The sequence below is a fragment of the Lagenorhynchus albirostris genome, chromosome 2, assembly GCF_949774975.1.
Source record: "Lagenorhynchus albirostris chromosome 2, mLagAlb1.1, whole genome shotgun sequence".
NCBI lineage: Eukaryota > Metazoa > Chordata > Mammalia > Artiodactyla > Delphinidae > Lagenorhynchus > Lagenorhynchus albirostris.
In genome coordinates this window covers 150286621-151393548 of record NC_083096.1, presented here as the reverse complement: position 1 = coordinate 151393548, position 1106928 = coordinate 150286621, and the positions used below count along the sequence as shown (strand labels likewise).

The window sequence follows — 1106928 nt, the reverse complement described above, 5'->3', positions numbered from 1 at the left end:
GCAAGAAGAGATGAAGTTAGGGGGAATTTGATGGGAGAAGAAGCTGAGGAGGGGTCAAATGCCAGGTATAGGAGTGAGGGCTTTATTCAGTGGGCAGTGGGGAGCCATGGAGGGTTTTTGAGCGGGGAAGGACCTGAGGAGGTCTCAGCCTCCTCTCAAGCCTTCCCTATCCCGAGGCTTTAAAGGGAAGTGTGAGGAGGCTGGGGTGGAGCCCTTGGGCTCCGCTTGGAAGGACCAAGTGCCCACCTCCCCAAGCTGCTCTCACACTGGCAGCTTTGTTCCCTGGAGGCTGCTTTAGCCCAGGAAGGAACTCGGACTTTTGGATTCCAAGCAGCTCTAGCCCTAGCCAGTCGGAGGAAAAGAGCTCCCTGGGACTGGCGGGGCGGTGCCAGGTGGCCAGGCGGATGCCGGCGGCCTGGTGCGTGCCTGTGCGCACGCCCGCACGCTCCGGGACCCCAGCCGCGCTGGGCTCGCTGTGCGCGCTGGGGGCGGGGCGGGGCGGGGTGAGGGGGTAGGGGTTGGTAGCAGCAGCTCCCGAGTCTGGAGTGAGTAAGGGGTGCCCGGGGAAAGGCGCTTTTTTTTTTTTTTTTTTTTTTGCCTTTAAAGGCAAGTGTCTCTGGCAGCCAGCAGAAAAGGCTTTGCTGAGTCAGCTGCCGCTGAGGGACTGGGACTGGAGAGCCCCTGATCCGCAGGATATTCTGCAACCCCGATCCTCACAGGCTGCAGGTACACACTGTGTTGGACTCCTGGAAGTCCTGATGGGCCAGGGAGGACAGTTTTGTATGTTTAATATTTTCATTCTGATTTGCGCATCAGTTCATACCACCTGCTCTCAGAGAACTTTTCAGCTTCCCTCCTTTATCCTTTCACAAGCCCCTCCCCGGCCCTCTGCACACGCTTTCATCAGGGCCACCACCTGCTCGCCCGATGCTGGGGGATATTGAGGGACCACTTCCTTCCCCCAATTCTCTCCCGCACCGGGCTTGTCTGTCCAGCTGCCTCCAGGACAGCCCTCTGAATGCCCCACAGGTACCTGGCCTTCACCATGTTTAAGTCTAAACTCATTATCCTCTCCCATCCCTCCTGGTCCCCCACTGCAGAGACGGTTCCTCTATCCACCAAATAGCCCAAGTCAGAGATCTGGCATCTTCCTTGACTCTTCTCTCTCCCTCATCCCCAATATCCAACCAATCCTGTGGACTCTATCCTTCCAAAATAGCACTGGACTCCATCCCCTTCTCTCCGTTCCACTGGTCCTGTGCTAGCTCTGCTCATTCTTCCTCCCACCTGCCACCTCCATGGTCTCTCTCAAACATCCAGCCAGCACGTGGTCATTTCCTTGTTTAAGCATCTTTCCCTGGCACACAACAACGTGGCTACAGCTCACAGACACAATGTTGTGTGAAAGAAGCCATATGCAAAGGAGTGTGATTTCATGGATGCAAAGTTCAAAAACAGGCAAAACTTATTTATAGGATTAGAAGTCTGGTTATTAGTTACCCTTGGGGGGATGAATGACCCTCAGGAGGTCTGGTAATCAGGGCTGGGACCAAGGTGAGGCAGATGAGGCAGGATCAATATTACTGATATTTCCCTTTTGCCCTGAGCCTTAATGTGACCCAACACAGCATTGTTACTAATCCTGTCTTTATCTAAAAGTTTAATATTTTGTCATCATGCATTTTCTTGCATTAGTTTTGATTTTTAAAAAATATTGCATTAAAACGTTATTTATCCTGATGGCTGAGCTTTTCGGTACCCCCTTAAATTTTACTCAGGAGGTGAGTGTCTCACTTGCCATTTCCTAGTCCTGCCCCTGCTGGTGATGCTTTGTAATCAGAGTGCTGGTGACACGTGTGTGTTCAGTTTGTGAAAACTCATTGGGCTGGACAATTCCAGTTTTTACACTTCCCCGTGTGCATGTTAGGCTTCAATTAAAAAAAATTTTTTTTACTTAAAAAAAATTCTTTCTGTGGTTGCAAGGGAATGACCGCTGTCTGCTTCTTCCAGCATCCCCAGCACCCAACATGGTACCTGGCTTCTTCCAGTTAGTTTAATCCCCACAAGACCTCAGTGAGAGGAGTCTTTTTCTCTCCATTTTCTAAAAGAGAAAACTGAGACTTAGGGAAGTGAAGTGATTTGCCCAAGATCACACAGGTAGTAGGTATGAGTTCTAGCACCTTGATTAAAAAAAATAAACAAAAACTCTGACCCGTAGCACCTGCTCAGTCACCTGGCCCAGCATCAGCACGAGCAGTGCACCAGGGCCTGGCTCTTTACCGCTGAGATTACAGTTATTTGAGCCGTATCTTTCCTCCCAATAATGACCTCCTTGGGGTAGGGGCTCAGGCATCCCTGTCTTCCCTCTGTCCAGCGAGTTACTTAGAGCACAGAGAAGAGGCTCTAAATGTTTAATAAATGAGTGAAGCAAAGAACGAACGAGTGAGGAGGCCGGCAGTGATATACGGTGGGTGGAACACAGGCTGGGGAGGCAGATCTGCTAGCTGTGTGTCTTTGGGCTTATTGCTCAGTCTTTCTGAGTCTCAATTTCCCCACCTGTAAAATGGGAATCATATCCGTACTTACCTCAAAGATTTAGTGAGAATAGGAAGTGAGAAGATGACTGTCAGGTGACTGGCGTATAATACAGTCTTGAAAAATGGTAACTATTGTTACTCTTTCCAGTGTTTCACGTTCTCAAAGCCTGATTTACTTTAGGGTGGCAGGGATCGACCTCTTTCGATTTCCGTGTATTGTTGGAAGCAGGGGACCTGATGCAGACCCCAGGAACTTTCCTCCTTGAGCCCACAGAGAGGACCAGTGCCGGAATAGTCCGCAAGTCTGGCTTTAGGGCCCAGCTCTACCCTTCCTGTGGCGTCATCTTTGATGAGTTGCTTCTTCTTTGTGAGCCTCTCTTTTCTCTCTGTAAAATGGGGCTCAGAATAATCTTGACCTTGTGGGGCTCTGGGGAGGGTTCAGTGGCTTGTCCCTGGGCCTAGTCCACAGTATGCCTTCCGTTAAGGTTGGCGCCCTGGGGAAGAGCAAGGAGACCAGAGGCTCTCAGACCCTAAGAAGTCCAAGGACTGATGGGTAAAGCAAATAAATAGCCTGGCTGGGCTCTGTTTTGTTCTTAGAACTTTATTTCTCCCGAGAAGTGAAATAACAATGCCGTTTATGCTGGTACAACTTTTTAACTGTGCAAAACACCTTCTCAGTGTCATTCCTTGGGTCCTCCCCACACCTTGTGCGAAGGTCAAGACCAGATTTGTTCATGTGCCCATTGGACAGGTGAGGAGACCGAGGCACACTAAGGTTAAAGCCATTTGCTTGAGGTCACACCAAAGGAGGAATTGGGTAGCAAATGGAAGGTGTGAGACCTGGACCTCTTAACCTCCAGATACCACTATGCAGCAATTTGGAGCCAAAAGAAAGCACAGACCTCACCTCCTGAGTGAGCGGCCATGGCCCAGTCGGCATCCGGCTGCTCCCACTTCCCCCACTCCCAGCCCCACCTGGATGCCACCTGGCAGTCACATGTACATTCATCACGGAGGAGCCGGCTGACTCACCGCATTATACTGGAGCTGACTCACCCTTTAGAAGATGGAAAGTGAGACACTGAAAGCCTGGAGAAGCCCTCCCTTCCTCACTGAAGCTTGAAACCCACGGCAGTTTAGCTCTTAAGAAAGGGAAAGCACTGGAGGTGGACATCCCTGGACTCAGAAGGCAGTGGTTCTACTCCACTCTGGGCAGTTACGGGTTTGCTGGGTGACTTCAGGCAAGTCACTGTCCCTTTCTAAGCCTCTGTATCTTCAGTTTCGTAATGAAGGGGTTGCAACAGGTGACTTCCAAGACCTTTCTAGCTCTGGGTTGAGAAGCCTTGTCATAATAAGCGCTAGACCTCAGTGTCCTCATTTTTTTTTTTTTTTTTTTTTTTGCGGTACGCAGGCCTCTCACTGTTGCGGCCTCTCCCGTTGCGGAGCACAGGCTCCGGACGCGCAGGCTCAGCGGCCGTGGCCCACGGGCCCAGCTGCTCCGCGGCATGTGGGATCTTCCCGGACCGGGGCATGAACCCGTGTCCCCTGCATCGGCAGGCGGACTCTCAACCACTGCGCCACCAGGGAAGCCCTTCAGTGTCCTCATTTTAAAAAATTGTGATAAAATACACATAACATGAAATTTACCATTTTAACCATTTTTAAGTGCGTAGTAGTTCAGTGGCATTACATATATTCACACTGTTGTGCAACCATGACCACCATCCATTTCTGGAACTTTTTCATCTTTCCAAGCCGAAAGTCCTTACCCATTAAGCAATAACTCTCCACTCCCCCTGTCCCCAGCCCCTGGCAGCTACCATTCCACTTTCTGTCTCTTTGAATTTGACTACTCTAGGTGCCTCATTTAAACTGTCCTTGTCTTTACTTTTTTATTTTTATTTTTTTTGCGGTACGCGGGCCTCTCACTGTTGTGGCCTCTCCCGTTGCGGAGCACAGGCTCCGGACGCGCAGGCTCAGCGGCCATGGTTCACGGGCCCAGCTGCTCCGCGGCATGTGGGATCTTCCCGGACCGGGGCACGAACCCGTGTCCCCTGCATCGGCAGGCGGACTCTCAACCACTGCACCACTAGGGAAGCCCTGTCCTTGTCTTTAAACTGTGATAACAACAACAACAACAAAACTGTGATAACCAATGTCATGGGTAATTTGATCCTTCTCCCAGTGGGCAGTTGGCTCGGACTTGGATTGAAGTTTCAGCGCTTCCATTCAACAGCTGTGTACCCTCAGGCAGGTTGCTTAACCTCTCTGCCTCTCCCATTTCCACATCCCTAAGATTGGCCTAATAAGTCCGGCCTTGCAGAGCTGTTGGCAGGCTCACAGGAGACAGTGGATAGGGAGGTGTTTGGAAAGTCCAATGCCCCTGCTAGAGCTTGTTATATATGCCCTCTTCCTGGCATGCTGGGGCTGGGACCCGGGCTTAGACTGGTAGGTGTGAGAGCTGGAAAGACGTTAGAACTGTGCTTTTCAACACATTTACAGATGAGAAGACTGAGGCCTAGAGAGGTGGATATGACTTGCCTAAAGTCACACACGGAACTTTATACATCGTGTGCATCTATGCCTCTCGCACAGTGCCCTGCACGTGGCAGGTGCCCAACAGACGTTTGCTGTTGAGGCTGGAAGGCGGGGGCCGTGTCATCGAGGGAGGGCCCTAACTGCTTGGCTCTAGAGCCCTCCCCTCAAACAGCTGGCATTCCAGCCTGTGTACCCAGTATTGGAAAGTGGCTTATAGAAGGTGCTGGGGCGCTAGTCTTCTGTCTTGGGTGTTCTTTTTATTGGTTCCCAGAGGCCTGGCCTTGTGGCTGAGAGTCCCATCTGTCTTATTTCCTTAGAGTAATCATTGCTAGGAATTTTTTGGTTGCCAGTATCAATATATTTAAGCCAACTTCAGCCAATAAAGGAGACTTCATTAAAGGCAACAGAGGTGTCCGGCAAGCAGTGGCAGGGGTGCAGTCAGATGCTGACTAAGCTTGGGACCTAGTAGAGTGCCACCAGGATGGTCTACATCCCTCATTCCTGCTTTATTTCTCTTTCCCTTCACAGACAGGCATGTTCTGCTCCATGTGGTAGCCTGTAACCACCACACAATGCCAGAATTTACCTGGGACCACTTCAAGGCTGACTCGACTCTCTCCTGGTCTGGATTCCGAATTTCTAGAAGAGAGAAGCGGATTGGCCCAGTTTGGGTGAGATGTTTGTCCTGGGTCCTATTGGCTGTGGTTAGGCGGTGGGGTCATAGAAAACGAACAAGGCTGGCAGGGCTCATATCTGTTGTGAGGGTGGGGTGGAGGAGGGTGCAAACACATGCACCCGTTAAAAATGTGGAACAGAGATATATGTTCATTGACATGGAAAGGGAGTCAAGATAGTTTTGAATTGAAAAAATGGGTTACAGAACAGTATGTTTATCACATTTAAAAAAGTAAATATGCATATGTAATGTAATTGAATTTCCATACATAGATGCTAAATGTTCATTGAAATTACGGGTAGTAGAATTAGGGGTAATTTTTCATTTCTTCTTTTGTAATACCTGCATTTTTCTCTAATGAATGAGTGTCAGTTGAGTAATAATAAAATGATCACTTTTACCACCCAGGGCTGCAGTGTGTGTTAACTAAGACATTTATTCACTTATTCAATAAATATTTATTAAGCACCTAGTACATGATGGTGCTTGTGAAAGCTGCACGATGACTGGCCAGCAGTAGAGGTTCAGCCATTGGGGTCATCCAAGGCTCTCCCTCCAAGATTTGCACAGCAGGCTGGGTGCTCAGACACAGGTGCTTCTGCTCTAATGGTCTGTACGCGTTCTGAAAATCTAGGAACTGAAAAACGGGGTGTTTCAGCTATCTACTGCTGCCGAATAACCACTCCAAAACGTAGTGGCTTTAAACAGCAATGATGTATTTCTCTTGATTTGGGGGATTGGGCAGTTCTGTTCCCCGTGATGCAGCTGAGGTTACTTATGCAGTTGCATTCAATGGGGTACTTGGCTGGGGCCATTCTCCACACATGGTGTTGCATCCTCCTCTGTCTCCAGCAGGGTAGCCTGGGCTTCCTTACAACATGGCGGCTGGGGCCACATGGGAGAATTTCTCAAGAACAAGCCCAGGTGTGGAAAAACTTATCAAGCCTGCTCATATCAATGCAAATCATTCTGGATATGACTTGCTTTGTCTCTTAATCTATAATGAGCATTTTCTCTTTGAGTAAATATTCTTCCCAGCCTGATTTTTAATGGCTGACTGACAGCCCATCATTGATTCAACCAATCCCCTACTGATGAATATTTAGGTGGCTTTCATTTGGGAACAGTTATAAACAACACAGTGAAGATCAACTTTGTACCAAAAACTAGGTACAAATCCTTGTAGGAGAGGGATTGCAGAGTCAGAGTCAAAGGAGACGGGAATTTTTAAAACTTTGCCAAATCGCCCTTCAAAAACATAGTATTTGCTTGTTGCATTTCTACCGGCTGTAAAGGGACCTACCCTTTTCACGATCCTCTGGTCAATCCTGGATGTGGTTTATCTTTTTAATCTTTTGTCAGTTGGATGGGTGAGAAATGGTATCTCATCTTTGTCTTCAAAGGGTGAAAATTAAAAGTAAGTTGCCCAGAGCCAGATGCTTAAGAAGAGTTGTTATCTTGCTCTGGGAAAGCGCCCTAATAAATCAGCAGGGAGAAGGCAGTGCTCTGCGGTGTGTCTCTGCCCGCTGACTCAGGCTGTTAAAAGGAACACAGGGCTGGCAGCTGAGCTCCTGGCTGTGGAGATGAGGTCACCGTGTCCTCACAGTGTGGATCGATTGGGACAAGCCCGCTGCTTTCGTGTCCTGTGTCTGCGGGTCTTCCGGTGTGCACAGGGCACACGGCCCCACCTGCCATGACCGCCAAGTCCATCTTGACTCTGACCCTGTCCACTCTGACCCACTCCGGAGGGCCTGATGTTGAGGCCTGGAACCTGGCCAGCTATGACTAATGACGGTTGTAAGGTGAGGCGTATAAAGCAGGATCCTGAGATCGGTCCTTGGTCTTGAGCAACCAGAGGCATACCTCCTGGCCTCACAAATTCATGAACTGGGGGACAGCTTCCTGTGTGGAAGCAGGTGTCCTGGACTCAGAGTCAGCCCTGCTTCTCACTAGCTGTGGAACAAACAATAGAGCTTTTCTGAGCCTCAGTTGCTTCATCTAGAACGTGGGGGTAACAGAGCTCTGAGGATTATTATGTATTTCCTCTGTGCCTGATTCTTGTAACTCTCACAGCACCCTCAAAAGGTTGGGAGTATCGTGCCCACTTTGCAGACGAGGCAGAGTGAGGCTCAGAGAAGAGAAATAACTTTCCCAAGATCATGCGGCCAATAAGTGGCAGAGCTGGAAATGAGCTTAGGTCAGCCTGGAGCCAAAGCCCACGCCAGCTCCTTTTACAGGCTTTGTAAAGGAGTGGAGGAGAAAAGGGCATGTGAAAGAGTTCTGCAGCGTGTGTCCAAAACAGCTGCCGTTACAACCTGCCGTCACCCTCTGGATGGTTCGAGTCATGCTCAGTGGGTGGGATGGCTGCGCTGGGGACCGACCTCGGAGAGCCAAGTTTCCCATCAAGTTCTCCAGAAAGGTGCCTGACTGCGCAGCTGTACTTCGGCTTTAGTCTGCTCTCTCCACAGAGAGATGCAAGGCCCTTCATTTAATAACGGCTGCTCTTTACTTATGGAGCTATTACTCTGTGAAGCACCCTGTATTTGCTCTGGTTGTGATCCTGTTCTTTAGCAGGGGCACAGGGACGTTAGGAGGGCAGGTAACCGCCAGGGCGGCGGAGGTGGATTCCAGGCCGACAGGGGACGCCACCCTCCTAACCAGGACTCGGGAGTGAGGCAGTAAGGGCTGGACCACCAGTGTTTACGAAGCCTTTTACCCCAGGATCACCAGAGCCTCCTTTCAGCCCTGCTATTGTTTGCCCAACAGATGGAGAAACTGAGGCCCAGGGAGAGGAGGGGGCTTGCTCCCCCTACTGCCTCAGCCTGCTCCGTCTGGAATGCGGATGGGGAAGTTGCAGGGAAAAACTTGCCAGCAGGGCGGGACCTTTGCCTACCAGCTGAGTTGTGACCTCCGCAAGGGCTGGGTGTTCCTCCCAGGGAACTCAAGGTGGGGCAGTCTGGGTAGAAGTGAGATCAGAGGGCATGCCAGTCTGCGAAGAGGAGAGGGCAGGTCTCTGGGTGGTTGTGAGAAGAGGAAGGGAGCCTGAAACAGGCCAGCAATGGGGCATGGTCTGCGGATTGCTTAGTGGAAGTTTTAAACTGGGGCCATGTGAGAATGTGGAGCTCTGGGTCAAAGGCTCCTGGGTGCAAATTATAATTGTGCTGCTTATGAGAATGGTGTGTTTGGGCAAATATTTCCCTGAGCGTCAGTGTCCTTATCTGTAAAAGGGCTGGAACGTTCCCTAAGTTAGATCCTGGCTCTACCACTTATCAGTGTGACCCAGGGCAAGTGAATTCACCTCTCTGGACCTCAGTTTCCTCATGTGTGAGATGGGCCTGATAATAATGGTACCTACCTCACCCAGTTATTGTGAAGATTTATGGGTCTAGCAGCATTTGTAGGCTTCCAAGCTTTTCACCTAATCAGTCTTTGCTATCATCAGCAGCAGCATCGTCTACCTCAAAGGCTTCCTGGGAAGCTTAAACAAGGCTGCTGATGCAAACTGTCTGGCAGAGGTATTATTAGATACATCGCCCCTTGGTATCCACAGGAGATTGGTTCCCGGAGCCCTGTGGATACCCAAATCGGAAGATGCTCAAGTCCTCTATATAAAGTGGCATAGTATTTGCATATGACTTACACACATCTTACCACACGTTGTAAATCATCTCTAGATTACTTATAATACCTAGCACAATATAAATGCTATGTAAATAGTTGCTAGCATGTGGCAAATTTTGCTTTATGGGACTTTCTGCCGTTTTCTTTCCAGAATATTTTTGATCCGCTATTGGTTGAGCCATGGAAGCAGAGCCCGTGGATTGGAGGGCCGACTGTAATTACAGGGCAGAGTGACAGGTGCTACGATGTAGATGGTAGGAGGTGCTGTGAGACTCAGGAAGATGAAAGTTCTGCCTGGCTGGAAGATAGGTGTGGAAGGCTTCCTGGGAGAAGTGGCATTTTCTGGGCCTCGAAGGAAGGACGTGTAGAAGTTCTCAGGTGGACGAGGGGAAAGGCAGAGAGATGAACTTGAGTGAAAGCTTGGTGGTGAGAGAGCCTGAGCATGTTTGGGAACGTGGAGCCTTTTCATTAGGCTTCGTGTCTGGGGTGAGGGGCAAGGCATGAGGCTGCCTGGGGAAGGGGGTAGGTGCTGGGTGTGGAACACCTTGCCTGGGGGGTTAAACTCACTCCAGTAGGTGGGGAGTTCCTATGGCTGTCTACATGGAAGAATCACCCGAGACATTTAAAAAGCACAGAATTCAGGAATTCCCTGGCAGTCCAGTTGTTAGGACTCCGCGCTTTCACTGCTGAGGTCCCCGGGGTTCTATTCCTGGTCGGGGAACTAAGATCCCGCAAGCCAGGTGGCGTGGCCAAACAAAACGAAACAAAAACCAAACAGAATCCATGGTCCCACCTGGCAGTATTCTAAGTAGCAGGCCTCAGCTGGGACCCAGGACTCTATGCTGTTTAAAGCGCCCCAGGAGATTCTGATGCCCACCCACGTATGGGGACAGGGTGTCTTTATGCAGGGAGGGGCCCTATTGGAATACCAGCTTTGAGCAGAGAGCTTGAGAAGATGGGAAGGGGGTGTAAGAGACCCCTGACTCTGACCCCCAGCCTCCCACCCCTCTCCAAGGAAGTCTGCACTTTGATGGTCACATTTGCCACCAGGGCTGGACCCTAGAGATGCTACTGCCCTCTAGTCCTCTAGCTCCAGGAAGGACAACCCTCTTTCTCTCTGCCCATCTGTCCATCTGTCCATCCATCCAATACAGTTTTTTAGTTCCCCACCCTGCCATTTTCCAGGCATGGTGCTGGATCATGGAGGTACAGGGAGAATGAAGTGGATGCCCCGTGCCCCCCTAGAGAACCTTCCATCGGTCCTGACTCCCTCAGCTGGCTAGCCTGGAGTGCACTGGGAATGCGGCTGAGCACAAGAGAGCTGGGACAGGAAACCCACCCGGGGGCTCAAACAGCAGCAGTAGTGGCCCATCCTCCAGGCCCCTTGGCTTCCTGGTTCCCCTCGTCTCACAGGCCCAGTCTCCTGTCCCAGGTGGCTCAGGCCTTGCCTGCCCAACTCCCAGGCCATCCCTGGTATACCCCCTGCCAGGAGGGTCCTGGTGCTCAGGAGAGGGGGTGATCTGTGCAGCCCTCACCTCACCCCCCCGCCCACAGAGAAGGCAACAGCCTTGGGTAAGGCCTGAGCAACTCACGGAACATTTCCTCACAGGGGCAGCAGAAATAACAAACAGGAGGAAATGACAGGGATTCCCAGGATTTCAGAGCACGCAGCTCCGGTACAGGATGGACCCATGCAGAGAGATGGAGTTAGAACCGTGTTGCAGCAACTTCCTTGCCTCTGTCTCGGAGCCGTCTCCTGGTGGCTTCACGCTTTTGTTCTGTTCTTCTGTTTCATCATCATCCCTTGCCCACCCCAGCCCCACCCTCACCGTCACCAGTGTGGGTGCTGCGGCTGTCACTGTCACTCACTGCCATCCATTCACGTCTTCCCTCATTCGTTCAGCACGTAGGTACCACGTGCCAGACGGTGAGGATGAAGCTGCAGGCGCAATCGGGCCTCACATGGAGCTCCCACCGGGTAGGGAAACAAACACAGGCAAAGAGCTCTAATACTGCTACAAGGTGATTATGGCCACTGTGGAGCTGTGCGCAGGCTGCTATAAACCCAGGGAGGAACGAAGGCAAGACTGATCCTTGATGAATGAGCAGGAGAGCGTGCCAAGCAGTGAGAACAGCACGTGTAAAGGAGTGATGTTTGCAATGACTCTGGCACCGGGAGGGGTCAAGGGACAGAGGAAGTGGAGGCTGGAGAACTCAGAGGGGTCATCCATGAAGGGCCTTGAATGCCGGGCTAAGGGACTAGAGCTTTCTGCCACAGGCAATGGGGAGCCATTGGAAGATTGTGAGCGGGGGAGGGACACGGTCAGATCTGCATCTCAGAAGCTGATTTGGGTGAATGGGCTGGAGAAGGAGAGGCCGGGCGGAGCAGCCAGTGAAGAGGACCCGACATAGTCCAGGGAAGAGCAGCCGAGGCAAGGGCAGGTGGCTCAGCAGGTGTGAGCACCTCTGGGTGCAAGAACTGAGGTGGGCATGGGGCAGATGGGCTGCAGAGCTGGCCCCACTCAGGGCAGCTGGGCATTTCCAGGGCTCGAGGTCAAAGAGAGGCTGAGGCAGGCAGGAACTCCAAGAGCTCCTGGGCTTTGGGCTTGAGCAGGCTCAAGGTCAGCAGATGCAGCTGGGTTGTGTCTAGAGACTTAAGAGGTCCACAGCAGGACCCCAGTCCACACATAGGAGTCAGGGCCAGGGCCAGCCCTAGAGAAGAGTTCCCATGAGCCAGGCTGGCTGTCCGATGGTGCCCTGGTCCTGAAGGGAGAAGAAGCTACAAGTCAAAGCAGCAGAGGATGCCTGGCTCTAGCACCTTTATTTCCCGGACCACCTCCCTTCTCTGGCTACCTGTGAAGATGGACTATGGGGGCACCTGGTGCTGTCTTCCTGCCCATGCCTGGCCCCCTCACATAAGGCTCCCCTCAGACTCTCCAGCTACCATCTACTCCTGGCCTAGGGACCCGAAGTCTTCACGGATCTGGCCTACCCCTGGTTCCAAGGTTCTTTGAGGATGAATTCTGGCTTGGCCTCACCTGCTCAGGTGCCTTTGGGAGTGTGCCCACCTCGTCAGCACCCCCCCAGGATACAATCACAGGATGATGATCTCAGGGTGTATGGCCGGAAGAGCTCACTACCTAGAGCCCGCTTGGCCAATTAGTCACTTGTATTATAGGCGCTTCTTTAAGCACCCACAGTGTGTCAGTGCCTGGACTGAAGCAGATCCAGTCTTTGTCCTGTCAAAGCACAGCGGAGGCAGACAAACACACCAAACACAGCACAACCTGTTGTAACATAACAACACAAGTCAGCAGGACCCAGCTCAACTCAACACATCTCAGATCTCAGGTCTGTTTTCCAGATCTCTGGGGCCTGAGCTGGAAAGACGCTCAGCTCATAGGCAAAAGGGCTGTGAGGGACAAAGATGCTTGAAGGAATGCCAGCAGTAGAGGGCACAGGTAAGGAGCCTCCACGGTCAGAATACCTGGCTTCAGTCCTGCCTTTGTGATCTGGGACTGATGACTTAACTCTCCGTGCCTCAGTTTCCACATCTGCAAAATGGAGAGAATAATGTGTATCTCATAGATTTTGAGGATTAATTGAGATAATACAGGTAAAGTGCCTGGCACAGTGCCTGGCATGTGGTAACACAGTAGCATTGGCTGTGGTGGTAGTGGTTGTTGCCTTAGAATTATAAAACTGTTATACTCTTAGATTCTTGGAGTCATAGAAGCCTAGGATCTTACAACCTTAAGAATAGAACCTAAAGAAAACATAGAGCCTGAATATTAGCTGGGTGGGTCTCCTTGTTCCTTCAGATGGAGGTGAAATTTCCTCTAATGCCTCAGGCCAGGGCTGTCACATTCAGTTGCTCGGGTCGTGCCCTATATGCCTCTAGAGAGAGCCATCCACATAGACTTTGATAGGAATGGAGTCCCCTAGATGCCATTTGACCCCTAGATGCCTGCCCCACCACACAGGGAGGCCCCACTTTCTCCAGAGAAGCCTGCTAAGTGTCAGGGGGTTCACACTAACCCCCATACTCTCTTCCCCCAGCAAACCATGCTGGCTTTGTCCTGAACCACACTGAATTGAATGTGATAAAACTCACACTTTTATTTGGATTTCATATAAAAACCAAAATCACTCCTCCCAAGCATTCCTGAGAGTAGACTTTACAGAGGTTTTGGAATGCTCCAGAGAAGGAGCACATCTCATGGAGCACAGCCTACTGGCATCTAGAGAGAACGATGGGTCATGTACTCCCTTTCCCCACCTTACATCTCTCCCCCACCCCACTCCCTCTCTCCCTTCCAGTTCATTCCTCAGGAGTCCAGGCTCCCTATGGGGTCTCTACCCTTATCAAATCATTTCCTCCACAAAGATAGTTCCTTCTCTTCCCAAAAGGACTTCTGGGCCATGTGTTAGGTAATAATTTTTGTATACCTCATCACATTTAGTATCACTTATGAAACCCAAGACTCAAGAGAACTTTAAAATCAAATAATCTTAGAAGAAGAATCTTGGAATAATCTAGCCTAAGGATTGTAAATTCTGAGACTCATGGAGAATTTTAGAATCTGCCACATCTTGCAGTTGGAAGGAACCATAGAGGGTCCTGCAGTCCACACCTTATTCGGTGCAGGCATCTCCTCTATAACAGCGTGGCTGGCAGCTGTTCTGACTGCTAGGCCGTCTCTACTGAAACACAGCTCTCACTCTCTGACCAGGTGGCCCATTCCATTGTTAGATTACGACATCAGCTGCCTGTAGAAATGCTTGCAATAAGGACGTCCCTAATTAACTTTCTTCTGTACCTGTGATAACACAGGTGGACTCCAGCTCAAGGTGTGCCAAGTTTTTAAAGCAATGACAATTGGGAAGACCAAGATACAGTATACTAGCTGGACCTGAGAGCTGGGACCTGAGTGATCCGGTGCGTGATAATCATGGTGAGCTCAGCTATGATTGGGGCAGGGCTGCAGCCAGAGAATGAGGATAATGGCGATGGCTACCATGTATTGATAAGTTGTATTTTCATCTATTTCAAAATATTTTTAAATTTCTCTTAAGATTTCTTGTTTGACCCATGCGTTATTTAGAAGTGTGTTGTTTAATCCCCAAGTAATTTGGGACTTTCCTCCCAGCTTTCTGTTACTGATTGCTAGTTTAATCCCCCTGTGGTCTGAGAGGAGATCTTGTATGACTTCTACTGTTTTAAATTTGTGAAGGTATGTTTTATGGGGTAGGATGTGGTCTGTCTTGGTGAATTTTCCATGTGAGCTTGGGAAGAATGTGTATTCTGTGCATTCTTCTCTTGTTGGATGAAGTAGTTGATAGATGTCAATTATATCCAGCTGATTGATGGTGCTATTGAGTTCAACTGTGTCCTTACTGGTTCTCTGCCTGATGGATCCATCCATTTCTGATGGAGGGATGTTAAATCTCCAGCTGTAATAGTGGATTCATCTATTCCTCTTTGCAGTGCTATCAGTTTTTGCCTCATGTATTTTGATGCTCTTTAGGTGCATACACATTAAAGATTATAATGGGGCTTCCCTGGTGGCGCAGTGGTTGAGAGTCCGCCTGCCGAGGCAGGGGACACAGGTTCGTGCCCTGGTCCGGGAAGATCCCACATGCCGCGGAGCGGCTGGGCCCGTGAGCCATGGCTGCTGAGACTGTGCGTCCGGAGCCTGTGCTCCGCAACGGGAGACGCCACAACAGTGAGAGGCCCGAGTACCGCAAAAAAAAAAAAAAAAAAAAAAAGATTATTATGTTTTCTTGGAGAGTTGACTCCTTTATCACAATGTAATGCCCCTCTTTATCCCTGATAACTTTCCTTGCTCTAAAGTTAGCTCTGTCTGAAATCAATATAGCTGCTCGAGCTTACTTTTGATTAGGGTGAGCATAGAATATCTTCCTCTATCCATTTACTTTTTTAAAAAAATTTATTTATTTTTTATTTTTGGCTGCGTTGGGTCTTCGTTGCTGCACATGGGCTTTCTCTAGCTGTGGCGAGCGGGGGCTACTCTTCATTGCGGTGCGCGGGCTTCTCGTTGCTGTGGCCTCTCGCTGCAGAGCACGGGCTCTAGGCACACAGGCTTCAGTAGTTGTGGTTCGCGGGCTCTAGAGCACAGGCTCAGTAGTTGTGGCACACTGGCTTAGTTGCTCCACGGCATGTGGGATCTTCCCGGACCAGGGCTCGAACCTGTGTCCCCTGCATTGGCAAGCAGATTCTTAACCACTGCACCATCAAGGAAGCATATCCATTTACTTTTAATCTACACGTATCTTTATATTTAAAGTGGGTTTCTTGAAGGCAACATATAGTTAGGTCTTATTTTTTGATCTACTCTCACAATCTCTGTCTCTTAATTGGTATATTTAGACCATTGATGTTAAAGTGACTATTGATATAGTTGGATTAATATCTACCATATTTGTTACTGTTTTTTATTCATTGCCCTGTTCTTTGTTCCTATTTTTGTCTTCCACTCTTTTTCTGCCTTTTATTGTTTCAGTTGAACATTTTATATGATTCCATTTTTTTCTACTTTCTTAGCATATCAATTATAATTTTTAAAAATATTCTTAGTGGTTGCCCTAGAGTTTGCAATGTACATTTACAACTAATCCAGGTCTACTTTCAAATAACACTATTCTGCTTTACAGTAGTGCAAGTACCTTATAATAACAAATATTTCTAATTCTTCCTTCCCATCCCTTGTATCATTGCCGTCATTCATCTCATATACACATGTTATCATCATCAGACACATTGTTGCTGTTATTATTTTGAAACTTTTATCTGTTAAGATCAATTTAAAAAAATTAAATTTATGATTATTTTACCATCACTTATTCCTTCTCTGATACTCTTCCTTTTTTAATGCAGAACCAAATTTCTGACCTATCATCATTTTCCTTTTCTCTGAAGTTATTTTAATATTTCTTGCAAGGCAGGTCTACTGGTAACAAAGTCTCTCAATTTTTGTTTGTCTAAGGAAGGCTTTATTTCTCCTTCACTTTGAAGGAAATTTCACAGGATACAGATTCTAGTTTGTGGTTTTTTTCTCTCAGCACTCAGTTGCACCTCATTCTCTTCTTGCCTGCCTGGTTTCTGAGGAGAATTTGGATGTAATTCTTATCTTTGCTCCCCTACAGATGAGGTGTTGTTTTCCTCTGGCTTCTTTCAAGGTTTTTTCTTTATCTTTGATTTTCTGTGGTTTGAACATAATAGGTGCAGGGTTGTTGTTTTTTGGGTGGGGCGGGTGTTATTCTGCTTGGTGTCCTCTGAGCTTCCTGGATCTGTGGTTTCGTGTCTGACAATTTGGGAAAATTCTCCGTCATTATTCCTTCACATGTTGCTTCTGCTTCTTTCTCTTCTTCTCCTTCAGGTATTCCCAGTACATGTATGTTACACCTTCTGTAGTTGTCTCATAGTTCTTGGCTTTTCTGTCCCATTTTTTCCCCAGTCTTTTCTTTTTGCTTTTCAGTTTTGAAAGTTTCTATTGAAATATCCTCAAGCTCAGAGATTCTTTCCTCAGCTGTGCCTGGTCTACTAATGAGCCCATCAAAGGCATTCTTCATTTTTGTTATAGTGTTTTTGATTTCTAGCATTGTTCTTTTGTTTTTGGAATTCCAAATTTTGTTCTTAGGAATTCCAACTCTGTGTACATTGCCCATCTGGTTTTTTTGCTTTTTTTGTTTTTTTTAGCCATGTTGTGGGAGCTTAGTTCCCCGACCAGGGGTTGAACCTGGGCCCTGGACAGTGAGAGTGTGGAGTCCTAACCACTGGACCACCAGGGAATTCCCTGCCCATCTGTTCTTGTATGCTGTCTACTTTTTCCATTAGAGCTCTTAATCTATTGACCATAGTTGTTTTAAATTCCCAGTCTGATAATTCCAACATCCCTGCCATGTCTGAGTCTGGTTTTGATGCTTGCTCTGTCTCTTCAAACTGTGTTTGCCTTTTAGTATGCCTTGTAATTATTTATTGAAAGCCGGATATGATGTGCTGGGTAGAGGGCACTCCAGTACATAGACCTTTAGTGATATGGTGGTAAAGGTATGGGGGATGAGAGGCACTCTGTAGCCCTATGGTTAGGTCTCTGTCTTTTAGAGAACCTGCACCCCTGGACTGTGAACTTCATAAGTGCTTCTCAGTTTTCTCCCCTTAGGTGGGACAGGATAGGATGGCTGGAGGGGGCTGGAGTTGGGTATTGCCCTTCCATGTAGGTTAGGCTCTGATAAAACTCCAATAGGTTAGGCATTGGTCAAATAGTTTCTCCCGAGGGCAGGTCTTGTTAAGGAGAGCAGAATGTCCCTTTTCCCTTGCCCTTGCCAGAAGCAGAGGGGCAGAGCTCCGGAGGTAAAATTCACAAACATGTGGGGTCCCCCTGTGTTTGGGCCCCCACCTGGGCTTTTAAACTCTCCGTGTCTGCATGGAGTCTTCAGCAGTTCTTCAGTGACAGCTCAGCTTTTCCCATCCGGTGCTAGTTTTGTGGAAGTGTCTACACATAGGTTTCTACTGCAGCAGATTGTGAATCTCTGCATTCACCTGTCTGTCTCTCCAATTTTCAGTGCAGTGGTTTGCCCTGTGACCTCACTTCTCTAACAACTCTAAGAAGAGTTGTTGATTTTTCAAAGTTTATCCAGCCTTTTACCTTGTTTTTAGTATGGAGCGATGACTTCCAAGCTCTTTGCACGCTGGACTGGAAACTTTTTTTTTTTGGCCACGCCCCCGGGCTTGCAGGGTCTCAGTTCCCTGACCAGGGATTGAACCCGGGCCACAGCACTGAAAGCACAGAATCCTAACCACTAGACCACCAGGGAACTCCAGTAAGTACTTTTTAGAAATATCTCATTTAATCCTCACCTCAATACTGTGAAGTAATACCATTATTTGATTTTGTAGTAGCGATCCCTGTGGCTTAGCAAGAGTACGTGACTCCCTCAAGTTCACACCATTAGAAGTAGGATTTGAACTTGGGTCTGTTTGATTACAAAGCCAGTGTGTGTCCCACCCATCTCCCCCCATGTCACCTCCCATAACTAAGCAGGTTCCAGACAGGGCTTCAGGCCCAGAGGCAGACGCAAGTCAGAACTAGACACAGGAGCCCGGGCCAAAATGGAGGCTCTTTCCGGGCAGGCAAGACACTAGGTCTCTGGAGGTAAGTGCTAAACCATGATTCTGCCCCTTCTAGCTATGTGACCTTAGCGGAGTCACTTTACGTCCTCCAGCCTCCGGTTCTTACTAAGTAGCCCAGGGTCAGGAAAATGGCAGTTGCTTTAAAAAAGGAAATTCTTACTGTTGTTGCTAGGTAGTAGTTAATGTTGCCAGCTGGGAGGCTGCAGGTGCCAACCCCTTCCAGCCCTGGCCAGTAACCAGAGGAGAGGTCAGAGCTGTCAGAGACTCCAGCTGGGATGGCAGAAGGAGGAGAAGGCATTGGAACCTCAGTGTGGAATCATTTTGTTGACAAAGTTATAATGAAATAGCCCAGCTCGACTTCCCATGGGGCATACTGGTTACCTCCTCTTCCTGGCTACTGCTCTGGTTGGCACCCAGTGCCTGAGAGCTTGAGAGCACACTAGGATCAGCCCTTCCCTGGGGCCAGCTGTGCCACGTGGTGTAAGAGAGGAAAAACCTCCTAGATGCAGCTCAGAGCCAACCATGACCAATTCCAGTGCCAACTCTGATGACAGGAATTTCTGCTTCTGATTAAGATGCAGTAACAGAGACTAGATTTACCTTCCCATCTGAAATAACAACAACAAAAGACCCGCCCCCACACACACACACACAAAATGGCACTCAAGACATTGCACATCAGGCAATGACAAACAGTGATCATACTGCTTGGAGAAAGTTGCCAGGCCATGGCACAGGGGTAGGGGAATTCAGGCAGAGCCTGACAGTCTCCTGAATAAAGGAGACATAACTGAGAACCTGGGGGATGCCAGAGAGGCTAGAGTTTGTAGGGAGAGAGCCTGCAAGAATGAGGGCCCTGGAGATCTGCAGCGGGTACCCCTCCACCCTTCAGCAGAGTATTAATCAACTAGAAATTATCTGAGGCTGCAGAGAGACCCACCCAAAAGGATAAGAGGGCATAGTGCTCAGGGCTCACACAAGCCTGAGAAATAGAGCCTGTTCCTCACAGCCTGATAGCCAGAGTGGAAAGTCTCATAATTCAAGGGACATCAATTAGAGTACTAAGAAGGGTCTAGGCTGAGTGCTGGGGAAAAAGTAACCCTAACGAAACACATTTCTGGTCCCACCTATCAAAAAGATGAAATTGTTTCCAAGTAACTTAATTACTTCCAAGAATAAAACTCAAGATTATTTATAGAAATAGAAAACTATACAGAACCCAAACAGGTAAGATTCTGGCATCCAATCAATAATTACTAGGCATGCAAAGAAGCAGGAAAACACCATCCATAATGAACAGACAATCAATCGATACTGACCCAGAAGCAACACTGATGGTAGAATTGATTGATAATAACATTAAAATAGTTATTACAGATGTATTTTATATGTTTAACTGGAAGAAATGTTGCCTATGTAGAGACATGAATCAACTTAAAAACAAAAAAGCGGCACTTCTAATTCTAAATTAAAAACTTTTTTTTAATTTTAAAAAAGATCCAAATAAAACTTCTAGAGATGGAAACTACAATGTCTGAGATAAATAATACAGTGGATGGAAATAATGGCAGATCAGTCGTTGCAGAAGAAAAGATCGGTAAACTCGAAGACATAGTTATAGAAAGTAAGCAAAATGAGACACAGAAAGAAAAAATACTTTAAAAAAATCCCCAAGATTCTCGTGAACTGTGGAACAACTTTGAACGTCCAAATAGCTAGTACAATAATATTAAAAAAAAAAAAAAAAAGCAACTAAGATTGGAAAGGAAGAAGTGAAACTATCTTTACAGACAATATGATTACGTTTGTAGAAAATCCTATGGAATCTACAAAAAAGGCACTAGAACTAATAAGTGAGTTTAGTAAGAATGTAGGCTATAAGATCAATATATGAAACAATTATATTTCTACACATTAGCAACGAACAGTCTGAAATCGAAATTTTAAAAATTTCAGCAGCATCAAAAATATGAAATATTTAGGGAGAAATCTGACAAAATATATGTAAGATCTATACACTAAAAATGGTAAACTATCGCTGAGATAAATTAGCACCATCCATAAAAAAATTGATAAATTTGACTTCATCAAAATGAAAACTTACCACTTGAAAGACATTGTTAAGAAAATGAAAAGGTAAGCCACAACTGGGAGAACAAAGACTACATATCTGGCAAGAGACTTGTTTGCAGAATACATAAAGAACTCTCTCAAATCAGCACTAAGAAAACGAAAATTAAAATACGGGCAAAGATTTGAACAGACACTTCACCAAAGAAAATATATGGTTGCTAATAAATACGTGGAAAGAAACTCAATATCATAGTCATTAGGAAAATGCAAATTAAAGTATAATATTATACCACTACAGATCTTTTAGAGTGGCTAGAATCAAAAAGACTGACCATACCAGGTGTTGGTGAAGATGTGGAGCAACTGGAACTCTCAGATGTTGTTGGTGGGAGTGTGGAATGGTTTGACCACTTTGGAAAAACAGATTCTTAAAAAGTTAAATGTATACCTACCATGTGATTCAGCCATTCCTCTTCCAATTATTTACCCAAGAGAATTGAAAGCATTATAAAAACTTGTGCATGAATATTCATAACAACCCTATTTGTAATAGTCCCAAACTGGAAACAATCCTTGTCCCAGGACCAGGAAAAAAGAAGGGCTTGGCCTGTGGATTACTAAGTAGAAGGTTTAAACAAGGACCTTGTAGGATCAGCGGCTCCTGGGTGCAAATTGTGACTGTGCTACTTAAGAAAATGTTGAATTTGGGCAAATTATTTCCCTGAGTGTCAGTGTCCTTATCTGTAAAAGGGCTGGAGCATTTCCTGAGTTAGATCCTGGCTCTACCACTTACCTCTCTGGGCCTCAGTTTCCTCATTTGTAACATGGGCCTGATAATCACAGTACCTACCTCGTCTGTCTGTTGTGAGGATTTAAGGGTCTAGCAGCATATGCAGAAGGACTGTAGCAGACTTTTCACCTAATCAGTCTTTGCATCATCCTCACCATGACCTACCTCAACGGTTTCCTAGAAAGCTTAAGCAAGGCTGCTGATGCAAACTGTCTGGCAGGGTATTATTAGATACAGTCGTCCCTTGGTATCCGCAGGGGATTGGTTCCAGGAGCCCTGCGGATACCAAAATCAGAGGATGCTCAAGTCCCTTATACAAAATAGCATAGTATTTGCACATAACTTATTGGCAATCCTCCCGTATACTTTAAATCATCTCTAGGTTATTTATAATACCTCATACAATGCAAATGCTATGTAAATAGTTGTCAGCATATGACAAATTCAAGTTTTGCCTTTTAGAGTTTTCTGGAATTTTTATGTTCTAATATTTTTGAGCCGCTGTAGATTGAGCTGTGGATGCAGAGTCCGTGGACTGGAGGGCTGACAGTAATTACAGGGCAGAGTGAGTGACAGATGCTATGATATAGGTGGGGGTGGTGCTGTGAGACTCAGGAGGAAAACAAAATTTCTGCCTGGCTGGGGGATGGGTGCAGAAGGCTTGGGGTAGCGGGGGAGTGGCCTTTTCTGGGTCTCAAAGGACTTGTAGAAGTTCCCTGGGTAGAGGACGGGGAAGGTAGAGAGATGAAAGCTTGGTGGTGAGAGAGCCTGAGCATGTCTGGGAATATGGACCCTTTTCATTAGGCTGCATGTCTGGGGTGAGGGGCAAGGCATGAGGCTTCTGGGGCAGGGTCGGGGGGCATTGGGTGCAGAATGCTTTGCCTGGGGTTTAAACTCATTCCAGTAGGTGGGGAGTTCCTTTGCCGTTTTACATGGCAGAATCACCAGAGACATTTTAAAAAAACACAGATACCTGGCCTCACCAGGCAATATTTTCAGTAGTAGGTTTCAGGTGGGACCATGTTTAAAGCTCCCCAGGAGATTCTGATGCCCACCCCCATTCTGGGGACAGGGTGTCATTATGCAGGGAGAGGCCCTTTTGGAATACCAGATTTGAACAGAGAGCTTGAGAAGGTGGGGAGGGGGTGTGAGAGACCCCTGACTCTGACCCCCAGCCTCCCACCCCTCTCCAAGGGAACTCCACACTTGGAACAACACATTCACTGCCAGGAAGTTTCTTGTAAAGATATATACTAACATTACACCTCAGCAATCCCACTCGTCGGTATTTCCCCAAGACACATGAAAGCAAATGTCCACCCAAAGACTGGTAAATGAAAGCTCTATTTGTAATAGCCAAAACTTGGAAACGATCCTCATGTCCACCAACAGGTGACTGGATAAACACATTGTGATATATCTATATAATGGGGTACTTCTCAGCAGTGAAAAAGAAGGAACTGTTCATCTATGCAACAACATAGATGGATCTCAAAAGAAGGTGAATGAAAGAAGTCAGACCAAAAAAACAAGCAAAAAAGAGAGAGTACGTAATGTGCATGACTCCATTCATATGAAATTCTAGGAAATGCGAACTAATCTACAGTGACAGAAGGCAGACGAAGGGTTCCCTGGGATGGAGGGTGGTAGAGGGGTGAGAGGGCACTTTTGGGGGTGACAGATATGTTTGTTATCTTGGTGGCGGCGCCAATGGTTTCAAGTGTGTATACGTGTGATAAAACTTGTCAGATTGTGTAATTTAAACATGTGCTCTTTATTGAATGTTAATTATACCTCAATGAAACTGTTTAAAAATCTGATGCCAGTTCTGAGCAGTCACGGCCAGTCTGGTCTTTACAGAGTATCCCTTACCCTGTATCTCCATCTTGACTGCCCGTGTACATCGAGTGGGTCATTATGCACAAGGTACTGTGTGCTAAATACTATATAGAATTTTACATTTTACCCACACAATAGTCTTGTGAGGTGATGCTATATTATTAACTCTGTTTTACATATGAGGAAACTGAAGCTCAGAGCAGTTAAATTACTTCTCCAAGGAAATGTCATCTGACTGAGTCCTCACCCCAGCATTTACTCCAATCTAATTCAAACTCTGTTCTGATTGGTTCTTATGATTATACAAACATTGTGATATTTGTGGAAGACTAAATTAAAAATTTTAAATTGCTTTCAATCAACCCCTGTACATTATTGACTATCCTCACACATCTAATGATTTTTATTTTTCCGTGTTTTTTCTTGTTTTTTTGTTTTTGTTTTTGCCGTACGCGGGCCTCTCACTGTTGTGGCCTCTCCCGTTGCGGAGCACAGGCTCCGGACGTGCAGGCTCAGCGGCCATGGCTCACGGGCCCAGCCGCTCCGCGGCATGTGGGATCTTCCCGGACCAGGGCACGAACCCGTGTCCCCTGCATTGGCAGGCAGACTCTCAACCACTGCGCCACCAGGGAAGCCCAAACCTGTAGTCTTTAAAAGATAGTCTTTGTTTAGGTACAACTTATAGAAATAAAAATTCCTCACTTTCAAGTATAAAATATCATGAGTCTTGAGACATGTATGTAGTTGTGTAACCCCTTCCTCAATTGAGATACAGAACATTTCTGTCACCCCAAAATATTCCTGTGCCCCTTTGAAGTCAGTCCCCTCTTTCTCCTCCCAGCCCCTGGCAACTACTAATCTGTCATTGTAATTTTGAATTTCCTGGAATTTCTTATAAATGGAATCATACCATATGCATTCTTCTGTGTCTGGCTTCCTTCACCCCGCATAATGATTTTGAGATTCATCCATATTCTTTTTCTTTTTTTTCCATTTTATTTATTTATTTATGGCTGCGTTGGGTCTTCGTTGCTGCGCGCGGGCTTTCTCTAGTTGTGGAGAGCAGGGGCTACTCTTCGTTGCGGTGCATGGGCTTCTCATTGAGGTGGCTTCTCTTGTTGTGGAGCATAGGCTCTAGGCACATGGGCTTCAGTAGCTGTGGCACGCGGGCTCAGTAGTTGAGGCTTGCGGGCTCTAGAGCGTGGGCTCAGTAGTTGTGGCGCACGGGCTTAGTTGCTCCGCGGCATGTGGGATCTTCCCGGCCCAGGGCTCGAACCCGTGTCCCCTGTCCCCCCATTGGCAGGCGGATTCTTAGCCACTGCGCCACCAGGAAGTCCCTCATCCACATTCTTGAGCAGTTTGTTTCTTTTCATTGCTGAGTAAATTCCACTGTATGGATGTACCACAGATTGTTAACCCATTTATCTCTTAATTGGCACTCAGGTTACTTTCAGTTTTTGGCTATCATGAATAAAGTTGCTATGAACATTCACTTGTAAGTCTTTAGGTAAATACCTCTCTTGGTAAGTATGTCTTGGGTAAATACCTAGGAATGGGATTACTGGGTTGTAAGTGTGTATTTATCTTTACAAGCAACTGTTTTCCAAAGTTGTGCCATTTTACATCTCCACCAGCAGCTTATGAGACTTCCAGTTTCTCCACATCCTTGCCAACATTGGTATGGTCAGTTTTTAAAATTTTTTAGTCATTCTAATGGATGTGCAATGGCATTTCATTGTGATCTAAGTTTGCATTTCTCTAATGACTTGTATCTTTCTGTGTGCTTACTGGCCATTCATACATCTTCTTTGGTGAAGTATCTGTTCAAATCTTTCTCCCATTAAAAAAACTGGTCATCTTCTTACTTTGAGTTGTAAGAGTTCTTTCTATATTCTGGATAAAAGTCATTTATCAGAAATATGTTTTGCAAATTCTTTCACCCATCTGTGACTTGCCTTTTGCTTTTTTAATGGTGTCTTTCAAAGAGCAGAAATTATTTTTTTTGGTAAAGTTTAATCTTTGCGTTTTTCAAATTCTATGGTTTCTGACTTTTGTGTCTTATCTAAGAAATCTTTGCTTAGCCCAAGGTTTCTCAGTTTCGGTACTGTTGTTATTTTACACTAGAAAGTGTTTTGTTGTAGGAGGCTGTCCTGTGTATTGTAGAATGTTTAGCAGCATTCCTGGCCTTTACCCACTAACTCAGTGGCATCACCCTTCCAGTTGTGACAATTAAAAATGTCTCCAGACATTGCCAAATGTTCCCTGGGGAAAATTGCCCCAAGTTAAGAAACAGTGGCCTAAACTTAGATAAAACTAATTTGCTCCTACATTTCTTCTAGAAACTTTATAGTGTTAGCTCCTATGATTGTTTTGACATATTTTGAGTTAATTTTTGTATTTGACATGACGGTTGAGATTTGTTTTGTTGAATATGGATACCTAATTGTTTCAGCCCCGTTTGTTGAAAAGACTATCCTTTCCCCATTGAATTCTCTTGGTCCCTTTATAAAAAATGAATTGACTACATATGTGTGGGTTTGTTTCTGGACTCTGTTCTAGTCCATTGATTTATATATCTATCCCTATATCACATCAATATCCATGCCTACATCAAAGTGATTACTGTGGCTTTATATTGTCTTGAAATGAGGTAGCATAATCCTCAAACTTCGTTCTTCCTTTACAAAATTGTTTTGGTTATGTTAGGACCAAATTGTTTTGGTTATGTTAGGACCAAACTTTGTTCTTTCTTTACAAAATTGTTTTGGTTATGTTAGGACCAAAATTGTTTTGGTTATGTTAGGACCATTTTCGTATAAGTTTGGCAATTAGCTTGTTAATCTCTGTAAAAGTATTCTGCTGGTGTTTTATTGAGATTGTAGTGAATCTATAGATCAATCTGAGAAGTGATTTCTCAACGATATTGAGTCATCCCATCCATGAACATGCCTTATCTTTCTTTTTTTTTTATCTTTCTTTTTTATTTGTCATCAGTTTTTGTTTTTTCATTTATTTATTTTTTATTTATTTTATTTTTGGCTGTGTTGGGTCTTCGTTGCTGTGCGCAGGCTTTCTCTAGTTGCAGCGAGTGGGGGCTACTCTTCGTTGCGGTGCGCGGACTTCTCACTGCGGTGGCTTCTCTTGTTGTGGAGCATGGGCTCTAGGCACGCAGACTTCAGTAGTTGCAGCATGTGGGCTCAGTAGCTGTGGCTCGCGGGCTCTAGAGCTCAGTAGTTGTGGCGCATGGGCTTAGTTGCTCTGCGGCATGTGGGATCTTCCCGGGCCAGGGCTCGAACCCGTGTCCCCTGCATTGGCAGACAGACTCTTCACCACTGTGCCACCAGGGAAGCCCAACATGCCTTATCTTTCCATTTAAAAATTTCTCTCAGCAATGTTTTATTGTTTCCAGTGCACTGGTTATGGTGATTTTAAAAATAAGTTAACAGATTATTTGATACACCTCCCTACCAGAGGTGGAGATGAATTTCCCTCTCTTGGAATATGGGCTGGACTTAGTGATTTGACTTGCTCTAACAGAATAAAGCAGAAGGGACAGTGTGGGACTTCAGTGACTAGGTCATGAAAAGCACTGTGGCTTTCTAATTGGGTTGCCCTTTCTCTCCTGGATCATTCATGCTGGGAGAAGCCAGCTGTCATGTTGTGAACAGTCCTATGGAGCATTTCATGTGATGCAAAACTGAGGCCTCCTGCTAAAAGCCACATCAAGCCTTCAGATGACTGCAGCTCTGGCCAACATCTGGGTTGCAACCTCATGAGAGACCCTGAGCCAGACCATCTGGCAGCTAAGCTGCTCCTAAATTTCTGATCCCTGGAAACTGAGATAGGAAATGTATGTTGTTTTAAACCACTCAGTTTGGGATAATTTGTTATGTAGCAATAGATAACTAATATACATATCTTGCATCTATCTTGATAAATGTATCACCTAGTCTTTGATGGTTTCTTGATACTATTTAAAAAGATGTTTCAAAATTTTCAGTTTCCAATTGCTTATTGGCAGTAGATAGAAATATAACTGAATTTAGAATATTGACGTTATATCCTGTGACCTTGCTGAACTCAGTCCCAGTAGCTTAGAAGCCAGTGGATTTGATATGTTAAGAAACTAGCATGGTTGGGAATTCCCTGGTGGTCCAATGGTTAGAACTCTGAGCTTTCGCCCGGTTCAATCCCTAGTCGTGGAACTAAGATCCCACAAAAGAAAAAGAGAAAAGAAAAGAAAAGAAACTAGCGTGGTAGTCCTCAATTCTGGCTGGTGAGCATTTCTTCCTTCTTCCCTGCAGCGCACTTTGAATAAATAGAGTTCTAATTAGAGTTCTAATTAGAGTTCTACTAATTCTAAGTCTGAGGCCTTTCCCCTCCAGTGCTAGAACCCTTCAGGACAGCCAGCTGCAGGAGTGCATGGACTTTTACTTTCACAGCTCGACATTAACACATCGCAGTGTGTTAACATTAACTTGGCTTGACTACCATCCCAGTTTGCTTCACCTAATTCTGCTGGCTACTAACTCACTTCTTTTAATTTCTCTTTTCAGTCACTGGCTTGACCAGGCTCGGATCTCTGCACTTCTCTATAGCGTGACTCCTTTGTCTCCATTTTCCTATCACGTTTGCCCATGTTTCCCAGTTCAAGTTCCCAAGTACGACAATGTGGTGGCCCATCTCATCTTTTCCCTCCATGTCATTGGTTGCCGGGCAGCCCTCTCCTCAGGTCCCCCCTTCTTCCAGTTGGTTCTGTCCACAGGAGACAAAGTTCCATGGTCCGAATGTACCCACTTGGGCTGCGGGGGTTGGAGACCGAGCAACCTCCCTGGAAAGGGGTGTGACAGGGTGGGCCTTTGATGGACACCTCTCATGCAGACCTCTAACCCCAAGCGCTCCTTCCTTCCAAGCCTTGAATCCCTGTGTGACACCGCTTCTCATCCAATCCACGAGAAACCCAAACCCCACTTATAGAATTGAACACGTTTACGCTCGGCACTGATTACCTTCCTCCTCCCTCCCCAGCCCTCCCGCCCCTTTCTCTGCTTATTCACAGTCAGAACTGCACGTGCCCAGGAAAATCACGCACTTCAATCCAGGCCCCGGCAGATGAGAAAACTGTGGCCTGGAGAGCTCAAGTGACTTGCTCAAGTTCATAGAGAGGCAAAATTTAAATACGGACCCCCTGACTTTCCCAAGTTAGTGTTTTTTCCCCACTAACCCCTGCTTGGCCCCAGGAGGCACACCACCTCCCAGTCCCACTGGGGTCTGATGGCGCAGAGAACTGGTGCCGGGTCCAGTGGATTCAGGTGGCAGCTGTGACCCAGCCTACGCTGTGGGTGGCAGGTGTCCCATCCCACTTAGCATTGGGCTTTAGGGCTTAGTGGGCGAGTGCCTGGGGGGTCCAGGTCCAGGTGTGGCTAGGAAATGAAAGGTACAGAGGCAGGGGGCTGGCTGAGTTGGAGGCAGGACCCATAACCCTATCTTAGTTACCTGTGGCTGCTGTGCCATAAGCTGGTTAGCTTACATAAATAGACATGTATTCTCACGGTTTTGGAGACCAGAAGTCTGAAAGCAAGGTGTTGGCAGGGCCCCACTACCTCCCGAGACGCCGGGGAAGAATCTGCTTCTGGCCTCTTCCAGCCTCTGGTGGTTGCAGGCGTTCCTTGACTTGTGGCCACATGGCTCCAATCTCCCACTGTCCTAGTGCTTCCTTCTCTGTGTATGTATGTCTTCTCCTCTCTCCGGCCCTCTGTCTCTCCCTTATAAGAACAGTTGGGATGACACTGAGGACCCACCTGGACAATTCAGGATAAGCTCCTCTTCCCAAGATCCTTACTGTAATCACATCTTTTGCCCGATATGCGAACACTCACAGGTTCCAGGGGTTTGATGTGGATATCTTGGGGGTACCAATTTCACCCCCCGACACCACTACCTTCCTTCCAGTGGCCTCTGAACTGTGGGGGAAGGAGCAGCAGGCTCTTTCCTTATTCCATCCTGAGAGTAGAGGGGAAACTGGAGATGTCAAGAGGGAGAACCATTATTGCCTCCTACTTATTTAGTCATTGTATTACATTGGGCGCCATAACAAAAGACTGCAGACTCTTGGGCTTAAACCACAGAAATTAATTTTCTCACTGTTCTGAAGGCTGCATCTCTGAGGTCAGCATGCCAGTGTAGTTGGTTTCTGGTGAGAGCTCTCTGCCTGGGCTGTAGACAGCGGCCTTGTTGCCATGTCACACGCCACATAGCCTTTCTTCTGTTTGCACTTGGGGCGGGGGGTGGAGGGGAGGCTCTCTAGTGTCTTTTCTTTTGGCCGCACGGGCACGGCTTGTGGGATCTTAGTTCCCTGACCAGGGATTGAACCCGGGCCCTCGGCAGTGAGAGCACGGAGTCCTAACCACAGTAAAAAGTGCCAGGGAATTCCCTAATGTCTTTTCTTTTAAGGACACTAATCCTTATCAGATCAGGGCCACCTTATGATCTCATTTAACCTTAATTATTATACTTCCTTAGAGTCCCATCTCCAAATACAGCCCCACTAGGGGTTAGGGTTTCAACATAGGAATTTTAGGGAGACACATTCAGTCCATAACAGACACTTCTGCTTATGTTCTTATTGAATCATCTCAACTATATTGTCAGGTAGAGATTAGTATTCCTATATGACAGGTGAGGGGAACTGAGGCTTGTGGATGAAGTAACTTGCCAAGTGACCCCCCAGCTGAGCGTCAGAGTCAGGAGTCAAAACCAGGTTGGCCTGGCTCTGGAGTCCATGCTGATTCCACTGCCCCCGGCTCCACTGGGAGCTTCCGAGCTAAGCCTCCAGTTTTCCCCTCCACACGCTGCTGTCACTGCCGCTGCCTTCCACTGAAGTGCAAACTCAGACTTCACAGCTTCTTTACAGCAGCACCTCGTCATCTTCAGCCCTCAAGAACCCCAGATACACTCATGACTCTCGGGTGTCTGGAAGAAGGCAGTCACGGGAGGAAGGAAGACTGGGCCCTTCCTTCTGGGCTTCCCTGTGTCTGTGCCGGCTTGAGCCCGGCAGGGGAGGGGGCGTGGTCTGAGGAGAATGGCCTGGGGGAGGGGCCATGGAGGAATCCCTTCTCCCCTGGGAGTTAGGAGATTTTTTTAGTTGAGGTTCAAGCAGGACATCCTCCATGAGTGATCTCTGGCAGTCCTTTCTGGACCTCAGTTTCCTCATCCGTCTAACGGGAGGATTCAGTAAACCTGTAAGATATGTTCATGTCCTGAACCTCTATGATTTAAATTACTGTCATAATGACCAAAGCCCTCATATTCGCACAGCCCTGTCTGGTTAACAAAATGCTTTCACTCATCACTTACCATTCAAGGACCCTTTTCTTCCACTCACTGTCACGTGCTTCACCACGTGTTGGGCATTGCTGGGCAATAGAGGGCCCAGGGAGACAGAGGGAGCCCCAATTCCTGTCTTTGGGGAACTGCTAAGTGCAGGTACAAAGGCAGATATAAAGGGAGTGGTGGGTAAGAGGTGTGTAGGTGAACAAAGAATGCTGGGTGCTGAGTGACGGTGCTCAGAGAGGGGTGGTGCTGCAGGTGACCCCACATCCTGTAAAGCAAAGCAAAGAAGACCTTTTTTATTTTCCAAAGAAGGCATCTTGTCTCCATTCTTCAGACAGGGAAATTAAGGCTCGCAGAGAGAAATGACTACCTAAGGCCACCCAGCCAGGAAGTGGCCAGGCCCACCTTCATTCCAGGTCCTTCTCCTTTGGCACAGTTGGCCTTTCACTGGAGGGGACACGGGGGTGGAGGATGGGAAGGAATTTGAGCCAGATACTGAAGACTCCTGTGAAGAGTTCTCAGTCTGGTGGGGAGGTGGACACATCGACACCCATTCTTGATTGGCGGCGAGCACCGCTTGGCCACCTTGTGAATGTCTGGCCTTAGGCTGGGGCTCAAGCAAAGGGTTTTCTGGCCCCTGGGGGAGCTGTAGCCTGCTGGCGTGATGACACATACTAGGGCAAGACCAGTGACGATCCACAAAAAGTCCCAGCCTGGGCATGCCGAGGTTTTTCCACCCAAATAAATTAATGGCCTCGGACATTCATTCATTTATCCACTGAATTCACCCACTCATTTGTTCTTTCATTCAGTCACCAGATAGTATTGAGGGTACCTGTGTACCCAGCCCTGTGCCTGTTTGGATGGGGGGGCGGTCTTCCCTCCCTCTCTGAACACTGGTCCTGAGCCCTCAGCACCTGGGCTGCAGCCCGGCGCCTGCATGTGTGTACGTGCCTATTACTCATGGTCTAGACACCCGCAGGGCAGGGGCCTGGTCTCACTCCTCTCTAGCTGACAAAGGGGAGACTATACCAGGCTATGTGGCACCTTGCCTCAGAGCTTCTGCCTGCTGCTCCCAGGGTTCCTCCTCCAGGAATGGGGGCTGTAGGCCAGGTTGCAAGGGTGGGGGGAGTGTGTGTGTGTGTGTGTGAGCACAAGGGCCCCACTCCCTCGGTCTGCTGATCAGCTCCAAAGCAGAAGGGCAGAACTGGAGGGGCCCCAATCACAGGGAACAGCCCTCTTCCCCACTGTAATGATTAGAGAAGTGAGGCAGCCACTCCCTCCCCTCCTCTACAACTGCAAGGGGGCCTAGTCTCTTAGCTTCCTGTTCTGTGGCTTTCACACCTATCCTGGGTGGTCCTCTGGCCTGCTTTGATGGGGGATGGGAGGTCCCTCTGCACTGGGCTGGTGTGGTGGAAGAGGGCAGCCGCTCCCATCCAGAGGACATTTCCTCCCAAAGTGCTTTTGATCTCCAACTAGCCTGGCCCAATTCTCCTCTCCCACCTGCCCCAGGATTGCCTTGCATGGAGGACAAACTGAGGGTCTGGGGAGTGAACAGGAGCGATAATCCCAAAGGATCATTCTAGGGTTCATTCTGTAGCCCTCCTTGACTTTCAGAATCTGGGTGGCTCCTGGGGAGCCCGAACGTACACGTGCATGTGTGAAATCAGATGGGAACATGGGTCTGTGGGGACAACACCCAGGCGCATGCGCGGGCGGGGCTACGTGTGTGTTTGCGGGATTGTGTGCGCCCACGAGGGCATCCTCTGGGCATGGTACGTGCAGAGGTGGAGCCACGGATGGCTTGAGAAGGCTTTGGTCTCCCTCTAACCTCTATCGGCGCCTCTCCCTTCCTTTGATGTGGACTGGACGATCTTGCGTAAAGAGCTGCTTGGAGACAGTTCCATCTGGGTTGACTCCTAGATAAGACATTCCGGAGCGCAGACTTGTGTACTTGAGTGCTCTTGTACATCAAATTCCGCTTAGAGGGCCTGGGGCACAGTCCCCATCCTCACACTGGGGGTGGGGGTGAGGTCGGGGCAAGTACAAAGGGGTCCCTGGCCTCGCTTCTCTCCTGCAAAAGACAGGATCGTGCCTTTCACTAGTCGCCTCGCCCCCACCCCTGTGGGACCGGGGCGGTCCCTTTGTCTGGGCCTCAGACATCCAGTCGGCCACACAAGGACCCCGCCTCCTTCCCGGGCCGTAGGGGCCCTGGGGAGGCCGCGGGAGGGAAAGCTGCGGGTGGAGGAGACCAACCTGGCCCGGACGGTGTGCTCTTGGGCTCCTGCCCACCCCGCCCCCCGCTTCGTTCCGTGGGGCACCCCTCAACCCTGCCGGGGCTGGGGGTGGGGGTGGGGCGGCGCGGTAGGTAGCGGGCAGGCCCCGCTCCGCCGCAACTCCTCCTTTGTACCTGCCGGGACACGCAGCAGACCAGCGACGAGAGCTACGTGCGGCAGCCCTCGGGGGCGGGGCGGGGGACGTCGGCCTCCCTCCATCTCCCCTCCCCCCATCTCCCTTCCCCTGCCGCTCCCTCCAACCCGCCGGCCCGGGGCCTCCCGGGCGTCTCTGGGCACCTGCTGCATCCCGCCCCTCCCCCGCGCACCACCCTCGTGGTGCTCGCAGACCATCCCCGGAGCCAGGCTTGGCCGGTCAGTCGGGGTCCAGGCGACCCTTATGCACGCAGTGCTCGCTTTGCCTCGCCCTCCCAGCGCCTGACCAACCCGCACCCCCAGGCCTGGCTCAAAGGCTGCTTCTGGGAAGCTCTCTCAGTTTTAGCCACTCTCCTCGCGGTGCCCCCTGGGCACTGATCACTCCGGTCGAGGCTCGTCTGCCCTCAAGATCCAGGGTGGGGCCCGGCCCAGGCCCAGGCCCGACCGCCGTACATACAAGTGTCTTCCCGGGGGGAGTGAAGGAGTGAAGTTGGAGACGGGTGGGAAGGAAGACCGAGATTTCCCGAGCCAGGCGTGGCCCTCTCCACGGCCCGAGCTGAGGTCTGAGCTTCCCTGTCAGCCCCGACTACTGACCCTGGGGCCTCCTCCGTGCCCTGAGACCCTCCATTTACATGACCTACTCAGCCCCACCCCTGGCCTCCCAGCCTTTGTTCAGGCTGTTCCTTCTGCCTGATACGCTCCCTGTCCAGCCGCAAGTGCAAACTGGACCCTTCCAAGGCCCATCTCTCCTGGAGAAGCAGTACCTGATCCTTGGGGTTTGTCATCAGCGCAACCGGCTTTTGTGCCTGGTGCCGTACACATCACGTTGCATTTTCCCCTCGTTGTGACCCTGCAAGATAGTGAGTTGACAGACTTCAAGTGGCTGACCTGGGGTTTGAGCTCTGTGCTACAAAGACATCGAACACCAAAAGACATCCAAAGCATGCTTTCTCCCACCTCACACTGTTGCCTTGCTCTCCCAGGCCTTCCCCCCGGGGACAACTGTTCCTCTGAACTGCTCACCATCTCCTTGTGTTCAGGCCAGAGCAGAGCAGCGCTGGGATGCTTGCTCTAGGGCTCAGTCTGGGTCCCCTGTGGTTTTGGGCCTCCTTGGGGAATTTCAGGGGTGAACGTGCTGGGCTGTGGGACGTGGGGGTGGGGGAAGGCAGCAAAAGGTGGTAGAGATGCTTTCCCAGGGAAAGCAAGGGCTAGTTTGAATGACAGAGGTTCCCTGGGGAGCAGAGGAAAGCTCTGAGGATGGGAATGTGGGAAGAGGAGGGTGAGAAGGGCGGGGAGGAAGCTGCTCGCGGGGCCCCATCTGCAGCAGCCCTTTCAAGTCCTGCTAAACCCGTAACAATGAAAGGAACTGACCTGGGACACCACAAGCAAAGGATGATTAACGTAATTCACCGAGGAAATACAAAAACCTCATGAAAATGTTAGAAATCCCGAAGTACAAATGAAAAGGAGATTCCGGCTTTTCTTACCTATAGAATTGGTCAAGACAAAAAAATAATGAAAACACCAGATGTTGGTAAAGCGTGGGGAAGTCAGTGCCCTTTTCTCTGCTGAGGAGATAAATTATACAGCGTTTCTGCGGGAACTTTTGCACATTATTTTATATACAAAAGCTTTTTAAAAGAGTTATGCTTTGATTTAGCAATTCTACTTCCAGGATGTACCCTAAAATCAAAGATTTTTTTCATCCCAGTCTTATTTATAACTGGGGAAAATTGGAAATTCCTGAAATGTTCAATGAGAGGGAATTGGGTAAATAGATGATGCCACATTCACAGGTGGGAGGCTGTGCAGAAATTAAATATCATGCTCTTGAAGGACATTAAAGAGATGAGGAAACACTCAAGATGTGCTGGTAAGTGAAAAGGGGAAGTTATAAAGCAGCATGAATCCAATTTTATCCAATGTCTATATAAATATGCACTCTATGTACCATAGATAGTGCTGGACTGGGTGCTCTACCCTGTGCTAAGAACTTCACCCAGGCTCTCAGTCAAGCATCACAGCAGCCTTGCAAGGGAGATTCTAGTAACTGCAAGGGGGGAAAAAGAGACTAAAAGGAAAGTCACTAAAATGTAAACAGTAAAATAAGAGGGCATGTGTGTACCCTCCCCCTCCAAGAATTCACTTCCAAAGAGGGCATGTGGTTTTAATTTTCTTATTTATACTGTCTGATCCTTTCTAAATTTTCTTCAATAGAAATATAGAATAATAATAAAAACATTAGCAATTTAAAAATCACAACAATCATGTGTTCAAAAATATCTTCAGGATCTCTTCTTTTCGGGGTGGGTAGCAGTTTTTTCTTAGTGTTCATTTCCTGGGGCTGCTGTAACGAAGTACCACAAACAGTGGCTTAAAAAAACAAACAAGCAAAACAAACCCCAAATCTGTTGTTTCACAGTCTGGAAGTTAGAAGTCTGAAATCAAGGTGTTGGCAGGGTTGACTCCTTCTCAGGGTTGTGAGAGCAGGATCTGTTCCAGGCCTGTCTCTTAGCTGCTGGTAGCCTCTGGTGTTCCTTGTCTAGTATTCTCCTTGTGTGACTTCACCTTCTCTCTTGGAATATCTGTCTCTGTGTCCAAGTTTCTCCTTTTTATAAGGACACCAGTCATATTGGATTAGGACCCACCCTAATGACCTCATTAAAGTTGATTACCTCTTTAAAGAACCTACCTCCAAATAAGGTCACATTCTAAGGGACGAGGGGTTAGGACTTGAACATATGAATTTGGTGGGAACACAATTCAACCTATCACACTGTTCAGCTGGTGTTGCTCCCTCTTAGATGAGTGTGGTAGGGAAGTGGGGGTGGGGAGCCCTCCCTAGGAGGGAGAGTCTATGTTCCTGGACATTCTGGGTCCCACTGGACCTGCCCCACTGTGTGACCTTGGAAAGGTCATTGTTGGGTTTCAGTTTCCTCTTTTGTAGATTCTGCCTGGTATTTCTTACCTTGCAGGGCTGTTGTGAATGGAGTGATAGGTGAGAAGTGGCTTCCATGGGGCCTGGCACATAGTCTTTCCAGGAAGTGTCCTCTTTCTCCCTTCTCAGTGAAGGTAGCTGGGTGAGCATGGGCCCAGGGACAATCATATAGGGCTTGGTTCAAATTCTAGTCCCATCCCTCACTAGCTGCATGGTCCCTGTGCACCTGTTTCCTCATTTGTGAGATGGGAAAAATATCTATTCCCATTGAGCTGTTGTACTTTGCTATCTCTGGACATGGGAGCCTCATGGCAGGAGATGAATGAAGACTGGTGGAGAAAAGATTGGGAAAGCCAAAGCAGGTCAGGATGTTGTGGAAGGCAAGGTGAGAGGAAACGTCAACTGGTTGGGTCCAAGTTGGGTGTCATCTCCTTTAGAAAGTTTTCTTTGAACCTCACCACCTGGATTAGACCTCACCTCCACTCCATCTAGGCTCTCACAGTCTCCTTGGCTGCCTTCTGTCATGGCATTATAGCTGCCTCTCTAGGACTAGAGAAGGCTCCTTGAAGGAAGAGACCATCACCAATCATACCTGTTAAAGTAGTAAATATGAATGAAAATAGTAAAACCCAGTGCTGACAGTGTTGCAGGGATCCATGCACACACTTAGTAGTGATATGTATCAACACAATCTTTCTAGAGAACTATCTGGCAATGCCTATTAAAAGCCACACACTTAAGTATAACCTTTGGCCAAGTAAAAGCAGTTTGGGGAATACATTCCAAGTAAATAATGGAAAGGAGAAAAACCCGTATTTGTCTAAGGATGTTTTGAGCTGACTATGCGTTGTGGGGAAAAGTGGCAATAACAGAGCAATGTGTAAGTAAATGACAAAGTATGGTAGATTGGTATACACTGTGACAATCAACACAGTCCAGCCAATAGTAACTGAGCACAAGCATGCTTCAGGTCCTGAACTCTCCCCTGGCCACCTGGGAATCTCTGTCACATCTGATGGGTAGACAGGCAGGGAAACAATCACTGTAGAGTGTGAGAGTGTGACAAGAGGAGTGGGGAAAAGTGCACATTGAGGGCTTAGCCCCATGGGATGGAGGGTCAGGAGGGCTTCTTACGGGAGTAGATACCTGAGCTGGTTTAAGGCAGATGGTGGTGGGAAGGAGGATCTTCCAGGCAGTAGAAATAACCTTAGACAATGGTGCGGAACATTTGAAAAATGGCAAGTTGTAGGTGTGGCTGGAGGGTGGGATGTGTTCAGGGTTGTTGAGGCTGGAGAATCTGGCGGGGGCCAGATTATAAAGGGCTTTGAATGCTAGTTTGTGCTCTACCCAACAGAGGTAGGAAGCCAGCCATCTTTAAATGCCTGAGCAAGGACATCATCATTGTGATTTAGGAGACTCAGGCTGTAGCAGTCTGGAGGGTGGACTGGGGAGGCCAACAGTCAGGGCTCAGGCAAGACAGGGCGGCAAGGCCTGGGGATGGAGAGAGCGGGCAGGCTCACAAGGTACTTAGGACGCAGAAAACACAGCGATTGGTGATTGGCAGGATGTCGGGGAGAGGCAGAGGGAGATTTGTGGCTGGTGGTGCCAATCACCAAGTAGGGAACACGGAAGGAGGAGTCTGGGGCGGAGTAAGGTGAATCCAGTTTTGGATCTGTAAGTGGTTGGAGGGAGAAGCAGTACTCTGGAAAGTCTCTTGAGAAAGATCTAAGAGGTAGAAAACCAGGAAGACTATCTCAGAAGCCCAGGGAGGAGAATGGAAAAAGGGCGACTGTATAAAAGAGTGCCCACTTCTGGGCGGGGCCTCAAGGATGTCTCTTCATGTGTCCAGATAGAGGATGCCCCAGGCCCTCCCTGGGCTCCCGGCCTCCTCACCGGGGGGCTCTTTGCGTCCTTTGGTAACCTCAGTCACCTGTGTGTCATTCAGTAACCCTAAGGCCTTTCTGGGTCTCAGTTTCTTCTTCCACGCAAGGGGCATCATAATTCTGCCTCCCCGCCAGCAGTAGTCAGAGCTTCAGATGAGAAGCTGCAGAAAGTGCCCCATCAACTGCCCAGCGGATGATCTCTGACTCAGCCCTTTTAAGTCTCAGCCTCTTCCAGAGGCTTGTTGGTTATGTTTTCTCTTGTCTTTGGTGGTTCCTTGGCTCAGCCTTTTCTCCTCCAACGATGTGTCTGTTCTGACTTGTTCGGTGGCTGCCGTCAGTCTGTGGCTGACCCATCCCTGGATTTACTGAGTCATCCGTTTAGACTTGATGTGTTGAAGGTGACCCTGTTCTGGGGCCTGCTCCTTGCTCCACTGTCCCTCCCGTCTCTTCCCTGCGTCTTCAAGGTCTTCCCCTTTCTCTGTTATCCTTCCCCTCCCCCCACCTCGACTCAAGTTTCTACCATATTTTAAAAGAGGAACAAAAATTCCTCTTCTACTTAGCCCCCCTCCAGCTCCCTCTCTATTTGTATTTTGTCTTCACCAAATCTGTCAATAATTATCTACATTTCTTTACCCTCCCGTCTTTTTATTTTTTAATTTTTTATTTTATATTGGAGAACAGTTGATTAACCACGTTGTGTTAGTTTCAGGTGTACAGCAAAGTGATTCAGTTTTATATATGTATACATGTATCTCTTCTTTCTCAAATTCTTCTCCCATTTAGGTTGTATGTAATATTGAGCAGAGTTCCCTGTGCTGTACAGTAGGTCCTTGTTGGTTACCCATTTTATTTATTTATTTTTAACATCTTTATTGGAGTATAATTGCTTTACAATGGCGTGTTAGTTTCTGCTGTATAACAAAGTGAAACAGCTATACATATACATGCATCCCCATATCTTCTCCCTCTTGCATCTCCCTCCCACTTTCCCTGTCCCACCCCTCTAGGTGGACACAAAGCACCAACCTGATCTCCCTGTGCCATGCAGCTGCTTCCCACTAGCTATCTATTTTACATTTGGTAGTGTATATATGTCCAGGCCACTCTCCAACTTTGTCCCAGCTTACCTTTCCCCCTCCCTGTGTCCTCAAGTCCATTCTCTACGTCTGTGTCTATTTCTGTCCTGCCCCTAGGTTCTTCAGAATCGTTTTTTTTTTTTTTTTAGATTCCATATATCTGTGTTAGCATACGGTGTTTGTTTTTCTCTTTCTGACTTACTTCACTCTGTATGACAGTCGCTAGGTCCATCCACCTCACCAAAAATAACTATTCGTTTCTTTTTATGGCTGAGTAATATTCCATTGGATATATGTGCCACATCTTCTTTATCCATTCATCTGTTGATGGACACTTAGGTTGCTTCCATGTCCTGGCTATTGTAAATAGAGCTGCAATGAACATTGTGGTACATGACTTTTTGAATTATGGTTTTCTCAGGGTATATGCCCAGTAGTGGGATTGCTGGGTCATATGGTAGTTCTATTTTTTAGTTTTTTGAGGAACCTCCGTACTGTTCCCCATAGTGGCTGTATCAATTTACATTCCCACCAACTGTGTAAGAGGGTTCCCTTTTCTCCACACCCTCTCCGGCATTTATTGTTTGTAGATATTTTGATAATGGCCATTCTGACTGGTGTGAGATGATATCTCATTGTAGTTTTGATTTGCATTTCTCTAATGATTAATGATGTTGAGCATCCTTTCATGTGTTTGTTGGCAATCTGTATATCTTCTTTGGAGAAATGTCTGCTTAGGTCTTCTGCCCATTTTTGGATTGGGTTGTTTGTTTTTTTGATATTGAGCTGTATGAACTGTATATTTTGGAGATTAATCCTTTGTCAGTTGCTTCCTTTGCAAATATTTTCTCCCATTCTGAGGGTTGTCTTTTCATCTTGTTTATGGTTTCCTTTGCTGTGCAAAAGCTTTTAAGTTTCATTAGGTCCCATTTGTTTATTTTTGGTTTTATTTCCATTTCTCTAGGAGGTGGGTCAAAAAGGATCTTGCTGTGATTTATGTCATAGAGTGTTCTGCCTGTGTTTTCCTCTAAGAATTTTATAGTGTCTGGCCTTACATTTAGGTCTTTAATCCATTTTGAGTTTATTTTTGCGTATGGTGTTAGGGAGTGTTCTAATTTCATTCTTTCACATGTAGCTGTCCAGTTTTCACAGCACCACTTATTGAAGAGGCTGTCTTTTCTCCATTGTATATTCTTGCCTCCTTTATCAAAAATAAGGTGACCACATGTGCATGGGTTTATCTCTGGGCTTTCTATCCTGTTCCATTGATCTATATTTCTGTTTTTGTGCCAGTACCATACTGTCTTGATTACTGTAGCTTTGTAGTAGAGTCTGAAGTCAGGGAGCCTGATTCCTCCAGCTCCATTTTTCTTTCTCAAGATTGCTTTGGCTATTCGAGGTCTTTTGCGTTTCCATACAAATTGTGAAATTTTTTGTTCTAGTTCTGTGAAAAATGTCATTGAGGGCTTCCCTGGTGGCGCAGTGGTTGGGAGTCCACCTGCCAATGCAGGGGACACAGGTTCGTGTCCCGGTCTGGGAAGATTCCACATGCTGCGGAGCGGCTGGGCCCGTGAGCCATGGCCGCTGAGCCTGCACATCTGGAGCCTGTGCTCTGCAACGGGAGATGCCACGACAGTGAGAGGCCCGTGTACCGCAAAAAAGAAAAAAAAATTGTCATTGGTAGTTGGATAGGGATTGCATTGAATCTGTAGATTGCTTTGGGTAGTGTAGTCCCTTTGTCTTTAAAAAAAAAATCTGTTTTCCCTTCTCTCCCTTTGCCCTTTGTCTCATTTCTTTGCAATCTGGCTTCCACTCCCACCTCTCCCATGAAACTCTTCTTTTTTTCTTTTTTTTTTTGTGGTACGCGGGCCTTTCACTGTTGTGGCCTCTCCCATTGTGGAGCACAGGCTCCGGACACACAGGCTCAGCGGCCATGGCTCACGGGCCCAGCCGCTCCGCGGCATGTGGGATCTTCCTGGACCGGGGCACGAACCCATGACCCCTGCATTGGCAGGCAGACTCTCAACCACTGCGCCACCAGGGAAGCCCCCGTGAAACTATTTTTAATGATCATTGTGGAAGGTTGAATGCTGGCCCCTGAAACAATATGTCCAAGTCCTAAACTGTGGAGCCTATGAAACTGAACGTATTTGGAAAAAAGGGTCTTTGCAGATGTAATTAAGTTAAGGCCCTCAAGATGAGATCAGCCTGGATTTAGGGTGGGCCTTACATATGATGACAGGTATCTTTACAAGAGGAAGTCAGAGGGAGATATGATGCTGGGGTACAGAAAGGAAGGCCCTGTGATTGCAGAGGCAGAGAATGGACTTATACACCCATAAACCAAGAAACTTCAAGGATTGCTGGCAGCCATAAGAAGCAAGGGGGTTCTTGGGCAGAAGCTCAGAAGGAGTCAACCCTGAAGACACCTTAATGTCAGACTTCTGGCCTCTAGAGCTGTGAGACAATACACTGCTGTGGTTATAAACCCCTCAGCTGTGGTGACTTATAGGCAGTCCAAGAAGCTAATTCAGTAATGATAAGAGCCCCCAACCTTATGGAGTACCTACCCTGTGCCGGGCACAGGTTTAAGTGCCTTACATGTATTACTTCACTGAATTCCCCAACCCAATGAAGTAGATGTGCAGTATTAAAAGCAATGTCAACATGTAACCAGATACTGAGGGTTTGCCATGTCTCTGGCATTTAAAACTTGAACCCTCGGGGCTTCCCTGGTGGCACACTGGTTGAGAATCTGCCTGCCAATGCAGGGGACATGGGTTCGAGCCCTGGTCTGGGAAGATCCCACATGCTGCGGAGCAACTAGACCCGTGAGCCGCAACTACTGAGCCTGCGCGTCTGGAGCCTGTGCTCCGCAACAAGGGAAGCCGTGATAGTGAGAGGCCCACGCACTGCGATGAAGAGTGGCCCCTGCTAGCCGCAACTGGAGAAAGCCCTCGCACAGAAACGAGACCCAACACAGCCAAAAATAAATAAATAAATAAATGATTTTAAAAATTGAACCCTCCACCTGAGCAGTATGTTTTATTATTTTTCTCTTTTACAGATGAGGAGCCTGCAGACCAAAAACTTATGTAATTTGATCAAGCTTACACAACGAGCATGTAGTAGAGCCAAGATTCCAACCCTGATAATTCCTGTGGGTGCCCTTAACGACTTTGCCCTTCTTCTCAGGCCACTGGTGGAGAGGGAGCCAAAAAGGCTGAGGGGTGAACTGACCCAGAGCTGTGTTTTGTACAATTGGAGGGGTGGAAGGGGCCAAGGGACTGGTGAGTTTGGGGAAAGCCTTGTGGGGTTGGTAGGGTAGGTGTGGCTTGGAGGAGCCAAGAGACAGGGAAAAGGAGATTGGAGAGCTTGATAACCTCCTAGAGCAGATGCCTCTGAAGCAAGAGGGTGAGAAGTGTCTGTGGTCACCCTGGGGACCTGGAGTTGAAGATCCCAGAGACTGAGCCATTCTGGGTGATGATAAGGTCTAGTTGTGGCCATGGAGTAAGCCACTGAACGAAAGTGGGGCAGTGGGGGTAGGGGGTGGGGGGGTGGCGGGAAAATGGTCCCTAGACGCCACATGGTCAAGAGACCTGGAGGGCAAATTGCATCCCGAGGGACCTGAGAGACTGCTCCTGAGTTCAAAGGGTTAAGCAATCACTCTTTGTGCTTATCATAGAATCAATGAAACCCGAGCTGGTTCTTGAAAAATAGATAGGGGATGACAGCCATGGAAAGCAAGAAGCGCTTCTAGGTAACAGGCCCAGAAAGAAGAAACACATGGAAGGGTGAATGTATGGGGCATCTAGTTTATAGTTTAAGTTGGCTAGAGTTTAGGGTGCATGAAATGGTGTGATGGGACTTGAGCTTTGAAAGCGTCCTAACTTGGGTACCCTCCAGAGCTGTTGCTGGATCAAGGATTTAGGTGTAAGTACTGTATTTGAGAGGATGTCCCAGGAGTTCCCTGGCAGCCCAGTCATTAGGATTCAGCGCTTTCACTGCTGAGGGCCCAGGTTCAATCCCTGGTTGGGGAACTAAGATCCTGCAAGCCACAAAGTGTGGCCACAGAAAAAAACGAACAAAAAAAAGAAGCGTCCTACGGAGGCAGGAGGAAGCTGGAGTATTTGTCTGTCAAATCTGATCAGTCCCGTGATCCTGCTCAGACGGCTGAGACTGTTCCTGCTGCCAAAGGAAAGCTTTTGGGCAAAGAGGTGTGGGTGCTTGACACAGGGCACTACCAGTGTGTACAGGAACTCCTCACCAAATCTGTAGGCGATGTTCAAGATGCACTGAGGGGATACAGGTGGGGCACCAGTAGCACCTGCTGTAGAAAGAAAAGCTGAAGAGAGTTCGTGGGACCCCTGCAGTCCCTGCTAGAGATTTGCTGTTTACTTGTTAGGAAATGGCGAGCCATGGGAATTTTCTGAACTTCAGGGGCTGCTCCTCAAAGCTGCTGCCAGCCCCACAATGTGCTGCAGGGGAGAGGGAAGAGGAAGATGGACGGGAGGAGCTGGCCTGGTGAAAGGGTGTTGCAGAGGCTAAATGGACAGAATTGGGCTACTGATGGGGTTGGAGTGGAGCAGGGGAAAGAGAGGAGGTTATCAAGATGATGCTCTGTCTCATAGGAATAGTAACACCTTCAGGACATGTCTTGTTCAGGAAGCATCAAAAGAGGAACATGGTACTGAACACACCAGAAATCGTTCCCGAGTTAGTTAGCTGAGTTTCACCTACATTTGGTGTCCTTAAAAAATTATAAAGTCCATTTTAAAGCACCTACTATGTGCCATGTGCTTTGTCTACATTATCACTTGTCTCTCACAGACGTACTGGCAGGTAGGTACTATTATTACTCCATTTTATACGTGGGGAAACAAAGACTTAGGGAGGCTGAATCATGGGCATACACGGCGTCGCACACAATAAGTGGAGATCAGATCTTTTTGACAAAGCTCTTTCTCTACACTCTATCTACCTGCACATGTCATAACGGCCTCAGGGAAATAAGTAAAATGCCAGCAACAGTCCTGGGTCAAGGCTCAGCCTTTTAGCTTCTTAAGGATATTTGCTCATGAGTGTGCCAAGTTCTGGAGAGAACTTCGAGAGTCTGAGACAGACAGCATCCCCACTGGACAGATGAGAAGGCCAAGGTCCAGAGACATGACACAAAGCTTGTCCCTACCACTTGACCCAAATCGCATTCTCGGACCTTTCCCATCCTGGACGCACATGTCAGCAGGGAGGTCAGAGAGGAGAAGGAGAGCCAGTGGAGTCTGACCAAAGACCGTAACTGGGAGAAGGAGAGGAGGGGGCGTTGGAAGCTTATCTGGGTCCAGGCATCCAAACACTATTATCAGGAGCCTTTCTCTCCAACTTTAGGCTCAGCTTTCTTCTGTATTGGCTTCATTTTTAGAAGGGCTCTCTTTGCGCTTAGCAGCCCACACAAAAAGAGCGTTTCTCGGGCTTCCCTGGTGGCGCAGCGGTTGAGAGTCCGCCTGCCGATGCAGGGGACAGGGGTTCGTGCCCCGGTCCGGGAAGATCCCACATGCCGCGGAGCGGCTGGACCCGTAAGCCGTGGCCGCTGAGCCTGCGCGTCTGGAGCCTGTGCTCCGCAATGGGAGAGGCCACAACGGTGAGAGGCCCGCGTACCGCAAAAAAAAAAAAAAAAAAAAAAAAAAGAGCATTTCTCCCTTAACACATCCAGCAAGATAGACTTTCAGTGGTTCGGTTGGGGTATGTGCCCATCTCTGGACCAAGCATATTGTACGTAGGGTGATTGAACCTGCTAACTGGTCACACAGGTTATGTACCCAGCTCCGAAACCAAGAGAAAAGGTAAGCCCACCCAAACCCAAAGGGAAGTCAGATGTTATCTTCGTCCAGACACTGAACAGAAAGAAGCAACAGATATCTTCTATACTATGACCCCCACCCCCATTCTCCAGGTAAAGAAACTGAGGCTCAGCAAAACAGAAGTGCCTCGCCAAAGGTTATACTAGTATCTGGTATGGCAGAATATTTTTTTTAAATAAATTTATTTATTTTTGGCTGCGTTGGGTCTTTGTTGCTGCCCGCGGGCTTTCTCTAGCTGCGGCGAGCGAGGGCTACTCTTCATTGTGGTGCGCGGGCTTCTCACTGAGGTCGCTTCTCTTGTGGAGCACGGGCTCTAGGGCTCACAGGCTTCAGTAGTTGTGGCACACAGGCTCAGTAGTTGTGGCTTGTGGGCTTAGTTGCTCCACGGCATGTGGAATCTTGCCAGACCAGGGCTCGAACCCATGTCCCTGCACTGGCAGGCGGATTCTTAACCACTGCGCCATCAGGGAAATCCCTGGTATGGCAGAATTTGAACCCAGCTGTCTCTCTCTGTAACCTGTGCTCCTCTAGGGCAGCGAACACGGTCTTTCTCCTTCCTGGGTCTCCCCCTGCACTCCCCCTCCAGATCTTAGCCCATAGTGGGTCCTCTATCCCAGTGCTACTCAAAATGTGGTCCACAGACTATGCTGGTCTGCACACTCTTTGTTACCAGTCCATTGTGAGTTAAGTACCAACGTTCTGAGTAAGCATTTAGAAACATTTTGCAGCAATTTGAAATCCAAGTGTGGTAGTACAAAAAGATAGGTCTGAGGTACATTGTAAATAATTTGAGAAGCATCGCTCTATCTGGTTATCTCTTTTTTAAAAAATATTTTACATTATCCTCCATTATAGGTTATTACAAGATACTGAGTAGAGTCCCCTATGCTTTACAGTAGGTCCTTGTTGGTTATCTATTTTATATACAGTAGTGTGTATATTTTAATCCCAAACTCCTAATTTATCCCACTCCCCCCCCCACCACTGGTAACCACAAGTTTGTTTTCTGTCTGTTAGTCTATTTCTGTTTTGTAAATAAGTTCATTTGTATCTTTTTTATAGATTCCCCATATGTGATATCATATGATATTTGTCTTTCTCTGTCTGACTTACTTCACTTAGTATGATAATCTCTAGGTCCATCCATGTTGCTACAATGACATTATTCCATTCTTTCTTTCATGGCTGAGTAATATTCCATCGTGTGTCTATATATATATATATATATATATATATATATATATATATATCTCACATCTTCTTTATCCATTCATCCATCGATGGACATTTAGGTTGTTTCTATGTCTTGGCTATTGTAAATAGTGCTGCTATAAACATTGGGGTCCATGCATCTTTTCCAGTTATGATTTTCTCTGAGTATATGCCCAGGAGTGAGATTGCAGGATCGTATGGTAGCTCTGTTTTTTAAGGAACCTCCACACTGTTCTCCACAGTGGCTGTACCAATTTACATTCCCACCAACAGTGCAAGAGGGTTCCCTTTTCTCCACACCCTCTCCAGCATTTGTCGTTTGTAGATTTTCTGATGATGCCCATTCTGACAGGTGTGAGGTGATACCTCACTGTAGTTTTGATTTGCATTTCTCTAATGATTAGTGATGTTGAGCCGCTTTTCATGTGCCTTTTGGCCATCTGTTTGTCTTCTTTGGAGAAATGTCCTTGGTTATCTCTTGGATTAAAGCATGAGCAAAGGAAACCATGGTGGCATTAGTGGGTCCTCCACAGGGAGGCCCCGGTGTGCAGAATGTCCATCCCACCATTCCGATTGCGGTTTTGTCATCTGCTGGCAAGGGAAACCTTCCTAGGAACCCCACCCTTAGTGCAGGCCGCTGCAGCTGACGTGCCTCTCCCGCCTACCAGAGGGCGGGCAAGGAGGCTCAGGCCCAAGCAGCTCCACTGCCCAAGGGCTCTTGGTTCTACTCCAGCTGGAAAGTGGCTGATTCTGTCCAGACCCCGTGGGCACCTACCGCTGTCAGTCAGGGCCCCACCTGCCCTGTGCTTCCACACTGTACCCTGGAGGGAGGGTGATGGCTGACACAGGCTGTCCTTGAAAAGCCACCCTAAGACCAGACGGTTTATTTTTAAGTGGAGGTGGAAGGTCAGCTCCAGGATTGTGCTGCCACCTCCTGTCTTGACACTGGGCCTCCTTGAGTTGGCACCAGGGATGGGGCATGGCCCCTACCTTTGCTTCCCCATCGACTGGAAACTCTCTGATGCCTTGGGTCAACAGAGCAATTCTAGGCATGAGTATTTCTCAAAGCCAAGATGACTCAAGTTGGCAAGTGTGAACCAGAGAAGAGGCCCAGAAGCCAGTTTTGTCCTTCAGTGGGAGGTTACGGGTACTCCATCCTGGCTATGCTTTCCCTTGCCTGTTCTGTCATGTCTGGTGCAGTGAAAAGAGCCCTGCTACCCTGAGTTAGAAGCCCAGGTATGCTGTTTTGCTGAGTAATTTTGGGCCGTTCACATAACCTTTCTGTACCTCAATTACTGCATTTAGAAAAGGCTAGAACACCCACCTCAGACTGATTCTGAAGATGAATGGAGATAATGCAGCTGGTATGCACAGGCCCTCCAAGTGTGGGAGTGGATATGAGAATGTTTCCCCCCTTCCAGGCAGCTGGGGAAACTGACGAGGACTCTGACTTGGAGTTGGACAGACCTGGTTCTTGCTCAGGCTCAGTCACTTCCCACTGTGTGACCATGGCTAAGTTTCTTAGCTTCTCTGAGCCTCAATGACCTCATCTATAAAGAGCAAAATATCCACCTGCAAGGTTGTTGTGAGGATTGAATGCAGTCAAACATACAGAAGAGCATGGCACACAGTAGATGCTCATTAATTTAACACATTTTTCTTACTAATGCTGGAGACTGGGTCCACCAGGTCAGGCATCAGGAATACCATGGTGAGCAAAGAGAGAGCCCCTCCCTTGCCTAAGACTTTAGTGAGGGAAATGACATTGTAAGGGAAACAGATATGCAGACAGATAATCAAGTCACACCCAAGTGGCACATATTACAGAGAAAGGTACAGAATGCTAAGTGAAGATGTGACAAGATAATTTAGCCGACTTAGGGGCATCAAGGAGGGCTTTCCTGAGGAGGTGATAATTGTGCCAGGATGAACAGAGAAGAGTTCCCGACAAGAAACAACATATGCAAAGCTCTGTGATAGGGTGAATCCCAGTAAATTAAAGGGACTGAACAGAGGCCAGTGTGGTGAGAACTCAGGGACCGAGAGGGCGTGGGGTAAGGTGGGGGTGCAGAGGAAAGGAGAGGCCAGACCTTGCAAGCCTTGTAGGTTGTGTTATGGATTTTCGTCTTTGTCTGTATTTTAAGTGGGGGTGGGGATCACATGATCATTCTGGCTTTCAAAAAGGATCCCTCTGGCTGCAGCTGGGAGGTGAAGTGTGTGCACCAAGGTGGATAGAGTTGGCTCTTGGGAGACCCTTGCTATGGTGTGGGACTGAGGAAGGAGTTTTGGGCTAAGGCAGTGATGATGGAGATGGAGAGGAGGGGACAGAGATAACTGAGGACGTGAAATGCAGCATTGTCCAAGTGTGTCGAGGACACTTCTAGACTCCTGCCTCGCACTAGCACTTGACTGGTGCTACCAGAATAGGAGCAGGTTTGGGGGAATAAGCTCATGAGTCAGGTTTTGGATGGGTTGTATTTGAGGTATTTCTGAGATGTCTAAGGAGCAATTACCATTCTTCATTGGATCTGATGAGATACAGCTCACAAGTACCTTTATCAAGAGCATTTTCAGTGAGTGATGGAGCAGGAAGCTTGTAAAGGGGCACAAAGAGACTCATGGGGATGATGGAGGTATTCATTATCTTCATCGTGCTGGTGGTTTCATGGGTGTAGACATATGGCGAAACTTACCAAGTTGTACACTTTCAATATGTACAGCTTATTGTACATCAGCTATACTTCACTGAAGCTGTCAGGAAAGGTGAGTGGAGCTGAGAAAGTGGAGACAGAGGTCTGTGGTAGAGGTTAGAAACACAGAGAGTGGTTGCTGGAGAAGATGTGAGGTTGAGGGAGTTGGCTTTTGTTTTTGTTTAGCAAGGTGATTTGAACGTGTTTAAAGGCTAACAGGAAAGATGTGATGGAGAAGTAAAGTTAGAAAATCCAAGAGAAAGAAAGGATAATAAGAAATACTAGGTCCCCAAAAAAGGGGAAGGCAGGGCACCAAAACCCAGGTGGAGAACTGGGCTTTGATGAGAATGTCAGCTCCTGTGCTGAAATAGAAGGGGAAAGTGAAGAGGATGGGTGTAGGCTTGCGTGTGTGTGTGTGTGTGTGTGTGTGTGTGTGTGTGTGTGAAGATAAGGAATAGTGTTTTCTTTCTCTGTCAGGTAGAAGGTGGAGTCACCACTGAGGATGAGGAAGCAGGTTTCAGGAGCATGGTGAAGGTGTGAAGTGGCCATTGGAGGGTGGTTTGTTATGGGCAGTGTTCAAGGCCCATTTGATATGAGGGTCCCAGAGTTACAGGGAAGGCCTCTGCCCTGTGGTGTGCTGTTCTCAGCAGTGTTCGGCTGCTGGGCAGAGGAAGCCACAGGAACAGATAGGGAGGGGTTTGCTCAACCAATGAGATCTAAAGACAGAGGGGCAAGAGAATTCATGGCATTAGCAAGACTGTCATTGAAATTTCGGACCTTGATGGTGAGCTGTAATAAAGAAGGACATGACTCATAAGTGTTAGACTCTATCTGTCAAGTAGATAAGAAGTAACAAGCGTTGGTGAGGAAGTGGAGAAAAGGGAACTCTTGTCCACTGTTGATGAGAATGTAAATTGGTGCAACCACTGTGGAAAATAATATAGAGGTTTCTCAAAAAATTAAGAATAGAACTACCATATGATCCAGCAATTCCACTTCTGGGTATATATCCAAAGGAAATGAAAACAAGATCTTGAAGAGATATCTTCACTCCTGTGTTCGTTGCAGCATTATTCACAATAACAAAGATATGGACACAACCTAAGTGCCTGTCAATGGATGAATGGATAAAGAAGATATGGTATATATACAATGGAATATGATTCAGCTATGAAAAAGAAAGAAATCCTGCCATTTGTGATGACATGGATGGTCCTTGAGGGCATTATGTTAAGTGAAATAAGTCAGAGAAAGACAAATACTCCACAATATCACTTATACGTGGAATCTAAAAACAGAACAAAACAAAAAAGTCAGACTCATAATAAACAGTAGAAAAGTGGTTGTGAGCAGCTGGGGGGAGGGGAAGGAGAAAGACATGAGGAAGAAGAGGGTGAAGGACTGGAAGAACAAAGAGGGCCAGTGGCTGGAGATGCCTGTGTGATAAAGAACAGGTGGAGGGGACCTGTGCAGTACATGTGGTGGGAGAGTGGAACTGTGGTCAGAGGGCGGGATGTCCGAGTTGTGATTTTTAGAGCTGAGGGCATTGTAGTTGTGGCAGGTGGGGACGTGGGAAGTGGTGAATGATTGAGCAGGTGAATGAGTGAATATACGTACGTGGTCACCTGAGCCATTTTCTTTCTCCAGTTAGCCCAACAGTCTGTCTTTTTTTTTTTTTTAAAGTTTTAAAAATCCTTTAGTTCTCAATAACCTGACCCCAACCCCCTCAACTTTTTCAGTCTTTCTTCATGTTTCAGCTCAAATTGTCCCTTCCACCAAGAAGCCTTCCCTGATTCCTACTCCAAGAGGGGTACTTGTGAGAATTACGCACGCTCTGAGGTAGAGGGACGCCCTACACCATAATCTCCTCGTCTGTGTTCCTATATGTTCCCTACCCTGGTTGAAACCCCATGGCAGGCACTCGTTCTAATTATTATAAGAAATCATAAATGGCAGCTCACATCCACTGAGTGCTTATGTGTTGAGCTCCATGCTGAGCTGTACCATACAGTTCCCTACTTTATCCTCATTGCACAATAGGTTTTCGGGTGTGATGACACCCTCTTTATCAGATGAAAAAGTTAATACTACAAGAGGGAGGGTTGTGTTACCACAAGTAGTGGTTTTGCTCGTCTTTGCATCTCTACTCCCAGAGCAGAGAGGGGTGATGATTGGTGAACCACCCAGGTATTCTGTCTGCTTTTCTCATCCTGCCCAATTCCAGCTGCCTGAGTCACACCTGACCCTCAGCACAGGGCCCATATTGCCCTCAACTTCCACAGAAGCACAGAACTAAGTATAGAAGGGCTCTCTGCAGTGAGCTAGTCCAGCTGCCCTGTTCATGCTGAGACCCCTGTTATAGATTGAATATTTGTGTGCCTCCCCCCCAATTCATATGTTGAAGCCCTAACCCCCCAAGGTGATGATATTTGAAGATGAGGCCTTTGGGAGGTAATTAGGGTTAGACGAGGTCATGAGGGTGGGGTCCTCATGATGGGATTAGTGCCCTGATGAGAAGAGACACAAGAATCAGAGCTCTGTCTCCCTCTCCCACCACCCCTTTCTGCACATGCATTAAGGAAAGGCCATCTGAGAACACAGTGAGACGGTCACCATCTGCAAATCAGGAAAAGAGGGCTCACCAGAAACCAAATTGGCTGGCACATTGAACTTTGACTTCTCAGCCTCCAGAACAGTGATAAATAAATGTCTATCATTTAAGACACTCAGTGGTATTTTTTTCTGGCAGCTTGAGCAGACAAAAACAGTCCCTCTTCCATATCCTCTCAAAGTGCTCACACCTTCTTTCCCCTTGTGCCAGGGAGCTTACTACTTCCCTGAGGCAGCCATCCATCTTGGAAGAGCTCTGCCTGTGGGTAAGTTCCTCCATCTTCAGGGAGGAAATCTGCCCATCAAGGCATCCACACAACAATCCACGCTCTATCTCTGGACCCCACAGAACAAGGCCATTCACTCTTCCCAATACCCCTTCAGATATTTGCAGGCAGAGACCTTGACCATACCATCCATTTTAGGTTTCCAAAGGGACAGAGGCCATGTCTGTCTTGTTTATTTGCATGTCCTCACACCTTACACAATTCTTGCCCCAGAAAAAAAGCCTGTCACGTATTTGTTAGTTGAATGATCAAAACTACTTTTCTCCACGTTAAGCATTTCCAGTTCCTTTAACTGTACTTCCAAGAACTTGGTTTCAAGCCTTTTCTCCATTCTCTTTCCCCACCATGCTTCCATGCTCATTTTTCAGAAACTGAATTTTTTTTCTATCAAAGAATGGGGTGTTGATTCTTGCAGCTTGACAAATTGTCAAACATTCCTCCTACATCTTCCCTCTTGCTGTACTCCTCTACCTAATTTATCTTTCCACATTACAGACTCCTCAAATGTTGTAAAAAGCAAGGAAAAGGAAAAGAAGAGCTGACACTTGTTTATGTTCCCTAATGCTATCCCCAAAGTGCTCCATGCTGTTCAGATGAGTCTAACCTAAGATAGGAGGAGAGGCAGGCAGTGAGGGTGTTCAGGACCAGAGCTCTGGAACCCAGAAGGACAGATTGCAAATCTCAGTTCCTCCACTCCAGAGCTGTGTGACCAGGCAGGTAGAAACCTGTCTGAGCCTGGGATTCATCACTGGTAAATACCACCTCCCTCCTGCTTCCACCTCAGGGCAAGAGTATATGAGAACATCGATCGCTGAGACAATGCCCTTAGCAGGGCACCAGCACATGGTGTCCAGAATATTGACGATGGTGAAGGAGAAGAGAGGGAGACAGTGGGTCCTGCAGTAGAAGGATGATGGTGTCTCAGTCAGAAGGAGCTAGATTCAAATTCCAGCTCATTCATTGACTAGATGGTCTCCTTGGACAAGCAACTTTGCTTCTCTGAGCTTCAGTGTCCTCATCTGCAAAAATGGAGATGCAAAGTGGATGGGAGGACTCATTGGTGGCATGAAAGTCCCCAGCATGGCGAAAGGTCCTCAGCAGATGTTTGTTCTTTGTCCTTTCCCATGTGGTATGAGCTCCCGTATCTCCCTCTCAAGGAGTCATTCAGGAGGGAGGCCTGATTCCCTTGAATAGACAGGGGGCTACATCACGGCGGAGGAAAAAGCGCAGGCTCGCTGGGCTCTCACAAGGAAGGCATGTGTCCTTTACAGCACGAGACCAGTCCCTATGTGTGCTCCGGCACCCCTTTTCCCGGTGCTTCCCACCATCTACTCCTTCACAGCAGTGTTATTCTGGACCAACTGAACTTGCTGCTGAACAGAAGCACATAGTACATATTTGAATATTTATTGAGTGACTAAATGAATGTAAGAGAATAAAGATCAGTCCTTTTTTTTTTTTTTTTGTACTGGTAGACCTAAGTCACTATTCATCTTGCATTTGTAAATATTTTTAAATTATAAAAGAAATATATGTTGCTTCTAGAAAAACAATTCGAAAATACAGCTGTTCAAAAAGAAAAAAATAACAACCCCATGCAATCCTACCGTCCAGCCATACCCACTGGTGTTAATAACTTGCCATATCGATCCTTCCAGGCATTCTTCTAAGCAATCGCATTTCAACATCCATTGTTTTGGGACTTTCCTATTGTTTGGGAACCGGTCTTATTTTTCTTTTCACTTTGTAATATTGTGGATGTCTCTCCACGTCATCGCAAATTCTTCTAAGACATCTTTAGATTTTACTCTTTGTGTGGTATTGCATTGTATGAATATTCCATAGGCAAATCTTTTATCATTTAAGAAACAAACATTTAAACATCCCTCTCGATATCTGTATCGCTAGCACTGTCCCCCAGTATTTGATATGGCTCTTAGCAAGGCCAGAAGGGCACTAGCACTGATGGATGCCGTGTGTTACTTTACACACAAGCCCCTCTTTGACCTACCCTGCAGGTGCTGAGCAGTGGGTGGTGTGTGTGGTGGTGGAAAGCAGGGCTCTGAGGTCAGTCAGGCTGCCTGTTAGGGAAACTCTTCAGTTTCCCCATTTGTAAACTGGGGATAAGAATACCTTTTTACGAACTTGCCAAGAAGACGATATGAGTTAATATATGAAAAGTGCCGAGCACAGAGAATGCCTGGCGCGTAGTATGTAATCAACAAATGGCAGCTCTCCTTATTAATATTGTAAGGAAGTTATGTTTAGCTCCAATTTGTAGATGAGGAATCACCTAACAAATAGCTGGAATGACCTGCCCATTGACACAAGTTTAAGAGAGTCTAAACTCTGGCTCCGAAGGGAACTAGAATTTGTTTAGCGTCTGTAAGGTACCACACGCTACAGTGGGCATTTTGCATAATTTTGGATAATGTCACCTTGCACCATTTCGGGTCCAGCAAATATGGCATATAGAATATTCTAAATCATACTATCACATGGATATTGTTGTCCTTGTTTGGTGGAAGGAAACTTGAGTCCTACAGAGGTTGAGGGACTTACCCAAGTTCTCACAATGAGCAAATGGCAGGGCTGGGATTGGAACCCTTAACTGCCGTGCTTGCCGGTCTCTCAAGCAAGTCTCAGAAGTGGCTTGCTCAAGGTGTCACCATAGTTTTTACTCTGTCATACTACCTCCCCAAATAGTCTTGTGGAATTTTCCAGGAATCTGGGGCTGGAAGTGATCTCTATAGTCATTAGACACTTGAGGAAGATGACCAGGACAGCAATATCCTGACTGTCAAAAGATCACACTCGGGCACCCAGAAGGCCAAGGAGGTGAAACACGAGAATCCCAGGCTGGAGATCAGAAGTCTCTCTCAGCAGCATCCCCTCCCCCCCGCCCTGCGTGGCCCTTCCCTCTCCCTTTAGCCCAACAGGAAGAGGCCGTTGCTGTTTGCTTTAGGAAGAGCTCACACAAAGAGACAATGCCACACCTTCCCCTGGCCCCTCATTTTCCCTCTGCTCCAAATAGTGAAAGTAGGAGTAATAATAATGATCATGATAACACTTATTGAGCGTTTATTACTTATCATGTGCTAAGGGCTTTTCACACGTTTCCTCCCCCCAAAGTTAATCTTCACAATAGCCTCTAAGTTGTGGGCTGTCATCATTCCTGTTTGACAGAGGAGGAAACCGAGGCTCAGAATGAGCAGGTAGTTTGCTTTAAGTAGTTTGCCTCTGCTGTGAAGGGGCCTTGGCTGGACCCCAAGTCTGTCTGATTGCAGAGCCATCCATCTTAGTCAGTATCCTGGACGCAAAGTCAACATTGGTACTGGGGACACTGTGGCAAAGGGACACCACCGCTTCACCAGTGTAGCTGGAGAAAAGAAGAATATAGAAGTAGCCCCTGAGATGGGGGTCTGAGTTATGACTTGTCCCTGGTTTCCTGTATGACCTTGGGCAGATGACTTACCCTCTCAGTGCCTCGAGAGACCTCAGGAAGGCAGGGGTGAGGCTAAGAGGCCCCACGGCCACCTCTGGGCTGTGTGATGACGGCAGGAGAAGGAAAGCAGGCACAGGAGAGTGCCTCCAAGGGCCGAGTGAGTGATCAGGACCCGCCTGGGCCCCACTGCCAGCTCTGTGACCTCCACTCGCTGTTAAGAGCATTTAAGTTTACTTCTACCTGAAGTTAAGTTGTAACTGTAATTGTAAAACAATGCTGGTTGGGGAAGAAAAAAGTACATATGAAATATTTCTTTTAAAAAAAAAAGAGCACCTGGCTTTGGGTCAGAAGGTCTGTGTTTTGACCTGGACCTCTCATTACTAAGGGTGTGGAGTGAAGTCCAGTCTTCCCCAGCTGGAGCTGGGCCCCAGGTCCAGTTCCATCTCCTCTCTGGCCTCGGTCTCGCAATCTGTGAAATGAGGGCATTTTTCACATAGCATCTGACACGCTCGCCCTGGCGCACTCCTGTGGGGCCCACCTCAGTTCTTGACCTGATGCCTCTCTCGGCCCACCTTGGTGTCTGGGCAGGTGGTGGAAGGGCCTGGCCGCGGCGGGGAAGCCAGGGATGGGGGCTCAGGTGGGCAGAGGGGAGGAGAGGGGCACAGTGCCATGAGACAAACCGCGCCTGGCTTGGCCCCTGCGTCCCCCCTGAGTGGTGTGGAGGGCCTGGCCTGAGATCAGAGGTCCACCCGCGTCAGCCCCGGCCCGGCCCTCGCGTCAGGAGGCGCCTTCTCAGCGCAGAACAATGCGAGCTCTTTGAAGGGCTGGGCAGCAGGGGATGGGTGTTTCTCCAAACACAGGGCCTCCTTTGCAAAACAGGCTTTGATTCCCAGGCCCGGAGGCCCCAGGTGCCTGTTGGGCGGCAGGCGGGGGCTGGGGGCTTTGTTTGGCAGGAAGAGGGGCCTTGGAAACTCAGGAACAAAGCCCGGGACAGAGCTGGCTGGGGCTGCAGACCGGCCTGGGCAGATAGGTCAGGGCTGGGATGCCAGTGGGGGAAGTGGACCGTATGTCTCGGGCCAGCCCCTTTTCAGCCGGGCTCACCCAGGGTATTTCTGGCCTCCTCTCACGGTGGGTCCAGCTCTCTCACGTATACGGCAGGTGCGGTGGGACCTGCAGGCTGTCATGGTGGTCGACTGGTTCCCAAAATATCTGTTTAGGAATGAAGTGGGTAAAATGTGGAGCCCAGGACACAGAATTCAAGAGGAGGGGAGGAAAAAGCGCTAACTCAGAGTCCACTGGCCTGCACTCAAGGACCTAGGTCACCTAGGCCAGACACTGGGCTGGGTGCGTGACATGCATGTGTCTCTGAGTTAATCCTCATTTTCTCACTTGACAATGACCTATAAGACCCCACAGGACCTCCCTGAACTCACCTCCTGTCACTCTCCCTCCCCATCGCTTGCTCCACTCCAGCTACCCTGGCCTCCTTTCCAGAACACACCAGGCATGCTCTGGCCTTAACATCTCCACACTGACGTGTCCCTCTGCCCAGAAGGCTCTGGCGTGGCTGACCCCTCACTCCTTCACGCCATGGCTCCCAGTGAGACCCACCTTCCCCTGACCACTCTGCAGGCCGTGCCTGCCAGCCCCCTGAGCTTTCATCCCCCATAGCCCCCTTTTTTCCCGCTTAACATAATACACGGTTACTTATTTATTGTGCTGGTTATTGACTCTCTGTCTCTCAACTAGAACGTTAAGCTACACTGAGTCAGGCACTGCTGTCAGTTGCATCCACTCACGGACCCCCTGTGCCTCCAACAGAGCCTGGTACATAGTTGGCACTTGCAAAGTTAATTTTTTTTTTAAAAAATTTATTTTATTTATTTATTTTTGTCTGTGTTGGGTCTTCGTTGCTGTGCACGGGCTTTCTCTAGTTGCGGCGAGCGGGGGCTACTCTTTGTTGCGGTGCGTGGGCCTCTCATTGCAGTGGCTTCTCTCATTGTGGAGCACAGGCTCTAGGCGCGTGGGCTTCAGTAGTTGTGGCACACGGGCTCAGTAGTTGTGGCTCACGGGCTCTAGAGCACAGGCTCAGTAGTTGTGGCACACGAGCTTAGTTGCTCGGCGGCATGTGGGATCTTCCCGGACCAGGGATCGAACCCGTGTCCCCTGAATTGGCAGGCGGATTCTCAACCACTTGCGCCACCAGAGAAGCCCTGCAAAGTTAATTTTCTGTCAACTTGGCTAGGCCATGGTGTACAGGTCAAATGCACATCTAGATGTTGCTGTGAAGGTGTCTGTAGATATGGTTCATATTTTCAATCAGCTGAGTCTAAGTAAAGCCGATTACGCTTCATAATGAGTGGATGGGCCTCATCCAATCATTTAATGGCCTTAAGAGCAAAGACTGAGGTTTCCCGAAGCAGTAATTCTCCTCAAGACTGTCACATAGAAACGCTGCCTGAGTTTCCCGCCTGCCATCCTGCAAAATTTGGACTCAAGACCTCAATGTCAATTCTTACCTGAGTTTTCTGACTTCTAACCTGCCCTACAGATTTCAGATTTGCCAGCCCGTTAAAAGAAGGGGAATTTGCCAGTATCTGAAAAGTTATCTCTCTCTCTCTGTCTCAAACCTATTGGTTCTGTTTCTCTGTAGAACCCTGACTGATAGAGAGCTCAAGAAATACTAGAGTTGAACTGTACGAAATGGCTGTTTCTGTAAGAAAATGATTAAACATCAGCAATTTCAAATTGTTCAACCTATTATCGTTGAATGAATAAAAGAATGAATTGTAAAGCAATCGTGAGGCAGGTGTTATCCTACGATAGGGAAACCAAGGCTCCCAGAGATAAAGCTGCTTGCTTAGAAAGGCACAGTGACTAAGTGGCAGGGCTGGGATTTAAACCTCAGGCTGATTCCAAGGACGGTGCTCCTAACAATCGCAGCAGCTTCTGCCTTCTCTAACCCACCAGCCAACCACGGGGCTGGAGTTCCCAAGCGGGGTGCGAGTTTAAATGCCCCCCAGCTGCAAGCTCTATAGTGGCCGTGAACGTGGCTCTGCCAGCCTTGGGGCTGCTGGTAGCCTTCCTTGGTCCCAGGGTCTTTCCGTAGCTGCTGGTGGCCCACCTGGCCCCCATCTCTAAGGGAAAGTCTGAGGGGAAACTGACAGAAGGGAATCATCCACGTGTCGCCAAAGATGGAGGTGCTCAGGAAAGGAGGCAGCATGGCGTGCTGGAGTGTGGTGGTGAAGGGAGCCTTGGGGCCAGAGGACCTGGGTCTAAGACTTGGCAGCCAGATGACTCTGGCCAAATTACTTCATGTCTCCGAGTCTCAGGGTCCCCACAGATAAAATGGGATAATCATGCTTTACCCCTGGTACAATTTCAAAAACAAGATGAAATAATACATGCAAAACGCTTAGATTCCTGAGTGCCCAGTAAATAGTAGTTACTATTATTACTTTCAGCAAATAGTATCAGTACAAATTTTAGTTATTTCTGGAGGCAAAGAAGGGAAGTCAACTACATTTACTTTGGGGCCCTGATTACATCCCTTTGTCCCCTCCAGGATTCCCTCCCCCTTGGAAGAGGATCTATTTGTGGTAATTTAGTGCAGCTTTGCTCTGGTGAGTTTATACCGTCCAGGTGTTACCCTCAGGGGGTATTCCTTGTTTAGACCTGAGCTTTCATTCTTGCCCAGATTCTTGTCGGTCTGCTGTTAAAAAAAAACAAAAACAAAAAGCATGAGTATTTCAGGCTCCTGGAAATGACACCTCACAGCAGATAATTATAGTACTTCACATTTTCCACATAAACTGGTGTTTCTGTAAGGGAGGCATGACAGTGACACATATTATAATCCTGATTTTAAACAGATGGGGGAACTCAGGTCCAGAGAGGAGACACAGCTTGTCCTAAGTCTTCAGTGGTAGAGCTGGCTATAAGCTCCCTACGTGCTCCACTCTGTCCTGTGCTGTGAAGATGGGCTTGCTCCAGGGCACTGTGGACTCAAAGGGAGGGCAAGACAGTTCTCTGGGCTGCAGGAAGAACTTCTCTTTATATGCATTTTTTTCATAACAAAAAACTCATTAAGCTTTACTGCTATTTAACATAGAGGAAAACAAATACAATATTTCAAAATAAAACGCACACATGTTTGAAACAGCACGCTTAGATTATTTTTAACCAGTAATGGTACGAGATCAAAGAGGTTTGGAGACCACAGCTCTGGGGAACCATCCTGAACTTTGCCTTTCAGGATGACTTCCTTCCTGCTCTGGGGCTCAGCTCGGGCTGGGTCCCTGCAGGGGACCATCAGGGACCAATAGCATCATCTCTCAGACGTTGGTGCATCCTCAGCTTGGTCAGAGCTGTCTGCTCTCCCAGCTCCCGGAATGTCTGGCTCCCGCTGGCCCAGGAGGTTATCAGTTCTGGAGCCTCCAACAGCCTTTCCTGTTATCAGAGCCCAAGTGTGTAAGAAGGAGTCTGAATCTCGGGCCCCTTCCCATCCTGCTGGGTTACAGTCTGTCCTTGGAGTGAGAGTAAACAGAGGAGGTGACAGTGTCAATAAATGTCTCCCGTGTGGCCTTGGCGAGCACACATGCCTTTCCACTAAGGGACACAGGTAGACTTGTGCTGTGGCCCTTCCTATGATACACACAAGAATAAATATTAAGAAGACAGGAGGGCTTCCCTGGTGGCGCAGTGGTTGAGAGTCCGCCTGCCGATGTAGGGGACACGGGTTCGTGCCCCGGTCCGGGAAGATCCCACATGCCGCGGAGCTGCTGGGCCCGTGAGCCATGGCCGCTGAGCCTGCGCGCCCAGAGCCTGTGCTCCGCAATGGGAGAGGCCACAACAGTGAGAGGCCCGTGTACCACACACAAAAAAATAATAATAATAAGACAGGAAATAGTAACAAAAATAAAAGAACAAAAAGGAAAAGAATGTCTCTTTATGAACTCTGGAAGAGGTCTTAGAAAGCAAGTTCCGGGTAATACAAAGTCTAGCTTCTTGTACCTTATCACACTTCAGGTGATGAGTAGCAGATTCGCGTCAAGAGGCCAAGTCACCCAGTAAGTACGAATTTCCTAGCCACTTACAAATATGTAATGGACATGTGTCGGTTATCCCACTGATGAATGAAGGAACCAGTAAGATGGTACCACTGGCTCAAAGGAGAATTAAGAGAACCTTACATATATAGGTTATAAGAATGCTGATATATTTAAAAATATTTACAAAATTGGTTTATCCATGGGGCAATCATCAATGCATTCCACTGGATGCAATTCATTTGCATTTCCATGGAAAAGAATAATTTGCCTTATTATCCATTTTCCACTACTTAGAGAGTTGTAGACTATCTCAAGGATAATAAAATGTGACAACAACCTGGAAGACGACTGCAGACAAGACACCCAGTAATCTTTTCTGCCCATGTCAAAGTCTTTCTAACAGCTTTCCCCGACACTGGAAAAACAAGTTTGGCACATGCACCCAAAGAACTTTACGAAAAACTTGATTCTATTTGAATCAGATTGGGAGATGAATCATTGCAGAGTTCCATCCTGTTCTCCATATAGATGATTCCAGAGAGGGCAGCATGCTGGCAAGCTAGGAAGCAGGAGATCTGGGTCAGGTCCAACCTCACCACTCTGTCATCGGGTGGCCTTGGGCTATTCTCTTCTCTTTGAGCCCATGACTTCTGACTTACAAAATGGGGCCAATAACATGGCACCGCAGAAGGCAAAGGACTCGCACCAGGCCTGGCACAGACTGGGAACTCAGGACGTGGGGGCTTCCTTCTCCATTTCTTTTTTTTTTTTTTTTTTTTTTGCTGTACACGGGCCTCTCACTGCTGTGGCCTCTCCCGTTGCGAAGCAACAGGCTCCGGACGTGCAGGCTCAGTGGCCATGGCTCACGGGCCCAGCCACTCCGCAGCATGTGGGATCTTCCCGGACCGGGGCACGAACCCGTGTCCCCTGCATCAGCAAGCGGACTCTCAACCACTGCACCACCGGAGACCCATTTCTTAAAAACTATCCCCAAAGGCAACTCAAGGCATGTCAGTCTTTTCCAGTTGCAGAAGCTGCCCATTTCAGTCACTTGGCACTTCCAGCCCCTTGAGACCTCAAGTGGATGGAGTTTTGTCTGTGGAGACCTCCAAAGGCACCAGGCAAGCCTTGTGGCCAAGGTCTTCTTTGGAGGAAAATGGAACCTGGCCCCACGGTGTCACCAAAGGGCAGGTCTCTGGGGCTGTAGGGAGGGGAGGAAGTCAGTGAGTCAAGTGCAGAGCTCAGAAGAGATGTTGGTTGAGAGGAAGGTTTGATTCCTACATTTGGAGGGTTGATCAGAGACATCTTTGAAAACTCTAAACCCCCCTCCCCAGAAATATACATGTGTGTAGGCTGAGAGACTGCAGCAAGCTCTTCCCTAGAGGTGCGGGGCTTGGAACGGGGCACCTTCTGCACCCCCTTCCCCTCCCCACATGAGTGTCTCCAGCTTCAGAGGACCTGGGGGCCATCTTCCCAGGATATGGAAGCCCCAAGGTGAGAGGTGGCAGATCAAGTTCCTTCCCTGTCACCCAAGTGATGGGGCCAGATGAGCTGCTGTGGCCTAGATGGGGCTCAGGTCTCCTAGAGCCTTGGCTCTCTTGTCCAGGGGGGCTGCCCTAAGTCTCCATCACCCCAGTCTTTGAGTCCACACAGCCGAGGACCAGTGTGGAGCAGAGGTGGTGGTGGGAGGACTTCCAAAGGAAAGCATGGGGCCTTGACCTTCTCCCTCCCCAGTTCATGGGCCTCCAGGGAAGGTAAAGAATGTGGGCTCTGGAGCCAGTTTAAGATTTGTGTCAACCATGGAGGTGCACCACTCAGCTCTCCCTTCAAAAGATAACTTGCTAGTCAGCTGTGAATGAGTTTCCTGGGGCTGCCATAACAAAGTACCACAGACTGGGTGGCTTAAAAAACAGTAATCTATTTTTTCATAGTTCTGGAGTCTAGAAGTCTGAAATCAAGGGATCAGCAGGGCCATGCTGCTCTGAAGGTGCGAGGGAAGGATCTGTTCCATGCCTCTCTCCTAGCTTCTGGTAGCCTCAGGCATTCCTTGGTTTGTGGTTGCATTACTCCATCCTCTGTCTTCATGTGGTGCTCTTCTTGTGTTCCTCTGTCTTCATATGGCCTTCTTCTTAGAAGGACACTTAAGATATTGGATTAGGGGCTCATCCTACTCCAAAGCGACCTCTTAACTAATTACATCTGCAACAACACTATTTCCAAATAAGGTCATGTTCAGGGGGTTAGGACTTCAACGCATCCCTATTAGGGGGTTCGGAGACATAGTTCAACCCATGACAAGCTACCGGGAGTGCAGTTAGTGGACCCCCTCTTTGTGCAGCACTTTTGGGGAGCCATGCTTTCCCCAGGCAGCTCTCAACCAGTGGGAAGAAGCTTTATCAGATCTGCATCACAATCAGAAGGCCTAATCCTCTTCTTCTCCCTTCATCTTTCATAGACATTGTCTCCCATTAAGTATTTTGTACTCCTTACTCCATCATGGTGTGTTCTTCCTGAAGGAACAAACCTGGCACAGGAAATAAGATGGATTTATTTACTGGGTCACTTGCTGCCCAGTGGTCAATGAAGAACACATCCCCAGGGGTACATGAGGCACGATAGTCCCTGGTACAAGATGGCAGCTCAGTTGCTAAAACTTTCATTTGTAATGACTTGGGAGAATGTTCCAGTTGAGGGAACCATCCTGGCCATGCAACAATGTGGGTGTTTGAAAAGCACAGGGGACAATGCATATAAAGACAATGGAATTAATTGGTTGTATTAAGTTACATAAGTTATATTGACCCTTCAGAGAGATCATGAAAAGCGGAGGGCACTTAAAAAGCAAAAACTAAGTGTGAAGACGCTTTTGGGTGGTTTACAAATGAGTCTTTATTTCCTGCAGAGGGAGGGCAGAAAAAGTTTACGATCCAAATCAGGATTGAATAGTATGGAGTTTCAAAGATGAAGAATGCTCAGTTGAGGCAAGTCTCTATGCTAAGGTCAGGAGCCTGGCTGGGAAAAACTGGAGCCTGACACATGAAATGGGGACACCTGTATATTTTGGCTCCCCAGACTCTGCACTATCAGAGCATGCAGAGGTGGCCCACTCCTCTCTAATAAGAGATCGCACTCCCCGCATGCAGGAAGGCACTGAAGATGCTTCTCCCCTACCCGGCAATAGGGGTCTTCTCCAGAGTCTGCCCCCATCTCCTTTCCTGGCTGCCAGACTGATAATCAGAACTAAGTTGCATCATGACCCAGCCAGAGCCTTACATTGGAGGAAAGGGACTATACTCCAGAAGAACTATAAGAATTATACCGTAGACTGTATTTTAAGGGTGCTGGATCAAGGGATCCAGAACAGACAACTGGGAAAGGGGAGTTTATTTACTTGGGGATATGGGATTTAACCCTCTGGCAAGGATCTGAGGGGACAGTGCGAACTTGCTGCTTGGGAAGCTCCTAGAAACTTGGAGAAAATGGTGGTGTGTGCCAAGCAAAGTTGAAATGCCTGAGTTGCCATGGCAAATGGAGGAGAAAGGGATTAAAAGTGTCAGGGAAGCAGATGTGCTAGAATGAATATATTACGTGAGGTCAAAAGACTCATCAGAGGATGATAGTCCTTAGGAAGTCTCAGAGAAGACATTACTCACCAAGTTCATTGGGTTGTGTTGGTGAGAGGGCACCAGTGTCACTAAGCTCAATGGTGGTTCTCTCCTTTTTAAGAGGAGGTGATGGTAGAAGATGACTGTCATAGAGCTTGGCCTCTTGGTAGCAATGGGGATTATGGCTCCTACAAAACCCAGGAGGTCACAATTATTGTTAAACTGGCAAAGTTAGGGTGGCAGCCAATGGAACTTGACCTGCAGAGAACAGTGGAGATGGTTAATAGAATAAGTTGCCCTACAGGCAAAATAGATGGGTAATCAATGAGGGTATCATCAAAAGAGAGCAAGAATGTTTAAGCAGCAGGTTTAGGGTGGTTGCCCCAATAAAATGTCACAATCCCTTGCCCAATTCTTGGATGTGATCCAGAGTTTAGATCTTTATGTTAGTAGAAGGGAGAACCTGTCTCTCCAGTGGCTTTCCTCCAGGAGGAAAGACTGTGCTATATCACAGTAAGCATATCCTCTAAGCATCTTCCCAGTCCTTCCCCAAAGAGACTGATGGCCTTTTGCTCAGAGTCTGTCTACTGTGGAAATAGGAATACCCAGATATTTCTAGGACTATTGGACCCAGAGTGTGATTTGACATTGATACCCAGAAACCTGAAGTGTCATTATGTACCTATATATGAGGGCCAAGTAATAATGGAGTCCTGTCCAGGGTCCAGCTTACAGTAGACACACTGGGATGTGAGACCACTAAGCACTCATTTCTCTGATCTCTGAATGTATTATTGGGGTTGACTTACTTGACAGATAGAGTAATATGTACATTGGGTCCTTGACCTGTGGGGTAATAGTGGAGAAGACCAAGTAGAAGCCCCTGAATCCATCCTCATTTCTCTCTTTCCCTCTCCACTCTCTGTTCTCCACACTCCATTCCCCACCAAGATAGTAAATCAAAACCAGTATTTTATCCTAGGGGATGTGGCAGATATTAATGCTATCAGTGAGGATCTCAAGATTTAGGAGTGGTGGTCCCTATGATATCTCTGTTTACCAGTCTGGTCCTTACAGAAACCGGATGTATTCTAGAGTGTGACTGTAGACAGCTGGAAGTTCTACTGAATAGTAGCCCCAAATGCAACTGCCATGCTCATCTAGGGTCTTTGCTAGAGCAGATTAAGATGACTTCAGGTTCATGGTGTGCCACTATTGACTTGGTAAATGTGTTATTTTCTATCCCAATCAGGAAAGAAGATCAGAAACAGGTCACATTCACATGGGATAGACAAGAATATACATTCGTAGTTTTATCCCAGGGCCATGTTAATTCTTTTGCTCCTTGTCACAATATAGTCCAAATAGTTGTAGACCACCTGGACATCCCGCAGAACATCACAGGAACCCGTGATATTGATGACATTATTGCAACCAGGAGGATGAGCAAGAGGTGGCTAGCACGCTGGAGGCTTTGATAAGACACGTGCTATAGAGAGTGGGAGATAAGCCTTGAGAAGATTCATGAATGGCTGCATTTGCTTTTGCCACCATGAAGGAAACACAGTGCCAGTTAGATTTTTTCGGTTCTGGAGGCACACGTTCCATGTCTAGGGTTACTGCTCCAGTCCATATACATGGTGACAGGAAAGGCTCCCAGGTTTGAGTGGGGCCCAGAGCTGGGAAGGGCTGTGCAGCAAGTCCAGGCTGCAGTACAGGCAGCCCTGCCACTTGGTTTGGGATCAGCAGATCTTGGTTTGGGAGATGCCAGTGCAGAAGAAGGTGTGGAGTGAAGTTTGCAGCAAGCCCCAGAAGAAGAATCGCAAGGCAAGCCCTGGGATGAGGATCGAGGGCTTGGGTCACATCATCTGACCTGTCAAGGTGACATCTCAGGGAAGAGGAGGGGGTTCAGAATGGATACTGGAAGAGGGAGATGATGAGCACCAGTTGAAGCTCCAAGATCAGCTGCAGTGATGGGCGCTGAAGTTTGTCCCACTAACCTCCCTCTTCCAGGTCTCCTCCCTTCAAGAAGAGTGGTCCACTGGAAGCTTGGAGAAGTGCATCGCTGCAGGGAATAGGTGGACTGTGGGAGTCTTGAAGGTGCACCCCCCAGACCTCCCTTCAGTAAAGAACTTGCCCTTCATCTGTGAGGGGAGCAGGAGGTGAGAGCTTCCAGCTGCAGAGACTTCAGGCCAAGGCCATATTCTCTGGGCAGCTCCCAGCCAATGAGAAGCATGTGGGTCCTAGGATCTGGCCCTTTCTACCCAGTGTGGGACTCTTCTGATGGGCAGTCTTTGCTCTGGACCTCCCCATTGTGTTGGCTGGACTTTGTCAGTTTTGCATCACAGTCTGACAGCAGCCTGAGTAACTTTCAGGATCTGGGATCACACCAGGTAACCTGGGCTTTCAGTGTCCATTTGATGGATCTGGAAAGTGAGAGAGTTGTTCTCAGACCCCATTGGAAGCCCACACCTTCCCCTTGAACAGCTTCTGGAAGTCAAAAGGGCATAGGCTTAAAGTCAGATACACCTGGGTTGCAATCCCAGCTTCTGCACTGACGGGTCATGGAGCTTTGGTCTCTGTGCCTCCTGAAGAGGCCTCACCTTTATCATCTCTCTGATTCCTCTCTCTTTCTCTTCCACACTGCATGCCTGCTCTTTTCCCTCCATAGTACAGGCCCAGCCAGAATCCCTCAGGGACAGATTCTCTGCCAGTAACTGCCAATGAGCTATTGAGGAAAAGTCTCCATTTCCAAGACCACCCACTCTCTCTCTGCCCCCTCGTTCCCACCCCCCAGAATACCTGCCTCCTCTAATTCTCAGAAGGAGGCCAGGCACTCAGCTATCAGGGCTGAAATTTAGCGAAGGGCCACGGTGAATCTGGCCTGCTCTGGCTTGTGATGTTTATGTGCTGGAGAGGCAGCTGGAGGAGCTCCTGGGGTCAGGAAAGTCATGGTAGGCCCTGAAGGCTCTCTGGAGTGTTTGGGATTACCAGAGCTCTTTTTTTTAAAAAAAAAAATAAATTTATTTATTTATTTTTGGCTGCATTGGGTCTTCGTTGCTGCGAGTGGGCTTTCTCTAGTTGCGGCGAGTGGTGGCTACTCTTTGTTGCGGTGCACGGACTTCTCATTGCAGGGGCTTCTCTTGCTGCAGAGCACAGGCTCAGTAGTTGTGGTACACAGGCTCAGTCGTTGTGGCCTGCGGGCTAAGAGCTCAGGCTCAGTAGTTGTGGCACACGGGCTTAGTTGCTCCATGGCATGTGGGATCTTCCCGGACCAGGGCTCGAACCCATGTCCCCTGCATTGGCGGAGAATTCTTAACCACTGCGCCACCAGGGAAGTCCCTACCAGAGCTCTTTGGATCACAGCAAAAGTAATGATATCAAGATCGACTGCAATTTATTAAATCCTTACTACGTGCCAGATGCGTAGGGTTAACAAACATGATCTCGTTTAACCCTCCCATCAATTCTGAGAGGGAAGAATTGTTTTCCAGAACTGTCCATCCAGGCCTGTGTGGCTCCAAAGCTCATGCACTTTCCTTGATGCAGGTCTGCATCTCCCCTTGGTAATGACTGATGTGTCCTCGCACCTGCGGACCATGCGTTGGCCAGATCCCTGCTTTGTCCACCACTCCTCCCTTGCTCTGGCTCCTCAGACAAGCCCCAGGTTTTGGACTTGGACCATGGAAAGGATAAACCCTTCCTAGGTGTAACTGAGTCCCATCTTCCTGAACCACTGAGACCTAAAGGAGATGGAAGAGACTTTCTGAACCCTGTTCAGAGCAAGAGAGAAAAAATAAGGCACAGGCTTAATGTTTATAGAACAGAACAGAGTGTTATAGAACAGAACAGAACCCAATGGACCCTGCCTTCTCTATGGTGGAAAACACTCTTCAAACCGAGAAGTAGAACAATCCTGGCTAACAGTAAGTTAAAAGACTTAGCTACCCCCAGCTTCCTTTGCTTTGTTCACGGCCCCTCTGAGCAGAGATGGGTCATTCCAGGGGCCCTTCTGGGGAGGTGAGAGTTTCCAGGAAGGAATTCAAAAAAATGCTGCCTCAATTTGAGCATGGGAAAAATATGGTACATTGAGCTTATGATAATCCTAGGCAAAATTCCAGAAGTTCCTTTTCTAAGCAGGGATTATTGGGAGCCAAGACGGGTTCACGTAGGTCAAGGCATGCCTCACTCTACAGACTTTCCCTGTAGGAAGGGTGATCAGAGCATATTGTGGGAAAAGGACCACAGACACGGAATTTTAAAATAAGACTTTGCTGTTATAAGAACTGCATTGAGGGGACTTCCCTGGTGGTCCAGTGGTAAAGAATCCACCTTACAATGCAGGTGACACGGGTTCCATTCCTGGTCGGGGAACTAAGATCCCACATGCCGCCAGGCAGCTAAGCCTGCGTGCTACTACTAGAGAGCCCATGTGCCTCAACTAGAGAACCTATGTGCCGCAAAACTACAGAGCCCACGTGCTCTGGAGCCTGAGTGCCACAACTAGAGAAGAGAAAACCCACATGCCACAACTAGAGAGGCACGCTGCAACTAGAGAGAAGCCTGCACGCCACAACGAAAGATCCTGCATGTCTCAATGAAGATCCCGCGTGCCGCAACTAAGACCAAATGCAGCCAAAAATAAATAAATAAATAAATAATAAATCTAAAAAAAAAGAGCTGCATTGAGGAAGAAAAGAGAGGGTTCATCAGCCAGGGTCACCCCAGTCCCTTACATACCAAAATTATAAGCTTCCCTTTATAGCAGAGGAGACTCAAGTGCTGCCAGAATTTGTCTCGTGGTCGGTGATGGAGGAGGAGCCCTGGGACACTGAGTGAGAAAGATGAGACGTGCTGAGGTGATGAATGTTGGTAACCTACATTTGAGAGACAGTGATAGTATTTGTCCAATATAGCAGTTAGGACCTAGAAAGTTTTATTTCGCCCATAGGACTAAAACATCAAGAATCCCTTAGAATATGTGACATGGATTATGGAGAGGCTGATTTCCTTGTCAGGCACCAGTAGCACCAAGGTCAATTTTGCTGTTGATGAGGGTTTTTTTTTTTTTTTTTTTTTGCAGTACGTGGGCCTCTCACTGTTGTGGCCTCTCCTGTTGCGGAGCACAGGCTCCGGACGCGCAGGCTCAGCGGCCATGGCTCACGGGTCCAGCCGCTCCGCGGCATGTGGGATCTTCCCGGACCGGGGCACAAACCCGTGTCCCCTGCATCGGCAGGCGGACTCTCAACCACTGTGACACCAGGGAAGCCCTGATGAGGCTTTTGAAGTGCCTCTCACACATATTTTTGCGGGTCAGTGGAGAAATAGGGACCAGATCTTAGGGTCGTTCAGCCTTCTCACGGCTGGTTGAAGCCCTCTGCCCAGGGTAGAAGAATAACAGTGATTCTGTTGGATGGGATTCTTCCTCTTTTATGAGCCAGAGCATATGGTCCTTCCACTAAAGCTCGCTGGTGTCTGTCTCTGTGTGCCCTGTGCAGAGGAAGAGAATGCGAGTCTAATGTGTGAGAGGAAAACCCTGCTGGGTTTTCCAGCAGTGCGGGTCCCAAGACTGGTCCTGCACTGTCCTCCCACTGCCTTCATGGCAAGGCTGTTTCTATCCTGGAGGCCATGGAGTGGAGAGGTTCTAAGTTCATGCTCTGGGGGCAGACTGCCTCCTACCCCCACCCTCCCGTCCTGTTCCAGTCTCAGCTCTGCCATTTACTGGTTGGGTGACCTTAGGCAAGTTAATAACTGATCTGTGTCTCTCTTTTTTTTTTTTTTACCTGAAAATGGGGATAATTGTGGTGCCTCATTCATAGAGTTAGAGCATTGGTTTTCATTTTATTTTTGACTTGTGACCCACAGTAAGAAATACATTCTGCATCAAGACCCAGTACACACATTCCTACATATATATACATACATACCTACATACATGTGTAGGTATAGCTGGAAAAAAAGTTTTCCAAACAATTCCTAACCTTAGTGCTGGTTGATGAACTATCATATTTTTTGTTCTATTCTATTCTGTTGTTTCATTCAGCAAAATGATGGTTGAGGACCATTAAACTGATTTTTACTATTTACATGGGTCACCACCCATCGTTTGAAAAACACCAGGTTAAGGTCTTTCTGGAGTATTGTGTTTGATTCCAAAAGCTATACTTTTTTTACACATATCACTTTTTAAGAGAGCTGTTTTCAAGCTATAGCATGTCCGGAAGAGAAGGGGCAGGGTATTCCATTCAGCTCTTCTTCCTCTTCCTTCCTTTTCTGCCTCCTATCCACTCCCCTATTTGGTTATTTCTTGATTTCTTCATCCATTTAGCCATTTATCATAGGTTTAAGCACCTGTTTCATCTGGATAGGAGACTCCAGGAGAGATATGCTCTGTGCATCATGTGAAAGAGGAACTAGACCTGTTCCTTGCAGTCCCCTAGGTAGAACTGGGACTTCTGGGTGAAAGTGACAGGGAAGTGAATTTGGGTATCACGTAGGAAGTGTATTCCAGTCTTGGGTACCTCTGGGCATTGGGCCCAGCTGCCTGTGAGACTTCTTTCTGGAAGTGAGTGATCAGAGGTGGGAGAAGGGGAGCCATGAGGCAACTTCCAGTGTTGAGTGGGGGGGGCTGAGGTTGGTTTTACACCCCATGTTCCGCTGAGCCTGGGGTCTGCTCACCCCACTGCAAGGGCTGCTGTGGGGCTGGAGAGGAAACCATCCAGCTGGGGTTCTGTGCCCCCCACCTGACAACTATAGCAGTTCCATTTCTGTTTTATACAGTGGGATTCTCCAAGTGGTTTATTTTGGAAGAAGGGCAGGAGACACGTTCCACTGATGCTAAAATTTTTTTTTTAATCTTTAAACTAGGAGCTCATTAAATCCCTGTGAGTCTTAGAAGTAATCATTTCTAGGATTCTGGGACTCATTTTTTTCCTATAAAAACAAGTCCATTAAAATTACAGCATAAGCCTTTGTTTTGCGCTCTTAAATCCAGATATAATTGAGAGTAAGAGTTAAAGAATTACAAGGGTGGCAGGATAACAGATTGTGCTGTTATTTGTGTCGGTGGCTGGTTTTTCTTCTCTCCATCCTGCCATCCTGCATCCCAGGCAGAGGGCAGAGAGCCCTGCCTTTGTGCTGCATCACCTCAGGGGGTGTTGCTGAAGCTGTAGTTTGAAGTCCCCTGTAGACAACTGGTCTTTCAGGCTTTTGTTGATGGAAAGCCTGAGATTATGGAGGGAGTTGTGATGAAAGACAGGGAAGGAGGGACAAAAGGGAGGTGGTTGGGTAGGTCCTGGGAGGAATGAGGAACTGGCAGAATTCTGGAGGGTAGTGTCTGCTGTGTAACTCCCTTAGGGAGGCTGAACCCCAGGCATCCACGCTCCTTCCATCCACCAAAGCCACAGTGCTGTCAGCCGTCGAGGGGTATGTGGGGGTGGTCTACAGGGTTTTTCAAATATTAATGTGCCTGTGAATCACCTGGGAATCTCGATATAACACAGATTCTGATTCTCTGAAGTGGATCCTGAGATTCTGCATTTCTAACAGGTTCCCGTGGACTCTGATGTGGCTGGCCCTCAGACCACACTTGGGCGACGAGGAGCTCCAAGGGTCGTTCCCTGGTTTTCTGGACACAACCTAAGCCTTCCAGACTCTTGTGCGTCCTTAGAACAGGGAAGACCTTCCCACTCGTCATGGAACTGGAATTTTCCATCAGCACAGCCTAAAGAGATGCACCACTAGTTTTAATTTGACTTGAAAGAATCACAAGCACCCTTCAGCTTGTGGCCGCAAACGCATAGCCACAGTCCAGGTTAGGCTGCATCTCTATGTGAAATTCTAGGGTTATTAACCCCTTCTTGTTCCAGGGCTGGAATCTAACTGCTCTCCCTTCCCAGGGTGAGAAATCAGGGCAATGAGTTCTTTGTTTGGTTTTCTGAGAGACACTTGAGCTGGGAGAGGCCTCTTCTCCTCTCTCTCTTTCCCACCCCAGGGGGGTTAAATCCCTTACTAGCTGCTTATCTTAATTTCTTTGGGTGGAATTTTATCTGTTCCCTATCTTGCTCTTGCCTGGAGGCACAAAATACATCTGTTTGTGTCCTCTCCACCAGCCTGGGTTAAGAGATAAATGTAGGAGCCTCAAAGGAATGGAATGAACACAGCAAGCTCCCTCCTCTGTTTCTTTGTCTCTTTGGGAACTGGTATGAGTATCAACTCTGTTCACCTGTTCATCTCCACTTCGTTCGCTTGCTTTCACGTCCTACCTGGGAGTATACATTATTTTGCAAAGAATAGAAAAAAGCTAACCATTCCCAGCCTAGCCCACTCAGGGAATACTTCTTAAAAGGGACTTTGCCTCCTTTCCTCAGAAGGCCTAAACACACATTTTTAAAAGGAACAATCTGTAAATACTCCTTGCCTACAAAGTAACTCTTTGCCTTTACATAGCTCTTTAGACTGCTGAAAGGATCTGGTATTAATCAAGCATCTCCTTGTGCTAGGGACAGCATCCCATTTCATCTTCCCATCAACTCCTTCAAGGAGGTATTAACACTCCTTCTCTATTTATCCACAAAGATTTAAGTGAATGAGCCTTGCTGATTCAAGCAAAAGCTATAGAAACAAAAGCAGAAATATTAATTACAAGAAAGAAAAAATGAAGTTTAAAGGGAACTTCTAAACGGAAGTTTAAAGCCGGAACCCTGCTTCCTTGGCCACTAGGGATGCCCAGAGGGTGATTCACCCCTCTCCCTCTTTTTTATTTATTTATTTTATTTGTTTATTTTTGGCTGTGTTGGGTCTTCGTTGCTGTGCGTGGGCTTTCTCTAGTTGCGGCGATGCGTAGGCTTCTCATTGCGGTGGCTTCTCTTGCTGCAGAGCGTGGGCTCTAGGCGTGCGGGTGTCAGTAGTTGTGGCTCGCGGGCTCTAGAGCGCAGGCTCAGTAGTTGTGGTGCACGGGTTTAGTTGCTCCGCGACATGTGGGATCTTCTCAGACCAGGGCTTGAACCTGTATCCCCTGCATTGGCAGATGGATTCTTAACCACTGTGCCACCAGGGAAGCCCTCACCTGTCCCTTGCTAAACGTGAGAGATGGAAAGTTCGGGGGTGATGGTGGTGAGGAGGAAGTTTCCGAGCCCCATGGAGGGATTTCTTTCTTTGGGCCTTCAGTAAGTCAGTTCTCAGGGAGGTGGGGAAAGCAGGTTGGGCACAGTTCAACTGTGGCAGGAGCCAGGTCTTGTATCTGAAGAGGTGAGAGAATTAGCACCAGGATGTGGCCAAGCTTGGGAAGCAGGTGATAGGTCCTGTCTGGTAACTTTGGCATCAGGAGACCTGGAGCCTAGCTCAGGAATTCCACTGACCAACTATGGGCCTCTGGCCAGGACCTTCCAGGCTCTAAGCTTCAGTTTCCCCTTCAAGAAAGTGGAGTCTTTGGCCAGGATGCTTGCTCTCCAAGGGCTGAAAGCTTCTGATTTTCCAGCTTGAGAAGGGAAATGGTTTCCTTGCCTGAGAGACTGCTGTAACCTGTTTTCTATATGGGGCTGAGTGGTGCAGTGGAGGTGGGGACACACACACACACACACACACACACACACACACACACAGGGGTTATCCTGTGCCAGGTGCTGGGGGTGCAGCAATGAGCAAGATGGACGTAATTCTTCATCTTGACCTCATGGAGTCAGGAAAGGCAGACACTGAGCTAGTAATTCAACAGTTATACATTCACTGATGTTAGAATAGAGACCAAAGTGATGAGAAGGAGCAAGTGTGTGAAGGGCAGAGAGTTCCAGGCAGAGGGAACAGCGTGTGCAAAGGCCACAGGCAGAAACAAGATTGCCTTGTTGCTGGTCACAGAAGAAAGCCTCAGTGGCACAGGGGTGTGGGGAGATGGATGGGCAGTGACACCTCTTTCATAGTCTGGCTCCTGCTACAGAGTTCTGTTTGGAGGCAAGATACTGGGCTAGGTGCCTCTCTGCTTCTGCACTCCTCACCCCATCATACACGCACATGCGCCCATGCCCCGCACGCTCATACACACATACCAGCCTCCGGGAGCCTTGGAGATAGCTGGGCAGGGGCTTTGTGGTAGATCATTGCAGGCAGGAAAAACTCTGTTCTTCTCCCCCCACTCCTACCGGTGGGGGGACCTTGGGGTCTCGCCCAAGGAAAGGAAGCACTGCTTCCTGGTTTATGTTGAGATGAGAAAGACTTGCCCAAGAACAATGGCGTTTTCGTAAAACACCACTTTGTTCTGGTGAGACCAGGAGGGGGTTTCCTTCGGGACCTAGCCTGGCCCCATTGCCCCAGCCTGCCAACCACAACAGCCTCATGGCGTTCTCGGGGACCAGCCTTTCATCTGAGACGCTTGCTCACGCACAGCCCTGACCGTTTAACTCTTCACACCCCACACTGCCTAGGCAGCAGCATCTCAGGGCTTGAGGATGCCTCTCTGGAGATCCTGGGACATGTTGGCCAGGGGAGTCTACTTGGGGAATCAATAGATGACTTGACAGTCTGTGTTTTCTCATTTGAAGGGACCTTCTGGAAAAAGGGCTCAGATTTGTCCTGGAAGTGTCTCAGCTCAAAACACCTTTCAGGAACCAGAGTTGAAGGTCATTCTTTCACAGGTGAGGAAACTGGGGCAGAGAAAAGGAAGTGAGTTTGCTGAGGCCACACAGAGTTAGAGGTGGAACTGAGGCTGGGATCTAGGGCTCTCAGACTAACACTCTTCCAACATTCTGTTCTGCTCTAGAGGAGCAGAACAGAAGTTGGGGAAGCGAAGGGATTAAATCTACCTTGGAGACCTGGGGCTCTCTATCTACAGAGCCCCAGAATGTCTGAGAGAGGTACGGAGGGAAAAGGGTGTGTGATGCTAGGAGCTGGACTTCTTGATGTCACAGACAGTAGGGGGTTACTCCTGTAATCACTCCTGTGTTTTTCAGGCATGCATGGCTGTCCCTCTGTGAATCGCTAAACGGACCAATTTAGCAAACAATCAAGTCTGTTCAGAGGAGGACATTAATGGGAAGTGAGTGGGCATATAATTATATAGTCAGAACAATAAGAAGAACTTTGCTTTCCTCCAACTGTTTTTTTCACATTCTGCCTGGCATAGAAACAGGCTCAGGTACAGAGCAAATGTTTCTCATCCTAATAGAGAGGTGATGGTGGTGACAGTTCGGGGATGATGGAGTGTTCATATTGGGGAAGGTATTGCTGACAGCTCTGTGGAGATTATAGTGATGATGGTATAGATGTTGGTAGTACCATTTTTAGTGGTGTTGATTAAAGTTATGGTGACACTGGTATTGTTTACGGTTATGGTGGCAGTGATGATGATGGTGGTGATGGCGTTGGTGTTGTCCAGTTATGGTGATGATGGAAGCCATAATGGTGGTGGTGGTTAAGGTGACAGTGATGGTGGTATTTTTTTTTTTTTTTTTTTTTTTTTGGCCTTGCAGCAGGCAGGATCTTAGTTCCTCGACCAGGGATTGAACCCATGCCCCCTGCAGTGGAAGCACAGAGTCTTAACTACTGGACCACCAGGGAAGCCTGTGAGGGTGGTATTGATTATGGTAGTGGTAAGAGTGATAGTGATGGTGGTGGTCGTAATGACGTCGGTAGTGGTGATAACGGTAAAGGCGAGGGTGGTGTCAGTGTTGCAAATGGTGGTCATATTTTTGGTGGCAAAATGACAATTGTCTTGGATGGTGGTGACAGTGACAGTGGGGTTGGTATAAGAATGGTGGAGGTGTTGGTCAAAATGGTTTTACTGATGCCTTGTGTTGGTGATGATGGTAGTGGTATTGGTGTCAGTGCTAGTGGCAGTACTGTTTTTGATGGTGTTGGTGACACCTGCCTGTCTTAGTTGGTAGAACTAAATGATGGAAGTAAGCGGTGGTGGTACGGGTGCTGGCGTCAATGGTGAACCTGACAGTAGCCTTGCTGTCAGGCTGACAGCTGTGGTGATGATGATGGTGGTCCCAGTGATAGTGGCAGTAATAGGGAGGGTGTTAGTGGAGACAGGGATGATGACCACGTTGGCTGTGATTACACTGAGAGTGGTATCACTTCTGGCAATGAACCCTAGCTTACATGTGCTGCCCGCAGCTCTCCTCTCTGGAGCTGACCGTGTGCAGGATGTGGGGAAGAGGCTCACTACCTTCCCCCAAAGCCCTCCGTCCCGCTTGCTGCAGTTCCAGCGAGGATTAGCTGTCTGCGCCAGATTAGTTGGCTGTCTTTTGGGGCCGGTGGGGATGGAGCGGGGAAACAAGTCTGCTGCTAGAAAAGTGGGCCGGGAGGGAGGCCCAGGATTGCTGAGCCGGAGAGTACTCTAGTGGGCAGGTCAGCAGGAAACAGGCACATGAGGGCATGCCCATGGTGGGGGCCGTACCAGACAGGCGGGCAGGCAGCCGTGGTGGCCGTGCAGGGACTCACGTAGCTGGCAGAACAAGGGCTCTACTTCCTGCTGACTCAGCAGAGCAGGCTGGGGCTGATTCTCCTGGACTAATGTGTCTTCTCCTGGGATTAGCTCACTCAGCTCTGGCTGGGAAAGGGGGAGGGAGATCGCCTCTCCCATCTCCCTGGGCTTAGGGGCCCTTGGGGAGGCTGTGGGCAGAATCTGGGGCCCCAGCAGGGCCAGGGACTGACCCTGTGTGTCCTTGACCTCATTCCCAGTGGGCCCTCATTTGACTGGGTCCCCAGGTGTCAAGGAATCTAGTTACCCTACCCCCCACCCCCTCACCCACTCCACGTGGCTGGTTTACCCTGCATTCAAATCCCAGCTCTGCTGTACAAAAGGCAGCACAGCCTGGGAGGGAGGAGAGGAAGCCCTGGAACCAGACCGTCTAACCTCAATTTCCAGGTCCCCCACGCAGTCACTGTGTGACTTTGGGACAGTCACTTGCCCTCTCTGCGTCTTGGCTCACCGTTTGTGAGATGGGGGCAATGACCGTGCAGCTCATAGGCTGCGGTGAGATCAGATGAGTTACGGCTTACAAAGTGCTTGAGGTGCTGGCATGGAGCGGGCATTCAGAAAGTGCTTGCTCTTACTATTATGCTGAGAGTTGAGTCACTTTAAGAGACCCTTAAGTTCTCGGGGTCTCAGTTTTCTCACCAGCAAAATGGAGATGATCCTTAATGCGCATGCTTGATAAGAGAATGGAAAAGGAGTAAACAGGTGAAGACGTTAGTTGTTACTGTCCTTGTTGTTAGTATAAGAGCGAGTCCCAGGATCCCTCCTGGAGCAGGGGGCTCATGTCATGTGGGATTTTGGATCCCTAGAGCGATGGATGCTATCCTGCGGCTCCAGGATCTTGTGCCAGTGCCGGCTGCCTCCTGGAAGCAACTCCTCTTCCTTGTGATGGGGGAGTTTGAGGAGATCAGCCATCTAGTTTCTAGCCCTTTGCCCTCCTCCCCCCCTGCCCCAGCCCCAGCTCATGCCCAGGATGGGGTGGAGAAAGGAAGAGAATATCTAGGAGAGTCCTCCCATGCTGAGGCTTCTGAGGAATCTTTTCTCATTCCTTCATCCCTACTTCCCTCTCTGTTTCTCTTCCTTCACTTCCTCATTCGCTCCTTCATTCATTCACTCATTCATTCATTCATTTCTCTACAGGACATGGAGATCGTGGGGTCTGCCTTTGTCTCAGAGAGAATCTAGTTCAGGCTTCAATCAGGGCTTCAGTGAATGATTCTGAGAGTGAGAGCAAGAGAGGAAGAGGGGGATTGAGAGGGAGAGGGAGGGAGAGAAAGCATTACGTGAAAATCAAACTTTACATTGAGGAAAACTGTCGACAGTGATGCTATTTAGATACCATAAAATCAACAGCTAAATAAAAGGGCGGAGGAAAAAAAAATCAACTGTATGAATAGTTTATTTTCTCAGCTGTAAAAGAGACAAAAATGACACACTCCCATGGATCTCACTTTTTTTCCCCCGTTTCATTGGGCTTCAGATGCACAGAGTTGAGTCCTCTGTGCCTGTTTAATTTGTCCCCTCTTCCCAGATTTCTGTTCCTATTCCTTACTCCCTTCCCCAATCCAGGAATCCACTCCAATATGTATTCTTTAAAACTATGTCCTTAAAATGTGTTTATCTTTATAAAATAGGCATTTGGGGGGTTCATTTACAAAAATAGTACTGTGGGGCTTCCCTGGTGGCGCAGTGGTTGAGAGTCCACCTGCCGATGCGGGGGACACGGGTTCGTGCCCCGGTCCGGGAGGATCCCACATGCCGCGGAGCGGCTGGGCCCGTGAGCCATGGCCGCTGAGCCTGCGCGTCCGGAGCCTGTGCTCCGCAACGGGAGAGGCCACAACAGTGAGAGGCCCGCGTACCACACACAAAAAAATAGTCCTGTGCAGTAAATCTTTCTGGTCCCTAATTTTCTTACTCAACACCGTGATTTTGAGGTCTGTCCAGGTTCCTCTACATAGATTGCTCTGTTCCTTCTTGCTCCTGCATAGTATTCCATTAGAAGCATCCACATGCTTCCCTCATTCATTCCCCCGAGCGATAGACGCATCACCAGCACAGCCTCACAGCATTACTGAAGCGTTAAGCAGAAAGCCCTTAATGCTGAGCTTGCCCAAATTTCCCATTCTGTAGAGTCAGCTATCATTACAGGGATGTTATGATTGTTTCTATCAGGCCTTTAGGCTACAGAGTTTCCATAATCTTTCATAATCAGTTGCACAAGGGCCTCTTATGCTCTCATTATGATGTAGCACAATTTTCTCCTTCACATATCACTGATGCTCGTGATAATCCATGTCCGGTGGATTGAAGAGATGACTTTCATCAGGCCCCATGTTCTCAAGGGTCTCACAGTCTAGGAAATGGGCCATTCAGGGCAGGGGTGGGTTGCAAAAGAGTCAGAGATCAGTTCTGCTGGTGGAGGGCAGAGCCCCCGGCGTAGGGTTTTAACAGTTGAGTAGGAGCTCACCAGGTAGATGCAGGGAGAGAAATGGGGCAGAGGTGTTTCCAATAGAAGGAACACCCTAGGTAAAGGGTCAGAAGCATGTAGCAGCTCAGCAGGTTTAGGAAACTTCATGGTTTTGTTATGGCTGAGGCAAAGGATATGAAAGGGAAGAGGCCAGAGGCAAGAGCTGTTTGTTGAGTTATTATGTGCCAGGCACTGTTGAAGCGGTTAAGTACAGAACCTATTTTAAGCCGCACAAGAACCCTAGGAAGGGCTTCCCTGGTGGCGCAGTGGTTGGGAGTCCGCCTGCCGATGCAGGGGACGCGGGTTCGTGCCCCGGTGCGGGAGGATCCCACATGCCGCGGAGCGGCTGGGCCTGTGGGCCATGGCCGCTGGGCCTGCGCGTCCAGAGCCTGTGCTCCGCAACGGGAGAGGCCACGACAGTGAGAGGCTCGCGAATCGCAAAAAAAAAAAAAAAAAGAACCCTAGGAAGACACCATTATCATTCCCCTTTGACAGGAAAGGAAATGGAGTCCCAGAGAGGTTAGTAACTTGCCCACAGTCACACAGCTTATAAATGGGATCCCTAAGAACTGAAGCCAGGCTGTCTGGGTTCACAGTCACAATGTTATGACCTCTGAAAGTTGAGGAAGGTGAGGAGGTCAGTGAGAAGGCCGACAAGGGGCAAGCAAGAAGGCACGGGAGCCTCACGTGAGAGCCGCGCCGCGTGGTGAGCGTGGAGACCACAGGAGTACACGAGGGCTGTGTGCTTGAGTGTGCCAGGGAGGACATGTCTGTGCCACGGGGCCAGTCCCACTAGGACTCAGTGAGTGTGCGTGTGTGTGAGAGAATCTCACACTTGCATGTAAGTGTGGGAATCTCTGGCTGCCCATGGGCCTGAGCATGTGTCCTGTGGGCATGAGAGTGGGCCTTGGTGTCCTGCCCTCCTGGGGCCCCAGGGAAGCTGTCAGAGCCCATTAGCCTGGCCTGGTGTGAGGGGTCTGGCCTTGGCCTCAGAAGCTGAACGGTGCACATCAAAGGCAGTCTGAGCCTGGGACCAGTGGGGCGGAATAATTTAATGAGGGTCCAGGAGGGAGGCTGCGGCTGGTGAGGGTTGCCAGTATGTGCCCAGCGCAGCTCCCAGGCTCCACCGCCAAGCATCTGGGGTCTGCATGTGTGTCAGGGAGGGGAAAGGCTGTGCTGGGTACCTGGCCACGCTGCCCTCCTTCCCTGGGCACCGGCAGAGCTGCAGCTGAAGCCCAGGCTCAGGCTCCCGGCTTTTGCCTGGATGTCAATCTAGCCCCCAGTCTCCCCAAGGAACTTCAGGGGAACCAGGACGGCAACTCAGGCATTTTCATCTTTCAGGCCCTTCTGACATTTCCATGAGGTGGAACACACATTCCCGGGTCAACTAGTATAAGCCCCTGGCCTTACAGAGGGGTGTGTATGTGTGTGTGTGTGTCCTTTTGTGAGGGCCTCGGGTCAGAGAGAGAAATGTGGGAGGACTCAATCTAGTCAGTTTTTCTATGCATGATGTGGGAAGAAAAAGGAGGATTTTCGGCAGGGGTAGGAGGAGGGACTGAAGATGAAGGTTCACGTGAGGACACAGTGGCCCTTGCCAGGAAGCGGTTGTGATGGGGCAAAGCAGAAGTTGTCCCTGTCGTCGGGGTCTTGGGTAACAGGAACGCAGCCCCTTTTTGTCCAGTGACCACAGTGTGAGAGCATCTCTGGGAGGCCCCTCTGACAAATGTCTTTTCATGGCAAGAACCTCCCGTGGGTTTTAGGTCCATCTACAGGGTCAGGCTCAAACTCCTTCTCTCTACAGGTAAGGCTTCCTTCCAATTCCCGATCTATCATCTGAACGCATCCACAAATCAGTTTTTTCGGCTGTCACTGGACTGATGCATACTCTTGAACAGAAATGCCTTTGACAGGACAGGAATGCTCCCATTAGACACACACTCCCCTCCCGCCACCATCGTTTACACTGTACCATTTCGTCCATTTACACCACCTTCTTGGCACCAGAAAGCACTTGATTTGGGACCCTTGAGCGTAAGCTCTTCGAGAGAGGCTTGTATATTTTATGTGTCATAATCTAGCATGTGGTAAGTATTGATAAATATGTGTTGAAGAGCTGACTCCAATTTGCCTCATTTCCTGTACCTCAAGTCCACCCTCCACTCCTTACTTCACCCATGCTGGCCTCTGTTCTCTGAAACACAATTTTCCATCTGGAAAGCGTCTTGGGGAACTCCAACTCACCACTCCAGACCCAGATCAAGCGGCCCCGCCTCTGGTCCAGGGCGGCTGCTCCCTGCTCTGAGCTCCCACATGCTGTGTCTGTCTCTGAGTTATAGCCCCCCATCCTGGCATTGTAATTATTTGTTTACGTGTCTGGTCTGTCCAGCTCAGCGCATCTGTTAGAGGACTCTGACAGGTGTCACTGTTCATGGGCTAGGCTTTGGGATTAGTCTGTATTAGATACATACATTAGTTGGCTTACCAACTTTGGTAAATCCCATTAGCAGCTCTGGGTGCTTTGCCCCCAAATCCTGGCGCCTTGATCCTCAACTTCAGTGGGTGTTGGAAGAGGCCTCATGACTCAGGGTCTGGCCCTTTCAGGGAGGAGCGTCCCCACTGTGGCTCCAGGCAGAAGACAAATACTAGCTCTCAAGCTGGGACCAGTACTGCCTGGCCCGGCCAGGCCCCTCCTGGCCTGTGACTTGGCACTTTCTGGGGCAACCTGCTGGGTTTGGCCAGGGCGAGTTGCCTGGGCCTGTGGGGAACTGCTGGCAGCACACACTTGCCAGGGTTGCTGATGACGATGCCAGGGTGCACCCATGCAACACCAGGCTGGTTCAGGCGCCCCCTCTTAAAGGCTCAGCGCGTAACTCCCACCCCAGGGTCTAGCCTTAGCTGCGCAGGGTCCCTGATCCGGGTCAGCTCATCTCTTCTGCAGCAGGAGGGTGGTGCATGTGAGTGTGAAAGTGAGAGAACGTGGGTGTGTGAGTACGTGTGTGTGAGTAGACAGACGAGTGAAAGGATCATGTGTGATGAGTGTAGGTGAGTGTGTGCTGTGTGTGACCACATATGACCATGTGCGTGTAATGAGTGGACATGTGCAGTGCCATGTGTGCAGGTATACAGACCAGCTGGGGATGTGGGTGGGAACGGCTGTCTATGTCTATGTGTACATTCATGGGTTTCTGTGTAACAGTTTCTGGGTAAGCTGTGTGGTGTGTGGATGTGTGTACACGTGACTCTGTGTGACAGCAGAGATGTGAACTTGAGTCCTGGTTCTGCCATTTCCTAAATGTGTTGAAAACTTAAATAAATCCCTTCCCCTCCTTCTGTAAAATGGGATGGCATAGACAAGATATCTCTTAAGTTCCCTTCTAGCTTTGATATTCAGTGACCAGTTTAGGAGTTGAGCACAAGTGTGTGAAAGTTGTGTGTGCACCTGTGTGTGTGTGCACGCACAGCAGCAGCAGCAGAGTGGTGCTATGCAAAGGGCATGGCTTTGAATTCTGATTCCACGTTTAACAGTTATGTGGTCTCAGCTTAGTCCCTTCCCCTCTCTGAGCCTCAGTTTCCTCGTCTGCAGATGCTAGTGATTCTTACAGGGCTGCTGTGAGGACTAGGAAATATTGTTTGCAATGGGTCTAGCTTGGAATCTGGCTGAGTTCCCTCTGCGAGAGATGCATGTGTGCATGCATGTGTGTGTGTGCATGTCTGTGTGGATATGCGTGTGTGCACGTGGACGGCCATGCTCACATGCTTGACTGTGCAGGTTGGTCTGGAAAACAGAGTAATTGATCTAGATCACTCCTGCCCTCTGGGGTTTCTGACTGCTTGGGACACAGCCACCCAGGAGAGGTAGAGCTGGGCAGTCAATTTCCAGCTACCCACCTGGGCCCACGTGATTCTGAGGGCTGCCCCAGACTGTCACATGGGCGCAGTGGCCTGGAAAGGAGGATTGGTGTGGGCAGGAGACAGGCCTCCTAAATCCGCTTAGTGCCCACCCCACTATTCAGGGTATTAGAGACTAAAGAAATTCTTCTTCTTCTTAGAGGGTCAACTGCCAACCTGGGATGGTGGCTGAGCTGAGCGTGAACCCCTGAGCCCCATGCCCATCTAGAATGAGGCTTCAGAGTGGAGGGCCAGGAACAGACAGGGCCCTGCCCTCAGAGAGCTCCCAGCCAGATGGAGAGAGCCAGGAGAGTCAGGCTCGAAAGCGGGGCGGGGGTAAGGAAGGTTTTCTAGCAGGAAGCAAGCTGGAGGGACTCGTAGAGGCTGGAAAGGGAAAGGAGAGCCTTCTGGATGGGAAGACCAGTGTGAACAAATGTGGAGTGATGGGAATGAGCAACGTGTGTGTGTGTGTGTGTGTGTGTGTGTGTGTGTGTGTGTGTGTGTGTGTAGGGGACGACAGGAAGAGGGTGGTGTAGGGGACCTTGGAGAACATCAGATCCAATCTTCCATTTTCTTGGTGAGGAAATGAAGGTAGAGAAGGGAAAGGATAAGGATGTGCCTCTGGGCAGAGTGCAGTCACTCTGCTTCCCAACTGGAGTTTAGGGTCTGCCCTTAATTCCTGGGTTCTGAAGAGGGGTGTCAAGCTGAGCTGCCACGGGCCCTCCTTTAGCTGGTCCCACGGGGTTCTTGATGAACTGGGGCAGATGGTGAGCCGTGATGTGTGTCTTCAGGCCAATGGAAGGCTCTGGGGCTAAACATTAATCTAGAGCAGCTACTAACACTTGGACCTAATCTGCCTGGGCAGGTGCCAAACTCAGATCCTTGACACCCAGAGAAGATCACCAACACTGGACCACAGGTACTAGATGGGCTTCCAAGACACACCAGGAAAGGCTCCAACAGCCTGACCTGGAGAGGAACACCACACCCAGACTCTGAACCCGGAGAAACAATCCCCACACCTGGACCAGGTACCTCTGGACCAGCTTCCATTGCAAACTTTGCCTGAGTGGATCCCTACAACTCCATCCAGAAACTCAGTGAAGGTCCCAACATCTAGAGGAGAGCACCCAGAGAGGGTCCCGACACCTGAACTCTGAACAACGAGATCCCAACACGGGACCAGATGACATCTGATTGACTTCCAACTCAGACACAGAACACCCTGATTGTATCCCAGCAACCTGACCCAGAACACCCGGAGCTGGTCCCAACACCTAACAGACCCCCCCTGCCCCGCTCCGTCCCTTCCGCCCCCAATCCATCTTCGGATGAGCTCATCCCGAGAGGCTTTCGCAGGTTCCAGGGCTTTTTCTGGGGGAAATCTGTGGTCGTCCTTCGGGATGCCTGGGATGAGGAGGGGGCAGGAGGCGAGGCCCACGCCCTTTGCAGGGAGGGCTGGGGGTCCAGCTTGAGGAGTGGGCTTTGGCTGCTGCCTTCTGGTGGGTGGAGTGGGAGCGGACGGGCGGGGAGTGCGCGGCAGCCCCCACCAGCCGCCCCCAGCGCTGGGCGGAAACCGTGCGCCCTGCGAGGCCCAGCAGATTCCGCGCCGCGCGCCCCCCAAACAGCCCGCGGGGCGCTGGGCGCGGGGCCAGGAAATCCGGCGCCGGCCCTTGAAGCGGCCCCACGTCGGGCGGGGGCGGGTGGCCGCTGGCACCGCAGCCGCCGAGCAACGTGACCGCGCGGCCCCACCGCGGCCTCGGGTCCCCACCGGGACAAGGCGGCCTCTGTGCCGACGCAGCTGATCCCAAATCCCTTCCGGCTGACAGCCCGCGCCGGCTGGGGCCCGGCGGCGTGGGAACCGGGTCGAGTGGGGCCGGGGGTGAGGTGGGCGCGAGGGGAGCGGAATCTAGTGGCGGCGCCCCCGCCCAGAGGCCGTCTGCTCCGGACAGGGTATTTCGCTCCCCGAGGGTAGCAAGAGTTACCGCACTTCCCAGACAGGGAGACTGAGGCTCGCGGTAGTGAGCAGTAGTCTTAGTCCATTTCTTGGTTAAAACCAGGGATCTAAATTAAGGCCCCGTGATAAACTACATACATTGTTGAGAGCTGGGCGGCATCGCGATCCCCATTTTATAAATGAGGGAACTGAGGCTCAGAGAGTTGAAGCCACCTGTCCAAGGTTCCCAGACAGGTGGAGTGAGGGGGGGACTGGAGCCACCTCTGCTGACTCAACGCGGGGCGCTATGTGTATGCAGTCCCCCTGCTGGACCCCCTGGCCACCAGGTAGTCATGGAACATCCCATGGGAGGTTCTGGGGAGGGTGTAAGCCCCTGGGTCCATCTGGTCAAGGAGTTGTGTTTCTGGGTTCCTGAGTGTGGTGGACCCAGTGAAAGTGTGGAGTTAATCTCTTGGAGGACGGATGTGGGGCTGAAGTGGGGAGACATCAGAGTGAGGGAGACAGGTGTGGGGATGGAGAGGGAAATGAACCAGGGGGATGCCTGCTGAGTGCCCCTCTGCTCTGCCCTTAACAGCTGGGGACAAAGCTGGAATCTGAGAGGCTGGAGGAAGGGTCATGGAGGGGTGATGCTCTAGAACAGCCTCACCCTGGCCTCTGGGAACGGGATGGGGATTGTCCGGTGGATTCTTTGGAATTAAAAAGTGGCACCTTCTTAGTGCAGGGGGAGCCTGGCTAGACCTGGGTTTTGTCCAGCCCCTGTCCTATCTCCCAGGACTGGGGCAGCTCAGGATTTTCCCCGTTTCCTTGACTAATGTTTGATCTAGACAGGCAGTGTGGGGGGCTGGGGGAGGAGGGAGGATGGCAGGGGCTGGGGGTGGGGTGTTTGCCGAGTGTGCACGGGAGTCTCCCGGGGTGAACGTGCCTGTGTGTGTCTGCGCACGGGCTGCATATCTCTGTGTGACGGTCTTATGTGTGTGTGCCTCTGAGAATGAGCCTGCCTGTCTGGCGGGACAGGCATATTGTTTCTGCGTGTGTTGTTTGTGTGTGATTCCTTTTGCTTCATCTGGATCTATGTTATCTCTCTGGGTCTGCGTGTTTGTGGCTTTACTGGTATCAGTGAGTCTTTGTGTGTGGGCCTCCCTCCCGGCCCCCCCCCCCCCGCCGCGTCAGGGCCCCGAATGCCACTTTGCTGCCTAAGTGTGCTGAGGAATGTGAGGGGCGAGGGGCGAGGGGAGCACACGTACTGGGCTGCGGGCCTGCTGGTTATGGAAAACTACTGAGGCCTCTTGGGGATGGGCTGGCCAAACCGGCCCAGAGCCTGGCTCGGCAGCTTTTGCCCTCCCAGGCTCCTCCCACTCTTCTCTGCAGGGCTGGGGACCTGCCGAGATGGGTCTTCCATTAAGCAGAGAGCATGGCCTCCCTCCCACCACTCCCCAGATGGCTAGCCGGGCCTCCGCCCTTCCCTGGGCCTAAGCATCCCTTGGAGAGGGGGAAAAGTGAGGCGGTGGGATTATATTTTCTCTGAAGCCCTTCCCAGCCCTGACATTCTCTCCATTCTGTGAACGTTAAAGGGATTTAAAGAGGGCAATTTCACCCCCATTTCAGGGATTGTGAAAGCATAGGGCCCTAGACTATTAGAGTGAGACAGGCTCCTAAGAATGGCCTCATCCTATTCCCTCCATCTTATACACGGGGAGAAAGTGAGGCCTGGATCCAGATCCCCCAGGTACCTTCCGGAAGGACAGGGATCAAGTTTTCAGGTCTCCTGTCTCTCAGTTGCCGGCCCTTCCGCCATCATGGCTGCTTTTCAACTCAGCCTAATCAGCATGGAAGGAGAGGCCTTTGAGATGGCCTTGAAGGATGGGAGGGCTTTGACATTTGGAGATGGGGTCGAGCCAGACAAGCAGCCGGTGGCAAGAAGACATGGGTTGAGATATGGAAGTGGGCCGGTAAGGAGTGCGGTCAGGATGGAGAGCTGGGAGGCACCAGTTGGGCACAGTAGGTGATGGGCCTGAAAAAGGTGTGTCTGAGGCGCCCCGGAGGCCAGGCAGAAGTGTGTGGACTTTATCCGCTAGGTGTTTCTGGCAGAAGAGGCCAATTAGCAGTGTAGCAGAGTGATTAAAGACAGGTGCTCTGCAGTCAGATCAGACTGTGTGTATTCAAATCCCAGTTCCAAGACTTTAGTAACTATAATTAACTGTATAACTGTGAGTGGGCTACTTAGACTCTATGTACCTCACTTTTCTCATCTCTGAAATGGAGATAATAACAGTGGTACTTTTCTCATCTTGTGGTAAGGAATACATGAATAAATGAGAATACAGGTAAAGCCCTCAATGCCTGACACACACTAAGGGCTCAGTAATAGTTATGATGATACGATGATATAACCTATATTTTAGGTCAGGCTGGAGGGAAAGAGAGTGAAGGCAGGGAGACCAGTGGGGATTCTAAGGACGTCGTGTGGATGAGACGTATGGAGGTCCATGGTGAGGTCCCTTGAATGAGTGAGGGACCCAGGCAGAGGGCTCAAGGGGGTCTGGGCTGTTGCAGGAAGGTGGGCAGAACTCATGTTGAGTGCTGGGGAATGTGAGGGAGAGGTTGAGAATGGCTTCACTGTGGGAGGCGTGGAGGGACCTCCATCAGGGTTTGGGGAGGAGGGTAGGTTAGAGAGGTACTTGAGAGGTGAGTTGACCAAGACCTGGGGACAAGTCTCTGTGGCCAGGGAGGAGGAGAGGCAGCGTCCGGGCTGAGCACTTCTGTTTTAGGCTCCGAGTCACTGGCACCTGGGAAGCTATCTTCAGAGTGGACAGTGGAGGAGGGTTAGTGACATGTGGGAGGGGACGGAGGAGAGAAGGGGCTCAGCTGTGCTGAGTGTGGGGTGAGCCCCCTGGGGATTTGCTATCAGGCCTAGAGCTCAGGAGCCAGGCCTGGGCTGGCGATGGGTGTGGGGACCATTTGATAGGCTCGTGGTGTGGGCGAGGTCATCCCAGGGAGGCTAAAGATAGAGACAGGGGCCTTGGAGCCCAGCCAACCCCCTGCTGAGAAGCAGCACCTTGGGAGAAGCAGCAACCAGAGGGCTAAAGAAACCGAGGCGAGCTGTGGGCAGAGAGAGCAAGGGAAGGCTGGGCTCCAAGGAGGAGTGCAGACCAAGAGAGCTGCATGCTGGGGACCCGGGGAGGGGCTTGAGGAGAGAGAGAGAGAGAGAGAGAGAGAGGGGCTTGGAGGCCACCAGGGACCCCTGCAGAATGCAGCCTGGAGAATAGGGGGCAAAACGCAAGCTGCAGGGAGGTGAGGGAGGAATTAATGGAGTGTGGGAAGCGGAGGTGGAGGCAGGTGTCACACTGCCTGGAAGCTTGCTTGAGGAGAAGAGGGAGTCACCTGAAGCAGCCAGACCAGGAAAGCTCTCAGCCTCTGGGTAAAGGGGGCGGGGCGTCCTCCCTATGTTTCGGGTAGAGAAACTGAGGCTCATTCGTACACAGAGTTACAATAAATTAATGTGAAAGACAGCCCAGGATCTCCAACTCTTAATGTAGCAAGTTTTTTAAATGAACAATTGAAATTGTATAATACACACACACATACACACACACACACACACTTGTTTTGATCACAGAAATAAAACATGCTTATTGGATAAACCTAGAAACGCATGCACTAAAGTACAAGGGGAAAATACAAAACTTAACCTGTAATTCTACCACCCAGAGATAAGCATTTTTACCATTGTGTATTATGACCTTCTACTTTTTTCCTCTGCTGATATACAGAAATAGACACTGGGGTCATGTACTTACTGTTTTGTAGATCCCTTGTTTCGTTTAGCAACACGTCATGGACGATTTTCCATAGTATCAATAATATATATTCCTTAAGACTATTTTTTTTTTTCTCTTTTAGCTCACAGTCTAGTCAGGGAGACAGGACAAGGATGGGATCCTCTGACGATCAATCAGGGCAGAACAATGAGGCTGTGTCTTATCAGGGTGTCTGGGGCTGTGGCTAGAACACCAGACCAGGAGCCCGCTGGACTGGCTCATTCAGTCCTGGATTGGCCCCTGGCTCACCATGTAGCCTTGGGTAATATATTTGCCCTCTGTTGATCTCAGAATACCAGAATCACAAACGGATTATGAGCAAGTCTCTTCAGGCCAGCTGCCATCACTGTGAAATGGTAGAGAGAGAGGCTTAGAAAATCAAACGACTCTGACCATCATGATTCTGCAGGTCAGATAACTGCTTTAAGCCTCAGTTTCTTCATCTGAAAAGTGAGAATCACATTTACCTACTGTGCCTGCCAGGACTCTGGTGAGAATCCAGTTAGATGAACTGTTATGATGCCTAAAAACAACGAATATTTGGACAATATTTGGGCCACACGATCTCACTTGCCATTCCAGCAACCCTATGAGGTAGGTACTATTTTTGTACCTTATTTTTCCAGGTGAGGAAACCGTGGCTTGGAGAGGTGAGGTCACTTGTTCAAGGTCACAGGTAGGAAGCGGCAGAGTTGGATTCAAGCCCAGGTCTCCCAGTTACCAGCACCATGGATCTTTACACTGCACCGTTCTGATGTGTGGTGTGGGCCCGAGCAGGAAGAGGGACAAGAAGAGCCCTGGGAAAACAGACAGCGAGTGAGAAGCAGCCGCATAGCACAGGAAGATCAGCTCGGTGCTTTGTGACCACCTAGAGCGGTGGGATAGGGAGGGTGGGAGGGAGACGCAAGAGGGAGGAGATATGGGGATATATGTATATGTGTAGCTGATTCACTTTGTTATACAGCAGAAGCTAACACACCATTGTAAAGCAATTATACTCCAATAAAGATGTTAAAATAAAAAAAAAAAGCCAGATAATAAATCATGTTAGGCTTTGTGGGCCACAGAATCTCTAAAAAAAAAAAGAAGGGCCCTGGGAGTCTGGCCCATTGCACCCTTGGTTCAGCTGTTGTTGTCCCAGGCACCACCATCTGTGGGGAGTGGCCGCCCTCTGGTGTCCTAAATGTGACTTGTCCTCTCAGGGAGGAGAGCTGGCAACCTGCCTGTCTCCGAAGGGTGGGATGAGCTTGGAACAACCCCAACTCGTCCTTTCAGAGTTTGGGGGTTCAGGGAAAGTGAGTGCACTTCCACAACTTACTGGATGTGACGCTGTGCCCCAGAGGGCTCTGGGTAGAAGTTTCATCAATTTCAGCCCCCATCTGCCTCTCATCCTGGTGTCATTTTGCAGGGTAAGTGGCCACGTTCTATTTCTGACTCGAGTGCTAGTTAGAAGGGTGTTGCATTATTATTATTCTTTAAACCCTGCATTAATGTTTTACGGGCATTTCTGTATCTATGTTACAACACAACAGAAAAAAAAAATAGAATTGTTGCCAATCCTTATGGGGCAAATTTTACTCTGGGCTGATGAAAATTTTGTCATTGGACTGGCACCAGATTGCAAAGCGGCTCAGGCAACACCCAAGGATGTGTGCTTTAAAAGGGCTTTCTCAGCTCATTTTATAGTCACCATAACCTTATGAAGAAGTTTTTTATGATCATTTTACATATGAGAAAATAGGCTCGAGCTCCATCCAAACTTGTTTGAAGCCAAAGAACTTTGCAAGATGCCACACTGCCCCCCTGTGGCAGCCTTGTGGGTGACTCGGCAAATAGGCCATAGCAGCGTGCCCAGTTGTCTTCCAAATCCAAAGATGTTGTGCTTCTTTCTTTGCGACTGGAGGTGCCAGATGCAGCAACTATCCTTCACTGTGGAAGGGGCATTCCGCAACATTCTATTATTACAGCTACTTGGTCTTCCAAAGGCTTGCCTTCTATAGGCCACCGACTCTAGCCAATTACAGGTGATAATTTACGTAACCGCATGCCATGGACTGGTAGTAGCGTCCCTTTTTCCAATATCAGTGAGTTCATTACTACTTTTGCATCTAAACAGATTGGAAAACAAATTCCAGAGCTATTGGCAGTACTAAAGACTTTCAGAGTCTAGTTAGGAAGACAGAGCAATTCTATGTATTCTGGGAATAAAGGCTTTAATACAGAATTGGGGGCTCCCACAGCTGTGGGAAGAGCCAGCCAAGCTGAGGGAGTGGAAATCAAGGAAACTGTGGCTAAAGGTCAGAGAGGCTGACACACGAGATCTCTTCTTCAAGCAGTGAAGTGCCTAGTTCCCAAAAGCTTGCCTGGAAACCACTGCAAGTCTCAGAAACCTCCGGAAAGCTCCAGGCATCTCCATTTGCAGTGGTAAAGGGGACAGTTCTCACGAGCTTGTGTGAAGGTTTTGTGACACTTTTGTGTGTTCCTGTGTTTGGCTGCAACCACAGCTAGAGATTAATGGCTTCTACGTTGGCTGTACCTTCCCAATCTTGTGTGAATTCTCTTATCTGGCAAATTCTAACCTGGAAGCACATAGGAAAGGGGACTCTGGGAAATGCAGTTCCCAGTCTTAGAAGGGCATGGCTGCAGCTGAACACAGACATGCCCTCATGGCAAAGATACCGGTATATGTTTACTCTGTTGCCTCAGGGCCAAGTTAATTAACTCTGCTTTTCTCTGTCTTACTATATAGTCCGCAAGAACTTTGCAGAGTATCACGCTGTTCACTATATTAGTGGCATTCTACTTACAGACCCATGAGCAGGAGGTGTCAAGAATTCTAGATGCCCTCTGATGGGAGATAAACTTCATGAAGGTTCGGGGGTCTGCCACTTGGTGAAGTTTTCAGGGCCCCTCTTATCCTGGAGCAGGAGTTGGCAAATTTTATCTTTAATAAATATTTTAGGCTTTGCAGGGCATAAGGTATCCGTCACCACTACTCAGTTTTGCCATTGTAGTGTGAAACCAGCCATAGACAATAGTTAAATGAATGGACGCGGCTGTGTTCCAATAAAACTTCATTTACAAAAATAGGAGGGGGATCATATTTGGTCTGTGGATAGCTGTTGGCCAACCCCCACCCTAGAGGAGACACTCCTTCTAAAGTAAAGGACAGACTGTTGCTCGTCACTCCTCTTACCGCTGAGAAGGGGGCACAACACTTAGTTGTATTTTGATGGTAGCATTGACCACACTTGGGAGTATTGTTTTGACCCTTAATCAGGTGACTCAGGAGGCTTCCAGTTCTGACTACAACCCTGAGAAAAGAGGACTCTGCAGCCGATCCAGGCTGTGATGCCAGCTGTCCTGCTGCTTCAGCCATGTGACCAGCAGTTACCATGGTGCCCAAAATGTCTATGGTGAGTGAGGACACTGTGCAGAGTGTCTGGTAAGCTCTGATAGACCTTCTTGTGAAGATTTTTAGGTTTTGAAGCAGGGCTGTGACCTCTGTGGTGGAGAAACACTCTCAATTTGAAAAATATTTCCTGGCCTGCTACTGGGCTTTGGTAGAGACTGAATATTTAACCACATGACACCAAGTGACTGCTTATCACGAGCTGGTTTTACTGGATCGTTACAGATCCACTGAGTCATAAGCCTGGGTGGGCACAGCACCAGTGCATTGTCTGATGAAAGTAATCACTTAGGAGTCATGAATAAATTATAAGGACAGGTGTCTCAGACTCTCATGTCACCTACCAACGCAACTTATTCTATGGCATCAGGAAGGGGTCCCTATGACCAACTGATAGAGGATGAAAAGATTTGGGCTTGGTTCACTGGTGGTTCAGTGTGATTTGCTGGTGCACTCTAGAAAAGGAGTGTGCTCCTGATTACAGACTCTACCGGGGTGGTCCTGAAAGACAAGAGTGAAGGGGTGTGTTCTCAATGGGTAGAGCTGAAAGTGGTACACTTGGTCATGGATTTCCTATAGAGGGAAATATGGCTCAAGATACCTACACACACTGATTCCTGGGCCATGATGAATGACTTGGCCAGTTGGTCAATGGCCAAGAAGGAACAAGACTGAGAGGTTTGGGGAAGAGTTATGTGAGTGTATATTTATGGGGGTGAACATGAAGCATACAGATCTCTGTGTCTTATATTAATGTTTTCCAGGGAGCATCCACTTCAGAAGAGACCGCCACTACCACTCCACCCACTTCCCTCCACCACCCTAGCCTCTCTCCTTGGCCGTCCTAGAACTTGCCAGGTGAGCCCAAAGATAATGGCCATGGTGGCATGGATGAAAGTTCTTCATGGACTCAACTACACTGAATCCTTCTCAACAAGGATGATTTAATGCTTGGCCTTCTAGCATCAGAGAATGATGCAGAGCCCTTGATACAGCATCATTCTCCAGAGAGACGTGCCAGCTACTTGATGACTGGTTGACCACATTAGATACCTTATACCGTGATGGAGGCAGTGATTTCTTTTTGCTAGAATCGATAATTTGATAGATTTGCATTCTCTGATTGCATAACCTTCACCAGTACTATTATCTGATATCTTACAGCATGCCTGGTTTATTGTCATGGCATCTCCTACATACTGCCTCTGGTCAAGGGGCCCGTTTTATAGCAAAGGAATTAGGCAATGAACTCATCACCACATGATTCATTGGTAAATATAACCCGTCACATAGGAGTAGTCAGCCTGATATTAACAGTAGAACAGCTAAGTAAAAGTTCACCTAAGGCACCAGCTTAGGGACAGCACCTTATAGGGTTATAGTGCTGTCCTTTACATGTGCTATATGTGCTGAACCAGTGGCTGATATATGTTGCTGTGTCCTTAATAGGTAAAATATGTAGGTCCATGAACAAAGGGGTAGAAGTAGGACTGGCTCTTTCATGATCCATCCTGGTGACCTGATTATGAAATCTGTATTTACCATTCCTGCAAATATAGGGGGAAAAATGCTTCCTCCAGGGGACACAGTAAAATTTTACTTCCTCCTGGGGACCCAGGCTAAGACAAGAAGAACTTCAGAGTGGAGTGACTGGGTGAGAGGTTTTTGTTTTTTAAAAAAATGCTGTTTTAGAAAGCAACAGAAATGGTTTGAGTAACTAAGATGAAAGGGAGGGACTATTTTAAAGGAATGTAATTCAAAGGAAAAAAGCAAAGACTGAACAAGCCCAGAGAGCAGATGGGAACCAGGGAAGATCTGCTGATGTTTATAACAGCATTAATGGATGGTATTCGTGATAGTTTTACATTTCTTTTTTTTTTTTTGCGGTATGCGGGCCTCTCACTGTTGTGGCCTCTCCCGCTGCGGAGCACAGGCTCCGGACGCGCAGGCTCAGCGTCCATGGCTCACAGGCCCAGCCGCTCCGCGGCATGTGGGATCCTCCCGGACCAGGGCACGAACCCGTGTCCCCTGCATCGGCAGGAGGACTCCCAACCCCTGCGCCACCAGGGAAGCCCTGTGATAGTTTTAAAAGATCAGCACAAAGTTTTGGATACTCCTTCCTTCAAGGGGTGGAGCCTAAGCCCCTCTTGTTGAATGTGGGCTGTGCTTAGTGACTTAGTTCTAATGAATAAAATATGACAGAAATGATGGCCTGTGGCTTCTGAATCTAGGCCATAGAAAACATTGTGACTTTCACCTTCCTCCCTCTTCTATCACTTGATCTGGAGGAAGCCTGCAGCTGCCGTGTCTTGAGGACTATCCAGTGGCCCCATAGACAGGCCTGGGTGGTAGGGACCTGAGTCCTCCTGCCAACCGCCATGTGAGTGCACCATCTTGGAAGCAGTCTCCCGGTCCCAGCCTAGCTTTCATATGACTGCAGCTTTGGCTGACATCTTGACTGCAACCCTGAGGGGGCCTGAGCCAGAACCACCAGCTAAGAGCCTCTAGAGTTCATGACCTGTAGAAACCGTGGGGTAAATGTTTGTCATTTTTAGCAAGTGAGTTTTGGTGTAATTTGTTTTGCAGCAGTAGATAACAAAGACGGTATCTTTAAGGTATCTCCAGTGATTATTACTTTTTGTATTTTTTATTTTTTTGCGGTACGCGGGCCTCTCACTGTTGTGGCCTCTCCCGTTGCAGAACACAGGATCCGGATGCGCAGGCTCAGCGGCCATGGCTCACGGGCCCAGCCGCTCCGCGGCATGTGGGATCCTCCCGGACCGGGGTACAAACCCCGGTTTGTAAGAGTACAAACTCTTAACCACTGCGCCACCAGGGAAGCCCTCCAGTGATTATTGATCTTGGCGTCAGTATTATTAGCCCCATCTGCAAAATAGTCACAATAATTGTACCTCACTCATAGAGCTGTTTACGAGGCTATAAAATGCTCTCATAGTGCCTAGCACAGAGTGAGAATTCAATAGATGTTACCAGTGCTAGTAGCAGTCATCATCATCATCATCTCAAGATTCAAAGTCCCAGGAAAGAGAATCTGATTGACTTAGCTTGGGTTATGTGCCTTCCTCTTGGGCAAGGGAGCACAGGGCACTCTGACTGAGAGTCCTACAAGGTCTGTATTTCCTCAAAGGAAATTAAGATGCTGTTGCCAGGCAAAAAAAAGCAACACTAACTACAAAGGATGTGTATACTTTAAGGTTCCTTATACATAAAGCCAAATTGCTTTCCAAAAAATGTTGTCTTAATATATATGCTCCTGCCAACAGCACGAGAGCATCCTCTAGGTCCACCTTTGCCAACATTGCTATTATCCTGAAGAAAAGAAGAGCCAGTTTAATGGATGAAAAATAATGATATCTTATTGCTTATGTCTACACTTCTTTACTAGTGAAGCTGCATATGTTTCCATGTTTTATTGGCCATTTGTATGTCTTGTTTGGTGAATTAAGGAACACTTATCTAAAAAGTAGGATATTGGGACTTCCCCAGTGCAGGGGACATGGGTTTGAGCCCTGGTCCAGGAAGATCCCACATACTGCGGAGCAATTAAGCCCGTGCGCCACAACTACTGAGCCTGCGTGCCACAACTACTGAAGCCCGCGCACCTAGAGCCCATGCTGCTCAACAAGAGAAGCCACCACAATGAGAAGCCCGCGCACCGCAACGAAAAGTAGCCATCGCTCACCGCAACTAGAGAAAGCCCGCGCGCAGCAACGAAGACCCAACGCAGCCATAAATAAATAAATAAATTTATTAAAAAAATAAAAGGTGGGATATAGAGTTATTTCTATTGACTTAATGTGATTTATTTATGTGCTAATGGTATCAATTTTCTGACATATATTACAAGTATTTCCTCAGTGTATGTTTTTTGTTCTAGTTTTGTCTGTGAAGCCCTTTGCTCACGATGTTAAATTTTTAATAAGTGAGACTGATCGAGTTTTCATTTGTTCTATTCCTGCCATGTGTCATCTTTTGGGGGGGTCTGATCTTGCTAGAAATCTTGGAAGGTGGGTGGTACCTATAAGTTTAGTTGAAACACGAATACCAGTCTTAACTTACCTAAGAAGGCCAGAAAGCAAAGGAGTGGTCACTATTTACCAGCCCATTTGTTATTGGCCCTCCAGAACAAAAACTTGCATGACTTTCATCTTCTGCTGGATTGCCACTGCATGGGAGTCCCCAGCTCACACACGAATTGCAGTACATTTAAGGGGACAGTATCTTAGAGGAGAAAAAGTCAAACAATCAAAACAGGAGGGTCCTCCTGAGGTGCAGCCAGTGAGTGATAAAAAACAGAGCCGAAACAAAAGTACCACAAGAACTCCAAAGGCAGTGCAACTAAACCTCAAAGACTTTTCAAAAGTGCAAGACATAATTTCTGTGTTTGAAAACTTGGCAAATTAATTAAGAAGTATGATCAGAGCTGAGAACTGAATTAACATTCTGATTGATGTTTAAGTTAAACTACCCTTATAATCCAGAGTAAAAATACAAAGAAGTTGAAATCATGAGTGAAAAAAATGGTTGACTCAAATGATAGGACTAGGAAGCTGAACATGCTAATAATAGGAATTACAGAGGGTTAAAAAGGAAAATAGATGGAGAAGTCATAATTAAAGCACAAATAGAAAAATACAGCTTTGTCTAGTTGAATGTGGGCTTACTTGGTCATTGAAAAACCCAGACAAATTCCAGTCTTTTGGCCTATATGTGAAAAATGCACATAAGAATAAATAATTAAAAGGAAAAGATATTACAGATGAAAATCTCCTGGACCTAAAGAAAAGGGAGCCTCCAAATTGAAAGAGCTCAAATAATCCTAGGCATGATTTTTTTTTTTTTTTTTTTGTGGTACGCGGGCCTCTCACTGTTGTGGCCTCTCCCGTTGCAGAGCACAGGCTCCGGATGCACAGGCTCAGTGGCCATGGCTCACGGGCCCAGCCGCTCCGCGGCATGTGGGATCTTCCCGGACCGGGGCACAAACCCACGTCCCCTGCATCGGTAGGCGGACTCTCAACCACTGCACTACCAGGGAAGCCCATAGGCATGAATTTGTTTAAAAAGCAAAAAGACACTAAACTTCAAGGATCAAGAGAAAATCTTATAAACTTCTCTTATAAAAAGAACAGGTTACCTACAGAAGGAAAAAGGAATCTGACCTATGTTGGATATTTCATTTACAACAATGAAAGAGAAAAGATAGTTGAATAATGTCTATAGACTATTGAGGGAAACAGGCTGTGCAATTAAATAATCCTAAATCCAGCAAGGACAGAATTCATCTGACAGCACAAAAGGAAAACATTTTCTTCTCTTTTTTAAAAAATTATTTGTTTTCCTTCATATATATATATTTATACAACTTGAAAATGTGATACTCCATTTATGGTTATTACAAAATATTGGCTATATTCCCCGTGTGGTACAATATATCCTTGTAGCTTATCTTAGGCCCAATAGTTTGTACCTCTTAATCCCCCATCCCTATACTGGCTGTCCCCCCTCTCCCCACTGGTAACCACTAGTTTGTTCTCTATACCTGTGGGTTTGTCTCAAAGGAAAACATTTTCAAACATATGAGGATTCAGAAAAACTACCACAAATGGACGCAACACAAGGAAAATATTTCATCAAATTGAAGATTGAATTGAAATAGAGAGTCTCAAGACATAGAAAGGAAATAGTCCAGGAGACAGTGGTGAGCAGTGACTCTGATGATACACATAATTAAAATTAAATGGATGATAATAACATGCCTGGGATCTCTAGTATTAAGTGAGGAGGGTTCTTGAAACAGAAGAAACACATGATTAGGCAAAAGCTAAAAATAGACTGTAGTCTTAGAAATTATCCTGCTCCTTGTGATTCTGTTTATGATTAGATAAGAATTCGTATAAAGCATGTATTGCCACATACAAGCATGAATGTGGGCTGGCAAGAACTGAAATAAAAGCACACTGTCTTGTTATTAAAGTCCAATGAAGAACAACCAGACAGAAAACGGGAGAAAAAGAGGACATAACACAATTAACCAACTAGATCTAACAACATACACAGCACACTCTACCCATCGACAGCAGTATACACATTCTTCTCAAGTGCATGTGGGACATTTTCCAAGATAGAGCCTATGTTAGGCTCAGATGAAATCTCAGTGAATTTAAAAAGATAGATATCATACAAAGTATCTTCTCTGAGCACGAAAGGATGAAGTTAGAAATCAATAACAGAAGTAAAACTGGAAAATTGTTAAATTTGTGGAAATTAACAGACTCAGATAACCAATGGATCAAAGAGGAAATCACAAGGGAAATTAGAAAATACTTGAGATGAATGAAAACAAAAGCACAACATATCAAACCTTATCAATTATACCTTAATTAAAAAAATTAAAATAAAAAACTTAGATGTGGTGAAAGCAGTGCTAAGGGGGAAATTTGTAGCTATAAATGTTTACAGTAAAAAAAGAGAAAGATCTCAAATGAACAACCTAATTTTACAACTTAAGGAATTAGAAAAAGAGCAAACTAAACCTAAAGCTAGTGGGAGGAAGGGAATAATAAAGATTAGAGCAGAGTTAAATGAAATAGAGAACAACAAAAACTGAAGATCAATGAAACCAAAAGTTGGTTCTGTGACAAGATCAACAAAGTTGGCAAACCTTTAGCTAGATGGACTAAGATGAAACAGAGACTCAAATTACTAAGGTCAGAAATGAAAGTGGGAACATTACAACCAATTCTACAGAAATAAAAAAGATGATGAAAGAGTGAGTGAGAGAGAGAGAGAGGGAGGAAACAAGTGTAACACTGGAAATGTTTGTATAAACAGTTTGACCCCTAAAAGTTAACTAATCTTAGATTACTTGTGTCAATATTTAGTATAAAATGTTTAAGTATGTAATACAACCTTGGAATTCTCCTACTAAAAGAGGACATTCCTCTAGTCATTAGAAATATACCTAAAATCAAGGTATCTGCAAATAAGAGTGCTCTGGGTTTGGTTTTTGCTAAAACTGGAACTAAAAAAGTTTTTCTCTTCACTTTAAATCTTGATATAATTTCAGACTTACAGAAAAGTTCTGATAGAGTGGAAACACTAATACAAAGAGCCATTGTTAACACTTTGATATTTCTCTGTGTGTATAATTGTTTTGAATTTTCAAGAGTAAGTTGTAGACACAATATTTACTCCTAAATATTTCAATGTATATATCCCCCAAACAAGAGCATTTTCTTAATAGCTTCAGTCTAATGATCAAAACCAGGAAACTAACATTGACAATACTATTTTCTTTTCTTTTTTCACTTCCCTTCCCACATTTATTTTTTTTAAGTATAGTTGATTTACAATGTTGTGTTAATTTCTGTTGTACAGCAAAGTGATTCAGTTTATATATAAATATATATATATGTATGTATACATACATACACACATTCTTTTCCATATTCTTTTCCATTATGGTTTAATCACAGGATATTTAATATAGCTCCCTGTGCTATACAATAGGACCTTGTTGTTTATCCATTCTATATATAATAGTTAGCAGCTACTAATCCCAAACTCCCAATCCTTTCTTCCCCCCATCCCCCTTGGCAACCACAAGTCTGTTTTCTATGTCTGTGAGTCTGTTTCTGTTTCATAGATAAGTTCATTTGTGTCATATTTTAGATTCCACATATAAGTGATATCATATGGCATTTGTCTTTGTCTGACTTACTTCACTTAGTATAATAATCTCTAGGTCTATCCATGTTGCTGCAAATGGCATTATTTCATTCTTTTTTATGGCTAAGTAGTAGTCCACTGTATATACATACCACATGTTCTTTATCCATTCATCTGTCGATGGACATTTAGGTTGTTTCATGTCTTGGCAATTGTGAATAGTGCTGCTATAAACATAGAGGTGCATGTATCTTTTTGAATTATAGTTTTGTTTGGATATATGCCCAGGAATGGGATTGCTGGATCATATGGCAACTCTATTTTTAGGTTTTTGAGGAAACTTCATACTATTTTCTATACTGGCTGCACCAATTTACATTCCCACCAACAGTGTAGGAGGATTCCTTTTTCTCCACACCTTCCCCAGGATTTGTTATTTGTAGACTTTTTAATGATGGCCATTCTGACTAGTGTGAGGTGATACCTCACTGTAGTTTTGATTTGCATTTCTCTACTACTTAGCAATGTTGAGCATCTTTTCATGTGCCTATTTGTCATCTGTATATCTTCTTTGGAGAAATACCGATTTAGGTCTTCTGCTCATTTTTTGACTGGTTGTCTGTTTTTTGTTATTGAGTTATATGAGCTGTTTGTATATTTTGGAAATTAAGCCTCTGTCGGTTGCATCATTTGCAAATATTTTCTCCCAATCCATAGGTTGTCTTTTCATTTTATTTATGGTTTCCTTTGCTGTACAAAAGCTTGTGAGTTTGATTGGGTCCCATTTGTTTATTTTTGCTTTTATTTCTTTTTTTTTTTTTTTTTTTTTTTTTTTGCTTTTATTTCTATTGCCTTGAGACACTGACCTAAGAAAACATTGGCATGATTTATGTCAGAGAATGTTTTGCCTATATTATCTTCTAGGCATTTTATGGTGTCCTGTCTTATATTTAAGTCATTAAGCCATTTAAGTTTAGTTTTGTGTATGGTGTGAGGGTGTGTTCTAACTACATTGATTTACACGCGGCCTTCCAACTTTCCCAACACCGCTTGCTGAAGAGATGACACAATGCTATTTTCTAGTCTACAGACCTTATTCAGATTTGCCAATTGTTCCAATAGAGTCCTTTATAGCAAAAGAAAAGTTTTGATCAGGCATTGATTCCAGCTGCCATGTTTCTTTAGTCTCCTTTAATCAAGAAAAGTTCCTCGGTCTTTTTTCTTCATGACATTGACATTTTGAAGGAAATATATTACTTTCTTATTGCTGCTGTAACAAATTATCACAAACCTAGTGGCTTAAAATGACACAAATTTATTATCTTACAGTTCTGGAGGTGAGAAGTCTCACAAGCCTACGTCAAGGTGTTCACAGGGCTATATTCCATCTGAAGGCGCTAGAGGGTAATCCATTTGCTTGCCTTTTCTAGCTTCTAGAAGCTGCCTGCATTCCTTGGTCCATGGCTCTGTTCCTCCACTTTCAAAGCCAGCAATGTTGACTGAGACCTTCGTATGCTGCCATTTCTCTGGGTCTCTCTCTTCTGCCTTCTTCCACTCGTGAGGACGCTTGTGATTAGATTAGACCCACGTGGCTAATCCAGGATACTCTCCCTATCTCAAAGTCAGCTGATTAGCAATCTTAATTCATCTGCAAACGTAATTCTCTTTGCCAGGTAACCTAACATATTCACAGGTTCTGAGGATTAGTATGTGACTATCTTTTGGCTACCACAATAGGCCAGTTAGTTTTAAGAATGGCCCTTAATTTTCATTTGTCTGATGTTTCCTTATGGTTAGATTCAGGTTATGCACTTTTGGAAGAAATGCCACAGATGTACAATTGACCTTGTATCTGGAAACCTTGATGAACTTGTACTGGTTTTAGTCTTGATTATTTGGATGTTCTGTGTATGTTCATATCATCTGTGAATAGTAACACTATATATAATATTTTCCCTTCTAATTTCTTCCTTCCTTGCTCCTTCCCTCCCTCCCTCCTTCCCTCCCTTCCTTCCTTCCTTCCTTCTTTCTCTTTCCTCCCTCCCTCCCTTCCTTCCTTCACTGCTCGGGATCTTAGTTCCCTCACCAGGGATTAAACCAGGGCCGTCGGCAGTGAGAGCGCAGAGTCCCAACCACTGGACGGCCAGGGATTTCCTCCCTTCCAATTTCTATACCTATTATTTTTCTTATCGTATCAACCAAGACCTCCAGGACTATGTTAAACAGTAACTGGGATCGCTGGCTTTCTTTCCTTCTTCTTGCTCTTACAGGGAATACATCTAAAATTCTATGCTAAGTGTAATGTTTGCTGTAGGTTTTTCATGTATAGCCCTTATCTAAATTAAGAAAAGTTCCTTCCTTTCTTCTTTTTAATATTTTTTATTTATTTAAAAAAATTTTGGCTGTGTTGGGTCTTCATTTCTGCGTGTGGGCTTTCTCTAGTTGCGGCGAGCGGGGGCTACTCTTCCTTGCGGAGCACAGGCTCTAGGTGTGCGGTCTTCAGTAGTTGCCGCATGCAGGCTCAGTAGTTGCGGCGCACGGGCTTAGTTGCTCCATGGCATGTTTTGGATCTTCCCGGATCAGGGATTGAACCCATGTCTCCTGTCCCCTGTCAACCAATAATAGCATGACAGGAACTATCAGAAAAAACTTGTGCTCTCAATTAGAGCAGAAAACCTGATAATTTATAATCTTGTTTCTGTCTCCCTCTCCAAACTTATTTTCCACTACATTGTCACAGAAACCTGTGCTCTAGTCATACTATTTGTTGTTCTCTGAAGACATGATGCTCTCTCTTTACTCTGTGCCTTTGCACATGCTGTTCCCTGTGTCTGGAATGCCTTTCCACTAGTTTTCTGCTTTTTACTCCACATTCAGTGCAAGCATTCTTTCTTTCTTTCTTTCTTTCTTTTAGTCACGCCATGCGGCATGTGGGATCTTAGTTCCCCCGACGAGGGATCAAACTCCTGCCTCCTGCAGTGGAAGCGTGGAATCTTAACCACTGGACCGCCAGTGAAGTCCCTCTTTCTTTTTTAGATTGAAATATAATTGACATACAACATTATATTAGTTTCAGGTGTACAACATAGTGATTTGACATTTACATACATTATGAGATCATCACCGTGATAAATCTAGTTAACATGTCATCATTTAAAGTTATTACCATATTTTTGGCCATATTTCCTATTCTGTATATTACATCTTCATGACTTATTTATTTATAAATGGAAGTTTGTGTCCCCTAATCCCCTTCACCTATTCCCCATCCCCCCCCCACCCAGCGCCATCATTCTTGACTCTTGAAATCATATAAACTATTTCCAAATCTTGCCCAAGGTGGGTGTTCTTCTGTGCATCTAAGGTACTCTATGCTCACTCTTATCTCAGAAATTATTATATGTGTTAAATTTAAATGTGGTGCAGATACTCAAATTCTGTTTAAATCAGAAATCTCCTAGCGTCATTTTTTTTACCTGTGTATGTATTCAATATGAGAAGAGGAAAATGCCATTGATCCTCTACCAGCTTAGCAAAATAAAGTTACAAGTATTTATACCTTCCATAAAATAGAGATGCCAACAATTATTAAAGAAGACATCTGTATGGTCAGGCCATTCAAAATGGCTGTTCTCTTGCTCTCTCTACATCCTCTGCTTGATCAGTCCCTGTTTCACTCACATGACTATCCAATCCTCTTAATTATGGGGCTTAACCAGTAACTGCCTATGTTCTTGCCTCCTGCCTCAGCTGCTGGTTTCCCTGCTAACTGATGAGCCAAACGGACATCAATTCCCCTATAAATGGTAGCCTCCTTCTCCCCACCCCCCAGTAGTGAAGATTGATGCCATGTCCTGCCTGCTATCTGCTGTACATGGTGAGGTGTCACTCCGGGACCTTGCTTCAGACTTGTAAGGTCTCCTATCCAATAAAACCATTGATGACTCTGTCATTATATCTGGGCTCTTCCTTCAGTCTTGCGGCTGGGCAACTACAAGGCTTGCAGGCCTGTGGGGTGCAGCCCAACAACAGTCAATCATTAAAGGCCTTTTTGGGATTAAAGATTACTTTCATTGGATATACCAGCAATCTCAGGAGCCCTGATGTTTTAAAGGGCTACCTTGTTAGTAGCCCTTTGCAAGAACAATTATATGAAGCAGAATAGTTTCTGCTTATCTACTGCTGGGAAGAAGGAAGGATCATTTCTTTTTGCCTAGCTAAGAGTTCTTCCACTAGCAGTTAGAAGAAACTACAGTTTAAAAGGTCGCAGAAAGGGAGACACGGGTTTGGGAAGGTGGTGTAGGAGAAGCAGCACTTAAGCTAGGTCTTGAAAGGTGAAGAGAAGAAGGAGAGAACTTCCTTGGGATAGGGAATGGCAAGAGCAAGGATTGTTTGCCATGGGTGGGGTTTGGTGAAACTAGCTTGAAGAAGGATTATGTTGGTAATTGGGAAGTAAGTACTGTTGAGGAGATGGGCTGAGAAAGATTAGGATGGACCCTTGAAAGCCAAGCAAAGGGAGTTTGGATTTTTTTAAAATTAATTTTTATTTTTGGCTGCATTGGGTCTTCATTGCTGCGTGCGAGCTTTCTCTAGTTGCAGCGAGTGGAGGCTGCTCTTGGTTGTGGTGCGCAGGCTTCTCACTGCGGTGGCTTCTCTTGTTGCGGAGCACGGGCTTTAGGCATGCAGGCTTCAGTAGTTGTGGCTCACGGCTCTAGAGCTCAGGCTCAGTAGCTGTAGCGCACGAGTTTAGTTGCTCCGCGGCATGTAGGATCCTACCGGACCAGGGATCGAATCCGTGTCCCCTGCCTTGGCAGGCGGATTCTTCACCACTGCGCCACCAGGGAAGTCCTGGGAGTTTGAATTTAATGTGATAGTAAACAAGGAGTCATTTGAAATTTCGAGCAGAGCACTATTTTGACAAAAGTAAAGCTTTAGCAAGATTAATTTGATAACTGTAGGATGAGTCAAGCCTCAGTATCTCATCCCTTTGCCTTTAACCTCTTCCTTCCCAAACCCGACCCTAATTTTTTAGGGCAGAGGTTCTCAAGTTTTCTAGGGACATGGACCCCATTGAGAGTATGATGAAAATCTAGGACCTATTCCTCAGAAAAACACCAACTCCAGATTTTTCACAGATTCCCTGAAACCCATCCATGGATTCCAGGATAGTTTCCAATCTTAAGAGCTAATGGATTTTAGCAATATTGAAATGGCTACTATGTTTTGAATGTTAACTATTGACTAGGCTATGCGTTTGTTTTGTGAGTGGATTGCAGTCATAGCTCAATATAATTTTTAATCTTGCCTTCTTATTTAATGTGTCATAACCATTTTCCATGTTATTGCATAGTCTTTTAAAATTTTAGTCACTGTTTAACATTCCACTGAATGGATATTTCCTTATAGTTGTTCATCTATGTGGCTTTTAACTTATTATAGACCGGATGGACATCAAACATCATTGTGCAAATAACTTTTCCATTATTTTGGATTAGTGTTACAGGATAAATTCCTAGGAGAGGTCAAAGTATTTAAACATTTTATTTGACAGTTAGTACCAAATTGCTTTCCAAAAGAAAGGGCCAATTTAGCCTCTCACTCATTAGGAAAATGTAACTGTTATTGTTATTATCATTTGCTTTTCTTTGATTGACACTGTTAATATTTTTTTCATACGTTTATTTACTAATTTGCTGTATTTTATTAGAAATTGTTCATGTAAAGGTTAATTGGAAAAATGAAAATGTCCATTTCATTAGAAAAGTCTCAGTTGATAATGGTATCTTTAGAAAACAATAGAGCCCCTTTCTAAATGAGGGGAAGTCAATATCTCCTTCTAGAGAAAGGGTATATATGATGTTGGTAAAGAACTTTCCTGGGTCAGGATCAGGATATGTGAATTTGTATTTGTTCTTTAAGATGCTGGAGTGGCTTTTAATATGATTGTATCATCTATCCATTTTCAGAACCTTATGTAAAAGACTGCTTTCACGTGACTGTATCAGAGAAAGGAGGGCATCTCCAAATACAGAAGGTGGAAAAATGAAGATTTGACCCAACTTCCCCAACTGGAACAGGGAAGGATTTGCTTAGAGCAAGCATTGGCTGTTTCCAGCCAGTTGTAAAACAGTAAACAGCTCATATGATCATAAATGGGCATGTCCCAGAAATTCATAGCAATATTTTATTTCCCCATCAAGACCAGGAAATTCAGCCTCTGAATTTTTCAGTCTGAAAAAGATATAACCAATCACATTCCAGAGTGGGAAAGTGGGGATTTTTTTCTTTTGAAAGTTTTTCAAAATCAAGGTTTCTAGCTATGGGTTTTTGTGCAAACAACCCAATTTCTCTTTGCCTTAGTTTCCTTATTGTAAAATGAAGATGACAGTAGCCCCTGCCTCATAGGGTTGTTGTGAGAATTAATATGCCTAAGATACTTAGAACAGTCCCTGGCACCATGCAAGCATTAGCTATTATTAACACTATTATTGTAACTATTGGGTCAGAATTAAAATTACATTAGAATTAGAATTTTAATATTCTTTATAAATTCTGCTAGTGTTTACCTTTTGAAAAAATCTAGAAAATTATACACTTAAAAAATAAATATTAAGAAAAAACTTGATATAGGAGGGTGAGGAAAATCATATTGTCCATATTATAGTCAGAGAAAGGCTGCTTATTGGGAGATGTGTGCATACTGCATGGCAAGTTGACTGAGTCTTGTGTTACAGTGATTTTTATTTTGTATTGTGCCAAGCCAACTGGGAAACATATAAAGAGGGATTTTTTATAATAATATCAAAATACATAGGAATAACTCTAACTAAAAAGAACCAATATTAGTTGATGAGTTTCTTGACACAGAGTTTTTGCTTTGAGGCTGCATTTATGCAATTGTGATCATATGCCCCCAGAGGGCTTTTGTCAATGACTCCCGGATACAGATAGGATAAAATCTTTGTGTCTTCACAGTCTGACCCTGCTCATGTCTAGCCCTGCAGAGAGTGGTCGAGGAAGTGAGTGATGGTAACTGAAGCAGAGAAGGTAAGCAGGGTTCAGATAGTAGAGGGTCTTGTGTAGCACTAGGAAGTTTGGATTTTATCCTGAGGGCAGTAGGATCCATAGAAGGATTTTTAAGTAGGGAGTGACAATCAGATTCTAGAAAAATCACATTGGTAATAGTGTGGAATGTTAGGTAGATAAGTAAATGTGGATACAGGGAGGCCAATTAGAAGGCTGTTTCAGTAGTCCAGGGGAGAGGTTAGTTATAAATCTGTAGAAATCATTTATGGTCAAGTATTATCAAAATATTTTGTGAACATTATCTTGTTTAATGCTCTTAACGATCTTGTGAGATTAGTGTTATCTTTGTTTTATGTATTGCAAAATTGAGGTGTAAATCAGGCAAGCAATTTGCTCAAGGCCACACACAGACTGATTCAGAAGCTGGGTTTCTAACTGTGGTGCATCCAGTTTCAAAGCCCATGAACTTGACCAGTAAGCTACACTATTATTCTACTGACATGAATTATAATAGGGGCAATTCAGAAAGAAAGAGGCAACTAAATGTAAGAGGTACTAAGGAGGAAGCATCAGCAAGACCTGGTGATTGACGAGATATAGAATCTGAAGGGAAGGGAGGAGCTGAAGTTGACATATAGGCAATGGGGCAGGGCAGAGGTGGGAACCCCATTCCTAATTGTTTCTATGTGGAGAAACTTTTAAAGGGACCTCCTGACCTCTCTCTGCTTCCTCATTCTTTTTTCCTTCAAGGAGAGGAAAAGTGGCTTAGCTGGTAAGTTTGGAAAAAGCTGAGCTACTTGGTTAAGTTCCTTCCTCTTTTTTCTTTGGGAATGGTCTACTCTTCCATGTCTTAAGTTTTATTGGGTTGGTCATCAAGTGGGAGGCCTGAAGAACCCAGAGCTGTCTTTGACTGCTTGGGTGTATCCGTTCAGATTAATTTCACTGCAGGTGGCAGAAATCCAAAACACCATAGCTTAAATGGATTAGAATTTTTATTTTTTTACATAATGTCCAGAGGTAGGCAGACCAAGGACAGTGGACTTGATGGCTTTGTGCCCTCAAAGTCCTTGAGGACCCAGTTGCCTCCTGCTTATTGCTCAGTCATACCTAGAGTACAGGGTGCTCTGAGGACGTAAAACTAATATATTCTTGCCATCACATCTGTGTTCCAGGCAGCAGGATGGGGGAAGGGAGGAAGGAGAGAAGAAGGCACAAAATTTAGGGAGGTTTTCCTTGAAGCTGCCTTGTAGACCTTCAGTTTATATCTTATTGGCCTGTATACCTCGCTACAGGGAAAACTAGGAATTATAGTCTTTACTCCAAGAAGCCATTTCCTCAGCCCAAAACTGAATGTGAAAGGCAGAATAGGGAATAATCAGCAGCCTCTGCAGCAGTGGGTGTGAGTCTGCCTAATTCAGGGATGAACTTAACGAGCTCATTTTCCCCAGGTCTGAACCCTGTCCTCCAAAGTAGCATTTAAAAAAACTTTTTTAAAAAATTTATTTATTTTCTTTATTTTTATTTTCGGTTGCATGGGTCTTCATTGCTGCACATGGGTTTTCTCTAGTTGAGGCGAGCGAGGGCTACTCTTCGTTGTGGTGCACGGGCTTCTCATTGTGGTGGTTTCTCTTGTTGCGGAGCACAGGCTCGAGGCACGTGGGCTTCAGTAGTTGCGGTATGCGGGTTCAGTAGTTGTGGCTCGTGGGGTCTAGAGCGCAGGCTCAGTAGTTGTGGCACATGCGCTTAGTTGCTCCGAGGCATGTGGGATCTTCCTGGACCAGGGCTCAAACCCGTGTCCCTGTATTGGCAGGCGGATTCTTAACCACTGCACCACCAGGGAAGCCCCAAACTAACATTTATCAGTGAAAAAGCTGATGTTTATCTCCATCTCTCTTACTCCTGCATCTATTTCTCAGTATTCCAAGCCTGTTCACTAGATGTTGGTGTTTGAAGTAAGACTCCCTTTTGCCCCCTAAAATCAGCTTTATATTCAATTTTGCCCATTAGATAAACAATTTTGCCAATTAGATAAACCATCTCCCTCCTTTTGAGGAGGAGTCGGTAGGGGGTTAAGAGACGGGCATAAGTTACCTTCCTGTTGCCCACCCCTTCCCACCCGCAAGGAGTGGAGCACAAATTTCCTGTGAAAACATTAGGTTATGGCATCCCTGTCCCCTCTCCCCACCCCAACTAATACTATTGGTGACAGTTGCTTGGTCAACCTACAATATCAGGGACACCTGAATTCATAAGTTTTTTCACAACTAAAGCCTTCATAGTATGCTTTTCTTTATGCCCCTAAATATAACTTAAAAATAACAAACCTACTGTAATTTATTGGGGTGTTTTATTTTATTTTTTTTGTGGTACACGGGCCTCCCACTGTCGTGGCCTCTCCCGTTGCAGAGCACAAGCTCCGGACGCTCAGGCTCAGCGGCTATGGCTCACGGGCCCAGCCGCTCTGCGGCATGTGGGATCCTCCCGGACCAGGGCGCGAACCCGTGTCCCCTGCATTGGCAGATGGACTCTCAACCACTGCGTCACCAGGGAAGCCCTATTGGGACCTTTTAAATAGAGCTCATAGTCTTCATGTTTTTCTTCCTTGCCCCCCTCTCATTCTGATTTTGATATCCCTCAGATCCTCTCTGATGTTAAAGCTTGTCTGACTACCTGCTTCTTGGGACAGTCTTTAGCTGCTCTTGTTTCTGCTGGCTTCCTATGAGATTTTGCTTTCTAAAAAGTCTCTTAGGGGGAATTCCCTGACGGTCCAGTGGTCAGGGCTCCGCACTTCCACTGCCGTGGCCTGTGTTAGATCCCTGGTTGGGGAACTAAGATCCCGCAAGCCACGTGGCCCGGCCAAACACAAAAAGGTCTTCTACATATTTCTGTAAGTCATCATTGAAGGGAGTTGAACTTCCTTAAACTTACTGATTGATAGTTATATGAGTTGTAGGCCTTTGAGATTGGCTGTTTCTGAAACATTTCTCCCATTTTAATTCTGCCCTGTTGGTCTCTCTTTCCAGGTTCTTTTAGGGGGAACTATCCTCTAGAGCCTGAGGGTGAAGAGAGGGAATTGTTGCCCTATATCTGTCTACTGAATGATGAGTGCAGAATCCTGGGTGACCATGGTCCTGAGCTCTTAAGGCCAGGCCCACCAGGAATAAGAGAAACTACCAATGATGACATTAGAAGAGACCTCAAATTGGAAACATGAATCCATCCTGCAAGGGCATGGCCTCAGCCCTGAGATTTCTTACCAGTCTGGTAAACAGTTCCACTATCAGGAGAGAGAAGGACTCCAGGAAGCTCTCAGCCAGCTCCCAGAAGCTCTGCCCTCAGTGGCTAAGGCCAGAGATGCACATGAGAGAGGAGCTATTTACTGTGCTGCCAGAGGCAGTTCACAGCTGGGTACAGGAACATTGTCCAGAAGGTGGTGAATAAGTGGTGACAGTGTTGGAGGATGTGTCTCAGGAGAGTGGTAGGAAGATGGCCATTAGTGGTAGGAGCGTGAGTTCTTCACAGACTGGAGTTAGGGTTTTGGAAGTCCAACCTGGGGTCAGTACAACTGGTAACAGTAATATATGTTTCTCTGTGAGGGTAAAATGTCAGCATTGTATTCATTCAAATTTCTGAGTGCCACCCTGAGCTAGGCATTAGGGATGTAAAGATAATCAAAAGACATGCCCCATACCCATGTGAAATTTATGGTGCAGGAGGAGATACAGACATTAAACAATTTCACAAGTAAGTAAGGATGGTTTGATTATGAAGAACAAGTACAGAGTGCTATGAGAGCTTATACTGTTGGGTTTTGAGGGAGCTCAAAAAGCAACACCTCTCTTCTCCCCACCTGAGTTTCGAAGCAAGACACACAGGAGTCAGGCAGATAAGTATCAAAATGTCAGTTCCTTTACTGACCAACTAACTGACTTGCTAATACAAGCTGGTTTTACCACTTTAGGAAAAGGCTTTTCTACATGAAGTTGAGGTTGAGACTTGAAAGATAAGTAGGCATTAGCCAGGCATACGGGAAGGGGATAGATGGCAGTGGAAACAGCCTTGAGATGGGAAGAAGGATAGTATGTTCAAGGAACTAAAAGAATGCTGGTATGGTTGAAGTATAGGGAAGGAGGGAGAAAATGGTTTGAGATGAAGGTAGAGCTAGTCTGGAGCTAAATTATATTTTATCCTAAGGGTAACTACAAGATAATGAAGGTTTTAAGCAAAGAAGTGACATTCAGTTTCGTGTTTTAAGAAGATCGGTTTGTTATGTGGAAAACAGATTGCAGAGGAGCAAGAATGGATACAGGGAGACCAGTTAGGAGGTTATTGCAGTGGCACAGCGGAGAGATGACAATGACTCAAACGAGGTTGGCTGCAGTGGACTCATGAGAACTTGGTGATTAACGGGATTTGCAGGGGGCAGGGGTGTGGATTAAGGATGCTTCTTAGATATCCAACTTGAGTACCATCTACCAAGAGCAAAAAGACTAGAGGGAGAGGTAGATTTGATGGAAACATGTCAGTTTTTAAAAAAATTAATTAATTAATTAATTATTTGGTTACACTGGGTCTTAGCTGCAGCAGGCGGGCTCCTTAGTTGTGGCTTGTGGGCTCCTTATTTGTGACTCGCCTGCTCCTTAGTTGTGGCATGCGAACTCTTAGTTGCAGCATGCATGTTGAATCTAGTTCCCTGACAAGGAATCGAACCTGGGCCCCCTGCACTGGGACCTCAGAGTCTTAACCACTGCGCCACCAGTGAAGTCCCAATGTCAGTTTTTGATATGTTAAGGGCCTATGAGGCACTTGAATGGGAGGTCAAACAGTTGGATTTTGTTTTTGAAGCTGAAGAAGAAAGGTCTGGGCTGATGAAGATTGGGAAGTTATAATAGCTAAAGTAATAATAATTAAAGTTATAGCAGTGATGAGATTGCTCAGACAGAGAGTGTAGAGAGAGATGAGAAGACAACCTGGGGATGGAGATCCCCAGGAGCTCCAGCATCTAAAGGTCCAGTTGGATCAGGAAGAGCTGGCAAAGGAGCCTGAGGAGTAGCAGTATTTGACATGGAGTCTTGTCTTGGGCTCTGTCAGTCTATAGAAGGAGGACCTCATAAGGTCTGGTGCCTCAGGCACAGCAGACCCAGCCTCCATTGTGGGAGTCCAGTGCTGGAGCAGTCCTCCTCGCCTCTATTGCTCTGCCAGCTCCGCAGGCATCAGCCTCCCTACGAGAATGAAGGACCACCACAGGAAGGCAGCTGTACTTGTTATGTCCAGGTCTCAGGAGAGCTAGAATCCTCTTGCCCCTCTAACATCCTTTTGTGACTTGGTCCTTCCCTTCTTTTCTTTTCTTCCCAGGAATTCCTACCTGGGCTGATGGGGCCCCCTGAATTTTTAAATTGTCCTTACTACCATTTCCACTATCCTTATTTCCCCTGTGCCTTAAACACCCACCACATGTGTGGAAAGCAGATACTTGGTTACATTCAATCTCCCCTGGGTTCTACTCACAAGGTCTAAGTCCTTTTTAAAAATAATGTTACTTGTTTGCCTTTGCATTCATGTAAATCTCACCTTTAATTTATTGCAGATAACCTGTTTTTGAAAGGAAGGTTTCTATGTCTTTTTTATTTATTGTGCAAACAATAAGGTTTGCTTTCTTTAATTTCTCCTCTACGGGTAGTGAGCCCTCCTCTATTCTCCTAAAACCCTGACCTGAAATGTCTTAGTTAAGGTCACAGGAGACTTTTCTCCAGAATTTGTTTTTTAAAAGTGGGTGATCCTGATTATGTCAGGCCTTATACTAGTGAAATAACTTAAGAACCAAGTTATTTGAAGGGTAAGGGTGGATGGGCTGGGATGTGTCCTGATACAGGTCAAAGTCTGTGAAAGGGACCGAATTGCTTATTCAGCTTTGTATCCACAAAATTAAATCCAGTGACCTAACTCTTAATAAATGTTTGAAGGATGGATGGATACATGGACGCATGGATGGATGGATGGACAGATGGTTAAATACATGGCCTCTGCTAGAATAAGAGATGTGTATGGAATAGAAACCCCAAAATCTCTGAAGAAATTAAAAAAGAGATATGAACTTAACTTCCTCTTGAGCTCTGCTTGTTTTACCTGATAAGATCTGCCTCTCATCTATGACCTGGCATGATCAAACTCTGGCCCTAAAAAAAGCAAAGGAGGACAGGAAAGAAGTGAGAAGAGGGACCACAGCAAGACACATGGTAAGGAATCTATCCCCTGACGTGCTGGTGCACAGGAGTGATACATGTTAAAAATCTAAGAACTCTTTCAATACCTATTCAACAAAAATTCAATGTGAAGGATTAATCTCCAAAATATACAAACAGCTCATGCAGCTCAATATCAAAAAAACAAACAACCCAATCCAAAAATGGGCAGAAGACCTAAGCAGACATTTCTCCAAAGAAGATATACAGATTGCCAACAAACACATGAAAGGATGCTGAACATCACTAATCATTAGAGAAATGCAAATCAAAACTACAATGAGGTATCACCTCACACCAGTCAGAATAGCCATCATGAAAAAATCTACAAACAATAAATGCTGGAGAGGGTGTGGAGAAAAGGGAACCCTCTTGCACTGCTGGTGGGAATGTAAATTGGTATAGCCACTATGGAGAACAGTATGGAGGTTCCTTAAAAAACTACAAATAGAACTACCATATGACCCAGCAATCCCACTACTGGGCATATACCCTGAGAAAACCATAATTCAAAAAGAGTCATGTGCCCCAATGTTCATTGCAGCTCTATTTACAATAACCAGGACATGGAAGCAACCTAATTGTCCATCGACAGATGAATGGATAAAGAAGATGTGGCACATATATCCAATGGAATATTACTCAGCCATAAAAAGAAATGAAATTGAGTTATTTGTAGTGAGGTGGATGGACCTAGAGTCTGTCATACAGAGTGAAGTAAGTCAGAAAGAAAAACAAATACCGTATGCTAACACATATATATGGAATCTAAAAAAAAAAAAAAGGTTCTGAAGAACCTAGGGGCAGGACAGGAATAAAGACGTAGATGTAGAGAATGGACTTGAGGATATGCGGAGGGGGTAGGGTAAGCTGGGACAAAGTGAGAGAGTGGCATGGACATATATACACTACCAAATGTAAAATAGATAGCTACTGGGAAGCAGCCGCATAGCACAGGGAGATCAACTCGGTGCTTTGTGTCCACCTGCAGGGGTGGGATAGGGAGGGTGAGAGGGAGACACAAGAGGGAGGAGATATGGGGATATATGTATATGTATAGCTGATGCACTTTGTTATACAGCAGAAACTAACACACCATTGTAAAGCAATTATACTCCAATAAAGATGTTAAAAAAATAAAGGTATGTACATTGTTTTTTTTTGACATAATGCTATATTGCACACTTAATAGACTACAGTATAGTGTAAACATAACTTTCACATGCATTAGGAAACCAGAAAATTCATGTAGACTTGCTTTATTGTGATAATCACTTTATCGTCATAATTTCTTTTTTTTTGTGGTCTGAAACCAAATCCTCAATATCTCAGAGGTATCCCTGTATCCTTCAAGAATTATATTTTCTGTATATCAGAAACATATCAGGCTTACTTATAATTCTACATGGCTTAGTTTTTTTTAAAAGAAATGGGTGTTGTGTTTTATGAAGTGATTTTTCAACAGTGTTTAAGGTTTGGGTTTTTCTCTTTACCTAAATTTGAACCATCCTTGCATTCCAGTGGTGGTATAGTGGTGATGATGATACTATTAATAATTGACATTTATTAAGCATTTAGTATATACCAATCAGTGTTCTTTGTTCTTTATGTTCAACTCAATACTACATCCCTATGAGATAGTTCCTACTGTATGATTACCATGTTGTTTTACACATAAGGAAATTGAGACACTGAAAAGTTTAAAAATTTGCCACATTACTTAGCTGTTTCTTGGATATGACATTATTCTTTTAGAACTCCACTCGTTTTCGGTTTTTTTGCTCTTATTTTGTTTAGGAATTTTACATTTATATTCACAAGTGAAATTGGTCTACAGTTCTCTGTTTTTGCATGTTATCATCCAGTTTTAATATTAGGGTTATGTTTTTCTTAAAGCATTAGTTGGGAAATGTTCTTTTTCTGTGCTCTGCTTTTTCTCATTTTCACTTCTCTAATTTAGTTGGTATTTTCAATACCAACCATTTACTGAGCACTTATTTGGGTTAGGCTATGTATAAAACCCTTCACATACATTATTCCTCACAGTTAAGACATTTATATTATTACAATTTTAAAAATTTTAGATTTAAAAAAATGTTATTTGTCCAAGATTACACAGCTGATATAATCCAGGGTTTGGTTCAATCCAAGGTTTGAATCTAAACTGACTTCAGAGCTTATGTATACTCTTGACTTTTCTACTATACTTTCTCCCTCCACCTCTCCTGTACAAAAAAAATATTCTACAAGATAGACTACACCTTTTCCTGATTTCTCCATTGCATGGCTCCTCTGTCTCAGCCTTTCTCTTCTGCATTATGTGTTACAGTTCTCTCAGTTTTAATGTTGTGAAACTTTTGGTGGAGGTTAGAAACACTATGTTGTCAATATCCATTGACCTAGGAATTTTATTTCATGGATTAAACTTAAAAAACCAAATTACACAAATGGGAAATGTTTTCTATATAAAAGGAATGTATTGTGCCATTGTTTTTTAAAGAAAAATTAGAAACTATCTATGTGCCCAAATGAATAGGCCATTATTTAAAATAAAATAATAATTCTAAAGATAGTACTTATCATCTATTAAGCTATTATTATGCATTAGGTATTTTGAAAATTCTTTTTAGGCATTATTTCATTTAATTCTCACATTTATGGTAGATATTATAATTAAGGCTGACAGAGATTAAATAATTTGCCCAAGGTCCCACTGCTAGTAGATGGTAAATTTGGGATTTGAATTCTTGACAGTCTGATTCCAAAGGAGATGCTCATAACCACTTCATTCTAGTCCATATAATAGAATACCAGTATGCAAATAAAAAATTATGTAGAACTACATTTTAAGCATGGAAAGATGCCCACTATATGTTCAGGGGAAAAGTAGATTATCAAATAGCATATATAGAATGAATCTATATTGATACCATCTGCATTTTTTACAATAAGCATATGTTATTTTTATCATCAGAAAAAAAATCCACTATTTTATTTCTGAAAAAAAGTCTAAATCTTAGGGTTTCATGTGTGTACAACCCTAAAGTCAGAAATCTTTAAAAAATGCAAACTGTTAGGGCCCCTTAATCCTAATCCTGATCTTCCTTAGGTAATGAAAAATAAGATAACTACATTTTCTCTTCTTACAGATTTTGAGGACAGAAGTGAGAAGGAAAACAATACAGAAGAGAACGTTTTTGAAGAAGTGTTGCTTGATGGTGCATTTTTAGCTTCTGTACAGTGTTATCAGAGAAAAGACTGAAATTGAATGTGAAATGACATCTCTGATACATTAATAGGGAAAGTCCACCCCTGAAGAGGACAGTTTAAGGTCATTTGCAAGTCATGAAGGGTCCTGTGTAGAGCTGTGTATATGTTCTAAGCGTGGAAGGAATTTTACCCAGAGCTCACACATTATTAAGAATCAGCTGATCCACACAGGAGAGAAATATTATCATTGCCCAGATGGAGGGAAATGTTTCAGTAACAGTTCAAATTTTATTAGACACCTACGGACCCACACTGGAGAGAAGCCCTATAGATGTCCTGACTGTGGGCGCTCCTTCAGCCAGAGCTCAGCCCTCATCACACATCAGAGGACACACACCGGGGAGAAGCCTTACAAGTGCTGTGAATGTGGGAAGACTTTCAGCAAGAGTTCTAGCCTGATCACCCACCAGGACCTTCACACTGGGGAGAAGCCCTAAGAGAGTCAGGGGTGTGGGGAAAGCTTCAGCTATGGCTCCAGCTTGCTCTGGCACCAGAGGACATGCACTGGTAAGGGGACCCATGAGTACACAGAGTGTGGTCAGAGGTTTAGTCACAGCTCCTAACTTGCAGTGCATCAGAGGACCCACACAGGTGAGAAAATGTATCACTGTTCCCAGTGTGGGAAAAGCTTCAGGTGCAGTTTATTTCTTCTTATGCATAAAAGAGCCCACATGGGAGAAAGACCTTACAAGTGCTTAGTTTTTAGGAAAAACTATAGTTGGAGCTCATTTATCATCATTCATCAAAGAACCCATACTGGGGGAGAGACCTTACAAATGTCCCACTTGTGAGAAGGGTTTCAGCAACAGTTCCAACCTTATCACCCATCAGAAAACTCATTCTCAGTAAAAATGTTAATGTGGCCATAGGGAAAAAATTCTTGTAACCACTAGTGCCTTCATGGACCAGTTATAGGCTAGGAATCCTAATTGCTCTGTGAACGATGTGTCTCTGATATGTCTTACTTATGCAAAAGGTCTGCCCTGAATTATAACAGCCAACTCTTTCTAAAGCAGATATCTTAAATCTGAAGTTGTTACCTTAGTTGTTACCTTAGATCCAGAGAAGTCAGGAGACTTGGATTTTATTCTTGGTTTGATTTAAACTGCCATCTTAAATTTCTCACTCTCTCTGTGCTAATTTTTTGGTTAGCCTTCTTGAATATTTAAAGATTTTTATGTACACCATGTTGTCCATGAGGTCTTTACCTCATTTTTCTTAATGTATTGTAGTAAGGTAGGGAACAGATCTTCGAAGATAAGCTGATGGGAAAAAGGAAACCAGGATATCAGCCTTGAGTAAAAAGTAATTTCGTACTTTTAAATTTTATTTATTTTTATTAAAAGTGCCTCCATCAGGGCAGCACAAATCTCATCAACAGTTTAGACATCAGTTGTCTAAACAAAAGGTTGCTTTGTCCAGTTTTCTAGCTGGGCTAGAGGTAAATGGCCTTCTCATCCATATTTTCTACATTGAAACAGATTTTGTGGTTTTGTTCTGATGCTGTTGAATCTCAAGGGGCTATCCTGTGTGTGGAATGGTACTAGATAGTGCAACATAGTTGTTTGGTGGAATTTAGTTATCTTAGACTAGATGAGCTGGCAGGAGACAGAGCTGTCCAGAGGCAAGGTTTTATACCTTCTGGGGAAGAATGCTATCTCTTCAGAGCTACTCTATCCTTCCTTTACTAGAAGAAAATTTGTTCCTTCAGTCTGCAGTGTCTTTACAAACCAAATGTTGAGATATATAATCTGACACAGGGATGAATATTTAGAGTTAAAACTGTCCAAAGAGTCCTTGAGAGTTCCTATTTCTTCATATACTATACCCAAATAGTTGGTTCTCAGAGGCTTAGAAATATTTGAGTTACATATAATTCTGAAATAAAAACTGTTTTGCTATCTCTGTTCACACTATCATGTTCTTTTAGATAAAATCAACATAAACATGCTCAGTACAGTAGAGGTGTAAGCAAGTAGGTAATAACGTGTTTTAAATCATGAATTTGGTTTAAGCCTATGTGCATATATTCTAACATTTATAAATTCTCAGTGTTGTAAAACTCAGAGCTAATACTCTTGCAAGTAATGGATGACTTGTGAGTAATGAGTCAGTTAATGTATAATGTCATTTGAATGTTTATGATTCTCTGAGTTTAGCAAATTGATCTGTGACTTTTGCCTGTGACTCCTGTGACTTCATCCTTGTGACCAATTACATTGTTGTCAAGAATGTTTAAACAGGCAGAGGTTGAGGTTGATCCAAGGTTGTTTCTGATTTGGAAATCAGGTGTTTGGATAGGACTGGTGAATGTGTTGTCACCATATGTTCCTCTCTGAACCTGAACTCAAAATAAAGCTTGAAAAAAATTTTTTAGTTACCATAATTCTTATTTCTGATGTTCAAGCCAGGGCACTCTATTAAAGCTTTTAAGTTGCTTCTAGAGTTATAAGGTTTGAATCCATATTTGTAAAAGTCACAGCATAATACCTCATGTTGTTAAGTGGCTCATTGCCTCTTCCCCACTCTCCAACCCCAGCATTACGCTGAAAACCTTTAGTACTTTTACATTTTTGTGTTTACTTCCTCTAGTTTCTTCTGGAACCCTCAAAAGATATGCATCATAGTGAGATCAGCTATCTGCCTAGGATCATTGGAGACTACCAAGGAAACAGAACACATTGATATCTACTCTCAGGGAGTTTATAAACCTATTTGGGTGGATAAACCCATGAGAATATTTTAACATTTAACCAAAGCCCATATCAACTTGCACTGGGTGGCGGGAGGTTCCTGATATTTAGATTTTTTTATCTTCTACTCAATTTTATTTTTTTCATGAATTATTTTTGTGATTGAATCCTAACAATATGTTCTTTGATAAATTTGTTCATTATATCCACTTTTTAATGGATGTGGAAATTTTACAAAATAGGTCACTCTTTATTATATTCTTTTTTTTAAAACATCTTTATTGGAGTATAATTGCTTTACAATGGTGTGTTAGTTTCTGCTGTATAACAAAGTGCATCAGCTATACATATACATATATCCCCATATCTCTTCCCTCTTGTGTCTCCCTCCCTCCCACCCTCCCTATCCCACCCCTCTAGGTGGTCACAAAGCACCGAGCTGATCTCCCTGTGCTATGCGGCTGCTTCCCAGTAGCTATCTATTTTACATTTGGTAGTGTATATATGTCCATGCTACTCTCTCACTTTGTCCCAGCTTACCCTTCTCCCTCCCCGTGTTCTCAAGTCCATTCTCTAGTAGGTCTGCGTCTTGTTAGATTTTTGATGACAGGAACTGTCTTGTACATCTTTGTATGTCTCACTCCTGGCACAGAACTTGATACAGGTAGGTTTCAATAAATGTTGTTTGCCTTAATGACTTACTTACGCTCATTATTTTTTGGTTACACTCTATAACTTTTACAAAGTCCAGTAAACCTTTGTTGTTCCACATCCTCTTCAGCAGCTGGTATTTTCTGACTTTTAAATTATAGCTAGTCTGGGGGTGTGTGGTTTTAACTTGCATTTCCCTGATGACTAATGAGGTCAAGGATTTTTTCATGTTTATTGGAAAATTGTATTTCTTATTTTATCATGTGTTTGTTCAAGTCTCTTGCCTATGTTTTTATTGGGTTTTCTTTTATCATTTGTATGAGTTCTTTATATATTCTAAGTATGAGTTCTTTGTTATATGTATTTCAAGTATTGTCTCCCCTCTGACTTGCCTTTTACTTTTTTGAGGATATCTTTTGATAAACAGAAGTTCTTACATTTAATGCTGTTTAACTTATCAATGGTTAATGCTTCTGTTTTCTGCTTTTAAAATCTTTCTTACCTCAGTGAAATGCAGATATTCTCTTACATTAACCTTCTAAAAGCATTATAGTTTTGTCTAAGACTGAGTTTTTGTGTCTGTTGTGTGATAGGAGTCAAGTTACTCCCTCTACGCATGCCTTCTTGCTTCAACAGCATTTATTGCAAAGACCATCCTTTCTCCACTTCTCTATAGTGAAAAATCAAGCTTCTTTCTGGGTTTTCTATTTTATTTCACTAGTCTATTTGCCTATTCTGGTGCCAGTCCCACACTGTCTTAATCACTGTATCTTTACATTAAATCATAATATCTAGTAGAGCAAGTCTGCTCACCTTGTTCATGTTTCTTCAGCAGTGTGTTGGCTATACCTGGCCCACTTGCAATTCCACGTATAAACTTAGATTCAACCTGTGAAATTACTTACATACATATGCACATACTTCTGGGATTTGGAATTGGAATCCATTGACTGAAAATTATTATGGGAGAAATGATATCTTTTTGAAACTAGGTCTTTTGATCTATGGACATTTACATACCCCTTTATTTTTTAAGTGTTTAAAAATTTCACTCAATAATGTTTTATTCTTTCCTACATATGGGTCTTGCACAGTCGTTGTCAGATTTGTTCCTAGGTATTTGAAATATTTTATTCAACTGTAAAGCATATCTTTAAAAAATTTTATCTTATAACTTTTTGCTGGCTTAGAAATATGATTAGTATTTCTATATTGGCCTATTTCTAGCAACTTTGCTAATTCTAATTATTTTTTCAGAATTTTATGTGAGCAGTCATATCTAAGAATATTCATAATTTCTCCTTTGCCAATATTTATGTTTTTATTTCTATTTATTGCCTTACTGCACTAGCTAGGCTTTCTAGTACAGTGTATGTAGAAGCAGTGATAGTAGTGGGTATTCTTGTCTGTTTTTAATCTCAAAGGGAACAATCTCATTTCTTCATCATTAGATGTGATGTTTACTGTAGATATTTCAGAGATATTTGTTATCTGATCTATTCCTACTTTCCTAAGATTAAAAAATTATAAATGATGTTGAGTTATAGGTACTTTTTCTGTATTTTAAAGATGATTTGATTTTTTCCCCTGTATCCTATTAATATAGCAAGACATTGATTTTCTAGTGTTACGCTCTTTACATTTCTTGAATAAAGCCAAATTGGTCATGATCTATATATGTATAACTATATCAAGAGTTGGTTTTGGTTTATTAATATCCTGTTTAGGGTTTGTTGCATCTATGTTAATGAGTGAGAATGGGCTGTAATTTACCTCTCTCATTATAACCTTAAATTTTAGTATCAGTAGTATGCTAATCATATAAAATGAGTTGGTAATTGTTTCCATCTTTTATTCTTTTCTGGAAGAGTTGTTGTAAGATTGATATACCTTCCTTAAAAATTTGGTAGAATTTACTATTGAAGGCATTTGCACCTGGAGTTTTCTCTGTGCAAAGGTTTTTAAATTACAGATTTATTTTACAGCTATAGACAATCCACATTTTAAAATTTCCCCCGGCAGTGACTGATCTTTTTACTGTCTCCGTAAGTTTTGCCTTTTCTCGAGTATCATATAGTTGGAATTATACTGTATGTAGTCTTTTCAGATTGGCTTCTTTCACTTAGTAATATACATTTAAGACCCCTCCATGTCTTTTCATGGCTTTATAGCTCACTGCTTTACAGTGCTGAATAACATTCCATGGTGTAGGTATACCACAGTTTATCCATTCACCTGTGAAGGACATCTTGGTTTCTTCCAAGTACTGGCAGTTATGAATAAAGCTGCTATACACATCCATGTGCAGGTTTTTGTGTGAACATAAGTTTTCAACTCCTTTGGGTAAATACCAAGGAGTGTGATTACTGGATTGTATAGTAAGAGTATATTAAGTTTTGTAAGAAACCACCAAACTGTCTTCCAAAGTGGCTGTACCATTTTGCATCCCCACCAGCAGTGAATGAGAGTCCCTGTTGCTTCACATCCTTGCCAGCATTTGCTGTTGTCAATGTTCTGGATTCTGGCCTTTCTAATAGGTGCGCAGTGGTATCTCATGGTTGTTTTACTTTTTATTTCCCTGAAGACATATGACACAGAGCGTCTTTTCATATGTTTATTTGCCATCTGTGTATCTTCTTTGGTGAGGTGTCTGTTGTTGGACGACAGAGGGAAGGAAAAGTGCCCACTGAACTGAGAAGGCATTTGAGACTGAAAAATGAGGCAGACAGCTCCATATAAGCAGTGGATCAGTTTATTATAAGGTAACTTACTCACAGGGTGGGATTGGCATCGGGTGAACAACGATCCAGGAGCATTTGCAGCTGCATTCTGTATCCCCTGAGGGGCCATTGGGACAAATTTATAGTTAACCTAAGGTATGGGGGTAGGTGCTTGGAAACAAGATGTGCATTCTTAAGTCAAGATTTATGAGTGGGTAACTAGTCTTGTGGGTGCTGGGAATACGTCAGTGAAGGTTTTCATCATTGCTTGGAGACTAACAGAGCATAAAGGCCCCCTGGTCCTAATGATTATTAAACAATATCTATTAACTACAAATCCCATGATGACAGAGAAGTGATTTACTACACAGTACAGTCCTAGTTAGGGTCAGCGGAAGGACAGGAGAAACTGTAAGGGCCCAAGATGGTGTTAATTATACTAACAGCCATACATCTATTAAGGTCTTTGGCACATTTTTTTTTTTTTTTTTTTTTTTGCTGTACGCGGGCCTCTCACTGTTGTGGCCTTTCCAGTTGTGGAGCACAGACTCCAGACACGCAGGCTCAGCGGCCATGGCTCACGGGCCCAGCCGCTCCGCGGCATGTAGGATCTTCCTGGACTGGGACATGAACCCGTGTCCCCTGCATCGGCAGGCAGACTCTCAACCACTGCGCCATCAGGGAAGCCCTGGCCCATTTTTTGATCAAGTTGTTTGTTTTCCTAATGTTGAGTTTTAGGAGTTCTTTGTATATTTTTGATAACAGTCCTTTTTCAGATGTGTCTTTTGCAAATATTTTCTCCCAGTCTGTGACTTGTCTTCCAATTCTCTTGACATTGTATTTTGCAGAGAAGTTTTTAATTTTAATGAAATCCAGCTTAGCAATTCTTTTTTTAAACATGTTTATTGGAGTATAATTGCTTTAAAATGGTGTGTTAGTTTCTGCTTTATAACAAAATGAATCAGCTATACATATAAATATATCCCCATATCTTGTCACTCATGCATCTCCCTCCCATACTCCCTATCTCAGCACTCCAGGTGGTCACAAAGCACCGAGCTGATCTCCCTGTGCTATGAGGCTGCTTCCCACTAGCTATCTATTTTACACTTGGTAATATATATAAGTCCATGCCACTTTCTCATTTCATCCCAGCTTACCCTTCCCCCTCCCCAGGTCCTCAGGTCCATTCTGTATGTCTGCATCTTTATTCCTGTCCTGTCCCTAGGTTCTTCAGAACCATTTTTTTTAGACTCCATATATATGTGTTAGCATATGGTATTTATTTTTCTCTTTCTGAATTACTTCACTCTGTATGACAGTCTCTATGTCCATCCACCTCACTACAAGTAACTCAATTTCATTTCTTTTTATGGCTGAGTAATATTCCATTGGATATATGTGCCACATCTTCTTTATCTATTCATCTGTCAATGGACACTTAGGTTGCTTCCCTGTCCTGGTTAATGTAAATAAAGCTGCAATGAACATTGTGGTACTTGACTGCTTTTGAATTATGGTTTTCTCAGGGTATATGCCCAGTAGTGAGATTGCTGAGTTGTATGGTAGTTCTATTTTTAGTTTTTTAAGGAACCTCCATAACTGTTCTCCATAATGACTGTATCAATTTACATTCTCACCAACAGTGCAACAGGGTTCCCTTTTCTCCACACCCTCTCCAGCATTTATTGTTTGTAGATTTTTTGAAGATGGCCCTTCTGACCGGTGTGAGGTGATACCTCATTGTAGTTTTGACTTGCATTTCTCTAATGATTAGTGATGTTCAGCATCCTTTCATGTGTTTGTTGGCAATCTGTATATCTTCTTTGGGAAATGCCTATTTAGGTCTTCTGCCCATTTTTAGCTTGGGTTGTTTGGTTTTTTGATATTGAGCTGCATGAGCTGCCTGTAAATTTTGGAGCTTATTCCTTTGTCAGTTGCTTCATTTGCAAATATTTTCTCCCATTCTGAGGGTTGTCTTTTCATCTTGTTTATGGTTTCCTTTGCTGTGCAAAAGCTTTTAAGTTTCATTAGGTCCCATTTGTTTATTTTTGGTTTTATTTCCATTTCTCTGGAGGTGGGTCAAAAAGGATCTTGCTGTGATTTATGTCAGAGAGTGTTCTACCTATGTTTTCCTCTAAGATTTTTATAGTGTCTGGTCTTACATTAGGTCTTTAATCCATTTTGAGTTTATTTTATGTATGGTGTTAGGAAGTGTTCTAATTTCATTCTTTTACATGTAGCTGTCCAGTTTTCCCAGCACCACTTATTGAAGAGACTGTCTTTTCTCTGTTGTATATTCTTGCCTCCTTTATCAAAAATAAGGTGACCCTATGTGCACGGGTTTATCTCTGGGCTTTCTATCCTGGTCCATTGATCTATATTTCTGTTTTTGCGCCAGTACCATACTGTCTTGATCGCTGTAGCTTTGTAGTATACTTTGAAGTCAGGGAGCTTGATTCCTCCGGCTCTGTTTTTATTTCTTAAGATTGTTTTGGTTATTTGGGGTCTTTTATGTTTCCATACATATTGTGAGATTTTTTGTTCTACTTCTGTGAAAAATGCCATTTGTAGTTTGATAGGGATTGCACTGAATCTGTAGATTGCTTTGGGTAGTATAGTCATTTTCACAATGTTGATTCTTCCAATCCAACAACATGGTATATCTCTCCATCTGTTTCTATCATCTTTAATTTCTTTCATCAGTGTTTTATAGTTTTCTGCATACAGGTGTTTTGTCTCCTTAGGTATTTTATTCTTTTTGTTGCAGTGGTAAATGGGAGTGTTTCCTTAATTTCTCTTTCAGATTTTTCTTCATTAGTGTATAGGAATGCAAGAAATTTTTGTGCATTAATTTTGTATCCTGCTACTTTACCAAATTCATTGACTAGCTCTAGTAGTTTTCTGGTAGCATCTTTAGGGTTCTCTGTGTACAGTATCATGTCATCTGCAAACAGTGACAGATTTACTTCTTCTTTTCTGATTTGGATTCTTTTTATTTCTTTTTCTTCTCTGATTGCTCTGGCTAAAACTTCCAAAACTATGTTGAATAATATTGATGAGAGTGAAAAACCTTGTCTTGTTCCTTATCTTGGAGGTAATGGTTTCAGGTTTTCACCATTCAGAACAATGTTGGCTGTGGGTTTGTCATATAAGGCCTTTATTATGTTGAGGTAAGTTCCCTCTATGCCTACTTTCTGGAGGGTTTTTATCATAAATAGGTGTTGAATTTTGTCAAAAGCTTTTTCTGCATCTATTGAGGTGATCATATGTTTTTTATCCTTCAGTTTGTTAATATGGTTTATCACATTGATTTATTTCTGTATGTTGAAAAATCCTTGCATTCCTGTGATAAACCCCACTCGATCATGGTGTATGATCCTTTTAATGTGTTCTTGGATTCTGTTTGCTAGTATTCTGTTGAGGATTTTTGCATCTATGTTTACCAGTGATATTGGCCTGTACTTTTCTTTTTTTGTGTGACATCTTTGTCTGGTTTTGGTATGAAGGTGATGGTGGCCTCATAAAATGAGTTTGGGAGTGCTCCTCCCTCTGCTACATTTTGGAAGAGTTTGAGAATGAGAGGTGTTAGCTCTTCTCTAAAGGTTTGATAGAATTCGCCTGTGAATCCATCTGGTCCTGGGCTTTTGTTTGTTGGAAGATTTTTAATCACAGTCTCAATTTCAGTGCTTGTGATTGGTCTGTTTATATTTTCTATTTCTTCCTGGTTCAGTCTCAGAAGGTTGTGCTTTTCTAAGAATTTGTCCATTTCTTCCAGGTTGTCCATTTTATTGGCATATAGTTGCTTGTAGTAGTCTCTCATGATCCTCTGTACTTCTGCAGTGTCTGTTGTTACATCTCCTTTTTCATTTCTAAGTCTATTGGTTTGGGTCTTCTCCCATTTTTTCTTGATGAGTCTGGCTAATGGTTTATAAATTTTATTTATCTTCTCAAAGAACCAGCTTTTAGTTTTATTGATCTTTGCTATTGTTTCCTTCATTTCTTTTTCATTTATTTCTGATCTGATCTTTATGATTTCTTCCTTCTGCTAACTTTGGGGTTTTGTTGTTCTTCTTTCTCTAATTGCTTTAGGTATAAGGTTAGGTTGTTTATTTGAGATGTTTCTTGTTTCTTGCGGTAGGATTGTATTGCTATAAACTTCATCTTAGAACTGCTTTTGCTGCATCCCATAGGTTTTGGGTCCTCATGTTTTCACTGTCATTTGTTTCTAGGTATTTTTTGATTTGCTCTTTGATTTCTTCAGTGATCTCTTGGTTATTGACTAGTATATTGTTTAGCCTCCATGTGTTTGTATTTTTACTGATTTTTTTCGTGTAATTGATATCTAATCTCAGAGCATTGTGATCAGTAAAGATACTTGATATGATTTCAATATTCTTAAATTTGCCAAGGCTTGATTTGTGACCCAAGATATTGTCTATCATGGAGAATGTTCCATGAGCACTTGAGAAAAAATTGTATTCTGTTGTTTTGGGATGGAATGTCCTATAAATATCGATTAAATCCATCTTGTTTAATGTATCATTTAATGCTTGTGTTTCCTTATTTATTTTCATTTTGGATGATCTGTCCATTGGCCAAAGCAGGGTGTTAACGTCCCCTACTATGAATATGTTACTGTTGATTTCCCTTTTTATGGCTGTTAGTATTTGCCTTATGTATTGAGGTGCTCCCATGTTGGGTGCATAAATGTTTACAATTGTTATAGTTATATCTTCTTCTTGTATTGATCCCTTGATCATTATGTAGTGTCCTTCTTTGTCTCTTGTAATAATCTTTATTTTAAAGTCTATTTTGTGTGATATGAGAATTGCTACTCCAGCTTTCTTTTGATTTCCATTTGCATGGAATATCTTTTTCCATCCCCTCACTTTCAGTCTGTATTTGTCCCTAGGTCTGAAGTGGGTCTCTTGTAGACAGCAGATATATGGGTCTTGTTTTTGTATCCATTCAACCAGTCTATGTCTTTTGGTGGGAACATTTAAACCATTTATATTTAAGGTAATTATCAATATGTATGTTCCTATTACCATTTTCTTAATTGTTTTGGGTTTTTTATTGTAGGTATTTTCCTTCTCTTGTGTTTTCTCCCTAGAGAAGTTCCTTTAGCATTTGTTGTAAAGCTGATTTGGTGGTGCTGAATTTTCTTAACTTTTGATTTTCTGTAAACGTTTTAATTTCTCTGTCAAATCTGAATGTGGTCCTTGCTGGGTAGAGTAATCTTGGTTGTCGGTTTTTCCCTTTCATCACTTTAAATATATCTTGCTACTCCCTTCTTGCTTGCAGAGTTTCTGGTGAAAGATCAGCCATTAACCTTATGGGGATTCCCTTGTATGTTATTTGTTGTTTTTCCCTTGCTGTTTCTAATACTTTTCTTTGTATTTAATTATTGATAATTTTATTTTTAAAATATTTATTTATTTATTTTATACAGCAGCTTCTTATTAGTTATCCATTTTATACATATTAGTGTATATATGTCAATCCCAATCTCCCAATTCATCACACCACCACCACACTCACTCTCTGCCACTTTCCTCTCTTGGTGACGGTACGTTTGTTCTCTACATCTATGTCTCAATTTCTGCCCTGCAAACTGGTTCATCTGTACCATTTTTCTAGGTTCCACATATATGCGTTAATATACAATATTTGTTTTTCTCTTTCTGACTACTTGAATCTGAATGACAGTCTCTAGATTCATCCACGTCTGTACAAATGACCGAATTTCGTTCCTTTTTATGGCTGAGTAATATTCCATTGTATATATGTACTACATCTTCTTTATCCATTCATCTGTCGATGGGCATTTAGGTTGCTTTCATGTCCTGGCTATTGTAAATAGTGCTGCAATGAACATTGGGGTGCATTGTCTTTTTGAATTATGGTTTTCTCTGGGTATATGCCCAGTAGTGGGATTGCTGGGTCATATGGTAATTCTATTTTTAGTTTTTTAAGGAACCTCCATACTGTTCTCCATGGTGGCTCTATCAAATTACATTCCCACCAACAGTGCAAGAGTGTTCCCTTTTTCCACACCGCTTCCAACATTTGTTGTTGGTAGATTTTCTGATGATGCCCATTCTAACTGGTGTGAGGTGATACCTCATTGTAGTTTTGATTTGCATTTCTCAAATAATTTGTGATGTTGAGCAGGTTTTCATGTGCGTCTTGGCCATCTGTATGTCTTCTTTGGAGAAATATCTGTTTAGGTCTTCTGCCCATTTTTGGATTGGGTTGTTTGTTTCTTTAATATTGAGCTGTATGCCTCCAGCTCCATTTTTTTCCCTCAAGACTACTTTGGCTATTTGGGGTCTTTTTTGTCTCCATAGAAATTTTAAGATTTTTTGTTCTAGCTCTGTGAAAAATGCCATTGGTAATTTCATAGGCATTACATTGAATCTGTAGATTGCTCTGGGTATTATAGTCATTTTCACAATATTGATTCTTCCTATCCAAGTACATGGTGTATCTCTCCATCTGTTTGTGTCATCTTTAATTTCTTTCATCAGTATTTTATAGTTTTCTTCATACAGCTCTTTTGTCTCCCTAGGTAGGTTTATTCCTAGGTATTTTATTCTTTTTTTTGCAGTGGTAAATGGGAGTGTTTCCTTAATTTCTCTTTCAGATTTTTCATCATTAGTGTATAGGAATGCAAGAGATTTCTGTGCATTAATTTTGCATCCGGCAACTTTACCAAATTCATTGGTCAGCTCTAGTAGTTTTCTGGTGGCACCTTTAGGATTCTCTACGTATAGTATCATGTCACCTGCAAACAGTGACAGTATTACTTCTTCTTTTCCAATTTGGATTCTTTTTATTTCTTTTCTTCTCTGATTGCCGTGGCTAGGACTTCCAAAACTATGTTGAATAATAGTGGTGAGAGTGGACATTCTTGTCTTGTTCCAGATCTTAGAGGAAATGCTTTCAGATTTTCATCATTGAGAATGATGTTTGCTGTGGGTTTTTCGTATATGGCCTTTATTATGTTGAAGTAGGTTCCCTCTATGCCCACTTTCTGGAGAGTTTTTATCATAAATGGGCGTTGAATTTTGTCTAAAGATTTTTGTGCATCTATTGAGTTGATCATATGATTTTTCTTCTTCAATTTGTTCATATGGTGTATCACATTGGTTGATTTGCGTATATTGAAGAATCCTTGCATCTTTGGGATAAATCCCAGTTGATCATGGTGTATGATCCTTTTAATGTGTTGTTGGATTCTCTTTGCTAGTATCTTATTGAGGACTTTTGCATCTATATTCATCAGTGATATTGGTCTGTAATTTTTTTTTTGTAGTATCTTTTTCTGGTTTGCATATCAGGGTGACAGTGGCCTCATAGAATGAGTTTGGGAGTGTTCCTCCCTGTGCAATTTTTTGGAAGAGTTTGTGAAAGATGGGTGTTAGCTCTTCTCTAAATGTTTGATCAAATTCACCTGTGAAGCCATCTGGTCCTGGACTTTTGTTTGTTGGAAGATTTTTAATCACAGTCTTAATTTCATTACTTTTGATTGGTCTGTTCATATTTTCTATTTCTTCCTGGTTCAGTCTCGGAGGGTTATACCTTTCTAAGAATTTGTCCATTTCTTCCAGGTTGTCCATTTTATTGACATATAGTTGCTTGTAGTAGTCTCTTGGGGTTCTTTGTATTTCTGCAGTGTCTGTTGTAACTTCTCCTTTTTCATTTCTAATTTTATTGATTTGAGTCCTCTCCTTCTTTTCCTTGATGAGTCTGGCTAATGGTTTATCAATTTTGTTTATCTTCTCAAAGAACAAACTTTAGTTTTATTGAGCTTTGCTATTATTTTCTTTGTTTCTATTTCATTTATTTCTGCTCTGACATTTATGATTTCTTTCCTTCTGCTAACTTTGGGTTTTGTTTGTTCATGTTTCTCTTGTTCCTTTAGGTGTAAGGTTGGATTGTTTATTTGAGATTTTTCTTGTTTCTTGAGGTAGGCTTGTATAGCTATAAACTTCCCTCTTAGAACTGCTTTTGCTGCATCCCATAGGTTTTGGATCATGTGTTTTCTTTGTCATTTGTCTCTAGGTATTTTTTGATTTCCTCTTTGATTTCTTAAGTGATCTTTTGGTTATTTAGTAACGTATTGTTTAGGCTCCATGTGTTTTTTTTTTTTTTTTTTTTTTTTTTACTTTTTTTCCTCTGTAATTCACTTCTAATCTCAAAGTATTGTGGTTTGAAAAGATGCTTGATATTATTTCAATTTTATTAAATTTACTGCAGTTTGATTTGTGGCTGAAAGTGTGATCTATCCTGGAGAGTGTTCCATGCACACTTGAGAAGAAAGTGTAATCTGCTGCTTTTGCATGGAATAAATATCCTATAAATATCAATTAAATCTATCTGGTCTATTGTGTTATTTAAAGCCTGTGTTTCCTTTTTAATTTTCTGTTTGGATAATCTGTCCATTGGTGTAAGTGAGGTGTTAAAGTCCCCCACCCTGATTGTATTACTGTCGATTTCCTCTTTTATAGCTGTTAACAGTTGCCTTATGTATTGAGGTGCTCCTATGTTGTGTGCATATATACTTATAATTGTTATATCTTCCTCTTGGATTGATCCCTTGATCATTATGTAGTGTCCTTCCTTGTCTCTTGTAACATTCTTTATTTTTAAGTCTATTTTATCTGATATGAGTATTTCTACTCCAGCTTTCTTTGATTTCCATTTGCACGGAATATCTTTTTCCATCCCCTCACTTTCAGTCTGTATGTGTCCGTAGGTCTGAAGTGGGTCTCTTGTAGACAGCATATAGATGGGTCTTGTTTTTGTATCCATTCAGCGAGCTTGTGTCTTTTGGTTGGAGCATTTAATCCATTCACATTTAAGGTAATTATCAATATGTATGTTCCCAGTATCATTTTCTTAATTGTTTTGGTTTTGTTTTTTTAGATCCTTTTCTTCTGTTGTGTTTCCCACTTAGAGAAGTTCCTAAGCATTTGTTGTAGAGCTGGTTTGGTGGTGCTGAATTCTCTTAGCTTTTGCTTGTCTGTAAAGCTTTTGATTTCCCCATCAAATCTGAATGAGATCCTTGCAGAGTAGAGTAATCTTGGTTGTAGGTTCTTCCCTTTCATAACTTTAAATATGTCTTGCCACTCCCTACTGGCTTGTAGAGTTTCTGCTGAGAAATCAGCTGTTAACCTTATGGGAGTTCCCTTGTATGTTATTTGTCATTTTTTCCCTTGCTGCTTTCAATAATTTTTCCTTGTCTTTATTTTTTGCCAATTTGATTACTATGTGTCCAGGCGTGTTTCTCCTTGGGTTTATCCTACCTGGGACTCTGCACTTCCTGGGCTTGGGTGGCTATTTCCTTTCCCATGTTAGGAAAGTTTTTGACTATAATGTCTTCAAATATTTTCTTGGGTCCTTTCTCTCTCTCTTCTCCTTCTGGGACCTCTATAATGTGAATGTTGGTGTGTTTATTGTTGTCCCAGAGGTCTCTTAGGCTGTCTTCATTTCTTTTCATTCTTTTTTCTTTAGTGTGTTCCACAGCAGTGAATTCCACCATTCTGTATTCTGGGTCACTTATCCATTCTTCTGCCTCAGTTATCTGCTATTGATTCCTTCTAGTGTATTTTTCATTTCAGTTATTGTATTGTTCATCTCTGTTTGTTTGTTCTTTAATTCTTCTAGGTCTTTGTTAAACATTTCTCGCATCTTCTCGATCTTTGCCTCCATTCTTTTTCCGAAGTCCTGGATCGTCTTCACTACCATTATTCTGAATTCTTTTTCTGGAAAGTTGACTATCTCCACTTCATTTAGTTGTTTTTCTGGGGTTTTATCTTGTTCCTTCATCTGGTACATAGCCTTCTGCCTTTTCATCTTGTCTATCTTTCTGTGAATGTGGTTTTTGTTCCATATGCTGCAGGACTGTAGTTCTTCTTGCTTCTGCTGTCTGCCCTCTGGTGTGTGAGTCTATCTAAGAGGATTGTGCAAGTTTCCTCATCAGAGGGACTGGTGGTGGGTAGAGCTGGCTGTTGCTCTGGTGGGCAGAGCTCAGTAAAACTTTAATCCACTTGCCTGCTGATGGGTGGGGCTGGGTTCCCTCCCTGTTGGTTGTTTGGCCTGAGGCAACTCAACACTGGAGCCTACTGTGTCTCCTTTTTGGGGCTAATGGCGTACTCTGGGAGGGCTCACACCAAGGAATGCTTCTGAGAACTTCTGCTGCCAGTGTCCTTGTCCTCACAGTGAGACACTGCCACCTCCCGCCCCTGCAGAAGACCCTCCAACACTATCAGGTAGTTCTGTTTCAGTCTCCTATGGGGTCACTGCTCCTTCCCGTGGGTCCTGATGCACATACTACTTTGTGTGTGCCCTCCAAGAGTGGAGTCTCTGTTTCCCCCAGTCCTGTTGAAGTCCTGCAATCAAATCCCACTAGCCTTCAAAGTCTGATTCTCTAGGAATTCCTCCTCCTGGTGCCAGACCCCCATTTTGGGAAGCCTGATGTGAGGCTCAGAAACTTCACTCCAGTAGGTGGAGTTCTGTGGTTATAAGTGTTCTGCAGTTTGTAAGTCACCCACCCAGCAGTTATGGGATTTGATTTTATTGTGATTGAGCCCCTCCTACCGTCTCATTGTGGCTTCTTCTTTGTCTTTGGATGTGGGGTATCTTTTTTGGTGAGTTCCAGCGTCTTCCTGTCGATGATTGTTCAGCAGTTAGTTGTGATTCTGGTGCTCTCACGGGAGGGAGTGAGCACACGTCCTTCTACTCCTGATAGTTTGATTAATATGTGTCTCTGCGTGTTTCTCCTTGCATTTATCCTCTATGGGACTTTCTGGGCTTCCTGGACTTGATTGACTCTTTCCTTTCCCATATTAGGGAAGTTTTCAACTCTAATCTCTTCAAATATTTTCTCAGTCCCTTTCTTTTTCTCTTCTTCTGGGGCCTCTATAATTCGAATGTTGGTGTGTTTAATGTTGTCCCAGTGGTCTCTGAGACTGTCCTCAATTCTTTTCATTCTTTTTTCTTTATTCTGCTCTACAGTAGTTATTTCCACTCTTTTATCTTCCAGGTCACTTATCCTTTCTTCTGCCTCAGTTATTCTGCTATTGATTCCTTCTAGAGAATTTTAAATTTCATTTATTGTGTTGTTCATCATTGTTTGTTTGCTCTTTAATTCTTCTATGTCCTGCTAAACGTTTCTTGTATTTTCTCCATTCTATTGCCAAGATTTTGTATCATGTTTTCTATCATTACTCTGAATTCTTTTTCAGATAGACTGCCTATTTCCTCTCCATTTGTTTGTTCTGGTGGGTTTTTACCTTGCTCCTTCATCTGCTGTGTGTTTCTCTGTCTTCTCATTTTGCTTAACTTACTGTGTTTGGGGTCTCCTTTTCACAGGCTGCAGGTTCATAGTTCCCATTGTTTTTGGTGTCTGCCCCCAGTGGCTAAAGTTGGTTCAGTGGGTTGTGTAGGCTTCCTGGTTGAGGGGACTGGTGCCTGTTTTCTGGTGGATGAGGCTGGATCTTGTCTTTATGGTGGGCAGGACCGCATACAGTGGTGTGTTTTGGTGTGTCTGTGACCTTATTATGATTTTAGGCAGCCTCTCTGCTAATGGGTGGGGTTGTGTTCCCATCTTGCTAGTATTTTGGCATAGGGTGTCCAGCAGTTTAGCTTTCTGGTTGTTGAGTGGAGCTGGGTCTTAGCATTGAGATGGAGATCTCTGGGAGAGCTTTCGCCATTTGATATTACATGGAGCTGGGAGATCTCTGGTGGACCAATGTCCTGAACTCAGTTCTCCCACCTCAGGGGCACATGCCTGACACCCAGCTGTAGCACTAAGACCCTGTCAGCTACACGGTTGCGGAGAGCCAGATATTTTTGGAGATGGAGTTGAAAAGAATGGAGCTCCAAGATTTTCTCACATGGAGAAAGCAAACTGACCTCTCAAGATGGCAGCTGCCGAGCACGTCCCAGGAGGAGGTGGGGCTCCAGCTTAGCAATTCTTTCTTGTATGGATTGTGCCTTTTGTCTTGTATCTAAAAAGTCATTGCCATACCCAAGGTCATCTAGATTTTCTTCTATGTTGTCTTCTAGGTGTTTTACAGTTTTGTGTTTTACATTTACATAAATGTCTTTCATTTTTCAGTTAATTTTTTGAAGGGCGTAAGCTATGTGTCTAGTTTTTTTTTTTTTTTTTTGCATGTGGTTATGTAGTTGTTCCAGCATTGTGTGTTGAAAGGACTTTCTTTGCTCTATTGTATTGCATTTGCTCCTTTGTCAAAAGTGAGTTGACTGTATTTATGTGGGTCTATTTCTGGGCTCTCTATTCAGTTCCATTGATCTATTTATCTGTTCTCTTGCCATTCTCAAACTGTCTTAATTACTATGGTTTTTTAGTAAGTCTTGAAGTCAGGTAGTGTCAGTCTTCAAACTTTATTCTTCTCCTTCAATATTGTGTTGACTATTCTGGATCTTTTGTCTCTGCATATAAATTTTAGAATCAGTTTCTTTTTCTTTTTTTTTTTTTTGCGGTACACAGGTCTCTCACTGTTGTGGCCTCTCCCATTGTGGAGCACAGGCTCCGGACGTGCAGGCTCAGCGGCCATGGCTCACGGGCCCAGATGCTCCGCGGCATGTGGGATCTTCCCGGACCAGGGCACGAACCCGTGTCCCCTGTATCGGCAGGTGGACTCTCAACCACTGTGCCACAAGGGAAGCCCTAGAATCAGTTTCTTGATATCCACAAAATAACTTGCTGTGATTTTGATTTTGATTGCACTGAATCTATAGATCAAGTTGGGAAGAACTGACGTCCTGACAATGTTGAGTATTCCTAACAATGAACACAGAATATCTATTTATTTTGTTCAGTTTTCTTTTAAAATCCTGATTTGAGGACTGATTGCATTGTGGTAAGAGAAAATACTCCATATGATTTCAAGCCTTTGAAATTTGGGACTTTGATCAATTTTTACAAAAGTTCCATGAACGATTGGAAATTATGTATATTCTGCAGCTTTACCAAGACAGTGTCTGTGTATGTTCCATTAGGCAGGTTTGTTATTGTTCTTTTAAGAATCTTTCATATACTTACTGAGTGTTTTGGCCTGCTTTTTGAATCAGCTACTGAAAGATATGTGTGGAAATCTTCCACTGTAGTTGTGAATTGATCTATTTCTCCTTGTATTCTGTCGGTTTTTGCCATATGTATTTTGAGGCCATGTTTACATACATGCACAATAGTATTGTTATAACTTTTTGGTAACTTGAAACTTCTGTCATTATGAAATGTACCTCTCTACCTCTACTAATGCTTTTTTCTTAAATTATATTCTATGTGTTATCATTAAAGATATCTCAGCTTTCTTTGATTAGGTTTGCATGGTAGTTCTTCTTTGATATTAACCTTTCTATATTCTTATATTTTAAATATATCTTATAAACAATAAATCGAGTTGAGGTTTTCAGTAATAGATTTATTAAGATATAATTCACATACCATACAATCCATCCATTTAAAGTGTACAACTCTGTGGTTATTAGTATATTCATGGAGTTGTGCAACCATTACCACATCAATTTTAGAATATTTTTATCACACCCCCGAGAAACTCTGTATCTTTTAGCAGTCATCTCAAAATCACCTTGCCTCCCTAGATTTTCCTCTTCTGGACATTTCATATGTATAGAGTCATACAATATGTGGGCTTTTGTGACTAGTTTCTTTCACTTATCATAATGTTTTTAAGGTTCATCCATGTGGTAGCATATATCACTGCTTATTCCTTTTTATGGCTCAACTACATGGAGTTTTTATGTATTCTGGATATTAGCCCCCTTATCAGAGACACATAAAATTTAAATTTTGATGTAGTCTAATCTACTTGTTTTTCCTTTTATTGCCTGTGCTTTTGGTGTCATAGCTAAGAAATCATTGCCAAATCCAATGTATGAAGATTTTACTCTCTTTTCTGCTAAGGATTTTATATTTTTAGGCCTCACATTTAGGTCTTTGATCCACTTTGGGTTAATTTTTGTATATGGCATAAGGTAAGGGTCCAATTTCATAGTTTTGTATGTTGATATTCAATTTTCCCAGTATCATTTATTAAAAAGACTGTCCTTTCCTCATTGAGTGGTCTTGGCCCATTTGTTGAAAATCATTTGGACATATATAGAGAGGTTTTTTTCCCCCTCTGTTCTCTGTTCTATTCCATTGGTTGATATGTCTGTCCTTATGCTCATGCCACAGTGGTTTGATTACTAAAGCTTTGTAGTAAAATTTGAAATAAGAGTGTAATACCTTTGACTTTGTTCCTCTTTTTTTTCAAAATTGTTTTTGCTATTCAGGGCCTCTTGAGATTCGATCTGAATTTAGGATGAATTTTTCTATTTCTGCAACAACAACAAAAAAGGCATTGGGATTTTCATAGGCATTGTATCAAATCTGTAGATTGCTTTGGGTAGTATTGACAACTTAACAATGTTATATCTTCTAATTCATGAACATGAGATATCTTTCCTTTTATTGGTGTCTTTTAGAATTTCTTTCAACAATGTTTTGTAGTCTTCAGTGTTCAAGTCTTTTGCTTCCATGGTTAAGTTTATTCCTAAGTATATATATATTTTGATGTTATTGTAAATGAAATTTCTCCCCTTAATTTCGTTTTTGGATTGTTCTTTATTAGTGTATATAAACAAAACTGATATTTGTGTGTTGGTTTTGTATCCTGTAACTTTTCTGAATTCGTTTATTAGTTCAAACAATTTTTAGAGTGTAGTCTTTAGGTTTGTCTACGTATAAGACCATGTTGTCTGTGAACAGAGGTAATTTAACTTCTTCCTTTCCAATTTGGTTGCCTTTTATGTCTTTTTCTTGCCTAATTTCTCTGGCTAGGACTTTCAGTACTATGTTGAATTGCATGGTGAAGTGGGCATTCTTGTCTTGTTCCTGATCTTAGAGGAAAAGCTTTCAGTCTTCTGTCATTGAGTATGGTGTTAACTGTGTGCTTTTCATATGTATATACAGCTGCTTTTATTTTATTTTATTTTAATTAATTAATTTATTTGGCTGCACCAGGTCATAGCTGCAGCACGCGGGATCTTCGTTGTGGCATGTGGGATCTTTAGGTGTGGCATGTGGGATCTTTAGTTGCGGTATGTGAACTCTGAGTTGCAGCATGTGGGATCTAGTTCCCTGACCAGGGATCAAACCTGGGCCCCCTGCATTGGGATTGTGGAGTCTTAGCTACTGGACCACCAGGGAAATCCCCACAGCTGCCTTTAAATGTCTTAATTTCCCTGAGAATCTCACCTCTGCTTCTTCTCAGGGCTTTGGATGTTCTGTTGTATTCCTCTGCCTGTAATCACTTGCCTCCAACTACCTATGGGTCTGCAGTTCCCCTGAAGTTTTCATGTGCCACTGCACCTACCACTGCTTTCAGCAACATCCACCCTGATATTCAAACTATGTCACTGTTGCTGTCTGAGCTTAAGTCGGACGAAATAGAAATCCATCTCTTGGGCAGCCCCCAGTTGTGCCAGAACATTGCAAACAAGTTCCAAGGGAAGAACCAGGTATTGGGTGACTTCCACCTTATTGAGTCGGGGAGGTGGTCGGCAAGGGTACCCAAAAATGCCATGAAATTTTCTACTGATTTTAGTGTTGCTTTTTTAAAATTAAGCATTTTCTTGGTTGCTACAGATCCTTGGCTGGTTTCTTGAGCTCCCACAACACTATTTCTGATCAATCTGTTGTTGTTTACTTGGCATTTCCATGGAGGAAGGGGGGCCTGGAGCTTCTGCCATCTTGCTGACATCACTGTCAGATAGCTTTAAAAGTTTTATTTTTTATAAAAAATTTCACATTTGGTGTCTGATCCATTTTGAATTGGATTTTGTATGATTGTCTGGTTTTGTTATAACTCCACCACATTCTTGCTATTTGGCTTTGGGAAAATTACTTGACCTCTCATGCCTCAGTTTCTTCTTCAATAAGATGAGGGGCAAAATAATATCTACTTCATAGAGTTATTGAGAGGCATTATTCATATATATATACAGTACTCAGAAAAGTGACTGGAAATTAGTACATTCTCAGTAAGTGCTACTTGCCATAAATATTTTTATATCCTTTTGATCTGGTAATCCACTTGTTCCTTGGAAGCTCAGAGGGGACTGACCTAATTAAGTTTCAGGAAAGCCTCAGCTCTACCACTTAGCATACCTTGAAAATCCTCATGGCTGGGTGGGAGTACTGAAAAAGGTAGGCTCAAGTGTGAACAGTGGATTCTATTGTGCTAAATAAATATGCTTCCTTTCTCTTCCCTTTCCTTGTACCAGTATGGCAGTTTGAATACAGAGTGTTCCATGTAAGTATTTTTATTGATCTAACCATTAGCTCAATTTATAGAAACCTTGAAAGTCTTCCTTGTTTATATATTTCCTGGGGGCAAAGCTCATTAAAAATTTCCTAGAACTTAGATGTACCTCTGTACTCAGTTCCCCCAAGAATTTCTTTTTTAGGTCTGTTTAAACTTTATCTATCTATCTATCATTTGTCTATCTATATTAAGCTTAAGGTGTTTAACATGTTGATTTTTAAAAATTAAAGTATAATTGATTTACAGTATTAGTTTCAGGTGTACAACATAGTGATTCAATATTTTTATAGATTTTAGTCTATTCAAAGTTATTATAAAATATTGGTTTTATTCTCTGTGTTACACAATATATTCTTGTATCTTTATTTTATACATAGTGGTTAGTACCTCTTAATTCCCTATCCCTATCTTGCCCCTCCCCCATCCCTGTTCCCAATGCTAACCACTAGTTTGTTCTCTGTATGTGAGTCTACTTCTGTTTTGTCATATTTATTCATTTGTTTTATTTTTTAGATTCCACACATAAGTGATAACATACACATTTGTTTTTCTCTGACTTATTTCATTAAGCATAATACCCTCCAGGTCCATCCATGTTGCTGCAAATGGCAAAAGTTTTTTCTTTTTATGCTGAGTAATATTCTATTGTATATATACACACCACATATTCTTTACCTATTCATCTGTTGATGGGCATTTAGGTTGCTTTAATATCTTGGTAACTGTAAATAATGCTGCTATGAACATTGGGGTACATGTATCTTTTTGAATTAGTGTTTTTGTTTTCTTCAGATATATACCCAAGAGTGGAATTGCTGGATCATATGGTAGTTCTATTTTTAGTTTTTTGAGGAACCTCCATACTGTCTTTCACAATAGCTGCACCAGTTTACATTTCCATCAACAAGTGTACTAGCATTCCCTTTTCTCCACATCCTTGCCAACATTTATTATTTGTGGTCTTTTTGATGATAGCCATTCTGACAGGTGTGAGGTGATATCTCATTGTTGTTTTGATTTGTATTGAATAATTCCCTGATGACTAGTTATGTTGAACATCTTTTCATGTGCCTGTTGGCCATCTGCATGTCCTCTTTGGGAAAATATATATTCAGGTCTTCTGCCCATTTTTAATCAAGTTGTTTGCTTTTTTGATATTGAGTTGTATAAGCTGCTTATATATTTTGAATATTAACCCCTTATTGGTCATATCATTTGCAAATATTTTCTCCCATTGAGGTAGATTGTCTTTTCGTTTTGTCAGTGATTTCCTTTGCTGTGCAGAAGCTTTTAAATTTAATTACTTTCCATTTGTTTATTTATGCATTTGTTTCCTTTGCCTTAGGAGACAGATCCAAAAAAATACTGCTAAAATTTATGTCAAAGAGTGTTCTGCCTATGTTTTCCTCTAGGAATTTTATGGTTTCTGATCTTACATTTAGGTCTTTAATCCATTTTGTGTTTATTTTTGTATATGATGTGAAGTATTGTTCTAATCTCATTTTTTTACATGTAACTGTCAAGTTTTCCCAGCACCAGTTTTTGAAGAGCCTGTCTTTTTTCCATTATATATTCTTGCCTCCTTTTTCATATATTAATTGACCAGAGTGTGCGGGTTTATTTCTGGGCTGTCTATTCTGTTCCATTGATCTACGTGTCTGTTTTGTGCCAGTACCATGCTGTTTTGATTACTGTAGCTTTGTAGTATAGTCTGAAGTCTGGGAGGATACCTCCAGCTTTGTGCTTTTTTTCAAGATTGCTTTGGCAATTTGGGGTCTTTTATGGTTCCATATGAATTTTAGGATTATTTGTTCTAATTTTGTGAAAAATGTCATGGGTAACTTGGTAGGGAATCACATTAAATCTGTAGATAACTTTGGATAGTATGGGCATTTAAACAATATTAATTCTTCTAATCCATGAACATGGGATATTTTTCCATTTCTTTGTATCATCTTCAATTTCCTTCATCAGTATTTTATAGTTTTCCAAATATAGGTCTTTCACCTCCTTGGTTAAATTTATTCCTAGGTATTTTATCCTTTTTGATGTAATTTTAAATGGGATTGTTTTCTTGCTTTCTTTTTCTGAGAGTTCATTATTAGTGTAGAGAAAAACAGCAGAATTCTGTATATTAATCTTATATCTTGCATCTCTGCTGAATTCATTTATTAGTTCTACTTTGAGGTTTTCTATATATAGTATCCTGTCATCTGTAAATAGTGACAGTTTGACTTCTTCCCTTCCAATTTGGATACACTTTATTTCTTTTTCTTTTCTAATATCTCTGGATAGAACTTCAGTACTATGTTAAAGTGAGAATCCTTGTCTTGTTCTTCATTTTAGAGGAAAAGCTTTCAGCTTTGATCAATCCATAGGATGTTAGCTGTCAGTTTGTCATAAATGGTCTTTATTATGTTGAGATATGTTCCCTCTATACCAACTCTGAGAGGTTGTTTTTTTTTTAAATCATGAATGGATGTTGAATTTTGTCAAATGCTTTTTTCTGCATCTATTGAGGTGGTAGTGTGATTTTTACCCTTCGTTTTGTTAGTGTGATGTATCATATTGATTGATTTATTGATATTGAACCACACTTGTATCCCTGGAATAAATCCCACTTGATCATGGTGTATGATTCTTTTTGTATATTGTTGAATTTGGTTTGTTAATATTTTGTTAAGAATTTTTACATTTACATTCATCAGAGATATTGACTTGTAATTTTCTTTTTTGTAGTGTCTTTATTTGGCTTTTGTGTCAGTGTAATGGTGGCCTTGTTGAATGAATTTGGGAGCATTCCCTTCTCTTCAGTTTTTGGGAATAGTTTGAGAAGGATAGGTATTAGCTCTTCTTTATATGTTTATATTATTCTATTCTTTATATAGAATTCCCCTGTGGAGCTCTTCAGTCCTGGACTTTTGCTTGCTGGGAGTATTTGATTACTGATTCAATTTCATTACTAGTGGTCAATCTGTTCAGATTATTTATTTCTTCCTGATTCAGACCTGGAAGATTGTATTTTTCTTGAAATTTATGCATTTCTTCTAGGTTGTCCAATTTGCTGGCATATAACTGTCTGTAGTATTCCCTTATAATTTTTTGTATCTTTGTGATATCAATTGTAGTCTCTCCTCTTTCATTTCTTGCTTTGTTAGTTTCCTCTCTCTTTTTTCTTAATGAGCCTGGCTAAAGGCTTATCAATTTTATTTATCTTTTCAAAGAACCTGCTCTTGGTTTCATTGATATTTTCCATTGTTCCTTTGGTCGCTATTTTATTTATTTGCTCTCTGATCTTTATCATTTCCTTCTTTCTGCTCACTTTGTCCTTTATTTGGTCTTCTTTTTCTAATTCCCTTAGATGGTAGGTTAGGCTGGTTTTTTTTTTTTTTTTTTTTTTTTTTTTTGGTTGCACATACATTTTGTGGGATCTTAGTTCCCTAACCAGGGAGCCAGGGATTGAACCCATGCTCCCTGTATTGGGAGCACGGAGTCTTAATCACTGGACCACCAGAGAAGTCTGTAGGTTGTTTTATTTGAGATTTTTCTTGTTTCTTGAAGTAGGGCCTGTATTGCTATAAACTTCCCACTTAGAGCCGCTTTTGCTGCATCCCATAGATTGTGTTTTTATTTTTATTTGTCTTGAGGTATTTTCTAATTGCCTCTTTGATTTCTTCACTGACCCATTGGTTTTTTAGTAGCATGTTGTTTAGTCTCCACATGTTTGTTCTTTTCCCATTCTCTGCACCCCTCTCCCAATTTGATTTCCAGCTTCATACTGTTGTGGTTGGAAAAAAGCTTGTTATAATTTATATCCTCTTAAATTTGTTGAGACTTGTTCTGTGGCATAGCATGTGGTCTATCCTGGAGAACATTCCATGTGCACTTGAAAAGAATGTGTGTTCTGCTGTTTGGGGATGGAATGTCCTGTAGACATCTATTAAGCCCACCTGATCTAATGTGTCATTTAAGACCACTGGTTTTATGTCTTGATGATCTGTCCATTGAAGTAAATTTGGTGTTAAAGTTCCCTACTATTATTTAATTATTGTCAATTTCTCCCTTTTTTGTCTGCTAATATTTGCTTTTTATCTTTAAGTGCTCCTATATTATGTGCATATATATTAATATATTCTCTTCCTATATTGATCCCTTTATCATTATATAATGACCTTCTTTGTCTTTTGTTACAGATTTTGTTTTAAAGTCTACTTTGTCTAATATGAGTATTGCTACCCCAGCTTTCTTTTAGTTTCCAGTTACATGAAATATCTTTTTCCATCCCCATACTTTCAGTCTCTGCGTGTCTTTTTTTTTTTTTTTTGCGGTATGCGGGCCTCTCACTGTTGTGGGCTCTCCCATTGCGAAGCACAGGCTCTGGACGTGCAGGTTCAGTGGCCATGGCTCATGGGCCCAGCCGCTCCACAGCATGTGGGATCTTCCCGGACCAGGGCATGAACCCGTGTCCCCTGCATCAGCAGGTGGACTCTCAACCACTGCGCCACCAGGGAAGCCCTCTGTGTGTCTTTTGTAAATTTAATTTTTATTTTATATTGGAGTATAGTTGATTTACAATGTTAATCATTGTAAATGAACCTGTTAGTTTCAGGTGTACAACAAAATGATTCAGTTATACATATACATATATCCATTCTTTTTCAGATTCTTTTCCCATATAGGTTATTATAGCATACTTAGCAGAGTTCCCTGTGCTATACAGTAAGTCCTTGTTGATTGTTTAAGTCTGTGTGTGTCTTTAGCTCTGAAGTGAGTTTCTTTTAGCAGCATATAGATGGGTCTTGTTTTGTTTTTTAAATCCAATCAGCCAATCACCCTGTGTCTTATGATTGGAGCATTTAGTCCATTCATATATATATATATATATATATTTTTTTTTTTTTTAATTTAATAACATCTTTATTGGAGTATAATTGCTTTACAATGGTGTGTTAGTTTCTGCTTTATAACAAAGTGAATCAGCCATACATATACATATGCAAGAGGGAGGAGATATGGGGATATATGTCTATTCATATTTAAATTTATTACTTTTAGGTATATACTTATTGCCATTTTGTTACTTGTTTTCTGGTTGTTTTTGTAGTTCTCCTCTGTTATTTTCTTCTTCTTTTACTTTCTTCCCTGTGGTCTGATAATTTTCTTTAGTGATATACCTGTGTCCCTTTCTCTTTCGTTTTTATGTATCTATCATAGCCCCCAAGAATTTTGATCAAAACATAGACTAAGTTTTGGGATTAAAGTTTGGAAGGCTAGAAGCTGGAAGTGAGTTTGGAGGAGAGTTGATTCACTTCAGTTGTTCAGTTCTTCCTGTGTGTGTGTGTTTAATTTTTTTTAAATCTGAAATATTTTTAAAATAAAGAAAAAATACAGAAATGAATATAACAAAAACATAACAATCATCCTTGTACTCATCAACTAGATTGAACAAATTTTAACTTTTTTGCTATATTTGCCTCAACCCATTCTTCCCCAAAAGTAAACACTATTCTGAAGTTAGTGTGTATTCTTTTGCTCAGGTTTATCTTTTTTTAATCAAATATGTATGTATTAAAAATAATATAGGGCTTCCCTGGTGGTGCAGTGGTTGAGAGTCCACCTGCCGATGCAGGGGACACGGGTTTGTGCCCTGGTCCAGGAAGATCCCACGTGCCACAGAGCAGCTGGGCCTGTGAGCCATGGCTGCTGAGCCTGCACGTCTGGAGCCTGTGCTCCACAATGGGAGAGGCCACAACAGTGAGAGGCCCACGTACCACACACACACACACAAAAAATATATATATATATATATGTATATTTGTTCTTGAATTTAATATGTAGTAATGTATGTTTCATTTAAAAATTCTTTTCACTCATCATTATTTTCAAAGGTTTATTCATGATGATACATAGATCATGTAGCTCATTCATTTTTTTAAAAAATAAGTTTATTTATTTTATTTATTTATTTTTGGCTGTGTTGGGTGTTCGTTGCAGCACGTGGGCTTTCTCTAGTTGTGGAGAGCGGGGCCTACTCTTCTTTGCAGTGCACGGGCTTCTCATTGCAATGGCTTCTCTCATTGTGGAGCACGGGCTGTAGGCACGTGAGCTTCCATAGTTGTGGCACATGGGCTCAGTAGTTGTGGCTCACAGGCTCTAGAGCACAGGCTCAGTAGTTGTGGTGCATGGGCTTAGTTGCTCCGTGGCATGTGGGATCTTCCCAGACCAGGGCTCGAACCCATGTCCCCTGCATTGGCAGGCAGTTTCTCAACCACTGCACCACCAGGGAAGCCCTGCTCATTCTTTTTTTTTTTTTTGCGGTACACAAGCCTCTCACTGTTGTGGCCTCTCTCGTAGCAGAGCACAGGCTCTGGACGTGCAGGCTCAGTGGCCATGGCTCACGGGCCCAGTCGCTCCATGGCATGTGGGATCCTCCTGGACCAGGGCACGAACCTGCATCCGCTGCATTGGCAGGCAGACTCTCAACAACTGCACCACCAGGGAAGCCCCAACCTTACATTTTTAATAAATCTTAATAGCTTTAAAAGTTTTTAAAAATTCTTTTTAGTGTTTTTGCTCTTTCACAAAATTGATGAACTCTCATATAAATTTACATCATAATTTTTATTTGTTCTCAGGGTTTGTAGACAATGATTTAATATCAATATAGACAGTGAAATTATTTGTGGATGCTAGCAGTTTTGTTTCATCCTTACCAATTTTTATACTTTATATTTATTTTTCTTGTCATATTGCATAACTAGGTAACCAGAACAGTTTGAGGAGAGGTGGTCATTATGGGCATCTTTATCTTATCCCTGATTTGGGGGTGATTATATCAAATATTTCACCATGAAGGTTTTTAGGAGATACCCTTTATTGGGTTAAGAAAGTTTCCTTTAGCATATGTGTGTGTGTGTGTATGTGTGTGTGCATCTTGTATACATGGGGTATGGTTTGCTAATATATCAAACATTTACATCTCTGTTCATAAGTGAGATCAGTTCATAGCTTTTCTTTATTAAACCTTCTTTTTCTAGGTTTGGTATCAAATTAGACTTGTCATCTAAAATGAAATTGAGAGCATTCCCCTTTTTTCTCCTATTATTTGGAACACTTTGTGTAAAATTAGGATTGTATGTCACTTGAACATTTGGTAGAATTTAGCTTTAAAATTTCCAGGGGCTTTTTTTTTTTTTTTTGAGGGAGGCATGAGTTATTATAAACTATTATGAACTATTAATCCTATGTATTTAGATCAATGTAGGTATTTAAAATTCTCTTAATTCAGTTTTGATAAATTATATTCTTATATGAAATTGCCAGTTTCACCTAAATTATATTTTTATATGAAATTATCTTTTTCATCAATTTGAAAATTGCCCATTTTCAAATTTATTGGTATAAAGTTATTCATAAATCTCTGAAAGGCTCTCTTGTCCTTGGCTGAGCAGGGCTGTTCTCCAAAAAATCTGTCTGTGTCAGCATCGCAGTCATCAGAACCCAGGTTACAGGAAGCAGGGAGCCTGCCTCTTATAAACCTCTTATAAAGTTATTCAAAAAATCTCTTATGATTTTTTAAAAACGTCAATTGTATCTGTAGTTATTACCCTTTTTAAAGTCCTATTATTGTTTATTTTTCCTCTCCAGTGTTGTACAGTTTACACAGCACTGGAATTATTTGTTTCTTAAATGTTTGATAGAACCCTGTGAGATGATCAGTGTTTGTTGCTTTTTGAGGGAGAGTTGGGCCTTTGACAACTTTATTTTCCTTATTGTGATTGGTCTGTTTAAACTTTCCTATCTCTTCTAAGATCAGTTTTGTCAACTTTCATTTTCTGAGAAAATAATCTATTACATCCAGGTATGAAATTTACTTGCATATAGCTGGGAAAAGCAGTCTAAGTACAATTTTTGTTGTTGTTACTCTGTACTCTGTTATTTCCTCATTTTCATTTATTATATTAGACATTTGTGTTTTCTTCTATTTTTTTCCTTGAGTAGGTTAGCTAACAACTTATCTATTTATATTTGTTATTTTAAAAAGCTCTTGCATTTATTAATTCTAATGTTTTACTTTCTAAGCAATATCTTTATTAAATCCTTACTTCTGTTTTTCTTATGTTTATTCTCACATTCTTTTTCTGATATTTTGAGTTGGAAGCCAGCTTATGGTCACAAAGTGGTTGCTGGAGCTCTAGCCATCTCATCTGAGGTGTAGGTAAGAAGAAAGGAAAGAGTAAGGGACAGAAAGGGAGCCACTTCAGCTGAGCCAGCTTCCTTTAAGGAGCTTTTCTAGAAGTTTTATACAAAAGCTTTGTTTATATTTCATTGGCCACACTTATCTCCAAAAGAGGCTGGGAAATGTGGATTTTTAGCTGGGCACGTTGCCATTTAAACAGCAGAGGGTCTTGTTACTAACAAAGGGGATAATAGCATCTGTAGGTAATTTGTTGCAGATTTTTAAATCTTTGAAGGTAAGTAAATTTACTAAGACTTTATCTTGGTATGGGCTGTACTGTGTTATTTCTTTTACTAGGATACAGTATATTTTATCTCCAATCACCTTCCTCCTGACCTACAGGTTATTCCTGTCCAGAACTTTGGTTCTATCTTAAAAACTTTTAACACTAAAAAGTGGCCACAGTTATTATTGTTTTACACATGCTTACAAAATTATTTGCTCACTATTCTTTTTCCCATTTAGAATTTTCCTCTGGAATCATTCTTCCTGAAGTACACCGTGTGGAAGATCCTTTAGTGAGGTTCTGTTCATGGTAAAACCCATCAGTTTTTGTTACCTAGAAATGTCTTATTTCATCTTTATTATTGAAAAATAATTTTGCTGGTTTTAGAACTCTAGGCTATTGGTTATTTTCTCTAAGCACTTTGAGGTGGTATTCCAACGTATTCTGGTCTGTGTTGCTATTGAGAAGCCAGCTATCAATTTAATCAACAGTCCTTCATAGGCAATCTCTCTCTTTTGGCTGTTTTTGGCATCTTGTTTGTCTTTTGTGTTCAGCCAGTTTGACCATGATGTGTCCAGGTATGCATTCCTTTTTACCTATCTAGTTTGGGAATTTGTTGAACTTCCTTCATTTTGTTTTATGTATTTCATCAATTCTGGAAAATTCTCAGTTATTATTTCTTCAATATTGCCATTCTCTCATTCTATCTATTCTCTCCTGCTATATCAGATTAAATTTATACTGAATGTTCTCCCTTTATCCTACATGGCTGTTAAGTTCTTTTTCGTATTTTTCATCTCTTTGTTTCTAAGTAATTTGTCTCTAAATAGAGACTAATTTCTTCAGCTCTTTCTTCCAGTTTGCTAATTATCTTTTCAATTAAGTCTAAACTTCTATTAAATCTATCCCTGTGTTTCTAATTTTATTTATATTTGTCACTTCTAAAATTCTATTCAATTATTTTTCAAATCAGACTGGCAAGTTTTTGATAGTCTCTTTTCCTTGGTTATGTTTTTAATTCCTCTGGGTTTTTCAGTTTCTGTGTTTTAAAAATGGGGCCTGGCTTCATGATCTTTAAGCACACATTCAGTCCATAAATGCTCCCTGCCTTCCTCTTTGGGTGGAGTGTGGCACACTGGTGGTGATGGGCTATTAGGTCAGAACTCTCCTGTTGAATTGTCCTCTTCTTTTGAGTAGCTCAGGAACTCAGCTTTAGTCTCAAAGTCTTACTCTAGTGCTGCCATACATTGAGGAATCAGCATTTGCATTGCACTGGATGAGACTGGGAAGCTTCAGTTCCAGCTACCTGCCAGGTGCACAACAGCCTAGAGCACAGTGGCTGACTCTCACTCCTCTAGCCCCATGCTCATGGGGCTCCAAGACCAGACCATTCTGAAAGAAAACAATTTCCCAGTCTTCCCAGGAACATGGTTGAAAGTGCTTCCTGAAGTTTAAGTTGTACTTCCTTGGAGTATCAACAGAAAGTTTATTTCCTTCTTTTCTAGCCTTGGAGAGACAGGCAGGGGTCATGTCCCTGGTGTTGAATGGAAGCTTCAGACAATCAGAGACTCAAGGAAGAAGCAGCATTCTGATTCTTTTGGTTTAAAAAATAATACTATGTCTGGCTCTGGTTTGGACTAACTCACTTTTTACTACGGGGGATCTGGGAGATATTTTGATGTAATTTACATGTTAGACTAAAAATTTTAATTTGTGAATACATGCAGGGCATCAGATAGAGAATCCTGCTTATGTAACTTAGAGCAAAAGAAGCTTTCTAGTTCTCAATTCATTTGTAAAATGGAGGTGATGATTGTGTCTATTTCATAGAGGTTGGCTTTTTGGGGGGTGGGGTGGGGATTCAGTTAGAAAATGAATGTATGGTTCTAGCACAATACTTGAAGTAAGACTCAATAATGACGGCTATTATTATTACCATCTAGTCTGGGTGCTTACACTTGCATGCTGGGTTGATCTCACTCTCAGAGCCTCAATTCCTTGTCTGTCAAGCAGGAAGACTAACAATCAATGATGAATATAAAATGCTTGGAAAAGGAAGGCAAAGAGGGGCTGAGTTTCTGTTCCTGGCAGGGTCCCCTTCCTCTTCCTTCTCCACCCCTCCTTCCTCACGCTTTTTCCTGGGGCCTGTTAGTGGGTTCTTAGCATCCAAAGGGGCCCAACTCCAAGTTCTAGCCTTGCTTCTTAATCTGGAGCTCTGGCACCTGGCCCTTGATGTACTCACTGGGTTCTAAGAAGATCCCTGGGGGCAGGAAGAGAAGAGGTCATGCCCAGGGATTCCAAGGGAGACTTTGCTCAAGATTCCCCATGCTCTTAGAGTAAGCTTCAGCTTGGGATTCCCAGAGGTCTACCTCTAAATGGCTTGTGTGGGTGGTACATTTTGGGGTGGAATGGGGCATGCTTTTACCTCTTGAGAGTTACTGGAGTCATTCTCAACTGTCGCTTTTGTTAAGGCATATGTTACATATGGCTGTTCTATGCACTCACCCTTCTATGAGTGCTCCCAGATTTTGATGCAGAAAGATAAAAGAGGCTGCTCACTGAAATTTGTAGTAGCTATCTGTAGAGAGGCTGCTGGTTTTATGAGCCATAACTCTACTCTTTTCTTTCCCCCCTCAAGAAAGCATGTAGAAAGGAAATGAGGGAGTGTAGCATTATAGGGATAATGTGTTACCCAGACAGGTGGTCAGCACCACCCATGCATATCTCAGCCCTTACAGAGCTCCTGCCACCTCACCTGCTTCAGTGTTTTCTTGGTCTGAATTTTGCCCCATCTCTTTCAGGCCAGTCATTTCTCTCTCCAGCTAGACTAGCAGCATCATACTGTGGAAAGAGCTAGACTTCTGAATCAGGCAGCCCTGGCTGTGAATTCTCTCCCAACACCTGGCTGTCAAAGCTTCAGCAAGTCACTTGATCCCACTGAGCTTTGGTGTCCTCACTTTAACCTGCGAATAATTCCTCTCTCAGAGCAGTGGGGGGCAAAGACTTCCTCCATGCTTTATGCGCATATAATCTTTAGGTGCCCTTTGTACAGGATCTCTAATCCCTTCAGCCATGAAGGAGGAGTGGGGTGTTATCCTGATTGTTCAGCTGAGGAACTGAGACTCAGAGAGGTTCAGTGGCTCATGTGACAGAGGTGGTCTGTGTCCTGTCCTTCTCTTTGGGACTTACATTGACTTTGCCTTATGGTTGCCAGCATCAATACCTTCTTCCTGTGCCTGGGGAATCCACCACAGTAAAGTCTGATGGAAGGCAACAGTTCATCTCCCACTTCAAAATCTAGAGTATTGTTCATGACTTGCTTTTCCTGATGCTGCAGCCAAGGAGTGGGCACTGACCTAGGCTCAGCCAGTTGGATGCTCCCATCTGGGATTTTGAATATAGGGGAAATGAAAAAGCAGTGGACAGTTGAGAGCTAGTTCTGGAAGAGTAGGCGTGTGCCCAGGGGTGGTGGTCCCAATGGCCACACCAGCACACAATGGCCATCTGTCAGGCTGCTCCTATGGCAGGAGCTTGGCTGTGGCTCAGGTCACAGGTCTCCTTTGACATCTGCCCACTTCCCTTCCTGTCAATTTTGGGAGCTTCTTGGTATTCCTCCTCTCCTCTTTGACTTAAATCACTCAGATTTGGTTTCTGGGTTTTGTAATTAAGAACCTTGTGTGGCAGCTCTCCAACAAAAAGGTATCTCTGAACCGCTTCATCTTCTGCCTAATGCTCCCATCCAAATGCTGTGAGTCATTCACCTCCAAACCACAGGTTGAGTCTGACTTCCACCCTCCATTCCCCCTCACCCTACTCCATCCTTTCTGCACAGCTGACTCCAAGGCCCTGGGGCCTCATTTATATATCCAACGGTCAGAGGTCAGCAAAGAGCTCTTTGCTTCCCTGTTCTTCCCTGTGTTCCTCCCTGATTCGTTTCTTCAGGGTCCTCCTCTTAGCCAAGGGGGTTCATGATGAGCTCTTCCTACGGGACCTTGCTCTCCCCCAGTCCCGCCTTCTGCTCCTTTTTCTGCCTGGACTCTACTTGGTCAGGATTCCTCCTCTCTTCTGAGAGCCTCAAGAAGGCATGGCCTCTGCCATGACACTAATGGGGTTACCAAATATAGCAGTCTAGGAGACAATTTGGAAAGCGACTTCTCCCTTGATGAAGCCGGGTTCTAGGGGTTTCACCATGTGTACAGTTTCCTAGGGTGGCTGTAACAAATTACTATAAAATTCGATGGCTTAAAAGAGCAGAAATTTATTTTCTCACAGTTACCAGAGGCTAGAAGTTCAAAAATCAAAGTGTCAACAGATTTGACTCCTTCCGGGGGCTCTGAGGGAGAGTCTGTTCCATGCCTCCTCCTGGCGCACCCTAATCCAATATGATCTCATCTTAACTTGATTACATCTGCAAAGACTCTACTTCCAAATAAGGTCACCTTCACAGGTTTTGGATGGATAAGAACTTTAGGGGACATCATTCAACTCAATACAGAAGCTAATTTAGGAAAACAGTGTCAAGAGGTAGAAAGAGAGAGAACTCTAATGATGCCTTATCAATTCCTGAACCCAATCAGTCTGAGTGAAGTGCGCTTCATCCTGGACTTTTCAGATATGTGAGCCAAAACATTTCCTTTTCCGTTAATGGTAGTTTGAGTTTGATTTCCAGCATCTGAAATGGAAAAAGTCCTGACTAACATAGGGGTGCAAAGAAAACCAAAATTAAGTAGGCTGGGCTTTTAACAATAAACCAAATGCAGTAAGAAAATGTTTTCTCTTTTTATCCCTTCCTCCTATAAATATGCCAGTCTCAGGATATAACACTACATGTTTCATCATGCTGGTCTCCAAAGTCTTCCTGGTGGAATGTTCTACAGTGAGAGGGTTTACTACTTTATTTACTTCTTCCTTTTGTCTACTTGGATAAATAACATATAACAGCACAAGAAGACCCACAGTTCAAATGTTTGGGACTCTAGGTAAGAAGGGTTGTGGTTCAAAGGAAAGAGACCCCTGGGGTCTGAGTGTGGCCATTAAGGAAGGATTTGGGGAGAGGGAATAATTTCAGTTGGGCGTGCAAGGACAGGGCAGGTGTTAGTGCGGAACAGAGTGGGTAGGGAGCATGTAGAATGAGCTTGGTGTCCTCCCAGGGGGATGTGTGGACTGGACAGGCAGGGGCAGGGCGGTGAGTTCTGGTTGGTGATGAAGAGATCAGGGTAGAGAGGAAAAGTCCATGGGCCAGGAGATATCTAGGAAGCCAAGTCCTGCTCTTGCAGGCTCAAAAAAGGGCAGAAAAGAACTCCTCTCTCCCATCCGCCTCGACTTCAGCTGGGCCAAGATGTGAGGCCCCTGGCTCAAGCACGCAATGATGGGGTTTGCTGTGCTGTGGGCCCACGTGGCCAATCTGTGCTCTGATTTGGGTTTGTCTGTTCCTTTAGGGGCTTCTCGTTGTAGATGACAGAAATTTGGGTGGTGTTGAAAACTTTCTTTTCTGCTTGTTACTATTATGCAAGCTAAAGGCTGATTCTAGCAGTCCGTCCTTGTTTTTTTCCTTATCCCTCCAAATACCCTGACTCTGCTGATCCTTCTCAAGGGCTGGCAGGAGTGAGAAGCCAGAAAGGGGGTGAAATTGCCAGCTGGGTTCTCTGGTATTTTCGGGCTCTTTGTGGGCAGGGGGACTAATGGCACGTCTCTCCAGGGTCTCTGCCTCCAACTCCCACCTTGCAGCCTGATTCGTTCCAGATCCCCTCCGGGATTTCTCTTCGGGTTAGAAATGATTCTGGGTGTTGGTGAAGGTCTTCTGTCTCCCTGTGGCCTCTTTGTCCACGGCAGCCTGGATGTTCCTCGCTGCTCGGAGGCCAGACTTGATGGCAGTGTCTATCCAGGCGTGGGGCAGGCAGGTGTGCTCGCCAGCAAAGTGGATGCGGCCCTCCGGCTGGAAAAGCTGCTGTGAATAGTCCACAAATTGGTAGGGTGTGAACTCAGTGAAGGCGCCCATGATGAGGGGGTCCAGAGACCAGTGCTTGATCACAGAAGAGGGGCACATGCGCCGCAGCTCCTCCTTGGGGATCTGGTGCACAGCCGCCAGGTCCTCCAGGACGATATCCACCACCTGGTCATTCTTCATGGGTATGAAGAAGAGGGAATCGTCGTCCACGGTGTAGGAGGCCAGCAGGATCCCCTTGCCGCTGGGGAGGCTATGGCTGGGGTAGTAGATGTAACGCGAGGGCCGGTCGGTGATGGAAACTCCACCCCGGATGCCATCCCGCTCCCAGAAGGACTCGTTGCAGGCCAGAACTACCTTGCTGGCACTGGTATAATGCACGGAGCGGAGCGCATCCATCTTGTCCCGGGAGAGCGGGGGCTCAAAGGTGATGAGTCTCGTAGCCTTGGCCGAGGCGGAGATGATGACAAAATCCGCGGTGAGGGTGGGCAGCGTCGAGTTGGATTCACCCACCCGGTAGGAAATCCGGACCTCAGGCCCATCCCTCACTACCGTCTCTACCTTGGAGCCCAGAAGGATGGTGCCAGGCTTCAAGCTGGCGTTGAGAGCTTTGGGGAGCTGGTCAAAGCCTCCAGTGATCTCGGAAAAGCTGTAGGGGTGAAGAGAGGGGAGAGGGTGAGTGTAGGAGACGCAAGGTCGGTCTGCTGAGTTGCCAGCAGCGATCCCAGTGTGAAAAAGGAGGAAACTAGCCTCCTGCAGCCTGCGCTGGTTACTTCGTATACCTCACCTTAACTAGTCTTTGTGAGGGAGGGATTATTGTTAAGGTTTATAGCTTGGAAGAGGAACACCAGAAAAAAGGGACTTTCCCACGATGACGTGCACAGTCTAGCTCCAAAGTCCACCACGCAATTTCGCGTCCCAGGAGGAGTCCCACAGACCTGCCTTAGGATTCTGGCTCCAGCCCTTGCCCAAGTGGTGTGAACTTAAGTAAGTTACATAACTTCTCTGAGCCCCAGCACCCTCACTGGTAACATGGCTCTGAATTATAGTGCGTACCTTCCAGGTGATCATAGCATTAAATGTGATAACCCTCGGAAAGTGCTTAGCACAGCACCGGGCACACAGTAACTACTCAACAATCAAGGTTCCCCTTCTCTGCTCTGAGTATTGGAGGAAGAGGCCGACTCGAGTCCTGATCCAGATCAGCCTTACTCATTACTTGTGAAGACCATGTCAGTCCGAAGGGCCTCCAAGAGGGACTTATAGTATCCAGCGTCCTCATTCATCACATCCCCGATCATCCTTACTGCGCCTCGGCTCAGCAGCCCTTTCTTCAGCAGGTAAGCCTGTGGGGAGGTGGAAGCGCCAGAGAGAGGGCCCAGTATGCAAGAAGGGGCCTCAGCAGGGGCCTGGGGTAGGCAAGGTTGGGCGGGGGAGGGGGGACTGGGCTCTAGGGAGGTGAAGCTGTGTGCATTGGGAGGAGGGGGTCCTGGCATACAGGAGACAACCCCAGGGGTCTAGGCTGAGCACAGACCCCCTTCCATCCCTATCCTGGGACTTCGTTGCCTCACTCACCTTGGTGGAGTAAGAATCATAAAAGGACATCAGGTGGCTGCAGTTGAATTTTTTCAGACTTACTCTGAGCTGCAGAGGAGAGGAAGGGGGAGCAGCTTTGGATTAAAGTCATAGAGCCAGAGGCAGGACTCCTGGGTTCTCTGGATGTTCCTTTGAAGAGGGTGGGGACAAAGAGGGAGCGGATGGAAGGACCAGGGGGAGGGAGCTTCCAGGACCTCCTAAATTGTCTCTTAACTTCCAAATCTCTCCTTCATTTAAAGACCTTTGGAGACTAAAATTTAAGGTGAAGACATTCACTGCAATCTAGGAGGATTGATTCATTACCAAGGATTGGATTACCCGGTGATTCCTTTTCCTTCCACTGCCTAATCAAGCAATGGGCCATTGGACCATACAGGGACAGAAGAGATGGGGCTGGACACTAGGCTTGGGGTGGCAAAACTCTTAGGGGGTGTTAGAAGGAAGGCAGACCAATCATAAGAGTGCCAGGTAGGAGTCAGGTGACTTGGGTCCACCTGCTAACTTGCTAGGTGACCTTTGGCCAGACTCTGTTTTTTTCCTAACCCTGGGGCGGGGGAGGGTGGAGACAGGAATCACCTTGGCAATGGACTGGTAGAAGAGATTCATGGCATTCTTGCCCTTTTCTCTCGGGTTCATGGAATAGCCTAGGAGCTCTGGGTTGGCCTTCACCTCCTTAGTACGATAGCGTTTTCTGTTGATGAGGTACCAGGTGTTGCCATCGTACTGGAAGAACTTGTTTAGCTTCAGGCCCAGCTTCCTGACATAGGTGTGGACCAACCTGGAACAGATACAGGCATAACATGGCACCCATCCCAATGGCACCTCGTTCCTGCTGACCTCACAATAAAAACCATTTCCAGGAAAACCAGTTTCTTCACGTGCCCAAGGAGCTCAGACTAACTGCTTCCTCATCTCTAACCTTGCCTCCTCTTACTCTAGCATTAGTTCTTTTCCTCCTGTTTTTGCCCTGAGGGAGACAGGGAGTAGGGAGTTCACCCATCCCTGAATGAAGGCCCTTAAGGAAATCTGAACATATAGAACTCAGATAACAGAGACAGAGACATTTTGTTTCAGACGGTGTTCTAAGTAAGTTTGAGGCCATATCCAAAGACCCCTACTTTGGGCTGGTACTGTTAAATTTTGGTTTTGTTTTTGATGGTGCTTGGAGGGAAATCTCGGGTTCAGTTTCCGCTTAAGGCAAAAAAGAAGCCATATTTTTGGAGGTATGTAGGACACCAGGTGAGGGCTCTTTTTGTCTTGGAAGCCCCAGAACCAGGGGCTGGGTTCTCCTCCAGGAGTGAGCTCTGGTTTAGGGATTGGGCATATGTTCTGGTGCCAAGTGTCTCCTTGATTTTGAGGAGCTTTGCCACTTTCTCCTAGGAGAACCTTGGGTGAGTCACTTAGTATCTCTGAACCCAGTTTCTTGATTTGTAAATAGGAAAAATAAGAGTATTAAATTATAGGGTTGCAAGGATCGAATGAAATAATACACATATAGCACTTAGCACAGGGTGGGGCACACAGTGAGTGTTCACTGAACGGCAGCTGTTATTATTATTTATTATTAATTATTTTATAGCTTAAAGTAGCATAACTGACATGTAAGTAACTGCCCATATTTAAAGAGAACAATTTGATGAGTTAATGGTAACTATTGTCATTATTAGTCTGGGATCTACCACTTTCTGTATGACCCTGGGCTCTGAGCCTCAGTCATCTCTGTGAAGTGGGGGACCAGTGTTAGTCCTGACTTGCAGGACTGAATCCCATGAGACAGTGAATCTGAAAGGGCTCTGACACGATGGCAGCAGGGTTGCCCTCCTCCTAATTCTTCCTCCTTGCCTTTTGCTCCATCCCTTTCCTGAGACTTACCTGTGGGACTTTGGGATTCGCATAGGCCCCAGTTCACAGTACCAGCCCTCTTCCTCATTCCTGAATGTGAACACTCGACCCCCGACATGGTCGCTGGCTTCCAGGATGGTTACCTGGTGTTCAGAGAGGCTGCCGTCATTCCCAGGGTCATGCTCTCACTTCTCCCACCCGCTACTCCCACCCCCACTGGCCACAGGCTCTACTCTGGAATTCCCAGCAGTAGGTCCCTGAATGTGCAGGATAACCAAACTGGGCAGAGGAGGGTTCCTCCCAGAGGGTCCTGAGTAACGTAAGCGAGGCAGAAGATCTCCAGGGTTACAGGGGTCAGAACGCCTCTTGGTCCCTTCTGGTTAGCATAGCCTTTCTCTACTTTTATTTCCAAAAGAACATAAGTTACAGATAAGTCTCAGGAGAACCCAGATTTTTGAGGAACAATACCTAAGGTCTGAGAGACCTGGTGGGTTATGCAAAGTGTTGGCTGTAACCCCACTCCTTTTCTTTTTCCACACAACGATGCAAACTGGAGGTGAATGATTGAGGCCCCTCCAAGGCCTGCTCACCTGGTGGCCCGAGTCCTGCAGGGCCTTGGCTGCCGTTAGCCCTGACATGCCAGCTCCCACTACCACCACACGCTTGGGCAGCGGGGAGGTGTGGAGGCCCTCCTGGGCTGTGACCAGGATAGACTCGTATTCGGGGTCCTGGAAGCACTTGACCAAGTCGTCATCGTAGCCAAGGCAGCTGGGAGTAGCCAACAAGAGCCCCAAGATCAGGATTCCTGGGGCAGAGAGAGGAATGGGGGCTGCCTTTCTGGGGCTCTGTACCCTGCCCGTGGATGAGTGGGAGTGGTAAGATCAGGCAGTGTCTGTCGAATGTGTGGTTGTAAATGTGTGTTTGTGATTGTGTCTGTGTCTATGTTGTATGGGGTATGAATGTTTGTGTGAACGTGCTGGTGTTAGTTGTGTGATTGTGAACGTGGACTACAAGGTCACACGTGTGCACGTGACTAGAAACTCAAGAGTGTGTGCAGCTTCGTATTGGAGTGTAAATTCGCCTGCTTCTGTTGGTGAGTGTGTGTGTGTGTGAGCTTGTCTATGGCAAAGGTGCTGTGATTGTGAGTGTGTGATTATTGCCCTGCATAACCGTGCGATGTCTGTGATTTTATGTGAAGGGGATGTGTTTGTGGGAGAGTGTAGGTACCTGAGTAAACGTGTGGATGAATCTGTACAGGAAAGCGGGAGGGAGTGTAGAAATGGGTGTGTGTTGGCCTGCGTTTGGAGGAGAGAGGATGATAGTTATGCCTTTGCTTGAGTTTGAGAGAGAATTCGGTTGCTTGTGTCTGATTCTGTGTGTGCATTTGTGCATGAGGTTGGGTGGCGGAGCCTGAGGGTGTCAGTATTCTTCGGGGCTGTGTGCATTTGTGAGAGGATGGATGTGTGTGTGTGTAGCTCAGTTCTCTTTGGGGAAGGGACGTGGGGAAGCGGTGCCCGGTTTCTCGGTGACTAACAGTGCCCCACGGGAACTTGGCAATCCTGTTCTTCTACAGCCTTACAGTATTTTTCCAGAACGCTCCATGTTTCTAACGTGCAGTCAGGACTGGAAACCATAGTTAATGTATAACATGCAATAAGCCCGGAGTGACTGCTACAGTGAACAGTGCTTATGTACAGAGAAATTCATCTAAGAGTCTGAAACTCTGAGAGAGAGGCTGTGTGGTTTCCTTGGTGTCACCTGCTCTAAAGGGGAACAGCCAGGAGCTGGGACACACTGAGCCCCCTTGCATTAGCCCTAGGTTTATTGGCAGGTGAGAACCCCCTTATTCCAGTCTTTGTACGGGCAGGACAACCGAAGCTCTAAGAAGAAAAGGGAACTTCAGGGACCACCCACTGAGGAGGGGCAGGGACCAAGCTGGTTCCCAGGGCAGGCCTTTCCCAATGCCAGAAGAGCCTTCTGCAGGGGTGACTCCTCAGAAAAGACGAGAGGGGTAACCATGCCTCAGGCAACAGACAGTCGAGCCTCCCCACAGCCCCCACCAGGCCTACTTCAACCTCCCTAACCCATTCTCCACCCCTGACAAGTTTTCCCATCTCCCTGAGCTACCACCATTCTGTCTCAGTGCCATAACCTTCCCCTTGAGTGGGCCCAACCCCCAGACTCACTCTCCAGACCTGTATCCATCCTCTCAACTCACTTTCAACACCTGGATGTATCCCTAGCCCCTGACCGAGCTCCTGTCCCATCTCAGTCCCCACCTCCCTTCCCCTGGCCTGGCCCTATGCCCAGACTCCCCCTTGGACCCATCTCGACCCCCTGGCTCATCCCCACTCCCCAGTCTAGCTCCCCTCCCTGTTTCACTGTCCAACACCTCCTTCCTCAGGTACTTCCGTCTCAGACCCAGAGGAGGGACCCCACTTACCTCTCATCTTGACCATGGCCCTGCAGCTCATGCTGAGCCCGGGACAACTCTCCCTCCCTTTATGAGGATTCGGCTCCACCCAGCAGTAGCTGGCCTCCTCCCACTAGGCTGCCTCAGGGCCCTGTTGGCTGGGCCAAGCAGAGAAGCCCTGCCCTCCAGGCCTGGGCTGTCAGGGGAGATGACTGTCCCATCTCTAGCCTCATCTCTTGCACCTCCACCTTCCTCCTGGCCCATCTCCCTTCCTAGAGAAAGTCCCTTCTCCCAGCTCAGAGCCCAGCCAGTGGGGAGGAGGGGTTGTGGGAACCCAGTGGACTGTACCAAACCTGCTGCGACCATCTCCTAGGAAGGGGTGAGGGTTGGGAATGAGCATCTGGACCAGTTTGGAAGTCCAGTGTCTGGACTCCCAGCGCAGGGCAAAGCTCCTGGCTGCTCCCACTAGAGAACGTCCCTGTTCCACTGCTGTCTCACTGTGGAAGCTTCTGCTCCGAGGTGGGGATTCTAGCCATGAATTCCCATGGGAGGGCTGGGCCCTCCCCACCCCTCTCAGGCGCTCCCTCTGCAGGCAGGGCAGAGGTCTCTGGTCCTGCCCATTTGCAGTGGGGAGTGGCCTTTTTTTCTCCTTTCCTCTGGGGCCCTCAGGGCTTCCTTAGGCGCAGGCGGGTTTCTCTGGCCCTGAAATTTCTTCTCCCGAGGAATCAGGCCATCTGGCTGTGGCACCAATACTAGCCCTTTGTTCTCTCCACAGTGCAGGTGGAGAGAGAAGTGGGCAGGAAACATGAACAGAGCAGCAGCCTGGGGCTGGGGAGGGGGGCAGGAGTGCGAGCAGACATGCAGCAGCTGAGACACAGGACACAAGTGGTGGCATAGAGGAAAGGGCAATAGCAATGGAATCGAATGGAACTGAGTTCGAATCTTGCTTTGTCATGTTGTAGCTGTGTGTCTTAGGACATATGGTTTATACTTCTCTGAGCCTGGGTTTCCTTATCTGTAAAATGGGGCAACAATACTTTCTTTACAGGGTATTTCAAGGATTAAAGGAGATGATGTGTGAATAGGTAGGTACCTAAGCTGGTTTCCTTCTTTCATTTTGGAGATACAGTTTGTCATACACAGTTGTAATATCTTTAAAAAGGGATAGTTCTTCCACCACAGGGTTGCTGGGAGCACCAGATAGAATAATGCTTGGAGAGTTACTGTGTGAATTGCTGGGTTTTAGATGCAGGTCAAGGACTCTCTCTCTCTCTCTTGCTCTCTCTATTGTTGCTTCTTTTATTTTTAATAGCTTTATTGAGATATAATTTATATACCATACAACTCACCCATTTGAAGTGAAGAATTCAATGTTTTTTGTGTATTCACAGTATTGTCCTACTGTCACCACAGTCAATTTAAAAACATTTTCATCATTCCAAAAAGAAATACCCCATACAGTTTAGCCATCACTCCCCCTTCTCCGCATCTCCCCAACCCTAGACGTCCACTATTCTGCTTTCTGTCTGTGTGGGTTTGCCTGTTTTGGACATTTCATGTAAATGTAATCATACAATATGTGGTCTTTTATGACTGGCTCCTTTCATTTAACATAATATTTTCAAGATTCATCCATCTTTCAGCATGTATCAGTACTTCATTTTTTATGGCTGAATAATATTCCATTTATGACTAAATCATATTCCATTTATACCACATTTTGTTTATCCATTCATCATTTGGGTTTGGCCATTTGGGTTTCTCCCCACTTTTTGGCTATTGTAGGCAGTGTTGCTATAAACATTCATTTTATCAATATATGGGCATAGTTTTTCATTTTTCTTAGGTATACACTTTGGAGTGGAATCACTGGGTTGTATGTTAACTCTGTTTAACTTTTTGAGGAACTACCAGATTGGTTTCCAAAATGCCTGTACCATTTTACTTTCCCACCAGCAATGAATGAGAGTTCCAATTTCTCCTCATCCTTGACAACACTTGTTATTATCTGTGCTTTTGTTTATAGCCATCCTAGTGGGTGTAAAGTACGAACTCATTGTGTTTTTCATTTGCACTTCCCCAGTGACCAATGACATTAAGCATCTTCTCATGTGCTTAATGGACATTTGTATATCATCTTTGGAGAAATGTATTTTCAGATCCTTTACCCATTTTTTCATTTGTTTAATTGTCTCTTTATTACTGAATTGTTAGGGTCCTTTATACAGTGTAGATAAAAGTCCCTTATCACATATGTGATTTGCAAATGTTTCTGACAGCCCCATTCTGTGGGTTGCCTTTTTACTTTCTTGGTGTCCTTTGAAGCAGAAGTGTTTTCAATTTTGAAGAATCCTTATTTTTTTCTTTTGTCGCTTATGCGTTTGGAGTCATTGCCTACTCCCAGGTCATGAAGACTTACCCTTTGCTTTCTTCTAAAAGTTTTATATTCTTAGCTCTTATATTGAGGTCTTTGGTCCATTTGGAAGCAATATTTGTATATGATGTGAAGTAGAGATCCAACTTCATCCTTTTGCATATGGTTATTCAGTTGTCTCAGCATATTTTATTAAAAAGACTATTCTTTTCTCATTAAATTGTCTTGGAAAATTTGATCCTTGTCAAAAATCAATTGACCAGGGCTTCCCTGGTGGGGCAGTGGTTGAGAGTCCGCCTGCCGATGCAGGGGACACATGCCGCGGAGCGGCTAGGCCCGTGAGCCATGGCCGCTGAGCCTGTGCATCCGGAGCCTGTGCTCCGCAACGGGAGAGGCCACAACAGTGAGAGGCCCATGTACAGCAAAAAAAGAAAAAAAAAAAATCAATTGACCATAAATGTGAGCATTTATTTCTGGACTATCAATTCTATTCCATTGATTTACATGCAAATCCTTATGACTCTATCACACTGTCTTGCTTACTGGTTACTATAGTTTTGTAGTAAGTTTTTTTGCTTTTTTTTTTACATCTTTATTGGAGTATAATTGCTTTACAATGTTGTGTTAGTTTCTGCTGTATAACAAAGTGAATCAGCTATACGTATATCCCCTCCCTCTTACATCTCCCTCCCCCCTCCCTATCCCTACCCTCTAGGTGGTCACAAAACACCAAGATGATCTCCCTGTGCTATGCGGCTGCTTCTCACTAGCTAGCTATTTTATATTTGTAGGTGTATATATATCAATGACACTCTCTCACTTCGTCCCAGCTTACCCTGCCCCTCCCTAAGTTTTAAATTGGTAAGTTTGAGTCCTCCTACCTTGTTCTCCTTAAAGACTGTTTTGCCTATTCTGGGTGGTTTGAACTTCCATATGAATTTTAGGATCAGCTTGCCAACTTCTGCAAAATGCCAGCTGGGATTATGATAGGGATTATGTTGAATCTGTAGATAATTGAGGGAATATTCACATGTTAGCAGCGTTTAGTATTCTGATACATGAACATGAGATATCTTTCCATGTATTTAGATCATCTTTATTTATTTAAGCAATGTTTTGTAGTTTTCAGAGTATAGCTTTATACTTCTTTTGTTAAAGGTATTCCTAAGTATTTTATTATTTTGATGCTATTGTAAATGGACTTAATTTCATTTTTAAATTGTTTATTACAACTGTATAGAAATACAGAGTAAGAACTAAGTGGTTTCTGTGCTTTATTCTACTGATATGGTGTACTACATTAATTGATTTCCAAATGTTAAGCTAATCTTGCATTCCTGGGAGGTTGGGGACTCTTACAGTTGCTACTGTTACTGACAAAGAGAAGAGGAGGCCCCACAGTTTGGTAGGGTCCAGGCAGGAAATCCTGGTGGACCCTGAAGTTACCATGGGTCTCATGTACCTACTTTTGGTACTTTCTAGAGAGCACGTTCACCTGCTGAATTAGCTTCATGCTGATAAGCTTCCTGGGGTCTCAGCAGACCAGGAAAGGCCTTGGGGAGTGAGCTGACTGAGGGGCTTGTCTGGAGACCCTGTGTGGTAGGCTGAACAATGACTCCCCAAAGATGTCTATGTCCTAAGTCCTGGAACCTTGTGAAAGGGAGTGTGCTGATGTGATTAAGCGAAGCATTTTGAGATGGGGAAATGATCCTGGATTATTCAGATGGGCTCTAAATATAGTCATAAGGGTCCTTATAAGACGGAGGCAAGAAGGTCAAAGGGGAAGAAGGTGATGTGAACATGGAAGCAGAGGTTGGAGTGATTTGGCTACAACCCAAGGGATGCCAAAGTAGCCTCTAAAAGATGGAAGATGTAAGAAACAGATTCTCCCCTGGAGCCTCCAGGAGATGCCAAGCCTGCCAACACCTTGACTTTAGCTCCTTAAGACTCATTTTGGACACCTCTAAAGTATAAAAAAATACATTTGTGTTGTTTCACGCCACTACGTTTGTGACAATTTGTTACAGCAGCAACAGGAAACTAATATACTCCACCTCCTGGTTTTCTGGGCAGCACAGGTTTGAGCATTAGAACTCTTTCTCAAACCCCATCACAACTGACTTCTGAGGGCTCTTGTCCCCCTGTCCCTCCTAGTTCTACATCTTGAGTCTCAAAACACTCCTGTGTATGTTCCTGATAGTTCCTCAGAGCTTTGCAGGCATCCAACCTGGTGAGATGGGAACACAGCAGTAATGCAGTCAGGCCACCAGTGTTTAATTCTTTTTTTTTTTTTTTAGTGTTTAATTCTTGTGTCAGCTACTCATGAGCTGTGTTGGTGGGCAAGTCACATCACTTTTCTGAGCCTCAACAGATGTGGGTTTCCTTCTTTTCTGTTGTATGTCCTGAGGGAGACTGGTGCAATGGGAACAAACCCTTGACTCAGAACCAGGACACCTGGATGCCAGTTCTGACCTGTTTTACTGTGCTATCTTGTTTAGGTACTTTCCCCTCTGGGTCTCAGCCTCCTTATATATAATATGGATCCAGGGATGGAGCGCGGCATTACATCAAGAATTACAAACCTAAAACGATTTAGGGATCAGACAAGTAAAGTAAATGCATGAGGTGTTTGGGTGTAATACAACATGGAGTGGCGGGGCTTGTATCTAGAATTGAGTCCATGCCCTACCTAAACACATTAAAACGAACACCACACATGCATGCACACACACACACACAGAATATATTGAAATAAATAATAAAACTCATCAGTTAGTTCCTTTGATACTTGCTCATCAAAATATCCTTGGGAGCCCTTCTAGTCCTGACATCCTCCGACCCCCTGACATGCTCAAGTACAATTTTAAGTGTACAGTTGGATGAGTTTTAATAATTGTATGCACTCATGTAATCCACCACTCCAACTAGTTTATAGAGCAGTTTCATCACCCCATAAAATTCCCTTGTGCTCCTTCAAGACTGTCTCTACACCTCCTCTCCCTGCAACCAGTGTTCTGATTTTTTTCTACCATAGATTTAACTTGTTTTTAAACTTCATATAATGAAGCCATTTTGTGTTGTGTTTTTCATCTCAACATGTTTTTGAGATTTGTCCATGTTTTTGCACATAGTAATTCATTTTTATTGTTGAGTAGTATTCTACTTTATAGATATACCGCAATTTGTTTATCCAATTCCTATTAATGGATATCTAGATTATTTCTAATTTTGGGCTGTCATAAATAAAATTGCTATTAATATTTGTGTACAAGTCTTGATTTGTGTACAAGTTGATTTTCCTGGATAAATAGCTAGGCATAGAATTGCTGGATCATAGGAGTAACTCTATGTTTAACTGTTTGAAGAAGTGTTACACTGTTTTCAAAGTGTCTGCACCATTTTACATTCCCACCAGTAGTGTATGAGGGTTCTCATTTCTCCACATCCTTGCCAGCACTTGTTATTATGTGATTTTTTAATCCTAGTCATCCTAGTGGGTATGAAATGGTATCTCATTGTGATTTTGATTTGCATTTTCTTAATGATTAAGATGTTGAGCATCTTTTCACGTGCTTATTGACCATCTGTATATCCTCTTTGGAGATGTGTATTAAGCTACTTTGCCCATTTTTTTTTCATTTTGTTATTTGTCTCTTTTCTATTATGTTGTAAGCATTCATTATGTATTGTAGATACAAGTCTTTTATCAGATAGATGCACATATATTTACAAATATTTTCTACCATTGTGTAAGTTTTCATTTTCTTGCTGTTTTTTGAAGCATGGAATTTTAAAATTTTGATGAGTTTCACATTATCTATTTTTTCTTTTATTGCTTGTGCTTTTGATATCATATCTAAAAACCTATTGCCAAATCTGAGGTCATGAAGGTTTACCCTTCAGTTTTCTCCTAATAGTTTTATATTTTTAACTCATATTTTGGTCATTGGTTCATTTTGTGTTAGTTTTTGTATATGGTTTGAGATAAGGGTCCAACTTCATTCTTTTGCCTGTGGCTATCCAGTTGTCCCAGCACCATTTGTTGGAAAGGCTGTTATTTCCCCATTGCATAATTTTGACACTCATCAAAAATCATGGACATGATTTGACCATGAACATATGATTTTATGTCTGGACTCTTATACTGTCTTGATTACAGTTTGTTTGTTTTTGCAGTACACAGGCCTCTCACTGTTGTGGCCTCTCCCATTGCAGAGCACAGGCTCCAAACACGCAGACCCAGCGGCCATAACTCACGGGCCCAGCCGCTCCACGGCATGTGGGATCTTCCCGGACCAGGGCACAAACCCGTGTCCCCTACATCGGCAGGCAGACTCTCAACCAGTGCACCACCAGGGAAGCCCTGATTACAGTTTTGTAGTAAGTTTTGAAATTGGGAAGCCTGAGTATTCCTACCTTGTTATTCTTGTATTGTTTTGGCTATTCTAAGTTCCTTAAATTTCCATATAAATTTTAGAATAAAGTTGTCAATTTCTACAAAGAAGTCAGCCACGATTCTGGTAGGGATTGCATTTAATCTGTAAATCCACTTGAGAAGTATTGTCATTTTAATAATATTATCTTCTGATCAATGTATGTGGGTTGTTTTTCCATTTATTTAGATATTCTTTAGTTATTTCAAAAATGTTTTGTAGTTTTCAGAGTATGATTTTTGTACTTTTGTTTTTAAAGAATATTTTTCTTAATGAGGTGAACTTCATATAACATAAAATTAACTATTTTAAAGTATGCAATTCAGTGGCACATTCACTATATATTCATAGTACATTCACAGTGTTATGCAACCACCACTGTTATCAAGTTCCAAACATTTTAATCCCCACAAAAGAAAACCTTGTACCCAGTAAGCTGTCACTCTCCATCCCTCCCTCCCTGCATTTCCTGGCCACTATCAATCTTCTCTCTTTGTCTATGGATTTATCTGGATATTTCATATAAATGGAGTCATACAATCTGTGATTTTCTGTTTGTCTTCTTCCACTTAGCATAATGTTTTGGAGGCGCATCCACTTTGTAACATGTATTAGTATTTCATTCCTTTTAATAGCTGAATAATATTCCATTGAATGTATAGACCATATTTTGTTCATCCATTCATCTACTGATGGACATTTAGGTTGTTTCCACCATTGGATTATTGTGAGTAGTGCTGCTATGCACATTTGTTTACAAGTATTTGAGTACTTGTTTTCAATTATTTTGGGTATTCTGTTAGTTTCCCAGGGCTGTCATAACAAATTAGCACAACAATTGAAACTTATTCTCTCACAGTTATAGAAGTTAGAAGGCCTAAATCACAGCGTTACCAGGGCCATGCTCTTTGCAAAGGCTCTAGGGGAGAATTCTTTCTTGCCTCTTCCAGGTTTTGGTGGCTCCAGGTGTTCCTATGTTTGGGGCTACCTGATTCCAATCTTTACCTCTGTCTTTAAACGGTCTTCCTCTTTTCTGTCTGAGTGTCTCAAGTCTCCCTGTCTTCTTTTATAAGGACACCATTATATATATATATATATATATATATATATATATTTTTCCGGTACGCGGGCCTCCCACCGTTGTGGCCTCTCCCATTGCGGAGCACAGACTCCGGACGCTCAGGCTCAGCGGCCATGGCTCACGGGCCCAGCCGCTCCGCGGCATGTGGGATCTTTCCGGACCGGGGAACGAACCCATGTCCCCTGCATCGGCAGACAGACTCCCAACCACTGCGCCACCAGGGAAGCCCCCAGGACACCATTATATTTAAGTCCCACCCTAAAACAGGATGATCACGTCTCAAGATATTTAATTTAATTGCATCTGAGCAGCCCATTTTCCCAAATAAGGTCACATTCACAAGTACCAAAGATTAAGACCTGAACATATCTTTTGAGGGGACCACTATTCAATCCACTACAATCCACCCTCTGCCCCCCCCAAATTCATGTCTGTCTCATGTGCAAAACATATTAACCCCCAAGTTCCCCAAGGTCTTAACCCATTACAATGTCAGCTTAATTCAAGATCTCACCTAAGTATTATCATCGCAAAAGTTTCAAATCTCTATCTAAATATCATCTAAATCAGGTATGGGGAAGACTCTAGGTATGATCCATCCTAGGGCAAAGTTCTTCTCCATCTGTGGACCTTTGAACCTAGAAAATAAGTTATATGCTTCCAAAATATAAAGGTGGGACAGGCATAGGGTAGACATTTTCATTCAAACAGGGAGAAATTGGAAGAAATAAAGGGGTTCATGGGTTCCAAGCAAGTTTGAAATCCAGCAGGGCAAATTTCATTAGGTTTCAAAGCTTGAGAATAAAGCCCTATAGCTTGCTGCCCTGCCCTCTTGACTCACAGCTCTACCTTTCGGGTCCATGGCTCTGCTCTCTGGACCTGTGTCTCTAACCTCTGGGCCTGCAGCTCTGCCCTCTACTTCTGCTTCATCCTCTGCCTCTGCCCTTGGAGTCATTCTTTTCTTTTCCTGAAGGGTAGCACATGTTTGAAACTAAGTTGCATTATCAGCGCATTTCCAATTTTAGAATTTGGAAGTCCAACAGTCTTCTCTCATTTTTTTCTGTCTCTGTTTCTTTCAGTCCATGCTGGCAGTGTTTCTGCTGATATAACCTTCTCCAAAACCTTGTAGATCTTCGGTGTATGTCATTGTGGTGGGGGTGCAATCCATGCCATATATATAAGGTCTCTCTGCAGAGCTTTCCGAGATAATCCCATATCTATTCCTGGTTTCTGTTGAGATGATTGATGGATCCATGAGTTACATACCTACTCTTTTTAGCAAAATGTTGTCCAGCCATGTCCTTGGTCTTCTCTCCAGAGCATGCTTTCCCCAAAATGAGTTTCCTAATTTGAGTATCCTTTGCAATCAGGATTGCCTGAGAACGTCCCAAATCATCAAGAACTGATTCCTTTTAGCTTAGCACTTGTTTCCTCAATTTATCTTTTTCCTCTCACATTTTACTATAAGCAGCAGGAAATACCAGGCTGTGCTTTTGACACTTTGCTTGGAAATCTCCTCAGCTAAATATTAAGTTCATCACTCACAAGTTCCTTCCATCTAACAGGAGAACATAAGAAAAATGTAATGCCAATCTGTAACAAGGATTACCTTTCCTCCAGTTTCTAATAACTTGCTCCACATTTCTTTCTGAGACCTTTCAAGAACAAGCTTAACACCTGGATTTCTATCAAACATCTCTTCAAGGGAATCAAAGCATTTTCTATGAAGCACCTCAAAATTCTTCCAGCATCTACCCATTCGCCAAATCCAAGGCCACTTCCACTTTTTTAGGTGTTTGTTACAGCAGCACCATTTTCCTGTACTAAAATCTTTATTAGTTTCTTTGGGCCGTCAAAACAAATTGCCACAAACTGGGTCACTTAAAAAAACATAAAAATTTCTCTCACAATTGTGGAGGCCAGAAGGCTAAAATCAAGGTGTCAGTTGGGGTACACTCCCTCCAAAGACTCTAAAAGAGAACACTTCCTTGCCCCTTCTAGCTTCTAGAGGCTACAGGCATTTCTAGATTTGGGCTACCTGATCTCAGTCTCAGCCTCTGTCTTCACATGGTCTTCTTTCCTATGTGTCTGAGTGTTTCAAATCTCCCTCTGCCTTTCTCTTAGAAGGAAAACTGTTACTGGGCTTAGGGCACAGCTTAAATCCAAGATGATCTCATCTTAAGATTCTTAATTACATCTGTAAAGACCCTTTTTCCAAATAAGGGCACATTAACATGTTCTAGGGGTAAGGACTTGGACATAATCTTTGGGGACCACTATTCTAACTACTATGGATATCTATTCAGGAGTTGAATTGTGGGTCATATATGTTTAATTTTTTGAGGACCACCAAATTATTTTCTGTAGTGGCTGAACCATTTTACATTCCTACAAGCAATGTATGAGGGTTCTAATTTCTCCATATACTTGTCAACATCTGTTATTTTCCTTTTTAAAAATTACAGCCATTCTATTGGGTATGAAGTGGTATCTCATTGTGGTTTTGATTTGCCTTTCCCTGATGACTAATGGAGTTGACCATATTTTCATGTGTTTGTAGGACATTTGTATTTATTCTTTGGAGAAATATCTGTTCAAATGACTTTGTTCATTTTTAAAATGGGTTGTTTGTCTTTTTGCTGTTGAATTGTAAGAATTATTTATATATTCTGGATACTAGCAAGTATTTTCTCCCATTCTGTAGGTTGACTTTTCACTTTCTTCATAATGTCCTTTGATGCATAGAAGTTTAAAATTTTGATGAAGTTAAATTATTTTTTTTCTTTTTTTCCTTGTACTTTTGGTGTTTTATGTAAGACCATATTGCCAAATTCAAGGTCATGAAGGTTTACCACTATGTTTTCTTCCAAGAGTTTTATAGACTTAACTCTTTTATTTAAGTCGTTGGTCCATTTTATTTGTTTATTTATTTATTTTGTTAACATCTTTATTGGAGTATAATTGCTTTACAATAGTGTGTTAGTTTCTGCTTTATAACAAAGTGAATCAGCTATACATATACATATATCACCATATCTCCTCCCTCTTGCCTCTCCCTCCCACCCCTCGGTCACAAAGCACCGAGCTGATCTCCCTGTGCCATGCAGCTGCTTCCCATTAACTATCTGTTTTACATTTGGTAGTGTATATATGTCCATGCCATTCTCTTACTTCGTCCCAGTTTACCCTTCCCCCTCCCCATGTCCTTAAGTGCATTCTCTACGTCTGCGTCTTTATTCCTGTCCTGCCCATTGGTTCATTTAAAATAATTTTTGTACATGGTGTGAGGAATAGATCCAACCTCACTCTTTTGAATTTGGATGTCCAGTTGTCCCAGCACCATTTGTTGAAGAGTCTGTTGCTTCCCCATTGAATAGTCTTGGCACCCTTGTCAAAAATCTATTTGCCATAAAGGTAGGAGCTTGATTCTGAATTCTCAATTCTATCCCATTGGTCTATATATCTATCCTTATACCTGCAAACGACCTATTTTGTTTATGTATGTTTGTAGTAAGTTTTGAAAGTGGGAAGTGTGGGGCCTCCTACTTCGTCTTTCTTTTCAAGATTGTTTAGGATATTCAGGGCCCCTTGAAATTTCATGTGAATTTGAGGATCTGCTTTTACATTTCTGTAAAAAAGGCTGTGGGATTTTGATAGGAATTGCACTAAATCTGTAGGCCATTTTAGGTAGCGTTGCCATCTTAACAATGTTGAGTACTCCAATCCACGAACACAGAATGTCTTTCTATTTATTCAGGTCTTCTTTAATTTCTTTCAGCAATGTTTTGTAGATTTCAGTGTACACGTCTTTCCACTCCTTGGTTGAATTTTAAATTTAGTGTGCAAGTCTTTTACTTCCTTGGTAAAGAATAGTATACTATCAGATACTATAATAAATAGTATTGATTTCTTAATTTTCTTTTTTATTTTAAATTGCTATTATATAGAAATACAACTGACTTTTGTGTGCAAATTTTGTATCCAGCAACATTGCTGAATTCATTTATTAGTTCCAAGAGTTTTTTTGTTGGGGGGTGGGTGGATTCTTTAGGTTTTTTAAATATAAGATCATGCCATCTGCAAATGGGGATAGTTTTATCCCTATTCTTCCTTTTAATTTGGATGCATTTTATTTCTTTTTCTTGCCTAATTGCTCTATCTAGTACTTTCTGTACAATGCTGGATAGAAGTGGCAAAAATGAACATCTTTATCTTGTTTCTCATCTTAGGGGGAAGGCCTTCAGTCTTTTACCATTGAGTATGATGTTACCTGTGAGTTTTTCATAAATGCTCTTTATCAGTTTGGGGAAGTTCCCTTCTATTCTTAATTTAAGTATTTTTTATCATGAAAGTGTGTTGTATTTTGTCAAATGCTTTTTCTGCATCAAGTGAGAGGATCATGTGGTTTTTCTCCCTTCATTCTATTAATGTGATTGATTTTTTTCTTGATTGATTTTTGTATAATGAGGGGTCCTTGAATTTCTGGGATAAATATCACTTGCAATCTTTTTAATATGTGGCTAGATTTTATTTGCTAATAGTTTGTTTAGGATTTTTGCATTTATATTAACAAAGAATATTGATCTGTGGATGTGATTTCTTTTCCAGATCTCCTTGTCTGTCTGTAGTATCAGGGTAATATTCGCTTCACAGAATGACTTTGGAATTGTTCCCTCCCCTTCTATTTTCTTGGAAGAGTGTAAGAAGGAGTGGTGTTGATTCTTTCAAAAATAACTGGTAGAATTCATCAGTGAAGCCATTTGGTCCTGGGATTTCATTTGTTGGGAGTTTGTTTGTTTTTTTAAATTACTGATTCAATCGTTTTACTTGTTATGAGTCTTAAGATTTTCTATTTCTTCTTGAGTCAGTTTGGTAGTTTGTGTGTTTCTGGGAAATTATCTGTTTCTTCTAGTTTATCTAATTTATTGGCATGTAATTGTTCATGGTATTTCTTTACAATACTTTTTAATTCTGTAAGGTTCTAGTAATGTCCCCACTTTCATCTCTGATTTTATTAATTGAAGTCTTCTCTATTTTTCTCTTAGTCAATCTAGCTAAAGTCTTGCCAATTTTGTTGAACTTCTCAGAGAACCAACTTCTGCTTTTGTTGATTTTCTCTATTGTTTTTCTATTCTCTATTCCATTTAACTCTGCTCTAATCTTTACTATTTCCTTCCTGGCTTTGGCTTTGCTGGGTTTGGGTTGAGTTTACTCTTTTTTATACCCTCACCCTCAGTTCCTTAATATGAAAACTTAGGTTATTGACTTGAACTCTTTCTTCTTTTTTAATGGAGGCCTTTGCAGTTATACATTTTCCTCTGAGCACTGCATCAGCTGCATCTGTAAGTTTTGATATATTTTGTCTTAATTTTCATTGGCCTCAAAGTATTTTCTAATTTCCCTTGTGATTTCTTCTCTGATTCACTGATTATTTAACAGTGTGTTGCTAAATTTCTACATGTTTGTGAGTTTCCCATATTTTTCTTTCATTTCTAATTTTATCTCATTGTGGTTAGAGAACATACTTTGTTTTATTTCTATCCTTTTAAATTTATTGAACTTTTTTTATGGCCTAGTAAATGGCTTATCCTGAAGAATGTTCCATGTACACTTGAGAAGAATGTATATTCTGCTGTTGTTGGGTAGAGTTTTCTATAGATTCATATTAGGTCTAGTTGGCTTATAGTGTTGTTCAAGTCTTCTGTTTCCTTGTTGTTCTTCTTCATAATTGTCCTATCCATCATTGAAAGTAAGCTATTGAAGCCTCACCTATTATTGAGTTGTCTATTTCTCCATTTATTTAATTTTTGCTTTATGTGTTTTGGCGTTCTGTTATTACATGCACATATATTTATTATTGTCATGTTGTCCTGATGTATTGATTCTTTTATCATTATAAAATATCCTTCTTTCTCTCTAGTAACATTTTTTGTTTTACAGTCTATTTTTATCCAATATTAGGATAGTGACTACAGCTTTCTTGCGGTTGCTGTTTGCATGACATATCTTTTTCTATCCTTTTAATATATTTGTATCTTTGACTCTAAAGTATATCTCCTATAAATAGCATATAATTAGATCTTTTTAAAATCCAGTCTGGCAATATTTACCTTTACATTTTATTATTTAATCCATTCACATTTAATCTTATTAATATAGTTAGCTTTACATCTGCCATTGTACTTTTTGTTTACTATATTTCTTATGTCTTTATTGTTCCTCTGTTTCTCCTTTACTGCTTTCTTTTGCATTAAGTGATTATTTTATGATGATACATTAAAAATTTTTTTTAATTAAAAAAATTTTTTTTGAGTTAAAAACTATTTCTCTAGTGCTTACCATTTATATTTCATCAGTATCAGCCATACATTTATACTAGCTTAATTCCAGTGATATATAGAAGAGTTACTTCTATATAGCTTTATTCCATTCCCCCCCTTTTATGATATTATTGTTATACATATTACTTATATTAATTTTTTAAACCCCAAATACATTTTTATAATTATTACGTTACTATCTTTAGTCATTTTCTTAGCCCAATACAGATCTGCTCCCACTTACCTCCTTTGTGCTATTTTGGCACATATGTTTTTATATTTTATAGGCCCAACCATACATTATATATATATACTATTTTATAGAATTGCTTTTTTTGGGTAAATACTTAATTTTTTATAGTGGTAAAATACATCAAACATAAAATTTACCATTTTAACCATTTTTAAATGTACAGGATCAGTGGCATTAAGTACATTCACATTGTTTTGCAACCATCACCATTATTCATCTCCAAAACTTTTTCATCTTCTCAAACTGAAACTGAACCCATTAAACAATAACTTTCTATCCAGTCCCATCTCTAGCCCCTGGTAACCACCATTCTACTTTCTTCCTCTATGATTTTGACCTGCATTTGTTGTATATGTTTCAGACATAGTTTTCTAGGTTTTGATGGTCTTCTTATTTTGTTACAGTGTTTGCTACTGAGGGCAAAGATCACCTCTTGCTTAACTTTGAGTCACCCACAAATTATTTGTGCATTATTTACTAGTGAATTAAGATTTGTTGAAAAGACAATACCTAGAATCTGGACAAATTTGAGAGATGAACAGGAAGACTGAGGTCCAAAGGCTGGAGGATTGGTGCAAATGGATCATTCATGCAGAGATGGAATGAAGTGAGTGGCAAAAGCTAGAGCACAGATGGGGCCAAGAGAGTGAGAGAATCCAAGAGGACAAGAACCAGAGGCACAGAAAGAGAAGTGATAGTGAACACAAAAATGAGCTTACTGCGGCAATAGGACAATTTGTTACCTGCTCTAACAGTATGTATGCATTGGCTTCATGCAAAGGACTGAGCTATTATAGATATTTCCATATTTTAGAAAAAGAGCCTGATAAATAACTTGAACCAGTGAGTTAACACCATAAAACAGAAAACCAGTGGAATAGTCCCAAATAAGGATTATGTTTCCTCAGAGTGAAGTTTTAAGATGTCTGGCAATAAATTACTTTGTTATCCTCAGGCAAGCCTATGGTTCTTTTTTTTTTATTGAAGTAGAGTTGATTTACAATATTATATTAGTTTGAGGTGTACAACAAAGTGATTCAGTTATATGTTTTCAGATTATTTTCCATTATACATTATTACAAGATATTGCATATAGTTCCCTGTGCTATACAGTAAATACTTCTTGCTTATCTATTTTACGTATAGTAGTTTGTAACTGCTAATTCCATTATCTTAATTTATCACCCCCTCCTTACCCTTTGGTAACCATAAGTTTGTTTTCTATGTCTGTGAGTTTGTTTCTGTTTTGTAAATAAGTTTATTTGTATCATTTTTTTAGATTCCACAAATAAGTGATATTGTATGACATTTGTCTTTCTCTGTCTGACTTCACTTACTATGATAATCTCTAGATCCATCCATGTTGTGCAAATGGCATTATTTCGTTCCTTTTTATGGCTGAGTAATATTCCATTGTATATATGTACCACTTCTTCTTTATCCATTCCTCTGTCAATGGACATCTAGGTTGCTTCCATGTCTTGGCTCTTGGAAATAGTGCTGCAATGAACATTGAGATGCATGTGTCTTTTTGAATTAGGGTTTTCTCTGGATATATGCCCAGGAGTGGGATTGCTGGATCATATGTTAGTTCTATATTTAGTTTTTTAAGGAACCTCCATTGTTCTCCATAATGGTTGTACCAATTTACATTCCCACCAGCAGTGTAGGAGGGTTCCCTTTTCTCCATATCCTCTCCAGCATTTACTGTTTGTAGATTTTTTAATGATGGCCAATCTGATTGGTGTGAGGTGACACCCCATCATAGTTTTGATTTGCATTTCTCTAATAATTAGTGATGTTGAGCATCTTTTCATGTGCTTTTTGGCCACCTGCATGTCTTTTTTTGAGAAACGTCTATTTAGACCTTTTGCCCATTTTTTGATTGGGTTGTTTGTTTTTTTGATACTGAGCTGCTTGAGTTGTTTGTATATATTGGAGATTAATCTCTTGTTGGTTGCATCATTTGCAAATATTTTCTCCCACTCTGTGGGATGTCTTTTCATTTTGTTTATGGTTTCCTTTGCTGAGCAAAGGCTTAATTAGGTCCCATTTGTTTATTTTTGTTTTTATTTCTTTTGCCTTGGGAGACTGATCTAAGAAAATGTTGCTACAATTTATTGCAGAGAATGTTTTGCCTATGTTCCCTTCTAGGAGTTTTATGGTGTCATCTCTTATATTTAAATCTTTAAACCATTTTGAGTTTATTTTTCTATGTGGTGTGAGAGAGTGTTCTACAATAATTAGATTGATTTACATGTGGCTGTCCAGCTTTCCCAACATCACTTGTTGAAGAGGTATAATAGATTTTTAAATCAGCAAAAAGAAGAAAAAATGTATTTATGCTGTCTTTTATAATTACATAATTACCATTAATGGTGATCTTATCAGTGTGGATATGAATTACTGTCTAGGGTTACTTGCTTTCAGCTTGAAAAACTTTCTGTAGTATTTCTTGCAAGGTGAGTCTGCTAGCAATATATTCTGTTAGTTTTTGTTTATCTGGGAATGGCTTTATTTCATCCTCATTGTTTTGAAAGATACCTTTGCTGAATATAGGATTATTGGTTAACAGATTTGTTTTTCTTTGAGCACTATGAATATGTTATCTCACTGCCTTCTGGTCTCTATTATTTCTGCTGAGAAGTCAGCTGTTAATCTTATTGAGGTTTCCTTGTCAAAACTAGTTGTTTTCCTATTTTTTCTTTTATATTTATATATTTTATTTTCCCCTTTATTTCTTTCATTATGTCTTTGATCTCTTCTTTTTTTAACATCTTTATTGGAGTATAGTTGCTTTGCAACATTGTATCAGTTTCTGCTGTATAACAAAGTGAACCATCTATACGTATACATATATCCCCATACCTCCCCCTCTAGCATCTCCCTCCCATGCTCCATATCCCACCCCTCAAGGTGGTCACAAAGCACAGAGCTGATCTCCCTGTGCTATGCAGTAGCTTGCCACTTGCTATCTATTTTACATTTGGTAGTGTATATATGTAAAAGCTACTTTTTTTTTCTGCTTCTTTCTCCCTGTCCCCTCCTTATGACATTTCTATTATTTGTTTGCTGGTGTGCTTAATGGTGTCCCGTTTTCTGTGAGACTGTTCATTATTCTTCATTCGTTTTTCTCTCTATTCTTTGGATTAAGTAATCTCTATCAGTCTATCTTCATGTTTGCTAACTCTCTTCTACTTGATAAATTCTGCTGTTGAAAACCTTTAGCGAAATTTTCATTTCAGTGATTGCATTTTTTACCTCTATTTCCATTTGGTTATTTTATTATAATTTCTATCTCTACAAAAAGATATTGATATTGTCTATAAATATGTTTATAATGGCCACATTCAAGAAATTTTCTGTTAAATCTGACACCTGATCACCCTCACAGGCAGTTATTGTCTATTATTTTAGTGTATGTTTCATACTTTCCTGTTTCTCTGCATGTTTCATAATTCTTCCTTGAAAACTGGACATTTTAGATAATATATTGTTGCAACTCTGGGTTCTCATCTCCACACTCCATGGCTTGTTATTGTCATTTACTTTTTTGTTTAGTAACTAGCTGGATTATTTTAGTGATTATTTTAAAGAAGTCTCTCTGCCCCACCCCACCCCCCAGCAATTTAAACCTGTGATGTTAGTCCACAGAGAGGCACAGCTTTGGGTCTGCCCACAGTCAGTCTGAAATGACAGTGGTTTTGGCAGGGCTCTTTTCATCCCTTTCTCTGACCACATTCAGCTGTTAAACTCACTTCTTTTTTTTTTTAAATTAATTAATTTTATTATTTATTTTTGGCTGCATGGGGTCTTCGTTGCTGCCTGTGGACTTTCTCTAGTTGTGTCAAGCAGGGGCTACTCTTTGTTGCAGTGCATGGACTTCTCACTGCAGTGGCTTCTCTTGTTGCAGAGCACAGGCTCTAGGCACATGGGCTTCAGTAGTTGTGGCGTGCAGGCTCAGCAGTGGTGGCCCGCAGGCTCTAGAGCACAGGCTCAGTGGTTGTGGCACATAGGCTTAATTTCTTTGTGGCATGTGGGATATTCCTGGACCAGGGCTTGAACCTGTGTCCTCTGCATTGGCAGGTGGATTCTTAACCACTGTGCCACCAGGGAAGCCCTAAACTCCACTTCTTGCCAGCTAATCTATTGTTTTAAACAATACCCTGTGCATAAATGGCTCTATGGTCTAATTCAATCAAATCAGGGCTCCTTTGAAAGAAGCCTTTAACTTCTCCATACTCTGTTGCAAATGAAGTCAATTCCTTTGGGAAGACATTAGTAGCTATTTGCCTGCTTCCCTCTGCTCCCAGGCAAAATCTCTGTCAGTGCTCTGGAACTTGGAGTGTCTCTGAATGACAGCTCCAATTTAGGAGCTGCGTATTCAGTGGAGGGAGGGGGCAATAGCTTGAGGTTCTCTCAGCTTGCTTCCTTGGTATGAAGCCACCACGTTATGAGCCAGGACAAGGGTGATTTGGGTCCTGGTTTTCTCAGTGGTACTGCACTCATGGTAGATTCTCATTGGCATGAATCAGGGTTGGATGGAAAAAGGGAGTCCCCACGTCTTGATTGCATTCACCCAGAGCATAGCCTCAGCAGTAGATAGTTGGTAACATCCTGCCTCAGGATGAGACGTGCTGACATCCTACCCCTCTCAGGACAAAAGCCCTCTGACTAGGAGCTGGGGGAAGGGGAAGCCTGTGCTCTTGGCTACACCAGACTAGAGTGAAGTTTCTGTCTTGCTGCACTGTTAGAGGGATGGGTGGGAATAGTCTTGGTTCAAATACCACAGACTTGCTTTTCTTATTGAAGTTTTGTAGATTTTCTTGAATAGGTGCTTCTTCATTTGCTGTATGCCTTTAGGACCATTTCAGAGGTTTTAAATAGTTGTTTTAAAAGTAATTTTTGTGGGGAGACCTTCAAGATGGCGGAGCAGTAAGACGTGGAGGTCACCTTCCTCCCCACAGATACAACAGAAATACATCTACACGTGGAACAACTCCTACAGAACACCTACTGAATGCTGGAAGAAGACCTCAGACTTCCCAAAAGGCAAGAAACTCCCCATGTACCTGGGTAGGGCAAAAGAAAAAGGATAAACAGAGACAAAGGAATAGGGATGGGACCTGCACCTCAGGGAGGGAGCCGTGAAGGAGGAAAAGTTTCCATGCACTAGGGAACCCCTTGACTGGCAGCGATGGGGGGGTGGGTGGGCGGGTGGGAAGCATCAGAGCCATGAAGGAGAGCGCAGTAGCAGGAGTACAGGGGGCAAAGTGGAGAGATTCCCACACAGAGGATTGGTGCCGACCAGCAGTCACCAGCCTGAGAAGCTTGTCTGCTCACCTGCTGGGGCGGGTGGGGCCTGGAAGCTGAGACTCGGGCTTCGGAGGTGAGATTCCAGGGAGAGGACTGGGATTGGCTGCATGAAGACAGCCTTAGGGGTCTACTGCAGCACAGCTAACCGGGAGGGTGTCTGGGGAAATGTCTGGACCTGCCGATGAGGCAAGAGACCATTTTCTCAGGGTATAGGAGGAGAAGGGATTCCTTCCCCATGTGCCCACAGTAGGCAGAGCTCCACCTAAGTGAGCTCCAGAGATGGGCATGAGCCACGGCTGTCAGCTCAGACCCCAGAGATGGGCATGAAATGTTAAGGCTGCTGCCAGTGCCACCAAGAATCCTGTGTGCGAGCACAGGTCAGTATCCACACCGCCCGCCCTGGGGAGCCTGTGCAGCCCGCCACCGCCAGCGTCCCGTGATCCAGAGACAACTTCCCTGGGAGAACGCACGGCACACCTCAGGCTGTAACAACGTCATGCTGGCCTCTGCCGCCACAGGCTTGCCCCGCATTCCAATTATGACTACTGTACCCCTCCCTCCCCCAGGTCTGAGTGAGCCAGAGCCCCCAATCAGCCGCTGCTTTAACCCCCTCCTGTCTGGAGTGGAACAGATGCCTGAGGACGACCTACATGCAGAGTTGGGGTCAAAACCAAAGCTGAACCCAAGGAACTGTGCAAACAAAGGAGAGAAAGGGAAATTTATCCATGCAGCCTCAGGAGCAGCTGATTAAATCCCCACAATCAACTTGATGTATCCTGCATCTGTGGAATACCTGAATAGACAATGAATCGTCCCAAAATTCAGTCAGTGGACCTTGGGAGCAACTGTAGACTTGGGACTTGCTGTCTGTGACTGATTAGTTTCTGATTTTTATGTTTACCTTAGTTTAGTTTTTAATGCTTGTTACCATTGGTGGATTTGTTTACTGGTTTCGTTGCTCTCTTCTTTTTTAAATTATTACTTTTATTTTAATAATTTAAAAACATAATTATTTTTTTCCCTTTCTTTTGTTCATCCCTTTGTTTCTGAGCCGTGTGGCTGACATGGTCTTGGTGCTCTGGCTGGGTGTCAGGCCTGAGCTTCTGAGGTGGGAAGGCTGAGTTCAGGACACTGGACCACCAGATACCTCCCGGCACCACATAATATCAATCTGTGAGAGCTCTCCCAGAGATCTCTGTCTCAACGCTAAGAGCCAGCTCCACCCAACGGCCAGCAATCTCCAGTGCTGGATGCCCCATGCCAAAAAACTAGGAAGACAGGAACACAAACCCATCCATTAGCAGAGAGGCTGCATAAAATCATACTAAATTCATGGACACCCCAAAAAACACCACAAGACGTGGCCCTGCGCAACAGAAACACAAGATCCAGCCCCACCCGCCAGAACACAGGCACCAGTCCCCTACACGAGGAAGCCTGCACAAGCCATTGAACCACCCTCACCCACTTTGGGTAGGCACGAAAAACAACAGGAACTACGAATATGCAGCCTGAAAAAAGGACACCCCAAAAACAGTAAGTTAAGCAAAATGAGAAGACAGAGAAATATATAGCAGATGAAGTAACAAGGTAAAAACCCACCAGACCAAACAAATGAGGAGGAAATAGGCAGTCTACCTGAAAAAGAATTCAGAGTAATGATACTAAAAATGATCCAAAATCTTTGAAATAGAATGGACAAAATACAAGAAACGTTTAACAAGGACCTAGAAGAACCATGATGAACAGCACAATAAATGAAATTAAAAATTCTCTAGAAGGAATCAATAGCAGAATAACTGAGGCAGAAGAACGGATAAGTGTCCTGGAAGATAAAATAGTGGAAGTAACTGCCATAGACCAGAATAAAGAAAAAAGAATGAAAAGAATTGAGGACAGTCTCAGAGACCTGAGACAACATTAAACGCACCAACATTCAAATGATAGGGGTCCCAGAGGAAGAAGAGAAAAAGAAAGGGTCTGAGAAAATATTTGAAGAGATCATAGTTGAAAACATACCTAACATGGGAAAGGAAATAGTCAATCAAGTTCAGGAAGTGCAGAGAGTCCCATACAGGGTAAATGCAAGGAGAAACATGCCAAGGTATATATTAATCAAACTATCAAAAATTAAATACAAAGAAAAAATATTAAAAACAGCAAGGGAAAAGCAACAACTAACATACAAGGGAATCCCCATAAGGTTAACAGCTGACCTTTCAACAAAAACTCTGCAAGCCACAAGGCAGTGGCCAGAACTTATTAAAGTGATGAAAGGGAAAAACCTACAACCAAGATTACTCTACCCAGCAAGGATCTCATTCAGATTCGATGGAGAGATTAAAATCTTTACAGACAAGCAAAAGTTAAGAGAATTCAGCACCACCAAACCAGCTTTACAACAAATGCTAAAGGAACTTCTCTAGGCAGGAAACACAAGAGAAGGAAAAAACCTACAAAAACAAACTGAAAACAATTAAGAAAATGGTAACAGGAACATACATATCGATAAGTACCTTAAGTAAATGGATTAAATGCTCCAACCACAACACATAGACTGGCTGAATGGATACAAAAACAAGACCCATATATATGCTGTCTACAAGAGACCCACTTCAGACCTAGGGACACATACAGACTGAAAGTGAAGGGATGGAAAAAGATATTCCATGCAAATGGAAATCAAAAGAAAGCTGGAGCGACAATTCTCATATCACACAAAATAGACTTTAAAATAAAGACTATTCCAAGAGACAAAGAAGGTCACCACATAATGATCAAGGGATCAATCCAAAAAGAAGACATAACCATTATAAAAATTTATGCCCCCAATATAGGAGCACCTTAATACCTAAGGCAAATGCTAACAGCCATAAAATGGGAAATTGACAGTAACACAATCATAGTAGGGGACTTTAACACCCCACTTTCACCAATGGACAGATCACTCAAAATGAAAATAAATAGCAAACACAAGCTTTAAATGACACATTAGACAAGGTGGACTTAATTGATATTTGTAGGACATTCCATCCAAAAACAACAGAATACACTTTCTTCTCAAGTGCTCATGGAACATTTTCCAGGATAGATAACTTCTTGAGTCACAAATCAAGCCTTGGTAAATTTAAGAATATTGAAATGGTATCAAGTGTCTTTTCCAACAAGAACACTATGAGGCTAGATATCAATTACCAAAAAAAACTGTAGAAAATGCAACACATGGAAGCTAAACAATACACTGCTAAATAACCAAGAAATCAAAGAGGAAATCAAAAAATACCCAGAAAAAAATGACAATGAAAACACGATGATCCAAAATTTATGGGATGCAACAAAAGCAGTTCTAATAGGGAAGTTTATAGCAATGCAATCCTACTTTAAAATGCAAGAAAAATCTCAAACAACCTAACCTTACACCTAAAGGAATTAGAGAAAGAAGAACAATAAAAAAAAACCCCAAAGTTAGCAGAAGGAAATAAATCATAAAGATCAGATCAGAAATAAATGAAAAAGAAATGAAGGAAACAATAGCAAAGATCAATAAAACTAAAAGCTCGTTCTTTGAGAAGATAAAAAAAATTGATAAATCATTAGCCAGAGTCATCAAGAAAAAGGAGTGGACTCAAGTCAACAGAATTAGAAATGAAAAATGAGAAGTAACAACTGACCCTCCAGAAATACCAAGGATAATGAGGAATGACTATAAGCAACTATATGCCAATAAAATGGACAACCTGGAAGAAATGGACAAATTCTTAGAAAGCACAACTTCCGAGACTAAACCAGGAAGAAATCGAAAATATAACAGACCAATCACAAGCACAGAAACTGAAGCTGTGATTAAAAAATTTCCAACAAATAAGCCCAGGACCAGATGACTTCACAGGTGAATTCTATCAAACATTTACAGAAGAGCTAACACCTATCATTCTCAATCTCTTCCAAAATATAGCAGAAGGAGGAACACTCCCAAACTCATTATATGAGGCCACTATCACCCTGATACCAAAACCAGACAAAGATGTCACCAAAAAAGAAAACTACAGGCCAATATCACTGATAATCATAGATGCAAAAATCCTGAACAAAATACTAGCAAACAAAATCCAAGAGCACTTATAACCTCCCTTTCAGATATACTAATAATAGCTAATGTTTAATGAACAATTTCTGTGTGCCAGGCATTGCTACACAAACTTTATCTCAACCTCACAACAACTCGTTGAAGTAAGTATTACCTCCATTTTTACAGATAGAAAAGAAAACTAAGTCACAGAGAAAGTAAGTGATTCACACCAAATTATACGATTTGTGTGATGGACCTGGGACTTGAACCAAGGCACTTTGGCTTCACAGACAACTCTTAACCATTATCATCTCCTGCTTCAGGTGAACAGGCTGTAAGTTACCCTGAGGGGTGAAGAATGCAAACTTCCCTCATCTGCTCCTCAAGTTGAACTTCTTGAGGTTTGGCACGAATTATTATAGAATCGTGGCCTATGAGGTACAGACACCAGATAAGACAGGATCAGACCCCTCCTAGGACAAAGGGCTAGAGTTGCAGCTACAGACTATCTCTCATGATAAAATTTCCTCCATTTTCTCCCATCACTTGGATATGGGATTTGGTGGGGAAAAAAAATGTCTCCTAAGATTCTATTAGCTCAGCAATCTGTCTTAATTTGCAAGAGAGCAGGGGGGTGAGTCCTAATCATTGTAGTAACTGATGTCATTGATGAAGGTTTCTCCCAGCATAACCATCATTGTCCTTTCATGTTGTCTCTTAGCTGGACTTGGAGATCTCAAGCTCAGGAAATTATATTATTCATATCCTATTTCTAGCTCCTGGAACATGGCTTGGCAGAGAGGAACTATCCATATATATTTACTAAATGAATAAATGGAAGAAGGAAGGAGGTCTAGGATGAAAGAATGGGAGAGGATTGATATGTGAGGTGGTGAGGAAAGAAGAGTGGGAAACGAGGGATGCTGGGACGTAAGCACAGAGAGGACCCAGTGACTGGGTGACCTGGCTACCTCTGACCTCCAGCCCCCACAGATGCCTGGATGCCACCCAGAGCCCCAAGCCAAGTGACCATCTCACCCCTCTGGTATCCACAGAAACAAGTCACGGAGAGACTGTCACTTGTTCTTAAGGGAAAAAGACTGAACAGGAAGTGCCCAGGGCAACTGAGTCCAGTGAGCCAGGATTCTAGGCCACCCAGTCCCCAGAAAAGTGCTAGGTTTCTGAGAGGTGGAAGGCTGAACCCCCTGCCTTCTCTCCATTGTGCAGCTCTTTGCACTTGGCCAGCCCAGCCCTGGCTCCTCAAGGCCTTGCCTGTCAGGTCCTCAGGTGCAGATGGAGGGAGCCTCAGCCAACCCAAGCTCTTCCCAGTGGGTCAAGCTGCTGAGGCTTGATGGTCCTGCCTCCTTACCAGGCTTTCCTGGGAGAGAGGAGGGGGGGCAGCCCCCTTCCTCCTGCCAGCACTCTCCCTGTCCCTGGTGGGGCTGCCAAGATGGAATTCTCTGAATTTTGTCAACAAGAACCCCACAAGGAAGAAGACCTTGGGGACAGAGCAGGAGCAAACTACACCCCAGTTGGGGAAGCATAATGACCTGTCTATTTCCTTAGTCCTCAGAATAATTCTGCTGGATAGGTATTATTATTTTATTCCCTTTAGAAATGAGGTTTAGAGAAGTTAAGTAACCTATGCCTAGATTCACAGTAAGTGATAGAACTAGGCTGACTCCAAAGCCTTCACTATTCTCTTTTTTTTTCTTTTCTATATGGTCTCTATCAGCCTGCCTCTTCATCTATATAATGTAGGATAATAGTCTCCACTTTAAAAATCAGATATTAATTATGTAAACAGACAGCTTGGACCAATTTAAAATTACATTAATTCATTTGCGATAACATGGAGACATTCTAAATGGTTTAATCAATGTCTGTACCAGTTTAATAAGTAAAAACAATTTGACCTCTACTCTGCTGGTATAGACAATCTGGTATGCCTTTGGACTTCTTTTGCTAAAACTTTAATGGTAATGCTATGGGCCATTAGAGATAGATATTAATCATTATGTTAAGAAAATATAATTTTATTCATAAGTTTCTAGGTGTTTAATCAGGAATGATTAATTTGTCTTCAAAATAATTTGGGCCTCAGGATACAAAATTAATATACAGAAATCTATTGCATTTCTATACACTAACAAAGAGCTATCAGAACGAGAAATTAAGACAAAAATCCCACTTACAATTGCATCAAAAAGAATAAAATACCTAGGAATAAACCTACCTAAGGAGGTAAAAGGCCTGTACTTGAAAAACTATAAGACACAGATGAAAGAAATGGAAGATGACACAGATGGAAAGATATATCATATTCATAGATTGGAAGGATTAATATTGTTAAAATTACCTTATCTATCCAAATGAATCTACAAATTTAATGCAATCCCTATGAAAATACCAATGGCATTCTTCACAGAACTAGAAAAAATAATTTAAATTTTGTATGTAAACACAAAAGACCCTGACTAGCCAAAACAATCTTGAAAAAGTAAAGCAGAGCTGGAGATACCATGCTCTTTGACTTCAGACTACATTACAAAGCTATAGTCATCAAAACAGTGTAGTACTGGCACAGAAACAGACACATAGATTAATGGAACAGAACAGAAAGCTCAGAAGTAAACCCATGCACCTATGGTCAATTAACCCATGACGACAAAAGATGCAACAATATACAATGGAGAAAAGACAGTCTCTTCACTAAGTGGTGCTGGGAAAAATGGACAGCTACATGTAAAAGAATGAAATTAGAACATTTTCTTACACCATATACAAAAATAAATTCAAATTGGATTAAAGACCTAAATGTAAGACCAGAAACCATTAAACTCTTAGAAGAAAACATAGGCAGAAGACTCTTTGACATAAATTGTAGTAATTTTTTTTTTGGATCTGCCTCCTAAGGAGGAGGAAACAAAAGCAAAAATAAACAAATGAGTCTTAATGAAACTTAAAAGCTTTTGCACAGCAAAGGAAACCATGGACAAAATGAAAAGGCATCATACTGGATGGGAAAAATTTGCAAATGATATGACTAATAATGGGTTAATCTCCAAAATATATAAACAACTCATACAACTCAACATCAAAAAAACCAAACAGCTCAATTAAAAAATGTGCAGAACATATATACAATGGAATATTACTCAGCCATAAAAAGGAACAAAATTGAGTTATTTGTAGTGAGGTGGATGGACCTAGAGTCTCATACAGAGTGAAGTAAATCAGAAAGAGAAAAACAAATACTGTATGCTAACACATATATATGGAATCTAAAAAAATCACACTGATGAACCTAGTGGCAGGGCAAGAATAAAGATGCTGACATAGAGAACAGACTTGAGGACACAGGGGGAAAGGGGAACTGGGACAAAGTGAGAGAGTAGCATTGACATATATGCACTACCAAATGTAAAATGGATGGCTAGTGGGAAGCTGCTGCATAGCACAGGGAGATCAACTTGATGCTTTGTGACGACCTAGAGGGGTGGTATAGGGAGGGTGGGAGGGAGGGGATATGGGGATATATGTATACATATAGCTGATTCACTTTGTTGTACAGCAGAAACTAACACAATATTGTAAAGCAATTATACGCCAATAAAGACGTGAAAAAAATGTGCAGAAGACATGAATGACATTTTTCAAAAAAGACATATAGGTGGCAGACAGGCACAAGAATAGAAGCTCAACATCATTAATCATCAGAGAAATGCAAATCAAAACCACAGTGAGATATCATCTCACATCTGACAAAATGGCTGTCCTCAAAAAGACCACAAATAACAAGTGTTGGTGAGGATATGGAGAAAAGAAAAGGGAATGCTTGCACACTGTTGGTGGGAATATAAATTGGTGCAACCATTGTGGAAACCAGTAAAAAGGTTTCTTGAAAAACTAAAAATGGAACTACCATGTGACCCAGCAATTCCACTCCTGGGTATATATGCAAAGAGAGTGAAAACACTAATTTGAAAAGATATATGCACCCTAATGTTCATACCAGCATTATTTACAATAGCCAAGATATGGAAGCAACCTAAGTGTCCATCAACAGATGAGTGGATAAAGAAGATGTGGTGTATATAGACAATGAAATACTACACAGCCATAAAAAATGAAATCTTGCCATTTGCAACAACATGGATGAACTTGGAGGATATTGTGCTTAACAAAATAAGTGAGACAGAGAAAGACAAATACTGTATGATATCACTTATGTGTGGAATCTAAAAAATAAAACAAAGTAGTGAATCCAACAAAATGAAACAGATTCACATGTATAGCGATCAAACAGTGGGGAGAGGGAAGGAGGGAAATCCAACAGTGGGGCAGTGGGTAAGACTCCACACTCCCAATGCAGAGGGTCTGGGTTCAATCCCTGGTCAGGCAACCAGATCCCACATATGCTGCAACTGAGAGTTTGCGTGCCACAACTAAGAAGCCCACATGCCGCAACTAAGGAGTTAGTGAGCTGCAACTAAAGGAGCCCTGGAGCCGCAGCTAGGGAGGCCCCCTGCCACAACTAAGACCTGGTGCAACCAAATAAATAAATAAAATACATAAATATTAAATAAATAAACAAATAAGTTACAGGATATATTGTACAGCACAGGGAATATATTCAATATTTTACAATAACTATAAACAGATTATAACTTTTAATAATTGTGGATCACTATGTTGTGCACCTGAAACTTACATGATATTGTAAATCAAATATGCCTCAATAAAACAAACAAACAAAAAATAATTTGGGCATCTTTAACATTACTAGCAAACCCCCCCTACCCAATACTAGCAAACCCCCCTACCCAATACCTCCTCCAAATCTCTAATCCCTCCATCATCCCCAAAGGAAAACCTTATCCTGATCTAAAATACCATAGATTGGTTTCACCTTTTTTTTGAACATTTTATAAATGGAATCACAGCATGCATTCTTGTGTCTGTCTTCATCCACTGTACATTATGTATGACAGATTTATCAATATTATTCTGTGTAGCTGTATTATTCATGTGCTTTTCATTATTGTAGAATATTACAGTGTATGAATATACATTTATTTATCTATTACACTGTTAATGGATATTTGAGTTGTTTTCAGTCTGGGTCCATTACAAATAAGGCTGCTATGAACCTCTGTTCATGCTTTTCTGGTATACATGTGCAACCATTTCTCTTATAAATTATAGATAGACTTGAAATTGCTGGATCATAAAATATGTGTATATTCAACTTCAGTGGATAATGTTAAACATTGTCCAAAGTGGTTATATGAATTTACATATTTGGCACCAGTATACAAGAGTTCCAATTGCTTCACATCCTCACTAGCATTTGGTATTGACAATCTTTAGTCTTAGCCATTGTAATGAGTCTGTAGTGTTAATTCATTGTTATTTTAATGTATAGTTCCCTGAATGTCAATAAAATTGTGCATCTTTTTATATTTTTATTTTTATTGGGCATTTTGACCTTCTCCTTGGTGAAGTGCCTCCTCAAGTCTTTTACCATTTTTCCATTGAATTGTCTATCTGTTTCACTAATTTGTAGTTCTTTATATATTATGGATAGGAGCCATTTGTCTATTATAATGCCTAAAATATCTTCTTCCACTCTGTATTTTGTTTTTATTCACTCAGATGTCTTTTAATAACCAGAAGTTCTTGATTTTAAGATTGTCCAATTTTTCAATCTTTTCCTCTATGCTTAATGAATATGGGTTCTTTTAAGAATCTTTCCCTATTCCCACATCTTAAAAATATTTTTTTTCTATTATTTCTTGGATTTTTCTTCTGTTTCATTTTCCCTTTCACATTTGGATCAACAATTTACCTGGAATTAGTTTTTATGTCTGGTGTGAGGTAGGGATCCCATTTCATTTTCTCCCATATGTATATCCAATTGCCTGATCACCATTTATTGAACAGAATATAATTTCCCCACTGCTCTGCAGAGTGGCATCCCCATCATAAATCAAATGTCCATATATGCATAGATCTGTTTCTGGACACTATTCTTTTTCATTGGTCTATTTTTATCTAACCTTGCTGTCTTAAGTACTGCACCATGCTCTCTTAATTATGGTAGCTTTATAATAAAGCTACATATCTACTTTAAAAAGTGTTCCAACTGTATTATTCTTCAAAATTGTCTTGGTCTTTCTTCATTCTTTGTACTTCTATATAAATTCTAAAGTCAGGATGTCAATTTCATCCACCTACCAATTTTGTTTTTAAAAACTAAACTTGCTAGTATTTTACTTGCTATTGCACTAAATCTATTTATTGGATCAGAGAGAATTGAGAATTATCATATGTACACTATTGAGTCTTCCAATCCATGAACATTTTATATCCTTCCATTTATTTAGGTCTTATTTAATTTTAATAAAATTAACAAATTCATGCACATTTTTTATTTGATTTATTCCTAGATACTTGATAAGTTTGATATTACTGGGAACAGCATGATCTCTCTAAGATTTACTTCCCAATTTTTATTTTTGGTAAGAAGAAATACAACTGATTTTTGTATTTTGACCTTGATCTAGTGACAATAATAAATTCACTTATTTCTATTAGTTACTCTGTGAATTCTTTTGGATTTTGTGCATATGCAGTCATGTCAATGTTATTTTTTTCTTTTCCAATCTTGTTCCTTTTTTTCTTTTTTTTTCTTTTTTTTTCTTTTTTTTGCCTCATTCTACTACTGGAATATTTGGAACTATGATGAAAAGAAGTGCTGATAAACTTTTTGGCTCATTCCCAATCTCAAAAGGAAAGTTATCAATATTTTACTATGGCTTGCCATAGCAAATTTTTGCAGAAAATTTTTATCAGGTTAGGGAAATTCTCTTCTATTCCAATTTTTGAAAAAGTTTATCATGAATGTATGAATAGTTAAACTATCAAATGCTTTTTCTGCATCTAGAGATGGCAACGTGACTTTTTGCCTGTTAATACTGCAAATTACATTAATTGATTCTCAAAGGTTAAGTCAATCTTCAGTCTTGGATTCACCCATCATGGTCCTGATATTTTAGTCTTTGTATGTATGGCCGGCTTAGGTTAGCTAATATCATGTTTAGGATTTTTGCATCTCTGTTCATGATTAATATTAGCCTATAGTTTACCATCTTTGTAATGCTCATTTTAGATTTTGGTATCAACGTTATTATGACCTTATAAAATTAGTTGGGAAGAGAACTACATGACAAGAAATTGAGGCCTTCTGCAAACAAAATGAGACCTCTCATCAAAGAGATATAGTGAACAATCTTGAAAGTGGATCTACTAGCAGCAAATTGTTAGAAATTTTCATTCTAAAGGTACATATTATAAGGGCCTTATAAGGTGTGACTTAACTCCACTCTCTTTTCTTCCTTGTTAGTATTGTCCAGCATTTTGTTTAACCTCAGATTTTCTGTTCCCTAAATTATTATTATTATTATTATGTTGCTGTTGTTTTTATAGTCACATGGGGTTTGTTTAGATTTACCTGTGTTTACCAGTTTCTTTGTTCATTCATTGTCATGACAGTTACCCGTTTATTGCCTCTAGGCTCCAATCCTACTCTTCATTGCCCCATTTAATGATAATGGAGCTGTATCCTGTAAACATTTATCCTTTTCCTGCTGACAAAATGTAATGTTAAACTTTGTCAGTAGCAGACACCAGAGGCTCACCATGGCAGGAGGGGGTTGTCTTTCTGGTTCCAATGAGTTTCCATTTTTTTTCTCCTTATTCCAAAAGCAAGGGGATAGCCACCAGTTTGTACGCCCCCTCCAGCAAATTTCCTGACACTCTAGTGGAAGGTCCCTACTTACCAATCCTAGCTCATGATTCCCTGTTCTCTGGCCTTACTTCTTGCATTTCCTTCCTCCTGGGGTCAAATTTCTTTGTTTTTTCACATTATCCTTTGGTTTTTCTTTTTGTAAGAGCTTGAGTGGTTAACTCTCTTTGTTCAGCACTTGGTCTTAAATGATGAACATATCTTTATTTAGCACTCACCTTTGAATGATATTTGGCTGGGTATGAAATGCTAGATTAATAATCTTTTCTTCTCAGCACTTGGAAGATAACATTCCACTATCTTCTTTCATTTTTTTTTTAAGAATTCTGCTTTTAGTTAAATTATTTTATGGATAACCTGTTTACTCTCTTTTACTACTTTTAAGATCTCTTTGTCTTTAATGTTTACAGTTCCAGTCTGTTATGTCTAGATGTGGATTTCTTATGTTTTCTGTTAAGAATTCATTGTGTTTCCTGAATCTGAAGATTAATGAGTTTATCATTTCTAGAACAAACTCAGTTATCACTTCAAATATTACCTCATTCTCATTCTCTCTCATTTATCTTTCTTGTACTCTTATTAGACATATGTTGGATTTTAAAATTCTATTCTACATAACTCTCGATGTTTCATATTAAATAGTTCTGATCACCAAATTCCAATATAGGCTGGGGGTTCCCCACACCACCAATCAATGCTCCAACACCAGCTGGATGTCCTACGATTCAACTCAATTCTGACACTGTCCACCCATACATAGCATCCAAATCCACAGGGTGAGGGTTCAATCCCACAAGACCACCCACCTCCACTTCAGATGGCAATGGCAAGTCTAGCATATCACCTATGCTTCTGACCAAATGGCTAGAAATCAGAGATTCCTATAACCCCCTCTTTGGGTTTGATTAATTTGCTAGAGTGACTCACAGAACTCAGAGAAACATTTTACTTGCTAGATTACCAATTTATTATAAAAGGTTATAACTCAGGAATAGCCAGATGGAAGAGATGTATAAGGGCAAGGTATGTGGGAAGGGGCAGAGAACTTTCATGCCCTCTCCAGGCACACCATTCTCCCAGCTCTTCCATGTGTTCACCAACCAGGAAGCTCTCCAAGCCCAGTTCTTTTAAGTTTTTATTGAGGCTTCAATATATAGGCATAATTGATTAAATTATTGACCACTGGTGATTGATTCAACCTCCAACCTCTCTCCTGACCCCAGAGGTCAAGGGGGTGGGACTAAATGTTTCATTCCTCTAGTCACATAATTGGTTCCCCTGGCAACCAGCACCTATCCTTTGGTACTTTCCAAAAGTCACCTCATTAACATAAGCCCAGCTGTGGTGGAAAGGGGGATCTTGAATGACAAGACACCCATTTCACTTCATGGCTCTAAAGTGATTTCAGGACCTGAGGATGAGAGGCTAAATATAACAAAAGATAATCCCACTGCTCTTATTGCTCAGGAAAATCCAAGGGTTTTGAGAGCTGTGATCCAGGAACTGTGGACGAAGATCAAATATATCTAAGAAATATATTTTGGTCAACTGAATGACCAAATATATATTCCTTATAAATCACAATATTACATATGTTTTACTTCTTTTCGTCTCTTTGTTCTACCTCTTGTTATTTATCCCCTCTTTCTCTCTTCAATGGCATCTAATCTCAAGTTTATCCTGTTCACTGAGGTTTTCTTATTATTGTTTCAATGACCATATTTTTCATTCTGATATTAGAAATTGTTGTCCAAACTAAAGTTTATCCTGTCCACTGAGTTTTTTATTTCAATGACCATATCATTCATTCTTAATTTTTTTCTGCCATCTGCTCTTTAGTATCTTATTCCTTTCTTTTTTAGAATTTCAAGTCCTTATTTTATGACTTTAATTATATAAAATTTTTGTGAAGTATGTATAAATATTCTTTGTTGTATCTGCTGACTATCATTTATATGAATTGCTTACTCATGTGTCTTGTAATTTTGGATTGTGAATTCATCTTAAGAGGGATTTTCCTATGAGAAGTTTTGTGGCCTGAGTTATGGTAGTGTTCCTACAGAGTGATAAACTTTGCATCTTTCTAACACCTCAGAGGTAATATTGACCTGCAACTAATGTAATCACTGGCTTTAAGTTTCTACATAATGTAGTTTAAATTTTGGACTCAAAACCGGGGCAAGAGGTAGGCACAGAATTTCAATATCTCAATAGAAACTTTTTAAAACTAGGATCCCAGTGAGAGACTTTATCATTTCCCTGTGATGTGAATAGATTTTTAGTTCCATCTAGATAGGCACCAAAAGCCAAGCCCCTGGTAAACTCAAATTCACTAATCCACCACCTACCCCATTCTAGGCTGCCATAATATCACCTCAAGTACTTACATCTTTTTATTTTTTGCATCTGGATATTTCCTTTTCATATCCCATGGTGTGGGTGCACCATAATTTACTTAAATCCTTATTTATAAATATTCAGGTTGTTTTCCTTTTTCTTTACTCTATTAAGCAGTATTGACATAAATATTCTGATGGGTATTGGTTTTTGTGGATATTGTTTAGCATAGAGTTGAAATTAGACTATTAATTTAGTACCAATATTTCAGGTTGTATGAGATTTTTTTACCAGCAGCATTCAGCAACACAGGGAAGCCAAATAGTTGGAATCATCCAGGTAGGGGTTCCCCACTCAGGAAAATGCAATAAAAAGATATTCTGGCAAGAGAGTTTAGAACTAGGGTAAGAAAGTCACTGACATTTTGAATCATAGATTCTGAAGTGGGTAAGGAGGGAAATAAAAACAGAGGAATCAGAGTTGGTAAATTAGAAGAAAGTAAGAATCAGTGAGTTGGAGTCCCCAGGGAAATGGGAGAAATGGAATGATTACACCATAAGTACAGGAAGTAGTGGTCAGAGAATAGAATGTCTGAACAAATGGGATAATTTTTCAGTAATGGAAAAGACCAGGTGTGGCCATAGGTGGCTGAAGTAGAATATCAGTGGTGGACTCTTTAGTGATAAAGAAATCAAAGAAAAGAGAGGCCAGAGCATTGAATGGGGTCATCTACATGGACACTGAAGTCACTCAGGATGATGGACTCAAGACTAAGACGTTGAGACAAGTACAAAGTTTTCATAGAAAAAGAGTGTATCTAGGAGATCTAAAGGTGACAATACCAGGAAAATGGTGGTGGGTAGCACCAGCTTCTAAGGAACAAGGGATCTCCTAATTGGAAGAGAGGAATAATGGTTTAGACGGAGTCAGAAGGAACAAGGAGAATACACCCCATTCCCACCCTGAAGTACCTTAGAGTTTGAGAGAATGAACAGTCTCTACTTGAGAGATATACAGGGAAACAATGTCCTCAAGGAAGATCCAGGTTACTGTTAAAGCCAGGAGATGCAAAGAACAGTCAATGAAGAAACAATCTAAGGAATAGGGAAGTTTTCCAGTCATGCAGCTAGACTTCCAGAGAGTACAAGGAAAAGTTTTGTGAAACCTGGGAGGCAAAGTTATTGGGTCAAGGGAGAATAATCAGAATATAATGCTATAAGAGAGAATAGGAGACCAAATGGGAATTATGATTTGGATGGTAATCAAAGAAACAAGGAACGCTAAGCAGAGAGAATTGTTAAATCAGACAGAGGGAAAAGGGAGTTGCAGTAGCCTCCTAAGTCATCTGACGTGGAGTTAGGAGTCTCAGGTAGTGAACAGGAAAGTCCAAACCTATTCATTAGGCACTCAGGAATGGTCAGTCATCCTATCAGCATTGGCCTTGCGTTTCTGCTTCCATATAAGGGTCAGGCAAACTACCAAGGGATCACAAGGACCAAGAGGAAAGCTATATTGTAAAGTTCTGCTCTGAAGCACCCCTACAAGATTCTGTCCAGAAACATGGGAGGGGGTCATGCTGACTATCAGTGCTCTGTGTCATTTTGCTCCCTCCTGCATGCCCCCTACTTCCTGACTTTGTCACCCACTCTGATTACCTCATCTTCATGGAGTGATATAAATGATGTGAAAGGGCTTTGGAAAATGTAGTAAGTTAAGTACACGGGGGCACTGACTTTTCCCCACTTTGGTCATTTCTACTTCAGATCCATTCTCTTTGGTCCCAACCCCCAACTCTATCCTAGCCCTTGGATCAATCTCTGCCTACTGAGGGGAAAAACTACATGTTATCCCAAGGAATAGGGACTACTCTTATAGCTCCATTTCTTCTCTTTGCCATTTCCCATAACCACTCTTCAACCTAGAAACTGGGACCATTGCTCTGGTTTGTGGGGCCTTCTTATTGGCTCCAAACGAAGGAGTATGTATGCTTCATAATGGGCATTCCCACATGGGGAGATGTGAGTGGTAGTGTGTGAGCTTCTGCCAGTTTCTCATTTTCACAAGATGACTAATGAGACATATGCCATTTTAAAAAATGACAAGGAAGTTACCTCTAATTTCCCCATCTCAACCCCAGCTTCCACCTCCTCTTTCTGCTCCTTTTGTTCTCATTATCCAATGCCGCTTCCTCCCTTGTCTCCTCAATCTTTTAGCCCTCAGCCTACTCCCCAGCCCCATCCACCTCTTTCAGACTTCAGCCCTACCCATTTCCCTCCTGCCACAGGAAGTGTCATCCCTTCCTACCACCCTACCTTAATGACATCCATGCCCAGCTCTTTCCCTGTCCCTTCCATACCATCTACTTGCCACCCTGTTCATCCTGCTCCCTTTCCTATTACTCCTTTATCTGTGCCCCTATCCCCCCTCCTATCCCTTCTTTCTAGTCCCTTGAACTCTGGTCTTCACCTACACTCCAGCCACTCCCAACCAGACCTGTTGATTCACAAGTCTCATTCTGGAGAGATAGTTACTCTAGTACTGGGACAGATCTGGTACAATTCAGAATTGCCAGGACTGCGGATTCCCAGAAGCCTTCCCTGGTAGACCTAGAGAATTCAAGATGATGGCCAAACAACATTCAGCTAGAAGGTAAGCTCAGTTCCTTGCAGGAGTCCTTTTCCATGATGGTGTTTTCAGCCATGAGCAGATCCTAGTTATCTTACTATCTGTATTTTGCCTTCATCCTAATCTTATCAATCCTCTTCAGATGCCAATCGAAATCCTAATAGATATTTTCAGGGAACTCAAAAAGCAATTTATATGGGAAGGCAAAAGGCCAAGAATAGCCAAGAACTGGTAGGAAAAATTTCTGTATGAGATATCATAACCTATTATAAAAATTATAGTAATTAATATAGTGTCATACTGGTCCAAAAATAGGCAAATGGCATAGAATAGAGTCCAGAAATAGATTCATACCTACATGAACACTTGATTTAAGACAAAAGTATCACAGAAGAAAAGTGGGGCTAGGACTGTCTATTCAATAAATTGATTCTGGGTCAACTGTATACTCGTATGGAAAAAAAAACTAAGCTAGTTTCCTACTTCACACTACACTCAAAAATCAGTTTCAAGTAGAATGTAGATCTAAAGTGAAAAGGTAAAAACGTAAATCTTTTAGAATTGCTGGAGTGATACTTGGCTATTGAGCACTTGAGATGTGCTATTAAGTGGATTTTAAACACTTGTACTGGATTTTAAACACTTAGTATGAAAAAATAAAATACCTTAATGTTTATATTGAAATGTTGAACTGATAATAATTTGAATATATTGGGTCAAGTAAAACATTTTTAAATTTTATCTGTTTTTGCTCTTTTTTGTGTGTGTGTTTATTTTATTTTATTTTTTATTTTTTTAGTGTTACGCGGGCCTCTCACTGTTGCGGCCTCTCCCGTTGCAGAGCACAGACTCCGGACAGGCAGGCTCAGCGGCCGTGGCTCACGGGCCTAGCCACTCCGCGGCATATGGGATCTTCCCGGACCAAGGCATGAACCCGTGTCCCCTGCATCGGCAGGCGGACTCTCAACCACTGTGCCACCAGGGAAGCCCTGTTTTTGCTCTTTTAGATACTAGAACATTTTAAATTGTGACTTGCTTCATGTTATTGGACTGCACTGATCTAGAAGGTAATATAAGAAAATATCTTCACAATATCAAATTAGGAAAAAATTTCTTAAGTGACATTAAAAAGCACTAATCACAAAGGGAAAGACTGATACATTTGATCACATGTAAATTTTTAAAAGACAGTCTTAGGCGTCTTCTAAGTTATCAAAAAGACAATGTTAAGAGATTAAAAAGGCAAGCCATGCAGTGGGAAAAATAAATTTGTAGCACATGCAACTCTCAAAGGGCTTATATCAATAATATATAAAGAACTCCAACAAGTTGGTAAAAAGAAGGCAAAGAATCCACAAGAAAATAGGAAAAGATCTGGAACTGTCATTTCACAAAAGAGGCTTTTCAAATGAACAATAAATATACAAAAAATAAAAGTTGGGGCTTCCCTGGTGGCGCCGTGGTTGGGAGTCTGCCTGCCGATGCAGGGGACATGGGTTCATGCCCCAGTCCGGGAGGATCCCATGTGCCGTGGAGCGGCTGGGCCCATGGGCCATGGCCGCTGGGCCTGCAGGTCTGGAGCTTGTGCTCCGCAGCAGGAGAGGACACGACAGTGAGAGGACCACGTACCGCAAAATAATAAAAAATAAATAAAAGTTGGTCAATCTCACCACTCAATAGGAAAATGCAAATTAAACCATAGTGAGATGCCACTACATACCCACCAGAACGGCCATAATTAAAAAGACTGACAATGTCAAGTGTTGGCAAAGATGGGAACAATAAGAGCCCTGGTGGAGTAAATCAGTTCCACTATTTTGTAAAACAACATGATACCACCTACTAAAACTGAACCATAGGCAGTCCCTACAATCCAGTAATTCCACTTCTAAGTATACATCCAACAAAATGTTTGTATGTGGGCACCAAGAGACATCTACTAAAATGTTCATACAGCATTATTTGTTATAGCTTGTATTGAAAAATCCAATGTTCATCAGTATTAAAATGAATAAATAAATTGCGGTATAATCACAAAAGGGAGCACCACACAGAAATAAAAAGTAATGAAACCATAGCTATCTACATGCAACAGCAATGATGAATTTCACAAACATAATGTTGACCAAAAGAAGCCAGACACAAAGCATGCATACCATATGATTCCATTTATAGAAAGTGAAAAAACAGCCAAAGTAATCTATAGTGTTAGAAGTCAGGACAATGGTTACCTTTGAGGAGAAAAGAAGACAGTGTTTGGGAAGGCGCATGAGAGAGGCTTCTGGGGTGCTGTCAATATCGATTTCTTGGCTTGTGTGATGGTGACAAATGATTTAACACTTTGTGGTAAATCAGTGTGAGCTATACATTTTGGAGAAGAACACTTTTCTACGTCTATGTGTGATATTTCACAAGAAAAAGGTTTTGTTTTATACTGTTTTTTAAATGTGAGTGCCTATCAAGTGCCTTCCTAACTTGGAAGTCTGAGTTCTGACAATTTATGGTGCCAGGAGGGAAATGCAAGGATGTCTCATAACCCAGAAGCTCTCCACTTTTACTTTCCTCCCCATCTGCCAGCTGTATAGAGGGGATCATATGGCTTTTCTCTTTTATGTGTTAATATGGTGATATTCAAAATATGGTGAGTATTTCCAAATATTGAAACAACTTTGCATCTCTGAAAAATCTCATTTGGTCATGATGTATTATTCTTTTTATATGTTACTGGATATTATTTTCTAATACTTGGTTAAGAATTTTTGCATGTATATTCATAAGATATATTTATCCTTAGCTGTCCTTTTTGTAGTAACTTGTCTGGTTTTAGTATCAATGTAATGCTCATCTCATAAAATGAGTTGGGAATTGTTCCCTCAACCTCTGTTTTCTGAGAGAGTGTGTGTAGTATTGGTATTTTCTTCAATTTGTGTTTGACAGATTAATCAGAAAAACCATCTGGCCCTGGAAGGTATATTGCAGGAAGTTTTTCAACTACAAATTCAATTTTTTAAATACATATAAAGTTATGAATATTCTCTCTCTCTCTTTCTCTCTTCTGTTCTGGAAATTTATATCTTCACAAAAGTTATCCATTTCATCTAAGTTGTCAAATTTATTGACAAAATTCTTTATGATATTTCCTTTCTCTCCAATTAATGTCTGTAGGATGTGTAGTGATGTCCCACTTTTATTCATTATGTAGATCATTTGTGTCTTCTTCTTTCTCTTGATTAGTTTATCTGTATTGTTGAATTTTCTACAAACTAGCTTTTGATTTTATTGGTTTTATCTATTGAGTACTTGTTTTCCATATTATTCATTTCCACTCTTTATTATTTCTTTAATTCTACTTATTTTTTATTAAAATTTGCTCTTCTTTTCCCACCTTCCAAGGTATAAGCCTAATCCATCAATATTGTACTTTGGTTCTTTCCTGGTACCAGCAATTAAAGCTATAAATTCCCCTCTAAGCACTGGTCTATATATATTCTAAAAGTCTTAATAGTTGTGTGTTTATTTTTTATCAGTTCAAAATATTTTCTAATTTATCATGATTTTCTTTGATTCAAGACATTTAGGAATGTGTTGTGTAATTTACAAGTAATTTGAATTTTCCAACTATCTTTTGGTAATTGACCTCTAAATTAAATTTGTTGTGGTCAGAGTACATATTTGTATGATTCATTCCTTTTAAATTTACTGAAACTTGTTTTCTGGCATAACATATGGTCTATATTGGTTAGTAGTCTACATGCAATTTAAAAGAATGCATATCCTTGATATCAATGGGTCAATGTGCTCTAATTGTCAATTAGTTCAAATGATTGGTAGTGTTTTCAAGTCTTCTATATACTCACAGATTTTCTGTTTACTTGCTTTATCAATTACTAAGATAGAAACGTTGGCAGTTCTACAATTTTTGCTTTATGTGTTTTGTTTTGTTTTTTAATTTTTTTTTTTTTTTTTTTTTTTTTTTTTGCTGCCTTGGGTCTTCGTTGCCACATGCAGGCTTTCTCTACTTGAGGCGAGCAGTGGCTATTCTTCATTATGGTGCACAGACTTCTCATTGCGGTGGCTTCTCTTGTTGTGGAGCATGGGCTCTAGGCGTGTGGGCTTCAGTAGTTGTGGCACGTGGGCTCAGTAGTTGTGGCTCACAGGCTCTAGAGCGCAGGCTCAGTAGTGGTGGCTGCCAAGGGCTAGGGATAGGAGGCAATGGGGAGCTGTTTAATGCATATAAAAACTTTCTGGAGATCGGTTTCACACAATGTGACTATACACTACTGAACTACAATACTTAAAAATGGTTCAGGGCTTCCCTGGTGGCGCAGTGGTTGAGAGTCCACCTGCCGATGCAGGGGACACGGGTTCGTGCCCCGGTCCAGGAAGATCCCACATGCCGTGGAGTGGCTAGGCCCGTGAGCCATGGCCGCTGAGCCTGCACGTCCGGAGCCTGTGCTCCGCAACGGGAGAGGCCACAACAGTGAGAGGCCCGCGTACCGAAAAAAAAAAAAAAAAGTTCAGAAGGTAAATTTTATGTGTGTTTACCACAATTTAAAAAATTTAAATAAATAAACTGTAAAGTCCCTAAGGTACTTTTAGGGTTATTCTGTCTATATTATCACATGGCTGGTATGGGCCAGAATGTCTTCTCAGATAGGAAACCTCCACTGTTTGTGAGACAGACATAGAGGGTCTCAGTTCTGGGCATCTGCTTTATAGTGAGAGAGGATGGGACTTCCCTGGCGGTCCAGTGGTTAAGACTCCAGCTTCCAATGCAGGGAGCACAGGTTCAATCCCTGGTTGGGCAACTAAGATCCCACATGCCACAGCGCCTCCAAAACAAAAACAGAAAACAAACAAACAAAACACAAGTGGGAGAGGTTTCTGACTACTTCCAAAATCTTTTTTAGGAAATGACTGGCCAAGGTGAGGTCCAATCCTAAGCTCATTACCTCTCGGGGCTATCACTTCACGGCCAGTCGTTTTCTGGCGGTGTCCAGCCGCGATTCTGTAACCAGACTAGGTCCTGAGAAGCTGGGAAGGTGAGTTGAGCAGCCAAAGGGGCGGGCCGCGCATTATAAGATTTGGGGAGGAGGGGGGTGGACGGGCAGGAATGAGGTCCAAGGGAGGAGGGTGAGCTAGCATGTGTTGCCTGGAGACGGCTTGGGACTCTGTTGCCTGGAGACGTCTTGGGACTCTGTTGCCTGGAGACCTGGCAGCCAGTGAGCGTCCAAAGGGCGGTGAGAGGGGGTTAGGTACTGACCAGACACAGCAGAGCCAAGGCCATGGCTGGACACCAGAAGGAGAAGGTGATCGCAGATGAGGTCCACCAGAACCAGATCCTGCGGGAATTGTACCTCAAAGAGTTACGAACCCAGAAACTCCACACGCAGTATCATGTGAATCCACTCCGCAAGGGTGAGGGGAGCTGCGGGATGCAGGAAGGGAAAGGGGGCACCCCCAGGAAGGAGCCGGCAGAGATGCGGGCGGGGTGCTGGGTGGAGCACAGTAGGAGACGCCTCCTGTGACCTCTCATCCCTTCATAGCCTTCAGGAACTATGACTTTGGGGTTGGAGAGGGGTCTCACCCCCCATCACATCGAAAGTATTAGATACATTAAAATGCATCCAGGTCCTGATTAAATAACATTTTATTGTAAAAAATTTGAAAGGCTTTTTATAAATTGCTTTTGAAATATTTTGCAGGTTTTATGTTTTCTTTTGCATGTGTTTTGGTTTGCTGCTATTAAAGGATTTCTTTCCGTCTTCTAACATTGTCTTAAGACCTTCAGAAAGTTCAAGGGGAGCAGACTCAGGGTCCAACGTGCCCCCTCATAAAATGGCCGCACCCCCACTCCTCACTTTGCACATTCCTGGGCCGGTTTCATCTGGTCCTGTAACATCAGCTCCCCCTTAATGCTATCGAGTCTCAAATGGAGCCCCAGACCCACGTCCCCATCCACCTCCCGGCTCCCTTCCCCGGGACATCCCTTAGGCACCTCAGACGCACTGGTTCAGAAAACCGGGGGCTCGTCCCGCACCCCTCCCCCACCTGCAGCTACTCCAGAATGTTTGGTTTTAGCCAAAGGCACCACAGCCCTTCTCTCTCCCAAGTTAGAAGCTTGGGAGTCATCTTCAGTCTCTCTCTCCCTCCCTCCACACAGCTGAGTAGGCACTGTCCTGTTTGTTTCTTATCCTTTCTCTCACATGATGGTTCCCATGTTCCCGCCTCAGTGGGAAACACCATCATGCATGGCGAGGTCTCTCTGCCTCACCTCATTTGTCTCCGCTCTCTCTCCATCCTCACTCCCAGGCCCTCGTCAATCCTGCCTGCATTGGTCTGATGGGCTCTTAACTCTCTCTTTCCCTCCAGGCCCAGCTCTCCAACCCTCTCCTATACCACTGCTGGCGAAAGCTGTGCTAGAGGGGATTTGATCATCCAGTCCCTCTGTAAAATCCTCAGTGGTCCCACAGATTCTGAGCTAAGGTTTAACCTGATCAGTACCTAAGGCCCCCGTGGATCTAGCTCTGCTGCCCACCCAGCTTCATCCTGACTCCCCTCCCAACCCGCACACTGTTCCTTTAATAAAAATGTTAGTGCCTGGTCTGCACCAGCCACAGCCTTTCTATCCCACCATATTTAGATGCATGGATTTCCTAAATCATCTTCAGTTTCATAAATATTGTTCCTTCTTTCCAAACTTCTCCCCCAGTCCTGGGCCTGATTAACTGTAGTCCACTGCAGCCCAGCTTTGTAAAGAAAATGTAATGTCATTTCTAAAAATAGAATTTGCATATAGTTAAGGTGTACCACGTGATGTTTAGATATACATATACGTATACACAGTGAATTGATGACAACAGCTATATCCACCTTCTCACACACTTACCTTTGCGGGGGGCGGGGTGAGAGTACAGAAAATGTACGTCTTCATGTAGCTTATAACTAACCTGGTTTTCCTCTGGAGCCGCCAGCTACTAATTCCAAGAAAACCACTTAACGTCCAATTCTGTTTAAACTTGGTCTATTTCAACAATTTAAATAATCCCTTCAAGCGGCATCCAGGCTTCCTAGGAAAAGCGCTTGGGCTCCCAGCTCATGGTCCTTGGGCACAGGATTAATATGATCCATTGGGATTAAGTGAGGAAATATTAGAATTTGTATCTATGTTTACACTTATGGATAAAGAAAGAAATGATGCTTTGTCAATATATGACAATAGTGCATAGAGACTATATAAATATTCATATGCGGCAGTTTTTTTACTGGTAGGAGTTTGAGATAAAACACTTGGAGATCACTGGTTCCTTCTGGCCTCTGCTCATCGACTACTACTCTCCTCCTAGCTCCTTCCACTAGAGTTACTCTGCCTCTCGATGTTTCTCTCGAGTTAGAGTTAATTCTCTAACTCACCAACCTCACTCTTGGATCTCTCCCACCTATCCTCACACAGCAAATTTATTCAGGACTCTGCTCTAAGGTATGTCCTTAGAGACATATCACCCACACTACACCCCACCATCAACATGGGTTTACCCGTGTAACCTGCTTTATATTGTGCATCCCATTTATATTTGCTTGATATTATATATCTGTTTATTGAGTATCACCACAAATAGAGTGGAAGCCCAGGGAGTACGGGGACCTCCTCTTTCTTGTTTGCAGCCGCATCTCCAGTGCACCAGTAATTACGGGCTGAAGAGATGTCCGTGGATCCTACACCTCTGTTATCGCATGGGCTGCTGGGTATATATCACTATCTCTGGCTGCCTGGTATGTCTGCATCCCTATAGACCAGTCTGTCCCAGAGAACATTCTGTGATGATGAGAATGTTCTCTATCTGTGCTGCCCTAAATGGTAGCCAATAGCCACATGTGGCTGTTGATCATTTGAAATCCAGCTGATGGGACTGAGGAATGAACTTTCAATTGTATTAAATTTAAATTATTCAAATTCAAGTCACCGCATGTGGCTGGTGGCCACCATACAGCACAGTGCCTCTCAGATTGTGAGGTCCCCGAAGGTCTTAATGCCCTAGTGCCCAGCACAATACCTGACACATGACAGACACTCAGAAAGTGCTGACTGGGTGTCTGGCCTAGGGTGGGTCTCAGAGAGGCCAGGAAGATCGTTTTTTAACTTGAATCTGTGATGCTGGTTTTCTCTAGTTCACACAATCGCCAGAAAGCCCATGTCTTGGCATGATAACCTGGAGGAACCTGCAGATGGTGAGTCTGGGGTCTGAGAACACCGTTGAGATAGAGCATGGAGAGGCAGCCGGCTGGGAGTCTCTCAGGGCAGTGGTTTTGGGGGGCAGGCCTCAGTCCTCTGTTTGATCGTCTGAAAACGGGCTCATACTGACAAAGCTCACAAGAGACTGACACATTCAAATAAACAGCCAGTTTATTAACTGTGAAGCCAAAAACATGTTCCTAATGTCCCTGACGTTACGGTCATTCATCCATCCAATACTTAGCTGTTACAGGCACAGGTTCTGGAGTCCTACTAACTGAGTTTAAATCCTGGTTCTGCCACTCGTTAACTGTGTGACTTCGAGCAAGTTTTTTAACCCCTCTGAGCCTATCTGTTAGGGGCATTGTGAAGATTAAACAAAATAACCCAAGTGCTTAGAACAGTGTCTGGTACACTGGTGATCAGGACATGTTATTATTTTCATTATTACCAGGTGATAGTCACTAGGATGGGGCTGGGGATCTCATACCATAGTCAAGGAGACAGACTAGTAAATACACAGGTAAACAGAGAACAAGATTGGGATGGCAGCAGCATAGAAAACAGGTGCCCACCTCAGGCAGTGGAGTTCTGGGAAGTCTTCTTGGAGGAGGGGATAAGAGGGTGAGGTGGAGTATGTCAGGGTGAGAAGAATGTGGAAGGACATTCCAGGTATATGGAAAAGCACAGAAATGAGATAACAGCATGGCCCACGGACTGTGAGGAGTTTGGCATGGCTGGGATGCACGGGTGAGCAGGGGCCACGTTTGGGAATGCGGGAAGAGAGATACTTGATGGGAAGCCTAATCCTTCTGGCAAGCTCTCCTCCTTCCCCTCTACCTTCTTAGAGTGGAGTTTGATAGAGGAAAGATGTGTGATTTTTGTAGAAGGACAGGGTGGGAAGTGAGGGGTGGGAAGGAGGAGTGAGGATCTCATAGCATCACAGAGACAGACAAGTAGACTAATAGAGAACAATCCAAGAAAGTAAGGTTGTTGTCTGCAGTGGAGACATCAGCCCGGCTAGAATGAAGGATAGGAGCTGGGGACTTGCAGCAATAAGGGAAATAATAGGTGGTGAGGGGCTCAAACACCGGGCAGGAGTTCATTACTAGCTGCCTTGTATTCAGGATAAGCTCGGCCCGAGGCCAGGTCCTGTATTCACAGTCCTTCATTTACTTCTCAGACATCTTGCTGAGGTAGATATTTTCCTCCCATTTTGCGGATGAACAAAGTGAGGGCCAGAGAATTAAACCACCTGTCAAGCTAGTAGTGGAAGGGCCACGAATGCCCAACTACCAAGCCAGCTTCTTCCCCTTGTCAGACTGCCTCTCTCAAATTGAGACTGGATAGGATAGATTGCAAATGAAATGTGTCTAAGTCCTTAAGCCGTGGAGTTACTGATATACCTGTGTTGACAGCCATGCTGATTTCAATCCAGAAGGATCTGACCTCACCTGGTACAGCCCAGCTCCTCACTCTCTCTGCTGCAGCCACATCGCCCAAACTCGCTCATGCCCCAGGACATTTGTTCTTGCTGCCTGTGGCGTGCTTTTCCTCTGCCTCTCTCAGGGCTGGCTCCTGCGAGCCTTCCTACTGAGTAGCCAGCCCTGCCCCGACATGCCCCTTTGCCAACTCCCTTCTTCAGAGTTTGCATCACTGTCTGCCACCATTGGGTTTGTTTTTATAGGTGTCTATTGTGTCCCCTGTCCCCTCACCTAGACTACCTCTCCAGGAGACCAGGGACCATGTCTATCTCACTCTGCTCTACCTCCAGGGCCCAAACAGTGCCTGGCACAGAGTTTGTGCTCAACAGATGTTTGTTGAGAGATGAGTGGAGGAACCAGATACCTGTGTCGCGAGGCCTAGGCAAGCTTCTGAGGCCGATGCTCTGCCTCTAAGAAAGGATGTGTCAGAGTCAAGGGCACAGGATCTCTCGTTTGGTCCCAAAGCCTGACGCCTTCATAACTCATGCCTCGTCTCCCAGCCAGGTTCCTAAATCTTATCCACCATGCTGCCCAGGGACCAAGGAGGAAATACCCCGAGGCACAGACTGAAAGTCAAGAGATTGGATGGGACTCAGAGCCATTGGTAAGTGTGTCTCCTTCACTTGGAAGGTCAGAGGTAATCCAGTGGTGGCTCAGAGAACAGAGTATGGAGCTGACTGCCTGGGCTTTGACCTCTTACTACCACGTACTAGCTATGTGACCCTGGTAAGGGACTAAGCTCTTTTGTGACTAAGTTTCCTCCTAGTACAGTGGAGATATTACAGCACTTATCTCATAAGATTGCTCCGAGGCTTAAATGGGGTGGTGTTTGTAAGGTGCTTAGAACAGTGCGTGGCATGTAGTGAATGCTGGTAAGTGTGGATTAAGCAAAGCTTTTGCTGATGACAGATGGCCTGAGTTTGCTCTCCCAGGTGTTAGTAGAGTGGTCTCGGGCATATCACCTACATCTCTAAATTCTGTCCTCTTCTCTGGAAAATGCAAATGCCCGTAACATATTTACCTCGTTGATTGGAGCAATCAATCCTAGGTGCAAGGAGCCTGGCCAACGCAGTCTTTAGCACGTGATCTCCCTAAATGATATAGGGCTTCTGTTCCTGAGGAAGAAATGCAGGGTTTTGTTTTCGTTTTTTTGCGGTACGCGGGCCTCTCACCGTTGTGGCCTCTCCCGTTGCGGAGCACAGGCTCCGGACGCGCAGGCTCAGCGGCCATGGCTCACAGGCCCAGCCGCTCCGCGGCATGTGGGATCCTCCCGGACCGGGGCACGAACCCGTGACCCCTGCATCGGTGGGCGGACTCTCAACCACTGCGCCACCAGGGAAGCCCAAATGCAGGGTTTTGAATAGACAACTTGAAGAGCTTCCTGCTACACTTGTCGTTCAACTCTGATTATGTCTTTCCTCATACAGAAGGTTTCAATTTTTAAGTGGTCAAATGTGCCAATTGTTTCCATTTTGACTTCTGGGTTTTGTACCTTACGTAGGAAAACTTCAAAAATCAGAGTTACGAAACACCTAACTTTGCTCTGTATTTCCCCCAAGTTGTTATTACTGTTGTTGTTGTTAAGATTTGGCTATGAGCCCATCTGTTTCTTTTGTGGAAGATGTGAGGCTGGAGACACTGTTCCTCGGCTGTGTCAGAATTTCCTTCATTACCTCAAAGGCACGAAGACCTCCACACCCTGTCTTTATATTTGCTGTCCTGCCGATGCCTCCTGGCCCCCAGCCCTCACTCCTTGAGAAGTCCCACTCACCCTACATGAAATCCAGGAGTCACCTCTTCCCTAAAGCCCATTAAGACACTTCTGTCCCCCACTCCCCCTGGGCTTCTTGAGCACCTGGAGAGCTGCAGCTCAGTATCAGTGCATCAATGTAACCTGGTGACCCTGGAGCCAGACAGCCTGCGTTCAAATCCCAGCTCCAATGTTCTCTAGCTCTGTGAACTTCTCCTCTCTTAACTTCCATTCATCTGCCTTAACATGGGGATAATAGTGTCAACACTTGAAGGTTTGTTGTGTGGATGAACTGAGACATATATAAACTGCTTAAAATGGTACCTAGCACACAGCATGTGCTCAGTAAATGCGGGCTACTGTGATGCTGAGGGGGAAGAATAGACAAGACGGCATGGGGCCCAACTGAGGACCAACTCGGTGCTTTTCCTGGCCTGGTGGCTTAATCCCTGTTGTCTTTATCTGGTGAATAATTTTCTAGTGTGCTCCCTTCCCAAGAACTCCCCACACCCTGTAGTCCTCATATTTCTACAGGCACCTGTCTTTCTCACCCATTTATTTTTTATTTTTTTGTGGTTTGCGGGCCTCTCACCGTTGTGGCCTTTCCCGTTGCGGAGCACAGGCTCCGGACGCGCAGGCTCAGCGGCTATGGTTCACGGGCCCAGCCGCTCCATGGCATGTGGGATCCTCCCAGACCGGGGCATGAACCCATGTCCCCTGCGTCGGCAGGCGGACTCAACCACTGCGCCACCAGGGAAGCCCTTTCTCGCCCATTTATACAACTCCAGTCTGGGCATGGCTCTGCAGCCCCTGGTCCTGCGCAGGGACCAGGGGCTGCATGGAGATTGGAGATTGGATGGAGATTGGAATAAACAGCTCAGTGAGCCGGGTTTTACCAGTGAAGAGCGCAAATAGCTGCTCATTTGTAACAGCCCCTCTTCAGATATGGGGCATCGCGTTGGAGGGAGGAGACTGTGCAAGACAGGGAGAGGCTTCCAGCAGGAGCCCTCACCTCTTACCCAAGAACTGAGTCCAGAGGGAGAGGCGCTGTTGGGCAGCTGGGGAAGAGATAAACGCTCAAAGGGTAAAGGAGGAGGATGGGAGGCGGGGCCACATAATTTACAGTGAATAAGGGAATGGAGAGGGGGCCTGTGAACGAAGGAAGGCGGAGTGAAGAAAAAATCCTCCAAGTTAGATAACTAAGCAATGTAGAAAACTATCACAAAGCACAAGTCATTTAACTCACTACTCTTCATTTTCTTAAAGAGAAAAGGCCTGGCTCCCGTGGGTACAAAGTGTATGGGTAGAAGTGTTGCATCTCTGCCCAGCACATCTCAGGGCAGGCCCAACCAGCCATGATAGGAAGGAGAAATGAGACTGGCTTGGCCAGCCCTGCCCTGCGAGGGCCCCCAGATCTAGTCACTAGTCACTGTGGGGTTTCAGAGGGTCTGGAAATACACCACACCTGTTCATTTTAAACCTGGGGACAACGCCATCAGATGGCACTGGCGGCAAAGTAAGAAAGCATACCCAGAAAAGTTAGATCCAGGGGTCATGCAACCATAAAAGGTAATTAAGCTTTCAGAATGATGTGTTTGGGGGCGGAAGAGGTTTGATCAGCCCCAACTTAACACAGGGCTCCTGCCCCCAGCGGCACCTCGCCCCGCACAGGCAGAGAACTCCAACCCCAGTACTGGGACTCTGGGGAAGCCACACTCAGTGAGTATCGCTCAGCCTCTGGTCTCCTGGTAACATTTGATGAAAGTATAACCTTTTAGTTAAGGGCACAGTGTAGCTTCTGTGAGATTTGTGTGTCCCAGGGCTCACTCTTACTCAGTTCTCTGTGTAACTACTTCAACAACATCCAATCTTTCATTCAGCAAATATGTCTTGAGTCCCCTGTGTGTGCTGGATACTGTTCCAGGTGCTGGGATACAGATGCAGCACCTCCCCTCATGGAGCGTCCATGCCAGTGGGGGGAAGAGTCCACAGGCCTCCACCGTAGGCAGCGGTAAAGGGCAGTGCAGCAACTCTGCACAGTTGAGATTCTCATGCAACCCTGCAAGTCTTTTGGTGGAAATGTTGTCTTTATTTCACAAACAGGGTTTAGCAAGGAAAAGCACCAGAGGCTGCACATCAGGAGACTGAGGCCTGATTCAAGTCCAGGTCTTCCTCCTTCCCCACTGGCTTCTTTCTGATGTCTGCATTCCCCTCTCTAGGTCAACCCACAACGCGATGACCGCAGGCTGAACCACTTCAGGGTCTACAAAGACATCACTCTATACAAGGCTAAAATGTGGAGCTTGGGAGAAGATGGTCACCACAAGTAGTATTCCCGCAGTGCTGTCAATCACTGTCGTTAATGCCCAGAGTGTGTGCTTCCCAGTTAAAAAAAAAAGGCACTTTAAAGCCTAGGTCTGCCTTTTACTGTCCTGAGTCTCACATTTCTCCCTTCTGGTTCATATCCTTAATTTAATAAACTAGGGGGAGAATTCCAGTTAAAGATGGCAAACTAAAGGCCTACAATATCTCCTCTGCCTTCCAGACCCCAGTAATAAATGGAGTTTTTAAAAGGTATGAACCCACAACAGAGAAAATGAGAGAGAAACCTTAGCAGCCAAGAAGACTGAAGCCATGTTTAAAAGACGGAAAGCTGATGGAAGAGGGTGGAGGAGACCACAAAATGCGAGCGGGACACCTCTGAGCACAGAGCTCCGCCCCCCAGAACTCTGGAGGGAGGTCAGGACTCTGGACAGAGTGGGGTGTGTGGGAGGGAACTGAAATGGCCACTGGGAGAGGGTCTGCAGGGAGTCTCCTCCACACACCCCAGCACCAGGCGTGTAACGGCTCCCACGTTGGAGGTTTACTCTTGGAGAAATGGGCAAAGCCCAGGGCTCAGGGACACTAAGGAAGACGTGGGGTCAGAGTGAGGTGTAAGGCTGAAGACAATGACCATCTGTGAAAAGGAGGTTGAACCTCTCACTCGCACATGCTGCATTTTTACCCCGGCTTTGAAGCTAGAGGGCTCCTTTCTGAAAAAATGAAACAGCTCTAAAGAAAAGAGCCCCCCCACACACACACACACATGATACCATTTGAAGGTCCTGGGAAACAAGAACCGGGGAACGTCCAAGCAGGTGAACACACGGAGGTGCTGGGAGTCACTCGCCCAGGGAGGGCATGGACGCTCTGTGCACTGCCCCCCACCCTGCCCCCAAATCCCTTGCTCTCTGTATCTCTTCCATCTGGCTCTTCCTGACTTATGCCTTGAAGGGTGAAGCCATATATTGCTGTGGTCACTCCTGCTTTTGTATCGTGCCAAGACTGAATGGAAGCTCCAATGCTGAGTGGCCTCACCCTGACAGCCATTTTCATACAAGGCTGGACTAGACCAATTATTAGTGACTACATGGGAATCTAGAAGGGGGCCAGTATCTCGTAACTGTTACAAACTTTTTGCTCTAAGGAATCCATGGTCAATGACCAAAGGGTGACCTGTGATATCACAGAAAGAGATTTGGTCTTTTCCTGGTTCCTGACGCAGAGCTCCTAAATCCTTTGTAATTTCCTAAAGGATAGGGGTGGTAGGAGGGTCTTTTGTTCTAATGAGGTGACTCTTAGCAGCCTCTAGAGTCTGGGGAGGGAGGCTGCTCCCCAGGAAGACCAAGCCTTGGTTAGAAACTTGCAACTTTCAGCCCCACCACCCAACCTCTGGGGAGGAGGAGGAGCTCAAGATTGAATTAATCACCAATGGCCCATGATTTCATCAATCACGCCCACATAGTGAAACCTCCAAAGACCCCTAGACTGCAGGGTTTGGAGAGCTTCCGGGTGGGTGAACACATCAAGGTGCTGGGGGGGGGTGGCAGTGTTTTAACTATCAGGATTTGTGGCTTGAGTGTGCCTGGCATTCGGATGCACCTGGTCTTCCTTTAAGGTAGTGTTGATTATTGCTAGATTACTGGATTTTCTTGAGTGGTCATTAGCTTACAACAGTCTCCTGAATGCCTTTAAAATTCCCTGTCTTTAATCCCCTAGTGGGATTTCTAAACGAATTATCCTACTCTATCCCTATCAGATTCACCTCCAACATTTTATCATTTGTACTTTCAATGCCACAAAATATCTCCAAGAGTCCCTTTAATGGGAAGTTTTCTGCCAGTGTCACTTCCTCTGGGACATCATCATCCTTTCCATCATTTTCCTCATTCTGTTAAGTTCACATTCACTATTTCTCTCGCTGCATCTCTATCTAGTCTCTACAACAGCAGCCTTGTCTCCATTCCCTCATCACCTGTCTCTCCTATAACTCCATTTGCATTCTATTCCATTTTACTTCCAACCTTACCACTTTTCATTTCTTTGCTGCACTTTCATCTGTTGGTCAATTCCCTCTTTCAATGACTTACTTTTGTAAAACGCCACGTGGGTTTATCGCTGGAGATGAGACAACACAACTGCACTCCTTGCCACCTGTGCATGAACTAAATAACAGGTGTGCAGTGGCCAATCACCCACATACTTCAAAAGCAGTGGTATTTGGCCACTATTCATTATGTTTCTTTTATGCAGTGGTTTATGAACTGAAGAGCCAGCAGCAAAGTTTCTACTTTCTGCAATTACTTGGTTAACAATACTTTGGTAACTGAAACATGAACAGTCTTGTCGAGGAACACAGCTGCTATAACTGCACCTTGATAGCTGAAGTCCACGTATATTGGAACAAAGCAAAGCAAGAACAGCCTGGACTCGGTAGTGGGAACTGCTAGCTCCTACTTATCTTTCAATGCATGGAATTGCATTTTAAAGCAGTATGAGGGCTAATGCTGAGTTCTATAAAGTATACCTCTGAAATTAAGGAAAGTGATTCCATTTGCTATAAAGAAAAAAAAAAAGGAAAGAAGGTACATTGTTTTCAAAACCTTTAGAAGTACTCAAATCAGTAATTTACTTTTGTCCCTACTAGTGTGAACTCTGGCAATCTGTGTTCACCTTTCTTAAAGCTCTCAATATGTTCCACATATAATTCAAAGTCTCTGAGCTGAGGCTCCTTATTGAAATTACTGTACGTTACCCCATTCACTGCCATTGTACAGACTGTCAAAATAGGTCAGGGTTAAACATGGTGGTCTTCTGAGAACATGACTTGTTTGCTTGGAATTTTGCTCATTGAAATTAGTTTACAAAAACTAAATTCATTCTTTTTGTTCTAGAAACTCAATATCATAGGAAACCAGAGAGATCCTTTTTTAAGTCCCAATGATGCTACAAGGAAACAATGTGAAAATCAGTTGTTTTTTCTGCCTAAGCATATAGAGTTCTCAGATATCTGTAGCCTCCTTAAAGTATGGCTTCTGAACTGGAATAGAGAGAGGAGGGCAGGGAAGCTGTCTTCCTTTCCCACCTTTCAAGATACAGGAAAGCCCAAACATGGCCCGCCCACCACATCCAACCTGTGCACAACTCCCAGCCAGCAGTGGAGAAGCTTCAAACATGTACCACCATGGCTCAGCAGACATCAGGGAGAGCCACCCCACCCAGCAAAATAAGCCTATGCAGGTATACACTCTCATACGGCAGGCAGTGTCCTAAGCATTTTACACATATTAACTCAATGCTGAAAGGAACCCTCTTTGGTAGATACTATTATCATGTCTACATGGAGATGACAAAGCACAGAAGAATTAACTTGCCCAAGGTCAAGCAGCGAGTATGCAGCAGAGCCAGGTGTCAAACCGAGCAGTCTGGCCCCAGAATCCATGCTTTTAACTTCAACAGGGCTCATTTATTATCAATAAATGGCAGTATTATTTAATATGTAAAAAGTAACTTCTAAATCTTTTAGTCCTGAGTTTTTAACCAAGAATATATATTTCTCTGAAAATTTTTCTTTAGTTTATTGAAAGAATTTTTACAAAAGGAAACCAACAGAAGGGATCCAATTGCATTGTGAAATCCCAAGTCTCCATCCCCTTTTCTTGGTCTTTGTATACAAAGATGCTGCTTATTTAGCGTGTTCTGCTCTTCATTTTCTCTCTTGTCCGTTTTCCGGGTCTCTTCTGCAGAAAAGGAAACACCACATGTATTCACACAGCAGTTGGCCTTCTGCCCCAGGGTCAGGATACAGGGAAAGAAAGGGAAGGGGAGGGGCGGGGTGGGAGAGGAAGCTGCTCTGGCCCCTCACCTGCGCCCCCGGCTCACTTACATTTGATCCTTTCTTTCCAGGCCTCTTGAGGCCCTTGCCATGAGCTATCTTGGCCCGGAAGCCGGATACATCATCATAGCTCTCACGAGTGTTCCACTTGGAGCCTTTCTTCCTCCCACCATAACCAAACCTCTGGTTTTTATAGCGTCGCTTGGCACTGGGCCTGGAAAAAAGCGGTCTTACACGTTACCCTCAGCACTGCAAATCCTGATGAATGTAATGACCCAACAATACCCTCAGTTTCCTATCTGTACAGGTACTACTGTACCTAGAAGCTCATCCTTGGCCCTACATTTCTACTCTACAAACTCCCCAGGCAAGCTCATCTCTTTACAGTCTTAACCACCAAAGCAGGAAAACAAAGCAAGAATCAGGAAAAGACCCAGATATATCGTATGGCTTTTACCACTTATCTTCAGAAACCTTTCTACTTACACTAAATCTTGCTAAAGCATCCTCAGTTGTTTCAATTCCTCTCAAGTATATTAAATGCAGTTAACATTCAGGTGTCATACATTTTAAAACTGGTCGTCCCACAGGAATCTCAATTCACCATATCCAAAGTCACACGTCACCTCCCTTCTAGACTGGTTTCAGCTCCTGTATCTATGTCCTAACTTGAGGCTGGTGGTCCTACCATCTACTCAGCCACCCACACTATGAACCTGGAGTGGGCCTTGATTCTTCCTTCTTTCATTTTCTACACCCAGCTCAGTTACTGAGACCTGCTAATTTAACCTCTTGAATATTTCTTCAACCCATTTTCTCTTCTCTACCCCCGTTAACACTTCTATGTCATTATCTTGTTCTCTGGACTTCTGTAACAGTCCCCGCCTCCCTCACTTACACGAGCAACACTGAAATATTTAAAATATGAGCATGACCTGCTCGCTATTTTGAATAAAGCCCATCAGCGGCTCCCCACTGACTGCTGGATACAGCCCCAGCTCCTCACAAGGCCAACACACACTGCCCTGTACTCGGCCCAGGTCCCCCCAGCTACACCGCGCCACTCCTTGCCCACACTGTGTCCCTATGATACCAAATGCTGGCTGCTCTCATCTCTGTGCTTCTGCTCATTAGTGTTCTTCTTTCTTCCCAAAACCCCATGTCTCTCCCGTTCTCCTGGTTAATTCCTTCCTACTCATGCCTCAGACTAAGCTCAGGTGGACCCTCCTCCAGGAAGCCATCACCTGACCCTGACCCCTGGACCATGTCACATATTTCTAAAATGTGCTTCCAGACTACTATATCTAATGCCTCTATCACAGCATGTACTACATTATACAGAAATGACCATTTCCCCCAGGACGGGTGTCCAGAAATGCATAAAGGTAAACGAAAAGAACCAATAATAATATCCAACATTATCCCTTTCAATCTTCCTAATATTAAGAGGCACTTACAATTTTCTCATTTTCATAGATAAGGAAATTAACATTTAGAAAGGTGAAGTAACCTGCTCAAAGCCACCCTCCTAATGAGTGGCAGAGTCCAGATGGGAACCTTAGGTCTGTACACTTAACCATCACACATGCGGAATCAACTTCTACTGAGTGTTCACTCAAAATGTGCCAAATCCTGAAATCGCCTCATTTTAAACTTCAAAGACTGATGTGGCTGAACGGGCCCATCACCCGGCCTGTAGCTGTGGCCACACTCTCTGCACTGAGGTCACACCGTGAACTGTGGCCCTGCATGCACCACCACCAAAACAGAAGCCGGCACCCATACCCCTTCTTCATCTGCTGGCCTTTGGCTCCTTCTTTCGTGCTCCGTGCGACAGGCTTCTGATCTCCCTCGAGGAAGTCCAGTTTATCAGAGAAGCCTGGGAGTGAAGAAGTACTTTGATCAGCGCCATCACATTTTAAGAAAAGATTAAGCTTCGAAAGAAGGATGTTACTTATGGAATTGGTATTAAGAGGCCCATCTTGCTCCCCACACCATTCCCAAACCTTAGGTCCAATAGTTCCAAATCAATCAAGCCTCTAGAGCACTATGAGTTTGTTAGAATTAGCAGGGACCCCTGCTCCTCTGCAGCCTTAGGAGAGAATATACTCACCTTTCTGATATTTCTTAATGGCACTCATCATGTGTGCTTTCTCCCGCTGCCGCTTCTGAAGAACTTCTGTTTGCACCTGGACGTGGACACAGGACTGTTAAACCCACTCCAAGCCGGCACTACAAGTGTCTACATTCTCTCAGTAACCACGCTGTGACATTACCACCACCGCTGAACACTGACTGTGTGCCACAACTACACCAAAGCTCTAAGTCTATTCTCTATTTCTCGTCTCAACCACCCAGTGAAGTAGAAATTCTTATGACCCCGAAACTGAAGCACAGAGAGGTTACACAACTTGACTGAGTCACACACGAGAAAGTGCGGAGCTGAGCTTCACACCCAGGCAGTCTGCACCCTTACCCCATGACACAACCTGCCTACAAAACTGCACAAATCATGTTTATGTCTACATCCAATTCTCCCACTAATTATATTTGGGCAGATTAAATATCTAACCTACTGTTGCTAGGCATGAAAGTACCAACAGAGAAAACAATCTCCCTGAAAAACAAAGAAAAAAGGTTTAAGGACAAAAAGAGATGATTAAACTCTAAGGCAGCACTCCTCCATCTCAACACCATGACAGCTGCGGCAGGATCACTGTGTGTGGGGGGCACGGCCTGCCCTGGGCACCGCAGGGTGTTCAGCAGCCTCCCTGCCCTCTAGCTGCCAACAGGACGCTCCCCACCAGGACGCGACGACCAAAACTGTCTCCAGCATTGCCAAATGTTCTCTGGTAAGCAGATCTGTCCCCCACTGAGAAACACAGCCCTGAGGTTTCCTCACATTAGAAACAAGGGGCTAACGGACCCGACTAAGTTATTCTTTCCTTTGATAATTTAAGTTATGTTAAACCAATTGCCCAAGTCTTTGAGTTGATCTCAACCACCAACCACATCCATCCAATAGATCCACAGCTGCCCTTGTGCAGAGCCCAGGATGCTAATCTGCTCATACCCTACTGAGGATCCATCAGGGAAATAACTGCAACTCTGGACGGCAGCTCAGCACCCAGATCACAAGTGCTTACGTCCAAAACGTTAACAAGGTCTTAACACCCATGCTGATCCTCTTCACAGTCATTTCTTCCCACAACCCTAAGTTTAGTTCCTGTCATCTTCCTTCTTAGGTAACCATGAAATAAATAAGGAAATCAAGGAAAGTTTCATGGTATATGCCTTCTGGCTTTACGTCGGAACTCAGTCACAGTTCAAACATACTGGTGCCATTTTTTCTGATTGGATAACAATCAATAATATGATTGATTCCTTCAAGGACTTTATAATCATCTAGGCCAGTGATTCTCAAACCAGGATGTGTATTGGAGACATCTCAGAAGCTTTAGGGGCAAGGGATGAAAACATACAGATTCCCAGAGTTCCCGAAGCCTAGAAATCTGTTTTGAAGTTTCCCCAGTTGACTGTGCTGTGAGGTCAGGTTGGGAAACCATTGATCTGGACCCAGTTCTCTGATGTACAGGTGTGCAAACTGCAGCCCAGAGAGGCGCATGACTTGCCAGTAGTGACCACACTACCTCTGGCTACACACAGGTGTCCAGGAGGGATTGTGCTCACGGACACTAGCACCCATGCCACTGTGAAACAGTAAACACACGATGGAACACACACGCGGCACGGAACCAACGCAGACCAAGCAATCTACTGACAAACACACTCGGCCCCATCCCAACCCCGCTCCTTTTCCTTCCCACCTTCTTTCCGTATTTCCTAAGTGCTCGCAGCTGCTTAGCCTTTTCCGACCTCTCCATGGCGACCTGTTTAGCCTGCAGCTTCTGTCGAATCTAAAACACAAAATATTATCAGCTTATGTTATTTGAAATTGGGATGACTGCTGCTTAGGATGCACTGCAGCAGGGAGCAGTTACTTCCAGCTCTGCAAACCATGGGGCTCAAAGGGACCTTGTGAATCATCTACTCCAAGCCCTGCGTTCTACACACAAGGACAATAAGTCCCAAAGGCTGACCACTTTGTCCAAGACACCAAAAGTCTCAGCCTTGCAACCAGAATATCAAAGCGACCTCCCTCCTCCCAGTGTGCTGTTTGATCCATTACGCAAAATGGCATGGTACCAGGAGAGAAGACTAACTTCTCTCCGTCCCTACTGTCGGCAGAATGTGCAGCTTCGGCCCCCTTCTCCAATACACCACATACACAATAAAAGCTCAAACAGATATCAGGTACCTAGCAGCATGCATTAAACATACACATTTCAGTTAAAGGATGAGCAGTTGTCAGTTTGAATGTGCAGAGATGGGTCTGGGCTCGTCTCTAGATTAGCTTCCCTGAGTACACTGAGAAAAGAAAATCCAGCTTGAGACCCAAGGGAATTATTTAGGTATATCTTGGATTACATGTTGGTAATTCTCTGCCTCCCAAAGTTGAATGAGGGCAAATTCTACCTAACTCTAAATTATATCAAATCTAAGCCATATATTAATCCTTCATTTTACAGAAGAGGAAAACTGAGGCCCAGAGAAAGGTAACTGTCTACCAGTTATAGTGCTGCCCCCAGGCATTGGCAGGAAAGAACTATTGTCTTTTCCATGCATCATGCCATGACCAAGCCAGTTAGGAAATGCATAAAGGCCATCTTTACTTCAGGGACCACACTTCTTACAGTACTTTCCTCCCCTTAACTGTTTAAATTAGGAAAATGTCACCCTTATATTTATCCAACTGGTGGTGATTGGCACGAATCTGATGTAGATAACTGAGATAATAATTGCCCACCGACAACCCATTCCCTATCAGTGGGCTTATGCCTATGTGTAAATGTTAAAGGAGATAAGCCAGCTGAATACACTTAAGTACAACGCCTCAGCTATCCAGAGAAAACCATTTCTGTTTCTCACCTTCTGCATCTGCTGATCAGACTTGGCCATCTCTGCAAAATAATCCGTGGGCCGCTTGGTAGGGACTTTGAGCTGATGGAGGCGGGGCAATACTGCAAGCACTGCTGCCTGGGCCTGACTGTAGCTGAGGATGTAGGACAAAAGTGTAAAATAAGCTAAGGGAGAGAGGCCTTACATCCTTTTCACTGCTCTCATGAGGCAGCCAAGGTCAGGACTCTCAACATCTGACCTCCACCAGCAAGAACACACACACAAACAAAAACAGTAATAAAACCTCATTAACTAATGGGAGAAATTGAGATGTACACTCTTTTTAAAAGGAGTGGGGAGTATTGCTAAAAATAAATTAGTAGTTTAAGAGAATGACCACTTTAGAAGTCCCATTAACTTACAAACAAATGCCAATTACACATTCTTATGTGGTCACTAAGAAAAGCCCATATAAGGACCTTCCATAAGCAAATTTTTGTTCTAATAATTAACTGCACACACACACACACACACACACACACACACACGAACTTTAAAAATGGGTATTTGAAAATAAACTGGACTTTAAATTGTGATTGCTGGACAAAGGGGCTCTTCTCTCAACCAGGGAGAATCTCCTAGCTCTTCAGTCCAAAGAAGACTTCCTCCCTACACCCCGGCCTACAACACCTCTGAGGAGTACGGGCCCACGGCTTCCCCCTCTCCAGCACAAGAACCCACAACCTCTGCCACATTTGAAAACACACATACAAGCTCATCTCACGCTGAAAGTCATCTTCTGGATCAACAGCTTTCTGATCCTTGTTCTGAGATGTTGCCTGCGGTCCACGGATTGCCGGTACCGGACCCAGGGTCACATCAAGCCTTTCAACCCATTCCAGATCCCGCTTGAATTCAGCCAAACACTGCTTCAGGCCATTCTAGGAAATTCAGACACTAAGCTCGCAAGACAGTAACAGGCCAGTGGAAGAAGAGCTAACCCCCAAGACCCCGACAGGTAGTTGACCCTCTTGGCAATACGCAGGTTGTCTCTTTCCTGGGACTAGAACGCAGCCTCCCGAGCACAACGGTGCCTCGCGCGCATCCCAAGTCCAGCAACCTCCAACCGGGCGCCCGAGCTCACCACGTCGTTCACGGCCTTCTTCGGCCCCTCTAGCACCACGTTGAGGCCTGGCTTCAGAAGCCCTCGGGAAAACGCCTCCTGCAACTACAGGGCACGATCGGCGGTCAGTACCGGGGAGTGAGGACCCCTCTCCTGCGCGCAGCCCCACGAGCTCGAATGACACCTACCTCTCTGTCTGTGACAAGGGGGTCATCAGAATCCGAGTCCGAACCTGAGAGCGGGGGAGTGTCCATCTCGCAGCACGCACGTCCACACCTGCCTGAGGAAGCGAAGGAGCCCGAGGCCCCCGCGCCTGGAAAAGGGCTCCCCTCGTCGCCGCCGCCGCCCGCTTTCAGCCCCCTGCCCTCCCGCCCGCTGCTCCACGTGGACTCGAACAACACCAGCTCCCGACAGCCCCGAGAGGCAGCTGAACTTTCTGATCGGAGTTCCGCTTCCGGCTGCTGACACACTTCCGGTTTCCCGTTGCTATAGGAACCGCTCCGGCGTCTGTGAGTGCCGCGTTGCTTGGGATTTGTAGGCGTAGTACCCTGTATACACGCGTGCTCTGGTGATCCAGAGAGCAGAAGCGACAGGTGGGAAGGGTCCCTCGGGGTCGTCCGGAGGAGCAGGAAGCCACGAAGGCCAAAGGAAAGAGGAGACGCGGGAGCGGGGTCGGGCGCGCGGGAGAAGGTTGCTGGGGGGAGGGGCGGAGGAGGAGTCCGGGGGAGGATCTAGGGGCGTGTCTCGGGGGCGGGGACGGTAATGTGGGCGGGGTGACGCGCTTCTTCACGCTCAACAGCTGCGCTGCATCTTTAGCGAAACTCCTTACTGGGACCATGTCCACTGTGGTAGCTCAGTCGCTGCATGTTTTTGGTCTTCGATCCCACGTGTCCAACAATGTGTTCTTCTTCGATGAACAGATCATTATATTTCCTTCAGGAAATCACTGTGTGAAGTACAATGTGGATCAGAAGTGGCAAAAATTCATTCCAGGTAAAACCCTTTCCAATCTGACACATAACCGTGTATGCCAAATATAACTCCATAATACCGACACGACGATTGAAAGGAAACTTTTTTGGCCAACTTGAATATATATATAGTTCTATAAATGTAGAAGAAATACATGTCTACTTGCCTTATTTAATGTATAGATTAATGAATCACACATACATAGTTAAAATCACATGTAAAATCATGTTAATTTAAAAGTACTTCTTTTCACTGTGATTTAATGAAAAAAATTCTTTTAAAGAGTTTCATGCATCTTCAATATCATTGTCTTTGTCGTCACCAGGGCCACTTTTTGAGTTTTCTAACAGTTTTCCAGAGTACACCACTTTCATGACAGCACCTTTTGAACCCATGTATGGTGAAGACACTGGAGATTTCAGCCCAAGTCACACATAACTGTCTGTATACTGTAACATTTGGTTTCGTTCTCATTGGTGCTGCTAATAATATACATGATTTCCACAGCTTAACCACCTACTCTCTTTTTCCACTCTTTTTTGCACTCAACATATTTTATTGTGACTTGCATACAAAAGACTGTGCACTACATATATGTAATATTTAAAGAACTATAATAAAATGAAGATCTGTGAACCCACCAACAGGAGAGTAAATAGAACATTACCAGTTCCAGTGTTTCTCCCTGACTTCATTCTTCTCACACATGCAGACTCTCACTCCATCCTGGACTTTGTAATTATTCCCTTATTTCTCTACGTAATTTTACCACATCTCTATCTGTGTGGCCTTATGTAAGGTATCCTTTTTGTTTGTGCTCTTCACCAACTTTATATAAATGTAACCATAGTGTATGTATTCTGTGACTTGCTTCTTTTTTTCAACGACATACTTTTGACATTCATGCATCTTGATACATACTGAGTTCATTTTATTACTCATAGGACTCTAATTCTCAAGTATATTTATCCATTCTAGTGTTGATGGACATTTGGGAATGAACTTTTTTTGCTATTTCAAATGATGCCACTATAAACATTCTTGCACATGTGTACTCATCCACTTGTGCAGAGATTCTCCAGGGCACACACCAGGACTAAAATTACTGGTTAATGTGGCAGTACCAATTCACACTGCCATTCCTCCACAACCTCACCCCCCTTTGCTATCTTTCTAGTTTCTACTTCCTAATTTTTGCTCATCTGATGCTTGAGAAAGGGTATCTTATTGTGGTTTTAATGTGCATTTATCTAGTACAAATGAGGACGAATAACTTTTCACAGTTAAGGGGCTACTCATTCTGTGAAATGTCTTAAGTCTTTTATCCATATTCTGTGTTTTTTGGGGGTAATTTTCTTACTGATTTATGGGCACACTTTATAGTTTATGCTAATCCTTTGTCATATATATATATATATATATATATATATATATATATATATAACAAATAATTTCTCCCAGTTTGAGGCTTGTGTTTTCTTCCTCCTTATGGTATGATGGGCAGAAATTCTTAGTTTTAATGAAGTCAAATGTGCCAACCTTTTCTTTTTGTGTCTTGTTAAGGAATCATCCCTTACCCCAAGCTTATTCTCCTGTATTATCTCTTTGGTGCTCTACACATTTGCCTCTCACCTTTTAGGCTCTGGGTTAGGAGGGTGCTGAGTGTGTTAGGGGAATAGCAAGGAGGCCAGTGTGGCTGGAGTGGAGTAAATGGAGGAGGAGTGAGAGGTGAGGCAGAGTAATGGGAGCAACGTCACATGGGCTTTGAGGTCAAGGGCTCCTACTCTGAGTGATGTGAGAAGCCAGCGGGAGTTGGGGGGTGGGGGCGGGGGGGAGGGGGGATTCTGAGCAGAGTGACATGATCTGACTTATGTTTCAACAGGTTCCTTCTGGCTACTGTACAGAGAATAGATTTAAGGAGGGGCAAGGGAGGAAGCAGGAGACCAGCTGAGAGACTATTGCTATTAATATAATCCAGCTGAGAGAACATGGTGGCTCGCAGCAGGTGGCAGGCAATAGGGTGGTGAAAAGAGATCAAAGCCTGCCTGTATTTTGAAGGTGAAGATGACAGGTTTCCTCATAGACCTGTTGTAGGTGGAAGAGAAAAGGAAAAAGCAAGGGTTTTGGCCTGAGCAACCAGAAGGATAGAGTTGCTGCTAACTGAAGCAGGAAAGACTTCAGAATGAGCAGGCTTTGTGGAGCGTATCAGGAGGTTAGTTTTTGACATGGGAAGACTGAGATGCCTGCTAAATATGCAGATGGGATCCTAAGCAAGAACTTTGATGTCAGGTTTGGGTTCAAGAGAGAGAGAGGTCCAGGCGGGTTATAGAAATTTGAGGGTCATCAGCATGGAGGTGAAATATTAGGTCCTTAGAATGGATTGGATCCCCCAGGGAGTGAATATGTTTATGAAAGAGAAGGTGAAAGATTGGGCTCTGGGGCCCTCCTACATATAGTACCAGGGAAATGAGGAACAACCTGCAAAAGAGTCTTTGGAGGAGTAGCCAGAAAGATAAGAGGAAATCCATGCAAGAGGTGAACGTATTTCAAGGAGGAATCAGTCACTGACTGGGTTAAAACAATGAGGAAGCATTTACAGACTCTGCAGTCAGCGTATATTGGTGGCAGGCGCTGGTGATTGAAAGAATGAATAAGCAAGAAAGCCAGACCAGGAGCTCTCAGTATTGTAGTGGGGACAGGTATGTATGCAAATAAGCGTGACTATGTAAATGAGCAGCACACCTGCTAGGCCAGGTACAGCCCTGGTACAAAAGCGCAGAGGAGGGAGTGAACTGTTGCCCTTTCCGTCCTCCAGGCAATCTCATCTATGTGCACACTTTAAACTCCACACTGTGACTTTTTAAAAAAATTTTTTCTAAAGGCCAAAAGTAAATATTTCTTTTATTGTTTTATACAGTGTTTGTTTGTATACCAACTTTTTGTTAACTGTTCCTTCTTGTTTCTCCACATTCCTTTCTTTTTTTCTTTTTTTAAATTTTTACTGGGGTATAATTGATTTACAATGTTGTGTTAGTTTCAGGTGTACAGCAAAGTGAATCTGTTATACAAATACATATATCCACTCTTGTTTAGATTCTTTTCCCATATAGGCCAATACAGAGTACTGAGTGGAGTTCCCTGTGCTATACAGTAGGTCCTTATTAGTTATCTATTTTATATATAGTGGTGTGTATATATCAATCCCAGTCTTCCAAATGATCCCTCCCTCTGCCTTACCCCTCAGTAACCATAAGTTTATTTTCTATATCTGTAACTCTATTTCAGTTTTATAGATAAGTTCATTTGTAGCCTTTTTTTAGATTCCACATATAAGCGATATCATGGTATTTATCTTTCTCTATCTGACTTATTTCATTCAGTATGAGAATCTATAGGTCCATCCATGTTGCAGCAAATGGCATTATTTTGTTCTTTTTTATGGATGAGTAATATTCCATTGTATATATGCACCACATCTTCTTTATCCATTCCTCTATCTATGGACATTTAGGTTACTTCCATGTCTTGGCTATTGTGATAGTGCTATAGTGAACATTGAGGTGCATATATCTTTTCCAGTTATGGTTGTCTCCAGTTATATGCCCAGGGTGGGATTGCTGGATCATATGGTAATTCTATTTTCAGTTTTTTAAGGAACCTCCATACTATTCTCCATACTGGCTGTAACAGTTTGCATTCCCACCAACAGTGTAGGAGGGTTCCTTCTCTCCACACCCTCTCCAGCGTTTATTGTTTGCAGATTATTTTTTAACATCTTTATTGGGGTATAATTGCTTTACAATGATGTGTTAGTTTCTGCTGTATAACAAAGTGAATCAGCTATATGTATACATACATCCCCATATCTCCTGCCTCTTGCGTTTCCCACCCACCCTCCCTATCCCACCCCTCTAGGTGGTCACAAAGCACCGAGCTGATCTCCCTGTGCTATGCGGCTGCTTCCCACTAGCTATCTATTTTACATTTGGTAGTGTATATATGTTCATGCCACTCTCTCACTTCGTCCCAGCTTACCCTTCCACCTCCCTGTGTCCTCAAGTCCATTATCTACATCTGCGTCTTTATTCTTGTCCTGCCCGTCTTCAGTTCTTCAGAGCCATTTTTTCTTTTTCTAGATTCCATATATATGTGTTAGCATACGGTATTTGTTTTACTCTTTCTGACTTACTTCACTCTGTATGACAGACTCTAGGTCCATCCACCTCACTACCAATAACTCAATTTCGTTTCTTTTTATGGCTGAGTAATATTCCATTGTATATATGTACCACATCTTCTTTATCCATTCATCTGTCGATGGACACTTAGGTTGCTTCCATGTCCTGGCTACTGTAAATAAAGCTGCAATGAACATTGTGGTACTTGACTCTTTTAGAATATGGTTTTCTCAAGGTATATGCCGAGCAGGGGGATTGCTGGATCATATGGTAGTTCTATTTTTAGTTTTCTAAGGAACCTCCATACTGTTCTCCATAGTGGCTGTATCAATTTACATTTCCACCAACAGTGCAAGAGGGTTCCTTTTTCTCTACACCCTCTCCAGCATTTATTGTTTGCAGATTTTTTGATGATGGCCATTCTGACTGGTGTGAGGTGATACCTCACTGTAGTTTTGATTTGCATTTCTCTAATAATTAGTGATGTTGAGCAGCTTTTCATGTGCCTCTTGGCCATCTGTATGTCTTTGAAGAAATGTCTATTTAGATCTTCCACCCATTTTTTGATTGGGTTGTTTGTTTTTTTGATGTTGAGCTGCTGTTTATATATTTTGGAGATTAATCCCTTGTTGGCTGTTTCATTTGCAAATATTTTCTCCCATTCTGAGGGTTTTCTTTTCTTTTTGTTTATGGTTTCCTTTGCTGTGCAAAAGCTTTTAAGTTTAATTAGGTCCCATTTGTTTATTTTTGTTTTTATTTTCATTACTCTAGGAGGTGGATTGAAAAAGATTTTGTTGCAATTTATGTCAGAAGTGTTCTCCCTATGTTTTCCTCTAAAAGTTTTTTAGTATCCAGCCTTACATTTAAGTCTTTAATCCATTTTGAGTTTATATTTGTGTATAGTGTTAGGGTGTGTTCTAATTTCATTCCTTTACATGTAACTCTCCAGTTTTCCCAGCACCAATTATTGAAGAGCCTGTCTTTTCTCCATTGTATATTCTTGCCTCCTTTGCCATAGATTAGGTGACCATAAGTGCATGGGTTTATCTCTGGACTTTCTATCCTGTTCCATTGATCTATATTTCTGTTTTTGTGCCAGTACCATACTGTTTTGATGACTGTAGCTTTGTAATATAGTCTGAAGTCAGGGAGCCTGATTCCTCCAGCTCCGTTTTTCTTCCTCAAGATTGCTTTGACTATTTGTGATCTTTTGTGTTTCCATACAAATTGTAAAAATTTTCGGTTCTAATTCTGTGAAAAATGCCATTGGTAATTTGATAGGGATTGCATTGAATCTGTAGATTCCTTTGGGTAGTATAGTCATTTTCACAATATTGATTCTTCCAATCCAAGAACATAATATGTCTCTCCATCTGTTTGTGTCATCTTTTATTTCTTTCATCAATATGTTATAGCCCCGTGACTTTTATCTCAAATCTATATTTCAGTCCAAACATCTCCCCCAGCTTTCATCATATCCAGCTGCCTGCTAGACCTCTTTACCTGAAAGTTCTGCAGTATGTACCTCACACACAATATATCCAGAATGGAATTTATCATTTCCTTTTTCTCCCTCTTTCCTTAAGAGACTACTTTGCCAACTATCCAAACACATGATAAGGATATGATTACAAAAATAAGCTAGTCCTAGTATAAATATCCCAGAACCCAGTAATACACACATAAATGAACACAATGGATAAATGAATTTAATACTGCATAAAGGTGGCATTAGTAATTAGTGCTGGGATAACCAGTTAGGTATTGATGGTTGGGAAAGGGGAATCATCATGAACCTGAGATGGATTAAAGACTTCAGTGCAAATAAATAAATAAATAAGAAATCATAAAAAACTGAAAGCAAATAAGCATGATTAAATCAGAAATATTCGCATGGGCTATTTTCAGTGAAAAACAGTGGACGTGACCTTCACCATGGCCCCTAGCTCCCTTAGCCTGTGTTCCATCCCAGTTGTCACCACCACTCCCATCACCAAACCAGAAACCTAAATGTCATTCATTGCTCCTCTCTCTCCATCAGCCCCTCACCCACCTTCACTGAGTCCTCCTGGTTTTACCCTTTAGCATTTCTCTAACCTCCTGTTCCCATCGCCCCTACTGCCTTCCTGTTGCTTATTGCTGCCATGTGTCCCGGTTTTTGAAATAACCTGCTGAAGTTTCCTTCCCTCCAGGATTGTCTTCCATACAGTTGTCAGAGGGATCTTTCTACAACACACATCAGACCTTCCTAAAATTTCCCAGGGCCTTCCCATTGGTCTCCCTGGTAAAGTCCAAACTCTCATGCAAGGCTCTCAGTGACCCAAACCCGGGGTTCTTCTCAGAGGTGCAGGTATTCCCTGCAGCCCTTCCAGAGAAGCCCGCGGGCTGGTCCAACTTGCTGCGGCTTGTGTGACGCAGCAGCATGGAGTCCATCGTGTCACTTTCTAGCACAGCTTCCCCTGCCTCTCTCACCCGCCCCGCCCAGGGCTTGTATCAGGCCGAATTACTGTGAGGCACAGCCTGGGGCCTGTGATGCTTTTAGGGACCCAAGAAAATATTTTAATTTTAATTTATTTTAAAATCAGGAAAAAATGAATATAATACTAGTGAATCTAGCATGGATTATATTCTTCTTTAAACCAATGAGTCATAAAGTATCATTTTTACTATATTTTAATGGAGGAAGGGGCCCATGAAAGCAGAAGTGCCTAGGGCCCATGACAATTATAATGCAGACCTGATTACATTACCCAAATAAAGCATTTGCAGTTTAATTTTTACTCGACCACCAGATATCGCCTCTTTATTCCTGAAAAATGGATAGAATGCATCCCTCCTGGTTTCGAAGGAAGCACGGGCTTTACCATAAAGCCCATTCAGCAGACCTCTGCATCTCTCAGCCAGAATGTCACATAGATCACTTAACTGCAAGGGAGGCTGAGGGATCTAGTGGTTAGCGTCCCAGCCTGGAAAGTGGAGGAAGAGTATTGAGTGCTGACTGCTCAGGGCATAAAGGCCTCTGATCTGACCCTACTGCATGCTCCAGACCCATCTTTGGTCACCCCTGGCTCACAGGGCATGCTCAGCCATCTCCCACCATGTACAGTTCCCCCTCCATCTGTACCCTTTCTCACATCCACACTTTTGCCCTTCCTGACGTGCCCCACCCCCACCCCCCCGCCACACTTCATCTTCCTTCAGGAATCCTTCCCTGACTTCTCCTCCCACCACGGCCTCAGTGAGGTGCCCATCCTAGTTATTTTCATAATAGCCCAGACACAGTTGCCCCGAGGGACACAGGGATTGACAATGACCTGTTTCCGCACTTTTCTCCTGTTGCCTCGGCAGTGCCCACCACAGTGCCTGGTTCATGCTGAATCTTGGTGAATGCATGATCTCCCCTCACCAGCTCCTCTCCTTTGTTTGCAGGCTCAGACAAGAGTCAGGGCATGTTGGCCTTGTCCATCAGTCCCAATCGGCGATACCTCGCTATCTCCGAGACTGTGCAAGAAAAACCCGTCATCACCATTTATGAACTGTCAACCGTTCCTTGCCGAAAGCGCAAAGTCCTTAATAATTTTGACTTCCCAGTTCAGAAGTTCATTTGCATGGCTTTTTCTCCAGACTCCAAATACCTCTTGACCCAGACCTCACCTCCAGAGTCAAACCTTGTCTATTGGCTGTGGGAAAAACAGAAAGTAATGGCCATCGTTAGAACTGATACTCAGAACAATGCTGTCTACCAGGTACCACCCAGCACGAGAAGTATGGTGCAAATTATTAAAAAGTAGTACAAGCTGTCCCTCATTGAATGCTTTCTGTGTGTCAGGGTTAATGCTAATTTCTTAAAATGCATTTTAAAATTTGCCTCACAACACCATATAAGGTATGCATAATTATTGTCTCTGTTTTAAAGATGAAGGAACTGGGGCTCCAAGAACTTAGCAGGGCCAGGACTCCCTGACTCCAGGGGCTGTGTTCTTCACTTTGGCCCAGAACTGTTTTCTGGTCCCAGGTCAAGCCCAGAGGCAGGTTGATCAAACTTGCTGTCTCTCCCTGATCCTGGCCTCTTCCGGGCAGCATTGCGGGGCAGTGGGAAGACTTCAGGAAGGTGGTGTGAAGTGGTAGGTCTTTAGGAAGCTGTCCATGAAATCGCACTTACGTGGGGAGCAGACATTTCTATCGTGGTTTGAGGGCAAAATGAAGAGGATGTGTTGGGGGGCTGGTTGGGGCCCAAGGAGGCTTTTCTTGGAGCAGTCAACCTGGTCTAGGATCTAGTGCTCAGTTTTCCAAGTCCAGGCACTCAGTTCTGTTCATGTTCAGAGATATTGGCTAGTCAGCATCTCGGGCACAGACTCCGTTATTCTCACAAGAGTCTGGCTTGTGAACCAGCATGTCACAACCAGAACACACAGCATTTAACCAGTGTATTTCCTCCCTGGTAACAGAGTCCTTGGGAGATGAAATTAGTAGTCAGAAGGTTGTTTGCTGATCACGGAATCAGAGCAAAGGCAGGTAGAGCCGGAAGATTATTTCACCCAGGTCACAGTAAGGCATGATATGGCATCCTATTCAGAGCAGGGAGCACCTCCTCTCAAACAGATCCAGGAAACATTCATTGGATGCCTGCGCTGAACCCGGCACTGGGGATAGAGAGATGAAAAAGCCACAGCCCCACCAGGTGCTCACCATCCAGTGGAGGTGACAGGTTGACTGCCCATGACTGCGCATTGGGATGAGGGTAGAGATAAAGGAAGTTTAGTCCCTGACATGTGGTTCCTTCGCCCTGAACAGGGCACATAAACCTGCCAAACCCTCATTTTATGCTTCCAGCTGAGCCTTCATTCCATTTTGTTGGCACAGAGTTTGGTGATTGTCAAGACCTGCTCATCTTGCTTTTTGGCCTTTGTCAGATGACTTTTGAAGGTTTCCTAGGTTAAAGACTCATGGGCTGTACAAATATAATGGATATAGATCTGTCCTCTTGTCAAATATGGTCTTAAAATTATATGATTTAGTGATATTTAAAAGATCCTATGAGCTACCTGGGATAACTCGTAATTAGTAAAATGGGAAATAATGCAATCAAGTTTAGTTTTATATATCTTTTTCTTTAATTCCTTCCCATTTTACAGGTGAGCTTCAATCCCCAGGATAGCACTCAGATTTGTGTCACTGGAAATGGGATGTTTAAGCTGCTCCGTTTTGCTGAGGGAACCTTGAAGCAAACTAATTTTCAGAGGGGAGAACCCCAAAACTATCTCGCCCACACTTGGGTGTCTGACGACAAGATTGTTGCTGGCACTGATACAGGCAGGCTCTTCCTCTTTGAGTCTGGAGATCAACGCTGGGAGACAAGTATCATGGTCAGGGAGCCCACCAGCCAGACGAAGAACCTGGGGGTGATCCAGGAATCCGAGAGGTAACGGCGCCCTCTGGGCAGGAGCTCTTGGAAAAATACACTCATCATGGTAATAGCATTACACCAAAAACAGCATTCTTTAAAAATCACTCCTATCCCCTCTACCTTAAAAATCAATGATTTTCATTTTCCCTCTGCCTTTCTAGTGTTCTTCCATATTCAAGCACAAATTTGAAAGTTATGACCGTAACCTAGATACAATCCTTTTTATTTTTATACCTAACCTCATTTTATAAACGTTTTAGTATGACTAGTCTTCAAAACAACAGATTTTCAAAAATATGTTTTCTAATGGCTGCCTAACTTACTGAATCAATTAAATAAATGTCCACCAAGCCCTTGCAGTGTGCAAGGCATCTTGCTAGGTGCTGGGGACACAGGTCCATGGGACCTTACAATTCAGTGGGAGGCACCAGACCAACAAGGAAGTGCAAGGAAATGTTGTCGGTCAATCTGACAAAGCATATGGGCTAAAGTGGGGGGTCAGGATAGAGCTGTCTATTTCACCTCTACTGCAACCAAGAACAGTCGTATCTCACCCATATTGGAAAGTACCATTGTGTGTTCTAGACACTGCCTTAAGCACTTTATCTATATCCTCATTTGAGTCTTACCCTAAAAAGTATATATTATTATCATGCCCATTTTATAGATGAGGAAACTGAGGCTCAAAGAGGTTAAGTGCCTCACCCAGTATCACAGCACTGTTAAATGACAGGTCAGGATTCAAACCCAGACCTGTCTGACCCCAGAGCCTGAGCCCCCAACCACAATGGCACACTGTAGATGCCTCTTCCTCAGTGACTTTGGTTTCACCCATTTTCCCCACCCTCCATGCCAATGACGTCTCCTTTTTTATCGTGATTATGTTGAGAACTTCCTAATAAGACCATATGCCCTCCAGTTTTCTGGGTTCACCATCCTTCAGTGGGTCCAGGGCTCCAAAAATAAAGCTCAGACTCCTGAGCCTGGCCCACATGTCCCTGCTGCTCGGACCCTTCTTTACATCTGCAGCATCAGCTCTTACCTCTGTCTACCGCACATGCCCCGTGTACCCTCCTGCTTCTGGGCTTGGTCTGCCCCCACCCCGACCCCACTCCCCCGGACATAGACACATGCCTGACACAGTCCTCTTTGTCCTTCACATCTCAGCTGGGAGCTCTCAGCCTCTGCTCATCTCAGATAGGTGGTCCTCCTCTGTAACTGTCCTCAGAAAACCCTTGTTAGCTGCTGACTGGTTGCTCCCATCCTACTCAGCTGCCCTTAACAGTCCTTATCACATACCTGCTAGACCATCAGCTTCTCAGGGCAGGAACTGTGTCAACTTATTTACCATTGTTTCACAGAGCTGTTAACACAGCATAACTGCAGTAAATGTTATATGAATGAATGAATGAGTGAATGAATGAAAGAGAAACAATGGAAGGAAGGGAGGAAGGAGAAGGGAGGCAGGGAGGAAATGGAAACCTGGATTCAAATCTCAGCTCTTGGGACTTCCCTGGTGGTCTAGTGGTTAGGACTCCACGCTTCAACTGCAGGGGGCACAGGTTCGATCCCTGGTCAGGGAACTAAGATCCCACATGCCTTGCAACAAGGCCAAAACAAAAAACAAAAAAAACAAAAAACAAAAAAACCCAAGTCTCAGCTCTTCCCCTTCTAATTTTGTGATCTTGGAAACAACCCCTCTGAGCCACTTTTTTCCAAACAACAAAATGAATATGATAATAACAATGAAAACAGTGACCACACAGGTTTGCGAGACTTCCTCATAAATGCACAACCTTCCATCTTCCATGGAGCTCGGGTAGCATTCCCAGCCAAAGGGGAGCATTTGGGCCGTGGGAAAGGGGCTCACGCTGGTTTCTCCCACACCCAAGGACAGCCCTTCTTTCTCATCCCTAGCAGGATTCATCTCCTTGGAATCGTCTCTGTTATCTTTACATGCTGTCTTCTTTTCCAGCCTGATCGAATTTCCAACAATCACCTCCCCAGTCCCTTCCTACAAGCAGGTCGTGATGGCCAGCAGCCACCACCAGCTGTCCCCGCCCCAGGTGTCTGCCATTGCAGCCTATTCCAAGGGATTTGCCTGCTCTGCTGGGCCAGGGAGAGTTCTACTGTTTGAGAAGATAGAAGAGAAGGAGTTTTACCGTGAGAGCAGGGAAATCCGGGTAAGGAGGGGAGGAAGAAGCAATACTGGGGTCCAATTGGCATTTGTTCTCTGATAGCAGAGCACTGACAGGGCGTCTGGTGCGGGGAGAGGGGCTGAGGGCTGAGCCATTTGTCCTGAGGGGAGTTTTAGGATGGGCTGGGCAGAAATGGGGTATAGAATTAGGGAGATCCGGATCTGACTCCTGGGAGAGGGCTTTGGCAAATTCTATTTTCTCTTTGAAGTTCAGTGTTCCCATAATGTATATTGATATTTAATGTCAAGAAAACTACCTGGTACACAGCAAGCATTCAGTAAATATTCGGGGAATAAGTGATACAAACTCTTGTGGAGAGAGAGCTTATCTGGTTGCGGAAGAACCAGGAAGGCTTCAAGGTGTTTGAGGATAATCTTTGAGGAAGGGTCATAGAGGATGGATAACATTTGACAGGAAGAAACAGATCAGGAATTCCAGGTGAAAGGAACAAAATTAAGCAAAGTCACCACTGACAGGGAGCAGGTGGTGTGTTTGTGAGACATCTGTTTCCCCGTGGAGGAGCCTGAAGTCACTTGAAGGGGAAGAGAGGAGCTAAGGCTGGTGAAAGATGGCAAAGCCAGCCTGAGGAGTGTGTATGTACATCAGCAGGCATCCTGTTTTCAGTGAAGAAGCATTATGCTTCAGAAAAGTAATCTGCCTGTGATGCATGGTGCGGGCCATTTGGGGGCATTGGATATGAAGTGGTTAAAGACACAATGAATGAGTTAGACTTGACTCTGAGGTTTTCTGGCTGAGTGACTTCACATGAGTTGCTGAATCTAGCAAACCTGTGTCTCTTTGTTAAGGAACTAGCCTATCCCTTGTGGTTATCGAAAGGATTAAACGACATCTCTGTAATCACTGATGCAGTGCCTGTGCTTAATAAATGATACAAGTTATTATTGCCACTGTTAGGAATCAGTTCTGAGGCTTTTTTGTTACTGAAGTGAAAAGGCAGCGAGGTCTAGGATCACAGCAGTGGGAAGCAGACAGAGCCTTTGTGAAGGTTAAGTCTGTAGGATGTTCCCTGAGCAGATGTGGGAGGCCAGAGATAAGGAGCTCTCAGGGAAGATGCCCAGGCTCCTGTGCTGGGTGCTGGGAAAGGATGCCACGGCACGAGAACTGGAGGTGAGAGCAAGATGGGTGGGGACTTGGGGGGACCACTGTGAGTTTACTTTGCCTATAAAGCAGGTCATTCTTTTGTGTGTTTATTCATTTAACAAATATTTATTGAGTTTACTCAATGTGCCAGGCTCTATGCTCGGGGCTGGGATACAGATGAGAAGTAACCACACTAGGACTTGCCCTTAGAGCTCAGTCAACAAGTAAACAAACAAATATGAACAGATTGTTGGATGAGATCCATTCTGTGAAGAAAATAAAGCCAGGAAAGGACAGAGTGCGAGAGGGGCTTCTGTTCTAGAGAGAGTGACCTGGGCAGGCCTCGCTGAGGAATGTTGACATTTGACCAGAGACAAGGATAAAGTGAAGCAGTTGGATATGTGGTTTAGACCTTGGGAGTGAGATCGATGTATCCACCACACACACACACACACACACACACACACACACACACACACACACACACACACACACCATAGCACTTGGCTTGTATCTGGCACATAGTCAATACTATTTTAAGTATTTATTATTGCAATTACTTTACTACTATTGTTTTCATTGAACCCTTATATTAGGTAAAAATCACTGAGAGAGAAAATATAGAGCCAAAAAGAGAACTGAGGACAAAACTTAGCATTTCCTAATTTCAAGACTGAGACGGGATGAGAATCCAGCAGGGCACTAACAAGGTGTCGTCCTTCACTCATTCAGTCAACAAACGTCCGTCGTGCAGCTATCACGGGCCAGGCTCTGTGGTGTGGCCTGCAGTGGGTGAATCAGACATGGGCGCTTCCCTTGTGGACCTCGCTGTCTGGGGGAGGACCGTGAGGCCACACCGCGCAGTCAGGCACCTGCTATGTGTCAGGCACTGCTCCAAGCACCAGGAGACAGACGTGGGGACAGACACGGTCCTCGGTCTGCGGGCTCCCGTTCTACTTTATACAGTGTGATGCATGTAACAGCAGAGGGAGCCCCGGGTGCTGTGAGCACATTGAGGGAACATCAGGGCCCACTCAGCCCGGGGTGGTCAGGGAGGGCTTCCCAGAGCCCTTGCTGTTCTGGTGAGGCAGTGAGAGTAGACTTCATGAGGACGGGTTAGGGGGTACATAGGAAGACAGGACTCCAGGCAGGGGCAGGGCAGCACAGGAGGCCAGGGCCTTCTAGGGAGGAAGGTGCCAAGGTCACTGCTGCAGGCTCTAGAAAAGCCTAGAAGATGAGGGCCGAGCAGGGACATCAGGCTTTGGTGATGTTTATGAGAACAGTTTCAGTAAATGATGCGGTGGAAGCCACATTATAAGGAATTAAGAACTGAGTGGGTGGTAGGGAAGTGGAGATGGTACGTGCAGACCAGCCTTTCAATAAGTTTGGTTGTTAGTGGAAGGAGAGAAATAGCAGGGAAAAGGAAATCTAGTTTCATCCACTAGGAACTCCCGGCCCTCTGAGACCGCTGCAGGAGCTGTGTGACCTCTTCTCTTCTCTCTGCCCTGTCACCCACTCCACGTGGTAGAAGGGCTGCCACCTTCCCCTCTACTGCCCTGGAGCACACACTGTGTACCTGATGCAGGTGGGCGCCCACACTGGGCTCCCAACAGCTGGGCGAGAGTCGGGGTTAGACTAACGCTGGTTGTGAGGGGGGATCTCAAACTGAGACGTACAGATGGATCCGTTTGACCTGTGCTGCTGCCTTATTATTCAGCCACTAATCACTTAAAGGTGAGTAGGAAACCCACAGAAACGGAGGCCCCTCAAGCCCTCCCTTCTCCACATCTGAGGAGGATCCAGGAAGCATGGTCAGGAGTCTATAAGCTACAGTATCTGAGAGAATCTGAAAGCCCGAGGACACCCTGACAATGTGAGGGCATTGCTGACCGCTGTTCTGTGTCTTGGGCAGATTCCTGTGGACCCACAGAGCAATGACCCGAGTCAGTCAGACAAACAGGACGTGCTCTGCCTGTGCTTCAGCCCCTCTGAGGAAACGCTGATCGCCAGCACCAGCAAGAACCAGCTCTACAGCATCACCATGTCCCTGATGGAGATCAGCAAGGTGAGTCTCCCAGCAGCGCTTCCTTCCAGCCCGGGGACTGGTCACCATGTGGGAAAATTTTAATCCAATTCCTAAGTGCAGGCTCACTCACCACTTCATAACAGAGCAAAAGAAACTCAAATTTCAAGTTGTCCGTGTAAGGAGCGCTCCGATACCCTGGGCGGCGGGCAGAGGGGTGCCCGGGAATGTGATTGCTGCCGCCTCTTTGGAGAACACCCTGGAGACATCTGTCAGATTTAAATTGTACCTGTCTTTAACCCAGCAAACAAGTGTACTTCAGGTATTTAATGTACGGCTATACCTGCTTCTGTGCACAGAGATGTATATATGTAAAGGTTTATCATTGCTTTTTGTTTTTAAATAACAAAGAAAGCCAATATGAATACACTGCAGACATTGCAACAAAAAAGCGGTATTAAAGATAAAAAGAATCACTTTGTACTTATAAAAGGTTCACTTCATCAAGCAGACATTAGTTTTAAATTTGTATGCACCTAACAGCATGGACTCAAAATATATCCAGCAAACTTTGGCAGAACAACAAGGAAAATAAACCACCTACAATCGTAGGAGATTTTAATATATCTTTCTCAGTAATGGTGGTTTTCTAAATAACAGCTGTATTGAGTTATAAGTCATTATACAGTTCACCTATGTAAAGTGTACAATACAATGGTTTTTAGTATATTCACAGAGTTGTGCAGCCATTACCTCCATCAATTTTAGAACACTTTCATCACTTAAAAAAAATATATGCCCTTTAGCTATTATGCTCCCACCATCCCATCTGCCTCCCTCCCAGCTGTAGCCAACCACTACTGTCTTGTGTCTGTATAGATTTGCCTTTTCTGAACATTGCATACCAATATGTGGACTCTTGGGACTGGCTTCTTTCACTTAGCACAATGTTTTTAAGTTTCATCCATGTGGTACCATGTATCAGTACTCCACTCCTTTTTTATTTTTGTCTGCGTCGGGTCGTTGAGGCATGCAGTATCTTTCGTTGTGGTGCTTGGTATGCAGGATCTTTTGTTGGGGCGCTCGGGCTTTTCTCTAGTTGTGGCATGTGGGTTTTCCCTCTCTAATTGTGTCGTGCAGGCTCCAGGGCGCGTAGGCACTGCAGTTTGCAGCACGTGGGCTCTCTCCTTGAGGTGCATGAGCTCAGTAGTTGCAACGCATGGGCTTAGTTGCTTCACAGCATGTGGAATCTTAGGTCCCAGATCAGGGATTGTACCTGCGTCCCCTGTATTGGAAGGCAGATTCTTTACCACTGGACCACCAGGGAAGTCCCTTGTACTCCATTCCTTTTCATGTCCAAATAATATTCCATTGCATGGCTGTACCACTTTTGTTGGTCTAATCATCAGTTGATGAACAATTGGGCTGTTTCTAACTGCTATAAACATCTGTGTACAAGTTTTTCTGTAGACATATGTTTTTATCCTTCTGGGTGTATACCTAGGAGTGGAATTCCTGGGTCACGTAGTAACTCAATATTTAAACGTTTAAGGAACTGCCAGATAGTTTTCCAAGGTGCTGCACCATTTATATTCCTATCAGCTGTGTACGAGTGTTCTCATTTCTCTCTGTTTTTACCAACATTTGTTCTTATCTGATTTTTAAATTACACTCACTCCCTCCTGCAAGAGCACTGGAATCACAACTAACTGCTGAACAATCATCAACAGGAAGACACTGGAACACACCAAAAAAGATACCCCACATCCAAAGACAAAGGAGAAGCTGCAATGAGATGGTAGGAGGGGTGCAATCACAATAAAATCAAATCCCATAACTGCTGGGTGGGTGACTCACAAACTGGAGAACACTTATACTACAGAAGTCCACCTACTGGAGTGAAGGTTCTGAGCCACACATCAGGCTTCCCAACCTGAGGGTCTGGCAACGGGAGGAGGAATTACTAGAGAAACAGAGTTCGAAGGCTAGCAGGATTTGATTGCAGGATTTCAACAGGACTGGGAGAAACAGAGACTCCACTCTTGGAGGGCACACACAAAGGAGCGTGTGTATCGGAACCCACGGGAAGGAGCCGTGACCCCACAGGAGACTGAATCAGACCTACCTGCTAGTGTTGGAGGGTCTCCAGCAGAGGCAGGGGGTGGCTCTGTCTCACCGTGAGGACAAGGACACTGGCAGCAGAAGTTCTGGGAAGTACTCCTTGTTGTGAGCCCTCCTAGAGTCCGCCATCAGCCCCACCAAAGAGCCTGGGTAGGCTCCAGTGTTGGGTCGCCTCAGGCCAAACAACCAATAGGGAGGGAACCCAGCCCCACCCAACAGCAGACAAATGGATTAAAGTTTTACTGTGCTCTACCCACCAGAGCAACAGCCAGCTCTACCCACCACCAGTCCCTTCCATGAGGAAACTTGCACAATCCTCTTAGATAGCCTCACCCACCAGAAGGCAGACAGCAGAAGCAAGAAGAGCTACAATCCTGCAGCCTGTGGAACAAAAACCACATTCACAGAAAGATAGACAAAATAAAAAGACAGAGAGCTATGTACCAGATGAAGGAACAAGATAAAACCCCAGAAAAACAATGAAATGAAGTGGAGATAGTCAACTTTCCAGAAAAAGAATTCAGAATAATGATAGTGAAGATGATCCAGGACCTCAGAAAAAGAATGGAGGCAAAGATCGAGAAGATGCAAGAAATGTTTAACAAAGACCTAGAAGAATTAAAGAACAAACAAACAGAGATGAACAATACAATAACTGAAATGAAAACTACAATAGAAGGAATCAATAGCAGACTAACTGAGGCAGAAGAACGGGTAAGTGACCTGGAAGACAGAAGGGTGGAATTCACTGCTGTGGTACAGACTAAAGAAAAAAGAATGAAAAGAAATGAAGACAGCCTAAGAGACCTCTGGGACATTAAAGGCAACAACATTCACATTATTAGAGGTCCCAGAAAGAGAAGAGAGAGAGAAAGGACCCGAGAAAATATCTGAAGAGATTATAGTTAAAAAATTCCCTAACATGGGAAAGGAAATAGCCACCCAAGTCCAGGAAGTGCAGAGAGCCCCATACAGGATAAACCCAAGGAGAAACACGCCGAGACACATAGTAATCAAACTGGCAAAAAGTAAAGAGAGAAAAATTGTTGAAAGCAGCAAGGGAAAAAAGACAAATAATATAAAAGGGAACTCCCATAAGGTTAACAGCTGATTTCTCAGCAGAAACTCTACAAGCCAGAAGGTAGTGGCATGACATATTTAAACTGATGAAAGGGACGAACCTACAACCAAGACTATTCTACCCGGCAAGGATCTCATTCAGATTCTATGGAGAAATCAAAAGCTTTACAGACAAGCAAAAGCTAAGAGAATTCAGCACCACCAAACCAGTTCTACAACAAATGCTAAAGGAACTTCTCTAAGTGGGAAACACAAGAGAAGAAAAGGACCTACAAAAACGAACCCAAAACAATTAAGAAAATGGTCATAAGAACATACATATAGACAATTACCTTAAACGTGTATGGATTAAATGCTCCAACCAGAAAACACAGGCTCGCTGAATGGATACAAAAACAAGACCCCTCTATATGCTGTCTACAAGAGATGCACTTCAGACCTAGGGACACATACAGACTGAAAGTGAGGGGATGGAAAAAGATATTCCATGCAAATGGAAATCAAAAGAAAGCTGGAGTAGCAATACTCATATAAGACAAAATAGACTTTCAAATAAAGAATGGTACAAGAGACAAGGAAGGACACTACATAATGATCAAGGGATCAATCCAAGAAGAAGATATAACAATTATAAATATATATGCACCCAACATAGGAGCACCTCAATACATAAGGCAACTGCTAACAGCTATAAAAGAAGAAATCGACAGTAACACAATAATAGTGGGAGACTTTTAACACCTCACTTACCCCAATGGACAGATCATCCAAACAGAAAGTTAATAAGGAAACACAAGCTTTAAATGACACAACAGACCAGAGAGATTTAACTGATATTTATAGGACATTCCTTCCAAAAACAGCAGATTACACTTTCTTCTCAAGTGCGAATGGAACATTCTCCAGTGTAGATCATATCTTGGGTCACAAATCAAGCCTCAGTAAATTTAAGAAAATTGAAATCATATCAAGCATCTTTTCTGACCACAATGCTATGAGATTAGAAATCAATTACAGGGGAAAAAACATAAAAAACACAAACACATGGAGGCTAAACAATACGTTAGTAAATAACCAAGAGAACACTGAAGAAATCAGGGAAATCAAAAAATACCTAGAGACAAATTACAATGAAAACACGATGATCCAAAACCTATGGGATGCAGCAAAAGCAGTTCTAAGAGGGAGGTTTATAGCAATACAATCCTACCTCAGGATACAACAAACATCTCAAATAAACAATCTAACCTTACACCTAAAGGAACTAGAGAAAGAAGAACAAACAAAACCCGAAGTTAGTAGAAGGAAAGAAATCATAAAGATCAGAGCACAAATAAATGAAATAGAAACAAAGAAAACAGTAGCAAAGATCAATAAAACTAAAAGTTGGTTTTTTGAGAAGATAAAATTGAAAAACCATTAGCCAGACTCATCAAAAAAAGAGGAAGAGGACTCAAATCAGTAAAATTAGAAATGAAAAAGAGAAGTTACAACAGACACTGCAGAAATACAAAGCATGCTAAGAAACTACTACAAGCAACTCTATGCCAATAAAATGGACAACCTGGAAGAAATGGACAAATTCTTAGAAAAGCACAACCTTCTGAGACTGAACCAGGAAGAAATATAAAATATGAACAGACCAATCACAAGTAATGAAATTGAAACTGTGATTAAAAATCTTCCAACAAACACAAGTTCAGGACCAGATGGCTTCACAGGTGAATTCTATCAAACATTTAGAGAAGAGCTAACACCCATCCTTCTCAAACTCTTCCAAAAAATTGCAGAGGAAGGAATACTCCCAAACTCATTCTATGAGGCCACAATCATGCTGATACCAAAACCAGACAAAGATACTACAAAAAAAGAAAATTACAGACCAATATCACTGATAAACATAGATGCAAAAATCCTCAACAAAATACTAGCAAACAGAATCCAACAACACATTAAAAGGATCGTACACCATGATCAAGTGGGATTTATCCCAGGGATGCAAGGATTCTTCAATATATGCAAATCAATCAATGTGATACACCATATTAACAAATTGAAGAATAAGAACCGTATGATCATCTCAATAGATGCAGAAAAAGTTTTAGACAAAACTCAACACCCAGTTATGATAAAAACTCTCCAGAAAGTGGACATAGAGGGAACCTACCTCAACATAATAAAGGACATATATGACAAACCCACAGCAAACATCATTCTCAGTGGTGAAAAACTGAAAGCATTTCCTCTAAGATCAGGAACAAGACAAGGATGTCCACTCTCATTGCTATTATTCAACATAGTTTTGGAAGTCCTAGCCACGGCAATCGGAGAAGAAAAGAAATAAAAAGAATCCAAATTGGAAAAGAAGAAGTAAAACTGTCACTGTTTGCAGGTGACATGATACTATACATAGAGAATCCTAAAGGTGCCACCAGAAAACTACTAGAGCTAATCAATGAATTTGGTAAAGTTGCTGGATACAAAATTAATGCACAGAAATCTCTTGCATTCCTATATGCTAATGATGAAAAATCTGAAAGAGAAATTAAGGAAACACTCCCATTTACCATTGCAACAAAAAGAATAAAATACCTAGGAATAAACCTACCTAGGGAGACAAAAGACCTGTATGCAGAAAACTATTAGATGCTGATGAAAGAAATTAAAGATGATACCAACAGATGGAGAGATATACCATGTTCTAGGATTGGAAGAATCAATATTGTGAAAATGACTGTACTACCCAAAGCAATCTACAGATTCAATGCAATCCCTATCAAATTACCAATGGCATTTCTTACAGAACTAGAACAAAAAAATCTTAAAATTTGTATGGAGACAAAAAAGACCCCGAATAGCCAAAGCACTCTTGAAGGAAAAAAGCAGAGCTGGAGGAATCAGACTCCCTGACTTCAGGCTATACTACAAAGCTACAGTAATCAAGACAGTATGGTACTGGCACAAAAACAGAAATATAGATCAATGGAACAGGATAGAAAGCCCAGAGATAAACCCACGCACCTATGGTCAACTAATCTATGACAAAGGATGCGAGGATATACAATGGAGAAAAGACGGTGTCTTCAATAAATGGTGCTGGGAAAACTGGACAGCTACGTGTAAAAGAATGAAATTAGAACACTCCCTAACACCATACACAAAAATAAACTCAAAATGGATTAGAGACCTAAATGTAAGGCCGGACATATACAACTTTTCGAGGAAAATATAGGAAGAACACTCTTTGACATAAATCACAGCAAGATCTTTTTTGATCCACCTCCTCAAGTAATGGAAGTAAAAACAAAAATAAATAAATGGGACCTAATGAAACTTAAAAGTTTTTGCACAGCAAAGGAAACTACAAACAAGACGAAAAGACAACCCTCAGAATGGGAGAAAATATTTGCCAACGAATCAATGGACAAAGGATTAATGTCCAAAATATATAAACAGCTCATGCAGCTCAATATTGAAAAAACAAACAACCCAATCCAAAAATGGGCAGAAGACCTAAATAGACATTTCTCCAAAGAAGACATACAGATGACCGAGAAGCTCATGAAAAGATGCTCAACATCACTAATTATTAGAGAAATGCAAATCAAAACTACAGTGAGGTATCACCTCACACCAGTTGGAATGGGCATCATCAGACAATCTACAAACAACAAATGCTGGAGAGGATGTGGAGAACAGGGAACCCTCTTGCATTGTTGGTGGGAATGTAAATTGATACAGCCACTACGGAGAACAGTATGGAGGTTCCTTAAAAAACTAAAAATAGGGTTTCCCTGGTGGCGCAGTGGTTGAGAGTCCGCCTGCCGATGCAGGGGACACGGGTTTGTGCCCCGGTCCGGGAGGATCCCACATGCCGCGGAGCGGCTGGGCCCGTGAGCCATGGCCGCTGAGCCTGCGTGTCTGGAGCCTGTGCTCCGCAACGGGAGAGGCCACAACAGTGAGAGGCCCGCATACCACAAAAAAAAATCTAAAAATAGAATTACCATATGACCCAGCAATCCCACTACTGGGCATATACCCTGAGAAAACCATAATTCAAAAAGACACATGCACCCCAATGTTCATTGCAGCAGTATTTACAATAGCCAGGACATGGAAGCAACCTAGATGCCCATCGACAGATGAATGGATAAAGAAGATGTGGGACATATATACAATGCAATATTACTCAGCCATAAAAAGGAACGAAATTGGGTCATTTGTACAGACGTGGATGGATCTAGAGACTGTCATACAGAGTGAAGTAAATCAGAAAGAGAAAATATCGTATATTAACACATATATGTGGAACCTAGAAAAATGGTACAGATGAACCTGTTTGCAGGGCAGAAATTGAGACATAGATGTAGAGAACAAACATATGGACACCAAAGAGGGAAAGTGGCGGGGAGCAGGGGGTGCTGGTGGGATGAATTGGGAGATTGGGATTTACATGTATACACTAATATGTATAAAATGGATAACTAATAAGAACCTGCTGTATAAAAAAATAAATAAAATAAAATTCAAAACCAAATTACATTCATAAATGGATGTTGCTCTGTAGTTTTCTTGTGATGCCTTTATCTGCTTCTGGTATCCAGGTAATACTGACCTCATAGAATGAGGTGCAGAGACATGGTGGAAAAGAGAGAATTGCTTTTGTTTTAACATAACAGGAATTTGAGTGTACTTAAAAGCTTGTCAGCTAATATATAAGTCATTACGTTGTATACCCCAAACTAAGACATTTTTATCATTCCACCTGGGGACACTTCATTCACAAGGACTCAGAAAGGACTAATTTGATGGCTGGATCTCCAGTCTGTCCACTTTCTCTGTGTAGAGGGGTGAGCTCATTGCATAGAGCTTCTCTCCCTGCTGGTGGGCAGGGCCTCTCAGAAGGAAGGCTGTGTGGGGAGGAGAGAACTAGACCAGAGAGTGGGACCTTCTGTGGAGGGGAGTGTTTCCACTCTCTCTCCCAGGCTAGAACAGTTTCCTGCTTGTCTCTTCATGTACACTCTGCCCTCCAGCCCCTGAATTATATTCTGTTTGGCTGCCAGAGTGATCTTTTCAAATCCCAGACGTGGTTGTCACAAAATACACATCCTCCACCACCTCCACCGTCATCACAGCTGCGATCCTTCATTGGCTTCCTGGGCTCTGAGAAGAACTGAACTGGGTGCACAGGGCTGGGCAATGTCTGGCCCAGGCTGCTTTCCGCAGCCCCATCCCATCATTCCACCTGATAGGACAGGCCTTTCTGATCACCATGGGTCTGCATGTTCCCTCTGCCAAAAGGCTTCAGTATGCTCCTACCTCTGCCTGGGGCACTCTTATATTGTCCCCTTCCCCACATTAGTTCTTGCTCATCCTTCAGGGGAAAAAAAAAAAAAAACTAGTAGAAATGTGCTAGTAGAGACAGCAAGATTGAAGATATTGGAGAAAGAAGGGGAAGCAGATGGAGAAGAATGGGAATAATCTGTGCCTACCCCCACCCCAGCCCAGCACCTCTTTCTGCCACAGTAGAGAAGGGAAGCGTCTGAATTTGAGGGGGTTGCCAGCTCAGCCTTTGCCTTGGCTTGTGAACAAAGTATGTACACCTCATTAAACTCCCCAGTCATCACGCTTCATTCAGGTGTCCCAGGTGTAATGTCTCTGATGACAGACACCTGGAATCTACACAAGCAGTGCAATAGGATAAATTTTAACTTAAAATCATTCACCCAACTCTCCTTGCTGCTGCTTGTGGAGTAACATAGTCTCTCTGCAGAGAAATTTGGGAGTTCTCATTAAGATCTTGAAAATCATTCACACCATTTTGCCCTGTATTCCACTTCTAGAAATACATCTGTTGTGTGGGTCCCAACCTATTGGTGGTGATGCCATCAGCTAGGAATGCCGGAGGCACTACCCGGGGGCTGTATGACTCCTAGCAAAGGCCCCACATACACTCCCCCAACCAGGGCCAATGCTGTGGCCTGACTGGCCCTTTGGTTCTTATTGTGATTGTAGGATGTACTTCATCAAAAACCATCAGGGAACTTTGAGGAACAAGATTTCTTACTCACAGGTCCTGGAGGGTACAGAGCAAGCCCAAGGGCCACACAGTGAGGACATGGTTAAAGAGAGAGGTGGACCTGGGGCTCTGCATTTATTAAGGTTTGAAGGTGGGGTGTCTAGGGTTTTGCGAGTTCACTATTGATTTAATGGTCATTTAGCCACGAGAGTGAGAATTAGGCCACAGGAAGAGAAAAGTGGGGTCACTCAAGAAGTCAGTTATTTAAGTTATCCAGGACTTTCTGCAAAAGGGGTCTTCAAGGGTGGGGACGGCTTAATTCTTTGGCAGATTATTTGGCTGGTAGCTGTGTCATACAACTGGCAATATGTTTATTCAAGATAGATGTCCTTTGAAATAGATGCGTTGAGACTCAAAAGCTTAATGTCAGGCACTTACCCTGCAGTATCTAAGGAAGTAATCAGAGAGGAACACAGAGTTACATGTAAGAATATTTAGTCTAGTGTTACCCCTAACTAACAAAAATCAGAGACCACTTAAATATTCCTATAGTAGAAGGATAGATAAATTAAATTCTGGTATATTCATAGAATAAAATACTTTATTGCCATTAAAATGATGTTTTAAAATAATAATGGTATAGGAAAATATGCATAATGTTAAAGCAGTTTGCCCACAGCCTGATTTCTGTGCATCTGGGCTAATTAACGTCCATAAGTAGTGATGAGAGCTGGAGTGCATTACCAGCCTTTTCCTTCCTCTGCCCCATCTCATTCTGTGTGATTTCTCCAGGGGGAGCCTGCCCACTTTGAGTATCTGATGTACCCGTTGCACTCAGCATCCATCACTGGTCTAGCTACTTGCATCCGCAAACCCCTCATTGCCACCTGCTCTGTGGACCGGTCTGTTCGCATCTGGAATTATGAATCAAAGTAAGGAGTGAAAGGCTTTGCTACTGTGATATGCACGATTTCAGTTGTTAAATTTTCCATGCGAATTATTTTAATTAGAGGTTTGAAATTTTAATTACTTAGAAGCTTTCAGTTGGAAAAGTTTTTTTTTTAATCAAGTCAGTCATACTACCTTGTTCTCTTTACTTTTCACTCTTGCATGAGCTAGAAAATCACTTTATACTTTATTCAGTGCTTGCTACGTGCCAGACACCATGCTTGGCACGTGGGACATAAAGAAACATTTCAATATCTCCCGTCCTTACATACCCTCCTGTGTCCTTCTAGCTTTCCTATCCCCTCACCCCCACTAGACCTGCTTTTTGCCCCACGGAGCTCTCCAGACCATTGATTCGCCCTTTGAATCCAGATCACTGCCCCAACCACCTTCAGCTCCCAGTGATTTTATCCTCCTGGCACAGCTTCCTTGAGAATCTCCAGCCTAGATTGGCCCCATGACGTAACTTCTTTGCTCTTGTATATAGCTGCTGGGGCTGCTGGAAAAAAAATTGTGCAATACTTCTGATTTAGAAATCTAAATGGAGCTGTGCCTTCAACATGTCTAGACAATGCCATATTCAGTCCCTTTACTTGCCATACTCATTGCTGGACACTACCCTCAAGTAACCAAAATCTAGAAAAAAAGGCACCAATAATTGCAAGTAATAAAGTATCTCAAACGCTAGGATAAAAATATGTACCAGATACAATGGAGGACTTGAGGGACTCAGTGGGCTAGACTTATATTCAATAATTTATCTTTTTCACAGCACCCAGGAACTATTTAAGGAATACCAAGAAGAAGCTTATACAATCAGCCTTCACCCATCTGGACACTACATTGTAGTAGGGTTTGCTGACAAACTACGCCTTATGAATCTACTCATTGATGATATACGTTCTTTCAAAGAATACTCTGTCAGAGGGTGCAAAGAGGTAACAACTACTGGAGATAAAGGTCCAGTTTCTTAGAAAGCCAGAGTTGAAATATCAGAACTAGCACAACTGGGGAGGTAGGACCAAAGACTGTCTTAGAGAATTCTGGTGGCTTAAAAAGAAATCCATTTCTCCCACCAAACTTATTGAGTATGTTGGTTCTATCCTCTTTCTTTTATGCCCACCAAAATATATCACTGAACCACACCATGTGAGATCTCACCTGTGATCAGTCCACTCTGTGACTGTGGAGTAATATATGTTTTAAAAGCATTAAAAAGAAAGTTATCACAGAATCGGAGTCACAGCTGGGAAGGCGAGTTTGGCGATTGGGAGGCGCCAGGGAAAATGAGCAACAGGGAGAGACAATAGCCCATCAGATTTCCCCCTGAGATGACTTGTGGAATCAAGACAGTGATCTGAGGAATTGCTCCCCTGTTCTGAAACTTCTTCTGCAGACAAAATGAGTGTTCTATTCTCTGACCCAAGCACCTTCATGATTCGTGCACATGGTAGGGTCAGCATCTTGGCCAATATGAGCTACAGGAATAGTGAAAGTGAAGATGTCAGCACTTCTCAGTCCTATTTGCACCTTCCCCTGATTCCCAATCCTACGTATGGTTTCACCCTGAACTCAACTGTAACCTTCAGATAGACTACTGTCTTTCATTCTTACTCTCTTCCTGTATTTCCTGGTAGTGTTGCTTTAGCAATGGAGGTCACCTGTTTGCTGCAGTCAATGGGAATGTGATTCACATTTTTTCCGCCACCAGCCTGGAGAACATCTCGAATCTGAAAGGACACACAGGGAAGGTAAGTGAGTGGACAGTGTCCAAGGAAACAAGGACTCAGAGCCAAGCATCATGCTAGCCAATGGGGTATAAGTGAACAAAAGAGAAGTGATTCCTTTCCCTCGAAGGTCCCCGTCTAGTTGGGGGAAATGACAATAAAACAAATGCACAGACAGATTTAAGTACTAACTGTAGTAAACTCAGTGAAAGAAAAATATGGGTTGTTATGAGAGGAAGTGGTGAGGAGTGGGCATCATGAGGGAAATTGGGATGTTCACGAAGGCTTGGTCCTAAGGAGTGGCTCGGAATTAATCAGACAGAGCTGGTGGGGAAAATCATTGCAGATAGAGATCCAAAGACCCTGGGCTTCCCTGGTGGCACAGTGTTAAGAATCCGCCTGCCAATGCAGGGGACACAGGTTCAAGCCCTGGTCCAGGAAGATCCCAAATGCCGCAGTGCAACTAAGCCCATGTGCCACAGCTACTGAGCCTGTGCTCTAGAGGCCGTGAGCCACAACTACTGAGCCCACGTGCCACAACTACTGAAGCCCGCACACCACAACTACTGAGCCTGTGTGCCTAGAGCCCATGCTCCGCAACAAGAGAAGCCACCACAATGAGAAGCCCACGCACCGCAACCAACAGTAGCCTCCTCTCACTGCAGCCAGAGAAAAGCCAATGTTCAGCAACAAAGACTCAAAGCAGCCAAAAATAAATAAATAAACAAAGACCCTGAGATGGGAGATTTCTAAGGGTATAGGAGGAACCGTCTGTGAGACTGAAGCATAGGTATCAGGAATGAAACTGAGATTGGTGAGGTTAGCAGCGACCCAAGTTCATGGAACCTTGTTCATGGAACCTTGTAGGCCTTTTAAGGATTTTATACTTTATCCTTCCTGTTCCATGAAATCATTGAAGAGTTTTAGGGCAAGAAATGATATGACCATATTTGCATTTTAAAACATTACTTTGGCTGCAGAATGAAGATTGTATTGAAAAGGACGAGGGTGGAAATGGTAAGGAGATTGTTATCTACATGATAAATGATTAGTATTTTAGACCAGGATGGAGGTGGTACCAATAGGAAGAAGTGGATGGATTCAAAAGATATTTAGGAAGGAAAACCAGTAGTTCCTAAAGATAAAGTAGATATGGAGCATGCAGAAAAGGGAGAGACTAAAGATTGAAAGGGTAAGAAGTCAGCAGATGAATTTGGAGAGAACAAGCAATGGGAAAGGAAAAGCATTCTAAGCAGCAGGATGTGTTGTAGATGCAGGAATGGGAGTATAGAATAGGATGGTGGTTTGTGGTTTATAGGACACATTTAAGGAGTGATAGAAGGAGGAGCTGGAGAAGTCTGCTGTACCATAGAGTATGTATGCCATGCCAAGGAATTGAACATTAGTCTGTAGATGATGAGAAACAATTGGAAGGATTTAAGAAAGGAAGTAATGGTATCAGAAAGATAATTCTCCAAACAGTACTGAGAATGGATTAGAGGGGAGGGAAGTTGGAGTGAAGGAGATCAGCTAGGAAATGAGGGTGAAAAAGGAGCTAGGAACTAAGCCATGGCTTTAGTAGTAGGGACAGAGAGAAAAAAAATATTAAGCTCCATTTTGGACACGTTATGTTTGATGTGTCCAGGAGTGTGATATATGAGTGCAGAGGTCAGAAAGAAGTCAAGGCTAAAAATTCCAATTCAGGGGATTAGGTGGTAGTCAGTAGAAGTCAGAGGCATAGATTAGATCACCAAGGGCTCATGCGGAATCTGAGATCTTGGGCAGGAGATGAATGACCAACATTTAAGGGACTGGTAAAGAAGAGAGAGACTGCAAATGAGGTACAAAGAGAACCTGGAATCGAGGAATTGTATCAAAGAAGCCAGGGAACTGGTTTCCAAAAGCATAAAGTAGTCAGTGGTATTAAATGTCAGAGAGTGGGCTGTGAATACTAAAAAGTGACCACTGAGTTTAGCAATTAACAGGTCACAAGCAAAAGTGCTGTTAAGCACAAGCAGTACTGAGAGTTGCTGCGTTTCCTAAGCTCCAACAGTGTGACTGTGGAGATGCGGAGGAAAGCACACCAGGTGAATGTGATGCTCTTTCCAGGACCATGCACACTCCCATAGGAGGCCCTACCTCACCAACCCAGGAGAGCAGCCATGTTTCCTCACTTTACAAGAATTTATAACACTTGTCTCCAGCCCGGGATATATGTTAGGCTTACATGTGTAATACTGCAAGAAAAAACAAAAACAAAAGAAAATATAGATGGAGCGTGCAGCTAAAGCCATGCATACAGGGAAATTTATGACATTAAATACATGTATTGGAAAAGTGAAAAAGATGAAAATCAGTGATATAACCTTCCAGCTCAATAAATTAGAAATAGAACAGCAAATTAATTCAAAGAAAACAAAAGAAAGGACATCATCAGGATAAGAGCAGGAGTTAATGAAACAGAGAACGTTCACATGATAGAAGATCATCAAAGCCAAAACTTGATTTTTTAAAAAATTTTTACCTTTTTAACATCTTTATTGGAGTATAATTGCTTTACAATTGTGTGTTAGTTTCTGCTGTATAACAAAGTGAATCAGCTATACATATACATACATCCCCATATCCCCTCCCTTTTGCGTCTCCCCTCCCACCCTCCCTATTCTACCCCTCTAGGTGGTCAGAGAGCACTGAGCTGATCTCCCTGTGCTATACGGCTGCTTCCCACTAGCTATCTATTTTACATTTGATAGTGTATATATGTCCATGCCACTCTCACTTCTTCCCAGCTTACCCTTCCCCCTCCCCATGTCCTCAAGTCCATTCTCTACGTCTGAGTCTTTATGCCTGTCCTGCCCCTACGTTCTTCAGAACGTTTTTTTTTTAGATTCCATATATATGTGTTAGCATACAGTATTTGTTTTTCTCTTTCTGACTTACTTCACTCTGAATGACAGACTCTAGGTCCATCTACCTCACTACAACTAACTCAATTTTGTTTCTTTTTATGGCTGAGTAATATTCCATTGTATATATGTGCCACATCTTCTTTACCCATTCATCTGTCATTGGACACTTAGGTTGCTTCCATGTCCTGACTATTGTAAATAGAGCTGCAATGAACACTGTGGTACATGACAAAACTTGATTTTTTGAAAACTCAAAATGAACAAACCTTTAGCATAGCTGATTAAGGGGAAAAAAAGATAGAGAGAAGATATAAGTAACCAATGTGAGGAATGAAAAGGGGATATCAGTACAGGTCCTATAGACATTAAAAAAGATCATAAGAAGATATTATGAACAACTTTATGCAAGTAAATGTGAATACATAGACAAACTGACAAATTCCTAGAAAAATTGAATCTGTAATTTAAAACCTTCTGACAAAGAAAACTATCACTGGAGAAGTATATCAAGTTTTAAGGAAAACATGACACTAATCTTGAAAAAACTCTTCTAGAGAATTAAAAAAAAAAAAGCAAATACTTCCAACATTGTTCTAGGAGGTCAGCATAATTGTGATACCTGTCAAAGACATCACAAGAAAGGAAAACGATAAGCCAGTCTTTTGTATGAACATAAAAAGTCCTACATAAATTATTATCAAACCAATCAAGCAATATATTAAAAGGAAAATACAGCATGACCATGTTGATTTATTCCAGGAATGCAAAGTTATTTTAGATTTTGAAATCAATTAGTGAATACCACATTAACATAGTAAGGATAAAAAAGCATATGCTTATCTCTATAAATCCAGATATAATAAAGATCTATACCATTAACATGCATTCATGATTTTAAAAAAGAAACTAAAAATAATGGGGAACTTATTATATTATAAAAAAAATTTAGGTACTTTGAAAAAATATTTTATTTGGCTGCACCGGGTCTTTAGCTGTGGCACGCGGATCTTCGTTGCAGCATGCGGGCTCTTTGTTGTGGCGTGCAGGCTTCTCTCTAGTTGTGGCGTGTGGGCTCCAGAGTTCACGGGCTCAGTAGCAGTGCACGGGCTCACTAGTTGTGGCACGTGGGCTCTAGAGAGCGCAGGCTTTTTGCCCTGAGGCATGTGGGATATTAGTTCCCTGACCAGGGCTTGAGCCATGTCCCCTGCATTGAAAGGCAGATTCTCAACCACTGGACCACCAGGGAAGTCCCTAAAAATCTTATATAAGACATTTACAGGGACTTCCCTTGTGGCGCAGTGGGTAATACTCTGCGCCCCCAATGCAGGGGGCCTGGGTTCGATCCCCGGTCAGGGAACTAGATCCCACATACATGCCACAACTAAGAGTTCACATGCCACAACTAAGGAGCCTGCAGGCCACAACTAAGTAGCCGGCAAGCCACAACTAAGGAGCCTGCCTGCTGCAACCAAAGAGCCCATGTGCTGCAACTAAGGAGCCCACCTGCCACAACTAAGACCCAGTGCAACCAAATAAATAAATAAATAGTAAAAAAAAAAAGTGCAGCCTGGAGAAAAATAAAGACACAGAAAACCTACAACAAACAGCACACTTGATTATGAAATTATGAAAGCATTCCCTTTGAGATAGAGGACAAAACCTGATGCCTTCTGTTAGCCTTCTACTGAGTCCTATCCAGTGCAATAAGGCAAGGAACTGAACTATGCATTAGTCCACGGGGCTGCCATAACAAAATAGCATAGACTAGATAGCTTATAAACAACAGAAAATTTTCCTCACAGTTTGGAGTGTGGGAAGTCCAAGATCAAGGTGCCAGCATGGTCAGGAGAGGGCCCTCTTTCCTGGCTGCAGACTTCTTGTATCCTCACATGGTGGAAGGGGCGAGCTAGCTCTCTGGAGCCTCTTTTATAAGGGCTCATGAGGGAAGCACTGAGGACCTAATCACCCCCCCAAGGCCCCAGCTCCTAATACCATCATCTTTGAGGGTCAGGATTTCAAAATATGAATTTTGGGGTGAGGAGGTAGCGAGAGACACAGACATTCAGGCCATAGCAAAATAAAAGGCATGAAGGTTGGACAGGATGAAATAAAACTATCACCACAGACATAATCGGGTATGTTGAAAATTCAGAGAATTTGCAGATAAACTATTAAAATCAGTGAATCTAAGAATATTGTTAGAAATAACTATATTTAAGTGCATTTTTACATGATAGTAGAAAACAATTAGAAAATGCAATTTAAGAGGTAGAGCTAGGACTGAGACATGGTAGAGCTAGGACTGAGATGTGGCTGACAGGACTGTAGTCATGGGAACACCCAAAGAGGTAACCAGTGGGTCAGCAGGTTTGTTACTTATAAGGAGATTGAGAAAATCCATTAACGCATTGGAGTTCATGGGAGCCAGTCTCTCTCTATTGGAGAACGGAGTTACAAATACGAAAAGGGGAAAAGGCTAGAAAGTTTTTATTTGGTTGTTTTGTTTAGCAACTTGGCTGAACTAATTCTGAGAAATCTTTTTTTTCTCCTACAGTGGGCAGCCTCGGATGTCTCTGCTCGGATGTTTTTCTACTTTGATCTTTTAGCCTGGCTACCTAGGGCTTGCCCCTGGGTTGACCTAAGATAGTGCTTAAGGCCCCTTAGCCAGTTAGATTTTCACCCTTTACTGTTGGATTTGTGTTCGGCTTAGAGGCTGCTGTCACAGTTCATTGAGTTTATGCTTTTGCTCCATGTTTAGCCAGAGACTAGCAGTTTGGAGATTCCCTCTCTGATTGTACCTGAGAGGGTGCAGCCTTAGCCATGCACACAGCCTTCCAGGCTGCCAGACATAAGCGTGGTTTTATTTCTAAGCCTGACTTCCTGGGAAATGCCCCTGGGTCAGGAGCTTAGTATTCAGTTAGTGTTTGGTCAGATGTGTTTAAACCCCTTGTGCCTGTGATGCTTCTGCCCTGTGTTAATGAGTCATTGTGCAGCTTAGGAGATACTTTCAAGTGTTCCCCATATCCTGCTCTGATTGCTCTTGAGTGGGTGCAGCCTTGCACGTACATACAGCCTTCCCGATCCCCAGAGTTGTCTATGATCCCAGAAGGGCTCTCCTGACTGTCTCTTTCCCTTGTCCTCTCTATTACAATTCTGTTGTTCTGCCATCTTGCTTATATCAAGGAGTTACCAGCCTTCTCTTAATCGCCCTCCACCTAGATCTCCATTGATTTAGATGATGCCCATGGATGGAATTCTCCATGCTCTGTTCCAAATAAGTCAGTCTCCTCAGGCAGAGCTGTAGGGCTCTTTGTCTTATGCCTGACTTCCCTCTGGGAAGAACCCCTGCTCCACTGCACCAGAGCCAGGGGTAGGGACCTTCTTTTCCAAGAGTGACATCCCTACTCCGTGAGTGGCACTTGCAGGTGGAAAGGGGGTGGAATCCCTCATCTTTTCAGCTCCCCCCTCATGGTGCGGAACCCTCACCCTATGAGTTAGCTGGGGCGGGGCAGTCGGGGCACCGGTACTCTCGTGCTTCTGCACTTGGAGTAGGGCTTCCACCAACAGGTGGGAATTGGCTGGGGGAAGGAAGAGGAGGTCTTCTTGGCCACGCCTGCCTGGAATAGAGCTTCTAGGTGGGGATAAGAAACACCAGCAGGTTTCCCAGGGTGAAACCATAGCCAAAGACTGAGATCCAGGGAGAAAGGGAGCCCCAAAGACTGAGATCCAGGGGGAAAGGGAGCCACACCTGCCCAGAGTACACAGGAATAAAGTGTTTGAAGCTGAAGAGGGTGAAGGAGCCGATTATGGCTCATATGCCACAGTCTCTGTTCCTACTGAGATTGAGGAGATTTTCCTGAACGAATGTTTCTACATTTGCTGCATGCCCTTAGGACAATTTCCAAAGACTTTAAATAACTGTTTTTATCGTTTTTAACAGTTACCTTATTGTGTAGGGGGTAGGTCAGCTGAGGTACTTACTCTGCCATCTGGAAGAACCCTCTCTCTGTGCGATTTGTGCAACTCCCTGTGAATCGATAATTATTTCAAAATAAAAAGGTTTTGTAAAACATAGCAATGATTGATTGTAGCGTTAGAGGAGCTATTATGATTCCGTCTTTACACTCATAAAGTGAAATGGAAATGGGAATGTTTCATCTTCAGTATTTTGCAAGCATATGAGAAAATAGAATGTTAACTTTCCCACAAAGCTATGATTAGTGTTTACTGAAGGGCATGTACCAGGAAAGGACATTCTGCCTCAGTCTAGTGGAACACGTAAGAAGTTATCCTCCTTCAGACATACTACAAAGCTATAGTAATCAAGACAGTATGGTACTGGCACAAAAACAGAAAGATAGATCAGTGGAACAGGATAGAAAGCCCAGAGATAAACCCACACACATATGGTCACCTTATCTTTGATAAAGGAGGCAGGAATATACAGTGGAGAAAGGACAGCCTCTTCAATAAGTGGTGCTGGGAAAACTGGACAGCTACATGTAAAAGAATGAGATTAGAACACTCCCTAACACCATACACAAAAATAAGCTCAAAATGGATTAAAGACCTAAATGTAAGGGCAGAAACTATCAAACTCTTAGAGGAAAACATAGGCAGAACACTCTATGACATACATCACAGCAAGATCCTTTTTGACCCACCTCCTAGGGAAATGGAAATAAAAACAAAAATAAACAAATGGGACCTAATGAAACTTCAAAGCTTTTGCACAGCAAAGGAAACCATAAACAAGACCAAAAGACAACCCTTAGAATGGGAGAAAATATTTACAGATGAAGCAACTGACAAAGGATTAATCTCCAAAATTTATAAGCAGCTCATGCAGCTCAATAACAAAGCAAACAACCCAATCCAAAAATGGGCAGAAGACCTAAACAGACATTTCTCCAAAGAAGATATACAGACTGCCAACAAACACATGAAAGGATGCTGAACATCACTAATCATTAGAGAAATGCAAATCAAAACTACAATGAGATATTATCTCACACAAGTCAGAATGGCCATCATCAAAAAATCTAGAAACAGTAAATGCTGGAGAGGGTATGGAGAAAAGGGAACACTCTTGCACTGCTGGTGGGAATGTGAATTGATACAGCCACTGTGGAGAACAATATGGAGGTTCCTTAAAAAACTACAAATAGAACTACTATATGACCCAGCAATCCCACTACTGGGCATATACCCTGAGAAAACCATAATTCAAAAAGAGTCATGTACCAAAATGTTCATTGTAGCTCTATTTACAGTAGCCCGGAGATGGAAACAACCTAAGTGTTCATCATCGGATGAATGGATAAAGAAGATGTGGCACATATATACAATGGAATATTACTCAGCCATAAAAAGAAATGAAATTGAGCTATTTGTAATGAGGTGGATAGACCTAGAGTCTGTCATACAGAGTGAAGTAAGTCAGAAAGAGAAAGATAAATACCGTATGCTAACACATATATATGGAATTTAAGAAAAAAAAATGTCATGAAGAACCTAGGGGTAAGACAGGAATACAGACCTACTAGAGAATGGACTTAAGGATATGGGGAGGGGGAAGGGTAAGCTGTGACAAAGCGAGAGAGAGGCATGGACATATATACACTACCAAATGTAAGGTAGATAGCTAGTGGGAAGCAGCTGCATAGCACAGGGAGATCAGCTCGGTGCTTTGTGACCGCCTGGAGAGGTGGGATAGGGAGGGTGGGAGGGAGGGAGACGCAAGAGGGAAGAGATATGGGAACATATGTATATGTATAACTGATTCACTTTGTTATACAGCAGAAACTAACATACCATTGTAAAGCAATTATACTCCAATAAAGATGTTAAAAATAATAATTTAAAAAAATTTTTTAAAAAGTTATCCTCCTTTCCGTGAAAGGCGTGTGTGTGTGTGTGTGTGTGTGTGTGTGTGTGTGTGTACACTCCTAATTGGGTATGTCTTCATCCCCCATAGATTCGTTCAGTTGCATGGAATACAGATGATAGCAAACTGATTTCTTGTGGCACAGATGGTGCTGTATATGAATGGAATCTGTCCACAGGAAAGAGAGAGACAGAATGTGTGCTCAAGTCCTGCAGTTACAACTGTGTTGCCATCTCCCCTGATGGCAAAATCATCTTTGCTGTTGGATCAGACCAGACTCTCAAGGAGATAGCAGATTCTTCAGTAAGTCTGCCCCTGTCCCCCCTCTGGGCTGCTGCCCTGATTTGCAGAAGACAGCCTCCTGTGTTTACAGCAGAAAGGGATGGAAAGGGGGCCTGTGAGAACAGCGTCCCTTCTTCATGGGATAACACCTGGCTCCTCATTCCTATAGGGTTAGCTCAGTAATTGTTACTCCTGGAATTTCCTGCCCAGCGTCCAACTGACTGGGTTAAATTGTGAGGCCCTTTTCCATTTCTACTTTGCTTGCTGTCTGTAACTTCTCTCCTACCCTCCAGGGATGGAGGTCAGCAGCATCTCTAAACTGTGCTCTAACCCTTGATCTGCACATGCTTTCGTGGGGTAAAAACAGAACTCTAGTTATTGCTATCACCTAAGCTTGCTACCATATTTGTTTGGAAATCCCCAAACTACTCTGAAATTTTAGAATTAGCACGTTGGCTCCAAATAGTTGAGGGAGGAGAGAAGAGCTCAGCAAAGACACTTCCTGCAACTGTGGCTGTGTCCTTCTCCACAAGCCCAGCTGAGAGTAGGGTGTCTCTCCAGTGTGCCCCCAAGTAGCTTGGTCCTGACTCTGTGGTGGCTTCCACAGTGCTGCACCAGGACAAAGCTCCTTTAGGGCAGGGCCATGGTTCACACCTCTTGGTATCCCTACTAGCTAGCACAGTGCATGGCCCACAGCACACATTCAGTAAATATTTGGTGGCTAGATGGGTGGGTGGGTTGATGAGTGAATTAAAGAGCAAAGTAATGAATGAATTCCCTGATAGAATAGTTTTTTGTGTATATAATGGACATTAATAAATGTTTGCTAAATAAATTGATGATCCACATCCCATTCTTAGTTTGAGATACATGGTTAGAATAGCAGTCAAGAGCATAGTCCTGGGAGCCTGACTGCTACCTAAGAGGTGGTTGAGTTGAGGCAACTTCCCTAGTATCTCTGTGACTGTTTCACCGTCTTTAAAGGGTTTTTGTGAGGATTGGATGAGTTACAACCTGTAAAAGCCATAGAACACTGCTTGGCACATGCTTTATGAAGGTTTCCCTTTTTTAGTATGATTCCTAACTCCTTGAGCTGCTTACTCATCGGTCACGCAGCCAAGAAGTATTTAGTTTGTGCCCCTTATGTGCTGGACGGTATGCCAGATGCTAAAACAAATGGAAAAAACACATTTTAAAATCCAGAACTTGCCCTAATGTTGCTATTAGAAGCAAGGAGGAGAATGACGTGGTGACAGTGGGTACACGGCTCAGCCCCTCACCCTGAACAGAGCTGGCTGTGTTCCAGGTCCTTCGAGAGATGTCAGCATTTGGCGTAACCTACACAGCCATCGTCACCTCCCATTCCGGGCACATGTTGTTTGTGGGCACCTCGGTGGGAACCATTCGTGCAATGAAGTACCCGCTGCCTCTGCAGAAACAATTCAACGAGTACCAGGCCCATTGCGGTCCTATCACCAAGGTGAGGGCAACCGTCTCCCCTAGGGCCCAGTCCCAGATCCAGCTCTCAATAGATCCACCTGGTCCTGCCCTCCACATACCACCTTTATCCCTTCAATCTCCCAGCATCTTTTCTCTCCCTTTATTTATTCCTCCAGCCAAATGTTCAATAAACATTTATTGGCTCTTAATACTCTTTGTTTAAACTACTCCCACGAATTTGTTCTAGGAGGTAATCAGAGATGCACCTAAAGATTGAGGTACAAGATTGTTCATCATAATATTTCGCATAATTATGGGCCATTCGAGAGATGTTATAGGCCCCCTGACCACAGCCAGTGGCCTCATGTCCCAGCTGCCGAGTGTTGGCTACTAAAGGCTCACAGGTCTCCTCGCCCTCCACAGAGTCACTCTGGACTAAAAGGAGTCATGGCCCAGGAGATGAGCCCCCACCCGTCCCTGGGGGTCATAGTATGAGCACACATTTGTAAATTGTCCTTCCATTCCCCCTTGTAAAAAAGCAGTGTCTATGTACACATGGGCTCCTGAAGAACAGGCACTGGGAAAATATGTTTTCTCTCCCTCCTCGCCTCTCTTATCCCCAACTGAACAGTACCAACACCTGAGGTTTTGAATTATGTCCCAAACTCTATACCGGCTTGCCTGCAGACACCATCTTTACTAGGAAAGGCTTTTTCATTATAAACTGGAACATTCCTATACTGAGCATGAGTCTTGGGTCCAAAGTAAATTACTATCACATATTCCCCCCTTTTGCTTCAGAGCTACTAAGTTTTGTGGATAAGATGTTTACTTTTCTGATTATAAAAGCAATACATGTTTATTTTAGGAATAAAAATCCTCATAATAGCATTATCATTAATATAGTGATGCATTTTCTTCTACTTTTTTGTGCATATGCTTTAAATAAATTAAGACCATACTGTACGTATGCTCTTGTAGGCTGCTTTTTTTAAATTTATGCTCTTGTAAGCATTTTTTGTATGATTAAATATTCCTCAAAAGCATGATTTTAGTAGCTATTCAAATATCCTATCACAATGATGGAACGTAACTTATTTAACTCTTCTCTTACAACTGGGCATTTAAATTATCATGAACTTATGAATATCCTAGCCTATAGATTTCTCTGAGCATCTCTGATTATTTTCTAAGACTAAATGCCTAGGCAGAGAGCGAATCCTGAGGGAAAGAGCATTGCCATTTTTAAGGTTCTTGACACATATTGGTGACTGTGAGAGGACAGTTTCCATAGTTGATTCTTTACTTTTCACTTTTTATTTTGAAGTAATTATAGATTCGTAGGAAATCTGTAAGATAGCATCAAGGTCCTGTGTGCCCTTCACCCAATTTCCCCCAATAGTTACATCTAATGTAACTACTGTACAGTGTCAGACCAGAAAACTGACACTGGTACATCATGTGTGGGGTTCTGTATCATTTTTTCACATAGATGCGTAAATGTGTGTAACCACCACTGCACGCAAGACACAGAACTATTCCTGCACCACAGCAGCTTCCTCGTGCTACCCTTCATAGTCACCCAACACCACACCTAGTCCTCAGCAACCACTAATTTGCTTTCCATTTCTATAATTTTGACATCTTGAGAATTTTATATAAATAATCATACAGTATGTGACCATTTGAGAGGAGCTTTTTTTTTTTTTTTTAGCGGTACGCGGGCCTCTCACTGTTCTGGCCTCTCCCGTTGCGGAGCACAGGCTCCGGACGCGCAGGCCCAGCGGCCATGGCTCACGAGCCTAGCCGCTCCGCGGCATGTGGGATCCTCCCGGACCGGGGCACGAACCCGTGTGCCCTGCATCGGCAGACGGACTCTCAACCACTGCGCCACCAGGGAAGCCCCGAGAGGAGCTTTTTTCACTCAGCATAATACCCTGAGCACCATGCAAGTTATTTCATGTATCAATACTTTATTCCCTTTTTTGCTGAGTAGAATTCCATGGTAAGGATGTACCGTGATTTGTTTAACCATCTACCTCTTGTGGGATATTTGATTTTTTTTTTCCCCAGTTTTGGGCTATTACAAATAAAACTGCTATGAACAATTATGTACTGGCTTTTATGTTGACATGTTTTCATTTCTCTGGGGTAAATGCCCAGGAATACTGTTGCTGGATCATATATTACAAGTGTGTTTATTTAGTTTTTTAAGAAACTACCAAGCTGTTTTCCATTCCTACCAGCAATGCATGAGAGATCCAGTTTCTCTGCATCATCGCCAGCATTTGGTATTATCACTATTTTTTATTTTAGCTGTTCTAATAGGTGTATAGTGACATCTCATCATAGTCTTAATTCACATTCCCCTAATGGCTAGTAATGTTGAACATCTTTTCATGTGCTTATTTGCCATTTGTATAACTTCTCCAGTGAAATGTCTCTGTGTCTTCTGCCCACTTTCTAGTTGGATTATCGGGGTTTTTTACTGCTAAGTTTTGAGAGTTCTTATATAGTATACATAATAATTGACTCTAACGATTCCAAATCCACAGAGAACATACACATAGTCTTATTCTTTTATTCATTCCCAGAAGCCCGTGAGGGTTCTTGTCTCATGTCTTTTCTAAGATAGAGTCTTCCTCCCCAGGAGGCTGTACCCAGGCTGGCATGGAGGGAGGGCTTGCACAACAGCTGGCTCAGTCCTGCCTTCCACGGCCTGCGAAAGCCTCCTGTCCATGCTCTGTCTCCTCAGATGTCGCTCACCTTTGATGACCAGTTCCTGCTGAGCGTCGCCGAGGATGGCTGCCTGTTCACCTGGAAGGTCTTTGATAAGGATGGTCCGGGAATCAGGCGACAGAGGGAGGTGGGCTTTGCTGAAGAGGTGCTGGTTACCAAGACGGACATGGAAGAGAAGGTAAGAATTGGATCTAGTGAAGAGGGACATGGAAATTCCGTACCAGGCTGCATCCAAAGTCCTGGGACCGGCATAGAGCCCTTCTCTAGCCCGGCTTCCCCTGTGCCCAGCACAGACCCCCACAGCTCCCTGTACATGCTCACCCACACCACCACCGCTGCATTCTGTGTCCTCCCCACCCCACCTGTCCTTCTGCCACGTGATCGTCTTGACTTACGCTGAGCTCTACTTCTAGCCTGTGACCTATCTTTCCTCTCCTACTCTTTGAGGGCAGGAACCACGACATATAATTTGCTTGTATGACCAGCAGTTTCCAGCTCGCGCAAGGCGTAAATAAATATTTACATAAATATTTCCGATAAATATTTACAAAATTAAAGTGACAAACTTGTATATTCCAGTTGTATCTGTGAAACTTAATAACTGCTGGTATCTGGAAACTTCTTTAAAAAGAAAACAAAGATATTTATAAAACAGTCCTGAAACCCACTCCTCTCAATAATAAAACAATAACAGTAATAATAACCAACCACCAGGGCTTCCCTGGTGGCGCAGTGGTTAAGAATCCGCCTGCCAATGCAGAGAACACGGGTTCGAGTCCTGGTCTGGAAAGATCCCACATGCCGCGGAGCAACTAGCCCCGTGAGTCACAATTACTGAGCCTGCGCGTCTGGAGCCTGTGCTCCGCAACGGGAGAGGCCGCGATAGTGAGAGGCCCGCGCACCACGATGAGGAGTGGCCCCCACTTGCCACAACTAGAGAAAGCCCTCGCACAGAAACGAAGAGCCAACACAGCCAAAAATAAATAAATAAATAATTTAAAAAATAATAATAATAATAACTAATCACCAACTTTTTTTTAGGTTAGCCATGAAGCAGACACTGTGATAATTACTTTATAAGTATTTTCTCATTTAAATCTCCCAATATCTCTATGGAGAAGATACTGTTGTTTTCCCCACGTTTCAAAAAATGGTTTTGGAGACGTTGGGTGACGTGTCCAAAGTCACTGAGCTAATTAGGAGTAGGCCCAGAGTTCCAATCCAGACTTCATCCGGAGCGCGCTCTCCTAATCGTGACCTCAGAGCACCTGCCCTCCTGTTGATGCAGCTAACAGTCCGTTAAGATGTGTCTTGAGCGCTCTGAGTGCTGCGCTCCCCGAGGGAGAAACCGACTGGGTGGTAACCTCACGGGGCTCACAGAGGGTGCACAGCTGCGAGCTCACTGCTGTTTATCCAGAGTTTAAAGTGCATTCATTGAGTACCTACTGTTTGCTGGTCACTATGGATGCATGTGGGAGAAGACAGGATGGGCCCTGTGATCAGGAAACTCACAGTCAAGTGAGGGACAGAGGGGTTTCCCTGGTGGCGCAGTGGTTGAGGGTCCGCCTGCCGATGCAGGGGACACGGGTTCGTGCCCCGGTCCGGGAAGATCCCACATGCCGCAGAGCGGCTGGGCCCGTGAGCCATGGCTGCTGAGTCTGTGCCTCTGGAGCCTGTGCTCCGCAACGGGAGAGGCCACAACAGTGAAAGGCCCGCGTACCACAAAAAAAAAACCTCCAAGTGAGGGACAGAGACAAGTGAAACCAGCAGGACCACAATGGCCCCAGAGCAGGATGATAGGCCCCTGGCGATTGCTGGAGAGCCCTCCTAGAGCTCCCTGGAACTTTCTGCAGGAAAGGGAAGTGGGAGGAAAGGCTGAGGAAGAGGCTGTGAGAGTTAAGAGTCTGACCTCCTGCAGGCAAATGTGTCTCCTCCTCTTCCTTCTTCTCTATTTTCTCTCTTCTTCTCGGAGGGGAGGGGAAGACACCAAGTAGGAGACACCAGGCTGCACCAAAAGCCTGAGGTGTCTGGGCTGACTCCTGACCTCAGCCCCCAGCCCCCAGCTAGGCCTGACAGCACGGCTGCCAAGCTGGAAGTGACTAGTGTATGTTCTGCTCACTTCTTGAAATTCCCTTCTCTCTCGGGCTGCAGGAGACCACACCACATCATTGCCTGTGTGCCTCTCGGACTGTTCCTCCCCAGCTCCCTTCCTGGCTCTTCCTTCAACTGGCCTTAAAAGCCACATTGCCCAGAATTCCCAGCTCTCTCTTTTTCTTTACATTCTATGACATTCTATGTAACTATCGTGATTTACCCACTCATTCAGTCATTCATTTATTCATGCACCTAACTAGTATTTGCAGAAAGATGTGCTATGTACCAGACACTGTACTAGGTCTGGGATTACAGAAATGAAAGACATAGATGGTCCTGGAACTTATATCATGGGAAGAAGTATAGGTAAAATTTTAAAAGGGAACCAAGTGTGTAATGAGTGTTATGAAGGAACTGTGCTGTGGGAACACAGGGAAGGGACCCTGACCCAGGCCAGCTGGTGCCAGGGGAAGTGAGCCTTGAATGGAGCCTCCAGAACAAGTTGCAAAGGGCCTTCCACCCCGAGGAATGAGTGCGTGCAAACGGACGAGGGGGAATGCTCTGGGGAGGATGCTCCTAGCTGGTGGGGCTGGAGAGTAGAGGGGGTGCCGGAGAGAAGCGTTGGAGGTGAAACAGAGAAATAGTGAGGGGCCTTTTACACCATGTTTTAGACTTTGGAAATGCTTCCTAAGGCCCCACTGATGATCTAAGTTAGGGGATGACTCAGTAGATTTGTGTCTGAAGAGACTGCTCTGTAGCAGCAATGTGGAGAAGGATGGAGAAGGGCAATGAGCAGGTGCCTCCAATGCAACACGTCAGAACCAGGTCATTCCCACCAAAATGTGTCCCACTCGTCCGCGGCGGGCTCCCAGGGCCATGTATTCATCTGATACATATTTGTTTAGTGCCGGTCCTGTGCTGGGCTCCCAGGATAAAGCAGTGAAGCAAGACAGGCCAATGCAACCCTCAGGGAATTGTCTGGGCCGGGGAGACGGTCTCCATCCACAGTCCTCTCACTTCACCCCACAACGCATCAGGCACCACGTTCCCTAAAATCTCTTTCTCTGGAATCTTTCCCTTCTGCTCTGTTCCCCACCTCTGGTCAGGCCCTTACCGTCCCCCACCTGAACTATGCAGACCCCCCAACCAGTGCATCCGCCTTCAGTCCTTCTCTACCCTAGCCTGCGTGCACACTCCCTGGCTTTGGGCACTTATCACAATTGGTAATGTTATGTCTCCTTGGCTGTCTCAGTAGACTGTAAGTTTCATGGGGTTGGGAATCATGATTCAGCAAATATTTTTCGAGTGCCTACTCTGTGTCCGGCACCGTTCTAGGTACTTGGGGTACATCAGCATACAAAACCAACAGAGATCTCAGCCTTCTTGGAGATTAAATTCTAGTGGGGGATGAAAACAAAAGACCCTAAAATAATAAGTAACATTTAAAAGTGCCAAGATTTAAGGGAATAATAAAAAAGTAGAGCAGAGTAAGGGGGTGGGGGGAGTCAGAGGTGCCAGGAATGGGAAGGGGAAGGAAGCAGGATTAAGTCATGTGGTCTGTGTAGACCTCACTGAGGTGACATCTAAGCATAGCCGAAGGAGATGTGAGTTATTAGCATGCTGCCTGTTGCACAGTGGAGCTCACTGATGACACGTTTTGAGGGTAGAGGAAGAAGCTCCTATTTCTCCTAGTGTCTGGTCTGTGTGCCTTGTGCAGAAAGATGACACATGCGTTGGAGCCCGAGCAGAGCTGTAGGTCTCAGAGAGCTCAAGGCCACGGGTTTAAATAGTCTGATTCACCCGCACTGTGATTGTTGTTGATTCTGTGTCCTTCTCCCAAAGGTTCAGGTTATGTTGGAGCTGAAGACTCGTGTGGAAGAGTTAAGAATGGAGAATGAGTATCAACTTCGACTAAAGGACATGAACTATTCTGAGAAGGTTAAGGAACTAACAGACAAGTTCCTCCAGGAAATGGAGTCCTTGGAAATGAAAAACCAGGTCTGTTGAACCAACAACGGTGAATAACAAGGAATTTCCTGCTCACTCAAGACAACTGGGACACACTCAACAATAAGACATATGATAATGTGCGATTTTAAAGCATAGTTGATAACAGCAGAAATGCTTACAACGAAGTGCTAAGTGGGAAAAAAAGCAGAATATAGAACTCTCTATAGGGAATGCTATTAATGATGTAAAATAAATACACATAGAACGATTTTTAAGAGAATAGCTAGCAGTGTGATTATCTCTGGAAGTTGGGATTGTGGATAGTTTAAATTTGGTTCTTTATGCTGTTCTATAATTTTCAGATTCTCCACCATGAGAATATATTACCTTTGTGGTCAAGAGAAACTTATTTAAAAGCAAAATGAAAAGTAACAAGAAAAATAAAGTATGGAAAGAGAAGAGCTAGCAAAATATTAACCTCAGAATTGTCAGTAGGTTAAATAAAATGAGTCTAAATTGGCTTCCCTAGTGGCGCAGTGGTTGAGAATCCGCCTGCCAATGCAGGGGACACGGGTTTGAGCCCTGGTCCGGGAAGATCCCACATGCCTCGGAGCAACTAAGCCTGTGCACCACAACTACTGAGCCTGCGCTCTAGAGCCCGCAGGCCACAGCTACGGAGCCCGCATGCCACAACTACTGAAGCCTGTGTGCCTAGAGCCCGTGCTCTGCAACAAAGAGAAGCCACCACAATGAGAAGCCCGTGCACCACAAAGAGTAACCCCCGCTCGTTGCAACTAGAGAAAGTCCATGCGCAGCAACGAAGACCCAACGCAGACAAAAAATAAAATAATTAATTATTAATTTAAAAAATATATAGTCTAAATGGCCTTCCTGTAGTTAAAGATGGTCCAGGACTCTCCCAGAATGATTTCTCTGTTCTGTACAAATCTGCCTGGCCCTTCACCAGAACAGCCAGTTTTTTGCTCGAGTGATATTTGTTCTTTTATGTTATCTCCATGGGCCTAAAAACACCCTGGCAGTTAATTTTATTATTTCATTCATTTAATCAACAAACATTGGTGCCTTCTGTAATCTGAGCACAAAGTTAGATACCTCCCCTTCCTGCAAAGAGCTTTCCTGCTCCATTAAAGAAAACACTTTCTTGAAGCTGATACATTAACATAGCCAAGGATTTCCTTGAGAGCAATGTGCTGACAACAGAGAATTCAAATCAGTCCTTACCTTTTCCATCCAGAAATCCATTTGGTGCATGTCCAAAACTGAACTCATCATCGACAAGGTTCATTTCGTAGAAGGATCTAAATAGAGATAGTATAGAATTTTCACAGCAGAATATAATGCAAATAAAAGTGATAACTTGCATGTTGCTTGTAGAACAGTGCTTGGTGCAAAGTAAGGGCTTGGGAAATGTGTGTGAGTGAAGGAGGCTCTCACTTGTACAACTGGTGCTTCTCATGGTGGTGCTTTCAGCAGATGTGTAGAAATGAGAGCATTTTACTCTGTGTCTTAGGTTTTAAGAGCAGAAAAAGAAAAGCAGGATGCACTCCATCGTGAACGCATGGAAGACCTCCTGGAAAAACAGAGCCGGGAACTGCAGGACTTGGGTGAGGCCATCAGTGGAGGCCACTGGGCAGAGGGCAGTTGACTGGGAGCAAAGTCTGAGAGTCCTCCAGGTTCAGCAGAAGCCCCAGTCTATAAACAGCCTACATTTATCCCCTGGAACTCACCATGGGTTTTGCTCCTGTGTATTTACTCATTGATTAAACACAAATTAAACACCTACTGCATGCCAGTAGGAGGTAGGAAAAGTGTGGGTTTGGAGCCTGATAGGCTGCCTTGGGTCCCATATTCACCTGGACTTGCTGGGTGCTCTAGGGAATCACCTAAGCTCACCAAGCCTCAGTTTACTGTCCCATAAAATGGGGGTACTAGTACCCATTTTGCACACTCAGGGCATTCTTCTTGGCCCTGAACCCACAAATACCCCTCTGCACTTTCCTGGAAACCTTTCCGCCTAGATGGTGAAGGGAGGAAATCGGGCTGCCAGACAAAACGATGGCGTGGGGGGCCCGTGAGGAAGACAGGTGTGCATTTGTATCTCGCCTGTGGAGGCAGGAGCTCTAGCTGGTGCTGGAAGGGGGCCCAAGGCTGGAAAAGCACCCAAGGCTCCCCTGGGTGTCCCTGAGGCTGATGCTACTGTCCCTCCTGAAATAACCTTCCTTGCTTCTCTCCAGAATGTTGCAACAACCAAAAGTTGCTTCTAGAATATGAGAAGTACCAGGAGTTGCAGCTCAAGTCCCAGAGGATGCAGGAAGAGTATGAGAAACAGCTTCGGGATAACGATGAGACCAAGAGCCAGGCCCTGGAGGAGCTGACTGAGTTTTACGAGGCCAAACTGCAGGAGAAAATCACCCTCCTGGAAGAGGTACTCGCAGGAAGCAGAGCTGTGCCTCCCTGTCACGGTGCCATCCTGCAGGCCTGGCCTGGGAACAGTCCAGAGAGCTGTGGGAAGCCTCGCTTGACCTCCATTTCCTTCCCCACCTTCCTTTCCGAGTGTGTTTCGTTTGGCCTTGTTTTGTGCTGTTTATATGTTTGTTTCCCTGGCGGCCAAGGGACTCCCTGAGCTGGGAGGTGCTCAGCTTTTGAAACTAAATTTCCTTGGATAGACTAAGTTCATAACTATTGTTCTCTCCTAACTGTACCTTCGAGCCTTAAGCACTGGGGAGAGCTTTCTAGAAGAAGCCTCTAGAACTGGAGAGGAACAGGGACCTGAACCATGGGAAAGGTGGTTGCCTGAAACCCCTTCGTAACTTCTTATGTCTTGCAAGACATTGTAAGCCAGTGAAATCATTCCTGCGCTGACTCAACAAACACAGACTGTGTCTTATTGGTTTACCAGCCTGAGTGCTGGGTGGTGAAGCGAAGTGAAACATGGGGCCAGGTTCTCAGTGGGTGAGAAAGGCGGTCACACGGGCTGATATTCATCAAGGTGTAGACGGGACAGTGGGGAATGCAGACACAGCACCCACCCTGGCCTGCAAGGTCTGGAAAGGCTGGCAGGAGCTACCGAGATCCAGGAGGCTTGGAAGCTGGAATTAACCAGGAGACTGGGAAATGCAGGAGGTTAAGAACATACAGGCAGGGCAAAGTCATAGACTATTCAAGCAGTTGGGTTGCCAAAATATCTCGTTTCCCAAGATGAAGGGAAAAATGAGAGAGGCCAGATGGTGTCCTTCTTGGCACGAAATTCTGGCAGACATTGTTGCTGACAGTGAGAGGGCAGGAGAGTCACGAAAGTATGGAGTGATTTTTGAAGGGAATGAGGAAGGGAGTGACTAAGAAGGGGGCGGGCAGGTCTGTAGCTGAAGGCGCAGCTGAGGTCTGAGAGGCGAATTCTGGTGGCGTTCACCCAGCAGGCCGTGCGCTATTCCACAGCAGGGCTCAGCAAATAGGTGTGTGAGAGAGGAAGGCCTGGAGCCGCCCTGAGCCAGAGCTGGGGCTTCTCTGGGTGGTGAAAATAAAGGTTGGCTGGTGACCTGCCACGGGGTCCGGACCAGAGAGGGTCAGCAAGGCACCAAGAGTCAGTGGAGGAACCACGACCAGGCGAGGGCACGTGGTGAGGTTGAGAGCTGGGATGGTGCCCCTGGGATCCAACAGAGAAGTCCCCTGTGCTCAGAGAGCAGGGCCTGTATTTTAAGACTTCAGAGGCGGCACCATTCCAGGGGGTGGACCTGAGAGTGGGTGCGGGAAGATAAGGGGCAAAGCACCAGGAGACGTTCTAGGATCCTCTGTAACCAGCCTGGTGATGGCAGGGAAGGCGGTGAGTTGACATCCAGAAGTCTTCGGTGAACAGGGAGGGTGACCAGGCAGCGGGGGATATATAGGTGATGAGAAGTAAAGTGGAGGTCCCGCAGACCTGGCAGAGGCTGAGCTCTGATAGCAGAGGGGGAGCTAAGAGATTCCACCCACACCTGAGCCCGGCCTGCTTCCAGTTCCACGGCGTGAGGAATGTTCCTTCGCTGCCCTGCCCACCTCCCCAGCCCCATTTCCAGCTGCCCCTGTCCAGTGATGTGGAGCCTCTGGGAGTTTCCTGCACAACCTCTGAGCCCCTGCTCAGGATGATGCCTCTTCATCTAGGCACTTGTTTGCCCCCTCAGGGACTCAGGACAAGAGCTAACTCCTTGACGATTCCTCCCTAACCCTTCCCTCCCACAGGGCTAAGCATCCCTCCTCTGCGTTCTCAGGACCCCCGGGCCCCTTTCGCCCATGTGGCTTACACAGCAACATCGTGGTTTGCTGGGCTCTGATTTTAGGGTGAATGGATCGATCCTCCCAGTGGGGAGAGAGGCCAGCCTTCCTCCCAGGACCTCTCACAGTGAGGACAAGGCTTTTCTTCTTTTGAGTCAGTAAGATTTCAACTCAGAACCTTCCTAGGGAGATTCGTCCCAAGTGCCATCTTACTACCGGCTGGGCTGCTTCTACTTTTTAGCAACATCTCCCAGACCAAGAGCAGGGGCTTGCGGGCCCCTCTAGGCTGCAGTCGGAGCCGCCCTGGCCAGGCTTCTGTCCAGCAAGGGTCTGGTGACGTGATGGGCAAAGAGAAGCCTTTCTCAGAACGCCACTGAGCCCAGTTTTAAAACCACCTTGTCTCACTCAACCTCCAAAACACTCAGTCCAGGGATGGTACGTGCAGCCTGGGAGAATACCAGGGTCAGTGTGAGAAGAAAGACATTGACTCTACCATGATGTAAATGTCCACCCCTGGGCAGCAGTGAGCAAGGAGGAGCCCTGCCCCAGTCACTCCCCAAACTCCACCAGGCAGAGCTCATTTTCCCAGCATCTGGGCTCTAGGCTTTTCCTCATTCAGCACCGACATGTACCAGATATGTGCTGGGTGTTCACTGCAGTGGGTGGAGATGTGGCCCTGCCGTCAAGGAGCCTCTGTGTCAAGCAGGCATTTACAATATAATGTAAAGTGATGGGGGACGTACAGTATTCACACGGGAAATGTAGCTGAACCGAGAGCCGGAGGAAGAATAGGAGAGAGCCACGGGAAGATGCTGGAGTCAGAGGGACAGCGGGTATCAAGGCTCAGCAGCTGAGGACCATGCACACTGCGGGAACTGAAGTTAGTTCACACTGGAGAGAGCCTGGGGTGGGAGTGATGGCTGAGGCCATGGAGATGCACTGGAACTGCCTCCTGTGAGCCTGTGGACCCGTTTCAAGAGTCTGGACTCTACCATGAGGACAAGGGTGAGCCAGAGAAGGCTTGCAAGTGGGGGTCGGCATGACCAGGTGTGTGGTTTAGAAAGCTCCCCTCGACTAGAGAATGAGATCCGACTGGAGGGAAGCATGACCAGAGGCAGGAGGCTGGCTAGCAGGCTGACAACAGTCCAGGCAAGAGATGACAGGGGCCTGGGCAGTGGCAGAGGCATAAAGTGGATGGATTCAAGAGGTGAAAAGGACGGGATTGGTTGGATTAAGGAGGGGGAGGGTGGAATTAAAGCTTCACTCATTCATTCAGATATTTATTGAGTACCTACTGTGTGTCAGTGTGCGTTGTACACTGGGAACTCCTGGTGGGCGTGATAGACTGGGTTTTTGCCCTCGAGGAGCTGACATCTAATGGGAGAGACAATCAAGTAATTCCACAAATAAATATAAAGTTACAAGCGTCACAAGTTTAGTGAGGGAAAGATAGAAGGGGGCTGGTGTCAGTGTGAAGAAGACCAGAGGTGGAACAGGGTTGGGGGATGTTGGTGGGACAGTGGTTGAAGTGATAGAGCCCAAGGCCTGATCTGGTAGGGAAAGGGGGACAAACAGAAGGACAGAAAGAAAGTGGAAGGGTCAAGGGACCCATGGCCTTGGTTTCCACTACCGTACTAACACTCGGTCTCCCATCCCCATGATAGGCCTTGTATGTTCACCTCGTCCCAGGCCCTCTGAGCACAAGGGTGCCACGTGTCCCCTCTTCCCTGGGCACACACTCTCCCTCTCTCCGAGCCAGGCACAGGAAGATGTCAGGCAGCAGCTGCGCGAGTTTGAAGAGACCAAGAAGCAGATTGAAGAAGATGAAGACCGTGAGATCCAAGATATCAAAACCAAGTATGAGAAGAAGCTTCGGGATGAAAAGGAGTCAAACCTGCGGCTCAAAGGAGAAACGGGCATCATGAGGAAGAAGGTACCAGGCTGTTCCCGAGAGGCCTGGGGGCAGACCAGGGCCTCACTACAGAGAAAGCATGGGGTGGGTAGACGGACACGGAGCCAGCTGATGGCGGCTCTGCCCCGGGATGACCTGGCAAGATCCCATCTGAATGTCCTCATCTCCAGCAAGCGGGTTAGGAAAACAGCACTGGCTGGTGTGAGGGTTCCCCCTGCCCAGACAGGCAGACAGATCCTTACCACATCGTCTGACGGGGTAACCATCGGGGCTCCCCCTCCTCTTTCCTGTTTGCAGGGACGGTGAGGTTCACCATGACACTGGTGGACACCCTGGGCTTTCATTTATTGGCAAGTGGGATTTAGAGTTTTCAGAGCTAAATATTTAAAGAGGAAATGCAGTCTTTGGAGGTGAGATAGATAAAGTTTTCACCTGGAGGTGTCCTCAGGCTCTCAGTGCAGGGGTTCAGGGGTGCTCCCGTTCAGACTCTGTGGGCGGGAGAAAGATTGGGAGTATAGGATGCTTAGGTTATAAGGCAGGGGAGATGTTTGTAGTCACTGATGGCTGAGTGAGGAGGCATTCAATTCATAGATCGTTATAGAATTGCCAGTTGCCCCGAAACGTTTAGCCTAAGAGAAGCCAAGTTCAAAGCAAGCTCATGTTCTTTCCTATTAGAAATCACACTACTAGTCAATCCAGGGGACAATCACATCTTCCCTTCTTGGACATGACTAAGATGGCTCATCAGTTAGGGCCCAACCTCTGCAACCTCGATGGGGCATGGATCCCAGCCTTTCAGGGTCAGTGTGGTCATGGAAGACTCTGGATCTGCTGGGGGAACTGGTCTCTCTGGAGCCTCTTAAGGCAGACAGCCCTTCTTCACATAAGGGGATGGGACTGGATCTTGTCGGACAGAATTGTCCCCTGGGAAATTCCTGACTGTCCCAAATTCTGATGGGGAGCTCTTAAAGTCTACAGGCAGTCAGGAGGAATGGAGATGAGTTCACAGGCTCTGGTGGTCTCTGTCGTTGCTGTTTGTTCCTCTAGTTCAGCAACCTGCAGAAAGAGATTGAAGAGCGAACCAACGACACTGAGATTCTGAAGGGAGAGCAGGTGAAGCTGCAAGGAGTCATCAAGTCCCTGGAGAAGGACATCCTGGGTCTCAAGCAGGAGATCCAGGAAAGAGACGAGACGATTCAGGATAAGGTAAAGGTACATCCTGTGTCCCGCCTCAACTCCCGCCTAGACGGACCCAGGCAATGAGGACACAGCTCAAGAGACAGGGTCCCTGCCTTCCTGGAACCCATTTATTGAACTTGATGGGGGTGGGGTGAAGTACCTACTGTGTGCTTGGCACTGGGCTAACCGCTGTAAACACATACCATTCAATTCCCCCAACAACCCCAGGGACCATGAGCCACCCAGTTGTATAGCTCAGGAAACTGGTTCCGAGGGGTAAGTATCTTGCCCAGGCTCGTACAGTTCATAGGTGACGGACTTGGGGTAACAACCTGAGTGCTGACTGCCAGGCCCCTGCTCGCCACTGCGCCAGGCATCCCAGGGTGACCATCCCATGGACTCACTCACCCCATCGCCCATGTAGTCCCCCTGGTCAGAGAGGAACTCCCCCGTGGTTGGCCCTGTAACCACTGGATACCCCAGAAAGTGGTATCATTTTTCTGGATGGCTTTCTCACAAAACACTAAAAGAAACACATCACATTTTGTGAGGCACACCACCTCCGTATCCAAAATCTCATATCCTCCTCCTGAGCAAATCCAGGCTCCGCACCCTCCTCTCCAGTCCCTCTGCCATTGCTCCCTTAGTTGGACACAACTGCTGGGTGGTTGAGAACGCAGGTTTCAGCCTAGTGAGCTGGGTTCCAGGGCAGCCTCTGCAATTGGCCACAGGACCTCAGGCAACTAATCCAAGCCTTGTTTCCCCACCTGTGGATGCGGCCCTCAGGGGCTCTGATAAGGATGAAATGAGACAGTGCGCACGTATCATTTCTGCAAGTGAGCGTTTGCATTTGTATCTGGGCATTTTTTAGGGAGGAGTCAAAGCTCTCCACAGATTCTCAAAGGGTTTTTTTTTTAATTTAAATTTTATTGGAGTAGAGTTAGTTTACAAAGTTGTATTAGTTTCAGGTGTACCGCAAAGTGAATCACTTATACATATACCTATATCCACTCTTCTTTAGATTCTTTTCCCATATAGGTCACTACAGAGTATTGAGTGGAGTTCCCTGTGCTATACAGTAGGTCCTTATTAGTTATCTATTTTATATATAGTAGTGTGTTTATGTCAACCCCAATCTCCCAATTTACTGCTCCCCCCAACTCAAAGTGGGTTTTTGAAAAGAAAGAGGTTAAGACCTCTAGAAAATTGCACCAGCCTCCTAACGGGTCTAACGGCCTTCCTTCCCACTTCCCATCCGGGCTCCCTGCCACCACACTCTGTAATTATTGTCACTCTTCCACTTAAAATTCTTTCACACGTCCCAACTGCCTGTGGCAAGGGGCAGCAAAATTTTTTTTTCTATAAAGGGCAAGGTAGTAAATATTTTCAAGCAGTGTGGTCTCTGCCACAGTTGCTCGGTTCTGCCGCAGTAGCATAAAATCAGCCATAGACAAGACATCGACGAATGGGCTTGGCTACATTCCAATCAAACTTTATGAAAACAGGGGCTTCCCTAGTGGCGCAGTGGCTAAGAATCTGCCTGCCAATGCAGGGGACACAGATTCAAGGCCTGGGCTGGGAAGATCCCACATGCCGTGGAGCAACTAAGCCCCTGCGCCACAACTACTGAGCCTGCACTCTAGAGCCCATGAGCCACAACTACTGAGCCCGCGTGCCACAACTACTGAAGCCCGTGCACCTAGAGCCCGTGCTCCGCAACAAGAGAAGCCACCGCAATGAGAAGCCCGCCCACCACAACGAAGAGTAACCCCTGCTCGCTGAAACTAGAGAACAGCCTGTACGCAGCAACAAAGACCCAACGTAGCGAAAATAAATAATTTTTTTTTAAGTATAAAAAAAAAACTTTATGAGAACAGGCGGCAGGTCACATTTGGCCCGAGTGCTATAGCTTACCAACTCCTGGCCTCCGGGATAAATTCTCAACTCTTTAACCCAACATGGAAGACCCTTGCCTCTCTCCCCTCCTCCCCTCCAGGCTCACCTTTCACTGTCCCCATGAACCACCACCCTGACTCACACAAGTTGTTCTCAGCACCCTCAATACACACCACGCCTTCCATGTGCCTCCCTCTTCCACAATACCTGTCACAGTGTAGGTTTACATTTGTTGACACATCTGCTTTCCCAGCTAGTGTGTTTCTCTGTAAGGGTAGGAACTGTGGCGTATTTCTATTTGGAATCTCCGACCTTGGCAAAAGATCTTTGTGCAGTAAATGTGTGGTAATGGATAGACCTACATTCCAACTACAATTGCCTTGCAACAAATTACCCCAAAACGTAGTGGTGGAAAACAACTGTTTTATTATGCTTGCAGATTTTGTGGGTCTGGAATTTGGACAGGGTACAACGGGATGGCTTGTCTGTGTCCCCGATGTCTGGGTCCTAGTGGGGCCTCAGTTGGGTGACTCCCGCAGCAGGGGGCTGGAAGACCAGCCTCCAAGGTGGCTTCTTCATCCCCATGTCCAGCCCCTTGACCAGCATGGCTGGGAGGCTGAGCTTAGCTGGGACTGTTGACAGAGCACCAAACATGCTCTCCAGCCTGGAGGTCTCAGTGTAGGAGGACTTTTCACATAGCAGATGGCCTCCCAGAGCACGTGTTCCAAGAGAACCAGGTGGAATCTGCTCGGCCTTTTCCAAGCTAGCCTGGGAAGCTATGCAGCATCACTTGAGTTTCATTCGTTGGATACAAGCAAACCATAAGTCCAGCCAGATGCAAGGGGAGGGAATTAGACACCACCTCCTGATGGAGAAGCATAAGAAGCACGCTCTTCTCTTGTAGAAGAGCATGTACGACAGGAGATGCTGCCCAGGTGAGCTTTGGAAAACACAGTTGACCAAAACCTGTCTGAATGGGTGAGTGAATGAATGTAGTCCTGGCACAGAAGCCAAGAAGTCAATGGTTCCCTCTGGTGGGGGATCCGGCCTTTGTGTCCCCAGCAAGGGGAGCAGTCTGTGGCCTCCTCAATCAGGAGGTCACAGGATTTGTGCACTTTGCCTAAAGGGATTCCGTACCAGGACCTCCTGGTAGCTCTCTCAACTTCTCTCTCCTCTCACGCACAGGAGAAGCGAATCTATGATCTGAAAAAGAAAAATCAAGAACTAGAGAAATTCAAGTTTGTGCTTGACTACAAAATAAAGGAGCTGAAGAAGCAAATAGAACCTCGAGAGAATGAGATCAAAGTGATGAAGGAACAGATTCAAAAGGTGAGAAGCCATCTGGACCCCCTGGCCTCCTTCCCAACCATTCCTGGCTGGCCAGGAGGGAATGAAAGAAAGCTCTCCTGGGACTCCCCTGGCGGTCCAGTGGTTAAGACTCCCATGCTTCCACTGCAGGGGCTGTGGGTTTGATCCTTGGTCAGGGAACTGAGATCCCGTATGCCGTTCAGCACAGCAAAAAAAAAAATTTTTTTAAAGAAAAGAAAAAAGAAAGGAAGCTCTCCTCACAGCCCCTCCCTGCTCCCAAGGTGTGGGCAGCATCCACTCCGCAGAAGAAGCCACGGGAAGGCCCAACGGGGGTTCGGTGGTGCAAAAGCAAAGTGCTTTGGGATTTGGCTTCCCCCGGGGCCTTGGGGTGGGCTTTGGACCTATTTGGACCACGGTTGCTGGGCCTTCAGCCACCAGGGGGCGATGTGTACTCAGCCACCAGCCTGTCCACCAGAAAGTACACCCCTCCGGATTCAACACTTTTTTCTCAGACTAAACATGCTGGTGGGGGCCCTACGCAAGGCCATGGTGTTTGGACTTCATCTGATAAGGAGTGTAGGAAGTCATCAAAGGCTCTTGAGCAAGAAAGTGGCAAAATTAAGAGTGTGTTCCGGGAAGCAAACAGGATGGACGCAGAGAGGAGAGAGATCAGAAGCAAGGGACGAGGGCTTCTGAGAGCCCAGTGGGGTACAAGCGTTCCCCTTCGGCCCCTCTGCCCAGTACACAGGGCATTTCTTTATGACGTGTTTACCTGTCAGCCTCCCCACACTGGGCAGTGAGCAGCTGACAGTGGGGTCCACGGTTCATCTAAACGAGGGTGGTCCTGACCTCCCCGTCGTCCAGTTTCCCCGTTTCTCAGTCAGTGGCACCACGATCCACCCAGGTTCTTAACGTAGAAGTGTGGAAGCCATCTCGGTTCTTCCCTTCTCTTTAACTCCTATATCCAAGTCACCGATGCCTATCTGATCCATTTCCAAACGATATCTCAGATCCAACCCTCCTTGCCCTCCGCTGCCATCACTCCAGTCCAAGCCTACATCATCTCTCTTCTGGTCCTGACTCCAGCCTCCAGTCTGGTCACATAGAGACCACAGCAAACCCCCAGTGGTATCTCCTCCCACCTAGAATGAAGCCCGGACTCCTTACAGAGGCCCTGCGTGATCCCACCTCAACCAGCCTCTCTAGCCATATCTCCAGGCTCCTTCCCTGGCTCCAGCCTGCAGGCTTTCTGACAGTTCCAAGGACAAGCACCTTTGCAGCGCTGCTCCCCCCGCCCAGAAGGCTCTCAGATCTTCACACGACTGGCTTCTTTGCGTCTTTCACGTCTCAGCTCATGTGTCACCTCTCCAAGGAGGTCTTCCCTGCTACCCTATCCAAAACAGCCTCCTACTCCCCCTCCATCTTCTCTAACTGTGCTGAGCAAAGCTAAAAGGGTAGCAGAGTGTACCGATGGCCCAACTAGAATTGACTCCACAAGGGCTATCATGGAGAAAAGCAAAGCTAAAAGGGTAGCAGGGTGTATCGATGGCCCAACTAGAACTGACTCCACAAGGGCTATTGGGGAGAAAAGCAAAGCCTTTTCTCCAGGAGGCCCAGAAAAGAGGCCACGTGGTGGGACCAGTCCAGGGCTGGGACATCCAGAGAGGATATGTCCTGTGACGATGACTTTCTCCCTGGCCTCTGGGATAAGGAAGGATGTTCCCAGCTGACCACAGAGCTGCCTCCTCTGGCCCTCCTGCCATTCTTGAGTGACCTCAGGGCCCAAGAATGGCAGCCTGAGAAGATGAGAAAGAGCAGGGGCCCTACCTGCCTGGAAAGCGGATGCACCGCAGGCCCCTGGCAGTCACGGCCCCACTTCTCCCACTTCATCTGACATATTTGTCAACTGCACTTAAGGTTGGGTTGGTTGCCTTCCACTGCAACACACCTGAGAGATTATTCACATTCCCTTCAGTAACTGGACCAACCACGGCTTTGATCCTCAGCAGGGAATATGCCACCCCTTTGAGAAAGAGTCAAACAGGACCCCTCCTGCCCCACCCCAGGTGCCAGTTGCTGCCAGGGCTGATGTCTGGGCCCAGTTCCTTCCCTGGGGGCCTGTGACCTGGTGGCTTCCCTCTGTGGGTCAGACACATTAGGCCCACCTGCTGTGGACCTCCTGTGAAGTTCCTTTCCCTGCAAGAAGGAAGCTGCAAGCCCTTGGCTCCTTTGTAGGACTGAGACATCCGTGCCTGAAAACAGAAAACTTCCCTGACTCAAGTGCCTTCCCTCACAGACACTCTTGCAGCTTCTCTTTGATGAAACGTGACTATCTCCTTCCTAGGGCAGGAGTTTCCAGAACCTCATCATTTTACTTCACACTCTTTTATTTCTTCATCTAGTGCAGGTTTTCTCCGCCTCGGCACTATTGGCGCTTTGGGGTGGATAATTCCTGTTGTCGGGGGGCAGTCCTGTACATTGTGGGGTATTTAGCAGCACCCCTGGTCCCTACCCACTAGAGGTAGAGATAGTCCTCCCCCTCCCCCAGATATGACAACCCAAAATGTCTCTAGATGTTGCCACATGTCCCCTGGTGGGGCGGGGGTCAAGATTCCTCTCCCCAGCCCCCGCTCCCCACTAAGAATCTCTGAATATGATGAGTACCACCTGGACAAGTAGATGGAATTTCCACTCCAGGAAAAGGATGCTTGTTCCCATTCACTGGTCAGTCTCCCGGCTGACCAGCCAACTACTCAAAGTTGACATATTTCTATGTCAATCTTTCTATGAAATAGATTCTTTTTACTCTCGGCATGGTTTGACGCTTTGCTCATATCACTTCCTTTCTAACCTAATCCGGTCATTGCTGACTTTAAGACTGTAGAGAAAGAGGCACAGCCAGCTGCAAGCACCCAGGCCTTGGAGAAGCCCCTTTCTCTCTTGCAGCGGCCGTTTCCTTGGTCTGGGGCACCAGCATCTCACCTGGGCCACAGCGGCAGCCTCCTGACCAGGCTACCTGGCTCCAGTCTTACTCTCTCCGGTACAGCCTCTGCATCAGGCCTCCTAAGGTGCAGACCAGATCATGCCACTCCTTGGGTAAGACCTGTCAGTGGCTCCCTGAACTTTCAGGATAAGGGCCAAGCTTCTGACCTATTTAAACTTCTGGGCAGGGTAAAGTCCGAGCTTCACACCATTCCAGCCTCAGCCCCAGGCTCCTGCGTGATCCAGCTCAGCTGACCTCTCTAGCTCCTCTCCCACTTCCTCACACGCACCCCTCCAAGGTCCAGGGGTGGCTGGACCACTTGCAGCCTGCAGAGATGTGCCAGGCTGCCCATGCCTCTGGTCCTTGCTGTGCATGGCTGTTCTCTCTGCCTGAGATTCTCCTTCCCAACTTGTCCTTAAACCCTATGCCTCCTACAAAACCCGACGGAGCGTCCCTTCCCTAGGTGCCACCCCTCAGCTGCACTGTGCACACACAGGGCCCTTTCCGCCCTGACTGCCGATGGTGTTGATCCTACTGCACGTGAACTTCTCATTTACTTCCCTCTAATCCCTCTAGACCCGGGGCTTCTTGAAGAAAACTGCCTTTCAGTCAGGTCTGTATCCCTATGCCTGTGACAGCCTGCCAGTCCTTTCTAAGGGATACATTCTTTCGTTAGCTATGTAAACATCCACACTTGCTCTGTGTCCTCTACCAGGCGGCTCCACATAGCTCTGCCAACATTGCATGTTTATCTTATCATTCTTCCAGAGGCAGGTTGTTTCAGGCTCTCCTCCCTTCCCTCAGTCTTGCTTCCCTTGGCCTTCTATACCTGCGATGCATTCATTTATTCATATGTTATTCATATGAATATTTATTGAGAGCCGCTTTTATGCCAGGCGTTGGGTCAAAGGGCTACTCTGTTCGTACAAAATGCTTCCTGTAATTAGGCTAACATTCTTCCAAACGCTGCCCCTTCCTGTCCAGGATGCGGCTCCCTAGGGCCTCCTGGTACCCGAGAAGCTGGCCGGGAGCCTTGAAATCTGGCCGAAGGGCCTGCGTTAAGCTAGAGGGGCTACTCCATCCAGCCAGGAAAAAACCCCGTGAACTCCCCATCCCCCTCAAAATAGTCAGCAAACCTCTCGATCCACCAGATCCACCAGATCTGGCGTGTCAGTCAGACTGCACTCCTTTGCTTTTGGCAGGAGTTAAATCAAAGACGAGCTCACCTACAGCTGATCTCATTCTAATCAGAAGCTCTGATTATTACTCACCTGTCCTTGGTTGATACCCATGTAACAATGAATAAAGAGTCAGAAGCTCATGGGTAGCTTCTTTTTTTTTTTCTTTTGAAGATGAGGCCCTCTGAAGTTGTCTTTTTCAGACCTTTTCAACAGAATGATGAGGCAAAGTTTCCTTCTCAGCCTCCTCTTTTCTGTTTTATGCCTTAGACTGGGGACACCTACATGCTGGTCCCTCAAAACTTTCTGCTTGAGGGTCGGCCCTGATGATTTGTGGCCCCAGAGGGTCAAGATTCACTCATACAACTTCACAAAGTAGAACGAGAAAGCTGCTTTTCTGCAGAACCTTGCCTCAGGTTACAGGTTCCAGTCAATTTATAAGGAATTCAAGAAAAGAAGGAAGGAACAGGGAAACTAAGGGCAAAAAATTCATAGCCGGGCTATAGAAACACATGATCTGGGTTAACATTATCAGCCAAGGGGTGGGGAGCTTTGGGGACGGTGAGGCGTAAGAAGAAAGGTTCCTTCCAGTGTGGGAACTAGAAGGGAAGTGCCCTGGTAGCAGGGGAAACATTCCCACTGAAAGACTTCAGTTCTCAAATATAATTTTCATTCTCTGACTTTCTTCATTGAGGTACCACTGGTTTATGATGTTATGTAAGTTTCATGTGTGCAGCATTATATTTCTTTTGTTGTTGTTGTTGTTCTTTTATTTATTTATTTATTTACTACTTTATTGGAGTATAATTGCTTTACAATGGTGTGTTAGTTTCTGCTTCATAACAAAGTGAATCAGTTATACATATACATATGTTCCCATATCTCTTCCCTCTTGCGTCTCCCTCCCTCCCACCCAACAGCATTATACTTCTACTTCCATATGTACTACAGCATGTACAGTTTCCATCCATCGCCGTACAGTTACTCCTCTTTACCCATGTTGCCCTTGCCCTGCCCTTTTCCCTCTCGTAGCCACTACTCTGTTCTCTGTATCTATGTGCTTGGTTTGTTTGGTTTGTTCATTTATTTTGTTTGTTTTTTGTTGTTTTTCTAATTGAAGTACAGTTAATTTACAATGTTGTGTTCGTTACAAGTGTACAGCAAAGTGATTCAGTTATACATAAAACTTGCAGGTTATTTTCCATTATAGGTTATTATAAGATATTGAATATAGTTCCCTGTGCTATCCTTATTTACCTCTTTTATATATAGTAGTGTGTAGATGTTAATCCCAAACTCCTAATTTATCTCCCCCCACTCCACCCCCTCTATCCCCTTTGGTAACCATAAGTTTGTTTTCTATGTCTCTGAGTCTTATTTCTGTTTTGTAAATAAGTTCATTTGTATCATTTTTTTTAGATTCCACATATAAGCAATATCATGATATTTGTCTTTATCTGACTTACTTCACTTAATATGATAATCTCTAGGTCCATCCATGTTGCTGCAAATGGCATTATTTCATTCTTTTTTATGGCTGAGTAATATTCCTTTGTATATATGTACCACATCTTTATCCATCATCTGTCGATGGACATTTAAGTTCCTTCCATGTCTTTTATATCCCAAAGGTGAATGAAATCATACAGTATTTGTGTTTCTCTGTTGGGCTTATTTCACTTAGCATAATACCCTAAAGGAACCCATCCATATTGTTGCAAATGGCAAGATTTCATTCTTTTTTATGGCTGAATAGTATTCCATTTGTGTGTGTGTGTGTGTGTGTGTGTGTGTGTGTGTGTGTGTGTGTGTGTGTACCAAAGTTTCTTTATCCATTCCTCCACTGATGGGCACTTAGGTTGCTTCCATATCTTGGCTATTGTAAATAATGCTACGATAAACATAGGGGTGCATATATCTTTTCAAATTAGTGTTTTTGCATTCTTTGGATAAATACCCAGAAGTGGGATAGCTGGATCCTCTGTTATACAGCTATTCTTAATTTTTTGAGGACTCTCCGTACTGTTCTCCATAGTGGCTGCACCAATTTACATTCCAACCAACAGTGCACAAGAATTTCCTTTTCTCCACATCTTCTCTAACCCTTACTATTTCTTGCCTTTTTGATAATAGCCATTCTAACAGGCAGGAGGTGATATCTCATTGTGGTTTTGATTTCCCTTTCCCTAATAATTAGTGATGTTGAACATTTTTCATGTGCCCATTGGCCATCTGCATGTCTTCCTTGGCTTACTTTCTTATTCTTGACTCTTTTTCCCCTGTTGTCTGTAGATGGAAACTGAACTGGAGCGTTTCCATAAGCAGAACACACAGCTGGAGCTGAACATCACAGAATTGTGGCAGAAATTAAGAGCTACTGATCAGGAGATGCACAGAGAGAGACAAAAGGTGTGAGGATTTTCAGAGTCCGGCAGCTCTTGGATTCAGGAGCTGGCGCCTGTCTGCAACGGGCAGCTGGCTTTCAAGAGACAGAGCCAGCCCGTAGCTAAGATACACCCATTTTAACTCGCATTCTTTACTTGTTCACAGCCCTGCCCTATTTCAGGCTCATGTACATTTACGTAACTGAATCCATCTGAGACTATAAAATGACTTTGAGTATAGTGATCAAGGAGGTGGGAAGCCAGTGTTATAGGAATGCTCACAACATTGGCTTGTGTGGCCTGGGAAGGAACCTGTTCAGAGAGATCATCTGTAGTCGGTGGTTAAAGGCTTGGCTGCCAAAACAATACTGAGCTAAGAGGACCTCAGAAATCGCCTATTCTGGTCTCTCTATGTAATAAACAAGGAAAGCAAGGTCAGAGAGATTAGGAAGTTCGAAACCTCACCCAGCACCCACAGCTAGTGAGCACATACAGAGCCAGGGCTGGGAACCCAGTCTCTGGTCCTGGGCCAGGACTTGGCTGCACCCTCACCCCCTGGCACAGAGCACCTCGTAATGTCGGTAGAATCAGATTGAATTTTTCCACCCCTCACATTAAGGATTGACTCTGTACTGGGTAATACTAGAAGCTGCAGAGCTATCAACGTGAACGGATACAGATCCTGCCCTTCACAAACTGAAGAGGTTGCCAGGTGATCTGTGGCATGTGCATAGTAATTAGCAGCCAGCCAAGGCTGAACATTATGGAACGTGAATAAAGAGCTGTGAGAGTGAAGAAAAAGGAGAGTCTCTCTAGGTCAGGGGTAGGGGAAGATGGGTATCTGAGAAAGCATGATGGAAGAGGGAGGACGTAGCCCAAGTTTGCAGATGAACCAGTCTGCTCAATTTTGTCATTATCTTCCCTACCCACTCACAGCAGCCCTCAGGAAGGAGAAACGCTGGGTGAGCTAACAAAGGGGCAGGGAAGCCCTGGCGCAGGGGTCTGCAAGGGAGAATCGATGCTCTGCATCTTGGCTCCGAAAGGAGTAGGTGACCACTTGCACCTCTTTTAGCCTTTTAAGGCCTGTGGTCCTGGAAGGAATCTAGAGCCAATAAAGGAATCAGTGTGTGCTGCCTCCTAAAAATGCAACTGTTCAGGCCAGGGACACAGGAGTTTTAGGGCCTCTCCCTCTGGGCGAGGTGCCCATCTAGGCCTCTGGGCCCTGTGTGGCCCCTGGTGGTCAACGGTGAAGTCCTAGATGAGGTGTCTCTTGTCCCTTTGAGCAGTCACAAGGGTGCAGCCCCTGACCCTGGAGAGTTCCTATAGGGCTAGAAGTAAATGCCTCTGCTTGCAGGAGCGGAACTTGGAGGCGCTGGTCAAACAGTTTAAGACGGACCTTCACAACTGTGTGGCGTACATCCAAGAACCCCGGCAGCTGAAGGAGAAGTTCCGCGCTCTCTTTGAGAAGTACGTGCAGCGGGCAGACATGGTGAGCTCTGCCTCCCTTTCCGCCCTCCCCTGCCCTCCAGGCTCTCCCCTCCTTCACGGTGAGCTCCTCCTGCCCCATCAGGTGGAGATCACAGGGCTGAACTCGGACCTGCAGCAGGAGTACAGCCGTCAGCGGGAGCACCTGGAGAGGAGCCTGGCCACCCTCAAGAAGAAGGTGGTCAAGGAGAGTGAGCTGCACCGCGCGGATTACGTCCGCATCATGCAGGTACCTGCACGCGCCCCTCAGCTCCCTCGAGGCTGGGCCGTCAGAGACAAGAGAGCCTGTCAAGGGCCCCTCCAAGACCACTGTCCTCAGGGTTCCCCAAATGTCCAAGGGACCCACTAGCTTTCTCCAAAGCTCCTTCTTTGACCTGTCTCCTCTGACCCCCCCAGAGCTCATCCTGGCAGTGACCATGGCCCAGAGCCCCGCCAAGGAGGTTTTCTAGGCACTTCCATGCCCACTCCTGCCCCTCCAAGATTCGTTCATTTCTGCCCCATCTCACTTCACCAGCCACCCGTTTCTTTTTTCTACTCCCATCTTTATTCAAAGCACTCCTGCATCCTGCCTCACTCCTCTCCTTGGGCCAGGACTTGGCTACACCCTCACCCCCTGGCACAGAGCACCTCATAACGTTGGTAGAATCAGATTGAATTTTTCCACCCTTCTGGACTTTGGCCACGTGACTGTAGCTCTCCCAGTTACTCTCTTCCTTCTCCTCTTTTCTGTTTCCAGCTCTTGTTTCACCTTACTTTGTTTTGCTGCTTTTTATTCTGCTACCTGTTATCACATGGTCCCTGCTGGCCAAGCTCTCTCCTGGGAACATGCCCATCTCCTCCCACCTCCTCCGGCTTTTCTGGTGCCTCAGGTCCCTACTCTTATCTCTCGGGTCCAGAGCCAACCACACCCACCCTAAGTGTTGGCCTCCCCTCGCTTTAATGAGCCCTCCACGCCCACCTCCCCGGACTCTTCCTAGGGCCGTTCAGAGAGCCTAACCCCATTACTGCCACCTCCACTTACACACGCTATCGGACTGCCATGCAGGATTCTGCTGCCAATTTCTCTTCGGGTATCGGTCTCACCTGAGGCAGTTAATGTGAATTAATATCCAAAGAGAACATCAGAATCACATTTATAAGGCATGTACCTTTTTATGTTCCTATTTCTTGAATGCTGTTATTAAAATGCTGGAATGGGGATGGGCTGCAGTTGGATTGAAACAAATCAGTTCCGAACACAGCTGGGCAGAGCACACTGCAATTCAGGCCAGCCCCAGGCACGGCAGGTCTCATGCCACCTTACAACCAGCCCCTGCTTAAAAGCAGCCCATACCATCAAGCAGCCCACTGCCCAGCTCCTGAGCCATGAAAGCAGTCAGAGGCCCAGAGATAGGAGTAGATTCCATTGCTGGGACCCTTAGGCACCAGCAGCTGATACACAGAGCCATTGCTAAGGGTCTCGAGTGCTCCGAGCATGGAGAGTCCCCGGGGGCGCTGCAGTGCAGCCTGCGGGGCAGGGGGACCAGGGAGACTGTAGGAGTGGTTGTCAACTGGCGACATTGCTGAGCTCTCATCTGTGACTTGCCACCAGGGCACAGGCCTGAGGGGTCCTCCAAGGGCTGGGCCCCTCTCTCCATGCCAAACAGACTCCCAAAGCAAACGTCAATCCCAGGAGAAGAAGGAAAAGGAAAGAGAGTAAAGCCCACAGCCTTGGTGAGGGTGTAAGCATCAGCATGAGGCTGCTCAGGACAGGCAGAAGGGCCTCGTTTGCTCCCCCCTTCCCCAGGGGCCACATGCCCACTCCTGCTGGGCCAGGGTGAGAGTTGGGGTAGCGGGAGCAGAGGAGACCCAAGCAGGGCTTCTGCCCAACGCTACCACTCCCTGGTGGCTGGCAGAGGGAGCCATCAACAGGGAGAAGCCCGGAGAGTGTTTGCTCAAGCAGCATTGTAAACCTGTGCGCTGCGGAAACCTGTGGATGCACAGAAGCGCCACAGGCACCTGCAGGGGGCCAGAGTGGGGTCAGGACACAGGGCTCTGGGTTCCCAGCACCTGCTCAGCCAGGGAGACTCCTTGCTTACTGCGGTGGCCTCTGTGTAAGATTTTGTTTGGAAGACTTAAAAAAAGAAAAACTTTCAAAACTACTGTTCTGGATGATAAAAATTGTTTCCTTCCTTGGTCTTAAGGGCCAGGCAAGGTGGCGGGCCTGGAGAAAAGAGCACAGCCCTGTCTTTGTACAGACCCAGTTTACCCTCCTGCTGGCCAGTCTTGCTGGGGGAGGGGCGGGGGGGGCCTGAACTTCTCCAGGAGCTATCTGTAAGAGAGGAAGAAAACACCAACCTCAGCCAGTTACTGCAAGGATTGAGTGAGCTAACTAACGTCAAGCATTGGCCACTGGCCCTGTACAGAAAAGGTGCTCCAAAAATGCTATTTTCCTTCCCTTCTTCCGAGCAAAAGACTTACTCAGGAACCAAGGCAGGGCTTCCCTGGTGGCGCAGTGGTTGAGAATCTGCCTGCTCATGCAGGGGACACGGGTTCGAGCCCTGGTCTGGGAAGATCCCACATGCCGCGGAGCAACTGGGCCCGTGAGCCATGGCCGCTGAGCCTGCGCGTCCGGAGCCTGTGCTCCACAACAAGAGAGGACGCAACAGTGAGAGGCCCACGCACCGCGATGAAGAGTGGCCCCCGCTCGCCGCAACTAGAGAAAGCCCTCGCACAGAAACGAAGACCCAATGCAGCCAAAAATAAATAAATAAAATTAAAAAAAAGAACCAAGGCAAAATCTAGTAGGAGAGCCTGAAAGGCCATCACAGCACAGACTGGGAGTGCCCATGGGCTTGAGGTACAGAAGACGGGACAGTGCAGCTGATCCCAGGCCCCCCAGCTGGTGGCCCGGGGTGCCCATTGCTTTGGTATGCGTTTGTAAGGAGCTGCATCTGCAGGTACCAAGGCCCTGACACTTAAGTCTCAAAAGGCTGAGGAAGGCTGGGGCAGACGTGGCATCTGAGAGAAACTTGTTAGAAAACACAGAAAATGAGGTCACTGTCTCATTTATATGTTCAGATAGGAGCACGGGGCCTCCTCATTCATTCTCCAGCATGACTGCCGATACTAAAATAAGAGTTGCAATGGAATACAAACATCTAGGACACGTACTTTATTCATTCAGGACGCATATTTTGCGGGCTTCTTACATGCCAAGCTGCGAGCAGGCCGTGGAGGATTCCCAGATTAATGTGATGGCTTGCCTACTCTCAGCGAGCTCACCTAGGGAACTTGAGCCAGACACAGATAAGCACTGCTCCGTGCAGCGCATCCAGGGTGGTAAGCTCACCGGAGAGGGGGGCTTCAGCTAGGGGGCATGGCACTTGAGCTGGGCCTTGAAGGGTGAGTAGAGGGGGTCAGGGAGCAATGGGGGAAGAGCCTTCCAGGCCGAGGACACAACCTGAGAACAGTCAGAGAAAAGAGAGGCCTGTGGGGTGTTTGGGGACCCAGAAATCCCCCGACGTAACTTTATTGCAGAGCATGGGGGCAAGGAGGAAGGGCCCTTTGGAACGGTAGGTAGCTTAGGGTCACGTTGAAAGGGCTTTCCGTGTCACACAAGAAGCATGAAGTTTATTTTATAAGCTGGTGCCCCCTAAGGTTTCTTATGTAGGTAGGGGTGTTATCTGTTCCGGAAAGGTTACTTCAGTGGGCAGGGGGGAAAGACCAGTGGGGAAAGGCAAGTGGCAGGAAAACCCTTTTGAAGATGACTCCCATGTTAAAGGGAGATGACAGGCCTTGGGAGGGGAAAGCTGTGATGTCAGAAGATGTTTCAGAGTAGAGGTGATGAATAGAAGTGGGTGGTTAGATGTGAGAGGAAGGCTGAAAGAGGAGTGGAGAAATGGTTCATTTGTGCAGTTAGGCAGATGGCGATCCCAGCAACTGTGGGCTCCAGAAAGACGCCACTGAGTGGGGCTCCCAAGTTATCGGAATAAATCCGTTGCCTGCTTTTTCCACACTAAACAGACCCTGCTTTATTCTTAAAGGTGTCAACTCAAGATAGGCCAGCAGGGGGTGCTCTACGCATTTCCTTTCTGCGCCCTTCTCCCTCGGAGTCGAAGTTCTGTCAGCGGGTTCCCATGTGAGGCTCTCTGGCATTGCCCCTCAACCAAAGGCAGTGCTGGACAGCTTGGCGTAGCCTCTTTGTTCAGAAGCCTTTCTATATAAACAGACCTTAGTATCCCCGAGCCAGCCTCTCTCACATGCCCCAAGTCCTGGCGCTCGATGGACCCAGGTCAGATCTTCCCTGCAGAGGAGCTGGCTGGGGGTCTGGAGGATCAGAGGGGCCTTGGTAGGCCGTTCTGACCAAGGGGGGATCAAGAACAGAGAAGCTCAGCAAACCTGCTGCATTCACGTTTTGACTTCACAAAACGACCCAAGGCGCTTACAGTCGACCTCAGTGTGGCGTCTGGACTCCTCAGAGCACGGACCACCCCAGAAAGCCCTCTTAAGGCACCCCACTTGTACATTTCAGGGGCTCCCTCGGCCTCCATACCATGTGAGCTGTTGACGGAGGTGACGTACAGCAGAGGTGAGAGTGGAGTCTGGGAGGCAGCAGTCAGAGGCATCAAGGCACCTGGGGGCGGACGCCACCAGGTTCGAATCCCAGCTCTGCCACCCATGCACAGCCTCGGCTTCCTCATAGGCAGCTGAATCCCATAATACCTTCCTCCTGAGGTGGTTGTAGGGATTAAACGAGGCTGTGTATGCAGAGTGTCTGACACAGTGCAGGAATCCAGTCCACCCTTGGAGTTGTTATCTTGTTCTTATCCTCGTCATCAAGCATTTGGCGGCTCAGACCCTGCTGGCTCCCTCTTGGCTCGGGCCTGAAACACTCTTCCCTGCTCCGCCCCTCCCCCAGGCTCCACAGGGAGGCTTCCTCACGTGACCGCCCTGCGGGGCATCCCTCTGCACTGGATCCAAGCTGGCCGCCCACGTCTGGCACAATAAGCACCTAACAGGCTTTCTGTTTTATGAATGAACCAACGGAGCAGAGGAATCGGGCTGCATTGAGTCCCGGGCCTCAATCACACTCTAGTGAGGCCTGAGTCGTGTTCTGGAGACCTGTCTTAGGTGACCAGCCTCGTGAAGGTGTCCAGGGCTGGCAGTGGCGTCAGAAACATGCATATCAAAAGGTACCAGGAGCCTGAAGTCCCAATCACGGCGACAGGGTTGTCAAGGTGGAGAGAATGGCGGGGGCTCCACGTGGGGCCATTACAGCAGCAGAGGTGAAAGATGCTGAGAGCTGGTTATGAATGAACATGAGATTCAGTTCAGACACAAAGTCGACAGGATTGAGTGACAAAATGAATGGAGGTTGACCGGGAAGAAGTTTCTGGAGAGAACTGGGGAAATGGCACTTTCAGTCTCTAATCTTTATTCTGATTACGATTATTTTATTGAATGAAGGAGGGGAAGTGAAGCTAAGCGATGCCAGCTAAGAGGAGGAGTGGAGAGAGCCCCTGAGTGGGCTGGTGTGCCCAGGAGTTCCCTGTGGCTCTCCTAAGACTCCCTTCTGTCTGGTCTCCCCTGCTCAACATTTACCCCCTGGTTTGTAATTTGCTGGTTTACAGGATTCAATCTTATTCAACTTGGTATCCACTGTGCTAGTTATTCATTTGCTTATCCCTTCCACAAATATTTATTGAGCACCTCTTACAGGCCAGGCAGAGTCCAAGGTCTTAGAATCCAATAAATACGCACTTAAGTGATTATGTCATGATATAAAGTCAGCATGGAGAAATTCCAGGGGGACGAAACAGAGCATCTGGAAAGAAAATGTGGGCTATGCCTCACCAAGGCCTGGGCTGGTTAAAAGGGTAAAAAATCAGAAGGAGAAAACCTGCTGACTTTATAGAAAAACAGGCACAAAGCCGAGCCTGCGGATGAGGGACTGGTAATAATTGGGCATTTCATCCAATGAGGGACTGGTAATAATTGGGCATTTCATCCGGAGAACATTTTTTTTTAATGAGGAAGAGTGAAATTAAGTGAAATACTGAAAATCTGAAGGTAGATCTGATCTGCCTAATTAAAAAGGCTCTGGAGGGAAGGATTATCGGGGTGTCTGCAGTTCACATTCCCGTGACAGAGAAGGCTTGTCCTGCTCGCTGACAGCAGTGCTTGGGATCACCCTGTCCTCTGGGCTCAGACTCCACACTCACCACTCCAGAGCCAGTGTCCCAAGGGGAAGCACAGTTTGTTTCCGGCACAGGTTCGTCTTATGTAGATTTGGTCAGTGTTTGCCTTTGTTGGTACTCAGACCCTCGAGGGCCTTGCTACTACCCACAGCAGCATCTCCTGGGACCTGGTTAGAAATGCAGAATCTCAGGAGCAGCTCCAGGCCCACTGAGTCAGAAGCCACATTTAAACAGGATCCTCAGGCGATTCCTGCACAGTCCTATGAGAGGTGCTGTGGCGGACGTGCTGAGTACTGAGGCCGTGGGCTCCACGAGCAGAGCGGTCCATGGTGAGAGGGACGTCTCCCTTGGGGCTCCTGTGCTGAGTGTGCAAAGGAAGGCAAGGCAAGAGAGAAAAGACTGCTTGGTCCCAGAGCGCAGAGCCCCTCCACCTGGCCTGCAGCGGGCTCTGCCCTGCATGCCTCTCTACTCCTCTCACCTCGTATTCCCGTGACACAGAACTGCTGCAGGTCACCCCACACACCTGCCGTGTCATTCTGTGCCTTTCTCCTGCCATTCCAGTTATCTGGGACCCCCTTTACCCTCTCCTTGCTAACTCTGTCAAGCCTCAGCCCAGGGGTCAGTGCCTAGGAATCCACCCTGGTCATTCGGGCAGAGCTAAGTGCCTTTCCTCTGTGTCCCACTCCTCCATCCCAGCAAGGTGGCCACCTCACTAAAGTGTGCCCAGACCCCTCATTAAACCCTAAACTCCTCAAGGACAGAGGCCAAGTCTTACTTTCTCTATATATACACCTCAGGATCAGCACAGTGCCTGGCACATAATAAGTACTCAATAAATATTGGATGGATGAATATTTATCAAACACTAACGAGAGAAGTGAACTTCCAGTGGATGTAGCAAATGTTAATTATCCATTTACTTTTCTTTATTCCTCAGTAAACTGTATGCTGCTGAGAGCAGAAACCATGTCTTATTTCTGTCTGCATCCGGGGGATGCAGCAGATACCACATAAATGTAGGTTCAACATACGAATGGAAAAAAAACAAAGTGTAGCACAGTACTTAAGAGCTCAGAGCTCTGGAGCCAGACTGGGTCAGAATCCTGGCTCTGCCACTTGCTATCTATGTAATTTGGGTAAGTTACATCACCTGTCTGTGCCTCAGTTTTCTCTACTTTAAAACTGTGGTTGTAATGGAATCTATGCATAGGGTTATTATGAAACTTCAATGCATTAAGTTCATGAAAAGTGCTTAGAAAAGCATTGTTGTTGCTACGGATGGGGAGAGCCTGGTTGGATGGGAATGGCGCACACTGCCTGTAGCTAACTTTGCCAGAGTCCACCTGAAGGTAAGTCAGCTGGTACCTCAAGAAGTTGATCCATGAGCCAGGATAAAGACTCATGCCACAGTAGAGGCACCAGAGACGCAATCTGGGTCCAGGACCAACCCTGACTCTTCCCCACACCCTTAGCCCCAGAGGCCAGAGCAGGTCCTGTGCCCACTGACCATTTATCCATCTACACTCACTCTCTCCTCCTCCTTCTCTATAGGAAAATGTCTCCCTGATCAAGGAGATTAATGAGCTCCGCAGAGAGCTGAAGTTCACCCGCTCCCAAGTCTATGACCTTGAAGCAGCCCTGAAACTGACCAAGAAAATTCAACCACAAGACGTTCCAGAGACAGGTAATGTCACCAGTGGTCAAGAAAGATGGGCACTGGGATCCAGGGACCAATGGCAGCCACGAGCAGGTCTCCTTGTGGCTTTCAAAGCTGCCTCTCCTGAGTTTCCTCCTGTATCAGCGCACATCCACCCCATGGCCTCCTGGGCACCTCTGCATGCCATGCGCCTGCTCTTCAAAGGATTTGTGAAGACCCTACCACATTCAAACACTCGCAAATCCAGAATTCTTGGGGTTAGCAAAGGTTTCAGAATTCAGAATCTTTCAGATCTTAGGAAGAACATACTATATATACTGTCTGGGGCAGTGCCCTGAAATCAAACACATTAGTATTTCTGTAGTGAAACATATGAATATTCGCACTAAACTTCATGAATTTAAAAATGCTTTCCATTTTTAAAGCTTTTTGCATTTTACAATTGTGGATCAAGGATTGTGGACCTGTACAATGAAAATAAAGGCAAAAATAAGAACCAGAAACAATTTAAAGGGAGAGGGGAAAGAATTACATTAAAAATTAAATGAGTTAGTTATTGCAGTTATAAAATTCCTCTGAATTTCTGATAGCCAAGACAAAAAGGGAAAAAATATGATGGTTTACATAGCTCTCATATGGGGAAAGGAAGTTTTTTTCTGGAGGAACAAACCTTTCCCTGGTACTAAGTTCTGTGAGAAACTAAATACATGGAGCCTTATAAAAGGGATATTGGGGGCTTCCCTGGTGGCGCAGTGGTTGGGAGTCCGCCTGCCGGTGCAGGGGACGTGGGTTCGTGCCCCGGTCCGGGAGGATCCCACATGCCGCGGAGCGGCTGGGCCCGTGAGCCATGGCTGCTGGGCCTGCGCGTCCAGAGCCTGTGCTCCGCCACAGGAGAGACCACAACAGTGAGAGGCCCGCATACCGCAAAAAAAAAAAAAAAAAAGAAAAGAAAAAGAAAAAAGGGATATTGAACAACGTAATTGACAGTCTTTAATGGTAGGTTTTCAGACAATAAAAAAATATTCTTCAGGTGTCCATTTCTTATCTGGACAGTCAATAAAAAGAGTATAAGGTATTACTGTGGAAAATTAAGCCAACATAGTTCAAGTATATTGTTTTCTGGTGGTTTACCTTCAGGAATAAAGCTTAGAAACCCTAATGAACTGAAACATTCCACAGCTGTGGACTGGGTCGTTCAAATATCACCACCTCAGGTACTGTGGTTATGCAGGGTATTATCATTGGCGGAGGGTAGCTGAAGGATACACAGGAACTCTCTGCACTATTTTCATAACTGTTTGTGAGTCTTGAACTGTTACAAATTATTTATATATATATAATTGTTGTCTCATACGCCATTGTCGTTAGAGTTGAAGTTGAGAGGGTAAACTCTGTGAGTAGTACCCGAAGAACAATATTAACTCTGAAGAACTGACATAAGAGCACAGCATGTGTTAAAAAGACTGAGAACTTGGGGGCTTCCCTGGTGTCCCAGTGGTTAGGACTCTGCACTTTCACTGCCGAGGGCCAGGGTTCAATCCCTGGTTGGGGAGCTAAGATCCCACAAGACGCGTGGCACAGCCAAATAAATTAATTAATTTAATTTAATTAATCAATCTGTTTAAAAAAAAAGACAAAACTTGACTTCTTGGAGGTGAAACCATCTTTAGTTGGAGGTGAAGCATAGATGTGTCTGTGAACAATCACAAAACTTCTCTTTTAAAAAATTATTTCAAATATGCCCCAGCGACCTAGCAAATAACCAGTTGAGACCTCCTCAGGATGCTGTATGATATAGCCAGGTTCTTCTTATTGCTGTGTTGGAAACCATCAGGCATAGACAAAAATTGAGAGAAATTCTAATGAATCCCCATGAATTCATTCCCTGACTTGAACAACGGTCGCTCTTGTTTCATCGCTATCGCCACACACACACCCACCCAGCCCCAATTATTCCCTCCCACACCCATAGTAGATTATTCTGAAGCAAACCAAATATCATGCCACTTGTGTCATAGAGCTTTACTCAAGGGAGGTTTCATCAGTAGTGGCTGAAGACAGGTATTACCAATTGTCTGCCTTGATCATGAAGAACCTAAGTCTGGCTTAGGACCAGCAAATGGAAAGACATCTTTTGTTCATGGACTGGAAGATTTATTAAAATGTCAATACTATCTAAAGTGATCTACACATTCAATGTAATCCCTATCAAAATCCCAATGACATTTTTTTGCAGAAATAGAACATCCATTCTAAAATTCATTGGGAGTTTCAAGGTACCCCAAATAGCCAAAACTCTTGAAAAAGAACAAAGTTGAAGGCCTCACACTTCCTATTTCAAAATTTACAGCAAAGCTATAGTAATCAAAACAGTATGGTACTGGCATAAATATAGACATATAGACCAATGGAATAGAATACAGAGCCCAGAAATAAACACTCACATATATGGTCAAATGATTTTCAATGTGGGTGTCAAGACTATCCAATGAGGAAAGGACAATCTTTTCAACAAATGGTGCTGGGAAAACTGGATACCCACATGCAAAGGAATGAAGTTGGACCCTTACCTTACATCACATACAAAATTTAACTCAAAATGGACCAAAGACTTAAACATAAGAGCTAAAACTATAAAACTCATAGAAGAAGATATAGGGGGAAACTTCATTATATTAGATTTTGCAATGATTTCTTAGATATGACATCAAAAGTACAGACAACAAAAAGAAAGTAGATAAATTGGACTACATCCAAATTTAAAGCTTTTGTGCATCAAAGAACACTATCGAAAAGTGTGAAAAGGCAACCCATGGTATGGGAGAAGATATTTGAAAATCACATATCTGGTAAAGGGTTGACATCCAGAATATATAAGGAACTCTTACAACTTAACTACAACAACAACAAAAAGAATTTTTTTAATAAGCAAAGGACTTGAATAGACATTTCTCCAAAGAAAATATACAGATGCATATAATAAGTATATGAAAAAAGCAGAGGGGGAGGTAAACAGAAACTAGGCAGAGGCGAGTGACGCAGGCCCAAGAAGGTGGATGGGCTGGTAGGTGGATGGGCTGGTAGGCTTTTGTGTGCTATACCTTCCCAGGGGTGCTACTTTTCCCAGGGCTCCATGGCTAGGCCACAGCTTGACTGAGGAGATGGTTACCAGGGACAACCAGTAGCAGAAGGTGGATGAAGGGTCAAGACCTAGAAAAGAGAAGAAATCAAGAGCCTAGAAAGATCAAGAGTCTAGAAATTGCAGTAAAGGAGAAGAGGCAAGGAGCAAAGGCAGACAGAGAAGGATCCAGACTTCTCCTGGGAAGGATGGGATAAGTTGAGTACTCTGAATGCTGGCCCCATCAGGTCAATTAGAGGCCAAGGCAAGCTGGCCACTGGCCACTGCTGACCACTTCCTCTTTAAAATACTCTCTTCCTTGGCCACCATCGTCTGTTCTTTTCTAGTTTTTCCTCCAGGGAAGGGGTTGGCAGCAGATAGGAAAGAGACCCCTCTTCCACTGAGAGAAGATTGACTGTGGTGAGGGAGTTGGGGACACCATTCCTCAGTGAAGACGGTGGCAATGTCATCCATTAAGAGAAGAGGAGAGGATGGATTTGGCAATAACTTCTTGGATATGATAGCAAAAGCACAGGCAACAAAAGAAAATATATAATAAATTAGACTGTCAAAATTTAAAACTTCTGTGCATCAAAGAACACAATCAACAGAGTGAAAAGGCAACCTAGGGAATGAGAGAAATCATACAGCTAATAAGGGGTCAATGTCCAGAATATATAAAGAACTCCTACAACTCCAAAACAGACAAACAAACCAACCTGATTTAAAAATGGGCAAAGGACTATAGACACTTCTCCAAGAAGATACACAGATGGCCAAGAAGCACATGAAAAATGCTCAGTATTACTAACAATTAGGGAAATGAAATCAAAGCCACAATGAGATACTGTGTCACACTCATTAGGATGGCTACTGTCAAAATAAACCAAACCAAAAAGAAAAAACAAACAAAAAACCCAGAAAGTAATGAGTGTTGACAAGGGTCTGGAGAAATTGGAACCCTGGTGCACTGCTGATTGGAATGTAAAACAGTACAGCCACTATGGAAAACAGTAAGGTGTTTCCTCAAAAATTAATAACAGAGTTACCATATGAACCAGAAATTGCACTTCTGGGTTTATACCCAAAAGAAGTGAAAGCAGGGTCTCAAAGAGGATATTTGTACACTCATGTTCATAGCAACATTATTCACAGTAGCCAAAAGGTGGAAGCAACCCAAATTTCCAACAATAGATGAATGGATAAACAAAATGTGGTCTATATATGCAATGAAATATTATTCAACCTTAAAAAGGAAGGAAATTCTGACATATGTTACAACATAGATGAGCCTTAAGGACATTATGCTAAGCCAGACACAAAAGGACAAATACCGTATGATTCCACTTATATGAGATACCTAGAGTCATCAAATTCATAAAGACAGAACACAGAATGGTGGCTACCAGGGGCTGGGGGTGGGGGGACTGGGGAGCTGTTTAATGGGCATGGGGTTTGAGTTTTTTGAGATGAAAAGAGTTCTGGAGATTAGTTGCACAACAATGTGAATGTACTTAACACTACTAAACCATACACTTAAAAATGGTTAAGGGACTTCCCTGGTGGTCCGGCCGCTAAGACTCTGCGCTCCCAATGCAGGGGGCCCAGGTTCGATCCCTGGTCAGGGAACTAGATCCCACATGCCACAACTAAGAGTTCTCATGCCACAACTAAAGATCCCACATGCCACAACTAAGAGTTCGCATGCCACAACTAAAAGATCCCACACGCAGCAACGAAGATCCCGAGTGCTGCAACTAAGACCCGTGCGGCCAAATAAATAAATAAGTACATAAATTTTTTTTTAATGGTTAAGTTAGTAAATGCTATATAGATTTTACCACAATTTTTTTTCTAAGTAGGGCAGAGGAGTTGGAGTAAAAATTGAAGTTCCTAAGTGCTTCTGCGGGGAATGAGAGTTTGCTGACTATGGACATAAAGTCCGTCTGGGGTTGGAAACCAAGAACTTGAATCTCGTGTGTTACTTTTATCGGTAACGCACAGCAGGCCAGATGTGAAAGTGGCGACCCTGGATGCTCAGATTATCTTGGATGTAGGCTGGGCAGGGTACCTGGGGCAGAGGGATGAGGCATCTAGATGGGAGAAGAAACTCACTGTGGGTCTACCTGGTCAGAAAAGGAGTGAATCTAAGAGGAACCCATTTAGTAGGTAAAAAATGGAGTTGTCCAGGAAGATGAGGTCTAAATTCAGTCTAAGAAGTGGTGAATGGAACACTAGAGTGAAAGATCCTGGGCGTGGCAAGGGAGGGGAAGCCACAGAGTGGGTGTGGAGCTGACGTGCAGGCCAAACAATTAATGCTGAGAGTTTAGCCTCGTGAGGCCGGGGAGTGGGGTGAGGCGTGGACCCTCGTGGACACCAGCATCACCCAGGACAGCACTGAGACAGAAGGATGGCTGCGAGTCTCGAGGGGCGTCCTCAGGGAACATGAGTGAGTGGCCACAGCAGGAGGGCTAGAGAGGGGTCTCCGGGAGCAGGTTTACGTGAGGAGGAGGACTGGCAGCTTGGAGGCCAACCCGGGTCAATAGGAGAGTGCCATTCTGCTTGGGGTGTGGGGACTGAGCAGCCCCCAATGGAGGGGGCTCAGGGCAGGTACACTGCCGGGCTCAGCAGAGGGGCCGGGCTGAGGTCAGGTTTAGCATTTGCCTTATCTCTCCAAAGCATGTCTCTTCGTTTCTCCTTCTCTGCTAGACAGTGAAATGGCTCATCTCCATCTCCCTAGCATCTGGGTTGGAGTGTCTACCCCATAGCAGGTGCTGCATAAATGTGTGCGGGGATGGAGGTTAGAGGGGGAAGGGAGGATAAGCTTTGCAGCAGCCCAGTAACAGGCCCACACTAGTCCTGCTCTGTCCCCTACAGTGTCCGGCAAAGACCTACCAGGCTTGCCTCCCACCATGAGACTGAATGAGCAAGAAGAAACCGGGAGAATCATTGAGATGCAGCGCCTGGAGATCCAGCGCCTCAGAGACCAGATCCAAGAGCAAGAGCAGGTCCCAGGCTTCCACCCCTTCACTGGGATGCGGCTGCCTTCCCTCCTGGGGGCAGAAGCAGACTTAAAGCTGCAGACCAAGTGACCCACTCTGGTGAGCCGTCTCCAGCCACGCCGGAAGAAGCACGGTGCTCTCGTCCCCAGCCTGACTCTGGGCTGCAGCCCCTGCAGCCCTGACCACACCAGCCTCTCCCTCCTGCCCTGGGGAACCTGGGACACGGGCAGAATAAAGGTGTTCTCCCACAATCACGTCCAACTCTCTGCTTAGCCAGGGAGCTGGGGAGGGAGGAAGGGAAGAGGGACCCTGAGGCCCGGGGGGCTCCTGCTCACCCAAAGCCACCACTGCTAGTCCCTGTCCAGGCACAGGGCTGCCTGTCACTGCAGAGATCCCACGCCCCTCCCCGCTCTTTTCTGGACCTCAAGGGCAGGGCTGCCTGTCGCTTCTGACCTGCCTTCTCCTCTGCCAGCCACGTCAGGACCAGACAAAGCCTCCTACGTTTCCTTCTTACTTATGAAACATAATGAGGTTTTCTGAGAATTTTCACAGCTGTGTGAAGGTGAGAGTAAAATCATGAACATGGCAAAGTTGGTAGAGTTCCCCCACATCTTCCATTAGCTGCAGACCCTGGTGTCAGGACTATACGCAGAACTCGGCCCTTCTTTCTCTTACCTCCACGCCTCTCTAGACCTGTCATCCTCGGTCTGCAGGGCCCTGCCCTGCTCCTCCATTTCTGGGGGCCACCTCTTCCTCTAGACCCCATACTGGGTGGCCCAGCCACACATACCAGGAGAGGTGGTTTTTTATGCACTAAGAACCCAGATGTCCCTGTCTTCTCCCACTTGCAGAAGCCAGACACCCTTCTAATACCCAAATAACAAATATTAAGCCCCCGATCTCTCCTGGTGCGTCATGGAATCTCAGGGCTGAGATACAACCAGAGCTCGAGAAGGACTTGAACTAAGACCTGGGACATGGCTGGAACCCCCTCTCCCTCTCTTATTCTTGCCTCTCTATAGACCAGCCTCCCATTGCCAGTAAGTTGGCAGAAGGGGACCCTTAGCATCCCATGAGTAGATGCCCCAAGGCTGACATGGAGTCTCTAGTCTAACTTTAAATTGCCCAAGGAGAATATTTGGGGCCTAGCTTGAATCTGGAGCTCACCACTATCCAATCAACTGTACCCAGAGGGGTGGGTCACAGGATAGAATGCTGGTTACTGGGGTTCATTCATCCCTGTAGTGAAGTTGGTCATTGTGAGCGGAGCAGCTATTCCAAAAGATGTCTGTCTGGGGCAGCTGTCAGTCATGGAACATGGGGTGGGGGCAGGGGACCTGGAGCCATTGAAGACCTGGTGTTGCACCTGTGCTTTAAGCCCTTTATTCTCCAACTGCCTTTCAGGGTGGCAAGGATGGGACCTCTTTTGCTCACCACCATCTCCAGCACCTGCACAATTCCTGGTCCAGAGAAGGGAAACAGTAGATGTTTGCTGGATGAATTATATTATTTATCACCCCCCCCAACTACTTAGACTAAGTATTATTGTACCCATTTTACAGATGAATAGACTGGGACACACGGAGTTTAAGCCATTTTTCTAAGGTTGCAGAGCTAGAGCTGGGACTGGGACCTTCAAGGTCAATCTAGTTCCCAAACCAATATTCTCTCCACTGTTCATGCTTTCATTCACAAGCATTCCTTGAACACCTATTACATGCCAGGCCTGTTCTAGGAGCTAGGATGCATAAACCACTCCGTTCATGAAGCTTATCTTCCAGGGCGGTAGACAGACAATATTCCAGACAGATAAGAATATATAGCATATTTGACAGCAACAAGTGCTAAGGAGAAACATGAGAGAATAAAGGAAATCAAAGAATGAAGGGCAGAGAGGTAGGAAGTAGGGGGAAGGCTGTGATTTTAGACACAGGAAGGAAGCCTCACTGAGGCGGTGACATTTGAGCACCTTCCTGAAAAAAGGTGAGGGAGGGAGCCACGTGGGAGGAAAGAGCTCCAGGCAGAGGGAACACCCAGTGCAAAGGCTCTGAGCAAGCACAAGCAGAAGAGGGACAGCGAGGCGGGGGGTGAAGTCAGAGAAGGCCTTAGAGATGGTGGGAGGACTCTGGCTGTTTCTCTGGGTAAGACAGGCCATTGGAGGACTTTACCTGCTCTACCTTATAACAGGATCACTCTAGCTACCGGGTGGAGAACAGCCTGAGGTGGGAACTTGGCCGAAGCAGGGAGGCTGGGCTACAGGCTGGGCTACAGGCTGGGCTACAGCTCTGCCTTCTCCTGGGTCCTCCCACCGTCTAACACAGGGGTCCCCAACCCCCAGGCCACATCCAAGGCCTGTTAGGAACAGGCCGCACAGCAGGAGGTGAGCAGTGGGAGAGCGAGCGAAGCCTCATCTGCTGCTTCCCACCGTTCCCCACTGCTCCCCGTCACTCCCCACCGCCCCCCACCACCCCCCACCGCCCCCCACCTCTCCCCGCCGCCCCCCACTGCTCCCCACTGCTCCCCACCGCTCTCCATTGCTCCTCACCGCTCCCCACCACTCCCCATCGCTCCCCATCGCTTGCATTACCGCCGGAACCATCCCCCGCCCCACCCCTCAATCCGTGGAAAAATTGTCTTCCACGAAAGCAGTCCCTGGGGCCAAAAAGGTTGGGGACCGCTGGTCTAAGGGATCAGTTAGAATCCACACCTCAGGCTCTCTGCCCACTGCCACCTCCTCCCCCGCCTTCAGTACCGCCCATCTGAGCTGCCTCAACAGCCTCTGCTTTGGGGCAGAGTTCAACAGCCCTGCGAGGAGCCTGCCTGTCCACTTTAACTCCAAGTTATTCGATAAGACCCAGAATGAGAACAAAGTCTCACCCATTCAATGTTTAAACTGGAAGCTTTTAGGCTTTGTTCCCTCCATCCAAAAAATTCCCTTCAAACCCCCAAGGGAAGCCGGTGGAGGGCAGGGGGGCGTGGATCTCATGACTTCCCCTGCCCAGCTCTATCCAGGACAGCTGGACATGGATGGGTCTGGCTGGAACCAGCCCCTCCTTGGGACCAGGAGGAAAATAAATGTCAGAGGGGCAAGAGGAATACAAAGCCACTGAGCACAGCCAGGCCCCTTCTTCCCCGCTCACCCCAGGGCAGGGAACTCCTTTATAATGCTTTGCAAAGTGGCAAACCCACACGTTTGTCCCCAAGATCCAGCCTGCCTTAACCTTTCCTTGAGGGGAAGAACCATCTAGCGAGGGATCTGCAAGCCACACGTGGCGAGCTTTAGACAAGTGGCTAGTCTGAGCTGAGACGCACTGTAAGCATAAAATACACAGCGAATTTTCAAGACGAAATAAAAGACTGAAAGAGCTCAATCACTTGTGTATTAAAATGAAAATATTTGGGGCTTAAATTAAAATTTCACTGTATTAATTTCACCTGTTTCTCTTTACTTTTTTCACATGATTATTAGACGATTTTACATTTTAAATTACATATGTGGCTCATATTATATTTCTACTGGACCGTGCTGCTCTAGAGTTATGACCAGGCCCCCAATCATCTCCACCGAGCAAAGCAAAGAGAAGCATGGACAGGTCCAGCAAAATTATTTTGTGAGCTGATAACGGAAAGATAACTTTGATTTTGTTTTTCCTGTCTATTTCATACACACCAAAAGGAGAGACAGCAGGAGGCATTACAAGGGGTCCAATCCAGCCGACAATTACCTCCAACTAGCCCCCCCCCCGCCGCCGCCCATCGTGTAGTGTGTGGTGCCAGATTCACTCGTTAGAAGCAGAGCCCTGGCCGTGTCCCCATTATACTCTGGAACTCTCCATGAGTACCTCAGATGAGTCCGAATGCCTCACCAAGGCATTCAAGGCCCTGAGCCAGCTGAGCCAAACTTGCCTTTCCAGCTACATCTCACAAGCTCCCTGCGTAGCCCCACATCTGGCAGTTCACAGTTCATTCATTCAACACATGTTTACTGCATACTTCCCATGTGCCAGGCACAGTGCTGGCTGCTGAGGTCACGAGGGTTAGCAAAACAGGCACTAAACCTGCGCCCACTGGGAACCACACATCTAGTGGGGGATGACAGGTGAATAAATAGGGCAATCACAGCACATGCAGTAAGAGCAGTTGTGGGGGAAGCATGGGGGCCATAGGTGCCCCAAAGAGGAACCTGAACCAGCCTAGAGGTTAAAGAGGGCTTCCTGGAGGAGGTGACATCTCAGTTGAAGAAGTTGAGTTAGCCAGACCAAGGCTGGGGGTGGGGCGTGGTAAATATCCCAGGAAGAGAGAACTATGAGTTCAAAAACCAAGCGGAAGGGCAGAGCAGTGCAGAGCATACATAACTGAAAGACAGGCATTCTGGCTGGAGGGCAGGGGCCAGGGGAAAATGACTGGCCTGCGGTGGATAGCAGGGGTTCTGTGAGCCTTGTGAAGGAATATGGCATTTATCCCGAAGTGTTTATTCTGCAAGTGTTTTAAGCTAGGGAGCTCCTGTTTCCCACCTGAAAAGCCTTTACCCCCTCCTCCCTGTGCACTCAAATCCTGTCTCCTCAGGGGGGCCAAAACGTGGGGCAAACCTCCCTTGGTCAGGCCCTTGAGGCTCTGAAGGAGAATGGGCAAGGGGCTTGTGGGTCTCCGGCCCAGGGGAAAGCGCCAAGGGATGGAGGTACTGGGGCTGGGCTTGGGGGCCAGCTGGTGTTGGAGTGTGGGGCTGAGGCAGGATTTGAGCTTGGAGTCGGGATTTGGGGGCTGGATTCAGGAACACGGGTCAAGGTTGGGGCCAAGGATGAGGCTGCCATCTAAGATCTAATTCCAGCATTTGGAGCTGAGGTTTCAAGCCAGATTTGGGGTTGGGATCTCGGGCTGGGACTGGAATTGGATTTAGAAATGGGGCTGGGGGGTCAGGGTTGGGATTTGAGATTCAGGGTTGGGGCTGAGATGTGGGGTAGGGGCCTCGGTTGGAGCTAGGAGTTCTAGTTAGGGTTTGAAACTGCAGCTGGGGCTGGGGTTGGGTTTAAGGCTGGAACTAAAGCTAAATTGGGTTGGAGCTGGGGGATGGGCTCGGGTCCGGGCTCTGGGGCAGATGGACAACATTCCTACTGCTGCCCGGGTCTGGAAATTGTCTTCTTGCCCTAACAGCAAGGGACAGAAGCCCCTCCCTTCCCAGGAATGCCTCAGCCCAGCAGAAGGAGCAGCGCCACGTCAGCCAATCGTCTCAGGCCCTGCCTTGGAAACACCTGTTGATCCTCCCCCCCTACCCCCCACCCCCGCCTGAGCTCACCCAGGTGCAGGTCAGGCAGGTGAAGCGCCTCCCCGGAAACAGAGCTGGAGCGCCCCACCTGTCCGCCCTGCCTGCTCAGATCGGATCCAGCACCTCCAGGCTTCTTGTGAGTGCCCCGTGGTCCCCCCTACCCCCACCATTCACCGTCTCCCACTGGCTTTTCCCCTGAGAGCCTCCACCCCACCCCCAGCCTGGCTCCATGGTCCCAGCACACCTGTGCAAGCACTTTCAGACCCGTGAAGTCACAGCCCTGGGGAATGCTGGGACTGATTCCAGGGCCCCTCCCTCGGCCCCTCCCCCACCTCCCTTGGGGGCACCTGCAGCTGCCCGTCCTACCTCGTGTGCGGGGCAACCCCTGCTGAGGGATCGTGGAGGACGGATACCTCATCAGAGGTGTAACCCACGTACAGCCATGAAGTCATAGTCCCGAATGATCCAGGACCTGCGTCCTATATATAAAGCAAGAGTCCCGTCCTAAACGGGAGGAGAGAATGTTGTGTTCTTTTATTCAGAAAGCATGCTCTGGGCATCTATTCCCATTGGAATTCTGACCTGGAGATGTTAATGCCCCCACCTCTCAAGATAAAAGTTATCATCCTCACTTTTCAGATAAGGGTCCTGAGCTCCAAGAGGTGAACTTACTGGGGGCTTCTCTGACCTCCCCCAAGCCCCTCTTCTGACTAACCCACAGCCAGCACTCATCACAGGAACACACCTGCTATAAACTGGGGCTCCCTGAGGGCAGGGGCCGGGCTGCTATACTTTGCCCAGTGGGAGTCATGCTGACTGGCCTCTGGAGGATGTGTTCAATGAGGAACCACTGCGAGATCCCTCGTCCACATACCCACGGTGGCAGGGACTGCAGCTGGGGGTCCAGTCCAAAGCCCTCCTTCCCTTTGTACCACTTTAGAGAAATCGTGGAGGAGGATGGCATGGGAGTGCGGTGAGAGGGAGAAGAGTGGGGGAAGCAGGAAGACCGGTAAGGAAGTTGGGGGGAAGGAGGTTGAAATGCAGAAGCAGGAGGACGAGGGCAGGGAGTGGGACGGAGACATGTTTAGAGGTGACACGTACAAGGGAGGGACACAAGAGGAGGAGTGGGTTTGCGGTAAGATGACGAGCTTGGGTTGGAAGCCGTTGCATCAGAGGTGCCTGTGGGACATCAAGGTGACAATTGCCTATGGGTCTTGGAGCTTGGGAGGGAGATCTGGGTTTGAGAGAGAGAGGGATTTGGGAACCAGCAGCCATGCCTGTGAGGTGGGATGGGGTGTTGGGGGTCAGATCCTGACTCGCGGAGAAGGAGTCGCAGCCCAAAGAGAGAAGATTCAGGGTCAGGCAGCTGGTTGCAGAAGGGTTAAGTCATAAGCCCCCTCCCTCCCCACAACCCTCCCCCCAGGAGCCAGCGGTGACAGCTGAGGCCATGTGAGTCGGATCCTGAATGAGGCTTTATCTCTGGGTCTCCATCCAGTCCCATCGTCCACCGTGGCACCAGCTCCCTCGGCCAGCCGGGATGGGACAGGCAACTGAGACAGCCCGAGCCAGAGAGGTCAGGGGCTGGGCAGGGGGTTCCCTGGGTGGGTGAGGATGCTTTGGGTGGAGGGAGCTCTCCTGAGATCTCTGGAGAGGCATTCCCGAGGGGGCAGTGCTAGGGAGGAGGTTTCCCTGGGGGGGTGTTGGTTGCAGGGGACATGGGAAGATTCCCAGGGACCACCCCCAAGGCTCCCAGGAGAGACCATAAGGGGCAGGTGGGCCAGGGAGATGGCAAGTGTGATTCTCCCCCCTGCAGGTGATGGTGACCATCCCCTGGACCGTGCGAGGAACGGGACTCTGGGCCTCTGGCCGCCGCGCAGGTAGTGGGGGCTCCAGGCCATGATCCGTACCTCTGCCCCCTGACGCGGCCCTCTGCCCTTACTCGTGCCGGATCAGCCATGTCTGAGGGAGAGGCTCGGGCCCCGCCGGGCCGGGGGCTGCCGCCGGATGTGCTGGCGGAGCAGGTGGAGCTGTGGTGGTCCCAGCAGCCGCGGCGCTCAGCGCTCTGCTTCGCCGTGGCTGTGGGCCTCGTGGCGGGCTGTGGGGCGGGTGGCGTGGCCCTGCTGTCCTCCACCAGCAGCCGCTCGGGCGAGTGGCGTCTGGCGGTGGGCACAGTGCTCTGCCTGCTGGCCCTGCTGGTCCTGGTTAAGCAGCTGATGAGCTCGGCCGTGCAGGACATGAACTGCATCCGCCAGCCCCGCCACGTGGCTTTGCTCCGCAGCGGCGGCGGGGCCGACGCCCTGGTGGTGCTGCTCAGCGGCCTGGCGCTGCTGGTCACCGGCTTGACGCTGGCAGGGCTGGCCGCCGCCCCTGCCCCCGCCCGGCCGCTGGCCGCCATGCTGTTCGTGGGCGTCACCCTGGCTGCCTCAGGTGCGCTCTTGCTGCTGGGCCTGCTGCTGTATCAGGTGGCCGTGAGCGGACACTGTCCCCCTACCCGTGCGGCCGCCCCCTCCGCCCGCAGTGACCACAGTGGGAATGGCGGCGTCTTCAGCATCTCAGGACGGTTGTCCGCTGGCCAGCATCGTGAGACCACGTCCAGCATCGCCAGCCTCATCTGACGGAGCCCGGGCCCTCCTTCCCGTGACCTGCCTCAGCCTCCACAGAGCCGTGCCCGGGCGCGAGTGAGGGTGTGTGCACACACGTGTGTGCACACGCACCAAGGGGAGAGTGACTGCATGGGTGTCCCCAGGACTGCTCAGCCCTCTGAGTGACTGTGTGACTGTGAGGGGCCGATTTGCACCCACACACCCACGTCACAAGGAGGGAACTGCTTCTCCTTGGAGCTCGTGGAACCGTCAGTCTGCCTGTCTGTGTCCGGGGCCTCTAGGCAGAGAAGGGTCTGGGATCCCTGAAGATCCCTGGCCCCTATCCCTAACACCCCTCAAAGGCAACTCTGCCCTGTAACACCTGTCAGGGATTTCCCCAGGAGAGGCGGCTGCCTGCCCCAGAGACTGCGCCAGTGAGCCCTTTTACCAAGGAGACTGAATGGTGAAGGAGTGGACAGAACACAGGCTCCGGCATGACAGGCCTGGGCCGCAGTCCCCCCCTCTACCACTCACCAGGTGGGGGCCTTGGGCAAGTGGCTTAACCTCTCTGAGCCCTGGTTTCTTGAGCATCATGGTCACGGTCGTCAACTGTTAGGATCAAATGATATTATTTACGTATAGAAGGACCGGGCACACGGCAGATGTGCAATAAAAGTGGTGACTGCTATTAGTGGTGTTGTCTTTATCTCACCATCTCGCCAAGAAACCTCCCCTCCCCTCCCCCTCCCTTCCCCACCCCCGGCCACCCCCCCAAAGGGAACACATCGCGCCTACCTCAGGCTGACCTAGGGTGCCTTGAAGGTATCCTCAGCCAGACCTGTGGTCTCTCCTCATAGGTACCAGGAAGCCTGAGGGGAGACGGGATGAGGGGATGCCTAGCCTCAGGAAGGTAGTGCGTCTCTGGTCCCAGGGAGAGGGTGTTGTGGGCAGGGAGCATGGTGAGTCCTCATTTGCTTATGTGCTGGTTCCAGATGAAGCCTGAAGTATTGGGGTTTTATCGCCTGGTTTCTCTGGAGGCTGCAGCTCCTAACCCCACCTCTGAAACCAGAACATCCTGTTCTGTGTAGTTGCAGCACCGGCTGACCTGCCTCTGGGTTTCCAGGCACGGGAGGGGTGTTGGACGCCCGCTTGGGCATGAGAGTACCTGCCTGCTTGGGGTCAGCCCTGGAAGGGCTCTCCCTTTCTGGATGCAGGGGCGCTTCCTGTGTGACAAGGACAGAGGTCCACTGGAGGAACGCCCAAGAGCGCCAGTTACTGTTTCATCACTGGCTGCTTCACAAAATGAAGATTATAGGAAGCCCCACGGGGGACACCAAGAGAGGCCGGGAAGCCAGACAAACGTGTTGCCTAACAGGTGTTAAATGTGGAGCTACAGAGGCTCTGACGGGAGAAAATTGCTTTCGGCTTGCCAAGATCAAGGCAGTTTCCTGGAGAAAACACTAAGCCAATGGATGAGGGAAAGGGTGTTGCCAGGCCTGGGAGGGAGAATTCCCAGGCTGGGAATTCCGTGCACCTCAGACTCCACATATTCAAATGTGAGCCCCTCTCCTCTCTACCCTGAACTAGGTCCCCGTCTCACCCTCCACCCAGCATCCAGGTTAGAGACCTCAGGTGCCGAGGTTCCGCCTTGCTTTTGCAGGCTAGTGTGCAGACTCCCCAACACGACAGGCCTCCCTCTTTCCTCAACACACCCACGAGCCAGCCACGCTGCACCATTGTCGTGACTCCACCACGGGGGGTCCTGGCACGGGCCTGGGCACATAGTAAGGTGTGGATGGGCAGATGAAGGACTCGGCTTGGTGAGACCCACCTATAACTGGGAAGGGTAGGGAAGTTAGCCCATTGTCCGCTGTTGGCCCTGAATCTTTCCCTCCTGAGGCCCCGCACTGTCTTCTCTAGAAACTCTCATTCTGCCCGGGCTCCCAAGAGGGAGCTCTCACTATCACCCAATTCCTGGGCCATTAGAGGACCACAGAATGCCTCTTCCTCCTGTTAAACAGGGATAAATCCTGTTTCTTTTCAGCGAAGACAGGGTTAGACTCTTTCACGGTATTTCTTTTAAGAAACTAAAGGAAAACAGAAACACAGAAAATTGTGTTGGGGGGGAAGAGTTACACAGGAAAATGTCTAGATGAGCAGCTACTGTAGGCCAGGCCCGTGTCAGGCTCTCCCGGGAAGGATGCCAGATGAAGAGCATGGTTAGTGCCCACAGAGGACACTGTGGACCTATTCCAAAGGGCAGTGGAAGTCGGCATGTACACACCCAACTACAACATGAGAAGGATGGTAGGAGCTGGGTGGAGGCCCAGGTGGGGCGGAAATGCTAATACTTCCTGATTCACTAAAGCTGACCCCCACAACCTCCCACCTCCAGCTTGCGTGCTCAAAGCTGTGCATTAAACCCCATCTTGGTCCCCATGGCAACCAGTCATCCGCTGGCCCCTCTGCTCTCTCTCTGTCCCTCTAAGGCAGCCCCTTCTGTTTTCATCTCCCATCTGGCTCAGATCCTGTGCCCATCATGTCACCCACTCCTTGACAGAGTCCTCAACAACTTAGCCCCCTGACCTTTGGTCCCACCCTCCCAGCAAAATCCCCTCCGTGGATAAACCCTCACACCGACCAGCTACGAGAGAGATCTGCACAGCCGGGCAGCCTGGTGTCACCGTGATTCCCCATCACCAACCTCAACCAGGTCTGAAACTCAGCTTACCAGTTACACTGTTTCCCTGGCCAGCTGCTGCTCCCACAGCGCCCTCAAGTTCTCTCCATTCCCTTCACACCACAACATCACCCCCTCACAGCCCCCAACACTGCTCTCTGCAGACGACTTGGCCTCCCTCGCTCGCCATGAGAAAATAAGAGTCGTGGGGTGGGAAGCCTCCACCTTGCTCCTGCGAAATCACGCCTCCTTTACTCCTGTCTGTCAAACGGTCTTGTCAGCCCAGCTGAGGAATTTGGACTTTGTCCCCGGGACACTGAGAAACATGGAAAGATTTTAATTAGGGGGGTACTCTGAGCAGAATAGGATTGGGGACTTGCTGGCTGCAGTGTGAAGCTGGTCTTAGCAGGAAAAAAAATAAAAATGACCAAACAGCCCCAGAAATGCCATCTCAGCTGGCCCCTGAGGGATGAGAAGCAACTGGTCAAGATGGTTAGGAAGAGAATCCCAGAAAGAAGGAATCGCAGAAGGGCCCAGAGACAAAAGAATTGGTTCCTTCGAGGAACCACAGAAGGTTTGGGTGGTGGGAACATGGAGTATCAGCTGGTAAGAGGCAAGGGTGAAGCTGGGGGGATCGCTGGGCCCCTCCCGGGTTTCAGAGGCTCCCTAGCAGGTAGTACAGTTTCTTAAGGCCAAGAGGAATCCAGTGAAGGATTGTAAGGAGAGGGATGGCCTGGCCGGAATTGTATTTTAAGACAATTAGAATTAATTGGAAGGGGTAAAAATGGAGGCAGGGAAATCAGTTGGTGGATTGATGCCACCTCCAGATGCGAGATGACGCGGCTCGGACAAGGGTGGGGGTGGCTGCTGGGACAGAGCCAGACAGGACGGGTTCAACGGATGCTCAGAAGGTGGGACCGACAGGCCTTTGCGACTAACTACCTGGAGGAGTTTTAGGATGGGACAGATGTGATGGGTCCATGATGACTGAAAGAGAAGTTGAAGACACAAGGCAGAGGAGAGGCCAGTCTTCAAGTCCCTGAGCGGGGAGGCGGGGAGGGTGGATCGAGCCCACAGTGGAGGGATTGGGCTCACAATGCTATTTTGATAGGAGAGAAGGAAGAATGTGGACAGGAGGGTTTGTGGGTTTTGTAGCAGGAAACTGACAACTACTCTCTCTGTGAGGCAGAGGCCATTTTAAGGAGCTGCTGCGGAGAATGACCAAGAAAACAGCGAGGTTGCTGAAGGCTTTGAGAGCCCGCGGGAGGCTGGAGAACAGGCAGGAACGGAAGCACAAGCACGGCCTGGGCAAGGGGGGCGGCGAGGGGGGCGTTCCTCCACAGCGCGCGGAGGGCGGGATGCAGGCCTCAGGTTGGAGTGTCACCTGGAGTGTGTGATGGTGACATGACAGGGCAGGTAAGCTGAGGATACTAGCAAGAGGGAGGCTGACATAAAGGGCCCTGTAATCTAAACTGATGTTGGGGGAAAAGACAAGAGGAGCTGTTGGAGACGGCACAGAGAGGTCTGGATCTCCTAGAAGCTCCCACTGGGCGGCAGGCAAGGTGGAGGGAGAGAGACCTGCCACATGTTCCTCCTGGGCCACCTGGATGCTGGATCCTGGAAGAACATGTTCCTGAAATTTCCAAATGTGTTCCAGTCCAGGCGGTCCTTCCATCATATCCAGTCACACCCCATCTGAGACCTCAGGCCCCCCTCGAGGAGCTTCCTCCGGGCCTCGGGGGACCAACAAAAGCCCAGTTCTTGCACACTGACTGGGTTGCCTTCTGGACTGCTCCCCGGGACATGTGAGACTGCCCTTGGGCATGGCAGAGACCGGCCCACTCTGGTCCCCTCCCCAGCCAGGGATGGGACATACCACTTCTATCCTCACAGCCTGCTCTCCCAAACCTGGAACTTCCTGGCCCCCATTCACACGGGGCAGAGGGGCTCCAGCCCAGGCAGGGTGGGAACAAGTCCAGCTACCAGGAGATTCCTTCGCTGGGTCTGTTTGATCATGACTTAGAGGTGAGATGAGGGCGTTATTGCTGAGTGAAGCAGGCAAGTTGCAGTTAACATGTTTGAGCCTCAACTTCTCAGTCTATAAAATGGGATGCCTGCCCAGCAGGGAGGTTGTCAGGAAGTGCTAACACATCAGTATTATTATTGTTATTGTTGTCGTGACTTTTATATTCTACGGCATCAGAACTTCCAATTCAAGTCCTTTGCTGTTCTGAACTGGATCTTCTGACCTGAGTCCTGGGAAACAGAAGTTCAAATCCCAGCCTGGAAAGAATGAGGAGGAGGAGGCACGGCAAGCTCCTCCTTCAGGATTAAGACTGGTCACCTGTCCCGGGAAGCAGTTGCCCCGGCGGCGCCCATACAGACACGGCTGATACTTGCAGATGCTTGCTCGGCTCTACTTTACACGGCACTCATTCAATCCTTCTAAACGGTGTGAGGCAAGGACTATTATCATCCTCATTTTACTGAGAAGAAATTGGAGCGCTGAGGAGGTAAGTAACTTGCCCAAGGTCACACAGCAGGTAGATGGCAGAACTGGGATTTGAACCCAGATAGTCTGTGCTCTCAACTCAGTTTACTGCTCCGCTGGGCTTCTTCAACTTCATGTCCGTGGCTTGTGTGACCCCTGTCTTTGGCCTCCACACAAGGACCATGGATGTGGCCTTACTCTGGGGGCAGCAGGATGAGGCAGCCAGGAAGCTAGGCTGTCCTCTGCAGTCAGGTCTGGGTTGGGGCTCCCTGGGAAGAGAAGGTGATGCCAGCTGCTGAGGGGTAAGGACAGGGTGCAGGGCCGGGGGCAGAGATGGGCTGGGATCAGGGTGTGAAGCCAGAGGAGGGCAGACCAGAGGGAGGTCTGGCTGAGTGCCAGGCCTCCCAGCAGTTCCAGCACCCCCGGGCCTTTGAACCTGTGGACCCAGGTGGTGCTCCCTCTTCTTGCCTGGGGCCAGGCATGCGGAGCTCAGTGGGAACCATTCCTCAGGGGAATCCAGCAGGGCCGCTCTCAGGGTCCAAGTTTCCTGCCACCCACAGCTGGTTCTGAGAGGAAGCCTTCCCTGCCAACCCTTCTTGGTGCTGGGCTCAGAAAAGTGACTTCTAATCTGGGGTTGGGCCCTTACCTCCTCCTGGATCCCTCAGAGGTTCTGACTCAAGTCCCCTAGAAGATGTGAAAATGGGGACGGCCGAGCTCTTTCCTAGCCCCGAACTTCAGGCAGGGCAGCCCCTCCAGGTGGACCTTGGGAACGCATGAGGGCAGGGGACAGACCCACCTGGGTTCCCAGCAGCTCCTCCCCCAGAGGCCAGGACACGCTCTGCTACTCAGCCTCCCCTGCGGGGTCTCGGGCTGGGGCCCACACAGGGCCTTCCCGGGCCTGCGAGGGTGTCAGCTGTCTCGGGACTGAGGAACAATGGCTGGGGTTGGGTTCCCCTCCTCCCTGGCGGCTTCTCGCCAAGCTCTCCTGCCACATGCTCCTCTGCAGACGAACCCTCCTCTGCCAGTGTTTCCCTGCTCAGTCTTCAGCGCCTCCGCTACCCCGACCCCTCCCTGGTGATCTGATTCACTCCCAGGGACTCAGGGAACCTACTGTCAATGATTCCCAAGCCCACATCTACAGACCAGCCTTCGCCCTGTGAATCCAGCTGCCCCAGGCATCTCTCCCCTGGAAATCTCGTGTCCGGCATTGAACCCTCACTCCCCCAAAACCTGCTCTTCCTCAAGTGCCCAGCCAGCCAGTCAGAAACCAGGGTGGCTTTGTTGATTCCCTACTCCCCACGTCCAGCAGCTGAAAGTTCTGCCAACCACCCCTGCCATCCGCCCCCATCCCTTCCAGATGTGACCCTGCCTCTGTCACACCTCTGGAATCTCTCTGTTCCCTGTACCACACCTTAGTCACGTCTGGGTCTCTCCCCTGCAATCCATCCCCACGCACGGCATCCCCCTCTTCAGCTTCATCACTGGCGCGGGCACCCTGGACCCTACACTGCAACCCTCCTGGACCCCCTGTCTTTTCCTCAAGCACCCCCCTATATTAGTCAGCCATCACTTTCTTTCTCCACTGGCTCTTTCCTCAAAGGCTAACACTGCATCCGGTGGACACATGTGAGTGGCTGCCTGGTTCCCGACGACTTCCTCTTTTCTGGCTGGGACTGACCTGGAACAAACAGGTGGGCTCCCCAAATCACAAGTGGACTACAGGAGCCTGCCCCCACCGGTCAGAACTGGTTGCCCCAGTAGTAGATACTTTTTTTTTTTTTTTTTTTGGCTTTGTTGGGTCTTTGTTGCTGTGCGTGGGTTTGTCTCTGGTTGCGGTGCATGGGTTTCTCATTGCGGTGGCCTCTCTTGTGAAGCACGGGCTCCAGGCATGCGGGCTTCAGCAGCCGTGGCACGCAGGCTCAGTAGTTGTGGCGCACGGGCTTAGGTGCCCCGCGGCATGTGGGATCTTCCCGGACCAAGGCTCGAACCTGTGTCCCCTGCATTGGCAGGTGGATTCTCAACCACTGCGCCACCAGGGAAGCCCCACAGTAGTAGATACTTGACTCAAGCTGGACCAATCAGATTCTAGCACCTGAATACTTGAGACCCAGAATCAAGAGTTTGGAAGTCCCAGGCATGGAGCCTCATAAGTGCCGATAAATGACAAAGCACTAGAGGTCCCATGCTTGACCTCAGGCGGCTGGGACCACCTGCTTCCTGCCCTCCTGAGTCAGCTGTCCCTTTAATTCACCCCCAAAACTCCTTTCCATTGCTTGCAACCAAAGAAGCTTAACTCAAGTCTCTGCCATCTTGAAACTGCCTCCCTTGCCCAAAACTCCCCCCCAGCAACCATGACTCTGTCCTTCTCTCTGCCAAGGTTCTTGATAAAGTCTTCCACAGTAGACTCCACGCCCTCACCTTTCATCCACTAGCCTGTCAGCCCACGGGAATTCTACAAAGTCAACAAATATTTATTTAGCATCTTCCGTGTGAGAGACTCTGAGGACACAGAACAAGGCGCAGACTGTGGCCTCAGAGAATTCACAGTCTAGCCCGGTAAAGGGTTAGTGCAAATTGTAATAAAGATTAAATTTAAACGTGGTAAGAGACTGGTAGGGAAACTCACAGGTGTTATGGAAGGGAGGGGCTCCGGGAAGGTATCCCAGGGAGGGGATGTCCGAGCACTGTCATGGCTTTGAGTGACAAGGGACATGTTTGTGCACAAGTTTCAGTTCAGGAAAATAAAAAATGAGTGACTTCTTCCTATTTTTATTTAAAATGAAAATAGATTTATTAGTATCTGTGAAAAACATAATATATTATAACTATTTAGATTACCACTTGATTGATAGGAAAAAAATCTCCCTGAGAAACTTGGCACAATGATTTTCACCTGCTAAGACGTTATCACCTGGGCACATGTGAAATGCTGGCAGGTAGGCAGCCCACATGGGGTCTACTGGCCAGGGATTCTCATCACTGTCATAAAGGACTTGGGAGAAGAGAAGGGCAGGGAGACAAGGGAAGAGTGTGAGCAAAGGTCCATGGAGAAGCAGCATGGTAGGTGGGGGAGGAATAACAAATAATTGGTTAAGCAGGGAGTAAAGTCGGGAAAGGCAGGAAAGGAAGCCAAAGGCTGACGGAGGCCTGATTTCACAGCCAGGGCCTTGGTAGGCTTTATCCCAAGAACAGGAGGGAGCCATTGAGGGTTACGGAGCAAGAGAGGGTGTTTCACTTTGGTGGCTAGTGTCAAGGAAGGGGGCATTGATCTACCCCTGCTCCGTCCTTAAGCCCTAGCCACCAAGTCCCTGAGGCTTGTGGTTCCCACAAAGTATCTGCTGTCCTTAAGCTGTCGGGCACAGGGGTGGGGGGGGTCCGAAGATGAGGGCTCAGAGGGAGAAGTGGTCCCTACTTCCCTCCGTCCCCAGCCCACCAACCCCAGGGTGAATGTAATTGTCCTCGATGAAACCATCATCATCCTCATCTTCACCCACCTCGGGGCGGACCCCTTTCACTGTCCCAGACAGCGGGCGGTGCTGGTAGCTGGCACGGTATTTGCGGCAGAGGTGGCATTTAGCAGCAAGTGCGATGAGGAGAGAAAGGACCACAGCCCCCAGCACGACCCCTACCAGCACAGGCCATGCCCGGGCCCCGCTGCCCAGTCCAGGGGATACGGCCGATGCTGTGGGGAGCTCCGAGGGCTCCACAGTGGCTGCAGAGAAAGGGAAAGTGTTAGGGATGGGGCCCCCAATTGGCTCCCTGGGGAAACTGAGAGGAGTGGGGCAAGTTCCTCCCCGCAACCTCAGCATCTGAGGGGTACCCCATCCCCTCCTCAGCCTCCCTCCCACTGTCACTCACTTCGGTTTGCCTCACTCATTGAGGGGCCAGAAGACACTGGTGAGCCGCAGCCTCTGCCAGAAGAGTCCTGGCTCTAAGGAGACTCCCAGATGCCAGGCAGCCCCAGGGCACAGAGTCCTGGAACATACACACACGTGTGGATGTCAGGGATGGCCACAGGGTGCATGTTCCAGGCCACACTCACAGCTGTGAGAGGGCGCTGCACAGACTCCGGAGACTGGACAATTGACCATAACCAGCTGCCCGCAGGAGAAAAACAAGCCGAGCCACGGGAATTGGCTGTGTGTAAGGGAACACCCGGAAGCGGCTGGAAAAATAACTCAATGCTGGAATTTACTGAGCACAACTTACAATTCAGTCACCAGGCAACGTGCTTATAGAACCTTGTAATGAGGGCATAAACGTTCTCCCCACTCTCCAGCTGAGGACTCTGAGGCCCGGAAAGGTGAATTCACTCAGCCAGAGTCCCAGGACTTGAACCCAGGTCTCTGATGCCAGGGCCCAGACCCAGGCTGCTCCCCTGCTTGGTAAGCTGAGGATGGCAGGTGGGGCAGAGGCAGTCCTGGCTTCCAGAGGTTGGGCAACAGCAACTGCTGGGAGCTAATGGGCAAAGTGGAGACCACGCATGGAGGACGGTGCTGGGCTCCACCCAGGACAGGAAGCTCCAGACACAGCCTGGCCCCTCTGCTCCTGAGTCAGAAGCCCTGCGTCCACACCCACCACCGCTACCCTCAGCCCTTCAGGCACATTCCTTGTCCTTTCGCCTCTGCCCCGGGGGGTGGTGAGCGGTATTCTAGGAGTAGCCAAATGTGAATCAACCGGATCAGGAGAATATCTGGCTGAGAATCACTAGGGGCTGGGAAGGATCTAGAGGAGGAAGAGCATCTGGGCCAGAGGAGTGTCTGGGGGAGCAGCACCTGATTCTGGGGAGCACCTACAGGAAGAGCATCTGGGTTACAGAAGTACCTGGAGGAGGAACAGCTGGGGCTGGAGGTATCTGAATCAGAGGAGGACCTGGGAGGAGTGTCCAGGCTAGGAAAGCACCTAAGAGAGAAGCACCTAGTTTAGGGGAGTACCCGGCCATACTCTTTAATATCAATACTGTAAGGATGCCCTCCCTCCTCAACTCCACATTGCCACCAAGTCCCATGAGTTCTTGCTCTCAATATCCCTAGAATGCCTATGCCCCTCCTCTGCACCCCACCGCCGCTGCCCCAGTCCAAGCCACCTTCATCTTGTACCTCAATTCTTGCAATAACCTCCGAACTGGTCTCTCCTCACCTCTCATCCATTCCTCAGAGTGATGGGCCTATGGCTCAAATCTGACCCCATTACTCCCCTGCTTAAAAATCCTGCACAAGCTCCCCAGGCCCGCAAGGCTGAGCGCAGATTCCTCAGCACATCCTTCAAGTCCTCGCAGTCCAGCACGCAATCCAGCACACAGCCTCCCGTTCCCTCCCCGTGCTACACACACACCCCTACACGCGCGCGCACACACACACACACACACCCCTACACGCAGGCACGCACACACCTACGCGCGTGCGCGCACACACACACACACCCCTACACACGTGCACACACACACCTACACGCACACACCTACACACGCACACACACACCTACACGCACACACACCTACACGCGCGCGCACACACACACACCTACACTCGCGCACACACACACCTACACACACCCCTATGCACACACACACCTACACGCAGGCACGCACATACACCTACACACGTGTGCACACACACACACACACACAGCCTGCCTTGCCCTCTTGTTTCCCAGCCACCCCCTCCTGTTTTTTGAGTCCCCCATCCCTCAAGGTCAAATCAGACCATAACTGACTGTGAGGTTGTCCCAGGGCCCCTCTCATCACCCCCTTCACTGCCCTGCCCAGTCAGCCACCAGTCAGAACTGGCCAGTTACTAGATGGGCAGCTCCCTGGTCAGGGACTGGGCTGAATAACGTGCATCCTGGCGCTGGCAGAGAGCTTAGTAGTCAGCTGCTCTGTACATGTTTGTGAGATGAGTGGACATGGGGGTAGGGTGGGGGGGGTCATTAGAAAGGAGCAGTAAATCATTCACTCATCCATTCATCAGCAAACATTCATCGGGTGCCTACCACGAGCCCGGCACCAGGCACTGGGTCCTCAAAAAAAAAAAGAAGGATTTTGTTAAATTGATATGAGTTGAATTCAACCTGACGTTTTTAAGATTTTACTCCTACTCCTTTCCGTCCCGGTGAATTCTTCCCAAGGACACACACACACACACACACACACACACACACACACACACACACACACACACACACACACACACACACACACACACACACACACACACACACACACACACACACACACACACACACCCTCAGGCTGTCACCCCACCCCTTCTGGTCACATTTCTTCCACCGACACACACTCACCCCACCCTGATTTGTAGCTCCTTTCCTGCTCCCAGGAGCCCTCGGGGATCTGTGGGCTCCCCATCCCAGGCCCCCCCCCAGTGTCTTTCCCTCTGCTCCCCACCTGTAGGAACTGTGCACAGTCCGCGGAGGAGCTTCCAGTTAGAGCCGGCAGGACCCGGCCAGGTGGGCGGGCCAGAACTGCAGCTTGACTCACCTGTGGACGCAGCAGCCAGGCGGGGCCGAAGCCGCAGATAAGGGCGGAGAGCAGAGCCTCCAATAGGGAGGACTTATGCTACACCTTCCCAAGAATTGCGGAGAACCTTCTGGCGCAGGCCTCACCCCCACCCCCAGTGCCGGGGGCGGGGGCGGTTGGGGGTTTAGTGCCGCTGGGATCCAGAGAGGGGGCAGTCTTCAGCAGGCAGCCGCTCAAGCTGGCGGCCCTGATAAACAAGTGAATTTCCGGTGACAGGTACGAAGTCCAGAGTTGAAGAGGGACCGCCTGTGTAGGCGGCCGGCCGGAACCAGACGGGAGGGGGGTAGGCATTCTCCAGACAAAGCCAGAGGGACCAAGAAGACGCAAAACTGCCTGCAAGAGTATGTAAGCGAGTCTGTGTGTGTGTGTAGGTCAATGGGGAGTGTGAGTTCAGAGGCCTTTTGAGGAGTGTGTATGTGCCCTTGGGGGGGTTATTGTATGTATGTGTGTTTACCTGGACAGGGTACAAGCCTCTATCTGGATCTCAAGGATCCTGTGACCCCACAAAGCTAGGCCCTGAACCTCTACCTTTTCCTCTTCCCCAAGCCGAGTGCCTCCTTTTCCTTTCAGACCCTCATGGAGTCACGTTCCCAGAGCCCTCCGTCTAGCCCAGTAAGCCCCGCCTCCACCCTGGAAAGCCCCGCCTCCACTTGGCAAGCCCCGCCTCCTCCATCCTCAGAGCACCGTCTGTCACAGCATTGCTTTCACGATCTTGTAATTGTTTCTTCCTGTGCTGCCTCCCCACCTGGACTAGCAGGGGAGCTCTCCCAGGGTGGAGCCAAGTTTGACAGTCTCTGGGTTCCCAGCACCTGCCACAGGGCAGGCTCTCAGTTAATATCTAAGGGGGGAAGGGTTCCATGAGCTAGGGCCATGCTAGCACAGGAGTTCACAGGAACCCGCAGGGCACAGCGGAGCAAGGGCTGCTGCCAGCTTGCACCTGGGGCACGGTAGAACTGTGGCTGGAAAGTGGAGGCCAGTTCATGCAGGACCTTGAAGATCTTGGCTCCAAGTCTGAGCTCCTACCGCCGATGGCCCCTTCCTAACTCTCCCACCTACACCTCACACTCTCTGCTGCAGTTACAACCAAACTGTTCCCTATTCCTAGAACCCACCATGCTCTCATCTCCCAGGTTTTGCATGCGCTCTTCCTGGGACCCCTGCTTTCCTCCAACCTTAACCTTCATCCTCTCCCCACCACATGTCCACCTCCCACCTGGCTGACTGTTCCTCCCATCACATGGGCCCCAGCTTAGGTCCTCTTTATCTAGATGCACCCTAGCCTGGATCCCTCCTCCCCGCTCTGTGCCTCCTGAAGACCCTGGCCCTTCTCCCCCATAGCCCTGACCACACAGCATTGTGATTTTCTCTTTACTTGTCAGAGTGCCCTATGAGCCTGTAAACTCTGGAGGTAGGGTCTGTGTCTGTCTTGTTCCCCTTCAAATCCCTAATATCTAAAATGACAACAATAAATACTCCTGAAATAAATGAGACAAAAGCGGAGATTATCCTGGATGGGGCAGTGAAGAGCCAAGGAAGTTTTAGGGTTTTGGTTTGATTTTGAAGCAAGGAAATCACAGGATTCAAAAGATATTCGTTGAACACCTACCATGTCCTGGGCACCGTGCCAGGTGGTTTTGTTGTTGTTGTTGTTTTAATTGAGGTATTCACATAGCATAACCTAGTTCACATAACAAAAAATTCACCATATCAGTCAATTTCAGTGCACAATTTAGTAGCATTTAGTACATGCAGAATGTTGTGCAACCATCACTCTATGTAGTTCTAAAACATTTTCTTCACACCAAAAGGATTCTCCCCACTCATTCAGCAATCACTCCTCATTTCCCCCTCCCCAGCCTCCAGCAGCGTCTAATCTGCTCTGTCTCTATGGATTTGCCTATGCTGGATATGTCCTACAAATGTAATCAGATTTGGGCCAGCTTTTTAATGAATTATTTCATTTGATCCTCCTGACTGTACTATGAGATAGATGTTAATTAGTTCCTTAACAGATGAATAAAATGAGGCCATGAGATGGTAATTTGCGTTAAGTCCCACAGAAGAAAACAAGTAAAGGTCTACCCATTCATTAGTCAACCATTTATTCAATGAATACTTACTAAATGCCCACCACAGAGCCACAGCCAGCCCATATGGCAAGCATTGCAAAATAGCAAAAGGCCACCTGCTAGATGCCCCACAGCACGGAGAGCAGAGAGCAGGCTGGATACTGGCACCCACCGGCCCATCCGCCAGGCGCTCTGGTGCAGTGAACAACCTTCCGTGGCAGCCCTGGCAACCACATGGTAGGCTCTGTGCCACCTGCTGGGGAGACTTCCTGCCACCATACAGCTTTCATTCTGGTGGTGAAGAGTGACAATATACAAGTAAGGAAATAAATACGATCATTTCAGGTAATGGTTAGTGCTATGAAGAAAGTGAAATAGCTTCGAGTGATGGAGTTGTGGAAGGGGCTGCTATCGTTTTTCTTTTTTAATAGCTGTGACTTCTATGGGTGACAGTCTTTTTAAAAAAATATTTATTTATTTACTATTTATTTTGGCTGTGCTGGGTCTTAGCTGCAGCACCCGGGATCTTCATTGTGGCATGCAGGATCTTTAGTTGCAGCATGCGGACTTCTTAGTTGCGGCATGTGGGCTTTTAGTTGCAGCATGCATGCGGGATCTAGTTCCCCGACCAGGGATCGAACCCGGGACTCCTACATTGGGAGTGCAGAGTCTTATCCACTGGAGCACCAGGGAAGACCCAGGGCTGCTATTTTATATTAGGTGGTCAGAAAAGGGGGGGACTCGCTGAAGGGGGGATGTTTGAGCTGAGATCTGAACAAGAGTGAGTGAGCAACCATGCCAATATCTGGGAAAAGAACATTCTAGAAAGAGGGAACAGCCAGAACAAAGTTGGAGAAGCAAGATCGTGGCTTGTTCAAGCAACAGAAAGGAGGCCGGCTGGATGGGGTTCAGTAAGTGGGGAGAGATGGGAGGAGCTCCATGACAGGCCTGTCCAGAGCCAGCTCAGGTGGTGCTGCACTGGGTCCTTCCCTCCGTGAGATGACGGGAAGCCACTGATGATTGGGGGACCAAAGGACTGGCCTTCTTCGGCTTCTGTGTGAAGAATGGACTAGAAGAGGCCAAAGCAGAAGCGGGGCGGCCAGTCAGGGAGCCGTTGCTATCATCCCGGAGAAGGGGAATGTGGCATCCGGGTGGTCAGGCAGAAACGGGGAGAAGTGCTCAGATTCTGGATGTACTTGAAGGTGAAGTCAACACGATTTGCTGACTGGATATGGGGTTTGAGAAAAAGAAAGGGAGTAAGAATAACTCCAAAGTTTTGACCTGAGCAACTAGGAGGATGGCGTTGTGGGAGACTGCAGAGGTGACAGCTTTGGAAAGGCAATCTGTACCTCAGTTTTGGACGTGTTACTTGTGAGATGCCCGTGATTCATCCAAGAACATACTAAGTAGGTAATAGCATAAACCAGCCTGAAGGCAGCAGAAGGTAAGGGCTAGAAATATAAATTGAGGAACCAGTAAAATGTGGATGGTTTTTTGTGGGTTTTTTTTTTTTTGCGGTACGCGGGCCTCTCACTGTTGTGGCCTCTCCCGTTGCGGAGCACAGGCTCCGGACGCGCAGGCCCAGCGGCCATGGCTCACGGGCCCAGCCGCTCTGCAGCATGTGGGATCTTCCCGGACTGGGGCACGAACCCATGTACCCTGCATTGGCAGGTGGACTCTCAACCACTGCACCACCAGGGAAGCCCAAAAGTGGATGGTTTTTTAAAGCTGGTCATCTAGGTGAGGCCCCAAAGAGAAGTGCAGAAAGAGAAAAGGGCTGAGGGCTGAGCCCTGGAGCGCTCGGGGAGCAGAGGTCAGGGACTGGAGGAGAAGCAGGAAAAGAGACTGGGGAGCGGCCCGCATGGTGAGAGTCAGACAGGCGAGGGAGGTGCCCTGGAGGTCAGAGAAGAAAGCGCTTCAAGGGCAAGGGCTTCACCAGCTACGCCAAATGCTGAGGCTAGGTCAACTAAGACAACACGAACTGAAAATTGACATTGAATTTGGCCGTGTAGCCGTCACTGGTGACCTTGACAAGGACAATGTCACTGATTTGTCAGGGACAAAGGCCCAACCGGAGCGATGCACGGGTATGGGAGCAGAGGAAGTAGAAACAATGCCGTCAAGGAATTTTGCTATAAAAGAAGCAGAGAAATGGGGCAGACATGGGAGGCGAGTGTGGGATCAAGGAAGGATTTTTTCAAGGCTAGGAGCTTTTAGACCACGTGTGTATGCGGGTCAGAATAATCCAGGAGAGGGAGGAAACTGATGATGCAGAAGGAAGAGAGAAGGGACAGTGGGGGTGGGAAGTCCTTAATGACATAGAGGGGTGTGGGGTTGAGCGCACATGTGGAGGGCTGGCCTTGGGCAGGAGCAGGGAGGTTCCCTCTGAGGAAGGAGGAGGGTCAGGTGAGTGATAGGAGCCTTAAGGAGTTTTCTTCCCATGGCCTCTGTTTTTGCAGAGAAATAGGAAGCAGTGTCATCAGCTGAGAGTGAAGAGTGGGGAGCGGGTGCTGGGGTTTGAGGAGAGAAGAGAAGGTGTAAGTTCATCATCCTGGGGCTTTGGAGAGAGAATGGAGTGTGGTAGGCTTGCCAGGCAGCATCAGGACCCCCTTGAGGTGAGCGGCATGAATTTAAAGTGATATCAGTAAGGGTGGCTGAATGTTTTGTTTTCCAGCCACTCCAAGTGTGCAGGTGGGGAGAAGATGGAGCCTGGAATTTAATCAGGATTGGGGCCTTGCCAGGCAAGTCTGATAAAGCCAGAGAGGGGTAAGGAGCTGTAGGCAAGGCAGTGGTTGACATGATGGCCCAGACAATCAGGCCAGGTAAAGAGGGAAGCGAGGATGGGGTCGGGGAGGGGTGAGGAACCCTGAAAAAGTGGTAGGACTGATAGATTTTAGGAGCAATTACTGACGTACTAGAGAAAGTTGAAAACATAGAAGGTGGTGGGCAGATGACAGCATATAGAAATGGAGGTTACCCAGGGGATACAGACAAGCCCTAGGACATGAACCATGGAGTGGTCCTGAGGTAGGGTTTACAGACCAGTGGTGGTTTTGCTATTATCTGAAACATATCGACTCAACCTGCTGAATCAGAGGTCCAATGATTATGCGCTAACAGCTCTATGAGTACATGGCAGAGGCAGAATTTGAACCCAGGTCTTCTGCCTCTAGGTCCAGCACGTTTCCAGATACATCCCCACTGCTCCTATGAGTAACACTGTCAAGGTGTTCCATTCCTCACAATCATTTGAAGTGACAGATAGCAATCACTGCTTTTCAAAGATTTGCTTATATTTCCCAAAGGAGGCTCGGGGTGCTGCTACTAGAAGAACCAGGAATGAACGCTGAGCAAGCAAAAGAATGAGGTGTCCCGGTCCCCAGCCTGCACCTACTTCCTCCTCCACCTCACCCAACCCCTCCCTGTGGCAGACCCAGGGCTCTTAGCCTTGGGGTAGTTGCGTCCCCTTTAAGAAGCTGATGAGAACCCCGACTGCCCTCAGCCCACACACCAGCCAGCTCCGTTATGGTGACCTGCAGCCCCACCGTCATGATTAGTGATAATGAACCAGGTTATGACCTGGATTTATTTTGTATACCTAATCATTATGCTGAGGATTTGGAAAAGGTGTTTATTCCTCGTGGACTAATTATAGACAGGACTGAACAGCTTGCTCGAGATGTGATGGAGGAGATGGGAGGCCATCACATCGTGGCCCTTTGTGTGCTCAACGGGGGGCTATAAATTCTTTGCTGACCTGCTGGATTACATCAAAGCACTGAACAGAAATAGCGATAGATCCATTCCTATGATGGTAGATTATATTAGACTGAAGAGCTACTGTAATGACCAGTCAACAGGTGACATAAAAGTAATTGGTGGAGAGACTTCCCTGGTAGCACAGTGGTTAAGAATCCGCCTGCCAATGCAGGGGACAGGGGTTCCAGCCCTGGTCCGGGAAGATCCCACATGCCGCGGAGCAACTAAGCCCGTGAGCCACAACTACTGAGCCTGCGCTCTAGAGCCCACGAGCCACAACTACTAAGCCTGTGTGCCACAACTACTGAGGCCCAAACGCCTAGAGCCCGTGCCCCGCAACAAGAGAAGGCCCCGCAATGAGAAGCCCACGCACCATAACAAAGAGTAGCTCCCGCTCACTGCAACTAGAGAAAGCCCGCGTGCAGCAGCGAAGACCCAACGCAGCCAAATAAATAAATAAATAATTTTTTTAAAAAGATAATTGGTGGAGATGATCTCTCAACTTTGACTGGAAAGAATATCTTGATTATTGAAGGTATCATTGACACTGACAAAACAGTGCAAACCTTGCTTCCCTTGGTCGAACAGCATAATCCAAAGATGGTCAAGGTTGCAAGTTTGCTGGCGAAAAGGACGCCTCAAAGTGTTGGATATAGACCGGACTTTGTTGCATTTGAAACTCCAGGCAAGTTTGTTGTAGGATATGCCCTTGGCTATAATGAATACTTCAGGGATTTGAATCATGTTTGTGTCATCAGTGAAACTAGAAAAGCAAAATATAAAGCCTAAGATGAGAGTTCAAGTTGAGTTTAGAAACATCTGGAGTCCCACTGAAATCACCAGTAAAATTATCAGATGTTCTAGTTCTGTGGCCAGCTGCTTAGTAGAGCTTATTGTATGTATCTTCTAAGAATTTTATCTGTTTTGTATTTGAGAAACGTCACTTGCTGCACTCCTGAACTCTATTTGCACGATGAGCCTATAGACTATCAGTTCCCTTTCGGTAGATTGCTGTTTGATTCGTGAATGAAAAATCCCTTAAACCACATCACTATTGAATGAAAATATTGAAATTGTATCTGTAAGAAACATTTAAAGCAAAGAATATATTAGTTTTTAAATTGGTATTTTAATTTTTATATATTCAGGAAAGAACAGAAGTGATTGAATATTGTTCATTATACCACTGTGTGCTTAGAAAAGTAAGAAGCAGTCAGTTTCATATCAGTGACAGCATTTAGAGGTATCATTATGTTGGATAAACCATATGCCCTGGAATTACTTTAGTAGGTTTCAGTAGTATTAACTGTATTTTCCCACGGGTTCAGATTATTTCCGGTGAATCTTTGTCAACAGTTCCTTTTAAATACAGATCGATAAGTTCCAAAAACCTGCCACTTTTTTGAGTCTTCAATGTAAAATCCTTAAAATAAAGGCTGTCTCTTTTTTTTTTTTTTTTTTTTTTTGCGGCACGCGGGCCTCTCACTGCTGCGGCCTCTCCCGCCGCGGAGCACAGGCCCCGGACGCGCAGGCTCAGCGGCCATGATTCACGGGCCCAGACGCTCCACGGCATGTGGGATCCTCCCGGACCGGGGCACGAACCTGCGTCCCCCGCATCAGCAGGCGGACTCCCAACCACTGCGCCACCAGGGAAGCCCAAGGCTGTCTCTTTAAAAAAAAAAAAAAAAAAAAGCAGCTGATGAGAAAAACAAAATGCATTTGCACACCCAGTCACAAGTATGCTCACAGCCTTGGCAGGGAGTAAGGGCTCAATAAAAACTTGTCGAATGAATGAATGGTTGGAATTCCAGGGGTCTCACTTGCCCTCTTGGGGTTAAGAACTGGTGTTAACACACCAGTTCCTGCACACTGAAAACAAGCTCTCTGACCTGGTCATCCCTGAAGTAAGGTCAAAGGATATATTCCCAGTGGTGCTTCCCAGACCTACACCTGAGACTAGGGAAACGCTTGGACATCACAGCTTCTACGGTTTCCTAACTTGCTCAAGGCAGACCAGCCTGTCTGGGGCCATGGTATTCCGCAAAGCCCTGAGGGAGAGCTTGCTAAACCTCGTCTATCCCAGTCAAAGCACCCTGAAACTCCAGTATAATTACCTCAGATGGTTGCCACATCCAACATCCAGGTTCACGGGACAACTTCCTCCCAAGCCACCAGCCCCAACTTGCCGCAACGGATTTATAATTGGACATCACAGGTGCCCAGTGTGATGAGGTAGCCATCTGCGGCACCCTGTGATCAGTTACCTCTTGGGTAACCGGATCTGGGAGGAACAGAACTCAGCAGACCTGGCAGAGGATGACCACACCCTCTCCCAAGGGATGTAACACCCAGGCCAGTGGCCAGAGGTGGCAGAACAGCGGGACAGAGTGGCCCCATCAGGCTGCCCCTCGCAGCCCTGCTTCCCTGGGTTCCCTGCAATAGGAATAGTCATCTCTTCCACATTCTCACTTTCTCCTGGGGTCTGGAAAGGAGGAAAGTAGGTCCCACCTGAGACCCCAGGAGTGTTGGAGGATTCCCGAGTGGAAATCCTCTGGTGGCCAGCACCACTCATGCCTGGGAAGAGGCATTTCTTCCCACGGGAACAGGAAGCCCACCCCCGCGTGCTATTGCACACACACCCGCTCCGATGACCCAATCAGAACAAGCGTCCCTTCCTCAGGGTGTGGGCCAGGATGGAGCACCAACATGCTTTCAGGGAAAAAGGGTTAAGAAAAGGGTGGGACATCCCTATGACATTGATGAATGAATCATGAAAGCTAATGGGCTTGCGTCATCACTACTCCTTATCCTCAAATAACATTTGAAGTGAGATTGAGCAGCCAGGAAGCCATCCCCGCTCTTCAGCCAGGCTACGGATCCTGCAGGAAGGAAGGTGTGTCTATGGCCGGTGCAGTTTACTCCCATAAAATGTGCTTTGTATTCTAAGTAGGCTTGCTGTTTTTTGAGGCCAAGGACAATGAGTCATTTGTGTCGGGTGCTAGTGGTTCTAGGATTTCAGAGTGATCTGGGGGTGAAGCAAGGACCTGGTGTACCTTAAAGGCAAGACGCCCTGAAAATGCATGCCTGCCCTTCTCTGCCGGCCCACCCTTGCCTTTTAAAGGGCCCCCACTCAATCATGACACAGCACAGAGATGAGCAAATTATTTTTCTGGAATAAAACCTCTAATACTTTCTGAGTACATAAGGGCTGGCTTTTTAAAATCTTCTGTAAGACTCTGGAGGTGATACATGCAGATGGTAGCCAGCCCCTGTGAACGCTGGAAAAGAATTTTACCCTGCTTGCTATCTAGGCAGGACCATTTAGCAGGCCCAGTGCGGAGTTAAACTCTCTGGCTGTGGATCCAATTGTCTGGGGTCAAAGCTGAGCTCCACCACTTAACACCCTTAGGAAGCATCAGTTTCCTCATCTGTAAAATGGGGATAATCACAATGAAACCTGCCTCAAGAGGTGGGGAGCCCATGAGGAGGTGTCAGTACCTTTTCCTCACACCTGTAAATGTTCAGTAACAGTTAGTCATTCCATTGGGGGTTTGCTGGCATTCTATGTAAGACCTCTGCTTGCAGTACTGGGTAATTTCATTCTAACCAAGGTCGATAAAAGTCTGTTATGCTTTAAGAAGGTCCTGAGCTTTGAACTATCTGAACCCTCTTTGGGGTGTTGATACCAGCTTCTGGCCTCACAGGGTTCCTCGGGGCCAAATGGCCTTTGTCAAGCAGTTTGTATAAAAGGGACTTCATCCAAGCCTTGTTGGATTAACTGGGGCTTCCTTTAAATAAGGGCTTGTTTTCAGAAGCTTTCTTTTTCCAACAAGGGAAAAGAACACAATGGATTCCAAGTAATCTACAGTCCTCATCACAGCTTGTCACAAACACCTGGCACATCTTTTCAGCCCAGAGTGCAAACACACACACTCCCTCACTTGCTAACTTCAGGAATACAGCCCCAGCCTGATGTTTCAAAAGCATTTGCTGACAAACTTCCTCTCACTTATAGAGTTATTTCCTGGAAGAACAGCAAAAACTGTTTTTGAATTGACAATATGGCTTTAGTTGTTGCTGAAGTTAAGTGAAAGTACAATTGTTACCACCTATTTACCTTAAAAAAAAAAACCTGAAAACAATTACTTTTTCTTTTTTCTTTTTTTTTTTTTTTGCTGATCAACATTTTTCAAGCAAAGACAGGACTTAGGAATTGGGTTCATGTGTTGCTTATTTCAAAAAAAGAAAATTTCTTAATGTTTTTTGGGCAACATTTTAACTTGGCGCTTCAAAAAGCAATTGTGATGAACAGTAGAGAGAGTTAAAGCACTTATGGAATAGATAGACACCGGCCTTTGGGGTTGCACATAACAAAGAAATAAATATTTTTCAAAATATTCTAGGAGCCAAGACACAGGGGCATGCTTTAGGAATGTAATAGGGTGGGGGGTATATTGGAACTACCCATTTCCTTTAAAATCACTGAGGAAGACGAAGCAGCATTCAGCTTCACATACTGACTTTACACAGTTTATATGTAATAGCTTGACTTAAATCCAAGAAGCAAAGATGGAACTCTCACTCTGTTTATTTTGAAAAATAATTGCATGGACACCCTCCCCTCGCGTTTCCCTGAGACACAACAATATTGAAATCAGAGCAATTAATAACTCTACAACGGCCTCTAAGTGTTCAAGGGAAAGAAAGAGTTAATTGATCCAGACGTCATTGTCTTATTTTAAGAAACTGTCTCGGCCACCCCAAGCTTCAGCGACCACCACCCTGACCAGTCGGCAGCCACCAACATCGAGGCAAGACCCTCCACCAGCAACAAGATTCCAACTCGCTGAAGGCTCAGAAAATTGTTAGCATTTTTTAGCAATAAAGTAATTTTTTAATTAAGGTATATACATTGTGTTTTCTAGACATAATGCTATTGCACATTTAATAGACTACAGTATAGTTTAAACCTAACTTTTATATGCACTGGGAAACCAGAAACTTCATGTGACTCGCTTTACTGCATTATTCACTTTATTGTGGTCTGGAACTGAACCCACAGTATCTCTGAGGGATGCCTGTAATATGCTTATAAAAGAGGCCTGAGAGAGCTCCCTTGCCCTTCGGCCCTATGAGGACCTGAGACCTGGAATAGGGTCCTCACCAGACCATGCTGGCACCCTGATCTTGGACTTCTACCCTCCAAAACTGTGAGAAATAAGTGTTTGTTGTTTATAAATCACCCAGTCGTTTGTTATGGCAGCCCAAAGGGACCGCGACAGACTGCGTCTCCAAAAGCAGCAGCCCCAAAGCTACAGATTAGCTATGAAAAATACACAACCATTTTCAGTATCAGTTGATACCACCGAGGAAACACAGACCTCTTTAGCTCCACAGCCCCACAGTGGAGCACGGGGCTGCCCCCATGAGTCTTGGACAGTTCCAAAATCACACGTCCTTTTTCAGTCGTTATGGGCAAATGATAGCTAATTTCATTACCTTTCCTTTTCAGGTCCAACAGCAGGCTTCTTACTAGCAACATTCTAACTGAAGGTGACTAAAATCTGGCATTTGGAAAGTAAAATGGCTTGAAGACTACTAAAAATCTCTGCTTCAGAGTTACACTAGGAGGCCTGGCTGCCCTGAACCCCTGGCGACCTGGCAAAACTCCTGTATGTGCCAAGAGCTGGAATTCCCACTATTTGCCGGAAGGCGGCTTTCATAGCAGTGAATTAGCAGCCTTGTGTGGAGTTAGTCATGCTGCTAGTCTTACTTTTTTAAAAAATAAATTACCTTTAGCTCTATCGTTATCAGCTTTGTTTTGGATTGGAGGTTTGACCTCCCAATGTGTAGAACTGCGTATCTGCATTAACGTTATTCTTGGTCTGTAACTTTCCAATGACTGAGACTTTAAGAAATGCATTATGGTTTAAGTATTCCTATTGCCGTAGCCAGATGTATACACAACCCACGCAAAATTAGTTGGTGTGGTGATAGTTCATTTGTGACATGCTGTTTGTAAACAGATGCTACTTACGTTACTTGCAACGTAATCTCAACACATGTAAAAATATACTTTTACACTTATAGGACATGGTTTTATAATATAAACCCTTATATACAAACTCTGCAAGATGTGCATTGTGCTTACCTACAGATCATTACTACTGAGTTTTGTTTCCCAGTTGAAAGTGGGGAGGCCAGATGGACCTGTAGTCTTTGTCATGCTATAGTGTCACAGAGCAAACACCTGTCATTTTCCAGATCAGATGCTGCCCAAGTGCTCTATGTATACACACAAAATGACGTTAGGCCCACCAGGTCTTCCCAGAACCAAGCGGGAAGTTCTGACTACAACCCTGCCAGACAAAGTGCCGCAGCATTTCCCAGCTGCTTCCTCTCGCCAGAGTCAAAGGTCTTGGCACCAAGATGAGCAGAAGACTAAGAAGGCATCCACCACCCCCGCTCCCACCCGAGTATTGTCCACAGAAAGCTCTTCCCAGGCTCACACCTAGGAACGCGGTGTCCAGGGGGACTACAGCATGGGCCTGGGGGTCTTCCCTGATCTGTTTTTCAAACAACACCCAGAGTCAACGTCTCTCCGGAGACTTTTCAGGGATTTTCAGAGGAGCCGCAGGGCTAAAGCAGCTCAGCTAGGCTGCAGGGGCCCAGCTTCCCCCAGACAGTGAATTAGAGCCTGGTGAGTCCAAAAGCGAGTCCAGCTTTCACCCGGGAACAGGCTCTGGGAAGACGTCCCAGCCGCAAAGGGAGGGTTTGGACTCCCAAACCAGTCCCCTAACTTGGCACCAGGTCTCACCCCACCGCAACCACTCCATTCAAGGGCAGAGGAGTCACAGATTTCACCAGCAATCCTGGCCGTCCGAGGGCTCTAACACGTCTCCCTCTGCTCCCTGCCAGGACAGACCCCCCACCGCCACCCCACCTCGGCAGGCATTCTGTGCCTGTGGGTCAGGCTCTGCTCTGGGAACTGCCAGTGGAGAGGTGGCACCAGGGCAGGGAGAGATGAGGGGCACAGCAGATCCATGGGGCTCCGAAGCCTTTGTCAGGGGGCTGGGACTGCTCCCAGGCTGTTATCAGCCCTCAAGAGTACGGGAGCTCCCTGGGTGGGGCTTCTGCTGCGCTAGTGCCCAAGGGTAATGACATCAGGCAGACAGTGTGCTGAAGCCTCTGTTCCTGTCTTAAACCAAGGGACTCACTCCCTGTGCATTCTGGGTCTGCTTAGCATGAGTCCTCAAGGAGCAGCGAAGTCAGACGTTCAGGTCCCAGCCTCACCATGACCTCAGAGAGCCTTCAAGCCCTGCAGGCCTCAGTTTTCCCGTCTGTGAAATGAGAGAGTTACGCAAGATTGAATCAAAGGGTTTTAGCCCTGAGTGTGTTCTTTTGTTCCTTTGTGTACATCCCAGATCCTTGTGCTCCATACGTGAACGGCTCTCGAGGACACCCATGTAACCACGTCCTGGGACGCATACTTGAGGAATCGTGTGTTTGTGCTGGGGGAGGGACACCCCAGAGCAATGTCCTCCCCCATCCCCTCTCAATAGGAGGAAGCCAGTGGCTTCCTCCCTTTCCTGCCTCCTGCCTCCCGCGTGCTGGCAAGGCTGAGGACCACGCGGAGAAGAGGGGAGGGGAAACAGTCCCCAGGTCTGTCCTTATCACAACCCTCCCCCACCTCAAGTGACCCCAGTCCAGGACCTTCCAGGCCACACCCATCCCGAGCCTTGCAGGGGCCAGACTAGGGGGGCCCAGAGGCCCAGAAGCAGGATAAGTCCTCCCCAGCCCTCTCCCCGGCCCGCCTCCCACCCAAGCTAACTCATTTCCTCTTCCTCCCCAACACCAACACACACTGACAGCACAGGCTGAACAGCCAGACCCAGAGTGACTGACCGTGGGCCTCGCTTGTCCCGGCTGGCCTGGTCAGCCTCTGGATTATGGTCTGGCTGGGACCCCCTTTGCTGCTCCCCATCTTCTTCCTGGCTTCTCATGTTGGTAAGTCTGCCCTGAACCTCCCCCCACCCAACCCCCAAAGCCCTGACTCCCCCCGAGAAAACCCTATCATCACTGCCATCACTTTCCTCTGCACGCTGATCCGCTAGAAAGTGGGATCAGGGCCTGGAAAACCCAGGCAGGCACTAGGGATTGGGGGAGGGGAGCAGCCACTGACCGTGTTGGGTGTGCACATCAGCGGGGAGCAGCAGGGCCTCTGGGCCCGTGAAGCTTTCAGTGGGTACTCATACGGTCAGTGTGTGGGACTCACGCAATTATGCATTTATCAAGCACCAACAATATTCCAGGAGCTGTGCTAAGTGACAGGCCATTAGTCGCTAGATCTGTACAACAGATTAAATGGTGCAGACCTCCTATGGCTGTTACTGGGTATAAAGGAGGTAATTGTCACAAAGCACTTGGTAAGAGCTTCTGAATAAGCGGTAGCCAATTCCTTCAGTGTGGTGCCCAAAGAGGATTAGAACGCAAAGGCCGCCTAGAGTGGTTCATGGTCTAGTGGGGGACACGGGACACCAGGTGAGCGCTGAACAGATAGACGCAGAGGAGCACCGAGGAGTCAGCTTACTCTGCTTCAGGATAGGAGATGAAAAGGGATTTGGAAATACCGCACTAAGAGGGGTGGGCTTCATTCCAGGCAGCCCGAACAATAGATGCAAGTCTCAGAGGCGGGGAAGTGCAGAGGAGAGAGGGCTCCTGGAGGGGACGCAGCAGGAGGGGCAGTGTGAGCAGCAGAGGGCTCAAGAGCGAGCACTGCATCCTGAGGGCAATAGGGAGCCATGGAAGGTTGTAGACCAGACAGTCACAAGGTCTTAGAGGGATCACTTTGGAGGATGAGTTGAGGAAGGAGGAGTGTGGCTGTCAGGATGGTCCAGGGGAGTAAGGATGAGGGTTACCAAGGGCGGGCTTGGGAAGGGGGATGAAGCCAAGAGGCTTTGAGGAAATAGAATTTTGTGACTGATGGGGGCAGCCAGAGTAGTGCTCCGAGGTGTAGACTTTTAGAGTCAGACAACCAGGGTCTGCCAGTTAGTCATCGTATGACCTTGTGCAAGTTATTTCTCTGAGCCTTAACTTGCCAGCTATAAAATTGGGGTGATAACACCCACCTCCCAGGAGAGTTGGGATGATAAAATGAGAGAACATAAGTAAAGTACCTGGCTTATCACTGACCTCCAATAAACATTAATTACTATGACAGCAGGAGTATGAGATGACTCCAAAGCTTGTACCTCAGGCGGGTTTTGCCGTCTGCTGAGGCAGGGGGCCCAGAGAGGAGCAGGTTTGGGAAGAGCTGATGGAAAGCAGGCCCGAGCTGAGAGGCCATCCAGGGGTTATTGACTCAGAAGTGGTAGTGAAAGTCCAGGGAGGGGATGAGCTTACTAGAGGAAGCGTGGAGAATAATTATCATGACCCTCCTCTGTGGCTGGAAAGACAGCAACTTCTGGAGGGTGTGAGGACCCAAGGGAAAACAGGTGCTCGGCACAAGATAGACAGTCAGGTTCGTTTACTCATGAAGTACATTTACTCATGTACTTCATTACTCACATTGATAAGTGAAGTAGCACTTAAACCAACTAACCACCTGGCAGTGAACAGGCAGGGACAGAGTAGGAGGGGCTCGGGAAGGTTTGGGCCCCGGGGCTGAGGAGGCTGGCAGGGCTCAGCCAGGCCTGGACTCCAGCTCTCCTTGGTCCCTCCTGGTTCCTGCCTCACACTGTGTGCCGCAGCCTTTCATTCCACACCTTTACTCAGGCTGTGCCCTCTGCCTAGAATGCCCTTCCTACCATTGACCTCTCCCTGTCCTCATTCTGAACCCTCACCGTACCCTGCTCAGCTTTAAGACCCTCAAGCTGTATCTCCCGGGAGGCACCTGTTCATCCTCTGCCTCCCCCATGCTGAGTTAGGCATCCCTTCTCTGTGCTCCCCACACAGTGCCCTGCATTTGACGGGTAGGTCCATGTCTGTCTCCTCATGGGGCCCACAGCCCTTTGGAAGGCAAAGACCAAGGCCCACCTGGTGTCTGTGTGTTTCAGCCCCAACTCTGCCCTAGGGTCTGCCCTCCCTGCTTCTGGCCTTTTGCTGGGCCCAGAGCTCTCTTCCTTTCTGCCCCATAACCACCTGGCTGCAGAACCCAGCCTCTCCCACCTTCAATCCCAGCACAACAAACAGGTCCAGATTTCTGGAGTGATGGGGAGGGGTCCCTCCAAGACACTTCTGATCTCTCAGCGGGGTTGGGGGGGAGGGGGCGGGGGAGGGCAGGGAGAGCGGCTCCCCTTTGCAGAGCAGCTGTAGAGACAGGTCAGGAAAGGGGACTGCCGGGAATAGAGGAAATGGAGACGGGGCGCGTAGATCATTCTTTCTTTCCGAAGGCTGAGCTGTAAAGGGAAGCCATCTGGCAGGAGAAGGGAGGGGATGGGGAAGCCAGAGAAGGGGCTTTGTTTTTGTTTTTGTTCTTTTAGGATGAAGAGACTTGAAGGAAAGGGCCAGTGCACCGGGAAGGGGACTGGGACAGGAAGGGACGGGGGTGGACATGCCTGATAAAGTTCAGTGCCTGGTGGGCGGGCGGGGAGCGGGGGGAGAGGAGGGGAGGAGAGGGGAGAGGCTGGGAGGAGAGGGGCAAGAGGGGGAGGGCGGGGCAGGGGGGAGGGCGGGGCCCTGCCAGATACGAAGCCCGGTATCCCGGTCCAGGCGCTGCGGTGGACCTGACGCTGCTGGCCGACCTGCGCCTGACCGAGCCCCAGCGCTTCTTCCTGACCTGCGTGTCCGGGGAGGCGGGGGCGGGCAGAGGCTCGGACGCCTGGGGGTCCCCGCTGCTGCTGGAAAAGGACGACCGCATTGTGCGCACGCCCCGGCCCTGGCAGCCCCTGCACCTGACCCGCAATGGCTCGCGCCAGGTAACGCTGCGCGGCTTCTCGCAGCCCTCGGACCTGGTGGGCGTCTTCTCCTGCGTGGGCGGTGCGGGGGCGCGGCGCACGCGCGTCCTCTACGTGCACAACAGCCCAGGAGGTGAGTCTGGCCGCCGGCGGGGAGGAGGGGCAGGAGGGGCTGCCCTTGACCCCTGACCCCGCCCTCCATCCGCCTCGCAGCCCACCTGCTCCCGGACAAGGTCACACACACGGTGAATAAGGGCGACACGGCAGTACTTTCCGCGTGGGTGCGCAAGGAGAAGCAGACAGATGTGATCTGGAAGAGCAACGGTGAGAGGGGCATCTGAACTGGGTGGGCAGGTAAACCCATAGCTCTGACACCCCAACACCTCCATGGCCCTCAGTATTCCCAGTTTTGGCCCCTGACACAGCACCTGTTACCCCAACTGGCCAACCTCCGGGGCGCCCCCTCTCTCCTGCACCAGGTCCATGGGAAGCACCTGCATCCAACTCATCTCTAGCTGTGAGATGTCCTCCTACTGCGCCCAGAGGACCAGCAGCCTCGTGGTCAGCTACCTCCTTCCCTGCCACCCCCAAATTAGCGCTATGTTAACCCCTCACGTTGGACTCTCCTCTGAGAGTTAGCAGGTGCTATCACATTAGCCAGTCTGGCAGGGAGCAGCAGTCCCCATGCTGAAGAAGCAAACGGGTAACAAAGTCCCAGAACAGACAAGGGAGGTTTGGCCTCTTCCAGAGATTTGTCAAGACACGTGCAGGGGCCTGGGCAGGCCTGGGGATCTCAGCCCAGGCCTGCCCCCATCCTGGCCCTATCAGGCCCTCTGGCCACCCCATAGAAGGAAGCAGTTTTCCTGTGTGGCCCCACAGATTCCTGCCTCAGCTCTCACACCCACAGCCCTTTGGCTGACTCATGTGTCCCTGGGCTCCTGAGGGAGGAGGACCCTTCTCTTGGGCCAAGGGGTTTGCCTCCAGAGCTCCAGGCCCCCCGAATTGATGAGAGATGTGGAGAGTCAGGTAGACCTGAGTTCCCTAGAATCTCTGTTCCGTCCTGAGCAAAGAGGCAAGAAGGGGTGGGGCAGGGACAAGGACCCTGATATTAGGGTCCACACGTCCTGGAGGGAGAGGCTCCTGGGAACTAGCTGCACGAAGAAGAGGGGAAGAACTTTCCAGGAGGAGGATTGATAAGAGCAAAGGCAGGAAGCTGTGAGATACCACCGTGTTTCTAGAAGAGATAGAAGCAATTCAGGAATTCAGGAATGTTAGGAGTCAGGCAGGATGTGGAGAGGTATGGGCTACACAGTGGCCAAACTGGTGAAAATGATTTGCTAAGCAGTCGGATGTTGTCTTGAGGGCAGTGGAGAACCATGGAAGAGCTTAAGCCGGGGAGCTACTGCGGAATCTATTGGAGAAAAATCTCACTGGCTGCTGAGTGAAGGACGGACAGGAAAGGGGGAGACTGGAAGCAGAGAGACTGCTTGGAAGGCTGTGGGAGGCTGGGAGCAGGGTGGTGGCAGTGCACGTGGAGAGGAGGGGGCAGCTTTAGGAGACGAGGGGGAGATTGAACCGGACTTGGTGATTTACTGAGTGGTTGGTGGACCATGGAAGAGAGGATGCTTCCCAGCTTTCTGCCTTGGGTCCAGACACTCGCTGGTGCCTTCCCCCAGGTCTGCTCACTCTGCCTGGCGCACGTTGATGTGACTCAGGCCGAGGTGGGCAGAGGGAGGGAACACCAGCTCTTGTGTGATGGTGAGGCCCCTGACCCGTTTATGCCCCCAGGATCCTACTTCTACACCCTGGACTGGCACGAGGCCCAGGAAGGGCGGTTTTTGCTGCAGCTCCCAAACGTGCAGCCGTCGTCAAGCGGCATCTACAGTGCCACCTACCTGGAAGCCAGCCCACTGGGCAGCGCCTTCTTTCGACTCATCGTGCGGGGTCAGGAGCAGAGGGCAGAGGTGGTGGGTGGTGTGGGAGGCTGGGAGCCCTGTGGTACTTCCTGTGGACCCCCTGCATCCTCTGGTCCCCCAGGGCTGCCCCAGTCCTCAGCAGCAGTGGTCCAGTGGGTGAGGGTCAGCTGCTGAAAGCACATTCCTGCAGGTTGTGAGGCAGGGCACTGGGGACAGGACTGTACCAAGGAATGCCCGGGCTGCCTGCATGGAGGTGTCTGCCACGACCAGGATGGCGAGTGTGTGTGCCCCCCTGGATTCACTGGGACCCGCTGTGAGCAAGGTAAGGAGGAGGGGGCCACTAGGACCTGGGCAGGAGAGGATGCCTGGCTGGGGGAAGACTCTCAAACCATGGGCATGGACCTTGGAGGGTGAACATGCCAAGTAGGTCTTGAACCCTGGGGCCCAGCAGAGGCTCCTACACCCACATGCCCTCTTTCTAGCCTGCAGAGAGGGCCGTTTTGGGCAGAGCTGCCAGGAACAGTGCCCAGGCACGTCAGGCTGCCGAGGCCTCACCTTCTGCCTCCCGGACCCCTATGGCTGTTCTTGTGGATCGGGCTGGAGAGGAAGCCAGTGCCAGGAAGGTACGGACTAACCCACCCTCCATGCTCCCTGACCCAGGCAGTCGGCTACAAGCCCAGCCCCAGCCCTTCACTCTGGCCCCGACTTGCACACCAAGACCTCCACGGTCCCCGCTCACTTGGCCAGTGCCCTCTCTACCCAGCCAGTCATTACCCAGGCCCCAGCCGGCCCTCGTTGCCCCCTGACCTGTGCCCCTCTAACCACACCCCCTCTGTTCCCAGCCTGTGCCCCAGGTCATTTTGGGGCTGACTGCCACCTCCAGTGCCAGTGTCAGAACGGCGGCACTTGTGACCGCTTCAGCGGCTGCGTCTGCCCCTCCGGGTGGCATGGGGTGCACTGTGAGAAGTCAGGTACGAGCTTGGGGGGCTCTGAGGTCCCTCGGAACAGGTCAGCCTTCACCAGACGCATCTCCCTGGCTCAAAGCCCTGCCCTCAGGGAGCTCATGGTCTGGAAGTTCTCACCGCCAGCCCACATCATCCATACAGGGATGGGCAGCCCCCCAGAGTGGGTGGGAGCCCAGAGGAGACCCCAACCAGCCCGAGAGAGTCAGGGAGGGCTTCTGGGAAGAGGTGCGATCTGAGATGGAATATGAAGGACAGGAGAAAGATGGCTGGAGAGAGAGCAGGGCAACGGCCAGGGGATTGAGGACTCAGGCTCAGTTTCCAGGACAGTGGCGTGAGGGGAGGCTCCGGGAGTGATCAGAAGAGGTCAAATCTTGGGGCCTTTGAATGACAGCCTATAGGATTTGCACTTAATATGAGAGGCCAGCAGGGAATTGTTGAAGAGGCATGGGGCTCTCAGGTTTGTGTTTGAGAGAGGACAGTGGCTGCTGGGTGGGGAGGGGAAGCAGGAGAGCCTGGAAGACCTGTTGCAGGGCCCGGAAACGATGGAGGCCTGAACCAGCGTTCCGGCTGTGAGGCTGAGAAGGGGTCTGGTCTCCGTGTGGGAAGGTATGAGGAGGCAGAGGGTGCAGGAGGTAGACTCAGGGGCAGTCAGAGGTGGGCGTGAGGGCCCTGGAGGAGTTGCACAGGACTTTGCTGGCTTTCAGGCCCGGGTGACTGGGCTGCTGGCGGTACCTCCGCTAAGATGCAGGACTCCGGGGGAGGGGCGCTATGGCAGTCACGTATCTGCCCTTGCAGGGCCTCCAGGATACGTGTCCCCTCTCTCCCTAGACCGGATCCCCCAGATCCTGGACATGGTTTCAGAACTGGAGTTCAACTTAGAAACGACACCCCGGATCAACTGTGCCGCCGCGGGGAACCCCTTCCCAGTCCGGGGCAGCGTGGAGCTCCGCAAGCCGGACGGCACGGTCCTCCTGGTCAGCCCCGTGACCCCAGCCCAGGGCCCCTGCCCCTCCAGACCCCTGACCCCTCGGGGCTTTCTGCAGGCTCTGCCCACCGGCCTGACCACAGCTCAAATGGGGGCAGGCTGATTGTTGAGGGACCAGCACCCAGGCTCTGTCCCCTCACCAGCCTGGACGAGCACACTTGTATCTGCCACATGGCACACATTCTCTGTGGTCTGTCCCTTCCCCGTCTCTCTCAGTCCACCAAGGCCATTGTGGAGCCAGATAGGACCACAGCCGAGTTCGAGGTGCCCCGCTTGGCTCTTGGGGACAGTGGGCTCTGGGAGTGCCGCGTGTCCACGTCTGGTGGCCAAGACAGCCGACGCTTCAGGGTCAACGTCAAAGGTCAGTGATGTCCTAGCTGATGCTGCTCAGACTGGGCATTGTAGCAGGAAGGGCAAGGGCATCTAAGGTCACAGCCCAGCATCAGGCAGAGAAGAGGGCTTGTCTTCAACCTGAGGCCTGGGCAGGGCATTGTCCAGGCTGGAGCACAGCTCAGGCCCATCTGGAAAGGGCATCCCATGCCCCAGAAATGGTTCACCCTGCAGCCTTGCCCAGGGTGATGCTTCCCCTCTCTACCTCCCCCAAACCCCACCCCGCAGACACAGTGCCTTTCACTCCACCTCTGGGATGCTGCGTCCCCCCACCCGCCAACCCGAGTCACACCACAGGGCACCCATTGCTAGGACAGGGGGGTGCCTGGGGCTGTGGAGCTCAGAGGGTGACCTGCTTCATTTCCAAAGGTGCTTCCTGGTGAGTAAGGAGGTAGCTGCCATTGCCCAGGATCGCTCAGAGCAGAGCACCCACACCCCGGTATAGGTGTCCCTCACCTTCTCCAGCACCACAAGCCTCAGACGTTCACAGCCCCTGCCGCGCCTTGGCTTCTCTTTCCCTGTGCTCCTGACCCCGCCCTCCCCTGACATAAGCCCAAATCTCTTGCTCATCTTCCTTTCTCACGGTCACACTCTGCTTCCCATTCTCTCTCCACTACTCTGTCACCCACCCCGGTGCCCCACCTCCAGCCTTTCTCTTCTCGCTCTCCCCAGGCTTTGGGCCCAGACAGCTTGGCTTTGAATCTTCACTACAAACTCTAGCTCCATCATCTAAGCAAGTTACTTATCTCCTCATAGCTTGTTTCTCTCTCTGTGAAATGAGGATATCAGCGCTCCCTTGATTGGGTTGCTGTAAAGATTAAATTAGATGATGGCTTTTAGCACAGTGCCTGACGCAGGGTATGTGCTCAATGTATGTTGACATTTATTATTAGTTAAAATGGCAACTATTCCTAAGATTTCAAATGTTCCCTAGCCACTCCCAGATATGATCTGCAGCCTGGACCCCTCTCCTGGGCCCCAGACCCGATTGGCAGGACCTCTGTGTAGTGGAGGTCTGATTCTGAAGTTAGCATGGAAGTTACCTGGTGCCTGACTCGAGGGCCCACTTTCTATCCAGCCACCGCCACATCTAATCTCACCTGTGAGCCACAGGCCCAGGGCCTCCACAGGATCCAAACTGGACCTTCCTCTCCCCCCAGACCAGCACTTCCTCCTGACATACTTCTTCCTGCTGACCCCACTGTTCCCTCCCACCTCCTCAGCCACACCCCTGCACCTTCCCTGACCCTCCCCCATCCATCGATCCATCCATCCATCCATTCTTAGAAAATCCGTCTGGAAAATGTTTGAAAGAGGCAAGGGAACCAGTGAAGGCCTTAATGCAATAATCCGGAGAGAAAAGCTAAGGCAGAAAGGGCAGTGGCCGTGGGGTAAGGAAACTAAGCAGGAGCACAAAAGCTCTTTGGAGTAGGATGGGCTGATTTTAGGTGGCCTGGTCAGATAGACCCTGTTCAAACCCTGGCTCCATGTCTTTAAGCAAGTTGTTCCATGTCTCTGAGCCTCAGTTTCTTCATTCATAACATAGGGGTGATGAGCCCTGCCCGAAGGCCCTTGTCAGGATTAGAAACCGTGCACATGAGGCATCCGGGTAGAGCAGGTGCTTCATCACCTGCTACCCCTTTTTTTTTTTTAAATTAAGAGAGTGATGGATGATGGGGGGAGGGGCAGAGAGAAGGGTGACACTGCCTTGGGTTTCAGCCCCCTCCGTCTGCACCCACCTTGCATGGGCAGAGTGCCTTCCCCCAAACCCCTGTCCAGCCATGCCACTCCCTCACTTCACATCTTTTGGGACATCCTCATGTCCTCATTGCCGAGTCCCTGCACCCTGAGCTGTCCTCCCTGGGCCCTGGACACTCTGGTCATCTGTTGAACTTGGTCTCTCCCCAGCCCAGGGGGTCCCCCGATCTAAACCGAAAGCCAGAGTTGTCTTTGATGCCCAGAAGACAGAGTCTGCTCCTATTTCCAACGACTGGGGGTGCTGTCTGGGCCATGCCTTACCCCAAGTCTCCTGGCAGTGCCCCCGGTGCCCCTGACTGCCCCTCGGCTCCTGGCCAAGCAGAGCCGTCAGCTCGTGGTCTCCCCGCTGGTCTCCTTCTCCGGGGACGGGCCCATCGCCTCTGTACGGCTGCACTACCGGCCCCAGGACAGCACCATGGCCTGGTCCACCATCGTGGGTGAGCGGGGAGAGAACAGGGGGTGGAGGTGGGGGTGTCTGGGGAAGGATGGGATGTCAGGCAGTGATGAGGGGAAAGGGGGGATGGAAGGAGGGAGAAGTGTGTGGAGAAGAGAGGGACTGAAGGGAGAGTGGTGGCTTCTGGAAGGGGTTGGGACTGAATAGTGTGTGCTGCACACCCTGCCCCCAGTGGACCCCAGTGAGAACGTGACGTTAATGAACCTGAGGCCGAAGACAGGATACAGTGTCCGCGTGCAGCTGAGCCGGCCAGGGGAAGGGGGGGAGGGGGCCTGGGGGCCTCCCACCCTCATGACCACAGACTGTCCTGGTGAGAGGCCAAGAGTTATCCCTTTCCGCCCCCCAGGGGTTACTGTCCTATACACTCAGGGTTGTCATAGCTTGTCCACCCTGGGGGTCCCTGCCTTTCCCACTGGAGGTTGTCCCCTGGGGATCACTATCCCGTCTGGCCCCAGGGACCCACCGGACAGTTCTGACCCCCAACCTCTGGCCCCAGAGCCCTTGTTGCAGCCGTGGCTGGAGGGCTGGCATGTGGAGGGCCCCGACCGGTTGCGAGTGAGCTGGTCCTTACCCTCGGTGCCGGGGCCACTGGTGGGCGATGGTTTCCTGCTGCGCCTGTGGGACGGGGCCCGGGGACAGGAGCGGCGGGAGAACGTCTCGTCCCCCCAGGCCCGCACCGCCCTCCTGACCGGACTCACACCTGGCACCCACTACCAGCTGGACGTGCGGCTCTACCACTGTACCCTCCTGGGCCCAGCCTCACCCGCTGCTCGTGTGCTTCTGCCCCCCAGCGGTACGCTGGGGAGGGAGTGATGGGCTCAAGACGAGGGAGGACATGGGACGCAGGGAACACAGGAGACCCAGAAGGACGTGGGAGGTTATAGGAGCCTGGATGGACATGCAGAGAGAATTGCACGTGAAAACATGGGCATAGGGAGGACCCGGGATGTGAGGCAGACACAAGCATGGGGAGGACATGACACAGGGAAGGATACAGGATACCAGGAGGACATGGGACTTGGTGGGACCACAGGGTGTGGAGGGACATGGGGAGGACCTACGACACTGGGAGGGTCTGGGCCACCAGGAAGAGAATGTATGTAAGGAGAACATACATGTTCTCCTTACATGTAAGGAGAACCAGGGGCAGCAGAAGCTCAGGGGTAAAGGAAGCCGCAGGGAGAGGGATTCAGCCCAGGAAGGAAGGAGGAGGTTGGCAGGGTGCCTCCCGTTCCGGGTTCGCGGAGCCGGGGACACAGCTAGCGTGGATCTGTCTGACCCCACAGCCACACAGCCCGGTCCCATCTGAGCCCTGCCTTCTCACCCCGTGTCCACAGGGCCCCCAGCCCCCCGACACCTCCACGCCCAGGCCCTTTCAGACTCCGAGATCCAGCTGGTGTGGCAGCGCCCAGAGGCTCCAGCTGGGCCTATATCCAAGTACATTGTGGAGGTGCAGGTGGCTGAGGGCTCAGGAGACCCGCTGTGGATGGACGTGGACAGGCCCGAGGAGACGAGCACCGTCGTCCGCGGCCTCAACGCCAGCACGCGCTACCTCTTCCGTGTGCGGGCCAGCGTCCAGGGCCCCGGTGACTGGAGCGACATGGTAGAAGAGTCTACCCTAAGCAACGGTAAGCGGGCGGGGCCCAAGAGGACTCCTGGGCCACAGGGTCAGTCGCAATGCTCTCTCCTTCCAAGCGATCCCCCGCCTTGGAGCTGGGGCATCCTAGGCCCCCTCCCAACAAATGACACAAGCCCTGGCACTGGGGACCCTGACCCTTCCCTTCCTATGTCCTAGTGCTGGAAAAATCATGTCATTCCAGACCCATTGGTCCTAGGCCTGATACACCTGCTCCCTCCCTGGAACTGGGATCTCTGACCTCTCCCTCTGTGTGACCCCATGGTGGCCTCTGGGTTCCCTGACCCAGGCGTCCCTATGATCTGCCCCTCTTATTGGATGCAGGGCTGCAGAGCGAGGGCCCGGTCCAAGAGGTCCAGGCAGCTGAAGAGGGCCTGGATCAACAGCTGGTCCTGGCTGTGGTGGGCTCTGTGTCTGCCACCTGCCTCACCATCCTGGCTGCTCTCTTAACCCTGGCGTGCATCCGCAGAAGCTGCCTGCATCGCAGACGCACCTTCACCTACCAGTCGGGATCGGTCAGTCACCTGTACCCTTCTCAGGGCACATGTGTGCAGACCCTGTGTATATATGTTCCTACCTATACACACATTAGTATTTGTACACTGCGAGTGTGTGTGTGTGTGTGTGTGCGCGCGCACATGGGTGTTTGTGTCATAGGTATAAGACTACACTCAACAACGTGCAAGGGTACGATACTTATCAATAATCTTCTCTATTTCTCTAGAAGTGAACTCAACTCACAGCCCATTTATATTTGTGGTGACATGTTTAATATCCCCAGTTCAGAATCACTCGGTTATGTCCCTGTTGCGCCACGGTCAATTAAGGATTCTCCCCCTTCTCACGAGGGGTGATGGAAGCCTGGGAAGCCTGGTGATAATGTAGGGAACGCCTGGGCTCTGTGCCAGCCTCTGTCTGGGCAGGCCGTCCCACATTTGGGAACCACCCTGCACCTGCACGCATCTGTGACTCATGTCCTCAGCCCTTCCGTAGCCTCCTTCCTGCCGGCAGGGCACTCGTCCCAACCTCCATCCTTGCACATCCCAGGGCCTCCTTGGGGAGACGTAAGAACTCCAAGGGGCTTCCCTGTGCCCTGCAGAAGGCAGCGTGTTCTGTGGCCCTCAGACCCATTGCTGCAGGCCCTCCTACAGCTGTTGAGCTGGGCCTGCAGCCTCACCTGTCACTCCTGGAGACAGGAAGCACAGGCCTCCCCTCTTGGCTTCCCTGTAAACCTGGCTGAGTTTTCTGTCCTGTCTATGCCCCTCCAGCCAGCAGGCCCACACCGAGGGGCTGGGGGTGGGGGTGGGGTGCTGGCTTCTCTTCAGGGACCAGGCATCACCTCATCTTGTCACCTCCTCCCACCTCTCTCTCCTCTGGGATCTTCCCCACTGTTGTCACTTATGATCTGAACTCTGACCTTGGTCCCCTGTGCCTGGGCTCTTGATATTTACAGCCAAGCTTTGGCATTTCAAAAGAACAAAAACAAAAAACTTCTCTCTCAAGGGCTGATCCTTGTGATACAAAGCCTAGTGTCCGAGGCTATTGTCTCTGCCATGCCTTTAGAAAACTCCCTTCAGAGACTCAATCGGCCTCTTTGTTCCAGGCTGCATTGGCCTCCTTCTGAGGTCAGTGTGCAGAAAGTGGCCCTGGCTGTGGCAGGAGAGGGTCACGGGTACGAATGTGGAGGGAAGGAGTAGGAAAGCAGCCTTAAATGGGTATAGCGCCCTGACATATATCAAGATGTACCCCTGCTACATGCACCTGCGTGCGCGTATGCGTGCGTGTATACATGAGCGCGTGTGCCGGGCGTGAGTGCACGTGTGCGTCCCTGTGAGTACCCCCATCTGTATGTGCCTATGTCCCTGATACGTGTGTCCCTCTGCTTGTGCTCCTGCTTGAGCACATGTCCACGTGTAGTTCTCATGGATGCCCTGCATATGGGCCACCACTAGAACATGCGTGTGCATGCTGGTGTGTGCCTTCAGCTGTCCATGTTTTGTGTGAATCCACGTGACCTGTGTCCTCAGCCCTCGCCCCTCACGCTGGGCTGCAGCTCACGTAGGGACCACACCCACCACCAGGTCTGTCTTAACCCTTCTTTTGGCTCTCGTATTGGCAGCGCCCGTGGTCCTGTTTAGCGGTTTCCTCTTCCTATCAGCCCTGCGCAGGTGGCCCAGCTCCTACTTGGTTGTGGGGAGTGGATGGTCCTCTTTTTTATGCTCTTTCTATCCTCAGGTCCCGGGGTGATTTGAGAGCTATGGGTGTCCACCAAGTGGGTGGACAGGGGTAATCTCTGCCTCCACTACTGTGGAGAAGAAAACCCATCCACTGGCTCCCAGCAGCTCAGGGCTTAGCATGGAGTAGGTGCACAGTAAATGTACCCTAGCCCACTGCCCAGGGCTGGAATCCCCTCCAGAGCTTCCTTGGTGACAAAAAAAAACAAAAAAAACAAAAAAACTGGTTGTGGGATCAGCACAATAAGGGGAAGCTCATTACTCCCCATCACAGTTCATTCCAATTCCTTTCAGTTTTAAATGTTAGGAGTATCATCCTGCCATCGACTCACGCCGTGGCTTCTAGCAACTTTACCCAGTCCTTGTTCCTCCAGAGCCCCACACACCTGATCCCCAGGTGGCGGCCTCTGCATTTCTCTCCTTGGACATCTGTCCACTCAACAGCCCACCTGTGGCTCCATCTCATATGATTCTGTCTCGGTATGTGTCCTGTGTCTGACTGTGCTTGGCTGGCCACCAGGGTGCCCTCTGTCTGAGTCTCTGTCCGTTTGTCTAACCACTCTTTGTCTGCCTATCTGTGCATCTTGCTGCCCCTGTCTCTTGTGTGGACTGTCTGCCCACTTGTCCCATCCTATGAAGGGTGAGGAGACCATCCTGCAGTTCAGCTCGGGCACCTTGACACTGACCCGGAGGCCAAAACCACAGCCCGAGCCCCTGAATTACCCAGTGCTGGAATGGGAGGACATCACCTTTGAGGATCTCATTGGCGAAGGGAACTTCGGCCAGGTCATCCGGGCCATGATCAAGAAGGACGGACTCAAGATGAACGCAGCCATCAAGATGCTGAAAGGTCCGCTGCGAGTGACTCCCGCCCAAGCCCTGACCCTCTCCTGTGTCCCACAATCCCAGGCCCCACCTGGCTTCCACCAGCAACTGACACCAGCCCTCACCAGCCCATACCCTTTCTCCAGGGTTATTTTCGGCAAAAGTGATATTGGATTCTTTACACAGAGTATGCCTCTGAAAATGACCATCGTGACTTCGCGGGAGAACTGGAAGTTCTGTGCAAATTGGGGCATCACCCCAACATCATCAACCTCTTGGGGGCCTGTGAGAACCGAGGTGAGCCCCCAACTCATCACCTACTCCTTCTTCCAAACCCCCATTATCAGCCGTCACCTTCGCATCTGTAGCTTGTGGGAAGCTTCGGGACACCGAAACATCACTATTGGTTCTCCTTTGTGCACCAGGTTCCCTGTCTAGTACCATGGGGTGCCTGCTACCACCCCAGGTTGCCTGAGTATAAACCACCACCCTGTATTCCTCACCTCCCAGGTTACTTGTATATCGCCATTGAATACGCCCCCTATGGGAACCTGCTCGATTTCCTGAGGAAGAGCCGGGTCCTGGAAACTGACCCAGCTTTTGCCCGAGAACACGGAACGGCCTCCACCCTCAGCTCCCGGCAGCTGCTGCGTTTTGCCAGTGATGCTGCCAATGGCATGCAGTACCTGAGTGAGAAGCAGGTGTGTGTGAGTGTGTGTTGGGGGAGGGGAGGGGACACCATGGAGCGGACTTCAGGAGATTAAATCAGCAGGCTCTAATTGATGTGGGATTGAGGAATAAAGAGGGACGTGACCCCATCCTGTCCTGGATGAGTGGGTGGGAACACAGGACGAGGAGCAGGTCTGAAAAAGGTGTTACATTTGAAGCATCCGGGGCACATCATGGTGGAGGTGTTGGCTTAGCGGTTGTAGAAGCCAGCCTAAAACTCAGGAGGGAGGCCTGGGCCAGGGACGACAGTCTGGGAGCCGTCACTTCACAGTTGGTGACGCTGGTGGCCAGGGAGTGGGCGAGACTCACCAGGAGAGGCTGGAGGGTAGAACAGACAGGGGAGGCCCGAGCCCAAGTTCGAGGACACCCCGCTTCAATGAAAGGAGAGAGGGGACAGTTGAGACTGAGGGGAGGCATTTTGAAGTTATTAAAGTTTTGAGTATCTTTGAAAGCAGAGGGGAAGGGGCCAAGATAGAGGGAGGGGTGATGGAGAGAGGTCTCTGAGGAAGGTGGAGGGCCCAGTGGGGAGGATCTGGAACTCAAGGGAGAGGTCACTTTGGGCAAGAGAAGGGCCTTTCCACGCTCATCAGTGGGGTGGGGGTCGGGGAGAGGTCAGGAAAGACGGGGTCAGGGAGCATGCAAAGAGGAGAAGGTGCAGTGTGGTCACTGGGGAAAAGCCCACCTTCGTCCCAGGAGAGGGATACAGCCTGAACTTGGCCGTGGCCCAGGTCACTAGAAGGAAGGGCTGACAGCCAGCACTGTGATTCTTCTCAGGCAGGAGTTTCTGATCCAGGATGAGGCGTGGGTTGGGGGGCAGAAGAGTAAGGGGCTACTAAAGGCATGGAGGGGCCCACGAAGGCAGCCACGGGGCCAGACCCCTCGCTGGCCCCGGAGTCTGGGGCTCACTCATCCCCCACCTTTCCTGCAGTTCATCCACAGGGACCTGGCTGCCCGAAACGTGCTAGTCGGAGAGAACCTGGCCTCCAAGATTGCGGACTTTGGCCTTTCTCGGGGGGAGGAGGTTTATGTGAAGAAGACGATGGTAAGTCTCACTGGGTCCCCCTCTCAGGGCCAGGCCTGGCCCTGCCTCCCAGAACCTGCTAAACAGCCCCTTTCTCGTCACCTGACCCCTCAAACCCACTCTCTCCCAGGGGCGTCTCCCCGTGCGCTGGATGGCCATTGAGTCTCTGAACTACAGTGTCTATACTACCAAGAGCGATGTGTGAGTGTGGGGGGGAGGGGGGGAGGGTTTGGTCCCCCGAGGATGCTTGTAGGTGTAACCTGGACACACCTCAGAGATGTCTCAGGCAGTCCAAGGCATGACTTGGCCATCCCTACGGTGTGTTCCAGGTGTGACACAGGTGTGACAGATGTGTCTCAGGTATACCTTGGCCATGCCCGGCATCTTAGTGGGAAGGCGTGGGGCTAGCTGGAAGGAAGTTTCAACTTGGAAGGTGTGTCAGGAGTAGGATTGGAGTAGGGGTGGTTGAGAGCTATATTTGACTAAGAGACTGGAGGATGCCTTGGAGAGGCTTGGGGACGCTGGTGGATAACGCCTGGGTGAATGGAGAGACCACTCAAAGAATGTTCTCACCTTCCTCTCTGAAGGGGAGGTCACACCCACCCGAGGACCTAACTAGAGCATGACCCCCAGGACGCCCTCTCTGCGCTCGCTCCTCCAAACAGCCATCCTGGCACACCCCTGCCCTTCTCTCCAGGGAGCCTGGCCTACCCAGCGCTCCAGCCCTGGCTCTGCCCCTTGCCCCAAGCCCTTTGGCCTGGCCTGCCCGGCTCACTGTCCACCACACCACCACCCCTCTGATCACTACTCGCCTACTTCCCGCTTCTGCCCCAAGACCCCTGAGATTCCCTCCCCCCACTAGAACTTCCACCCCGGCCTCAGCCACCTCTAACCCGCACAGCTGTTGTTACAATATAAGAGGCAGTTAAGAGCAAGGGCTTTGGAGCGAGACTGCCAGGGTTTGAATCCCAGCTCTGCCACTTACTAGCTGTGTGGCCTTGGGCGAGCTAGCTAAGCTCTCAGTGCCTCTGCGCCTCCATCTGTAAAATGGGGATAATAATTGTACCTATACCATAAGGTTGGTGTGAGGGTTAAATGAATTAGCATACACATTAAATGATCAGTGCCTCGCCTACGGTAAGTGCACGGTAAAAATGTTAGCTATGATTACATTAAGCCTGGGAGGCTGTGAAGGAGTTTCAGTTGCAGAGACAACAGCTGGCCAAGGCCAGACCCTTGCAAAGTAGATGCACACAGGGGCTGGGAGGGGCTGCACACCTGGGGTAGGTTGACACTAAGCTGCTGGGCCCCTGGGGCCTAGAAGGTAACTAAGTACATCCTCCTCGTTTCAGTTGGTCCTTTGGGGTCCTCCTCTGGGAGATCGTGAGCCTTGGTGAGTTCCTGACCCCTGTTCCCGAGATGGTCCCCACCTTCTCCCTACCCCCCACCCCGGGCCCTGGGCTGAGACAGCGTTGCCCCTCCCGCAGGGGGCACCCCGTACTGCGGCATGACATGTGCCGAGCTCTATGAGAAGCTGCCGCAGGGCTACCGCATGGAGCAGCCTCGCAACTGTGATGATGAAGTGTGAGTCCCCTCAGCCTTGAGCCCCGGGAACCCCGTCACCCCAGCAGGCCCTGACCCTCACCTCAGCGATCCCCCACCTGCAGGTACGAGCTGATGCGGCAGTGCTGGCGGGACCGTCCGTACGAGCGACCCCCCTTTGCCCAGATCGCGCTGCAGCTGGGCCGAATGCTGGAAGCCAGGAAGGTGAGGAGACTGGGGGGGACGGGGGCTGGTCTCGCCGAGCTCGCAGGGATGCCCTCTCATAGGAGCCAGAGAGCAGCAGCCTCTGTGTCCCTGTCCCCGCCACTAGCTGCACCACAGCTAGGCCGGGCCCTGGGATGCAGCCCCCCTTTCCAGCTCTCACTGGGTTGGACACTAGGCCCTTCTAAACTCTTCCAAGGCCACTGATTAGCCTCAGCAGCAAGTCGTTGTCCCAGGTCCCAGGTCCCAGACTCCCTGCCTGTCCTCTGCTGGGGCCATCAGCCCACTCTCATCTGGGACACCTCACCTGGCACAGAGCCAGAGTGGAATCATGAGTGGTCAGCTCACCAAATGGATGGAGGATGAGTGAATGACCCAGAACTGAATGAATGAATGAATAGAATTAGTGGATGGATGATACAATCATCATTCAAATAAACATGTAATTAAATAACTGAATCTAGTAACCATATAAATAAATGAATTATCACATAAATATAAGTGAAGAAATGCATCAAAATGAGTAATGTGAAGAGTTCGTCATATGAACTAATTAATGACTAAGTAGTTAAAGGAATTATAAAACTATCTTAAGAATGAAGGAATAATCAAATAACCAGAAAAATGGGTAAATCATCAAAAATAGCCTTATAAACAGATGAATAAGTAAATGAATGGATGAATGCATTAGCAATCAATTCATTGGATAAGGGCATGAAAAAACTCCTATCGAACAATTGTGTCAAGGGTCTCTCACGTGAGCCCCCAGCTGTGGTCTGATGACCTTACTGCTCTGGGCTGGTGAGGACCACCCTTGGCCATGGGGTCATCTTGAGTCTCCGAAACAAATCCGTGTCACTTGAAATACCCCAACCACATGGAAGTCAAGGGCCTCCAGGGCAGGCACGCCCCCATCCCTGGCCCCCACTAAAGCTTGCTCTGCCCCCCAGGCCTACGTGAACATGTCGCTGTTTGAGAACTTCACGTACGCGGGCATCGACGCTACAGCTGAGGAGGCCTGAGCTGCCATCCGGCCAGAACGTGGCTCTGCTGGCCAGAGCAACCTCGGCTCTTCAACCTGTGACTTCTGATCCTTGTCGCCTGAGCTGCCTCAAGGAATTGTTTTTTAACTTAAGGAAGAGAAAAGGGGATCCGGGGATGGGGTGGGCTTAGCGGGGGGGCGGTCCTCATCCTTTGCAGTTGCTCCCAGTGCCTCCTGAATTACTGACGGCTACCCTCACGTCCTTCCTTCTAGTTCAGCTGCTCCACGTTTGTGCTCTTCTGTTCCCTGCCCTCAAACCCCTGCTTCAGCCCCTCCACTCAAGCCAGCACTCACACCACTAACATGCCCTGTTCAGCTGCGCCCCACTCCCAGCCTTGTAATCAGGAAAAATAAATGCTGTGAGAAGCTCCATCCGATGTCTACCATTTACTGCTGGTCAATCCCAGGGAAAAGTTAAGCCAAAGAGGGAGAAACTGGACTTTCCAGGAAAAGAAATGCTATCCCTGGTTACACTGTCATTATTCCAAGCCCTCTACGGGGATTGCCTCTCCATGATGGGAGATATTCTTGAAGACCCATTTTATACATACACTGCCCCCACATCTCCGTCACAATGAGAAGTCCAGTTCTCCCCTGGTCTCTTCCCGGCTTTCCAGCCTCTATCACCAATGTGTCTCCCTAGGTAGCTGCCAGCCTAGGATTCTTTGCTCTGTCCAAACAGTCCCCTCCCAGGATCGGCTCTAAGCCAGCCTCAGCTCAAACTGACACCTCAGCACCGGACAGATTCTGGCCTGTCTTGAGCTCCCATTTTCCTTATGTCTCTAGGCAGCCTTCCCTGGCTTGGTACTGCCCGGCTTGTGGGCCCCAAAGGAAGAAAGCAGAGGTCACTTCCAACTTCAGCCAGCCACGGTAGGATTCCTTTGCCTTCCTCAGAGTCTCTAAGTGTGTGGGGAGGTGATCCCTGTGCTGAAAGCTAGTCCCAAATCACTGCCCCATGCTGTGTGGCCTTCAGGTTTGCCCATCCTTTTGATTTGTCACTGCTGGCCTCAGATTTCTCTCCCACTGGTCCTTAAGAAACAAGACTTGTCTTGCTTCTCACATTTTTTCAGCGAATCAGATAAAATCGAAGAAGACATAAAGATAGGATGGTATTGTGGTTAAGAGCACAGATACTGGAATCACACAGACCCATGTCCAAGTCCCTGCTATATCACTTACTATCTGTGTGACCTTGGTCAACTCACTTAACCTCTCTGAGCTTCAGTTTTCTCCTCTGAAAAATGAAGTTAGTAACAGCTACCTCACTGCTGTTAGCACTAAATAAGATTACACAGGGACGTTTTTCACAACTATGACCTTGGACATAGTGTTCAGCAAGTGTCAGCTGATATCATTATACACAAATGCAGTAAGTTGGGGAAGGGGGTGATTATCAGAACCTATATTCCAAAAAGACTTGAGTGGTTAGAGAGTGGAGCTGAATTTAAGAAGAAGAAATTAACTGGAGTAAAGGGGAGGCTATGCATGCTAGGGGAGATGGGATTCTCTAGAATGAAATTCCATTTCAGCTCTACTGCAGGGATATTTCCAGGTCTTGGATGTGGAGATTAAAAAGTTATCTCTGGTAGGGACCAATATATAAACAAAGATGCCCCTGTGGGGTGACAGGTATGTAAACAAACAATAAAATATAGTCGTGTATGCTATAAGAGAGGGAGACGGGACCTGTGGGATACGTAGAAAGGAGATGCAGTCGGGAAGGCTTTTCTAGAGAAGGTAACATTTTAATATGGGCCATGATGAAGAAGCAGGAGCTTAACAGAAGAAAACACCTGGCAGAGGAAACAGCACCTGTGACATGTGGTATGTTCAGGAGCTGCAAAGAATTCCCTGTGTCTGGAACAAAGGGAGAACATAGCTCCATGAGGGTAATGACCGCAGAGAGGTGACAGGGGCCAGCCCATGCTGAACCTTAGAGGCAATATTAAGGATATGGGTCTTTATCCTAAGGGCAAAGGGCAGCCATAGAAGAGCTGGGTGCAGGGGTGTGTCATGAGCAGATTTGCATTTTTGAAAAGATCACTGGTTACTCTGTGGAAGATGGATTATAGAGGAACAAAGTGACATGCCTATAAATTAGATACCTTAAACAAAATGGACAAATTCCTAGAAAGACAGGAACTACCAAAATTGACTCAAGAAAAAATAGGCAATCTAAATAGACTTATGACAAGTAAAAAGATTAAATTAGTAATCAAAAAACGACCTACAAAGAAAAGCCCATGCCCAGATGGCTTTGCTGGTAAATTCCACCAAACATTTAAAGAATAAATACAAAATTTTCACAAACTCTTCAAAAATAGAAGAGGAAAGAATAGCTCCCAATTCATTCTGTAAGACCAGTATTACCCTGATACACAGAGCAGACAAAAGATCACAAGAAAGCAAAACAACAGATCAATATATCTTATGAATATGGACACAAAAATTCTCAAGAAAATACTACAGAATCCAGCAACATATAAAAAGGATTGCATTACATAACCAAGTGGGATTTATCCCAGGAGTGCCAAGGTTGGTTAAACATCCAAAAACCGATTAATACGTCAACGTATCAATAGAATGAAAAACAAAAACTACATGATCATCTCAATAGGCACAGAAAAAGCATTGGACAAAATCCAACACACTTTCATGTTTAAAAAAAACTAAAACTAAGAATAGAAGGAGACTTCATCAACCTGATACAGGGCATTTACAAAAATCCGCATCATACTTAATAGTGAAAGACTGAATGCTTTTTCCCTAAGAAAAGGAAGGAATAAGACAAAGATATCTGTCTCCCCACTTCTATTCAACACTGTACTGGAGGTTGTAGCCAGGGCAGATGGGCAAGAAAAATAAACAAACAGCACCCAGACTGGAAAGGAAGAAGTAAAACCGTCTCTATTTGCAGATAACATGATTGTGTATCCAGGAAATCCTAAGGAATCCACTAAAAAACTATTAGAACTGATAAACGAGTTCAGCAAGTTTGCAGGACACAAGATTTATATACAAAAAGCAGTTTTCTTTTATATACTTGCAATGAACAATCTGAAAATGGAAATAAGAAAATTCCATTTACAATAGCACTAAAAATAATAAAATACTTAGGAATATATTTGGCATGCAAAACTTATACTCTGAAAACTACAAAACATCATTGAAAGAAATTAAAGCACATCTAAATAAATGGAAAAACATCTCATGTTCATGAATTGGAAGACTTAGTATTGTTAAGATAATACTACTTCCCAAACTGATCTACAGATTCAATGCAATCCTGTCAGAATACTAACTGGCTTCTTAGTAGAAATTGACAAGCTGATTCTAAAATCCATATGGAATTGCAAGAGACCCAAATCAGCCAAAACAATCATGAAAAAGAACAAATTTGGAGGACTGACACTTCCTAATGCGAAACTTATTATAAAGCAATAAAAATCAAGATAGTGTGGTACTGGCATAAGGATAGACAGATAGATCAATAGAATAGAACTGAGAGTCTAGAAAGAAACCCATGTGTCTATGATCAACTAATTTTAAACAAAGGTGCCAAGACCATTCAATGGGGAAAGAATGGTACTCAACAAATGGTGCTGGGACAACTGAATAGCCACATGCAGAAGGATGAATTGGACCTTTTACAAACACCATAAACAAACTCAAACTGGATCAAAGACCTAAATGCAAGAGCTAAAACTATAAAACCCTTAAAAGAAAACACAGGGGTAAATCTTCATTACCTTGAATTTAGCAATGAATTCTTAGATATGACACCAAAAGCACAAGTAACAAAATTAAAAATAAATGAATTAGACTTCATCAAAGTTGAAAACTTTGGCATACCAAAGGACATTATCAAGAAGATCAAAAGACAACCCATAGAATGGGAAAAAAAATATTTGCAAATCACATATCTGAGAAGGGACTTATATCTAGGATATATAAAGAAGACTTACAACTCAATAAAGATAAATATCCCAATTTTTTAAAATAAGCAAAGGCCCTGAATAGACATTTCTCCAAAGAAGATATACAAATGGCCAATAAGCACAAGAAAAGATGTTCAACATTATTAGTCATCAGGAAAATTCAAATCAAAACTGTAAGGAGAATTGGGGTGGGGGAGGGAAGGATTGGAAGTTTGGGATTAGCAGACACAAGCTATTATATATAGGATGGATAAACAATAAGGTCCTACTGTAAAACACAAGAAACTGTATTCAATATCCTGTGATAAACCATAATGGAAAAGAATATATATATGTAACTGAATCACTTTGCTGTACAGCAGAAATGAACACAACATTGTAAATCAACTATACTTCAATAATTTAAAAAAAAATACTATAAGGAGATGCCACTTCATATCCACTAGGATGGCTATAATCAAAAGTCAGATAGTAACAAGTGTTGGCAAGGAGAAATTAGAACCCTCATACATTGCTGGTGGGAATGTAAAATGGTGCAGCCTCTTTGGAAAATAGCCTAGCAGTTCCTCGAACAATTAAGCATAAAATTTCCATAGGACCCCGCATTTCCATTCCTAGGTGTATACCCAAGAGAAACGAAAACATATGCCCACACAAAACTGTACTTGAATATTTATAGAAGCATTATTCATAATAGCCAAAAAGTGGAAACAACCCAAATGTCTATCGACTGATGAATGGATAAACAAAATGTGGTATATCCATAGAATTGAATATTATTTCAGCCATTAAAAGGGAATGAAATGCTGATGCACTCTACAACATGCATGAACCTTGAAAATACCATGCTAAGAGAGAAGCCAGTCACAAAAAGACCACATGTTGTATTTGTTTGTATTTCATTTACATGAAATGTCCAGAATGGACAAGTCTTTAGAAATAGGAGGTAAATTACAGGTTGCTTAGAGTTTGGGATTAGCAGATGGAGGAATAGGAGGGCAAGAGCTAAAAGATACAGGATTTCTTTTTTTTTTTTTTTAATATTTATTTATTTATTTAGTTGCGTCGGTTCTTAGTTGCGGCAGGCAGGCTCCTCAGTTGCGGCTCGTGGGCTCCTTAGTTGTGGCATGCAAACTCTTAGTTGCGGCATGCATGTGGGATCTAGTTCCCGGACCAGGGATCGAACCCAGGCCGCCTGCATTGGGAGCGCAGAGTCTTAACCACTGTGCCACCAGGGAAGTCCCAGGATTTCTTTTTGAGGAGATAAAAGTGATCTAAAATTGACTGAGATTTCATATATCTTTATATCATAAAGATTTCACACTTTAATTGGGTGAATTGTATGGTATGTAAATTAAATTCCAATAAAGCTGTTAAAAAAGAGAGAGAGAATGAAGAAGTGATGGTGTGGTGGTGAGCTGGAAGAAATACTTAGGTGGAAGAATGGCCAGGGGTTGAATATGGGCGTGGAAGGAAAGGGAAGGAGTCTAGGATTATTGCCACACTTCTGTTTAGATGACTGGGTTGCTGGAAGTGTCAGTCACTGAAAGAACAAAAACAGCTGCTATGTACATGGTGCTTAATTGCCAGGCACGGCCCAAGCGCGTGGCACATATTAATTCCTTTCATCTTCAACAACCCTATTAGGTAGCTACTATTATTATCATTCCCATTCTACAGAAGAGACAACAGGCTCAGAGAGGTTAAGTAACTTAGCCAGAGTCTGGCAGCTCATAAGTGGCCAGAGTTGGGGTTCAAATCGAGACATTCTGGATCCAGAATCCTTCTCGTAGCCACAGTGCTGTGGTCCTTCATGGCACAGGGGAAAGGGCCCGACTGGGGTATAATACCAGCTTGCAAATCCAACACCAATACTTTGATTGCATACTGCACGCCAGGTCCTGGGCTAAGGGCGGGCCCCAAGGGCATTCTCCCCCAACAGAAGAGCTCACACATCCACTGTGGCACCATAGGACCTAGGACGCCACTACAAACAAGGCAGAGAACTTCAGGCCAAAGCACCTAAACTCTCAGCCTCACCTGCCCCAGCCCTGTCTAGCTGCAGTCCTCACTGCCTCACTCGGCAGCTGTATTCCCACAGGGGATGACCTGGGTTGGGCAAGGGTTGGAACAAGAGACCTACTCAGCAGCACAAACTTGTTTCCAGGGAAATGATGGAAGAGGGAAGGCCGAGGCACGCCTCTTGAAGCCTCATTTGGCTGGCGGCTGTGGGAAAGGCGAACCCAAGTGCTTTGTCCAAGAGGCCTCACTGCAGCCTGCCAGGACTGCAAAAACGGAACTCCCACCCGTCAGCCCTGAGTCATTCCCCTCTCGGCCCCAAGGAAGGGGTGATTTCCTGCCTGGCCCTCTGGGCAGCTCAAGCTCCTCCCACGGGCAATGCATCTCTTATCTCACCCCAGGCCCGCTCCCAGAGTCTGGCCGGAGTGGTCTGGTCCTCATGTTTCCTCAGCAGGAAACATGGATTCAGGGGTCAGAGAGAGCCCAGCAGGTCAGGAGGACAGAGGGCTTATCAAATTGGGTCCCCTGTAGCTCTCGCTTGGGGTCGCTGCTGGGCACCTAGGGGCCCTTTTCCCATTTACTTGAATAAAACCTCTCCTGATGCCTGTTCTGAACCCAGCCTCATCCTGTGGGAGAGACTCTGGCCTGGTGTGGCCCTGTGCCAGGCACATAACGTTAAAAAATGAATAAAGTGGAGAAAACAGTAGTCCTAGTCAGAGGTGTTCGTGTAGTAGTTATAAGATCAGGCTTTGGAGTCAGACAGACCTAAATTCAAATCTCAGTTCCCCTTAATAGTGACTTTGGACAACTCAGTCAATCCATCTCAGCCTGCGTCTTCTCTTCCGTAAGGTAAGAACAAGGGCACAGAATGGAATCCTCGTGGGATGTAATGAGACAATGCATTAGCGTACGCTAGCAAATAGCAAGTGCTCTTTTTTATTATTATTTTTTTTTTGCGGTTCGCGGGCCTCTCACTGCTGCGGCCCCTCCCGCCACGGAGCACAGGCTCCGGACGCGCAGGCTCAGCGGCCATGGCTCACGGGCCCAGCCGCTGCGCGGCATGTGGGATCTTCCCGGACCGGGGCACGAACCCGTGTGCCCTGCATCGGCAGGCGGACCCTCAACCACTGCGCCACCAGGGAAGCCCAGCAAGTGCTCTTTAATGGTAGCTGGTGGGACAGGGAATCAGGGAGGAAGAGGCTGGCCCACTCCCACCCGACTTTTACCCCAGGATGAGTGAGCTAAGATGACAGTCCCCTCTTGGCAGGGTTCACATCTTGTCTCGCTGAGGGGGAGGTGTGCACAGATATTTATGTATAAAAGCACCCTCACAGGGGCACACAATCCTGGGGGGACTCAGAGGAAAGAAAGATTGTGTGTGTGTAACCCAAATGTCCTCAAGGCTTGCAACGCTTTGGTGTCACCTTTTCCCTTTACATCCAATCAGGATAGCCCAGTCCCTATTCCGATCCTCTGGGAAGTCCATGCCCTCATCTATCTGACTAGGACTCTAGTACATCCTCATGATCACCCCTCAGTCTGAATTCCTGCTCTTGCTAAATTCTTGGTTACTGGATTGCTCACCTTCTGTGGCTGCCATCCTCTCTTGACTCCACAGGTATCATTACCTTTCTCCCTTTGTTCCTAAAACACCATGAATATAGGGTTTTGCTACAGAAGGCCTCTACTGAGTGTTTGGGGATGCTTTAGGGAAGCTAAGCTTTCACAGAATAGGAAGTAAACTTAAAACTGAGTATTAAGCATCACTGTTCTGAAATTTTCCTCCAACAGTCCTTCTACTGGAATTTCTCACTGGTGAAGATTTCTTTCCCTCAGGCTGCTATCTTTCACTTGCTAGCTCTCCTCCTTTTTTCTCTGGAGTTACCACAATACACTCCAAAATTCTCATTAATTTCATATTTGGCAAATTTAGCTCTCTAACTCCTTCCTATGCCCAAAGTGTCACCAGGTTGCTTCTGATCACAAAACAGTTACAAGGCCTCTGAAAGGAATGTGAAATTGCATTTTTCTTTTTAAGTTAGGCTTTTTTCCCCATTACATATAGTTGGGGGATAAGAGTCCCAAGAAGTAATGACTTGAATCACAAAGACAGCTCCAACAGGGTGAGAGTTTGGAGGGTTCTGTGCTTGGGGAAGCAAGGAAGCAGGGCCTGTGGCAGGGTTTGGGAAAGAGTGAAGGGAGCATCATGAGGGAGAGAGTCCAGGAACAGGAAGATGAGAGGTTTAAGGACTTTAGTTCTAGCATCGAGAGCTGAGCCTTGGTCCAAAGGATTTTAAGCAGGGAAAGAATAAAAGCAAATTTGAGCTTCAGAAAAAGTACTGAATAAGGAGAGACCATTTGTCAACTATGGGAATAGCAAATATAACACTGAAAAAGGTGTGGGGAAACCACAGTGCTCTGACACACTGCTCCAGGCGTCAATGGAACAATGGTTCTGGAGAGAAGCTTGGCAACGCTGGGAAAGAGACGGGGAGATGGAGAAACCAAGTGCCCAGAGCTACCTCTCCCTGGCTTTCTGACTGGAAGAAAATGACAGATGTTGGGAAATCTGGGAAAATTGGGAGGGAGAGGGCAAGGGCACAGGCATGGGCCCCTGAGAGCCCGATTCTCTTCCCACTCACTGTTCAGGGATATCACATTAGTAGCTTGAAATTGGCCGTGTGGGAGTATTTATACCACAAAGAGCAGCAAATGCTACCCAATGGGCTCCCATCCCCCAGCCCCAGAGAGCAGTCCAACAGCACACTACGGCCTGAGCCAGTCCGCACCCAGCAACCCCTTGAGTCCTCTCAGCAGCAGCTGCACAGAGATCAAATACAGACTTTGATACGCCAGGGCTTTGGCCTTATATCCAAACAGAAAAGCCTAGGCCTGCTGACCTGGGCTGGACCCATCGGCCCCTGACCAGAGAGTAGCAGATCTAAGTGATCTCCTTTCACCTAGGGCTATTCCAGTCTCTGTTTAATATTCTAAAAAAGCAAAGGATTGGGGAAGGCATCTCTTTCCAGCTGTGTGGAAGCAGAAAAAAATGGCAAAATGACAGGGACAGGTAGTTGGTCGTCCTTCCACGCAGAAGCAGAAAGGCCCCAACTCAACTCTCTGATGGTAGTAAACCAGCCCCTTGTCTTGTGGGCCCTCACCCCTAAACACTATTATGCTGCCTCCCTGTGAAGGTCATAGGACTTGGTAAGACCTGGATGCAGGCGTAGAGGGAGAATGAAAATTTGAGGATAACGCCCAGGTCGCCTACGGTGAGATGCAAACATAGGAAGGGAAGATCCGATAGGCTGCATGGGAGGTAGGAATAGCTCTGTTTGGGACACGGTGAGCTTGAAGTGCCCATGGAGCAACAACTCAAGATGTCTAATAAGTAAGTGAGAACTTGAAGTTCAAAAGAGTGATAAAACCTTGAGAGTTACTGGTATATAGATGGAACTGAAGCCATGAGAGCACTCGGGGAATATGAAGGGGGAAACAAGGACATCTGGGGAACACCAACATTTAAGAGAAAGAGCAAAGAGAGAGAGAAACTGGGAGGGAACATTACAGAAGCAGGAGGAAACCAGGAGAAGGTGACACATTGCAGAACACAAGGAAGGAGGAGAGTATCAGCTGCAGAAAGGTTGAGCATGAGAAGGATTAAGATGAGAGACACAGTGAGGTTATTGTGGCTGGTGGAGATGGGATCTAAGTAGGCAGGGGCCGGATCAGGCAGGACCTTGTGTGCCTCTAGGAGGTGTCTGGATTTTATTCTAAGTGCAGTAGGAAACCGTTAGGGGTTTTAAGCAGGGGAGTGAAGAAATCTGATTTGCATTTTAAACGTCTCACTCCCGTTCTGTGGAGGATCTGCCGGAGGGGGTTAAGAGTGGAGTTAGTTAGGGAGTTACTCAGTGATCCAGACTTGGACGGACTAGGATGGTAGCAGTGGAGGTGGTGCAACTTCAGGGTGCATTTTGAAAGACTATCTGGCAGGACTTGCTAATGAATTGAATGTAGGGTAAGAGGAAGACAGGAATCAAGGAGCACTGAGGTTTCTGGTTTGATCAACTGAGTAGATGGTAGTGCCACTTACAGTGTGGGTAAGACTAGAGGAAACAAAACAGGTTTAGGGGTGGGAACCAGAATCAAGAGTTTTACTTTGGCCATCGTTAAGTATAAGATGCCCATTAGACACATAAGCAGAGATGCCAAGTAGGCAGTTGGTGATCCAGATCTGGACCCCAGGAGGGGGAGTCGCAGCTAGAGATATTTTGAAGCCATCAGCACATACACAGCATCAAAGCCATGGGACTGCATGAACATTAGAGTTGTTTCCCCTCTCACTTGACCCGGCAGAGGTTGGGTGGCCCTTGATTGGGGTCTGGGAGAGGCGTCCAAAGTCACCCCCGTTGGGCAAAGGAAGCTGGTCCTTGGAACTTGAGAACTGAACAGGAATCGGGACAAACCTAGCCTCAGGGACTTCTTGCAGAGAAATGGTGCGAGAGAAGCTAAGACTTCACAGGGGAGCTGTAGGTTTCCATGTCCCTCCTCCTACCCCTTCCCACAATTCTCTGTTAGTAGCATTAATTCAGGAGGAAGAGAGAAAAGTGATATTAAGGATACTAACTCTGTAAAGCCAGGAAGGGGCGCCCCAGCTGAAGCCAGAGGGGCTAAATGTGGGAGTAAATATGGTCTACACTGGCCCCATGCCCTGCAAGAGTCAAAGCTCCTGAGAATCGGCATAAAAGCTACCAGTCAGAGCAGTCCCAGGAGGGGGCCTGGGCTACAGAGAAGGGATCACACCCACTCTTCCGCTACTAATGTGAAGATGAGCTCAAGCTGGAGGACTGAGACCAACCACCCCTTGATTCTGAGCCAACCTGATAAAAGTACCGAAGACCAGAGCGTCTCAAGCTTTAATATGTATTCGCATCATCTGGGAATTTGGAGAGAGTGCAGATTCTGTTTTAGAAGGTCTGGGGCGGGGCCCAAGGGTCTGCATTTGTAAGACACTCCCAGGGAATGCTCTTGCTGCTGATCCATGGACCACACTTTGAGTAGCGAAGGATGAAAGGCAGCTGTGGAGGGTCCCCACAATGGAGGCTGTTGTGTAGTTCCAAGGAGAACGTGTTTATTTGTGCACAAAGTGACAGAACCTATTAGAGTGGAAATAGCCACCATTTTGTCACAGTTGCAAGGCAGACAGTCGTTTCTTGGCAAATTACACCTTCCAGCGGCACTGGTATGGTTGTCAAGCACTTGGGTTCTGAAGCTTGATGTCCTGAGTTTTACCTCTTAGGAGGTGTGTCATCTTAGGCAAGTCTTTATTTGCATCTCAGTTTCCTCATCACTCTAATGGAAATAATAAGACTATTGTGAGGGTTAGCTGAGTCAGTAGATATAAAATGCTTAACACATGGCAGCGTTGTAAGTAGCACTCAGTGAATGTTGCTCTCCATGCTCATGATACACCCTTCCACAGCAGTGAACATGGACACACACAGAGGCTTACTCTGCTTTTGGTACATGGTCAAAAAAATGTAACCCCCCCATCTCCCTCCCACCAAAGGTCTGTATCCTCTCTTTCAAATTCTTCCTACCCTCCTGCCCACTCCCACACCCCCTCCCCTGGCCCCCGGCCCCAGTGTGGTCTGGATGGGCCCCACAGGGGCAGGGACAGGGACAGGACGTGGGGCTGTATCTGACAGGAACCTGAGGGGCTGGCCCGGGAGGGGATTGGGGCCCGGCTTCCTGCAGGGAGGATGGGCTAAGGCAGGCACACAGTGCCGGAGAAGATGCCCTCCTGGGCCCTCTTGGTGGTCATCTCCTGCCTCCTCCCGGCCCCCCAAAACCTGGCACAAGTCACCAGCCAAGGTGAGGTATGTGGAGGGTGGAGATCACCTATACCCAGGAAGAGGGAGCCCTGGGAGGGGGATGTGCAAAGTAGGAGGCTCCCATTGGTCCCCGGCTCTTGCCCACAAACACACCAGGGAGGACCCAGAGCCCAACTCACCAGCTATTCCTCAGATGCCTCCTTGCTGGCCTCGGACTCAGAGTCCCTGAACTGTTTCTCCCGAACATTTGAGGACCTCACTTGCTTCTGGGATGAGGAAGAAGCAGCGCCCAGTGAAATATATCAGCTGCTGTATGCCTACCCAGGGTATGTGCTGCATCATATATATCATATATATGTACCATGTATGTACCACTCCCCTGTATCTGTCCTGTACATACCACAGCTGAGCCCCATTCCAGTAGCTTCCCTGCCTTTGGCGCTATCAGAGGACTCCTCCAAGTACATGCCCTAAGTAGCCACTTAATGAGCAGATGTGCTTTGGATACACCCAGCTCACACCCTCTACATAACCCCTAATCCCACCCAGGCACTGAGAAGAAAAATGGCAGTACTGGAAATAGAACTTCGGTTTGGGCCCAGACCTGGGTCCTCAGGGCTGAACAGGTGGCCGTGTGGGTAGGATGGACTTCTCCTGTGCCCACAGGGAGAAGCCCCGTGCCTGCCCCCTGAGTCCGCAGCGTGTGCTGCCCTTTGGAACCCGGTACGTGTGCCAGTTTCCAGCCCAGGATGAAGTGCGCCTCTTCTCTCAGCTGCACCTCTGGGTGAAGAACGTGTTTCTGAACCAGAATCTGACCCAGCGGGTGCTCTCTGTGGATAGTGTGGGTACGGACCATCCTCCTGTCATCCTGGCCCCCCCGTTTGCTGCCCTCAGGCCAGCTCCTAGAGTCAGACTGAGCTGTGCTCTTTCAAGACGATGTGGATGTCCCCCCACTACCAGACCCCCAGAGGCACCTCAAGACCCCCTTCTCATTCCTCTTAGCCTCAGCATCCAGAGCTAGACTTCATTTCACACCAGAGACACCCTGACCTTCCCATCATTAACCTATTCATTGACTCACTCATTCATCAGTTACAGAATACCTACCATGTGCCAGGCACTGTGCTAGGTGGAAAGGATGCACAGATGAAGAGAGGTCCCTGCTCTTGAGGAGCACCGAGCCTAACAAACCTGCAATGAGGTCACTGTTCTGAGGACAGGAGAACAGGATGAGGAGCCTTCCTGCCCTGCCCCCGGGGCTGCCCTCAATCCAGCCTCCAGCATCCCCTCTCCACAGTCCATGGGTTGAGCTGTAGACTGTGGCCCCCAAAGAGTTCTCACGTGCCCTGTCTCACCTTCAGGCCTGCCAGGTCCCCCCAGCCTCATCAAGGCCATGGGAGGGAGCCAGCCAGGGGAACTTCAGATCAGCTGGGAGGTCCCAGCTCCCGAAATCAGTGAATTTCTGAGGCACGAACTCCGCTATGGCCCCAAGGATCCAAGGAACTCCACGGGTCCCACAGTCACACTGCTGCTGTCCACAGAAACCTGCTGCCCAGCTCTGCGGAGACCAAACCTAGCCCCAGCTCCGGACCCGTCTCCGTGTGCTCAGCCCGTGATGCCCCACCAGGATGTACCAGAGCAGACCCCCACAACTAGAGAAGTATCCTGGCCTTCTTCCGCTCCACCTCCTGATCTCCTGCCCACAATTCTGCCCCCAAGAAAGGATAGGCCATACTTCGGGGATTCCAGACTGGGTTGGTCCTTAGAGAGTTAGTATAGGCTCTGATTAGGAGCCATGTCTATTTAGGGATCTCCCACTTTGGGTCATTCATACCAACAAAATTGAGAGCTTCAGGCCTCCAAGTTCATGGGGATTTCCCTAAAAAGCCCTGCACTCCACCCGAAACCCACTGACCTGGCTCCCAGTCTGTATGCATATCTATCCAGTGAAGAACTGAGTGTCTCTCCACAGGCATGTTGTGGGGCTTCAGATATAAGAGGTGGAGGCTCTCTCGGCTGAGAGGCAGACCTAGATTCTGAGGCTGGGATTCTTCTCCCAAGGCTCCGTCTCTGACAGTGAAGGGTGGAAGCTGCCTCCTCTCAGGGCTCCAGCCTGGGAACTCCTACTGGCTCCAGCTACGCAGCCAACCTGATGGGGTCTCCCTCCGTGGCTCTTGGGGATCTTGGTCCCTCCCTGTGACCGTGGACCTGCCTGGGGATGCAGGTGAGTCAACAAAGGAATGGGGAGATGGGGAGGAGATAGAAAAGATCTCTAGAGAGGCCTGGGCTGGATATGGAAGCTCTGCAAACCATGGTCCTTCCTGATGACCTCAAACTTGCCACTGGACAGAATGAACTATGTTCAGGGAGAGAAGACAGAATAGGAGTAAATGTTCCAAGTTACGTGTGTAAAGATGATCTGGACACCCTATAGAGTAGGAGCACGTGGGCTCTGATGGGACTTCCTTCTCTGACCCCAGTGGAAATTGGACTGCAATGCTTTACCTTGGACCTGAAGAATGTTACCTGTCAGTGGCAGCAACAGGACCATGCTAGCTCCCAAGGCTTCTTCTACCACAGCAGGGCAGGGTGCTGCCCCAGAGACAGGTGAGAACTGAACTGCTGACTGAGCTTGATGTCATGGGAGAGAAGCACAACCTTGCAGAAAGAAGGGAGAGATTGTCCTGGTCCTCTTCACTCCCCTCCCTTGTCCGCCAAACCAAACAGCCTCCATGCTCTCATCCTCCAATGGGTATTGTATCTTTTCAACCTCTCTTCATACTCGCTGGGAATGCCTTGGTTTCATGCAGCTATAATCATGTCACCTGGACCATTCCAACAGCCTACATTCTCATCTACCTCCGATTTACCCCCCATGCTGCTGACAGACTGACTTTTGTTAAACTCAAACTTTGCATGGCCTTTCCCTACTCAAATATGTACTGCAGCTTTTCACTATCTATCAGATCCAATCAAAACTTCGCCTGGCCTTCAAGAATTTCCACCAAACACCTCACTGACCTGTTACTTCCTTCATATCAAGTATATAACCAAGTCTTACTGATTTTACCTGTTAAACCTCTCTAGAATCTGTCCACTTTTCTTCTTCACTGCCATCATCCTAGTACAAGCCATCATCATCTCTCACTCAGGCTATTGAGAAGTCTTATTAACTGATCACTTCTTGGGTCCTCCAAAACATTCTCCACACAGAAGCTGGAGTGAGTTTCTAAAAGTGCAAAAAATAGGGACTGCCCTGGCGGTCCAGTGGTTAAGACTTCGCCTTCCAATGTAGGGGGTGCGGGTTCGATCCCTGGTCGGGGAGCTAAGATCCCACATGCCTCGCGGCCAAAAAAACCAAAACATAAAACAGAAGCAGTATTGTAACAAATTCAATAAAGACTTTAAAAACGGCCCACATCAAAAGAAATCTTTAAAAATAAATAAAGAAATAAAAGTGCAAAAATAAATACATCCTCTGCTTAAAACTCTTCCAAGGTCCACAGCTTCCATTGATCTTAGGACAAAGAAGAGAACACTACTGTGACCGTGTAAAGTTCTAAAAGGCTCAGCCCCTACCAATGCCTTCAGTTTCATCTTATACTATGCTGCCTTTTGTGCTCTGTGCTCCAGTACTGGCCTATTTTGGTTCCCCCCGACCTGCCATGTCCCCTCCTGCCTCTGGATCTTTGCACATGCTGTTTACCCAACTCTCCTATCTTTACTTAACCTTTATTTATCCTTCAGATCTCAACTCAAATGTCACCTCCTCAGGGAGCCCTCCCCTGACCTTCCTCCTTAGGTCCAATGGCACTATTATACATCCTTGTTGTACCACGTACCTCTCCTTCTTAAATACTTATAATAGTTACAATTTTACATTGATACCTCACATAGTTTTTTTCTTTTGGCTGCGTTGGGTCTTCGTTGCTGTGCGCAGGCTTTCTCTAGTTGCGGTGAGTGGGGGCTACTCTTTGTTGCAGTACGAGGGCTTCTCATTGCAGTGGCTTCTCTTGTTGCAGAGCACGGGCTCTAGGCACGTGGGCTTCAGTAGTTGCGGCACGTGGGCTCAGTAGTTGTGGCTCGTGGGCTTAGTTACTCCGCTGCATGTGGGATCTTCCTGGACCAGGGATCAAACACGTGTCCCCTGCATTGGCAGGCAGATTCTTAACCACTGTGCCATCAGGGAAGTTCCATGGTTATTTGATTGATGACAAAATTCTGTCTCAGAGCTCCAGCTGAGAAAGGCTGATCTTGACTATACATGATCCATGAGGGCAAAGTCAGTGTCTGCTTTTACTCACCAATATGTTCTCAACTCACACGGTGCCTGGAATACAGTAGATGCTCAGTAAAAAAAAATTGTTGAATGAATGAATAATGAAAAAAACCACTATTAACAGTTTTAATGTATTCTTCCAGATTTTATATGCATTTACATATGTCTATACACAATATTCAATTTTCAATATAAATTGGATCACATTACATGTATGATTTAGTAACTTACTTTTTTACTTAAAAATATGTCTTGGAGATCATTACAAAAAGATGTAACTCATTCTTTTTAATAACTGCACAGATTTCCATAGTATGGAGGGGCCATGAATGGATCAAAAGGTGGCAAAACCGAATTCACACGTTCCCTACCAAAACCTGCTCCTCCTCTTCTTGTCCATCCTGCTATCAAATCAGTTTTCCACCCTGAACTTCTGCCATTTCTACACCCTCCATATCCAATCAGAAACGCTTGTCATTTCTACCTGTACAGTATCCCTTGAATCCATCTATTTCCCTCTACCCCAACTACCACAACCCTACTTTCAGATCCTCATAACTTTGCATGTAAAATACCATAACATTGTCCTAATAAATTTCTCTGCTTCTAGTGCACCCTCACAAGTCCTCTCTTACAAACTGCAGTTAGAGTGACTTTCCTAAAGTACAAAGCTAATGACGACAATTCCTGTTTAAAATCTTTAAATGTCTCCATCATTACTGCAAGATTAAGTTTACGCTCCTTAGAAAGGCAGTAAGGCCATCCATGACCTTGGTCTGCTCACATTTACCACTCCCCACAAGACCCTCTATGCTAAAAGCATTCTGCACCACTTAATTTCCCCCAGAGTACCATCTCTCTTATCTGTGCACAAGCATGTGCCTGGGATGTCTGTCTGTCCCCTTCGTCTGTCCTGTTTAGAGTCCAGGACTCAGTCTAAGCACTGCCTTGCACGGGAACTATCCTCTGACCCTCCCCATCTGGGTTAGATGATCCTCCTTGATATTCCCAAGCCAGCCCGTGCACATCACAGAAAAATATCATCTGTTTGTTTTTCTACCTTTCCCATTGAAATGACAGGTCCTTGAAAATTATTACTCTGTGTATTCATAGGGCCTATCACAGTGCCTGGCACATAGTATCAATTATTTGTTGAATAAATTAGTAAACATAAAAATATATAAAATGATAAACAATTTTAGTAATAGCTAGTCATTTAGGGGTTATAATCAGGAAGGAGACAGGATTTCATTGTTCAATTGTTCAATAAACAATTATCGAAGGCGACTATGTTCCAGGCACTGGGGATAGAGTGACAAAACAGAAAAGCTTCCGGCATTGTTGGGGCTTCCATTTTAGTCGGGAGAAGGGAAGGGGGGGTGAGAAACAAGTAAAGAAATAAAGGAACAAGGTTATATGATAGAGACTAAGTGGGAGGGTGGGGGAGGGGTGCTAATTTCACCTGAGTGGTCGGAGAAAGCCTTGCCAAGGACGCGACAGGTGAGCTGAGACCCAAGTGGCAAGAAGAAGTGAGTCACGTGAGATCTAGAGGCAGGGCAACCCAGGACAAGGTGAGCTGCAAAGACAGTTCATCTGGTATGTCTGCTGCACAGAGAGAAGGCCTGTGTGCATGAAGGGTGGTAAACTGGTGTGAGAATTGTAGGAGATGAGAATGGGGAGGGAGGGAGGAACTCAACCGTATGGAGTCCTATAGGCTCTGGTATGGAGTTTGGATTTTATTCCAAGGGGGATGGGGAGTCATTGAAGGATTTTAAGCAAAAGAGTGACATGATATGATTTACATTTCAAAAAGATGTTTCTTTGTGCAATGAAAAAGAAGTAAGAGTGGAAGCAGGATCACCAGTTAGAAATTTGCCTTAATCCAGGCAACGGATAATGGTTTCATCTAATGCAGCTGCGGTAAAGATCAAAATAAATGGACAGATGTGTCAGATATTCTGGACATTATCAGATCAACATTTTGGATCTGGTTGCTGTGTGGAGAGTAAACTGAAGGGAGTGGCAGAAATGGAGGCAGAAAAGCCAGTTAGGAGGCTGTTGTAATAATCTATTAATAAAATAACATGTAGAGGTGACTAAGAGGGCCGCCTGATGAGAACAGGTTAAAAACATGTTTTCCTCCAGAAAGATGAAAGCTCTTTAATCTCTGAAATAATACCATTCAAAGTAGGCATTATTAACCCATTTCACAAATGAGGAAACTGAGGCAGAGATAAATCAAGTAATTTGCCCAGAGTTATACACCAATAAGCCAAGACCTGAACTCTATAGCCCATATGCTATTTTCCTATCTCATCTAGCTCTTTTCTTAAGAAGAGGCTGGACACCAAAACAAACCTCAGAAAACCAAACATTATGACACGGGAGAGAAAGCCCTGTAGGCCCATCCAAAGAACAAGTTAGATTATAATCCAGTCCCCTGTGGGATGGGGGATATGAGGATTAGTCTCTGAGGCAAGCCTGATTTAATGACTCTATGGGACTGATTCGTAGGGACCCCGTCTGGGAGAAGTGTGAAGAGCAGAAGAGAAATCCAGGATCACAGCCCTCCCAGTTCTCCCGCTGCCACTTCAAGTCACGAAATGACAGTGCTATTCACATCCTTGTGGAGGTGACCACAGCCCAGGGTGCCATTCACAGCTACCTGGGCTCCCCTTTCTGGATCCATCAGGCTGGTAAGAACTTTCTCCCCTTCTCCTCCCACATAGTTCCCACCTCTACCATATCTGACCCCACGCCCAGGATCACCAACTCTGATACTTCTGACCCGTGGCCCTGGTGACATGATGTCTCATGCACAGAAGGGCTTAGGCCAGTCCCTGCTGATGTCCCTGTAGTGCTCATTCCCACTCCAAACTTACACTGGAGGGAGGTCTCCAGCGGGCAGCTGGAACTGGAATGGCAGCACCCATCACCCTGGGCAGCACAAGAGACCTGCTATCAGCTCCGATACACAGGAGAAGGCCATCAGGACTGGAAGGTACAGTCAAGGAACAAATGCCCCCAGACCTCATAATCAGGGTATCCCTGACTTTCACTGTATCTGTTATCAGGAGTGAAGGTGTCTGTGTATTCACGTCTGAGCTTGTTTATCTATGTTTTATCTGATTCAGCTGGTATCTTAACCTCTCTTTGGCATCTGACATGCTGACTACTCCTATTTAAAATTTTCTCCTTCCTTTGCTTTTGGGATATCAGTCTCTCCTGATTCTCATACCACCTCTCTGACTGAACCTCCTCGCTCTTTTCCTGGCTCCTCCTTTCTACACTTCCTTAATAGGTTGTGCTTCCAACAGTCCCATCCTAGACTCTTTTCTCCTCTAGATAAACATATACGCTCTCCCTAAGTGAGTGCTTCAACTCTGTGGTTTCAATGACTACACGTTAACCATCCCAAACTTATCATTCCAACACCCATATGAAAAGGAACTTCTATATCATAGGTGAATTACGTAAATTTTTGAAGTCTCAGTTTTCTCATTGGTGAAATAGGGATAAAGCTATGTACTTTCCAGAGTTACAGTAGAAATTAAATATATAAATATTTAGCATACTGCCTGGCAGATAGAAGGTGCTCAATATTCATTAAATATTAGTTTCTTTCTTTACTTTTATTCTCATTCATCACATGTATATACAACTTCTTACCAGACAGCTCTATCTAAAAGCCCCCAGGGCATTTCAGACTCAGTATATCCAAAACTGAACTCATCTTCTTCCCCAAACTTATTTTACTTTTTTACTGAAGTATAAGTTACATTAAGTAACACAAATCTTAAATATACCACTGATTAATTTGTACATGTGTATACAGCCATGTAACCATTACCCAGATCAAGACAGAGATTAATTCTAGCACCCCAGAAGCGTCTCATGCCCGCAGGTCACATACGCACACCCTCCAAGGAAACCACTACTCTGACATTACCACTCATAATTTCTGACTGTTGTTGAACTCATAAAATAGAACCATACAGCATTTCTTCCTCAGACTTACCTCTCCCGTTCCTCGTCTCTGACAATGGCACGAACACTTACCCAGTTACCCGAGTCTGGAATTATCTTTGACTCTTCTCCCTTTTCCCTTCCCTCTATTTATCAACAAATTAGTTGAGTTTATTGTACTAATAGGTCTCATGTCCCTACTACCACTGGCTTAACCTCACCTTTGACCATCCAGCCGGCCCATGCATGCTCTTAGTACACAGAACACTCTGTAACCTCCAATCAAGCAACTCAGACAGCGTTACACTCTTCTTGGTGCTCCCGTGGTACCTTACTTATATCATTATTATTGCACTAATTCTTTCTTGTAACTATTTACTTGTTTGGGTGTCTTACTCTTCATGTTTGCTAACTGATCAAGTTAATAATGTCTCCCTGCTTGTACACACGATTCTTGTTCCCCGTGCTTGGAATCTCTCCTCGTACCCCCAGCACCTAGCACAGTGCTGGCATCCTCTACTCAGAGGATGTTATTTGTGGCCTGGTCTACGTGGCTCCGAGTATCTGAGCGTGTCCGGGGTTTCCATCGGCCGACCTGGTCTGGTGCGTGCCTGGTTACTGTGTGTGTACCAGATCTCTGTCGGTTTATCGTATGTATATGTGTCAGGATGAGTAGTACTCTGTGTAGATGAGTCTGTGTGACGGGGGTGTACCGCGCCAGGCTGGGCGAGGCCGCAGGCAGGGCGAGGCTCTCTGTCCTGGTGTTCTCTCCAGCCAGCTTCCGCCGGGATGACCGTTTTCTGCCAGCGAGACTCTGTGGGGGAAATCCCCAGGGACTCAACGCGGTAGGATTTCGGTCAAACAGATGCCGAGTTCTAGAGGCCCTGACGCCGGCCCACCCGGACAGGGAGCCTGACCACCCGCCCGCTTCTCCTCTGCGCAGGTGCTGGAGCCGCCTGTCGGGGCCCATGGAGAGACCTTAGAGCTGCGCCCGCGCTCCCGCTACCGTGTACAGCTGCGCGCCAGGCTCCACGGCCCCACCTTCCATGGGCCCTGGAGCGCCTGGTCCGACCCAGTGAGGGTGGAAACCGCCTCGGAAACCGGTGAGGGCCGAGCCAGAGCAAAGGCGGTCAGCGCCTGCGCGAGCGGAGGGGCGCCGGCGCAGCGAGGGGCGGGGCCGCGGCTGAGCCGACTTACCCGGCGCCCCGGGGCGGCGAGGGGTGGGGCCTGGCGGACCGGGGAGGGGGGCTCCTGCCAGGCGTGGCCCCCCGAGATCTGACTGCTTTTGTCCATTAGCCTGGATCTTCTTGGTGACCGCTCTGCTCCTGGTGCTGGGCGTCAGCGCCCTCCTGGGCCTGCTGCTGCTGAGGTGGCAGTTTCCTGCGCACTACAGGTACCGCTCCGGTCAGGCGGGAGACGGGGCCGTGGTCCGGGCGAGGCCAGCGGCCTCTAAAGAAGCATCCCCGCGTCACTCTATGTCACCCGCTCTCCGGACAGTCCCACATCCACACCTGTGGCGTCAGCTGCTCCCAGCGCGTCTTCCCCGGGAGTCGCACTGCCTCCTTACACTCTTAACATGCCCACTATACGGGACACCCCAAACAGGCCCACCTTCTGACTCCTCATCTCAGTAACAAGGCTACTGTCCCCCTGTCACCCAAGCCGGAACACTTAGGCGCCACCCTCGCCCTTATCCAGTCTGGTCTGGTCATTCCACCTCCTAAAGCTCGCTCAAACAATAGCCCTCTTTCTCTAGCGGCACAGGCACTACCTGACTCCCCAAAACGGAGCCCCTTCTCCCTCCAATCTAGCCTCACGCAGCCATCAGAATAATCTTTCTAAAACTGCACATGTGAACTTGTCACTCCGCCTCCTTAAGTCACATTATTAGCGCCCCAGGATAAAGTCCAGACGCTAGAATGACAAGGAAGGCTGCGCAAAATCTGGCCCCTGCCAGGATTTCCACCCTCCCACCATGTGCATCAGCCTTGCCAGACTGTTGGTGATTTCCTCCCCAAGTCAAGAGATTCTACTTCTCAGTGCCTTTGCACATAATGTCCCGTCTGCCAGGAATATCCTCCCTGGATGACTAATACCCATTTATCTATAAATAACTTTCTTCCCCAACTCCTAGGAAACCTTTCCTGACCTTCCCCTATTGGCTACTTTCTTTGTGCCCCAATGCAGACTTCTTCCATAGTACCAGAAGCATTTTACTGCATTCATTTCTTTATCTGTCTTCCCTATGCTTTACTTGGTCATCCTTAAATCTATAGCACAGGGCCTGCTAAATAGCACACACTTAAATAAATGTTATTAATGAATGACTTGTTTGTGTGGGGAGACTAAGGCTGAGGAGAAATGTCATTGGAAGTTATAAACATGAAGGACAGAATCCATACCACCTCAGTCCTTCAGCTGGTAACATCTCTCGATTCTTGAAGACTCAGCTCAGAAGGTAACTCCTGCACGTGGCCTCTTTAGATGACCCTAGGCTAGATTAGATGCCCCTCTTCTGTGCTGCATCTCTCCTTGAACATGTCTTTGAGCTTTTAATCCACTCATATGTATGAGCAGACCGCAATGCAGCCTCTATGCAAGTAGCCAGCTCCAACAAAAAAGTTGGGAGAGAGGAGGGAGGTGGTGCTGCTGAACCAGGCGTACTCAGTTCCTTTTCCCCAATTTACCAGATACATCACTCCTCCTTCCCTGGAGAGATACGAGTGAGGTCACAGAAGAGGCCTGAAATGTCGTTCAGCTAAAGTCCCTCCATGTGGAAATATGAGCCTAAGGAATTGGAGGTTCCCCCAACATACCTTAATCCACGTTCTTCCTGGAGAGACCACCTTCCCCAGTAACTTAATAAAAGCCCCATTGGTTCTCTCCATTCATTCATTCAACTAATTTCTTGAGAACCTATTATGAGCCAGACACTGTTCTACACCCTGGAGCTACAGGAGTGAGCAAATAGACAAACTCTTTGCTCTCATGGAGTTTACATTCTCGTATATGTGATATATATAAGGATCTAATAAATACACAATAAGTCAAGTGCTATAAAGAAAAGTAAGCAGAGCAGGAGACAGAGAGTAATGGGGAAGGGAGGTGGTTCTGTTTTAGGGCAGTCAGGGAAGGCCTCTCTGTCAGGACGACGTCTGAGCAGAAACCTAAATGAAGTGAGGGAACAAATCAAGTGTTCCAGGCAGAGAGAACAGGAAGTGCAAAGGCCCTGAGGCAGGAGTGTTTGAGGACACTCAAATCCCTTTTTTGAACCTCCACACTGCTGAGTTCCCTCCACCACCAGAGGTTTCCTTTTCACCTATGCTCCACTACCTTACTTTACTGCCTTGACTACACTGTTACCTCTCCAAGCGTGCTCCCCCACCTCACTGCCTCCCCCCACGGCCCCCCCCTCAGGGCTCCCCTCCTAACTCACTCCCACAACTCAGTCTCCTTCTCTTCCTTCTCCTCAAGGAGCCTGAGGCATGCCCTGTGGCCCTCAGTTCCAGACCTGCACCGGGTCCTAGGCCAGTACCTTAGGGATACTGCAGCCCTGAGTCCGGTGAGTGCACCCCTGCTCTCCACCACCCACCACCAGCCCTATGTGGAGCTGGATCCTTGCCCTACCACACAACTTTTCCAAGGCCCTTGCCCACCAGCATACCATCCCTGGGCCCTACCTCCAGCCGAACCCTCCTTTCTACACAATCCAGGTCCTGCTCCCACAGGACCTGCTCTAATCCAGACCCCTTCCCCCCCTCTCCCATCTCTCCCAGCCCAAGGCTGCAGTCTCAGATGCCTGTGAGGAAGTGGAACCCAGCCTCCTTGAAATTGTACCCAGGTCCTCAGAGAAGACTCCCTTGCCCCTATGTTCCTCCCAGGCCCAGATGGATTACCGAGGATTGCAGCCTTCTTGCCTGGGGACCATGCCCCTGTCTGTGTGCCCACGCATGGCTGAGACAGGGTCCTACTGCACCACTCACATCGCCAACCATTCCTACTTACCACTCAGCTGCTGGCAGGCCCCTCGCTCCCAGTACCCTGGACAGATCCAAACCCTCTAGTCCTTCCTTCTGAACTTCCCTACCCACCCCATCCCAACACACAACCATCTCAGACCTCACGTCCTTCCCGGTTGTCTACCCTCCTAGCTGGGCTTCATAACACTGATCTTTCAGTACTGCTGCTGACATTAATCCAGGACAAGGCTCATTTGACTAAGCTTCTCTAAATTTCACCTCCTTTCTCTCTCCTCTTTAATGCCAAACTCCTTGAAAAGGAGTCTCCACTTCCTGACTCCCATTTGCTCCTCAGACTCCTTCAATTCATTCCCCTACTACCACTCTGCTAATGAAACTACTCAGGCAAAACTCACCTCAAATTTTTCTCATCACAAGATCCAATCAGATTTTGTTAATTCTCAATCCATTTGATCTCTCTGTTGTCATTTGTCATGGTGACTACTCATTTCTCCTTTAAATTCTCTCCTCCATGGCTTGCATACATCACCATCTCTCCTGGCTCTGCTAGGGCCTCTCTGAGTATACTAATAGTTAAGAGCGTAAGCTCTGGAGTCAGAGCGGGGTTCAATTCCTGTCTTTCCCATTTGCTAGCTGTATGGCCTTGAGCAAGTAAAGTCTTTGAGCCTTAATTTTCTCATCTATAAAACAGGGATAATAACAGAACCCCATAGAGTTGTAAAGAGCATTTAGTGAGATAATCTAAGTAAAGCACAGTAACTAGGACATAGTAAGTGTTTGATATGTCTAAACTATGGTAATTATTCCTTCCTAATCTTATCCTGGAATCTCTTCCACTCCTTAATTACTGCAGTCCCTCAAGAGTCCATTCTTAACAGTCTCCAATCCCATCAGTTCTCATTGCCTTTCCTATATGCTGACCATTCCAAAGTTCTTATCTCCAGCCCAGACCTCTACTACAGCACCTGTAATGGTTTATGCAAGTAACCGTTTACATGTCTGTCTTCTGTTACTAGATTGTGAGCTCCTTGAGGGCAAGGGCTGTGATTTATTTGTCTTCCCTCCAACCCCCACCCCCCAGCACCTGGAGTAGTGCTTGGTGCATGGTAGCAGGCCTTCAATAAATGTTTTCTAAATGAAGGAAATCTTTCTGGACAATGCCGCCTTAGCCCCATGCCTCTCATCCTCTCTGCCATTCACATGCAGCAGTAGATGTGCTTAGCCATTCTGATTATGGATTCCCCTGACCCATTCAAATTCTCAAGCAAACAGTATTTTTTGCTGACTCCAAATATACCCACTGTGTCAGTCAGGGTCTTGGCAGAAATAGATGATGCACTCAGTCTGGGTATCTGGATGAGAGTTTAATAAAGGACATATTTATAAAGATGAGGCAGGATTTAGGAAAACCATCAAGGAATAGTGCAGTAACCCGGGGCTAACAACAGCTGGGAGCCGGTACCCACCGCACCCCACCCTGGGCATCGAGGGGTAACGGGAGAGTAGTTATGAGACAGGGAGAGAGTAGCTACAGAGAGGGCCGCCTGGCAGGAGCTGTGGCAGAGAGCTACAGCCAACCTGTGGGGATATGGCAGGGACGGAGCCAGGGGAACAAATAGCTCATGTCTGCCCTCCCCTTCCCCCAAACCTCACTCTCTGATCTCCTGATCTCCTCCATCTGCCCTAACAAAGTACTGCAAACCTGGTGGCTTAAACAACAGATGTTTATTATCTCTTAGTTCTGGAGGCTAGAAATTCAAGGTGTCAGCAGGGTTGGTTGCTCCAGAGAGCCGTGAGGAAGCATCTGTTCCATGCCTCTCCCCTAGCTTCTGGGGGTGTCCTGGCAACCTTCAGTGTTTGGATGGTAGAAGCATCACCGACACCTCTGCTTTCGTCTTCACATGGTATTCTCCCTGTGTGTGTCTGTGTCCAAACTCTTCCGGTTTACAAGGACACCAGTCATACTGGATTAGGGCCCACCTAAATGACCTCAAGTCAACTAATTATACCTGGAGTGACCCTATTTCCAAGTAAGGTCACACTCTGAAGTACTGGGGCTTAAGTATGCAACGTATAAATTTTGGCGGGGAGAGACACAATTTAACCCATAACATCCTCCCATTGGTGGAATACAAACAGACACCAGAGCCCAAGGGAGTCCATTGACGCAGGCCATGTGAGTCAGCCTCACAGGGCACAGGGCAGAGTAGAGGATGAAGAGTGGACCTGGATGGGACAAATGGATGACATCCGGTATACTCACTTTCCATAATTCCTTCCCCAAGCCACGTTCAAGGCTCCAACTCTACTCCTAGGGACTCAAAACTAGGATTGAGATCCAAACCACTGAACCTCCCACCTTTCCACCGACTCAGCCATCATGTCCTGACCCCTTATACTTCCTAAATTCGGCTCCTCTTCTCCATCTCCACTGAGCTATTACTACAGCCTCTACCTAATATCTCTGCCTCCAGTCTCTCCCCCTAAATCCAACCTGTATGTCGCCTCCAGATTGATCTTCCTGTTCATCTCACTCCTTGCTCACTCCTTACCTCTAAATCTTTAGCTTGACCCTTCAGAACTGATCTCGTTCTCTTCTACTATTTCCCCGTGTGAGGATTAACGGTGTTAACACAATGCCATGCATATAGTAAATAGTCAGTGTTTACAGGGTTATCTTTTTTTTTTTTTTTTGCGGTACGCAGGCCTCTCACTGTTGTGGCCTCTCCCGTTGCGGAGCACAGGCTCCGGACGCGCAGGCTCAGCGGCCATGGCTCACGGGCGCAGCCGCTCCGCGGCATGTGGGATCTTCCCGGACCGGGGCACAAACCCGCGTCCCCTGCAGCGGCAGGCGGACTCTCAACCACTGCGCCACCAGGGAAGCCCAGGGTTATCTTTTTTTTTTTAATTAATTTTTAAATTAATTTTTGGCTGCATTGGGTCTTCGTTGCTGCGTGCGAGCTTTCTCTAGTTGTGGCGAGCGGGGGGCGACTCTTCGTTGCAGTGCGTGCGTGGGCTTCTTATTGCGGAGCACAGACTCTAGGCGTGTGGGCTTCAGTAGATGTGGCACGCGGGCTCAGTAGTTGTGGCTCACGGACTCTAGAGTGCAGGCTCAGTAGTTGTGACGCACGGGCATTGTTGCTCCGCGGGCATGTGGGATCTTCCCGGACCAAGGATCAAACCCGTGTCCTCTGCATTGGCAGGCGGATTCTTAACCACTGAGCCACCAGGGTAGTCCCTACAGGGTTATCTTTATTTTTAACCCAACTGGGCTGTTCCACCCGCTGAATATCACCTATATTTTGTTCCCTCCATGTCCTCTGCTTCCCTACATTCAGGTCCTTCCAGTGGGAGTTCCCCAATCCAAGCAGCTCCTCAGCCTCTAATTATCTATCTCTAAAGCCTTGTTCTCCTTCCCTCCAGCCTAAGAGGAATTGATCTTTCTCCCCTAGACTGAAAAAGCTGCCTGTGTTTTCTATCCCCTTTCTTCCTGGGCAAGGTGCTTGTTCTACCCTCTTCCATCTCCTCTGGCTCTTCACCTTCAAAGATGCATAGGCATCTTGATGCTGGCATTCCCTCCAGCTCCCATGCACTACCCTCTTCTTCACTCCCAAATTTCTTATACAAGTAGCCCATGCTTGCTGCCTCCACATTCTCCCCACCCTTCTTTCTGCAACCCCTTCCAAACAGAACCCAAGCACCGCCTCACCTGATCCCTTTCTCTCCAAGGTCACCGAAGATTTGTTTCCCAATAGCCAACTCTGACCTTTTCTGTCATCACTCTATTTGACCATTTTGTATCATATTAGAATCCCTCCAACTTCAAGGTCCATGTCAGTTATAATCTCCACTGGTTTCTTTCATTCCTTTATTTTTAAATGTTCAAATTCCCTGAAGTTGTACTCTCATTTACCCTGTTGTTCTTTTCCTCTACAGTGACCCTCACACCAGAAGCTGCAAATTGCTCGCTATGTTCTGCCCTCAGAAATGTTTTGTTTGGCCCTTACCTGCACAGAAACTCTCACTGACTCCACAATGCCTGGCAGATAAAGTCCAAATTCCTTAGCTTAACATTGAAGGCCCTGACCAGCCTGACCTTTCTATGTCCTCTGGGGTTCAGGGACTCCCCATTTCCAACCCCAGGATATCTAACTCCTTGTTTTCCAAAGTAATTGGAAAGAGACAGCATGAATGCTTCAAAATTAAAAATAATAACAATGTCATTTGGGTTAAAGGCCCCCAAATTTTCTCTGTCATCATCAGAGTTGATCTTAGGCTAATGATTGAAAACGTGATTTTTTTCTAGCCTCTCACTGGGGCAGTGTAGCATATGGTTAGATTGCTGAGGTTCGTTAGATAGTTTGGCTCCACTAATTACTATGGCCTGTATGCCTTTGGGCAAGTTTCAAACCTTTCCCTGACCAGGTTTCTTTTTTTGTAAAAAGGGAATAAAGCATCTGCTTTATGGGATTAAGGATTAAACGCAGTAATGTATGTAAACTGTTTAAATACCGCAGTTAGCAGATGGCCAGTAAATGGTACCCATGATTATTTTTATTATTGTTGCTTCACCTCTAAGCATATCATACAATTCACTGAAGTCATTATTAGAGCACGGATTGAATGGGAGTCAGGCCTGGACTCCTAACAACATGGGACCTCGGGCAAATCCTTTCTTGGGCCGCGGTTTCTTCACCTGTAAAATATGGGTATGTTGCTGGGATGGGGAGGGTGCACCATTAGCAGATTAGACTAGCGGATCTCTAAAATTCCTGACATCTCTAAAGCCCCATGGGGGTGAGCCCCTGTTTCCCTCGCAGGGCAGTCCAATCTTATCTCCCAGATAGGCAGATCTGAATCCTGAATCCTGATCTTTTTTCTTGACCATAAGGAATTCACCCCTCTTTCAGCCTCATTTTCCTTGTTTGTAAAACAACAACAAACAAAACAGTTTCTAAAAACAAACAAATGAGCAACTTCTTTCCTATCAGTGTTTCCGCAGGCACAAAGCTAACAGTGGACGCTCCCGCCTTCTTTCTGCTTCTAAGCTGCTCAATCAACTCCTGCCCCCGCCTCCCTGCCCGCGGGCCGGCTGGCCGGCCAGCCACTGCATGTAACCTCCTCTAAAAAGGCTCAAGTGCTTTAGGTCATTACGCCGAGTCCTGCACTTTGTATCATAAACACGATCCACAAGCAGAGTTAAGCGTGAAGGGCGGGTGCGGGGAGGCCGAGGAATGAATGGAAGCGACTGGGGAATGCACGCAGCTCAGGCCCCGCCCCCAGACGCGACGCGACGCGACGCGCCCCGCCCCGCCCCGCCCAGCCCAGCCCCGCTTTCCGACACCTGGTGGCGCAGGACCTGCCTTTGCCTCTCTCCCAGCCTTCAAACCCCGCTCCACTGCTGGACTCCCGTGAGATCTGCGACTTGCCCCGGAAGACCCGCCCCCTGTGCCGTGGAGGCCAATGGGCAAGGGCGACAGTTGCGACGGTTGGGTTTTGAAGGAGCCAATGAGTGCTCGGAGCGGAGAGTTTAAGAAGCGTAAATCCGCACTGCTAAGGCCGGTCTGGAATCGGAGTCTGCTTTGAGCTGACGGTGAGAGGCGGCTGGGCCGAGCGAACCGGGGTGAGGCCGCGGCCGGGGGTGCCGGGCTGGGGGGGCTGCGGCCGGGGGTGGCCCTGTGTGGTCGGCTGTCCCAGAGCACGGTCGCCTTCCTTCCTCCGGGGCTCAGCGGGTAACCCTCCCCCTCCAGACACTCCCATGGCCCAGTTCGTGTTCGAGAGTGACCTGCACTCGCTGCTGCAGCTGGATACACCCATCCCCAATGCACCCCCTGCGCGCTGGCAGCGCAAGGCGAAGGAAGCCGCGGGGCCGGCCCCCTCGCCTATGCGGGCAGCCAACCGATCCCACAGTGCCGGCAGGACCCCGGGCCGAACTCCCGGTCAGTAGGGTGCGGCGGGACGCGGTCAGGAAGAGGGAAGGGCTGAGAACAGCCTTCACGACTGCTCCCATGGGAGCCTGTTGTGACAGTCTGACTTCCCTCTCCCTGCCCCAGGCAAATCGAGCTCCAAGAATCAGACCACTCCCAGCAAACCTGGCGGTGACCGCTATATCCCCCATCGCAGTGCTTCCCAGATGGAGGTCGCTAGCTTCCTCCTGAGCAAGGAGAACCAGCCCGAAGACAGTCAGACGCCCACCAAGAAGGTATGTGTCCCAGGGGGACTTAAGGCAGGAAACCGATCTGTATAATCTGGATGATACCACCACCTCACCACCACGCTTACGTGCCAGGAACATCAGAAAGCATGGGCTTTGAACCTGAACGGTTTTGATGTGGAGGAAGCCAAGATCCTTCGGCTCAGTGGAAAACCACAAAATGCCCCAGAGGGTAAGACCTGAAGTTTTCAGCTCTTGGAGGGAGGTGTCATTCCATCCCCAGGGCTCCGGATAGATGAGATGGCTCTTCCCACCTAAGACTGAGGGGAGTGAAGGTGCTTCTCTGGCCTTCCTGGTTAGGGGCAGGGGGAGGTGTCAATTCTCCCAGTGTCTAGACCTACTGCGTTGCTACAGGTTACCAGAACAGACTGAAAGTACTCTATAGCCAGAAGGCCACGCCCAGCTCCAGCAGGAAGACCTGCCGTTACATTCCTTCCCTGCCAGACCGGATCCTGGACGCCCCTGAAATCCGGAATGACTACTGTAAGTGCAGCCTTCTCCCTGACCGGTGGATGGAGAAAAAGGGAGAGAGAGGGACTAGGCAAACTAGAAAGCTCATGCTCTTCCCTTCCCCCTCTGGCAGACCTGAACCTTGTGGATTGGAGCTCTGGGAATGTACTGGCTGTGGCTTTGGACAACAGTGTGTACTTGTGGAGTGCTAGCTCTGGTGACATCCTGCAGCTGCTCCAATTGGAGCAGCCTGGGGACTATATATCTTCTGTGGCCTGGATCAAAGAGGGCAACTACCTGGCTGTGGGCACCAGCAGTGCTGAGGTGCAGGTGAGACTTGTCCCTGTGCTGCAGCTCTATTGTTCCCCAGAACAAGACCCCCAGGGGTCTTGCCCAGCAGGAGGATGTTAATGCCAAGTCCTGATCTTCATGGTCTTCTCTCTCTGTAGCTATGGGATGTGCAACAGCAGAAACGGCTTCGAAACATGACCAGTCATTCTGCCCGAGTGGGCTCCCTCTGTTGGAATAGCTATATCCTGTCCAGGTTAGTGGTTTTTGCTAGTCTGTTACAAAATCAGTCTATGATTTTGGCCCCCTCTCCCCGGACTGTACACCTCTGAACTGAAGCAGCTCTGGCCTGCTGGTGGCGTTTGGCACTGCTATAGGACCTGATTCCCTTCTTCCCTCCTGCAGTGGCTCACGCTCTGGCCACATCCACCACCATGATGTTAGGGTAGCAGAACACCATGTGGCCACATTGAGTGGCCACAGCCAGGAAGTGTGTGGGCTGCGCTGGGCCCCAGATGGACGACATTTAGCCAGTGGCGGCAACGATAACTTGGTCAACGTGTGGCCTAGTGCTCCTGGAGAAGGTGGCTGGGTTCCTCTGCAGACATTCACCCAGCATCAAGGGGCTGTCAAGGTGAGAGTGGGGCTGGGCTGGGCTGGGCCTCTGCAGACTCTCACTCGGAACCTCTGGGGACATGGGATGGTGGCATTGGACTGGGTTAATCTGTGAGCCCTATAGCTCTGTGTCTAGCTCTAGTACCTGCTGACCCCAACTTTTTATCACACCTAGGCTGTAGCTTGGTGTCCCTGGCAGCCCAATGTCCTGGCAACTGGAGGGGGCACAAGTGATCGACACATTCGTATCTGGAACGTCTGCTCTGGGGCCTGTCTGAGTGCTGTGGATGCCCATTCCCAGGTAGTCTTCCTTATTCCAGCCTCTCACTCCCAGATGCGTTCTTAATTCTATATAGCCTTCTGGGCAACCATGTCCCCTCCAGTGGCTTCACCGATGCTATACCCTGATGGTTTCCAAACTTCTAACTCAGCTCTCACTCATGAGCTCCAGACCCACATTTCCAACAGTCCACAGAGAGCTTGTCTCTAACGCCACGTGCTATAGGTGGCGCCACCCTAATATGTCCCAAATTAAACTTGTCACTTCTCCTTGGCTCCCTGAAATGCATTCCTCATCCTCCTATGTTGTTGTGAGGGACACCACTCAGAAATCTGAAAAGCCTAGAATCTTTCATCCTCCCCACCTAGTCACCAAGACGTCTCAGTTTTACCTCAGAATATCATTTACACGTGTCCCCTCCCCTCAGCCTCATCCTTCTCCCCAGTGGAGGCTCACAGCACTGGTCTTTTCATATCTCTTCCAGTCTGTCCTCTACACTGGTCTGGGTGGTCTGTTTCTGTCCTCTTTAAACCCTGCAAGGGCTCCCTATCACCTACAGTATATAATCCAAATGCTTCAGAATGATATTTGAGGCCCTTGCTGGTGTGTCTCCCTGCAAGCACTGCAGCTTCCTCTTGCCACCCCCTTGCCCAGCACATGCAGCCTTCATTCTAACCTTGGGCTCAGGTTCAAATTCCGCCTCTGCCTCCTACTAACTTAACTTGCATGTGATCTTAAGCAACTCGCTGAACTTCCTTCTGCTTGATTCCTGATCTGTAAAGTGAATAACAGTTACAACTCTCAAAAGGCTTTTGTAAGGACTACAGTCATTCAAGTCTGAGTCCGTAGCACCTGGTAGGGTGGCTAACACCACGGTGGACTTGGTTCTGATTTGAGTAGTGTTGGCTCTATGTACGTCATGCCCATGCCATTCCCTCTCCACAGGTGTGCTCCATCCTCTGGTCTCCCCACTACAAGGAGCTCATCTCAGGCCATGGCTTTGCCCAGAACCAGCTGGTTATTTGGAAGTACCCAACCATGGCCAAGGTGGCTGAGCTGAAAGGTAGGTGCTAAGTGACAGAAACCAGAAACAAAAGGGCACGTATTGTATGACTATTTATATGAAATGTCCAGAAGAGGCAAATGCAGAGAGGGAGAAAACAGATTAATGGTTGCTAGAGGCTGAGGGGAGAGGGTAATGAGGACTTTCTTTATGGAGTGATGAAAACATTCTGGAATTACTGTTGTGATGGTTGCACAACTCTGAATATACTAGGAACCAATGAACTGTACACTTTAAAAGGATGAACTTTATAGTGTGTGAATTGTTAATTATCTCAGACTGTTCTAAACAAGCTCTCAGAATTGGAAGGCTGTAGGCATCTACCTTCATTTGCACTGCTCTCACTTTCTCCCTCCTCATGCCCCAGGTCACACAGCCCGGGTCCTTAGTCTGACCATGAGCCCAGATGGGGCTACAGTGGCATCAGCAGCAGCAGATGAGACCCTGCGGCTGTGGCGCTGCTTTGAGTTGGACGCTGCCCGGCGGCGGGAGCGGGAGAAGGCCAGCGCAGCCAAAAGCAGCCTCATCCACCAAGGCATCCGTTAAGGACCAGCTCGGCTCAGTTTTTTGCGTTTTTTTTTTTTTTTTTTTTTTTACTTTTCTAATAAAGTCACGTCTCCCTCTTCACCTGGCATGACCTCTGTCCCAGCAGCCTTCCCCGGGGCTCCTCTCTACCGTGATCAGAGAGCTAGAAACATCCATCCTGTGGGCACCTTGACCATCCCTCCTGTCTGCAGACAGGCTGGCAGGCTTTGTACCCACCTCCTCCATTCACACATGTACACACACAGCCTCAGTGGTTTCCTCTGTCACTTTTAATGAAGACATAAAGGAGTGAGCAGCCTCCACAGGCTGTATTCCCAGGCCCCCACCACCCTGACCTTTGGCCAAGAAGCTCCTACTTCAGTGTGGGGTGGAGAAGGAGGGAGCCTGGGTCCACAGTGACAGATTATTGCTGACCTCTTCAGTGTGAGGAAAAAGGCCACACGACCCTGGTGGGGGCCAGCCCTGAGTGCTCCTCTCCCACGTGTAAGGCAGGGAGGGGGAAATAAGTGTCCAGCCCTTTCGGCCCCTGGCTCTGGAGTGGCAGAGGGCAACGAGGCCTTGTCCCTGGGGCTGGCCAGAAGAGGAGGAATGGAAGCAGTGGTCCCTGTGTACCAGCTGTGGGGAGCAGAGGACCTGTCACCTGCTCAGTCCTGACCACATAAGCCCTGGTCACAGGTGTAGCTGGGGAGGACAATGACAGATGCTGCCCGAGGTGCAGTCCTGAGGCACTTAGGTGGGCGCCTAGCTAGGCCATGTTTCTCAGTTAGCCTTGACTTTGGCAGTACCTGGAGCTCCATTTTGCTGAAGTACACGGGGCAGCCGCTTGCCTTTGGTGTAAGACTGATACCAGAAATTGGAGAAGAGCAAGAAGAAGATGGTGCCGTACATCCAGATGAGGTGGATGATGATTGGATACTGGTAGTTACAGCTGGGCATGAAGTAGTACTGGGAGATGTGCAGCGAGACCAGGACAAACTGGATCTAGGACAGAAAGGCAAGGGTCAAAGGGCACAGTGAGAGGACCGGAGGGAGAGGGGGTAGAAAAACAGAATGCCAAGTAGGGAGGGCTGAGGTCAAAGGTGAAGTAGGCTGGCTAAAGGTAGGACCCGGACCAGAATGTTGAGGGGGTGGTTGTAGGTCAGGCTCAGGCCCCTCACCAGCTGGACAGCTGTCATGTGCTTTTTCCACCAAAGGTAGGGCTGAGCCACAGGGCCGAGGGCAGACAATCCATAGTACAGGTACATGATGACGTGCACAGAGGAGTTGATCATGGCGTGGAAAGAGCCCATTCCTCCTGTGCATGGACAATCAGGACCTGAGTTGGGCCTCTGGTGCCCAGTGCCTGTCCCTCCTCCCCCGTGGTCTTCACCACTCACCTGGAGCAAATTTTACCCCCCACCACCAGCTCCAGGGAAGCACTGAGTGGTGGAAGACATGTAGGAAGGTCACCTGTCCATCTTTCTTCCGGAGAATAAAGATCACCTGAGAGAAGAGTGGGGTAAGGGGTTTCAGAGCCAGGGCCTCTCACTCCTTTCTCCCCATAAGTTCTCGAATCTCATGTAACTACTCACCGTGTCCATCAGCTCAATGAACTTGGAGAACAGGAAGAGCCAGGCCACTCGAACCATCTGTAAGAAGTCAGGGCAGCCTTAGGACCGCCAAGAGCCTCTCTAAACTGGCTCATGAGCACAGGACACATCCAAACTGCGCCTATCCCCAGGTTGCTAAGGACCTGGCCTCCGTCCCCACTTACCCTCAGTGCCTCCGGGTTGTTGGAAAAGTCCACTGGGTCGCAGCGCCAGGTGTAGGTACTCAGCCAGCCAGACATCAGGAACTATGAAGGGGTGTGGATTAGACCGCCAGACTTCCCTCCCTCCCCCAAGACTCTTCTGTTCTCTAGACGGAGAAATAGAGCTGAGCCTCTCTGGAAAGGAGATGCCATGCTCTGGCCCTAGGGCCTGCCCCTTATCCTGCCGGCAGGAATTAAAGCCTAGGCATCCTGGGGGCCCACCTCATAGACGATGTAGAGGGAAAATGCCACCAGTGAGAAGTTGTAGACAACCATGAAGCTGCGGAGCTGGAAGGGCTTCCGATTGGCCATGATGCGAGGCCCAAGTGAAAGAACGAAGTACACGTAGGTCAGGAGGATGGAGGTCATTAGCAGGGGGGACCCCATCAGAGGGTAGCCCTGGATCCGGGGATCTGTGAATAAGGGTCAAAGGAGTCAGGAAGGGTCACAGAGTCCAAAGGGTCCCCACCAGGTGTGCAGACATGAGGTCAGGTCACAAAGGGTCAAGGGATTTGAAGGGACTCTCCACCATTAGGAGACAGCCCTAGATCCAGGGATCCCAGGGTGGGAGGGAGAAAGGGTTGGAGGACAGCATCTCACCTGCATGCCTCATCATCTCCTGGTACAAGTTCACAACAGCCTCCATCCTGGCTAAGGACTCTGGCGAGGTAGGGAGGATGGATGTCAGACAGGGCCGACTGTGTTCCCCCCACGCCCCAATTTCACCCCTGACCCACAGACAGGACACAGACCAGACGCGACAACTCCCAACACCTCGCTGCAGAAAGGACAGAGCAGTGAGAGGAAGGAATTGCTGGGGACTAGGGTGAGGAGGAGGCCGCTCGGGGTGGGGGGCGGGATCTGCTTCCCGCATACCCTGCCTGCCTGGGAAGGGCTCTTCCGCCCTTCCTCTCCACACCTTCCTCTCCTCTCCTCACCCTCTGCTCCTCTCCAGAGATTTTTACTTCCTGACCTCCCCTCCCTTCTTCCACAAGAGGACTCTCAATTTCTGGTCTCTTTCCAGAGAGTCTTACTTCCTAACAACAGGGAACTCACCTCCAGAACGAACCTCCTCTCCCTTCCTTGCCAGTCCCTCACCTCTCCAGCCCTGGGGTCTTCCTTCTCTCCAGGGGTCCTCCCCTTCAACTTCTCCTGCCCCATTTCAGGATGCACATCTCCCGGGATGGTCCCTCCTGTCCTCTCCCCTGCTGAGTCACCCCCTCGGGCTCTCCTCTGCCCTCCTTGGCTCTCACCTCCAGCCTCTCCTCTCGTCTCCGGAGCTCTCCTCTCACCCTCCCTCTCCAGGAGCCTGGCTCTTTGAGGCTCCTGCCCTGGCGGCTCCACCTGTCTGACTAGATCTGGCAGCAGCCCCTCCCTCTGCCTGCCCCGCTGTACTGCACATGGGGTGGAGGGTGGGTCCAGGCCACAGTTCAGTACCTGGGGGACCCACCAGGATTGAGAAAGCCAAGTAAAGCCCAGGACTCACCACCCGCCCACCCCAGACCAGTCAGATGAGCTAAGGTTCTAGGTTTTGGCTAGAAACCTCCCAGGACGCCAGCCCCAGGCCTAGCCTTGGCCCAAAGAGAACTGCTGAAAACCCACACCCAGCATCCCCTCCTAAATTAGCCATAAATTCTCAGTTTGTCCTGCTTCAGAATGGGTACCATCACCCTTCTCTCCCAGGGAGGGGCAGAGAGTGGCATGTGAGGAGGTGGGGAGTAGGGGAGGTCTCAGGAATCTTCCCCTCCCTCAAGTAGGGGGTCATAATGGGCTAGGCCCTCTTCCCCTCAGAGCCTGAAGGAATGTCGGGGGAGGGCTCACCGGGACACAAAAGCCTTGGCCCAGGCGGAGGACAGCCTGGGACCCGAGGCAGTCCCAGAGGGGCAAGGCGTTCCCCGAACAGCCAGGACAGCAGATGCTCTGCGAGCTGCCTGCACTCTGGTCGGCCAGGCTCCCTCTACCCAGAGAAGCACCTGTGCAGGTACTAAGTGAAGAACACACCTTCTGACACAGCTACGGAGGCTGCACACGCGCCCCTCACACACACATGTCACAGACGCTCCCCCGACTTCCATGCCGACCCACAACTGCCCCATCAAGGTCAGGCTCCAAGTCCTCCCATACACAGAGCCCCTGTCACAGCTCCCCGCCACCAACGACAACTCACCAGTGGCTATAGCACGTGCACGCAGAGCCCACCTGGCTCCTGCAGGCTGCAAGTGCCCTCCTCTGACACTCTGACCACCCGGACAACTCTTCATGGACTTTGACATGCATGGTCTCTAACACTCAGGCCTGCTCCTAGCTATGTTCACACTGGCAAACACACCCAAACACACACACACTCTTTCACAGGACCCGCATTACCATGTGCAAGTGCTTGTGCTCAAACGCAGGTTTCCTCACACGTCTGAGTCTCAGATGAATGTGGTCACATACATAAACTCACACAGCCCACCTGCAGGTGAACGAACCCAACATCACCCACACTGTGTGCAGACGTATACCTGTCCTGGGTCAGGCACACCCACAGCTCTCTTTTCACGGATGGCAGTCACCATTCTTCATTCATTCATTCATTCATTCATTCACAATCAGACTTTTGTTGGCTGCTTATTCTGGGGTAGGGCCTACCCAGAGGCACGTGATGTAACACACAGGTCCTCCCGACCCATGTGAGCTTGCCAGCTTGTTATCTCCCAGGCTCTCTCAGCCACCATCCCCAAGTTCACCTCCCCCCAGCCTACACACGCATGCACCCTGGAGGTCTGGGGTGGCTCGAGGCTTCTGGAAGGACCTCTCCCCAAGTTTGAGCTGAATCTGGGTGTGTCCCCAGTGGGGGAACTCAGTCTGGTCCTTCCTTCCTTTCAGATGGTTGAAAGGGAAAGGCAGACAGGCAAAGGAAGGGGGCGGTGGCGGTGCACAAGGGCGCCAAGGGTTGGAAGGAGTAAGAGGGGGAGAGGGGCAAGAGAAGGAGGTGGTAGCGGAAGGCCCAGGTTCAAGCAAATGGGGGCCTGGCGGGAGGGAGGCTGCTGGGGAGGCCCAGCCCCGGAGAGCTGGGACCTCCCACCCACCCTCCCCAGGAACGGCCTCGCCCACAGCCTGGGCAGGGCAGGGCAGGCCGGGCGGCCCAGCGGGGCAGGGGCCTGGGCACGTGGCGAGCCCGCCCTGGGAGGTCCCGACTCACCAGTGGGGGCCAGGCGGGCAGTCGTGGAGGGCTCGGAAGGAGCAGGGCCGGAGAGGTGTCCCCAGGGCCAGGCTGCCTGCCACTTCCTCATCTGCTGGGCCGACTTTCTGTCACCAGAGGGGGAGGGGGCGGGCCGGGTGGGGGGCGCCCGCTGATTGGGCCGCGGGCTGAGGCAGGAGGGGCCGGCCAGCCCCGTCTCTGCTGGGCCCGCGGGGTGGGGGCGGGGGCGGGCCGCCGGGCCCCGGGCAGGAAGCACGCCCAGCCCCTGCTCCCTACCCCTTCCCGCCGCATCGCCTCCCATCTCCGTCAGCTCGCGCGGCCTGGCCCTGGCCCGCCCCAGTTGCACCCTGCGCCTTCCTGACGTTCAGCCTGCGCATGGCCTCATTCTGGGCCCTCTGGGGGTTTATCCACCAACAAGACCAACACAGCTTCTTTCGTGGCCGGTCCACCCGGCCTGGGACCCTGGGAAAAGTTCCAGGGTCAGCCCTCCCCGCAAAGAGCTCCCTCTCTAGAGGGTGGGACCGGAGGGGTGGGCTGCAGTCAGCGTGTGTGTGTGTGCGGAGAGCGGACTGGGGCAGCGGGGAGGTCTCAGCCCGAGGGAGAGGCTGCGCGGGGAAGCCTTCCCTACCAGCCCATAAACTTGCATGAGCCTAGCGTTAGGAGTTGCTGAAAGGATTGTGTGGACTGGAGGTGGGAGAATACAAGTAGCCTGGGGCAGCAACAGTTAGTGAATCACTGGCTACACTGGCCTTCAAGGTAGTAAAAGGAAAAAGAGGGAAATGAAGCCAGCTGTGGCTGTAGTGGTCTTGAAGGCCAAATGGAGCAGTTTGGTTTCTTCTGGAAGCAGAGGAGAAACCGAAGAGTTTTGAGGAGCCTACAATCAGGCCTGTATTGTTAAATATTCATCACGTTTATCGACCACGTACGGGGTTAAGTGCTGCTGGCACACCAATGAACAAGGCAGGTGCCGTCCCTGCATGGGGTTTACTGCCCAGCCCGACCACTCTGCTCTGGCATCCAGTGAGATGAGGGTGCTGGCGGGGAGACCAGGTGAGAGAGCACCCGACCTAAGAAGGTTTGGAAACTGACGGGATTGGAGAAGCAGACACTGGAGATTTCCCCAAGACAGCTGGACCCTCTCTGTACACTTAGCTGTGTGGTCTGGCTCTGTGCGCTCTCCCTTTCCTCATCCACACACTCACCAACTAGACTAAACTACTGGGGGTGAGGACTAGGTTTCTGCAAAATGAAATCTGTATCTCCAGCAGCTCCTGAAACAGTGCTAATAACTGCATACAGGATTGTATGATGTACACGTGGAATTCAGAGGAGGTGGTGGTTTGGAAGAAACAATGTATTCCTCGGTGGTGGGATCTAGCTATGTGGAAGTTTAGTCTTAGAGTTAAGAGGTCAGAGCCAAAGTACAGCTATGATCTAGCCCATTAGTACCTATGCTTGAAAGGAAATGGCAAAAGAATTCAACTATTCAAAAGGCTCAAACTTCTTAGCATGGTACACGACGGGCTACCTGATCTGGCCCTCAGCCTCCCATTCTACCAGTGCTATTCTCCTGGGCCACGTCCTATGCTTCAACTGTTCCCCAAGGATATCAGCGTCTTTCATATCCCCCCACCCCTCCAAGCCTTGTTTCCTAACTCAATACAAGCTACAAGCCGCTCTCCCAGGCAATAAATCAGTCCCTGCGTTCGCTTCCCCAATCTCCCTGCAATGCAATTATCTGCATGCCCCCTCACTATGTTTTAGTTGTCTCTGTACCTCTAGCATCTGGCCTAATGTCAGACTCACTTGACCCTCCACAATGTTTGTGGAATATTAGAGTGAATGAGAAATGTGTGAAGTGGAAGAGAGGTCAAGGGACCCAGAGTCAAGTGGGGAAAACATTAAGAATTCAAAAGACTTTCTACTTCCCTTGGGGTGGCACTATCTGTTGAGTCAATAAATATTTACTGTGTTAGGTATACTTCAGTGGCTTTGGGGGTCACACCTAACTCCAAAGGCCTGAATTTAAATCTTCCAGTTAGTACCTATATGACTTAATGTAAGTGGCTGAACCTCCATAAAATGTGAACAACAGTACCTGTCTCATATGATCGTTGTGAAGATTGAAGGAGATGACCCAGGTAAAGTGCTCAGCACTGCTTCTATCTTGACGTATCATAGACAAGGGGGGGGAGCAAGAAGGTATATACTTGTATGTATATTCATAAGCATTCATGTAACAAACATTTCCTAAAGGCTTACTGTGTGCAAAGCACTTGTTCAGAGAGCACTATTGAGAGGCTTTGGACTAAGTGTCCATCTAGAGATGAACAAAGTCGACTATTATAGATGATGAAACAGTTCCAGAGGTCCGTTAGAGATAGAGAACTTCAACTATCCATTACTCACCTGGACCACGCAGGTAAATGACCACAGCAATCCCTCAGTAAATGCCCACTGACTACATGAATGAACATGCCCAAAGACTCACTTCCTTCAGTTCCTGTCCTAGTCCTAGGAGAAAGCGTCTTCAAATATCTGATATAGACCACCCGAGGTCCTACCAAATGGTATCTCCATGGCCCTGGGGTTACTGCAAAATACTCACAGTCTAGACGAGAAGACAGACATATAAATTAACAATTACAGAAGTGTGTGGTGAGTATTCCCACAGAGATAAACCCAGAGAGTTAAGAGAGCACCAAGGGGGGCACCTTACCCCAAGGTGGGGATTAGTTCTTGAAGGCTTCAAAGAAATGACACCAAAGCTGAGCATTAAAGGACGCTTTCTAGAAGGCAGGGAAACCTACTCCAGGCAGAGGGAAGCATGTGTGTGAAGGCATAGAAGCAGGAGATGTGGCAGGTTTAGGGAGCTCTGGGTAGTTTGGTGTGGTTCCAGCCCAAAGGTCGTATAGCTAAGGGGGAAATGTCAGCAAGAGTCAGTTATGAAGAGCCATGTATGCCTCGCTTGGTAAGAAGTTTGGATTTTAATTGTTTATCTTTTTCAGCCCTGGCTACACACTAGAATCACCTGGGAAGTTTTAAAAATATCAGTGCCTCGCTCTCACCTCCAGATTGATTCTAAGGGTTGTTTTTAATGGGAAGAGGCTTGAGCGTGTTTATGTGCTGTGTGGAAGGCAGTGAGCTCCAGCACACATGGAGGGGTTAGCCTTTGGCTCAAGAGAACACCTCCCAGTCTGAAATATACAGAAAAGAAGGGTAACTTCGTCAGTGGACTGGGAGGAAATGGGACCATTTGGGACCTGCAGAGAAGCTAGGATGAAGGCCTTGGAGGTAAGAGGGTCCGCAGAAGGGTACCTACAGCAGGGGCAGGCTGATGAACTGGAGAAGCTGAAGGGGTCCAGGAACTGTCTTGATAAGGATAAAGGCCAGGTGTTCGTGTGGGTAGGGAAGAATAGGGAGTCCAACAGCTGAAACTCCCCCTGAAATACCTGGCGCCTCCTGACTCACGGGAAGTGATGTGACAACGTCCCCTTGGCCCCATTCTCTCTGACTCACATCTGACTCACGGCTCTCTGAGGGGCCTTTCTCCATCCTCTTTCCCCAGAAGATAAACTACTGATTTACCGTCTCCAAGGTTCAGCCTGAAAACCACCATCTGTATGAACGTTAACAACTCTGTTTCCCCGATTATGCAGCTTTATATGTTTCTGCAGAAAAACTAAAGGTAAATGGGATCACAGAAGCAGGAAAAAATGGGAAAAGGTATGCCTGTATGTGCATGAGTGGGCGAGGGAGGGAGCAGGTGAAGCCGTGGAGGGAACAGGGCATGGGAGACACAGAGGAACTGGCTGAGAACAACAGGCACTGAGGGTTGAGGCTGAGAGACAGCAGGAGTGGCAGATAGGAAGGGAAGCAGCCTCCCAGGGCCTGTGTCAAGCTTCTCCCTTCCCCATCCTGTAAAGGGCAAAGGGCGCTTTCTACACAGTATCCACACAGAGGAGCTGAGCAGAGGGCTGAGTCCGTGAGGACAGTGGAGTGAAGACGAGGGTGAAGGGCTCATCAGTTAATCATTCTGCATGTACCTGGGCCTTAGCTCACTAGTGTCCTCTGCCTAAGGCTGGGACCTTGGCTGAAGGAAAGACATCCGGCCCGCAGAAGAGAGAGACTGCATGCAAACAGTCATCACACCATCTGGAATTTGGGGATTGCCTGGACCCTTGAGAGGTCAGGGGCAAGGTCTGATCCATTGTAGGTAGCCAATGCCAACGCATTATGGGTATCGTTCAGTGTTCACTGAACTGAAGTAAAGAAACTCAGCTTGGGGGAGAGGGCTGTGATAGAATGTGCAGGAAGAGCTCTGGAGAGAGAAAAGGGAAGGCTTTGGTGAGGGGACAATCCAGGGGAGGTTATCAAGATGGAAGAAAGAGAGTTAGCAAGATCTGGAAGATGTGGGAGAAGGGCCAAAAGGGGAAAAGAAGAAACGCAGCTTACTGTTCAATACTTTCTCTGGCAAGTGTAGGGCCAGCTGCTTTCCATATGCTCTTATGGTTCAGTCCTGTAAGTTAAGTACTTATCTGTAAGTACTTACCTGTAAGTACTTACCTGTAACGTAAGTACTATTATCACTGCTTAACAGATGGAAAAAAAAACAAAATCAGAAAGGGTGAAGGATTTCCTCAAGGTCACACAGCAAGTGAGGTGGAAGCAACATAGATGTTCCAAGCTGAGGAAAAAGTGTGGACAAAGGGATGGATGGAGGGAAGCACAGGATGGGAGTAGAGAATTGCAAGTGATTCTGTTTGGCTAAAGGATATGGGGAGTGAAAGGCCTTCATATGCTAGGTTAAAAAGGAGGTTGGCCCCAAATCATGAAGTGTTTTAAATGAAAGACTGAGGAGTTTTATTTGTACTGGGATGTCCCTGAAGATTTTTAAGGGGTTGGTATGATCCCCATTGTTATTGATAACGAAAAACCTGGTGAGAGTGAGATGATCAAGAGGAAAGCAGAGGAAGGGAGAGCAGGTGGGAGACCAGCTCAGAGGCACAGGTGTGACAGAGTGAGGGCCTAACCTAGAGCAACGGAGTGAGAAGGAAGAAGAGGGGAGAGAGCAGAGAGAGGACCCAGAACTGACAGCAAGGTTGGCATGCTGGATAATGCAGGTGGAGCAGGCTGGAGGAAGTGAATGCAGTTTGGGACATCCGGAGTTTGAGGAAGGATGGCACATCCCCCAGGCAATCTGAAACACAGTACTGTAAGCTTAGGGGAAAGGACGGGGTTCGGGGGGAAAAAAATATCTGCGGATTGCCTGTAGAGATGAAACCACACAAAGTGGACTGTAGTAGCTGTAGGTCTGGTCGTATACAGATACTGTCCCATCCCCCTGCTTTCATCTCCTTTAAGGAATTCCTGTCCCGCTCCACTGGCCTTTTAATCATGGTGTTCTCTCCACTTCCCCCAATGCTCCTAATGGTACAGAATCCAAGCAGCAACAATCAGAGTTCTTTCATGGGATGAGCTATATGCGGTAGAGTGGAGAAACGCAGAGACAGAGAGCCTAGATGACACTGGAGCCCCTGACCCACCTGGAGCTGGTCACCCTTCAACTCCACATCCGCATAACCCCAATCCAGTTGGGTCTCTCTCTCTCCCTCCCTCCCTCCCTCCCTCCCTCCCTCCCTCCCTCCCTCTCTCTCTCTCTCTCTCTCTCTCTCTCTCTCTTTTCAGTTAAGCTAGTTTAATTGTAATATGTTGCAATCAAATATACCATGTGATAAAAACGAGATTGCTCAGGAGAGAGGAGAAGAATAGTATTAGCATTTCAGTGCTAACTATATGCCTGGAGGCCCTTGTGTGCTTTTCTAAGAAGCTTGGACTTTATCCTGTAGAAAATTAAGAGCTATTTAAAGGTTTAAATTGAATCTTAAATATGCTCGGTGGAAGGTACCTTTCTGAGGTCGGTGCTATAATCCCATTTTACAGAAGTAGAGATTGAGGTTCTTGGAAGTGAAGTAACTTGCCTAAGGTCACACAATGGGTAAGTGTCCAGGTCAGGTATAATTTAAGAATGGTCAAGTGTACAAGGGAGGAGGCGGTAAAGACTTTACAGAAGTAGGTGCCACTGGGAGGATGAATTGTTCACTAGGTGAACAGGGGTTTGGAGCAGGAAAAAGAGAGGGCAGACATACCAAGGAGAGGGCAGAGCATGTGTTAGGTATGGAGGTGTGAGACAGCACCTGACCTGCAGGTGTTGCCGATAGCTTAGAGTACAGTGGCAAGAACCAGGACGTTGCCATGGCAAAACAAGGCCTAAAGCACTGGTGGTGAGTGTGAGGAAGAGGCAAGCATGGAGCTCTGGTTTGTGATGCCCACTGAATCACACAGCCACCCGTGAAGACCTGAGCCTGGATTGAGTAAGCACAGACAGAGGAGAGAACACATCCCAGCTGCACAGAGAGACCTCTGAGTGGTGAAGGGCCTCCTTTAGAGATGGGATGTAGGCAGACTGTGGAACTGAGTCTTCAGCTGGTGTGGACAGGGAACAGACACAGTTTAGAACAGAGGAAAAGGAACACTGCCAGTGAGGGAGCTTGTCATCTGATCTCAAATCTAAATCACACAATTTAAGAGATCAAACTGGGCTTTAATAGAAGAGTGTAGGTGACAACTAAGTGCGAGAAAGTTCACACAACAAGATTTGAAAATGACTTATCACATCAGGCAAACCAATATAAAAATGTTCCAGTGCCTGTTCTGCACATTGTGGGGGATGAAACGTGCCCAGAGGGTCTCTCCTGACACGTGAGCATAGCTGTATGTACAGATGAGCTGCAGAGGGAGGAAGAGTTACCTCCTCATAGAGGGACTGGTCAATCATTGATTTAAGCAACAACTACTGACAGCAGACTTCTAAACACTATCCTGAAGACAGTTAATATTTATTGAGCTTCTACTATTGTCAAGCACACTATTTTAAGCACTTTGTATATATTAATGTATTTAAACTTCACAGCATCCCCCAAAATAAGGAAACTGAGGCACAGAGAGGTAAATCAACTTGCCTAAGACCACACAGCTAGTCGGTGGCATGGCTAGAATTTGAACCCAGGCAGTCTGGCACTAGAAACTGCTCTTTTAACCAAAATGCTACATTATACTCTCTCTCCAAAGTCAACCCAATAATAATAATAATAATAGCAGCAACTACCACTTAACGTGTTTATGATGGTCCAGATGCCATAGTATGCCAGGCATGCACATTTCTTGCCAAAGATCATATGGCTCCCAGACAGAAGAACTGGATTTAAACCTCGGCAGTTCAGGGTGCTTGAACTTGGGGGACAATAAAGAGCAGCAGGAGCTAGAATAAGTTTGTACAAGGCACAAATGTGGAGCGGAAAATAGGAGGTCGTTGACCTTACCTGGTGGGAGTGGCACTGGGTTGTAGACAGACTGGGTTGTTGGAAAGCTTCACAGAGGAGTGACTCATGAGCTGAATTTTGAAAGATAAGATTGAGTAGTCATCACAGAATGATGGGGAAAAATGTTCCATGCAGAGGGAACAGTGGGACTAAAGGAATGGGGTCTGTTACATTCAGGAAACTTCAAGCAGTTTGAAGTGGGTGTCAGGACAATACAGAAAATAAGTCAGAAGTCAGGGGCTAGATCACACAGAATCCTACTTGCCTTTCCAGGAAATCTGAGCTGTTTTTCAAACTTCCACTGAAGTAAATGTAAAAAAAAAAAAAAAAAGGAAGAAGAAATATCCCCAGAGAATCTAATAGCTAATTATGAAGCCCTTCAGACTAGTAGGAATTCTTTGAAGTCTATTTTCTCTTACTGCATGCATGATAATTCTGCATTCTGTTTAAATTATTTACCCTCGAATAAAATGGGCATTCTAGGATGATTTTTTTTTAATATTTATTTATTTAGGCTGCTCCGGGTCTTAGCTGTGGCACGCGGGATCTTCATTGCAGCATGCAGACTTCTTAGTTGTGGCACGCGGACTCTTAGTTGTGGCATGCATGTGGGATCTAGCTCCCCGACCAGGGATCAAACCCGGGCCCCCTGCATTGGGAGCGTGGAGTCTTACCCACTGGACTACCAGGGAAGTCCCTCTAGGATGATTTTTATCCTGCGACTTTCAGTATGCCTAGCACACTGCCCCTACCAACCTGCCAGGTATATGGACTCCAGTTTGAGAAACATGGGAAGGAAACTATCAAAAGGATTTTAATCAAGGGAGTGATGTGATCAGACCTGCAGTTTAGATAGATGTATCTGGCAGCCATATGGAAGATGAGTTGGAGTGGGCAAGACTGGATACAGGGAGTCTGAACAATACTTTTAGGGTGAGAGGCCCAGGGCCTAAACTGCAGGGCAGGATCCTGGGGAGACAGAATTGACAGGATTTAGTATCTGATTGAGTTGGGGGGGCGTGTTTAGGATGGCTTCCATAGACCTGGCTTAGGTCACACCTAGGATGTTAGAAAAGAAACAGGTTTGAAGGGAAAGATGATTGGATTTGGACATTCAGAACCTGAGGTACTTGTGGATCATATGGGCAGAGATACCCAATAGGCATCTGCAAGTCAGCAAAGAGGTCTGGGCTGAAAATAAAACCTGTTTGAGTTATGTACATAAAGGTGGTGGTCACAAGGAGAGCAGGTAGAATAAGAAAAGAGGGTTAAGGACAGAGTACTGGAGAATAACAACATTCAAGAAGCAGGCAGAGGGGGACTTCCCTGGTGGCACAGTGGTTAAGAGCATGCGCTCCCAATGCAGGAGGGCCCGGGTTCCATTCCTGGTCAGGGAACTAGATCCCACATGCATGGCACAGCTAAGAGTCTGCATGCCACAACTAAGGAGCCCACCTGCCGCAACTAAGACCCAGCGCAACTGAATAAATAAATGCTTTTTTTTAAAAAAAGGAAGCAGGCAGAGGGACAAAAGGCCAAGAGCTGCAGAGAAGGAATGGCCAGAGAGGTGGGAGCCGGTGAAGGGCAAGAGGTGAAAAGTTAATGGCCAGCACTGTTAAACACCATGGAGATAAGTAAGAAATATAAGGACTGAAAAAAGTCTGGATTTAGCCATCAGGTCAGCAGTGATCTGAGACAGGGTAGTTCCCGAGGAAGGGTGGAAGTGGGGCTAAAGAGTGAATGGGAGGTGTGCAGGAAAATGGTAGGCTCTGTATTTCACGAGCGTGGCTGTGTGTCAGTGAGTGGGGACATGGACTCAAGAAGGACTAACATGGAAGGATACTAACCAAGGCCATGAAAATGGGTGCAGCCCAGAGAAATTAGTGCAAAAAAAGAAATAAGGATGCTCTACATTTGGGGTGTGGGCCAGAGAAGATGAAGAATCAAAATGACCATAAACTAGGGAAATTCGGGTGAGGGCCAGGGAAGGCAGTGGAATGGCTGAGGCAAAGCGGGAAGGGGAGCAGCCTAGGGCTCCTTGGATTTGATTTAGTAAGGAAGGGTATCATGACATGGAAAAGTATAATTTACTGCTTTTATGGGGGAGTCTCTCTGGTACATATATCTTGCCCAGGGGAGAGAGGGGGCTCCCTGAGTGGGAAGGTGACTTCTGGCATTCAATGCATTTATCTCTGAGGTAACTTACTACCTCTTTGATGAATTTTCACTAAAGAACTAGTGAAAGCTAGAAAACAATTTTAGGGAAGTGATCTAGAGGGATGTGGGTATTTTAAGCTGCAGGTGACAGGGAACTTTAGGAACAGTTTGGAGGGATTCAAGGGATTGGCGGGCTGATCTAGGAAAAACCTAGCCTATAATAACATAGTCATGCAATGAGGAATATGAAAAATGCCAGGGGATAAACAGGCTGGAGAATCATTGCCAGAGACTTTAAAGCTAGGAAGGATCACTGGGAGCACCTAGGCGAGAAAACCGAGGCCTATAGGGAAGTCAGGGGCCTTGTCCATGATGTACTTGGGGAAGCTGCCATGTCCAAGTGGTAGGCGACATCTTGAGAACATGTGAACTCATCAAGAGATGACAACAGGGCTTCCCTGGTGGCGCAGTGGTTGAGAGTCCGCCTGCCGATGCAGGGGACACGGGTTCATGCCCCGGTCCAGGAGGATCCCACATGCCGTGGAGCGGCTGGGCCCGTGAGCCATGGCCGCTGAGCCTGCACATCCGGAGCCTGTGCTCCGCTATGGGAGAGGCCACGACAGGGAGAGACCCGCGTAGCGCAAAAAAAAAAAAGAGATGACAACAGAGATCCAGGAGCTGCCTCAGAGACGCACAGGAGCTCAAGAACAAAAGAGAGATAAGTTAAAGGGAAGAAGAGAGGAAGTTTGTCCTGTGGGACAAAACACATGTTGAAGCAATGGATGCCCTGGCCCTGTCAGATGGATTGGAGTTCACCTTCTGTTCCAGTTAGAAAGCCCCATCTGCAGGGTGGCAAATCCCTTCCAAGTGTTAGCCCCTGTGCGTTCAAAGCTGATGGGCCAGAGCCACATCGAGCCTCCATAGGTTGGTACAGTGAACCCTCCGGACTGAACCAGAGAGGGACCACAGCCCCCAACCCTACTCCTGGTCCACTGCTAAACTTCAATAGGCTAGCCCCCCAAATCTGGAACAGATGGAAGAAAATGTACACCCCTTGGTAGTTTCTCTGAACAGTAATCAGGAGTTGACCTAGGGTGGGCATTTGGAAGGATTCCGCCTCCGTCCTGCCTGGTGCTGGGATCAGCTCACACGGCTCCTGTGTCCACAGGGCACAGAGAATACATTGTCCATAAGGAGGATTATTCTGTACAAGAAGCTCAGACAAAGGGAGAGGTTGTTCCCAGCTGCCTGGGGGAGGTGAGAAGGGGGTGGGAAAGGGACCAGCCTTGCACTGGGGCATTCCTGCAGAGCTCAGCTTCTTCCCTTCAACAGCAGGACAGGAGGTGGGCGCTACACCCGCTGCAGCTCAGTCCTCATGGCAGGACTGATAATGGAGTTAGAAGGAGCACTTAGCTAGAACAACCTATCTACCTTGGCTGTTTCCCAAGAAAATGCAAGGTGAAGTTAGGTGACCTAGCTAGGCAGGGCAGCAATAGACACCAGGAGGGGAAGAGAACAGGGTGACTGGGGCAATCAGCAAAAGGGACATTCAACAATGACTGAGTCCCAGCCTCAGGGCAGAGCTGGAGAGGGAGTGGTCCTAGCAATGGGTGTCGTGGGAACACTGATGCATCCACCTTCAGCAGGATGACCTCTGTGCTACAGAATACTGAAGTTTCACAGCTGCTGCTTCTTTCCCCACCCCAGACACACACCTGGGAGACGATGGCCTAATCTCATTCTCCCGGGGCCCCAAGAGTAGGAGAAAACACAAGACCTAGGCCAAACAGAGCCATCAGAAACTGAGCAACACTACCAGAGTGGGGCAAGAGGGCCATCTTTTGCAAATCTGAAATCTGAGCAAGGGAGCAGGTCAGTGTCCTCTTCTTGAAAGGAAACCCTGTATTCCCTCCTTTGGGAATGAGTGTGTTAGGGATGGGAGATACTCTCCATTGAGGCATTTACTGGGCTGTATGGGCCCCAAAGTTGGCAATGCTACATAGGTTTGTGCACTCCAGAGGATCTGGGGTTGAGGGGGTGGGAATGAGAGCACGTGCTCCCGGAGTGAATATAAAGACATGAGTGCCTGCGGAGTAAGGACTGTTGGTTTAAGGGCACAAGATGTAGGTGGGGTCCTGCATATGTCCCTGCTGGCGCAGGAGGACATTTCCACTCTGGGAGGACAAGGAATCCATTTCAGATGGTACTTTGGGAACAACGTCGATTTTAGCCTGGGACAACAAAGAAACTTGGGGTGGTTTCAATAGGTCCAAAAAGTTTTCAAGAAACTTTCAATAGGAAGGAATCTTTTGGTAGAATAAAGGACAGAAGTCACCAAAAGATGCTCCAGGGGTTTTAGAGAAGCACACCTTGAACTCTATCCAATATGACAGTTAGCTCTGACATTTCCAGTGTGAAGGGAAGAGAAGATAAGGAACATCTGAGTGGGCTGATAGACCGGTAAGGGAGCACTGTTGAAGTGGGGGACAGGTCTGACATTGCCTCAGAGCTGATGGCAGGACTTTCCGTGCTCCTGTGTGCTATGATCAGTGAGCTGTGTGAATACCATTTCTTGTCTTGATGGAACGGGAACGGATGTGACATCTGCAACCACTTTTCCAGCCCTTTGCTGCCACAGCCTGGCAGAATTCTGCCTGGCACTGAACAAATGCCAAAGTACTAATGTGTGACAGAAGAGAACAGAAAAAAGGCAGCTGGAAGGTGTGAGAAGGGCCTCCTATTACCTCTCAGGACATTTAGATCAAAGCTAAGAAAACTTTTTATTGGAAAACAAATTAGAATTGCCTTGCAGCAACCTTGAAAGTCTCTGACATGTAGTCTCCAATCCCTACATAGCTGTCTCAATTTATCTGTCAGATTAACCCTGATACAGTGGCCATCAACTTAAATAACTTTATTCAGAGAAACCCTTTGGTCCACTTCTGCTGACTCAACCCCTGCCCTAGCTCACAACAGAGAGCTAAGCAAGGCAGCTTAAGCTGGAGACCCAAGCCCACTCTGCTCTCAGCTTTATAAAAGCAGGCAAAAGTACTGGCGGCTGCCACCTCCCGCCATCCACCTGGCCCTTATTGGAACCACAGGCTCAGTGTACTGGAGAAAAACCATCCTGGCTGGAGCCCAGGAACCAGGCAAATTATGAGGATAACTCAACCATGATGAAAGATGGTGTGAGGTACAATTCCCCTCTCCCTCTAAAATAAGAAAAAAAGAGTCTGGGGAACAAGGGACTTTTTCATCTGCTAAGAAAAACCCTTTCTCACATCGTCCTGCCTGGTAGAGCCACTTCCTGAAGAAGCCCCCATATACCGGGCCTTCAACATCTTCCTTCGTGTGTGAGGTGTAGGGTAAAGGACAGGGTACTTTGTGACTATTTCCCAGATAAGAGCTGAACTGGCTTCTCAGAGGATGGAGAACAGAGCAGGCCTGAGCTTCTCCAGAGCCACAAGTGGACGGTCTGTCTCAGACCAGAAGCCTCGTCACCTGCAGCTTGGAGAGATGGCCAGGATGGAATCTGGGCAGGAAGGCCTGCGGAGACAGCAGGCTTCTAAGGACACAGAGGCTGTCACCGTTTCTGGCAGCACGAAATAAGCACAGGCTTTCAAACAGAGCTGAGTGGTCCATGCTCTTGTGTCCATCAGCTCACCACAGACATGAAGCAGTATCAGATCAGGATAAGTTCTGGATCGAGGACTGAAGAGGGGGCAGTGGGGAGAAGTGGCTGTAGAAACTCTCATTTATTGAATACTCATTATTTCATAGACTGTGCCAAGTGTTTTACATTCATTTTCCCATTTTAATCCTCACAACAACCCTATGAGGTAGGTATTATCACCATTTATAAACAAGAAAACCGGCTCAGAAAAATTAGGTCACTTGCCCAAAGTCACACAGCTAGTCGGCAGTGGAGATGGGATCTGTCTGTGGCTGAAAGCCCGTATTCTTTTTATTATACCCATCTAGGTCAGCTTTGGGCAAAAGGCAGCTTCACTGCCCAACTCTGCAAAGAGCACCTGGGAGTGGAGGTTGTCGGCCACACTCACCGCTGGTAGGGATGCATGGAAGCCGACTTGATGTTGGTTTTTATTCCACTTGGCATTTTCCCTAAAAGGAACATGAAGAAAGACACCTGAAGCACAGTAAGACGTTCATGGTAAATCAGAAATGTGGTCCCTCAGGTTCCCTTCTGCACCTCCGCTATCATCTCAGAATCTCTGTGGCATCTGACCCTGGACGGCAAGGCTCAGAGGTATGGCTCTTCGTCCAGCCCTCTCCCTGAAGATGTCTAGGAGGAGGAATAGTGGGAGGGGTTGGAACACACCTGGCTCCTGCTCACCCCCTCCTAGAAAAAGAGAACTAAATCTGTGGGACCCCCATTTAATGTCACAGGTAAAAGAGTGCTATGTTCTCTCTTATTTTAATTGTCCCTTTGTCTGGACAGCTTGGAAGAAAATACCTCTTCTAGCTGCTTGCATCTGAACTCTGCCAGGCTGCTCTTATAATTACTAAAAGCGAGCAGGAGAGACAGGATACAGAGAAAGGAATACACGCAGCACCGGGAAACTTGCCTGCTTATCCATTCCCAACACACCTACCCAATGGTCCTAATGAAGGTCTGACCATTCATTTTTCTACCTAAGACAAGACAGTGAGAACACACCTAATACCCAGAGTTAAAGGGGACAGAAGGGTAGTTGAGACCGAGGTCTGAGATGGGGTGGGAGGCGAGAGCAGTTTCTGCTTGTTAAAGTTCTTCCTCATTGTCAGGTACCTATTAAGGGTCTCAAATGAGACTTTTACTCCAAAAGTTTTTTTTCTGGGTCACAGTCCAAGGGAGAAAAGGAGAGTATCTCCAGCTCTGGGGACGCTGGGGCCCCAGATAACCCAGCTTATTCCCACTTCCCTGCTCAAGGTCTGCCACCATGCCAATCCCTGTCACCTTACCTGGTTGACCTGCTTGGGCCATCTGCACCCCACTGAGCATTGGCTGCTGCTGACTCGGAGCTCCTGCCATCTGCACCTGCTGTAGTCCTGAGGCTCCTGCGAGGATTGTCCCAGCTCCTGGCTGGCCCGGCTGGCCAGGACCACTGCTGCCTGAAGGCCTCCAATTAGACAGCCCCTTCCCAAAGGCAACAGCTGCCACTAACGCATTGGTGTCTGCTGGGTTAAAGGTCTGCTTGTTCGGCCGGAGACCTGAAGAAAAAGGTAAGTGGGGACCCCGAGGTATGCCTCTGGCCCTGGACCGAACCTAGCAGCAGGAAGACCAGTATGGGTACCAGGGCTTGGAGTTCTGACTTCAGCAGAATCTAGGCTCCCTGGCAGCCCAGAGGAAGAGCCAGAGGACCCCCATGACTATCTCAGAATACTCCCTTCTCCCTTTGCCCATTTCTTCCACCTGCTCCAGGGCTGGCCAGAAATACAAAAGGCTAACAGAATGGACGCATACCTTTTCCCAAGCAGCACATCCTTTCGTCCTCACTTCACCACTACCAACACCACCCTTCCTATTGATCTTATCCCTCTTTCCTCCTCCGTTTTGCCACCAATCCCTCCATACCTCCACTCTCCGCTTCTCGTTCCTCTTTGCTGATTTTCTCCAGAAGGTTTGAGCACATTTTATTCAAGCTCTGGATCTGCTTCTGCAACACACATAAATTTGTGCAGAGATTAGGGCAAGCAAGAAATGATTACGGGGAAGTTTCTTCCTTGGGCTATTCCAGGGGCAACTGAGGGTAACCAGCTGTGCATCCCTACCATACAGAGGTGGTAATGCCCAGCTTCTCATGATAAAATTTGGGGTGGGGGCAGCAGGGCAGTGACTCAGTCCAACCTGAGCTGCATCAGCACCAATGCGGGCAGCATCCGTTGTCAGCTGCTTCTCTTGCTCTTCTACCTCAGGGTCAGGCTTGGTTCTCAGATGGTCAGGGACCACCTCATGGCTAAAAACAGGTACCCGTCCTTCAGTCTGCCTCTGTAACACACAGATTTTACTGATCCTACTGTGCACTCCAAGAAGATTCAATCTGGCCTGATATATACATAGTTCCTTCCACAGGCAAACAGTGCATTTTCAGGGAAAACACAACCTGAGACTAACAATATCTGGTTTCCTAAGACACTATCCCCCTCACTCCATCCTTCAGTTCTGTCTACTCACTCCCCTATCTCTACCAGACCTAAGGATAAACCTCTTTCTGCCACATTTAAATCAAAGATTGAAAGAGAAAAAGTCAGGGACTTCCCTGGTGGTCCAAAGGTTAAGGCTCCGTGCTTTCACTGCAGGGAGCATGGGCTGGATCCCTGGTCGGGGAACTAAGATCCCACATGCCGCGCAGCTCAGCCAAAAAACAACGACGACAACAAAACAAAACAAAACAAAAAAAGAAGAAGTCACAAAAGAACATACTTTCTGCTCAAGACAGGTGTTGGAGGAAAAAGGTCTTTGTCTTGGTGACATATGCCTCAGATTAATTCAGTTTGGGAATGGCTCTCCCAACTCCAGAAGGACAAAAAGCAAAGCCTCCGAAATGCAGCCCTCACTTCTTACTGCCACACACTACTGCAGATTCAGAACTTCTAGAATAGCCAACCAACCACTGTACCCTCAGTCCTCATCTAAGAACTTAATTTCCCAAGTTGCATCCCTCTCCTCCTCTTACCATGAGATCTTCATCTCGGTCTGGGGACAACACCAGAGGGATGATGACCTGGTTACGGAACAGTGGTGTCTTTTCATGCTTCAAGACCTTGTTCAGAGTGTTCAACTGTCCAGAGAGCAAGGCAAAGCTGTCCAGGACAGATGGCCTGGTGGTGGAAAGAAGGTGTCAGAATGTTCCCAGTAAAGGAGCCTCAAAGGGGGTCCTTCAGACTAGGAATACCCAGACTCACCCCCAAAACACTCATAGCCCTACGGCTGGCCTGGGCAGGAACTAGCCTGGCTCACAGGGATTATGGGGTTAAGAAAGAGGGACACACTTTCAGTTTCTGATACAGATGGAGAAGAAAGGCAGGTCATTATAGCAGGCCCCCCTTATCTGCAGTTTCACTTTCCAAGATTTCATCTACCCGTGGTCAACCACAGTCCAAAAATATTAAATGGCAAATTCCAGAAAAAAACAATCCATAAGTTTTAAACTGGGCGCTGTTCTGAGCAGCGTGATGAAATCTTGCTTCATCCTGCTCTGTCCCACCCAGGACGTTAATCACCCCTTTGTCCAGCATATCCATGCTGTATACGCTACCCACCCCATTAGTATAGAAAAAAAAACATAGTATATACAGTATAGGTTTCAGTACTTTCACAGTTTCAGGCATCCACAGAGGGTCTTAGAACTTATCCCCCACAGATTAGGGGGGACTACTATATTTGAATGGGGGTAAGGACAATGGCAAAATAGGAACCATGGCTACACTATTATCACTAAAACTTCAGAAACTGGGTAAAAGTCTCCCTTCTGGCCTAAAAATAGTATCCACACTTCCAGAGTAGATTGGACCTAAAAGACTCAGCAACATCCATGGCAAGAGATCCAGTATGAATACTGTAGTGGGAGGACCCACTGCGGGAGGACCTCCTCCCAGAGAAGTCAAATGATGAGAATCAAAAGCTAGTGAGAGGGGCTTCCCTGGTGGCGCAGTGGTTGAGAGTCCGCCTGCCGCTGCAGGGGACGCGGGTTCGTGCCCCGGTCCGGGAAGATCCCACATGCCGCAGAGAGGCTGGGCCCATGAGCCACGGCCGCTGAGCCTGCGCGTCCGGAGCCTGTGCTCCACAACGGAAGAGGCCACAACAGTGAGAGGCCCGTGTACCACCAAAAAAAAAAAAAAAAAAAAAGCTAGTGAGAACCTGGGCTGGGAAACTGGGCATTTCTCTACTTCCTTACCATGGGGGCCCAAAGCCAACTTCAGTGTTAAATGTTGGGAAACCCAACTCTTTCTAAATCAAGAGATGTTTGCAAACTGATAAATGGTTACGTCACTGGAGATGTCCTAGCCAGCAGGTGGCCTGGCCCCCCATCCATGGAGCCCTCCCCAGCTTGCCCTGGCAACCCTTACCAGGTCAGCCGGTCATATTCATTCTCCAACTTGTAAATGAAACTCCCCAGCGAATTCTTCAGATCAGCCACTTGACTCAGCAGTGCATCTAATGATGCCTCAAGCTGCTTCTCCTCCCTCTGCACCAATAGGAATAGGTTGGTTACTCAGATGAGTGTGAGGATGACACATACAGAGGAAGGCTGAAAAGCCAGGATGACAGTGTGCGATACCAGTCCAGTGACACAGGATCTCATTGGCACAGTGAGAGCCAGGTTGTTTACTTTCTTTGGTATTAGGGTTACAGACAGCGTCAACCCTTAGATCTTTACACCCATTCATCTGACCTCAATTCCTCCTACCTACTGATTCCTTTCTCTCATTGCTCCTAACCCAGGCCTGGTTTTTCTCTGTATTAGGTACACTCTATTCTCTCCCACTGAGTAATTTTCACCAGACCTAATGCCTGGGGTTTATTGTCTTTTGGGCACCTCTGCAGCATACATACTCTGACTTCCTCTGTCCTAAAACCTGCCGGTGAGTGTAGCCGTTCTTGCCCATGATACAATCTCTGGAAAATCTACCTACACATGAAGGCTCTTCTGAATACCTGCCACTGCCGCCGCCACCACCGCTGCCATCCCCCACCTTCATTTGCCCTCAGTCTTTGCTCCTTCAACCTCCTCCTTGCTAAATTAATCTGCACTCATTTTATCTCTGTGCCAATATTCCTGTGCCCCTTTCACAAGCTTAGTCAACCTATAAAAACTTACGGAGAGGCTACCAGCTGCAAGAAACTAAGTGACAAATGAAAAACGGGCACAGACTAGGAAGAATGAAGCAAAACTGTCTTAGCAAATTGCCAACGTGCAGGACAGAAGCCTTGATCCTGGGTCCACCCACGGCCTCAGATTATATTAGTCTGGCTTTTGGCCACCGCGGTCCCACAATTCCTTCCACCCTCGGGCTTCTCTCCAATTACAGATTACCTGTTCGGTCGGCATCCGACAACGGCCATCCAACAGCCTAGGCCGGGGCCTGAGCCGATCCACCACTTTCTTGAGTCGTCTTCCTTGGACTGCACCTCAACCTTCCCAAATTACAACCTGATCCTTTCCCACACCCTAGCAAGTCAGTGCTGCCTTCTCCCTCCCGACTTAACCGCAGTCTGTCTCCCGTCAGCCGGGCTCTACCCCCATCTCTCATCTGCGCCGCTCCCTCGCCAGTGGGCCTCTGCCCCATCGCGCGTCCCCTTATTCGACGGTCGAGGGCTCTACCCCCTCCTCTCAGCCCCAACTCCTCACTCCCTCCTCCGCCAGCCCACTCCCGGTCCCCGATACCCGAAGCTAGCTAGCGGTCACTAGCGCCAACCTGGCCCTCACCTGCATTGCGGCAACAGGGGCGGTGTCAAAGACTTCCTCTTCCGTTTCCCAAGTCAGCCAATCAGAAAGCTCAGGACTCGGCCCTCCCCCTCACTTCCTGTCTCGCTGGTCGCCAGGCCGCCAGGTCAGGGGTCACGAGCGGAGCAGCTTCTCTGACCCGGGCCAGCGCGGGAGGGCTGTGTGATGGCCTTGGAGCGCCCGGAGCCGGAGGTGAGGGGCGGGCGGGCGCAGCGCTGGGTCCCGAGATCCGAGGGGGAGGGTCCGGCGGCCGGGCGCGGCCGTGGCCTCCTCCGGGTCCGGAGCCGCCGGGCTAGCCCGAAGCCCAAACATTCGTTATCTCCTTCCCCGCACTTTCCCGGGGGGCCTAGAGGAGGAGCTTGTCGCTGTTTTGTTTGCCGAAATTTCATCCACGACGCCAACTCTAGGGCTCTCGGGTTCTTTGACCTCAAAATGGTATTAAGAAAACCTGTATTTTGATTTTCCGTTGCAGTTTCAGTGGGCAGCTTTGCCAGTTGCTGCATTTCTTCAAATATTGGAATGCCATAAACAGCATGAATTTAGTTCTAGCGCTCATGCTTTTGGAGAGCAGCTTTGGTTTCATGAAAAAACATTTGACTCAGAGAGAAGCCTCGTTCCGGTATTGGCGCTGCCGTGTAACTATCTGTGCAACTTCGGGCAAGTCTTGACTTCCCGGCCTGTTTCCTTCTCCATAAAGTACATATCATTGGTGTATTGTTAGGGTCACATGTTTTAAATCAGAAAATGCAAATAAAGTATCCATAAGGTGCCAAGGACCATGCAAGGAACTTTATATACATTGTGTCATTCAAACTTGTGCAAAGGAAGGTGGCAATACCCACTGTCATTTACAGGTAAGAAACTGAAAATCGAGAGAAGTACCTTACCCAAGTGCTACTCTCAGCTGGGGTGTAGCAGAGTTTTGGAGTTAGAAGATCTGAGTGTAAAATCTCAGATTTGGAAAGAACAACGTCACTAGGAGAGGGGCGCAGTGTTACAAGAGAATATATGAGTAGATGGGAAGGGTGAGAGATGTGTATGATGCAGATAGTTGTCATTACTTATTGAATGCTTACTGTGTGTCAGGGACCATCTCAGCACTTTACCAACATCAGTTAATACTCTGAACCCTACGCAGTAGACAATATTATCATCCCCTTTTTTCGGTTGAGGAAACTGAGGCACAGAGATAGATATTAAGAGTAATAAAGTTGCACAGCTAGTAAGTACCAGAGCCAGGACTCCAAAACTGGTGGTCTGCTGTAGATCCTGTGTTCTTAGTCATAATGTTTAAAGTATAAATAATAAAGTAGCCACAGGATGGTAAATCTCCAATTCGATGTCGCGAGCCCCAAGATTAAATATGGTTGTAGGAAACTACCCTATTAAAAAGGATCAGATGTGTTGACAGGGGTGATGGAGTAGCCTATGCATCAGAAATATCATTGAGAAAAACCGATGAAGGTGTTTGGAGTATGTTTTGTTATGGATTAAAATGAGAAGAAATGGAGGGATGTTGTGGTGAAATACAACATACCCGTTAGGCAGGTAGTCTAAAACAGCATTGCATCCAATGCAAGGCATATATGTCAGTTTTCTAGTAGCCACATTTAAAAAGGTAAAAACAGGTAAAATTAACTTTAATAATATATTTTTCTTTAACCCCATTATTTCCAAAACATCATTTCAATATGTAATAAATGTTAAAAATTATGAGATATTTAACATTCTTTTATTGTACCAAGTCTTTAAAATCCAGAGTGTATTTTACAACATATCTCACTTTGGACTAGCAACATCTCTAGTGCTCAGTAGCCCCATATGGTGGTGGCTACCATATTGAGCAGTGCAGATCTAAGGGAACTTGGAGTCAAGACATACGCTCCTGGAAGTCTCACTCAGCCAAAAGTTCATTTGTTGAATTCTTGATTTACATTTCTGAAAATTTTATCTCAGAAGGTAAAGGGAGTGAAGAGTTCTGCCCCTGAGCAGAAAAGTTACTGATCGTTAGATGTTATTACAATTCCAAGAGAGAAATATTGGGCATAGTCAGATTTAAGAAGTCATTCATTCCTCAGATACTTAAATTATTTCATGCTGCTGCTATGGACTCAGAATTGTGCTAATTATCAGGGTGGATGTGGAGCAGTGTAAGACACATTCCCTATTCTAATGGAGTGCACATGTTGAATTATGATAGTAAGCGCTTCAAAGGAAAAGTACAGATTGAATGAGTGTTTAACAGGGGTTCTTAACCTAATTGTTCAGTGGAGGGGGTGGATCAGAAAGCCTCAGAGGAATGACATTTAAGCCGGAAGAAGGAGTGGAAGGTGGCTGTGAGAAGAGGCAGAGCGCATGCATTACAGGCAAAGGGAATAGTGAAAATCCTGAGGTAAGGAGGAGCTGAGGACCTTCAGAGAACTAAGACGAAGCAGCTGCCAGTGTGGGCGCAGTGGCAGTGAGAATAGCTAACACGAGTGCTTACTGAGTATCATCTAATACTGGGAAAACCCCTGTGAAATAGGCACCGTTGGGACTTCCCTGGCAGTCCAGTGGTTAAGACTAAGCCTTCCAGTGTAGGGGGTGCGGGTGCGGGTTCGGTCCCTGGTCGGGGAGCTAAGATCCCACATGCCTCGCGGCCAAAAAACCAAAACATAAAACAGAAGTAATATTGTAACAAATTCAATAAAGACTTTAAAAATGGTCCACATCAAAAAAATCTTAAAAAAAAAAAAGCACTCTTACTATCCCTGTTTCTCAGATGAGGAAATTAAGGCACAGAGAGTGTAAGTAACTTCACCAAGGCCTTATACTAATAAGCAGCAGAACCAGCGTTTGATCCGAGCTGCTCGAACTCAGATGGAGGTGGGTGAGAGAGAAGGCTGGTGAAGAAGATTCAGGTTGAAGCCGTGCTAGAGGTTCAGGACTTTGGCATAAGTACAGTGGTTCAAGGGCAGGTGGAGACTACATTATTTTGTGGGATTCTGTTAACAGAAAACAGCACAGGGGTTGGAAAAGTCCAGGAATAATTTATACCTTAACCACCAAGGGACAGGGGCAATGAACAAACAACAAATTAACAAGATGGACAATGTTTGCTTCATCCTGGTATACGTGGTATGCAGCACAGTGCCTGATAATGTTTTATTCATCTTGCTATAAATGGTATATAGGCGTCAATAAATTTTCCAAAGAATGATAGGCTTCCTCTATCATTGTTCTGACTCTCCTGATTAATTGCCACAACATCCTTCTGAAGTAGACATTCTTTTCCTTTTTTTAAATTTATTTATTTTATTTATTTATTTTTGGCTGCATTGGGTCTTCGTTGCTGCACGTGGACTTTAGTTGCAGCGAGTGGGACCTACTCTTCGTGGCGGTGTGCGGGCTTCTCATTGCGGTGGCTTCTCTTGTTGTGGAGCACGGGCTCTAGGCGCACGGGCTTCAGTAGTTGTGGCACTTGGGCTCAGTAGTTGTAGTTCGCGGGCTCTAGAGTGCAGGCTCAGTAGTTGTGGCGCGTGGACTTAGTTGCTCCGTGGCATGTGGGATCTTCCCGGACCAGGGCTCGAACCTGTGTCCCCTGCATTGGGCAGGCGGATTCTTAACCACTGCACCACCAAGGAAGTCCCTGAAGTAGACATTCTTATCCACATGTTATAGATGAAGAAACTGAGGCCTGGGAAAACTAACTTGTCCAAGCTCACCTAGATAGCAAGCAGTAGAGCCAGATTTAAATCCAGATCTCTGACTTAGAAACCCTGCTTTCCCTTTGCCAGACTGCTCCAGTGTACTTCAGACTCAGAAGGATTAAGTATCAGGGATTAAAGCTCCATATGAGTGTGGGTGCTGGGAGAACACAACTAATTCAGGGATTCTCAAACAGTAAAGCAAAAAATCACTTGGGGGAGCTTGTTACGTATAGCTTCCCAAGCCCTCTCAGCTCTTAATTCAATTGGTCTCGGATGGTGCCCAGGAACCTGCATTTTAACAAGCACCTCAGGTGGTTCTGATGCTGCTGGTCCTTGGATCACACTTGGAAAAATACCATTCTAGCTGCTTTAATTAATTCTTGAGTCTTTAGTTCTGTTAAATCACCTCTTGAATGTGAAGAAAACTTAGAGATGATGTTTGTGAAAATGTAGTCGTTGACTTGGAAGGATCACGTATGGGGGGAATGTTGCGAGAAAACTCGAGTTAGGAAATGTTCCTGGTTTCAAGAGAGTGGATTCTATAAGAACTGATTGGTGAACTAGACTTCACTTTGGCCTTGAAGAGTCAGTCTGTCATTCAAAATAACCTTCGAAACAAGGTGGAGAAATGGAAGCTGCACAGCAGTGGAATTAAGCAGCCTACTAACAAGTAGTGTGAAGAAAATCTTCTAATAGGACAGTGCTTGTTTATATCCTCCATCTGGAGTATTCCCCTTTCCCTCCACACTAGGCCAACCCTGCTCAGTCTTCAGGCTCACTTTCTCTTAAGACTCTTGCCTGAGTCAGGTTACTTTGTTACATGCTGTCATAAAACCACATTCTTATCCTTGGCACACTAAGTCTGTATTAATGTAGTATTTAGAGTGATTATTTGATTAGTTTTTTCCTCCATTATAGGATAAATCTTGCGAGGGCAGAGAATGCCAATTTTTGCTTTCCATTGTATCCTTAGGACCAGCCCAGTGCTAGCGTGTATCAGGCTCTCCGTAAATTTGTTGACTGATAAATGAATGCATGCTCACCTTGCCTTTGTCCTCTTGGGACTTGGATGAGGACTTGATGGCATCCTGATCAAATTAGCAGGGAAATTAAGCTGGAAAGGGATTTACTAGCAGACAAAACAGTAGTCAGGCTTCACAATAGAAAATAGGCTGGATTTATCCAATGTAATAGGACGAATTGAATAATTGTGTGTGTCCCAAAAAAGCCAGCTGCATGAGGAGAGAATGGGGGATGTGTCTAAGCAGCAGCAGAAGCGAGAAAGTCAGAGAGGTTTCTTGGGTCAGTAGCATGGTAAAGCTTCGCCTGAAGTAAATAGAATCTAGGAGATTCTGAATCTGTGACCTCACCTGGGTATTGTGCTCTATTCTGGCCCCCACATTTTAAGTTGAAAAGTAGACCAACCAGAGTTCATTCGTAGGCACGTGATCTAAGATCGAAAATAATGAGGGAACTTGAAACCATGCCGTTTTCTTTTTGTTTTATTTTATTTTTATTTATTTTTGGCTGCGTTGGGTCTTTGCTTTCTCTAGTTGCAGCAAGCGGGGGCTACTCTTCGTTGTGCGGGCTTCTCATTGCGGTGGCTTCTCTTGTTGCAGGGCACGGGCTCTAGGGACGCGGGCTTCAGCAGTTGTGGCTCGCGGGCTCTAGAGCGCAGGCTCAGTAGTTGTGGTGCACGGGCTTAGTTGCTCCGCGGCAATGTGGGATCTTCCCGGACCAGGGCTCGAACCCGTGTCCCCTGCATTGGCAGGCGGATTCTTAACCACTGCGCCACCAGGGAAGCCCGAAACCATGCCGTTTGAGCTACATTTAAGGAACCTGGAGATGTTTATTATGGAGAATCAAAGACTCAGAACCATCATCAGATGTTTGATAGCTTCTCCTTTGGCAGAGGTTCAGAGTTTTCCCTGTGTGGCCTCAGGAGGTAAAACCCAAAGTGAGTTAGATATGTTCAAGAGAACAGATTTCAAGAGCAGGCCAAGGTAATATCAACAAGACAGACTCTGGCTCAGTGTGAAGAAATTTCCAACTCTCCCAGCTAAGTGGGGGTGAGCCAAAAAAGCTGAGGGGAATGGCTGTGCAGGACTTCCTCCAGACTCAAAGAAGCAGCACCTTGTTACCACTACTATGTGCATTTATGTGACACTTTTAACTTTACAGTGTGCTTTCACCCATCATTGGGGTAGGTGGTGGTATTTTATAGAGGAGGAAACTAAAATTCAAGCCCAGAGTCTCAGCTATCATATCACATTTTCTTTCCATAATACTGTAATTCTGTCTAAAATCTATTCAAGTTTACACAACTCCCCTTCCCCCGATTCCAGAATTGTAGAAAAGCAGATGATACCAGTAAAGAACATACTAGTGAAAAAAAACTTGGTAAAAACAACTTTCAGGGAGGCAAAGTCCAAACAACAGACTGGGTTAGTTTTTCCATAAAGCAGATGAGGAAGGATGAGAACTCTTGAACAGCAAAAGCCAGATGTTGAAAAAAATGAAAAATTAGGAATCTCTGGTAAGATACTAAGAACATAGCTTGAAATAGAGAAGAGAATACATATAGCTTGCGAGAGCAATTCCCCTCATTCATACATTCATTCAACAAATATTCAAACCCTTAGTGTGTCTTGGCACTGCGCTAGTTACTAGAGACACAACAAAGAACAATACAGACACCCCCTACCTCCCTGGAGCTTCTACACTTCTAGGGGAAACCAACATTAAAAAATACACAAATTCTTCATTATGACTGTGGTGGATGCTATTAAGTAGTCCAGACTGCTTTGTGAATGCCTAGCAGAGATAACAAACAGTGTAGGGAATCATGGAAAGGTTCATTTATTAAACCCAGAGTGGCCAGGATTTTAGTCCTAGAAGATGAAGTGAGCAAGTGTCCCCAACTGTCCTCATGGTGCTCCCTCCTTTAACCCTGGCTCAATATGGGCCAAAACTCCTTTCCTGGATATTTCCTTGCATAACTGAAACAGGCTGGCATTTGAAAAAAAGTCTTCACTAAGCACCAAAGAAGAACAAAAGGAAAAATATGGAGACTAGTGTTAAGATTACCTTACCTTAAGAAAAGTTGTACTGCCTGTGATTCATTTTAAATGCTGTGTTTGCTTTGCTTAGCTTAGAACATATAGTGAATTCACTTATTCAGCAAAATTTTATTGAGCATCCTATTGCCAAGCAATGCACCAGGCTCTGGGGATAGAGTGATAAACAGAAAGGGCTGCTGAACTGGGATATCCTTCCTATTCTGATAATACTGAGCCCAGCCCGTCCTTTTTTAGATAAGAACCTTGGCAAGGATCCAGCATAGTCAACTTGTAGACGAGAGAGGTCACTAATATCATACCCACACCAGTTCAGCCAATCCTGAGGGAGAGGTTGCCTACTGGCATTGAGCACAGTTGCGCTTTCTCTGAGAAAGCCAAAGCCCAATGCAAATGAATATATTTTATGGTGTTTATTGGTGCTCTAATCATACATATGGAAGCCATCAGGCCTTGAATTTCTTATAAGGGTGTTGACAAAATACCAATGAAAAGTTAATATTAAATGTTTTACAGTACAATATGTAAGTATACCCAAGTTAATAGACTAACACTGTGGGAAAGAAATTAGGCAATCTGGCAGAATTTTCGAGATGTTAATCAGGGAGAAGGCCGTCTTTTCTATTTATTTATTTATGGGAGTATCTCCTTTTGAGACCAAGGATCAGAGAAAGAGAGGGCAGGTAATTGCTGCAGTTTCCTTCTTTGCCAGTAGACCCCTTTTGTCTTTTTAGGAGTTTGGCAATAAGAGCGTTCAGTTTGATGGGACCTTTTGAGGGGGGTGGTGGTTAGAAATGATGGGAAATAGCTATATCTGATTTCTCTAGCTAATGGAAATCATCCTACAACTTACTGGTTTCTGATGTTGCCTTAGTCATCCTTGACACCTTGTTTTTTTGGCTTTTCTTTTGGTTACTTTCCTCCCTACTTCAGTTAATCACCAGTTCTTGTCCACTTTTTTTTTTTTTTTTTTGCGGTACGCGGGCCTCTCACTGTTGTGGTCTCTCCCGTTGCGGAGCACAGGCTCCGGACGCGCAGGCCCATCAGCCATGGCTCACGGGCCCAGCCGCTCCTCGGCATGTGGGATCTTCCCGGACCGGGGCACGAACCCGTGTCCCCTGCATCGGCAGGCGGACTCTCAACCACTGCACCACCAGGGAAGCCCCTTGTCCATCTTATTTTAAAGATTCCTTAAAGTACAGTTGAGCTCACTTCACTTGATCACTTGTCTTGAAGGTTAGTTCAACTGACTTTTCCAAGACTCTCTCAGTGAAAGGCAGTGCTGGTTTTGCATTCTAGCACACAACTACTTGTCTCTTCAGGAACAGTCTCAAGCAGTTCACGGAATGGCTACTTTGAGTAGCTCTGGTCTCGGCCATTGTCATCTCCCCTGGTTGTTAGGGGATCTTTCTAAGTCATGTGGTAGCCAGACGGAATTTTTTTTGAATGCAGATATAATAGTACTGCCCTGCTGAAAAAAGAGTTTGGTAGCTTGACCTAACTCTTGGATAAAATCCAAAATCCTAGCCAGGGCCTGCCTCAGGCCAGTGCAGGGAAACAGTACAACAGAGAGTAGTTTTTCCCAAAATGTGATTTTAGATGGTGCAGAGACAAAACACAAAATAATACTAAATCACATCATATTGATGTTTAAATTGTCTTTTTGATTATGTCAGAGCATCCTTTCTATTTATAAACCCCCATCGTGTTCCTTCTTGTAACCACTTTAAATCTTTTCTGCTCTTAAGTCCCCAGTGTGATCCAGTTGTCACACTCAGTAGATGGGTTTTGCAGCTCATCAAACCTGGGTTTGACTTCTGGCCCTATGCCTACGAATTCTGCTAAGAATTCTGCTGAGAAATTAACTTTTTTGGACCTCAGCTTTCTTCTATTAAATGTTTTGTGTGAAGACTGAATGCAGTTACTTAGGTAAAGAGCCTAGTACTGGGCCTGGTAATAACCTGTAATAGTTGACTTCTATTATATTCTTATAAGTGCCATGCACCATGCTGAGTGCTTCACATGCACGGTTTCCCTTCATCTGCAGGACAGCACAATTAGATTGGTATTAGGATTTATCTCCATTTTACAAATGAGGACACTGAGGCTTAAATAGTTTAAGTACCTTTTCCACAATCTCACAGCTAATAAGAGGCTGAATTGGGATTCAAACCCAGGCTGTTTGAGTCTGAAATTCTTGTACTGAACTTTTACAGTGTACAATTGGATGTATTTTAGGTGCTCAATAAATATGAGTTCCTTCCCTCTTCTTCCTTCTTCTCTCATCCATGCCATTTCCTAATATCTGTTTCTATACCTCTTTATGCTTGCCTTCTGAGGAAAAAAGACTTCCTTCATCTTTAGCCATTGCATCTCTGCTCTCCACACTCTTCTCCGACATCAGGCACCCTTCATTATTGCTTTTCCACGACTTTTTCCATCTCTTCTCCATGCATATTTCCCCATTATTGAAAAAGAAAAATCTTCACTTCCTTTCAACATCCCGTTTCTCAACAGGTAGTCACTGACTTCTGCTCACTTCCTCACAGCCTGTCATTTCCCCCTCACTAGGAACACTGGAGGAGAAATTTGCAGTTTGTCTAAACAGGAGGAGAGTAATCTTTTCATGTGAGGCAAGAGTAAGGGGGTAAAGGAATGTTACAGATAAGGGTTAATCTGGAGGAAACATTGGGGGAGTTCAGACCAGTTGACCCTTATTTTCTCTGCGAAACAGTAGGCACATTTATCTGCCGGGATGGCGGGGGTTGAGAGATTGGAAAACCTGAGTGGAATAAGGAAAGGTTACTGACCAGGGAGAAATAAAAGGATTGGTAAAGGCCACTAGAAGTGGCACCACTGGCGAGGTGACAAGTTTCTTTCTGTCAAAGTACAGCTGGTGTGGTGTTTGTGTGGATAAGGAAGAAAGTCAAATTCATCCTGAGTCAAGATTTAGCCGGGCTTGTGTAGTGACAGGTGAGGACACGGGCAAGGGAACTGACACTTGTTAGGACACAGTTGAACCGACTGCCCATGAGGCAGTGGAAGGAAGGAACTAGAGCGTTGACAGCTGAGAAGGGTGTGGGTGGGAGACTGTGACCCACAGAAGCTGGGCTTTGAGATCTTTAGTAGGCTGCCATTCACCCAGTGAAGATCCTTTAGTGCGTGCTGTTGTCAAGGCTTATTAGGAGAAACTGCCAGGCATTATTGCCTGCTCTCTTTTAAGCAATTTGCTAAGCACAGGGACACAAAAATAGAGCAAGACACAATCCCCACCCTCATAGAACTTAGAGTTTATAGGAGAAACTCACATATCCGTTGAAATGTGCAAAGGTCACTTGGTCTACATAGAGGTCTTTATAGGGGGAATGGGAGCCAAGAGTTGAGAATTGAATCCTTGGGAAGCCCTTGCACTGAGGTGGGGGTAAACGTTTCACTTCTGCTGCCTTGCCTCTCACTAATGGATTCTGAGCTCTTTGGACAAGTTACTTGCACCATGATCTATATGTACTAGGAACTAGTGAATTTTTATGGATTTTTTAAATGTCTCTTTGTCCCCAGGTGGAAGAAGCTGGGCAGGTGTTCCTGTTGATGAAAAAGGATTATCGAATATCCCGAAATGTTCGCCTGGCTTGGTTCCTCAATCACCTGCATCAGACTGTGCAGGCCACGCCCCAGGAGATGCTGGTGAGGCCCAGAGACACACAGGATGTGAAGGGCTAGCCCTGAGGATCTGTTTTTTTAGGAGGGTGCTGGAAACACACAGGAGGGGAGACTAACTCTGAGGGGTCTGATTCTAGGAGGGGCAAGTGACTTTGCCCACAAGATGATTCCCCAGGGGAAATCTTGTTTAATTGTTTTTCCAGCTCGGAAGAGTGCTTGGTTGGGTTGCAGAAGGTAGAACCAATGGTGTGTCATTTTGGATATGGAAGTCATGTCCTGGAAAGAAAGGGGTGACTTCCTGACTCTTCCCTTTCCTCCCCGTCCTAATTGGCAGCTTCAGTCTGAGCAGGAGTTGGAAGTCCTCAGTGTCCTGCCTCCTGGATGGCAGCCAGAGGAACCGGTGGTCCCCAGGCCATTCCTCCTTGTACCATCCACCCGGGTCACCTTCCTGGCCTGGCAGTATCGGTTTGTCATTGAGCTGGACCTCAGCCCATCTACTGGCATTGTGGTAAGGGGTTGGTTGAGGGGAGACAGTGGGAAGAAAGGATTGGGTGGGAAGTGAGGAGAAGAGGAGGGGCCTGGGATAAGTGAAGAATGATCTCACAATGATGCCGTTTTGGAAAGGAGACAGGTTTCCTTTACACAACGGAAGGAGTGGGGGGTGTTTGAAGACAGATCCCATTCATCTGTGGCACCGTATTTGGATGCGTGATCAACCTTAAGAGTCCCACTGACCCATGGAAGCTGCTTGTTTCTGCCCTCCGCTCAGGGCTGCCTTTGGTTACCCTTGAGAGACCTTTCTCTGCATTGCCCTCAGGATGATTCCACAGGCGAGATCTTGTTTGATGAAGTTTTCCATGCCCTCTCCCGCTGCCTAGGCGGGCTGCTCCGGCCCTTCCGAGTGCCTGGATCTTGCATCGACTTCCAACCTGAGATCTACGTCACTATCCAGGCCTACTCCTCAATCATTGGCTTGCAGTCCCACCAGGTATTGCATCCTTTCTTCAAGTTTGTATCCTCAGACCTAATTTCGGATAGTCCACTGACCAAGTCCTTATCCTGTCTCCACGGTCCGTGCCCAAAGTCCCCAGCTCTCCTCGAACCTGTTCCTAGTCATCTCTGTGAGTCTCTGTCCTCTTAAGAAGCATCCATTGCTCTGGTCTTACAGGGCCTTCCCATAGCGTTAGGTGAGTTGGCATTGACTGGACAAATGCCCCTCTCATTCCTCCTCTAAGTCTCTGGTCCTGGCTGCTGAATGACTGTTTTCTCTCCCCCGCTCCCTTTAGTTCCATCAGAAGGTTAGCTAATGTCCTAACTCCTTGCACTACCAGCAGGAGAAACAAAGACCCAGAAACATAATTTCTTCCAAGGACAGAGGAGGGTCATTTTTCTCCTAGAGTCCTGTGAACTGGTGGGTGTAACACTGACCACACAGATAATTACAGGGCTTATCCAGCACCCAAGCAGGCCATCAGAAGGCACTCCTTTTTGGAGAATGGCCAAGTCTGTTACTGGAATATCTGTATTGGGCTTAGATAAGCATTGGTCCAGTTTCCCTTCATCTACTCTTAACCACCCTCAACTCACTGGTAGAGGCTTACCCTGAAATTGTCCCTGATGGCTTCATTGTCACCTTAGCTATCAAACTGGCTTTGAGAGAGGGGGATGCAAGGAACAGTATCTGAGGGGCTGAAATATACACAAGGCAATTGGTACATGCCTGGATCCCAGCCCTCTGCCCTGGTTTAAAGTGTTCTCCTAGTGCAGGTGTTAGGACTGTTGGTTGTGGGCTACATCCCCAGACTTTGCAGGTGCTCACAGTCAAGGCGGGAAAAGCTTGGATATTAGGTAATCACTCAACACTTGGTTCACTTTGACAAACACTTACTGAAGCCTGATCTATGCCAGGCCTGGGCTAGGTCCTGGAGACACAGATGAATCAGACCCTGTCCCTGTCCTGATGGGAGGGGTTGAGAGTTAGTTGCGGAGACAGATATTAAAGGGGGTAATTTCAGTTGAATGTGATAAGGGCACTGATAAGTTTTGACTCGTCATATGGGAGCACCCAGCCAAGCCTGGGGCAGCAACAGGAGAGACAAAGAGGCATTTGAACTGAATCTTGAAGGATGAATTGATTGATGTTAACTATTCAAAGAAGAGGAAATGGGCTTTCCAGGCAGAGGGGCCAGCAAAAGCAAAGACACAGAGCTATGAAACTGTGCTCTCAATCACAGGGGTTCTAGGGAACTACATGTTACTCAGTTGGACACAATGAAGTTTGAATGATGGGGGGAGGGTTAGGGGGGTGGTAAAGAGGAGACTGGAGAGATAAGTGGGGGCAGAATTATGAAAGGCCTTGAATGTCATGGCTAAGAACTTGTACTTTATTCTGTAGGGGAGTTTAGTGTGGTGGTGAAGAGCACTGGATCTGGAATAACAGTGCCTTATGTGCTTCCTGGCTATACCACTTACTGGCTGTGTGCTCTTATGCAAGTTACTTAACCTCTCTGTGCATCTGGGTCTTTTCTCCACAATGGGGATGTCAACAGTACCAGTGTTGCATGGTGATTGAATTAATACATGTCAAGCATTTAAAACGGTGCCTGCCACATAGAAAACATGCAAATGTTAGCTTTTAAAACTATTAGCCATGGGTAGAGAACCACTGGAGGTTTGGAATGTCAGTGACAGGATCAGATGCGAACACTAGGAAGATCACACTTGTTTGTGGCCAGTGAGAAAGATGGATGGGGGAAAAATTCTGGATTGGGGAGAACAGGCAGAAGAGTATTGCAGCATGGGAGAGGAGATAAGTCCTGAACAAGGACAGCAGCTGTGGAGAAGACAAGGAGTGAGACCTTAGGTAAGCCTCCAGGGCCACTTGCCACTAAGTCAGCTAAGAAGTCAGACAGCTTCCTCACTTGTCTCTGTAGCTCCCTCAAGATGCCTCCTGCTGTTTTTCAAAACAAACAAAACAAACAAACAAAAAGTCACGTTTATAATACATGCCCAGTGAAGGAGATTTGAAAAATACGTAAAATATAAAAAACTCACAAAACTCACTCATAATAAACCACCCAGAAATAATTACTATTGACATGTTGTGGACTGTGTTTCTTCTCTTTGAGTCTGTGTTTACTTCCCTCGCCACCACCCCTCCATCCAGAGAGAGGAGAAACATCAGGCTCATTCTAAACACACAGTTCTACATCCTGCTTTTTTAACGTGTGATACGGGCATTTTTCCGTGTCACTAAATATTTTTGAAAACACAATTTTTAATGACCACTTGTCTTCATATTTTATCATATTTTGTCGTTATATATTTAGCCAAACCTTTACTGTTGGACCCTTAGGTTGACCCAGTTTTCACTCTTCTAAACAATACAGCTCTGAGCATCTTTCTCACCTTTTCACAGCCCCAGTTCCCACTATTCCTCTGATTCTGTTTCTCTTCTCACAGTCAGGTCTTTAGTGGTCCAGAGTCCCGCTCTGCCCTCTTCTGGCTGTCCCCACCCACTCACCCAGTTCTGAATAGAGAGAAGTAGCTGTTGCACGGGAGGGCAGGGGTTGGGGAGAAGTGGGCAGGGGTTGGGGAGAAGTGGGCAGGTTGTAGGAGTCTGATGGGGGCAGGGAGAGAGGAGAGATCCCGAGGGCCACCACAGGGACCACCAGGCCTTTATAAAATTTTTAGGATGGGGGCACTTATTTATGTCGAGAGTAGAAGGAAGGAAACCCCGTGGAGAGAGAATGAAGCTATTAGATAAAAGATCCAAGAGTAGATGGAGCGATTAGCTTTAGGGAGAAAAAGGAGGAAGAGGAATCTTTTCTTCTGAGCCTGAAAGGAAGAACTAGAACACATAGATATAAACGTCTAGCAAACACTGAGGACATTTTCGATGGGTTGGAGAGTAGTACACCCTCAGGGTTAGGGTGAGTGGGTAGTTCCTGTTGACTTGTTTCCTTTCTCTGTGAAGAGGGGGGTGGGAATTATCTGCTGAGGGTAAAAGGAAGGAAGGAGCATTCACTGGGGGAATAAGATTTTGAGCTTAAAAAAGAGAAAAGGTCCAGAACAGCTTCTGTGTGCAGTGCTTAGAAATCAGCAAGAATACGAAAGTATGAGTCAATGAGAAAGGCTTTGCCTGGCCAGATAGGGCAGCTTATAGACAATGTTCCGGAGGCCGAGGTGGAGGAAACTGGAAGATCTTCTGGTACCTCCACGCCTGGGGAAGCCCAGTGTGGAGAATAAATAGGGAGACCAGAGGGGTACTGCCCAGTGTCCCCCTGACCTTCATGGCTTGCTCTTTCCATCGTGCTTCTCAGGTGCTGGTCCAGGGCTGCCTTTTGGACCCTTCCCAGCGGGAGATGTTCCTGCAACAGGTGTATGAGCAGCTCTGTCTCTTTGAGGATAAGGTGGCCACCATGCTGCAGCAGCAGTATGATCCCCAGAGCCAGGTATGTGGGAGAGAAAGTGGGTAGAGGCCACTTAGAAAGAGGAGCTGTTAAGGGACAGAGAGGAGAGAGGAAGGACAAGCCAAATATTATAGAGGGAAAAGACAGCAGAAAAAAAGGGCTAAAAGCCGGGGACAGAGGGAGCCAAGGAAAGAAGTGCTAGTGAGTGCACACAACAGGTTTCCTGTTGAAGAGCGCTCGGATACACTCCGCAAGACACACGTTCTTGCTGGGAGAAAACGTGAAGGCAATTTGCTTGTGTTTTTTCAGTCTTGCATCTTCTGCCCCAGTGGCTCTGAGAAGGTGATCATGGGTGACTTTGATCTCTAGTATTTTGTACAATCAGTGATAAAGCTGCTTGGGCTCACTACAGTGCACTTTCTCATTCCTTTTGATATCCTAGAAGTAGCCAGGCAGATAGCAGTTCTATATGTCTGAAGACTTAATCTGATTGATGTGTAAGACATTTCATAATGGCGATGGGAAAAATATGGAAAAGGGGCCTTATTGGCAAAAGGTGGGGAAGCCCTGCTGCAGTGCAGTGTGGTGCTTCATCTGGTGCTGGACTCCCTGCCCATCTGAGGGTCAGTATCCAAGCACACACTAGGGGAGGGAGCATAGTCAGGACTTGGCCGCACAGTAGGGGAATTGGGGTCCTCACAGGATTAGGCCCGTCTGGCCTGGGCAATGCTGGGCTATAAATTCTGGTTTTGCTGTGGAGGGGGCAGCAGTGCCATCTGTCCCATTCTATCTTTTCTGTAACTTGAACCAGGCAGAGGACCAGTCCCCAGACTCAGGGGAGCCCCCGGGCCGGAAAGTGGGAGTCTCCATGGTGACAGCTGATCTTGGACTGGTCAGTATGATCCGTCAGGGCATCTTGGCACTGCAGTTGCTGCCGTCCAACTCTAGTGCAGGTCAGTAGAAGGGATGTCGGTGGGATTGGGGAAAAGGGGGAATACAGGAAGGGAAGGGGGCATTATCAGCAAAGATAGAAGTTCCAGGGGATCAGTGGGCCCCAGGGAAGAGTGTCTATTTCCTTGTTTGTAAAAGGTAAGTGTTTATTAGTGTATATCTCAAGTACCCCCTGCTCTGACAACCGTCATGGACCCTAGTGGGAAGGAGTAGAGCACCAAGGTCGTCACTTAGGAGGAAGTTGGGATCCAGCCCTCAAGAGGAAGAAACGGGAGGGAAGGAGAGAAGGAAAGGTGCTGGAGGATTATAAAACACATTGGTTGGTGGACACTGACGCCCCGTCCATCAGATGCCTCCCCGTGACTTTGATCAGGCCAGGGTCCCCAGGTCTGAGTCTGATGCTTCCTGCTCCAGGTATCATTGTGATCACAGATGGGGTGACCAGTGTCCCTGATGTTGCTGTGTGTGAGACGTTGCTGAACCAGCTTCGCAGTGGCACTGTGGCTTGCTCCTTTGTGCAGGTGAGGACTTTCTGGGAAGGAGGAGAGGGAAGTGTCGTATATCACAAGGTGGGCTGTGGCTGGTTACTTTCTTGCAGGCAATGATTTCCCAGGTAAAGCCAATGACATAGTTCTGGAGGGTGGGGGGGACATCATGTCTAGAACAGGGTAGGTACTGTGGTGGGAGACGACTCTCATCTTTGTCCTCTTTCCTTAGGATGTGAGAGACAGCAGGTTATAGGAAGAAGAATGCAGAATTTGCAGTCCGGCAGTCAGTTCCAGTCCCACCTCTCTTATTAGATTAATTATTACTGTTTTGGTTGCAAGGGTCAGAAAACCCAGCTCAAACTGGCTTAAGCAGAGGAGGGAGTAGGTATATTCAGGGACCTGCAGCCAGTTTGGATTGACAGACTATAGGATAGGAGGCAGAGAGCTGTGGGAAACAAGGCTGGAGGGTAGGCATAGGCCACGCATGGAACTCTGCTTCTGCTGTGTTAGGCGTTCCAGCATAATTCTGCGGGTGATACAGATATATGGAAGGAAAACCACTAGCTGGGTTTATGTTTTATAAAGGCCACTCGTGTTGCTGGGGGAAGGGCAGGAGAGAAGGCAGGGAGGCTGTTAATTGCAGTGGTCAGGTAAGAGAGGATCAGGGTTTAAACTGGGGGGATTCAGGGTAAGAGAGAAGGGGATAGGATTGAGGAAATGAAGCGGTAGAGTCAACATAACTTGGGATCAGCAGAATGTAAGGGGTGAGCAAGAGAGAGGGGCTAAGGATGTCTCCAGGTTTCTGACTTCACTGATGACTGTGTATCTGGCAGAGCAAACAGAGAGCAGCAGTTGGGGTGGAGTGAGGACAGGATGGTGAATCCAGGTGTTGTGAATGTTGTGTTTGAGGTGCCTGTGGGTCAACAGGGTAGCTGTACAGCATCACCTCTGGAGTTAGGCATGCCTGGCCGGCATCCTGGCTTCAGTTACTGGCTGTGTGACATGGGGCACATCACTGTCGCTTCTTGGTTGGATTCATTTGTAAATGGGTGAGATGATGCGTTTAAAGGGCTTAACATAATGCATAATTATGTAATAAATGACTGCTGTTCATAGCAGCTAGCAGTTGGATATGCAGATCGGATACTCAAGAGACAGCACTAGCTGAGAGATAGCAAGTTAGGATTTGGCAGCCGACACATGGTGTTTGAGAAGGGAGGAGGGTCCCCAAAGAACCTGGGGGCCGCCAGTGTTCAAAGATCTTTCATAGGAAGAGGGCCCAGCAAAGAATGAAGGGAAATCATCAGACAAGAACCAGGAGCTCTGGTGTCAAAAATTTCAGAGTTTGGAGGAAAAAAGGAGAATTTAACAGCATGAGATGCAGCAGAGGGATCATGTAAAATGAGGAATGAAAAGTGCCCTTTGGGAGATCAGCTTGGTGCTTTGTGACCACCTAGAGAGGCGGGATAGGGAGGGTGGGAGGGAGACTCAAGAGGGAGGAGATATGGGGATATATGTAAATGTATAGCTGATTCACTATGTTATAAAGCAGAAACTAACACACCATTGTAAAGCAATTATACTCCAATAAAGATGTTAAAAAAAAAAAAAAAGAAAAGTGCCCTTCGGGTTTGGCAGTTAGGAGGTGGTTATGGGGCTTTTTTGCAGGCCATTTCAGTGAAGAGGCGGCGCGGGAAATGATTGCAGTGGATTGAAGAGTGGAGAGAAGAGAAGGAAGGAGAGAAAAGTGTTGACACGCAGAATTTGGTTGTTCAGATCAAGTTGGGAGCGAGAGAGAGAATGGCAGCCAGAGGGGAGTAGAGGGTGGAAGGAGAGGGGTGTTCTGCTTTGTTTTGTTTTTTAAGCTAGAGACTTCAGCGTGTTTCCAAGGAGCTGTGGTGAAGCAGAGTTTGAAAATAAGGGAAAGGAGAGGAAGCCGGATGGAGTAGAGTCCCTAAATTGACAGGAGGGCATTGGCTCAAGAAACAGATGGAGGGGCTCTTTAGGAGCAGGAGAGTGTCCCTTCTTCTTTGAGACTGGATAGAAGTGAAGATGTAGATAAATTCTGCCAAGGGGGCCTCTGATTTCTCTCCAAAGTAGAAGGTGAGGATGTGTACTGGAGGGAGGGAGGGAGGGAGGGAGGGAGGGAGGGAGGCAGAGCCAGGAAGGACGAGCGGCACTGAGGACGGCCCTGAAGGACTAGCTGGGTTGGGTGTCGTATGTTTTGATGTGGTGCCAACCTACACAGCTATGCAGGGTTTTTTTCCATTTGGGATTCACTGAGATCTCATTTGGGATCTGGGTATAGAACCTGTGATCCTAGTTGGGGTTTTCAGGTGGAAGCAGAGAAAAGGTGAAGGCAGCCAGGGAGTTGAGAATGATGCATAAGAAGTTGCTTGACCACGGGGTCCAGGCTGGGTTGAGAAAGGAGGGCCAGGAGGACGTGGATAGATTTGAAAAGAGTAGAGGTTCAAGGCCTGGGAGCCTTAAGGAAGTCAAAGAGCAGCAAGAGGAGGATGGAAGGAACCTAAAAATGGGACAAAGTTGGGTGTAATCAGTCGGATGTGGCAATTGAATTCGCAAAGAGGAAGTAGTTCCAGGTGAAGCCCAGGGCTAATGTGTAGTCAGCGGGACGCGGGCTTTCTCTAGTTGCGACTAGCGGGGGCTATTCTTTGTTGTGGTGCACGGACTTTGTATTGTGGTGGCTTCTCTTGTTGCGGAGCATGGACTCTAGGCCTGTGGGCTTCAGTAGTTGTGGCGCACGGGCTCAGTAGTTGTGGCTCACGGGCTCTAGAGTGCAAGCTCAGTAGTTGTGGCGCAGGGCTTAGCTGCTCCATGGCATGTGGGATCTTCCCGGACCAGGGATCGAACCCATGTCCCTTGCATTGGCAGGCAGATTCTCAACCACTGCGCCACCAGGGAAGTCCCCTGACTAGTAAACATTTTAAGCTTTGTGGGCCATGTGGTTGTCACAACTCCTCAGCTGTGCTCTTATAGCCTGAAAGGAGGCACAGGCGATAAGAAAATGAATGGGCATGGATGTGTTCCAATAAAACTTTATTTATTTTACTTATTTTATTTATTTATCTTTTTGGCTGCGTTGAGTCTTTGCTGCTGCATGCGGGCTTTCTCTAGTTGTGGCGAGCAGGGGCTACTCTTCATTGCGGTGCGCGGGCTTCTCATTGAGGTGACTTCTCTTGTTGCAGAGCACGGGCTCTAGGGCGTGTGGACTTCCATAGTTGTGGCATGCAGGCTCAGCAGTTGTGGCTTGCGGGCTCTAGAGTACAGGCTCAATAGTTGTGGCGCACGGGATTAGTTGCTCTGTGGCATGTGGGATCTTTCCGGACCAGGGCTCGAACCCATGTCCCCTGCGTTGGCAGGCAGATTCTTAACCACTGCACCACCAGGGAAGTCCCAATAAAACTTTATTTACAAAAATAGATGATAGGCTAGATTTGACCACAGGTTATATGTTGTTTGCCAATCTCCAATCTTTAGGCTTTGTGCTCAAAATATTGTCCACAGTCCAGCAGCCTTGGCATCACCAGGGAGCTTGTTAGAAATGCAAAATCTCAGGCCCCACCCCAGACCTGCTGCATTTTAACAAAATCCCCAGGTGTTTTGTGTGCACCCTAAAGTCTGAGAAGCACTTTGTTAGACACTGTAGTCTTGAGATGATGACAGGAATCCAATGAACCAGTGGCCAAAATCTTCAGTGAATGGGGGCCAGCTGGTATTTGATGTGGAGCAAGAGGGGTGTGGCTAGATGGCATGGGCTTCAGACAAAAGGGCTCAGGGAAGGAAAGCTGCAGAGCAGTGGTCTGTCTTGGGAGAACACGGGCCCACTTCCCACTGTGTGGGTCAGGGATGGGAGCAGCCACCCAGCCCGGGGGCTCTTTTGGAGCTAGGTCTCTAATTGCTCACTTCTTCAGGTAGGAGGAGTTTATTCTTATGACTGTAGTTTTGGCCATGTGCCCAATGTGGAACTGATGAAGTTCATCGCGATGGCAACATTTGGCTCCTACCTGTCCACTTGTCCTGAGCCCGAGCCAGGCAACCTGGGTCTGACTGTCTACCACCGGGCGTTTCTCCTCTACTCCTTCCTGCGCAGTGGGGAAGCCCTGAACCCTGAATATTACTGCGGTGAGTGGAGACTGGGGCAGGTGTGGGAACGGGGGAATATAATGTGGACCTAGAGATGATGCAGGAATCCATCTAGGGCTTGGGTCCCCGGGGCACTAGCAGTATAACTGGGGCTGATGGTTTTGGCACTGTTCTCTCGTGACTCAGTGTAGCCTCTGCTCCTGTGCCTCTGTCAAGCTAACAGATAAAACACTTTCCCCTTCCCCATCCTCACTGGTCTTCTAGGCTCTCAGCACCGCCTGTTTAATGAGCACCTGGTCTCCGCAAGTAGCAATCCTGCCTTGGCCCTGCGCCGGAAGAAGCACACTGAGAAGGAGGTGCTGGCTGACTTGGTCAGCACCGTGTCTGTGCGGCTTCGAGAGGGCTACAGCGTCCGAGAGGTCACACTGGCCAAAGGTAAGCGTTTAGGTCCTGCTGTATCCCACAGGTCTGAACAAAGCAGAAGACACACACGTACCGTGCATGAGAGGGTGTCTCAGTGACAGATTCTGCCTGTCATTTGAGACAAGTGGGTTCTGAGTGGCCTTCAGGGCTTAGTTCTCATAGCGTTCAGCTTCCAATTCCGTCTCCTTTGGCCCCAGGTGAGCCAGCTGAGGATGGTGTGGTGTCCGGAACTTAGCTTTGTTTTCAGATCACTCCTACAAACTTCAGTTGTGTCAGTTGGCAGGCTCTGGGCCTGCATTCTGTGGAACCACGCTTGGAACCTTTGGCCAGGCTAGAGTTTCATGTGGTAGGTGGGGTTTCAGATAGGACTCAGTACCAGGCCTGGAGTCCCATGCCCTCCTGCCCTAACCAGCTCTCCTTCTTCCCCTGAAGGAGGGTCCCAGCTGGAGGTGAAACTGGTGTTGCTGTGGAAACACAACATGCGCATTGAATATGTGGCTGTGGCACCCTGGCCCCTGGAGCCTGAGGGCCCTCGAGGCACCCGGGTGGAAGTGACAATGGAAGGTGGCTATGACATCCTGCACGATGTGTCCTGTGCACTAAGGCAACCCATTCGCTCGCTGTATCGGACCCACGTTATCCGGCGGTTCTGGAACACGCTGCAGAGGTGAGTGAGGTCACCGCTCAGTGAGGGGTGCCCCATTTGTTGTGTGGAGGGACAGATGTGTGAAACTGGGGGCTAGAGAGGGTCACCCCGAGCACTAGGCTTGTGTCCAGGGCCCCCTGTGCCCTTGGGGCTCCCCTCCTCTGACTCACCGGAGTCCGATGAGGCTCAGGGTTGGCACTTGTTCTGCAGCATTAATCAGACGGACCAGATGCTAGCCCACCTTCAGTCCTTCTCCTCAGTCCCGGAACATTTCACGCTTCCCGACAGCACCAAGAGCGGAGTGCCTCTCTTCTACATCCCGCCCGGCTCCACCACCCCGGTGAGGGGCCCCAACGCTCACTCTCCCCATCTTGTGCCCACCCAGACTTGGATTGGCACTGCATCTAGAGCCCAGAACCACGTTCGAATCTAAGGCCCCCAAACCAGGACCCTGAGCTTTCGCCTTGAGAGCTCCCTCCCTCCTTCCACGCCCCCGGGGGAAGGAAGGGTCTATAGAGAGAGGCTGTCCTCAGCAGACCGCGGGTGTCAGAGGTAAAGACTTGCAGAATGCCTAGGTGGTTGTCTCCCAGACGACTGCGAGCCCCCTTGCAGTCGTCTCCATGTGGCATACTCTGGCCGCACCCAGCACCTTCAGCCAACCACCGTGAACTATGCACTTCCTGAAGACCATGGCTCCCTTTGTCCTGTGCTTTCTCCACACTCAGCCCCGGCTGTCAGCCTAGCACTGACAAGCAGGGGGCTTATGCTAGCAAATAATGGCCTCATCCTGGGGTCCTGCCATCACTCAGCGGCTTTCCTCCAAAGTCAGTGGTGGAAGTTCCATCCTTTGCCTGGATTCAGCTTTAAAGGGCTACACAGCCTGTCCCTGGGTTCGTTCATCCTAATCCAGCCTTCGTATTGGAGGCCATTTTTGCCTCTGTCCCAGGCTGGGCCATGGGTTCCTTTAGCCTTACACCAGTGCCACCTCTGACCCCCTGAGCCCCACGGCTCTGTTTGCTGCGTGGAGGTTATTCATGCATGCTCCTATAGGGCTGTGCTTCCTGTCCCCAGGTGCTCTCCCTTCAGCACAGTGGTTCCGACTCCTCCCACGCCCAGTTCGCTGCCTACTGGAAGCCAGTGCTGTCCATGGATGCTAACTCATGGCAGCGTTGGCTGCACATGCATCGCCTAGTGCTAATCCTGGAACATGACACGTGGGTATCCGCCATAGTTGGGCCATCGTTGGGGCGGAGGGGCTGGGGTGAGGGGACGGGGAGGGATGGAGAAGGGAAGCAGCAGATGAGCCCATACCGACCTTGGCCAAGAAAACTCCGAGCCGTCCTAGCCCTCCTGCTCATGAGCCTTCAGATCCTCAGACAGGTCCTAGTAGAGAGAGAGGTAGCAGTTTGTTCTTCTGCCCCATGACTGGGGCTGGGAGGGCTGCCCTCTCTCCACACCCTCTTCCCAGGCCAATCCCCAAGCACCTACACACCCCGGGCAGCAATGGCCGCTACAGCACCGTGCAGTGCAGGATCTCACACTCCTCGCTGACCTCCCTGCTCCGTGACTGGAGCAGCTTCGTGCTAGTCGAGGGCTACTCCTATGTGAAGCTGCTCTCCAGGTGGGCAAAGTGATGTCCCCTCACTCCTCCCCCTCCCCCTCTTCCCACGTCTCTTCCTCTCACCCCAAACCCTCTCCCTCCTACCTCCTAAACCCATCTTCTCCCAGCCAAGGGCTGCTCACGGACTCCCTCCCGTTTCTCCCCAGTGCCCCAGACCAGCCCCCCTCCTCCTTCTACATGGTCCGCATCATTTCCAAGGCCCCGTGCATGGTGCTCCGCCTGGGTTTCCCCATTGGCACACCAGCACAGGCTCGGCACAAGGTGAGCTGGACCCTGACTCACTCCCAGACCAAGGAGCCCTGGAATGTTGACTAGCTCGTTCTCCCCAGACTCCCCAGGGCCAGGGCCAGTAGAGGGAGGAGCCCCCAGACCAAGTAAGGCTTGGGGTACAAGGTTTTCTCACCTTGTCTGTGGGCCCCTTCTCCACATCTGTAGGAGACGGGAGTAGGAGGGTCCGATCACATTTTTCCCTCAGATTGTGTCGGATTTGCGGGAAGAAATCCTGCGCCTACGTTTCCCCCACCGGGTGCAAAGCAAGGAGCCAACTCCCAAGGTGAAACGAAAAGGGCTGGGGGGCACCGGTGGGGGCAACTCTCCCTCCAAGTCCCCCCCGCTGCTGGGGCCACAGCAGGCCCTGTCTGATCGGCCCTGCCTTGTGGTCCTGCATAAGCCACTGGACAAGCTGCTCATCAGGTTGGTAAAGAGAGTGGGGCCAGGGCCAGGAGCACGTGGGGGGCTGCGGCTAAGCTGGGTATGAGTAGAGATCAGCTGGGAATTGCCCCCGTTGCTCAGGTACGAGAAGCTACCGCTGGACTACCGGGCACCCTTCTTGCTGACACTGGAGCCACCAGGGCCACTGCCCTTGGTGTCGGGCCGCTCGGCCTCTTCTAGCCTGGCGTCGCTATCCCGCTACCTCTACCATCAGCGCTGGCTCTGGAGCATCCCATCGGGACTGGCCCCCGCACTGCCGCTCAGCGCCATCGCCCAGCTCCTCTCCATCCTCACTGAGTATGTCACCAAGCCTGCTGGGCAACTTGGGGCAGAGTCTAGTGTAGACTCTGGGTTTGGAAGCTGGCAGAAAGCCTAAGCCAGATCCTGCCCCATCTCAGCCCCAGTTTCTGCTGTGGCCGCTGCTATGCAGAGGATCCAGCAAAGAGCAGTGTGGGCTGCTGCCCTCCCCACCACGACTCCCCCGACTCAGTTTATTTTGGCCTCTGGCCCTAACTGCACCTGCCACCCCTGAGGGACCAGTCGTTTGGGCAGGGCCACCAGCCGACAAGTCTGCCTGGATGGCTTTTGGAAAGTGGGTATGTAAGTGGCGTGGGAAGCAGGGGCTGTACACTGAGTGTCTCTCCCCATCTCGTCCTGTCCCCACCCCCACTCTTGTGGGCCTTCAGGGTCCGGCTCTCGGAAGGGTTCCACTTTGCCTGCAGCGGGGAAGGAATCATCAACATGGTCCTGGAGCTTCCAATTCAGGTATGTGCTGTCCCTCACGACCCCTCCCACCAAGGTCCATCATCATCCCAGGGATACTCACCTCTGAGCTGGGTTGGGACCACTGGAAACGCTGCCTCACAGGGACCCTGTGGCCAGAGGACCCAAGGCCTGAGGCCAGTCCCAGGACAGTGTGGCGAGGGGACTAAAGTGCTGAGGGTCAGAGCTGGGCCAGGCCAGATCTCTGCCTGGGCCGGGGCAGGGCCAAGCTCTCCCATCCTGTCCCAGAATGAGCCCCCGGGGCAGGCTGCAGTCGAAGAGAGGCACACGTGCGTCGTCCAGTACATCCTCTTCCCCCCGCACTCTACCTCCACCAAGGACAGGTGAGGCCCAGCCCCTCTCTGAGCCGCCTTGCTCCACGTTCCCCCTTCTTCCTACTGTCCCCTGAAGTTCTGTCTCCCAGTGCTGAGAGTTGGGGTGGGAGATACTGTCTCCAGATGCTTTACTGGGCAGACGCAGGTCTGGAAAGACCACGTGTGAATTGTGGCTGTCCCGTGTGCCCTGGCCTTCCCGCCCTCCGTGGACCAACTCCCAACCAGGTGGTGGTGGGTTGGACTCTCCTTTCTTCCGGGCTCAGAGCCCTTCCTCCTTTAGCTTCTCAACAGATGATGACAATGATGTGGAGGTGGAGGCCCTGGAGGGAGACTCGGAGCTCAACCTGGTCACCGAGGTGTGGGTGGAGCCGCAGTATGGGCGAGTGGGGCCCGGCCCCGAGAGCTGGAGGCACCTCCAGGACTTGGCATACTCGGAGATCCCTCGAGCTGTGAGTGGCCTCAGGAGTACCCCACCACTTTCCAGGTTGGGTGCATCCCCTTGGGAGCAGCACAGCTCGGCGGCTTCCTGGTCCCCCTGAGTCTCCGTGTTCTGAATGTCCGTGACTGAGGGCTTCCTTGAGAGCTGGAGGCTGGGGTCCTCTTGGCCAGGAGGGGCTGACCCCGGCCCTCTGCTCTTCCTCCTCTAGCTCCACCCTCGGGATGCTGCCTGCATAGGCTCCATGCTGAGCTTTGAGTACTTGATACAGCTGTGCCAGAGCAAGGAGTGGGGCCCCCTGGCCCCGGAGCCGAGGGTCTCTGATGGTCAGTGGGGGGCCCGGCGAGGAGCAGGGGAGCGGGCGGGGAGGAGGCAGCCACAGGCGGGGACTGTGGGCCTCACCGCGCTCTGGTCTTCCTTCCCTCCCTCCCAGGCTTGGACCAGGGGGGGGACACCTGTGTCCACGAGATCCCTTTCCGTTTTGACCTAGTGGGACTGTTGCGGCAGTGCCAGCAGATCCAGATGCTCTTCCTTCTGCTTTCCAGAGGTGGGTGGGCCTTGTACCCAGAGGGCCGGCCAGCCAGGGGGTGTTAGAATACAGAGGGCAGATGAGTCTGCGAATGAGCGGAAGAGTGAGGGGGCAGGAGGGGGCTGGGAGGCTGCAGGAGGGGCCGGGCTGGTTGGGGCTGAGCCGGGGACGCCGGGCAGCAGGAGACCCTTGGTGCTGAGCAGAGTGTGTGTCGGGCAGAGCCAGAGGGCGCCCCTCTCGCCGAGGGGCCCTGTCCCGCCAACGACATGGTGCTGTGCCTGCTGCACAGCTGCCTGGGGCAGGAGCTGAGTGACCGGGAGATCCCGCTGCCCGCCGCCGACCAGGCCGCCTTCCCGCGTGAGGTGCTGCGGAGGAGCTGCCACGGTCCACGTGAGCCCCCGCCTCGTTCCCGGCACCGGACTTCGGCCCAGCCGCTTTCCCCCACCCCACAGGGTGCCTTCTGTCTGGGTCTTGGCCTCCCCTCCCTTCACCTCAGAGCCCTGCTCTCTCCCACCCCTCTCCACCCGCATTGTAGGTCCAGAGGGGCCACCGGTGGGGGACTGTGGGATCCTGAAGGATGAAGCAGGCGGCAGCGCCCAGGCCAGCGGAGACTCAGTTCTTCCCACCCGGGTCAGCACTGGTGCATCTCCTTGAGCCCTTTGTCATAGTGACCTCCTGCCGTCCCCACATATTCACACCCCAGCTTTCCATCACTGGGGATACTAAGTGCCCCCCTCCACTGACAGGATGCCATCATTCCCCTTGGTCCCCGATCTTGCAAGCTATCCCTGAGGATGGACTCTCGGGCGGAGGAAGAGAGCGGGCATTGGATGGTCCCTTATAGATGGCTCTAAGTTTGTTTCTCTCTTACAGAGTCTAGGCCCTTCTGAAACTCTCGGGCCTGTCAACTCTGCCCAGCCCCCTCAGTGGCGCTGCTATGCAAGGCTTGTGACCCCCCAGCATGTGTTTCTGACTTTCCTCCCTGCGACCTTCTCAGGTACCAACCGCGGACCTCTCTCACTGACCCCCTCAGATACAAGCCCTGGAGCTCCCTCCACAGCCCAGCAGGCGGCTCTGAGTTATGTCTTGCTTTTCCTCTTCAGATGTCCAGCATCTGGCTGCCTATGGCCTGGAGGGACCCTCTCAAGAGGAAACAAAGTCTAAGTTCGAGGACTGGAGTGGGGCTCCCAGCCTGAAAGATCAGGGAGGAACCGGGGTCAGGGCAACAAAGTCCCAGGTCCCCATCCTCAGTGTCACCCCAGCCAGCGGTAAGGCTGCTGACTCTTAAGTCAGTTAAGCAGCAGCGGAAATGAGAACAGATAAGAGGGCTCAAAGCCATGTGCCACCTCTTGCCCACAGACAGTGCCCAGAATCCAGGAGAGCTGAGCCCACCCTTTCATCAGGACTTACCAGCTTACACTGGGCGCCAGGCTTCACAGACAGAGGGTGCAGATGGGCCCCGGACGCGGTGTCCTGTCTACATCTATAGCTGTTCCCTGGAAGCGCTGAGGGAGCAGATGGTGGGTGTGCAGCCCCCTCAGGCGCCCCGAGACCTCGTCTTCCGGTGAGTGCCCTCAGTGTTGACCTAGGTCCTCTCCCAACTCCCAGCCAACCGTGGCCCCCAGCTGTGGCTCAGATACATACTCAGGGGTACGGGCAGACAGGTTGATGGTCAGTGGCAGGAGCTCAGCTTCTGAGCCATGTCCTGCCCGTTTCGTGCTGGACTTCCTCAGCACATCAGTTGAGCTTGCCGGGCCGTGGATACATTTGGTAGGGACCCAGGGATGATCCACTGGAAGGTTGGGGATGGTGAGTCTGAGGTGTCACCAGGGGAGCTGGCCAAGCCGTCTCTTTCCTCCTGTTGCTAGGACTCAGCTCCTCGACCAGCCTTCCCTCTCCTCAGCCTGGATGGAGCCCAGGCACAAGGAGGCAGCTACGCACTGTGCCTTGCTGCAGGAGCATGCACAGCGATGCTACGTCCGTGGTGAGTGTGACGCCGTGGCAGGGAGGAGCCCACTTTGCAGCATTACAGGCATGGGGACTGGAGAGGCCCTTGCAGAGCTTGACCCTCGTGGCCCCTTCCACTTCCACTAGGGCTGTTCCGGAGCTTGCAGCAAGCACAGAGCGTGACCTCGCAGGACATGCTGATAGCAGTGGACGCCTGTGAGGAGCTACTACAGGAAGTAGACATCACCCCTTTTCTGCTCGCACTGTGTGGCCACACTCGGGGTTTGCCTCATGCACCCCCAAGCCCCGGTCCTCTCAGCCCTGGGCCCTTCAGCAGCAGTGTGGAGGAGGGCCCCGAGCCTCGGGAACGAGCTGTCTTGGCTTCTGAGTCCAGGTTGGGATGGTCCTTGAATGACATATAAGGGAGCACACAGACAAGCCCCTATAAGCAGGGGCCTTCTGACCTGGGGGGAGTGGCTGGGCACGGTAGTCCCCAGCCGTGCTTTGTCCTGGCTTCCCACCCCTCCTGCCCAGGCTTCTTTCTCCCATTTGGCACCCACGGCGGTCTTCCTCTCCTACTCTCCTTGTTCTCCTGGCTCTCCTGTTCTGGTGTGGAGTGTTGAGCTACATTAGGGGTGGGGAGTTGTCAGTGGCCATCAGTGAAAGTAGAAGTTTGTTCTGAGGACATTCACATAATAGTAATAATTCCCCAAACTGTGAGTTTCATAGAGGCAAAAACTGTTGAAGGGAGGGAGAGAGGCATGCAGACAGACAGCTATGTGTCTGGTGTCTGCAGTGGATCAGCACTGGGGAAGCAGAAGGAGCGGAAGGATGAGTGCACTGGTGATGCCCAGATCGAAGTCCAGCCCAGTTCTCTCTCCGGAGGTCTAGATCCCACACCTTTCATGCCTCCTAAATGAGTGCACTTTCTTCCCACCAACCCTTGCTTCTCCGCCTGTGTCCCTCCTCCACGGTGAAAGATCTCTCCCTCCACCCACTGGTCCAAGTCAGAAAACTGGGAGTCAGCCTTACTCATTCCTCTGTTTCACAGCAATGTCCAGCCACTAAGAAATGTGGAGGTTAGAGCCAAGACGGGTGGGTTGGTTCTCCCGGCCTCTTCCCGCCCGTGTCGTGTGCTAATAAGCACCCTTCCTAGAGGCAAAGACAGACAGGTGTGTGCTGCTCCCACTCGGGAAGCAGGCTCATTTAGGCCTTGATGGTTCCTAACACTTCACTGTCCCTCACCCCACCCTGACCACTCAGCATAGAGACCGAGGACCTAAGCGAGCCTGAGTTTCAGAGCACCCGTGTCCCTGGCCATCCAGACCCTGGCCTGGAGATATCTCTGACAGACGTCTGCCAGCTCAGAGGAGAGGCGCATGATGCCCTTCATAGCCTCATCCAGGTGAGGGTAGAGAGGGCAGAGTCCTGCCTGCACAGGGGCGCAGTGGTCCCTCCTGGGTTGGGGGTGTATAGGTGTCTGTTCTAGGGTGGGAGCAGTGTCCTGCCGGGCAGTGACTGACATCGTATCCTCCTTCTAACCCCCAAACAGGAGAAGTTCCTGGAGATCAGTGGTCTCTACTTCCGCACAGTGCCCTCCAATCCCCACTACTTCTTCTATTGCCCTCCATCGAGCAGGCGTGAGGTGAGTGGCTTTCTCCCTTACCTCGCTCCTACCCCCAACCTGTAGCCCCAGAGGCCCCGCTTGACCCACCCGGATCCTCTTAACTCTCGGTTCCCTGAGGCCCTGCCTTGGATCATACTGTCTCTTTCTTTTGCCCAGGATGAGGGCCCCCGGGACGCAGGAGACAGAAAAGTCAGTGACTTGGAGTTTTCAGAGGCTGAGCTCATGGGAGAAGAAGGTATATAGGCAAGCGGGTAGAGGTGGAAAGACTGCTTCAAGCCAGGATTCGGGGGCCTTTGCTGCCAACCTATCCACATGACGTGTATCTCTAGGAGACACGTCTGCCTGCTGTGTGGTCACCGAGAGTGACCCAGAGCTGGAGGTGGAATACCTCGAGAGCCGTGAACCAGACCTGGGGCCTGCTGGGCTGGACTCCGCCTCATTGTCAGACGCAGATACCGTGAACCCTGATGAAGACTCCTTCAGCATCCTGGGGGGCGACTCACCCACGGGGCCCGAGAGCCTGGCACATGACCTGCCACCACTCTTCCTGCACCTCACATGCTCTGTGCGGCTACGCGGCCAGCACAGCTCAGTACCCGTGTGCAGCCTGCCCACCTGCCTGGGTGAGTTTGGGGTGCCTAGGGGAGGGCCACTGGTCAGATGCAGCCTGTCTGCCTGCCTGGGGAGAGAGCCTACGGGTGTAACTCTTTAGCCCTGGAGACTTGGAAGCTGTGTTCATCCCAGGGCTGCAGTAACCCCTGACTTTCCCCCTCTCCCAGGCCAGGTGCTTTCTAGTCTGGAAGGCCCCCCCATTGGAGGCCGAGTTCCTCTGCGGGACCTCAGTGTCACTCTGGACGTCTTTGTGCTGACCTTGCCCCTGGAAGTGGAGCTCCCCCCGACCTCAGACCCTCAGCACCACCGGTGGGACAGCAAGTTTGGTGGGGGGTATCTGGGGTCTTGTTGGAGTAGCGGGACCATTAAGGAATCTGTGGGCACCTGGGGACTAAGGGTTCCTTAAGGATTCCAAGAAAGGAATGCTGAGGAGGCCCTAGGAGGATAATAGCTGCTGACCTTTGACCTTTGCTCCTACCCTGTTTCAGGTCAACATCTGAGAGCAGTACGTCCTTCCCACGATCCCCAGGGCAACCGTCCGATGATGGCCTGGGGCCCCCACTGCCACCTCCAGGAGAAGACAGGTACTTCCTTATGCTCCCTCTCTGAGTTCCTTGTTCCCTGTTGGTTTTGTTTTCTGGAAACCAGTATCTAAACCTTTCTTCCAATTAGGCACCCAGGACTATCTAATTTGGCCACACCCCACAGACTGGCTATTGAGACCACCATGAGTGAGGTGAGGGCCTTCCCAACCTAAGTGACAGCCCCTCAACTCTGTAACCGACACCCTTTCCATCAGATGGTGAGGTGAGGCACCCTGTTTATGCTGGGGTCCAAGTGGGGCCTCTCAGTCTGTGAGGTGGAGTATCTTCCAGTATCTTCTAATCTAAGAGTGCAGTGACGTCCCAATCAGCATGGGAAGTGCCCTTCACCACTTCCTGGGTTGCTCTCCCCCTGCAGATCCGCTGGTTGCTGGAGGACGAGATGGTGGGGGCACTCCGAAGAGGGGGCCTCCCCCAGAGCCCCGCCCTGCACCGCGCAGCTGCCCACATCCATAACTCTCTCGGACGCTCCACCTGCCTTCGCCAGACTCTGCCACTGAGCTTCGTGTTCGGTCCAGAGCGCTCCCTCACACAGTTCAAGGAGGTATGCTGCCCGCAGAATGCTCCCTGGTCACCTGGGTGCCCGTCCGTCCCTGGACTCCACATGCAGAACCGGAAGGCCCTCTCTTGGTTTGAGTTCACCTCCTCACCCTATTGTTTGACCTCTACTCCATGCCTGGCAGCCCAGCTCAGTGGGAAGAGACCCAGCTCAACCTTGCCACTGGGCTTGTTGAACCTTAGGCAAGTCACTGAGCCTTTTCGTAACTCAGCAGTAGGGATGCTAGTGTCTGCTTCACCAGGTAGTTGTGAGGGTCTGATGAGGAAGTGTGGGGTGCCGTGACCAGGGAGGGCTGTCCTGCCTAACCTCTGCCCTTGGTTCCTGCTCCCCAGGAGTTCCGCCGCCTCCACCTCCCTGGGCACGTTCTTCTTGAGGATGCTGACAGCGGCTTCTTCTTTGTGGCAGTTGGCCAAGAGCCAGGTGGGTCCCATGGGGAGCCCCCTTCGGCGGCCTGGGCTTGGCACAGCCAGGAGGACAGGGCGGAAGGCGTCGAAGGGGAGGTGAGTCTTTCCTGGGCTGACCTGGGAACGGAGCAGGTGGTGGTGGAAGTGTGGGGCCTGTACTCCATCCTGATCTCCTGCCTCTCAGGCCCTGATAGCCAGCCCCCAAGCCCCTGGCTCTCCAGAGGATTCTGAGGGCCCCCTGCTCATCAGTCTGCCCAGCCTGCCCCAGCGAGGTAAGAGAGGACTTGCACCTCCCTGGCCCTGCTTCCACGTTCAGAGGGCATCCTCGGCGGGATTGAGAGAGGCTCCAGGCATTTCCCTTCTCTTCCCAGGGAGCCAGCCTGGGCCCAGCCGGGGACTCAGACTCATGTCCAGTCAGGGCAGTGTGGACTCAGACCACCTAGGTAAGCTGGGGTGGGGCATGGAAGACTAAGCTGATGGGAATTGGACTCAGGGCTGCACAGTGAAAGGTCTGGGCAGGGCCATCAGAAGGGACTAACCTGGAGGGGCCCACCGAGCTGATACACTTGGGGCTCAGATGAGCCTAAGGATGGGGTTGAACTTCAGCACGTTTGACACAGGTTACGACGGTGGCAGCAGTGGCTCAGACAGTGAGGGTCCCAGTGAGACCCCAGGTGAGAAGGCCCCCTTCACGCTGCGGACCCCGCCCGGCCCGGCGCCTCCACAGCCTTCACTTGCGGGCCTCCCTGGGCCCTGCCTGCCTGACTTCTGGCTCATCGTCCGGGTGCTGCAGGACCGTGTGGAAGTGTATGCACACGCACGGTAAGGAGCGGCAGGGCCCTACACCCGACTCTGATGTTAGCTTCTCCCTGGTCCCACGTCACCCCTCTTCAGTGTCGTTAGAAGGCTAGACTTGGGGCTGAGAGTTTGGGTAGGGGTCTGACTTGTATTCTAAGGTTGGGGGCTCCTGACCACTTCCCACAGACTGTAGCAAAGCACATCACTCTGCTTTCCTAATGGAGTTGAAAAACTGATGAGGATTTTGGTTCCTAGCCGAGCATTAAGAGCATCTGTAGTTCACAGCAGCTTCAGGAGCTGTAGATACATAAAAATAAGGGATGATAGGTAATATTTAACAAGTACTTGCTATGCGGCAGGCACCGTTCTAAGTTTTTTACATGGATCAACTCATTTAATCTGTAACAGCCCTATGAGGTATTACTATCCTCGTGGTCTGAATGAAGAAACTCCAGCACAGATAAGTTAAACACTTGCCCAAGGTCTCAGTTAGTAAGCGGCAGCGCCAGGAACCATACCTAGGTATCTGGTTTAGTACTGCTGTAGTCAGTGTTGAGAGGGGTGGGGGTGTTGAGAGAAGGGAGGACCCACCATTCTGAGGAAGAAGATCTGAGGGTAGAGAAGGTGAGCTGCATGATGGAAGCCTCAGTATGGCAGCTGGTGAGGCAAGCATGGAACCCAGGCTTCCAGAATTGCCATCGAGAATTCCATCTTTCCCAGTTCCCATCTTGTTTACTTCCCCTTGTCCAGTCCTCCTTCCTTTTCACGGTTCCTCTTGGCACCAACTCCCATGACACCCTCCCCCCATTCCCTCCCCATGCAATTCTGTCTGATCCGTCCTTCCCAGGAGCCTGATTCGGGAGGATGGGGGGCCAGGCACTGAGTGTCGCCACCTGCAGCAGCTCCTGGTGAGGCGAGTTGGGGAGATCTGCAGGGAGGTCAACCAGGTAAGAGGCAGCAGGGGGCAGGGCTTTCCAGGCATGGGACACAGCCCAGATGAGGAAGGGGTTTCCAGGAAGTTGACCTTCAGGGGCTGTTGATCCATCTTGGATGTTTTCTTTGACCCTTAGTTACTGGGATGCTATTACTCCCCAGGCTCCCTACAAACTGGGGAGCTCTCCCTAACCCACCCCCAGGGTGGTTTACTCTCTAGTCCCCTCCCAGTGTCTGTGAGATGCTCCCTCTCATTGCACTGTGCTACCATTTGGGACACGATAGTGAACAAGACAGAGGGAAACCCTGACTCTGGAGCTTATGTCAAGTGGAGGAGATAGACATGGAACAACTAAAACACACTAACTACTTCCGCTACAATTGTGAAGGCTTCTACAGAGGAAAAGCAGAGACTGGTGTGAGAGCGTGTAACAGGGATCTGACCACCTGCAGTGTCAGGGAAAGCTGGGAAGAAGAGATTTTTTTAAGATGGTGAGCAGATTTTGGCAAAGAGGAGGGACAGGTGTTCCTAACTGGGCTTCAGTGCTCAGAGCCCGGAGCCCAGTGGCTGTCAGACGTCATCTCTGAGCTCCCAGTGGTTACAGGTGCTCTTTTTGACTTCTTACCCCCAGTGGTAATGGGCGTTCTCTCCAGCCTTTGATCACCGCTCACCACCCCCACCATTGTATGGGGGAATATTTCAGCTCCCTGAGACCTTGCTCCTTCTTCTCCCAGCGGCTGCTGCTTCAGGACCTTCATGACAGTCACGTGTGTAACTCTCTTCTGGTGGCTGAGAGTGAAGAAGATCTATGGCGCAGCGAGACGCCCTTCCACTCCCGTCAGCGGGTACCACTGCCCAGTGATGGTGAGTCCTGCCCAGTGATGGTGGGTCCCACCCAGGAGCCTCCCTCCCCAGGGGATGCTGCTGCCCTTGCCTTTATCGAAGACTCTGTTGAGAAGCTGCGGGTAGAGTCACCATTAACTGGCCATCAGTGCCAGGTAATACAGGGAGGGCAAGGAGGAGAGGACAGAAAGGGATCACCAGGTTTGGCTGTTGCGAGTTCATCAGTGACTTTAGTGAAAATGCTTTCAATGGAGAGACGGGAGTAGAAACCAGAGGAAATGGAAACATGAAAGGATGTTCGGGAAGAGGAGCTGGGACTAATTGGTCTTTCAAGTAGCCTGGCAGTGAAGGAGGAGACAAAGTAGATCCGGCAGAAACTGAAGGAAGGTGGGAGGCAAGGCAGGAGTTTAAAATAAGGTAGAGACTTGAGCACCCTTATGTTCCACGGGAAAGAGCCAGCAGAGGGGGAGAAATACAGGAGAGAAGGTACACGGAAGAGGCCCCTGCTGTGACCTGTCTTCCTAAATGCACGCCTCTCTCTGGCCCTACCTTGTTTTCCAAAATGACCGTCTTTCCCCTGCAGGGTAATAGACAGGGCCGAAGAAGGGGGCAGGGGCATCGTGGACAAGTGGGCCAGCTCACAGGGGAGAAAAACAGAGGGGTGGAGCCTGAGGGCCGGTAGAAGGATTTGCCTTCTGATTGGCTGTCCCTCTAGGCAGGCAGCCAGGCACAGAACCCTTCGGGGTTTCTGAGATTTCTGGTCGTGGTTAGGAAACGTGATAATCTAATCGAGATGGTAATTGAAGTCTCTGCAATTCTGCTCCCTTCTCTTACTCCTCATGACCTCTCACCCCAACTCACAGAGGAAAGCCGGATCATGCCATTCCTTTGCCATTGTCTCTCTGTTATAAAAGTCAGATCACTCCTTATCTTTAACATTCTCAGCAAGTCTGTGGACGAGCGTTCCTAACAGCTCCGGGAGAGTACATCTCTCAGCTCATCCTGGGACGTATTCCATATCAAAGCAGAATCCCCATAATTGATGGACTTCCCAGGGTTTTGAAGCATCTTCTGCAAATTGAGTATGAGCTGTGACAGCCAAGCATTTTTACTTCACAATGGCTCCCAGCAGCCCAGGATGTTAGATCAGTCAGAATCCAGACCCAGCCCTTCCTCATTTTAGTCTCTCCATATGGTTTTGCTGAAACCCTTAGCAACCAGCATTCCATTCCAGACTCTGCAGCCTCCAAAGGTATCCTGCATGCTGCTCACATCTGACAGCAGCTTCTCTGGGAAACCAAATTGCCACCTTGACCTACCGGAAGGTTCCTCATCGACCTGGAAACCTAAAAAGGGTGGATTGAGGTCATGGGCTATGGCCATGGGCTCTTGCGTAGAGCCACACTACCCTTTGGGTTCTCTGGGATAGCTGTCCTCCAAAGCACAGGACGTAGTTTCCCCCCACTTTGCTGCACGTGTGTGTAAGCAGTCATGCCCTTTTTGTTTTAATGGGATTATTGTTGCAACTCCCAATGAGTACACAAGGGGGGTGTATGTTGTGTACCCTGAATGTGTATGTGTGTGTATACGTATATGTGTGTGTGTATGTATACGTATTAACCCATATGTGTATATGTATATGTGTGTATATGTATATGTTGTGACAGGCTCAGAGTGTCTTGGCATTATCTTCAGGATTTTCTCATGCTTTGCCTTGCCTGACACCTTTTCTTAGCTCCTTCTCCACATCTCCCTGACATAGTTCTGAAAACCTTTGTGCTGTGGCTTATCTTCCTAAAAGCATGGTCCTATCTTATTACCCAGAATGACCATCTATCCCGCCTGCAGAGTAATAGACCTGAGGAGTAGGACAGGTAGGCCGGTTCACAGGTGAGAAGTCTCTGAGGGCAGAGGGCTGTGTCCCATTTCTGATCCACTGTCTCCCTTCCCCCAGATTACACTGCTGATGAGAGCTGTGGACCCCGAGGGTACCTAGCAGCCACCATGCAGTTTGTCCCTGGCCATTTCTCCTGTGACGTTGTGTGGGGAACCGTGATTCGAGTCCACTCACGCCTCAAAATGGGGCCCAGCATGGGGGTCTCTCGGGGTATGTGATTGACATGAGAGGGCAGGTACAGTTCAGGGGAGTCGAGGTTGTGAGGGGGGGGATCTGGAGAAGGGAGTTTCCTAAACCCATGTTCCTCTCACAGCCATCCAGGCCCTGCGCTCTGTGCTCAATGCCTTCTCCGTGGTGAACCGGAAGAATATGTTTGTTTATCAGGAGCGAGCAACGAAGGCTGTGTACTATCTGCGGTATGTGGGCCCTGAGAAGACGGGCTACAGCATGGGTTAAGGTTGGCGCAGGAGGAGGTATGTCCAAAGCCCTTGCCACTCTTTCCCAGGCTCCTGGAGACGTCCTGCAGTGAGCGGCCATGGGACGGCGATGCCCTGCCCCCGTCCCTAGCTCTGTCCCGAAGCCAGGAGCCCATCTACTCTGAGGAAGCCTCGGCATGTATCCCCCCACTCCCTGACGCCCCCGTGCTCCCTCATACTTTGCTCCCTGGAGCCGGGCCCTGACCAGAGTTTCCCTGCAGGGTCCTCGTTCCCCCCTGGACATGGCCTCCAGCCGAGGTTCAGATGCTGCTCGTCCTGTGGGCCAAGTGGACAGACATATCCAGCTGCTGGTGCATGGCGTAGGGCAGGCAGGTGAGGGCCATGAGGAGGGGTAGGGGAGTGACCAGATGAGGTTCCAAAGTCCTCTGGGACTTCTCTTCTTCTTACGCCAGCTCATGCTATGCTCTGGGCTTCTCTCGAGCAGGAGCTGGGTGGGAAAGGACAGGCTCCTGGGGTGTTTAGGGGTAGGACCTGTCGCTGACTGAAATGCAGCTTAGGGAAGAGGAGCTGTAAAAGTTGACACCCAGGTGTCTGTCCTGGGTGACTGTGTGGATAGATGGTGGTACCACTGGCCGGGTACTGGGGCAGGTTTGGAATGAAGATGATGGGTTCGGTTTGGGATACGATGAGCCTGAGGCATCCAGTAGGCAACTGGCTCATTTAATTTATTTATGGCTCAAAAGTGTGCACTAGTCTTGGGCTAAGACTGCGACATATGAGGTAGTTGCTATTATTATCCCCATTATATTGAGGGGGGCACCGAGGCTTTGAGAGGTTAGACTCACTTGTCCACGGTCACGTACGAGTAGCTTGGCAGAACCAGAACCTGGTGTTGGCCGCCTCTGGTGCATGGGAGTCTGTTTGAGTCTGGGGTTAAGGGCTGGGATGGGGGTAGCTGGATCCTCCGCTCGTGTCCCCACCTTGCCACTGTGGCTGTGTCCAGGTCCCGAGATCACAGATGAGCTGGTGCGGGTTCTGCGTCGGCGCCTGGATGAGGCCACCCTGGACGTCATCACAGTCATGCTCGTTCGGAACTGCAAGCTGACGCCGGCTGATGTGGAGGTCAGCTCCCTCCCAGGCTCCCTGCATGGCTCCTCCCACGCAGCCAGCCGCAGGGACGGTCTCCGTGGGAACCTCTTCATCTCTGACTCCCCTTCCTTCCCTCCCTCTGCAGTTCATCCAGCCCCCAGGAAGTCTGCCCTCGGAGGTGCTGCATCTGGCGCTGCCGCCCTCCTGCAGGCCCTGGCTTCCTGCCCTGGCCTGGTACCTGCGGCAGAATCTGCTCATCTTCCTGCACTCGCCCAAGTACACAGACAGCAACAGCCGGAACCACTTCCAGGTGAGACTGCATGCACCTCTCCCCACCCGCTTGCACCAGGCCCTCCACCCACCACACACCCTTGCTGTGTAACTGTTTGCTACAGATGCCCCCTGCCAATGTACCTTTGCCCATGGACCTGTGTACACCCAGGCCCCCCTTCCCTGGCCTTTATTACCTACCTGTGTCTTCCTGTGCTTCTACGTGTAGCTGTCCCCCACTTCCCCTTGTGGGTACCCATTCCCTGATGGCATTTGTCCATTTGCCTGGTCTTAGTGCTCGGTGGCCATTCTCTCCCCAGCATCCACTCCCACCACAGGGTGGCCTCCCCGACTTGGACATCTACTTGTACAACAAGCCTGGAGGACAAGGCACTGGGGGCAAAGGTACAGTGCAGGGCCTGGGCCCGTGGCACCACCAGGCATGGGAAAGCCTGTTCCTGTCTCGCGGCTGAGGGCCTTTCCCAGCCTTGCAGCTGAGGGGGATTGGGTGGGGTAGGGCAGGGCCTGGAAGTCCCAGACCTGAGCTTTGCTGTGGATTTCTACCCAGGGGTCGCCTGCATCACTCTAGCTTTTGTGGATAAGGAGGGAGCCCCCATCTCACTGGCATCATGCCCCCCCTCTTCTCCGGGGCCCCCAGACCCACTGCAGGAGGAGGAATTTGAGCAGCTGACTCAAGTCACTCGCTGCCCAGTCGTGCCGGATAACTCTTCAGGTAGGGAAGCTTGGTCAGAGGAGGGGGTGTTCATTAAATGCTGTAGAAACCAGGGACACACTCAAGTGGCCCCCATTCTCTCCTCCAGCTCCGAACGGGGCCCCACGGCTTCGACTGGATGTGTGGGAAAAGGGGAACATCAGTATCGTGCAGCTGGAGGAGAAGCTCCGAGCAGCAGCTCGCCAGGCCCTGGCTGATGCCATCATGGAGCTCCGGCTGCTGCCAGCTTCACTATGTACAGAGGACACGTCCCCAGGTATGCAGGGTCTGGAGAACCTCACAGGTCTAGGTGCAAACGTGAGAGTCTGGGGAGACGTCGCAGAGGCCCCATCTGAAATACACGTTCACAGTTGTCCATCACCTTCCCTGCATCAGCAAGGTGATACGCCTTGGTAGAAATGTATGCATGCTGGTCACTCACTCAGAGGGGGAATATATGGTCAGGAACTCCCTTCACACAAACACAGCCCGCACCTTCAGTTGCATATCCTGCCATTCAGGAACAGGCAGAGTAAGTGGCACATCACTCTCTTACCGGTCTTGGGGCTAGATTGTCTGAAATGGGGATTGATGGTCAGTGACAGGAGTCTGTAATGTCTGGTGCCCACAGGAAGTCTCAAGAGCGGGTCATTGGAAACCAAGAGCCCTGCAGGCCGAGCTAGCATCTTTCCCCCTGGCCCCGGCCCTGGCCCTGGCCCTCGCCCTGGCGAGCCTGTGACACCCCCAAGCAAAGCTGGCCGACGTAGCTTCTGGGATATGCTGGTAATGGGAGAAAGGGAGGTGGTGAAGTTGACATCTGCCTTCTTGTCTGCCTCCTGTCTCCCCTATAGGCCCCACCCCAGATCTCCTGTTGTGTAAAACTGCTCTGTGCCTTGTATAGGAGTGTGCAGAGCGTGGCAAGTTCTCACTGATACAGAGACTGCCTCAGCTTGTTAAGTGCTTTCACTTCCACTTTTCCTGTCGGATCCTCACAGCCTGCATGATTGCAGCAGGCCTTTCACCAGTGAGGTAGCTGAGGCTCCAGAAAGTTGAGTAGCCTGTGCAAGGCTGCTTGGCCAGCCTCCAGGGCCTAAACCCGGGCCTCCAAATCCTCCAGGCTCTTGTTACCGTCCATGATGCCTCCATCCTCCACCCCGTTCCCCTTCCCTTTAGCCCCTCCTCATTCACCGCATTGTTGCCAGAGTAAAACAGAATGTGGGGACTTGGGTTCCCCGAAAACAACTGATGACATTGTCCTGGATCGGCCAGAAGACACTCGGGGCCGGAGGCGTCACAAAACAGAGAGTGTTCGGACTCCCGGTGGGACTGAGCGGGCAGCAGGCCCAGAGTCTGGAGCCCAGAGACAAAGGTGTGTGTGTGTGGTCACAGGGGATGTTGGGTGCATGTAAACACAGCCGTCTTGTATGTGGGTGCAAGGCTGTTACTCCTGCTGTGTCTTCAGACGCAGGACCACACAGCTGGAGGAGGGTGAGGCAGGCACCCTGCAGCCTGTGTTTGCTCTTGTCGCTCAGCGCTGGATGGAGTTCATGGTTCAGATGGGTGAGACCCCAGCCCCCTGCCCACCCTTAAGCTCCTGCCCTGGTCCCCATGCCACAGTCCCACCGTGACTTCTGTGTCCTGGATCCAGGATGTGCCTCGGTGTCCAGGAGCTCCACTCACATGGTGTCCCGGTTCCTGCTCCCATCTGTCCTGTCTGAGTTCACCACTCTGGTCACCTCAATGGCTGGAGACACCAGTGTCCGCATCTTTGAGCAGCATTTGTGAGTTTGGGGTCTCACGGAAGCTGAGGTAGGAGAGGTGGGGGCCTGGCCCAGGAGGAGATAACCAGGGAATGGGGCCATGGATGGTCTGCTTTCTGTCCGTCCCTCCCACTAGGGCTTCTGAGCCAGAGGTCTTCAGTCCTTGTTCCCTTGGACAGCTGGGCCCAACTCCCCGCCCGGCCACTGAGCGGCATCTGCTGCTTCTGGGAAGGAACTTCTCGCAGTGGAGGAGACCCACCCAGCAGGGTGAGGCCACGGCCCGGAGGAGGGTGGGCTCAGAGTGACTGACCCTGGAGCTGCTGACCCCGTGGGACGCAGGGTGGGATCGAGGGGGATCGGCCCCCAGACCCTCATTTTGCCCCTCCCTGACCCCGTAGCTGCCAAAGCCGTACAGCGCTTCGAGCCGGGAGGCGACGGGAGCTTGGGGCGAAATGCTCCCCGGCAGAGGTTCTTGCTGCTGGAGGTCATGGACAAGAAGGTAGACGTGGGGCCAGGGGCTGGCTGGGAGGAGGGGCTCCATGATCCCACTGACGCTGAGCCCTGACTTCCAGCTGCAGCTGCTGACCTACAACTGGGCCCCAGACCTGGGGGCGGCCCTGGGCCGAGCACTGGTTCGCCTCGTGCAGTGGCAGAACGCACGCGCCCATCTCATCTTCTGCCTCCTCAGCCAGAAGCTTGGGCTCTTCCACCACTACGGCCAGTTGGACTTCCCAGTGCGCGACGAAAAGGTGCCCGCTGCTCAGGTTCCCTCCTCTCCTGAGTGGTCAGCTAAAGGAAGTAGCAGTTCGGGAACAGGAGAGGGGACAGGCTGAGGGCAGGGGCAGTGGGGAGGGAGAGTCTGAGAGAGGAGGCCACGGGGGCGGTGGGAGAGGAGGTCTGAGGGCAAAGGCCATGGACCCATTGTGAGGCTCCGTCTCTCTTAGGAGCCAAACCCATTCCTGCTGCCGACCATGGAAGCAGAGACCCTCATCCGGAGTGCAAGCCCCCCTCTGAGCCGCGAGCAGGGACGGCTGAGTGGGTCCTCTCGGGGTGGGGGCCCCCTTCCCCTGGACACATTCCCCTTCGATGAGGCCCTGAGGGATATCACGGCCGCCCGCCCCAGCTCCTCCCTCGGCCCTGTGCCCAGACCGCCCGATCCTGTCACCTACCATGGACAACAGTTCCTGGAGATCAAGATGGCAGAGCGCAGAGGTGAGGGCGCTGAGCCGGGAAGCGGGCAGGGCAATCTGTGGAGTCTGGCAGGGCCAGGGGTGGCCGCTCCTGGGGGCCGCTCCTGATGCCTCCAACCCCCAGAACTGGAGCGCCAGATGAAGATGGAGAACCTGTTCGTAGCGTGGCAGCAGCGCTCCGCCCCAGCCAGCATGCCCATCAGTGTGAGTGGCCAACCCGCGTCCTCTGGGAGCGCCCCATGGCCCTGCTCTGGCCACCGCCCCGGTGCTCACTGCCCATTTCCCCAGGCCGGGGAGCTGGAGACCCTGAAACAGTCGTCCCGCCTGGTGCATTACTGTGCGACGGCCCTGCTCTTCGACCCCGCAGCCTGGCTGCATGGGTCCCCAGAGACCTCTGGGCCCCCCGAGGGGCAGGTGAGGCTCCAGACTCTGGATTTCTCCTGTGGGACCTCCCTTTACCCAGCGGGGACCTCCGTTCCTCCACCCCTGCTAGGGGGGTTGACGGCGGGTAGAGCCTTTCTTAACCTCCACTCCCACAGCGGCGCCACCGCCCTGAGTCAGGGTCTGGGAGCCGAGAGGCCTCCGCCAGCTGCGACTCCTCGGATGGGCCTCCACCGGGCGCCCGGGAGGAGCCTTGGCTGAAGGAGCTGAGCTTGGCTTTCCTGCAGCAGTACGTGCAGTACCTGCAGAGCATGGGCTTTGTGCTGGTGCCGCTGCGGCCCCCCTCGCCCGCCCGCAGGTGAGCGCGTCTCGTCTCCCCACCCTCCTCTCCTCCTCCACAGCAGGTGAGGCCCCACACGCCCTTCCTCTTGGGTCCTATTTGGGTAATTTGGGCCTTGCGTACATGCATCTCATCAGGCCCGCACACACACGTGAGGATCTGGGACACCTACCTGCAGCCCTCATCACATTCCGTAAGCCTCACACATCTCGTGGAACTCATGGCCACGTTCGTACACAAACTGGGTACATTTTCACAGAGCTGCTTGCCCACGTGTGTCTTCTGTGCTTTCACGCTGGTGTCCACCCACACACACCAGTCCTGTACAAGCTCTTGGACCTGGGTCTTAATGATTGTTGTCCTGATCACCTCCTGACCTCTCCAGAGATTTACATAGTTCCTGGCCCAGGAAGTTCTTTTCTCACCATGGTTTTTTTTGTTTGTTTTTTGTTTTGTTTTTTTCTCACTAAGGACCCCTGCAATGGGCCTACTCGCATCACTGTCCTCTGGCCTGTTCTTGGTCATGTTCACTCACTGGCCAGTAGTGAGAGGTCTGAGTCATGGGAGGTGTAGACAGCTCCTCTGGCAACACCTTCCATCTCCCCAGAACGCAGTGAAAACTCTGCAACCACCTTTCCCATCCTGTGTCAAGTCTCAAATTCCCATTTCTATGGCCCGTGCCCTATGCCCCTCTCAACGTCTGAGCCTCCAGATTCTATGTTCCCAGCTCCTTCCCGGTGGCTGCATGGGAAAATGTCTGTTTGTGTTATGCTGTTGCTTTCATGTATCCAGATGTGTGAGTTTGTTTTCTCCCTCCTCTCTGCTTTCAGTTTGATACTTTTTCAGACTAGTAAATATAAATTGTACTTCCTTACTCAAGACGCCCTCTTGGCCCAGAAAGCCAATTCCAACTCCTAAGCATTTTTGTAACCAGCTCTCTACCTCCCAGGCCTCCCTCTCATTTCCAGGCCTTAGGAAGAGAGGACAGGCCTGCGCCTCTGGGACATTTCATTCAGCACCCCTCTCATTTCTCAGTGACAGACCCCAGGAGGAGCTCTCTGCTCATTGCCCTCCACAGCCAGTTCCCAGCTGTAGGGATTTCTCTGGAGTTCGCATCCTTCCCATTCAGTTATGTTCTTCCCAGAAATCAGAATTCCCTTTTAAAACCAAAGATACTAGGATTAAAAATATGTTTCTAGAGGAGAATTTAAAGTCAGGCCTTCCTTCCTCTCCAGTCTCTAACCATCACCATCACTAGTTAGATCTGGTCCCTATTTCCTTGAGGATTAAGTGGGACATTTCTTGCCAGAGGCTTTGAACCCCCAGCAGGAGTTCCTGTGGTTTATAGCTCCTGAGTATGAGTGCATCCCACTGGCCCTTTCTGCTTTGTCCTCATTCACAGTATTTCTCTTTTCCCTTTGCCTCTGAGTTGAGAAATGAAGAACAGCAGGCCTGTGGAACACTGAAAACGCCCTTCCCGGGTCAAAAGAGAACGCCTTTTCCCTCCCAGGGGAACGTCCCTAACCAGGGCATCAAGCATCTGCTTGCGCTTTCCCCATGAAATCTTAGACAGACATCACACTCTCCCCTCCCTTGCTGTCCACAGTAAGCAGGTATCTCCATCTGCTCATAGGTGTCTCCCCCCAATCACAGCAGCCTCTGCAGCTCTACCCTCACCCTCTCACTGGAAGAGAGGGGCCTGGTCTCCGCCTCCCCCTTAGAGCAGCAGCTGCTGTGGAGAGAGCCCCGCCCCACTATCGAGCCCTCGACTCCTGGCCTAGCCTTGCCACTTACCCACCGTGGGACCCCAGGCAGGTTCTTCCCTTCTCTGGGCCTGTCTCCTCTCCTGCAGAACGATTCCACGTGAAATGGGTTCTGGGTCTGATAGCCGTAACCCTTCACCCCACTGGCCTGCCTCACCCCCTTGTGCCTCTCTTCCTTTTCTGCAGCACCAGCCGGCTGCGGGCCATGGCTATCCTTGGAACAGAAGGTCGGGGCTCCTTCTCCTGCCCGAAAGCCAAGACTGAAGGGAGCCCCAAGGTAACACGTCGTCGTGTTCCTTCCCCAAGAGTGAAATCAGTGATGCCTCAGACACCAGCATCACTGAGCCTGAATTATTTGCCCAAGGCCTAAAGCGGGGGCTCTGGGTGATGACTGAGGTCATTGATCCCAGCCTGACACCATTAAAGTCACTGACCCAGGGGACTTTTTCCCCAATGGTCCGAGGCTGGTGAGCCCCCTGCCCTTGCCCCTGAACCCGTCTTTTTCCTTTCTGCAGAGCACTGGCTCCCCCGTCACCACATACCACCTGCAGCGGGCACTGCCCGGGGGCATCATCCTCATGGAGCTGGCCTTCCAGGTGAGCAGAAGGAGCTCTACATGGGGAGAGCCAGGCCCACCTGTCTCTCGCCCTCCTGACCTCATCTTCGTCCTCTCTCCAGGGCTGTTACTTCTGTGTCAAACAGTTTGCCCTGGAATGTTCCCGAATCCCCATGGGGCAAGCTGTCAACTCCCAGGTATGTGGTGGAGACGGAGGGCCGTGAGGTCTCAGACGTAGTCAGTGCAGCCCCAGTGACCATCTGGTGCTGCAGGCGTCTGGGCCATTCCAGTGCTCTGCCTGCCTCAGGCACCAGTCTTACTCTGTGGTAGTCCAGACCTGTATTCAGCTATGGCACTGGGGGCAGAAGGCAGTGCAGCACAGTGGCTGGTCTGGCCCTGTGGTCATTCTGGCACTGACCATACATGGGTAGACAGTGAGGACATTTGAGCAGAGCGGGTAATCTGACACATGGGTGGGTCAGTGCCATGGGCGGTCCTGGCCTCGTCTAGGGCTGGGGACAACCTGGCACTGTCCATATAGTCACGAACACTTAGAATGTGGACTAGAGTCCCCACCCACACAGCACAGCCCCCCACACTCAGTTGTTATTTCTGTCCCTGTCTGACTGCCTGAAGGCAGGGCTTCTGCACCCCATGAGGTTCTGAGCACTCAAGAGGGCTCAGAAAGAATGAGTCGCGACTGAGTGTGGTCAGAGACCCGAAGCCCTCCAGCCTTGAGGGAGTTCGGCCCCTTCGTTGTTTGGCTTCTGCCTTCCTTGTGCCTTGAGTTGAGTTTCTGAGAGATCAGGATCTGACTGGGTGCAGTCCGTCGCCCTCCAGTACAGATGGCACAAACTCTTCCCGTATCTGGACAGCTCAGATCCAGCCCACAGGTGGTTGCCTTTGACTTGGGTGTGGATGCCTGGTCTAGTCATCACAGGATAGTGAGATCCAGGAAAGCTTGGTGACTTTAGTGCAGGAACCTACCTGGGCCAGGGCACAGAAGGGAGATTGGACAGGCAGGTACTCTTTCACACTTCGCTGTAGTGTTGGCGGGAAGGACCCACCCCATTATTCTCTTGAGCTTCCTGAAGTCCTGGCTGCCCTGCCCCCTGATCTCCATCCAGTTTGGCTCTCTCTGCACCTACATATCTAATCTCTAACCTTACTTAGATTTCTAAGTTGCTTTATTATAGCTATTACTTATTAACTGCTTAGTATACATGCTAAGGGAAGAGGAGAATTTTACTCCTACTGTACAGATAAGGAAACTGAGGTTCACGGAGGTTAAGTGATGTGCCCCAGGGCACACAGCTAGTTGCTGGCAGTAGTAGGGTTGCAAGCTGGGTCTCTGACTCTGAGGCTTGTCCTTGGTTACTGCAGTTTATCACGCAGCTCTAAATTTATGAGGACCTTTCCTTTATCTCCATGGTAGATGAGGAAACTGAAGCAGAGAGGTTGTGACTTACCCAAGGTCACGCAGCTACTCTGACTCCTAGGCAACTGCTGCGTCTACAGTCACTGATTTCCTTTCCTGTTAATTTTTATGCCCTGTGCCCCCAAGGCCACGGTCAGGTAGATTCTGCCATTCTAGCATCACCTATCCAACTGTTAACACACTCTCAGTAATGCTGATGTACACCAAGAGAAGCACCAGCTCTGTGTCTCTGCCCTCCTTTCTTCCTCCATCAGTGGTTCGTTCTTTCATTCATTCATTCACAGATGAATTAGAGGAGGCCAGCCCTGGACTAGCCTTGGCAGGATGTCCCAGATGAGGCTTTACAAATGAGTGGGAGTTAGCCAGCTTTGGGGACCAGGGGGAGCAGCATTCAGGCAAAGAGAATGGCAGGTACAAGAGGGTAGAGAAAATATGTGGTATGCTTCGCAAGAGCAAGTAATTTGATGAGAAGATAAAGCCGGAGAGATGGGAAGTGACCACGAAAACCTTTCTAATAGTGAGTAATTACACACCTGGCCTACCCTGACCACCCTGTTTAAAACCACACCTGCTTTATTTACTGCTTGATTTTCCATAACCATCTACTAACGGGCTATTTACTCATTTACTCTGCCTAATGTTTATTGTCTTATCGCCCCACTACTAGACTGTAAGCTCCTTGAGGGTAGGGGTTTGTATCCCCAGCAACTAGAACAGTACCAGGTAGGCACGTGGGAGGCACTCGACAAGTATTTGTTACATGAGTGAATCTGTGCCAGACTTGAGTGGAGACTGGGATACAGAGTAAAAAAGGTTCTTGTCTCAAAATGGTCAGTTCATGTAAACAGAGTTACAACACTGTATGATGTAATGAGGAGGGCTTCTCACAGAAGCGTTTCTGGCAGAGGGGCCCACGGCGACGGGGTGAATCTTGAGCCGCGGTTTCCCAGGCAAGAGGAGGGAAGTGAGATGGGCGGGCAGCCTGCCACCGTTTCCTGACCAGGTCCCCCCTCCCCCCCCCCCCCCGCTCCCCAGCTGTCCATGCTGTTCACGGAGGAGTGTGACAAGGTGCGGGACCTGATGCATGTGCACTCGTTTAGCTACGACTTCCACCTGCGCCTCGTGCACCAGCACGTGCTGGGCGCCCACCTGGTGCTGCGGCATGGCTACCACCTCACCACCTTCCTGCGACACTTCCTGGCCCACCACCCTGATGGGCCCCACTTTGGCCGCAATCACATTTACCAAGGTCGGTGCCCAGGGGCAAGCCAGTGAACCCGAAAAAGAACAGGCCGCCAGGTGTCTCAAGCCAGGGCCAGGGGGACCACTTCCGGGGACCAGACCTTGTCTCTGCCTCTCCTGTCCTATATGGTCAAGTTGCCTCATGTCACCTGGACCCTGTCCCCATGTCTCTGTCTTAAGTTCTTCCCAGTCTGTTTTCATAGCAAGTTTGGTTTAATTTTCATAGCAAGCAAAGTTTAGATCCTGTGTCGCGTGTACCCTGCCCCCTGTGTGTCCTGAGCCACTTCTGTCCCATCTCCATGTCCCTCAGGAGCTCCCCAGAAAGAATCGGCCTGCCTGCCCATCAGAGCCTCAGGGATTCCCATCCTCCGGCCCCACCAGGTCACTGTGTCTGTCCCAGGCTCAGTGTCTCCTGTAACTCGTCCCTCAGGGACCCTGGAGCTCCCCACTCCGCTCATTGCTGCCCACCAGCTGTACAACTACGTGGCCGACCATGCCAGCTCCTACCACATGAAGCCACTGCGGATGGCCCGGCCAGGAGGCCCGGAACATAACGAGTACGCCCTGGTGTCGGCGTGGCACAGGTAAGGCGAGAGGGGATGCCTGGAGCCGGAGTCGGGGCCAGCCTTGCAGTGGGGGACCTGCGTTTTCTTGGGCAGAAGGGGTGGGGTTGGCTTCATCAGAACCTCAGGCTTGACGTCTCCCCAACCCCCACCGCACAGCTCTGGCTCTTACCTGGACTCTGAGGGACTTCGTCACCAGGACGACTTCGACGTGTCTCTGCTTGTTTGTCACTGTGCCGCACCCTTTGAGGAGCAAGGAGAGGCCGAGCGGCACGTTCTGCGGTCAGCAGATCCCCTGCCTTGAACTTGCCCGTTGCCCAGCCGCTCCCTGCTCTTGCCCTGTGTCTCTCCTGCTGTGACCGTCACACTGCTGCCCCTCCCCACCCTAGGCTGCAGTTCTTCGTGGTGCTCACCAGCCAACGAGAGCTCTTCCCCAGACTCACTGCTGACCTGCGCCGGTTCCGGAAGCCGCCCAGACTGCCCCCTGAGCCAGAGGCTCCTGGGAGCTCAGCTGGTAGCCCTGGGGAGGCCTCAGGGGATGGTCTGGCCCCTGGACCGGCTCCCCTCTTCCCCCCACTGGCTGCAGAGGTGGGCGTGGCACGGGCACGGCTGGCTCAGCTGGTGAGGCTGGCTGGAGGGCACTGCCGTCGGGACACCCTTTGGAAGCGCCTCTTCTTGCTGGAACCACCAGGACCTGATCGGCTGCGACTAGGGGGGCGCCTGGCCCTGGCCGAGCTGGAGGAGCTCCTAGAAGCAGTCCATGCCAAATCCATCGGGGACATCGACCCCCAGCTGGTAAGCAGCTGTGGGTTCCAGAAGGGGCTGGGATGGACGCTAGGAATTCCACTGGCAGCCAGGGTACAGGTTGCAGGGGTCTCAGAGGTAGGTCTGGAACAGCAGATCCATGCCTGTGGACCTTCCCCTAGGACTGCTTCCTGTCTATGACGGTCTCCTGGTACCAGAGCCTGATCAAGGTTCTCCTAAGCCGCTTTCCCCAGAGCTGTCGCCATTTCCAGAGCCCAGACTTGGGAACTCAGTACCTGGTAAGTCTCTTTGACCTTCCTCTGAAAGGGGAGACACAGCAGAAATCCTCATCAGAGAGATGACAGGGTCCCCCTCAAAGAACCCCAGTCTGACTAAACAGGGAGGCTGAGATGGAGTGACCACACCGGTAGATGGATGTAAAACCCTTCAAGCACCAAGCCACAGCATGTGATTCACTGAGAATAACCTAGAGCTGTGCCCTCAGGGCTCACAAAAAGCACAAACTTTGGCTAGCGATCCTGGGGGCCAAGCTCTGGAACCTTGTGAGTGGTTGCTCTTGGAGGTTCCAGTCCCAGAAAGGACCTCCTGGGCTTTCAGGCCTTTTTACCAAAGTGTGGTCCTCACACCAGCAGCGTCAGCACCACCTGGGAGCTGACCGAAGTGCAGACTCTCAGACCCCACCCCAGACCTACTGGCTCAGAACCTGCCTTTCAGCCAGATCCGCAGGTGATTGGTACGCACAGTAGAGGTTGACAGGTTGCTGGGAAGGACAGGTAGAGAGAGCTATGGCAGTGGGCACAAGCCTGGGGATTGAGAGCCTAAAGGATGGCCCCAACAAGAGCAGTGATCAGGAGAGGAGACATTCAAGAGAAGATTTCAAAAGAAAAGGTGCTTGGTCTGTGGTGTGGTAAGGGGTCCTGCAACATAGTGCTTGTGGGGAAGACTAGTTTCAAGGTGTGACAGAGCATCACCCAGAGAAGCCAAGGTTAGTTAGGGTAAGGCTGCGGTGGTGCAGGTGGGTGTGAGCAGATGGGGATGCTTCTGTGGGTGGCGGGAACGCCGAAGCAGGAGTGGGTTTGGGGGAAGGGTGAAGAATTGAATCTGAGGCCCAGGAGGACCTTCGAGGACCACAGTCTAGAAGGTATATGGGCATCGGGGATTGGAGCTCAGGAGAGAGATGTAGGCAGCACTTACACAAACAGGCGGTGACTGAAGCTGGGCATAGAAGAAACTGCCCAGGGAGAGATCACAAAGCTGAGCGCCAGGGACAGGCATCAGGGAGGCCAGAGACACGAAACCCAGGAGGAAAGGAGGGCTCACGTCGAGGGGAGAGAACCCTCCTTTGCTGATGGGCTTCAGTGTGTGAGCTTATGCAGGGCCTTCCAGTCAAGTACCACTCGCTCATCCTGGTGAGGCTGGACAGGCTAACCGGGGGCCAGTGAGGACGAGGACCGAGGTTGGGCTTGGAGGAGGTCCTGGGTGACCGTACAGCGTAGGTGGGGTCAGGTGTGGTGATGGAAGCGGGCCTTCCTCAGACTGGTCCCACTTTCAGGATGCCTTCAAGGAGGGTCTGTGCCTCACTCAGCATCTCATTTTGTCTTTTGCTGCAGGTTGTGCTGAATCAGAAGTTCACTGACTGTTTCGTGCTAGTGTTTCTGGATTCCCACTTGGGAAAGACGGTGAGAATGGGAGGGGGCGGTGAGGGGCTTTGTGTCAGCCTAGTAGGAGGCTGTACCCCAAATACTCCCATCCCAGAGCCTGCTGAGGTTGGGGAGCCCTGCTCCCTGGGCTCAGCCTGCCCTCCTCTCACCACCCCCGCCCCGTGTTCCCCACAGTCTCTGACAGTGGTTTTCCGAGAGCCCTTCCCGGTACAGCCCCAGGACAGCGAGAGCCCCCCTGCCCAGCTGGTCTCTACTTACCACCACCTGGAGTCCGTCATCAACACAGCCTGCTTCACCCTCTGGACCCGCCTCCTCTGAGGGATGGACCACTGAATGTCCTCGAATTATGGCTCTGTAGGATTGCCCACTTGCAGCAGGACTGACCAGCCCTCTGGGCACCCGGGCAAGACTGGACACTGAGGGATGCCAGTCGTTGTGTGAATGTGTCTTGGGGACCTGGTAGCAGGAGCTGCCCTCCCTAAACACTCACTGCCACTGACCAGCCCAGGGATCCAGAAGGTCCGGTCACCTCCCTGAGGTGCCCATGCCATCTCAGGTCCCTGGGCCCTTCCAGAAGGAGACTGCTCCTCCCTGCTCACTTGGTGGAGCCTGGGAATTCTTCACATCAGGTGGCACACAGACCCCTTAGAGTTCCTCTGCCTGAATCCTGCCTCCGAGTCTCGGCTTGCGGTCAGCCACCCGCCTCCCCCACCCCCATCTTGAGCCCTGTGGTCTTCACTTCCCACGGGGACATCATTGCTGGACAATTGCCACTAAGACACCTGGGTTCCAATCCCAGCTCTGCCTTTGAAGCATCTGTGACCACGGGTGAGTCTCCTTGCTCTCGGACCCTTGGTTCCTCATCTGAGCGTGAGGTGTGAGCTCGAAAGCTCTCCCATCTCCACAGCAACGCTGGCACAGACTGGAGGACTTGAACGTGAGCTGTATGTCCCTTCTCTGCAGGAAGGAAGTGACCCAAAGAAACTGAAAAGTGAGGCACTGTGTGTCCCTCCCCCTCCCCCTCCAATAACGTACACACATGGAAACCTTCAGCAGATTGTCTTTAATTCAGAGGAGACTCGGGATGTGCAGCTCACCATCCCAGAGGGGCGTGGCTGGAGCGCAGGACCTCACTGGCCAGCCTGTGGGCGGCCCCGCTTATCCCAGTACGAACGTAGCCAACTCAAGCCCTCTACCGTGTCTCCTGAGGGGAGAGGGACCCGAGTTATCTCAACCCACGAGGAGGAAAACAGCCCCTGCCCGACACCTGTCCCTCCAGAGCCCCCTCCCCAGGGCCAGGCCTGGAGCTCTGCCCACCCTCACCTCGAGGATGGTACTCGCAGCCCACAAAGCCTTTGTAGCCTTCATCTTCCAGCAGTTGGAACAGATAGGGGAAGTTCAGCTCTCCAGGGCTGCCGGGTTCCCCTCGGCCTGGGACCTGTGCCACCTGCACGTGCCCTGGGAGCAGATGTGGGCAGATGTGGGGGGTAGAAAGAGTGGGGGGACAGAGGAAGCAGCATGGCAGACTAGGAAGGAGCCAAGAAAGGGGCCCTCACCAACGAGGGGCAGGAACTTCCGCATGTTCCCTGTCAGGTTCCCGTCCATGATCTGCCAGTGGAATATGTCCTGGGGCAGAGATTCCGAGTCACAGACCCTGCAGGCCACACCATTCTGCCTGGATTTGGAGAACACAGGCCCATGGGCCCTCTGAGAAGCACTCCCTCTCTCCCACTTACCATCTGTAACTGGAGGTTGGGTCTTCCAACTTTCTCTAAGATGGCTGCCGCTGGGAGAGAAACCGGGGAGGAGGCCATGAGACTCAAGGAGGGCGCCAAGAATCAAGGGACAGGAGGAGACACAGGGCTGGGGTCCTACCCTGCTGGGGCGTATCCAGGAAGTACCGGGGGTCCGTGATGCGGGTGTTGATGGGCTCCAGCAGCCCCACAAGGTTCTCCTAGCACCAGGCAGGATCCGTGAGTAGAGCTCTCCCTGAGGTTTGTACCCCCTCAATCACCGATCAAGCCCATCACCAATCCCTCCGGCCTGGACCGGGGCCCAGCCTCTGTGCCTCACTGCTCTCCCCACTGTGCATCCCCTCCACACACACACACACATTCATGAAGCATGTGTGTCTGTATGTGTTTTCACCGTCTCACCTGAGCCAGAACCCCAGCTGCGTGCCTCAGGTTCTCCAGAAAAACTGTGTCCATTTCACCCCGGACTGCTGCTCGATCAGCCCCCTGGGGCACTCGGCCAGCCATCAGGTGAATCCTGTGGGGAAAATGGGCCTGGACGGGGCTGTGGAGTCCACCCTCGAAGCGCGAGCTTTCACTCCGTTGCTCCCTGGGTGCACCTCTTCCAGCTGCTCTCCTCCGATCATGCTGGATTCCCATCTCCCCAGGTCTCTCACTTAGCCCCTCCTGTACTTCCAAATTCTCCTTTTCCGTGCCCCTTCTCCTCATGCCTACAAACATGATTCTCACCTTTAAAAAATTACTTTGACCCTTACCCTTCTCAGGAATTCCACGCTGCTTGTCACTCCTCCTTGCATCTGTTTCTTAGCTTCCCATGTGTTTTCTGCACACACACTCCTCCACCCCCTTAATAACCCCTGTTGCCAGTTCCTTCTCAGCCTGGTTGCTCTGTGCAGGATTTGACATTTATGAGATCAGCCCCACTTTGAGTCCCCCTCACTTCACCACCTGATCCTTTTCAGCCACCTCCAAAGCAGACAGGTTACATTTCCAGCCTCGTAAACTCTGCAGAGCACACCAAGCCCCTCTTGCCTTTGGCCCCTGCATCCTTGACGGGAATGCTCCTTACCTCAAGCAAGTGCCCACTAGAGACCCACTACTTACTACCTGTAAGCAGCTTTCTCTGATCCCAGACAGAGTTACTGCCTACCTGCTCCCACAGCCTCCTTGAACTGACCTGTCCTCAAATGGATCACTCCGTTTGTTTACTGTGCTATCTATCTCCCAGGTCAGACTAAGCTCCCAGCATGGGCTCCCAGCATGAGTTGAGCAAGAAAGAGTTGCAAACTGAGAGTGACACACAACAGGTGAAATACAGGAGGCAATTTACAAGGGACCCGGACGGAAGGGGCGAAGAAGGGCCAGCGCGATGGACCTCTGAGCCTCTCAAGCCCCGGCGGCCTGTTCTCTCGTGGGTCATGGGGGCGGGGGATTGGAGAGAGGAGGATACCTGGGACAGCCCAGAGCCTTGGCGTACAGCACAGCCTGCTCCAGCCCATCTCGGAAGGCCGCCTGCCTCCCGGGAACGGCCCCCAGCCCCATCTCCCCTTTCTCTCGGTCTCCTGCGGAGAGAATGGGCCTCAGTTCCCGGCTCGCTCTCCCGGCTCGCCCCGCCCAGGCCCGGGCCCCCACGGCGCACCCGGGGGCGTGTTGATCAGCACGAGCTGTAGCCCCACTTCCTGCGCCGTGCGCGCCAGCGCCTCCGGCGGCTCCCCGTACGGCCAGCCGACCTCGGCCGCCTCGAAACCCGAACTGCCCGCGGCCCGGAGCCGTGCGGCGAGGCTGGGGAGCTCGGGGAACAGCCACGACACGTTGGCCGAGAAGCGCAGCGGAGCCATGGCCAGCCGGGAGCGCGCGTGGGGCAGAATCCGCGCAGCCGGAAGGCAGCAGCCGCGGGCGGGGCCGGGGAGGGGAAGGGACTGAGGGCCCGAGCGGGGGGCGGGGCGGGGCGGGCGCCGAGGCGGCGGAGGAGCCCGGCCCCGCCGGGCGGGGGCGCGCTGTCGCCGCGAACTGGGTGCCGGCTCTCTCCGGCTGGGAAAGCCGTGCGTCGTAAAAACCGCGGACTGGCCAGAAGAGTGCACTTTCCCTGACGGGAGAGGGCGGCGCGCGGAGGAGGTGCGGGCCCAATTAACGTGAAGGAGCGTGGACGCTAACAAACGCTTCGTGTTTTTCCTTCATTATAACCAGAGTACCTGTTCATTATGGAACATTTGAAAGTGTGTGCCGCACCACTCACCCGTTAACTTTCCCGTACAGAGCAAAAACTAAACACGTGCAGTCTTTTCTTAGAAAACCCTGATCATAGTGTATATGCGATTTTATGGCATATTATTTCGTGAGCATTTCCCGTGAAAACCTTGAATTAGCTGCTCACTGTTCCGCACCTGGACATCCCAGAATCTGTTGATGGTCATTAGGGATTTCAACGTGTGTGTGCGCGTGCATTATAAAAGCACTTTAATGCACTTCTTAGTCCCATCTCTGAATCGTTTTCTCAGGTTTCTTTTGTAGGAACAAAGTACGAAGCCCTTTATAAGGAAAACTGCCCCCACCCCTGGACTCCGCACTGAGCGGCTATGGGCGGGCTGTCCCCTCTCAGCCCCGGCTGATTGGACCACGGAAAGACATCTGATCCAAGGGCAGCCAATCCATAGAATAGCCCAAGACCCTTGATTTGTCCAATTTGGAAAGATAGTCTGACCAATCAGGCTTCCTCTTGGAGAGTTCAAACAAGGAAATACTGAGAGCCAAGTGGGAGGTGGGTTTGCCGGAAGATGACTGTGGCTGTAGAAACTAAATAAGCAGGAGTCAGGTGGTAAAGAAAAACTAGAGCAGAAGGGGTGGGAAACTGAGCACTATGAACAGGGGTAGCACGTTGAGATGCCGCTGCTGCAGAGTTCTCAGGACTGGCCAAACCCACGGCAGCTCCTAGGTCTACGCTTCCCAAGGCCAGGATGTTTAGACTTTCCCGGGTTTCTGTGTCTGTAGCCTCTTAATGTTTCTTCAGATCATTCAAATGAATTTATCAATATTTCAGCCACACTAAACCAACTGAATGGGCAGATTCCAAGTTGGGTGAAAAAATAGGAGCATGCTTAAGTTCTCGACTGTGCTAAATGGCTTTTCAAAAATATTGTCAGTTTACACTTGGACAATACATTCATAGACGTCATCTTGATCTGCTTCCTGTACTAGCTTTGACAAAAAGCAGCTTGAAGTGCAACACCAGGAGCACCCAGCGTCCACTGTCTTCCTGTCACTGCTCTTTGGCATCCCAAGTCAGGCTCACCCAGGCACCTGGGGTCCAGGCTCAGCTCAGAGTGAATGCAAGTGCCTGGCAGGTACTGTTTCTTCAGCTCTGCCTCCAAGCACGGATTGCCACCAGCTATGACTGATCACCTGATTTCTTGCCCCCCTGCAGTTGGCAGTATACTTGGGAATCAGACTCCTCCTGGAACGTGTTTCTTGGGTACTGTCCAATCAGGATGTGACCTCACTAAGTTTAACAATCCCAACTTCAGCGTGTTTATGATCATTGTTGGCAATACAGAATAACATCTAAGGTAAGTAATTCCTTATTAACACTTCACTGTAAATCTGAGTATGCAAATTCTATTTAAGACTTTCAAAGCACCACCATCTGCTGGGGTCTGTACCAGAAACAAAATTTGTCCAGCCTCCAATGGTTCCACTCCTTTTTCGCTTGTATTCCCTGTAGGGCAGCAGAGATGATGTATAAACTAGATGTGCGTGACTCACTTTTCCCCTTAATTCCCTTACAACCACCTTTACATAATGTATCAAAATATATACAAGAGAGGTACAATGCCCATGACAATTATTTTCTTTAGTCACCATTTGTCTATATCTTAACCCACTTTGCAACAGAAGCATTACACGAAGTTATTACAAATCTTGATTCTTTGCATTTAACTTTTAATCAAAGAACTTGTACAGGTATGATGATCAGTTAAGATAACAACAGCTTGTAAATAGTTACATGGATAATGGCTGACACTTGCACGTAGAGTTCAGATTCACATTTGACCACTGGATTGCACTTGCCAACGTCTTAAAAAATATTACAACTAATATGTGAAATGCAAATCAAAACCTCAATGAAATTTCATTTTGTACTTTCCAGATTGGAGGAAAAAAAAAAAACACCTTAAAAGTCAGACAATAGCAAGTATTGGAAGGGATCTGGAACAACTGCAACATTTATTCACTGCTGATAGGAGTATAAATCACTACAACCACTTTGGAAAATAATTTGGCATTATTTCTTAAAACATTCATATACCTTTGATCCAGCGGTTGCTTGCCCAGGTTTATCTCCTGGAGAACCTTGTGCACGAGTGTACCAGGAAATAATTCATTGATGTTCATAGCACCACTATTTATGTAGCAAAAATAAGGAATTAACTCAAATGTCCATTGATAAATGTATAGCTGTGTTGTTGTATAGTCCTACAGTGTTGTTTATAAAAGTGAAGAAAAAGCTGGTGACTCAAATGGTAAACTTGAGTTTGCTCTTGGATTAGAGTAATATATGAAGAGCTTAGTGACGTTTGGGTCGAATTGAAAGCATCAGTATGAACACATCGAATGGATAAATCTCAGAAACATAATCGTAAGTGAAAGAAGCAAATCTTTCACTTACGATTGAAATATATACAAATATATACAAATATATTGAAATATATACAAATATATACAAATCACAGAGAAATCATATAAGTATGATTCCATTTACATGAAGTCAAAAGCAGGGGAAACCAAACAATATCTTGTGTAGGGCTACAAACATCTGTGGTAAAACTATAAAGAAGAGCAAGTGATAATGACCACAAAATTCAAGATGATAGTGACCTCTGGAGTGGGAGGGAAGGGAGTGGCATTGGAGACTTCAAGAGTAATGGCTGTCCCCTTTCTCTGGTGTGGTGTGATCACACATCTTTGTTTTATCACTACTCTTTATATCTTACATATATTTTATAAATATCATTTTGTATCTTTCATATTTAATAAGAACAAAATTTTAAAACTTTCTGTATGCATTATTACCACCTGTTAGCACATTTTCTATTAACATCCTCATTGTAGTATCATGAGAATCTCAAGGTTTTTCTACAGACTCAGCTTGTTTGTATTAGACTAGAATTACTACATTTTGGATTCAGTGTGTCACCGCTCAAGCTAGTGGTCTTTGATTGTATTACCTGCTCAGAACCTGTGCTAGGCAGCCTGTGAAATGGTCCCCAGTGATCTCCACATTCTGGTCTCCATGCCCCCTCTGCTTGAATATGGGCTGGACCTCGAGATTCACTTCAAACAAATAGAATACAGCAAAGCTGGTCCAATGTCACCTCAGAGATTAGGTTACAAAAAGGCTTTGGCTTGTGTCTTGGGTGCCCTCTCTCACTCTTTCACTCACTTGCTCTGAGGAAAACCGGCTGCCATATTGTGAGCTGCCTATGGAAAGAGCTATGTCAAGGGGCTGATGCAGCCTGTGAATGAGCTTGGAAGCAGGTCTGCTCCCACTGAGCCTTAAGATGACTGTGATCCTGACCAGCACCTTGACTGCAGCCTCATGACGGATAAGGTTTGAGTCAGAGACATCCACCTAAGGCACGCCCAGATTTCTGGCCTACAGAAAGTCTTTGATAGTAAACATTTGTCATTTTAAGCCACTGAGTTGTGGGGTAATTTGTTAGCAGCAATAGATATCTAGTAGAGGTTCCCTTTCTTCTTCTGGGAACTGTTCCCTTGTTTGGGGGAATTATCACTTTCACCACTTCTTCATCTTAAGTGTGAATAGGTGCTGTCATCTTCTTATAAGATCCTCTCTTCCCAGCCACAGTGATTGGTCAGTGAGTGGGCACCTGACCGAAGCTGGACCAACCAGAGTACCTGTTATAGACATTGTAGGTTGCCTACCCCACATCTGTTGCCTCTTTTCTCCTTCTTAATAGAACCATACCTCATGGGGACATTCAGGCAGAGAGAATAGAAATGATGTACAGAAAGACGTGGCAAGAAAAACCGAGAGAGGCGTTGTATTCGCTTGGAACATCTGTAAGGAAATCAATCAAGCTAGCCTTCCTGCTTCATCTTAATTCTTTCCAAAAAAGAGATGTCTCAGAACTGACTTGCTTTTCCCATCCCAAGACCAAACATTGTGCACATTTCAAAAAACACATGGTGCTTTTGGTAAGAAGCAATTTGAAGACCTGGACCCTGGGCACTTGGGCTATGTATTTATATCATTTCATGAATTTATATCATTTCATATAGCTGGTAGTGGTGAACTGGATGACTGATAGCAACTTAGGGATCTCAGTGTCTCTGAGGGAATCTTTATCTTTCAAAGTCATGAGTTTATGCTGATGATTTTTATTTCACCCGATCTTCATTAAGCTTTTTCCTACCTTGCTCTAATACAAGAGCATCTTCATTTCTATTTTAACTTTCTTATTTGAGCTCCCAGTCTTTTTATCACTTTTATACAGCGTGTTCAAATCAGGCTCCATATATCATGTTATATATTTTCACATCCAACCATGTGTTCAGAATCTAGTGTCACTCTATTATTTGTTTGAACCATTGAGTCTGCATTTCTAAGGCTTCGGAATTTAAGTTTCCCACTTTACTCAATTTCACCAGTAATAGTCCATATCACACAGATTCATGATAGCTTGTAACTGTGTCAAAAAGGAAACTAAACCTTTGGTAAAGTTTTTCTTTCATAGGTTTCTACCGTATCCAAGTATGTCATAGGGGAATATCCGTGATACATCTATTATACATTAGGACTCGATAACTAAAATTTCAGCACATTTACACAGAATCATTTCACACACACAGTACATTGAATAATAACATCATTATACAAAACAGCATTGAATCACTTTACAAAATTTGTGCTTGCATGAGCGATCATTATATTCTTGGAAGAATATAATAATATTTGCTGTTCCATGTTATACATCCTTATCTTTAAAAGGAGGCTTCTATAACTGGCCCTTATCTTTAGTTTCTATTCTATTACTGGGTGGCTGGATTGCATCCAGAAACTCTTCTTGTGCCGTTCCCCTACATATGCATGTTGTTAGGAACACATGAAGGCTCTTGGCCATATTATTTAATAGAGTGTTAGCTAATTACATTCCCATCTACATGCAATCTTTAAACTTAAATACAACCAGTGAATGTATGACTCAAAGAGTACAAGTGTGGATAGTCAGAAAGGTTTTTTTTTCATGTTTAGAATTTTGAAAAATCTCAATAACCCTAACTACAGAATCTTATTCTTCCCTTGTTTAATTTTTACACTCATGAATTCTACCCATGGTATTAGGTATATATTTTTTGCAACTTGTTTTTTTTTTCCACTTAGCATTATACATAGGAGGTCTTATAGGATGTCTTTCCTTTGTGGGGGGGAATATATATATATATATATATATATATATATATATATATATATATAAACTCAATCTATCTTACTGTTCTCCCTTTCTTTGGCCATTCTTTTAACTGCATTTTATTCCAGAATATGAAAGTTTTTTTTTTTGCGGTACGCAGGCCTCTCGCCGCTGTGGCCTCTCCCGTTGCGGAGCACAGGCTCCGGATGCGCAGGCTCAGCGGCCACGGCTCACGGGCCTAGCCGCTCCGTGGCATGTGGGGTCTTCCAGGACTGGGGCACGAACCCGTGTTCCCTGCATCAGCAGGCAGACTCTCAACCACTGCGCTGCCAGGAAAGCCCCAGAATATGAAAATTTTATCCTTCCCCTATTGATGGACAAAAAGATTGCTTCCAATTTATCAGTATTACGATAAACATCCTTGTACATGCCTTTCTGTGTGTGGATACAAATATGAATATTTCTCCAGTATATATCTCTGAAAGTGGACTTGCTTGGCCAAAGGATATGCACGTTTAAAGTTCTAATTCACTGCCAAATTGCCCTTCAAAATGCTTTATCAGTTTACATTCGTACTGACAGCCTATGAGCGCCTGTTTCCCTGCATCTTCATCAAGGCTGGATTCTTGCCAATCTGAAGCGGGGGGGAAAAAAACATTTAAAAAAATCAAATCGTTCATTATGACTGAAGTTGAACATCTTTCCAGATGTTTATTTGCCATTAGCATTCCCTCTTCTGTGAATTGCTTATCTGAAGACTTTGTCCATTCTTCAGTAGGATTCTTAATGTTTTAATTAAACAGTTTGTAGATGTTCTTTATAGAAATTCTGGATATTAAGTCTTTGGCTGTTTTTTGCTTACCTTTGACTATATTTAAAGTATCATTTGCTGTACAGAGTGTTGGAGGAGTGCCACCTTTCTACCAGGCTTCGCGTTCCCGTTTGGAAGGAGGTCTGCCCTCTATGGATGTCTCTGGGCGCCTGCCCCGCCTTCTCGGTCTTTCCCAGGGGAAGGAGAGTGACTCCTTTGTCAGAAAGGAGGCACCAAACTGCTCAGCTCAGTCCCATCCTCCCTTCTCTCTGTAAAAAAGCACACTCCCTACCCTACCCCCCTCTGCCATAAGTTTTACAGGAATAAACCCTCACAGGGCTGACCTCAGGGGTGAAATATTAGCAACCTGCTTGCCTAGCAGACCTAAGCCATATTGTCCAGTGTCAGTTGTAGTGGTAATAAAGGTAATATTTGTATCTCCATCTGCCGTACTCCCCTGCCTATCTCTTAATAGGTTCTTGTATCACTGAGTCCAAACAGAAAACAGATGGCACACTCAAATTAGGATAATTCAGAAGATTGAATAAAGGGACTATATGAAGGCGTGGGCAGGCGTAGGGGAGATACAAGGGATAGTGCAGCAACCTAGGGCTGGGAACAGCAGAGCTGTTACTCCTCCTAAGCCTGAAAGGGTGAAGGGGATGGGGGCATGGGGACTGAAATCCGGGAGGAGAAAGTCGTGCAGAGATAACTGTCCTACGAGGAACCGAAGCCCTCAGTTGCAGGACACGGGCAACCTGAGGCAGCCTGTAGGGAGGAAACCTGAGAAATAAATACCCTACCTGACTCTCCTTCTGCCCTGTAATCTCCTGCTGGGCCTCCCCACTAGATAAACCAACCAGAGCCCAAGGACAAGGGAGCCCATTGATGGAGCCAACATCAGTCCCTCTGTTTGGGCAGAAAGCAAGGAGGAAAACAATGAGGGACAAACAGGAACTATCTGGCAGGGCTCTCCTCTTTCCTCCCTCAGTATGCCCTCTCATTCTTCATCTGGGTGAAAAATTCGCATCCCCATCAGCGGGACGCACAAAATCCCACTGACTACCATTTTATCAAGAGGCGATCTCAATCCAGAAAAACCTCTCTGGAAACCTAAAGCTTTACTACTACTAGTGTTCTTCAAATAAGGAATCAGGTTAAAGTGAGGAGGTGTGGTAGGCAGAATCCGGAGATAGTCTCCCCAGATTCCTGCTCCCGGGTGTACACACCTGGAGTGTGTTTTCTCTGTTTTTCAATCAAATACTAGTCTAGATACTGCTATGAAGGGATTTTGCAGATGCAGTTAAGGTCCCAAATCATTTATGAAAGGAAGACTAAGCTGGGTGAGCCTGACCTAGTCAGGAGAGCCCTTAAAAGGCCCAGGGCTCTTCCTGGTGAAAGAGATTTGAAGTTAATGCGTGAGAAGTTGTCCATTGGTGGCTTTGGAGTTGGAGAAGGAATATGGGTGGCCTCTAGGAGCTGAGAGTAGCCCCTGGCTGACAGCCAGCAGGGATAAGGAAGCCTCAATCCTTTGGCCATGGGGAGCTGAATTCTGCCACAACGAAGTGAGCCTGAAAGAGGACCCTGAGCCCCAGATGGGAATGCAGCCCAACACCTTGATTTCAGCCTTTTGAAACTTTGAGCAGAGAACCCAGCCATACATGCCGCACCTGGACTTTTTTTTTTGGCCGCGCCACGTGGCTTGCAGGGTCTCAGTTCCCCCACCAGTGATTGAACCCGGGTCATGGTGGTGAAAGCCCAGAATCCCAATCAGTAGGCCACCAGGGAACTCCCTGCTCCTGGACTTCTGCCCTACAGAGCTGTGAGCTAGTAAATGGGTGTTGTTTTAGGCTGCTGAATTTGTGATAATTCGTCAGATAGCAGTAGAAACCCATATGGGAGCAAACAGTAAAGAAACATAGACACAGCTGTTACGGTCTGCATTTTTGGAGCTGGTAATAGGGCCTAAATTGGTAATCACAGCTGTCTTCTTCCAGCACTCAAAGCAAGTTCCCTTTGCCCTTTCCAGCACCGCAGCCGGATGAGTTTCTTTACCTGGTGGAATGACACATGCCTTCTTTGCTGTAGGATCCAAGTCTTTGATGGTCTTGACAGTATTGGGTTGTCAGTTTCCACCGACCAGAACTTCAGAGCAAGAGAAGAATTAGAGTTGCCCTAAACCAAGTCCTTCTCATCCCCACTGTGTAGCAGCAACACAGCTTTCCCTGGTGATCAGGATGAGCCACGTCAGCCAAGCTAGAGAACCTCTCCTCTGACTGCTCAGTGACATGTGGAGCCTAAAATGAACAGGGGAAATCTCAGCTTCTAGTTCACTGGAACCATGACCATGTTTCCCGGCGGAAGAATTTACTGCTGTGGACACTAGAAGCTTCAGATCCACCAAGCCTTTGGTTGCAAGGATGGAAAACAAAAAAGTCTTCTAGTGAATGATTAGGTGAAACAGTAAGAGGGACCACTCCCAGAGCCCTTTGTTCTCTGGCCACGAATCCTGCCATGGGGGAGATGGCACCAAAAACTGACCTCCGGTTTAGAACATATACTGCTGGAGGGGTGTTTTCTTCCCTCTGGCACTGTAACCGAGTGCTTAGTGATCCACCTCCTGTTCTCTCTGGCTGTTTCATACTAGGTGATCAGCCACGTGATAATATCAGTGAATTTCATGGGCATGAGCCTGTTGCCACACTTGTTTTGTTTTGTTTTTGTTTTTTAATTTAATTTATTTTTATACAGCGCATTCTGATTAGCCATCCACTTTATACACTTTATACATGTCAGTCCCAATCTCCCAATTCACCACACCACCACCACCACCACCCACCGCTTTCCCCCCCTTGGTGTCCATACATGTGTTCTCTACATCTGTGTCTCTATTTCTGCCCTGCAAACCAATTCATCTGTACTATTTTTCTAGGTTCCACATATATGCGTTAATATACGATATTTGTTTTTCGCTTTCTGACTTACTTCACTCTGTATGACAGTCTCTAGATCCATCCACATCTCTACAAATGACCCAGTTTTGTTCCATTTTATGGCTGAGTAATATTCCATTGTATATATGTACCACATCTTCTTTATCCATTCGTCTGTTGCTGGGCATTTAGGTTGCTTCCATGACCTGGCTGTTGTAAATAGTGCTGCAATGAACATTGGGGTGCATGTGTCTTTTTGAATTATAGTTCTCTCTGGGTATATGCCCAGTAGTGGGATTACTGGGTTGTATGGTAGTTCTATTTTTAGTTTTCAAGGAACCTCCATACTGTTCTCCATAGTGGCTGTATCAATTTACATTCCCAACAACAGTGCAAGAGTGTTCCCTTTACTCCACACCCTCTCCAGCATTTGTTGTTTGTAGATTTTCTGGTGATGCCCATTCTAACTGGTGTGAGGTGATACCTCATTGTAGTTTTGATTTGCATTTCTCTAATAATTAGTGATGTTGAGCAGCTTTTCATGTGCTTCTTGGCCATCTGTATGTTTTCTTTGGAGAAATGTCTATTTACGTCTTCTGCCCGTTTTTAGATTGGGTTGTTTGTTTTTGTAATATTGAGCTGCATGAGCTGTTTATATATTTTGGAGATCAATCCTTTGTCCGTTGATTCCTTTGCAACTATTTTCTCCCATTCTGAGGATTGTCTTTTCGTTTTGTTTATGGTTTCATTTGCTGTGCAAAAACTTAAGTTTCATTAGGTCCCATTTGTTTATTTTTGTTTTTATTTCCATTACTCTAGGAGGTGGATCAAAAAAGATCTTGCTGTGATTTATGTCAAAGAGTGTTTTTCCTATGTTGTCCTCTAAGAGTTTTATAGTGTCCAGTCTTAGATTTAGGTCTCTAATCCATTTTGAGTTTATTTTTGTGTATGGTGTTAGGGAGTGTTCTAATTTCATTCCTTTACATGTAGCTGTCCAGTTTTCCCAGCACCACTTATTGAAGAGAGTGTCTTTTCTCCATTGTGTATCCTTGCCTCCTTTGTCATAGACTAGTTGACCATATGTGCGTGGGTTTATCTCTGGGCTTTCTATCTTGTTCCATTGATCTATATTTCTGTTTTTGTGCCAGTACCATATTGTCTTGATGACTATAGCTTTGTAGTATAGTCTGAAGTCAGGGAGTCTGATTCCTCCATCCTCGCTTTTTTCCCTCAAGACTGCTTTGGCTATTTGGGGTCTTTTGTGTCTCCATACAAATTTTAAGATTTTTTGCTCTAGTTCTGTAAAAAATGCCATTGGTAATTTGACAGGGATTGCATTGAATCTGTAGATTGCTTTGGGTAGTAGAGTCATTTTCACAATATTGGTATCATCTTTAATTTCGTTCATCAGTGACTTACAGTTTTCTGCATACAGGTCTTTTGTCTCCCTAGGTAGGTTTATTCCTAGGTACTTTATTCTTTTTGTTGCAATGGTAAATGGGAGTGTTTCCTTAATTTCTCTTTCAGATTTTTCATCATTAGTGTATAGGAATGCAACAGACTTCTGTGCATTAATTTTGTATCCTGCAACTTTACCAAATTCATTGATTAGCTCTAGTAGTTTTCTGGTGGCATCTTTAGGATTCTCTGTATATAGTATCATGTCATCTGCAAACAGTGACAGTTTTACTTCTTCTTTTCCAATTTGTATTCCTTTTATTTCTTTTTCTTCTCTGATTGCCGTGGCTAAAACTTTCAAAACTATGTTGAATAACAGTGGTGAGAGTGGACATCCTTGTCTTGTTCCTGATCTTAGAGGAAATGTTTTGAGTTTTTTACGATTGAGAATGATATTTGCTGTGGGTTTGTTGTATATGGCCTTTATTATGTTGAGGTATGTCCACTCTATGCCCAATTTTTGGAGAGTTTTTATCATAAATGGGTGTTGAATTTTGTCAAAAGCTTTTTCTGCATCTATTGAGATGATCATATGGTTTTTATTCTTCAATTTTTTAATATGGTGTATCACATTGATTGATTTGCGTATATGGAAGAATCCTTGCATCCCTGGGAGAAATCCCACTTGATCGTGGTGTATCACCCTTTTAATGTGTTGTTGGATGCTGTTTGCTAGTATTTTGTTGAGGATTTTTGAGTCTATATTCATCAGTGATATTGTTCTGTAATTTTCTTTTTTTGTAGTATCTTTGTCTGGTTTTGGTATCAGGGTGATGGTGGCCTCATAGAATGAGTTTGGGAGTGTTTCTTCCTCTGCAATTTTTTGGAAGAGTTTGAGAAGGTTGGGTGGTAGCTCTTCTCTAATTTAGTTTGATAGAATTCACCAGTGAAGCCATCTGGTCCTGGACTTTTGTTTGTTGGAAGATTTTTAATCACAGTTTCAGTTTCATTACTTGTGATTGGTCCGTTCACATTTTGTATTTCTTCCTGGTTCAGTCTTGGAAAATTATACCTTTCTAAGTATTTGTCCATTTCTTCCAGGTTGTCCATTTTATTGGCATAGAGTTGCTTGTTGTAGTCTCTTAGGATGCTTTGTATTTCTGCGGTGTTTGTTGTAACTCCTCCTTTTTCATTTCTAATTTTATTGACTTGAGTCCTCTCCCTCTTTTTCTTGATGAGTCTGGCTAATGATTTATCAATTTTGTTTATCTTCTCAAAGAGCCAGCTTTTAGTTGTATTGATCTTTGCTATTGTTTTCTTTGTTTCTATTTCATGTATTTCTGCTCTGACCTTTATGATTTCTTTCCTTCTGCTAACTTTGGGTTTTGTTTGTTCTTCTTTCTCTAGTTCCTTTAGGTGTAAGGTTAGATTGCTTATTTGAGATTTTTCTTGTTTCTTGCGGTAGACTTGTATAGCTATACACTTCCCTCTTAGAACTGCTTTTGCTGCATCCCATATGTTTTGGATCATCGTGTTTTCATTGTCATTTGGCTCTAGGTATTTTTTTATTTCCTCTTTGATTTCTTCAGTGATCTCTTGGTTATTTAGTAACGTAATGTTTACCCTCCCTGTATTTGTGTTTTTTATGTTTTTTCCCTGTAATTCACTTGTAATCTCATAGCATTGTGGTCAGAAAAGATGCTTGATATGATTTCAATTTTCATAAATTTACTGAGACTTGATTTGTGAGCCAAGATGTGATCTGTCATGGAGAATGTTCCGTGCGCACTTGAGGAGAAAATATATTCTGTTGTTTTTGGATGGAATGTCCTGTAAATATCAATTAAATCTATCTGGTCTGTTGTGTCATTTATTGCTTTTGTTTCCTTATTAATTTTCTGTTTGGATGATCTGTCGATTGATGTAAGTGAGGTGTTAAAATCCCCCACTATTATCGTGTTACTGTCGATTTCCTGTTTTATAGCTGTTAGCAGTTGCCTTATGTATTGAGGTGCTCCTATGTTGGGTGCATAAATATTTACAATTGTTATATCTTCTTCTTGGATTGATCCCTTGATCATTATGTAGTGTCCTTCCTTGTCTCTTATAACATTCTTTATTTGAAAGTCCATTTTATTTGATATGAGTATTACTACTCCAGCTTTCTTTTGATTTCCATTTGCATGGAATATCTTTTTCCATCTCCTCACTTTCAGTCCGTATGTGTCCCTAGGTCTGAAGTGGGTCTCTTGTAGACAGCATATAGATGCGTCTTGTTTTTGTTTCCATTCAGCAAGCCTGTGTCTTTTGGTTGGAGCATTTAATCCATTCACGTTTAAGGTAATTATTGATATGTATGTTCCTATGACCATTTTCTTAATTGTTTTCGGTTTGTGTTTGTAGGTCCTTTACTTCTCTTGTGTTTCCCACTTAGAGAAGTTCCTTTAGCATTTGTTGTAGGGCTGGTTTGGTGGTGCTGAATTCTCTTAGATTTTGCTTGTCTGTAAAGCTTTTGATTTCTGCATCGAATTTTAATGAGATCCTTGCCGGGTAGAGTAATCTTGGTTGTAGGTTCTTCCCTTTCATCACTTTAAGTGTATCCTGCCACTCCCTTCTGGCTTCTAGAGTTTCTGCTGAGAAATCAGCTGTTAACCTTATGGGAGTTCCCTTGTATGTTATTAGTCGTTTTTCCCATGCTTCTTTCAATAATTTTTCTTTGTCTTTAATTTTTGCCAATTTGATTACTGTGTGTCTCGGCATTATTCTCCTTGGGTTTATCCTGTATGGGACTCTCTGCACTTCCTGGACTTGGATGTCTATTTGCTTTCCCATGTTAGCGAAGTTTTTGACTATAATCTCTTCAGATATTTTCTCAGGTCCTTTCTATCTCTCTCCTCCTTCTGGGACCCCTATAATGTGACTGTTGGTGCGTTTAATGTTGTCCCAGAGGTCTCTTGGGCTGTCTTCATTTCTTTCCATTCTTTTTTCTTTATTCTGTTCCATAGCAGTGAATTCCAACATTCTGTCTTCCTGGTCACTTATCCATTTTTCTGCCTCAGTTAGTCTGCTATTGATTCCTTTTAGTGTATTTTTTATTTCAGTTATTGTATTGTTCATCTCTGTTTGTTTGTTCTTTAATTCTTCTAGGTCTTTTTTAAACATTTCTTGGATCTTCTTGATCTTTGTCTCTATTCTTCTTCCGAGGTCCTGGGTCATCCTCACTATCATTATTCTGAATTCTTTTTCTGGAAGGTTGCCTATATCCACTTCATTTAGTTGTTTTTCTCTGGTTTTATCTTGTTCCTTCATTTGGTACATAGCCCTCTGCCTTTTCATCTTGTCTATCTTTCTGTGAATGTCATTTTTTTTTCCACCGGCTGCAGGATTGTAGTTCTTCTTGCTTCTACTATCTGCCCTCTGGTGGATGAGGCTATCTAAGAGGCTTGTGCAAGTTTCCTGATGGGAGGGAGTGGTGGTGGGTAGAGCTGAGTGTTGCTCTGGTGGGCAGAGCTCAGTAAAACTTTAATCCACTTGACTGCTGATGGGTGGGGCTGGATTCCCTCCCTGTTGGTTGTTTGGCCTGAGGGGACCGAACACTGGAGCCTACCCGGGCTCTTTGGTGGGGCTAATGGCTGACTCTGGAAAGGCTCAGGCCAAGGAGTACTTCCCAGAACTTCTGCTGCCAGTGTCCTTGTCCTCACGGTGAGACAGAGCCACCCCCAGCCTCTGCAGGAGACCCTCCAACACTAGCAGGTAGGTCTGATTCAGTCTCCTATGGGGTCACTGCTCCTTTCCCTGCGTCCCAATGTGCACACTACTTTGTGTGTGCCCTCCAAGCGTGGAGTCCCTGTTTCCCCCAGTGCTGTCAAAGTCCTGCAATCAGATCCCACTAGCCTTCAAAGTCTGAATCTCTAGGAATTCCTCCTTCCGGTGCCGGACCCCGGGTTGGGAAGCCTGACATGGGGCTCAGAACCTTCACTCCACTGGGTGGACTTCTGTGGTATATGTTCTCCAGTTTGTGAGTCACCCACCCAGCAGTTATGGAATTTGATTTTATTGTGATTGTGCCCCTCCTACCATCTCATTGTGGCTTCTCCTTTGTCTTTGGATGTGGGGTATCTTTTTTGGTGAGTTCCAATGTCTTCCTGTCGACGATTGTTCAGCAGTTACTTGTGATTCTGGTGTTTTCGCAGGAGGGAGTGAGAGCACGTCCTTCTACTCTGCCATCTTGAACCAATCTCCCGCTACACTTCTTATGCTGTAAAATGTGTGCCCTTGTCAGAGGTGATGTTGCATTTGATAGCAAAGTGAAGGATAAGGCATTCTGTAAGTCTACAAATGATCCTGGAAGAAGAACTTCAGGCAGAGAAAACAATCAGAATATGTATTTACCCCATGAGAACCAAGCTTCGCTCCCTCTAAGATAGAGGGGTCCACGGTGGCCTCCCTCCAATCCCAGTGTCTCTCTTTGTTTGTGGTGTGATATTCAAGAGGCCGCAACTTGTCTCTCCCTTTAGAAGGTTACCCCAGACCGCAGAGGCCCTAGAAACTTCCCCTATATGGTGGGCCCCCCTCCACCTCAGGCACACATACATCTTACAAAGGCATCTAGAGTACTAGGCAATTCCCACTCACAGGTCCATTTAGCATAATACCATCAATGTGATGAACCAAGACGTCCTGTCTGATATCAAGATACCTGAGTTCCCCTTACATAATATGACAGGGAGGACAAGACTTGACATTGTCCTAGTGAAGATGGTAATGGTATACTATTTTCCCTGCTATGTAAATTCAAATTGCTTCAGCTTTTCCTGGAAAGAAAATGTTTTCCAGGTCAAAAGCTGAATGCCAGGTGCCTGGGCTGTGTTGACTTGCCACAGTGAAGATTCCACATTTGGTACTCTAGTTGTGATTGGCATCACTACCTAAGTTTGCAGAGATTTACTCTCTTTCTCTATGTCCCATCTGGATCTTGCACTAGCCAGATAAGTGAGTCAAATGGGGATGTGCTAGGAATCACTACCCTTGCACATCTCAAGTTTTAAAGGTAGTACCAATCTCTGTAATTTCCCCAAGGTGGAAGTATTGCTTCTGACTTACCTTCTTGGTGTGGTGGGGATGGGAATGGGGGAGGCATTTCAGGAGCTTTCACTTTTCCTCTCTCATCATAATAGGCTTCATTTCATGAGTGAAAAGACCAGTATAAGAATTCTACCCATTATTAACTATCTCAGTTTTCACCACATATTCTGGGAGTGGGGGAAAAACACAGGGTCCATGACCCCATGGACACTGTATTAGACTTGGGTCAGGACTCCATACATAACCTGACTCTCGTAAGTTCCCAGTCTCACTGGTGGCACTTCAGGGCTCTGGGGATCAGCATGAATTCAGATCCAATATCTTTTTCTTTTTAATATTTATTTATTTATTTGGCTGTACCAGGTCTTAGTTGCGGCATGCGGGATCTAGTTCCGTGACCAGGGATCGAACCCGGGCCCCCTGCATTGAGAGCACAGAGTCTTAACTGCTGGACCACCAGGGAAGTCCCAGATCCAATATCTGTTAACCTAAGGAAGATCATGTACCTTTCAGTAGTGCACAGTTACCTTGGTCAATGGCAGCAAGTCATTTGGGGACAACACATGGTATCTATCTGCAGCCACATTGCAGGCTCCTCCCTCAGTTGAGGGTGTCTGAATCTGTGAACTGACTTAATTAGATCTGGAAATTGGGTAAAAGGCCAAGAATACCCACCCACCCCCCCAGTTTCTACCCAGAAATCTAGAATTTTTCATCTGTGTTTGTCAAGCAACACCTTAACAGGCTGCCCAACTGTTTCATTTCTAAAAATCTTTGCCACGGTTCCCTAGAGATCAAAGCACTTGGATTGCCATTCTTGGCTTACCTGGTCTCTGACAGGTAAGCATGGCCATCTTGCCCTTTCTACTCTGGGATCCCATTATTCCCACTGAGATCAAGGGATATAATTCCTTTGCATTATCCCCAACCATCATCTCCAGTCTATAGGTGACAGTCCAGTCACTGCAAGCTCTTCAAGGACTTCTTAATGCCTTCATGAGGGGAGTGTCCTCCAGGCCTTCCTGAGGGCTCTGGTTGGGGAGAATCGAGCAGGTTTACCTACTACCATCATTCTCAAACTGTGGTGATTCTGAAACATGCTAAAGTTTGAGAACCATTACTGTAGAACAGGGCTTCTCAAACTTTAATGTGCATGCAAATCACCTGGAGATCTTTTTAGATGCAGAATCTGATTCAGTATGTCTGGGGTAGAGCTGAAGCTTCTGCATTTTTTAACAAGCTCCTAGCTGATGCCAGTGCTTCTGATCTGATACCACCGTTTTGAGCAGTAATGCAATAGAGGAGGGTGTCTGATGACTCAGGAAATGGGAATATAATGGATCTATTCTATCAGTGGTCCTCAAACTTTGGGGTGTATCAGAATCACCTGAGAGCTTGTTAAAACATAGATTTCTGACCCCTCCCCAAAGCTTATGACTCTATAGATCTGAGGTGAGGCCCAAGGATTGGCATTTCTAACATGTTCACAGATGATGCTGATGTTGATGGTACAGGGACCACACCTTGAGAACCTGTTATCTAACATCCTTAGAATCCACTACCACACATGTTCCCTAGATCCTTGTTTCTACACCTTGGCAAAGTTTTGTAGCCTTTAAGTGCATAGGCCATCTTCTTCTGGAGCAGGCCTTATACCTCTCCATCTGGGCCTTGATATGGGCCTGAACGTGATAAGATAAGGAGATGGGACCTAAGGAGAATTGACCTCAGCTTATGAGGCAACTGCCCTGGGTGCAATTATTGTAAGGCTTTTATACAAAGGAGAGCTAGTTTTTCCAGCCAGAAGAAGAGGTTCGAAGGAGTATGGAGGGTCAGAATTTTCAGCCGTGTCATGTCTGCATCATGACTCCCTCTCCCATGTCTCAGAGTTTTACTCCACCCATCAATAACCTTGACTGGGTGTAAGAGACTTGGCAGAGTTAAGCATTTAATTGGTGTTGCAAATCTACCACCCTTACAATCAGACCCTAGGATTGGTTCTTAGCCATATTTCCTCTGCAATTAGTGGAAACAAAGGACTCCTTCATTGCTTCCATGGAGGTATTCTGATTTTCCATGCATCTTTTTAATTGTATTTCTGTAGCTTTTATTTTCTCTTTTTCCCTATGTATACTTTTCAGGGTGGTAAAAAGAATCCAGTTGGTTCCACTATTTTATAACCACCGTTCTTACCATAGCAGTGAAGTGTCAGAGCCACTTGATCTCTTAATGCCTTGCCCTCCAACTGCATTTCATCTCATGCTGCCACCATTGATAATTTGAGTAACGATGATGCTACCACATGCCATGGATTGCTTACTTCCTAATTCTTCCCGCAAGGTTATCACTGTGATCCTCAAATATATGAGCAACTGAATTCCAGGATCCCATTTTGAGGGACTATTTCCTGATTCCACAATTACTGTATTATTCTGAATCCAAATAGGAAACAGATGGCTCACTGAAATTAGTATAATTCAAGGAGGGTTTTATAAAGGTACTATTTATTAAGGTTTGGGCAGTGGAAGTGTATAGGGGACCCACAAGGGATAATGTGGTAATCCAGAACTAAGAACAGCAGAACGATTAACACCCGTAGGCCTGAAGGGATGAAGAGAGGGAGTGGTTTCTGTAATCCTGAAGGAAATTCCGATAGAGTGGGTCAATTGGAAAGAAGCAATGACTTTTGATCGACAGACACAGCAGCCCAAGTGGACTTCTAAGGGAGATGTCTTGCTGGGGATCTGCATTGTCTGAACCCAACAAGAAGCCAGAAGGTGAAGAATCCACTGACATACTCCATGCACGTCAGGCCCAAGGCAAAGAGCAGGGTGGAAAAATGTACACAGTGAATCTGGAGAGGCAAATATCCTACTAATTTTTCTCTGACACTCTTACTATTTATTTTTTCTTTACATTCAAATCTACCATTTTGTTCTTTGTTTTCTACTTGTTTCACCAAGTCTTTGTTCCTTTATTTCTCCTTTATTGCCATCTCTGGGACTAATTATTTTTTATTTTTCCATTTTTCCCTCCATTACCTTGTCAGTTTTACATTCTTTTCTTATTCTTTTAGTAGTTACCATAGAGACTGAATAATCTCCTTACATCCATATGAACTCATGTTTAGTTTAATATACATACAGATATAGAAATATATATTTATAAATATTTATACATACACACACATACATACATATGTGTGTACACAGGCTAGTATACAAACGTATGCTTCGTTACTCTGTCAGCTGAGAGGGCACCCCGTTAGCAGCAAGCACAGCTAGTACTGAACCTTGGTTTCTAATGCCATTCTCAAATCAAAGAAACCAGGGCTCTTTGGAGAAATGGCTGACTAAAATTGGAACAGAAAATATACAAGATAAGCCTAAATCATCGTGTAGTGCCAAAAAGTGAAGAAGTGCTTTAAAAAAAAAAAGTGAGGCGGGCTTCCCTGGTGGCGCAGTGGTTGAGAGTCGGCCTGCCAATGCAGGGAACACGGGTTCGTGCCCTGGTCCGGGAAGATCCCACATGCCGCGGAGCGGCTGGGCCCGTGAGCCATGGCCGCTGAGCCTGCGCGTCCGGAGCCTGTGTTCCGCAACGGGAGAGGCCACAACAGTGAGAGGCCCGCTTACCGCAAAAAAAGAAAATAATAGGGGAAATTGAGTACGGGAACTCTCTGTACTAACGTCTCAATTTTTCTGTAAATCTATTCTAAAATTTGAAAGTGTATTTAAAAAACATGACTCCTTGACTCAGTACAGTCTACCTTAAAGTAGTACTTTTGTTACTTCCCAAAAAATGAAAGAAACTTATGACAGTTTAACTCCATTTACCTCTCCCTCCCCACCTTTGGTGCAATTTTTGTTATCCTTTTTTATTTCTATATCTGTTTAAATGCCACAAGACATTATTGTTTTTGTTTTTGTTTTTTGCGGTACGCGGGCCTCTCACTGTCGTGGCCTCTCGCGTTGCGGAGCACAGGCTCCGGACGCGCAGGCTCAGCGGCCATGGCTCACGGGCCCAGCCGCTCCGCGGCATGTGGGATCTTCCCGGACCGGGGCATGAACCCGTGTCCCCTGCATCGGCAGGCAGACTCTCAACCACTGTGCCACCAGGGAACCACCCATTATTGTTGTTTTAAACAATTAATATTTAAACACACACCATCTATGTCTATATCTATATATCTATATCTATGTACACACATGCATACATGCATACACAAAACCTCTGTGTGTGTTTATATATATACACACATATATATATACTATGTGTGTATATGTGTGTGTGTGTATATATGTATATAGTGTTTCACATTCCTTCCTGCAATACTGTGCTTCCATATAGGATTATTTTCCTTCAGCCTGAAACTCCCTTTAATAGTTTTTTTTTTTTAACATCTTTATTGGAGTATAATTGCTTTACAATGGTGTGTTAGTTTCTGCTTTATAACAAAGTGAAAATCAGGTATACATACACATGTATCCCCATATCTCCTCCCTCTTTCGTCTCCCTCCCACCCCCCCATCCCACCCCTTTATGTGGTCACAAAGCACCAACCTGATCTCCCTGAGCTATGTGGCTGCTTCACACTAGCTATCTATTTTACATTTCATAGTGTATATATGTCCATGCCACTCTCAATTCATCCCAACTTACCCTTCCCCCTCCCTGTGTCCTCAAGTCCATTCTCTACATCTGCATTTTTATTCCTGTCCTGCACTTAGGTTCTTCAGAACCTTTTTTTTTTTTTTTTAGATTCCATATATATGTGTTAGCATGTGGTATTTGTTTTCTCTTTCTGACTTACTTCACTCTGTATGACAGACTCTAGGTCCATCCACCTCACTACAAATAACTCAGTTTCGTTTCTTTTAATGACTGAGTAATATTCCATTGTATATGTGTGCCACATCTTCTTTATCCATTCATCTGTCGATAGACACTTAGGTTGCTTCCATGTCCTGGCTATTGTAAATAGAGCTGCAATGAACATTGTGGTACATGACTCTTTTTGAATTATGGTTTTCTTAGGGTTTACACCCAGTAGTGGAATTGCTGGGTCATATGGTAGTTCTATTTTTAGTTTTCTAAGGAACCTCCATACTGTTCTCCATAGTGGCTGTATCAATTTACATTCCCACCGACAGTGCAAGAGGGTTCCCTTTTCTCCACACCCTCACCAGCAATTATTGTTTGTAGATTTTTTGATGATGGCCATTCTGACTGGTGTGAGATGATAACTCATTGTAGTTTTGATTTGCATCTCTCTAATGATTAGTGATGTTGAGCATCCTTTCATGTGTTTGCTGGCAATCTGTATATCTTCTCTGGAGAAATCTCTATGTAGAGTTTTAGATTGGGTTGTTTGCTTTTTTTTATTGAGCTGCATGACCTGCTTGTAAATTTTGGAGATTAATCTTTTGTCAGTTGCTTCATTTCCAAATATTTTCTCCCATTCTGAGGGTTGTCTTTTCATCTTGTTTATGGTTTCCTTTGCTTTGCAAAAGCTTTTAAGTTTCAGTAGGTCCCATTTGTTTATTTTTGTTTTTATTTCCATTTCTCTAGGAGGTGGGTCAAAAAGGATCTTGCTGTGATTTATGTCATAGAGTGTTCTGTCTATGTTTTCCTCTAAGAGTTTTATAGTGTCTGGCCTTACATTTAGGTCTTTAATCCATTTTGAGTTTATTTTTGTGTATGGTGTTAGGGAGTGTTCTAATTTCATTCTTTTACATGCAGCCATCCAGTTTTCCCAGCACCACTTATTAAAGAGGATGTCTTTTCTCCATTGTATATTCTTGCCTCCTTTATCAAAAATAAGGTGACCATATGAGCATGAGTTTATCTCTGGGCTTTCTATCCTGTTTCATTGATCTATATTTCTGGTTTTGTGCCAGTACCATACTGTCTTGATTACTGTAGCTTTGTAGTATAGTCTGAAGTCAGGGAGCCTGATTCCTCCAGCTCCATTTTTCTATCTCAAGATTGTTTTGGCTATTTGGGGTCTTTTGTGTTTCCATACAAATTGTGAAAATTTTTGTTCTGGTTCTGTGAAAAATGCCAGTGGTAGTTTGATAGGGATTGCATTAAATCTGTAGATTGCTTTGGGTAGTAGAGTCATTTTCACAATGTTGATTCTTCCATTCCAAGAACATGGTATATCTCTCCATCTGTTTGTATCATCTTTAATTTCTTTCATCAGTGTCTTATAGTTTTCTGCATACAGGTCTTTTGTCTCCTTAGGTAGGTGTATACCTAGGTATTTTATTCTTTTTTTGCAGTGGTAAATAGAAGTGTTTCCCTAATTTCTCTCTCAGATTTTTCATCATTAGTGTATAGGAATGCAAGAGACTTCTGTGCATTAATTTTGTATCCTGCTACTTCACGAAATTCATTGATTAGCTCTAGTAGTTTTCTGGTGGCATCTTTAGGATTCTCTATGTATAGTATCATGTCATCTGCAAACAGTGACAGCTTTACTTCTTCTTTTCTGATTTGGATTCCCTTATTTCTTTTTCTTCTCTGATTACTGTGGCTAAAACTTCCAAAACTATGTTGAATAATAGTGGTGAGAGTGGACAACCTTGTCTTGTTCCTGGTCTTAGTGAAAATGGTTTCAATTTTTCACCATTGAGAATGATGTTGGCTGTGGGTTTGTCATATATGACCTTTATTATGTTGAGGTAAGTTCCCTTTATGCCTACTTTCTGGAGGGTTTTATCATAAATTGGTGTTGAATTTTGTCAAAAGCTTTTTCTGCAGCTATTGGGATGATTATATGGTTTTTTTCCTTCAATTTGTTAATATGGTTTACACATTGATGATTTGCATATCTTGAAGAATCCTTGCAACCCTGGGATAAATCCCACTTCATCAAGGTGTATGATCCTTTTAATGTGTTGTTGGATTCTGTTTGCTAGTATTTTGTGAGGACTATTGCATCTATGTTGATCAGTGATATTGGCCTGTAGTTTTCTTTCTCTGTGACATATTTGTCTGGTTTTGGTATCAGAGTGATGGTGGCCTCATAGAATGAGTTTGGGAGTGTTCCTCCCTCTGCTATATTTTGGAAGAGTTTGAGAAGGATAGGTGTTAGCTCTTCTCTAAATATTTGATAGAATTCACCTGTGAAGCCATCTATCTGATCCTGGGCTTTTGTTTGTTGAAAGATTTTTTTAAATAATTTATTTATTGGCTGCGTTAAGTCTTCGTTGCTGCGTGTGGGCTTTCTCTAGTTGCGGCGAGCGGGGGCTGCTCATCGTTGTGGTGCGCGGGCTTCTCATTGTGGTGGCTTCTCCTGTTGCAGAGCACAGGCTCTAGGCATGCGGGCTTCAGTAGTTGTGGCACACAGGCTCAGTAGTTGTAGCTTGTGAGCTCTAGAGTGCAGGATCAGTAGTTGTGCTGCATGGGCTTAGCTGCTCCATGGCATGTGGGATCTTCCGGGACCAGGGCTCGAATCCATGTCCCCTGCATTTGCAGGCAGATTCTTAACCACAGCACCACCAGGGAAGTCCCTGTTGGAAGACTTTTAATCAGAGTTTCAATTTCAGTGCTTGTGATTGGTCTGTTTATATTTTCTGTTTCTTCCTGGTTCAATCTCGGAAGGTTGTGCTTTTCTGAGAATTTGTCCATTTCTTCCAGGTTTTCCATTTTATTGGCATATAGTTGCTTGTAGTAATATCTCATGATCCGTCATATTTCTGCAGTGCCAGTTTTTACTTCTCCTTTTTCATTTCTAATTCTATTGATTTCAGTCTTCTCCCTTTTTTTCTTCGTAAGTCTGGATAATGGTTTATAAATTTTGTTTATCTTCTCAAAAAGCAAGCTTTTAGTTTTATTGATCTTTGCTATTGTTTCTTTCATTTCTTTTTCATCTATTTCTGATCTGATATTTATGATTTCTTTCCTTCTGCTAACTTTGGGATTTTTTTGTTCTTCTTTCTCTAATTGCTTTAGGTGTAACGTTAGGTTGTTTATTTGAGATGTTTCTTGTTTCTTGAGGTAGGATTGTACTGCTATAAACTTCCCACTTAGAACTGCTTTTGCTGCATCCCATAGGTTTTGGGTCGTCATGTTTTCATAATCATTTGTTTCTAGGTATGTTTTGATTTCCTCTTTGATTTCCTTAGGGACCTCTTGGTTATTAAGTAGTGTATTGTTTAGCCTCCATGTGTTTGTATTTTTTACAGATTTTTTCCTGTAATTGATATCTAGTCTCATAGACACTTTATATGATTTCAATTTTCTTAAACTTACCAAGGCTTGATTTGTGATAGATATGATCTATCCAGGAGAATGTTCCATGAGCATTTGAGAAGAAAGTGTATTCTGTTGTTTTTGGATGGAATGCCCTATAAATATCAATTAAGTCCATCTTGCTTAATGTGTTATTTAAAGTTTGTGTTTCCTTATTTATTTTCATTTTGGATGATCTGTCCATTGGTGAAAGTGGGATGTTAAAGTCTCCTACTATGACTGTGTTACTGTCTATTTCCCCTTTCATGGCTGTTAGCAATTGCCTTATGTATTGAGGTGCTCCTATATTGGGTGCATAAATATTTACAATTGTAATATCTTCTTCCTGGATTGATCCCTTGATCATTAGGCAGTGTTATTCTTTGTCTCTTGTAATAGTCTTTATTTTAAAGGCTATTTTGTTTGATACGAGAATTGCTACTCCAGCTTTCTTTTGATTTCCATTTGCATGGAATATCTTTTTCCATCTACTCACTTTCAGTCTGTATGTGTCCCTAGGTCTGAAGTGGGTCTCTTGTAGACAGCATATCTACGGGTCTTCTTTTTGTATCCATTCAGCCAGCTATGTCTTTTGTTTGGAGCATTTAATCCATTTACATTTAAGGTAATTATCGATATGTATGTTCGTATTACCGTTTTCTTAGTTGTTTTGGGTTTGTTATTGCAGGTCTTTTCCTTTTCCTGTGTTTCTTTCCTAGAGAAATTCCTTTAGCATTTGTTGTTAAGCTGGTTTGGTGGTGTTAAGTTTTCTTAGCTTTTGCTTGTCTGTAAAAGTTTTAATTTCTCCATTGAATCTGAATGAGATTCTTGCTGGGTAGAGTTATCTTGGTTGTAGGTTTTTCCCTTTCATCACTTTAAATATGTCTTGCCACACCCTTCTGGATTGCAGAATTTCTGCTGATAGATCAACTGTTAACATTATGGGGATTCCCTTGTATGTTATTTGTTGCTTTTCCCTTGCTGCTTTTAATATGCTTTCTTTGTATTTAATTTTTGATAGTTTGATTAATATGTGTCTTGGCGTGTTTCTCCTTGGATTTATCCTGTACGGGACCCTCTGCACTTCCTGGACTTGGTAAGACTATTTCCTTTCCTATATTAGGGAAGTTTTCAACTATAATCTCTTCAAATATTTTCTCAGTCTCTTTCTTTTTCTCTTCCTCTGGGATCCCTATAATTCAAATGTTAATGTTGTCCCAGAGGCCTCTGAGACTGTCCTCAATTCTTTTCATTCTTTTTACTTTATTCTGCTCTGTGGTAGTTATTTCCACTATTTTGTCTTCCAGGTCACTTATCCATTCTTCTCCCTCAGTTATTCTGCTACTGATTCCTTCTAGAGAATTTTAAATTTCATTTATTGTGTTGTTCATCATTGTTTGTTTGCTCTTTGGTTCTTCTAGGTCCTTGTTAAACGTTTCTTCTATTTTCTCCATTGTATTTCCAAGATTTTGGATCATCTTTACTATCATTATGCTGAATTCTTTTTCAGATAGACTGCCTATTTCCTCTTCATTTGTTTGGTCTGGTGGGTTTTTACCTTGCTCCTTCATCTGCTGTGTGATTCTCTGTCATCTCATTTTGCTTAACTTACTGTGTTTGGGGTCTCCTTTTCGCAGGCTGCCGGTTTGTAGTTCCCATTGTTTTTGGTGTCTGCCCCAGTGGGTAATGTTGGTTCAGTGGGTTGTGTAGGCTTCCTGGTGGAGAGTACTAGTGCCTGTGTTCTGGTGGATGAGGCTGGATCTTGTCTTTCTGGTGGGCAGGTCCACGTCTGGTGGTGTGTTTTGGGGTGTCTGTGGCCTTATTATGATTTTAGGCAGCCTCTCTGCTAATGGGTGGGGTTGTGTTCCTGTCTTGCTAGTTGTTTGGCATAGGGTTTCCAGCACTGTAGCTTGCTGGTCGTTGCGTGAAGCTGGGTCTTAGCATTCAGATGGAGATCTCTGGGAGAACTTTCACCATTTGATATTATGTGGAGCCAGGAGGTCTTTGGTGGACCAACGTCCTGACCTCGGCTCTCCCACCTCAAGGGCACAGGCCTGACACCCGGCTGGAGCACCAAGACCCTGTCAGCCACACAGCTCAGAAGAAAAGGGAGGAAAAAAAGAAAAACAACAATAAAATAAAATAAAGTTATTAAAATAAAAAATAATTATTAAACATAAAAAAATTAAAAAGTAATTAACAAAAGAAGAAAAGAAAGAAAGACGAGAGCAACCAAACTAAAAAACAAATCCACCAATTATAACAAGCTCTAAAAACTATACCAAAAAAAAAAAAAAAAGCAGACAGAACCCTAGGACAAATGGTAAAAGCAAAGCTTTACAGACTAAAATCATACTCACAAAAAGAGAAATAGGAAAAATAAATATATATTGTTGCTCCCAAAGTCCACTGCCTTAATTTTGGGATGATTTGTTGTCTATTCACGTATTCCACAGGTGCAAGTTGGTTGTGGACATTTAATCCGCTGCTCCTGAGGCTGCTGGTAGAGATTTCCCTTTCTCTTCTTTGTTCGCACAGCTCCTGGGGTTCAGCTTTGGATTTGGCCCCGACTCTGCATGTAGGTCGCCTGAGGGCGTCTGTTCTTTGCTCAGAGAGGACAGGGTTAAAGTAGCAGCTGATTAGGGGGCTCTGGCTCACTCAGGCTGGGGGAAGGGAGGAGAACCGAGTGCCGGGCGAGCCTGTGGTGGCAGAGGCCGGCATGACCTTGCACCAGCCTGAGGTGCGCCGTGTGTTCTCCCAGGGAAGTTGTCCCTGGATCACGGGACCCTGGCAGTGGCAGACTGCACAAGCTTCTGGGAGGGAAGGTGTGGATAGTGACCTGTGCTCGCACACAGGCTTCTTGGTGGCAGCAGCAGCAGCCTTAGCGTTTCATGCCTATTTCTGCTGTTGGTGCTGATAGCCACGGCTTGCACCCGTCTCCAGAGCTCATTTAGGTGGTGCTCTGAATCCCCTCTCCTCCCACACCCCAAAATAATGGTCTCTTGACTCTTAGGCAGGTCCAGACTTTTTCCCGGACTCTCTCCCGGCTAGCTGTGGTGCAGTAGCCCCTTTCAGGCTGTATTCACGCACCCAACCCCAGTCCTCTCCCTGGGATCTGACCTCCGAAGCCCGAGCCTCAGCCCCCAGGCCCCACCCACCCTGGCGGTTGAGCAGACAAGCCTCTCGGGCTGGTGAGTGTTGCTCGGCACCAATCCTCTGTACGGGAATCTCTCTGCTTTGCCCTCTGCACCCCTATTGCTGCACTCTCCTCCGAGGCCCCGAAGCTTCCCCCGAGCCACCCCCCATCTCTGCCAGTGAAGGGGCTTCCTAGTGTGTGGAAACTTTTCCTCCTTCACAGCTCCCTCCAGTGGTGCAGGTCCCATCCCTATTCTTTTTTTTTTTTTTTTTTTTTTCCTGTACGCAGGCCTCTCACTGTTGTGGCCTCTCCCGTTGCGGAGCACAGGCTCCGGAGGCACAGGCTCAGCAGCCATGGCTCACGGGCCCAGTCGCTCCGTGGCATGTGGGATCTTCCCAGACCGGGGCACGAACCCGTGTCCCCCGCATCGGCAGGCGGACTCTCAACCACTGCGCCACCAGGGAAGCCCCATCCCTATTCTTTTGTCTGTTTTTTCTTTTTTCTTTTGCCCTACCCAGGCACATGGGGAGTTTCTTGCCGTTTGGGAAGTCTGAGGTCTTCTGCCAGCGTTCAGTAGGTGTTCTGTAGGAGTTGTTCCACATGTAAATGTGTTTCTGATGTATTTGTTGGGAGGAAGGTGATCTCCACGTCTTACTCTTCCACCATCTTGAAGGTCTGTCTCCTCATCCCACCCTTTTAATAGTTTTTAATGTGGGTCTGATGGTGACAAATTCTCTCAGCTTTTATTTGTTGGAAAACAACTTTATTTCGTTTTCCTTTTTGAAGCATATTTACACTGGGTATAGATGCTAGATTGGCAGGTGTTCCATTGTCTTATGGCATCCATTGTTTTTGTTGAAGAGTCTGCTATCATTCTTAATGTTGCTTCTATGAAGGTAATGTGTTTTTCCCTCTCTAGCCATTTTAAAGATATTTTCTACCTTTGTTTCATCAGTTTGACTCTAATATGCCTGAGCATGGCTTTATTTGTATTTATCTTATTTAGAATCCTCAGAGCCTCTTGAATTTGTGGTTTTATGCCTGTCCCATTTGCTTCTGTCTCACTCTTCTCCTTCTGGAAACCTTACTATACATGTATTAGACTTTTCCATTGTATCTCATATTATCTCTTATGGGTTCTTAAAGATCCTTTATGTCTCTCTTTTAAAATCTTTTTAAGAATCTCTCAGTGTTTCAATCTATGTATTGTTTTCTAGACTGTCTTCCAGTTTATAAATCATCTGTGTGTCTAGTCACCTGTTAAACCCACCTATTGAATTTCTGGGATTTAATTTAACCATTTCTTATAGATTCCACGTTTCTGGTGAAATACACTATGTATGTTGTTGACTATATTAATAAATTATTTTGGGGTCCCTGTCTAGTAACTCCAATATCTGAATCATGTATGGGTGTATTTTTCTCTTGATTTTTAAGCATTTGGTTCTGTTTCAGTCATGCTTCATAATTTTTATTGAATGCCAGTCATTGTGTATGAAAAATTGTTGAGGCTTTGATGATGTTGTCTTTCTACAATGAGGATTAAATTTTCTTCTAGAGGGTAGAGTATTGGCCAAATACCTCAATCCTGTCAAGGGTTGGATTTACCCCTGGAGCAGAGGCCTGTTCCCAGGTCAAGAAACTTACTCTTAATGTGTGGACCTTACACCCAGGAATGGCTTTTCTGGAGTCACAACTAAGAGCCTATGGCTTTTACCAAGACCCTTTCACCCTGGCAGGACTTGAACTCCAGCTTCTGTCTTCTCAACATAATGCATTTGCTGAAATCCCTGCTCAAATTTTTTTTTTTTTTTGTGGTACGCGGGCCTCTCACTGTTTTGGCCTCTCCCATATGCGGAGCATAGGCTCCAGATGCGCAGGCTCCGCGGCATGTGGGATCTTCCCGGACCGGGGCACGAACCCGTGTCCCCTGCATCGGCAGGCGGACTCTCAACCACTGCGCCACCAGGGAAGCCCCCTGCTCAACTTTTTACTCTATCAGCTATTCTTTTCTTCTAAGTTTCTTGGAGTCTTACCGTGTGCATGTCCATCTTAGGAGTTGGCCAAGATCTAAAGAGATATTAGGTGCAGAAAACTCCAACACAAGCTACTCTCCACTGCCTTTTATTACAGTTAGATGTTTATCTTTGTTAAATTATGAAATATATAATACATTAAAAAGAGTATGTATAACATATATGTAAATTTTCTAAAATAACAAAACATAAATCAATAGTGAGGTTAAGAAATAAAATAACAACAAAACCTTTGAAGTTTTTTATATGCCCCTCTTCAAATGCAAAGGCATCCTCTTCCCTGAACCCAAAGGTAACCACCATCCCAAATTGGTCTTCGTCATTTCGTTGCTTTTCTTTACAGTTTTATCACATATATATGTGCTATATATTGTTTAGTTTGGCTTGTAATTCTAATACAATATAAGTGAAAGCATATTGTTTTGATTCTTTTGTAATTTGCTTTCTATTCTAAACATTAATCTTTGAGATTCATTCTTGCTAATGTATGTTTCTAGTTCATTTTCATTGCTATATTATGTTGTATTAAGTAGTATTACATTGTATGGATGTATTGAAGTTTGCTTATTCACCAGTTGATGGATATTTGAGTTTCCAGTTTTGTGCAGTTATGAAAAGCTGCTATAAACATTTGTATACAGGTTTTAGTGAAAACATAGCTTTCATTTCTCTTGGGTAAATACCTAGGAATGTGATTACTGGCTCACATGTTGAGTGTATGTTTAACTTTACAAGGAACTTTCAAACTGTTTCCCAAAGTGGCTGTATCATTTTTGCATTCCCACCAGCAATGTATGAGAGTTCCAGTTGCTCCATATCTTCTTCAGTGCATGGTTTTGTCAGTTTCTGTTTGTTTCTTTGTATGCTTAGCCATTCTAATAGATGTGTAGCAGTGTCATGTTGTAATTTTAATTTGCACTTCCCTAATATCGAATGATGTTGAGAATCTTTTCATGTGCTTTTTTCCTATCCATATATCTTTTGAGGTAAAGTGTCCATTAAAAATGTTTGCCTATTTTTAAATTGAGATATTTTATTATTACTGAGTTTTGGGAATTTAAAAAACTTTATTCTGGATACATATTCTTTGACAGGTATGTGTTTTGCAAATATTTTCTCACAGTCTGTGACTTATCTTTTCATTTTTCAACAGTGTCTTTCACAGAGCAGAAAATTTTAATGTTAATGAAGTCTAATTTATATTTTTTGTAATGGATCAAGGTTTTTGTGTCATATATAAAAAATCTTTGCCTCCCCCAAAGACACAGTGATTTTCTTTTATGTTTTCTTCAAGAAATTTTATCACTTTGGGTTTTACCTTTAGCCTATAATCCATTTTGAGTTAATTTTTGTATAAAGTGAAAAATATGGGTCAAGGTTCAGTTTTTATGTTGTTTTTTTAAAAAATTTATTTCGTTGCACTGGGTCTTAGTTGCAGCAGGCAAGCTCCTTATTTGTGGCTTGCCAGCTCCTTAGTTGTGGCTCGCTGGCTCCTTAGTTGTGGCATGTGAACTCTTAGTTGTGGTATGCATGTGGGATCTAGTTCCCTGACCAGGGATCGAACTCAGGCCCCCTGCATTGGGAGCACAGAGTCTTAACCGCTGCACCACCAGGGAAGTCCCCAAGGTTCAGTTTAGGCACATGAACATTCAGTAGTTCCAGCACTGAGCCAGGAAACAGGACCTCGGAGCCATAGCCACAAGAAACTGGATTCTGCCAACAACCTGAATGAATTTAGAAGAAGGTTCTTCCCAAGAGCCTCCAGTTCGCCAACCAGAGATCATACCTGCGCCCTCGGGACTGAAAGCTCAGAGTCTTAACTGCTGTACTGTCAGGGAATTCCCCAGAATCCCCCACTTCTTACCATCTCTGTCACCCTCATCCAAGCCACCATCGTCTCAGGTTTATCCGCTGAGAGGGACTGGGGATGGCAATATCCCAAAGCAAGGAGCCCACTTAGCAACCGGATCTCAGATTCTGAGTGCTAAGGAATCTGGCAGAGACCATCTTCATCAAATGAATCAAGTAAACAAAGTTAGCATCACAAGGAGTGCAACAAATAGAAATTGCGAACCCCCTGATAGGATGCAGTAGGAAGAACACAGCATCACTTGAGTGATATTCCTGCCAAAGTGCATCACTTGAGACCTGTGACTTGTGCGAGCGGCAGCTCCACTGGAATACTGTGGGACATAATTCATGTTCCATATGGATAGGAATTATCAAAGCAAAAACTGCACTGGACAGAGTTGTGGAGCCGTGTGGCAGACGGGGTATTGGGGCTCTGACCGGGTGTCAGGGCTGAGCCTCTGAGGTAGGAGAGCCGAGGTCAGGACATTGGTCCACCAGAAAACTCCCGGCCGCACGTAATATCAATGGACCAGAGCTCCAGCAGGGATCTCCATCTCAATGCTAAGACCTAGCTCCACTCAACAACCAGCAAGCTCCAGTGCTGGACACCTCATGCCAAACAACTAGCAAGACAGGATCACAACCTTACCCATTAGCAGACAGGCTGCCTAAAATCATAAGTTCACAGACACCCCAAAACACACCACCGGATGCGGTCCTGCCCACCAGAAAGACAAGATCCAGCCTCATCCACCAGAACACAGGCACCAGTCCCCTCCACCAGGAAGCCTACACAACCCACTGAACCAACATTATCCACTGGAGGCTGACACCAAAAGCAATGGGAACTACAAACCTGCAGCCTGTGAAAAGGAGACCCCAAACACAGTAAGTTAAGCAAAATGAGAAGACAGAGAAACACACAGCAGATGAAGGATCAAGGTAAAAACCCACCAGAGCAAACAAATGAAGAGGAAACAGGCAGTCTACCTGAAAAAGAATTCAGCATAATGATAGTAAAGATGATCCCAAATCTTGGAAATACAATGCAGAAAATACAAGAAACATTTAACAAGGACCTAGAAGAACCAAAGAGCAAACAAACAATGATGAACAACACAATAAATGAAATTTAAGTATCTCTAAAAGGAATCAATAGCAGAATAACTGAGGGAGAAGAATGGATAAGTGACCTGGAAGATAAAATAGTGGAAATAACTACCACAGAGCAGAATAAAGAAAAAAAGAATGAAAAGAATTGAGGACAGTCTCAGAGGCCTCTGGGACAACATTAAACACACCAACATTCGAATTATAGGTGTCCCAGAAGAAGAAGAGTAAAAGAAAGAGACTGAGAAAATATTTGAAGAGACTATAGTTGAAAACTTCGCTAATATAGGAAAGGAAATAGTTAATCAAGTCCAGGAAGTGCAGAGGGTCCCATACAGGATAAATCCAAGGAGAAACACACCAAGACACATATTAATCAAACTATCAAAAATTAAATACAAAGAAAAAATATTGAAAGCAGCAAGGGAAAAGCAACAAATAACATACAAGGGAATCAGCAGAAATTCTATCAGCAGAATTTCTATCAGCAGAAATTCTATCAGCAGAAATTCTGCAAGCCAGAAGGGTGTGGCAAGACATATTTAAAGTGATGAAAGGGAAAAACCTACAACCAAGATAACTCTACCCAGCAAGAATCTCATTCAGATTCAATGGAGAAATTAAAACCTTTACAGACAAGCAAAAGCTAAGAAAACTCAACACCACCAAACCAGCTTAACAACAAATGCTAAAGGAACTTCGCTAGGAAAGAAACACAGGAAAAGGAAAAGGCCTGCAATAACAAACCCAAAACAACTAAGAAAATGGTAATAGGAACATAAATGTCGATAATTACCTTAAATGTAAATGGATTAAATGCTCCAAACAAAAGACATAGCTGGCTGAATGGATACAAAAAGAAGACCCGTATATATGCTGTCTACAAGAGACCCACTTCAGACCTAGGGACACATACAGACTGAAAGTGAGGGGTTGGAAAAAGATATTCCATGAAAATGAAAATCAAAAGAAAGCTGGAGTAGCAATTCTCATATCAGACAAAATAGCCTTTAAAATAAAGACTATTACAAGAGACAAAGAAGAACACTACGTAATGATCAAGGGATCAATCCAAGAAGAAGATATTACAATTGTACATATTTATGCATCCAACATAGGAGCACCTCAATACATAAGGCAATTGCTAACAGCCAAAAAAGGGGAAATCGACAGTAACACAGTCATAGTAGGGGACTTTAACACCTCACTGTCACCGATGGACAGATCATCCAAAATGAAAATAAATAAGGAAACACAAGCTTTAAATAACGCATTAAGCAAGATGGACTTAATTGATATTTATAGGGCATTCCATCCAAAAACAACAGAATACACTTTCTTCTCAAGTGCTCATGGAACATCCTCCTGGATAGATTATATCTTGGGTCACAAATCAAGCCTTGGTAAATTTAAGAAAATTGAAATCGTATAAAGTATCTTTTCCGACTACAATGGTATAAGACTAGGTATCAATTACAGAAAAAATCTGGAAAAACTACAAACACATGGAGGCTAAACAATACACTACTGAACAACCAAGAGATCACTGAAGAAATGAAAGAGGAAATCCAAAAATACCTAGAAACAAATGACAATGAAAACATGATGACCCAAAACCTATGGGATGCAACAAAAGCAGTTCTAAGAGGGAAGTTTATAGCAATACAATCCTACCTCAAGAAACAAGAAACATCTCAAATAAACAACCTAACCTTACACCTAAAGCAATTAGAGAAAGAGGAACAAAAAAATCCCAAAGTTAGCAGGAGGAAAGAAATCATAAAGATCAGATCAAAAATAAATGAAAAAGAAATGAAGGAAACAATAGCAAAGATCAATAAAACTAAAAGCTGGTTCTTTGAGAAAATAAACAAAATTGATAAACAATTAGCCAGACTCATCAAGAAAAAAAGGGAGAAGATAGAAATAGAAATGAAAAAGAAGTAACAACTGACACTGCAGAAATATGACAGATCCTGAGATATTACTACAAGCAACTATATGCCAATAAAATGGACAATCTGGAAAGAAATGGACAAATTCTTAGAAAACCACAACCTTCTGAGACTGAACCAGGAAAAAATAGAAAATTTTAACAGACCAATCACAAGCACTGAAATTGAAACTGTAATTAAAAATCTTCAAACAAACAAAAGCCCAGGACCAGATGGCTTCACAGGTGAATTCTATCAAACATTTAGATAAGAGCTAACACCTATCCTTCTCAAACTCTTCCAAAATATAGCAGAGGGAGGAACACTCCCAAACTCATTCTATGAGACCACCATCACCCTGGTACCAAAACCAGACAAAGGTATCACAAAGAAAGAAAACTACAGGCCAATATCACTGATGAACACAGATACAAAAATCCTCAACAAAATACTAGCAAACAGAATCCAACAACACATTAAAAGAATCATACACCATGATGAAGTGGGGTTTATCCCAGGGATGCAAGAATTCTTCAATATATGCAAATCAATCAATGTGCAAACCATATTAACAAATTGAAGGATAAAAACCATATGATCATCTCAATAGATGCAGAGAAAGCTTTTGACAAAATTCAACACCCATTTATGATAAAAACCCTTCAGAAAGTAGGCATAAAGGGAAATTACCTCAACACAATAAAGGCCATATATGAGAAACCCACAGCCAGCATCGTCCTCCATGGTGAAAAACTGAAACCATTTTCCACTAAGATCAGGAACAAGACACAGTTGCCCACTCTCACCACTCTTATTCAACATAGTTTTGGAAGTCTAGCCACCGCAATCAGAGGAGAAAAATAAAAGAAATACAGATTGGAAAAGAGAAGTAAAACTGTCACTATTTGCAGATGACCTGATACTATACATAGAGAATCCTAAAGATGCTACCAGAAAACTACTAGAGCTAATCAATGAATTTGGTAAAGTTGCAGGATACAACGTTAATGCACAGAAATCTCTTGCATTCCTATATACTAATGAAGAAAAATCTGAAAGAGAAATTAAGGAAACACTCCTATTTAGCATTGCATCAAAAAGAATAAAATACCTAGGAATAAACCTACCTAAGGAGACAAAAGACCTGTATGCAGAAAACTGTAAGACAGTGATGAAAGAAATTAAAGATGATACAAACAGATGGAGAGATATACCATGATTGGAAGAATCAACATTGTGAAATGAGTATACTACCCAAATCAATCTACAGATTCAATGCAATCCCTATCAAACTACCAATGGTATTTTTCACAGACCTAGAACAAAAAATTTCACAATTTGTATGAAACACAAAAGACCCCGAATAGCAAAAGCAATCTTGGGAAAGAAAAACGGAGCTGGAGGAATCAAGCTTCCTGACTTAAGACTATACTAGAAAGCTACAGTAATCAAGACAGTATGGTACTGGCACAAAAACAGAAATATAGATCAATGGAACAGGATAGAAAGCCCAGAGATAAACCCACGCACATATGGTCACCTTATCTTTGATAAAGGAGGCAAGAATATACAATGGAGAAAAGACAGCCTCTTCAATAAGTGGTGCTGGGAGAACTGGACAGCTACGTGTAAAAGAATGAAATGAGAACACTCCCTAACACCATACACAAAATTAAACTCAAAATGGATTAAAGACTTAAATGTAAGGCCAGACACTATAAACTCTTCGAGCAAAACATAGGCAGAACACTCTATGACATAAATCACAGCAAGATCCTTTTTGACCCACCTCCTAGAGAAACGGAAATAAAAACAAAAATAAACAAACGGGACCTAATGAAACTTAAAACTTTTTGCACAGCAAAGGAAACCATAAACAAGACGAAAAGACAACCCTCAGAATGGGAGAAAATATTTGCAAACGAAGCAAGTGACAAAGGATTAATCTCCAAAATATACAAACAGCTCATGCAGCTCAGTATTAAAAAAAACAAACAACCCAATCAAAAAATGGGCAGAAGGCCTACATAGAGATTTCTCCAGAGAAGATATACAGATTGCCAGCAAACACATGAAAGGATGCTCAACATCACTAATCATTAGAGAAATGCAAATCAAAACTACAATGAGTTATCACCTCACACCAGTCAGAATGGCCATCATCAAAAAATCTACAAACAGTTAATGCTGAAGAGGGTGTGGAGAAAAGGGAACACCCTTGCACTGTTGATGGGAATGTAAATTGATACAGCCGGGCTTCCCTGGTGGCGCAGTGTTTGAGAGTCCGCCTGCCCATGCAGGGGACACGGGTTCATGACCCGGTCCGGGAAGATCCCACATGCCGCAGAGCGGCTGGGCCCGTGAGCCATGGCCGCTGAGCCTGCGCTTCCGGAGCCTGTGCTCCGCAACGGGAGCGGCCACAACAGTGAGAGGTCCGAGTACCACAAAAAAACCCACAAACAAACAAACAAAAAACTAAAAATAGAACTACCATACGACCCAGCAATCCCACTACTGGGCATATACCCTGAGAAAACCATAATTCAAAAAGAGTCATGTACCCAATGTTCATTGCAGCTCTATTTACAATAGTCAGAACATGGAAGCAACCTAAGTGTCCATCGACAGATGAATGGATAAAGAAGATGTGGCACGTATATACAATGGAATATTACTCAGCCATAAAAAGAAACGAAATTGAGTTATTTGTAGTGAGTTGGATAGACCTAGAGACTGTCATACAGAGTGGTGTAAGTCGGAAAGAGAAAAATAAATACCGTATGCTAACACATATATATGGAATCTAAAAAAGAAAAAAAGAGGTTCTGAAGAACCTAGCGGCAGGACAGGAATAAAGATGCAGACATAGAGAATGGACTTGAGGACATGGGGAGGGGAAGGGTAAGCTGGGAGGAAGTGAGAGAGTGGCATGGACTTATATACACTACCAAATGTAAAATAGATAGCTAGTGGGATATAGCTGCATAGCACATGGAGATCAGCTCGGTGCTTTGTGACCACCTAGAGGGGTGGGAGGGAGGCACAAGAGGGAGGGGATATGGGGATATATGTGTATGTACGTATAGCTGATTCACTTTGTTATATAGCAGAAACTAACACACCGTTGTAAAGCAATTATACTCCAGTGAAGATGTTAGGAAAAAAACATAGTTCCAGCACTGTTTATTGAAAAGATTATCCTTTCTCCAAATTTGCATTTGCATCTTTACAAAATAAGTTTACCACGGTGTCAGTCAATTTCTGGACTCAATTCTGTTCCATTGATCTATATGCCTGTCCTTTTGCCATTACCACACAGACTCGATTACAGTATCTTTGAAGATCTTGAAATGAGGTAGTGGAGTTCTCCAACTTGCTTTTCATTATGGTTTTTAGTGAACAATATTTTGGCCTTCTTGATTTTCTCAGTTGTATCATTGTTTTCTATTTCAGCAATTTTGGCTCTTTTTCCTTATTATTTCCTTCCTTCTCCATTAGGCTTATTCTATTGTTCTTTTTTCTAATTTCTAAATTAGACGGTTAGCTCATTTACTTTTAGCTTTTCTTCTTTTCTTCTACAAGTTTCTGAATAAAATCTATAAATGTCCCTCCAAGTTTCTCTTTAGCAGCATCCTACAAGTTTTGATATGTTGCATTTATTTTGTATTTTTATCTAAGTATGTCCTTATTTACATTTTCATCTCTTCTTTGATCCAGCAATTATTTAGAAGTATGCATTTAAATTTTCAAATTTATGGGATTTTAAAACTTTTTATGTAATTGCATTATGGTCAAAGAATGTGGTTTAAGTGGTGTTAATTCTCTTAAATTTATTGACTTAATATATGATTTAGCACATGATCAGTTTTACAAATGTCCAATGTATGCTTCAAAATAGTTTATATATTTTTATTCTCCAGTTGTTGGGTGCAATGTTTTAATTGTGTTCATAAGATCGAACTATTAATTGTCTTATTTAACTCTTCTATATCTTTACTGATTTTCTGAATGTTCAATCTTTAAAATTTTAATAAGTTTCTGTTGAAAATCTTCCATATGAATAACAAATTAAGTAGTATTATATTATGGCCCAAAGTATAAAATAAATATACATGGGTCCATACTGATATAAATGATTGAATAAGTAAATAGATGGAGGAGAAGAGAGAAATCTCCCTTGCAGAATTCTAAATAATTTATGTAGATACTCTGCCCTCAGAAAAGGGAAGTATAATTCCTTATTCCTTTATTTTTTTAAACATCTTTATTGGAGTATAATTGCTTTACAATGGTGTGTTAGTTTCTGCTTTATAACAAAGTGAACAGCTATACATATACATATATCCCCATATCTCTTCCCTCTTGCGTCTCACTCCCACCCTCCCTACCCCACCCCTCTAGGTGGTCACAAAGCACGGAGCTTATCTCCCTGTGCTATGTGGCTTCTTCTCACTAGCTATGTATTTTACATTTGGTTGTATATATAAGTCTATGCCACGCTCTCACTTCATCCCAACTTACCCTTCCCCCGCCCCATGTCCTCAAGTCCATTCTCTACGTCTGCATCCTTATTCCTTTAGTTTGAGGTGCACATGGTGACTTCATTCCAAAGAGTAGAGAATTGACGGGAAGGAAAAAGAGTAACTTTACAGTGGAGAAACCTGATAAACATTAACTCAGCCAGGTGATCAAGGTCAACATTAACAGCTATATAAGTCACATTGATAGTATGTACCCTGGATATGATATGGTGAGAATGGTACTTTACCTCTGTGGGCTTCGTCTCAAATACATTACCAGTCTAATCATGAGAAAACATTACATCGTTTCCAATAAAGGAGTAACCTACAAAATACTTGACTGGTACTCCTCAAAATAGTCAAGGTCATCAAAAACAGGGAAAGTCTGAGAAACTGTCACAACCAAGAAGAGCCTGCCTAAGGAGACATGACAACTAAATGTAATGTGGTATCCTGGACGGGATTCTGGAACAGAAAAAGGACATTAGGTAAAAACTAAGGAAATTTGAATAAACTACTTTATTTAATAATAATGTATCAATATTGGTTCATTAATTGTAACAAATGTACCATACTAATATGTTAATAACAAGGGAAACTGGGTGAGGGGGTATATAAGAAATCTCCATACTATCTTTTTAAGTTTTGTGTAAAGATAAATCTGTTCTAAAAAATAAAGTCTATTTGGAAAAAAAAATCTTCCACAATTATAATGGATTTATCGATTCTTCCTTATAATTTTATTGATTTTTGCTTAATATAAAGTTATGTCATATATATGTAATGCATATATATTTAGAAATGTTATCTAAATCTATCTATGTATATATATTTAGAAATGTTATCTCTAGTGTGTTTAATATTTTATCATCTTTATCTGATGGTTTTTATTCTTGGTATGTTTTTTTGCCTTAAAGTCTGCTTTGTTTGATATTAATCTAGCTATGCCAGCTTTCTTTTGCTTACTGTTTGTTACATGTTTTTCCATCTTATTACTTCCAACCTTTCTTTGTCCTTATGTTTTAGGTGTGTCTCTTGTGAATAACATGTAACTGGATTTTATTGGGTTTTCTTTGTTTGTTTCTTAATATAAGCTGACTAATCCTTTACTTTATTGTGATTATATAAATAGTTGAAATAATTTCTACTCTTATCTGTGCTTTCACTTTGTCTTCCTACCTGCACACATATATCTGCATATATCTACCCCTTCTTACAGTGGCGTACTGGAAAAAGTTTAACCACCAGCTCTCTAAATATAGTTCTGATATCAATGTTGGTTTATATTTTCATTGACATTAATAAGCACATCTTCTTTGCTAAACTAGATAATAGTTTCAAATATGAAAAGGCTATTCCCTCAATATTTTGTGCTATTCCCAATATAATGGCTGCAGACACAACATACTTTTAAGTTTAACCTGTGTTAACATTTTTCTTCATCACTTTCTTGAGTCTGGATTATCAACAAAACAATAAACCAAGCCCTGACTTGTATTGTTTCCTGATTTCTGGGTGTAATCATCCTATCATGGCTCCTTTCAAGCTACCAACATGACATTACTAAATATAGAGTTTGAAAAAAATGAGCAATAGCGCACATAGTATTTCCACCAGACAGATGGAATAGATGTGAATAACTTCAAGAGCACAGGTAATAGTAAAATAATTATGAAGTGATGAATTTTGAGTATTTATTACCTCTGTTATTAATAAACTTTGTATATTTAATTGTAAGTTATCTATGTTAATATCTAATCATAGCTATGGTTAAGAACTGGTTCACATAGTTCCTGAAAATTTAACAGTTAGCTCTCAGGAGCCAGTACAGGATGTCTCCAGCACAACACTTCTTGCCTTCTTTTGGATTTTTTTTCCTCTACTAGTTTTGAAAGTATACACTTCATTTATATGCTTTTAGTAGTTACTCTAAACATTTTAACATTTATATTTAACTTTAAAAGTCTACAGTTAGGGCTTCCCTGGTGGCGCTGTGGTTGAGAGTCCGCCTGCCGATGCAGGGGACACGGGTTCGTGCCCGGTCCGGGAGGATCCCACATGCCGCGGAGCGGCTGGGCCCGTGAGCCATGGCCGCTGAGCCTGCACGTCCGGAGCCTGTGCTCTGCAACGGGAGAGGCCACGACAGTGAGAGGCCCGCATACCACAAAAAAAAAGTCTACAGTTAATATCTATATCATCCTCCCAATCAATTCATGGATCTTGTGATATTTGAACTCCAGTCACTCTATTTCAGACCTATGTCCTATTGTTGTCCTTGTTGTTCTGTATGTTAGATCTGCCTCGTTATCTTTAACCCCATGAATTAGATATTATTAACAAATTTTTACAACGTTTTATTTTAAAATTTATTCACATGTTTTTCATGTTCTTGCCTCACAATTTTTTTCTTGCATTCAAGGCATTTCTAGGATTGATTTCCTTCTGCCAATGTACATCCAGTGATAAGCAGTAAAGTGGGGGTGAGGGGATCCCTGATTTGTAGTCAATAAGTGTACTCCCACCACAGCCTATTTCAAGCTACCAATGTAACATCACTGAATGTGGACGTAGGAAGAGACAGTAGAATTTTGCAGGCTCCAGCACACCACTGAATTCAGTTTTTCTTTTCCCTTCTTCCCTACTTCCTTCCTTTTCTTCCTTTCTTCCTTGCTCCCCCCCATCCTTTCTTACCTTTTTTTACATTTTTATTGAGATATAATTGGCATGCAATAAACTGTATAAATTTAAAGTGTACAGTTTGATAAGTTCTGATATTACCATCACCACAATCAAGATAGTGAACTACCCATCCCCCACAAACATTTCCTCATGACCCTTGGTGATCACTCCCTCCCACCCCTACTTACCCCTGCCTCATCCCTAGGCAAGCACTAATCTGTTTTTCTGTCACTAAAGATTAGCTTGCATATTCTAGAGTTTCCACCAGCAGTGAATGAGCGTCTCGTTGCTCCATTTTCTCAGCAACACTTGATGTAGTCAGTCTCTTTAAATTGTAGCCCTTCTGGTGGGTATGTAGTAGTATCATTGAGGCTTTAACTTACATTTCGCTCATGACTACTGAAGATGAGTATTTCATCTAAAGGTGCTTAACCTTTAGCATCTTCTTTAGTCAATTGAAGGTAAATTCCTCGGTTTTTATTTGTCCAGAAATACCTTTATTTTGCCCTCTCTTTTGTTTTTTGGGTTTTTTTATTTTAACATCTTTATTGGAGTATAATTGCTTTACAATGGTATGTTAGTTTCAGCTTCACAACAAAATGAATCAGTTATATATATACATATGTTCCCATATCTCTTCCCGCTTGCGTCTCCCTCCCTCCCACCCTCCCTATCCCACCCCTCCAGGCGGTCACAAAGAACCGAGCTGATCTCCCTGTGCTATGCGGCTGCTTCCCACTAGCTATCTACCTTACGTTTGGTAGTGTATATATGTCCATGCCTCTCTCTCGCTTTGTCACAGTTTACCCTTCCCCCTCCCCACAGCCTCAAGTCCATTCTCTAGTAAGTCTGTGTCTTTATTCCTGTTCACCCCTAGGTTTTTCATGACATTTTTTTTTCTTAAATTCCATATATATGTGTTAGCATACGGTATTTGTCTCTCTCTTTCTGACTTACTTCACTCTGTATGACAGACTCTAGGTCTATCCACCTCATTACAAATAGCTCAATTTCGTTTCTTTTTATGGCTGAGTAATATTCCATTGTATATATGTGCCACATCTTCTTTATCCATTCATCCGATGATGGACACTTAGGTTGTTTCCATCTCTGGGCTATTGTAAATAGAGCTGCAATGAACATTTTGGTACATGACTCTTTTTGAATTATGGTTTTCTCAGGGTATATGCCCAGTAGTGGGATTGCTGGGTCATATGGTAGTTCTATTTGTAGTTTTTTAAGGAACCTCCATACTGTTCTCCACAGTGGCTGTATCAATTTACATTCCCACCAACAGTGTAAGACGGTTCCCTTTTCTCCACACCCTCTCCAGCATTTATTGTTTCTAGATTTTTTGATGATGGCCATTCTGACTGGTGTGAGATGATATCTCATTGTAGTTTTGATTTGCATTTCTCTAATGATTAGTGATGTTGAGCATACTTTCATGTGTTTGTTGGCAATCTGTATATCTTCTTTGGAGAGATGTCTATTTAGGTCTTCTGCCCATTTTTGGATTGGGTTGTTTGTTTTTTTGTTATTAAGCTGCATGAGCTGCTTGTAAATTTTGGAGATTAATCCTTTGTCAGTTGCTTCATTTGCAAATATTTTCTCCCATTCTGAGGGTTGTCTTTTGGTCTTGTTTATGGTTTCCTTTGCTGCGCAAAAGCCTTTAAGTTTCATTAGGTCCCATTTGTTTATTTTTGTTTTTATTTCTATTTCTCTAGGAGGTGGGTCAAAAAGGACCTTGCTGTGATTTATGTCATAGAGTGTCCTGCCTATGTTTTCCTCTAAGAGTTTGATAGTTTCTGGCCTTACATTTAGGTCTTTAATCCATTTTGAGTTTATTTTTGTGTATGGTGTTAGGGAGTGATCTAATCTCATACTTTTATATGTAGCTGTCCAGTTTTCCCAGCACCACTTATTGAAGAGGCTGTCCTTTCTCCACTGTACATTCCTGCCTCCTTTATCAAAGATAAGGTGACCATATGTGCGTGGGTTTATCTCTGGGCTTTCTATCCTGTTCCATTGATCTATATTTCTGTTTTTGTGCCAGTACCATACTGTCTTGATTACTGTAACTTTGTAGTATAGTCTGAAGTCAGGAAGCTTGATTCCTCCAGCTCCGTTTTTCGTTCTCAAGATTGCTTTGGCTATTCGGGGTCTTTTGTGTTTCATACAAATTGTGAAATTTTTTGTTCTAGTTCTGTGAAAAATGCCAGTGGTAGTTTGATAGCGATTGCATTGAATCTGTAGATTGCTTTGGGTAGTATAGTCATTTTCACAATGTTGATTCTTCCAGTCCAAGAACATGGTATATCTCTCCATCTATTTGTATCATCTTTAATTTCTTTCATCAGTGTTTTATAATTTTCTGCATACAGGTCTTTTGTCTCCTTAGGTAGGTTTATTCCTAGATATTTTATTCTTTTTGTTGCAATGGTAAATGGGAGTGTTTTCTTGATTTCACTTTCAGATTTTTCATCCTTAGTGTATAGGAATGCCAGAGATTTCTGTGCATTAATTTTCTATCCTGCTACTTTACCAAATTCATTGATTAGCTCTAGTAGTTTTCTGGTAGCATCTTTAGGATTCTCTATGTATAGTATCATGTCATCTGCAAAGAGTGACAGCTTTACTTCTTCTTTTCCGATTTGGATTCCTTTTATTTCCTTTTCTTCTCTGATTGCTGTGGCTAAAACTTCCAAAACTATGTTGAATAACAGTGGTGAGAGTAGGCAACCTTGTCTTGTTCCTGATCTTAGTGGAAATGCTTTCAGTTTTTCACCATGGAGGACGATGCTGGCTGTGGGTTTGTCATATATGGCCTTTATTATGTTGAGGAAAGTTCCCTCTATGCCTGCTTTCTGCAGGGTTTTTATCATAAATGGGTGTTGAATTTTGTCAAAAGCTTTCTCTGCATCTATTGAGATGATCATATGGTTTTTCTCCTTCAATTTGTTAATATGGTGTATCACGTTGATTGATTTGCGTATATTGAAGAATCCTTGCATTCCTGGAATAAACCCCACTTGATCATGTTGTATGATCCGTTTACTGTGCTGTTGGATTCTGTTTGCTAGTATTTTGTTGAGGATTTTTGCATCTATGTTCATCAGTGATATTGGCCTGTAGTTTTCATTCTTTGTGACATCCTTGTCTGGTTTTGGTATCAGGGTGATGGTGGCCTCGTAGAATGAGTTTGGGAGTGTTCCTCCCTCTGCTATATTTTGGAAGAGTTTGAGAAGGATAGGTGATAGCTCTTCTCTAAATGTTTGATAGAATTCGCCTGTGAAGCCATCTGGTCCTGGGCTTTTGCTTGTTGGAAGATTTTTAATCACAGTTTCAATTTCAGTGCTTGTGATTGGTCTGTTCATATTTTCTATTTCTTCCTGATTCAGTCTTGGCAGGTTGTGCCTTTCTAAGAATTTGTCCATTTCTTCCAGGTTGTCCATTTTATTGGCATAGAGTTGCTTGTAGTAATCTCTCATGATCTTTTGTATTTCTGCAGTGTCAGTTGTTACTTCTCGTTTTTCATTTCTAATTCTATTGATTTCAGTCTTCTCCCTTTTTTTCTTGATGAGTCTGGCTAATGGTTTATCAATTTTGTTTATCCTTTCAAAGAACCACCTTTTAGTTTTATTGATGTTTGCTATCATTTCCTTCATTTCTTTTTCATTTATTTCTGATCTGATTTTTATGATTTCTTTCCTTCTGCTAACTTTGGGGTTTTTTTGTTCTTCTTTCTCTAATTGCTTTAGGTGCAAGGTTAGGTTGTTTATTCGAGATGTTTCCTGTTTCTTAAGGTAGGATTGTATTGCTATAAACTCCCTCTTAGAACTGCTCTTGCTGCATCCCCTAGATTTTGAGTCGTCGTGTCTCCATTGTCATTTGTTTCTAGGTATTTCTTGATTTCCTCTTTGATATCTTCAGTGATCACTTCGTTATTAAGTAGTGTATTGTTTAGCCTCCATGTGTGTATTTTTTACAGATCTTTTCCTGTAATTGATATCTAGTCTCATAGCGTTGTGGTCGGAAAAGATACTTGATACAATTTCAATTTTCTTAAATTTACCAAGGCTTGATTTGTGACCCAAGATATGATCTATCCTGGAGAATGTTCCATAAGCACTTGAGAAAAATGTGTATTCTGTTGTTTTTGGATGGAATGTCCTATAAATATCAATTAAGTCCATCTTGTTTAATATATCATTTAAAGCATGTGTTTCCTTATTTATTTTCATTTTGGATGATCTGTTCATGGGTGAAAGTGGGGTGTTAAAGTCCCCTACTATGAATGTGTTACTGTCAATTTCCCCTTTTATGGCTGTTAGTATTTGCCTTATGTATTGAGGTGCTCCTATGTTGGGTGCATAAATATTTACAATTGTTATATCTTCTTCTTGGATCGATCCCTTGATCATTATGTAGTGTCCTTCTTTGTCTCTTGTAATAGTCTTTATTTTAAAGTCTATTTTGTCTGATATGAGAATTGCTACTCCAGCTTTCTTTTGGTTTCCATTTGCATGAAATAGCTTTTTCCATCCCCTTACTTTCAGTCTGTATGTGTCTCTAGGTCTGAAGTGGGTCTCTTGTAGACAGCAAATATATGCGTCTTGTTTTTGTATCCATTCAGCCAATCTGTGTCTTTTGGTGGGAGCATTTAGTCCATTTACATTTAAGGTAATTATCGATATGTATGTTCCCATTCCCATTTTCTTAATTGTTTTGGGTTCATTATTGTCTTTTCCTTCTTTTGTGTTTCTTGCCTAGAGAAGTACCTTTAGCAGTTGTTGTAGAGCTGGTTTGGTGGTGCTGAACTCTCTCAGCTTTTGCTTGTCTGTAAAGGTTTTAATTTCTCCTTCAAATCTGAATGAGATCCTTGCTGGGTAGAGTAATCTTGGTTGCAGGTTTTTCTCCTTCATCACTTTCAATATGTCCTGCCAATCCCTTCTGGCTTGCAGAGTTTCTGCTGAAAGATCAGCTGTTAACCTTATGGGGATTCCCTTGTGTGTTATTTGTTGTTTTTCCCTTGGTGCTTTTAATATGCTTTCTTTGTATTTAATTTTTGACAGTTTGATTAATATGTGTCTTGGCATATTTCTCCTTGGATTTATCCTGTATGGGACTCTCTGTGCTTCCTGGACTTGATTAACTATTTCCTTTCCCATATTAGGGAAGTTTTCCACTATAATCTCTTCAAATATTTTCTCAGTCCCTTTCTTTTTCTCTTCTTCTTCTGGAACCCCTATAATTCGAATGTTGGTGTGTTTAATGTTGTCCCAGAGGTCTCTGAGACTGTCCTCGGTTCTTTTCATTCTTTTTTCTTTATTCTGCTCTGCATTAGTTATTTCCACTATTTTATCTTCCAGGTCACTTACACGTTCTTCTGCCTCAGTTATTCTGCTATTGATCCCATCTAGAGTATTTTTCATTTCATTTATTGTGTTGTTCATCATTGTTTGTTTCATCTTTAGTTCTTCAAGGTCCTTGTTAAATGTTTCTTGCATTTTGTCTATTCTATTTCCAAGATTTTGGATCATCTTTACTATCATTATTCTGAATTCTTTTTCAGGTAGACTGCCTATTTCCTCTTCATTTGTTAGGTCTGGTGGGTTTTTATCTTACTCCTTCATCTGCTGTGTGTTTTTCTGTCTTTTCATTTTGCTTATCTCACTGTGTTTGGGGTCTCCTTTTTGCAGGCTGAAGGTTCGTAGTTCCTGTTGTTTTTAGTGTCTGTCCCCAGTGGCTAAGGTTGGTTCAGTGGGTTGTGTAGGCTTCCTGGTGGAGAGTACTAGTGCCTGTGTTCTGGTGGATGAGGCTGGATCTTGTCTTTCTGGTGGGCAGGTCCACGTCTGGTGGTGTGTTTTGGGGTGTCTGTCGACTTATTATGATTTGGGGCAGGCTCTCTGCTAATGGGTGGGGTTGTGTTCCTGTCTTGCTAGTTGTTTGGCATAGGATGTCCAGGTCTGTAGCTTGTTGGTGTTTGAGTGAAGCTGGGTGCTGGCGTTGAGATGGAGATCTCTGGGAGATTTTCGCCATTTGATATTATGTGTAGCTGGGAGGCCTCTTGTGGACCAGTGTCCTGAAGTTGGCTCTCCCACCTCAGAGGCACAGCACTAACTCCTGGCTGCAGCACCAAGAGCCTTTCATCCACACAGCTCCTTAATTTGGGATGATTCGTTGTCTATTCATGTATTCCACAGATGCAGGGTACATCAAGTTGATTGTGGAGCTTTAATCCGCTGTTTCTGAGGCTGCTGGGAGAGATTTCCCTTTCTCTTCTTTGTTCTCACAGCTCCCAGGGGCTCAGCTTTGGATTTGGCTCTGCCTGTGCGTGTAGGTCGCTGGAGGGTGTCTGTTCTTTGCTCAGACAGGACGGGGTTAAAGGAGCCGCTGATTCGGAGGCTCTGGCGCACTCAGGCCTGGGGTAGGAAGGGTCACGGAGTGCGGGGCGGGCCTGCGGCGGCAGATGCCGGCCTGACGTTGCCAGCCTGAGGTGCGCCGTGCGTTCTCCCGGGGGAGTTGTCCCTGGATCCCGGGAACCTGGCAATGGCGGGCTGCACAGGCTCCCCGGAAGGGGGGTGTGAACAGTGACCTGTGCTCGAACACAGGCCTCTTGGTGGCGGCAGCAGCGGCCCTAGCATCTCATGTCTGTCCGCACTTTTAGCCGCGGCTCGCGCCCGTCTCTGGAGCTCCCCTAAGCAGCGTTCTTAATCCCCTCTCCTCGCGCACCAGGAAATAAAGAGGGAAGAAAAAGTCTCTTGCCTCTTCGGTAGGTCCAGACTTTTCCCCGGACTCCCTCCCGGCTAGCCGTGGCGCACTAACCCCCTGCAGGCAGTGTTCACACCGCCAACCCCAGTCCTCTCCCTGCGCTCCGACGGAAGCCCGAGCCTCAGCTCCCAGCCCCGCCCGCCCCGGCAGGGGAGCAGACAAGCCTCTCGGGCTGGTGAATTATGGTCAGCACCGATCCTCTGTTTGGGAATCTCTCCGCTTTGCCCCCCGCACCGCTGTTGCTGTGCTCTCCTCCGCGGCTCCCAAGCTCCCACTCCGCCACCCGCAGTCTCCGCCCACGAAGGGGCTTCCTAGTGTGTGGACACTTTTCCTCCTTCACAGCACCCTCCCGCTGGTGCAGGACCCATCCCTATCCTTTTGTCTCTGTTTATTTTTTTCTTTTGCCCTAACCAGGTACGTGGGGGGTTTCTTGCCTTTTGGGAGGTCTGAGGTCTTCTGCCAGCGTTCAGTAGGTGTTCTGTAAGAGTTGTTCCACGTGTAGATGTATTTCTGGTGTATCTGTGGGGAGGAAGGTGATCTCCACGTCTTACTCTTCCGCCATCTTCCCGGAAGTCCTCTGCCCTCTCTTTTGAAAGAAAATTTTGCTGAGCATATAATTAAACAACAATTACTTTCTCCCAGCACTTTGCAGTTTGTATCCTCCCATTTTCTGAGTTCCACTGTGGCTGTTGAAAAGACAGCTTTCAGTCTAATTCTTGGCCCCTTGTAATGATCAATTTTGCTCTTTCTTTATCTTATACAGATGTATATTTCTTTTTATTTATCCTCTTTGAGAATTGTTTGTCTTTCTGAATCTCATACTGATAATTGACACCTCTCATCTGTTTTGGAAATTCTCAGTGACAATCTCTGATTATTGCAGCTCCCCTTCTTTCTGGAATTCCTGTTACGTTTATGGTAGGCTTTTTCATTCACTCCTCCTGATCTCTTAATCCTTCACATTTTTGCTACCTTTGTTTCTTATTAATTCATTCTGGGTAGTTTCCTAGATGTATCTTCTCCTTCCACCTGAGTATAATTTCCCTCTTTTTATTTTTTCCCATTTTATTTTTAATTTCCAGAAGTCTATTTGGTTTGTTTTCAACTCTACATAATTCCTCTTGATGGTCACTTTCTCCTTTGCCAAACTTTTGATGTCTTTTGTATTTCCTTAAGCATATTAAATACGTCTTTTATATTCTGTACCTGATCATTCTAGTAGCTATCATATGTACAGGTCTGATTCTGCTAGGTATTGTTTCTGCCGATTCACACAGGGAGTGTCTTATTAACTCCTATGTTTGAGGATTTTTTAAATGTGTGTGAACTCATATTCTTTGAAAATGTATCTGTGGGAATTGAGGCCTGGGTGAAAATGTGTTCCTCTGTGGAAAAATCTCGCATTGTTGCTTCTGCCAGGTGGTTTAGTGCACTGCAAACCCAGAATCACTTTAACTAAGTTTGGGGCTTGAGGGTTTTTTCTGATGCACACTTATGAGACATCACTTCCAAGTGAGCACAGCCCCAGGTTTGGAGATGGGTATCCACATTGCCTTTTTTCTGTTGGCAGCATTTTTTTTTTTTCAGTTCAATCACTTTCCTAGTTCACACTCAGGGAATTCCAGCTTTATGTGTTTTCAATCCAAACTCCCTGCCCTCTTAGGCTTCAACCCCTATCCTCTGCATTTTGCTAGGCCATCAGGGGTTGGCAGATGTCACCAGGCAAGTACCAGCTCCAGCTGGACTTTTTCTGGAGTGGAGCTCTCTTCTTGTCTCTGACAATTTCCCTTTCTTTTCTGACATCGCCTTGCCTTTAAAAAGAAAGATGCTTTTTTGTATTTCATCCAGCATTTTAAGTGCTCTATACTAGGAGGTTTCTCCAGACAGCTATTGCTAGAAATACACTATTTATATTTTTACCCATCTGGAATTTAATTTAATATGTGGTGTGAGGCAGAGGTCTAAGAACTCTGCCACCATTTTTACTGTTCCTCCTTTTTCTTCAGAAATGGTATCTGTAAATCAACTTTTTAAACAATATTTCTTCCCTATTTTCTGTTGCTTATTGCCAGCTGGATATCTAAAAGAGTCATAGAAACCTACATTTAAGTGAAATATTCCTAAAATAAAAAACTGTAATACTATTGGCTCCTTTAGTGGCTCTGGGTTTTTTACCCCTATGTATTTCTTTATGAATAAACCCAAAATCTATATAACAAAGTTTATTGGTTCTTTTCCCTTTTTTATTTTATTTTTAAACATCTTTATTGGGGTATAATTGCTTTACAATGGTGTGTTAGTTTCTGCTTTATAACAAAGTGAATCAGTTATACATTTACATATATCCCCATATCTCTTCCCTCTTGCTCCCTTTTTAAAATAAATTTATTTATTTTATTTTATCTATTTTTGGCTGCATTGGGTCTTCGCTGATGCGTGCAGGCATTCTCTAGTTGTGGCAGCGGGGACTACTCTTCGTTGAGGTGCGTGGGCTTCTGATTGCAGTGGCTTCTCTTGTTGCGGAGCACAGGCTCTAGGCACGCGGGCTTCAGTAGTTGTGACACATGGGCTCAATAGCTGTGGCTCACAGGCTCTAGAGTGCAGACTCAGTAGTTGTGGTGCACGGGCTTAGTTGCTCCACGGCATGTGGGATCTTCCCGGATCAGAGCTCAAACCTGTGTGCCCTGCATTGGCAGGCGGATTCTTAACGACTGCGCCTCCAGGGAAGCCCAACAAAGTTTTTTCTAACAATCCAATTTCATCATTTGATTAGAGGGAAAAGGGAGCTAGGTCTTTTGGTATACAGATAAGCAAATGCAGATTAACAACATTTTGCATTTTTAAAAAATCACAAATTTTAACAAAGAAAGAATTCATAACTTGGACTCTCAAAACTATAAATCGTACTGGAATAGGATTATCATCAGTTTAAAGGCCAAGACAACCTGAGATTCGTTCACAAGGGGGAGTAGAAGGACGTGTGCTCACTCCCTCTTGCAAGAGCACCGGAATCACAACTAACTGCTGAACAGTCATCAACAGGAAGACACTGGAACTCACCAAAAAAGGTACCCCACATCCAAAGACAAAGGAGAAGCCACAATGAGACGGTAGGAGGGGCACAATCACAATAAAATCAAATCCCATAACTGCTGGGTGGGTGACTCACAAACTGGAAAACAATTATACCACAGAAGTCCACCCAGTGGAGTGAAGTGCAAATCAAAACTACAATGAGGTATCGCCTCACACTGGTCAGAATAGCCATCTTCAGAAAATCTACAGACAACAAATGCTGGAGAGGGTGTGGAGAAAAGGGAACCCTCTTGCACTGTTGGTGGGAATGTAAATTGATACAGCCACTATGGAGAACAGTATGGAGGTTCCTTAAAAAACTAAAAATAGAACTACCATACAACCCAGCAATCCCACTACTGGGCATATACCCAGAGAAAACCATAATTCAAAAAGACACATGCACCCCAATGTTCATTGGAGCACTATTTACAACAGCCAGGACATGGAAGCAACCTAAATGCCCAGCAACAGACGAATGCATAAAGAAGATGTGGTACATATATACAATGGAATATTACTCAGCCATAAAAGGGAACGAAATCGAGTTATTTGTAGTGAGGTGGATGGACCTAGAGACTGTCATACAGAGTGAAGTAAGCCAGAAAGAGAAAAACAAATATTGTATATTAATGCATATATGTGGAATCTAGAAAAATGATACAGATGAACCGGTTTGCAAGGCAGAAATAGAGACACAGATGTAGAGAACAAACGTATGGACACCAAGGGGGGAAAGCGGGGGGGGGGGGCGGTGGTGGGTGGTGGGATGAATTGGGAGATTGGTATTGACATATATACACTAATACGTATAAAATAGATAACTAATATGAACCTGCTGTATTAAAAAATAAAATTCAAAAAAAATAAAAGTAAAGAAAAGAAAGACCAAGACAACTTTCTATCAGCTAAATTCATACCAATGGATGGAAAACAGAAGATGTTGCAAAATAATTTGCCGCATGTTTTTTCGTGTAAGTGGAGAGAATACACTGCTCAGCCCCAATCACATATAGACAGGCAAACATTAGAAAGATAACATCTGTTGCAGTTTTCACAGCATAAATTTATATTTTCATTTATGTTAAATTGTTACTTGGGAAGCATATTCCCAAGGGAACAATAACTTCTAAAGCTCTATAAACAATTTTTTTATCTGATTAACTCTCAGCCAAGCTAAAAATATCAAAGAAGACCTCTAGAGCAAAACTCTTTATTCAAAATATCAATCCCACTTAGAAGGAAAGATATGAGGGGGGAAGTTAAATATATTTTTAAAGATGCTTTTTTATTTTAATCAGTGAATGCAACTCGTGGGGGAAGAAGATCTCCTGGTTCTTCAAATAAGGTAAAAATTTATGTACAATAAAATGCTCAGATTTTAATGAGTTTTGACAAGAATATACATCCAAGTAATCATCACAATCAAAATAGTAAACATTTCCATCACACAAGAGCGTTTGCTCGTGCCCTGTTCCAGTCATCCTCCCATCTTACCCAAAAGGTAAATACCACTCTCATTTCTATTGCCATAGCTTAGTTTGTCTCAATCAAACATTGGAAAACTTTTCTATAAAGGGACAGATAGTAAACGTTTTAGGCTTTGCAGGGCACATACAATTTCTGTCACTACTGCTTCTCCTCCTTCTCCTTTATAGCCCTCTAAAAATGTAAAAGCCATTCTTAATTCAAGGTTATACAAAAACGGGCACTGGGCTAGATTTGATCAATGGGCCACTGTCTAGAACCCCAGATATATGGAATCCTACTCTTTTGATCTGGCTTCTTTCACTTAACATACTTTTGAGTCAATCCATTTTATTACATGTATCAATAATTTGTTCTTTTTATTGATTTTTGGATTTATTGATTTTCTGTATTTGTTTCTCTTTCATTTGTTTCCACTCTTATCTCTATTATCTCCTTTATTCTCCTTCCTTTGAGTTTAATTTGCTCTTCTTTTTTAGCATTTTAAGGTGGAAGCATACATAATTGATTTTAACACTTTGTTCTTTTCTAATATTAGCATTTAAAGCTATAAATTTCCTTCAAAGTGTTGTTTTAGCTGCATCCCCCAAATTTTGGTATAAGTTCATTATCATTCAGTTCAAAGTATTTTTGAATATCCCTTGTAATTTCTTATTGACTTCTGGATTTAAAGGGTGTTCTTTAATATCCAAATGTTTGGGGATTTTCTAGTTTTTTAAAATTTATTTTTATTTGTTTCTAATTTAATTCCATGGTGATCACAGAACATATTCTGTATGGTTTCGGTCCTTTGAAATTCATTGAGACTTGTCTTAATGCCCAGCATATGGTCTACCTTGATATATGTTCCTTGTGCGCTTGAAAAGAAAGTGTACTCTGGAGTTGTATCAATGTTATATAAATGTCAATTAGGTCAAATTGGTTGACAACATTCAAATTTCCTGTATCCTTACTATTTTTACTGCACTTGTTTTATCAATTACTGAGAGGACACAACAATTTGAAATATGTATATGCACCTGTATCAGTCAACTTGGGCTGCCATAGCAAAATACCACAGATTGGGTGGTTTAAACAATAGGCCTTTATTTCTCACAGTTCTGGTGGCTGGGAAGTTCAAGATCACAGTAATAGAGCCCTCTTCCTGGCTAGTAGACAGCCAAGCTTCTCGCTATATCCTCACATGGTAGAGAGAGAGTTCTAGTTTCTTCCTCTTGTTATAAAAACACGAATCCCATCATGGGGGCCCCACACTCATGACCTCATTTAAACCTAATTACCAAAATGCCCTACCTCCAAATACCAACACTTTGGGAATTAAGGCTTCAACACATAAATTTTGGGGAGACACAACATTTAGTCTATAATAGCACCTAACAATAGAGCTTCAAAATACATAAAGTAAAAATTGACAGAACTATCAGGAGAAGTGGTCAAATTCACAATTATTGGCGATTTCAGCACCATCTCTCCTGAAAAGTAGATCCTCTTATCATTAAGAAGTGACATCTTTATCTCTGATAATACTCCTTGTCTTAAAGTTTACATTCTCTTATATTAAAATGGCCACACCAACTTTCTTATACCTCCAGCCAAGATAGAGTACCAGGGATCAGATTTACCCCCTCACCTGAAACAGGCAAAATACATGAAACAAGTTTTCAATACACTGTACATCAGGCAAAAAAGAACAGTGATCCTGGACTTCCCTGGTGGTCCAGTGGCTAAGACTCCATACTCCCAATGCAGGGGACCCAGGTTCGATCCCTGGTCAGGGAACTAGATCCCACATGCTGCAACTAAGAATTTGCATGCCACAACTAAAAATCCCACATGCCACAACTAAAAGATCCCACGTGCCACAACTAAGACCTAGTGCAGCCAAATAAAATAAATATTTTTTTAAAAAAGACAAAAAAAAAGTGATCCTTGAGAATGGGAAACAAATGAGGTAAATCCTATGATTTCCCAAACTTACTGCCTTGAAAGAGTTTCTAGGCCATAGGATAAGTAGGGGGAACTTTGGCAGAACCTAGAGATGTCCTGTGTTGAGAGGATGGAACTGAGAGTCTGGAGACAAGGCAGCTAGAGTTTATACGACAGACTACAAAAGAGTGGAGAGCTGCACAGAGAGAGAACCCTGAAGATTTATAGAGGATCCCACTCCAGTATTCAACAGATACACTGGTCAGTACATGTGTGTGAGGAAACTTCCTGAGGCTGGAGAAAGAACCATCCAAAAGGATTAGAGGGAGCAGTGCCTGGCACTCACACACAAGGCCAGACAGGAAAACTCTAAATTCACCAGGCATTGGGCAGAGTACTCAAGCATTGTGTAGAATGCCACGGGAGCAGGGGGAAATTAGCCTTGGACTGAGCATGGCTTCAGAGCCAGCCAATGAATAATAAAAGCAAGACCTGAAAGGACCAAACTGTTTAAAAGTAACTTAGTTGCATCCCAGAACAAAGTTCAAGAAGAATTAAAAGGTCCTGCTTTTTTATATCTAGTCTGCCAATTTCTACCTTTTAATAAGGATATTTAGTCCATTTAAAGTTAATATAATTATGATATGGTTGGGTTTTAGTTAAACATACTGTTATTTGTTTTCTATGTATTCCCTGTGTTCTTTGTTCCTTTGTTCTTTCTTTTCTGCCTTCTTTTGGATTAATCAAGTATTTTTAGTATTCCATTTTTATCTTCTTCATTGGTATTTTTAAAAATAGAGTTTTATTGATATCTAATTCACATGTCATACAATTCACCTATTTAAAGTACAGTTGACCCTTGAATGACAAGGGTTTGAACTTTGCAGGTCCACTTATATGCAGATTTTTCATGATCCCTGGTTGGTTGAATCCACGGGTGTGGAACCATGGATACAGAGGACCAAATGTAAATCTCTGTGTGGATTTTTGACGCTGCAGGAATTAGTGTCCCTAACACTTGTGTTGTTCAAAGGTCAATTGTATACAATTCAATGGTTTTTAGAATATTCACAGAGTTGTGCAACCATCACCACAAAAAATTTTAGAACATTTTCATTATTCCCCCCAAAAAACCCACATACCATTTAGCTCCTTCCCTCTGCTGCCAGCCCTCTTCTAGCCCTAGTCAACAACTAAACTACTTTCTGTCTCTAGAATTGCCTGTACTGGACATTTCATATAAATGGAATCATACAGTTTGTGGCTCTGGGTGTCTGGCTTCTTTCACTTAGCATAATGTTTTCAAGATTCGTCCATGTTGTAGCAAGGATCAGTACTTCATTCTTTTTTTTTTTTAAGTTCTGTCTTTTTTTTATATATATAATTTATGTTAACCCTCTTATTTATTTATTTATTTTTGGCTGTGTTGGATCTTCATTGCTACATGCGGGCTTTCTCTAGTTGCGGCAAGCAGGGGCTACTCTTCGTTGCAGTGCGCGGACTTCTCATTGCGGTGGCTTCTCTTGTTGCATAGCATGGGCTCTAGGTGTGCAGGCTTCAGTAGTTGTGGCACACAGGCTCAGTAGTTGTGGCCTGTGGGCTCTAGAGCACAGGCTCAGTAGTTGTGGCACACAGGCTTAGTTGCTCCATGGCATGTGGGATCTTCCTGGACCACGACTCGAACCCGTGTCCCCTGCATTGGCAGGCGGATTCTTAGCCACTGCACCACCAGGGAAGCCCAGTACTTCATTATTTTTTATGGTGAAATAATATCCCATTGTATGGATAAGCCAGATTGTATGTATCCATTCCTCAGTTGATGGACACTAAGTTGTTTCCACTTTGGGGCTATAATGAATAATATTGCTATGAACATTTGTGTATACGTTTTTGTATGTATATATGTTTTCATTTCTCTTGGGCATATACCTAGGATTTTAAGTATTAGGTCATATGGTAACCGATTGTTTAAATTATTCAAAAACTGCCAGATTGTTTTCCAAAATGACCCATTTTACTTCACCTGCAATGTATAAGGGTTCCAATTTTCCACATCCTCACCGATATTTCTTATTATCTGGGTTTTTTTTCTTATACCCTTCCTAGTGAGTGTGAAATGGTATCTCAATGGGGTTTTTTAAATTTTATTTTAATTTATTTTTTTATAGAGCAGGTTCTCATTAATTATTCATTTAATGCATATTAGTGTATATATGTCGATCCCAATCTCCCAATTCATCACAGCACCACCACCACCCCCGCCGCTTTCCCCCCTTGGTGTCCATACGTTTGTCCTCTACATCTGTGTCTCTATTTCTGCCCTGCAAACCAGTTCATCTGTACCAGTTTTCTAGATTCCACATATATGCGTTAATATACGATATTTGTTTTTCTCTTTCTGACTTACTTCACTCTGTATGACAGTCTCTAGATCCATCCACATCTCTACAAATGACCCAGTTTCGTTCCATTCTATGGCTGAGTAATATTCCATTGTATATATGTACCACATCTTCTTTATCCGTTCGTCTGTTGCTGGGCATTTAGGTTGCTTCCATGTCCTGGCTATTGTAAATAGTGCTGCAATGAACATTGTGGTGCATGTGTCTTTTTGAATTATGGTTTTCTCTGGGTATATGCCCAGTAGTGGGATTGCTAGGTCATATGGTAATTCTATTTTTAGTTTTTTAAGGAACCTCCATACTGTTCTCCATAGTGGCTGTATCAATTTACATTCCCACCAACAGTGCAAGAGGGTTCCCTTTTCTCCACACCCTCTCCAGCATTTGTTGTTTGTAGATTTTCTGATGATGCCCATTCTAACTGGGCATTCTAACTACAAAACCTCATTTTAGTTTTGATTTGCATTTCTCTAATAATTAGGGATGTTGAGCAGCTTTTCATGTGCTTCTTGGCCATCTGTATGTCTTCTTTGGAGAAATGTCTATTTAGGTCTTCTGCCCATTTTTTGATTGGGTTGTTTGTTTTTTTAATATTGAGCTACATGAGCTCTTTATGTATTTTGGAGATTAATCCTTTGTCCGTTGATTCATTGCAAATATTTTCTCTCTGAGGATTGTCTTTTCGTCTTGTTTATGGTTTCCTTTGCTTTGCAAAAGCTTTTAAGTTTTAGTAGGTCCCATTTGTTTATTTTTGTTTTTATGTCCATTACTCTAGGAGGTGGATCAAAAAAGATCTTGCTGTGATTTATTTATGTCGAAGAGTGTTCTTCCTATGTTTTCCCCTAAGAGTTTTAGAGTGTACGATCTTACATTTAGGTCTCTAATCCATTTAGATTTTATTTTTGTGTATGGTGTTAGGGAGTGTTCTAATTTCATTCTTTTTTTTTTTTTTTTTTTTTTTTGCGGTACGCGGGCCTCTCACTGTTGTGGCCTCTCCCATTGTGGAGCACAAGCTCCGGACGCACAGGCTCAGCGGCCATGGTTCACGGACCCAGCCGCTCCGTGGCATGTGGGATCTTCCCGGACCGGGGCACAAACCTGTGTCCCCGGCATCGGCAGGCAGACTCTCAACCACTGCGCCACCAGGGAAGCCCTAATTTCATTCTTTTACATGTAGCTGTCCAGTTTTCCTAGCACCACTTATTGAAGAGACTGTCTTTTCTCGATTGTATATCCTTGCCTCCTTTGTCATAGATTAGTTGACCATACATGCGTGGGTTTATTTCTGGGATTTCTAACCTGTTCCATTGATCTATATTTGTGTTTTTGTGCCAGTACTATATTGTCTTGATTACTGTAGCTTTGTAGTATAGTCTGAAGTCAGGGAGTCTGATTCCTCCAGCTCCGTTTTTTTCCCTCAAGACTGCTTTGGCTATTTGGGGTCTTTTGTGTTTCCATACAAATTTTAAGATTTTTTTTGTTCTAGTTCTGTAAAAATGCCATGGGTAATTTGATAGGGATTGCATTGAATCTGTAGAATGCTTTGGGTAGTATAGTCATTTTCACAATATTGATTCTTCCAATCCAAGAACATGGTATATCTCTCCATCTGTTGGTATCATCTTTAATTTCTTTCATTAGTGACTTATAGTTTTCTGCATACAGGTCTTTTGTCACCCTAGGTAGGTTTATTCCTAGGTATTTTATTCTTTTTATTGCAATGGTAAATGGGAGTGTTTCCTTAATTTCTTTTTCGATTTTTCATCATTAGTGTATAGGAATGCAAGAGATTTCTGTGCATTAATTTTGTATCCTGCAACTTTACCAAATTCATTGATTAGCTCTAGTTGTTTTCTGATGTCATCTTTAGGATTCTATATGTATAGTATCATGTCATCTGCAAACAGTGACAGTTTTGCTTCTTCTTTTCCAATTTGTATTCCCTTTATTTCTTTTTGTTCTCTGATTTCTGTTCCTAGGATTTACAAAACTATGTTGAATAAGAGTGGTGAGACTGGACATTCTTGTCTTGCTCCTGATCTTAGAGAAAATGCTTTCAGTTTTTCGCCATTGAGAATGATGTTTGCTGTGCATTTGTCATATATGGCTGTTATTATGTTGAGGTAGGTTCCCTCTATGCCCACTTTCTGCACAGTTTTTGTCATAACTGGGTGTTGAATTTTGTCAAAAGCTTTCTCTGCATCTATTGAGATGATCATATGGTTTTTTTTCTTCAACTGGTTAATATGGTGTATCACATTGATTGATTTGCATATATTGAAAAATCCTTGCATCCCTGGGATAAATCCCACTTGATTATGGTGTATCACCCTTTTAATGTGTTGTTGGATTCTGTTTGCTAGTATTTTGTTGAGGATTTTTGAGTCTATATTTATCAGTGATATTATTCTGTAATTCTCTTTTTTTGTACTATCTTTGCCTAGTTTTGGTATCAGGGTGATGGTGGCCTCAATAGAATGAGTTTGGGGGTGCTCCTTCCTCTGCAATTTTTTGGAAGAGTTTGAGAAGGATGAGTGTTAGCTCTTCTCTCAATGTTTGATAGAATTCACCTGTGAAGCCATCTGGTCCTGGACTTTTGTTTGTTGGAAGATTTTTAATCACAGTTTCAATTTCATTACCTGTGATTGGTCTGTTCACATTTTGTATTTCTTCCTGGTTCAGTCTTGGAAAATTATACCTTTCTAAGAATTTGTCCATTTCTTCCAGGTTGTCCATTTTATTGGCATAGAGTTGCTTGTAGTAGTCTCTTATGATGCTTTGTATTTCTGTGGTGTCTGTTGTAACTTCTCCTTTTTCATTTCTAATTTTATTGATTTGACTCCTCTCCGTCTTTTTCTTGATGAGTCTGGCTAATGGTTTTTCAATTTTGTTTATCTTCTCAAAGAGCCAGCTTTTAGTTGTATTGATCTTTGCTATTGTTTTCTTTATTTATATTTCATGTATTTCTGCTCTGATCTTTATGATTTCTTTCCTTCTGCTAACTTTGGGTTTTGTTTGTTCTTCTTTCTCTAGTTCCTTTAGGTGTAAGTTTAGATTGCTTATTTGAGATTTTTCTTGTTTCTTGAGGTAGGATTGTATAGCTATAAACTTCCCTCTTAGAACTCCTTTTGCTGCATCCCATAGGTATTGGATCATCGTGTTTTCATTGTCATTTGGCTCTAGGTATTTTTTTATTTCCTCTTTGATTTCTTCAGTGATCTCTTGGTTATTTAATAACGTTTTGTTTAGCCTCCATGTGTTTGTTTTTTACGTTTTTTTCCCTGTAATTCACTTCTAATCGCAAAGCATTGTGGTCAGAAAAGATGCTTGATATGATTTCAATTTACTGAGACTTGATTTGTGACCCAAGATGTGATCTATCCTGGAGAATGTTCCATGCGCACTTGAGAAGAAAGTGTAATCTGTTGTTTTTGGATGGCATGTCCTGTAAATATCAATTAAATCTATCTGGTCTATTGTGTCATTTAAAGCTTGTGTTTCCTTATTAATTTTCTGTTTGGATGATCTGTCAATTGGTGTAAATGAGGTGTTAAAGTCCCCCACTATTATTATGTTACTGTCGATTTCCTCTTTTATAGCTGTTAGCAGTTGCCTTATGTATTGAGATGCTCCTATGTTGGGTGCATATATATTTATAATTGTTATATCTTCTTCTTGGATTGATCATTATGTAGTGTCCTTCTTTGTATCTTGTAACATTCTTTATTTGAAAGTCCATTTTATCTGATATGAGTATTGCTACTCCAGCTTTCTTTTGATTTCCATTTGCATGGAATATCTTTTTCCATCCCCTCATTTTCAGTCTGTATGTGTCCCTAGGTCTGAAGTGGATCTCTTGTAGACAGCATATGGATGGGTCTTGTTTTTGTATCCATTCAGCAAGCCTGTGTCTTTTGGTTGGAGCATTTAATACATTCACGTTTAAGGTAATTATCAATATGTATGTTCCTATGACCATTTTCTTAATTGTTTTCGGTTTGTTTTTATAGGTCCTTTTCTTCTCTTGTGTTTCCCACTTAGAGAAGTTCCTTTAGCATTTGTTGTAGAGCTGGTTTTGTGGTGCTGAATTCTCTTAGCTTTTGCTTATCTGTAAAGCTTTTGATTTCTCCATCTAATCTGAATGAGATCCTGGTTGGGTAGAGTAATCTTGGTTGTAGGTTCTTCCCTTTCATCACTTTAAATATGTCATGCCACTCCCTTCTGGCTTGTAGAGTTTCTGCTGAGAAATCAGCTGTTAACTTTATGGGAGTTCCCTTGTATGTTATTTGTCTTTTTTCCCTTGTTGCTTTTAGTAATTTTTCTTTGTCTTTAATTTTTGTCAGTTTGATTACTATGTGTCTCGCCGTGTTTCTCCTTGGGTTTATCCTGTATGGGACTCTCTGTGCTTCGTGGACTTGGGGGGCTCTTTCCTTTCCCATGTTAGGGAAGTTTTCGACTATAATCTCTTCAAATATTTTCTCGGGTCCTTTCTCTCTCTCTTATCCTTCTGGGACCCCTATAATGTGAGTGTTATTGTGTTTAATGTTTTCCCAGAGGTCTCTTAGGCTGTCTTCATTTCTTTTCATTCTTGTTCCTTTATTCTGTTCCACAGCAGGGAATTCCACCATTTTATCTTCCAGGTCACTTATCCGTTCTTCTGCCTCAGTTGTTCTGCTATTGATTCCTTCTAGTGTAGTTTTCATTTTAGTTATTGTTCATCTCTGTTTGTTTGTTCTTTAATTCTTCTAGGTCTTTGTTAAACATTTCTTGGATCTTCTCGATCTTTGCTTCCATTCTTTTTCCTAGGTCCTGGATCATCTTCACTATCATTATTCTGTATTCTTTTTCTGGAAGGTTGCCTATCTCCACTTCATTTAGTTGTTTTTCTGGGGTTTTATCTTGTTCCTTCATCTGGTACATAGCCCTCTGCCATTTCATCTTGTCTGTCTTTCTGTGAATGTGGTTTTTGTTCCACAGGCTGCAAGATTGTAGGTCTTCTTGCTTCTGCTATCTGCCCTCTGGTGGATGAGGCAATCTAAAAGGCTTGAGCAAGTTTCCTCAGTGGGGTTTTGATTTGCCTTTTCCTGATGGTTAAGGATGTTGAGATCTTCTTATGTGCCTATTGACTGTTCATATATCTTCTTTGGAGTCTTTTGGCTTTTTACCTATACTTCTTTATGTTATATTCAGTGATTTCTCTAGGGATTACAGTATTCATCCATACCTTACCATAATCTATGCTCAATTAATATTACATCACATCATACATAGGATAGTATACAATGATATAATTCCATTTATACCTCATCCTATCTTCTGTGCTATATTTCATAAGAACAATATTTTATAAACCCCACAATACATTGTTACCATTTGCTTTAAACAGACAACTGAATTTTAAAGAATTTTTAAAATAATTGTTTTATTTTTAAACATATATATTCCCTTTCCAGTACTCTTTATTCCTCCCTGGAGATCCAATTTTCCATCTGATAAAACTTTCTTTCCACCTGAAGATCTTCCTTTAGTACTTCTTGTAGTTAGTTTGTAGACAATGAATTCTTTCAACTTTTGCTTATCTGCAAGTGTCTTTATTTCACCTTCCTTTTAAATATATATTTCACTCAATATAAAATTCCACTTTGACAATCTTTTTTCTTCCAGCATTTTACAAATATCATTTCATGTCTTCTGGACTTTTATTGTTTCTGATGAGAAGTCAGCTGACATTCTTATAATTGTTCCCCTGTGTCCTTTTTTTCTGGATGCTTTAAGATTTTTTTGTCCTTCAGCAGTTTGACTATGATATATGTAGGTGTGATTTTCTTTGTATTTATCCATTTTGGGAATTTGTGACCTTCCCAGATTGGGTGTTCCTATTTATTTTTAATCAAATTTAAGACATTTTAAGGCAAAACTTCTCTAATTAGAATTCAGGGACTTCCCTGGTGGTCCAGTGGTTAAGCCTCCTCACTTCCACAGCAGGGGGCATGGGTTAGATCCCTGGTCAGGGAACTAAGGTCTGGCATGCTGCTTCTGTGGCCACACACACACAAAAAAGAATTTAAATGTGTTTTCTCTTCCATTCTATTTCTCTTCTCATTATGAAACTCCAATTATATAGGTATTATCTTGTTGCTATCTCACATGTTATAGATAAGTTGTTCTTTCTCTCTTTTTTTTAAACCTTTTTTTCTCTCTGTGCTTCAGTCTAGATTATATATATTGACCTGTCTTCAAGTCCCCTAATATTTGATTCTGTTTTGTCCAGCCTTCTTATTTTTATTTGAGATGTATTTACATACCATAAAGTTCACCTTTTTAGAGTGTACAGTTATTGGGTTGTTTTTTTTCAGTGTATTCAAAAAGTTGTGCGATCACCGTCATGATCTAATTCCAGAATGTTTTCATCACCTTAAGAAGAAATCCCATTGCTGTTAGGAGTCACTTTTTATTTTCCCTTTCCCCCATCTCTGGCAACTAATTTACTCTCTGTCTCTATAAACATGCCAATTTTTGACATTTTATATAAATAGAATCATAAAATATTTGGCTTTTTGTGCCTGGCTGCTTTTACTTAATCATATTTTTTCAAGGTTCATCCATGTTGTAATATGAATCAGTAATTCATTCCTTTTTTGTGCCTAAATAATATTACATTATGTGGATTTACCATATTTTGTTTATCCATTTATTAGTTGATGAACATTTGGGTTGTTCCCACTTTTTAGCTATTATGAATGATGCTGCTATGAACATTCATATATACATTTTTATGTGGACATATGTTTTCATTTCTCTTAGGTATTTACCTAGGAGTGGAATTGCTGGGTCATATGGTAACTCTGTTTAACTTTTTAATGAATTGCCAAACTGTTTTCCATGGCAGTTACACAATTTTATGTTCAGATCAGCATTGCATGAGGGTTCCAATTTCTCTGCAGCTGTGCCAACATTTGTTACTGTCCTTTAAAAATTATTATAGCCATCCTAGGGACTCCCCTTGTTGTGCAGTGGTTAAGAATCTGCCTGCCAATGCAGGGAACATGGGTTCGATCCCTGCTCTGTGAAGATCCCACATGCCATGGAGCAACCAAGCCCATGAGCCACAACTACTGAGCCTGCATGCCCTAGAGCCTGCGCACTGCAGCTACTGAGCCCATGCGCTGCAACTACTGAAGCCGGCATGCTCCAGGGCCCACGTGCCACAACTACTGAGCCTGCGTGCTGCAACAACTGAAGCCCACACACCTAGAGCCTGTGATCCGCAATAAGAGAAGCCACTGCAAGGAGAAGCCTGCACACTGCAATGAAGAGTAGCCTCTGCTCGCCGCAACTAGAGAAAGCCTCCACACAGCAATGAAGACCTAATGCAGCCAAAAATAAATAAATTTTTTTAAAAAATAAAATTATTATAGCCATCCTAGTGACTGTAAAGTGATATGTCATTGTAGTCTTGATTTGCATTTCCCTGATGAGTAATGATATCAGGAGGCATCTTTTCATGTACTTATTGGCCATTTCTAGGTCTTCTTTGGAGAAATATCTATTCAGATCCTTTGGGTTGTTGGGTTAAAAAATAACCCAATTTTTAAGTTGGATTATTTGTCTTTTTTTTTATTATTGAGTTGTAAAAGTTTTTTTCATGTATTCTAGCTAAAAGCCCTTTTTCAGATATATGATTTACAAATATTTTCTCCTGTTCTGTAGGTTGTCTTTTCATTTTCTTGATAATGTTCTTTGTGCAAAAGTTTTTAATTTCAATGAAGTCCCATTTATCTATTTTTTCTTTGGTTGCTTGTGCTTTAGTTGTCATATTTAGCAAACCATTGCCTAATCCAAGGTCATAAAGATTTACTTCTATGTTTTCTTTTAAGAGTTTTATAATTTTAGCTGTTATATTAAGCTCTTAGATCCATTTTGAGTTAATTTTTTTATATGGTGTGAGGTATGAGTCCAATTCATTCTTTCACTTGTGGATAATCAACTGTCCCACCACCATTTGTTGAAAAGACTCTTCTTTCTCCCATTGAATGGTCTTGGCATCCTTGTTAAAAATCAACTGACCATAGGCTTCCCTGGTGGCGCAGTGGTTGAGAGTCCGCCTGCCGATGCAGGGGACACGGGTTCATGCCTCGGTCCGGGAAGATCCCACGTGCCGCGGAGCAGCTGGGCACCTGAGCCATGGCTGGTGAGCCTGCGCGTCCGGAGCCTGTGCTACGCAACGGGAGGGGCCACAACAGTGAGAGGCCCACGTACAGCAAAAAAAAAAAAAAAAATCAACTAACCAGTGCTCGCTTTGGCAGCACATATACTAAAATTGGAACGATACAGAGAAGATTAGCATGGCCCCTGCGCAAGGGTGACATGCAAATTCATGAAGCATTCCATATTTTTGCCCTGCATACTGAAAAAAAAAAAATCAACTGACCATAGACTCTTAATTCTATTCCATTAATCTATATGGCTATCTTCATGCCAGTACCACACTGTCTTGATGTCTTAATTACTGAAACTTTGTAGTAAGTTTTGAAATTGGGAAGTGTGAATCCTCCAACTTTGTTCTTCCTTTTCAAGATTGTTTTGGCTATTCGGGGTCTTTTAGGTATCCATATTAATTTTAGGATCATCAGGACTTCCCTGGTGGCACAGGGGTTAAGAATCCACCTGAGAAAATTTTAAGGCTGTAATGAGGAGTCACATTTACAATAGTCAATATATTCTCTACAATGAATATGCTCCCTTAATTAAAACATGATGCTGAAAGAAAAAAAAAAAAGGAATCCGCCTGCTAATCCAGGGGACACTGTTTCGAGCCCTGGTCCAGGAAGACCCCACATGCTGCGGAGCAACTAAGCCCGTGTGCCACAACTACTGAGCCTGTGTTCTAGAGCCCGTGATCCACAACTACTGAAGCCCACGTGTCTAGAGCCCATGCTCCGCAACAAGAGAAGCCACCACAATGAGAAGCCTACGCACCACAACGAAGAGTAGCCCCTGCTCACCGCAGCTAGAGAAAGCCTGCACACAGCAATGAAGACCCAATGCAGCTAAAAATTAATTAATTAATTAATTTTTAAAAAATTTTAGGATCATCTTATCAATCACTACAAAACAGTAGTTGGAATTTTGATAGGGATTCCATTAAATCTCCAGACCAATTTGGAGACTATTGCCAGCTTAACAATATTGTCTTCCAAACCATGAAAATGGGATGTTTTTCTATTTATCTAGATCGCCTTTAATTTCTTTCAACAATGTTTTTCAGTCTTCAGTGTAGAAGTCTTACACATATTTCAGTAAATTTATACCTAAATATTGCATTCATTTTGATGCTATCATGAATAAAATTGTTTTCTCAGTTTCATTTTTAGAGTTCATTGCTATACAGAAATACAGTTGATTTTGTCTCTGGATCTTGTATTTTGATCTTGAATCCCGCACACTTGCTTAACCCATTTATTAGTTCTAATAGTTTTTAGTGGATTCTTAAGGATTTTCTGTATATAATATTATTTCATCTACAAATAAAGATAGTTTTACTTTTACCTTAACAATCTTGATGGCTTTTATTTGTTTTCTTGCCCAACTGCCCTGGCTAGTATCTCTAGTACAATGTTGAATAAAGTGACAAGAGCAGACATCCTTGTCTTGTTTCTGATTTTAGAGGGAAAGCATCTAGTCTTTCATCATTAAGTATGATATTAACTGTGGGTTTTTCATAGATGCCTCATATAATGTTGAGGAAATTCTCTTATAGTCCTAGTTTGGTTAGTATCTATCATGAAAAGGAGTTGGAGTTTGTCAGATGTTTGTGTGTGTGTGTGTGTGTGTGTGTGTGTGTGTGTGTGTGTGTGTGTGTGCCTATTGAGATGATCATGTAGTTTTTGTTTTTTATTCAATTTATATGGTGTATTACATCAATTGATTTTTTAGCTGTTAAATTAACCTTGCATTCCTGGGATAAATTCCCACTTGGTCAACTGTATAATTCTTTTTATATGTTGCTTGATCAGATTGTTATTATTTTGTTGAGGATTCTTGTATCTATCTTCATAAGACATATTAGTCTGTAGTTTTCTTGTGGTATTTTTGTCTGATTTTGGTATTAGGGTAGTACTTGTCTCATGGAATGAGTTGAAAACTGTTTCCTTTTATTTTTTGGAAGAGTTTGTGAAAAATTGGTATTAATTCTTTAAATGTTTGGTAGAATTCACTAATGAAGCCATCTGGGCCTGGGCTTTTATGCATGGACAGTTTTGGGTTTTTTTAATTACTAATTCACTCTCTTTACTTATTATGTATCTATTGGGACTATTTCTTCTTGAGTCAGTTTCAGTAGTTTGAGCCTTTCTACAAATTTGCACACTTAATCTACATTATCTAATTGTTGACATAATTGTTTATAGTATTCCCTTATAATCCTTTTTATTTATATGTCAACAGTAATATCCCCACTTTTATTCCTAGTTTAATAATCTGAGTCTTCTCTCCTTTTTTCTTGTCATGTCTAGCTAAAGATTTGTAAATTTTGTTCTTCTTTTTAAAAAACCAATTTAATTTTTGGTTTTGTTGATTTTCTCTATTGATTTCTTTTTTATTATTATTATTTTTTAGTTCTGCTGGGTCTTAGTTGCAGCATGTGTGCTCCTTAGTTGCAGCCAGCAGGCTTCTTAGTTGCGGCTCGCTGGCTCCTTAGTTGTGGCACATATGCTCCTTAGTTGTGGCATGTGAACTTTTAGTTGCAACATGCATGTGGGATCTAGTTCCCTGACCAGGGATCAAACCTGTGTCCCCTGGATTGGAAGGCAGGTTCTTAACCACTGCACCACCAGGGAAGTCCCTCTATTGATTTCTTATTCTGTATTTTGTTTATTTCTGATTTAATCTTTATTATTTCTTTTATTCTATTTGCTTTGGGTTTAATTTTCTCTTCTTTTTCTAGTTTCTTAAGGTGAAAAGCTGGGTTATTGATTTGCAATCATTCTTCTTTTTGAATGTACATCTTTACATTATTTCCCTCTGAGCACTGTTTTCCTGCATCCCATAAGTTTTGATATGTTGTGTTTTTGTTTTCATTCCTCTCAAAGTAATTTCTAATTTCCCTTGTGATTTCTTCTTTACCTCTTGCATGTTTGAGAGTGTGTTGTTTAAGTTCCACATATTTGTGAATTCCCACATTTCCTTCAGTTATTTCTAATTTTATTTCATTGTGCCTGGAGAACATACATTGTGTGAGCTCAGTCCTTTTAAATTTATTAAGCCTTGTTTTATTGCCTAACATATGGTCTATTCTGGGGAATAATTCATGTGCACTTGAGAAGGATGTGCATTTTGTTGTTGTTGAGTAGAATATTCTATAGATGTCTGTCAGGTCAACTTGGTTTATAGTGTTGTTTAATTCTCCCATTTCTTTTCTGATCTTCTAATTGTCAGTTTTTGCTTTTATAATTTGAAGCTATCTTTACGTTCACTGATTATTTCCTCTGCCAGCTCAAATTTGCTGTTGAAGACCTCTAATGATTTTTCCATTCTAATTATATTTTTTTACTCCAGAATTTCTGTTTGATTATTTTTTATTATTGTCTCTTTGTTGATATTCTTTAAATGGTGATACATCATTTTCATAATCTCCTTTAGTTCTTTAGACATGGTTTCCTTCAGTGCTTTGAATATATTTAAAATAGTCAATTTTAAGTCTTGGTCTAGAAGGTTCAACATCTGGGCTTCTTCAGGGACAGTTTTTATTAATTCCCTTTTTCCTGTGAATACTTTTTTGTATTCACAGGAAAAAAACAATAATAATTTTTCACTAAAACTGGACATTTTAAATACTACTATGTGGTAACTTGGAAATCATTGCCCCCCCCAATAGTGTTTATTGTTATTGTTACTTGTAGCTGTGTGGGGTTTTGTTTGTTTGTTTATTTTTGTTTTTAGTGACTTCTCTGAACTAATTCTTTAAAGTGTATATTCTTTATTGTGTGTGGCCAATGAGGTTTTTGCTTGGTTAGCTTGGTGGTCAGCAAATGATTGGACAGAGAGAGATTTCCTTAAAAACTGGAATGAATAAGTCACTGCCAAGGGGTTCTGTGTGTGTGTTGGGATGCACCTTCAACACTCAGTCAGGCAGTTTACTACTCCACCTAAACCTTTACTTCCTATTTACACAGGCCCTCAAGGTCAGCCATAAGTGAGAGCTTGGGGCTTTCTCCAGTCTTCTGGCTTTCTGCACAGCTCTACACATGTATGTGGCCTTGTAGATCCCCAGGAATATGACAGAGCTGTTCAAGACCCCATGATCATCTCATTCCCTAGATTTTCCTTTTAAGCTTTTTAGTTAGTCTCTTCTACCCCCAGCTGTTATTCATTGCTTCAGGTAGCCATGAAGTTAAAACATTTGCCTGTAATTATTTTCAACAAACACCCCCTCCTTCCCCTCAGAAGGAGGCTGTGTATATGAGCTTGCTTCAAACTAGCCTTGTAATTGGGGTCTTTTAGGGACAGGCCAAACAATGACACTTCTTTGAGAACAAGTCTTTGGAAGAGATCCAGCTGGAGAGTGGGAGATGAGACTAGAGCAAGTTTAAATGTGACAAAACTTACTGCTTTTACTGAGATTCAACCGTTTTTCTTGAATACACATTCCCCAGGTTACTCCAAGCTCTTGGTTAATTTCCAGAGTTCTGCATATGTTAATCCTGTCAATCGTTTTCCAATTCTTTTGTTGTTTTTATGGAGGAATGAATTTTTGGAGGATCTTATTCTTCCATTTTCCCAATCTGCTTTTAATCTTATTCCATGAGTATTTTATTTCATTTAGTATATTTTTCAGTTCAAGGATTTCCACTGACCTTTTAAAATATATGTAACAGTTTTATTCAGATGTAGTATACATAACATACACTTCACCCAGTTAAAGTGTACAATTTAATTCACATTCACAGAGTTGTGGTTTTTGTTTTGTTATTTTACAGTTTTTGTACCTCTACTGAAATTCTCCATTTACCACATTATTTTTACCTTTTCCTGTGAGTTCTTTAACATATTTATCAGTTATCTTGTCTGTTAATTCCAACATTGGGTTATCTGAGGGTCTGTTCCTATTGCCTTATTTTTTTTTCTCTACTAAGAGTCACATTTTCCTGTTTCTTCATATGTCTAATAATTTTTTATTGTATACTGGGTATCGTAGGTAAAACATTGTGGGATTCTGGATTCTGTTATCTTCCTCAGAAGAAGGTTGAGTTTTGTTCTAGTGGGCAGTTAAATTACTGGTACATCACCTAGGGCTTGTGGAAGCTTGGTTTTATGCTTTATTATAAGTCTTTTTTTGGGGGGGGGCCTTATTCCTAGGGAGAATTCCTTGGTCCCAGTCATTGTCCTTCTGGAATTTCAGTGGAAAGCCTGTGGTGTTTACAAAGCTCCCCCTAACATGATGACGCTCCAACTCCAAGCACTGCTTCCCTTGAAGTGGAGAGCCATGGAAGTCTCTGCTCAGCTGTTTCAGGCTTCTAGAAGGTATTTTCCCTTAATTTTTTTGGAGTCTCTCCACTCATGTAGTTTAGGAGTCAGCCAAGGATTTGAGGAAAATTTATGTACAGATTTGGTGTTCCACCTTCTGTAGTTCCTTCCTTCCTCGTTTTCCCTCCTCAAGTTCCTGCTGCTCTGACAGCCCTAAATCCTGTCCTCTGACTCATCAGGCTACAGCTTTCTATTTGTTCTCTATCCTCACACTTTGCAAGAACTGGGACGTACTCTCTGAGGAGAAACCATATAAACATGGATCTCACCTAGCATGTTCTATTCTTTCAAGAACTGAATTCTCTCAAGTTTCTTCCTGTTTTTTGGTCATTCTCCAGTAGCTTCAAGTCATTTAAAAAATATTTTGACCAGAGTTTATTATTTTTATCTTCAAGAGAACAAATCTGATGTAAACTATGCTGCCAACACCAAAAGTCTGGACCTTGTTCTTAAATTGTTACCGTCTTAATGTTAGTTATAAAAGTTATTCATTGGGCTTCCCTGGTGGCACAGTGGTTGAGAGTCCGCCTGCCGATGCAGGGGACACAGGTTCGTGCCCTGGTCCGGGAAGATCCCACATTCCGCGGAGTGGCTGGGCCCGTGAGCCATGGCCGCTGAGCCTGCGCATCCGGAGCCTGTGCTCCGCAACGGGAGAGGCCACAACAGTGAGAGGCCCGCGTACCGCAAAAAAAAAAAAAAAAAATTAATCACTTTAATTACCCCCATCCCATTTTCCTCTCCATATAGTTTGATATTTTTTCTTTATTCACACACACACACAGAAACACACATATATTATTTTTACATGAATGATATACTATACATGTTATTTGGCAATTTGCTTTTTTTTACTTATGTATTTAAAGGTTTTTCTATGAGTACATATTTATTCTTTCATCAAATATTCATAGGGCACTTGCTATGTGTCAGGCACTATTCCAGGTCCTGGGGATAAATCAGTGAACCAAACATACAAAAGACTTGCTTTCGTGAAACTTACATTCTAATGAGGGTGGGAGGAGGTGGATTAGAAATGAACAATAAAAAAAATAAATAAGTAAAGTGATAAGTGATGTGGAGAAAAATTAAGTGAGAAAGGCAATAGGGAGTGCTAGTATGTGGAAGGAAAAGAGGTTTGCAGTTTTTCAGAGGGTGAACAAAGAAGAACTCACTCAAAAGGTAATGTTTGAACAGACGTGCAAGCAGTGAGGCAATATGAGAAAAGAGCTTTCTAGGCAAAGTGAGAGCAAAGGCTTGGCAACAGCCTGCTAGCGTGTTTGGGGAACAACAAAGAGGCTTCTGTGTCTGAAGCAGAGTGAGGAAGGGAGCAGTAATTGGAGATGAGGTCAGGTTGCTATAGAGGGCCATAAACACCAATGACATTCCATGGAAGGGGTCAACTTGACCCCCTTGAGCCACTAGTATTTTTTCTTCAGTTGACTCTACATGGTGTTCCTGTTGAACCTGGCCCCCACAACCCAATGCATGCTCTTCTACTCTGATGCTGACCTTGTTGGCCTGGGTCTTTCTTAGTAGAGTTGCAACTTAACTCTAGTTTCCCCAAAACATTACCATGCCTAGGTGCTCTGACCTAAAAGCACAGCTTTCCCTATGATCTCTTAGATACTTTTTTTGAGCCCAGATTCCCCTTTCCTTCATGGTGATTTCGCCACTGGAAACCACTGTGTTCTTCTTACCAGCAGACCTACATGAGGGCATTAGTGTTCTACCTATCAAGGCTCCTTAACTTCCAATGTCAGAAGAGAGGCTACAACTGCCATCCCCTCCTCAGAGGTCTTGTGCTTCTCATGTAAATCAGTTTACCTTCTCCTCAAAGACCAAACCTCCATAGCAAGGGCATCTGTAAGAATCCCGCTTTGATGAAGCCACAGAAAGCTTCATTTCACCATTCTCTCAGGGCAAGGGGTGCCTGTCTAACGTACACTGCCATAAATAATGGATACCACGAATGCTATCCTTCCCTGAATGGAGAAGGTTTTTTTCAAGGCGAAGTGTTAAAATCACCTAAGCAGAGAAGCAGGGCAGCTGCTTGGCCCTCTCTTACATATGGATGTATTGTAATTTAATTGATCTTTCCTCTACTTTTAGATATTTGTTTCCCTCCTTTTTTATTATTATAAATAATTCTGCAGTGAGTATCTTGGCATGAGTGTAGATATTTCTGTAAAATAGATTCTTGAAAGAAGAATTGCTGGGTCAAAAGACACATGCATTTAAATTTAAAGCACTCCCAAATTGCCCTACAAAAACATGTTACAGATTTTTATTCCTATGAGAATGTGTTTCCCCACTTCATCACCATCACTAAATATTAAGGATCATTTTTCACTTTTGATATTAATATTGTTTCAATTTCCATATCTCTGATTACTAGTGAGGTTGAACTTGTTTTTATGTCTACCAACCATTTTTATTTTTCTGTGAACTGACTGTTCATAACCTTTGCTTATTTTTCTGTTGGATAGCTTGTCATTTTCTTATCTTGCACACATTGTTGTAAGTTTATTCCTAGATATTTCAAAGTTGTTGTCATTAATTGATTACTACGGACAAATAGTAGAGCTATTGATTTTGGTGTCTTGGTCTTATTGCTGGCATCCTTCCTGAACATTTTTCTTGATTTTAATAGTTTTATAGTTGATTATCATTTCTTTCCTGGGGAACCCATCATATACGTGCAAATAAGGGTTTACTGTGACTACTGATGTATTTGGTCTTATGCCTACTATTTTGGTCTGTATTTTCTGTTGATCATTTTTTCTGATTTCCTTTTTCTCTTCATGCCTTTTGAGGCTTGATAGCATGTCTTTGTTCCTTTTGTGGTCTGGAAGATCTGCATTCTGTTTCTACACTTCTAGTGGTTGTCCTTGTATATTTTGTTAAATATTGAAACAAATTTTCCTATTAATGTCAAGAATCAGATCAGCTAATACATTTCCTCCAAATAAGATAAGATCATTAACTGCACTCCACTCCTCACCCCTTTTTTATTGAAGTCATTTGAAATCTTAGTATCAGATTCTTTTTTACAATCGTTTTTCACATTGCATCTCTATTACTTAGGAATCCTTTACTTTCTGCTTTTTGCTATGTAACATCTTCTATTTTCTTTTGTCACCTCCCACGATTTAAAAGGTAGTAATCCTGTTTTTCATTTTACTGGTGATTGACTTTTATATTTACCAACTATATTCCTAAACCTCTATTTCTCTGATTAGGAAAGTAAAGAACAATCAATATCTCCCACTCCCTTACTTTATGTCAGATGAAGAGTTTAGTGTATCCTTACCTGTCTTGCCCTCTCTTCTCTCATTTCCCTGTCTTTTAAAAGGTACTGTGTGTTTATAAATCCAGCCTGCATTTCAACCATATATATTTTGTTGTTTCTGTTCAAGTCTTGTGATATATTTAGTTCATTTTAAATGCTTGCAACCAAACCTTTTATATGACAGTGTTCCCGTTTTCAAGTTCTTAATTTTAATTCATCTCCTGAGCAGCTGAAATATGTCTTCAGGTTGTTTACTTAGGGAGAACACACACGTGATACATTTTCTACATCCTTCTCTGTATATCTAGAATGTATTTCTGTTGTTTTCGCACGTGAATGACAATTTGTTGGGTATGGAATTCTTGTATCACCATCTTTTTCACCCAAAACTATAATCATTGCTCCCTATTGTCTAGCACTTAGAAATACTGAGGCAAAGCCTAAGACCAACCTAAAACTTCCCCCTTTGTAACCTGATTTAATCTGTGGATCTGTGCAATATTTTTCCTTCATGGTAGGAAAAGAATTTTTGCATGGCTAGGATATGTCCTGGTATATAATTCTTTTGTTAATTTTCCATGGAACTCATTGATTTATTTACCCAATCATTTTTCAGCTCAGGTCATTTCCCGTTGAGTATGTGAATATTACTTCTGTTCATTTGACGGTAATGATTGTAAATATCTCTTGGCTGTGCCCTCTTTTCCATCATCTCTCATCTCTCACCAGGGTGAAGGCAACACCCTGCTTTCACTCGGCCCCTACTCACCTTTCATTCTCACTTCCATTTAAGACCCTTGCGCTGAGGACCCTGACTGCCCTGTTCACTGCTCTGAACACGAGCTTCCCACTGCCCTGGGACTGTGACCCAGATCCTGAATGTAGCTACTGCAGTCTCTGGTGAGGCACCCCCATCCCCAGCCTCGTCTCCCACTACATACCTACCGTGTACCCTATACACCAGCCACGCTGCTTCCTCTTACTCCTTCAGTTAGGCCGGCTCCCTCCGCGCCCGCCACTCTCACCATTGGCCACCCAGGCCTGGCCAGTCAGAATGCCCCATTCCCTAGGACACAGAGATCAGGCCAGAGGAGGCATCTGATCTACACTGGACCAATCACCAGGTGTCTGGGCCCTGATTTCTGCCCCTCTGCTCTTATGGCCTGGCCAACTCCTCCCTGTTCTTTTTTTTTTTTTTTTTTTAATTTTTATTAAAGTAATAGTTGCTTTACAATGTTGTGTTAGTTTCTGCTGTACAGCAAAGTGAATCAGTTATACGTATACATATATCCCCTCTTTTTTAGATTTTCTTCCCATTTAGGTCTCCCTGTTCTTTAGATCTCAGCTTAAATATTGCTTCCTAGAAAAACTCTCCCTGACTCTCGCACCTCCCCTCTGTTATGTCTGGAACTTCGTCTTTTGTTCATTTTTTTCAATAAGTATTTTTGAGCGTCCCCTATGTGCCTGGGGATACATCAATGAGAAATAGAGATGACCCTGCCCTCACAGAGCTTCATTCTACAGGTGTTTCTTCATGGTGCTTCTTAGAATTAGTATATAAAATAATTGATTGCAGGATTCTTTTTTTTTTTTTTTGTGGTACGCGGGCCTCTCGCTGTTGTGGCTTCTCCCGTTGCGGAGCACAGGCTCCAGACGCGCAGGCTCAGCAGCCATGGCTCACAGGTCTAGCCTCTCCGCGGCATGTGGGATCCTCCCGTCCCAGGGCACGAACCTGTGTCCGCTGCATCGGCAGGCAGACTCTCAACCACTGCGCCACCAGGGAAGCCCTGTGGGATTCTTTTCATTCAGAAAACAGTAAGCTGTCTGAGGGCAGGGATCAAATCCACTTGTTTATACTTGTAGCTCTGGGATATATAAGTCACTTCTTGGTATATGATAGGCACTCAATAAATGTTTGATGAATGAATTAATGAATTTATGCTATTTATAGAAGTCAGGACTCTTTCAGTTACAATCCATCTCAAACTAGCTTCAGCAAAAAGATAAAGAAAAGAAAAAAAAAAGAAGAAGTAAAAGGAAACGAAAAAAGAGAAAGAAGTGAAAAGAAAAAAGCAAGGGGAGGGCTTCCCTGGTGGCGCAGTGGTTGGGAGTCCGCCTGCCGATGCAGGGGACACGGGTTCGTGCCCTGGTCCGGGAAGATCCCATATGCAGGGGAGCGGCTGGGCCCGTGAGCCATGGCTGCTGAGCCTGCGTGTCCGGAGCCTGTGCTCCGCAACGGGAGAGGCCACAACAGTGAGAGGCCCGCATACCGCAAAAAAAAAGAAAAAAAAAAGCAAAGGGAGATGTGGATTCATAGGCTCACTCCAGGGGAAAGGCCACGGGCAGCTCTAGCATTGTGCCTAGTGGACCCAGCGGCCCCCTCGATGCCACCAGGGCTCCCTCTGCTTCTCTCTGTGTATTGATCTCCTCTCCGGCTCTAGATGGATTTCCTCCATGTTGCCAGGGGAGATAGGTGCCGACAGTTCCAAATTCACATATTCTCAGTTTAGCAACACCAAAGAAAAAGCCTTTGTTTCTCTCAGCATCTGTATGTTTGCAGGGCCCAGACAACTGGTGATTGGTCCAGCGTAGATCAGATGCCTCCTCTGGCCTGATCTCTGTGTCCTAGGGAATGGGGCGTTCTGACTGGCCAGGCCTGGGTGGCACACCTCTCCCTGAGGGTCTGGGTGAAGTCAGGTGGGCAGGACACCGTGACCTTCACACCAAGAAGTCTCGCAGTTCAAGAGATATCCCCCGAAGGAATAACAGGTGTCACCAACAGGAAGAAAGAAACATGCTACTGGGACAAATGCAACAATTGCCCCCGTATCACAGGATGGCTTTTCTTGCATTCTTTTATTTTTTGCAGCCAGTGCTTTTGCATCTCTCTCCCTTAGTCTATTCATTCTGTCTTCTGGTTAGCAGCTGTTTCCTGGGGTGCTGTCCTCGTGCTCAGCACAGGCAGTAGAGGAGTCCCGGGAACCTTGCACCTGCTATACACAAAGCTACCTTTTGAAGACAGTAGCTTCAGATGGTTCTCTCATACTCTGGGAACCCTTGTCCCAGAGTAATGCTCCACTGGAGAAGGGCCAAACGGCCCCAATCAAATCATTTTGCGTCTCTGTGATCCAGACCGGAAGACCAGGTTAGGAGAACTGCTAGTTCGATTTCATGTGTTGAGGAGCTAGCTCTTCATCTGGAGCTCTCCCAGGCCCACACTGTTTTGAGGGCACTGCACACTTTGCTGTCCTGTAACACAGAGTTAGGGTCCAGGTTCAGATCATCATAAACAGGTTATTCACTTACATGAAAGTCCAGTGGGCTATACCCAAGTGAGGCAAGATATAAGAGGGCTTTGCCCTGGGGTCCCAACAGCAGCTATATAATTCAGATTTCTCCACCTGCTCCCCTCACAAGCATCACATCTAGACATTCCTGCTTCCTGAAAGGCCAGCCCTGGAGATGAGAGTCCTGGCAGTGAGAGACTCACATAACCTTGGAGAGAGGGCCCCTCCTCCACTCCACCACGGCCTGTGTCATCTGCTCAAGCCCACTGCTTTTCCTGGGGTCTCACCAAGTCCCTCAATTTTTTTCTGAAGGCCCTATAGCTCTGAAGGGCTCACACTTCACGAGCCTAGGATCAAATTCAAGGCAGACACTATGGGCTCCCCAGCCCCCTTTTCCCCAGGCACCTGTGCCCTGAAATATCCCCCAGGCAGGGCAGGTTCAGTTCCAGGACCCAGCAGGCAGGATCGGTCTCCACAGCAGCAAAGCCCTCCCTCTTCCTCCTGCTGGAGGGAGCCTTCTGAGTCCTGAAGCCATTCTTCCCACTAACCACACTCTCTAGGGCTGCATGGAGGCACGTTTGTCCTGGAAAAGGGAGGAGCCAAAGCAGGAGGTCTTCATTTGGAATCCGAGCACAGAGGCCTCTCTCACGCCTTCATTTGAACCTTCTCTGGATTTCACTGGCTTATCATGTCGCTTGCATATGAGTGGGCCACCCAGGGCTGTGCTGGCTCTCCCCTGACACCCTTGAGGCCAGTCCCCGCATGCGGCTGCATCCCAGATAAACAGAATTCCAGCTCCAAAGGCAGCACTAGATAACGTGTCGATTTTTCTGAGACTTTGTGAGATGACAGGGGAGTCCAGCGCTCCCCTCAGGCTCCTTCCACCAAGTCCTTCTGCGCACAGCAGCTGCACATCCCTCCCCTCTCCCCAACCTTTCTTCCTTGCTCTCTCTCCCTCTCTCCGTGGTGACTCCAGCCTCCCCTCTCCCCTCTCTCAAAAGCAGCATGTAAACACGGCCCCCCACCCCCTGCATCCTTAGCCAGATGGAGGCCACCACCTGCTGGCCGGTCCCCTAGCACCCCCAGAAAGGCCTCGGTTCATCTCCCGCCCTCTCCTGCTCAATAGATGCCTCTGGTCTTTAGCAGAGAAATGGGTGTGCTATTTGCTTGCGCCCAGGAGTTTCTTCCGGCTCAAGCCCAGACCACTTCCCCCTCCTCCCTTCCCACCCCATCCTCACCTGCATCCCTGAAGCTTTGCTCACAGACGTGCCTGCCAGTCCCATCCTGGCTCTTCAGGACAGTCTCCTCCAGGACCTCTCCCCCGACCCCCGCTGGCCCAAAGGGGACCCTCGGTGGTTACCAAAACCTGTGGTGATGCCCACAGGATGCCCTGGAGCTGAGGAATGTGTGACTGCTACGGAGGCAAACCCACGGGTCCTGGGATCCACTAGGAGCTGAGCCGGAAGCTGGTCCTTCAGCCGGGGGCTGCTGTCCTGTGTCTCCCACTCCCTCGTTTTCCTGGGCACCACTCTGTCTACTTTGGTCTCCCTTCCCCAGGAGAAATGCCATGTTTGCCAAGCTCTTCTCCCACGGGCACGGTCTGCTATAACAAACCCTCCACTGCCACAATCTGTCCACATTTTCTGGACAGGAGAGGGTGGAGAGTTTCATGCCACAAAGCCCCGGACTGTCCTGGGTTGGCCCCAAGGCTGTCTGCCCATTGCTGGACCCTATGGGGAGCCACGAGAGCCAGGAATCTCCATGCACCAAACTTGGGCACGGTATCTAGCCAGGTCTGGAGCCCATCTGAGGGACCCTCAGATTGGGGCTTATCTCCTGGCTCCCCAGGGCTCATCTATTGAGAATTTGACCTACATCACCTCCAGCTTCCTGTGTCGCGCTCTCTGATCCCAACCTCCCTCTCTTCCTCCCTCACTAAGAGCTGGAATGCAGGTGGCCCCCCAGATTCTAGAGGGTCTAAAATTGTTCAGGAAAACCTGGCCAAATCATCCCCACACTGTCTGGCTTCGGCCATTCCAGATTCTCAAAGCTGGGCTTGTACACCGTGCAAACAGCTCACTCCAAACGCTTCTGCAGCCCATACACGCGTGTGAGAGTGCCTCCCCATTGCCGGTGACCTGGGGTCACTACCTCAACACTGGAAACAGGCACCTCACCTCCTTGCTCTGTGCTGTCACAGCTGTCAGCTCATAGGACCACTTGGTTCCCCAGAAGCAAACCCTGAAAGGAGAATTTGTATGCAGGAGATTTAAGAGTTCCTGGGAAAAAACACTGAGGAGTCAGTGGGAGGGACGGGCGGTCACCAGGCAGGGAGGGGGTCAAGTGAGGGTGGGATATTGAGCAAAGTCCCATGGAGGGTAACCTTGGCTTGATCCCACACGGGGACTTTGAGGACCACCCCGCAGGGTTGTCCTGACCAAGGAGCAGGGGAGCCCCACAGTCACTGGTAAAGGCTGCCCCTGCCCTGTGTCAGTTCCCAGGCCCCTGCCTGAGCTCAGTCTCTGACAAAGATGGAGAGCAGGCTCTTGGGTGTGAAAGGGCTCGGGAGCTGATATGCAAGAAACATCCAGGGGAATATGGGCAGAGCACTGACAGCATCAGCTAGTCTCTCTGCAGTAACTTCTCTTTTTTTTTAATTTATTTATTTATCTTTGACTGCATTGGGTCTTCATTGCTGCATGCAGCCTTTCTCTCTAGTTGCGGAGAGCGGGGGCTACTCTTCATTGCAATGCGCGGGCTTCTCATTGCACTGGCTTCTCTTGTTGCGGAGCACGGGCTCTAGGCATGCGGGCTTCAGTAGTTGTGGCACGTGGGCTCAGTAGTTTTGGTGCACGGGCTTAGTTGCTCCACGGCGTGTGGGATCTTCCCTGACCAGGGCTCGAACCCGTGTCTTCTGCCTTGGCAGGCAGATTCTTAACCACCGCGCCACCAGGGAAGCCCTGCAATCACTTCTTAATGCAAACCCTTCATATCTGAAACCTGCCACTCTAAGTCATCTCCCATCCTGGGCAGAGCGCCTTTTTGCCCCATCCTATCCCTTGGCATCTGCTCAGCCAGCAGGTGAAGGAAGAGTGGACCCCAAACTAGTCCAGTTATATGGGCTCCCAACTCCTCTCTCCTCCAGGAAAAGATTGACCCCCTTAAGGAACTGAAAGTCTGTTGATGCTGGAGTTTCCTGTTTCCTCATAGAGAGGGACTCACACGTGAAGGGTAGCAAGTGTTTGGAGCATCCGCATGCCCCACAGAGGAGGCAACCCCTGGACAGGTGGGGGTGTCCAGCTTGGGCAAAACCACCCTCTAATCCATCAACTGAGTGACTGGTAGGTTTCCCCTTGCCCATCTGCTCCATCTCTCAAGCTCTCCACCTACCACCCCTCCCTTCGTGATACTCTTTTCTTCTTCCTTATCGTCTGCTATCTCCAGATTAAGTGTTGTGAAGAGGGCTTCCCGCATCCCCATGGAGAGGAGTAGGTGTCCGGGATCAAGGCGTCACTAGGCTCCCCTGCCAGATGGTCATCAGGCGTCCCCCGTCCTCGTCATCCTCCTCACATTCGTCTCCTACCCACTCCTCACCGAGAGAGAGGGCTGGCTTCTCCTCAGCCTCATTAGGGCCTTTCCTGCTCCACTGATCATGGGGTTATGGTCAGAGTCCTCGGGCAGGTAGACCGCCACCCTTCCAGGTCTCCCTTGGGTGGGAGTTTGCTTGGATGTACAATCCTAACAGCCCTGCCCTGTGCCTGCATATTATAAACAGTCAGGCATCCTGACCAGTCCCCTATCAGACATGGGGTTTCCTTTAGTGCTAAGCTGTCTCCTGCCTACCTGGGGTCACCAGATCCATTGTGAAACCCCGTCTCCAGTCTGCAACCCTGGCTCTGTACCTGGGTAAATTAGTAAGAAACCTCGCCATCGTGTTGACAAGAATACCAGCTCAAATTGCGTTAAATAAAAGGGGAATGTATGGGTTCATTAGCTGAAAAATCACAAGGGCAGTTAGCTTCAGGCTCAGGGGATCCAGGTACTTAAACAAAGGGTTGATAAACTACTGCCTGTAAGCCACATCTGGCCTGGCCTGCCACCTGTTTTATAAATACCTTGGTATGGAAACACAGCCATGCTTATTTGCTTACATGTTATCTATGGTGGCTTTCAGTCTACAACCAAAGAGCTGAGTAGTCGCAACAGAGACCTATGGCCCACAAAACTGAAAATATTTACTACTGGCTTTTTGTAGATAACTTTGCCAACCCCTGACTTAAACAATATCATCAGGAATCTACCTTCATCTCTTGCCTGATGGTTGTGGTGAGTTCCCCTAGTCTCTGATCCCTGAACTACACAGACTGAGAGTGGCTGAGGTGTGGTTCCCTAAGTGAAGAGTGGAGTGTGATCCCTGGAAGAAGGATAAGTGGCTTCTGAACAGGCCAAAACAACAGACGTCTGCTCTGCAGGCTCTGATCTTGTTTTCTGTGCTGTGTTCCACCAGGCCACTGTGGTGACAAACCATCAGCCACCTGGAGCTTATCCTTCAGATTGGTGGCATACTGAGTGAGACCGTCCCTGTGTGGCCCCTTGTTGTCAAGCCCCAAATGAGATCCATCAGTGGCCATGGCTCCAGTGCAGATATCACGATGGAGTGCCACCAGCAGCAGCGTTCCCAGGGCTTGGCCTGGGTTAGAGCATCTGCACCCCAGCACCACTGCCACTGTTGATCTGGATAGAACCTTCCATGCATGTTTAGTAAAGTTCTGTGGAACCCCTTTGGGTTGGGGTCCATTTCAGGGAGCGGCCCTAGCCTTGCCAATTACAATTCTGCTAGTAAAAGGATTCCCAAAAATCTCACAATTTCTTGGTGAGGATGTAAAAAGACAGGAAACGCACAAACTGAGAACTTCTCCCACCACACCCCTGCCTAGAGGATGCTTCTGGACCCCTGGTGGGATGCCCGGGCATGGGAGGAACGGTGCCATCCCAATTTTGACTCTCCAGTTTCAGAAGACAACTGTCAAGGTACACCGTTTCTAAGAGCGTGCCACGCTGAGTCCTCTCCAGATAGGCTGGCCGGGAAGCAATGTTGTACACGTAATGCACTGGGCGCATCTGTCCCACTTTATTTGGATGTCCTCTGCCGTCATGGGCCAGAGGAGCCATGCCCTAATTAGCCCCAGCATCTGTTCCCTCCCCAAGGCCCAGTGTCATCATGCATGGACCTCAGTGCTGTGGGGCAGCCTTTTTGAAACTGTACCAACTGCTTCCACGGTCCATTTACGAGGCACACAGGATTCTGTGTGATACCCGATAATCGGGGCGTTGTCCTAGAGTAGGACATTTGGGCCATAAGAGGAGCTTCATACCCTCCCTGCTAGAAGGATCCACTTCTTCCCCTCCACTGTCAACCACAGCTCACTTCCTGGCAGAGCCCTTTGCTGACTCCCCACCTCCATCTGGGGAGGCACAGTTGGGTTATGTAATTCAAGGTTGTAAGTAGAGCTTCTGAGGGTTGCCCCAGGCCGTCAGCCAAGCCTCTTTTCCAGACCCCTTTGCCATTCCAAATGGCCTGCACTCCCTCATTAAAGATGGTCTCAGCGACCTGAGAACATGACCTTTGCAATGTAGCAGCTGCACCTTCAGAGCAGATGATAACAATGCTGGAATTACAGGCCCCTGGAGCTTCCATCCAGCTTACCTCTTCATACCCAATTCAGTACTGGAAAATGAGGCAGGTAGCAACCCATGCCAGGAAGGGTACACCATACTCATATTCCTTAAGTGTATTCTTGGTAATCCACTTCAGCATTAAAAACTCTATAGTCTGGTAATGGGGTCTTGGGCCTCACTGCCAGGTGGGCTTTGATGAGCAGTGTCACAGTTTGATTATTCCCATAGACCCAATATTACATCATCTTCCATCTTCTTGTCCTAGACCAAGGTTGTCTGTCTGCCTGGCATACTTTCCTGGAGGGAACCATCCCCCCTCTAATTCCATGGGGTTTAGGTGGCACTGAGCCCCACTCAGTCCCCAGTCCCAGAGCCCAGAGATGGGTATGTGACACAGGCCTGCAGATCATTCCATTTCACTAGCCTTAGTGATTAGTTCAGGGATGGGCGCATAGCCAAGCTGGGCCAACCTGACACTTCGCTGAGAGTTTTCTGTCCGCTCCATCAAGAAAATGCTCCCTCCTTTTCTGAGAGTTCAAGCTGGGGCCACCTGTGGCCATTTCACTGTCCCCATGGAGGAAAAATTCTACAGTAGAAGGGAATGAAGCCAACGAGTCAGCTGAACCAGAGATCAAGTAGAGATGAGAGATGAAGAGAGACACAGAGACAGAGAAAGAGAGCACTTTGATGACCATATTTGAGCCCCTGGACCCAACCATGTCTGAGTATCAATCCTTTGAGGAAATAAAATATTATAAGCCCCCAATCTCTTATTTCTTGTATGTTTAGAAATGTAGTTGAAACAACAAATAAGGAATCTTGAGAGAATGAGAAGTTATTGCCATGAGGGCTTTTGAGAAGGCAAAGCATTGGGCTGGATATAATTTTTGTGTGGCAAAGATTAGGAGTAAGTTGAAAGGTACAAGGAATACATAGAGGGAAAGGGGGGGGCGAGAGGGAGGGAGGGAGAGAGAATATTAACCATATGGAGTTAAGATCTTATTTCAAATTACATTTATTCTTATTTTATATCTTGTCATGGTGATATTGAGTAGTTTGTATGCAAGAAGTTCTCCTATAAAATTCTATTCTAACTACAATCGTTTATTGTTTTATAACCCTTAACCTTGAGACTATGATGCTTGTTTATTGTAGGAAATTGTACTTACTCATTGTAAGTTTGTTATAGGAAATTGAACTTTCCATCAACCTTGTAATATTTAACCTGCTGAGTATGACTTCAGTGCTTTTGTTTTATTTAAACCAACCAGCAGCGTAAGTATGGTAGAGTTTCTTGTCATTTGGAAAAACAATTTGTAAGTTTTTTCCCCCTTGCAGAAATTATGTAAGAAAAACAAGTACTAATTATAGCCAACTCACATTAAAAACACAATGCAGAATTTAAACTTTTTCTTCCACACCCTGGACTTTCCAGTTACACAGACCAATGCATTGTACTTTCTCTGCCATGTGCAATGGAAAGAATCCTGACTAATGTACCTTCCAAGGAGGAGTGGTGAGGGAGGCCGGTCAGGTGGGTCAGCAGGGCCATCCAGGAGCACAGAGTAGCTGATCCCTGGGGTTCTGAGTACCCTGCCCTCTTTCAGGGCCTGTGGCTACCCCAGATATTTTAGAGATCGCTGGGCATTGGCACTGACCTAACATTGATTCCCAGAGCTCCTGATACCAGTAGGTCCACTGGTTAGAATGGGAGTGTGTGGGGCTGGGGGCAAATGGAGATCTGAACCTGAGTCCACCTCACAGAAGCCCCAGTGAGGCCCCGACACTATCTGCAGTCATTCCCCTCAGGTGTAGCCGGGACCCAGAGCTCCAGCAGCTCCTGACCCCCACCCAGATCCCTGCCCTGGATGGATGAAGAGCTTTTTTCACAGGAGGGACCTAGTGTGAGCTCCTGGATTCTCCCTCTCCATCTAAACAAAATAAAAGGTATCCTAGGGGGCTTCCCTGGTGGCGCAGTGGTTGAGAGTCCGCCTGCCGATGCAGGGGACATGGGTTCGTGCCCCAGTCCGGGAGGATCCCACATGCTGCGGAGCGGCTGGGCCTGTGAGCCATGGCCGCTGAGCCTGCGAGTCAGGAGCCTGTGCTCCGCAACAGGAGAGGCCACAACAGTGAGAGGCCCGCGTACCGCCAAAAAAAAAAAAGAAATTGATATCCTATATCCCTGGGACAATTACGTATGTTGGTGAAGCCACTAATAACTTGAAATATACAGGATTCGTGATTTCCATCACATACCAATGCTTCCTCATTTCTTTCGGCCCCAGCCTTGGAGGATGGCAGTGGATCATCACACGCTTCCTTAGTGACACTGTTTGCATCTGTTGCTCCAGATGTGCTCAGATCATACATGTGCACGCAGCTCCCTGCACGGCTGCCTCCCCTAGACGTTGTCTGGGGCTGCCTGGTTGAACCATCCGTGCTCGACAATTACACCCTCCAGCCACTCTGGAGCCAGGTGTGACTGTAACCTCTCGCTCCCCCCTACCCCGCCGCCGGCCCCACCCCGGGTCTCTCTTCTTCTTCCTTCCATTGCTGGATGCCCTTTTTTCCTCAGTACATTCCTTACCGTTCCTAGGATATCACAGTGGGGAACATTGGGATGAACAGTAGCATGGTGGGGTTGCCAGCCTCGGTCGATACTTCTGGGTGGTTTTCACTGACACTACTCAACACGACTCTGTAAACGTGGAAGTGAGGGAGCAGTAGAGTTTACTGTAAACAACTGTACTATTAGAAAAAGGCACATACCTAAAGCACTAAAATCATCGTTGACTTCTGACTTGAGTTTTTCTTCCAATCTGTACAGTGTATCCAGAGAACTTTCAAGAATGGCTGGACCCTAATAGCGGCGCAGTCAGCAAGGGCCTTTTCGTGCAGGCTCTCAGCGCACCCCAAACCACCACCCTCTTGACCCTGGGAGGAAGAAAACCCTCTCCTGAACCCTGTCTCTCTCTTCTCTGTTGTTACCGTTTGTGTGTTGTCTTTCCTTCCCCGGTGCAGGAGCCTGCCTCCTTGAGCTCTGGTTCAAGCTGTCAGTGGTTCAGTTCTGTGGTTTTACTCCAGATGAGTAGGAGTGGGGTGCAGATGGGGGCCGTTGGTTGGGAGAATATCAAGAAAGAAAGGCTTTTCCTACCACCATTGCAATCTCCTCTTGGCACCTGGCCTGCGTGTTGTTATGTACAAAGGGCTCTTGTCTCCTTGGTCAGGAGTCACACGGCCACATGCCTTTTTGGTCACTCAGGCCTTTGTATGTCTCATGCTTCAGGAAGGCATATATGGGCCCAGAGAGGACCTTGTGCCACCACAGTTGTCATTTCTATCTCAGAGTGGTTTCCACAATTTCCGCCTGACTTTGAGATGGGATTCCAAACTTCATCGCAGCTCAGGCCTGATCAATCTTCATTTCTTGGTACCATACATCTGCAAGCTTGGCAGTCACAGTGAGGTTGGGCTCTGGAGTTTGAGAAGAATGATTTAATCCAAGATGCAGGTAAGTACCACCCATCGGGTAAAAAAATGCCGGTCAAGACCCAGCCTTTAACCCCCACGTGACTGGATCTCCCAAAGCCACTGCTTCTGCCACCCTCTGCCAGACAGGAAGTTGGTCTCTGCACACCATGAAATCTCCCCAAATACAAACCCAACTCCCATGTGACCAAAAGTTTCTTGGAGCACTGAAGAGAAACGTGCATGACCTTTCTCTTCATTCATGCACAGCAGAATCCCCTTGGGTCCTCACTCCTTCAGCACCTGTCCTCACGGCAGAACCCACACTCACCCCTTCTACCCCCATCCATCCACATTTCAGCCTCTCCCTGCCAGCCTGACCTCCCTTCCCTGCCCTGTATATCAAAATCCTGTCAGCCTGAACATACCACTCAGCAAAGAGAAGCCAGCCAAAGGGTGCTTTGTGAAACAGAAGCCCAGTCGTTAGCCGAACAGCTAAACTAACCAAATGTTGTTCCCCAAACGAGAGTGACCCTGGGGGGCCGAGTTTATCCCACCACTCCCCATTCAAAAGTTAGAAAAAGTCAAAACATATCTATGTTAAACTGGTTCCTATTTTTTTAAAATAAAATGTCCACTCTTATCCCCAACCCATCTTTTTGCCCCTGTTCTCAATGTGTGATGTTACGAAAGCAGATTGAAGAGTTCCATCCATGCCAAGGTTGGGACAGAATCACTCTTTCACCAACGTTCTGAACTCCAAACTCTTTTTTTAATTAATTTTTATTGGAGTACAGTTGCTTTACAATGTTGTGTTAGTTTCTACTGTACAGCAAAGTGGATCAGCTATACGTATATGTATATCCCCTCTTTTTTGGATTTCCTTCCCATTTAGGTCATCGCAGAGCACTGAGTAGAGTTCCCTGTGCTGTACAGTAGGTTCTCATTAGTTATCTATTTTATACATAGTATCAGTAGTGTAGATATGTCAATCCCAACCTCCCAATTCATCCCACCCGGTGTCCATACATTTGTTCTCTATTGAACTCTAAACTTTTATTTGTTTTTACTAAACTCTCTAGCCTAGCACCACCCAGTAGAACTTTCTGCAGGGATGGAAGTGCTCTATAGATGCACCGTCCAATATGGTAGCCACCAGCCCAGGTGGTTCCTGAGCACTTGGGATGTGGCTCGGGTAACAGAGAAATGAAATTTCTAATTTTATTTAATTTTAATTTCAATGGCCACGTGCAACTCTGGCTACCACATTGGGCAGCACAACTCTAGCCTAATTCCACCAATGACAATGAGGGAAGTTCTAGGAAACTGTCAAAGAAAACTCCATAGGATGTTGACTGGTTCCTATATTGCCCGCTCACTAGGAAAAATTTGTCTCAGGTCTAAGGAACTGAAAAGGCAAAGCTGCTCTTAATCAGTTAGTCTTGTTTTGTTTTTAATATTAAGGACAAGATTAAATCGCATACTCAATTTGTTTCCTTTTCCCCTTTGGCTGTCAGAAAGCACAGCCAAATTTAGAGCCCACCTCTACCTATGTACCCTTGGATACTAGCATCACCCTCAGTCCCATTATTTTTTTCCTACCCTGTTGTCTTGTATGGGATGGGATGTAGAATGTCAACACCCTTCCCCACAAGAATAATCTTTGGGAGGAGGTGCCAACTTGAGCATTACTGATCAACTTGCTGAAGGCTGCAGACATGACTTACAAGTTATCCTGGGGAACTGAATGGGGGAAGGGAAGGGATCTAGGGAGTTAGACCCCCATCCCGGTGGGGAAGGAAGGGATTTTCTGTGTTGCAAGGGGGAGTTGACGATGGATGCAGTTCAGAGAAAACCTGTATAAAGGAGGGGAGGAGAGTGAAACCCTCATTTGATTCTTGAGATACTTTTCTCTCTGGTCTCAGGGAAAATCCCAGTTATTACCCAGCTATAATTCTTCTCTTTCTTCACTGTGTGTTTGTGTGTGTGTGTGTGTGTGTGTGTGTGTGTGTGTGTGTGTGTGTAGCGTTAAATGATTCTTAGTAAATTTACAGAATTGTGCAACTATGGCCACAAAACATTCCCATCACCTCGAAAAGAATCCTGCGCTCATTTCTAGTCACTCCACATTCCCACCGGCAACCACTAATCTATTCTCTGTTTCTGTAGGCTTGTTTTTTCTGGACTTTTTATATACATGGATTCATATAATATGTGATCTTTGGCTTCTTTCACTGAGTATAATGTTTTTGAAGTTCATCTGTAGAATCTATTAGTACTTTATTCCTTTTTATTTCCAAGTAGTATTCTACTGTACAGATAGACTACATTCTGTTTATCCATTCACCTGTTGATAAACATTTGGGTTGTTTCTACTTTTTGGCTATTGTGAATACTGCTGCTATGAACTTTCACATATAAGTTCTGTGGACATATGTTTTCATTTCTCTAGGGCTGTTACCCTGAAGTGAAATTGTTGGGTCCATGGTAAATTTGTGTTAAGAATCTCAAACTGGGGCTTCCCTGGTGGCGCAGTGGTTGAGAATCTGCCTGCTAATGCAGGGGACACGGGTTCGAGCCCTGGTCTGGGAGGATCCCACATGCCGCGGAGCAACTAGGCCCGGAGCAACTAGCCCCGTGAGCCACAATTACTGAGCCTGCGCGTCTGGAGCCTGTGCTTGGCAACAAGAGAGGCCGCGATAGTGAGAGGCCCACACACTGCAATGAAGTGAGGCCCCCGCTTGCCACAACTAGAGAAAGCCCTCGCACAGAAACGAAGACCCAACACAGCAAAAATAAATAAATTAATTAATAAACTCCTATCCCCATCATCTTCTTTAAAAGAAAAAAAAAAGAATCTCAAACTGTTTTCCCAAGTGCTGCACTATTTCATGTTCCCACAAGTAATGTGTGAAGACTCTAGTTTCTCCACATCCTCATCAACATTTGTTACTTGACTGTGTTTTTGATCACAGCCATTGTAGTTGATGTGTAGTGCTATCTCATTGTGGTTTTAATTTGCATTTCCCCAACAACGAATGATGAGCATCTTTTTATGTGCTTATTGGCCATTCATATGCCTTCTTTGGTGAAATGTCTGTTCAATTCTTTGCCCATTTTTTAAAAATTTTATTTTATTTATTTTTGGCTGCGCTGGGTCTTCATTGCTGCGCACGGGCATTCTCTAGTTGTGGCGAGCGGGGGCTACTCTTTGTTGCGGTGCGTGGGCTTCTCACTGCGGTGGCTTCTCTTGTTGCGGAGCACGGGCTCTAGGCGTGCAGGCTTCAGTAGTTGTGGCTCGCAGGCTCTAGAGTGCAGGCTCAGTAGTTGTTGCACACGGGCTTAGTTGCTCCACGACATGTGGGATCTTCCCGAACCAGGGATCACACCTGTGTCCCCTGCATCAGCAAACGGATTCTTAACCACTGCGCCACCAGGGAAGCCCCTTTGCCCATTTTTAAATTGAGTTATTTGTCTTATTATTGAGTTTTAAGAGTTCTTTACATTTTCTAGATACAATTTCTCTTATCGGGCATGAGATTTACAAATATTTTCTCCTAGTCTGTGAATTGTTTTCACTTTTTTTTTTTAATCTTTTTTATTTTTAGCTACGTTGGGTCTTCATTGCTGCGCATGGGCTTTCTCTAGTTGCAGAGAGCGGGGGCTACTCTTCTTTGCTGTGCGGAGGCTTCTCATTGTGGAGCATGGTTGTAGGCGTGCGGGCTTCAGTAGCTGCGGCTCACGGGCTTAGTTGCTCCGTGGCATGTGGGATCTTCCAGGACCAGGGCTCAAACCCGTGTCCCCTGCATTGGCAGGCAGATTCTTAACCACTACGCCACCAGGGAAGCCCATGTTTTCACTTTCTTAATGGTGTTTTCTGAACTGAAAAGTTTTTAATTTTTGTGAAGCCCAATTTATTATTTTTTCTTATATTGCTTGTGTTTTAGTGTCATATCTAAAAACTCTTCCTAACCCAAAGTCCTGAAGATTTACTCCTATGTTTTCTTCTAACAGTTTTATAGTTTTAGCTCTCACATTTAGATCTATGACCCATTTTGAGTTAGTTTTTGCATATGGCATCAGACAAGAGTCTAAATTCATATTTTTGCATGTGGGTATCCAATTGTCCTAGAACCATTTGTTGAAAAGACAATCCTTTCCCCCATCGAATTGTCTTGGCACCTTTGTCAAAATCAATTGACCATAAATGTAAGGGTTAATTTCTGGGCTGTCAGGTCTGTTCCATTGATTTGTAGGTCTATCCTTATGCCAATATCACACTGTCTTGATTACTGTCCTTCTTTTGGGTGTTTTCTCTTTTTCCAGCCTTTTCATATACTTCAATTTTTATTTAACTGGGAGAATAGGCCAACCCCCTTCTCTTTCCCCAGATTGATATTAGCTCTTGGCAAGAATATAATTGAGGCGTCCTAAAATCAAGCCATCAAATCCTCGCTTGTGAAAATCACTGAGAAATCATTAAAGGGACTATGACCATATTCTTATTCAAACAAATCCCAATGGGGATCAAGAAGGGCACAGACATTCTAGCCTTGCCACAATAATCGGATTTACTGATTCCCAGGGAAAAGGGAAGACACGATGCTAATTATGAGGCCGTTTAGGAATTATTTGCTTTCTCAATATGGTTTTAGAATGTACTAGACCTAAGAAGTAAAATCTTTGAGCTATGGGTATGAATGTATTTGTTTAGCAACTTCAGTATTTAAGGAAACCAGTACGGATAATGAATATTGAAAAGAATATTTTCATTTTATTTATTTATTTATTTTTTGGGCTGCATTGGGTCTTCGTTGCTGTGCGCGGGCTTCTCCCTAGTTGTGGCGAGTGGGGGCTACTCCTCGTTGTGGTGCACGGACTTATCATTGCAGTGGCTTCTCTTGTTGAGGAGCACGGGCTCTAGGTGCACGGGCTTCAGTAGCTGTGGCACTGTGGGCTCTAGAGCGCAGGCTCAGTAGTTGTGGTGCATGGGCTGAGTTGCTTTGCGGCATGTGGGATCTTCCTGGACCAGGGCCCTTGAAGAAAAGAAACCCGCCTTAAAGAATGGGAATTAGAATGCCAAAGCTCTTCCCCACAAGAATAATCTTTGGGAGGAGGTATCAATTTGAGCATTACTGATCAACTTGATGAAGTCTGCAGATATGACTCAGGAGTTATCTTGGGGAACTGAATGGGGGAAGGGAAGAGATCCAGGGAGTTACACCCCCATCCTGGTGGGGAAGGAAGGGATTTTCTCAGTTGCAAGGGAGAGCTGATGAAGGATGCAGTTTAGAGAAAACCTGTATAAAGGAGGGCAGGAGAGTGAAGTTAGCATTTGATTTTTTTTTCTTTTTCCTTTTTTTTTTTTTTTTTGGCCGTGCCACGCGGCATGCGGGATCTTAGTTCCTGGACCAGGGATAGAACCCCCACCCACTGCAGTGGAAGCACGGAGTTTTCTTAACCAGTGGATGGCCAGGGAAGTCCAGCATTTGATTCCTGAGATACTTTTCTCTCTGGTCTCAGGGAAACTCCTAGTTATTACCCAGCTGTAATTGTAATTCTTTTAAGCTGCCCTTCCCTGCATTAGAGCAAGTCACATACAGCAACTCAGCCTCATGTAACGGTCTTGCACAGAACAAAAAGGTGCCGTGGTGAAGGGGCAGGGGGCTTGCTCCACCTCCCACCTCTTTGCTGGGGTTCAAGGGGAGGAAGCAAAGTGTTCTTGAGTTATCTACATCCCAGGCTCCAGGTGGTGACTAGCATTATGAGATGTGATCCCCTGCAGAGCCTAGAAGAACATTTAAAATGGTGCACCAGCTTCTAATGGAACAACTCAAGGGAGGTCTAAGACTGAACCTTCTACTTGTCTGTTTATGTTAGATGAAACCTCTGAAGGGGGGATTGGGGAGAGGGGAACTTCTATGTAACTTTTTTTTTTTTTTTTTTTTTTTTGCAGTACGCGGGCCTCTCACTGTTGTGGCCTCTCCCGTTGAGGAGCACAGGCTCCAGACGCGCAGGCTCAGCAGCCATGGCTCACGGGCCCAGCCGCTCCGCGGCATGTGGGATCTTCCCGGACAGGGGCACAAACCTGTGTCCCCTGCATCGGCAGGCGGACTCTCAACCACTGCGCCACCAGGGAAGCCCTATGTAACATTTTTAAATGTATTCATTTATTCACAAGTATAAGAGAGTCCTACTATGTACCAAGCATCTTATATTACATGTTTTTAATGTCACCCAAGCCCTTTCAGAAAGAAGGTAGAGTAGAGAAAGAGGAAAAAGCACTCAATAAATCTTGGTTGAATCAATGAATTTCAAGAGCCAGATGGCGTGAACCTTAAATGAGCAGGAATTTTTCTGAGAGGCTGAAGGAATATGATCTGGGAGTGGCTTTTGTGAGAGGGAAGGCTCTGCCCCCGCCTCTTTACTCTGCACTTGCAGAGAATGGCAGCTTCCTTGGAGATAGTTGCTGGGTCCTCAGTGAGGCAGGAATTGGAGGAAGGACTTCTGAAGAGGCTGAGGGTATACAGAGGGCTACGGGGGAAGGCTGGGGAGGGAGCAGTGAAAAGTTGGATGAGGGGGGACGAAGTGCAGAAGGAGGTTGATGAATGAGGAAGCTGGCTCTCATTCAGACAGTAGCTGAAGATTACCAGGATATGGGACCCAGTGGGATCAGCTTTTAAATGGTCCTCCAAACCGATGCTTTTAGAGGCTTGATTATGCTAATTCTACTAATCATCAAATACCTTCTATTTTCAAGAACCTGTGATGTGAAGCGCAGATGAAGCTCTTCACAAACACAATTTTATGTCAGTTTTACAATGCTGCAAAGTAAGTAGTATCCCCTTTTTACAGAAGAGGAAAGTGAGGCTTAGGCAGAGAAGTAATTTGCCCAAGACCAGATAGCTGGTAAGTGCCACAGGTATAATTCAGACCAGGTCTGTATGTCTCCAAACGCCGGCCTGCCCCGCAACTGGTCTGTCCTGACTGGGGCCAGTTCAGCCCGGGACATCCAGTGTCATTGGCAGCTTGTGGGGAGCCCCTGGAAACATGGAGGTGGCCATGATATACACCTGTGCAGCTCCAAGCCCCTGGTCAGAAGCCCCCACTACACTTACTTCTTTTATATTTATTTATTTATTTGCCTGCAGCGGGTCTTAGTTGCGGCACGTGGGACCTTAGTTGCCACGTGCGGGATCTTCTTTGCGGTATGCGGGATCTTTAGTTGTGGCATGCGAACTCTTAGTTATGGCATGTCGGATCTAGTTCCCTGACCAGGGATCAAACCCGGGCCCCCTGCCTTGGGAGCACAGAGCCTTAGCCACTGGACCACCAGGGAAGTCCCCCACGACGCTTATGAATCCCAATGCCCACATGGCCTGGAACCCCCATGGACTCCACCCACCTCCCACACAGGGTGAGGGGCTCAGAGAGATATGTATGTAATATAATTATATATGGAAGAAACAGGACACAGTAAGAATGTGTAACAAACAACCCTGACCTACAACAGGGAAGGTTGCCCCAAGGAAATGATGCTTGAGTGAAAAGTGAAGAATGACTTAAAAAGTGAAGTGATGGAGTAGAAAAGTCTTCTAGAAAGAATGTGCAAAGGCCTGGTGGTTGGGATGGGTGGGGGCACATATGTGTGTTTGAGGAATTGAAAGGAAGCCAGTGCAGCTGGACGGCACTGAGCAGTGGGGAGCAGGGAGCAGTGATGCTGGACTGGTGCTGGGGGCAAGGGGAGGGCGTTTGGGGAGCAGTGATGCTGGACTGGTGCTGGGGGCAAGGGGAGGGCGTTTAGTACTTGTTAATGGGTTGGCTCTTTATCCCAGGAGCAATGGGAAGTCATTAGAAGGTTTTAAAAGGGGAGTGAGTGACGTGATAAGACTGGATAAGGACAGGGCAGACACAGTAGGATCAATTAGGAGCCGCTGTAGGAATCCAGATAAGAGGTAACAGGAGATTAGAGAGATGCTTTGGAGGTAAAATTAACAGGATTTGGTGACGGTTCCTAAGAGTCTGGCTTGCCTGTTAGATGGACAATGGTACCATCCACTGAGAAAGAGAACGCTGGGAAGGTGAGAGAATGAGGACCACGAGTTAGGTCTCAGACGTGTTGCGGTTGAGGTCCTCTGAGAAATGGAGGTGGAGATGATGAAGCCATTGGCTAGGCTCCCGCTGGAGCTTAGACAGGAAGTTCTCCAGGCTGGAGACATAAAGGTGTGAATCATCAGCAGATGAACGGTAGCTGAAGCTATAGCATGGATGAGATCACCAGGGAGGGTCCACAGTGAGAGGGGGAAAGGCCTAGGAATGGGCTTGAGGAACACCAGCATTTAAGGGAGGAGCAAAGAAGACTGAGAAGGAGACCAAGGAGTTAAGAGACAAACCAGGAGGGTATGGTGTCAAGGGAGTCAAAGAAGCTAATGTTTTAGGAGTTGAATAATCAGGAGGTCTAATAAGATGAATACTGGGAAAGATGCCCATCCAGTTTTGAGACATGGAGGTCCTAGCTCAAATATCATGTTTTGGGGAAGTTGTGGAAGATGAAAGCAATATAAGACTGAATGTTGGAGTGGACAGGAATGCCCAACGACCAACAGTGGGGGAGGGAGCCAGGGTTAAGGTTGCAGGGGCAGGTTGGTGGGAAGGAGAGCTCAGAGAGGGAGAGGATAATGGATAGAGAAGCAACAGGGGCTAGGGAGTCAAGGATGGGCAGCAGCCCTGGCCTGAGATAGGAGGAGGGGTGCTTCCTCTGAGGCAGCAGGAGAGGGGGCAGGTGTAGGGAGATGTGTGGCTGAGTTAGTAGGAAACTGGGTGGTGGGGGCGGGGGTGCGCGGGTTTCTGTCTGTGGCTTTAATCCTGTAAAGGAGCAGTCGAGGTCACATCTGCCAGCAAGGAGGAAATGGGCTGGTTGGAGGCTTAAAGAGAAAACGGTGAAGGCTGAAAACAGCCACTGCAGAGAAGGGGGTTCCAAGCTGATGGGAGAAATATGTCGAGGGCCCGTATGCAGTCAGCAGCTATGATTTATGGGAACATCACTCTGACCTGTGGAGTTCCTTGGCTGTTTGAGCACAGCACAAGAATGCAGACAGGAGGGCTCATCCGGCGCTGGGGGCTTGCCAGACAGATACGATCAAAAGGCAGAGAGGCAGAGGGGCTCAGGGTATTGACGAGAGTGTTATCAAAATGTTAAGCCTTGAAATCCAGGTGGGACAAGAAGAAAAGCAATGGAAGGAGAGAGCAGATGCATTAGGAGAACACAGAGAGGTCCACGGTGGAGAGGTCTGAGGAGACCCAACAGTTATCTCATCTTGAGGTCACCTGAGCAGGTGGTGCAGTGAGGGACGGGACGAGGCCCAGCAGGTGATGGTGTGAACAGGTGACCCAGTGGCCTGCAGATGGGGATTCGACAAGGAGGTCAGGAGCTGGTCTGTGTGTGCTGACACTGAAGGGACTGAAGTAGTAAAGGCCACTGAGAGGTCCACTAAGCTGCAAACGGGCAAGGTCGTTGGATTGGGCAAAAGGGAGGTGAATAGTCATCATGTCAAGAGCAATTTCAGAGGGGTGTTGGTCCCGAACGCTGTGTCATAGTGGACTGAGTGTGTACAGGAGACGGGATGGGGGAGGCTCCCTATGTCAACAGCTCTTGGGTTTGCTGTGAAGGAGAACAGAGAAAAGCTCCATCTCTCCCACTCTGGACAGGCCGGTGGGGTCCAGGGAGGGGACTTTTTAGGGTGGGAGAGACCTGAGAATGACTGCAAGTCGATGGGAATGGTACAGTAAAGAGGAGGCAGGTGGGGTCAGCCCCTGCCATGACAGGGCGCATCTCAGGAGGGAGAGAGAGAGGAAGGAGTAGATGGGGTGGATTTGTGGATTTGATAGTGGGGGATGGAGATGTCCTCCCCGTTAGCCTCTGTTTTCTCAGAGAAGCTTGAGGGGAAGTCATCAGCAGAGTGTTCTATTGAGACATTAACTCCTATCTCATTCACACACCCCACCCCCCACATAGTGACTCACCAGGAAGGAGTGAAAGGCATTAGCATTCTAGGGTCTGGGCCTTTTTCCTCCCACTCCACACCTGAGATGGTACACAGACTGTTTTGCGGTGCTGGCATCTGAGTTCTTTCTGACGGACTGAGAGGGAGAACATCACCGCGTCTTAGGGAGTTGATTCTCCATCATGGAAGAGACGGGTGGGAGGACGGGCATTCCCTGTCCCACCCTGGCATGCACCCCTCTCCCCCCAGGAAAATGGCTGTGTGTGACTGCAAATGCCAAGGTCTAAGGGCTGCAACTTTGAGGGTCTACGGGAGAGACCCCCATAGAGCCAGGGATGGGGGAGTGGCCCTGAAGGTGGGGGACAAATAGTGGGAGGCCCACAGCAGGGACGACTAACGTCTGCAATGGCAGCGCCGGCCTGAAATAGACCTCAGCCTTTCTCTGCAAAGAGGAGCACAGACTGAGCATATTTGGGGCTGTGCAAGCCCCTGGCATTCTTGGACCATTGGAGGGGAGGTGAAGGAGAGCTGTGAGTGATATGGAATTCTCACAGATCTGCTGGGCAAGGACTCAAGCTGAATTTAATTTGATTGAGACCAACTAAGAGATGACTAAGGGTTGTATTTACGTCATGAGTTTGAGCAGTGTCCAGTGGGCCTGGGACCTGGACACAGGGTAAACAGTGAGTGGGAGCTGACATCTGGCTCTCCCCTCACCCTGCCCCCTGGGGCTGGAGCCCGACAGACACAGATCTACCATGTGGTAGCACTCGGCCTTCACAGATGAGCACAAGGCCGTCCCTCCCCACCAGGCCCAGGAGCAGAGCAGTGGGTCGAGTCCACATGGACCCCGAGCTCAGAGTTTGGCCATCTGGACAGAGCCGTGGCTCCTCTCTTTCCACGGCTCTCAGGCATTCACAGGCCCAGCCACCCGAGGCTCTTGTCTCTGTGGCCCCGGGGCCTGGGCCTCTGGTCCCTTTACTTCGGCCTTGTGTCCAGTTCCAGGTGCTGGGCATGCTGAGATCTGGGCAGGCTGCTTGCAGCCAACCGCACGCCCCACCTCAGCAAACACCTGACCACACGTGGTACTGAAAGGTGGGCGAGCAGGGGGTTAGAGACCAATGGCTTGAGATTCGGAGAACCCTCTGTCCCTGTGAGGGTTGAAGCAGGAGGCTGGTTGGCCCAGCAGTGAGTGGGTCTGCTGACTTCAGCCATCGGAGTGTAAGGCCCCTGGCCCACGGGCCTTCCAAGTATTTAGGTCACAGATTAGGCAGTGCTGGACAGAGGGAACTAGGCTGCCAGAGCTGCAGACCCACTGAGGCCCAGGCTGCAGGCAGACAGGTCAGCAAACACCACAAGCCCCTCTCAGGGCATGCCAGGCCAACAGAAGCCCCAGGTGTGGACGAGCTCTGAGGCTTGGTCAGGGAGCTTTCCCCACCTGGTCACTTATGTCTGATGGTCCCTGAGCACAGAAGAGGAAAAGCTATCTTTTTATTCCTTTAACAAATATGTACTGAGCACCTTTTGTGTATCAGGGCCCAGTACTGGCCCTGGGATATGGCAGTGGACAAGGCAGGCTCATCCCTCCTGCCCTGCCCTCAAGGAACCCACAACCTATAAGGTGTGGGGCCGGGGAGGACAGACACAGATACTGATGGTGGTGACACCCAGTGTTTAGAGTTTGGGCAGGCAAGCCCTCAACTCAGCCAGGGGTTAGAGGTGGCTCCCTGGAGGAAGTGATGGTTCTAAATAGGTACCATTGGTTCCAGGGTACTGACGCTACTCAACACAGAGTAAGTCTTAAGGGGCGTTTTTTATGACTTATGTGTAAGAGACTTTATGACCAACTTGATTTTGTGTGAACCAAAACCCAAAAGTCAGAAGCTCTCTGTCTCTGTCTCTCTCCCATCTCTTCCCCTCCCCCCCTTTCTCTCTCCATCCCCGACTCCTGCCCATCTCCCTCTGGGATGATCTCTAGTCCCTTTTTACATTTCAAGATTTGCAGGCTGCATTAGATGAGGGTGCAGGAGGGAAGATGCCCTGTTTCTGGCCCAGTGACTGAGTGAATGAGGTGTTGCTGCCTGAGATGGGACCGCTGGAGGCCAGCAGATCTGGGGCAGGAGAGAGGGTGAATTCAGTTTACCTGACGAACATCCGGGGAGTGATCTAGAGAAGACTCTTGGATATATGGGTCCTGAGCTCAGAAGAAAGGCCCACACTGGAGACAGAGATTTGGAAGTCATCAGCATTTGGTTGGTGGTGGGAGAGATGGTCCAAGGGACAGGAGGCAGAGGGGAAGAAGGGACGGCCTAGGATAGACCTCGGGAGGAGCAGGAGATGGTTAGAGATTGAGAAACGGTAGCCAGGGAGGAGAGTGTAGGCCATTGAAGCCAAGAGGAACTGTTTTCACGAGTCAGCAATGAGCAGGTATCACTGGCCAAAAAGCATACTTTAAAATTTAGAAGAATCCCACCCCCCGAAAGCCTAAACCCACTCCAGTACTGAAGAACAGGCCAAAACGTCTAAAGATGCACGAAATTTGCAATGCCTCCCCCACAGTACACCAAAATTACCAATGGATAAAAAAACCACGGACTAGGAATGTTCATTTTTGATCCGTTTGTCATCCGGAATCCGGATCTAATTGTTTGCCCAGAATCACTGGAGCCAGTCCCATCCCCTTCTCACGCACCAGGGGGCGCACACGCACCGTTTCTAAATCCAAGTCCAGGGCAAATGTAGGCAGTGAATTAGGTGATAACCAGAACTTGACCCCTCAGCCCAGATCCCTAGACCCGCATCTCTCCCCCTGCCCTGCACATTACACTATGATCCCCAAGTCCAGATGCCTCAACAATTCCCAAACTTTCTCACCTAACCTCCAGACTCACAGTGGTATCACAGAGACTCCATAGATCAGAGATCCCATAGGGGTCCTCATCTTACCTAGAGCAGTAGGGGTATGTACCCCGTCTTTCATGAGGTGGGCAGGCAGGAGACAGCTGGTGTGGCACAGACTGGACGATACGTCTGGGGCCGGAGGCTTTGGTGCCAAGGTGTGGGTCTTGGTTTGGAGCTTACCAAGTTCCTGAGTTAGGACTTGGAATAAATCTTCAGGTAAGTTATTGGTTTAGCCCAGAAATTTATAGGGTCAGCATCTGAGTTTGATATGAGGAGTCAGAAACTCAATACTGAGGTTTATATCAGGCTTGGGGGACATTATCAAGTCCTGAACTCAGGGGCCAACTCACAACGTGACTCAGGTTCACAGTTGGAATTGGTGTAGATATTGAGGTGTTGGCCAGGCTCTGGGGTTGACATCGGGTCAGAGAAGTAGAGAGTGAGTATGGGGATTGAGTGGATTTGTGTGGAGTTTCTGCAAAGCCAGTCTCATAAATCTTGGGTTCCAAGATTACCATTAGAGGTGAGTCAATGTAGGGTCTTAAATGGGCCCCCATATGGATGAGGTTTGAGGTCAGTATTTGTATTAGGGTCCTTTTCTGGTGACTCAATCCCAGTTCAGAAAGGGTGTTGGTGTTGACCTGGGATTAGGACTGCAGTATTAGAGGTTTATGTAAGGCTTGGGGTTCAGAAAAGAGTGCTGGGGTCCATAAGAAGGGAGCCATTGGACTTTAGGTTTCATACAGGGATCAGGGATCAGCGTTGGTACTGGGGTCCATTTAAGGACCAGGGTTGGTGATGGGGTCACTATCAAGTAGAGGTGATAAAGGGGTTTAGAGTCAGAATTGGTATTTGAGGTCAATATAGGGGTTCGGATTGAAATTATTACTTGAGCCAATTTCGGGGCACATTTAGGGGTTTGGACTTACTATTGAGTTTGGGGGTGGGTCTGGTCTCGGTATCAGGTTCACATCGAGGGAATGGGGTCCTAGAGTAGTATCAGGTTCATATTTGGATTGGGAGCCTCTAACTGGATCCGGACTTCGTATGGGAGTTTGGGTCTGTCCATGCTCATTTTGGGGTTCCGGCTCGGTACTGGAGCCCGCGTCGGCTTAGGCTCGGGGTTGGGCTGAGGCCTCGTCGGGCCTACGCGTCTCAGCAGCTCTACGAGCGAGAGTGCACGAGGGGAGGGGCGGCGCCGGGGACGCGCACGGCAGGGGCAGGGGCGCGGGCGCGGGCGCGCGGCTGGAGCTGGCGCGGGAGCGACGGGAGCGGTGGCGGCGGCGGCAGAGGCGGCGGCTCCGGCTCCGGCTCCGGCTCCAGCTCGGGTGGCTGTGGCGGGAGTGGGATTCGGTGGCGGCGGCGGCGGCAGAAGAGGAGCAGGAGCAGCGGCCCCAGCGGCTTGGGGGGGACATGCGGACCGACGGCCCCTGGATAGGCGGTGAGTGACCCCCGGGCCCCTTTCCAGTCCCCTCCGCATCCGTCCTTTCCCACTCCCCCGCCCTCTCTCCGCGTCCGCCGAGCGGAGCTGGGGGCGGTCCCGGGGGGCTGGGGGGTGCCGATTAGGCCGGGCCGCGCCCCCACCTGCCGCGCCCGCAGCCTCGGCTAAGCCCCCCCGCCCCAAGCCCGGCGGCTCCTCCCCGAGTTACCCCGCGGCAGACGCGCCCCCCCACCCCGCCGCCGGCTGGCTAGCTCCCCGCCGCCCCTCGCCGCCTTTCCCTTCCTCCCCCTTTCCCCCTCCCTCCCGCCGCACCTGAGCCGCAGCCCGCGCCCCCCCACCCAGCGCAAAGTTTCCCTTTTGCATCCGTGCTTCCCTTCCTGGGTCCCGCCTCGTCTCCCCCTACTACCAGCGCGGACGCGCTCCGGGGGCGGCCCTCGACCTCCCTCAGCCACCCCAGCTCCGGGCGGGTCCAGGCCGCGCCCCCGCCTCACAGGCGCCCCCTCCCAGTCGGCGGGGGATCCGCAGCCGCCGCGCCCCCGTCTCGCTCGCGGCTCGGGCGCACGTGCGGTCCCGGGGTGCGCGGGGCGTGAGTTTGGAATCCCCCACCCCGCGGGGTCGCCGGCGCGGGCTGGGGAGGGAGGGGCTGGGCCGGGCTGTTCCCGCCCCCACCCGGGTGCCACGACCCGAAGGCCCTGGAGCGATCTGTCCCGTGAGGACGTGTCCACTCGGACCCGCTCCGGAAAGTTCACTCAGTCGCCGCCCCGCGTCCCGTCCCGTGCTGGTGTGTGCCGCGGTCCTCATCGCTGGCCCACGATCCTGTCTCAGCTTCTTTCTCCGTTTCCCTCCGTGTGTCGGTGCCTTTCTGTGCCCTTCCACGTCTCTGTATCTCTGTCTCCCTGTGTCACGGCCTCCCAGTCTTATCCCCACCCCACCCCCTCCCCCGCCCCAGTAATCCCGGAGTCTCTCAGCTGGCTGCGACTCTCTCGGGGTCTCCCTGTTCTCGCTCCCTGGGTCTCTGTGTTCTTTCTCCCGGCTCTCTGTGTTCTTTGCCAGGTCTCTGTGTTCTCTCCCCGGGTCTCTCTGTGCTCTCCCCGGGTGTCTTTTCTCTCTTCCCAGGTCTCTCTGTGCTCCCTCCCCCATCCCTGGGTCTCCCTTCCCGGGTTTCTGTCGTGTCTCTCGCTGGTCTCTTGGTGTCTCTGTCTCCCACTGACTGGAGTCTCTGCCGCCCCTCTGCTGGCTGGCCTCCTCACCGTTTCTCTGGAATGCTGCCCCTCTGGTTCTTCCACCCCAGGGTGGGGGAGGGGCTAGTTTTTCTTCCGTTTTCAACACCCCCCCCACCCCCAGTGCAGGGCCCCGAGTTGGAGCAGGTTGGTGGGTGGGAGCCTGGTACCTGTCTGAGCTGTGAAAAGGAAGGGAGGCTGCTGGCAGGAGGGGAGGGAGGAGGTGGTCCTCTGGATTCCCCTGGGGGCTGCGGGGCAGGCCTGGGAGGCTGGACTGCTGCGTGCTGGTGATGAAGGCTCCACTTCGGCTCCTGAGCAGATGGGGGCAGGGATCCAGAGTGACCTGGTGCGGGATCTGGCCAGAGAATCCCGAGAAGTGCGTTGGGGTGTGAGGCCTGGAGAAGGATCAACGGCTGATGCTTCCAGGGGGATCCTCAATGGTGAGGGATCCCCTGAGAAGGAAGGAGATCTGCTGAGGGATCCTTTGAGAGGCATGAGGGATCCATTGGGATCCAGAGCAGGGTTCTGTCAGAAAACCTCAGGAAATTCTATGCTTGGCTCCTTATCAGCGGCTGCTTCAGGAAGCAGGAAAATCCCCGTTTTTCACTGATTATATGAATGAGCCCAGGGCTTCAACAAGGAGCCGGTGAACCTCCCCAGGCGCAGCCCTCCACATCCGCAGCCCCAGGCCCAGGCCACACACTCACATCCCTCTCATTTCCACACTCAGCTCACCCTCCCACCCCTCACCCCCACTCCACATCCACTTGTCTCCTGAGTGCCCTCACACTTGCACGCTTGGGCCTGCATGGCAGCCAGAGCTCAGAAATCTGCTGTGCTTGCACACCCATGTACCGGTCTGTGTGCTTGCTTGTGCTCTCACTGCACCCCTATGCACAGACCAGGGAGGGTGTGTGCACACTTGCAGTCTCATGCATTCTTTTCTTTTTTTTTTTAATACGTTTATTTATTTATTTATTTATTTATTTTTGGCTGCGTTGGGTCTTCGTTGCTGTGCGCGGGCTTTCTCTAGTTGTGGCGAGTGGGGGGGCTCCTCTTCGTTGCGGTGCGTGGGCTTCTCCTTGTGGTGACTCCTCTTGTTGTGGAGCACGGGTTCTAGGCGCACCGGCTTCAGTAGCTGTGGCGCACGGGCTCAGTAGTTGTGGCGCACGGGCTTAGTTGCTCCACAGCATGTGGGATCGTACCGGACCAGGGCTCAAACTCATGTCCCCTGCATTGGCAGGCGGATTCTTAACCACTGTGCCACCAGGGAATCGTGTGCACACACTTTCTCGCACATTTTTGCTTGCTCAGAGACATTTGAAATGTCTCTGTAGTTCTGTTTTCTTTTCCATTTGCTCTTCCTCTTCCCTCTTTTATTTCCTTTAACAAGGAAATTGTTTTCATACAATTCCTTCCTCCCTCCTTCCGCCTGCAGCTCCTGGCCTCCCCTCTTGTCAACCTTGTGCACGTAGTGAGGGTGGGTGTGGTGTCCAGGGCTTCTAGGAGAGGAGGCTGGATTTGGGTGCTGGTGAACCGGTTGGGGCGGTGGGGGGGGCGGTTGCTGTAAGAGTAGACTCGCTACTTTTCTTGGGAATTGTTACTGATGTGTAGCAAAATGCTGGCCTTGGCTCTCTGCGCTCCCTCCACTCTTTCTCCCATCAGTCCTAACTGTAGGAGTCCAGTACTGAGGGCCCTTAGTCAGAGGGAGATGGGACCCAGACCTCTTCCTACAGAGGCTGTGACACATACTACAGCCCCTTCATTTTCCAGTTTGAGAACTTGAGGAGATCCCTTCCTCCCTGAGTCTCAGTTTCACCCCCTGTAAAATGGGAGAGGTCATCCAACCTTGGCCAGTTCCCAAGGCTGTCGTGAGAATCTAAGGGGACTGTGTGGCAGTGTGTCAGCAGCAGTAGCGGTCGCTTCCCATGTGACTGACACTGCCGTGTTCTTGGGCCAAGCTTGCAGCCAGGGCCCTGCCCTTGAGGAGCTTATGGTCCCGGAGGGAACAGATTGCATCATGGGAAGGCAGAGCAATTCAGTAACCTCTTATTGATTGCCGAGTGTGTTCCAGACTTTGGGCTAGGCACTTTCAGCCAGGCTGCCATGCTTCCTGTGGAACTAACAACTGTGTAAAAGAGGCAGCCCACCCCTTAGGAGCCGCTGAGGTTGAGCTCAGCAACAGCTCACCTAAAGCAGCCGCAATTTTGAGCTGAGGTTACAAGATTGGGGGAGTTCACCACGAGGCAGGGGAGAGTTCAGAGGTCAAGGAGAGATGAGTCTCAAAGAAGACCAAGAAAACAGGCTATCTGAATTGCGTTTTGAGGGATGAATAAGAGTTTTCCAATTGAAGAAAGGGCACTCTAGGCAGAAAAGAAAACAATATGACTAAACACTCAGAGATCTTATCACTAGTGGCGTGTTCAGAGATACGGCAAATCACAGAGGATGTCTATTGCCCTGTTAAGTTACTGTAACTTTACTGTGAGAACACAAAAGGGAGATATCAAAGAATTAAAGCTTGAGGGTGTGTGTGTGTGTGTGTGTGTGTGTGTGTGTGTGTGTGTGCTGTGATCAGATTCATGCTTCTGGAAGAGGATTCTGTGGCTACGGGAAGTAAATGGAGACAGGATACCCAGTGAAGAGAAGGGTACAGGTAAGTCAGGTGAGAGAGAATTGTGGCTTGGTAGCATGGAGCCATTTAGAAGGCACATTTATTAGGGCAGGATGATTTATTGGATGTGGGGGTGAGGAAGAGGAAGGGGTCCAGGTTCCTGGGAGTGAGTGGGTCAGGCCTTCACTGAGCCGGGGACTTGAGGATGAGAGGTAGATTTGGGGCACAGATAATGAGCTCAGGGCTGGACATGTTGTTTTTGAGATGCTTGGAGCATTTGAGGGTCGGGTGGGGGACTTATAGGAGGTGGTTGTGTGTGAGGATCTGGAGTTGGGGAGAGAGGTCTGCGCCAGAGGAAGGATGGAGAGTTACACGAGAGGGTGTAGAGCTGTGTTCAAGAGAAGACAACCTCAGTGGTGAGGAGCACAGACTCTAGTTTCAAACCGCTGGGTTCAACTCCGCTTAATAGCAGCGTGACCTTGAGCAAATGGCTTAACATCTCTAAATCAGTTTTCCCACTTGTCAGATGGGTATGACAAACTTCCATGTCTCACAGGGTTGTTGTGAGGATTGAAGTTAATGTGCAGAAAGTTCTTAGAATAGGGCCTGGCATCTAATAAGCACTGCCATCTCAGTGTTAGCAGTTGTTATTGTAATAATCCTCAAAGGGCGAGGTGCAAACCATCCCCATCAGAATCTCAGTGGGAGCGGCTTTACAAACTAGACATTGTTAAGGTTTGGGCACCTGCTCACCTAAAGTAGCTGCAATTCTGAGCTTAGGTTAGCTGGCTAACCTAACCCAAGTGCCCAGCCCTCAGCCCTCATGTCATCGCTGGGACTGTGTGTGTTGCTCAGGTGTATTTGACCTTCAGGTGGGCTGGTGTGAGAAGACTAGAGGATGAAGCCCTGGGGAAGAGACCCCACATTGGGAGTGGGTGGAAGGGGATTCTGAGAAGGAGCAGCTTTGGTGTGTTGGGTTCCCTGTCCCCCCTACCCACCCTGGGCCCTGGGCCCTCTAGTGGGGTGTCTGCCTCTGAGGTCCGGATGCACCCAGACTCTGTGTCCACAACCTCCAGATCTGAGAACGATGGTTTGGGCTCCTCGGCAGTGTTTTAGCTGTTTCTGGGGACTGTTGCGGTGCAGCTACCAGGGCTGCCTGGGGGCTGCTCTAGAGGGGCGTCCGTGCTCCTCTAGATTTCAGCTTACTCCTCGTCCCGCTGTCAGGCCAGGTTCCAGGCTTGGCAAATGACGGAGAGCCCTGCCAGGGGCCAGCTCCGGCTGGGTGCCAAGGCCTGCGTACCTGATCTTGGTCATGGCTGCCAACCTCACCCCTTATGAGGCCTTTGTGGGTGCCAAGCAGCGATTCCTAACTTGGGTCCGGTACCGGTCAGGCCGTTCCTGAGTAGCTTTCTAGTTGGTCTCCTGGGCACACCCGGCAGCCCTGATTGTTGCTGTGTCTGGGGTGCTTCTGGGAGCTGCTGCTGGTGACTCTGACAGGTGGTTCTGATTGCCCTCCTGGGTCATTTGGGACACTGATGGTTCCAGGTGCTGATCTGGCTCTTCTAGAATCCTCTTTGTGCTGTAGGGTCTTTCCAGGTGCAGGGTTCTGTGCCTGTTATGTCTGTTCCCTGACCCACCTCCAGGCCATCTGGGGCACATTCCTCTATCCAGGTGTGGCTCTGCTCAGCTTGGGTCCAGGTGCCAAGCCCAGTGCTCCTGGTGTGGCCTCAGGCGTGGCAGGAGGGCAACTGGCTTGGGGGACCCTCCCCGTTCTCTACCTCAGACTCTGCCCCTCTGCCCCAGGGTCCCTGAGCAACGGTGGAGCTGACAGCCCCACATCTGGCCCTGTGAGGCCCCGGCAGGCATCGCCGGACAAACGGGCCTTTGAGTTTGGGGCACGGAAGCTGGTTTGTCTGGCCAGACCCGCCCGGCAGCCTGTGTGCTGGGAGCAGGGAGGCCACAGGGAACTTTGCGGAGAAGCTGGGGGGCTGGGAGACGGAAGCCTGCGGCCATCCTGAGGCCGGGGTTGTGAGCTGTGGGGGGAGGGGTGATGGAGGCCGGGGAGGGTGTGGGCTGCAGGGTCAGCGCGGGTGGTCGTGGGTTGGCCAGGCCTGTCCTGGCCATGCTCAGGCACGAGGAACTCCCCTGTGTTGCAGACGCGGTTGGTCTCGAGCGAGGCTGGTTCCCAGGTGCCAGGTGAGAGGGTGTGGGCGTGTCCGACCCCTGCCCCCACTCAGGACGGGGCCCACGCTGGTGAGAGCTCAGTAACTGTCCTGGAAGGCAGGCGCCGGGCTCTGTGGCCCTGTGTGTGCCAGCGGAGGAGGCGTCCAGTGGCACACCTTCATTTTAAAAGTTACAGAGCAGGGCTTCCCTGGTGGCGCAGTGGTTGGGAGTCCGCCTGCCGATGCAGGGGACACAGGTTCGTGCCCCGGTCCGGGAAGATCCCACGTGCCGCGGAGCGGCTGGGCCCGTGAGCCATGGCCGCTGAGCCTGCGCGTCCGGAGCCTGTGCCCCGCAGCGGGAGAGGCCACAGCAGTGAGAGGCCCATGTACCGCAAAAAATAAAAAAATAAATAAATAAATAAATAAAAATTATAGAGCAGCAGAGAGGCAAAAATAAATACTGCTTCTGAAGCTTCCTTGAAGGCTGCACGGCTGCTGGCGCGGCCCTCCCAGGCTGGGCTGTTTCCTGCGAGCTCATTCGCGCGTTCATCTGCTCAGTCAGCATATCTTGATGGAGCACCTACTATGTGCCGGCTCTCTGCTGGGTGCTGGGGACATGGAGGTGAGCCGGCGCGCACTGAGCTTATGGTTGTGACTCAGCGGCCACTCGGCAGTTGTGTAAATAAATAAATCATATCAATCATGTCGTGGTCACCACTCCAAGGCAAGGTCCAGGCGTGTAGTCCAGGACATCCTGGAAAATGCTGTTGGCTCTGAGATCCGAGAGGTCACTGGCTAGAAGAGGTGAGGAGTGCGGTCCAGGCAGTGGCATAGGGCCCGGGCAAGGCTGAGAGACTGCAAGAGGATGGCACATTTGAGGACCAGAAGAAGAAGTTTTCGGGCGGGCGGGCGGGCTGGCTGGCTGGCTGGCGAGAGGGAGCATGGCCAGATTGGGCTACAGAGGTGGGCGGCGCCGACTGCCGTGCTGGAGAGTGGTGCTGAGGAGTTTGGACACAAGTTTTTCTGCTGAGGTCAGGGACTTGGTCTGTGTTGTTCACGGCTATATGCAGGGTGCCTGGCAGAAAGCCTGGCACGTAGTAGGTGCTCAGGAATATGGAAGAAGTGAGTAAATGAAGTGAAGAGATGGGCATTTTTCTAAATGGGGCTCGTCCTGCAGGAACAGTTCCATAACCTGCTTTTTCTTCCTCCTTCGTAAACAGCAAATTTTGAATGTCTTTCTGTGTCAATACCTGCTCTGCTGTAATGAAATTCTTAACGTTTCCTTATCCTTTTCTCTCTTTCCAGGAAGGAGCAGAGGCCCCAGTGCCCTGCCCTCAGTGCTGGTTGTCCAAGAGTGACGGGCGTGAGCAGTCAGAGTCCTGGTGAGTGTCCCCCCGGTTGTGGCCGGGCAGGGGTGCCGAGGGCCAGGCCAAGAAGCTTGGATTTTTTTCTTTAATTTATTTTATTTAATTTATTTATTTTTGGCTGCGTTGGGTCTTCGTTGCTGTGCGCAAGCTTTTATCTGGTTGCCGCGTCTTTGTTGCGGTGCGCAGGCTTCTCATTGCAGTGGCTTCTCCTATTGAGGAGCACGGGCTCTAGGCGTGCAAGCTTCAGTAGTTGTGCAGCGTGCAGGCTTTAGTTGTGTGGCACGCAGGCTTAGTTGTTCCGTGGCATGTGGGATCTTCCCAGACCACTGCTCGAACCCGTGTCCCGTGCAGTGGCAGGCGGATTCTTAACCACTGCACCACCAGGGAAGCCCGAAGCTTGGATTTTGACTTAGGCCGGTGGAGAGCTGTAGAAGGGTTGTCACTAGGGGCGTGAATGATCCAGTGTGCGTGTGGCAGAGAGGTGATGGAGGCCTGGACCAGGAAGGCGGTGATGGAGGTGGAGAGAAGGGATTTGAGTGTTATTTAGGGAAGCCAAGTAGACAGGACATGGTGAAGGGTTGAATGTGGGGCATGAGGGAGGGGAGGTGTCGAGGATGGCTCCCGGGTTTCTGGCCAGAGTGGGTGACGGAGGTGGGTGGGGAATGATATACAGCTCGTCAGCTGCTGTAGGTGTGAAATAGGCTTCCGGATAACATTCTAGGACTTACACCAGGATCTCTATGCTTCCCATTCACCATGTTTCTGTAGAAAAGACTGTTCCGAACTGTAGGTTGTGGTAGAAAGAGCAAGGTACTCAGGATCTGGGCCCATCCTTCTTCGTCTCTTTGAGGTCCACTTCTTTCTTTCTGCTAGAGGCACAGACGTGTGGGTTGGAGTTACAGGGAATGAGGTTGGGGAGTTAGGTTGGAGTCAGAGTGTGCTGGGCCTTGGTTGTCAGGCTAAATAAAGACTGTAGACTCTCCTGAGGGTGGTATGAAGGCACTGAGGGTTCTTAAGCAGAGAAGCAACATTCACACCTTCATCTACCCGTTGCCCATTCGCTCGTTCATTCATGAAACATTATCTGCATGTCTCCTGGGGGATAAAGAAGCCAACAGAGCTGAGGGCCTTGATCAGATATGCATTTTTGTAAGCTGAAAGGGGGCCTTGGTTTGTTTGCAGGATGGGCTGGAAGGGAGTGACCAGGGGCAGGAAGCCCACCGAAGACATGGGCGCTGATGACGTCTTCCTAACACGGCAGTGGTTGGGGTGGAGCCAGGGCAGATTCAAACGTACTGACCAGTGACATACGTGGGATGAGGAAAAGGGAGAATTTGAGGAGGCCTGGCTGGCCTGGGTGGCTGATCGTGGTGGTGCTTGTCACGGAGACGGGGACCTGGAGAAGGAGTGGGATTGGGGAGGATGCGTTCTGGTTGGGCCATCCTCTGTAAACTCCTTGAAGACAGAGCCCATGACTGTCTTGTTCATCACCCTGCCTTCTGGCTCAGGGCCCAGTAGGGCCCACTGGACAGTTCTGCATGATGGCTGGCGAAGAGGGCTGTGGAAGAGATGGGTCTGGTCTGGGCATGGAAGGGAAATGAGCATGTATTGGGTGTCTGCTGGGGGCCAGACCCCGTGCGTGGTGAGGTGAGCTATGGGGCTATGGAGAAGGTGCGGCTGGAAGGCTGTGTCACGGGTTGGAAAGGTCAGATGGGGAGGGTGCGTGTGGAGATACCTTTCACCTGGCTATCCTCAGATGATGAGTCTGACCTTCCTGGGAGCCCAGTCTCACCATAAAAGGTGCCTGAAATTGGAGCCCTCTGTCCTCTGGGGAGGCCACTTGTTGATGGCCTGTTGAAGGGGTAGGGGTGGGGTGTGCTGTACGGCCCGGCTCTGGAGGCAAGACTGACTTGGAGGGGGAGGGGAAGGTGCTGTGAGATCCCGAGGCCTAGGTACAGCTAATATATGTCAAGCCTACCTGGGGTATTGGGGCCCAGGGTACCCATAGGGACTGAGTTCTGGGGCAGGGACCAGGGCAGCAGGCCTTAGGTGACATGGGCAAAGGATCTTGCCGTCTGCATCAGGGTTTCTCAACCTCAGTATTGTTGACATTTTGGACCAGATAACCCTTTGTTGTAGGGCCTGGCCCGTTATTGTAGGATGTCTAGCATCGTCTCTCGCTTCTTCCTACTGTGCCAGTAGCACCTACTCCCCCGTCCCCGTCGGACAATCACAAATGTCTCCAGACATCGCCTAATGTCCCATAGCAGGGCAAAATCACCCTGGATTGAGAAGCACTGTTCTGCACCACTTCTTGCTGCCTTCACTGTGCTGTACAAACCTGGGAAACTGGGGAGGGCCACTCAGGGAAGGTTCACAGTGATAGGCCACGGGAGCTGAGTTCTGGTGGGTGAGTAGGTGGCTGAGGCCAGGACAAGGCATTCTTTACAACAGAGAGAAGAGTGGGTGCAGAGGCCTAGACGCAGCCACGTTGGTGAACATTAACCCAAGGGAGGCTCCGCTCTCCAGAGGAAGGAGGCTGGACGGCTGGTGGCTTAGGGGTTTTAGCTGTAGGAAGGTGCCTCTGCTGGCTCCCTTGGTCTTCCGCCCCCAGAGCTAAGCCTCTGCTGGAGCTTGTGCCCCACCCCCAAGACTCTGGGATGCTCTTCCTAAGCTCCTCGTCCTCTTGCAGGGGAGACCGAAGAGCTGGGGGCTGCCAGAGGGTAAGTAAGGTCCCAGCTTCGAGAGGGAGGGAGGGTGGGCAGATCCTGGCTGTGCTCACAGACTCTGGCCAACTGGCTGGAGGAGCAAAGGCAGCCTGCCGCAGCCTCCCTTCCCGGAGCTGGGGTCACGGCTGAGACTGATTTATTCCCATCGTAATCTGGTGGTTGGTTTGGTGAGAGTGGGAAACATGTTGGTTTTCCCTTGCCAAGTGTAACAAGGCCTGTTTCCGCTTCCCCGGCCACCGCTGCAGTGCCACGTGGTGAAGTGTCCGGGACGTGACAAAAGGGTTAGCTGCCCACCGGTTAGAAGATGAACAGCTCGGGGCTCTGCCTGCTCTCACGCTCCTCTGCCCCAAGCGCTGGCCTCTCCCCTTCGCCGGCCGCTCCTTGGGGCCCTGGATACCCCTCCTTCTGCTGATGCCCATTTTGGGGCCCCAGCCTCCTGAGAGCCAGGGTCCTGGCCTGGGGAGGAAGCAGGGAGGAGGCTGTAGGAACAGGTGGTATTTGGAGACTAATTAATATTTGTGAGTAATAACACGTGCCCAAGGGAAACAAATCAATTTGTGTTTTCATATTCATGAGGAGGCCTCGGAATGATCCCAGATGTTCTCCAGCCAGGGAACCACCCCCCGCATGTTTGGCGTCACATGGTCTCTCCTGGGGGGCCCCCCACTGAGGCTGGCAGGGGTGGTTGGGTGGGCCGCATGGCGGTGACCTAGCCTCTGGGTAACAGGCCTTTCTGTGACGTTTGTATTCGAATCCTGTGGCTTGGTGTGGGGCCTGCTCCTTCCTTTTCCCTCAGGGCAGTGATTCCCAGGCTCTTCAGTTTCACAAACCAGTACAGTTTCCAAAAGTACTTGGGGGCCAGACATGGGGTTGGCAAAATTTTTTATCTTGCCAAGTAAGGACATCATAAAAAAACAACAACTGGTATCTGCTATCACCATCACTTCCTACAAGACAGGACATTTTAGCACCAAGGACGTAATTTCAGAATAAAGGACAGCTCTTCCCAAGAAAGGGCAGTCGGCAGCTTTACACTGATGTAGCAAAGAAAAAGGGTATGTTAAAACCATTCTGAGTGTAGAAAAATGACATTTGATGATATTGTACAATATCGTTCAGTATGGAATTGTTTTCCTGCCCAAGTGTGTCAGTTGGTAGAACCGATGGTCCGCGGTGCAATTCAGAGACAAGCTGAGTGTGCAAGTGCTCAGGCCGTATTTTCATCTCGGCCGTTGAGAGCCCAGACTCACCCAGCCGTGGGCGGAAGTGGACGCTCTGCTCTTAACGCCGTTGCACTGATTTCAGAAGGTTCTCAGCTACCCCAGCAAGGCTAGCGTCGGTCCACCTCCCTGCTCCCCTCCCGCCACCTCCCCACAGGTGACCCTGAGCACTCTGGGGTGGGGGCAGGGCCAGCGTCTAGACGGAGGCCAGACCCAGGAGCCAGGACTCCTCCTATGCGGGGCCCTGGAGCTGGGAGTGGCCTGCACCGCCTGACACTGGGGCAGGCTGTGTGCCCAGAGTCTGGGGCGGAGGCAGCTTGCTCACACCAGGAGCTGGTGAGGGAGAGGCCCTGGCCCGGACAGCTCTGTGGTTGCCTGAGTAGTTCCCTGAGAACGTGTCCATGTCTGTGTGTCCCCGCGTCTCCCCGTCTCTCTGGGTGTCCTCGTGTCCGTGGACCGCTGGGAAGAGCTCTCTGGGAGGGAATGTCATTGTTTTCAACTTCTTCACCTCTGTCTGTCCTACTTTCTGCATCTGAACAGTATCCTAGGCACTCCAGACCCAGATACACAGGAGGACCCTGGGGTCCCCAAGTCACGGCCACTTGTTTTTGTTAGAGTGGGGGTGGGGTTACCAGAGGCAAGCCCAGTTTCTCTGACACCCGTGGGCAGAATCTCATCCAACAGTGTACCACACGATGTCTGCTCTGGAATTAACACCCCCTTGATGGCTGTACTGGGGACTGACACCCCCTGATGTGTATAACAGGGTTATTCCTCTATGATAACGTACCCCTATAACGTGCATCGGGCAGCTGCATCCCCATGATGTCTGTCTACACTCACATGATGTCTGGACAGGGCTGCTACACTTCCGTGATGCCTCTCCCTGGGAGTTGCACTGCCAGGATTACTGTACCAAGGCAGCTACAGGGGATGACGCCTCGATGATCATTGTACTGGGGAGTTTCACCCCATGATGACTGTGCTGTGCAGTTGTGCCTCCATAATGTCTCTTCTCTGTAGCCTCATCCCCTTTACATCCATGCCAGGGAGCTATGTCCCCCATGGTGTGTGTTCCTGAGGGTTATGCCCCCATGTTGTCTGCACTGGGAGGAGGGTTCACACCCCGACTGCTTGTACCTGGGAGTGAAACCTCTGTGAATACGGTATTGTTGCACCCTGTGATGTCTGTACTAGTCCCCTCTGCCTCTGTCCTTTGGTGTAACACACCGCTGATATGTGTACCAGGAGCTGCAGGATGGTTGTATCAAGGGGCCATACCCCCACGACACCCTGGCCAGGCAGTTCACCACCTGATGTCTGCTGGGAAGTTGAATTCTACTGTTGGTCGCACTGCTGCACGACAGTGCCATGATGACAAAGCCCAGACAGACAGGGCCTTAGTGATGCGTGTCCTCCATCCCAAGTTGGCCGTATGGGGCATGGTGCTGGGGACTTCCTCTTTCCTGGTCTCGCCACACCGAGCGGAAGCCCAGGCCTGGTGTAACTAGGGCTGGATGCCCACCATGCTGCTTCCGTGGGCCTGCTTTTGTTGCTTAGCCTGTCTCAGACTTTCGGTGAGATCTTGGGACAAGGGACATCTCCCACCCTTTCCCCTTTGTGTTCAGCCCCTACCTCACTTCACAGTTGTACCTGCTTTGTCCCAGCACCTTTGCTCACCTCCTGCCCTCTGATCTTATGGCCTTCGACTGTCCCAGTTGAGGCGGGTCTAATTTCCAGGGAGGAGCAGAGCCATCTTTGAGGCCAGCCTCTTCCTGTTCACCAGCCCTGTCACCTCCTTGCAAATATTCTTACCGTTGTGGGTTAGCTGGCACCTGGGTCTGATCCCCACCCTCCCACCAGAATCCGTAGGTACCACTGTGGGGCCCCCAGGTGTGTTCACCGCCACTCACTCCCCTTCTGCGCCCTGTTGTGTCTCCAGAGCATTAATGAGGGGCTTTGTGCACCAGCCCCTGGCCCAGAGCAAGGTGTAAGCAGAGCTGGTGGGCTTACACAGGTCCCCAGAAGCCCCCTGAAAGGGAGCCATGGGAGAGAGACCCTTGGGAGCTCGCCACCGGGGCTGGAGAGTGATAGCGGTGTATGTGTACCGTCTGGGGTGGCCATGCCGAGGGCTCCACCCTGGTGCTGGGCGGACTGGGCGGCGGGGGCACACCTGTCTGAGCAGCCCTGTAAGCAAAGGCCTGGGGGCATTCATGCAATCCCAAATGGTCTTCCCCATGCCCAGGTTCCTGACTCAGCCCGGATGGCAGTTGTGAGCAAGGGCACCCCACCCCTTGATATGCTCTGGGCCACTGGGGCAAGGGCCGAGGAGGTGTGAGGTCGACTCTTAGGGTCCAGCACCCCCAGTCCTGGCCACTAGGGCCTCCCTGTGGTTTCCCTAGTGGCCAGGACTGGGAAGGTGCCATGGGAATTGGGTAGGATGAGGGTAACCAGGCGGGGTGGGTGCACCTTGTCCAGAGCATGTCCTGGCGAGCCCGGACGGGTTTTGGCTTTGGCTCCAAGCCTCTGATACCTGGATCTTGTCTGCCACGACCAAGGCTGTGCTCTGAGGCTTGTGCCCAGCCTGCGGGCTCTGCTGGGGAGAGGAGGGGCAACAGGAGACCCCAGGGACTCTGGAGTCCCTGGCCTCTGTGGGTCTGCTGAGTACTCCGTCTCGGTCTTGCTTTGTTTGGTCTCTGTCTCCACCTGTGTGTCTCTGTGTCTCTCGGACCCCGTTTCCCTGTCCCAGTCCTCTTACGGAGGCAAGTTGGAAATTCTGGGTCTGCAGCGGAACATCCCTATACATCCTCTGGTCTCAGTAGTCCCTGCCCCCTACTCAGGTTTAGAGAATGACCTGGGGGCCTCTTGTACTCTCTCCCTACAGTGTGACTGGTGGGTTATCCTTGGAGTCACGAGGGGATCGATAAGGAGCCTGGGTTCTCACAGGGGTCGGAAGGTCTGGGTGGTCATCGCACAGTCCAAGGTGGGGTGGTATCTGTTGAACTAGGCTCTGGGTGGTCAACGACGATGAGTGGTGGTCTTGGTGGTGAGTGGGGGCCAGGAGGTGGCATGTGGGCAATAAGATATTGGTGGGTACCAGCTAATTGGCTCTGCCCTTCTCTCTGTCACAGGTTGATTGTCCTGGACTGTAGCTGGCTGTGGTGCTGGAGCCCTGGATGGCCCCTGAGCCAGCCTCAGGGAGGACGATGGTGCCCCTCGTGCCCGCACTCGTGATGCTTGGTTTGGTGGCAGGTGCCCATGGCGACAGTAAGTCTGACCTCTCAAGGCATGGGATCTCCCAGATGGAAAGGTGCATTCCTCCCAGCAGGACTCTGGAAGGGGGGACGAGGCCAGCCACTAGGAGAGACAGGATGGCTAGATACACCTCCAGACCTTCTGTCCTAGAGAGACCCCCCCACTTGGAGACCACCCCCCTCCAAGTGATACCCCAGCCCCGGTCTTCCTCGGAGCATCCTGTGGGATCTCGCATGTCCCTTAAGGTGCTCCAGGGTGGGGGTGTCTGAGTGGGACCCTGTTTATGGGGCGGAGGTGAGACCTGTCCAGGATTCGTGTGGTCATTAGTGATGTGCTCAGGCGTGCACTGTGTCCGCTGCTGTGGACCTGTGCAGAAGGCACAGTGTGGGCCATGTCGGTGTTGGTGTGGGAATGGGGGGCTGCACACAGGAACACGTATGGACATGTGAGTGGGATGCCAGAGGTGTCCACAGGTCCAGGGGAAGATGGGAAGGTGAGCCACCAGAGCCCTTCCCCTGGGCCAGACCTGTGTGTAGACACTGAGCACTTCCTTCCCTCCCCACTTCAAGGCAGAGGGGCATCCCCCTCCCCCAGCCCTCAGCCGTGAGAATGGGGGAAGATTGCACTTGGCCACAGGAAGCTGGGCTCCAGCGCCCCTCTCTGTGTATGGGGGAAGATGGGATTGTCCCCTGCCCAGATCCAACTACGAACTTTGGTCCCTTTCCTGCCGCCCTTCCCCCTGCCTGGCACTACAAGACTGGCCGCAGCCCGCCCCGTTGCCATGGTTACCACTGCTTGGTTACCGGTGGGAGGCGGGGCACAGGGCAGATTTAGCCAATCTGCACACTGAGAGGGAGGGTCGAGGTCGGAGCCAAGGTCCCTGGGGAACAGAGCTGTTCCCATCCTGTCCGGAGCCCAGAGGTGACAAAGGGCCAACCTGGGGGTCAGCGCAGGGGTCAGCAGGCCATAGGGTTCCCCCACCCCGCTCTCCCTGTGTCTGGGAGCAGAGCTCTCTTCTTGCCCCACCCAAACCCTTTCTCCTAATGGCTCATTAATTATTCAGGACCAGATCCTGGAGGAGGTGGGACTGGAGCACCCCGCCCTTTGTCCTCCAGGTTGGGTGGGGCCAGTAGAGCGAGGAGAAGGAGAGGGCATTCCTCCTGGGGCGCAGGGTGAGGGGTAATGGGAGCCTTGAGGTGCGGGTGATGAGAGGGCTGGGCTAGCAGGAACAGGGAAGATTAGGGGGTGCGGGTGATCTCCAGCTCGGTTGGGGCTGCTGGGAGAGAGCTTGAGCCTGCAGGGCCAGGCTGGGGTAGAAGTCACTGGGTAGGTGACAATGGCAAGGAGGCGAAGGCTTGTGAGAGCCAGCCCTCGGACACTGAAGTCCTGGGCTTGCTCCCCCACCCTCACTCTGGACGCTCTTAGGCCCTTCAAATGGGAGCTTGAGAGCAGAGGGAGGACCACCCGGCTGGGCTTTTGGAGACAATACATCCTGGGAGCATAACTGTCTTCCCTCCTACTCAGACCTAACATGCTGGAACCTGTACCCTCACCCTCATCCTCCCAGACGTACCCGTCTTTCTGTGTTCTCTCTCCTGGTGAATGGCTTTCCCACCCACCCAGCCACCCAAGTCAGAAACCTGGGCCTCCTCCCAGCCTCCTCGCTCTCTCATACCCACATCTAATCCGTCACCAAGTGCCGCCGTTTCTCCCTTCTGAATATCTTGGGAATGCATCCACCTGTCTCTGCTGCCCTCACCCAAGCCGTGCTCGGCTCTTGCCGGGGCTTTTGCTGCAGCAGCCTCCTAGTGGCTTCCCTGTCTCCAGCCCCTGTCCTCACCATCCAGTCTCCGTTCCATGGTAGGAGTCATGTTGCAAAATGAAAGCCTGATCACGTCGCCCCTCATTTTAAAATCCCTCGCTCTCTTCCCCTGTCGCCTTTAGGATCAAGCCTTAGGGTCCAGGCCCTGCATCTTTAAGCCTCTGCCAACCTCATCCTTCACCTGCCCCACCCCACGCCCCCGCCGTGCTGACATCTCGGTTGCTCCCGTGCTCCCAGGCCTCTGTTCCTTCTGTTTCCTCTGATAGGAACCCTCTTCCCCATCCCCTTCACCTGATGAGTTCCCACTCACCTGGAGCCATCACCTCCTCTAGGAGCCTGGGTCATGTGCTGCTCCCCTGGGCACCTGTGACTGCTTCAGGTCTGTCTGTCCCATTGGACTGTGAGTCCTGAGCGGTCAGACCATTGTCCAGTTCAGGGCCTGGAGTGTGGTAGATGAGTGAGTGTAGGGGTGGAGTCAGGCCTGAACCCCTAGTAGGACTCAGGGGACAGGGCGGAACAATTTTTAGAGCAGAGGCCAAGAGCCTCCGTGCTGGTCCCTTAAGGACCAAAGACCAGGGTCTTGAAGGTAGGAACCAGCTGGAGATGCCGAACTAGGTGAGTTGGGCTCTGCTCCCAGGCAGAGAGCCACGGGAGAGGGGCATGGGCTGGGGGCTGTGATGACCTGACCCCAGGAGCACTGCACATACGTTTGGATCTGTCCCCCGCGTCATGGCCAGGCTTGGGCTGGGCCTGCGAGACCGCTCGCTGGGGCGAGTAGTCAACGTGGACAGAGCTGCTGCAAAAGGTAGGGCAGGCGCCCCAGAGAATTGACGACTGGAGCAGTGGAGCGCAGAGCGGACAAATGTGTTTCTATAGGCCTCTTAACGAGACAAATGAATGGGGGCCCTGGCCTCTGAGGGGAGTGCAGGGAAGGGGGGCCGGAGAAGCAGCTGCCAGGGGTTAGCCCCGAGGGCCGGCGTCAATGCCGAGTCAGCTCTGATGGGGACCTGGGCACGTGGGGCTCGGCGGCTCCCCCAGCTGGGGCTCGTGGCTTCTCACGAGGGAGGCTCGTGGGGCCAGGGGTGGTCCTGAGCAGGAAGAGGTTTCTGCTGATCCGCTGTGTGCATGTCAGGTGCTCCGTGGGAAGAATCCACACAGGCCTGCCTTCGGAGCCTGCAGTGTGGGTTACTACAGCGTCCACTGTGCTGGGGTGGTGCTGACACAGAGGTAGTGACCTAAGCATCGTTGCGGGGGGAGGTGTAGGGGCCTTCCTAGAAAACAGGAGCCCTGAAGGTTGAGTGGGCGTTTGCTAATGGGGGCCATTGCCTGATGAGATGAGATTAGGGGGAAGAAGCAGGAACGGGCCTGGGCTTCTCCCTGGAGCCCATGGGAGGACCATGATGAGGACCATCTCCCTTTTGTCCCCACACAGCTTAGCACAGTCCAGTTACTTGGAATCATAGGAGCCCAGAGCAGGATGCCTGATGGCTAGGAGTGTAGGTAGGGGCAGAGGCCTAAGTGGCTGAGGATGTATCTGTCGTATCACCGCCCCCACCCAGCCTGGGGAGCTGGAATATGGCAGGGTGCTGCACGCAGTTCTGCGGTGCCCTCCTCCTCATCCTTGGGGAGGCAGGACCTGGTGGCCCAGCTAGACTCTGCCCTCCATGGCACTTCCGGCAGGTTGCTTTCTCTCTCAGGGCCTGTTTTCCTATTGCACAATGAGGATAATCACTTCTACCTGGAAAGGTTAACTGAGGTCACATGTTCAAGGCACCTGGCACTTAGTATGTGCTCCCTCCATCCTAGGCCATGACCTGGGGCTCCCAGTGTGTCCCCTGGGAAACCAGGGTTGTCTCTGAGCAGGCTGCCCTCCCGGGGATGCCAGGAGTGGTCCCAGGAGCCAGCATTGATGAGTCCCCAGCTCATCAGGCTGTTCAGGGCCTGGGAAACCCGCCTCCCTCCCCTGCCTCACCACCCCTTGCTGCTGCGTGTATGTGTGCTCTGCAGGGAAGGCGCAAAGTAGGTGGCTCCGTTTGGCTGGACCCTGGGAGGTGTGGGGGGGCCCCCCACCCCAACCCCCGCCCAGGCCAGCCCACTTGTTTCCTTTCTTAGGCCACTCGCTCCCACTTTGCATGGGCTCAGCTACCTGTGCGAGTCCAGGGCATGCCCCTGGGGGCTGCTGCCCAAAGACCTGTGCAGCCCACGACCTCCATGTGCTAGGGGAGGGGAGGTGGGCCCACATCCTGGTGGGGCAAAAAGCCCCTCCGGACATGTGGTCTTCAGAAGTTCTGTTCAGACCCTCCTCGAACACTAGCTCTGGGTCTGTACTGGGCGAATGGTCAAGTCACCTGATTTTGTCTGCCTGCCTGGGGACCTGACTGGTCACTGTGGCCCCCGGGCTGCGGGACGCAGAGCAGGCTCCCACAGGCTTGAGAGTAGGGTGCACAAGAGGGGCAGGGCACGCACGAAGGCAAGGGGGTACCCACAGACCTGGGTGGGTGATGCGGCCACGGGGCCTGAGCTGTGTCCTGCACGGTGCTTGGCCTGTGGCAGGTGCTGGTTTTTTTTTGAAAAAGTCAAGAAAGCCTGGAGAAGTTAGCAGGAGTGAGTGTGGGGAAGGGAGCGGGGAGACAAATGTCAGCACAGGGTTTGTGCTCCCCAAAAGTCCGCCTGGTGCAGAGAGGCGAGGGCTTGGCAGGGCTGTGGGAAGAGAGGTGCCCACCCGTGGGGGTGAGTGGGCTGAGGGAAATGAGGGGCTGGTCTGTTGGAGGGGAGGTCCTGCCCCCTGGGCTGCCCCGGGCCCGCGTGCTGCCAGTCTTGCCAGAGCCTGGTGGGTGGGTGGGCTGGGCAGGGCTCTGGCCCCTCTCCAGCCTCCGGGGCGGATGGTGGGGTCCACCTCCTTGATGGCCCCAGGCCTTGGGCGCCGTCCAGCCTCTCCTGTACTCAGGCCTTCCCCTTCCTCTCTCTCTCCCTCCCCCTGCCCCGGCCCCCCCCACACCTGGCTGCCTCCCCAGCTTCTGGTTCTTTGTTTGGCGTGGAGGCCCTGCCCCCAGGCACACTCACCCGGCCATTCTGGTTCAGCAGGTTCCAGCCTCTGGTTTCTGCAGCTGACACGTTGAGGCAGGAGTTTCACCCAGGGCTTCTCTCCCCAGCGGGCAGCAGGGGCTCCCCAGTGTGGTGTGTGAGGGGCCGAGGTCTCCATCCTCTGCAGGCCTTCCTTTGTGGTCAGGTCACCTTCACTTGCCCGCCCCACCCCCCTGTACCAGGAATGGGGTCGGGCGCTGGGACGGGGGAGAAGCAAGGCAGGCGTGGTATCTGCCCTACTCAGGGTTATTGTTCTCTGTCGGGAAGCAGCCATGAATTAAATACTCCCCCAAAGTGTGGAGAAAGTAATAACCTCACACGTGTACGTAACAAACCATGAGCAGTGCTGTGAGAGAGGCGGCGGGAGTCTCCAGAGAGCCTGAAACCCAGAACCGAGCTGGTGGAAGTGGGGGCCACAGCAGGGGGACCAAGGACGGTTTTCTGAGGAAATGATGTTTAAATTGAGATCAGAAAGGTGAATAGGAGGTAGTGGGTAAAGAGGTAGTCTAAGAGGTTTGTGGCAGAAGGAATGGCTTATGCAAAGGCCCTGAGGCGCAGGGGGCATAGTTTATCCAGTGGATGGGAAGCCAGGGCTCTGTGTGTGTGTGTGTGTGTGTGTGTGTGTGTGTGTGTGTGTGTGTGTGTGTGTGTGTGTGTGTGTGTGTGTGTGTGTGTGTGTGAGAGAGTGAAGGGCTGGGTGAGACCTGGTTGAACTCCATCATGACGGGAGTTTAAATCTTGGGATTTAAATCTTGGGAGACCTTTGGAGGGTTTTGATCAGGGAAGAGGCTGCTGCTGCACTCTGGCTGCTGAATAGAGACTAGGGACGCAGCTGGTTAGGTTGGTGGAGTGTCCAGTCGAGAGAGGGTGATGGCAGTGCAGAAGGAGAGCAGGGAGCTGCTGTCTGGAGGTGTGGGGGAGGGGCGTGCAGTGTGCAGGGGGGTGGGCAGGAGACTCTTCCCCACCCCCAAGTCGGGCAGGGGCGTCCTATCTGAGAGGATCTCACTGAGAGGACAGGCTCTGCAGACAACTGCAGACTGGGAGAGTCCGGAACCTCCTTCAGAGGGCAAGGGTGAGGCAAACTGAGGCTTCCTGAACCTTTGTGATGTCCCCATACCCCTCGGGTCCCCAGCAGGTTTGTGTGCTTCCCCAATAAGGCTGCCCTCACCCCCTCTGGGTATTCCAAGAGCAGTCAGGTAGGTCCCCGCGTCTCCTTCCTCCAGGGAGGCCCTGGGTGCTGTAAGATGTGCTTAGGATTTGGAATCCTGGATCAAACCCTAGCTCTACTCCAGACCTGTCTGTGATTTGCCTGTTGTTTAACCTTCTGGGCCTCCGTTTCCCCATCTGTAAAACGGGGGTGATAATTCTACTGATGCTAAGGAGGGTGATGGCTGCCCACAGGCAAGGTCCACCACGTGTCCAGCCTGTGCAAGCAGCCTGCAGACGTCATCACATTTCGTCTGCACAGATCCCTATCACTAGCGCCATTCTGCAGATGAGGCTCAGAGATGGTGAGTGACTTTCTTAATAATTACATAAAACGTCCAGAGCCCACTGGACCCTGGGCTGCTGGGTAAGATGGGCCCCTCCCTGCTCCCTGCAAGGCTGAGCCCTCCCAGCTCTCTGTACCTGCAGCTGTCACTCCCGACCCTGGTGGTCCCCCAGACCCTTCCCTCTGCCCCATCTGCTGTCCCTCTTCTCTCCACTGGATCAGCACCTTCTCCCTCTGCTGGCTCCTTCCCATCAGCATTAACTAAATAAATAAATATTATCTTTCACATCTTAGGAAAAAGAGAAACAAGAATAGGAATTTCCTTGGTGGTCCAGTGATAAAGAATCCACCTTGCACTGCAGTGGACGCGGGTTCTATCCCTGGTCAGGGAACTAAGATTCCCACATGCCGTGGGGCAGCTACGCCCCCGTGACACAGTTACAGAGCTCGCGTGCCCTGGAGCCTGTGCGCCACAACTAGTGAGAGAAAACCCGCACGCCACAACCAGACAGAAGCCCCCACACACCACAACGAAGATCCCGCACGCCTCAACAAAGATCCCGTGTGCCGCAACTAAGACCCAACACAGCCAAAAATAAATTAAATAAATAATAAATAAATCTAAAAAAAAAAAAAAGAAACAAGAATGTAAAAACGTCCCTTCATCCCGTCCTCCAGGTGCCATCTTCTCTTTATCTTCCCCATCACAGCCAATCATATTCTTTTTTTTTTTTTTGACCGTGTTGGGTCTTTGTTGCTGTGTGGGCTGTCTCTAGTTGCGGGCGAGCAGGGGCTACTCTTCATTGCAGTGCGCAATGGGCTTCTCATTGCAGTGGCTTCTCTTGCTGTGGAGCACAGGCTCTAGGTGCACAGGCTCAGTAACTGTGGCTCGCGGGCTCTAGAGCACAGGCTCAGTAGTTGTGGCTCGCGGGCTCTAGAGCACAGGCTCAGTAGTTGTGGCTCGCGGGCTCTAGAGCACAGGCTCAGTAGTTGTGGCGCACGGGCTTAGTTGCTCCGCAGCATGTGGGGATCTTCCCGGACCAGGGATCGAATCTGTGTCCCCCTGCATTGGTAGGTGGGTTCTTAACCACTGCACCACCAGGGAAGTCCCCAATCTTCTTTAAGCAGTCACTGTACTCTGCTTTCCACTTCTTCGCCTCTTGCTCCTTGACCTCCTTTGGTCTGGCTTTGGCCTCTGCCACCCCACTGACTCTGCTGTTGACAAGGCCCCCAACTATACCAATGTGAACTGTTTCTGGCAGGTGTCTTGGAGTCATATAGGCTTGAATTCAAATCTCAGATGTGCCGCTAATTGGATGTGTGACCTTGAGCTAGTGACTTGACCACTCTGTGCCTCTAAACTGGGGATAACAACGGTGAAGGACTAAATGAGATAAAGTACCTGATGCAGAGTGGGATTATCATCATTGAACAAACATGTTTTTGTTCCAGAGACCAGACCAGGCCTGGGCTCATCGGCACCGAGCAGGTGGTCTGAAATGTCATTTCTCATGGTATCAGCCTTCCTGGAGCTGTTCATTGGTCTGATTAATAGGAAATGGATCCGCTATCAGGATTAGCAAGGCATTTCTACATCTTAATGAAGGCCGGGTTTCCAGGGTCTTGTGACCCTGGGTGATGGGATTCCAGGTTGGCCCTGGTGTGTGTATCAAGGTGACATGGGTGGGCATGGCAGTATAGTGTCCAAGCCCCCTCCCTTCTCCCCGTCCCCCTGCCTCTCTGTGGACACTCTGGGGAGACGTCCAGGCCATCGGAAGGCAATTACCCAGCCAGTGGGAGCCGGGTGGGGAGGGCAGATTTACAGGACAGCGTTCACCTGGGAAGACATCCAGAGATACTTAGGAGGTGGAATGTGTAGGCCTTCAGGACTGATGGTGTGTGGGGGCCGGGGAGAGGTGGAGTCACGGTTTCTGGCTTGAGCCTTGCAGTGGATGGAGGTACCATCACCCTGGTGGAGAGGAGTTGGGGAGGGACGCGTCCACGGGAGGTGCTAGGGCTGCTCCCAGCAGCTCTCAGCATGCCTTTGTCCTAGAGCTTGGAATTGATGGGGGGATGGGAGACAGAAGAGTGTAGCAGTTAACGTATGGACTCCAGACTCAGTCGCCTGGGTTCAAATCTTGGCTCTGCCACTAACCAGCTGTCATGTCAGGCAAATCCCTTAACCTCTGAGTGTCTTGACTTCCTTCTCTATAAGCACAGATGAGTGTAGCACCCAGCTCATGTGCTCACAGCTCTTTGAAGAGCGCCTGGCACATAAGAAGCACTGCATAAGGGTTAGGCGTCGCTACTGTTATTTCCTCTATAGATCTTTCTTGCCCCCCACCCCATGCCTGCCGCCTGTGGTAGAGGCCATGTCGACGGTGACTGTGCCATGATGACTAGGTGTCTCTCTCTCTCCAGGCAAACCTGTCTTCATTAAGGTCCCTGAGGACCAGACTGGGCTGTCAGGAGGGGTGGCCTCCTTCGTGTGCCAAGCCACAGGGGAACCCAAGCCCCGCATCACGTGGATGAAGAAGGGGAAGAAAGTCAGCTCCCAGCGCTTCGAGGTACAGTCTCGGGTGGGAAGGGGCAGGCAGGGCTCCAGGTCTGCCTATTCTGGGGTCTGGTCCTACCTCACCTGCTCTTGGTCTCCCTCCTTGGGGGCCTTTTGGCAGTGAGAGGATGGCTGACCCTGAGCAGGCTTCTGTGTCCTGAGCAGGCTGTGACCACGTGTCTGTCCTGCGGCAGGTAATTGAGTTTGACGACGGGGCAGGGTCCGTGCTGCGAATCCAGCCATTGCGGGTGCAGCGAGATGAAGCCATCTATGAGTGCACGGCCACCAACAGTCTGGGAGAGATCAACACTAGTGCCAAGCTCTCAGTGCTCGAAGGTACGTGCCGGGGAGGGATGGGGCCTGGTGGGCGTGGAGACCAATGCAGGGATGAGCCAGCCAGCCAGGCCCGTCCCCACCATGGGCTGGGGTGTTTTTATGGAAAGGAAAACTACTGGCCATCCTGGGGTCAGCGAAGGTCAGTGGTGGGCAGGGACTGTCACTGGATTTTTGGCTTGTGCCAAAGCCCGCTGTGTGCCTCGTGTCTTTGTGTTCTGCAGAGCCGGGATGTTGCTCGGTGGGTCTGGGGACTGACTTGAGGTGTGGGGCTGCAGCTGCATAATCGCTTGGGGTACATGACTCGTGGCAGTGGATGTGATTTTCATGGGGAACCTGCCAGTAGGCTTCAGAGAGGTGTGTTCCCAGTCACTGTCAGGAGCAAGGGCCCTAGGCTGGAGGCTGGGGCTCTGTAGGTGGACTTTAATGACTTCTCTCACTCCGAGGCTCCTCCATTCATTCCCAAACACTCCCTAATGCTGCCTTGTGTCCTGCCAGTTATCTGACCCGGTCCTGCCCTTGAGACTTCAGTCTCCAATGAGTCCTGCGGGTATGGCCCAGGGGACTGGGGGCAGGGGGCAGCGTAGAAGGGAGCTGTGGTCTGAGTCCTGGGGACAAGTGGGAGTTGGGTTGGGGGCCTTGGCAGGGGAATAGCATCGGCATGTGCAAGGCCCAGAGGCAGGAGAGAATGGTGCTTTCAAGGGACTCTGAGTGGTTCCGTTTGGTTTTGGGGTGGGGGGGCGTCACTGGAGGACACAGAGAAACGGGGAAGAGTAATTCAACATGAGCCTGGAGAGACTGGAGAGCAGATGACACAAGACCAGGTTGAGAAATGAACACTTTCCTGGGGACATAGGAAGCCACAAATAGAGAGTGACACGCTCGCCCCCCCCCCCAGCCATGATGGAGTCATCAGTCTGAATATGTCTGCCTATATTTTCAAAATATGGCATTGATTGTTGCTTTTTAAAAAAAGATTACAGTAACAATACCTGTTCACTGTTGAAAATTTGGTAAGTATAAAATAGCACATAGGAAAAAATAAAAATCTCCTGTTTATCTTACCTCTACTATTAACTTTTGGTTATTTCCTTACAGTCCATTTTCTGTGCATGCATGATATATGTAACAAAAACAGGATTACATTCTGCTCAATGATTTGTGGACTGCTTTTTAAAAAAACATTTCATGAACATCTTCCTTGCCATTTTTTTCTGCATCATTATTTTCAATGGCTGTGGGTAAGTGTCACATGCAAGTACCCTAATTTATTTAGCCACTCCCTTATTGTTGGACACATATGTTGTTTCCAGTTTTTTGCTTTTATAAATAAGGTGCTATACGCTTCCTTGCAGATAAGATGTGTTCACCTTCCTGATTATTTCCTTATTCTAGATGCATGGAAGTGGAATTGCTAGATCAAAGGGGACGTGTGATTTTAAGCCTTTTCAGTATTTCCAGAAGACTGTGTCGGTTTACACTCCCACCAAACAGGGCATAAGAGGGGCCTCTTTTCTGCTTATCCTCACCAGCAGTGGGAATTATCATTTTAAAAAGTCTTTGCCAAGTTAATAGGCAAAAACTGGCATCTCAATTTAATTTGCATTTCTTTGATTACAGAGCAGTTGAACATCTTTTCGTCTTGGCCATTTTTACATTGTGGCTTTATGTGTTCACACGCACGTCCATGCAGTAACTCCTTTGTGACTGTGTGTCTGCTGCGAGGCGGGGCAGGGCCCTCCAGCTTAGAGGGGCAGTGGAGGACAGTGGTTAAGAGCAGGGCCACTCGACCACTTACTCTCTCACCTTGTGACCTCAGGCAAGTAACCATGCTCTGAGCCTCATTTGCTCGATCTGTAAATAGGGACATAGTACTTGCCACCCAGGCCAGTTGGGAGGATTAAATAGGAGTTAAGCACTTGCCGGATTCCAGCATGAATGGTAGCTGCTACTGGGCTAGAAGCAGCACATCCCAAGGCCCAGATGTGTGAGCTGGCTGTACCTGGCGTCTCTGCTGCCTGGCATCATCTGGGTGATGCAGCCCCCACCATCCACTCCTGTGGGGGGCGGGGGCCCAGAGGACAGGCCCTGAGCCAAGATCCCTGATGGTTGAGTGCTTTCAGGGTGCTCCCTGCCACCCCTGACCTCAGTTTCCCCACTTATGACCTCAGGACAGGTATTTCAGCACTACCCTCCCTCCTGTTGCTGTCTGCCCCAGCACGAGCCATCTGCCTTGCCCTGGCATTTGGGAGGTGGCTGAAGGGCCAGACTGTGGCTCCCACCCCAGAGGGCATCTCTCAGGCCCTCATATTAAGGGAAAGAGAGCCTTCTTATTAGTGTTGGAAGAAAAGTCCCCCCAAAGCCCCTACACCCCAGTTTTGGCCCTTGCTCTCCGCAAGTCCTCTGTTGGCACTCTCCTATCCCCACCTCTGCCCTGGGCAGCTTTATCTTTTAAAGAGCTGAGGAGGATTGGGGTGGTCTTGCAGGAGCTGAGGTGAGGGGGTTCAGACTTGCAGCGGTCTGTCCTTCTAGAGGGGCCTTCTTGGATGAGGGTTTCTCTAGCAGGGGTCTGGGGTCTGTTTGTGCTTCTCGGTGTGGGAGGTGTCTGATGAGGTTGGGAAGCGTGTAGGGCCCTACCCGGGCGCCTGGCCCAGCCGAGATGGAGCTGTGGGCCTGCATGAGCTCCTGCTGCTCCTGAAACACAGCACCCGCAAGATGAAATGCTGACTTACCATGTTGGTCTGCATAACCTTGACCGTCTGGCTCTGGGCATGGCAGAAAGGAGGGGAGTGGGAGGCCTCAAAGGTGCCAGGGGGCGGGGCCAGAGGAAAGCAGCCCCGCCCTCCCGCACCAGGCCTCCTGTGCTGGCCAGGGAAGCTGGGTGTGTGTAGGAGTTGGGTGAAAGTATGGTGTGACTACAGCTGTGGGCTGGGGCCAGAAGACAGCCAGGGTCACTCCTGGGAGGAGGGCTGGGGAGAGGATGAAGCCGGCTTGGGGCCTGGGAATAAAGGTTGAGTCCCTTACCCGCATCATAAACTGCATGTGGCTCACCACACACTGGGCTCTTCAGGGGAGTGGCCCGGGGCTCTCTGGGGTGACTTGGCTCAGGTGAGGGGTTGCTGCCTCCCAGGCCTACGAGTCCACGCCAAGCGCCCTGCCCTGCGCCGTGCCCAGCTCCCCTCACACTCCGGGAGCACCCCACACCCCTCCCACTTCGTGGCCTTTGCAGCCAGCTCTCTGGGCAGGACTGCCAGTCCCAGTGAGTCCCGACTGCCCTGTGATGCCCAGCCGGCTGCTCCCCGCCCCCTAGGCCCCGCTGGGTACCGGGTGGGGGTACCCGGCACAAGCTGGCTGGGGGTAAGCCGCCCAGTGTTCCTGTCTGAGTGGTAATTGAAGCCATTAGCGCACCAGTCTCTCCCTCGCCGGGTAATGGCAGGAAAAGCTCTTCTCACGCCGCACTCTTGAGGCTGAATCACTCCCCCTCCAACCCGCCCGCTGCCGCCACTGAGACAGGGAATCTGACATTCTCCCTCGCGAGGGAGGGGGAGTGGAGGGGGAGGGGAGAAGGGCCTTGCTTCCTGGCCTTTCCCTCCAGGGTGTGGGGAAGCCGGGAGGGTCCTGGAGCTCAGTCTGGAGGTTGTGGATTCACTTGGGCCAGTGGGTTCCAGCCGGGCGGTCCTGGTACTGTGGTCAGGAAAGCCCCAGAGGAGGCCAGACAGCAGAGGTGTGGGCAGGGCCCTGGTGACTTGGGCAGGTTCTGGAAGGGCCAAGAAGGAGGAGGAGAAGGGAAAGAGGGGCAAGGAGGAGGGAAGAGGCCGAGGAGCAGGGATAAGCCGTTTCTGACTTTGTGGTGGGCACCTGGCTCTGGGACCCCCGAGTGCAGGAGGCAGCATTTGCCTCGTGGTCATGGCTACAGCAGGTAGCGTGCACCCTGCGTGTGGTGAGTGCCCTTTGTGCTGTCTGTAAGGCAGTGTGTGTGAGGTGTGTGGTGTGGTGTTACAGTCTTAGGGGCTGTGTGTGCCTTATGGGTTGTATATGAAGCAGGGGGCGTGCGTCCGGCTGCGTGTGTGTGTGCGCGTGCATGCACACGTGCTTGTGCGTACACACATCAGGCAGTGTGTGGGGGCTGTGGTGTGTACAGCAGGTGGTGTATACCTTATGGCCTGTGTCTGCGGCGGGGGGAGGGGTGTGTAGCAAGCAGCCTGGGCTGAGTGTGTGCGGTCAGTCTGGTGCTGTGGGAGGCCAGAGATGCTGTGTCTGGCCTCATTGTCTCCTGGACCCCACAGGATCCCTGCTTGGAGCTGTCGGTCAGCCAGGACAGCTGGACAGAGATGGACGTGGGGCAGAGTGGTTAGGCTGAGCTGTTCTCTGTGCCTCTGAGAACTGCTCCTCAGCAGTTCCTCTGCAGCCAGGCCAGAAAGGAGGGGCCCCCAGATAGGGATCCTACCCAGACCTTGGGACTCTCTCCTCTTCCTCCCCTCCCCTCATCGAGCCCAGGCTCCCTTTCACCTGTTCCCACCTGGCCTTGATGTCTGCTGACTGGCCAGGACCACACCGCTCAGGCCACACAGGAATCCAGGTACCCGCATGGAGTGCCTGGCCTTGCCCCCTTCGTTCTGGATAGGCCCTGCGGGAGGCCAGCTGTCAGGCATATGGGGTCGTGACTGGGGGAGACAGGCAGTCCGTGCTGGGCTGGGACCCCCAGGCTCCTCACCGTGGTTTTGGGACTGTAGGATGATGGAGGCCCTCTTGAACCCCACCCACCTACCCACAGCCCCTTTGGAAACAGCCCCAGGGACATGAGGGCTGATGAGCAACATATGACCCTGTCCTGCGGTCCTGGGCCGGCTGAACCTGGAGCGGGGCCAGTACAGAAGCTTGTGTTTTCAGGGTGGGTGGGCGTTTTCCCATGGAGTCATCTCTCCCTGGCCCAGGCCTGACTTAGGAGGGTGGGGAGTTTGGGTAAAGGGCTACCAGGCAGAGGATGACTCCTTAGGTGGCAAGATGTGCCCCCTTCTGTTGCCTGCATACGTGTCTAGGTCATGGGCTTGTTTTGAGGAAGCTGGGCCTGTCGCCTCCCTGATTTGCATCCATGGAAGGTGTAGAAGGAGCCCCAGCACCTAGACCCCAGGCCAGCTTCTGCTCCTCCCCTCGCAGCTGAGGCATGACCTAAGTGCTTCTGGCCCAGTGACTGTGGGATCTGTGACCTGTCCTTCCCCCCCCCCACCCCCCGCCCCGTTGTGACTGTAGTCGCATTCAGAACCACGCAGATACGAGGCTCTGCAACCATTTCCTGGAGAGATCTGGGCCCCAGGCGTGGGGGTGGGAGAGGTGTCAGTTAGGTGGGCACTGCCAGGAGGGTCTAGAAGATCAGGCTCTGGGTTTCTTGGTACCTGGGATCCCCCATTTTTTTCTAGTTCTGATTTGTGTTCAAGGTCCAAGCAGACTCCCTTCTGAATGGGTCCACTTGTGGGGTGGGCAGTACGCCTGCCTCTTCTGTTAGCCACAGACAGTGGACACGTTCCCTGTGCCTAGCCTGCCGCTCCCACCCCTGTGGTCACGGGTGCTTACGTGGCCCTGCTGTGCCCATGGCTCCCTCGCCCACTGCCATCTCCCCCAGCCTCAGGACCACAGCGGAGCCAGCACCTCCGGGGACAGCTAGCCAAGTCGGAGGTTTTAAATGCCCCTGTGTGTGTACCTTCCCCATCCCTGGTGAGGTGCCCCCTCTCTCTGGTTGCCAGGGGAAAGAGGATTTTAATCAGGGGAATGACTTGATAAAATTTATGTTCAGAAAGGTCCCTGGGGCTACAGAGTGGGGTACAGGGACACCAGTGAGAGGCCAGGGCAGCACTGCAGCCCAGGCAAGAGGTGGTAGTGGCCCAAACCCAGGCAGTGGGTAGGGAAGGAAGGGAGACTGGGTTTCACGCAGTTTAGAGAGAGTGGTGGCCTGCCTGGCCACCTGTGGGACTGGGGAGGTGGGAGACTCGGGGTTGCTGGCTCTGGGCCAGGCAGATGGCAGTACTATTTTCTAAGGTTCAGGTATGGGAGGAGGACCTGGTTTGAGGGGCAAGTTGATGAGTCCACTTAGAAATCCGTTGTATCGGGTGTGCGCAGGCATTGGAGGTAGGGGTGTCAAGGAGGACTGGCACTCTGAGGGACATCTGGAGATGCAGTTCTGAGGGTGGAGAAATGGCAAATCCTACGGAGCCAGAGTCAAGGGGGAGGAAGAGGGCCCGGATGGAGCCCCAGACGCTAGCTCTCCATGTTGGGAGGGGAGTTTGCATAGGAATCTGGTGAGGAGGTGTCTGAGAGGTAGGGGTGAGTCCGAGGAAGTCAAGAGAAAAGCACCTGGAAGGAGCAGGGAGGGGTGCTGTCGAGAGGTCAGGCAGGATGAACGATGAGACGTGTCTTGGACTTAGCTCCGTGGAGTCATGGATGACCTTGGTGAGCACGCTGGCAGGAAGCCATGGGGGTGGCAGCTGGGCTGCAGGGACCTGAGGAGTGAGTGGGAGGCTCTCAGTGGTCTGGAGGGACTGGGCCTGAACCTAGGGGAGCAAAGGGATCAAAAGAGTCGTCCTGGAGTAGGACTGAGGTGGGGACCCCAGGAAGAGTTCGCTGTGGGTCAGGGCCCAGAAGCTGGAATGTGGAAAGGGTATGGGCCTGGGGACAGTGCCCAGGCTCACCTGGGTGTGTGTGGCTGGGAGGCCTCACCAGCCCTGTGAGGTGCCAGGGAAGCCCTGGAGGTGGGGGACCGCGAGGGGGAGGCCTCGGCTGCTTGGCCGTTCTCGGCTAGCTCGTGCCGCCGACAGGCCCCAAACAGCTCAGACTCGAAAACAAAACAGGCTTTTAAGATGCCAAGTTTGATGAAATCTGAGTGCTAAAAGAGGTGGGAGTTTTCTCTTAGAAAAAGCTGAAAATCAAGCCTGAAAGCTGCGAAGGGAGCCCAAAGCTCCCCAGGCCCCCCTTACTGCCTGGAAGTCTGGGGGTGGGGTGGGGCTCTCTGGGAGAGTGTGGGAGCCTGCGGGTCTGAGGAGCCCTTCCCACCTGCTAGGGGGTGTCTTGGCCCTGACCTTGCTAAGGATGGAGCTGCCTCAGGGACAGGGCCCGAGGCAGCCTTGGTTTCCTTAGAGTGCCAGGAGGGCTGGGGGAACCAGCAGCCCTGCCACCCACGAGGTCCCCTCGTGCGTCCCTGTCTGCGTTTCCCGGCTCTGTCCCTGCATGCGTCTCCAGGGACACGTGTGTCAGCATACGTGTTATCTCTGCATGTCTGCACGTGTGTGTTTCTGCGTCTCTGCGCGCTCTCCCTCTGGATCTGGTTGCATGAGTCTGTTTCCACAGGTGCTTGTCACTGCAGGTGCCCCTCTGCACGCACATGTAGGTTTCTATTTTTGCACCTGTCTCTTTCTCCACGTATATCTCTGTGGGTCCCTGGTTGTGCATGTATCTAGGTGTCTACGTTCAGAGAAGGGGCGAGGCCAGGCCTAACACTCAGGCACAGGGGAGGGGTTCAGGCCTACAGACGGTGCCACCCCAGGGAGCCTGTGTATGTGTGTGCCTGTGTGCGCACAGAGCCGCCAGGAAGCTGGGTAAACACGGGTGTGAAGTTCGCGCTGACAGACGGTGCCGCCCGCTCCGGGACCCCGCAAGGCGTCCCCATCTGTCCGCTTCCCTGGCGCAGCCCCTCCCTCTGGCCCAGACTCCGCCTCAGGCATCCCAGGCTGAGCTGGACAAAGAGACCTGTGTGTGCTTTGTAGGGGGCCTCAGCAGCCCCCTCCCCCAGTCATTGCAGCCAGCCTAGGCTGAGCCCCTGTCCACCTCCACCCCAGCCGCATCCATCAGGCCTTAGCTCCAAGCGGCCTCACCTTCCCACCGTCTCCCCGGACCACTGCCCTTACTCAGGCAGCCCCTCCCTCCCGTCCACCAGGAAGCTCTCCCTACCTCTCCTGTTCAGGGGTTTCCTACTCTTGCATCTCCCTCCTCCTTCAGGAAGCCACCAAGATAGCAGGTGAGCTGTGGAGTTGAACTGATCCAGCTCCACTGCTGCTGTGGGGACCTCAGCCAAGCTCTCGCCCCTCTCTGAGCCCTAGGCTCCCAACACCCATCCCCCAGCCCCCCACACCCTGTCACCTTCCTCTGCCCAGTGGGGATAGCAGGGAAGAAGGGGTCAGGGTTCCCACTGCAGTATCTGAAGACCATCGCAATTCATGCACACGTGTGTACCCACCACAGGTACGCAGATCTGTGCGGGCAGACACTAGGAATGTGTGCGCCTACATGTGCATGCAGGCAGAATCCACAAACGGCTGTAGAGGCTCCCCAGTACCTCTGAGGTCCCCTAAAGTCACTATGGGTTTCTCTTTCCTTCGCGGGGACCGTTTTATCAGAGGATTGATAGACCTCGCCCCAGAGGCACGGACACTGCGGAAGTCTGGCACTGAGACTGCGAGGCAGGTGTAGGGACCTCCCGGCGCTGTGCACGCTAAGGGGGCAGCCCCCAGCTACGCGTCGGTTGAGCGTGAAAGAAGCTGGGCTTCCTGGGGTTGGGGAGTGGGGGCCTGAGAAGGGGCGCCGTGACTCCACCCAGGCGGGGGCGGGAGGGGGGGCAGCGGCTCGGACCGCAGATGCGCGCCCCGCGTGGACACGGCATGTGCCGCCTTTCCGCCGCGGCGCGGAGTCTCCGCCGTTGCCATAGTTACCGGCGGCCTGGAAGCGGGAGGGACCCTTCCTCTCCTGGCGCTCCGCAGCCCCTCCGCCCTCAGGACGGGTTTTGAGAGGATTCGGCGTGACCCGTATATGCGTGTGTTGGAACGTGGGTGCATTCCCGAGGGTGGCCATGTGTGGGGGACAGTCGTGTTCGTTTTGCAGTAAATAAAAACGCTGCGGCGTGTGTGCAGGTGTCTGCAGCAGAGCTGCGGGCCTGAAGCCCAGCCGGCAGAGGGCGTGGTACGGGGGCAGGATGGTGGCTGGCTTCCCCAGGACTCCCCTGAGCCCTTCCGGAGCCGGCGCCCCTAACCTGACAGGCGTGGAGTCCCACCCCCTGGTCTCGTGCCAGCCCCACCTCGACTTAACTCTGTGACCTTGGGCAGGTTCCTAGATATCTCTACACCCCCATTTGCTCACGTACCTTACATAGTTTCGGTAAAATCATTTTGTAAAGCATTTTAACGCGGTACCTGGAACTAGTAAATGCTCCATAAACCTAACCTTTATCCCTCATATCTGGACCTCTGCTTTCCCGGTTGTTGATGGGTTTGGAGTGATCATGCAACGTCAGCCTGAGGAATTTGCCCTGGTCCTTAGCCTGAGTGGTTCAGGCTACAGTGGCCCCAAGCTCCTGTGGTTCCTGGGCGGGGGGTGGGGGAGGGGAGGCGGGGGTGAAGAGGATAAATGTCACAGTCTGATGGTGGGTCAGTTTACACCATCCTGCCCAGTGCTCAGTTTGTCCAGAAACACGCGGGCGTCAGTAATGGCTGCTGTCCTTGGCTATATTTGAATGTGCCGGAGGCCCCCGCGGGTGAGCGTAGAAGGAAGAGCCAACAGCAGGTCATTCCCGAGGGGCCGGAGTCCTCCTGTGAGACACGCTTCCCTTCCCCAAGGTGCAGAACTGCAGCCTTCTGACTTGTGGCTGGAAGCCTAGTTGGCACAAGGGACTGGCTTTCGGGTCCCGCTGTTTTATGGACAGCTCTTCACACACGCCGGTTTGTGCCTGAGGGATGATCTGAGCCAAGGACAGAACCACTGAGGGCACGATAATTGAGGGAGGAAAATTAATTGTCCTTAATTTGGCACAAATCCCAAAGACTTTGCCCGTGTTAGGCATTCAGCGTATATTCCCAGGACACAGGGCTGCAGATGTTTGTACTTCTTCCCTTCTCCTTGAGCAGCACCTTGTGGGTAGAGATGAAGGCGAGCTGACTCCTGGGCCCTGACTCTGGCAGGCCCTGCCCCCCCTCCCTCCTCCACTGCTCTGGAGGGCTGAGCAGGTAGGATTGAGGTCTGGGAAGAGCTAGACTGGTGCCCCAGTGGGCTAGGATGGCTCCAGCAGCCCTGAGTGTCCCCTGGCTGTTGGGGAGGGCAGGGAGGGTGGACATGGACGGAGCCCTGCCTGGGCCTTCCTGGAAAAGCAAGTGACGGCAGGACCAAAGGAGGCTGTTCCCCTGCCTGGTGCCTCCCAAGTCCTGCTCCATTTCCATCCTCCCTTTCCTTGCCACTGTTAACGTTGTCCTTTTAAAAATCAGAGCTAAAAGTCAGGACGCTGTGGGATCATATTTACAGCCAAGGACACGCTGGGTTCATGTCTGGAACTTATAGGGCTGCAGGTGGGGAAGTATTCTGCCAGTTACCGGGAGAAGCTGGGAGGCGAGACCGTGCTGGGAGTCCTACTGCTCCCCAGCCCGAGACCCCTCACTTCTCCTGACAGGACCACAGTCCCTTAGGGATGCCCCAGGCAGCTGGAGCCTTGGCAGAGCGCCCCCTGGGATGCGGCAGCAGATAGAGCGATGTCTTGCCCCTGCCTGCTGAGGCTCCTCCAGCTTCCTCTCCCGCCTGCCCACCAGCCAGTCCCCCTGGGTCTCTGGGGGGAGCAGCCCCGCCAACCTCTGCTTTCCTCCCTTCTGAGGATCCCACTTGTCTTTTCCCTGGCACAGGAGCCTGACCTCAGCAAACATCCCCACACGCCCGTCTTGTGCTGGGCCTGCAGGAGGGAGACGGGAGCGGTGCTGGTCTCCCGGTCTCCCCCACCATTGAGCCCCGCCCCCCTGCCAGGAGACTGACAAAGAACAGGGTTCCCCTTCCCGCATTGGGTGTGCCTGGCATCCACACTGGCAGAGAGGCTTTGCCAACTTCTCACACTCACTCTGTGGTTTGCTCCTGGAAGGGAGCGCCTCTCGCCAGCCCAGGATGGGAGAGGGGGCCCCAGGCCCAAGTCTTGGTACCTGTCTGCCCCCAGTGGCCCAGTCCTTGCTAGTTATGATAATAACGTCAACCAGTAGCCATTGGGTTCGGATTCTTCGTCAGGCACTCTTCAGCACCTTATGTGTAGCATTGCATGTAGTCTTCACAACGGCTCTCCAAGGAGGGCACTTGAACCCTGTTTACAGGTAAAAATGGATAAAGGGAGAGGATTAGTAACACTCCCAGGTCACAGAGCTGGCGAGTGATGGAGGTGGGAGCTCCACTTGGTCTGTACTCATCCAGAGCCTGTGCTGCCAGCCCAGTGTGTGATCCCAGGGGTGCAGAGTGGGCAGCCTTGCCCCATCCCTGGCCCCTCAGGGCTGATGCACGAGTCCACGTGTAGTGAGAGTAGGGGTGTGCTGCAGTGGTCCATGCCCGTTGCTCTCATGGAAGTGAGAGTAGGGGTGTGCTGCCGTGGTCCATGCCCGTTGCTCTCATGGAAGTGAGCCCTCACCCCCTGGCAAGCCGGGAGAAGGCAGCCGTGGAGTTTTGCCCCCCTCATCAACTTTTGGTATCCTCACAGGGCGTTTTCATCTCTTTAGCCTCCACGTGCTCAGACATGGTCCCCAGGCCTGACCATGGCTTCCAGGGTCAGGACTGAGTGAGGGAGGAGGGTCAGGGTCAGGACCGGGGGTCGGAGGTGGGTCATTGGTAGGGCAGAGGGCGCCCAGAGTCGGGGCCAGAACCCAGGCTATGATGTGGGGCTCTGCCACGTGGTGGAGCAGAAGGCTGGATACAGGCAGTAGAGGGGACACTGCACGTGCAGGAGAGGGAGTGGGGGCTGAACAGCACGGGGCGCCTTTGGGTTGAGCTGTGGCTGTTGATGCCACTGTGTGAGCCCTGGGCCCCCTACAGCCCAGCATCCGTGGAGCACTTTCTGCTGTGGCCAGTAGAGCCTCAATCCTTCTTTTCCCAGGCCCTGGAGAGATAAGTGCTCATGTCTGCAGTCCGAGGCATTGCTTCTCAGACCCGGAGACTTCCTGACAGGGCAGGGTGGGCCCCACGGCAGCTCCCTGGCCCTGTGAAGGGCAGGGCTGGGCAGTGGGGCTCGGGACTCTGGTTCCTCATGTCAGGGCAGGCTTCATGCTTAGAAGTCAGGGCAGAGATAAGTCGATCCCAGCCACCCTGGGAGTCTTGGGGTGGTCCTCGTGGGCAGGCAGTGCCAGCCCTAACGTGCACATCTGCTCTTCATCTGCAGAGGAACAGCTGCCCCCCGGCTTCCCCTCCATTGACATGGGGCCTCAGCTGAAGGTGGTGGAGAAGGCCCGCACGGCCACCATGCTGTGCGCAGCAGGTGGGAATCCAGACCCTGAGATCTCTTGGTTCAAGGACTTCCTCCCTGTGGACCCCGCCACGAGCAACGGCCGCATCAAGCAGCTGCGTTCAGGTGAGCAGAGGGCGAGGGTCAAGGGGCCGGAACCCAGCGCAGCCTTCCTTCTTGGGCCTGGGTGCCTGGGAGCCGCGGGAGGCCTCAGCCTGGGGCTGAGCAGAGGGCGCCCAGTGGACGGGCCAGATCCTGCTATAGGCCCACCTGGCCCACCCAGGAAGAAAGCCTGGCAGCGAGGGCTGGTCAGCTGTGTTTCTTTCACCTTCCCGGGATTGTCAGACTCCAGACTTCAGTCCAGGTCTGCTCCATGAGGCACGAGTGTTGTTCCCAGCCTGGCGTTGGGCTCTGCAAAGGTGCTCCGTGGGCGCTCATCCTTCACCTTCCCTGGAGCCTGGCCTGAGGGGGGCCTGGGTGATGCTTCTCTTTGCTACTTCAGACGGCAGGGAAAGAGGCCAAAGATGCCTGGTTCATCAGGCTTCAAAAGGCTGGACCTCAGAGGCTTGGAGCCAGGGGGATGTGCTGCCATCCCTCGGCCACCAGGGCCACCTGTCTCCTCTGGATGTCTCAGTCGAGCCAGCTTGGAGCCCCGCGAGCAAGGATGCCGTCTTGACCGGGCAGGAGGTGTCGCCCCGTCGATCGATCTGCCTGTGAGGCTCCCGCCAGGATAATTGATTCAGTTTTTGTGGGAACAGAGCAGGCGGGAGAGGAGCCTTGGAATCCACTTAGCTGCAATTCTGCATCTGCTGCCAGCATGGGCTGCACTGATAGACCTTGGTCCAGGAGCCCTCCTGCTGGCTGTGGGATGGCGGGCTCAGGCAGGATGGCTCGGGCAGCACCAGCCAGAGCCCCCGCTGCCCGTCACCTATGGTGTCGACACCGCAAAGGAGGACATGACTGTGCCCCTTTCAGGGCCCTGCAGGCTGCAGAGGTGCCCCGCCACTCCCTGGGCTGCCAGCCCCTCCTCACCAACTTCTGCCAGGTGGGCACCCCTGTGGTGCCCAGGGGAGGAGTGAGGGATAAGCCACCCAGCAGGGGCAGGATTCTGGCCCCAGCCACGGCCACCTGAGACAGCCTGTGAAGTGTTAGCTCATTTAATTTAATTTTAAACTCAACAAGATGGAGGCAGCTGTAGCGCAGTTAATTAAAACAGCTATAATCAAGGCAGGAAACGGTCCACCAGCGTTTGCGGCCACTGCCCAGCGCGGCACAGTGACCGCCATGGTTCAGCTCCTCTGTGTTTCCCCGCAGCCCCCAGGCAGGCTCCCCAGGCAGCCAGCTGGTCCTCCCCGCAGGCCTGGCCTCTGCCCGGAACGGCGCTGCCTGTGGCAGCAGTCCTGGGAAGGCGCGCTGTCTCACATGTTCGTTCGTTAAGTATTTATGTAGTGCTTGCTGTGTGCTGGGCCCAGTGGCACCCATTCACGGCCCTGTGAGTCAGCTCCCGCCCAGGACTCCACTGAATGCTGCTCGCCGGCCTCCTCAGCCTCTCAGCAGCCGCCAGCACCCTCCTTCCCTCTTAGCCACTCTCTCCTCTGTCTCCCTGGCTTTCCTCTTCCTTCTCCGAGTGCCCCTTCTCTGTCTGCCCAGCAGCCCCTCCTGCTCGTTCCCCAAGCCGGGGAGCCTGTGAACCCTGCTCTTGTCCCATAGACACAGCCGTTCCCCCGCCAGCTCGCCCACCCTTATAGCTTCAGGTACCATTTACCTCCACTCCTGAGATTCCCAGTTCTGTCTAACCCAGACATCTTGCTGGAGTTCCAAACTAAAACACCCATCTGCCTTCTGGGCGTCACCCTGACTGTGAAGCGTGGTAACTTCCTCGCCAAACAGCGGTCACCTTCTCCCCCTGACCCTCTCTCTGTTGAGTGGCAGCCCCTCTAACCTGAAACCTAGGACACACTGCAACTCCTACTCCATGTAAGGAACCACCAAACCCTCTTGATTTGTCACCCACATGGTTCTCAGTTGGTCCCCTTTTCTCCTTCTGCTGCCTTGGCCGTATCCCAGGTCACCAAACACTGCTCTCCCTGCCTCTAGACCCTCCCCTTGAATCCATCCTGCAGCACTGGCGGAGTTTTCTGCCTGCACCCTCTGTGCTCTGACAAGCCCAGCGGCGTCTTATTGCCTCCATGGTCAGGTGCACACTCCTGAACAAGGCACACAGAGCCCTTCTCGCCCTTCCCCAGCTCCCATCTCCGGTTCATCTCATCCCCAGCTGTCATCTTCCCCAGCTCATCTCATCAGGTCCCGGCTGCACTCACTAGCTTTTTGGCCTCGCTTAGGTTATTTAACTTTGAGCTTCAGTTTTCTCCTCTTTAAAAAAGAGTTACAGTGAGGCTTAAGTGAGACAAAGGCAGTGAGAGCTGTAGTCGACTGGCGTGTGATGAGGGTTCCGTGAATGGGGCTCTTTGTAGCTCCGGCCACTCCCCGACTTGCACTGAGCCCCCAACCACATCCTCGCCCTCTACTCACGTTCACTGGAACGTGAAGCTCCCCTTCTCTGCCTGAGACCTGCTCCTTCAGGACTCACCCTGCTTTGTGTTGTTACCGTCTGGCTCCAGCTCTGCTCACTTCGGCTGGGCACTCTGCAGGGAGGGCCTGGGATTGGCTCCCGTCTGTGAGGGCCCCGCAAGTGGCCAGCACAAGCCCCGCCATAGGACAGGCATCTCTGAGCCCTTAGGATGAATGATTTCCTGAACATGACCTTTGGGCCCTGTCCTTTCAGACTCACATTCATTCCCCCTGCTTTCTTGTTTGACTTTTCCTGCCTCCTGGAAGCTGTAACCTAAGGGTAGTGGGCCCAGCGTCCAACTCCTGGGATGGCACCTGAGCGGCCTTAGTCAACCCACCTCCGCAGTAACTGACAGGACTGTCTCCATCACTGCCTGACCCCGGGCCCTGACCCTTGACCCAGTAGCTGCTGCCCCTGTCCTGTACCGTTGAGAAGTGTGCTGGGGCTGTGCCACGCACGTCTGACATGCCTGCTGGAGTGGCTCAGGGCCCCCCTGAGCGCTCGGCTCTTACAGGGGCCTCACGGTAACGCATCACCAGCAGTTTACAAAGTGCTTTCCTGCCTTTGGTTGCATTTGATTCTCCTGCAACCCTGAGAAGTAGGACAGTTTGTGATTATCATGCCTCCTTTACAGCTGAGTTAGGGAGTCACCCACCCCGGGTCACGTGGAGATCCGAGGCCGGGGAGCTCCCCCGGGACGGCATCCAGGGGGCCTCTGTCACGTCTAACTAACCTGGAGCCTGGGGAGCAGCTGGACCCTGCTAGGGCCCCAGAGCGCCATAGTCTCGTCCTCTCCGGACCTCAGGCCCGCCCTGACCAGTACCCAGAACTCCTCGGGCATCTGCGGGCCGAGCCCCAGCACGTGTCACCAGGGCGTGAAGAGCTGGAGAGGAGGACAGCTGGCGGCGTGCGCGGCCCAGGCACGGATTCTGCTCGACAGGCGCCTTCTTCTCCGAAGTGATGTCACCTGCCGCCACAGCCTGAGCCTCTTGGAGGATTTTCACTTGAGGCCTGGTGTGGGCCCTGGAGGAATGGGCACAAGCTCAGGGAGAGTGGAAGTCAGGAGCGGGCAGCATCACTGGAGCAGCGAGGGGGCTGACCTCCAAGTGGGGCTCCAAGCCACTGCTCTTGGCCCTGCGCTCTGCCCAGCCTGGACGGGCCCCTGCGGGACACCGCCTGTGCTCCGCTCCTCCCGGCGCCTGCGTGTGCACGCTGCCATCCCCATTACCCTGGAGGACCGCTTGCCCACCCTGTCCACTGCTCACCCTGACACCTGAGCCGGGATGCCGGCATCGGGTGTGGCAAGAGGCCCGCTGTCCCAGCGGATGGGACTCTGCGGTGGGCCTGAGGGCTGCAGCCCCTCCTCCGTCCCACCATCAGCTGGTCTGCCAGGAGGGCCGCTCTCAGTGATGGTCCCTCTTGTCTGAACCCACTGGCACCCCTCAGGGGCAATGTGAAATCTGGGGGACCCTCCAGTCTCCCACACCCATCTCGGGAAATCGAAAAGGCAGATTCTTTCCGTTTGGTGGGGAAACGACTTTTCGGAGAGGCCCAGAGACGTGTCACACAACAGGCTAGGTTTCGGAAGAGCTGAGGCCGGAAGCTAGGGTGTCCCAGTCCTGGAGCATCTAGCTGCCACCCCTCCCTCTCCCAGTTCCCCTCCCCATCCCAGGTCAGGCCTGGACTGTAGGAGTCGATCAGCCGTGTGGACTTTTTGGTCTCGGGACCCCTGATTGTAAATATCAGAGGACCTCCAAGAGCTTTGGTTTGTGTGGGTTTTATCAGTATTTGCCCTATTAGGTGTTAAGACTGAGAAGACTTTAAATATTTATTAATCCACTATAAAATAACTAAAAATCCCATTACATGTTAACGTAAACAATATTTTTTGATGGAAAATAATCATATTTCGTGAAACAAAAGCATTTAGTGAGAAGAGTGCCCCTGTTTTACACTTTCACAAACCTCTTTAATTTGGGGTTTAATAGAAGACAGCTGGATTCTCATACCTGCTTCTGCCTTTGGTCTATTGTGCTATCACATGTCCTGAAGCCTCTGGGAAACTCCACTGTATGTTCATGGGAGAACAAGGGTGGAAAAGGCAAAAAGCTTCTCAGTATTATGAAAATGGCTTTGACCTTGCGGACCCCCCGAAGGGGCCTCTGGGGACCCTGAAGATCCGTGGACCGCGCTTGGAGGATCACGGTGATGATGGTTCTTCCTGGACAGCCTCTGCGTGCCTTGCACACAGCCCAGGTCCCAGCAGCTTGGCCTTGTGGGACCTTGCCTTGGCCTTGTCTCCAGCCTCTGTCCAGTGGGAAGGCTGTGAGCCAGACCTGGTTAGTTCCTGCCACCTCATAAGCTGTGTGACCTCTGGCTTTGGGCACTTAATGTTCCTGAGCCTCTGTTTCCTCATTCTTGCTGAGGTGGATAATCCCTCCTAAGTGGGTGTCTTAAGGTTCAATGAGATAGTAACCAGTGTTTGTCTCCCTGCACACTTCCCTCCCCAGAAGTGGGCAGAGAAGGGCAGGGTGGACGGGGCTGACCTGGGCCTGCCCACAGGCCCCTCACTCCTCCGGATGGGGCAGTGGTAGAAGAGGGGGTCCCTGTTGGGAAGGGAGCGTGTCCAGACCTCATAATTGCCCCACAATAGGCATTTGCAGGGTGAGCAGCCTAGAGGCTGCTGATTCCCCGGGTTACAAGGCAATGGACAGGCAAGGGGCGGGGGCGGGGAATGGCCCCTGGCTCTCACCAATCAGGTGGGAGGACTGTGCCCTCAGTCGGGTTTTAGCAAGGTCTTTAGCAAGGTCGGGTGGCTTTACAGGGGTCTGCCACCAGGTGGTGAGTAGAGGGCTGGTGTGTGTGTTTGTGGAGGGCTGGTCTGGTGATAGCCTGAGGTGAGCTCTCCCTTTAGCCCTTTCTTTGGTCTGCTTAAATGCCCTGCTTTGGGTAAGTGCTCTGTTTGGAAATCCTACTCACCTGTGGAATCTGGAGAGCCCTGCAGGGTGGGGTTATCGCCTCTTCTCTTCACCTTGCCCTTCCACTGAGCTCAGCCGGTGGAGTCTGCAGGAGCCCTGACTCACCACCCTGATTCCTGGCACCCCCAGCCCTGCTGGCCCAGCCTCAGCCTCCCCCTCCCCAGAGCCGTGCCAGCGACCTGGGGAACACAGCTTTGCCTACACGCAGCCTGGTGCTTGCTCACACCTAAGCCACGCCTCAACTTCTCTGGATATTTAAGGCCCTCTCTCATGTTTTATTTTATCTGATTTGGCTTTCCTTCCTTTTGTACTAATGCTTCTCTCTGATCTTATTTGCATTCAAATTACCTCGCCAGGTGGTTCACCAATCAGAGGTAAGAATGCTGTCCGTGCATCTCGCCACACCACGCCTCGCCGCCACCGCCGTCACCACCACTCCATCCCGTCCAGTCCCGTCCGTCACCTCCCGCATCCCCATCCCGACCTCTCCAGCCTCCTCATCTCCAGCTCCAGCCCCTTCAGCACCACCGGCCACCACACACATCCACTCTCAGCCATCCCCTCCTGTGACTCATCCATTGCAAGTCTGGATTGTGGAGATACTCGGCTCATCCCTGTTTTGGGGCTGGAAGCCCAACTGCCCAGGCCTTCTAGGCCAGCCGCACAGAAGGGGCTCTGTTGACTCCTGCAGGGAAGCCAGGCCCTGGTCCTCAAGGCTGGCCAGAGACAGAAAGTCTTCCCATGAGGTGGGGGAGCATGACCGAGCCTTGCCTTCCCTCTTGAGAACCTTCTTTGTCTTGGGCCCTCAATTATTACTAACTTCCCCGTTAGCATCCCAGCCCTGTAGTAGAATGAGGATCCCCCTGTAAATCCTCCAGCCCAGCAAACGCTAGGAGGGACGCACAGTTAAGACTTTAACGTAGAGGCTGGGATGACACCAGAAATAAACAGGATCCTAGGTAGCCTGATCCCCTGACCTACCGGCCCCAGCTGCTTTCCTGCAGCAGGACCCTACGTTCTGCGGTTCCAAGCCCGGACTGTACTCAAAGGTCCGGTTCGAGTTTGACTCACCTCAACTCCTTTAAAAACTCAATTTCTCTCTCAGAAGTCTGTTTCCTCTTAAGTCAGGGCCAGGGCCCCACCTGCCTCACGGGGTCGTGAGGATTAGAGGAGAGGAAGAGGATTTGGGCAGTGTCTGGCCCAGAGCAGGCACCCTGTAAAATGATGGCTTCCATGATGCTTTTATTCAGTGTTCTTGGGCACATCTAGACCCTCAGAGTTTAGGGCCAGGCTGCTCTTGGAACAGAAGATGTGGCTGGGTGGAGCAGCTGCTCCCCTGTGGTGCGTCTTGTCCATCACCCGCTGAGGACAGGACTCAGCCTCCGGATCCCCCCGCCCATCCTCTCAGCCTGTGCTGGCTCGTCAGTGCCCCCGCTGCTGGGTCTTGGTCTTGGTTCCAGATTTGGGGGTTTCTGTGTGCAGTAGGCTCAGGGTCTGTGTTGGGTCCCTTGACCAGTCCTGGCTCTCAGTGCAGGGGAACCTCCTCCCCCAGCAGGGATCCCACCCAGGTACCACTCCCTGCTCCCGCCTGTGGCACCAGCCAGGACTCCCGCTACCCCCAGCTAAGCTGACCTTGATATAGCCCCCCTCCCTCTGGCCAGGGCCCTGAGCCCCACCTGCTTGAATGAACATTTTCTGTGACAGCGTCCATCCATCCCATAAACATGACCTGTTGAGTGCCCATCGGGGCTGTTCTCGCAGGAGATGGGTATTTGGCACAGGCCCTGGGCCCTCACACTCCCTGATGCTGGTGGGAAGGGCTGCCCAGGACCACAGAGCAGGCCGGCCCATTTTCCCTTAGTATCAGGGCCCAGCCTGGGCACCCCTCTCCCCACCTCCAGCTCCTAGCCCCTTGGATGTTCACGCCCCTCCTACTGCCCCAGGTCTGTGTGGTGGAAGAGGGGTGTCGGGTGGTGAAGGGGCTGTAGCTCAGACGCAGTGGCCCTCCCCCTGGGGCCTGAGCCATGAGAGCGTGGCCTGGAACTCTTCTAGTGGCTCCGGTCAGGTCAGGTCAGGTGGGGTCAGGGAGTTCTGTGTGTGTCCTGCGTGGCTGTGACTGTCAGCTGGCCTGGGCTCTGGGAGAGGTAGGTCTGTGCAGGCAGTGGTTTTTGTCAGGCTGTGTCCTGTGGGGTTGTGAACTGTCCATTGGACCGTCCTGTGTGGGTGTGATTGTCCGTCGGCTTGTTCCAGGGTGCGGGCGTTGCTGGTCCCTCGGGATGTTCCCTGTCACAGACGGTTTGCCCGGTGTGCTCTCACCAGCAGAGTTCTCAGGCGTTTACTGCCAGGGCTGGAGGTGGCCATGTCAGCCATGTCACCCCCTTCTCCCACCCCACCTTCACCTCGGCCTCCCTGGCCTGGACCTGCCAGGACTGGCCCCAGCCCTTTCCTCCACCCTCTGTGAGCGTCCTTTTCAGCGGCACCCCCAGTCCCGGCTCCTGTCTGTCCGTCTGTGGCCAAAGCAGCCCTTCAGGGCGCTGTTCCGAGTGCGAGCTGCATCCTCCATTAGCCTCCTGAATTATGCAGGAGCCGTGGTGGGTCGAAGCACTTTAGCAGGACCAGGCTGAGGAGAGGAGCCGGAATGGGTGGGGCTGGTGGGGGAGAGGGGGGTGCTGGGAGCAAAGGCTGTTGGGCACCGGGCCCCCAGGGCCACCCCTTCTTTCCTGTGGGTTCTGGTGGGCGGCAGAGTCTCAGGTCTTGCCGAGGGCATTGCACGCTCAGAGGTCCCAGGCCAGCCGGTCTACAGGCTGTCCCACCCACGCCTGGCTCCACAGTGCTCTGATGGGGATGCTCATTGGCAAACAGGCTCCAGTGCCCGCCAGAGTATGGCAGACACTCAGTGGAGATGGGGGATGGGGTGGAGCCCCTGGGCGAGCCAGCAGGCCCAACTGGACCGCGCGTGGGGCGGGATTGTGCTCCAGAGCACGACCCTCCGTTCCAGCCAGGAGGCCTCCGGGCTTGTCAGGGAGAGCTTCCCGGAGGCAGCACTAGTGCCGGGGTGTGGCCCTGATGTCTGCGACGTCTGGTCAACACAAGCCTCAGATGCTGCCGAGACCCCCTCCTCGGGTCGCAGGCTTGACCGTTGTCTTTGTGTCCCCACAGGTGCCTTGCAGATTGAGAGCAGCGAGGAGTCGGACCAAGGCAAGTACGAGTGTGTGGCGACCAACTCCGCAGGCACACGCTACTCGGCCCCCGCCAACCTGTATGTGCGAGGTAAGGACTCAGGCGGTGCCCAGCCCTGATTCTACGGAGCTGAGCTGCCCTCGCCGGGCTTGCTGCCCCGAGCCTTGGTGTGGACTTAGCGGGCCGCCGTGGGCCCAGTCTCTCCTCCTTTCCGCCTCTTTCTGCAGCAGCCGTAGCAGCAGCAGCTCCCACTGGGCAAGCTTCTAACATCCGCCCCGACTTTGCCTTCCTCCCGCAGGCCCTTTGGGAAACAGACACTCTTGGGAGCATTTGTATCTCTTGTAGGTCCTGCCTCATGGGACCAGAGCCCCGTGGGAGTCTAGAGCCTTCCGAGCAGACATGCGTGTGTGTGTGTGTGTGTGTGTGTGTGTGTGTGTGTGTGTGTGAGAGAGAGAGAGAGAGAGAGCGAGAGCAGGCACACGTGTGTGTGTGAACGTGTACACACCTGCCTGGTCTTCTTTGAGTGTGTCCTGCCCAGCCCAGCAGGGTGGGCTCCGGGCCAGGTGCACCTGCCTTCTGACCGGGTTTGCCTGGGGCCTTCCTGGAGGAGGAGCCAGCTGTGCTTTGTCATCAGCCAGGACCCTGTGTAGGGGGTCAGGCCAGGGCAGCTTTGAGCCCCTACAGGTGAGCACCTGGTGTGTTTTAGGTGTTCCTTGCTGGGACTTCGTGGATCCCACACTTTCACAAGTCCGGGTACCCAGCAGAGAGGGTCTGGGGACTGTTTTGGCCTGTCCAGTCTGTTATGCTCACAGCCCCAGGGGAACCAAAGCTGGCCACCTACCCCTTCCTGAGAACACTGGGTTTTGTGTGCATGGTGTCCAGGAGGGGCCCTAGGCGCCCCTCCTACCCCTGCCATCCCCCACCACCACTTAACCCTCCCGCACAGATGGGCATCATTAAAAGTGAAACCGTCTCCACTCCGGGGATTTGTAAAGGAAAGTGGATGCAGTTTCCTCGCAGCGATGATTTCATCATGCTGAGTGCATACTGCAGCTTCACAAAGGGTGTCGTCTGCCTGTCCGCCCAGGGCCAAGCGTGGGGCAGGGCAATGGCAGTGGCCTGTCCCACTCTTCGGGGCCACATGGTCAGACAGGGCAGAGAGAATTAAGCCATCAACCCATGTGCTTATTGAGGGGCTGTGATGTGTCAGGGCACAAGATCCCGAGAGGCCACAGGTGATGGGCAAATTGTGCTTCAGAGACTGGTTGATGCCTCGTCGGAATTAGGGGCATGGGACGGGAGGTCCCCACTGGTCCCCTTCTCAGCGGTTCTGCTCTTCGAGGCTCCCCTGAGCTGACCCAGGGCCTGTCTTAAGGAGCAGCATCAGGGCATGGAGGCCAGGAGCGTGCAAGCCACCCAAATGGCCAAGCTGAGTGTTGTAGATTGCACAGCCTTCCCCCACCCTGCTTCAGGCAGAGCTTCTGACCAGCGCACAGGGGCCTGACGCGTCCCCTCTGAGAGGAGCAGCTGGATCAACCCTCCTCAAAGACCTGCCTCCTCGCACCCGGACCACTCCCCCTGCTGTGTGGGCCTGACCAAGCACTTCTTCCAAAAGACCATAACCTCGAGAATGTGGAGGTTCCGGGCCTCGGCAACAAAGTCCTTCACTGCGTGTGGCTGCACCAGGGAGAGGAGAGGCGTGGCAGAGCCGCTGTGTATGCCAAGCAAGCTTGGGTGCGGTCATAAGGGGCACGTTTCCTGGGGCAGAGCTGCAGAGGCCGTCCTGAGGCAGGAGAAGGCCCAGACCCAAGGTGGATGGCCTGGGCATCGTCGTCTTGGCTGGGCAGAGTTCTCCAAAGTCACCATCACACCAGCCTTAGCCCTGAGGCAGGACAGTGGGTCTCTTTGGATGAGCTGAGCTCGGCTGCTGCCGTAGCTTTTAGGCACCGACCAGGAGGCTCTTACCTGCAGCCCCTCTTACCCTTCTCCGTGGGGACCCCACTGTCTACACGTGGTGAGCTCAGGCAGGACTCTGGCCCATCCCCCCTTCCACCAGGTCTTCCTGAACTGCCTTCCTGGGCCCATTTCCACAGGCGTTTTGGGCAGGGAATGTAGGGGTTCCTTTAGTTCTAGCCCCACTTGCTAGGGATTCTGAAATAGGGTGTCCCAACCCCACTTGCCTTGTCTCTCCCTCTCTCTGACACATGCACACACACACACATTCCTGTGGGCCCTGGTGTCTAAGGGGGCCTGTTCTAAGTCTGTCCCTAGGACCTGCCTCATAACCAGGCCCCAGCTGAATCTGTGCCTGCCCTGCTTTGCAGAGAGCAGTTCGCCCTGTAGCCCCAGGACAGGCCTTACTCTGGACTTGTAGACACCTAGAAAGCCCTGCTCCTAGGACCCTGGCCTCTGGGGTCCACCCCCTCCTCATCACGGCCCTGGTAAAGCCCCTGCTTTCTGCCCCCAGCAGTGCTGAGGGCCCATCAACCCCAGCTCCCCTGGGACAGCCTCTGCGGTGCTGGCCACGAATTCTGTACCCTGAACCCTGCTTGTGGGTGGTCCATGCATGGAGAAGCCCCCAGTGCTGGCCTGCCCACCGGCCTGTGCCCCGCTGCCTCCCAGCCAAGCGGCAGCCACTGGGAGGCCCCCACTGGGCTCCAGCCATCAGGAACCTCAGCATCCGGTTCAGTGTGGATTCCAGCTCCATTGCCATTTGGGGCCCAGTAACCCTTAGCTGGGTGGGGCTGTCCTGGGCATTGTGGGATGTTTACTGACCCACTAGGTGCCCGTAGCACCCCCTTGTCACAACTCAGTGTCTCCAGAGCTTGCCCAGTGTCGCTTGGGGGAATCCTCCCCCCCCCCCCGGTTAAGAAGCACTGCTCTGGATGGACAGCCTCGCGCTGGCTGTCGTCTCCATCCGTCTCTGACTGTCGTCTGCCGTGCCCACGGGGCCTGAGGCCGTGTCTCCTCCTCGGATTTGGCTTCAGTGTCCACCTCACGTCCCTCTGTCCCCCAGACTTGGGGTTCCCATTGTCTCTCTGAGAACTGCAGTTGCTGCATTTCATGGGACCGTGCATGTAATGCTCCTGGCCCAGGGCCGGGCACACAGTCCGGAGCTGCTCCCGCTGTGGGGATAGCAGTGTTGGGCCTTCATCACCCAGTTTTGTCTGACTTTGCTCACAGTTGCCCGCAGCTCCACCCACAGTCTAGCAGGGCCAGGCCTGCTGGGTGGACCAACCTCTCTCCGTCCGACTCCCTCCCCCAGTGACTCACTCTCTCCTTCCATCCGCAGCGTCTCTCTCCTCCAGCTCTTAGGACACACAGCTGCCAGGCACCCGGGAGGAGCCACGCCTCCCACAGAGCCTGGCCTACCTGCCCCCACCCTTCCCCCTTCTCTGCAGGGACCTGGCCGCTGGGCCACAGCTGTCTCTAAGCAGGGCGATGGCTCCACGGCCTTTCTCCCTACAGGCTCCCAGACCAGCTGTTGACGCTCTGGTGCCTCACAGCGTGGGCTGCCTCAAGGTGGCGGGGTTCTAGTGGCCCATGCGCCTTGGTGGGTTTGTGGGCTGGGTGGGCCCTGACCCCAGAACCCAGCTCACTGGGTCTGTCCGAGCCTTGAGGTGCGCGTGAGGCATGGGGGCCTGCCTGTGCCCCACTGCCGCCCCTCCCTGTCCCACCCTTGGCACCCAGTGCCTGCCAGCGGGACGCAGCCCTGTCCGCCGTGTCCTCCATGAGTCCTGAGTCTTTTGTGAGCGGCGTGGTCCGCGCGCACCTGCGGGCACATGCGTGTGCGTGGGGCACGAGAGTCTTGTCTCGTTTCCGTGCTGTGTGGGCAGATGAAGGTTGGCCTGTTTTTACTCTCTGTGTTTCTCCTTGTCTTTTTTTATTTCCTCCTCATCCTCATCGCACTCTACCATCAACCCAAACTCTCATCTCTCAGATCAGCGAGAAGGTTGGTCCTTTTCACTTCTTATCCATCTACAGTTCGCCCATCGACGGGATGCTCCCGTCCGTAGGGAACGGCGGGCTCGGTCAGCTCCTCAGGCCCCAGTCAGGCCTGCCCGCCCATTGGGCTCTGCGCTCCACTGTTTGGGCGGCAGGCGGGCAGGACCAGTGGTGGGTGGGCAGGCCCCCCTGCCCCGCATGTTTCTGCTGCTTGGGTCCCTGACACCCCATGTGTCTGCATGTCCCCTTAGCTGGGCTCCCCTGCTGGGGAGGTCAGGTGGGCATGGTGCATGGCACGAGACTGGTCCCTGCCTTTGTGCCCAGGCCAGGCCAGCTCTCTGCTCCAGGTGGAGCTCAGGAGTGGTTGTGGGAGCAGTAAGAGCTGTAGGGCTTTACGCATACCTGTGGGGCCTTCCACAGTCCCCCTCACCTAAAATCCACGTTTGTCTAAGCTCAGTCGAAACCGCTGGGAAGATGAAGGGCAAAGGCTAATGGAGAATGAGCTCACCCCTCGAGATCCTGCAGCACAGGGCGAAAGTCCTACAGAGTCTGCGCCGTCCTTGAGTCCCTCTACCAGGCTGGATGGGCAAAAGCCCTGCTCTGCCTACTGAGTTTAGGGTCTGAGGCGCTGGGTGGGGGGCGCCATCGTGGCTCACTGAGGAAGTCCCCCAGGGACTTGTCTTTTCCGTCTCCGATCAGATCCAAATGAGGGTCTTCCCACCTGCCCCGGGCCCTTCTCTCTGCCCAAGCCCCCCAGACAGCTGGTACTTCCTCAGTCCCATGCTGGGTGCTGGGCATTCAGAGCAGGAGCTCACACCTGATTGAACGGTCAACTTCCATTTAGGGAGGCCCACGTGGGGGCCTGCAAGAGGCCCTGGCCCAGCCGCAGTTTGGGGAGCTCTTCTTAGAGACTCCAGCAGCCCATTCCAGAGCAGTCTCACACCCCCAGGGCCAGGCCCCTACCTCCTCCAGCCCTGGGACCAGCAATAAGGGCGAGCGGTCCTGTGTCACATGGTCTGAGTGGTCAGAGGAGGTCCTCCTGTCTCCTGGGCTTTGGGCTAAGCCCCAGGGAGCAGACCCGGGCCACCTGGTCCCCTGTTGCATTCTCTCTGCGGCTTGAGTTTCCTCCGCGAGGGAGAGGGAGCCAGTCGGGAGGAGGGCTGTGGCCTCGGCTCAGATATCAGCCCCGAGCATCCGTCCATATGCACTCCTGAGCTCTGGGGCATTTCAGTTACACCATTTCGCTGACCGGGCAGATCTGCCGGGTCGGTTCAGAGAACAGTCATCAGCAGAGAGAGCCCAGCCTGCAGCCGCCTACCCCTGCGCCCCTTCCCCCACCCTCCTAGTCCCTTGTCCCTTCTTCTCTCCGTCTGTGGTCCCACCAAAAATAAGCATGTACACAAATCTTTAATGGCAAGGCATAAATGAGTTTCTAAATATTCCAGGGGGATTTGCCCGGCTGGTAATTTGTTTGGCGCTGATAATTCCGTCTTAACATTTTTCCAGCTTTACTTAAAACTGTGTGCCGGCATTTAATTACTGCTCTGCGGCAGCCACAAGTTTATTTATTAAAGAGTTATTTTATCTTGATACAGTGGATCCTGCCCCTTATCCCCTCCTGAACGCTGTGTTATTTTCATCAGAGAAATTTCCGTGAGTAAATGCAGATTGCGGGGCTGCCTGCCCCCGCAGTTAGGCTGTCACCCCACTGAATGCTGATGCCTCCAGGTGCCACTCCGCCCTGTCATAGCGGGTTGTCAGCTCCAATTATTAGACTTAAAAGTTACAGCTGGAATATCATCCAGCAATGGCAAGGCCCTGTTTGGGAAATTGTCTATAAAATGTCAGCTCTGAGGATGCACAGGGAACGGTAATAGACCGGCATTGTTGGAGTTCAAGATTAGACCCTAAGTGCATTTTTCCCCGGCTCTGGTTTTTCCTTCCCTGCTGTTGCTTCTGTCAATAGACTGAGTCCCTGGCGAGTCCTGCCCCTTTGGGAGGCCTTGTGTCTGTGACAGCGGGAGGAGTGGCGGTGGGACTGTTGCAGGGAGACGCCAGCCACCCCTGGCTCTTGGGATGGGGGTGGCCATCCAGGCAGGTCCCAGGTGCGGGCCCCCATGGTCACTCGGGGTCCCAGGAGGTAGTCTCTCGCCTCTGTTGCCCCCACCCTCCCTCTGTGGACCTACCCTGACCTCCCTCACGCTGTGGGGAAGATGAGTCTGAGCTGTGGGAAACCGCGTCCAGGCTCCTCGTGTGTGGCTGTGTATCCCTGTGAAAGCATGAAGGGTGGCACCCTGCCAGGGTGTGCCTTCCAGGAGTCCCTGGGCTTGAGGCCCTTGCGTGGTGCTAGGGATGGCCCCAGGGGTCACACCTGACCTCTCACTCACCTTAGCCCCTGGGCTTCTCCCTTCCACCTGCATCTAGCAGGGGGAAAATTAAAATAAAAACAGGGCTTCCCTGGTAGCGCAGTGGTTGAGAGTCTGCCTGCCGATGCAGGGGACACGGGTTCGTGCCCCGGTCCAGGAAGATCCCACATGCCGCCGAGTGGGTGGGCCCTTGAGCCATGGCCGCTGGGCCTGCGCGTCCGGAGCCTGTGCTCCATCCGCAACGGGAGAGGCCACAACAGTGAGAGGCCCGCGTACCACAATAAATAAATTAATAAATAAATAATAAATTAATAAAATAAAAACTCTTCTCGATGTTAGTTCCCAAAGGGCCTCCGTTTCCTGGCAGTAGCACAGAAAACCCTGTTCTCCGGGACTATTTGAGTTAAAGCCCAGTCAGTTTCCTGCACTGCTTAGCTTGGGACCCAAGGTTTATTGGCCAAGGACCTACTTCCTTCTCCTGGGGCTCTTTGTTCTTATGTCCAGGGACCTGATCAGGTCCCAAGATTCTGCCACTGACCACAGTCAGGCTTGCAGCTGTGACCTGACACAGGCTCAAGGCCCATCCTCACGTCAGCTGGAAAGTGTCTTCTCCTGGCAGCCTCGGCTGACCCAGAAGCTTCTTCGTGGAGCCTCCTAGGTCTCTCTTTTCAGCCCTGTGAGCCGGGTCTCAAAGGGGCGCGAGCTTTTTCATCCCACAGACCTACTCTAGTACGTGTATAAACTCGGGCACGTCCCCGAAGTGTCTGTCTTCAGTCAGTTCCCCCGTCTGTAACTGGGAGGTGCTAGCATCCACAGTGTGGAAACCTGCAGCACATAGGAGGTGCTCAACAGTGGTTTCCTTCCGCCAAACCCATTTGGATGCCTATGAACAAGGAGGAGGCGGGGCAGCCACTGGCTGAGAGGAGAGTCTTCACTTAGTCAGTTAGGACTGCTGTGCCTTTCTGCTCGAGCCAGGGCTGTGCCTTCACCGGCAGGCCTGTCTCTCCCCCGTGGCCTGCCCCCCAGGCTCAGTGTCAGAGCCCAGGGAGTGCCTGCACCATGTACGTGCCTCCCAGCCTCACCCTTGTGCCATTTGCGGGGAGTGCTCAAAGGAGGCTCTTTGTCGTGGCTTCTTCCTGCCAACCATGTACCCGGGATCCACCTGTTCCCTGCTGCACAGCACTGCGGCACAGGTAGAGACCTGTGACGCGCTGTTGTCGTTCAGTGTAGACTCCCAGCTTTAGGACAGCTGACAGAAGCCCACTACTATCAGCTTAATGGCAACAAGGAAACTTGTCTTACAAAACTAAAAGCGTAGAAGCAGATTTGGTGTCAGGCAGGCCTGGATCCAGATGTTTGAACGGTTTGGTTGGGCGTTCGTCTAATAGTTTTCACAGCAGTCCGAAGGCTCTTTCTTGTTAGCCAGATCTGGGTCATGTACCCCAAGAACCGAGAGTGGGGGCTGAGATGGTTCTCCTAAGATGAGGATGCCGATTCTAGGGGGAGGCAGAACGCTAGACACCCGCGGGACACGCTGAGAGCCCAGGGAGCCTGGGGCACAGAGGGAAGCAGACCCAGCGCCTGGTGGTGGTCATGCCCGGCCCGCTGGGGCACTGGCAGTGCTTCGGTTCTGTCTGGAGGCCTTGGGGTCGAGGCAGGGGCTGAGGAAGGTGTAGTCTGGGCTGAGGAGTCCTTTAAAACGCCACGCGGGAGATTTTAACATGGGGGTGATACGAGCAGGTTTGGATTAGTGCCAGCTGTTTGTGGCGGGCCAGTTACGGGATCGGTGGCCCAGAGGATGCCAGCGAGGCAGGAGGAGCAGAGGAGAACCTGGTACAGCAGTCCAGGGAAGGATGGTGGCTCGGACTTCGGAGGTGGCGGTCACCTGTGGACTTGCGGAGAAATTAGCGTTTGAAAGATATGTTAGGTGGTGCATTAGCAGGACCTGGTGATCTGCTGGACGTCTGGTCTGTGGGCTGCCACTTTGACCCCTGTGTAGCGAGGTCATAGGTCGGACCAGGTGGTGTCTGCAGTTACTTCGAGCTCTGATTCTGTGCTTTGGGGCCGTGCGAGCAGCAGTCTGGCACTTGTGGTAGAGGTGCTCTCGATGTAGCACCGTGGGTCCTCCGCATGCCTGGGCTCCCCAGCAAGGGCCCTCAGAGACCCACACTCGGGGTGGTCCCCTCTGGCCTCTTAGGCTCGCTGCCTGCCTTCTCCAGCCCCATGTGTAGGGCTGCCCAGGAAGGACACACCCCAACCTCTGCCCACCAGCTGCATGCCCCGCCTGCATGCCAAGCATGCCTGCCCACGGCTAGGTCTTGCCTGCCTTCCCTCCCTCTGCATGTTCCGAAAGTCTGTGCCGAGCTCGCGACTTTGGCAGGGGGGTGGGGGGTCCAGGCTGCACCTTGAACTGAGAGGCTCAGAACAGCTTCCGACCCGGGGAGCCCAAGGCCGGAGGTCGTGGCCAGGCACAGCCACCCTCCCCCTTGAGATCCTCGTTCATTGGTGCTGAAGGCCGTCTGCTTGGCACCCTCATCATGTTACTGCCATCGTCATGCCCATCCTGCCCGCGGACCACGTCCCTGGCCCGCCCTGAACCCAAACCCCTGCCCAGTCCCTCCTGGAGGCCGCCCCTACTCCTGGGTTCTCAGGCTGTGCCTTCAGCACGGCTGAGGTCCTGGCAGGTGGTCATGCCACTGCCCTCATCTCTTCCTCTGGGACCGTGGTCTGGAGGTGGAGGCAGTGGCTCGAGAGAGGGTGGCCGTGTCCCTTCCAGGCTGACCCTCTGCCCTGCCCCAGTCATGCTCTGAGGACCCTCCACCCTGGGATGCCTGGATCTCTTTCACTAGTGCCCCAGCTAGCCCCTCTGGAGACCCCTGGGGGGTCAGGAGCAGGTAGGGGCGGGCACTGGAAGGCGGCCTGGGATGTGGCCCTGACAAGGCCTTGCAGGGAGTCCCTGTGTGACCCTGGGCCTCAGTTTCCTAGGCTGTATAATGGGAGCTTGGTTGTGGAATCTCTCGTGTTCCAGACAGTCCCTGAGAGCGGGGTGGGAGGTGGTCAGCCGGGACCCAGGGACTCTGCCCCTCCTGTCTCTGAGGTGGGCTTGGCTCTGATGAGAGGGGCTTGCTGGATGAGGGGCCCCTGGCCTTGCATCCCCCCACGTGTCCTGCCCGGGCTGTGAGTGCCTCTCTCCCTCCTCCCGCAGTGCGCCGCGTGGCTCCTCGTTTCTCCATCCCTCCCAGCAGCCAGGAGGTGATGCCGGGCGGCAGCGTGAACCTGACGTGCGTCGCCGTGGGTGCACCCATGCCCTATGTGAAGTGGATGATGGGGGCCGAGGAGCTCACCAAGGAGGACGAGATGCCAGTCGGCCGCAACGTGCTGGAGCTCAGCAACGTGGTGCGCTCCGCCAACTACACCTGCGTGGCCATCTCCTCGCTGGGCATGATTGAGGCCACGGCCCAGGTCACCGTGAAAGGTGAGTGCCGCTGGCGTGCCTGCCGTGGCCCGTGGCCTTCCCTGTAGCAGGGGACGTGGCAGGCGAGTGTGGCTGCCGAGGCACAGGCAGGGCTGAGGGTCGTTGCTCACCTGGTGCCCGGCCTCGGGGTCCTCCTGGCCCTTAGTTGGTGGAGGGAGGGGCTTCTGTCAGAAATTGTCTTAATCCTTATAGCTAACAGGTGTTGGGTCCCTGGGGGCAGGCGCTGTGCTGGTTAGTAAGCAAAGGTTATTTTGTTCAGGTGGTGTCACGCTTGGAGATCGGTGCTCTCATTGTCCCGATTTTATTTTTTAAGTTAGGAAACTGAGGTGCAGGGTCACACGGAGGTAAATGATGGAGCAGGGACTTGAACCCTGGGCGTCTGATTCCACCGCACACCACTCTAACCACTACATAGCACCAGGCCCTCGGCTTTACCAGCCTCCTGGCAAGAAGGATGGGAAACAGTAGAAGGAGGGTGGGTTCTCCCCGCCCGGAGCCCTGGGACAGGTGCATGTAGTGCAGACTCCTTGGGGTGTCCTGCTTCCACTCTCCCTTCCAACACACCCCCATTCTGCAGCTGGAATCATCTTTTTCAAAAGGTAAAAAAAGCAGGATCATGTTACCCCCTTTAAAGAAAGGGAGAAACACCTTCCAGTGGCTTCCGGCTGCTTTTAGGATAAAGACCAGGATCCTCACTGCCATGAACCGAGCAGGCTGACAGTCCTGTTTCGCCGTGCCCGCACCTCTCCCTTGCCGTCGCTGGCTCCATCTCGCTCTCCAGGTCTCAGTTCTTTGAAGCTTTCCCCGATCACCCCATCCAGGAGCACCCCTGGATTTTTCTCCATCTCAGCACCCTGCTTTCTGCCGTCTTTACCCATACCAGAACCATGATTATCAACTCACTGATCGTCTCTCTCTTACGCTGGAGTGTAAACCCCACGAGAGCAGGGACGTGACCGTGTGACAGTGTGTCCTCTGCCCTAGCACAGTGCCTGGCACAGAGTCGGCGCTCAGTATTATTTGTTGAGTGATTGGCTGTGGACCTGGGACCTCACCTTCAGTGTGAGCCAAGCCACGCGGTCTGTGGGGCCAGTAGCCCGTCACTCTTTCTCAAATCCAGGGCCATTCCCTAAGGAAGTCCCTCTCCCAGCCCCTGTTACACATTCTTGCCAGTGGAGGAGCCCAGACTTGCTGCAGAGGCAGAGATCTCTGCTCCCCAGCCTGTGCGCCTCCCATCTGCATGGGGCGCGGGCAGGCCCCCTCTGGGTCTGTTTGTTAGATGAGTTACCAGGGCTGATGTGAGGATCCAGGGAGTCCTAGAAGTGACTTGGGTAGACAGTGAATGACCCAAGGCCACCAGCCCCCGCTAAGTGAACTCAGAGGTCACCAAGGGCCTTCCAGGCCATTCTTCAGGGTGGGCTGTGGGGCTCAACCACACTCCGGTTGGATGAATCCCAAGGGCAGGGTTGGCTCCTAGAGTCATGACCTCGGGAAGCCCTGAGCTTTCCACTTTGTCCCCAGCTCTGCCGAAGCCTCCGATTGACCTTGTGGTGACAGAGACAACTGCCACCAGTGTCACCCTGACCTGGGACTCTGGGAACTCAGAGCCCGTGTCCTACTACGGCATCCAGTACCGTCCAGCGGGTGCAGAGGGCCCCTTCCAGGAGGTGGACGGCGTGGCCACCACCCGCTACAGCATCGGCGGCCTCAGCCCCTTCTCGGAGTACGCCTTCCGCGTGCTGGCGGTGAACAGCATCGGGCGCGGGCCCCCCAGCGAGGCCGTGCGGGCGCGCACGGGGGAGCAGGCGCCCTCTAGCCCCCCGCGCCGCGTGCAGGCGCGAATGCTGAGCGCCAGCACCATGCTGGTGCAGTGGGAGCCACCTGAGGAGCCCAACGGCCTGGTGCGGGGCTACCGCGTCTACTACACCCCCGACTCCCGCCGCCCCCTGAGCGCCTGGCACAAACACAACACGGACGCCGGGCTCCTCACCACCGTGGGCAGCCTGCTGCCCGGCATCACCTACAGCCTGCGCGTGCTGGCCTTCACCGCCGTGGGTGACGGCCCCCCCAGCCCCACCATCCAGGTCAAGACACAGCAGGGAGGTAGGCACTGGCCGGCCAGGCAGACCTGGGGTGAGCGGGGCTGGGCGGCGCCTCCTCCCTCAGCCGTGAGCTTGGGGCCCGTGTCCGGCCACTGGGGAAGGCGGGGCAGGCGTGGGGGTGAGACCCTGACTTCCCCTACCTCCTTCCCCTGGGTGCCCCTACCCTCGGGGTGACTGGCGAGGCTGACGGCCCCGGGCACGGGGTGTTGCAGTGCCCGCCCAGCCCGCGGACTTCCAGGCCGACGCGGACTCCGACACCAGGATCCAGCTCTCGTGGCTGCTGCCTCCGCAGGAGCGGATCATCAAGTACGAGCTGGTGTACTGGGCGGCGGAGGACGCGGGCCAGCAGGTGAGCGCTCAGCGGGGCCAGAGGCGGCGGGGCTCCGCCTGGCCCTTGGCGATCTGTGGTGGGCTCACCCAGGCAGGCTCTTCTCGATTTCTGTGGTTGTGTGGGCACAGCCCCTTGAGGCTCTGGGGCCCACGTGGCCCGTGTGGTTCTGTAGTCTTTGTCACGCCTGTGCCAGGGACAAAGGCCCTAGGTCTGTCCTGGGTCTCGTAGGCTCTGTGGCTCTCGTGGCTCCAGTAGAGCCCTAAGGTTCCCTGGGGCCACGTGTCCCTGGTGTTCCCATGGCCACGTGGTCGGTGAGGTGCCCTTGCGCGGTCCAGGTGGCCACGTGGCAGGGAGCCGGCCCTGCAGCCACGGTGGGTCCCCAGGGATCAGCTTCAGCCCATGTTGGGGGTGACCTCTGAGTGACCTTTCAGGTCAGGGCAGTCGGTGAGTGCTCCTTGCTCTTCCAGCACAAGGTGACCTTCGACCCCACGTCCTCCTACACCGTAGAGGACCTGAAGCCCGACACCCTGTACCGCTTCCAGCTGGCTGCCCGCTCCGAGATGGGGGTGGGCGTCTTCACGCCCACCATAGAGGCTCGCACAGCACAATCCAGTGAGTGTCTCCCGGGGCCACTGTCTGCTACGGCTGGGCGGGACGCGGACACACACACACCCCTTCCCTTCGACCAGGTGGGTGGTCAGATCTGCTGGGCCCTGGGCTCAGTCTGGACCCCAAGTGAGGGGCAGGTAAGTGCCCTCTAGTCTGCATCCAGGCGGCTGCTGCCCTCGCTGCTCCCTGCCCGACTCCTGCCCTCCCTCAGCCCCACCCCCGCCCAGGTAAGTTCTATGTCTCTGATTCGTCTCCTCCTCCCACCCGGTCTGTGCTGGTCACACTAGCCCCCTGGGCCACCCTCAGTGGAGGGACCGCTGTGCTCACTGTGTCCCAGACCAGCTTTGGTGGGCGTCTTCCCTCCCCATGTCCCCACATCTCATCTCCCTGTTACCCGTATTCCTACCTCTTGCCCCGCCTCCGCGAGAATCCGTGCGAGCCGCGCAATCGCACTGAGCCAGCTGCACACGGGACAGATGAGACCGTGTGACCCGCGCTGGGACTGTGTGGCCGCCCGTGTGCTGGACTGTCCGTGAGGCCATGTGTGAGCCCACTTTGTGGCGTGGCGTGTTACCGTGTTCCTGCGTGAGTGAGACTCTGGTGCCGTGAGTGTGTGCACGTTCGAGCAGCTTAGCTGCAGCTCCTGAACGTGTATGTCACCGTGATCGGGTCTATGTGGCTGTTCTGAGGACTGGAATCCAGCGAGTGTGTCTCGGGGTGTCTGGGATCTCTGCAGCTGTCCCATGACAGACCGTGAGCCCACAGGCTGTCTGGTCACGCGGCCACGGTGGGCCACTGTCTGTGAGGCTGTCTGTGATAACGGGGCCATGTGTGTGTGGTTGGGATCATGGCATCGAGACAGTGAGCACATGTGATGACATGTGATGGTCTTCTGAGGCTGTCCATGTCACATGGGACTGTGTGAATGTGCCATGTGTGACCCGACGTTCATAGATTCATTCCAGAAGCACCTGCCATGCTCCTGTTAGGGGCCCATGCACGCTGCAGAGCCAGCAGCACAACCCTGACACAGCCTCTGCCCGAGGGGGTCCTAGTCTAGTGGGGAAGACAGATATTAAACCCACAGTTATCCAAATGTGCTTTTACTTATATTTGTGTAAAGTGCTGCAGAGGAGACAGCGGAGAGATGATGTGACAGGAACCTCATGTGATTTGAAGGGTCGAGGAGGGCTTCCTTGGGGGACACAGAAGCCCCATGCAGGGGGTCAGCAGGTGCAAAAGACCAAGAAGCAGGAAGGCACTTGGCTGTAGTCAGGGACGAGCAACTGGCCAACGTGGCTGGAGCAGCCGCCAGACCACAGCATTCAGGGCCTCGGGGACAGAGGACAGGCAGGAGGGCTGTCTGCCTACCGCGTGCAAACGCACGGGCCAGCCCGACGGGACACCGGAGACCAGTGAAGAGGTTGTGCGTCAGTCTAGGCAGGAGACGACGGCTCGGGTGAGGTGATGGGGTGGATCTGGAAGCTCTCTGGGATGCCGCTGGCCAGACTTGGGGAGGGGTTAGGTGTGGGGGACTGAGAGAGGGACACGTGGGGTGAAGCCTTGTACGTGGTGTGGAGACTTGGGAGGAGAGTGGTGCCGCTCCCTAGGACGGGAAACGAGACAGAAGCAGGTGCGAGGGGCGCACATGGTTCCAAGGCCCCCAGGCTCAGGATGCTGTGTACCATCCAGGTGCTGATGCTTGGCAGGCTGCTGGAGTCCTGGCCCGGGGCTGGAGGTGGACTGTGGGAAGGAGGACCAGAGATGGGAGGAAATCCAGGAGAGGGGAGTCTTGGAGGTCGGAAGAAGAGGGTTTCAAGAAGGAGACCAGATGCTGCTGCTGAGTGATCAGGGCCAGAGGGACGCAGGCGTGTCCTCTAGGTCTAGTAATGTGGAGGGGTGGACCTGGCATGAGGGGCCGAAGCTGACTGGAGTTCCACGAGGCGTGTATGAGAGGTGAGGAAGGAGAGACAGAGCTTAGCTGGGGGGAGGGAACGCTGTAGCTGGTGCAGTCGGTAGGGGAAGCTCTGGGGCTGAAGATGGGATATGTCTTTTAAGATGGGGAAATCTTGAGCGTATTTAAATGCTGTTGGGAATGTGTCAACGAGGAGAAGTAAAAAAAATATGGAAAAGAGAAAGACAGTTGGAGGCTCGGGGTGGGGAAAAGGGCAGAGCACGGGCGATGGGAGAGATTGGCCTTGGACGGGAGGGCACCCCTCTCCCTTCCCAGGGGAGGGAAGGGGAGACTCGGAGCCGAGGCAGGCTGGTGGGTTTGGTAGCAAGAGATGGAGGAGTTGGGGAGGCTAAGGTTTTCTCTGCAAAGTAGGAGATGGGGTCACTTGCTGAGAGGAAGGGAGGCGACAGGAGCTGGAGGTTTGAGGAGCGTGGAGGAGGTGGAAGGTACTTTGTATTAAGTGGCAGAGGGAGCCGGACAGAGAGCAGAGACCGGCCGGCAGCATGGACAGCCCGGGGGAGGCCATGGGGTGCTCACAGAGTGCCAACCTGCCTTGGTGGCTTTTTCTACCCATCCCCATGCCACCTTGGAGGAGACGGGGGGTGGGTTCATTCAGAGCTTGGGACGGGCTGGGCAGGAGCTCAGAGAGGGGAATTTGGGGTGTTGGTAGGAGTGGTGAGGTTCTAAGCTGAGTATCGAGGGCAGTAAGGAGGTAGGTCAATGGATGAGGTCCCCGGGGGTGAAGAGCAGGTGCAGTGCTGGGGGCCCTGAGCAGCTGAGCTGGGCCAAGAGGTGAGGGCCTGCGAGGGGGTATTGGAGGCCACAGTATTAGAGAGAGTGGCAGCATCTGGGGCAGGACCACAGCAGCGCAGGGGAGGAGAAAGCTCTGAAGATGAGGGGCTTGGGAGCCAGTGGACCGAGGGGCAGCTGGGGTCACCTGAGCAGGAGGTGGTGGCAGAACTCCAGATGAGAAAGCCCAGGTGACGGCAGCAGAGTCCTCAGTGGGAATAGGAGCCGGAAACATCCCTGGGAACGAGGAGGGCACAGACCCACCTCCTGACACGCAAGGAGCCTGATGAGTGAGAGCCCCTCCGATGGGCACTTTCCCTCCAAACTGCCTGGGGGCCTCCAGTCTCTGCGGTTTCCCGTGGCTCAGCCGCAGACACCCTGTCGAGGCAGCCTCGCACCAGAAGAGCCATCAGGTCACTTGTCCTGGGAAGAGCGAGAGCTGTGAACACAGCAGCTGGGGAAGGTCTCCGTGTGTGGTTGTGGGTGTGACCAGGAGTGAGGGTGGTGCGGCCCCGTGCTTGTGTGTGTCTGATGCCCTGTGCGTTGTGAGTGATACAGTGTATGTGTGTGAGGTGCTGTGTGTGCGTGTGTGTGTGTGTGTGTGTGAGAGAGAGAGAGAGAGAGAGAGAGAGAAGAGCCTATGGTCCAGAGGGAGCCGGGCTGTCTGGCGGCAGTGGCGGTAGCCTGCCTGGAGGGGCCCTGGGATAGCCATGACGCACCCCGGGAGTAGCCTGCCTGGGTGAGTTTCCCGTCCTCTGTGACTGGTCGCCATGTCTCTGACCCCCACCCTCCATCTGCCTGCTTCCCCCCATTTGTCTTCCCCAGCCCCCTCCGCCCCTCCCCAGAAGGTGACGTGCGTGAGCGTGGGCTCCACCACGGTCCGGGTAAGTTGGGTCCCACCGCCAGCCGACAGCCGCAACGGCGTTATCACCCAGTACTCGGTGGCCTACGAGGCGGTGGACGGCGAGGACCGCGAGCGGCACGTGGTGGACGGCATCGGCCGCGAGCACTCCAGCTGGGACCTGGTGGGCCTGGAGAAGTGGACGGAGTACCGGGTGTGGGTGCGGGCGCACACGGACGTGGGCCCCGGCCCCGAGAGCAGCCCGGTGCTGGTGCGCACCGACGAGGACGGTAGGCAGCGCCGAGGGCAGGCGGGGGCGGGGGCCGCCATGCCGCTGGATCCCCATGCCGGGCTCCCAGGGCCTTGGCCTCCCGCAAGCCCAGAAGGACTTGCTGTCTTCCCAGTGCAGGCTTAATGGCCCCAAGTGGGGAGATGTAGCTTGTGGGACAGCCTGTGCTCAAATCCCAGCTGCGGGGCTTCCTCAAGGCAGCTGGAGCCTTAAAAGGCTAAGGCCGAAGAGGCAGCCCCCCCAAGATTTGAAAGGAGGAGGACTGGGGAGGCTAGTAGAATCACTCAGGAGAGTCACCGAGGCTCTGCCTCTCTAGACGTTGGCGTGACGTGGGGCCCAGGAGATAGGCCAGGTTGTGCTGACTTGGGGTGGTCGAAGGCCTGGTGCCCCGCCTCCACCTGTTCCCCACCTCTGCCCTCCCCACCAAGTGAGGCAGCCCTGGGCCAGAGGGGTCGCAGGGTCCCGGGCTCCTCCCCATGCCAGGCAGAGGGAGCCCTCCACGTTCCTCTCCAGGGCAGACAGTCTAAGGAAACCGCACCAGGGCCTTTCCTGGGGCAGTGGGGTGTGAAGGCAAGGCCCTGGAGCATGCTGTGCCTGGATGCATACCACACACCTAACTTCCTTCTCCACCTGGTCCCCAGTGCCCAGCGGGCCGCCACGGAAGGTGGAGGTGGAGCCGCTGAACTCCACTGCCGTGCGCGTCTCCTGGAAGCTGCCCGTCCCCAGCAAGCAGCACGGTCAGATCCGCGGCTACCAGGTCACCTACGTGCGGCTAGAGAATGGCGAGCCCCGCGGCCCACCCATCATCCAGGACGTCATGCTGGCCGAGGCCCAGGTGTGACGCTGGGAGGTGGGCGGGTGGGCGAGACCAGCATATTCCACTCGCTCTTTGGAACCCAGGTTTGCTCCCCTCCCCTTCCTGCTCTCAGAGGGACTGTGACACCAAGACATCCTTTCGTATCGGGCTAGGGAAGCGCTGAGACCAGGAGGTTAGGGCCAGGTGCCCGGAACACTCCCTCCTCTTGTGTTCGGTCTGCCTGAGCTATGCCAGTCCGGGCTCGGCCAGCCCCATCTGCCCTGGCGCCAGTCCCAGCCTGGCAGCCACCGCTGTGGCTCAGCCACCAGCACTAGCAGTGAGGAGCACTGTCTGCACAGACCCAGGCCTCGGCCCCCTCGAGCCCGCCTTCGTGGTTTTCGGAGGGTGCATTCGCTGCCGGGCTGGGCTGTCGAGATGTACTTTCCTCCTCGCAGCCCTCCTTCCCCAGCCAGGTGGTCATCTCCCCCGACTTGGCCCGTGGCATTGCAGAGTTCTGTGAATGGCCGGGCTGGGGTGTTGCTCTGTGCCTGGTACGCAGGGGGATGGCACAGCGCCTGATGTTTGCTCTCGAGGGCTGGGCCTGCGCCCAGTGGCACACCTCACTCTGTGCCCTTTGTCCTCAGAGGAGGATGATTTTGCCCGTGAGCTTGGGGTGAAGTCCCTGGGCTATTCTCAGCACTGGTTGGCTACCCAGATGGAAAACCTGGGGTACTGGGAGGTTAGGCGAGGGGGCCTGAATTTCCCAGTAAGGGGTGGCTGAGCTCAGATAAGAAGCCTGGTCTCAGGATTCCTGGGAAAGGGCTGTAATTGCTACCACGAGTTACCACCCAAAATATTCTGCTGAAGATTCACAATGCCTGGTGTGTCTGTGCTCAAGGGCTTTCCATCCAGAATCGGGCCGTGGCGGGGTAGAGCCCGATTCCCCCGCCTGTCCGGGATAGGTGCAAGCACGTATCCTGTGTTCTGCGTGCTGCGCTTAGAGGTGAACTTACCCACAGGCAGACGAGGGCCTTTGTCTCTCCGGCTGGACTCAGCCCACTGCCCAGAGGGCGCCCTCTTCCTCCTCTGGTGCTGAGGGAATGGGGTGGAGGAAGTGGGCTTTTGGACCCTCCTGCATTCCTGGGGCAGGCTGAGGGCTCTTCCTGGAGTCTCAGCGGACACACCCACCCAGAAACATCCTGGGAATGAGCTCCCTCTGGCCCCTCCTGCCCCAGGGGGCCAGCAGCACAGCTGCAGCCAGTGGGGTTCCAAAGAAGCCACTTCACTTCGGGTGCCCCCTTCTGGTCCTAAGTGGTTTGGCGGGAGCTGGGCCATAGGATGAGGGACACTGTCCTCTTGGCCACAGACAACCTGTGACAGGAGGTAAACACGAGCCTGGGCTCTAGGGAAGCCGAGTGAAGGCGGAGGGCCTGCCCTTGCAGCTCCGCCGGGAGTGGATTGTTCTGCTCCAAGCTAGGAGAAGAGCAGATGGGGCCCGTCCCCAGCCTGGCCACAGGGCCCAGCTGTCCCCCGAGCACCTGGTCAAGGACACCACGGCCTGTCCTTCCCCACAGCACCATCTGCTCAGTCCAGGCCCTGTCAGTTCTGAAAGAACCGTGGGGGGCGTGCCTCCACCGCTGTGTGGCCAGACCTGTCTCCTGTCATGTGTGTCTCCATCTCAAGCTTGTCTGTTTCTCCAGGTCTCTGACTCCACCTCCCGTCTCCTTTTTTATTTTAATACAACTTTATTGGAGTTTAGTTGCTTCACAACGCTGTGTTAGTTTCTGTTGTACAACAAAGTGAATCAGCCATATGCGTACAGATATCTCCATATCCCCTCCCTCTTGCGTCTCCCTCCCACCCTCCCTATCCCACCCCTCTAGGTGGACACAAAGCACCGAGCTGATCTCCCTGTGCTATGCGGCTGCTTCCCATTAGCTATCTGTTTTACATTTGGTGGTGTATATATGTTGATGCTACTCTCACTTCGCCCCAGGTCCCCCTTCCCCCCAACCCCGTGTCCTCAAGTCCATTATTTATGTCTACGTCTTTATTCCTGCCCTGCCGCTAGGTTCATCAGTACCTTTTTTATTTTTTTTTAGATTCCATATATATGCATTAGCTTACAGTATTTGTTTTTCTCTTCTGACTGACTTCACTCTGTATGACAGACTCTGGGTCCATCCACCTCACTACAGATAACTCAGTTTCGTTTCTTTTTGTGGCTGAGTAATACTCCATTGTGTGTATGTGCCACATCTTCCTTATCCATTCATTTTGTCCCTTTCCCATGGTCTGTCTTTCCTTCCTCTCTCTGTTTCTGTCTCTCCCTCTCCCTGAGTGTTTTTGTCTGTCTCGTTCTCTTCTCTTTCCTGTCCTCTAATCCCTTTCATCCTCTCTCCCTCCGTTTTGCTTCAGCCTCTGTCTTTCCGTTCTTCTCTGTCACTCTCCTCCTCGTGAGCACCTCCATTCCCAGGCCTGGCTTGGACATGGCAGGATACCCCAGGCAAGGAACCTAGAGCAGCGCCAGGCCCAGCCACACCCTAGAAAGTGGCCGTGGCCAGGAGGGACAGTTGATGGCCTCCTCCCGTACTTGTCCCACACTGCTCGCAAGGACTTTACAAGAGAGCTTCCCAGAACAGAGGCACTGAGGCCATTGGACAGAGACCAGACCAGCGCTGCGAGGGTCGCTGGGCCGGGGGACCCCATGGCACGTCTATCCTGGGGATGGCATGGACCATCTCCCTGTGCTGTGCTGGACAGCTGCCAGCCGCCAGCCCTCCAGTGCCACAGAACCTCCCTCCCTCTACCTGTCCAGCTAGTTAACATACATGCACCATGGCCTGAAGAAGGATGTACCAAGAACAAGCAGCAGTGCCAGCCCAGAAATATGCCTTCCTACCTTGATTTTCAGGCATCCCAGGGGTCTGAGGGCTTCCCCTTTGCCTGTGGGGCAGGGTCCAGGCTCTGAGCTTGGCACTCACGGCCCTTATCATCTTGCTGGCCATCCTGCCTGGGCCCCTTGCAGCCACAGTATAGCTCCTGCTGTTCCTAGGGCAACCCTCCTTGCCTAGGGCCACTGGCTAATCTGTCTTCCCAACTGGGATACTTTTGAGAGTGAGAGGAGACATTGTGAATAATCATACCAGGTTGGCAAGCCTAGGCCAGGACTGGCCCCGGCAAGACAGACGTACTGCCCTCGGCGTCTTCTCTCCCCTCTGCCTGAGCTGTGCAGCCCACCCCTCAAGTCTGGCAGCCTTTCCCTCGAAGTACCTCCAGGTGGCGCCCTACGACCCCTCAGTGTCAGGGAGCTCTCTCGCTCTGGCCCTCCGCTCTCCAGGTCTCACCTCCTCAGCCCTGGTGCCCACAGTTGGGCCCACACACATTTGGGCTCGTGGGGCAGGGTCTGGGATCCTTGGATGGGGAGTGGTCCTGGGTTGCCACCCCCCAGGGCACTCCAGAGGCCCGTGCCCACCATCTGCCCTCCCTGGCCAGACCCCATCAGAGCCAGAGTCCTTCACATCCTGTCTCCCTTTCTCTCCCTCTCCCGCGGTCAGTGGCGGCCAGAGGAGTCCGAGGACTATGTAAGTAAGAGGTGTGCGAGCGCGGGCAAGACCTGGGTCAGGCTGGGCTCGTGGGACACTCCCCCTCCCCCGCCTTTCCTCCCAGCCTGAGCCGCCAAGATCCGCAGGGCACCAGCCACGTCCAGAGAAAACTGGCGCTTAGGCAGGAGCCCCGAGCTGAGCAGTGATTGGCATTTCCTCTAATCCTTACTTCTCACCTGTCGAGCGGCAATTTCAGGCCTGTGTTCAAGATCGACCAGGGCCTGGCCCCTGCTCTAGCCAGATGGAGATGGAGTTAAATCCGATCCTGATCCTTAGGCCTTATTGATCCCCGGAGTGAAAAATCACCTGCTCCAGGCGCAGGCTGGGAAGGGAGGCTGGGGGCTGGGTTCCAGCATCGGTGTCTTCCGGAGCCCCGGCCCTGGGAGACCCTCCAGCCAGGGCAGGAGGGGACCTGCGAGAGGTTGGTGGCAGCTGCAGCGGCCCCACCCGAGGCTCAGAGCTGGAGGGACACCAGGGTTGGTGGTGACAGCTCTGTTCCCACTGCGCGGTGCTCCCCTCCCTTTTCCCCACTTTTCCCTCTGTGTGGTGTGGCTTGGCCTCCCGTGGTGTTTCTCGGCATGTCCAGAAATGATGCCTTGGCTGGAGATGGGCGTGTGGGCAAGGCCTGCCAAGGCAGGGGGACGCTGCCCTGGCTGACTTCTCAGGCATCGCTGGGGACAGTGTGCTCCCCAGGGTGGGGTTTCTCTGTCCTCCTCGTCTCCCCTCCCTGGCTCAGGAAGCACTGCAGGGCGTAAGGTGCTCACAGAGCCAGTGCCTAGAGGAGAGCAGGAGGGGTCCCGACTTGGTCCTGCAGGGTGGCACCCCGGCCCACCCCTCCACCTCGCTCTGCGGTGTGCGTGTGCGTGCGTTAGTATCTACAGGTGGCCCTCCGCCTGCTGGTGCAGGAGGAGCCGCAGGCTGCATGCATGTGTGTGCCGAGAGCCACGCAAGGTGCTCTGTGCACGCGCGGCTGTGTGCTCTGTGTGGCACACGCGCCCAGACCTCACGAGGTGTCATTCATGGTACAATGGAGCGAAGGAACAGTGCGGCACTTTGTTCTTGTGTGAAAGGAAGAATGAGCAGACTGTCTGCCTTAGGCTTGGTGCTCCCGGCATGGGCTGGGTCCTCCTGGGCACACATCCACCTGCCTGTCCTGCCTTCTGCAGAGTCCAGCAGCTCACAGCCCCCTCTCCGGGGACCTCTGGCCCTGTGTGCCCTGGGGGGGCCCCGCCGGCTAACGTCCTGAGGTGGCTGGCCTGCTCTGGTCCCTCCTTGCTCTCCCGTGATGGGAATGGGCCCTTCCTCCTGCCTTAGGAAACCACCATCAGCGGCCTGACCCCGGAGACCACCTACTCCATTACCGTCGCCGCCTACACCACCAAGGGGGACGGTGCTCGCAGCAAGCCCAAAGTTGTCACGACCACGGGAGCAGGTGGGTGAGGGGTCGAGGACGGAGCGGAGGCGGGGCCAAAGGGGGGGGCAGGGCCAGAGCCCAGTGCGTGGTTGTTCAGTCCCAGGCCGGCCCACCATGATGGTCAGCACCACGGCCATGAACACCGCGCTGCTCCAGTGGCACCCACCCAAGGAGCTGCCTGGGGAGCTGCTGGGCTACCGGCTGCAGTACCACCGGGCCGACGAGGCGCGGCCCAACACCATCGATTTTGGCAAGGACGACCAGCACTTTACGGTCACTGGCCTGCACAGAGGGGCCACCTACATCTTCCGGCTTGCTGCCAAGAACCGGGCCGGCCCGGGCGAGGAGTTCGAGAAGGAGATCACGACCCCCGAGGATGCTCCCAGCGGTTTTCCCCAAAACCTGCGCGTGGTAGGGCTGACCACATCTACCACGGAACTGACCTGGGACCCCCCGGTGCTGGCGGAGAGGAACGGGCGCATCACCAACTATACCGTGGTGTACCGTGACATCAACAGCCAGCAGGAGCTGCGCAACAGCACTGCCGACACCCACCTGACGCTCTCCGGCCTCAAGCCAGACACCACGTATGACGTCAAGGTCCGTGCACGCACCAGCAAAGGCGCCGGCCCGCTCAGCCCCAGCATCCAGTCCCGGACCATGCCCGTGGAGCAAGGTGCGTGCTGTGGGCACGTGGCTGCGCCTGGGGACCTCTGCTCTCCTTGACCCACTGACCTCTGGCAACTGTGATCCACCAACCTCTGGTGTGTGACACTCCAATCTCTCATGTCCATGACCACTAACCTCTAGTGAAGGGGTGCCACGTTCTCGGTGTGTGACCCCTGACCTCTGCTGTCCTTGACCTACTGACCTCTGCTGTGTGACTCTCCAGTCTCTCGTGACCTTGACCCACTGATATCTTTTGACTGCATCACCACTCTTGGGTATGCGACACTAATCTCTTGGGGCCACGACCCCCTGACCTCTAGTGAACACAGCCCACTGTGCTCTGGTGTGCGGCCACATGCTTCTGACTGAGTCCCTCTGATCTGTGGTCACTCTGACCTGGTGTCTGTAAGCTCCAGCTTCACCCAAGCACTTCTGGAGATCCTGACCACGGGTCCTGTGGCATCTGCCCCGCTCGGTACTCGCTGCGAGGAAGAGCCGGGGCTGGGAGCTGAACTGTGTGCGGTTGAAGCTGGCGGGAGTGGGGGGGTGCCTGGTCCTCTGCAGCCTTTCCTAACCCCCTGGGCCCCCGCGCGGCGTCTCTTCCTGGCCGGGAAACCTTGAGGCCCATTCACCCCAGCTACACAGCCAGAGCTGACTCCCTCCTTATATCCCAACAGTGTTTGCCAAGAACTTCCGTGTGGAGGCTGCAATGAAGACATCTGTGCTGCTCAGCTGGGAGGTCCCTGACTCCTACAAGTCAGCTGTACCCTTCAAGGTGGGTGAAGTCAGCTGCACCTGGCACACACACACTGCTGCGGTCCCTCATTGCAGTCCCAGCCTCTGCGTGTGTGTTTGTCATGCCGGATCCCGGTTGGGCGTGGGCGCGTGCTCTGCCCCGCAGGCCCACGATGGGAAGCCTCACTCAAACGTGCTGCCTGCCCCCGTGCCGCGCAGATTCTGTACAACGGGCAGAGTGTGGAGGTGGATGGGCACTCTATGCGGAAGCTGATCGCAGACCTGCAGCCGAACACAGAGTACTCGTTCGTGCTGATGAACCGTGGCAGCAGTGCGGGGGGCCTGCAGCACCTCGTGTCCATTCGCACAGCCCCCGACCTCCTGCCGCACAAGCCGCTGCCTGCCTCTGCCTACATAGCGGATGGCCGCTTCACTCTCTCCATGCCCCACGTGCAGGACCCCTCGCTCGTCAGGTGTGCAGACGAGGCCTCAGGGGAGGAGGGCAGGGCCGGCCACGCGAGCGCAGGCGATGACGGTCCTGATTCCCCCCTCTGCCCGCCCAGGTGGTTCTACATCATGGTGGTGCCCGTTGACCGTGTAGGAGGGAGCATGCTGGCACCGCGATGGAGCACACCCGAGGAGCTGGAGCTGGGCGAGGTGCCTGGGGACCGGGAAGGGTAGCACTGATGACAGTCCCATTGAGGTGGTTGGCTGTGGCCCCAGGGACCACCCCCCCCAACTGGAGTCACTCTCTGATTGGCAGGCTGCCCTCATCTCTAGGGAGACAGATGCTGAGCTGGTCCCTGGGCGCTTTCAGAGAACTCCTGGAGGGCTTCCAGAGACTTCCCCCAAAGGGATTTGAGGAGGATCCCCTGGGGTGGGAAGTGGCAGAGACATCTCTCAGATCTAGAGAATCCTGGGCCCTGTAAGCTTCGGAGTCCGCAGGGTCTGGAGGCCGCAGAGGGGCTAGGGTGGAGCCCCAGCATGTTTGGAATCTGCCATCCTCTTCTCGCAGTGGTGTGCAGCCAGCCCTCTCTGGTTAGGCTGGGGCAGGTTACCCAGAGGGCCCCCTCTTATCGGGTTGGCTAGGAGGAGGGGCATTGCCTCGTCTGGCATTCAGCATGTTTCTACGAGGACTCTGAGTCAGGCCAGGCTTGAGCCCCTTACGTGGAAGGTGAGCCTAACCTCATCCCAGGGGGCGTATGTCCCAGGCCCCGGGCCCAGGAGCATGTGCTCCAAGGCCCCTGCGTGACTCCCGTCCTCTGCTCTGTCAGCTTCTGGAGGCCATCGAGCAGGGCGGTGGGGAGCTGCGGCAGCGGCGGCAGGCAGAGCGGCTGAAGCCATACGTGGCCGCTCAGGTGGACGTGCTCCCTGAGACTTTCACCCTGGGGGACAAGAAGAGCTACCGGGGCTTCTACAACCGGCCGCTGTCTCCAGACCTGAGCTACCAGTGCTTTGTGCTTGCCTCCCTGAAGGAACCCGTGGACCAGGTCTGCCTAAGGCCCAGGGCCTGACCACACACCCCCCAGGCCAGTCTCAAACACCCCAGAGGCCCCATACCTGCACTGGGGTCTCAAGGCCCTAACCCCTAAGACCCAGAACGCCAGACCCGACCTAGCCCTAGGGTCCCAGTCAGCTGACCAGGCCCAGGTCAGCCTCTTAGTTCTGGGAGACCAGGCCCAGAGCCCATTCTCCAGGTTGGAGGGGCAGAGGGTGGGAGATCTCACCCGGGCTCACCACCTGTGCTGTTCCCCCACTGGGCCACAGAAGCGCTATGCCTCCAGCCCCTACTCCGACGAGATCGTGGTCCAGGTGACACCAGCCCAGCAGCAGGAGGAGCCCGAGATGCTGTGGGTGACGGGCCCCGTCCTGGCAGTCATCCTCATCATCCTCATTGTCATCGCCATTCTCCTGTTCAAGAGGTGAGTGCTCCCGTGGACGACCACCTGCCCCTGGACTCTCAGGCGCTCCCTGGCCGGGTGCATACAGGCCTGGGGCAGCCACACCGGCCTGCGCCCCAGGGTGCACCCCTGGGCTCGGTGGGAAGCCAGGAGAGCAGAAGCAGTGCGTGTGCACACCCATGGGTGTGGCCCGGTGCGACAAGCAGCCTCAGCTTCACAGGGCTTGTTCACGTGCATCCCCGGGCACGTCTGTGTGTCCGTCTCTGTGTTTTCAGTGGATGTGAGCCTGTCTGTCTCTCAGCTTCAAGACACGGCCTTCTCCTGGTCTCCTCCCTTCAGCACCCCCTCTGCCACCATCCCTAAATGACTCCCTGCCTGGCTCTCCTGCTCAGGCCTTGAGAGGTCCAGACCCAGCTCCAGGGCCGTGTGCCCGTGGACATTCACTTGGCAGACGTTTATTCAGTGCCTGCTGTGACCATAGCATCTGCAGCTGTCCCAGACTCAGGGTGTCTTGACCCTTCCCACAGCCCTCCCCCAGGGTCCCTATCACAGGGGACGGGCCCATCCACCAAGTTATCAACCGGAAACCTGGGTGTCACCCTCTCCCATCCTCCCTCTCCCTCCACCCAGTCTCCCGTGAGGCCTGCCCTGGATATCACTGGACCTGCTCCCCCCTCCCCACCGTAGGCTCCCCACGAGGTAATGCACGTGCACACGGCACGCCTCAGTCCTCTCTCGGGTAGCTGCAGTCTCCTAATCTTGGAGTCTCCCCTTCCTCTCCATCCTCCTCCCAGCCTGAAAGGTGTTTCCAAAGATTTACTTTGTCACCCTCAGCTTAACACTTCTCAGTTTTAACTAAAGAGTTTTATAGTCCGATCTCTGTAGCCTGAGGTCCATCAAATGCCTGGTCGGTCTGGCCCCTGCCGACACCCCGACATCGTCACTGAACCAGTGCAGTTCCCGGCCAGCCCGGGCTGAGCCCCTCCGCTCTGCAGCTCTCCTTCCCCCTGCCCGGGCAACTGCCATCTCCTCCTTCAAGACTCCTTTCCAGGCTCTGGTGCCCACGAGGCTCTGCCGGGCCCCTCCTATACCCCTTCGCCACACTGTCCCCCACTGTGCAGTGGTGCTTCCACGAGAACGTCGCTGGGCCTGTTTCCGGCACCCAGCGCAAGGCTGTCGGTGAATGCTTGTTGGTCCGTACGTCTGACCATGTTCACACACGAGTGCCTGTCCCCAGTGCCCCATCTCTCCCTGCCCCTGCCCCTGACCCTTGACCTGGACCTGGTGCCTCCTTCCTGAAGTTAGCTCCTTCCTCCCAGGGTGAATAGGGACAGTCTCGCCTGGTTCAGGGCCTGGAGACCCATGGGTGGGGAACCTGAGGAGGGTTCCACACACCCGTTCATCCTCCCCCCACTGCCTCTGGGTCCTGGTGTCTGCCAGGAGAGGCAGCCCCTCCCCGTGAATGCCACGTGGGTGTCATAGATGGGTCCGCAGTGTCCCCCATGTCGTGAGAGGGTCTGAGTGCTTGGCGGAAACAGTGACCGTTCCTTTCTTCTGTCCTTGCCTGTCTTTCGGGACCTAGTAAACAAGAAAGGTAGGAGTCCTTCCTTCTCTCTTCACGCGCTTCCCCCTTCACTTCTTATCCCCATGCACACTGCGGGCCCAGCAGGGAGGGGCGCTGCTTGGGCCGGAAGCCTACTGGCCTGCGGCTGTCTGGTCAGCTTGGCAGGCGATGGGACAGGCTCTGTCACTGTCTCGACTGGTGCTCTGCACAGGGGATGCCCCTTTTCCGGGCACAGGCGAAGCACAGACCTCCACCACTTCCCCTGCAGGCACAGACTCTGAGCTCACCAGAGCCTTCCCCCAGGCTCCCAGGTCTCTGAGGTTACCTGAGCGCTGCAGGGGACAGAGTCTGGCCTATGTGCAAAGAGCACTGGCTGCAGGGCAGCAGGGAAGTGTGTGCTGCACACTCATGCACACTCGCGTAAGTTTCTTCCCCAAGCACACCTGTGTCCACCGAGCAGAAGCGGCCCCTGGATACTTGTCAGCAGCTGGACATTGCAGTCTGTCTCTCATCCTGTCCCTGTAGCCCGGGGAGCCGAGGCCAGCAAGGGAGGACTCTGCCCAGCTAGCGGGACGCCTTCCCGGTCCCTCCCCTGCTGCTCTGCACCTCTACCCTTGTACCGAGAGCCAGATAGCTGAGGCCCAGCTCTCTGTGATGTTTGCATATCTTAGGTGCCGTTTGCCTGTTTCCTCCTGGTGGCTCCTGCTGCCCCAGCCGTGGGGCCCGTGCAGACAACAGCCACTGCCCGGCAGTGACCTGCCCTTTACGGGAAGGAGCCACAGCCTCTGCGGCCCCTTCCTTTCTCGCTGGGCTGGCCCTCTGTCCACCCCCTATTCCCGCTGTCTCCGCACCCTCCACCCTGTGTCCTCTCGTGTGAAGCTGCTCTGGCCCTGGCTCCCCTGCACTCAGAGACCCCAGGCTGGGGTGGCAGGAGCAGGGCCGTGGACACGGGGCCTCTGTGGTAGCAGGCTATGCCATGCATCTCTGTTCTCCGCCTGGACCTCAGTTCTCACCAACCGCCCTTCTGCCTCTCCAGGAAAAGGACCCACTCCCCATCGTCCAAGGATGAGCAGTCAATTGGGCTGAAGGACTCCTTGCTGGCCCACTCCTCCGACCCCGTGGAGATGCGGCGGCTCAACTACCAGACCCCAGGTAGGGTGGCCCCCTCAGCCTGCCTGCCTGCCCCACCCAGGCCTGCCGGTCTCCCCCGAGGGACCCTGGCCTCACCCTGGCCCCCATTTCCTGTTCCTCCCTTCTGCCCTTCTCCCTGTACCCATCCACTTTGATGAAGTGACCGAGGAACCCCTATATCAAGAGCTGGACGGGCACCGCAGGGCCCGGGAGCCTCTGGGGCTGGGGGGCAGCTAGCTGCTCAGACCCGACCTCGTCTTTGGTCACGCCCTCCAAGTATGGGCCCGGGACCCACACAGAGCCACATCCCAGCCCCGGGGTGGCCAGCCTCTGCACCCGTGCTCTGGTCCCTGCACACGAGAGGTTTGTTAGTGGGAAACGGCCCATCGGACCCCTGTGGCGGGCTGGGGTGCCCACATCTGGCCCTTCTGGTGGCTGGCCCCAGATATCCTGTGCGAGTACAGGGACCCCGCACAGGGCTTGGTGCCCGCCTTTCCTTCCCCGCCACTGCTACGGGGCTCTCTGGCTGCCCCTTCTACCTGAGCTGTCACTCCCTCCCTGTGCCCCAGCAGACACAGCTCAGGCCTCTTCCCTGTGGGCAGGGTCGTTCCTCGGCTCCCAGACGCTGCTTCCATCATGCCGCCTCCCACCCTGGGCTGGAAGTGCCTCAGTGACGGAGCTCTGTGGAGCCAGGAACTGTCCTCTTCCTCTCCCATCCCGTGGGTTGTGCACACGGTGGATTCTTGTTGAGCGCCTGTGAAACAAACACAAGGCAGCTGAATGAATGAGTGAACTCCAACACACAGGGTTTGTGTGTACACGAGCTGCTTATGGCTGCGTGTTAAATCACCGCAAAACTTCGTGGCTGAAGACAATTATGTACTATTGTCACCGTCTTCATGAGTCAGAAATCCAGACGGGAGCGTAGCAGGAGCAGCCTGTCTCTATTCCAGAATGTCTGGGCCCTCGGCCGAAAGACTCAAAAGCTGGGAGCCAGAATCATTTAGATCAGGGGTCAGCAAACTATGGCCCGAGGCCAGATGCAGCCCACCATCTGTTTCTGCAAATAAAGTTTTATTGGAACGCAGCCACGCCCATTCATTTATGTATTGTCTGTGGCTGTTTTCATACTACAAAGTGGAGCTAAGTAGGTGTGATAGACACCATATGTCCACAAAGCCAAAAATACGTACTGGCTGGCCTTTTCTAGAAAAGTTTGCTGACCCCGGAATTCTGGAGACTCATTCATTCTCATGTCTTATGGTTGACACTGCAGTCAGCTGTGAGCTCACCTGAGGTTTTCGGCTCTCATCCTGTGGCCTGGGCTCCCTGACAACATGCTGACTGAGTTCCAAGGGCACGTGTCCTGAAAGAGAGAGAGCCAGGCTGACTTAGCAGGCTGTTGCAACCAGATGTGATCAGATCTTCAAGGAATCAAAGCTGGGGCCTGGAGGGCAGAGAAGCGTCCTCTGAGAGGGATGCCAAGCCGTGTGGGCCTTAGTCGGGCAGAGAGGGGGTGGGAGGGAACGGAGGGAACTCCCTTCTATGGCAGTAGCATGTGGGGAAGCAGCTTTCGGGCACTGTGTCCTGCGGCACTGGAGCTGGGGTTGTTGAGAGCCCAGAGATGAGTCTGGAGGGCTAGGCCGAGGTCCGGTCACAGAGGGACCTGCACGCCAGGCTAAGGGGTTTGGACTTTGTCTTGAGGGTTCCAGGGAGGCATTAAAGGTTTTCAGCAGGGCAGCAACAGGGTCAGAATTGTGCTGTAGAAACATAGCTCTGTTTGCCATGTGGAAGGCAGATTGGAAGGGGAGAACTTGGGGAGGCAGGCCGTTGAGGAGGTGCCGAGGACCTGGACGAGGCGGGTGGCAGTGGGGAGACATGAGCGAGACCTAAGCAGCAGGGCTCAGGCTTGACTCCATGTGGGGTGAGGAAATGGGGGCAGAGGTCCCAGGATGCCTCTGTGGTTGCTGGCTGAGCATTGGGGTGGGAGGGTCCAGGGAGACCTCCGCACCCACATCCTGGCTGGAACCACGGGCGTGGGGCATGCCAGGGAGCACACAGTGGTCAACGCCTGCAAATAGATGGGCTCTCCCAGGAAGAGGGGGCGGGGGAAGAGAGCAGACGAAGGGCAGCCAGGGAAGGAGGTGAAGTGTTGAGGAAGGATGGGTGAAGGATAGCCAAGGAGGAGGAGCCAGAGGGAGAGAGAACTCAGGGAGAAGAGTGTCCCAGAGGCCAGATGGGGAGGGCTGTGCAAGGAGGACCCAGACAGAGGCCTTTGGCTTCGGCAGTTGGGACCTTGGAGAGCGTGTGGTGGGCGAGCCCTGGGGGCAGGAGCATTTCAGCGGGCTGAGGCACAGTGAGTGGGGAATGAGCAAGTGGGTGTGAAGGCCCTGCTGGGGTCTGGATCCTTGTGGCTGCAGGGCCCGGGGGAAAGGGCAGGGATCTGAGAGGAGAAGGCGGGGTGGAGCACAGGCAGTCAAAGGTGGTGTTAAAAGGGATGGGGGTCCAAAAGGACAGGAGGCTGTGGCCCCGGGCGGACCGTGGGGAGGGGCACAGTGAGGGTCACCCGAGGTGCTGAGATCGGGGAACAGGACTGCTGGTGGGGAGAGGTGTCTTTGTGCACAGGGGTGGTCTGGGAGGGAACCGGTGACCAGAAGGGGTGGTGGCGATGGCAGCACTGTCCACGCTGAGGGTTTCCTTCTCGTTTTTTTCGTTCAGCAGATGTTTATTATTTTCTCTCATAATTTAACTCTTCTTCTGAAAATGCTTCAAACGCACAGAAAAGCTGAAAGAGTGATACAGTCCCCATCTGCACATCCTCGTGTGGACTCACCCTTCTGTTTCTCACCGCACATGCCTCATCTCTGTCTCTGAAAGCACACTTCCCTTTTGCCAGTTCATCTGGAAATAGTCAGGGTCAAACTTTGATACCAGAGGGCACGAGGTTGGCTTGGACCTAGACTTCCATCATAGAAAGAGGCCCCTGAGACCGCCCAGGCTCTGGGTGGGAGATGCATCTGCTCCTCGGGGGGCAGAGGGGGCTGCGGTGGGACTGCCCCTGCGAGCCCCCAGCCCCGCACTGTGTTCAGCAGCAGTGAAACCGGAGGTTAACGGGTTTCCTTCTATTTCCCCCCTGTTTTTGTTCTTTTTCTCTGCAGGTTCCAGTGTCCCCAGTTGCCCGAATATCTCAAGTTAGTTTTCTGCGTTCCCGTGTTTGGGGCCCACTCTGGCTTCTGTGTGTTTCCTCTACTTCTCTCACCCATCGCCTCCCTCCTTCCTTGAGTTCTTCTCTCCCCTTTCCTCTCTTTTCTCTACCTTCTCACTGCCCCGTCTTTTCTTTGTCCATCCTGCTCTCTCCCCAGCTTGCCCACTCCTTCCCGCCCTGTTTTCCCTCCCGCTACTCTGTCTGTCTCTGCCTCTCACCTCCGGTCTCAGTCCGACCCCTCTCCCATCTCAGTCCGACCCCTCTCCGGTCTCAGTCCGACCCCTTTTCCGTCTCAGTCCGACCCCTCTCCCATCTCAGTCCGACTCCTCTCCTGTCGCCCTGCCTCCCTTTCCCCATATGTCCCTCCTCCCCTTTGCTTCTCCCTCCGAGTTCTTCCACGTCTCTGCCATGTACATCGTGATCACTCCATCCACATGCTGGGTGCTGGGACAGGGACATCACCCAGCCTCCCATGGTGACTGGCGCCAGTGAGGGCAGGAGCGCTGTCCAGAGGCAGGACCCGCAGGCGGGGTGCAGGCTGAAGCAGCCCAGCCCCATCCTGTCCACTGCCTTCCACCTGTGCTTCCAGCCCCGGCCTGGGAGGGGGGAGGCCTCCCATGCCTGTGGAGAACCCGCCACTCAGCACCGTGTCACACGGACATGCTCACTCGTGCTCACACCACACACCCTTCCACCTCTGTCCTCTCCCGCCCCCACCCCCAGCCACTGTGTGCCCCGCCATCCCTGTCGCCGCATGTGCCGCCGTCTCCATGCCACCAGTGACGAGTGCTCCATGGTCACACGTGTCCACATGTGCACATACATGCATTGGGGCTGTCTCCACCACCCCTCTCAGGCCTCACGCTAACTCTGCCTGTGTGCGCCCTGCTTCCAGGTATGCGAGACCACCCGCCCATCCCTATCACCGACCTGGCGGACAACATCGAGCGCCTCAAAGCCAACGACGGCCTCAAGTTCTCCCAGGAATACGAGGTGAGACTTCCCCCCTCACCCCCGCTTCACACCCCCCACCATGTGCCTGGCCCCAGACCGGCTCCTTTCCTGCCTCGGGCTCCAGGCTTCTCCAGAACACACACTGGAGGGGTCAGCAGTGGCCAGCAGGGAACTCAACTCCTCAGGTCTCAGGTTCTGGGCCTGACAGAAGCCCTTCCAGATCCCCGGGTCAGGACACTCAGTCACATGCCCCGATGCTAACAGAGGCAGACAGGTCTCTCTCTCTCCCTCTCTCTGTCTCACACACACACACACACACACACACACACATCCAGGTCAGTAATAACAGCTGGCATTTATGGAGAGCTTCCTGCGGGCCAGCTCTAGGCTAGGTACTTTGCATACCATTCTGCCCTCCCCACACCCTGTGAAACGGATACTGGTGTTATCCCATCTTACAGATGAGGAAGCTGAGGCTTAGAGGAGGGGAAGTGACTTGCCCAAGGTCACACAGCTGATGAGTAGTGGAATGTGTCCGTCAGCCTGTACCCTGCACATGCATGTGCTCACGGGTGTTCTCAGAGATCACAGATCACAGATCACAGAGACGGGGAGCTGGGGGGCCTGAATCTTGCCACTTGGGCTGCACAAACCCTCCTGCTCAGGGCCCTCCAGGTACTCCCTTCACTCTGGCCTGGACCCTATCTGCTGGGGGCTCAGACTTCAGAGCAGAGTCAGGGCTTCCAGGCGCCTGGCTGGGGAGGTGCTTTGCTAGTGAAAGGGGTGTAAAGGAGGTGATAAGGAGAGCCCCACCTCCTCTAAGGAGCACGGGCGGAGGTGTTGTTAAGGCATCTTCTGCTTCTGCCCCACTCGGCCCCTCCAACCCCCCGCCCCACCCGCAGCGCAGCCCTGGCACAGGATGACGGGTGGGTGGATGGTTGATTGACGGGCTGGCTCCACCCTGCCTGTGAGCCCGCCCCGCTCCAGTCAGATGTCCACCCTCAGCTGGGCTGCTATCGCGGGCACCAGGGCTCCCCTTCAAGGGCTGTGAGCCAGGTTTCCGCAGAGGAAATTGAGCTTGGCCGGGGAACTGATGATCACCTGTGCCGCGGGGAAGGCGTGCCGCTTCTCCCTGCAGAGCGCCCACTGGGAGCCTGCTCTGCACAGCCCTGCCATGGGGGGGGGACAGAGCCACTAAGGGGGGCTCCCTGCCTCCAGCTCCTTACCTGGCCTGGTCTCCCGCCCACACTCATCCAGTCCCACGTCCCACGCCGCCCTTCCTCCCATGGGGCTCTGCGGCTCACTGTCCAGACTCGGTGTCCCCCGTCCACCTTCTGCCTCTTCTCTGCTCCAGTCTGCGCTCTCCTCACCACAGCCTCCTCCTCCAGGAAGCCTCCTCTGGCCACCCGGCCTGCCGAGAGCTTTCCTGCAGCCAGGATCCCATAGCTGTGTTACCTTTAACGGTCAGTCAGTCGCTCATCTGGCATCGTCGGGCACTTAGCCTGTGCTGGGTGTTGGGGGTGTGGAGGCAAGTGCCCACAGGGAGCTCAGCCAGCGGGGAGACGAGCGCCGACAGATGAGAGACACTGAATGTGACCTCATACCCTGGGGTTAAACACGCAGACGTGCGGAGAAGGTCGGCCGGCCGACAGCACCGAGGCAAGCAGGCTGGGGGTGGGGTGTGCTGGGCTCTCACGGAAGCAGTGCTCGCTGACCCGTGGAGAGTGTCAGGCTGGCGCCAAAACCTGGAGGACACGGTGTGCTATGCTGAGAACTTCGGGTGGTATTCGTCTGTAAAAGGAGGGTGGTAATAGAACCTATTTCGCGGGAGGATTAGATGAGGGAATACACGCAGTGTTGAGAACAGTGCCAAGCACACGGTAAGTTTTCGCTGAGCCTCAGCTGTTACTATTATCTGAGGCGATGAGGAGCCATGGGAGACATTAAGCAGGGAATTGATCAACAGATCTGCATTTTATAAGGATTTTTCTGGCTGCAGGACGGAGTGGGGCCAAGCGAAGAGGCAGGGAGATGCCAAGTCTGAGCAGAGGTGGCCTGGCTGAGGCCCTGGCAGCAGGTTGGAGAGAGCTGAGGGGCTGGGAGTGATGGGATGGGGCACAGAGGAGTTTTGAGGATGACTTGCAGGTTGTGGCCGGGGCTTTGGGGTAAATGGGGACAGTGCCCTTCACTGAGATGGAGCCCCAGCAGCAGAGCCGGGTTTGCAGGGGGAGCTGATGAGCTCAGCTTGGCAAGGGTTGAGACCGAAGGAGTGTGGGATGTCCAGGTGAGATGTCCAAGGGGCTGCTGGCTATTCAGACTGGGAGCTCAGGGGAGACTCTGGGCTCCAGCTGGGGTTATGGCAGCTCCAGCATATGGGCGTAAGGTCCTGAGAGCAAGTGAACTCACCCAGGAAGGGCTGGAGAGTGCAGAGAGGGCCCAGGAATGAACTCCAGAGGAGCACTGCGTCCTGCCTATGGGAAGGAACAGCCAGAGAGGGAAGAGGAGAGCTGGGCAAGGCCGTGCAGCATAGGCCAGAGCCCCAGCAACATTGGGTCGTGCGCAGCTGGCCGCCGTTGCTTCTGCACTCATTCATTAGCTGGATTCAGGACTTGAGGGACTTCCCTAGCCCCCACCCCACCCCGGACCACTCTCCTGGGCGAGGGGATTTGTGGTACCTTGGTCAGAGGAGTCTTCGGTCCATCGCCTTGCTGATCGGTGCCGTGCCAGCCTCCTCGCTCCGTGGCCAGGGGAGCTGGTGCTCAACCTTCACCGGCACCATGCAGTAGAGCGGCTGGCTGTGAACCGGGAGTGAAGGCCGGATGTGGACACCACCTGGAAGGCTGGGTCTCCCTGGAGGCACTAGGTAGTCAGCTCTTGCCCCACTCCACCTGCCTCCTCCATTCCCTGCAGTCAATTGACCCTGGACAGCAGTTCACGTGGGAGAATTCAAACCTGGAGGTGAACAAGCCCAAGAACCGCTACGCCAACGTCATTGCCTACGACCACTCTCGAGTCATCCTTACCTCCATTGATGGTGAGCCGAGGGCGGGCCCCCTCCCATCCCCTTGATCTCCTCCTCGCTGGGTGACGTTTCATCCTCCAGGAGAGGCCCAAAGGTCCCAGGGTGCACCGAGGAGGTGTGGATGGACTGGGTTGGAGGCCCCAGGGTAATGCTCTCCCATGTCCCTTCCTGCCTGTTCATAGGTGTCCCGGGGAGTGACTACATCAACGCCAACTACATCGATGGCTACCGCAAGCAGAATGCCTACATTGCCACGCAGGGCCCGCTGCCTGAGACCATGGGCGATTTCTGGAGGATGGTGTGGGAGCAGCGTACAGCCACTGTGGTCATGATGACACGGCTGGAGGAAAAGTCCCGGGTAAGGCTGTGCAGAGCCCTGCCCAGGGCGGGGGAGGGGGGTGGCAGTGGCTACTCAGCCAGCAGGTGACTTCAGACACCTTTTCCCATCCCTGTGGGAAGAAGCTCCTCAAGGGACTTGCCAAGTGCTGTTGTTTTCCTGGGGTGTCTTCGTGTCCCAGCTGCTGGACGTTCCTGGGATGTGGCATGTTCCCCATATACTAGTGGGTTCCCAGCATGTTAATATGTTGCCCCAGATGCTGTCGTTTTCCAAGAATGTTAATATGCTCCCCAGTTGCTGGCATGTTTCTGGGATGTTCGCGTGTTCCCCAGATGCTGGAGTGTAGCTGGGGCATTAACACGTCTCCTAAGTTAATTAGTGGAAAGAGCCGCTGTTATCTGTTTATGCACAGCAAAGCGTTGACTGGAACGTGAAATTTACAGAGCTTGAAAATGGTGCATAAACGTTATGGGTAAATTTGGCAGAAAATGTGCCTGGTGAAATCTGGTCATGAATAAACAATTTTCAATTACGTCCCTCGTTCCCCTGGTGAGGGCAGGGGTGGAGGCGTATCGTGAGACCATGATAGGGTTTGGAGAGGGGTGGCATAATGGATCTGAGAGCTCGGGGCTGAGGGCTAGACCTCCCACCCTGCTTCTGCCCGCCTGAGCCTTTGGGTACCTCCAAACACCCTTGCACCCTGCCCTGCTGTCCCTCTGCAGGTGAAGTGCGATCAGTACTGGCCACCCCGTGGCACCGAGACCTACGGCCTCATCCAGGTGACCCTGCTGGACACAGTGGAGCTGGCCACCTACACTGTGCGCACCTTTGCGCTCCACAAGGTATGGTCCTGCCCCCGTGCTTGTCCCCCGGCCGGGACCTATGAGGACAATGGTCTGAACATGGTGCGCTGGCGGGGAAGGGGGCGAGTGGGAGCCCGGTGTTGGAGGTCGGGGCTTGGAGGTGTGAGCGCACCATGACAGCCGGTGCCATGGGCGGCATGGGTGGAAGCAGCACCCGAGCTCCTTCAGGCTGCCCCGTGTGGCTTCTGAGTCCCGTTGGAAAGCCGGGGTCTGGCCTCAGCATTGGGGCATCCTGCCCTGAGTCTGTAGAGGGTACACTCCCTGGTCACACCGTCTCTCCCCGCTCTCCTCCCCAGAGTGGCTCCAGTGAGAAGCGGGAGCTGCGTCAGCTCCAGTTCATGGCCTGGCCAGACCACGGAGTTCCCGAGTACCCGACCCCCATCCTGGCCTTCCTGCGGCGGGTCAAGGCCTGCAACCCGCTGGACGCCGGGCCCATGGTGGTGCATTGCAGGTGAGGGAGTGCCACGCCACCGGGGGGTGGGGCAGAGGCGGGGTGGGCCCCTGCCCAGGCTGAGTCCGTGTCCTGCAGTGCGGGCGTGGGCCGCACGGGCTGCTTCATCGTCATCGACGCCATGCTGGAGCGGATGAAGCATGAGAAGACGGTGGACATCTACGGCCATGTGACGTGCATGCGGTCGCAGCGCAACTACATGGTGCAGACCGAGGACCAGTACGTGTTCATCCATGAGGCACTGCTGGAGGCCGCCACGTGTGGACACACGGAGGTGCCTGCTCGCAACCTCTATGCCCACATCCAGAAGCTGGGCCAAGTGCCTCCTGGGGAAAGTGTGACTGCCATGGAGCTGGAGTTCAAGGTGGGCTCAGGGCTGGGCCTGCCTGGCTCCAGGGCCTGGACTGGGTCCCGGGGACAGTCCTTCAGGAAGCCAGGCCTGACCAGCCTCTCCCTCTCGCTAGTTGCTGGCCAGCTCCAAGGCCCACACATCCCGCTTCATCAGCGCCAACCTGCCCTGCAACAAGTTCAAGAACCGCCTGGTGAACATCATGCCCTACGAACTGACCCGTGTGTGTCTGCAACCCATCCGCGGCGTGGAGGGCTCCGACTACATCAATGCCAGCTTTCTGGATGGCTATAGGTCAGCACACTTGTGACTGCCCACCACGCCCACGGTAGCCAGGCCTGCTCCTGGCCGGCTGGGGGCGCAACAGAGTAGGGCCAGCCTGGAAGACCAGGGTGGGCTTCCTGGAGGAGGGGTGATCTGACCGGGGCCCCAAGGGACTAGGCAGCCATGGGGAGACTCGGGGGACAGCAGCACCTCCAGCATGTCCAGTCTTATGTCCACCCCAGACAGCAGAAGGCCTACATCGCCACGCAGGGGCCTCTGGCGGAGAGCACCGAGGACTTCTGGCGCATGCTGTGGGAGCACAACTCCACCATCATCGTCATGCTTACCAGGCTTCGGGAGATGGGCAGGGTGAGCACGCCAGCCACCCCTTCTCTATCGTGTCCTTCCTCTCCCGGCCCTGTCAGCCTCAGACCCCATTATCACCACCTGTGGCATCCTGCCCCCGAATCCTCTGAAACCCGGAGCTCCCCTCCCCACTTTTTCCCCACCTGACCCTGGGGCCGGGCCCTCTGTCCACAGGAAAAGTGCCACCAGTACTGGCCCGCGGAGCGCTCTGCTCGCTACCAGTACTTTGTCGTTGACCCGATGGCTGAGTACAACATGCCCCAGTATATCCTGCGTGAATTCAAGGTCACAGATGCCAGGGTGAGTGGACAGGGGAGTGTGTATATTTGTACGAAAGCTTGTCTGTAACGCTGCCAGAGCTCCTGTGGTGGGGCTGCCTTTGTGGTGCCCCAGCTCCAGCTGCAGGAATCGAAGGTGAGCTGTGGGCGTGCAAGCCCATTTCCCAGGGTGGCCTCGGTGTAACGACCTCAGGGTGCTTACCTGTGCTACCGCACTCTCCGCCTGCCCTGGGGGGCTGCCGCCGCCTGAAGCTCCAGCCCTGACCCCGGCCTCTGCCACCTCTCCCAGGATGGGCAGTCGAGGACGATCCGGCAGTTCCAGTTCACAGACTGGCCAGAGCAGGGCGTGCCCAAGACGGGCGAGGGCTTCATCGACTTCATCGGGCAGGTGCACAAGACCAAGGAGCAGTTCGGGCAGGATGGGCCCATCACGGTGCACTGCAGGTGGGGCCGACCCCATGGAGGTCTGGGCGTGTGGGGGGTTGGGGGTTCGGGGGCAGGAGCCCTGACCCAGCACTCCCTGGGCAGTGCCGGTGTCGGCCGCACCGGGGTGTTCATCACGCTGAGCATCGTCCTGGAGCGGATGCGCTACGAGGGCGTGGTCGACATGTTCCAGACCGTGAAGACCCTGCGCACACAGCGCCCAGCCATGGTGCAGACGGAGGTATGCAGGCCACTGGCCATGCCAAAGCCAGCTCCTCACAGACACGTGCTGGGGAAGGATGGTGATGGTACACAGGGTACCATCCGGGTACACGATCTAGGGGCAGAGTGGGGGTGGCAGGGGGAAGCCCGGGCAGATGTCTGGATCTGGCCCCTGCTGCTGGCCAGCAGAGGCAGAGGCTAAGTCCATGACCCACTGGCTGCAGTGCGAGTGCCCTGGGCTGCGTGTCGGGGTATCCTCCATCGCGGTCTGCGCTGACCAGACCCCTGTCCCGGCAGGACCAGTACCAGCTGTGCTACCGCGCGGCCCTGGAGTACCTCGGCAGCTTTGACCACTATGCAACGTAACCACCGCCCCCCTCTCCTCCGCTGCCCCCACCTGGGGGCTCCGGAGGGGACCCAGCTCCTCTGAGCCATACCGACCATCATCCAGCCCTCCTGCACAGGTGCTGCTGCTGGCAGAGCACAGCCCACCGGGATCACAGCGTTTCAGGAACATTGCCACACCGAACGGAGAGCCCAGAACTGCCCTGGGCGAGGGGGTGGGCCGGCAGGCGTGCACTGAGGCCACGTCTCTGTCCACCAGGCCCGCCCCGGAGCCCCTGCGAGCTCTCTGTTCCGCTGCCGCGTTTCTCATGCTTCTTCTCGTGGGGGGGATGGGAGCAAAGCCTCCTTTTTTATACTTTAAGTGGGATAGACAGGGATTCTAGCCTCTTCCCTCTGACTTTTCCTTTTACAAATTCTTAACTGCAGAATGGGGTTGCGGTGTAGCTTGTGTTCTCTTTTGAATTCGCTCTGGACCCTTTCTTGGTACGACTTTCACTGCTGAAGGATGGAGTGTGCCTTCCTCGTGTGTGTGGAGCTGGGGCCGCCAGCCTGCGCAGAGGCATCGCTGATCCAGTTGCTCTTTCAGCCCTTCAGACAAGATCCTGTTTTAGCCAAATGCAGGGAAACAGTTTTTTTTTTTTGGTTTAATTTCTGTTTTGTTTTTCCGTAAGAGCCTTATTTTGGGCCCCATAGACAGTGGTGGGCGGGGCGGAGGTAGGAAGCACTCATCCCCAGTCGTCTATTCCAGTGTGTGTTTAACATTCACAGCCCAGAACCACAGACGTGTCTGGGGGAGCCTGGAAAGGCATTCCTCATCACCATCGTTTGCAAAGTTTAAAGATAAAGCAAAGACAAAAAACAAACAGACAAAAAAATCCAAACAAAAAAAAACACAAGAAAAAAAGAGTCATCCCCTGGCCTCTGTTTCAAACCCCTGAGAAGGGGAGGTGGCTCCGTGTGCCTGGGATTCCCTCTGGGTCCGCAGAGCCTTGCTTTTTGTCCCCAGCATTGTGGGATGGCGTGGTGTTGGTAGGCTGTGGGTCTGGCCGTGTGGCCAAGGTGATGGGCACCAGTCAGGGTGTGTGCCATGCCCCACGCACCTCTGGGCCAAGCAGGGGTGCAGCTGGCCCTTCAGGTGCATGCCAGTGGGCCTCGTAGCACACATCTGTCCTCGGAGCAGGGGCCAGATGACTCCCCTCCCTGGTTTGCAGCTGTTTTCAAAGCCCCTGAGAATCGCTCTTTTCCACTCCTTCAAAGATGCCCTCCTAAACCAATGTGGCAAGACTACTGGACTTCTCTCAGTGGTACTATACTCAATCCTTATTATCTCGGCTTGCTGAGGGGCAGGGAGCCGCCTCTCCCTCTGGGCAGCACTATCTAGGTAGGTAAGTGGGGGCGGGAAGGGTGCATAGCTGTTTTAGCCGAGGGACTCGAGGCAGACGTCCCCAGATCTAAGTAGGTGGTCAGGATCAACAATCCAGGGTTGGTAATGTTGAATGAGACATTCATTTTTACCTTGTGGATGCTAGTGCTGTAGAGTTCACTGTTGTACACAGTCTGTTTTCTATTTGTTAAGAAAACTACAGCATCATTGCATAATTCTTGATGGTAATAAATTTGAATAATCAGATTTCTTACAAACCGGGCCTCTGTCTCGGCTCTTTGCGGAGTCTGGGCTCTCTAAGCCAGTCCCTAGGGGTAGGTTCTGCCGATTTCCTGCTCCTCAGGAGACAGCGAGGCTGTCCTGAGGACCTGTGAGAAGACGGGCTCCTGGCCTGGTGCCCACTTTCTGATGGGAGCCTGAAGGCTGAGCCACAGTGCGTGGAAGGAGCACCTCCCATGGGCCGCGACTCCCCGGGCCAGAAGCACACCCCCTGCCTCTCCTCACCCCCGCCATGTTCTGGGTCGCCACGTGGTGGGTACCAGGACTCCCCAGACCACACACATCCCCTTCCATCACCTCCTCCCTCTCTTCCTCCCCTGCCATAAGGAGAAGGCTGGCACTGTGGCAGTGGAGGCCAAGAAGGTATGGAAATTGGTTAGTGAGGACTCGGATAATTCTTGCAATGTGGGTACTGGACACAGTGTGGCCGTCTGGCCCCTGGACACACAGCAACATCTGCAGTGGTCTCTCCACTGGTGATCAGATAAGTCCTACCAGGTTGTCAAACCATATGGAACTTCTGGGGACAGAAGCCAAGCAAAACCCAGAACAAGTGAGGAAGAAAAATACATGTAGTCAGCAGTGACCAGACTAGAGAGAGTGCCACGATGAGCCCAACACAGAGGTGCTGTGGGTGCACTGAGGCAGCACCTCACCCTGCGGCAGGATCAGGGAAGGCTTCCTGGAGGAGGTGACATAAGCTGGCTTCTGAGTGTTTCATAGGGTGAGTAAGGGCTACTTTCAAAAGATGGGAACAGCATTTCCAATGGAGAGAGCAACTTGTACAAGGTCTTGGAAGCATGAAACAGACCGACAAATACGAGAAACTACAAGGAACGCACATGATCCGGGTAGGGAGACATAAGGCCAGAGGTAGGCTGGAGGCAGCTGATGGGTTTGAGGTGATTGAGAATGGGATGCAGGTGTCCCTGCTGGGTGACATGCCTCTGTACTGCGCTATGCCGCCTCCTTCGAGGCCCTCACTGCACTCTAGTGTTGCCAGCTGTCTCCCTGGGGGCCCTGAGTGACCAAGGCCTGGGATCGGGGCTCTTCTTGGCTTCCCTAGCTCCTAGCTCACTGCCGGGCATATGTCTATTTGTTAAGAAAAACAACACCATCATTGCATACTTGATGATATTAAATTTGAATAAATATTTCCTCATGAAAAAATGAGCCATTAAACATTTGCAAGTGAGGGTAGCTATCAGATTATCACTTGAGCAACAGCATACAAACTGCACCAGGCAGGCAGACCACAGGGCAGGTAAGCGCCGGTGCTGGGACCCACGCGCACCTGGTTATGTCTGCTCCAGAGTCCCTGCCCCTTCCGCCGGCTGGTGTCTGCCCCCCTCCCCTTGGCTGTCACCACCCCCCTCCTCCCAACCCACTCCTCCAAGGCTCTCCATCCACCGGTCGCCAATCAGGCATCCCTTCCTCCCTCACCCCCACATCCAACTAATCACCAAACCCTGCCCATTTGGCCTCTTCTGCACCTGTTCCGTCCTCTGCATTCCCAGGACCACCCTCTCCTGCAGCCATGCCTGCTCCCTGGTCTGCCTGCCCCCAGCCTTGCTCCAGCCAGCCAGCCCATCCTCAGCACTGCAACCAGAGTGATTCTGTTGGCAGATGTGACCATGGCACTGTCCTGAGGAGACCCTGCCAGGACCTCAGAATCGGCCCAGACTCCACAGGTTTCCGAGGCTGCAGGACCCACCCAGCCTCTGCAGCCTTACCATTCCTCCTCGCCCTTGGCCCCCGCCTTTCCAGTCATGACCTGGTCAACTCTTCACGCTTGCCTCAGCATTCTCGCAGCTCCAGAGCTTCCCATGAGCTGTTCTGGAGCACCTCCCCCTCCACACCTCTCTAGCTGGCTAACCTGGTCCTGAGTAGTTCTTTCAGGAGCCATCCTAAATGAGGGCAGGTGACCCTGCTGTGCAAGATATTTGACATACATATTTTTCATGTAATCCTCAAAACAATGTGTGGGGTGGGTCCTATTATGCCCGTTTTGTAGATGAGAAAAATCAGGTCTCATCCACTCATTCAACAAATACTTGAGCCTTTGGGAAGGGTGAGTCACTTTAGTGCAAAGACTTCTGCCCTTGTAATGTTTATACTCTAGCAGGAGGAAATGTGATGCACACAAAAAATAATAAATGTATATATAGTTTGTTAGAAAGTGATGTGTCACGAGGTGGGGGGGAACTAGAACAGGCACATGGGGAAGGTTTTGTTACTAATCAGGGTGGCCAGAGGAAGCATCATTGAAAAGATGGAATTTGAGGAAAGACTTGAAGCTGGTGAGGGATTTTGCCTAAACATCTTCGAGATGAGCATCCAGGCTGAAGGAGCACCTGGGGCGGAGGCCCTGGGTGGGAACATGCCTGATGGGTTGAGGCGGGTGTGCCCATGACACTGTGAGCAGGACGTGAGAGAGCAGCGGGAGATGAGGTCGGAGAGGAAATGGGACAGCTTGTAGGCCAATGGGAGGACTTCGGCGGAAATCCAGGCATGGTGAGCAGTGGCCAGCAGATACTGGTTCCGTCTTAGAGGCAGAACTAAGAGGATTTGCTTCTGGACTGGATGAGAGAAAGGAGTCAAGGTTGACCCCACAGTTTCAGCCTGAGCAACTGGAAGGATGAAGTTGTCATTTACCAAGATGCGGAAGCTGTGCGTGAGGGCTGAGTAACTTACTCCAGGTTCCCAAATGGAATTGGTGGATCTGCCTGACTCCAGGGCTCTTTCCCCACTGCTACTTGCCCATAGCTAGAGACAGAGTCACATGCACAGAGAAAAAATATATTTGGAAAGAAATACACCAAGAGTTGTGAGGTCGGGCGCTATTCTTTTCTTCATAATTTTCCAAATAATCTGTAAAGAATATTACTCTAATTTTTAATAGAACAAAGTTTTAAAATGGTACCACCAATAATTCATTTTTGAAAACAACAAAAATCTTCCACATAGAAGTATAAAACATTAAAGTCCCCATCCTCTCCCTGCCCCCCAACTCCCTGGAGGGAGTCCCAATTTAGTCTGTATTCTTCTGTGTGTTTTCTATGAATATGCAAACGTGTATATAAACTATTTTTATACAACTATAGTCGTATTGTTCATATATTTCTGCAAATTGCCCTTTTCATTTAAGTATATTGGGGACTTAAACATGTTAGTTTTTTAACATTTTTTAAACTGCTACATACTCTTCTGTTATAGACGTGCCATAATTTTTAAAATGGTTATCAATATAGTTTTTTATTAAAGAAAAAGTGGATGCACACGTCTTCTTTAATAAAAATAATTCAAACAGTCTTAAAGGATACAAAAGTTATGCTTTCAAAAAAAATAAAAACGTTATGCTTTCCTCCCTCTTCCCTCAACTCCAGTTTCATTTCCTGGAGTTCTTTTTTTTTCAAAATATTTATTTGGCTGCACTGGGTCTTAGTTGCAGCATGTGGGATCTTTAGTTACAGCATGCGGGATCTAGTTCCCTGACCAGGGATTGAACCCTGGCTGCCTGCAGTGGGAGCGTGAAGTCTTAACGGCTGGACCACCAGGGAAGTCCCTCCTGGAGCTTCTGATTTTAGTTTTTCGGGTGTAAGCAGTACATCTTCAAACAGTTGAAGAGTTGCACCTTCAACTAAAGTTACACCTTTAGTAGATATACCTGGTGAGTCCTCACAATAAAACCTGTGGAATTTGGTCAATCTATGTGAACTCCCACCTGTTCCTCCTGATTTTGCTACATATATTATTACTTTTAATTCTTTGGGGGCTCCCTCATGACTTTAAACAATATATTTAAACATTTATTTCCTGATTTATCACCCTAAGTAACATCCTACTGATTACCCTCTATGAAGAACGAGAACATTAGCTCACTTTCCTTGATTCTCTCTCGTCCAAGTACCATTTTTTATTTCACATTGTCAAGGCTTATAATATTTTCTGATCTGTTAGTATAATTAAGTCTTTCATCCTAACATCGAGAACCTATAAATAGGTTCAATTTCAAATAAGTCTTTCTCTGCTTTTTTCTTTATTTCCTTCCCTCCTGGAGCGCACTCGGCTGCCGCAGTTTCTTACACAGCACGATGAGCCTTTTTCTTTACTTTGGTGGAGTACCTCTCACAAAAGTTTTCCTCATAGGATTATAAACTTTCTGATCTTTGTATTCCTCACAATATCTTTGTCTTACATTCACTCTCAGTTTCAACTTTTTCTGGCAAGGGCTTCTTTATTAAAAAAAAAAAAATTGTCCCCAGGAACTTTTAAAGATACGGTTTCTAGTTCTGTATGAAACAGTTGTTGAAGGAGGAGGGTTATATGACACTGTTGATGTTTTGCTAATGGGTTTCTTTATCAAGTTACCCTGATGTTTGCCTGGTCTCCCACTTCGATTTTTTATTTGTAAATTCTGAACTTAAACCCAGTCCAGGCTTCTCTTGGGAAGAATGACCCCTGACTCAAGGATCTTGGGCTGTGGTTTTCTCAGCCCTGATTTCTCCATCAATCTGAGTTCATCTGCTTACTATCTTTGGAATTTTTGTGTTTGAAAATACTTTGGTGTATGGTAAATGTGAGTATCTAAACTGGTTTTTCCCCCCAATAATTATTTGTTTAGATCACCTTTCTCCCTGTACTGATTTGTAATGCCTCCTTTTTAATCACATATGAAGTTATTATAAGTACAGAATCTACTTCTGGGCCTCAAGTCTGTTTCATTCATCTGTCTGTCTAGTCAAAGCCAGAACTACTCATTTAACTTTTGTGGCTTTGTTTTCCTACCGGATACAGCTAGGAAAAATCATTATATTTTTCTGTTAAAACTAATTAGTGTTAGTCCCCTGTTTGTCTTCCACTAGATATTATTTTTTGAAAATTCCATCCTCGATTTTGGTTGCAGATTAAGTTGACAGCGATGTATCTGAAGAATATATGTTAACGTAAAAGAAAGAAAAGCTAGTTGGAGTCTAAATGAAGCCTAAAATTTGGGATGAGAAGTAAACTTGCTCATCCAGCCCTGCTGAGAGGGAGGAAATGCTGTCTGATGTGTGCAGCCATCCCAGTTTCTAGAACGAGGGCTGTAATGCACACAATGCAGCCTCTTAGCATCCCCAGGGTCCACAGCCTGGCACTTTAGACCATGATGTTTTCCTTCAACAGTTGGCTCGGGCTTCCCTGGTGGCTCAGTGGTTGAGAGTCCGCCTGCCGATGCAGGGGACACAGGTTCGTGCCCCGGTCCGGGAAGATCCCACATGCAGTGGAGCGGCTGGGCCCATGAGCCGTGGCCGCTGAGCCTGCGCGTCTGGAGCCTGTGCTCCGCAACGGGAGAGGCCACAGCAGTGAGAGGCCTGCGTACCGCAAAAAAAAACAAACAAAAAAACAGTTGGCTCATCTCTCCTTGAATCCTGTACTCGAGGTTTATCTAAATACCGTGGTTCCTTTTTTTTTCTTTTATAAATTTATTGATTTTATTTATTTTTATCTTTGGCTGCGTTGAGTCTTCGTTGTTGTGCGTGGGCTTTTCTCTGGTTGTGGCGAGAGGGGACTTCTCATTGCGGTGGCTTCTCTCGTTTCGGAGCATGGGCTCTAGGCGTGGGCTTCAGTAGTTGTGGCATGCAGGCTCAGTAGTTGTGGCTTGCAGGCTCTAGAGCGCAGGCTCAGTAGTTGTGGTGCACGGGCTTAGTTGCTCCGTGGCATATGGGATCTTCCCGGACCAGGGCTCGAACCCATGTCCCCTGCATTGGCAGGCGGATTCTTAATTGCTGGGCCACCTGGGAAGCCCCTAAATACCATGGTTTCTTAAGCACACCATGCTAAACCTTTGTAACAATCAAGGGGTTAAATCCAAAGCTTTCAAATCAATAAGAACAAAAGTAAACACCCTAATAGGAAAACGGGCATGGACACAAATAGGCAATTTACAAAAGAAGATACACAAATTCCAGTAAAACTGGGGAAGATACTCAGTCTCTCTATTAATCAAAGTGCAAATTGAAAGAACACTGAGGTACTATTGTGCAACTATCAATTTGGCAAAAGTTATGTGTTAATATGATGTGGGGATCTGAGCACTCATATATTGCTAGTGGGGATATAATCTGGTTCTACCCTTTGGGGGGACTATTTGGAATATCTATCAAAAGCCTTAAAATATACTTTACCTGTGACCCAGTGATATACATTTAAGAATGTATATAAAGGAAACGACCGTACAAATATTTTAAAAATCTCTGGGCAAAGATTCATGGCAGCATTGTTTATAATACTGGAAAGTTAGAAACAACCCCAAATATACACACACACATAAATAAAGTCTACAGCCTTGCTCAAGTGAATATGGAGACCATCAGTATCTGCATCACCTGGGAGCATTTTAGAAACTGAATCTCAGGCCCCACCCCAGACCTACTGAATCAGGATTTGTATTTTGACAGTTCCTTAAGGCCTTTGTAAATTAGAGAAGCACTGGCAAGGATATACACTAAAATGTTAGCAGTGATTTTTCCAGGTGATGATGCTCTCTGTTTGGGTTTTTTGTTTGTTTGTTTTTTTACAGCAATCCCCCACCCGCACCCCAACACACACGCCTTTCTGGACCTCAGCTGTAAAAAGGGAATCTCCATACTACTTTTTTCCATGCTAACAGTTGGGGCCGAGAAGGTCATAGACAGAAAAAGTTCTGAAAACTCCAGGACAAATGGGGGTCCTCCCAGATTACTGCCCTCTCCCTTGGTGGTCCTCCAATACATTCTCCAAATAGCAAATCTTCCAAAGTGAAAATCTGATCCTGTCAACCCTCCTTAGAACCATTTTATTCTCATCTAAATGTAATCCAGTTTCTTATAAGGCTACAAGGTCCTGCTGGATCTGGCATCCTGTCACTCCAGAGCAATAAGGTCCAACCACGTGGTAGTGTAGTTCCCTCAGGTTCCTAGTTCTCTCTCTCTCCCATCTTTTCTTTTCACACATCATGCCCTCCCTTTGCCTGGAAACTTCTCACCCCACCACCTCGCTGACTGCCCTCTAGCACCAGGCCTCCTGAGGCCCAGGATGTCACCTCTTCCAGGAAGCCTTCCCAGGCTGCCCAGGAATGGTTAGGGGCCCCAGTAGCATAGGTGCCTGGTCTGTTGCTCCGCAATTGGGTTGTCAGATTCCTGAAGGTTGAGGCCACATTCCCACGGCCTTTGGTCTCTGCATTGAGGCGGGACATTTTGAGGCCGGGTTTCAGTGACCTCCCTAAGGTGTCCACTAGCTCGGTCATTCTGCCCTGGCTCAGGTGGTTTTGACCTGGAGCAGGGCTGCTGACTGGGACTGGATATTTTGGGGGGTGCAGCCAGCTCCTTGGCAGGATGATGAGGAAAAGAGTTGTATCTCTCTAAGGCAGAGGACGCCCCAGGAGCGTGCCCCTCATAAACATGGGTGAGGCCCTCCAGCTCGCCCCAGGGCCTGCCCCTTGATGCTCCCTGTTTTAAACGCATTTTCTAGTTTCTCTCCCTCTGACATGTACTTTTTTCATAAAGATGTGTCCGTGGTAGACAAACACACCAGGCTGTGGTCGCACGTGCGTGGATGCCCTTCCTAGCACACCTCACCCAGGACAAGTCCTTGAGGAATCCTCTTTTGGCCCCTACCTCCCCCACCCTCGGCCAGACAGCCTCACATCCAGCTGTGTTGTTGGTCCACTAACCATAGCACTGTGCTGAAATTATTACTCTTTCTTCTTCAGCTGTTCACATACTAAGATAGGAAAAAAAATACCAAAGATATTATGTAGGCTGTGGTGCAGAAATGAAATGCAAATTGACATTATAATTATTGTTTGATTCATCTGTCTCCTCCACTGGCAAGGACCCTGTCTCACTTGCCTCCCAGCCCAAAGTAGGGACTCAATGAAGGTTTGCTAAAAGGATAAAACGGGAGGTATTTGACCTGGCCCTGAGGCAGGAAGTAAATCTGTTGGGTGGGATTATGGCTGGGCTGCCAGAATACTCATCCTTAGAATCTCTACTCCCAGCTCCTCCTCCGAGGTCCTTCCTTTCAATCTTACCCTGAGTACACACCTGAGTCAGCTCCTAGAGGGTCTTCCCACACCCCCAACCTCCTTAACTAGGAAGGGGTCTGCATCCATTGCAGCAAACTCCACTCTCTCCCTAATGAACTGCTTTTCTCCCCATGCCCCACACTAACGGTAAGAATGGCTCATACGGAGATTTCCCAAGGAATAATATTTTTTTTGAATTTTATTTTATTTATTTTTTACACAGCAGGCTTTTATTAGTTATCTATTTTATACATATTTGTGTATATATGTCAATCCCAATCTCCCAATTCATCACACCACCACCACTCCCCTTGGTGTCCATATGTTTGTTCTCTACATCTGTGTCTCTATTTCTGCCCTGCATACTGGTTCATCTGTACCATTTTTCTAGGTTCCACACATATGTGTTAGTATACAATATTTGTTTTTCTCTTTCTGACTTACTTCACTCTGTATGACAGTCTCTAGCTCCATCCACATCTCCACAGATGACCCAATTTTGTTCCTTGTTATGACTGACTAATATTCCATTGTATATATGTACCACATCTTCTTTATCCATTCATCTGTCAATGGGCATTTAGGTTGCTTCCATGTCCTGGCTATTGTAAATAGTGCTGCAATGCACATTGGGGTGCATGTGTCTTTTTGAATTATGGTTTTCTCTGGGTATATGCCCAGTAGTGGGATTGCTAGGTCATATGGTAATTCTATTTTTAGTTTTTTAAGGAACACCCATACTGTTCTCCATAGTGGCTGCATCAATTTACATTCCCACCAACAGTGCAAGAGGGTTCCCTTTTCTCCACACCCTCTCCAGCATTTGTTGTTTGTAGATTTTTTGATGATGCCCGTTCTGACTGGTGTGAGGTGATACCTCATTGTAGTTTTGATTTGCATTTCTCTAATAATTAGTGATGTTGAGCAGCTTTTCATGTGCTTCTTGGCCATCTGTACGTCTTCTTTGAAGAAATGTCTATTTAGGTCTTCTGCCCATTTTTTGCTTGGGTTGTTTGTTTTTTTAATATTGAGCTGCATGAGCTGTTTATATATTTTGGAGATTAATCCTTTGTTGATTCATTTGCAAATATTTTCTCCCATTCTGAGGGTTGTCTTTTCATCTAGTTTGTAGTTCCCGTTGCTTTGCAAAAGCTTTTAAGTTTCATTAGGTCCCATTTGTTCTTTTTTGTTTTTGTCTCCATTACTCTAAGAGGTGGATCAAAAAAAATCTTGCTGTGATTTATGTCAAAGAGTAGGAACAATATTTTTTAAAGAAAGAAATAAATGAGGATCAACCAGGACCTGGACTGGACTTTGACCTGTGAGGAGGTTTTGGCCCCAGAAGTAGGCTCCTCAATCTCTCCCCCAAAGACCTTGCGTCCCACGCCTCTTTCCAGGGATGGTCATTTCCAGCCTCCTCTCTGGCACATTTTCAGGGCAGTCTCTGCAGTTACTCCAGTCTGAGCTCCTACGTGGTCCTAAAGATTTAAATCCAACAAACACATGGTATACACCTATGATGTGCTATAATAATACCTGCTAGCATCACTAACCACTTAAATGTGCCAAGCAGTTTACCTGCATTGTTGAAATTTATTTCTCCCAACAGCCCTGTATAGTAGCTCGTATCAGTATCTCCTTTTGCAGCTGAAGACTAAGATTCAGAGAGGTCAAGCAACTCACCCTAAGTCACACAGCTACAAGGGAAGCAGAATCTAGGTTTGAACCTGGATCTGTGTGACTCCAGAGCCTGAATGCTTAACTATTATACAAAGTGGAATCTGTGTGGCTTCATTTATCTGTTCTTTCCACAAATAATATTCCAGGAATATTCAATGAGTACTTACTATGAACCAGGCATTGTACAAAGTGGTGAGATTTGATGGTGGAAAAACAAAGTCCTTTTCCTTAGCGGCTTGGTCTGGTGGGAAACAGACATCAGCCACAAAAATCTTACACACATACATAATTACAGACTCTTCTAGATGCTCTCCAGGGAAAGTGCCTAAAGCAAGGAGAACAGCATAGAGCTGGAGTGGGAGTCAGAGAGGCTTCTGCGAGGAAGTGGTCTTTAGTAAAGGCCCTGAGGCAGAGGGGGGCACAGCTCTTTTAAGGAGGGTTTTAGAAAAACAGATCAAAGGCCAGCGAGGCTGGAGCCCAGAGAGCAAGGGGCAGTGGGGCAGGATGGGGTGGAGAGTGGGCAGGGGCCAAATCACTCAGAGCTGGTAGGTCAGGGCAAGGGGCTTGGAGTTCATGGTGAAGGCACAGACATCTTTTCAACGGCTCAGTAGAGCACTGAATTCAGATTTGCTCTTTAGAAAGATCACCCTTGCTGCTCTTTGGAGAACAGGTTGGAAGGGGAAGTGGTTGCAGGGGTCCGGAAGAAAGGTGATGTGGCTTGAAGTGGGATAGTAGTGCCAGGGGTGGTAAGAAGAGTAGGTTCAGGATAGAGTTTTGAAAGTAAGGTCAATAGGACTGGATGTGGGCTGCAAGAGAGAAGAATCAACACAGACTTTGGACACCAGGATGAAGACTGGTGCCTTTACTGAAACGGGGAACACCAAGGGAGGAGCGGGTTTAGAGGAGAACCAAGAGTTTGCTTTTGGTGAGTTTGAGGTGCCTGTAACGTAGAGGGATAGAATTGTCCTCATCTTTGTATCCCCAGAGTCGGCACAAAATAAGCACCCAGAGGTGCTTATTTAAAAAGTCTTTAAAAAAAAAAAGAATGCACAATGGGTAGAATTTGAGTCAAGTCTTGAAAAATGGTTTGGCTTTGAAATGAAGATATTTTGATGGCTGTTTGTTTCAAAACGAAACAAAAACCAAATAGAAAGTTGGTGAAAGCAAAGGAGAAGGGAGTGATTGTGATGTAGAAGTGGTCCGCGGGGCGCCTCTTGCTGCAGCTCTCCAAGGCTTTTGTGCCTCTGCCTGGAACACTGAGCCGTCCTCTGCATGGCCAGAGAATAAATCAGAGCCAGAAAGGAAAATTGTGTTTTTGTTAAATGTAGAAATCCAGGGTGTATTTGTGGGTACGTGTGTGTCTGCCTTGGAGCATTTTTATATTTGTATTTTTATATTTCATAGGCTAGAAGGCCCTGGGCTTTCCAACTGACTTTGTCTGCAAGGCTGAATTGAGGCTGGATTCTCTTCCTATGTACGTGGACTGACCTGGCTGCAGAAGCTCCCCCACACCCACACCCCAGTGATCCAGGTTGAGCAGGTCAGGCTGCGTCAATCTGTTTCCAGTGCTTACGGATCATGGCTTCTTTCCTGGGCAACTAGTATCAGACCCTTTGTGCAGAGCCTCCCGAAGCTCTGGAGAAAAATGTTTACATTCAGCAGCTAGTGTCCAGAGACAAGGGTTGGAATGTGACTGACCCAGAGGTGAACACCAAAGGCACATTAACATACAAACATAGTCCTTCCCGTTCGTTTACTCATTCAGTTCATCATTCATTCATTTATTCGACAGATATTCTCAGGCTCAGTGTTTGTTTCAGGTTTCTTAACCTCCCTGCCTCCCAGTTTCCTCAGCTATAAGGTGCTGAGGATCTTGGTGGACAAAACACAGATCCCTGCCCCCATGGAGGCAGATATTCTAATGGGGAGAATTAAATCATAGAAAAATAAATAGAGCAAATAAATGAAGCATGCAGTGGTGGTCCCGGAAAGCTTCACTGAGGAGGTGACATATCAGCGAGGCCCTGGAGCCGGTGAGGGAACAAGCCCTTCAGACTTAGGGGAGCAGGAAACTGGAGCAGAGAGCTGGGGGCGGAGTTATACAGGGATGGGGGTGGGGGAAGAATGTAGGCCATTATGAGGACTTGGCTTCTCTCCAGAATGAGATTCGAAGTCATTTGATGGTTTTAAGAGGAGGAGTAACATGATCGGGCATCTAGTATTAAAGAATCGCTGTGCCTGCTGAGTGTTGAGCAGACTGCAGGGGGCCCAGCAGAAGCAGGAATTATCCTGGTCAGGCTATAGCTGATGGTGGCTTGGATCAGGTGGTGACAATGGAGGCGGAGGGAAGTGCTGGGCTCTGGATAAATTTTGGAGGCAGGACAGAACTATATGTTAATGTCAATGCACCAAAAGCACGCTTCATAAAAGGAAAAAATTGATAAATTAGACTTCATCAAAATGAAAAACTCTTGTGCTTCCAAAGACACTATTAAAATGAAAAGACAAGCCACAGAATGAAAGGAAACACTTACAAAGCCTATATCTGATAAAGGACTTGTATCTAGAATATATAAAGAATTCTTACAACTCAATATTAAGACAAACAACCCAATTAAAAACTGGACAAAATATTTGAATAGACATTTCACCAAAGAAGATATGTGAATGGCTAATAAGCATATAAAAAGACACTCAACATTGTTTGTCATCAGGGAAATGCAAATTAAAATCCCAATGAGATACCACTTCACACCCACTAGAATGGCTATAATCAGAAAGACAGTAACAAGTGTTGGCAAGGATGTGGAGAAGGGGATGATGGGAATGTGAAATGGTATGGCCACTTTGGAAAAAACAGTGTGGCAGTTTCTTAAAAAGATAACCAGGAATTTACCGTAAGACACAGAAATTCCACTCCTAATTGTCTATCCAAGAGAAATGAAACGATACATTCACATGAAAACTCACACATAAATGTTGACAGAATCCCTATTCATAGTTACCAAAAGGTGGGAAACAACCCGAATGTCAATCAGTACTACAGAAGGATACTATGCAGTATTAAAAAGGAATGACATACCGATACATGCTATCGCATGGATGAATCTCAAAAACATTATGCTAAGTGAAAAAAGCCAGACACAAAAGACCATCTACTGTATGGTTCTATTTATATGAAATGTCTGGAAAAGGCCGATCTATATGGACACGAAGTAGATGAATAGTTGCCTGGGGCTGGGAAGGGGGATAGAGAGTAACTGTAACTGGACACGAGGGACCTTATTGAGGTGATAGGTTTCACTGAGGTGATGGAAATGTTCTAAAACTGGATTGGCTGATGGCTGCATGACTTGGTAAATTTATTAAAAATCCTTAAATTATACCCTTGAAGTAGACAGATTTTATGTTATATAAATTATACCCCTATAAAAAGTTTTTATAAAAAGAAAAATATTAATGACAATGTAAACAATTTTTGTGTATATAAAGCATTTAGCATAATGTTTGGAACATAGTAGGTGCTCAATAAATGTAGTTAACTTTTTAAGCTAATGTTATTGCCACTATTATTACCGATGTAATGATTACTATGTGCTAGGCACTGTGCTGGGTGCCAGACGAAGTGAAGCTCCGGGAAAGAACCCTTGAGCTAGAAGCGTGCCATGAACTTTATGCCACAATGACAGTTTAATGTCCAAATCCTACCACCGTTGCTAGCAAGTCACTTTAAAAGTTGTTCTCCCCTCTTTTTTTCCTTTGTAGCAAGCACAACTTTTGTGATTTTATTTATTTGTGTGAACACTTATTTCATGTCTGTCTCCATCATTAGGTTGTAAACACCATGAAAGCAGGGATACTTCTGTTCCACTCATTACTGGTAGGTGGACAGATTCTGGGAGACTTTTTGCTGGGTCTGATAGGAGTAACAGGTACTGCTGATACTGTCCCTTTCCTCCATATCCCCATGAATGTGGGCAGGATGTCTGGGGCTTCAGCACTCACCTTATGATCATGAGGTGCACACATGAGGGTGAAAGCCAGGTTGTGAATGAAGTATGTTGGAGAAAGATGGAAAGAGCCTGTATCTTTGGTGACTTTGTGGAGCACTGAGCCAATGCCAATAAATGCCCCCTTCTGACTCATTACATTTGAGAAAAATAACTTTGTATTTGTTTAAGCCACTGTTGCTGGGGTTTTCTATATCTGGCAATGGAACACATTCCTAAATGTTACCACCAATAAGACCGAAGTGATCCTCTTGAGAGATTTTTGTCTCATGGAGGAAGATGGGCATGTAAACAAATCCAGGCATTTGTAAAGCACTTGTTTTGTGGAACTTTGTATGGGTGAAGTGATGGACCGTATCAAGGAATCCCTAGTTGCATACTGGTTTCTGGCTTGCTTTTTTTTTTTTTTTTTTTTTTTTTTTTGGTTTAGGTGATCCAGTGGACGGCTGCCCCACCGAGATAGGAGACCTAGGAGGTGGAGCTCATTTGTGGAGTAAATAGATTAGTTATTTATTAGGCATGTGGGTTTTAGGTACCTGTAGGACACCCAGGCGGTGGGGGTGGTGGTGTCCAAAGATAGGACGATGTATGGATCTGAACTCAGGGGAGAAGACTTTACTGGATCATCAGTGTGCACGTATGAGTGAACCCTGAGAGTGAAAGTGTATTGAGCTCTGGTTTCAGGCTTTATGCTAAGTGCTTTGTATCTTTACACCATCATCATAATCCACCTTCACAGCTAACATTTACTGAGCACTTACTACCTGCCAATTTGACTTCTAAGTGCTCTGTCTGCATTATCTCATTCAGTTTTCACAACCAAGAAAGGGAAGTGCTATTCCAAGTTTAGCTATAACTGAGGATTAGAGAAGTTAAGTAACTTGCCCTAGGTCATACTGCTAGAGTTGTGAAACCAGAAACACCTAAACACTAGAAACCAGGACAGAGAGCCGTGAAGACATCAATGTTTTTGTTTTCTTTTAAAAAATAATTTGCTTTTTAAAATTAATTTTGTAATTTAATTTTAAAAATTAAGGTATTGTATTCATGGAATGTTATGCACAACTTATAAGTGTACAGCTCAAAGCAATGTGAACACACCAGTGTAATAACCACCGTCCAGATCAAGAAACAGAACATTACTAACACCCCAGACACGTTCCTTCTATTACCCCCTATCATTCCCTGTTCCCACCCCAAGGTAAACCCAACTCGGACTTCTTTCACCATAGATTAGTTTTGCTTCAAATGTGAACATTTAAGGGGTGGGAAAGGAAAGATGAGCTTAAAAGGGTGACGAAGATAAACTGGTCAGTAATGTGGGAGGATGTCAAGAGAACTGGATCTAGGTTCCACCTATCCTGTGCACACACCAAGTGGAAGCTAGTGATACAAAGTAAGAGCGATCCTGGAAAATCCTTTTTGGCAGCAGTGGGAAATGTAACAAGATTAAATTCCTGGAGTAGTTGGTAGTGACAGCAGTGCTAGCCACTGTATCCATGCACGGGACAGTCAGTGAGGCAAGCTACAGCACCTCATGTTTGCGGGCAGCATTGAGGAGAGTGGTGGGTGATTTGGGGTGATTTTCCTTGTTATGTATACTCCAGGTTGGATTCTTCAGCCATTCTCTTAGCAATTTTCTGAGCTAAGCAATATAATCTGTTATCTAATTTATTACCTTACTAGGTCAAGAGAGAAAACCTGTATAATTGTTGTGAAAGACTATTGGTTGCCTACCCAACAGTCATTCTCTTGTCTTTTTTGAAACAGAACCATGCTTTCTTTGGCGGGCGGTGGGGGCAGCATGTGGCAAGCCCCTGGTTATAAATCATAGTTGTTTTATGTCCATTCCATTCTATGTAATACCATCCTTTTTACCAACATATATTAACTCTCATCTTTACAACAATCCTGCAAGGCAGGTATTATCTTTTCCGTTTTACTCGTGGGAAAACCCAAACTTAGAGGAGCGACTAGTTTTGAACAAGATCTGACTCCACAGCTCCTTTTTTTAAAAAAAATATTTATTTATTTGTCTGCCGCGGGTCTTAGTTGCGGCACGTGGGACCTTTAGTTGCGGCATGAGAACTCTGAGGCATGTGGGATCTAGTTCCCTGACCAGGGATGGAACCGGGGCCCCCTGCACTGGGAACGCAGACTCTCAGCCACTGAACCACCAGGGAAGTCCCTCCATAGCTCTTTACAGTGCACCACAGCACTACTCATCTGGGAGTAACTTTGTACATCTTTCATGACTCAGGTTGAGGGTATTCTACTTTTCTCTTTGACCTATCAGAGTGTCCTGTCTGCTTCCTTCCCCATCACCCTTGACAATCTGGGTGCTCCTTAGGGCGACTCACTACCTCTCAGGAACAGTTCCTAATGACTTCCAGGGACCCCCTCACCCGCCAGAAGTGTGTTTAATGACTTCCAGGATCTTCTCCCCTCCACCTCAAGAGCTGCTCCTAATGTCCCCCAAATCCTTACTCACGGAGGAACTGCTTTTTAATGACCCTAAGGACATCCCTGCTCAGGACTTATCCTAATGACCCACAGAGCTCCTTTCCCCTTAGGAACTGCTCCTTTCAAGAAATGTCCCGGTTTGCCGGCAAGTGAGGGGGTTCCCAAGACACGGGACTTTTTTCGTTTTAAAAACCGAGACAGTACTGGGCAATCTGGGACAGGTAGGTCACCTTATCAGGAACTCCTTGACCTCGGAAGCCACCCCTAAGGGTCCCCAGCGCACTTTTACCTTAGGTAAGGGTTCTACTCACCCCGCAGAAGACTGTCCCCACCCTTTCGTTAGAAACATCCTACAACAACCCCATCAGTGCCTTTACCCTGGCCAACTAGCCCATTTCTAGGCACTCAACTCTTTTAATCCAGATTAGCTACGGGCGCCAGAAGCCCGCCTGCGATTGGCCAGTTCTGCGATTCAGCCGAGATGCTCAGTGGCCGCGGTCGCGAGTGGTACAGCGTTTCCTCCCGGCAACAGCCCTAGCCGGCGCTCATAGGCTGAGCCGATTGATGTGCCAGTACTTTGGGGCGGCTGCAGAGCGCGTTCATTGGCTGTTTGAAGGCTTCTGGCAGCCCCTGGATTGGTTGACTCTGTGGAGCGCTGTGCGACTGCGCAGAGGCCTACTTTAGAGGAGGCGGAGCTTCGTCCTTCGCCGGCTGGGAAAGCAGAGGGATCGGCTAGTGGCGACAGCAGAAGTCGGGCCTTAGCCCTGCCGGGGCAGTGGGCTTTAAGTAAGAACCAGAGGGTTTTTGAATCCTTTAGGTTTGTTGCTTCTGTAGCCGTGACCGTGAGCTCTGGTGGGGGAGGGGCGGAGGGCGGTCTTCAACGGTCAGTGATAGGCATGGTTCTCGGTCAATGGGAGCAGGCGCTTCTGAAATGGGTCCTGAGATTGGCCCTTTCCAATCTCTTATAGCCAATGGACGTCGGGAAGGGTGGGCGGGTCTACTGGGCCTTATTTTCTTCTTCCTGCGGCCCGGACTCACTCGCCTAGGCGGCGGGGCCGGGAGGGGCCAGGCGTCTACGCGGTGAGCTTCGGGGACCTTGGGAGCGGGGGGCTACTTTGGGAGCGATACCCGCGGGAGCATCTGCGAGGGGAGGGGGCGGGAGTTTGAGGTGGTTGTTAGCAACAGCTCCCTTTATTGAGTTGATAAGTACCCGGCCTAGTGCTTAGCGTTTCGCTTGCATCATCTGAGTTAATCACAGCAACCCTGCCGGGCAAGGAGGTTGGGATCCCCATTTTACAGGAGGAGAAACTGAGACTCGGGCAGCTTACACAGCCAAGGTCACACAGCTAATAAATGGCAGAGACTGGATCTGTATTCAGAGTTGTTTTAACTCCGGGGCAGTGCTCTCTTAAACCAGTAGGCTTTGTTGCTGGGTTGGGAGAGGAAGGTGTCAGGGAATGGGAACTTTCCCCAGGAAATAGATTGAGGGAAGGGAATCCTAGGGTAGAAGAAAAGGAATGAGCAGTTGAGGTAAGAGGAAAGAAATCGGTTACTCAACAGTTACTGAGTGCCTACTCTGTGCCGTGCATTGTTCTAGGTTCTAGGCTTACAAAGATGAATAAGGCCAGAGGCAGATGAAGCCCCATTAGGGGTTTTGGGAGGCCCTACGATGGGCCCTAACACTGTGTTCACATAATTATGTGTCTTTATAAAATTTGCAAGAGTAAGATATTTTGTATTCTTTTTTTAAAGAGAGGGTCTTCAAGATTGCATAAAACTTTAGGTTCCTCTACACTTGGATCTGCCCTTGTAAAGGGCTTAGACTAAGTGGAGATTATGCTGTAGGCAGCACAGTGTAATGGCAGGAGCACTAGGAGAACATTACAGGACTGTGGGTAAATTTCCTGGTATGTAAAACAGGGCTTACAGTATATCTGCCATGCAAAGTTTGACGAGGTGCAGGAAAGCACCAGGCCAGGAACGCACTTTATTTTTGGTGAAATGGAACCCGGAGAGATGCAGGTACTGGGACTTGTCTTCTCTCCTACCTGAGACAGTTCTACTCCATGCTGTCTTCCCAACCTTTTACTAGATTGTTGGTAGGTTGGACACAGTTTCCTCCCTTCTGATCGCTCCAGCTCTCAAGGGGACTCTTGGAGCTGAACTGCCATGGCTTTGGGACCCAGATTTGGGGGAATTGAGTAAAGAAAAGGACATACGGTTTTTGCTTCTAAACTGGCTTCTTTTAGCTGGTGTGCTTGGTTCTTATTCAGTCAAAATAGTCTATTGTGTTACCAGGCAATGGGGATGCACCCACTTAACTGAAGGCCTCATCTAAAAACAAAGTAGTATTTATTTCACCTCCAGTCAGTTATGAAGTTTGCCCTTTATTGCCAGTTTATTGCCTGTTTAAATTTTGTCCTTTGAGTTCTGGGTACAGCGCAATTGAACTAGTCTCTAGCTTGACTTCGTATAGCAGTGCCGAAACTGCATTTTGGTTTAGATATGAGAATAATTTCACTTTAGAGTTTTAAAAATCATAGCTCAGGCTACTAATATCAGGGTACTCTTTAACCCTTAAACTTTGTAATCTGGTAGCCAACTAACTTTTCTTAGGAATCTAGAATCCTGTTTTAAAGCTTTGCCCTAGAAGGGAGCCCGTAGATTGATTTTTATTTAAAAAAAATCTGGTTGTAGTATATTGAATTTAATACTTAGAAACAGCAAGGTGTGAATAAGGGAGCAGCTGAAAAGAGAAGGGGAAAATATGGGCGGGGCAGCTGCTTTGTTAGATGGGACCAACAACCAAATAATTGCAGTTTCCCTTTTTTAGCTGAAACAATGTCTCCATGTAAGTCAGGTTTAAATACAGGCAATTTTATACATTAGAATCCTTTAGACAGAACCTTTTCTGTCCCAGTGTGTCTTACTCATTTAAATGACCTGCCTAGAGGCAGATTCCAGGTGTGAGGTCTTACAGCTGCTTCAGAATTTCTTTCAGCACTGACATTTCCAGCATTCAATCTTAATTACATTTTATATAATTTTTTTTTTTTTTTTTTTTTTTTTTTGTGGTACGCCGGCCTCTCACTGCTGTGGCCTCACCCGCTGCGGAGCACAGGCTCCAGACGCTCAGGCTCAGCGGCCATGGCTCACGGGCCCAGCCGCTCTGCGGCATGTGGGATCCTCCCGGACCGGGGCACGAACCCATGTCCCCTGCATCGGCAGGTGGACTCTCAACCACTGCGCCACCAGGGAAGCCCCATTTTATATAATTTTTTTTAACATTTTAAAAAATATTTATTTTTGGTTGCGCTGGGTCTTTGTTGCTGCGCATGGGCTTTCTGTAGTGGCGGTGAGCGGGGGCTACTCTTCATTGCAGTGTGCAGGCTTGTCATTGCAGTGGCTTCTTTTGTTGCGGAGCATGGGCTCTAGGTGCGTGGGCTTCCGTAGCTGTGGCTTGCGGGCTCTGGAGCGCAGGCTCAGTAGTTGTGGCGCACAGGCTTAGTTGCTCTGCGGCATGTGGGATCTTCCCAGACCAGGACTCGAACCCGTGTCCCGTGCATCGGCAGGCGGATTCTTAACCACTGCGCCGCCAGGGAAGCCCACATTTTATATAATTTTATGTTCTTAATGTATTTCTTCAGATTCCTGCCTGACCAAAGTGACCTCAAAAAGGAGGGAAAATGGCTTCTGAATCTGAAACCTTGAATCCCAGTGCTCGGATAATGACCTTTTACCCGACTATGGAGGAGTTCCGGAACTTCAGTCGTTATATTGCCTACATTGAATCCCAAGGAGCTCATCGGGCTGGGCTGGCTAAGGTGGGGGACGGGGCCTTTGGGACTCAGGGTGGCAGTAAGATTTTTCCTAAATGAAGGCTGGAAGAACCGAGTTTTACTGAAAGGCAGGCTTGGTGGTAGTTGAATATTTGCTGTCCTATTTACAAGTTAATTCCTTTCGTTAACATCTGAAGCATCTCTTTTTAGGTTGGAGAAGAGCTGCTTAGAATGTTTAAAAGGGAGGAAGAGAGCAGTGTCCCAGGGCCAGCTGCTGTGGTGCTTCCATCTCTTGGTGGAGAAGGGTGTTTTCATCAATCCAACTTCTCTCATTCTCGGTTTCGGTCACATCCAGCACTCTGATAGTAATTTGGCTTCCCATGTGAACTTTCTGTTAGATTGAGAGAGAATCAACTCTTCAACCTCTTGTCTTGGTGCCCAGATAAGATTCTGAGGCTGAGAATTCCGTACCTTAGATCATTGCAACGAGGCAGCTAGTTGGTAGCAGAACTGGATCAGGGCTAGCATGACAGTGTGACTTGCCGTGTTTGGGTGAGCATGGTTAAATCCATGTGACTTTTTAGTAGAATCGGCTGTTGGCCTGCACACTTCTTGGACTCTGACCAGCTTGTCAGGTTTCTGATCTCTTTGTTTCTTGTGTTCCCTACAGGTTGTTCCTCCAAAGGAGTGGAAGCCACGAGCGTCCTATGATGATATTGATGACCTGGTCATTCCTGCCCCCATCCAGCAGCTAGTGACTGGGCAGTCTGGCCTTTTTACTCAGTACAACATACAGAAGAAAGCCATGACTGTTCGAGAGTTCCGCAAGATAGCCAATAGCGATAAGTGAGTGAAAACGCATTCCTTCCCACCTGTCCTAGCATCTGGGACCTGATATCTCACGTGCAAAGCAGTCTCCAGGACTGCTGCCATCCCGCTGAAAAATAGTTTCCTCACCTCTAGTATCTGTCTCTCTGTCCGCTCTTTACATGGAAGCGTTCCTCATCTCGGTACACAGTCACAGTCTAAACTTGTACATATTTTTACATAAAGTAATCCCATTGTTTTTCCTTCAAAAGTAGGATCATTTTCTGACTCTAATAATTTGCAAGGTTGCAAAGGGGAAACTTGGAGTTGGTTCAAGAGGAGCGTTGGCCGGATGTATTGATACTACCCACTTATCAAAAAGTGGCCTTCGTAGTTTAAGTTAATCTCTTCCGTCTGGGTCCTCCTGTCTTTAATCATGGCAAACTCCTCACTACCCCTACAGATGCTATCTCATTTCCTTTGTGACATTATCCAAATGTGAGTGAACTACCAGGCTGGTTGCTGTTTTCTATCACTCCATCATCATCTGTACATTCTTGTCTCTGTTGGAAACATCTTTGTTTAGGTCTGCTGTCTTCAGTTGTTTTTCTCTGCTGTTTTTAATATTTTGCTCTCATTACCTCAGATTTACAGAGAATAAGTTGTGTGTTCCCCTCATTGGGCTCTGACTAGTCCTTAATCCTCTTGCTTGGATCTTCTCCCTTCCCTTGTTACTTCTTCATTTTGTGGCTCCACAAGGGATTCCTTCCTCCCCCTTGCCTCTTCTCCTGAGCCTTTTTGGTCCACACATATCTTGGTTTCAGCCAGACTTTTTTTTTTTTTTTTTGCGGTACGCGGACCTCTCACTGTTGTGGCCTCTCCCGTTGCAGAGCACAGGCTCCAGACGCGCAGGCTCAGCGGCCATGGCTCACGGGCCCAGCCACTCTGCGGCATGTGGGATCTTCCCGGACCGGGGCACGAACCCGTGTCCCCTGCATCGGCAGGTGGACTCTCAACCACTGCACCACCAGGGAAACCCCCAGCCAGACGTTTTTGCGGCTCTGCCGTGGAGGCTCGCAGTAGAGCCTCAGCTTGCCAGGCTTCACACTTGGAGTGCTTTATCATCTCACATCAGGTCGCGCTCTTTCTCCGTCTGTGCTCTGCCTTCTTTTCCTTTGACATAGCACAGTTCTAAGTGTGGGCTTCCAATTTTATTGGCAGCCTAACTCTTAAAGCATCTCTATTGCTGGCCAACCTGCTGTCTAATGAGGGAATCTGTGTAAAAGCCTGTTGAAGAAGTGTGCCATGCTCCGCAGATGAGAGGCTGTGCCGTCTTCATGTCTGCTTCCTAGCTCTGCGCCGTGCCAAGCACACTTGCTTTGTTTCACGTCGGGTTGGCCTCACTCAGGCCCCTGTGCTGTTCTTCCTGTCTCATCAACATATGGTAGGCCTTACCTTCTTTCAGGACACCTCTTTTTAAATCAGCCGGTCCTGTGTCTTTTCCCTTCATCCGAAATACAATCAATTCTTACCTTTGATTTCTGTCTGTGTGGTCAGCCAGCTTTAAGAAAACCCAGTAGGGTAAAAACCTAAACTTTTAAAGCAGATCAGTTGGAAGTAGAGTTATTTGTATTTAAAGGGTTTAGAACTTGAGAATTCTAAACTTTATGATTCATTAGTTTAACATCAAAATGTAAGGCAGTATTTAAAGTAAGATTTTTTTTCCCCCACTCATCTCATCTCCACACAGTTTCATTTTGGTCTTCCACTCCTTATCATGTTTTTTGGCCATTTGAGTTATAGTGTGCATTTTCAAATACCTATTAGGTTTACACGTTACTCTTTTTAAATTGTGTAGTAATTTTTAAGTGGTTTGCATTTTTAAAAGATTGTTTTGGGAGTAAGTTTTCAGTATGTGATTATTGAGCTAAAGAGTACAGATATTGGGCTTCCCTGGTGGCGCAGTGGTTGAGAGTCTGCCTGCCGATGCAGGGGACACGGGTTCGTGCCCCGGTCCGGGAAGATCCCACATGCCGCGGAGCGGCTGGGCCCGTGAGCCATGGCTGCTGAGCCTGCACGTCTGGAGCCTGTGCTCCGCAACGGGAGAGGCCACAACAGTGAGAGGCCCGCATATCGCAAAAACAAACAAACAAACAAAAAGAGTACAGACATTTTTAATGGTATTATGTGGGGAGATATAGATAGATAGATAGATAGATAGTGGTGTGTGTGTATTTGAGTGTGTGAGCATATGTATACACATGTATTTTGCTAAATGGAACATTTGATGTGCAGAAACCTATTTTTATGTTTTTAGGACTATTTTATATTTTTATTAAAATATTTGGTTTTCAGGCCTGATTATTTGTTGAATGTTAGCCACACTGCATAGGATGCTGGGAATGTAGCAGTGACAACTGAAGTTAGCCCTCTTGGAGACGCTTCCTTAGAGTGCAGGGAAGTAAATTCTTTTCCAGGGCCTCAGCTCTCCATGTGCTGGGTTTTGGTTGTCTGTGGATACATAGGGATTTGCAGTCTTGGTTCTCACAGGTTTGGAAGCCTATTTTCTCCCTGTGTGGCCAGGCTACTCCTGACGGGTGCAGTGTGTAGTTATAGTAGAGTCTCTTGAAAGAGTGGAGGATATCATTCTTAAGGAAGATGGGCTTACATCTTTGTGTATGTTACCTTTTTTGGGCCCAGAACGTTGAGGGAGTTACTGGGTACTGTATTGGAACCTTGAAGGCCAAGGTTATGTCTTGTTCATTTGAAATGTCTTGCTATCCCTGGAACAGGGATTGTGTCTCGTGCCGTTCATAATGCCTCATGTATTTAGTCCCTTATAAGTGGCTAACGCTTTTTTTTTTTAACTTTTTAAAGGTACTGTACCCCACGCTATAGTGAATTTGAAGAGCTTGAACGGAAATACTGGAAAAATCTCACATTCAATCCCCCAATCTATGGTGCAGATGTGAATGGCACTCTCTATGAAAAGGTGAGACTTCCTGGGATCTCTATGCAGCATTTTTGCGATTTTGTAATTTAATCCCATTTTCATCTGCCCAGCATGTAGTGGGCACCAAAAAGCTGTTTTGCTGAACGGGTGTCTGGACAAAGGAACGGCCCACCACCAGGTGATGGGCTGTGCTCACTTAATTGTGGGTAGTTTTGCATGTGACTGAATTTTATTTCTCCCACTCTACATGTGAATTGGATGATATGGTGTTTTTCGCAAGGGCTGTTAGAAGAGTCCGTGGGTGGTAGCTCTGATGAGTTCTAGAAAGGGTGGGATCACAGTAAATGAAATGTTGGGGGAGGGCAGTGTAGTTTCTGAAGAAAAAAGATCACTGACCAATATAATGGAAGGGGTATATATTTAAGAAGAGGAACATATTTAGATTTGCAGAATCCTCAAACAAGATTCTGTAGCAAAAGCTGTTTTAACAAATTGCATTGGCTTAGGATTTAGTGCTTTTTGGCATAGAGAACAGCCTTAGATACGGTACAAGGAAGAAATATTTGGGACTGTTTTTTGGATGATTAAAAAATCTGTAGGGGGCTTCCCTGGTGGCGCAGTGGTTGAGAGTCCGCCTGCCGATGCAGGGGACATGGGTTTGTGCCCCGATCCGGGAAGATCCCACATGCCGCGGAGCGGCTGGGCACGTGAGCCATGGCCGCTGAGCCTGCGCGTCCGGAGTCTGTGCTCCACAACGGTGAGAGGCCACAACAGTGAGAGGCCCGCGTACCGCAAAAAAAAAAAAAAAAAAACAAAAACTGTAGGGTGTTTTAGGGATTATCACTCCGATTAATTTATTGTTTTTGTAAATTATTTGAAGGAAGATGTTTAAAAAGTGGATTCCAGTTTTGTTGATGACAGCTTTTTTGGGTGGTGGGAAGTGAAGCTTGTAGGCATAAATCCAGAACGTACTTATAGGAAGTGGGCTCCTCGATGACCTTTACAACTCAGGATAACATTGTAGACTTTTTTTTTTTTTTTTTTTTTTTTTTTTTTGCGGTACGCGGGCCTCTCACTGCTGTGGCCTCTCCCGTTGCGGAGCACAGACTCCGCGGCATGTGGGATCTTCCTGGACCAGGGCACGAACCCGTGTCCCCTGCATCGGCAGGCGGACTCTCAACCACTGCGCCACCAGGGAAGCCCCCACATTGTAGACTTTTTACTGAAGGCACTGCCCAGTGGAAATAAGGGCTAGATAAGTCACAAATGAGTACAGTTGATTCCCATGCTTTGTATTTTTTATGGTTTGACAGTACTTTCCTCTTTCGACTTAAGTTTCTTTCTTTTTCTTTTTTTTAAAATTAATTTATTTTTGACTGCGTTGGGTCTTCGTTGCTGTACGCGGGCTCTCTCTAGTTGCGGCGAGCGGGTGCTACTCTTCGTTGCGGTGCATGGGCTTCTCATTGAGGTGGCTCCTCTTGTTGTGGAGCATGGTCTCTAGGTGTGCGGGCTTCAGTAGTTGTGGCATGTGGGCTCAGTAGTTGTGGCTGCGGGCTCTAGAGTGCAGGCTCAGTAGTTGTGGTGCACGGGCTTAGTTGCTCTGCGGCATGTGGGATCTTCCTGGACCACGGCCCGAACCCTTGTCCCCTGCATTGGCAGGCGGATTCTTAACCACTGCACCACCAGGGAAGTCCTGACCTAAGTTTCTTTAGCTTCTGTGCAAACTCTTCCTCTTGGGTTTAGAACAGGTGGCTGTCCCTCCTTTTTCATCTTTCATGTACTAGTGTTCAGTGTTGTTCACCAACTGGTGTTTGCCCTTCAGAGGTATAATGGCGTCAGTTCCAGTGGCAGCTCTGAACAGCGAGTGAGGGGTGCTGTGGTCTTCAGGGCCATGTAGTTTCAACATTATTCCTAATCTTTGTTAGGAGTGACAGCTCACCTGTGACCTGCTCTGTGATTGGTGGGTTCAGAGCCTCAGTTTATATTCAGTGTAACTTCCTCTGCAGCATGTTGATGAGTGGAATATTGGCCGCCTGAAAACAATCCTGGACTTGGTGGAAAAGGAGAGCGGGATCACCATTGAGGGCGTGAACACCCCATACCTGTACTTCGGCATGTGGAAGACATCCTTTGCCTGGCACACCGAAGACATGGACCTGTACAGCATCAATTACCTGCACTTCGGAGAACCCAAATCCTGGTAAAGTCGGCCTGCGCTTGGCACTGGGGCTTCTCAGCTTTCATGTACCCAGGGAACACCTTGGAATCGGGCAAAATGCAGATTATGGTTCGGCAGGCTTAGGGTGGGACTGGTGTGTTACATTTTGTTCCGACTTTCAAGCAGTAAGGTGCTGTTTGAGCTCTGGTGCTCTCCCTGCCCTTGGGAGTAGCAAGCGTTAGCGGGCCGGGCACTTAGTACCACAGTATGAAAACAGAAAGGTGCCTGAGTGACCGAGAGCCATGGGCACTCTCCCACTGTCTGGTTCCTTTTTCTGAACAGGCCTGAGGCATTTCTTAGAGGCAGACTTCCAAGACTGGAGTCACTTCTTCAGATGATAGAAAGCTTTCTTTTCCTCATGGAAAAAATATTTGGTGAGCAGCAGTGTGTGCTTTACTCACGAGGGGACGCAGGACCACTCAGCGTCCGCTCCCCGTTCCCCACCGAGGCCGCCGTCTGGCTGGGGAGAAATCAGAGAAAGCTCTCTTGTTTCTTCCTGCGCCCACCCGTCTATCTCAGCATGTTAGCGAAGATGCTGCCTTCGGCAAAGCAAAAGACAGATGGGGTGCCCACCCTCACACCGCTAGGGGACTGGTCAGGAGAGAGAAAGTGGGAGAAAAGCTCTGATGGGGAACAGTGGTTGTAATAGGTTCACAGGAAGGTGTGTGAGCATGGGGACTAGAGAAGGCTCCCCTGGAAGAGGTGACAGCTGAGCCGAGAGCTCGCAGATGAGGCCGTGGCTGCGTGTGGTGGTGGTGGGTTCGGAAGGCGGACTGAGGGGAGGGTGTCTGGCTGGTTGTAACAACACGTGCAAAGACACTTGAGAGCGAGCACGGTGTCTTTTTTTTTTTTTTTTTTCCCACAGCAAGATTTATTCTATTTATATGTTTTAGCACTTCTTCAAAAACCCAGGACCCAAGGACATGGAGGTTGTATGTGTGTGATATACATACATATACAGACTTATCCACTTATAGATAGGCCCATATACTCATAAACATTTATACATAAACAAAAGGTGAAAACACAGTACATTTTTATGCACGCTCCATTAAACCCTGTCTTTTTATAAACTTGTAAGTTAAACACAGTTCAAATCGATATCAGATTCATGTTGAAAAACAAACTGCTGTATTTCTCCCACTCCCTTAAAATGGGCAACATAACCTTTTCAATATTTCTTTGTCATTATGTTATGCACATTGCACATCCCTAAAAAACATCAAAAACAAATAGTGATTTGTACCATGACACACTCAATGGGAAGATTAAACTCTACTTGGAAGTCACATCACTATACAGTCTAACAGTATGGAGAATACAACTAGAAGTGTGTCTAGTGTGGAAAATAGAAGCTTAGAGTATTACAGTGTTTTTTAAACCTGTTTACAAAGCATTAAGACCCAAATGAAATAAATGATTTGTTATTAGCTGCTGAGATTTTTCTTATTTCAGATTTACAGTCATTTTCTTACATAAATATACCACTAGCCTTTGCTTGATAGGCTGCCAAAACAAATGTATCCTACTGATTTGGCAAATGTGTCATGACAAAAATTCCAATGTGTAATCCCCATTAATTACATAGATGGTTCAGAAGATTCTGAATTGTAGCCTTATTATCTAACATCCTTAAAGAAGATTTATTAAGCACACTTAAGTGATGTTACACAGATACACATTTCAGAAAAAGCCCTAATAACCACCACTTTCCCCCAAATGAGGGCATCAAGTCAGGCACCAACAGACAGCAGAAAGGAAAACAGGAATTAATAATCCAACATAAAACGACACTGTCAACTATTCAGTTTAGTGCCCTAGTTCAATTTATTCAACTTCTGCCTTCTTAGGCCTGGTGTGACCAATGCCAGCCCAGGTTTTTAAACCCTATGGTACTTCTAGACAACGTATGTAAATTTACAGTATACAATTTGGATTCACCATGCATGAATACTTTGTGTGTAACATTTAATAAGCTCAATCTACATCCAGAATAATTTACATGAAAGGACAATATTTATTTAAACAGAGCTCAATAGGGTAACCATGGTATCATCAGAGTGCATCCAGAGGAAACAAGGGAGGAGGGGCCAAATGAAACTCAATCAACGGCACTCCCACACCTTTACTGTTTGATCTACACTGCCAGTAACCACATATGGTGCCGTCTTATGGAAATCCAAGGAGGTAACAAAGTGTTCATGCGCATTGAGGGTCTTCATGCATCGCTTGTTCTTGTAATCCCACACACGCAGGGTCTTGTCATCAGCGCAACTCAAGATAAACTTCCCCCAGAATGGAACAGAACTCCACGTACCCAGTTATCATGACCCACAAGGGTCATAAGGCACATGCCAGTACTGACGTCCCACATCTTGATAGTCTTGTCTCTGGATCCAGACAGTAAGAATGGTCCAGGCTTGCCACTTTTTTTAGTCTCAGATCCTGTCGCTTCAGAGATGCAAGAATAGGAGCTTTCTGGAGCCCAGGAAATGCATTCTACCACATGCTCATGTTCTCGAAGCTCAGCCTTGCATTCCTTTGTTGCTACGACCCACACGCGCACAGTCTGGTCGTTGGAACAACTGGCTATCAGAGTGCCGTCTTGATTTGGCCGCACCATACGTACCCATTCTCTGTGTCCTGTGAATGTCTTCACACAGTAGCCAGTTTGCACTTCCCACATTTTTATAGTTTTATTCCTTGAGGCAGATACTATATGATCTCCATTGGGCATGATGGCTACTGAAGAAACATTGTGGTCATGGCCATGCATGGTTCTGATGCATTCGAAGCCCTGAAAATCCCATAGTTTAATGGTCATATCCGCAGAACATGAAGCCAGAAGCTTGCCACTATGGTCGAATGAAATATCCTGTACAGAGTCTGTATGCCCCTTAAGAGTTCGTTCAAAATCTCCAGTCTCATAATCCCACACCTTAATTGTAGCATCCTCTGAAGCAGAGACCATAACACTGAACACAGGATGGAAAATGACTCGAGTGACTGGACTCCTATGACCACTCAATGCATATTTTTCTGGTGGACGGGGAATCCATTCTTTTGGGTCTCTTTTTTGACCAAGAGGTCCACCCGACGTAAATTCTTCTTTTGCTTCATTTAGCTTTGATTCTAATTCCATAACCTTCTTTTGTAATCTAATAACAGATGTCCATTTTTTTTCCAAAAGACCAGCATATTTCTTATCTAATTCTTCATTCATATCTAATTCAGCTTCCTTTTTAAAAACTGAATATGCTTCTTCATAGCCATTTGAACGAAGATAATCTGCTATAGCTCGATTTAGTTCATCTCGTTGTCTCTGGGACAGCACCATTTTGGCTGTAATGTCAAGCTTATTTGATATAGTGGTATGTCCCTCCTTTGGGAAATCAAAAAACTTTGCAATCCCTGGATTTATAATTAAATATGCCACTAAGTGGCTTCCACGCAGGGGAAAATGATTCTTCCACAAGTGAATCCAACGAGTAACCAGGAGATATTCAACAAGTAAGGTTCATTCCACCGGAGCGCTGCACCGCCGCCTCCGCAGGGCCTCTTCCGTCCTTCACTCCCATCCACCGGCGGGGGAGGAGCACGGTGTCTTGAGTAACTAGAGGAAGGAAGTCCCTTGTGGTTTGCGTGCTGTGTGTGAGGACGGAGGAGCGAGGAGGCCGGAGGGGACACCGTGGCCAGGCCATGGGGAGTCGTGCAGACTGTATCTGTCTCCATTCCTTTCTGGTACCTTCAGCCACATCCTTTCCCAGGGCTTTTCTTTTCTTCTGGCAGATGCTTTGCAGTTTCCAGTCTTGGAAGGGGGAAAACCCTTTTGAGCCTGTGATTACCCCCTAACTACTGTCCCAGTTCCTTCCTTAGGTGGCTAGACTTCTAGACTCTAGCTTTTGTGTCTTCACCATGTTTACTCTGAAGTTCCCTGAAATTGGACTTTTTGTTCTCAGGTCAAGAGATTTTCTAGTTGCTATATACACTCTTTAGGTCATCTGAAGTGGTTCCTTTAGAGACTTCTGTGCAATGTTGCCTGATGGATCACAGAGTCCTTTAGGTGACAGACATTTTCCTTAGCTCCTCATCTGTTTTGTTGCATAACAAAGCTATTTGGGATGGGAAGGTTTTGTTGTGGAATCATCTTTAGAATGCATTGTAAGGGTAAATCAGACTTACCGTGAGTTCCCGAATATAAAGCTTAACAGTTGTGCAAAAGTTTTAAATAGTCCTCTATGTGTTTTTTATTTTTTCTGTTCAATTTTTAATGAAGGGCAATTCCTATGGTGTCTAGATACGCACGGGGGTGGAGGAGTGAGTGCTTACTGGATAATCAGTACATGGTTGTGGAGACAAAGGGAAATGGGCTCAGCACGTAGGGGCCAGGTCTCTGGTAACTGATCCATTGTCGCCTCGTTTCCCATCTTCCTCCCTCTATCTCATCCCAGTTAGGCCTTTCAGGCTCTGCCAGGAGCACTTTAATGCCATCCTCCTCCTTTTTTTTTTTTTTTTTTAACTTTTATTGCATGAGCAACATTATAAAGGAGAGCAACATTGAGTGTGTACCCTAAATCCTGGTTCATGATAAATATTCAATAAATGTCTTGTTAAATGAATGAATATAAAAGATAAAATCGCTCACACTTCTGCGTGTGCTCTGCCCTCCTCTGCCCAAACAGTCTAATACTTCATTTCTCCAGATCCCTATCTAGTTCTCGTGGTTGCGAAGTTGAAAAGTCTGATATTTCAAGCTGTTCTGACAGGGGAGACGAGCCCCTCTGCTCAGCGGCTGATGCTTCTTTGTGCTTGCAGGTACTCCGTCCCGCCTGAGCACGGAAAGCGGCTGGAGCGCCTGGCCAAAGGTACGGGGTCCACTCCGCTTGCTGGGTCAGACCTGCCTGTGAGCTGCGCTCATTGCTCTAAGGTGTCCACTTGCTGTGGTCCTTTCTCAGGCCCACATGTGGGGAGTGAGCCAGACTGCCAGATTGGTTACATATCAGAGCGACTAAAATCAGAGCCTTTTCCCACTTTGTCTTGGGAAGGGACTTACTAAGTCTTAGACTGTGTTTGCCTCGATTTTATCATGCATGGGTTTATTTGACTAGGGATAGTGTATTGGTCATATTGGGTCTGGTTCTTTTGCCAAAAACCCAAATCATCAAGTCAAAGTTGAATTTTATGCTTTGGTTCTTTTAAGTGGACTCTAATAGATTTGTACCTCTGCAGAGCCTGTTTCACAAGAGCTTGGGTCGTGTGTGCTGTAGTTGTGCTACTAACAAAAGATTGGGGATCCCAGTGAATGGAGAAAGGCTCTAAATTGTTTCAAAGGTCTTTGTGAGAACAGAGGCACCTGGGGCAATCCCCCAAACAGGATTTGATTACCCATGTAACAGCCTACGCAGGAGGCAGCCCAGAGGTTCATTGTGGAACCTTAGGATTGACCTGAAGCTAGAAGAATATGTGGAGATCACATCGGTGATTCATCCTCCTTATCATGTAGATGAGATGCGCGGTGTGAGGTGACTCCAGGGTTACAGAGCCAGCGTGGGGCTGTGTATTAACTGTGCCCGTTTTCAATTAAACAGGCTTTTTCCCGGGCAGTGCTCAAAGCTGTGAGGCTTTTCTCCGCCATAAGATGACCTTGATTTCGCCTTTAATGCTGAAGAAATACGGAATTCCCTTTGACAAGGTGAGCGGATTTCGCACACAGCAGCCCTTGGCTTACGCAGAAACCACCCTTGCTGGCGTGTGTTTCACAGAGGAGCTTTATTCTACTTGATTCTCTGCACCAGGTGTGGGCCAGGGCTAATCTGTATCATCGTTTGATCTCGAAGCATTAAAGGTGGGCTACCCCTTCCTGGTGCCAGAGGAGGGTCAAGCCCCCTTGAACAGTGTCATCTGGAGGAGTCATTAATTGTAGTCATGGTGTCTGATGTGTAGAGGCTTTGCATGTCACAGAGGACACCAGGTCCCCAGTGGTTTTGTGACCCATCCCTGGCCACTGAGCTCAGTTGTAGCAGAGCTGGAGCGCAACTTCCCAGGTCTCTAGACGCCTGCCGTTTGCTGCAGCTGCTTCCCGTCTGCTTTTGTTCAGGTGACTCAGGAAGCTGGAGAATTTATGATCACTTTCCCTTATGGGTACCATGCCGGCTTTAACCATGGCTTCAACTGTGCTGAGTCCACTAATTTTGCTACCCGGCGGTGGATCGAGTATGGCAAACAAGCTGTGCTGGTAAGTCCGCTGGGTTTCCTTCACAGTAACCGTGTCTAAAAATGACTGGTTGAGCCAGCCAACCTTCTTAGATACACCGGCTGGTGATTAGAACATTTCTTTGAGCTGCTGGAATTCAGAAGCAGAGTGGCGGGGAATGTGCAAAAGTGCCAGCACCTTGTGTTCACAAAGAATTTTAAAAGATCTGTTCCGATTTGAGTCGTATAAAATGAGGTTTCCGTGCTTGAGTCCATTGAGCATTAAAACTACACCTACACACTGTGCTATTGCTTTCTTTAGCCACTCTGGGATTTCTCTGTTGAGGAGAAATCTTAAGGGCTTCGTTTTACATTAGGGAAGCAGCAGGGCTGGACGTTTGGCTGGGAGTAGACTCGCTCCTGTGGTCCTGGCTTGGATAGACAGCAGAGGGAAGGTGGACGTTGACCATCCAGGGTCTAACGCTGAGCCTCATCTCTAACCGTTCTCCATGCGCCCTAGTTAGCGCCCAGGTTGACTCGCCCCAGTGCCATGTGTCCTCCACCCTTTTTTCCCTGCTTCCTTTCATGTGTGAAGGCTCTGCAAGGATGCTATGCCCTCAGCCTGTAAACCCAAACATTTCAGCCTTAAACTGTCTTGTGTCTTTTCCCATTCGGAGGGAGGAGATGGGAGGAGGAACTCGGGGGAGGAGCAGGGCAAGTGTCTCACCTGGAGCTCCTCTGGCACCTTGCCACAGTGCTCCTGCAGAAAGGACATGGTGAAGATCTCCATGGACGTGTTTGTGAGGAAGTTCCAGCCAGAAAGGTACAAACTCTGGAAAGCTGGGAAGGACAGCACCGTCATCGACCACACTCTGCCCACGCCAGAAGCGGCCGAGTTTCTCAAGGAGAGTGAACTGGCCCCGAGAGCCCAGAAGGAGGAGGAGTGCCCGGAGGAGGATGACATGGAGGGGGTCGAGGATGGAGAGGACGGTGACCTGAAGAGGAGGTAACCCTGCAGCCCTCGGGCCCAGCTGCCTGAGGGAGGCGTGTCTGGCAGCTCCCGTAGCCTGCCGAGAGGCTGCTTCTGAGTGGGGTGTTTGAGCACAGCTGAGGGAATGTTTTTTCTTGGTACAGGCCCCAGAATCCTCAATGAGGTGTTCAGGCCCTTCCTCATGGCTGCCACCCAAGGGTGGTAGCACCGCTACATGGGCCGTAGTCTGCTGGAGCAAGGCTCACATGCGTGTGAGGGCATGGCTCCCTCTGAGCCAGAGAAGCCAGTTTTCTCACTGCCATTTGAGGGCTTTTTAAAAAATAAATTTATTTATTTATTAATTTATTATTATTTTTTTATTTTTGACTCCGTTTGGGTCTTTGTTGCTGTGCATGGGCTTTCTCTAGTTGTGGTGAGCTGGGGCTACTCTTCGTTGCGGTGTGCAGGCTTCTCATCGCAGTGGCTTCTCTTGTTGCGGAGCGTGGTCTCTAGGTGTGCGGGCTCAGTAGTTGTGGCTCGCCGGCTCTAGAGTACGGGCTCAGTAGTTGTGGCACATGGGCTCAGTAGTTGTGGCTTGCGGGGCTCTAGAGCGCAGGCTCGGTAGTTGTGGCGCATGGGCTTACTTGCTCTGCGGCATGTGGGATCTTCCCGGACCAGGGCTCAAACCCGTGTCCCCTGCATTGGTAGGCGGATTCTTAACCACTGTGCCACCAGGGAAGTCCCCATTTGAGGGCTTTTTGAAAAGGAGAGAGTAGTGAAGGAAATGAGACTCACAAGGGCAGGGGCCAGGGTCCTCGGTGTCTGAGCCAGAGGATCTGTCCTCAGGAGAGTTTCTCTTGGGCTGTGTGGGGAAGAAAGGAGGAACATTTACCGGGGACCTGCTGTACACCAGGTGCTCTGCCAGGTGCTCAGCACACCTCTTCTTAAGCCTCACGTCAAACCTGTGAAGGGGGTGGTGACATCCCTGTTTGCATTTGATGGAACAGGCTCAGGGAGGTGAGGTCCCCAGTCTCAGGTGGCACCGAAGTGTGAAGCAGGCTCTGGCCGTTGAGTTGGGTTGCGTGGGGAGGTGTTTGTGTAAGCGGATGTACACTGGGGCTCTTAAAAAGCTTGCCCTCCTCCTTGCAGCCTGGCCAAGCACCGTATCGGGACAAAGAGGCACCGAGTTTGTCTTGAAATCCCACAGGAGGTGAGTCAGAGCGAGCTCTTCCCCAGGGAGGAGCTGGGCTCTGGACAGTACGATATGGCGGAGTGCCAGGCCGCCCTTGCTCCTGTGAGGCCCACCCACAGCTCCGTGCGCCAAGTGGAGGACGGTCTCACCTTCCCAGGTGAGTTGGTTATGGTATTTTTCCCCACAGACCTAATCATTCTTTTCTGTGTTGGACGCCACATCAGTGCGGGGTCACAGATGTGACAAAGGGGAGGCGGGTCTGTGAGCAGATGGTGTGATTGGAGTGTGGGAAGCGCTTCGGTTGGGGTCACCCAGGGCGGCTGAGGAACATGGGGGAAAGGCCCCCGCCCCCGCTCTGCCTGGTGAAGTGCCCGTGAATTAACTCTTGCAGAGTAAGCAGCGATTTTCCAGGCAGACAGACTGGGGGAACATAGAAGGGGCTTTCCGGATAGGAGGAGCAGGGCCCAGGCCCGGAGACGTGCACAAGCATGAGCTGCTTGGGGAGCTGGCAGTGATTTCCTGTGATTTGAACAAGGGATGGGAAGGGTGGGAGACAGGTGTGTCACAGGAGCGACCTGAGAAATGGGATGAGACGACGTGGGGACTGCCAGCCGCCTGAGCGTTTGCTCATTGGGAGGCTTGAGAGGCCGTTTGTATTTTAGGAGAGGACAGACAGTGTGGTCCGGTACAGTGTTTGAAAGCATTCACTAGGACAGTTGTTGAGGACAGATGTGTTAGGAAGGGGCTTGTATCAGTCTCGGGTCAGGTTTGGAGGATCTCTGCGTTGACAGGACCTTGGAGTGTCTGCTGAGAGCCAGTCAGCACTATGGACTTGGACCCTGGGGCCCTGCTGCCTTCTGTTGAGCCGTCTTTCTAGCCCGGCTTCTCTGGGTCTCTGCTGAGCTGCAGGAGACTTCTGAGGAAGTGACAGCTGCTACTTAACTGAGTGTCTGCTGTGTGCAAGGCTGTGCTCCCACCTTACACGCAGCAATCTTATTTAAGAACCCTGGAGAGAGGTGGTACCGTCCTTAAGTTACAGAGGATGAAACTGGAGGCCCAGAGAGGCTAAGCAGCTCGCCCCAGATCACACAGGGACCCTGTCGGTGGTGAAGTCAGAGTTCAGAGCCAGGCCTCACTTGCTGCCCATGTTCCTTGGTCTTGTCACTCTGCCTTTTTTTTTTTTGCGGTACACGGACCTCTCACTGTTATGGCCTCTCCCGTTGCGGAGCACAGGCTCCGGACGCGCAGGCTCAGCGGCCATGGCTCACGGGCCTAGCCACTCCACGGCATGTGGGATCTTCCCGGACCGGGGCGCGAACCCATGTCCCCTGCATCAGCAGGCGGACTCTCAACCACTGCGCCACCAGGGAAGCCCCACTCTGCCTTTCTTGAAGTTCAGAAGCACAAGAGAAAGTGGGCTCCGTCCATTGTGTCTGTGTGTTTCAGATTATTCCGACTCCACCGAAGTCAAATTTGAAGAGCTTAAAAATGTCAAGCTGGAAGAGGAGGAGGAGGAGGAGGAGGAGGACCAGGACCAGGAAGCGGCCGCCTTGGACCTTTCTGTGAATCCAGTTTCTTTTGGGGGTCGCCTCGTCTTCTCAGGCTCCAAAAAGAAGTCATCTTCCAGCCTGGGCTCTGGTTCTTCACGGGATTCTATTTCTTCTGATTCAGAAACCAGTGAGCCTCTGTCCTGCCGAGCCCCAGGGCAAACGGGAGTCCTCACTGTGCACAGCTACGCCAAAGGGGACGACAGGGTCACCGCAGGAGAGTCATGCACGAGGAAGAAAGGGGGCGCCACCAGGAGCATCAACGAGCGGGAGCTGGCCGAGGTGTGGGCGCTGGGTGGGGTGGGGGGCAGGGGGCCTCCTGTGTTGGGGAGGGAGGTGGTTCTGAGGCTGGGCTGCCGCAGAGTCCCAGATGGCAGGAGAGACCCTCAGGATGGACCGCCAGTCTGCAGTTGTGTCAAGCAAAAGCCAGGTGGCAGTGGGTCACCTCAGCTTGTTCTTTGCTCGGAGTTCCTTTCTCTTATCTCTGGGACGGTTGTTCCAAAGAATTGCCTCGCAGCCTCCGTGGCTGCCCTCGGTGGATCTTCAGCTGAGTTGGGCGCATCCTCTGCCCCTCCTGGCCTTAGGGGCCAGGGTTAGAGTGGCAGTGGTTGTAGGGTTTGAGGTTTGGGGTGAGGTGGCCTTTCTTAGCCTGGACTCCCCTGGGAGTTCTCCCTCTACTCCCCTCTTCATTCTTCCCCTCCTAGTATAACACTGCTAACGCAGCATCGTTTTGGAGGCCAGGATGAACTCCAGAGCTGTAACCGTGGACATGTCTGTTCAGGCTTCCTCTCAGGCCACGCAGTTGTCAAAAGCTCTGTCTTTTGTTTGTTCTGTGTAGAAAGGCGTTTGGGGGGTCTGAGTGGGATACAGCAGGGCCACGTTGGGTGCAGCCGACTCAGGCCTGCCCTGAGTGACCTGCTCTCTCCCCAGCCTCGCAGCCTATGGGTAAGTTGCAGCCCAGGCTGGGGGTGGAGTGGGGTCACTGGCAGGTAGTAGAAGTCAGCACAGACTTCCCTATTCCCTTCCCTTCACCTTTGAAAAATTTATCGTCTAAAAGTTTTTATTACGAAACATTTTAAAAGTATATGCAGATAGAATACTGTCATGAGCTCCACGTGTGCCCTTGTTATTTCTTCACATTAACAATTGGCTTGTTGGCTTTATCTTTTCTTTGGCTGAAATACTGACACTTAAAATCCTCTAGTTTTTCCAGCGGTGCCTTTCTGTGGTTGGTTTTTCCCCTCGTCTTGAACACCCGATGTCGTTTTTCTTTCTGCCTTTGAATCTCGGGCTCAGTTTCTGTAGACCCCCTTTCTCCATGTGAAGGTCCCCCTTCCCTCTCACACGGCGTGTGGGTATCCACCGTACACCACCGTGCAGCCTTCTCGGTGCCTCTGATCGCCGCTCCCTCCGCCGTCCTGTGGCTGCTTCCACAGGAGAGGGCTCTTCCGCTTGGAAAGCAGAACCCCTTAGGTTCCCTGTGGCCGCATCCCAGCCATCCTTCCCAAAGCTCTGTGCCCTCTTGGGCATCCTGCTGTCTCTACAGGCCACGCTGTCCTTCTCTTGCCCTGTCCTCCTGACTTGCTTTCTTCCAGCTGCATTCACAACCACAGAAGCCGCTAACAATAGCAAGGACTTACTAGACACTTGAATGCGTTGTTCAGACCACATGTTACTGCTGAAGCAATCTTACCACAGTCAGGTTTTTTGTGGCTTTTTTTTTTTTGGTGGTGGGGGCAATACATGAATAACAGATACCTTTTTTCCTCCCCAATTAGGAACCAGTTAAGTTATGGATACAGGAGGCGGGCACATGGCACTCAGAATGCCACTTCGTTGTTTTTTTTTTTTTTAATTAATTAATTTATTTTTGGCTGTGTTGGGTCTTCGTTTCTGTGCGAGGGCTTTCTCTAGTTGCGGTGAGCGGGGGCCACTCTTCATCGCGGTGCGCAGGCCTCTCGCTGTCGCGGCCTCTCTTGTTGCGGAGCACAGGCTCCAGACGCGCAGGCTCAGTAGCTGTGGCGCACGGGCTTAGTTGCTCCGCGGCATGTGGGATCTTCCCAGACCAGGGCTCGAACCCGTGTCCCCTGCATTGGCAGGCAGATTCTCAACCACTGCGCCACCAGGGAAGCCCAGAATGCCACTTTGTTACCGGTTAAAATGGTTGAAGAGAGTGGCTTCTAACCTGTGGCCGAATGGCCCTGCCACTCATTTTACCCTCAATTACAGATGACCCACCTAGTCACAGGTGGCCCTGGACGACTCAGGCCCCTCTCACAGCAGCAGAGAGTTTCCCACTCATCTTCTGTGTGTTGTGCACACAGGAATGCACTCCCTCTGCAAAAGGCAGATGCCAGGAAATGAAAGCCAGGACTCCTCCCGCGGAAATAGGCTGGGAGAGGAGGCTTCTCTCTGACACGCCTCTCTCGTGCAACCCCTGCTCCAGAACCGTAGCGTGTCTTCCTGGTTCTTGTTTGTTTGTGTGTGGACCTCTCAGCTGCAGCCTGATGGTAATAACTTCTCCGCTCGATCACCTGCCATCTCTCCCACCTCTCCCCTTGACGTGCTGGCGTCCTCTTCGCTTTACTCTGTAATGGTTTGTACGTCTGCTCTGGGCTAGGACTGTGCCTTCAAGGAGCTCATAGTCTAGGCAAATAGATGCGAGCAGGGAATTCTAGTACCTGGTGATGAGCATTGTAGCACAAGTGGAAGAGTTAGCAGCTCGGCCTGGGGTTGGGGTGAGGAGGCAGAGAGACAGCAGGGGAAGGAGCTTAGCGGGAGCATGCTGGGAGGATGGGATGAAATTGGAGCGGAAATCTCGGGGAGGAGAGGGTTCTGTTTGGTGCTGGGGGCTCATGCCAGGGTCAGAGCAGGTCGGGGGTCCACAGTGGTTTTGTTGGTCTCAGGCATATGGGATGAGAAGGCCTTGGGAGGAGCGGGTGGACTGTGTCAGGAGCCGGGTCCTGGAGTTCTGAGGCTCTTTGACTTGAGAGTCGGGGTCGGGGGCAGTGGAAGTTTCCCTGCCATGTGTTTTTGGAGATTGAAGATTTCTATAACACATTTTTTAATACACAAAGATGCATTGAAGATTTCTATAACACATTTTTTAATACACAAAGATGCCTATGGTATAATACAATGAACCACAAATACTGATCGTCTAGATCTAACAGTTGTCAGTATTTTGCCACATTTGCTTCATCTGTCCTTTTTTTTCCTTCTTCTTCTTTGTGGCTGTGCAACTTGTGGGATCTTAGTTCCCTGACCAGGGATTGAACCTCTGGCGCAGTGAAAGCGCCGAGTCCTACCCACTGGACTGCCAGGGAAGTCCCCATCTGTCCTTATTTTATTTGCTGAAGTATTTTATAGCAAATGCGGATGTCATGTGATTTCTTCCCTACTTCAGTGTGTATCTCTAAAAAATATGGGTGTTTTCTTAATCACCATGCCGTTTTATACCTAACAAAATTACAGAAATTCTCTAGCGTCATCTAATACCCAGTTCACAATCAAATTTCCCCAGTAGTCTAAACAAAATTTATTTTACAGCAGGTTTGTTTGAATCAAGATTTAATTAATCTTACATCTTATGTCTGTTCATTATGTCTCTTAAGTCTGCCTTAATCTAGAGCAGTGCCCCTCTGTCCACCTGCCACTGACTCACTCAAAGAAACTGTCAGTTCTTTTGCCCAGTGAAGCGTTTTTTTAAGCTTTGCATTGATGTCTTGGAAGATCATTTTGGAAGGAGTATAAAGGTTTTTGGGGGAAGAAGGAGGCAAAATTAGAAACAGCAGAGGTTCCCTTGAAGATGAAATTATAGATGATTTTCACTTCCTGCATTTATAAATTGTCTGAATACTTTTTATGAATACGTGTTACTTTTATAATCAAATACTGCTCCTTCAGGACAGGAGGAAAAATGGTTTGCAAGAGGGAAATCAGTTGGGAACCTGTACCTTTAGTCTGAGAGGTGGTGAGGACCCGAGCCGTGAGGTGCTGGCAGGGGTGGATGGAGGGGGCTGGGGTAATGACTGCTTGGAAGGTGGGAGCGCGGGGCCGGGGGCTGGTGTGGGGTGAGTGGGAGGACAGTGCAGGGGTGACCTGGAATTCTGGCTCGTGTTACTTACCGGATGGACAGGGGTGTATCGGTGGAGGATGGAGGTGGCAGGAAAAGGGAAGGGGGTTATTTGCGTGTGACTCAGGTGTGAGTTCAGCCTGGGGCATGCTGAGTGCGACCTGCTTGTGAGGTAGGCATTGGAGACGTGCATACACGCACCTTAGGTGGGTAGTTTTGGGAGTCACCTTCACCTGGAGGGTGTCGGTGGGTGTGGGAGAGTTCGCCCGTGGGGCATGTGGAACATGAACAGTTTTCACAGTGCGGGTGTTGGCAGAGGGCCCGGGAAGGAGAAGGACAAGCAGAAGAGAGCAGCCAGAGGTTCAGGAGCTAGGAGAGGGTCGTGTGTGCAGAGCCAGGGAGGAGAGGGTGGAAGATGGTGGCAGCTGGCCGAGTGGGCCTGTGTTAAAGAGGGGTGGTGGGACATAATGAGGGCGGGAGAGGTGGGGAGCTCTGACAGGAGGGGTCTCTAGCAGAGGCGGGCACAGGAGAGGATGGCTGCAGGTGGGTTTTTTATTGTGGTAAAATATACATGACATAAAATACCACTCTAGCCCTTTTTTACTGTACAGCTCAGGGGCCTTAAGTGCCTTCGTATTTTGTGCAGCCATCAGCAGGCTGCAGGTAGTTTTGAGGTGGGAAGAGGCACTTGTCTGTCCTGGAACAGTCCGGTGCTCATTGGGGCCCAGCTCCTTTTCAAAAGCCAGTATTCCTGGAAACCTCTCGTTGCTTCTCAGCTGCGTCCCTTTCTCCTTCCAGTCCCTCTAGCACTTCGCTCCTTGTCTAAGACGCTGTCTTGGTCTGGGTGCGGTTGTCACAGGCGGGTGAAGGTGCACTTCTAGGAGCTAGGTACTGGGCCACATCCAGCCTCGCCTCTTGAGGCACTGGCGTGGTCCCCGGGGCCTGGCCCAGGAGCCTCTGTAAACGTGGGTGGGCCGAATGGAAGTTTAGCTCCAGTAAGAAGCTGACTTGAGGGTTGATTGATTGGGTGGGATGGCAGACTGACAGTCAAGGCTTGGGCAGAAGCTGAGGCACTCTGCGTGTCCCTGGAGAGGTCTAATAGCATTGTGTCTATATCTGGAAACAGTTGGGTTTTGAAGAACACCCTTGTGGGCCCCCTCCTCTCACTTTGAGCGTCCCCCAAGGTGTAATTCGGGCCATCTGCTATTCAGTTAGCGTGCTGCCGTCTTGTGTCAGGGGCCATGGTAAAAGGGCCCCTGGTGACTGACTGCTGAAGCACCACCGCCTGAGTCTTCACAGCAACGTGTCTGCTGCGGAAGTTCTTGTTAGTTCAGGCTGCTTTGAAAAAGTGGGTTCCCTAAAGAAGGAGAGAGAACACTTGGTTCTTTGTACAGAACAAGCCCCGTCAAGAACATTGACCTTGACCTGGCAACCCACGTGTCGGGGGTAACAGAGAACTCGAGAGAGCCTGGAGCTCCAGCTCTCTTGCCGGCAGCGGCCTGGGAGACCTTGCATGCCATCCCACCCCATCCTCACAAAGAGCTCTGAGGGGCAGTGCTCTTTGCCCCGTTTTATTACTGGGTTGCCACTTGCTCGGGCTCACCTGGCTCAATGGTTGAACGAGGATTTGAACCCAGCTCTTTCTGTTAAATCCTGTGGGAAGTTAGAAATTGGAGTACATTGCAGGGAAAGGCAGCACTGTGAGGAACTGGAGGAGGAGTATTTAGCCAGAAGAGGGGAAAAAGTGGGAGGATGTTCAAATATTTGAGTAGATCTGACCGCTTTGGTCAGAGGCAGAGTGATGGTAGCAGAAAGGGCAGACTTAGACCCTGGCTGGGTTGTAAGCCCCTTACGGTTAGAAATCCCATATCACCATGTCTGCGTTGCTGCAGCACCAGGCATGGTACGCTGGGCATATCTGCTGGGCTCGCAGGAAGCCCTTTGGTTAAACAGATGTGGACAGAGGCGGCCTCCTCCTTTCCCGAAGCCAAGTTCTGGGGTTCTTGGTCCTGACCCCTCTACCTCCTCCAGTGCTTGCCCGTGAAATGATTCATCTCCACCTCCTACCCCATATTCATTTTCTGTTGCTGCTTTAACAAGTTACACAAACTTCACAGATTTACCATCTTCTTGTTCTTCAGTTCACAAGTCTGAAATAGGCCTCATGGTGCTAAAGGCAAGATGTCTTCAGGGCTCTGTACCTTTCTGTGGGGAGTCCATTTCCTTGCCCTTTCCAGCGTCCTTGGGGGCACCCGTATTCCTTGGCCATGGCCCTTGCCTTCCACCTTTAAAGGCAGCAACATCTGGCCAAGTCTTGCTCATGTCACCTCACTTTGACAGTGACTCTTCTGCTTCCTTCTTCCATTATTAAGCGCTGTTTGAATACATTGGGCCCGTCCAGATAATCCAGGATGGTGGTCACCCGATTAGCAGCCTTAACAGTTCTTTGTCATGTTAACCTAACGTATTCACAGGGATTATTAGGACTCTGCATCTTTGGGGGACAAACTTCTTCACCCATAAAACCATACTCACAAAGCCCCTATCTTAAAATACAATTGGAGGAAATTTCCTTCTCAAGCTACCATCTCATTCCTTTCCTGGTCTTCGCAAAAATAGTCTGTGTGGTGTGTACTCACTCCCTAGTTCCTTATTGTGTGTCTACTGGAACTTATCTCTGAAAAAGTCCTGGCACCTCCCAGTTGCTGAGTCCCTTGGCCACTGCCTGCTCAGCTCTTCTGTAGTGTTTGGACTGTGGGTTTCCCACTTGAGGGCCCCTTTCCCCCAGCATCTCCTCTTTCTTCTTACTCCTGTCCTGGAAGGCTTGGTCTTCAGTCAATTTATCTTCCACTGATCATCTCATCCATTGCATGATTTAAATTCCGAGCCCAATGTTGAGGATTCCCAAATCCACAGCTCTTGCTCTGACCTTTCTGAACTCCCAGGCTGAATTTCTTCGTGCCCCCTGGGTATTATATCCAGATGAAGGACCCACAGGTAGGTGTTGTGTGTACCATACGCAGCACATTTAACTTGGCTAACTTGGCTTGTTACCACTCCCCCCTCATCCACAGGAGCCCTCTTAGTCTCTCTCACCTTGGAGACCCAGGCTGGAAATCCCCACCTTCATTGGTTCCTTTTTTCTCATGCCTTTACTTCCTGGTCTCTGCCACATCTCACATTTAGGCCTGTTACCTAGGTGGTCTTCGTAGTAGGGGATGCAAGAAGATTACGGGGATGCAGGAATCAAATAATGGAACTTTATTTTTATCTTAATCCTTTTACAGTCTATTTTTGTTTTAAAGTGTTTTGTTTTAAAGTACATTAGTGTATGTAATTCATCAGTAAGTATACGTGTGTTGGGGTGCATATCCCTACATTTTTTATTTTCCTGGTAACACTGTCAGATAAATTTGGTATTTCCAGTTTGTTTTAGACAAAGAACCCCTTCTTTAAGTGACCTCTTATTCATTTAAAAAATGTAGATCAAAAGCAGGGCTGTTGTGGTTGGAACGGAGCCCCGCCTGTTCACTCTGATGGAGGCTTTCTCAGGCCTCTTGATGTGCATTTTGGAAACTGCTGCTTTAGGCTGTCGGTGTAGTTCAGGGCTGATTAAAGTCTGTGCTTGTGTTAGCCTTTCGTGGACCTCCTCGGTAGGAGATCCCTACCATCCTCACTCCTCCACCGCATGGCACGCTGCCGTGAGCATCGTCACTCACGTAAGCAGGGAGCACATCCTAGCGGTACCATCTCTTCACACCTTCCTTCCCTGGGCAGACCTTCCGACTCAGTAGGGTCTCGGTAAATATCTGTTGAATGAATAGGCAAATAGACCCTCAATTTATGTTTAGAAGAGCAGGCTCTGTGATTTGCTCAGCATTTGGTTTTTCTTGACATTCCAAGTGTGGGCCTTAAGTCCTGGGGTTCTGTGTAGTTGCATGTGGAGGCTGCAGGCCCAGTGTCCCTTCTCCAAGGTGGCACCGCAGTGCTGACACTTCTCTGCAGCACTCTAAGGCATTGGTTTTGGTCACGGTTGCAAAGTGGCCCTCTTCCAGGCCTCATTTCTTTGCTCAGTGGGTTTTGCTATAACCCGTGTCTCCTAATGTCAGCATAACCAAGTGTTAAATATGTTGGTTAGAAGGAAGCTCTGATGTGGTATTACTGGTTCAGTCCTGTACACCTTAAACCTAATTACATTTGCTCTGACATTATGTAAATGCAGCGTTAAATCAGCCTTTCTTTCTGCAGTGGGCCAGAGTTTCAGAGGCGCTCTGTGTCCTGGCCGACGTTCTTCCCTGGAGAAGAGGATCAAAGAGTATCAGCTAGAGCTGAGGTCCTGACAGTGCCTGAGGAGACGTGGCCTACTTTCTTTTTAATGGGTCCGCTCTTCCTCACCCCTTTGAATGAGGGGTGCTCTGGCCTTTCAAACCTGTTTGGCCCAGCTGCCTGATACTTTGTAATGGGTGTTACTGGCCTCCTGGTCCAAGGAAAGGGGCCTCTGGGGCTCTCAGACGTGGACACACGTCAGTGAGCTGAAGGAAGGGGCTCTCCTTTAGAGCTGGAGTAGGTTTATTTTTGGTACATTTGTTTCAGCCTGCTTCTGAGAAGGCCAGGACCCACACTGACTAGGCACAAATTTTGCCCTAAACGGTCTATATAATCCTGGTTTACACTGGTTTGCATGACACTGTCGTTTTGGCTTTTTCTAAGTCGGGTGTTTTCCATGTCGGGTTTTACATTTCTCTGTGTCTCTCTGCCCCGCTCTTTCCCTTGGGTTTTTTTTTTTTTCCCCCTTGGTTTTTATTGTAAGACTAACTTCTGCTGTATCCCGAAGTGGAGGCAAGACCAACTTGATTCCTTCTTGTGGTTTGTCCAGGTTGCGGATGAATACATGTTTTCTCTGGAGGAGAGTAAGAAGTCCAAGGGCCGTCGTCAGCCCTTAAGCAAGCTCCCCCGCCACCACCCGCTCGTGTTGCAGGATTGCGTCAGCGATGATGGTAAGTGTTGTTTTCACTCTTCACCAGAGGAAAGCCGCTCTCACTGCATCAGGACCTCCTCCGACAGGACCTCAGGGGGCCAAGCTGAGGGCCAGGGCTGGGCCTGTGGCTTAGCTCTTCTCCCAGATACTCCATAAAGAGGGTAGGATTTCAGGTTATGGGATTTAGAATCAGGTTTCATTATACGTTTGAGTGTCTTGGAATGTGCCTAATACGGGATAATTGGATGCAAGTTCTTCCCTCTTTGAGGAGGTCCAAGGCTGATTTTTCAGGATAGCAGGTTCTGTAACTGACGCCAAGCCCTGTGCTGAATGTGTGGTGACAAATATAACTGAGATGTGTCCATGCCCTCAGGAAGCTCACAGGGTAATGCACTGATCTAAAGGGAGGAGATGTTAATCCAGGCAGACTGGGCAGTGCCAGTAACCATGGCAAAGACAAGCAGGAAGTTATACTCAGAGGAACCAGCTTGCTGCGGCTGGCATTACAGGGCCAGGCCAGGGTGGGATGGGCAGAGGAGGAGGAGTGAGGTGGTCGTGAGCCAGAGAGCTTTGCCCATGGGCGTTCCGAGCCCTGCAAGTGTTTTAAGCAGAGGGGTGATGCAGTTGGATTTGCATTAGAAAGATTGTTCCTAGACTTCCCTGGTGGTGCAGTGGTAAAGAATCCACCTGCCAATGCAGGGGACACGGGTTCGAGCCCTGGTCTGGGAAGATCCCACATGTCGCGGAGCAGCTAAGCCCGTGCGCCACAACTACTGAGCCTGTGCTCTAGAGCCCGCGAGCCGCAACTACTGAAGCCTGTGTGCCACAACTACTGAAGCCTGCGTGCCACAACTACTGAAGCCTGCGTGCCACAACTACTGAAGCCTGCGTACCACAACTACTGAAGCCCGTGCATCTAGAGCCCATGCTCTGCAATAAGAGAAGCCACCGCAATGAGAAGCCCACGCACCGCAACGAAGAGTAGCCCCAGCTCACCGCAACTAGAGAAAACCCACGCACAGCAATGAAGACCCAACATAGCCAAAAATAAATAATAAATAAATTAATTAATTAAAAAAAAAGATTTTTCCTAGGGATTGCATCTTAGGAGCAGAGGGCTTTTGTCATGGCCTCTGTGAGATATGAGGGTCTGAACTAGGACAGTGGAAGTAGGGGTGGGGGAGGGGAAGTGGTGAACCTGTTGGGAGGATAAAGTCCACTGGATTTGGCAACCTGATGTGGAGCTGTGAGGGTGGTAGGAAGAGGAAGCCTGAGCTGAGTGCCTCCCTGGGTTCTAGCGTTGCTTGGGGTGTGTGGAGGTGGTATTTGTTATCTCTATAAATGCGGCTGCTAGGGGAGAGGGCACAGAGGCAGGGGTTAGGAAAACTGAGGAAGAGGAGCCTGTGAAGGAGACAGAGGGGAGTAGGCAGGGATGCAGAGGAGAACTGGAGCTCAGGGAGTGATCGCCATCAGCGCAGTGTGGTCTCCTGTGCTGCCCGCAGCCCACAGACCCCGTAAGATCCGCCAGTGACCAGGCCCCTTTTTACTGCTGCCTGATGCCCAGCCTCCTCCTACCCTGTCCTGTCCTTGCCTGCGCCCATGGAAAGCCCAGAGTCTCATCAGCCCTTCCTCTGCTCCACAAACCTCACGTTCCCTTTCTGATCTGATGTCGATGCCCATCTCTACTGTTTTCCTTGGTAGAAAGATCATGATAAGCTTGGTGGGAAAGCCTCTTCAGACCTTGTAGCCAGAAGCAGGCAGACTTCCATGCAGAGTCTTAGAAGCCCTCTGGGGTCTTCCTCTAGCCCCTGTGGGGGTCTCAGGTCCTCTGGGTCGCAGCAGCCTAGCTTCTTGATTTCTCCCCAATGCGCTAAAGCAATGTAGACTGTGGAAAACTGGGGAAGCGGAAAAAGTTACAAAGAGGACAGCAAGATTACCCCACAGAGATGACTACTGTGAACACTTTAATGTGTTAATCTTCCTGACTGTCCTCGTCAGATGTTAAATTATGTCCATGTATGTCTTTGTATAATAACGTGAGATCATAATATACCTCCCTCAAACTTTTTATGATTAAAAAATTTCAAACGTGGAAAAGTTGAAACAGTAAGAATACTGTGTCGCTTCCAGTATTCAACAGCTGTTGCCATTTTGCCATAATCACTTGTCTCTCCCTGTGCGTTGCTTATGTACGAACAAGTACATGCATATTTGCTGTATCGTTTGAAAGTCAGCTGTAGGCGTCAAGTCACTTCACTTAAAGTGCACCGATAGGCATCTCCTAAGGAGGATTGTCTCCTATATAAAATTCACTGTCATAACACCTTGGAAAGTGAGCAGTAACTTCATAATGTCCTCTGATTCTCAGTCTATATTCATCTTTCCCTGCTCATTCTAAAAATGTGTTTTTATAGCTTTTCCCCTTTAAACCAGTATGAGCCAAACTAGGGTCACGCACTGCATTTGAAAGTTTCTTTAGTCTCTTAGTCTCACACACCCCTCTCTCCACTGAAAACATTTTTTCTCAGTTGAGGCATAACATATTCAGTGCAGTACATATGCCTTAACTGTATAGCTCAATGAAGTTTTATCTATGTAAACTGTAAAATTTTGACTCCTGCAGTTTTTATTTAACATAGTGAACATTTTCATCATTCGTTCAATATTCACATGGAGGACGATTCTTGGCCACTTTTGGTTTTACAAGCGGAGCAGATGTCAGTGCGGTAGGTTTTCTGTTGTGATTGTGAGCGGTCCGTTTCTGTTTCTTCCCTCCTGTCTCGATCACTCTTGTTCTGGCCAGGATGCAGAAAATATCTGTGCTTGGATTTTGGCACCACGGCTCCTGGCTAGACCTGATTGACGGGGCTTACAGGGGTTGATTTTAATTGTCTGTGTCGGCCTAGATATGCTATGGTACCCTTCACCGAGGTCACATGCACTGGCAGCTGCCAGATCCCTTTGGATTGAACATGACTGAAGGCGGAGCAGATAACTGTTTATTTGCACTGAGCTTGGCTTGCAAGGAGTAAACACATAAATGGGTATCTTCCGTAGGTATGTTCCAGAGCTTTCCTTGGGCTACTCAGCGTAGGACTCCAGGGTCTCTTGGAAAGTACGCCTGTCTGGGAAGGAGTGAGAAGGTCATTGCAGGGCTCCCCACAGCATCATCCAAGTACTGAAGGAGTCTTTTGCAGATCGCCTCTGCCCTTTGCCTTTCTCACCCATAGGATCTTGGGTTAGTCCAAACCTGGGGCCAGAACCCTGGGCTGAGCTCGTCGGCTCTCCGGGCAGAGCCATAGTTGTGCAGGGCTGGTGCTGACTGACTCACACCCCTGCTTCTTCCTCTAGATGTATCAGAACAGGGGACCCTCGAGGAGGAGGCTGAGGAGACGGAGGCCTGGGCCAAGCCCCTGAGCCAGCTGTGGCAGAACCGCCCTCCAAACTTTGAGGCCGAAAAGGAATTCAACGAGGCCATGGCCCAGCAGGCCCCTCATTGCGCCGTCTGCATGATCTTTCAGACTTACCATCAGGTAAGCCCACCACGTCCCCTCTGTTTACCCGGGACCAGCGCTCAGAGGAAAGCTAGGTTTAATGGTGGGGACATAGCTTGGGAAAGGCATGTTTTCCTAGTGTCTTCTGCCCCATCCACGTGTTGGAAAGGCTTCACCAGGCAGATAGCCATGCAGCAATGCGGGTGTTCCCTTGAGAATGCTTTGGGGAAGAGCTGAGGGTGTGGCTTAGGCTCTGGGGGATTCCCTGCTGCCCTTGGCACTCACACTGTTTGCTGAGGAATCTGCTCTGTTGTTATTCTAGTCAGTGATGATTCCTTCCGGGTGGTTTGTTGACCTTGCCAGTCAGTCTGGAGAGCAGGGGATTTCTTTAAATCATTCTGAATGTCAGGTGAAGAGCCAGTTCCTCCAGTGTTGTCTCTTCTTTCCCTTCCCATTGCCACCTCGGATGTTGGCAGTAGCGGAAGGGAATTTGGGAGGTGTAGGAGCAGAGGGCCTGCAGGAGGGAGGGGGATGGGAAAGCACCCTGGCTGAGCTTAGCCGTGCCCCTCCCACTCCTGGGGCATTTGATGGCTCCACCGTCATGGGTCTCTTTGGGTCCAGCTCTAGGGGGCCAGGAAGGCACCCACAAGTCACATGTGCCAGATGACCAGGTCAGTCTCAGCTGGGACTGACACAGGGTGGCATGTGGAGAACCAGTGCCCTGATGGTGGTTAGAGTAGCATGGCTGCCACTGAGCCTGGCAGGGCCCCAGGTTCATGTTTGCCAAAGAGTGAAACTTCAGACCAGAGTACTTTTGAGTTAGTAACTCGTTCCTTCTTTCCATTGACCAAAAACAAACCCAAAAGATCTCAGTGTGCCCTTGCCTGTGAGGGAAGCAGGCAGATGGCCAGGCTGTACTGCCAGTAGATCTGCTGAGAGGGGCTCAGAGTTTCATGAATGGCATAGGCTTGGGGGGTGACATGTTTCTGGGCCCCGTCCTTGGAACGGAGGTGATGGTACCATCCAGCGGCAGAAGCGGCAGATTCTTGCAGTCAGGCTGTTTGCCAAGGGAAGTACATGGACATAATGTTCTTCCCAAGGGGGCCCCAAGCCAGGAGTGGCTCTCGGGGCTCCAGCCATGTGACAGTGCTGCAGCTCAGGTGACTGCTGACATGGGCCCCGAGAGGAAATCAGTGCTGGCCCACGGAAGCACCTGCTCTGCGTCCTCTCCCTGGTTGGGGCCCCCATGCCATGCATCGCAGAGGGGAGCCGCCAAGAGCAGCCTCACCAGCCTCTCAGTGCATTTTATTACCACTTGGTTTGGGAAGATTGAAATCCCAGTTGCCTCTTACCTCGCTTCCTTTTCTCACTTGTCCCCGGGGGCCTTTGTTTGATGCTGCTGTGAGAAATCGAATTGGAGTCATTGGCGGTAACTTCAGTTAGCGGCCCTGGGATAATGGCTGTGCACCCGGGAGCCTAGCGGGGGCCCTGTCAGGAAGAGAGCAGCCTTCTGCTGACGGGGCAGGCGGAGAGCTGAGGACACGGGGCTGTTCACTGAGGTGTGCACTTGCTTCCTCCTTAGGTGGAGTTCGGAAGCCTTAGTCAGAACTGCGGCAGTGCTCCAGATTTAGCGCCCCAGAAGCAGAGGACCAAGCCACTGATTCCAGAAATGTGCTTCACCTCGACTGGGTGTAGCACGGACATCAACCTGTCCACCCCTTACCTAGAGGAGGACGGCACCAGCATCCTAGTGTCCTGCAAGAAGTGCAGCGTCCGGGTCCATGCCAGTGAGTGCCTCACTTCTTCTCTGCGTCCGGTCCCAGGGGCGGGGGCGTCTGACTGGAAGTCCTGCCGCCTCTTGGCCTCCCTGCGACCTCCCAGTGACCTCCTCAGCTCCCCAGCAGATGGCTTATGTGTCTGTTCTTGGAGTTCGGTGCTGATTGAGTCTGAGTTTCCTGTGACTCTGGGCTCCGTGCTTGTACTGTCTACCCTGGGCTGTCCCCTTGATTGTAGATACCAGGAGGGGATTAATCTCTGCTGCTCGCTAGGTGTTGGTAGTAGTGAATCTAGTTTATGACTTTTTGAGACTGTGGGCCATACTGTATGGCTGACCCCTGGGAGCCTTGATGCTAGAATTCAGGGGTTTCTGTAAGATTTGGTTGTAGCTTTGGGAAGTAGTGTCTGGAAAAGAGTTGCAGGTCTACCTTCTGACTCTGGCCTCTGGGTTTAATTTGCTCACCTCGGTGTCCCTGTTAGGTTGCTACGGGGTGCCCCCTGCAAAGGCTTCTGAAGACTGGATGTGTTCTCGGTGTTCGGCCAATGCCCTGGAAGAGGTGAGTGCTTCCATGCTGTTGCTGTCTCCCTGTGAGACAAGTTCGCTCACGATCGGACTGTTTCACGCGGACTCTATGTCCCAGGGGTCTGTGCAGTGCCTGGTACACAGTGATGTCGGTGAGCATTGTCGGAGTAAATCCCCACGACAATGAGAGTGTTTGCTGCCCACCTGTGGCAGGGCACGATGGAGTCTGGAAGCTGTGTTTGCTTCATCGTGTCAGGACCAAGTAGAGGTTTTCCTGTGGATGGACCATAACCTCCTGTAAAGAATTGAGCCATCTGGTTGGAGCATCAAAATGGACTCAGATGGTTCATTTGGTAGCTTTCCCTTTATTCCTCCCCTCTCTCTGGAACCTGGCAGTACCCTCATAGGAGGCAGTCAGAGCCCTGTAATGCCCCCAGCTTGAGCAGGGTATCACCCGTGACTTTGCTTACGGTTGTTGTTAACAGTACCAGCGAAGACGATTATGTTAAGTCAGGAGAATAATTGGCACACTTCAGCCCCGAGTGGCCTCCCTGTCTTCCTGCAGGGGAGTCCTGTTTACAAGGTCTGTGCAGGCGAGGCCCCGCATGCTGCGGGCTGCTTTCTCACGTGGAGGCTACCGTGGCCCGCAGGAAGTGGTGGGGAGAGCAGATGGGACGTTAATGACTCGGCGGTGACCACTCTTCCTCCCCGTCTTCTTGGCAGGACTGCTGCTTGTGCTCATTACGAGGAGGAGCCCTGCAGAGAGCCAATGACGACAGGTGAGTTCTCTGGGCTCTGAAGCCGAGTGCAGGCACGGCGCCAGGGCGGTGGCCGTCATCGGTATGACTGACGAGGACTTGGGAAGCACACTGTTTGGGGCCGAAATAGCATCTCCAAGACTAATTTTAAGGATGGGAAGCCGAGCAGTCCCAGAACTTTCCAACCCGAGCTTCCCCTCTGAGGCAGCCTTGTAAGTAACGTCCTCCTTTTGGAAGAGCTAAATGGACTCACGAGGGTACGAAGACCCTGTGAAGATGTTGCGGGGGCTTCGTGGAGGAAGTGAGGACAGTTACCTTGTTACAGCTGGGGCTGGTACAGAGGTGGCCACGGCTGTGAGCTAGTGAGCCCTTCCTGCAGGCGGACTCCCTGGCTGTTTGGAATGAGGGCAGCTGTCCTTAAGAAGGACAGTGGGACGTTGAGGAGGGCCATGACTACCCACTACTCAGCCGATTCTACAGAGGGTTCTGGGTACTCAGCCCAGAGCTGGGCTTCTTGGCCGTCTGGCAGCTCGCTTTCACTGAGCTGAAATTTTGTGCTTGGTTATGCGTGGCTCAGTGGTTCAGAGGTAGAAATAAATGTAAGGTGAATGAGGTTTTCGCCCCGAAGACCGGCTGCTTAGGGGAGAGTACTCCCAGGTCGATGGGGAACCAGCAGTGAAGACCCTGCTTCCAGCTAAAATCCTGTGGGAACTTGAAGCACACATACCGCCCGGCATCCTGCCTCACAGGAATCCCCTTCATGCCGTTCCAGATAGCTGGCTGCTCTGCTTGCCGCCTCCACTCCTCTAAAGGCACTTGCTGCCGTGACTTGAGGTCACTGTGTTCCTCAGAATTGCAAGATAGTGCTGTTAAAGTTCTTCCTTTTTTGCAGTGGAAAGGGCTCTGCTTGCACCTCCCACCTTTACCTCATGATCCTTGGTCTGCCCTCCAGGGCCATGCAAAACAAATCTGTTCCCACTCACACACTGCAGGTGGCTTCCACGCAGCCCCAACGCTGTCTGTTGTAGGTTTTCACGTGGCTTGATCCTGAGAGTTTTCACCGTCTTAGTTAATCTCATCTTGGTGCGTGTCAGTTTCCCCAAATGCCCAGAACTTACTTTAATAATTCTCTAAGGGTGTCCGTTGAACAGACCTCTCAGAGTAAGTGGGGCTAGGGCCAGACCTTAGCGAGTGAGTCTGAGGTGGAGGAAGGGAGAGGTCACTTCGGCCCCGGGAGAGGTCTGGCCAAAGGCCTGGATGGGGAGGGCTGGGATTACCGGTACATTGGGGCGCAGCTGGAGATATTTTGAGGAAGTGCCCAGGTCCTCTGGTAAAAGAGGTGTATATGGGGCTCTCTAATTTATTCTCACTCCCTGGAACCTGCCACACGCAATTAGCTGTGGCTCTGTTCCTGTTGCAACAGGCGGTGAGTGAGTGTGTAAGAAGTGTGACCCTAGCTGACCCGGGATGTTGTGGTGGGGACCTTCTTCTGCTTACTGAGCGTGGAGACGCTTCTGGTCTTACCTCACTGGGTCCCAGGAACTTGCTGGGAAGTCCAGTGGTCATGCTGGGTAAGGGAGGAAACGCTATAGACAGGCCCATGTTAGAAGAGAAGGCCACAGGGCCTTGGAGCTGCAGGGGGACTGAGGTGGCCTTTGCCTTTTGACAGGTGGGTCCATGTCTCGTGTGCGGTGGCGATTCTGGAAGCGAGATTTGTCAACATTGCAGAAAGAAGTCCAGTGGATGTGAGCAAAATTCCCCTGCCCCGCTTCAAACTGGTAAGCGGAAAGAGATGGGCTTGTGACCCTGCATCCCTTCCCTGTTGGCCGAGTCTCTGGACAGAGGGGAGCATAGCGCTTAGGAGGGCATCGCCTGGTTGGCCCAGTGGCCATCCTTTACCCCTCAGTTTCGGTCATGGTTTACGATTCTCCCCCTCTGGTTAAAACTACTTAGTGAGGATACCTGTGACCGGATACGAGATTAACAGAGGGTGCGTGTACCCTCATGTTTTGGGAAGGGGGTGGGCTCTTGCTCATAAGACTCTGCATTTGGGTGCAGGTACAGTAGAGGAGACCATCCTAGTTCCCAGAATCATTGGCCTGCTTCTCCTGTGTTGTAGAAATGTGTCTTCTGTAAGAAACGGAGGAAAAGAACTGCTGGCTGCTGTGTGCAGTGTTCTCATGGCCGTTGCCCAACTGCCTTCCACGTGAGCTGTGCTCAGGCTGCAGGAGTGATGATGCAGCCAGATGACTGGCCTTTTGTTGTCTTCATTACCTGCTTTCGGCACAAGATCCCTAATTTGGAGGTGAGGAGGGTGCCATTCTAGAGTCCTCTCGACGGTTTCCGGGATCATTTTCTCTGCAGGCTCTCCATTTATTGTGTCAGCAAGTATCTCCTCAAGCGCTGTGCTTCCTGGAGGCTGCTAATGAGTGTGGGATTAGGAGATGACCCCTGTCCATCCTCTGCTTCCTGCTTTGTGCTTCCTAATCCAGTGGAACCAGCTGCTTGTGGTTGATTCCTTGTTTGCCTCTCCTGGATAAACTCCTTGAGGGTCCATGTCTTGTTAATCTGGGTGTCCCTATACTTAACACAGTGTCAGGGACATCGCAGAAACTCTGTAAGTGTTGTGAACTGATGGGAAGAAGAGTTAACCATTAACCCCCATACAGTAGTGATTTTTGCACTTCTCTGAACGGTGAAGCTTAAATGGGTCTTAAACAATAAGTAGGAATTGTGAGCAGGAGTGCAGTCAAGTCTTCAGAAACAGAATGAGCGAGTCTCAGGAGAAGGAACGTGTGAGACTGGCTCTGGGAACGTGGCAGGGGATGGTACTGGAAAGGCAGGCAGTGCCAGAGAATTAAGGCCCTGGGCTGCCACACTTAGGGGTTTGATGTCTCTTCCACTAGGTAAGGGGAACTTTTCCAATATTATGATTTTGAGCTATATGCTTTTTTAACAGTTACTCTGGTGGTGGTTTGCAGAAAAGATTGAAGGAATAAGAAATTGAGGCCGGGAGACCAGTTAGCCTAGGTGAGAAGTGAGGTCTGAAATGGGAACACAGAGGGAGAGCTTTAGGGTCACAGCCAACGCTGGGATCCTACAGTGGGTAGAACTGACGGGGTTTGTTGGCTGCCATGGGGAGCGGATGAAGAAAGAGGAAGGGATGAGGGAGTGTGAATTCAAGATGACTCAGGCCACTCCCTTAAAGGTGGAAGGGATGCTAATATGGTATTAACTGCGATCAGGAACTGAGATGGGGCAGGGCTGTTTTGCAGAGGAAAGTGGGGGAGATAAAAATGAGGGAAAGACCTATAGACTTTGAGGTCGCTGGAACATTCTGATTGAGGTACCAGGAGGCAGCTAGATTAGCTGGATTAAGATTTGGATATTATCAGCCTTTAACAGCATAATTAAACCTAATTCCCGTTAGAAACTGGGCTCTGGAGATTCCTAGTATAAGGAGCAGATGGTAGAGCAGGAAGCAGCGAAAGCAGCTGAGAAGCAGAGAGACGTGGAGAGAAGGAGAGCCCTGCAGCCGGCAGAGGCTGAGGAGGGCCACGTGCTGTCGGGAAGACAGGGCTGCTGGCGTGGTCACTGCACCCCAAACCGGGGGTTCCATGGGTAGTCAGGTCAGAAGCCAGAGTGCCATCAGTGAATTAGAGTCCAGTGGAGGAGACCCGATGAAGGCTTGTCAACAGTGTGGTGAAAACAATCATAAAAGGAAGGACACAGTAGAGCACCAGCCCAGAGGACAAGCTGTCCTCCACCATGGAAAGGGCCTCGTTGGCTGACTGGATTCCCCTTTTTCATTAAAGATGTTCTGTTGAGCACAGGAGGTGGGCAGAGGTGGGTTAGGAGCTTAGGAAGAGGGAAAAATAGTCGATATGGGAATGAGGAATAAAAGCTTGAGGTACCGTTGAGTCCTGGCTGTGGTAAGAAGATAGGAGCTTTGTGTTGGAACAGGGTAGTGATTTGGTGGTGGTCATTAGCCCCCCATGCCCTCACATTGGCAGCTGTAGATGGCTGGTGCTATGAGGAAACGGGGTACTGTTGAGTATTTCTTTCACTGATTCATTCTTCACATACTTACTGGGCATCTGCTACATGTCAGGCCCAGTTTTAGGTGCTCGGAACATGCTGTTGAACAAGACAACAGTGCCTGCCCTCCTGCTGCATTTAGTGTAGTTGAAAGACATGTAGAAACAAGTAAATGTACAGTGTATCAAACGGGGAGAAGTGCCGGCATAAGAGTAAAGCTGGATACAGGAATGGAGGAGGAGAGGTAGTAAGGTTGTCCATAAGTGGACACTTGGATGTGAGGGAGCCAATGTGCAGATAACTGAGGAAGAGCCTTTCAGGTAGAGGGAACGGAGGCACGAAGACCCTGAGGTGGGAACACTCTTGGCACGCATGCTCAGAGGACAGAAGGGAGGCCAGCATGGCTGGAGCACAGAGCTTGGGCAGCTTGGGGAGGGGCGGTTGGACACAAGACCACCAGATGCTCTGTGATTTCGTTTGCATCAAGGACAAGTTCAGAATGAGAAGAAGGGTAATGTGAGGGCCCCAGAGATGGCAGAGCTGTGGAGCTGTGTATAGTGTGCAGCTGAGGACATCCAGGGAACCTCAGTCTTTGTGCCCTGGCCCTGAGGGTAGAGCTGGTGCTAAGATCTGTGTGGAGCATTGTGTGGGGACCCTGGGCCTCAGATCACCTGTTGAGCGTCCACTTTGATGTGTGTCTAAACTATGTGAATTAGTAGGTGCTGTTTGGTCAGCTCCTCGAAACAGTAGGGAAGTCACAAGAGTCTGTTTTGGGAGTTTGTGGTGAGACAGGATGGTAAAGGACCAGTTGTGGACTGGGAATGAGGGAGGAGCTATATTTATGGGGAAAATAAGACACTAGGTTCTTCCGTGTCCTGGCTGGGGTGTGGAAAGACCTGTTTCACTCCCATCTCCTGCTCCTTTTTCCTTTTCCTGTCTCACGCTTATCTTTCCCTGGTAAAGAAGAGCCCCCTGATCTTGGTCCCCGTTCGCTAGGCCTGTCAGCTCAATGTGGCCATAACCCAAGCCTCTGTTTCTTCCAGCGTGCCAAGGGGGCCTTGCAGAGCATCACTGCGGGCCAGAAGGTCATTAGCAAGCACAAGAATGGGCGCTTCTACCAGTGTGAGGTGGTAAGGCTCACCACGGAGACCTTCTATGAAGTCAACTTTGACGACGGCTCCTTCAGTGACAATCTCTATCCCGAGGACATAGTGGTAATGTCTGCAAGGAGCTTCATGGGCATTTTGGGGTGGGGGAGTTTCTTGGTCTGACTGGCAGACTGGCTGTGGGCCTGCCTGCCTTTTCTATCCAGGCCCATGGTCCCATCATTCGGCCCCCAAACAGAAAGAAGTGTTTGTACTGGTCTTTCTGTACAAAGAATATCGTGTGCCGCTAGGGTACCCTGCTTCCTCTAGGAGCTTGTAGGACCCGGCTTTTCTTACAGTTCTTTGAAACGTACTTGTGTTTTAGTCTAAACCGCCCTTTGAAGGTGTTCTGGCGCGGTGGGGGAAGAGCCCAGGCTTTGGAATCAGACCAGCGTGCCAGTGCCAGCTTCACTGCTTAGTAGCTGCGACTTTGGGAGAATCAGCCAATTATCTCTTTTCTGCCGTGCCCCCTTAGTAGATTTATGGAATTTGCTTTTGGTTCTTTACAGTTGATGCCTTTGGGGGCTGAATAGAAACTGCTTGGAGATATCCCTGGCCTGCTTGTGTTATCAATACCTGAGACACTGGGGGCCCCGCCTGGACTCAATCCTAGGTTTCCTGGCTCTGGGCTCAGCACTCAGTTCAGGTTTCCCCTGTCCATCGTTCGTCCGTCCGTCCGTCCGTCCATCCATCCTCATCCCCACCCACTACCCCCACCCCCACCCCCACCCCCACCCCCACCTTTTCATGTTAGACCGAGCACCAGCCTAGTGGAATGAAGCCACTTCTTCCTTAAACAACAGGTGTTTCCCACATCTCTACCACGTTAGCAACTTAGTTGCTAAAAGTACATTCATTAGTTGTGAGGCAGACTTCCATGTAGTGAAGATGGTATCAGTAGTGTCTGTGGCAGTAGACTAGCTATGCTTTATTAAGCTCTTCCAGTTTGCCAGACGCTAGGCTAAGTACTTTACTCGGGTATCTCGGTCACTTCTCATACCAACTCTGAGAAGTAGGTGGTATCTCTAACTTAGAGAACACTGATCTCAGGACTCTTGTAGAAGTTACTGAGGACCCCAAAAGAGCTTGTATTTTTGTGGGTTATGTCTATCAATATTTGCTCATTAGAAATGAAAACTGAGGTGAATTGATTTGAAATAATCCATTTTTTAAAACGAAAAATTATTTTAAGTAAAACAAAAAATATTAGAAGAGTGCCACTCTTCTACAATTGTGCAAACCTTTTTTACATCACATCTTCAGTTCGTTGCAATATATTGTTTTGGTTAAAGTATGTGAAGAAAACTCGGTCTCACACAGATATGCGACTGAAAAAGTGAGGAGTAAAATTTAAGTAGCCTTTCAGATGACTGTGGTTATTCTACTTTGATACTACACCAGACCTCAACGAGTGGTAGTTTCTTAAAAGTTAGCTGCAGTGTAGACTCTGAAGGCAGCTTGGTGAACGTACCCTCTTACATTAACATTCTTTGGTCTGTCTTACACTGAGAATGGCTCTTTCACTCATGCGTGATTTTGTGCCATCATCCATATTGGTGCAATGGGCTATGTAGATCTTCCAGATGTTGTTAAATTTTATTAGACAATTCCAAAAAAATCATTTTCATTTGTAGCACTAAGCTCAGAAAAATCTTTAAATTTTAGGGAGCTTCAAGCTCATGGTGGTGACACAACTTTTCTGAAATTGTAATTTGTGCTTGAAAGCTTAGGTTTTATCATTGGCAGTATACTGTCAGTCCATTTTCCTCGAAGTGACAGGCTCACTTCATTCATTTTCAAGAAGATGTCTGCCATTACCCAAGTCTGAATAACCACAGTTTGTCTGTCAGTCATGTTTTTCAAATAAAGCTGGTGTTTCATGGAAAAAGCAGTTACTTCTTACAACTCAAACAGTTACAGCATGCTTTTCCTCAAGACAACCATCATGCTTCAGCGTGTAGCAGAAGTGTCTTTTGAGTACTTAACACATGTACTCAAAGATTGAGGTTTCACACAAAAATTTTTTCTGCTTCATCAAGGGACGTTGTTATATGAAACCAGGTTTTTTCCTTTTGCTCCTAAATCATGAGTACACAGTGGTTAAGAACGCAGTAACAAGTAGTAGAGCTTAGGGCCATTGCATCAATTTGTGCTGAAGCACCAGCAGTTGCACCCGTGTTAGGTGTTACACCATCACTGGAAATGTCTGCGCAGCAAAAGAGGCTAATGTTTTAATATTATTGTGAAAACCATCGTGCTCTCACGAACCCCCGCTAAGGTCTGCAGACCATACTTGGAGAACTGCTATCGTAGTAAAACTTAATATCTGAGAACTTAAGGGATTCATCAAAGATCACATATTTGGCTAGTTAAAACTTCCACTTCAGATTCTTTTGGGGGCAGTACTTTCTACTTAGTTGTTGAACTCATACACGATTACTGAGTACCTGTCAGTAATGAGTTGGCAATACAGTATAGAGCCATTTCTATTCAGTAAGTGAATTGGCGTGTAGGACCTTCCATACTCTTGTTATGTAGTGGAATTGGTAAGAGCAGTTGGAATATCACAGCATTTTAGACTCTCTGCTCTGCTTCCGATCCAATGTGTACTTTTTTGGGCCGTGTCCGCAAGGACCTTCTCCCAGGTCTACCCATCAGACCTTTTATTCAGCTGCCATGACCATGTTCATACACTGACCGCCCACTATATACCAAGCCCTCTGCTGGGAATGCAGCAAGGACTCCACCCATCCTTAGGGTTCCCCTGTCTGCAGGGAGTAAAAGTCCTAAAGTTTTTTGCCAGGTCCCATGGTAGGTGGTCTTTTATTACCTTTCCTTCAAAAAAAAGGTTAAGAACCCTTTTCTTTCCTTTTTTTAAAAACTTTATTTGTTTTTTTTTATTTATTTATTTTTGGCTGTTTTGGGTCTTTGTTGCTGCACGCGGGCTTTCTCTAGTTGCGGCGAGCGGGGGCTACTCTTCATTGTGGTGCGCGGGCTTCTCATTGCGGTGGCTTCTCTTGTTGCGGAGCACGGACTCTAGGCGCGTGGGCTTCAGTAGTTGTGGCACGCAAGCTCAGTAGTTGTGGCTCACGGGCTCTAGAGCGCAGGCTCAGTAGTTGTGGTGCATAGGCTTAGTTGCTCCGCGGCATGTGGGATCTTCCCGGACCAGGGCTCGAACCTGTGTCCCCTGCATTGGCAGGCGGATTCTTGACCATTGCGCCACCAGGGAAATCCTAAGAACCCTTTTCTTAAATAGTTGAATAAAGTTTGAGTATTTCTTCCTGGCAGAGCCCTGTCCCCCTGTCCCTTAGAGAGACAGTTGAAGGAACGTGAGACGGACTCTTGATCATGGCACATGTCCTTTACATTTATTAAGTTTATTATGGCTGCTTTTTTCTGTCACTTAGAAGCAGCAGCAGCCAGCAGAGATAACGGGGTGGACTTGGACTTAGCAGGTCTCTCAGGTAGACCTTCCTTTCACCCTTCTTCCTTAATGTTCCCTCAGAGTCAGGACTGTCTCCAGTTGGGTCCTCCTGCTGAAGGGGAAGTAGTCCAAGTGAGATGGACAGACGGCCAAGTCTATGGAGCCAAGTTTGTGGCCTCTCACCCCATCCAGATGTACCAGGTAACCAAAGGCTTTTGTTGGGGATGGGGGAGGGGGCCTGATTAATTCAGTGTTTCCTCTTGAGCAAGAGGAAGTCTTTGCTCTTGGGAGAGCTAAGGCAGTGGTCCCCAACCTTTTTGGCACCAGGGACACTGGTTTCGTGGAAGACAGTTTTCCATGGACAGGGGTGGGCGTGGTTCAGGCGGTAACGCGAGCGGTGGGGAGCGGTGGGGAGCGGCTGATGAAGCTTTGCTTGCTCGCCCACCGCTCACCTCCTGCTGTGCGGCCCGGTTCCTAACAGGCCGTGGACTGGCACCGGTCTGCGGCCCGGGGGTTGGGGACCGCTGAGCCAAGGGATCAGTGACAACCCTTTTCAGAGCTAGGGGCTGCCCTGTGTCCAGTCTGCCAGGGATGGCTTCAAACATGGCAGGCCTTACTTCAGTGTTCTAAACCCTTCCTGTGACTGCAGGAAATTGCCACTGTGCGTGATGGACCAGGGAGAGAGTCAGGGATATCTTAGCTAAAGGCCTTTGTTTCCTTGGTAGGTGGAGTTTGAGGATGGCTCACAGCTTGTGGTTAAGAGAGATGACGTGTACACGCTGGATGAAGAGCTTCCCAAGAGAGTCAAGTCTAGACTGGTGAGTGTGTACTTTCTGTGTGCCCTTGGTTCCCATCTGGGAGGGAGGGAACACAGCAAGGATGTGTCCCTTGGTTTTTCTTCTTCGGGGTGGTTGGCCATAAAGTGCTCACTTGGCTTGCCTGTTCTTCTGTAGTCAGTAGCCTCAGACATGCGCTTCAATGAGATTTTCACGGAGAAAGAGGTTAAGCAGGAAAAGAAACGGCAACGAGTTATCAACTCAAGATACCGGGAAGATTACATTGAGCCTGCACTATACCGGGCCATCATGGAGTAGGTGCTTCCAGCGGCCAGGAGAGTCCCAGCTGCCAAGGCGAAAGCACTCTGGGGTTCCGCAGCACAGCAGACACTTGGAATTCTGAAGTCTCTAAAAGTGAACTGTAAAATGAAAAGGAATGAAATAACCGACCCCATCATCTTCTCACCCCACCCTCATCGCATTCCACTGTAATGAAACAATAAGCCGTACTTGGACATGTGGCAGCAGCCGCTGATCTCCCAGCTGATGGGCTGAGCACTGGAACGCTGTGGCTGCATGGGCCCCAGTCTGTAATGGGGTCGACTGTGCTGGCTGGGCTGGTTGCCCTGTTCCTGGCCTTGGACTTAGCTTCCTAACGATCACCTGCACCAACTAGGCAGAGGTGCTGGTGCTTGCCCCCTCCCCCTTTTTGTATTTATGTGTGTGTGTGTGTGTGTGTGGTGTGTGTGTGTGTGTGCGCGCGTGTGCGTGTGCGCGCGTGTGTGTGCGCGTATGTATGTTTGGTCTGGACCAGCTTCTGCCCGCCCCTGGCCTTTACTTTCTTCCTTGCCTATCCAGGGCAACAAAAATGTGAAATTCTGCCCTCAGCTGAACTGAGTAAGGGCCCCTGGGGGTTGGCTGCAGATGGCTGTGGCATCCGTTTGTCTCTGGAACTGCCTCAAGAGAGTGCTGGCAAAGCTGCAGCGATGAGATGCTAAGGAGTTAACGCCACCTCTTTGCCTTCTCTTGAAGGAGAAGATAGGGGTAATCTGGGTGTGTGCCCATATCACTCTAGGCACAGAGCCCCTGTGGACAGTATTAAAGGGTGTGGGTGGGGAATACTCTGAAGGGGGATCTAATGATGGAAGCAGGCAGAGCCTGGCGGATGAGTCTGTCAACAGAAAATTGCAATCATGCAGGGGCTGGGAGGGTTAAGATGAACTGGGGCCGCTGGAGGCCAGGGGGTGGGTTTAGATATGCCCCCTGGTCTGGGGGTGGGAGGGAGCTGATTTGGGAGCGGGGTGGGACTGGAGGGCAACACTGAAGGGGTTAAACAGGTTTTTGCTCCTTATGAATTTGTTTGCCTGGGCCCAGGGTTGGAGGGATTCACACTTATACCGTATGTATACAAGAATCAGATTTTAATACTTCCCCTTTTTTTGTTACGTATGAACGCTATAAACCAAATTATTTTGAAAACCGGTGCATCACCTTGTCCTTAGCAATAAAACGTGTTGAGCAGAGGATTGGCTGTGTCTGCCCCAAGGAGCCTGAGTGGCCCAGGGTCAGGCCGGGAGTGTATCTAGAGTCATAGGCTCTGGAGCAGGGCCATGCATTTTAAGAAGACTCAGTAAGGCAGGATCTAGGAAGCCCTCCTAAAGAGATGGGCTCCTTGTCAAGTTCTGGTCCTGTGGCTCTGTATGGTGGGACCTGGGAAGTAGAGGCACCTCTGGCCGTGAGTACCTCCTTTTGCTTCTCTGGCCCTAGAGATGGGAAGGAAGAGGTGATAGATGAAGGACCAGACCACTTCCACAACTTGTAAAACTGAGTTTGATCTCTCTCATCTTGACCCCACTTGTTAATAACTTCATCGAGCAGGTATAAGTTTATGCCAGTGTCCGTTCCATAAAAATTGTAGAACCAGCTTGAAAGAAGGCAGTACATTTTAGGTGCTTGAAAAGCAAGGGATTGACAACCCCTGCCCCCCACCCCGTGCGCGCTTCCCTTAGGTCCTGAAGCTGTTCTGAGTTGCCTGTAGTTGGTGAGACGCTTCCCCGGAGGAAGACCCGGTCCCTTGGACCCCCATTGGGTTCCTGAGGTCCAGGTGGACAAGGTTAGAGCAGCAGCAGCAGCAGGGGTGGGAGGGGCAGTGAATTGGGCACAGCAGAGCTGTTCAGCTGGTCTTGGACAGCCAGGCACTAGGTCCTATTTCTTGGCCCCTGCCAGGTGCGGGAGAATCTTGGGTCAGCTCAGCAACTCAATGCTTCTTTGTGTCCTGGGGCTTGGGAGGTGGCTGCCACCTCTGGTGTCTGATTGTGGGGGAAGGGAGGAGCAGCAGGTCTCAAAAATACCTACTTTTCTATGCCAGTTCCCTCCTGGGGCCAAGAAATGGAGGCTGAATTTTTTGTCCAGCACCCAAGGATTCCCAGGTGAGCGTGGACAGAGCCAGGCCTTAATGGATCGGCAAGCCCTGGGAGCACACATCTTTGGAGGGAAGAAACACTTCCCCAGACTTGGCAGGGTCCCAGACCTCCCTACATTTCACTGACCCTACCATCCCCAGCCCTGCTGAAGGACAGGCAGGGTAGTCCCTTCTGTAACCCCAGCAGAGTTCTTGCTCAACAGCTGACTATTTTTCTAGAAACTTTCACGTTTTGTTTTGGTCAAATGTAATAACCTCCTGGGAAACTGAAGTTTAAAGAGGTGATGAGAGTCTCAAGTCCCACGGAACAGGCCCTCTTGCCTGCAGTCAGGCCCAGGCCTCAGCGGACTGACTGACTCCAGGGAAGCGTGCACCAGCCTGTCTTAGGCAGGCTCCCCTCAGAAGCCTTTTGGCCAGGGCAAACTGCCCTCCTTTGGTGAGGCAGCGTCTTTGGGTGGGCAACCAAGGATCACAGCCGGACAGTTCCTCCTCTCTTCCGTAACTTCCCTCGGGGGAATTACGTTTTAAATTGTGCCCCAGTAGGGTGGGAGAAAAGCTGGGACCTCCGGAACTGAAAAGGGTAGACGAGATGGGGCGGAATGGTCCTGTGCCCGGAATAAAAAGAGGCTCTAAAGTAGTAATAAGGGCAGCCAGCGACCGCTGTCCACCCAACTCCACAGGATTGAGCAGGGTCGCCCAGCCCGTGGAGGTCCACAGCCTTGTGTCTCAGCCTGTTTCCAGGCGGATGCCTGCGTCCCTCAGTGTGGAATGACCGTGTACCCCCGTCTCTCGCACGGCCGAGGAAACAGGCTCTCGAGGGATCATCTCGGCGGACAGCGAGCCCTGCGGCCGTCAGAGGTCCGCATCCCAGACGCGCGCCCTGCGGGGCGTGAAGCCGGGGAAAGATTCCTCAAGGCGGCGGATAGGCTCCGGAGAGCCGAGGGGTGGGCGTCGGCGCGGAGCCAGCAGGCCAGGCCCGCTGGACCCACGCCCTGAACCGCCAACAGCCCGAGTCCCGGCGGGCGGGCGAGGCGAACGGGCCGGAAAACTCGGGGGTCCAGTGTCTAGCGGGCCGCTTCGGGCTTGCGTCCGCTCTCTGCCTGCAGTGCAGCCCCGCATTGGTCAGCCCGGCGCCCCGCCCGGCTCCCGCGCGCCGATTGGCCGCGGATGCCCAACCCCCGGTGAGGGCGCTGAGGCGGAGAGTGGGATTGGTGGTCCCGTCGTCCACGGGTCGGGGTCGCGGCCGCGCGCTCCGCCCGCCGCTGCGTCCCCACTATGGCGGCGCCCAGGCGGCCCACCGCGACTTGGGCGCCCGCTGGGGTTCCCCGCGGCTGCCGCCGCCGCATTCGCCGTCGCCCCCGCCTTCCCAGCAGCGTCGGGCCGGGCGCCGCCTACCGCCTGCCTCCCTCTCCGCTGCGGTAAGGGCCGGTCCTGCGCGCGTCGGGGCGGGCAGTCACCACGGCTAACGGGCGCCGCCGCCCCTCCCCTCCCCCGCAGCTCGCGGTCCCCGGGTTGGTGGGGTGCGGAGCCCGCGCGCGCTGGTGCTGGGGAAGGAGGGGTCGGGCGCGGCCCAGCCGTCTCCGAATAACGAAGTCCGGCTCGGACTGGGGGCTCGGGCCGGGAGTCCGGTCCCTGGGAGACCTCGCCTGGGTAGGGGCTGCCAGGCCTCGGGGGAGAGGACGGCTGAACCCGGGCCGAGCAGTCTGAGGTCACCTGCGCGCGAGACCCCGCAGCGCTGCGCACCTTGGCGCAGAGGAAGGACCTGGTCAGGCGGGCCTTCGCTATGGGAAGAGGGAGGAAAAGTGGAAAACCTGAGTGGGAATCAGCAGCGTACGGGTAGCGGCTGTCATTGCTTATTGCTCTACCAGCCGCCAGATGTTCCGGGGACTGAGGTCAATTTTACTGACAAAGTACGCCTCTTACTTCCTTTTCTCTGGCATTTCTCCCCATTGTTTGCCCTGTGATTTTGTTTGCAGGAGGAAATGTCTTAGTGATGAGAGCAGGTTTGATTAGGATGGTCTGCCACGAACATTTTGAATTCCTCTTTGCAACAGTGCTCGTTTTTATGATTCCTTGATAGACCTCACTTATGTTTGTGTTTCCCGCACATAGGAGGAAGGAGAGAAACGTGTGAACTGACTCAGTGCAATTAATTGAGAGAGGGACCAATGAAGGCAGCTGTTATTTTGTTAAAAACAAAACAAAAAAACAACAAAAACTTACAAACTTTTCTGTGGATACACTTTGAATTAACTATACTATAGCTAGTTGAACAGGAAGGTAGAAAAAAAGCACTTATTGGGTTCATGAAAATAAATAGACCGCATGGAAAATTAGGTTATTTCTAAGTCAGAATCACCTTGGAGTGATGATCATTTAACTGTTGGGTATACTGTTGGGTCAACAGGGTTAAAAGGAAGCTGTCACAAAAATTTATGACCGAAATGATATTTTCAAATAATCTCTTAAGGCAATAGCAGCTCCTAAGATTAAAGATTCTTAACTCAAGGATATTTTGAAGTATTAAGTGATGAATCTCCCTATTTCACATGTCTAAATGTCTAATCAGAGCTTAATAAAAGTAAATTATTAATGAGAAAAAAAGATGTGCATATTCTTAGAGACTAAGTGACTTTGATCATCAATAAAGTGTCTATCAAGTACATATTGTATGCAAGGCAGTGCAACTGTGGGGACCTCACGACCTGTATTGTATGAGACTTGTTCTCATGGGCCTATGAGATGGTTGTGGGGATAAAGGGCACACAAGAAAATGATCACTAACAAAATGGTCTCTAGAATTCTAAGACAGTAGGTCTATGAAAATTCTGGAGAAGGAGAAATCCATGTGTTTGAAGAAGGTTTCACAGGAGAGCTGAGGCTTGAGTTGAGCCATGAATGGGTAGGCCTGGGTGGTGAAGAGGAAGGAGAAGTGAGGAAATGAGAAAGTGAGGATGGGAAAGGTGGCAGGGGAGAACCCAAAACTCTCATGGGTAGTTCCAGGGGGTTCTTATTAGAAAAAGTGGGAGATGAGGTTATACAAAAAAGGCAGGTTGATGGCATCAAATCAGGAAGTAACTTTGTCCTGGGTGGAGCAAAGGGTAAACAAGTAGTAGTACTTCCGATGAAACTGGAGCTAGCTATTAGAAAGATAGACAGTAGCACTTTATGTGCCCTTGTCACTTTTCTGAGTAACCTTAGCTATTTAGAATAATGGTCCTCTCAGCTACCCAGGATCTGCACCTCAAGAATCATTCTTGCCTTTCTTTTTTTCCCCCCTTGTATTAAGTTGGTTGCCAGGTCTTGTTGCTGCTACCTCCACACTATGTCTAGCTTCTTTCTGTTCCTACTGTCATCACACTGATTTGGGGCCATTGATCCCATTCCCTCGAATTACTGCAGAAACCCCCTAGCTTTCCCCCCCATCCCTTCCATCTATCCTGTGTACTGTCATCACTTGCAGGTATCTCAATTCCCCAGGCTAGACTTTTATTTATTTTTTTTGGCTGAGTTGGGTCTTTGTTGCTATGTGCGGGCTGCACACGGGCTTTCTCTAGTTGCGGTGAGCGGGGTCTACTCTTCGTTTTGGTGCGCGGGCTTCTCATTGCGGTGGCTTCTCACTGCAGAGCACAGGCTCTAGGCGCACGGGCTTCAGTAGTTGTGTCTCGCGGGCTCTAGAGCACATGCTCAGTAGTTGTGGCGCACGGGCTTAGTTGCTCTGCAGCATGTGGGATCTTCCCGGACCAGGGCCCGAACCCGTGTCCCCTGCACTGGCAGGCAGATTCTTAACCACTGCGCCACCAGGGAAGCCCCAGCCTAGACTTTTAATGGCTTCCTACCGTCTGTTGAATTAAGCACAGACCAGCCTAGCCTGGGCAGTATGGGTAAACTCATTTCTTGCCATTCCCTTAGATTTTATTATATTTTCCAAGTTTGTGGAACTATTTGCTCTTTGTTGCTGTCGTGCTCTGTTGCTTTTTCTATCCTAAATGACCCCCTTGAATCTCTAATTGTTGGTTCTCACACATGTTTCAGGGCCGTTTGATTGGAACTCTCTCTGTGAAGCTTTTCTGTACTTTTCTCCCTATCTAGATGGGACTTGTTTCTCCTTCAAACCATTATAACACTAGAGTCTGCCTTTTGCCCCAATTGCCAACATAAGACTGCAGCTTTTTCAAGCCATGGGCCATCTTCTTCATTATCTAGCACAGTGTTTTGTACATAGGAGGTACTTGGCAAATATATTTTATATTGAACATAGCTTTGAACCAGGATAGATGCAAAGAAAATTCTTTGTGCAAACAAAATGTCCATCATAAAATCTGTAAATGAAGTTACTTATGTGAGATAATTTGTTACTGACAGAGCTGGTGTATTGGTCTGGATAGCTTGGATTAGGCTTCATTAACAAAAACCCTTAAGACTTCAGTGGCTTAACAGAACAAAAGTTGACTTCTCATTCATGCCACATGTCCAGCATGACTGCACAGGTAACTCTCCTCCTCTCAGTCACTCAGGGACCCATGCTGTTGGAAACTCCATCTTAATATGGTGTTTCCATGATCATTTTGATCGAGTGGAAGATGGTGATCAAGGGACACTGGACTTTCAAGTTTCCATCCTGAAGTGGCACCTGTCACTTTCATTTCCATATCATTGGCTAAAGCAAGTCATATGGCCATGCCTAACTTTAAAGAAGGGCAAGGAATTGCTGTCTTAGCATGTGCCTGGAAAGCAAAGAGCCAGAAGTAACTGTTGGACAGCAGTAATGACTGCTACATCTTCTTTGAGTATCACGGCCCATGGAAGATTAGAGGTAGCGAAATCAGATGGGCTACTAGAGAGAAACACATTGACAGTAGCAAGAAATAATAGCTCTAACTAGGCATGGAATGAGGGTGGATTGGAAGTCAGAAATCCATTACAAGCACTGTAATGCTTGTAATGTAACAGGCCGAGGCTGTTGATACGAGGGCAGTCAGTGATTTTCCAGTCATAGCACAGTCATTCCTGAGGGCATCACTATTTTACAGCACCCTCAGTGATGAACACAGAAATAGTCCTGAGGCATCCACAGAAAGTTCAATTATATTCAGGATACACAATTTAAAAAGCAAGGAAGTGTGTACTAACTCAAGGTACATTTTCACTTGAATGGTTAAAAAGGATCCTAGTTCAACCTTACTGGTTTAATTGGGTTTAATTGAGGCTATAAAACTTTGGCGCTTGGGGAGGAGATTTCGCTTTTAACAAAGAAAGTGAAACCTGGGTTGAAATCTTGCTCCTGCCATCGATTATCTAACATTGAGCAAGTGTCTGATTCTGAAGTCCAAGTTGCATCATCAGTGAAATGCGTAGGGTGGTTATGAGTTCACTTTATGTAAAGTGCTTTGCCCAGTTCCTAGTTCAAGGTAAGGACTCATGATTATGATTATCAATGTCAGCAGCAGCAGCAGCAGCAGGATTTGAAGAAACTTTGAGAAATCAGGTAAGGAAATCTCAGGATTTCCCCAGATTTTCCTACCTTTTTCCACTTCCTTGGCATCCTGTCACACCTTTCTTTCTTTTTTTTTTCTTTTGCGGTACGCGGGCCTCTCGCTGTTGTGGCCTCTCCCGTTGCGGAGCACAGGCTCCGGACGCGCAGGCTCGGTGGCCATGGCCCACGGGTCCAGCCGCTCCGCGGCATTTGGGATCTTCCCAGACCGGGGTACGAACCCGTGTCCCCTGCATCAGCAGGCGGACTCTCAACCACTGTGCCACCAGGGAAGCCCACACCTTTCTTATTTTCACATTTATTCTATTTTATTTTGCTTGGTTGTATATGTGTCTGTGTCTTCTACTGTACTAGGCCCTCTAGTCACCCCATAAGTAGCTATTGAGCATGAACTGTCTGCTAACCTCTGTGCTAGGTTATGGCATTACAAAAACAAAAGGCATATCCCGGGCCTCAAAGAGCCTTTAGTCTGGTAGGACCAGAAACCAGTGAACCTGTAGTTAGAATACATTGTAACGGGCTATGTTTGAGGGTCCTGTGGGATCTCCTAAAAAGAGAATCTGATGCCACACAGGGAATATAAATAATGGTTTTCCAGAGAAGCTCACACCTACCTAAGTCTTGGATCACTAGTTAGTAGCTGGGTAGATGTGGGTTTAAAAGGCTTTTCAGGCAGGAAACAATGTGTAATGGCCTAGAAACACAAGAGAGTGTGGCTGCATTCTGAAGATGCTTGAAAGGCAGGAGAATAGGGTATGTTTGGGGAGTGTGTGGAGGCTGCAGAAGTTAGACTGAAGCTTGTGAGTTCAGGAGTTTATTGTGATGAGGAGGAGGAGCCACTGAAGGGTTTGAAGGTAGGAAATGACTTTATCAGCTTTGCCTTTTAGGAAGATCAGTGTGTGTGGAGGCAGCAGAGGAGTGAATGTCCTTTTTCTCCGACATGGGAGGTTCTGAGGTTTGCAACCGTAGTGCCATGTCTGCTACAGGGTCATAAAATATTATGGATGAAGAGAGCTTAGAATGAGGTGAGGCTGGAGGGAAGGTTACCATTTAGGCTACTGCAGTAATAGTAAGAGTGTGTCCATGTCCTGCCTGGGGATAGAGGAGAGTCAGCAGACCAAGATTGCCATCATGGCTTCACCAGTTTCTAAGGTGTGGCCTTGGGCAGGCTTTAGAACCTCTTGTGTACTCTCGGTTTTCAAATTGGTAAAATGCGGATAAAAATACCTACCTTGCAAGGTTCTGAGAATTTGAGCAAATAGTTGTAAAAAGCCTGCTCCTGTACTATTAAATACATAAGGGACCTCTTATCATAAAAATAATAGTTTTAAGATTTTAAAAAATTAATTAAGTAAGTAAGTAATTTTTGGCTGTGTCGGGTCTTAGTTGCAGCATGCCGGCATCTTTTGCTGTGGCGTGCGGGCTCCAGAGTGCGTGGGCTCTGTAGTTGTGGTGCACGGGCTCGGGCTTAGTTGCTCCACGGCATGTGGGATGTTAGTTCCCCGACCAGGGATCGAACCCATGTCCCCTGCATTGGAAGGTGGATTTTTCACTGGACCACTAGGGAAGTCCCAGTTTTAAGATTCTTAATGCTTAGTATATTCCCTGGTTCACAGTAGGTGATCGTTAGCCTAAAATCATCTGCCAGCACTGTGGTTTTATTTATACATCTTTTTTTTTGCGGTACGCGGGCCTCTCACTGTTGTGGCCTCTCCCGTTGCAGAGCACAGGCTCCGGACGCGCAGGCTCAGCGGCCATGGCTCACGGGCCCAGCCGCTCCGCGGCATGTGGGATCTTCCCGGACCAGGGCTCGAACCCGTGTCCCCTGCATTGGCAGGCGGATTCTTAACCACTGCGCCACAGTGATGGTGGTCTGGGTGGGTTGGGCATGAGAGAATTATCCTGAGATCAAGAAGGGAAGAGTTGGTTGATATGAATATCATACCAATTTAAACATTCTTTAAATGCCAACAAATTATATATGGTCATTCAGCCGTTCCCAGCCCTCACCCAGAAGTGACACATGCACGTGTGCATACACTCTTGTCGCTGATGTTTTAATGTGCTCACTGCTTGGGCTGCTAAAATGTATGTGCTTCTTCAGCGTGTCATCATCGTTGTTGACTGTGTCCCCCTGAAATTTTGCTCCTCCTCAGTCTTCTTCTGAAATGTTTGTAAAGATGATAATGGGGGTTTAATCCCAATTTGTTCTCCTTTAGGTTCTGCCTGGTCATCCTGGTTGACAGGAGTTCCTTCCCTGTGCACTTCTGCACAACTTATATTATTCTGATTAAATGTTATCTACTGCCTTGTCTTATTATTTGTCTATATGTCAGTAAATTCCCCTTTTCCTTGATGTTAGTTTTCTTTACAAAATAATGGAAAGATGGCATGTTTATGTGTTTTTGACATGACTTAAAACCCACAGAAACCTTGTGTTTGAAATATGTTAAACAGGCTAGAATATTCTGTTCCTAAGTTTTCAAAGTATATGTATGGCAGTGATTTTCAGAGTTTTTGATCTCAGGACCCCTTTATAAGTTATAAAAATTATTGAAACCCCAAAGAACTTTCATTTTATGGGTTTTGTCTATTGATATTTAATGTATTAAAAGTTACTGAGAAAATTTTAAGTCACAAGAATACACGAGCACGCATTCCATTAGCTGTGAGGACAGTGATATAGTCACATGTCATCATGTGTTACATAGCCTCTGGAAAACCGTGCTGGACCCTTGGTGAGAGAAAGAGAGTGAACAGGGCAAATAATGTCTGAGAATTACGTGAAAACAGTTTTAAACTCGTGGATCTGAAACTGTGCACCTCAGATTGGGATTGAACCCATGTGCCAGGACTCAAACCCAGCCTAAACCCAGATTGGGATTTGAACTCATGTGGCTGGGACTCGAACCCGGCCAAAAGCCACAGTCTTCCAACTGAGATCACACACTGGTTTCAGGACTTAATGAAACTCAGGTTCTTGATGTCTCATCGCAGAAAGAATTCAGTGAGAGACAAAGTGATAGGTAAGAAGTGGGTTTATGTAGAGGGAAACACTCCACAGACACAGTGTGGGCCATCTCAGAAGGTGAGAAAGGCACCAGGGTATGGGGTTGTCCGTTTTTATAGGGGTGGGTGATTTCATAGGCTAATGAGTGGGAGGAGTATTCCAGCTATTTCAGGAAGGGGAAGGGATTTCCAGGAATTGGGCAACCGCCTACTTTTTAATCCTTGTGGTCTGTCTTGGAACTGTCATGGTGCTTGTGGGTGTGTCATTTAGCTTGCTGATATGTTACAGTGAGCGAATACTGAGGCTCAAGGTCTAGTGGAAGTCGACTTGTCCCGCCATCTTGGACCCATTTGGTTCTAATCAGTTTATGTCATGTTCTAGAGCTATGTCATTCTTTCAAAGGTTGTGCCCTATCCCCTTCCCTCCTGTTTCAGATCCACTGAAAGGGTCTTGGGGACTGTCTGGGGTCCTTGGACCACAGTTTGAGAACTGCTGGCATGTAGATATGAGAGTTTTTATAAATGACACTTTTACATCTTTTTGGCAACAAAATAACGTAAGGATGGAAACACTGCCAAACATCTGTTGTCAAAATGCACTCAACGTATTTTCTTTAAAAACAAACAAACAAACGAACAAAACTAGTTTCTAGCTTTTGTTAAGACATGTTCTTCACCTTGAAAGGGCAGATGTGTGTATTTTGGAAAATCTTCTAGGTGCCATACTATTAACAGACATTTGTCATCCCAGAAAAGTTTAGCAAACTTGGAACACCCGTATGTTTGTAAAAGAAGAATATACAGCTGCTCTTTAAGTTCTGGAAGTCTTATACATGCTTGGCCAGATGATAACCAGAGAACTTCTTTGAGGCACAAGAGTTTCATGGTTACTCACCATCTCATTGTCAAGTTTAGTTATGATCCTATTTATTTAAAATATGATCCAATTTTTATGAAATTAACCACATTGATGTCACTTAATGCATAAACTGCACTGCATCACGAAGCAAATGGTAATTACGTAATGGTACCATTACCCCCCACGCTCTGGAACTTTCACACTTTTTGAGGATTCTTTCTGAACCTCATGTGCCCCAAGATGTCTGACATAGGGATTGTTTGAGGAGGCCAGTGTCCACTGAAATTAAATATCAGAAAAGTTTATAAACAGGAGTTCTGGTATTTTCTTTTGTTACCTTGGTGAATCTTTGTGTGCCTTTGAGATGTCTATTCTCTCTGACAGTGAATGGCCTGGGCTGTTACAACAGCCTCTTCTTGCTCTTGCTTGGCCTTTTCCAGGCTGTCCTCTGTATTGCTACTCAAGTGATCTTTCTAAAATACAGATAGGACTATATCATTTCTCTGCTTACTCCCTTCACTGGTTCTCCATTGCCAGTGGGATAAATTTCAGACCCCTTAGCATGGCATCTAAAGCCTCTCTACCTTTTTACTGCTTCAGCTTCTTCATTGAAGCTTTTCTGGAACCTCACAGACAATCATAAATTTCCAGCACCTCATAATGTCTGTACCTGTTTAACTACATGCATCACACTGTTCTCGAGGGCAGGTACCACACTGTGTTCCTACTGCTATACTCAGGTGTGTAGTAATGGCTTCTGCCTGGACTGATAAGATGGCATAGCTTCCATCGTGGTTCCAGCATAGTTATTCTGCAATATTATATTTTTTTCCTTGCCCTTTTTAAAAAAAGATATGAGCAGATAAACAATGTGGAACTACTACATAGGCCTAAGACATCTGAAGTCTCAGAGACATAATAGCAATGAAAGGGAACATTTATCTTGTATTTTCTAATGATGTATTTTACACATACAAGAACAGAATAATATGATGATACCCATCACCAAATCTTAATATGCCATATTACGTCAGTTTTTTTTTTTTAAGAAACAGAACATTACAGTTCCAGTAAAAGCCTCATGTATTTTTCCCTGGTCTCCTCCGTACTTCACCAGAGAAAACACTATCTTGAATTTAAAGTTTTAAACTTCCCATGCATGTTTTTATGCTCTTGTGGTTTTGCTACATGTTGTGTGTCTATATGCCATGCATAGCAGGGGCCAGCAAACAGGCCGGCAGGTTTTATTGGAACACAGCCATGCCCATGTTTAAGTATTGTTCTTGACTGCTTTTGTGCTGCAACCTTCTGTTTCCAGTTTTCTGGACATGCTGCCGTCTCCCAGCCACCTTCAACACCAGTCCCCACCATTTCATCTCAGCTGGCCCAAAGCAAGATCATCTTTTCAAATATTCCAGTTGCATTTTCTCAAGACTGATTGGAGTCAACTTTTCCAAATAAAGAATTACGTCTAGAAGCTTGTCCTCTGAACACACCATTAAAACAAATAATCAGAAACCCAATAAAACCAAACATTAACAGCTCTTATTCAGAAAGGCTTTTTGTTTGTTTGTTTGTAAAAACAGAAATGAACTAAAACATGCAAAACTGAAAGTTCTGTTTCCTTGGATTTTTACCCGTCTCCCCTAGGCTTTTTTCTCAGCTACTGATAAAGGGAACATCTGACCAGGGACAAAATCTTTGCAGTTTTACTCTTCTGCCTTCCATTTTTAAAACCTTAGTGTAGATATCTAATTTGTACTCAGAAAGTCACTGACTGCCCATGTTACACAAGTCTAGGTCCAATGACGTGGTACTTTCAGCAGGTAGAGTTTAATGTAAGGACTATTAACTTTAACAGTGAATTGGAGTAACGAGATTAGCTAGTAAGTAGTAAAGAAATAAGCACTTGGAAAGATGCTCAACATGATTAGCCATCAGGGGAATGCAAATCAAAACCACAATGAGGGGCTTCCCTGGTGGCGCAGTGGTTGAGAGTCCACCTGCCGATGCAGGGGACACGGGTTCGTGCCCTGGTCTGGGAAGATCCCACAAGCCACGGAGCGGCTGAGCCCGTGAGCCATGGCCACTGAGCCTGCGCGTCCGGAGCCTGTGCTCCGCAATGGGAGAGGCCACAACAGTGAGAGGCCCACGTACTGCAAAAAAAAAAACAACCACAATGAGATACCACTTCCTACCCACCCACTAGGCTGGCTATAATCAAAAAGACAGGTAATGAGTGTTGGCACAGGTGTGGAGAAATCAGAGCTCTCATACACTGGTGGGAAAACAGTGGCATTTCCTCAAGTAGTTAAACATAGAGTTACCATATGACCTGGGTATATTTCACTCCTACATATATACCCAAGAGAAATTAGAACTTATGTCCCTATAAAAATTTGTACATGAATATTCATTGTAGCATTATTCAGCCAAAAGGTGGAAACAGCCCACATGTCCATCAACTGACAAATGGATAAATAAAAGATGGTCCATATAATGGAATGTTATTTGGCAATAAAAAGAAATGAAGTACTGATGTGCACAAACCTTAAAAACATTGTGCTAAGTGAAAGAAGCCTGTCACAAAGGACCACATATTGTTTGATTCCATTTATATGAGATATCTATAAACATTTGCCTATGCTATGGAACAAAGGAGTTTAGTAGTTGCTCAGGGCTGGAGGTTTGTAGGGGATGACAGCTAAGGGGTGTGGGGAATCATTTCGGGGTAATAGAAATGTTCTAAAATTGATTGTGGTCATGTTTGCACAACTCTGAAAATACTAAAAGCCATCGAAAGGTATACTTTGGGTGAGTTGTATAGTACAAGGAGCAGCCGCTACCTCAGGGATGAGCTAGAGTGCTCGACAAAGAGCTCCCCAACCTGCCTCACACCCACCACAGGCCGAGATTCAGACTTTGGTGTAGTGGACATGACAATGGCTCACTGGATTGCAGGTGAGCCACTGTGATGCTGCATGGTGGAGCTTGCCAGAAATCTGCCGTCTTGGGTACTGGGGAAAGCTGTTTACAGAGAGACGTCCCACCAGAGGCACTCTGCTACAAAACTGCCCAAGAGAAGTGCTGAGGGAAGCTGTTGGCCGCTGCTCACTGCTGGCTGCTGTCCACTGGAAAAGTCCTGTGTGCTGCAGGAGCCTACCTAGAGGAACACACTGGAACACACTAGAACCCAGAAGCCATGGCTTTCCAGCACCGTCTAGTGACAAAGCTTGACATCATGTCAACTAGCAAAAGGAATATATTTAAAGGGCCCAGATCCATTTTCACAGAGCAAGCAAAAAGGTTGAATTTGGAGCTAAGAGGCAATAAGTCTGTAATCCACACAGCGGGTAATCGGAACCTCGGCATACCCTTAGCTTTTTAATTCCCTTTGCAGATCTTCAGGTTATCCTTGCCACCTTGGCTATTGCGGCTCAGAGAAGCTGGGACTCTGTATTTTAGGGCCAACTTGCCCTCAGCCCAGTTCTCTCTGATTATCCATTTTTGCATATCTTTTTTTTGTTCTGTATGCTTGGTTCTCTTTTTCAGACACCAATCATACCTATGCCATATGGCAACTATTGTATTTTTGTTTTTTGTTTGGGTTTGTTTTGGTAAATCCTTTTAAACCTTTTATTCTTTTTCATTTTATCTTCCTCATTTTTTTTTTTTTTATTTGCGGTAAGCGGTCCTATCTATCAGTGTTGTGACCACTCCCGTTGCGGAGCACAGGCTCCGGATGCGCAGGTTCAGCGGCCATGGCTCACGGGCCCAGCCGCTCCGCGGCATGTGGGATCTTCCCGGACCAGGGCACGAACCCGTGTCCCCTGCATCGGCAGGTGGACTCTCAACCACTGCGCCACCAGGGAAGCCCTTTATCTTCCTCAAATTTTATCCACCAGGGCCTTCATGACTCTTATTGTGTTTTCAGCAGTTCTTCATTGTTCTCTTTCATTGAGGCTTTTGTTTTTGTGGTGGTGTTATTTTTCTTTCTTCACTTTTCCTGAGTGTTAAATTTACTTTAAAAATGTTGTTTCACTATTTTTTCCCTGAGGCTCTCACTTTAATCTTGGCCCTTAGTTACCGCTTGTTTTTTAGAGCCTTTTGGGAGTGGCGGAGGGGCTGGTAGAACCTTTGTTAATGATCTGTATCCATCCTGTGACAAAGTTTTTTCTGTTGTGTGCTCTTCCTTTACCACACTTCCCCTTGACCCTCCCCCTTCCTTTCTTCCACTTTTGTTTAGATTCTTCACTGGTTACGTTTCATTTTTGTTCAGTTGTACCATATAACTTCTTCAAATGAAAAAAATTATATGACTGAAGTCAGATCATTTGGATTTGAATCCTCAGTCTGCCACTTACTAGCTCTATGATCTTAGATAAGATAATTTTACCTCTCTGTGCCTCAGTTTATTCTCTATATAATGAGAATGATAACCTTGTAGGATTGTTGAGAAGATTCAGTGAATTAAATCATATGAAACTTTTAGAACTGTGGCTAGTCTGCAGTAAGTACTATGTGAATATTAGCAATATTGATTATTTTATCCCCTGCATTGATGTGCAATTAGAAAATACACAATTCTTCTGCATAGAATAGTGTAATATATTGCATGTTAATTAACTACTTAAATCTGCTTAGTCATGCATAAAGTCTGAAAAGGAAGTGTACATTCAGCAAAACCATTTTAAAAAATTGATCTTTTCAGTAACTTGTTCAGGAAGCTGGGTAATAAATAGTACGTAATAGTTTCTAATTAGCTTGCCTCAAAAGGATTCACAGGAGACTTGTTCAGGAAATACTTTGTGGCTTTTGCTCTGTGTAATTTTGTCATAATTGAGTTCATATTCATTATGGCTGCTATTTGAAGGTCAACAAAATTCTAACATTTCAGACTAAAAATTTTTGCTAGGTATAGTTTAGAAAATAACCACATTGTAGGATATTTTAGAAATGACAGGAGTTTGGTGTACTTTGTTTCAGTGAGTTCAAATTTTTATGGAATTTTCTTTTATGGCTAATTAAAATAACCTAGTTTTTTGTACCTTTTTTTGAGCAGACTATAAGTGACTGAACATTTGGTCAGTAAGCAGATAGTTTTTGAATATCTACCAGGGATGCAATGGTGAATAAAATAGACCTGTTCACTGCCTGGATTAGCCAGAATAAAATTTTAAGCAAATTACTGTAAATACTCCTGAGTATAAATGCATTATGTAATGGATGGGGGTATACGGGTGCTGTGGGAATTTCTAATAGGGAGACCTAACCTAAAGTGTGGAGACGGGTAAGGCTTCCCTGTGGAATTAACTTTTAAGCTGAGACTTAAAGGCAGAGTGACAGTTGGCTAGGTGAAGCGGTAGGGGCAAGAAGGCTTCAGCCTGCCATTAGGAGACAGGATGACAAGTTCAAAACACTGAAAGGCGTTCATTGTTGCAGACTCACAGAGGTAAGGTGGTAAGAGATGGTAACAGAGATGGGAGGAGATGTGGGCAGGGGCCAGATCATGCAGTCTTATAGGCCCTGTTAAGGGGTTTGGGACTTTACCCTAAAGATAGTGGGAAATTTACAAAGTTTAAACCTGAGAATAAAATAGATCCACATTGGCTGCTATGTGGAGAATGAATTGAAGAGGATCAAGAATGAATATGGAAGTACCCAGAGGAAATGAAAACAGGATGAAATATACATACACATGTTTATCACAGCATTATTCACAATAGCCAAGATATGGAAACAACCCAAATGCCCATCAATAGATAAATGGATAAAAAAAGATGTGGTACATATACACAATGGAATACTTATTCAGCCATGAGAAAGGAGGCTATCCTGCCATTTGTGACAACATGGATGGACCTTGAGCACATTATGCTAAGTGAGATAAGTCAGGGAAGGACAAGTACTGCACAATATCACTTATATGTGGAATCTGAAAAGCAAACCTGTACAAAAGCAGAGAGTAAATGGAGGTTACCAGAGGTTGAGGGATGGGGGAATAAGTCTGATGACTGTTAAGGGTAGAAACTTGTAGCAAGTCGTAAACAAGCCATAGAGATCTAACATACAGTATAATGAATATAGACAATAATATTGTACCATAATGTAATGTGATAAATGTTGCTTAAATGGCAGTCATATTACAGTATATAAATATATCAAAGTAACACGCTATACACGTTAAATTTACAAAATGTAACGTCAGATTTATCACACACAAAAGAATGGACATGGGAGGCTTATTAGGAGGCTATAGTTGTAGCCCAAACAAAGGGTTATAGTGACTTGAAATACGATGGTAGCAGTGGAGATAGAGGGACAGATGGATTTAAGAAGTATTTAAGAGGTAAAATTCATAGGGCTGGATGACTGATTATATATGGAGGGTGAGAGTGAGAAGGAGGGTAGTGTCAAGGATAATTTCCAGGTTTTTGACAGAAGCACCTGTGAAGGTGTTGCCTTTTATTGAAATAGTGAATACTGGAGGAAGAGGAGGGTTTTTTGGGAAGTCTGAGACATCTGTGAAACATCTAGATGATGATACAGAAATTAAATAAATGGAGTTCCCTGGTGGCCTGGTGTTAGGATTCTGGGCTTTCAGTGCTGGGGCCTGGGTTCAGTCCCTGGTCGGGAAACTGAGATTCTGCAAGCTGCACGGTAAGGCCAAAAAAAAAAAAAAAAAGTTAAATAAATGGACATGGAACTTAGAAGAAGTATCTGGATGGAATATATAAAATTTGGGATAAGGATGGTAATTGTAATCATGGAAGTGGAATGAGATTGCCTTGGGGATATCTGTGGAATGAGAATATAAAAAGCCTGAGACGGCACCCTAAGCTTCTCTCTACATTTAAAATTGCTCGTGCGCTCCCTCTCTCTCTCTCCCTCCCTCTGTCTCTCCTTCTCTCCTCTCCCTCTCTCCCTCTCTTCCTCTCTCTCTTCCCCCCTCCCCCTCCTGCTCCTCTGTCCTCCCTCCTCTGTGTCTCTATCTTTCTCTCTCTATACACACACACACACACACACACATTATGTCTTTAGTATATATTACTTTTTGGAATGTGTACAAATTATATTAATTGTGTTTAGAGTTGGGGGAATATAATTAGAAATATATTAATTTATTTTATCTTTAAACAAACACTTCTTGAATGTGCTGTGTACTAAGTGCTGTGCTGTTATATGTAGGTGATTCACAGACCTAAGTTATAGATTCTGCTTTCAAATTGTATGCTAATTCCTTACAGAGACAGAAAAATAGATAAGGTATTTTACAGTTGCTGTGATAGAGGTAAGCATTGGGTGTTTCAGGAGCACAGATTGCCATAGTGTCGGGCAGTGTTTAAGGAAAGCTTTCTGAAGGAGGTAAGACTTGAACAGAGTCCTAGAAGATGAGTTGGTGTTGCTAAGTAAAGAAGACAAGAAAGAGCTCTTACCACCACACTGTACGCCTCTTACAGTTTGGGATGCTGTAGAAAGGTCAAGTCATGGGAGGACCCCGGTGTCCAGTGGCTTTGGCAATTAAGAGGTCAGTGGTAAACTTAATTGAGCGACAGGTAGGATTGGAAGCCAGATCAGATTGTGGTGGGTGGAAGAATGAATGGGGAGTGAGAAGTCAAACTCCTCTAGGGCAGGGTCTAAATCTGATTGTCTTAGTGTCCTCTGTGCCTTGCATAATTCCTGGCACTTGGTGTTTGTTACATTAGTTTTGAACAGAAGAGAGACAGATCCTTCTCTGAGATAAGATGAATGCATGAGGAGGGGATGAGTCCAGCTGCTGCATTCCCTCTACATGCTGAAGAGAGTTTGCTGTGAGCACTTGTAGCTCTTTACCTGCGTGTTTTTTTTTTTTTTTTTTTTTTTTTTTTGCGGTAAGCGGGCCTCTCACTGTTGTGGCCTCTCCCGTTGCGGAGCACAGGCTCCGGATGCGCAGGCCCAGCGGCCACGGCTCACGGGCCCAGCCGCTCCGCAGCATGTGGGATCTTCCCGGACCGGGGCACGAACCCGTGTCCCCTGCATCGGCAGGCGGACTCTCAACCACTGTGCCACCAGGGAAGCCCCTGTGTGCTTTTTTTTATGGCTGTGCAGGGAGGCCAGGTACCCTCCTGCAGCCAGAAAAATTCTCTGCATTCATCTGTTAGTGTTCTTATGTTTTCATTCTGGTCTTTTTCTTTCTTTCTTTCTTTCAACGTTTTTCATTTGTTACTATATCATAAGCATTTTTCCATGTCATTAAAATTTTTTCATAAACAACATCTTAATTGGCTGCATAATATCATTTGATGTTTATTTGAACATTTATTTGTGCGTTTGGTTTAAGTTTTTTTCTTTTTTAAAAACTTTTAATTTTGAAATAATTTCAGACTTACAAATAAGTTGCAAAAATATTACAAGAACTCCCATATATCCTTCAGCTAGTCTGTGGTGGTGTCTATCAGGTTTCTGCATTGTAAAATTACTCTTTTCCTCTCTGTAATTAATAAGTATCTTGTGGGGGGATACTTTAAGATGATATAATATCCCATTTCTCAAAATATTACTTATTAATTTTAGCATCCTTTGATGTTTCATAGCTGAATTATTACTAAAATGATTGCTAAATAGTGATTTTCTAATTACATTATTCTACACTCATTCCACTGTAAGGGAGAGCTTTTTCCTCTCCTCACTTATTAAATTCTTATTTAATGGGTCATAATCTGTTATTATCAGTCTAAATTGCCCCAGACCTGGCCATTAGGAGTCCCTCAAGCTGACTGCATTTTCCTTTTCACATGGCACTCTTTGAGCACTTTCCTACTTTCAGGCTTATCTTGATAGTGCCTCAGCCCTGGAATCAGCCATTCTTCCAGGGACCCCTGGTTCCTATTACATAGTAGAGAATAGTATTTAAAAACCAAGATCGAGGTGCTAGGTGTGCTCATTGCTACTGGGATATGATTGCTGCCAGGCCCTTTCAGTGGACAGAGCTAGGGCTTACAAGCATGTACATACACAAAAGCACACATACACTGTCCACATCTATAGTTATTTTTATATTTTTGTATGTGTATATATTGAAAACCATCAGTTCACGCTGATACCTTCAATTCCAGTACGACCCAAAAGGTTTATTCTAGTTTTTCTTTTTCTACATTTTCAACTCACTTCTCCATCACTGAGAAATCTGGCTCCTGTTAGCCTCAGTATATTTACTTATTTGGTCAGTCCCTTATCACCTCCTGCCATACCCCCAGACTTATCATGATGGCCTGATGCTCCTCCCCCTCTTAACTCCAGATATATGTGCCTACCTTGCTTGGCCCCTAAAGCCTAATGGCTTTTAGATTAAGTTATTCAGAAAGGAAGAGAGGGAGAGAGCTCATTCCTTTTAAGATTTATTTTTATTTTTTATTTATTTTATTTATTTTTGGTTGCGTCAGGTCTTAGTTGTGCACGTGAGATCCTTGTTGAGGCACGTGGGATCTTTCGTCATGGTGTGCAGGCTTCTCTGTAGTCGTGGTGTGCGTGTTTTCTCTCTCTAGTTGTGGCATACGGGCTCCAGGGTACGTGGGCTCTGTAGTTTGCGGCACGCAGGCTCTAGTTGAGGCGCGTGAGCTCAGTAGGTACGGCGTGCGGGCTTAGTTGCTCCGCGGCATGTGGGATTTTAGTTCTCTGACCAGGGATTGAACCCGCATCCCCTGCATTGTAAGGCGGATTCTTTACCACTGCACCACCAGGGAAGCTCCCTCATTCCTTTTTATGGCTGCATAATCCTCTATTTTGTGAATACACCATAGTTTATTCAATCCTTACTGAAGGGTTTTTTTCTCTTATATTACAAATAGTGCTGCAATAAGTAGCCATGTGCATAAGTCTTTTTGTATTTTTGTCAGTGTATCTTTGGGATAGTTTCTTAGAAGTGAGATCATTGGGTTAAAGGGTAGAAGCATGTATGGTTTTGTTAGATACTGCCAAATCCCTCCTACCACCAGCAATGTATGGGTGTTCTCCCCACAGCCTCCCCACTAGAATGTGTTGTCAAGCTTTTGTCCTGGCAGTGAGTTTGAAATTTCATCTCTTTCCAAATATCGAGATGTTATACTCCTCCTTGTCTTGGAGGTTTTGGCTTATTTTAAGCTCTTACTTGCTTCTTTGTATGTCACCCACTTCTGGAGATCAGCTTCCTGTTTAGGCTGTTTGTTCTACTTCTTTATTTGAAAATCTTTTTCCTTAATGGAAAAGTCAGAAATAAAATAGGTGATTAGTTCGCCATTCTCACTGTCATGTCTGTTGAACAAATGGGTAAATTCGTTGACTGACTGACGGTCGTGTGTCTGCCAGAGCCTTAGGTTGAAGTCACAGTATGGCTGTGGCAGTTCAGATGTCACATCTGCATTCAGGACAGAAGGAGGGGGGAAGGGCTGGGAGCAGCCACTTCAGTCCCCTTTTAAAAGGGAAGAAAAATCTTTCCAAGAACCACCTGCTTTTTGTAGGCAGGCTGTTTATACCTTAAATTTCTTGTTTTTGTCAGAGGATTGGACAGAGTACATGTCCTTTGTGCTACTGGAAATGCAAGTCTCCAATTTCTGTTTCACTTTGAAAACTTTGTACATTTATTACTTGCATGAGTACAAATATTAAAGTTAAATATACAAATACATCGTGAAAAATACCCTCTCCAAACCCACTTTTCAGAGGTAATTACTGTCCACAGCTTGGTGTGTATTCTTTTATCTGTGTACTTCCTTCTTAACCTTAATTTTAAATATTACTGTCGGGGGCTTCCCTGGTGGCACAGTGGTTGAGAGTCCACCTGCCGATGCAGGGGACGCGGGTTTGTGCCCCGGTCCGGGAAGATCCCACATGCCGCGGAGCAGCTGGGCCCGTGAGCCATGGCCGCTGAGCCTGCACGTCCGGAGCCTGTGCTCCGCAACAGGAGAGGCCACAACAGTGAGAGGCCCGCGTACTGAAAAAAAAAAAAAAATTACTGTCTTCCTTGTTTGTTACCACCAGTATGGGGCTGTACATACATTCACATACGTACTATTCTACAAGATTTTTTTTTCACTTAGCGGTATACTCTAGCTATTTTTCTATGTCAGGACATGCCTGTGTGTCTCATTCTGTTAACTGTTACATCATATTCTATACTTGTTATTTTCCTGCCTTCATCAATCCATTGTAGGGTTTCCCTGGTGGCGCAGTGGTTGAGAGTCCGCCTGCCAATGCAGGGGACATGTATTCGAGCCCTGGTCTGGGAGGATCCCACATGCCACAGAGCAAATAAGCCTGTGCACCACAACTACTGAGCCTGAGCTCTAGAGCCCATGAGCCACAACTACTGAAGCCTGCATGGCACAACTACTGAAGCCCGTGTGCCACAACTACTGAAGCCTGTGCGCCTAGAGCCCATGCTTCGCAGCAAGAGAAGCCACCGCAATGAGAAGCCCACGCACCGCAACGAAAAGTAGCCTCTGCTCGCTGCAACTAGAGAAAGCCCTCGCGCAACAACGAAGACGCAATGCAGCCAAAAAAAAAAAAAGAAAATCCATTGTCCACCTTCTTTCTTCTGTGTGCTGGTGGCTGACCTCTACAAACTGTACCATCTGGGCTTCCTTGCCTTCCGGCTTCCAGTTGGGATCAGCTGATGAGAGACACTGATGGGTATCAGAGGACCAGTGGTGAGAGAAGTCAGAGTATTTATTGTTCCCTACTGTCCCTTGCCGTAGCCGTAGTAGCAGATGTGTTCCTCTGTGGCCACTGCTCCTGTTGGCTGGCCTCTCTTCTCCAGCCAGCTCTTGCTGGGCTCCAGTATCTCCCTTCTTTCTCTTTGTCTTTTCAGCTCCAAGGTAGGAGTAGCTTCCTATTGTTGCTAGTTCCTGGATGTGTCACTGCCCCTGGGTAGTTCCTCTAACCCTACAAAAAATCTTGTCATTAATTCCTTTGGTTAACTCCTTTTCATGTGCTGTCTACTTCCTGCCAAGACCTCAGTGATAGCAATGATATATCATTGTGTACATGTACCATAATGTATTTGTCTGGTTCCCTATCGATGGACATTTGAGTTGTTTCTAGTATTTTGCTCTTATAATCAGTGTTGCTAATAAACATCCATGTATTGATACTTTTAAAATAGTTGTTGGAGTGTTACTCTTGGAAAAAAGTCATAGAAATAGAAATGTGGAGTCAAGGTGTGTGAATGTTGTAAATTTCAACAGATACAGGTTTCCCCTGCTATCTGAAAGTAGAACATTCCTATGAAACCTTTCGGAAGCCAAAATGGTAGAAAGTGAAGAAGCGAATACCATTAATTTATACGGAAAACTTTCTGAGTGTTCTCAGACCCAAAGAATAACTACCAAATCATGCCAAATAACAGTTAAAACCTAAAATAACACTAACGTATATTAAAAGCAGGAATGACATGATAAATACATAGCCTGTATAAAATAGAAATAATGTATTTATGGTGTAGTTTCCCTCACCAGAGTCAAGAAGACAGCAAGCACACTGGAAGGCTAAGAGATGATGGTGATGGTGTGTTAGGCTGAATCATTGGAGGTTGGGGTGGTGGGAAGTATAGGAGACTAGGGTGTAGGAAAGAGGGGAAGAGGGTCATTTCTCAACATCTCATCATTGTCTGAATCCATCAGACCAGGCAGGTCACTTAATGTCTACACCTTCTATGGCTGTCTGCCTTGATGTCAAAGGTTGAGGTTCATTGTCTGCTGTGGCTGATGTGACAGGCTTGAATAGGACAGTATGCTTGATTTGCTTAGCCTCACGCATTTTTCTATCATACAATTCTTTATAGACACTCAAAACATCCTGCAAACCTGCCCTAAACTTGTGTGTCCTTTCAAAATTAAAGTCATACTTTTCTGCAATCATTGCAGCACTGTCGTTCATAGTGAAAATCTCATGTAAGTGCTTTATATTTAGTTTCTGGTTGACTTCACTCATGGGCTATTTGCTACTGAGTTCAGTTTCAACCTATATCTTTTACTCTTGCAGTTGCATCAGCTCTTGGTGTGTCAGTTCTTGGTCATGGGATGCTAAAACCTCTTCAACATCTTTATCAGCTTCCACAAACCCAGCCTCCTTAGCCATAGTCACTGTTGCCATATTTATTGTTGATTTGAAGCCTTTAAGATTGCTCATTACTTCAGGACACAGTCTCTTCCAAATGCCAATTCCCACCAAGACTTTTAGCCTAATGAAAGCATCTCCAGATTTAGCAGTAGCCAATTTTATTTATTTGTTTTATTTTTATTTATTTATTTATTGAATGGAAGATTCTTTATATTCTATAGTGCTTTGCAATTTTCAAAAGTGTCACACACATGATTTCATATAATCCCATAATAACCTTTTTTCCCCCTACCCCTGTATTGCCCCTCACGCCTTCCCTTTCCCCACTAGTAACCACTTGTTTGTTCTCTATATCTGAGTCCAGCAATTGCAAATTTTATGTTTTAATTTTTCCAGATCTCTCATAATGCTCTGGAGTTTCCCTCTCTGTCAGTGGCATTTATAATAAAATGCATCACATTTTTGCATACAGTAAGCCTTAATTGTGGCTGTTAGGCCTTGGCCACACAGTTGCAGCAACAATGTCCTACTTGGTGGTAAGAACACAACACAAATGTTGCTGCTATACCTGGTAATGCCAGGTGGATGAGCAGCACAGTTATTGACAACCGCAAGACACTGATTATGGAGGTTATTTTCTCCAGTATTTTCCAGCAGAAGGGCTAATGTATCCACTCATGTGCTCAGAAAAAAATCACTTGGGTATTCCAACCACTTGGATGTGAATGAAACATAATAGGAAGTGTATTCTTATCAGTGCCTTTAAGTGCCCTCAGATTTTCTGAATGGTACATTAGTTGAGGCCTTAGGACAGCATCACCAGTGGTGTCAATAGTAGGCATTAGGATAAACCTCTCCTTTGATGCCTTGTGTCCCTTAGCCTGCTTTTCTTCTCTTGAAAGGTCTTGCTCAGCAATTTTTTCCAATAAATTACAGCTTTGCCATAGTTAAACACTTGCTTGTGTAAACAGCCACCTTCTGGGAACTTTTCAGCAGCTCCAGTATCAGCCAGAGCACTCTGTCCAGTAACTTTTAAGCTATGAAGCTGCCCTCGCCTCAAAAACCAATGAAACCACCCATGACTACCTTTATTTCTTTTTTCTTTTTTTTTTAACATCTTTATTGGAGTATAATTGCTTTACAATGTTGTGTTAGTTTCTGCTGTATAACAAAGTGAATCAGCTATACATATATATATGTCCCCATATCTCCTCCCTCTTGCATCTCCCTCCCATCCTCCCTATCCCACCATTCTTGGTGGCATGACTACCTTTAAATTTGACTCTCGTAACACTTTCATTACCATTGTCCAGTGCTTGCTTGCTTTTTTTTTTTTTTTTTTTGGCCACGCTGTGCAGCTTGTGGGATTTCAGTTCCCTAACCAAGGATTGAACCTGGGCCCTCAGCAGTGAGAGCATGGAGTCCTAACCACTGGACCACCAGAGAATTCCCCATCCAGTGCTTTCCGTTTCAGCTTTTTGAAAAGACTGATTTCTCCTTAAGTATAAGATAACTTAATGCAACACTGTGCTTTGTACACCCATCAATCCACTCAAGCAGCAGACTTTCCAATTTATCCATTACTGGACCCAGTTAAGAGAGACCCCTTTCCTACGAGCAGAACCAATAGTAACTTCGGCAGCTTTCAATATTCTTTCCCTCTGAGTGTAAATAGTTTGAATGGTGGACACAGGAACGTTCAAAGCAAGCGCATCTTTATTTTGTTCACTACAATCTAAATGCTTAATTACGTCCATTTTTATGCTGAGCACAACACCCTTACAAGTTCTCTTAGGCTTTTCTGATACCTTAGGACCCATCTTGCTAACAGATGCACAAAATAAATCAAGATAAAGCACAGATGCTCACAGATAGAATTCAAAGCTATCTATGGTGGTTTGATGCAGAGATGCCGAGTGTACTTCCTGGGAAAGGAGGTTGGTAGTGCTACTCTCGCTGCTCTGGGTGCCCGCTGCCTCTATAACCGCTGGATGCAAAACATGCTGAAAGCTATTTTCACCTCTTTTGATAAAAGTGAAAATCTTCTTTGGGTTTGTTTCATTTAGGTCTTTCATAGAAGCGAAGTGGCGTAAAGCGAGCTTTCAAAAAGCAGGGGATACCTGTACTTCCAAATTCCTCCTAAAAGAGTCTACCAATTTACATTTCTACAATGCGTTATTTGATTTTTTTAAATCGAAGTATAGTTGATTTATCATTTCTTAGTTTCTGGTGTACAGCAAAGTGATTCAGATATATATGTATTATATACTGGGTTGGCCAAAAAGTTCGTTTGGGTTTCCTATAACTTTTTGGCCAACCCAATATATGCTTATATATTCTTTTTCATATTCTTTTCCATTATGGTTTATTAGGATATTGAATACAGTTCCCTGTGCTATACAGTGGGACCTTTTTTTGAAAAATAAATTTATTTATTTTATTTATTTATTTTTCCTGCACTGGGTCTTTGTTGCTGCACGCGGGCTTTCTCTAGCTGCGGTGAGCGGAGACTACTCTTCATTGAGGTATGCGGGCTTCTCGTTGCGGTGGCTTCTCTTGTTGCGGAGCACAGGCTTTAGGCGCACGGGCTTCAGCAGTTGTGGCTCACGGGCTCAGCAGTTGTGGCTCATGGGCTCTAGAGCACAGGCTCAGTAGTTGTGGTGGCACACAGGCTTAGTTGCTCCACAGCATGTGAGATCTTCCCGGACCAGGGCTCGAACCCATGTCCCCTGTATTGGCAGGCGGATTCTTAACCACTGCGCCACCAGGGAATCCCTCATTGTTGTTCGTTAAAAAAATTTCTTCATTCTTCTTGGGCATGAACTCTTCAGATTAACATTAGATCTAAGTTTTAAAAAATCATGGATTTTGACTAAATTTATAGAGAACTGACATTTCAAGAGAACTGATATGTTTCCAATATTGAATCTTCTCACTTGGGAACCTGTTATGTCTGTTTATTTATTTGGATCTTTTATGTCCTTTGGTGAAAATCTTGTTCATTTCTTCCGAAGTTTAGTTTTAGGTATTTTATAGATTTTGTTGCCATCATGAGTGGAATTTTTTCCCCTTACAGTTTTTAATTGGTTATCGCTGGTGTAGTTTTTAAGAAGTTGTTGATTTTTGTAAGTAAATCATATAATCACCTACTTTATTGAATTTTCTATTGGTTCTAATGATTTTTCGGTTGATTCTCTTGGCTCTTCTAGGTGGACAATTATATAGTCTGCAAGTGCTAACTCTTTATCACTTCATTTATAATATGTATACATAGGTTATAATATTTCTCATAGATTATTTCATGACTAAGATAGCTGAGGGGGTTTGGGACGGGTGCTCCTAGGAAGTCTTCTTGGCTGATGCTACATTTAAGGTGAGTATCAAAGAACGTGCAGCAGGTGAAATAGGTGGTGGAGAATGTATTCCAGACAGACCGTGAGGAGAGAAACAACAAGAAATGTTCAGTGACTAGAAAGAAGAGGGGCTAGAGCATAGGATACAAATGAGGTTGGGAGAAGCAGAGGATGGTTGGAGAGTAAATAGGGGTGCAGTGAGAAGCTACTAGACTCTAAGGAGCAATTACTTTATTTTAAAGGAATTGAGAATTTAATGAAAGGTCTGTTAGGCAGAATGGTCCCTCAAAGATGTCCACATGTGGGAATTCCCTGGCGGTCCAGTGGTTAGGACTGCGTGCTTCCACTGTAGGGGGTGTGGGTTCGATCCCTGGTCAGGGAGCTAAGATCCTGCATGCTGCACGGCGTGGCCAAAAAAAAAAGAAGAAAAAACAACAACCAAAGACGTCCACACGCTAATCCTTAGAATCTGTAAACGTGTTACTTTACATGGCAAAAGGGACTTTGCACGTGAAATTAAGGCTACAGACCTTAAAGTAGGGAGGTTATCCTGGATTATTCAAGTGGACCCAATCTAATTGCATGAACCTGAAAAGCAAGGAAGTTTTTCCGGCTGGAAACAGAATCAAGATGTGGTAGAAGGGGAAGTTGGTGAGATCAGAGTAAGAGGGACTTAACCCACCACTACTGAAATGTACCACATGGAAAACAGGAGCAAACACTGTCTGATAACCAGCAAGGAGACAGGGACTTGGGCCCTACAGCTGCAAGAAACTGAATTCAGCCTACAGCCTGAAGGAACTTGGAAGTATGTTCATCTCCAGAGTCTCCAGAAAGGAATGCAGCCCTGCTCAGCCCCTGGTTTTGGCCTTGTGACACCTTGTGCAGAGGACCCTGCTGAGCCACACTGTAGCTGGAATTTTGGCCTTCAGAGCTCTGAGATCATAAATTTGAGTGGTTTCAGGCTGCTGAGTTTGTGATAATTTGTTAGAGCAGCAGTAGAATACTAATACAAAGGGGTTTAAGCAGGGAGGGAATGTTAGACTCTGTGTTATTAACAGACTGTTCGTGTGCTGTGTGGAAGATGGCTTTGGGAGAGTGCAAATTTGGAGGCGTGGAAACTTGTGGGAAGACAGTGGTGGCATGGGCTAGGGTAGTGATGGTGGGAAGGGGGTGTGACTTGAGATTTATTTGGGAGGTTAGACTTGCCAGAGTTTGGTCATTGATTGGGTGTTAGGAATGAGTGAGAGGAGGGACACAAGGATGACTGCTGATTTCTGGCTTGGATGCTGACTGATGGTGAAGCTGTTCTTTGAGCCGGGCTTGAGCAGGTTGGAGGATGCCAGGTCATCAACTCAGTGGTAATTCTAGGTGGTTCTTCATTTGGAAATTCTCCTATAAATACTTATTTTAAGGTAGAGTATATCAATAAGATGATTGCTTTATCAGTTAAGACCTAAATTGTTTTTTGGTTTTTTTTTTTTTTTAGGTCATGTAGGAAATCGTAAATCATGTGAAGATGGGACTCTTGGTATTTGTACGCAATCTGCTGCTAGCCCTCTGCCTTTTTCTGGTACTGGGATTTTTGTATTATTCTGCGTGGAAGCTACATTTATTCCAGTGGGAGGACTCCAGTAAGTATGGTCACTCTAGCCTACCCCCAGAAAAAGCCTGCTGCAGATCAGTTATTGGGTTTTCCTGTGGCTGCTCTCATATTCTTCAGAGATGGGCAGTGATAGTAAACTGAGCATTCCTGGGACTTAGGCTTAGAAACTGCCTACCACTTTTGTTGCTCTAGACTGAGAACTTTGAAGCGTTTTAAAAACTGCATGCCATGGCAAATCCTTTTATGAACTCAAGGAAAACATGCTATTCTTCAATAAAAACCCAAACCATACCAGTACTTCTGGTTCTCGAATGTTGTTCTTTTTAAATTATTATACTTTATTGCCACTCCCATTTGCCAGTTACTGCCTTAGGGCTTGCTATTGCAGTTGGTTTTTTAATGACCTTAAAGCATTCATCTTTACCTTTTCCTTGGATTTTGTTTTTATTTTTAAATTTTTTTAATTAAAAAAATTAATTAATTATTTTTTTTGGCTGCGTTGGGTCTTCGTTGCTGCGCATGGGCTTTCTCTAGTTGTGGCGAGCGGGGCTTACTCTTTGTTGCAGTGTGTGGGCTTCTCATTGCGGTGGCTTCTCTTGTTGTGGAGCACGGCTCTAGGTGCGTGGGCTTCAGTAGTTGTGGCTCACAGGCTCGGTAGTTGTGGCTCGCGGGCTCTAGAGCGCAGGCTCAGTAGTTGTGGCGCACAGGCTTAGTTGCTCCGTGGCACGTGGGATCTTCCCGGACCAGGGCTCGAGCCCGTGTCCCCTGAATTGGCAGGTGGATTCTTCACCACTGTGCCACCAGGGAAACCCCAGTTTTTAATTTAATACTATCTTTGTTTTAGTTTCCCTAAAGAAATTTTGTCTACTTAATCTTTTTAGCTCTTGCTGGTACTGAACTTGTACTTGAATAGAATAATGGCTTTTCCCCTACCCAGTAACTCCTAATCCCTTGCTCCCATTTGTAGTCATTCTCATGTGATACACTGTTTTCTGTAGGGCTTCCTGACCCCCCTCCCCCAACACCGACTTGGTTCTGGTTCACCCAGTGTTGCCTGTGCTGTGGTTTGGGGTTTGCAGTTGAAGAGGTTGCACTGAGCTGCACCAGCCTCTGCACACTGTCTTCTTGGGTGTAGCTTCAGGTGTCACACAGTGACGATGCGTAGCTTTCCTTTTGATTCTTTTGTCTGATGGCTGTCTGAGCTGGGTGCAGGGAAATTTGGGTAGTCTGTTCTGATTCCTAATGCCTCTTCTCTAAAATAGTTTTATTTTTACAAACACTTACTGGATGCCAGTGTGGAATTCACTTGAGAATAGAGTCAGGCTCTAGATAAGAGGTTAAACTGAGTTAGAATGAGTTGGAAGAGGCAACTGGCAATTGGCCTAATACTGTATTGACTCCTTAACGTGGGAACTGTTCCTATGAAGTAGTTCATTATTTTCTCACATGGCCCAAACTACTGAAGCAGTTTCAAGCCAATTTAAAAAGTATAGTGTTATATCTTTCATGTATTGTTTTATATGTAATGTTTAAGTGCCTCTTAAATGCATAGCTTATAATTATCACTAATTACTTTGTGTTTCCAGAGTTTATTTATATTTTTTCTCTTCCAACTTATTTTTAAAATCAAGGAGACGACCCAGAGTAAGGGGTGTTTATATCAGTGCAGTGTAAAATTCTGTAGTTAGAGACATTGTCCATATCTGTAATGGATGGATTCATCTGTATTCATAAAAAAGGTGGAAATATGTACAAGGAAGTGGGGGGTCTCCTTTTCTGTTAAGAGCTACAGTGGAAGACATAATCAAGGATTAGATAATTTTTTCCTAGAGAAATTGAGAAAAACATTAACTTTAAGGAACACCTGTTGTGTGTCAGGTTTTAGACTAGATAATTTACAAATTTAATTTACTTCTTACTATAACCATGTGAAGATGCTATTATTATCCCTGTTTTCCATTTGAGCAAACTGAAGTATTTAGTTTAATTAATTTACCCAAGTTACATAGCTAATTATTAGAACTGGAATTGAGTCCTGATTTTCTTTCTTTAAAACCTATGTTCGTTATTTTACTGAAAAGTATAATAAATACTAAGGATAAGGTTTAATTCTGTATTGTAGTTGGTAAAAACAGAGAAGAGAGAGACTCAGAGAAGAAATAGTAGAGAGTATCAGCATGGAGATGGATAAAGAAAAGGGAAGGAAAATAAGGGGAAGGGAAAGAGAAATAGAAAAAGTCCTCCAGGTGACAAAGGGGTTTATTAGGTTGAAGGTGACAGGTGCTGTTCATGTTCTGTAGGCTTCCGTAGTTTGTTAGTAGTTATCTGCTGTCCTTTGAGTTAGTTGTTAGCTGACTAACCTCTATCTGCACCTTTTTTGTTATTCTGACTCTCAAGTCTTTCAGATATTTGACTTTGAATAGGTTGTTTAGACCTTCTTACTATAGCATATTATTTCTGTGCTGTAATATCAGAGAATAATGTCCAACCCTGATGGCTTACCAAGTCAGGGTTTACCTTTACTTTTACCTTGTTTACCTTTACTCAATAAACAAGGTCAGGCTGAAGGAGCTTCCAAAGCAGATGACTGCTGTGTACTGAAATTTAGGTGTTGGTTTAACAGTATCGATGATGATGCCGATAATAATGAAATGAAAATAATAATTTGTTGAGTGTCTACTATATGTCTGTATTATAACATGGGAGCTTTATATTCATAATCTCATAGTTTATATTGATTATTATTATCCTCTTTTACAGATGTAGAAACTGAGACTTCAGAGAGGCTCAGTGATCAAGGGTTTGTATGTCTCTCATCTGCAGAGCTTAGAGGGCATTTCCAAGCTTGAAAAATAAATGTCTTTAGCATTATTTTTCCTTAATTTTTATACTATTTATGACTTAACCAAGATTAAGTATTGGAATTCCTTCATGGTGGGGGGGGTGGAAGAAGAAGAGTCTAGAGTCTTTTACTATTAAATTATTCATTCAATAAGCAGTATGTTCATATTATGGCCCACAAACTGTTCTGTGTAAACTGGATATAAGATGAATATAGACTTTATGCTCTCAGCCTATAACGTGAGAAAGAAATAAAACAACATATTATAATATGTCATGTTCTAAAAGAGAGGTCTGTGTGAAATGCCATGTTAGAGCATGGAATCCCTTCCAACTAGAAAATCTTAAGATTTAATTAATTCCAAGGCATGTTGTAGAAGAATGCAAACTGTTTTGTTTTGAGCAGTTTAGAGCTACACATGGCCAAGGCCTAGTCAGATTGCCAGGACTTGAGTCAAATGCTTAACCTAAAGGCTTCCTGTATGAGATTGGTCTAGTTATCAATGTATTTTAAAAAGTTCTGTAGCTTGAGGTTTCCTGTTCTGCGTGTTTAGGAGCTTGGAAGTTGCCACTGTGACCTAACAAGTGAAACACAAACAGACTGAAAATTCAACTCTTCTTTGCTCTATAAGAGAGGGGAGCACACAGGCAAACCGCTGCCAGCAAGGCTGGAGAGAGAGGTGAATACAGGGCAACCACTAAGAAAAGTTTAAGAAGTATAACGAGTATGCTGAAAAAGGAAAGAAAGGGGAATCGTAAAATGCTCAATTAAAACCACAAAAGGCATAAAAAGAGTAGAAGATAAAAATAGGCACAAAGAATAAGGGCAACAAATAGAAAACAGTAATGTATATGGTACGTATTAATCCAGATGTAATCACTTTGAACATCCGTGGTCTAAATGCACCAATTAAAAGACAGAGATTGGATCAGAAAACAAGACTCAACTGTCTGTTGTCTTCAGGAAACCCATTTTAATTATAAAGACACATATAAATTAAAAGTAAATGGAGAAAAATATACTATGGTAACACTAGTCAACAGAAAGTAGGAGTAGCTGTATTAATTTCAGACAAAGCAGGCTTCAAAGCAAGGAAAGTTATCACTGATAAAGAAGGCATTACATAATGATAAAGGGGTCAGTTCTCCAAGAAGACATAAAAATTCTTAATGTGTATATATACCTAACAATAGAGCCTCAAACTATGTGAAGCGAACATTATAAAATTGCAAAGAGAACTAGATGAATCCACTGTCATAGTTGGAGACTACAATACCTCTTTGTCAGAAATGGACAAATCCAGCAGGCAGGAAATCAGTAAGAACCTAATTGAACTCAATAACACCACCAATCAATTGGATATAATTGACACCTATAGACTGCTTCACTTAACAACAACAGAATACACATTTCTTCTCAAGCTCATGCAACATTCAAGATAGACCACATTCTGGGCAATAAAACACATTTTTTTTTCTCTTGAAGTATAGTTAATTTCCAGTGTTGTGTTCGTTTCTGGTGTACAGCAGAATGATTCAGTTTTATGTATATATACACACACACAGACATATATATTCCATTATAGTTTATTACACGATATTGAATATAGTTCCCTATGCTATACAGTAGAACCTTGTTGTTTATCTGTTTTATATATAGTAGTTTGTAGCTGCTAATACCAGACTCCTAATTTATCCCTCCTCCCCTTTTCCCTTTAGTAACCGTAAGTTTGTTTTCTATGTCTGTGAGTCTGTTTCTGTTTTGTCAGTAAGTTCATTTGTATCATATTTAATTTAATTTATTTTATTTTTATTGGATATAGTTGATTTACAATGTTGTGTTAGTTTCAGGTGTACAGCAAAGTGAATCAGTTATACATATACATATATCCATTCTTTTTTAGATTCTTTTCCCATATAGGTTATTACAGAGTATTGAGTAGAGTTCCCTGTGCTATACAGTAGGTCCTTATTAGTTATCTATTTTATATATAGTAGTGTGTATATGTTAATCCCAATCTCCTAATTTATTCCCCCCCTTCATCTTTGGTAATCATAAGTTTTTTTTCTACATCTATGAGTCTGTCTCTGTTTTGTCAATAAGTTCATTTGTATCATATTTTGGATTCCACATATAAGTGATATCATATGATATTTGTCTTTCTCTGTTTGACATACTTCACTTCATATGATAATCTCTAGGTCCATCATGTTGCTACAAATGGCAGTATCTCATTCTTTTTCCATAAAACACATCTTAACAAAATTTACAAGAATAGAAATTATATTCAGACCACTAAAGAATTAAGCTAGAAATCAATAAAAGAAAGATAACTAGAAAATCTTAAAATGCATGAAGATTAAACAACACACTTCTAAGTAACACATGCGTCAAAGAAGAAATATAGGAGATATTTTTTAACATTTTTAACTAAACGAAAACTGATCAAAAATCGTGGGATGCAGCAAAAATAGAGGGAAATTTATAGCATTGAAGGCATATATTAGAAAAGGAGAAAGATCTAAAATCAATAATCTAAGTTTCTGCCTTAGGAAACTAGAGAAAGAAGAGCAAATTAAATCCAAAGCACACAGAAGAAAAGAAATAATAAGGATTAGAGCAGAAATCAGTGAAATTGAAACAGCAGAACAATAGGGGAAATCAATGAAACGCAAAGCAGTTTCTTTGAAAAGGTCAATAAATCAATAACCTTCTAACTAGGCTAACAAAGAAAAAGAGAGATGACACAAATTACTAGTATCACAAATGAAAGTGGGATCATCACTACTGATTTAATGGATGTTAAAAGGATTATAAACAAATACTCTGAACAACTCTATGTCCACAAATTTGATAACCTAGACGAGATGGAGCAATTCTTTGAAAGACACAATTTGCCAAAACTTACACAAGAAGAAATTGACAATCCAAATAGGCCTGTATCTATTAAAGAAATTGAATCAATAATCAATACCTTCCAAAACAGAAGGCACCAGGCCCACATGGGTTCACTGGTGAATTCTACCAAATTTTAAGAAAGAAATTAAGCCAATTCTCTGTCATCTCTTTCAGAGGATAAAAGCAGAGGGAATATTTGCTAACTCATTCCATGAGGCCAGCATTACTCTAATACCAAAACCAGACAAAGACATTACAAGAAACAAAAAAATAGAACAAAAAAACTATAGACCAATATCTCTCATGAACATAAATGTAAAATTCCTCAATAAAATATTAGCATATCACATCCAGTAGTCTATAAAAAGAATTATACACCATGGTTGTGGGATTAATTCCAGGTATGCAAAGCTGGTTCAACATTTGAAAATCAATTAGTGTAATACATCACATCAACAAGCTAAGGAAGAAAAATCACATGATCATATCAATAGATGTAGAAAGGGTATTTGATAAAAATCCAATACCAAGTCATGATAAAAATTTTCAGTAAACTAGGATTAGAAGGAAATTTCCTCAGCTTGATAGAGCATATCTACAAAAACCTACAACTAACATCATACTTAATGGTGAGAAAATAGAAGCTTTTCCACTAAGATCAGGAATGAGGCGATGATGTCCCCTCTCACCACTCCTTTTCACCATTGTACTGGAAATCTTAGCTAGTGCAGTAAAACAAGAAAAGGCAATAAAAGCTATATGGATAGGGAAGGAAGAAATAAAACTGTCTTTGTTCACACATGACATAATTGTCTATGTAGAAAATCCAAAAGAATTGACAAAAAAAAACTCCTGGAACTAGTAAGCAATTATAGGAAGGATGCAGGATACAAGATGAATATGCAAAAGTCAATCACTTTCCTATAAGCCATCAATGAACAAGTGGAATTTGAAATTAAGAACACAGTACCAAAGGGACTTCCCTGGTTGTGCACTGGTTAAGAATCCGCCTGCCAGTGCAGGGGACATGGGTTCGAGCCCTGGTCCGGGAAGATTCCACATGCCACAGAGCAACTAAGCCCGTGCGCCACAACTACTGAAGCCCATGCACCCTAGAGCCTGTGTGCTGCAACTACTGAGCCCACGTGCTCTAGGGCCCATGTGCCGCAACTACTGAGCCTGTGTGCTGCAACTACTGAAGCCTGTGCGCCTAGAGCCTGTGCTCTGCAACAAGAGAAGCCACCACAATGAGAGAAGCCTGTGCACCACAATAAAGAGTAGCCTCCACTCGCTGCAACTAGAGAAAGCCCACGCGCAGCAACGAAGACCCAATGCAGCTAAAAAAAAAAAAAAAAAACTATATTAAAAAAAAACACAGTACCCAAAATAAAATACTTAGGTATAAATCTAATAAAGTATGTGCAAGATCTATATGAGGAAAACTTTATAACTTTGATGAACAATATAAAAAAAGAACTAAATAAATTGAGAGATATTCCATGTTCATGGACAGGGAGATTCAATATTGTCAAGATGTCAGTTCTTCCCAGCTTGATTTATAGATTCAAGACAATTTCAGTTAAAATCCAAACAGGTTATTTTGTGAATATTAATCGATCCTAGTGTTTATATGAAGAGGCAGAAGACCCAGAATAGCCAACCCAATTTTATACAAAAACAACAAAGAGAACTGGCATTACCTGACTTTAAGACTTACTATAAAGCTACAGTAATCAGGATAGTGTGGTATTGGCAAAAGACTAGACAAATAGATCAGTGGAACATTGATACAGAGCCCAGAAATAGACCCACATATAGTCTACTGATATCTGACAAAGGAGCAAAAGCAAGACAATGGAGAAAAGATAGTCTTTTTAACAAAGTGGTGCTGGAAAAACTGGACATCCATATACCGAAAAAAGAAAAACAAAAGCAAGAACAAATCTAGACAGACCTTATACCTTTCACAAAAATTAACTCAAAATGGGTTACAGATCTAAATGTAAAACATAAAACTATAAAATTTTTAGAAGATAGAGGAGAAAATCTAGATGACCTTGGATTTGGTGATGACTTTTTAGATACAACACCAAAGGCACAGTTCATGAAAGAAAGCACTAAAAAACTGGACTTCATTAAAATTAAAAGCTTCTGCTCTGTGAAGAGAATGAAAAAATAAGCTACAGCTTGGGAGAAAATATTTGTAAATGACACATCTGATAAAGGATTGTTACTCAAAATATATGAACTCATAAAACTCAACAATAAGAACACAGGTAACCCAATTTAAAAATGCACCAAAGACCTCACCAAAGAATGTATACAGATGGAAAATAAGCTCATGAAAAGATGCTCTATGTCATCAGGGAAATGCAAATTAAAATAACAGTGAGATATCACTACATACCTATTAGAATGGCCAAAATCTGGAACACTGATAACGCCAAAATGCTGGCAAGGTTGTGGAGCAACAAGAACTCTCATTCATTGCTGGTGGCGATGCAAAATGGTACAGCTACTCTGGAAGACAGTTTAGCAGTTTCTTATAAAATGAAATATACTCTTACTCTATGATCCAGCAATCACATTCCTTGGTATTTATCCAAATGAATTGAAAACTGTGTCCAAAACCTATACTTGGATGTTTATGATGTTTTATTCATAACTGCCAAACTTGGGAGCAACCAAGATGTCCTTCAGTAGTTGAATGGATAACTAAACTGTAGTACATCCAGACAATGGAATGTTATTAAGCACTAACAAGAAATGAACTATCGAAGGCATGAGAAGATGTGGAGGAACCTTAAATGCATATTGCTAAGTCTTAAGTAGATGAGTCTCATCAAGTTAGAGAAGTCTGAAACACCATGGACTTTCCTCAGATCTACACTAAACATAGCATAAAATCATGGCTACATAAGTTTAGGGTGGTCAGGCAGTAATCTTAGTTCCCCAACCAGGGATCGAACCCATGCCCCCTGCAGTGGAAGTGTGGAGTCCTAACCACCGGACCGCCAGGGAAGTGCTTGAACTGCCTCTTAAAATACAAATCAACACTCTTCAGAGGAAGATAATAGTACTCATAGTTTCTACATGTAATATCCACAGTGTCTAGTGTTCAATAAGAAGTTACATACAAACAAACAGGAAAATGCAATCCATATTCAAGGAAAAACCCCCAGGTCTTGGTAAGATGGCCCAGATATTGGACTTAGCAGACAAAGTAGCTATTATGGATAATCTGAAGAATAAAAAGAGATACAGTGAACAATAAGTAATCTTAGCAGATAAGTAGAAACTATAAAGAAGAACCAAATGCAAATTCTAGAACTGAAAAGTATAGGAACAGAAATGAATATTTCATTTAACAGTAGACTGGATAAAACAGAAGAAGTCAATGAACTTGAAGAGAGTGCAATAGAAATTATCCAGTCTGAACCACAGAAAGAAAAAAATATTGAAGAAAAACGAACAGAGCCTCAGGGACCTGTGGGACAATATAAAATTTTCTAATATATATGAGAATTGGGCAGAAAAAATTTTGAAGAAATGATGGCTGAAAACTTCCTAAATTTGGTGGAAACAAATTAACTTACAGATCTGAGAAGCTCAGCAAACTCTTAAGAAGGATACATTTTGGGGGAGAGAGGAAATCTAGTTATATCACAAACTTCTGAAATCCAAAAATAAAGTGGGGACTTCCCTGGTGGCGCAGTGGTTAAGAATACGCCTGCCAGTGCAGCGGACATGGGTTCGATCCCTGGTCTGGGAAGATCCCACATTCCGTGGAGCAGCTAAGCCTGCGCGCCACAGCTACTGAGCCTGCGCTCTAGAGCCCACAAGCCACAATTACTGAGCCCGCGTGCTCTAGGGCCTGCATGCTGCAACTACTGAAGTCCATGCACACAGAGCCCATGCTCTGCAGCAAGAGAAGCCACAGCAATGAGAAGCCCACACACCGCAATGGAGAGTTGCCCCTGCTCACCACAACTAGAGAAAGACTGCATGCAGCAAAGACGACGCAATGCAGCCAAAAATAAAATAAATAAAAATAAAGTGAAAATCTTGAAAGCAGACAGAGAAAAGGAAACATTACGTATGGGGGTAAGAAATTCCACTGACCTTTCACTATAAAGATCAGAACACAATGAAAGATCTTTAAATGTTGAAAGAAAAATACCAAAAACCTGTCATCCCAGAGTTCTTTATGTAAGGAAAATATCCTTCAGAAATGAGGATGGAGCTTCCCTGGTGGCACAGTGGTTGAGAGTCCTCCTGCCGATGCAAGGGACACGGGTTCGTGCCCCAGTCCGGGAAGATCCCACATGCCGTGGAGTGGCTAGGCCCGTGAGCCATGGCTGCTGAGCCTGCGCTCCGCAACGGGAGAGGCCACAACAGTGAGAGGCCCAGGTACCGCAAAAAAAAAAAAAAAAAAAAAGAAATGAGGATGAAATAAAGACATTTTCAAATAAAGAAAAGTTAAGAGAATTTGTTGCTAGCAGAACTGTATAACAAAAGCATGCTAAAGGATATCCTTTAGGCCAGTGGGAAGTGATACTAGATGGAAACTTGGATCTACAGGAACAAATGAAGATCACTGGACATGATAAATAGTGGGCAAATATAAGAGACTCTTCTTCCTTTCTCCTCATAGCTTGCTTAAAAGACAACTAATTGCTTAAAGCAAAAATAGTCACCCTGTGGTGACCACCCTGTGGTCACATGTGGTGAAATAAAAGATAGGACAACACTTGCATAAGGAGTGGGGGGTGAGTAAATGGAATTTTAGTGCTGTAAGATTATTACATTTGTGAACAGGAAATAAGAAATGGGAAATAGGAATATTGCATATAAAGTGAGTAAAGGGTAAAGTCAGAAGTATGAAATGTCATATGTAGAGAGGTATTATATTGACTCTGTATAGACTCTGATAAGTGAAGGGTGTGGTATTCCTTAGTAGAACAACTAGTAAAAAAATAACGAAAAGAGGTTTATATCTAATAATTCAATAGAAGAAATAAAATGGAGCACTAAAAAAATTCAGTTAACCCCAGAAAACAGCCATATAAGAAGAAAAAAACAGAAGGGAGAAATGGAACACAAATGATAAGACAGTTGACTTCATCCTTACTATATAAATAATTACATTTAAATGTGAATGGATTAAAACTCCAGTTAAAGGCAGAAACTGTCAGAATGGTTAATGAAGCATAATCTAACTATGTCCTAATATGAGACATATATTTTAAATTTAAAGACACAGGTTCAAAGTAAAGGATGGAAAATAATAAGCATAAGGAAGTTGGCACAGCTACATTAATTTCAGCAAATTATACTTCAAGACAAAGAGTTTGCAAGAGATTAGAGAGGGTCATTACATAACGATAAAAGGAGCAATTCACCAGGAAGACATATATTATGTATGTACCTAATAACAGAGTATCACACCTCATTAAGCAGAAACTAATACGACTAAAGGGAGAAAAGGACAATTCCCCAATCATGTTCAAATATATTAATACCCCCGTCTCTCAGTAATTAATAAAACAAGTCAAAAAATCTGTATGGCTATAGGAGGTCTAAGCAACACTATCAGCTACTTCTACCTAATTGAAATTTATGGAACACTTTACCCAATAATGGCAGAACATGCATTCTTTTCAAGTGTAAACAGAGTGTTCATTTAGGTTGACACTAGGCCATAAAATAAAGTCTTAATACATTTTAAAAAATTGAAATCTTACAGCGTATATTCTATGGTTATGATGGAATTAAATCAGAAATCAATAATAATAAGACAGTAATTACAGGTACAGGCAAACTAAATCTTGCAGGCCAAATCCAGCCTGCTGTCTGTTTCTGTAAAGTTTTATCAGAACACAACCATGTCAATTCATTTACATATTGTCTATTGCTACTTTTGTGCTATGATGACAATATTTTAAAAATTTATTTTTATTGAAGTATAGTGGATTTACAATGTCGTGTTAGTTTCATGTGTATGGCAAAGTAATTCAATTATATACACATATATTTTTTTTTCAGATTGTTTTCCCTTATAGGTTATTACAAAATGTTGAGTATAGTTCCCTGTGCTATACAGTAGGTCCTTGTTGTTTATCTGTTTTATATACTGTAGTGTATATATGTTAATCCCAAACTCTTGATTTATCCCTCACCCTTTCCCCTTTGGTAACCATAAGTTTGTTTTCTGTGTCTGTGAGTCTGTTTCTGTTCTGTACATAAGTTCATGTTATTGTTTTTTTTCAGATTCCACATATAAGCAATATCATATGTTATTTGTCTTTGTCTGGCTTACTTCACTTAGTATGATAATCTCTAGGTCCATCCATTTTGCTGCAAATGGCATTATTTCATTCTTTTTCCTGGCTGAGTCATATTTCAGTGTATAAATATACCACATCATCTTTGTCCATTCATTTATCAATGGCTGCTTCCACAGCTTGGCCATTGTAAGCAGTGCTGCTATGAACATTGGGGTGCATGTGTCCTTTTTTTTTTTTTTTTTTGCAGTACGCGGGCCTCTTACTGTTGTGGCCTCTTCCGTTGCGGAGCACAGGGTCCGGACGCGCAGGCTCAGCAGCCATGGCTCACGGGCCCAGCCTCTCCGCGGCATGTGGGATCTTCCCGGACCGGGGCACGAATCCGTGTCCCCTGCATCGGCAGGCTGACTCTCAACCACTGCGCCACCAGGGAAGCCCACATGTGTCCTTTTGAATTAATGATTTTCTCTGGATATATGCCTTCGAGTAGGATTGCAGGATCATATGGTAGCTCAGTTTTTAGTTTTTTAAAGAACCTCCATACTGTTCTGCATAGTGGCTGTACCAATTTACATTCCCACCAACAGTGTAAGAGGGTTCCCTTTTCTACACACATTGAATAATTGTGACAGAGACTATCTGGCCTGCAAAGTCTAAAATATTTATTACCTGGCCTTTACAGAAAAAGGTTGATGCCTCCTCAAATATTTGCCTAATAAACAAGCTCTTAAGTAACTTATGTATTAAATAAGAAGCCATGAGAGAAAACAGAAAAAATTTTAAACTGAATGATTATGAAAATACTGTATATTAAAATTTGTTGGGTACAGCAAGAGCAATGCTTAGAAGAAAACTTATAGCTTTAAATGACTACATTAGAAAAGAAGAAAGTCTTAAAAATAGTGGTCTCCATTTCCACCTTAAAAGGCTAAAAGAAGAAGGGTAAATTTAATCCAGAGTAAGTAGAAGAAAATAAATGATGGAGATATAACAGAAATCAAAGGAATAGAAAACAAACAATTGAGAAAATTAACAAAACCAATATTTGGTTCTTTGAAAAAATTAAGAAAATTGATAAATTCCTAACAAGAATAATCATGGATGACACCAAAAGCGTAGACAACAAAAGAAAAAATAGACAAATTGGACTTCAAGTTGAAACTTTTTTGCATCAAATGACACTATCAACAGCATGAAAAGGCAACCCATGGAAAGGGAAAGAATATTTGCAAATCATGTATCGGATAAAGGATTGCTGTCCAGAATATATAAAGAACTCCTACAACCCAACAATGAAAATACCTGATTCAAAAATGAGCAAAGGATTTGCATAGACACTTCTCCAAAGGAGATATATAAATAACTAATAAACACATGAAAACATGCGCAACATCACTAATCATTAGGAAAATGCAGACCAAAACCACAATGAAATACCACTTCACACCCATTAGGATGGTTATTATCAAAAAACAAAATAACAGGTATTGGCAAGGACGTGGAGAAATTGGAATCCTTGTTGCATTGCTGGTGAGAATGTAAAATGCATTCTACGTGCATTCCTAAGTCTACCTGCTATGGAAAATGATATGATGATTTCTGAAAAAATTAAAAATAAAATTACTATATGATCCAGCATTTGTACTTCTGGGTATATACCAGAAAGAAATGAAAGCAGGGACTTGAACAGATATTTGTACACATGTGTTCATAACAGCGTTATTCACAATTTTCAAAAGGTAGAAGCAACCCAAGTGTTCATCAGCGGATGAATAGATAAACAAAATGTAGTATATACATACAATGGAATATTATTTCACCTTAAAAAGGAAAGAAATTTTGACACATGCTATATTGATGAACTTTGAATTCATTGTGCTAAATTTAATAAGCCAGTCACTAAAGGACCAATACTGTATGATTCCATTACATGAAGTTCCTAGAGTAGTCAAATTCATAGAGACAGAAAGTAGAATGGCGGTTGCCAGGGGCTGGAGGAAGGGGGGGAATGGAGAATCAGCTTTTAATGGGTACAGAGTTTCATCTGGGAAAGGTGAAATGTTCTGGAGATGGATAGTAGTGATGGATTCACAGCAGTGTGAATATACTTATTATCATAGAGCTGTACTCTTAAAAGTGGTTAAAATGGTAAGTTTTATGTATATTTTAATTACAATAAATAAATTTTTTAAAAAATCAGGGAAATAAGAAAGAAAACATAATTTAGGAAGAGATGTGGCAATATTACTGCAGATCCTACACACAGTAAAAAGGTAATTGGGGAATATTATGGCCAGTATTATGCTAATAAAATTAACAGTTTAGGTGAAATGGACAAATTCCTTTGAAAACACAGCTTACCAAAACTGACTGAAGAGGAAATAGAAAATTTGAGTAGCTTTTATCTATGAAACAACTTAGATTCATAATCAGAAGGCTTCAGGCTCAGACAGTTTCACTGATGAATTCTATAAACATTCAAGGAAGAGTTTAATACTAGTCTTGCACAAACTCTCTCTGAAAATACAGGAAGAAATACTTCCCAATCCATTTTATGTGACCAGCATAATATTGACCAAAACATGACAAATATATTACAGAAGGCAAGATTATAGGTCAGAATCCTTCATGAGCATAGGTACAAAAATCCTCAACATAATGTTAGCAAATTAAGTCTGGCAATATATAATTACAGGATATTACAGCATGACTAAGGACTTCAAGGTTGGTTCACCGTTTAAAAATTAGTCAATGTAATTACCACATTAACAGAATGAAGAGGAGAAACCATATCTTAATCATTGCAGGAAAAAATATTTGACCAGATATCAGAATCTATTATAAAGCTACAGGAATTAAAACTGTCATACTAGCCCAGGAAGAAATTAATAGATCTGTTATCTACAGTGCATGATCATATATATATATATATATATATACATATATATACACATGCAGAAACGAGACTATTACCTATTTTATTTAGAAAAATTTACGTCACTTTCACACACCTTATACAAAAATAAATCCAGTTAGATACAGATTTAATTGTAAAAAGCGAATTTAAACTAGCAGGAAAAAAATAGAATATAGCATTGGGGTTGAGAACGATTTTATTAGCATGACACCAAGGTAAGAAACAACACAGTAAAAAAATGAAAAGTTTTATTATCTTTCATATGAAACTTTTTTATGGAGAAATAAATTTTGTTTTTTTGTTTTTTGCGGTACGCGGGCCTCTCACTGTTGTGGCCCGTTGCGGAGCACAGGCTCCAGACGCACAGGCTCAGCGGCCATGGCTCACGGGCCCAGCCGCTCCACGGCATGTGGGATCTTACCGGACCAGGGCACGAACCCGTGTCCCCTGCATCGGCAGGCTGACTCTCAACCACTGCGCCACCAGGGAAGCCCTGGAGAAAGAAATTTTAAGCAAAGTTAAATGACAACTAACAAACCAAGAAAAATATTTTCAGTATATGAGTGTAAAATGAGTTACATTATTTTTACCTTCCATACTGACAGAGATTTTAGAATGATTATGCCCTGCACAGGTGTGAGTAAGCCATTATTCTTATACACTTCAAGTGGATTTCTGGAAGACCGTATAACAATATGTACTCAAAAGTTCAAATATGCATACCTTTTGATTCTGCAGTTTTTACTTCCTGCATAATACAGAACAAGCCTGCAGAGATATATGTATATGTGCACATTGCAGCATTATTTATTAGAAAAAAATGGAAACAACCTAAACGGCTGATAGAGGATTGAGTAAATAAAATATGGTGTATGCATTCAGTGGTTACTGTACAGTGATTGAAATGGCTAAGGTAGATCATTAGGTCCTGACACAAAAAGATGATGTTTTTCACTTACACACACACACGCACACACACACACACACACACTCAAATGCACACAGACATATAGGTCAACCTTAGGCCTCATTTGTAGGAAGTTCAAAATTGCCAGCACTTAAACATTCATTTGCAGTTAGAATATGCCTGGCACTGTGTCGGGTCTTTGAGATAGAAAGATGAATATGGCGCTGTCCTGCTTTCATGGTGCTTATAATCTAGCAGTGCTGTGAGGTGATAACAGGTAACATCTTTTGAACACTTAACTATGTATTTGGAGTTGCACTGTTCTAAAATGCTTTGCATGCATCACCTCATTTAATCCCCTGCTTGTTATGTTTGGTAGTATTTTCACAATTTACAGGTTAGGTTATTGAGGCTCAGCAAGTTAATGCCTTGTCTGAGATCACATAGGTGGAGGGGTGGAGTCTGGGCTGTTGTCCCATTTTACAGATGGGAAAACAGAAAGCTTTAAGTGAATTGGTCACTAGTGGAGACAGGGAACTAAAGACTTCTATCCTCAAAGTTTGTGCTCTTAGTAGCAATACTTGATAGCTGAAGTCTTCTTAATATACTAAGTCTTTTTTCCTGAGATCTTCCTCCTCAGTTATTCCCTCACAAACTTTTTTGACCATCACAAACTTAGGGCAAGAGACCTATTAGTCCACTTGTTCCATCTATTTTCACTTTTCAGTGGAAAAGAACTGGGTGGTATGGGTGGACTATCTCTCTACAAGCAAATTTGGGGAGGATTATGTATAAATCTACTTTAAGAGATTGTTCATATTTGAACAGTAACTCACATATGCCTTGAGGTTTTGTAATTCGAAAACTGTCAGAAATGTTTTTTTTTTTTAAATTAATTTATATATTTGTGGCTGCGCTGGGTCCCCGCTGCTGTGCGCAGGCCTTCCCTAGTTGTGGCGAGTGGGGGCTCTCTTCATTGCGATGCGCGGGCTTCTAATTGCGGTGGCTTTTCTTGTTGAAGAGCACGGGCTGTAGGCGCGCGGGCTTCTGTAGTTGTGGCACGTGGGCTACAGTAGTTGTGGCTTGCAGGCTCAGTAGCTATGGCTCGCGGGCTCTAGAGTGCAGGCTCGGTAGTTGTGGCGCACGGGCTTAGTTGCTCCGCGGCATGTGGGATCTTCCCAGGCCAGGGCTCGAACCTGTGTCCCCTGCATTGGCGGGTGGATTCCCAACCACTGCACCACCAGGGAAGCCCCTATGTCAGAAATCTTATGGATGTAAATATGCATCAATACTCATTGTAGAGTTAACAACTAAAACAACTCACAACAAACAACTAATGGCTAAACTAATAGAAATTTATAATTTAAAAGCAAGAGTAACAGCAATTGCACTCCATGTCCAATTCAAAACAGCACTGATGACACACGGATACAGGTGTACCTTGGAGATATTGCATGTTCCGTTCTAGACCACTGCAATAAAGCGATTCACATGATATTTTTGGTTTCCTGGTACATATAAAAGTTATGCTATACTGTAGTATATTAAGTGTACAATAGCATTATGCATAAAAAACAATGTACATATCTTGATTTTAAAAACTCTATTTCTAAAAATTGCTAACCATCCTCTGAGCCTTCAGCAAGTTGGAATCTTGTTGCTGGTGGAGGGTCTTGCCTTGATGTTGGTGGCTGCCGACTGGTCAGGGTGGTGGTCGCTGAAGCTTGGGGTGGCCGTGGCAGTTTCTTTTCTTTTCTTTTTTTTTTCAGTATTTGAAAATTAAACAATGAAATCCATCATATTAACAGGCCAAAGAAGAAAAATCACATGATCATATCTATCATTGCGGAAGAAGCATTTGACAAAATTGAATATTTATTCATGATAAAAACTCTCAGAAAAATAGGAATAGAGAGGCACTTCCTCACTTTGATAAAGAACATCTACAGAAACCCTATAGCGAACATATTTAATGGTGAAAGACAATGTTTTTCTCCTAAGACTGGGAACAAGACAAAGACTATCTACTCTCACCACTTTTTTTTTTTAACTCTACAAAATACTTTATTGCTTGAATGTGCAAGATAAATTTAGCAGGCAGAAGAATAAATACTGGCTCTCAAATTTCTTTGCTAGTGATGCACAGAATACAAAAGGAATAGTTTGACAAGTTACAGTCAGTTCAGTTTGGGATACATTGTTTGAGTATGAGTCTGAAACGCCAAGAAGAGTCCTAGATATAGAATTATGTTGATTTTTTTCATATAAAATTATCTAGCACAATATATTGATTAATCAATATAATGCCAATTTATAATAACAGCAAGTTCTCATTATATGTGGGTCATTTCTTGAGCACTCTGAACTGTTACATTGCCCACTCCCATGCCAACATTACACTAGTTTTATTTTAAAAGTCTTGTTATTGCATAAATAAGTCACCACACCTTATCACTACCACATCTTCTTCTTCCTCTTCAAAATTATCTTGGCTGTTTTGGTTTTTTTTTTTTTTCCTAATACAGCAGGTTCTTATTAGTCATCAATTTTATATACGTCAGTGTATACATGTCAATCCCAATCGTCCAACTGATCACACCCCCACCCCCACCCCCACGCTGCTTTCCCACTTTGGTGTCCATACGTTTGGTCTTTACATCTGTGTCTCAATTTCTGCCCTGCAAACCGGTTCATCTGTACCATTTTTCTAGGTTCCACATATATGCGTTAATATACGATATTTGTTTTTCTCTTTCTGACTTACTTGACTCTGTATGACAGTCTCTAGATCCTTACACGTCTCAACAAATGACCCAATTTCATTCCTTTTTATGGCTGAGTAATATTCCATTGTATATATGTACCATATCTTCTTTATCCATTCATCTGTCAATGGGCATTTAGGTTGCTTCCATGTCCTAGCTATTGTAAATAGTGCTGCAGTGAACATTGGGGTGCATGTGTCTTTTTGAATTATGGTTTTCTCGGGGTATATGCTCAGTACTGGGATTGCTGGATCATATGGTAATTCTATTTTTAGTTTTTTAAGGAACCTCCTTACTGTTCTCCATACTGGCTGTATCAATTTACATTCCCACCAACAGTGCAAGAGGGTTCCCTTTTCTCCACACCTTCTCCAGCATTTGTTGCTTGTAGATTTTCTGATGATGCCCATTCGAACTGGTGTGAGGTGACACCTCATTGTAGTTTTGATTTGCATTTCTCTAATAATTAGTGATGTTGAGCAGCTTTTCATGTGCTTCCTGGCCATCTTTATGTCTTCTTTGGAGAAATGTCTATTTAGGTCTTCTGCCCATTTTTTTAAAAATTTAATTTATTGGGCTTCCCTGGTGGCGCAGTGGTTGAGAGTCCACCTGCCGATGCAGGGGATGCGGGTTCGTGCCCCGGTCTGGGAAGATCCCACATGCCGTGGAGCGGCTGGGCCCGTGAGCCATGGCCGCTGAGCCTGCGCGTCCAGAGCCTGTGCTCCGCAACGGGAGAGGCCACAACAGCGAGAGGCCTGTGTACCGCAAAAAAAAAAAAAAAAAAAAAAAAAAAAAATATTAAATTAATTACTTTATTTATTTTTGGCTGTGTTGGGTCTTCGTTTCTGTGCGAGGGCTTTCTCTAGTTGCGGCAAGCGGGGGCCCTCTTCATCGCGGTGTGTGGGCCTCTCACTGTTGCGGCCTCTCTTGTTGCAGAGCACAAGCTCCAGACGCACAGGCTCAGTAGTTGTGGTTCACGGGCCTAGTTGCTCCATGGCATGTGGGATCTTCCCACACCAGGGCTCGAACCCGTGTCCCCTGCATCTGCAGGCAGATTCTCAACCACTGCGCCACCAGGGAAGCCCCCTGCCCATTTTTTGATTGGGTTGTTTGTCTTTTTAATATTGAGCTGCATGATCTGTTTATATATTTTGGAGATTAATCCTTTGTCCGTTGATTCATTTGCAAATATTTTCTCCCATTCTGAGGGTTGTCTTTTCGTCTTGTTTATGGTTTCCTTTCCTGTGCAAAAGCTTTTAAGTTTCATTAGGTCCCATATGTTTATTTTTGTTTTTATTTCCATTACTCTAGGAGGTGGATCAAAAAAGATCTTGCTGTGATTTATGTCAAAGAGTGTTCTTCCTATGTTTTCCTCTAAGAGTTTTATAATTTCCCGTCTTAAATTTAGGTCTCTAATCCATTTTTTTTTTAACATCTTTATCGGGGTATAATTGCTTTACAATGGTGTGTTAGTTTCTGCTTTATAACAAAGTGAATCAGTTATACATATACATATGTTCCCATATCTCTTCTCTCTTGCGTCTCCCTCCCTCCCACCCTCCCTATCCCACCCCTCCAGGCTGTCACAAAACACTGAGCCAATATCCCTGTGCCATGCGGCTGCTTCCCACTAGCTATCTACCTTACGTTTGTTGGTGTGTATATGTCCATGACTCTCTCTTGCCCTGTCACAGCTCACCCTTCCCCCTCCCCATATCCTCAAGTCCATTCTCCAGTAGGTCTGCGTCTTTATTCCTGTCTTACCCCTAGGTTCTTCATGACATTTTTTATTCTTAAATTCCATATATATGTGTTAGCATATGCTATTTGTCTTTTTCTTTCTGAGTTACTTCACTCTGTATGACAGACTCTAGGTATATCCACCTCATTACAAATAGCTCAATTTCGTTTCTTTTTATGGCTGAGTAATATTCCATTGTATATATGTGCCACATCTTCTTTATCCATTCATCTGATGATGGACACTTAGGTTGTTTCCATCTCCGGGCTATTGTAAATAGAGCTGCAATGAACATTTTGGTACATGACTCTTTTTGAATTTTGGTTTTCTCAGGGTATATGCCCAGTAGTGGGATTGCTGGGTCATATGGTAGTTCTATTTGTAGTTTTTTAAGGAACCTCCATATTGTTCTCCATAGTGGCTGAACCAATTCACATTCCCACCAGCAGTGCAAGAGTGTTCCCTTTTCTCCACACCCTCTCCAGCATTTATTGTTTCTAGATTTTTTGATGATGGCCATTCTGACCGGTGTGAGATGATATCTCATTGTAGTTTTGATTTGCATTTCTCTAATGATTAATGATGTTGAGCATTCTTTCATGTGTTTGTTGGCAGTATGTATATCTTCTTTGGAGAAATGTCTATTTAGGTCTTCTGCCCATTTTTGGATTGGGTTGTTTGTTTTTTTGTTATTGAGCTGCATGAGCTGCTTGTAAATTTTGGAGATGAATCCTTTGTCAGTTGCTTCATTTGCAAATATTTTCTCCCATTCTCAGGGTTGTCTTTTGGTCTTGTTTATGGTTTCCTTTGCTGTGCAAAAGCTTTGAAGTTTCATTAGGTCCCATTTGTTTATTTTTGTTTTTATTTCCATTACTCTAGGAGGTGGGTCAGAAAGGATCTTGCTGTGATTTATGTCATAGAGTGTTCTGCCTATGTTTTCCTCTAAGAGTTTGATAGTTTCTGGCCTTACATTTAGGTCTTTAATCCATTTTGAGCTTATTTTTGTATATGGTGTTAGGGAGTGATCTAATCTCATATTTTTACATGTACATGTCCAGTTTTCCCAGCACCACTTATTGAAGAGGCTGTCCTTTCTCCACTGTACATTCCTGCCACCTTTATCAAAGATAAGGTGTCCATATGTGCGTAGGTTTATCTCTGGGCTTTCTATCCTGTTCCATTGATCTTTCTGTTTTTGTGCCAGTACCATACTGTCTTGATTACTGTAGCTCTGTAGTATAGTCTGAAGTCAGGGAGCCTGATTCCTCCAGCTCCTTTTTTCGTTCTCAAGATTGCTTTGGCTGTTCGGGGTCTTTTGTGTTTCCATACAAATTGCGAAATTTTTTGTTCTAGTTCTGTGAAAAATGCCAGTGGTGGCTTGATAGGGATTGCATTGAATCTATAGATTGCTTTGGGTAGTAGAGTCATTTTCACAATGTTGATTCTTCCAATCCAAGAACATGGTATATCTCTCCATCTGTTGGTATCATCTTTAATTTTTTTTCATCAGTGTCTTTTAGTTTTCTGCATACAGGTCTTTTGTCTCCCTAGGTAGGTTTATTCCTAGGTATTTCATTCTTTTTGTTGCAGTGGTAAATGGGAGTGTTTCCTTAATTTCCCTTTCAGATTTTTCATCATTAGTGTATAGGAATGCAAGAGATTGCTGTGCATTCATTTAGTATCCTGCAACTTTACCAAATTCATTGATTAGCTCTATTAGTTTTCTGGTGGCATCTTTAGGATTCTCTATGTATAGTATCATGTCATCTGCAAACAGTGACAGGTTTACTTCTTCTTTTCCAATTTGGGTTCCTTTTATTTCTTTCTCTTCTCTGATTGCCGTGGCTAGGACTTCCAAAACTAGGTTGAATAAGAGTGGTGAGAGTGGACATCCTTGTCTTCTTCCTGATCTTAGAGGAAGTGCTTTCAGTTTTTCTCCATTGAGAATGGTGTTTGCTGTGGGTTTGTCGTATATGGCCTTTATTATGTTGAGGTAGGTTCCCTCTATGCCCACTTTCTGGAGTTTTTATCATAAATTGATGTTGAATTTTGTCAAAAGACTTTTGTGTATCTATTGAGATGATCACATGGTTTTTATTCTTCAATTTGTTAATATGGTGTATCACATTGATTGATTTGTGTATATTGAAGAATCCTTGCATCCCTGGGATAAATGCCACTGGATCATGGTGTATGATCCTTTGAGTGTGTTGTTGGATTCTGTTTGCTAGTATTCTGTTGAGGATTTTTGCATCTATATTCTATCAGTGATATTGGTCTGTAATTTTCTTTTTTTGTAGTATCTTTGTCTGGTTTTGGTATCAGGGTGATGGTGGCCTCATAGAATGAGTTTGGAAGTGTTCCTTCCTCCGCAATTTTTTTGGAAGAGTTTGAGAAGGATGGGTGTTAGCTCTTCTCTCAGTGTTTGATAGAATTCACCTGTGAAGCCATCTGGTCCTGGACTTTTGTTTGTTGGAATATTTTTAATCACAGTTTCAATTTCATTACTTGTGATTGGTCTGTTCATATTTTCCATTTCTTCCTGGTTCAGTCTTGGAAGGTTATACCTTTCTAAGAATTTGTCCATTTCTTCCATGTTGTCCATTTTATTGGCATAGAGTTGCTTGCAGTAGTCTCTTAGGATGCTTTGTATTTCTGCAATGTCTGCTGTAACTTCTTTTTCAGTTCTGATTTTATTGATTTGAGTCATCTCCCTCTTTTTCTTGATGAGTCTGGCTAATGGTTTATCAGTTTTGTTTATCTTCTCAAAGAACCAGCTTTTAGTTTTATTGATCTTTGCTATTGTTTTCTTTGTTTCTATTTCATTTATTTCTGATCTGATCTTTATGATTTCTTTCCTTCTACTAACTTTGGGTTTTGTTGGTTCTTCTTTCTCTGGTTCCTTTAGATGTAAGGTTAAATTGTTTATTTGAGATTTTTCTTGTTTCTTGAGGTAGGATTGTATAGCTATAAACTTCCCTCTTAGAACTGCTTTTGCTGCATCCCATAGGTTTTGGATCGTTGTGTTTTCATCATCATTTGTCTCTAGGTATTTTTTGATTTCCTCTTTGATTTCTTCAGTGATCTCTTGGTTATTTAATAATGTATTGTTTAGCCTCCATGTGTTTGTGTTTTTTAAGTTTTTTTCCCTGAAATTGACTTCTAATCTCTTAGTGTCATGGTCAGAAAAAATGCTTGATATGATTTCAGTTTTCATAAATTTACTGAGGCTTGATTTGTGACCCAAGATGTGACCTATCCTGGAGAATGTTCTGTGCACACTTGAGAAGAAAGTGTAATCTGCTGTTTTTGGATGGAATGTCCTATAAATATCAATTAAGTCTTCCTGGTCTATTGTGTCATTTAAAGCTTGCGTTTTCTTATCAATTTTCTGTTTGGATGATCTGTCCACTGTTGTAAGCGAGGTGTTAAAAGTCCCCCACTACTATTGTGTTACTGTCGATTTCCTCTCTTATTGCTGTTAGCAGTTGCCTTATGTATTGAGGTTCTCCTATGTTGGGTGCATATATATGTATAATTGTTATATCTTCTTCTTGGATTGATCCCTTGATCATTATGTAGTGTCCTTCCTTGTCTCTTGTAACATTCTTTATATGAAAGTCTATTTTATCTGATATGAGCATTGCTACTCCAGCTTTCTTTTGATTTCCATTTGCATGGAATATCTTTTTCCATCCCCTCACTTTCAGTCTGTATGTGTCCCTGGGTCTGAAGTGGGTCTCTTGTCGACAGCATATATATGGGTCTTGTTTTTATATCCATTCCACAAGCCTTTGTCTTTTGGTTGGAGCATTTAATCCATTCACCTTTAAGGTAGTTATTGATATGTATGTTCCTATGACCATTTTCGTAATTGTTTTTGGTTTGTTTTTGTATGTCTTTTTCTTCTCTTGTGTTTCCCACTTAGAGAAGTTCCTTTAGCATTTGTTGTAGAGCTGGTTTGGTGGTGCTGAATTCTTTTAACTTTTGCTTGTCTGTAAAGCTTTTGATTTCTCCACTGAATCTGAGTGAGATCCTTGCTGGGTAGAGTAATCTTGGTGGTCGATTCTTCCCTTTCATCACTTTAAGTGTATCATGTCACTCCCTTCTGGCTTGTAGTGTTTCTGCTGAGAAGTCAGCTGTTAACCTTATGCGAGTTCCCTTGTATGTTATTTGTCGTTTTCCCCTGCTGCTTTCAATAATTTTTTTTGTCTTTAATTTTTGCCAGTTTGATTACTATGTGTCTCAGCGTGTTTCTCCTTGGGTTTATCCTGTATGGGACTCTCTGCGCTTCCTGGACTTGGGTGGCTATTTCCTTTCCCATGTTAGGGAAGTATTCGACTATAATCTCTTCAAATATTTTCTCAGGTCCTTTCTCTTTCTCTTCGCCTTCTGGGACCCCTATAATGCGGATGTTGTTGCATTTAATGTTGTCCCAGAGGTCTCTTAGGCTGTCTTCATTTCTTTTCATTCTTTTCTCTTTATTCTGTTCTGCAGCAGTGAATTCCACCATTCTGTCTTCCAGGTCACTTATCTGTTCCTCTGCCTCAGTTATTCTGCTATTGATTCCTTTTAGTGTAGTTTTCATTTCAGTTTTTGTATTGTTCATCTCTCTTTGTTTGTTCTTTAATTCTTCCAGGTCTTCATTAAACATTTCCTGCATATTCTCGATCTTTGCCTCCATTCTTTTTCTGAAGTCCTGGATCATCTTCACTATCATTATTCTGAATTCTTTTTCTGGAAGGTTGCCTATCTCCACTTAATTTAGTTGTTTTTCTGGGGGTTTATCTTGTTCCTTCATCTGGTACATAGCCCTCTGCCTTTTCATCTTGTCTGTATTTCTGTGAATGTGGTTTTTGTTCCACAGGCTGCAGGATTGTAGTTCTTGCTTCTGCTCTCTGCCCTCTGGTGGATGAGGATATCTAAGAGGCTTGTGCAAGTTTCCTGATGGGAGGGACTGGTGATGGGTATAGCTGACTGTTTCTCTGGTGGGCAGAGCTCAGTAAAACTTTAATCCACTTGACTGCTGATGGGTGGGGCTGGGTTCCCTGCCTGTTGGTTGTTTGGCCTGAGGCAACCCAGCACTGGAGCCTACCAGGGTTCTTTCTTGGGGCTAATGGCATACTCTGGGAGGGCTCACACCAAGGAGTACTTCCCAGAACTTCTGCTGCCAGTGTCCTTGTCCCCACGGTGAGCCACAGCACCCCCCGACCCCAGCCTCTGCAGGAGGCCCTCCAACACTAGCAGGTAGGTCTGGTTCAGTCTCCCTTGGGGTCACTGCTCCTTCCCCTGGGTCCTGATGAGCACACTCCTTTGTGTGTGCCCTGTAAGAGTGGAGTCTCTATTTCCCCCAGTCGTGTCAAAGTCCTGCAATCAAATCCCACTAGCCTTCAAAGTCTGATTCTCTAGGAATTCCTTCTCCTGTTGCTGGACCCCCAGGTTGGGAAACCTGACGTGGGGCTCAGAAACTTCACTCCAGTGGGTGGATTTCTGTGGTATAAGTGTTCTCCAGTCTGTGAGTCACCCACCCAGCAGTTATGGGATCTGATTTTCCTGTGATTGTGCCTCTCCTGCCATCTCCTTGTGGCTTCTCCTTTGTCTTTGGATGTGGGTTATCTTGTTTGGTGAATTCCAGTGTCTTCCTGTTGATGATTGTCCAGCAGTTAGTTGTGATTCTGGTGTTCTCACTAGAGGGAGTGAGAGCACAGCCTTCTACTCCACCATCTTGGTTCAGGACCTCAACAGTTTCTTAAAATAAGACACCATGTGGTCTGCAATTTCTCTGTAGCATGCAGTTCTGTTTGATAGCCTTTTACCCAAGGTAGAGTTTCTTTCCAAATTGGAGTCAATTCTCTCAAACCCTACTGCTACTTTATCAACTAAGTTTATGTAATATTGAAGGGAATCTTTTTTTCTGAGCTGTACGTCTCAACAGTAGGCTTAAAATATTTAGTAAACCATGTTATAAACAGATGTGCTGTCATCCAGGCTCTGTTCCATTTATAGAGCACAGGCAGAGTAATATTTAGCATAATTCTTAAGGGCCCTAGGATTTTCGGGATGGTAAATGAGCATTGGTTTCAACACAGAGTGGCCAGATGCATTAGCACCTAATAAGAGAGTCAGCCTGTCCTTTGAAGTTTTGAAACCAGGCATTGACTTCTGGTCTCTAGCCATGAAAGTCCTAGATGGCATCTTCTTCCAATGTAAAGCCGTTCCACCTACACTGAAAAGCTGCTGTTTAGTGTGACACCTTCATTAATTATCCAGAGCTAGTAGATAGCTCGTAGCAGCTTCTACATCAGCACTTCCCGCTTCACCTTGCGGTTTTGTGTTATGGGGATGGCTTCTTTCCTTAAACCTCTTGACCAGCCTCTGCTACCCTCAGACTTCTCTACTGCAGCTTCCTCACCTCTCTCAGCCTTCATAGAATTCAGGAGATTTAGGACCTTGCTCTGGGTTAGGTTTTTGCTTAAGATAACGTGGCTGGTGTGATCGTCTATCCAGACCACTAAAACTTTCTCCATATCAATAGTAACGCTGTTTTGCTTTCTTTTCATTCTGTGTGTTCCCTGGAGTAGCACTTTAATTTCTTCCTCCTCCAAAGAACTTTTTGCATCCACAGCTTGGCTATTTGGTGCGAGAGGCCTAGCTTTTGGCCTGTCTTGGGTTTTGCTATGCCTTACTTACTAAGCTTAATCATTTCTGCCTTTTGATTTAAGCTGAGAGACTCTTCTTTTCACTTGAACACTTAGAGGCCATAGTTGGGTTATTAATTGGCCTAATTTCAATACCGTTGTGTCTCAAGGAAGCCCGAGGAGAGGGAGAAAGATGTGGGACCTGCTGGTCGGTGGAGCAGTCAAAATACACACAACATTTGTCCATTAGGTTCACTACCTTATATGGGCACGGTTTGTGACACCCCAAAACAATTACAATAGTAACATCAAAGATCACTTATCACAGATCACTATAACAAATATAATAAAAATGAAAAAAAGTTTGAAATATTACAAGAATTACTAAAATGTGACATAGACCCATGAAGTGAGCAAATGCTGTTGGAAAAATGTTTCTGATAGACTTGCTTGCTGATGCAGGGTTGCCACAAACCTTCAATTTGTAAAAACCGCAATATCAGCAAAATGCAGCAATGAAATGAGGTATGCCCATAATAGGGTGTATTGCAGATAATTATAGGAATTCCGAGTGGTAATAGCTGCGCAGTATAGTTGAATATTGCATGGTGTCCACGTTTCCTAAGGGAACACTGATTTAGAGTTTATAGTAAACTCCAGTAAAATGTTAATTTTGGTTTTACTTATACCACATTTTTGTAACTCAGTTATTTACTTTGTGAGTTTCTAATAACTAGGTAAGGCCTAATTATAAATAAAAATGAAAGTGTGTGAAATTCCATGTATCACAAAGAAAGGAGTACATATTTGGATCAGTTTGTAGACCAGAAGAACCTGTTAGTAGACCATAGATCATACTTCGAGAATCACTACTTGCTCTAAGAGTGTATGTGACAATGGGAGGGATGCGAATAGCTCTCTCTTCCCTCTCTGTTGCTGTCTACTTCTTTTGCCACCCTTGCTGATCTCATGTTCTAAACACATTACAGCCACTCTCTTCTAGATTGCTGACTTTCATCAGTGTGTTTCTGCCTCTGGCCTGATGAAAGCTCTTCCTGTTTCTAATGAGCGGCTGTTTCCGAAGGGATTCCCCCAGCTGGGCCTCTAGTAAGCCAGTTCTTTCCTATACACAGTTGTCTCAGAATTCACAAGTGCCCTGGGTTAGAAGGGCTAACTAAGAGTGTGTGTGTGTGTGTGTGTGTGTGTGTGTGTGTGTGTGTGTGTGTGTGAATCTAGTCCAGCCACCTTCAGAAAACCATAGCTCATTACAGAAATTTGTACCTACTTATACCCAAATTATGGGCTAGCTTTATTTATCTCTGTGAAGAGGAGGGACTTGCCCTCCCAGGTATTAAGACCTTCTTAAAGCCATACTATTAGAAATAGTAGTGTTGATGCTAGAACAGAAAAAGTGACCAGTTAAAAAAAGTAGCTCAAACCCATGCATATAGGAATTTAATAGAGCATAAAAGTGACACCGCAGATCAAAGGAGAAGGGACATACTGAGTTAAAGAAAGCTGGATCCATACCTAGCTCCATGTACAAATGTAGACTTTAGATGAACTAAAGATTTAAATGAGAATGGTAAAATTAGAAACTTAATAGGAGAAATGAGAGATTCTCTTTGTGACCTAGATGTCTAGGGGAAGGACTAAACAAAACCTTAAAGGCACAATTCATAAAACAAAAAAAATTGATGAATTTGTCTAAGTAAAAATTAAGAATTTTTATGCTATTAAAGACATTGTAGACAAATTTAATGTACAGATACTATACTGGGAGAAGAAATTTTCAGTGTTTAAAATTTGCAAGGGTTGATATCTAGAATATACAAGGAACTCCTGAAAATCAAGAAGAAAAAGCTAGCAATCCCAGTAGAAAATGGGCAAAGAATTGGAACAAGGAATTTACAGAATGAGAAATTCATATATAGAATAGATATTCAGACTGATGGGCTTTGAGAAACATTAAAATTAAAACAAGATATCACTTTATAATACCTCTTAGAAGCTGGATAATGTCATATGTTGGCAGGAATGTGAGAATATAGTAACCAGTATCCTTTGCTGTTGGGACGGTAGACTGGTAAAGCCATTCTGGAGCTCAGTTTAGAAATAATTAATCAACTGAAGTATATGCACATCCTTTAGCTCAGCAAATCTGCTCCGTTATTTATATTCCATGGAACTTATCAGAGATATTCGTCATTTGTGGGCTCAGGGGACTGGAGGATGAATGCATTTCTATCCTGGGGTGGGGGTGAATAGGTAAAAATAGGGTATTTATACTTGAAATGATATGCAGCTGTTATAAGTAACAGATCATATATACATAAAACAACATGGATGGAACTTAAAAACATAGTTTGAGTCAAAAATGAAACAGGATAACACAATGCCACTTATATAAATTAAAAAGGTATACAAAGATTTCTTAAGATACAAAAAGCATTAAAAATGGGTACAAAAAGCATGAACTATAAAATTAAAATTTGATAAACTTTACCAAAATTTAAAATGTTTATTCTTTAAAAAAACACTAATAAAATAAAAAAGCAAGCCACAGAAGGGGAAAGAATATTTAATACTTGTTTAATACAATATTCAATTATAAAATATTCAATAGTTATATATATTTGTATCTGAAATATATATACAATTTTTATAAGTTAATGATAAGAGGGTAAATAGCCTAATCAGAAATGGGTAAAAGATTTGAAGAGACACTTTACAAAAGAAGAGATACGAATGGCCAATAAACACATGAAAAGATTCTCAATACTGTTATTCATCATGGAGATACTAATTAAAATCACAATGAGATAACACTACATACCTATTAGAATCACTCGAGTTTTTAAATTATAACAAACCATTGGCAAGAATAATGAAACAATTGGAATTCTCATATGTTGCTGTTGTGAATGTAAGGTGGTGCAACCACTTTGGCAGTCTCTTAAAAAGTTATGCACCTGCCAAATGACAGTCATTTCACTCTTAAGTATTTATTCAAGAAAAATAAAAACATATGACCGCTTAAAGACTTCTACATAAATGCTCATAGCAGCTTTATTCCCAGGATCCCCAAACTGGAAACAACCCAAATGTCTATCAACAGGTGAACGGATAAACAAAATGTGGTATATCCACACCATGATGTACTGTTCAGCAGTGAAAAAACAAACTTGATTCACACATCATAGATGAATGTCAAACTCATATCTGAGCAAAAGAAACCAGACACAAAAGAGTACATATTGTATGGTTCCATTTATATAAAATGCAAACTAATCATTGGTAACTAAAAGTAGATCAGTACTCAACTGGGGTGAAAAGTGAAGGGAGTGATGGATTGCAAAAGGGCACAAGGAATTTCTTGAGATTGATAGAAATGTTCTGTGTCTTGATTGTGGTGGTGGTTTCATGAATGTATATAACTGCCAAAACTCTTCAAATTGTATCGTTTATTTTCTAAATTTTTTATTTTATTTTCTTTTTTTATTTATTTTTGGTTGCATTGGGTCTTCGTTTGGGTTTTCTCTAGTTGCGCCGAGTGGGGGCTACTCTTCGTTGCAGTGCGTGGGCTTCTCATTGCTGTGGCCTCTCTTGTTGCAGAGCACAGGCTCTAGGCACACGGGCTCAGTAGTTGTGGCTCGTGGGCTCTAGAGCACAGGCTCAGTAGCTGTGGCACACAGACTTAGTTGCTCCACGGCATGTGGGATCTTCCCAGACCAGGGATCCAGCCCGCGTCCCCTGCATTGTCAGGTGGATTCTTAACCACTGTACTACCAGGGAAGTCCCAAATTGCATACTTTAAATTGAAGCAATTTATTTTATGTAAATTATTCCTAGATAAAGTTGGTAAGAAAAAGTAAATGCACATAAAACATATACTAAAAGAAGATAAACATATACACATATAAAACAATAGAATGGTTGCCTTTGTAAGTGGAAGGAAATGGGGAAAAGGGGGAATAAAAATTATGACTTGATTTCTATTATTTTCCACAGGGTTCCTTGCAGTTCGCTTGTTATGGTTGGGTAATTTTTCTGTATGCGTATACATTTCATGATAGTTAGGAGGATGGTCTACCTGAGCGTAAGGAAGAAGGCCTTCTAGGAAGCAGAATGGCCATTATGTACCTTGAAAACCACAAGATATTGCTGTGAGAAATGAAAGAATATTGAAATAGAGGTATACCATGTTCATGGATTGGAAGACATGATTATTCCCAATTTGTTTTGAGATTCAGTGGATTCCTGGGAATTCCAGGGCGGTCTAGTGGTTAGGACTCCATGCTCTCACTACCGAGGCGTGGGTTCAGTCCCTGGTCTGGGAACTAAGATATCCCACAAGCCACACAGTGTGGCCAAGGAGAAAAAAAAAAAAAAAAGAGTCAGTGGATTCCCAGTCAAACTCCCAGAAGGCTTGGTGGGTTGTTTTATTTTGGGGAGTGGGGAGGGGTAGAAATTGACAGCTGATTCTAAAATTTATATAGAAATACAGAGAATCTAGAATAATTGAAACACTTTTAAAAAATAACAAAGTTGGGCTTCCCTGGTGGCGCAGTGGTTGAGGGTCCGCCTGATGATGCAGGGGACACGGGTTTATGCCGGGAAGATCCCGCATGCCGTGGAACGGCTGGGCCCGTGAGCCATGGTCCCTGAGCCTGCGCGTCCGGAGCCTGTGCTCCGCAGCGGGAGAGGCCACAACAGTGAGAGGCCTAAGTACCGCAAAAAAAAAAAACAAAGTTGGAGGGTTTATATTACCTGCTTTCAAAACTTACTATAAAGCTGCAATAATCAAGATAGAGTGGTACTAGTATTAAGATGGACATTATATCAATGAAACAGAAAACAGTCCAGAAATAGAGCCACAGATTATGGCCAACTGATGTTTGATAAAGCTGCTAAGGCAATTCAGTGAAAAAAGAATAATCTTGTCAATAAATGGATAAACAAGCAAATCTCAATTCTTATTTCTTACCATATACAAAATTAACTTGAAGTGGGTCATACACTAAATGGAAGTGCTAAAACTATAAAACTCATAGAACAAAATATACAAGAGAATCTTGAGTTTGGTAAAGATTTCTTAAGTAGGGCAAAAAAAAACCCACTAAAAATTAATAAATTGGACTTCATCAAAGGTAAAAAGTTTTGCTTTTCGAAAAACACCACAAAAATTTAAAGGCAAGCCAGAGACTGGGAGAAAACTTTGCAAAACATGTGTACAGCAAAGAACTTGTATTTTGAATTTATAAAGAACTCTTACAATGTAGTAATAAGACAAAGAGCCAGTTAAAAGTGGGCAGAGATATGAATAGACACTTTACCAAAGTAGATATGCAGATGGTAAGTAAGTACATGAAAAAATACTCAACATCATTAGTCATTATGAGAAAATGGAAAACAAAACCACAATAAGATATTATTCTAAACTCTTTAGAATGGCTAAAATTAAAAAGATGGACCATATCAGGTGTTGTCCAGGATGTGGAACAACTGTAACATTTAAACGCTACTGATGGGAATATAAAATGATACAACCACTTTGAAAAACAGTTTGGCAATTTAAAAAAAAATTAAACATTCACCTTATCATACCTCAGCCATTCCACTCCAAGAGAGGTCAACCATATGTTCATATAAAGACTTGTACATGAATGTACATTGCAACTTTACTTATAATAACCAAAAACTAGAAATAACTCAAAGATAGGTAAATGGATAAATTGTGGTATACCTACACAATGGAAGACTACTCACTATTAAAATGGAATGGACTATTTTCCAGTTTTATTGAGACATAATTGACATATAACATTGTATTGGTTTCAAGTGTACAGCATGACGATTTGCTATATGTATATACTGCAAAATGTTTACCATAGTAAGTTTAGTTAACATTCGTCACCTCCCATAGTTATAAAAAGGCAATTAACTGTTGATACACAAAAAACATGGATGAATCTCAAAATAATTGTGCTGAGTGAAAGAAGCCAGACACAAATGAGTACATAAAATATGATTCCATTTATAAAAGGCAAACTTGGTTATAGTGACAAAAAGCAGATCTGGGTAGCATGGAATGGGGTAGGGTGACAGGTGGATTTAAAGGGGCATGAGGTAACTTTTGGGCTTGATAGATTTCATTATCTTAATTGTGATGATTTCGCAGATATATGTCAAAATGCATCAAATTGTATACTTTACCTATGGACAGTTTATTGTATGCTAATTATACCTCAGTAATAACTGTTTTAAAAAATAGGTAGAGAAGGAAAGACTGATTACCTTCAGAGGAATAACAGTTGGACTGATAGTTCACTTCTCAAGAGTAGCAATAAAAGCCAGAAGACAGTGGACCATTTTATTTGAAGAAAACTGTCAACTTAGAACCTGCATATGCAGTGAAACCATTTTTCAGGAATGAGACAAACACTGAAGAAAGTTAACTACCAACAGATAAAAGCACTTACAAAATATAAACTTCAGAACAAAGAAAATGATTTCAGAAGGAAGCTGCAGGAAGGAATGGTGAGCAAAGAGAATGATAAACATGTGGGTAAATTTAAGTAAATATTGGCTATATATATATATATAGAATGGCAGTATTGTCCAGTATTTGGCATTATAAAAACAAAGGGATGGAGCCATACTACTAGTCAATAATAACATATAAATTGAGAGGAAGTTGTTAAGAGTTAAACAAGAGCTTCTTGTATTGTTTGGTAAGAGGGTTAAATATATTGATAAATTCAGAGTTAAATATTCAGGTAAGATTTCCGGGTTAACTACTGCACACATAGAAAGAGTGCATAACTTAAAAACTAACAAAAGGAAAAATGTAATAAGAAAAAAAAAGAAGGCAGGAAAGTCAAACAAAAAAGTAATTTTGAGGAAAGAGGCCACACTTAATATCTGAAACAAAAGGTTGAATAGTTGGTAATTTAAGCAAGGAGAGTCGTACTTCTAAAATGTCATCTCTCTGAAAAAAGCAGAGAGCTCTTTTGTAGCAGTGGTTTTCAAAGTTTGCTCAAGAGTATTTTCATATTAATAATAAGATATTGATTGCCCATTGCAGTGTGTTGACATTTGCACTAATACTATAAAGTGATGGTGGGTAAAACTGTTCAAACCTTTGCACAAATCAAAGCAGTGGCACCAAACTGTACTAGCAGTCGTATTTTTCACTCCCACACAGAGTAAAAACAAACAAAAAAAACCAGTTTCAGAAACTGGTGAGAATCCAAATTTCTCTTATTAAGTTGTAAATTAAAGAGATTTGCAAAAATGTAGAACGATGCCACTCTTTTCCTACTATTCGCTTTGAAAATAGTTGTTTCTTCATAGAATTATATTGTATAATTATTATATTGTATGGTAATATTTAATGGGTTTATTATTATTAATTTTAAATGAATTTGTATTTTAAAATTCCTTAATTTCCAATATATTAAATACTAATATAATTATTAACCTATATACACTAACACTCTTTGGAGCCCTCAGTGAGTTTTAAGAGTGTAAAAAGGGCCTGATACCAAGTTTAACAACTACTGTTTATTCTGGAGTCTTCAGAAGAGTGGAGTTCAGGGATTGGTGGACTTTCAGAAGGAAGAGTATTTAGGGATTGGTTGACCTTTAGCTGTGGGTTCACAGTTATCTGAGCAAGACTCATTGATAGGGTGACTTTCAGAAGTATGGTCATTGACTTCCCTAGTAGCCCAGGGGTTAAGAATCCACCTGCCAATGCAGGGGACACGGGTTCAATCCCTAGTCCGGGAAGATCCCACATGCCGCGGAGCAACTAAGCCCGTGCGCCACAACTACTGAGGCTGTGTTCTAGAGCCCGCGAGCCACAACTACTGAGCCTGCATGCCACAACTACTGAAGCCCACACGCCTAGAGCCCGTGCTCCACAACAAGAGAAGCCACTGCAATGAGAAGCCCGTGCACCACAACGAAGACCCAACACAGCCAAATATAAATAAATAAAATAAATTTTTAAAAAAAAGTATAGTCATTGAATTGAAGGTGCTGTTGTCTGGCTTTCAAAAGCTTCTATTATGGTGTGAAGCTATCACTGATTGATTTGGATGGGTTTAAAACTAGTTATGGTGGTTACTTCTTACTATAGAAGAATAATCAGTACTTTCCTAGGTGGTTAGGCACCTTTTATTCTCAATGGAAAAGGTGGGGAAAACTCTTATAGCTCAATAATAAAAAGACAAATAATCCAATTTTTAAAATGGGCAAAATATCCAAATAGGCATTTCTCCAGAGATGATATATAAGTGACCAGTAAGCACATGGAGAGACGTACAACGTCATTAGTCACTAGGGAAATGTAAATCAAAACCATGAGATACTGCTTAACACCCATGAGGATGGCTATAATCAAAACGACAGATAATAAGTGTTGGTGATGCTGTGGAGAACTTGGAACCCTAATGCACTGCCGGTGATAATATAAAATGCTGTAGCAACTTTGGAAAACAGTCTGGCAGTTCCTTAAAAAGTTAAACTTAGAGTTACCATTTAACCCAGCAGTTCCACTCCTAGACATAAACTCAAGAGAAATGAAAACATATGTGCACATTAAAACTCGTACACAAACATCCATAGCAGCATCATTCATAATAGCCAAAAAGTAGAAACAACCAAAATACCCATCAACTGGCGAATAGGTAAATAAAATGTGGTTTGTCTGTACAATGGAATATTATTCACCAATGAAAGGGAATGAGGTACTTATAGATCCTAGCAACATGAATGAACCTTGAAATATGCTAAGTAAAAGAAACCAGTCACAAAGGACCACATATTGTGTGAAATGTCCAAAATAGGCAAACCTACAGAGATAGAAAATAGATTAGTGGCTGATTAGGACTCGGGGATAGGAGGATGATAGCTGAAGGGTATAGAGTGGTTCTTCCTTAACCATCATATGTCAAGGCCACATCAGGGTGGGCAGTGGAAGGAATGCCCTTCCAGGGAGCTGTATAGCTTTACCAGTTCATTTCCTATTGGTGAGGGTTTGGGAGCCTGGGAATTCTTTTAAGATTTGATAATCACAGGCTATTGCAGGCTGGGCTTGGAATTTCTTTAGCTGTGCAGTTCCCTCAAAACCTAAGTAGCCAAGTGTAAAAAGGTTTTTTGAAATAATTGTGGAAATACGAATGTGGACTGAGCATTTGATGATATTAAGAAATTAACTTTGTTAGGTGTGATGACGTGGTCATGTAAGGAAATGTTTTTGGGTTTTATGATTATGTCTAGACGTATTTAGGGATTGAACAGCATGATGTCAGATATTTGTTTTAAAATAATACAGCTGGGTGGTTGAGAGTCCGCCTGCAGATGCAGGGGACACGGGTTCGTGCCCCGGTCCGGGAGGATCCCACATGCTGCGGAGCGGCTGGGCCTGTGGGCCATGGCCGCTGAGCCTGCGCGTCTGGAGCCTGTGCTCCGCAGCGGGAGAGCCCACAACAGTGAGAGGCCCGCGTACCGTTAAAAAAAAAAAAAAATTAATTAAAAAATAAATAAATAAAATAAAATAATACAGCTGAAAAAGAGAGAAGGAGAAATAAAGAGGGGCGAGGGAGGGCTGGAAAGGGAGAGAACAAAACCAGGAAGCCAGTAGCAAAATGTTTAATTGTTTAATCTGTAGGATGGGGCTCATAATAGTCTTCTCTCCACTTTTGTGCGGTTAGAAAACTTTCACTAAAAAAAAATCAAACAAAGCTTTTTATAGGTTAGTAACCACAGCTGCCAAAGACTCCGATCTTTTGTTTACTGGCCTCCGTGCTCTATCCTTTCTCTAGTCCTTGAATTACTTTGTGGCTACTTTGTAAGAACTTTTGAAACAGTAGGCTAGAGTGGGAGACAGTACTTCTAACCTTACCTTCTGTGGATTCACTCCACGTGTCTGGCAGATAACTATAGGTGGAAAAATGTTTGGCACCACAGTTTTCTCCTGGGAAAGTTGCTGCTTGGCAGCATCCCCTTAAATTGCTTCAATTCAGGTTACAAATCCTACCATTTATATACAAATATAAAATATATTTCTATAGCAAGGGGGAAGGCTTGTGCATATATATTCATATTTATACATACACAGGCACATATGTTACTGATAGATTCACGTAAATATGTAGAAAATAACTCTGGAAGCATAAAACCCAGTAATGATAACGTTGGCTGCCTTCAGGGAAGGAAACTGATAGCTAGGAGAGTATGTAGGATAAAAGAGACAAAGGACCAAATCCTGGGGTACCAGCATCTAAGGGGTGAGCGGTAGATGGTCACTTCTTGTAAAGTCACCCTGAATAACCAATGTTTCTTACACTTTTAAGGAAGCATGGGAAGGACTTCCCTGGTGTCTAGTGGTTAAGACTCTGCCCTTCCACTGCAGGGGGCATGGGTTCGATCCCTGGTCGGGGAACTAGGATCCCGCATGCCATGTGGCTTGGCCAAAAAAAAAAAAAAAAAGGCATGGGAAGAGCCCTAGAAGGAGCAGCCAGAGAGATAGGAGGGAAAGTCAGAGGAAGGAGTTTCAAAAAGGAAGTAGTGCTAAGGCTTGCATGTGCCCTTTGACCCAGCATTTCCACTTCCAGGAATCCATCTACAGGTATACTCGAACATTTGCAAGATGGTCTGTGCACAAGATAATCCACAGCAGCATTTTTTGTTCGTTTGCTTTTTGCATCATTTTTGTAATAGCAGGAGTTTGGAAGCAACTTACGTGTTCACCAGTAGGGGTGCCCTGCACCTGAATGAGGAGGCTGTAAATTTGCTGATATGAAAAGAGTTCTAAAATACATTAAGTGTGAAAAGCAAGGATCTGAATCCTTGGAACGTCTTAAACTTTTATCATTGTTCTGAAAGGATGTAGCTTATAATTGTATTCTTTATTATCATGGCAAAATACTTTGGCTGTGCCCATGCGCGGCTTGCGGGATCTTAGTTCCCCAACCAGGGATTGAACCCCGGCCCTCAGCAGTGAAAGTGCAGAGTCCTAACCATTGGACTGCCAGGGAATTCCCGCCAAATACTTTTTCCTTGTTGTTCTCTGAAGTCTAGTATTCTGTTATTCTTATTATGAGCTTTCTTATTACAAGCAGTGGTTAGCATGATCAAATTTTTTGAGTTATTAAATCTGCTCCCTTTGAGCCAATCACAGTTGCCTCCTGCTGTTTTGTGTCCTACTGCCAAGGGCCTTTATATAGTATTTTAGCTTTTTAATGGAGCTTTGATATGTAGCAGTCTCCTTGAGCCACAAGAGGGCAGAAGAACCTTTTGATTGCCTCCGGACAGGCTTGTGCTGCTATCCTTCTGGCAAAATTGCGCCTGGAATTGTTCTTTCACTAATGCATTCACTAGGCTGTGTACCCCTAGAAGGCAGGGCTTCTGCCTGTCATCGGTAGAGGGATGAGAGGAGAGACCATAGATTTTGGAATCACAGATACCTGCCTTTTGCTTTCCCTCTGTCCCCCCTGCAAATTACTTAGTGAACTAGTTGCAGTTCTTAAGCTCTCTCAGAGCTTGAATATGCAGAACATATATGCAGTACGCAAGAATATGTAAGACTTACGAGAGAGCTGAGCCTTCAGAGTAAGCGGGACCTAACTTTGAGTCCCAGCTATGCGACATTGGGTAATTTATTTACTCTGTGAACCTGAGTTTTATCACCTGCAGAACTAGTTAAGGGTTCAACGAGAGAGTGCACATAAAGCTCTTAGCACTGTGTTGTAACGAGCACTGAAGAGGTAACTGCTTTAATTATAAGACCAGATAACTGTACAGATGGATAATAGATCGTCAGTAATTTTTGTTATGTGGCTCTTTGCTATGTATGTACTAACTTTTTACTTGATTACAAGCAAGGTGGTAATATTTTCTTTAGGACAATTTCAAAGCACCTTTTCTTAGAGGGGCTTTCGAAATGTGCTCTCTTATTTTCTTGCAAAGAGTTAGTCTTTAATTTTTTGATTTTTAATTTTTTAAATTTTTATTGGAGTATAGTTGATTTACAATGCTGTGTTAGTTTCTGGTATACAGCAAAGTGAATCAGTTATACATATATCCATTCTTTTTTATATTCTTTTCCCATATAGGCCATTACAGAGTATGGAGTAGAGTTCCCTGTGCTATACAGTAGGTCCTTATTGTCTATTTTACATATAGTGTGTATAAGGAGTTAGTCTTCTAACACTATAATACATTCTGAATTTTTGTGGAGAGTCTCAGTTTTAGAGCTTCCATCCCATCGTGATTTTGTGTATTTTTATTTTTGATTGGAAAATATGATACTTGGGCCCTACCTGGAGGCAGTGTCATGGTATTGCATCGAGGATACAGTGCCTGTCTCAGGTTGGGATCACAGGGAAGTGGCTCTGAGATAAAGATTAGTGTGTGAAGAGCTTATTGTGTAGTATTTTGGGGATTGACACCCCTGGAAGGAAAGGATATGAAAAGGAGGAAAAGGAAGCAGGATTGTCCAGAGGGAGGAGCTGGGCCATGATGAGTCCCAAGAAAGGCCTCAGACTACCCCATGGGGACTGTGCAGTTGGGATGGTCCTGAGTTAGGGGGAGGGGGCTGTGCATTTGTGGTTTCTCCGTGACCAGTCATTGGATGCCACTAGTCTTGGATGAGGCCACCTGAGGAGGGGCATGACCCTGGGCAAGACAGCTGTTTTCTGCCAAGACATTTCCTGAAAAGGGCTGAGAGCTGGGGGCTTTCTGCCCACCGTGATCCCAGCACCTGGACTAGTCCTTCATGACTCGAGGTGGGATCCGAGGGGTACCAGTGCCCAAGTCACCCAAAAGGGAAAATAGTAATACGGCTAGTGAAGTTTAACAAAATATAGCTTTAGACAGAATTGCTTGTAAGGAATACTTAGGAATAATTGTTACTTTTAACTTTAACAATTCAGGATGATATCGATTTAATCAAGGTAGACCCATTACTATTATAGACTATCCCCAAATTTCAGTGGCTTAGCATAATGAAGGTTCATTTCTCTCCTGACACAATCTAGTGCAGATCTGTGAGGACAGGGGCAGGAGTTCTGTCCTACCTCATTCATTCAGGGACACAGACTCCTTCATTCTAGTGACCCTGCCAGCTCCTAGGGCTGTGGAGTCTTCCACTCGGTCCTCTGGTCCAGCTCACAGGGCAGAAACGGGCAAGAACATGGAGAATGTGCAGAAGATCTCAGTGGGCCAGGCCTGGTGGTGATGTGTTTCTACAACCCACATTCCGCCGACCAGACCCCAGGCACATATTCCCACCTACCGAGGGGAGCTGGAAACTACAGTAGTGGGGCACCCAGGAGGAACAGGACGGACATAGAACCCTCACTGCTTCAGTAGTACCTTGCTCACATCCTTGTGGTGGCTGGATTTAGTCACTATTGGTGAATCAAAGACACTTCAAAACTGTATGTTTTTAATTTCCCAGAGTTACATATTTAAATTGCCATCATCATAATATTGTGGTTTTATTTACCTGGGGATATTTAATTTAATTTAATTAATTTATTTATTTTTTTGCGATATGTGGGCCTCTCACTGTTGTGGCCTCTCCCGTTGCGGAGCACAGGCTCCGGACGCGCAGGCTTAGCGGCCATGGCTCACCGGCCCAGCTGCTCTGCGGCATGTGGGATCTTCCCGGACTGGGGCACGAACCCCGTGTGTCCTGCATCGGCAAGTGGACTCTCAACCACTGCACCACCAGGGAAGCCCACCTGGGGATATTTTAAAAGGCTGAGGAAAACAGAATTTTACCAGAGAGAAAGGATAGAACAGAGTTACACAGAGCTGAGAATTTAAGGATTCCTTCCTCTGAAAAGGCAGAAAGAGGCAAACTAACTTCAGGTTTGTGTGTGTGTGTCTTTAGTGGTACAGAAGAAAATTGAGAAGGCTTTGATCCTGTCATATAGCTATGAAAACAACCTCTTCTCTCTCCCTCAGCTAAAGGAGGAATGTCTTCCTCGAAATATCATGGAGGTAATTGGGAGAGATAGGATTACAAGGAAATGGTCATGCAAGTTGTGCTGATAGCTCCTTGTGGGGTTTTGTGTAAATACCACCCAAACAGCCCTTGAGTTGGAGGGAGAGAAGCCAAGGTAGAGATATCAGGGACTTTTTCTGTCAGTCAGCAAGAAGGATTACTGCTGAGTGAGAGTTGGTTACTTACTCAGCTTTGTTCTAGGCAGTGTGGGGCACATAGGAAGAGAGGCACCGGGGCCTGAGAAGTTTGCAGACTGAAAGCTGAGGCCACAGAAAGGAACCAAGGATAAGAAAGGGCCAGATTAACTGTTTCAGAGATGAGAAGGAAGACATGAAATCATGCAAGGCTTGAGAGAGAGATGGGCTCTGAAGCAGGGACCCTGACAGGTGGAGTAGGACATCTGGGGACCTGGGGGAATGCTCCAGATAAGTAGAACATTAGCAGTATTTCTGAAGCAGCAGTAATTGCTGACAGGGATATGAAGAGGCGAGGAGTCGTGAAACAGAAGGCTGGAGAAGGAGGGCAGAGTCAGATCACAGAGGGCCTTCGTGTCAGGTGTGCGAGTTTAGATTTGATGCAGCGGGGGGCCATCAAAGGTTCTTACACTTAATAGAAATGCCTGGAAATGTGGTGTTCTGGACTTCTGTGTGGAGGAGAATTAACAGAACCCAGAGGTTTCTTGTGGAATTTCTATTTGAGTACCTAAAATGTTTGTTTTCCTTTATTCCCTTAGCAGAGTTCATTCCACAGCCATTTAATTGTATTTACCAAGCTAGTTACTGTACCAGTCTCTAAAGATCAAAATTAAGCCCCGGTCCCTGCTTCTGAGGAAATTACAGTCTGGTTAGGTAAGACATACTTTTTAAAAAATGAGTTCATGAGGTCTTACATATGTGAAGATAGAGGGATGTATAGCTGTGCTTACAGTGCTTGGCATCCTTTTAAAAAGCCCACACCCTGCTGTGAAAACATTGAAATCTCAGTCTCTCTTAACTGATGTTTACAAATAAAATAAATACCATAATTAAAAGTTAGTTTAGGGAAATCCTCCTGCCCCTACCACTCCCCTTGATTATTACCGTTAGACAGGGAGTGATTAATCGGACACAGAAGTGCAGTGTCAGGGATGGGTGCAGGAAAGCCTTCATAGAGGAGGTGACTCTCAAGCCTAGACTTGAAAGATGAATAAGGTGAGAAGTGCCTTTGAGGCAGAAAGAATAGCCTGAGTAAAGGGGTAGGGACCTGAAGAAGGGCTAGGGGAGAGTCTTGTAAGGAATGCTGAGTTTGGACTCTGTTACAGGGAAGCTGCTGAGGCAAGGATTTTTTTTTCTTATTCTTTTAAAACAAAATTTTAATAGGTCTTTACTGGAGTATAATTGCTTCACAATACTGTGTTAGTTTCTGTTGCACAACAAAGCGAATCAGCCATATGCATACACATGTCCCCATATCTCCTCCCTCTTGAGCCTCCCTCCCATTCTCCCTATCCCACCCCTCTAGGTCATCGCAAAGCCCTGAGCCGATCTCCCTGTGCTATGCTGCTGCTTCAAGCAGGAGAGAATGTGGGATTTGCATTTTAGCAAGAAGACTCTGGCAGCAGTGTGGAGGATAGATTGAGACAGAAAGATGGGAGGTAGGGATACCAACTGCCACAGCACTTCACCAAGTGGGGAGGTTCAGGGATGGGGAGAATGCCTGGAAAGGCTGCATGGTGGAGGGGATACCTGAGCTGAATAGGAGGCACAGAGAATAGCAGCAGAGGCAAAGGGAAGATTATGGGCAAAGGCACAAAGTGTGAAAGAGCATGGCATGTTTGCAAAACTGTGGGAAGTCGTGAATGGCTGGCCAATAGGGTATAAATGGGATTATACTCGGTGGGTAGGTAATGATTCAGGTAACATTGAAGAGGTTAAACTTTATCAGGTAAATGAAGAAGAAGCCACGGACCACACATGAAGCAAGTCCCAGCAAGTTTCCAAGGGTTGATAGCATACAAAACAAATTCTCCGGCCATAGTGAAATTAAGCTAGAAATCAATAGCAGAAAGATAACTAGAAAATCCTTGTATGTTTAGAAATAAAGAAATGAACTTGTAAGTCATCATTGGGTCAAAGAAAAAAAAGTCATAATCATAAATAGATTGAACTGAATGGTATTGAAAATACATGTCAGAACTTGTATAATGCTACTAAAACGAAGCTTTGAGAGAAATTCATAGACCTAAAGGCATATATTAGAAAAAAGCACCAAAGGCTGAAAATCTAAACATCTATTTTAAGAAGTTAGAAAACATACTGTAACAAATTAAGCCCAAAGTAGGAAAACGAAATAATAGAGTTTGATGAAGAAAAAAAAAGTTTACAATATAAAGGACTAACAAAGCTCAAAGTTTGTATTTTCAAAAGATTAATAAAATTGACAAGCCTCTGGTAAGACCGATCATGGAGGAACAGTGGAGGGGTGTGTGTGTGTGTGTGTGTGTGTGTGTGTGTGTGTGTGTGTGTGTGTGTGTGTGTGTGTGTGTGTGTGTGTGTTTAAGCACCAGTGCCGAAAGTGTAATGCCAGGAATAGGAATGGGGACAACACTGGAGAAGCTATAGACAATCAAAAGATAGAGGATATTGTGAGCAATTTTATACCAAAAGTTTTGAGAACTTTATGAAAATAGATCAATTTCTAAAATAATATAATTGACCAAAACTAACTGAAGAAGTAATGAAAACCTTAAAATCCTATAAATATTAAACCAATGAAATCAATAATCAAAAATCTTTCCACGAAGAAAACTCCAAGCTCAGATGGCTTTACTGGAGATTTCTTCAAAAGAATGAAAAGAATAAATAAATAATTCCAGCCTCATACAAACTCTTCCAGAGAAGAGGAGGGATACCCCTTCTTGTTTTTTAGACTAGCACCTCCTTGATACCAAAACCCAATAAAGACAACTCAAGACAGGAAAATTACAGCCCAAGCTACTTAAAAATATGGATATAAAAATCCTGAACAGGGCTCCCCTGATGGCGCAGCGGTTAAGAATCCGCCTGCCGATGCAGGAGACACGGGTTTGAGCCCTGGTCCGGGAAGATCCCACATGCCGTGGAGCAACTAAGCCCACGCACCATAACTACTGAGCCCATGTGCCACAACTATGAGCCTGTGCTCTAGAGCCTGCAACCCACAACTACTGAAGCCCGTGTGCCTAGAGCCCGTGCTCCGCAACAAGAGAAGCCACTGCAAAGAGAAGCCCGTGCACCGCAACAAAGAGTAGCTCCTGCTCGCCGCAACTAGAGAAAGCATGCGCAACAACAAAGACCCAGTACAGCCAAAAAAAAAAAAAAAAATTCCTGAACAAAATTTTAGCAAATCCCACAATACATAAAAAAATAATACATCTAGCTGGGCTTACCCTAAGAATATACCTGGTTGACTTAACATTAGATAAATCCATTAGTGTAATTAATCATATTAATAACTTAAATAGATTTTAGTAGGTTAAATAGAATAAAAAGAAAAGTCATTATTTTAGTAGATATAGAAAAAAACATTTAATAAAATTCAACATTCACTCATGCTAGGACTGCTTAGCAAACTAGGACTAACAGAGAACTTTAACCTGAAAAAGGTGTCTATCCATAAAAACTCCACAAAAAACATCTCGTTTAATTGTGAAATTCTGAAGGTTTCCCTTTCAAGATCAGAAACAAGACAAGCACCAAGCATGACTGTTTTTCAGTATTGAGCTGTATGTCTAATGCAATGAGGCAAGGAAGAAAAATGATGAAAATCTAACCTGAGGAAGTAATGGGACGGAAATGAGGGCATGAGTTTGAAAGAAATTTAGGAAGGCTTGTCTGACTGAGATTCATGGATTCATTTATTTTGTTGATTAAATATATTGCCTGGTAATGCTACCAAGTCCAAGCTCGTGCTGCTCACCGCAGGACAGGCCAGTAAATCAAGAGACGAGTTTTTGGGGCGACTTGATTCGGAAAGCCAGCAGACTGCTAAGATGGCGGACTAGTGTCCCAAGGAACCCTCTTACCCAAGGTAGAATTCAGGCTTCTTTTATACTAAAAGGAGAGGGGGTGTGTCTGGTTGTTGCAAACTTCTTGGTGTGGGACTCCTTTGTTCTTGCAGCTGTCCAGGTAGGTCTGGTCACAATGTTCCTATAAACCTCCAACATGACAAATGTACTTCTTTGTTCTGCATCTTTTTATCTCTGTGTGAATGGGAAAGTGTTATACTTTTAAAGGTCACAGTCTTGAGAACGAGCTATCCTGTATATTTCAGGCTATAGGCAACATTCTTTTACAAAAGGTGCAGAGCCAGCATGACTAAGCACAGGCAACAAAAGGTTAGAGCTAAAGGAATAGATCCAATATGCAGTCAGATTTGTTCTTCTCTGTTACGGTAATGGGAAAATAGGAAGTTGAAGCAAAGGAAAGGGGCCTAATATTTATTCAGTTCTTATTCTGTGAAAGTTCCGGACTAGATGCTTTCACATATTTAATTATTTTAATCCATACATTCTCTTCACTATCTTGAAAACTCATGCAATTGATGATTAGGGAAGCGACATGAGAAAAAGGAAATATATTTGCATAAATTTATCCTCATTGTTAAATACTAGTTCAAGCTAAGCTCATATTTAGGTACTAAGAATAATGTGTACTTTATGTATTTTTCATTCATTTTTAATTGTATAGCAAGTCTGAGGTAGAATGAAGTTTGTCAAATGGTCCTTTTCTAATTTTATAGGTGAAAAAGCAAACATAAAACTATACTGATTAGCTCAATGTCAATATCGGATCAAGGCTTTAATCTTTCACTCCAGGGAGCACATGAACTATAACTTGAAAGCACATAAGCAAAAGATTTTCGAAATGGAAGTATGTTGGGGTCCTAGAAGCATGGTTTGGGTAATCACACAGGATATCTGTAGTTAGAGCCTGTGTAAGACTATGAGAGAGATGGGGTGGGGTGGGGTAGATGGGGGAGACCGGGAGGGAGAGAGAGAGAGAGAGAGACCTCCTCTGCCCCAGTGACAGGCCTCAAGTCCACAGCTGTATGCAAAGATTAACCAACACAAACAGAGCAGATTTTAAAAGTATTGACACAAGGAGGGAGCTACAACCTTATTATGACTTGCTGAGATAGAACTGGTGACAAAAACATAATGAAAGGGAACGTCCCATTCAGAGACCAATTTATTGGGGAAAAAGAAGCCATCCTGGAAGTGACACTTAGAGATGAAAATTACTGGGGCAGTTTATTGATTGTCTGTTAACACTAAAAACAAAGCATCTCATAAAATCTTACCTTGCTTCTCATTGCTTAGAAGGAAGAAGAAATTATTTCAATTTAGCAAACACTTCTGAATTCCTGCTGCATGCCAGATAATTTGCCAAGTGCCTAGGATGCTTAAACAAGTTCAGTCTCTGAGCTGGAAGGAAGCTCTGAGCCCTGATCTCTAGCAGAAGGTGTCCAAAACTTTCACGGTATACAAAGCCCTTCACGTTTTGAATCTCCAACCCATCTTTGCAGCCTCATCTGCCAGAGTAACAAAGTTAGTTATCATCTACTGTGTTTCAGTGCTTTCCATCCTTATCTGCCTTAATCAGATCTTCACTCTTCCAGTTATTTCCAGTTGCCAAGTCCAATGGAATTTTTTTGTCCCTTATCAGCTGTTTCTCACCATCAGTTATATTCCTCTCTCTGACATTTCCACCTTCCACTTTTTCCTGGCTCTTTTCCTTTGGGCAATAACATGCTCAGTTATTTACATATACATAAAAATTGTGAACGTATTTTAGTACATTGAGTAAGTGCTTGAATATGTCTGCAATAAACGGATTGACTGGTTTAGAATTAACATGAATTAGGGATCTTGTTTCCATGTACTATAAAATTGATTCTCAGAAATTATTATTTATATTTAAATAAGTGAGACTGTTGTGTGATGTCTTTTGGGGAAACCACTTTTGACTCAGTGATCTAAAAATCAGACCAGAACTCAGAAATTATAGTTTTTAATAAAAATTTATATGTGTTTGCACCATTATAAAATAAGGCTAATTATAGAATAAACATTTACAATTCTGTCATTCGGAGGCAATCTGAGGTAATTTTTGTTTTATCTTCTCCTGAACTTTTTCCTAGCTTTTTTCTTTGTTGTATACGGCTAATCACATTGGTGTATAGATAACACATATTTTTAAAAAGTTTTTAATTGTATAACTTATATGTTATAGCATTAATAGTCTGAAATTATAAGATCACAGGGCATTATGTAATTCAGTTAGGCATACATGTTAAACATGAATACATGCTCATTTAAATACCTTCAATAAACAAGTATACAGAGTAAAAAAATAAGTTCTCCATCACACAGTCCCAAATTTAAAGGTTTGGTGTGTATTTTTCTAGGCTGTTTTTCATGGATGTGTATTTTGTGTATGTGTGTGCAGTGTCTGTACCATACAGGCTATGGTGGTTATAGTTGTGATGATTATACTATTAATTCAGGCAAGTAAATTTCTTAGACAAACGACACCTTGTTTTAAAGAAAGTCTCTTTCAAAGGGGTGTGCTCCTGGACTTGGGACATCATTTTTCTTTCCTCCAGGAGCATGGACGTTAAAAGAAAAATTAAGAAAAGGGGAAATATTAGAAGTCTGCTGACTTGAAACTGAACATATCCAGGAGAGGTGTAGGTCTGTGCCCTAGATTCAGTTTTTTGCCTGTGGATGTCCAGTTGTTCTAGCACCACTTGTCTTTGCTCCATTGCATTGCCTTTGCTCCTTTGTCAAAGATCAGTTGACTATGTTTATGTTGGTCTACTTCTGGGCTCTCTCTTCTGTTCCATTGATCTATTTGTCTAGTCTTTTGCCAGTGCCACATTGTCTTGATTACTGTAGCTTTATAGTAAGTCTTCAAGTCAGGTAATGCCAGTCTTCCAACTTTGCTCTTCTACAACATTGTGTTGGCTATTCTGGTCTTCTGCCTCTCCATATAAACATTAGGATCAGTTTGTCAATCCACAAAATAACTTACTGGGATTTTGATTGGAATTGCCTTGAATCTGTCAGTCAAGTTGAGAAGAACTAATACCTTGACAAAACTGAGTCTTCCTCTGGAACATGAAATATCTCTCCATTTATTTAGTTCTTCTTTGATTTCATTCATCAGAGTTTTATACTTTTCCTCATATAGATCTTATATGTATTTTATTAGATTTATACCTAAGTATTTTATTTTTGGGGTGCTATTGTAAATGGTATTTTTTTTTTTTTTGCGGTACACAGGCCTCTCACTGCTGCGGCCTCTCCCGTTGCGGAGCACAGGCTCCGGGCGCGCAGGCCCAGCGGCCATGGCTCACGGGCCCAGCCGCTCCGCAGCATGCGGGATCCTCGCGGACCGGGGCACGAACCCGTGTCCCCTGCATCGGCAGGTGGACTTTCAACCACTGTGCCACCAGGGAAGCCCAATGGTATTGTTTTTAATTTCAAATTCCAGTTGTTCATTGCTGGCCTATAGGAAAGTGATTGACTTTTGTATATTCATCTTGTATCCTACAACCTTCCTATAATCACTTACTACTTCCAGGAGGTTTTTTTAATCCGTTTTTTTGGATTTTCTACATAGACAATTGTGTTATGTGTGAACAAAGACAGTTTTATTTCTTCCTTCCCTATATGTATAGCTTTCATTTTCTTTTCTTGTTTTACTAGCTGAAAGTAGTAAACGGAGTGGTCAGAGGGGACATCCTCGTATCGTTCCTAGTCTTAATGGAAAAGCTTCTATTTTCTCACCATTAAGTATGATGTTAGCTGTAAGTTTTTATAGATATGCTTTATCAAGTTGAGGAAATTTCCTTCTAATCCTAGTTTACTGAAAGCTTTTATCATGACTTGGTGTTGGATTTTGTCAAATACCTTTTCTGCATCTACTGATATGATCATGTGATTTTTCTTCTTTAGCCTGTTGGTGTGATATATTACATAAATTGATTTTGAATGTTGAACCAGCCTTGCATACCTGAGATTAATCCCACAACCATGGTGTATAAGTCTTTTTATAGATTGCTGGATTTGGTTTGCTAATATTTTTTTGAGGATTTATGCATCTCCATTCATGAGAGATACTGGCCTGTAGTTTTCTTTCCTTGTAATGTTTTTGTCTAGTTTTGGTATTAAGGTAATGCTGGCCTCAAAGAATGAGTTAAGAAGTATCTCCTGTGCTTCTGTCCTCTGAAAGAGATGATGGAGAATTGACTTAATTTCTTTCTTAAAATATGGTAGAATTTACCAGTGATCCCATTTGTGCCTAATGATTTCTGTTTTGGAAGGTGTTGATTATTGGTTCATTTTATTTAGTAGATATAGGCCTATTCAGATTGTCAGTTTCTTCTTGTGTGAGTTTTGGTAATTTGTGTCTTCAAGGAATTGGTCTATCTCATCTGGATCATCAAATTTGTGGGCATAGAGTTATTCATAGTATTCCTGTATGTGAAAGTAAGTTGCAGAGTTTTTGACACTTTCTCTTAAATACTTCAACTTGGATCTCCTAAAAACAAGGATAATCTATTACATAGCCACAGTACCATTATCACACTGAGAAAACTGACTTATTAATTCTCATATTAATTACTTAATAATTAACTTACTAATCACAAAGGAAGAAAACATTCTGAGGGTCAACACCTTAACCAAATGATCAAATTTAACATCACCGGCTTCCCTGGTGGCGCAGTGATTGAAAGTCCGCCTGCCGATGCAGGGGACACGGGTTCGTGCCCCGGTCCGGGAAGATCCCACATGCCGTGGAGTGGCTGGGCCTGTGAGCCATGGCCACTGAGCCTGCGCGTCTGGAGCCTGTGCTCCACAACGGGACAGGCCACAACAGTGAGAGGCCTGCATACCACACACACAAAAAAAAAACCCACAAAAAAACAAACAAAAAAATTTAACATCACCAATATGGTAGGCTGACATTATCTGCCTTGTAATGTGACACAATAAAAAGCATACATCGCTTTTGGAGTGCTTGTGCCAAAAATGTTTAATTTGAATCTAATCGTGAGGAAATAATAAGACAAATAAACATGTAGGACATGCTGCAAGTCACCTGACCTGGACTTTTAAAAAAAAGTCAGTTGACCAGAGGGCAGACAGCAGAAGCAAGAAGAACTACAATCCTGCAGCCTGTGGAACAAAAACCACATTCACAGAAAGATAAACAAGATGAAAAGGCAGAGGGCTATGTACCACATGGAGGAACAAGATAAAATCCCAGAAAAACAACTAAATTAAGTGGAGATAGGCAACCTTCCAGAAAAAGAATTCAGAATAATGATAGTGAAGATGATCCAGGACCTCGGAAAAAGAATGGAGACAAAGATCGAGAAGATGCAAGAAATGTTTAACAAAGACCTAGAAGAATTAAAGAACAAACAAACAGAGGTGAACAATACAATAACTGAAATGAAAACTACACTAGAAGGAATCAATAGCAGAATAACTGAGGCAGAAGAACCGATAAGTGACCTGGAAGACAAAATGGTGGAATTCACTGCTGCGGAACAGAATAAAGAGAAAAGAATGAAAAGAAATGAAGACAGCCTAAGAGACCTCTGGGACAACATTAAATGCAACAACATTCGCATTATAGGGATCCCAGAAGGAGAAGAGAGAGAAAAAGAACCCGAGAAAATATTTGAAGAGATTATAGTCAAAAACTTCCCCTAACATGGGAAAGGAAATAGCCACCAAGTCCAAGAAGTGCAGACAGTCCCAGGCAGGATAAACCCAAGGAGAGACATGCTGAGCCGCATAGTAATCAAATTGGCAAAAAATAAAGACAAATTATTGAAAGCAGCAAGGGAAAAATGACAAATAACATACAAGGGAACTCCCATAAGTTTAACAGCTGGTTTCTCAGCAGAAACTCTACAAGCCAGAAGGGAGTGGCGTGACATACTCAAAGTGATGAAAGGGAAGAACCTACAACCAAGATTACTCTATCCGGCAAGGATCTCATTCAGATTCGACAGAGAAATCAAAATCTTTACAGACAAGCAAAGTTAAGACAATTCAGCACCACCAAACCAGCTCTACAACAAATGCTAAAGGAACTTCTCTCAGTGGGAAACACAAGAGAAGAAAAGGGGCTACAAAAACAAACCCAAAACAATTAAGAAAATGGTCATAGGAACATACATATCGACAATTACCTTCAACATGAATGGATTAAATCTCCAACCAAAAGACACAGGCTCACTGAATGGACACAAAAACAAGACCCATCAATATGCTGTCTACAGGAGACCCTCTTCAGACCTAGGGACACATACAGACTGAAAGTGAGGAGATGGAAAAAGATATTCCATGCAAATGGAAATCAAAAGAAAGCTGGAGTAGCAATACTCATATCAGATAAAATGGACTTTCAAATAAAAAATGTTACAAGAGACAAGGAAGGACACTACATAATGATCAAGGGATCAATACATGAAAAAGATATAACAATTATAAATATATATGCACCCAACATAGGAGCACCTCAATACATAGGCAACTGCTAACAGCTATAAGAGAAGAAATCGACAGTAGCACAATAATAGTGGGAGACTTTAACACCTCTCTTACACCAATGGACAGATCATCCAAACAGAAAATTAATAAGGAAACACAAGCTTTAAATGACACTATAGACCAGATAGATTTGATTGATATTTAAAGGACATTCCATCCAAAAACAGCAGATAACACTTTCTTCTCAAGTGCGCACAGAACATTCTCCAGGATAGGTCACATCTTGGGTCACAAATCAAGCCTCAGTAAATTTAAGAAAATTGAAATTATATCAAGCATCTCTTCTGACCACAACACTATGAGATTAGATATGAATTACAGGGATAAAAACGTAACAACCCCAAACACATGGAGGCTAAACAATACATTACTAAATAACCAAGAGATCACTGAAGAAATCAAAGAGGAAATCAAAAAATACCTAGAGACAAACGACGATGAAAACACGATGATCCAAAACCTATGGGATGCAGCAAAAGCAGTTCTAAGAGGGAAGTTTATAGCAATACAATCCTACCTCAAGAAACAAGAAAAATCTCTAATAAACAACCTAACTTTACACCTAAAGGAACTAGAGAAAGAAGAACCAGCAAACCCAAAAATTAGTAGAAGGAAAGAAATCATAAAGATCAGAGCAGAAATAAATGAAATAGAAACAAAGAAAATAATAGCAAAGATCAATAAAACTAAAAGCTGGTTCTTTGAGATGATAAACAAAATTGATAAACCATTAGCCAGACTCATCAAGAAAAAGAGGGAGAGGACTCAAATCAATAAAATTAGAACTGAAAAAGAAGTTACAACCAACACCGCAGAAATATAAAGCATCCTAAGAGACTACTACAGGCAACTCTATGCCAATAAAATGGACAACCTGGAATAAATGGACGAATTCTTAGAAAGGTATAACCTTCCAAGACTGAACCAGGAAGAAATAGAAAATATGAACAGACCAATCACAAGTAATGAAATTGAAACTGTGATTAAAAATCTTCCAACAAACAAAAGTCCAGGACCTGATAGCTTCACAGGTGAATTCGATCAAACATTTAGAGAAGAGCTAACACCAATGCTTCTCAAACTCTTCCAAAAAATTGCAGAGGAAGGGACACTCCCAAACTCATTTTACGAAGCCACCATTACCCTGATACCAAAACCAGAGAAAGATACTACAGAAAAAGAAAATTACAGATCAATACCACTTATGAATATAGATGCAAAAATCCTCAACAAAATACTAGCAAACAGAATCCAACAACACATTAAAAGGATCATACACCATGATCAAGTGGGATTTAAGCCAGGGATGCAAGGATTCTTCAACATACGCAAATCAATCAATGTGATACACCATATTGACAAAGTGAAGAATAAAAACCATGTGATCATCTCAATAGATGCAGGAAAAGGTTTTGACAAAATTCAACACCCATTTATGATAAAAACTCTCTGGAAAGTGGGCATAGAGGGAACCTACCTCAACATAATAAAGGCCATATATGACACAACGACAGCAAACATCATTCTCAATGGTGAAAAACTGAAAGCATTTCCTCTAAGATCAGGAACAAGACAAGGATGTCCACTCTCACCACTATTATTCAACATAGTTTGGAAGTCTTAGTCACAGCAATCAGAGAAGAAAAAGAAATAAAAGGAATATAAATTGGAAAAGAAGAAGTAAAACAGTCACTGTTTACAGATGACATGATACTATACATAGAGAATCCTAAAGATGCCACCAGAAAACTACTAGAGCTAATCAGTGACTTTGGTAAAGTAGCAGGATACAAAATTAATGCACAGAAATCTCTGGCATTCCTATACACTAATGATGAAAAATCTGAAAGGGAAATTAAGGAAACATTCCCATTTACCACTGCAACAAAAAGAGTAAAATTCCTAGGAATAAACCTACCTAGGGAGACAAAAGACCTGTATGCAGAAAGCTATAAGACACTGATGAAAGAAATCAAAGATGACACAAACAGATGGAGAGATATACCATGTTACTGGATTGGAAGAATCAATATTGTGAAAATGACTCTACTACTCAGAGCAATCTACAGATTCAATGCAATCCCTATCAAATTACCCATGGCATTTTTTACAGAACTAGAACAAAATATCTTAAAATTTGTACGGAGACCCAAAAGACCCCGAATATCCAAAGCAGTCTTGAGGGAGAAAAACGGAGCTGGAGGAATCAGTCTCCCTGTTTTCAGACTATACTACAAAGCTACGGTAATCAAGACAATATGGTACTGGCACAAAAACAGAAATATAGAACAGTGGAACAGGATAGAAAGCCCAGAGATAAACCCACACACCTGTGGTCAACTAATCTATGACAATGGAGGGAAGGGTATACAATGGAGAAAAGACAGTGTCTTCAATAAGGAGTGCTGGGAAAACTGGACAGCTACATGTAAAAGAATGAAATTAGAACACTCCCTAACACCATACACAAAAATAAACTCAAAATGGATTAGAGACCTAAATGTAAGACCAGACACTATAAAACTCTTAGAGGAAAACTTAGGAAAAACACTCTTTGACATAAATCACAGCAAGATCTTTTTTGATCCACCTCCTACAGTAATGGAAATAAAAACAAAAATAAACAAATGGGACCTAATGAAACTTAAAAGCTTTTGCACAGCAAAGGAAACTACAAACAAGATGAAAAGACAACCCTCAGAATGGGAGAAAATATTTGCAAACATATCAACGGACAAAGGATTAATCTCCAAAATATATAAACAGCTCATGCAGGTCAGTATTAAAAAAACAAACAACCCAATCCAAAAATGGGCAGAAGACTTAAATAGACATTTCTTCAAAGAAGACATACAGATGACCAAGAAACACATGAAAAGCTGCTCAACATCACTAATTTTTAGAGAAATGCAAATCAAAACTACAATGAGCTATCACCTCACACCAGTTAGAATGGGCATCATCAGAAAATCTGCAAACAAATGCTGGAGAGGGTGTGGAGATAAGGGAACCCTCTTGCACTGTTGTTGGGAATGTGAATTGATACAGCCACTGTTGAACAGTATGGAGGTTCCTTAAAAAACTATAAATAAAATTATCATATGACCCAGCAGTCCCACTACTAGGCATATACCCAGAGAAAACCGTAGTTCAAAAAGACACATGCACCCCAGTGTTCATTGCAGCACTATTTACAATAGCCAGGACATGGAAGCAACCTAAGTGCCCATCGACAGATGAATGGATAAAGAAGATGTTGTGCATATATACAATGGAATATTACTCAGGTACAAAAAGGAATGAAATTAGGTCATTTGTAGAGACGTGAATGAATCTAGAGACTGTCATAAGAGTGAAGTAAGTCAGAAAGAGAAAGACAAATGTATATTAACGCATATATGTGGAACCTAGAAAACTGGTACAGATGAACTGGTTTGCAGGGCAGAAATTGAGACATAGATGTAGAGAACAAACGTATGGACACCAAGGGTGGAAAGTGGCGGGGGTAGTGGTGGTGATGGTGGGATGAATTGGGAGATTGGGATTGACATGTATATACTAATATGTCTAAAATGGATAACTAATAAGAACCTGCTGTATAAAAAATAAATAGCATAAAATTGAAAAATTCCACACACACAAAAAAAGTCAGTTACATGAGTAAACAAAGATGGAGGAGGTAGTCTGTTCCTAATTAAAAGAGGCTAAACAGCCAAATGCCAAGTGCAAACTCTTGACTGGAACACAGATATGAGGAAGAAAAGCCATAAAGGACATTTGGGGGACAACTGGGTCAATTTTAATATGTATATGATAATATTGAATCCTTGTTATTTAAAACAGTGTTAGTTGTGGTGATTCTAACTTGTTTTTTTCTTTTGATATTTTTATTCTCGTCTCACTGAACAAATGCGACTGTATACCCCATATTTTAATAAAAATCAAAGCTGTTTTCTGTCTCATTCCCTTGTGGAGGGTTATGCAGTGAATGTTTCCAGAGGGCCGCATCCTGCTATATACGTGTGCAGGTGTTGTGTCGGCCACTGAGTGGGCTCCTCTCTCTGGCAGATTCAGGAGCTTTGCATTGCTGATCAGGAACTGGATTTTTTAGGTTAGGGGCCAGAGAAAGGATGAGAGTCGTAAAGGATAAGTATGGGATAAGCCCTGTATGAAGGAACACATTACTCATCTCTTTGAGGGAGGTGGAACCAAGCATCCTGTGGATATTCTAAAATATAGGCTTCTAAAAATCTGTAGTGTAAAAATACTGTGAGAGGGAATGGTAGGAAGATTATCTCTTTGAGATGTTACCTCAAAGTGTAGCTCTAAAGATGTTTTTTCCTACATCTCCATGCTATGCTTCTGATTATGTTCAGTCCCTGTCTGCCTGATTCTTTTATGTTTTCTTCCCTAGTTTTAGAGTGAGGACCAGAACTTATTCCTTGAGTACTTTGGATATCAGTTTATAAAGATAATGTGTTACCCTTGCTGAATAAAGAAGCACTCTCCTCTATGGCCAGAATCTGCCCATTTTTCAAGAGAAGCTGGAAGTCTACATTTTTGTGTGAAATCTCTTGACTTATGAATGTAATAAATTTAAAACTTTTCCCACTTTGTGGACTAAACATAGCACGTATGTGAGCCTCCAATTTGCAACATCTGCTTGAGGGGACACAGAAGTATAGGTATAGGAGAATTCTAAGCCAACAATTAGGCAAAACTTCCTTCTTGCCCAGCCCTAAATTAAAAAAATTTTTTTAAGTTGCTGAATAAAAGATTCAGAATACTAAGGACAGAAACCAGAAAAGGTATTTTGTTTGTTTGTTTGTTTGTTGTTGTTTAAACCAAGTCCTTTTTATTTTCTCCTCAATATAAAGTGATGAATAATTATTACTTTCACTGATTTCTTAGCTCCCTGCTGGTGAGGTTTCTTTCTTGCTTTCATTTAAAAAATAAAGTCCAAACAGTAAAGTTCCCTCTGTTTTATGAGTGGCAGACAAATGAGATTTGTCCATGGCCAACCTCTATGACCACAGAGGTTTATGTTTCCCTAGAGATGAGGTGAACTGCCTTCCACTCCTTTTTATTTTTTAAGGTAACAGCTTTCTTAAAATATAATTTACATACCATATAATTCTTCCATTCAAAGTATACAATTCAATGGTTTTTAAGTATATTCACACAGTCTGCAAACATCACAATTAATTTTAGAACATTTTCATTACCCCAGAAAGAAAGCCTGTACCCATTTGCAATTGGGCTCTGTTTTCCCCTAACCACCTCCAGCCCTAGGCAGCCACAAATCTACTTTCTATTACTGTAGATTTGCCTGTCCTGGACATTTTATATAAATAGAATCATACATTGTGTGAACTTTTGTGACTGGCTTCTTTCACTTTGCGTTCAGGATTCATCCATGTTGAAGCATGTATCAATACTTCATTCTTTTTCATGATGAAGTAATATTCCATTGTGGATATACCACATTTTGTTTATCCTGCCAACTTTAATAATTTAATAGCCAGTTATTTTACCAGCAAAAGTGAGTTTATATGGGAATAGAAGAGGACTTGCAATTCAAGAAATGTAAGCTATGGTGAACCATAGGTAAATTCAGAAAACAAGGAAGGGGAACTTGCTTTTATAGGGAAAAGAATGGGATTTGGGAGGGGCTGTGATAACCAGAGAGTCCACTGGAGGAAGCTGGGAGTCCCGAGTATAGAGGCTTCTTATTGGTTGGCTGCTACAGTCTCTGATTGGCTGGGCTGTCCTGGGGTGGAGAGAAGTTTTCTGCCTCCTTCTGGATAGTATAGTAGAGCCACCTTTCGGTTGGAGAGCTGGCACATCTCTTCCTGTTTGGAGTAATTGAGGGTACCTGGTAGGGTGTGAGAGCTCTTCCTACAGGCCTGTCCTGACTCCAGTTTTAGCTGAGGTTTCTTTAATTCCATATTTCCACCTTTTGCTTAAGCTCTTTCCTTGAAAGCATTGCTGATCAAGAGTCAGGATCTCCACATGTAGTAGTTTGTCCCTCAGACCTTCCCTGGTTGTCATATTCCATGTCAGAGGGAAAATACTCAAATTAGAAACCTGATGAGGGCACATTTGAGTAACTCTCAGGAATTTCTTGTTAAAAGTCCATATGTACTCAAGGTTGTAAGTGCTATAAATTATCCTGAAGAACTGAGCTAGCATCATCTGATTAGGCAGGTCATTGTTATAAAGATTTGAGAAGTCATAGATGCAGAACTTAGCAAGTGTATACAGCAGAATTAAAAACAGCTTCATAAATCCAGTTTGCAAGATGGTTCTAAACCAGGAACCCAGACCCAAAGATGGCCAGTTGAATACATCAGAATACGGTGGGTTGTCGGGTGAAATTGGCTGTAACCAATGTACTTGCTCTTTAATTTTATGTAATTGGGTCTTTACTTCCCCAGAGGCATTTACCCACATTTAACAAGAGGTGTTTGCTATTGCACAGATGCCTCCTTGTTCAGCAAGTAAGTAATCAAGGGCTGTGTGGTGATCCAAAACCACTTTGGCCAATGAGATAGGTGAACACTGCACAGCTGAAACTGTGTTGGTTATGGAGTCAGCTAACTCCTAATGTCAGGGAGAGATTCCTGCTTATTTGTTCATTGGTGCCCACTCTGATCCATGGGAAGAAAGCTCTCCCTACAGAGGCAAAACCAGAATCTTGAATGCCTCCTGGAAGTTCTCGCTTAAAGTGGTTGTAAAGGTTTAATGGGATGGACCAATGAGAGGCTTCTGTTTGATCATGTAGGGAGAACAAGACAGTGAATATTAGCAAGGGTAGGGCTTCTCTGGTGGTGCAGTGGTTGAGAATCGGCCTGCCAGTGCAGGGGACACGGGTTCAAGCCCTGGTCCGGGAAGATCCCACATGCCACGGAGCAGCTGAGCCCACGCAGCCACAACTGCTGAGCCTGCACTCTAGAGCTGGCAAGCCACAACTACTGAAGCCCTCGCACCTGAGCAGCCAAAAAAAAAAGTGTATATATATATATATATATATATATATATACATATATGGCAAGGGTACACTGTCCTTGTATTCTCTAGCTATCAAAGCAATGAGTTGCCCAAGCATAAAAGCATTCCCAAAACTTCTACATATGAAGGTGTAACCAGGGGATATAAGGCCCCTACATAAATGATAGCATCTATGGAGTCATTCGTTGGCATAGAGGTGTTAGCATTACTTAACCAAGCCTCACACATTAGGTTGTTACACACCAAGAGGTTACCTAGACATATAGATGTGTCAGCAAGTTTACAAATGATGCGACTTACACTGGCAACTCCATAGAACCTTTCATACAAATATTTAAAAGATCTTGTTTTCCCATTCCAAGGTTGGGTCAAATGGAAGCAGGGGGAGTCCCTGGTGGCACAGTGGTTAAGAATCCACCTGCCAAGGCAGGGGACATGGGTTCGATCCCTGGTCCGGGAAGATCCCACATGCCGCGGGGCAACTAAGCCCGTGCGCCACAACTACTGAGCCTATGCTCTAGAGCCCGTGAGCCACAACTACTGAAGCCCACGCACTGCAACTACTGAAGCCCGGGCGCTCTAGGGCCGGTGCTCTGCAACAAGAGAAGCCACCGCAATGATAAGCCCATACACCGCAACGAAGTGTAGCCCCTGCTTGCCGCAACTAGAGAAAGCCTGCGCACGGCAACGAAGGCCCAACGCAGCCAACAACAACAAAAAATTGAAGCAGGGAGTAAGTTTAGGCAGGCTTAGCACACTGACTCTATAAAATGGGCCCATGAAACAATTTGGACAGACAACAGCATTCGGAACCCCAGTGAAATTACTTATAAGGTGAACAGAAGGGTCATTGCTATCTTGGATGGACTGATGTTTCCGATGGCAAATCCAGGAATCAGAGAGGTTTCCCCCTTTTACAAGGGATTGGAAAATAAAAACAAGGGCATTGTCCTTCAGTGGAAGGGAGGGAGAAAAGGTGAGGGACAGTATTGAAAGAAGGTACACAGGCTTGGTTCAGACATCTTGGGAAAGCTGTCAGCCTCAGATGTACTGCTTCAGGTCCTAGTGAGCTTTATCTTCAGGTCGCCAGATGGTCCATTTGGGGTTCAGTGCCTTCTTTAAGTGTGACGTGTGGATCCAGGAGTCTACTCCTTGGAGTTTTACAAGGGTTAGTTAGCAGTACCTGATAGGGGCCCTTCCAGTGAGGCTGGAGAGAGTTCTTTTGAAGGTACCTCTTCCAGTACACAAAATCTCCAGGTTGTGGAGTGTGATGTTTGCGGTCTTTGTCTTCTGGTAATGTGCTGCAAAAAGGGGGCTCTACTAGGGCACGGTTATTTTTAATAGATGTAATTAGGCTTTTACAGTATAGAAGTATGTCTGTATCAGTTGTGGATTGAAAGGAGCAGGAGCCAAGTGCAATGGGCATCCTATTACTAGGAGAACAGACTCCCATTGAAGCTATGCAGATATATACATTGTCATGAAAAACAAGAATATTTAATAAGTTTCAGAACTCTTGGGGAACCAGGTAGGGAGAAAAAGATAAATGCTTCAATCTTTGTTGCGAATGTACACTTTACCAAATTGCTGTGAGTTATAGATAGCTTAAAGGAGAGGAGAAAAAGGGTCTCTTTACACCTGGAAAACAAAACATTAAAGCAATTGGTTTTCCATTAGTTTTAGAAATCCTTACCCAGTTCAGTCTTATGATCTTAAAGTTATCAAAAACCCTTCTTCCAGAGTACCTGTCAGAGCTTTTTAGATGAATCTCTTTAAAGAAGAAACATATTTGCAAAAGCATTAAAGTAAAGCAGTAACTGCCTATAATTGACAGAAAGACTTGAAAATGCCCATTATTAAATATCTGATGAGAGTTCATTATAGTGGGATTGACAAAGGGTTCTCTTACCTTCCATGACATACATTTTAAATTATGACTCATAACATTGTAATCAGGACATCTTAGAATTTCAGGAATTTCATACAATTTTTGGAACACTTTTATTAACATATACCTATTACAAATAAAAGGTAAAAACGTTTAGTAAACCTTCCTATTTGACAAATGTCTGATAAAATTTAACATATCAAATAAACCTGATTAGCTTAACATTTTACCAGGTGAGAGACAAATTCTTTGAGATTTTCCAGGGGCCTGTGGAAGGTCCCAGAGTTAGTTCAAGGTCAGAAAGACTTCATTTAGAACTCGGTTTTTGGGAAGTTTGTAAAAAATATCAAAAGGTTTTGGACATTTGATCAAACAGGATCATATATTATTATCAAATGATATTTAATTATCTATTTGATCAAAGTAACAATAAGTAACACATTTCAAAGGCAAATACAAAATGTTACATAGTTGTAGGCAAAACTTAGCTCTTTTAATATTGAGAAGATTCTGTTTTCTTGAGTAATCAGAGACCAGATTAAGACAACATGAAGCATAGAAAAGAATTTTGGTAAAACACAAATCTTTGTTTTCTAAGGAAATTACTTAAAGGATAGGAAAACCCTTTTTCACAATCTCTTATTAGGAACAGGCCAATAGTCCAATAAAACATTGTCCTTTTAAGAGATTAAAAACAAAATTTGTTTTGGACTAGTGTATTTTTGACATTAAACTCATTTTTTAGATTTTTTTTTTTTGGATGTGGACCGTTTTTAAAGTCTTTATTGAATTTGTTGCAGTATTGCTTCTGTTTTATGTTTTGGTTTTTTGTCCCCCAGGCATGTGGGATCTTAGCTCCCCTACCAGGGATGGAACCCACATCCCCTGCATTGGAAGGTGAAGTCTTAAATACTGGACTGCCAGGGAAGTCCCTTTTTATTTTTAGATTTTTTTTACATTAAACTCATTTTTAAATAAATTCATTTTAACTTAGCCAGCTTGACCACACATAAAATTTTTTTCAAAAAATTTTTTTCCATAAATCTTCTACAACTTACTATTTCCATTCAGCTGTTTTTCCTCTTTCCTATTCTGAAATAGTAAGCCTCACTTTAGGACAAAATTATTTTCTTTCCCTCAATAGAATGCATTTCCATTCTTCTACCTTTTCTTAGCAAAAACACATACCTTACTTTTCTTGCATACATAGTTGTTTCCCTTTATTATTTCTGGTAGCTTTAAACAGTTATGAGTGGCCTGTTACAAATTTACGAGTACCTTTCATAATTCCTAAAAGCAAATTTTCCTCATAGGAAATTTTCCAATGTGGTATGTTTACCAGTAGACCCAAATATCTTTAGTCCCTTTGTAAAGGAAGCCAAAAGTAGATGAACCTATTTTAAGTAATATTTCAGTATTTTATCTTATTTGGAAATGATCTAGATATTTAATGACTACCTATTATTTAATTTAACTTAGCAAAACTGTAAGGTTTCAGGATGCCAAAAAGATTTGGGGAAGCTATTTAAAAGGTTTACCTAGAAACTTGTATCTCATCCACATCCTTTCAATTCACTTGTTTTCGACACTCATGAAAAATTTTATCATACCACGCACGTATTTTTCTTGCTGATAAACTTTGTAGCAGAGATAACATGAACTTAGCTGACCAATAAACCCAGGTAGAATAAAAGTTGTATGCCTGCATTATTTTCAGCACTGGTAACTCCAAAGACATGCCTGTTTTAATTAAACCAATAACCCCAAACTAGCTTTCAAAACTAGATCATGTAAACCCAGAAAGCACCTGGGCCAGTTTACATTACATTTTAATTCATTTAAGTGTGTGTTTGTTTCTAAGCCAATTAAATAAGGCTCTTTTACAAATTAATTTTAGCAATACCATCCAGAGGTAGAAAAAAAAAAGTACCACGCATATATACATACATATATAGATACACATGAGTGCACAGACAGATGCAGACAGGGACCTTATAGTTTTATTTAAAATGTTAGCCATTTCTCAGGTACAATAATACAGAACTAAGAAGAATCGTTTGATCCAAGGTGTGTTTCTGGCATACTGTAAGGATCCTTTTAGAGCTGTTTTTGGAGTCAAATTGTCTTTTAGAAACTTCTGCATATCCGTCAAAGAATGCAATCTGTTGTCTCCTGAGTGGCTTGGAATTCTCTCTTTTAAGGTTGCCCCTTAAGATGGACTTAAAGGTTTTACCCTTTGACCAGGCTAGGTGACTTACCGAAAAGCTTCACCAAACAGACAGATACAGAAAGCAAATTTCCTCCTAGGAGTTTTGCAGTCTATTTGTCTGTTTTCAAAAATCTAGGACTATTGCTGTTTAAGTCTTTCCTTTTAGTTGTTTATTTGCTCCAGTTGTCTTAGAAACAGTAATTAGGGGTTTAGCATTTGGATCCTCAGAGGGCCTGATTGTTAAAGGGGCAGGTTTTTGCAGAGGAGAGAGGAAGATGACATTGGGGGCAGGGCCTGGGCACAAGATGGCTGCCAGAGCAGAGTCTGAGACAGAGCGGGCAGAGAAGACACACAAGATGGTGCCCAAGACAAAGAATTTGGGGGAGGGGGACACAAGGAGTTTGAGGCTTTGGAAGACATTTTGTTCTTTTTTAGGTTTTTTTGTTTGTTTGCTTTTTGGTTGTTTTGGCCAATTTAGAAACAGAATCTTGCAAAGAGGCAATTTTAGAACTGTGGTCCTCCAATTTAATCTTAAGAAAAATGAATCTGGGGAGATTGAAAGTTCCCCACAATGGCCACTGTAATTCCTGATTACTTTTAGTTTGGCCCACTTAGTTAAAAATGCACATAAAGGGTGTACACAGTTTTTAAACAGGAACTGGCCAGAGTCCCCAAAGGAGGGCTGCCTTCAGAACATTTAGATGACTGGAATCCCATTTCCCTAAGTTCTCCCAGAAACCCACGTAAGTTGATAGAGTCTCAGCCCAGATTCCAAAAGGAATAAAACAAACTCAGTTCCCAGTTAGCTCAATCTCCCAAAGAGAACCTTGCTACCGCATGCTCCAGAAAACAACTTGAGTACTCACCAAGGACAAAGCCTTGAACCAGAAAGGCCGAAACTTCTCCCGTAGAGGACAAAGCCTTTCCACATCCTGAATAAAGTTGGAGAGCTCAAAACACGGAAGAGCGGAGCTTGGAATGCGAGAGAAGACTCCCCATATTGAAAGCAGGCAGCACCTCGCTGAAGCGATAAACACAAGGGCCTCAGTGCAGGTACCTCACTTGATTCCATGAGCCGTCATCTCTCGGGGTTTGCCTCTTTTGGGCCTCCTTTGGACCCCATTTGTGACACCAAATATGTCAACTTTAATAATATAATAGCCAGTTATTTTACCAGCAAAAGTGAATTTATTCGGGAGTACCAGAGGAATTGCTATTTGGGAAATGCAAGCTATGGTAAACCATAGGCAAATCCAGAGAACAAGGAAGGGGAACTTGCTTTTATAGGGAAAAGGGCGGAGTTGGGGGTGTGGGGCTGTGATAACCAGAAAGTCCATTGGAGGAAGCTGGGAGTCCAGAGCATAGAGGCTTCTCATTGGTCGGACTGCTACAGTCTCTTATTGTCTGGGCTGTCATGGGGTGGAGAGAAGTTTTCTTCTTCCTTCTGGATAGTAGAGGCACCTTTCTGTTGGAGAGCTGGTGTAGTCTCTTACCATTTGGAATAGTTGAGGATGCATGGCAGAGTGTGAGAGCTCCCCCTACAGGCTTGTCTTGACTCCAGTTTTAGCTGAGGTTTCTTTAATTCCACAATTCATTCATCAGTTGGTGGACATTTAGGTTGCTTCCACTTTTTGGCTATTGTGAATAATACTGCTGTAAACATTCATGTTCAGGCTTTTGTGTGGACATAAAATTTTAATTTCTCTTGGGTATATGTATACCTAGCAGTAGAATTGCTGAGTCATATGGTAACTCTATATTTGACCTATTGAGGAACTCCCAGGCTGTTTCCCAAAGCTGCTTTACCATTTTACATTCCCATTAGTAGTGTATTCCATTTCTCCCCATGCCTTCCACTCTTAGTACTTAAGATGAATGACAGTGATGTCAACCAATTACTTTTCATTTCCCAATTGTGGTACTGAGAGGTACATATCTTTTCTTTTTAAATAGAAATAATACAAAGTAATAGGTATACAATTTTTTTCATGGCAAAATATAAAAACTTTATTGAGCAACTTTTCATCTTATTCCTTCCCTTTGTCTTAACTAAGTTATCTCTTGAGAATGGAATGGCACCGTACTCTTGATGGTAGCCTATCAAGTACATCTTTTTCCAGATGAAGGAAAGAATGTCATATGGCAAATGACTTAATAGTCTCATCCCGTCCAAAGGTCTCTGGCACATGTGAATATTGCAGGCCCTGCTCTCGCGGAGATTCATATCTTTTTTTTATTATTTGGATTTAAAAAATTAACTGGGTCGTAAAGCAAATCCCAGACATTAAGTCATTTTACCCATAAACATTTCAGTATCATCTCTAACAGTAAAGAACTTAAAAAAAATAGCCATTGTGTTATTATCTCACATTAACTATAATTCCTTAGTATTTTCTAATACCCAGTTCATATTCAAATATCACTAATTATCTTAAATATGCATTTCCACAGTTGGGTTTTTCTAAAAATCTGGGTCCAAGCAAGCTCCTCACATTTGATTGTTTTATCTTTTAACTATCTTTTATTCTAGACTAATTATTTTTGATAGATCATATTTAGATAATGTAATCACAAAATAGTATAAGATAGTACTTAGTAAAGCATTAAATAGGTTATAATCAAATATGAGTCTTCTAGGTTTCTAATAGACTTCATTGACCCTGTTGGTAGATATATGATATATAAGTTAGAGAACCAGATGGACTAAATTTGAAGCTCCGGCCCTACCAATGTAGGCTGTGTAATCTTGTGCAAGTCAATTTAGTGTTTGTTCTTATTAAAGTTATACATGTGCATAGTTCAAAAAGACAATTCTACAAGACTTGTTACCAACAAAAATGAACAAGAAAAGCACTCCCCCATTCCCACTACTACTTGATTTCCTGCCTCCAAGAGGCATTTATTTTCAACTCTTTTAACTAATTTGTTTGATATTTACCTCCAGATCTCTAAATAACATGGTTATATTGCTATTCTTGATATTTCTTTTTTAAATGTTAATTTTTAAACATTTATTTTATCGAAGTATAGTTGATTCATTCTTGATATTTCTGTTTTGAGTATTACCTATTGACTTTCTCTAATGGAAGCTGAAGATTTGGTATTTAGTACTCTATCACACTCACTGCTCCTCCACCACAGATACTAAGTCCATCCTCCCATTCTCCTAATATAGTTAGAACAACATTCAGTCTGTATATTATGGCCATGAAAATGCTATTCATAGATACCATGATTACTGTTTTTTCACTGCACATTTTATTTTTCCTGAAGTCAATAACAGTCTTGCTTTTTATTTTGCTTAGTTTTCTATGTATTGACCACTAATTTAACTCTATACTCTTCCCCAGTTGTATAAATCTGCTCTCCATATGTTCAAACACATTAGTCTATCAGTTTCATTTGCTTGAAGAACTCTCTCTAGGAACCTTCTGACATGCACTGCTCTGGACTGTTTCCTCTCTATCCCTGCTGCCCAACTATGGTCTTATAGTCTCCCATCACCATCCTTCTCTTTTGGTATATCTCATTTCCTGGATCCCATGTTCTTTTCATTTTCTTCTTCATTTACTGGAACACATCCTCTAATAATATCCTCGGAAGGATGCATGAGAAGTGAATTTCTGAGACATTACCTGTATGAAAGTGTCTTTATTCTAATCTCATATTTAATTGATAGTCTGGCTGGGTATAGAATTCTTGGTTGTAAATTATTTTCCCTCAGAATTTTGAAGATACTGCCCCACTGTATTTTAGGCTTTCAGCGTTCCTATTGAGAGTTCTGAAGCCACTCTGATTTTTTTAAATTATTTGTATAAAAACCTCTTTGTTGTTTTTCTCTCTGGAAATTTGAGTGTTCTGAAATTTCATGATGATGCATTTGTTGGAGGACTCTTTTCATCTTGTGCGGTACACTCAGAGGGCCCTTTCAGGCCCCAAAACTCAAGTTCTTTAGTTATGGGGAATATTTATTTGAATATTTTCTCCCTTCTATTAAAATTTTTTTTTTCCTTTTGCTAGAACTTTCATAATTCAGTTGTGATGGTTCCTAGACTGGTCCTCTAATTTAAAAAAAAAAAAACACTTTTGTCTCCCATTTTCTATCTTTGTCTTTTGTACTACATTTTGAAAGACTTCCTCAACTTACTTTTTAATCCTTTTTAATTCTGCTATTATGTTTTTAATTTTCAAAAGTTATTTTTTGTTTTTATTCACTGAGTGTACCTTTTTTAAAAAAATGAATTCTACTTTGTGAATAAAATATTTTCTTTCTGAAGACTTTAATGATTTTTTAAAGAGTTTTCACCTTTATTTGTGTTTTCTCTTTTTCCACATTACATTTATTTTATTATTATTTTTAAAATATTTATTTATTTATCTGCACCAGGTCTTAGTTGTGGCATGTGGGATTCTTTTTTTTTTTTTCAGTTGCGGCATGCAGGATTTAGTTCCCTGACCAGGGATCGAACCCGGGCCCCCTGCATTGGGAGTGTGGAGTCTTACCCCCTGGACCACCAGGGAAGTCCCTCCACATGGCATTTATTTTTCATTTGTTTCGGTCTCTGTCTTTATATTAGATACTTTCCTCTAATGCCTTGTGGTCTTGGCTGTCAGCCTATACTTAAAGAGTGTAGTGTCTTGTTTTTAGTATCATCTTCTCTCCTACTTCTAGTGGTACCTGGTGCTGCCAGCAATTGAGCCTTTGGGGAGTTCTGTGGTGTATTTTAGGACATATTTCAGCCTTCCCCACTACTAGTATAGGATTCACCTTTCCTGGTTTTGCTGAGTAAGTTCTACTTGTTTATCTGCTTTCCAAAACTTCTGTTGCTGGTGTCTCCTGTTCTCTTTGTTCCTGTGTACTTCTAATTTACAACAAACAAACGACCTTTTCTGTCATTTTGAGGGGTTTGGAAGGGAGTGAGGTGTATGTGTAATCTAAATCAGTGTTCAGCAAATGGTTCCTGCACCAAACCCAGCCCTTTCCTATTTCTAAGGCACCGTGACTGACACTTTCCCAGGCCCCTAAAGTTCCAAACTTCATCCTAGCATCTCACTCTCAGTCTCAACACATGCCTAGTACCATTTTCATTCCAGCTTCTGTTGCACCAACAGGTGTTTGTAAGCAGTGCCACCCTTTCCCCCTTCCCTCCACCCTCCTAGAGGGCAGTAGGTAGTGGAAATCTAGCTACTCCCAGATTTCCTGGTCTCCCTGTGGTGCTGATGCCCCAGGGGGTGTCCTGCCCCTGCTCCTCAGCTAAGTGCCTTTTGTCTCCTGATGACATAGCAATTTCTTCCTCAATTTCATGGTGACTCACTTCTTAAAAATAGTCGTTGATGTGTCAAAGCCTTTTTTGAAAGTCTAAACAGGTTGTATTGACTAGTTCCTTTTTAGTCACATGCATTTTTACCTCCTGAAACTCTAATATATTAGTTAGGTATGATTTTACCTTCCTGAAACCATGCACCCCTCACTTTCCATGCTTCAGTGCCTCTCCTTCAGTATTCCCACCCGACCAGCACAGCCTGTCCCAAAAGGTTATCTCACAGCAGCTCAAATACTGTCTCCTCCATATCTTCCCAGCTTCTCCCAGAAAAAATTCTCCCTCTTGCCTCTTAACTCCTGGAGCACCTTTTCTAGAGACCTGTAATATAGTTCTTTGTATCTTTGTATTATCCTCCTGATAGTTCATAAACTCCTTCATGTCAGGTACCATGTCTAATCTTTTGATTAGTCTCTTGAGCTTAGAAGAACTCTGTATATGTTTGGTAAGTTAAATTAATGACATAAATCTAAGGAGAGACTTCTTGAAATAAGTCTACTAAGTCAACAGCCTCCACTTAACCCATTCACAACTGAGTCCCTGCAGTCTGATCACTGTACAGAAATCGTTCCCACTAAAGTAACAAATGCCCTCCCAGTGAGCGATTCTGCAGCATCTTTTCATCCATAAGCTTCTTCCACCTCTTTACCACATTTGGATACTCCTTTTTATAAACAATTCTTACCTCCTCTGGCTTCCTCTCTCCTGCTACTCCTATCTCTGATTATTTCACAGATTTCTCTTCCATGTACCACATTCTTCTAAATCAATGGTTGTGTTTTGTTTTCTGTCCTCAGGCTTTTTTTCTCTATGTAGCTTCAGGAATCTCATTTACTCATGTTTTGTTTGTTTGGGATTAGGGTTGAGAGGGAAGAAATTGAGGGGCTCAGACTAGGGGTTAGATTCCCCCAGGATCTAAGCAGTGGAGAAAGTAGAACAAGACACAGGTAACCATATGGCTATTGAAGTATCAGTTTTGCTGATGGACCAGTAAATCCCCAGAGTTGAGAGCTCTTTCATAAAGCTAGATTGGAGAACACAGCTTAGACCCAAGGTCCAGGTAGGGCCTTCTACTTCTCCTGAGATTTAGACCCTTGGGGTGAGTCGTGCTTGGAACAGGTCATTGGGAATGCAGAAAGTGCTCCTGGGTATTAAAGCATGAGGACTGGAAGGTAGAAGAGGTGAACTTACTCAGACTATAGACAGCTCCAAGATAGCAGGAGACTTAAAAATGAAAATCTCAATTATAGGCCAAGCCTCAAGGGAACTGAGGAAGAGCTAAACCCCAAGGTCTCGTGGAAAGATGATCCGTGGGATAGCTGACTGCCACAGAGACTGGCACTGGAAGAATATTCTGGATCCAAGGCAGCTCTTTGAGGTGTCATGTTGCCCTCAGCAGCAGCGTTGTGGCTCTTCACTGTGATGCTCTGCCACTAACATGGGCCCCAAGGCCCAGCATCAAGTCCAACCCATAGCCTCCCAGCCTCTGCTCTTCTTTGCTTTTCTGCTTGTATCTCCTACCAGCAGCCCCAACTCTCTGTGCATCCCAAGTCAAGTCTCCAAAAGAGACTCCAAAGGCAGAACCTATCTGCCTATGGATTGCCTTCTCTTGGGTCAGGTGCTCACCTGTGGTCCAGTTGTCTGACCAGAGGAGAAGCAGGGTTATGTGGTTTAGATGGAGGCTACACCCACTTAAGCAAAGGTCAGCATCCATTTGCCCAAGGCCAGAATGTAGATATCATCCTTCTTCTTCTTAATCTCTTACTCACGTCCCACAAGTCACTAGTCCTGTAAATTTTCCCTTTTAAACATTATTAGTATCCTTTTTTTTTTTTTTTTTTTCCCTGTTGTCACTGCCTTGTTCAGGCTGCCATCACTTCTCATCTGGAATGTTGCAATCTCTTCTACCAGTCTCCTGGCCTTCAGTCTGTCTCCTCTAATCTACCTTTTACTCTGTTGCCAGAACGGTCAGTTTGGTTCCCGCATAGCAGTGAAAGTTTATGTTTAAGAGTATAAATCAGATCGTGTTACTCCCGGGTTTTAAGCAGGGGCTTCTCTCTGCTATTGAAAAATACAGTGCAGACGTCTCTCGATGGCCTCCTACATAAGGCCTCCTACGGATCTGTCTCCTGTCTTCCTCTCTGACCTCATTTCCCACCCCTCTTGTGTTTTTCGTGCTGTGTTCCAGCAACACTGGCCTTCTCGCTGTTCCTTAATGTATCAAGATTACTGTACTTGCTTTCCTTCAGCCTGGAACTCTTTTTCCCTTGGTCTTTTCTTGGCGGGCTCCTGTCTCCCAGTCTCAGCCATACGTCACCTCCTCAGAGAAGCCTTCCCAAAACACCCAACCCAGCATTGCCTATACTTCCCCTCATGGTCACTATTACATCATTGAATATTCTTCATAACCACTTATCACTGTCAGAAGTTTTGTTCTTTTGTTTACTTGCTTTTTTTCAGTCTTCCTGACTAAACTATAAATTCCTTGAGAATAGGAGCATTCTCGTTCTTCTTTACTATTGTATCCGTAAGTCTGGTGTATAGTACTTGCTTAATAAATATGTTGAATTAATGAACAATGAAGTATCTCCCTCATTACCCTTATTTCCATACATATATTATACTTAGCTTTCCCCCTCAGCTTTATTGAGATGTAATTGACAGATAATAATGTGTAAGTTTAAGGTGTATAGTGTGATCCTTTGACAAACGTATGTATTGTGAAATGATTACCACAATAAGGTTAGTTAGCACATCTATCACCTCACAGTTACCTTTTTGCATGCATGCGTGTGGTAAGAACATTTAAGATCTACTCTTAGCAAATTTCAAGTGTACAATACAGTATTGTTAACTGTAGAATGCTTAGTTTTATATGTGTTTTTACTTTACCTGTTAGGTTGCAAGCTACTTCAGGGAATAATTTTTTTTCATTCATTCTTACGTCTCTAGGGCTTACACATGGTGGCTAGCAGAATATGTGTGTTGAATGTGTACCATGAGAGGTAGTAGCCAAAATGTAACTTGTTCACTGCATAATTTGACTTTTGGAAGCCTCCCCAATGACTGGAAAGACTAAGCCTCATTCTTCATCCTCTCTTTATATTCTTTTTATCTGCTTCAGAAACCAGACACAGGAAACATCTGACCATAATAAAAGGTTTCCAGTAAATTCTAGGTTTCCTCACTGAACAGAGTCACGTGCAGCAATGCTCTGTTGTGCTTTGGTCTGTAATTCTGTTTGGTCACTTATATAGAACCCCACATGGCTGCCTCTGGCCTGGGAACCAGGAACAGCTGGAACCCAGGATGTTTGAAATAAAAATGACATATCTCTTAGCCTGAGAGGGAGAAGTCTGGATATTCTTGCTCCGTTTCTTGCAAAACAAACTTCTCAATTTGTTGAACACTGAATTTTCCCTTTAGCTGTCAAAGTGGTTTATAACTCAAATGATCTTACATCCTTTAGAATAAACACAAAAAATGAAGGGCCGAACTGATTCTCACATCTCTGCCTTAAATGCTCAAAGCAACATCTGTCCAAACTTACACAAAACACGATATATGTCCCTAACTTCCTCCTGGAGTTTCTACCCTCTCACTTGCATCTTCTGCAGTTTAAAGGCACATGCTCTTGGGAGCATTCCACTACCACTGGAAATAATATTTACAAAAACTCCAACTTTTCCTTTCCAGTAAGACTGTCATCTGTTTGGTGCTTGCCCCTTGCTCACCATTATCACACTTTATTTTAAGTGCCTATTAACCTCTCTGCTTCCTTGGCTGGAAGGCAAAGACCAGCTCCTGTTCAGCTCCATGTCTCTAGTATCTGGCACCAGGCCTGGCACATAATAGGCACTTGATAATACTTGTGAGAAGGAAGGAAGAAGAAACGAATTTTTTAAAAGCCAGTCTATTTAGGAATTGAGGTTGCTGAGGTATATTTAAGTGTCATGAAGTATAACGATGACCTCAGTATAACTAAAGGGAAAAGCTGAATAGCTTTTCAGCATGTACAGTGAATAATGAAGGGAGATCAAGAACCTTCCATCCTTTTGCATTGGTACCAGTGTGTTAGAGGTTAAAATCTTAGAGCTGGATTAGAGAGTTCTTTTTTGACTTTTTTTTTTTTTTTTCTGAAAATACAAGTTACGTGTTCACTCTGGAAATTTTTCAAAAATACAGAGAATAAATATCATCTATAATTCTTTCACCCAGAGACAACTGTTGTTCACATTTAGTTAACTTCTAGCCTTTTTTCTTTACATTTAGATTGAAAACTCTAAAGGAGATTATTTCAGGACTGCTTGTGAGTACAAAGAAAGTAAATTGAAATTGGAAAAATACTTGTCAACTGTAATAAAAATTTGAGATGCTGTTTTTATTGTTGCTCATCTGGGCAGTCAACCCCTCAGAAAGGCTTTCCTAATCTTCATCCAGGTGACTGTGATCTCTCACCTAGAAAGCGCCTAGGGCCCTTTCCTTATTCCCCCTGCACTGCTTTGTGGGAATGCTTTTATCTTTCGAGGATGAGGCCAGTCTCGAACGTCTGAAGCTTCATGGTATAAGGACATTTCAAGGTTGACTTGAATGAGAATCTGTTATGCAGGATGGATCTCTCCCCTCACCAATTTGTGAAATATCACTCAGATAACATCACCTTTGAAAGAAAACAAAGACATTTACTAGTTTATTCCTTTGTTTAGTGAACATATTGACCACCTTCTGTGTGTCAGTCACTGTCCTAGGCATCAAAGCCTCAAAATGAACAGACAATCCTTATCCTCAGGGAACTTGCAGTTTAAAGAGAGAAAAAGACGAGTAAACAAGGATTATAATGCAGTATAATAAATGCCATAATAGCAGTGCAGTGACAGCCTAAAGAGAAGGGGCAGAACTGATCAGAGAAGCCTTCAAGAAGTGGGGATGATTGCCCTGGGTCTTAATAGAAAAGTGGGAGTTTTTAATGCAAACAGGCAGAGAAAACAGTATGTTTGGTGTCTGAAGACACAAAGATACATATCTCTTTGGAGAAATAGAAGTTGTTTGGCATATCTGGAGCATGAGGCATGAGGCCAAAATGGTAAAAATCTTGAAGGTCAGAGCTTGGAGTTTATCTTACAGGCTACGGGAAGCCACTGAAGCATTTTAATCAAGAGCAAAGACGTAGTCAGGTATACTTTTTAGAAAAATCATGCAGAGTATGAAGGATGATGGAAGTGGGCTAAGCTGGAGGTAGGCGTGTGGTTAAGGGGCATATCAGAACAGTCCTAGCAAGAAAAGGATAGGCAGATGTCCACAAAAGGCAAATCTACAGAGACAGAAAGTAAATTAGTGGTTGCCTGGGGCTGGAGGTGGGAACAGGGCATGACTGGGCACCTGGGATCTTCTGAGTGATAGAAATGTTCTAAAGCTGCATATGTTGATGGTTAAACAACTCTGTAAATTTTCTAAAAATCATTGAATTGTACACTTAAAATGAGTGAATTTTATAGTATGTAAATTATACCTCAATAAAGCTCTTTTAAAAAGAGAGAAAAATAGGGGCTTCTCTTCTGAAAGGGCACAGTAACATTGAGAGGAAACAGATGTGGGAAACATTGATAAAGAAGTAGTATTTGTAAGAGATGTTGATTGTATCTCATACAAGTTAGGATGGTCACCTATCTGATTAGACAAGTGTTCTAATTGTGCTTCTACATTTTTGTGAAAGAAAAAAAAGTCAGCCTTACCTTTTACTTGGTAGGTTTCAAAGCATATGGATCTGCCCTTAACTGGCAGTACAGAATATCTGCCTCTGGATACTCACCAAAAATTGTATCCTGCAGGGCTTCCCTGGTGGCGCAGTGGTCGAGAGTCCGCCTGCCAATGCAGGGGACACGGGTTCGTGCCCCGGTCTGGGAAGATCCCATATGCCGCGGAGCGGCTGGGCCCGTGAGCCATGGCCACTGAGCCTGCGCGTCCGGAGCCTGTGTTCCTCAACGGGAGAGGCCACAGCGGTGAGAGACCCGCGTACCGCAAAAAAAAAAAAAAAAAAAAATTGTATCCTGCAGCTCTCTGCTACCCAGTTCTTAATAAACACTTGATTATGAGAAAAAGTGATTATGAAGGATTACCTGAAGGAGTTGAAGTCCATCCATTTCTTGAGGCACTGTCTTTCAGCAAACAGTTATTGCCTGCCAGGTGTTATGCTGGTAACATAGCAGTGAATAAAGCAGATATAGTGTCTGCCTTTATAGAGCTTACAGTCTAGCAGTGCAGACAGATGACTTACAGTTATGATAACTCTTGTGTCAGATTTCCATGTGCAATAAGAAAAAATGACATACACCTGAGATCTGAAGGATCATGCTGAGGTGGGATGCTGCCTGTGGTGTAGACGCTGGGCCTCATGCAGCCAGCTAGCATTCCTTTGTAGTGAGTGAGCCTTTTTTTTTCTTTTTCTTTTTAAAGGGAACATGGGTTTTATTTATTTTTACTTATTTATTTTTGGCTGCATCGGGTCTTAGTTGTGGCACGTGGGATCTTCGTTGCGGCACGCGGGATCTTTGGTTGTAGTGCATGGGCTCTTCATTGCACCGCGCTGGCTTCTCTCTAGTTGTGGCATGCGAGTTTTCTCTTTCTAGCTGTGGCTCACGGGCTCCAGAGCATGTGGGCTCGGTAGTTGTGGCGTGCGGGCTTAGTTGCCCCACGGCACGTGGGATCTTAGTTCCCCAACCAGGGATCGAACCCACATCCCCTGCATTGGAAGGCGGATTCTTTACCACTGGACCACCAGGGAAGTCCCATGAGTGAGCCTTTTGAATGTGATCCCTTTGAAGTCTGGGGTGTCTGGAGTTCTTTTGGGCCTTAGATTATCTTGGTGTCCCTTATAATTGCTTTCATTGAGCTGTATGTTGGCCTATGCCATCATTTGTGTTGCTCCTGTTGTAAGAAACAGCCATAAAGATTCACAATTACTTATTACAGAAATGTTGTAGAAGTTACAGTCTTCAACATCGTGCAGGATCTCCCTTTATTAAGACCCATAAGAGGAATTTCTTTCTAATCACCGTATGGTATTTGCTTTTATGTATGCTTTGCTCTTGTGGTTGCTCTGAGGTGCCCTGTCCCATCCTGCATCAGGTCTCCACACACAGCATCCTCTCTGCCTGGAATGCCCATTCCTTCTTGTCGGGTTTAACCCTTACTTATCCTTCCGTTCTTAGTTCAGGTGTCACTTCTTAGGGAAGACTTCCCTAACCAACACCCACTCCCCTTCCAAAACTAGGTCTCCTCCTAATAGAAACTTCCTCAGCACTCTTTTCTTTTCTTTTTTTTGCGGTACGCGGGCCTCTCACTGTTGTGGTCTCTCCCGTTGCGGAGCACAGGCTCCAGACGCGCAGGCTCAGCGGCCATGGCTCACGGGCCCAGCCGCTCCGCGGCATGTGGGATCTTCCCGGACCGGGGCACGAGAACCCGTGTCCCCTACATCGGCAGGCGGACTCTCAACCACTGCGCCACCAGGGAAGCCCTCTTTTCTTTTTTTACTTAATCAGTTTTTAGTTGAATAACTTGTTGGGTAACTTTTTTTCTCTTAGACTGATGACAGATCCGTGAGCGTAGAGACCATGCTTTTTTTTGTTTTCATCTGGATCGCAAAGACATAGTATAGTATCTTGCACATAGTAGATGCCCAGTAAATATTTACTGAACAGTTGAATAAATGAATGAATGTATGTGTTGTGAGCACTCAATCTTGTTTATTTTCTCATTTTCTTCAGCTGTTTGGGAGCTCAGGCCTCTTTGATTCTACCTGTAGCGTTTGTTTAGGTCCTCATGGCATGCATTTTGTGCACTAACATTCCCCTGACTATATAATATTTTTCCTTCCTTTGACTTCTTCATTTTAAAAATTCCAGTGTGTACTGTAAATTCCTGTAAGTCACTTTATGCCTTTGGGGGCAAGAAATAATAAACATTGAGCATATGAATAGGAAAAGAAAACAAGTCAAAGGGAAATGTTAGTGCCTTCAACCAGATGCAGGAGGGAAGTTTTCTTTTGCTTTGTTTTAATTTTATTTTCACTATGAGAAGCAAAAAAGAAGTAAATGTGTCCCTTAATTCGGCAGGAAATGCCTCTGAAGAATTTGGGGCATATCTCTGCCCTGAGATGTTCCTCCCAGTGGCACGAGGCTTGGGCTGGGCTCGGCAGGGCCTCCTGGCCCAGTGGATGGGTGAGACGGACCAATGGAGGCTGTCTGGGCAGCTGAGTTCCAGTCCAGTTGACTTTTCCTTGGGAGAGGGTTTGGGCAAAGCCAGTGGGAACTTGGTTTTTTGTTTTTGTTTTGTTTTATTTTTACTGTAAGAAAGAGAAAGAAATGAACTTGTCCTCTTGTGTTGCAGATTCAGTGGTTCTTTCCTTTGACTCCGCTGGACAAACACTAGGCTCAGGTACCACTCCCTTCCCTTCTATCATCCTTTCAGCATTCAGCACTGGCCACCTTTGAAGTGGAGCCTAATGAGGTGGGGGAGGGGGCGTCTGGGGAGGGCAGTGGAATATCTCAGTATTGTGGGAAAATCTCAAGAAGCATTTCTAGGGACCCACAGTCTAGGAGGCAGCAGTGGGCTACAACATCCAGAAGACTTCTCCAGTTGCTTTAGAACTGTGCACCAAGGAGTTTGCAGCTCCTTCCTTATTCAGGGTGGTCCAGCGTCACAGAAAAGGTGTCTGTTTCCTGTGCACATATCCTGTCTCAGAGAGTGGGGCAGAGGGCGTTGAGAGACCCCAAGCTCTGGGCACGCTGGAGTAGCTAACCATCAGGGCTCTCCAGCAACATGCCAGGCTGGTGAGAGTATCACAGCTTCCTAGGGACATACACCCTGTTGCGTGTTCACATGCACACCCCCTATACTCAAATACACACCTCCTCCAGGACGGGCACTGTACTGTGCACATGTGCCGACGTACTCCTGCTCTCCCCTGTGTCAACAGTGCAGGACACACAAATCGGCGCACCCGCCGCTTTGACACAAATCACGCAGGCTCAGTGGAGCTCAGCTTTCCCCTGTCGGAGGCAGTCTGCCTGCCCCACACCACTGTGCTGTTGGCAGCGAACAGAAAGAGCAGATACTTTGGTTCTTCAGTTTGCTGCCATTGTGTCCCTGTGGGAGCCCCAGAATGACTTCACCTCGTGAGGAGAGCATCTCTGTGTACCAGGTCTTAATTTTTAGCTGAAGACGGTGGTCCTCGTACCTTAGGTGCCGCCTGTGAGTAACAGGGAGACTTTGCTGGCCTGTTGAGGGCAATTAACCCATTTTGCTGTCCTTAACTGCAACAGATTGATGTTTCACAAAGCAGCAATGAGGTTCCAGGCCACGGTAGCAATGTGGACAAGGGGAAGGATGATCAGAGAATATGATCGCAGCTGCCACTGTTTGCTGAGGGCCTACTGTGTGCCAGCACTATGCTAAGTGCTTTACACACATCTTGCAAGGTGGATAGTACATCTTTACTTATAAAGAAACTTAATTCTCAAAGACTTGAAGTACCCTGTCCAGGGCCACTCATATCTGTCCACCCCTGGAGCCTGCACTGTCTGCCTTGTCATCTTGCTGTCTCATACTTTGATGCCTGAGGTGTCTGCATTGAAATGCTGAGATGGGAGAGGTTGCTTTAAGACAGAATGGGCCTTTAGAAAGAGTTTTTAAGTAGACGCAAAGTTGCATCCATTCACATAGGAAAAAACTGATCAACTTTATTACATTAAAGTAGAACTTCTGTTAATGAAAAGGTACCATTAAGAGAGTGAAAAAAGACATCTATAACACAAATAGCCAACAAAGGGCTTGCTTCCAGAATAAAGGACTAGAAAAATCAATGTGAGTAAAGAAATAACCCAGTATAGAAAAAGGCAAAAGGCCCCAACAGGGACTGCACAAAAGAGGAATCCAAATGGCCAATAACCCTCTGAAAAGGTGTTCGATTGTATTACTACCTAGGGAAATGCAAATTAGCATTTCAGTGAGATACCACTGCGCATCTACCAAAATAGGAAAGCCTGAGAAGCTTGATACTCCAGGGTTGGTGAGGAAGTGATATGGTGGAAACTTTGAGTCTCTACTGGTCAGTGGGTAAGTTGATTACAACCACTTTGGAAAAAAACTATGGTAGTGTCTAGCTAAATTTGAATATATACATACCCATGACCTGGCATTTCCTCCCCTAGGTATATTCCCTGCACAAATAGATACTTATATATATACCAGGATATATGTATAAGATACATGTGTAAGAATCTATCACTGTCATTGAATGCAGCTAAAGGCCTGGACAGAATGCATTTAGCAGCTATTTGAAGACTCTGAAATATAAATAGTAGTAGACAGATTGGGGGAAAAACTAGAATTAGAAGTGCTGCCACCCTGACAGTGAATTTCTCATTTTTCCTCTGGTATCCCATGTCCTGGACTCGAGACAGCCCAAAATCCGGGCACAAACAGAGTGGACATAAGGGCACAAATGGAGAGAATTCCAGAAGACCTCTGGTTATGGCTAGAGTCTGGTTGGGAAAGGGGCTCTAAGGCTCAGACAGGGATGGGAAATCCCGAGGGTTGTTTTTCTCTGTTTTCTCATGCCCTAGTCCCCAGGCAGTCCCCTCGGTGGTGGTGGTGGCAGTGCCCAGTAGCAGCAGTGGGGCCTTCAAGCACCTAAAACTGAGGAAGGGAAACCTTCTTTGATCAAATCTTCCTCTCTGTAATCCCAAGGGGGTGGGGTGAAATCCAGTTGCTTTTTTCTCTCTCTGCCTTCCTGCTGCTTGGTCCCAGATTTGGATACAGTTCAGGAAATGTGTGGCAGAAAGTGTAACTAAAACCCCAGATTTCTGGCCAGAGAACCAGAAAGGGGAGGACCAATGAACTGGAAAGTACAAGGAGAGCAGAAAGGAAGGAGCTCAGGAAAATGACTCCATAAAGTTGTGTATGAACTTCTGGGCTAGCCCTGAGCTGTGCATGTGTGCATCTGATTCTAACCAACACACCAAAGACTTTGAGAACAACTAAGGGATAGACCACCACCTGAGTCCCAGACTGGACACTTGGTGGTACACACCTGAACAGGCTTTGAAAATGGAACTGGCATTGAAACCACAACTCAAAAGAAGGCTGGTCAGAACTTGCCAACTAAATCCAACCTGCCTGATTGTCTGGTAAAACAAAAATATCAATATTCTCCACTGAATTTAAATAAGACCTAAAGTTTCATGACATAATATTCAAAATATAGAGGATACAATCTAAAATTAATTATCACATGAAGAACTTGGAAAATCACAACTTGCCTGGGAGAGGCGATCAGAGGATGCCGATGTCAGGGCTTCCTTGGTGATGCAGTGGTTCAGAATCCGCCTGCTAGTGCAGGGGACATGGGTTCGAGCCCTGGTCCGGGAAGATCCCACATGCCATAGAACAACTAAGCCCGTGCACCACAACTACTGAGCCTGCACTCTAGAGCCCGCAAGCCACAACTACTGAGCTCACGTGCCACAGCTCCTGAAGCCCACGCCCCTAGAGCCTGTGCTTTGCAACAAGAGAAGCCACCACAATGAGAAGCCCGCGCACTGCAACGAAGAGTAACTCCTGCTCGCCATAACTAGAGAAAGCCCGTGTGCGGCAATGAGGACCCAACACAGCCAACAATAAATAAATTAAATAAATAAATAGATGCCGATGCTGAGATGACACAGATGTTGTAATAATCTGACAGACTTTAAAGTAGCTTTTATAAAAAAGCTCCTGGCCCCCTTTCCCCACCTCTTCCATCTGGCTGTTGCTGAGTTGAATCCTTTCATAACAAACTGGTAATCTAGTAAGTAAGCTGTTAAAAAAAAATGCCCCCAAAAGTAAGGGTAAACATTGTTGACATGAATGGAAAGATAGAATGTGTTAGCCAAAAAAATAACCCCGTGAACCATATATGTATATGTAAACCAAATGGAGATACAAGAAAAAAGATACGATAATGGAAAACCAAAAAACTCTGCTGCATGGGCTCAATCACAAAATGGAGATGACAGAGGAAAGAATCAGTAAACTCGAAAATAAAGCAATAGAAACTATCCAATCTGAACAACGAAGAGAAAAGATTAAAGAAGCTGAACGAAGTCTCAGTGACTTATGGGACAATACTGGAAGGTTTACCATCTGTGTCATTGGAGTCCCAGAAGGAGAGGAGTGCGGTACAGAAGAAATGTTTGAAAAAATAATGGCTTAAACTTCCCAAACTTGGTGCCCACGTAGGCTTTATTCTGGGAATGGAAGGCTGGTTCAACATTCAAAAATCAATCAGTGTAATCTACCCTATTAACTGTCTAAAGAAGAAAAACCACATGGTCATGGCAATGGATAAAGCATTTGATACAATTCAACATCTACTCATGATAAAAGTTTTCAGCAAACTTAGAAGGGGACTTTTTCAATCTGATATAGGGCATCTACAAAAAACCTACAGCAAACATCATACTTAATGGTAAAAGACTGCTCTCCCCCTAAGATCAAGAAACCACTCCTGAAAGTCCTAGCCAGTGCAGTAAGAAGAAAAGGAAATAAAAAGGATACAGACGGGAAAGGAAGAAATAGAACTAACCGTCTTCATAGGTGACATGATTGCCTACATAGAAAAATCCCAAGGAATCTAAATATTTTTAGATTGGTCTGGACATACCTGATATCATGAATAGAACTGAATTTACTGTATGCCCAGCTCTAGACATCTTCTTTTCTTCCCAGGATAGAAGGGGAATGGTGCATGACCTCTTTGCTTGCATTGGGATGGGGCTTCCACCTACCAATGGAGGTTCGACACTCCGTTGGCCCCCAGTACCGTCACAGCTGTGCTGTGCTTGGGTGGAGGGCGCATAGTCACAGGGCACCTCGTCTTATCAGGACCTCCTCGCTAGGCCTCTCTCCTCCCCCCACACCAATGTACACCCATTTGAGACTGGATTTCAGTTTGTGAACTTCTAAGTTATTTTACTGGGTCAGTTAATTTAGTCCAGGTCAGTGAATTTTTCTGTGTTTATTTTATAAAACTGCTTTTCCTATTTTAGTTTGTCTTTGATTAACTGATCCTATGTGATAATTTATTTTCCTGACTCAAGATGATGTGGGAGCTGTTTGCACTTTGGCCAGCCCCTCTTGGGTCTCTGTGGACTCCCATGGTTCATGTGTGGGCATGGCTAGGCCTTTTGACACCACCCTGGGGCAGGGGCTGGGAGGTAAGGGTAGATCATTGCTCTCATGGCAGCTCTCCTAATATGAGAGGGTCTGCTTTTCTTGTTTTCCTCTGAGAGTCAGTGTAGAGTAATGTAAAGAAAAGAAGCTGCAGAGCCAGACCTGGGTTGGTTGAACCGCACCCAGCTGGTCCATGTGCTGGCTGGGGATCTTGAACATATTATTTCCCCTCTCTAAGACTCTGTTTCCTCCTCTGTAAAATGGAGAAAATACCCACCTCATAAGGGTTGTAAGGGTTAAACTGAGAGTGCAGGTGAAAGTACTGAGAGCAGCATGAATTCCCAGTAGTTGCTCAATAACTAGTAGTTCCCTCAGTTCTTCCCTTTGTCCGGCATGTCCGTTTGCAACTGTTGCCAACTTCCTCCAACCCAAGCCAGGATATATATTACTTATGTTTAATATAGCCCATGACTTTTATTCGAGGCTGTACAGTGCCTTTTCTTTAGAAGAGAGGGATCTATTCTGGTTAGGATAGGTCCTCATTCCATTTATCCCTATGCCCTATGCACTTAGCAATTCATCATATCTCAGAGGTTGGAGCCAAAGACCCCTTTAAAGAAGCAGAACTTCTTCTCTTGTATGCTTGGAGTTTTCTTGCCTAATGGCCTATCCTGCTTTTCTGGCTTTTGTGCGTTCTAATATGAAGCGCTGCAGTTTCCTGATAGAATAAAGTCCATGTTTTTTCCCATATACTAAACTTTATCTACTTCAATCATGTTTCTCAAACTGGCCTTCCTGGGAAATATTCATTGTTGTCATCGGCAGCAGTTATTTCATAGGCATCTGCTTTGTGCAAAGCACAGCGACAGCCCATGGGAATTTGTGGTGGCTCTTTACAGTGATCAAAGGAGGTGGGTCACTGGGGACTGAAAGGGCCAGTTGCACAATTGGTTCATGATGTGCACCTATATTCCCTGAAAGTCCATTTCAGGGCTCAGTGGCCTAAGAGTGGAGCTGGAGTAGGACACTTTCTCTCGGGGAGCTCCCCCTTCATCCTAGAATAGGATATCACTGTGGAGTCAGAACCCCCAGCTGTTTAAACATGAGAGCATAAGTAGAAAGTGATAACACTTGTACACCCTGCTAAGATAAAAGGAGGGGACTCAGGGTTATTTAATCAGGGCATTGTGAAAACATTTAAAATTTTCTTTACATTATAGAATCATGATGAGCAAAATGAAATACAAAGTGTTGTGGAATGTATTAAATGTTGAATTGCTATAATATAAAAATAAATATTTTTAAGTTTTTAAGTTAAAAACTTGAGCTTGTTTCAATGTGTGTTAGTTTTTACCTCAGGGTTTATGCCTCTCAGGTGGTCAGTTTTCATAAAGGTTCCAAATATGCTTAAAAAGAATGTGCATTCTCCACTTGTCAGATGTAAGGTACTCTGTGTATCAGCTAGTTCAAAATTTATTCACTGTTCTGTTCAAATCTTCTGATTTCTCAACTGATGCTGTGAGCCTGATTCTTCAGTGGTCTGTAAGGTTCCCGTTATAATGACAGGAGACCCATTGTATATTTCTCCTTGTAATTCTGTTAATTTTGCCTGATACAGAGACATTATTAGGTGCATACACACTTTAGTGCATGGCCTCCTTTTGTTTATGTCCAGTTTCTGAACCTTCCAGGAGTCTCTATGAGTTCAGAACACCAACTTCTTCCTTTGAAATGCCAGTGGAAGAGTTAATGGTTAGTTTCAAAGACAGTCAGCATCGGAACAGGCACTTTATGCATTCACAGGTCTGGCGTGGTACACATGTGGAGGAGAAGAGCAGAGATTTGCATCATGCATGCCACTTCCCACCTTGAGCCAGGCAGGGGACACACATGTGCTCCTTGGTCAGGGCTTTCCAGCCTGGCTGAGGCAGGGAGCCTAAACCACCAGACTAAACATCTCCCCTTCACTGTGCAGCTGTGGTCTTGCTGCTCTGACACCTGGGAGGAGAGTACCTTCAGGTGCCAGGAGAGCTGTACATATACATCAGTGCACATTGTGCCTGGTGACTTGAGAGTCCCAGGATATTTTTTTTTTCTTTTTGGTTAATTTTTAGTTAATTTTTGGAGTATGGTTGCTTTACAATGTTGTGTTAGCCTGCACTGCACAACAAAATGTATCAGCCATACACATACAGATATCCCCTCCCTTTTGGACTTCCCTCTCATTTAGGTTACCACAGTGCACTAGGTGACTTCCCTGTGCTATACAGCATGTGCCCATCAGTTGTCCATAAATGGGTGTTGAATTTTGTCAAAAGCTTTTTCTGCATCTATTGAGATGATCATCTGATTTTTATTCTTCAATTTGTTAATATGGTGTATCACATTGATTGATTTGCATATGTTGAAGAATCCTTGCATTCCTGGGATAAATCCCACTTGATCATGGTGTATGATCCTTTTAATGTGTTGTTGGATTCTGTTTGCTAGTATTTTGTTGAGGATTTTTGCATCTATATTCATCACTGATATTGGTCTGTAATTTTCTTTTTTTGTAGTATCTTTGTTGGTTTTGGTATCAGGGTGATGGTGGCCTCGTAGAATGAGTTTGGGAGTGTTCCTTCCTCTGCAGTTTTTTAGAAGAGTTTGAGAAGGATGGGTATTAGCTCTTCTCTAAATGTTTGATAGAATTCACCAGTGAAGCCATCTGGTCCTGGACTTTTGTTTGTTGGAAGATTTTCAATCACAGTTTCAGTTTCATTACTTGTGATTGGTCTGTTCATATTTTCTCTTCTTCCTGGTTCAGTCTTGGAAGGTTATACCTTTCTAAGAATTTGTCCATTTCTTTTTTCTTTTTTTTGGCTGAGTTGGGTCTTCATTGCTGCGCGCAGGCTTTCTCTAGTTGCGGTGAGTGGGGGCTACTCTCCGTTGCAGTGCGCACACTTCTCACTGCAGTGGCTTTTCTTGTTGCGGAGCTCAGGCTCTAGGCGCACAGGCTTCAGTAGCTGTGGAGTGCAGGCTTCAGTAGTTGTGGCGCACGGGCTTAGCTGTTCCGTGGCATGTGGGATCTTCCCAGACCAGGGCTTGAACCTGTGTTCCCTGCATTGGCAGGCAGATTCTTAACCACTGCACCACCAGGGAAGTCCATGTCCATTTCTTCCAGGTTGTCCATTTTATTGGCATAGAGTTGCTTGTAGTAGTCTCTTATGATGCTTTGTATTTCTGCAGTGTCTGTTGTAACTTCTCCTTTTTCATTTCTAATTTTATTGATTTGAGTCCTCTTCCTCTTTTTTCTTGATGAATTTGGCTAAAGTTTTATCAATTTTGTTTATCTTCTCAGAGAAACAGCTTTTAGTTTTCTTTATCTTTGCTATTGTTTTCTTTGTTTCTATTTCATTTATTTCTGCTCTGATCTTTATGATTTCTTTCCTCCTACTAACTTTGGGTTTTGTTGGTTCTTCTTTCTCTAGTTCCTTTAGGTGTAAGGTTAGATTGTTTATTTGAGATTTTTCTTGTTTCTTGAGGCAGGATTATATTACTATAAACTTCCCTCTTAGAACTGCTTTTGCTGCATCCCATAGGTTTTGGATCATTGTGTTTTCATCATCATTTGCCTCTAGGTAATTTTTGATTTTCTCTTTGATTTCTTCAGTGATCTCTTGGTTATTTAGTAATGTATTGTTTAGCCTCCATGTGTTTGTGTTTTTTACATTTATTTCCCTGTAATTTATTTCTAATCTCATAGCATTGTGGTCACAAAAGATGCTTGATATGATTCCAATTTTTTTAAATTTACTGAGGCTTGATTTGTGACCCAAGATGTGATCTATCCTGGAGAAGGTTCTGTGTGCACTTGAGAAGAAAGTGTAATCTGCTGTTTTCAGATGGAATGTCCTGTAAATATCAATTAAATATGTCTGGTCTATTGTGTCATTTAAAGCTTGCATTTCCTTATTAATTTTCTGTCTGGATGATCTTTCCATTGGTGTAAGTGAGGTGTTAAAGCCCCCCACTATTATTGTGTTACTGTCAATTTCCTCTTTTATAGCTGTTAGCATTTGCCTTACGTATTGAGGTGTTCCTATGTTGGGTGCATATATATTTATAATTGTTATATCTTCTTCTTGGATTGATCCCTTGATCATTATGTAGTGTCCTTCCTTGTCTCTTGTAACATTCTTTATTTTAAAGTCTATTTTATCTGATATGAGTATTGCTACTCCAGCTTTCTTTTGATTTCCATTTGCATGGGATATCTTTTTCCATCCCCTCACTTTCAGTCTGTATGTGTCCCTAGGTCTGAAGTGGGTTTCTTGAAGACAGCATATTGATGGGCCTTGTTTTTATATCCATTCAGTGAGCTTGTGTCTTTTGGTTGGAGCATTTAATCCGTTCATAATTAAGGTAATTATAGATATGTATGTTCCTATTACCATTTTCTTAATTGTTTTGGGTTTGTTTTTGTAGGTCCTTTTCTTCTCTTGTGTTTCCCACTTAGAGAAGTTCCTTTAGCATTTGTTGTAGAGCTGGTTTGGTGGTGCTGAATTCTCTTAGCTTTTGCTTGTCTGTAAAGATTTTGATTTCTCTGTCAAATGTGAATGAGATCCTTGCCGGGTAGAGTAATCTTGGTTGTAGGTTCTTCCCTTTTATCACTTTAAATATATCATGCCACTCCCTTCTGGCTTATAGAGTTTCTGCTGAAAAATCAGCTGTTAACCTTATGGGAGTTCCCTTGTATGTTATTTGTCGTTTTTCCCTTGTTGCTTTCAATAATTTTTCTTTGTCTTTAATTTTTGCCAATTTGATTACTATGCGGCTCGGCATGTCTCTCCTTAGGTTTATCTCCTATGGGACTCTCTGCACTTCCTGGACTTGGGTGGCTATTTCCTTTCCCATGTTAGGGAAGTTTTCAACTATAATGTCTTCAAATATTTTCTTGGGTCCTTTCTCTCTCTCTCTTCTCCTTCTGGTACCCCTAAAATGTGAATGTCGTTGTGCTTAATGTTGTCCCAGAGGTCTCTTAGGCTGTCTTCATTTCTTTTCATTCCTTTTTCTTTATTCTGTTCCATGGCAGTGAATTCCACCATTCTGTCTTTCAGATCACTTATCTGTTTCTCTGCCTCAGTTATTCTGCTATTGATTCCTTCTAATGTAGTTTTCATTTCAGTGATTGTATTGTTCATCTCTGTTTGTTTGTTCTGTAATTCTTCTAGGTGTTTGTTCTTTAGTTCTTCTAGGTCTTTGTTAAACATTTCTTGGATCTTCTCAATTTTTGCCTCCATTCTTTTTCTGAGGTCCTGGATCATCTTCCTTATCATTATTCTGAATTCTTTTTTGGGAGGTTGCCTATCTCCACTTCATTTAGTTGTTTTTCTGGGGTTTTATCTTGTTCCTTCATCTGGTTTATAGTCCTCTGCCTTTTCATTTTGTCTATCTTTGAATGTGGTTTTCATTCCACAGGCTGCAGGATTGTCCCCCATTTGTTTATTTTTGTTTTAATTTTCCTTATGCTAGGAGGTGGTTTAAAAAGATGTTCCTGTGGTTTATGTCAAAGAGTGTTCTGCCTATGTTTTCCTCTTAAGTGTTTTAATAGTGTCTGGTCTTACATTTAGGTCTTTAATCCATTTTGAGTTTATTTTTGTGTATCCAGGGTCTTTCTTATTACAGATTTGCGGTGAGTGGACTGCCGGTGAGACCTGGGCCTTACTGCCAGCTTCCCCAGAGATGAATTGTCCCTGTAGAGTTGGTACACGCAAAGCAACATTTCCATTGTATAAGCTGAACTCACATGCTACTTCAAGAACACATTTGTATACAGTGAGATGCTCTGGGATCTGCAACCTTGCCCAAACCCAACAGTAAGAAGCTCTGCTGCTGTATATCCAGAGCATTATGCCTGTGACTTCCTGATCGCTTTCTATTCTGGTTTATATTTCCTAAAGATTATACTTAAGCTTTCCTGCTAGTCAGAGAACTCTGTGAGGGACTGTGCACAGTAACAGCTTAGAAATATGTGGCATATTCAGTAACCGCTTGTGAATGTGAGAATAGAATGCTTGTCAGATAAGATCCCTGGCTGGGTTGGAGATAGGGCAGTAATGTGTTACTCAGGAGCCTCCAGAAGTCTTTGTGGAGAAGGTTAAATTTTAGGCTTTTATAAATGACAGGAGAAAATTACCCTGACAAATTTGGAGTCATCAAAAAGGAACCCCAAAGTAAAAGCCAGAAACTGAAATTAAGGAAGAGTGCCTAAGAAGAGCCAGGGCAGGCTCTCCATAGGCAGGTGACTTTGATGTAATCAGCTGGATGGGCTGGGAACCAAGAATGCCCAGAGCAAGAGAAGCACCACCTTAAAAGGTGGTTGGGCTAGTGGCTGGGAGAGGCAGCAAGAGGTGGAGGAAGACAAAGAATCAGGTCTTAGGGCTCCTCACTAGATTCTCTTGGTCATTTGGTCACGTTCATTCTTCCATTCATTCAGCATATGTATGGAGCACCAACTATGCCAGACCCTGTATTAGGTGCTAGAGATACAGGTACATACAGTTAGGATTATTTATTGTAAGCAACAGAAACTGACCCTGACTGACTTAAAAGGAAAAGAAATTTACCAGAAGGACATGGGAACCCACAGAATCAAATGAAAAACCAAACCACCGGCCCTCAGAAAACACATTAAGGGCAGTGCCGGGAATCTAGACTGAAGCAACTGTTCCATCTCTTCAGCATGCTGTTTTTCTCCCTGGTGTCACTCAGCTTGCAAGAGAAAGAGTCCAACCAACCTAGCTTTTGTCAAGTATCCACACTTTGGAAAGGCACATCCCATTGATAGTCTGACCACTTGTCTGCAATGGGAGAAGGGTAGTTCCCTGAAAGAAATTCAAGGGGCTTCTTTCTAAAAGAGGACAGAAACAACAGATGTGCACTACAGACTCCTGAGCAAATAAGCAGCACTGCATTAAGTTCTACAAGTTTGGTGGAGAGCACAGATAAGGGGACACTTAGGCTAACAGTTTAGATCAGAGTAGGGGTTGTCATTCATCACTCATGTATCATGCCAAGCACAGTGTTAGGTGACGAAGCCTTAGAACTTTTAGTCTGTGGAGGAGAGCCACCAGTCAAATATTCTGCTAAATGTATAATTACATTTGTATAATAGAGTAATTGCTATGAGGGCAAGTAAGACACTGTGTGAAAAGAGCATGTAGGAGGGGCACAAGCCAGACAGTAGGGTCAAGGCATGCTCTTCCAAAAGAGTACATTTGAACTAGGGCCTTAAAAATGAGCAGGAACTAACCACATAAAGAGAGGAGGACATGTTTCAGGCAGAAAAAACTGCTTCTAAGAAAAAGGCGTATGTTGAGAGAATTCATGGCTCATTGAAGGAACTGAGAGACGGCCAGAATGGCCAGAGCACAGTGCCCAAGAGAGAAGACAGTACAAGATAGAGCCGGAAAGGTAGGTAAAGGCTGAATCATGAAGGTCCTTATGGCACTACAACAATGTCTGTTACTTTTAGCTTTGGTGACAGCTATATCTTGAAGGACGAGTGGGAATTTACCAAGTTAACAAGGGGAGTGAGAGCATTATAGATTGAGGGAACATCATCTGCAGTAGGTCTCGGGCATGAAGGCTGCCTGAAAGGGGTGGCAGAAGATGGGACTGGGGGGACAGGTAGAGACAGATTACGTGGTTGCTGCATGGCCTCAGCAACAGTGAAGACTCCAGCAGAAGCAGTGACCATGGTAGAGGGAGGATCTGTATTTAGAAATGAGAGAAATAGGGCACACCAAAAACTTCATTCTTGGGGGACTGAATGGTGATGCCGTTACCAAAGAAACAAAACAGGCTGTGGGGAGGGCAGGGAACGGGGTGAAGATAAGTCTGATTTATAGCATTTTGAGTTTGAGGTGACTGTGGGTCATTTAGGGGCCATGTGTAGGAAATAACCAATGTGAAAAGGGGTTGGGAATGGTACTTTACGTGAAGGGAAGAGCAGGCATGAAGGCCTGGAAGTGATAAGGTACTTTGGAGGAACATAACATAGCTCAGTCTGGCTGGAGCATAGAACATGGCAGGGGCAGGGTCGGGTGAGGCAGGGAGTCAAAGGGTGAACTTAGGGTGGTCACTGTAGGCCAGATCATGAAGGCCCTTGTAAGCTAAGAGACTGGCATTTATTCTGAGAACAGTAGAGGCCGTTTGAATGTTTTAAGCAGAGTTATGACATAATCATATTTATCTTATAGGAAGATTGCTCTAGTTACATCGTGGAGAATCCATTAGAAAGGGACAAGACAGGACGCAGGGAAACCTGGTAGGAGGCTGTTAATAGTAACTGAGGTGAGAAGTGAAGCTGGCTTAATCAAGAATGGTAGAAATGGAGAAAAGTCAGTGGACTTGAGATCCATGTAGAAGACGAAATTAAAAGGACATGGTATTTAATTAAATGAAATAAGAGAGAAGCACGGATCAAGGAGTTCTCTCAGGTCTCCAGCTTGGGCAGCTGGGTGAAAAGTGGTACCGTTCATTAAGGTAGGGAATACAGGAGGAGGTTGTACACGTGTAAGGGTGGTGAAAATGAACTCTGTGTGAGGCAGCCTGAGTTTCAGGTACTATAGGATGTCAAAGTGGAGATGTCAGCTGCATACAGAAGTCTGGAGCTCAGACTCTCTAGAGAGGGTTGAGCAGGAATGAGAGATTTGGTTTGGGTGCCATGGAAAGATTATTGGGCCAGCTAAACTGAATAGTTAAGCAAGGTGAAGTCTAGACCAGATAGACTTTTCCCAGATAGGGAAAAAGTGAAGAAAGGAGGAGAAACAACTGAAAACTAGACAAAATATATGAAAAAAAAAAAAAGTTTCTTCAGACATTGAACAATAGGTAGCCCAGGACCCTGGTCTTTGAAAGAAGGGAAACAAATGAGATTTCCAGACCACAGCACAGGGACGAAGAACCCAAACAGAACCTAAGAGTCTTCCTAAGAGGAAACAGAGTTGAAAATTTGAGGAGACCAAGGCAGCCAGAATTCATGGGCAGAGTACCAGAGAGGAGAGAGCTGCACACAGAGAGAGCACTGGAGATCTGCTGAAGACTGCTTGGACTCCTCAGCTGATCAAAGCACGTGTGTGAGGAAACGACTGGAGGCCAAGGAAAGAAGCACTGAACAGGAGCAGGAAGAGTACTCTCTATAGCTCACACAGGGCTGGGAATAATGGGGAAATGTCATAATACATGAGGCATCACATAGCATACTTAGAAGGGTATTGCCTTAGCAGTGGGGCAAAATTAGTAATGGTGCAAATTAGCCCTAGACTAAAGTCCACTTTTGCCTCTAACCCCAGCCCTGCAAAGCTTAAAAGCAAACGTTGAAAGGATCAAACTGTTTCTAAGTAATTAAACAGCGCCTCAAAAATACTTAAGGAATGCACAAATATTCTGCATCCAACAAGGTAAAATTCACATGGTTGACATCCAATCAAGAATGACCAGGTTGCCTTTCTTTTTTTTTTTTTTTTACATCTTTATTGGAGTATAATTGCTTTACAATGGTGTGTTAGTTTCTGCTTTATAACAAAGTGAATCAGTTATACATATACATGTGTTCCCATATCTCCTCCCTCTTGCGTCTCCCTCCCTCCCACCCTCCCTATCCCACCCATCCAGGTGGTCACAAAGCACCGAGCTGATCTCCCTGTGCTACGCGGCTGCTTCCCACTAGCTATCTATTTTACATTTGGTAGTGTATGTATGTCCATGCCACTCTCTCACTTTGTCACAGCTTACCCTTCCCCCTCCCCATATCCTCAAGTCCATTCTCTAGTAGGTCTGTGCCTTTATTCCCGTCTTACACCTAGGTTCTTCATGACATTTTTTTTTCTTAGATTCCATGTATATGTGTTAGCATATGGTATTTGCTTTCTCTTTCTGACTTACTTCACTCTGTATGACAGACTCTAGGTCCATCCACCTCACTACAAATAACTCAATTTCGTTTCTTTTTATGGCTGAGTAATATTCCATTGTATATATGTGGCACATCTTCTTTATCCATTCATCCGATGATGGACACTTAGGTTGTTTCCATCTCCTGGCTATTGTAAATAGAGCTGCAATGAACATTTTGGTACATGACTCTTTTTGAATTATGGTTTTCTCAGGGTATATGCCCGGTAGTGGGATTGCTGGGTCATATGGTAGTTCTATTTGTAGTTTTTTAAGGAACCTCCATACTGTTCTCCATAGTGGCTTTACCAATTCACATTCCCACCAGCAGTGCAAGAGTGTTCCCTTTTCTCCACACCCTCTCCAGCATTTATTGTTTCTAGATTTTTTGATGATGCCCATTCTGACTGGTGTGAGGTGATATCTCATTGTAGTTTTGATTTCCATTTCTCTAATGATTAATGATGTTGAGCATTCTTTCATGTGTTTGTTGGCAATCTGTATATCTTCTTTGGAGAAATGTCTATTTAGATCTTATGCCCATTTTTGGATTGGGTTGTTTGTTTTTTTGTTATTGAGCTGCAAGAGCTGCTTGTAAATTTTGGAGATGAATCCTTTGTCAGTTGCTTCATTTGCAAATATTTTCTCCCATTCTGAGGGTTGTCTTTTGGTCTTGTTTATGGTTTCCTTTGCTGTGCAAAAGCTTTGAAGTTTCATTAGGTCCCATTTATTTATTTTTGTTTTTATTTCCATTTCTCTAGGAGGAGGGTCAAAAAGGATCTTGCTGTGATTTATGTCATAAAGTGTTCTGCCTATGTTTTCCTCTAAGAGTTTGATAGTTTCTGGCCTTACATTTAGGTCTTTAAACCCTTTTGAGCTTATTTTTGTGTATGGTGTTAGGGAGTGTTCTAATCTCATACTTTTACATGCACCTGTCCAGTTTTCCCAGCACCACTTATTGAAGAGGCTGTCCTTTCTCCATTGTACATTCCTGCCTCCTTTATCAAAGATAAGGTGTCCATATGTGCGTGGGTTTATCTCTGGGCTTTCTATCCTGTTCCATTGATCTATATTTCTGTTTTTGTGCCAGTACCATACTGTCTTGATGACTGTAGCTTTGTAGTATAGTCTGAAGTAAGGGAGCCTGATTCCTCCAGCTTCGTTTTTTGTTCTCAAGATTACTTTGGCTATTCGGGGTCTTTTGTGTTTCCATACAAATTGTGAATTTTTTTGTTCTAGGTCTGTGAAAAATTCCAGTGGTAGTTTGATAGGGATTGCATTGAATCTGTAGATTGCTTTGGGTAGTAGAGTCATTTTCATAATGTTGATTCTTCCAATCCAAGAACATGGTATATCTCTCCATCTATTTGTATCATCTTTAATTTCTTTTATCAGTGTCTTATAATTTTCTGCATACAGGTCTTTTGTCTCCTTAGGTAGGTTTATTCCTAGATATTTTATTCTTTTTGTGGCAGTGGTAAATAGGAGTGTTTTCTTGATTTCACTTTCAGATTTTTCATCATTAGTGTATAGGAATGCCAGAGATTTCTGTGCATACATTTTTTATCCTGCTACTTTACCAAATTCATTGATTAGCTCTAGTAGATTTCTGGTAGCATCTTTAGGATTCTCTATGTATAGTATCATGTCATCTGCAAAGAGTGACAGCTTTACTTCTTCTTTTCCAATTTGGATTACTTTTATTTCCTTTTCTTCTCTGATTGCTGTGGCTAAAACTTCCAAAACTAGGTTGAATAAGAGTGGTGAGAGTGGGTAACCTTGTCTTGTTCCTGATCTTAGTGGAAATGCTTTCAGTTTTTCACCATTGAGGACGATGTTGGCTGTGGGTTTTTCATATATGGCCTTTATTATGTTGAGGAAAGTTCCCTCTATGCCTACTTTCTGCAGGGTTTTTATCATAAATGGGTGTTGAATTTTGTCAAAAGCTTTCTCTGCATCTATTGAGATGATCATATGGTTTTTCTCCTTCAATTTGTTAATATGGTGTATCACGTTGATTGATTTGCGTATATTGAAGAATCCTTGTATTCCTGGAATAAACCCCACTTGATCATGGTGTATGATCCTTTTAATGTGCTGTTGGATTCTGTTTTCTAGTAATTTGTTGAGGATTTTTGCATCTATGTTCATCAGTGATATTGGCCTGTAGTTTTCTTTCTTTGTGACTTCCTTGTCTAGTTTTGGTATCAGGGTGATAGTGACCTCGTACAATGAGTTTGGGAGTGTTCCTCCCTCTGCTATATTTTAGAAGAGTTTGAGAAGGATAGGTGTTAGCTCTTCTCTAAATGTTTGATAGAATTCGCCTGTGAAGCCATCTGGTTCTGGACTTTTGTTTGTTGGAAGATTTTTAATCACAGTTTCCATTTCAGGGCTTGTGATTGGTCTGTTCATATTTTCTATTTCTTCCTGATTCAGTCTTGGCAGGTTGTGCATTTCTAAGAATTTGTCCATTTCTTCCAGGTTGTCCATTTTATTGGCATAGAGTTGCTTGTAGTAATCTCTCATGATCTTTTGTATTTCTGCAGTGTCAGTTGTTACTTCTCGTTTTTCATTTCTAATTCTATTGATTTGCGTCTTCTCCCTTTTTTTCTTGATGAGTCTGGCTAATGGTTTATCAATTTTGTTTATCTTCTTAAAGAACCAGCTTTTAGTTTTATTGATCTTTGCTATTGTTTCCTTCATTTCTTTTTCATTTATTTCTGCTCTGATCTTTATGATTTCTTTCCTTCTGCTAACTTTGGGGTTTTTTTGTTCTTCTTTTTCTAATTTCTTTAGGTGCAAGTTTAGGTTGTTTATTCGAGATGTTTCCTGTTTCTTAAGGTAGGATTGTATTGCTATAAACTTCCCTCTTAGAACTGCTTTTGCTGCATCCCATAGGTTTTGGGTTGTCATGTCTCCATTGTCATTTGTTTCTAGGTATTTTTTGATTTCCTCTTTGATTTCTTCAGTGATCACTTCGTTATTAAGTAGTGTATTGTTTAGCCTCCATGTGTTTGTATATTTTAAAGATCTTTTCCGATAATTGATATCTAGTCTCATAGCGTTGTGGTCAGAAAAGATACTTGATACAATTTCAATTTTCTTAAATTTACCAAGGCTTGATTTGTGACCCAAGATATGATCTATCCTGGAGAATGTTCCATGAGCACTTGAGAAAAATGTGTATTCTGTTGTTTTTGGATGGAGTGTCCTATAAATATCAATTAAGTCCATCTTGTTTAATGTATCATTTAAAGCTTGTGGTTCCTTATTTATTTTCATTTTAGATGATCTGTCCATTGGTGAAAGTGGGGTGTTAAAGTCCCCTAATATGAATGTGTTACTGTCGATTTCCCCTTTTATGGCTGTTAGTATTTGCCTTATGTATTGAGGTGCTCCTATGCTGGGTGCATAAATGTTTACAATTGTTATATCTTCTTCTTGGATGGATCCCTTGATCATTATGTAGTGTCCTTCTTTGTCTCTTGTAATAGTCTTTATTTTAAAGTCTATTTTGTGTGATGAGAATTGCTACTCCAGCTTTCTCTTGGTTTCCATTTGCATGGAGTATCTTTTTCCATCCCCTTACTTTCAGTCTGTATGTGTCTCTAGGTCTGAAGTGGGTCTCTTGTAGACAGCATGTATATGGGTCTTGTTTTTGTATCCATTCAGCCAGTCTGTGTCTTTTGGTGGGAGCATTTAATCCATTTACATTTAAGGTAATTATCAATACGTATGTTCCTATTCCCATTTTCTTAATTGCTTTGGGTTTGTTATTGTAAGTCTTTTCCTTCTCTTGTGTTTCTTGCCTAGAGAAGTTCCTTTAGCATTTGTTGTAAAGCTGGTTTGGTGGTGCTGAACTCTCTCAGCTTTTGCTTGTCTGTAAAGGTTTTAATTTCTCCATCAAATCTGAATGGGATCCTTGCTGGGTAGAGTAATCTTGGTTGCAGGTTTTTCTCCTTCATCACTTTAAATATGTCCTGCCAGTCCCTTCTGGCTTGAAGAGTTTCTGCTGAAAGATCTGCTGTTAGCCTTATGGGGATTCCCTTGTGTGTTATTTGTTGTTTTTCCCTTGCTGCTTTTAATATGTTTTCTTTGTATTTAATTTTTGACAGTTTGATTAATATGTGTCTTGGCATGTTTCTCCTTGGATTTATCCTGTATGGGACTCTCTGTGCTTCCTGGACTTGATTAACTATTTCCTTTCCCATATTAGGGAAGTTTTCAACTATAATCTCTTCAAATATTTTCTCAGTCCCTTTCTTTTTCTCTTCTTCTTCTGGGACCCCTATAATTCAAATGTTGGTGCAGTTAATGTTGTCCCAGAGGTCTCTCAGACTGTCCTCAGTCTTTTCACTCTTTTTTCTTTATTCTGCTCTGCAGTAGTTATTTCCACCATTTTATCTTCCAGGTCATTTATCCATTCTTCTGCCTCAGTTATTCTGCTATTGATCCCATCTAGAGTATTTTTAATTTCATTTATTGTGTTGTTCATTGTTGCTTGTTTCATCTTTAGTTCTTCTAGGTCCTTGTTAAATGTTTCTTGCATTTTGTCTATTCTATTTCCAAGATTTTGGATCATCTTTACTATCATTATTCTGAATTCTTTTTCGGGTAGACTGCCTATTTCCTCTTCATTTGTTAGGTCTGGTGGGTTTTTATATTGCTTCTTCATCTGCTGTGTGTTTTTCTGTCTTCTCATTTTGCTTATCTTACTGTGTCTGGGGTCTCCTTTTTGCAGGCTGCAGGTTCGTAGTTCCTGTTGTTTTTGGTGTTTGTCCCCAGTGGCCAAAGCTGGTTCAGTGGGTTGTGTAGGCTTCCTGGTGGAGGGGACTAGTGCCTGTGTTCTGGTGGATGAGGCTGGATCTTGTCTTTCTGGTGGGCAGGTCCACGTCTGATGGTGTGTTTTGGGGTGTCTGTGGACTTACTATGCTTTTAGGCAGCCTCTCTGCTAATGGGTGGGGTTGTGTTCCTGTCTTGCTAGTTGTTTGGCATAGGGTGTCCAGCACTGTAGCATGCTGGTCGTTGAGTGAAGCTGGGTGCTGGTGTTGAGATGGAGATCTCTGGAAGATTTTCGCCATTTGATATTATGTGTAGCTGGGAGGTCTCTTGTGGACCAGTGTCCTGAAGTTGGCTCTCCCACCTCAGAGGCACAGCACTGACTCCTGGCTGCAGTACCAAGAGCCTTTCATCCACACGGCTCAGTATAAAAGGGAGAAAAAGTAGAAAGAAAGAGAGAGAGAGAGAGAGAGAGGGAGAGAGAGAGAGAGAGAGAGAGGGGGAGAGAGAGAGAGAGAGGGAGGGAGGGAGGGAGGGAGGGAGGGAGGAGGAAGATAAAATAAAATAAAGTAAGATAAAATAAAATAAAGTTATTAAAATAAGAAGAAAAAAAATTTTAAGTAAAAAAACAAACAAAAAAAAACGGACAGATAGAACCCTAGGACAAATGGTGAAAGCAAAGCTATACAGACAAAATCTCACACAGAAGAATACACATAGACACTCACAAAAAGAGGAAAAGGGGAAAAAATAATAAATCTTGCTCTCAAAGTCCACCTCCTCAATTTGGGATGATTCGTTGTCTATTCAGGTATTCCACAGATGCAGGGTACATCAAGTTGATTGTGGAGATTTAATCTGCTGCTCCTGAGGCTGCTGGGAGAGATTTCCCTTTGTCTTCTTTGTTCGCACAGCTCCCGGGGTTCAGCTTTGGATTTGGCCCCGCCTCTGCGTGTAGGTCGCTGGAGGGCATCTATTCTTCGCTCAGACAGGACGGGGTTAAAGGAGCAGTTGACTTGGGGGCTCTGGCGCACGCAGGCCCGGTGGAGGGAGGGGTGCGGATGCCGGGCGAGCCTGCGGCGGCAGAGGCTGGCAGGACGTTGCACCAGCCTGAGGCGCGCTGTGCGTTCTCCCGGGGAAGTTGTCCCTGGATCACGAGACCCTGGCAGTGGCAGGCTGCACAGGCTCTCGGGAGGGGAGGTGTGGATAGTGACCTGTGCTCGCCCAGAGGCTTCTTGGTGGCGGCAGCAGCAGCCTCAGCATCTCATGCCCGTCTCTGGGGTCCATGCTGTTAGCCGCGGCTCACGCCCGTCTCTGGAGCTCCTTTAAGCAGTGCTCTTAATCCCCTCTCCTCATGCACCAGGAAACAAAGAGGGAAAAAAAAGTCTCTTGCCTCTTCGGCAGGTCCAGACTTTTCTCCGGACTCCCTCCCGGCTAGCCGTGGGGCACTAACCCCCTGCAGGCTGTGTTCAGGCCGCCAACCCCAGCCCTCTCCCTGCGCTCCGACCAAAGCCCGAGCCTCAGCCCCCAGCCCCGCCTGCCCTGGCAGGTGAGCAGACAAGCCTCTCGGGCTGGTGAGTGCAGGTCGGCACCGATCCTCTGTGCGGGAATCTCTCCGCTTTGCCCTCTGCACCCCTGTTGCTGTGCTCTCCTCCGCGGCTCTGAAGCTTCCCCCCGCTCCCGCCACCTGCAGTCTCTGCCCGCGAAGGGGCTTCCTAATGTGTGGAAACCTTTCCTCCTTCACAGCTCCCTCGCACTGGTGCAGGTCCCGTCCCTATTCTTTTGTCTCTGTTTATTCTTTTTTCTTTTGCCCTACCCAGGTACGTGGGGAGTTTCTTGCCTTTTGGGACGTGTGAGGTCTTCTGCCAGCATTCAGTAGGTGTTCTGTAGGAGTTGTTCCTCGTGTAGATGTATTTCTGGTGTATCTGTGGGGAGGAAGGTCACCTCTGCGTCTTACTCTTCTGTCATCTTCCCCCTCTCTCCAGGCTGCATTTCTATACACTAACAATGAACTATCAGAGAGAGAAATAAAGGAAACAATTCCATTTACTATCACATCAGAAAGAATAAAATACCTAGGAATAATGCTTGGTAAACTGTAAGACACTGATGAAAGAAACTGAAGACAACACAAACAGATGGAAAGATATACCATGTTGGAAGAATTAACTGGAAGAATTAATATTATGAAAATGACCATACTACCCAAGGCAACCTACAGATTCAGTGCAATCCCTATCAAAATACCAATGGCATTTTTCACAGAACTAGAACAAATAATTTTAAAATTTGTATGGAAACATAGAAGACCCTGAATAGCCAAAACAATCTTGAGAAAGAAGAACAGAGTTGGAGAAATCACACACTCTGATTTCAGGCTATGCTAGAAAGCTACAGTAATCAAAACAGTATGGTCCTGGCACAAAAACAGACACATAGATCAATGGAACAGAATAGCCCAAAAATAAACCCATGCACTTGTGGTCAATTAATCTAAAACAAAGGAGGCAAGGATATACAGTGGAGAAAAGACAGTCTCTTCAAGTAAGTGGTGCTGGGAAAACTGGACAGCTACATGTAAAAGAGTGAAATTAGAACATTCTCTAACACCATATACAAAAATAAACTCAAAATGAATTAGAGACTTAAATGTAAGACTGGATACTATGAAACTCCTAGAGGAAAACGTAGGCAGAACACTCTTTGACATAAATTGTAGCAATATTTTTTCAATATTTGCTTTCCTCTCCTAAAGCAAAGGAAATAAAAACAAGAATAAAGAAATGGGACCTAATAAAACTTAAAAGCTTTTGCACAGCAAAGGAAACCATCAACAAAATGAAAAGACAACCTACTGAATGGGAGAAAATATTTGCAAATGATATGACCAATAAGGAATTAACATCCAGAATATATAAACAGCTCATAAAACAACATAAACAACCCAGTTGTTTAAAAATGCACAGAAGCCTTTCCCACGGTGACAACCTCCCCACGAGAACATACCTCTCAGAAAGGATCTCCTTCATCCCTCTCCAGAAGAGGAGAAGAGGAAACACAAGAAGAAACACCTGGTGCAGAGCCCCAATTCCTATTTCATGGATGTGAAATGCCCAGGATGCTGTAAAATCACCACCATCTGTAACCATGCACAAACGGTAGTTTTGTGTGTTGGCTGCTCTACCATCCTCTGCCAGCCTACAGGAGGAAAAGCAAGGCTTGCAGAAGGATGCTCCTTCAGATGAAAGCAGCACTAAAAGCCCCTGGAATCAAGATGAAGAGGAAACCATCCCAATAAACACATTTTGGATTAAAAAAAAATGTGCAGAAGACCTAAATAGACATTTTTCCAAAGAGGAAGCGCAGATGGTCAACAGGCATGTGAAAAGAGGTTCAACCTCACTAATTATTAGGGAAATGCAAATCAAAACCACAATGAGGTATCACCTCACATTGGTAAGAATGGCTATCATCAAAAACGCTACAATTAGTAAATGCTGGAGAAGGTGTGGAGAAAAGGGAAGCCCCCTACACTATTGGTGGGAATGTAAATTGATACAGCCACTATGGAAAACAGTATGGAGGTTCCTTAAAAAACTAAAAATAGAGTTACCGTATGATCCAGTGATCTCCTGGACATATATCTGGACAAAATTATAATTGGAAAAGATACATGCACCCCAAGGTTCATTGCAGTAGCCAAGACATGGAAGCAACCTAAATGTCCATTGACAGATGAATGGATAAAAAAAGATGTGGTACATATATACAATGGAATATTACATAGCCATAAAAAAGAATGAAATAATGCCATTTGCAGCAATATGGATGGACCTAAAGATTATCATACTAAGTGAAGTAAGCCAGACAGAGAAAGACAAATATCATATGATAATGCCAAAATGTGGAATCTAAAAAAAAAAGATACAAATGTACATATTACAAAACAGAAATAGACCCACAGACATAGAAAGCAAACCCAAAGGGGAAAGAGGGGGAGGGATAAATTAGGAGTTTGGGATTAATGTATACACACTACTGTATGTAAAATAGCTAACCAACAAGGACCTACAGGAAACTATACTCAATATTTTGTAATAATATATAAAGGAAAAAATAATCTGAAAAAGAATATATATGTATAACTTCAGGTGCTATACACCTGAAACTAACACAATATTGTAAATCAACTATACTTCAATAAATTAAGACAAAAAAAGAATGAAATTTTGCCATTTGCAACAACATGTTGCACTTGGAGGGTATTATGCAAAGTGAAATAAGTCAGACAGAAGAAGACAAATACTGTATGCTATCACTTATATGTGGAATCTAAAAAACAGCAAACTAGTGAATATAACAAAAAAGAAACAGACTCACAGATATAGAGAACAAACTAGCAGTTTCCAGAGGGAAGAGGGAAGGGGGGCAGGGCAATATAGGGGTAGGGGATTAAGAGGTGCAAACTATAGGTATAAAGTAAGGTACAATGATATTATTGTACAGCACAGGGAATTTAGCCAATATTTTATAATAACTATAAATGAAGTATAACCTTTAAAAATTGTGAATCACTATATTGTATTATATTGTATATAATATTGTACATCAACTATACTTCAATAAAAAAAAAAAAAAGAATGACCAGGTAGTTCAGAAAAGCTTGAAAATACAGCCCATATGAGGAGAAAAATCAGTTGATAGAAACAGGCGTAAAGATAACACAAATGATAGAATTAGAGGCAAAGATGTTAAAACATATTCCATATCTTCAAGAAGGTAGAAGAAAGCATGAGAATATTAAGGGAAGGCATGTAAAATATAAAAAAGAATCTATATGAAAAATAGTGTTTGAGAAGAAAAATATACTCAATGTATAAATGACAGATTAGACACTGCAGAAGAAAAAGTAGTGAACTATAAGATATATCAATAGAAACCATCTAAAAACTACTAGAAACAAATGAACAGAGTGTCCGTGAGTGCTGGGATGTCAAGCAGCCTGATACATGTGTAACTGGAGCCCCCAGAAGAGAGGGGAGGGCAGAAAAAGTTTTGAGGAAATAACAGCCAAGATATTTTCAAGTTTGATTAAAACTATAAACCCACAGATCCCAGAATCTCAAACACAAGAAAAATGGTGAAAACTATACCACAGCACATCATAATCACTCACTTCTCACTACGCACAGGTGCTTGGCATTTGAGAGAAAAAGCAGCCTCCTATTGAGAGCCACAGGAAAAGCCAGGTGTTGCAGGGCAGAGTCAGGCTTCAGGCTTCAGGTCTGCTAGGAGGTAGAGGGAAGTAAGCCAGGTGATTGGCATATGGGGTCCAGAGGGCATTATGAGAAAGATTTAAAGAGGAGATTGGCCAAGGAAGAAAAAACCCACAGCAGAATGGACGAGGACAGGAGAAAAAAAGTCTGTGGCCCATTTTAACAGTGGGTATACCTATTATACCTGGGAGATTGGACTAGCTTTAAGTTTTCCAAGGACTTCTTGCTGTTCCCAGAAGCTTTTATTTGTTCAGGACAACACATTCCTCCTTCTGGTAAATGCTCCTTCTAACCAGGTGTGTCATGTCAGAATCATAACTTTTCACAAACCCCATCTTCTTGATCACTGTGATTCAGACAGTGGGTGAGGAGCTGATGCAAGCTAGACCGCTTGTAGCCCTTCCCTGGGAGTTTTGCCATTAGGAGCAGAGATGCCAGGTCTCATGCCCTTTTCAGTGGCAGAACTGAAGATATGGCCTGCGAATTGCTACTGGCTATGTGTCCTGACTTAGGAAGAAAGCTAGGCAGGGAGAGTAAAGCTAACTGAGGGAGGCCTGCTGGCATTCCAGTCACTTTCAGTCATCTCTGAAGCCCTCTGCACCCTGGCCCTTCCCATGCTTTGGTTATGTGAACCGCTGAATCACCGTATTTGCCTAAGTTAGTGCAACCGGTATGTTGAACATGCAGGAAACATCAGGGGATAAACACAGCCACTTTCATTGGTGTCTCTCTGTCCCCATAAGACGTTTTCAGTGTGGGAGGTCCAGAGAACTTTTTGGTACCTCTGAGGTAATAGAAATCCCATGGTCACATTGAATCACCAATTCCAAAATTAGTGTCCTGCCTTATGGCAATGGTCATAGCTTTCTGTTTGTTCAGAGCTGCAGTGACTTCCCCTCCCTGCACAGGGCTTAGAACCAGCGGTGCCGACCCAGGGAGGGGATGTGCCCTGCTTGTCCTCCTCCTTCCACTCGTCCCCCAGTTGCTGGCTGCGGTTTTGGACCTCTCTGGAGTTGGTGGGGAAAGGAGAGGGAATGAGCAGAGAAGACACAAGATAGTGTCAGCACTCCCTGAACTGGCAAGTGTGTAAAGCTGACCCTTGTGGGGTTCTCTTGTAGACATTTTGGAGACCCCTCCATCTGGGGACCTCTCCTCTGTAGGTCTCCTGATATGGGCAATGCACTCACCAAAGCCTTGTCACTCACTCCTTCTGTAGCTCCTGGGACTCCTGGTGTCTGCTCTTGATTCTGTCTGCTGAGGACCCTTCAGCCTGCTGGATACATCTTTAGGAAAGGACCTAAAACAACCCAAACTAGCTTATTCATGCATCATTTTCTGCAACAAATTCTGGGAGTGCAGGCCAGTTGCCATGCAGCTCTATCCTTTGCAGCCAGTGCATCTTGTGTCCTTTATGTTTCTCAGGTAGAATTCAGACACCTGGCAGTCCACTGTATTCCCCATTCTTTAAGGGTCATGTTAAGCTTTTCTCACCAGGCTTGAGTAAGAGCCAAGTACTACCCATTTTTCCCCTGCAGGAAGGTGGAGTTCATAACACTGCTGTCTCCAAAGAAATTCTTCAAGTCCTCTCTCCCTTAATGTCTCACAACCAGTTACTTTTATATTTGATGTTGGGAGAGCTTTTAGAATGATGTAACAAGTTTTCAGATATTTCCTTGGAAAATCTGCATCCTAGTCTAGCACCTCACTTCAGTGTCTGAAACTTATCATCCTAGAGGCTTGGCTGAAACTGTCTTAGCATCTTAGCATCCTGTTGGATTTATGACCACTGTAACCAAATAATCCTGATAAGAACAGTTAACAAATATTTATTAAGTATGCAGCCACAAAAGAAAAACGCCTCCAGCCCTCTGCCAGTGTAGGACAGAGTTTACAAACTGTTAGCCTGCTGCCTGAATCCTGTCCATGGACATACTTTGGGTGATCCTCATAATCTTTCATTTTTTCTTGAATCTATTGCCAGTATTTACAAATAGAGGAATTTTAGCCTCTGGAATTTAAGATCTAGATTCCTGGCTTTAAAAAAACAGAAGATGTGGGGGCTTCCCTGGTGGCGCAGTGGTTGAGAGTCTGCCTGCCGATGCAGAGGACGCGGGTTCGTGCCCCGCTCCGGGAGGATCCCACATGCCACGGAGCGGCTGGGCCCGTGAGCCATGGCCGCTGGGCCTGCGCGTCCGGAGCCTGTGCTTCGCAACGGGAGAGGCCACAGCAGTGGGAGGCCCACGTACCGCAAAAATAAAAACAGAAAATGTGGCGACGCTGGGACTGCATTGCTGCCTGGCATAGTTAGCTGGAGGTGGTGGAGGCTGCCCCCTTTGACAGGAGGGACTCCATTCCCTCTTGGCTCTGTGACCTGAAGCCAATGTCAGTTGCCATTTATCATCATTGGGCTCATGCAGTTACCTTTTCTTAAATTAAGGACTAAAGTGAAATATTCCTGGTACTCCTGTTTCTTAACAAAAGAGAAAAAAATAGATAGTCCAAAAGAGCCATGGAAGGGAGAGACATAATTTATTTAGAGATACAAAGTATTCTTATGTGTTTAATGTGCAGTTAGTGTGTTTGTGTACGTGTGTGTGTAAAAGACAACTTAAGATGCCATTGGAAAATAACCCATAAATATAATCATGGTTACTATACAAAAATATGTGGTGAGAAAAAGACATTTCAACAGGATTTGTTTTTAGTGCAACTAAAATAAGTTGTGTGATTTGCTGCAGGAGGGCATTACATTCTCCCACTTCCCTGGCTTATGTTATGTTCTTACTTGGCCCCTGATGTTTCAGTTTGCAGCAAGGGGAAAATATTCTCTGGCCTCTCTGCAGGGAATCAGCCAAAATGTGGATTCATTGTATATCCAAGGGGGTCTTAGCTCAGATCTGAGAAGGAGTAACAGGATAGTTTCCCCAAGGCTATGGCCACTTGGAGAAAAAGCAACAGGTGTTGGCAAGTTAATGAGGTTTTCTTTTTCATGGAATGATAAGATAGGATTGTTGAAAGAGTATTCAACTTTGAAACTAACTCTTTTGGCAAATTTTGTTTTCAGTTTATTTTTAAATTGAAACCTTATTGATTTTTATAAGTTCCTGTTAAGCAAAGTCTGTTATCCATTTATCTGAATTAGAGCAAAACCAGAATTATTTTGAGGAAAGGCTTTCACTTGCCCAAGTATATTCTCTTAGGAAGCAAGCCTTCTGTTGAGTTGTGTGTTGGAATTGTTATATCTTCAGTTTTAAGAAGAGGAATTATTCTCTCCCTGCAGCTCTGCTGCTTATGAAAGTGTGCAGTCTGGCCTTAATTGGCCTTGCAGAGTGGCTCCTGTGAGGTTCTTGTCAGTGTGTGTAATTTCCCTCTTTTTGCCATTCATTGTTTATTAAAGACCGAGTTCTTTGAAAGCTGTGCTGCATGGCCTTTTCCAAACAGTTGTTTGGTCTTGGTATTGGGTTTTACCCTCAGATTAAGCGAGGCCAACTAACTACATTCCTACACCACCTTATTTTGGCACAGCTACTTTACACACACACACACACACACACACACACTTTGCAATCATTGAATAAAGCTATATGAAACAATCTTATGACACTTCCTGTCATTTCTTTATACAAATATTTTTGAGGACACAGAGGAAACTTCCCTAAATTCTTAGTATCAGGAAGAGCTGGGGGTTGGGGAGGGGGGTGGGATGAATTGGGAGATTGGGATTGACATGTATACACTAATATGTATAAAATAGATAACTAATAAGAACCTGCTGTATAAAAAAAATAAAATAAAATTGCAAATCAAAAAAAAAAAGGAAGAGCTGGGATTCTCCTGGTTTATATTATGGACACTGTAAACCATTAAAACAGTGCTTTGCCTTTAGTTTTAGCTGTGAGAAACCTTGGGGATATATCTATAATCCTCTTCCAGCAAGCACATAAAACCTTAGGACAACCACTTTTGGTATTCTTATCCTGGCTGCTTTTTACTATTTTTCCTATGCTGATTTCCCCTTTGCCTACAAGATTTTTAAAAAGGTTTCTTCTTTTTAAAAATCTTGTACTTCAGGGCTTCCCTGGTGGCGCAGTGGTTGAGAGTCCGCCTGCCGATGCAGGGGACACGGGTTCGTGCCCTGGTCCGGGAAGATCCCACATGCCGCAGAGTGGCTGGGCCCGTGAGCCATGGCTGCTGAGCCTGCGCGTCCGGAGCCTGTGCTCCGCAACGGGAGAGGCCACAACAGTGAGAGGCCCGCGTACCGCAAAAAAAAAAAAAAAAAAAATCTTGTACTTCAGAAAATTTTGTAAAACTGCTTCAACTTTGTTTTAGAATGAGGCAAGATATAGAGAAATTAAGTACAATATCAATGATTTATCATTTGTTGCAAACATATTACCAATTTGTTTTTAGATTTCATTTTAAATTTCCTGTCCTTTATGAAATCAGGTCTGTCGCTTCTTTGTGATTGTCATGAAGAGGATCATTGCCATGGATTTGAGCACCCCTTGCTACCATATTTTTGCCCCATAGTTACCATGACTGATTCAACATAAATCTTAGAGCTTATAGCTTAGAGGAAGCAGAGGTTGCTTCTGACCCTCTTACTTCTCCAAGCGTCCCATTTAGTGGCTAAATTTCAGTTTCAAGTACCACATTTGAACAGGAGGACAGTTATATGTCAGCATAGGAGTGGTTGGCCTATAAGGCCTGGGAAATACCTGGCATTGAACCTGGTCCTTCACAAGACAGGTGTTCAGCAAGAGTTTGGTGACTTAAATTTACTTGCGGCTTATGTGTTTGGATCTGGAAGCAGTTGCCCGCCCTTGTGGTCTGGGTCTGGGTCGGGGAGTGTAATCTGCTAGTGTCAGCAGTGGCTTGACACCAGTGACATTTTCTGCTTTGTTTTTCTTTTTCAGAATATGATCGGTTGGGCTTCCTCCTGAAGTTGGACTCTAAACTGTGAGTAGAATGAGACAGTTCCTTGACTCTGTTGTAGAGAGGTCTGAGAGCTGGGGGCCAACCTCGAAGGGCCAGCTCTCATCACACCTGTGGTTGTTGGCGGATCCCTGGGGCCTCTGTCCTCAGTCTGTCAGCTGAAGCTTAGAGCACATTACAGTCTGCAGGGGCCTGGAGAGGATGAGATTGCGGGTGCAAACATAAGGCCTTAGCTTTGGCTGGCACAGGAAGCTTGTTACAGAAGGAGCTCCCGCCAGGAGTTTGAAGGCCAAGGAGGAAAGGCTTCTGCTGCAGAGTGGAGGATGATGGAGTCACAGCAGGAGGCATTGCAAAGCCTTTCAAAGATGCTCTGCAGCCAGGCAGGCAAAGCCTTCTGTGCTCAGGCTTCCTGCATGCTTTAACTCCTGTCTCTCTCCCACAGGTCGATCCTCCCTTTCCCTTCTACTCTTCTATATGTTTTTTATCTGTGTCTGAAATCCCCTTTCCTTGCATGTCCACTAGGAAAACTTAAAGTCCACCTCCTTCCTATACAGATTTAATTGTCTCTTCCTCTGCTTCCTGTGAATTTTCTACCTCTGACACCCATTATCTCATTATACTATAATTAACTGTGTAATAGTTATTAATTTATTAAGAGCACAGGCTCGGAACCAGGCCATGCTTGGTTCAAATCCCAGATTGCCATTTACTTTCTTTGTGATTTGGGGCGGACCACTTAACCACTCTGAACCTCACTTTCACCTGTAACATGAGGACATCAGTATATCTACCTCACAGGGTCATTGTAAGGATTGAAATGAAATGGTGAATTTATGGAGGCTTTCAGGTAGGTATCTAATTCTTTCAGAGTCCTTCCCTGTCCTGGCCCTCTTGGTCTCCCTAGCACCTAGGCAGCGCTGCCATATGTTTGTTACATGCTCAGTAAACACTGAATTCATGGCTGCATGGATGGCTGCATGGCTGCACGGATGACAGGTGGATGCCCGTGTGCTTCCCTCATTAGACTGGGTTTCCTGGAGATTGGGCTCTATCCAGTCTGCATTCGTGCCCTGCACAGGACCCCTCACGTGGTGGATGTGCAGGAAATGGTTGCAGAACTGCCTGTGGCTCCTTTCTGTGGTTAGTCATCTTTGTACACCTCTGCCCCTGTCCTGTACCAGACAGACGTGAAAGATCAGAATTGTGTCTCTTTCTTTCCTCTCTTGCATGAGACCTTGACCACAGCTGCTTCTGATAGTGACGGCTGCACCTACATACGAGGCATCAAACTCAGGGTTATTTGGCTTTCCCACTGAATTGTCTGGCATCTAGCCCCTTTTCCTGGCAGCTGGCTTCTTGGCTCTGGTGCCTCATACTATGAGTTCAGGTGTTGTAATTCTCCCAGCTTTTATACATCATGGAGGCAGCCATGAGGGAAGAACAGTTTCTTCTACATACCAAGCTAGTATAGACATGTCAGTCACATGTTAACATCTAGGGAATGGGGCTTGATTATGCTGGAAATCCACAGGCTTCTTCCTTAGAAAATTCTTAATTTAGTGCTCTGGGCAAAAAACAAATCAAGCATAAGCTATAAGCAAGTGAAATGCCTCCAGAACAGAAGAGATGTAGTAATTTACCAAGTTGAATCACATTGATGAACAAAAGACATGTTATCCAGGACACGTTAACTATACTATTTAAACTGTCTTCAGCAGTGTAAGGAGGGGAATTAAGAGGACACTCCTGCCCTGCTGACCTGACAGTTGGGTGGTACATAGTAAGCTGTTGTATAGCTTTCTTTTGTGTACCAGACCAGTTCCATAAAACATTTGAGTCAACTTGGTCTTTAGCCTGGGAAACTGGCTTGGCTTCATTATATTTAACTCACAATTTAAGGTATAAGCTAGACCTTTCCTGCCTCTTACTGTAAAAACTTTTCTAATCCAATGCTATCTTCAGAACAAAGCACAGATACATGGGAAAGGTTTTTACCTGCTTCCAGGGAGAAGTTTCCAAGTTAAGGATCCTGGGTTTTGGAGGTAATTCCTTAGCAATATTCAGATCTCCCCTTATGAAGTCTTTCTCTGTTGTGTCGTGTTCTATTTCTGATGTACAGGCAAGGACCTGAACTTGGAACAGAACTGGATTTGAATTCTGCCCCTTCTGCTTAGAATTATATGACCTTAGATAATTCATTTTGGCTCTCCGAATCACAATTTTCCTTTATGAAAAACGTAGATAATAATACCCATTTCCTAAGGTTTTTATGAAGAATAAAAGAAAGCATTCTATGAGTAAATATACAAATGTAGGAAGTTCTCTTTGTTTATCTTGATTGGATTAATTTAGCGTCTATAGTGTATGAATTCATATGTTCTGGAAAATTTTTAGCCATTATCTCTTTAAATTTTGCCTCTGCCCCATTCTCTCTCTACTCCTCCTCTGAAACTCTGATTGAGTGTAAGACTTTCTCATTCTAGCCTCCAGGTCTACTAACTTCCACATTTTCCATCTTTTGATCCTTTCTGCATTGAACTGGAACCCCAAAGGACTCAACTTAAGGATAAACTAGAACTAAACCTGTACCTCTAAATCAGGACTGCAGGAAACATTCCCAGAGCTCTGAGCAGATCAGGGCAGTAAGTCAATAAAAAAGAAACGCTTGATACTCACAGCCAGGGCTTTCATCACTCAGGTGATCCACGGACTTCAAGCTATGAACTCCGTCCAAGGTCTTCCAGACTGGCAGTGCCTCCAAGCTCCTGGCAGAAGCAATTGCAGTCCCTCTCTGGAGGAAGACATGAATTCCTCACAGATAACGTTTCAAGGGAATGAATAGCTCACAGGAAAAACTACTAAGCACATAAGAAAACGAGACTCCATTAGAGAGAACCATGAACAACAGACAACAGAGGGGTACCCACAAAGACTTCTGAATTTGGAATTACCAGACACAGTTTATAAAGCAATTAGATAGATTGGTTCAAGATGGCAGAGTAGAAGGACGTGCTCTCACTCCCTCCTGCGAGAGCACCGGAATCACAACTAACTGCTGAACAATCATCGACAGGGAGACACTGGAACTCACCATAAAAGATACCCCATATCCGGGCTTCCCTGGTGGCGCAGTGGTTGAGAGTCCGCCTGCCGAGGCAGGGGACACGGGTTCGAGCACCAGTTTGGGAGGATCCCGCATGCCGCGGAGCGGCTGGGCCCGTGAGCCATGGCCGCTGAGCCTGCGCGTCCGGAGCCTGTTCTCCGCAACGGGAGAGGCCACAGCAGTGAGAGGCCCACGTACCGCAAAAAAAAAAAAAAAGAAAAAAAAAAGATACCCCATATCCAAAGACAAAGGAGAAGCCACAATGAGATGGTAGGAGGGGCGCAATCACAATAAAGTCAAATCCCATAACTGCTGGGTGAGTGACTCACAAACTGGAGAACACTTATACCACAGAAGTCCACCCACTGGAATGAAGGTTCTGAGCCCCACGTCAGGCATCTGAACCTGGGGTCCGGCAACGGGAGGACGAATTCCTAGAGAATCAGACTTTGAAGGCTAGTGGGATTTGATTGCAGGATTTCGACAGCACTGGGGGAAATGGAGACTCCATTCTTGGAGGGCACACACAAAGTAGTGTGCACATCAGGACTCAGGGGAAGGAGCGGTGAACCCATAGGAGACTGAACCAAACCTACCTGCTGGTGTTGAAGGGTCTGCTGCAGAGGCGGGGGCTGGCTTGGCTCACCGTGGGGACAAGGACATTGGCAGCAGAAGTTCAGGGAAGTACTCTCTGGCGTGAGCCTTCCCAGAGTCCACCATTAGCCCCACCAAAGAGCCCTGGTAGCCTCCAGTGTTGGATCGCCTCAGACCAAAGAACCAAAAGGGAGGGAACCCAGCTCCACCCATCAGCAGACAAGCAGATTAAAGTTTTACTGAGCTCAGCCCAGCAGAGCAACAGCCAGCTCTACCCACCACCAGTCCCCCCCATCAGGAAACTTGCACAAGCCTCTTAGTTAGGCTCATCCACCAGAGGGCAGACAGCAGAAGCAAGAACTACAGTTCTGCAGCCTGTGGAACAAAAACCACATTCACAGAAAGATAAACAAGATGAAAAGGCAGAGGACTATGTACCAGATGAAGGAACAAGATAAAACCCCGAGAAAAACAAATAAATGAAGTGGAGATAGGCAACCTTCCAGAAAAAGAATACAGAATAATGATAGTGAAGAAGATCCAGGACCTCGGAAAAGGAATAGAGGCAAAGATCGAGAATATGAAAGAAATGTTTAACAAAGACCTAGAAGAATTAAAGAACAAACAAAGATGAACAATACAATAACTGAAATGAAAACTACACTAGAAGGAATCAATAGCAGAATAACTGAGGCAGAAGAACCGATAAGTGACCTGGAAGACAGAATGGTGGAATTCACTGCTGCGGAACAGAATAAAGAGAAAAGAATGAAAAGAAATGAAGACAGCCTAAGAGACCTCTGGGACAACATTAAATGCAACAACATCGCATTATAGGGGTCCCAGAAGGAGAAGAGAGAGAGAAAGAACCCGAGAAAATATTTGAAGAGATTATAGTCAAAAACTTCCCCTAACATGGGAAAGGAAATAGCCACCCAAGTCCAAGAAGTGCAGACAGTCCCAGGCAGGATAAACCCAAGGAGAAACATGCCGAGCCGCATAGTAATCAAATTGGCAAAAATTAAAGACAAAGAAAAATTATTGAAAGCAGCAAGGGAAAAATGACAAATAACATACAAGGGAACTCCCATAAGGTTAACAGCTGATTTTTCAGCAGAAACTCTACAAGCCAGAAGGGAGTGGCATGACATATTTAAAGTGATAAAAGGGAAGAAACTACAACAAAGATTACTCTACCCGGCAAGGATCTCATTCCGATTCAATGGAGAAATCAAAGGTTTACAGACAAGCAAAAGCTAAGAGATTTCGGCACCACCAAGCCAGCTCTACAACAAATGCTAAAGGAACTGCTCTAAATGGGAAACACAAGAGAAGAAAAGGACCTACAAAAACAAACCCAAAACAATTAAGAAAATGGTAATAGGAACATACATATCTATAATTACCTTAATCATGAAAGGATTAAATGCTCCAACCAAAAGACACAGGCTCGCTGAATGGATACAAAAATAAAACCCATCGATATGCTGTCTACAAGAGACCCTCTTCAGACCTAGGACACATACAGACTGAAAGTGAGGGGATGGAAAAAGATATTCCATGCAAATGGAAATCAAAAGAAAGCTGGAGTAGCAATACTCATATCAGATAAAATAGACTTTAAAATAAAGAATGTTACAAGAGACAAGGAAGGACACTACATAATGATCAAGGGATCAATCCAAGAAGAAGATATAAAGATTATACATATATATGCACCCAACATAGGAGCACCTCAATACGTAAGGCTACTGCTAACAGCTATAAAAGAGGAAATCGACAGTAACACAATAATAGTGGGGGACTTTAACACCTCACTTACACCAATGGACAGATCATCCAAACAGAAAATTAATAAGGAAACACAAGCTTTAAATGACACAATAGAGCAGATAGATTTAATTGATATTTATATGACATTCCATCTGAAAACAGCAGATTACACTTTCTTCTCAAGTGCGCACGGAACATTCTCCAGGATAGATCACATCTTGGGTCACAAATCAAGCCTCAATAAATTTAAGAAAATTGAAATCATATCAAGCATCTTTTCTGACCACAATGCTATGAGATTAGAAATCAATTACAGGGAAAAAAACGTAAAAAACACAAACACATGAAGGCTAAATAGTATGTTACTAAATAACCAAGAGATCACTGAAGAAATCAAAGAGGAAATCAAAAAATACCTAGAGACAAATGATGATGAAAACATGACGATCCAAAACCTATGGGATGCAGCAAGAGCAGTTCTAAGAGGGAAGTTTATAGCTATACAAGCCTACCTCAAGAAAAAAGAAAAATCTCAAATAAACAATCTAACCTTACACCTAAAACAGCTAGAGAAAGAAGAACCAACAGAACCCAAAGTTAGTAGAAGGAAAGAAATCATAAAGCTCAGAGCAGAAATAAATGAAATAGAAACAAAGAAAACAGTAGCAAAGATCAATAAAAGTAAAATCTGGTTCTTTGAGATGATAAACAAAATTGATAAACCATTAGCCAGACTCATCAAGAAAAAGAGGGAGAGGACTCAAATCAATAAAATTCGAAAGAAAAAGGAGAAGTTACAACAGACACCACAGAAATACAAAGCATCCTAAGAGACTACTACAAGCAACTCTATGCCAATAAAATGGACAACGTGGAAGGAATGGAAAATTCTTGGAAAGGTATAACCTTCCAAGACTGAACCAGGAGAAATAGAAAATATGAATAGACCTATCACAAGTAATGAAACTGAAACTGTGATTAAAAATCTTCCAACAAACAAAAGTCCAGGACCAGATGGCTTCACAGGTGAATTCGATCAAACATTGAGAGAAGAGCTAACACCCATCCTTCTCAAACTCTTCCAAAAAATTGCATGGAAGGAACACTCCCAAACTCATTCTATGAGGCCACCATCACCCTGATACCAAAACCAGACAAAGATACTACAAAAAAAGAAAATGACAGACCAATATCACTGATGAACATAGACGCAAAAATCCTCAGCAAAATATTAGCAAACAGAATCCAACAACACATTAAAAGGATCATACACCATGATCAAGTGGTATTTATCCCAGGGATGCAAGGATTCTTCAATATACGCAAATCAATCCATGTGATACACCATATTAACAAATTGAAGAATAAAAACCATATGATCATCTCAATAGATGCAGAAGAAGCTTTTGACAAAATTCAACACCCACTTATTATAAAAACTCTCTGGAAAGTGGGCATAGAGGGAACCTACCTCAACATAATAAAGGCCATATACGACAGACAAACCCACAGCAAACGTCATTCTCAGTGGTGAAAAACTGAAAGCATTTTCTCTAAGATCAGGAACAAGACACGGATGTCCACTCTCGCTGCTATTACTCAACATAGTTTTGGAAGTCCTAGCCATGGCAATCAGAAAAGAAAAAGAAATAAAAAGAATCCAAATTGGAAAAGAAGAAGTAAAACTGTCACTGTTTGCAGGTGACATGATACTATACGTAGGGATTCCTAAAGGTGCCACCAGAAAACTACTAGAGCTAATCAATGAATTTGGTAAAGTTGTCAGATGCAAAATTAATGCACAGAAATCTGTTGCATACCTATACGCTAATGATGAAAAATCTGAAAGAGAAATTAAGAAACATTCCCATTTACCATTGCAACAAAAAGAATAAAATACCTAGGAATAAACCTACCTAGGGAGACAAAAGAGCTGTATGCAGAAAACTATAAGACACTGATGAAAGAAATTAAAGATGATACCAACAGTGGGAGAGATATACCATGTACTTGGATTGGAAGAATCAATATTGTGAAAATGACTCTACTACCCAAAGCAATCTACAGATTCAATGCAATCCCTATCAAATTACCAATGGCATTTTTTACAGAACTAGAACAAAAAGTCTTAAAATTTGTATGGAGATGCAAAAGACCCCTAGTAGCCAAAGCAGTCTTGAGGGAAAAAAACAGAGCTGGAGGAGTCAGACTCCCTGACTTCAGACTATACTACAAAGCTACAGTAATCAAGACAATATGGTACTGGCACAAAAACAGAAATATAGATCAATGGAACAGGATAGAAAGCCCAGAGATAAACCCACGCACCTATGGTCAACTAATCTATGACAGCAGAGACAAAGATATACAATGGAGAAAAGACAGTCTCTTCAATAAGTGGTGCTGGGAAAACTGGACAGCTACATGTAAAAGAATGAAATTAGAACACTCCCTAACACCATACACAAAAATAAACTCAAAATGGATTAGAGACCTAAATGTAAGACCAGACACTATAAAACTCTTAGAGGAAAACATAGGAAGAGCACTCTTTGACATAAATCACAGCAAGATCTTTTTTGATCCACCTCCTAGAGTAATGGAAATAAAAACAAAAGTAAACAAATGGGACCTAATGAAACTTCAAAGCTTTTGCAAAGCAAACTACAAACAAGACGAAAAGACAGCCCTCAGAATGGGAAAAGATATTTGCAAATGAATCAACGGACAAAGAATTAATCTCCAAAATACATAAACAGCTCATGCAGCTCAATATTAAAAAGACAAACAACCCAATCAAAAAATGGGCATAAGACCTAAATAGACATTACTCCAAAGAAGACCTAAAGATGGCCAAGAAGCACATGAAAAGCTGCTGAACATCACTAATTATTAGAGAAATGCAAATCAAAACTACAGTGAGGCATCACCTCACACCAGTTAGAATGGGCATCATCAGAAAATATACAAACAACAAATGCTAAAGAGGGTGTGGAGAAAAGGGAACCCTCTTGCACTGTTGGTGGGAATGTAAATTGATACAGCTGCCATGGAGAACAGCATGGAGGTTCCTTAAAACCTAAAAATAGAACTACCATACGACCCAGCAATACTGGGGCATATACTACTGGGCATATACCCAGAGAAAACCATAATTCAAAAAGACACATGCACCCCAATGTTCATTGCAGCACTATATACAACAGCCAGTTCGTGGAAGCAACCTAAATGCCCATTGACAGACAAATGGATAAAGAAGATGTGGTATGTACATACAGTGGAATATTACTCAGCCATAAAAAGGAACGAAACTGGGTCATTTTTAGAGACGTGGATGGATCTACAGACTGTCATACAGAGTGAATTAAGTCAGAAAGAGAAAAACAAATATCATATATTAACGCATATATGTGGAACCTAGAAAAATGGTACAGATGAACCAGTTTTCAGGGCAGAAATTGAGACACAGATGTGGAGAACAAACATATGGATACCAAGGGGGGAAAGTGGTGTGGGTGGGTGGTGGTGGTGTGATGAATTGCGAAATTGGGATTGACATATATACACTAATATGTATAAAATGGATATTTAATAAGAACCTGCTGTAAAAAAAAATAAAATAAAGTTCAAATATTCAAAAAAATAAAGCAGTTAGATATACTCTATTTAAGGAAATAAAGATAATATTGAACTATACAGATGTAATAGGGAACTATAAAAAGCAAAACATTAGATTGGAAAAACAAAATTAATAGAATTGAAAAATACAGTGACCAAAATTAAAAATTCAGTAGAAGGATTTAGCAACAGATTAGATACAACTGAGGACAGAATCAGTGAACTGGAAGTTAAGTCAGAATAAATGACCTGTAACAAGGTTGGCCAGCTCTTTTTGTGAAGAGTCAACTGGTCAATATTTCTGAGTTTGGGGGACTTTGTTGTCTCTGTCACAACTACTCATCTCTGCTGCTGTAACATGAAAGCAGCCATAGAGAACACATAGACAAATGAGTATGGCTGTAGCTATATTCCAACAAAACTTTGTCTATGGACACTGAAATTTTAATTTCATATAATTTTTATGTCATTAAATATTATGCTTCTAATTTTTAAACCAACCATTAAAATGTAAAAGACATTCTTAACTCACCGACAATACACAGAACAGATAGTGGGTCAGATTTGCCTCACAAATCATACTTAGCTGGCCCTTCACTGAGAATGCAGCAGATATATCTGCATGAGAATGGCCTCCCCGCCCCAGGTGTTTTCTATTCTTAAGAACCTATTACAGTTGACCCTTGAACATTTGAACTGCAGTGCATCCACTTATATGTGGATTTTTTTCAACAGTACCTACTACAGTACTACATGATCTGTGACTGGTTGCATCTGAGCCTGCAGAATCATGGCTGTGGAGGAACTGCATATATGAAGGGCTGACTATAAGTTATATGTGGATTTTTGACTGCATGCAGGGTCAGTGCCCCTAATCATGTTGTTGTTCAAGGGTCAACTGTTTATAGAAATACACTTAAAATATCTCTATATCCAATGATACTCCAAGAACCTGGAAATAGATGTCTTAGATTTTTTTGGTCTTCATTATATTCTTTTAATTATGTCTTTGTGGAATAAATGGTTTCTATTTCCTTTGAGAATTCCCTGCTACTTGTGTCTTCACGACAGAATCACTTGTCAGTGCTGTGAAGATTATTTAAAATACTTATATGCAGTGAGCTGTACAAAACCTTGTCTTTTAACTGCAAACTCTATTGTTCAGGAGGGCAATATTTTTTGGAGGTTAAAAATGTGGGCTGTGCTGGGCTTCCCTGGTGGCGCAGTGGTTAAGAATCTGCCTGCCAATGCAGGGGACACGGGTTTGAGCCCTGGTCCTGGAAGATTCCCACATGGCGCAGGACCACTAAGCCCCTGCGCCACAACTACTGAGTCTGTGCTCTACAGCCCGCGAGCCACAGCTCCTGAGCCCACGTGCCACAACTAGTGAAGCCCACGTGCCTAGAGCCTGTGCATTGCAACAATAGAAGCCACTGCAACGTGCACCACAATGAAGAGTAGTCCCCACTCGCCACATCTAGAGAAGCATTGCTTCTGAGCACAACAACGAAGACCCAACACAGCCAAAAATAAAAATAAAATAAATAAATTTATTAAAAAAAAATGTGGGCTGTGGAGTCAGATTTTGATTTTTAAAGCCCAGTTCCACATCTTACTAGCTATAATCTTGAGCGAGTTATTTAACTGTTATTGCTCAGTTTCTTACTATAAAGTGAGATCATAATAATTGCCCAAGTATGAGATTCAACCTATCCATTTACCTTTGTTGGTGTCTGGTAAACTGGGAAGGCTATAGCCCCAAAATCAAACCTTAACCTCAGCTTGCCTCCTGCTTCTTGCCCCAGATTTCATTTCTTCGACTCATTCATTTAGCAAATATTTCGTGAGTACCAACTATGTGCTTTGTAATTGGGATAAAACCGCGAAATTTTTAAGCCATATGAACAGCCTTGTAAGCTTGATTGGAAAGGATGTCTTGTGAGCTGAAGTCTTAGTGAAGGGGGAGAGAGTAAATGAGAACAGCAAGGGAGGGTAGGAGGTAGTATTTCTGGATAGCATGAGCAATGAACAGGTTTTCTTTTCTTTTTTTTAAGGAAGGTGACATACTGGTGACTCGGAAGCATAAATGGAGTACAAGGAGGATATGAGGGGCCTTCAGGTGCATGGGGTATAGAAGAAAGAGCAGCCTCCATCACATAGGGCTGTAGAGGAAATGGTGTTTTCAGTGAAGACCCAGGTTTCTATGAAATTAGAAGATGGAAGGAACATTCACTGAAGAAGTCGAGGCTTCATGGAAGACAGTGGAAAGTTAGAATATGGTGAGGTGGGAGAGAAGTGGGAGATTGAACCATGAAGAAGAAGGAGACAGCAGTGACTTGAGCATGAGAAAACTGATGAGGATGTCATTGAGGGAGTGAATAACCAGGATGTGAGGCTGGCGTGTTGGGTTTTTTGGCCTCAAAGTTGTCCAAGAATTAACCTTGTGTTCCCTGGGGGGTAGGCTCTCAGGCTGCTCAGTGCAGTCAGCTGCAGCCCAATGGGATGATGCCTCCAGAGGGTTCAAGTCTGGTCCCTGGAGAGGCTCTGGCTTCCCAAAAAGGAGTCTACTGTTCAAAGTGGAGGGTCCTAGGGAAAGGCTCAGGGCTACAGTCTGCTGCCCAGACATCGAGGTAAGCGCTTCCTCATTCATTCAACAGCTTCCTTGAGCAGCTACTGTGTATCATGTTCTATGCTCTGAGGATATACCAGTGAGCAAGGTGGTCAGTAAACAAAAGGTGTGATAAACAAGTAACGTTTTCAGTGTCTTGGAAGGTGATGAGTGCTATGAAAGAAAATAGAGCAGGACAAGGGAATGCTGGAGAAGAGATTGCAAGTTTAAATGGGACGGTCAGGGCAAGCCTCAATGAAAGGTAGATTTGAGCAAAGACTCAGTGGAAGAGAGGGAGTTAGCCCTGCCTGTATCTGGAGGCAGAGCACTCAGACAACACCCTAAGGAAATCTCAGTCTTGGTTATGAGGAACATGACACCGGAGCTGGGGAATGTGCCCATTAGTCCAGCAGAGACAGGAACCATCTGGAGTCTTGAAGGTGCCAGATCCTGGTGTCCAGGTGTGTTTTTCCTGAGCTGATGTCAGCGTTCTGGAAGCTGATTTAATTAAATGGTGGTGTCATCTGTTTCAGCTGGGTGTAGGTGGGTGCTCCGTGTGCTGGGAAAGCTCCTGTCTGTATGATGTTTTATGGTTGCCATGTGGGCAAGAGCATGGAGGCGTTAATGCTCAGTCTCATTTCATAAGGAATTCCTTGTGAAGACAAGGATATAGGAGCCAAAACTAACAACTTTTAACCCCCAAAGGCTTGTGAAAACCAAGCCAATTGTGAAAGACCTATAAACATAGGGCAGTCTACAATACACCCTGAGGCATAGCTTACTATTTCCAGAACAGCCTGTCAAGTTCCCTATGACTGCATGGGGAACTTTCCCCTGTGGGGAAAGTGTTTATTGAGCACCTACCATATGCCAAAAGCCAAATTCCTACTTTGTAGCTCACCTGGAGCTCTCAGCACTGTGGTTCTTAACCTTGACTGAATACTGGAATCACCTGGGGAGCTTAAGAAATTACTGACACCTGCCTCCCACCCCCTAGAGATTCTGAAGTCATTGGGTTGAGGTGTAGCCTGGGCTTTGGGATTTTTAAAGCTCCCCATATGAGTCTAATACTGCTCTAAAAGATTCCATATCCTGTCTGAGGAACTCTTCACTTTCCCAGGTGATTGATACCAAAAATAAACTCACCTTTGAGGTGAGGCCCCTGCCTGTACATAGGACATGTCTATATACAGTGTTTCTCAGCACAGGACTTCACCACCCAGAGATTCTGATTTAGTTGATCAGGAATCAGTTACCTTAATGTTTAAAAGTTCCACCAGGTGATTCTAACATGCCAGGGTTGAGAACCAGGGTATAGCCTTCAAGCCTATCACTATAACCATATTTGAATATAGCATAATGACTACCACAGAATGTAGTAGTAGTTATGTTAGGACAGTTGGATTGTGAGTACTTTTTTCCTTTTGAGGTTACCTTTTCTGTATTGTCCTTATATACCTTTAAAATGAAAAAATATATCTGGATGTGCCTTCTTTTCTGTAATTAAAAAAAAAAGAAAACTTTCGGGACTTCCCTGGTGGTCCGCATTTCCACTGCAGGGGGCGTGGGTTCGATTCCTCATTGGGGAACTAAGATTTTACATGGCGCGTGGCGCAGCCAGAAAAATAAAACCCAAAACCGCCCCCCCCAAAAAAACGCAAACTTTCATTATGATCTCTAGGTCTCTAAATACTATTTTCAAAAATCCATTTTATATTAATTTTTGGTTACCAGCCCTTTCTCTAGTTTTTTTCTTCATGGTCTTTTAAAATCTGAATCAATTGAAGAATTTCCTGTAAATTCTATTGGCCTATTTAAATAGTTCTTCATTATCTATACTGGGAATAAATATTTGTGTAAAAACTTAATATGTCTTTTCTATGCTGTCAAAGCTCCAAGAGGTCTAAGGATGAGACATGATAAGTCTGGAGGAATAAGCAGACCAAATCATGCAGGGCTTTAGAGATAACAATAAGAAGTTTGGGCTTCATCTTGAAGGCAAAAGGTGGCATCGAAGTATTTTAAGCAGTTGAAAAGCATTAGTTTTGACTTGTAGGAAGGTGATTTTGCCTGTGGGAAGGTAGATGGGTTGGAGAGGAGCAGAAGTGGAAAGGGAAATAAGACTTAGGAGACCTTCATAGAAACAAAGAGTAGGGGGACTTCCCTGGTGGCGCAGTGGTTAAGAATCCCCCTGCCAATGCAGGGGACACGAGTTCAAGCCCTGGTCCGGGAAGATCCCACATGCCGCGGAGCAACTAAGCCCGTGCACCACAACTACTGAGCCCACACTCTAGTGCCCATGAGCCACAACTACTGAGCCCACGTGCTGCAACTACTGAAGCCTGCGCACTCTAGTGCTGGTACTCTGCAACAAGAGATGCCACTGCAATGAGAAACCCGCATACTGCAACGAAGAGTAGACCCTGCTCGCCGCAACTAGAGAAACTCCACCCTCAGCAACGAAGACCCAACGCAGCCATAAATAAATTAATTTAAAAAAAAGAAACAAAGAGCAGAAATAAGTAGAGCAAATCAATAAAACCAAAAGCTGATTCTTTGGCAATATTAATAAAAGCAGTAAACCTCTAGCCAGGCTAGCCAAGAAAAAAAGAGAGAAGACACAGATTACTAGTATCAGAAATAGAAGAAGGATCATCACTACTGATCCCATGGATATTAAAAGCGTTAATAAAGGAATATTATGAGCAACTCTGTGCCCACAAATTTGGTAACTGAGGTGCAATAGACCAATTCCTTGGAACACACAAACTACCAAAACATACAAGAAGACATAGATCATCTGAAGAGGCCTATATCTACCAAAGAAATTGAATCAATAATTAGTAGCCTTCCAGAAAACCAGGCTCAGATGGTTTCACTGGTGACTTCTATCAGACATTTAAGGAAAAGATGATACCAATTCTCTACAATCTCTTCCAGAAAATAGAAGCAGAGAATGTTTCTAACTTGTTCTGTGAAGCCGCATTACCCTAAAACCAAAACCAGATAAAGACATTCTCAATTACAGACCAATATCTCTCATGAACATAATGCAAAAATTCTCAACAAAATATTAGCATATTGAATCCAATGATGTACAAAAAGAACCACACACCTAAATGAAGTGGGATTTATTCCAGATGTGCAAGGTTGGTTCAACATTAGAAAATCAATTACTATATTGCATCACATCAACAGGCTAAAGAAGAAAAATCATATCATATCTATAAGATGCAGAAAAGCGTTTGATACAATCCAACATCCAATCGTGATTTTAGGAAAAACTCTCAGCAAAATAGGAATGGAAAGAAACTTGCTCAGTAAGATAAAGAACATCTACAAAAAATCTACACCTCACATCATGCTTGATGATGAGAAACTAGATGCTTTCCCCCTAAGTTTGGGAAAAGGCAAGAATGTCCCTTTTTACTACTCCTATTCAGCATTATACTGAAAGATCTAGCTAATTCAATAAGACCAGTAAAGGAAATAAAAGACATAGATATTAGGAAGGAAGGATTAAAACGGTCTTTGTTCACAGATGACATGATTGACTATGTAGAAAATCCCAGAGAACTGGCAGAAAACTCCTGGAACTAACCAGCAGTTATAGCACTATTCCAGGATACAAGGTTAATATACAAAAGTCAGTTGCTTTCCTATATACCAGCAATGAACAATTGGAATATGAAATTAAAAACATAATATTTAAATTATCACACACAAAAAGAAATACTTAGGTATAAATCTAAATATATTGATATATATAAATTTATATATATAATTACAAGACTCTGATCAGAGAAATCTAGATAAATTGAGAGCTATTCCATGTTCATGGATAGAAAGATTCAATATTGTTGAAATGTCAGTTCCTCCTAACTTGATCTATAGATTCAACGTAATCTCAGTTAAAATCCCAGCAAATTATTTTATGGATATCAACAAACTTATTCTAAAGTTTATATGGAAAGGCAAACAACTGAGAATAGTCCACATAATACTGATAAAGAAGAACAAAGTTGAAGGACTGATGCTACGTGACATTAGACTTAAGATAAAGCTACAGTAATTAGGACAGCATGGTATTGGCAAAAGTATAGACAAACAGACCAATGGAACAGAATAGAGAGTCCAGAAATAGAAATACACCAATATAGTCAATTGATCCTTGACAAAGGAGCAAAGGCAATTCAACAGAAAAAAAAGGATCATCTTTTCGACAAGTGATGCTAGAACAATTGGACATCCATATGTAGAAACTAAATCTTTCACTTTACACTTTTCATGAGAATTAATTCAAAATGGAATCTAATAGACCTAAATGTAAAACACAAAACTTCTAGAATATAACAGGAGAAAATCTGTGTGAACTTGGATTTGGCAATGAGTTTTTGGATACAAAACCAAGAGTACAATTCATGAAAGAAAAAATCAATAACTTGACTTACTGAAATTAAAACCTTTTGTTCTGTGAAAGACACTGATAAAATAATGAAAAAACAAGCCACAAACCAGAAAAAAATACTTGCAAAACACGTTTGATTTTTAAAAGACTTTCATTCAAAATATACAAAGAACTCTTAAAACTCAGCAATAAGAAAAACAACCAACCCAGTTAAAAACGGGCCAAAGACTTTAACAGACACCTCATCTGACAAGATGTATACAGATGGCAAATAAGCATATGAAAAGACGCCCATATCTCATGTGTCATTAGGGAAATGCAGATTAAAACAAGAATAAAATATCACCACACCTATTAGAATGGCTAAAATACAAAATACTGACACATCAAATGTTGGCAAGGATGTGGAGCAACAGGAAGTCTCATTCATTGTTGGCAGGAATGCAGAATGGTTCAGCCATTTTGGCAACATATTAAAAAGCTAAACATAGTCTGACCACATGATTTAGCAATTACTGTTGTAGGTATTTACCCAATTGAGCTGAAAACTTATGTCTATACAAAACTGCACACAGTGGCACAGTATGGCACAAATGTTGCACATTGCTCTGGTTTATACAGTAATAAGGGCCTTTTTGTTTAATTATCTTTAAAAAATCATAGTCGCCAACAACTGGAAGCAACCGAGATGTCCTTCATTAGGTGAATGGATAAACAAGCTGTAGTACATCCAGACAATGGAGTATTATTTGGCTCTAAAAAGAAATGCACTATCAAGCCATGAACAGGCATGGAGGAACCTTAAATACATGTTGCTAAATGAAAGAAGCCAGTCTGAAAAGTCTACATACTATATGGTTTCAACTGTATGACATTGTGGAAAAGGAAAAACTATGGAGACAGTAAAGAGATCAGTAAATACTATGCTACAGATCTTATGAGATTTATTTAGCCTTTCCGCTGAGCTCAGTTATGCAGTGGCATGCCAGTTGAAGACAAGTCCCTGTATATGAGATGTTGGCTTCATTTCAGCGGCCCTCCTTCCCTGTTCCCAGGAGTCTCCTGATCTTCCTGCTGATAGGGCAGAAGTTTGGAGACAGCCAAGTGAGTTGGAGAGAATAATCCAAGTAAGAAAAATTTTAAAAAAGCGGTTTTTTTCTTCGTTAAATTAGTGAAATGGGGACTTGCCTGGTGGCGCAGAGGTTAAGAATCCGCCTGCAAATGCAGGGGACACGGGTTCGGGCCCTGGTCCGGGAAGATCCCACATGCTGTGGAGCAACTAAGCCTGCGCGCCACAGCTACTGAGCCTGTGCTCTAGAGCGCGCGAGCCCCAACTACTGAGCCCGTGAGCCACAACTACTGAAGCCCACGCACCTAGAGCCTGTGCTCCGCAACAAGAGAAGCCACTACAACAAGAAGCCCACGCACCACAACGAAGAGTAGACCCTGCTCGCTGCAACTAGAGAAAGCCTGCGTGCAGCAACGAAGACCCAATGCAGCCAAAAATAAAAATTAATTAATTAATTAATTAAAAAATATTAGGGGCTTCCCTGGTGGCGCAGTGGTTGAGAGTCCGTCTGCCGATGCAGGGGACACGGGTTTGTGCCCTGGTCCAGGAAGATCCCACATGCCGCGGAGCGGCTGGGCCCGTGAGCCATGGCCGCTGAGCCTGCACGTCCGGAGCCTGTGCTCAGCAACGGGGGAGGCTGCGGCAGTGAGAGGCCCGCGTACCGCAAAAAAAAAAAAAAAAATTAGTGAAATTATGATGATAATTCAGGTGGTCTAGAAGTAGAAAAAGCGGAAGTCAAACATTAAAACAGTAGAAATAGTTAGTGACATTTGTATAGCCTTTCAAAGAATGTTCTGTCCTACATTGTTGCAGGAAATCATTTGATCTTCCCACCAGTCCTGTATTTATTAAAGCTATTTTAAGAGTTAAGAGAACCGATTATCTCATGCCTGAGGTTACACAACTAGTAAGTGGAAGAGCTAGTTACTTAAACTCCGGTCTTTTTACCTTTAAGCCCACTCTTCTTTCTACCAAAGAAAGCAAAGGCTTTGGTGAGAATAAAGGATGGGTTTAAGAGTCAGTTTCTCTTGTCAAAAATGATAATGATACTTACCCCCAGAGTAGGGCTGCTCCAAGGGTGTGCAGAGTCCTGGCTAATATTTTTGTAAGGTCTCTGCTGTATAAATAAGTTGATGGGTCCATGTGAGATGTAATGACTTATTAATGAGGCTTTAGAACAATAGGGAAAGAAGAGATACTTATGTATGTGTATATTATCAGTGCACATGAAGTTTCTTCAGAGTATCCAGATACCCCTTCTTCCTGTTCAGGTTCAGGAACCATCTCATCATGTTTTCTTTATTGTCAGGTGCATCATTCCTGGCTAATTTCACATCTCCCACCATAAGAAAAAGGTAGCAGTACTGTTATTATTTACAGTGCCATGGCTTTCTGGAACCTGTTTTATAGAAACAATATAGATCTTCTTGTCTCTTCAGTTCTCTAGTACCCTTTATTTCATGAGGGTTACATCATTACTCTTCTTTTTTTTTAGCATCTTTATTGGAGTATAATTGCTTTACAATGGTGTGTTAGTTTCTGCTGTATAATAAAGTGAATCAGCTATACATATACATACATCCCCATATCTCCTCCCTCTTGCTTCTCCCTCCCACCCTCCCTATCCCACCCCTCTAGGTGGTCACAAAGCACGGGGCTGATCTCCCTGTGCTATGCAGCTGCTTCCCACTAGCTATCTATTTTACATTTGGTAGTGTATATATGTCCATGCCACTCTCTCACTTCGTCCCAGCTTACCCTTCCCCCTCCCCGTGTCCTCAAGTCCATTCTCTATGTCTGCGTCTTTATTCCTGTCCTGCCCCTAGATTGTTCCAAACCTTTATTTTCTTTTTAAGATTCCATATATATGTGTTAGCATACGGTATTTGTTTTTCTGTTTCTGACTTACTTCACTCTGCATGACAGTCTAGTTCCGTCCACCTCACTACAGATAACTCAGTTTCGTTCCTTTTTATGGCTGAGTAATATTCCCACATCATTACTCTTGATGCCACACTATCCTTATCCTTCATGCTGCCCACAAATACTGGCTTCCAGTGACTCTGAAAGGTTGTGACTGTGCTTTGCTGACAATGACCACAAACGCAAGTCTTACCCAGAGTATGAAGGGGAAATGTGAAATGTAATTAGTTTGTGGTCATGTTAAATTTACCATTTGAAACTATCAAGACTGAATCATGAAGAAATAAAAATCCAAACAGACCAATTACTAGTAAGGAGATTGAATCAGTAGTCAGAAACCTCCCCCAAAAAAAAGTCCAGGACCAGATGGCTGGTGAATTCTACCAAACATTTAAAGAAAAAATACCAATCCTTCTCAAATTTTTCCAAAACATAGAAGAGGAAGGAACACTTCCAAACTCATTTTATGAGGCCAGCATTATCCTGATACCAAAACCAGACAAAGGCACTACAAGAAAAGAAAATCACAGGCCAATATCTTTGATGAACACAGATGCAAAAATCCTCAACAAAATTTTAGCAAACAAAATTCAACAATACATTAAAATTCAACATACACTGTGATCAAGTGGGATTTATTCCTGGGATGCAAGGATGGTGCAACATCCATAGATCAATCAATGTGATAAACCACATTAATAAAATGAAGAGAAAAAAATCATATGATCATCTCAGTAGATACAAAATAAGCATGTGACAAAATTCAACATCCATTCATAATAAAAATTCTCAACAAAGTGGGTATAAAGGAAATGTACCTCAACATAATAAAGGCCATATATGATAAACCCACACATAACGTCATACTCAATGGTAAAAAAGCTGAGTCTTTCCTCTAAGATCAGGAACAAGACAAAGATGGCCACTTTCACCACTTTTATTCATTGTAGTACCAGAAGTCCTAGCCAAAGCAATTAAGAAAGAAAAAGAAACTAAAGGCATCCAATTTGGAAAGGAAAAAGTAAAACTGTCTGTATTTAGAGGTGACAATAGTATAAATAGAAAATCCTAAAGATTCCACCAAAAAAAAAAAACCTGTTAGAATGATTTTTAAAAATTCAATAAAGTTGTAAGATACAAAATCAATATACTAAAATCAGTTGTGTTTCTATACACTAATAATGAACTATCAGAAAGAGAAATTAAGAAAACAATCCCATTTACAATTGCATCAAAAAGAATAAAATACCTTGGAATAAATTTAGCTTAGGAGGTGAAAGGCTTTTTACAATGAAACTATAAGACACTGATGAAGGTAATGAAGAAGACACAAGTAAATGGAATGATATTTTGTACTCATGGATTGGAAGAATTAATATTGTTAAAATGTTTATAGTATCTAAAACAACGTACAGAGTCAGTGCAATCCCTACCAAATTTTATCATTTGAAATTTTATAGTGTAAACGGAGAATAGCACATCTTCCAACCATGCTTCTCTTGGACTCTTTTAGCCCCACATGCCTAGGTCTAAGGGCTGTACTCCTTAAAGGATTATTGTAAAGTTACATTAGATAATTATGTCAACTGTGTGTGTGTGTGTTTTAATAAAATGTAGAAACAAAATTGAATTGGAGCAGTTGCAAGAGATTCCTGGTGGAAAGTGTCGGTGAGAATTGCATATACAGCTCAGGCTAAAGCGTTTGCAAGAGCTTACTAGAGAGCATCCTCCCAGACAAAATGAAGTAAATTACAAGGCCCTGGAGACAAAGATAAACTGCAGTAATGTCAGCTCCAGAATCACTGATCAAAGAGCAGAGTGGCTGATTTGTTGAGAAGATACTGCAGTGCCCAGTAGCAAGAGCTGAAAGGCAGGGCCTCCAGAGCTGAGAAATACCCCAAATTCCAGATCACGCAAATCAAGCAGTCCCTCTTCTCTTAAAGTGATAGAAGAGACATGAGACAGTGCCTCCATGTTTATCACAGATCACTGTAAGTGAGGCAAAACCGTATAGAAGCCCAAGTCTGCAGTGGAGTTCACAAAGAGCAAAGGGTCAGTGATGCCCAGGGCAGGATGGATTGGCACACCCCAAATGTGGGTGAATGAAGAGACGGTTGATAATTCAGGAAGAGCCAGCAGACCTGTAATCGTGGGGGAGAGGCAGTCAGAGGAGATAGAAATTGTCCTTAGGGAGAAAACTTTCCATTTTGGAGCTTGAAAGGCTCTATGGCAGTATTAAATAACCTTTCTTACATAAAGGCTATTTCAGGAAAAAAAAAAAAAAGAAAATGAAAATGTTTAATGACGAGCTAGGATTACTAGAGCTAACCTAAGCTGCTTCTGCCATTTCCCAAATCATGTCGTCATTCCAGAAGCGTCCCTCTAGTAATTGCAGAAGTGCATCTTCATCAGGAAGGTTAGAGAGGATAGAACTGAAGAAGCAGTGGTGGGGTGAACTCTGTGCTGAGAGTTCTTACCTGTGTTTATCATGCAAGTCCTCCCAGCACGATTGTACTGGCTACCTTGATTAAGTTGCTATATTTGCTTTAAAAGAAGCTAATATTTGTTAACTATGGTTTGTGAGGCAGTGTGCTAGGTGTTACACACATGGTCTTACTCTGTTCTTGCAACCAGTTCCTTGAACTGCTTCCAGTAAACTAGCACCTGGAATGAGGGAGGGGGCACAGTAGGGGGCTAAGTTCAGTCTTTTCTGAGAGGTTCTAGAAATTAGCCCATTGGTCAAGGGATGCCCAACAACACTGATCTATACAGTTCTAATCCTCAAAGTCCTTTCTTCATTTTCCCCAGCCATCACCACCTCATACCCACACTTCCTGTCAATTAACCTTCCAAGTCAAGGTAACCAATTGAGTTCAGTCCAAAAAACATTTTGTTGGGTACTTATATAGTCAGTGCCGTGCATGGTACTCTGTGCTAGGCACTGTACTCAGATTTCATGGTCTGGGAGAGAAAGATGTTTAAATGGACAGTTATTCCTTTTTTTTTTTTTAATAAATTTATTTATTTATTTTTTGGCTGCGTTCAGTCTTGGTTGCTTCCTCTAGTTGCGGTGAGCAGGGGCTACTCTTTGTTGCGGTGCACGGGCTTCTCATTGCGGCGGCTTCTCTTTGTTGTGGAGCGGAGGCTCTAGGCACGCGGACTTCAGTAGTTGTGGCACATGGGCTCAGTAGTTGTGGCTCACGGGCTCTAGAGCACAGGCTCAGTAGTTGTGGCGCACGGGTTTAGTTGCTCCGCGGTGTGTGGGAATCTTCCCGGACCAGGGCTCGAACCCGTGTCCCCTGCATTGGCAGACAGATTCTTAACCACTGCGCCACCAGGGAAGTCCCTAAATGGACAGTTTATTCTTCAGGGTAACAAGTGCTAGGCCATAGTTATGTCCTAGTCATCACTGTATCCCTAATCCCAGGCCAGCGTCTGGCACATAACAACAATGAGACTGTTACAGTTAGCATGTACTGAGGGAGAACTATGTGCCAGGCTTGTACTAAACATTGTATTGTCAACATAATCCTCACAAGAATTTTATGAGGTATTAGTATAATTCCAGTTTTAAAGATGTGGAAATTAAGGCACAGAGCAGTTAAATAACATGCCCAGCTGGTAAGGGATGGAGCCAGGGTACAAACCCAAGCAGAGTGACTCTGTTGCCTCTAAATATCTGTTGAGTGAATGAATGAACGAATGAGTGAGAGGATGGAAGGGAAGGAGGTGGGAGAGAGAGTGGGGACAAGTGAGCAAGGTCAGGTGACTGTCAGCTCTAGGTAAAATGGGGTCCACAGGCAGGAGAGGTTGGTTCTGCTTGGCGGGGGAAGCAATCAGGAAAAGTTTCACAAAGGAAGTGGTGCTTCACCCAAATGTTGCAAGATGAATAGGTAGTCACTAGCCAGGGCAGGGCAGGGTAGACAGAGCGAAGGCCAACCCTTCTACTTTTGTGGTAGATCCTTTCTCTCTCTCACCTTCTCGGGGACATTTCTCCAACTGTCCCATTTCTGTTGCATCATGCTTGAGTTTTCCTCTTATTCTAACCAGCTTATATGCATGCTGAAAAATTTCCTAACCTCAAAAAAATCTTTCCCTGCAATTCCCCTCCAGCAATTGCCCCATTTCTCTGTCTCCCTTTATAGCAAAACTTCTAAAAATGGTAGTCTCTATTCCCTGGCTCCAATTCTTCTGTTTTCTCTGAAACCCGATGAAAGCAGCATTTCACCCCCACACTCCAGTGAAACAGCTCTACTCAAAGTCAAGAGCAACCTCCGTGTTGGCAAATACAGCTGTCAATCTTGTGGCTACCTTCCCAGGCCGAGCACAGTGTTTGATGCAGTTGGTCCCTGTATCCTTCTTGAGACACTTCATTCCTTTGGCACCTGAGACATCACACTCTCTCCTGATTATTTTTCTATCTCAGGGACTGCTTCTTTCAGCCTTTTGCCATGCTACTCCTCAGCTCCCAAATGTTGATCCTTAAAATGCACACGGTGATCAGGGCACTCTCCCACTGGAAATCATTCAGTGACTCTCCCCAGGACAGGATCCAAACTTGAGCATTGGAAAGCTCCGCCACCTCACCTGTCACGAAGTATTTGTGTGGTGCTCTAGAGGACAGCCAGCCCCTCCAAATGTTCTTTTTCACCACACCCTCCAAGATCTCTGAGAGCTGAGTGGTTCCCATTTGCAGATGAGGAAACTGAGAAGCAGATTGTCCTTCACTTGCCCAAGGTCATGCAGCTTGCAGTGTCTTTTATGAAAGCTTCTAATTCCACGTCCTGTATTCTTCCCATTTACAACCTGTTGTTTGACCTGATTCCTTAAACTTGGGGCTTCTGAGTGAAGCAGAGGCGTGGAAGTCTGGTTCCTTCTTTTAGGTGCCAGCCTCTCCATCTGGATTTCCTCTTAAGAGTGCAGTGGTTTACACTCTTCACCCCAGGCTCTTGGTAGTCACGTTTGCAGGACAATGGTGCTCTTACTGGTCGAAATGCTAAATCTCCCCAAATGAGAGGCCAGCTGCAGAGTAGGAGAAGAACAAGGGCTGAATGATTTGACCAGACATCTGTGGGGACCTCCTGGCATTTGGAGTGTGAGCGCCTTAGAGAAACTAACTATTCTGGCCCGAGGGAGTTGGAGACTGTTAATCTTGGTGGTTTTGACCGCTAACTGCCCCAGAGGTCCCAGCCTGCTGTATGACTCAGAATCCCCAACACTCCCCCTATTCTTCTCTCACTGGGATAGTCAGGAGGCCATTCCTAAGGCATTTTAATTTGGTAATAACTTGACATGGCCCACTATGCCCAGGGCTGTATGTTTTAGAAGTTACTGTTGCTTGGGGTTTGGTTTAGAGCTGCTCCAGCCTTAATATCTGATTACCCTGCACTGGCCTGGGAAGAGCCTTTCCTGGTGGGCTCTGGCTTCCTGTGTTCCATCTTGCCTGTGCTCTTTCTTCTCCATTATGGATTACCTGAGTCCATAGACCCTGGACTATCCCACAGCCCGATTCTTTTTTTTTTAATTAAAAACATTTTTATACATTTTTTAAAGGTTACTTTCCATTTACAGTTATTACAGAATATTGGCTGTATTCCCCATGTTGTATAGTACATCCTTGAGCCTATCTTACACCCCATGGTTTGTACCTCCCACTCTCGCACCCATATTTTGTCCCTCCCCACCCTTCCTGCTGGCAACCACAAGTTTGTTCTCTATATCTGTGAGTCTACTTCTTGTTTTGCTATAGTCACTAGTTTGTTGTATTTTTTAGGTTCCACATATACGTGAGATCATACAGTATTTGTCTTTCTCTGTCTGACTTATTTCACTTAGCATAAGGCCCCCCAGGTCCATCCATATTGCTGCACATCTAGAGCCCTGATTCTTGAAGCATTTTGCCAGAAGTTGATCGTGTTCACTAGAGAGAGGAAAGATGTGGCTGAAGGTTTGTCTGCTGTTGTACATGCATTTCCACGTGCATTTCTGCAATGCACTATGTTAAAGGGACGACCACCATCCATCTTTCCTTTTCTTTGTGAAACTATCTGGAATTCAGAAAGACCATAGGAACCCACAGTACCAGGCAAGCAAGCGGGTGGTGAGGGATTGGAGACAAGGATATGAGGGACTCATAATGCCTCACTGCTTGTTACACACTTCCAGAGAGCTTCCCTACCCCATCTCCAGCTGCACTGACCACTCGTGCTGTCCCTGGATGCTGTGCTTCCCTCTGTGATGGCACTGACTGTGAGCCACACCAGGGCGGTGCCATGTTAAGAGCTCCTGGGCTTCCCTGGTGGCGCAGTGGTTGAGAATCTGCCTGTCAATGCAGGGGACACGGGTTCGAGCCCTGGTCTGGGAGGATCCCACATGCCGCGGAGCAACGAGGCCCGTGAGCCACAACTACTGAGCCTGCGCGTCTGGAGCCTGTGCTCCGCAACAAGAGAGGCCGCGACAGTGAGAGGCCTGTGCACTGAGATGAAGAGTGGCCCCCACTCGCCGCGACTAGAGAAAGCCCTCGCACAGAAACGAAGACCCAACACAGCCAAAAATAAATAAATTAATTAATTAAGAGCTCCTGCACTTGTGTCAGAGAGAAATAGTTTCACGTCGTATCCACTACTTACTAGCTGTATGATCTTGACTAAGTCTCTTCATCTTTCTGAGCTTGTATGTAAATTAATAATTAATAGCACCTACTCACCTGGCTATTGAGACAAGTAATTGAAGAAATCTATAATGTTTTCATCACTGTGCCTAGTCCAAAAGCTTCCAGTACATTTAGTAATTGCACTGAAGTTTATGTTTCGTTTCTGAAATACAGTTGTTTATGTAAGAAAATATTGTTATGTAAATTTCTCTTGTGAAACCCTTGACTTTCTTCTGCCTACCAAATAAAGGCCCAACTCCTGGCTTGTCGCTCAGCATTTACATCTGCATTTCAGGCTTTAAATTTCATTGGTAGGGAAAGCTAAAAAAATGCATATTTTTTAGAAGAAATTGCACATAGATACAGATGAGTTTGTCTAAATCCAGTGAGCAGTGACTCTGTGTAAGGCCCTGGGCTAGGCTCAACAGGGCACTGAGTGAATCACACATGACGCATGATAGGCGGTGGCATCATGGTTTCTGGCTGTCCTGTATAGGCACCAGCCTCCCCTATCCTGGACCCACCCCGCCCCCGCCCCTGCAGAAGGCAGCCCTGAGGGAAGACTCACCACAGGGCCCCAGCACAGCAGAGCAGCTGGGCATCAGAGGGCTGGCAGCTGGCCCAAGGGTGGAGACTGGGGAAGGTGGAGACTGGGGAAGTTGGGACTGGGAACTGGCAATGAGCCAGGGCTCCTTCAGGTGCTCCAGCACGCAGGGCCTCCAGCCCCAGCAGTCACTGAATGTGTCTTGTTCTTCCTCTGTGGTCTTCTCTAGACTGCACTGGGCAGGGTTTTTGGTGGCAGGGCTGTGACTCCAGCTGCACACTGAACACATATGGACACTGAAGCCCAGAGACATGAGGCGACTTCACTACAGTCACACAGCCGCAAAGCCAGGGCTACAACTCACAAGCCTTCTGAAAAATAGTGCTTTCTGACTTATGGGCTCCTGAGATTGTCTTTTGTCCAGTCCAAGTGCAGTGAGATTGTCAGGGCCATTTTGTTCCTTCAGAAAATCATAAGGGTCTTCTGTGTGCCCATCTCTGTGCAAAGAACTGTGGGTACAGGGTTAAATCAGACCCTGACCTTGAAGTTACAGTGCAGTGAGGGAGACATACTACCGACGATTGCAGTTCCGTACGGCGAGTGCTGGGCAATCATGTAACGCGGATGGCAGGGGGTGGACGGTGAACGCAGGGAGGCACTTGGCCCAATCTGGGGGTCAGGGAGTTAGGCCCAGAGAAATTGACATCTGAGCTGAGTTGTGAAGGACCGGGAGGCATAGGCAGGTGGAGAAGGACAAGGAAGAACATTCCAGGCACAGAGGATAGGAGAGCAGGAGAGCCTCCTTAACTAAACGCCCCAACATGTATTTGATCTCTATTCAGGGCACTGTGAGTGGTTCCCACTGGCTGGGTCATAGTGTGTGTGGGGAGAATAGAGGCAGATGAGGCTGGACATGTAGACATATCCAGGAAGGTTGAAAGGGCAGTGCCTGTGACTTTATCAAAGTCTGGCGGCTCTCTCCTTAGGTCTCCAGGCTCTACTCTCCCAGTCGGGGAGCCTGGATGGAGTTCCTGATTTCCGTGGAATCTGGTTTACTGCAAAGAATCTATGCAAAACCCAGTGAGCTCTTTTTACCAAATTCCACTGCCGGGCCTTGCTTGTTTATCCACCTATTCCTTTAGGGTTTCTTGGCTCCTCCCCCTTACCCCCACCTCCAGGGCCTTGGTATGGAAAGGGGGCTGAAGTGCTGATTGTAGGGAGTGAAGCTTTGTTCAGGGTTTAAATACCTACAGCTCTTCATGAACTAGTAACCGCTGCCCAGTGCCTGGCAAGCCGTGACTCTCTTTCTCTTCTTATAGGCCTGCTGAGTTAGCCACCAAGTACGCAAACTTTTCAGAGGGAACTTGCAAGCCTGGCTATGCTTCAGCCTTGATGACCGCCATCTTCCCCCGGTAAGTGCTCCTGTTTCTTCCCATCACCTGGATAGCCTGGTCCATGGCCCAGGACTCAGACACCCTGCCCCATGTGGCAAGTGGTGTGCCTCAGAAAATGAGATTCTGTGGTACCTTTCCTCCCGTGTCCTTGAGTCGGTGGGTGCCTGGAAAGGACTTTGCTTTTGGTTGGTTCCTACTCCAGTCCCACTCTAGGCCCTTGCTACACCTTACCCCCGTCTTCCTCTCAGAGCTTGTACCTGCCAGCACAGCTCGCTTCTGTGGAGGAAAGAGACGAGGTAGAACCTACGTGGTTCCCCTTGGAAGCCAGGTATCCAGAGGCCGCCAGACAGTGCTCCACAGCACAGAAGCTCGTAGTCTTTTTTGGAAGCTGGGACCAACTACCTGGCTTCAGGGAGGCAAAGCCAAATAAAGCAGGAAGTAAAGAGGAGTTTCTGAGGCTGGCGTTCTAGAGTTCCTGATTTCCTTGACGGGAGCTGCTGAGAGAAGCTGTGCCAAACCCTGGGAGATCCTTTCACCCCGTTCCACTGAGAGGCCTTGCTTGCTTATCCGCCTTTTCCTTTCGGGTTTCCTTTCCTGAAACCTTGGTGTGGAAAAGAGCCTGACGTGCTGCGATCGTCTTGTCTGTGGTCTGAGTGCAGTGAGACCCCTGGGGTCGTTTTGTTCCTTCAGAGAGTTATAGGACTATCTGACTTGGAGGGGATGTAGGAGGGGCTGCTCTGGACCTCTGGGAGTCAGGATGTAGCACTCGGACCACCAGAGGAGCCCTAGGGGTGGCCTCTTGGCATGGGCTGTGTTCACGGGGGAAGGGTATGCACCCCATCCCTTAGAAGGCTGAGGTTAGGGCACACGGTGTGCTTGCAAAGGAATGCTGACAAATAGCTTGCCCAGAAGCAAATCCAGGGTATTTGGATTTTATGCTCCTTTTCTTTCCTAATGTCAGCAATCCAAGCTTAGCTCCTCGTATAAAACAGGAGGCTCTGCTGGCTGAACACCTGGTGTTCAGTTAGAGATCCCTTTGTCTGGGGTCTGCCTTCTGACGTGATTCCAATGTTTTGCTTCCCCCAGCTATTTACTGAGCACTTCTTCAGTGTCTGGCACCATGTTCCATATTCTTGCGTGGGTTTTCTCAGACCTACATTGCTCAGGCCCCTGGGCCAGACACCTGTGAGTTTTCCTTGACCTGTGTATGGGTTTTCTAATTGAAAGTAATACAAGCATGTGGGGAAAAAAAACTCAAACAGTACGAAAGGGTATATATTCCCACTCCAGATCCCAGAGACAGCCAATATTACCATAAACACGAACATACTGTATTTATTGTACTGTATCTTGCTTTTTACTCCTAACAATATGTCTTAGAGTTTATCCTATTACCAGCATATATGGATTCATCTCATATTTTAAATGATTGCATAATATATAATTGTTTGGAGGTGTCATAATTTTATTAAAGATTTGTTGAGGTTTAATTTACATACAGTAAAATCTACATATTAGTATAGTTGTATGAGTTTTGAGAATACCTTTGTGCAACCACCGTAACGGTTAATAGAACACGTCCAACATCACCCCCAAAAGTTACTTCATGCTTCTTTGCAGTTAACCCCTCCCTTGATCCCCAGGCCCTGACAACTACTGTCCCTGTAGTATTTCCAGAATGTCATATAAATGGATCATATAGTAGCCTTTTGAGTCTGCCTCTTTTGTTCAGTATAATGCATTTGGGATTCACACATGTGTGTAGCAGTTGCTTGTTCCTTTTTATTGCTGAATAGTATTCCATTATATGGGCATAACATTGTATGTTGTTTATCCATTCAACAGTCAAAAGACATTTGGGTTAATTCCAGTTTTTAGCTATTATAAGTAAAGCCAACATAAACATTTGTGTAGAGGATGTATGCTTCACTGCATAAGAATTTGCCAAACTGTTTTCCAAAGTGACTATACCGTTTTGCTCTCCTGCCAGCAAAGTGTAAGAGTTTTAGTTGTTTTATATCCCTGACATCAATCTTTTTAATTTTAGCTGTTCTAGTAGGTTTAGAGGGAAGGGAAGGCTTAGAGGGCTTACCAGGGAAGCCCTGCTTTTGATGTTTTATCTAAGAAGTCTTTCCCGGGACTTCTCTGGTGGTACAGTGGTTAAGTGTATCATTTTATTTTTAGATTCCACATATGGTCAGTTACTAACAGAGGGATGTTGAATTCTCCATTTATCAGTTTTTACTTCAATATATTTTGAAGCTCTGCCATTTAGTGCATACACATTTAGGATGGTAGCCCCTTGCTGAATAGATTCCTTCATTTTTCTGAAATGTCCCTTTTTCACTGGTAATAATCCTTGTTCTGAAATCTTCCTTCTTTGATATTAATATAACCACTCCAGCCTTTTAAAAGTTAGTTTCATCATGGTGTATGTTTTTCTATTCTTTTACATTTTCTGGTGGAGAAGGAGTTTGTATGTTTATACCCTTGAGCATCAGAGAAGTTGGATCTTAGAGGTGTGGTTGGCAGCAGTCCCTCCTTTTACATTTAACCTATCTGTTTCTTTATAATTAGAGAGGGTTTCTTGCGGACAACACATAATGGAGTCTTGCTTTTTTTATCCAATCTGACAATGCCTGCCTTTTACTGGAATGTTTATACTGTTTATATTTAATGTAATCATCAGTGTGGTTCGGCTTAAATTTACCATCTTGCTATGAGTTTTCTGCTAGTTTCTTTTTTCCCTTTCTTTTCCTGCCTCCTTTTGGATTAATTGAGTGTGTTTTATGGTTTTATTTTACCATAAAATAAAACTGTTGGTTTAATAGCTATGCCTCTTTGTTTTATGTTTTTCATGATTATTCTAGAGCTTACAATATACATCGTTGATTTATAATCTACTTTTAAATAATATTATAGCACTTCGCTTAGAGCTTATGAACTATAGAACAGTATACCTCCATTTCCCCTTCCGCCCTTTGTGCTATTTTTTGTCATATTTTACATTGATGTATTATAAACCCACACAACACTGTCCTTATTTATTTTTGTTTTAAACAGTTAACTATTTAAAGTGAATTAAAAATGAGCAGGAAAAGGCAACCTACAGAATGGGAGAAGATATTTGCACATCATATATCTGATGTGGTGTTAATATCCAGAATATATAAAGAACTCCTACAACTCAACAACAACAACAAATGGGTGAAGGATTCAAATAGACATTTCTCCTAAGATGATATACAAATAGCCAACAAGCACATGAAAAAATGCTCAATATAATTAGTCATTGGGGAAATGCAAATCAAAACCACAATGAGAGGGCTTCCCTGGTGGTGCAGTGGTTAAGAATCTGCCTGCCAATGCAAGGGACATGGGTTCAAGCCCTGGTCCAGGAAGATCCCACATGCCGCGGAGCAGCTAAGCCCAGGTGCCACAACTATTGAGCCTGTGCTCTAGAGCCCGCGAGCCACAACTACTGAGCCCACGTGCCACAACTACTGAAGCCCATGTGCCTGGAGTCCGTGCTCTGCAACAAGAGAAGCCACTGCAATGAGAAGCCTGCGCACCTTAACCAAGAGTAGCCCCCGCTTACCTCAACTAGAGAAAGCCGGCGGGCAGCAATGAAGACCCAACACAGCCAAAAAACAAAACAAAACAAAAAAACCACAGTGAGATACTACCTCACACTCATTAGGGTGGCTGCTATCAAAAAAGCAAGGATGTGGAGAAATCAGAACCCTGTGCACTGCTGGTGACAATGTAAATTGGTGGTGCAGCCACTATGGAAAACAGTATGGTGTTCCTCAAAAAACTGAAAGTAGAATTACTATATGACCTAGCAATTCTACTTTTGGGTATATACCCAAAAGAAATGAAAGCAGGGTCTGAAAGAGGTATTTGCACATCCATGTTCATAGCAGCATTATTCACAATAGCCAAAGCAATCCAAGAGTCTGTCAACTGATGAAAAGATAAAATGTGGTATATACATGGAATGGAATATTATTCAGCCTTAAAAAGAGGAGGAGTTCTGACAGATGCTACGGTGTGGGTGAACCTTGAGGACATTATACTAAGTGAAATAAGCCAGTCATAGAAAGACAATACTGTTTTATTTCACTTATGTGAGGTACCTAGGGTAGTCAGACTCACAGAGATAGAAAACAGAATGGTGGTTGCCAGAGGCTGGGGACAAGGGGACATGAGGAATTGCTGTTTAATGGATATTTAATAGACAGAGTTTCAGTTTTACAAGATGAAAAGCATTCTGGAGATTGAGTGCATAACAATGTGAAAGTACTTAACACTACTGAATTGTACACTTAAAAATGTTTAAGGTGATAAATTTTATGTTATGTGTATTTTACCACAATTTAAATTTTAAAAGTTTTTAAAAATTAGGATGAAAAGTCTTTTTTTTTCCCCCTCGGATTTGTTTTCATTCTCCCTTTGCTTTTTGATTTAATTTTTTTTTTTTTTTTTTTTTTTGGCTGCGTTGGGTCTTTGTTGCTGCGCGTGGGCTTTCTCTAGTTGTGGTGAGCCGGGGCTACTCTTCATTGCAGTGCATGGACTCTAGGCCTGCAGGCTTCAGTAGTTGTGGCACATGGGCTTTGTTGCTCCGCAGCATGTGGGATCTTCCTGGACCAGGGATCGGACCCACGTCCCCTGCATTGGTAGGTGGATTCTTATCCACTACGCTACCAGGGAAGTCCCTGAAAACTCTTGTATAGTTACCCACAAACTTAGTTTTACTGTTGCTCTTTCTTCCTTTGTGTTAGATACATATTTCTATATGGTGTTCTTTTTCTTCTGCTTGAAGAACGTCTTGTAACATTTCTTATGAGGAAGATCTTATGGCAATGAAGTCTATCAGCTTTGGTTTGTCTGATAAAGTCTATTTTACCTTCAGTTTCGAAAGTTTGTTTGTTTGGTTTTGGCTGTGTATACAATTCTAGGTTGACAATTTGACAAACATGCAGTACTTTAAAGATATAACTTCACTTTCTTTTGGCTTGTATAGTTTCTAACAAAAGTCTTCTGTCCTTCTTACCTTATTTATTCATTTAAACTTTATTTTATTATTTGTCTGCGTCAGGTCTTAGTTGCGGCACGTGGGATCTTCGCTGTGGCGTGTGGGCTTCTCTAGTTGGGGCTTCTCTCTAGTTGTGGTGTGCGGGCTTAGTTGCCTCTGGCATGTTGGATCTTAGTTCCCTGACCAGGGATCGAACCCGCATCCCCTGCATTGGAAGGTGGATTCTTAAGCACTGGACCACCAGGGAAGTCCCTTTACCTTTTTTCACTTCGTATGCAATGTTTCTCTTTTCCTCTGCCTGCTTTTTGAGATTTTTCTCCTTATCGCTCATTCTCAGCAATTTGATATGATGCAGTTTGTTGTGGTTTTCTTTATATTATTCTTGGCTTGCATTTATTTATAAATAAATAAATATAGTTTATAGTTTATTTTTTAATCAAATTTGGATGCATTTTGTCCTTATTTTTTCAAATATTTTTTCTGCCCATCACCCTTCACAGGATTCCAATTACATGTATGTTAAGCCATTCATCCAACTGGTTTGTTTGATGCTAGGTTTGTCTGGTGTTTTTTCCCCCCAATTCTTTCTTATTTCTCTTTGTGTTTCATTTTGGATAGTTGATATTGCTATGTTTTCACATCCACTGTTATTTCTCTTGTGGTGTCTAATCAGCTGTTAATCCCATCTGGTGTGTTTTCATTTCAGATATTGTGTTTTTAATCTCTGTGGTTCCATTTAGGTCTTTTTATAGCTTTCATTTTATTCTTTATTATGTTCATGTGTTCTTCTACCTTCCTGAACATAGAGAATATATTTAGAATAGCTATTTAAACATCCTTGTCTGGTAATCCCATCATCTGTATCATTTCTGGGATGGTTTCTATTGATTGATTTTTCTCCTGATAATGGCCTATATTTTTCTGATTCTTTGTGTGCCTGCCTGGTAATTTTTTATTAGATTCAAGACAATGTGAAATTTTTGTTTTTCTGTGCTAGATTTTGTTATATTCTCTTAAATAGTGCTAGTTTTGCTTGGACATGTAGTTAAGTTACTTGGAATCAGTTGTATCCCTTTGAGATTTGCTTTCAATATTGTTAGTGCAGGTATTGAGCAACCGTTTGTCTAGGGCTAATTTATCCCCATAACTAACGCAGTACCTGTCTGGGGACTGGACCCAGTGCCTTGTGCATTATGAGGCATTTCCACTCTGCCTGATTTATTTCCACAATTGTTTTGTGAATACAAACAATTCCCAGCCCTGTATGAACACCGGGAATTGTTTGATCTACCGCTTCCTGGTGGACTTTCCTCAGCCTCAGAATTTCCTCTCATATACGCCCAGGTCAGTACTTGGCCAAAGATCTGAGGGGACCCCTTTGCAGATCTCTGGGGCACTCTGAGCATCTCTGTCCTCTGTGGTAGTCTCCACAAATTCTAGTCTTCTTGCCCTCCCTAAACTTTGATCACTTTTTTTCAACTCAGGAAGACCACTGGGCTCTATTTGGGTTCCCCATCCCTGCACTGGTCCGAAGACTTGTTTCATCTATTTTGACTTGTTTTCTGGTTGTTGAAGGTAGGAGGGTAAATCCCACCTCTGTTATTCTATCATGGTGAGAAGCAGAAATCCCTTCTTTACACAGCATTCCGTGAACTAAACTATAGTTTACTGCATCAGTTCCCTATTGATGGACAGTTAGGCAATTGCCATTTTTTACTACTCTAAATATTACTTCAGTGAATAACCTTTTTTACACAGCACTCCCCACACATGTGAGATTATCTAGAATAAAGTGATATTTATGGATCCAAAGTTGTGTGTGTTTATAATTTTGAAAGTTATTGGCAAATTGCCCTCAGTAGCAGTTTTTGAATTTATATCCACACATAGTAGTTTAATCTTCATCCAGTACTTTCTCCCGTTGCGGAGCGCAGGCTCCAGACGCGCAGGCTCAGCGGCCATGGCTCACAGGCCCAGCCACTCCGCGGCATGTGGGATCTTCCCGGACCGGGGAACGAACCCGCGTCCCCCGCATCAGCAGGCGGACTCTCAACCACTGTGCCACCAGAGAAGCCCCATCCAGTACTTTTATAGCTTTATTATTTATATTTGAATTATTAATCCATCTGAGTTTTTATTGTTTTGGTTTGGTTTTACTGTTAGGCGTGATCCCTGGTGTTGGGATCTAGGATTGTTTAATTTTTTTCCTCGTGGGTAACTAGTGTTTCTGGATATTTTGACCAAAAAGTTGTAAGTAAATTCAGGATTTTGATTTTTGTAGTAATAATATTTTGACACAAGGGGTCTTAGGCAGCTCTTTTGACGTGTTAGTTTTGACCCGATCTAATAAAAACAAGCCATTAAATCCCTCTCTCTCTCTCTCTCTCTCTCTCCTCTCTCGTTACATAGTGCTGTGGGAAGGGTATTCTCACTCTGGCCCTAAGCCTCACTCCTCCTTGATCCCGCCCAGTCACTGCCTCCTACGCCTGAGCACAGACTGGGGAGCAGGCAGTGGTAGTGGACGGGTGCTGGTGGGCTGGCCCGTCCAGGGTGCAGAGTCCTGCTTCTCTGGGAAGCCAGCCTGCTCCCTCTCACACCTTTGCGCTATCTGCTGGGAAGTCCTCCTTGCCTGCCTGGATACATCGTCCTCTAACGAGAGAGATGGGGAGGAGGGGGCATGAGGTCCAAGGGAAATCAAATTGATTGAACATCTGCTCTGCTGTAAACATCGGATTAGGGCTTTTCATCTATTGGTCTCATGGAACAGAAAGTCTTCCCTGACCTCCGTTCCTGCGCACACCCAGTTACTCCTTCCTCAACCTGTCCCACTACAGTGCTGCACACATAGCTCTGTTACAGTACTTGTAATTATGTATTGATGTTTCTTCTCACATAGTAGGCTGTGTACCTGTTAGCATAGAGACATGGTCTTATTCATGGCTGCCAATACTTAGCAGAACCTTTAGCACTTAATAGGCACTTAATGCGTGTTTCATGAGTGGATATTGATTTCTGCCCTTGGGAGATTGAGAGTCTGAGGGAATGAGGAATGTTGATGAGACACTCTTTCAGTGGAGAGACTTACTGAAGAAAAATAATTATTTTGACATGTACCAATATATGATAGATTGGAAAGAGATGAGATTTGGAGATAGAAAGTTCTCAGAGCTTTCTCACTTAATGGGCTATGTGTGATCTTGGAAAAGTCAGAGCATAACTCATTAGCCAAGAGAATGAAATGAGAGGATGTACCTTGGGGCTATCAATGTTAGATCATTCCAGCAAAATTTAATGTTAGACACTAAGTGAACTCTGTTTTCCCAATGACTTTCGTTAAATCAGGGAAGTTTTTTCAGGGAGAAATAAAGATCCCAGAATAGGTCATGGTAAACATTTAAAATATAGGCTTAAAGAAAAAATACAACTCACAAAATCTTAATTGACACTCCCCATTTTCCTAGCAATGCTTTACTATAAACATTTGAGTGGCTTTTTAAAGGTGCTTTGGTGAAAGATCGAGTATCACGTCTTTTCGATGGTAACCCGTGAAGCCACTTAACGTCAGGCACAAGCATGCATCCATAGGCGAGGCCTGCGGCGCACAGTTTCAGCCAAAAGCAGAACCCAAATCCAGGCTGTGCCCAAGTACAGCAGCAACGCTGACGGCCAACAGCACCTACTGATGTGTCAGTACTGACTTCTCAGATCCTCTGCTAAGACCTTTTCCTGTGTTTTCTGTTTTAATCCTCCCAACAATCATATGAAATAGGATTGTTATTAATACAGTTTTAACTCTGAGGAAATGGAGGCGTAAAGAAGTCGAGCAGTTTGCCTGAGGTTACACGGATAGGAAGTGATGGAGCCCAGTTTGAACCCTACTCTGACCGCCTAGCCCATATGCTTAACTGCCACATTCTATTGCCTCTCACAGCTGCTGTCCCATGGACAGGGTGCCTAGGGGCCAGAGTGCAGAGGTCTACCAGTTGCCCGATGGGGGCTCAGGAGGCACTGGTGTAGAAATTGCCCTCTTGCCTGGCTCTACAGAGGAAAACCTCACTTCTCTTGGGATGCTCTTTGCTTTGGGAAGGCCAGGGTGCGTGGCTTGTGTCTGAGACTGTTTGTGTCTGTGATTCTCATGCTACTAAGGAATCGTTGCCGTGGTCCAAGCTGGCCAAATTCCCCCGAGTGCAAAGGATGGCTTTTGAAACCTTGCTGAGCTCTCTGAGGCAGGAAGTCTGGAGTATTGACAGAGTCCCAGCTGCCTGTCTTGGGACTCTCGTGTGAGAAGGTTCAGGAGGCCTACTGCACTGCTCTAGGGGATTTGAAAGTTTATGGGCTCCTGGTCAAGGTAGCTGGGTATCTGGTATCCCCATATTCCAAAGACCCTCCTTCTCTGCCCTTCATGGGTTCTGGGACTTTTTTTTTTTTTTTTTTTTTTGCGGTACGCGGGCCTCTCACTGTTGGGGCCTCTCCCATTGCGGAGAAACAGGCTCCGGACGCGCAGGCTCAGTGGCCATGGCTCACGGGCCCAGCCGCTCCGCGGCATGTGGCATCTTCCCGGACCGGGGCACAAACCTGTGTCCGCTACATCGGCAGGCGGACTCTCAACCACTGCGCCACCAGGGAAGCCCCGATTCTGGGACTTTTATCACTACAATACCAGGGAGGAGTGGTAAGATTGAGAGGCATCCTTGTAAAGCTTTGTCCCAAACCATCAATTACAGAGGAGAATAGAGCACTGTCCACATCCACAGAATCACTGTCCTTCTAGCCTGGGAGCAAGCTGAGCGTCTCCCCACCCAGCAGCGTGCAGAAGACTTGTTACCATTGTTCTCTCCGCTTCCTCATGTCCCCTAACTCTTAATCTCTGTACTCTCACTTCCACTCCCACCCCTCCCTTCCCTGAAATGCTCTTGTCCAGATCACCCAAAAGGACTAACTGACACATCCAATGGGTGAACCTCTTTTTTTGACCTCTCTGAAGAGTTTGGCAGTATTGATCTCTTCCTCCATTTTGAACATTTTGCAACTCTCTCTTCTCATTAACGCTTCATCTAAACTCCCTTCCTGTTCTCCTCCTGTTTCTCTATTTTTCCTTCTCAGTCTCTTTTACAAGCAATCTCTTTCTGCTGTGCCCACCCTTAAATGTTGATGTAAAAAAAAAAAAATGTTGATGTCTGCCAGGGTTCAACTATGGCCCTTTTTCTTCTCTTCTCACTATGTGTTAGCTAACACATACATGCTGATGAGTCTCAAATCTGTTTGGAGCCCAAATCTCTTCTGATCTCAAATCTGTTTGGAGCCCAAATCTCTTCTGAATCTACCCACGTAGCCAACTTCCTGCTGGACAGCTCCACTTGGATGACTCTTGGGGCATCTCAAACTCAGTGTATCCAACTCACCAAAATTCCAGTAATTCTAATCAGTCCATGTTGCCTATTTCACTGAGTGTTACCACTATTCACTCTCACCTGAGCCAGAAATCTGGGCGTTTTTCTTTCTCCTTCCTTTCTCAACAAGATATCAGTTAGTCATTGAGTTCTGACACGTCTACCCTCTATAGAGAAGTCAGTCCCTTCCCCTGAGCTCTGATTTCCCAGCCTCTCCTGTATCTTTGACCCTAAATCAGGAACCTCGATCTTCATTCTCTTTACTGACTCCTTCGAATCACTGTTTAATCTTACTCAGGTTTCTCTCATCCCTCAAGAAGTTGCCACATTGACTCCACTATCCTGTAGTAGACCTAATGATAATAGCTACCACATCATTCATTCAACAAATCTTTATTGAGCAGCTCCTATGCACCAGACACTCTTCTAGGTGCTAGAAGCTTCAGCATTGTATAAGGTACATAAAATCTCTCCCCTCAACAGCTTACACTCCATTGGCAGATGCAGACAGCCTGTGTGTATAAAATAGCACAGTTTTATAGCACCCTTGCTATGTGCCAGCCACTGTGCTGAACACTGTATATTCATTGCCTATTTAGTCTTTTCAGTAGCCCTGTGGAGTAAGTGTTGTTATGCCCACTTTACAGATGAAAAAGCTGTAACTTACCCAAGGTCACAGCAGCATAGATCCAGGAATCAAACCCACCAACCCCACCTTATGTCCTGAGTCATGGCTCTGAACCATGAACCTATAGGGGATTACAGATGCCTTTTGATTGGAGAATGTTTTAAGTATTTTCAGTAGGTACCCCTGCAATGAAATACTTGGGTGATGGGCCTTTCTGGAAAGAGCAGAGTGCTGAATAACTAACGCTTCTCTGTGGAGTATCCAAGGGCTGACAGTCCTGCCTGGGCTGGACAGCTTACATGCCTGTCCTTGACCTGGACTACAGCTTGTAGCTGGAGGAATTGCCATCTGTGTCCTGTTGGTTTCTCTGCCATGAGTTTTTTTTTTTTTTTTTTTATGTGTTCCTAAGTGACAGTGTTCTGGCCTCCTTGGGAACCAATCCGTGATCTGCCTTTAAAGTAACTCCACTTCTGGGAATTCCCTCGTGGTCCAGTGGTTAGGACTCTGTGCTTTCACTCCTGAGGGTGTGGATTCAATCCCTGGACAGGGAACTAAGATCCCCCAAGCCGCGTGGCCAAAAAGAAAAAATAATAATAATTAAATAAGTAAATAAAGCGACTCCACTCGTGGTCTCAGTCTACCCCTCCTGTTTCCCTGACCTTTCCAGGAACTCAGCCCCCCAGGACCCTGTAGCTATACTCCCGATCTCCTTCCTCTTTGCCCTGTCTTCCAACCTTTATAGGTAGGTCCATAGTACATGGCCCGAAATGTGTTTTCTTTGGAAAAATCTCCTTGCCCAGATGACGAAGGACCCACACTTCTTTGCGCAGGTGAATGCTGCCAGCCCACCTGGTGGGGTTCTTCCCGGTTATTAATTCGTCTGCTATAGACGGAGTGCCAGGCCTCAGTCTGCTCACCGCTTCTGATGTTATCAGAGCGTGGCTTCTCCTGCCCCAGTTCAGGACCTGAGGAGCTGGGTCTCACCCTCTCTCTAACTTCTCTACCAAGAGCCCTTGGCAGAATGGCCCAGCAGGCACCCGGCAGGTGCTGTGGAATCAAAAGTGTGTGAACTGATTAGCAGCGAGATTTTTGAGAAATTGAAAATGACGTTTTAGAAATGTCTATAGCAATTAGAATTTTTGTCAGTTGAATCTAATAATTTAAAAGTGGAGCTTAGGGCTTCCCTGGTGGCACAGTGGTTGGGAGTCCGCCTGCCGATGCAGGGGACACGGGTTCGTGCCCCAGTCCGGGAAGATCCCACATGCCGCGGAGCGGCTGGGCCCGTGAACCATGTCCGCTGAGCCTGCGTGTCCGGAGCCTGTGCTCCGCAATGGAAGAGGCCACAGCAGTGAGAGGCCCGCGTACCGCAAAAAAAAAAAAAAAAAAAAAAGTGGAGCTTATATTTTATGTGTGTGTTTTAATTTTTCTAGTGATTCATTTTTATTATCCTTTATAAAAGGATCACTCTCTGTGACAGAATTGAAATTTAAAAAGCAATACAAACTGGTCCTTCTTGACAGGTGGTTTGAGAAGCATGGACTGTAGTGATACGAGCACAGGCTGTGGAAGTGAAGAGGGCTGGCTTGGCATGACCTCTCCAAGCCCCCCTTTCTTCCTCTGTGCCTCCAGACCCCGGGGCTAAGGGAAGCAGCACCTGGACGCGCACACCAAGGCGCGTGTGCTGTGGAGGAGGCCACGACAGAGGGTTGCGGAGGCACAGAGGAGGCCCTTAAGCAGGGAGGGGCAGTGGGAGGTTGACTGGGGGAATTCCTGGTGCAGGGGATGCCTGGGCTACCCCTGGGAGGATGGGGCTTCAGGAGTAAAGTCAGACGCACTGATGGGAGCAGCTTCCCCCTTTGCAGACCCAGCTCCAGGCTCTGCCGCAGAGCAGGAACGCTAGATGTGCTTAGACGCCCGACGCCTGGTGAGAGCAGGCGGCGGGCTGCATTCCTGTGGTGTTTGGAGATTGATCTCGTCAGCTTAGCAGCTTTGCTTTTCTTGGTTCAGGTACAAGATCCCCACGTGGGGAGCTCTGCTGCCTGTGAGGAGCAAGAGCTGGTGAAAGCACGGAACGTGATCCTGGCCCTTCTCCCGAGCTGTGCGCTGTGTGAGGCTCCGGGCCAGAAACAGCCCAGCCACAGGCTACTCAGCGGGAGGGAGGGTCTGAGTCTGAGCTCCACCCACACAAGTCCGGGGCGGAGGCAGCCGCGCTGCACAGGGGAGGATGCTGGCAGTTTTAGGACCTCATCGTGCCCCCCGTACTCTATTTGCACCCCCAGGGTGGGGGTGAAGGGCACCACTGGGTGACTGGCCTCCCCAAATAAATATCTAGAGCTGGAGGGGAGAAGCAGCGCTGAAACCTCAGTTCTCCCAGGTGGAGGCAGGACGCCAGTTCATACCTGCCTCCTGTCACGCGAGCTTTCTACTCTCTGCCCCTGCGCCATGCATGGAGCTCAGGCCGAGGCAAGTGCAGTAGCCAAGGGAAGCCACGGCCCCACCCAGGAGCCTGGCTTCAGTGAATCACTTAGGAGAGAGGTCTGGGCTGGAGGAAGAAAAATGGAGGTAATCCATTTACCCATCTCAGAGGGAAGGTAGACGAGATTGTCCAGGGCGATGTGGAGAGGAGGGGGTAACATGGTCTCTGCTCTTGGGAGACCCTCATGGGGGAAACACAAGCCTGACTGCTGACAGCAGCACAGCGGCAGGCCTCTTGACAGCTGGCCTCACGACACCTCTGTGCCTCTCATGTTGGGACAGACGCATGCTCCCTCCCTGTGTTCCCAGGCCTTAGCACGGGGAAGTTTCCTGCAGCAGGACAACTTGAGAACTGATGGTTGCAAAACACAGGAGAATACCTTGCACTCTGTTGCTCAGCTCCTCAAGAGTGGCTGGGCCAGGGGCCAGCTACAGAGTTTGCCCCGAGAAGCACACCCCCAAATGGAGCAAGACCCCCAAAGGGGCAAGGCAAGTACAGGAGGCCTGGGCTCGGAAACCAGCTCTGTGGGGCCTGATTAGGGATGGTTCTGGGCCTGCCGTCCCCACTAGTCCTGTTCCCGTGCGTCCAGGGGCGGCTGACTTCCGCGGGGTCTGGCCAGCCCCTTAGCTGCCTCCACCTCATTCCCCATCTCCCCCACCACCCTCCTGCACACCCCCAGGACCAGCAACAGGGATTAAGGCAGGACGTGGCTCAGCTGTGTGCTTGCCCTTAGGACCTTTTTAACCCTCTCTAAGCGGCCGCCTGTACACCCATGCCTTTCTCCTCCTGCTCAGAGGCCGTTGCACGCACAGGTGCCCCTGATATCCAGGGCCCTTCCCCCACAGTGGGCCTGTCTCCACTCCTCCCCTACCCCTGAGGGAGCATGCAGTAAGAGTCATCACTGGTTTGATTAGGTTCTGTGAGCCCATGTGTTTCCCCTGATGGAAAGAAGACCTCAGAGGCAATGACCTTTTTTTTTTAATATGGTCAGCAGCTGCCTCTGGTGTAGCCAGTGCTGCTGGTAACCTAGTCTTCCTGAGGTAGAATGAAGAGCAGTGCCAGGGGCAGCAGGCAGAGCACAGCAAACCATGCCCCAGCGCTTGAGGCCGGGGGGAAAAGACGGCTCATCTGGGAGACTTGGGCCCTTGACCCAGACTCGTCTCCAGCAGGCTCCAACAAAGTCACTGACCCTCATGGAGATAAATTCCTCTGCTGCCACGCAAATTACAGGGGGGAAACAAAGGGTTTGGGGGCTGCAGGCTGGCCAAGGCGAGCTGTCAGCACAGGCACAGCTGCAGATAGGGTGCAAGCCCAGGAGTGACCTGGAGGAGCATTTGCCGAAGGGAGAAAGGAAGGACCAGCCATTTTCTGCCCTGCATCTGGATCCCCAGGGCCGACCTCTGTGAGCAGCAGGCCTTGTCCTTGTCGCTTATGAGCCCCTTTCAGGCAGAGCTTGGGAGCTGGATGCAGAGAGGGCGGGGCAGGGACATGGGCTACAGGGCTACAGCCACCGTGGTCCCTCTGGCCGGAGCGTGCTCATTTTCTTCCCAGACCATGATTGGGCCTAATTACTGGCTACCTTTCAGCCCTTTTCTGAGTGTTTTCCTGAATTTCAGGAAGTAGAGAGCTTTGTAGCTGAGGCAGAAGCGGTCCAACCACACTTAGACTCTGATCGCTCAGCGCTGACGTGAAGTTGGTCAGTGGAAGTGGGGAGGGGCATCTTTGCCACCTGACTTCACCCCAGGTCAGTGACCTCATGAGGTCAGCGCCTTGCCAGTACCCATGCCAGGTCCCCAGCATCTCATTCCTGCTATCTTAGCAAAGACTGAATGGGGCCGGGGCTCGCCTTCCTCAGTCTGGGCAAATGAAAAGAGCTTGGGTTTTGGAGTCAAGCGAACTTGGGTTTGAATCCCAGCTTCGCCACTTAGCTAACTGTGTGACCTTGGACAAGTCCCCTAGCCATGCCCAGCTTCCGCTTCCTCACCTGCAAAGTGGGAATAACAGTCCCTACCTCGTGGGCAGTTACGAGGATTCCACAGGCTGACGTTCACAAGGTGTGTGGCCTGGTGCTGGCATCAGTGAATGCGCAGCAGGATTGGTTATTGTTGCTGTTCTGTCCTCACACCTTGACTGCCACAACTCCCACTGGGCCCTTCTGATGTGTCTCGGCTGGGAGCTATCAGGACTTGTACAGACTGTGCGTACAAACGCAGGTGATTGGCATTTGTTGATACAGGAATGCCTCCACATATCAGGAAGTGTGGATTTGGGCAACGTCAGCGCCCCCCCTCACAGGATGCAACTGATAACTTGTAATTTAGGAGGAAAAAAAAAAAGTCTTCTGACCCACTGACAGAGCACCAGGGAACTGATGCCTGCTGGTGCCCTAATCCCTGGGGGGCCCTGCCCTACAAACCGTAGTCTTCTTCACCTTTATGCCATGCAGATGCTCTTCCCCCAACCTGGCATGCTCTTCCCCCAATTCTCTGCCTCGAGAACCACGGCTTTGACGACAACAGGCAGCTCGAGCATCACCTGCCACAGAGCACGGCAGTCTCTTGTGTGCTCTCTGGGGTGCACCTCCACACACTCTCCACCTTTCAAACTCCAGCTCAGATGGCACCTCCTCTGCGACCTGTCCCCTGGGTCCACGCACAGAGGTTGACTCGGGGCTCCCACAGCTCCTGTGCCTCTCTCTCTCTAACCTTTCACACGTTGCATGTAGTTCCCTCCTAGGTCCTCCACTAATCCTTGTCTAATTCTCACCTTTAATTTACCCTGTGTTGCCACTTCCTGAGAACGAACTGGGGACAGCTCCCATTCCCTCGCCTTTGTCTGTCCTGTCAGCACAGTTGTCACAGCCGGCTTTGGCTTGGAGCGGGAAATGGAAGTGGGGGTCCTGCTGACCTTCCTGTGCCACATGCCCACGCACTGTGACCCCAGACCCAGCACTCGGCACTTCCTTCCAGCAGCCACACCGCCAGCGTCAGCAGTGGGAAAGGTCTAATAAATTTATTCAAGGAAACATTAAATTCTAGATAATTCTTCCCTCAAAACATTGGATTTGATGGGCTCCCTAAATAAGCTCAAATAACTGGGAATTGCATATCTGTTTGTTCACTCATTTAATGCATTCTTGTGGAGTGCCTGTGTTGGACACTGGGAAACTGAGTTTGAAAAATGCAGGCATGCTGCCAGATCACCATCTGGGGGACATACACTGGAGCCGTACCTTGGGGCTCTGGTGACACTCAGGCCAGGTTGAAAGGCGAGTGACGGCTGAGAGCCCTCACCGCTGAGTCCTGCACTGGCCTTGCTCTGGCTACAACACATGCCGTCCCGGGTGAGTGTCACAGGGTAGTTCTGTGGGCTGTGGCGGGACTGAGAGGGTGGCAGCTTTGTAGCCGCAGAAAAACTGGCTTGTGAATAGCTTTCATGGAGCAAAGTTGTAAAGAGACAGAAATGACATCTGAAAAGACTTCTGAGCCAGTCTTCTTGGCATGTTCACCCAAGTTGAGCCCAAACAAAAGGCTGTTGATACTGTGTCTTTTGCACAAGTCACGAAAAGCTTCAGACTTAGGGTGAGCAGTTTCTGCTTCTGCAATTCAGAGACCATAAAAAATGAAGACTGGCTGGGAGAAGTTGTCACTCTGTCATTAAGCCAGAGTCTGGCCCCTAGAATTGACCTTGTCTGGGCAACATGTGTTCTTAATCCCCCAGCACCGCCCCCACCCCCCACCCCACCCCACCCAGCAGAGGCTCCAGTGCAGCAGAGAGTGCCCTCCGGGCATGGGAGCAAGGCTCCCACATCCTCCATCTCTGGGGGGGCCGGCACCAGACCTCACAGATCCCCATCTGGACCCTTCCCCTTGGTGATTGCTTGCCCCATGCCTGACCCCCAGGGACCCAAGGCAGATTCTGCCCCTTCCTCAACCCCTAAGCACCCTCTCTCTGCCAATCCTTGTGCGGAGCTTTGGGGGACAGTGATAAGTAAGAGATAGTGCATGAGAGAGACAGAACAATGTGGTGACCGCAGGGTCAGAGCAAATCAGGGAGCTGTGCATGCCCAGATGAGGGTCACCTAAGCCAACTGAGCAAGCAAGAAAGGCTTCCTAGAGGAGGTGCCACCCGTGCTGACTGTTGGAGGACAGTTAAAAACTGACGAGGCAAAGGATCTGGGAGAGGTGCTCACACTGAGGAAAGAGATGCACTGGCAAGTAATCTGGGCTGCCTGGGGTACGGGCCCTGGGGGGGGAAAGCCTTGAATGCCATGCCGAGGAGTTTGCCCAAAATGTAATATAGCGTTGATGCTATGGTAGATGAAAGTACAGGATGCCATGAATATACAGAAAGGAGACACCAAATTAAATTGTAGCGGTCAGAGAAGGCCTTTTTTTTCCTAAGGCAGATTTCTGGGTTCACGTCTCTGCACCATTGTTATTTACAGCACCTCTTGCCCTTCATTCTTATAATTTGCTTCTAGCATTTAAAAGCCATAGAAGATCCTCTCACTGGTTTATTGGTGAGTGGTGACTCACCATCATTCAGTTGAAAAATTTTCTTTCCTTTTTTGTTTTTGTTTTGTGTTTGGCAGGGGTAGGTACTACAAGTGTCAGTGGCTGGAATAGATCATGTCAGTAGCTCTTCAAAATATGTGGCTTGTGGACCTGAAACGTTCATGGGCCCCTCAGGCAATGCCCAACCAGAACCCAAGAGCTGTGCCTTTTCCCTGGTCTCCTGACCTTTTCTGGAATCATTCACTGTTTGCTCCACACCCCCATATTTTCTCAGCACTGCCTGTTCTCAGAGACATCCAGGTAAGGACATGTCATCAGCCCCCTCAGCAGCCTGGGCAAAATGCCTTGGAAGCTCCTTTCCCTCCCCTGCTGCAAGCCTCGCAGCACTGGGAGGGCGTGTAACAGAACACTTGGAGAAGCCATCTTTTTTGGGCAAAGTGGTCTGAGAAGGATTTTTGAAGGAAGTGATATTTTATCCAAGCCTTAAAGATAACATAGGAATTAAGCAATTGAAATCAAACGATAGGGCAGGTGTTCTAGACAGAAGGACTTCATAAACTCAGAGCATGAGGTACCCAAGGATATTCAGAGAGCTGCAAGTGATTTGGCATGTTTGGGGCATAGTGTTACATCCTAGAATACTGGAAGACAAGATGTCATCCAGGGCCGGGTCCAGGGAGGCCTTACAAGTAATTCTAAAAGGATTTTGATTCTATCCTACTAGAAGACATGGGGGAATTATTGACATGTTTTAGACAAGAGGTAAAAGAATGCCATGGTCAGCTTCGCTCCTTGGAAGGGTTGCGCTAACCCATTATAGGAGATGAGTTAGAGGAGGAGACACGCTGAAGGCAATCCCATGGGGATGGAGTAGAGGCTATTTGAGGAACATTTAGGAAATGGAATCAAAGAGTCCCTCCCCTCCTCCCAAAACGTCTTGTATGGCCTTTCTTCCACCACTGCCACTGCCACTTCCAGGCACGATGCTGTTGTCTGTCTCCCCTCCAGGACGGGCACGGCATTCCTCTCTGTGGAATTCCTCTAACAGCGCCTGGCCCTGATTAGGTGCTCAGTAAGTGCTTATTATGCCCGCTGAGTTGAGCTGATGATCAACTGAGTATGGGAGGCTGGGCAGGGAAGAATCTGGAATGACTCCCAAGTTTCTGGCTTCCAAAACAGGAAAAATGGGAATGCCATTTCATTGAGATAGGGAACCCAAGAAGAAGGGCGGTTGTATCTGATTTTAGAATTCTGGCTTTTGTTAAGAGAAGAGGACAGGGCAGAGATCACAAGTCTGGTTATGGACAAAAGGAGTCTGAGATCCCTCTAGGACACTTAAGGAGAGATGTAGAGCAATCATTTAAATGTCTGAGTCTGGAGTCCAGGAGGAGAGGTCAGAGCCAGAGATGATGCAATGGGAATCTCAGCGTGTCCATGGAGTTTGGGCAATGGGTGAGGTAGTGCAGGGCAAGTCTGTAGCCTGGGTCCCAAGCTGGCAGCTTACAAGATAAAGTAGACATTCTTTGTATGGCTGGCACAGTGTTTTCAAATAATGTGAATACTTTTAGGCAGTGTGTCCATTCTAACTTGCCATGGCCCTACCACTTCCTGTCTTACATCTGGCCCAATTAACATATTTATAGTATCTTCTTGGCTCTGGTAGGCATTTGAGCTTATCATTTTTGGAGGAAGAAGAAAAAAACAGAAGGACACAACCCTAGGGAATATCAACCCATAAGGGATGAACAGGAGGGAGAAGTAATGAAGGAGGATGGGAAAGAATGGCCAGAGAGATTGGAGGAGATCATGAGAACAATATTTTGTTCTCTCGAAAATGATGGGAAACAAAGTGTAACAGAGTGTAAAATGTGGATTTCCTTTGATCCAGCATTTTTGCTTCTCAATATTTAACGTCAGGAAATAATCATATCTGTGCACTCAAGTTTTTGTAACGTGATCCTTGTTGCGGCACGTTTAAAATAGCAGATAATTGGAAACAACATAAGTGTCTCTTGGCTGAGAATGATTAAGTAAACATAGTATGTCCATGTGATGAAATAATATGTAGTCATAAAACATGATGTCAGACTTTATTTCCTGACATGACCCCACAACTTCTTGTTAAATTTTTCAAAAGCAAGTTATGGAACTGTCCATGTTAGATCATCCCATTTATGTTAAATATCTAGTTATAGTTATAGAAAGAAATGTCTGGAAGCCTTCACACGCAAATCGCGAGAACCTCCCAATATCTAGATCTAGTAGACCTTTCTCTGGCCTCTGTGTCTTCGACCTTTCTTGGTTTTTGACACTGTCAGCCTTTCTTGGCTTCTGCTCCTTGTCGTCATTCCCTGACCTTTGTCTCATAGGCTGGCAATCAGGACTGAAAAATGGCAGACGCAATCCTGGGAGAACCCTTCAAAACTGGCAGCTTGTTTATATACTAGACACACCCAAAGCAGGGCACTTACTGGGCAATTCTCTGGAAAGGAGCAGTTAGGGACAGTATTTCCCTGGTCCTTAGTCCCTTTGAATCTATATAACTCTTCTGGAATACAACCCTTCCCAGGGTCTCTGGGTTTAAGTTTCTTCTCCTTACCCACCTCTCCCACCCCCTAGCAAAATTGCCTGGCTATCCCCTCTCTCCCACGCCTTCTGTTCAATCAAGGGGTTATTTTTAACAGTGTTGTATATACCATACTTAAATCCTGGCAAAACACCAGAACTTTGGAATACACACCGAGATGGAAATAGTCTCCCACAACCTTCCCCCTTTCTAAAGTGTTTCCTTTTAAAGAGAGAAAATTAGTTATATAAATCTAAACTATAGACAGCCCTACCAAGATAGTCCCTGGACTCTCGCACGGAGTGACTGAACTCGCAGCCTCGGCCCCCGAGGTCACACTGGAGGCTGGACCTGCCGCCACTTTGGGCCCAACTTCAACCCAGGGGAGACCAGTGGGGGCCAGGGGAGCACAGGGGGAGATGGTTCCTTCCACTTTTCCAGGCTTGGTGGGTCTAGAACCCCTGTCTCAGAATCATGGAGATTACCTGATCTACCTCCCATTCCCAATAGCCAGTGGCTCTTAACTTCCAGAAGCAGCCCATCTACTTCAAGATACTCAGTGACTGGAAAATTTTAATTAAGAAAAGCCCAAATCTACCTTTCAGTAACTTTTACCTGTGGTCCTGATTCTACCCACCAGAGCCACACAGAACAAGTCTAATCCCCCTTCCCTATCAGATGGTCAGAGATTTGAAGCTGGTGCTCACGTGCCCTCAAGTCCTCTCTAGCCAGACATGTCTGCTTTCATGAGGTATGATAAGGCCCCTCCCTACCACAGTGGTTCTCTTCTCTGGGTCGGTTCCACTTTATTACTGTTCCCTTTAGGAACCACCCAGAATGGAGCTCATGCTTGATCAGAGGTGACCTGCCAGGTGGAAAGGATGCAGGATAAACATCTCCCCACTTCTCTTTCTTTTTTTTAACATCTTTATTGGAGTATAATTGCTTTACAATGGTGTGTTAGTTTCTGCTTTATAACATAGTGAATCAGCTATACATTTACATATATCCCCATATCTCCTCCCTCTTGCGTCTCCCTCCCACCCTCCTTATCCCACCCCTCTAGGTGGACACAAAGCACTGAGCTGATCGCCCTGTGCTATGCAGCTGCTTCCCACTAGCTAGCTGTTTTACATTTGGTAGTGTATATATGTCCATGCCACTCTCTCACTTCGTCCCAGCTTACCCTTCCCCCTCCCTATGTCCTCAAGTCCATTCTCTACGTCTGTGTCTTTATTCCTGTCTTGCCCCTAGGTTCTTCAGAACCTTTTTTTTTTTTTTTTTAGATTCCATATATATGTGTTAGCATATGGTATTTGTTTTTCTCTTTCTGACTTACTTCACTCTGTATGACAGACTCTAGGTCCATCCACCTCACTACAAATAACTCAATTTGGTTTCTTTTTACGACTGAGTAATATTCCACTGTATATATGTGCCACATCTTCTTTATACACTCATCTGTCATCTCCCCACTTCTGATGCTCCTCACAGCGACCGACACCCCAGAGACACTACTTTAATGGTCATGTCATCTTGACATGCTGCTGCTAAGTCCCCATCCCCTTCTTACTCAGCATGTCTGATGGACTTTATGGACCCAAACCAAGCCTGGCCATGTAGCTGCCTATCTGGAGTTTTTGGGATCCTCCTTGGACCTCCAACATAAGCTGTTTCTTTCCTTTCTCTTTGTCTTCCATAGACTTGATGACTAAGCCCTTCTATCCTAGAACAGCATCTTCCACTGACCTGGTAGGCATGAGCAGAACTATTGGCCAGCTACCAAGCTCTCGAATTTTCCTGCCATCTAGCGCACGTTGCCATCCATCTCTCATACTTTGCTGGATCCACGTGAGAGGGCGCTTGCCACATGCCCTTCTGGGACCTTGTTCCTGTCCACTTGCAGTGCCTGACAGCCCTATGCACAGGACTCATGCAGAATCCTAGGAGGAGCACCGACTTTGAAATCAGAAATGGCAGGTTTCAGACCTGGCTCTATACCTTCTTCCCTTGGACAAATCACTTAAACTCTTGAACCTCAGTTTCACCACCTGTAAATGAGGGGAAACGTAGTCCTTGCTTATTTCAAATGGCTTTTGTCAGGATAAAAGGATTATAGCATAACGAAAAACAGCGGGTAAGAGTAAGGTGATGATAATTATTTCATAAACATTTATTGAAAACCTACCAACACGTAAGCACCACGAGTGACACAAATAGGAATCGCACAAGGCCTGATTTTGAGCCAGCAGGAGGTTTGGATATGCCACAGTCCGTAGCGATCCCAGGCCGTGCCAGGAGCAAGGGAGCTGGAGCCTGGGGAGAGGGGACGTCAGGGCTCAGGGACCCAGGACAAGGCAGAACAAAGCTTCCCAGGAGGGTCTGAAGTCAGGCTGAGAACAGTCAGCCTTTGCTAGTCGGGTCCAGTGTCAGGACACATGTTGAGAAGAAGAGGCTTAAAACCTGCGGAGGCAAGTCAGGAATGGGAACTCAGAGGTTGGAACTGGAGCCAGAGAGGTCCCCGGTGATAGCCGTGTCTCTGGAGTAGTTGGGGTGGCCTCCAGCCGACATCAAGCTGAATCATGAGGAGAGGATCCGTGGTCACTGCGCAGGGACTGCTCCCGGGAGAGCATGCCTGTGACGGGAGAGGGAAGATGGGCTTGAAGCTGCGGCAGGTGTGGCCGTGAGGGTGAAGTGGGTGTGTGGGCCACCAATGGGAAGGATCCTGTACATTGAGAGGAAAGTGGAAATACCGGGGAGAATGATGGGATAAATGATACAACAAGGTCCCTAAGGACAATGAGGGGAGGGATTGGCCTTTGCTTTAAGAGGGAGGCTTCTTCTGTTCCACAGCAGAGCAGAGTGGTAGAAACATAGATGGGCTTGTAAGTGCAAGGTAAAGGGGAAGGAATCCCCTTCTGGTGGCTTTTATTTTCTCTAGGAAGCAGGAAATGGGACCATGTGCTGAACACGAAGGGCACGGTGCTAGGAGAGAAGGTTGAGAAGAGTGGAGAACGTTTGTAAGGCCCCTGTGGAGAATGGAAGAGATTGTTTACTAGGGCAACCCAGAAACTGTCCCGCAGCAACAGAGCAGGCCAGGTGGGCGGCCATGACTCTGCAGTGGCACCAGCAGGCTTAGTCGTCCAAGTGTGAAGGCAAGGGTTCTAAAAGAAGTAACCCCAGCCCAGAAATCTTGGCCCAGGTTGACTGTGCTTCCTAGGGGACTCGTCTGTAGGAAACAGCCTCTGTTCCTAAAGTGAGGAGTTGGGCACCTGAAGGGGGCAGCCATGGCCAGAATGGACTGTGCCAGGCGAGCATCTGACCAAGGATGGCTAGTTCGTGGGACCCTCCCTACGTGTGGAGACGGCAGTAGTCTCTGGTAGACCAAACACTCCGGCCTTCCTGAGATGCAGTGGCCAGAGTCCTTGCAGGTTGTACACGGAGCTTGGAGGGGCCCGGGAGAGGCGGGTAGGAAGTCTAGAGAAGGGGGCTGGGGAGACAGCCTGGCAGTGCTGCCGCATAAACCTGTGAGACTGAGCCGTTAGCCCACAAGCGAGGGCTGTCGGGCTGTGTTTGGGGTACGTGTGAGAGGCTGGAGTACGAGGCACAACAGCCCCCGGGGCCCTTGATACAGAGATGTGGTCGGAGGACAGGACTTCTGAACGCCTCCCTCAGCCATTCTGCAGCCTTCAGCTTCCTGAGTTAAAGCAGGGCAGCTCACATCTAACGAGAGAAACCAGCACCTGGGAGCAGGGCTGAGGCTGGCCCAGGGCTGTGGGAGTCCTGGGGGGCTGTTGGTGGCTACTGGTAGGGCAGCGACCACCATCAACCCTGCCTCTGACCTGGCATTCCCTGGGGAGGAGGAGGGCATGGCTGATACCAAAACTGTCAGGGAGGGAGGGGGCAAAGGAAACTGACAGTTATTGAGCAACTGGTGTGCTGGGAACTTTGCGTGCCTTGTGTCACTTCATCCTCACAGTAATCTGTGATGTTGAGTATGATCAGCCCCGTTTTACAGTCATTCATTCAACAAATAATTTATTGAGTGCCTGCCAAGTGTCAGGTGCTGCTCTAGGTGCTGGAGATATAGCAGTGAGTAAAACAGGCAAACATTCCTGCTCATATTCTAATGGGGAAGCAAGCCCGAACCCCCAGATGTGTAAACAAAATGTATAGTATATTAGGTAGCGGAGATGCTAGAGGAAAAAAAGAGTAGGAATAGGGAGTGAAAAGTTAGGGAGGGGTTGTCATTTTAGACAGGGTGACTGGGAAAGTTGACATTTAAGTGAAAACCTGAAAGAAGTTAGGGAGGGGCCGTGCTGATTATCTGGGGGAAGAGCCTTCCAGGCAGAGGAAACAGCCAGTGCAAAAGCACTGAGGTGGGATCCAAAAACAGGAAAGAGGCCTATGTTGCTGGAGTGGGCAGTAATAGGAAATGAAGTCAGAGCATTAAGAGAAGTCTGCAGCATGGGGACACTGGAGATCATTATGAGGATGGAGGATCCTGTGCAGGGAGTAACTTAGGTTTCAGAGGATCATTCTGGCTGCCTTGATGAGGAGAGACTCTTGTGAGGCAGGGAGGCCAATTACGAGGCTACTGTAATCATCTACGAGAGAGATGCTGGTGACTCAGGTGCGGTGGAAGCAGTGGAGGTAGTAAGAAATTGTCGCATTCAGGCTTTGTTCTGAAGGGAGAGCTGACAGGTTTGCTGACAGCTCAGACGTGGGTATGAGAGAAAGAGAAGAATCTAGGCTGACTTCGGGCGTTTCACCTGAGCAACTGGAAGAATGAAGGTGCCATTTACCAAGATGGAGAAATGATTGCAAGAGAGCAGGTTTTAGGGGGAGTATCAGGAACTCAAGTTTAAACATGCAAAGCATGAGATGCCTCTTAGACATCCAGACAGAGATATCGAGAATGCGGGGGATATACAAGTCTGGCATTCAGGGGAAAGGTGTGGGCTGTGAAAATGGAAGAGACTGTCACATAAGTGAATGAAGAGGGAGAAGCAAGGACTGAGCCCTCGGGCAGAGCAACACGTAGTGGGGCCAGAGATGAGGAAGAAACTGCAAAGGAGGAAAGCCCAGTGTGATAGTAGCAAAGTCTGGAAAATGTGGTATTCTGGAAGCCAAATTAGCAAGTATTTCAAGAGGAGTAACTAACTGTATAATATGTTGCTGGGCAGTAGGGTGATTGTATAAATTATTGTCCAAACTAGGACACTTTTGAGAGTGAAAGTGGTTATTATTCATAGTTACTCCAGGATAAGACATATAACCAAGGTGGTCCCAGACAAATCAGAATGTTGTATGGTCACTCTGCTGATAGGTCAGTAAGAATTGACCATGAGATTTAGCAGCGTGAAATAATTAGTGACCTTGAATGATCAGAAATGGCGAGTGTAAAGTGAAGTAAGTCAGAAAGAGAAAGACAAATACCATATGATATCACTTTTATGTAGAATCTAAAATATGGCACAGATGAGCCTATCTACAAAACAGAAACAGACTCACAGACATAGAGAACATACTTGTGGTTGCCAAGGGGGCAGGGGTAGGGGAGGGAAGGACTGGGAGTTTGGGATTAGCAGATGTAAACTATTATATACAGGATGGACAAACAACAGGGTCCTACTGTATAGCACAGGGAACTATATCCAATCCTGGGATAAACCATAATGGAAAAGAATATGAAAAAAGCATGTTTCTATGTGTATAACTGAGTCACTTTGCTGTACAGCAGAGATTGGCACGACACTGTAGATCAGCTATACTTCAGCAAAAATAAAATAAAATTAAAAAAAGAAAGAAAGAAATGGCGAGTGTAGATAGCTCCTTCTCAAGGTGTGTTTCGGTAAAGAGAAAGAAATGTGTGATAACTGAATCTTGGTGGTCACTGTACTGTTCTTCCAACTTTTCTGTATGTTTGAAGTTTTTTCATAACAGAGAGTTGGAAAAATGAAAGTGTTAAAGCTTTTGAAAATATTTTTTTAATATGGGAAAAATAACATTTGTTTGCTATTGGGAAGGGACAAGGTCTAGGGAACAAAAGTTGGCCTTAGTTATGAGTATGGACACTTCAGAGAGAAAAGAAAGTAGAGATCGTAGGCACAAATGCAGACAAGTGGTGGTACGGAACCTGTAGAAGTTCTGTTCTGATTCTGATATTTCAGTGCAGTGATGAGCAGGATCATCTGTTGAGAATAAGAATAAGGGAGGAGGTGTTGGAAATGTGAAGTCAAAGAAGAAAGTATGAATAGTTATCTAGGGGAATGGGAGAATAACGGGGCTAGTAACGACAGGACAATTGCTCAGCAGTTTAAGGGCCTCAATCCCTTGAATTTTTTTTTAAGAATTTTTTTCCAGCTCTATTGAGATTTTTAAATTGAGGTGTAATTGACATACAGCATTATATGAGTTCCAGGTTATAGCATAATGATTCCATATTTGTATATATTGCAGAATGACCCCTACAATAAGTCTAGTTAACATTCATCACCATACAATTACAGAATTGTTTTCCTTGTAGTGAGAACTTTTAAGATTTACTCTCTAGCAACTTTCAAATATGCAATACAGTTTTATTAACTGTAGTCACCATGCTGTGACATACATTTCATGACTGGAATTTTGTACCTTTTGACCCCCTTCACCCATTTTGCCTGTGCCCCAGCCCCCCCAACCCCATCTCTGGCAACCACCCGTCTGTTCTCTGTTTCTGTGAGCTTGGGTTGGTTTGTTTGTTTATTTTAGATTCCACATATAAGTGAGATCATATGATATTTGTCTTTCTCTGTCTGACTTACTTCACTTAGCCTAACACCCTCAAGGTCTACGCATGTTGTCACAAATGGCAAGATTTAGTTCTTTTTTGTGGCTGAATAACATTTGTGTGTGTGTGTGTGTATCACATTTTCTTTATCTATTCATCCATCGATGGACACTTAGTTTGTTTCCATATCTTTCACTCACTTGAACTTAAGGTGAGACGAGCCAGCATGCGTTTTTCTCTCGCCAGCTGCATTCATCTGTGCAGGTCCATGCCCAGAGTAGGAAGGAAGTGGAATTTAACCAGAGTTGTGTTTCAGCTGAGTGAGGGAGGAGCAAAGAAGTTGAGGATGAATGCAAGGAGGTGATTGTACTGTTTGACTTGGAATTTAAGCTGGGTGAGAATAGCAGTAAGAACATAAGGAGGTAAAGGACAGTGAAAAGATGGTAGAACCAATGGCTTGAAGATCCCAGTGTGTTGAAGGATTGTTGGAGTTTTGCTACAAGACCAGGTGAGCTATAGACATATAGATAGGTGGAGACAGTCAGAGACTGGGAATTTGAGATTGAGATTAGAGAGAGCTTTAGTTAGTAATGGCCTGGTCTAGGGTATAGTTTAGGAGTAAATAGCGGAGGTAAGGTAGAGAGTAAGATCACTGGAGGAGAAGAAGTCAAGGCAGGTCTGGAGTTTACCAGTTTAGATTTAGAAGGAAGCTCATCTCTCCTGTTTCCTGCTTTTTGAAGAAGGAATACACTATAGGTATTGAGACTGATGATAATTGCTTCAGAGTTTCTCTTCTTCACTTTATATTTGACTGAGACTGCAGTTGAGGGGGGAGGGAACCGCCAAGGAAGGTGGTGCTAGACCAGACACAAGGATCATTAACGGTCTATGGCCATAGATAGTCAACCATCAGGGCTGCCAGAGATCAGAAAGGTCATAGAGAGCCTGGGGGAAGAGAGCCAGACAAGCATCAGAATTAAGGCTCTTGGCTGTCACATGTAAGAGATTAAGTCACAGAGGCCCTCACAAGGTACTGAGGTCAGGAAAGGCTAGGGATTTGAGCCTAAGTCAATACTATCAATAATATGGAGCATCTAAAGATCTTCCAAGGAGTGGACAAGATGGGCTGGGGCTTGCTTGTCTCCCTTTACTGTACCAGGCATTAGCAGTGCCATGCCTTGGGAAGGTCCCTAGAATGACCTACAGAAAGTCTCTGGTTCTCTTCCTGATGGTTGGCTGGTTGGCCATTGGGTGCTGAGTGCAGCAGAGAGTAGGGGAGCTCAGGATGGATGCATGTGAAAGAGGAAATTGAAGGCTGCAGCTCAGTGATTTTTGACTGTGACAAATCCCTGCTCCATGTGCAGGGCCCGTTGTTGTGGCTGTTTATTCATTTGTTCATTGACTACCTTAAACATGCTATGTGCTGTTCTAAGTATTAGGTGTGTGTGGTAAAGATAATACACAGTGGTAAGGCAGTCTCTCTCAGAGTGCCTCTTAGCTTGTCACGAATTCAGATATAGGACCATTTGGGTTTGCAGGGGTCAGCACATCTGTGTAGAGGTGAGACGTGACAGTAGTGAGAGTAGCAGCATCTGTGTCTGTACAGGGCCTGGAATTCTTCTTGTAGTACAATCTCCCTTTGCATCCTGATAATACAACTGTGACAGGGGTTCCCATCTGTCACTAGCATGACCCATTCCATTTGGCAATTGATCTGGTGTCTGGGGAGAGAGAATTCTGCCCCTGAGGCCTCACCCAAGGTCTCCAAGGTCAAGAATAATGCTGGAGCCCCTGGGCTAAAGAAGGTAGCAAGAGTATTCCCCATAGGACTAGAGCCCCCAGCTAGGGCCGAGAAGGACCAGCATGGGAAATGCCAAGAGCAGAGTCTGCATTAATGTATTGCCCACCCTGGGACAGTGAAGAGAAGTGTGATGAAATCCAGCCACATGGGTTCAAGGGCTTCAGACTTCCCTGGCCAGCACAGTTGGCATTGCCCTTCACCCTTCCCTGCAGAGAGAAGCAGTTAGGTCACGCTCAGGCCCTAGAGGCAGACGAATAGCCGGATGGGTTGCCCCTCAGTCTGTGACTTGGGTGCTCTTCACTGAAGAGAGAGGGAGAAAGAGAGAGAGGAATAGGTGTAGGGGGAGAAAATAGACTCCTTTTCAAAAAGACGTTGAGCCTAGGTGCCAGTGGAATATCTCAGGCAAGAAGTTTCAGAAGCAGTTGCATGTAAGACTTGAACTCAGGGTATAGGTCTGAGCGTAAGATGGAGATCATCAACCACCAGTTGGACATAGGCGTCTGGATGTTTGGAACTTGAACCCTCCTGAAACAATCACGTTTTCCAGCCTTTTCTTTGCAGTCCTTCCTGGGACTGTAAGCAGTGTTGGTCGGCAACAACCGCCCCTGTGCCCTCACCCGGGCTGCCTCCCTCAGCCCCCTTCTCTGAAGGTAGAGGGTCTCATCTGAGAGCAGAGCTGCTGCTCATTCACCGTCATGTTGTCTCATTTCTGAGCAGAGAAAAAACTGGCTGAACCCTTCTGGAAATTCCATTTTCCTATGGGGCTCAGAAAATAAGGTACCTGTATTAGTTTCCTTTTGCTCCTGTAACAAATGATTCTCTCACAGCTCTGGAAGCCAGAAGTCCAAAATCAGCGTCTTTGGGCTGAAATCAAGGTGTCAGCAGGGCTGCACTCCCTCCAGACGCTCTGGGAGGTTATCCGTTCCTTGCCTCCTCCAGCTTCTCGTGGCTGCTGGCATCACTTCAGTCTCTGTCCCTGAGGTCACATCGCCTTTTCTTCTGTATGTGGTAGAATCTCCCTGTGCCTCTCTCTTTTAAGGACACTTGTGAATGCATTTAGGGCCCACCTGGATGATCCAAGGCAATCTCCTCATCTCAAGATCTTACCTTTATGAAGCTTTTATACTAATAGGGAAACGCCAACAATAAACAACTTATAAGCCAATTATTTAGTAAATGAGAACAAGACAAATACTGTGGGGGAGAAAAGAAACAGTATGGCAAAGTGATAGGAGCAGGTTGAGTGTTAAATAGGATGGTCAGGGTTCACCTCCTGGGAAAGGCAGAATTTGGGTATGGACTGGAAGGAGGTGAGGGAGTTAGCCGGCTGAATATCTGGAGGGGAGTGTGCTAGGCAGAGGAAACAGCTCCAGTAAAGGCCCCAAGGCAGCAAGGAGTGGGGCTGTGGTAGAGTGAGAAGAGGGACGGTAGTGGGTGGGGGAAGGAGGTGTCTGGGATCATGGATGGCCTCGTAGGCCACTGTGAGGACTTCACCCTTTACCTGATTGACATAGTAAGACATTGCACATGAGGAGAGGTTGGTCTTCAATAGCTGAGTGGATGCTTCCTCATTGTTATCAGGAGGAAAGGAGGAAAAGTGGAGCAGATGCCAGTGGTTTTGTAGACTTGGTGGGAGGCAGATCTCTGAACTCACTTCATAAATATTAATTCAGCACCTACCTACCAGGCAAGGCACAATTCTAGGTGCTGGGGGATATGGCAGTGAAATAAATAGGCAGATCCCTAGTCACACAGAGCTCGCATTCTCCAATTATAATAAACTGGTACACATGAGAGAGAGTAAGCAAATGAACAAGATAATTTTAAACGGTGCTAAATGTTTACGAAGAAAATAAAACAAAGGTGAGTGATAGAGACAGGAGGAGGAAACCCACCCTTGACAGAGGGGTTGGAGAAGACGTCTCTGAAGAGGTGACATTTGAACAGAGATCCGAATGAAAACGAAGAGCCAGCCTTGGGAAGGTCCAGAGGGGTTCTGGAAAGGTCTAGAGACAGAGCGATGTTTGTTGTATTCAAGGACTGGACAGGAGGCCAACGTATACTGTTTCAGGGTGAGTCAGGAGGAGGCCCTGAAATGAGGTGAGAGGCAGGTGAGGAGGATTAGTCATTGTCATCTGTAGTTTGGTTTTGTTCAGAGGGCAGTGAGAAGGTTCTAGGCAGAGGAATGTCATGATATGGTTGATGATTTAGGAGTACGCTTCTGGCCTTTCTAGAGCATGGAATGAGGGGCCAGAGCAGAAGCTGGTCACTGACCATCGCAGCAGCCAGAAGGTGATGATGTGGACCTGGTGGCAGCAGCAGAGATGGAGATGAGTGGAGGGATTCACGTTATGTTTAGAGAGTAACAGGATTTGCTGATGACCCAGAAGAGAGACAGACAGGAAAAAGAAATGAGTCAAGAATGACTCCGTCCCAACTGGCAAGATAGAGGATTGTTTATAAAATAGGTGTTTCTCTTTGTAGAATGTGATGATCCAGGGCAAATGGGACTAAAAAAGAAAAGAATGACTCCTAGGTTTCGCTTGATCAACTGCACTGGCCTGGCCTGGCCTGGCCTTCCTCACCATCAAAACCACAGCCACCACCCCTCCACCACGGCCCTATCCATCATCATTGGTATTCTCACCATCTGTTTGAGTTCTGTCACGCTCCTGTCCTTCCAGCTCACCTTATAAAGCAGTGCCCGAACTTGGTGAAATTGATCCAGCCACTTTTCCTGCTTGTTTCCGGGCTGCTGAACTGTTAACAGAGACTCACGAATACATGTATTGGCCCCACGGTGGCGTCCTGGTCTTCAGCCTCTGCCAGTGCTCAGCATTGCTCAGCAGTCCCGTCCCTGGTTGACTTACCACAGTGACTGCTTCAAACCTCTCCCACTCATCAGTTCCTACAGCCCAGACCTGCACACTCATAATCCCAAACCCCAGAGATTCCCCGGAGAAATGAGGTCCCCCCAGCTCCCAGTGCACCTATCAGGGTAGCCACCCTCGCGTGCTCCCCCTTTTCCCAGGAAAAAGGCACCCTGCCCTCTGTGTCCCTCTCCCCGTACTCTGATCCAGTCCCCTTCGCCTCCTGGTGGCCTCTCCACTGCTGCCTCTCCGTCTCTCGCACCCCCTCCCTCCGCCTTCTCTGCGGGCTCCTTCCCCCAGTACAAGCAGGCTCGGGTCTCTGCCTCCCGCTTCACTCGCCAGCTCCCGGTCCCTTTCTGTCCTCTCCTCCACTACCACGTTTCTACAGAGATCACCTCCTCTCTCTCAAACACTCTCGCTTTTCTCCCTGTGCAACGCCCTGTGGTCTGGTCTTGCCCTCTCCATCCCTGATGGCGCGCTTCCCGAAGGGTCCGGTGACTTTCATGTATCCCGAAGGCAGTGCCATAAATAAAAGTATTGATGTACGTTGTGCTGATCCATGAGGTTCTTGTGTGGGTGAAATAGGACGACAAGCATAGAACACTTAGGACAGTGTCTAGAACGTTGCAAGAGCTCAGTACCTGTGAACTGCTGTTATTACTCTTGTTACTGTGGCGTTTGTCGTGTGTTTCACTATTGCCTCTGTGTGTGTTTGGCTGCCTCATCCATTAATCACGAAGCTGGGACTCTGAGCTGTTTATTATCATATTCCCAGTGACTAGCACGGTACCTGGGATAAGCTGGGGCTTAGCACGTATTGGAGAGCTGGAGGGTGGGTACCGGGGGTCGGATCGTGTCCTTGGGCTCTGGGTTAAGTGGCCTCTGTAGACATTCTGGCCATTGTCCAGGCTGTCACTGGGGGAGGTGTGCTTGCCTCTCGTAGCGGCTTCTCAGCTCGCCGTTCTCTCCTCGCCTCCCCACGCTCCCCTCCCCTTATCAGGAAGTCGGGCCCCTTCCCTTCCTCCTTGGTCCACTCTGGGTACAGGCCGTCAGCAGAGTCAGGGGAGCCCTGTCAGCAGGAGCCCAGGCACTGCCCCCTTGAGAGCCTCCTTCAGCGCAGGCCTCTCTGCCTGTCATACATGTCATGCATGTGGCTCCAGCCTGTCTGGACACAGATGTGGCCGAAGTCCCTAAGCAGGCAGAGGGGCAGCAGCTGGCAGTATTTCAGACCGGGAGGGGTTTACTAGGAAACAGTAAGGACATCACTGGAAGCCTGGCCCTTCGGAGCAGGGAGATCAGAGTATCCATGATGTGCCGCACAAGGCAGTCCTCAGAGCTCCGCAGGTGAGCAGAAACTCCACCTGCATTGGCCCAGGGAGATCCACACTGTGGAGCCGGTCACCCCGAGCGCTCCTCCCTCTTCCAGCCAGCAGTCAGTTATGGAGCACCTGCTCCATCCTGGCTGCGTGCCGGGGAGGGAACAGGCACATTAGTGTGCAGTCAGTGCCAGGAAGGGGCACGGAGAACCGTGGGGACCTGGAGAGGCTCCGTCAGCCCTGTGTGGCTCAGGGAAGACCCTACCTGTGCAGAGGCAGAGACGCTGGAGTTGGGCTGAAGAAGGAGCAGAAATTCAGCATGCGAATGAGAAGGGGAAGAGAATTCCAGGCAAAGGGAACAGCAAGTGGAAAGGCATGGAGGTGTTAAAGAGCCTGGCAGATTCTAGAATCTATAAGTAGTTGGATATGGCTAGAGCTTAGGGAAAGGGAGGAGAAGAGAGGGGTATCTGAGGCGGGGAGGTTGACGCAGGAGAGTCAGATCACAGGGGCTTTGGAAACCAGACGAAGGAGCTTAAGCATTATCTTCTAGTAGCTGTTGTAGTCGGTAGAAATCCATGTCAAACTAATTCAAGCAAAAAGGAAATTGATTGGCTGACTTACCTGTTAAGTTCAGGGCTGAACTGTCTTCAGGCCCACCCGGACTAGGACTCAGCGTCTTTCTCCCCACGTCTTGGCTCTGCTTTCCCTGGATTTGACTGTTCTGTAGACAGTTTCTCTGTGTAGCCACAGAAGATGGCTCCAGCGGTTCTAGGCCCAGGGGTGGCAAATTTTTTTTCTTAAAAGTCCAGATAGTGAGTATTTTCGGCTTTGCAGGCCATATATTCTCTGTCACAGCTAATCAACTCTGCCGTTATAACATTAAAGCAAACAATAGACATTAGGTAAATGAATGAGTGTGGCTGTGTTTTAATAAAACTTTATTTATACAAACAGGCAGCTGACCTCTGGGCCATGGTTTGCACAAGCACTGTTCTAGGCTTACATGGTCTTTACAGCTCACTATCTCGGAGAAAAAGAGAGACTCCCATATACCCTAGTGTCCAAATATTAAATCCCAGAGAATTGGATTCATCCCACTTGGATCACGTGCCCATTGTTGAGCCAGTTACTGTGGTTCTGAGGGGTGAAGTATCTTAATTGGCCAGCCTGGACCACGCGCCCATCCCAGCAGCAGTGGTGGGGGGTCAGCTCAACTAGGACCATATGGAATAAAAAGTAGGTGCTTTACAGAAGAAGCGGGGGAGGAACGCAGATATCCACTGCAAGGCACTAACAAGAAAGAGCATGAGCTGAGTGCCCCAAGTTGCCAGTGGTGATCCACCTTGAAACTGGCCCTGACACTGCCTCGGGGCATCAGGCCAACCCTGGCTGTGCTGATGCACACCCTGCCCCGGCCTTTTCCCTCTGTGCAGAGCCCGCACCTCAGCTGCCTTATACTTACACCCAGTCAGAATGCCCTCGCCCACTCAGTCCTTCCTCACGCATTGCTGCGCCTGCCTGGGTGGGACGAGAGGGCAGGTCACTGGGTGGGGGGCCAGGCTGAAGCCCCCCTGCCCTTGGCAGGTGCTTCCACCCTGGCAGCTTTAGCAGCCTCTCTCCTTGTCTCGAAGGGAGGGTTGCTTCTGGATCTCTTCTCTCCTGTGCCCTTGTCTGCACGACCCTCCTCCTTGAATGCCCTTCCCACCACGCTCCAAGAGGCTCACATTTACTTGTCTTCGAAGGCTCAGCTTGGTTTTGTCATCATCTCCTTCAAGATATTGCTATACCCCTAAGCTGGTCTGAGACCTTTATACCACTCCCTATTCCAAAACACAGGATGTGCAGACTTATTTTCTTACGGTTATTTGTTTACCTGTGTCTGCCATTAGCTCCTGAGGAGAAGGACCAAAGCTAGTTTACCTTAGGTCCCCAGCCAGCACTCAGCACGGAGCCTGACCCCGTGTAGGCAAGCAGTTGTTGGATGGGGCTGCATCCTCCAGCTCCATCTGGTCCTGCCTAAGATTGGAGGCAGACACTTCATGCTCTTGCTTGGAACGGTACTTGTTGGTTGATACCTGCTGTTTGTCTTCTCTGCCTCTTCTCGCAGGATATAGACCCACCTGCCCTGCATATTCATGACCCTTTCTCCTCAGACTTCTGCTCTCTCATGGGACCCATTCAGGTGGGTCAGCAAGAGAAGGGGCAGCAAGACATAAGCTGGACAAGGCATTGACAAAGTGCTTATCTTGTTTGCTTGGACATATACCAAGGTCTTACTGTGCAGGGCCATTTATGGTGGGGCTGCCACAGCGAGATCCCAAACAAGAACAGGTAGATTCTAGAAAACGTGTGTCCCTCTGCTTCATCCACCCCACCGCTTCCCAGAGCAGGTTCTAGAAAGGAGGATCTCTGCGGTTTGGCTTTCACCCTACTGGATGACAGTCTCACTCATTTTGGGCCAAGGCCTGTGGCTGAATCTGGCAGACTGATGTGCTGTGGCCCCTAGTCTCGGGACCCACTACTGGGCTCTGCCTTCCTCTTGTCTCCTGGGCTGCTTGGGCTCTTGTGGCCAGAAGGCTGGCCACACAACCAAACAGGCACAGATGGAGAGCTGAAACTATGTGTTGCCCTAATCCAGCAAACCCACATCTGGAGGTACCTTTTTCTTTTTTTTTTTTTTGCGGTACGCGGGCCTCTCACTGCTGTGGCCTCTCCCGTTGCGGAGCACAGACTCCGGACGCGCAGGCTCAGCGGCCATGGCTCACGGGCCCAGCCGCTCCGCGGCATGTGGGATCTTCCTGGACCGGGGCACGAACCCGTGTCCCCTGCATCGGCAGGCGGACTCTCAACCACTGCGCCTCCAGGGAAGCCTCTGGAGGCACCTTTTGCAGTTGGGATGGTGGGAACTAGGAGGAAGATCCTACTCTGTGTCTGCTGGTACCACAAAGAACTACTCCCCTCCCAGTTAGTAAGACTCAGTTAGCTTTCCTGCTGGTCTCTGGGCACAGGCTTGATGTTCTGGGCCTTAGGAAATGGTTTAGGTGGGCGAACCAGAATTGGGGACATTCACCTTCTACACTTCACCTCAGCCACACTGCTGGGCATTAAATGAACTAAGAGATCCCTTTGAGGGGTCCTGGGTTGCCCATCCTGGCTGGCAGACTGACCATCGTGCCGAGTCATCGTCCTCTCTCAGTTTGTAGGCCTGTGGGCAGGGCAGCCTCATGGGTCCTGGGGTCCAGCCTTGTTATGAGAGGCACAGGGGTCAGACCCACCCTTAGCATGTACCCTCCTAGAGCCTCAGCTCTCCACATTGCTATGCTCTAGGATCCAAGAAGAAGAGACGCACAGGTCCCCGTACAACTTCTGCCTCCTCCTTCCCCTGTTCCTTCTCACGCACTCACACACACACCCTCCTGAAACCTGATCCCAAGGCTGCTTTGTATGCAGAGCTGGCGAGCTGGGGCCTGTCTGCTGGAGCCTGCCCCACCCTGCCCCACTACCCCCTTGGCCAAGGCAAGCAGGTCAGGCGTCGCACACCCCTGCTAGTCTGGCCAGTTATTCTGCACCTCAAGGGCCACCTCCACCCTGGCTGGGCCCCCAAACTGGCACACTGGCCTCTGGACGGAAGCCCCTGAATTCTCTTCCAGGCGTAGCATGGGGCTCTGCCCAGACGGCCTGCAGAATTAACGCAAACACACACACATACACCACCTCCACCATCACCACACCCCATTTCCTGTTGTTTATGGCCCTCCCCGCTCAGCTTCCAGGGCCTCTGCAGGCACTGAGCCACCTCCTGGGGGAAGGCTGTCCAGAGGAAGCAGCATCTGAACTTAAAGAATGAGAAGGGATTTTCCAGGCAAATAGAGAGGGAAGGGATTGGGGAATACAGGGAAGGGTGACAGGGGTACATTTCAGGCAGAGACTGCATGTGTAAATGCATGAAGACTGGCATGTTCAGGGAGCTACAAATAGTGCATGGTTGGTAGGACACAACTAGTCTCAGAGGAGTAAAATCCAGATTGCAGTAGGTCGAGGAGTGAATAGGAGATGAGGAAGTTGAGACAGAATAGCCACTGCTCTTTATCGAGGTTTTGCCATGAAAGGATAGAGAGAGAGACTGGTAGCATGGGTACGTGGTCAGGAAAGTTTATTGAGTTTGTTCTCATGTAGGAGAGACCTGAGCTTGCTGTATGCTTAGGGGGAAACAAACAGGAGTGGGCTGCATAGTGTGATGGAGAGATCAGCTTTGATGGGTCTAGGGTGGGGGAAGGAAGTAAGAATCTGAAGGAGTTCCTATCTGATTGGCTTGGTTTTGTCTGTGAAGTGAGAAAAAAGAAGAGATATCTGCTTAGGTAAAGTGGGAAAAGGATAGAGAGTTTATGGAGAGTGGAGAAGGTTTGGAATAGCTGCTGAGCAAAGGTGAGGGTCCAACTAAGGCTCAGTCCATGAATTTGTAGTGGCACCAGTCTGTGTGTGTGTGTGTTTTCTAGCAGCACTCTGAGTATATAAAGTGCAAGAGTGTAGGATTCGATTAATCTCTGATTGGATTTTGCTTTATGGATGGGACAAAAAGACAATGGAACAAGAGGGTATAGCATCCTGGCAAGAGAGAGACTAAAGAGGTGGATGGGATTCTAACCAGGAAAGACTATAACCTGGGAATGAAGAAAACTTTTTAAACTAAAACTCAAAACCCAGAATCAATAAGGGAAAAGATTGATAAATTTGACCCTTTTTAAAAAAAATTATTTATTTATTTTTGCCTGTGTTGGGTCTTCATTGCTGCGCGCGGGCTTTCTCTAGTTTTGGCGAGCGGGGGCTACTCTTCGTTGTGGTACGCTGGCTTCTCATTGCAGTGGCTTCTCTTGTTGCAGAGCAGGGCTCTAGGCGTGTGGGCTTCAGTAATTGTGGCTCGTGGGCTTAGTTGCTCCGCGGCATGTGGGATCTCCCTGGACCAGGGCGCGAACCTGTGTCCCTTGCATTAGCAGGCAGATTCTTAACCACTGCGCTACCAGGGAAGTCCCAACTTTTTTTTTTTTTTTTGCCATGCTGCACGGCCTGCTGGATCTTAGTTCCCCAACCAGAGATCAAACCTGGACCCTTGGCAGTGAAAGCGTCAAGTCCTAACCACTGGACTGCCAGGCAATTCCCTTTGACTACACTTTTTTAAAAAATCTGTTGTAAAAAAGGGGGAAAAAGAAAGCAAGAAAGGAAAACATCACAAGCCAAGTGAATAAATAAACTCAATTTATATCTCAATAGAGATATATTTGTAACCGTATCTCAGAGGGTTTATATATTTAATATATAAAGAGCTTAAAAAAAAAGAGAAGATTGTTAGCTAGTGCTGTAGTAGTAATCATATTGTCACATATGTGTATGAAAACATGTTGTACACCTTAAACTTATACAGTGTTATATATCAGTTATAGTCAATTATATCATAATAAAGCTAGGGGAAAAAAGAAAAAACCCATAACCTTTTGGAAAAATGGGCAAGAGATATGAACAAAATTCATAGAAAAATTCACAAATGGCCCTTCCATATATAAGACAGTGCTCAATTCCACACACAGTAAAAGAAATGCAAATTAAAACCACACTGAGATACTGTTCCTCTCCTGTCAGACTGGCAAAATTGAAATGTTCGACAGTATACTCTGTTGGTGAGGCTGTGGCGAAAACGACACTGTCATTTGTTGCTGGTGGGTAATGTGAAATGGTGTGATCCTGGTGGAGGGGAGTTTGGCAATATGGAGCAAAATTATATATATGCATTTTCCCTTTGATCCAGCAAACCCACTTCTAGGAATCTATTCCAAAGATACATTGGCAAATAGAAAAGATATATGCATGAAGTTATTCACTGTAACCACTGTTAGTGGTACCTACTCTACAACAGACTGGAAACCACCCAGGGGACTGATTGAATGATATATGTACATAACCATAATGGAGTATAATCAAGTATATACCACTACTGCTGTGCAGTAATTACCAGGATATATTGTATAGTGAAAAAAATCAAAAGGTAAAACTGTATACGTTACCTTTTTATTGAATATAGATGTATGGATAAAGAAGATGTGGTACATATATACAATGGAATATTACTCAGCCATAAAAAAGGAACAACACTGGGTCATTTGTAGAGATGTGGATGGACCTAGAGTCTGTCATACAGAGTGAAGTAAGTCAGAAAAAGAAAAACAAATACTGTATATTGACACATATTTGTGGAATCTAGAAAAATGGTACAGATGAACCTATTTACAGGGCAGGAGTAGAGACGCAGACATACAGAGCAGACATGTGGACACGGGCTGTGGGGTGTGGGATAAATTGGGAGATTGGGATTGACGTATGCGCACTGCCATGTGTAAAACAGATAGCTAGTGGGAACCTGCTGTATAGCGCAGGGAGCTCAGCTCAGTGCTCTGTGGTGACCTAGATAGTTGGGATGGGGGATGGAGGGTGAGAGGGAGGTCCAAGAGGGAGGGGATATATGTATACATATAGATGATTCACTTCGTTATACAGCAAAAAGTAACACAACATTGTAAAGCAACTATACCCCAATTTAAAAAAAAAGAAGAAGAAGAAGAAGGGACTAGGAATTCACATACATATATTATGTATTTGCTTATACCAAAAAAAAAAAATGAGGAAAAAATAAAAACTAATAAAAATGAATACTATACAGGAATAAAAGTAACAGGAGTTGGACACAGAAATGAAAGTTTGACTTCTCTGAATATATCTTGCTTTGTGAATTTAATTTTGGAATTCTATAGTTTTTTTTTGTTGTTTTTTTGTTTGTTTGTTTGTTTTTTGTGGTATGCGGGCCTCTCACTGTTGTGGCCTCTCCCGTTGCGGAGCACAGACTCCGGACGCACAGGCTCAGCGGCCATGGCTCACAGGCCCAGCCGCTCCACGGCATGTGGGATCTTCCCGAACCGGGGCACGAACCCGTGTCCCCTGAATCGGCAGGCGGACTCTCAACCACTGCGCCACCAGGGAAGCCCTATAGTTTTATATCATCATAAAACAAAGTTAAATTAATATGAGGGGTAAGCAAACTCTAGAAGCAAAAACAGAATGAAACAAATGAACTTAACTATGTATTGCTGACAAAGTAAACTCAGCAGGATTATTCCAAAATAATTCTGCAAAAGCAAAGTAATTTATCTGTATTTCTCTGGGGGGTATTCCCTAAATCATTTTTAGTAATGGTAGTATTAGTAATAATACTGGTGTTTTTATTCTGAAACTATTCTACATATTTTATATGTGTATCTATATGTGTGGATATATTAGGATAAAGCAAATAATTATGTTACTATCACTATAAACAAGGATATCAGCTTACGAGAAAAGAGATATAAATATAAAATCAAATGGTTTCAGGGTATTTTTCCATTTGTGTATCCTTGTACATTTGATTTTGGGAAGTCATTTTTAATCAGGTTACCAGCCGCTTATGGTTTTTGTTCTGTCCATTTGCATAGCAATATTTTCATAATATTATAAAGTGAAAAAAGTCGTCTACAGCACAATCTAAAAAATAATATGGGAAAAGGAAAGTCAGTATGGATATATACCAAAGGTTAATTGTCTCTGTGTTGTAGGATTATGAGTATTTTTTACGTGTGTGTGTGTGTGTGTGTGTGCGCGCGCCTATCTGTATTTTTTTCCAAAATTAACACTTTATAAGCGCCAAAAATGAGGCGTTTTTAAAAATTTTATTTATTTTATTTATTTATTTTTGGCTGTGTTGGGTCCTTGTAGCTGCGCGTGGGTTTTCTCTAGTTGTGACAAGTGGGGGCTACTCTTCCTTGTGGTGCACAGGCTTCTCATTGCGGTGGCTTCTCGTTGCGGAGCATGGGCTTTAGGCATGCAGGCTTCAGTAGTTGTGGCACACGGGCTCAGTAGTTGTGGCTTGCGGGCTCTAGAGCGCAGGCTCAGTAGTTGTGGCGCACGGGCTTAGTTGCTCCATGGCATGTGGGATCTTCCCGGACCAGGGCTTGAATCCGTGTCCTCTGCATTGGCAGGCGGATTCTTTTTTTTTTTTTTTTTTTTTTTGCGGTACGCGGGCCTCTCACTGCTGTGGCCTCTCCCGTTGCGGAGCACAGGCTCCAGATGTGCAGGCTTAGCGGCCATGGCTCATGGGCCCAGCTGCTCCGCGGCATGTGGGATCTTCCCGGACCGGGGCACGAACCTGTGTCCCCTGCATCGGCAGGCGGACTCTCAACCACTGCGCCACCAGGGAAGCCCAGGCAAGCGGATTCTTAACCACTGTGCCACCAGGGAAGCCCAATAAGGGGTGGGGGGGGTTAAGTAAAAATTAATATAATGAACTTTCTCATCAGCTGAAAGATGGAGGAAGAGAGAAGACAAGGAAAAAATGTGTTGAGACCATTTGGCTAGATCTTAGGAGATTTTGCTAGCATATGACATGCAGTACATATTGGGAGGCAGATAAAATCATGTCCATGCCTGACTGAGAAACTGCAAAACTTTCATAAGCTCAGTCCTGACACAGGAGAGGTTCTTGCCCCAGGCTTATCCAGGTACCTTGTGGACTCTGGTCAGAATCCTCGGGGCCTCTGGTAAAACATCAAATGTATTAATTCACTTAGATTATGTGTACTAGGTATGAGAAACATGAGTGACCCTTCTACCCAGAGGAGAAGTGTGCTAACTCAGAAGGCCAGAAGAAGCGGCTGTGCGGGAATAGCCCTCCCACGCTATCACGTGTTGACAGTTTCTTCCTAGCAGCAAGGGATGGGGAGGGAGCAGCATTGAAAGTTTTCTGCCTCTTTCAAGTTCACTTCAAAACCTCTAGTAATGATAGACCTCCAAGTGATTAGTGCTGTTATTCCCCCTGGTCTGGTGATTGTAATGGTGTTAGTGATGATGGGAATGAGAAATGGATGCTGAGGTTAGAGTTCATTGGGGGACGGTGAGTTCCAGCTTCTGGGCTGGGAGGGCCCCTCCTCCAGTCTTCAGTTTTTCAGTGGGCTGATTCAGGCTGTTAGAAACAAGAGTCAGCCATAGAGGCCTAGGCCTCCACACCTTCGTTCTCAGCCAGGAAGGCCCTAAGCACACCCCACAACAAGGTCAACACACAGGAAGTGACCAGGTGCTGGCCATCTCCCGGGCTGCTAGGTTACCTGAAAGGTCTCAAAATCAGGGTGCTAGGTTCCAAGTGAAATCGTGCTGTCCCAGCATCTCTGAAGAGCTTGGTTCCTCCTGTCCCTTCTCACTCTGCCCTCACTTCCTTCTGCAACCCTCTGATGCCATCCCCCACCCCCCCGCCTCCCCCCTGCCCTGCCCACTCCTCGGTTTCCCAAGAAGAGCAAGGCTTGCCTTTTCTCTCCACAACTTGGCATCACCGCATGACTCCTTCTCTCCCCCTTTTCCCTCCCATCTTTCCTCCAGACCAAAACTCCCCCTACCCGTAAACTCCTTGTCCCTCCGCCACCTCCTGTGGAGCTTGGCGTTCTCTCGGTCCTCCTCTCTGCCAGCAAAAGTGCTCAGGCTTCTGCTTGTCTGAAGCCTCCCCGCTGCAGGATACTGTGATTTTTTTTCTTCTGTCAAACCTCTAACTCCTATGACTGTTCACCTGCTTTGCCCTCTCACCGTGAATTCTCCTTCCTCCTCACCCTGGGTGGTCCACCTCCCAGAATTCTCTCCCAACTTCTGTCTCTCTGCACGGGCTGCATTTGGGGGTATTTTTCTGCTCACTGGACAGTGTCTCATCGCCGTGTTCCCAGATTGCAGGAACAGCGTGGGCAGCAGTGACTATTTGATGGATGCGCACGTGGATAACCTCCCAGGGAGCTTCTCGCTCTGAGATGCTGATCCTGCGGTGTGCATCTTGCCTCTCCACTCCTACAGCTGGCCCCATAAGGACTGGCCAGGCCTGCTCCTCCACACTCAGGCTCCACTGAACCGGATCTGTCAGACCCCGCACAGCAGCTACCCAATGTGCAGGCTGGAGTGGGGAGGAGATGCTGGCACGTGGAGGATGGCTTCTGGCGGACCCACAGCCAAGACAGATGGACAGAAAGCCACTTAGCACTGCAGCCTCGTGCGCCCTGGGACTCTCAACTGCCCTGTTGTATTCCAGGTTCTCCAAGCCAGCACCCATGTTCCTGGATGACTCCTTCCGCAAGTGGGCTAGGATCCGGGAATTTGTGCCGCCTTTTGGGATCAAAGGTCAAGGTATGTTGGGAACCCTGCCCCACTTTACATTAACATCTCATCCCCCAAGCTACCTCCCCAGTGTCAGGACAGGGCTGTACCCTCAGAAGTCTCCCTGCTGGGAATCCACCCCTCTCAACAATGCCCTACCTTCTCTCCCTCTTTCCTGTCCTTCCTTTTTTCTTACTTCTTTAGTGGAATGTTTACTCAGAAACCACCACTTTGCCGGGGGCTAGGTACACAACAGTGGAGTAGACAGATGTGGTTCCTCTCCTCAAAAAGTTCCAGTCTAATGCAGACACAGGTACTTGGAGTGCAGTAAGGACTCTGATGAGGGAAGAACACTGTGCTGTGAGATCACACAAAACGGGTGCCAAAGACAGCAGTGCTAGAGGACTAGATATGAGGGGGGAAATCCCAGAGAAAATAGAGGCCATCCGGACGGCTGCCCCCAGGGCCCTCCATCATCCCCTCCTGATTTTTTTCACCTTAACCTAGCCTCCCCTCCAGTCCTTTTTTATCCTGTCCAAGGCTAACCTTTCCCCCTATACTCTCAGAACTGTCCCCTTCTATTGCCTCAAGGACCTCACCCATGCAGTTCCTGACATAAAACTTTCCCATCCCTGAGAGTTTTACAGTTCTCTTTCCGTGTCAAGTTACTGCCCTATTTCATGGCATGGTAGAGTTTCAGCTTTAGCGTCAGACATAGAAGGATCCGGTCCCAGTACTACCTCTTTATTAGCTGTGACCATGGACAAGTTACTAACATGTTTTGCTTTAGTTTCTTCATCAGTTAAATGGAGAGAATAATACCACTGTATTAGGTTGTGGTCAGAATTAAATAAGATAACGGTTAAAGGGGTGATATCATTTGGCCAGCAGACTCAAGAACGCCTGAACCCTCTACTTAGCTGGCCCACCCCTCCCTGAAAAAAAGACAGTGGCCAGCAAAAGGATACTCTTGAACTGGAGCTTTGACCTTCAACCTCCAAGGACAAATCTCATGGGTTGGGTTGAACCCCATGAAGAACTCCTTTTTCATGGGTGCAGGTAGCCAAGCAGCCTAACTTTGCTCCTAAATCCTCACTCAAGATTCGGATCCTGCTAAGCCATGAAGGGCAGGAAAGCCCGATACACAGCCCACCATCCAGCAAGAAAAAGCACCCCACAGTTTATGACCATTCTGCTCAGGTTCCCCTCCTAGAAAACAAAAGCCCAGTCCACACCCTTGCCCTTGGCCAGTGAGCAGCAGTACGCTTTTCCTTAGACGTGAAATTGGAGGCGGGAAAAGGAAGGGATCTGTGACCTTCCCTGAGGCCCACCATGAAGTGTATCTGAAGGCACTTAGTACAGAACATTTCCTTCAAGGTTTGTTTCCTTACGCTTTCTCATGCGACTTCTAGAAAGATTGCCCGTGCCGACTGTCTCCTCTTACTCACCATTTACTCTTGAAGAATATCTTCTCCCCTCACCACTTCAGTGAAACTGCTCAGTGCCCCCAGGAGATCCAAAGGACGCTTTTCATTCCCTAACTTGACATCTTGGCTGCATCTGACAGTGTCGTCCGGTCCATCTTTTAAAAAAAATTATGAGGTTGCTGTGTTTAATTTCAGAGGCATCCTTTCTTTACATGAAGTATTTCAGGCATATAAAAAAGCATAAAAAATAATATAATGAGCACCCACGTACTCTCGTACCCAGCTTCGGAAATAAAACGTGAGATACGACTCAAGCTCTGTGTAGCCCGTCCCCCTCCGTTCCCCGCCTTCTCCAGGAGACCAGTATCCTGGTTGTCATTCCATGCCTATTTATATATTTCTACAGCATATTTATATATCTGTTTAAAACACGGCATGGATGGGCTTCCCTGGTGGCGCAGTGGTTGAGAGTCCGCCTGCCGATGCAGGGGACACGGGTTCGTGCCCCGGTCCAAAAAATATATATATATATATGGCATGGTTTTTGCACTTTACAAACAGTATCGTATATCGTACTTGTGTGTGTGTATTTTTCAAATTGATTTTTTTGCTTACGCTTTTCAGATGTATCTGTATTGGTACACATAACTCTAGGTCACTGATTTTGCAACTGCTGTGTAGTATTCCATGTACCACATTTAATCTATTTTCCTTCAGTGGACTTTCTTTTTTTTTTTTTTTTTTCCTGTATGAGGGCCTCTCACTGTTGTGGCCTCTCCCGTTGCGGAGCACAGGCTCCGGACGCACAGGCTCAGCGAACATGGCTCACGGGCCCAGCCGTTCCACGGCATGTGGGATCTTCCCGGACTGGGGCACGAACCCGTGTCCCCTGCATCGGCAGGCGGACTCTCAACCACTGCGCCACCAGGGAAGCCCTCCTTCGGTGGACTTTTAGGTTGCCTCCAACATTTCGCTATTACCAACAGTTCTGCAATGAACATTCTTGTACAAGTCTCCTTAAACAAATGTGTGAGTTTTCTGATGCTCTCCACCTAGGAGTAGAGTTGCAAGATTTTAGTCTATGCACAGCTACATCTTTACTTGATATTAAGATGCTTTTCACTGTGATTGTACCGACTTACTTATCTTTAGGTCTTTATGTACATTACCTTTTTGTCTTCCTAACAATTCTACACAGCAGGAATTACCATCTTCATTTGGAAGATGAGGAAACTAAAGCTCAAAGAACGTAAGCGATTTATCGAAGGTCACAGAGCTCATAAGCAGCAGAGCCAGGATTTGAGTCCGAGGCTGATACCATTATCTGTTATATTATAATGCTCTCATTATACCAGAGTTCGAAAGGAGAGCAGTCATCATTGCCAAAACCAGAGAGAGGTCAAGAAGAATGAGGTCTGAATATGGTCACAGGATCTGAGAGCACAGAGGTCACGGGGCCCTTGCTGAGGGGCAGCCTGAGCGGAGTGCAGGTGGGCAGATGCCAGGCCACAGGGCTTGAAGAGGTAAGGAGGTAGAGACAGCCTGGCAAGAACAGGATTAGAGGTCAGCAGTGTTAGAGGGAGGAAGGGAGGGGAAGATGGTATCAGAAAATGAGGCGGAGTGGCCTGGCCCGGGGAGCTGGCTGGGAGCACTCTAGCTCTTCACCACTGGTTGGCTCCTTGTTTGCTTCCTGGTGTCTGCTTGGTGGAGGCACAGAAGTGAGCACGTGGTCTCTGCCTCTGACCGGCATTGCCATTCTGGGGGACACTGAGATGCCCCAGCTGCCAGGCAAGGCCCACGCCTGGGGGCGCATGTCCCAGGGCCTGACGGCAGAGCCTCCGACAGCCAGCCGAGACTGCCAGGGAAGGGCCAGGGAAGCCTGAGGAAGGAGCTGTGCGCGGGTGCCGGGGGCTGGCTCCAGGCAGAGATGTGTGTGCCGCCTCTTCTCCTGCCTCCATCTCCTGTCTCAGGGAGAAAGTTAGGCCAGTGGCCCAGCCTTGTGTCCGGAGCTCCCTCCCCAACCTTCACGTCCACCCTAGTCCCAGGACCACGTGCCTTCAAATCGGGTCATCAGCAAACATCTCATGGGAACCCTTAAGTGACCCTCTAACAGTTGCCTCCCTCCTCTGTCCACAGATAATCTGATCAAAGCCATCTTGTCCGTCACCAAAGAGTACCGCCTGACTCCTGCCTTGGACAGGTGAGCCACTCGCTGCCCAGTATCCTGCGCCTCGGCTGCCCAGCGTGTGCAGAGGGGCTGAGGCCCAGCTGGCCTTCCCTGGACCTGGGCAGATTCTCCAGCACACCCACACACCCACAAACGCATACACACTGGGGTGGGTGAGCAGGGAAGTGGGGCCACCGCACTGGACTGGCCACCCCCGTGGGCTATAAGCAGTTGGCAGGACATCTCAGTCCTCAGGCAGCAGAGATCTGAGGGTAAGAACTGAACGTCCTGGGCTGGGATCAGCTCAGCACTGGGACTGAGTGGCTGGGTGCTGGGGCAGCTGAAGGGGCTTAAATCCAGGAGGCAGTGACAGCTCTGAAGCCAACAGACCCTAGGTGGGGGAAGCCCCAGGGTCAGAGGTGCGAGAAGCAAAGTGAGTAGGGTTCTCAGCTGGCTACTGGGTGCATGGGGGCTTCTGAGTTAAAAATAAGTCCAGCCTTGAGTCCTGGAGCCTCCAGGCTCATTCCTCTGTTCTTGCTTCTCTAGCGTAGCCCTCAAGCTCAGCCCACTTTTCCCTCTCCTCTGAAGGCGGCCCAAACCCACTAACCCTTGGGGAGTCTTTAACCCAGAATGCCATCTTACCAGAGCTCCTTCCTCACCACCCCAGAGCTAGTGCCCAAGCCCCTTCCACACCCATGTTTCCCTGGAGAAGTGTCAGGGACCAGGGGTATCTGAGAGCCCTGAGTGGCCCAGCTCTCCGCAGCATGGTTCCGGCCTCTCAGAAATGCTGCCAGAACCTCACTGGTCCGCCTCCTCTGTCCCAGCCCGTGCCTGGTCAAGGGCATGGGGTCAGGGGCCAAAGGGGCAGGGGGAGAGGAGACCTGGTGGACAGCTCTCCAGAGGTCTCTGCGTCTGTCCCCTCAGCCTCAGCTGCCGCCGCTGCATCATCGTGGGCAATGGAGGTGTCCTTGCCAACAAGTCTCTGGGGTCACGAATTGATGACTACGACATTGTGGTCAGGTGAGCTCCTCAAAGCAGTGCCTCAGGCACCTTCATGTCCTGGTCCCTGAGCCCACTGAGAACTGTCTGTCCATCTGGCCCATTGGGCTGGAGGTCAGTAGAAGCCTCAAGAAGAACCCTGGGTTGGAGGGCTTTGGAACGGAAAGCCCAAGGCCTGGGCTCCCTATCCTCTGCATCTGGGGTATTCTGGGGTCATGGTGCCTCCCCACACGCAGGCCTACAGACCACATGCAGTGAGCCCAAGGCAGTCTCTGACTGGGCCCACTCTCTGCAGACTGAACTCAGCACCAGTGAAAGGCTTTGAGAAGGACGTGGGCAGCAAGACTACGCTGCGCATCACCTACCCTGAGGGCGCCATGCAGCGGCCCGAGCAATACGAACGGGATTCTCTCTTTGTCCTCGCTGGCTTCAAGTGGCAGGACTTCAAGTGGTTGAAGTACATCGTCTACAAGGAGAGAGTGGTGAGCTCCCTGTGCCGCAGCTCCTTCCCCTCCTGCCCTGGCCCTGCCCAGCTTCCCAGTCGGCCCCCTTTCCCTGAACCAGGCAGAGAACAAGTAGGAACCTTTCAAAAGAGGCATCAAGGACCCAGATGCAACCAGGGGGCAGAGAGGCCAGGAGGTGCCAAGGCCGCTGGCCAGACTCCGGGAGCTGCTGTGCCTGCTATCTGCTACCTGCCTCCAGAGACCCAGGCTGCAGGTCCCTCCTCAGCCTTCGCTAGCCAGACCCCAGGTGCCTCCTCAGCGACGCTGTGGGCCCGTCCCTGGCCTCAGCCCCCCGGTATGGAAAGCTGTCACCCGGCTAACCCAGCTTTACTGCTGATCTTCACAACCCCCGCCCTCACTTTCTACTTGCCCCCCAGGTCCCTCTTACCCTCTGTGAGGTCTCTCTAACTGTGGTCATGTGGGTCCCCCCTCATTCCCAGCCAGGGGAAGAAGGCCTTATTTGGACCCTGGGGCCATTCCACAGGGACAGCAGACCCCTCAACTTGAGGGTGCCAGTTCCCAAACCTGTAAGTCCTGACCTCTCTCCACTCTCTGCTTTTACCACTGACTTGTGGTTGTGTCCCCCACCTGCCATTGAGTCTGGTTCCACTGTGGCAATGGCCAGGTTCTGTACTTATTGGTCTAGGCAGACAAGGGTCTGGGCCCGTTTCTTAAGAGAGCTTATACGGCCAAGCAGGGTCAGACTGCTCCTTACTGGACCACCCAGTGAGGCCCCTCCCGAGTCCTCTGTCTCTCAGCCCTGGGCCAACTTGTCCAGGCTCCTTCCCCCTCTCCCCTCAACCAGCTGTCACCAGCCACCCCAGGGGAGGGGCGCCGCAGAGTTCAGGCCATTCATCTTCCAACACCCAAGCCTCTTACAGAGGAGAATGATGACAGACAGCGCTCCGCCTACAGTGAGCAGCTAGTTGTTCTTCCTGGAGGTTTAGAGGAGAGCTGGGGGGCTGGAACAGCTCCTCCTGCCTATGGACGTCTCAGTGCAATTTGGTTTAACTCCACAGCCTTTTCCCAAGCAAGGCCAAGTGCAGGCAGTGTCAAGTAGGTAGCAAGCGAGAGCGAAGACAGAAGTCAGGTCCAGAAATTCAGGTAGGTGGGACAGTGGGGAGAGGGGAGCCCATCTCAGAGCCAGGCTGAATGTGGCAGCCAGCGTCCCCAGAGGGGAGGAAAGGGTTTGACCTTAGCCAGCCCCAGCGGTGAGCAAACCAGCTGCCCATGCACAGTAGGCGGCGTGTGGGGGCTGAGGGGGCACCCCTCCGTTTTCAGAACCCTAGGACCTGAGCATCTAGTGTCCTCAGAGCTCTTCTCTTTGTCTTGAAGACAAGAGATTTGGGATCACAGGTAGGCACCTTTAAGGGAGAAATGGGAGGAAATTGGGTCTGCCCCGGGGAACCCCAGAGAGCCTGTGGGCTGCTTCCTCACCCTGCCTTCTGCCCATCGTCCCACCCCCTCCTGGCATATCCTTTCCTCTGCTCATCGACACCTGTCAAATGAGCTCCTGGAGGGCAGGGCCCTGATCCCCTTTGCTTTTCTCACCCCTCAATGCCCAGCCACCACAAATGATCTGGAATTGGCTCAAACACCAGATCCTGCTTCTTGCTGGGCACACTGGGATAGGACAGGCGACCCATATCAGGAGGCCAGGCCAAAGGGTGGGTCAGGGCCAGCCAGGTGGGTGTTGTCACATGATCCTTCCAAGAACACCAAGGACAATTAATTCAAGACTCTTACAAGTCATCCAAGGGAGTCTGGAAAGAAAGAAGAAAAGGAAGGAAGCCAACTAGAGTTGGAAGACTCAGGCCACTCAGGGAGCAGACAGCAGGGCCTCACTTCTCCCCGAAAGACTCAGGACCTTACTGCCTGGCCTGGCCTTGGTGGCGGGCCTGTTCAAGGAACTAACTGGAGCAGTTGGGATGAAGAGGTGTGGGCCGTGCTCAGGCACACGCTCATTGTGCCGATGTCTGTGTCCTGTTGCGGCCATGCCCAGGGATCTAGGACCAGCCCCGTGGTCCTTGGTGAGGACTCCTTCCCAGGGTTGGGAGATGTGAGTGGAAAGGGGAGAGAGGAGCTGGGAAGGAGTCCTCTGAAGTTCATGAGGCTTCCTTGACTCCAAAGTCAAAGATAATTGGGGCCTTTAGAGTGAGCTGCCAGAGGAAAACAAGTGATGCCCACGGCCTTGCCCGAGTGGGCCCGCCCAGGCCCTTTTGGTTACCCTGGAAGCCTCTTTAGTGCCCTCCTCCACCCCAAGCCCAGGGCTAATGCCTTCGCAGGACCTCTCTCATGCCCTGCTTCACTTCTCTGGCGTCGGAGACCCAGGTAAATGTGGGAAAGGCTGCTTCTCCAGGCCCCCTCCTGTCTGGTGCCCAGCTGCAGGCTTGCCCTGCTCCTGCAGTTATGTTTCTAACCATGCAGCCCCTGGGCTACTGGAGAGCCCTCTGCACCTGTCTGGAGCCTCACCTGCAGAATTCTGGCAGGAGGCAGCTCTGTGTTTGGGAGCCAAGGCCTAGCTGGGCAGGGCTGGGACAGGTATTAGGCCTCAGTCAGGGCCGCTGCCTGCCGCTCGCTATGTGAGCAGTCGCTCACTGCCTGTGTAACTTCCTGATTCCCAGGAGTCCTGACAGGGTATGAGAAAGGGAAAGATATAGGAAAGGAAGACCAAACAGCCCAAAAACAGCCTGTGCTAGAGCTGACCACGCTTTCTTCATCCACATGGGAGCTGTCCTCTTCACCATTTGTGGCTGTTTGATTTCCTGATTCGCTGGGCAGTAGCACAGCTAACTCTAAACAAGTTACCTTTAAAGGCCCTTTATCTCTCAGATCCCAGGAGGCCAAGTCATCAAGCAGGTGGAGGAGTTCCCAGCAGGCCTCGGGGCAGCTCAGAGGAGCACCAGCGGACTGTTGAGCGGGGAAGCTGAGGTCAGGGGGAGGGGAGGAGCTGGGGACACGGAGATGCAGGTATATGTGGGCCATGGAGGGAGGGGCGGCCTCCAGCTCTTGTGAAGTTCTTCTCAGAAGCACATTTGGCTCCACCCCTCCACGCGCTTACTCATTTGCCAGGCATCGTCAGGTGTTCTCTGTGCTGTCACTGTGCTGCTCCCTGGAAACAGAAAGTCACTCAGTCTCATGGGAGAGACAGTCCCCGAACTAGTTATAATGCAGTGTAGTAGGTGCTGTGCCCTCAGCATCCTCCTCCTGGCGTTTGATGAAGGCTGGAGACGCCCTGTCTGTGGTCCTGAGGACGGAGCCCTGGGACCTGGAGAGGACGGGACATGTGAGAGGCAGAGCTTCTCGTGCTGTGTCCGCTGCCTCTGCCAGACTCCTCCACCGGGCCCCAGGATGCTGCTGACCCAGCACTTCAGAGGCCCGGGGAGCTGCCTTCCCAGTCGTCTTCATCCTCACTTGGGAAACCCCGGAAAGCTGGCCTCACTGCTGAGTGGCCTATGGGCCTGAGGCCTGGGCTGCGTTGGTGGGTGTGGTTCCAACCCAGCAGGCGGGGAGGAGAGAACAAGGGCTAGGGGTTGGCCCCTGGACAGCCTTGACCCAGGCCTGACCTTGCAGCTTTTGTTCACTCCTTGGGGAAGGCGGAGGGATCTAAGAGGCCGGCCAGGGCCCCACCTCACACCCAGGGGGACTGGGCCCTTGAATCTGAGAGACAACGGTGGTTGAAGAGGAGAAGGCAGCTTAGGCCTTGGAGTCATACAGACTCCGGTTTAAATTTAGACCCTGTCACTTGTTAGCTGGGTTCTTAGACAAATCACCTAGGCCCCTTAGACTTCATAAAACAGGAGTAGTACTACCCATCTTTCAGGGTTGGTTTAAAAGTTAAACAAGATGAAGTATAGTGCTTGACACTTAGTAAGTTCTGTCTGTGGCAATTATGAATACTATTTATTATTTTATTATTATTATTGGTGGTGGTGCTATTAGAAAAGCCCAGTTGCACTAGGGAGTGAAGTCTTTGTCTAGACTGTAGGGCCTGACCTAGGAAGTAACCTAAAAGCGGGGGTCAGAGGCCAGGCCTAGAGGAAGGAGAGACATGGACCACCTGGTGAAAGGCCGCAGGGGTGGGCTAGCAATCTAGCACAAGGCAAATGGCCACCAGGTCCCCGCGTGTGAGGCCTTATTGGACCAGGCCTGAGACAGGGCCTGAACATCCATCTGCACCTAAACCTGTGCTCTGTCCAGGCCTGAGAGGGATGCGGAGCCTTAGGATGGGCTCTGCCTAGCAGGAGCTCGGTGTGGACACAACCTTGCCTCTGGGGAGACTCCGTGCAGGGCACCTGGAAAGCATGGTGAGGCTGGCAGACACCGTCGCCTCCTACTGCTTGAGAAGGCCCCTGCCGAGCCAGCTCGATGCTGCCCACCCCACAGTCTCCCTTCCAGACCTCTGAGACAAGCGCTCCTGGATACCATTTCCTTTGCAGCCATGGCCAGTGGACACAGCTCTTTTTCACAGATCCATTATCCCCTGTGAGGGCCAGGAAGACTCCCTGCACATTCCCCCTCCTGCATCCTGCCCATCGCTTCTCCCCCACCAGGAAAGATGCTCAGGGACGGGGGCTCACGTCATCATCCCCTGTGCTCCTCTTCATCACTGTCATCCAGAGCCTCTTGCTTACTTACCTCACGATCCCTGTTATTCTTCCTCCTCTTCCTCCTTCCACCATCCTCATCATAGACGTCATTTAAGATCTTCAGTTTGCCAGCTTTCTTTGAATTCCTTTATTCAGTTTTCACCATGACCCTGTTAGATAGATACTATTATGATCCCCATCTCGGGGTTTAGGAAACTGAGGCACAGAGAGGATGAGTTACTTGTTAAGATCACACAACTAGTTAAGTGGTAGGGGTGAACTCAGACCCAGCTCTGGATGCCATCTCCTCCCACCTTCTCAGGAACTGTCTTTTTTCACTGATCTCTTTTCTTACCTCTTTACTGGATCTTCCTCTCACATCTACAAATTTGTTCAGCTATTTTTTTTTTTCATTTCTCTCACCTCAAAAATGAAAGCCCCAGGGACTTCCCTGGCAGTCCAGTGGTTAAGACTCCACGCTTCCACTGCAGGGGGCACGGGTTCAATCCCTGGTCGGGAAACTAAGATCCCGCCTGCCACGACGCAGCCAAAAAAAAAAAGAAAGACAGAAAGCCCCCTCTTCAGCTGGTATTCACCCTTTCTCCTTCCCTTCTTTTTCAAGTTTCTGGGAAGAGTCATCAGCTGTCCACGATACGTATCTCCACGTTTCCCCCTTCTGTTTCCATCTCCTCTGCCTTCTCTATTCAGTCATTCAGCCTCCAGATCTGTGGTTCTCCCTTTTAAAAATGTCTTCCTTGGATTATTTCAGCAGCTTCCTATCTCCCTGCATCCAATCAGGCCTCCCTCCAATCCATTCTCCACACCTGTATCCAAAAGAATCATCCTAAAGTGATGATTGGTTCCTCTGGTTGGTTCATTCTCCTGCTTAATGGGTCCCCGTTGTCCAAATGCAGCAGTCTTTGTCTAGACTGTAGGGCCTGACCTAGGAAGTAACCTAGAAGCAGGGGTCAGAGGCCAGGCCTAGAGGAAGGAGAGACATGGACCACCTGGTGAAAGGCCGCAGGGGCTAGCAATCTAGCACAAGGCAAATGGCCACCAGGTCCCCGCATGTGAGGCCTTATTGGACCAGGCCTGAGACAGGGACTGAACATCCATCTGCACCTAAAGCTGTGCTCTCCACTCTGTCTTCCAAACCTATCCCTCTATGGCAGTGACCTTCTGATTCTAAATCCAAGGTTGAGTCCAACCTTGCCTCACTTTAAAGGAACGACTTGTCAGCACATATTCAGTGAGCATTTACAGTGTACCGTACGCAATGGTAAGTTCTAGGGAGAGTCCTTGATTCTTACAAACTCATGGCTCAAATCCTGGGAAGCATGCTCAATTCTTCCATCTCCTCTGCCTTCTCTATTCAGTCATTCAGCCTCCAGATCTGTGGTTCTCCCTTTTAAAAATGTCTTCCTTGGATTATTTCAGCAGCTTCCTATCTCCCTGCATCCAATCAGGCCTCCCTCCAATCCATTCTCCACACCTGTATCCAAAGGACTCATCCTAAAGTGATGATTGGTTCATCTGGTTGGTTCATTCTCCTGCTTAATGGGTCCCCGTTGTCCAAACGCAGCAGTTCTCAGAGTGCTTTCTCCTTTCCAGTAGCATCAGTATCACCTGGAAACTTGTCAGAAATGCATTTGGGGACTCCACCTTAGGCTGTGAATGAGAAGCTCTGGGGTGGGCCCAGCAGTCTGCTTAATGGCCCTCCAGGTGGTTTGGATACAGGCTCAAGTGTGAGAACCACTGGCCTGCAGGGTAAAATTCCAACTCCACAGCATAGCACTCCATGCTCTGGGCCCTCCAACCCCTTCCTTGTCCTGACCACTCCTTCTTGCACCCAAAATTACTCTCCACTCTGCCCATACCAAAGTCTATGCCCATTTCACACCTCCATGTTTTATCTGCTTCCCTTCCCAAGGCTGTATTAGATGCTCCTCTTCTGAGCTCCCAAGACACTCATCACTCTGTTATGCATAAGGGTTCTCTTATCCATCAACTCTTATAAGCCCCTGGAGGGCAGGGACTGTCCTGTTTATCTCTGTAAGCCCATCGCTGCCTGCAGTGTTGTGTTTGAGACAGAGTTGGCATGTGTAAACGAATAAATAACTGTGGACACTGAGACCCAGAGGAAGGCAGGAAGTTGTGGCAGAGTCAGGATTCCAGCCCAGATCTTCTGACTCTCAGTGGGGGCTCCTTCCTCACAAGTAGGCCGCCTCCCTCCTCTGTTGCCCCAGAGATCATTCTTTTAGATTCGGACCCTTGCGTCCTTTTGCTCCCCTCTTGCCTCTCCTGGGCACCTCTCTCCTCTTAGCCATGTTTGATCTTCTTTCTGAGGTTCCGAGATCATTCTCCTTGATAAAAAAAAGTGAAAACTGAACAGTCCCTGGCCTCTGCCTCGTTCAGTTGTCTGTTGATATCACACAGCCGGCCCCAAACCGACTCCTCTTCTTGTTCATTGCTTTTTCCAAATATAGCTTTCAAAAAGGTTTTTGACCCTCTCCTCATAGCATGCATCAAAATAAATTCCAAATGGACTAAAAAGTAAAATATAAAAATACAGCCAAAGGAAAGTAGTACTTTTGAAGAAAGTAGAATAGAAATCACAGCCCTAGAGGGAAGAGAACTTTCAAGGGACAGAAGTGCTAGGAAAAATCAGATTTGATAATATATGAACACTTTAAACAACAACCAAAAAAGACTGGATACCACAAAACTTTGAAAAGTATGTTTAGGAAATATGACAAATGGTTATCATCATGAAAGTTGACAGGAAAGCCATTAGGACCCCAGCAGTTAATGAGCAGGAGACTGAACCGATCACACAGAAGGCAATATAACTAGTAAACAACAGAAACATGTTCAACCTTCCTGGCAGTCAGAAAATTCACGTGAAGGCGACAGGATGCCAGTTATCACCTATCATGTCTTCAGAGAATGTGTTTAAATTATAATACGTGATTCTGGCCAGAGTGCAGTGAGAGGTGCTCTCAAAGGCTACGAGTCAGAGTGTAATTGGGGACAAGCTTTTTGGAAAGGAAATGACACTTGGCACCAGGAGCCATCACCCAAGGGAAGGAAAAATCTGCCTACAAAGATTTTTATTATAGTGTTATTTATAATGGCCAAACTCAAATATAACCTAAGGGGTTTATTATGAAAAGTATGGTTCAACCAGCATACGGAGTCTAAAGGAGCAGCCCAGTGACCCTGCAGAGGCTGCGGGCACCTGGACCAGCCAGCACAGCCGCTCCCACTCTTGCTCCTTTGGCGTGGGTGGGGCCGCTGAAACAGCACTGGATTCAGTACCAGGAACGGATGCCTCTGCCTCAGGCCCCGTCTCTGAGTTTCATTTTCCTCTTCTGTACAATGGGGATGGTGAAAACTTCTCGGGGTGGCTCCCAGATACACTGCTGCAAGGAGCCGCTGGGACAGTGCACTGACAGCCCCTGGCACACTGTGCTCACTGCAGTGGCAAGCACCTGTTGAGAAGGTCAGTGCTTGCCTTGCTGAGCCCCTCTTCGGGGCTCAGAGGGAAATGCCCACCCCAGTCACATCCTCCCCTGCTAGACCATCCCCAGGTACTGGAGACCTCAGAATTTCTTGCCCCAGCAGTGCCAAGTCCACTTCTGTCCTCTTGAGGGTAGAACACACCTCCCTGTGCAGACTCCAAAGTCCAAGGAGGGATGTTTGCAGAGCCTGTAAGCCGAACTTGGATGTCTAAGCTGGGCGGTCCGCACACGTGTGCACAGTACTTCCCACAGCGTGAGATGGGACCAGGGTGGGAAGGGAAGGGGAGGGCAGGCTGGGGCTAGCTCTCCCTACACCATGGGCCAGCACGGGTCTCCGGGAGTCAGAATTCTCAATTCAAACCTGGCCTTCCAGATGGTTTTTCAGGGGAGGATAGAATATATTTAACAGCTTGATACCGTGATTAGTCACTGTCACATATTTGGAATCTAAAACTTAGACATGTGGTATGTGGACATCCATTTGTAATTTTGTCCCTAGCCCCACAAATCTTAGGGGTTTGAGCCTTGACGGACATGGTGGCAATGGCTGGAGGTGAGGCTGGGTAGACAGGGGACAGACGGTGAAGGGTCTTGTCAGCCAAAGTCACATCAAGGAGCTTGGACTTTGTCCTGTGGACTAACCATAGCAGAAGCTAACGAGCTGCCTTTGTGCCACACGTGATGTGTGTGACTTGTAACTGTCACGGCACAGAAACACTATGAAGAAGAAGCTAGTCTGATTTCCCATATTCTTAGATGATGATAATGAGACTTTGAAAGGGTGAAGAACTTTCTGAGGGATACAGAGTTAGTAGTTAGGGTTCAAAAGCCGACCCACAGAATTACTGGGGCAGCCCAATCCGCAAGCAGGGGTGGGCTGAGGAAGGCGGGAAGGAGGCAGTTGTGGGATGGATCTGCACAGGAGCCACAGACCTGGTGTTGCTAGGTTCTTGGAGACCTGGGAGAGGGAACCATCAAGGGAGAGTGAGCATTCAAGTCGGAGTCATTGTGGAGGAATGGTGGTCGCTGGATCCCTTGGGGGAAATGGATTAGATAGGAAGACAAACCTTTCAGGGCCTTGGTTTCTGTAAGAGGGGATTAGACCAGATGTTCTTTTTTGTTTTGTTTTTTTGGGGTTTTTTTGGTTTGTTTTTTTATTGGAGGATAGTTGATTTACAGTGTTGTGTTAGTTTCTGCTGTACAGCAAAGTGAATCAGTTATACATATACACATATCCACTCTTTTTTGGATTCTTTTCCCATATAGGTGATTACAGAGTATTGAGTAGAGTTCCCTGTGCTATACAGTAGGTCCTTATTAGTTATCTATTTTATATACAGTAGTATGTATATGTCAATCCCAGTCTCCCAATTTATCCCTCCCCCCGAAAGCAATTTTTTTAATTAATTTATTTTATTTTATTTATTTTTGGCTGCATTGCGTCTTCGTTGCTGTGCACGGGCTTTCTCGAGTTGCAGCGAGCTGGGGGCTACTCTTCATTGCGGTGCACGGGCCTCTCATTGCGGTGGCTTCTCTTGTTACAGAGCATGGGCTCTAGGCATGCCGTCTTCAGTAGTTGTGGCTCATGGGCTCTAGAGCGCAGGCTCAGTAGTTGTGGTGCACGGGCTTAGTTGCTCCATGGCATGTGGGAGTCTTCCGGGACCAGGGCTCGAACCCTTGTCCCCTGCATTGGCAGGTGGATTCTTAACCACCGCGCCACCAGGGAAGCCCCGAAAGCAAATTTTTTTTTTTTTTTTCGGTACGCAGGCCTCTCACTGTTGTGGCCTCTCCCATTGTGGAGCACAGGCTCCGAACATGCAGGCTCAGCGGCCATGGCTCACGGGCCCAGCCACTCCACGGCATGTGGGATCTTCCCGGACCGGGGCACGAACCCGTGTCCCCTGCATCAGCAGGCGGACTCTCAACCACTGCGCCACCAGGGAAGCCCCTGAAAGCAAATTTTTTTAAGTTAATTTTTACTGGAGTATAGTTGCTTTATAATGTTGTGTTAGTTTCTACTGTACATTACAGCAAAGTGAATCAGCTATATCCCCTCTTTTTTGGATTTCCTTCCCATTTAGGTCATCGCAGAGCACTGAGTAGAGTTCCCTGTGCTATACAGTAGGTTCTCATTAGTTGTCTATTTTATACATAGTATCAATAGTGTATATATGTCAATGCCAACCTCCCAATTCATCCCCCCCACCCCCCGCCCAGACCAGATGTTCTTAAAGGTCTCTTTTTGTATGATGGTAATCAGTGTTTTGAGGGTTATTTTTTGTCTGAAATATTATAGAATATATTTGTACAGAAAGTAAATAGCTTATATATAACAGAGACTCATGTATTTGTTGATTGGTTAATCCAGGTTAATCATTAGTTCTGACATATTTTGTACATCTGTAAATAGCTCTCTTTTCAAGCTCTACTTCATTTTACTGATAGTTTCCTTAGTATGTCACCTTGCTCTTCCTCCCATTTTAAGTTTTATGCATGTGAACATTTGGGGGTATGTCTTCTATGTATATATTTTACATAAGTATAGCAGATGTTTTAAACCTCTTTTTGGCTCTTTCTCATATCATAATAATTATACCGTGTATTGAGAGATTTGTACACAGCCCTGTCTTTCCTCCTGGGTTATAAACTCCTTTTGAGTAAGGAAAAAAAAAAAGGCCGGCACTCTTAATGATCCTGACAAGCTGTCTCAGTGGGTGGTGGAAAGCCTCTGAAGATTTTAGCCCCGAGAGTGTCAAGATCAGGTTTGTGCGGAATTGAAGGAAGGCACGATGGAGGCAAGGAGGTCTGGTGGCTCCTGGAGTGACCCCAGCGAGCTGGTGACCTGTCCTCAGGCAGTAGCAGCGAGGAGGGGTGGTGGTGTAGGCAGGAGTGACCACACCTGCCCTTACTCCTGGCTGCAGAAAGCCAGCCACAGTCAGGCTCTCCACTCCCAGACCTCTCATCTTGGCAGGCAGACTGCTTCTCTCCCCACAGAGAAGGAGGAAGAGGCTGCAGGAGAAGCAGCCTGCAAGGGCGAAGGCAAGCACTGTGGGAGCCCGGCTGGGCAGGTACTTCTTCCCAGATGCTTTCCCCCGTTGCTCCTGGCTGTTCTGACAAGAGCAGAACGAGTTGCATCAGCAGGAGACCAGCGGCTCCACGCAGATGAGCTGGGTCCAGGCTGGACTGAGGCAGGGACATTCCGGGAGGAGGGATTCAGCCAAGCATGCGGCCCACAGGTGGCCTTGAGGAGAGGTTTGGCCACTCCAGGCCAGCGTCACTGGCTGGCTTTACAGGCCTCTGTGCTGTGTCCTGTGGGTCAGGGAAGCGAGATGTGAGAGGCCTTGGGCCATTTGGATAGGCCTTCTGGAACAGGGCTGTGTTCTGGTGGCAGGCTTGGCAGTGTCACCCAGCAGTAGGAAGGCCTCCAACATCCACTGCCCTCCTGCAGGGCACCCAAGGACAAAGCTGGCCCCCGTCTGAGCGTGTGTATAGTCTGTGAACTGGCCTGTGTGTGGCCTCTAACATTGCTGGCCACACCCTCTGCTTCACTCTCGGCTTCTGTGACGCTCAGAATCATAACAGACAAGATTTATTGAGCCCCTGCCATGTGCCAGACGTGGGGCCAGATGCTGTAAAACGCACAGCTCTTCATTTAATCGTCACGGCTGTCTGGGAAGTGGGCCTGGCGCCCCCGTTATGTGCGAGGAACTTGAGGCCTGAAGAAGTCCTGTGACACGCCCTGGTTGCACAGATGCGGAATCTGGATGTGGACGTGGGTGTCCCAGACTCCGAGGCCCACAGTCTCCCGTGGCATCACACCCTCCCTGCGTCTCCTCGTCGCTCTTACTGTTGGTTCTCAGTCTCCTCCGCAGGCTCCGCTGCTCCCACCGACCCCTTCAGTGTTGGTGTCTATAAGGTTCTCCTCTCTTCTTGCCCCGCACAGAGATTCTCAATCTCAAGTCGCCAAATGCCCTCGCTTCCAGGGACCCTGCTCCCTTTGGCAGTGGTGTGCGGCGTGTTGTGTGTGTGTACCTGTGTATGGTTTTTCTGAGACGGGGAGCCATGGCTTTTATTTGAGAGACAGGCTGCAGTTGTGTTTACTTAGTATTTGTCTGACACAGTGATGCCCCAGCCAGATCCTGGTCTTCCTGTTCCTCCTTTCCCTGGGATTCCTGAGGAGGCCCTGCACCAGGACAGTGACAGGTGGGAAAAATAAAATAGCGGTGCCGGGTCCCAGTGCCCTAATGCAGGCTCTCTGAGACTTGAGTCCCAAGCATAAGACTCGTTCCCACCCCGTCCCAATCTTGCTCTCTGCCCGAAGGCAGTAGGAGCTTCAGCGCTTTTAGAACAGGTGAGCAGAGCAGGGACCGGAATGCCGGGCCTGCTCCAGGGAGGCAAGCTCTGCCTTGGCGTACCCGCCGCTGCCTGGGCACAAGGAGCCAGAAGGAGCTGTATGTGTACCTGTGACTTTGCATTTCCTACTAGTAAACGTGACACACGTATCCTCAAATCCAAGAAGTCACATGAGTTGTTTCCCCTCCTGGGAAAGAGTAAAGATGGGAAGAGAGGCAGAAGCCTCCCCTCCACCCTGGAGCGTTTGTCCTCTTCTCAAAGGGGCTTGAGATCGTAAGCTAATTTCCTACCGTTTCACACGGTGGTTACATGTGGGACCCTTAAGCACATGGGATAAGCCAAGAGGTGTTGTCTCAGAGAGGGAATCTCGTGTCACAGAAAGACCCAGGCTCTGACGTTGAATCCAGCTCAGATTCTCCCCAGCTGTGTGTGCCTCGGGGCAAGGCCCCTCGCCTCTCTGAGCCTCAGTCCCCTCTGTGAAACAGGATGCAGGGCACCAACCGGAGTGACCCCTAACTCACCTCAGCGCTTCTGGCGGGGAGAAGGGAGGCCCCATCCATCCTTGACTAGCCCCCCCAGACCTCCCGAGGTGGGAACAGCAGTGCTGATAATAAAGGGTGTGGCAGAAAGAACACCCATCCTGGCATCACGACGTTGGGTTTGCATCTTGGTACAGACTCTCACGTGACCTTGAACCCGTTGCTTCATCTTGGGTCCCGTACCTGTGAAGTGGGTGAAAGTTGAAGAGACATAAATAATATCTATGAAAACCAGCCTGTAGCCTTCACACCCCCAGCTGTGCCATTACTGCCTCTCCGTCCCTTCCCGAGCAGCCCCTGGCCTTCCTCCTCTTTAGGGGTATGTGGGCAGGCGTGGGCAGGGACCCGGGGTTGTAGGGTGCGGGGAGGATGTTGGGGCCTGCTGGGCTCTGGAGAAGGGACGGGGGCTGTGCTTTGCTCAGCACAGGCTGGTACCTGCCATTCCTTTGAGTACACACCTGATCCTCCCAGGAGGGGCTTCTCCCCAGTTCTGCCTAAGATCTTGGCCATTTCTCCACCGTTCCCTTTCCTGCTGGGTCTCACTGTCCCGACCTTTACCCCCTTACACACACACACTTCTGGACACAGAGGGAGGCACAGGAGGAAGCCGGTCTGGGGTCTGCTGTCTCATCTCACTGGGGCTGAGACCCAGCGAAGTTGGCCCTAAAGGCCCATCCTTTGAGCTGACGCTTGGAGGACGGATAGAATTTGCCCGAGAGAGAGGTGTTGCCAGAGACGGGGAGATGTGAGGAGGGGGTGGCTGGAGCAGACAGTCCATTAAAGGCCGCAGAAGACAAGCCTGAAGAGATGCTGAGGGCAGTGGAGGAGCCGGGATGGAGTTCATGTCCCCTTACACACCCGCGCCCGGCGCTGCGCTGCTGGACCACAGAAGTGAATCAGATGTGAGCCCCTGCCCTGGGGCTAATGGCGGTGGTGATAGGAGCTGACCAGTGACTGTGAGCTGGGCACTCAGCCTGAATTATCTCATTGAGTTCTCACAACACAAGATAAATACCCTTAGTATCCCTGGTTTATCCATAGGGAAATGATAGTTTTCTTGCCCAAGGCCTCCACACAGTTGAGTGACCAGAGCTGAGTTTGGATCTGGGCCCAAGGATCTTCTGTCTTGGTCAGCTCATGTTGCTATAACAAAATACCACAGACTGGGTGGCTTATGAACAACAGACATTTGTTTTTCACAGTTCTGGAGGCTGGAAGGCCAGGATCATGGCACTGGCAGACTTGGTGTTTGGTGAGGGCTTCCTGGTTCATAAATCATTATGTCCTCACTTGGTGGAAGGAGCGAGGGATCTCTTGGGCCTCTTTTGTAAGGGCGCTGATCCCATTCTCGAGGGCTTCACCCTCAGGACCTAATCACTTCTCAAAGGCCCACCTCCTAATACCATCACCTTGGGCATTAGGTGTTCAACATAAATGAATTGGGGGGCGGGGATGGGCCACAAACTTTCAAAGCATAGCAGATCTTTTTTTATATAAATTTATTTTATTTATTTATTTTTGGCTGCGTTGAGTCTTCATTGTCGTGCACGGGCTTTCTCTGGTTGCAGTGAGCAGGGGCTACTCTGTGTTGCAGTGCGTGGGCTTCTCACAGTGGTGGCTGCTTCTGTCGCAGAGCATGGGCTCTAGACATGCAGGCTTCAGTAGTTGCGGCACGCAGCCTCAGTAGTTGTGGCTCATGGACTCCAGAGTGCAGGCTCAGTAGTTGTGGTGCATGGGCTTAGTTGCTCTGCAGCATGTGGGATCTTCCCTGACCAGGGCTCAAACCCGTGTCCCCTGCATTGGCAGGCGGATTCTCAACCACTGTGCCACCAGGGAAGCCCCTATAGCAGATCTTAACTCCATATTTTATCACCTCCCAAAGGCTAGAGGTCATTTCTACCTTGGGATGAAGGTATTCAGGAAAGACATGAGAAAGGAGAAGATGCTGAGTCTTAAGAAACAAGTAGGGTGGATCAGGTGGGTGGAGGTGGGGAGACCATTAGAGACAGAAGGAGCAGCATCAGCAAAAGAATGGAGGCACGAATCAGCAGATGCGGACTTAAGATGGGCTGAAATGAAAACTGGAGCAGCAGGCAGCATTACTGGCTAAAAATTTCTGATCTCCTGTGGGCAGTGGTGATGTGATCTGGTTTGTATACAGAAAGATCATTCTGGCAGAGAGCAGAAAGTGGTTTGGGAGGCAGAGGTGGCCCATTCTGGGCACTCATTTTGGGTGAATGGAACTCAACAATTATTTTGTACTTTTTCAGTCACTCTACTGGGCTCTGGGGGCGGTTAGTGGCCAACAAGACAGACACTGGACATGGCCTCATTATAATAGTCCATTTGAAAGATGATGAGACCTGGACTTTAGGTGGTAGCAGTGGGCTTGGGAAGAAAGGATGGATCCGTGGGATTCTATTGAAAATAGAATCGAAATGACCCAGATGACCAGTAGGACAGAACGAGCTGGAGAGATGAAGAGGGATGCAAACTCGATTCCCAGGCTTCTGGTTTGGAAGATGGAGTGGACAGCAGAGGTTAGGGAACACAGAAGGAGGAGCAGATCTGGGGGAACCAGAAACAACTGAGATGTCCAGCAACAGAGGGGTTGCTTACATAGGCTATGGGACATCCCTGGGACATCTCTCCAGCCTACAGGGTTGGTTTGTGACTTTCTCCAGCAGCACTCAGGAGCCCAGTTGTAAGGGTGGGAAAGGTGGATGTATGGGTTGATCTAAGTTCATGGTCCCCCTGGGCTAGGACAATAGAATGACAAGGGGCAGGGAGTTGAGTGTGCTCACGAGAGTGGCTGAAGCGATATACTCAAGGGACTAGACCAGGGAGGGCTCGTGTACTGAACAGAAAGGCAGGGCTGGGAACTAGAGGAAGGGAGAGAGGTAGAAGGAGAGGAATTTGTAGCCCTGGAGTGGACCCTGGGGTGTCAGGTTTGTTTCAGAGCTGATGCCTTTCCAATCCGGTACTGAGATCCCTCAGGGAAGAATCATCCCATTCTGCAATTAAAGAACTGAAGCCTAGAGAGCTTGTCACCTGCCCAAAGTCACCCAGCTCCATCGGTGGCAGAACTGGGGTTGGAGTGTTGTTTTCTGCTCTGCCATACTAGCTCACATTCTGTCTTTATTTTTCAGGTTCACTTTAGAACAGTTGACTGAGAGCGAGGAAATTCAGCAGAAGGGAAAGGAGGCGAGCCCAGCAGAGCAGATAGGAGAGAGAGGGCAGGCTCCTCCTGGGCCCCTCAGTAGCGGCGAAGGGGAGGGGTACTGCTGGGCCGTTGGGTCTTCCTCGTGGCCCAAGACCCACCCCCCCGCCCAAGGTCAGAGCAGCACAGCCCAGTGCCCCACGCCCTGTGTCCCGCCCTGCAGCTCACTTGGTATCCTCCATCCACACTGGCCCCACTGTGCTCGCTGTGCCCTACCGTGTACCTTGTCTCTGCCACACATCCTGTGTCCCCAGCACCCACCAGGGCGTCCGTCCTCCAGCCGTGTTTGTTCCCCACGCCCCAGGCTCCCTGTACACAGCTTATGCCCCCCACCTTGTTTCTCATTAGCCTGTACACACTTGGGGTCCCCACCACTCACCCAGTCCCCTCACAAGCTGTGTGCCCGCTCATGCCCACTTGTGCTGTGTCCACAGAGCGCGTCAGATGGCTTCTGGAAATCTGTGGCCACTCGGGTGCCCAAGGAACCCCCCGAGATTCGCATCCTCAACCCATATTTCATCCAGGAAGCCGCCTTCACCCTCATCGGACTGCCTTTCAACAACGGCCTCATGGGCCGCGGGGTGAGATGTCTGGATCCTGGGAGAGGGAGAAGGGGACCTGGGCCAGAGGTGCCTTGGGAAGGAAGGACAGGGCGGCAGGGTGGGGACAGAGGATTCAGTTCTCAGGAGCAGAGCTCAGCTCTGGAGAGCTTCGCTGAGGGTCTCCGCCTCACTCGGAACCCCCTTGCCCTCCATCCAGAACATCCCGACCCTCGGCAGTGTGGCAGTGACCATGGCACTACACGGCTGCGATGAGGTGGCAGTTGCAGGCTTCGGCTACGACATGAGCACACCCAATGCGCCCCTGCACTACTATGAGACCGTGCGCATGGCAGCCATCAAAGAGGTGCAGGGCTGGGCGGGGGGCAGCCCCTGGGCAGGACGAGGGAGGGCTAAGTAAGTGCCAGCAGGAAGGACAGCCTCTGACTGCGCGTGTACAAACGAATGGCCAAGGGACGAGCCAGCTTCGGGGCTGGCTGCTCAGAGCTCCCTGGAAGGCATCCATCCCTGCCCGCAGGCCTCTGCCCACCAAGCGTCCTTCTCCCTGAACTTCCCCTCCCTGGCCCTCTCCTTGTCCTGGTCCAGCCCCTGCCTCCTCCCTGCTGCTCCCCAGCCACCACATGCCCATCTTGGAGCAAGCTCACAGCCCTCCTCTCTGCTTCGATTCTCCTCTTCCCTCAGAGGACCTCCTCACCCCCTCAAACAACCCACAGACGTTACCTCTCCGTGCCAGGATGCCCCCATACCTCCTCCACCCTTCCCCATGGCCAAGCACTAAAGCTTTCTAGCACCCAGAGCTGCTTCCCGGGTGATTCATATGTTCAGGTACCTTAAGTTCTCCCAGTCAGCTAGCCTCTCCCGGCACCTGTCCCTTCACAGCAAGAGCCCATGTGGAAAATCCAAACGCCTCTTATAGCACCCTTCGCTTATACCACTCATCTCCCGCTGCTCCCAGCCTGGACCCTGGGCATCTGGAGCTTGTGCTTTGAGCAGCTTCTCTACTCCTGCATCTGGGTGGCGAGGGTTCTTAGTGTCAATCTCCCGGAGTCCGAGCAGACTCATGGTTCAGCCAGCGCTCGTCCCTGCTCATCAGTCTCTCACATGCCCGTCTCCAACCCCACTGCACTGTTCAGGCCTTATGCTCCCCAAAGCTCCCTCCCTCCCTCCCTCCCTCCCTCCCCTCCTCCACCCCCTCCACCGTGAGAAAACTGGAGAAAACTGCAGCCCCAGGGGTGCTCTGCCCCTTCGCCCTCCTCACTCCCCCTCACCCTTCACCCCTCGCAGCCGGGCTTCCCCCTTCACCTGACATGCCTCCCACCAAGTTCACCAGTGACTCAAGGCTGCTGAGTCCAAGGGACACGCATCAGTCAGTCCCGTCGTTTCTGATCGCTCTGAAACACTTTCTGTGTTGACCGGCCCTTCCTGAGACGCTCTCCTGCTTGGACCCTTGAGTCGGTCATTTCAGTGCTGCTCCTGTTTCCCTCGCCAGGCTCTCTCATTCTCTTCCTCCGTGTCCTGGATTTCGGTGCGTCCCTTAAGAGTCAGCATTAGCTAGGGCTCCATCCTAGAAGTCTTCTCTTCTCACTCCACATGTTTCCCAGGAGATTCACATCCCCATCCTTGGCTTCCGTTCCCATCCATGTCGTCTTAGGCTTTTTGGGTTCATTCAGTCGGGCTCGAGTAATTTTGAGTTATTTCAAGGAAATAAGAGAGACTTGGGAATCTCTTGAGAAGCCAGAAATAGCCTTACAGCTGGGCCTCCTGTTGCCTGGGATGGGGTTCAGGAGTGGAAATCTCATCCTGGGTCCGGGAGAGCCCCTGACCTGTCTCAGCCCCTCAGCAGTGGCTCCAGCCCTGCCTCATTTTCACCAGGACCCTGGTGGTCTCTCTGTCTCTGCCTCTCTTCACATATCTTCCTGCTGCTTCATCCCCTGCCAGCACCCACTGCAAACTGCTCTCACTGCTTTTACCTGCCCCCTGGCTTCTGTTTACTCCTATGTTTGGTCTCTTGCATTTTCCTTTTATATATACTGTATGTAAAAGTTTTAGGCAGGAGGTGAGAGGCCGCAGACGTAGGCAGTAGCCGGATCACGAAGGGCTTTCTCTGCCACGGTAAGGAGCGTGGACGTTGCTCTGAAGGCAGGAGGGAGCTATGGACCAGTTTTAGGCTGTAGATTAGCATGCAGTCGGGTCAGTGCGGCTGCAGCGTGACCTAGAGGGTTCCAGGCAAGAACAGAAACCAGCGGGGACACTGTCTCAGCAGTCCAGGCAAGAGACGAAGGATCCTGCACTGGAACTGTTCAGTGCTGATGGGAAGACAGAGGTAAGAAACGGTTAGGATTTTCAATCAGCAAGGCCTGGAGGTGGCCTCCATGCAGGAATGAGGTGGAAGGACACCACCTTCCCTGAGGTGCCCTAGTGGAGGCTGTTCCCTTTCTGCCACCTGCCACATCTCAGTTGTCAGGCCATTGCCCCCGCCCCCCTTCCTCATCCTGTAGAACCGTCTGGCTCTGAGGCTCACGGCATCTGCTGCACCACCTCCACGAGGAGTGCTGAGTGCTGGCGATGAAATCAAATGGCCTGGGTTCAGAGCCTGGCTCTGTACCTTCCTTTCCTTATCAATACAAGGGGTAATGTTAGGCCTGGGAAAGAGTCGCTGTGATGACGTATAGAAGAGGCCTGGCCATGATACACGCCCATACGTGTTAGCCACTGCTATTAATATTAATTTTTTCACCCCTACTTACTCTTGTTACCTCTCAGCACCCTAGGGAAGTCACTGAAATGCTGTTGCTTGGATGTAGGGTCCCTGTTGTCACATCAGGGTGTCTTCAGAAGGCAAGTGAACCATTCTGTGCCCTGGCCCCACCGTTGCTTCACCTCCACCTGACTGATCAGTCCATTCTCCAGGCCCAGTGAGAGCCTGGGGATGTGAAGACAGTGGGGCGAGGACCGAATGCTGGCGGGCTATGTGAGGGGTGTCAGAGGCGTTCATAAAGGAGGAGAGGACTTCCCTGGCGGTCCAGTGGTTAAGACTCCACACTTCCAATGAAGGGGGCGCTGGTTTGATCCCTGGTCGGGGAACTAAGATCCCACATGCTGCGCAGCGCACCCAAAAAATTAAAACAAAACAGAAAACATAAAGGAGGAGAGAGAGTAGAGAAGGGTTAGAAGTCGCAGGGTTGGGGAATTCTCTGGCGGTCCAGCGTTTAGGACTCTGTGCTTTCACTGCTGACTAATATCCTGTAAGCTGTGCGGCGTGGCCAAAAAAAAAAGAAGATGCAGGGTCGTGGAGACCAAAGGAGGGAGTGCCTACAATGTCCAGCACTGCAAGGAAGTCCCGGGAGATGTGTGCTGAGAAGTGGCCGTCAGATGTACCAGCCCCGAGGGACTGGGCAGTAGCCAGAGAGTGAAGTGGGCTCACACAGAAGTCTGCCATGGGAGGGAAATCTGGGCTGGAAATGAGGATCTGGGGGTCGTGAGCACAGCTGCTTGTTCAGATACAGGGGAGGCACGGATGAGGTTTCCCAGGGAGATGAGAGAGGAGGACGTGCGATGGTCAGGGCAGAACCCCGGGGGCACAGACATAAAGATGGGAAAAGAGCTGTGAGAAGGAAGGCTCCTCTGCGAGCGTGGTCTCTGCATCCAGAGTCAGGGGTCCTGGTGAGGCTCCCAGAATCCTGCCGCAGCCCGGGGACAATGCAGGCGGCGTAGCGAGGAGAGCACTGTAGGCTCCTGCGCTGTGTGCGCCGGGGAGAGATTGGGAAAAGAGCGCCAGAGAGGCGGTGTTGCCTGGTCCAAGAGAGAGGTGCGTCCAGGCAGACTTTTTTGTTTACTCTGTTATTACGAACTTTGTCAAACACCTTCAAAGTATAGAGAGTAAAATACTGCACTCCCACGTACCGTCACTCCCTCCCCCAGGTATCAGCATGCGGCCAGTGTTGCTCAATCTGCTCTTCCTCCCATGCCTCCCCTCCCCGCTGGTTATTGGGAAAGAAGTCTCAGACATCGTATCATTCCAGCCATAAACATTTCAGTAAATTGCTCTAAAAGATAAGGACGATTTTTTTCAATATTACACCATTATCGCACCTGGAAATTTAACAGTAATTCCTTGATATCATCAGATATCCAGTCCTCTGCTGACCTTTCAACCCTCAGGGACTCCCAGTGGGTGTTCTTGAAACTGACCCATCAGATTGGTTACTTCTTCCTGGGGAGTGATGCAGGCATGGGTTAAGTAAAGAGCTGTATGAGTTTCTGTGCTCGCTTGGATCCTGGCCCCGCCATTCTTCCATGCCTGCATTTTCTTACCTGGAAAATCTAATTTCATTCAACACATATGTCCTGAGCACCTACTCTGTGCCAATCAGTCCCTGCCTTCAAAGACAGACAGTGAGCCAGATGTCTGAATCTTCAAGGAATGAGGGTGAGTCACCCGGTGGTCTGAGACACGGACGGGCAGTTTGCAGACGGCTGAGGAGAATGCCAGGAGTCAAAGGAGCCAGAGGTCCAAGGGAGTACACAGGGACAGTTGTGTAGATGCAGCAGCGAAGAGTGAGGAAGAGCCGGCCACCTCCAGGCACCATGAGTGTGGGTGTGCGGGAAGAAAGAGCATGTCTGGGGGATGCTGTCCTTGGGGGCAGCCAGGTTTGTGGTTAGCACAGGAAGTTGAAGGGGGTGTTCAAAGGAGATGAATATAGGAGCTTTTGCCCAAGTTTCAGACTGAAAAGACTTGGAAGGTTGGAGGAGGTTGACTGGGTCAGATAAGGACCAGATAAGAGCTGTTAAGTTCTCCACACCGGTGTATAGTGGCTGTGAACATCCTAGGGTGAGCCTCAGCGCTGACGGATGCAACAGAGCGGTCAGCTGTGTCCAAACTGTGACAAGGCCATTGGCTTTCGTCGTTCCTCTATTCATTCAATCCTGTTTCATTCTCTGAGAGACTCAGTCATCACAGCTTCCTGGTGAGAGCACTGGGGAAAGGAGAGAACCTGAGCCTGGGTGCAGTCTTCCACAGGAAAGCCCTGGAAGGCAGCGTCTTCCCTGCAATTTTCATATTAACCGTAAGATGAGCCTCTGGCCCCCTGGCTCCTCTGGTCTGAGAGGCAGGATTTCATTAGCTGCCCCCAGGCCTGGAGAGTGGATTGCAGCAGGCCAGAGAATGACTAAGCCACCCCACACGGTTCCCTTTCCAGCAGGGCCCAAGCCCAGGCCTGGGCCGGACCTAAGTGACTCACATTGCCTGACCTCAGGGTGCCTAGGACGTAGGGGCCTGGAGAAGCCGCCAGGCAAGGACAGGTGGAAGGAGTGAGAACAAGGTTGGAAAGCCTACATGTCTAAGACTTGGAAGAAGTTAAGAGGCCGGGGAAAGGGGTTAGAAGGTTATTTCCTCCAGGTCCTGGGAAGGGAGGAGGGTGAGCTGTGGCACCTCTAGGGCAGACCTCCCACAGTCAGAGCATCGGAGGGCGGTGGTCGGAAGAGGGCGTGGAGCCCTGGGAACCTGCGTTCTAGCAGGGCCACATCCCAGCAGCCACCTGGGCTGCCCAGCTGACCACTGCTCCATCTTCCCTTTCAGTCCTGGACGCACAACATTCAGCGAGAGAAAGAGTTTCTGCGGAAGCTGGTGAAAGCGCATGTCATAACTGACCTAACCAGTGGCATCTGAGGTGGACCCAGCACGTAGCCACAGAAGTCCAGCCACCGCCACCCGCCACTTCATTGGCCTCGGTCTGGCTCTGCCTGAGAGGTGTGGGAGCCTTCAGACCCAGAGAAGGACAGTGCCAAGTGGCCCCAGGGGTGGTGAGGCCTTGGTGGGGCAGCCAGAGTTGTGTCTGCTCGGAGCCCAGCCTCAGAGACCAGCACTAGGCCTCACTCTCAGCCTGGGTCCTTGAAGCCAGAGGGCCAGGAGGCCACTGGCCATGCCCAGCGGGCCCAGCATGCAAGAGGCGGACATTAGGCAGCAAGGCTGCTGCCAGAATCATTTCTCCAATCAGTGTTCAGTGTATTATCATTTTGTGAAGTTGGGGTGGGGGGAGGGTAGGGATAATTTATTTTTCAATAAGGTTGGAGATGTCAAGTTTGGTCTACTGACCGTGCAGAAGACCCACTAAAGGGCCCCTCAGGCAGTGGTACCAATGGGCTCCCTGTAGAGTGGGAGTGCCAGGACTAGCCTGTGCCCTGCTCTGGGGCTACAGGGAGATGGGCAGGATCTCAGGCCAGCCCCTTCCGGCTCATGACACTGTTTGGCCTTTCTTGGGGAGCAGATGAGGTAGTCCCACTCAGCAGCCCCCAGCTGTCCCACAGAGAAACGCTGGAGCCATCCTTTAAGCCAACAAGACGCCCCTGGGCTTGAGTGGAGAGAACTTCAGAGCTCGGGCGGGGAGGCCTGGCCCAACCTGATGGGAATGCCCCTCCCCCCCAGCTGCAGCCGACCCAGAGGACAATGCCCCGGGCCTGGGGTGACAACGTGGCAGCTGTTCTGGGTTTCAGCAGTGAGACTGCCAGGTCCTTGGGTTCTGCCTTTAGCCCGGACCAGAGGGACGTGAGGCTCAAGGACCTCACCCAGGCTGTGGCAGCCATCATGGAAGCAATAAAGCTCTGCCCTGAACCTGGCCTCCTCTTGCTTTCTCTGACTTTCCTGGAAGAAACGGGAACCTGGGGCCTCAGCAAGTATGCTAAACCCAAGGGCCATCTCTCCAGCCCTCCTGGGTCCCTTTCACTTCTCATGTTAGCTACAGGACCTGGGTAGCCACCTAGGGGCCTTCTGGAGCCTCTCCTGTCCTATAGCCGTCCTGCACCCTCTTTGCCTTAAGAGAGGCAGTCTAGGGGCATCAGGACATGCCCCAGAATCTACCCTGCTGCCTCCTACAGGAGCCAGAGTTCAGGGGATTGAAGCACCACCCCGTGCACAGTGCCACTGGGTCACCACAGCCCCAGCACTACAGGGACAGAGGTTCCTGCAAGCACAGGAAAGTTGCACGGCCGGGCCCCCAGCACACAGACCTAAACCACTCCTGGCAGCTCCACTGAGCCCTGGAAAGACACGCCCTCCCCCTTAGCACACAGGCACCCGGTCTCCCCTCAGGACCCCTCTTTCTGCACAGAACAGGAAGGCACAGCCCATCTCTAGGCCCCCTCTGGCAAACATTATTTTATTATTATTTTTTAAATTTATTTTATTATTATTATTATTTTTAATTTTATTTATTTATTTTTGCGGTACACGGGCCTCTCACTGTTGTGGCCTCTCCCGTTGTGGAGCACAGGCTCCGGACGCGCAGGCTCAGCGGCCATGGCTCACGGGCCCAGCCGCTCCGCGGCATGTGGGATCCTCCCGGACCGGGGCACGAACCCGTGTCCCCTGCATCGGCAGGCGGACTCTCAACCACTGCGCCACCAGGGGTGCCCTATTTTATTATTATTATTTTATTTTTATTTATTTTTGTCTGAGTTGGGTCTTTGTTGCTGCGTGTGGGCTTTTCTCTAGTTGCGGCGAATGGGGCTACTCTTCATTGCGGTGTGCGGGCTTCTCACTGTGGTGGCTTCTCTTGTTGCAGAGCACGGGCTCTAGGCGTGTGGGCTCAGTAGTTGTGGCTCGCGGGCTTAGCTGCTCCGCTGCATGTGGGATCTTCCCGGACCAGGGCTCGAACCCATGTCCCCTGCATTGGTCTTAACCACTGCGCCACCAGGGAAGCCCCTCTGGCAAACATTAGAAAGGACATCCCAACCTTACCCCCTAGAGCCCTGGAATCTGCTCTCTCCCTTCCCCAGCATTCCCAGGCAGGCCTGAGAAAGGCCAACGCACTCCTGCCCCTGAGGCCATAGGCCTGGGAGTGAGCTTCCTGCCAGAGCTGCCACGTGGCAACAGGTGGGGCTGCCTGGCCCCGTCGCCTCTTACCTGACATCCCAATCCAAGTGCCATTCCCTTCCGACTCCGCACGTGCCCCTTTACTGCCGCGCTTTGTGCTCAGACAGAAGCCTCCTCAGCCGAGGGGAAAGTGCGGCTCTGACGGAGGGACGGGGAGACCCAGAAACTCCCTTCGATTCTGCTGTAAACAAGGCCACTGTGAGGCAAACTCCAATGCTTCCTGCGTCCTACGTGAATGGCGCCCCCTGGAGTTGTGCAGGGCTTAGGCTGCATGCCAGCAAGCAGCACCCCTGGCTGATAAAGCCTTGGGGCAGAACCCACCCCCCCGGGGCAGCCAGCTTGGGGAGGCAGCAGAACACAGAGCTGCTCACCGCCTGGCCTCCTGTCCCACAGGGGTCCTGCCGAGCCTGGGAAAGTCTGGCTTCTAGTCCCCACGACTGCACATTAACTGCCCTCCCAAAAGCTGCGGTTCTCCACCTGGCCATACACCAGAGTCACCTGTGCAGATGTGGAAAACTGCACATGCCCATTCTGATTCAGGTCTGGGGTGAGGCCCAGACTCAGGTAGTTTTAAAAGGCCCACAGGTGGTTCAGAGGCACAGCCAGGGTGCAGCTGGCCCACACATGTTCCCTGAGCACTGTCAGCTTCGCCCACGGCTTCCAGATGTCAGTTGGTCAACGATTCCCAAATTACCATCTCCAGCCCAGCTCTCTTCGCTTTGCTCCAGGCTACGAACTCAGTCACTTCCTGAACATCTCCACTGGGATAATCCACAGGGCCCTCCAGCCCGGCACGTCCAACACTGAACTGATGAGCTCCTGCCCCCAACCTACCCCTCCTTCAGGAGCCCCAGCTGCCAGAATGCGTCCCCTCCTCCCGGTCACCCAGGCCAAAGGCATGCCATCCTACTTCCTCACCCCATCCAATCAGGCACCAATTGAGTTTTCAAAAAGATGTGTTCCTGAAAGAGCGCACAAGGCCCCGCACTCTCCCCACAATTCAGCTTCAGAATCCTCTCTCCCCCAGCAGCCTCCTGACTACCTCCAAACCACCCTCCCCACCACAGCCAGAGCCAGCCGCTGACATGCACGTTGGATCACACCATTCTCCTGCCTGAAACCCTTCAGTGGTCCCCAGTACCACTAGGATGAAGTCCAGACTCCCTGTTAGGACACACAGGATCTGGCCTTTCCTTACCTCTATCCATGTTACCCATCCAACCTCCATCCCACCCACCAGCCGAACTGCCATAATTAGGCATCTGAAATACTAGCCTCCAGCTCCCACCTCAAGCCTCAGCGCAAAAGTTCCTCCGCCGGGACCCTCCCCTTCTTCAGCCCCTGGCACCCACTCCTACCAGCGCCGCTGTGCCAGGCTGAGCAGCGGTGTTTGCAGGTGTGTCTGTACTCCAAGCCCCAGGCGGCAGCGGAGAGAAGCGGCAGCGGAGGGGAGCGGCGGCGCCACAGGAGCCGGGTCAGACCGTGAAAGCCCCAGCGCAGTCAGTGCCTCTCGGACTCAAAGAATGCAGTGGGTCTGTTGGGAGACGAAACTAGCGGTGGATCAGAGAGAGCATCTACTGCAGAGCGGCCAGCCAGGACGGCGGGAACCCGAAGGCCGGTGGGCCAAGGCAGGGACCGGCCTGTCCCCTCCCTCTCCCGCCCTCTGCCCGGCCTCCCAACTCCCTACTCCCAGTGTCTACAAACTCCGAACACTCAGTGTCCATGCCGCTGCGCCGCCTGGGTTCTCCACTCTGTCCTGGGGGCCCTTCCCAGCATCTCCACCCCACCCCACCTCGGGGGACCTAGTGGAGCCAGGGGGACCAGATTCCAGAGGGTGGAATGGCCAGGTGAGCCCTGAAAGGTGGGGCGGGGCGGGGGGGGTGTGCTCGGGCCCCACCCCAGGATCCGGTGACGCCGGGGCTGGAATTTGACACCGGACAGCGGCGGGCATGAGGCTGCTGAGGGATGGAGTTGGGCCCAGCCCCCAGACACGGTGCACGGGCTCCACCAGCAGCAGGTCCCTCGGGTCCCAGCCCTCGCTGTGTCCCAGACCCAGAGCCCTGCACTTGCGGTAAGCCGACCTGTTTGCCCACCTCTCATCCCAGCCCAGGGGCTAGAGGGAGCAGCCAGGGTCGTCCCCCTCCACTCCTTTCTTACATCCTCCCTCTCCTGGGCCTGCTGCGCAGCTCTCCGCCCCTCCCAGCCCCCCGCAGTCCCTCTTGTCGCTTGTTGGACTGTGCTAGCCCTGCTGGCCCGCTGTAACGTGAGGCTTCCGCTGCTGCTACAGGGCTCAGACCAGCTGCCAAGCTTTTGGCTAAAAGGGGCACTGCCAGGTGCACAGCCCTGGGCATGAGCCTTTCGAGCTGCAGGGGAAAGCCCAGCACTGGTCCCAGGAAAGGTGCCTAGGAGAACACAACACAGAACCCCCGGGGTGAGTATCGGGGGCTGGTAGATGGGGAGGAAAGGCAAGGGCTGGAGGACCAAGTGGCCCCAGATTGCCGGGAGGGATACGTAGGGCCTGAGCTGCCTACGTCCCAAGAGACCTGCTCCTGGGCTCCCCCTAGTGCAGGGGGCCTTTAACCCTGCCTTGCCGGGCTTTCCCTCCATCAGTGAGAACAGTCACTAGCCTGGCTCCTCAGGCCCGTATTCCGTTAGCCGAGCACACCTGGCCCTGGAGGACCTCACCAGGGAGGACCGGCCCACAGGTATGCAGACATTCTGTGTGCTCGGGGGTCGGGGTGGAGGTGACTGCTGGGACCAAAGAGCAGGCCAGCTAGTGAGGGCTCATGAGGCTCCAGAGAGGTGTTTGGGAGTGCCAGGCAATGTGGGCTCACAAAACCTGGTGGGACTCCGAAAGCCCAGCTGGGCTCAGGAAGGATGGTTCGTGGGGGAAACTTCTAGGAGCAGGGCCAGGCTGCCAGATCCAGGGGAAACTGGAAGGGGTACAGACCTGGACCAGCTCTCAGGGTGGCTACGCTCTCAGAGGCCAGTCTCGTGTAGAAGCAACTCCAGGGAGTTGCTGGGGCCTGAGTCTAGCTGAAGGTAGGGGAAAAGCCCACCCCCCGTTTGAGTCCACAGGCTTGGCAAATGCTACCCCCTGGTGGCCATAGGGAGCCATGGCCCAGGCCTCATGTTCCTAGAGGGCTCATCACCCTCCACCATCTGCTGGGTGGGCAGCACAGGCTGAAGCCTGGGCCTCACTGTCATCAGATAACTCAGGTCAACCAGCAAGCACCCTAATTTTCCCCCAGGCCACAACTTCCTCCTCTGTGGCATGGAGAGAAGGCTCTCTGTGAGATCAAGGAAGGTCCCCTTCCCCGCACGGCTGCGTGGGTCTACCCTTGCGACCTTAGATAATTGCTGAGCTTCTCCGAGCCTTGTTTGCTCATCTGGAGAATGGGGATAACACCATTTACCTCATGGAGTTGTGAGGTCTGAAAGAGGGAGCAGGTGCAAAGCACCACGAAATAGGTTCTCCATGCAGCCACTTCTGCTGGGTTGAGCCCAGCTGCCCAAGGCCCCTTGTCCCTCATCTGGAGAAGCTGAAGTGGAGAGATGACCTGCTCAAAGGATAGCTCATGTCTCAATGTTCCAAGCTGCCTCAAGAGGAGGGTGGGGGAACAGGTCAACTACGGCTGATGGGAGTTCCTGGTGTTGACAGAGATGGAGCCTGGACGTGGAAGCCCTTCTGTGCTGCCCCTCTGGCCCCGGCCTAGGCGGCAGGTGAGTGGTTCTCCCAGTAACTCCCACCTGGTATCGAAGAAGGGTGGCTTGACTAGGGAGGAAGAGCAGGGCTCCCTGGGCAGGCGTCAGAAGTAGGTGGGGGAATGGTCAGGGAGGGGCCAGGAGGAAGGAGGGAGGTCAATGCCCTCCGGTGGTGATTCCTTACCGGGGCTCCCCGGGGCAGCTGATCCATTATCCTCCAACCCGAGCCCTTCCATCCGGCCCCAGTCCCTCCCTGCGCCCACCAGGGTTTCCTCCTACCCCCTGAGGCTCCACCTCGTCTCTCCGAGCAGCCTGCCCTGTGGCCTACCCTGGCCGCTCTGGCCCTGCTGAGCAGCATCGCCGAGGGCGAGGCCTCCCTGGGCCCCGCGCCCAGCAGCCCGGTCCCCCGAGAAGGCCCCGCGCCGGCCCCGGCGCCCCCCGCGGGTCCCCTGCCTGGTAGGTGAGAGGGCGAGGGCGCGGGGCGGGGCGGGCTGGCCGGGGACCCGCGCGTGACTGCGTTTCGTTCCAGGGGGCCGCGCGGCAGGTCTGTGCGGCGGAAGAGCCCGGCGGCTGCCGCCCCCGCCGCCCGCGCCCTCGCCCTCGCCCGCTGCCCCCCGAGGGCCCCGCGCTGCGCGGGCTGGGGGCCGGGGCGGCCGCGGGAGCCGGGGGAGCCGCGCGCGGGCCGCGGGGGCGCGGGGCTGCCGCCTGCGCTCTCAGCTGGTGCCGGTGCGCGCGCTCGGCTTGGGCCACCACTCCGACGAGCTGGTGCGTTTCCGCTTCTGCAGCGGCTCCTGCCGCCGCGCGCGCTCCCCGCATGACCTCAGTCTGGCCAGCCTGCTGGGCGCCGGGGCCCTGCGGCCGCCCCCCGGCTCGCGGCCCGTCAGCCAGCCCTGCTGCCGACCCACGCGCTACGAGGCCGTCTCCTTCATGGACGTCAACAGCACCTGGAGGACCGTGGACCGCCTCTCGGCCACTGCCTGCGGCTGTCTGGGCTGAGGGCTCACTCCGAGGGTGTGCAGACGCACCCTTACCTGTGGGTCTAACTGCCTGGGACCGGCCAGGGGCCTTGGCCGGAGACGGAGGCTTCAGCCGGGTGAGTGACGGACATCAGCCCTGCGGAGACAGAGGCACGACTGACCAGCGGCCCCAGGGCTCTCACCCTGCCGGCCTCAGCCCCGCAGACCCCAGAAACCTCAGCTGTGGAGACCCGAGGACCCACTGCGCACAGACGCTGGCAGTGACCAGGCCATGGACCCAGGACTCCTCCTCTGGAGAACCCAGATGTGTCAGGTCGCAGCCTCAGCCCAGGCCTGGGGGGACAGATCTGGAGACACATTGCAGTTGTGTTGCTGAAGTGCCTGTGCTGGAGTGGGCCTTGGACTCACTCGTGGGAGCTGGACCCCTATTTATTACTTCTAAGTTATTTATTTACTTCTGTGGTTTGTCAGATCCTTTGCTGGGCCGTGGGGGCCGGATGGAGGTCACTCCCTGACCGTCCCACTCACAACTTCAGGCGCACTCAGCAGTCATAGGCCTGGCCCGGGACTGCCTGTGCCCACCCAGCAGCTCTGGGAAACGAGGGGCATGGAACACAGGCAGAGTGAGTGACAAAGGTGTGTTCACCGGTCCCAACAGGCCAGCCAGCTCACAACCCCTGCACAGTCCCCAGCGGTTGGAGCCTGGGGTTACTGGTGGAGAAAGCCATACCCTTGAGACCTCTGGCATGCTGCGAGCCTTGTTTCATGGTGAAGATGCAGAGAACCATATATTGCCCCACCCCACTGTCACTGATCAGAGTCCAGGGCACCCTGACAGGTGCATAGACTGCCTGTGCTTGCAGATGGCCCAGCACGGGGAGCTCACTACCCACATTCCGTGAAACAGCCCAAGTCAAGTGATGAAGAGGCTGAGGGTGGGGAAGAGGGTGCAGTGGGAGGCTGGTTTGGGGGGATGAAGCACAGAGCATCATGGGGATAAGAAAGCAGGAAAAGACTGAGGGTGCCTAGAGAGACCTGCATCTTGGGTAATGAACAAGGATATTCACTTATTCATTCAACAGATATTTATTATTTTATGTCAGATGCTGGGTAGACAGCAGGGATACAGAAGTGAACCCATGATCTCAGCTCTTAAGCTTAAACCATGAGAGACAGACAATAAATAATTTACATAAATAATATTTAAATTCAGTTTGGCAAACAGTATGAAAAGGACAAGCAGCTAACAGGTACACACTCTCATCTGGAAGGAAGAAGAGATTAATGCTGACCCTGGCCTTCCACACTGTCCCCGAGTCATATCTCAGAAGTCAGTGCAATCCCTCTGAGCTTCTGTGTGTGTCCTGTGAAAACTTGTTTCCTGGGCCCAATGAATTTGTCCTACATGATTTTTTTCTTTGCAAATAAGATCAGGATATGTGTTTGGACGCATGCTGGGTCTGAGGAACCATGGGACATCCAGAGGGGTCGTCAGGAGGCAATGGGCTGTACTGGTCTGGAGCTGAGGAGGCAGGTCTGGGCTGGAGATTGATTTTGGCAGCTGTGAGGACAGAGGCGGTAGCTGCAGCCAGGGGTGCACGAGGCACCATGAGAGCGAGGCAGTTGAGGCTGGGATCCCTCAGGCATTTGACCGCATTAACCAAAATTCCGTCGAGCTGCCTAAGTGCCTGCCCGCTTTGGCACAGGGGCCCCCTTCTCCCAGGCTACAGTGAGGAGCTGGCACGGGCTCTCTGAGGGCTGTATGCATTCCGGGTCAAGGGGGAGAAACAAGTCTGTGCTTCCATTCTTCTGTGTTCGCTGCCCCAGTTCTAGGTGCCCCCAAAACTTTGGTGCTCTCGTGCTGCCCTCAAACACCCCCTTGGCCCTTCTCTCTGCCTCCAAACTGATTCAGGATCTTCAGTCGCCAACCCCCACCTCGAGCCAAAGAAAATGGCAGCAGTGCCATACAGTTTGGAGGCACCTCATGAAGGCCTGGGCCCTGGTCTTGGCTGGGGGTGAAGGGGGCCTTCTGTCAATTCCAGGGTCATTGCGACCAGGGAGCCCCTGCTGGAAAGACTCGAAAGCCTGGCAGAGTTCTCAGACCCTCCAGGCCCTACCCCTTAGTGGACATCTGTGCTCTCAGAGCCACTTACAGGAGATGGGTTGAAGCCACGTCTGACAAGGCTCAGAGAGAGAGCCAGGTCAGAACTCCAGCCAAAGACGCTAGCTCTCAACACTCCCCAGATTGTCAGTCCTTGGGGAGTAGGGTCCCCCCAACTCAAGGCTGCATTCTGGGGCCCAGAGAGATTGTGCCCGACAGCTTACAAAATTGTGGATGAAACAGCAGCTTCTCCAAAAGGAACACATTCCCGCAAGAACTAGTCTCAATCTGCAGCCCACAATGAACCAAATCCCTCTTAAAAACAAGTGAAGCTGTTTTCCTCAAACAAGTTGCAGAGCTCCTCTTCTCTGCCTACAACTTAGCAGAGGTCACCAGGCACATGACCTCACCAGGTAGAGCACTTCTGCTCCCCGGGAGCCACAGGTAGCTCTAGAATCTCCTTTTTTTTTGGCTGCACCACAAGGCTTCCAGGATCTTAGTTCCCCAACCTGGGATAGAACCCATGCCCCCTGCAGAGGAAGTGTGGAGTCCTAACCACCGGCCCGCCAGGGTGTTCCCTAGACTCTCCATTTTGACTGTAGTCTGTTTCATATTTGCAAAATGACATTGCCCACTTGAATGATCTTCCCCAGAACTAAGGTATGGTCTCCTCCAAAGGGGTATCAAGTCACCACCTCTTGCAAGACAGAAAACTACAGATGACTTTGAAATTACAGTTTTTCCAGCTTCAGGGGTCACCCAAACATCCCTCTAGATTAGTTTCATCCAGGAATCAAGGTTCGGGGATCCATGCGCTCCTCCTGCCCCGGCCAATGGCGTTCCTCCTCTCTTGTCCAGGGACTGCTGCATTTCCCCCAGCTAGAGAGCCTGGAGAGTTCATGTGGACTGGCTGCCTAACCGAGGCCTCATCTTGAAAAGGAAAGGTAGGGTAGAAAGCTGAGAGATCAGAGAAAAGATCTAAGAGAATTTGTGCCATGTGAGATCACTTTTCTTGTTCACAGGGGTGGTGCCTAACCTGTTGTGGAGTTGTACAGTCCTTACGGAAATGATGAAAGCCAAGGATCCTCCCCACCTCCCACCTCACTGCTGAAAAAAACACCAATGCGTAAATCTGGTGGACAATTTGAGGGAGCCCACAGACTTTCCGAAGCTCATTCAGAGATTCCGTAGGAGTCCATGGCCCCTGGGCTTTCCTGCCCTGTTCTAGGTGCTATTATTAATGTCCTCCTGCAGCTAGATTAGTTCCTCTGTCTGTGCTCAGGTTCCCATATCAGGGCTCTCTGTCGCCATTATTAACAAGCCTCCCTATTCTTCATCCTTTTTCTACTGAATGTCTTCTTTCCCTCTGCATTTAAACTCACTTGAATATATCACAGCATAAAAAAATGACACTGTGATTACAAGTATATAAATATCTAATCGACTTCCACCTCTCCTTCACTAAAAGAGCCCTTGCTGCGGTCCCCAGTGGCCTCATCATTACTAAACCCAAAGGCCACTTCTCAGCCTTTAGCCCTTTGGACTCTCAGGGGCGCCCAACTTTGTCAACCCTCTTGGAACACCTGTCTTCTTTTGACTCTCTATTCCATACTCTCCTGGATTTTCTCCTACCCCTGCTCATTCTCAAACTCCTTTTGGGTTCCTTTTCCTTTCTCTGCCTCTTAAGTGTTCGTCAGGGCTCTGATACAGACCTTCCTTCCCCATCTTACTTTCCCTGAGCAATGTCACCAACTCCCATGGTTTCAGTTACCACCTCCGGGCTAATGATGCGCTCACTGTACCTCCAGCTTAACCTTTCTCCTAAGCTCTGTCTGTATTTCCAATACTTCTGTCTGCATAGCCTCAGAAACCTCAAACTGAACTTACCTGCCCTAGATGTCTTCCATTCATTCCTTCAGATGCTCTCTCCACCCTTCTCTACCTGCTCTAAGCCCCACATCGATGAGCTTCCCTGCTCTCCAGGCTCCGAGCCTCCTCCAGGGTTCCCTCCCAAGTGAATGGCACCAGCCTCCATCCAGGGACACGAGTCAGAAACTTGGACAACAGCCTAGACTCCCTGAGCTTTGTCACTTCCCTTTTCCATTAGTTCTCAGATCCTTAGATCCTGCAAGCCCATCCCACTTTCTCTCTTCCCAATGCTATTCTGTTGAAGTCTTCCTAATTTGTGGAATGGTTTATTGCTCATCCTCCTAACTGGTCTCTGTCTCCAGCCTCAACTCCCTCCAGTCATTCTCAGCCCTGTGACCTTTTAACATTAATTGAGCACTAACAGTAGTGCCTTGGGCCAGTTATAGGGATTCTGAGGTCAGCTAGAAAAATGTTCTACCATCAAGGAGACCACAGGTGGAGGTGGAGGTGGGGGAAGGGCTGCCCGTTTGGCAAATAAAAACAGGACATCCAGTTAAACTGGAGTTTCAGATAAGCAATACTTATTTTTTTTAGTAAGTATGTCTCATGCAATAATTGGGATATACTTATACAAAAAATGTTAATCTGCTATTCAAATTGAACTGGGTGTCCTGGATTTTTTCTGGCAACCCTAGGTGGGGGTAAACAAGTAAACAGAAAATGCAATCGACCACCCTAAGTCTCCCAGTAGAAGGATGGCTAGGGTACAGTTATGTATGTCAGGGTCGGGGAGGATTCTATACTCATAAAGGGAAAGGAATCATTTCTACCCAGATGGAAGGGGCAGAAGAGCCAGGAAAGTCCTTGTGAAGGAGGTGGTCCTTGAACTGGGCCTTGAAAAATGAAATATTTGCACAAGGTGGATAAGGGGCATTGGGCCTGTACTGGTTGTCCTTTATCGCCTTCATTGCTTCTTAGCGCTGAACTCCCCCTTCTCACTGGCCATGCCCTCTCCAGCAGGGTCGGGACTCAGCCTTGGGCGGGAGTGGGAGGTGAGAGCCTCTCCCTTGGGCTCTATCTCAGCCTAGGACTCTGCTACTCCTGTGTTCCTTAGAGTTCTCTTCGCTTCTTACTAGCCAACCCCTCATTCCTTCAATCCCCTAGTACAGTTTAAGATTTTTATATTAAACTGTCCCTGTGTGCTTACTGTGTGGTTTCTCCTGACGGGTCCTTGTCTGACACACAGCCTTCTCAGCAGAGGCAGCAGCATGAACAGAGGCAGGGAAGAGCCAGCAATTTCATGTAGAATTGGGGGAGGACCCTCATCAAGACAAGAGTCAGATCATAAAGGCCCCTGAGTGCTACACCAGGGCGCTTGGACTTGGTCTCGGGTAGAGCCACTGAAGGATTTTAGGTGTGACTGCCTAGAGACTTGTTTCAGATGAATTACTGGCTGCTGTATCTAGTTTGGACTGGAAGGGGCAAGGCAGGGGGGCACCAGTTAGACCTGGAGCAGTTAGGGCTGTTCAGGCAACAAATGCTGGTACCTTGACCTAGGGCAGAAGCAGTGCCGAAGGACAGAGAGATGTGAGGCACAATGCACAGGACTCGGTGATGAACTGGTTTTGAGGACCTGATGAGAGGGAGAGTTTCCAGGAGTCTGGCTTGGGTGACTGGTAAGAAATATAGGGGATGGAGTATTTTTAGCCTGTGATGGCGGTAAGGTGTGGGGGGAGTCATAAGCTGGGTTTTGTACGTGTTCAACTTGAGGTGCCCGTGACACCTTCAGAGGGCGAGGAGGCTGGCAGCAGCTGGGTCTGAGGGTCAGGAACTCAGGACAGTCTGGACCAGAGAGATGTGGGAGTCACAGATCAAAGGCAAGGGAGTGGTGAGATACGCAGGAACAAGAGGAGAAGCAGAGGCTAAGGCCTGGAGACCCAGCATTTAAGGAACAGGGAGAGGAGGAGAGACAAGCCTGCGAAGGAGACCAAAAGGGAGGGACCAGAGTGGTGGAAAAAAACAAAACAGAACAAAGGGAGGGAGTGGTCAAAGGGGCCAAATGCAGCAGAAAAATCAAGTCACGTAAGGACTGAAACTGCCCATTGGGTTTTCTGGCAACATGGTGGCCTAGAGACTCAGGCTAAGCTTCTTGCTGAAAACACTAAAAATACTAGACAAAACATATAGTTTTAAAGATTAATGTGTCCGTGAGCTGGCAAACACATGAGAAATGTTCAGGCATGAATGAGTGAATGGATGGATGGATGAATGAATGCAGGAAACTACAAAAGTAAGCAAAGCTCAGTAGTTGGTGTTCACCTTGAAGGCATTTTCCTTACCTGGGGGACCCGGGAATTGGTTTGTAAGGGCTCCATGAGCTTATGGTGGGGGTCTACTTGGAACATTCTCCATAAGGCCAGCACCCCAAAGGACTATGCCCACACTTAGGGCAAACTAGAAATAAACCTTCCCCTCCTTTTCCTAACCTCTTTCCCTCAAACCAGGGGACTACAAAGAAGTTGCCTGCCATTAACTTTAGTACTAAGTGGAAAGGGGGCAACCTCCCCTGAGAATTCTTAACTACAGGAGGGCCCTCAATTCACACTGTTTTAGAAAGCTGAAAAACTTCAAACTGGTTAATTTGTCATGGACATGGATTGCTAGTGGTTCCAGGTGACCAACAGAAGCTCCTTCTCTTCCTCTCCTGGGCTTTGGAATACCTTCCTGAATTTGGGGACCCCCTCCCAGGGTTGTCACAGGTTCTGGCCCCTATATGTCCTATTCTTCTCTCTCAGAGGAGAGAAGAACCCATCTGTAACTAGTTCCCAAAGATTCATTCCCCAATTGGCTCTAAGCTATCCTGGATTGCCATCCATGTCTCCTGGAAGTCCCCTTTGCTCTGGTACCCAGAAATGCCCCCAACCCTGCCTGGGGCTCACTTCAATCTGTCTGTCCTAGGTGAGTTTATAGAGCATGTTCAGGAGCCACTGTTGGTGAGACTTGGCTTCTTTCTCTGCCAGGGGAACCCCCAGGCACCAGGAAGAAGCCCTAGATTGGAAGCAGGGAGAAAACTCACTTTGACAAAGTTGTGGCCTCTGGGCCAAACCCTAGTCATACACCATCACAGCTTGTCCTTCACTGCAGGAATTACTGTTCTTGTTTTTTATAAAGTGAGTTTCAGAAGAAGTCAAGGTCTTATGACTAGAAAGAGGCAGAGACAGGTTTTGACCATAGGCCTAAGTCCAGAATTTGTTCTCTTAACCGTCCCCCCATACCCCCACCTGCACAATGAGATCCCAGTATCAGGGCCAGGCATTTCACACCCCTATGCACAGACCTGGAATCAGTTACTTTATTTTGACTTCCTGTTTCCTCCTTCCAAATCCCCCCTGCCTCTACTCTTTCCCCTTCAATGTATCACACTATAGATATATTTTTATAAAATGCAAATCCAATCATCACTGCCCACTTGAAACCCCATGATGGTTTCATATTGCACTTAGGATAAAGTGTAAACTGTTCCCAACTGAGTCTACTGTTCCCAACTTGTCTTTCCAACCTCATCCCTTCTCCCTTCCTCACCCCCACAGACATCCCCTTAAAGCGAGCACAAATTACTAGCTATACTTCAAACAGTTTCTTTTTTTTTATAAATTAATTAATTTATTTTTGGCTGCATTCGGTCTTTGCTGTGTGGGGGCTTTCTTTTTATTTTTATTTATTTATTTTAAAAATTATTTACTTATTTATTTTTGGCTGCGTTAGGTCTTCGTTACTAAGCGTGAGCTTTCTCTAGTTGCGGCGAATAGGGCTACTCTTTGTTGCATTGCGTGGGCTTCTCACTGCGGTGGCTTCTCTTGCTGTGGGTCACGGGCTCTAGGCGTGCGGGCTCAGTAGTTGTGGCTCATGGGCTCTAGAGCGCAGGCTCAGCAGTTGTGGTGCACGGGCTTAGTTGCTCCAAGGCATGTGGGATCTTCCCGGACCAGGGCTCGAACCCGTGTCCCCTGCACTGACAGGTGGATTCTTAATCACTGCACCACCAGGGAAGCCCTCAAACATTTTCTTAATAAAGATTTGTTGAATGACTAGATTCCCACTGGGCTCATGCTTACCAGATAATCAAGCTCCCTCCTCCCCAGTCTCTCGCGGTGTTCTTCAAGCTCAGATCAAGTTTCTCCTCCTCAGGGAAGCCTTCATCCACCTTCTCAGGCCTCAGCGGCTATAGCCAATGCCAGCTTCCTCCACTGAACACAGAGTACAGACGTCTTTTCCCTTTTGATTTTTTTTTTTCCCCCTGCTGGGAAAGCTGGCAAATGTTAATAAAACGTGAGGTGGAGGAGTAAGGGGTAGAGACTGCTGGGGTCTGTGGCCAACCAGATCTGTGGCTGATCTCTGCTACCCTAGCTGTGTGCCCAGGGACAAGATAAGCTCAACTTTCCCCAACTTCAGTTTCCTCATCTGAAAATGGTGAATGAAAATACCCACCACAGAGTTGTTGACAGAATTGGACCTAAGGGGGACTTCCCTGATGGCACAGTGGTTAACAATCTGCCTGCCAATGTAGGGGACACGGGTTCGATCCCTGGTCTGGGAAGATCCCACATGCCCTGGAGCAGCTAAGCCGGTGCGCCACAACTACTGAGCCTGCGCTCTAGAGCCTGCAAGCCACTACTGAGGCCGCGTGCCACAACTACTGAAGCCCGCGCACCTAGAGCCAGTGCTCCTCAACAAGAGAAGCCACTGCAATGAGAAGCTCGTGCACCGCAATGAAGAGGGCCCCCCGCCCCCCACTCACTGCAACTAGAGGAAGCCTGGGCGCAGCAACGAAGACCCAACGCAGCCAAAAAATACATATAAATAAATTTAAAAAAAAGAATTTGGACCTAAGGTATGTAAGTACTGTTCCTAGCACTTAAATGTGAGCTATTCTTATTTTAATTACTCATAAAGAGACGTTGCTCCCAAGAACCCGATGAAATTCTCCAAGCACTGTCCATGGTATGTGGTTTCCCAGTTGCTCACTGGGTGGCCCCGAGAGCCATCGTTTTTTATTCCTGAGGCGCGCCAAGCCCCCTTTCTTCTCAGGGTAGTGCGGACGCCTTCCCAGACGGCCCCCTTCCTGGGCCCCAGGTCGTGCCGCCAGCGAAGCACCGGAGTAACCTCTGCCCCCCCAGCACCCCCTCCCCCCGCCCCACCAACACGTACCTTATCCTCCAGCCTGGGTTCCCAGCTCCACCCACCGGCCCCTTGAGTCACGTCCTCCTAGGAGGCTGCCCCGCAGCGCCTCCCGCCGGTCGGACCTGGAGTGCCTGTTGGCCGCGGTAGGCCTGCAGCTGGCGGGGCTCGGCGGGTCCCGAGCCCACGTGCTCCCCGCCTCCGCCGCAAGGCGCCGCCCTCCCGCTGGGCGCAATCCGGACTACATTTCCCAGGGTGCGCAGCGGCGGGGGCCTTGGCTCGGCGGGGGCCTCGAGCGGCGCGCCGCTCCGTCGCCTGCTCGGGAGCACGCGGGCTGGCGGGAGGACAGGCAGAAACGAAGACCCGGAGAGAGTTTCTGCGCAGTTCCGCCGGGCCGTGCTCGGCTGTGCCGTGCCGAGTCGGACCAGGGCAGGAGCGGGTTGGGGGGTACGACCTCAGAGTCGGCGGTGCCGGGGACAGGCGCTCGGGGCATCCCGCGCCTCTCTGAGGTCCCCGCCCCGTCCCGGCCGGGCCAACTCGCCTGTCAGTCAGTGGGGCGGAGGCAGCGACGGTAGAGGGGCCGGAGCCGGGCACGGAGAAGAGCGCGGGCCAGGCCGAGCAGTGGGGACCTGCCCCTTAACTCCACGGACTCTTCGCCCCAGACTTGCGAAGCTGTACCCCCTGCGCTTCGTTGGACGCCTCCGTAACCCGCGAAGGGCTCTCTTCCCCCGTAGCCTCCCACCCCCGTGACCTCTTACTAGGACCCGAGAGCTCACTCAGAAGAGGGTGTTGTGGGTACAGGCCATCGACCCTGTGACCCCTCACGGGCCAGGGCCTTGGTTTCCCTCAGGCCTCCCTCCCCTGACTCACTCCTCATAGCTTCTGGGGACAGAGCCCTGACCTACCACCAGGACCGCTGCCTGCGAACTCCTCACTGACGGCTTCCTCCTAGGAGTCCCCCTCCGTGGGTCTCCTCCTAAGAGCATCCCTTTTGGCCTCTGGCAAGCCTCCCCGCCAACCGAGGTGGGGAGGCCTCGGCAGCCATGCTCGCCCTGGGCCCCCTGTCACCCCACCACCCCCTGGGCACCGAAGCCGGAGTCTAGCAGGGGGCCAGCAGCCAAGAGGCTGGGGCAGGAGACAGGTCACGGTCCACCTCCCTGCTGGGGAGGGAGCAAAGATGGAGCGGCGGGAGGAGCAGCCGGGGGCTGCAGGGGCTGGAGCAGCACCAGCCTTGGACTTCACTGTGGAGAACGTGGAGAAGGTATGAGGGCCCTGGGGTGGGCACTCCAGTGACAGAGCAGAAGTTCTGGGGACTGACACTAATGCCGGAGCCCAGGCTTGGGCTGGGTGCCCGTTGGGATGGTGCCTCCAGAGCACCTGGCATTTGCTGTCTCTCCGGGCAGGCAGGACAGCAATGTAATGGTGTCTTAATAGGCTATTTTGGGCTTTCCTTAGACATGGGTCCTCTGTGGATATTCTGGGGTCTTGGGGTGGTCCTTCCAGGGTGCTGACGGTTTAGACTTCCAGCCAGACTGGCTGTTCTCCAGCTCCATGGAAACGGCATGAGCAGTGCAGTAAGAAACCAAGGACCCGGGAGACCTGCAGCTCAGTCTCCAGAAACCATAGTGATATTGAGCCATCCTGGACCTGTTTTGTTGAGCCAGGGGCTCAGAAAATAATCTGAAACGAAAACAATCTGGGTTATGTTTTCACTCTTCCTTGGAGAAGGGTCCTTCCTTTATTGGATGGAGGCCAGACCACTCCTGGGCAGGCAGGAGTAGGGTTGGCCCCCTTTGTTTTGTGCTGGGTCCAAGGAGCCTGGTCCTGCTGGCAGCTTCAGAGTTCTTCCCTACTCACCTGCCCACATGGCTTCCTGCCATGGCACTCCCAGTATCCCCCACTGCCCAGTCCATCTTTTTTGAACTGCTTCTCTGTTTCTTTTCTGGGTTCTGCCCCCAGAGGCCTGGAATGCGGAAATGCATTTTCCCTGGGATGAATGGGGAGATGGGGCTACCTTGCTGGAAAGCAGAGAATGGTTGCAGATATTCGTTTGTTATTCTTGAGCCCCGTTTACCATACCCAATAGTGAGGATGTGTCTCTCTGCTTCTGTTCTCTGCCTGCCTCCGCATCCCTGAGGGTCCAAACAAGGGACAGTGGCCATAACTGGCTGTCAGGGATACAGACAGGGCTAAGTCTACTTGGATGGAGCCTGCTTAGGGGGTGAGAGTCCTAGCCTCACTCTTCCACCCCATGCGGCTGGGCAGTGTTGGCATGGTGGCGTACTGTTCCATGTGCTACCAGGGAGATAAACCACTGTTTTCTTACTGTGTGAAGTCCTTATGGAATTGGGACCCTGGGGATTTGGCTAGTTGAAAGCTCCAGGCTAGGCGTTTGCCAGGGCTGCAGGCCAAGACTTCTCTGGACCAGCTTTTTGGACCCTCTCGTGTGCTCTCTGAGGAGTGTTCTCACCCTCCTCTCCAGTTTGTCCCTGCCCTAGGGCTGCCTGGCAAAGCCTTAGTCCTGCTCAGATTTCACAATGGCTTTGGTGCCAGCATCTGGAGTGACCGAGGGATGATCCTGGGGGAGCTAAATGGAGCTGTTGGAGTAGATGAGACCAGCTGTGCCTGGGAGGGTTGGGGGGCCCCTCAGGCTGTTTCATACTCTTCTCAGGTTTAGCTTCTTCCCTGTGGAGCCATTCCTTCCACCTGGACCTTGCCCTTTACTTCAGGTGCTTCCCCTCTGGGGAACTCAGCCTCCTCTTTTGCTGCTCTCCTGTGGAAGTTCATTTTCTGAACCCATAATGTTTTGCTATAAGGAGAAGAAATTATGGTAGAGTATGGGCAAAGTTCAGGCACTCAAGATATCGGCAGGACTCCAGGCCCAGGAAACACTGCAGAGCCCTGAGCTCTCCCTTCCCGCTCAGCCCCCTAGTCAGAAAGAGAGAGCAGTCTTGCAGGACCAGGTCCTGCCCTCTGTTCTGGGCTCTGGCAGGATCCAGAGTAGCCAGCACCTGCTCAGTCCTGTGCTGTCCTGCAGGCGCTGCACCAGCTCTACTACGACCCCAACATTGAGAACAAGAACCTGGCTCAGAAGTGGCTGATGCAGGCCCAGGTCTCCCCACAGGCCTGGCACTTCAGCTGGCAGCTCCTGCAGCCCAACAAGGTGCCTGAGATCCAGTACTTTGGGGCCAGTGCCCTGCACATCAAGATCTCTCGCTACTGGAGTGACATCCCCACTGACCAGTATGAGAGTCTAAAGGCACAGCTCTTCACCCAGATCACCCGCTTTGCCAGTGGCTCCAAGATTGTGCTGACTCGGCTGTGCGTGGCACTGGCCTCGCTGGCTCTCAGCATGATGCCTGATGCTTGGCCGTGTGCTGTGGCAGATATGGTACGGCTCTTCCAGGCTGAGGACTCACCAGTGGATGGCCAGGGCCGCTGCCTGGCCCTGCTAGAGCTGCTGACAGTGCTGCCCGAGGAGTTCCAGACCAGCCGCCTGCCCCAGTATCGCAAAAGCCTGGTGCGGGCCAGCCTGGCAGTGGAGTGCGGGGCTGTCTTCCCGCTGCTGGAGCAGCTGCTGCAGCAGCCCAGCTCACCCAGCTGTGTGCGTCAGAAGGTGCTCAAGTGCTTTTCCAGCTGGGTGCAGCTGGAGGTGCCCCTGCAGGACTGTGAGGCGCTCATTCAGGCTGCCTTCGCTGCTCTGCAGGACTCAGAGCTCTTCGACAGCAGCGTGGAGGCCATTGTCAATGCCATCTCGCAGCCTGATGCCCAGAGGTGAGCCAGTCCCCTCCTTCCGGAGATGGACAGTCTGCTTGGCCAGCCACGCATCCATCCATCCATTTGTTCAGTAAACACTAATTGAGTGCCTACTGCATGCTTGGTCCTATGCTAGCAATAGGTCCAATGCTGGAACCAAACAAGACATGGTCCCTGTCCTTATGGTTCAGAGAGGGAGACAGACATCAGACAACTAACTATGTAATGAATTATTCCATGAAAATATTTGACTCTCCCTTCCCTTTCTCTCAATCTTGCAGTCACAAAGTTCTGGTGTTCTGCTTCTGACTATACTGTGTATCTGTTTTTTCCATTTCCACTACCACCACCCTGGTGTAAGCTGTCCTCACCTCTCTCCCCAGAATACTGAGGGGCTTCCTCACCAGTCCCCTGGTTTTCACACTTATACCCTTCATTGCCCACCCAGCACCCAGAGCAATCCTTTAAAAATGAGGATCTAATCTTTCCTTTCTGCTCAGAAATCTCCAGTGGGTCCTCACTGCTCTTAGGATAAAGTTCAGAATCCTCAACGTGATTCACAGGGGCACTGCACAACATGGCGTCCCCAGCCTTGTCTCGTACCATGCTCCCTGCTTTCTTCACTCTCACACAATCTCTTCAGTTCTGTGAGTGTCCCAGGCTCCCTCTAGCCTCTGAACCATCACATGTACTTGTCATATCACTGCTGCCTCAGCTGAAACTTCGCTTCCTTAAGGAAGTCCTCATAATTTTTAAGACTCAGTTTGGTCTCTATTATTTTATCTCAGAGCTCCCAGTGTGTTTCCTTCTTAGCCCATAACGCAGTTTCATTATAAATTAATGTATGTCTCCCCATTAGTCTCTCAGCATTGTGAGGACAGTCACTCTGTCATTTTATTTTGTCACACTGTGCCTGGCAGCACTTGGTAGCATTCATTATTTTTTGAACGGATGAAAAGTAGAGTTGCCTGAGTGGTGAGGGGTGGGGGTGGGGTAGGGAGAGGTTGGAAGGGGAGGGAGTGTTCCAGGCTTCGGGAGCTACAGCAGGTGCAAAGGCCTGTGGTGGGCAGCACCACCATACATTACACTCACCGAAAAAAGGTGAGCGTAATGAGATGCTTCTTCAGCAAGTGTTGCTTGAGCGTCTGTTTATGTGTGGGGCCCTGGGCTGAGCATAGGGAGCCTAAAGATGGGTTGATTTCTGCAAGATAGGAGCTCACAATCTAGTAGACACTTGGGTGGGCAAGTAGAGCCTATGTGATGAACGCTCTAATGGAGGGAGCGGGTGGCTGTCAGAACCCAGAGGAGGCATTTAACCCAGTCTGAGGGTTATTAAGGGCTTCCCAGAGAAGGGGACAATAGAGCTGTGCTTTGAAGGCTGTGTAACAGTTAGCCAGATGGAGGGGATGGATATGGGGAGGACCTTCCAGACAGATGGAAGAGCCCGAGCAAGGGAAGGGTGTGAGAGAGCCTGGTGAGTAGGTGTGATTAGACAGCAGAGTATAAGGGCCACTGGTAGGAGATCCAGGCCCAGATCATGCAAGACCTTGCTGGCCAGGCTTAAGATTTTGGTCTTCATCCTGAGGATGATGTAAAGCTATTAAAGGATTGTAAGCAGAGAAAATGGCATGATGGCATTTTTGGTATAAGTTGGATTGGCCAGGGCAAGACTGGAGGCCTGACACTTAACATTTCAGAGAAGATGCTTTGGGAATGCTTGGCAGAACCAGAGGGGAAGATACCACTGAAAGAGATGGCCTGGGAAAGTGGTTGATAGTTCTAGCCTTGGCATTAGTCATGTCTGAGTTTGAATCCCAGAGGGTTCACCTCCTAGATCTGAGACCTTGGGCAAACCACTTTTAAGCCTCAGTTTCTGTCATCAGTGAAATGGGTGTGATCATATTACAGAGTTTAAGTAGGATAATGTGCCCAGGGCCTGCCCCTGGTATTCTGTGGAGAATATTTTGGTATGAGGATTAAATAAGAGAATGTCTGTGAAAGGTTTAGCATGGTTCCTGGATACTCCGTAAACGGCAGGGACTAGTATTTGGTATCATTATTGCATTGGCAGTTAGTACGAGCCCTTTCCCATGGCTTCTCTGGTTTTCCAACTTCAGGTGGGCACCAAGTCCCAGGTCAAGGCCTTTCTTGGCTGGCTGGGCTCAGACAGTTGGTGGCTGAGGGGAATTGGCAGGGCCAGTGCGTGGGTGATGTGGGGTGTCCTTGGATACACCTAGGTTTACTCGGCTAGCCAGTGTCTCGAGGGCTTTGGTAGGTAATTGATGCCTCTTCTCCTCTGAACGAATGAGCGAGCAAGGAGCCAGTGAGGGAACCTATAGCCTCCTGAGCGCCCATTGGCTGCAGCCCCCTTGGTTGCTTAGCAACTCTCCCCATTTTCTCAACTCTGCTCCCAGAGCTCTAATTGCAGGTCTGGGCTGAGCTCTGTGTGAGTGGCAGGCAAGGAGTCCCAGCAGCCCTGCCCCGGCAGCTCGAGCTGACCAACAGGAGCCAGGCCTTTTGAACCCAGGCTCAGCCATGGTGCTTAAAGACATCCGCTCTATCTTCCTCCCCCACACCTAGAAGCCTCAAGGCCTCAGGCCCGTGTCTGCTCACAGGTCTCAGGCACAGGTGCCCAGGTGGTAGGAAATCTATGCAAGAGTTTCCCCCATGGGTGGGCTGCATCCAGCCTGGAGTCAGTGTTGGGCCTTGCTCTGTCTAGTCTGTTTCCTAGCTTTGGCTTGAGAAAGTCACCTTCAGTGGCTTTGACTTCTGGGTCATCCAGCCACTACCTCCCCAGGTGTCCTGACATCAGCTCCCCTTGGCTGAGCCCGCACTCAGGTTACCCTTTTCCCAGCCCTCCACAGCTGCTGCTGCTTGCCTGGCTCTCTCTCCTTTGAGAAACAAAATTTTTTTCCTGAGATTTGTTTTTAATCCTGGAAAAGCTTTTCACTGGGGACTGGGGAAGGGAAAGAAGGTGAATTAGACAGGCTCTTGGGGGCTCCCATCAGTTAGAACTTGAGATGTGGGCTGAGATCTCCATAGATCCTTTGGGGAAATTCAGGTTGGGCCTTGAAACAGAAGCAGATCTATAGCTGTGTAAGGAGCTGTCTTAGCCTGGAATCTGTCTCTAATTTGTTCTGTGACCTTGAGTAATACTCTGAGCTCTACTGGGCTCTACTCTTTGATTTATCCTATTATGAGGTATAGATGAGACAAATTAAGAACTTTCATTGAGTACCTACCGTGTACATGAATTTTGAAGGTGTGAGGGAACCTTGGAATACAGTGGGGATGCTGTGAGGGTAGGGCACTACCTCCTGCCCCTGTCTCAGCTACTGGGGAGTTTGCGGGCCATGGCCTTGGCCCTGCCCCTACTCGTTGTGCCAGAGTCTGGTCTGAAGGTGCCCATTGTCTTGTGGTGCAGCCTGTGTCAGGGCCATGAGACTGAAGCTATCCCCACTGTCTCCAGGCAGCACCCTCTGGAGCTGTCTCTGGGCTGTGGGTACCCTGGTAGGGACGTCTTGTCCCACCAGAACCAGGATGCGGAGAAAGCCAACATCCTGGACTGGTTGCCTCTTGTCCTTCTCATCCTCCACCTAAGGTTATGGGGCTACCTCCGAACAACCTGCTTGGGGCAAGTCCAGATAGAACTCCTTCTGGACCCTCAGTAACCCCTCCCCTCCATAGATTGCTATGGTGACTCTATGATTGACAGCAGAGGGATCCCCCCCTGAGAGTATCACTTCTCTGCTTAGTCTCATCTCCACAAAGCAGGTTTCTGGGAATGGAGCTAGCCTCCTCTCAGGCTCCTTTGTATACTCTGCTTCCTCTCCTGCTTCTTTAGGCATCATTGTGCTCTTTTCTCTCATTCAACACTTTCTTCTTGGGCAATTCTCATGTGCTCCCATTGCCGTTTGCTGATGTTTCCAAAATCTATGTCTCTTGCTCAAACCTCTCCATCGGGCTTCAGGTTTTTATCTCCAACTCTCTGGACACTTCTACCTGCCTATCTCACCAGGTACCTCTGATTCAATGTGCCTAACACTGAACTTACCACCTTCTGGCCTCCCATTAAATTTATTACTGTTCCCCTCTACCCGCTCCTCCAGGTCTCAGTAAATACCTCTACCAAGGAGAGTTGTTCTTGACTCTTCCCCATCCTCATATCCCTGTTTTGCCTCTAAGCTCCCTCTGAGTTCATCATCTACTTCTCTCCCTTCCTTATTGCCACCAGCGTCCTTAGGAGTTAGGATTTGGTGGTAGGGGGTGGAGTGGAAGGTGGAGGTTGATGCTCTCAGGATTGTTGCTGCCTTCTAAAGTCTTTAACGGGACTCCTAGCCCGTGTTACCTCTTCTGTCTCCCACCCTCGTTCGGTCTCCCCTGACACTGAGTGTATTAGTTTCCTAGAGTTGCCATAATAAAGTGCCACACACTGGCACACACAACAGAAATTTATTGTCTCACAGTGGTGGAGGCCAGAGGTCTGAAATCAAGGCGTCAGCTCTGTCTGAAACTGTGGGAGAATCCTTCCTTGCCACCTCCTAGCTTCTGGTGCTTTGCTGGCAATCTTTGGTGTTCCGCTCGGCTTGCAGCTGCATAATTCCAGCCTCTGCCTTTGTCATCATATGTCATTCTCCCTGTACGTCTCTGTCTTCACATGAATGTCTTTTAAGAACACCAGTCATATTGTATTAGGGCCACCCCCTACTCTGTGTTCTAATCTACAATGACCCTATTTCCAAATCAGGTCACATTCTGAGGTACTGGAGGTTAGGGCTTTAACACATCTTTCTGGGGGGGGGGGGACACAATTCAATCCATAACAGTCTGTTCTCTGGTCCCCCAAAATTTATGTCCTTCCCGCATGCAAAACGCATTCACCTCATCCCAACCTCCCCAAAAGTCTTAACCCATTTCAGCATCAACTCTGAGTCTAACTGGAGGACACAAGTCCACCCATAACACTTACCTTCTCGTACTTCCTTCCCAGAATTCTTCTGGAAGTCTCTGACCTAAGGTTCTTCTCAAATTGGGCAGCATCAAACCTGCCGTGTAGGCCCTGACCTCTTTTTCACTTTGGGTTTGATGTGGGAAGGAAGGGGGGCTTTGATGGATGACAGGGAAATTGTGCCTTTCTCTTAAAGCTGGTGGGGGATGGGCAGACAGCTATGATGGGTCTCCTCACCTTATGCCTCCAGGTATGTGAACACACTCCTGAAACTCATCCCACTGGTACTTGGACTGCAGGATCAACTGCGACAGGCAGTGCAGAATGGGGACATGGAGACCTCCCACGGCATCTGTCGCATTGCTGTGGCCCTGGGCGAGAACCACTCCCGGTGAGGAGAGGGGCAGCTGGGGGTGGGATAGTAGGGCCCTCTAAGAAGTGGGGGAGGCGGAATGACCTCCCTATGTCTCCTCCCTCCCAGGGCCTTGCTGGACCAAGTGGAGCACTGGCAGAGCTTTCTGGCCCTTGTCAACATGATCATGTTCTGCACGGGCATCCCTGGCCACTTCCCTGTCAATGAGACCACCAGCTCCCTGACCCTCACCTTCTGGTACACGCTGCAGGTGTGTCATGTGACCTTCAGTAGGACTGGGCCATGATGGAAGAAGGTGAATCAGGGGCTTCTCTGGCTAACTCTCCTCCCTGGCTCTCTCAGGATGACATTCTGTCCTTTGAGGCAGAGAAGCAGGCTGTGTACCAGCAGGTATACCGGCCGGTCTACTTCCAGCTGGTAGATGTGCTTCTGCACAAGGCCCAGTTCCCTTCTGATGAAGAATATGGATTCTGGTCCTCAGATGAGAAGGAGCAGTTCCGAATTTACAGGTGATGGTAGCAGGCCAATCCTAGCTCTAAAGGGAGTCCTGAAATAATGAAGGCAATGAGGGGAGGGGCCCAAGGCCAGGCTCCCTGAATCCTGGGCCTCCTTTCTCTATAGGCACTTTGGCAGGGCTCTGAGGGAACTGGGGTGGGCTCCTGGGCTTGGGGGAAGCAGCCAGGTGGTGTATAAGGCCTTTATCTGCTTCTCAGGGTGGACATCTCAGATACACTCATGTATGTCTATGAGATGCTGGGGGCCGAGCTGCTCAGCAACCTCTATGACAAGCTGGGCCGTTTGCTTACCAGCTCAGAGGAGCCCTACTCCTGGCAGGTACCTCCCCCGCCTGATTCCCTCAGCCCTCCCAGACCTGTTGCACCCTCCTCCTGAGCCAAGCCAGTGGCATCCTCTTTTCCCAGCACACAGAGGCCCTGCTCTATGGCTTCCAGTCCATCGCGGAGACCATCGATGTCAACTATTCTGATGTGGTGCCCGGGCTCATTGGCCTCATCCCACGGATCAGCATCAGTAATGTGCAGCTGGCGGACACTGTCATGTTCACCATTGGTGAGACCTGGCACACACCCATGAGCACATTCCCAGAGCCAAGGCACACATCCCCAGCCACAGCCAGCTTGCTGGGTCCTATCCAAAGTGGGAGACATACATGCCCACGCACACAATCAGAACTGCAGCCAACTGACTGTCCTGGCATGTCTAGGGGTCCTTTCTACAGTGCACTGAGCTGCAGTTCAGTGAGGGTAGTTCACTGTCACTGAAATAGCAGCACTGGGCCTCTACTGCATAACTCCTTCCTGCTTCTCAGGTGTAAGGCTCATGTTTGAGCATGTGCGTGCGTGTTTGCCCATTCAGTCCTCTGAATGAGCAGTGCTCCATACAGGGCCTGCAACTCCACCCTGCCAGGAGCTCTGCCTGCCTCACAGGGACATGGTACACAGCCAGCCTGGCCTGCCTCAGATGTCTTGCCTTCTCCCTTCTTCCCCCAGGAGCTCTGTCTGAATGGCTGGCTGACCACCCCGTCATGATCAACAGCGTTCTACCCTTAGTACTGCATGCCCTAGGCAATCCTGAGCTCTCTATCTCTTCTGTGTCCACCCTCAAGAAGATCTGCCGAGAATGCAAGTATGACCTGCCGCCCTATGCTGCCAACATCGTGGCTGTCTCCCAGGTACGCGGGGGCCCTGGGTGTGTAGCTGGGCCTCAGGGCACACTCTGCCCTGTGCTGACACCATATTCCTTCTTTTTTTCCCCAGGATGTGCTGATGAAACAGATCCATAAGGTGAGTTCAAAAGTTTCTAAGGGGCTCCTTGGGGTATTGTGGGGACCTGTAGAAATCCCATCTTCTGCCTTTGCGCCTTATTCTCTGTTCTCAGAACCTTCCCCAAGAGGTTCATTCTTCCCACCCACAACCAGGTGTGTCTGGGACTGACCCTCGATGTTCTGCCCCACAGACGAGCCAGTGCATGTGGCTGATGCAGGCACTGGGCTTCCTGCTGTCGGCCCTGCAAGTGGAGGAGATCCTTAAAAACCTGCACTCGCTCATCTCACCATATATCCAGCAGCTGGAGAAGCTGGCGGAGGAGATAGTGAGTGAGCTGGTGTGCGCGCGCGCGAGTGTGTGCGTGTGTGTGTGTGTGTGTGTGTGTGTGTGTGTGTGTGTGTGCTGGGGAGCAGCAGTGGGACTATGGGACTTCCCTTCGTGTTGGCGGTGACTGCTGAGGGGTGGGGCTTGAGCTGGCAGTCAGGGCTGGGAGACCCAGAGCTTGGTTCCCTTCTCCCTGTAGCCTAATCCCTCCAACAAGCTGGCCATTGTCCACATCTTGGGGCTTCTCTCCAACCTCTTCACCACGCTGGACGTCAGTCATCATGAAGATGATCATGAAGGCTCTGAGCTCCGGAAGCTGCCAGTGCCGCAGGGACCCAACCCTGTGGGTGATGTTGTCATTGCTATTGCCCCCCCAACCCTGTGGTAATGTCATAGTCACCCCTGAACTCTACGGGTAATATTGTCATTGTGTCCCTGGCCCCATGGGGCATGATGCATTTGGTCCTCTGACCCTGTGAATGACCCTATCATTGCCCCTTACTCTGTAGGGAGTGATGTCATTGTCTCAGTCCTGTGGGTGATGTTGTCTTTGTCCTCCCCACCTGGAGTGGTGGTATAGTGTTTCCTTCTCCCCATGGGGGACACCGACATTATCCTACAACCCCAAAGTGATGTAATTTTGGACCCTTGTTTAACCTCCAACTCTGTGAGGCCTTCTATTTCAGCATTCGCTGTCCCCTACGGGCACTCCACATGTAATAGTTCTTGCCTTTGAGTTGCTCCTAGTCTAGAGGAAATACATGTAAACAGATTGTCACAGAGCAGTATGATAAGTACTGCAGTAGGCTCGGGCACAAAAGGGATTGGGATGACCACTTACAAGCTGTTTGGTCTGGGGCAAGCCTCAGCTTCCCATTCAAAACTATGAACATGAAGATATCTGGTGCTAAAAAAAAAAAAGATATCTGGTGCTCATCTCATAGAACTGTGCTGAACAGCTGGTGTGGTCTTGATTGAAAGTACTTTGCATACCATAAAGCTCTGTACAGATGTGAGGGACTGCCTTGGTCATTGTTCCAAGTATCCCCTCCAGGGTTTCTCCTGGAGAAAAGGAAGTCACAGTATCCTGGTCTCTGTACTCAACTCCCCACCCCAGTTTCAGTTACCCTTTTGGCTCCAGACCAAACCGAGGACACTGTCCTCCCACAGAGCCCCTTCTCCTATGGTAGTCATCGTCCTGCCTTCCCTCACCTCCCAGGACCTCAGGCTGCTCTCTGCTCCACCATAAGTTGCCCGTATCTACGCATCCCCTGGGGCTCTCTACCCTAAGCCTATCTGGATGAGACAGCATCTCTGCTTCTTCAGGGGCTAGCCCATAAGCGTTTGGCACTAAGATACTTTTACTGAGCAGAAGTAGATAAGGAGTGACTTTTTTAAAAGGTTATCTTTTGAAGCACTTGTCATATGCCTGCTTTGCAGTTTGAGGCTTCCTCTAAGGTGATCCCCAGAATTCAGGGTATCCTCTTTCATTCATGGGGATTCAGCAAAGCATTCCTGCCCCCAGGGTCCCTTGCACTGAGTCCTCAATGGGCAGTCTGGGGCAATAGATTCGAACTCCTGGCCTACTTCCAGCTACTGAGTAGTCCTTCTTGGGTGGGTGAGAGAGGTGGTGGGGGCACCTCACTTCTTCCTTTGTCTTCAGGTGGTGGTGGTACTGCAGCAGGTCTTCCAGCTTATCCAGAAGGTGCTGAGCAAATGGCTGAATGATGCCCAGGTGGTGGAGGTGAGTCCTGACCCTTGCCATCAGCCCCTGTGGTGACTTTGCTCAGAGGTGGAGCAGGAAGAGGGTATTGCCGCCCCACCTCGGCTTGAGATGACCTGGAGGAAGTAAAGGAGATGAATCCTGCCCCATAGACACAGGGATTCTCTGGGGAAGACATTCAGAGCTTCCCAGCATCACAAGAAGTGCTCGACCCCAGGACTGTGATGCTGGGGCTGAGTGACAGGGATCCATTTTAGCATCAGACACCTGCTTTTGTTCTGTTCATTTCAGAAGTTGCTCACCACTGTTGCTCCCTGAAAGGCAATGGTGAGGATGTAAGTAGCAAGAGTTAAGTTACAAATTTCCATCCTCGGCCCCTCTGAGAAGGGCCTTTTGGCCTCCTGCCTTCCAGGGTGAGGGTCAGACTTGCCTACCTTCCTTGGTTCGCAGAGCCAGGCAGGGCTTGTAGGTAAGGGCCCATTTTTAGGCCTCCTCTGTGCAGGGCCTCAGTTCTGCTCCAGCCAATGGTGACCTGCTGACCAGGGCCCCTTTGCTTTCTTCCCAGGCGGTGTGCGCTATCTTCGAGAAGTCAGTTAAGACGCTGCTGGACGACTTTGCCCCCATGGTGCCACAGCTGTGTGAGATGCTGGGTCGGATGTACAGCACCATCCCTCAGGCCTCCGCTCTTGACCTCACTCGACAGGTGGGCCTTCTGGTGGATGCAGCAGTGTTTGGGATGTCATCCCAGGCAGAGATCTGACGCAGGGCTTGGGCGGGTGGGTGGAGTGGGGTGGATGGCTTCTCTGGCAGGGGTTCTCACCTGCATCCCAGGGATGTTGGCCTGTCCTGGTGGGCCAGGGCCTCAGCTGACCGGCATTCCCTGCTTTGTTGTAGCTGGTCCACATCTTTGCTCATGAGCCTGCCCACTTTCCCCCAATCGAGGCCCTCTTCCTGCTCGTCACCTCCGTCACACTCACCCTCTTCCAGCAAGGTAGGTCCTGACCAGGGTCTCTGCTGCTGCCGCCACTGCCACTGCCTCTGCTTCCCCAACTGGGGAGCCAAAGCTGCCCACTCTGTTCTCCTCACTCCCCTGAGTTGCACCTGGGACTTGATGGGAAACTAACGGGATCAAGCACAGCACAATTGTCACCTTACAGATAGTGGACAAGAGAGTGAATGATGTCTTCTACTGGCCTGCTGGACTCAGGGCCAGTCTGGATGTGGGGGCAGATGGGGCTGGAAGCTCTGAGGGACTTGGGGCACCAGGCTGACTCCATTTCCTTTGGGATAGAATGAAAAGTGGAGAGAGCGTGGCTTCGAAGTCAGATAGACCTAGATTCTAAGCTCATCACCACCAACTAGTTGTGTGACCTTGGGCAAGTCACTTACCTTTTCAGAGCCTTCATTCCCATATCTGTGAAATGGAGATTTTCAGATACTCGATAGGATTGTTACAGGTATTAAAGTAGCATCTTTTGGGCCCCTGGCTTGGGGTTTTTGCACACGATGTACTCAGTGATTGCTGGTTCCTTTCCCTACATTGAGACTTATTCCTTTCTAGGCCAAAATCCTTTGGTTGTGGTCCCAGTGCCCCATTCACTGTGGCCCTCTGCCTGAGAGAAGTTGGGAGCAGGGGGCTCCAGGCTTCCCCTGCTGCCTAACCCAGGCTTCTCACTCAGAAAGGAAACAGTGTTGTTCCTCCAGCCTCCTGAGTTTTGCCTGGATTTGTGGTCACAGGTTTGAGGCTCACCAGGAGTCTCAGCTGGAGCTAGAGCACTCTCTGCTTCTGTCCTCGGTGTCTGGTCCCATGATGCTGGCCTCTGCTCTGGTGGGCCATGGGTAGTTTCCAAAGTGGGGAGAAACCTGAGCCAGAAACCCGGATGTGGTCATCCTCAGCGCCACCTCTCCCCCTCCTCGTATCCAGCTGGGGACAGGTCGTGGTGGTCCTTCAGCCTGCCCACTTCTCCCCACCCTCTACGGCCACTGCTCCAGTGTACGGTGCCATCTGGATCAGCTCAGCAATCTTCTAACTGGTTTCCCTGACATCTGCCCTTCTCCAATTCATTCTGCACCATGCAGCTGTAATATTTTTTATAAGACACAAATCTGAGCATTTTCCCTCCCTGGCTTAAAGCCCTTCTGTTGCTCCCCATCACTGTGGGGTCATCGTCCCACTGCCCTCCACATGATATAGCTCCTGCCTACTTCTCAACGTCCATTCCTGAATGGCTCCAGCGGTTCAGCCATCCTGATTTTTCCTCACTGTGTCCCGTTTGATCCCTATGCCTTGCTCCTCTGCCTGGATTGCCCTGTGCCCTTTACTGGGTGAGCTCTCGCTCCTCCCTGCCTTACCCATGCATCAGTCCTCGGAAGCTCCTCTGAGGCAGAGCTGGGTGCTTCCGACCTTGTGCCAAAACTGCATCGGGCATGCACTGCTGATACAGCACTGATCACACTCAGTAAGCAGCTCCCATGTCTGTCTCTCTCCCTGGACTAAGCTCCTCAAGGGCAGGCTTGGCTCTCTTCCCTCTGCGTCCGTCAGAACAAGGCCAGCATAGAGTAGGCACCAGACGCTGTTGAAGAAAGGAGGACGAGGGCTCCTTGCCCTTGGAGCCTTTCTTCCTCACTGTCCGGCCCACCTCTAGCAGGGTGGCTGCTGAACGCCAGACCTGCCGTCTGCAGGGCGACCCAGGCATGGGGCACACCGGGCTTCGTTTTCCAAGACTTGAGTAACTTGGGGCGCAGATGTGGAAGGGACGTGCTTTATCAGTGGCTCCTCACAGCCCGAAGGAAGCAGGGGAGAGATTATTATCAACTTGACAGTCGGGGAAACCGAGCGTCTGTGGCTTGCGCAAGATCACACAGCTGCTTAGTGGTGTCTCAGGCAGGGGTTCCCGCAGCACCTCCTCCTGAGAGTGGAGCGGCGGGCGGGACCTCCAGGCGCACGCCTCATCCGTGCCGCAGGTGTCCTCAGAACTGGAAGCAGAGTAGTGTCCAACATCCTGTCTGTTGGGCTTGTTGGTTGTCTTACAGGACAGGATGGTCCCCTCACCTGCTATGCTTTCCCAGCCTTGCCGTACTTTCCTCGGGCTCTGCCCTCCCATCACACCGTGGGGTGACTGGTTTCCCTCTTTCCTCGTGCGTCCAGATGGTGGGAGCTGGTGGTCAGCCCTGAGCCTGGCTCTCTGCTGGGTCTGTGTCCATGTGGAGGGGCTTTGTGGGTGAGGTTCTCATTTTTGGCCTCATGATGCAGTTCCCTCCCCTAGGCCTTGCAGTGGCTTGCCTGGCCATCCCCACAGCATATGGGGCACTGCAGTACCCAAGAAGGAGTCTTCTGGTTTAAGAGAACCCAACAGATTCCTTTCTTTGGCTAAACCAAGAGCCCTAAGGCCATGGAAGGGAGGGGGCGCCTGCTCAGACCATGATACACGGCCCTTTCCAGGGCCTTCAGCCAGGCCTCCAAAGGCAGTACCAAGGACCGACCTCCCACCAGCCCTGCCCTCCTCTTTGATGGCTAGTGATGGGGAGGTATGTGCTAGGAAGCAGTGTAGGGCCACTGCAGCGTGCCAGAGGCCACAGCAAGAGTCTGGGGGCTGTTTGTCCAGCTACATGGTGGCCAGCGTTGCTCGAGCATCGCAGGGTCACCTGGGGACTGACCTGAGGAGGAGCGGGGAGTAGGTGGAAGGCCCCTCGGGAGGGAGCTGGGGCAGACCGTCCTTCACTTTGCCGTCTCTTTCTGTTGGGCTTCTCCCAGTTCATGGTTTTTGTATGTTTTGTTTCTTTATCTTGCTTCCTGCTGCTCATGTGCCCCCACGCTGTCTCCCTGCAGGCTCTCAGTCCCACATAACTATATGAGGTTGAGTTGCTGTTTGTATAATTTTTTCTTAAGTTCCATCTTTATTATATTTTAGGGCCCAGGGATCATCCTGATATTGTTGATTCATTTATGCAACTCCTGGCACAGGTGTGTTTTAGTTTTATTCATTCACGTTCTGTTCTCTCTCTTTCTCTTTCTCTTATGTTGAAATTCAATTTAAGCCTATTTTTAGCTTTCTGTTGACAAATTTTTTTTTTCTGTTCAGTTGAATAGAGTTTCTTCATCTGTTTCCGTGGAAGTTGACAACCCAACATCCTCCTTTAGTGCCCCTTTGCCTCAACTAGCTCAGTCCTCCACAGAGACCAGGGAGAGGCTGATCCCGAAGGGAGGGAGCTGGGCTGGCCTGGCGGGTGGGAAAGGGAGGGGGTGGTAACTGTGCCCAGCAGCTCCTGTGGGGCTGGGGTGGCCGAGGAGTTCAGGGGCAGGACCGGAGTTGAAGGGCCTGGGGTTCATTGTCCCCGTGCTCCTGCCGGGAACTGCCTGCCTCAGTGCCCCCAGCCTGCTCTCGAGAGGTAGGCTGGGAGGAGCTCCAAGGGAGGGGCCGAGCTGAATGTGCTGCGGTGGAGCCCAGAGCTTGGCTGTCGCTGGGCTGTCAGACAGATCCTGCTGCTGCTGGGAGGTGGGGTGCTGGCTTCATTGTGAGATGTGTCTGGTGTGTAAGTGTGTCAGACCTTACTTGTATGTTTTGAGTTTGGTTTGGGAAGGGAGCAGAAATCACGTGGCTGCCGTAAGTAGTACGTGTATTGTGTTGAGTGTCGGGATAAATGTGTAGTTGAAGTGTGGGCCTGGGCATTGTTGCGTGTTGTGTGTTGATGTGCGTTAAGCATTGATGGAGTTTGAATATGGATGCGTGTTGGAGGCGTGTGTGTTGGGCTGTGGGAGTGCGTGTTATGGAGGGTTAGGCGTAAGTACGGTAGTGGTGTGTCTGTATTAGGGGTTGTATGTTTGAGAAGATATATGTGTCGGGCTGTGGGAATGTGGGGTTAGTATGATGGGGGGTTCTGTGTGTCAGAAAGTTCCTGTGAGTTGGGGGTTCCCATGGGTTGTGGTAAATGATGTGTTTCTTTGCTTAATCACTGCACAAATATATTTTGAGTGTTTAATACGTGCTTGGTAGTCTGCTAGGTGCTGAGAATATAACGGTGAGCAAAAGCAGCCACAGTTCTTACTCTCTTAGAACTTACAGTCTAGTGGAGGGGGCACAGGAGGAGTGGGAATGGGCGGTGTGTCCTGGGCCTGGGTGGACGTGTGTGAGGGTATCCATGAGGGTGCATCTTTGGGGTGAGGGCGTTTGAGTATGTATTTGTGCCTGTGCGTGGGGAGAGTGCACGTGCTGGGAAACCGGGTGGAACGAGGGTGTGGGCGTGTGGACATGGTTTGGGGACGTGGGGGGGGTGGGATGTGAATATGTAGTGAGGGTGTGTAGCAAAATGTGGGAGAGTGGTGTGTACAAGGGATGTGATAGAGGTGTGTGATAGAGGGTCAGTAGGGCGTTTCAAGTGAGGGTGCATGTGGGGCTGTGTGCACAAGAGTAAACATGGGGGAGTGGAAGGTATGTGAGGACTGAAGGGTTAGGGGTCGATGTGGTACGCATTGGGGGGCTACTGGGGAACAGCAGTGCTTTGATGACTGTGGGAGCTGTGCAGAGCATCTCCTGTGACCTGAGGATGTACCAGTCATGCCCTGGTACCACTTGGGGTGGGCTCTCGGCCCCTACACTCTGTCCACTCCCCCTGACATGGCAGCCCTGGCTCCTGGGCTGGGTATAGAGGAGAAGGGCCTGGACACAGGGTATCCTGGGTGAAAGGCGGGGCTGTGGCTCCCAGGCTCCTGCCCTGCTTTTCCTCTTCCTAAGCTGGAGAGTGTCTGAGGAATGCAGGTGGGATGTAGGAGGGGGGCTCTTAGACTGGGCTCCATGTCCAGCTGCCATCTCTTCTTCCTGCTGCCCTGTTAACAAATCCAGGGGGCCCCAACTGCCTCTGTGAATCAGAGTGAAGTCACTGCTGGCAACCCGGAGCCTGCAGGAGGTCTGGCCCTGATGGTGGGAGGTGGGGAGTGAGGTGTTTGATTAGGGGTGACTTGGGACCCAAACTTTTGCATTATGACTCCCAACCTCTCTCATATACCTGTGCGTTCATGTACACATACATGTACATAGCATCCCTTGGCTGCTCCCCTCCTGACCTACTGAGCTCTGGAGTGGTCTGGGTCCCCCAGAGACGGCTGGGTGGCTGGTGTTGACAGCCTCTACTTGCGGTGTGTGAACTTGGGGTCTGGGTGGCAGGTGAGTGGGGGGATGGTTCTTGGAGTTGGCTGGGCTGGGCTTACCAGCTCCACCTCCTGCAGGCTCTGAAGCGGAAGCCAGATTTGTTCCTGTGTGAACGATTGGATGTCAAAGCTGTGTTCCAGTGTGGTAAGTGGGGCCAGGTGAACAGGTGGGCCTGGGGCCCCTTCGGGAGGATCCTTGACACCCATCTGATCTGCCTCTGCCTCTCCCACAGCTGTGCTGGCCCTCAAGTTCCCCGAAGCACCTACTGTCAAGGCCTCCTGTGGCTTCTTTGTGAGTCCCGTGCTGACCCCTAACCCCCCACCACCCCTATGCCTAGCACACCCTGCCCAGGACTCTAGAGGGTAGGGGTGTGGTGTGCAGGTCTTGTCTCCAGGGGGACAGGAGAAAGAGCTGGGGCTGACGGGCCTCTCCATCCTCTGTAGACAGAGCTGCTGCCTCGGTGTGGGGAAGTAGAACCTGTGGGAAAGGTGGTACAGGAGGATGGCCGTATGCTGCTCATAGCAGTGCTGGAGGTGAGATGGAGCCAGGTGTGGGGGGTTTGATGGGGGTTGGGTGGCCCTCACTGTTGGGGCAGCTGCCTTCCTGGGGAGCTTGAGCCTTGGTTCCCTAAGCTCTTGTTTCTCTGTCAAGTCAGTGGCTGGAAGTTGTTGGGTTTCTGTGAGGATCAGCTGGCTCTTGAAAAGCAGCGCTCACCTGTCATATGCACTTTGGCTGAGGAACTGTCCGGGAGTGGGTGGGTGTGGCTAGGCACCCTTGCTGCAGAAGGGGCAAGGCCCTGGTGTGCTGAGAACCCGTCTCCCTCAGGCCATTGGGGGCCAGGCCTCCCGCAGCCTCATGGACTGCTTTGCCGACATCCTATTTGCTCTGAACAAACACTGCTTCAGCCTCCTGAGCGTGTGGATCAAGGAGGCACTTCAGTCACCTGGTTTTCCCTCTGCCCGCCTCAGCCCTGAACAGAAGGACACCTTCAGCCAACAGATCCTTCGGTGAGCAGAGCTGGCAGGGCCTGGGCTCGGGTCAGGGGGCAGAGGAGGCGTGGTGCATGGTGCTAACTTGCTCTCCCTTCTCTTCTTCAGCGAGCGAGTAAACAAGAGGCGGGTGAAGGAGATGGTGAAAGAGTTCACACTGCTGTGCCGGGGGCTACATGGCACAGATTACACAGCTGACTACTGAGGGGCGCCCCCGTCCCACCCACACCTCCTCCTCACCCCTTCCTATCCCCAAAGAGTAAACTTGAACCTTCACTGCACTGCTGTCTCTGCTTCCTTTCCACTGCCACCACCACCTAACTGGGTGACCTCAGAAGACCTGGGGGAAGGATGGGAGGATGCTTGGACCCAGGCCTTGGTAGGGTGTGGTGGGGCCAACCTCTCGCTCCTGGGGTGGAAGGGGCACTGCTATAGCCAAGCCGCCTAGGCTGGAGCCATTCCAGATACTGCGGATGCCCTTGGGGTAGGTGGGGACTGCAGTAGTGTCAGCAACCCACCCCCCATTAAATTAGTCCCAACGTTTATGCATGCATACATTTACTTAATCAACAGTGCTGAGTACTAGGCCCCTAAATCTGCCATGCCTTGTTCTGTCTGAACAAAAGCTGATCTAGTCCATAGCTACCATGCTAACTAAGCTGGGAGAATGGGACCAATGAGGAAGGCTGCATGAAGGAAGTTTCATTTCTGAAGGGAATGGGAGGCTTCCTAGGTAGAGGACTTGGGGACTTGGGCTGGCAGTGAGGTGAGGCTGGGCTCATTTGGGAGGGAAGAAATGGAGAGTGGCTTTGAATTCCAGGGTGTGTTTCTTGTGTGGGGTTATTGAGGCACCCAGACTTGCACTTGGTTGAGAAGAGGTATAGAAAGCGGGGCTGAGTATGTGGGGGAGGAGATATGGTGGACCCCAGGGGAAGAGGAAGGCAGGCCCTAGTGTTGTCTGCAAACCCATAGCTCCCCAACTCTATGGTACCTGACCAGCACGTGATGGTCAGGGTTTGGTCAGGACCAAGGACAGCTCCCGGCCTGCTGTTGCTCTCCTCCCTTAGCAGGGTTCCCTCCCTTTCTGTCTCAGCCATAGTTCCACCCTGGCTGCCTCTCAGGCACCCCAGCCATCTCATCTCCTCAGTAAGATCGCAAGAGCAGGATTGGGTTCTCCTGACTCCCAGCCCTGAGCCATGAGTCTCCTTGGAAGTGTTAGGAGAACTGGTTACTCCCACGATTGTCTCACTTTTTCTCCTGTTCTTTTCCCAACCTCTGCGCAAATTCTGTGTCCTCCATTCTTCATCATTCAATGTCTTCCCACACCAGCCAGCATCAGCCCCCCTTTCATGTCATCCCCTGAGATCACTCTGTCCCCTTTCCCTTACCCCTCCTCCATCCCATTCTCACCTTACTCTTGATTTTTCACTTCTGGAGTATGTAGAGATGTTTCACATACTTTCTGTCCTTTTCTCCTACGACATAGCACCCGAGTGTCTTCCTCCCTGCTGCCATGATCAAATGTAGCATATATAACCTGGGAGAACGAGGGGTCTAAGGAACAGCTTCTGAAATCAGACCTGGGTACAGATGGTGCCACTGATTTGCTGAATCTTATTAGGCAGTTAGCCTCTTTGAGCCTCCGTTTCCTCATCTGCAAAATGCGACAGCTCTTACTCCAAAGACTGAACTCTGTAGTACCTGGTGAACAATTAGTGCTCAGTGTTTGCTTGATTGAGACTGCCGTGAGGATAGTAGTGGATTCTTCCAGTACATGTGCTATGCAAAGGACTACTTTATGAAGTTTTATATCTAAATTAATTTGCCCCAGCAATCCTATTAGAAGTACTATTGTTACAAGCCCCATTCTGCAGATGAGGAAACAGCCATTAAAGACGTTGAGTAACTAAGAGCCTCAGTCATTAGTAAGGGGCAGAGCGCAATATTGAAACCCAGGCAGTTTGGTACCTAATTTAAAAATTATGCAATGCCTAATTATCTATCACCTCCCAGCTGAGAGTGCAGGGGAAGTGCTTAACAGTGTAGGCGGATAGGAACTGCTCAAACTGGAGTAGTTATTTTCAGGGAGTCGGTGTCTCTGAGGGCGCTTGGCGGCTGAACCGGAAGACCAGCGCCCGGAGAGGTGAGCCAGGAGAACTGCAACACCCACAAGGCTCCGCGCCTCCTCTGAGCCACTTCCGATTGGCTTCGGGCTGGGAGGCCGACTATTGGTTCTGTGTGGGCTGGAGGGCGGGAGCCGTGCTGATTTTTAGTTGGGTGAAGTTGCCATCAGCCCCGCCTCAAGCACCCGGAAGTAATCTCCCTGGGAGGCCCACGTGTAGCGGAGAAACGGGAGTTCGGATGGGTTGGGTCCTGGCCCAACGGCTGCGGGCTGACTGACTCCCCCCCGACACCACCCCCTCCTCCCCCCCCACTCCCTCCCCCCACCCCCTCCCCCGCCCGCCCACCAAGCGACACTATGAGGGCCGTTTTTGAGAAGGCGGGGCCTGAAGCTAATTGAGGGAGGTCCCCGCTGCCTCCCGCTATGGAGTCTACATTCAGCAGCCCAGCGGAGGCGGCGCTGCAGCTAGAGGCGGGCGCTGCCGGGCTGCGCACTCCTCTTGGGGACCTGGACCGAGTGTATGAGCTGGAGCGAGTCGTTGGATTTGTCCGTGACCTGGGGTGTCAACGGGTGAGGAGCGGATGGGTCGCCCAGAGGATCGGGATCTTGGGTGATTTTGTGAGGATGGGAATGAGGGAAGATGCTTCTCTGGGAGGAGGGACTTTGAAGGTTAGGTAGGGACTCCCGGAAGGTTTCCCTTGAAGAGGAGAGGCTGTTCCTGACTCCATGGTTTATGCTTACAGGTGGCCTTGCAGTTCCCTGATCAGCTATTGGGAGATGCTGGGGCCGTGGCTGCACGACTGGAGGAGGCCACAGGGTCGAAGGTGTTCATTCTGGGAGACACAGCCTATGGCAGGTGTGAACTTGGAGCTTGCCGATAGAGGGTGGGGTAGGTCTAGGGATCCAGGGCTCATGGCATTTCCCCTCTATGACAGTGTCTGACCCCGATGGTTGCGTTTCTCCCTGATGGTGATGTTTCCTCTCCTGATACTAGCTCTTCTCAGTGAAGGTGTCTTCTTTTCATAACGTCATATTCTTCATTGACCACATTTTCCATTGATGACGGCAACGCTTTTCTCAATGAGAACCCCTCTCACTAATGGTGTCTCCTCTGCAGCTGCTGTGTGGATGTACTGGGTGCTGAGCAAGCTGGAGCTCAGGCCCTTGTACATTTTGGCCCTGCCTGCTTAAGCCCTCCTGCCCGCCCACTGCCCATTGCCTTCGTCCTTGGTCAGCGATCTGTGGCCTTGGAGCTCTGCGCTAAGGCCTTCGAGGCCCAGAACCCAGACCCCACAGCGCCTGTGGTGCTGCTGAGTGAGCCGGCCTGTGCCCACGCCCTGGGTGAGGGTTTTGCCTTTGCATGCAGGAAGGGTGGGCTGACCAGTTTGTGCCTTAATTTCTCCATGTCAGTACACTCCCATGGAGTTCTTAATATGGGTTTGACCCCAGCCTCTGCTTTTGGTTCCCATTCAGTCTCCTGGGGATGAGGGGGATCCTGCTTTACCAGACCCCAACCCTGACACCACCTCCTTCTTCCAGAGGCCTTGGCCACCCTTCTGCGCCCACGGTACCTGGACCTGCTTGTCTCCAGCCCAGCTCTTCCCCTGCCAGTGGGCTCCCGCAATCCAGATCCTGAGCCCCTGGAGCGTTTTGGGCGCCGCTTCCCCCTGGCTCCAGGGAGGTGTTTGGAAGAGTATGGTGCCTTCTATGTGGGGGGCTCTGAGGCCACCTCTGACCCTGACCTTGACCCAGACCTGAGCCGACTGCTCTTGGGCTGGGCACCAGGGCGGCCCTTCTCCTCCTGCTGCCCAGACACAGGGCGGACTCAGGATGAAGGTGCCCGGGCTTGGCGGCTAAGAGCACGTAGACGCTATCTGGTAGAGAGGGCCAGAGATGCCCGTGTGGTGGGGCTGCTGGCGGGCACGTTGGGTGTGGCCCGACACCGTGAGGCACTGGCACACTTGCGGAACCTGACACAGGCTGCTGGCAAGCGTAGCTACGTGTTGGCCCTGGGGCGACCCACGCCTGCCAAGCTTGCCAACTTCCCTGAGGTGGATGTCTTTGTGCTGTTGGCCTGTCCTCTGGGTGCCCCAGCCACCCAGCCTTCTGGAAGCTTCTTCCGGCCTGTATTGGCACCGTGTGAGCTGGAGGCTGCCTGCAACCCTGCATGGCCACCTCCAGGCCTGGCTCCCCACCTCACACATTACGCGGACTTACTGCCTGGTGAGTGGTGGGGGCACTGCCTAGGCTAAAAATGCTTGGGGCATGGAGTTGGGGGGCCAGGATGGATCCGCTTTCTCCCTCCCTCCCTTCCAGGCTCTCCCTTCCACGTGCCCCTCCCTCCACCTGACTCGGAGCTGTGGGACACCCCAGATGTGTCACTCATTACTGGGGACCTCCGACCCCCACCTGCCTGGAAGCCATCAACTGATCCTGGATGCTTAGCCCTAACCCCGAGGCCCCAGCTGGAGCTGGCTGAGAGCAGCCCTGCAGGTGAGTGTGGCAAATCTCCACTCCCATCTGAATTCTTCCCCTATGTTCAGGCCACTCAGCCTCAATCCCCTCCCTCTGCAGCCTCATTCCTTAGTTCCCGGAGCTGGCAGGGACTGCAACCCCGCCTGGGTCAGACGCCGGTGACGGCAGCTGTGACCGGAAGACGAGGAATTGCCATCGCCTACGAGGATGAGGGAAGCAGCTGATACCATGTGGGGCCAGAGCCACAGGTGGACTTGAAGACCTTTAGTGCTCCCTGCACCAACCCCACTCTTCTGCCAGGATCCTTGAAGGAGCCTGTCACTGAGGCAGCCCCTCACTGGGGATAGGATTCAGCTCTTCCTGTCCTGTCCTGGCGCTGGCACAAGGCTTAGCACATATTGGCTTGGTAAATATCTGTTGTTTGACTGATGCGGAAACAGCTTTGGGTCTTCCCTGAAGCCTTCTGGGCCATCTGTTCTCCTGGGAACAACAGCACAAGACAGTTGAGGGTCTGCCTTTGTTAAAGGCAGGTGCTAAATGGTTTAGACCATGGTTTCTCAATCTTGGCACTATTGACACTTTGGGCCAGATAATTATTTGTTGTGAGGGGCTGTCCTGGGCATTGTAGGATATTTAGCATCATCTCTGGTTTCTGCCCAGTAGGTTCCGGTAGCACGCCCCTCCCCAGTTGTGATGACCAGAAATGTCTCCAGATGTTGGCGAATGTCCCCTATGGGGGCAAAAGCGTCCCCAGTTGAGAACCACTGGTCTGCACCTATGCTGTCCAATACAGTGGCCACATGTGGCTGTTCAAACATAAATTTGAATTAAGTAAGATTAAAAATTGAGTTTCTCAATCACACTAATCACATTTCAGTGCTCAGATAGCCACATGAGAGGACAGTGCAGCTATAAGACATTTCCATCATTGCAAAAAGTTCTGTCGGGCAGTGCTGGTCTACACTGACTCCAATTAGTTTCTCAGGGAGATCACAGAAATTTGAATAAACCAGATAATTTTTCTCCTTGTTTCTTTTTATTCATCAAATACCGCAGGTCCTGCACAGGTCCTGTGGGTTGAGATCTGAATTGTATTTGACTGAATTCCTGTCCTCACAGTGTGTCTGGGAAGAGAGGCAGTTAAACAGACAATTGCCACATGGTGAAGCAATATTCTTTATGAGTAGGGAAGCCCCCAGGGTAGCTGGAGCCCAGAAGAGGCTTCTCAGAGGGAGTGTTACCTAAGCTGGATCGCTTGGAGGGGGGAAAAAAAAAATCAGAAGTGAGGTGAAAAAGACATTTGGGCAAAGGGTACACCATGCTAAAACAGGCGTAAACCAGCATTGTGGGTGCTTCAAGCAAAGTGGAGTTGCTGGACCGTAAAGGTTCAGAGGGGTGAAATGAAATGACTCACCTCTTAATTCCCCACATTTGCCGAGGATCTCGGCATATTGGCGTTGTCCAGCGTGTTGAAGAAGCAGGTGAACAGGGAGATGTGATTTCTGCCCTCAGGGATTGCCCAGTCTGCTAGTAGAGGCAGTTCTGTAAACCGACCATGGTAACTGGGACAAGGTGGGCACCAATCATGTATTCTACAGATATGTATTGAGCACCCACTGTGTGCCAGGCACTGGAGATCCAGCAGTGAGCTCAGGAATCCTTTCATGGTGCTTACATTCTCGTGGTGGGGGCGATAGACACAGAACACTTAGTATGCAGAATGGTGATAAGGGCTATGGTAAAGCTGGGAAGGAGTGCAAGAGAAGGGGCTGCAGTATTAAACAGGATGGTCAGAGAAGGCCTTTTGAAGGTGAGCAAAGGCTGAAAGAAGTTAGGAATGAACCATGCGGATAATTTGGAGAAGCAGAGGGAACAAGTGCAAGTGCAACGCGTTGAGGGTGTGACCGGTGTGTTCAAGGAACAGCCAGGAGGCCAGTGCAGTCAGAGGAGGGAGTTAGTGGGGAAGTATTAGGAGATGAAGTCGGGTAAGAGGCATGGGGAGGCGCAACAGTAGAGGCCTAGTAGGCCATTTTAAGGACTATGGCTTTTATTCCGAGGGAAATGGGGGCCTCCGAGGTATTTCAAAGAGAGTGACATGATCTTGCTTTCATAATGATCGCCAGGGCGGCGGGGGAGCCCAGAGCGGGCGCACTCCCCTGCCTCTGGTTAGGGAACCCTTCCTGGGGGAATGGTATCCCAAGACCAGTAAGTGTTGGCTGGGCCATGGGGTGAGCACGAAGAAGCGTGCTTCAGGCAAAGGAAACAGCATGAGCTCAGTAAGGGACGGAGCGGACACCCTCGCGGAACTGGGTGGGACGGTCGTGGGGAGGCCTGCGAAATCAGCACTGGCTTGGAGACTAAGCTAGGGCGGCGGCGAGCAGGAAAGCAGGGCTGGTGGCCGGAGCAGGACGGAGTGTCGGGGCGCAGAAGGAGCGAGCTTGGTCGGACGCGAGACTGACCGGCCAGGCAAGGAGTCGAGGTACTGAGTAAGAAGGGCATCCGAGGCCCTCAGGCGTGCGAGACTACAACCACCACAATCCTCTGCGTCGCACTTCCGGCATCACCAAGTTCTAGACCGGCGGCGCCGGGGCGCCAGGCCTGGCGTGTGGTCACGTGGCGCCGGCGCGTCACGTGGGTGAGTCAGGTGACACTGCGGGGCGGACGGCGGACGCCGGGACGAGGTTTGAGCTCCGGCCCCCCACCCCGCCCCCGACCCGAGACCCGCCGTCGTTGCCGCCATGACTGGGCTAGTGCTGCTCTACTCCGGGGTCTTCGTGGCCTTCTGGGCCTGCCTGCTCGTCGTGGGTGAGGCCGGGCCCTGGCGGGCGGGGCCGGCATCGGGCCGAGCTAGCCCGACTGGAGCCCAGCGGGGAAGCGGAGGCTTGGGAATACTGGGCCCCGGCGCGGGGAGGAGACCCGTATCTCCAGCTGCTTGGGGAGGGGCGCGGGCGGGGCTCGCTGGGGACCGCGAGCGCAGCCCTTGTCCGTTTCTGTCACTGCCGCCCCCTTCCCTCGCTCCCTGCTGTCGTCCCTCTCTTGCTCTTGACCGGCCTGCTTGGGTCACGAGCCGGCTGCTCCAGTTCCTCTTTTCCCGGTAGTCTTGCTCTCCCCCCACACGCACAGCGTGTGGGGTAAACAGCGGCTCGGATTGGGCTGGCTGCATCTGGTGGGGCCTGGCCAGAGCTCTTGCTCCCTCCCCTCCTCCAGGGTATTCAGGCCTGCCGGTGGCTCCTCTTGATGGCTCTGGGTCAGGGAGGTGGTGTCACAGAGGGGATATGTTCCTGAAGGAGTGGCAGAAAATGGAGATCTGAGTAGAGGCATTTGTATAGGCAGCTGTGCTTTTGCGTGGGGCCAGCCAGAGGACTCTCCCTTGACTTAGGTGTAGGCAGACCTTTTGGGAAGGTGGCCCATCAGCTGGGCAGTAACTTCTTGCCTAAGTTGTGGCGCTTCTCTCTAGAGAGCAGTCCCTAACCCCCGTTTTTCTCACTGCTGCAGGAATCTGCTACACCATTTTTGACTTGGGCTTCCGCTTTGATGTGGCATGGTAAGGGAGAGGTTTCCCCTAGGAGCTTCTTTGCAGCCTGCCCTCTCTGATCCGATCCCTACCGCACCCCACCCCCCAGCTGTCTGGGATGGGGACCTTTGGGAAACATGAAGTGTTTTGTCTCAGCATCGAGGACTGGGGGTGTTGGGGAGGGGGTGGATTTTGTGCCCACTTCTCCACCACGGCTGAATTGTCTTCCGCCGTCTACACACCAGGTTCCTGACGGAGACTTCCCCCTTCATGTGGTCAAACCTGGGAATTGGCCTAGCTATCTCTCTGTCTGTGGTTGGGGCAGCATGGTAAGTGTTGGGGTCATGGGTCAGGGGAGGGGCTGAATCATAGCAAGTGGTGTCACTGGGTTCTTAGTCATCTTGGGGGCAATGACAGGATTGGGCTCTGCTCATTGGTTTCTTATCCGTCCACCAGGGGCATCTATATCACTGGCTCTTCCATCATTGGGGGAGGGGTGAAGGCCCCCAGGATTAAGACCAAGAACCTGGTCAGGTAAGTGTAGGACCCTTGTAAGGTTGTCAGAACCAGCTGCATTGGTAGCTGCCTGTGCGTTTGACCTGCCTGACGTGCTGCTCCTGACAAACCTCCTGCTGGGGTCGGATGTCAGTGGGGGAGAGGTGGCTGGAGACTCTTCAGGGAGGAAGGTTGGTTCCTTTCTCAACTCTTTCTCCTCTCCACCCCCTAATCCCCTGCTACCACTACCAGCATCATCTTCTGTGAGGCTGTGGCCATCTATGGCATCATCATGGCGATTGTCATTAGCAACATGGCTGAGGTATGGAGGACTAGGTGGGGTGGGCATCTATTCCAGTGTGTTTATATATTGCTTAGTGATGGTGGAGGAGGGGGAGTGGAGTAGGGGGTGATTTCTGATTATTTCTCTGCTTCCCTCAGCCTTTCAGTGCTACTGACCCCAAGGCCATTGGCCATCGAAACTACCATGCAGGTAGGTGGGTATGTGAAGGCAAAAAGTTGGGGCTTCACAGCTGCTTCCCCCTGCAGTGTGCACCCCAGCTTAGATTCTTCATTTTGATATTCTCTCACCTACGTTGGGCTGCTTTGTAGAGTTGGGGTGGTGGCTGGCCCCGTTATTCCATGTTGAATCCCTTGCCCTCATGTCTCCTTGTGTCTGGCTTGGCCTCAGTGTTCCCCTTCCGTCCCTCCAGGTTACTCCATGTTTGGGGCTGGCCTCACGGTGGGCCTGTCTAACCTCTTCTGTGGAGTGTGCGTGGGCATCGTGGGCAGTGGTGCCGCCTTGGCTGATGCACAGAACCCCAGCCTCTTTGTGAAGATTCTCATCGTGGAGATCTTTGGCAGTGCCATCGGCCTCTTTGGGGTCATCGTTGCGATCCTTCAGGTGCTGAATCCCCCCGGGAAGCCTCTATTCTTGTCCCCAACCCGGCCTCACGCTTCTTCTGGAGGAGCCACAGTGCTTCCGTCTACACCTGTAACCATAAGAACCTCTTAAATAGTTTCTACCACCTAGTTCCCATCTTTTGGTGTTCCCCTTTTGAAGTTCTCCATTTATTTTTGTCTTCAGTGTGGTATCACTGACAACTGTCTTTTTTTGTCTGTTGTGTCTATATGCAAAAGATTTAGCTTCTCTTTCCTGTTCTGTTATTTTGTCTCTTCCTCGCTGTCTTTATAGTCTAGACCAGGTTGGGATGCGTCTGTCTCAGTCCGTCTTGGTGTGTTTGACTGTGATGTCAGTAGGACAGCACATGGGGTGGGTGTGTGATTAAGGATCAGCCTGAGTGTCTGAGTGTGACTGTGGGCGCCTGACTGGGTTGACTTGGTGACTGGCACTGTCCATATGCCACTTCTCTCTGTCTTGTCTGTCCCACAGTTGAACTCTGTAGTTGTCTCTGTGTCCCTGTTCACTGTGTTTGTCACAACATGTCCATCCTGGTCTAATCATCCATCTGTTGTGGTCTGTCCATCCTGCCATGGGTCTGAGCATCTGTCATTTGTCATTGTCTAATCTGTTTCTCTGTCCCTGACTGATTTCTCCTGTACTTCTTTTGCAGACCTCCAGAGTGAAGATGGGTGATTAGATGATCTGCGTGGGCGGGGCCGTGCCCCACTCTTATTTATTTGTGGTTTTCCCGGGACAGCTGGAGCTGTGCCCCTTAGGCTTTCAAGGGGCTTGGTGTTCAGGGCCCTCCCTGCACTCACTTCTGAGGCACTGCCTGGCTGGATCCGCAGTGTGGGGAGTGGGCTGCTGTTGACTGTGTGCAGCTTGGCACCCGTGTCCCACCTCCACCTGCAACCCATCTTCCCAGTGTTTGTGAAATAAACATGGTATTTGTCTGGGTCAGTGCTGCTTCTCTTGCCTTTCTTCGCCACCTCCTTTCACAGAGGAAGGGTAAACAGGCCTATAGTTCTCAACTTCATGCCAGCTTCTTGCCAACTTTCCGACTCATATACACTGTCTCTGCTGTGGACAACGATGGCTCCTGGGTTGGAAGGAAAGTGTGCTGAGCTGAGGACTCTGTAGCTCTGAACATCTTTATTGAAGGGAAGGGGGGGGGTCTAGGTATATGGGCCCATGTGTTTGTGTGGGGAAGGGAGGTGTCCTAGTTCCATGCCTTCAGGGCTCTGGTCAGCCCAGCCTCAGTTAGCCACATGCTTACCTGGCTCTACCCTCAGGCATCCATCATCTCTACCCCTGGGGCCTTGGAACGCATTCATTTGCCTCTGCCCGTCCCAGCACCGTACCCGGCCAGTAACTACTTTGATCCCTTGGGGCCATGTCCAGCTCCTCCCACTCCTGTCCAACCTCCTGTTCCCTAGAAGCCCCTGCCACACACTTCTGTCTACGCCTTTCAGTGTCCTGCCCAGTTTTAACTAGCAGGCCCCTCCTCTGGCGGACCCTTAGTCATGCTCCCATCGATGAGCTGACAAATCCCTGATCTCCCTGCACGAGTTGGCCTAACTTCCAGGTGCCCTTCTTTGGCTGAGTTTGCGCTCCAACCCAGACCAGACCCCATTCCTCCGTAATGGGTTTTACCCATCCACACCCTCTCCGGTTTGGACCTCGAATCCATCCCGTTGGATGAGTCTGATTAATTTCTCCCGCCCCTCCCTGGTCCTCCGTCCCCTCGCTCCGTCGCGCTTAGCCGCCGGCAGGGGCGGGCGTCGGAGGCGCGCGGCGGGTACGGGCGCGCTGGAGGCGGGGGGCTGCGGGGGCGCGCGCGCGGGCGCGCGGGCCGGGCCTGCCCCTCCGAGGCGCCGTAGCGCGGGAGGGAGGTGGCGGCGCTGTGGTCTCTCGGTCGGCGGGTCCGTGGGTCTGCCCGGCCGCCCGGCCCCGCCCTGCCCCCCGGGGCGGCTCGGCTCCATGGCCCGCGGCGGCGGCGGGAGGCGGTCCGGGGGCCGCTGGGGCCGCTGACCGGGGAGGCGGAAGGCGGCGGGGCCGGGCCATGGGGGACGGAGCCGTTCGCAGCCGCCGGAGCCCGGAATCCAGCCGGAGCCGGAGCGGCGCCCCCTGCTGAGCCCCGAGAGCCGGGTGAGAGGGGGTCGCGCGCGGCCCCCAGTCCGGGGCCCCGAGATTCTAGACCCGGCCCCGCGAGGGGTGCCCCGAGCGCGGCCCCGAGATCCCCGCCCAGGACCCGGTGAGAGTCGCTAGCGGCCGGACCCCGGCCTGGCGTCACCCCACCCTACCCCCATCCCTCGAGTCTCCTTGCCCCCCTCGGGCTCCTCTGCCCGCTCCCAGCCAGCCTCCCTTATTGTCCTCGCTCACCCTGGCCTCGTGGCGTGGGGAGGCGCTCCTCGCTCCCCTTTCCTCGGCCCTTACCCCACATCCTCTCCTCCAAGCCCCCTCCCCGCCAGGCTCCACACCCACCCTCTCTTCGCTGCCTCCGGGTCTCGGGGTGCCACGTGTTCAGGCCACTGAGCCTTACAGCCCCGCCCAAACGCACCTCGCAGCCTGGCAGCCTGACCCAGAACCCCTGCTCCGGAGGGAGGGGTGGGAGTATTTGCACGTGGGTCCGGGTGTTGTGAACTGCCCGGGAGCCCGTCTGTGTGACTCTGTAAGTCCAGGAGCAGCGGCTTTGTTTGTGAGTGCGTGACTCGTTGTGTTGCTGTTACTGTCACCCAGGCGTGTCTGTGACTCTATATGTGGTTCTGTGTGTGTCTGAGTGCAGGTGACTGTAGCTGGGACTGCGGGTGTCTGTGTGGTTGTGTGATGCTGTGTATCTGAGTGAGACTCACCCTGCTCTCTGAAGCACTGCCAGGAGTGCCCCCCAGAAGTGTTGCTGCTGTGTCGGACCCACAGTTAGAGCCATGGCCCAGGCAAGACCCTCTCCTAACATGCTGTCTCCAGGGCCCAAGCATTCCCCTTTCTGGGCATCAGAACCAGCAGTGCTGGGCAGGCCCCAGAGAGTTCATCCCAATCCTTGAGGTCTTATGGGAGGTGTGTCTGATGCCCCACTCTGTATTTTGACCTCTTGCTCCAGAGGGAAGGGATCCCATAAACATCTTGTTCAGATTTGGGCCACCTGGATGCTGAGGGCCACTTCGCAGCCTGGTCCCAGATGGCCTGGCTTGCTTGCCACTGGAACATGTCCAACCAAACCACTGTCCCCCATGTTCCCCAGAGGACTAAATGAAGTCTTGAGTACAAAGTGCTCTTGCATGGTAAGTACTCAGTAAGTGGTCTCTCTCCCCCAGACCAGGAGTCCTGGGTTGAGGATGCTGGCCTGTGGGGCGTTTGTTCTCTGGGGCACAGAGAACACATGTGGGTCTATACGTAAACGTGTTTCCTTGTTCAGGCATGAGCCAGCGTGAACTAGAGGTCACATGTCCACGTGCTTGGGAATCCATAGGGTGTGTGTGAAGTCGGGCAATAAGGGCACGTACCTGAGTGTGAGGGTGGGTGAGGCTGTGCTTATGAGTGTCAATGAGGATGAGGAAGGAAAGCATTGTTTGAAGATGTGGGAGTAGTGAGTTGCCCGGGACTGTGTGTATTTGCAGGTAGAATGTAAGTCGAAGGGTGTGAGCAGGTAAGCGTGAGGATGCGGGTCTAAGAATGTGAGCGGTGCGCAGGAGGTGGGTGGGTGGCCTAGCCCCTCCGGCCCTGACCTCCTGGGTCTGTTTCTCTCCTACCCCTGCTCAGGCCAGCAGCCGGATGCCCGGGCCCATTGGGCGGGCCGGTGGCCGCCTGCGGGATGAGCAGACTGCTCGGGGGGACGCTGGAGCGCGTCTGCAAGGCCGTGCTCTTACTCTGCCTGCTACACTTTCTCGTGGCCGTCATCCTCTACTTTGACGTCTACGCCCAGCACTTGGCCTTCTTCAGCCGCTTCAGTGCACGAGGCCCCGCCCGTGCCCTCCACCCAGCTGCCAGCAGCAGCACCAACTGCTCTCGGCCCAACGCCACTGCCCCCAGCTCCGGGCTCCCCGAGGCTCCCAGCGCCCGGCCAGGCCCCACGGCTCCTGTCCTGCCACCCTGTCCTGACTCGCCGCCTGGTCTTGGTGAGCCTACAGGGTGGGGCTTGCCTCTAGGGGTGGGCAGGGGACTGGGGGAGTGGAGTCTTGACCCACGGGAGTGCCAAGGGTCTGGGTGTGTTGTCAGAGGGCTGTTCCTGGGGTTCCCTTGCCCACCCCAGGCGGAGGGAGAGGGATGGTGTTCCTGGGTTCTGATGAAGGCCTGATTCCTGCCACCGTCCTGCCTGCAGTGGGCCGACTGCTGATTGAGTTCACCTCACCCATGCCCCTGGAGCGGGTGCAGAGGGAAAACCCAGGCGTGCTCCTGGGCGGCCGCTATACACCGCCCGACTGCACGCCAGCCCAGACGGTGGCGGTCATCATCCCCTTCCGACACCGGGAGCACCACCTACGCTACTGGCTCCACTATCTGCACCCCATCCTCAGGCGACAGCGGCTGCGCTATGGCATCTATGTCATCAACCAGGTGTGTTGCCTGCGGCCCCCAGGCTGGCCACCAGCCACCAGGGAACCTATGAGCACCCGTGGGTGAAGGGCCCACATGCCTGCTGGTGGAGCCACAGGGTTGGGGGCATTCGTGGCTGCTTGTCTGCCAGTGGTGGTGCGGACATGTGTACGTACATGTGGGGGCACGTGTATGTCATTGCGTGTGTAGGCAGGTTTGTATGTGCATTCAGGGGAGTGCACATGTGTTAATGGTGGTGTGCACACTGCCAGGTGTGTGCGTGGCCTCGATAGGGGGTGAGCGCCATTGTCTACCCGTGATAGGCCCCATCCATGGGGGTGGCGGCTTAGGGTGTGCTGGTTATGAGATATGGAGGGCCCCGAGCAGAGGGAGAGTTAGACCTGAAAGAGGGATCAAGTCTGCCTTAGGGCCAAGTGCTGAGCACAGCTGAGATCCAGGAATTCAGCTCAGGCTCTGAGCCCTGCCACGGGCCTGGCTGGGGCTGGCTGCCGGAACCTGGAGAGGATCTGATAGAGGCCCTCCTCCCCACAGAGAACTCCCAGACTTGAACTTGGATCCCTTTAGACTCCAGGACAGTGGTGTGTGACTGGAGTTGGAGCAGGGGGCAGTGGGACCACCAAAGGGCCTGGTCCAGCCCTGGGGTGGGAAAGCGACGATTGAGATGAGTCTTGAGGGATGATGAGGCATCAGCTGGCGGAGGGATTGGAGGAGGCAAGCATTTTATGTAGAGGGACCTGGAGGCCCCAGGCCCCAACGAGAGAACTGGTCTCATGTGTTCGGGAACTGTCCACTGAGGGGTGGGGTCCAACATGTAGGGTGGGTAACAGAGATGAGGTTGGAAGAGCTAGTGGAGGCCAAATCCAGAAGGGTCTTAGGAGGCATCTTAAACAGTTGGATTCTGGCCTGAAAGTGATGGGGCACCATTGTGAGGTTTTAATGAGGGAGTGATGTGTATGTGTGCTTATTAAAAAGATTGCTCTGATTGCTTGTGGACAGTGGGATGGAAGGGGAGCCTGGAGGCAGGGGGCCCGGTTGGGAAGACGCTACGATGTTCAGGAAGGAGGTGGTGAATGTGCATATGAGTCGGGCAGGTGTCGTGTGGGTGAGGGGAGAGATGTGACACAAGTGGCAGAGAGTAAGGAAAGGGAGATGCCGGGACATCTCGAGGGTTTCTGTCTTGACTGTTGGCAGTGTGGACGCCTGCGCCTCTGAATGAGATGGGAACATAGGATCTAGGCCAGGTCTGGGGGAGAGTGCAACTCTGAATTCTTTTTTGCATGTGATGAGTTTAAGTGCCTGGGGGAAGTATAAGAGGAATGTTCAGCAGGCAGTTGGACAAATGAATCGACCTAGGAGTGAGGTCTGAGGTGGAGAGGGATCTGTGAGCCACCAGTACGCAGATGATGGTCCCTAAAACCAGCAATGTCAGCCTGCCCAGGGGGCCTGGGAGCTGAGAGGAGAAAGCCAGAACATAAGGGAACGGGTGGAGAAAGAGAGAACACACAGGCCACGCGGGTTGGCCAGAAAGGTTTGAGGAGACCCAGGAGAGCTTGGTGTCCCAGGAGCCCAGGAATAAGCGCCAAGAAGGGAGCGTGGGGCTTCCTGGTGGCGCAGTGGTTGAGAGTCCACCTGCTGATGCAGGGGACACAGGTTCGTGCCCCGGTCCGGGAAGATCCCACATGCCGCGGAGCGGCTGGGCCCGTGAGCCATGGCCGCTGGGCCTGCGCGTCCGGAGCCTGTGCTCGCAATGGGAGAGGCCACAACAGTGAGAGGCCCCGCGTACCGCAAAAAAAAAAAAAAAAAAAAAAAGAAGGGAGCGTGGCAGCCGCATGAGCGCTGCTGGGGGAGTAAGGAAGGATGTAGACCAAGAAGCGTCCAGTGGATTTAGCAACAAGGTGGGCCCAGCGAGAGCCATTTCAGGGGCCTGGTGGGGGCGGAAGCAGATTGCAGTGGGTTGCAGAAGGAATCAGATTTGACAAAATGCAAGTAGCCAATTGGAGACAACTCTCGATCAAAAAAAACCCCTCTGCTGAGAAGGGAAGGCAAAAGGTAGGGTGGTGGCTAGAGGGAGGGCTTTCTTCGGATGGGAGAGAAATGAGCATGTTTATGAGCCCTGTGGGAGAAACCTAGGGCTCTGGGGTGGTGAGTGAGGTTAGAAAGGAGTTCCAATGAGCGAGGAGAAAATGGACAGTTGCTCCAAGGGCTGGTGGGAAGGTTCAGGGCAAGGAGAAAAGAGAGCAGGTGGGGCTGGGCCGTTCAGGGTCCAGGGGAGCAGCTCCCACCCCCTCGGGCCCAGGCTGGCCGGTGAAGAGGAGGGGCTACTCCTCCTCTCCTTCCAGAAGGTCCCACTTGGAGACCAGGAGCCTCTCTGGCTCCAGGCTGGAGATCATGGGTTGGATCAGGGGGCTCAGGGGCCAGCCAGCTCCTTCCATGGAACCCTCCTTGCTCTGGCCAGAATTTGGAACTTGGGGCTACATGGCCAGGAGGCTGGCCTCAAGGAGACCTCGTCCCGCAGCCCATTTCTCGGGGGATCCGAGGCTCACTGTGCTTATCATTTTGTTGGGGAGACAAGTGAGTTGAGCCTGGTCCCGTCCTGGTCCCAGAGGCTGCCCAGGGAGTTGGATGAGGATCTCCGTGAGCCAGAGGGGACAGGTGGCCGAGGCTCATGGCTCAGTCCTCGTGGTCCCTGCATCTTAGATGCTGGTCATTTGGGGGCATGTTTTGTTCATCTCACTCTGTGACGTGCTCAGTAGGGAAACTGTGTTCAGGGCCAGTCATCTCTAGGATCTGCACCAGCAGAGAGAAGACGCCTGGCACCAAGGACAGGGCCACGTGGCATGTTTGAAGGAATGAATGAAAGGAGAGCTCTAAATTGTAACAGTTGGAATGGACCCTGGCATAAGTGAAGCGCACAGGAGGAAATGAGTAATTATACTGGGGCGGGGAGGCTTGGTGACAGAGGCCTTTCCAGACATGAGTTTGATAAGCAGAGAAGGAGAGCATTCCAGGCAGAGGGAACTGCTAACACCGAGGCCTGGAGGCAAGAAAGAGTCTGGCATGTTCTGGGGTCGTGGAGGTATGTAGTACAGCTGGGCCTCAGCATCTGAGGGCAGTGGCATCTGAGGGCAGTGCTATATTCACCAGGCTGATCTGAGGGCAGAGAGCAGGTGGAGTCAGTTCCTGAAAGGCCTTGCAAGGCCAGGTCCAGGGTAAAGAGCTGGCCTTGATCCCTACAGTCTGGGGGCCCCAGTGGGGGCAGGTGGGGTAGTACTAGGCCCACAGGGCCCGCTCTGGACGGTGGTAAAGTGGCAGGTGTCTCTGAGTCTCAGGCCCAGAGCTGACCTGTCCCCTCCGCCAACTCCAGCATGGTGAGGACACCTTCAACCGGGCCAAGCTGCTCAATGTGGGTTTCCTAGAGGCGCTGAAGGAGGACGCCACCTACAACTGCTTCATCTTCAGTGACGTGGACCTGGTGCCCATGGATGACCGCAACCTGTACCGCTGTGGCGACCAGCCTCGCCACTTCGCCATTGCCATGGACAAGTTCGGCTTTCGGTGAGGGCTCCCTTCTCAGGTGGACCCAGGCCTCCCCACCCCACCCAGGCCATCGCTCCCAGCCCCAGTGGCCCCCTAGCTGCCGGGCCTCCGTCTGGAATCCCCGGGGGCCCCTCGCTGATGCCTGCCTTCCGTGCCCTAGGCTGCCCTATGCCGGCTACTTTGGAGGTGTGTCGGGCCTGAATAAATCCCAGTTCCTGAGAATCAATGGCTTCCCCAACGAGTACTGGGGTTGGGGTGGTGAGGATGACGACATCTTCAACCGGTGAGTGGTGACAGGGTGGGGAGTAGACTGGGTGCTTGAGGTGGGGGGTGGGGCGCAGACTGGGCAGGGCTCTTCGCCCTTCCTGGCGCCTGCTCCAGCCCGGCTGTCCCCGTCCCCAGGATCTCCCTGGCTGGGATGAAGATCTCGCGCCCAGACATCCGCATAGGCCGCTACCGCATGATCAAGCACGACCGGGACAAGCATAATGAGCCCAACCCTCAAAGGTGACCCCCAGCGCCCCCGACCCCAACCGCCCCGGCCCCTTCCTCTGTAGAGGTGATGTCCCGGTGCCACTGATCCCCAGAGGTGATCCCAAGGTCCCCGACCCTTGACTTCTAGAGATGACTGCCACCACCCCGATCCCTGTTGCCCAGTCCCCAGCTCAGCCTCTCCCCATCTGGCTCTCGCCCCTGGCCTGATTCCTAGAAGCGACTGAAGTTTAAAGGCAGGGCTCAGATCGTCACTGAGTAGCTCGCATTCCTCGGCGCCCTCGCAGACCTCACTTGCGCCAGAACAGACAGGACGAGAGAGAGCGGCCCCGGGCACAGCTCCAGGGGCTGCGGACCCAACAGGTGGCCCGAGCCATGTGGGGTGGTAGTGGAAATCATTGCTGAGCCCTCTGAGATTGCAGTAGGCGGCTGGTCTCTGAGGAGGAAGCAACATTGGTGTCTGATGCTGGGTGGGAGAAGTGCCTGAGGGCATGTGAAATGTAGGGGCCGGGGGCGAGAGGGTGCAGAGCAGTCAGACCCAGTCCCGGCTGGATAGCCCGTGTGAAGTTCATTCTAGGCAGGGAGGCCGGCAGAGGCAGCACAGGGTGATCAGGGCAAGGTGCTGTCCTGGCAGAAGAGGGAGTGATGGTGGGAGGCTTCCTGGAGGAGGTGATGGTAAACTGGAGTTTGAAAAGAGTTATTCATTCTACAAATATGTGTCACACACCTACCCTAGGCACAGTGCTATATTCACCAGGCTGATGGAGGAGGCCAGTCTGGATAAAAGGAATAATATGTGTAGGAGTCTGGAATGTGAACGTCCATTGTATACGCTGAGAGTCTGAAACTCTTCAGTCTGAAGGCTGGGAGTGACAGGAGAGGAGGTCTCTGCTGATCCCAGGTTGGGAGTTTCACTTTTGTCCCAGAGGCACTGGCGAGTCATGGAAGGGTTTCCAGCGGGGAGGGGGCAGGACCAGATTTGGGTTTGGAAGGATCACCCTTTGAGTTTGAAGAAGGTGAAGGGCTGGCAGAGCTGCCGGGTGGAGCAGGAGGAAGCAGACTAGGCCCAAAGGAGTTGACGGAGCCCCGGGTGCATGTGGTGTGACACTGCCGTGTCCACACGGGACCAGTAGGGATGTTCTGCTCTGAAGCCAGTGCGTCAGAGTGGGGAGGGAGGCGGCAGCACTGATGGAGGGTTGATCTTCGGCAGAAGCGTGACGCACCAGGCGTCCAGGGAGCTGATGAAAAAGCAGTTCAGATAAAAACCATGGTGAGCAGGGAAAGGACGAGAGGCTGGCAGAAGAGGTGCTTCGGGGCATCTGAGAGAGAGCGCTCAGCGTTGGGATGGCTCTGGAGAGCGATCTGAACTGAGCTCAGAAGGACTGGGAGGATCAAAACAGTTGGGATGAGGGTGGGAGGAGCTCTGGAAGCACATGCCAGGGGCCATGGTCCTGTTTCAGGAATAGCGTGTCTAGGTGTCATCCTCAGTTGTGATGTCTGCCTTGAGGGGGGGAGAGTGCCATGATAGCGAGATGTTTCTGGCTTAAGGAACTCTGTGAATGCTGGTTTCATCTACCTAGTTGCTTTTGCCTCAGATCTAGGAGTTCTGGATTCTTCTTTCCCTCACCCTACATGTCCGGACCATCAGCCGGTCACATCAGTGCAACCCCCCAAACATATCTGAGCTGGTCCACTTTTCCCTTTACCTCTGCCCTAGTGAGGCCTCCGTCCTCTTGCCCGGCCGGTTTTCTGTCTTCCCTCTTCTAGAGTTCATGTTCCCTGGCCCTCCCTCCCCCAAACTGGGCGAAAAATCCCTCAGTGTCTTCTCACCCACAGAATAAAAATCTGCTTCCTCTGACTTACAGAGGCCTGCCCGTACATGCTCTAACCTCCCAGCTAATCTTACTCTGGTTTTTCCCCTTGGCCCATTAAGCTCGAGCCACTCAGCTGTGCAAATTCTCATTTCCAGTGTAGGGTCAGCACGTGCTGTTACCTCTGCCTGGAATGCTCTTCCTCTGCTGTCAGCTTGATGGCCCGCACGCACCCCTTCCACGGCAGTCATCCTGGTCTCCCTCTCCTGTCTCCCTTAGCGCGCTGATGTCTTCCTTGTCTGTTACTTGTCTCCCTTAGTGGAATAGACTTGCCACGAGAGGAAGGACCTTGCTGTCCTGTTCATGGCTGTGACCCTGGTGCTTAGAGCGCGCCTAGCACATGGGGACTGCTCAATAAATAGATGGTGAAGGAGTGACTAAAGGATGAGGAACAGAGAAGATGGCACAGAGATGATGGGTGTGAGGAGTAAAGATGGTGCATACAATACAGGACCCGTTGCATTTGAGGTACCTGTGGGGTGCCCTGTGTCTAGGTCTGAGATGAGAGAAAGATTTGTGAGGGTGTTGTGATTCTGGACTCAAGGGGGTGAGATCTCTTTTTTGAGGGTAGTTGCAAGAGCCAAAGGGCTCCAGGCAGGTGGAGGGGGCGACGAAGAGAACTGAGTCACCCCAGGAAGAAGCCAGGATGGCGTGCCCCTTGGCCCCAGTGACCTCTGTTGGGTTTGGTGGTGAGCCCTGATCTGGACCCACTTCCATCCTATCTAGGTTTACCAAGATTCAAAACACGAAGCTGACCATGAAGCGGGACGGCATCGGGTCAGTGCGGTACCAGGTCTTGGAAGTGTCTCGGCAACCGCTCTTCACTAATATCACAGTGGACATTGGGCGGCCCCCATCATGGCCCCCTCGGGGCTGACACCAATGGACAAAGGCTACCAGTGCCAAGGATTGCCTGCCAGAGGACTGACCTACAGCCTGGCTGGTGGCTGCTCTGTGACAGATCCCCCAGGACAGAGACTGTGGGCTCTGTTTTCTGAGGGTCTTCAGTAGGCCCCCCAGCTGCACCTGGAAGTTTCAGAACCTACTTCGGGGAGCTTCTGTCCTGGGCAGGCCCCTCAAGTGTGGCCCTCTCTGGGGTCAACCCTTCTTCCTGCTCCTCCCTCCCCAGTTCAGCCCCCCTCACTGTCAGGGTTGGGCCAGCCCCTGCACTGCCTCGCCGAGTGGCCTGGGCCAGGTCACTCCACCTCTCTGTGCCTCAGTTTCCCCCCCTTGAGTCCCCTAGGGCCTGGAAGAGTGGGAGGTATGACTAGGGGGCAATGTCGCTTCCAGGGGGAATTCTCAGACCTGGGGATCCCCCATGCTCCCAGGGGAGGGGAAACCTTTTTCACTCAACATTGTAGGGGGCAAACTCCGGTGCACCCCCTGCTGAGCAGCAGCGTCAGGAGGGGACCAGAGGGGGTGCTGTGTCGCTGCCTGGGATCTTGGGGTTGGGCTTTGCATGGGGGCGGTTGGGGCTCGGATCAGTTGGGTTCCTGCCCCGCCCCCCTCAGAGAGAAGGCAGTAGCCCCAGGGCCGGCTCGTGTTTGTACATTGCACAGAAACTTGTGTGGGTGCTTTAGTAAAAAACGTGAATGGAGGAGCCCCTTTGTCTGTTTGGGGATGGGGATCTGGATCCCTAAACCCAGACCCGGAGTGTGTTATGGGACGGCCAGGGGGAACCAGGACAGCCTATCGGTCTGGCCCAGGCTGTCCTGGTTCCCCACGCCCCTCGAAACGCAGTGGTTCGCTAGACTTCCGCCGGCTGGAAGGAGAAATGTTTACCCTGCCGCTGCCTCCCGGCCAGAAGAGACAAAGAAGTAATAAACCCATTGGGCTCAGATTTCTCCGTTCTTTCACCTGCCCTGAAGCCGAAAGGTGCTTGGAATCAGGGCGGGGTGGATGGTTCGCACTCCAAAACCACCTACCACGGCTGTGGGTTGGGCTTCGCGAGCCGGCACCGCCCTGGAATGGGCGGGGGCGGGGCCTTCTGGGGGCGGGGCTTGGGTAGCGGACCCCGTTTCCCGGGTGACGGTCGCGCGGAAGAGGCGGGGCTAGGGCCCCAGTCCAGCGGCCTGGCTCCTGGGTCCCCGGCCACGGAGAGTCGGCCAGTAGAAGAGACGGCGCCAGAGATCGGCGGCTCTGGACCGGGCAACTCTAGTCGTAGGGAGGGGCGGCAGAACGGGGTGGGGCTGGGGAGAGGATGGCCCGAGCGACAGGCTGGGGGCGTGGCATGTGAGACCAGGAAGGGGTGGGGCGTGTGTGGGCGTGCCCGGTCCTGGGAGACCCGCGGTCTCCCAGTAACGCAGCTCTCCGACCTGCTGTCCGGCAGTCCGCGCGTTGTGGGGTGGCGGTGCGGGCAGGCCATGCCTGGGGACTCTCCGCCGCTGTGGGAGCTGGTGGAAGAGCACGTTCCGCTCCCGGAACGGCCCGAAGTGAAGAGGATTCTAGGGGAGACGACGGTGGACCTGAGCCTGGAGCTGCGGGCAGAGGTGGGGCGTGGGAATGTGGGCCCCACTCCAGGCCTAATCCCACGACTTGGGTGATTTCCTCACCTCCTCCGGGTCCCTGGCTCTGCCCGGTAACTTGCGAGCTCTTGTCGGATCTCACTGTCCACCCAGCCCTCTGGCTACCAGTTTAACTCTGCACTGCCCCTCACTCCCCTAGCTCCCCTTCCTCCCCTTACTTCTGCCCCGCAGTCGCAAGGGGTCCCAGCTCTCCTTGCAGGTGGTGGTGCTACGATCACTGCTCCGAGAGGCTCGATCCTTCCAAGCCCCTGGTTCGCGCCCCACCTCTGACCTCTCCTCCCTTCTGGCACCACCGCCCCTCCTAAGAGACCTCGTGCGCCAGGAACTGCGGCAGCTGCTCCAAGGTCTCCGCGGGAAGGCCATCTGTGAGGGCAGGTTGGAGCCTCAGACCTGGGGCTGGGCCCTGTCTCCAGAACTCAGATGGGCTAGCCCTGAAATTGACAAGGGGCCAGGGTCGCCTTTCCTGTGGTTCCCTGGAAGGAGCCCCTGAGTGTTCCCCGTGTGCACCTTCTGCAGGGACCAGACCCAGGCTTGGGTCCAGTATAGCCCCGGGGTCCTGCGCTTTGCCTTGGAGGAGCCCAGGCGTGATTTGCCAGAGCAGGGGATATTCCGCCTGAGAGCTGGCGAGCCCAGGTATAGTGGTAGGAAAGGAGGGGTCTGTTCCCGCTTGGCAGAGACCCCAGCCAACTGGCGGGTCCCACCTGCCGGCATGGAGGAGCTCCTGGTCTGGGACTGGATACTTCTACAGCCACTTGTTGTAGGGATCAGCACATGAGGGCTGCAGGCCCAGGAGACATGTACCAAGCCTGGAAGCTTGGTTTGATCTGGGTCTTAGAGCATGAGGAACAGACTTCCAGACAGATAAAAAGAGAAGAGCTTTGCAGGAAGAGGGAGCACTACACGCAGACATGGGTGGAAGGAAAGGCTTCATCCAGTGGTCAGTTGTTCCTCCGGCCTGGAGAACAGCTGCAAGGGCTGAGCTAGAGAGGGCTGGGGACAGCACGAGATAAATGAGCAGCAGCGTGTTCATCACTGAACGGCAGCAACTTATTTGTCACACATCCTTAGGAAGTGGGTGATGTCCCCATTTTGCAGATGAGGAAACTAAAGCTCAGAACGAATGATTGATTTGTCCAAGCTCACACACAGTGAAGGGTGGCAGAGCCCATTTGCAAACCCAGGCTCCAGAACTCCTCCTCTTAGTACCATCTTATGTTGCCTTTGTGAGAAAACACACAAAATTGTCTAGGAGAAATGGCATTTGTGTCCTGAAAGCCTGGGGTGAAGCAACATGGGAGAGTGATGTTGACTTCATCTGCCAGCAGCTGTCACAGGGACCTCAGCGTCATCAAGGACCAACTGAACGTGTCCCACGTTGACCAGGTTGCCGGATACCTGCGGTGAGGCCCCTGAGTGTGTGCAGTGGGGGTCGAGACAAGGAGGGTGGGACGGGGGATGGATCCTAACGTACTGGGACTATGAGGAAGGAGGAGGGAGGCAGCATACCTGATGGGGAGACCCAGGAGAGTAGGGCTGAGAGGTGGAAGGGGCAGGGTGCTGGTGAGGTTGCTGCCAGGAAGTAGCCAAGTAGGGATGCCAGCAGGGGCCTTGGCCTGAGGACTTTTATCCTGGGGTGTGGGAGAGAGATGGACCACAGAAGAGTCTTTTAAACAGGGGAAGGGCTGTGATCTGGGGGAGAATGGAGGCAGGAGGACTTGCAGGCCCAATACTGTCGTGAAGAAGAGAGAATGGGGCCCCCCAGCGTGGGCGCTGGGAGGCGGGCAAGGAGAGGACACGTCCTGCCCAGGAAGAGGCCGGCGGGGCTGCAAGGCCGTGCTGGGATTGCACTTGGGCAGCAGAGGGAGAGGTGGGCTGAGAAAGGAGGGCCTAGAGGGAACTCCTGGTAAGGCTGGAGGCTGGGTCTGTGTGGCGGGCTCTGCTGTGACCCGGGCCTGCAGCACTGCTGCCGGTGCCGCACTCCCCCATGTCCCAGGGCCCTCCTGGAGGAGGAGTGTTGCAAGTTGAAGAGGGAGATTGCCATCCTGCAGGTGAGCGGCAGCCCTGGGCCTCCCCACCCCCAGAGCCTTTCTGCTGAGCCTAGACACACCCGTCTCTCACCTGGTGTGTGAGATCCACATGCATGTGTGTGTGTGTATGTGTGTGCAAAGATTGTGTGAGTCCTCTGTCCATTTCTCCTGTATGCACACTTCCCGTACGTGTGAATCCAGATTCTGGTTGAGTCCGTAAGTCCAAGGTCGGCACTTTTAGATTAACCTGCTGGATTTGCCCCTGGTCTTTTGCCTCCTTCTCTTCCCCATGTCTGGGTTCGGGCCTGCCACTACCTTGCCAAGCTCAGCTTTTCAGGGAGGCTGGTGTTCCTCTCAGGAGTGTCCTCAGGTGGCTGGGATGAGGAGGCTGCATGGGGTGGTTCCTGGGCCCCACCATGGGTATCTTGGCCTCTGCATCCTGCCCCGCCCCACCCCACCCCGCCCCTGCCTGTAAGGCTGGGCACTGAGCCAGCTCTCCCTGCAGCGCCGCCTGGAAGAGGAGTATACAGGGGCCCCTTGGCCCTCTGAGGCAACCCTAGAGCCCACCCTGGCAGGTGAGGACCCTGAGCAGGCCCCAGAGCACCCAGCCTCCTGTCCCTGTCCCGCTCTTGTACACACACCCTGGGATTGCCGAGTGCTGTGTCTCAGCTAGACCTCTCCTCCAGAGCTACAAGAACAGAAGGCAGCCATGCAACAGGAGCTGCGGGCACCTCTGAGGCCTTCCTGTGTCTCCCCCGGTCACAGGTAAAGCAGAGCAGGTGGACAGCTGGACGGGGTGGGCTAAGCGTCAGGCCATGGCCCCCTCACAGCTACTCCCTCCTGTTCAGGCTGCGGCCCTTGGAGTCCTCCAGCCAGGGCCTCGGACCACTGCCTTGCTTCCGTGGGGCTGCTGGAGTTTGGGCCAGGCCTCTCCAGTGCCACCTGCCCTCTCCTCCTCTGGAGCGCTGCCCCAAACCTCAAGGCCTGGCCGCCACCTGCCGCTGGGGACGGAAGCTTCAGTGCAGCCCCAGAAAAAGGCCAGCTTCCACTCCGATGTCCAGTGTGGCGCCCCAGGCCCCAGCCTGAAGGGCTGGGCAGGAAGGAGACTTCCGCTTCTGCTGGAACTCGCCCTGTCTGCTGCTGACACCTCTCAGCTGCCATGGCCCAGCCCACTTTAGATCTAGTCTTGGATGAGCCCTCACCAGGGTTCCAAGGCTGGCTGTCTGTCTGGTCCTCACCCTACCCCCTCGCCTGGTCCTTGGTGTCTGGTCCTGACCATCACAGCCTCTGGCCTTTCTCTTCCCAGGCATCCCTCAAAGGCCTGGCAGGATGAGGTCTCATCCCAGCCCTGACTCTCGTCCCCATGGGGGACCCAGACAAAGCACAGCAGCGGCTCAGAGACAGGAATAGAAATTTCATTAAAATCTATGGACTTTAAAATCCTAGTGGTGCACGGATGGGCAGGGGTGGGCGGCGCACCGTTATTGCTACAGAGGATTAGAGGCGGCTCTTCCGGGGTTGTCACTGCACAGAGGGGCACAGAGGACGGACAAACGGATACTGCAGGGCTTGGGGGAAGGAGCTCTGGCTCCAGAGAGGGGGTGGGGCACGCCGGCTGGGGCCATTTGGCACGTGAACAAGGGCAGCCCATTTTGGGAAGACTGGGCCTTTAGCCTGGCAGAGGGAGGGCAAGGGGGTGTCACGTAGGGTCCCCCTTCTCCAGGGCTCTGGGCTCAAGCCTCCTGCTGAACATCACCCCACCCCTTTCCCCAGAAACGAGTTCTTTGGGCAGGCTGTTGGGTCATGGGCCTCTGCTGGCTGGCCCTACAGCCAGTGCTGGGAGGCGGCGCAGAGACCCCAGAGCAGCTGAGTGAGGTGCAGGCAGGCCTGGAAGACAGATTGGGCCCGAGGCCAAGGGCAAGGGGGTGGCAACCACAGATAATACAAGTTTTACAAAAATAATTACACAGACAAACAGGGCTGGGGTTACAGCCTGACATGTAACACTGCACAGCCCCCTAGCCCCTTACCCTGCCTCCAGGTAGGAAGATCCAAACCTGCCTGGGCAGAGGCTGGGGTCTGCTCCGGGGGCAGGAACACTGGGCAGGAGGCTGAAGGCTCGGGGAGGGGGACAGGTAGGGGGCCCACCCAGAACCTTAGCTCAGGGCAACGTGTGGGGGCATCAGAGGCCACATAAAGTCCAGCTGCCTCCGGGGACCTGGCCTGAGACCCCTCCAAAGTGCTTTGGGCCCCCCAGCAACCCTCCCATCACTCACGCCCCCCAGCTGCCATCTTGGCATCCAAAGGACCTGTAAACACTAGGGACACGAGCACGAATGACCACGCAAGCAGTGGTGGCCAAGGTGACAGGAGCCGCCCTGGTCCGGGCGTGGAGGGGCAGGCGGTGACACCTGTCCACCGCCTCCCCAGTCTCTGTGGCGGGAGCACGGGGCGGGGGTGGGGCACTCCCCCGGCAGTTGTGCTCATATCCGGGAGTCCTGCAGACGGCTGGAGCCGTTACTGCCCACCGTGGGGATCTGGGCCTTGTCTGGGTGCAGCGGCTGGACCTCAAGCCCGTCTTCAGGAGAGGGTGGGATGGTGCGGGCATAGCGCCCTGTTCGGTGCTCCAGGAGGGCGGGCCCCCAGTCTCTGCTTGGCTTGGTCGCATTCTTCAGACGCTGCAGGAGAGGTAGGCATGGTTGGGGGCGGGGTGGGCACGGTCCTCAGAAGGGAGCCCTGAAGCCCCATACATCCACCCCCTCCTGTTTCACCTGGCTGCCCCCTGCCCCCACCCCTCACCTGGAGGAGGGTATCCCCATCTGTGCGGCAGAGCTGGTACAGGGCGTAGAGTGGAATGCAAATGACAGAGGACAGAGCCATGAGGAAGCCGATGGCCACAGCCCAGCCTGGATACTGGTAGTGGTTGTAGGTAATTGGCTGGTACTGGATCACCGTGAAGATGAGAATGAACTGCAGAGAGTGGGGGACGGGAGTGGGCGTGAGTCCTGCCCAGCCCCACCCAGGCCTCAGGCCTCCTATCTGCACCCTCTCCCTCCCTCTCCAGTTTCCCAAACTAGAAAGAGGCATTTTGGGGAGGGCGGAGGTGACGTCAACATTTGGGTAGTGGAAGAAGCTGATGGAACCAGGGGCCCAGGGTATGATGGGCAGGTGGCCACAGTGGAAGGGGAGAGGTCTGTCTTCTGCGTAATCCTGAACCAGCCAGGGAGCCACTCAGCTGCCGTGGCCCCTGGAAGTCAGTTCTGCTCAAAGACTCGCAATGGCCCTGCATTGCCTGCTGAAGCAAGGCCGAATCCCTGGCCTTTAGGGCCTTCTCCGCCTCACATCAAGACCTCGGCTTATCTTTCTGGCCTTACTGTCTCAGTGTCTCTGCTACACCCAGCGTTTCCCACCCTTCTTACTATGGAGGATCCTCTTTTGCATCTTCCTCTGTCAAACCCTATGCAAATGCCACCTCCTTCAAGAAGCCTCCACTGATTTCCAGTCTCCTCTTCCTGAAAGGGCTTTAGTGGCATTTTCCATCTACTAAGCATTTTATGGGTGTTTCCCCCAGACCCGGGAGCTCCTGGGATTGCATCAGCTCTGGGTCTCCAGTGCCCAGCACAGTGCCTGGCACAATCTTGTGTGCTGATCTGAACTGACTTATGCAAGGAGGTGGGAGTAATGGGGGAGAGGAAAGGGCAAAGTCCTGCCAGTCTGTGGCTGTGGAGACAGTGACAGACAGCCTGGGGAGGCTCCAAAGGCTAGAAATCATGAGTGTCAGGCTGGGGATGCTCTCGGGAACCGCTTTGGAAAGAGATGAGGGACATGGGAAATAAAGCCTGGGGTTCCAGTAACGAAAAAACTGAAGTTAGCAGAAAGATGGGCAGGTGGCTCATGGGCCACCCAGAGGAGCCGGGGCAGTGGATGCCACTTGCCAGGAGGGCTCAGCGTCCACCCTGAGCCCTCAGTTGTGTCCTGGAGCTCAGGCCCGTCCAGCCTTCTGGGTGACCAAATTCTAGAAGGCAAGACCTATATCCATTCAGGGGTGAGTGGGCCCTCCTAGGACGCTGCACACGGAGGAGCTTAGAGCAAGTTTTCTGAATGGAATTAGATCCTGATCTAAGGTGTGGATAAATCCTTTAAAAAAAATTTTTTTTTAGGTTTTTGGCCACACCCCACAGCATGTGGGATCTTAGTTCCCCGACCAGGGATCAAACCCACGCCTCCTGCATTGGAAGGCAGAGTCTTAACCACTGGACCACTGGGGAAGTCCCGATAAATCCTTTATTTGAGCTGATAGAAGGATGGAGTTTGTCAAAAAAAGACCTTTTCAGCAATATAAAGAAGTAAAGCCCCCAAAGAAAACCAACAGCCCAGAAACACGTGTCCACAGAGCCTGGCATCCTCACCTGAAGGTGACTCCAGCCTGGCTTTCTGGGCACAGAGAGGGTGCTGCCGGCTTTGACTCAATCTCGTGGAGACACTGGACCCAGGGCCCTTCCTGCCTCCTGCCCTGCCTGGGCGGTGCCCTGGGTCCCGAGCAGGGCAGCAGCCTCCCGGGAGCCGTGGAGGATGAGCTCCCCTGGGGCAGGCCCTGGGCCAAAGCCACAACCCTCAAGGGCACGGCGCTTGGCTGGCATCTACCCTCCCCTCCTCCCACCCCTTACAGGAGACTTCCGTTGCTCCTGTTTCAAAGCTGGGCCGGTGGCCAGAGCTGGTGCCTGCGCCAGGCTCGGGAAGATCCCACACCCCATGTGACGGAGGCCTCAGCCCTCAGGGGCCTTTTATTCAGAAACATGAGCCGAAGTGGAAATCCGGTGCTGACCTCTGTGGCACACAGGGGCTGGCATGACGGGGGCATGACTCCGGACCCTGCCCTGGCCACTGGGCTGACCCCTCCGTCACTCAGAGATGGCTCTGCCTCTTCTCTGTGGAGGGACCATCACACTAGCAAATCCCTTTTGCCCCCCATTTCTCACCCTGAGCATAAAGGAGCAAAATCAGAGGGTTTTTAGTCCATAGACCACCCTTCCTCCTGCACTTGTTCCTAGTGTGGCACAGGCCCAGCACACAGGCTCCAGATCAGACTACCTGCTTCGCATGAGGGCTCTGCCTCTTAGAAGCTGTGTAGCCTTGGATCAGTTACTTAACATTTCGGTGCCTCAGTTTCCTCATCTGTAAAGTGGAGATCATAACGATACCTTGGAGAGTTGTATCACATGACTTAATATATGGTTCCCGGCCACGGTGGGAGTTCCCTCCACCATGTCAGCTCCCTGATGGGAGTTTCCCAGGTGTTGAATACTGGTGGAAACCCAGAATTCCCCCTCCCAAGCCGGCCCACTCCAGTGCCTGGAAGGCTTACGAGGGTGTCCCGGATCCTGAGCTGACATCTGACTTGTACAACCTGCTTCTGCAACATGCATTCACACCACATACCCTGAGTACTCTGAGCACCTCGGCTATCAGGGACTGGAGGCAGGAGCTCAGCGAGGCTGATGGAGGCTGACGCCACTGTCAATCATGGTTCCCCAGGCTCCTCTGGGAATGCCAGGCGGGAACACCAGGGAGGGAGGGCCGGCTCTAAGCTGCTGCCAGCCTGCTTAACCCTTCCGAAGCTGGGCACTGTCTTCAAATAAAGGGCCCTGTACTCCCTTCCTAGCCCAAGGCCAGGGCCTGGGTGGTTCTGAGCCTCCACACACCTGTCTGACTCTACGCAACCTTGCTCGGACCCCCAGTGGTCAGATTTGTGGGTGTGGAGCCTCCATGGGGAGCTCTGGCCAGATGGATGGGCTCTTGCTCTCCCTTTGCTGGTTCCCAAGAGAAGGACGCTTGCCACAGGGCAGCAGGGGAGGGACCACTGAGGAACTTACAAAGATGATAGCTGGAGAGACGAAGCGCCAGCAGATCTGGAAGAAGAGGGGCGGTGGGAATCCCAGCATCATCTGGATGTCCTGGAAGTAGTTGTGGTGCCCTGGAGAGAGGGAGGTCAGCAGGCCCGCAGGACAGCGTGGGCAGGCCAAGGGCTAGGACACGGGAGGCCACGTAAGCTTGGGCACTTACCATAAATGTACATGATGGACACACACATGATGCAGGAGATGACGACCAAAGAGAAGCTGGCCGCGTAGTTGTCCATCAGCAGCAGCCAGTAGATGCCTGCCTGCGGGCCAGTGGGCAGCTGAGTCCAGGGTGCCCGAGGCTACGCTCCCCCCTTGTTAAGCCCCATACCCTGGCAACTCTGGCCTAGCCTTTCCCTCGGTTCTTACCTGGCTGGTGAGGGGGATGCCCAGCAGGAAGCCAGCCACAGCCACGCCCAAGGTCACATAAGTCTTTTTCTGCAGGATCCACTCATTCCCTACCTCATCCACAATGGCCGTGACCAGCGTCTCTAGGAGGCAGAACTGCAGGATACAGCCATCAGAGCAGGGGCCCGACCTCCGCCCCTGCCTCCTCCCTCCCCAAGCCACAGGCCCATGTCCTGCACCTCGTACCTGAGTGCCCAGCCCCAGCAAGATGAGCATGAAGAAGAAGAGCAGGGACCAGAGCGGGGAGATGGGTAGCAGGGTGAGGGCCTCAGGGTATGCCACGAAGGCCAGGCCAGGGCCGTGGTCTGCCACGCGCGACACGTCCACACCCAGGTGACTGGCCATGAAGCCCAGGATGGAGAAGATGACAAAGCCGGCGTAGACGCTGGTGGCACAGTTAGTGATGCTGATGATGACACTGTCCCTGATGGGGAGGAAACCAGGTGGAGTCAGGACACGCAGCTTAGCTCCCCCTGCCCACTTTGGGCCAAGAGACTTGGAGACAGAGAAAGTTCTAGGAACAAAGGTGCCCCCAATCTCTTTTCTGGTCTGCTCTGGGCCTCGTTAAGTGGACCTGAGGCTCCTGAGTCCTCACAGAGCCCTGGGACATCACCGTCTTCACCTCTCCTCTCTTCTGCCAAAGCTCTCTCCGTTCTGCAATGACTGCACCCGGACCCCGCGTTGCCAGGCTCTCAAGGCCATGAGTGGAAGGGAGGGCCCTGCTGGGCCAGGAGGCTGCACTGGACCTGGTGGGTCTGGGGGAGCCGGGGTCAGGCTGCAGAGAGGGTAGGAACTGGGGGCAGCCCCAGGGCTGGAAGGGAGGGTCTCACCGGTAACAGTTGTTGTGGAACTTGTTGTAGGAAGCCATGGTGATGAGGCCGCCCCACGCACAGCCCAGCGAGTAGAAGATCTGGGAGGCGGCATCCCCCCAGACCTGCGGGAGGGACGGGCCGGTGAGGAGCTGTGGGCAGAAGCTGGTACCTCCCTGCCTCTCCCCGGCCCTCTAGGTCCCCCTCCGTCCACAGCCCACCTTGGCCTCCAGGATCTTGTCCCACTGTGGGGTCAGGTAGTACGTGATGCCCGTGAAGGCTCCTTCCAGGGTCACGCCGCGGATGAACAGGATGGTCAGCACCACGTAGGGGAATGTGGCCGTAAAGTACACCACCTGGGTGCGAGAGGGGCCCCGCTGCACGCCTCTGGGCTCTTCCTGCCCCCTCAACCACCACTGGCCCTCTGGTTCCTCCTCCCCTCCCATATCCTTTCATCGCTCCCCCACCCACCCCTCCACACACAAAACCCAGGTAGGGGAGGCAGGATATCTCTGGGTGGGCACAGACCCTGCTGGGGGAGGGGTACTTACTTTCCCTGAAGACTTGACCCCTCGGATGAGGCAGAGGAAGACGACCACCCAGGAGACACCCAGGCAGCCAAGGAGGGGCAGTCGCACCTCCCCGAAGTTTCCGATGTCATCTGACAGCTTCAGCACATAGAGCCTGGAAAGGGGATACTTTGTCACTGATGGCCAGCCCCGCCACCCAGCAACAAACTCCCAAGGCCAGGGCCCAGCCTGGCAGCTCCCTCCTTTCTCACGAAGTCCCAGCAGCTGGCTGATGTGAGATGGGAGCGTCTGTGAGGCGCCAGCCCCGGCAGGCCCAGCCCCCTCTGCCTGCTTCCTCTCCCAGGACCCTCAAGGGCACCTGCAGGCCACACCCTGGTCCTGGGCCAGCCTCTTCAGCCCCTGGGTGTGGAGGTCTCCCTGTCCCTGCTCAGACCCAGCCCAGGCCCTTGCTTGTGTGTTTCTCCCTTCAGGAATGCCCTCTCCTCCTGACTAGACACACCCTATCTGGCGTCACCTCCTCCAGGAAGCCTTCTGTGATCTTTTCACCCACACTAGTCCTCCAGCTCTGATGAACAGAGGGAGGCAGTGGAGGACTGAGTAAAGATGGGGGCTCCGGAGCACGCAGGCCCAGACCTGATCCTACGTATGTGTGGCTCTATCTGGCGCCCTGTGCCGCGCCAGCTGTGCTCTTTCAATCAACTGGACGTTTATGTGCCAGGCCCTTGCTAGATGCTGGGCATATAGACCTGGATCAGGCATTGTGGGTACTGCCAGGAGGAGTGCCTCAACCCCATGGGGAGGAGCACACTGGAAGCCTTCCTGGAAGAGGTGAAGCTTGAGCCAAAGTTCGAGGGATGGGGAGGAGGTGGGTGAAGAGGAGTGGAAGTGTATGCCAGGCTGAGGGAATAGCACGCAGCAGGACAGGGGTCAGGAACCAGCACAGCCCCGCCTGGGCATGTCAGTAGCTCAGGAAGGCTGGAGGAGAAGAGGGAAGGGAATAAAGAAAGATGAAGATAGGAAGGGACCAGACCAAGAGAAGCTGCGAAGTCAAGGCTGAGAAGTTTGGATTTTATTCTGAGAACAGTGAGAAGCTTCTGGAAGGTTTTTAGAAGAGCACTCTCAGGGTCTCTCCTGGGCTCAAAACCTTGCAGTAGCTCCCATCTCTCGTCATGGAAAAACCAAAGTCCTTACGGTGGCTACAGAGCCCTGCATGATCCATTACCTCCTGCCATCTCCCGGACCTCCTCTCCTCCTGCTCTCCCCCTTGCTCACCGGCTCCAGCTACACTGGGCTCCTTGCTGTTCCTTAAATGTGCCGGGCATGCTCCCACCTTTGCACATGCCATCCCCTATTTGGAGTCCCCTTTCCCCAAATCTCCACATGTCCACATGGGTGTGAGACCTATGCAGGCATACAGGACCCCATGCTTAGAAGGGCCCTGTGCTTGGTTTAATGCCCTGCCGTTGTCATCTTGAAATTCTTAATTCATTTGAACTAGGGGCCCCATCTTTTCATTTTGCAGTGGGCCCCACAAATTATGCAGCTGGGCTTGTCCACGTGGCTCCCGCCCTCTTTACTTCCTTCAGGTCTTCACTCAGGTGTCCTCTTTGCAAAGGAGCCTACTCTGGAACACCTGATTAAACCTGCCACCCTGGCCCCAGCCTGGCACACCTTACCCCCTTCTCTGCTATATTTTCCTCCACAGCACATCTCTTTCTATCACACTGTACATTCTACTATTTAGTTTGTCATCTGCCCTCTGAAGGCTGGGGTTTTTGTCTGTTTTGTTCCCTGTTGTATCCCCCAGTGCTTAGCACAGAGCCTGGCACAGAGCAGTGCCCAATAAATATTTGTTGAATACATGAATGAATGCACGTGATGGAAAATGGACTGAGAAGTAGAAAGGGGAGAACCTGGAGGGGGACTGGCTTGGTTGTTGGAGTTGTCCAGGCTAGAAGTGATGAGCAAGAGACAAACTCTTGAGCCTCAGTTTCCTCATCTGTAAAATGGGCATCATAACACCAACCTAGGATAATTTGTAGAGAAATTTAGGTAAATACAGGCTCCTTTCTTTCCCTTCTTTCAGCAAGGGTCTCTCAGCGTAGCTCATAGGCTGTCCTCTAGTCTTAGCTATTTTTACTTTTTTTTTTTTCCAAATCAGTTCTCAAACCTCATGACAACATGTTTAATACCTTGCGAGGGGTTGTCACTCCGGCCCCTCATGGGGCAATGTTGCCAGGCCTGGGACTTGCTGTTTGCTTGGTCAGCCTGCCTGGCTGTTAAGACTTGCAAGCACCTTGTCCTCCCTCCTCTGCCTCAAATCTTCCCCCAGGCCGCCTTACACATTGTGACCTGCAGAGGGCGCTGTCCACCACGCCCCTCTCCTGTCCAACTCCCGCCATAGCGCTGGTTCATTCAACGGGCCACGCCCTGGGCTGGAACCTTTCCAGGCTCTTAGTCCATGGGGGAACTAAAGACAAAGGGATGGAGAGGTTCCCCCCAAGGAGAGGCTCCTGGACCCCTGCAGCTGTGCTTTCCAATCCTTTTCCCTTCGTGGCACGCAGAAAAAATATTTTGGGCCCGCAAGGGCAAATCGACAAGGTCACTCAAAGTAAGGCAGCAGGGCTGGGGACTCTGGGCTGCCCAAGCGCCCCGGACTGGCACGCTATTTAGGGTGCATCGTGTTGGGAGGCTCTGCTTTCCAGAATAGCCATCGGGTCCTACTGCTACAGCCGAGAGTCGCTTTACTTTAAGCAACAGCGTTCAAAGTAAAGAAACCATTTCTTGTTTAAAAGACTTTTTAAAAACTTTGCTAATTATACCTGTTAAGCTGGTAGGGCTTTATATTATCTTTTATTGCAAGAGTCCAGCATATAATACGAGAGCTTAAAGATTTTAGAAGGCTAGCCTGGGAACTAAATAATGAACTCTACCTATCTTTTTATAGTACCATATTTAGTGTTTTGTTTTGGTTTGGGACTATGTGCTTTTGAGATCAAACAGCTAACCTTAAAACTTTTGGAACCCCACATATTTACAGGTTGGCTCTCGCATAACATCTCTGGAATTATTCTGCATTATTTTTAAATTTCCCCAACCAGATGGTAAATGCCTTGAGAACAGGACACCCTAATCTATTTCACCGCATCTCCAGCAGTGGCTATCACTGTGCTTACTGAGCACCCATCACTGTTCCTAGTGATTTATGTTGCATCTTTATAACAACAAGAATGATGTTGTAACCACCTCTGCTTAACGGATGAACAGCTGAGACTTAGAGAGTTTTGGTGACCTCCCAAGTCCACGCAGCTGGTAAGTGGCAGAGCCAGGATTTGAGTGAGGTCTGTGTGGCTCCGGGGCTGCCATGAAGACACCAGGAGAGGGGTGCTGGGATCCAAGTCCCACTGGGTGTCAGGTGTCTGCTGGGGAGATGAGAGAGCATGTCCTGAGCTTAGGGCCTGCCTAGCAGGCATTAGACCAGCACACAGGACTGTAAGACAAGGTTGTGAAGGGGTGGTGAAGGAGGGGAAGACTGTGGGCCAAAGTGGGCCAAAGAGGCAGACGTGGGCTCAGAAATCTGCCCTGGGAGCTTCTCTTGCTTTAGAGGAGTCACTTAATCTTTCTTTTGACTTGTTTGTTCACCTGTAAAATGGGAATATTTTATAAAACCTGCACCCACTACCCAACAGCGTTGCTGGGGGGCTCAAATGAGATTGTGCAGCTCTCCAGAGGGGCGCTGGAGAGTGTGGACCAAGAATGCCTGTAGAGTATCATTGGCCTAATTCACACTAGGCACCAGGCAGAGAGGCATGTATATCCTGACACAGCATTGCTGCCTAGTTCGTTAACCTCTGAGCATAAGTCTCTGAATCTGAAAAACAGGGATAATATCATGTAAGAGAATATGCCTGGCACATAGTAGCTGCCCGAGAAATGGGGGTGCTTGCTCGCCTCACCTCCTTGCTGATGCCATCCGGGGCAGCCCTCTCAAGGGTCATTTCCCCAGGCTCTCCAGGAGGGGGCAGCAGGGAGCCATCCTTCAAGGAACGAGTACTGCCTGGGACAAGCAGCTCCTTAGGGATGCCTGGCTCCAGCCCCGGCTGAGCAGTAGAGTTGAGCTGGCCACCCTGTGGACCTCCTGACCCATGGCTAGTTTTCTTTGAGGGAAATCCCCCTCTAATTGCACTGGATAAAATCTCGTGAGCTTTGCCCTGCAGTGGACCCACCCGTTGGGGAATCCCTGGCAGACGGCCGCTGGGTGAGAGCTTCTGGAGAATCTCCGGCGTATGGGCGGAGCACTGTGCTTCTGGGAACTTCCAGAAGGTTCACCCCCAGTCTAGATCAAGCTGCCCAGTCCACACCATGCCTCAAATATAGCAGAATACCTAAACGGGCAGAGTCTGTTTCTTACTCCCTGCTCTGTCCCCACTCTGAGTGCTGTACCTGGTACCTACTAGGAGCTCAAGAAATGACCTGTCCTATGACTGAATCACTGAGTGTGCCCAGAGGTAAATTTGCCTGCCCCTTACTGGGAGGCAACAGCTCTGTTGTCTCCACCACGAGCCCCAAGGGCAGTAACCACATCTTAACCATCTTTGAATGTCTATAGCCCAGCACAGAGGCTGGCACAGGGGAGCTGGGCCCTCAGGGTTCGAGCACTGGGCCTGGGCTTCGAGGATACTGACCTGCTAGGACTTCAGGTATCACTGGGGCCTCGGCCGCTCACCCACGGCTCTCCATCACATTGTGGAGAAGGCCTCCAACCCTCAGCCTGGCATGAAAAGCTCTGCCCCTTATGATGCCTCTGGCCTCTTCTGTCCCAATACTCAGTGTCTCACCTGCCCCCGACCCCAGCTCCGGTTTGCCGCCTCCTGGCCTCGGCTCACCTGCTCACGTCTCTCCCAATCCCTCCTATGTCTCCCTCCCTCCTCTGGGAAGCCTTCTTGATCAGCTCCTCCTGTACCCACCACATCCCTGAACATACCTGCGCTGAGGCACCTGCCCCTAAGAGCGGTAACTACCCATCTCCCACCCTGGACTGTGAACTCCTGAGGGCAGGGGCTCAGGCCCATGCATACCCCATGGGCACACAGGGCCCGGCAGGGTGGACGCCATAAATGTTTGCGGAATGAATGAACGACGCCTACCCACCAGTCCACCAAGCCCTCTTCCCATGAGTTCCTCAACAGGACATGGGGAATTTCCTCCAGGATGTCCTGCTGTGCCCTCACACCCACCCAGCTGGGACAAGGTCTTCCAAACATCTCCCACAGCAGCTTTCCCTTCAGCCAGCCCCGAGACTCCGTTCTCTGTCACCACGGAGCACAGCAGTGCCAGGCTATCTTTCCTAAGCACAGCCTGACGAGGACAGCCCTGGGCTCAGGAACCTTTCACGGCTTCTTCTGTTCCGCAGCATTAGGTCTGTGATTCATTCTTGTAAGTTCTCCAAGAGGGCTGGTGCTCCCTCCTAGGCTACCTCACGGCCCGTGAGCGCCCGACACACCCGTCACTCTCATCACAACAGGTTCCCCTCAGGCTCAGGACCAGCCCCTGCTCAGCTGGGACCCAGGGCCTCCACGCGTGCTGTTCTCTCCAGGAAGCCATCCCCCTTTTCCCTGACTCTCCTCTGCAGACTTGTCTGACTGCTGGAGCCCTCTCTCCCTCGCTGCCACTGTGGAGCGTCAGCCTCTCCTGAACCAGGCTGTGAACTCCCTGTACCCCTTCCCGCACCTCTGGCCCCCTCCATTCCTGGTACCCTCCCGAGGCTGCAGACGGTTGCCTGATGGCCAAGGCGAGGGCTGAGTGTTGGCGCCAGGGGTCCCCCCCAGAAGCCCAGGTCCCTTGGGGGCCTCACCTCCAGTACTCCTCGCTGGGGCTGGTCCTCTGGAGGGTGTGGTTGAGCGCGTGGGAGAGGTTGCCAGGCAGGGTGGGAGGCCGGGAGCCATTGGTGATGTTGGAGGCATCCAGCACACCGGCACAGTCGGGTGTGTTCCAGGGGTTACTGCAGTAGGCCCAGGGCAGCACGGGCGTCATGGACGAGAAGAAGTAGTAGAAGGCGATGCAGATGACCACGTTGTAGTAGATGCCGATGTATGTGGACACCACCATCATGCCATAGCCCACACCTGGGGGAGGAGAGGGGCAGGAGCGGCCTCACACGTCTAGCTGAAGGAGGCAAGGCTAATTCTGAAGGGCGTAAGAGGCAGGCTTTCATGGAGTGCCACAAGAGGCAGCTCAAGGCCTTGGCAGGGGCGAGCTGGGGGGCGAAGGGCCTTTGTGTATGAATGTGGTAGGAAGAGAGCGTGGAGGCCAAGTAAACATGGACCCCAGCATGTGTCCATGGCCTTGGCCATTGATGTGGGCCTCGGGTTAACACCAGTGTCCCATAGGGGTTGGCAGTGTTTATACAGATGGGTGAGTCAGCATGGTCCCCAGAGGCCCGTGTGTGTGTGTGTGTGTGTGTGCGCGCGCGCACGCGTACCCCACCCAGGCCTCACCTTTGAACATGGGGCTGATCCTCCACACCCCCAGGCAGCCCTGACTTGCAAACTGGCCGAAGGAGAGCTCCATGAAGAACAGTGGGATCCCACAGAAGGTGAGCATGATGAAGTAGGGGAACATGAAGGCGCCTGGTGGGCGGGGAGAGGGCTGGCTCAGGGCGGCTTTGGGGAAATCCCACCCTCTTCCTGCTCAGAACTGACAGCAAAACCTTTGCAACTGGCTGGGCCCCCAGGAGGGTATGCCACGCGCTGGGCCGGAGCCTAAGTCTGAGGCACACTGCTCACCACCTGTCTTTGAACCTGACAGAGGCTCCCAGGAAGTCTGCTCTGAGTCAAACCCAGGGCCCAGAGCCGCCATGTTTGGGTGGGATTTGATGGCTTAACCAAGTGATTTCACACACATTAGTCAATGAGATCCTCAAATATCCTTGAATCGTTTGGGCGCGGGGCTGCTGAAACACAGGCCTGCCTGCTGAAAACAGGGAGCCTTGGGAGGTTGGGTTGCTTTCCTCTACCTCTCCTCCCCTCGAGGGGGCAGGCTGCCAGGGTCGGGGTGCAGCGCCTTAGGTAAAGGGTACCTAAGCCAGGGATGGGGGCAAAGGAGATCAGGGCCAGAGGCCAGCCTGTCTGGAGTGTGTGCCGCGGAGGGGGCGGCTGGGCCCCGGGGGGTGGGCTCTATCCACATGGGTGGACCCTGCCCTGTGCCCGCTGGCTACCTCCCCCGTTGCGATAGCAGAGGTACGGGAAGCGCCAGACATTGCCCAGGCCCACGGCATAGCCCACGCTCGTCAGTACAAACTCGATCTGGTTGCCCCAGTTGCCTCGTTTGAGGTTCTGGTCCTTCTTGGTGGCCTCACTGGGCACAGCACCATTCTGCGGGGACAGGAGAGAAGCTACCATCAGCAAGGCATCTGCACGCGCGGTGCCTGACCCTCTGGGCCTCCCCCAGTGGGGACACCACAGACCCTCCAGGCCCCCACCCCACCCTGGGCTTCCCCTCTGCTGGCAGCAGCTGCAGGCAGGCCCGGCAGAGGACGGGAGAGGGAGCAGCGGCCACCGGAGGGTGCTAAGCCGGCCTCCCTCACCAGCCCCCCAGCACACTGTACCAGCCCACCTGAGCAGCTGCTACCGACATCTGAGAGGTGGGACACTGAGCGGGAGCTCGAGTTGAGGGCCCCCCAGCGCCAGCCCCTCCCAAGCCTCCCCTCTCCCCTTTGGGTGAGGATCTGGGAGCAGCTGAGCCTCATACCAAGCAGCCAAGCTGGGCTGGGCACAAAGGGGCCTGTGTCCAGACAGCCCCCCCAGCCGCGGCCACCACATCGCCAGGCTGAGCACGCTGCCCATGGCAGGCGGCTGCGGGGGAGGGGACCCGGACCCCTCCCCCAGCTGAAGGCTTTTTCCGGGGGGCACACGGTGGGCAGGGCTGTAGGGTGGGGGAAGGGGGAAGCAACTGAGCTGGGCCAGACCTGGGGAGGGCATTCTGGGGCTCAGGATGGGAGGGCCAGGGGAGCCATGTATATTGCCCATGATAGGGGCGGGGGCCCTGGGGAAGCTGACCTGGGCTGGGGGATGCTGGCCATGAGTTGGGGGGAGGAGACCAGAGTTGTAGGCACCACGCCAGACTTGGAGGACAGACTCTGCTAGGGGAAACAGAGGGAGTGACTCTAGAAAAGGGTCTCTGAGCTGAGAAGAGGTGGGCTGCAGAAGACGGGCTGGTCAGGAGGGGCTGATGAGGGAGTTTGCCCCAAGGGAAGGATGCCAGGCTGGCCTGGAGGAGCTGCGAGGCTGGACTGGGTGGCCTGAAGCCCCACTGAGGACCCTAACCCCACAGCTGGAACTAACCCAGTAAGTTCCTTTATAAGTGAGTGCACCCCTCCCCCATGCCCTGGCCTTTCCACCCCCTACCAGGTGAGCTGGAAACCGAGCCACCCTGAGCCAGTGCCTGAGGGGTCAGAGGTGTCTCACTAAGAGACAGGGACCCCGAGAGTCACCAACAGAGAAGCCCAGAGTCCTTGAGTGACGGAGACAGTCTCCCAGAGATGGGCTGCTCTCCTGAGAGAAATGGCCAGGCGTCCCTGGAGGACACCCAGGATCAGGGACACAGCCGCACGGCCTCTGAGGGACGGCACTGCAGTGACGCTGACCCTCAGCTTGAAAGAGACATATTCAAGGACAATAGGCACGCTGGCCAGTAAACAAACGGGCCTGGTGCTTTGACACGCTGTCGGACCCTGACACTGACCAACAGATGCAGAGGGGAGGAGTGGCCTCCCCAGGCCTGCGCCCTCCGGAAAGGCCCATCTAGGAAGGCAGGCACAGGAGGCCCCGGCACCTGGTGGTGGCCCCCCAGCCGTGCATCCCTTGCTCCCGCAATGGGTACATCTGGGGGGGTGCTCTAGGCTTGCACACCACGTGGGCACTACAGCACAGACACCCTTGTCCTGCACACCCAATCCAGCATTGCCCGGAGAAGACACTGAGCCTTATACCATCCCAGAAGTTTTGGGGGCACAGTACCAGAAACCGTGGTGCTCCCTTCAAGGAGCACGCAGAGCCAACCAGCAGACCTGTGTACTTTCATTCATGCAGCCACGGAGGTTTACGAGCTCCTACTATGTGCCAGGCCCTGCACCAGGCTCGGGGAATTCAGCAGTGAACAAAACACACCCCTACCCACTCAGAGCTAGAAGTCCAGGAGGAAGTAAGCCATCAATGAGATAAACACATACTTTTTATATGCAACTTCAATGTGCCCACAAAGGGGAATTTCTCAAGTCACAAGAGCATGGAAGGATGACAAGGGGTGGGGCTGGGGGCTGGGTGCGGTCACAGAAGGCCTCCCTGATGAAGGGGCTTGAAGGCCACCTTGTCTCTGGGAGTGGGCGGCTCCCGGTCCCAGTGTGACAGGTCCTTACAGAATCCTGCCTAAGCCTGTCACCACCTCCTAGGGTCTTTTTTTGGGACAGGCCTAGAAATACCTCAGGGTCAGGGGAGCATTTTTTCAGAGGGTGTGAGGCCTGCTTGGGGTAGTTTATCCACTCCCAAACAAATCCCAGCCCAATAGGGCTCCTATATGTTGCTCCTACAATAACAGTTTTGTTCTGTCCAAGGCTTGTTTACTTAGGGGCACAGTGGGGGATGGTGGCAGCTGTGGAGTACATGGGTGGGGTCACGAAGCAGCGGTTACAGCTGTAAAAGAGGCAACTGAGGGTCCAGGATGGCCTCATGGGCTGCGCAAGGGCAAAGCCTCTTGCAGAGACCGAGGTCCCCAAGGCCTGAAGTTCAAGGCCTCTCTCCTGGCCCCAGCCCCCTGACCAAGTGCAGCGGGACCAGACTTGGACCTCTGAGGTCTGCTCCTTCCCTGGCGTGGAGGGGGCAGGGAGGGTGATGATGCCTCCAGCCGAGTGCCTAGGCGGTAGCTTGACTGAGCCGTCAAGAGCCAGTGGTCACTCCATTCAAGAGCAGCACACCACTAAGCCTTGTGCTAACCAGCTCAGCCCTACCGGCTGTGACCTGGGGAGGCCAGAGCCTGGGGGACAGGGGCTTGGAACTGGGGATTGGGCTGTGGCGGGAAGTAACAGGCAACACTAGGGGTCTGCTGTGCAGAACACGCTGAAATGACGCCCTGCAAGTGGTACGAGGAGCTCGCGGCAGAAGCAGCACCATCTGCTGCTCCCCAGCCCCGCGGTGCCCCATTCAGGGACTGTGGATGGGATGCTGCCGTGGGAGCCTGGTCCGCAGCTAGGCCTCTGACTTTTTTTTTTTTTAACATCTTTATTGGGGTATAATTGCTTTACAATGGTGTGTTAGTTTCTGCTTTATAACAAAGTGAATCAGTTATACATATACATATGTTCCCATATCTCTTCCCTCTTGCGTCTCCCTCCCTCCCACCCTCCCTATCCCACCCCTCCAGGCGGTCACAAAGCACCGAGCTGATCTCCCTGTGCTATGCGGCTGCTTCCCACTAGCTATCTACCTTACGTTTGGTAGTGTATATATGTCCATGCCACTCTCTCGCTTTGTCACAGCTTACCATTCCCTCTCCCCATATCCTCAAGTCCATTCTCTGGTAGGTCTGTGGCTTTATTCCTGTCTTACCCCTAGGTTCTTCATGACATTTTTTTCCCTTAAATTCCATATATATGTGTTAGCATGCGGTATTTGTCTTTCTCTTTCTGACTTACTTCACTCTGTATGACAGACTCTAGGTCCATCCACCTCACTACAAATAGCTCAATTCCAGTGCGGGCTATGTGCAGGCAGCCTGGCTGGTGAGGGCATGGTGCTCAGCAGGGACAGAAGAAGCCAACCTTCCTCCAAGTACACTGGAGGGAAGGGTCCCTCTGTAGGGGGTGGTCCTAGGGGCTCTAGTTCCCTTCCTCCCCCAGCCCTCGTCTGGGGACGCCCCTCCACTTCCTTCCCTGGCAGCGACGCCCAAGGCTGGTGAGGCTTTTTCAATGCTGCACAACTTTTTTTCTCCCTGCATAATTTTCCCCATTCTAAGCCTCCCATTTTCTTGATCTGCTAGATGGACGGCGTGTCACTGATATTAACTGTCCCTGCAGAGGTTGTTGGCTCTGAGGTGCGCACGAAAGAATTTCTTTGTGCTCCTGGTCTGCCCAGACTGGTGGCCTGTCTGCCTAACCCAGCTCGGCCCCGCCCACTGGCCGGGCTCCAGGCTGGTCCTGCCCATCACGCACCTCCCCCTGTCAGCCCCTCGCTGCTCTCCCAACCTCCCTCAGTCAGTCGCTCACACCTGGGTGGTGAATTAAACCATAGTGGCCTGGTGCCCCTCTGGGCTGCTCCCCTCCTCCTTGGGCTCCCTGGAGGGGCTCCCCCACCTCACCTCTGACTCGCCCGGTGAGTGATCTCCAGGGCAGGGAATGCCCTGCCCTGCCCTGTGCCCGAGCTTCCCCAGGCCCGGCAGGATGCAGGCTACTGGGCGTGCCTTCCATGGCTGTGTGGGTGGGCTGGCTGGTCATCCTCCATGACGCCTGCCGTGCACAGACATACACGTATAAAACCCTCCATGCCCCTTACCCTTAGAAGCAGTCGTTGACCTGTCTTGGGTTCACAACTTCCCACCCCTGTTCCTGCCTAGAGGGGTGAGCCACACCGAGCAGTCCCTTACATAAGTCCTTTCCATAGCCCTCTGCCCTCTACGTATTCACTGGTCCGGATGAACTCCTGGAATTAAGGGAGTTCAGCTCTGAGGACAGAATCCAGATCTCCCTCTATACCTTGGGCCTGGTAGGGCGGGACCCTGCACTGGGGGTTAGAAGCCTAGCATTCTAGAACCTGCTCCCTCAGCAGCCCTGGGCAAGCCACTTCCACTCTCAGCATTCAGCATCTTTTCCTGTAAAATCAGGGGATAGACAGACGACCTCAATAGATCTCCTAATATTCTGTAGCTCTGCCCTGCCAGGAATTTGCTATTTCTGACTCTCTCCTGTATTTTCCATTAGTTCCCACTCGCTTTCTAAACAACTAAAAAAAAAGAAGAAGGTGTTATTGCTTTCTTTCTGATTATAAAAGCTTATCATTTAAAAAAAATTGGAAACTACAGCAACGTGTAAAGAAACAATGCTGCAGAGCCCGCTCCCAGTGGCGGCCACCAGCACCACCGCAGGGGTGGCCCTTCCTTCTTCAGGCTCAGACCCAGAGGCAGCCCAGGATTCTACCCTGGGCGGCGGTTGTGCTCTGGCTCCCGACTCCTGCCCTCCGAGAGCGGTGTCCACGGGATATTTCTGTGAACTGTGAGCTCTGCTCTTGGTGGGCACTGAGGAATCCTGCAGCAGCCCGGGCAGGGCGGGCCCCACGAGGATCCAGCAGGCTTCTTGTCCAGGACTCTGCAGCCCCAGGGTTTGCTCAAGGGATGAAGCCCCATCCAAGACAAACTTTGTGGAGGAGAACGGGCAAGACCCTACATCCCAGACTGACCTTGCGCCAAATCCAGATCACTGGCAACTTTCTCTGAGTCCCAGTGGGGAATTCAGGCAGAACAGCCAGGACAGTAAACTGTGGCTGCCTCAGGAGACCCTGTGACCCCCTCACACCCCTTGGTTCTTGTTTCCCCAACTTCTCTCCCGTCGGTCCAATCAATCCAGGAGCCAGGCTGGCCCTCAGGCAACATCTGCCCCGCAATGACAGAGCCTTCCATCTTTCATCTGGCTTCGCTCATCCAGACACGGGAAAGAGTCAAGGGCCCGGGCTGGAGCAGCAGGACCGTGGGAAAATCTACCCCAGACCCGAGCAGTACGCAGGGACTGTCAGTGCCTCTCGCTTCAAGGAAAACCTCCGAGCACCTGTCAGGAGATCAGGCCCTCACACAGGAGGTGAGAGAGGCAAGGACATGCCCGGTGCTGTTTCGTCCCAGAGCCCTGATTGGCAGAGAGTGACCTGCCAGTATTGTGGACAGCAGACAGAAGATGCACCCCAGGCATGCCAGGCTCCACTCCGGGCCCTGGGAGAAGTGATAGGGCCATTGGGTGGGCTCTGCTTCTGCCCTGAAGCCCAGCAGTCATGCCCTGCACTGTGGCAGCCGTGAGCAGTCTTTGCCCCGCTCGGTTGGCAGCGGGCTCGCATTCTGGAAAGTGGCTTTGGCTTCTGACCCTGGCAGTCCTGAAGGTGGAGGGCAGCCCTGCATAATGTTTCTCCCAAATGCAGCCCACATCTCCCCAGAGGACATTCCTTCTCTTGCCTTCCGAAGGTCAAGTCAGGATGCCCTCCGGGCACTTGTCCTAGACACTGGCGAACACCGCGTGGGGTCTCCCTCCTCGCAGCCGAGACTGTCGCCCCATCCCGTTCCCCCACGCTCACCACCGAGTCCATGTAACGAGTCCCCCTGCCCCCTCACCACTCTCCCCATAGGAGTAGCTGCCGTGGCACAGACAATGGGGCTGTATTGATTAGTACAATTCCTGGGCACCTCCGGCCCGTCTCCCCGGGAGCTAGGACAATGCAGCTTTGATACACAGAGCAGATTCTCAGCAGGTCCCTGGGCTGGGGGAGCCCTAGTAGCCCCACTCTCCTCCCCTGTGCCGCCTCCGCATAGCTAACTCTTCCCGCTCCTTTGCACAGTTGCAACTTTCTGGGTCACTTTTGCTGCTGTCTGTCTCTCTGGCTGGCTGTGCCTGCCCCTCCCTGGCACAGACCACTCAGTCCCTCTCCCCACCCCCAGTCCTGCCTCCCAGTCTTCCTGGCACCAGAGAGGGGGCTCGACCTCCTGGAAGGTGACTGACCTGTTCTGGGGAGGAGGGGGCCACAGGTCCCTGAGCCGCGGCCATCCCAGGGTGAGCACTTGGCGGGCGTGTGCGTGTCCCCTCTCATTCACACCTCTGCCGGCTCCGGCGACACTGACGCATCCCCTGCCTCCTCCACTGCTGGCTGGGCAGCATCAATTACTTTCACCTCATCTCCTCCTGAAGCTCTGCCTACCCCCTCCCCGGCCCTCCCCCTCCAGCCAGTCCCCATGCAGCCCAGCGCGGGTGCTCCACAGTTAGAGTGAAGCGCAGCGTTTGTTGTATTTCTCCCTTGTTTCCCAGCAAGTTATTGGAACAAAACACATACACACACACACACACACACTCACAGCCACAGGGTGAGGCAGAGCGGGCGTGGAAGAGAGAGAGAGGGCGGCTCAGTTCCATTCCAGAATGAGGTCTGGGGCCCAGATGCTTCTGAGCGCATAGGCCTGGCACTTGGTGGGCTCCTGGTAAGGTGGTTGGGTACCACTGGGCACTAGAGATGGTGAAGGAGAAGGGGGAAGGGGGCGCAACCCACAGGGCACTACCAGAGCATCTCAGACTTCTTAGAATGCTGTGGGCTGGGGGCTGATGGGTCCTGAAGCAGTCCTTCCAGGAGTTGGGGACTCTCAACCAGACAAGACGATGGAGTGTCCCCATTAGAGAATATGACTGACCATGTAAAGAAGCTCTGGTTTAGTGAACGGTGCTGTCACCTGTCTGGAGAAAGATGGCATTAGCCAAGAGGGTGGCTGCAGAATAAGGACCTTTGAGGATTCGTACTGCATCGCCCAGAACCTGAGGTATTCCCTCTGGGAGTGTGTACCGAGTGGGCTGGGCACAGTCCAGCAGGTGTCACCATGGCTGGGGTGGAATGTCACTCAGACCCATCCTATCCCTCTCCTCTGAGGCCACACTCACTGGTCAGTCTCCAGCGGATGCTGAGACCCCACAAACCCATGGCCAGGAAGGTGGGGTGCTGGGAGGGCAGAGCTCTTTTTGGAAACTGATAGGTGGGCAAAGGGTCTGGTACATGGTAGGATCTTAGTAAACATCGGTCAAATGGAAGCATGGATGAATTCTGATGTAAAGGAGAGCTTCCTTGTGAGTTTGGTAAGTGAGGTGACCCCAGTGGGAACATGGCAGGATGACATTTTTTTTTAAGGGCAAAGGCTTTAGAGTCAGACAAGCCTGGGTTCAAACCCCAGCTCTGGCAGTTCTCAGTATATATATCTCCTTAGGCAAGTCACTTAACATGTCTGGTCTTAGTTTTTTCATCTCTAAGATGGGGATAATATCCATCTGTCTTTGAAGCCAATAGCATTATTAATAATAGTAACAGCTAATACATATTAAGTGCTTACCATGAGCCAGACACTGTCCTAAACACTTTAGATATATATTAACTCGTTTAATCCTTCCGACAGCCCCTTGAGGTAGGTATGTTGTTATGCCCATTTTGGGGAAGAAGATGGGGACTGACCTCCGCTCAAGAAAGTCTCCTAAGAATGGCCTCAGACTCCACTGACTGAGCTGTTCCCCGGGCCAGCCTCACGCAGCCGGGTCCCCAGACACGCTCCGCGGACTTCCTGTGAGCCCAAACTGAGGGCCAAGGCCCTGGCTGGGCCACTGGCTCCAGGAAGGCCCAGTCACCCATGATGCCCAACTGCTCACTTCCACCCAGGGTGGGCTCCGGGCTTTGGCTGCCCTGGCCTGGGCTGGGTGCCCAGAACAGGCAGCCCTGGCTGGACAGCTTTCTCTGGCTCTGGCCATGGGGACAGGAGGCGGCAGCGGCCCAGCTGGGTCGGGCAGTAATGAGGCCTCATTAGCGGGATCCAGCTGCTCCAGCCCCACTCAGGGAGGCCGACTCCCCCAACCCCGCCTCTGACTTTTCTTAATAAGAGTGGGCATGCCTCCAGAGGGCCAAGGAGTCTAGGGGCTTTGTTGTACCCTGTGACTCCAAGGGAAGGTCCTACTGAGCCAGGACTGGAAAGTGCTGGGGGCGGAGGGGCTGCAGGGAAGCCGTGTGAGGGGAGGGGAGGCCGCAGGACTGAGTAGGTGGCCTCCAGGGAGGCCGGGGAGGGGAGGGAGACCAAGAGGAACGGAGGGCAGGTCCTTGGTCCGGAGAGGAAGCCTAGGGAGGTTGGGCCTTTTCCTCTGGATCTAGATATTGTCCATTTCACTGGGGAGGGGGTAGTTGCGCATCTAGGATCATCTAGTTGATTATCTAAGTCATTGCTCAGGCTGTCCTGGCTAGGAGAGCACCTTCTCTGTGCTAGGCCTTATAGAAGGAGAGTGCCCACTGTGTGTCGGTGCCTGAGGTAGGAGAAGACCTACTGTGTGTCAAACCCGTGCTAGGACGGCACACAGTGTGTGCCAAATCCAATGCTGGGAGAGCTCCCACTGTGTGCCAGGCTCTGTGTTAAGAGAGCACCCACTGTGTGTCCACCCCACAGGGAGCCCTTGTGGTGTGCTGGGTCCTGCACTACACGAGTGCCCCATGCATGCCAAATTCTGTGGCACGTGAGGACCCAGTATATGCCCAGGCCTGAGCAGGGTGGGTGAGCACCCACTGTGCCCCTTGCACTGTGTTAAGTGAGTGCCCAATGTTTGCCATGTCTGTACTAGCTGAGCACTTGTTACATGCTGGGACTCATGCTAGGTGAGTGGCTGGTAAGTGACAGGCCCTCTACCAAGGGAGGGCCAGGTGGGTGTCAAGCCTGTGCTTGCTCAGATCCCAATGTGTGTCAAGCCCATACTAGTTGAGCACCTGCTACATGCCAGGACTTGGGCTGGGTGAGCACCCACTGTTCGCCAGGCCCTGTGAGGGCTGCTGCAGACAAGAAGTATCCAAACCCTCTTGTCAAAGCATAACAGAACAGGTCGGGGCGGGGCAGCCCCAGGTGGCCTGTGGTGCTTTCAAAGCCTTCTAGGGGGCCTTCCCTGGTGGCGCAGTGGTTAAGAATCCACCTGCCAATGCAGGGGACATGGGTTCAAGCCCTGGTCCGGGAAGATCCCACATGCCGTGGAGCAACTAAGCCCGTGCGCCACAACTACTGAGCTCCGCCCTAGAGCCCACGAGCCACAACTACTGAGCCCGTGTGCCACAACTACTGAAGCTCGCACGCCTAGAGCCCGTGCTCCACAACAAGGGAAGCCACCGCAGTGAGAAGCCTGCCTCCGCTCACTGCAACTAGAGAAAGCCTGCGTGCAGCAACAAAGACCCAACGCAGCCAAAATAACAAACAAACAAACAAACAAATAAATAAAATAAATTAAAAAAAAAAAGCCTTCTAGGACGATTCAGACGTTCTGGCACCCAGGGCTCTAGCCCGGGTCACACTGCTCTTATTCATCATGAGGCTTCCAGGGGCAGAAGCAACCAGTGAACTCAAAGATGTTGGGGCTTCCCTGGTGGCGCAGTGGTTGAGAGTCCGCCTGCCGATGCAGGGGATGCGGGTTCGTGCCCCGGTCCGGGGGGATCCCACGTGCTGCGGAGCGGCTGGGCCTGTGAGCCGTGGCCGCTGGGCCTGCGCATCTGGAGCCTGTGCTCCGCGACGGGAGGGGCCGCAACGGTGAGAGGCCCGCGTAAAACAAAAAAAAAGATGTTGGGAGAGGCCAGTGAGGCTCACCAAGGCCTTTCTGCCCAAGATGCTGTATGAGTGGGGAGCGGACACAGGGGAGGGGACTGAGTTGGCCAGCTTGTGGACTTGGTGTGCAGCTGTGGGGTTAAAGCTGACCCAGTAGGGCTCTCCTGTCCTGGGCTCCTCTCCTCCAGCTCTCTGTCCTCCGAGCCCCAGGCAGCCCGGCCCCACATGTGTATAGAGGCACTAGGTCTCCACGAAAGGACCACCGCCACCCCCCACCCCCAGTGCCCCCAAGCATCCCAGCTGCTCCCAGGCTTGGAGGCACCCCGGCCAGCTGGGTTCCTGCACGGCCCTGTCCTAGGAGCTGCTGAGGCGTGAGGGAGGCAGCTGAGCTGGCCTGGCAGAGAGCATCTGGGCTGGGAGCGGGGGGAGGGACACGTGCGGCAGGCATGTGGGTCTGGGCACGTGCTGGGAAGTGGTTCACCCTCCACGGGGCACCTGCCACATGAAGAGCCCAGCAGAAGGTCCAAGGATGACATAGGGTGGACACTGAAGAGACCCAGGGGACACCTGTCCTCATACCCAAACCTGGGGCAAAGGGGGATGGAAGTGAGGACCCCATGGCAGGGGCCAGCTGCCTACTCCCAGCCTACCAGGGCACCAACGGCAACAGAAGCCACAGACCTGGGACAGTCCAAGTGCCACTGGCTTACATGCATGGCCCTCAAGACACTCTGTTCTGCCCCACCATGGCATCCAGAGAAGGAGCATCCTCAGTCACTTGCCCTTAGGGGACCACAGGCACCTAATAAAGTCCAGGCGCAGCTGCCTAGGTTAGCTAGGAGAGATGGCTCTCCTCAGAGGCTGTATCCTAGAGACAAGCACTGAATGGAGGCGGAACTGGTTCCAAACTGGGTCCCGAGAATAGCGGAGCCCAAGGTCATAAGCAGAACTGAGAAAGAAGCAGGAATAGAATCTCGAGCAACCGCTGGGGGTGCCCAGGGGACATGCTATGGAGCCTCAGACTCAGCAGCGGCGGGCAGAAGTCAAAGGTCAGAGGGCACGGAGGAAATCGAGCCCCAGCTATCTTTAGGCACATCCTGGTGCTGGGAACAGGCGTCCCAAGGCAACATTCCCTTCCACAGACGGGCTGGCCTGCTGGCCGGCAGAGCCCAGGGTCCGGGAAACTCAGCTCCGGCAGGGATTCTGGGACCTTGTGATTCACGCTCCCTATGCTGCCCACGTGGGTTCCACATCTCTCCTGCCTCCCTGCCCCAGTCCTCTGAGGGTCACTCCAGAGAAAGCAGAGCAGCCAGTACTGAGTAGTACAGAGTACTCGGAGGGTTTCTTAAGTTTCATGGGACACAGAATCCCCATGTAGGGAGGGGCAGAGCCACTTCCTGTAACAGGCCCATGGCAATTCCAACACTTCCGGGAAGGGTGAGGCCATTTTTGATTCGATCACAGCATCCACCCCCTAGCAAGTATTCAGGTCAGGAGACCTCCAGCTCTGCCCACATCTGAGCACTCAGAGTTCAGGCTGGCTGAGGAATACTTTGAGAAGCTTAGTGCGTTCGGACATGTTCCAGTCAGGAGGGGGCCAGACCAGAGCAGGTCTGAGGGGCTGGATGCTGGAAGTTCAGAACGGGATAGAGGATAGAGGGTCCTGAGCCTGGAGCATGACTGTCCAGCTCTCTCCCCCAGACCATTCCTTTGGACCAAGTACTTCGAGTCCCAGAAATCAAATCCCTGGTGAGGGACAGGGCTTGTTTTGGGAGGGCTCGGCAGAGACCCTGGGCCAATCAGTCTTTCACTGAATGGGAACAGCAACAGGAGAATCCAAGTGGAGAAGGGAGGAGCCACGGGAGGGGCCGTGCTCGGTCACTGGCTTCCTCCCCTGACAGCTGCCCAGTGTCACTGGCTCCTGAGGCAAGATCCCAAGTGAAGGAATACAACCACTGCCCTTGGGGTATCTTCCTGGTTCCTGATTCCAGTGCTGGCCTGTTCCGTCCATCAGTGAGCCGGCCCTTGCCCACTGCTTCTCACCACCTCTCCTGTGCTCCGAGGCAGTGAGCAGTGAAGAGCTGTGGCTTGGGGAAGGGGGAGAGGGAGGTTTTCTGAGGAGGCCTCAGGATAGGATTCAAAATGAAACGCTCTGGGCTTCCCTGGTGGCACAGTGGTTGAGAGTCCGTCTGCTGATGCAGGGGAGACGGGTTTGTGCCCCGGTCCGGGAAGGTCCCACATGCCGCGGAGCGGCTGGGCCCGTGAGCCATGGCCGCTGAGCCTGCGTGTCCGGAGCCTGTGCTCCGCAACGGGAGAGGCCGCAACAGTGAGAGGCCCACGTACCGCAAAAAACCAAACAAAACCAAAATGAAACGCTCTATGTTACTTTTCAGAGTGGAAGAAGAAAAAAATCAGACAGGCTCTGAGGACCCCTTGATTAGCACATGCTGAATGCTCCCCACGGCAGGCAGAGCACAGCGTTGGGGGTGCCTGGGTGTCAGCCACAGGACAGCCCTCCCAGCAGGACTGACTGCAGCCTTCTCTCCAGGGTATCTTGTGATGAGGGTGGGAAGTGTGCCTCGTGCCTCCTAGCATGCCTTTCGGGCTCTGTGGTGGAATCTGCACTGCTATGGGCTCGGAGCCATGGCAGCATCTAACCTGCTGGGTGAGGGGCTGCCCACCTGGGCCTGGGACAGCCCTAGCACTCAGGAGCCCTGGCAGTGCCAGACTCGGGGCCCCACGGAGCCTCCTAGGCCCTCCTGTCAGGGCCAGCAGCTGACAGCAGGCCCCAGCGGGGATGGTGTCATGACCCCCTCCTCCCTGCAGTCTGGTCCCTGTACTCACCAGCATCGCTTTGGCACCTTTTCCTACCATAGTGGCGGTGGGTTAGGGGCTCTGGAGTCCCGGACCACACTCACAGGCTCTGTTTCTAGCACCTTTCAGAGCACAGGCCTCAAGAGCTGTGGAGAGAGCAGAGACTGCACTGAGGGTTTGGCCCAGGAAGGCAGGGCAGGACATGTGTGGCCCTCAGGGCTCTTCAGAACAGGTAGTGCAGGGCCCCGACCACCAGCTGGCAGGCCCCCTCTTCCCTCCCGCCCTGGCCCAACCCCTGCCAGACCATTTCCTGTCCTGCTCATTTCTGGGTGACCCTCCATCCAGTTCCTACCTCACTCTTCTCCCAAACCTTCCCCTGGATCCCTTGGTCTCCAGACTTCCTGTCCCAATGGGCAAAGGTCTATTTTTGACTCTCCAGATGCCCAATTCTATAAAAGATAAAAAATGAACACAGAACTGGGACAGGGTCCAATACCTTCATCATCTGTGTGAATGGCTTCAACCTTTCCCCTGACGGGGAGTCAACTTGGCTCAGCACATGCTCCCCAACCTCGCCCCAGCCAGGTGTCCAGGATGGTCCTTCCCTATCCTGCTGCCACTCAGCTTGGGCTCCAGGCAGTGGGCTCATTGTTATGTCACTAACTTGGACCAGAAGCTCTAGGCACACCAAACACAGCATGTGTAGGCACAACGCTGCCATGCCCGTGCTCAGGCTGGCCCCTGCCGAACACCTTCCCTCCTGTTCACCAGGTGAAATTCTACAGATCCTTTAGAAGCCTGCTTAAGTGTCACCTCTCCTCTGTAGCTTTTCCTGACACTGCCCCCACTCCACCCCAGAGTGAACACACTGTCTCCTCTTTTGTGTTTTGTGCAGACTTCTACCAGGGTCCCTATCAACTCATTTGCTTACGTCTGTCAACCATGGGTTGGTTGGCCAGTTCCCTGAGGGGTTGGATGTGTTTCATCTACCCCTCTGTGCCCAGCACCTGGCGCGGTGCTCAGCTTGTAGGGGGTGTTGGTGGAACTGAGTTGAAGGGAAATGGGTAAGGCTGAGGCCTTGGAATGAGGGGCCAGGTCAGCCGGAGATCTCGTAGGAAGCCTCTGAGAGGCGAGGTGGGGCTGGTGAGCGGGAGGGGCAGACAGACCGGAGGGGCAGCCATGCAGCTGCTGGTGTCTGCAGGTTCAATGCTGGATGGACGCAAATGGAAGAGTGGGGAGTTTTTGACAGGTCACAGGAGTGGAATCAACCTTCAGGGAGCCTCAAAGAATTCTCTTATGGGAGGAAAACCCGGGGTCAGATGCACAAGGACATTCACGCTCCATAGGGCCTGGTCCTAGGAAGGACTGGGGCCTTCTCTGGGTTCTCTCAAGGAGTCTCTCTACTCCAAAGGCTGTTTTGTGCCACTCTGCCCCCGCCTACAGCCACATTCAAGGGCCACCTCCCACCCACAGGCCCAGGAAGCCTTTGGAAGGCTAGAAAAGAGGAGGAAGAAGCTCTTCTTTGCCTATGCAAATCAGCCCTTGGCTACCTTAGGCCTTTGTCCTGGCCACCAGGTGTCCTGCATAACCTTCCCCCCAGGGTGGAGCCAGGTAGGGATGTGACTTGCGACCATTTCCCTTTGGTTAGTCACCGAGGCCGGACTTCCTGCCTCTCACTGTTCCCTAAAGAGGTCCCTGCTTGTGGCTTTGTTCTTCTGGGGGCAGTCAGAACAGGGGGTGTGCTCCCTTAGAAGATCATACCCTTGTCTTCGCTTACCACACCCCTCCCTCCAAGCTGTACACTCTAGATTTGCTGTCCTCAAAGCTGTCCCTCTTCAGCTAACAGATAATAATGACAATGATGGTAATAATGACAATGATGATAGTAATGACAGCAGATGGCATTATTAAGAGCCACCTCACTGGTTGGGCATTACGTCCTCTGGTCAGGTGAGTAAACTGAGGACACTCCGTCCTGGAACCTAAGTTCCAGGGTGTTATCCCTAAGCACTGCAAATACAGCCCTTGTGGTCAGGGTGCTGACAGATTAGTGGAGAAAAGGTTGCTTGGGGGCTGCTTCCAGGACAATGAGTTGGGTGTAAAGCTTTGCTTCTTCTCCTGCTTCTGCCATTTCTATTAAACGGCCCCACCCATCCATTAAAAAAGTACCACCTGAATGCCTACAATAGGACAGGCCCTCTTCTAGGGGCTGGGCATCCACATTACCCAGGCACCAGGCCTGCCCCTAACCCATATATGGGCCACTATTGACATGCTCTCCATCTGTGCCACATGGGTCAGAGTCAGGTTAGCTTGTGATAAAAAGCTTGGACTCTGGGACCTGGAAGGAGGAACTGGCTCTGCCACTCACTAGGTATGTGACTTCAAGCAAGTTACTTAACCTCTCTGAGCCTCAGTTTTCTCAATCTGGAAGACGGGGCTAATCATACTTCCTTTGTACATTCTGAAGTTTGTGCTTAATTTTTGACTCTACAAGTCCTCCACTTTTTCCTCCCCTCCAATCCATTAATCTTCCCAAAGTCCTAAAGCCCTGATTCCCTCCAACAGTTTTCCACAGCCAACAGGATATGGCCTAAATTGTTCAGCAGGCATTTAGGGCTGGCCACAATTCAATTCATTTACTCCGCAAGTATTTATTTCGGGCTTGCTCTGGGCCAGATCTGTGCTGGGCACCAAGATCTCTTCAGTCTCTGCCCTGCTGCAGCTTGCAGGCTGGTGGGGAAATGAATGAAACTGGTGACTCAAATGTGTATAGTTAAAGCCTACAATAAAGGGTGCGAAAGTGAAAGAACTTCTTTACGAAAATCTACACCAGGGGGGCCTGGTCTTGTCTGAGAGTTACAGAGGACTTTCCTGAGGAAGTGATGTTTAAGAGTCAGAGGGGGATGATTCGGCAACAGTGAGCAGAGAAGAGGAAGGGAGATACAAGCAAATGAAATACTATGGGCAAAGACTGTGAGGCTGAGGCTCAGAGAGTGAGGGAGAAAGTGGCCAAAGACAGAGGTGGAGAGAGAAGCAGGTTCGGGGTCTTCGGGGCCTCGGTTTTGGTCTTTATCCTGAGGGCAATGGCAGCTACTGAAGTCTTTAAAGGAGAGTTGTGACTGCCAGGAGGAGCAATTGGTGGAAGGTGCATTTTGAACACATCACCCTAGATTCGTGTGGAGAAAGGACTGGAGGGAGGGAAGAGGGGAAGAGAAGAAATCAATTAGGAGTAGGCCAGGCCAGGGATGAGGGGACTTGGCTCAGGAAGGTGATGCTGGGGTGGGGAGAGGTACAGAGATTTGAGAAAAATAAAGAACGCAACTTTGGTAGGAGACTTGGTGATGAATTGGACTTAGGGGGTGAGGGATAAGGAGGGGTCTCTGGTTCCTGTTGGTATAATAGGAAGAAGCCTGTGCTAGTCCCAGAGACAGGAATGCTGGGGATGCTGCAGGTTTGGAGTGGGGAGAGGATGAGCTGGGTTCGAGTTGCCTGTCAGCCACCCAAGGGAAGATGGGGAGAGGGTAGTCATAGGACCCAGCCCACCTTTACTGTCTCATTGCTCAGTCTTCCTCTCCTCCAAACAGGACTGTCAGGTCAATCAATTTTAAGGGTCCATCTGGGCCAAGACCTGGAGTCCTCGCTGGGGATGGAAAGGTGACAGGTTCTTTCCTGGCCTTCAAGGACCTCACAGTTTAGGAGAGAGATAGAGGAGGAAACATAATCTCCATTCACTGTGACGGAGGGAGTGGAGGGGCTGTGAGAGTAGGGGAGGGCCCTAGATCTGCCTAGATTCAAGGTCGGCTACCTGCAGCCACTTGCGGCCACCTGCGGCCACGTGGGACTATTCAGCATCCCCAGAGGGTTCTTGTCTTCATGCCTTTGCTTAGGCAGTTCCCTCTTCCTTGAGCACCCTTGTCCCCATATCTATCTGTATATACCCCACCCGTCTTCAAAACCTGTCCCAATGCCATTATCGTCAAGAAGCCTTCCTTTCTCCTCCCATTTGCAGTCAATCTTTAAATGCTACTCCCGGTTACCCCCAAAGCACGCTGTGTACATCTGATTAATATGCTCCTCACACGGAGCCGTTGCGGCACGGTTACTTGTGTCCCAATCTGCCTTCCCCACCAGCTGGAGAGATCATCCAGGGCAGAGGTGTGATTCTTCTGTGTCCCCAGGGCTGGGCACTGAGCCTCAGTCGCAGTGTAGGCCGAGTAAGGGGGCGTTTTCTCTGCGGTCCTTGGAAACATTTGGGCATGCTCAGTGTCGCTCTTTAGTCCCTTCCTAGAACCAGTCCCCTCACCCACTATCCTCCAATCTTCTGACGCTCCCTCACTTTGGGGTTCTTTAACCTCTCAGGTCCTTCTCTCCTTCTCCACTCCTCGCTCCCCAGCCTTTATCTTCTAGCGGCCGCAGCATCAGGCTTGTTTCGGCAAAGAAACAGACCTAGGCTTTGTGAGGGAGCTGTCAGAGAGCTGGGGACGCGGCTCCTTTAAGAGTGACCAGCGAGGGGGCGTGGCCTGCGGCGTACAGGCCCGAAAGGGGGCGCGGTTCCTTTAAGAAACAGCCGGCAGGCCCAGAAGAGGCCCTGGAACGGCAGGAAGAGGCGAGGTCGCTCTCGGAGCTATAGCACCGCCTGGAGCGCCCAGATTCCTCGAAGCGGGGCGCGTCCGCCTTAATCGGGGTGCGAGGTGTCGGGGGCGGGCGTTACATCAGCCGCCACGTGTGGGCCTCTCAGCTGGTGTGGAGGCAGCAGCCCCGCCCCGGTCCCTGCCGTGGAAAAATACCCGGGCGCCCAGGTCCCCGCCCCCTTGCCCCGCCCCCGAGCCGGCTCAGGCCCCTCCCGGCCCTCCGGGAAAGCCCCCTCCCGCCCGGCCCCGGCCCCGCCACCTGCTCCCGCGGGCCGTGGCTGCGGGGTGCGGGGCGCCGGCTGGGAGTGGGCGCCCCGGGCTGCTAGGCCCCTGCCCTCACCTGCGGCCGCCTGGGCCCGCCCTACGCGCACCGGGAATGAAGGTTGGGCTGGGGAGGGCGCGGGTTACAACCCCCAAAGAACAACGCGGCCGTAGCCCCTTCCCAAAGCCGTGGCCGGGAGCCGTGGACAACAGCCCGAGGGCACCGAGACTCCCCGGCGCGGCTTCCTGGGACCTGCTGGCGCGCGGGAACCCTCAACCGGCCGCCGAGTGGGCGGGCAGATAGTGAGGCAGGCCGGCTGGAGGGGCCAGATAGGCAGCTTGGCCGGCCAGGGAGATGGAGAGCAGGAGCCCGCATGAGGGGCGCAGACACCCGGCCCACCGGTTCCGGGCGCCCGCAGGCCCCAGGCGCGCAGACCCACTGGCGCCTCAGACAGAAGCTCTGGTTCCGGCGCTGCCGGCACATCCCCGCTCCCGCAGCCCCGGACCGAACCGGCGTCAGCACGCAGCTCCCCCTCCTCCAGGAGCGCCCCCCGCCCCGCGCCGCCGTTCCCTCCCGCTTCAGCTCCTTGGTGACAGCGTTGACACCCAGGCGCGCGCACCTACCCCGACCTTTCCGACGAGACAGACATCCCTGTACGTGCACCCACACTCTTACCCCCAGATGCCCGCATGCATGCGCGATCTCACACACACACAGACACACACAGACACACACACAGACACACACACAGACACACACACACACACACACACACACACACACACACACACACACACACACACACACGCTCGCCCGCTGGTCCTGGGGCTCAGCCCCGCGTAGCCACCAAACACCCAGACCGACGGCGGGACAGACAGAGGCGCGGGCCGCAGCGCCTCCTTCCCCCAGGCTCCTTACCATGCTGCAGCCCCCGGCCCAGGCTTGCCGGGTCCGCACCGCGGTGCGCCCAGGTGGCTTTCTTAAAGGGAAAGTTGCATCAGCCTCCTGAGGCTCAGTGCCGCCGCGAGTTCGCCCGCCCCGCCGCGCCGCTAGCCGCTCCTCCTGAGCTTGTTATGTTTTGGTTTCAGAGAGGCGGGGGCCAAGAGTTTGGTGAAAGTTTGGAGAGTGGAGAAGGCTTGGGAGATCCAGCCAAGTCCCTCCCCTCTCTGAACAGCTCCCCTGGCCTCCCTGCGCCCCCCCCCATCTCATCCCCACCCCCGGACGACTTCTCAGGCTCCTCCTCCCAGGGAATAAAATTACAAGTTGCTCCTGCTTTCAGATGATTGATCCCCACGAACCCCTGGGAGTGGGCTCCGCAAAGGAGCCCCCTTCTCCGCCCCTGCCTTGCTGCCCTTCAGCTGGGGCCCTTGGAGGAAGCAGATGTCCCCTTCGGGCTAGGCTGGAATGAAGCCAGAACGCCTGGGGCACTTGGGGGGCTGGAGCTGGAGTTAGCCTGCCAGGCCCCCGGCCTTCTGCGCCTGCGTTCCCCCTAGAGAGAAGTCAGAGCAAATTCCATTCCCTTTGAGCGGTGCCGCTAGGGACTGTGGGCACAGCTGGGTAAGGCCTGGGTCCTACTCCTTGGAACTGGAGGGCTGGGGATCCTTTCTCCATGGACCCTCCTTTGACCACTGGTTTGGTCAACCCTACATTGGCCATTGTGTTACAAGTGCTGCAGTCACCAACCTGGGCCCCCTCTTCTCTCCCTGGGGAGACATACTTGGGTTCCAATTCCAGCTAATGGAGACTTTGCCAAAGGGAGCTTTGCTGAGCCTCAGTTTCCTTCCTGCAAAACAGACAAAACACATTGCTCCAGGCTGCCCCTGAGCAGCAAGGCTTGGCAGTCGTTGGAAGGGGGCTCGCACAATTGCTTACCTTGAGAGCCACCAGCTTTCAAGGAGAAGGGCCGGTTAGTACTGGCTGTCAGGGAACAGTTGTTGCCCCCAGCATCTGCTCAGGAAGGGGACCAGTCTCTTCTCGGCACCCTGAGTCTGTCCTCACTGTCGTCTGGCCAGGAAACCAGTTTTATTTGTTCCCTGGGCATAGTCAGCCTCCAAGAAGCTGATTCACATATGCCAAACTCGCACAAGATCAATTGACAAGTGAGATTCCACTTTATTAATTTACAATCAGAGGCACTGAACAAGATAGCAGGTATCAGGCACAGATACTTCCTGCCAAGGAGTGCTCTCAGGCCACACACAGTCCATTCCACCAGGCTTCTCCAGGGCCCTACCAACTCGGAACTTATAACCTATTCACAGTAGAGACTTGACCAGATCTGGGAAGATCTGGAGACATTATTCTTGTCAGCAAGATTATTTTCATCTTTACTCTGTCCCCAAACCTAGCAGGTACAGCATGTTTGTGATTTATATTCTCCCGTGAACGAATTACAGGTGTCTTATGTGTATGTGTGGCCTCTTCCCGAGCAGCCTGTTGCCCCTGTGGATTTGAGTAGGTGGGTCTGTGTTTGTGAGTGACTGTGTGCACTGCAGCAGCTCTGTGTAGTGGTGTGTGTTTGTGTGTGCAACTCTGGGGGCTGGGCTCCTGTGATCCAGGCCCCACCCCCTCACCTGTCCTGCTAGGACATAAAGTCTGTGGCTGGTCTCTCCCTCCCTCCCTCCCCCTGGGGCCTGTCGAAAAGGGCCACCACACAGGGAAGGCAGGATGGAGGCTGTTGGAAGATCCCCCATGGAGTGGAGTGGGGACAAGGAAGAGTGGGAGGGTGGGACAGTGGCCTCCTTTCCCCTTGAAGCAGTAGACTGGGGGTCAAGGGGCCCTGAGAAGAGGGCACTGAGGGTCAGTGACGCTTCTGGGATCGACCTGACCACCTCACCCTAAGGACTCCATATGAAGGGAGGGAGGCTCAGGATGCTACAGCCAGACCCTGGGGAGGCTCTCAGAACCTGGGGCTGGGGGTGGGGTGGGGTGGGGTGGAAGAAAAAAGGGGGAGGGGTGCTCAGGGTTCAGCCCTCTGAGGCTCTATCAGGGAGAAAGAGCATTTGGATTAATCTGGGGCAGGGAGGCAGCCTCACACTTTAGCCCATGGGGTGGGGGAAGGATTTTCCCTGGGGGTGTTTGGGAAAGTTGGAGATATTGCTCACATGGGTTTTGCTAGACAGATGACATAACACAAATCGTATTTGCATACGTATAGAGAGATTTATAGATGTGTGTATTTTACACATCTTGATCTAGAAAGGGCTTCAGGCAGCTACACAGTGAGTTGAGTCCTGAGGAAAAGCTTGTGAGAAAGATTCTGGTTTGAAAAACCGTCTGCACGAGTCAGGGACTGAAGCGGCTGTTTTTTTCCAACCAGAATGAGGCCCCAAGGGAGGCAGGTTTGGACCTAGTCCAGGTCAGAACTGGGATGGCCTTCATCCCCTCCTGTGAGCTCCCCGCCCTGGGCCACTGGCCCACAGGTTGGGAAGGGCATGGCCAGCCTGGGCCACTGTGAGGAGAGTAGGGGGCTCAGGCCAGAGGACAGAGAGAAGGACTGATGGGGTCAGACATCTCGCTGGCTTGCTTCTTCCTGGGGCAGGGCAGTAAGAGGACAGGCAGCAGCCGGGCCCCACCCACCGCGGGCTAAGGCGTGTCTCAGGAGACTCTAGTTGCAGTGCAATTTCCTGGGAGTGCTGGGCCCAGCGTCAGATCCCCTGGTGCTGACTGGTGTCACTTGTCGTCAGCCTGCAGGAGCAGGAGCCTCTGCTGAGCCACAGGGAGTGGGCTTAGGTGTATGTCTGGTGGGATTAGGGATAAGGGCAGACGTGGGCCACTTCTAGAAGGCAGTGTAAGAGCTGGCAGCGCTGGCCGCCTGGGTGGAGGGGTGCTGAGGGACCCTGCTGAGAAGTTGGGGGAAGGTGGACATTGCTTTGAGTTACAGCCTGGCCTGACCAGGCTCGGAGCCCCAGCCTCAGGAGCTGCAGAAGCCCACCTGGGCTCTGCTCTCAGATTCTTCCTCCCTTGAACTTGGAGCCTAGTGGTCAGTGCCTGGCACCTTCCCTGCCCTGTCCCAATGCAAGGGACGAGCTAGGTTGGTTCCAGATCCAAGAGCTGTCTCTGGGGCTTCACGTGCCCTTCAGGCCGTCCTGTCGTGCTTTCTCTGGCCCTGGTCCGGGGCGGGGGGGCAGCATGAGCCAATTACGGGGATCAGAGCAGGGTTCCAGGCTGGACCTCAGCAGCTGCAGGTAAAATTAGGCATACAGACTGGAAACATTGACTTTGGCCTGTCTGGGGTACAGCCCTGATGTCCAGAGCATTCAATGTCCAGATTCCTAAATGCCTTAGACCTCCCTGAATCCAGAATTCCCAATGCCAAGGGTGCCAGAGCTCCCAACACTGCAGAGAACCCCAAACCCAGAGTTCCCAGCACCCAGAGCCCCCTAATGCCCAGGGCACCTAACGTCTAGACCACTGATGTTCCTAACATCCAACGCTCAAAGTGCCAGTGTCCCAATTCACTGGAAAGGAATCTGGAGGGGAGGGAGCAGTGGACCTGATGACCCAGGTCCCTTCAGTGACTGACATTGCCTTAGGAGTGGCCGTCATGGAAGCCGGGGCCTGGGGTGGTGCTGGAAGCAGTTTGATGATCCCATCCTGTCCTGAGGAGGGATGGAGGCTGGCGGCTTTTCCTCCAGTCCCTCCCCACCCCGGTCACATGACCTGTGTAATTGCACGTCCACTTACTCACCACGTATGAATGTACATCTACACTGTGCTGGGAAATGTGCTGATTTCTAGGAACTCAGCCCTGAGAGAAAAGGAGTTCCTGCTCTACTGTATGGGATGTGCGACCATGTGCCTGTGTCACCTGCCAATGTGGGGCAACACGTCTCTGTCTGTGACCCGTGTGTGGCCACAGGCTTGGCTGTGAGAATGAATGGCTGCTGGCGTGTGATAATGTGGATGTGAGGCCGTGAGCACAGACTGTCAGCAAGTTGACATATCTGACTGTCACAGCGGGTCTGACTCTGTCCATCCGTCTGGCCATCCTTATGATCCCTCCCTGCCTCACTGCTGAGGAGATGTAAGGCCCCCTCTTCCCCAGGATCGGGCTTCCCTGTGGGGAGCAGGGGGCTGATTCAGAGCTAGAGGCTGACACCCAGAGCTGCCCTGTAGAGGGACGGGAGATTCCTCCCACTGCCCCTGCCCCCGCTGGACCCAGAGCCTCTCTAGATTGGGAGGAGTGGCTATAAGTGGAGCAGCTAACACCAAAAATAGCCACAGCCACCCTGGGGAGGATCCTGTGACACCACCCCGTCTTCCCGGTCCAGCCCAGCCCGGCTTGCTGACCTGGAGCCTGGGTAAGGCTCCCGTCTGACTCCACTCCTCCTGTCTGAGTAACCCCTTCAGACTTGAAGGAGGGACAAAGCCATGATGTGACCACAAATGATGACATCATAGGGAGTTATGACAGTATGGGGCGTGACACAGGGCCCCTCACGCATGGGTGGTGTATGGCGGCCTGAGTGGGTGGGGCTCCACCTGCTGGCAGCACCCCACAACTCCCAGCAGCTGAGGATGGATAAGGCTGTACTGGGGGCCCTGCCTTATCAGTCTCCCCCATGTGTCTGATAAGCCTCTTACCGTGGGCTAGCTCAGGGAGCAGGCTGGAAGAGGGAAAAGGGTCAGTGGGGGCTGGCTGAGCTCCAGGGCAGACAGCCGGGGTCAGGGAGCCCTGGCAGAGTCCCAGGAAGGGGGTGGGAGGGGTCCCTGGGAGGGCGATGGCTGCCTGCCTCCTTATCCCAGGTCTTCCACTTAATAGCCAGGTAAAGTGGAACCTCGGTTTCCTCAATATTCCTCAACAGGAAGACTCTCAGTGTGACTATCCATCGTAGTGTTGTTGTGAGGATTAAATATGGGTGAAGTGGGCACAGAAGAGGTCCTGGTACATAGTAAGTGCTTATCCTCCTTCCTAGGTGAGATCAGGGTCCTACCTACGAGGTACCCATTTGGCCCAGCAGCACACCTGGCTGGCCTAGGCCTTGCTGGGGTTTCCAGAATCTGTGCAGGCCCCTGCCCGTCCCCATTCATCCCCACACCTTCCCAGTCTGCGCTTGCCTCCAGACTCCCCGGGAATCCTGGACCTTCTGGCAGGGTTTCTTCCGGCGCCCCCACTGACATCTTGGAACCCTGGTGCCCTCTGGTGACAAAAGCCATACATGGCAGTTACAGCCCTATCCCTAGGGCACATCTGGCCAGACAAGGTGCTTCCCTTGTCTGGTTATTTTATGTCTTCCCCACATCATGTTTACAAGGTAGAGATTATCTCCATTTTCTAGAACTAAGGCTCAGGCAGGTTAAATTATTTGCCCAAAGTGAAAGAACTAATAAGTGGTAGAACCTGAACTTGAACCCGGGTTGACTGATCTCTACAACCTATGCTCTCACCTTGCGAACAGTATACACACAAGGTCACATGGTGACCCCGTCAGTGTTTTATGTGCCGTCCTGACAATTGGAGTGCAACTATGATTGGGTGTGTGCTCACTGAAATTCTTCAACTGTGAATACAAAATCATGTGACTTAGTTTTGAGCACAATGAGGTTGGATGTTTGACTATGGGGACTTTTTGTGTGGCTTTAGTGTGGCTGTATGATCTTATTGTGTGAGCGTAACCATGGTTAGGCTTGTCATTTATGCTGTGTGAGATTAGCCATGGCAAAGTCTGGCTCTGTGTGTGTGTGTGTGAGTGTGTGTGAGTGTGTGTGTGTGTGAGTGTGTGTGTGTGAGAGAGAGAGAGAGAGAGAGAGAAAGAGAGAGAGAGAGAGAGAGAGAGTGTGTGTTGTGGACGGGTGTGTGGCTAGCTAGAGAGACTGTGTGGGGGAAGGTGACCGAGGGCCCTGAGTTCCCAGCACCACTTGCCTTGGCGGTCCCAGGATTGTATCTGCTCACCATGACACACATGATGGATGGCTTCACATGCTTGATACACTCCCATGGGCCTCCCGGTTCTTAATCCTCCCCTTTCCCTGACTTTTTTTGGAGGAAGTAAAGCAAATAGTACCACAAATGGAATCGGCTTTCATTTTTTCCATAGGATATTTGTGAGAGCATTTTATAAACCTTTGAGTGATAACTCCAAAAAAAATCATTTAAAAAGAAAAGTAAATATGGCTATCCTAATTCTTTAATTTGAATTTGAGTGTCAGTTCTTATTCATTCTCCGGGTCTTGTTCACGAATCCCTGGGGGTCTCCAAGACCCTTCCAGGGGATCCACAGGGCAAAAACGATGTTCATAATACTACTAAATTGTTCTTTGCCATTTTCACTTGGTTGATCTTTGTGCTGATGATGCAAGAACAGCAGTGAGTAGAATTGGTGGCACCCAAGTAGGAATCAAGGCGTGGCTCCCAACTGTACCAGCAGTCTCTGTATTTTTCTCTGCCACTATGCATGCACAGTACAAAAAAAAAAAAAAATAAGAGAGAGAAAAAGGGCTGGTTTCACTGTTGATAAAGCAACAAAATTATTAATTTTATTAAATCTCAACTCTTTTTAAAAAAATTAGTTATTTTTATTTTATATTTATTTTTGGCTGCATTGGATCTTTTTTGCTGAGTGCAGGCTTTCTCTAGTTGCAGTGAGCGGGGGCTACTCTTCATTGTGCTGCGCGGGCTTCTCACTGTGGTGGCTTCTCTTGTTGCAGAGCATGGGCGCTAGGCGTGCGGGCTTCAGTAGTTGTGGCTCATGGACTCTAGAGCGCAGGCTCAGTAGTCGTGGCACGTGGGCTCAGTAGTTGTGGCTCGCAGGCTCTAGAGCGCAGGCTCAGTAGTTGTGGTGCACAGGCTTAGTTGCTCCGCAGCATGTGAGATCTTCCCGGACAAGGGCTTGAACCCGTGTCCCCTGCATTGGCAGGCGGATTCTTAACCACTGCGCCACCAGGGAAGCCCTAAATCTCAACTCTTGAGTATGTCTTTTTAATATTTTGTGTGGCAAAGGGGAAGTATGCATAGTGAAGTATGATAGTTATCTCCAGGAAAAGCACTCAAAAAGATTTTGAGTTGTGAGCCAAAAGTCACTTTTCTCACTGAATGACTACTTTCACTTAAAAGAACACATGACAAAAAAAGTTATTCAGACTTGGGTATTTGGCATGATTTTCTCAAAAGTGAATGAAATGAGCCTGTCACTTCAAGGGAAGAAAACTATTAGTGTTTGTGGCCAGTGATACAATTAGAGCTTTCTAGTGAAAATTAGAATTTCGAAAACTTCCGTCTGCTACAGTGAGTTTGAAAGCTGCCCAAGTTTGATGAGATTGGTAATGACATTAATGAATGTATGGGCTTTTTTGTTTTTTGGATTTTTGTTTTGTTGGTTGGTTGGTTGCTGGTTGGTGTGTATAATGAAATGTGTCAACATTTGGAAGATCTGATAACTCAGTGAACCAATATCTTCCGAATGACCAGGGTATGATGTTACAGAATCATGCATGGATGAAAGAACCATTCAAAATGCAAGACAGACCAATGGACTTTAATATAACAGAGTATAAACAGTTCATTGATATAGTTTCAGATTCCACACTGTCACTAACCTTTAAGAAACGACACCTGTCGACTTTTGGTGTAGTATCAAAGAGGAAAGCCACAGTAAACTGAAAAGGCTATTAAACAACTTCTCCTTTTCCAACTACATACATTGTGAGGCTGAGTTTCCTTCACATCTTTCAACCAAAACCATTTAATGCAACAGATTGAAAGCAGAAGCAGATGTGAGAATCACTATGAATCAGTATGAATGTCAATAGATAAAACTCAAACAAAACTTTTGGGTCCTCAATTATTTTTAAGTGTAAAGGGTCCTGAGACCAAAAAGTTTGAGAACCACTAAATTAAAGTTTTACTTTAAAAAAAAAGACAAAACTGTATTTAAAAATCTGCTAAGAGGGCTTCCCTGGTGGCGCAGTGGTTGAGAGTCCGCCTGCCGATGCAGGGGACACAGGTTTGTGCCCCGGTCCGGAATGATCCCACATGCCGTGGAGCGGCTGGGCCCGTGGGCCATGGCCGCTAAGCCTGCGCGTCTGGAGCCTGTGCTCCGCAGCGGGAGAGGCCACAACAGTGAGAGGCCCGCGTACCGCAAAAAAAAAAAACCTGCTAAGAAACTAGATCTTAATTGTCCCTAGAAGAAATAATAATTATGGGACATGACAGAAGTGTTAGCTAACGCTGCAATAGCAATCACATTGCAATATATAAATGTATTGAATTAATATGCGGTCCATCTTAAACTTACACAATGTTATATGTTAATTATATCAGTTTTTTAAAAGGAGACTTTTTAATTGTTATTATTAATGTATTATACTATTGGAGAATAAGCTTATTTTACTGCTTCCATCACAATGCATATAAGCCACAGATTTTCAGCATATTCACAGCGTGATTGGTGACATTTTCTCTCCCTTGTGGGATGTGCACCTTGTCACCTTCTCCCCACACAGCCTGGTCTTCCTTCATGAGAAGAAAAATTGATCCCTCAGTAGCTACTGCTTCCAGGAGCAGTGACGCAGGCAGCAGGCTGGCTGGGCTGTTTGTAATTACTCCTGCTCCTGCTCATCCCGTCTCTCCTGTTTCTAAGCACACTTGCTTTTTTTTTTTGCGGTACGCAGGCCTCTCACTGTTGTGGCCTCTCCCGTTGCGGAGCACAGGCTCCGGACGCGCAGGCTCATGGCTCACGGGCCTAGCCGCTCTGCGGCATGTGGGATCTTCCTGGACCGGGGCACGAACCCGCGTCCCCTGCATCGGCAGGCGGACTCTCAACCACTGCGCCACCAGGGAAGCCCTCTAAGCACACTTTTAAAAAAGCCATTATTTGTGGAGTACTGTGTTAACAACTTTATATTCATTTTCTCATTTAATCCTCACCATGATTCTACAGGCTAGAAACTATGATTCTCATTTTATAGGTAAGAAAACTCCACCTCAGAAAGTTTAGGAGAAGGCTTTAGGAATGTAAGTGACCTTAAACCCCTTTTAATCTATACATTCAAAAAGTTATTCATCTAAAATTTAGTACTTTAATAATTGTTCTTAGTAACAAATTACCGCTGAAGGGAGACACCAGCACAGATCCACACCTAAGCCTCACCTGAGCTCCACCTTTGGGTCCTTGCCCCTGAGATCCCACTGAAGCCCATGTCATGTTGAGGGCGTGTCTGAGCCCTAGTACTGATGTCTCGTCTGGACTGTTCCCAGATTTGTGCACAGCCTTCACATCCCCATCTCCACCCCCACCCCCCATTCTCTCCCCCGGCATCTCTTTGAGCCCTTACCTGGGGCAACATGATCCTCACCTGATCCTACATACCTGAGCCCTTTGATCAGCCATCACACCAAAATCCCTCTCCTGGTGTTGAAATATGGGTGGATTCAGACTCCAGGGCCACCCCTTTCAGGGAGCAGCAGAGGAAGTAGAAGCTGGAGGGTGAGGGCAGTGGGTAGAGACAGGGTGTGAGCTGAGAGAAGCAGGAATGGAGAGGAAGCCTGGGCTCTCAGCCCCCAGCCACGGTCAGGAACGTTCCCAGACAGTGCTGACCTCTCACCCCAACCTGCTTCAGCTCAGGATCCACTGCCCCCGCCGCCCCCGCTTCAAGGACCAGCAGCTGCCTCTGGAGCAACTGGGGCATCACCATAGCAACACGGCCAGGCCAGGATCGGGGTGGGGTGGGGCTGCTTTAAAGTCTTTTGTGGCTTCCAAACATAGGCCTGATCCTCTCATCCTGGTCATGTTCAGGGGCCCTGTGGATTGGGGGATCCAGGCAAGTAGGGACCATCTGCTCCCCACCATGTCTCTCAACTCAGGGAAGGATGTTTCTCTGGTCTCAACCAGATCTTTCCCGACACAATCCGGTGGGAAATTCAAGCTCTCTGTCCCCCCCACCCCCACCCCCGCCCCAACACTCTAGATGCTGGCTAACGTCTCCTCCTGGCATTCTGGTGGCAGAGCTGGAAGGGAGGCAGGGAGGGTCTGACCTCTTGCCTCTGCCCCCCTGGGCTGTGATGTATTAGGGATGAGATCTTGTCAACTGAGTACCTGACGGGAGGAGTAGAGGAGTGACTGTGGGGATGAGGGCTGCTCAGGGCTTGGTGACCTAGACAGAGGCCTTGTGTGGTGATTAGCTGTCACGCTGGGTCTAAGCTCCTTACCCTCAGACTCTAGCCTCCCCCGCCCCAGGTCTAATCCAGAGGTGGGGGGAAGGGCCCTGATGGGTCTCCAGAGACACATTTAGCATAACCAGCTGTGGCCCTGTGGGGATGGGCCTCTCTCTGTCCCTGTCTCTGTGAGTCTCTCTGCTTCTGTGGGCTTCTCTGCCCCTCCCTGCCTCTGTGTCTCGGTCTCCCCGTCTCCACGTGTATTTTGTGCCTTGTCTCTGTGAAGAGCTCTGAGGCCCTGACTCCGTGAATCTCTGGTTGGTGACACAGGGCATGGACACCACTAGGTAATGGGCTACACAGATCTCAGTGACAGGACTGTGGGTGACAGGAAGTCTTGGGGACACAAACTGGTAGGTGACATGAGGTCTTAGACAACACGGTCTCAGTGGCAATGCATTGTGGGTGACCCAGGTTTGGGGGACGTTGGGTTGTTTGTATTTGACACACAGATTGGGTGACCCTGAGTTATGGCTAACACAGGATCTGGGAGACTCAACGATAGCAACGCAAAATGAATTTGGAGGCAGTAGAGCGACAGCAGTGGTTCTCAACTGGGGCAATTTGCCCCTTCCCTCCCGGGACATTTGGCTGTGCCTAGAGACACTTTTGATGGTCACAAGTGAGGGAAGATATGCTACTGGCATGTAGCGTGTAGAGGCCGGCGACGCTGCTCCACATTCCATGTGCACAGGCCGGTCCCCCACAATAAAGAACCGCCAGGCCCAAATGCAGTGAACAAACGCTGAAGCCCAACTGCCCAGGTTGAAATCCCAGCTCTTGCCCTCTGCGACCTTGCGCAAATTTTCTCAGGTCTAACATGGAGTACCCAGGCAGTATCCTTCTGAGGTTACTGGGGCTGCTGAGTGACACTTGTAAAGTGTTTAGAATAGTGCCTGGCACAGAGTAGGTGCTGTTTACTGACTCAGGCCTGGGGAGAACAAGAGTAGGTTTAGATTCAGGGACTCAAACGTTCTCTCCCTTTCTCATTACAGCTTCTGCTTCAGACAGGCTTCTTCCATTTCGGGACAACACATGGTCAAAAGCAGCTCCCGTAGTACTGTTACCCACCAGGGTTCTTGTCCTTCCTTAATCAACAGAAATTAAGAGGCCAGACAAGAAATTCAGGCAAGGCTTTATCGGGGCCCCTGCTGCAGCAAGGGAGAGAGAAAATAAGTGACATGTTCTCTTGCTTACTCCCCGAGGGGGGAGGGAGCTGGTCTCTTATGTGGGCTGAGGGTAGGGGTGTGTCCAGGACTCCAGCTGGAGTGGTGACTTAAGTTGTTTAACCACCCCTTTGGTATTGTTGAGTGCAGGGGGCATGTGTACTACCCTGCTTTCGCTCCTGACACCCTGCTTTTGCTCTGGGCTCTTCAGAAGTGGCAGCTGAGTTTTTGGTCTTTTTGTATCTTGTTGTCCATAATTTGCCCCAACTGCACATGCATGCAGTTATTTTTCATCCCTTATAGTTTCTTTGTATTTTGTTGCTCCAGGAGACGTTTTTCCAGGTGCAAGCACTGCAGCAAAGGGTCCCAGGTCCCACGTCCCGGCCTGTCTCATTATGTCATGTGGGCTCATCGATTTCAGAGGAAGAGACAAGTACGTATAAATCCCGAAGAATGGCTCTGATTGGCTAAGTCTGGGTCACATGATCATCTGTGTTTTGCAGGACACCACATAAATAGATTAACTCTTCTATCCTTCATGGCAACTCTTTGGAGTAGAATTTTTACTTTCCTCATTTAACAGGTAAGGAAACTGGTGCACAGAGGTTCAGTAACTTACTGGTACCTTGCAAACCTAGGATTTGATCCAAGGCAGTCTGGTTTAAAAACATGCACCCGGGGCTTCCCTGGTGGCGCAGTGGTTGAGAGTCCGCCTGCCGATGCAGGCGACGCGGGTTCGTGCCCCGGTCCGGGAAGATCCCGCATGCCGCGGAGCGGCTGGGCCCGTGAGCCATGGCTGCTGAGCCTGCGCGTCCGGAGCCTGTGCTCCGCAACGGGAGAGACCACAACAGTGAGAGGCCCGCGTATCGCAACAAAAATAAAAAAATTAATAAGTAAAATAAAATGTGCTGTGTCCCTTTAAAATAAATAAATAAATAAATAAATAAATAAAAACATGCACCCTCCGTAGCCACCATCTTGAATGACATATAGATATGTCGGGTTTTATTTTAAAATGTGCAATAAGAAGCAATGTTGTATTTATTAGCAAGACGCAGTCACAGAAACGTTTTCATTACAAAAAGTTGCTCAGTTTTGTTTTTCTAAGATAAAGCAGTTGTGCTAATAGCATTAAGCCATCCATTTTCTTGGGTGGGCTGATGAGATATTGGTTGTGACTTTCTTGGGGAGAGAAAACAATAAGAGCTGGTCCTGGGGTGAAGGGTGGGGTAGGAGGGAGGAAGGGACCTTGGTGGTGAGCAGGAGAACTAGGTCTAGATAGGACCTAGCCTGGTGCTGAGATGGGGCTGCCATTGTTGACAAATCCTTTACGTTTGGATGATGACCCAAGACCAGACTCAACCTTTTGACTTTTCCTGGAGCACTGACAGGGATCCAGCACAGTCGAATCAACTTTACTAATAATACATCTGCCATCAGTCACATATATCTTAAGGGAAAGAATGCCTGGATTGTGAGAGTATCTTGCCCTGGGGCCAAGGGCGAGAGACTAGGGGGCATGGATAGGGGTGCTACTTATGTCCTTATTCATATCACCTAATCATTCTTAGGTGCTTAGTATAAGAAATAGGTGGAAACATGAGTGGTTTCTGCAACAAATTGGTGTCGGGGTGGGGTTATAGTCCCCTCTAGTGGACACTTTGTGAATTTACACAATATCAGATTAACGTAGGCTAAATCTACCCAAGGCAAGGCAAACTTTTTTACCAGGGGGTTGGCCTCCAGAGTGTTTGGAAAACAGGCCCATAAGAAACACTGTGTGTGTGTGTGTGTGTGTGTGTGTGTGTGTGTGTGTGTGTGTGTGTGTGTGTGTGTGTGTGTGTGTGTGTGTGTGTGTGTGTGTGTGTGTGTGTGTGTGTGTGTGTGTGTGTGTGTTGTGAGCTGTGTAGCTTCTCCTAACTTCACCATGCAGAAGAAAGGAAATGGTTAGAGAGGCAAGATGTGGGAGTAGCTGATGGCAATATCCCAAGGATTTTATTTAAAATGTGAGAAAACCAAAGGCTGTGGAGATGGGAACTTTTTCCCTCTCTTGATGTAGAGGAAGTAAGGTGATTTAAATATGAAGGCACAGCCAGTAACTTTCCAAACGGAATTGGATGTGTGCCTGGGGGGATTCTGGATGTCAGTTAAACTGAGAAGTACTCCAATTCCACTGATTCCCTTGATTCACCCAGAACAAGAAAATAAAACGTGCTGTGGTGCTGTGCCATTATTAAAAAATTAAAAAAAAAAAAAAGTAAAGGACCAAGAGATAGTATACCCACAGTAAATAAAGGGATGTTTTTGCCAGGATGGGGAAATAGAAGGGTTTGGGGGGAAGGGCATATACGAGGAGATGAGTTAGAAGTTTCTTCCTAATGGTGAATGTTTTTGTCTTTAAAAGTGTATTTTTTCTCCTTCTGAGAAGGTACCACACTCTTTGTTTCCGGCCAGAAACTGTCTTTGATATGATTGGATTTAGAGCTAGTTGGTTAAAAATTAGTATCTGGGGATTTAGAAAACATTTTGTTTGCTTGAATGGCTTCTCTTAAGCAAGTGGATGAATTGCTTTATTATGAGCCTAAATTGCTCTTGGCAAAATTGTCTTTATGTGTTTAACTGACCAAGGTATAATTTGTTTCATTTATGAACACAGTAAGATTTATCTATGAAGTAGAGACATTGAAAAAGTTGATTTATTCTGATAATGTTGTTAAGATTTTTTGGGTTTGTGTGTGCAAATAATCCATTAGTTTGATAAAATTTAATTGAAATCACTCATTAATGCATCATTATAACTTGAACACATCTGTGCAAACATAACGTTTTAGTCTGTTCAGGTTGCTCTAACAAAATACCATACACAGGGAGGCTCAAACTTCAGACATTTATTTGTTACATTTCTGGAGGCTGAGATGTACAAGATCAAGGTGCTGGCAGATTCAGTTCTTGGTGAGAGCCTTCTTCCTGGCTTCCTGGCTTGCAGAAAGTCACCTTTTTGCTGTGTCTGCACATGGTGGGGAGGAAGGAAGGAAGGGAGGGAGGAAGGGGGAGGGAAGGAGGGAGGGAGGGAAAGAGAGAGATGGAGAGGTTAAGCTTTTTGGTTCCAGCTCATTGAGTGACTAATCCCATTATGGGGGCCTCACCCTCATGACCTCATCTAAACCCAATTACCTCCCCCAAGCCCCACCTCATAGTGTAACAGAGAACAAACCTGACTCCATATTGGACCTATTCCTTTAGCTCTAACCTTTGTGCTCTGTTTCCTGTGCTTAGTCATGCTGGCTCTGCACCTTGGAAAGGAATGTTGCCTATAGCATGAAATACACATAATAGCCCGAAATACACATAATAGCCCCTTTTCAAGGCTCTGCCTCCCAGGCTTGACTATTAAAGGTATAACAATTTTCATTCATATAGAGATAAAAAGTTGCAGATCAGAATAACATTTGTCTTGTTGGAGATTTACAGGAATATGGTGACCAGACCTAGAGTGGACAGCTACAAGAACAAAGGATTATCACATTCCCTCTGGGGTCTGGCCAGCACCAAGAAGTATGCAACAACCAGCCACATCCCCTACTTTTTTAGTATAAAAGAAGCCTGAATTCTAACTGGGGTAAGATGGTTCTTTGGGACATCTGTCATGTGGCGAGCAGTATGAGCTTGGACTCGGTAACAATAATATCATCATAGTGGGGGCTTTGACACATGAATTTGGGGGGGACACAAACATTCAGTCTGTATAATAACTATCCAGTAAAGATGCCTCCCAGTCACTACCTTCTCTGTCCTCCCCAAAGCAACAACTACCCTGACTTCTAGTCGTTTTGTCTGTTTTTGAATGCTATATAGTTAGAATTATACAGTAAATACTCTTTTTTTTTTGGGCCACACCTTGCGGCTTGTAGGATCTTAGTTCCCCGACCAGGGATAGGATCTGGGCCGCCGGCAGTGGAAGCGCAGAGCCCTAACCACTGGACTGCCAGGGGATTCCCAGTACACACTCTTTCTGTATTTGTGAGATTCCTCCGTGTTGTTATGTGTCGTAGCAGCTTATTCATTTTTATTGCTGTATTAGTATCCCATTGCATGCATACACAACAATTTACCGATTCTAGTTTTTCAGTTTTTGACTATTATAAATAATACAAATATTTTGGTGCACATACCTAGGATTGGGATTGCTATCTCCCAGCATATGCATATATTCAACTTTAGCAGATATCATCAAACGATTTTATAAAGTGGTTGTACCAATTACACTCCTACCAATAATGTGTGAGAGTTCAGCCGTGGTAAAAGTATTTACCCCACAGAAACTGGCAACTTCTACAAATCAGGGTTTCTTTCTCGGTGAGCCAGTTGTTAAATAGTTATCAGCACACCACTGCCAATACCCATTGTCACAAAAACTTCATATGCTTTTCTTTTTCTTTTTTTTTTTTGGCTGTGCTGCGTCTTAGTTGCGGCATGAGGGAACTTTTTTTTTTGTTGCAGCATGCGGGCTTCTCTCTAGTTGCGGCATGCGGGTCTTCTCTTCTCTAGTTGTGGCTCGCGGGCTCCAGAGCACGTGGACTCTGTAGTTGTGGCACGTGGGCTCTCTCGTTGAGGCGTGCGAGCCCAGTAGTTGTGGCTCTCGGGCTTAGTAGTTGTGGCGCGTGGGCTTAGTTGCCCCGCTGCATGTGGAATCTTAGTTCCCCGACCAGGAATCGAACCTGCGTCCCCTGTGTTGGAAGGCAGATTCTTTACCACCGAACCAGCAGGGAAGTCCCTTCATATGTTTTTCAATTCTTGATATTGTCAGTCTTTTTCTCCACCAAAAAGAAATAATAAAATAATTTTTTGTTCAAAATTTTAATTGAATATATTTTTAACTCTAACATAAGACAAAATTTAGAGATATTATTTTTATTTTATTAAGATCAAAACTAACACAACATTGTAAATCAACTATACTCCAATAAAAATTTTTTAAAAAGATCAAATATACAAGCAGTCAGACATCTTTTACTTTCTACACACAAACACCTATCAAATTTAAAAACGATAACCTTATTTTTTAGTCCTTTCAAAATCACATATCTTAATGTCAAGGATGAGAAAAAACCAGGACAAACTTACATTGTTTTGTGAAACTGTTAACTGGTGCAACGACTTTGGAAAACTCCCACAGTATTTCCTAAAACTAAACATATATATACTCCAGACCAGCAATTCTACTCCTGGTATACCCAATAGAAATGAGTGCTTCTGTCCACCAGAAGGCATGGATGAGTGTATTCATAGCCACTTTCTTCATGATAACCCACTCTGGAAACAACGAAAAATGTCCATCAGCAGTAGAAAGGATAAATACATTGTAACGTGTCCATAGAGTGGAATATTGAGCAGCAATAAAAAAGGAACACAATATGGACAGTATAGCCACAGGGGTGAGCCTCACATAATTTTGACCCAAAACTGGTACAACTAATCAACACTGGTAGAGGCCAGGTAGACGTCACCCATGGGAGTGGTACTAACTTGCAGGAGACAAGAGAGAGTCTTCTGGAAGTCTGGACTTATTCTATTCTTGATATGGGTGGAGATTACATGGGGTATACGTATTTAAAATTGATTTATACACATTACTGTACCTAAATTATATGCCAATAAAATGGGAATCATATAGCTGCCTGTTATTAAGAGTGATGTTACTGAGTCAGATCCTTATGCCAGGTGCAGTCTAAGTCTTATGCTATATTTAGCTGACATTGCCATGTAGCATGAAAATACCATTTTTTGTAAGTATGTTGTAAGATAGGGGAGAATCAAGATGCTTCTTCTGTAATAGTTGGGAGTGCTCTTCATTTTGGCTGTTCCAGAAATCATTAATCATAAGATTTGGCAGCTGCCATCTGACTTATTTTTAATTAAAAAAATTTTTTTAGAAGCCATTTGGCTGTATTCTCTTTGCTTATGGGGTTTAGACACAGCTTGAGGATAATAATACTCTGCTTTTAATTTGCAGCTTTCTTTTCTTCAGCCATAGATTCAGGGGGAATGAATTTGTGAAGTATGTCAAAATCTATCAGCAAAAGATCACCAGGAACACACCTGTAGTTAACCAAAGCTAGGTGTATTTGGCTTGCTGCAAATACACCCCAAGGAAAATGCTCCCCAAGGGAACCTGAGGGTCATCTCAGTTAGGGAGACTTGGGTTTGGGCGCTTGTTGAGAAGGGATTAGGGAAGCAATCCTGCATTGGATACTGTTAGGAAGCAGGAACAGTTGATGTAATTCTGAAAGGTCAGCCTTTGGGGTGGGATAGGGGGCCACACAGATCAAAGGGTAAAAAAGTGGGAAGTGGACCAAAAGGGAAAATGCTGCCCATGTATCCTCTCCAAAATAACTATTAGAGAAAGTCCTTCAGCCAAATAAAAAAATGAATGAAAAAAGTTAGCAGAAATACAAGGAAGGCATAATATGCTGAACACAGACAGCATCAAGCCAACAAAACCAGTAAAACTTATGGTTAAATGTAATTCTTGATTTTGTGATTGTGGAAAGATTCTTAAATAAATGATCATAGAAAGACATACGCTCCTCATAAGAATTAATACAGAAAGTACTAAAAAGCTGCTAATTGTGTGTACAGAAGCATTGACTAAGAACTTTCAAATAATTAAATATGAAAATAGATTGATAGTTAATGCAATTTTTAAGAGAAAGTATGTTAACTAGGTATTTTTAGGAAGAAATTTGTGTTGTTTAAAAGTCAAGAACTGTTACATACTGGCAAAAAAACAGACATGATAGATCAATAGAACAGGATAGAGAGCTCAGAAATAAACCCATGCACTTATGGTCAATTAATCTATGACAAAGGAGGAAAGAATACACACTAGAGAAAAGACAGTCTCTTTAATACATGGTGCTGGGAACTGGACAGCTACATTTAAAACAATGAAATTTAAACATTCTTTAACACCATATACAAGAATAAACTCAAAGTGCTTTAAAAATCCAAATGTAAGACAGGATACCATAAAACTCCTAGAGGAAAACATAGGCAGAACACTTCTTTGACATAAATTGCAGGGATATACTTTTTTTGATCCACCTCCTAAAGTAAAGGAAAATAAAAGCAAAAATAAACAAATGGGACCTAATGAAACTTAAAAGCTTTTGCATAGCAAAGGAAACCATTGACAAAATGAAAACAACCTACTGAATGTGAGAAAATATTTGCAAATTATTTGATCGATAAGGGATTAATATTCAACACACATAAACAGCTCATAAAACACAACATCAGAAAAACAAACAACCAGATTAAAAAGTGGGCAGAAGACCTGAATAGACATTTTTCCAAAAGGAAATGCGGATGGCCAACAGGCACATGAAAAGATGCTCAACATCACTAAACATCAGGGAAATGCAAATCAAAACCACAATGAGATATCACCTCATATCTGTCAGAATGGCTATCATCAAAAAGTACACAGATAACAAATGTTGGCAAGGATGCGGATAAAAGGGAAGACTTGTACACAGTTGGTGGTAATGTAAATTGGTGCAGTCACTGTGGAACACAGTATGGAGGTTCCAGGAATTCCACTCCTGGGTATATATCCGAAGAAAAACAGAAACACTGACTCGAAAAGGTACATGCACCCCAATGTTCATAGCAGCATTATTTACAGTTGCCAAGATATGACAGCAATGTAAGTGTCCATCAACAGATGAATGTATACACACCATATCTCAGCCATAAAAAAGAATGAAATTTTGCCATTTGCAGCAACATGGATAGACTTGGAAGGCATTATACTAAGTGAAATTCAACAGAGAAGGACAAATACTGTATGATATCACTTATGTGTGGGATCTAAAAAATACAACAAAATAGTGAATATAACAGAAAAGAAGCAGACTCACAGATATAGAGAACAAACTAGTGGTTACCAGTGGGGAGGGAGAGTCAACACAGGAGTAGGGGAATAAGGCTACAAGGATGTATTGTACAACATGGGGAATATAGTCTATATTTTGTAATAACTGTAAATGGAGTGTAACCTTTAAAATTATATAAAAAATAAAAATTTAAAAAGTCAAGAACCCTCTTAGATAGCCTCATCCACCAGAGAGCAGACAGCAGAAACAAGAAGAATTACAATCCTGCAGCCTGTGGAACAAAAACCACATTCACAGAAAGATAGACAAGATGAAAAGGCAGAGGGCTATGTACCAGATGAAGGAACAAGATAAAACCCCAGAAAAACAACTAAATGAAGTGGAGATAGGCAACCTTCCAGAAAAAGAATTCAGAATAATGATAGTGAAGATGATCCAAGACCTCAGAAAAAGAATGGAGGCAAAGATCGAGAAGATGCAAAAAATGTTTAACAAAGACCTAGAAGAATTAAAGAACAAACAAAGGGATGAACAATACAATAACTGAAATGAAAACTACACTAGAAGGAATCAATAGCAGAATAACTGAGGCAGAAGAACCGATAAGTGACCTGGAAGACAGAATGGTGGAATTCACTGCTGTGGAACAGAATAAAGAGAAAAGAATGAAAAGAAATGAAGACAGCCTAAGAGACCTCTGGGACAACATTAAACACAACAACATTCGCATTATAGAGGTCCCAGAAGGAGAAGAGAGAGAGAAAAAAACCCGAGAAAATATTTGAAGAGATTATAGTCGAAAATTTCCCTAACATGGGAGAGGAAATAGCCACCCAAGTCCAGGAAGCACAGAGAGTCCTATACAGGATAAACCCAAGGAGAAACACGCCAAGACACATAATAATCAAATTGGCAAAAATTAAAGACAAAGAAAAATTATTGAAAGCAGCAAGGGAAAAACGACAACATACAAGGGAACTTGCATAAGGTTAACAGCTGATTTCGCAGCAGAAACTCTACAAGCCAGAAGGGAGTGGCATGATACACTTAAAGTGATGAAAGGGAAGAACCTACAACCAAGATTACCCAGCAAGGATCTCATTCAGATTCGATGGAGAAATCAAAAGCTTTACAGACAAGCCAAAGCTAAGAGAATTCAGCACCACCAAACCAGTTGTACAACTGATGCAAAAGGAACTTCTCTAAATGGGAAACACAAGAGAAGAAAAGGACCTACAACACCAAACTCAAAACAATTAAGAAAATGGTCATAGGAACATACATATCAATAATTACCTTAAATGTGAATGCATTAAATGCTCCCGCCAAACAACACAGACTTGCTGAATGGATACAAAAACAAGACCCATCTATATACTGTCTACAAGAGACCCACTTCAGACCTAGGGACACATAGAGACTGAAAGTGAGGGGATGGAAAAAGATATTCCATGCAAATGGAAATCAAAAGAAAGCTGGAGTAGCAATGCTCATATCAGATAAAACAGACTTTAAAATAAAGAATGTTACAAGAGACAAGGAAAGACACTACATAATGATCAAGGGATCAATCCAAGAAGAAGAAAAAACAATTATACATATATATGCACCCAACATAGGAGAACCTCAATACATAAGACAACTGCCAACAGCTATAAAAGAGGAAATCAACAGTAACACAATAATAGTAGGGGACTTTAACACTTCACTTACACCAATCGACAGATCATCCAAAATGAAAATAAAGAAGGAAACAGAAGCTTTAAATGACGCAATAGACCAGATAGATTCAATTGATATTTATAGGACATTCCATCCAAAAACAGCAGATTACACCTTTTTTCTGAAGTGTGCATGGAACATTCTCCAAGATAGATCACATTTTGGGTCACAAATCAAGCCTCAGTAAATTTAAGAAAATTGAAATCATATCAGGCATCTTTTCTGACCACAACCGTATGAGATTAGAAATGAATTACAGGGAAAAAAACATAAAAAACACAAACACATGGAGGCTAAACAACACATTACTAAATAACCAAGAGATCACTGAAGAAGTCAAAGAGGAAATCAAAAAATACCTAGAGACAAATGACAATGAAAACACTACGATCCAAAACCTATGGGATGCAGCAAGAGCAGTTCTAAGAGGGAAGTTTATAGCTATAAAAGCCTACCTCAAGAAACAAGAAAAATCTCAAATAAACAATCTAACCTACACCTAAAGGAGCTAGAGAAAGAAGAAAAAACAAAACCCAAAGTTAGCAGAAGGAAAGAAATCATAAAGATCAGAGCAGAAAGAAATGAAATAGAAACAAAGAAAACAATAGCAAAGATCAATAAAGCTAAAAGCTGGTTATTTGAGAAGATAAATAAAATTGATAAACCATTAGCTAGACTTATCAAGAAAAAGAGGGAGAAGACTCAAATCAATAAAATTAGAAATGAAAAAGGAGAAGTTACAACAGACACTTCAGAAATACAAAGCATCCTAAGAGACTACTACAAGCAACTCTATGTCAATAAAATGGACAACCTGGAAGAGATGGACAAATTCTTAGAAAGGTATGACCTTCCCAGACTGAACCAGGGAGAAATAGAAAATATGAACAGACCAATCACAAGTAATGAAATTGAAACTGTGATTAAAAATCTTCCAACAAACAAAAGTCCAGGACCAGATGGTTAGAGAAGAGCTAACACCCATCCTTCTCAAACTCTTCCAAAAAATTGTAGAGGAAGGAACACTCCCAAACTCATTCTATGAGGCCACCATCACCCTGATACCAAAACCAGATGAAGATACTACAAAAAAAGAAAATTACAGACCAATATCACTGATGAACATAGATGCAAAAATCCTCAACAAAATACCAGCAAACAGAATCCAACAACACATTAAAAGGATCATACACCATGATCAAGTGGGATTTATCCCAGGGATGCAAGGATTCTTCAATATACACAAATCAATCCATGTGATACACCATATTAACAAATTGAAGAATAAAAATCATATGATCATCTCAATAGATGCAGAAAAAGCTTTTGACAAAATTCAACACACATTTATGATAAAAACTCTCCAGAAAGTGGGCATAGAGGGAACCTACCTCAACATAATAAAGGCCATATATGGCAAACCCACAGCAAACATCATTCTCAATGGTGAAAAACTGAAAGCATTTTCCCTAAGATTAGGAACAAGACAAGGATGTCCACTCTCACCACTCTTATTCAACATAGTTTTGGAAGTCCTAGCCACAGCAATCAGAGAAGAGAAAGAAATAAAACGAATACAAATTGGAAAAGAAGAAGTAAAACTGTCACTGTTTGCAGATGACATGATACTATACATAGAGAATCCTAAAGATGCCACCAGAAAACTATTAGAGCTAATCAATGAATTTGCTAAAGTTGCAGGATACAAAATGAATGCACAGAAATCTCTTGCATTCCTATACACTAATAATGAAAAATCTGAAAGAGAAATTAAGGAAACACTCCCATTTACCATTGCAACAAAAAGAATAAAATACCTAGGAATAACCTACCTAGGGAGACAAAAGACCTGTATGCAGAAAACTATAAGACACAGATATAAGAAATTAAAGAAGATACCAACAGATGGAGAGATATACCATGTTCTTGGATTGGAAGAATCAATATTGTGAAAATGACTATACTACCCAAAGCAATCTACAGATTCAATGCAATCCCTATCAAATTACCAATGGCATTTTTTACAGAACTAGAACAATAAATCTTAAAATTTGTATAGAGACACAAAAGATCCCGAAAAGCCAAAGCAGTCTTGAGGGATAAAAAGCAGAGCTGGAGGAATCAGACTCCCTGACTTCAGACTATACTACAAAGCTACAGTAATCAAGACAATATGGTACTGGCACAAAAACAGAAATATAGATCAATGGAACAGGATAGAAAGCCCAGAGATAAACCCACACATCTATGATCAGCTAATCTATGACAAAGGAGGCAAGGATATACAATGGAGAAAAGGCAGTCTCTTCAATAAGTGGTGCTGGGAAAACTGGACAGCTACATGTAAAAGATTGAAATTAGAACACTCCCTAACACCATACACAAAAATAAACTCAAAATGGATTAGAGACCTAAATGTAAGACCGGACACTATAAAACTCTTAGAGGAAAACATAGGAAGAACACTCTTTGACATAAATCACAGCAAGATCTTTTTTGATCCACCTCCTAGAGTAATGGAAATAAAAACAAAAATAAACAAATGGGATCTAATGAAACTTCAAAGCTTTTGCACAGCAAAGGAAACCATAAACAAGATGAAAAGACAACCCTCAGAACGGGAGAAAATATTTGCAAACGAATCAACAGACAAAGGATTAATCTCCAAAATATGTAAACAGCTCATGCAGCTCAATATTAAAAAAACAAACAACCCAATCCAAAAATGGGCAGAAGACCTAAATAGACATTTCTCCAAAGAAGAAATACAGATGGCCAAGAAGTACATGAAAATCTGCTCAACATCACTAATTATTAGAGAAATGCAAATCGAAACTACAATGAGGTATCACCTCACACCAGTTAGAATGGGCATCATCATAAAATCTACAAACAACAAATGCTGGAGAGGGTGTGGAGAAAAGGGAACCCTCTTGCACTGTTGGTGGGAATATAAATTGATACAGCCACTATGGAGAACAGTGTGGAGGTTCCTTAAAAAACTAAAAATAGAATTACCATATGATCCAGCAATCCTACTACTGGGCATATACCCAGATAAAACCATAATTCAAAAAGACACATGCTGGCGGAGCGGGGGGAGAGGCGTGGACATGTATACACTGCCGGGCGTGGGGTAGGTGGCTGGTGGGAGGCAGCCGTGTGGCGCGGGGAGATCAGCTCGGTGCTTTGTGACCACCTGGAGGTGTGGGGTGGGGGGGGAGGCACGGGGGGGAAGAGATGTGGGGACATGTGTGTGCGTATAGCTGATTCACTTTGTTATGGAGCGGAGGCTGGCACACCGTTGTAAAGCAATTATACTCCAATAAAAAAATAAAAATAAATAAATTCTAAAAAAAAAAAAAGACACATGCACCCCAATGTTCATTGCAGCACAGTTTACAATAGCCAGGTCATGGAAGCAACCTAAATGCCCATTGACAGATGAAAGGATAAAGAAAATGTGGTACATATATATAATGGACTATTACTCAGCCATAAAAAGGAATGAAACTGGGTCATTTGTTGAGAAGTGGAAGGATCTAGAGACTGTCATACAGAGTGAAGTAAGTCAGAAAGGAAAAAACAAATACCGTGTATTAATGCATATATGTGGAACCTAGAAAAATGGTACAGATGAACCAGTTTGCAGGGCAGAAATTGAGACACAGATATAGAGAACAAACGTATGGACACCAAGGGGGGAAAGCGGTGGGAAGGTGGGGGTAGGTGGTGTGATGAATTGGACGATTGGGATTGACATGTATACACTAATGTGTATAAAATGGATGACTAATAAGAACCTGCTGTTTAAAAAAATAAATAAAATAAAATTCAAAAATTAAAAAAAAAACAAACAACTGACGAACTCACTTATATGTGGATTTTTTTCAATTAACATGTACCACAGTGCTACACAATCCACAGTTGGTTGAATCCACAGATGGGGAGCTGCAGATATGGAGGTTCGATTGTAAAGTTATCCACGGGTTTTTGGCTGTATGGAAGTCGATGCCCAAAACAAAACAAAACAACAACAACAAAAAGTCAAGAACTGTTTATAACAACTTAAATAATACAAATCAGAACACTAGTGATCAGATATTACCATGATTCCAATTATAGAGATTTTTTTTGTGTAACAGTATTCGTAACATTCATCAAAATAATCTTTAATAACTGTATTACTTTTGTTTATTAAAAGACACCTCAGAAGAAATAAAAATACAAACCACAAGCAAAGGAGAAGATGCCTGTGACACACATAACCAACAAAGGATTAATATCTAGTATATGTAAATAACTCCTATAAAATAATAATAAAAAAAAGAGAATCAATTCAGTAGAGAAACTGACAAAAGACATGCTCAGAAAAGAAATTGTATGGTCAATAATTGATGGAAACATGCTTAATTTTATTAATAATTAGGGACATTTAAATCAAGACCAGAATGAGATACCATTTTACATACATTCAATTGGCAAAAATTAAGAAGTATGGCAACATTTCCTTTTTTTTAATTCTTTTTTCTTCCAGTTTATTGAGATATAATTGACATGGAGCACTGTATAAATTTAAGGTGTACAGCATAATGATTTGACTTACATACATCATGAAATGATTATCACAGTAAGTTTTTATGTCAAATAGATACAAAACTAAAGAAATAGAAAAAAATTCATGTACAATGAGAACTCTTAGGATCTATTATCTTTCATGTATAACATATGGCAGTGTTAATTATATTTATCATGTTGTACATTATATTATGGCAATATTTTCTGAAGAGAATATTGATCAATGGGAATCTCTTATACATTATTGGTGGATGTGAAAATTGAACAACTATTTTGGAAAACAATTTGGCATTATCTTATGTTATTGAATAATCACATGCCTAGAAACTCAACTCTTAGGTATATACCCAAGAGAAATTTTTGCCATGTACACCAGAAGACATGTGACAGGGATGTTGCAACACTATCTGTAAGAGCAAAAAAAAAGGAACAATTCAAATGCCCACTGACCACAGAATGGATAGTTTGTGGTATATTGCACATGGAATACTACACAGCAGTAAAAATTAAAATGATATTCCTTTTCGTGCCACAGCTTTGAATAAATCTTAGTAATTATAATTTTAAGTGGAAAAGCAAGTCTCAAAATACTACTCTTTTCATCAAGATCAAAAACAACTAAAACAGGGCTTCCCTGGTGGCGCAGTGGTTGAGAGTCCACCTGCTGATGCAGGGGACATGGGTTCGTGCCCCACTCCGGGAAGATCCCACATGCTGCGGAGCGGCTGGGCCTGTGAGCCATGGCCGCTGAGCCTGTGTGTCCGGAGCCTGTGCTCTGCAACGGGAGAGGCCACAACAGTGAGAGGCCCGCATACCGCAAAAAACAAACAAACGAACAACTAAAACAAAACAATATCTTATGTAGGCATCAACATATGTGGTAAAACCTTCAGATAGTGTTGACCTCTTGGGGGAGACATGGGTACTGGATAGGAGAGGAGCGCATGGTAAACCTAAGTTACTGATAATATTTTAGCTCGTGGGATGAGTACTGAACTCGTGGGTGCTCATTATATTATTATTTTTTAAAAAACTTCTTTCTTGGGTTTAATTAATTAATTTATTTTTTGGCTGCATCGGGTCTTGTTTGCAGCATGCGGGATCTTCGTTGAGGCAGGCGGGCTTCTCTCTAGTTGTGGAGTGCAGGTTTTCTCTCTCTCGTTGTGGTGCGCGGGTTCCAGAGTGCGTGGACTCCGTAGTTTGGGACACTCAGGCTCTATCCTTGAGGCGCGTGGGCTTAGTTGCCCTGCGGCATGTGGGATCTTAGTTCCCTGACCAGGGATCGAACCCGCGTCTCCTGCATTGGAAGGCAGATTCTTTACCAATGGACCATCAGGGAAGTCCCTCATATTATTTAAAAAAATAAAAACAAGAAATAAATACGTAGTCCTCACTATCTCATCCTTTAATACTAATAGGATTTTCAGTGCCTTCAAACTCAGTCAGGTAGGATGACCAATCCCACCCCTAGGATGCCAGACTCCCACTCACTTGAGTGTTAATTGCCGCAACTATTTCTGGTGTGAATCATTGTACTGGTCCAAGTTCTTTGGGCAGATCACAGAATCTAATACTCAGTTTAAACAGAAAGAGATTTATTACAAAGTACTAGGTACTGGGTACTGGGTAAAGCTGAATTTTGAGAGGCGATAAATTGTGGCTGACATCGGGTCGTGGAAGATGCTGATTACGAATGACAAGAGGCTTCTGTAGAGTGGGGTCCCTAGAACAGAGGCTGTTGTGGAGATTCTTATTCAAGTGATTTACTGGAGGAGTACTCTTGGGAGAAGGTGATTGAGAGGAGCCAGATAGGACAGAGGAAGAAAGTTAAAGGATGTGGAAGTGGTGTCATCTGGGGACTGGTCCTCAGGCTGGTTTGCAGGGGAGATCAGAGCATGTACCACAGAACTGGTTCCTGTTTCAGGCAAGTGGGATAGGATAGCCCTTTGTACCTAAGGGAAGGTGCCTAGCGTCTAGGGGAGTTGATTTCCATGTGGCTGAGAAGGGGCCACCAGCTCTCACAGCGACTGGTGTTGGGTGCACTGATCAGGACAGAGCCCTGGAAGTGACTCAGTACCAACCTGACCTCACTGGGAAGGGTGGGGGAGATCTGGGACGAGGTCAGGATCAGGGGTCAGGGATGGAGGAGGGCAGTGAAGTGGGGAGAGCAGAAGGGGGCTGTCTGTGCACCCTGGAAGCACAGCCTAGGTTCCCTGAGGCCCTAGGGACTTGGCCTCATGCAGCACTGACCTCTCTTCCCATCTGCACATAGAAGGACAGGCCAAGCTCTCCCCTTAGCTTCTCACTCCAGTGGGTGTCAAGCACATGATCACCCCACCCCAGTTATCAGTGTCACCCTTCGTGTTACTCAGGCAGAGAGAACTAGCCTTCTCTCTTAGCAACCTGCTTCCCCCTCCCTCATCACTACGCTCCCCCACCCTGGCCTTGGCCTTGATCTCAGGCTCTGAAGGTGCTGGATTCAATGTGATGTCTGATTCATTGGGTGATAGGTAGTTTTTTCCCAAGCTGCCTGCCTCAGTCTGGAGTGGAACATTCTGGTCTCATAGGAGGGCAGCCCAGGAGTCACAATTTAACTCCTGCTCTGCCAGCATGATTCTCCAGGGCCAGAACCTGGGGTTCTGAAAATTGTTTTCTCCAGGGTGGCACCAAAGGGAGTCTTGCGGAGGGCTTGCGACACTCCATATGCTTCCTCATTCTCACCCAGACCACCCAGGAAACAGTTAATCTGAGTAGAAAGAGTGTCCCCTGGCCCGCCGCCCATTCCAACACAGTTGCCCCTCTGCCCTTCTGTCTGTACTTTCTGGGGCCGCCCATGTGCCGTGTCTAACAGAGTGGCCCACCTGTACCTCCTGCACACCTTCTCCTGTCCGCCTCCTCCCAGGGGCCGGACCCCACCTCCAGCAGAGATTACACCTTCCCGAGCACCCACACAGGAAGCCAGAGCCGGCACAGGCTAGTGGCAGAAGTTCAGAGGCTGAGACAGGCCTGGGTGGGAGATACTGCAACATTCCAGTCTTCTCATCCTTCCGGATGGCGGCTGGAGGCATCTTGGCTGGGTGGGGTGGGGGCCGAGGAGGGGGCGGGAGCTTTCTGGGAGGGGTCTTGGCCAGAGGATCCTCAGCGGGCTCGGCCCGGGCTGGTGGTCCCTCTTTCTTCCCTTAGTCCTCACCTTGGACGTGCTGAGGGAAAGGCTGTGTCTATTTTTGCCCCTGGCTGCTTCGTGGGTCAGGGCCCCACGTTCCAGCCCAAAGGCGCCAACTACCCCCTCTCTCTTTTCCCTGCTCTTGCCCAGCCTTAGCTGCTGCCCTGCCCGCAGTCAGTGCCTGTCCCTTCCTTCAGACCCCGTGTCCCACCAGCCCTCACAGCTGTGGCCGCTGCGTTAAGAGGGGGCACCTCTGTCTCGGTGGCACACGGGTGGGGACTCCACATCCTCAGCTGTCCCCTGTGCTCTGGACGCCCCCATCTTCCACCCTCTTGTTTTATTGATTAGTCCTTCTCACTTGCATTTTTAGCCTCCAAGTCTTTGGGTTTCTATCTATAGCCTATAAACTTGCAAAAGCCTCCCTCATTAAAAAAAAAAAGAGGCCCAAGTCTCCCTCTGCTGCACGTCCCACCCGCTCTTCTCCCCTTTCCCCTGTCTCCATCAGAGCCAGACCCTGCTGGGTTAATGGACAAACTGAGACGCGCTTCGGGCGCCAGCCAAGAGGAACAACACAACAAATAAGTAGTGCGATAGGAACAGGAAAAGTCATTTTCAACGAAAAGTGGCAATAAATTAACATTGTAGTTAGGATAATTTAGCAAGGGCTTATTTGAATTTCAGCATACATGCAAGTTTTACATTATTTTGAAAATCGAAAAATTAGTTTGTATCACATATAGGAGGGATGGAACCCTCATCTTTTAAAGGCGTTAATTCTCTCTTCGTCACCTCTTGCTTTTCAACCCTGTGTGTTTTCAAGACACCATTAAGTTACTAACTGCTCCTGCCAAGGCCGCCAGTGACCTTCATGTTGCCAAATTCGATGGATGGGTTTCCTTCTCAGCTGTGACCCTCTCAGCAGAAGTCACCTCTAGCCTTGAAAAGCTCTCGGGCGGGTTCGGTGACAACTGCTCTCTTGGGTCCCCCTCTGCTTCGTAAACCGCTCCCTCTCTGATGTGCTCCTGGTTCTTCTTCCTCCCAGAATGTTTGTGTTCCCAAGTCTAGAGCTGGGTTTCGGCTCTTTCTACAGATCTCTCCTGGGATGGTTCCTCCACTTCTCTGGTTTTAGTTAGCATCTGTACTCAGATTACTTCCTAGCAGCTTTCCCTAGCTCAGCCATAGCTCCTGACCTGTAGATCTGTGTGTCCCACCGTGTACCCTTTCAGGCACCTAAATTCACCAAGTTTGAACGTGAGTTCTCATGTACCCCACAAAACCTTCCTTCCCTAGCATCCCCTGTCTTAGGGAGTAGCGTCATCATCCTTTTAGTCCCCAAACTCAAAACCTTTCTCTCCCACATCCTCCATGCGCCGCCCCCCACCTCCACAATCTACCAGGTCTGACCTATTGACTCTGTCTCCTAAATATCTTGAATTTATCCTTTTCTCTTTATTTTCTGGCTACCACCCTAGTCCAAGTCGCCATTATCTCTGGCTTATGCTATTCCAGTAGCCTCTGAACTGGTCTTCCCAGTCTCAACTTGCTCAATCCACTTTCCTTACTGAAGCCAGTCTGATGAGGTTTCAGTGATTCCTCTTTGGCTCAGGTTAAAGCCAAGCTCCTTAAGGTGGCATTTCAGACTTGCCATTTTCTGGTTCCTGACCTCAGGTGTGCATGTGTTCAGGAGAGCATTAGCTCTTCCTGCAATTTGCCACTCACTCTCTGCTCCGACAATATTTAACTACCTGGAGCTTCCCCTCTGCTGCCTAGGCTGCCTTCTTCCCTCTCCCACTCCTCCTGTATTCTTTTTTGGGACAAAAATACCCTGGCAAGAGATGTTGGAGACTTGAGCTAGGGTGGTGACATGGATGTGGTAAGAACTGATGAGTTTCTGCACATACTTTGAAGGGAGATACAGTAGGACTTGTTGGATTTGGAAATGTGGGAAGAGAAAAAGAAGAGTCCAGGATAACTCCCCAGGGTTTTTTTTTTTTTTTTTTCCTGAGTAACTAGAAAAAAATGAATTCCACTAACAAGAGTTGGGAAGATAGTGGGAATAGTGGGTTTGGGTGGGAAGATAAGGAGTTTAGTTTTGATGTGTTCGTGGCAATGGCTGTTAGAAATCCAGTTAGGTATATGAGTCTGCATTCAGGGGACAGATCTGAGCTGCAGCTGTGAATGTATGAGTCATCAGTGCAAAGACGGTATTTAAAGCCACAAGACTGGATGAGAGCACTGAGGGTATAAGTTGCATAGAAAATAGAAAGAGGCCCAAGAGCCTTCAGCATTAAGAGGTTGTAGAGATGAGCCTCAGCAGGGAAAGATGCAGGAGGAAAAGCAGGAAAATGTAGCATCCTGAAAGCCTAGTGGGAAAATGATTTGCTGGAGGAGGAAGTGGTCAACCGTGTCAAAGGTCAAGTAAGCTGAGGTCTGAGAATTGACCACTAGAATTAATAACAGGAAGATCACTGATGATGTTGACAAGAGCAGTTCAGGAAATGATGTGGGCAAAAGCTTGTGGGATTACAACTAAGAGAAAAAGGACAGAGAGGGCTTGGAGTTAGACAATTTTTTAAGAAGAATTTTGCTGAAAAAATGGTACAGTAAAGTGGATGCTAGCTGGAGGGTGAGTTAGGGTCATGAGAGTTGTTTTTTTTTTTTAAGATGGGATAAATAACAGCAGATTATTTCTGTGTATTTATGGGATTGATCCAGTAGAGAGGAAAAGACTGATGAAACAACAGAGAAGAAATATTTGAAGGACAAAATTCTTGAGGGGTTGAGAGAGGAAAGGACCTGTTCCCCAGGCAGGGAGGTTGGCTTTAGACTGGAGCTCTTCTGAGCTATTTCCGGGGCTTCCTCCCTGCCTTTACTCTGCTCCAATGTCTGCTCTTTGGAGAGATCTTTCCTGTCCAGCCTTCTAGAATGGTGGTACCCATCACTCTCTATCCTTTTATACTGCTTTACTTTCATTTGTAGTGCTTCTCATAATATTATAGAACAAATATGTTTATTTTCTGTCTTAGTCATTAGAATATAAATTCCATGTGGGGAGAGACTTGGTCTTGTTCACCCTGGATTGCCAGCCCCCGGCATAGTGTCTCACATAGTAGCTGCCCAATAAATATTTGGGCATGAAGGAAGAAGTGTATTTTTCCCCCATGCTCATGGCAACACCTCAATTCTCATTCCATTCTTGTTTTTATTCCACTCTTCCATAACCAGCATCTCTTCCCATTCTCCTCCCCCATTCAAGGGGAAGGAGAAAGCATTCTCCATCCATGCTTCCAACAGAAAGCATTCTGTTCCATCTCCATTGGCATCCCCATCATTCCCATACCACCCCCCCATATTACCCTTATCCTATGAGTATCCATCCTCATCTGTGTCTCATCTCCTCCATCCCCCATCTTAATTCCCCTTCTAACCCCAGTCTCAGCTCTATCCCCAACCACATCCTGTCTGCTCATCCTGATTGCATCATTACGGCTAACCTCACTTCCTGTTTTCGTGGCCAACACGGTCCAGCTCCACCTCTCTCCCATTCCATTCTCCTGCCATCAACATGCAGTCTCCATCTCCATCACCATCACTTTCCCATTCCCTTTTGCCATCACCATCACCACCTAATCTGCTTCAGCACCCTGGGGAAGAAACATACCTTTGCACTGTGTAGTTATGGCACGTGGGCTCAGTAGTTGTGGATCGCGGGCTCTAGAACTCAGGCTCAGTAGCTGTGGTGCATGGGCTTAGTTGCTCTGTGGCATGTGGGATCTTCCTGGACCAGGGCTCGAACCTGTGTCCCTGCATTGGCAGGTGGATTCTTAACCACTGCGCCACCAGGGAAGCCCAGCCTGCGAGATTAAGACAATCTCTGTGGAAAAACAATCTGTCTTCTCAGAGGGCCCCTTTTTCTTAATTTCCAATGTCAGGAAGCCCTGGGAAAGAGTCTCTAAGTTATAATAGAAAACGAAGCAATTCAAATTGAATCTCCCTTGGAACTCCAGTTTTTGCCCCAGACTGACTAGTCAGCTAACAAGGATTTGGGGGTTATAAGTACTCTGTATCCTTCTTTATCTTATCTTCAAGAGAAATCATCAATCCAGGAACTGAATAAGTAATTTTCATGCCCTCTTTATAAGTTTTTCCCCCCATACCAGTTTGTGACCTAGAATTCACTTTTAGTCAAGGCTGGACAAAAATGTGTATACGTTCTAATCAATGAATGAATGAATTATACAATATATAGATATAATAATTGCATGTTATACTTAACATATATAATTACTGTCACATATTAATAAAGCTATTATTCCCAATATAACTATGATTCTTTATGTAATTTTATTTTATTCTTAAGTATCTTAGTAAGATGCCAACCCAAGATCATGGGCCTCAATTCTCAATCTGGTGTTTGACACTTTTTCTTTGGAATTTTTTGGAATGTATAGTAGTGTTGTTTAGCAATAAGGGCACAAACTCCTTTTTTTTTTTTTTGGCTAGAATAAAGTCAAGAGATGTGATTTTGTGAAAACCATGGTTGAATTTGCTACCATTATTGTTGTATATAAATTTGACTTGTAAGAACGTTTATTTGAATCAGGATCTAATAAATGTTTCTCAAGTAGGGATATATAGTCATCGAGACCAAGCAAGTAGAGACTTTGGCCCAAGTCACTGTGTCTCCTACACAGTGTTTGGGTGAGCATCACCAGTTTAACAATCACCTCTGAGACTCCTATCTTGTTCAAGGTCTATACTAATCAAAATCCTTCAGATTGGAAGAGATATGGGAACATATGTATATGTATAACTGATTCACTTTGTTATAAAGCAGAAACTAACACACCATTGTAAAGCAATTATACTCCAGTAAAGATGTTAAAAAAAAAAACCTTCAGATTGACACTTTCTTTTCTATTTTCTTATAAATTATGAAGCAAATTATTTTTGCATCCCAAAGAGTAATATGACAAATAATAATACTATAGGGAATGATAATGTATAAGAACTATAAGGCATAAATGAACACCAGTGTATACCCATCATCCAGCTTGAGAAGTAAAGTCTCACCAAGTATTTCTGAAGCCTTTTTAGAAGATCCTTCCCAATGCATTTCCCTCCCTCTTCTGCAAGAATAATGGCTACTCTAAATTGTGGAGTATAATCCCCTTCCTTTTTGTTATCATTTTATTACAAATTATGTACATGACCCTAAATATATTGTTAAATTCTCTGTATCTTTGAGTATTATATAAAAGGTGTCATAATATATGCTATACTTCATGCTATACTATGTCATAATGTATGCTATACTTCATAATGTATGCTATTTTCAATTAATATTTGATTCTTGAGTTTATCCATATGTGTAATTGTAGTTTGTTCATTTTCAGCATGTACAGTATAGCACAGTAAGAACAAACCACACATTATTTGTTCATTTTCCTGTTGATGGGCTTTTGGGTTACTTCCAGCTTTTGACTACTACAAATAATGCTGCTGTAAACGTTTTGCTCCTGTGATCTGGTTAACATATGCACAGATTTCCAAAAGGTATGAACCTAGAAGTAGAATTGGTAGGTTGTAGGGTATATACATCTTCAACTTTACCAGATACTGCCAAACTTCTTTTTTGAAGTGGTCGTACCAATTCAGCATTCCATCAGCACCGTATGTGAGTGCCTTTTATTGTGACACAAACCTTGTATGCCTTCTCAGAGTCCCTCAACCGCCTCCTTTTCTCTCTTTCTTTTTCTGAGCATCTGAACCACACCTGGTCACCTGGCCACTTCCAGATTTGGATAAAACCCACACTGTGGAGATCTGCCAGAGGGCTATAGGTAGCAGTCTGGAAGTGCAGGGGAGTAGCTCAATGTGATGTAAACCTTGACTAATGGAAGCAGGGAAAGGGAAGGAGCCAGGAGCTTCCTTTCCCTCTTCTGATATGTAGTTTCTCCTTGCAACCCTTCTCACATGAAGAACGATCATGTTAAATGAACAACTTGCTGTGTCTCTTTGAAGCTTGTTGCAAAGCAATAACCAGAAATCTGTGCAGATGTGAACCAGACCACAGGAACAAAGATTTTTATAATAGCATTATCTGTATTAGTCAATAAGCATTGCATTGCATTCTATCTTTCCTAGCATCACTTCTCTTCCTCCTTCACTTTACTGCCCACAGTTGGCACATCCCAAATAAAACATTACCTTCTTAATCCTTGCCTCAGGTTCTGCTTTCTAGAGGGTCCGGGCTAAGAAAATTCTCATTACTCCATTTCCTCACCAACTGTTTTTTTTTTTTTAGGGTTTCAAATTCTTTTTTTAATTTTTATTTTATATTGGAGTGTAGTTGATTTACAATGTTGTGTTAGTTTCAGGTATACAACAAAGTCAATCAGTTATACATACACATCTGTCTCTTCTTCAGATTCTTTTCCCTTATAAGTTATTATAGAATATTGAGTAGAGTTCCCTATGCTATACAGTAGGTCCTTGTTGGTTATCTATCTTATATATATATATTAGTGTGTGTATGTTAATCCCAAATTCCTAATTTATCAAATTCTTTTCCTTTTAATTTAATTTTTAATAGAGCTTTATTGGAGTATAATTGCTTCACAATACTGTGTTAGTTTCTGCTGTACACCAAAGTGAATCAGCCATATGCATACATATGTCCCCATATACCCTCCCTCTTGAGCCTCCCTCCCATCCTCCCTATCCCACCCCTCTAGGTCACCGCAAAACATTGAGCTGATCTCCCTGTGCTTTGTTGCTGCTTCCCACTGGCTAACTATTTTACATTCAGTAGTGTATATATGTCAATGCTACTCTCACTTTGCCCCAGCTTCCCCCTACCACCCCGTGTCCTCAAGTCCATTCTCTATGCCTACATCTTTATTCCTGCCCTGCAACTAGGTTCACCAGTACCATTTTTTTTTTTTTAGATTCCATATATATGTGTTAGCATACAGTATTTGTTTTTCTCTTTCTGACTTACTTCACTCTGTATGACAGACTCTAGGTCCATCCACCTCACTACAAATAACTCAATTTCGTTTCTTTTTATGGCTGAGTAATATTCTATTGTAAATATGTGCCACATCTTCTTTATCCATTCGTCTGTCGATGGACATTTAGGTTGTTTCCATGTCCTGGCTATTGTAAATAGTGCTGCAGTGAACACTGTGGTACATGTCTCTTTTTGAATTATGGTTTTCTCAGGGTATATGCCCAGTAGTGGATTGCTGGGTCATATGGTAGTTCTATTTTTAGTGTTTTAAGCAACCTTCATACTGTTTTCCATAGTGGTTGTATCAATTTAAATTCCCACCAACAGTACAGGAGGGTTCCCTTTTCACCATACCCTTTCCAGTATTTACTGTTTCTAGATTTTTTGATAATGGCCATTCCTACTGGCATGAGGTGATACCTCATTATAGCTTTGATTTGCATTTCTCTACTAATTAGTGATGTTGAGAATGTTTTCATATGCCTCTTGGCCATCTGTATATCTTCCTTGGTGAAATGTCTATTTAGGTCTTCCGCCCATTTTTTAATTGGATTGTTTGAGTTTTTTTGATATTGAGCTCATGAGCTGTTTGTGTATTTTGGAGATTAATCCTTTGTTTGTTGTCTCATTTGCAAATATTTTCTCCCATTCTGAGGGTTGTCTTTTTAATTAATTACATCCCATTTGTTTATTTTTGTTTTTATTTCCATTACTCTAGGAGGTGGGTCAAAAAAGATCTTGCTGTGGTTTATGTCAAAGAGTGTTTTTCCTATGTTTTCCTCTAAGAGTTTTATAGTGTCTGGTCTTACATTTAGGTCTTTAATCCATTTGGAGTTTATTTTTGTGTATGGTGTTAGGTAGTGTTCTAATTTCATTCTTTTACATGTAGCTGTCCAGTTTTCCCAGCACCACTTATTGAAGAGGATGTCTTTTCTCTATTGTATGTTCTTGCCACCTTTGTCATAAATTAGGTGACCATATGTGTGTGGGTTTATCTCTGGGCATTCTATCCTGCACCATTGATCTATAATTCTGTTTTTGTGCCAGTACCATACTGTCTTGATTACTGTAGCTTTGTGGTATAGTTTAAAGTCAGGGAGCCTGATTCCTCCAACTCTGTTTTTCATTCTCAAGATTGCTTTGCCTATTCAGGGTCTTTTGTGTTTCCATAGGAACTGTAAAATTTTTTATTCTAATTCTGTAAAGAATGCCTTTGGTAGTTTGATAGGGATTGCACTGAATCTGTAGATTGCTTTGTGTAGTATATGATTTTCACAATACTGATTCTTCCAGTCCAAGATCAAGGTATATTTCTCCATCTGTTTATGTCATCTTTAATTTCTTTCATCAGTGTTTTATAGTTTCCTGAGTACAAGTCTTTCGTCTCCTTAGACAGGTTTATTCCTTGGTATTTTATTCTTTTTGTTGCAGTGGTAAATGGGAGTGCTTCCTTAATTTCTCTTTCTGATTTTTCATTGTTGGTGTATAGGAATGCCAGAGATTTCTGTGCCCTAATTTTGTATCCTACAACCTTACCAAATTCATTGATTACTTCTAGTAGTTTTCTGGTGGCATCTTTAGGATTTTCTATGTATAATATCATGTCATCTGCAAACAGTGACAGTTTTATTTCTTCTTTTCCAATTTGTATGCCTTTTATTTCTTTCTCTTCTCTGATTGCCATGGCTGGGAGGTCCAAAACTATGTTGAATAATAGTGGTGAGAGTGTACATCCTTGTCTTGTTCCTGATCTTAGTGGAAATGCTGTCAGTTTTTCACCATTGTGTATGATGCTTGCTGTGGGTTTGTCATGTATAGCCTTTATTATTATTATTATTATTTTTTTTTTTTGCGGTGCGCGGGCCTCTCACTGCTGTGGCCTCTCCCGTTGCGGAGCACAGGCTCTGGACGTGCAGGCTCAGCGGCCATGGCTCACGGGCCCAGCCGCTCCACAGCATATGGGATCTTCCTGGACCGGGGCACAAACGCGTGTCCCCTGCGTTGGCAGGCGGACTCTCAACCACTGTGCCACCAGGGAAGCCCTAGCCTTTATTATTTTGAGGTAGGTTCTCTCTATGCCCATTTTCTGGAGAGTTTTTATCATAAGTGGGTGTTGAATTTTGTCAAAAGATTTTTCTGCATCTATTGAGATGATCATATGGTTTTTATTTCTTAATTTGTTAATGTGGTGTATCACATTGATTGATTTGCATATGTTGAAGAATCCTTGCATCCTTGGGATAAATGCCACTTGATCATGGTGTATGATCCTTTTAATGTGTTGTTGGATTCTGTTTGCTAGTATTTTCAGGATTTTTGCATCTATGTTCATCAGTGATATTGGTCTGTAATTTTCTTTTTTTGATATCGTTTTCTGGTTTTGCCAGCAGGGCGATGGTGGCTTTGTAGAATGAATTTGGGAGTGTTTCTCCCTCTGCAATTTTTTGGAAGAGTTTGAGAAGAATCGGTGTTAGCTCTTCTCTAAATGTTTGATAGAATTTGCCTGTGAAGCCATCTGGTCCTGGACTTTTGTTTGTTGGAAGATTTTTAATTACAGTTTCAATTTCATTACTTGTGATAGGTCTATTTATATTTTCTAATCCTTCCTGGTTCAGTCTTGGAAATTTGTACCTTTCCAAGAATTTGTCCATTTCTTCGTGGTTGTCCATTTTATTGGAATATAGTTGTTTGTAGTAGTCTCTTATAATCCTTTGTATTTCTGCAGTGTCAGTTGTGATTTCTCCTTTTCATTTCCAATTTTATTGATTTGCGTTCTCTCTCTTTTTTTCTTGATGAGTCTGGTTAGTGGTTTATCAATTTTGTTATCTTCTCAAAGAACACCTTTTAGTTTTATTAATCTTTGCTATTGTTTTCTTCATTTCTATTTCATTTATTTCTGCTCTGATCTTTATGATTTCTTTCCTCCTACTGACTTTGGGTTTTCTTTGTTCTTCTTTCTCTTGTTGTTTTAAGTGTAGGGTTAGATTGTTTATTTGAGATTTTTCTTGTTTCTTGAGGTGAGATTGAATTGCCATAAACTTTTGCTGTGTCCCGTAGGTTTTGGGTTGTCATTATCATTTGTTTCTATGTATTTTTTTATTTCTTCTTTGATTTCTTCAGTGATCTCTTGGTTATTTAGTAGTGCACTGTTTAGCCTCCATGTATTTGTGTTTTTTACAGTTTTTTTCCTGTAACTGATTTCCAATCTCATAGTGTTGTGGTCAGAAAAGTTGCTTGATATGATTTCAATTTTCTTAAATTTTCTGAGGCTTGATTTGTGACCCAAGATATGATCTACCCTGGAGAATGTTCTGTGTGCACTTGAGAAGAAAGTGTATTCTGCCACTTTTGGGTGGAATGTTCTATAAATATCAATTAAATCTATCTGTTCTATTATGTCATTTGAAGCTTGTGCTTCCTTATTTATTTTCTGTTTGGATGATCTGTCCATGGGTGTAAATGAGGGGTTAAAATCCCCTACTATTATTGTGTTACTGTCGATTTCTCCCTTCATGGTTGTTAGAATTTGCCTTATGTATTTAGATGCTCCTATGTTGTTTAGATAAACATTTATAATTGTTGTATGTTCTTCTTGGATTGATCCTTTGATCATTATGTAATGTCCCTCCTTATCTCTTGTAACAATCTTTATTTTAAAGTCTATTTTATCTGATACGAGTATGCTACTCCAGCTGTCTTTTGATTTCCATTTGCATGGAATATCTTTTTCCATCCCCTCACTTTCAGTCTGTATGTACCCCTAGGTCTGAAGTGGGTCTATTGTAGATAGCATATATATGGGTCTTGTTTTTGTATCCATTCAGCTAGTCTGTGTCTTTTGGTTGGGGCATATAACCCACTTACATTCAAAGTTATTATTGATATGTATGTCCCTATTACCATTTTCTTAATTGTTTTGGGCTTGTTTTTGTGGGTCTTTTTCTTCTATTGTGTTTCTCCCCTGGAGAAGTTGCTTTAGCATTTGTTGTAAAGCTGGTTTGGTGGTGCTGAATTCTCTTAGCTTTTGCTTGTCTGAAAAGCTTTTGATTTCTTCATCGAATCTGAATGAGATCCTTGCTGGGTAGAGTAATCTTGGTTGTAGGATTTTCTCTTTCATCACTTTAAGTATATCCTGCCACTCCCTCTGGCCTGCATAGTTTCTGCTGAAAAATCAGCTGATAACCATATAGGGATTCCTTTGTATGTTATTTTTTTATTTTTCCCTTGCTGCTTTTAATATTTTTTCTTTGAATTTAATTTTTGTTAGTTTGATTAATATGTGTCTTGGTGTCTTTTTTCTAGGGTTTATCCTGTATGGGACTCTCTGTGCTTCCTGGACCTGGGTGACTATTTCCTCTCCCATGTTAGGGAAGTTTTTGACTATAATCTCTTCAAATATTTTCTCAGACCTTTCTTTTTCTCTTCTTCTGGGACCTCTGTAATTCGAATGTTGGTGCATTTAGTGTTGTCCCAGAGGTCTCTGAGATTGTCTTCAAATCTTTTCATTCTTTTTTCTTTATTCTGCTCCTCAGCAGTTATTTCCACCATTCTGTCTTCCAGCTCACTTAATCGTTCTTCTGCCTCAGTTATTCTGTTATTGATTCCTTCTAGTGTATTTTTCATTTCAGTTATTGTGTTGTTCATCTCTGTTTGCTTGTTCTTTAGTTCTTCTAGATCTTTGTTAAACATTTCTTGTATTTTCTCAATTTGCGCCTCCATTCTATTTCCGAGATGATCATCTTTACTATCATTACTCTGAATTCTTTTTCAGGTAGGTTGCCTGTTTCCTCTTCATTTATTTGGTCTTGTAGGTTTTTACCTTGCTCCTTCATCTGTGACATATATTTTTGCCATCTCACTTTTTTTTTTTTTTTTAATGAGTGAGATTGTGTTCCTGTCTTACTTGTTGTTTGGCCTGAGGCTTCCAACACTGGAGTTTGTAGGCTGTTGGGTAGAGCTGGGTCTTTGTGCTGAGATGAGGACCTCTAGGAGACCTCACTCTGATGAATATTCCCTGGGGTCTGAGGTTCTCTGTTAGTCCAGTGGTTTGTACTCAGAGTTCCCACCACAGGAGCTTCGCCTGACCGCCAGCTCGTGAACCAAGATCCCACAAGCCACATGGGGTAGCAAAAAAAAAAAAAAAAGAGAGAGAGAGAACAATAACAAAGTAAAAAATAAAATTAGACCAGGAAACTAATAGATATTTTAGAAAGAATATAAAAATATAGATGAATCAACAACTGGAAGGTACAACAGTACCACAATAGTAAAAAAGAGGAGGAGAGAAAAGAAAAAAAAGGTGGGGGGAGGCCTTTACTGTGGAGGATGGGACCTAAGCAAGGGTGAGGTTTGGGTGGTGGGCAGGACCTATGCTTAGGACCCACAGGGCTGGAAAAGTCCCTGGGGGCTGTGGGGGGTGGGGCTTAGGCGCACCCTAACAGAAGGGGCCCTGGCGTGCCCCCCACCCCTGGTCTCAGAGGGCAGGGGACCTCACCTGGGAGCCAGCAGGCTTCCTAGGCTCGAGTGGGTGGGACAAATGCCCCCCTCTCCTCTCCCACTCCTCCCAGAGGACCCCTCCTGCCTGCCTCTCCTGATCTCCCTGGCCTCCCTCCTATGCCCCCAGGACCCATGCTGCCTGGAGGGGGTTTGGAGGGGGGGTACCAGCCTGGGAGCTCAGCAGGCTCCCTAGACCCAAGTGAGCCGGGCGATCACCCTCTGCTCCTCTTCCACTCCTTCCGGAGGGCCTTCATAGATTATGTATGCTGCAGATATCTTCTGCCACTAGAAGGATTAGTGTTTCACTGTTTTAATGATATCTTTTGTTGAATAGAAGTTTATTTTAATTTAGTCAAATGATCAATCTTTTCCTTTATGGTTGGTACCGTAGATGTCTTAGGAACACCAGCTATTCTTTCATAGTATCTTCCAAAAGCATTATGGTTTGCCTTTCACATTTAAGTATTTATTCAGTTATCAATTTTTACCACTCAGCTCCAGATCCACCTTTCTTTGTCCTGCTTTGTAATACTGGAGCTGGATCTTGTAAGCTGTTCTCCTCGTCAATGGACACAATGCTAGGTCTTGCCAGAAGAGGGCGCTAGAGGGACACTGCAAGAGAAGGGTACTTTTCCTGGTTTGGCGCTTTTCCTTCTTGTTTCAGTGGTGTGGCAGCCAGTAAGTGGCTTCCTTGCCAATGGGTGGCTTCCCGGGGAGTTTTGCCGACACTGGACGATGGGTGGTTTCCTAGCGAGTTTTACCAGCACCCCAGTGGGCAGTTTCCTGCCCAGCAGGTCTGTGGCATCTTCTGTCTCTTCCAGTGGAGTCCAACAGGTCTGCCTCTCAGCCTTGGGTGGGGGGCTCTCTTCCAAGTTTGTTCCTTCCTTGGGCAGCTCTGCCTTAGCCATTGAGGTGGTGGCTGCTCCTTGTATCTGCGACACCTGTGTCGTTGGTAGTTGTCTGCTCCTCTAAGTAGTTAATCCCTTTGTAACTAGTTAGTAATTCTTTAAGTTTTCCCAGTTCAGATTACTTGTGTGGTTTCTTTTGCCTGACTGGACCCTGATTGACAAAGGATTTAATCTACCTGGAAAGGATTTTGTATGTGGTATGAAACAGGAGTCCAACTTCACTTTTTCTATACAGATAGCTGATTGGGCACCATTTAGTGAAAAGACCATCATTCCCTGCTGTCCTTCAGTGACAGCTCTGTCATATACCAAGCTCTGTCCACATGTGCTTGAGTCTGTTTCTAGGATGTATACCTTATCTCGTTTTTCTTCTTATCTGTGCCTGCATTAACGCCTCCATGTCTTATTATATTTTATAATAAGTTTTGTTATCTAGTAAAGCATACATCCCTTCACCATTTTCATTTTCTTCAAAATTATGTTGAATTTTTATCAAATGCTTTTTCTACTTTTTAGGAGATGATCTTATAAATCTTATATTTTCTTCTTTAATCTATGGTGAATCACATTGATTGCTTTTTTTAAAGATTTTAAAAAAGATTTATTTTATTATTTATTTCATTTATTTTTGGCTGTGTCAGGTCTTAGTTGCAGCACACAGGATCTTCGTTGAGGCATGTGGGACCATTCGTTGCAGGGTGTGGGCTTCTCTCTAGTTGTGGCGTGCAGGTTTTCTCTTAACTAGTTGTGGTGTGCAGGCTCCAGGGCACGTGGGCCCTGTAGTTTGAGGCACGTGAGCTCTCTAGTTGAGGGGCATGAGCTCAGTACTTGTGACGGGCGGGCTTAGCTGCCCCATGGCATGTGGGATCTTGGTTCCCTGACCAGGGATTGAACCCACATTCCCTGCATTGTAAGGTGGAATCTTTACCACTGGTGGACCACCAGGGAAGTCCCAAGTTTTTTTTTTTTTTTTTATGTGGACCCTTTTTAAAGTCTTTATTGAATTTGCTACAATATTGTTCTGTTTTCTGTTTTGGTGTTTTGGCCGTGAGGCATGTGGGATCTTAGCTCCCCGGCCAGGGATTGAACCCACACCCCCTGCATTGGAAGGTGAAGTCTTAACCACTGGACCGCCAGGGAAGTCCCACACTGATTTCTTTTTAAATGCTAAACTAAATCTGTTTTGTTGTTGTCTCTGTCTGATAGTGGTTTATTTCCCTGTGGCAGATTTTCTTTTTTATTGCTTGCTCACCTTTGGCTAAACAATCTGTAAGATTAAGATTATATAAATTTGAACCCCAGACTCATGAGAGGGCAAGTTCATAGTTAAAATTTCTCTGGGGAGGCTACTATTATTATTTTCACTCAAGTTGCATCAGAGACAGGCAGGTTTTTCTTGTTATTGTCCTGCCTTTTATAGGCCCAAGACTTACCTTATGTTTCCCATAATGTCTATTTACCCCAAAATCTCTAGGTTTCTGGCATTGTCATTTCCCCTAATGATAACTTAGCCTCCATGTTAACATATCACTAATTCTAGCAATTTGCATCTGTTTTCAGCCCCTGGAGATTTTCCTTAGTGTCTTGAAGTCCTAACAAAGTGTGTGAATATATATTTGTTGAAATTTATCCAGTATCAATATGTTTTTAAGCAGGAGGGCTTTTTCCAGTGGGCTATGCTGCTGGTGGCAGAAGCCTTTTTGTTGTAATATCTTCTAGAGTGTTATTATATGTAACATTACCAACTTGTTCTAAAATGTTAGGTAATTTTTATTAATGGACCTGGCAACACCATATATTAGGGAAGTTAATGTCCAAAGACCTTCTGTTTCACTTATTTATCTGAGACCCTATAATTGTGCTTAGGGGAGAGACTGGAAGTGTCTGAGACTGGAAGAAACCAGGATAATATCCCCATAATCACAGAGGCTAGACCAATTCCTTGGATGCCAAAAGTCAGCTCACATACCACAGATGGAATAAGTCCTAAGAAATAATCACCAACAGTCTAACCGGGCAATTGAGCAACTGAATAGCAAAAGATTAAGACACAGAGATGTATTGAATTCAGGGAAATACCATAAGGATTAATATAACATTTACTGTAATTACATTGGCTACTGGCCACAGGAATTAATCCATTTTGAATGAAACATTAAAACCCTTTAATGGTGACGGCTATTTGTGGAAAGAGTATGGAAGTATTGGAAGCTACACTGGGCAAAGTCTGCATTTGGAGGTTGTTATTGGTCCTCTTCCAGCAGCAACCGGAACAACTTTTTTTTTTCATCCTGAGGCTTCAAAAATCTTCCTAGAGGAGTAACACGGGTGTCCCATGAGAAATGATCCAACCACTTGGAGATATGAAGTTTCTTTATGAACGGAAGGAATAGTTTAAGGGAAGAGTTATATTTTTATCCCTGAATTTTTGACACTCAAAAGTTACACAACAGTAATCAGACAAATGCTCATCAATCATCTTGGAATTTTTTTCGAACTTTTGGTTAGTCCTTTTGTCTCCAGAGTGGAAAATCCTTTTCACTTTAGAATGGCACGTTTTCTGTACCTCAGAAGCAAGACCTAAGACCAAACCAGCACATTTGGAAGGAACAGTGGGACCACTGCCTTGGTGACTGCCTGGTGGAGCTGAGATCATCATTTGGTCTCTTTGCCAGAGGACAGGGGACCAGCACACTCACTGTGTCTGTAAATTTTTTTTTTTTTTACTTTTTTTTTTTTTTTTTTTTTTTTTGCGGTACGAGGGCCTCTCACTGTTGGGGCCTCTCCCGTTGCGGAGCACAGGCTCTGGACGCGCAGGCTCAGCGGCCATGGCTCACGGGCCCAGCCACTCCGCGGCATGTGGGATCTTCCCAGACCGGGGCACGAGCCCGTGTCCCCTGCATCGGCAGGCAGACTCTCAACCACTGCGCCACCAGGGGAGCCCCTGTAAATTTTTATTTATCTATTTATTTATTTATGGATGCATTGGGTCTTCGTTGCTGCGCACGTGGGCTTTCTCTAGCTGCAGTGAGCGTGGCTACTCTTCGTTGCGGTGCACGGGCTTCTCATCGCGGTGGCTTCTCTTGTTGCAGAGCACGGGCTCTAGAACGCAGGCTCAGTAGTTGTGGCTCACGGGCTCTAGGGCACAAGCTCAGTAGTTGTGGTGCACGGGCTTAGTTGCTCTGTGGCATGTGGGATCTTCCCAGACCAGGAATCGAACCCGTGTCCCCTGCATTGGCAGGCGGGTTCTTAACCGCCGCACCACCAGGGAAGTCCCTGTGTCTTTAAATTTTTGAAATAAGAACTAAGGCCTTTTTTTTTTTTCCAACGAAAAGATAGCTAATTTGCTTAAGTTTTTTCCTCGCAGAAAAGAGGTTAGTGAGAGAATTGTTCTCTTTAAAGTTGCAACCTCTTACGTTGCTCACAAACTGGTCCACTTCCAGCCTCTTGTGATAGGATAAGTATCACTAGGCACCCAGAGAGCAACTAATGAGCCAATAAAAAGCATCCACTAAGTGTTCTTAAGGTTAAAAGTCCATGAAATAGGTACGAGAAGCTGCCATGCCCCCGGGGGCACACGTCCTCTTGAGGTGGAAAGCCTAGACCAGGGTATGTAGGTGGTAAGTACAAGCTGGGATGGTCCCCTCCAGTGAAGTTCAAGTGATGCTTCTTTCTTCTGATTAATCTTAATGTATATTCAATCTTCAGTTAGTAGATTATAGCTCAGTTTTGCCAGGGTGGTTGTTTAGGCTTCTTGTTACTGTGAATAGAAAGTTCCAACACATTTCAGTAAAGTTTTGTAATCAAGTATCAAAATACCATTTAATACATGAATATTTTCCAAGAGAATGGCCACTGAAAGGTTAGCAGAAATTTCAAGAGCCTACCCAGTCCTTCTGTTGGCTACACATCTCATAGTCTTGGGAATTATGGGCAGGACAGCTAACCATTTTGGTCTATACATTTTGGCCAATTTACTTTTTAAAATCTCCTTTTGGTTTTCTACCATTCTGAATTAATTGTGGGTGAGATGTGAACAGTGAAAGCATTAGTATTGGTAGGCTTTACACGCTTCCTTTACAATTTGGCCTGAAACCTGAGGGCCCCGATCACTGTTGAAGCATAAAGTTGCCTAAACCTGGAAGTGAAGCTCTTTAGAAGTCTTTGATGAATGGTGACTCTGTAAGCCTTTGCTCATTGCTAAAATTCTCTCTGTTCTAAATACATACATGAGTACCAAGTTCATAACCAAATGAACAGCATTTCTTTGCCTGGGTAGGAAAAAATCTAAATATTTACAAATGTCTTTGTGGTAGAGGATGAGCTACTCATATTTATGGGAAGTTGGTGTTACTGTTTTTTTAAAAAAATTACTTTATTGACATATAGTTGATTTACAATGTGTTAATTTCTTCTGTACAGCAAAGTGATTCAGTTATACATACACATATATATATATTCTTTTTCATATTCTTTTATATTCTTTTATCCTATAGATAGGATATTGAATAGAGTTTCCTGTGCTATATAGTAGGACCTTGTTGTTTAACCATTCTGTATATAATAGTTTGCATCTGCTAATCCCATGCTCTCAATCCATCCCTCCCCCATCCCCCACTTGGCAACCACAAGTTTGTTCTCTATGTCTGTGAGTCTGTTTCTGTTTCGTAGATAAGTACATTTGCGTCATATTTTAGATTCCACATATAAGTGATATCATTTGATATTTGTCTTTCTCTTTCTGACTTACTTCACTTAGCATGATAATCTCTAGGTCCATCCATGTTTCTGCAAATGGCATTATTTCATTCTTTTTTATGGCTGAGTAGTATTCCATTGCATGAAACCAGAGTGATGTTACTGTTTATTCATTCAATGAATATTTATTGAGCACCTACTATATGCCAGGCACTGTTCTGTATGCTGGGGATAAAGTGGTGACCAAAGAAGGCAAAGATTCCTTCCCTCAAAGAGCTCACATTCTAATGGGAAGACAGAAAACAAGGTAGGGAAGTAACGTGTATATTATGTTGGTAGTACTTAGTGCTAATGAGAAAAATAAAGTGAGGAAAGGGAATAGAAAGTACATATGTGGTCAGTGGTAAGAGGATTGCAATTTTAGTTAAGGTGGCCAGGGCAAGGCTTCCCTGGGAAGGGGACATTTGAATAAAGCCAGAAGGAAGTAAAAAGAAGCCATGTGGCTATCTGAGGGATGGAAACTCCAAGATTATGAGTAGTAAATACTATACACCTAAGTTCTGCTTGAAAAGAGAAATGGTTGGGTGCATTCTTGTTACTGGAGGTCTGGGAGATGAGGAGGAACCAGTAAAAATTTCACTGAGGTAGAAGGATAAATAGGAGATTATGTTGTTCTGGAAGCCCAACGAAAAAAATGCTTTCAAGAAGGAGAGGGTGACCAAGTCTGTCTCTCCTCATCTTGGGTAAGATGAGGAGAGAGAGTGGGCCAGCTCTGGAGGAGCAACAGGGGTGAGAACCCAATTGAAGTGGCTTCAGATGACGAGAAACTGGAGATGGTGAGCACAGACAATTATTTTGAGGGATTTTGCTTTAAAGGGGAGCAGAGAAACAGTACAATAGCTGGAAGGGGACTTAGGTAAAGGGAAGTCTTTGCCTTTTTGCTTTCTGGTTTTGGGGGTTGGGAGATCATATAGCATCTTTGAATGTTGGTGGTGATTATCCACCGGAGAGAGGCTGTATCCATGCTAGAGGAGAGCTAAGAAAATTACAGGAGCAAAGTGAGGGCACAGACAGCCCAGGAGAGAAGGCAGAGGCCTATGGAGAGATGCTGGTAGACTGGGGGATTTGATAGTGCGAGCTGTGGAAATTCCCTCGCGATGGCCTCTGTTAGTGAAATAAGAAGCAAGGTCATCAGCAGGGAGTGAGAATGAACCTGTATGAAGAGGGAGGAAAGGTTGTGAAATAATTAACTGAGAGAGTTAATGGACAAGAAAAATGTAGCATAATTGCTAGGAAGTTAAGTGCCCACTGGAGGTAAGTGGTCATGATTTTAAAGTAGTCTAGTCAACAGAATTGCTTTTCTTCAGCCATATTTGGCAGCATTGATGCAGACGTGGAGTAGCTGGGAGAACTGGATTTCATCAAGGTTTGGGTTTTGCTAAGCAAGGGATACAAATTTAGATCTGGCCAAGGGAGTTGAGGGTGTTTCCAGTAGTTGATTTTGATAGATATGGAACTTAAACCGGGTAAGGAAGTGTCTTAGCTCAGGCTGCCATACCAAGATACCATAGACCAAGGGGCTTAAACAACAGACATTTATTTTCTCACAGTTCTGGAGGCTGAAAGGTCAAGATCAAGGCGTGGGCAGATCTGGTTTATGGTGAAGCCTCTCTTCTTGGCTGGTAGGCAGTTGCCTTCTTGCTGTGTTCTCACATGACTTTTCTTATGCTTGTGGAGAGAGAGAGAGAGACCTCTGGTGTCTCTTCCTTTTCTGATAAAGACACGAACCTCATGACCTCATTTTTAAACAATTGAAGTATAGCTGATTTACAATGTTGTGTTTGTTTCCGATGTACAGCAAAGTGATTTGGATATATAGATATAGATATATAGATATATATTCTTTTCCATTATGGTTTATTGAATATAACTATATATTCAATATAACTATTGAATATAGTTCCCCGTGCTATACAGTAGGACCTTGTTGTTTATCCATTCTATACATAATAGTTTGCATCTGCTAGTCTCAAACTCCCAATCCAACCCTCCCCCCATCCCCCTTGGCAACCACAAGTCTGTTCTCTATGTCTGTGAGTCTGTTTCTGTTTCATAGATAAGTTCATCTGTGTCATTCTAGATTCCACATATAAGTGATATCATATGGTACTTGCCTTTCTCTTTCTGACTTACTTCACTTAGTATGATAATCTCTAGGTCCATCCATGTTGCTGCAAATGGCATCATTTCATTCTTTTTTTAGGGCTGAGTAATATGGCATTGTATATATGTACCAGCGCTGAGTAATATTCCATTGTATATACGTACCAATCTTCTTTATCCATTCATCTGTTGATGGACATTTATGTTGTTTCCATGTCTTGGCTATTGTAAATAGTGCTGCTATGAACATAGGTGTGCATGTAGCTTTTTGAATTATAGTCTTGTCTAGATATATGTCTAGGAGTGGGATTGCTGGATCATATGGCAGCTCTATTTTTAGTTTTTTGAGGAACCTCCATACTGTTCTCCACAGTGGCTGCACCTAGTTACATTTGTACCAACAGTGTAAGAGGGTTCCCTTTTCTCCATACCCTCTCCAGCATTTGTTGTTTGTAGACTTTTTAATGATGACCATTTTGACCAGTGTGAGGTGTTACCGCATTGTAGTTTTGACTTGCATTTCTCTAATAATTAGCAATGTTGAGCATCTTTTCATGTGCCTATTGGCCATCTCTATGTCTTCTCTGGAAAAATGTCTATTTAGGTCTTCTACCCATTTTTTGATTGGGTTGTTTTCTCAATATTGAGTTGTATGAGCTGTTTGTATATTTTGGATGTTAACCCTTTTTCGGTTGCATTGTTTGCAAATATTTTCTCCCATTCTGTAGGTTGTCTTTTCGTTTTGTTGATGGTTTCTTTTGCTGTGCAAAAGCTTTTAAGTTTGATTAGTCCCATTTGTTTATTTTTGCTTTTATTTCTTCTGCCTTGGGAGACTGATCTAAGAAAATATTGCTACAATTTATGTCAGAGAATGTTTTGCCAATGTTCTCTTCTAGGAGTTTTATGGTGTCAGGTCTTAACATTTAGGTCTTTAGACCATTTTGTGTTTATTTTTGTACATGGTGTGAGGAAATGTTCTAATTTCATTGTTTTACATGTAGTTGCCCAGCTTTCCCATCACCACTTGAAGAGACTGTCTTTTCTCCATATTCTTGCCTCCTTTGTTGTAGATTAATTGACTGTAGGTATGTGGTTTATTTCTGGGCTCTCTATTCTGTTCCATTGATCTATGTGTCTGCTTTTGTGCCAATAACATAGGAGTGGTGAGAGAGAAATCATTGTCTTGTTCTTGACTTTAGAAGGAAGGCTTTCAGCTTTTCACCATTATGTTGGCTGTGGATTTGTCTTAAATGGCCTTTGTTATGTTGAGATATGTTCCCCCTAAACCCACTTTGATGAGAGTTTTTATCGTGGATGGATGTGGAATTTTGTCAAATGCTTTTTCTGTATCTATTGAATGATTATGTGTTTTTTGTCTTTGCTTTTGTTAATGTGGTGTATCACATTGATTGATTTGTGTATGTTGAACCATCCTTGTGACCCTGAAATGAATTCAGCTTGATCATGGTGAATGATCCTTTTTATGTACTGTTGGATTCAGTTTGCTAAGATTTTTTTGAAGATTTTTGCATCTATATTCATCAAAGGTATTGGCCCAAAATTTCCTTTTTTGGTAGTGTCTTTGTCTTGTTTTGGTATCAGGGTAATGGTGGCCTCCATAGAATGAATTTGGGAGTCTTCCCACTTAAATTTGGGGGAATAATTTGTGAAGGATAGGTATAAGTTCTTTATATGTTTGGTAGAATTTCCCCAGTGAAGCTGTCTGGTCCTGGACTTTTGTTTGCTGTCTTTTTTTTGTTTTTTTTTTAATTACAGATTTTAAGTATTTCACTTCTAGTAATTGGTCTGTTCAAATTATCTGCTTCTTCTTCTTTTTTTTGTTTGTGGTACGCGGGCCTCTCACTTGTGGCCTTCTCCCGTTGTGGAGCACAGGCTCCAGACACGCAGGCTCAGTGACCATGGTTCACAGGCCTAGCCGCTCCGCGGCATGTGGGATCTTCCCGGACCAGAGCACGAACCCATGTCCCCTGCATCGGCAGGCGGACTCTCAACCACTGCGCAACCAGGGAAGCTCATCCCTTTATCATTATGTACATGATCCCTTCTTTGTCTTTCTATATGGTCTTTGTTTTAAAGTCAATTTTGTCTCATGTGGGTATTGCTTTCCTTGCTTTCTTATTGTTCCCATTTGCATGAAATATCTTTTTCCATCCTCCAACTTTCAGTCTGTGTGTGTATTTTGCCCTGAACTGAGTCTCCTGTAGGTGATATATTGTAGGTTCTTGGGGTTTTTTGATCCAATCAGCCACTCTATGTCTTTTGATTGGAGCATTTAGACCATCGACACTTAAAGTAATTATTGATAGGTATGTACTTCTTGCCATTTTAATTCTTGTTTTCCCATTGTTTTTGTAGTTTTTTGTTCTTCTCTTTGTTTTTCCTTTTGTGTTTCAATGATTTTCTTTCGTAATATGCTTGAGTTCCTTTCTTTTTGGTTTTTGTGAATTTTTTGTATGTTTTTGATTTGCAGTTACCATGGAGTTCAAGTATGTTGACCCATAACTATATCTACTTGCTTTAAACTGATAGTCATTCAAGTTCAAACACATTCTAAAAGATCTACTTTTTTATACTCCACTCCCCACATTTTGTAATTTTGATGTCCTATTTTACACCTTCATGCTGATCTTTTTACTGTTTATTGTAGTTATAATTGCTTTTACAATTTTTGATTGTTTTTTAAACTATGTACTGACTGATTTAAGTGATCTTCAATCCTTTTATATATCTGCCTTTCCTATTGTGATTTTCTCTTTCATACAGATTCTTGCTTCTTTTCTACTTAGAAAAGATCCTTCAGGGTTTCTTTTAGGGTAAGTTTAGTATAGCTGAATTCTTTTTTGCTTGTCTGAGAAATTTTTTCTCTCTCCTTTTATTCTAAATGATAATCTTGCTGGGTTATCTATTGTGGTCTTCAAAGGCTGTTTTTATGTGGGAGCATCCCTGTATAGACTGGGTTCATCCAATGTCTTTGGTGCAAGGGCTGGTTTTGATATGGACACCAGCCACATATTTTCTCAGGGTGTGCTGGCCACGATCACCTTGATAGGGACTGTGGTTGCCGTTGGAGGGTCTAAACCCTGTGTAGGGTGTGAGGCAGGACTTTCTCTCTGCTCCATGGCTTTTGCCGTGCAGACAGGGGTGTAGTTTACTCCCCAGCTGTTGGAGTAGAAGCCCTGAGGGCTGGGCTCAATCAGGCTCCATTCCCCTCAAGTGCACGCTCTGCCTCCAAAGAGGGGAGTGCTGAAGACATGAGGCCTGTGTGCTCACAGAGGACTGATGTGTTGCTTGTGTAGGTGTTCGAGGCTCTACTCAGACACAGCCCAAGTTCGAGTCTCTTCACCTGTTGTGTTGTCCCAGATCTAGTGCCAGGCTGTGGCATAGAGTGGGTGGAGCCAGAATATTTGCTAGGCTGGGGCGGAGTTGGGGCATTGTGGCTGCAGGAATTGACATTGCTGTCCTGCTGCTAGAGATCTGGCCTGCCTCTGTGACAGTCTTCTTCCAGGATTTGTCTGCCCCAGATCCAGTGCCAAAGTGTGGTAAGACGTGGGTGGGCTGTTTGCTTAGCTGGGAAAAGGGGCGGGGGCAGGGACCCAGTATGCTGGTTCCTAGCACTGCTTGAGTAAGTGCTGACAATGGCTATTGCCTCCCCACCCGGACCACACTCCAGGCCCCTCAGGGCTGTCTCTGTGTAGCTAGTCCAAGTCTTTTCCCAGGGCCCAGTTGGCTCAGATTTTACACCTAGCTGTGGTGTGGAGTGAGTGGGGCCAAGGTGTTTACCCCACTTGGACTGGGGAGTGTGGCAAGGCAGCAGCCGCCAATGTAAAACTCGCTCTGCCCTGATTGTTAGCAAGCCAGCACCTGTGCCCTCTTTGTGGTTAGAGTCTAGGCTTCTCCAACCCTTCTATCTGTCCCAGTTATTCTCCCAGCAGCCAAAGGGGTTTGCCTCCTTTGTCTAGGACCCCAGGACTGGGACGTCCTGCTCCCAGGGTGAGGGTCCACCTGTGTGGACCCTCTCTTCCTTTCAGGGGTGGAGGTCCCAACCTTATGCCTTTTTCCTGTCCTACCTGGTTACATGGAAATATTTCTTGCAGCTTTGGTTGTATAAGGGTTCTTCTGCCAGTTTCCAGTTAGTTCTCCTTGAGACTTGTTTCATGTGAAGATGTATTTTTGATGTATTTGTGGGGGGAGGTGAGCTCTACATCCTCCTACTCCACCATCTTGATCTCATTCTGATGCTTTCTTAACATGATAAATTGTACGTACCTTAATTCTAAAATCAGCATCTTACTTAACGGAGAAACACCAAAGACATTTCCACTAAGTTCAGGAATAAGGCAAGGAAGATCATTATTTTCATTACTGTTAACATTGGCTAACACCAAAGGCATCAGCCTATGCAATTAGACAAGAGAAATCAATTGGAGGTATGAAAATTGGGAAAACAGTAAAACTATCTTTATTTGCAGATAATATGATATTATTCCTGAAAAACTCTAGATAATAAACAATAAAACCAACTCATTTAGTACAAGAATTAAGTAAGATAGCAGCATAAAAAATTAACAGGAAGATATGAGAAATCCAAGAAGAGATGGTAAGAATGAAACTGAAACACTAGACTTTTTAGTCTCCAGCAGGATGGTACATACTTGGCATGTTTGGCACCACTCCTTAATAAATCTGAAGTTGTCCTCAGAAATCTTTTCAAAATAGTTTTCCCTGTAACAATCATGAAGTGAAGGAAGTTAGCATTGGAGAATAAACTTATTTTCTATCTCAAAAAAAATTAAGGGGAATTCCCTGGCAGTCTGGTGGTTAGAACTCTGTGCATCCACCACAGGGGAAATGGGTTTGATCCCTGGTCAGGAAAGTAAGATCCCATATGCTGCATGGCTTTTCCCCCCCAACCCAAAAAAAAAAAAAAAAAGAAAAAAATTAACAGGCATAGATGAATAGCCATCAGGTATATAAACAATAATCAGTTAGCAGATATGATGGTAGAGAAAAAAATCCATTTATAATAGTAACAAAGAAAATGACACTTAGGAATAAACTTAGTAAGAAATATACAAAGTCTATATGAGGAAAACTTGAGAACTATCCTGAAGCATATAAAAGTAGACATAGGCAAATGGAAAGATGTCCCTTACTTTCAGATAGGCTGATTCAACACAATAAAATGTCAGGAATTCCCTGGCGGTCCAGTGGTTAGGACTCTGCACTTTCACTGCTGATGGCCTGGGTTCAATTCCTGGTTGGGGAACTAAGATCCCACAAGCCACGTGGCATGGCCTAAACAAAACAAACAAGCACAGTAAAATGTCAGTTCTCCTTAAGTTAGTTTATAAATTTAATAGTGATCCCCCCAAATGTCAACAGGTTGGTACTAACTTCATATGGGAAAATAAACATGCAAAAACAGACTGAAAAACACTAAAACAGGAAAGGTAAACAGGAAAGGTATGAGGAGGCACTAGCTCTGTCAGTAATTAAAACATAGTCTAAAACCTCTCTAATTAACATAGTGCTGGATTACTTTTGCAGAAAATAAGTGATTTTTTAACAGCTTGGTACTTTATTATTTTTTGATTGACATAATTGACATACAGCATTGTATAATTTAAAGGTGTACATGTTGGTTTGCTGTATTTATATATTGCAATATGATTACTATAGTAGCATTAGCTAACACTTTTATCATGTCTCATATTTGTTATTTCTTTTGTGTGTTGAGGATAGTTAAGATTTAGTATCTTAGCAACTTTGAAGTTCATAATACAGTATTGTTGACTGTAATCACTATGTTCTGTATTAGATCTCCAGAACTTATTTATCTGTTCACCGTAAATTTGTACCCTTAAACAACATCTCCCTAATTCCCCCAGCCCCTGCTAGCCACTATTCTATTCCCTGTTTTTACAAGTTCTGTTTTTTAAGATTCCACATATAACTGAGATCTTACAGTATTTGTCTTTCACTGTCTGACTTATTTCACTCAGCATAATGCCATCAAGGTCCATCCATTTTGTTCCAAACGGTAGGATTTCCTTCTTTCTCATGGCTGAATAATGTTCCATTGTATATCTATACCACATCTTTATCTATTCATTTGTTGACAGACATTTAGACTATTTTCATGTTTTGACTACTGTGAATAATGCTGTAGGAAACATGGGTGTATAGATATCCCTTCAAGATACTGATTTCAATTCCTTCAGATATATACCCAGGAGTGGGATTCCTAGACCATTTGGTAGTTCAATTTTTAATTTCTTGAGGAACCTCCATACCATTATCCATAATGGTTGTACCAATTTACATGCCCACCAACAGTGTATAAATGTTCCCTTTTCTCCATGTCCTCACCAACTTTTGTTATCTCTGGTCTTTTTGATAAAAGGCTTCCTAACAGGTGTGAGGAGATATCTCATTGATTTGATTTGATGATTATTAGTGATGCTGGTGATTAATCCCTGATGATTAGTGATGCTGAGCACCTTTTCATATACCTATTGGCCATTTGTATGTCCTCTTTGAAAAAATGTCTATTCAGATCCTTTGCCCATTTAAAAAATGGATTGTTTTCTTTTTTTTGCTATTGAGCTGTATGAGTTCTTTACATATAGTTCTATATATATATATAATATATATATATAGTATAGTTCTAATATTTTGGATATTAGTCCCTTATGAGATATATGATTTGCAAATATTTTCTCCCATTCTGTAGGTTTTTTCAATTTACTGATTGTTTCCTTTGCTGTGCAGAAACTCTTTAATGTAGTCTCACCTGTTTATTTTAGTTTTTGTTGCCTGTGCTGTTGGTGACTTATCCAAGAAATCAGCAATGAGTAATTTTTAAAATCAATAAGATATGTAATTCTTTGACTTATTTTGTATGTGTCTTTCCTAGTGACATTCCTGTGATTTCAAAATATGGGTTTGAGAACCTGACAAGATAGCTTTAGCTTATGTAGTTTATTTGCTTGAGCAAATCATTTCTGAATTTTAGTTGTGATAGATAAACCAGAGTTTTATGTCGTAGCATCTGGAGATGTTGAAGTACCACATATAGATGAAATTAATGCAGAGCAACTCCAGTAGATTATTGAGGTAGTCACAGTTTTACCTGTGTGTGCCAAGCATAAGTCTTTAAAAGAACAGGCAAAAATCATGTTATCAAAATTTCCAGCTGCCTTGGTAGCCATGTGCAAGTCCCTGTATTAAGTCATTTGTACTATTCTTTGAAAGTATCAAAACACTTAGAAACCATAGCCCGCCCATGAGTGACAGTAGGGCACTCACAATATTGGGAGAATTTAGCAAGTCAAGTTGTAAAGAAGACATAAAAGACATTGGCGGGCTTCCCTGGTGGCGCAGTGGTTGAGAGTCTGCCTGCCGATGCAGAGGACGTGGGTTCGTGCCCCGATCTAGGAAGATCCCACATGCCGCAGAGCGGCTGGGCCCGTGAGCCATGGCCGCTGAGCCTGCGCGTCCAGAGCCTGTGCTCCGCAACGGGAGAGGCCGCAACAGTGAGAGGCCCGCGTACCGCAAAAAAAAAAAAAAAAAAAAAAAAAAAAAAAAAAAAAATATATATATATATATATATATATATATAAAAAGACATTGGCAAACAGCACTGGTTAAGTCTACGAGTTTTCTTTTGAAACCTTTTGTAATCAAAATGAAGAATAAAAAATTGTTATTAAGGCAGTGTGTGTGTATGTATGTGTATTCTTTTTTTATTTTATTTTCTAACATTTCTCTCTTTCTAATATATATATATATGTGAGATATGCTGTTATTTGAAAGAATGACTAGTTTGCACTAAAGAACTCTGTCACTGCATTGAATGAGTCTTTCAGTGGTCACTACTTTCCAACCGTTTTCCTCCAATCATTTTTAAATGTTTTCTTTTTTTTTGGTCACGCGGCTACCATGGATTAAACCTGGGTCCCCTGCAGTGGAAACGCAGAATCCTAACCACTGGACCACCAGGGAATTTCCTTAAAATGGTTTTTTAATAATGAAATGTTTGAGGGAATTTCCTGGCATTCCAGTGGTTAGGACTCCGAGCTTTCACTGCCAAGAGTGTGGGTATGATCTCTGGTTGGGGAACTAAGATCCCGCAAGCCACAGGTTGCGACCAAAAATTTTTTTTTAAATGAAATGTTTGATAGATTTAAGTTGGAAATTGCTATTTTAATTTTGTATAAGCAATTTACTAAATATGAAATTTTATATACACTTTCATCTAAAGTGAAATGAAAATGAATCAGAGAAGAAATATTGGTTTAAGTGATAGTGATTGTTAACATCTTTTAAAGAAGTAGATACATTTTTTTCTGAAAAAGAATTGAAGAAAATAAGACCAAAACCTGTTAGAAATACGAGCAAAACACACAAAAAGACAATTCACAAAAAATATTAACATGCCCTTAAACATACGAAAAGATATTCAACCTTACTCATAATAACAGAAAATGCAAAGTAAACCTACTCTGAGATACCATTTCTCACCCATCAGACTGGTAAAAATTAAAACTCATGACACATTTCTGTTGGTGAGGCTGTAGGGGAACAGACATCCTTATACACTGCTGACGGAAATGCAAATTGGTACAGCCCTACAGAGGGGAATTTGGCAACATCTATCAAAACTGCATATGCATTTATCTCTTGACCCATTTATCTCACTTACAGAAGATATGCCTCAAACAATACAAAGATACTTATGGACTAGTTTATTCATTGCAGGATTGTTTGTAATTGCAAAATATTGAAAGCACCATAAATGCCATACAGGAAAGTGATTGAATAAATTATGGTACATCCACAAACACGAGTACTATGCTACTGTAAGAAAGAATGTATATGAACAGATACAGAATATACTGTTAAGTGGAAAAAGCAAAGTGCAAAAGAGTATCTACAGTATACTACCTTTTGTGTAAGAAAGAGTGAAAACAAGAAAATATGCATGCATCTGTTTATTTGTGTGGAAGAAGCATAGCATGGAAGGAACAGAAATAAATGAGACTGGTGACCGACACTGGGTGGGTAGGATGGGGTGGGGATGTGGGGGAAAGAATGTGGGGATGGAAGTAGGGTACAGAGAATGGGAAAGGGGAGAGATACTTTGCTGAGTGGGCCTGTTAGTACAGTTCTGAGTTTTGGAATCATCCTAATGTTTTATACACTAAAAACAGAAATAAACAAACAAAAACCCAAAAATACGGGAAACCTACAATGGAATACAAAGAAACAAATGAAATTAAATGCATTTTAAATGAAAAACATAACCACACTGAAGAAGAAAAATAGAGCTAATTCAGATGGCTTTTGAACACAGAATTATATGTACAAACTCTCCAGTCAAAGAAAAACAGAAATATGGAGTTCTGTTTAATATCGAGATCTGGTTTGGTTTTTTGCAATGGTATGGGCTAGAGTTTTTGAAACTTCTCTTTCTGTGTATTCCAGGATTGAATATATAAGCCAGGTTTCTCACTGTTGGAGAAGGAAGTTACAAATGTGAAAAGAAGATAGGCTAGAATGAACCCTGTGTTATTGGATTAAAGTTGGAAGTGTTCATATGAATTCACGGTTTGGACATGTGTGTGTATGTGTATATGTATATACATATTTCTTAGCTTGGTCCACTAAGAGTGTCTAAAAACAGTAACACCTTAGTAGCAAGGAGCTCCTCTAGTGTTTAGATCTTGCTTTAGATCCACGCTAAGAGAAACCAACACTTGAAGGCTGGGGTTGGGAAAACACACATGAACTTGGGCAATCTTTTTGTGGCAGAAATTAAGAAAGTACTTAAGGAAGGATGGTGACATGTCAAAAGGACACAGGAGCTAGATTAAAGTGGCTCCCTCTGGTCAAATATGGGACATTTCAAGCATCAAAATAAGTGAGAATATGGATTAGAATGCATTGAGTAAAACAGGAATCCATGAGTTGATACTGTTATACATAAATAAATAAACAAAGGAGAAGGAGAAACTATTCCTTTCAGTAGAATGCCAACTAATAAATGTAGAAGGATGGTTTAATTAGGAATTACTATCTGGCAGCCATAATAGTAATAATTGATTCAGGCAAGAATCCTCAAAAGATACTAAAACTAATGGGTAAACTTAACAGAGTCTCAAAGATTCTCCCCACAAAGTACTGATTGATCGTGAAAGGAAAAACTGTAACTTTAACCTCCAAGTATTTTGGAATTCTCCAGCTATCTTTCTGTTATTGATTTCTAGTTTAAATCCATTGTTGTCTGAGAGCAGACATTGTATGATCTCTAGTCTCTTACATTTGTTAGGGTGTGTTTTATGGCCCAGAATGTAGTCTGTCTTGTTCCATGTGAGCTTATGAAAAATGTGTTTTGTGTTATTGTTGGATGAAATAGTCTATAGACGTCAATTACATGCAGTTGATTGATGGTGCTATAGAGTTCACCTATGTCCTTACTGATTTGCCTGATGGATCTGTCCATTTTTAATGGAGGAGTATTGAAGTCTCCAACTATAAAAGTGGATTCATTTATTTCAAACATTGTACTTCTATCAGCTTTGACTCACATTTTTCTTTTTTTTTGCGGTACGCGGGCCTCTCACTGTTGTGGCCTCTCCCGCTGCGGAGCACAGGCTCCGGACACGCAGGCTCAGCGGCCATGGCTCACGGGCCCAGCCGCTCCGCGGCATGTGGGATCTTCCCGGACCGGGGCACGAAATCATGTCCCCTGCATTAGCAGGCGGACTCTCAACCACTGCGCCACCAGGGAAACCCCTGACTCACATATTTTGATGCTCTGTTGTTAGATGCATACGCAAGAAGGACTGTTACGTCTTCATGGAGAACTGACCCTTTTATCGTTATGCCCCTCTTTATGCCTGATAATTTCCCTTGCTTGGAAGTTTGCTACGTCTTAAATTAATACAACTACTCCAGCTTCCTTTTGATTACTGTTAGCATGGTATATCTTCCTCTACACCTTTACTTTTAATCTATATGTGTCTTTATATTTAGAATGGGTTTCTTAATCCCATCCAGTTGGGAAAATCAAGTTGGAGTATGGAACATAACTTCTGATCTCCTTCAAGTGTCTTCATACTCCTTCCCTCTTGCTAAAATGAAAGTATTTTATACCAAGAAAAATTAAAGTGGGTTTCTTGTAGAAACATATAATTATGTTCTTTTATCTATGCTGACAATCTCTATCTCTTAATTGGTGTATTTAGACCATTGAAATTTAAAATGATTATTGATATAGTTGGATTAATATCTACCATATTTATTACTATTTTCTATTTGTTGCCCTTGTTCTTTGTTCCTGTTTTTGCCTTCTCCTCTTTTTCTGCCTTTTGTGGTTTTATTGAGCATTTAATATGATTTCATTTTCTCTTTCTTAGCATATCAATAAAAATATTTTTAGCATATCAATAAAATTATATTTTTTATCTTTATAGTGAAGAAATTTATGGTGAAAGTTAATATCATCAGTAAAAGGACACCAGATATCATACATCTTCTGATACAATGCACTGAGAAGGGCACATCACTTACCCTGTTTTCCTGCCAAAAAATGCATAACCTTAATTAGTCATGAGGAAACATCATAACAAACCCAAATTAAAAGACATTTCAAAATGTACTCTTCAAAAATGTCAAGATCATAAAGGACAAGGAACGACTGAGGAATTCTTCCAGAATAAAGAAGAATTGAGACATGACAACTGAATGTAACTCATGGTCCTAGATTTTCTGTGCTTATAATGAATGTTATTAGTATAATTGGCAAAGAATAAAGCCATTTAGTATTGTATCAGTATTAATTTCCTGATTATGATACTTATATTGCAGTTATAAAATGAATGAACTACAACACCACAAATGAATCTTGTCCCGAGTGCATGAAGCAAGATACAAATGATATCATTTGTATAAAGTTCAAAAAAACAAGCCAAAATAACTATATTGTTTAGAGACATATATATGTGATAAAACTACAAAGAAAAATAAACAAGTAATTAACATAAAGTTCAGGATCATAGTTACCTCTAGGGATAGAAAGGGGCACGTGATCTGGAGGGAAGTCTTGTATGGGTGAGAGGCTGCCTTTGGGGTGCTAGCTAAGTTCTATTTTTTGATCTGGGTGGTGGTTAAATGAATGTTCACATTAGAATTAGTCATTGTACATCAAAAAGACAACAAATAAGAGAAAAGGGAACCCTCATGCGCTGTTTGTGGGAAAGTAAATTGGTGGTTGCCCTAGGGAAAACAGTATGGAGGTTCCTCAAAAAATTAAGAATAGAATTACCATATGATCCAGCAATTCCACTTCTGAGTATTTACCCAAAGAAAACAAAAACACTAATTCAAAAAGATACATACAGGGCTTCCCTGGTGGCGCAGTGGTTGAGAGACCGCCTGCCAATGCAGGGGACAAGGGTTCGTACCCCGGTCCGGGAAGATCCCACGTGCCATGGAGCGGCTGGGCCCTTGAACCATGGCCACCGAGCCTGCGCGTCCAGAGCCTGTGCTCCGCAACAGGAGAGGCCACAACAGTGAGAGGCCCGCGTACCGCAAAAAACAAACAAAAAAAGATACATACAAACCAATGTTCATTGCACCATTATTTACAATAGCCAAGATGTGAAAGCAACCTAAGTGCCCATCAATAGATGAATGGCTAAAGAAGATGTGGTATATATATACAATGGAATATTAGCCATAAAAAATGAAATCTTGCCATTTGTGACAACATGGATGTATCTAGAGGGTATTATGCTAAGTGAAATAAGTCAGACAGAGAAGGAGAAATAACACATGATCTCACTTATATGTGGAATCTAAAAAACAAGCAAACAAAACAAAACGAAAGCAGACTCAGATACAAAGAACAAATGGCTGGTTGCCAGAGGGGAGGGGCGGAGTGGGGGAGAAATAGATGAAGGGGATTAAGAAATACAAACTTCAGCTAGAAAATAAATAAGCCACAGGGATGTAATAAACAGCATAAGGAATATGGTCAATAATATTGTAATAACTTTGTATGGGGACAGATGGTAACTAGACTTATCCTGGTGACCATTTAATAATGTACAAAAATGTCAAATCACTATGTAGTACATCTGAAACAAATATAATATTGTATGTCAACAATATCTCTATTTTAAAACATGCTGAAAGACTACAAAAATACATTTTGATTACAAAAAAGAATTAGTTGTACTTTACATTTATATTTTATGCACTTTAACATGTGTTATATTTCACAATGAAAGAGTTCTTAAAATAAATAGTGCTTTTATAAGGGATTAAAAAAAACCCACAAAGCACAATGTCAAATTTTCATGACAGCAGTCTCCTGGTGTCCTTTCCTGAATTTGGCAGACAGAATTGCCAGAGGAAAGGCATTGATAGGGGGTGGGCGGACAAAAGCAGTAGTGTGACCTGGCAAAGGTAAAGGGCCATGGCATCAGCTAGAGCAGCGGTCCACAACATTTTGGCACCAGGGACTGGTTTTGTGGAAGACAATTTTTCCATGGACGGGGGTGGGAGTGGGGGTGGTTCACGCAGTAATGCGAGCGATGGGGAGCGGCAGATGAATCTTCACTCACTCATCCGCCTCTCACCTCCTGCAGTGTGGCTGGTGGAGGGGGGGAGCAGTTGCGGACCCCTGAGCTAGAGCACTTAAACTTTAGTGTGCTCACAGACCCCTGGGCATCTTGCTAAAATGCAGACTCTGAATCCGTAGGTCCGGGGATTCTGCATTTCTTAGTTATATATTTATTTATTTTTGGCTGCGTTGGATCTTGGTGCTGCGCATGGGCTTTCTCTAGTTACGGTGAGCAGTGGCTACTCTTCGTTACGGTGCGCGGGCTTCTCACTGCAATGGCTTCTCTTGTTGTGGAGCACGGGCTGTAGGCGCACAGGCTTCTGTAGTTGTGGCACATGGGCTCAGTAGTTGTGGCGCACAGGCTTAGTTGCTCCGCGGCATGTGGGATCTTACCTGGGCTCGAACCCTTGTCTGCTGCATTGGCAGGCGGATTCTTAACCACCGTGCCACCAGGGAAGTCCGTGGGATTCTGCATTTCTAAGAAGCTCCCGGGTAACACCCATGCTGCTGGGTTCACAAACCACTTTCTGAGTAGCATTTCTACATGGAAAGTCAGTATAAGATTTTTAAAGAACAGTACATTTTTGGGGTGGGGGCAGAGCAGGTGGCTACAGCAAAAGGTAAGGCATATACAGAGCATAAAGGACCATAGAAAATTTTACTCCTCCAGAGGTGAAAAATTCCTGTTTTTCCACAATGGTTTACAATTATGCATCACACCAAGTAGAATAAGGATTAAATATAAGATTCATGAGCAGCAAAGGAATAAGCTGGAACAAGAGCAATAAGTTCATCCTCTTGTGTGCAGTATGTGAAAAGCAGAGGGACCCTCTTTACATCCTCCTGCTGAAACCGGAACTTCCTGAGGGGAACTTTCCTTGAGAATCTCACGAACCTGTTGGTATTTTAGGAGGGGTTAACATAGAGTGGTGTTAGCTTTAATAACTGCAAAGCCATCATGAGCTTCTCTCTTTGTTGGCATTGGAAGTAGGCTGGATTTAACAATGGCAATAATCATATGACCAGAAGAAGTGACATTTCATATCCGCTTTGCTGGGTGCTAGCGAATATCACTCTTTGTTTTCACAGGATGTGAAAGAGCTGCTGTAGGAGGAATGCTCCATCGGTGCTAACCAAACAGAAGTCAGATGGCAGATTGACTGCCACTGGTGAGTTCCATCCCACATCCAGGGAAGACGCGATTCTAATCTTACACAAATGTTTCCAGAGAACTAATGAAGAGGGAACACTTTCCATGTGATTTTATGAGGCCATCGTAACCTCGATGCCAAAACCTGACAAGGACACTTTCCAATTTTAGTATACGTGCTGCTGAAGCGAGCACGACAAGGACAATTTGAGGAAGGAAGATGATAGGCTGGCCAAGCTCACCCCTAAATATAAATACAAAAATCTTAAACATAGCATTAGCACACTATGTCATTGATCTCAATTATTGGTTGCCCCATCCTATGGGAGAATTATACTTCTAATTCTCTATGGGCATCAGGCGTGGTCAAAGGACTTGCTTAAGCCAATAAAATGTGAGCAAAAGTGACCCACGCCCTTTTCAAGCAGAAGCTTTAGGAGCCATTGTGTGGTTCTACCATTGATCCTTCTGTGATACGAGTAGGGTGTCCAAGATAAGGACCGCTCTACCCTTTTGGGTTCCAGAATGAAGAAAATGTGAATACCGCAGCCAAACTTTAACCTGAGCGTGAAACAAACCCTGTTGCTCCAAACCACTAAGATCTGCGCATTGTTACTGCAGAAATGGCGAAAGTGTAAGAGGATCAGCTGCTTAGCCTGGCGGTCATTGGTCTGGTTGATGATGTCATTGATGGGCCATTTGCTGCTTCTGGGTAATATAAACAAAAGAACTATGCACAGATATAAATAGCAGTCTAAAAAGCCTTGCAAATCTTTGTTCACATATGCGCAGTCTCAGATGACACAAGCAAAGACAGGGAAAAGGAAGTAGGGATCGATATTGACGTGACAAAGTAGGAAACCAAATTATGACATTAATGGACACTCCAGGCCATAAGGATTTCACCCCAGATATAATTAGAGGAGCTGTCCAGGCTGAGGTAGCTGAGATGTGGATACTGGCAGGAAAGGAGTTTGAAAATGGATCATGACCTCCCAATTCATCCCTTAAAGAAACACAGATCCATCTACCCCAAAGAATCTGTTCAAGCTTGCACTCAGCAAAGGGCTCAACTCATCTTTAGTAATGAAACTCCTACCCCTAATGGATTTCCTGTGCTGTTATACTGTTAAGCTGTAAGTGCAGCTGTCATTATTTAAAGATTGAGTAGTGTCTTTAAAAAAAAATACTGATGATGCCACAAAGGAAAAAGAAAACTGATTTGTTAACTAATAGCCAGATGCTACAGATATAGACTCTATGTTTTTTGTTTTGTTTTTATTTTTAATTAGGGTAAAACATAACATAAAATTTACCATCTTCATTTTTTTTTTTTTTTTTTTTTGCGGTACGCGGGCTTCTCACTGTTGTGGCCTCTCCCATTGAGGAGCACAGGCTCCGGATGTGCAGGCTCAGCAGCCATGGCCCATGGGCCCAGCCGCTCTGTGACACGTGGGATCCTCCCGGACCGGGGCACGAACCCGCGTCCCCTGCATCGGCAGGTGGACTCTCAACCACTGCGCCACCAGGGAAGCCCCATCTTCATTATTTTTAAGTGTACAGTTCAGTAGTGTTAAGTATATTCACATTGTTGTGCAACCAGAACTTTTTTATCTTGCAAAATTGAAACTCTATACTCATAAAACAACTCCCCATTTCTTCTTCCCACCCAGCCCCTGGCAACCAGCATTCTACTTTCTGTCTCTATGGATTTGACTACTATGGGTGCCTCATAGAAGGGAAATCATGCACTCTTTGTGACTAGTTTATTTCACTAGAATAATGTCTTCAAGTTTCGCCCATGTTACAGCACATGTCAAACTTTCCTTCCTTTTAAAATTTAGTTTAATATTTTCCCCTTTATTGAGATATAATGGACATATAGCACTGAATAAGTTTAAGGTGTACAGCATAATGACTTGACATACATATACTGTGAAATGATTACCACAATAAGTTAACATCCACTACCTCATATAGTTACCAAAAAATTTTTTTTCCTTGTGATGAGAACTTTTAGGATCTAGTTTCTTAGCAACTTTCAAATATGCCATACAACAGCATTAACTATAGTCACCATGTTGTACGTTACATGCCCAGTACTCATTTAACTTATAACTAGAATTTGTACCTTTTGACCACCTTCATTCAATTCCCCCACCCTTTTCCTTCCTTTCTAAGGCTGAACAATAGTCCACGCTATGTATATACGACATTTTATTTATCCCTTCACAGACTCAAAACTTTTGAGATATACAAAGTCTTTCAAAAGCTAGAGAGATACAGACTGTTTCAGTGTCTGTGTAACAGCTGGTGGGTGTGGTTGCTGGATATAAGAATGAGAGGTCAGGATTTCTGCCAACTCACCTAAACGCCCAGAAGGTTTAATCTCTGCTTTCAAAAATTCTGTTTACTTAAGCTAAAGAAACAATGTGCACTTGAGATTTTTTTTTAATTAGAGAGGAAAAAAGCTATGATAATTGCTAGAAATTATTAATAACTGTTCTTTTAGAAAATTAAAAAGTGGTAACAGATAAAGAAGAGGTTAGATTGCCCTTTCTGCTCAAAAATTGGATTTTCCTATGAAATTTTAGTAAGTGGAATTAAGTTGTTGAGATTTATGGAAACTCTGCCAAATATGTATTAAAAGACATCACATCAAGGTGAAATAAGCTCTATTTCCAACCAAACTGTAAATGGTTCCAGTTTTCTCTTTTGATTTGCAATTTTACTACATACTTTTAAAGGAAACAACTAAAGTGGATTTAATTGTTAAAGCAGTGGAACATTGACCTGTACCCTTTTGTTCAGGTAACTGTAGGAGAAGACTGGCTGGAGGTTTCAGAAAAGAGATGTTGGTGTTGAATGTAAGAGAGTTCCTCCTCTAACATGTACATTAAAAAAAATTAATCTGAAATTTGTGGAAGCTGTTCCAGTAGTAACCAAGATTTAGAATTTCAGATGTATAAATCCAACTAATAAAATACCTTTAGTTTGAACATTCAAAATATCAATCAACTTGATTCACCACATTCACAAATCATAAGAGAAAAAGCATATGACTGTTTCAATAGACATAGAAAAAGCATTTGATAACATTTAATATCTATTCCCCAAAACTCCTAAGAAACTAAGAATAGAATGACATTTCCTTAGTCTGATAAAAGCTGTTTACAAAAACCCTGGAGCAAGCAACAAAGCTTTCCTTTTGAGATTGGAACAAGACATGAATGCCTGCAATCATCGCTTCTATTCAATGTTGTCCTTGAGGTCATAGCCTGTGATGTATGAAAAGGAAAAAAAATTAAAAGATAAAGGACTGGAAAGGAAGAAACAAAACTGGCATTATTTGCAGATCCTATGATTATATGTATTTAAAAACCTTAAGTAATGTAAAGATAAATAATTAAAACTTAGCACAGTTGCTAGATATAAAACCAACACTAAAAAATCAGTTGTAGGGCTTCCCTGGTGGTGCAGTGGTTGAGAGTCCGCCTGCCGATGCAGGGGACACGGGTTCGTGCCCTGGTCCGGGAAGATCTCACGTGCTGCGGAGCGGCTAGGCCCGTGAGCCATGGCCGCTGAGCCTGCGCGTCCAGAGCCTGTGCTCCGCAACAGGAGAGGCCACAACAGTGAGAGGCCCGCGTACCACAAAAAAAAAAAAAAAAAAAAAAAAAAAAATCAATTGTATTTCTAAATACATTCCTGTAAGAAAGCAAAAATTGAAATTAAAAAAAAAATTCACAATGGCATTAAAAAAAAAGGAAGTCCTAGGAACAAGTCTACCAAAATATGTGCAAGACCTCTTCAGGGAAAATGATAAAACTTTAATGAGAGACATTATAGAAGATCTAAATAGATGGAAAGATATGTTTATGTATTGGAAGAGTAACATATTTAGTTTCTTCAAATAGATTTATAGATTCAATGCAATACCAAAGAAAAGGCCAGCATGACAATAATGTCATAAAATATTTGTGGGAATGTAAATGGATAAGAATTACCAATTACCGGAGCAGTAAAGAAGAGAGGCGAAAGTGACCCCTTGACTGACCAAAGCTGGTGCACCACTGCATCCCTGTGTCCAGAGCCTATGTCCCGTCTCAACCAGGCCCAAGAAAAAGTCTGAAGTGGATGCTAGAGATAAAGCCAAGATGAAGGACAAACCACAGAGAAGATCTGCAAGGTTATCTGCTAAACCTGTTCCTCCAAAGCCAGAGTCCAAGCCTAAAAAGGCCCCTGCAAAGAAGAGAGAGAAGGTACCCAAAGGGAAAAAAGGGAAAGCTGATATTGGTAAGGATGGGAATAACCCTGCAGAAAATGGAGATCCCAGGGCTTCCCTGGCTTCCCTGGTGGCGCAGTGGTTGAGAGTCTGCCTGCCGATGCAGGGGACACGGGTTCGTGCCCCGGTCCGGGAAGATCCCACGTGCCGCGGAGCGGCTGGGCCCGTGAGCCATGGCCGCTGAGCCTGCGCGTCCGGAGCCTGTGCTCCGCAGCGGGAGAGGCCACAACAGTGAGAGGCCTGCGTACCGCAAAAGAATAAAAAAAAAAGAAAATGGAGATCCCAAAACAGACCAGGCACAGAAAGCTGAAGGTGCTGGAGATACCAAGTAAAGTGAGTGCATTTTTGATAACTGTGTACTTCTGGTGAGTGTACACTTTGAAATACTATTTTTTAAATCAAGTTTTATAAAAATGCAAAAAAAAAAAAAAAGAATTACCAATTACCTCCTGAGAAAAACCAAGACAGTAGGACCCACACTACTAGGGAGTAGTATTTACTACAAACTATCATAATTAAAATAGTGTGGTATTACCAATGTTCATAGCAGCATTATTTACAGTTGCCAAGATATGGAAGCAGTCTAAGTCTCCATCAGCAGATGAATGGATAAAGAAGATGTGGTATATATACAATGGAATACTACTCAGCCATAAAAAAGAAATAAATTTTTGCCATTTGCAGCAACATGGATGGACTTGGAGGGCATTATGCTAAGTGAAACAAGTCAGACAGAGAAAGACAAATACTGTATGATATCACTTATATGCAGAATCTAAAAATACAGCAAACTAGTAAATATAACAGAAAAGAGGCAGACTCACAGATGTAGAGGACAAACTGGTGATTACCAATGGGGAGACGGGGAGGGGCAATATAGTGGTGGCGCAGTGGGAGGTACAAATTATTGGGTATAAGATAGGCTACAAGAATGTATTGTACAACACAGGGAACATAGCCAAAATTTTGTAATAACTGTAAATGGGGTGTAACCTTTCAAAATTGTATAAAAAGTAAAAAGTAATTTTTAAAAAGATAGTGTGGTATTAGTGTAGAAACTGGCCAATGGAAAAGTATGGGTTTGGACAAAGGAAGCCCATACCTACCTACCTGTTATCCAAGAGGACTATCCAGCCCTGGGTACCTCCTCATTTAGACCACTACCTTCCATGGAAATGTTATTCTTTAAAGTCTGGAGCCAAAGTCTCCTCAAGAAGTATGGCAATGGCTGGAATAAATGCCCATAATGAGAGCAGGAAGACTGCCTCAGGCTACAAGCATTTGGGGACATTCTCCTAGGAGATTTTGTAACTTAGTTTATACAAGGAGCACATTCAAATAGAGTCAATATAGAGCCTCCACCATCCATGACTGTACCTCATAAGAACATACCTTTTTCTGATAATTCTCAGTTCATACTGGGAAAAACCACACACATCTGTACCTGGAGGAGAGAACAATTTCTCAGTTAAATCTGGTCTGACCGTCTCTTAGCTCGATCAATTCAATGACAATGGTTATAAAAAGATGTTGAAATGGACTTTTTCCTGTTATTCTAGAAGGTCCATTAGGACCAAAGCTGAGAACAAGGCAGCATCAGGTGTTCTGATAATTAAGGGCTGGCCACCTGTTTGAGGACTTAAGAGGTAACCCACTGGCTCTGCTATCCCTAACCACCATTCCAAAACCCCCTCTCAAAGAAAGCAGAAAAAAAGGAGGAAGGAGAGAGGGAATGAGGGGGGTTATCAGACATATGAGTCTTTGGCCTAGGGAGAAGAGATATGGCTTTTCTTTTCCCTTCATGCTGGGGAGGAGGAGATTTCATGCCCCTCCCCAAGAAAGGGTGGTCCAAGAGAATCACTTGTAGGGATATTGGAGGTAATCACACAAGGAGACTGGCATCTCATGCCCATGCTGGACATGAAATGGACTTGGTCTACCTTCTGTGTCTGGTTGAGCAGGAAGAAAGGAAACTGGATAGAGATGGCAGGGTAGCAAGAGAGTACTACCATGGAGCAGCCTGTACTCCCATGATTTGGAGTTTCCTATAGGCCAGTGGCTACCAGCTGAATTTACACTACACTGCCAGTTACCTACTCAAGAGAACTGGATGAGGAGACCCCACCAACTGGAGGCTATGGAGTGTACTACTTCCATCCTGACTTCATAAGAATCATCATCTCCAACCTGATGCCACACATTTTATGATTCCATCCTATTCCAATTTCCACTCCCATTCTACCTCCACTCGTATCCCCATCTCTATACCCCTCTCCTCATCTCCATTCCCCCATCCCTACAGATCCATCTTCCCATCTTCATTTTCATTCCCATCCTTCTCCTCCTCTATCCCCCTCTCTATCCTCAGATTCTACCCATCCCCATCCCTATCTGGTCTCCATTCCACCCACATCTCCATCTTCATTTTTATCTTCAGTTTCATCCATCTTTATCACCAGCTCCTGCTTCTTCCAAGGTTCGTTCCTATCCCGTTCCAATACTCATCCTTGGTGAATCTCAATCTTCATTGCTATCTCCATCCTATCTCCAATAC

The 1106928-nt window shown here is 47.5% G+C and overlaps 26 protein-coding genes, 4 long non-coding RNA genes, 1 other non-coding gene and 1 pseudogene across 94 annotated transcripts; 20 read left to right on the top strand and 12 right to left on the bottom strand.

Annotated features, from left to right (window-relative positions):
- Window positions 1-29887: 29887 nt before the first annotated feature.
- On the bottom strand, window positions 29888-35555 carry LOC132516247 (uncharacterized). 2 transcript variants are annotated; one of them, XR_009539288.1, is made up of 6 exons: window positions 35391-35555; window positions 34361-34476; window positions 33754-33839; window positions 32286-32479; window positions 30585-30828; window positions 29888-30467 (listed from the first exon to the last, which is right to left on the bottom strand). It is a non-coding gene; the product is annotated as an uncharacterized LOC132516247 (long non-coding RNA). The 2 variants fall into 2 exon arrangements; XR_009539287.1 differs by having other exon boundaries at window positions 29888-30828.
- Window positions 35556-152551: 116996 nt separating this feature from the next.
- LOC132516245 (L-amino-acid oxidase-like) lies at window positions 152552-158625 on the bottom strand. The gene is made up of 7 exons (XM_060142655.1): window positions 158610-158625; window positions 156757-156971; window positions 156197-156309; window positions 154901-155102; window positions 154304-154372; window positions 153941-154074; window positions 152552-153377 (listed from the first exon to the last, which is right to left on the bottom strand). Exons 1-7 carry the CDS (start codon window positions 158623-158625, stop codon window positions 152552-152554), a joined length of 1575 nt encoding a protein of 524 aa, XP_059998638.1.
- A 41857-nt stretch (window positions 158626-200482) lies between these two features.
- Window positions 200483-208994, top strand: CFAP144 (cilia and flagella associated protein 144). The gene is made up of 4 exons (XM_060142654.1): window positions 200483-200615; window positions 203367-203426; window positions 205415-205518; window positions 208884-208994. The coding sequence occupies exons 1-4, from the start codon at window positions 200483-200485 to the stop codon at window positions 208992-208994; spliced, it is 408 nt and encodes a 135-aa protein (XP_059998637.1).
- A 3551-nt stretch (window positions 208995-212545) lies between these two features.
- On the bottom strand, window positions 212546-219276 carry EBNA1BP2 (EBNA1 binding protein 2). The gene is made up of 9 exons (XM_060142653.1): window positions 219089-219276; window positions 218922-219005; window positions 218549-218718; window positions 217808-217931; window positions 216646-216735; window positions 214932-215007; window positions 214604-214697; window positions 212870-213032; window positions 212546-212723 (listed from the first exon to the last, which is right to left on the bottom strand). The coding sequence occupies exons 1-9, from the start codon at window positions 219152-219154 to the stop codon at window positions 212673-212675; spliced, it is 918 nt and encodes a 305-aa protein (XP_059998636.1). The 5' UTR covers window positions 219155-219276; the 3' UTR covers window positions 212546-212672.
- Window positions 219277-219736: 460 nt separating this feature from the next.
- Window positions 219737-296718, top strand: CFAP57 (cilia and flagella associated protein 57). The gene is made up of 22 exons (XM_060142649.1): window positions 219737-219893; window positions 227480-227796; window positions 229186-229472; window positions 231433-231640; window positions 234669-234821; window positions 244792-244931; window positions 245720-245885; window positions 246585-246698; window positions 255561-255773; window positions 257059-257232; window positions 259948-260109; window positions 263868-264023; window positions 265507-265600; window positions 266231-266421; window positions 270004-270177; window positions 271204-271362; window positions 274417-274560; window positions 280993-281109; window positions 282439-282573; window positions 282655-282798; window positions 290300-290432; window positions 296401-296718. The coding sequence occupies exons 1-22, from the start codon at window positions 219737-219739 to the stop codon at window positions 296613-296615; spliced, it is 3753 nt and encodes a 1250-aa protein (XP_059998632.1). The 3' UTR covers window positions 296616-296718.
- A 5090-nt stretch (window positions 296719-301808) lies between these two features.
- On the top strand, window positions 301809-305047 carry TMEM125 (transmembrane protein 125). 3 transcript variants are annotated; one of them, XM_060142651.1, is made up of 4 exons: window positions 301813-301924; window positions 302729-302797; window positions 303212-303361; window positions 303602-305047. In XM_060142651.1, the coding sequence occupies exon 4, from the start codon at window positions 303744-303746 to the stop codon at window positions 304401-304403; it is 660 nt and encodes a 219-aa protein (XP_059998634.1). In that variant the 5' UTR covers window positions 301813-301924; window positions 302729-302797; window positions 303212-303361; window positions 303602-303743; the 3' UTR covers window positions 304404-305047. The 3 variants fall into 3 exon arrangements, with proteins under 3 accessions (XP_059998633.1, XP_059998634.1, XP_059998635.1); XM_060142652.1 differs by having other exon boundaries at window positions 301820-301924; window positions 302729-302761; XM_060142650.1 differs by lacking the exon at window positions 302729-302797 and having other exon boundaries at window positions 301809-301924.
- On the bottom strand, window positions 302181-305301 carry LOC132514867 (uncharacterized). The gene is made up of 3 exons (XR_009538959.1): window positions 305166-305301; window positions 304905-304979; window positions 302181-302292 (listed from the first exon to the last, which is right to left on the bottom strand). It is a non-coding gene; the product is annotated as an uncharacterized LOC132514867 (long non-coding RNA).
- Window positions 305302-312307: 7006 nt separating this feature from the next.
- Window positions 312308-316270, bottom strand: C2H1orf210 (chromosome 2 C1orf210 homolog). 4 transcript variants are annotated; one of them, XM_060142645.1, is made up of 4 exons: window positions 315945-316045; window positions 314366-314443; window positions 313400-313516; window positions 312308-313253 (listed from the first exon to the last, which is right to left on the bottom strand). In XM_060142645.1, the coding sequence occupies exons 3-4, from the start codon at window positions 313416-313418 to the stop codon at window positions 312931-312933; spliced, it is 342 nt and encodes a 113-aa protein (XP_059998628.1). In that variant the 5' UTR covers window positions 313419-313516; window positions 314366-314443; window positions 315945-316045; the 3' UTR covers window positions 312308-312930. The 4 variants fall into 4 exon arrangements, with proteins under 4 accessions (XP_059998628.1, XP_059998629.1, XP_059998630.1 ...); XM_060142646.1 differs by lacking the exon at window positions 315945-316045 and adding an exon at window positions 315847-315941; XM_060142647.1 differs by lacking the exon at window positions 314366-314443 and having other exon boundaries at window positions 316038-316270.
- Window positions 316271-316284: 14 nt separating this feature from the next.
- Window positions 316285-322794, top strand: LOC132516240 (hypoxanthine-guanine phosphoribosyltransferase-like; annotated as a pseudogene).
- Window positions 322795-329584: 6790 nt separating this feature from the next.
- On the top strand, window positions 329585-348890 carry TIE1 (tyrosine kinase with immunoglobulin like and EGF like domains 1). 3 transcript variants are annotated; one of them, XM_060140312.1, is made up of 23 exons: window positions 329599-329911; window positions 332615-332932; window positions 333013-333123; window positions 334588-334743; window positions 334906-335037; window positions 335198-335338; window positions 335558-335686; window positions 336509-336654; window positions 336882-337026; window positions 339092-339250; window positions 339440-339577; window positions 339764-340060; window positions 340605-340895; window positions 341228-341418; window positions 343777-343987; window positions 344149-344259; window positions 344473-344663; window positions 345620-345733; window positions 345843-345913; window positions 347065-347105; window positions 347200-347296; window positions 347380-347479; window positions 348427-348890. In XM_060140312.1, the coding sequence occupies exons 1-23, from the start codon at window positions 329854-329856 to the stop codon at window positions 348496-348498; spliced, it is 3420 nt and encodes a 1139-aa protein (XP_059996295.1). In that variant the 5' UTR covers window positions 329599-329853; the 3' UTR covers window positions 348499-348890. The 3 variants fall into 3 exon arrangements, 2 of the variants coding, with proteins under 2 accessions (XP_059996294.1, XP_059996295.1); XM_060140311.1 differs by having other exon boundaries at window positions 329595-329911; window positions 339440-340060; XR_009538957.1 differs by lacking the exons at window positions 347380-347479; window positions 348427-348890 and having other exon boundaries at window positions 329585-329911; window positions 345631-345733.
- Window positions 348891-359563: 10673 nt separating this feature from the next.
- Window positions 359564-370584, bottom strand: LOC132514866 (uncharacterized). The gene is made up of 5 exons (XR_009538958.1): window positions 369752-370584; window positions 364198-364639; window positions 361417-362967; window positions 360489-360575; window positions 359564-359827 (listed from the first exon to the last, which is right to left on the bottom strand). It is a non-coding gene; the product is annotated as an uncharacterized LOC132514866 (long non-coding RNA).
- MPL (MPL proto-oncogene, thrombopoietin receptor) lies at window positions 360271-373654 on the top strand. The gene is made up of 12 exons (XM_060140322.1): window positions 360271-360349; window positions 360503-360635; window positions 360976-361154; window positions 361671-361969; window positions 362371-362533; window positions 362790-362916; window positions 367103-367284; window positions 367447-367589; window positions 369498-369657; window positions 369851-369947; window positions 372029-372116; window positions 372331-373654. Exons 1-12 carry the CDS (start codon window positions 360271-360273, stop codon window positions 372616-372618), a joined length of 1938 nt encoding a protein of 645 aa, XP_059996305.1. The 3' UTR covers window positions 372619-373654.
- Window positions 373655-377970: 4316 nt separating this feature from the next.
- On the top strand, window positions 377971-382058 carry CDC20 (cell division cycle 20). 2 transcript variants are annotated; one of them, XM_060140314.1, is made up of 11 exons: window positions 377971-378127; window positions 378285-378473; window positions 378588-378736; window positions 378824-378920; window positions 379103-379231; window positions 379332-379528; window positions 379648-379742; window positions 379892-380120; window positions 380277-380402; window positions 381327-381444; window positions 381812-382058. In XM_060140314.1, the coding sequence occupies exons 2-11, from the start codon at window positions 378293-378295 to the stop codon at window positions 381988-381990; spliced, it is 1500 nt and encodes a 499-aa protein (XP_059996297.1). In that variant the 5' UTR covers window positions 377971-378127; window positions 378285-378292; the 3' UTR covers window positions 381991-382058. The 2 variants fall into 2 exon arrangements, with proteins under 2 accessions (XP_059996297.1, XP_059996298.1); XM_060140315.1 differs by having other exon boundaries at window positions 378056-378157.
- A 183-nt stretch (window positions 382059-382241) lies between these two features.
- On the bottom strand, window positions 382242-387097 carry ELOVL1 (ELOVL fatty acid elongase 1). Of its 6 annotated transcripts, none has more exons than XM_060140316.1 (8): window positions 386967-387097; window positions 384380-384439; window positions 384002-384192; window positions 383744-383824; window positions 383562-383618; window positions 383367-383472; window positions 383148-383284; window positions 382242-382971 (listed from the first exon to the last, which is right to left on the bottom strand). In XM_060140316.1, the coding sequence occupies exons 1-8, from the start codon at window positions 387055-387057 to the stop codon at window positions 382750-382752; spliced, it is 945 nt and encodes a 314-aa protein (XP_059996299.1). In that variant the 5' UTR covers window positions 387058-387097; the 3' UTR covers window positions 382242-382749. The 6 variants fall into 6 exon arrangements, with proteins under 6 accessions (XP_059996299.1, XP_059996303.1, XP_059996302.1 ...); XM_060140320.1 differs by lacking the exon at window positions 386967-387097 and adding an exon at window positions 386147-386838; XM_060140319.1 differs by lacking the exon at window positions 386967-387097 and adding an exon at window positions 385601-386087.
- Window positions 387098-400248: 13151 nt separating this feature from the next.
- On the bottom strand, window positions 400249-406082 carry MED8 (mediator complex subunit 8). 3 transcript variants are annotated; one of them, XM_060140310.1, is made up of 7 exons: window positions 405544-405912; window positions 404576-404694; window positions 403183-403327; window positions 402354-402494; window positions 402081-402162; window positions 401468-401716; window positions 400249-400627 (listed from the first exon to the last, which is right to left on the bottom strand). In XM_060140310.1, the coding sequence occupies exons 1-7, from the start codon at window positions 405556-405558 to the stop codon at window positions 400563-400565; spliced, it is 816 nt and encodes a 271-aa protein (XP_059996293.1). In that variant the 5' UTR covers window positions 405559-405912; the 3' UTR covers window positions 400249-400562. The 3 variants fall into 3 exon arrangements, with proteins under 3 accessions (XP_059996293.1, XP_059996292.1, XP_059996291.1); XM_060140309.1 differs by lacking the exons at window positions 400249-400627; window positions 405544-405912 and adding exons at window positions 400643-400808; window positions 405937-406082; XM_060140308.1 differs by lacking the exon at window positions 400249-400627 and adding an exon at window positions 400644-400808 and having other exon boundaries at window positions 405544-405918.
- SZT2 (SZT2 subunit of KICSTOR complex) lies at window positions 406026-457240 on the top strand. Of its 7 annotated transcripts, none has more exons than XM_060140302.1 (72): window positions 406027-406146; window positions 416279-416404; window positions 416715-416888; window positions 417198-417368; window positions 420703-420834; window positions 421604-421745; window positions 422158-422264; window positions 426164-426374; window positions 426600-426770; window positions 427191-427425; window positions 427615-427744; window positions 428476-428618; window positions 428873-429025; window positions 429172-429286; window positions 429501-429718; window positions 429818-430033; window positions 430423-430501; window positions 430748-430842; window positions 431114-431282; window positions 431481-431595; window positions 431703-431816; window positions 432018-432188; window positions 432334-432428; window positions 432672-432795; window positions 432902-433066; window positions 433158-433362; window positions 433667-433782; window positions 433893-434139; window positions 435009-435150; window positions 435298-435390; window positions 435529-435607; window positions 435702-435995; window positions 436152-436293; window positions 436473-436568; window positions 436657-436720; window positions 436945-437130; window positions 437478-437645; window positions 437734-437821; window positions 437921-437992; window positions 438170-438371; window positions 439195-439294; window positions 440016-440145; window positions 442079-442231; window positions 442335-442437; window positions 442527-442632; window positions 442719-442830; window positions 443462-443580; window positions 443693-443857; window positions 444138-444222; window positions 444476-444550; window positions 444639-444806; window positions 445161-445312; window positions 445732-445898; window positions 445992-446089; window positions 446178-446310; window positions 446426-446556; window positions 446688-446788; window positions 446862-447038; window positions 447234-447501; window positions 447604-447683; window positions 447768-447893; window positions 448019-448218; window positions 450150-450240; window positions 450479-450559; window positions 450642-450716; window positions 452993-453206; window positions 453630-453783; window positions 453922-454044; window positions 454152-454557; window positions 454689-454805; window positions 456138-456206; window positions 456363-457240. In XM_060140302.1, exons 1-72 carry the CDS (start codon window positions 406120-406122, stop codon window positions 456504-456506), a joined length of 10215 nt encoding a protein of 3404 aa, XP_059996285.1. In that variant the 5' UTR covers window positions 406027-406119; the 3' UTR covers window positions 456507-457240. The 7 variants fall into 7 exon arrangements, 6 of the variants coding, with proteins under 6 accessions (XP_059996287.1, XP_059996285.1, XP_059996284.1 ...); XM_060140301.1 differs by having other exon boundaries at window positions 444386-444550; window positions 446862-447023; XM_060140300.1 differs by having other exon boundaries at window positions 444386-444550.
- Window positions 457233-459838, bottom strand: HYI (hydroxypyruvate isomerase (putative)). The gene is made up of 8 exons (XM_060140307.1): window positions 459582-459838; window positions 459393-459504; window positions 458345-458459; window positions 458064-458142; window positions 457925-457974; window positions 457745-457814; window positions 457512-457646; window positions 457233-457392 (listed from the first exon to the last, which is right to left on the bottom strand). The coding sequence occupies exons 1-8, from the start codon at window positions 459778-459780 to the stop codon at window positions 457319-457321; spliced, it is 834 nt and encodes a 277-aa protein (XP_059996290.1). The 5' UTR covers window positions 459781-459838; the 3' UTR covers window positions 457233-457318.
- A 65214-nt stretch (window positions 459839-525052) lies between these two features.
- LOC132516650 (U6 spliceosomal RNA) lies at window positions 525053-525159 on the top strand. Its single transcript, XR_009539457.1, has one exon. It is a non-coding gene; the product is annotated as a U6 spliceosomal RNA (small nuclear RNA).
- A 25652-nt stretch (window positions 525160-550811) lies between these two features.
- LOC132514857 (uncharacterized) lies at window positions 550812-560385 on the bottom strand. 2 transcript variants are annotated; one of them, XR_009538955.1, is made up of 5 exons: window positions 559844-560385; window positions 558960-559112; window positions 558157-558231; window positions 556033-556149; window positions 550812-551045 (listed from the first exon to the last, which is right to left on the bottom strand). It is a non-coding gene; the product is annotated as an uncharacterized LOC132514857 (long non-coding RNA). The 2 variants fall into 2 exon arrangements; XR_009538954.1 differs by lacking the exons at window positions 556033-556149; window positions 558157-558231.
- PTPRF (protein tyrosine phosphatase receptor type F) lies at window positions 560164-646387 on the top strand. Of its 8 annotated transcripts, XM_060140292.1 has the most exons (35): window positions 560168-560355; window positions 567657-567733; window positions 574799-574934; window positions 583742-583887; window positions 584069-584210; window positions 596359-596547; window positions 605131-605241; window positions 614668-614937; window positions 616459-617040; window positions 617252-617388; window positions 617838-617982; window positions 621548-621853; window positions 622494-622687; window positions 626206-626232; window positions 627568-627685; window positions 627765-628343; window positions 629014-629111; window positions 629291-629544; window positions 629635-629728; window positions 630346-630561; window positions 630839-630993; window positions 633573-633688; window positions 636826-636858; window positions 637768-637865; window positions 640737-640860; window positions 641031-641206; window positions 641908-642027; window positions 642345-642499; window positions 642578-642863; window positions 642964-643142; window positions 643355-643481; window positions 643653-643778; window positions 644046-644200; window positions 644285-644420; window positions 644699-646387. In XM_060140292.1, exons 3-35 carry the CDS (start codon window positions 574844-574846, stop codon window positions 644765-644767), a joined length of 5754 nt encoding a protein of 1917 aa, XP_059996275.1. In that variant the 5' UTR covers window positions 560168-560355; window positions 567657-567733; window positions 574799-574843; the 3' UTR covers window positions 644768-646387. The 8 variants fall into 8 exon arrangements, with proteins under 8 accessions (XP_059996282.1, XP_059996275.1, XP_059996276.1 ...); XM_060140293.1 differs by lacking the exon at window positions 626206-626232; XM_060140296.1 differs by lacking the exon at window positions 627765-628343.
- Window positions 646388-655621: 9234 nt separating this feature from the next.
- KDM4A (lysine demethylase 4A) lies at window positions 655622-708733 on the top strand. Of its 12 annotated transcripts, none has more exons than XM_060140286.1 (23): window positions 655650-655800; window positions 657541-657676; window positions 666257-666433; window positions 667059-667234; window positions 670073-670187; window positions 672155-672348; window positions 677182-677231; window positions 677955-678058; window positions 678464-678601; window positions 679314-679564; window positions 680678-680877; window positions 682323-682549; window positions 691219-691339; window positions 694672-694853; window positions 696397-696601; window positions 697071-697147; window positions 697837-697892; window positions 699541-699649; window positions 699991-700176; window positions 702953-703123; window positions 706560-706679; window positions 707204-707296; window positions 707432-708733. In XM_060140286.1, exons 3-23 carry the CDS (start codon window positions 666296-666298, stop codon window positions 707570-707572), a joined length of 3054 nt encoding a protein of 1017 aa, XP_059996269.1. In that variant the 5' UTR covers window positions 655650-655800; window positions 657541-657676; window positions 666257-666295; the 3' UTR covers window positions 707573-708733. The 12 variants fall into 12 exon arrangements, 11 of the variants coding, with proteins under 11 accessions (XP_059996269.1, XP_059996267.1, XP_059996262.1 ...); XM_060140284.1 differs by having other exon boundaries at window positions 682167-682549; window positions 699541-699616; XM_060140279.1 differs by having other exon boundaries at window positions 682167-682549.
- LOC132514854 (platelet-activating factor acetylhydrolase IB subunit beta-like) lies at window positions 674361-675954 on the bottom strand. The gene is given in 2 exon segments (XM_060140278.1): window positions 674361-674653; window positions 674656-675954. Coding segments are annotated over 2 exon segments (1230 nt in total). The 5' UTR covers window positions 675704-675954; the 3' UTR covers window positions 674361-674471.
- A 2222-nt stretch (window positions 708734-710955) lies between the features above and the next one.
- On the top strand, window positions 710956-942992 carry ST3GAL3 (ST3 beta-galactoside alpha-2,3-sialyltransferase 3). 5 transcript variants are annotated; one of them, XM_060140273.1, is made up of 12 exons: window positions 710956-711094; window positions 736955-737099; window positions 813489-813536; window positions 843223-843265; window positions 870853-870945; window positions 914440-914534; window positions 918068-918131; window positions 919023-919118; window positions 919393-919579; window positions 936257-936403; window positions 936582-936728; window positions 941961-942992. In XM_060140273.1, exons 2-12 carry the CDS (start codon window positions 736985-736987, stop codon window positions 942048-942050), a joined length of 1125 nt encoding a protein of 374 aa, XP_059996256.1. In that variant the 5' UTR covers window positions 710956-711094; window positions 736955-736984; the 3' UTR covers window positions 942051-942992. The 5 variants fall into 5 exon arrangements, with proteins under 5 accessions (XP_059996256.1, XP_059996257.1, XP_059996258.1 ...); XM_060140274.1 differs by lacking the exon at window positions 813489-813536; XM_060140275.1 differs by lacking the exon at window positions 936582-936728.
- LOC132516237 (small ribosomal subunit protein eS27-like) lies at window positions 836023-836275 on the top strand. The gene has a single exon (XM_060142644.1). The coding sequence runs from the start codon at window positions 836129-836131 to the stop codon at window positions 836273-836275; it is 147 nt and encodes a 48-aa protein (XP_059998627.1). The 5' UTR covers window positions 836023-836128.
- A 3305-nt stretch (window positions 942993-946297) lies between the features above and the next one.
- ARTN (artemin) lies at window positions 946298-949388 on the top strand. The gene is made up of 6 exons (XM_060142643.1): window positions 946298-946323; window positions 946540-946683; window positions 946863-946957; window positions 947914-947975; window positions 948269-948413; window positions 948487-949388. The coding sequence occupies exons 4-6, from the start codon at window positions 947916-947918 to the stop codon at window positions 948951-948953; spliced, it is 672 nt and encodes a 223-aa protein (XP_059998626.1). The 5' UTR covers window positions 946298-946323; window positions 946540-946683; window positions 946863-946957; window positions 947914-947915; the 3' UTR covers window positions 948954-949388.
- Window positions 949389-958499: 9111 nt separating this feature from the next.
- IPO13 (importin 13) lies at window positions 958500-978403 on the top strand. 3 transcript variants are annotated; one of them, XM_060140270.1, is made up of 20 exons: window positions 958618-959340; window positions 961117-961853; window positions 967034-967174; window positions 967265-967406; window positions 967499-967665; window positions 967870-967990; window positions 968077-968224; window positions 968665-968846; window positions 968932-968958; window positions 969131-969265; window positions 969464-969607; window positions 970928-971008; window positions 971553-971690; window positions 971882-971978; window positions 974899-974951; window positions 977211-977277; window positions 977366-977424; window positions 977577-977666; window positions 977959-978140; window positions 978231-978403. In XM_060140270.1, exons 1-20 carry the CDS (start codon window positions 959257-959259, stop codon window positions 978325-978327), a joined length of 2892 nt encoding a protein of 963 aa, XP_059996253.1. In that variant the 5' UTR covers window positions 958618-959256; the 3' UTR covers window positions 978328-978403. The 3 variants fall into 3 exon arrangements, with proteins under 3 accessions (XP_059996254.1, XP_059996253.1, XP_059996252.1); XM_060140269.1 differs by having other exon boundaries at window positions 969053-969265; XM_060140271.1 differs by lacking the exons at window positions 977211-977277; window positions 977366-977424; window positions 977577-977666; window positions 977959-978140; window positions 978231-978403 and adding an exon at window positions 975070-976244 and having other exon boundaries at window positions 958500-959340; window positions 969053-969265.
- A 2175-nt stretch (window positions 978404-980578) lies between these two features.
- Window positions 980579-983742, top strand: DPH2 (diphthamide biosynthesis 2). 2 transcript variants are annotated; one of them, XM_060142641.1, is made up of 6 exons: window positions 980579-980814; window positions 980988-981100; window positions 981362-981585; window positions 981784-982467; window positions 982561-982737; window positions 982819-983742. In XM_060142641.1, the coding sequence occupies exons 1-6, from the start codon at window positions 980668-980670 to the stop codon at window positions 982941-982943; spliced, it is 1470 nt and encodes a 489-aa protein (XP_059998624.1). In that variant the 5' UTR covers window positions 980579-980667; the 3' UTR covers window positions 982944-983742. The 2 variants fall into 2 exon arrangements, with proteins under 2 accessions (XP_059998624.1, XP_059998625.1); XM_060142642.1 differs by lacking the exon at window positions 981362-981585 and having other exon boundaries at window positions 980630-980814.
- A 1632-nt stretch (window positions 983743-985374) lies between these two features.
- ATP6V0B (ATPase H+ transporting V0 subunit b) lies at window positions 985375-988592 on the top strand. Of its 2 annotated transcripts, XM_060142639.1 has the most exons (8): window positions 985375-985524; window positions 986215-986263; window positions 986479-986562; window positions 986690-986767; window positions 986981-987050; window positions 987170-987221; window positions 987442-987632; window positions 988303-988592. In XM_060142639.1, the coding sequence occupies exons 1-8, from the start codon at window positions 985458-985460 to the stop codon at window positions 988327-988329; spliced, it is 618 nt and encodes a 205-aa protein (XP_059998622.1). In that variant the 5' UTR covers window positions 985375-985457; the 3' UTR covers window positions 988330-988592. The 2 variants fall into 2 exon arrangements, with proteins under 2 accessions (XP_059998622.1, XP_059998623.1); XM_060142640.1 differs by lacking the exon at window positions 986215-986263 and having other exon boundaries at window positions 985427-985524.
- Window positions 988593-989599: 1007 nt separating this feature from the next.
- Window positions 989600-999923, top strand: B4GALT2 (beta-1,4-galactosyltransferase 2). 8 transcript variants are annotated; one of them, XR_009538951.1, is made up of 10 exons: window positions 989746-989886; window positions 990730-990910; window positions 991389-991744; window positions 991948-992183; window positions 995548-995738; window positions 995881-996003; window positions 996123-996227; window positions 996949-997113; window positions 998343-998551; window positions 998810-998940. XR_009538951.1 is itself a non-coding variant. In XM_060140262.1 (8 exons), the coding sequence occupies exons 3-8, from the start codon at window positions 991441-991443 to the stop codon at window positions 998958-998960; spliced, it is 1110 nt and encodes a 369-aa protein (XP_059996245.1). In that variant the 5' UTR covers window positions 989681-989780; window positions 990730-990910; window positions 991389-991440; the 3' UTR covers window positions 998961-999923. The 8 variants fall into 8 exon arrangements, 5 of the variants coding, with proteins under 5 accessions (XP_059996248.1, XP_059996246.1, XP_059996245.1 ...); XR_009538950.1 differs by lacking the exon at window positions 998343-998551 and having other exon boundaries at window positions 998810-998945; XR_009538952.1 differs by lacking the exon at window positions 996949-997113.
- Window positions 999924-1000353: 430 nt separating this feature from the next.
- CCDC24 (coiled-coil domain containing 24) lies at window positions 1000354-1004075 on the top strand. 3 transcript variants are annotated; one of them, XM_060140267.1, is made up of 8 exons: window positions 1000354-1000572; window positions 1000808-1000983; window positions 1001125-1001241; window positions 1001934-1002008; window positions 1002602-1002656; window positions 1003141-1003210; window positions 1003322-1003400; window positions 1003484-1004075. In XM_060140267.1, exons 1-8 carry the CDS (start codon window positions 1000447-1000449, stop codon window positions 1003719-1003721), a joined length of 936 nt encoding a protein of 311 aa, XP_059996250.1. In that variant the 5' UTR covers window positions 1000354-1000446; the 3' UTR covers window positions 1003722-1004075. The 3 variants fall into 3 exon arrangements, with proteins under 3 accessions (XP_059996250.1, XP_059996251.1, XP_059996249.1); XM_060140268.1 differs by having other exon boundaries at window positions 1001931-1002008; window positions 1003322-1003399; window positions 1003487-1004075; XM_060140266.1 differs by having other exon boundaries at window positions 1001931-1002008.
- On the bottom strand, window positions 1004045-1036383 carry SLC6A9 (solute carrier family 6 member 9). Of its 6 annotated transcripts, none has more exons than XM_060140254.1 (14): window positions 1036248-1036383; window positions 1030464-1030579; window positions 1017499-1017655; window positions 1016780-1016911; window positions 1016137-1016407; window positions 1010304-1010436; window positions 1009974-1010129; window positions 1009774-1009877; window positions 1009130-1009367; window positions 1008905-1009039; window positions 1008699-1008798; window positions 1008509-1008609; window positions 1005435-1005605; window positions 1004045-1005313 (listed from the first exon to the last, which is right to left on the bottom strand). In XM_060140254.1, the coding sequence occupies exons 2-14, from the start codon at window positions 1030491-1030493 to the stop codon at window positions 1005119-1005121; spliced, it is 1923 nt and encodes a 640-aa protein (XP_059996237.1). In that variant the 5' UTR covers window positions 1030494-1030579; window positions 1036248-1036383; the 3' UTR covers window positions 1004045-1005118. The 6 variants fall into 6 exon arrangements, with proteins under 6 accessions (XP_059996237.1, XP_059996238.1, XP_059996239.1 ...); XM_060140255.1 differs by having other exon boundaries at window positions 1009974-1010108; XM_060140256.1 differs by having other exon boundaries at window positions 1017582-1017655; window positions 1036248-1036267.
- LOC132515559 (non-histone chromosomal protein HMG-17-like) lies at window positions 1035703-1104706 on the top strand. Its single transcript, XM_060141943.1, has 3 exons — window positions 1035703-1035938; window positions 1104204-1104407; window positions 1104643-1104706. The coding sequence occupies exons 1-3, from the start codon at window positions 1035703-1035705 to the stop codon at window positions 1104704-1104706; spliced, it is 504 nt and encodes a 167-aa protein (XP_059997926.1).
- Window positions 1104707-1106928: the final 2222 nt, after the last annotated feature.

Bases quoted from the DNA above. Each gene is read 5' to 3' on its own strand.
- LOC132516245 (XM_060142655.1), bottom strand. The intron at 155,103-156,196 runs GTAAGTCTCAGG...TATCTGTTCCAG, and splicing joins CGAATCCCAAAGTCCCACAG to GTTGGTCCACACCTATGTCA. The intron at 153,378-153,940 runs GTAAGGCTGATC...TCACCCCTACAG, and splicing joins ATGGTCTTCACAAGTAATGA to CTTTTCCGAGATCACTGGAG.
- CFAP144 (XM_060142654.1), top strand. From the start codon at position 200,483: ATGGCTGGACACCAGAAGGAGAAGGTGATCGCAGATGAGGTCCACCAG. The intron at 200,616-203,366 runs GTGAGGGGAGCT...GGTTTTCTCTAG, and splicing joins TGTGAATCCACTCCGCAAGG to TTCACACAATCGCCAGAAAG. The intron at 205,519-208,883 runs GTAAGTGTGTCT...TCCCCTCTCTAG, and splicing joins GATGGGACTCAGAGCCATTG to GTCAACCCACAACGCGATGA.
- EBNA1BP2 (XM_060142653.1), bottom strand. From the start codon at position 219,154: ATGGACACTCCCCCGCTCTCAGGTTCGGACTCGGATTCTGATGACCCC. The intron at 217,932-218,548 runs GTATGTGTGTTT...CTACATCCTCAG, and splicing joins TTTCAGCGTGAGATGAGCTT to CTACAGTCAGGCCCAGGCAG. The intron at 212,724-212,869 runs GTAAGTGAGCCG...CCTTTTCTGCAG, and splicing joins CTGGAAAGAAAGGATCAAAT to AAGAGACCCGGAAAACGGAC.
- CFAP57 (XM_060142649.1), top strand. From the start codon at position 219,737: ATGTCCACTGTGGTAGCTCAGTCGCTGCATGTTTTTGGTCTTCGATCC. The intron at 257,233-259,947 runs GTGAGGGCAACC...CTGTCTCCTCAG, and splicing joins ATTGCGGTCCTATCACCAAG to ATGTCGCTCACCTTTGATGA. The intron at 264,024-265,506 runs GTCTGTTGAACC...TCTGTGTCTTAG, and splicing joins CCTTGGAAATGAAAAACCAG to GTTTTAAGAGCAGAAAAAGA.
- TMEM125 (XM_060142650.1), top strand. From the start codon at position 303,744: ATGTCTGAGGGAGAGGCTCGGGCCCCGCCGGGCCGGGGGCTGCCGCCG.
- TIE1 (XM_060140311.1), top strand. From the start codon at position 329,854: ATGGTCTGGCTGGGACCCCCTTTGCTGCTCCCCATCTTCTTCCTGGCT. The intron at 341,419-343,776 runs GTCAGTCACCTG...CATCCTATGAAG, and splicing joins TCACCTACCAGTCGGGATCG to GGTGAGGAGACCATCCTGCA. The intron at 345,734-345,842 runs GTAAGTCTCACT...ACTCTCTCCCAG, and splicing joins TTTATGTGAAGAAGACGATG to GGGCGTCTCCCCGTGCGCTG.
- MPL (XM_060140322.1), top strand. From the start codon at position 360,271: ATGCCCTCCTGGGCCCTCTTGGTGGTCATCTCCTGCCTCCTCCCGGCC. The intron at 367,285-367,446 runs GTAAGAACTTTC...ATGTCCCTGTAG, and splicing joins TTTCTGGATCCATCAGGCTG to TGCTCATTCCCACTCCAAAC. The intron at 367,590-369,497 runs GTACAGTCAAGG...TCCTCTGCGCAG, and splicing joins AAGGCCATCAGGACTGGAAG to GTGCTGGAGCCGCCTGTCGG.
- CDC20 (XM_060140314.1), top strand. From the start codon at position 378,293: ATGGCCCAGTTCGTGTTCGAGAGTGACCTGCACTCGCTGCTGCAGCTG. The intron at 378,737-378,823 runs GTATGTGTCCCA...CTTACGTGCCAG, and splicing joins GTCAGACGCCCACCAAGAAG to GAACATCAGAAAGCATGGGC. The intron at 381,445-381,811 runs GTAGGTGCTAAG...CTCATGCCCCAG, and splicing joins CAAGGTGGCTGAGCTGAAAG to GTCACACAGCCCGGGTCCTT.
- ELOVL1 (XM_060140316.1), bottom strand. From the start codon at position 387,057: ATGAGGAAGTGGCAGGCAGCCTGGCCCTGGGGACACCTCTCCGGCCCT. The intron at 384,440-386,966 runs GTGAGTCGGGAC...CTACCTCGCCAG, and splicing joins TGCCCGCCTGGCCCCCACTG to AGTCCTTAGCCAGGATGGAG. The intron at 383,825-384,001 runs GTGGGCCCCCAG...ACCCCTTCATAG, and splicing joins CCCTCTACATCGTCTATGAG to TTCCTGATGTCTGGCTGGCT.
- MED8 (XM_060140308.1), bottom strand. The intron at 402,495-403,182 runs GTAAGAGGAGGA...TGTGTGTTACAG, and splicing joins ACCGAGATGAAGATCTCATG to AGGCAGACTGAAGGACGGGT. The intron at 401,717-402,080 runs GTATGGAGGGAT...CTTTTTCTTCAG, and splicing joins ACGAGAAGCGGAGAGTGGAG to GTCTCCGGCCGAACAAGCAG.
- SZT2 (XM_060140300.1), top strand. From the start codon at position 406,120: ATGGCCTTGGAGCGCCCGGAGCCGGAG. The intron at 417,369-420,702 runs GTATTGCATCCT...CGTGCTTCTCAG, and splicing joins TTGGCTTGCAGTCCCACCAG to GTGCTGGTCCAGGGCTGCCT. The intron at 446,789-446,861 runs GTAGACGTGGGG...CCTGACTTCCAG, and splicing joins TGGAGGTCATGGACAAGAAG to CTGCAGCTGCTGACCTACAA.
- HYI (XM_060140307.1), bottom strand. From the start codon at position 459,780: ATGGCTCCGCTGCGCTTCTCGGCCAACGTGTCGTGGCTGTTCCCCGAG. The intron at 459,505-459,581 runs GTGCGCCGTGGG...TTCTCTCCGCAG, and splicing joins GCTGATCAACACGCCCCCGG to GAGACCGAGAGAAAGGGGAG. The intron at 458,460-459,392 runs GTATCCTCCTCT...TTTTCCCCACAG, and splicing joins AAGGCTCTGGGCTGTCCCAG to GATTCACCTGATGGCTGGCC.
- PTPRF (XM_060140292.1), top strand. From the start codon at position 574,844: ATGGCCCCTGAGCCAGCCTCAGGGAGGACGATGGTGCCCCTCGTGCCC. The intron at 630,562-630,838 runs GTCTGCCTAAGG...ACTGGGCCACAG, and splicing joins TGAAGGAACCCGTGGACCAG to AAGCGCTATGCCTCCAGCCC. The intron at 641,207-641,907 runs GTAAGGCTGTGC...GTCCCTCTGCAG, and splicing joins GGCTGGAGGAAAAGTCCCGG to GTGAAGTGCGATCAGTACTG.
- KDM4A (XM_060140279.1), top strand. From the start codon at position 666,296: ATGGCTTCTGAATCTGAAACCTTGAATCCCAGTGCTCGGATAATGACC. The intron at 666,434-667,058 runs GTGGGGGACGGG...TGTTCCCTACAG, and splicing joins ATCGGGCTGGGCTGGCTAAG to GTTGTTCCTCCAAAGGAGTG. The intron at 678,602-679,313 runs GTAAGTCCGCTG...ACCTTGCCACAG, and splicing joins ATGGCAAACAAGCTGTGCTG to TGCTCCTGCAGAAAGGACAT.
- ST3GAL3 (XM_060140273.1), top strand. From the start codon at position 736,985: ATGGGACTCTTGGTATTTGTACGCAATCTGCTGCTAGCCCTCTGCCTT. The intron at 737,100-813,488 runs GTAAGTATGGTC...CTTGTGTTGCAG, and splicing joins ATTCCAGTGGGAGGACTCCA to ATTCAGTGGTTCTTTCCTTT. The intron at 843,266-870,852 runs GTGAGTAGAATG...CTCTTCTTATAG, and splicing joins CTGAAGTTGGACTCTAAACT to GCCTGCTGAGTTAGCCACCA.
- LOC132516237 (XM_060142644.1), top strand. From the start codon at position 836,129: ATGGATGTGAAATGCCCAGGATGCTGTAAAATCACCACCATCTGTAAC.
- ARTN (XM_060142643.1), top strand. From the start codon at position 947,916: ATGGAGCCTGGACGTGGAAGCCCTTCTGTGCTGCCCCTCTGGCCCCGG. The intron at 947,976-948,268 runs GTGAGTGGTTCT...CTCTCCGAGCAG, and splicing joins GGCCCCGGCCTAGGCGGCAG to CCTGCCCTGTGGCCTACCCT. The intron at 948,414-948,486 runs GTAGGTGAGAGG...GTTTCGTTCCAG, and splicing joins CCCCGCGGGTCCCCTGCCTG to GGGGCCGCGCGGCAGGTCTG.
- IPO13 (XM_060140269.1), top strand. From the start codon at position 959,257: ATGGAGCGGCGGGAGGAGCAGCCGGGGGCTGCAGGGGCTGGAGCAGCA. The intron at 969,608-970,927 runs GTGGGTGATGTT...CTTTGTCTTCAG, and splicing joins TGCCGCAGGGACCCAACCCT to GTGGTGGTGGTACTGCAGCA. The intron at 971,009-971,552 runs GTGAGTCCTGAC...CTTTCTTCCCAG, and splicing joins ATGATGCCCAGGTGGTGGAG to GCGGTGTGCGCTATCTTCGA.
- DPH2 (XM_060142641.1), top strand. From the start codon at position 980,668: ATGGAGTCTACATTCAGCAGCCCAGCGGAGGCGGCGCTGCAGCTAGAG. The intron at 981,586-981,783 runs GTGAGGGTTTTG...TCCTTCTTCCAG, and splicing joins GGCCTGTGCCCACGCCCTGG to AGGCCTTGGCCACCCTTCTG. The intron at 982,738-982,818 runs GTGAGTGTGGCA...CTCCCTCTGCAG, and splicing joins GGCTGAGAGCAGCCCTGCAG to CCTCATTCCTTAGTTCCCGG.
- ATP6V0B (XM_060142639.1), top strand. From the start codon at position 985,458: ATGACTGGGCTAGTGCTGCTCTACTCCGGGGTCTTCGTGGCCTTCTGG. The intron at 985,525-986,214 runs GTGAGGCCGGGC...TCACTGCTGCAG, and splicing joins GGCCTGCCTGCTCGTCGTGG to GAATCTGCTACACCATTTTT. The intron at 987,051-987,169 runs GTATGGAGGACT...TGCTTCCCTCAG, and splicing joins TCATTAGCAACATGGCTGAG to CCTTTCAGTGCTACTGACCC.
- B4GALT2 (XM_060140265.1), top strand. From the start codon at position 991,441: ATGAGCAGACTGCTCGGGGGGACGCTGGAGCGCGTCTGCAAGGCCGTG. The intron at 992,184-995,547 runs GTGTGTTGCCTG...CGCCAACTCCAG, and splicing joins GCATCTATGTCATCAACCAG to CATGGTGAGGACACCTTCAA. The intron at 996,228-998,809 runs GTGACCCCCAGC...CATCCTATCTAG, and splicing joins AATGAGCCCAACCCTCAAAG to GTTTACCAAGATTCAAAACA.
- CCDC24 (XM_060140268.1), top strand. From the start codon at position 1,000,447: ATGCCTGGGGACTCTCCGCCGCTGTGGGAGCTGGTGGAAGAGCACGTT. The intron at 1,000,573-1,000,807 runs GTGGGGCGTGGG...CTCTCCTTGCAG, and splicing joins GCCTGGAGCTGCGGGCAGAG to GTGGTGGTGCTACGATCACT. The intron at 1,000,984-1,001,124 runs GTTGGAGCCTCA...CACCTTCTGCAG, and splicing joins AAGGCCATCTGTGAGGGCAG to GGACCAGACCCAGGCTTGGG.
- SLC6A9 (XM_060140254.1), bottom strand. From the start codon at position 1,030,493: ATGGTAGGAAAAGGTGCCAAAGCGATGCTG. The intron at 1,009,368-1,009,773 runs GTGAGACCCTCC...CCTCCCCATCAG, and splicing joins TTCCACAACAACTGTTACCG to GGACAGTGTCATCATCAGCA. The intron at 1,008,799-1,008,904 runs GTAAGAACCGAG...ACTGGCCCGCAG, and splicing joins GCATCCCCCTCACCAGCCAG to GCAGGCATCTACTGGCTGCT.
- LOC132515559 (XM_060141943.1), top strand. From the start codon at position 1,035,703: ATGAGGGGCGCAGACACCCGGCCCACCGGTTCCGGGCGCCCGCAGGCC. The intron at 1,035,939-1,104,203 runs GCGCGCGCACCT...CGTCTCAACCAG, and splicing joins GTGACAGCGTTGACACCCAG to GCCCAAGAAAAAGTCTGAAG. The intron at 1,104,408-1,104,642 runs AGAAAATGGAGA...AATAAAAAAAAA, and splicing joins AAGGATGGGAATAACCCTGC to AGAAAATGGAGATCCCAAAA.